At 40.3% G+C, this 1,101,492-nt stretch overlaps 15 protein-coding genes and 7 long non-coding RNA genes across 26 annotated transcripts; 10 read left to right on the top strand and 12 right to left on the bottom strand.

Moving 5' to 3' along the window:
* Positions 1–10,205: 10,205 nt before the first annotated feature.
* LOC134222807 (uncharacterized) lies at positions 10,206–10,784 on the bottom strand. Its single transcript, XM_062701957.1, has one exon. It carries the CDS (start codon positions 10,782–10,784, stop codon positions 10,206–10,208), a length of 579 nt encoding a protein of 192 aa, XP_062557941.1.
* Positions 10,785–22,801: 12,017 nt separating this feature from the next.
* LOC134223197 (uncharacterized) lies at positions 22,802–24,367 on the top strand. Its single transcript, XM_062702339.1, has 4 exons — positions 22,802–23,062; positions 23,130–23,492; positions 23,614–24,099; positions 24,159–24,367. The coding sequence occupies exons 1-4, from the start codon at positions 23,005–23,007 to the stop codon at positions 24,296–24,298; spliced, it is 1,047 nt and encodes a 348-aa protein (XP_062558323.1). The 5' UTR covers positions 22,802–23,004; the 3' UTR covers positions 24,299–24,367.
* LOC134223198 (cytochrome c oxidase subunit 6A1, mitochondrial-like) lies at positions 24,334–24,894 on the bottom strand. Its single transcript, XM_062702340.1, has one exon. It carries the CDS (start codon positions 24,751–24,753, stop codon positions 24,427–24,429), a length of 327 nt encoding a protein of 108 aa, XP_062558324.1. The 5' UTR covers positions 24,754–24,894; the 3' UTR covers positions 24,334–24,426.
* Positions 24,895–54,949: 30,055 nt separating this feature from the next.
* On the bottom strand, positions 54,950–156,444 carry LOC134222806 (extracellular matrix protein A-like). Its single transcript, XM_062701956.1, has 25 exons — positions 156,197–156,444; positions 137,438–137,803; positions 137,155–137,382; positions 136,591–137,088; positions 136,261–136,521; positions 136,010–136,193; positions 131,679–132,074; positions 115,067–115,210; positions 62,994–63,277; positions 62,462–62,938; positions 61,930–62,406; positions 61,398–61,874; positions 60,866–61,342; positions 60,334–60,810; positions 59,802–60,278; positions 59,270–59,746; positions 58,738–59,214; positions 58,206–58,682; positions 57,676–58,122; positions 57,129–57,620; positions 56,582–57,073; positions 56,308–56,526; positions 55,755–56,252; positions 55,433–55,693; positions 54,950–55,370 (listed from the first exon to the last, which is right to left on the bottom strand). Exons 1-25 carry the CDS (start codon positions 156,258–156,260, stop codon positions 55,180–55,182), a joined length of 9,318 nt encoding a protein of 3,105 aa, XP_062557940.1. The 5' UTR covers positions 156,261–156,444; the 3' UTR covers positions 54,950–55,179.
* On the bottom strand, positions 89,044–90,002 carry LOC134226053 (uncharacterized). 4 transcript variants are annotated; one of them, XR_009983385.1, is made up of 4 exons: positions 89,821–90,002; positions 89,679–89,756; positions 89,552–89,621; positions 89,044–89,472 (listed from the first exon to the last, which is right to left on the bottom strand). It is a non-coding gene; the product is annotated as an uncharacterized LOC134226053 (long non-coding RNA). The 4 variants fall into 4 exon arrangements; XR_009983387.1 differs by having other exon boundaries at positions 89,552–89,634; positions 89,694–89,756; XR_009983384.1 differs by having other exon boundaries at positions 89,679–90,002.
* On the top strand, positions 94,729–95,354 carry LOC134226052 (uncharacterized). Its single transcript, XR_009983383.1, has 3 exons — positions 94,729–94,984; positions 95,047–95,152; positions 95,229–95,354. It is a non-coding gene; the product is annotated as an uncharacterized LOC134226052 (long non-coding RNA).
* On the top strand, positions 122,965–123,548 carry LOC134226054 (uncharacterized). The gene is made up of 3 exons (XR_009983388.1): positions 122,965–123,184; positions 123,247–123,414; positions 123,496–123,548. It is a non-coding gene; the product is annotated as an uncharacterized LOC134226054 (long non-coding RNA).
* A 7,641-nt stretch (positions 156,445–164,085) lies between the features above and the next one.
* Positions 164,086–164,841, bottom strand: LOC134222805 (uncharacterized). The gene has a single exon (XM_062701955.1). It carries the CDS (start codon positions 164,839–164,841, stop codon positions 164,086–164,088), a length of 756 nt encoding a protein of 251 aa, XP_062557939.1.
* Positions 164,842–196,696: 31,855 nt separating this feature from the next.
* On the top strand, positions 196,697–198,144 carry LOC134223191 (uncharacterized). The gene is made up of 3 exons (XR_009982477.1): positions 196,697–196,784; positions 196,849–197,046; positions 197,112–198,144. It is a non-coding gene; the product is annotated as an uncharacterized LOC134223191 (long non-coding RNA).
* Positions 198,145–199,245: 1,101 nt separating this feature from the next.
* Positions 199,246–795,341, top strand: LOC134226061 (whirlin). The gene is made up of 18 exons (XM_062706580.1): positions 199,246–200,132; positions 273,042–274,556; positions 440,316–440,701; positions 458,729–458,910; positions 459,387–459,525; positions 474,161–474,291; positions 496,084–496,427; positions 506,812–506,947; positions 507,058–507,242; positions 507,613–507,784; positions 507,858–507,974; positions 527,368–527,403; positions 732,892–733,013; positions 733,170–733,446; positions 734,066–734,134; positions 791,453–791,644; positions 791,719–791,811; positions 791,874–795,341. The coding sequence occupies exons 3-18, from the start codon at positions 440,326–440,328 to the stop codon at positions 792,000–792,002; spliced, it is 2,700 nt and encodes an 899-aa protein (XP_062562564.1). The 5' UTR covers positions 199,246–200,132; positions 273,042–274,556; positions 440,316–440,325; the 3' UTR covers positions 792,003–795,341.
* LOC134223190 (uncharacterized) lies at positions 335,753–336,360 on the bottom strand. Its single transcript, XR_009982476.1, has 2 exons — positions 336,145–336,360; positions 335,753–336,080 (listed from the first exon to the last, which is right to left on the bottom strand). It is a non-coding gene; the product is annotated as an uncharacterized LOC134223190 (long non-coding RNA).
* Positions 349,462–349,975, top strand: LOC134223189 (uncharacterized). Its single transcript, XM_062702332.1, has one exon. It carries the CDS (start codon positions 349,516–349,518, stop codon positions 349,864–349,866), a length of 351 nt encoding a protein of 116 aa, XP_062558316.1. The 5' UTR covers positions 349,462–349,515; the 3' UTR covers positions 349,867–349,975.
* Positions 562,835–563,974, bottom strand: LOC134223187 (uncharacterized). Its single transcript, XR_009982474.1, has 4 exons — positions 563,763–563,974; positions 563,551–563,697; positions 563,412–563,489; positions 562,835–563,354 (listed from the first exon to the last, which is right to left on the bottom strand). It is a non-coding gene; the product is annotated as an uncharacterized LOC134223187 (long non-coding RNA).
* On the bottom strand, positions 567,800–569,886 carry LOC134223186 (pickpocket protein 28-like). Its single transcript, XM_062702331.1, has 3 exons — positions 569,470–569,886; positions 568,421–569,410; positions 567,800–568,366 (listed from the first exon to the last, which is right to left on the bottom strand). The coding sequence occupies exons 1-3, from the start codon at positions 569,844–569,846 to the stop codon at positions 568,090–568,092; spliced, it is 1,644 nt and encodes a 547-aa protein (XP_062558315.1). The 5' UTR covers positions 569,847–569,886; the 3' UTR covers positions 567,800–568,089.
* On the top strand, positions 582,504–584,050 carry LOC134223185 (pickpocket protein 28-like). Its single transcript, XM_062702330.1, has 2 exons — positions 582,504–583,613; positions 583,697–584,050. The coding sequence occupies exons 1-2, from the start codon at positions 582,562–582,564 to the stop codon at positions 584,001–584,003; spliced, it is 1,359 nt and encodes a 452-aa protein (XP_062558314.1). The 5' UTR covers positions 582,504–582,561; the 3' UTR covers positions 584,004–584,050.
* On the top strand, positions 589,571–590,241 carry LOC134223184 (uncharacterized). The gene is made up of 2 exons (XR_009982473.1): positions 589,571–589,726; positions 589,997–590,241. It is a non-coding gene; the product is annotated as an uncharacterized LOC134223184 (long non-coding RNA).
* On the bottom strand, positions 606,083–608,189 carry LOC134223183 (pickpocket protein 28-like). The gene is made up of 2 exons (XM_062702329.1): positions 606,632–608,189; positions 606,083–606,568 (listed from the first exon to the last, which is right to left on the bottom strand). Exons 1-2 carry the CDS (start codon positions 607,996–607,998, stop codon positions 606,283–606,285), a joined length of 1,653 nt encoding a protein of 550 aa, XP_062558313.1. The 5' UTR covers positions 607,999–608,189; the 3' UTR covers positions 606,083–606,282.
* On the bottom strand, positions 689,598–693,491 carry LOC134226050 (protein hunchback). Its single transcript, XM_062706566.1, has 2 exons — positions 693,061–693,491; positions 689,598–692,084 (listed from the first exon to the last, which is right to left on the bottom strand). Exon 2 carries the CDS (start codon positions 692,080–692,082, stop codon positions 690,055–690,057), a length of 2,028 nt encoding a protein of 675 aa, XP_062562550.1. The 5' UTR covers positions 692,083–692,084; positions 693,061–693,491; the 3' UTR covers positions 689,598–690,054.
* A 30,359-nt stretch (positions 795,342–825,700) lies between the features above and the next one.
* LOC134223180 (glutactin-like) lies at positions 825,701–827,759 on the top strand. Its single transcript, XM_062702328.1, has 4 exons — positions 825,701–826,091; positions 826,154–827,044; positions 827,105–827,438; positions 827,504–827,759. The coding sequence occupies exons 1-4, from the start codon at positions 825,753–825,755 to the stop codon at positions 827,626–827,628; spliced, it is 1,689 nt and encodes a 562-aa protein (XP_062558312.1). The 5' UTR covers positions 825,701–825,752; the 3' UTR covers positions 827,629–827,759.
* A 13,339-nt stretch (positions 827,760–841,098) lies between these two features.
* Positions 841,099–901,073, bottom strand: LOC134226048 (organic cation transporter protein). 2 transcript variants are annotated; one of them, XM_062706561.1, is made up of 3 exons: positions 900,718–901,073; positions 875,671–876,561; positions 841,099–842,978 (listed from the first exon to the last, which is right to left on the bottom strand). In XM_062706561.1, the coding sequence occupies exons 2-3, from the start codon at positions 875,711–875,713 to the stop codon at positions 841,363–841,365; spliced, it is 1,659 nt and encodes a 552-aa protein (XP_062562545.1). In that variant the 5' UTR covers positions 875,714–876,561; positions 900,718–901,073; the 3' UTR covers positions 841,099–841,362. The 2 variants fall into 2 exon arrangements, with proteins under 2 accessions (XP_062562545.1, XP_062562546.1); XM_062706562.1 differs by lacking the exon at positions 900,718–901,073 and adding an exon at positions 887,219–887,367.
* On the bottom strand, positions 880,636–881,085 carry LOC134222804 (uncharacterized). Its single transcript, XM_062701954.1, has one exon. The coding sequence runs from the start codon at positions 881,083–881,085 to the stop codon at positions 880,636–880,638; it is 450 nt and encodes a 149-aa protein (XP_062557938.1).
* A 16,991-nt stretch (positions 901,074–918,064) lies between the features above and the next one.
* On the top strand, positions 918,065–919,487 carry LOC134223179 (tetratricopeptide repeat protein 36 homolog). Its single transcript, XM_062702327.1, has 3 exons — positions 918,065–918,366; positions 918,811–919,002; positions 919,099–919,487. The coding sequence occupies exons 1-3, from the start codon at positions 918,234–918,236 to the stop codon at positions 919,338–919,340; spliced, it is 567 nt and encodes a 188-aa protein (XP_062558311.1). The 5' UTR covers positions 918,065–918,233; the 3' UTR covers positions 919,341–919,487.
* The last annotated feature ends 182,005 nt before the right edge of the window (positions 919,488–1,101,492 follow it).

Raw genomic sequence — 1,101,492 nt, 5'->3', positions numbered from 1 at the left:
TTTTCCATAAAAAAATAAACTAAAAAATATGTTGCGATTCAGTCTCAATTCCCATAAAAAAAAATTAGAAAGGAAAAATGGAAAAAATATTTAAAAAAAAAAATCCGCCGCGGATGGTTTTTGGCATCACGCCGCAGACACTTTTGCATCAGCGTACGCAGCTACAATTTTGAAAAATGTTCATGTTTTTACAATAATCCAAGAAAAAAACTTCAAAAGAATTTCTCAATTTCTTTCAGAAAACATTCAGTGAAGAAATTTCATGTAAAAACTTTGACATTACTTTATACAATCGTGATAAAGTGCTGGCATTCAGAATGATTTTTAAACAATTCTCTCTGAAAAATTTTGCTACAAATTGTTAATGAAAAAAAACAAAACATCTCCAGTGTAAATTCCGAAAAATTTTCCTTAAAACTCCGAAAAAAATTCCATTTGAATTCTGTCTGAAAGTTCAAAACAGTCCCGTGAGAAATACATATAATTTTCGGTGGAAAAAAATGTTCATATTTTCATTTTTTTTTACATTCTAATGAATTTCTTCGACAAGTTCTTTCGAATCTTCACCAGAAATTCTTCTTCATTTCCAAAAGAAGTTTTTCGAACATTTTAAGGAGTACACTTCGACATGTTCAGTCTCAAGTTAGCCTTGCGAGCAAAGCGTAGGATTGCCCATATGGAGATGGCGAGTTCGATTCTCGTTCCTGTCTAGGATGTTTTCGGGTGGGAAACATTCTCGACACCCTAGGTATAGTGTATCCATCGTACTTGCTACAATGGCTGGCATATAAAAGCTTTCAATTTATAACTGAGGAAATGCTAATAGAATATACTAAGTTGAAAAGCAGACCAACTTCCAGTTGGAATATGGAGCCATAGAAGAAGAAGACTTCTAAATTTTTCAAGAAAAAATATTCTGAATTTCCGAAAGATATTAAACAGCCAATGCCACATGAAACACTTTGATATTTCAGTTGATTTTTTGTTTTTGGATTTTTTTTTTTCAGATTTGGAATTTTAAAATGAAAATTTTTCGGAATACTTTTTTACGCTCTTTGTGAATTCTATCACATTTTTTAAAAAATTTCCAAGTATTTTTTTATTCGAGGCATTATTTAGAATTTCCATGGAAAAGTCTATGGATTATCTTCAAAAAATTCTTTGGATTTTCAAAGAATAAATCTTTAGAATTCTCAAGGTTCATGTTTTTTTTAATTTGCACCATAAATTCTTCCAAAATTTCATCGGGAATTCATTCTTCTTCGGGAAGCCATTTTGATTTCTTTGTAGGTACAGCTAAACATTGCTTTTAATCTTTACCATGCAAAGATGCACAGGAAATGGTTTAATAATTTTAAGGAATTTTCACATCAGAAAATCTTTAAAATTTTGATTTAATTTTTTAAGGAACTCCTACTGGAAATGCTTCAAAAGTACAACCTTTACAAGTACTCCAAAATTACAATTTTTTCGTTATATCCACTTGTTAAAATATCGGAATTTCCTCGGGAAATTCATTATTGGTGTTTCAGATGAACTTTTTTCGATTTTCTACTGGAAACTTTTAAGAATTTCCATCGGAAATATTTTAGCATATTCCGAATAATTTCTTTTGGAAATTAAAAAAACTGCTGTAAATGTCTAAGAATTTCGTTTGGAAAACGAAAAAAAAATCCATTGGAAATTTTTAAGAGCTTCCTTTGAAGATTCATTAAAGTTGCCCAGGATTTCGAAAAAAATCTTTAGAGATTCTGTAAAAAAGTAAGCTGGATTTCTTTTTCTAATTTATATTGGAAGTTCTTCGGAATTTAATGTTTATTGGAATTTTCATCGTAAATATGCATTTCGGATCCTTCTACGGATTCTTATAGTTCTTCAAAACTTCTACCGAACGTTTTCGGAACTCTTCCACAGAATTTCGGAAAAGAATGTCGTTGAAATTTTAAAGATTTTTCCGTGGAGACTCCGGAGAATTTCTTGTCAATATTCCGAAGGGTTTTCCTTGCAACTCCAGAATAATTATTCTTGAAAATTAAGAAGATCTTGGAATTTAAAATTAATCCAAGCAATAAATATAGGCAATAATTTAGGCTTAAGAAGCCTAGTTTTTATGATATTGAATAATTAGGATAATTGATCGAAAAATTTAATATTGCACCTAAATGCTCTAAATGCACAAAATTCTAGTAGTGCGTATGAAAAAGGTTATGACATAGAGAAGCTTGCATTTAAAAAATCAACATGAAATTCTATATAAAATGCTTTATAAATTCATAAAAGGGTCTTAGAACTAAGGAGATTCCAACGATATGAAAAAAGTGGCAGTGTTCCAGAAAAAAACACTCCACTTCCTAAAACAATCTAGGTTAAAAAATTGTATTATAATAACGATTGAAATTTCAAAACAAATCTCAACCATTTCAGGACGGATGGATCATATATGCCCAGCGTTTTAGATTGTTTATAAAATCACAAAAGAGAGCTAGGCCACCATTTTCTTAAGTAAAATTGTTCATCTAGATATTGGCTTTACAGAAAAATATGGGAGCTAAAATTTGACTGACCCTGAAAACTCAGATATCCGAAACCTTGGGAAAATTTCGTTCTTAGATCATACAAATGAAGTTGAAATGTTTGAATCATTCTGAACACTCGGATAAGATGGGTCATCCTGAACGTTAAGCCAGTGATTAATATTCAGGAATACGAGATGCTCAAGGTACTCCAAAATGCTCTCAAGTTCAGCCCACTGGTAGATATTTTGCAATGTTCTCATCATCGGTATATACCCAATCCGATGAAATAATCATATGATCCTAATTTCCATTAACATGAGATCCAAGAGACAAGATACCCAACATTATCTTGAGTCAACATCAAGTTGCAAACATTACAACTTCCAGAACGTTTTGTATAACCTAAAAAGTCTGTAGTAGCTTGTATAAATAATAATTGAAGTCATATCAACCCAATGAACCTACTGGGATATTATATCATACATCATTCATAAGTTGGTTAATTGGAATCAAATGATCCAAACTCCAAAATAATAATTGGTCTATAATACATTCATTCCTCTATGAGTCGCTAATAAAAGGACCATTGACTGAAGCATATTCGAGATGTGGAATAGAAGTTCCTTGGAAAATTATTCGAAAGAACCATCTGAGGGACCGAGAAAATATTTTTAGTATGGCATCATTGGCTTTCACGAGTCGATATCAAAATAAAATTTCAATGATGAATTAGAAATTTTGAGAGATGAACCAGCTCTGGATTAAAATTCTCTCTTAAAAAATAGAGATTTTCCTCAATAAAATAGGAAATTGCCAATAAAGAAATCAGGGTATGAGTATGAAATAAATATAGAATTACTACAAATAATGCAAAATTTCCATAAACAGTTGAAAATTTTCCACAAAACAATAATAAATTAGCACTTGTAAAAGCAAAAATTGCAATTATGAAATAAGAATTTTCCATGAAGAAATCAAAATGTTCCACACAAAAAAATACAAAATTTTCATGAATAAATCAATATTAGCAATAAACAATTACAAAATTTTTATTTTGTGGAAAATTTTGTAATTATTTTTTTATGTTTGCAATTTTTGGTTTTAAAAGTGTTAATTTATTTTTGTTTTGTGGAAAATTCTTAATTGTTTATGGAAATTTTGCATTATTTGTAGAAAATTTGATATTTTTTTATTGCTCATACCATAATTTCTTTATTGGAAATTTCCTAAAATTTTTTAAATTTTTTAGGCTGAGTTTTTATTTCAGTCGTATTTATCGTATCTTAGAACATCGACTCATGGATGGTCTGTTGTATCTTATTAAAATAATGAATGAAATCGCATCGGCTCAATGGACCTGCTTGGATGCTTAGCGATACACGGATACATAAAAAATTTCGAATTCAAGAAAATTTATAATTTCCATTGCTGGGTTTAGTTTGATTTTGAATCAGTTGAAATTGTCCATCTTCAAAATTGATCGGTTTAACCATATGTTTTAGTTACATAAAGTTTTTTTTTTAATTTTTGAACTTGGAAAAAACCACGTGGTCAAAGGGGTGGGGGAGGGGGGGCTGCCAAGTGACCACGATAAGCCACATGGGGGGAGGGGGGTTGAAAATCTTCAAAAATATGACCACGTGGTTTCTGGATGGCCCCATGAGACCTGGAGGAAGATAGAGGAGCGAAGAGAAGCCAAAGCCGCGATAGAGCGATCAAAAACCAGAGGAGCCAAGGTCTTAGCCCGTCAACGACACGCGGCTCTTGAGAAGGAAGTAAAACGCTCATGTCGACGGGACAAGCGAGCGTGGGCAGACTGTAGCCGGCAAGGAGCGATCCGTCCTTAAAAGCACGTGGCTTAAGCGCCACTCCACAAGGGAGACCACGGCCCAAGTTAAATTGCCCGGATGAGACTCCCAAAGGGCGAGTCCATTAATTTCCCAGATAGGATTTACGGATCGTTCCAACTGGCTACGAGCTAATTCTTGCCAAACGGTATCACCCTAATTATCGCAGCATGCTTTACAGCCACGAAGCCACTCAGAGAGACGGTGAGAGCCCACCACACCTAATACACTCTAAGGATCTGTCTCAATTGGATAATTAAAATGAAATTAAACTTAAAAGTGACATTTCAATAATTATCAAATAACCCTGCTCGCAGAGCAAGATTACTTTTTGACAGATATCGAATCATTTTCCATCGATGTCCTATTGGAATTGCTGGGTAGCACCAGCCATTCTTATAACGGGGTGATTTTTTAATTTTCGAACTGTCACTTTTAAGTTTAATTCTACAAATGAGACAGACCCTAAGCGTGAGTGCGCCTATCATCATCGGCAGACTCTCTCCGCTCGCCTGCTCTTCTACAACGAATTGGAAGCATATTAAAACATACCCAGTCAAACTCGCAAAGAAACACAGAGGACGGGACTCACAACTATGATGACGCGTTGTGACGAAAAATACAATTAATGAACAAATTTGCTAGGGAAAGACTGTTTATCGACATTAATGAACATTTATTTCTTTACTTCTAATAGGGACACATATTTATTGGGGGACAGTCGCATATGTTTATATTTGTGTTGGTGTTCGTTCATAAACTATTCCCTACACTGAACCAAAATATCCTCCCAACAACGAGTGAGAAATGTTTCGCTCACGCCCTTTAACGAAACTCATTCACTTACCGGATGATCGGCATTCGATTGTTTTTGAGCCCGGATGACAACCCACCATATGAATATCATCCAAATATCGAAAGATTGGTGCTACGAAGGCGTATTGTATATACTTCATTTACCGAATGAGTAGAGAACGGGAAAAAGATAGAAAGCATGCATAATCAAAATGAAAGTTAGTATGATTTTGAATAAGAAATAATTCGTTGGGTGATTTTCAAATGTTTTGCAATATGATATATGAGAAATGAATGAAATCAGAAATCAGATTAAGGGTAACATTATTTATTCTTATTTATTTTGTGACATTGTTTGTTATGGTTCCTCAGCAAACACACGGTCAGACATGTTTGATGAAAATGTATATCGCACACAGGAAATAAGACAAGCCATGGTGTGCGAACTATGATGTAGGTTAACAAACTTTGTAAAATATGTAAAATATGTGTATCATGGGCCAAAACATCACTTAAGCGTCTAGGAAAAAAATTGGTGGGCTCTTCCAATAGCAGCGTAATTCCTCGGCGCATTGATTCCCATCCGATATCCTATAACCTTGGTTCTGATCCATCGCGTTCTATTTTTGGGTCTTGCAATAAAAAACGATCGAACTCGTTTATTGAGAAGCATTAGCCTGTGAAAGATTTAAAAAAGCGTTTTGTTACCAATTGTTTCAAATAATTCCCAATACGAACTCACCAGCTTCGAAAAACTATCAATGTGAATAATAATAATGTATATGAGCAGCAAAAAGTATTTATTTTTGCTTTACACAAATCACGACTAAAAATTCGACGTTCCGTGACGACCGTGACGAGACGGTGGAAAAAATACTAATGGCGGAGGAGTTCCAATTTTTCTTTCAGCATTACAGGCAACTACGACTTTAAATTCATCTCCAAAGCGGATGATATTCGTTTAGGGGCGTGACCGAAGCAAACTGCATTTCACTTACGAAGAAATATTTATATGAATCTCACGCATACTAAAAAAGAATGATAGCTCATTCGCAAATCAAAACAAAATCATCTGCATAGCAGATGATTTTATTCCTGCAATCTGATGATGAATGATATGATTGCTTTTGTCATACGAAACCGAAAGGATGCATAATGAACATAGCGAGAAGGATAAATCTGTCGCTTGGAGGATGATGTTTGGGCTCAGTGTAGCTGTGTGCGGTTTACTCTTCCCTACACGGAAGAAATAAACTACCCAATAGTGGGTTTAATTCACCCAACCTCGAACATCCGTACGGGAAGCCAAAATTGAGTAAGTAGGGTCGAAGTAGTTTGCCTTTACTCCCATGTTAAAAAAGTACCCAACGGAAAATTTATTTACCCAAATGTAAGTTTAATTCACTCAATTTCGACCTCAGGTAATAAAACTCAAAATTGGCTTCCCGTATTGAACTGGCGTCGTTGGATTGTTTGGCTCTTTTGTTTTTGACAACAAAAGAAAGAGTGGATGAAAGAAAAGAGAAAAAATAACTCAAAAGTAAGCTTAAAAATACTCAATTTTGGGTACTTTTTTTCTTCCGTGTAGCTTCTACTTTATTCGTGTGTGCTCTGTGCGTTCTGCCACATAACATATACACTTAAAAAAATAGACACGCTACTATGAAGTGTTTTGCACTTTGATTTGTCCTACTGGTCAGACATGTTGAACTCGAGTGCAAAACACTTTCAGTAACTCACCATTCCACTTATTAGTTTCAACAGCAAAACACTTTCGGCACAAGTGTTTTACACTTGAGAAAAAATGTTCTTCCTATTGTATTCTGAATGGCATTGTATTGAAAACAAGATTAATTATTCTTGATTTGAAACAGAAAATGCTTTGAAAGCGAATGTTATTTCTATTGGATTGCCATGTATTCTATAATTTAAATTCATATTCCCAAATAAAATATGAAAATCGTAGTTGATAAATAATTTCATTGAATTTTTATTGCTTACTATATACACATCAGATCTTTCCCAAAATGTTCTATTTTAAATCTAACTGTTGTTGCACTGAGTTGGTTGCGAGGTTGGTTGCAGCACCGCTCCCTACCATTTGCATGTTCTCCAACATTTTTCTAAGTTTAAGATTTCGAGCTCTGTAAAGAAACAGAAAAAGTATATAATGTATTTATGATGATCACCTATTTAAGTTAGATATATTTACCTGTACATATGCCAAGCTATTTGTTTCTCCGCTGCCAGGTCAATAATGATTTTTAGATCCTATTTGTTTATAAGTATTCTATTCCTGCAAATGAAGAAAATGATAGCAAAATAATGATAAACGTGCATAACAATTCCTTATAAGTTAAAAGTTTTTAATTCTACTTACTTCTTGATAGAATTTTTTTATCTACTAGAAACGTGGAGAACGCCTGGAAATGCCTTTGATGCTCTTGCAACTGCCGTAACACACACAAATTATTTTTCAAATCGGAACACATTTTAATAAAGTGTAAAGTCCTTCAGATTCTACGGATTTTACTTTGACAGACTGTTTCGTAATTCACTTTGCTGCCAAAAACAAAACTGTCGAATAGAAAGTGTTTTACACTTGGAAGTCACTGTTACTGACCAGTAGCGTCAAAACCAAGTGTATTCCACTTTGATAAAATAACCAACACATTTGATGTTGGAGAGTGACTCGAAACTAAGTTCTCAAGTGTTTAGTTCTTGAACTCAAAGGTTGAAAAAGTTCAATTTGAAGAGATATACATTTGGAATCCAATAGTGGACCTACTTTGACATTCAAGTGCAAGGATTCTTGGATCGAGCGTTTCGATTATTTTCAGTGTAGGCAGGGATGCCAGATTTGAAGACATGTCTTCGATTTGAAGACATTAGAATCTCTGTGAAGACATTTATTTCATGAAGACATTTTGAAGACTTTTTAAAATATTTGAAGACTTACCTTCTTATTTAAAAGATACTTGATGAATAATTTGATGACTAGCTTATAAATTTTGTGACTTCTATATGCAGATCATATAAATATTTCAAAAGTTATACATAATAGACTAATGTTTCTTAAAATTTTAAACGTAAAAACACATTTACACTAGCCGGTTGATAAGGTTGACAATTGCAACACATTTTAGTTATGTGCTGGTTAAAAATTTCCGATGGCAGCATTCGTTTAAATTTTCCTTGGTAGCGGTGGCGTTTTCGACGTGTCTGCTAAAAATGTATTTCGATCATTTTATCAGAACGCAATGACCAATCTAATCTATTTCAAACGGCAAAAAAGACAGAATTTTACTATGAGTTGTTGAGGCTTGAACCATTTTTTTTAAATTTATTTATACTTCATCTGATCTTTTCGATATTCCCAGAATACCCGTCGAGAAAAAGAATAAATTTTGAAGAACTCGATGATTGTTTCGTGGATTAAAAAAAAATTAATGAAATTCGTTTTAAAAAAATAATTCGTGTAAAATAAGGAGAATTGGGTCCCAAAACCCTACCTCGTTTATGATTGCAAACGATAGTCAGGAATACTTGAACCGAACTTATAAAAATTCTGGTGAAAGTCTAAATCAGTAAAAATTATATTTTTTATTTAAGACATATTAAGGCAAATTTGCAACATTTCAGAACGAATGAACCATCAGCCCAAAACGTCAGGCCCATATTTTAACTAAATGACAATAATATATATTATAATATATGATATATGATATATCAAAGGTTGAGTCAAGTGCCCTGCGGTGTTTTGATAGTGCGTTTGAATCATATTATTCCGTACGTCAAACAAGACCGAAAATGTCGAGGAAGCATTTTTCATCTATTTTTAAATTTCAAATTAAACAATGTTCCTTTCGATTTTTGAGTCAAATGGAAAACTGTTCAGGATGATTAACTTCATCGTTCTCTGAAAGAAATTGAATATCGATTCTTCATTTTGGGGCCTAAAAAATCGTGTAAAATATACCTTTCGTAATAGTACCTTTCGTCACTCTTGTTTTCACACTTTCCGTCGTCGGCTTTACGTCGATCTTCTCATAGATTCGACATTGCTCTTGCAGAAAGTCCAGCGTTGCAGTATATGTCGGCAGAACTCCCTTCTTCTGGCGGGCTTCCCAGGCCACCCGCAGTTTTTTATCCATCTTTGCAGCGATTAGATTCACCAGTATCTGTTCCCCGAGCCCAGTAACCGGCGTCTACGTTTTTCGTGCAAGCATCGATCATCTTCCTCATATTGGCAACGTTTTCCTGACCAACCTTCGGCAGGGTCAACAGGTTCTCAATGTGCTTGTCTATAATGATCCGCTTATCTTCGAATCGTTGCTCTAACACTTTCCATGCGGCATCGTAGTCATTGTTATTGACTAGATCCTGATCAATAACGCCTGCTGCCTGACCAACCAAGCAGTTTCTCAAATGATACAATTTGAGAGCTGGTTCTTCTTGTTGATACCGATTCATAACAGTGGTAAACATTGATTTGAAGGAAAACCACTTTTCATATGAACCGTCAAATGTTGGTAGAGGAACTTGTAATGGTGGGATGTATGACTGGGCTGGGTACATCAGCTGCTGCACTGGTTTCTGAAGTGCCACCATAGAAGCAGTGGGCAAAGCTGAGGGAGGTGTCACGATAGCGGATGTCGCCTGGTCCAACAGCATACTCAATTTGATGATCAAGTCATTGTGGAGTGCTTCGAACTCCACGTATTTTTCCATTTGTTCAGCTCGACGTTCGTCAGAGAGGGGTAGTGCGTAAATTTTATTTTGAAAGTCATTGTACTCGCGGTAACAATTTTCCACCGTTTTTTGGTGAAGTTTTAGAAAATGAATATTCAAAATGTTCGGATTCGGTTCGTCATCACTTTGTCGCAAGGCACTGTACACACGCGTCAGCTTTCCTTTTACTGCCCCTCTCTGATGAACTAGCACCTTTTGCCGTTTCTTCTTTTTGTTTTTGTATTTGCTTCTGAGTGCTTATTGGTGTTCTCGGTATTTTCTTAGATGCCGTATACATCTTCTTCACCGTCACAAACTACACTATGTTCACCAGCCATTCGCATGAACAAAACAGAGAACACCGAATATCGAAGACGACTCTTAATTTCGTGGTCGTACTTGCTGGTCTCAGTATGCAGTGATGCGGCAGGTAGAACGTAGAACTTGCTTCATCAGTTAAATCCTCTTGCACCTCACGCATATGTCCCAGCAGTTCATATTCTCGTATAAACTGGCAATACTGGTTTTTCAGATCAGGTTGCTTGTCCAGTTTTTTCTCCAAGTTTAGAAAGCGTTTTAATGCCATCTCACGAGAGGCATTAAATGGAAGCCTTACCACAAATCTTCCCTCTTCTGTTCGTTGGTGTGTGCGCTGAAAATGCTTTAGGCATATTTCGTCGTCCATCGTAGGTGACGAGCGGATCATGGCGCAAGCTTCCACCTTGTAAAAACTTTTTAACAGCTCGATAAGCGGCTCGTCTTCAGCAGTCTGGCAAAATGTTCGCGCAACGACAGGGGCGTCGATCGCAATTACTCTTTCAGCAATCCATCCAAACTTGGTGTTCATCAACACAGGCAGATTCGGGCCGAGTTCGATTCGGTCGGCGCTTGACATTACTATCTTGCTAGTTCATTGATTTCAAAGCAGCGTACGATTCAGAGAAAAAAATGAGCTATGGCAGTAATTGCACAGGTAATTGTTCCATGGTTTTTCTGCGAAACTGATTAGACTGATACGTGCACCGCTTGACGGCTCGAAATCAAGTATTCGGATTGCAGACGAAGTGTCATAGATGGATTGAAGCAGGATGATGCACTTTCGAATTAATTGATCAAGATTGCGCGGAGAAAAATAAAAGAAAGCTGGAGACTCCAGATATTCCTTCTAGCTCTAACATTGAAAATAACTCTTCACCTATCGAACTGCGCAATCAGTTCGATTTGATTCATGACGAAATTGGGCAATTCGAAACTACCTCTAGCCCAGGTAATTCGATTCATGCAAAGAAGCAAAGGGTTCCGCCAATTGTGTATCTGTTGTCGAATGTTTAGGTTCTGTTGTCTGGCTTTAGGAATGAGATTTTGAGTTACCTTCAGGGGACCAAGGTTTCATTTCAGATTGACAGGAAGGGTGACTGCCGCGTTTTGCCGGGATCCTTTGACGATCGCAAACGTCTTCTTCAGTATTTAACTAAGAAGCGGCATAAATTCTTCACGTACATGTTTCATTATCTTTATTAGGAGTAGAGAAAAGCCCGTTCGAGTAGTGCTCGTATATGCACTTTCTCGAATGGGCGAAAACCTTCTCATCTTTTCGTATCAACAGAATTTACATTGATTCCAAATGATACATTATAGCTTTAAATATACAATTATACACTACTTACAACTAACATATGTGCAGAAATAGTTTCAAGAAAAACACTGTACAATTAAAACAAACAAAAAACTTACTATCGTGTAGAGTTGGTAGTGGTAGTGATAAGATGGGTGAATTTCTTTTTGAGAGTACGACGACAAGACAAAACTGAACGATTGTTCAAAGTCGTCTTGAAAGATCTTCCCAGTGATGATAAATTACTGGAAGAGATTTAAACTGAAATTTCACAATTACTTGGATGTTCACCAGTCTAAGTAATTAAGATGAAAAAGAAATCTCGCTGTGGTTCTTCCCAGAAGATTCCAATAAATTTAAATGTGCCAATAATATTTAAATGTGATCTTCAAATTCTTACTCGCAACAAATCCATTTGTTTTCATATTTGGTGACTTCAATGTCAAACACCGTTCATGCTCAAAGCAATTTCAATTGTAAAATTTTATTTGAAGATTGTTCTGCGGGATATTATACAATTCAATATCCCAATGTACCATCTTCTAATACAAATCCTTCGACATTTGATTTAGTTTTAACGGATTCAAACCAGCTGTGTAGCCAATTGGTAACTCATGCTGACTTTGACTTTGATCACCTTCCTGTGACGTTTGAAATTTCACAAGACGCCATTAGCAATCTAATTTATTTTTTCAATTTGCTGCGTTGCAGCATGCGTGAAATGATAAAAACGACAATTGTGCGTTGCTTCCGCACTGAGTGGTGTGCCCTTGAAAACGCGAGTACATTTAAATTTGGATTCCGTGAGGCTTGCCCTTAAAAAGGGAAATAAAATTTTATTACCAAAGGGCGAAAAAGCTCAAAAACTTGCCCAGCAGTTTGAGAGTGCCCATAATTTTAGTCTAGGTCTCAATCAAGAGAATGTTTTTGACCCTTGGTTGGGAACTAATTTGGATGAAGTGAGATCTATTACTAGAAAATTTAAAATATGAAAGCCCCGGGTGATGATAGTATTTTCTAGAAATACTACAATAAGAGATCGGAGAAGACGCCATCTTGTTTCCAATTGAACCGTCAAAAGCGGTTCCAATTCGACTTGTTTACATTTTGCATCCATAAGAAGCAAGCAAAAAGTTCAAGTGCTGCCAGTCGTATTTTCACGATATCGTGCATTTTCATACGTTGCCGTTTCGACAGTTTTTCACTCCGCCGGTCTCTAATTATAGGGTTGCTAGTATTTTCTACATAATTATCAAAAAAAAACTTCCCTATAGTTCTTTATCCTTTTTGGTTAATTTATTTAACAAATGTTTTCAATTGACATACTTCCCAGTTAAATGGAAAAACGTCAAAGTTGTTCCAATTGAATATTAATGACTGTTTCGAAGGAGTAGATGACGATGAGCTGTGTTTTTTTCTGTGTTCAAAATCCAAGTGTCGTTTTATTTCGGTCTAAATTCGTTTCGACCTGGCAACTTAAAACTAATACTACTTCAATATTTTTTTTTATCTTTTGTATTTATTTGACAGGCTCAGGCGTGTATAACACTTAACGGAGCCGAGACTATTAATGATATTTACAATCGATATCATCTTATTATCAACAGTTAGTAAGGGAAAGGGACAAAGACCAAGATACTCGCGGCGACTCAAGGTTAGATTGCGTAATTTGGTGATGGACGGGGTTGGGATTTAGGTTTGAGGTATTTCAGCTGCTCATCCGGGTATTTGACTTCATGTCTGGTTTAGCGTTGCGTCGTGCTCGAGTTTTGGTTCTTCAGGGAGCATCTTCCGGATGGCCAGAGCTTCATGGTACACGGAACAATAAGACAGACACAAGAAAAAAAAACTGAGAAAGAAAAAATTGAAGTATTAGACTTTGATGTCAGACGAGCAAAGAAAGGCATAGATGGCCTGCAAATAAACCACATCGCGATCTCCCAAAACACCTCGAACTTCCCTGAAGGGTTGTTTACCTCGGGCCACAAGGGGACCCATTAATCCTTTCTTGAGGCGCCATTTTCCGTGCACTAACAAACTACGTGATCGATAAAATCAGGATACAAATACATATTTATTCTAATCAAAACGCTCATGTTATTATGTATGATACTGCCATCCGTCTTTTTGTTTCATTTATTCAGAAATCAAAAAGTCTATTTTTCAATCTGTGAACCAGAAGGATAAATATTCCTAGATTTAAACCAGAACATTCCTGGACGAACTATTGGTATCTCTGAAAACAGCAATCATCAAAAACTAGTTGGTGTTGAAGAAAGGTCCTCCCTCATCCAGGACATGCGAATTGAAACTTGGTGAGAGAATTCCATTATATACATATATTTACCAAATTATATTGAAACTATATTATATACCATAAAAAAATAACCATCAGGGCACCCGATTGAAGCGATTTGGATAGGAAGAGTGGAATCGCCAACTTCATGTTGTTAACATCTCGTGGATGAAGGGCGGGCTCTTCTCCCCATCTATTGGGTCAATCTGGGAAACGAGGGCTAGATAATATTATTGTATGTACTAACTTTCTTCTGGAAGGAGATTCTCTATTCATCCCGTGGATTCGCAAAAGTGTTTCTGCTTATGGAACCACCCCACCCATTTTTGGCCCTTCATACAGGAGTTTGATGAAATACAAACAATAATATAATCATGATCAAATCGTTTGTCAGATATGGCCAGTGCTATCGGCAGGTGCCTTGCTACAATAGATGGTAGTATCATCATCATCATCATCATCATCATCATCAAAAAATCGTGTAAAATATAAGGAATTTCCCATTAAAAGTCCGAGGAATTTCTCATAAAATTTCAAGAGAATTAAAATTGAAAATTCTTTTCAAATTATCTTGGAAATTTATAATAATTTCAGTATGGGCAGTAAAGGAATTCCCCCAGAATTTAAACGAGAAATTCATCTTTATTTCCACAACATTATTATCAAGTTCTTGCAGGAAAATCATCTGAACTCCTACAAAGAATTCATGTTTAATTCCAGAAGAAATTTGTCTAAATTTGTCTGTCTTTCTGTCCTTCAAATACAAATCTGGAGTATCATTTTTATTTGGAAGTTAAGGGATGTTTCTTCAATGTACCACATTTAAACGAAAATTTTCACAGGAAATTAGTTTCATTTTCTCAGAAAATTTTCTTTAGTTTCCATAGAAAATTCTTACGAATGTAGACAAGAAATTGAAATTAGAGATTTTTCAGAAAATTTGTCCAGAGTTTCCTTTGGAAGTACCTCTAGTAGCTCCTCCATAAGTTCGTCCAGAAATTTGTCCGTTAGATCCTTCAAGAATTCCGTCGGAAATTCCTCCAGTCACGACTTCCTCCAGCAGATCTTTCAGGAATTGCTCTCGAATCTCCTGCAGGCATTCGTTTGGAAATTCCTCTAAGAATCCTTTCGGAAGTTTCTCCAGGAATTCCTCTTGATGATGCTCCGAGAATGTTGCCGAAAGATTCTCCAATAATACCTCTTGAACTATACTCTGGAATTTCTCTGATATTTCCTGCGCAATATTCCTGAGCAATACCTCAGGAAGTTCCTCCAAAAAGTTATCCAGAAGTTCTTCCGGAAGTTTCTTCAGACATTTCTTCAGAAACCCTTTCAGTAATTGCTCAGGAAAATCCTCCTGGAATACTTCAGTAATTCTTCCAGAAAATCCCTCTGGAATTTCTCCTGTAATTCCTCCGGAAGTTTCATTAGCATTTCATCCGGAAGTTCTTCAGAAATTTATCTGAAAGTTCCTTCAGAAAATCCTTTGGATGTTCCAACAGCAATTCGTCCGGAAATTCCTTCAGGGATTCCTTTAGGAAGTCTACGAAAAATCCATCAGGAATTTATTATGAAGTTTCTCCAGAAATTCTTCCGGAATTTTTTTCAGAAAATCTTATGGAAGTTTTTTTCAGGTCATTATGGAAGTCGGTATTGGCCATTTCACGATGAATTTTTCCGAATCCCTACAGACAATTCTTCAAAAATAAATTCAGAAGAACTCCACAAGGAAATTCAGTTAGAGAAATCCGTTGGAATTATATTAAAAGACTCGTTAGGAAATCCAAGGGAATGTCATTTCCCTTACTCATGAAGATTTAAAAGAATATTCTCTTGAATTCTAACAATTTGTGTGTTAAAATAAACGATACATAAAACAAGGAGATGATTGAAATTACAAATCTATTGGATTTTGAAATTTTTTCACTGATGATCATAATTTTGATATTGAAGACATTTGAAGACATTTTTACTCAACTGTGAAGACATTTGAAAATATCCCCTGGCATCCCTGAGTGTAGGCATCATTGCAGTGAAATGTGGTCCTCCCAGGATTTTGAAACGCTAGCGAACCTAGCGGTGGAAGTCAAGCTTTACTGAACAACGCGCATAAGATAGAGCAGCATCGCATGCTTTGTCGTCTCTTTCTTTCGCCTTGGATACACGGGAGAGCCGTTCGTCGATTGTTGATACACGAAAAGCCTACTTTGAAACTTGCAGTTCGTTCTATGATTCCTATCTGTTTTGTGGTTCTGCGCTATTACGTGACGTTTCGACTAACTTTCGCGCATCTCCTTCACATTCTGCGCTCCTGTTGCCAGGCCCACTTTTAAGAGCAATTGGCAACGACACCTTCGATGGTCGATGACGTCATCGGTAACAGTCGATAGCCCTTTTAATAGTATGTGCTACTATTAACTGGCTAGGTGGTGGTAAATTAGCTCACGCACGCATGTGCACGGTCCGTGATGACGGACCCAATTACTTGTCGGCGGGGTAGCAGCTCACGACAAAGAAAAACAGCGCGATGGCTTTAGCGGCACATCCTTCAGTCTACGACTGGGCAACAAATTCCTCCGCGGCGCCCTCCTTGGACGCCGCACTCCGTACAAAAAAAGATGGGAGACTCACCGTATCGATGGGGCTTACAGTCGATGACCGTTGGGCGGGGTCGATGCTCCTCTGCCAGGGCAACGCTTGGCGATTGCTTCTCAATGAAGCGTGTTGGTGAATCGCGATAGCGGTTTGCCGACGAGGTCACTTGATTGCCGGTAGCTTGACGGACCGGCTGGTGGATTCCGTCCACTTAGAGGTCCCCCGGCCTCCTCGGACCGATATAGTGACGGATCGTCCGCTTCTGGCCGGTTGGCGACTGCCAGGAATCTTTCGTCCGTAGGGGATGAAATGCGTGCTTGGGTGCGCGGAATTCGCTGCGGGTGAAATATAAAGCCAATCTGGCAGAACAACACATAATGAGCACAAGCACAGTTTCGCACATCTAGAGCACATTTTTACCTGATTGTTTCACTTTAATTACTACAACCGCACACGAATAACACGCACACTTGATTTGCCTACAGCAACTAGAGAATGAACAAATAATTTATTAATTAACTATATTTAACGCCACTTTAAATTATCCTACTTGTAACACACGAAACACTAACAACTAACAACAAACTTCCAACTCCTTGGAGAATCACGGACGAAATGATCGAGTCTGTGAATCCTCATATTAAGGAAGGTGGGACTAGGACACAACCAGAAGTACGTCATTTCCCGACCCCTTTGCGTACAATCGTGGCTTTATCGGCACGATTGATAACTTGACCAGATAGTCGCGCTGCTATCCCTTTCCCATCTTATCCAGGAAACAAATGGCCTCGACCTTGGAAAGCTTGGCTGCTTGATTAATGCTCGCTTGCCTATGTCAAGGGAACATTATATCTAAGTTTATTGGCGATTGAAAGATTTGTATACTTACAATCTAATTAATTTATTTACAAAATCTATTTACAAACTATATACAAAATTACTGAATGCTTTAAGACTCTCTGACCGACGAAGGAGAGAGAGCCGCAGCAACTGAGGACATTCGCCTCCTCTACGATATATGCCTGTGAAGACGCGAATGATCAGTTATTGACCGACCCAACTGACCAGCTGAAACGCTAGTTCGACCACTTCGAACAACTTTTTCAAGTGCCAGCCAGGCCATCACCACCTCGGCATGATCTGCCTAGGATCCGACATAAAACACGCGTCAATACCGAAGCTCCATCACTGCTAGAGAGAGATTCAAACAGCCATCCAAAGCATGAAATCTAATAAAGCCCCAGGGGTCGATCGCATATCAGCCGAGATGCTCAAAGCTGACCCCATGACATCCGCTCAACTACTGCATCGTTTATTTCGTAATATCTGGGACACTGCAATTTTCCCGGTCGACTGGATGCAAGGTATCTTAGTGAAGGTGCCCAAAAAGGGTGACCTGACTGTATGCGATAACTGGCGAGGCATTATGTTGCTGTACACCGTTCTCAAAGTTCTATGCAAAATTATCCTAGCCCGGATTCAGGACAAGATCGATGCGACTCTCCAGCGGCAGCAGGCCGGATTCCGTGCCGGAAGATCCTGTGTGGACCATATTGTCACGCTCTGCATCATTCTGGAGCAGGTCAACGAATTTCGAAAGTCCCTTTACTTGGTATTCATTGACTACGAAAAAGCTTTCCACCGTCTCAATCACGAAAATATGTGGGGCGCCTTAAGACGCAAGGGGGTTCATAAGAAAATCATCGGCCTCATCGAAGCACAATACGAGGCCTTTTCCTGTAGAGCAGCGGTTCTCAACCTTTTTATTGAGAGGTACCCCTTCGAACTTCTACATTTATTGAGGTACCCCCTATTATTTTTTCGCTGTAAATAAAAATTAGCGTAACCCTCAAGATATATGCAAAACGAACCTGAAAACTAACGGGATATATGGCTCTCCAAAAAGTTGTATGAAATGTTCATTATTCCGTGAATCTTTCCAATTCAAATTACGTTTACACATCAAACTTCTTACAAGACGTTGAGGACTTTTTGAGCCTTAAAAGAAGACTTCCGAGCATGTCGAAAAGACGCTTCTTGGCCCCTTGAAAGAAGGGTTTCAAGCCTCTTGAAAGAATTATTCCGAAACTCTTGAAAGAAGGTTTCCAAAAAAGAAGGCTTTCTAGCTTCTTGAAATAAGACTTCTAAGTCTTTTGAGAAAAAGTTTCCGAGCCACTAGAAAGAAGACTTCCGAGCCTATTAAAAGGAGGCTTCCGAACCTCAAGAAAGGAGGCTTCCGAGCTTCTCGAAAGAAGGCTTCCAAGCATCTTGACAGGAGGTTTCCGAGCTTCTTGGAAGAAGGCTTCTGAGCCTCTTGAAAGGAGACTTCCGAGCCTCTTGAAAGGAGGCTTCCGAGCCTTTTGAGAGGTGGCTTCCGAGCTTATTGAAATGGGGCTTCCGAGCCTCTTGAAAGGAGATTTCCGAGCCTCTTGAAATGTGGCTTCCGAGCCTCATGAAAGGAGACTTCCGAGCCTCTTGAAAGGAGGCTTCCGAGCCTCTTGAAAGGAGGCTTCCGAGCCTCTTGAAAGGAGACTTCCGAGCCTCTTGAAAGGAGGCTTCCGAGCCTCTTGAAAGGAGGCTTCTGAGCCTCTTGAAAGGAGGCTTCCGGGCCTCTTGAAAGGAGGCTTCCGAGCCTCTTGAAAGGAGGCCTGAGCCTCTTGAAAGGAGGCTTCCAGGCCTCTTGAAAGGAGGCTGGAGCCTCTTGAAAGGAGGCTTCTGAGCCTCGTGAAAGGAGGCCTTGAGGCCTCTTGAAAGGAGGCTTCCGAGCCTCTTGAAAGGAGGCTTCCGAGCCTCTTGAAAGGAGGCTTCCGAGCCTCTTGAAAGGAGGCTTCCGAGCCTCTTGAAAGGAGGCTTTCGATCCTTTAGAAAGGAGGCTTCCGAGCCTCTTGAAATGAGGCTTCCGAGCCTCTTGAAAGGAGACTTCCGAGCCTCTTGAAAGGAGGCTTCCAAGCCTCTTGAAAAAAGGTATCCAAGCATCTTGCAACGAAACTTGCAAAGCTTTACAAAAAAGTCATTCATGTATTTTATATGGAGGCTTTTGCTTTTAGATTCTTGATTTTAGTTCAGAAATATATTCTCAACAGATTGTTCAACATGTTGTCTAGATCAGGTAGAATGCATTGAAGATTTTTAAAATTTGTTCATTCGCCGTTTTGTCCTTTTGAACTTTTGTCCCACAGCCCTTCACACTATGCTTGGGATAAACTGGATTGAAATTCTTTGATTTACTTTATCAAAAAGTTTTTATTGAAATTTCTATACATCCGCCATTACGCATTTTTGTCCGAGGTACCCCCTAGGGCCAGCGAAGGTACCCCTAGGGGTACATGTACCCCAGGTTGAGAACCGCTGCTGTAGAGTGCTGCACAATGGGGTCCAGTCCGATCCTATCCGGGTCGTAGCTGGTTTGAGGCAAGGATGTATTCTATCACCGTTACTGTTCCTTATCGTAATCGACGAAATTCTGGTAGATGCGATTGATCGTGAACCAAACCGTGGGCTGTTATGGCAGCCTATAACCATGGGGCATCTAAACGACTTCGAATTGGCTGATGACGTTGCACTCCTCGCGCAACGGCGCTCTGATATGCAGAGTAAGCTCAACGACCTTGCCGAGCGCTCCTCCTCGGCAGGTTTAGTCATCAACGTCAACAAAACCAAATCGTTGGATGTAAACACGGTGACTCCTTACAGTTTCACAGTAGCCGGGCAACCAGTGGAGAATGTTGAAAGCTTCCAATATCTTGGTAGCCAAATTGCGTCAGACGGCGGTACCAAGATCGACATAGGCGCACGGATCAAGAAAGCAAGGGTTGCCTTTGCGAGTTTAAGAAATATATGGAAAAACAGGCAGATAAGTGAACGCACCAAAATACGAATTTTCAACTCTAACGTGAAATCTGTGCTGTTATACGCTAGCGAAACATGGTGTGTATCAGTGGAGAACACTCAATGGCTGCAGGTGTTCATTAACAGATGCCTGCAGTATATAATTCGGGCCTGGTGGCCTCACAACTGGATCTCCAACAACGAGCTCCATCGTCGTTGTCACCAGAGGCCAATAGCAACAGAGATTCAGGATCGGAAGTGGGGCTGGGTCGGTCACACTCTACGTAAGGGTGGAAACGAAATCTGTAAACAAGCATTAGAGTGGAACCCAGCGGGACACCGCAGCAGAGGCAGACCCAGAGGCTCATGGCGGCGAAGCCTCAATAAAGAAATAAAAGAAGTCGACCGAAATCTAACCTGGCAATAGGTTAAAGCGATAGCCGGGCAACGCTCAGGATGGAGATCTTTCAAGTCGGCCCTTTGCACCACTGGAGGTGTACAGGATCCATAATCAAATCAATAATCATATTTTTTGTATAGATCCTCTAGACAAATGACCTTTATGTGGTGAGTTGTTTTTTGGATTGACAACCATATTTATTCTGCAGGGTGGTTTGTATGTTTTGACCTTCCCAAAGATTTTTTATTTGAACAACTTTTCATAATAATGACCAAATGTTTCGTTTTTTTCACAGCACAAAGCCATAAATATGCTAAATGATCTGTACTGATGAAAATGTCAACACTCAATCAAAGTTTTAGGATATTTGGATTTGAAGCTATTACCTTAATATAGGGCACTGCACGGAAAGATCTCTTTCTCTTTCGTTCTTCATAAAATTTGACGTTTACTGGCCTTGTTGTTTTCTAATTTCTTTGCAGCGAAAAAGAGACAAAGCAGTCCGTGCAGTGCCCTATTACTCATCCATACAAAAATTTCTCGAAAAAATTCAAAAAAATATAAATCTGTTCTCAGGCTTCTAATTTTTGTAGATTTGACAGATTTGATAAATGGTTGGCAGAAAAAAATATGTCTTGCGTAGATATCATAGAAAGGGGATCAAGTCTCCCTCAATTTCAAAATTGCATGAGCTGTCATATTCAATAACAAAAATCGTTCATGAATACGCACAGCAATTCGAAAATTCCGCGTATTTTGACGAATAAATATTTTTAAAATCTGAGGACACTTTTCTAATTTTATGAAAGCAAGTTCTTGGAGAGGGAATTTCCCCCGAATATTTCAAGAGTCGATTTTTGACAGCACTCCAAAAAAATCGATTGAGTATCAATAACAACAATAAAACTCTATTAAATACTAGAGGCCTGAATAAGAGAAACGCGGATAGAAAATATGACTCTGCCAACACTGCATTCAATCTTCTTCATCAAAGAGCAATACATGAAAAGGAAGAAATGGTTTATGTAGATAAAATCTCACAATCCGCTATTTAATGTGTCCACATCACATGACAAACGAATCCAATAAACAATGCAATTTCTATAAATGACTTGCATATATTATTGCAAACAAATGTAAAATGCATTCAAATTTGTTTATTTAAAAATGAGCTTGAGCTTGAGCTTGATTGACTGCTCGTAGTTGCTACTCCATTATGATCAGATCAGCTGTTCTTGCACAGGGAACCAACAGATGTTTGCTTGGGACTAGCACACATCTTCAATGTACAAGTACTGGTGATCTCATTTGTTAGGTCATACTGGCGCCTGCCACGTCAGAATGCAAGTCAATGTAGGGAAGGGGGAGGAAATGATGATGCAATCACTCGCCCACTGCAAGCCGAATATACCTCTGCACTTGCCACGAGCTCATGCGGAATTTGTTGGAATTTCTGGGTTAGGTTGGAGAGGCAGAGGTCCGTCTTGGTTAACGAGCTGCCAATGTGATAGATAGGAGAAGGTAACTGATGGAATTTCTAATTGGATGTAGGAAACGAGCTCTATAGTTCATTTCCAATTCTAGCAGATTACTGTAGAATACTCAAATTGAAGGTATAGGAATATTAATGGAAACGGTATGGAAGTCCATTTTCAGTTCTAGCGATTGCTAGAACATGAGAAATAAAGAGAAAGATACAAAGTAGGAGAATGGAACGGACCTGGGATTGAACCCACGACCTCCTGCGTATGAGGCAGAAGCAGTAGCCATATGACTACCAAGCCCGCTGAAAATTTGTTTATTTAAAAATGGCATAAAAACAAATTTAGTCGTTTTCAGTATTTGAGCCAACATTTCGTCTGCTTGACAGGTCTCCCGCTCGATTGGCTGCTGTTTTTTGACGGTTCGATTGGCGGCACATGCCTATCCGCGTTTCTCTTATTCAGGCCTCTATTAAATACTATATTTCTTAGACAGTCTGTGTGGAAATCGCGTATGTTTATTTACTTTTGGCTGTGATATATCGGAAATCAGAAAAGGGAATCAAGTCAATACTTGCCATTTGCCACACAAGATACATACTCTTGCAATGGCGGGCATAGGAAAGCTTTTAATTACTAACTGAGGAAATGCCAACAGTTCAAAGGCAGGCCAAGTTCTCGTCGAAATGTAGAGCCATAGGAGAAGAAGATGAAGTAGTGCTGTTTACTACTATTGATATCTTATTTGAATTAGGTTAACTTGATGCAACAAAACAAAACCCCCTATTTGAGCATCTACTATTCACATATCACTTCCAGAAGTGTTTTCTGGAGTACTTGTTCATTGCATCGCAGACAACTATCGAGCGTTCTTCGACTCATTTGAGGCATTGCTTTACGATGTGGCCACATAGTTATACTTTCTTGGTCTTTATATTTGTAGCCGACTTCGCTCGCGGTATTTGAAGTTCATAAGAATTAATCTATTTTGTACAAAAAATTAATGCATTTATTTCTTTATTAAGCCCAGATCAGCTGCCTACAATGTTCAACGGACGATCCTGGTTGTGACGAAGGCATTTTATCAGTCACGAGTTGTCCTGCGCCGAACGATAGCTGCTACTCGCTTACCCTTTCCGGGGGATACATTCTGGAGAGAGGATGCCTCAGCACGTTGTCCGACGAAGAACAGTTAAAGTGTGTCGATCCTGCCGATCACTCTTGTATGGTTTGTTCGGATCCGGACTGCAACCGGGAACGGTGGCAAAAGTGTCATCACTGTTACAAGTCCAGTAATAGCAAGTGTGCTTTTCACCCTAACCGAATCACGTTTTGTCGTAATTATAAGGCGGAAGATCGATGCTACGCCAAGGTCGTTGGTGATGAAGGTAATTAGTGGAGAGATTCTGCTACCACAGTGGTGAAGTATCAGCATCAGAGCACAAAAATAGCCTATTAGTCTGCAATAATGTTAATAAATCGCTGAGTGACCAAACTTTGTATTTCCAGTTATCCGTGGCTGCCAATCGGACTTGATTGATGGTCAAAACCCATGCGATGGTAACAAATATTGCATAACGTGTGAGGGCGACTCCTGTAATGGGGTCGACCAGGATGCGTTGAAAACCGTAACAAGGTGCATTCAATGCAAGGAAGGGGATTTCCGGTGTGTCGATGGAACTGCAATCAACAGTGAATGCGACGAACGGGAGGATAGATGCTACATTAAAATGTGGCATGGTGGTGAACTGGCTCGAGGTTGCGTGAAAAAACTGAACCAGGAAGAGCAAAATCGATGCAACGACGACGCGGATCGGTCGTGTTACAGCTGCTTCGGTCGGCAGTGTAACAATCATCGATGGCTGAGATGCTTCCATTGTGCTCCGGGACAGAACGAGACTTGCGCAGAGGAACAGACGGATGCGACGCTTTCGTACTATTGCGGTAGTTTTGATCTTGCAGATCGCTGTTATTCGAAGTTGATCGATTTCAAAGGTGATGATTTTTCGAATAGCTGTGCAATGTCAAAAATAATATTCATTTTCTCATTACAGTCACACGAGGGTGTGCGTCGGACCTGGGAATCGATGTTGATCCTTGCGAAGGCCTTGACGCTTGTGTGAGCTGCACATCGGACGGTTGTAATTCGATTTCTGAAGCGTACATTAAGAACGCTGGGTATAAACAAGCGTAGATTGGTTGGGAAACGTCTTTGAACAAAATAAACAATAGAATGAAACGAATTTATTTATTAGCATAATTTAAAAACATTCGATTTGATAAAATTATTGCAGATCGGCATTCTCTTCTGCTCCTTGAGTCCTAGTCTTCGTAACCGGTCGGCAATGCATTCACATGCGGATTGTGGAATAGAGAACGTTGGCCCTCACCCCAAGGGAACCGCTTGGTACGGATTCGCATGTGCTCGTACGGTACGAATTCCGGTCGCTCCCGTTCCTCCGAGGATTGTAGAAAAACATTGGCCAAGGCCAGGCCAACGGCAGGAAAGGCCACGAAGAAGGAAAGATTTTTCCACTTTTTCGAATTGCCATGGCTTGATGCGGACGCTCCGGTTGTTGCTGCGTTACCAATGTACCGGGCAGGCACTGAGATCATAGTGCGACGGAAAACATGGTTGATGAAGGCCATTCTGATGATTCAATGTCTTGAGATTACTGCAACGAATGTATCCTGCCGAATAGCTAGCAAAAATGCGAATGTAGTACCTATTTAGTGCGTAACTGAGGAGATTGTGACATTTTTTGCTTTTTCGGGTTACTTTGATGTTTTGACTCGATCCGGTGATCTGTTATATTGTCGGCGTGGCACCAAGTTAGAATTCGGAAGTCGGGACTCTTCCGAAGTTTTATTTGTCAAACTAATTGATGCGTTGTTTAGCGCATCTTTAGGCGAATCCAGCGCACTACTTCCGAAGTTGGGAAAGTTGCCTCCCAAGTAACAATCTCAATGCTTCGAAGATTTATGCTAGTTGTATAGAGGTTTTATTACGGCATGTAGAAATGCTTAAAGTTTTATTTTGGTTTTATTCAGTTGTCATTTAATTAGATCCGCAAGAGTACTTGAGAACTACGTTTTGAATTCCAGTATAAAACCACAGCTCTTTAGGTTTTATTAAGCTCCTGTGTTCCTCCTCATAGCCAAAAAATGGAACTGACATAAAGCCAGCAGTTAAGTTATATGTTGGTTTTGATCAAGACTTATAAAAGCTGCCATGTTTCGTAGAGTCCTGTATAAAACCCACATATAACCTTTACTCCTGAAGAAGACCTGCATAGGAATACGAAGCATGAAACTACTAACTACTATGGATAGAAACTAAATTTTCAGCACAAATTGTTTGACCCACGGAAGTTTTTTCATTTCGCTTTCAGTCGAAAATAAAAAAAAACATTGGCAGTTTTTTCTATGTCTAGATGGAGATTTGCATAGAATGAGAAGAACCGATTTTTCCAATATACCATATGTATTTGGAATAAAATTTGCTCAGCAACTCCACCGACGCTTAGAGATGTCGTAAAATCTCGATTAATCGATTGATAACTAATCGATTACTCTCGATTCTTGACGATTATTGAATCGATTCATCGTTGAGTAGTAATCGAATCAAATTTAATCACAACAAATATTCGATTAATCGAAGTAATCGATTACAGGGTGTTCAATAAGTTCGAATACAAATGTTTAATCATTGTGTTTGTAAGCCCAATGTACATATTCTGTATTAGTATTGGTGTCAGTGTTAGCGGTATATATACGCTATAGGATGTGTGTGATGTTGACCTTCTGTCACTGTCACGATTGATGCCCCCTGTGGCCCAGTGCTTAGACGGAGATGAGCCCTACGTGTTCCAATAGGACGATAACCCTTTATACACGGAAATTGATATTTTAGCCTAATATGGGGACAATTTCTTCGACTTTTTGGGCAAAACTTTGCGACCTCACAGTTTTCCGGATTTGAACCCTCTTAACTTTTTTGTGTGGTCCTTTATTATGTTAAAGCTGTACGAATAAAAGGTCAGTAACTTGGACCAGTTCAAGACGTAATTCTCAAAATCCGAAACGAAATGCCCATGCAGACCGTGCGTGCCGCTTGCGATGGGTTTTAGAAACGTTTGAAGCTCGTGAAGAAGTGCAAAATAGAGGTCATTCCAAAAGAAATGTTACAAACGTTCCTTATAAACAATACTTTCAGTGAAATGCAACCGGGAAAAGAAATAATTTAATTTCAATTTTTGAACATTGTATTAAGTGTATTCGAACTTATTGAACACCCTGTAATTTGCGACATCTCTACCGATGCTGGGACCGCTCTCCGCGATATTTCAAATGAAATGCCACACGCGCAGGGGAGAGCAGTTTTCTTATAATCAGTAAAGATGGCCCATTAGTCCCGCCTCTTTGTTATCCGGTATGACTGCAAATATTGTGTACCCGTCACAAACTTACTAAAGGGGCGTGACTACAGGTTTAACTTTATTGATTACAAGAAATCAGCTCTTCCGCGCGCGCGAGCCATTTCGTTCGAGATGTCGCGAAAAGCAGATCGTAGTCCCACCATCGGCTTCGGCGGAGCTGCTACCGGAAATTTCATTCTCATCGATGGTGTGGTTCATGCGGTCGTTCACGCTCAGATTAAATTTTCTTGTCTGAAGTACTATTGATTGGCTACCATCAGAGAAAGTAGTAGTCACAACTTGAGGCGAGATGAATTTTGTTCAAAGTAAAACTTAATTGCTTGGTGATGGCAGATTGTTTTCCATCGGTAGCAGAATCACAAGCGCGCGTTATAAAAAGACGTTGTCGATAATTATTCGCCTGGATAGCAGTAACAGTCAAGTGAAATTTCCCATCAAGATTATAATTCTAGTAGGTAGCCTGCTACTTGCTTAAGGTTTTATTTCCATCCATGCGAATACATATTTGCAGCTTCTCCTTCTGACGCGCGCTCGGACCGGTAGTAATGCTATGATTCCGCTACCGATACCAAACAATTATGCTTTGTTCTATGAAAAAAGTTCGTCTTATATCAGCTTTCTCAATCACTTGTCAATCACTGGATCATTGTTCAAAATTAAATCCACAGCAAAAAGAGTAGTTGAGTACTAGACAAACATCGTATAGTTGAGCTCAGAATCACGCTAGAATATTTCACTGAAGAATTTTCTAGTTCCTAGCGTTTGCACTATAGACAAATTATTTCAACTCACTTTCCTCCCAAGCATAATGGTGGTTCTGAAAAGATCCGATTCATTCCCAATTATGTGCCTCACCAACAACAACTACTGCACAGTTTGAATTTTTGTGTAAATTTACGTTTATTTTGATGCACATATTTGAAGCATCGAAATACATCTAAAATTAAGTATGATGTTAAATTTACATCACTTTAAAATTCAATTGAGATCGTTGAATTTTACACGTTTGGCTTTAAGGGTGCATTTAAAATTAAATGAATGTAAAATCCAACGGACGACAACGTTCGCTCCCACTGCCCACTCCCAAATACAATTAATCTTAAAATCGAATGAAGTTTCATTTTTCACTACTTTATTTTACGCTTCAATGAAAACATAAATATTTACAATTATATCAAATATATTAATTGGTTCAATATGATTTTGAGTGACCCGACAAACTCAGGTAGGAATATCTAATTATTCAAAACACATCCGCGGAATGGTCATAAATCGAAATTCAGAGCCGCAAGGTCAAACGAATAGGCAGCAAAATCAATATTAAATTATATTTGTCAGAAATTAAATAATATTCAACAAAACTATTCTTACCATTCACGTAGCTACTACGTTGCTTACAGTACATTTGTTCACAAATAAGCCGTTTTCGAGACACAATTCAGACACTCTCGATCTCAATGCGATAACGACTTCTCTGCCCATGATTTCATAGTTGACGTATCAACCATTTGAAATTTCAGCAAATTTCATTTATTACGTCAACTATGGAATCATGGGCAGTTCTGCTTCCATATTGTTTTCACATTAAAAGTAAACGGGTTGGAATTTACACGATCGTGTAAAATTAAAGTTTAATTGATGGAGAATTAAATGCATATTGATGTAATTATACATCAATTGAAAAATAAATAATGATTTGTGTAATTTTATATCTTTTTCAATGCTCTTAATATGTGCATTGATTTCGATGGAAATTTCAATTAAATAACAAATTCAAACAAATGTTTTTACGAATGGGCCTGTTTACATGTCGTTGAAATTTAAATATTTTTTGCTGTGTGGACTGCGCGACAGCCATCTGATGATTCGGCTCTACGCACGCCGTTAATTGCCAGATCCAAAAATGCTGCTTGTAACACGGATGTAAAGATGTACTGCTGTTGCCACGACCGCCACCACTATCGAACGAAAAATTTTCATCCGCACCACCACAGCCGTTGTCGCTAGGACCGCTTCTGGTCGCCTTGGTCCGCTTTACATGAAATCCAGAATGAAAATGACGCGCGCACACGAAACACGGGGCTTTTTATACACAGGGAAAACGAAGCAGTGGATCAAAAGGCCCGTACCTTACTGCAATCTGATGTCCGTGTTGGGGATTTATGAACGGGATTGATTATTTTTTAATTTTGCACCCGGTTTGGAAAGAAATAACATTTTCAATAGTTTGCCGTTGATAATGAATAGTTTTAATACAATTAGAAAATTGGAATCTAATAATAACAAAATCTCGAAAATCCGTTGAAAGATAAAGTCGCCATTACCTTTTGAAATCTTACATGATTTCGTGACGGTCCCCAATTTGGAAATTTTCATTTTGCACCCTGTATCCGAGGCTTCCCCTTAGACGTAGTTGTCAAAATGCGCGAACAATAAACACGTCCGTACGTGCTGCTGTCTCGAACTGGAATGGGCAACGCGCGCGCGGGAGAGCAGTTTTCTTATAATCAATAAAGATGGCTTATTAGTCCCGCCTCTTTGTTGTCTGATATGACTGCAAATATTGTGTAACCGTCACACACCCCCCCAAAGGGGCGTAGCTACAGGTTCAACTTAATTCATTACAAGAAAGCAGCTCTCCCGCGCGCGCGAGCCAGTTCGTTCAAGATGTCGCGGAGAGCAGACCGTGGTACCACCTTCGGCATCGGCGGAGCTCCTACCGGAAATTTTATTCCCGGCGATGGTGTGGGTCGCGCGGTCGTCGTCATTAACATTAGCAGCGCTCAGTTTAAATTTTCTTGTATGATGTAGGAGGAATGACGGCTTTGGCAGGTTTTGTTCTATTATTGTAGGGGGGAGGGGGGGGGGGGGTTTGTTGACCAAATTTTATGAAATTTGGCCACAATATTCTTTGCTATGTTATGTTTGATATGAAGTACTAACGATCGGCTACCATCAATGAAAGTGGCTCTAAAGGTGACTCGGGAAGGCACTACACACCGTGTTATTTTTCCTATCTTCTGTCTCTTTTTAACATTGTCACCTCATAATTTTGGAGTGGCGTATTTCGGTTTTCAGTTGTTTGTTGTAACTGTAAATGTATCAGCATGTAGATTGCGATTAAGCACGCGCCGGTGATACTCTTTCAAAATCATATTTGTTGTAGAAAAAAATTAAGCATTAATGATAATCAATAGTATCAATAGAATTGGCAAATTGCTGAAGGGTTTCCGAATCGATTGATAAGCAAATGTCGAAAATAAGTTAAAGACGCTATTAGCGTTTGAAATCTATCCTAATTTTTGTGACAGTCTCGAATTTGGAAATTTCCGTTTTAAACCCTGTATCTGAGTCTTCCCATTAGACGAAGTTTACGTCAAAAAATCTGTAGTAAACATCAATACTGACGCCATACAATTTTTTCAGTCATAATGCTAATCAATTTTTTGCATGGTCTCCTTCCGATACTTGCTTGGGATTCAACTACCGACGTTAGCGTTGCGCTTTGAATAAAGTTCATCTCGGAACCGATTTCTTTTTCAATCAACAGGAAAAATACAAAATTAGTCTCGCCGGAAAATTTCATGTTGTGCCGTCAACATCCAAATCGTTGCAAACGCCACGTTAATGAATAAATTGCTGTAGCAATCTTCCGATGACAGCCTATGCTCGGACCGGCACTAATGCTATGATTCCGCTACCGATGCCAAACAATTATGCTTTGTTCTATTTAGAAAGTTCGTCTAATATCAACATTCTCAATCACTAAAATCATACAACTCCGAATTACGCTAGAAAATTTCACCGAAGAATTTTCCAGTTCCTAACGGTTGCGGTTTTACACCCTGTATCTGAGTCTTCCCCATAGACTAGTTTAGGGGAGAACGGTCCAAAATGCACCCCTTAAGCTTTTTTGATGTTTTCGCCCATATAAACAAGAAAGCTCAACCTTTTTAACGTATAGGTGCAAAATTTACAAACCCAGCTACATTTCACAATGATTTCCTATTCAAAACATTAAGGTTTTCATGACTTTTTAACGCATTTAAAAAATGTTTTAAAAATAGGCCTGGGGCAAAACGCCCGAATGGTGGTGTAAAATGACTCAATTGCATGCAAAATGATGGTGCTTGATATGCTTTTTAATTGAAATACTTATTTTTAAAAGTACTTGCATTCGATGCCGAGGGCAGGAAAGTTTGTTTATGATTTTTTTATATCTGTCTACATTGTCATGTTGTCATTATATATAAAACTACCAAGCTTTAGGTTTGACCAAGATAAAACTTGCTAGTCGTAACATGGTCTTGAAAAAGGCCAAGATAAAACCTCTAGGTGTTTGAAATACCCAGATAGGGCCAGTTCAGGAGTGATGGTTATATAGAGGCATTTTTTATGCAATCAAAGTTTTATTCGAAAAAATGTCGCCGATATAAAAAAAATAATGAATTTCATAATCAAAATATCATGCAAATTTCTGTTTCACCTTTTAAACGGTAAAATTGGACATCCTAATAAGTTTTAGGAACAATGCTTTGATTATTTGATCAACCAAAGTGGTTATTCATTGAAATTATTTTTAAAGTAATTAACTAAGGCAATTAATTAAACTTGAGAAATTCTAAATAATAACAAATTAACGAAGCGCATTGTTAAAATACTGATTATTTATCATGGTTTCACCATGAAAAATCCCTGGCATGCCTTCAAACATGCATAGAACACTCAAAGCCAGATATGAACTTTTATTGAACTGGCTGATAATAATTCTTTTATTTTTGTTGTTGACATGTAATCCATGTATTGCAGGAAGAAAAGCATATTTTTTTCGAGTACAAACAATAAACAAATGATCCACCTGAGAGTTGACAACTGTTTCATTATCGGCTTATTTGTTGTTGTATCATAGTCATGAAGTGGTTGTATCATGGTTATATAGTGGTTCTCAAAACCACCAAGTCTAAAGGAGGTTTTATGTTGCATGTTTTATGTGAGACTTGAAGTATATTATAAAACCGTTGGTTCTGAACTGGAACGCATATTAGGTTTTAATGATTGCAATAAAACTGGGTCAACTCCCAAGTAACATTTCTAGTTTTATCATACTCTATTAGCAGTTTTGGAGAGCAAATTTTCAAGACTAGCCATAAAACTAAAATCTACATGACAACCTCTTGATGACCGCTACAAGATTGCGTTATGACTAAGTGGACCACTCTTGAGATCGTATTCAAAGCAAGTTTTAGGTTATTCATAAGAGTTCCATAAAACCGCTGTCAAAAAAATGAATTTCTTTTCCGTGGAGCTTTTTGTTATTGTTTTGTAGAAAAAGGAAAATCGTAAAAATGGAAGAATGAAATAAAAAACAACATCACGGGCATCGATAAAAAATAATGTTCAAATATTGGAAATTGGATGCCCAGAATTCGTTCGCGTGCTTGCAAATTTTTCTGCGCGTTCGAATTTCTGGTGAAAACAGGTAAGAAAATCAGTTTGTTCAAGTGCGCCGTCGTAATACTGTGATTTACGGCCAATTAATTAGTGTAAATAATAAATCGACATGCTGCCTTTTTGCCTTTCTCGTATACTAAGTATACGGTAAAGGCTATATGATCGCTCCAAAAACAAACTTTTTATAGAAGGCCCGGAGACCCATAGTGTTATATACCAATCGACTCAGTTCGACGAATTGAGGTGATGTCTGGGCAATTTTTGCGAGTAAATCGGTGTGTGTGTGTGTGTGTGTGTGTGTGTGTGTGTGTGTGTGTGTGTGTGTGTGTGTGTGTGTGTGTGTGTGTGTGTGTGTGTGTGTGTGTGTGTGTGTGTGCGCACAAAACGACGCAAAAAATGTCACTCATTTTTCGGGCACTTATCCTCAACCGATTTGCTCGCAACAAATTGCATTCGACGCAGAATCCTTTCCCATTGTTTCCTATTGAAAATTGGCCAGGTCGGACTATGGGATCGGAAGTTATGGCCAAAATACAAATTTATACGCAAAAATCGCGTGAAAAATGTCACTCATTTTTCGGGCACTTACCCTCAACCGATTTGCTCGCAACAAGTTGCATTCGACGTTATCGGAAGTTATGGCCAAAATACAAATTTATACGCAAAAATCGCGTAAAAAATGTCACTCATTTTTCGGGCACTTATCCTCAACCGATTTGCTCGCAACAAATTGCATTCGACGCAGAATCCTGTCCCATTGTTTCCTATTTGAAATTGGCCAGATCGGACAATGGGATCAGAAGTTATGGCCAAAATACAAATTCATACGAAAAAATCGCGTAGAAAATGTCACTCATTTTTCGGGCACTTCTCCTTAACCGATTTACTCGCAAAAATCGCATTCGACACAGAATCCTTTCCCATTGTTTCCTATTGAAAATTGGCCAGGTCGGACTATGGGATCGGAAGTTATGGCCAAAATACAAATTTATACGCAAAAATCGCGTAAAAAATGTCACTCATTTTTCGGGCACTTATCCTCAACCGATTTGCTCGCAACAAATTGCATTCGACGCAGAATCCTTTCCCATTGTTTCCTATTGAAAATTGGCCAGGTCGGACTATGGGATCGGAAGTTATGGCCAAAATACAAATTTATACGCAAAAATCGCGTAAAAATGTCACTCATTTTTCGGGCACTTATCCTCAACCGATTTGCTCGCAACAAATTGCATTCGACGCAGAATCCTTTCCCATTGTTTCCTATTGAAAATTGGCCAGGTCGGACTATGGGATCGGAAGTTATGGCCAAAATACAAATTTATACGCAAAAATCGCGTGAAAAATGTCACTCATTTTTCGGACACTTATCCTCAACCGATTTGCTCGCAATAAATTGCATTGGACGCAAAATCCTTTCCCATTGTTTCTTCTTGAAAATTGGCCAGGTCGGACTATGGGATCGGAAGTTATGGCCAAAATACAAATTTATACGGAAAAATCGCGTCAAAAATGTCACTCATTTTTCGGGCACTTATCCTCAACCGATTTGCTCGCAATAAATTGCATTCGACGCAAAATCCTTTCCCATTGTTTCCTATTGAAAATTGACCAAGTCTGACTATGAGATCGGAAGTTATGGCCAAACTATCTTTTTGCCTTTCTCGTATACTAAGTATACGGTAAAGGCTATATGATCGCTCCAAAAACAAACTTTTTATAGAAGGCCCGGAGACCCATAGTGTTATATACCAATCGACTCAGTTCGACGAATTGAGGTGATGTCTGTGTGTGTGTGTGTGTGTGTGTGTGTGTGTGTGTGTGTGTGTGTGTGTGTGTGTGTGTGTGTGTGTGTGTGTGTGTGTGTGTGTGTGTGTGTGCGCACAAAACGACGCAAAAAATGTCACTCATTTTTCGGGCACTTATCCTCAACCGATTTGCTCGCAACAAATTGCATTCGACGCAGAATCCTTTCCCATTGTTTCCTATTGAAAATTGGCCAGGTCGGACTATGGGATCGGAAGTTATGGCCAAAATACAAATTTATACGCAAAAATCGCGTAAAAAATGTCACTCATTTTTCAGGCACTTACTCTCAATTTTTTGCTCGCAACAAGTTGCATTCGACACAGAATCCTGTTCCATTGTTTCTTATCGAAAACTGGCCAGATCGGACTATGGGCTCAGAGATTATGGCCAAAATACAAATTTATACGCAAAAATCGCGTAAAAAATGTCACTCATTTTTCGGGCACTTATTCTCAACCGATTTGCTCGTAACAAATTGCATTCGACGCAAAATCCTTTCCCATTGTTTCCTATTGAAAATTGACCAAATATGACTATGAGATCGGAAGTTATGGCCAAACTACCTTTTTGCCTTTCTCGTATACTAAGTATACGGTAAAGGCTATATGATCGCTCCAAAAACAAACTTTTTATAGAAGGCCCGGAGACCCATAGTGTTATATACCAATCGACTCAGTTCGACGAATTGAGGTGATGTCTGTGTGTGTGTGTGTGTGTGTGTGTGTGTGTGTATGTGTGTGTGTGTGTGCGCACAAAACGACGCAAAAAATGTCACTCATTTTTCGGGCACTTACTCTCAACCGATTTGCTCGCAACAAGTTGCATTCGACGCAGAATCCTTTCCCATTATTTCCTATCGAAAATTGGCCAGGTCGGACTATGGGATCGGAAGTTATGGCCAAAATACAAATTTATACGCAAAAATCGCGTGAAAAATGTCACTCATTTTTCGGGCACTTATCCTCAACCGATTTACTCGCAAAAATTGCATTCAACACAGAATCCTTTCCCATTGTTTCCTATTGAAAATTGGCCAGGTCGGACTATGGGATCGGAAGTTATGGCCAAAATACAAATTTATACGCAAAAATCGCGTAAAAAATGTCACTCATTTTTCGGGCACTTATCCTCAACCGATTTGCTCGCAACAAATTGCATTCGACGCAGAATCCTTTCCCATTGTTTCCTATTGAAAATTGGCCAGGTCGGACTATGGGATCGGAAGTTATGGCCAAAATACAAATTTATACGCAAAAATCGCGTGAAAAATGTCACTCATTTTTCGGGCACTTATCCTCAACCGATTTGCTCGCAATAAATTGCATTCGACGCAAAATCCTTTCCCATTGTTTCCTATTGAAAATTGACCAAGTCTGACTATGAGATCGGAAGTTATGGCCAAACTATCTTTTTGCCTTTCTCGTATACTAAGTATACGGTAAAGGCTATATGATCGCTCCAAAAACAAACTTTTTATAGAAGGCCCGGAGACCCATAGTGTTATATACCAATCGACTCAGTTCGACGAATTGAGGTGATGTCTGTGTGTGTGTGTGTGTGTGTGTGTGTGTGTGTGTGTGTGTGTGTGTGTGTGTGTGTGTGTGTGTGTGTGTGTGTGTGTGCGCACAAAACGACGCAAAAAATGTCACTCATTTTTCGGGCACTTATCCTCAACCGATTTGCTCGCAACAAATTGCATTCGACGCAGAATCCTTTCCCATTGTTTCCTATTGAAAATTGGCCAGGTCGGACTATGGGATCGGAAGTTATGGCCAAAATACAAATTTATACGCAAAAATCGCGTGAGAAATGTCACTCATTTTTCGGGCACTTACTCTCAACCGATTTGCTCGCAACAAGTTGCATTCGACGCAGAATCCTTTCCCATTATTTCCTATCGAAAATTGGCCAGGTCGGACTATGGGATTGGAAGTTATGGCCAAAATACAAATTTATACGCAAAAATCGCGTAAAAAATGTCACTCATTTTTCGGGCACTTATAATCAACCGATTTGCTCGCAATAAATCGCATTCGACGGGGAATCCTTTTCCACTGTTTCCTATTGAAAATTGACCAAGTCTGACTATGAGATCGGAAGTTATGGCCAAACTATCTTTTTGCCTTTCTCGTATACTAAGTATACGGTAAAGGCTATATGATCGCTCCAAAAACAAACTTTTTATAGAAGGCCCGGAGACCCATAGTGTTATATACCAATCGACTCAGTTCGACGAATTGAGGTGATGTCTGTGTGTGTGTGTGTGTGTGTGTGTGTGTGTGTGTGTGTGTGTGTGTGTGTGTGTGTGTGTGTGTGTGTGTGTGTGTGTGTGTGTGTGTGTGTGTGTGTGTGTGTGTGTGTGTGTGTGTGTGTGTGTGTGTGTGTGTGTGTGTGTGTGTGTGTGTGTGCACAAAACGACGCAAAAAATGTCACTCATTTTTCGGGCACTTATCCTCAACCGATTTGCTCGCAACAAATTGCATTCGACGCAGAATCCTTTCCCATTGTTTCCTATTGAAAATTGGCCAGGTCGGACTATGGGATCGGAAGTTATGGCCAAAATACAAATTTATACGCAAAAATTGCGTGAAAAATGTCACTCATTTTTTGGGCACTTATCATAACCGATTTACTCGCAAAAATCGCATTCAACACAGAATCCTTTCCCATTGTTTCCTATTGAAAATTGGCCAGGTCGGACTATGGGATCGGAAGTTATGGCCAAAATACAAATTTATACGCAAAAATCTCGTGAAAAATGTCACTCATTTTTCGGGCACTTATCCTCAACCTTATCCTCAACTGCTCGCAACAAATTGCATTCGACGCAGAATCCTTTCCCATTGTTTCCTATTGAAAATTGGCCAGGTCGGATTATGGGATCGGAAGTTATGGCCAAAATACAAATTTATACGCAAAAATCGCGTAAAAAATGTCACTCATTTTTCGGGCACTTATCCTCAACCGATTTGCTCGCAACAAATTGCATTCGACGCAGAATCCTTTCCCATTGTTTCCTATTGAAAATTGGCCAGGTCAGACTATGGGATCGGAAGTTATGGCCAAAATACAAATTTATACGCAAAAATCTCGTGAAAAATGTCACTCATTTTTCGGGCACTTATCCTCAACCTTATCCTCAACTGCTCGCAACAAATTGCATTCGACGCAGAATCCTTTCCCATTGTTTCCTATTGAAAATTGGCCAGGTCGGATTATGGGATCGGAAGTTATGGTCAAAATACAAATTTATACGCAAAAATCGCGTAAAAAATGTCACTCATTTTTCGGGCACTTATCCTCAACCGATTTGCTCGCAACAAATTGCATTCGACATAGAATCCTTTCCCATTGTTTCCTCTTGAAAATTGGCCAGGTCGGACTATGGGATCGGAAGTTATGGCCAAAATACAAATTTATACGGAAAAATCGCGTAAAAAATGTCACTCATTTTTCGGGCACTTATCCTCAACCGATTTGCTCGCAATAAATTGCATTCGACGCAAAATCCTTTCCCATTGTTTCCTATTGAAAATTGACCAAGTCTGACTATGAGATCGGAAGTTATGGCCAAACTACCTTTTTGCCTTTCTCGTATACTAAGTATACGGTAAAGGCTATATGATCGCTCCAAAAACAAACTTTTTATAGAAGGCCCGGAGACCCATAGTGTTATATACCAATCGACTCAGTTCGACGAATCGAGGTGATGTCTGTGTGTGTGTGTGTGTGTGTGTGTGTGTGTGTGTGTGTGTGTGTGTGTGTGTGTGTGTGTGTGTGTGTGTGTGTGTGTGTGTGTGTGTGTGTGTGTGTGTGTGTGTGTGTGTGTGTGTGTGTGTGTGTGTGTGTGTATGTGTGTGTGTAAATTTTGAAAATCACCTTGAAATGCAGCGATTATTACTAGTCATTAGTAATTTGGATTTTGCAAAAGATTTAAGCCGATATAAAATTATTTTTTTCTACCAGCATGGCTGCTACTACACTGCACATTTTGCATAGCTTTCAATTACAATAAGTATTTTGCTGAAAGTTGCTGTTATTAGTTTCTTACGATCAGTTTTTCTTCATGATAATCTTTATTCAACAAGAACTAGGCTTGCTTTTCAATTTTGTGGTCAATTATCATTTCCACAGTTATGCAAATGTCATATTATTGAAAGCTTTTTTATATCGAATCGTTGTCATTGCACTATTCGTTGTGTTTTCGCATTTATACCATTTTATTTTACCGGGAGTAAAAGGATATAGTTTGCTTGATTTTTATTATGTGTTTCATTTTTAGAAGTGAAATTTGACCAATAAACAACAAAATCTTAAATATGCGAATGCCCAGTTGGGAAAATTTATGTGTTTATTGTTTTCTTTGTTTACAATATTTGGAAAACATGGAGCAGAAACATCTGTTTTTAGCCATTCGATTGACCATAGTTCACGATGTTCAACATAAACATTGTGTTCTTGTACAATACCATTATAAACCTAATTAAAACTACTAAGTTTTATTTAGGTTATGCGTAAGACAAGTCTTACACCAATATATTCGGCTTTATGGCAGTTTTTAAAATTGGTTTTATTAGAGTCCTCAAGATAATCATTAGGCCCCTAATAAGCTCATGAAGCATTTGACATTTGCGGTTTTATTGAACGTTTAATTACGATTTTGAAGATAGCCTGAAGTCTTCTAATAAGGGTAATCTCACGGCATTGAGCAAAGCAGCGATAAAGCCGTTAAAAAACTTAAATAAATCTGTGAAGCCTTGAAATTGTTACTTGGGCTGGCTGTAACATGGTTTTATAGAGATCTACAGGAGGTTGTGGAAACTGCGAGGACTGCATGGAAGGTTTTGAGATTAGGTTTTGAAGAACGCTTTAAAACTCTGATACAACCTTAATTGTTACTTGGGCTGTATCTGGAGAAAAATCCAACTTCGGTATAAAAAGCGGTAAAAATTTATTCCGGATAGACAATACTGCCTAGGATCACATATCAGAGTCCCATCTTTGCTGGATCTCCTATACTGCCGTGTGCGGCATAGTTGTCCCATTCGTTAAAACACTGAATCGAGAAAAATGCAATTGAAAATTTAGGTTGTTTTTGATAAATCCGTCAACATTTCGCGTATACAATATATTTTAAATGAATGTTCCACATATATAACACATTCCAAACACGACCTATCGATGATTTTGAAAAGTACCCATATTTTTTGGCAAAATATGTTGCGGGACTGTTATGCCGCAATTCATGAACTAGAGCAACTAATTATGCACAAGCCAGTCCCACTGTCGGTTCATATATTTTGCCGAACGTCGATATTTGGAGATTCAAAGTAGATGAACATTAATAGATCGAAGCAAATTACCAGAGAAATTAACAAGCATAATGCAACGTACACACCAGCCAAGCAGTTGGACGAACATTGACTCCGCCTCCAAGAAAACGCTTCGGTTCCTGCTTTGTTTGAACCGATTTTGCCGATTTTTCAAAGTTCATCATCTGCGACGGAAGAGGAGAACCCAGTTGATTGTGATGGAAGTTCTTTGGGGAATCAAGTACCAAGAAAAAAAGCAGAAAAAGAACATCAAAAGAAATGAGAAAGCATGCAAAAAAAAACGCAAACAAGCTCATCAGGTAAAGATATCCAAATGCGGCTGTCGGAAGGAATGTTGGAGAATCGTGTCGAAGGATGAAAGAATAGCAGCTCATGCCAATTTCTAGAACCAAGACATGTCTGGTCAGCGTTCATATATTCGGGAAAGAGTTCAACGTCTTCCGGTTCAAAGGCGTCTTAAGAATCGCTATGTTCAAGACGATCCAGTGAAGCTTTACAAAACGTGTTCAAAGATGATGCGGCAAATAATGAGTTCGTTGATGTCTGTCGTAAGTTCTTTCTCAATACGCTGGGGTATTCAGAAGATTGTGGGTACGTAATTACATCAGGCTCTAAATACCAATAATACAACACATTATCTGCCTTCACAGTAATATTGTGTATCGATGTCTGGCCGGCGCCGACGAATGTGCAGTCTCCAAAAGGGGAAAATATATTCGAGATTCGACCAAGAGAGATGCGGTTATTGCCCATATCAAGTCATACAACCCATCGATATCTCATTATCGACGCGAGCATGCGCCAAATCGGTTGTATTTACCATCAGATTTAACAGAAAAATCGATGCATCTGAACTTTCAAGAGACCCACGACACAAAAGTCAGCTATTCTGTGTATTCCCGTCAAATTAAATCTTTAAACATTTCATTTGTAAAACTTGGTCATGAACAGTGCGAAACGTGTGTTACAGCAACCCAACACAGCAAAGACTCTGGTCATGCGGTGGAAGACAGCTCTGCGGATCGAAATTGTTCTACATGCTGTAAATTTTTGGAGCATAAACGTTTAGCTAAGGCATCCCGTATTGCTTATCAGTATGATGGAGATGAGGTTGAATTTGGACATGTCCAAGCGAGGATTGATATCCTTTAAGGACCTTGAGGACCGTATTTTGAAATTATTCAATATACCAAATTCTATGAGGGCAATTATTGACCAACAGTAGAAACTTTTCTGAAGCAATTGACTGTTTCATGGCCCCTTCTTGCAGAAATCGTATCTTTCGATGGATAATACGGCCATGCAAGATACGATCACTGTGCTGCAGTGAAACTGTCATAGTTTAAAAAATAAATTAGACGTGTTCAAGTTTTTGATTCGCAACTTCGATTGCGATATATTTGCACTCTGTGAAACATGGCTTTCTTCTGAAGATGAAATCAACTTCCACGAGTTTAACATTATTCGCCAAGATCGGGGTGATAACTATGGTGGCGTTCTTTTGGGAATCAAGAAATGTTACCCCTTCTACAGAATTCCCATTCCGGTTGGTAATGGCTTAGAAATCGTCGCTTGCCAAGTAAATGTAAAGAATAAAGACCTTTGCATAGCTTCAGTTTATATTCCACCAAATGCATCTCTTAATCGTCGACAGCTTTGGAGCGCAGTCTCCCTTCTATCATCTCCAGTATTGATATTGGGTGATATGAACGCACATGGTATTGGATGGGGCGAAACGTATGACGATTATAGAGCGCCTATTTTCTATGATTTGTGTGACGATTTCAACTTGAATATCTTGAACACAGGTGAAGTAACTCGAATAGGACCAAATGGTCAACAAAGCCGTATTGATCTGTCTTTATGTTCAAATTCACTATCGTTAGATTGCACGTGAAGGTTATCCAAGATCCTCATGGTAGTGACAATATGCCGATAGTTACTAGAATTAAAAGTAGCTATCAACAATCTGAGCCAGTTAATGTTCCTTTCGATCTCACGAAGAACATTAACTGGCAAAAATTTGCATCGGCGGTAAAAATTGGTATTGAATCAACTGTTACTCTTCCACCTTTGGATGAATATCGATTCCTTACTGAGTTGATTAAAAAACGCTCACTAGAAGCTCAGAAACGACGCGTTCCAAGTACATCTGTCATAAGAAGACCATCCACTCCTGGATAAGATGATGAATGTACTAAGTTGTATTCTGATAAATCTGATGCCTTCAAGGCTTTTCATAAACACGGAAGGTCTGAGCTTTTCGAAGAGTATTTGAGGCTTGAAATCGATGGATATTCATTTTCGCAAAAAAAGGTCTGTCCAGATTCCGTACCAGCAGAACTGCTATTTCGAGAATCAGTCACTGATCCCGGTTCTTTGGATGGGCCATTCTCAATGCTGGAACTTAATAACTCTGCTCCGGGATGCGTTAACATCAAATTAAATCTTCTTAAAAATCTCCCAGATATCGCAAAAAGACGGTTACTTGACCTGTACAACTGTTTCATGGAGTACAACATCGTACCACCAGAATGGCGACAGGTCAAAGTAATAGCTATTCAAAAGCCTGGGAAACCAGCGTCTGATTACAATTACTACCGACCGATTGCCATGCTTTCATGCATGAGAAAATTATTGGAGAAAAAGATCCTTTCAAGAATCGACCATTGGGTTGAACAAAATGCATTACTCTCAAACCCAGCTCTCAAATACTCAGTTTGGATTTCGTAAAGGTAAAGGAACAAACGATTGTCTAGCGTAACTCTCTTCAGATATACAGCTTGCTTTTGCGCACAAGGAGCAATTGGCTTCAGTATTATTGGATATTAAGGGCGCTTTTGATTCAGTTTCCATAGAAGTACTATCAGAAGACAGAATCTATACCATTTCGTCGAAAGACATTTCGTCGAATGACATTTGGTCGAAAAGACATTACGTCGAATGGACATTTGGTCGAAAGGACATTTAGTCGAAAACGTTTTTTTAATCCACTAGATACGCAGGATATTTGGTCGAATGACATTTGGTTGAAAGGACTCTACGTTGAAAGGACATTTGGTCGAATTGACATTTAGTCGAAATCTGATTTAAGTATAAAAAATCTTCGTACATTTGGTCGAAAGCGAGTTTTCGAATTAAAAATCTTGGTAAATTTAGTCTAACAATGTTCCGTCGAATGGCTATTTGAAAGAAAAGAACTTTAGTCAATAACAATAAAAAAATAAATGATTTATTCGGGTTTTCTAAAAGTCACATATTGCTCCAATATTGTCCAAAGAATGATGGGCCCTTGAAACCAATAAATAATACGAAAACGGTGAATATCACGAGAATATTTCCAAGTAGATATTGACTTTGGCGAACCCCTCTAACCGACTACGATGAATCTATACCACCTGGTTAAAAGAAATTCATTCACCATTTCACCAGAAATTCATATGACCATTTGGTCGGAATTAAATTTTCGGCCAATAATAAACGAATTATGGTTGGAAGACAATTTTATTCTGAACTAATTATTGTATAAATATTAAGTGAAAGAAAGAGTTTCAATGAAAAGAATAAGAAAACCATTTTCATTCGACCAAATGTCCTTTCGACTAAACGTCCTTTCGACGAAATGTCATTTGACCAAATGTCATTAGACTAGCTGTCAATCAACGAAAAGCTCCAAAGCCGACTACGATGAAGAAGTGGTATTGATATCATTCGTTTTTGATAATGTGCCGAAAAAAATAGAGGGTATTTAACCATCAGTACCTAATATTTTGCTATTTCTGTAGGTTTTCAATTTTTCTATAATACACCAGAGTCTCCATAAGTTTCTTTAGCTCAGGTGAAAAATCCTCATTGACATCCATATTCGTTTCTTCCGCTCTTCCGCACTTCCGCTGAACTTCCTCACGTCGACTGAATTCCTCTTATCAGTTTATCCATGAATCTTGTGGATTATTTATTCAAATTCAACCAAAAATCTATTGACGAATTATCCATTTAACTAATTACCTATTACCGACTAAACACTTTCAACATTCGACTAAATTTCCATTCGACTAAATGTCCTTTCGACTAAATGTCCGTTCGACTAAATGTCGTTTCGACTAAATGTCCATTTGGCCAAATTCCCATTCGACTAAATGTCCATTCGACTAAAGTCCCTTCGACCAAATGTACTTTCGACTAAATGTCATTCGACTAAACGTCATTCGACGAAATGCCATTCGACAAACTGTCACAAAGCCCAGAAGACAATCTGCACAGTAATGGATTGCCCGTTATTTTGAATAATTTCTTGTACAATTTGTTGTCAGAAAAACAAAAGAAACTTTGCACTCGGCACTCTGGCAACTTCCAGAAATAGCTACATGGGTCTCCCCCAAGGTTCATGTTTAAGTCCCTTGCTTTATAATTTCTATGTTAAAGATATTGATAATTGTTTGGAAGGACAATGCACGCTCAGACAACTTGCGGATTATGCCGTGATCTCTCTAAGAGGTCCATGTGCAGATGTCTTGCAAGGACCATTGCTAAGTACCCTGGATAATCTGACTGTGAGGGCCAGACATTTAGGGATCGAGTTTTCACCGCAAAAAAAAACTCAGTTGGTTGTGTTTACTAGGAAGCGGTACCCAGCTCAACTGAAACTAAAACTGTTGAATGATGACATCGACCAATCTTTATCTTCTAAATACCTTGGGGTCCTGTTTGATTCTAAATGTACCTGGAACTCCATTTTGAGTATTTGATACAAAAATGCCGGAAAAGGATCCATTTCTACTTCTATCTCCGGAACATGGTGGGGTGCTCACCCGGAAGATATTGTCGGCGTAGCACCAACTTAGAATTCGGAAGTCGGGACTTCCGAACCGAACTTTCTTTCGAAGTTTTATCTGTCAAACTAATTAATGCGTTGTTTAGCGCATCTTTAGGTGAATCCAGCGCACTACTTCCGAAGTTGGGAAAGTTGCCTGCACCTGGAGAAAAATCCAACTTCGGTATAAAAAGCGTTATAATTTTTTTCCGGATAGACAATATCATCAAACTCTATAGAACGACTTCTTCTCTCTTTTAGAGTATGGCTTTTTCTGCTTCCTCTCAGCAGCTGATTGCCACCTGATCAAATTGGAACGAATTCAGTATCGTTGTTTGCGTATTACCCTTGGCTCAATCAGCTGATGGGGTTCGGTCCCTAATATCGAATACTTTTAAGTCTAAACACGTAGTAGCTATCGACTGAGTTACTGAATCACAGGGATTTTTTTTTTTTTTTTTTTTAATTATCTAATACATGCATTCATCTCTTAGACTAGGTGTTCCGTGTTTTCTTAACACTATCATCCTTATTTGCTATGTTACTTTTTAGTTATTATTAATACATTTCAATTGCCTCTGGCAGTTAGAATTTTTCTTCTGGTTGAATTGAACCATGTAGGAATTACAATGTTGTCAACTGTTAACTGTGTTTTTAAAACTTAACCTATTTTATACTAAGGGTACAAGGAGTTAATCGTTGCAATAGAAGATTGCAACGATTTTTGTCTAAAATTGGAAATTATTTTGTTGGACATTTGTTGCAATGTCTCAATATTAGAAATTCTATGAAGTTCATTGGTACTATACCACGGAGGCAACTTCAGAATCATTTTCAAAATTTTATTTTGAATCCTCTGGAGTGCCTTCTTTCTGGTATTGCAGCAACTAGTCCATATTGGCACAGCATACAACATGGCAGGTCTAAAAATTTGTTTGTAAATCAAAAGTTTGTTCTTAAGACAAAGTTTTGATTTTCTGTTATAAGTGGATATAGACACTTAATATATTTGTTACATTTGGCTTGAAGGCCTTCCATGTGATTTTTAAAAGTTAATTTTTGATCTAGCAGAATTCCTTAGTATTTAACTTCGCTAGACCAATTAATTGGAACCCCATTCATAGTGACAATATGTCTGCTAGAAGGTTTCAAATAAGAAGCCCTAGGCTTATGTGGGAAAATTATAAGCTGAGTTTTGGAAGCATTCGGGGAAATTTCCATTTTTGCAAGTAAGCGGAGAAAATATCCTAACTTTTTTGCAATCTACCGAAAGGCCCGTGTCATCTGCAAACAGAGATTTTTGACACCCTGGTGGTAAATCAGGTAATTCAGAAGTAAAAATGTTATACAATATGAGCCCCAGTATGCTGCCTTGGGGGACACCAGCCCTTACAGGTAATCTATCAGATTTAGTATTCTGATAGTTTACCTGCAGTGAGCGATCTGATAAATAATTTTGGATCAGTTTAATGATGTACAGAGGAAAATTAAAATTCATCAATTTTACAATCAAACCTTCATGCCAAACACTGTCAAATGCTTTCTCTATATCAAGAAGAGCAACTCCAGTCGAATATCCTTCAGATTTGTTAAGCCGAATTAAGTTCGTAACTCTTAATAACTGATGGGTGGTTGAATGCCCATGGCGAAAACCAAATTGCTCATCAGCAAAAATAGAATTGTCATTAATATGAACCATCATTCTATTTAAAATAATCTTTTCAAACAGTTTGCTTATTGAAGAAAGCAAACTGATTGGGCGATAACTAGAAGCATCAGCTGGATTTTTGTCCGGCTTCAAAATTGGAACAACTTTGGCGTTTTTCCATTTATCTGGAAAGTATGCCAATTGAAAACATTTGTTAAATAAATTAACCAAAAAGGATAAAGAGCTCTCAGGAAGTTTTTTGATAAGTATGTAGAAAATACCATCATCACCCGGGGCTTTCATATTTTTAAATTTTGTAGTAATAGATCTCACTTCATCCAAGTTAGTTCCCAACGAAGGGTCAAAAACATTCTCTTGATTGAGAATGTCTTCGAAGCTCCGTGTAACCTGATCCTCAATTGGACTAGTGAGACCTAGACTAAAATTATGGGCACTCTCAAACTGCTGAGCAAGTTTTTGAGCCTTTTCGCCATTTGTTAATAAAATTTTATTTCCCTCTTTAAGCGCTGGAATTGGCTTTTGAGGTTTTTAAGAATTTTGTTAATTTCAAAAGGGTTTCGAACTGGGATCCAACTTCGAGACATTATTCTCAAAGTTGGTATTTCTCAGAATAGCGAAACGTTTTTAATTTCATTTTGCAAATCTCGCCAAATAACTTTCAACGCGGGATCGCGAGTTCTTTGGTATTGCCTTCTTCTCACATTTTTAAGACGGATCAGTAGCTGAAGATCGTCGTCAATAATAATGGAGTTGAATTTAGTTTCACATTTAGGAATTGCAATGCCTCTGGCTTCGACAATTAAATTTGTCAAAGATACGAGAGCATTATCAATATCACTTTTGGTATCGAGAGGAATATCAACATCAAAATTCCTATCGACATACGTTTTATATAAATTCCAATCAGCTCTATGATAATTAAAAGTAGAGCTGATTGGATTATAAATGGCTTCTTGTGAGATTTCAAATGCCACAGGAAGATGATCAGAGTCAAAGTCAGCATGAGTTACCAATTGGCCACACAGCTGACTTGAATCCGTTAAAACCAAATCAATTGTCGAAGGATTATGACTGGAAGAAAAACAAGTTGGTCCATTGGGATATTGAATAGTATAATATCCCGCAGAACAATCTTCAAATAAAACTTTGCCGTTGGAATTGCTTTGAGCATTATTCCATGAACGGTGTTTGGCATTGAAGTCACCAATTACGAAGAATTTTGATTTGTTGCGAGTCAGAATTTGAAGATCAGCTTTCAACAAATTCTTTTGCTGCCCATTGCATTGAAAAGGCAAGTAGGCTGCAATGAAGGAAAATTGTCCAAAATTTGTTTCAACAGAAACTCCCAAGGTTTCAAAAACTTTGGTTTCAAACGAAGAAAATAATTTATGTTTGATACGTCGATTAATGACAATGGCGACCCCACCACAGGCGCTGTCAAGACGATCATTTCTGTAGATAAAATAGTTTGGATCTCTTTTAATGGAGAGTCCTGGTTTTAAATACGTTTCAGTTATAATGGCAATATGCATTATGAACTGAAAGGAAGTTGAATAATTCATCTTCCTTACCCTTTAGAGAGCGGGCATTCCAATTTAGAACTTTCACACAATTATTTGGATCCATTGAAACGGAGTCCGATAACAATTTTTTGTGTGTACTTTATACCAACCTGAACAGCTTCAGGAATGGTATTTGCTTTGAACATTGCATCAATCATGTGATGCAATTGTTCAGTTAAATAATCAAAATCGGAAGCAGTCATGCTACCTGAATCGGCAACATGACCGTTATTTTCCGTTGGGACTTGGGTATAAACCTCATTTTGAGAAGAGAAATTTTGTCTACCAGCAGCGATGTTTGCATACGTAGGTACATTGGAAAAATTGGAATTTACTGAAGTGCTTGCTACCCGTTGACGAGCGGCAAAATTTGTTTGTGAATTGTGGTGGGTATGAATTGCTCGACCGGTAACCGGTTTCGAAATTTGAGCGTTTGAAAAATTTCTACCCGTCGAATCTGGGATCCGATTGGAATTTCCGTCATCAATTTTGCACGGGAATTCAAAACTTTTGCGTGAAGGGCATTCCCAGAAATTGGATTTATGATTGCCCCACAATTTGCACATTTAAATTTATTGGAATCTTCTCTCACAGGACATGCGTCCTTGGCGTGAGAGGTTCCACCACAAATCATGCATTTAGCATCCATGTGACAATGTTTGGTTCCATGACCCCACTTTTGGCACTTACGGCACTGGGTGGGGTTTTGAAAATTTCCCCCAGGCCTGCGGAAATGTTCCCATGTAACACGGACATGAGACATAATACAGGCCTTTTCCAAACTTTTCATATTATTTAGTTCACTTTTGTTAAAATGAACTAAATAAAATTCTTGAGAAATGCCCCTCTGGGAAGTACCAGAGTGGGATTTCTTTTTCATCTTAATTACTTGGACTGGTGAAAATCCAAGTAATTGAGAAATTTCAATTTTAGTCTCATCCAGTGATTTGTCATCAGTGGGGAGACCTTTCAAGACGACTTTGAACAATCGCTCAGTTTTGTCGTCGTATGTGAAGAATTTATGGCGCTTCTCAGTTAAATACTGAAGAAGACGTTTGCGATCGTCAAAGGATCCCGGCAAAACGCGGCAGTCACCCTTCCTAGCAATCTGAAATGAAACCTTGATCCCCTGAAGGTTACTCAAAATCTCATTCCTAAAGCCAGAAAACTCGGCAACAGATACCACAATCGGCGGAATCCTTTGCTTTTTCGCATGAATCGAATCACGCTAAGAAGCACCGTTGAAATTAAAATAGCTTCGGGTAGTATTAAAAACTTCCTTCCGCAAAGAGAGAAAGAACCGCACATCACGAAAGCACGATGCGGTCTGAATCACAGGGATTTTTTCTCGGCTTCGCAGTCTCTATGCAGTTAAACAACTACTTGCTCAATATCATCATTAATCAAATCGAACTGATTGCTCAGTTCGATAGGAGAAAAATTATTTCCGACATTAGAGTTTGAAGGAATATCTGAATTCTCCAGCTTCCTTCTATTTTTTCCGCGCTTTGGCAGGACGGTCTTGAAACCTTGTTTCTTTGAAGGAAGTGGAGAATCCAAAGACTCCCCCTTCCTCTTGTTTTTATTAATACTCATTGCTGAGCGTGGAGACGTGACCTTCTAAGAGGTTTTTTCCCAGAACGGTGTCCCTGCAGGATTACCACCGCTTGTCGGAATTTTACTTCCGCAAACGGGTCCAACGTAAAACGAAGGCACGGGTCCTTGCAAAGATCGTAACGGGATCAGTGGGTACAAATAGCGCTAAGAAGCACCGTTGAAATTAAAATAGCTTCGGGTAGTATTAAAAACTTCCTTCCGCAAAGAGAGAAAGAACCGCACATCACGAAAGCACGATGCGGTCTGAATCACAGGGATTTTTTCTCGGCTTCGCAGTCTCTATGCAGTTAAACAACTACTTGTTATCTATTTACCGACGTTTCGATGTTATATTACATCTTCTTCAGGGATTTAGAAAAGTATAGCTGTTATCGTTTGGAAAGCTCTGTATGAACATAATCCGTCTAAACTTCTGAAAAAGTTGGTGCAAACTCTTCTGAACATAAAACATTAATCAAGGCTATTATCTGAAGAGTTTGCACCAACTTTTCGGTCAGAAGTTTGTATCACTATAGTGATAGTGATACAGAGCTTTCCAAACGATAACAGCTATACTTTTCTAAATCCCTGAAGAAGATGTAATATAACATCGAAACGTCGGTAAATAGATAACAAGTAGTTATTTAACTGCATAGAGACTGCGAAGCCGAGAAAAAATCCCTGTGTTTAAGTCTAAATATAATTCATAAACTATCCATCTACGATCTACTGCGAAGCGTCGCACACTACCTGATATTCCAACAAAAATAACAAAACGTACACGGAAGAAAAAAAGTACCCAAAATTGAGTATTTTTAAACTTACTTTTGAGTTATTTTTTCTCTTCTCTTTCATCCAAACTTTCTTTTGTTGTCAAAAACAAAAGAGTCAAACATTCCAATGACGCCAGTTCAATACGGGAAGCCAATTTTGAGTTTCATTACCTGCGGTAGAAATTGAGTGAATTAAACTTACATTTGGGTAAATAAATTTTCCGTTGGATACTTTTATAACATGGGAGTAAAGGCAAACTACACTCAGGAAAATCGACACATACTTTATGGCAAAAATCCATGTATTTTTAAATATGCATAACATGCGTCGGCACATACTTAATTGCATACAAATTCACACATGGATACTATGACCTACATGGATAGTATAGGTGAACACACATGCAATGCATGTGGGCGCATGGAATATATGTGATGAAAATATGGAATCCATTTCGCTACCCCATTGCAAAAATCCATGTGTGAACTCATGAATTTAATGCAGAGTTTTTTGTGAGTGTACTTCGACCCTACTTACTCAATTTTGGCTTCCCGTACGGATGTTCGAGGTTGGGTGAATTAAACTCACTATTGGGTAGTTTATTTCTTCCGTGTAGTGGAATTAAATGAAAAGTACTAAACTCGTCTCAGACAGTTCCCAAGTATTGCTTTTTGCATTGAAACTTTTCGTTTCGTCACTGAAATCATTGACACTTGTCTTCAGCGACTGCTTCCGCGATAGAGCATTTACACATTTTATTCACTCATACATCTATATTACTGTCAAAATGTGCATTTGACAATTAAGTTTTCAGCTAAAAGCTCTATTTTTTGACACCTGTGCACTCACACAATCAATCGACATCAGGTGTCAAAAAATCAGGAGTACCAACTTGATGACTATCTCCTTGTCGCCGAGTCTGGCGCTGAGTGCTCGGCGCGGAAACCCAAAGGTGGGAATAAAATTTTGGGGCTTATGCGCAATAACATTTCAAGTTTTATTCCGCTCTAGGAATGGTTTTCAAGATCGAATTACAAGAACTGACAATAAAACCCATTACTACAGGATTACCTTCTAATGACCACTATAAGAGTAAGATATGTCCAAATGGCCCTCTCTAGATTACCACTATAAACCTCTTAATATAAAAATCCGTTTCAAGCCGCCCGCATAAAAAAGGAATTTGGCTGCGGCAGCTGTCAAAAATGTTGCTTTAAAAAAAAAACAAAATCTTGCAAACAAATAATAACAAACTAAAGTGTTGATGAAAATCATGATGAGGATGACTACAAAATAATACTTTTTCAAGTTTTTTTTCTTCAATGTACTTTCATGTAAATGAGGTGCGCGCTCGATTTCATGGTGAAAGCTAGTGCAAAAATGAGATTAAGCACTACGCGCCCGCAAAATAATATAGTTTTGGGAAATGGATTTAAAATCATAATAACATCAATAACGTAAATCTTCACTAAATTAATTGATATTACACCCAAATATGTTTGTTTTTTATATCTTTTACCAAAAACGTGTCTTTTGCGGCGAAAACACCGTCTAATCATAAATTCCAGTGATAAATTTCACTGACTTGAATATGGTTCTCCATTTCCAATATGGCCATCAAGGATTTCGATCAGAAAAATGTTGCTCTTATTAAACACCGTTATAAACCCTTTGCAATGTAAATATTCTTATTGGGGTTATTCATTTGACCACATTACAACTCAAAATTATGGCGTTGATCAAGCTTTGAAAATTGGACTTATTATGCTCTTCGTTACAACCGTAGAACTGCTAACAAGACCAGTCGGCATTCGACGTTTGAAGCTTTTCGAGCAGATTTATTACAGGTTTATTGATAGCAATAAGATCGCCAATAAATCTGAGCAACTAGCCATGGTGACTGCTGTCATAAATTCGCTATAAGAATTAAATAAATCTAACAAGCATGAAAATTGTTACTTGGGTTTTTAGGTGAAATAATTTAGGTTTTCGAAAGTCATCTCTCATCAGAAGCTTTTATTAGACCTATGCGCCGAAGTATTTGTGAACGGCGGCGGCGTAAGGCCATTTATACACCGGCGGCGGCGGCGTCGGCGGCGTCACGCCGTAAGCAATGTTCGGCGGCGGCGGCGGCGGCTTGAATCGGCGTGAATAATTTTAAGATGAGAAAAAAATCACGCAGGAAGGCCTATCATGCTTTTATTGAATTTTAGGGTGAACATGCTAATAGCTATGGCTTGTATCTCCACAGCAAAAGTTTACATTACATCCTCCACTAGGATATTGCAGCATCACAGCACATTTCACTGGAAAGTACTTCAGATATAAATCCAGAAATTCGTTTGGAAATCCTTTAAGATATTTCTCGCTTAACTTTTCAAAAGGTCCTAAGTAACATTTTTTTCATGAATTAATTTGAATAGCGCAATCAACAGATCAACATGAAAGCTTTTGATTGCAGTACTCAAATTAATTCATGAAAAAAATGTTACTTAGGTCCTTTTGAAAAGCTAAGCGAGATTTCTAAGAAAATTCGAAAAAGAAATTCGGAAAACTAATTTAGAAATACCCTATCAATTGTTTCAGAACTTTCTTCCCAAGAATTCCCTTGAAAATTTATTTGAATATTCCTTCGGAAATTCTTTCCAAAATTTCTCCAAAAGTTCCTTCATGAATTTCCATCGGAATACCTATGGACACTGTTATAGGAATATATCCGGAAATCTTTTTAGGAGAAATCCTTCGGAATTTGATTTAGTTTTTTTTTAATTCCTTCAATAATTTCTTTTAGGAATTTCTAATAGAAACTCTTCCAGTAATTCCTTAAAAAAAATTCTTCGGAAACTCTAAGAAGATATTTTTGGTATCGTTTCGAAATTTCCCTCTGGAATTTATTTAGAACTTTCTCCAGGAATTCTTTCTGAATTTCCTATAGGAATTCCTTCGGACATTCCTCCGGAAATTCCTTTTGCAACTCTTCCAGAAATTCCGGTAGAGCTTCGAGATTTTCTTTAAAAATTCCTTTCAAGAATTCTTTCGGGAAAATCTTCGGAAATTCTTTTGGAAAATCTTCGGAAATTTCGTTTGTAAATTTCTTTAATTTTTTGAACCGTTGTTAAAGTGTTTTTTTTTAATTGAAAATAAGTTTAACACTCAAATACCCTAGGAAATTTCTTCGAAAATACCTCCAAATTAGAATTCTTTCCGGAATTATTCCTGTATCAATTTTGTATGGTTTATTGAAGGAATTTCCTAAGGACCTCCTGGAGGAATTTCTGAAAAAAATACCTTCTGGAGGAATTTTCGACTCAATTCTTGAAGGAATAACCGAAAAAGAACCTGAAAAGATTTTCTACGTACGTACGTCAGTACGTTTTGACAGGTATGTACCCAACATGTTCGAGAACGAGAAAGGAAGCCTCAGCGACAACCGTCCTCTATAGTTTACTACCTCTATTTGTATGACATAACGTTGTCAATTAACAATGGCGTTCCACTAAGGTTCACACGTCTATTTTTTTGCACTTCACTGTGGCTTCTGAAATGTTTCAAGCTATTTCCCACCTACACTTTCGATAAAAGCTTCTCTGAATTTATCGCCCGCGCACTAGTGATGTCGTATCTATCTGTTTAATTGACAACGTTATGTCATACAAGACACACACATATACAACAAAAATTAGGCTCCACGTCCCTGAAGAAGGTGAAATATAAACCGAAACGTCGGAAAATAAACGCAACAACGTTTAAGCTGCTTTATATGACTGAAAGAGCCGATAATAGTCAAACAAAATTGAGCACAACAGTCGAAAGTGTCACATCAACTCTATAATAAATAATTCCTATATTTCCCCAGGAATTTCTTCGAAAGTCCGGAAAGTAGTAAAACAAACTCAGTTTCGGCTCCAAAATTAAGACTACATGCCAAGAAAAACTCCCAAAATATCCAGATACTCGGTATTCTCAAGAATTCTTTGGGAATTTACAGTACGAGTTTTTTCGAAAATTCCTACAGATTTTTTTTTCATAAATACCTTAAATAGTTCCCTAGGAAAAATATTCAGGAATTAATTCGGTAAGTCATCAAGAAACTTATTCTAAAATATCTTCAAAAACTTCGTCAGGAATCCGATCGAGAATTTCTTCAGGAAGTCCTTTAAAAAAAATCAATTGAACCCAGGCTTTTCTTTAAAATTCCGCTCACGAATTGCTTCGGAACTTCTTAGGACCTTAAAAAATTTCTTAAGAAATTCTTTTGTAAAGCCCTTCAAAAATTCTTATAAGATTCATTCTGAACATTCCATCAGGAATACCTTCAGAAATTCTTTTTTGGAATACTTTTAATAATTTCTACTCATGTAGATGGGTACACTTCCCCACAGTTGTAATGGATTCGACGTGACCCTCAAAGAAGCCGTCGTTCGGAAAGCTCAAAAAGGATTGCGAATCTATTTACTAGTCTGTTTGATTACATTGACGAAAGGATATTCTTTCTAACCCGTGGGCTTAATTCTTAAACATTCTTAAATTTCTTAAAGAGTTTCTTTGGACATTCCTTAAAGAATTCCTTCAGAATTTTCTCCAGAGATTCCTTCTGATAATCCTCCAGAAATTACAACGGAGATAAATCCAGAAATTCCTCAAGGTTCTAAGAATTTTCTTCAGATATTCCTTCAGAACTTCCTCCAGGACTTCCTGGAAATTATTTCAAAAAAACCAAGAAATAATATATGTAATCCCTAACCTCGAGTCAGCCGCGTGTACGTCGGTTACTCAAACTAACTCTAGTTATACGAAGATTAGCAGAAATTGTAAAATGAGTTGTACAAAAAAATCCGGCTCCGTAACACCAAATGGCAATTGAGCCTTCAAAATAAACACCAAGAAATTTCTTTGGGAATTGTTTATCGAAATAAATCGGAACATTTTTTTTTCAGAACAATTCTAGCAATTAAAAAAAAAGAATGAAGGAAATGTTTAATTTGGTGGGTCACGTGCCCCATCCTGCTCCAGCTTCAGAAGCCAAAAGATCAATTTTGCATTCGCATATCATGAGGCTAGCACAATGGTGCTCCATGCTCAGGGAAGCTAAAAAAATCCTACGAGACTGGGAATCCAAACCCAACATTCATTATGGTGTTGATTTGTAGCCGCGTTTGTAAGCACTAGACCTATTAAGATATGTGCCATTCAAACATTTAAAAAGATGATGAACCACCCAATGCCACCAGAATGAGGTTATTCCACATGCAGTTACATATGAGATAAGAAGTTCATCGCTCATTGATTTGTAGATCTGTAGCCAAGAAGTTTTTGGATGACCTAACATTTAACACGCCAAACCGGGTTAAAGTGACAGGGAGTAAACAAAAAAGTAAACAAATCTGCTAATGGTAAAATAGCTTTTTAATTAATGTTTGATAGGTTGCCTTAGTTCGGCAGATGTGAACGCACTATGTGATTTTTGTGTTGGCCAAACATCGGCGTGAAATACGAAATTCGGCGGCGTGGAGCCAACCGGCGTATGGCGCGCCGCCGACACCTTGACCGGCGTCGGCGTACGTCAATTAATGTCGACGGCGGCGGCGCACAGGTCTAGCTTTTATATCACATAGGTATTTGACTTAATTTATTTAAACACGGCAAAAGTCACCACTGCTGCTGCCATCAATATCGAACTGATGGCTTTATGCCCTGCAGATCCCTTCAAATCATCTTCGGAAATGATGTTGCAGTTCGTGCTGGCACAAAGCTGGCATTGGTTCGCTGTCAGGTCTTCGCATGCGGCTGCCGTCAGGCTGGACTGACATCCTCGCTCGACTGTAAAATAAGAACATTAAAGTCATTTACTCAAGAAGTCAGACACGTTAAGCAGAACACACAAGTTTCATCAGTTATTCGAGAATAACACTGGTCACCGTCTTTGTAGATTGCACATAGGCTGGACAAAGAATCCCCGGCCAGTGTTTCAGAGCAGGACTTTTCGTTCTCAGTCGTTTTGCATTGATAGCACCGGAGCCGATCCGTTGGGAAGATATTTTGGTTGCAGCTATCTTCTACACATATTGAGCATGTCTTTCCGGTGCAATCACTGATTTCATCTGCCGTTAAGTCTCCATAGCAGCCACGAGTCAGAACGCCCTCTAGAAATGAGAACTAGATTGTTAAGATTTATTTTCAGTGGTTGTGGCGTTAGGCATTTACCTTTATCAGTCTTTGAGAAGCATTTGTTTTGTGAGTCTTTGGCACACAGTTGGCTGGTCGCCGTTCCCAATAGACAGCTACCATCAGTATCATCACTGGTGATACACTGAAGACATCGTTCCTCAATTAGTAGAGTAGCGGAAGCATCCTTATTGCAGCCATCGGATGTGCAGAATCGACAATGGGAATTATCCGTGCAGGGATTGCCGGGCGTTGTTAGATCACTCACGCATCCACGAACCATGTTGCCACTTTCCAAGCGTTCGAAGCACTGATTAGAATCTCTGTAGGCGCTGCAAAATCCAGCATTGTTGTCATCCTGCACCTCGGCGCAGGTCGTTGTTTCCGTCTCTTTGCATTGATGACACTTGAGCCAGTTGAGTGCGTTACACCCATCCCCATTCTCGCAGGTGAAGCATGTTTCATCGGTATCGCTTTTGCATTTGTTCTGGTCCGCCTCGGTCAACGTGGACAGACATCCCCGATGCAAAACATTTTCTATTGAAGAGCTCGATGCGTCATTTAGCTTCGACTGATTTGGTTATTAACTCACCTTTTACTGATGTGTAGCAAATGTCATCTCGGTTGGGGCACTCAGTAGCTGCGGCAGTTCCTTCCGCGCAATTCGGATCCAAAGACGTGCAATCGAGACACTTGGGGTAATCTTTCAGCGAGTGGTCGTTGCAACCATCACCAGAGCAGACATCGCAATGTTCACTATCGGCGCAGGGATCCTCGCTGTCTGGCAGGCTTGATACACATCCACGTGTCACTAGATAGAAATATTGGTTACTAATCTAATTCTTCATTAAGTGAACCCAACTTACCTTTATCGTCCACCACTTTGGCATAACATTGATCCGTCGACAGGAAGTTACTACATAAACTGGCTCCGGTGGTGTCCTGTTCGTTGACACACTCATCTGTTTCACTGTCACAAACGTGACATTTTAGCCACGGGCTGTTATTGCAGTTGTCGCTAGAACAGCCAATGCAACTGTTGCCTTCAGTAGAATCACAATTACTCTGTTCCTCAGTTGTGAGCTCCGTTGCACAGCCACGCTCAATTTTACCTCCGTTGTTGCGATGGTAGCAGAATGCTGTATCCGCACTACAGGTTTCAGACACACTAGTTTCTTGCGAGCAACTATCATCCGTGTCGCTGTCTTTGCACGTTATGCACACAAGTGCTGATGGAAGTTTTTTCAGGACATCCCGCGAATGGTCGTTGCAACCACCACCAGAGCAGACATCGCAATGTTCACTATCGGCGCAGGGATCCTCGCTGTCTGGCAGGCTTGATACACATCCACGTGTCACTAGATAGAAATATTGGTTACTAATCTAATTCTTCATTAAGTGAACCCAACTTACCTTTATCGTCCACCACTTTGGCATAACATTGATCCGTCGACAGGAAGTTACTACATAAACTGGCTCCGGTGGTGTCCTGTTCGTTGACACACTCATCTGTTTCACTGTCACAAACGTGACATTTTAGCCACGGGCTGTTATTGCAGTTGTCGCTAGAACAGCCAATGCAACTGTTGCCTTCAGTAGAATCACAATTACTCTGTTCCTCAGTTGTGAGCTCCGTTGCACAGCCACGCTCAATTTTACCTCCGTTGTTGCGATGGTAGCAGAATGCTGTATCCGCACTACAGGTTTCAGACACACTAGTTTCTTGCGAGCAACTATCATCCGTGTCGCTGTCTTTGCACGTTATGCACACAAGTGCTGATGGAAGTTTTTTCAGGACATCCCGCGAATGGTCGTTGCAACCACCACCAGAGCAGACATCGCAATGTTCACTATCGGCGCAGGGATCCTCGCTGTCTGGCAGGCTTGATACACATCCACGTGTCACTAGATAGAAATATTGGTTACTAATCTAATTCTTCATTAAGTGAACCCAACTTACCTTTATCGTCCACCACTTTGGCATAACATTGATCCGTCGACAGGAAGTTACTACATAAACTGGCTCCGGTGGTGTCCTGTTCGTTGACACACTCATCTGTTTCACTGTCACAAACGTGACATTTTAGCCACGGGGCGTCGTTGCAGTTGTCGCCGGAACAGACGATGCAACTGTTGACTCCAGTAGACTCACAATTACTCCGTTCCTCAGTAGTGAGCTCCGTTACACAGCCGCGCTCAATTTTACCTCCGTTGTTGCGTTGGTAGCACAATTTTGTATCCTCATTACAGGTTTCAGACGTAGTATTTTCTTGCCAGCAACTATCATCCGTGTCGCTGTCTTTGCACGTTATGCACACAAGTGCTGATGGAGAGATTTTCTGGTCGTTGCAACCATCACCAGAGCAGACCTTGCAATATTCACTATCGGCGCAGGGATCCTCGCTGTCTGGCAGGCTTGATACATCCGCGTGTCACTAGATAGAAATATTGGTTACTAATCTTATTCTTCATTAAGTGAACCCAACTTACCTTTATCGTCCACCACTTTGGCATAACATTGATCCGTCGGCAGGAAGTTACTACATAAACTGGCTCCGGTGGTGTCCTGTTCGTTGACACACTCATCTGTTTCACTGTCACAAACGTGGCATTTTAGCCACGAGGCGTCATTGCAGTTGTCGCTGGAACAGACGATGCAACTGTTGTCTCCAGTAGACTCACAATTACTCCGTTCCTCAGTTGTGAGCTCCGTTACACAGCCGCGCTCAATTTTACCTCCGTTGTTGCGTTGGTAGCACAATTTTGTATCCTCATTACAGGTTTCAGACGTAGTATTTTCTTGCCAGCAACTATCATCCGTGTCGCTGTCTTTGCACGTTATGCACACAAGTGCTGATGGAGAGATTTTCTGGTCGTTGCAACCATCACCAGAGCAGACCTTGCAATATTCACTATCGGCGCAGGGATCCTCGCTGTCTGGCAGGCTTGATACACATCCGCGTGTCACTAGATAGAAATATTGGTTACCAATCTTATTCTTCATTAAGTGAACCCAACTTACCTTTATCGTCCACCACTTTGGCATAACATTGATCCGTCGACAGGAAGTTACTACATAAACTGGCTCCGGTGGTGTCCTGTTCGTTGACACACTCATCTGTTTCACTGTCACAAACGTGGCATTTTAGCCACGAGGCGTCATTGCAGTTGTCGCTGGAACAGACGATGCAACTGTTGTCTCCAGTAGACTCACAATTACTCCGTTCCTCAGTTGTGAGCTCCGTTACACAGCCGCGCTCAATTTTACCTCCGTTGTTGCGTTGGTAGCACAATTTTGTATCCTCATTACAGGTTTCAGACGTAGTATTTTCTTGCCAGCAACTATCATCCGTGTCGCTGTCTTTGCACGTTATGCACACAAGTGCTGATGGAGAGATTTTCTGGTCGTTGCAACCATCACCAGAGCAGACCTTGCAATATTCACTATCGGCGCAGGGATCCTCGCTGTCTGGCAGGCTTGATACACATCCGCGTGTCACTAGATAGAAATATTGGTTACTAATCTTATTCTTCATTAAATGAACCCAACTTACCTTTATCGTCCACCACTTTGGCATAACATTGATCCGTCGACAGGAAGTTACTACATAAACTGGCTCCGGTGGTGTCCTGTTCGTTGACACACTCATCTGTTTCACTGTCACAAACGTGACATTTTAGCCACGAGGCGTCGTTGCAGTTGTCGCTGGAACAGACGATGCAACTGTTGTCTCCAGTAGACTCACAATTACTCTGTTCCTCAGTTGTGAGCTCCGTTACACAGCCGCGCTCAATTTTACCTCCGTTGTTGCGTTGGTAGCACAATTTTGTATCCTCATTACAGGTTTCAGACGTAGTATTTTCTTGCCAGCAACTATCATCCGTGTCGCTGTCTTTGCACGTTATGCACACAAGTGCTGATGGAGAGATTTTCTGGTCGTTGCAACCATCACCAGAGCAGACCTTGCAATATTCACTATCGGCGCAGGGATCCTCGCTGTCTGGCAGGCTTGATACACATCCGCGTGTCACTAGATAGAAATATTGGTTACTAATCTTATTCTTCATTAAGTGAACCCAACTTACCTTTATCGTCCACCACTTTGGCATAACATTGATCCGTCGACAGGAAGTTACTACATAAACTGGCTCCGGTGGTGTCCTGTTCGTTGACACACTCATCTGTTTCACTGTCACAAACGTGGCATTTTAGCCACGAGGCGTCATTGCAGTTGTCGCTGGAACAGACGATGCAACTGTTGTCTCCAGTAGACTCACAATTACTCCGTTCCTCAGTTGTGAGCTCCGTTACACAGCCGCGCTCAATTTTACCTCCGTTGTTGCGTTGGTAGCACAATTTTGTATCCTCATTACAGGTTTCAGACGTAGTATTTTCTTGCCAGCAACTATCATCCGTGTCGCTGTCTTTGCACGTTATGCACACAAGTGCTGATGGTGAGATTTTCTGGTCGTTGCAACCATCACCAGAGCAGACCTTGCAATATTCACTATCGGCGCAGGGATCCTCGCTGTCTGGCAGGCTTGATACACATCCGCGTGTCACTAGATAGAAATATTGGTTACTAATCTTATGCTTCATTAAGTGAACCCAACTTACCTTTATCGTCCACCACTTTGGCATAACATTGATCCGTCGACAGGAAGTTACTACATAAACTGGCTCCGGTGGTGTCCTGTTCGTTGACACACTCATCTGTTTCACTGTCACAAACGTGGCATTTTAGCCACGAGGCGTCATTGCAGTTGTCGCTGGAACAGACGATGCAACTGTTGTCTCCAGTAGACTCACAATTACTCTGTTCCTCAGTTGTGAGCTCCGTTACACAGCCGCGCTCAATTTTACCTCCGTTGTTGCGTTGGTAGCACAATTTTGTATCCTCATTACAGGTTTCAGACGTAGTATTTTCTTGCCAGCAACTATCATCCGTGTCGCTGTCTTTGCACGTTATGCACACAAGTGCTGATGGAGAGATTTTCTGGTCGTTGCAACCATCACCAGAGCAGACCTTGCAATATTCACTATCGGCGCAGGGATCCTCGCTGTCTGGCAGGCTTGATACACATCCGCGTGTCACTAGATAGAAATATTGGTTACTAATCTTATTCTTCATTAAGTGAACCCAACTTACCTTTATCGTCCACCACTTTGGCATAACATTGATCCGTCGACAGGAAGTTACTACATAAACTGGCTCCGGTGGTGTCCTGTTCGTTGACACACTCATCTGTTTCACTGTCACAAACGTGACATTTTAGCCACGGGGCGTCGTTGCAGTTGTCGCCGGAACAGACGATGCAACTGTTGACTCCAGTAGACTCACAATTACTCCGTTCCTCAGTAGTGAGCTCCGTTACACAGCCGCGCTCAATTTTACCTCCGTTGTTGCGTTGGTAGCACAATTTTGTATCCTCATTACAGGTTTCAGACGTAGTATTTTCTTGCCAGCAACTATCATCCGTGTCGCTGTCTTTGCACGTTATGCACACAAGTGCTGATGGAGAGATTTTCTGGTCGTTGCAACCATCACCAGAGCAGACCTTGCAATATTCACTATCGGCGCAGGGATCCTCGCTGTCTGGCAGGCTTGATACACATCCGCGTGTCACTAGATAGAAATATTGGTTACTAATCTTATTCTTCATTAAGTGAACCCAACTTACCTTTATCGTCCACCACTTTGGCATAACATTGATCCGTCGGCAGGAAGTTACTACATAAACTGGCTCCGGTGGTGTCCTGTTCGTTGACACACTCATCTGTTTCACTGTCACAAACGTGGCATTTTAGCCACGAGGCGTCATTGCAGTTGTCGCTGGAACAGACGATGCAACTGTTGTCTCCAGTAGACTCACAATTACTCCGTTCCTCAGTTGTGAGCTCCGTTACACAGCCGCGCTCAATTTTACCTCCGTTGTTGCGTTGGTAGCACAATTTTGTATCCTCATTACAGGTTTCAGACGTAGTATTTTCTTGCCAGCAACTATCATCCGTGTCGCTGTCTTTGCACGTTATGCACACAAGTGCTGATGGTGAGATTTTCTGGTCGTTGCAACCATCACCAGAGCAGACCTTGCAATATTCACTATCGGCGCAGGGATCCTCGCTGTCTGGCAGGCTTGATACACATCCGCGTGTCACTAGATAGAAATATTGGTTACTAATCTTATGCTTCATTAAGTGAACCCAACTTACCTTTATCGTCCACCACTTTGGCATAACATTGATCCGTCGACAGGAAGTTACTACATAAACTGGCTCCAGTGGTGTCCTGTTCGTTGACACACTCATCTGTTTCACTGTCACAAACGTGACATTTTAGCCACGGGGCGTTGTTGCAGTTGTGGTTGGAACAGACGATGCAACTGTTGTCTCCAGTAGACTCACAATTACTCTGTTCCTCAGTTGTGAGCTCCGTTGCACAGCCACGCTCAATTTTACCTCCGTTGTTGCGTTGGTAGCAGAATGCTGTATCCGCACTACAGGTTTCAGACGTAGTATTTTCTTGCCAGCAACTATCATCCGTGTCGCTGTCTTTGCACGTTATGCACACAAGTGCTGATGGAGAGATTTTCTGGTCGTTGCAACCATCACCAGAGCAGACCTTGCAATATTCACTATCGGCGCAGGGATCCTCGCTGTCTGGCAGGCTTGATACACATCCGCGTGTCACTAGATAGAAATATTGGTTACTAATCTTATTCTTCATTAAGTGAACCCAACTTACCTTTATCGTCCACCACTTTGGCATAACATTGATCCGTCGACAGGAAGTTACTACATAAACTGGCTCCGGTGGTGTCCTGTTCGTTGACACACTCATCTGTTTCACTGTCACAAACGTGGCATTTTAGCCACGAGGCGTCATTGCAGTTGTCGCTGGAACAGACGATGCAACTGTTGTCTCCAGTAGACTCACAATTACTCCGTTCCTCAGTTGTGAGCTCCGTTACACAGCCGCGCTCAATTTTACCTCCGTTGTTGCGTTGGTAGCACAATTTTGTATCCTCATTACAGGTTTCAGACGTAGTATTTTCTTGCCAGCAACTATCATCCGTGTCGCTGTCTTTGCACGTTATGCACACAAGTGCTGATGGAGAGATTTTCTGGTCGTTGCAACCATCACCAGAGCAGACCTTGCAATATTCACTATCGGCGCAGGGATCCTCGCTGTCTGGCAGGCTTGATACACATCCGCGTGTCACTAGATAGAAATATTGGTTACTAATCTTATTCTTCATTAAGTGAACCCAACTTACCTTTATCGTCCACCACTTTGGCATAACATTGATCCGTCGACAGGAAGTTACTACATAAACTGGCTCCGGTGGTGTCCTGTTCGTTGACACACTCATCTGTTTCACTGTCACAAACGTGACATTTTAGCCACGAGGCGTCATTGCAGTTGTCGCTAGAACAGCCAATGCAACTGTTGCCTTCAGTAGAATCACAATTACTCTGTTCCTCAGTTGTGAGCTCCGTTGCACAGCCACGCTCAATTTTACCTCCGTTGTTGCGTTGGTAGCAGAATGCTGTATCCGCACTACAGGTTACAGACGTACTTTTTTCTTGCGAGCAACTATCATCCGTGTCGCTGTCTTTGCATGTTATACATGTGAGTGCTGTAAAATTAAGGTAAAATCTGATTAGTGCTTTTAAACTATTTTGAGGTTGATCACTACTAGTGAGTCTTAGGTAATGTATTAACAAATGCATGGTGTTTGATTATATGCCAATTGGTTAGACGATTGGTTTACAAGCATTCTCCTGACATCCTTTTAGAATTTTCTTCATGAAGTTTGTCAAGGATTCTTTGACGAAATTCTTGTGGAAGATTGAAATTTGTCCGGAAGCTTTGCCGTGAAATCTACCTGGGATGTTTCAGACACCTAATCTCCAAGTCAGGTTTTAGTCTTGAAAATCTGTTTAAAATTTCATACAAATCTCGTTTTCGTTATGAACCGATCGACTCAGCTCGACGAATTGAGGTGATGTCTGTGAGTGTATGTGTGTGTGTGTTTTTTTTTTGTTTTTTGCCTTTCTCGTACAACAAAGTTGTACCGAAAGGCTATATGATTGCTTCAAAAAAGAACTTTTGATAGAAGGCCCTGAGACCCATAGTGTTATATACCGATCAACTCACCGCTCGATCGTACATTGCATTTCGGAATTATTGAAAAATCATTGTTTTTTCCCAAGGGTCCCCCCTTGGAAAAAAAAAATCAAAGCCAAAAAAATTTTGACGTAGGACTTACGTCTTTCTTTACTATACTGGGTGCCATTTAGATTTTTGGAAATCGAGAGCGTTACGCTGGAAGGGAAGATTTTGAACGTTACTAGCGCCTTTATCTTTCGATGGATTTTTAAGATTTATATATCAATCGACTCGGACACTCTCCACCATTTTGCCTATTTCATTGAAACTTAAGATTATTAACGATAAGCTATTGAAAATTTCCATTCTTGTCAAAGCCAGCAAAATTTCATATGTAACCAATCCCGCGCATTCCTAACACGGACATCAGAATGCGGTATGTCACGGGCCTTCGGGTCTACCGGAAGATTTTCTTTGTGTATAAAAGAAGCAGTGCCTGCCGTGTGCGAGTCATTACTATTTGTGATAGCAGCGCGTACTGACATGCTTTTTGCTCGCGCATTTTTGTATCGTTTGTTCGTTCGCTGTTTGCCTACACAGCGACAGCATGCAGCCACTATCGGTAGAACTGCCGGTGGGTTGCGAATATGCATGAAAGAAGTGGGCGCATTTTTTTGTCATTTTGTGTTTGACGATGGTCGGATGCAGTGGTGTTGGTTGCTATGGATGCAATCGCCCATCGCATCGCTCGGAGTTCACGGCTAGAGGCCGATGATGGCTGAGGCAGCGGTGGTGGATGAAGAAGAATAAAAATAGAGAGATTTGGTCTGCTCATCCACGAAAAGTGACTTGGTAGTTTATAATCCACATGATCCCGGGATAGGTACGAGTCATGTTAATGACTGACCATATGTTAAGTACTAAACGACATGTACATTAAAACATGGTTATACTATAACAGTTCTGATTCCCCAGCAAAAAAATCAACTTCACTGATGAAAATAAAAATTTGATTAAAATAATTACTTTCATTTATTTGCAGAAGGCATTAGCAATTAAAGATGCACAATCAGTAATAGTGTTAATATCCATTTTAGATTAGAAAATTTCGCTGTATTACATGTAAATGTTTTTAAAAAGTCCGCAATAAATAATAATTTCCAGAAGAATATTTAAATAAACTATCTTATTCTTTATTTTTCATTTCCTGAGAAATTTTATTATTAAACTTGACGTAGACTCGGAGTTGGGAATCAAAACATAATTTTTCGTTGATGTATTAGTAGTACCTCCTCTATTTTAGTAGGGTTACTGCTCCCTGACTTGTTTTTTATTGTGATGATTTTTTTTCATCAGTAGGCACGCATGTTAGCAAAAAGAAGCAACGAAACTGTATTTCTTTGTTTGGAAAACGGGGCAGTTCCCCCAAAATAACACATTTTACCCAAGTTTGAATATTTTATAAATAGAATTTTTAATCTTCAAATACTATCATCAATAAGAAATCTATAAATGCCCTTTGCTTGAGTAAATAAGGACTTAATAGTTAGCAACAAAGCAATTCTAATTATGTATTTCATTATTAGTTTTATTGCCAGAAGTTTTGAATAAACAAATTGTTAATAATTCTACACAGCATGGAAGTTGTCGTTTCCAATGACAATACTATAATCAAACTCCATAGATCCAAAAGTTAGAAGTTAAATGTAAATACGTTACGTTTATACAAGTCCTACGTCTACTCGCGGTTATGTTGAAAACATTACCCATTGCTCGTTTTTTTTTTCCGAAAATGATGGCGATGCATTTTAACTAATGCAAAACATGCAAAATGATCGAAAAAATGTGATCTATTCTCCTAAAGAGCTTTTTTGACCTTTCTAATGTGATTCTTTCAATATATTTTATAATGCACGAGAAAGGCATCATCACTGCTAGGTGGATTAATCTGGGTTTTTTTCCTAACCAATGGAGGGGGAATCTGCTCAACAGACATCCTGGGTTGTCCCGCAAGTGCGGGGTTAGGGACCACCTCCAACAGCAAACGAGGGAGGCAGGACTACATCCCCGACCCGCTAAACCGTTTCCATTGCCGCCAAGCCCATAGTCCCTTCGGTACAACCAGAAAGTAATGCTTCAAAGGGGGGCCAGTGCACAGCACACCCTCGAGGTATAGCTGCGTGTCCTTGCAGCATCGAACATCGTGACTCGCTTTTTTAGAAGAACACCATGGTATCGTGCCAGCGCATTGTCGGCTTTCCAGGTGGCCTTACCACGCCCTATGTCCTCGGAAGGTGGGAAGGGTCGACTTCGCGCCTGCTTCCCTCTGCACGACTGGTATCAAGAATGATGATGCCGCGTGCACCCCACCCTCTCTGCGATAGGGCCTATTCGTCAGCACACAGAGGGACTTGCCGACGCGGTGCCTACGCCTGCCCCAGCCTTGACGAGGACCCCTTTCCGTCCTCGGGCTAGGAACCCGCCCGGTTGACCGACGCCGCGAAAGCGACGATACCATGTTGTTCTTCACGCGGCCACTTGTTCGATAAAAGGATCGAGTTCGACCACAGGGCACCGGTATGACCCATGAAGCCGACTCCGGACCCTTGGACCACCTCTTATTTGCGCCTGAACTAGCCATCCTTGAGTCCACGCGCCACCTTCTGTGTAGCTCCGAGACGATTTGGGCGATAGCCGATAAAACGGCGTTCCAGCCAACTTCATCTTTACACATCCTCCGAACTAGGTTGTCCGGGGTAGTGTCCAGACCACATGTGGCAAGCATGTGGTCACACATTGCGCGAAAACGTGGGCACACGAACAACACGTGTTCCGCCGTTTCCTCTAAACCTGGGCACACCAAACTCTCGGGCGAGGCCGAGCAAGCCAGCTGCGTTACCTGCACTGTGATTTTGCAACACGCTTAAACACCGGGCACTGCGAACCCCCCATGGGGTGCTTGCTGTTCACAGCTTTGCTGGAACAAATCAAACAATTGGGAGGGTTCGTGCAGCATTGTGCCTTATGTCCCTCTAATCCGCAGCGTCGGCAGAGATTGCTTCTGTCAGGGCCTTTGCAGTCCCATTGCTTGTGCCCCGGTTCCAGGCACTTGAAGCAAACTTCGGGTTGCTCGTATATGCGCACAGGGCATACCGACCATCCCACTTTGACGCTCCCTAACTTGACTACCTTGGAGGCGTCCGCTGCAGATAGCCGAACCAATGCTACCTGCGTCCCTGCCGGACCTTTCCGTAGCCGAACGGCTGCGGTGGGCGTCTCCACTTCACACTGTCGCCGCAGTGCCGTGACGAGCTCTTCGACTTCGGTGATCTCGTCCAGGTCTTTAAGCCTTAGATTCACCTCCGTCGTGAGTGCCCTCACCTTGACCGTCTCGCCTAGGACTTCCTCCGCCAACTTCTTGTAGGCGGCGCCCTTTTGCGAGACGCCCCGCTTCAGATCGAGGATCATCTCGCCCATCCGGGTACGTCTTATTCGACGTACGTCGGCGCCGAGTTCACCGAGCATGACGTCACTCCTTATCGCCTTCAAGACGTCCGAGTACTTGGCCTCGTCCGCCGTGATGACTAGGGCATCGCCCCTGGAGCGATTTGCGTCTACCCTAGACTTCTTGCTACCCTCATTCGCCTGGGCCTTTGTTTCGGCCCTTGACGTCTTTGGTTTCCATGATTATTGATTTATTGGCGTTTATCGGTGAGTAGAACATCTAAAGCTCAAAGTAAGAGGGAGCGCAACAATGAAGAACAGTATAGATAGGTGTCACAAGCGAGCGACGAGTATGAAGCGAACAGAAATTGAAATTTAAGTAGAGGGCCAGTTGTGAGAACAGCATTGTTCAAATCGCTGTTATTCTGCCTAACGTCCACCCAGGTAAGGCTTGGGTAGTAGCATGGTGACTACTCTTACCAAGACAGGTCCTTGGTTTCCTCTTGATCTTGACCAGGGTCCAGGAGGCGTCATCCCCCTCTATTTCCCTGGTCTGGGGCGGCTGAGAGCTCTCAGCCTGGCGTAACCCCATACCACCGTCTTGCCTGGGTGGACGGACCTTTCCAGGTCCTTCCTCCCCCGGTTTTGGAGGTACTTGGCCGGGGTTCAGCATCCCAGCCCCACTACCCTTGTTCGAGGTAGTAACCCTCCGCGTTTTGGAGCGGCCCCCAGGGAGCTCATCCCCTGGAGACAGTCTCCCCCGTTTTTGTGTCTGCTATTTCAGTTCATGTGTCTGTTTGTGACTGCTGTTTCAGTTCATGTGACAACATTCCGCATGGGCCACAGTTGATTTTTACTGCGCGCATGGTAAAATCTGAGACGAGACCGGCAAAGACAGCTTCTTTTTCCTTGTTTTGACACTTGTTCTTCTTTTTATCACAGTTGATTATCGAGTTTCAACTGTTTCCTTGACTGTTTCACCTAAGTTCCGGGTGGACTCTTCTGAGCACAATAAAAGTGTATCCACACGGATACAAATTTCATCCATTTGCTTTAAAAATATACATGTTTACTTCCAAAATGGTAAAATGTTTGAATCAAACATATTTATTTTTAAAACCAAATTAAATCCCTGTTTGTTTTATACGTACACTAGTAGACAGCCCCTCGCTCGCTCTTGTAAAAAGTAAACAAACACTCGAGTTCGGATCGGATCCGATCGGAGGTCAACGGAGGAGCAGGAGCAAGCGTGGAATAATATGTTTTCTTGCTTCCAAATTGTTGATAAGGATGTTTTTCAGGTACAGAAAGGTAAGTAAATGAAATATGAACGATTGGAATTGAGAAATCTGGTAGTCAAATGCTACCAGAATATGAAAATTGGTAGAGTTGATAAGAAAATATTATGAATGGCCGAACCAAAACAATAATATCCATGTTTGCTTCAAACATTTAGCTGGTTGAAACAACTTAAGTTTACACGGTACACACGGTCACACGGTACACACGGTCAAGCAGTTCGACCAACATTGACTCCACCTCCCGTTTATTCAAACATCCATGAAGTTTTCCCAACAGCGGCACGAACAATCAATTTATTCGACCAACAATATCACACACGAACGACCGAAGCGCCAACTTGAGCACCAACCATCAAAAAATACATGGGAGTTTGTGCAACTTCACTACAAATGCTCAAACATGTTCGGCGAACCTTGACTCCACCCCCGACAACTCAAACCAAAATCAAACCGTTTTAATTTTTTCCAACCGAGCCGCCAACTGTCAAATGGTTGTTCGAACAACTTCACACACGTTCCAACAAAGCAGCAACCGAAGCGTTTTCTTGGGGGTGGAGTCAATGTTCGTCAAACTGCTTGACTGGTGTGTACGTTGCATAACCCGCAGGAAAGCTGGCGGCCATTACCCAATGAGACTAGATAGAAGGTGAGGAAGAAGACCAAATGCAAGTGTATCAGTAGATGATGGAAAATGTAAACAGCAAATGGTGACGTACATATTTGCACGGCTTCTTATGGGAGCTCGTTTGAATGTAGTAGTGAAAGATTTTTCGCCATACACGAAAGGGACGCACACAATATATGGATTTCCATACCTTAGTATTTATTTACATTGGCCATTACCGGTCGCGGAAAACTGGATACAGAGATGATAAGTGAGAGACGTTTTCATTCTCTTCTGGATTCATTCCCTGTAGGAAGTTTGGAAATGATAATCATATTCATAAGATTATGTCCAAGGACGAAAAACTATTACAAGCAAAATTATGGATTTGACGGAATACGAACGTTTGGGTGAAAGGAAACAACTGGAAATTGCTCACCAGTGCTTTTTATCGCCCAACCAGCGACTGTTCGATTTTCTAACAATTCGGTATAAGAACCTACCAAAATCTGTATAAGAATTGGGAATATGCAAAATAGTTGGATTCTTATGAAAAATGTAAGATCATGAAGAAATATTGCAAGTAAGGTTGGTAGGGGCTGCAAAATGGTGGGTTGACATCAAGGAGGGAACGCCCAAAAGAGCTCTTGTCCCCACAAGTCCCTATCTCACGCTTCCACGGGTCGCCCGAAGACAAAAGACCGCCAGCTAAGGGTTGTGTACTTAGCTGGTAGTACAGCCTGGGCACTGTTGTCCTTCTGACATCAGCTAGAGTGAGAAGGTGCGCCTCGAGCGTCTGTTCACCAGGACCCAACTACCAACACTGCATTCAAGTATTGCATTTTGCATTGAAACTTTTCGTTTCGTCGTTGAAGGCAATGACATTTGTCTTCCACGACTGCTTCCCCGATAGACCTTTTATACATGTTTTTCACTCATACATGAATAATGCTGTCAAAATTTGCATTTGACAATGAAAAATTCAGCTAAAAGCTCTATTTTTTGACATCGGTGCACTCACACAAACAATCGACATTAATTGTCAAAAATCAGGGTTACCAACTTTATAACTTTCCCCTTGTCGCCGAGACTTGCGCTGAGTGCTCGGCGCGGAAACCCAAAGGTGGGAATAAAATTTTGGGATTTATGCGCAATATAACATCTATCACAGCGGCGGCGGAAAAGCAGAGCACGGAGTTGGTTTCGTAGTGATGGGAGAGCAGATGAAGCGAGTGATGCGGTGCAGGAAACCCATTAGCGAAATTCTTCAATTACAGCCTAATCAACGTCTACGCACCGACAAACGATAAATGCGACGACGTGAAGGACACGTTTTATGAATGTCTTGCTAAAGCCTATGGAGAGTGCCTGAAGCATGACGTGAAAATTGTTATCGGAGACGCTAACGCTCAGGTCGGTAGAGAGGACTTTTTCCGTCCCATAATCGGTAGGGAGAGCCTTCACTCCGCTACCAATGACAACGGCCTACGGCTAGTAAATTTTGCTGCCGCCAGAGGGATGGCCATCAGTAGCACCTACTTTGCACGAAAGAACATCCGAAAGCACACCTGGAGACACCCAAATGGTGAAACTTGCAACCAGATAAACCATGTTCTGGTGGATGGGCGCCATTCCTCGGATGTTATCGATGTGCGGACATTCAGAGGTCCGAACATTGACTCTGATCACTACCTCGTTGTCAGTAAAATTCGATCACGGTTGTCAACTGTATCGAACGAAAGATCACAGCGAACGATGCGTTACAATATCCAGCGATTGTCGGCGGAAGGAGTATCAACTGAGTACCGCCAGAAGCTCGACGAACGGATAAGTGCAATCAACGTTAGCGACAACATCAACGATCTATGGGAGTCGATGGAGCGGTGAGCACAACAGAACGAGAAGTAGTAGGCACTGCACAGAGGCGACCCAGGACGGGTTGGTTCGATGTGGAGTGTCAGAGAGTGACAGACGAGAAGAACGTTGCCAGAAGCCGGATGTTGGTGTCGGGTACCCGATCGAATAGAGATCGGTACAAGGAAGCAAGAGCAGCCGAAAAACGAACCCACCGCAGGAAGAAAAAAGAGTACGAAGAACAAGTTATTAGTGAGGCGCAGGAAAAAATGGAGCAGAACGATATGCGGAGGTTTTATGAGTCTGTCAATGGTGTGCGGAGAAAGACAGCGCCATCTCCCGTCATGTGCAACGACCAACAAGGGAATTTGCTGACAGATAAAACCGAAGTGGCTACCAGGTGGAAGCAACACTTCGAGACTTTGTTGAATAGAGGAAGTGACGGTGCATCGGGAAACAGAATGAATATAAGCGACGATGGACAAGCTGTGGAGTCACCTACACAAGATGAGGTTAAAAAAGCTGTTAAAGAGCTGAAAAACAATAAGGCTGCGGGGTAGAACCAGCTCCCGGCTGAACTTCTCAAACATGGCAGTCAGCAGCTTTATGAAGTTCTGCACCATATTATGTCGAAAATATGGGAAGACGAGGAAATGCCTGCTAGCGGGTTGGACGTTAGATGGATTAAAGCAGGGTGATGTACTCTTGAATCTACTGTTCAATATAGCGTTCGAGGGAGCGATTAGGAGAGCTGGAGTGCAAAGAAGCGGTACCATTATCACAAAATCGCATATGCTCCTGGGATTTGCGGACGATATCGATATTATCGGAATTGATCGCCCTGCCGTGGAAGAGGCTTTTGTGCCTTTTAAGAGGGAGACAGCGAGGATTGGACTCACGATCAATACCAGCAAAAGTACATCGAAGTCCATGGTCGCTGGCAATCAACGTGGTGGTGGTAGCGAAATGTTGCTGGATGGTGAAAAATTTGAAGCGGTAGAAGAATTTGTGTATCTTGGAACATTAGTGACGTGCGATAATGATGTTACCCACGAGGTGAAAAGGCGTATTGCAGCTGCAAATACGGACTTCGTAACCAGCTTAAGTCCCGTAGACTGCAAACGAAAACAAAACACGCGCTGTATACTACTCTGATTCTTCAGGTGGCTTTATACGGCCATGAGACATGGACGTTAAAGGAGGCTGATCGGAGAGCTCTCGGAGTGTTTGAGCGTAAGGAGCTGCGGACAATACTCGGCGGTAAACAGGAGAACGGTATCTGGCGGCGTCGCATGAATTACGAATTGTACCAGGTGTATAAAGGGCTGGATGTTATTAAGCTTATACAACACGGCAGACCGGTCACGTTGTTCATATGCCGGAAGAACGTCAAGCGAAGATAATATTAAGTAGAGAACCCGGAAGAGGTTGCAGGCTTCGTGGAAGGCCACGATGGCTTTGTGCAATTGAAGAGGACCTGAGGGCTCTAAAAATCTAAAAATATAAAATTTAAAAATCTATAGATCTGAAAATCTAAAAATTCAAAAATATTAAAATCGGAAAATCTTAAAAACTAAAAATCTAAAAACCCAAAAATCTAAAAATCCAAAAATCTAAAAATCTAAAACCAAAAAATTGAAAAATTTAAAAATTTAAAAATCTAAAAAAAAATAAAAAGTCTAAAAATCTTAACTCCAAAAATCTTAAAATCTTAAATTTTTAAAAATCTAAAAATCTAAAACTTAAAAAATCTAAAAATCTAAAAATCCTAAAATCTAAAAATCAAAAATTCTAAAAATCTAAAAATCTAAAATTTTGAAAATCTAAAAATCTAAAAATCTAAAAATCTAAAAATCTAAAAATCTAAAAATCTAAAAATCTAAAAATCTAAAAATCTAAAAATCTAAAAATCTAAAAATCTAAAATCTAAAAATCTAAAAATCTAAAAATCTAAAAATCTAAAAATCTAAAAATCTAAAAATCTAAAAATCTAAAAATCTAAAAATCTAAAAATCTAAAAATCTAAAAGTCTAGAAATCTAAAAATCTAAAAGTCTTAAAAACTAAAAATCTAGAGATCTCAAAATCAAAAAATTAAAAAATCTTAGAACCTAAAATTCTTAAAATCTCAAATCCTAAAAATTTTAAAATCTAGAAATCTAAGGATCAAAAAATCAAAAAATCAAAGGTCCAAAAATCTGAAAGTATAAAAATCTCAAAATCTAAAAATCTGAAAATCTGAAAACTTAAAAATCTAGAAATCTTTAAATTTATATTCTAGAAATCTAAAATTCTAAAAATTTTAAAATAGAAGGTTGAAAAAACTTAAAATCCAAAATTTTAAAAGTCTAAAAATCTAAAAATCCAAAACTCTAAAAATTTAAAAATCTAAGTATCTAAAAATCCAAAAATCTAAAAATCTATAAATCTAAAAATCTAAATATCTAAGAAACTCAAATCTAAATATCTAAAAATCTAAAAATCTAAAAAATCGGAATTCTAAAAATCGAAAAGTCTTAAAATCTTAAATCTGAAAATTCAAAAATCTAAAAATTACAAAACCTGATAATCTTAAAATCCACAAATTTATCCTAGAATGTTTTCATAAATATATCAAAAACCCAAAAACTAAAAATTTCAGCATTGAGACCGTTCACAAATTACGTAAAGCTGTAGAGGGAGGGAGGGGGTCGGTGCGAGTGTTACGGCTCATACAAATAAACTAACTTGTTGCACAAACTACTATTTAATTATTGTATTGTGTATTTACGTAAAAAAAATCGGAAATAAAATAAAGCATAGCATTTTTCCAAACCGTTTTTCAGTACGAAATTCCTGTACATCCCTAACCCGGCTCGCAAAATGATTGCATCGCTTAATTTTGAGAAAATATGTTACACAAAACAGATGTAATAATACGTGCGATTTACGACGGCAATGATGCGCATCGAATCCGCTGTAATATTACAAATTTTCATTTGTTGTGTTTTATCAATATCCTTTCTCTTCATCATGGGCACAACATTCGCCACCTGGGCAACGTCTTTCTAAAACGTGGGTGTGTGATGATGAAAAATGGCATCTCGAAGAAGCCAATGTGGGCGGAGTCTGATACTCAGACCCTATATTCAGTTTTGGCAACACATAAATAATTTCGCGTAAATCCCACTTTGCGCGTAAAACTCGCGTAAATTCCAAAATTCACGAATAAATCGCACGAAAAATCCAAATTAGGGAAACCACGTAAAATACGACTGTCACAAATGGTTGTGTTGCATGAAGAAAAAGAAATAGAAAGTAAATATTAAAAAAAAATAACGGGAAAGCACACGAAGAAATTTTTGTAACTGTTCTCAAAAAGTTTTAAAGCAATTTAATCAAAAACGGTTCGTAGTATGGTGTCCATGACGTGAAATAAAGGACTTAAGTTGATTATACAATAAAGCCCGTGGTGAATTTTAGATTCCCCACATGTTTTTCTACTGTTAATATAATATAGTTAATATATATTGGCATATTTTGGTTATCATTTTTGTTAGATGCATAATGACAAGCATCGTTCATTTCAGATCGAAACACAAAATTTCAGAATAAAATTACTTATATTGTTGTTTTTTTTTTTGGAAATATGTGGACCGTATAATAACTGATGATTAAATACAAATTTTAGATTAATACACTGTTGAATTAATAGAATTGCATCGATATAGCTTTGTGGGCGAAAAATAATGGATGATATGCTTTTTCAAAAAGTGTCTATTGAAAAGTCTCTTTCGGCGTTCACAGCGAGATTTCACAATACACTTACCCGCAGATTCATTAATCAGGACTATTCCCACCAGTGCCACCAGCATCACATTTCTTTGAACCATGTTGAACAACTCGCAGCAGAACAATATCTTTTTGTCTCGATTCACCACAAACACACAAAATTATGGAACAAGTGCGCAAAAATGTACCGTTTTCAATCACACCGATCCGAACTGTGCAGGAACCATCCCGCAGGGAGCTCTCTTTTATAACTTTTTGCTGTGTGCCGGATTTTCTTGCCAGGAGGGATTGCTTCTTACCACCCCGAACAGCGTCACTGGCCTATGCTAGATAGAGTGAGCGAGAGGACTTCATATCAACATCCGCATCAATGAAACAGGTGACTCCGCGGCAGGCCGCCCTGACATCATGTGAAGGTATGCGTCGAAGTGATCCATATCGAAGAGCCACTCCTTTTGATAAGCCTCATTCGCAAAATCATGTGCACGAACATTTCGCGATTTGTGATGAAGGAAGATAAAATGCCAAGTGCCCAGAAGCCCGACGCCAAGAACAATATTCATCTTTACGCAACAATGATTCAACGATGGTTTCTTTTAATTGCATTACAATTCGTCGAATTTGTCTTGCAATAAAACAACGAAAAATAGAAAAAAAAAACAGATTAATCCACCTAGCGGCGTTAATGCCTTTCTCGTGCATCACAAAATGTATTGCAAAAATCACTTTAGAAAAGGAGACATAGGACTTGTATAAACGTAACGTACATTTAATTTACATTACGTATTTACATTTAACTTTTGAATCTATGGGGTTTGATTAAAGGTATTGATATTGGAAATGACAGCTTCCATGCTGTGTAGAACTATTAGCAATTTATTATTCAAAACTTCTGGAAATAAAACTAATTATTAAATGCATAATCAGGCTTGCTTTGCTTCTAACTATTCAGCCCTTATTTACTCTAGCAAATGTAAGGCATTTATAGATTTCTCATTGATGTTAGTATTTAAAGTTTAAAAATTCTGTTGTTAAAATTTTCAGACTTGGGCAAAATGTGCTATTTTATGGGAACTGTCCCGTTTTCCATCTCATTGAACATATATTCATCTTATCGCCTAACAAAGAAATAAAGCACCAATTTTGTTGCTTCCTATTGCTAACATGCGTACTCACTATCACAAAAATAAGAAACAAGTCAAGGAGCAGTAACCCTACTACGTGATGAACTTATAAAATAATAAAACCCAGATTAATCGGTGCCTTTTTCGTTCGTTCAAAGGTTTGGAAAAATCTACACCGAGATAAAAAAGAAGCTTTTAATAAGTTGCCACTTATGAATGATAATGTTTTCAGATTCATTAGTGACTTATGCGTTCCTCAATAACTGATTATGAGTTTCATAACCAAAACTTATGAATTTCGTGATCACGGCTTATGAATGACATAAGTGCAGTTATTGTGAAAAAAATCATTCAGATTTCAAAGATGGCGTATCCAACGAGCACCGTTCTGGACGAGCAGCAATTATTGCTTGATTTATTTTCGGAAACTCCCGCTGAGTGTCTAGAAGTGTTTCAAAAAGCACAATTGGGAATATCCGATCTCTTGACAGTGAATGAATCTGACTTCATTGCTAAACTATCCACTTGTCACCTTCCGTTTGAAGTTGGAAGAATCTGGGACTGGATTACCAGTTGGCGCAAAAGAAACGTAAGTTATAGTTATTTCATAATTTAAGAACAGTTGACTTAAATATTGTTTGTCTCATTTCCCATAATTCAGAACCTGCAAAATTGTGTATTTGTGCATGAGGTCGCGAGTCACCCATTCGGTGAAACTCTTGGACAGCTACAAGCTGTATCAGATGCACCGGAATGCAGTAAACCTTCTTGAGACGTGGTTTCGACATTAAATGTCCCAGAAGACGCTCAAACAAATTGTGGAATCATAAATAATTCGGACGATCCGTTCGATCGAGGCGAAACTCAGGTCACCGATACCGCTGCTACAGAGGGAGATTTGCTGAACATAAAAACTGAGCAATCTGACGACGATGACGTCCAGGTTTGTTGTTTTTAATGCTTCGCATTGTATACTACTGTTATACATAGTATATGATAAGTACTTTTTTTATTATGTGATTGATTTTTATAATCTTTTTCAGTTTCTAGCCAATGATGCATCGGTAAACAGATCATATGGACCACCAGCAACGCTTACACCGAAATACTTTCGTTACCTTCTAGCACAGTCTGATCACGGTAAAAGGGTACTGGAAACTGCAGCTACTCACACACTATCCGACGCCGGACAAAAGCTAGTTGCCGATACCGTAGCCAGGTTCCAGGTAAGGTAAGGTAAGGTAAATCATAGTGAGCATATCACATAACACATATAACTGTCATATTAATTGTTATACAGGACACATACTACATTCCAAAACGAAATCGATCGAATCCTGGCGGTAAATTGGATCAACTACATAAAGCAATCCGAGCGTATGAAGATAAAAAAGGAAGAAGCACACGCGGCTCAAACGAACGGTACGGAAACTGAGAATCAAGAACTATCTGCAGAGACCGCATCGTGCTTTCGTGCTGTGCGGTTCTTTCTCTCTTTGCGGAAGGAAGTTTTTAATACTACCCGAAGCTATTTTAATTTCAACGGTGCTTCTTAGCGCTATTTGTACCCACTGATCCCGTTACGATCTTTGCAAGGACCCGTGCCTTCGTTTTACGTTGGACCCGTTTGCGGAAGTAAAATTCCGGCAAGCGGTGGTAATCCTGCAGGGACACCGTTTTGGGAAAAAACCTCTTAGAAGGTCACGTCTCCACGCTCAGCCATGAGCATTAATAAAAACAAGAGGAAGGGGGATTCTCTGAATTCTCCACTTCCTTCAAAGAAACAAGGTTTCAAGACCGTCCTGCCTAAGCGCGGAAAAAATAGAAGGAAGCTGGAGAATTCAGATATTCCTTCTAACTCTAATATCGGAAATAATTCTTCTCCAATTGAACTGAGCAATCAGTTCGATTTGATTAATGATGAAATTGAGCAAATCGAATATACCTCTAGCCCAGGTGATTCGATTCATGCGAAAAAGCAAAGGATTCCGCCAATTGTGGTATCTGTTGCCGAGTTTTCTGGTTTTCGGAATGAAATCTTGAGTAACCTTCAGGGGATCAAGGTTTCATTTCAGATTGCTAGGAAGGGTGACTGCCGCGTTTTGCCGGGATCCTTTGACGATCGCAAACTTCTTCTTCAGTATTTAACTGAGAAGCGCCATAAATTCTTCACATACGACGACAAAACTGAGCGATTGTTCAAAGTCGTCTTGAAAGGTCTCCCCAGTGATGACAAATCACTGGATGAAATTAAAACTGAAATTTCTCAATTACTTGGATTTTCACCAGTCCAAGTAATTAAGATGAAAAAGAAATCCCACTCTGGTACTTCTCAGAGGGGCATTTCTCAAGAATTTTATTTAGTTCATTTTAACAAAAGTGAACTAAATAATATGAAAAGTTTGGAAAAGGCCTGTATTATGTCCCATGTCCGTGTTACATGGGAACATTTCCGCAGGCCTGGGGGAAATTTCCAAAACCCCACCCAGTGCCGTAAGTGCCAAAAGTGGGGTCATGGTACCAAACATTGTCACATGGATGCTAAATGCATGATTTGTGGTGGAACCTCTCACGCCAAGGACGCATGTCCTGTGAGAGAAGATTCCAATAAATTTAAATGTGCAAATTGTGGGGGCAATCATAAATCCAATTTCTGGGAATGCCCTTCACGCAAAAAAGTTTTGAATTCCCGTGCAAAATTGATGACGGGAAATTCCAATCGGATCCCAGATTCGACGGGTAGAAATTTTTCAAACGCTCAAATTTCGAAACCAGTTACCGGTCGAACAATTCATACCCACCACAATTCACAAACAAATTTTGCCGCTCGTCAACGGGTAGCAAGCACTTCAGTAAATTCCAATTTTTCCAATGTGCCTACGTATGCAAACATCGCTGCTGGTAGACAAAATTTCTCTTCTCAAAATGAGGTTTATACCCATGTCCCAACGGAAAATAACGGTCATGTTGCCGATTCAGGTAGCATGACTGCTTCGACTTTGATTTTTAACTGAACAATTGCATCACATGATTGATGCAATGTTCAAAGCAAATACCATTCCTGAAGCTGTTCAGGTTGGTATAAAGTACACACAAAAATTGTTATCGGACTCCGTTTCAATGGATCCAAATAATTGTGTGAAAGTTCTAAATTGGAATGCCCGCTCTCTAAAGGGTAAGGAAGATGAATTATTCAACTTCCTTTCAGTTCATAATGTCCATATTGCCATTATAACTGAAACGTATTTAAAACCAGGACTCTCCATTAAAAGAGATCCAAACTATTTTATCTACAGAAATGATCGTCTTGACAGCGCCTGTGGTGGGGTCGCCATCGTCATTAATAGACGTATCAAACACAAATTATTTTTCATTCGAAACCAAAGTTTTTGAAACATTGGGAGTTTCTGTTGAAACAAATTTTGGACAATTTTCCTTCATTGCAGCCTACTTGCCTTTTCAATGCAATGGGCAGCAAAAGAATTTGTTGAAAGCTGATAATTATTCTGACTCGCAACAAATCAAAATTCTTCGTAATTGGTGACTTCAATGCCAAACTCCGTTCATGGAATAATGCTCAAAGCAATTCCAACGGCAAAATTTTATTTGAAGATTGCTCTGCGGGATATTATACTATTCAATATCCCAATGGTTCTACTTGTTTTTCTTCCAGTCGAAATCCTTCTACAATTGATTTAGTTTTAACGGATTCAAGTCAGCTGTGTGGCCAATTGGTAACTCATGCTGACTTTGACTCTGATCACCTTCCTGTGACATTTGAAATCTCACAAGAAGCCATTTATAATCCAATCAGTTCTACTTTTAATTATCATAGAGCTGATTGGGATTTATATAAAACATATATCGATAGGAATTTTGATGTTAATATTCCTTTGGATACCAAAAGTGATATTGATAATGCGCTCGTATCTTTGACAAATTTAATTGTCGAAGCCAGAGGCATTGCAATTCCTAAATGTGAAATTAAATTCAACTCCATTATTATTGACGACGATCTTCAGCTTCTGATCCGTCTTAAAAATGTGAGGCGAAGGCAATACCAAAGAACTCGCGATCCCGCTTTAAAAGTTATTTGGCGAGATTTGCAAAATGAAATTAAAAACGTGTCGCTATTCTGAGAAATACCAACTTTGAGAATAATGTCTCGAAGTTGGATCCCAGTTCGAAACCCTTTTGGAAATTAACAAAAATTCTTAAAAAACCTCAAAAGCCAATTCCAGCGCTTAAAGAGGGAAATAAAATTTTATTAACAAATGGCGAAAAGGCTCAAAAACTTGCTCAGCACTTCGAGAGTGCCCATAATTTTAGTCTAGGTCTCACTAGTCCAATTGAGGATCAGGTTACACGGAGCTTCGAAGACATTCTCAACCAAGATAATGTTTTTGACCCTTCGTTGGGAACTAATTTGGATGAAGTGAGATCTATTACTAGAAAATTTAAAAATATGAAGGCCCCGGGTGATGATGGTATTTTCTACATACTTATCAAAAAACTTCCTGAGAGCTCTTTATCCTTTTTGGTTAATTTATTTAACAAATGTTTTCAATTGGCATACTTCCAAGATAAATGGAAAAACGCCAAAGTTGTTCCAATTTTGAAGCCGGACAAAAATCCAGCTGAGGCTTCTAGTTATCGCCCAATCAGTTTGCTTTCTTCAATAAGCAAACTGTTTGAAAAGATTATTTTAAATAAAATGATGGTTCATATTAATGACAATTCTATTTTTGCTGATGAGCAATTTGGTTTTCGCCATGGGCATTCAACCACTCATCAGTTATTAAGAGTTACGAACTTAATTCGGCTCAACAAATCTGAAGGATATTCGACTGGAGTTGCTCTTCTTGATATAGAGAAAGCATTTGACAGTGTTTGGCATGAAGGTTTGATTGTAAAATTGATGAATTTTAATTTTCCTCTGTACATTATTAAACTGATCCAAAATTATTTATCAGAACGCTCACTGCAGGTAAACTATCAGAATTCTAAATCTGATAGATTACCTGTTAGAGCTGGTGTTCCCCAAGGCAGCATACTGGGGCCCATATTGTATAACATTTTTACTTCTGACTTACCTGATTTACCACCAGGGTGTCAAAAATCTTTGTTTGCAGATGACACAGGTCTCTCAGCCAAAGGGCGAAGCCTTCGTGTCATTTGTAGTAGATTGCAAAAAGTTTGGATATTTTCTCCACTTACTTGCAAAATGGAAAATTTCCCTGAATGCTTCCAAAACTCAGCCTATAATTTTCCCACATAAGCCGAGAGCTTCTTATTTGAAACCTTCTAGCAGACATATTGTCACTATGAATGGGGTTCCAATTATTTGGTCTAGCGAAGCTAAATATTTAGGACTTCTGCTACTTTTAAAAATCACATTGAAGGCCTTCAAGCCAAATGTAACAAATATATTAAGTGTCTATATCCACTTATAAACAGAAAATCAAAACTTTGTCTTAAGAACAAACTTTTGATTTACAAACAAATTTTTAGACCTGCCATGTTGTATGCTGTGCCAATATGGACTAGTTGCTGCAATACCAGAAAGAAGGCACTTCAGAGGATTCAAAATAAAATTTTGAAAATGATTCTGAAGTTGCCTCCGTGGTATAGTACCAATGAACTTCATAGAATTTCTAATATTGAGACATTGCAACAAATGTCCAACAAAATAATTTCCAATTTTAGACAAAAATCGTTGCAATCTTCTATTGCAACGATTAGCTCCTTGTACCCTTAGTATAAATTAGGTTAAGTTTAGTTTAAGTAGAAAACATTGTAATTCCTACATGGTTTAATTCAACCAGAGGAAATATCCTAACTGCCAGAGGCAATTGAAGGGTATTAATAATAACTAAAAGCGTAACATAGCAAATAAGGATGATAGTGTTAAGAAAACACGGAACACCTAGTCTAAGAGAAAAATGCATGTATTAGATAATTAGCAAATAAAAATTGTTAAAATAAAAAAAGAACTATCTGCAGACGTAGAAGCAGCAGTACAGTGGCTTGCGATCAACATTGCTCCCTGGGCAACTGTGCTCAGCTTATGGGAAGTCAGCTACCCGGCACGGCAGCAGCACTTGAAACAGTTTAGCCGGGCCCAGTCTGTAATCGACCGTTACCCCCAATTGCGTGAAGAGTTTGGATTTCAATTGGTAAACGACTAAAATTAACTATAATGCACTATCTTCAATATCTGTATGTATCAAAATTATTAGCTGGATATCGATTACCGGAAGCTCGGTTTGGGGAATCCTGCAGAGCCTTCGTCGAAGTGGGAAACACTGTACGAACCTGTTGCGCGATACGTCACCAAGTTTGGCAAAGATTGCTCTTCAAGTCTTCACAACGCCTGGCTCAAAGCTTAAAAAACAATTCCTTATCCTCAGGTTATGATATATTCACTGCAGTAATACACTTTCACTCATTGGCATTGGTTTATTAACCATATACTTAGAATTCTCAGTTAATTCAGAACAATAATTCAGATTAAACTACACAACAAGCCGTTACTGAAAAAAAACTACTATGCGGAGCGCAGCTGAATGTCAAATATACTACAAGACTCCCTACACATTATAGACTAGCGAAAATCATGAAGAATGTTAACGCGTGAGATAAATTAGACCATGAGATCCCTTTGCACGAAAACTTAATGTGCAAAGTGAAGGATTTTCGTTACTTTAATTTTACCTAATTTAGTAATTAACGAATGTATTTGATATGAAGTTCTAGAAATCTCTCCAAATCAAAACCAAATTCGGCAAAATTACTTCTTCCATTGTTCGCGATTGACTGCTTATATTTACATCTTTTTTTGCAAAATTAGAAAAGCTGTTTTTGTAAACTTTTTGCTTAAGCTGTCGCAATTATTTTTATCGATTTTTATTTCATTCAATCACTCTGTCTGCCAGACTATTTGTGAAGTCACCATAGTTTAACTCCCATTATCGAGTGATCTTACATATTTGAATTCGTTGTTTATTTGGATAATAAGATAGTGTCTTAACGCAGCATTCAAAATTCGTTTTGTTGAGAGGATCGTAGTATGTTGTGACTGAAGGCAGACGCAAAAATATTTGTCCCGTCAAATTTTTCAATTTTTACTGGGAGCTGTAGAAGATTTTCAAGTTGACGCCTGAAGGATTGTTGCATTTTTCTGCCTAATTACTCGTGTGGAATTCTATTGTTTGCACCGAAGATTAAAATTTGGCTGAAACTATGGCTAGTGCAACCATCAAAACAGGTTCACTAAGAAAGCAGATCATCAATACCAAAAGGATACATGGCCAGCAGTTCAAGAATCGGGTGGACAATCTGCATCCAAAACGTTAACCGGCTAAAGTAAGAAAATCTACAGGAAAGTGTTGCCATCCAGAGAGGACGAGGTATTTTTTGTGGTATTTTTTACGAACGGAGATGTTATCAGAGGTATTCTGCGGTCCAGGTATGTTGGTTTTTGATTTGCTTACTGAACACAGATGTCTGCAATAAGTTTTTCTTCATTTTGCTGTCAGAAACATACTTTCAGTAATCCTTCCGCATACATAGCTTTATTTATTCAATTTTGGCTGTTATTCCCTTTTCATTTACACTATTAAATTGTGTATTTTTAATTATTATTATTATTAGAACAGTAAAGACAACAAGTACATACGGAGTGCATCGGTTTATCGCCACTGTCCTCTCGGCTATAGAGCAAAGGCAAATCAATAGTGATTATGTTTCCAACACAGAACAACGACTTACAATAGAATCTTAAATCCAGGGCTGAACATGAGTTTATGTCGGTAGGTATATGGGTATATGTTAATGTGTGTATATGTAATTATACGTGTAATTTTCGTCGCTACTTTCCAATCTAATAGTTTCAAGAGGGTAATAACCAACTTTGGATTATATTTGCCTATTGAGCACTACGATATATGTTCTGATATGTTCTAGTATGCGGTTGTGTTAATAATATTCGGAAAAGAGACAATTTTGGCTTCATTTGTGTCGTTTTATATCGCCACGACTGATAGAAATCACAAGAAATAGAAAACATTTTGCGTTTTTTTTTCAATTGTATTGTTTTTGAAATGGGCACACATTTAGAATTCAGGGAGCAACAGCCCTATGGACAATATATTAATTTCTGGAAAACATGTCTCAAAAAGTTGTCGCCCTTGGTGAAAAGAGTCACGTCACAATGCATCTGATTGTCATACACATCTTATTCGATGCGCTAAATAGAACTGTGAAAACGATTTACTTTAGATATTAATATTTTGCCATCGTTGGCGGTGGGTTAATTTAATTTTATTCCTTAAACAATATGATTGAATGTTTTAATGAAATATATCACTTTCAGTATATCTAAATATGCCATTCATACTTTTAAGACTAATTTCTTACCAATGAGATGCTAATTTCTTGCAAACGGTTCAAGCCATGGTACGCTTTTGCACTAGTGCTTGGATACCCTACCAGACAAATTTTATTACCCACGCGGGTGTTTATAGAAAAGATACAATCAAATTGTAGTTATTCAAGCGTTGGGAAATTCAAGAACGTAGCACGTATTAATGTCTGTGGATGTACATAATATCATTTATATATACCTAGACAAGAGCGAATAATGTTTTCAAAGAGGGGCAATAAGTACACTCAATCCTTGACATAAATACTTTTAGTTTGAATATGACATTAGCAATGCGGGGAGGGGTTTTCCATATATGATTCTTCTCTTCTCGTTTCAGAGAGCGAGCAATGGCGCTTAAACCTAGGCTTATTAGCCAGGGCAAGTCTAATACCTTGTCCCATCCCAGGAAGTTAAACATCTAGGAAAAGGAGTGACATAAATTTCTTAGCATGGTCACTCCCAACGTTTGAATAAACTTATCATATCATTTGCTTATGATGATATTCCAAAACTAAATTCCCTACCAACCATCCAACTCCTTGACATCTATGAGGGCGTCGGTGAGTCGCTGGCCTCTCACAAAGTAGATGTCATATCATCATTTCCTTCCCTTCCCTAGTAACGGAGAAGATGGGCGTAGCCGGCAATGGTAGTTTTCATGCTTTATCATTTGGGACCTCCAATTGGGTTGTTATTAATTCCCAAATAGTAATCCATAAGCAGTTGGGGTAAGAAAGTTAAAGAATATACATGACAGCTATCAGTATGCAATCTACGAAATACTCCGTTACAACGCAACGCATTCAATATTCATTTTGTTGAATGCTAGGTTCTTTATTATCGAATTTGATTGTAAGTATTCATGCCTTTACTCAAATTTCATGATAGTGAAAATGATATTGTTATTTACAGAAAATCTACCGCAACCTATGTAATGCATGCATAAAGCGTTTGGAGTTCCTCGAATCCTGTATGGTTTTGCATTAAAGTATTTCGATACCTTTTCATCAGATAAGTATAATTTGAAATAGAACATGAGAAGTTGACTCTGATTTTTTTTTTTTCGTATAGGGACTTCAACAACATTTCCTATGGAGGATGCAGATTTTCAATTTTTTCTTGGCGACATTTTTATTCATTGAAAATATACCAAAGTACGAATGTTATAGCGAGTATACAGCTGCATATTGAATATATTGAGTAAAGTTATGAAATAATAAAACTTATTTAGTTTAATTTTTTATTGTTTTACTGCTTGCAGTCGCATACTAGCCCTATATTGATGTTTATATGAGACTGATTAACGATCATGGGTTCACTTGTCATAAGACGAGTTTGTACAATCCCATTTAATTCCACCACTTAATTGTACCTTGACAGATACGTATTTCGACCTCAACAGTAAGGTCGTCTTCAGTGTCTCGTACTTGGAAGTCGAGTCAAGTACGAGACACTTGAAACTTGCCAGCTAAGGGACTTTGGGTTTGGAATCTACAGGGTCGTTATTGCTATGATTTTGAGCATAAACATCGCCACTTGTCGGCAGGGGGTACACATACTAGGCAGGAACAGTACTTACATTTGACTTTGGATGAAACACAGGTTGATTATTATGAATAGGGCTATGAAACAACGATGAAACCTAGAAAGGGGGGGGGGGAGTGGCCTAAATGCAAAGTCTAATTCACTTGCGAATCACAAGGACGTCGAGGCTTGACGGTTCCTTTCGAACCCGGGAAGAACGAGCAAAAGTGGAACTAGCGTTGGTCCTCCACGAGCATCGTCCAGGTCTCGTGTCCGTAGAGGACTACCGGTCTAATGAGCGTTTTGTAGATGGTCAGTTTGGTACGGCGGCGAACTCTATTCGATCGAAGCGTCTTGCGGAGTCCAAAGTATGCACGATTTCCAGCCACTATACGCCTCCGAATTTCTCTGCTGGTATCATTTTCGGCAGTCACCAGTGAGCCCAAGTACACAAATTCTTCTACCACCTCGATTTCATCACCACCGATGCCAACTCGCGGTGGGTGGCTCACATTGTCTTCTCTTGAACCTCTTCCTATCATGTACTTCGTCTTCGACGTGTTGATGACTAGTCCAATCCGCTTGGCTTCCCTCTTCAGTCTGATGTAGGCTTCCTCCATCTTCTCAAAGTTACGTGCCATAATATCTATGTCGTCGGCGAAGCCAAATAGCTGGACGGACTTATTGAAAATTGTGCCACTCGTGTTAATCCCTGCTCTTCGTATTACCCCTTCCAAAGCGATGTTGAATAGCAGACACGAAAGACCATCACCTTGCCGTAACCCTCTGCGGGTTTCGAAGGGACTCGAGAATGCCCCTGAAACTCGAACTACGCACATCACCCGATCCATCGTCGCTTTGATCAACCGTGTCAGTTTATCCGGAAATCCGTTTTCGTGCATTAGCTGCCATAGCTGGTCCCGATCGATTGTATCATATGCGGCTTTGAAGTCGATGAATAGATGATGTGTGGGCACGTTGTATTCGCGGCACTTCTGCAGTACTTGGCGAATGGCAAACACCTGGTCCGTGGTGGAGCGTTCGCCCATAAAACCCGCCTGGTACTGCCCCACGAACTCCCTTGCAATTGGTGCTAGTCGACGGCATAAAATTTGGGAGAGTACCTTGTAGGCGGCGTTCAGCAATGTGATTGCGCGGTAGTTGCTACAATCCAGCTTATCGCCCTTAGATGGGACACACGACACCTTCCATCCACTCCTGCGGCAAAACTTCCTCCTTCCAAATTTTGGTAATGACCCAGTGCAGCGCTCTAGCCAGTGCCTCACCACCGTGTTTAAATAGCTCTCCTGGTAGTTGGTCAACCCCAGGGGCTTTGTTGTTTTTCAGCCGACCAATCTCCTCCTGGATTTCCTGGAGATCCGGGGCCGGTAGAATTATGTCCTGCGCGCGTTCTCCCAGGTCCATCACCATACCGCCATCTTCGTCTGCCACATCGCCATTCAGGTGCTCTTCGTAGTGCTGCCGCCACCTTTGGATCACCTCACGCTCGTTCGTAAGAAGGTTCCCGTTTATGTCCTTACACATATCGGGCTGTGGCACGTGGCCCTTACGTGAACGGTTCAACTTCTCATAGAACTTTCGTGTGTTATTAGTGCGGTACAGTTGCTCCGACTCTTCACGGTCTCGATCTTCCTGCTGACGCTTTTTCCTCCGGAAAATCGAGTTTTGTCTGTTCCGCACCTGTTTATATCGTGCCTCATTCGCTCTCGTGCGGTGTTGCAGCAATCTCGCCCATGCTGCATTCTTTTCTTCTACTAACTGCTCACATTCGCCGTCATACCAGTCGTTTCTCCGATCCGGGGGCACCGTGCCAAGTGCAGCGGTTGCGGTGCTACCAATGGCGGATCGAATATCTCTCCAGCCATCTTCAAGAGACGCTGCGCCTAGCTGCTCTTCCGTTGGGAGTGCCACTTCCAGCTGCTGCGCGTATTCTTGGGCTAGTCTACCGTCTTGTAGCCGCCCAATATTAAGCCGCGGCGTCCGACTTCGACGCGTGTTGTACACCGTCGAGAGTTTTGAGCGCAGGCAAACTGCAACGAGGTAGTGGTCGGATTCAATATTCGCACTGCGGTAAGTGCGGACGTTCGTGATGTCGGAGAAGAATTTACCGTCGATTTGGTTTTCCGTTTCTTGGTTAGGTGATCTCCATGTGGCCTTGTGGATATTTTTGCGGGGAAAGAAGGTGCTTCGGACTACCATTCCGCGGGAGGCTGCGAAGTTTATGCATCGTTGGCCGTTGTCATTCGATACGGTGTGCAGACTATCCGGTCCGATGACCGGTCTATACATTTCCTCCCTTCCTACCTGCGCGTTCATGTCACCGATGACGATTTTGACGTCCCGCAGTGGGCATCCATCGTATGTCTGCTCCAGCTGTGCGTAGAACGCTTCTTTCTCGTCGTCGGGTCTCCCTTCGTGTGGGCAGTGCACGTTGATGATGCTATAGTTGAAGAAACGGCCTTTAATCCTCAGCTTGCACATCCTTGCGTTGATTGGCTGCCACCCAATCACGCGTTGGCGCATCTTTCCCAGCACTATGAAGCCGGTTCCCAGCTCGTTGGTGGTGCCACAGCTTTGGTAGAAGGTAGCCGCCCGATGCCCGCTTTTCCACACCTTCTGTCCTGTCCAGCAAATCTCCTGCAGCGCCACGACGTCGAAGTTGCGGGGATGTAATTCATCGTAGATCATCCTGTCGCAACCTGCGAAACCTAGCGACTTGCAGTTCCATGTTCCAAGCTTCCAATCGTGATCCTTTATTCGTCGCCTAGGTCTTTGCCGATTATATCGAGTCGCATTATCTCTTATATTGTTCGTAATTATTGGTTTTCCAGGCGGCTTATTGGGCCTGCGCAAACCTCCTGTCTCGCCGGAGGGCCGTCGTGTCAGGGCTGTTTAGCGTCCCACCTAACACCAGGACTTGGGCTTGTGCGCTTTGAGCGGCACACGGTCGCTTTGGCGGAGCCTACTTGCGGATACATGCAGCTTTTTATAGAGGTTTAACAGGGCCCACTGTCAAACCCCACCACATCCTAGGCAGGCGCCACAACTCGCAGATGGCCTGGGGAGGGATCGTCAAGCCCTTGGACAAAGTCCCTGCTGCCCCCATTAACCGGGGTTTCCTCTGATTGAATATACGAGGCTATAATCTTCATAATAACAATACCGGTTTATTTGGTCACATCGTCACATGAGAAGGGGGGGGGGTTACTTGCGGTTTAGCTGCTGTTTGGTGGTCTGGTTGGCCGGATGGTGGCCACGGAGGTCGACGAGCGGTTGATCAGGCCGCCCATCGGAACGCGTTGTGGTTCGTCATGGCGTCTTGGCACACTGGCTTTGGCCGGAGGATGATGGGATTGAAGATGGCGTCGTCGCACAACGGTCGACTGGATTGAACCGGCTCTGGCCGGCAGATGGTCGGAGAAAGATGGCGTCGTCGCTGACACCGAACGAGGGCCTGGATTGGTCGTTCACTCAGGCTTCTTCTTGCTGGGTTTGGTTCACTGCGCGTCCGGAAGTTCCGGGAATAGTATTCTGCCAAAGAAAGGCCACAAACAAAAAGAAAAAGGCCCGCTGGACCTAACCACAACACATTAGACCCCTTGTGACGTCCTCTCACTTAGCCTCTAACTTTTTCACATTTTAACAAATCATTTACCTTTTTCTTGTTGGTATTTCTGTTTGTTTCGTTTGTTCACTTATTTTTCGTTGGATTTTAATTCGTTTAGCTATAATAATTTACTAACATTAGTTTCAAGTAATTATTAACTTTACCAATAACTAACCGTACTAATATTCACCGTACTACACTTTGGTGATAGTTTTCTTTTAATACGTACTAACTTGTCCGTACTAAATCTGATCTAACAAAGAAAACAATTAACAATTAATAACACTTCCACTAAAACGAGGTACTAACAAACTAACCTCAAAATTTAATAACATTTACACACGCGCGCACTACTATTACGTACAAGAATCCACAGCAAAAAGAGAACATTCACATTCGACATCCCATCTTTTATACTTTTCTAGGTATAAACATTGAACAATTACAATGTTCAATTTTTATGTTTAATTTTATTGTTCCGCACCCTATTGCATGATTTCACCCGCGCTCCATCTGCACGTCATTCAAAATGAGCGGGGTAATGTTTTGCTCCGTTGCTCAAACTGCTCGATTATTAGGCTTTCAGCGATCGTGTACGTACACGCACGTTTCACTCACACTTTTACTCGGTTTGTTTGCCACCACGAGCAGCTGTCACGGCAAAATCAAATGGGATTGTTTGCAACCACGAACCTGCGTTCGTGTTGGTGAGAAATGTTGACGAGACCCTAATGCGTGGCCACTCACAACTGACAGTATTGACATTTATACGCTCTATCACATCACCCATGTCATTGATGAAGCGATGCTCATAGCATAATAACTTTCCAAAAGGGTGTATTGGGTCGAAATTGGGATAATGAATTCGGGAAAATGGAACTTGTGGTGGAGCTACAAGTAGGATTTGTAACCGACGGTTACACACTGAAGACGACCTTACTGTTGAGGTCGAAATACGCATCTGTCAAGGTACAATTAAGTGGTGGAATAAAATGGGATTGTACAAACTCGTCTATGACAAGTGAAGATATTACACTGAAAAGCGCAAAATAATTTTCTTAACGATCATGGGTTGTTTAACTTACAATGTATGTATTTTTCTTCAAAAAATATTTTGTATTGTTTCATTTGTTCTAGATGTTCGTTTGTTGCATCTGTTGCATGCATTGAGTACAGTTCTCATCCCCATCAAAGCAGCACAAGGGTTCAAACCGACCATTGCAATTGCCCAATCTGATTCATTTCTTTTGGCAAGTAACATAGAAACCGGCCGAATTGAATTGCAAAAAACTCTGGAGATCTACGAAAAAACAGAAGATTCCTGCAGTGCCAAAGCTGATTGTTATCAGTGAAGCAGAGCGATTCCAAGCAACAGCATCAAAATTTAAGAAAATTTTTAATTCATGATTTTCTATTGAGTTGAAACTTTGCACAGTTTTTCAATTTCATCTAAATCGTCATTTTTCGATATCAAATCTTCATATTGAGTCACGACTAACTTTTCAAAAGGGTGTATGTGAAAATAGTTCAAAAATATTTAAAAAGCTGCACAGCAAAAACGGAATGTTCGATTGTTATGATTTTTTCAGCAAAGTTAGACAACTAAATGGTGATTCTTAAGAAAATGTGCACAGCAAAAAAAAATTTTTTTTGCCTTTAAAAATATCATTTTTGTCACAAAAACTCAAATATCTCAAAACCCTATCTTTTTTCGAACGTAATTTTTTTAGGGAAAACGGTCCATTATATTAGCTATCTACCATAAAAATTTGGTGATGGTAAACTAATAAACAAAAAAGTTATGACATTTCAAACATTTCACAATTTTCAATTCAATTTTATCCTAAGTATTAAATTAAATGTGGCAGTTACACAATGTTGTTATAGAAACTCTAAGAGTTTTGGGTTTGAATTTTGGTATGGGTTATGATATCATGAAAACAGTTTATTAATACTTATTTTTTATTTATTTTTATTCAAATTTTTTAAAATATCGAACACTTTTGAATTATTATCAGCACAGTTTGAGTATAGTTTTGCTTTAATTTTATTTTCCGACAATGGAATGAAACAGTGAAATTTTTGGGTTCCTTGGATCGTTTTCGCGTTATTAAATTGCTCGCTGAGCTCTGAAGCCTTTATTTCGTACTCTTCAGTAGTAGTAAAACAAAATGATAATTTGGTTAAATCTTTTCTTTTCTACGATTTGCCCAATCAAAAAGTTCTTTCGCAGTTTTAATTGGATGCTCACGTTCTTTGGCTAAACTTGCTCTTGTGGCCATGCGCTTCATTGTTCCTCCAATAGCATCACAAGGACCTTTGCCATGTGATGTAGCAAAAATGCCATTCTGCATCAATTCCGTACATTGATTTAAATTGACATAGGCTCGAAAAATTCTTACGATTTTTGTACTGCGACGCTGCTCCATCAGACATGAAATCTTTTTGACTTCTTTATGCTTATCAACGCGTAAAAAGTTAATCATTTTTTCAATGAACAAGTTTACGGATACTGAATCGTGTCTTAAATCTTCGGAAATTATAATAAAACTTAAGTGTTCAATTTGCGTACTTCCATTAAAATAAATAACGAATGGATGAATTGTAGCTTGTTGTACGTTCCAGTGATGGGACTGCACTTCATCTTGCAATACAAAGCTGTAATTTTCAGAAAAATCACAAATGACTAAAAATTCACCATTTTGTAATGTATTTTTCGTATTTTTCAAAAAGCTGGATTGTTCTGTTTTAATGAAATCGTGAGGATTAAACTTTCTAATTTCAAGCAAAAATATGACACAAACTCATCTACAGGTTTTACAATAGTTTCTATGTCACACCTATCCGTGGTCACCCATTGCTCAAATGATAACTGATCAATATATTTTTCTTCAAACTCAGCGAATAAAGTATTTTCCAATGATGAAGAATCTGGACAATCCGAACAAGATCGTAGATAGCAATTTGATGTTGTATTTTCACACAAAAGACTACCAGTTAACATTTTAATATCCTTTGTTAAATTGATTCTTTTCAAACTATGTAAAATAAGATTAATATAAAACAAATAAAGCTAATCTTGCAGCATTGAACAAAGCAGCGATAAAACCGTCAAAAAACTCAAATAAATCCATGAAGTCTTGAAATTGTTACTTGGGATGAATGACATAAGTGCAGTTATTGTGAAAAAAAAATCATTCAGATTTCAAAGATGGCGTATCCAACGAGCACCGTTCTGGACGAGCAGCAATTATTGCTTGATTTATTTTCGGAAACTCCCGCTGAGTGTCTAGAAGTGTTTCAAAAAGCACAATTGGGAATATCCGATCTCTTGACAGTGAATGAATCTGACTTCATTGCTAAACTATCCACTTGTCACCTTCCGTTTGAAGTTGGAAGAATCTGGGACTGGATTACCAGTTGGCGCAAAAGAAACGTAAGTTATAGTTATTTCATAATTTAAGAACAGTTGACTTAAATATTGTTTGTCTCATTTCCCATAATTCAGAACCTGCAAAATTGTGTATTTGTGCATGAGGTCGCGAGTCACCCATTCGGTGAAACTCTTGGACAGCAACAAGCTGTATCAGATGCACCGGAATGCAGATAAAAAATTTAAGGAATCGCAAACAAAAATTACATAAAAATTACAAACTAGACAATTCGAATGAAAATTTGGAAAAGTATTTAGACATCTGCGATCAATTAAAACTAGCAATTGATGTAGCATTTGAAGAGTATAATACGAAACGGAAAACGAAATAAAGTCATGCCCGAAGAACTTCTTCAATTACGTAAAATCAAAATTAAAATCAGATAATTTTCCTTCATCCATGTATCTAGATGAACGCGTCGGTAATTCCTCGGAAGACATCTGTAATCTCTTTGGAGATTTTTTCCAAGAAATATACACCACCTTTTCGGAACAAGATCGCGACCTTGATTTTTTTGCGCCTGTCCCAGAATTTGCTAGGGATATTGGTGTTAATCAGATCATGGTAAACGATATTCTAAACGCTTTAAAAAACATAGATGCATCTAAAGGCTCTGGCCCTGACGGCATTCCACCAGTATTTTTGAAGAGTCTGGCTAAAGAGCTGACGGCACCTTTATTTTGGCTCTTCAGATTGTCACTGGAAACCGGAAGTTTTCCCAGGGTATGGAAAAGCTCTTACCTTGTGCCCATCTTCAAATCGGGCAAAAAATCGGACATTCGTAATTACCGTGGAATAGCCATTATCTCTTGCATTCCCAAACTTTTTGAATCTATTATTAATGAAAAATAAATTTCACAAGTTAAAAACAGAATTACAAATAAACAGCACGGATTTTTTAAAGGTCACTCAACCGCTACAAATTTAATAGAATTCATTGATTATACTCTTCATGCGATGGATAATGGTAACTACGTGGAAGCTCTGTACACTGACTTTAGGAAGGCGTTTGATCGCATTGACATTCCATTGTTACTCTTCAAATTACAAAAAATTGGAATTGAGCCAGGACTCCTTAGATGGCTTGAATCTTACCTCACAGACCGGCAACAAATAATTAAATTTAATAGAAAGAAATCCAATCCCATTCAAGTCACGTCAGGAGTTCCACAAGGCTCCCATCTTGACCCTCTTTTATTTATATTGTACACAGAAAAAAATAATACTGTTTTGCTAAATATGTCGCACTTTACAATTGAAAAGTGTTTCTTTCTCATCAAAATAAAAGTTAAATTGTTCACAGCAAAAGTTAATTAATTGTTCTTAAAGTATTTTTTGTCAGTTCCAATTATACATTTTAAAGTTCGTACTTTCACCATGAGAATTGTCGAACTGTCAGATCACATAATAAAAACTCAGCGCAAAACATTAGATCGGTGGACCCCAAGAAAAAAATATGAATTTCTCTCTAAATAATAAATATTTAGTGCTGGAATATTTCAAATCTCTGTAGGTAAATAGCATTTCAAGTTATGACAAAATGTTGTAATATTTATTTAACTATATGTCAATCCTTATCACGCAATTGATTAAATGAAATAACCAGCAAGTTTTTTTTCACTGCAGAATACTTTCATTTATGTCCAATTTCAAAAGTATTTCTCAGAGTGTCTTCACCGCTGTCAAAATAGTAGAACTTGTCAGTAATTTTCTCCGTTTTCCCTTTCACGGTAAATACTTATTTTTATTTTGCCGTCGCGCGAGTTTGTGGAACCTTAGCCCTTATGCTACGTTTAGACAAGGCATGTGAATTGAGCAAGTCGCTTGAATCTAACGCGAACTGAACGTGTAAACACCTTAATTCAATTCACTTGAACGAAAAGAAAGTTGAACATGTTCAACTTTTGGCAAGTCAATTGAATTCAACTGAGTTGTTCAATTCACTTGCCCTGTCAAAACGTAGCATTAGATTTTTTCCGGATGAAAGGCTAACCGGATTCCAATGGTGGAAAGAAAGCTGATTCCCGTTAATCGGATACTAGAGCAGGTTTGTTTAATTGAAATTATAGTGAAGTTCAGTAATTAGAACCCGAATATTCACTTCCACAGAATCGATACCGGCAAAGGAATAATTTACCTCCAGGCGGTTTACCAAAAGGGGAAAACATCCGCCTTCAGAACTAACCGGATATTGAGAATAGACAATCAACATCAGGTTTGTTTAAATATAAATAATTATACATATTTCGCTTCGAACTTGGTCGTGATGAAAGCTTGAATTTTCTCTGCAGGTCCACAAATGGCGGCGAAACAGCCTATTTGGAACCGGATGGTTTACCTTCAGACTATACAGACATCAGCTAAATATACAAGGTTAGAGGATACAATAAAGTAATAGCGGAATGCAAATAAAATAATTGTCATAAATAAATACGAATTAAACTTTTTCTGGACGGAGGAAATCCCGCAGGATGGGGATGAGTTGGCAGGTTTTGGTGGTTGAGTCAGATCAATAACATTTGTACCGAATACCAGTGCTACCATTTCACTTTGACAGTTCCACAATTTGTTTTTAAAAGTTCATACTTTTGATTTCAGAACGGCATGCTACTTTGAAAGCATCGTTGCCACAAAAGTTAACGTACTTTTAGTTTGAACATTCATAACTCTCTACGAAAAAGAACCAATGAAACCTTTTATTTTTACCAATGGTTTTTTTAATTTCAATAATGATTTTTCTTTCTGTGTATGTAAATGACATTTCCCTCATTCTCAAAAATATAAAGCTTTTAATTTATGTCGATGACATAAAGATATTTATGGAAATAAAAAATGAAGGCGACATTATCGTATTCCAGAATGAAATACAGATGTTTTATACATGGTGCAGAAAAAGCCTATTGCAACTAAATGTAAAGAAATGCAACATCATATCATTCAGCAGAAAAAGAACAACACCAAATACACAAATTGTACTAGGAAACAAAACTGTAGAAAGAAGTGAAAGAGTTAGAGATTTAGGAGTGATTTTAGATTCAAAACTAACTCTTGTTGATCACTATAACACAATCATTCACAAAGCTAATAATATGCTAGGCTTTATCAAGCGCTTCTGTTTCAACTTTCAGGATCCCTACACAATCAAAACACTATTTACATATTTCATATGTACGATCCATACTGAAGTATTGTAGCATTCTATGGTCGCCTTACTTAACCACACATGAAAAAAGAATAGAATCAGTACAAAAACAATTTCTACTATACGCTCTTCGTAAATTAGGTTGGACGTCATTTCCTCTTCCATCTTATGAATCACGTTGCATGCTTATAAACATACAAACATTGAAACAGCGTCGAGAGCTTGCAACGGTTTCATTTGTTAACGATATAGTATCTCAACGTGTTGACTCAACTGAAATTTTGTCGAAATTAAATTTTTACATACCTTCTCGGCTACTTCGACATAGGACATTATTTTTCACTAACCACCGCCGAACAAATTATGCCAAATTTGGACCTCTTAACCGAATGATGGCTGTTTATAATCAACACTGCGAAGCTATTGACTTAACAATGTCTCGGCATAACATCAAACAATATTTTCAAAAAACAAACATAAGAAATTCAACAATTTAAATTCATAATTACAAACAACTTTAGCAAAAAAAAAAAAAAATTTTTTTATGTTTTTTATTGTATTTCATAATCTACTATAGCATTACGAAAGAAAAAAAAAACATGTATATGTATTTGTACTAGTCTACGTCGGTTGACGAAATAAATAAATAAATAAATAAATAAACCTTCTTGTGACGTGGTTTCGACATTAAATGTCCCAGAAGACGCTTAAACAAATTGTGGAATCATAAATAATTCGGACGATCCTTTCGATCGAGGCGAAACTCAGGTCACCGATACCGCTGCTACAGAGGGAGATTTGCTGAACATAAAAACTTAGCAATCTGACGACGATGACGTCCAGGTTTGTTGTTTTTAATGCTTCGCATTGTATACTACTGTTATACATAGTATATGATAAGTACTTTTTTTTTTATTATGTGATTGATTTTTATAATCTTTTTCAGTTTCTAGCCAATGATGCATCGGTAAACAGATCATATGGACCACCAGCAACGCTTACACCGAAATACTTTCGTTACCTTCTAGTACAGTCTGATCACGGTAAAAGGGTACTGGAAACTGCAGCTACTCACACACTATCCGACGCCGGACAAAAGCTAGTTGCCGATACCGTAGCCAGGTTCCAGGTAAGGTAAGGTAAGGTAAATCATAGTGAGCATATCACATAACACATAAAACTGTCATATTAATTGTTATACAGGACACATACTACATTCCAAAAGGAAATCGATCGAATCCTGGCGGTAAATTGTTCAGCCGGATCAACTACATAAAGCAATCCGAGCGTATAAAGATAAAAAAGGAAGAAGCACACGCGGCTCAAACGAACGGTACGGAAACTGAGAATCAAGAACTATCTGCAGACGTAGAAGCAGCAGTACAGTGGCTTGCGATCAACATTGCTCCCTGGGCAACTGTGCTCAGCTTATGGGAAGTCAGCTACCCGGCACGGCAGCAGCACTTGAAACAGTTTAGCCGGGCCCAGTCTGTAATCGACCGTTACCCCCAATTGCGTGAAGAGTTTGGATTTCAATTGGTAAACGACTAAAATTAACTATAATGCACTATCTTCAATATCTGTATGTATCAAAATTATTAGCTGGATATCGATTACCGGAAGCTCGGTTTGGGGAATCCTGCAGAGCCTTCGTCGAAGTGGGAAACACTGTACGAACCTGTTGCGCGATACGTCACCAAGTTTGGCAAAGATTGCTCTTCATAACGCCTGGCTCAAAGCTTAAAAAACAATTCCTTATCATCAGGTATGGTATCACACTATGATATATTCACTGCAGTAATACACTTTCACTCATTGGCATTGGTTTATTAATCATATACTTAGAATTCTCAGTTAATTCAGAACAATAATTCAAATTAAACTACACAACAACCCGTTACTGAAAAAAACTACTTTGCGGAGCGCAGCTGAATGTCAAAAATACTACAAGTCAAGACTCTCTACACATTATAGACTAGCGAAAATCATGAAGAATGTTAACGCGTGAGATAAATTAGACCATGAGATCCCTTTGCACGAAAACTTAATGTGCAAAGTGAAGGATTTTCGTTACTTTAATTTTACCTAATTTAGTAATTAACGAATGTATTTAATATGAAGTTCTAGAAATCTCTCCAAATCAAAACCAAATTCGGCAAAATTACTTCTTCCATTGTTCGCGGTTGACTGCTTATATTTACATCTTTTTTTGCAAAATTAGAAAAGCTGTTTTTGTAAACTTTTTGCTTAAGCTGTCGCATTTTTATTTCATTCAATCACTCTGTCTGCCAGACTATTTGTGAAGTCACCATAGTTTAACTCCCATCATCGAGTGATCTTATTTGAATTCGTTGTTTATTTGGATAATAAGATAGTGTCTTAACGCAGCATTCAATATTCGTTTTGTTGAATGCTAGGTTCTTTATTATCGAATTTCATTGTAAGTATTCATGCCTTTACTCAAATTTCATGATAGTGAAAATGATATTGTTATTTACAGAAAATCTACCGCAACCTATGTAATGCATGCATAAAGCGTTTGGAGTTCCTCGAATCCTGTATGGTTTTGCATTGAAGTATTTCGATACCGTTTCATCAGATAAGTATAATTTGATTTATTTTTTTTTCCGTACAGATATGTTCCGATTTTATCACGTTCCGATTTTGTCACGCTCCGATTTTATCACGCTCCGATTTCGTCAACAAAATTATTCCGTTTTTATCAACAAGAAAATTCAATCATTTTTCCAGAGATTTAGCTTTTAAAATTAAATAACTTGGTTTAGTGTCTGCCCAAATGTTGTATTTATAGTATTTCAAGCACTAGCGGTAGAAAAGTCGTAACTAACAAGACGAGGTTTCACCGACTTTTCCCCATTGAAATAAAAGAGACAAGATGCGGGTTTGTTTGCATTTTATTACTTCAGGATGAATGATTATTGTTATCTGGCGTTCTGATGTAACCGAAAAATCGTTGAGAAACTTTTTCGGATGTTCTAGGCCGTCCGAACTGTTCTGGAGTACATAACCTCGAGTGCATTAGGAAGTATGTCTACAAACAAAATCTCTCATTTATGTTCAAAAATATCTATGCGATCATAAGACATAAATTGATCGAGTTTTGAATAAACGTAAATTATTTCAGGTCTCCAAAACGCCCTGGAGTTCAGAACATGTGATATACCCGATCAACCAAGGCTTGAACGACGTATTCATGCATCGTTGAACATCTAAGCACGTACATTGAGCCGATAAGATTTCACTCATTACTTTTACACGCAACTATAAGCCTTTTAGTTTCTCCAAAACATCCTTAAGTTCAAATCAGTTCAGAACATGCGATCTACCCGATCAACCAAGCCCTGGACGATGTATCCATGCATCATTGAACATCCCAGCAGATCCATTTAGCCGACGTATTTCACTAATTATTTTTAAAAGCTACTACAGGCCTTTTCGGTTGTTCAAAACGTCCTTGAGTACAGAACATGTGATCTAGTTGCTCAACCAAGTCCTGAAAGATGTACCTGTGTATCGCTAAACATCCGAGCAGGTCCGTCGAGCCGATAGAATGGTACTTATTACTTTTACAAGCTACTACAAGCCTTTTCTGTTCTCTAAAATGTCCTGGAGTTCCGAACATGTGATCCTCCCGTTCAACCAAGTCCTAAATGATATCGGTGCATAACATCACAAACATTCCAGCAGTTCCATCGAGCTGGTAGGATATCACTTAATTCTTTTACAAGCTAAAGTGGACCCTCCATGAGTTGATGTTCTTAGACTCGATATCGAATCGTTGGAACAAAAGATACCATACAAAAATATTTGATAGTCTTTTCGAACAATTTTCCAAGAATTTCTGTTCCACATCTCAATACCGACTTTATTACATCTCTTCAAAACGTCATGAATCTCAGATCATTGCACTACCGAATTTTCAAAACGGCTTTGACCTATCCAATGATCCAACTTATGAATGATGTTAGATATGATACCATAGTGAAGCCATTTAGCTTATATGACGTCAATCATCACTTATTCTAGCCATTGCAGGCCTTTACGGTTGGCTAAAATATTCTGGAAGTCGTATTGTTTTATGTAATCATTCATTTCATTTCATTTATTTAGTTAACATCTAAACAGATAACACTGAATCAACAATTTGACGCCACAATACACGGTTCGAGGCCGCATCTCTCCATCCTCGGATACGCCCCACGCTCGCCAAGTCGTTTTGCACCTGGTCTGCCCATCTCGCTCGCTGCGCTCCACGCCGTCTCGTACCTGCCGGATCGGAAGTGAACACCATCTTTGCAGGGTTGCTGTCCGGCATTCTTGCAACATGTCCTGCCCATCGTACCCTTCCGGCTTTAGCTACCTTCTGGATACTGGGTTCGCCGTAGAGTTGGGCGAGCTCATGGTTCATTCTTCGCCGCCAAACACCGTCTTCTTGCACACCGCCAAAGATGGTCCTAAGCACCCGTCTCTCGAATACTCCGAGTGCTTGCAAGTCCTCCTCGAGCATTGTCCATGTTTCATGTCCGTAGAGGACAACCGGTCTTATAAGCGTCTTGTACATGACACATTTGGTGCGATGGCGAATCTTTTTCGACCGCAGTTTCTTGTGGAGCCCGTAGTAGGCCCGACTTCCACAGATGATGCGCCTTCGTATTTCACGACTAACGTTGTTGTCAGCCGTTAGCAAGGATCCGAGGTAGACGAATTCCTCGACCACCTCGAAGGCATCCCCGTCTATCGTAATACTGCTTCCCAGGCGGGCCCTGTCGCGCTCGGTTCCGCCCACAAGCATGTACTTTGTCTTTGACGCATTCACCACCAGTCCAACTTTTGTTGCTTCACGTTTCAGGCGGGTGTACAGTTCTGCCACCTTTGCAAATGTTCGGCCGACAATGTCCATGTCATCCGCGAAGCAAATAAATTGACTGGATCTGTTGAAAATCGTACCCCGGCTGTTACACCCGGCTCTCCGCATGACACCTTCTAGCACAATGTTGAACAACAGGCACGAAAGTCCATCACCTTGTCTTAGTCCCTGGCGCGATTCGAACGAACTGGAGTGTTCGCCCGAAATCTTCACACAGTTTTGCACACCATCCACCGTTGCTTTGTTCAGTCTGGTAAGCTTCCCAGGGAAGCTGTTCTCGTCCATAATTTTCCATAGCTCTACGCGATCTATACTGTCGTATGCCGCCTTGAAATCAACGAACAGATGGTGCGTTGGGACCTGGTATTCACGGCATTTTTGAAGGATTTGCCGTACAGTAAAGATCTGGTCCGTTGTCGAGCGGCCGTCAACGAAGCCGGCTTGATAACTTCCCACGAACTCGTTCACTAATGGTGACAGACGACGGAAGATGATCTGGGATATCACTTTGTAGGCGGCATTAAGGATGGTGATCGCTCGAAAGTTCTCACACTCCAGTTTGTCGCTTTTCTTAGATGTAATCATCCAAGTCCGTTATACGCCTCAACAAAAAAGTCCGCAGCTAAATTGCTCGACACAAACAGCTCCTTAGTTATTGTGCATCTAATATTGTAGATCCAGTTGAAAACCGAACTGGGCACTACTCGCGATGCAGTTGCGACATCCGGAAATGGGAGAAAATGCGATTGTCGCGAAAGCTCAGTTCGGTTTTCAACTGGATCTACAATAGATATCTTGATTTTAACTCAAGATTATTTTGGAGTACCTTCTTCTTCTTCTTTATTTGCTATGGCTCTACATTCCAACTGGAAGTTGGCCAGCTTTTCAACATAGTATTCTATTAGCATTTCTTCAATTATTAATTGAAAGCTTTTCTATGCCCGCCATTGCATGAGTATGTATCTTGTGAGCCAAGTACAAAGGGAACGCTATGCCCAGGGAATCTAGAATGTTTCCCAAACGAAAATATTCTAGACCGTTCCGGATCTAACCGTGAACACCCCATATTCCAGAAAATTATGTTTACATTATTCCTATTGGATATATTAAGTTTATGCCAAAGACATTGCAAAAACTTTGATTGATTGACCTGGTAGATACCTTGAGCTGAACTCGAGAATGTTTTGGAGTACATTGAACATCTCAAATTCAAGAGAATTGAGTTTGCATGGTGCGCACATGCTTATTGAACCATGTTAGGTACATATCGATGTTAAGGACATTGCATGAAGCCTTGGTTGTCCGGTAGATACTTTGGGTTGAACTTGGGAACGTTTTGGAATACCTTGAACATAATTGAGAAACCTGGATTTAAATGATGCGCATGAGCCTATTGGACTAGATTGGGTATATGACGACGATGATGACTTTGCTTGGTTGATTTGGTAGATACCGTGGGCTGAATTCGAAAACGTTTAGGAGAACCTTGAGCACCTCGTATGCCAGAAAACTGATCACTGTCTCAACGATCAAGATAACTAAACTTGATTTATTGAACAATGTGGTATAGGATCCAAATATTCCAGATTCATCTGCAAGCTGTCAGAAGCAAAATCTTCCGAAAGTTTTGGATATCTAGGTCTTCAGGGTATAGTCAAACTTGACCTCCAATAATTTTTCTGGGTAGCCGACATCCTAATGAACATTTTTGCTGAAGAAGCTGGGGACCTAGCTCTCTTCGGTAGTTTTTCACAGCCAATCTCAAACGCTGGCCATCCGTCCCGAAAGGGTTAAGGAGGTCAAATATTCTCAAATTTATTGTTAAGTTACCAACGGATGCCACCTTATCTAAGAAGACGTTCATAATTTACGTCACGCGGAGGAGAGGGAGGGAGAGGGTTTCTAAAAGTGTGACTACTCATATCAATTTACATAAAATTTCATACAAAAAGTGGGACAACTAATGGAGGAGGGATTAACAATGGTTATTTTTTGTAACATCATTTATGGACGTTCCCTTGATGCACTCCTTACTTCTCCGGAACCTCAACCAGTCACCATTGATGATAAATGTATATTTCCTTTGTCTTTTCACTAACCCTTGCCACCCTCTAGCATGCTCACGTGGTTTATGGACAGTCCTTTAGAATTTAAAAATGTTAGAAGCTGAAAATCTCACATTTTACCAGCAATAAATCATTTTTGCTAAAATTTTAGCTGTAAAAAATCGTCTAAGAAAATTATTCCGATTTTGTCACTGTTCCGATCTTATCAACTGAAACTCACGGACCGTGAACATACCTGTAAGGAGGCTACTTCGGCTCACGCACGGCGATTGTGGTCTAGGAGCTTCCCAATCCTTACACGATCTGAGATTTCTTATCAGGTGTCTGGTTGCAGATTTTAGTTTATCTTACTCAAAGGTACGATACACTGAAAACAACCTTGCTTTTTGAGAGTTGCAGCTCCACTTGTTTTATGAAAAATAAAACATTCTTCCAAACAAGTTCTAAAATTAATTTATTACTTAGCTTAGCTCTATTAGCTATTACTTAGCTAATCAAAGTTACACAATTCATAGGCTATACGGCACTAGGATTGGTTTCTTTCTCAGCACCCATGTACATGTGGCATTCATTAAGTGGGATCCAATTCCCACACACCCACTATTGTGTTCTGAGTACCTTTTAGGGTACATAGGTCTCTGTTAGGGTTTTGTCGCCAGGCGATCCTGGGTCTGCCTCTGCTGCGATGTCCTGCCGGATTCCAGCGCTTGCTTGCAGATTTCGCCTCTGCTCTTACGTTGTCTGTTGCCGGCCTACGTCCATTCACAGAGTGGAGTTGCCGTTGATATTGGATCGTCGATGGGGATCAGTATTCGGTATCCAGTTGTGAGCCCACCAGGCGCGAGCAGTAAAACATAGACATCGGGTGATGAATACTTGCAAATCTATGTGATCCCTGTCAATACGCACCAAGTCTCACCGGTGTAGAACATCGCAGATTTCATGTTAGAGTTGAGTATTCGAGGTTTGGTGCATTGGTGCCATGTTCTATGTTGATCTTGGTCCGCCGTCCGACGTTGGCTGGCTTTGATTTCGACCTTCTCCAATGTTTTCCCGGCTACCGTGGAGTTCGAGTTTGTTGAGTGGGAGCATACGACCAGGTCATTCAGTTCACTCTACTTGGTAGGGCGTTGTGGCGTTACAGTGTGCGTTGGCAGCACACTTGTCACATACAGGTTTATGTGACTTATGATCGACCAAATCGAGTCACATTAGAGTTGCAGCAACTAAATCAGTCATAACTGTGCTACTAGCAGTATCATCATCTCGTTCGATTTCTCTATGGAGGTAGACTGCTAAAGAGATCCATGATTTCGTCGACTACGATGGGAAATAGCAACAGAGGTATAATACATGTACCCTTGTCTCACTCTTGTACTCACTCACGATTCCGTGGTCAATCAATACCAAATAGAGGGACTCTTGAAATTAAATGACCTGCTCCAGCATGATGCAAAGCGTGACAGAATGGTTCTCACATGATCGTACGAGGCGGAATCCTGCCTGCTGCCGTCGGAGAATTATCAACCTTTCCCTATATCAGACTTAGGAGAGGAAATCAAAACATGAAGAAGAAGTTGATCAGCTGGATCGATGAGTGACTGACATGTCGCGTCTTTAACTATCATCATCATATTCGACCTTGCTCCATTCAGGCATCATGAAATATCGAAGAGGAATTGAATATCGCCGGTTTTTGCGGGTTTCCTATCATCGTCGGCCGGGGAGTCCTCCTGCGCCCGCTTCTCATGTCTGCAGGCAGCAGCATTTGACTTACTTCCCAGACCAGCTTTTAGTTGGTAGGACAAGTATTTAGCTCCTCTGGAAATGTATCAGCTGAAAACGGAGACGATGCTTTCTTGAGGCTGTAATGACATCGCGTTTGACTATCATCTTCTAATTGGCGACAACGCATTGCTCGGATTCAGCGGTGTCAGGAGAGGCTCGGGCGACGAATCAAAATAGACCGTTCAGTCGATCCAGCTGTGAAGAAATCGTTCGTTGAAGTTCTTAGTACTCGGGTAGTTGATGTTCTGGAAGGTGGCAGCGTAGAAGATAGTTGGGCAGTGAAGAATGCTTTTATCGAAATCTGCGAGAAAAACTTGGGTGAGCTGCTCACTCAGCGAAAATAATGGATTACAGATGTAACCCGACGGAAGATTGAGGAGCGTAGCGTAGGAGCAAACGGTGAGGGAAGTGAAGCATCAGAGAAATAAAGTAGAGTCCGTCAACGGTATGTATTCCTGTAAGTGGAAGACGGGTGCTGCTGCAGACAGAACAGGAGGGCATGGGTGGACTTCCTGACCGATGAAGAAAGGATGGCTGCAGCAACCGGAGGTTATTGCCTCATTTGCTCTTTGACTTGGACAGTTGAAGTGTTGCATTTTATTATTTTCTTTTGGATGGAGTCAATGGAGCGTTAATTAATTAGGAAAGAAGCGGATACGAATTTGGTGGATCTGCTGAACCCTCTGACTGATTAGAGCTCTATGTAAAGGTGAGATTCAGAAATGCCAAACGCAATGAAATCAGATCTCTGTTGCAACACTGGGGATTTTCAAAAGCAAAAGGCTCGAAATTCAATTACTCCTGCTGACGCTGCAAAATTTCCAGAAAGTAGATGTTTCCTGAAGGGAAAAAGTGCGATAAATCGATTGCGCGGGGTTTCGTGCTGGTCAGACCACTTTAAAGTGCCCATTTTGCCCAAATTCCCCTAAAAATCACAATATTTCTACTATGCCTTGAACTGACGCTGATATTTTTTCAATAATTATAAGTTTCCTGAAGCGAAAAAGTGTGATAAATCGATTGCGAGGGGTTTCGTGCTGGTCAGACCACTTTGAAGTGCCCATTTTGCCCAAATTCCCCTTAAAATCACAACATTTCTACTATGCTTCGAACTGACGCTGATATTTTTTCAATAATTATAAGTTTCATGAAGAGAAAAAGTGTGATAAATCAATTGCGAGGGGTTTCGTGCTGGTCAGACCACTTTAAAGTGCCCATTTTGCCCAAATTCCCCTAAAAATCACAACATTTCTACTATGCCTCGAACTGACGCTGATATTTTTTCAATAATTATAAGTTTCCTGAAGCGAAAAAGTGTGATAAATCAATTGCGAGGGGTTTCGTGCTGGTCAGACCACTTTCAAGAGCCCATTTTGCCCAAATTCCCCTAAAAATCACAACATTTTTACTACGCCTCGAACTGACCCTGATATTTTTTCAATAATTATAAGTTTCCTGAAGCGAAAAAGTGTGATAAATCGATTGCGAGGGGTTTCGTGCTGGTCAGACTACTTTCAAGAGCCCATTTTGCCCAAATTCCCCTAAAAATCACAACATTTCTACTACGCCTCGAACTGACGCTGATATTTTTTCAATAATTATAAGTTTCATGAAGAGAAATAGTGTGATAAATCAATTGCGAGGGGTTTCGTGCTGGTCAGGCCACTTTGAAGTGCCCATTTTGCCCAAATTCCCCTAAAAATCACAATATTTTTACTATGCCTTGAACTGACGCTGATATTTCTTCAATAATTATAAGTTTCATGAAGAGAAAAAGTGTGATAAATCAATTGCGAGGAGTTTCGTGCTGGTCAGACCACTTTAAAGTGCCCATTTTGCCCAAATTCCCCTAAAAATCACAACATTTCTACTATGCCTCGAACTGACGCTAATATTTTTTCAATAATTATAAGTTTCCTGAAGCGAAAAAGCGTGATAAATCGATTGCGAGGGGTTTCGTGCTGGTCAGACCACTTTAAAGTGCCCATTTTGCCCAAATTCCCCTAAAAATCGCAACATTTTTACTACGCCTCGAACTGACGCTGATATTTTTTCAATAATTATAAGTTTCCTGAAGCGAAAAAGTGTGATAAATCGATTGCAAGAGGTTTCGTGCTGGTCAGACTACTTTCAAGAGCCCATTTTGCCCAAATTCCCCTAAAAATCACAACATTTCTACTATGCTTCGAACTGACGCTGATATTTTTTCAATAATTATAAGTTTCCTGAAGCGAAAAAGTGTGATAAATCGATTGCAAGGGGTTTCGTGCTGGTCAGACCACTTTGAAGTGCCCATTTTGCCCAAATGCCCCTAAAACTCACTACATTTTTACTACGCCTCGAACTGACCCTGATATTTTTTCAATAATTATAAGTTTCCTGAAGCGAAAAAGTGTGATAAATCGATTGCGAGGGGTTTCGTGCTGGTCAGACTACTTTCAAGAGCCCATTTTTCCCAAATTCCCTAAAATCACAACATTTTTACTACGCTTCGAACTGACGCTGATATTTTTCAATAATTATAAGTTTCCTGAAGCGAAAAAGTGTGATAAATCGATTGCAAGGGGTTTCGTGCTGGTCAGACCACTTTGAAGTGCCCATTTTGCCCAAATTCCCTAAAATCACTACATTTTTACTACGCCTCGAACTGACCCTGATATTTTTCAATAATTATAAGTTTCCTGAAGGGAAAAAGTGCGATGAAACGATTGCGAGGGGTTTCGTGCTGGTCAGACTACTTTCAAGTACCTATTTTGCCCAAATTGCCCTGAAATAACAATATTTCTACTAAGCATCGAGCTGACGCTGATATTTCTTCGATAATTTTATATTTCCTGAAGGGAAAAAGTGCGCTAAATCGATTGCGGGGGGTATCGTGATGGTCAGATCTCTTTAAAGTGCTCATTTTGCCCAAATTCCCCTAAAAATCACAACATTTTTACTATGCCTCGAATTGACGCTGATATTTCTTCAATAATTATAAGTTTCCTGAAGCGAAAAAGTGTGATAAATCAATTGCGAGGGGTTTCGTGCTGGTCAGACCACTTTGAAGTGCCCATTTTGCCCAAATTCCCCTAAAAATCACAACATTTTTACTATGCCTCGAACTGACGCTGATATTTTTTCAATAATTATAAGTTTCCTGAAGCGAAAAAGTGTGATAAATCGATTGCGCGGGGTTTCGTGCTGGTCAGACCACTTTGAAGTGCCCATTTTGCCCAAATTCCCTAAAAATCACAATATTTCTACTATGCATTGAACTGACGCTGATATTACAATAATTATAAGTTTCCTGAAGCGAAAAAGTGTGATAAATCGATTGCAAGGGGTTTCGTGCTGGTCAGACCACTTTGAAGTGCCCATTTTGCCCAAATTCCCTTAAAAATCCCAACATTTCTACTATGCCTCGAACTGACGCTGATATTTTTTCAATAATTATAAGTTTCCTGAAGGGAAAACGTGTGACAAATCGATTGCGACGGGTTTCGTGCTGGTCAGACTACTTTCAAGAGCCCATTTTTCCCAAATTCCCCTAAAAATCACAACATTTTTACTATGCCTCGAACTGACGCTGATATTTTTTCAATAATTATAAGTTTCCTGAAGCGAAAAAGTGTGATAAATCGATTGCAAGGGGTTTCGTGCTGGTCAGACCACTTTGAAGTGCCCATTTTGCCCAAATTCCCCTAAAAATCACAACATTTCTACTACGCCTCGAACTGACGCTGATATTTTTTCAATAATTATAAGTTTCCTGAAGCGAAAAAGTGCGATAAATCGATTGCGAGGGGTTTCGTGCTGGTCAGACCACTTTGAAGTGCCGATTTTGCCGAAATTCCCCTAAAAATCACAACATTTCTACTACGCCTCGAACTGACGCTGATATTTTTTCAATAATTATAAGTTTCATGAAGAGAAATAGTGTGATAAATCAATTGCGAGGGGTTTCGTGCTGGTCAGGCCACTTTGAAGTGCCCATTTTGCCCAAATTCCCCTAAAAATCACAACATTTCTACTATGCTTCGAACTGACGCTGATATTTTTTCAATAATTATAAGTTTCATGAAGAGAAATAGTGTGATAAATCAATTGCGAGGGGTTTCGTGCTGGTCAGACCACTTTGAAGTGCCCATTTTGCCACAATTCCCTTGGAATCACAATATTTCTACTATGCCTCGAACTGACGCTGATATTTCTTCAATAATTATAAGTTTCCTGAAGGGAAAACGTGTGATAAATCGATTATGAAAAATACTATAAATCGATTGCGCTGGATTTCGTGCTGGTCAGTCATCTTTAACATGCTCATTTTACCCCAATTCCTCTGAAATACCAATATTTCAGTTGTGCATCGAACTGACGCTGATGTATGGAACTCTGAGTCTTCATTCGAGACATGTGTTCTCTTCTAAGACAAGACTGATAAATGCTTAAAAGTAAGGAATGACAGAGAGGGGAAATGCATGTTTCATATCCTACCTTACCGTCAGCCGTAAAAATGCATTCTTCGGAAAAAGAGACCATATCTCCTCTTGCCTTAAACCGAGAAAATGTGAATTTAAAATAAGAATTATATTCTTTCTTGCCTTCCGCCAGGTAAATGCATCCCTCAAAGAAGGAATCATATTTCCCCTTGCCTTAAACCGAGTGAATGACTGAATCCAAAGAAGAAAAAAAATCCAGATTGATCCACCTAGCAGTGATTGCCTTTCTCGTGCATTATTAAACAACTTAATCAAACAATCAAATGCATTATCGGAAAATTCGTTGAAATGCTGAATTATTTGTGACATTAATTTTAAAATCACTAAGTAAAGTATTATTAGCGTGCGCGTTTTATGCGAGATTTTTTATTATATCAGAAAGTTGCAGAAACGTTCTGGTGTTATGCGTTGTAACTTGCATGCAATCAAAGCTTGCGTTTCAATTGTTGTACATACTAAACTGCCGTTATACGCATAACTGTGCCATGTATATAGGAAATCCAAGCAAACATGTGACAAATGTGCGTATGACGGCAGTAAAGTCGTGTACTAAAGCTTGCATGGGTTTATACTTCAAGGAATTTTATGGCATGCTACAACTTAATTACTATGTTCCATAACTATTTTAATATTTAGATTTTTTTGGAATGCGCAATCGTTATGAAATTCAATAGTGATCAACTACGCTTTATTCTTTGTAACTTGATGTAATAGAATCGGTTTAGAATTAGTATGTGAATTTACACGTACACACACATACACACGGACAAACAGACACTTACTCAGTTCGTCGAGCTGAGTCGATTGGTATATAACATTATGGGTCTCTGTTCTCTGAGCTTTCTATAAAAGTTCGATATTGGAGTGAAATGATAGCATTTCGGTACAACTTTGTTGCACGAGAATAGCAAAATTATATTCCCTCTTGCCTTCTGTTGGGCAAATGCTTGACTTGCCTTAAACCAAGCGACTACACGAATTGAAAGAAGGAATCAAATATATCTTATATCTTCTTATTATTATCTTCCTTGTCATAAACCAAGAAAATACATCAATTGAATGAAGGAATCAAAGTGATTAACTTTAATTCTAGTTTAAAAAAATTACTTTAATGAAGTATTTGTAAAAAAGGGATTCATATCTTCCTTTGCCATATGCCGGGAAAATGCATCCTTCGAAGAAGGAATCGCACAGGACAAAGTGTGTTTGAAAAATATGCTTCTATCTCCTGAAGAATTTACTTCATTGAATTTTATTGTCTTTTTCGTAACATAATATACAACATGTTTGTTGAGAAAATATCAGCGTCAGTTCAAGGCATAGCAGAAATTATGTGATTTTCAAGGGAATTGTGCAAAATGGTCATTTCAAATTAGTCTGACCAGCACGATACCCCACTCAATCGAATAATCGCACTTTTTTCCTTCAGGAAACATATATTTATTGAAGAAATATCAGCGTCAGTTCGAGGCATAGTGGAAATATCGATTTTAAAGAAAATATCGGCAAAATGGGCACTTTAAAGAGGTCTGACCAGCACGATACCACCCTCAATCGATTTAACGCACTTTTCCTCTTCATGAAACATATATTTATTGAAGAAATATCAGCGTCAGTTTAAGGCATAGTAGAAATATTGTGATTTCAGGGGAATTAGGGCAAAATGGGCACTTGAAAGTGTTCTGACCAGCACGAAACCCCTCGCAATTGATTTATCACACTTTTTCGCTTCAGGAAACTTATAATTATTGAAAAAATATCAGCGTCAGTTCGAGGCATAGTAGAAATATTGTGATTTTTAGGGGAATTTGGGCAAAATGGGCACTTTAAAGTGATCTGACCAGCACGAAACCTCTAGAAATCGATTTATCACACGTTTTTCCTACAGGAAACTAATAGTTATTGAAAAAATATCAGCGTCAGTTCGAGGCATAGTAGAAATGTTGTGATTTTTAGGGGAATTTGGGCAAAACGGGCACTTTAAAGTGGTCTGACCAGCACGAAACCCCGTGCAATCGATTTATCGCACTTTTTCCCTTCAGGAAACATCTACTTTCTGGAAATTTTGCAGCGTCAGCTGGAGTAATTGAATTTCGAGCCTTTTGCTTTTGAAAATCCCCAGTGTGTGTTGGTTGGAGAACTTCGAACAGCGTCTTCAAGTCTCATCCAGTGTTTTTCAAAAACCAGCCATACGAGGCATACAATTTGAAGTATTGGCTAATGATCACAAAACGTTAAATTTCAGACACTTAGGTACTGTCCAATTGATTTGTAGCCATTTTTATCAATTTGGGAGTATTCAGAATAGCAGTAAATGTCATCTAAATTGATCGTCTCAGTGGTTTGCGAAAATTTTCAAATATTGCCTGATGTAATAGGTGTCTGAAATTTAACGTGGACAGGCTTTAGTACTGCGACGCTCATTTTTGCTGAGTGAGCTCAAAGTGCTGCCCGTTTGCTTTTTTGCGGCGTCTCACCATCAAAGTCAGCACGACCATGTGGTTGAGTGTCAACGGGAACAGCCCCCCAAACTTTGCAGTAGCCGGACAATCGGAAGATTTAAACATCTTGACAATCTGATATCAGCAGATAGCGAAATCTGGATCGACATGGAACCACGAGCTGGGGATAACTTTGCGAGTTATTGACATATTTGGAAACCATACCGAATATACCACTCGATCTTGAAACGAGTTGAGTATATAGGCAAAGATAACGCAGGTGATGTTTAAAATTTTCAATTCGGACGACCTCGGCGTGTGCCGAGCAACATAAAAGCCATCAAATACGGTAGGTAGTCATCATATATCATATATATATATACCATCAATAGGTAGTATATGAGTATGTAGATGTTCGAGGACATTGGTGGAAATGGGTAGGCCACGTATTGCAAGGGAGCTTAGACGGAATCTGTAAGCAGGAGTCCCCTTAATATGCGTGATCTGATAGGTTATAGAATATTTATACAGATAGATATGTATGCTGTTATTTTCATTTGCAATACTCTTGGTGACAAATGTATGGTCTATAAATGACTATTTTGTACCAAGATAAAAACAGTGATGCACATGTTCGAAATTAAAAAAAAAATATCCTAAAAAAATTTTTCTTTTGCCTACTCAATATTTTTGGAAAGTTGAAGGGGGGGGGGGTAACATAAAATAAATTTAATATTTTTATCGGCCTAATCAGGTCCTAAGAACTATAATTATATACATCCCGGGAATCGGTTATCCCGGGAAATCGTTTCCTGGAACGGAAGCCCTGTAAACTTGTAGACTATAGATGTATTTCTAAGTGGCCAATTTTTATTTTAAAAAAGGGCTTTTGACTCTGTTTTTGAGAGTGCGCCCCTTTGTGCGGCGGCGTTATTCATAGCTAAATTTTCTAAATTTTTCCTGGATCAAATTCCTGAAGAAGTTAACAAAAAATCTAGTTGATTTTGAGGTAAACTTTAAAAAAATGACCGGAAGGTTTTTTGAAATTTCTTGATTTTTTTTTATTTTTCTCAAAGCGATCCACGAAGGGCTTTCTAATAGAATTGTCGAACAAATGCCTAGATTCCTCCAGCTATTCCTTCGAAAACTACTTTGGAAACACCTGCAAGAATTCCTTCTGAAGTTTCTCCAACGTTTATCATAATTAACGGAAAATAAGTTTTCCAGAACAATATAATTGAATGACAGGGAAAATATTCAAGTGAGTGGGTGGAGTGTCCCGTCGTGCATCAGCTCAACTCCGCCATACACATTAATTCTTTCATAGCAACACAAACATGCAATGCTCTGTTATTAGTTTAATCCATCGAAATGGCTATTTTCATAACCATAGATATGTTTTTAAAGTAGTTATTCGAGTCATCGCATTTGCAGTATGAACATGCTATCATTTTTTCCAATAAAATATATCACTGTAAAATCTATATGCATTCCGAAAAGCTATATTTATATACCATCATAAAGAAGCAAGATAGCAAAGTAATTCTCAGAAGAACCTATTGAGCCATTGGACTTAAACCATAGGAGAGTATCATAAATAACGACCGGCTCACCGTATCAAGACCAGTATGATAACCAATCAAATCGGTGTTTTCATTGATTTGACTGACCGGGTGTGCCCCACTGATGCAGCGGCCACAAGGGCAAGCATTTTTTTACCAAAATCATTTTCTACCAGCGAGCGGTTGGTCGAACATCCGCCAAGTTCCACCAGCAGTAGCTAACCATATCTTCGGTCGGTTGCTGCAATTTTTGCGGGGCAGCGTTAATGTCGGTCATGTTTGACTGTGTGTATGCTGTGTAAGATTCGTTGTTGACATCAAATTGCCCGTGACTGTGTCACTCGACATTGCGTTTATTATAGATGATGATTTGATTGGTGACTTTGTGAATGGGATATAAAATTCTATTATTATAGTCAACGCTGTTAATAACCGGAAGCGAATACCACAGCTCCATTTTTGTCTTTCTTGTACACTAAGTGTTCGTTTTTCGTGTTTTCGTATTTTTTTGACGTAGGATTACGTCTTTCCGGAACATTGGGGGGTCATTCTGCAGTTTCAAATTTGAGACCGTCACGAAAAGTGGTCAGGAAGTATGGGCTAATAACTCAGCCGTCTTTCAACCGATTTTAAAGATTTTGGTGTTAATCGATCGACGAACTCTTTAAGATTTTGCTCAGCTATCGAAAAAATGCATTCAAAGTGCTGAACTATTGAAAAATTGAATTTTACTAGGCACTGAAAATCGGTAAACCAACCAATCGCGATGTGCATCGCAAGCACAGACATCAAAATCGTGCAACCTACGGGCTCGACTCCAATCCTCAGTTCAACTAAATTTTCTCGGAGAGCGGGCACAACGATGACGCCCGTAGGAGCAGTCTCAGCAGAAAGTGGAACATCGAGAGGCCATCGCTAAAAGCAACAATCTTCGGACTATCGTTTAGTTACTGTTAGTGGCGCATTTTGGAAAGAAAACCGGTTCTTCTCAGGACCAAAATTTTATTAGAAGATAGAGTTGATTGCAAAATGGCAGCGATTACGGTCCCTGCATACCAGTGGCGTCACTGAAAATGTTTTCTTAATAGTGACTATTTAGCAGAAAAGTGAAATTTTACGCAAGATACGGACTATCGTTTGTTTGCTATGATTGATTAGAAAGGCGCATTGTGGATCAAAATCAATTCTTGGCAAATGTACTATTGAGAGGTAGAGCCAAAATATTTTCTTCAAAGTGCACATCATAACCGCTTGGCGACGGTAGAAAGTTGGAATCTGCTATCTATTAAAAGTGCGGGAATTAAACAATGATGACGTCTCACATCATTGAGTTGCGTCAAATGAGATTTTCCCAAGATTCTGATTTCGGCGTACTTGCTGTTTATTATTGGAAAGGCGCGTCATTGGAAACAAAATCATCTTTTTACACGGGAGAAGGTTGAACCGAGACAAAAATCTGCAAAAATGCAAATCATAATCGCTTGGTGACGGGCAAAGTTCTTTGGCTGTAGCAGCCGATGCGCTCCTTGCATGGAGACGTTCCAAAACAATGTATTAGGATGGATGACTTCTATCGTGTTCCAGCGGCAAATTCTTAATTGGCTGACAGTGCATCAGTAGTGGAAATTCATTACAAAATTTTGATTTCCGGCGTGCACGGTACGAAAATTCCTCTCCTCTTTGAGTGAGACTGTGGCCCTGAAAAGGGCCGTTTTAAGTGAAGCTACTTCCTCGTTCATTCATTAGGAGCTGACTTACTTGGTGACGACTTTGGAACCCTCCGAAACGGCGGGCTTGGCCAGCTCGACACGCACGAAGATACTCGACGCCTTCGATGAGACGCCCTTCTTCTCAGCCTTTTCACCGTCGGTGATTTCTGGTCGGCGCTGCGATGTAATTGTCCTGCCGAATTTCCGAGAAGTAGTAGTAGTAGTTTATTACTACTGATGAGACGCCCTTGATGATGTTTCTTCTCAGCCTTTTCACCGCCGGTGATTTCTGGTCGGCGCTGCGATGTAATTGTCCTGCCGATTTTCCGAGTAATAAATTGTCCTGCCGATTTTCCGAGAAAATCAGACTTCGGCTGGTCAGAATACGTTTGCATGGACTTCGAGGCCCCGCCCTTTGAGCGCCGTATCATTGGCATCGGCTTGCTTGCTCCGCCTTTCTTTCGTTCGATGCCAATGCATTCGTACATAACAAGGGCCTCTTCTTCTCCTTCTTCTTCTTCTTTTACAAATCAAATTGCAAATTATGATCGCTTGGCATCGGCTTGTTTGCTCCGCCTTTCGTTCGTTCGATGCCAGTGCTTTCGAACATAACCAGCGACTCTTCTTCTTCTTCTTCTTTTACTTCTTAAAAGTGCAAATTACAATCGCTTGGCGTCGGCAGCAGCGCAAGCGCTCTTCGGAGGGATGCTGCGAAAATTGATTCGCATGATGGCGTATGTCGCGTTTTAGCGGTAACTTATCGAGCGGCTGACATTGGGGTCGGTAGCAATGAAATGAAATTTTTCTAGATTCTGCTTCGGTTTTGTTGCTGCTTGTGATTGGGAAGGTGCATTACTGAAAACAAATGGGTTCTTTTCAGAATCATATTTTCACACGAGAGAAGATTGAGACAAATATTTTTCAAAGTACAAATCATAAGCTTTATTGCTGCTTGTGATTGGATAGGCGTATTGTGGAAAACAAATTGGTTCTTATAATAACTATCATATTACATGGGAGTATTTTGAGCTGAGACGAATTTTCTGCAAAGTGCAATTCATAATTGCTTGAGAGCAACAGAACAACGCCGTATTTAAATAAATATGAAAATTGCTAACATTTGAGTAAATTTTCAATCGAATATCATCTCTAATCCCAGCACCTACTAAACAGGGGTATTCTTGAAATAAACATTTTCTCACCAGGTTCAACTTGGCATTCAATATGCATGCATTCTCTAGCACAGACATCACTTTTCAATAGCTAACGTGATGCAATTTTCATATTTTTTTCGATATACTGTTAGTGTCTCGTATCACATCGTTGAAGTGAGAAACATTAGTTGTGCTTAGAAGAAGTTTATTCGATACTAGTGAATACAGTGCGATGTCGCAATACTTGGCAGCGAAGTATAAACGCAATTCCAGGAAGCGTGAAAGGGATCAACAATCGGACGCACCCTCAAAGCTTCCAAGGACGGACGCTGAACGGGCACGGAGTTATCGGGCCAAGTTGAAAGCGGCCAAGGGTAGTACGTCGTCGGCTACCGGTTGGGACGCTGGCGAAGGGCCCTCAACTCGAGGTAGGAAGTTATTATTAGCAGCAAATGTGTAAATACATATCAATAATGTGAACTAATCTTCAAATTCTATGATGACAGTATAGAAATTTTGCATTTTATCATTTTATATAGCAGATTTATCTATACGAATATTTTCTATTACCTATTTTCTATTACGAATACCTCTATTTCTCTTTGCTTGTCGTCGAATGTATTTCATTGTTATTACACATTATTTATATATTATTTTCAATAAATGTAGCATTGACAACATGGTAAGTACTTTTAACGGCTGAAGTTCTTCAAGTACTTCGAAATATATACTGCAAATGTTTACTTATTAGCTTATTTAGCCTGAATTGTTTGTTGGGTTTTTATAAATCGCTAAACGATAAATGGAACAATATAATTCCAATCCCAAAAGCCCAAAAGTTCTTAGATATTCAATTTGTTAATATAGTTCCGAATTCATTCACTTGGCAGGTTACATTAGCCTGCCAGTAGAGTTGAAATCACACAATCGGTAAGATTTGGTCCTTTGATTTGGTGTTGAATTAAATTTGCAAATCGATTGTGTTTGAATTTTGCATTCATGTATTAATGGATAAGATTTGAACCGAATTTCTATTTTGTCTTGAGTTTGAATTTCGATATATTTTTCGGACATATTATTTAATTGTTCTGAATTTGAGTATGATTCGGATTAAATTTGAATTAAATAGTTGGAGCTTCTCAAATATTATTTTTATTTAATGAATTATTGGGTCGTATTAAATCTACGGTGTCTTTTACTTGTTTATTATTTGATTCAATTGAATTTTGAATTTAATATTTGGAACAATAACATATTAGATTCCAGCGAATCGCAAAATTTTAACAAATAGATTTTTATGACATAAAGTTAAGATTTACTTAAACTTTTGGATAGTGTGTTTTGTACAAATATATCCTAAACACATGCTACTTGAATTTTATATTACTATGCTATTGTTGTTTATAGTACGCTTGGCAATAATTTTCCATTTCATCTTTTATGTTTTAAATGTCTTATTGTACTTGGTACAGTCATTTTAAATGCGAATGCATCTGTCAATTATGTATATCTGTCTGTCAATAAGGATTAATCTTCCCGTGTTACAATTTCTTCGAGTAGAATTCAACTTAATCCGTGCTGATACGGTCGTAAACTCTGATCATGAAGATTCCGACGCCGGTGAAAATGTTGTGATGCAGTCCGCAAGAGCAGATGTCGATGATGAGCGTGGTGACTTTGAAGAAAACGTGTCTGCTGTCGATGATGATGGCGAACATATTTCTTCGCTTTTAACACAAGACAAACCCAATTTCGATCGGGCTGATCGGGAGTTCCAGAAACGTTTCGTGGAAAACGATTTCGGTTGCGCTTGTGATGTGTGTGCTAGAATCTGGTTCAGGAATGATTTGAAACCAATCTCCGACTCAAATGCTGCCGTGTTACTGGCGACAAATTATTTCGAAACGGTGGAAGGATTTGTGGCGTGTGCTACATGTCGAACAAGCCTGAACCGCGGATCAATTCCCACATTGTCGCAATCGAATGGCTTTACATATCCCAAGTTTCCGTCCAATTTGCCTCCGCTAGACCCTCTCACCACAAGACTGGTGTCTCCCAGGATCAATTTCATGCAGTTTCGTCGTTTGCGGCATACTGCAGGTTTGTGGAAAAGTTATTTTAACTTAAAAATGTATTACATCAAATAAATATATGATTTTCCTAATCTATTTTCATTAACATGCAACAGGTAGTTTGGCAATATTCGGCCAAATTATCAACATTCCAATCGACGTGGCCCAGATGGTAGGCGTACTGGATGACGACTATGCTATCAACGTGTGCATCAAGAAACACTTCATACACAAATCAAGTTACTTGTCCGGCTACGTGAAGAAAGGTACCGTTAAAGCATGGCTGAACTATCTGGTTACTACACCGCTCTACAGGCGGAATGGAATTGTTTTCAATGAAGAAAACTTGGCTGCGATCGGACAAACAGAGCAGACGGATATTTCGGAGGAACGTAGGGCAGTAGACCTTGAAGTCGTCGACGAGATGAACGAGGTAGAAATGATGATTGGACAACAACATACGCTCATGTGGAATGAAGACAAGTGTCTGGAACTTGCACCGGCACAAAATCAGAAACCGCTTTCCATTATCTACGATGAGTTTGCTGAGGAGCTGTCTTTCCCCGATATTTATCTTGGTCATCCGAGATGCTTCAACCGTGAAGTCCATGTGACAGCGTTCATGATGGCTACTAGCGAGGTGCGACGTCGGGATCGGCGGGGCGCGAGACCGGAGCATATTTTGTATATGGCCATGAAAATCATGCGGCTGCGGGTATCGGAAAGATTGAACAATACCTTTAAATGCATGGGCACGGCCAACATAACAAGGGCGCAGTTGCAAGACCGGCAATCCTTTTCAAGCTGTATTGAGCGTAACCTCTCTTTTCTGAAATCTATTCCGAACTCCGTTCAATATTGGCAGCAAAGAAAACGGGATGTTTTCGCCATGATCCGGCAGCTGGGGAAACCCACGATGTTTTTGACGATGAGTGCAAATGAAATTAGATGGCCTCACCTACTAAGCATTCTGCGGAAGCTTTCTGGTGGCTCTAACATTGCGGAAATGGACGATATTGTGCAACAGTTGTCTGCACTCCAGCGTGCTACACTTGTCAGCGAAGATCCTGTCACGTGCTGTGCATATTTTCACAAGTTGGTAAACATCTTTCTGCGCCTTCTGTCATCGACCAGGTTGAGCCCGTTCGGCAAATACCACGTTGTAGATTATTTTAAGAGGATCGACTCCCAGCATCGTGGCAGCCCGCATGCACATATTCTGCTCTGGCTGGCGAACGATCCCCGTGAGGATGTTTCCGAAAGAATGCCCGCTACTGTTGAGTTGATCGATTTTCTGTGCTCCATCAGATCGGAAGATCTGCCTGAGACCTATGGCAATCAGGTGGGTTTAAATTTCGCATAGTTTCTAGCAAGTAATCACTCACAATGTCAAACCCTTTTAGGTTCATAAACACACGTTTACGTGTTTCAAGCGAAACGATAAACGTTGCCGGTTTAATATTCCGTACTGGCCAATGGATCAAACCAGAATTCTGATCCCCATTACAGCCGGGGATGGCCGACTTCAACAGCTAAACAGAAAGGCAGCAAAAATGCGGGAAGCTCTTGAAACGAAGGTCTACGATAGCCTTGACGCGTTTCTCGTTGATAGCAGTTGCACGTACGATTACTACTTGGACGTGATTCGCTCTTCCATTCGCCGACCAACAGTTCTGCTGAAACGTTCCATGACGCAGCTTTGGACCAATCCATTCAATCCTTGGATCGCTGAGAAGCTCAAATCCAATATGGATTTGCAGTTTGTGCTGGAGGAGTTTTCATGTGCTGCTTATGTTGTGGAATACGTAAACAAGACCAACAGAGGCATAAGTAGTTTACATCGTGACCTCATAAAGAGCATCCAGGAAGAGCATCCAGACCAGGACTACAATGGATTGTTGAAGAAGGTCAGCATAAAAATGTTAAATTCCGTGGAAATGTCTGCCCAGGAGGCTGCTTGGTATTTGCTTCGGCAACCGATGTCAGAAGCCAGCCGCAAGGTACCATTCATCAAATGATATAGTTTTCACAATTTAGAATTCAATTTCGTTTTAGGTTGAGTTTATTGCGACAATGTGGCCACAAGAGCGAATAAAATCCAAGAAGCGGAACAAACAGATGGACGAAGAGGATCTCGACGACAATTCCACCGATGTGTGGACGCTAAACATCATCCAACGGTATGAACTGCGCCGAGGAATGGATGATATCTGCTTGGCGGATTTCGCAGCATATTATTCGGAAGAAAGATCCACGAAGCATTCATATAGACTCCGTTTAGTTCCCCGTGTATTGCGTTGGTGCTCATACAGTATGGCGGAAATGGTCGACTATAAGCGTGAGATGGTTCTCCTCTTCCTACCGTTCAGGAATGAAGTCTGCGATGTACTTGATCGGAACAAGTTCCTGAAGTTGTATGAAGACAACGAGGCCGCCATTTTGGCAAAGCACAAGGAGTATGACTGCGAAATGAACTTGGATCAGGTTGTGGAGGAATACATCCGCATATGCAGCGAAGACGACGAGCAGCAGGTGATTGCCGACCAGAAGCGCGATGAGTTCGTCCGCACGATCGTCATGGAGCCGAATGATGACGATATTCACAACTTGCCAACAGGACCCTTGGCAGCTGTCGTCAAACAGCGATCAAATGTCTTGTCAAAGCAAGAATATTGTGAAATGGTGCGTGCCACGAATGCAGATCAGCGGGATTTGATTGTGCAAGTAATCCACAGCTTGCATTCCTCTGAAGAAAACTGCAAACTAGTGCAAATATTCTTCACTGGCCCGGCGGGCTGTGGCAAAACGTTCACTTTGCGCATTCTAATGGAGACAGTGAACCGGTACAGCCAAGCTCATAATAAGCAGCACAACGCTTATGTAGCATGCGCATCCACTGGAAAAGCAGCGGTTGCAATAGGTGGAACAACAGTGCATTCCGCATTCCGGATTTGCATGTCGCGTAGGCAAAGCTCAAAGCTGAGTTTCGAGGCATTACAACTGTACCGGAACGCCTTCGCCAACGTGAAGCTCATCATTATCGACGAAACAAGCATGCTGGGTGCTGATGTCCTCAACACAGTACATGTCCGGCTTCAAGAAATCACGGGGAACTACGACGATCCATTCGGTGGAATGCCGATCGTATTTTGCGGCGATCTTCGTCAATTGCCACCGGTCAATGCGCGGGCGGTGTTTAAACCGAGCATAAACTCCATGCATGGCGCCGTTTTATGGCAATCTCTCGACTTCTACCCATTGGTTCAAGTTATGCGACAAACCAACGAGCAGTTCTCCGGCATTCTCACAAAATTGGCAACGGTGAGCGGATGTCGTCTGAGGAAATCGAGCTTATTGAAAGCAGGTTCCGTACGGAGGAGTGGTGTCGGCAGCATGTCCCTCGAGGGATCCGGTTATTCCATCGGAACGCTGATGTCGAACGGTATAACTCTGTGGCGTTGATGGATCGAGAGGCTGTCGAATGTACTGCAGATGACCTATACTCTGGTTATAAGGACAATTCCCAGCTGGCCAGTGCTCGCACAAAGGTGCATAAGATGAGTGTAGTAGAGACTGGTGGCTTACCGTATCTGTTGCGTCTTGTTCTTGGTACACCTTATATGCTGACCACCAACGTGGATGTCGAAGATGGCATCGTGAACGGAGCGATCGGAGAGCTCATGCATGTTGAGTACAACGAAGGAAACTCGCAGCAACAGGCAATCACGAGGCTTTGGATGGCATTCGAAAATGAGTCCATTGGGAAGATGTTGAGAGTGAAGGCCAGACCGCTGGTGTATTCGAGACCTGGGGTGCTACAAACAGGCTGGACTCCAATCGTCAAACGATCGGCGAACGTAACCCTTAACGGTGGTGTTAAGTGCAAAAGAGTTCAGTTTCCCGTTGTAAGTGCGTGTGCCCTCACAGTCCATAAGTCCCAGGGAGGCACATTCTCGGAAGTCGTATATAATTACGATAAGGGTCAGGAACAGCAGCTAGTTTACGTTGGTCTTTCCAGGGTTACATCAATCGACGGATTGTATCTGACGAATGCCAGTAACTCATTCCGGTTCCACCACGGAAAGGGTTCTATGACCCTAGAATGAACGACCTTCGGACGGAACTTGAACGTTTGAGTAACCATCGTATGCGCACCATTACAGACGATATCATGGAAGCTATAACCGCAAACAAGTTGGCTTGTACGTTGATGAGCATCAATGTACAAAGTTTGAATGCACACTCGTCGGACATTGCAACAGATCGGGTGCTTACCGCCGTTGATTTGCTTGCAATGAGCGAAACTTGGCTTGACAACGGCACAACCACAAACATCAATGGATACCTTTGTGTTTGTCAAGAGAAGCGTGACGGAACAAGAGCGGGAGGAGTGGCAATATTTGAACGTGCTGGTTCGTCGACTATGGCCGTTTCTCACGCCATTACGAAGCTCAATGAAAGCTATGACCCAGCATTGAGTGTAGCAGACGAATATGGGGACTGCTGTGCTGCAGAGGTTTCAATCATGGAAACCCGCACGTTACTGTTTGCGGTATATATTTCACCAGGTATAATCAAATAGTAGTTGTGTTTGTATTTAAGTGTGTTGCATTAAATTTTGAATATTTACTAGGTACCACCCTGAAGCAAAAGAAATATTTCTTAGTGCGCAACCTCATAAAGTACACCCATGTTGCCATGCCCGTGGTAGTGTCGGAGACTTTAATATTGATGTGACGAAAGAGGAGAACAGAGATTTCATCTGGTTCATGAAGCAGTTTCTCTATCTGGATTGTGCTTCGGATCCAACTATAGCGACTACTCTGGGTGGCACATGTCTCGATCTAACGTTCACCCGGAACGTAAGTGTGGAATGCAGGAGATACTGCACGTACTTCTCCTACCACCGGCCTATTTTGTCGATTCTTGCGGTGTCCCGAGGTAAAACTAATGATTTAGAATTAAACATAGTTCTCTTCATCAGTTATGTTATTTTATTCTAGAACCGATGCCATCCCAGTGAAGTGAATTAACGTCACTGATCGTCGTTGGTCCGCTAGTTCATCTGCCAAAACGTTCGATTTCAACCAGAATGACCAATCATTGACATCAGCCGGACAGTCCGTAGCAAAAATAGATAATTGATCCTGAAAATGAAACTTGAGTATTTGGTAATTAAATTTATATTTAGATCATAATGTATTTAATATGAAACATTCTTTCCGTTTTGTTCTTTTCTTTGTTTTCTACAGATTCAGCCCAACAGTGGATTGATGCATCCTTTAACATTCATCGGGACCACGGCGTACATGACTTCAAAAGGCTTCAAGCCAACATAAACAAACGGCCCTTTTCAGGGCCACCAAATATTCATGGAGGAAGATGTTATTGAGGCTGTTGTTTACCGATCTTCTGTTTCTTTAATACTCTGCTTATAGTTATAAACCGAAATGAGTTTATAGTAACAATCGGGGTTTCGCCCATTTATTTCCAGGATATGCGACATGTCGAGGATATTCCAACCCAGATTGAATATACAGCCCCATCTTCAAAAATCAGCACCAAGAAACATATTTAGAGTTTCAAAATAAAATCTTCTACACTTACGTAATCCTACGTCCAATTGGCGGTCGTGTCTCGGATACAACCTTCTACTTTTTTTTGAGACTCATAGTAGGTACTACATATCGATCGATTTAGCTCGACAATTTCTGATGTCGTGTGGTGATAACTGATTGATTGATTAATTCATTTTTTAGGAACTTATCTTTAATCGATTTGCTCACAGCAATTTGCATTCGTTTTCAATTGATAATGAAACAGTATAGCTGTCAGGAATATTGTTAATATATTTGGGTATTGGGTTAAATAGGGTATATGGCTCAAAACTCAGCCTAATATGATGTGGTTGAGCACATTTATCGTTGTAAATCTTCATATATTGAAATTCTAATCAAAATTATGCTACCGGACGGCTTGCTTACTTTTGGTTTATTTCGCTAAGTATAGTCAAAAACAGCAATAACTGTGCACAATCTCTAGTTTAAACTATCTAAATTTTCGAGCGAAATGGACTTTATGATCGGCAAATTTTTCTAATCTGGTCTTTTTAAATGGTCATTAGGCCGAATGAACTTTCAATCTTTTAGTCATTGGCTGTTCTTTCCCGTTTTGCATATTAATATGTATTTATTTGTGTATTCCCTCAAACATACTGTAACTGCCTTTTTGAACATAGGGTGTTCTTTGGAAGTTATGCATTTTTATCAATGTTTTCTATCTCCGCTACTGTTCCTCATCGTAATCGACGAGATCATGGTGGGTGCGATTGACCGAGTACCGAACCGTGGGCTGCTCTGGCAGCCTTTTACTATGGAGCATCTAAACTACTTCGATTTTTCTGATGATATTGCTCTACTAGCTCAAGCTCTATCAATGTCAACAAGAGTAAATTGGTGGATGTCAACACGAATAACCCTTCCAATTTTACGGTAACCAGGCAAGCAGTGCACGTCCGTTGAAAATCACGCAGAGACTGAGTGAAATTGTACTGCCATCTTTTTTTTTTCTCACGGAAATCTTACTCATTTTTCGTGTAAAGTAGAACTACTCAAATTTTATTTAGTTTACATCTAAACAGATAACACTGAATCAACAATTTGACGCCACAATACGCGGTTCGAGGCCGCATCTCTCCATCCTCGAAAGCGCCCCACGCTCGCCAAATCGTTTTGCACCTGGTCTGCCAACCTCGCTCGCTGTGCTCCACGCCGTCTCGTACATTCTGGATCGGAAGCAAACACCATCTTTGCAGGGTTGCTGTTCGGCATTCTTGCAACATGCCCTGCCCCCCCTGCCCGGTCTTATCAGCGTCTTGTACATGACACATTTGATGTGGTGGCGAATCTTTTTTGACCGCAGCTTCTTCTGGAGCCCGTAGTAGGCCCGACTTCCACAGATGATGCGCCTTCGTATTTCACGACTAACATTGTTATCAGCCGTTAGCAAGAATCCAAGTTGGACGAATTTCTCGACCACCTCGAAGGTATCCCCGTCTATTGTAACACTGCTTTCCAGGCGGGCCCTGTCGCGCTCGGTTCCGCCCACTAGCATGTACTTTGTCTTCGATGCATTCACTACCAGTCCAACTTTTGTTGCTTCACGTTTCAGGCGGGTGTACAGTTCTGCCACCTTTGCAAATGTTCGGCCGGCAATGTCCATGTCATCCGCGAAACAAATAAATCGTTCCCCGGCTGTTACTCCCAGATCTCCGCATAACACCTTCAAGCGCAATGTTGTACAACAGGCACGAAAGTCCATCACCTTGTCTTAGTCTCCGACGCGATTCGAACGAACTGGAGTGTTCGCCCGAAATTTTCACACAGTTTTGCGCACCATTCATCGTTGCTTTGATCAGTCTGGTAAGCTTCCCAGGGAAGCTGTTCTCGTCCATTATTTTCCATCGCTCTATGCGGTCTATACTGTCGTGTGCCGCCTTGAAATCAATGAACAGATGCACCTTGTATTCACGGCATTTTTGAAGTATTTGCCGTACAGTAAATATCTGGTCCAGTGTCGAGCGGCCGTCAACGAAGCCGGCTTGATAACTTCCCACGATCTCATTCACTAATGGTGACAGACGACGGAAGATGATCTGGGATATCACTTCGTAGGCGGCCTTTCTTGTAGATGGAGCATATAATCCCTTCCTTTCACTCCTCCGGTAGCTGTTCAGTTTCCCAGATTCTGACTATCAGTTTGTGTACCAGCTGCTTTATTGGTCTTTAGCTTTTGGATCACATCCTTAACTTCTCTCAAGGTGGGGGCTGGTTGGCTTCCATCGTCCGCTGAACTGACATGGTCATCTCCTCCGCTGCCTTGACTTTCACTGCCTGTACTCTCAGCGCCATTCAAATGTTCCTCTTAGTGCTGCTTCCACCTTTCGATCACCACACGTTCGTCTGTCAAGATTTTTTTTTATTTATTATCAGACTAAGGCCGGAGTGGCCTGTGCTGCACATAAAAGTCTTCTCCATTCAGCTCGGTCCATGGCTGCACTTCGCCAACCACGCAGTCTGCGGAGGGTCCGCAAATCGTCCTCCACCTGATCGATCCACCTTGCCCGCTGTGCACCTCGCCTTCTTGTTCCCGACGGATCGTTGTCGAGAATCATTTTCACCGGATTACTGTCCGACATTCTGGCTACGTGCCCGGCCCACCGCAGTCTTCAGAACGATGGATGGTTCTCCTAACAGCTGATGCAACTGGTGGTTCATTCGCCTCCTCCACGTACCGTCCGCCATCTGCACCCCACCATAGACGGCACGCAACACACTTTCCTTTCAAAAACTCCCAGTGCGCGTTGGTCCTCCACGAGCATCGTCCAGGTCTCGTGTCCGTAGAGAACTACCGGTCTTATAAGCGTTTTGTAGATAGTAGTCAGTTTGATACGGCGGCGAACTCTATTCGATCGGAGCGTCTTACGGAGTCCAAAGTACGTACGATTTCCAGCCACTATGCGCCTTCGAATTTCTCTGCTGGTATCGTTATCGGCGGTCACCAGTGAGCCCAAGTACACGAATTCTTCAACCACCTCGATTTCGTCACCACCCATAGAAACTCGTGGTGGTTGGCTTACATTGACCTCCCTTTAGCCTCTTCCTATCATGTACTTCGTCTTCGACGTGTTGATGACTAGTCCAATCCGTTTAGCTTCGCTTTTCAGTCTGATGTAGGCTTCCTCCATCCTCTCAAAGTTACGTGCCATGATATCAATGTCGTCGGCGAAACCAAATAACTGGACGGACTTCGTGAAAATCGTACCACTCGTGTCAATCCCTGCCTTCGCATTACTCCCTCCAAAGCAATGTTGAATAGCAGACACGAGAGACCATCACCTTGTCGTAACCCTCGACGCGTTTCGAAGGGACTCGAGAATGCCCCTGAAACGCGAACTACGCACATCACCCGATCCATCGTCGCCTTGATCAAACGTATCAGTTTATCCGGAAATCCGTTTTCGTGCATTAGCTGCCATAGCTGGTCCCGATCGATTGTATCATATGCGGCTTTGAAGTCGATAAATAGATGATGTCTGGGCACGTTGTATTCGCGGCATTTCTGCAATACCTGACGTAGGGCGAACACCTGGTCTGTGGTATAGCGTTCACCCATAAATCCCGACTGGTATTGCCCTACGAAGTCTTTTGCAATTAGTGTTAGTCGGCGGCCTAAAATTTGGGAGAGTACCTTGTAGGCGGCGTTCAGCAATGTGATTGCGCGGTAGTTGCTACAATCCAGCTTATCGCCCTTTTTGTAGATGGGACACACGACACCTTCCATCCACTCCTGCGGCAGAACCTCATCCTCCCAAACCTTGGTAATCACCCAATGCAGCGCTCTAGCCAGTGCCTCACCACCTTGTTTGAACAGCTCTCCTGGTACTTGGTCAACTCCAGGGGCTTTGTTGTTTTTCAGCCGGCCGATCTCCTCCTGGATTTCCTGGAGATTCAGAGCTGGAAGTCGCATGTCCTGCGAGCGTGCTCCTAGGTTCATTACCATACCGCCACCGTTGTCTGCCATATCGCCATTCAGGTGCTCTTCGTAGTGCTGCCGCCACCTTTGGATCACCTCACGCTCGTTTATAAGAAGGTTCCCGTTTATGTCCTTACACATATCGGGCTGTGGCACGTGGCCCTTACGTGAACGGTTCAACTTCTCATAGAACTTTCGTGCGTTATTAGCGTGGTACAGTTCCTCCGTCTCTTCACGGTCTCGATCTTCCTGCTGGCGCTTTTTCCTCCGGAAAATCGAGTTTTGGCTGTTCCGCGCCCGTTTGTATCGTGCCTCGTTCGCCCTCGTGCGGTGTTGCAGCAATCTCGCCCTTGCTGCATTCTTCTCTTCTACTAACTGCTCACATTCACCGTCATACCAGTCGTTTCTCTGATCCGGAGCCACCGTGCCTAGTGCAGCGGTTGCGGTGCTTCCAATGGCGGATCGAACATCTCTCCAGCCATTTTCAAGAGATGCTGCGCCTAGCTGCTCTTCCGATGGGAGTGCCACTTCCAGCTGCTGTGCGTAGTCTTGGGCTAGTCGACCGTCTTGTAGCCGCCCAATGTTTAGCCGCGGCGTCCGACTTCGACGCGTGTTGTACACCGTCGAGAGTTTTGAGCGCAGGCATACTGCAACGAGGTAGTGGTCGGATTCAATATTCGCACTGCGGTAAGTGCGGACGTTCGTGATGTCGGAGAAGAATTTACCGTCGATTAGAACGTGGTCGATTTGGTTTTCCGTTTCTTGGTTAGGTGATCTCCATGTGGCCTTGTGGATATTTTTGCGGGGAAAGAAGGTGCTTCGGACTACCATTCCGCGGGAGGCTGCGAAGTTTATGCATCGTTGGCCGTTGTCATTCGACACGGTGTGCAGACTATCCGGTCCGATGACCGGTCTATACATTTCCTCCCTTCCTACCTGAGCGTTCATGTCGCCGATGACGATTTTGACGTCCAGCAGTGAGCATCCATCGTATGTCTACTCCAGCTGTGCATAGGACGCTTCATTCTTGTCATCGGGTCTCCCTTCGTGTGGGCAGTGCACGTTGATGATGCTATAGATGAAGAAACGGCTTTTTATCCTCAGCTTACACATCCTTGCGTTGATTGACTGCAACCCAATACGTTGACGCTTCTTGCCCAGCACTATAAAGCCGGTTCCCAGCTCGTTGGTGTTGCCACAGCTTTGGTAGAAGGTATACCTATAGGCTATAGCCGTTCGATGCCCGCTTTTCCACACTTTCTGTCCTGTCCAGCAGATTTCCTGCAGCGCTACGACATCGTCCGTCAAGATGCTCCCATCCTTATCCCTGCACATTTCGGCTCGCGGCACGAAGCCTTTGCGGGATGCGTTGAGCTTCTGATAGAACTTGCGTGTTTCTTGAGAATGGCACAGCTGTTCCATCTCCTCGCACTTCGCTTCTTCCAGGCGGCGTGTCTTCTCCTAAAAAAGGCAGGTCTGCTGTCTCCGCTTCCGTCTATAACGTTTCACGTTCTGCCGGGTACCGTGCTGCAGCGCGACCGCCCGCGCTGCTTCCTTCTCTTCCAGAATCTGTCTGCACTTTTCGTCGAACCAATCGTTCCGTCGACTTCGTCCCATATACCCGACGTTGATCTCCGCTGCGTCGTCAATGACTGCTTTGATTGTATTCCAGCAGTCCCCATCGAGCTCACCCTCTTCCGGCAACGCTGCCTCGAGATGCTGCGCGTTTGCAGTGGCGACATCAGGTTGCTTCAGTCGCTCTAGGTCGTACCGCGGCGGTCGTCGGTACCGAACATTGTTGATGACGGATAGTTTTGGGCGCAGTTTAACCATCACCAGATAGTGGTCAGAGTCGATGTTAGCGCCACGATATGTCCTGACATCGATAATGTCGGAGAAGTGCCGTCCATCAATCAGAACGTGGTCGATTTGTGATTCTGTCTGCAGTGGTGATCTCCAGGTGTACCGATACGGAAGGCTGTGTTGGAAGTAGGTGCTGCGAATGGTCATTTTCTTGGAGGCGCGAAATCAATTAGTCGTAGGCCGTTTTCGTTCGCCAGCCGGTGAGCGCTGAACTTTCCAATAGTCGGTCTAAACTCCTCCTCTTGGCCAACCTGAGCGTTCAAATCTCCTATGATGATTTTGATGTCGTGGCTTGGGCAGCTGTCGTACTCAGGTTCCAGCTGCTAGTAGAATGCGTTGTTATTATCATCAGTGCTTCTGGATTGTGGGCTATGGACGTTTATTATGCTGAAGTTGAAGAACCGGCCTTTGATCCTCAACCTGCACATTCTTTCATTGATCTGCCACCACCCGATCACACGCCTTTGCATATCGCCCATCACTATGAAAGCTGTTCCCAGCTCGTGTGTGTTGCCGCAGCTCTGGTAGATGGTATTTTTTTTTTCTTAAGCAACGGTAAACGGAAATCTGCAACCAGACACCTGAGGAGGTAACTCTGGTAGTGTGGGGATGGGTATGTAATGTAACTCTTACCCGACCCACTAAAACCAAAACCCTTTCGCCAGTCCGTACCCCCGGCCCGCAATTAAGCAATACATCAGGGGGGACTATTGAGAACGCTCACGCCTATGCTAACGCACTTGACGTTAATAAACACAACATCGACTTCAAGGGTGGTAACCTCACCACCCGTCGATCGCAAGCTATGATAGTAACCTAGCGGTCCATATCATAATCTCACGTTGGAGACGAGCACCCCGACAACAACCACCGAGCATGAACCGCAATGACCTCTATATCTACATACTGGGTGTGAGCAAAGTGTTCACTGCATTAAAGGTGCCCTTACTGCACTCGTTGGTTTTGTACAAGACGCCACCACCGCTGCAATTTCGATATAATCTGTTGTCGAATCACCTGTGTTGGACTTGACCATGTTTTCTATCGACCCAGTTGGACACATCCGGAATTACTCTGTGGGTCCAACGACCTTTGACTGCGGTGTCCTATGCTTTTTGCCATTTGAGCAACGATGATGCTCTCTTGAAACGTCGCACTTGTACCGAGTCCCTTTCGTTGTAGCACTCCACATCTTCCTCTAGGAGTATGTCAATTGGCATCATCCCAGCTATTACGCACACCGTCTCATATTATATGGTGCGATATGCGCTCGCGACACGTAGGCACATCAGCCAGTGTACTCTGATGAGTTTCTTCACATTGTAGTCGGCCTTTAGTGCTACGGCCCCTGCTGGTACGCCATAGCGGATGATAGACAATGCTACGCCAGCTATCAGCCTACGCACTTGACTATGCACCGCCGATCTGTTGGACATCATTCTTGATAAAGATTTTATCGCCATTGAAGCCCGCTGACATGCATAATCGACGTGGGTTGTAAAATTGAGCTTATCGTCGATCGTCACGCCCAGATGCTTAAGAGACCTCACGGAGTTAACTGTGCAGGTCCCTACTCTTATTCTCGCTTGCTGCAACCCATGCGGTTATGCACCACCACGACTTCTGTCTTGTGATGTGCAAGGGCCATGCATCTCAGGAGGCAGCTCCTGAACATATCTGGATCAGCAAGAATGGCGTGTTTAAGTGTTTGGAATACCATCCGGGTCTGGTGGCTTATTAAGCGTAAGTTTTCTTGCAGCTTCGATAAGCTCTTCGTTAGTCACTAGCGGTACCACGTCAACTGACTCGTACGGTGTAGCGGGCCAGTCCGATGGTTCATTGCTCGGAAACAATACTCTACTATTCCGACTAACATCTCTGGGGATCTTCCAGGAGGTGTGCTATTGGTCCTAGACATCACTATCCTGTATGCATCTCCCGATGGGGTGTCATTCGCCATCCTGCACAGCTGTTCAAAGCAGGCTCGCTTGCTACATTTAATCTCGTAGTTCAGAGCTCTGCTCGCTGTCTGGAATACCCCTCGTCTATCGACTCGCTCAGCATCTGTTCTAGCACGCCGCAACCTTCTTTTAGCTCTAAGACAGGTTTTACGAAGATCTGCGATCGTGGTGCGATCGACACTGGTTGTCGATTTCCTGGGGGCTGGGTCTTCCTCGGCATCGCTATATCGCAGGAACGTGTTAGTAACTCTGTCAATTCGTTACCGCTCAGTCCTGTAGTACGACTTTCCCAGCGCAACGCTTCCTCCAACAGCTTCTGATTGAACTGTGAAGTGCGCCATCCGGGATCAGTTGCACCGCCTCGTCTTGTCGTACTTTTCCGGGTATACTCGACCATTAAACGTACCTCCTGATGGTCGATAGAAGTATGACCCTCGTGGACCATCCATCCTGGTTCTTCCGTCCATCCTGCGCTGCAGAAGATGACGTCGAACTACGTTCAATACCGCTTGTGACACTATCAGGGTATGACCTCTAGCGTTAGTGAACCGGGAACCCCAGTCCACTGCCCACGCATTGAGGTCACCTGCTACAACTACTGGTTTTAGACCAGTTAGTTTTGCCGCAAGAATGTCAACTACCCTAGCGTACTGCTCTATACTCCGTTTACCTTTGCTATGACAAAATCCTCATCGTCGTGAGAAGATATTGATATTATCTTCTGGATGGGGTATCGCCCACAAGTCCAAATTCCCACCATACCGGACTTGTCCGCAATCCAACTGCCGTTTCCAGCAGGGATGCGGTATGGGTCGGACAGCAAGGCAATATCAGCTTTACACTCGATAACCGACTGTTGTAGCAAGAGTTGAGCCGCCTCGCAGTGGTTCAAGTTTAGCTGTGAAGAATGAAGAATGCTGTCATGCGGAAGTCCAAAAAGATTTTTTGCAGATATTTCTCTAAGGGTTATTTACAGAAATTCTACTGAAAAATGTAGCAGGAACTTCTGCGTCAGTATTACTTGAACTTCATTGGAAATCTCCAAAGATATCTGCACAAATTTTCTCCGGGATTCCTGTGAAAGTTGGTCTGGAAATTTCTGCGGTAGATTCTCCGAGAATTTATGCAAAAATTCATTCGAATACTTTTACATAAATTCAATCTGAAGGAATTTATCCAGAATAATCCGCAGGATTTTTTACGACAATGCGAGAATCCATCCATAAATTCCTGTTAAAATCGCTTCGGATTTTTTTTTACATAAATACGTTGGTAAAAACACAAGAACTTCCGGGAATTCTCCCGTAAATTCAAAGCGGAATTTCTGCGGATTTTTTACAGGCATTCCTGCTGTCATAGCTTCAGGAATTTCCGAGGAAATTGCCACGTGAATTCATGAGAAAACTGCTCCAGAAGTCCCTGCACAAATTCCTTTGGAAATGCTTGTGGATATTTCCTAATACATGGCTTTAGGAATTCCTGAAGACATTTTTTGATCAATTCCTACTAAAACACAATTCTTTTCCTAATCAAGGTGGAGTTTTTAAATTTTGTCTGTTGTTATCGCTACAGGAATTACCGTGAAAATTCCTCTATGAACCTATCCAAAAAAATGTTTACAATTTATCATAGCAAAATTCTGCAGGAATCCTCTCCAAGCTGTGAAAGTTTATTTATTAAATTACTCATAGAATCCTTGAGGAAATTCCTTCATAATTTTTCAGTTGGAATTCCGAAGGAAAAACTTATATAATAGTTATCCGAAAATAACGCAAAAATTTCTTAACAAGTCCTGTGGATTTTTCTCCGAAAATATCTGTGGAAATTGACCTTTCAATTGCTAAACAAAATTCCTCTTCAATCGCGAACATTCTTATTATAATGAGACGTCTGCATTAAATCAAAGAACATTTTTAATTTTTTCTGATTCATTCCAGAGAAATGCTATGAAAGCAATATGAAACCTTCAATACTACAAGAGAAGAAACTAAATCCCGACGGGAATATTTGACGAAATAAAAAAATGGATGTTAGGAATCAATAAATAATTATCAAAAGTGACGGGCATCATTTTATAATACTTGTTGAACAATTGAACAAAAGTGTAATGCATGACATTCAGTAAGGACTTGGAAATGTCCGAAAATTTGTGGAAGTATGAGTTACAACGGACACCAACGTCAAGAATTACGCCACCATCATCAAGTTTCTTCCAGGTCCTCCTCGGTATTCTGCCGGGGTTGATCGCTGCACTTCTAGCACCTTTGCACTGCACTTATTACTTTTGAATTCCCTAATCCTACCGACTGCGCCAGTTAAGTTACGGAGCTTCGGAGCAGCGTTTTTAAAAAAGATAACTACCTTCACCTAACACGATTGAACACAGAATGAATTTTATTTATTAATTAAGCTTACATCAAACCTTAATGAGTTGCACTGATTGCCTGACATAGCTAAAAGTAAGTTTTGTTTATGTCCGCACTTCCGTCGTCCGATTGGTAGGTTGTTGCTAACGTCCTCTATTTGCTGGTCTCATCATTCGGGTTATCGTACTTTGGACTCATGCTATGCGTTCTGGTGGAGACTTAGGCTGCGAAGAAACTTGATGATGGTGGCGTAATTCTTGACGTTGGTGTCCGTTGTAACTTATGGACTTCAAACGTAAAGTTTATTCTCAACATTATTTTACTATAGAAAGGAAGCGCCATGTATTACATCCAGATTTTTAGTTAATTTTCACCTAAAACTAAATCCGCGCGAAGTCTTCAAATCGTTATGTAAATCCGCGAAAATCGCGAAATCCGCGTAGTCGTAACAACCCTGTACTTGGAATGAGGCTACCTGCATTCCCGCAAAGCCTTTGCGTAACCGAATCGCGGATTCCTGGATCTCGACATTGCACTGATCCCTCAGTGCGTCTACCAGGTCTCCGGCTTCGGTTATCTCATCCATACCCTTGCACTGGATGTTCAAAAATGGGCCTCTTCAGTCAACTTTTTATACTCGGAACTCTTCCGAGCAGCATCCCGCTTCAAGACGAGAATCATCTCACCTTTCCGCGTTCTTCGGATGCAGTTGACATCCCCTCCTAGACTAGAGAGTTTCTCGTTGCCTCTCATAGTCTTTAAGACATCGGCATAGCTTTTATCGTCAGCCTTGACGATAATCGCTTCGCCTCTGTCCTTTCGCTTGTCACTCTACCCTTCTTAGAAGTGACATGTTCCGCTCCTTTTGTCGCACTCTTTGCGACCTGCTGACGACTCCGTTTCGCCTTTCTTGGATTCACGACCTCCGTCCAGGGTTGATGGAGCTTCGGTATTGACGCGTGTTATACGTCGGATTCTAGGCAGATCATGCCGAGTTGGTGATGGCCTGGCTGGCAAGTTGTTCAAAGTGCTCGAACCAGCGTTTCAGCTGGTCAGTTAGGTCGGTCAATAACTGATCATTCGCGTCTTTCAAAGGCATCGTTGCATTCATCTTCGCCCCGCTTAAGCGTCGTGAGATATCGTAGAGGAGGTGAATGTCCCCGGTTGCGGCGGCTCTCTCTCCTTCGTCGGCCAGAGAGTTTACCCACACTTGCTTGTCCCGTCGACAACAAATAGCCTTTGCGTATATTTAGTATACGAGAAAGGCAAAACGTTCGTTGTTGATACAAATGCACTATGGCTGCTAATTAGTTCCAATTTATGTTCTTCACTTCCAGAGCTGTGTTTTGAAACGACCTCTTCGTAACAAAAGGGGATTAGCCGGTCCGAGCTAGCAACAGTAAACGCAGCAGAGGCACACGGAGAAGGGTCGTTCGGCCGTTTGACGTCTCACTTCTCACTCCTCATTTCCCACTTCTTACTGTTAAAAATGACAAGTAAGTAGTCAGACATCTCACTTCACACTACGCATTTCTCACTGTGAAAAGTGAGTAGTGCGAAGTGTTTATTGAGAAGTCTCACTCGAGATCTCACTACTCACTTAGCGCTTAAGGTCACTCCTGACAGAATCCAAGTTTCAAAGTGCTCGCGTTATCGGGGGCACACCACTTGATACGGAAGCAATGCACAACTGTCATTTTTATTTTTTCACGCATGCTGCGAGGCTGCGACGCAGCAAAGCTGAATCAACAAAAATGACAGTTGTCCGCCGCCTCCGTATCGAGTGGTGTGCCCCCGAAAACGCGAGCACTTTGAAACTTGGATTCTGTCAGGAGTGAGCTTAAATGAAGAATGAGAATTGAGGCGTCTCATTTCTTATTCTTCTTTTCTCACTTCTCACTGTGAAAAGTGTCTCACACAAATGATCCAAATGTATATGTCATCATATTTGATCAATTAATTGACTATCATTCTTACAACAAGTCTACAATATTCACAAGCCTCAACATATTTATAAATAATCAGAAATTAGCATAAATTACTTAAAAACTACAAAGGCCATGACTGCTGCCATCAAAATCGAACTGATGGCATTTCGTCCAGCTGATCCTTTCAACTTATCTTCGGAAATGGCGTTGCAGTTCTCAGTGGCACAAAGTTGGCACTGCTTCGCTGTCAGGCCTTCACACGCGGCTGCCTTCAAGCTGGACTGACATCCACGCTCAACTACAAGAAAAGACCATTGCATTAGATTATTCTAGAAGTCAGATCCAGCACGTGACGCAGAACTCACAAGTCCCGTTGGTAATGCGGGAATAACACTGGTCACCGTCTTTGTAGATTGCGCAGAGGCTGGACTTAGGATCCCCGGTCAGCGCATTGGAGCAGGACTTTTCGGTCTCAGTCGTCGTACACTGGTAGCAGCGGAGACGATCCGTTGGGAAGACATTTTTGTTGCATCCTTCATTTTCGCATATTGAGCATGTCTTTCCGGTGCAATCACTGATATCATTTGCCGTTAAGTCTCCATGGCAGCCTCGCGTCAGGACTCCATCTAGAAAAGCGAAACAGATTATGATATTTGACTTCCAAGAGACAGAGTTGTGGTGACGTTAGGGCTTACCGCTGTTTGTTTTCGAGAAGCACTTGTTTTGCGAATCCTTGGCACAAGGTTGGCTGGTCGCCGTTCCCAGAAGACAGCTACTATCAGTATCCTCACTGGTGATACACTGAAGGCATCGCTCCGCATTTAAGAGAGTAGCGGATGCTTCCTTGTTGCAGCCATTGGATGTGCAGACTCGACATTGGGCATTATCCGTGCAGGGATTTCCGGGCGTCGTAAGATCGGTTTCGCATCCACGAACCATCTTACCACTTTCCAAGCGTTCAAAGCACCGATTAAGGTCCCTATAGGCACTACAAAATCCGGCATTGCTGTCGGCCTGTACTTCAGCGCAGGTCGTTGTTTCCGTCTCTTTGCATTGATGACACTTGAGCCAACTAAGTGCGTTACATCCATCCTCATTATCACAAGTGAAGCATGTTTCATCGGTATCGCTTTTGCATTTATTCTGGTCTTCCTGGGTCGACTCGGACAGACATCCTCGATACAAAACTTTTTCTATTTGGGGGACCGATGCGTCATCATCATTTGGCACCATTAGAATTGAATTATCATTTAACTCACCTTTCACTAATGTGTAGCAAATGTCGTCTCGATTGGGACACTCAGTAGTTGCTGCAGTCCCTTCCGAGCAATTAGGATCCAGGGACGTGCAAACGAGGCACTTGGGATAGGCTTTCAGGTCATCACTCGACAGTCCGTTGCAACCATGACCAGTGCAAGCATCGCAGTATTTGTTATTTGCGCAGGCCTGTTCACCGGCAGCCAGACTCGATACACATCCGCGTGTTACTGGATAGAAATAATGGTGATTAATATATTTTTTTAGTAAGCGAGCTCAACCTACCTTTATTGTCCACTACTTTGGCATAGCACTGATCCGTCGAAAGGAAGTTACTACACAAACTGGCCTTGGTGGTGTCCTGTTTACCGACACACTCAGCTGCATCACTGTCACAGACGTGACATTTGAGCCACGGGGCGTTGTTGCAATTGTCGCTGGTGCAGGAAAAGCAGCTGTTGCTTTCAGTAGACTGACAATTGTTCACTTCTTCCACAGGTGTGAGTTCCGTTGAACAGCCACGCTCGATTTTCCCTCCGTGGTTGCGTTGATAACAGAATGTTGCTTCCACGCCACAGACATCAAACTGACCAGATCCTTGCGAGCAGCTTTCATCCGATTCGGTGTCCTTGCACGTTAGGCATGTGAGAGCTGATGCAAAAGTTAAGAAAAAAACCTGATTAATCCACCTAGCGGTGTTGGTGCCTTTCTCGTGCAAAAAATACTAAAATATGAGTGAGTGCTTTTTAGCGTGTTTTGCGCTTAGAAAATAGTATTTTGGCCATAACTTCTGATCTCATAGTTCAATCTGGTCAATTTTCAATAGCAAATAATGGGACAGGATTCTCAGTCGAATGGAACTTGTTGCGAGTAATTCGGCCAATGCTAAGTTCCAAAAAGTGGGTGACTACCCACTTGAAATGTTAAAAATAATGTAACGAACAAAAAAAAACGAATTTAAGTAGTTCAAATGAAATGCCACACACGTGCGAGAAAGTAGGTTTTCTTATAATCAATAAAGGTCCCATTAGTCCCGCCTCTTTGTTGATCGGTATGAGTGCAAAATTGCGTAACCGTAACACTCGCCAAAGGGGCGTGGCCACAGGCTTAACTTTATTGATTGCGAGAAAGTAGTCTTTACCGTTCGCGCGAGTTCGAGATAACAGCACGTACGGACGTGTTTTTTGCTCGCGCATTTTTTCCAAGTTTTTTTTTCTCTCGTTCGTTCGCTGTTTAGTTTTAGTTTCGCGGCTGAATCGGTTGCGAATAAAACGCGAAAGCGTCCATCGAAGGAGGTTGCTCCCGACGGGGGAAGTAAAAAGCTTCTCTTGAGCAACCAGTACTCCTCGCTCAAGGATGGCGATGCCGGCAATCTGCTGGGTACCATGAAAAAACGGAAGCAACAACAGCTCCTGTTCCACGATAAATCACCAGAGCGGAAGGAGAAGTGCCAGCCGATTTTCGTGAAAGGGGACCCTTCGGACCTTTGCCCCGACCTTCGGAAACTGATCGCCCGGGGTCTGAAGTGCATTTTTTGACTGTGCGTCGAAGGTGTGAAACTAATGACCGAGGGAAGGTCTCACTTCTACAAGGTGCTGGAGTACCTGAATGCGAAACTGTTCCAGTTTTACATCCTCGAAGTTCCCGGCATCAAACCCCGCAAAATCGTGCTGCGTGGCGAAAAGGAGTTAAAGGAAGCTCTGGAGGAATGTGGTCTGAAGCCGACCAACATTTACAAAATCCACCGGCATGACACTTGCCGGGCCTACCGTGATCAGCTGTACCTGGTGCATCTGGAGCACGGTACTACCACGCTGAAGGACCTCAAGCAAATCAAGGCCATCCACAGCACCGTCGTCGAGTGGACAAATTACAAGCCCGTGCATCGTGACATCACGCAGTGCATGAACTGTCTTCGCTTCGGCCATGGCACGCGGAACTGCTTCATAAACGCACGATGCACCCGGTGCTGCGGAGACTACACGTAAAAAAATGTAATTATTTTATTCATTAAATATGATTTAATTATTTCATTGGGTATAAACATATATATTTTATTATTCCCGACAATAATAATTATTTTTTGTTTGCATATCATGTATTTAGCGTGTACATGTCTTCTATTTTATGGCGTAATGAAAAGTATAAGGTTTTCCTAATGGCAAAAATATATTAGGCTAAACTTATACTTTTTCATTTGAAGCCTGGAGTGAAAAAAAACATGGCGATCGGGACTTGTGGAGATAATTTTATCTTACGCGATGGTTAATAAAGGTAGGTTCATTTTCATTATTTAGTGAAACTTTCTACATAATAAAACATTGATTTTCCAGATTATGCTAAACAGTATCCGAGATTTACGAGTTAAGTCAGGCTTTCGTACAAGAGGACTTCGGCCAAAAAAGACCCCTGAGGAACTCGCACGGAACAGGCACAATGGGGACACTTAATCGAAACAGAATTAGCTACGGCTAAGAATCTATAGGTAAGTAAGATATTGATTTACATATGCTATCGATTTCCGTAGTAGCATTAATATATATTAACAAATTATAACTTGATTCCTCTTCTCTTTCATTTCAGCATTCTGAATGCTCGAATCTCAAGTTCTCCCGCTACCGCAGCATACCTATTCCGTTGAGACAAGATGTTTTACCAATATATTTCATGAGCTGCCAATAAAAATGCTATTAATGACTAAATGCAAACCTTGTGCTTTTTAATTCTAATTATTCCTCGAAATTGAATTTGATTTAAAATTATGGGAAAACCAACCAAAATACATACCTATTTCATTCATTAGAATAAGCTTATACATGCCATGAATAATCTTAATACTCATCATTATTCAATATGAATGATGCTCATAAGCTAGACTTATACTTTTTATGGTTTGTTCTTTATAGCTGACATATGGTGTTGCATACGTTTCATTAGAAATGCTGAATGGCAAAAATATATAAGATTTTCTTATACATTCGTTATGAAATTTTTTTTTCGTGTACGGCATCGACGAGTGCGAGCAAATGGAAGAGGCTGACCCCAAGTGTGCCAACTGTGGGGAAAAGCATCGGGCCACCATGAAGGCCTGACCGAAACGTGCGGAGTTCTGCAAAATCCGCAAAAAAAGCTTCCACAAAAAATCGTCCACCCCTCGGTCCCACCGGAAGTCAAGCCAAGCAAAGCAACATCCAGCCCGTCCACCAGCGAATGGCCGCCGCTCCCTCCCCCAAGATTCTGCCAGCAGCAAGATGAGCACCCTTTATCCCTGAAGGATTCCGCTTCGCTCTACACCCCGGAGCAGCTGGCTCCGATATTCTGTCAACTTGCGGCTCGGCTTCGAAGCTGCAAATCCCGGTTCGACCAAATTTACACTCTGGGCCTTTTCGTCATTAAAAATGGCTACTAGGTTGTGTCTGGTAAATTGGAACGCTAGCTCGCCCAAGAGCAAAATCGTCGAGCTCAGCGATCTCCTTCAGGAGAAGGAGATTGACACCGCTTTCATCACCGAAATCCACCTGAAGCCCGAGGTAAGCGCAACAATTCCGGGTTTTTCGGTTGGTGAGGTTCAATCGAACAAGCTCCAGAGGGGGAGGAGTGGCAATCACCTGCCTCCTGCTGCCGGATTTCAATCTGAAAATCATCGAAGCCATTGTAGTGGAAGTCTCCACCTCCGTCGGAGTCATCACGTTCATTGTGGCTTACTGTCCCACACAAGCCAAAGTTGACGACGGCATGTCGGCTGAACTACGAAGGGATATTGTGAAGCTCACTCGGCGGCAGGGGCTGTTCATCATTGCTGGAGATCTGAACGCAAAGCACCAATCGTGGGGAAACACCGTCTCAAACCGGAACGGAGTCGTCTGGTCCAACGACGAGCTGGAGGGCCACTATACCATCCTGAGCCCTGACAGCCCTACCCGGTTGACACGGTCCGGGGCCCATGCAACACTCGTCCTCTTCATTACGAACATGAACGATCACGTCTTTCAGCCGGTAGTCTTCCAGGAACTCAGCTCGGACCACTATTCGGTGGTGACTGAAGTTGGAACTTCGATGAATCGGAACTACCGGCGAAACTACCACCAAGTCGACTGGGGTCGATTTCAACGATGCGTAGACGAGTAAACATCTATTACCAGCGGCATCCGGTGTGATCCAAAGACGTCGACCAGCAGCTGCACGTCATCCAGGAGGCGCTCTCCCTAGCCCGCGAACAGAATGTACCAAAGGCCCAGCAGGTAAGCAACACCCTGACCATTGATACACTCACCAAAGATTTGATCCAACAGTACCAACGTACTGGGGTGCCTGCGCTTAAGACCCGGTGCAATCGCATGACTAAAAATATCCAGGCCAGAATGGTGGAGCTCAGAAATAGTGATTTTTCCAATAAGACGCTCTCCTGTGGATCCTCCTGTGCTAAGCCATTCTGGAAGTTGACCAAAATTCTAAAATCCAAGCCTCGACCCATTCTACCTTTGATCCCGCTAGACAACAATGACTCTAAGGATCGCTTGATAACTCCTGCAGAGAAGACAGCCGAAACTTTTCGGGGAGTTGGAGATCTCATCTGGCGAACTGACGGCCTATATCAAATCATCGAAAAACATGAAGGCCCCAGTCTTCGACAGCATCCTAAATCTCGAGCTCAAACACATGAGTGCTCCATTCTTTGAGCACCTTTCGCTGATCTTCAATCAGTGTATGGGTCTCAGCTACTTCCCATCGTCCTGGAAGTCTGCGAAAGTCGTTCCCATCAGGAAGCCTGGGAAGGATCCTTCCTTTCCAAAAAGCTATCGTCCCATCAGTCTTCTCTCAGGGTTATCCAAGCTGTTTGAAAAAGCAATTTACCACCGTCTACGCGAGTCTGCCGAACAACGTAACATCTTGCGCGATGAGCAGTTTGGTTTCCGACGTGGTCGATCAACCGTACTCCAACTGACCCGAGTTACCAACGTCCGCAGACGGAACAAACATGTCTCTCACACATACGCCATGGCCTCACTCGATGTCGAGTAGGCATTCGACAATGTATGGCATGATGGTCTGGTGTACAAACTACATCGCTACAATCTTCCCAGCTACCTAGTGAAAATCATCGGCGAGGACATTCCGGGTCTCAATCAGCGGAGCGAGTTCCAATGCGCACGACATCGTTGCAGGCGTCCCGCAGAGTAGTATTCTCGGGCCCCTGCTGAACCTTAAGAAAGCGGCACGTGGCAAAGCTCCAACGAGGCCTTGATGTCCTGACATATTATTTCATCAGCTGGAAGATCTGTATCAACACGGCGAAGACCCAGACCATCATCTTCCCCCACTCAAAATTCCCCTGGCTTGTTCCGGCTGAGGACTGCAAAATCATCCTCAATGGCACGACAGTGGAATGGGCCAACTAGGCCGACTACCTTGGCTTGCTCCTCGACAGCAAGCTTATTTTTCGGCAACAGGTTGACAAGACGGTGACAAAGTGTAACGTTTTGTTGAAACTGCTGTACCCTTTGATCAACCGCCGGTCGTCTTTGTCCCTGAAAAATAAGCTTGCTGTCTACAAGCAAATCATCCTCCCCGTGATCGAATACGGCATGCCGGTCTGGGAGAGCTGCGCTAAAACCCATCACCTCAAACTCCAAAGAGTGCAGAACAAATTCCTGAGGATGATCCTCAACACCCCTCCCAGGACACGAACTTCTGTGGTCCACCGTCTGGCTGGTATCAGAACACTCCACGAGCGGTTTTGTGAGAGTAACGATCGGTTTAGGGCCCGTTGCTTAGCTTAGGATCAGGCCACTATTAGGGCGCTAGTTCCAATCTAGGTTATCTAATTTTAATGTAAATATTAGTGTACGTACATAGTAGTTAGGTTATCAAATATTAAAATATACTAGCGCCTCCTAAAGGCCGTCATGATAAATTGAAATTATAATTAAAAAAAAAGTCAGTCAACATTGAAAACATCACGGCCGATCACTTTTTATGTAAATTAATAATTGTAGAACAAAAATGTTCAAATAAAGAAGAATTTTACTACTACTACTGCGCGCGAGTCATTTCGTTCGAGATGTCGTGAAGAGCAGACCGCGGTCCCACCATCGGTATCGGCGGAGTTCCTGTCGGAAATTCTATCCCCGCCGATGGTGTGGGTCGTGCGGTCGTTGTCGTCGGCATCGGATGAAATTTCTTGCCTGTTTCGCCACGATGGCAGCTGTGGAGCGCATTTCAGCAACGGTTGCATCTCATCAGTGAGAGCAGCTCTTAAGTCATAATTTGAGGCGAGACGAATTTTCAGATGATTCGCTTGGTGATGGCAGATATTTTCCATCGGTAGCAGAATCACGCGCGCGTCAGAGAAAGACGCTGCAGAAAATTATTCGCATGGATAGCAGCTGTAGCAGTCAAGTGAAATTTCCCCTCAAGATTATGAATCAATTAGGTAGTCTGCTTCTTGTTTCAGGTTTTATTTCCATCAATGCGAATACATTTTCGCAGCTTCTACTTTCGGGTAGTACTGACGACAGTACCGTCGGTACTTTGCGCAGAGCTGGCAGGGAGTCCGTTATTGACGTCACGTTCTGCAGTCGGTCGCTGGTTAGAAACATGCTCTAGAGAGTATGTGAGGACTACACTCATAGCGAGTGTATAGAGTTGGAACCCGACTGCCTGAGGTACGATGAGAGAAAAGGACTAGAGGGCGGAGATGGAAGACGAAAGACTTCGACAAGCACCTTTTTAATGAAGTACTTTGAGTAGACAGCAGCGCAACAAATCTTGGAGCAGATGAACAGACAGAATTGCTATCGAGGGCTTGCGATGCATCGATTTCGAGGAAATTGGAGCCAATGAACAGCAGACGGTCAGATTACTGGTGGAATGAATCTTTTGCCAACCTTCGTGCTGCCTATCTCAGAGATATTTACAATGTTCTGAAAAACTCCGATGTCAATATGTACATTATGTGGAAGAATATGATTTGAAAAGTGTATTGGAGGAAACCATGCTGAGGGTGGTTGGGTTCGATTCTCGGTGCCGGTCTAGGCAATTTTCGGATTGGAAATTGTCTCGACTTCCCTGGGCATAAAAGTATCATCGTGTTAGCCTCATGATATACGAATGCAAAAATGGTAACTTGGCTAAAAAACATTGTAGTTAATAACTGTGGAAGTGCTTAATGAACACTAAGCTGCGAGACGGCTCTGTCCCAGTGTGGGGATGTAATGTCAATAAGAAGAAAAAGATTGGAGGAAACCACTTTCCTTCGATGAGACTTGACCCCACGACTCTCAATACGCTAGACTGGTGCTATTAACCAACCAACCTCCGTCGGCCTTCGCAAACTTAGTGGCTACTGAATGAGCCCGAGATTCCTAAATCGGATGCATAGTCGAAGCACTCACAATCCATTTCACAAACCAACACTTGAACATGTGTGTAGTACACATTCACATTAGAGTGAGCGTGAGTATTTATAATGTCTGGCGGCTATTAGGGTTTCCATCGTATGTGTGGAGTGTTTAGAACTGTCAGTTTTTCTTGCTTTTTGTTAGAAAACAACAAACAAATCCGTGTCTACACCTGGGTACTGCGGATAGAGCCGCTTTTCTGCGCTCAAGCGAGCAGAGGGATATTTTGAAATTACTCCCATAAACAAAATTATTTTGCAGTTACTTGGCTGTCAAACATTTCCCGAATTTCTCTTTCCACCCTGCGTGAGAGCGCACAAATGCGCTAGACTCTACATGACTTTACGATTGTTAACATACATTCATGCTCCAATAAGCTGCTGAATCTCGTGAAATTTCGTAACGAGTGCTTTTTAGTTGTATTCCCACTAATTTTCCACTCGAAATATAATGTGAGAATATTTATTACAAAGAATACAAAACTCAGACAAAGTTTTTTTTTTCCCAAAATAATAACAATACTTCTCAATATTAGATCAGAAACGAACATAACCACAATCTTCAATGTTTGGCTCCGGCACAATAGAAAATTTTGGCTTCAGTTTGACAACCAAATCGATTCTATCCGCACCACCCTAAGAAAACTACGTAAATTTTAACTAGACGCATGATTAAATCAAATTTTGTCTGACAGACAGCTGGTGAAAATTGAAAAAAATAATTTGATTCAGTGTGCAGCGCAAAAAATGCCTCTGTGATAGTGTTGGTAAAATCTGCTTTGAGACTTCAATACACATTCGTTATCGGCAAATGCACTGGTCAAGTAACCCGGATAAAAATTTACAGTACCTTGTTTGGTTTAATCCATTGGAATATCATAGATTGTATGGTAAACAATACAATCTACTGTTCATTGAATGTAGATTATTTACGTTTGAAAATCATTTATATTGTACTTACCTCAAAAGAACAATACGCCCAAATGTCCCCAATGCATTTTATGATATTTGTATTATTCGCTAATGTTAATTAAAAACTTGACCGAATTTTGAAAAAAGTCCATTTCGTTGATCAGATAATTATTTTTAAAGATAAAAATCTGAAAAAATAATAATTTTTTTCAGTTTTTAGCGACAATTGAAAACTATAAAATAACAATAGTTTCCATTGTTGAGTGAAACATTATTTTTCTATTTTTTATATGTAATTCATTATTGCAGATCTTGAAATGTTGAAATGTTCGTATGACTATAACAATTAAAATTAATGAAAAAAAGCTTTTAATTTTTTTTGCTTCGTGGAAAAAAATAATTTCATTTGAGCGTGTAATGTTTTGTTTGCGGCTAGGGAAAAATAAAAAAAAATCAGATGGGCAAAGTGCAGGACGCCTGGCAGGACGCTTCCTTTCGTTGTTTTCCGCTCTTTTAAGTAAATAATGTTTGATCATTGGCTGCTGTGCCGTGTAATGGTGGTAAGTACCTAGTGTTGTTATCATAGCACCGGAAGATTTCGATTTACTAACCATGGGGAGATATCTTTAAAGAACTTTCCGGAGGGTTACTGTCGGAGGAGTCATGACTCTAGTTTGGCCTTTAGAACAGGAACCTTTCAAATGATCGGGATCTTCTATGTGAGTGAATTATTAGTATCTAATTTGACCGTTTTAGTTAAAATATTGACTTGTTGACTCTTTTCAGAAATATGAAACTAATTGAAAACCGCTGCTTGTCATTCATCGTTAACGTTTCCAATACGGAACAGCACTTGCCATTCATCTGTAACATCAACCGAATATAATACGAGCTGAAAGGGATCGTTCAAAAATTACGTCCAAGGTTTGAGGGGGAGGGGGTTTTAGAATTTGTGACAATTTGTGACAGGGGGAGAGGGGGGGGTCTCGTCTTGTGTTACGTCCAACAAGAAAAAATACCTTATTACATTTTAGAAACAATTTGATTAGTTAAAAAATATTTTAATTTGCTGTTAAGGAAGTTAATTCCCACTAAATTCCTTGTAAAAGTAGTGTACAAAGAAAACGAACCATCATATATTTTACAGTTGTACGTACAGGGGGAGGGGGGGGGGTCAGTGATTTGTGACAGATTGTGACAGAAGGGGGGGAGGGGGTTGAAAATGCCAAAAAACGATGGACGTAATTTTTGAACGATCCCAAACAGGTAACTTTTATACATATTTTCAGCACAGACAAACAGACGTAGAACAATTTCCTGAATAACAAAATATAAATGAATTATTTATCGCCCAGTTACTTTCCCCCATCTCGCGTGCATGTTGCTCAAAAAGTTGTATAGTTACGACTACGTCAACAGGCGGTGCTAATGTGACATGTCAAATCTAACGGTAAACGATGCGTGAAACGAGTAATCCGTGTAATTGAGAATGACCGTTCAGAGCGTGAACGATGGGAATTTCATCAGTATTGCGTCTGTTTGTCTGTGTTTTCAGTGTGTTCTTGTATAAATGTGCTTGACATACTAATGTTCATCTTCCATAAGTGCATACTGTAGAGTCGTCGGTATCTTTCGTGATTGTCACAGAATTCCACAGCAATAAATATATTTTCCATATCACCTTCATTCGCGTCTTTCTTCCGTCACTCTCCAAACTTCTCCCCTCTCCACTTTCTCTTCAGTTCCCTCCTCGATTCGCAGTCATCGTGTAGTGTGTTGCTCAATCGAGCAACCCGTCTTCCTTCTCACATCTCTTTCAGTGCTCCCAAACCCCACAACCCCTCCTACACTTTCAAATAGCTAGTAAGGTACATAATCTTTGAATTTAGATGGCTGTTGTCGATCACGTTGACGGCGAACTGTATTTTCCGGAGGAAGGACGGCTCCACGATCATTCGATGATTCCTCATCCATGCCGGTTTCTACAGTCCCATCAATTTCCTTGTCCGGAGATAGCTGCCCTTCATCCCGTCCCACCGGAACTTTCTTCAGATGCACAGTGTTCCGACGAAACTCCTTACCGGTAAGCCGTGAACGGACGATAACATCTGCTCCACACTTTTTACCACTTCATACTCCTCAGGTGCGAATTCTGCTTCCAACTTGTTGTTCTTCTTCATTCGTTTTACGAAGACAGCGTCACCTACTCGAATTTCGCTATATGCAGCTCGACGCTTCCTATCGGAATAGTTCTTACCCTTCTCTTTCTGCAGAGTATCGAAATCGCGAACTGCCTCGTCATCGAAGTGAACTGGAACATGGGGCAGTCTGATTTTTATTCGACGTCCGAACATCAGCTTCGAAGATGCTTCACCAGTAGTTGCATGGTTGGTTGCATGATATACGAGGAGGAACTCGTGTAGCTCTTTTGCCAATCTTTGCCAAGCTCCTGCGCAATCCGTAGCCGTTTTAAAATTGAACGGTTTTGCCGTTCGACTTGACCGTTCATCTGTGGCCAATACGGAATCGTGTTCACCAGCTGTATTCCGTAGGCACTGCAAAATTCCTGAACTCCTCACTGGTGAATTGTGGACCGTTATCTGCTTTGATCAAGGATGGTATTCCGAATCTACCAAATATTGCCCTTAAACGGCCAATGGTCTCCATAGCATCGATACAGTTCATTTCGCAGACTTCTAGGTATCTGCTGTAGCAGTCCACAATCACCAGTAAATGCTGACCACCAGGTAGTGGACCAAGAAAGTCAATAGCTATATCTTGCCAAGGTCCAGTAGGAAGCGACCTACGGAGCATAGGTTCCGGAACATCAGGAGTGGACACCAAGATACATCCACGGCAGTTTTTCACGAATTTTTCCGAATCTGCATCTAGTTTGGGCCGCAAACGGCAGATCGAAGGTATGACTTCATCATACGCACACCCGGTGCCCTTCATACGCTATGTTCAGGACCCGTTGACGCAAACTATCAGGAACTACGACACGATCTCCTCGTAGTAGAACTCCTCCGACCTCTGACAACTCTGTAGAAATTATACGGTAAGCAGCAGGTAAACAATCGATAGTATCTTCACTTAGGCATTTGAAAATGTTTGTGATTTCTGCATCATCTCGAGATTCACGTATCAGTTCTTCCCAAGAAACTGCAACGGATTCAGCACTAACCGAAGCTATGTGTCGAACAACTAGCTCTTCCGACGAATCGAAAGGTTTTGCAATCGTACACGAGAGTCTAGAAAGCGCATCTGCAGCATTTTGATCACCCCGAATGTGAACGACAGAGTAGTTGAAGCTTTGCAATCTTAGTACCCACCGCTCAATCCTAGAACACGGTCTTGATCGAGGAGTGAACAGATAGGTAAGCGCTTTGCAATCCGTGACCAAATCGAATTGTCGTCCCAAAAGATAGAATTGGAATTTTTCGACTGCCCATACCAATCCCAGGGCTTCCTTCTCTGTCTGGCAATACCTTTTCTCAGTATCCGTAAGTGATTTTGAAGCAAAGCTAATAACCCTTTCACGTCCTCGGCTGTCCGTCTGTACTAGCATCGCTCCTAGCCCGTAGGACTCGCATCAACAATTACTGCAGTCCTGTCCTGAATATTATAGAAACCAAGTACACGAACATCCGACATTGCCTGTTTTATAGTCTGGAAAGACTTTTCTTGCCGTGATTCCCAAGAAAACTTAACCCCTTTCCTTGTCATCTCTCTAAGGGGTTCATCCAAAGTTGCTAATTGCGGTATGTATTTATTGAGGTAGTTCGCTAAGCCCAAGAAGCTACGAACCTCACTCTCATTCGTGGGACGACGAAAAGCAACGATTGCAGCCAGTTTTGTATCAGACGGTGCCAAGCCAGATTTTGTGATCTTTTGTCCCAGAAACTCAACGCTCGTCGTTCTAAACTGGCATTTTTCCCAATTTAATTGGACCCCTCGCTCCCTGAGTTTAGTCATGACCTTTTCAAGTCTTGCATCGTGCTCTTCAAGTGTACTGCCTTCGATAAATATATCGTCCAGGTACCACTGTGTTCCCTCACAGCCACATAGAATTCCGTCAATGACCTTTTGAAAAATTTCCGGCGCTGTTATTAGCCCGAATGGAAGTCTTTTAAACCTATACAACCCCTTCTCTGTGATGAACGTGAGAATATCTCGAGATTCCGCAGCAATCATAACTTGTAAGAAAGAATCCTTTATGTCCAACTTACTCCATACTGCACCATTTCCGATACGGGCCAGGATTTGGTCTATCACCGGCATAGGGATGATGTTCCCGTAGGACTGACTGGTTTACCCTCCGGAGGTCTACACACAACCGCAATCCTCCACCAGACTTAGCTACGACAACAAGTGGAGAAACCCACGAAGTTGGACCCGTTTTAGGTTCGATAATATCCCTGCTCAACATCTCATCTAATTTTCGGTTAACTTCTGCTTCGATTGGAATTGGCAACCTTCTAACCGGTTGAACTATGGGCTTAGCATCCGGCTGCATGTGAATATGGACCTCGACATCATTGATACAAGCGAACTGTTCAGACTTCTCAACACAGTTAAGATTCACACCAATCTTCAGAACTTGCAACTGTTTAGCGGTTGTATCTCCCAGCAGACATGTTTGTCCCTTTTCAACTACGTAGAATTCAGCAACCGTCACTTTGTCGTCGATTTTGATCTTTGCCGTAAACTTTCCTCGGACTTCAAGTGGACTACTACTACCGTAAGAGAAAAATGAACGATCGGTTTCTTTCGACGAACTGCAAACGTCGACCCCCGCTTGCTTCAACTTCGTCCACGCTTCAGATGTCACCAAGTTCGCATCTGCTCCAGAATTCACCAACATCTCCAATGGTACTCCTCCGACTTCAAATGTCAACATGTTTTTGAGATTACCGTTGAAAAAGCGTAGTAAGCCTTTCCTTCGTCAGTGTCTTGTTTTTCCTGTTGCTCAATAGATCGAACATTTTTACTGGAAGGGACGCTTTAACTGGATTCGAAGAGATTCGAGGACTTGCAGGTATAATCAAAATGACCTATCCGATTGCAGTTCCTGCAAATCTTGCCTTCTGCGGGGCAAGATTCTGACGAAGCAACGTGTCCCCTTTTACCTCAATTAGAACAAACTATGGTTGAAGCATAGGGCGTAGACTGACGACCACGGAAACGAAAACGATCAACTCTAGAAGAAGACACTGGGGGACGTCCAAATGCCCGTGACGGACGCTGCCTTACTTTATAAACCTGCTCACTAACACGACTATCGTTTGATTTTCCTGAACTGTGGCATCGGTCTCGTGTCGTCCATCTGAAATATCAATATCACAAAACCAACGCTTTATGGACTATGCCATTCGATACTCATGCATTAACAGTTTAATTGCATTTAATCCATATTATCTTCATCAAATATATTGTCATCAAATTACTAACCCCTATTACTCCCGCTTCAATATATTTATTCCGGATTGCAATTTTTGATCATCCCTCATGATCATTTTTTGTTTAAGACTTCGCTTCAATCGCCCCTCACGATATGACATTCACTTCTCTTCGATCGTCCCACACGATCTTTTGTCAAACATTTTGAACCTATCATCCCACACGATATTTGTCAACATTTGCGACTATAGACCATCCCACATGATCTTTCATTTTCTCCATCAATCAGTTCAATCGTCCCTCACGATGTATGTACATGTAAATATTTCATTTATTTTTCGATCATCCCTCATGATATATAGCATCCCAAAGACCAAATAGAAATCGCCCCACACGATAAATTAATTGCTAACTTGATAGCCGATCAACCCTCATGATCTTTATGTTTTTTTTTACCTTTGTGTTGTAGTTTCGTTTTCCCTTCACGATTTATTATAAATAATATAACATCTATACAATATTTGGTAAACACAATCAACCGTACTCTTCAAGACGCAAAGTAATCGATTCTCTCCAATTTGCCCCTCACAAATATTGTGTAATCCACCCTTTTGATTATATTTTTGTGAACTAAATTTATTTCACAGTCCCATAGCAAGTCTCCATGCAAATTAACACAATGTCGTTTGTTTATTTGTTTTTATTCATTTTCCTGGCAATGTTCTCACATTTTACTGTCAAGATCCACACGCCAATGTCCGTATCAGAATGCCACATCCGTCACCTATACAGATGTATTTTAGAATTAAGATCTCTTCCTTCCCGTCAAGTACACTCACAGCATTAAAAAAACGACATGCCACTTACACAAATGTATTTTCAATTTTGTTTCTATGTTCTATGTTTTTTTTTCCACGCTTCGAAACACTTGTCCGGCGCCATGTTTATTTTCCGATAAGACGCTTATATGCCAGATTTAATTAATCAAATTTTACACCATTTCGCGCTTATATCGATTAAATAACCCACCTTGAATATTCTCCTGCGTCGCCAGGTTGTAGAGTCGTCGGTATCTTTCGGGATTGTCACAGAATTCCACAGCAATATATATATATATTTTCCAGATCACCTTTATTCGCGTCTTTCTTCCGTCACTCCCCAAACTTCCTCTCCTCTCCACCCTCTCTTCAGTTCCCTCCTCTCTTCTCTTCGCAGCCATCGTGTAGTGTGTTGCTCAATCGAGCAACCCGTCTTCCTTCTCACATCTCTTTCAGTGCTCCCAAACCCCACACATACTTTAGTACGTCCCTGATAATGGTTATTTTAAATCAACTCAAGTCCTAAAACGGATGCCGGAAGATAGCGATAGCAACAGGGCCGCCATTATTACAGTTAAACCACGAACTCCACTACTCCTCATCAACAGCAACATGATCGGCAAGTGGCTTCGAAAACCCAACATCAGAATTAAATGAAATCTAAAATAAAATTAAAATCAAATTGAATTTGAGTTGAACTAAGTCAAATTTGAATTTAAACTAGATTAAAATTCAATTGAAATCGAATTAATAAAATAAATTGTAAAAAATTAAATGTATTGTATTTATATTGCAATATTTGAGTAAAATGTATTCCAAATCCTATTATATTTCTACTGTAAAACAATAAAAAAAAGTAAGAGAAAACATTTAATACACATTGTTTTCTATTTTTTGTCCCTCGAAATCATCTCATTAAAGAACCGTAAAATCAATTGTTTTGCTCTGAATTTTGTATGAAAAATTTTCGATTTTTTTATTGTAAAGATACATAACAACCCCCCTTTTTTGTTGTAAAAGTCCCATTTACCATTCATTTTATCGTGGAAAACCATTATTTCTTATGTGATTTAATTGTTCAAATTCCATTATATTCTATGGTAATTACTATGTTATAAATGGTGTTGTAGCAATAAAATTTATGATATTTCAATGATATTTTTTATCCGGGAAAGGTTGTGTGTGTACAATTCTAAGCGTGGCTCTAAAAACTGCGATACTGGCGTTTCCAGATTCAGGATGGTGCTTCAGATGGATACTTTCCTTGTTACACTTACTACAATGTGTCGATGCGGGAGAACAGGGAGCATGAAGAGGTGAAGTCGGCACCATGCATCCCATGCAGGGTTTGCAGAAATCGCTCTCGATAGATGACGAACAACGATACAAAAGAGGCAAAAACCTCTTCGAATCAATGAATCGACTGCTTTGAGTGTACTTACAGCGGCACACTAGGAGTTAACTTTCTGAAATCAGTATGGCGAAAGGCATCTAAGGTTCGATTTCTCAAAATTAAGCACTTTAATCGAAAAAATATTTGGTAGGCGTAGTAGCGGACACCATCCTACATAATCGGTACCAAATAGTTTTTCATGAAAAGTTCCTAATTTTGAGAAAACCCGTGTTAGATGTCTTTCGCCATACAAATTTCTGGCGGTTAACTCTTGCTGGCTATTTTGTGCATATACTATAGCGCTTGGATGTGGCTGTGGCGTGTAGAAAATCAGCCACTGCCAATAATTCATTGTAGGTACGTGGATTTCCCTATTGAACCCGACCGTTCGAAATAGTCGCTCCTTGAACGGTCGTTGAAATCGCCGTTTTCACCTTCACACCCGTCTTCATAGTAAAATCTGTCAAAACTGACAAGTCTGTCACGTGCTTTTTGCTGTTTCCCTCGGACTTCTATTTCTTTTTCCGATGTTTTGACATCTGTTTTGATAGACAAGGATCAAAAAACAAGGTAATCTACCAAACATTTATTGAGTTTGGCAAACCTTGCTGGAAAAGGGAACGTTTGAAATAGGCAAGTGAACCGACCTTCGAATCCATTGGTCAAGTAAATCTCGCTTAACTTTTCAAAAGGACCTAAGTAACATTTTTTTCATGAATTAATTTGAATCCTGCAATCAATTGCTTTCATGTTGTTCTGTTGATTGCGCTATTCAAATTAATTCACAAAAAATGTTACTTAGGTCCTTTTGAAAAGTTAAGCGAGAAATCCACAATAACAAGCCATGAAAACAAAACTATCGCACTTGTATACAAGTTGGAAAAAAACTGATTCGGATAGGCGGCTCCACCGCGGGGATTTGATACGTTTTTCCCGCTCATTTTTAAAAAAAATTTATTGTCTTTATTAAGGAGTTTTTTAGCCCTAGGTTGGCTCATCGCTGGAGGTTCTCGCTCATTTTATATTGGAGATCATATTTGTTCGCACAGCTGTGTAAAACAAGTGTAAATGCATCATCAGAACCCCCCTTCTCCCCAATGGTCCTATTAAAAGAAATTTATCATGGGTTGTAGCCCCCCGAATCAATTCATTATCGTAACAGCTACCGAAAAACGTCTCTCACGGTATGCTACGGCTACCTGTCGAGAGTGTATACACTATACAGACATGATAAGGGAGAGATTTTCTCATTCTCCTTTGGATTCAAACCCTGATCCCATGCGAAAGCTGTTGGTAGTCGGGGCACCATCAGTAGGCTAGGGAAGTTTCTGTCACCGAAACTGGTGGACCACCCACGACGCAAAATATGGATGGTACATGCACATGCAAACAAACGTAACAATGTCCTTGAAAATCCATCTTTATTAATTTATCACCATCTCACGAGCATGTTGCACGAAATGAAGTTTAGTACAGCATTGTCAACAGAAGGCGCTTGTGTAATGTCAGATATAAAGGTATATGACGCGCACGCTTCTTGACGTGAAATTCGTGGTCAATGAATTATTGGCAGTGGCTGTTTTTCGACCCGCCACTGCCAGCATCCAGGCGCTATCGTATATGCGCAAATAGTTAACCGCCAGATATTTGTATGGTGAAAGACATCTAATGGAACGTACACACGGTCAAGCAGTTTGACCAACATTGACTCCACCTTTCGTTTATTCAAACATCCATCAAGTTTTACCAACAGCGGCACGAACAATCAATTTATTCGACCAACAATTACACACACGAACGACCGAAGTGCCAACTTGAGCACCAACCATCAAAAAATATATGGGGGTTTGTGCAACTTCACTACAAATGCTCAAACATGTTCGGCGAACCTTGACTCCACCCCCGACAACTCAAACCAAAATCAAACCGTTTAAATTTTTTCCAACCGAGCCGCCAACTGTCAAATGGTTGTTCGAACAACTTCACACACGTTCAAACAAAGCAGCAACCTGAGCGTTTTCTTGGGGGCGGAGTCAATGTTCGTCAAACTGCTTGACTGGTGTGTACGTTGCATAACGCGGGTTTTCTCAAAATTAGTAACGGGAATGACGGCTTTGGCAGGTTTTGTTCTATTATTGTCAGGGAGGTTTTTTTATGACTGATTATGCTCAAATTTGGCCTAAACATTCTTTACATATCAAAGAATTTTGTGGCCAAATTTCATAAAATTTGGTCAACAAAAACCCCCCTGTCAATAATAGAACAAAACCTGCCAAAGCCGTCTTCTCCCCTATTTAAGAAACACTTTTTGGTACCGGTTATGAAGGACGCGGACACCCCACTACAGTGTCACTTGGCTAGATATAACAGAACTCCCACCAGATGATATTTTGGATTCTTCAAAAATATTGCCCAAATTTCAGGTCGTTGATTAACCAAAGGATTGAGTAGTTGCTGTTCTTCTTAATTGTAATACTCATATTATTGATGTTAAATTTGAGCCTTAATAACCTTTTCTTGATAGTGAAAATGAAATCCTATAATGTTCAGGAAATTAAGAAGCACTGTTATAAATAGATGACTTTGAAAGACGGTAATATCTAATATGAAACACGGTCAGTGTGATATTTAGTTAATTATTACTTCGGCACACAGTGTCTAATTAGCACTTACACATCATTTGATGGATGATTAAAGCGAACCACCAATCCACTGTTGGATTGTTGATGATCTAATCTAGTTTCTGTAAACTTCTTGATAATCCTAAGAAGGGCTTCCAAAAGCGTGACATTAAGTTCGACCTTGATTTTGTTAATGTCGTTTTCGTGCTGTACTGAAACCTTTCCGGCCATTTGATTCGAATTAGCGGATGGAGTAGAAACTATCTATCAAATAACAAACTCAGTTGGAGTTGGTAGTTGAATGTGATGACAAGCTGTGATTATACATTCAGGGTCGGAACAAATATCACTTTTTTTGTGCAAACTCTTCCTTGTAACATCTATTTGCATAACTGGTAGAGCTAAAATATTCACTTGTCACATGCTTTAGGGGTTCTTCCTTATTCGTTTGTCTTTTCATAAGCTTCCACCGATTAGAGAAAGATATCACTCAATACCAACCCGCAGATTCGTAAATCAGGACCATCCCCAGCAGCGCCACCAGCAAACAATTCCGATTGACCATGTTGTCCAGTTTATAGCAGCGCAATAACGCTTTGTGTCGATTCACCACAAACACACCAAATTATTAAACAACCGAGTGCGCGCAACTACCCACGTGTACACCGTTTGTTATCACACCGATCCGAACTATGCGAGAACCATCCCGATGGGAGCACTCTTTTATAGCTAATTGCTGTGAAGTGGATTTGCGTATCAGGAGGGTTAGCGTCTTTCCACCCCGAGCAGCGTTGTTGGGTGGCGATTTACGATAATGCTAAATAGAGTGAGCGAGAGGACTTCGTATTAACAACCGCAACGCACCAGGTGACACATCAGGCTGCCCTGACGCTGTGTAGACATAGAGGTGTTCGGCGTGGTGATTCATATCGAAGCACGGACGGTGGCGCTGAAGACACCACTCTTTTTGATAAGCCTCAATCGTGAATAAAAGCATGTGCTCGAACGGTTGCGATGAAAAGAGATGTATGACATTTGGTGTGATATGTCGTACTGGCACTTGGCAAAAATCCCCGCTGTAGTGTTGGAATTTCTAGAATCGTTCCGTATGATTCTCATTTGTTTTATCGTACCTAAATACAAAAAAATTAAACAGTAATGACTTCATGTTGTTGCCACCACATTAGCGATTGGAACTGGGATTTCTAACAGAATCGAATAGCTACTGCTGAAGCTCATTCACAAAGTCGTCCATCGACTATGCCATCCTCATCAATCGTCATATCAAGAGGCAGGGGCAATCCTGACCATTTGATGTCAATACCCCGTGTTCACACACTTGGTGGGCACACCTCATCAACCGGATCGGTGATAACGACGGTTTGGTTTGTTATCATATCGTGTCTTGATAGGGTGAACAGGTCATCATATTCCTCTTAGGGTTTAAGTGCGATGATTCAATACGGAAGTATCAATAATGTTCCGATCCGCAGGACATCGGATTACTCTGTTATCTGCCTTCGTCATAATGCTATTTATAGCTTACCTGAATATGGGTGCGTAGAAATAGTATTGACAGTAATGCATTTTATGGAGATTGTCAAAAGACTTGTGGGAAGTGTGTGCGTGCTAATTTTTATTAATTTGATAAATTTGTTATTAGCTTAGCTTAGACTTACTGTACATATCAATGGTTGCTACTCCGTGATTGATCAGAGCTGGTGCAAATTGCACTTCGAACCAATTGAATAGTGGTTGGGATTTACCATTTACTCTCGAAGTGCACGTTTCAGCAGCTCGAAAACATTGATCAATAACGGCGCCGGCCAAGTCCTTACAGTCAGTTGGGAAAGGGAGGGAATGGTAGTGTGCGGCTATTGTTGCTTCTTGAGACCGAGAATACCTGTGCATCTCCACAATTACCACGGGAAGGCATTTATGTTAGTTGGGTGGGTAATCAGTAACATAGATCGGGATTCACCATGGAAAGTGATGTGAACTATGCAACTTCTGTACAACAGTATTAGCATTTCCTTACCTTGTTCAATTGTTCATCCTTCGCGAGGATTAACAATCAATCACTCAAAGTAAGCAGACCGCATCGTGCTTTCGTGCTGTGAACCTTTCTCTCTTTGCGGAAGGAAGTTTTTAATACTACCCGAAGCTATTTTAATTTCAACGGTGCTTCTTAGCGCTATTTGTACCCACTGATCCCGTTACGATCTTTGCAAGGACCCGAGCCTTCGTTTTACGTTGGACCCGTTTGCGGAAGTAAAATTCCGGCAAGCGGTAGTAATCCTGCAGGGACACCGTTCTGGGAAAAAACCTCTTAGAAGGTCACGTCTCCACGCTCAGCAATGAGTATTAATAAAAACAAGAGGAAGGGTGAGTCTCTGAATTCTCCACTTCCTTCAAAGAAACAAGGTTTCAAGACCGTCCTGCCCAAGCGCGGTAAAAATAGAAGGAAGCTGGAGAATTCAGATATTCCTTCTAACTCTAATATCGGAAATAATTCTTCTCCAATCGAACTGAGCAATCAGTTCGATTTGATTAATGATGAAATTGAGCAAATCGAATCTACCTCTAGCCCAGGTGATTCGATTCATGCGAAAAAGCAAAGGATTCCGCCAATTGTGGTATCTGTTGTCGAGTTTTCTGGCTTTCGGAATGAAATCTTGAGTAACCTTCAGGGGATCAAGGTTGCTAGGAAGGGTGACTGCCGCGTTTTGCCGGGATCCTTTGACGATCGCAAACGTCTTCTTCAGTATTTAACTGAGAAGCGCCATAAATTCTTCACATACGACGACAAAACTGAGCGATTATTCAAAGTCGTCTTGAAAGGTCTCCCCAGTAATGACAAATCACTGGATGAGATTAAAATTGAAATTTCTCAATTACTTGGATTTGCGCCAGTCCAAGTAATTAAGGTGAAAAATAAATCCCACTCTGGTACTTCCCAAAAGGGCATTTCTCAAGAATTTTATTTAGTTCATTTTAACAAAAGTGAACTAAATAATATGAAAAGTTTGGAAAAGGCCTGTATTATGTCCCATGTCCGTGTTGCATGGGAACATTTCCGCAGGCCTGGGGGAAATTTCCAAAACCCCACTCAGTGCCGTAAGTGCCAAAAGTGGGGTCACGGAACCAAACATTGTCACATGGATGCTAAATGCATGATTTGTGGTGGAACCTCTCACGCCAAGGACGCATGTCCTGTGAGAGAAGATTTCAATAAATTTAAATGTGCAAATTGTGGGGGCAATCATAAATCCAATTTCTGGGAATGCCCTTCACGCAAAAAAGTTTTGAATTCCCGTGCAAAATTGATGACGGGAAATTCCAATCGGATCCCAGATTCGACGGGTAGAAATTTTTCAAACGCTCAAATTTCGAAACCGGTTACCGGTCGAGCAATTCATACCCACCACAATTCACAAACAAATTTTGCCGCTCGTCAACGGGTAGCAAGCACTTCAGTAAATTCCTATTTTTCCAATGTACCTACGTATGCAAACATCGCTGCTGGTAGACAAAATTTCTCTTCTCAAACTGAGGTTTATACCCATGTCCCAACGGAAAATAACGGTCATGTTGTCGATTCAGGTAGCATGACTGCTTCCGATTTTGATTTTTTAACTGAACGATTGCATCACATGATTGATGCAATGTTCAAAGCAAATACCATTCCTGAAGCTGTTCAGGTTGGTATAAAGTACACACAAAAAATTGTTATCGGACTCCGTTTCAATGGATCCAAATAATTGTGTGAAAGTTCTAAATTGGAATGCCCGCTCTCTAAAGGGTAAGGAAGATGAATTATTTAACTTCCTTTCAGTTCATAATGTGCATATTGCCATTATAACTGAAACGTATTTAAAACCAGGACTCTCCATTAAAAGAGATCCAAACTATTTTATCTACAGAAATGATCGTCTTGACAGCGCCTGTCGTGGGGTCGCCATCGTCATCAATAGACGTATCAAACATAAATTATTTTCTTCATTCGAAACCAAAGTTTTTGAAACCTTGGGAGTTTCTGTTGAAACAAATTTTGGACAATTTTCCTTCATTGCAGCCTATTTGCCTTTTCAATGCAATGGGCAGCAAAAGAATTTGTTGAAAGCTGATCTTCAAATTCTGACTCGCAACAAATCAAAATTCTTCGTAATTGGTGACTGCCAAACACCGTTCATGGAATAATGCTCAAAGCAATTCCAATGGTAAAATTTTATTTGAAGATTGTTCTGCGGGATATTATACTATTCAATATCCCAATGGACCAACTTGTTTTTCTTCCAGTCGAAATCCTTCTACAATTGATTTAGTCTTAACGGATTCAAGTCAGCTGTGTGGCCGATTGGTAACTCATGCTGACTTTGACTCTGATCACCTTCCTGTGACATTTGAAATCTCACAAGAAGCCATTTATAATCCAATCAGTTCTTCTTTTAATTATCATAGAGCTGATTGGGATTTATATAAAACATATATCGATAGGAATTTTGATGTTAATATTCCTTTGGATACCAAAAGTGATATTGACAATGCGCTCGTATCTTTGACAAATTTAATTGTCGAAGCCAGAGGCATTGCAATTCCTAAATGTGAAATTAAATTCAACTCCATTAGTATTGACGACGATCTTCAGCTTCTGATCCGTCTTAAAAATGTGAGGCGAAGGCAATACCAAAGAACTCGCGATCCCGCGTTGAAAGTTATTTGGCGAGATTTGCAAAATGAAATTAAAAAACGTTTCGCTATTCTGAGAAATACCAACTTTGAGAATAATGTCTCGAAGTTGGATCCCAGTTCGAAACCCTTTTGGAAATTAACGAAAATTCTTAAAAAACCTCAAAAGCCAATTCCAGCGCTAAAAGAGGGAAATAAAATTTTATTAACAAATGGCGAAAAGGCTCAAAAACTTGCTCAGCAGTTTGAGAGTGCCCATAATTTTAGTCTAGGTCTCACTAGTCCAATTGAGGATCAGGTTACACGAAGCTTCGAAGACATTCTCAATCAAGAGAATGCTCTTGACCCTTCGTCGGGAACTAATTTGGATGAAGTGAGATCTATTACTAGAAAATTTAAAAATATGAAAGCCCCGGGTGATGATGGTATTTTCTACATACTTATCAAAAAACTTCCTGAGAGCTCTTTATCCTTTTTGGTTAATTTATTTAACAAATGTTTTCAATTGGCATACTTCCCAGATAAATGGAAAAACGCCAAAGTTGTTCCAATTTTAAAGCCGGACAAAAATCCAGCTGAGGCTTCTAGTTATCGCCCAATCAGTTTGCTTTCTTCAATAAGCAAACTGTTTGAAAAGATTATTCTAAATAGAATGATGGTTCATATTAATGACAATTCTATTTTTGCTGATGAGCAATTTGGTTTTCGCCATGGGCATTCAACCACTCATCAGTTATTAAGAGTTACGAACTTAATTCGGCTCAACAAATCTGAAGGATATTCGACTGGAGTTGCTCTTCTTGATATAGAGAAAGCATTTGACAGTGTTTGGCATGAAGGTTTGATTGTAAAATTGATGAATTTTAATCTTCCTCTGTACATTATTAAACTGATCCAAAATTATTTATCAGAACGCTCACTGCAGGTAAACTATAAGAATTCTAAATCTGATAGATTACCTGTTAGAGCTGGTGTTCCCCAAGGCAGCATACTGGGGCCCATATTGTATAACATTTTTACTTCTGACTTACCTGATTTACCACCAGGGTGTCAAAAATCTTTGTTTGCAGATGACACAGGTCTCTCAGCCAAAGGGCGAAGCCTTCGTGTCATTTGTAGTAGATTGCAAAAAGTTTGGATATTTTCTCCACTTACTTGCAAAAATGGAAAATTTCCCCGAATGCTTCCAAAACTCAGCTTATAATTTTCCCACATAAGCCGAGAGCTTCTTATTTGAAACCTTCTAGCAGACATATTGTCACTATGAATGGGGTTCCAATTAATTGGTCTAGCGAAGCTAAGTATTTAGGACTTCTGCTAGATCAAAAATTAACTTTTAAAAATCACATTGAAGGCCTTCAAGCCAAATGTAACAAATATATTAAGTGCCTATATCCACTTATAAACAGAAAATCAAAACTTTGTCTTAAGAACAAACTTTTGATTTACAAACAAATTTTTAGACCAGCCATGTTGTATGCTGTGCCAATATGGACTAGTTGCTGCAATACCAGAAAGAAGGCACTTCAGAGGATTCAAAATAAAATTTTGAAAATGATTCTGAAGTTGCCTCCGTGGTATAGTACCAATGAACTTCATAGAATTTCTAATATTGAGACATTGCAACAAATGTCCAACAAAATAATTTCCAATTTTAGACAAAAATCGTTGCAATCTTCTATTGCAACGATTAACTCCTTGTACTCTTAGTATAAATTAGGTTAAGTTTAGTTTAAGTAGAAAACATTGTTATTCCTACATGGTTTAATTCAACCAGAGGAAATATCCTAACTGCCAGAGACAATTGAAATGTATTAATAATAACTAAAAATATAACATAGCAAATAAGGATGATAGTGTTAAGAAAACACGGAACACCTAGTCTAAGAGATGAATGCATGTATTAGATAATTAGCAAATAAAATTAGTTAAAAAAAAAAACTCAAAGTAAGCGATTGTTCATTTGAATTTTCGATCAGGCGACCGCGTCATCATTTCTTAAACGTGGGGAAAGTAGAAGAGAAGCGAGATTGAATTTGAAAATAAGCAGATGGCGGTGTAGGAACGTATTTGCGAAGGAAAGTGAATAAAAATATTTGGAAATGCATGATAATATTTGAAAATATATGAAAATGTGTGATTTTTAGGCAAATATCGTGTTAACTCAAATTCTTAACAACATGACCCATTTTCCGAACACTTACTTAATGATGAAAATGGACGAATCAAATTTATTAGGAATATAGGCAACAATGTACCTGAGCAACAGACGCAGGGGGACGGAAATAGGGGCACCGCCTGATCGGCCCTTTCCTTGATATCCTTGAAAAAATATTTGAATACATTGATAAATAAAAAAATAATAATATTGATGACTAAAACAGATAGATAAAACATAACAATATTGATGATAATCCATTGCTTGTATAAAAAAGGTTTCAACTCGTAGATCTATTATTAAATCTCTATCATTAGAAAAAAAATTAATACTTGATTATTTTGAGACTTTTCACCATTCTCATGTTCTAAACCATCATCATTGGAGTTCGATGAGAATTGTGAACAGACTATCAATGTTAAAGAAATTCTTTCAATCATCACTGAAATTCTTAAACTACATTCTACTCTATTCCCTACTCATTCCGGTGTGGTATTACATACCGGTATTCCATACCTGAATACTATCAACAAATAATATTGAATAAAATAGATGTTTAAATATGTATTCAGTGTCAGACAAAACTATAAGACCGGAGACCTTTTTTATACAAGATGACTGTTGGGCTCTGAACCGACTCACCTTCGATGTTAATGGAGATTCCTCAGAGCCAACATTGAGCAGAAGACTGCGAGCAACGATCGGCACTGAATTCCATTATTCCTCACTCCTCAATTCGCCTATTCCAGCGTATCCTAACTTCGGCGTTCCAGACAAGTTTCTTCCACCAATTAGAAAGCGTATAGATTATTGAGACACTACATCACTAGTGAAAACAAGATTTATTACGGACTATTTTACTGCACTACATATATTACAAACTAATACAATTTCAACGCGTGGTGCGGTCTCGCCGCGAAAGTGTGGTATACCCGACGACCGATAGGAAACTGACAACTCATCTCGCAAATTCTACTCTCTACCATATTTACCTAGTACCTATCTATCTGGTCAGTTAGGTTGACCTAATCGAGGATCTCTTCTCTCAACAACATCTCTCACAAATTCTCTTTCCCATATTTACCTAATTACTATCTTGATTAATCATTTTAGAGCGTCTTAGAGGAAATGTTACAAGGTGAAAAGACTATTATTCTTCCATTTACTTCCACTATTCACTTTTTATGTATCAACAAACAGATACGTATTTCGTTTCCTACTTGGAAACTTCTTCAGTGTTTGTTATCGACTCGACTGAGTAAATGGAAGAATAATAGTCTTTTCACCTTGTAATTACTATCGCCTACATATATAAACCTAACCAGCGTAGCCGGTGACGATCGTAGAGGCTACGTGTTGTCTAAGAACAATGAACCAGACGTAAACAATCTGCAGGCTGGACATCGCTGCGCTGACCGTTCGCCGGTAACAATCCAGGGTTGTAGTTGGGTGGGTATTTCGATCCACCCATCTCACCCACCCTGAAATTTTCAATTTCTGAAATGAAAACAAAATACTTCCTCTTTGAATGATCGTGACGACATCAAAGTGTGTTAGCTGCTGCAGGTTGTTCTTCAACTTGATTCGTGACATCCGTGTTCTGCAGATTTGGAAGAAGGCAAACTCCTTCCACTGGCCGTTTAAGTAATCCATCCTTCGTCCTCAAAGTTACAACACGTACGATCTCATCGAGACCTGGGTGAATTTCCACGAATCGCCTCATCTTCCATCTCATTGGCGGCAAGTTCTTATCGCATATTACCACTAGCTTACCAATCTTGACTGCTGCTACCGGGCCTAACCTTTTCGTTCGTCCTTGCAGCTGGCACAGGTATTCTGTACGCCATCGTTCCCAAAACTGGTGAAGCTTCCTTTGTAACATTTGGAAAATATCCAGTCTGTTTGTTGGTATAGCCTTCCAGTCAGGCTCGGGCAGATCTTGCAGTGACGACCCTATCAAGAAATGACCAAGTGTTAAAGGTTCCAGGTCGTTGGGGTCATCGGATAGAGGTGTAATCGGCCGAGAATTAAGGCATGCCTCAACTTGAGCCAACAAAGTTTGGAAATCTTCCGGGGACATTGCATCTTCTCCGACGACTCTCAAAAGGTGATATTTTGCAGACTTAACAGCTGCTTCCCATAGTCCGCCAAAATGGGGAGCCCTTGGCGGACTAAAATGCCATCGGATGCCTTCATTCGTGCAATAGTTAGCCACTGCAGCTTGGTGTTGGGTATCGTTGATTAGATTCAATAAATCCTTCAGTTTGTTCTTTGTCCCGACGCCATTGTCACTAAACATATCTGTACATCTCCCTCTTCTACTAATGAACCGCCGCAGTGCTTGAAGAAATCGATCGGTAGATAAGTCCGAGACAAGCTCTAGATGTACTGCCTTTGTCGCCATACATATAAATACAGCAACGTAGTTTTTTAGTGCAACACGTCGAGGACCGGGCCGCACATAGACTGGGCCAAAATAATCTACACCCGTCTTAGCAAATGGTCTAGATACGGTGACTCTAGATGGTGGAAAATCGCCCATAAACTGTTTCACCGGAGTCGGTTTCGCTCTAAAGCACTTCAAGCAGTGGTGAACGACATGGCGAGCTATACTTTTTCCTCGTAAAGGCCAGAACCTTAACCGAACAGTGCTAAGTAGTAACTGAGGCCCTGCGTGCAACAAAATCCGATGGTAATGTTTCATAACCAGTTTTGTAAAACGATGATGTGCTGGTAAGACTAATGGATGCTTAGTTCTCTCTGTTTCGTTGGAATGTTCGAGTCTGCCTCCGACATATATGAGCTGATCGTTGGATAAATATGGATGAAACCACTTTAGGGGTGATTTTCTAGAGACCAGTTGTTGATGTGCTATTGAAATGCACTCGTCAGGAAAGGATTCGTGCTGAATCAACCGGATGACCGTCTTATCTGCTTCGCGCAGTTTTGAACAGTCAATCGGGTTGTTCAATGGAACGGTCTTGCAGTTGCTTAATCAACCGCTTCCAGACTGCTGTACATCTAATTAGGCTTGTATAATCGGAGAACCTGCTTACATACGTTTCGCTGAAGCTTAATATTGTAGATGTTGTTGCTGCCATTGTTGTTGTACGTCTTTCGATTTGCTGATCGTCTTCATCTGTTAACAGTAACACCACAGGCCGTCTGCTCTCGTTCTCCACTAACCAGCTTGGACCATTCCACCAAAAGTCGTTTCGAATCAGTTCGTCTGCCCAAGCAGCACAAATTGTTTCACTACTGAACATTTCACTGTGTTGCAATTATTCGGGAAGAAACAATCTTTGCGTATGTGCCATCAAATATAACTCTCTTGCAATCTAAAAAGCGCAAGGGGTGGAGCCTACGGAAACATCCTTCGATTGCAATAAAATTGCAATAATGTTGCAAAATACTACAGCGAAAAAAAATAAAAAAAAAATATAAAACTGGATTCGATTTATGGATCTTGTGATTGATAGTCCTTCACTCTACCACAGCACCATTCAACACTTCGAAGGGAATGCATGTTGACTCACAATAAAAACCATACGATCATGAAGTTTTGTACTCGAGTTTCCTGTTACTTGATTGCACCATCACAGGAAAAAAATGTAAGTTGTCGAAACGTTGAACGATGCAAAATTAAACATGAAGACACATTCAACTTTTCTGCAACCTAATTTAAACAAACAATTAAAATTTGAAAGACGCATTGAAGTAACATGGTAACAAATATGCAACTTAATGATTTAGTTTCGTGTTTGCAACATGAAGTGCAGTATTCTTTTTTTGTTTGTTTCCAAATGTCAAACACGTACTGCATTGCAATTTTAATGAAACATTGATCACAATTCGAACGTTTTTGACATCTTGATGCAACTTTTTCGTGCTTTGATGTTTTTACAATGCCTTTAATGAAACTGAATAGAAACAAGGTGCTTTTAGGAAGATGTTGCGTGTGCTACTTGGGTGGAGACAACCCTCTTGATATTAAATCCGCAGGATTCAGTAAACCCGCAACATGGCGCCACTGAAAACCTTCTGTGATTAGAAAATTATTTTGAGCTTTTTAGTGGAATGTTTTCACCTGTCATAAGACGAGTTTATACAATCCCATTGAATTCCACCACTTAATTGTATCTTGACAGATACGTATTTCGACCTCAAAAGTAAGGCCGTCTTCAGTGTCTCGTACTTGACTCGACTTCAAAGTCTTCGAAGTCCTCGACTTCGAAGTCGAGTCAAGTACGAGACACTGAAGACGGCCTTACTTTTGAGGTCGAAATACGTATCTGTCAAGATACAATTAAGTGGTGGAATTCAATGGGATTGTATAAACTCGTCTTATGACAGGCTTCTGTGATTGTTTGGATCCTGGCAATCCTATTTGCGATAAACAGTGTCCAAGTGAGAGGAGGAGCTTGAAGCCAACGCAGCACACAGGTTGAGTCCGTCCAGAAGTAAGCTGTAACTTCAAACTTGATCGACTGTTGGACCTTTTCAAATAACTGTGCAGTGAGTAGAGCTCCACAGAGTTCCAACCGGGGTCGTATAGTATGACATCTTAATGGCGCCACCTTTGGTTTATATGCTAGAAGATGAATAATGGTTGTTCCTCCAGTATCCTGACTACGTAAATAGATGCATCCCCCATAAGCACGTTGAGAAGCGTCCGAAAAACAGTGCAGTTGTAGAGAAACTGGCTTTGAAATCATAGCACAACGGCTGATGCGAATTTGGTTCAATACTGGTAGTAGCTCGTGAAATCTACCCCAACGCTCACCCACCGTTGTTGGTACTGGATCATCTCAATCAAGAATACGCCCATCCTTGCTCCTCCATGCCCATAGTTCTTGGAGAAATATCTTTGCCTTCGTGATCGCAGGTCCTACCAAACCTGAAGGGTCGAACAGACTTGCTACTGATGCTAGAATTTTCCTCTTGGTGATTAGTTCGTTGACGTCCAATAGTGGAATGTTGAACTGGTACCGAAACTCATCTGCTGATGGCACCCATGTGATTCCCAGCGTTTTGACTGAGGGATCTGGATCTAATTCAATCCCAGTTGAGCTAGGAATTGCAAGTTCTTGTTGAGGAATGCCTTGCAATAATGTCGCTTCTTCGTTTGAAGCCCACTTTCGTAGGTGGAATCCTCCGCGTTGTAGCATCCCCACGAGCTGTGTTCGCAGATCTGTCGCCTCTTCAATAGTATCAGCGCCTGTAATAACGTCATCCATACATGTATCTTCGAGAATAGCCTTCGCTGCGAATGGAAAACGTTGTCCCTCATCCGCCACCAGCTGATGCAACGTTCTTGTGGCCAAAAACGGTGCTGATTTTGTTCCGTACGTCACTGTGTCAAGCAGTGTTGCGAAACTCTTACTCGTGAGTAAAAAAATACTCACTCTTTACTCATTTTGTGAGTAATACTCAGGCCGTGAGCTACTCACTAAATACTCATACTCACGCAGTGAGTAGGACACCAAACTCACTGCGAGTATTACTCACGCTGTGAGTAACTCGCAGGTGAGTTTGGATACCAATACTCTCATGTGAGTGAGCATAATTGCTCGTCATGAGTATTGTGAGTAAAGTTGGTAACATACATTTTGGATTTTTTTAACAATCTTACACAAAGATGAACTATGTTTTACCCAATAATAGAAGTGGAACTAAATTGAAACTAGTTGCATAGTAAATTCTGAAGTAGGTACAAAGGGTTAGTGCGATTACCGTCAAGATTATGCGATAGTTTTGAGGCTAAACATTAGAGCCATTGAGATCAGATAATCGTTCTTTACTTTATGTGAGCGTATATGTGCATGTGCTCGTGCTGTGTGTACGACTCGCGATATAGTTCCGACGTACGGAAATTAGAGAAAACTCGATTGGCTATTTGATGAAGTATTTCATAAAAGATTATTTTAAAAAAATGCATATAGTATTCTTCAGAAATTGACAAGGGGTTAGAAACTTCGCTAACAATATAACAAATCTAAATTTATATTATGGCAGAGAATGATATCAGTCATTAAAAACTAATTATATACAAAACGTTTAGTACCGTTCTATGGGTAGGCCTTTGGCCAGGGCCTTGACCGTAGTTGATTGATAAACATTGTGACAGATGGTGATTCATAATGATTACATAGTAAGCTAACATTTCCTATTATGGAGTGTTTGCATAGAGTATAGAGTATAGAGAAGGCCAACAACATATGAATGGACTCTGCTAATGGAACCCTTGGGGGAATAATGCCTTACGAATTCCACAATTATTACTTATTACTTATTACGGAAGGAATATTGTTCATATATTTTATTTCACATACCACATATCTTCAAAATTCCTATCTTGCTTTCTAGTATCCTATGCTCCATTGCTTGCATGCACCTCTTCATATTCTTTCTTCTGCTATTTTCTTATTCTACTAAATATAAATTTGTTCATTACATTTTTCTAAAACTAAAAAGGGACACGTGATTCAACAGCGTCAGATCCTCAAACAGCTTCTATAATTTCACCTAGAAGCAATCGTTCATATTGTCTCGGAATGTTGTCCTCATGACGTACAGGGCGGCCTTAAACCGGTTCGATTTTTTATATCCAGCTTTTCGTTCTTGGTGTAGCAGAGCAGCACGCGCAGTTCTTCGGCGTCAAAATCTTCATCGGATATGGTCTGCTATCAGTTACATTCCTAGAGTTTTAAAGCTGTTTGTGAAAGAAACATCATTAGTTAATATTAGAGCTACATGTTTAGGATAACTTACTAATCTATTGTCCCGTTTCACCTAGGCATTCGGTGTCCTTTCATACTGCGTCAAGGTGAGGAAGATTGTCCCGAAACAGGACAATGAAATCATACGGATATTGGTTTGCCCACTTTACTAGTAAAGGTGGCATGTGGTATGCTTTCGGGCAAGCAAGCAAGCCCTAATTAATCGGCTCTCCTACCACTTTGTCCTTGAAGTATGTAAACCGACTGCAGCCATTCGTACGTGCAGGTCATATTTATCCAGAACGTATCATGTATGTCGCAAATGAGAACCCGACTCGAATTATTCAAACTCGACAGATTGATGGATTCCATGGTTCAGAGCTGTTCAGAGCAACAAAATTCTTTGACCCTCGATGGAATAGCTTTCCCATTTTTTGAGCTAAGAAGTGAGACATAATTTCCGAAATCGATCATAGTAAATAATCTTTAAGCTTTTTAATAAATTTTGGAAGGAATAGTATTCTGGAGATTAGAATATAGGCAAGAAAATAGGACAAGTTAAATACTTACCCGTAGATGAAAAGATATTTTAGTTACTAGATAAAGATTGTCGCTTCGGTTCCCTTTGTTCTGCTGTCCGAAACATGTGTGGTACATACCTGTCAAATCGTATGGATTTTCCTTCTTTGACATTTAGCTCCCCTATCCTCGCCAGCAAAAGATGTTCCGGACAGCGACGACAGCGACAATCTTTATCTAGTAACTAAAATATCTTTTCGTAGGTGCGATTAAAAAATAAATAAGTCGAGTCGGAGAGATTCTTAACTTTTTCCAACTTCTGTTCGTTTCGGAAGCCAAAGAACGGTGACGTTAAACTCACACCTCATAAATGAAATTTGGTGTGAGTTTGACGTCAGCAATCAGCTGATCAGAAATGAACCGTTTGAACAAAAGATATTTTAGTTACTAGATAAAGATTGTCGCTTCGGTTCCCTTTGTTCTGCTGTCCGAAACATGTGTGGTACATACCTGTCAAATCGTATGGATTTTCCTTCTTTGACATTTAGCTCCCCTATCCTCGCCAGCAAAAGATGTTCCGGACAGCGACGACAGCGACAATCTTTATCTAGTAACTAAAATATCTTTTGTTTGAACCATTGCATCATAACGTCATAAGACATTTTTTTGTTTCATGAGGGCAATGTTTACATTTTTTTTATATGGAGTTTTTGGCTCGTGCAAACGTCTATGTTTACACTTTTTGAGCTACTAATAGGCCTTTTCATGTGACACTGCCGGGACTGCACTTGTTTACGATTGCTGAGCAAACCGTTCAAATCCGACGCTGTCACTTTCATAGAAGAACTGTCAATGACGGTAAAATCAATTGTTTTCAAACGTCTCGTGAAAAGGCCTATACGAGCAAAAGGCACGCTATGCACGCTAACCTGAACCTACCCAGAATTATGTCAAAGTGACCCAGATTCAGCAAAACCGTGGTTACTCTAATTTGGGTTCGGGTACCTTAACTCAAATCTGGGTAGCAGTACAAGCGAAAAAATCTGGGTAACCGGTACCCAGCTTTTTTCGCTCTAGAAAATTATTATTGTGTAAAAAATGATAAATAAAACAATTTCCCCAACGCAAAACATTTGCCGGTTGTGCCGACAATGCTCTGCCATGATAAATTCAACTATTCTTACCTGTTTCTTGCTGCATTCCGATAAAAACCCCAACATTAATTCCAACATGCGACTTCGACGTTGTTCGACGCCATGTTGATATATCTGAAAATGTTTAAGTCCTCGTTTACCCAGATTTCGGGTTCAGCTGACTCATATCCATTTTGTTGACATACCCAGATTTTGACAACTGCTAACATAAAAAAAATCCGGGTACAAATGACCCGGCCACTGGGTTGTTTCAAATTAGCGTGTGTAGAGGGCACTGCACGGAAATATCTCTTTCTCTTTCGTGCTTGTTTTCTAATTTCTTTGCAGCGAGAAAGAGACAAAGTAGCCCGTGCAGTGTCCTATTCGCGACTACGAAGGTAAATTCTTCACGCACAGTCTGACAGTTTCTTATGGGATTTTACTGTAGAGGAACAAGAAAGGGTGTTCGGCGGCCATGTTTCACGCAGTCTGACAGACAGCAATGTGTTTTTGCCATAAGAGTGAGTAGAGGCATTACCTTCGTATTCGCGAATATAATAAATGACATTGGGACGGAGGGGGTTTGAAAATGTAAAAATTTGCGTTACGTAATTTGTGAACGGACCCACTTTGACCGAAGCACACGGAAAGCACATGCAGATTAACACAATAGGCCTTTTCATGTGACATCGGCAGTGTACTTGTTTATTTACAACCGCTGAGCAGGCCCGCAAACCCGAATCTGTCACTTTCATAGAAGAACTAGCTGATTTTATCATCAATAATTGATTATTATTATTAGAATTATTGATTATAAATTATTTACAGTTCTTCTATATGAAAGTGATGGCTTCGGTTTTGTTCAGCGGTTGCTAGCGGTTGTAAGCAAGTGCAGTCTCGGCAGTGTCACATGAAAAGGCCTATTCGAATTTCATTGTCACTCGCATCAAGTAACTTGACTGTAAGAGTAAAAGCAGCAGTGATTCAAATCGTTCGGGGCTGTCAGTTTGAATATGAATCTGAAACATTAATTTTCCCAGCAGCTGTTCTAGATTCAGTTTTTATACCAGACAACTGTCAAAAAAATAAAACTGGTATAACGCTCAGTTGTATTATCTGCAGATTTGAACCACGATTGAATCACGAGATTCAAATATTTTTCAATTGTTTTGTTGTATGGATGCGTCATTTTATCTACGGATCAATCCACTTTGCAATTCCGGCGCCTTTCTTGGCAGTAACATAATGATTTCAATTAATTGAAAATTTGAAAAACATGAATAGAGCACTGCTGGGGAAACCAGCGAGTTTGTTCTTTGATTCAAACTAGAATAGTGGTCGAAAGTTTAGAATGAAACTGAATCACTCCTGATTTCACCCTAACTGTTCTCTTTTCGTATAAATAAATATAATCGCGGTTTATTCAAATGGACTACGAAAGAATAGTCGATGAGATGGCACACTGGAAAGCGTCATTAGAGGGCGATCCTCCAGGACAGTCAGCCGGCCAAGTACATTTCTTTTTTAATTATATTCATTTCAATTTTATGTTAAATCTGAAGTATTGATCACATCTGTTTGCTACATTCAATCAAAAGTTTATCCAAGATCTCTTTCTACAATTCGTCCAAAATTCATTTGCAAAGTCCAGCTTAATTTTCAATTTTTACAATTTCTATAAAGATTCGTCTGGGATTTCCATCAAGTAATCTTTCAGGAATATCTGAATATTTATCTAAGATTTTTTTTACGGAGAATGTTTTAAGAGTTTCTTCGAGAGTTCCTCCGAAAATTACAATTATTTTGGAAAATTTGGATTCGTTGGAAAATTACTTGGGAAAATTCGTATCGATTTAAAAAATGTTTTAGATTTCCTTGAAGATTTCTGTTGAGATTAGTTATTTGAATGTGTATTTAGAATTCTATTGCAAATGGCTTCAAAAAAATTAATAAGGAACTTCTTTGGAAATTCTCCTTCTGAAATTCATTCGTCATTTCAATTAAATGATCAATTACAGCAAAATGAAAAGGAAAAATTAAGCTAAATACCTCCAGTAATCACATCGGAAATTTCTCCAACAATTCCTCGATTGTTTTATGTACCGTGAATATCCCCAGCAATATTTTTAATAACTCCAGGAGGAATTCTTGCTATTCACCTGGAATTCCCCCAGGCATTCCTACAACAATTCCATCAGGAACTTCGTTCGTAATATTTTTAGCTTTTCTAACAGGAATTTCTCTAAAGATTACTCCAGAAGGAACTCGTGTGAATTCTCCAGGACTAATTCCTGTTCTGGAATTCCTCCAGGAGCTTCTCCTAGGATTCTTTCAGGAGTTTCTTGAGTAACTGGAATTCCAGGAGGAACTACTGGATAAATTCTTAGCGGAACTTCTGGAAGAACTCCTGGAGTAACTGCGTCGAATAAGACACATGGTGAAATTAGTGCGTCAAGTTAGGCACCTCAAGTCCCACATAAAAAGTGATTATAAAGCTAAGAAGTACACTTATATCTTGAAGTTTCATTATTTGTACACACTCTATAAAAGAAGGAAGCTAGTTATGAAGAATATTTTGTGAATCATCGATTATTTTTAAAATGAAGATTCTTTAAAAAAAAACTCGAATATGTGGTAATGGTAAATGTATAATTTGTTCTATATTGTTGTGTCTAATTTATGCACGGAATTTCCATCGTTAAGTTGAATTCCACTATACTGCATCTTTAATTTCTAAATACGCACAGTCTTCTACTAATATAATATATTATGTGGTAACCGTGTCTCATTTGCCTCAAAATTGATCTTGTGTATCCAGTAGGGATATAGCAAGTAGGTAAACGATCTATTTCATCCAAAATATTTATTACAGTAAAAATTTAAAAGGAAATTGGTACAATTATTATGCGTTGAAGTCTTTTGTGAGTAAAAATTACTCATGAGTGAGTAAATATTTTCTTCATACTCACTCGCGAGTATGAGTATTACAGTTCAAACTCACGTGTGAGTATACTCGCAGTGAGTTTGAAAAGGAATACTCAAACTCACGAGTGAGTGAGCAGGTTTCAAGCGGTGCTCACTCATTTCTCAACACTGGTGTCAAGTTCGTACGTCACAACATTCTGGGAAGAATGCTGTCGCCATAGTATACACTGCAGGTGGCTGTCTTCTGGTAAAACGTTGATTTGCCTAAACATTTTTTAGATGTCAGACACCAGCATAAATTGCCTTGTTCTGCAGCGTACAATGATAGATCGTAGGTCTTCTTGTATAACGGGCCCAACATGCAAGGTATCGTTCAGTGATATCCCTGTAGACGTCTTACAAGATGCGTCGAATACGACTCGAAGTTTTGTGGTGGTACTTTCCTCCTTTACCACCGGATGGTGCGGTAAATAGCATCGTTTTACCGCATCGTGAGAATCGTCTACTCGGTGCATGTGCCCTAATGCCAGATATTCATCCATGAATGCTGTATACTGCTCCCGTAATCTGGCATCCTTTGCCAGTCGTCGCTCTGTACCTTGGAGACGTCGAAGTGCGATGCCACGAGACTCGCCTAATTATTTGATTTCGTCTCCATCCTTCAAAAGGGATACAGTATATCGACCGTTTGTGTCACGTTGAACTGTGTTCATATAAAGATGTTCACAACGGGCTTGATCTGGAGAATATGCTTTTGGTGACTTGATTTCCTCGCAGGACCAACATCGAGCCACCACCATCGAGCAATTCCTTGGACGCCGATGTGTGGCATGTGATTGGCGCTCTATTTGATGATGAATTTCCTCCGCAAATTATCCATTCGAATACTGATTTGGTCAAAATTGGTAACTGATTTCTTAATAAATTCAATAAATGCTTCAACACCGAGTACCAAGTCTACAGTCCGCGATATGAATGTAGGGTCGGCAAGTTCATTGCGTCTGGATGGTTCCATCCTGTGGGATCAATCAATGAAGTGGGTAGATTAGCTGTCAACTTCCGAAGAATCAAGAAGCTAAGTTGACGAGAGTAGTTGGAAACTCTGGATCGGACCGTCGTTCGGATTCGCTGTTTAGTCTTAGCTGCTGACTGTCCGATTCCCTGAACAGAAACGTTTACCGTCTCCCTATTTACCTTCAGGCGTTGACTGATTTGTTCGGTGAGAAAGTTACACTCCGATCCTGAGTCTAAAAGAGCTCTCGCAGGGAACTGATTACCGCAGTCATCTTCGATTATCACCACAGCAGTAGCTAACAGTGCCTGAGAAGAGTAACAACGAGCCGAGTTGGATACAGTAGCTTCGGAGATCGCCATGTTGACCATCTGAGAATGATTTGATGTTGTGCCCTGTGGTAGATTGCCAGGAAGATTACTGGTATTTGTAGAAGCGTTCGCCGCCCCATTGCCATTGCCTCTCGGGATTAAAGCAAACTAGTGTGTGATGGCGCCCTCTGCATTTTCGGCACGAGAATTTTGAACGATAATCCTTCGCTTGATGACCTTGTTTGAGGCAATTACGACAGAGGCCATGAGCACGTAACAATGTCTCCTTATCAGATGACGTCATTTTTTGGAATACTGGGCAATGAAAAAGAAAATGGTCCGCCGAGCAGCATACGCAACCTTTACTGGACTCTTGAACAGTGTTAAAACTAGTTTTCACTGCGGTTGATTTTGGTTTCTGCGTTGACGTTGAAACTGCATGCCTTTGCATCCCCCGGGTGTCCACTTGTCGTGGTGGTAATGCTTCCAGTACTCCGATGCGTCGCTGAAGAAACCCAGTCAGATCCTTAAGTGTCTTTTGGTCCTTGCTCGATGAAAATTCCTCCCAACCTCGTCTTGTTGTAGGATCCAGACGCGAAATTAGTAGGTTGATCAGAAGAAGGTCCTTATAGTCTCCTGGTTGAATTATCTGATCGAGTGTTTGCACAGCCCTTTGGAAACTGTCGACGAGTCTGTGTAATTAAGCAACTGACTCCCTAGCAAGAACAGGTAGATCGAAAAGAGTCTGCACCTGCCGTTTTTTCAACTGTTTGCTATTGCTGTACCGCTCAACTAACAGGTTCCAGGCAACCTGGTAATTGGTCTTAGTAATTTGGATCGGATCTATTAAGCCCGTTGGTTCACCCTGGAGACAACCCTTCAAATAATGAAATTTTTCTATTTCAGGCAAATCTGTTCTCCAGTGAATTAGTGAGTTGAACAGATCGAAAATGTACTCAAATATGCCAAAGGGTCGTTTTGCCCCGGGGGTGCATGTATAATCATTTTATGGATGTGGGGACGATCGTTTTGCAGAGTATAAAACTCCATACAATATCGGTATTGTAGGAATGGGCTAGATGAGTGGTAGCTGGTAGTATGTTTGCTGCCATTTTGAAATTGAAGATGGCTGACTTCCGGTTTGAAAAAAGAAAAGGAATCCTTTCAATACCATCCGCTGAAATCAATTCCAAGAATTCCTGAAAAAAACTAACTTATTCAGCTAAATTTATTTGTTTGGAATTACTCCGACAGTTCCTCAAAGTAAGTCCTCCGGAAGTTCCTCAAATCAATTCCTTCAAATGTTCTTCAAAGGAATTCCTTCGGAAGTACCTCAAAGGAATTCCATCGGATGTTCCCCATAGGAATTCCTCCAGAAGTTTCTCAAAGTTCCGGAAGTTCCTCAAAGGAATTCCGGAAGTCCCTCAAAGGAATTTTTCCGGAAGTTCCTCACAGAAAAACCTACAGAATTTTGTCGTTAGAAATTCTCCGGAAGTTCCTCAAAGGAATTCCTCCAGAAGTTTCTCAAAGAAATTCCTCCAGAAGTTTCTCAAAGGATTTCCCCGGAAGTTCCTCCGAAAATTCTTCCGAAAATTCCTCCGAAAATTCCTCCGAAAATTGCTCCGGGAATTCATCCGGAAGTTCCTCCGGAAGCTCCTCCGGGAATTCCTTCGGAAGCTCCTCCAGGAATTCCTTTGAAAGTTCCTCCGGAAATTCCTCCGGAAATTCCTCCGGAAATTCCTCCAGAAGTTCGAGAATTCCTCCGGAAGTTCCTCCAGGAATTCCTCCGGAAGTTTCTCCGGAAGTTCCTCCGGGAATTCCTCCGGAAGTTCCTCCGGGAATCCCTCCGGAAGTTCCTCCGGAAGTTCCTCCGGGAATTCCTCCGGAAGTTCCTCCGGGAATTCCTCCGAAAGTTTCTCCGGGAATTCCTCCGGAAGTTCTTCGGAAGTTTCTTCGGGAATACTTCCGGAAATTCTTCCGGAAATTCATCGGAAGTTTCCCCGGGAATTCCTCCGGAGGTTCCTCCGGGAATTCCTCCGGAGGTTCCTCCGGGAATTCCTCCAGAAGTTCCTACGGGAATTCCTCCGGAAGTTACTACGGGAACTCCTCCGGAAGTTCCTTCAGGAATTCCTTCGGAGTTCTTCCAGGAATTCCTCCGGAGTTCCTTCAGGAATTCCTTCGGAGTTCTTCCAGGAATTCCTCCAGAGTTCCTCCAGGAAATCCTCCTCATGTTCGTTCAGGAATTCCTCCGGAAGTTTCTTCAGGACTTTTTCTGGTAGATCCTTCAGGAATTCCTCCAAATGTTCCTCCAGGCAGGCTTGTAAAATGTCATCTGCATGTCATTTGACTAATTTGCTCATAACTTTCTTTAGAAGCAAAATTTCTTCCATAATTTTGAATGTACTCATAACGCTTGAGTAGGGTTATATTTTTATCCAAGGGTACATTGCTCTAAGTATAACATCAAGGGCTGAAGAGTGAAAACTCTCCAAAATGTCACGTGTCATTTGACATAATGTCATTTGAATGACATTTTGCCTCCCACGCCCCAGATTACATATTTACAGCAAAGTCTCGTTAGACAAAGTTGTAGGCCCATTTAACCGCTATAAGTTCGTCATACAACATGAATTGATAGCTACCTTCTGAAACAAGTTCTGGGAAAATTATACAAACGAATGCAAATGACATTTTACAACACTGCCTCCAGGAAATCCTTCGAAAAATCCTCCACGAAAAACTTTGGAATGTTCTTCAGGAAATCTCCCGGAAATTCCGTCAGGAAATTCTCCAGAAGATCTTCCAGGAAATCCTCCGGAAGTTTCTTTCAGAGACGAGTCAGCCGTGGGCTGAAAATCTCTTTAATAAAGATGAAAAAAAGCCTGTCATAAGACGAGTTTAAACAATCCCAGTTTAAACAATCAACAGTAAGGCCGTCTTCAGTGTCTCGTACTTGACTCGACTTGAAGAAAATGATCGCAGCTTACACTATTTATACTATGCGTAGGTATAATAATTTATCTAGGTACTTATCTTACTACGGTGCTTATTTCTACTCGCTTGATGCGCTTAATGCTTAGGTATAAACTTGAAGAGCCAGGAGCTACCATTTCCTTGATCTTTATTCAACAACCGCGTTTGTACCTGTCGGTAGATTTCCAAGCTCTCAGCAACATCAAGTTTCCACGGAGAAGAGACATTTCTTAAAATTTTAATGTTTGATGTCGTAATTGAATGATTTTCCTGATATACATGTTCAGCTACCTTAGACCTAAACTCATAATTTAATCCCTTATCAGTTTCCCTCTTAGCCTTACTTACTTCTGCAATATGTTCTTTGAACCTTACATCTAACGATCTTTTTGTTTGACCTAGGTCAATACTTTATACCTAAGCATTAAGCGCATCAAGCGAGTAGAAATAAGCACCGTAGTAAGATAAGTACCTAGATAAATTATTATACCTACGCATAGTATAAATAGTGTAAGCTGCGATCATTTTCTTCAAGTCGAGTCAAGTACGAGACACTGAAGACGGCCTTACTGTTGAGGTCGAAATACGTATCTGTCAGGATACAATTAAGTGGTGGAATTCAATGGGATTGTTTAAACTCGTCTTATGACAGGTGAAAACATTCCACTAAAAAGCTCAAAATAATTTTCTTATCAAAATGAAAAAAAGGTTTCTCTGGGAAATACTTTGAAATTATTCCAGGAAAGCTTCCGAAAATTCCTTTTTAAAATCCGCTGGAAGCTCCTCCAGGAAATCCTCCGGAAGTTCCTCAAAGGAATTCCTCCGGATCTTCCTTAAAGTAATTACTGCAGAAATTCCTCCAGGATTTTTTTCCGCAATTTCTTAAGAAATTCCTCCAAGAATTCATTCGGAACTTCCACGAGGATTTTTTTCGGAGCTCCAAAGGAGGTTTATCCGGAAGTTCCTCCACTTATCCAGACATCCTTCAATAGTACCTTCGGAAGATCCTCCAGTAGTTCCTCCGAAAATTTCTCATTCCCCAATAAACTTGAATTTTAAAAACAATAAAAGTTCCGAGAAATCAAGCCCCTAATAAATATAAAATTTTCCTCTATAAAGCAAAGTTTCCAGTATCACAAGGAAATTTTCTAAAAACTAAAAATTATTGGCATCATTTTTATTTTTGAGCGATGTATTCCGCATGTTTAGCTAGAAAACATCATATCCAATGATTTCGATTCATAGATTTCAAGGAAACGTGAATAAGGGCTATAGCTATGTATACATAATTGCTCAAATTCCATACGGCTTTACGCCGATTATTTTTATACGGCGGCAACGGCGAAGAAAATCGTCGGTGGTAAAGCACTGGTCCACCCGGAAATCGGCGATCTTGAATTTCAAAATGGCGCCAAACACCAATATCCGGCAATACCCAGTTTTCAACTTTTTGTTTATAATATAGGGTGGGTGTACCAATCGTCGTCATACATAAGAACAACTGATTTTTAAAAAATAAGTAAAAGGCATGCGGGTCGACTTTATATATCAAACGAAAGGTTTTACTTCCTGCTCCTTAGAACAGCTGAAAACCACAATAAAATTTGTTTTAATTATCAAAATTGATTAATTAACTAACATAATAGAAACGCATGCACCAGTTATGGCGATATTCTTTATTTTGGTTCCTTATTTGGGAAATCCCATTGTTTTCTCATGGGATTGGCCAAATTGGGACCACTAGCGCGACAAACTGGTGCAAAGGACGCCAAAAATTGAGCAAAATCAATTTTTACAATTATGCTTTGCTTGTTTTGGAGGAGATCAAAGGTGTTATCGTATCAAATGACTATGCTTTATCGATCTGAACTTGTTTTGTTTTTTGGTAATTTGATTGCCAATTTCGCATATAAAGCACTAGTGCGACAACTGTTGCTATATATAGCCACGACTGGTACATCTAGCCTATACTGATAAACTTTTCATTTATAAGTTCATTTATAATTCTTCTTAGTCTTTTCCATTGAAAAAGACTTAGAAATTTTTCCGAGGGTTTTCCTTGGTGGTTTACACGGATTTTAGAATTAAGCGGTTTTTACACGTTTTTTACGAGGTACGTATCCCCCTCGCAAAAAAACCTGGGTGAACATTATGTTAGGTCATAAGTTGTGAGTCGTTTTCCCTATATTCCCCAAGCACATTAACATTTATTTTTTTTATTTAATATTTATTTAATCTTTATTAACGAGGCTTGCAGCCTAGGCTGCCTCACATCCGGAAGGTAAGATTCCATAAAATTTTGTTAACATAAATCAAGACAAAATTTTCAAAACAACTTATCTGCTTTTGTAAACAAAGATTCAAATGACGATTTGACGAATCTGATAGCTCTCCCACGCAAACCAACACCATCAATAGGTAGGTGAAGGTTTCCGCTACCTGTTGATGATGTTGGTTTGCGTGGGCGAGCTATCAGATTCGTCAAATCGTCGTTTGAATCTTTGTTTACAAAAGCAGATAAGTCGTTTTGAAAATTTTGTCTTGAAATAATTGGTTATTATATATTTACTTTCATAGAATTAGTCAAGATCCATACGTCTGGGAAGTGAAACGGTTAGATCATCGCACCTGGAAGTAACTCAAAATCTACTTCAACTTTCGAGATCCCGTTTTTCAAATGACACATCAAGATCTCAATGGATTGATTGCATACCTTTAATTAAAAGACAAATAAGAATTGATTGTTGTACAGGGCTTGGATTAGCTTTCAAATATATGTATATTCACTTATATGGAAATTGCGCATAAGTATGATAAAATTTACTTAGCATGCGTAGTTAAAACATTCTTATCTATTTGTTTGTTTCGTTTTTATAATAAAAAATTTGTTTTGCCTTTCCCTTTTTGTTAAATTCACATAGTTTTCATTCCTTTATTTAGCCTCAAGAAGAGGCCAAAAAAGCATTGCTGTATGAACATAAGCTTCATACACTTCCTTTTAAGGGTATGCGATAACACACCTTTTCCTACCGAAACGAAACGAAACGAAATTTGAGATGTCTATGTTGATTCGGATCGAAACGAAACGAAATATAGATTTACTTTCGAGCCTTCGAAACGATACGAAATCAAAGTTCATTCATTTAGAAATTTTTCGAAACGAAACGAAATTTTATTTTTTTCCGCGGAATTTTTATTAAATTGGTTTTACATTATGTACGCAATTCTGATTTCACTTTTTCGAAGAACAACATTTGAAAAGGGCGTAACGGTCAAAACTTATTCCTTCTTATTCGTCCACATATATGTAACATCCTTTTGCTCATTAGAAGAATCCTGTGCACCTTTCTAAAACGCATAAAGATATGTATTTCAGATTGAATTTCACAGATCCATAGTCTTATATACAATCAGCTGGACGAATTGAGTTATTGCCTGTGTGTTCTTGGCATATGAGAACAGCTCTTATGGTCAGTATGAGCAATTTTAATGATCTTTCAACCCGTTCTGGATGCCCACAAATCTGCAACGTTCCTTACATTTTGTGCAAATAGTCTATGAAGAGCTAAGCTGGATTAATTGTACACATCGTAGTTGCTAATCATGATTGGCCGAGAAACAGCGAATATGCACAGCTCTCCAATAAATAATATTCTTGGGAAATGAAATTAGATTATTAATTTTTTGATTATCAATTAAAAAGTTATTCTTATTGTACACTTGCTTCAGTGTTTCCAATTCATGACTAATACCTAACGATGCTCCTTACTGTCAATTTAGGATTAGGTACGGAAAATTAGTTTAACACTCTTTGTTATAAGAGACCGAGGAATGCTCTGCATCTCCGTGAGGGCTTCGGGAAAGGAATCGTTGATTAGTTGAGAAGGTAATTCATGTGTAGCCCCTTGGTAAGCGACTAAATATTTATTGTAAACGAAGTTATTTTGAAAACAAGAAGATGAAAGCTGTGTTTCAAATCAATCTAACGCAAGATCAATGTGCATCGTTCAATAAGCTTTTACAACACTATCGATTCCGCACTAAATTATTTAGTGCTCTTCAATGCAAACATTAGTTTAATCACTTCGCGTTCTCCAACACTAGCTGGCGTAATCAGCATCAACACGATCGATTGCACACTGGTTAAACAAATTTCTGATACGCCAGGTAGATTTTTTCACTTTGCGTTCTCCCGGACTAGCTGCCGTCCCACGATCGATTCCGCATTCATATTGTGCAAATAGTAAAAAATTATCACCAAATTTAAATTTGAATCTTGGAAACACTGAAGGCGTTTTATAGAAGAACATAGGGGAACAGGTGGTAAAATGAACACGTTAAGGACTTGCGTTGAATTCAATAATAAAACGAGGATAATTTGCAATTTTTACCACTAACTCATATTCTTATTGCACTGAACAATTTTTTCTCTAATAAACATTGTTTTATATAGTTTTTCATCGAAATAGAAAACATCGAAATTTCGTATGTACAAAAATAGTGCGGGTAAAATGAACACTGCCTGGTGGTAAAATGAACATCGCTTCTAAAACCCTTTTGAAACATTTAATTTTCTTTTTTATCTCTGGCACTGTATATATAACTAGTTAAGATTATGAGTGCCTTTTGAAAAACCTGGTATAACTTTTGAAAAACGCTTAATTATCAATATAATAAAAAGAAGAAAAAAAAGTATTGAAATATCCGATATTTTTAAATTAAATTTACATATTCAAAGTTTTAACTTGGTTATTTGATATGGTTTGTTTCTTGAACTTCCGCTTCACAATTGCACAACTTTTATCATAAATTTGTGAAAGTTTGATACAAGTGTTCATTTTACCCCCATACGTACCTTGTGATAAATAACTCTTTCTCTAACTATGCAAACCAATAATTTTACTATTTACCCCTGCAACATCTTTGTGAAGGTTGTCCTCTTTGCCGCTGTGGTTAGAAAAGGTTTGAATCAATGTTATTATGAATTTATTAAGAATTAAAGCTTGGGGAAAAATGGTTAAAAATTACATCAGACCCTATTTTCACGGCCTCGTTTGATATTTTGGATAGTAAAAGCTATTCGTTCGGTCTCAAAACCAAAATATTAGCTCAGGTACCTTATTTTATTTCGAGGAAAAGGTCTGCATGATCAACATACGCCTAAATAGTGTTTTAACATAAAAATAGCCACCTGTTCATTTTACCACCTCTTCCCCTACGTATATTTGTCGACTAAGAATGGGGTTATGCAGTAAGCGTTAATAGAAAAATGTGTATAACCTAAAGTTTTGAAAACAACTTTACGATTTTGTTCAGCGGCGCAGCCAAAATTTTTAATGATAAAAAATCTGTTTTAAGTTTAAATTTGTTTCGAAATTCCGCGGAATTCCGTTAAATTTCGTTAGAAGCTAGTTTTTTCTAGCGAAATTTTTGCAATTTTACGAAACGAAACGAAATCAAGAAATCAGATTTTGCCATGCTCAAATTCCGCGAAATTCCGCGGAATTTCGTTTCGAACCACCTGAAACGAAATTTCTCGAAATACCGCATATGCTTACTTCCTTTCAAATTGTCACCTTTACCTATAGTCAAACTATCACCTTCACGTTTTACCTTCAGTCTCGCCCTAAACTATAGTGCCATTTATATTAAAATGAACGTAGAATTATGATTGTAAATTAATACAAAAATCCCTCACGTGCTTACAGGTGAAGGGCACCCACTTTCACAAGCATATTGACATCAATTAAGTACACTCATCCGCTCATATCAGTATCAAGATTATAAAAAAAAGAACACCGGGTGCTACTCCGTTTGTTGACATCGCATCGATGGCAGAGTGCGGTAGATACGGTACGTGATATCCGCTTATCAGTTTCATTAGCGAATCCATGTGTCATGCATGTCCAGAGACCTCGATTAAGTGGGTTCAAGGACACCCCTCCTTACCAACAGATTTCACCTATTTATAAACAATGATGCCTATTTCCGAGCAGTTGTGAAGGTTTTTTTTTTTGAACAGGGCGTATTTTTTTTTATTTATTCAACCTGAGAATTGAATAGCTTTTGATGAAGCAATATATATATATATATATATATATATATATATATATATATATATATATATATATATATATAAATATATATATATATATATATAGATATGTATATATATTATGTAGCTTCGTGAAGTAAGAAATTGCTTAAGCTCTCACGAAAGCTTGAGAACCGAAATCCATGCATCAAGAAGTCAAGATTCATCAATAGTTTCGATCTAAAACAAATCTATCTTTGAAACGTTTTCAATGAGGTGTGTTCAAAAAAATACTCTTTTCACATTATATTAGTCAATGATTGTACATACGCGATTTTTCCCATACTTTCAGAAAGTCAGAAAATATAATTACCAATCAACAAATAATTTTACTTGGTAGGTAGACTGTCGTATCTTTAAATATTCGTATATTGAGCCCTTATCAAATACTTGATTAGTAAAATTGAAAACAACTCACTGTTTTACGGCATCATTTTCCTTCGAAGTGTTCTGTTCCACCATCTCGCTGTACGCCTTAATGAAAATGTGAGATTCGTTATATCTATTCAACAAGTATTTTTTCGAACCACCCCGTCATTGAATTTGCAAAAAGAAAACCTATTCAACTGTATAAGCAAAATTGTGTATTGTACACAATTATTCGACTATTTTAGGAATGGGCTGATTATGGTTTAGCATTATGAGTTGAAGTATCTAAAAGTTGTACAGCAATATTATCCAGTACAGATGTTTATATATCAATTATAACTATACGTTGTGAAATCGATTGTAATTGATCAATATTACGAGCAGATTTTATAACCACTAAAACCAGTGCGTGCGGTTGCATGGGTTGTCTCCCTCAAAGGGCATCAGCTTTTGTGGGGCGCCGAAATCAAGAATTAAGCTATGAGAAATAGAACAATCCAACTTCTTTTAATTATGATTCAAAATGTTCTAAATGCAAATTACTGCACGATTAGTTTTACTTACAACTAAGGGGCCCAAAAAAGATTTAGCCAAGGGCGCTAAGAGAATCTACGCTACGGCTCTGATGCAAACATCTCCTTGGAGATCGAATCGCACAAATCACTTTGTAAAAATCTTAAGGAATTCAGAGAAACAACAAACAACAAACTCCAGAATTCGACTCCACATTATCTCATTTTCGTCGTGACTCGATTCTAGTAAATTTTCTTCCCATTTTTTCGACTGAGATAAGCAATTTGACTAGTCCATTTTTGCCCAACATTTTTCCGACTTTTTTAAAAAAGCATTGCAAATTTGTCATCGATCAGCATACTGATAGAATCTGTTGAAAATTAGCTGCACTGGGACGTGGTTCGTTTCTGCTGATAAGCTATCGATTTGGCAACGATTGAAATCCGTTGATAATCAATACCTGTCAATTAATCCATGCACTTGAAGAATAAGTCATCATTCCATTTGTGCCGGACAATTAGTCAATTCACGGTATTTAAAGATTAAATGGCTAATTTTCAATGATTAATGGCTTATGATAAAAGCCAAAATCAAATGTTCAAAGTTCTCTTCTCAAAGTGTGCTTATTGTCATTTGAGGGACAAAGGTGCGTCGTGCACTGCCCATGATTTCATAGCTGACGTATCAACCATTCACAATTTCATCGGTGTTGAATTATCGCGTACGACTGCATCATTTAATTAATATTTATGACACGGAGCAACATTTCCTGAATTTCGTGGGCCGTGTAATACTGCAATGGGGTTCATCTCTGCTTAAAAAGTAGCTATTCTTTATAAACGCCGTTTGAAAAGGCATTTAGGCCGTTACAAATATTTAATTGACTTATTGTCCTATTGGTCTCCGAAAAGTCAAGCGGGGGGGGGGGGCGGAGCAATAAAAAATAAATATTAAAAAGAAAAAAAGAAAAAAACTCCTCGGATTTGTTAAAGAATGTTTTGAAAATCCTCAAATTATCCGAATTTTATTTTGTTGCCCCCTCAAAAAAAATTTTTTTTTCTTTCTTTATTTGGTTGGCACTCTGTGTTACTTAACCGCTACTGTGCCGGAATCTACTATGGTATTTTCCATTATTCATTGTTGTTGTCGTTGCTGGTCCATCTCACCGTGAGTCCATTGTGTCCATTTTGTCCGTGTCGTGAATCCAATGAACGTTGCATTTCAGTTCGGTTGCCATTTATCCGGGTACGTTGGAGGAATGGCTCCGAGAAGAACAATTTGCCAGTCGTCCATCAGGCAGTCGTAACGGTAAGAGCGCTCCCCAATACGCCACCGTATAGTATAGGCTGAGCATCTGGCGACTGACGAGGGTTTGGTGGAGGGGCTGGGAATCGAACCCATGACCATTCGCTTGTAAGGCGAACGTATAGCCAACTACGCTACGGGACCCCCCTCAATATATTGAGTATTGTGCGAGATAAATGGGAGACTTTTTAAAAATTATCAATCAATCCTACACTACTAAAAATCCACACATATTTATTGGCAAAAATCCATAGATTTAACTTATGATGTATATCAGCGCACACATAACCATTCTCCACGCGAACTACTAATTAAATATATGTCCAAATAAACTTTATGTGTGGTCTCGAATTAGCAATTATTTAATTTATGTGTGGTTCTATATCGATTATATTAGGGTGACGCTATTGCAAAAATCTATAACGGCGACACATATAACTTATATAGATATTTTTGGCAGTGTACGGCTTCCAAAAAGTGCACTTCTCCATCGGTGTCTCAGATGCGATCAAAATTTCAAACTAGCTGAAAAATTTCTTCGAATCTTCTCCAGCGGCTTTCGAGATTCAGGCGCTGGGTGATCGATTGCCGAAGTGCTGCGATGATCGCCAGCCGCAAAAAAGGTTGAACAACTGTCTTGCTGCGAATGAGAAACAAATGAAGACGGTGGACCGACGGACTGCAGAGCTTAAAATATTCATCTTCATGACGCAACTTCGGTCCGAATTTTGACAAACATCGCATGAATATTCAAAACATAGAATGACATAGTCAGATGACTACTCCACGAACTCATTCATTCGACTGTCACTGAATGTGTTTACTATGTGCAGAAAAAAACATAATTTTCATTGTTTATGTTGATGTTTACCGCTGAAAGTGCCTCGCGGATGAAAATCGGATTCAGTCCTGTGTGATAAATCACTTTACTCATTTGAAACGTGTTCAGATTTCAGATAATTTATCAATTTGTAAAATGTGCATAAATATTCAATGACTAATATTCAACTGAATATTGACTGTCCAGAGCCGACTATGAATGTGTCGGAAGTGAACTGACAAATGAAGAAAAATGGACTTCACCAAAAATTTTCGATTATTTTACACTCTGGTCATCTGACTATGTAATTCTATGTTTTGAATATTCATGCGATGTTTGTCAAAATTCGGACCGAAGTTGCGTCATGAAGATGAATATTTTAAGCTCTGGTGGTGGTGTAAAGCTACGCTGGATTAAAAATGCTATTCTTCCCACATTACAACCACCTAACCATTCGTTACTGAATCGCTGATGGGGCACAATGCGCAAGCAAGGGGAATAGTTGCCAAAAACCCGCGCATATACGATCGCAATGTTCGACAAAAAACCTTGGACTGGGAAAACATCCAGCGAACCCTTTGTTCTGCTGTCCGAAACATGTGTGGTACATACCTGTCAAATCGTATGGATTTTCCTCCTTTGACATTTAGCTCCCCTATCCTCGCCAGCAAAAGATGTTCCGGACAGCGACGACAGCGACAATCTTTATCTAGTAACTAAAATATCTTTTGTTTATAGCCGTACCTGCTACGTGCGTGCGAAGTACGAAGGGATATTTCCAATATTTCACCAATCAAACCTAGGAAGCAAAGTCGATTTTAAATAATGGCTGCGTCACAGTAGTCGTTGGAAAACGAAAGGAACATTGTACTTGACTTCACCGTAGCAAATAAATTTTCTGCAGCATCGACCATCATCACTGGGTCCGCTACTGACGCCTTTGAAATTTCTGACATCACCAATAGAGCTGCATTGTTCAACCGATTACTCGCAGGAAATAGCTTTACCTGAATGTTTTAGGCCATTTAATATTCCAATGGGTTTACTATCTGTCTGAAAACAGGTAATCCTTACTCACCGTCATTTTCGACCGCTATTTAATGATTTGAAGTATCGAAGGCCAGCACTAATTTTCCGGTATACATCAATTCTCCTCGGCAGACAAATTATTATTTTTCTGCTCATTGTTTCGGAACAGTAAAATGCGACAAAAACAAGCGTAGGGGAAGTGGGGGTAGCACGCCCATAGGGGTTAAAAAGCGCCACCCCTGAATAAGGTTAAATATCTCCATTTTGATTATTTTAAATAGTCTATACGATAAAGCAATGAAAAATATTGCCATTGGATACATATATTTCATGATTTTTCTCTAGTTATACATGAAAAACTCGAAAAAACGATTTTTGCGTGTTTTGATGCAATTCTAGCTCGGTGGAATTTAGTCTTTCTGTCGCTGTTATACATTGATAAATTAATAATTGAGCCATGAGCCATGCTGCTTACTCGTGTTCTTTATGTTCCACACGAAATTGTCGTCAAAAATGGTTTTAAAACGATTTTATGGGCCTTCAAACTTCTGAGGTCGGTGTGGGGCATTACGCCCATGCTCATTTCGTATGACCGAAACAGCTGAAACATTCGGTTAATTGCCTTAATGTAGGCAATTAAAATGAAAATTAGTACGATAAGCACATGCGCGTTTTAACCCATCCACTGGCGCATCTCACCCCGCATGGTTTCAAAATCATTTTTTTTCGGGTGCTTTTTAAAAATCAAATTTCTGTGCAATAAAATGGACAATTAGATATCTGTTATCGGTAGTCAGTCGCAGATATGCTGTTCTTCAGTATGCGCTGATGAAAACTGGCTGAAATGGTGGTTTTCATTGATAAAAATGGCATTTTCCTTAACGTGGGCGTCCTACCCCCAGTTCCCCTATCACGGCGTAATTGATGACGTTTTCGAGACAAAAACTTAGTATCGTCTGATTTTCTCTTACTTTGATTTTAGCGTTATAGTTTAAAACGATTTGATGAAATAAGCTCAAGAATCGAAGAGTGTAACGGAGCCAAATTCAATGCATTTGTGTTAATGGGTACTTCAAAATCGATTAGCCTTTAACATAAACTTGATCATTTTTCTGTACATTATCATTGTATCATTGTTGTATGTACGAATAAATTTTATACATTCGGTCTCTTCTTCGCTATATTTACAACTGGTTATGTCGATGGTTATGGCCTCTAAGGAAATGTAAATTCATTTTTATATATAGAGAAAAAGAAGGCTGGGCGGCCTTGCTTGGAGTGAAGTTGTGTCCGCACCCGTTAGTTGTCCGTTGAAGAATGAGGCCAAGTCGTGGTCTACTGTTGGCTGATCAAATGCCATGATGCTGTGGGCAAACCACCGATTTAACAACATATATCTATCCATCACATTCCCCTTGTTCTTTAAATGAATAAAAAAAAATAAAACAATTCATTGGAATAGAATTTTTATCGAAATTTAAATATTTTTCCAGTACAAAATTCAACGTAACTCATATTTGCTTAAATTGCTTTAAATGAATGTGTCTCAGATGTGTAAAAGTTTTATCAATGAAGCTCATTTGTGCGTCCAGACTTTGTAACTTCTATGAATTCAATGCAATCCATTTTATTTGAATATATATCTATTACTTGAACACCTACCTTTTCTCGTAAATAAGATAAAAATTGATATCCCGACAAAAATGACGTTTGTTAGCTGATTTTCGGTAAATTATTTGCAGATTTTCAGCAACTTTGACAGAAATCTCGGAAAAAACATGTTTGCTGGGACACGGCTGTGCGAAACTCGGTAAAAGTTAACATTTTGCTGAGATCCCGGTAAAAAAATTAAGTTTGTAGAATAAGGAATAAGGAATAAGGAATAAGGAATAAGGAATAAGGAATAAGGAATAAGGAATAAGGAATAAGGAATAAGGAATAAGGAATAAGGAATAAGGAATAAGGAATAAGGAATAAGGAATAAGGAATAAGGAATAAGGAATAAGGAATAAGGAATAAGGAATAAGGAATAAGGAATAAGGAATAAGGAATAAGGAATAAGGAATAAGGAATAAGGAATAAGGAATAAGGAATAAGGAATAAGGAATAAGGAATAAGGAATAAGGAATAAGGAATAAGGAATAAGGAATAAAGAATAAGGAATAAGGAATAAGGAATAAAGAATAAGGAATAAGGAATAAGGAATAAGGAATGAAGAATAAGGAATAAGGAATAAAGAATAAGGAATAAGGAATAAGGAATAAGAAATTCCTCCGGAAATTCCTTTAGCAACTCTTCCAGAAATTCCGGTAGAACTTCGAAAATTTCTTTTAAAATTCCTTTAAGAATTTTTTTGGGAATGTCTTCAGAAATTCTTGAGGAAATCTTCGGAAGTTTTGTTTGTAAATTCCTTTAATTTTTTTGAACCGTTGTTTGAGTGGTTTTTTAATTGAAAATAAGTTTAACACCCAAATACCTTTGAAAATTTCTTCGAAAATTCCTCCAAATTAGAATTCTTCCCGGAATTATTCGTATATGAATTTCGTATGGTTTTTTGAAGGAATTTCCTAAGGACCTCCTGGAGGAATTTTTGGAAAAAAATACCTCCTGGGGGAATTTTCGATTCAATTCTTGAAGGAATTATCGAATGAGAACTTGAAAAGATTTTCTAACAGAATTTTTAAATGAATTTCAAAGAGGTGAACCAGTCAAGGGCTGAAAACCTCTATAATAATTTTTGTTTGAATATTATCGGCTCTTTCTGTCTTATAAAGCAGCTAAAACGTTGTTACGTCTATTTTCAGACATTTTTGTGTATATTCCACTTTCTTCAGCGATTTAGAGGTTTTATTGTGTATATTTGTGTCCTGTATGGCAATACAGTGAACGTTCGCTAATTGGGTTTTTTTCTAGTTGGGGCGCTTTTCAGTTGGGGGTTCGCTAATTGGGGCGAAACCCAATTAAAACGCAGCTGAACGTCAGAATGTGATGTCAAAAACGCGTTGACGTCTTGTTTCCGTGCCCCCGGGATCGATATTTTCTGGCGCGAAGAATTTTTCTTTGTTCATTGCAAAAAGTAAACAACATTGACGCTTGTCAAAACGCCCCGATTAGCGAACGGCATTCGTTAGTTAGGATGATGTCGTGCCCTAATTAGCGAACGATCACTGTAGAGCTAATAAACAGGAAGACTGGCGCTGTCGTCACTGGCGAAACATCTTTTGCTGGCGGGGATAGGGTGGGTAGGGTGCTAAACAAAGAAAAAATCAGTACGTTTTGACAGATGTGTACCCAACATGTTTGGGAACGAGAAAGGAAACCTTAGCGACAACCGTCCTCTATAGTTAACTACCTCTATTTGTATGACATAACGTCGTCAATTAACAATGGAGTTCCACTAGAGTTCACAAGTCTCTTTTTTTTGCACTTCACTGTGGCTTCTGAAATGTTTATTGATGTTGGTCAAGTTATATCCCACCTACACTTTCGATAAAAGCTTCTCTGAATTTATCGCCCGCGCACTAGTGATTTCGTATCTATCGTTATGTCATACAGGACACACACATACAACAAACAGTAGCCTCTAAGTCCCTGAAGAAGGCGAAATATACACCGAAACGTCGGAAAATAGACGCAACAACGTTTTAGCTGCTTTATATGACTGAAAGAGCCGATAATAGTCAAACAAAATTGAGCACAACAGTCGAAAGTATCACAACAACCCTATATTAAAAAATAAAGAAAATTAAATATATTTCTGAAGGAATATCCGAATGGATTTTCCGCTATTATTCTTATTTACATCGAAATTCCTAAATTTTTTTTACATTTTTTTTCTATAATTCTTCTGGAAATTCCTTCAAAAATTCTTATAAGATTCTTTCTGACCATTCCATCAAGAATTCCTTCCTCCTTTGGAATACTTTTAATAATTTCTACTCATGTAGATGGGTACAATTCCCCACAGTTGTAATGGATTCAACGTGCCCCTCAAAGATGCCATCCTTCGGAAAGCTTAAAAAGGATTGCGAATCTATTTATTAGTCTGTTTGATTACATTGCTAAAAGGATATTCTTTCTATCCCGTGGGCTTCGCGTAAGTGTCTCTGCTTACGTGTCCGCCACCTCCGTTTTTGCCCTTCACACAGAAGTGCATTGAAAGCAGAATGGTAATTAAATTCAATTGTACTATTGGGTGGAGCCGCATGCAGAGCAAGACTCAAGCCAGGGTGATGGATAACAACATACATACTTTTAAAAATTTCTACAAAATTCCTTTGAAAATTATTTTGACAATTCCACTGGAATGTTTCCAGGTATTCCATAAGACATTCCATTCCCTCGGAAATTAATCTAGTAATTCCTTCGGAATTTCCTCCCAAAACTCTAGGACGAATTTTCAGATATCTCCGTAGAGCAATTTCCAAAGGACCTCCTAAAGGAGTTACCGACATTCTGAAATTTCTTAAAGAATTTCTTTGGACAAGAATTCCTTCAGAATTTTCTCCAGAGATTCCTTTAGAGAATCCTCCAGAAATTACTACGGAGATAAATCCAGAAATTCCTCAAGGCTCTAAGAATTTTCTTCAGATATTCCTTCAGAACTTCCTCCAGGACTTCCTGGAAATTATTTCAAGAAAACCAAGAAATTTCCTTGGAAATTGTTTATCGAAATAAATCGAAACATATTTTTTTTAAGGAAATGTTTAATTTGGTGGGTCACGTGCCCCATCGTGCTCCAGCTCCAGAAGCCAAAAGATCAGTTTTGCATTCACATATTATGAGGCTAGCACAATAATACTCCATGCCCAGGGAAGGTAAAAAAAATCCTACGAGACTGGGAATCCAAATCCAACATTCATTATGGTGTTGATTTGTAGCCGCGTTTGTAAGCAGTGGACCAATTGAGGGGGTTAGAAGCAGAGGGGTGTAAGTGACATTTTTGTCAAAATTGAGCTGACTATAGCAAAAAATTTCTTGGTTCTAGAGCTTTGCGGCAATATACTAATATAGTTTGTACGATGTTCGTAATAAATGTGAAAATTCACAGAAAATTAGTAATTTCTTGAACGTCCATACAATTAGTATGAAACGAAAAAATATTGAAAATCTTCGCACCCATTTATCTCAAAACTAAGTTTTTCTCACTTACACCCCTTTGCATATGACCCCCTCTTAGGATATGTAACATTCAAACATTTAAAAAGATGATGAACCACCCAATGCGACCAGAATGAGGTTATTCCACATGAAGTAACATATGAGATTAGAAGTTCATCGTAAAGTAAAAGTGACAGGGATAAAAGTGAACAAATCTGCTAAAGGTAAAATAGCTATTTAATTAATGCTTGATAGGTTGCCTTGGTTTGGCAGATGCGAACGCACTGCATAATGTGATTTTTGTGTTGGCCAAACATCGGCGTGAAATATGAAATTCGGCGGCGTGGAGCCAACCGGCGTATGGCGCGCCGCCGACACCTTGACCGGCGTCGGCGTACGTTAATAAGTGTCGGCGGCGGCGGCGTGGCGCGGCGGCGCACAGGTCTATAAGGAATAAGGAATAAGGAATAAGGAATAAGAATAAGGAATAAGGAATAAGAAATAAGGAATAAGGATTAAAGAAAAAGGAATAAGGAAGAAGGAAGATAGAAGGAAGAAGGAAGAAGAAAGAAGGAAGAAGGAAGAAGAAAAGAAGAAAGAAGAAAGAAGGAAGAAGAAAGAAGAAGGAATATGGAAGAAGGAAGGAGGAAGAAAAAAGAAGGAAGAAAGAAGGAGGAAGAAGGAACAACGAAGAAGGAAGAAGGAAGAAGGAGGAAGGAAGAAGGAAGGAGAAAGGAGGAAGAAGGAAAACGGAAGATGAAGAAGGAAGAAGGGAGAAGGAAGCAGGAAGAAGGAAGAAGGAATAAGGAAAAAGGAAGAAGTAAGAAGGATGAAGCAAGAGAGAAGCAAGAGAAGGAAACAGGAAAAAAGAAAGACAGAGGGATAAGGAAAGAAAAGTAGGGGGACCTCGATGTGGTGTATATGTAGGTTATCTATGCCTTTTTTTGCACATCTGAGATCAAAGTCGAATACCTCTGTATATTGTTTTTCTTCCTCAGTTTTTTCCTTTCCTCTGTCTTATTGTTCCGTGTACCATGAAGCTCTCGCTATCTAGAAGATGCTCACTGACGAACCAGTTCATTTGGCACTTCCACAGTTGTTAACTGCGAGGTTTCTAAGCCATGCTACCATTTTTGCATTCGTATATGATGAGGCTAACACGATGATACTTTTATGAGAGAATTTCCAACCCGAAAATTCCCTAGACCGGACCGGAAATCGAACCCAGCCACCTTCAGCATGGTCTTGCTTTGTAGATTAAACACCCCAAATCTTAATCCCAACCCTGTCCATCCTGAAATTACGCAATCTAACATTGAGTCGCCACGAGTATCTTGGTAAATGTCCCTTTCCCTTACTAACTGTTAATAATAATATTGATGTGGATAGAGGTGAGCCAGTCTTGGACTGAAAACCTCTCAAATAAAGAAAAAAAAAAATATTTGGTTTGTATATACCATAAAGAGTCTCGGCTCCGTTAAGTATCATTCAAGCCTGAGCTTGTCAAATAAAAGCAATAGATAAAAAAGAAAGAAAAGTGAAAGAATAAAGAAGGAATAAAGAATATGGATGAAAGAAAAAAATTTAAAGAATGTGACAAAAGTAAAGAAGGAAGAAGAAGAAGTAAATAAAAATGAAAAGTGGATAAGGAAGAGGGAAAAATGAAAATTGAAAAAGGTTGATGATAAAATCAAAAAAGAAGGTAGAAAAAATATATAATAAGTAAGAAAGAGGAAAGAAAAAGGAGGAACTGACTTCTCACACCTCATTTTCTACCTTCCCACTTTTCACACCTCTTTTCCCTTCTCATTCGGCCAAATGACTTACGGGATAACGGCCTAATACCATTTCTTCTTGCCCCTGTATTTATCAGTAAACATAACCCGGATAGGTAAAAGGTTTTTGCTCATGTAATATATCATGCGGTGATGCACTGAACTGAAAAGGATATGCAGAACTGATCCAATGCGAACTGAAATGATTGTTTGACAAAACAAACAATCTGAAACGATTTTTTGGTAAAAAAAATAGTTGGTTCGAGACTGGTGACAAATCAAATCAACTATTCAAAAAATCAAATATCGCCACGATTCTAGATTTGATAAAAACCCAGATTAATCAACCTAGCGGTGATGGCGCCTTTCTCGCGTAAAAGGTAATAAATGTAGCCTTTACGCTTACACCTCGATGATGTACAAGAAAGGCAAAACAGTTACACCTTCTAATGTTATGATAGAAAATTTACACTAGTAGACGACAGATGGCGCTGCCAAAAGTTTCTCGAATTTCCTATGTTCAAATTTTGACTTTCGGACTATTTCATAGTACTATGAAACTGAACGAAAAGCATGCTTACGCCTAAATGCGTGCAACACGAGCATCTTTATAGTACGATGAAACATTTTACATAACACATTATTGTTCTATGTGACTATGTCTCATCACTATTTTAATATTATCTATTTTTTGCAATTTGCAATTATTATGAAATTCAATAGTGATCAACAGCGTTTTAGTCTCTGTCGGATGCAACTTGTTGCAAGAAAATCGGTTAAGAGTTTCTATGTGAAAATTTGGCTAATGTTTTTTATGGCATTTTGTGCACACACACGCACACACATACACACACACACGCACACACGGACAGACAGACATTTGTTCAGCTCATCGAGCTGAGTCGAATGGTATATAACACTATGGGTCTCCGGGACTTCTATCAAAAGTTCGAATTTGGAGTGAAATGATAGCCTTTCGGTACAACTTTGTTGTACGAGAAAGGCAAAAATAAGTAAGTTAGTAAAAGTATGGAGGAAAAGAGAGCGGTTTTGCTGCACTGCTTTTCAAGGCACCACGACATGATGTCCTTTGAATCGCATCTGTAAAACCAATGTGTCAATTTCGGATTATATGTGACGGCACTAAATAAAAATAGTCAAAAATCGCGACAAGATCACATATCCGAGGGAAGGTAAAAATAAATGTAGATAATACAAAATGTAAAAACTATAAGGTATAAAATGTTTGGAACCAGAAAACAATTTCTTATGCTCAGCGGGTTGGATTGAGTGATATTTACGGTTTTGTGATACGAAATTTCTACACAGAGAAAAAAAAAGTTGGGATTCCAACATTTTTCTAATATTATTTTAACAATATGAGAAATTTGGTATTTTTAAGAGTTAAAACTTTTCAGTCAAATGCTAAATTGATTGATTTGAAAGTTTTTTTTCTGTTTAAAGTTTTGATTTTTACAGTCAAAACTCTCAGAATAAAAATTTTAAAATAATCAAACAAACCTTAACATTTCCCAATTTTGGCAACACTGATAGAAAGAAATAATTTAACTGGCAGCTCACGACCTGTCAGTGACAGTTGTGAAAAATTTCTCGAGAAAATAATTTCCAACATCGCCGCCGTATGGTAATTAGGATTTTCTCCATAATCTATTGATATACCTTCAGTAAATACTATTTTGCTTTTCCAGGGAGGAATTGCAACATCGTACGTGTTGCTTTATTGTGCGGAACGGATGGATCTCGGGATGTATACAATTTTTTCGACAGCCGGAACACACTTTTAAAATCTGCATGTGTTGTGTGGACTCTGGACCTGTGGGCTCTTCGATCCGAAACCGCCATTTATGGCTAAACGTCCTCATACGAACTGATCCACGAGCAGTGAAGTAAGTAATTTCATTACTAAACGGGTGATTTTTATTTTTATTTAATGGGTTCATCATTTAAACAGTGATTCCGTCGTCGGTCGGTGAAACGCCAACAGTGAAAAGTTGTGAGCCTGCGCTGGGCCTATTTGGCTTTGTGAAAACTGCGGAAGTGAATTGATTTCGTCGGGGGCAGATGAGCAGCGCAAAACTGGCTCCACCAGCAGCATTAGCAGCAGTGGCAATGACCACGAATGACTCGGTCACCGCTGCTGCCACCGCCAAACCCAACCAGCAGACGACAGGGTCACAGAGCCATCAGCAACGATCGTACGGGAAAATCGTTCTAACGCTGGAAAACTGTCTTCTCCCGGAGACGAAGCTCGATTTGACGCCCTCGCAGGTGGATGGATTGGATGGCGAGACGGAAATTGACTTGCGAATATTGGGCTGCGAGCTGATCCAAACGGCCGGGATTCTGTTGAAACTGCCCCAGGTGAGTTGCAGCTAGTGGATAACAGCAGTTTGTTTGGAAAAGAGGGCGCCGGTGTGGAGAAATTCGGTCGTTTGTAATCGTTTTTCCCATGCCAGAAGGTTGATCAGAAGGTGGTTCCGTCGTCGGTCGGGCTGCGGATATCCTGGTGCTGATTCGTTACCAACCTCTAAGTCAGAACAGAAGACCCCAGGGCCAAACGGAGGCAGAGACTCGTCTCACTGGAAGAGAAGACAAAATCATGCCCGTGGTGATGATGATGTGGTGAGTTCCATCACAGACCGCAATATGGACTAACCGGAGAGGTCAAAATTTATTCGATTTTTGTGCTGATGGCACAATTTTGCCTATTCGAACCGAGCCGACGACGGAATGAAGAACAGCAACAAAATTCAAGTGCAATCAGCTGACACCCGAGGACCAAATTGTGGATGTGCTGATGAGCAAGACGGACAGCACGAACCACAAGACGCAGTTGCCTATTCGGCAGGCACCCTTGTCGCAGACCGGAAAAGTTGCGGTTACAGTGCATCGCAGTTGCCGGAGAATCATATGGCACAAAGGTATAATCAGCTGATTCGGGACCATAATTATCCTAATAAATAACAACTCATCTTATAATGAAAGAAAAGACAATAAAATGATCAATTTTGAACATATTAAATTTTATTTGGGCATATTTACTTGAGTAAAATAAAAATGAAGAACTACTACTACTACTTGTATTGAAAGCGTATTCCACTTGTTGTATTGAAAGATCAGTAGTTGATTCAAAAGTAAAATACAAATTTAGTTATGAAAGAAACCTGTTATTTTGAAAAGTTGGCTCTTGTTGAAGTTCTTACCGATGTGACAATTTTTGCATTGGTAGATTCAACAATCTCATACTTTCTACTGAAAATCACTAATTGGTTTTCTTGGTTTTACCAACGTTTCTTTTAATTTTACCAACGATTTTTTTTTGTGTGTACTCAAGCGATTTGTACTTAATGATAAGATAGAAATAACAAGCAACGGGTAATTTGAAAGCTCCTTTCTATTTATATACACACAAAAGCAGAATTTTATCACTGTTATCCATTCAAGAAAAATAAGCTCCCTTCAAAGTTTCTTCGGTTGGCAGTACCGGCTGTCATCATTGCCATGACATCCCGTTTTCCTCTCTGTCATTTCCCGTAACCTAGGTCCAGCGGGAAGTGATGGTGGTGTGGTGGCCTCCAATGTTCCACTCCGACAACAATAACAAACTCGTAAAACCCCCAACCGAGGGGTGGCTCTCCGCTGTTGTTTGACAGTTTCTTGGAAAATGCGACCTGTGGAGAGGGATGAGCGTAACACCGGAACTCTCCTGCTCTGTGGGTTTTCCTCAACAAATTTTCTCGATTTTCATCGCCGATGCATGGGGAAAGACCACCGTCAGCCATCATGGAATTTTGCTCGCACCAGTTCGAGGTGGAATGTCCTACGGGAAAGACACAAACGCACCGTGCTGGATTTGTGCATACCCACCATTTAAAGTGAGGAGTTGATTTTCCTTAAAGTTTTTCCAACCAAATTTGGAAAGTGCGCCTCAAAATGGTTGAAGAATACGGTTGATCGGCTGACGAAGAGTGCTTTTTCCGATGGTCGAAAATGTGAAACATCCTGCTAGAGGGAGGATGTGCTCCGGGAATTGCCTCTTTTCCGTCTGGTGTGGTTCCGGGAAATGGACGACAAAGTGAAAAGTCTGAACCGTCAAGGACCGCTCCCTTGAAATTGGACGGACGAGCAAGGAAATCAGCATTATCGGCAGTAGCAGTAGTAGCAGCAACGATAAGTGCTTCTTTCGCTAACTTTTACTTGCTGGTGGGATCAGGTTTTGAACAATCGAGAAAGATTTGCACGTCTCGCGAGGGGCGACACGTCCTTCAGGGTGTGAAAAAATGCGTAAAAGCAAAAATGAGGGTAATTAAATTATAGAAACAAAAAGAAAAATTCTGCCTTTATTGAAGTGAAACCAAGAGTGAGGAGTGAAGCTTAGTGGGGTGGTGAAAGCGAAAAAATAGCAAATTTTCACGATGAAGTTCCATTTGCGTCTCGGTTGTGGTTGTGTTGGTGGATAGTGCTGAAGGCGATGGTGTGGCAGAAGGCACGGCTCATCCCGAAGAGCAAGGACATCAGTCAGTGGGCGGTACGGGAAGGTACTGCCACCTAGTGCCTGGTGAACCGTGTCATAATTCTCGAGGTGCAAAAATAGTGACGACTCAACGTAATGGGTTGAGAAGGTCGATTGGCGAAGACCTTTCGCGAAGCACCTCTGGGTCAAGTAACACACCTTCGCAGCTTGCTGGCAGAGCCACTCGCTGCTTGGTGCTGGTGAAGGAATTTTGCGTTGAGTCAACATCTCACTGAGAGCTGGTGTGTGAGTGCGCTCCCCATCAACGATTGTAGAGACGATGTGATTGTATAGTGAGAGGGGGAGTATTATTTTTTTCTCGGTTCGAGTATCGAAGGAAAGCGTATCGGAGACTGTAAACGAAAGGATTATGTCGCGTGAAAGAAGTGGTCATTTGCCATAATCCCGTGTTGAGAATGGTTACGGTAGAACGCCGAAAGCGAGGCTTTTGTTGAGAAGGTAAGCACAGGGGTATATTACATCCATTGAATAGCTCTTATTTGCGAATCGTGGTAAAAAAATGTAAGCTCTGAGATTTCTTTGCAGAGTATCACTTCAAAGTATTGAAAGTAGTTTATATTTAAAACTAATCCATAATGAGAATGGTATATCTTCGATGAGTATATCTTGAACGAAGTCTTCGGGCCTTTTTATCAAGAACTATGAAATTTGAACAAATAACATTTGTAATGCTTGGACTTTTACATCTCTCAATAACCAAAATTTACTTTACAAATCGGATGCAACAGCAACTGGTATATTTTAAAAGTGCAATCTTGAACTTTATATCAATTGTTTCCTGTACCTTTTTTTTTAATTTGCCGATATGATACCACATTTTAAGCACTGCGAGTGTGGGCAGTTGGCGGAAGAAGAATGTGTTACATCTAAGGGAGATTGTTACAACGCTGGCTACATAAGGACAAGCGAAGCACGATGCCATCCGGCGCCTAAAGACAAAATCCGATCAGGTGTCCAAGGTGCTCAAAAGAAAACAATGTTGTTTAACCATTATGAGTTTGTATAGCTGGAAGCAAAATTGTGGTGATTCTTGTACCTGAGCTCACGAAAACGTAATACACCCAATAATTTTATTCACGCAGTATAGCCATATATAGAGATTACTAAGGTATCTAAGCAGTGGCTCCAGGTCCCCACAAATCTTATGTACCAAAACCAACCCTTTTCTACATTTTGGGGCCCCCACAACCTGTTGGCCCCGGGGCCCCCGTCCGACTAAATCTGGCCCTGTATCTAAGGTTGAGAATTCGGGCTTGATGTCTTCACAATTGAACCTGAATACCAAGCTCCGTCGACAATGCCATAGAAAATCGATATACAAATGTGTATACCAGAAATTAACAAAGAGCAGAGAAAATAGTCTATTAGCATGCACTCCGTCAAAGATTCTTCCCGAATCCTGCCGATAATTTCTTGAAAATCCTGCCGAAGATCCTGTCAGCATCGCTTCGCTTAGAATTCTGACGAGGATTCGTTCAGTATTCTGCCGCAGATTTCTTAAGAATCCTGCAAAGAATTCATTCAAAAATCTACCGAGGATACGTTCAGAATTCAGATACGTTCAAAATCTTCACGAGATTCTAAAGAAATCCTAGACAGGATTTCTGCAGGAAAATCCTTCAGAATCCCGTAATAAGCTTCTTCTTTCAGAATCCTGTCAAGGATTCCTCAAGGATCCTGTCAAGGATTCCTCCAGAATCCTGTCAGGGACTCCTCCAGAATCCTGTCAAGGATTCCTCCAGAATCCTGTCAAGGATTCCTCCAGAATCCTGTCAAGGATTCCTCCAGAATCCTGTCAAGGATTCCTCCAGAATCCTGTCAAGGATTCCTCCAGAATCCTGTCAAGGATTCCTCCAGAATCCTGTCAAGGATTCCTCCAGAATCCTGTCAAGGATTCCTCCAGAATCCTGTCAAGGATTCCTCCAGAATCCTGTCAAGGATTCCTCCAGAATCCTGTCAAGGATTCCTCCAGAATCCTGTCAAGGATTCCTCCAGAATCCTGTCAAGGATTCCTCCAGAATCCTGTCAAGGATTCCTCCAGAATCCTGTCAAGGATTCCTCCAGAATCCTGTCAAGGATTCCTCCAGAATCCTGTCAAGGATTCCCCCAGAATCCTGTCAAGGATTCCTCCAGAATCCTGTCAAGGATTCCTCCAGAATCCTGTCAAGGATTCCCCCAGAATCCTGTCAAGGATTCCCCCAGAATCCTGTCAAGGATTCCTCCAGAATCCTGTCAAGGATTCCTCCAGAATCCTGTCAAGGATTCCTCCAGAATCCTGTCAAGGATTCCTCCAGAATCCTGTCAAGGATTCCTCCAGAATCCTGTCAAGGATTCCTCCAGAATCCTGTCAAGGATTCCTCCAGAGTCCCGTCGAGGATTCCTCCATAATCCCGTCAAGGATTCCTCCAGAATCCTGTCAAGGATTCCTCCAGAATCCTGTCAAGGATTCCTCCAGAATCCTGTCAAGGATTCCTCCAGAATCCTGTCAAGGATTCCTCCAGAATCCTGTCAAGGATTCCTCCATAATCCTGTCAAGGATTCCTCCAGAATCCTGTCAAGGATTCCTCCAGAATCCTGTCAAGGATTCCTCCAGAATCCTGTCAAGGATTCCTCCAGAATCCTGTCAAGGATTCCTCCAGAATCCTGTCAAGGATTCCTCCAGAATCCTGTCAAGGATTCCTCCAGAATCCTGTCAAGGATTCCTCCAGAATCCTGTCAAGGATTCCTCCAGAATCCTGTCAAGGATTCCTCCAGAATCCTGTCAAGGATTCCTCCAGAATTCTGTCAAGGATTCCTCCAGAATCCTGTCAAGGATTCCTCCAGAATCCTGTCAAGGATTCCTCCAGAATCCTGTCAAGGATTCCTCCAGAATCCAGTCAAGGATTCCTCCAGAATCCAGTCAAGGATTCCTCCAGAATCCTGTCAAGGATTCCTCCAGAATCCTGTCAAGGATTCCTCCAGAATCCTGTCAAGGATTCCTCCAGAATCCTGTCAAGGATTCCTCCAGAATCCTGTCAAGGATTCCTCCAGAATCCTGTCAAGGATTCCTCCAGAATCCTGTCAAGGATTCCTCCAGAATCCTGTCAAGGATTCCTCCAGAATCCTGTCAAGGATTCCTCCAGAATCCTGTCAAGGATTCCTCCAGAATCCTGTCAAGGATTCCTCCAGAATCCTGTCAAGGATTCCTCCAGAATCCTGTCAAGGATTCCTCCAGAATCCTGTCAAGGATTCCTCCAGAATCCTGTCAAGGATTCCTCCAGAATCCTGTCAAGGAATCCTCCAGAATCCTGTCAAGGAATCCTCCAGAATCCTGTCAAGGATTCCTCCAGAATCCTGTCAAGGATTCCTCCAGAATCCTGTCAAGGATTCCTCCAGAATCCTGTCAAGGATTCCTCCAGAATCCTGTCAAGGATTCCTCCAGAATCCTGTCAAGGATTCCTCCAGAATCCTGTCAAGGATTCCTCCAGAATCCTGTCAAGGATTCCTCCAGAATCCTGTCAAGGATTCCTCCAGAATCCTGTCAAGGATTCCTCCAGAATCCTGTCAAGGATTCCTCCAGAATCCTGTCAAGGATTCCTCCAGAATCCTGTCAAGGATTCCTCCAGAATCCTGTCAAGGATTCCTCCAGAATCCTGTCAAGGATTCCTCCAGAATCCTGTCAAGGATTCCTCCAGAATCCTGTCAAGGATTCCTCCAGAATCCTGTCAAGGATTCCTCCAGAATCCTGTCAAGGATTCCTCCAGAATCCTGTCAAGGATTCCTCCAGAATCCTGTCAAGGATTCCTCCAGAATCCTGTCAAGGATTCCTCCAGAATCCTGTCAAGGATTCCTCCAGAATCCTGTCAAGGATTCCTCCAGAATTCTGTCAAGGATCCCTCCAGAATTCTGTCAAGGATTCCTCCAGAATCCTGTCAAGGATTCCTCCAGAATCCTGTCAAGGATTCCTCCAGAATCCTGTCAAGGATTCCTCCAGAATCCAGTCAAGGATTCCTCCAGAATCCTGTCAAGGATTCCTCCAGAATCCTGTCAAGGATTCCTCCAGAATCCTGTCAAGGATTCCTCCAGAATCCTGTCAAGGATTCCTCCAGAATCCTGTCAAGGATTCCTCCAGAATCCTGTCAAGGATTCCTCCAGAATCCTGTCAAGGATTCCTCCAGAATCCTGTCAAGGATTCCTCCAGAATCCTGTCAAGGATTCCTCCAGAATCCTGTCAAGGATTCCTCCAGAATCCTGTCAAGGATTCCTCCAGAATCCTGTCAAGGATTCCTCCAGAATCCTGTCAAGGATTCCTCCAGAATCCTGTCAAGGATTCCTCCAGAATCCTGTCAAGGATTCCTCCAGAATCCTGTCAAGGATTCCTCCAGAATCCTGTCAAGGATTCCTCCAGAATCCTGTCAAGGAGTCCTCCAGAGTCCTGTCAAGGATTCCTCCAGAATCCTGTCAAGGATTCCTCCAGAATCCTGTCAAGGATTCCTCCAGAATCCTGTCAAGGATTCCTCCAGAATCCTGTCAAGGATTCCTCCAGAATCCTGTCAAGGATTCCTCCAGAATCCTGTCAAGGATTCCTCCAGAATCCTGTCAAGGATTCCTCCAGAATCCTGTCAAGGATTCCTCCAGAATCCTGTCAAGGATTCCTCCAGAATTCTGTCAAGGATCCAGAATCCTGTCAAGGATTCCTCCGGAATCCTGTCAAGGATTTCTCCAGAATCCTGTCAAGGATTCCTCCAGAATCCTGTCAAGGATTCCTCCAGAATCCTGTCAAGGATTCCTCCAGAATCCTGTCAAGGATTCCTCCAGAATCCTGTCAAGGATTCCTCCAGAATCCTGTCAAGGATTCCTCCAGAATCCTGTCAAGGATTCCTCCAGAATCCTGTCAAGGATTCCTCCAGAATCCTGTCAAGGATTCCTCCAGAATCCTGTCAAGGATTCCTCCAGAATCCTGTCAAGGATTCCTCCAGAATCCTGGCAAGGATTCCTCCAGAATCCTGGCAAGGATTCCTCCAGAATCCTGGCAAGGATTCCTCCAGAATCCTGGCAAGGATTCCTCCGAATCCTGGCAAGGATTCCTCCGAATCCTGGCAAGGATTCCTCCGAATCCTGGCAAGGATTCCTCCGAATCCTGGCAAGGATTCCTCCGAATCCTGGCAAGGATTCCTCCGAATCCTGGCAAGGATTCCTCCGAATCCTGGCAAGGATTCCTCCGAATCCTGGCAAGGATTCCTCCGAATCCTGGCAAGGATTCCTCCGAATCCTGGCAAGGATTCCTCCGAATCCTGGCAAGGATTCCTCCGAATCCTGGCAAGGATTCCTCCGAATCCTGGCAAGGATTCCTCCGAATCCTGGCAAGGATTCCTCCGAATCCTGGCAAGGATTCCTCCGAATCCTGGCAAGGATTCCTCCGAATCCTGGCAAGGATTCCTCCGAATCCTGGCAAGGATTCCTCCGAATCCTGGCAAGGATTCCTCCGAATCCTGGCAAGGATTCCTCCGAATCCTGGCAAGGATTCCTCCAGAATCCTGGCAAGGATTCCTCCAGAATCCTGGCAAGGATTCCTCCAGAATCCTGGCAAGGATTCCTCCAGAATCCTGGCAAGGATTCCTCCAGAATCCTGGCAAGGATTCCTCCAGAATCCTGGCAAGGATTCCTCCAGAATCCTGGCAAGGATTCCTTCGAATCCTGGCAAGGATTCCTTCGAATCCTGGCAAGGATTCCTCCGAATCCTGGCAAGGATTCCTCCGAATCCTGGCAAGGATTCCTCCGAATCCTGGCAAGGATTCCTCCGAATCCTGGCAAGGATTCCTCCGAATCCTGGCAAGGATTCCTCCGAATCCTGGCAAGGATTCCTCCGAATCCTGGCAAGGATTCCTCCGAATCCTGGCAAGGATTCCTCCGAATCCTGGCAAGGATTCCTCCGAATCCTGGCAAGGATTCCTCCGAATCCTGGCAAGGATTCCTCCGAATCCTGGCAAGGATTCCTCCGAATCCTGGCAAGGATTCCTCCGAATCCTGGCAAGGATTCCTCCGAATCCTGGCAAGGATTCCTCCGAATCCTGGCAAGGATTCCTCCGAATCCTGGCAAGGATTCCTCCGAATCCTGGCAAGGATTCCTCCGAATCCTGGCAAGGATTCCTCCGAATCCTGGCAAGGATTCCTCCGAATCCTGGCAAGGATTCCTCCGAATCCTGGCAAGGATTCCTCCGAATCCTGGCAAGGATTCCTCCGAATCCTGGCAAGGATTCCTCCGAATCCTGGCAAGGATTCCTCCGAATCCTGGCAAGGATTCCTCCCGACTCCTGGCAAGGATTCCTCCACAATCCTGTCAAGGATCCCTCCAGAATTCTGTCAAGGATCCAGAATCCTGTCAAGGATTCCTCCAGAATCCTGTCAAGGATTCCTCCAGAATCCTGTCAAGGATTCCTCCAGAATCCTGTCAAGGATTCCTCCAGAATCCTGTCAAGGATTCCTCCAGAATCCTGTCAAGGATTCCTCCAGAATCCTGTCAAGGATTCCTCCAGAATCCTGTCAAGGATTCCTCCAGAATCCTGTCAAGGATTCCTCCAGAATCCTGTCAAGGATTCCTCCAGAATCCTGTCAAGGATTCCTCCAAAATCCTGTCAAGGACTCCTCCAGAATCCTGTCAAGGATTCCTCCAGAATCCTGTCAAGGATTCCTCCAGAATCCTGTCAAGGATTCCTCCAGAATCCTGTCAAGGATTCCTCCAGAATCCTGTCAAGGATTCCTCCAGAATCCTGTCAAGGATTCCTCCAGAATCCTGTCAAGGATTCCTCCAGAATCCTGTCAAGGATTCCTCCACAATCTCGTCAAGGATTCCTCCAGAATCCTGTCAAGGATTCCTCCAGAATCCTGTCAAGGATTCCTCCAGAATCCTGTCAAGGATTCCTCCAGAATCCTGTCAAGGATTCCTCCAGAATCCTGTCAAGGATTCCTCCAGAATCCTGTCAAGGATTCCTCCAGAATCCTGTCAAGGATTCCTCCAGAATCCTGTCAAGGATTCCTCCAGAATCCTGTCAAGGATTCCTCCAGAATCCTGTCAAGGATTCCTCCAGAATCCTGTCAAGGATTCCTCCAGAATCCTGTCAAGGATTCCTCCAGAATCCTGTCAAGGATTCCTCCAGAATCCTGTCAAGGATTCCTCCAGAATCCTGTCAAGGATTCCTCCAGAATCCTGTCAAGGATTCCTCCAGAATCCTGTCAAGGATTCCTCCAGAATCCTGTCAAGGATTCCTCCAGAATCCTGTCAAGGATTCCTCCAGAATCCTGTCAAGGATTCCTCCAGAATCCTGTCAAGGATTCCTCCAGAATCCTGTCAAGGATTCCTCCAGAATCCTGTCAAGGATTCCTCCAGAATCCTGTCAAGGATTCCTCCAGAATCCTGTCAAGGATTCCTCCAGAATCCTGTCAAGGATTCCTCCAGAATCCTGTCAAGGATTCCTCCAGAATCCTGTCAAGGATTCCTCCAGAATCCTGTCAAGGATTCCTCCAGAATCCTGTCAAGGATTCCTCCAGAATCCTGTCAAGGATTCCTCCAGAATCCTGTCAAGGATTCCTCCAGAATCCTGTCAAGGATTCCTCCAGAATCCTGTCAAGGATTCCTCCAGAATCCTGTCAAGGATTCCTCCAGAATCCTGTCAAGGATTCCTCCAGAATCCTGTCAAGGATTCCTCCAGAATCCTGTCAAGGATTCCTCCAGAATCCTGTCAAGGATTCCTCCAGAATCCTGTCAAGGATTCCTCCAGAATCCTGTCAAGGATTCCTCCAGAATCCTGTCAAGGATTCCTCCAGAATCCTGTCAAGGATTCCTCCAGAATCCTGTCAAGGATTCCTCCAGAATCCTGTCAAGGATTCCTCCAGAATCCTGTCAAGGATTCCTCCAGAATCCTGTCAAGGATTCCTCCAGAATCCTGTCAAGGATTCCTCCAGAATCCTGTCAAGGATTCCTCCAGAATCCTGTCAAGGATTCCTCCAGAATCCTGTCAAGGATTCCTCCAGAATCCTATCAAGGATTCCTCCAGAATCCTGTCAAGGATTCCTCCAGAATCCTGTCAAGGATTCCTCCAGAATCCTGTCAAGGATTCCTCCAGAATCCTGTCAAGGATTCCTCCAGAATCCTGTCAAGGATTCCTCCAGAATCCTGTCAAGGATTCCTCCAGAATCCTGTCAAGGATTACCCCAGTATCCTGTCAAGGATTCCTCCAGAATCCTGTCAAGGATTCCTCCAGAATCCTGTCAAGGATTCCTCCGAATCCTGACAAGGATTCCTCCGAATCCTGACAAGGATTCCTCCGAATCCTGACAAGGATTCCTCCGAATCCTGACAAGGATTCCTCCGAATCCTGACAAGGATTCCTCCGAATCCTGACAAGGATTCCTCCGAATCCTGACAAGGATTCCTCCGAATCCTGACAAGGATTCCTCCGAATCAATCAAGGATTCCTCCAGAGTCCTGTCAAGGATTCCTCCAGAATCCTGTCAAGGATTCCTCCAGAATCCTGTCAAGGATTCCTCCAGAATCCTGGCAAGGATTCCTTCGAATCAAAGCAAGGATCCCTCCGAATCATGGCAAGGATTCCTCCAGAATCCTGGCAAGGATTCCTCCAGAATCCTGGCAAGGATTCCTCCAGAATCCTGGCAAGGATTCCTCCAGAATCCTGGCAAGGATTCCTCCAGAATCCCGGCAAGGATGGCTTCAAGATTCGTTCAGAATCTAACGAAGGTTTCCTTCTGCCATGAAGGAGAGTTCTGCCATGGATTCCCTTAGATTCCCGCCAACGAATTGCGAGTAATATTAAACATCAGGCAATTTAGGTATTTTACGAAATCAGGTGCTTCTTCTGCCGTTCCGAAAATTTCGCGACAACAAAGGATGTGCACATCAACATCAATAAGACTATGCTGGACGTGGTTGAACTCGATTCCCGGTCTGGCCTAAGAAATTTCGGGCTTGGAAAAAATATTATAACACGATAACACGCCACATGACTTACGAATATGTTTACTTGGCCTAGAAACCTCGTAGAAAATACTTAATGCGAAAAGAAATAATGCGAGCCAGCCGCAAGCAAGCGAAAAAATAAGAACGTAACCAGAGACAATCGTTTTCTAAGGGATCCCCTCAACATTTTGGAGAGCTTTTTTCTTGTCCATTGTCGTAACAATGGAAACAACGCAGTGGCTTCGATTGCTTTGCAATGTTCAAACCCACGAGCACCGGTATCCAGCGATATGGATATCTCGTATTTTCTCTCATTTGGATTAGTTTCAGATCAAGTGAATCCTTCCCGAGATACTATTTCGTTTTAGTTTCGCGCTGAGCTCATCTGAATTCTAATTTTTACAAGAACCGATTCTTTCGATTCTAGGTCTATTGCTTTCGTATTTTCACTACTTACTTTTCCTTGATCATTCCAAAGCTGGTAGCATATTTCCTCGACTAACACCTCACAGGAACTGTCTATTTTAAGTGAATCGTGTTTCGAGTTGACATCGGCCTTTTCTGACACCTTGGGCTGCTTTTTTTCTGGGCTCAAAAAATCGTATGTTCAATTTCTATGACTGTGTCAGGATTGTATTGCAACAAGACAGACCAGAGATTCAGCTGATTGCAAAATGACCGCTGAAGTTGCTTTTCGGGGTAAATATTAAAATAAATTATAATATTTTAATATTTACGCTTACCTGAACCGGAGATAATCACACAGAGGATTGCTTTATATTTTCCTCTTATCAGTAAGTAATTCATACTAAAAAATGTTTTTAGTTTAGATTTAGTGGCTGGTGGAGAACGAGTTTAAAATAATGTATACTATATGTGACTACATGTTGTCAATTCCACTGCAGTCTGTCAACAGCTGGTGGAGTTCACATTTTCATCCGAATAAGACAGAAAAATCGCAAAAAAAAACTTCCAATTGTGTAATGTATTGTATAATTGAGTGTGTTGAGAATCTATACAACAATGATAAATCCTAAATAGTTATAACTATTCTACCGATTGGAAGAAACATCATTCAAATTTGAATATCAAAATAAAATTTGAAAATCAAAACAAATCGAAGCGCATTTCGTAATCATCTCCAACAATGTTTAACACAGTTCTAACAAGCATCATCTCTTTTTATTTACAACTTATCAAGTATATTGCTGTCTTGAGCAAATTGACATGCCAAGTTTCAGGTTGATTATTCAAATAACAGGAACGTGGAAGTACTTAAGTCGTTATCCGGAATCACCACCTGTCAACACAATTTTTATAATTTTTAAAAGCTTGAAAAATTGAAGTAATAATAAAGGACTTTTCACATTAACTCGAAACTTCGGGTAGCCCGGGGGGGTAGTCTCTCTACCACTGCATCCAACAAGATCAATTACCGTCGTAAATCATAGCATGACTGTCCTCCATTTCTGCTATGAAATCCACCATGGGTTTCCTACGTTGACGCGTCACCAACCAAGACCGAAACCTCCCTCAATCTATATCAGCGTAGAGCATTTTCCCCTTCCCACACACAGCGCACCGCGCCCAGACGGACGGCGCCGAATGGGCTCCCCGCCCGGTGGAAAACGGAACTGTAGAAATAATAGCCCTAGTCAAAAACAGGCAATTTCCATCCTACCCACGGAGGCACACAAAAAGCTCCGGCCGCCAGCATCATCAGCAGCACATAAGCCTACATCATGGGACTTCCTTGGAACGAACTCTTTTCTTCGTTGTGTTATTTTTTTTGCTCGGTGCAAAAGCACACATCTTCGCTTCCGTTATTATGTGTAGGCATCACCATGGGCAGTGTAGTGCCATAGAGCAAACCAGTTCGAACCTCGAACTATGACGACCGGCGAAGCGAGCGCTATCTTGGTTGGGCGCCGGATCGCAGCGCAAAAACAACCAACAACTATAACATAGGAAAAAAAAACTAATAAAAACTGGCAGATAAAAGCCTTCGAAATTTATAAGCTGGGAGGTTCTTGCAGAGCAGGGCCACCCTCTCAGTGGTAGGGGGAACAATTTGAGGATTGAAAGCATGGCCGAGAGCATTATTCATACATTAAGAAACTGGGGGGAATCGATTTAGATTGCCGTTCGGTGAAGCCGAGGATCGAATTTGGTTGTTTTCTATTCAAGGATTTTTTTTGTAATGCAATTCGATTTCATTAATTCAACTGTCTATCGGGAACAAATTTAAATTATCAATAATTAAAACTCATTGAAGTAGAACTTCGTAATCGATGAACTGTTCGATGCGACCTAAACGGTTTTGCGAATCAAAAGTTATTTTGACGTTGATTGATTATGAGCACTTTGAGCAGCAGCAGAGTAAGTGCGTTGCCATGAACGAAAATGTGAAGATCTGATGCGTCCTGGCTTGATGAGCCGTATCTAGAAAAATAAGACCTTGTTCAACTCCTTCAGTACCTCTTCAGAAATCCGATGTTCCCAATTTTCATTAGTTCGCAACGCATCCAGAATTAATATTTTTCCTTTTATGACCAGCAATTCCACTGAGTTTAAAGTATCGTTGATCTTCATTAGGAAGCTAAGCATCACGCTTGTTCACCTTTCAGATCGTCATGCACGTTTAGAAGCAGAAAACATTTTCAACCGTTAACCTTGAAATTTACATTAACTACTCGAAACAATTCTGGCTGTTTATCGAAAAAAATTTGACCGTAGGTGGATTTATCTATCTGAATCGGTTGGATCGGTTTGACACCTTATTCCGAATGAGGAACCCCACCCCGCCTACCGATAAATCAAGCCCTAGCCACAGAAGCGCGCGAGCTACTGGTGTACATTTTTTCGACAGTTTGAAATGACATTTAGAAAATTCAAATATATCCCTCTATTAGTTGCACTTACTTAGTAAAGATTATAAAATCGTTTAGATGGAGTAAAATCAAAGAGCAGAGTTTTTCACATTGAGCGTAGGAATCGTCTAGATTCCGTAGCAGGGTTAAGAGAACTGAAACAAACTTATGAAAAATATCTGGTGTGGCCAGTGCGAAGGCGGGAGATGACTTGCTGGTTCCTGAGACTGGGCATGTCGTTCCAGGGTATTGTGGATCCTTCTACCTTGACGATTTTCGTGATCAAGGCTTTAACGTCATCTAACGGGGAACTGATGCCGTAAAACTGAAAAGATGCTGCACAGTCCGACACCGTTTGGTTGTTCCAAGGATACTTGTTCTGTCTAATAGTCGAACAACGAGGCCCTCCGATAATACTAAACGATTCGCGCCGGAGTGTCTCTGGCGACCACAAGCAGGACGTCGTCCGCGTAGAAGAAGATGTAGATGTTCTTGGGAAGGCCATTGAAAACCCCGATAGTTGCAACTAGAAACAGCTTTACTGTCAGAACTGACTCCAGTGAGACCCAAGATCCAGAGGGACCAGCGGTAGAGGAAGTTATGAACAAAAGCTAGAATGTTACCCAAGGCGTGTGTATGGGGGACCTTTATGACAAAAAATGAGCATCGCCAAAAATTTCACTACCTGAAAATATAACTCTTCAGCTTTCATTTCATGACTATTTGAAAACAATTCTACCGAGTGCCCAAAAAATTTTTTTTCTCTTTGACTGAAAAGGAACTTTTTAGTAAGAAAACCATCGATTATCTATTGCGTCCCCTTCAAAAATAAATCCATGGATTTTTTTACAATCATCATATAAAAACTTTATTTATTTATTACCAGACTAAGGTCGGAGTGGCCTGTGCTGCACATAAAAGTCTTCTCCATTCAGCTCGGTCAATGGATGCACGTCGCCAACCACGCAGTCTGCGGAGGGTCCGCAAATCGTCTTCCACCTGATCGATCCACCTTGCTCGGTGTGCACCTCACCTTCTTGTGCCCGTCGGATCGTTGTCGAGAACCATTTTCACCGGGTTACTGTCCGACATTCTGACTACGTGCCCGGCTCACCGCAGTCGTCCGATTTTCGCAGTGTGAACGATGGATGGTTCTCCCAACAGCTGATGCAACTCGTGGTTCATTCGCCGACCATCCGCCATCTGCACCCCACCATAGATGGAACGCAGCACTTTCCTTTCGAAAACTCCAAGTGCGTGTTGGTCCTCCACGAGCATCGTCCAGGTCTCGTGTCCGTAGAGGACTACCGGTCTAATGAGCGTTTTGTAGATTATCAGTTTGGTACGGCGGCGAACTCTATTCGATCGGAGCGTCTTGCGGAGTGCAAAGTATGTACGGTTTCCAGCCACGATGCGTCTCCGAATTTCTCTGCTGCTATCATCTTCGGCAGTCACCAGTGAGCCCAAGTACACAAATTTCTCTACCACCTAGATTTCATCCCCACCAATGCAAAGTAGCGGTGGGTGGCTCACATTGTCTTCTCTTGAACCTCTTCCTATCATGTACTTTGTCTTCGACGTGTTGATGACTAGTCCGATCCGCTTAGCTTCCCTCTTCAGTCTGATGTAGGCTTCCTCTGTCTTCTCAAAGTTACGTGCCATAATGAAAATGTCGTCGGCGAAGCCAAATAGCTGAACGGACTTATTGAAAATTGTACCACTCGTGTTAATCCCTGCTCTTCGTATTACTCCCTTCAAAACGATGTTAAATAGCAGACATGAAAGACCATCACCTTGCCGTAACCCTCTGCGGGTTTCAAAGGGACTCGAGAATGCCCCTGAAACTCGAACTACGCACATCATCCGATCCATCGTCGCTTTGATCAACCTTGTAAGATTATCCGGAAATCCGTGTTCGTGCATTAGCTGCCATAGCTGGTCCCGATCGATTGTATCATATGAGGCTTTGAAGTCGATGAAAAGATGATGTGTTGGAACGTTGTATTCACGGCATTTCTGCAGTACTTGGGGAATGGCGAACACCTGGTCCGTGGTGAAGTGTACGCCCATAAATCCCGCCTGGCACAGCCCCACGAACTCCCTTGCAATTGGTGCTAGTCGACGGCATAAAATTTGGGAGAGTACCTTGTAGGCGGCGTTCAGCAATGTGATTGCGCGGTAGTTGCTACAATCCAGCTTATCGCCCTTTTTGTAGATGGGACACACGACACCTTCCATCCACTCCTGCGGCAAAACTTCCTCCTCCCAAATCTTGGTAATGACCCAGTGCAGCGTTCTAGCCAGTGCCTCACCACCGTGTTTAAATAGCTCTCCTGGTACACTCACAAAAAACTCCGCATTATATTCATGAGTTTACACATGGATTTTTGCAATGGGGGTAGCGAAATGGATTCCATATTTTCGACACATATATTCCATGCGTCCACATGCATTGCATGTACGTTCACACATACTTCCCATGTGGGTCATAGTATCCATGTGTGAATTTGTATGCAAATAAGTATGTGCCGACGCATGATATGCATATTTCAAAATACATGGATTTTTGCCATAAAGTATGTGTCGATTTTCCTGAGTGTAGTTGGTCAACCCCAGGGGCTTTGTTGTTCTTCAGCCGGCCAATATCCTCCTGGATATACTGGAGATCCAGTGCCGGTAAAATCATGTCCTGCGCGCTCTCCCAGGTCCATCACCATACCGCCATCTTCGTCTGCCACATCGCCATTCAGGTGTCCTTCGTAGTACTGCCGCCACCTTTGGATCACATCACGCTCGTTCGTAAGAAGGTTCCCGTTTTTGTCCTTACACATATCAGGCTGGGGCACGTGGCCCTTACGTGATTGGTTCAACTTCTCATAGAACTTTCGTGCGTTATTAGCGCGGTACAGTTGCTCCGTCTCTTCACGGTCTCGATCTTCCGATCTTCGAGTTTTGTCTGTTCAACGCCTGTTTATATCGTGCCTCATTCGCCCTCGTGCGGTGTCGCAGCAATCTCGCCCATTCTGCATTCTTCTCTTCCACTAACTGCTCACATTCGCCGTCATACCAGTCGTTTCTCTGATCCGGGGGCACAGTGCCAAGTGCAGCGGTTGCGGTGCTACCAATGGCGGATCGAATATCTCTCCAGCCATCTTCAAGAGACGCTGCGCCTAGCTGCTCTCCCGTTGGGAGTGCCACTTCCAGCTGCTGCGCGTGCTCTTGGGCTAGCCTACCGTCTTGTAGCCGCCCAATGTTAAGCCGCAGCGTCCGACTTCGATGCGTGGTGTACACCGTCGAGAGTTTTGAGCGCAGGCATACTGCAACGAGGTAGTGGTCGGATTCAATAATCGCACTGCGGTAAGTGCGGACGTTTGAGATGTGGGAGAAGAATTTACCGTCGTCGATTAGAACGTGGTCGATTTGGTTAGGTGATCTTCATGTGGCCTTGTGGATATTTTTGCGGGGAAAGAAGGTGCTTCGGACTACCAGTCCGCGGGAGGCTGCGAAGTTTATGCATCGTTGGCCGTTGTCATTCGATACGATGTGCAGACTATCCGGTTCGATGTCCGGTCTATACATTTCCTCCCTTCCTACCTGTGCGTTCATGTTACCGATGACGATTTTGACGTCCTGCAGTGGGCATCCATCGTATGTCTGCTCTAGCTGTGCGTAGAACGCTTATTTCTCGTCGTCGGGTCTCCCTTCGTATGGGCAGTGCACGTTGATGATGCTATAGTTGAAGAAACGGCATTTAATCCTCAGCTTGCACATCCTTGCGTTGATTGGCTGCTACCCAATCACACGATGGCGCATCTTACCCAGCACTATAAAGCCGGTTCCCAGCTCGTTGGTGGTGCCACAGCTTTGGTAGAAGGTAGCCGCTCGATGCCCGCTTTTCCACACTTTCTGTCCTGTCCAGCAAATCTCCTGCAGCGCCACGATGTCGAAGTTGCGGGGATGTAATTCATCGTAGATCATCCTGTCGCAACCTGCGAAACCTAGCGACTTGCAGTTCCATGTTCCAAGCTTCCAATCGTGATCCTTTATTCGTCGCCTAGGTCTTTGCCGATTATATCGAGTCGCATTATCTCTTATATTGTTCGTAATTATTGGTTTTCCAGGCGGCTTATTGGGCCTGCGCAAACCTCCTGTCTCGTCGGAGGGCCGTCGTGTCAGGGCTGTTTAGCGTCCCACCTAACACCAGGACTTGGGCTTGTGCGCTTTGAGCGGCACACGGTCGCTTTGGCGGAGCCTACTTGCGGATTCATGCAGCTTTTTATAGGAATTTAACAGGGCCCGCTGTCAAATCCCACCACATTCTAGGCAAGCCCCAGAACTCGCAGAAGGCCTGAAGAGGGATCGTCAAGCCCTTGGACATAGTCCCTGCTGCCCACAATGCCAGACACATACAGCTAAGTAATCAGAAAGCTGATCCTAAATTGTCATATTCCCCTAAAAAATAATCGATTTTGTTTATTATTAGGGGAACATGTGGTAAAATGAACACGTTAAGGACTTGCGTTTAATTTAATCATAAAACGAGGATAATTTGCTAGTTTTACCACTTGGTTCAGCAATTTAACTCATATTCTTATTGCACTGAACTTTTTTTTCGCTAATAAACATTGTTTTAAATAGTTTTTCATCGAAATAAAAAACATCGAAATTTCGTATGTAGTGCGGGTAAAATGAACACTGCCTGGTGGTAAAATGAACATCGCTTCTAAACCCCTTTCGAAACATTTTATTTTCTTTTTTTTAACTCTAGCACTGTGTGTATAACTAGTTAGGATTATGATAGCCATTTAAAAAATCTGGAATAACTTTTGAAAAGCTTTTAATTATCAATATAATAAAAAGAAGAAAAAAAGTTTTGAAATATCAGTTGTTTTTAAATTAAATTTACTTATTCAAAGTTTTATCTTGGTTATTTGATATGGTTTGTTTCTTGAACTTCCGCTTCACAATTGCACATCTTTTATCATAAATTTGTGAAAATTTAATACAAGTGTTCATTTTACCCCCATACGTGCCTTGTGATAAATAACTCTTCCTGTAACTATATATGCAAACCAATAATTTTACTATTTACCCCTGCAACATCTTTGTGAAGGTTGTCCTATTTGCCGCTGTGATTAGAACAGGTTTGAATCAATGTTATTATTAATTTATTAAGAATTAAAGCTTGCGGAAAAATGGTTAAAAATTACATCAGACCCTATTTTTACGGCATCTTTTGATATTTTGGATAGTAATAGCTATTCGTTCGGTCTCAAAACCAAAATATTAGCTCAGGTACCATATTTTATTTCGAGGAAAACTTGTGCATGATTAACATACGCCTAAATAGTGTTTTAATATAAATATAGCCAGCTGTTCATTTTACTACCTCTTCCCCTAAATGTGACTCAGAATAGGGGAAAGTGGGGAAACATGGCCATCCTAAGTGGTAATCATTTTAAAATAGAGACACTCCTTAGAATACTGCTGATTTGTCCATGAAATACTTTTATGATGACCTGCCTTTGACATAAGTATCAATAAACATTGATTAATGACGTTTCAATATCTTAAAAAGTGGTTTTAAAAACGAGCAATGGGTCATGTTTTTAACATAACCGCGAGTAGACGTAGGACTTGTATAAACGTAGCGTATTTACATTTAACTTCTAACTTTTGGATCTATGGAGTTTGATTATAGGTATTGATATTGGAAATGACAGCTTCCATGCTGTGGAGAATTATTAGCAATTTGTTTATTCAAAGCTTCTAGGAATAAAAAAATCTTTTTGCTAACATGCGTGCTTACTGCTGGAAAAATCACAACAATAAGAAACAAGTCAAGGAGCAGTAACCCTACTAAAATAGAGGAAGTACTGCTATTACGTCAACGAAAAATTATTGAATGTTTTGATTCAAAGCTCCAAGTCTACGTCAAGTTTGATAATATAATTTCTCAGAAAATGAAAAACAAAGAATAAGATAATGGAGCTTGGCAGAAGGAAGGTCGTGCGATATGTGCCATCACAAATATTGCTCGCTTTCAAATCGACTTCTATAAAAACATTCTTCATGCCTGCCGTATCCTAACGGAACTATCAATTCTATACTTTCGCCACTAATGCTATCATGAACATGTACGTCCAAGTTTGGAAGATGATATTAGCATTTCCATATCAAGATAATGTTTATTTAAATATTCTTCTGGAATTGCAGACTTTTTTGAAACATTTACATGTAATACAGCAAAATTTTCTAATCTAAAATCGATTAATTTCATTTAATTGATTTAGTCTACATCTAAACAGATAAAACTGAATCAACAATTTGACGCCACAATACACGGTTCAAGGCCGCATCTCTCCATTCTCGAATAAGTCTCACGCTCGTCAAGTCGTTTTGCACCTGGTCTGCCCATCTCGCTCGCTGCGCTCCACGCCGTATCGTACCTGCCGTATCGGAAGCGAACACCTTATTTGCAGGGTTGCTGTCCGGCATTCTTGCAACATTTCCTGCCCATTGTACCCTTCCGGATTTAGCTTTCTGGATACTGGGTTCGCCGTAGAGTTGGGCGAGCTCGTGGTTCTCTCTTCGCTGCCACACACCGTCTTCTTGCACACCGCCAAAGATGGTCTCAAGCACCCGACTCTCGAATACTCCGAGTGCTTGCAAGTCCTCCTCGAGCATTGTCCATGTTTCATGTCCGTAGAGGACTACCGGTCTTATTATAGCGTCTTGTACATGACACATTTGGTGCGGTGGCGAATCTTTTTTGACCGGAGTTTCTCCTGGAGCCCGTAGTAGGCCCGATTTCCACAGATGATGCGCCTTCGTATTTCACGACTGACATTGTTATCAGCCGTTAGCAAGGTATCCCCGTCTATCGTAACATTGCTTCCCAGGCGGGCCCTGTCGCGCTCGGTTCCGCCCATAAGCATGTACTTTGTCTTCCACGCATTCACCACCAGTGCAACTTTTGTTGTTTCACGTTTCAGGCGAGTGTACAGTTCTGCCACCTTTGCAAATGTTCGGCCGACAATGCCCATGTCATCCGACTGGATCTGTTGAAAATCGTACCCCGGCTGTTACACCCGGCTCTCCGCATGACACCTTCTAGCGCAATGTTGAACAACAGGCACGAAAGTCCATCACCTTGTCTTAGTCCCCAGCGTGATTCGAACGAACTGGAGTGTTCGCCCGAAATCTTCACACAGTTTTGCACACCATCCACCGTTGCTTTGATCAGTCTGGTAAGCTTTCCAGGGAATCTGTTCTCGTCCATAATTTTCCATAGCTCTACGCGGTCTAACCTGTCGTATGCTGCCTTGAAATCAACGAACAGATGGTGCGTTGGGACATGGTATTCACGGCATTTTTGAAGGATTTGCCGTACAGTAAAGATCTGATCCGTTGTCGAGCGGCCGTCAACGAAGCCGGCTTGATAACCTAAATTTTGATAACTATAATCTAAAATGGATATTAACACTATTGCTGATTGTGCATCTTTAATTGCTAGTGCCTTCTGCGAATAAATGAAAGTAATTATTTTGGTCAAATTTTTATTTTCATCAATGTAGTTGATTTTGACGTAGGACTTGCGTCTTTCTTTACTATACTGGGTGTTATTTAGATTTTTGGAAATCGAGAGCGTTACGCTGAAAGGGAAGATTTTGAACGTTATTAGCGCCTTTATCTTTTGATGGATTCTAAAGATTTATATATCAATCGACTCGGACACTCTCCAGCAATTTGCATATTTCATTGATACTCAATATTATTAACGACAAGCTATTGGAAATTTCAATTCCAGCACCAAAAATTTCATATGTAACCAATCCCGTGCATTCCTAACACCTCTAATTACTATTCTGAGTCGCTGCACTCTAATACGTAATTCTACGTTAATTTTGCGGTCGTGTCTCTGATACAACCTTCTACTTTTTGTCATTCTTTGCTTGATGATGGTTGGATGCAATATTCATGTATTTTTAAATGCATGATTCAAAGAATATATGAAGGATCTCCAGGAGAAAATATCGAATTTGGGAAGAGTTCCTGAAGCAAATTCTGGAGTTCCTACTTTCAATTTGCATTTCAATTTGCAAGGAGCATCTAAAGAAATTTGAAAAGGAATGTTTAGATTTATTGCCAAAGTAATTTCCGGAGCCTCTTTTAAAGGGATTTCTGGGGGAGCTTCTGAAGGAAAGCTTTAAGCAGTGCCCAGAGGAACTTTTGGAGAAAGCTAAGAATGTTGGAAATTTCTTCAGAAGCTCCTTTGGAAATTGCTTCGGAAATTCGTTCAAAAATTCCTCAGGAACTTCCTGAAATTTTGTTCGAGAGCTTTTAAAGAAATTCATGAGATAATTTCTTGAAGTATTCCTAAATGAATAGCCGAAGGAATTCTTGCAGAAATTTCCGGAGATCCAAAATTTTTCCTAAAAAAATCATAAACGAATCCATTCTTGGATTCATTTTCGGAGAATGTTTTGAAGAAATCCCTCCGGGAATTTATGAGAGATTTCCAGAAGTAGGCTTCAAAGTAATTTAAGAAATAATTGCTGGTGAAGTTTATAAAGGAAGAACTACCATACTCCAGGTAGTAAGAAGAAATTTTCTAAGTAGTCTGAAATGAGAATTTTGGAGGTTTCTTCTGAAATACCTGTAAAAGTTCCATTCCAAATTTCCAAAATATTGTTCAAAAATTCCTTCGAAATTTACTTACGAAAAAATCCCTCTGATTTTTTCAAATTCCTTTTAAAATTTATTTAGAAATTCCATTCCTATAGAAATTTCTCCTGTACATCCTCCAGAAATTCTTTCGGGAATTTATCCACAAATTTCCTCTAGGAGTAAATTAAAAAATCTGTTACTCATTTAACACGTACGTCCCCAACCCCCTTTTACGACAAAACTCAAAATTCAAAATCACGCAGCTCAGCCAATTTCTGACGGATTTTCAAGCAATCTTCTGGAATCGATCACAAAATTCCTATAGTTTTAGGAACCGAAATCAATTTTTGTCCAATGGCCATGGTTCCGGATATATTCCGGGGAGTACTGGGGTTACCTCCCTCCCGGAAAAAATGGTCACTGGCAGATCGGCTTCGAAATCCATCGTGCGACATGTCAAACTTCATGATTTTGCAAAACAAGTACACTGGAGTACATTTAGGCGATTTTCGATCGAATTGGCCACCCTCCGGGTACTTCCAGGGCCAGGTTCCCTTGGGGAAGTGGCCAATTTTCATTCGCTCTTGGAACCCATCTTGCGACATATCAAACTTCATGATTTTGCAAAACAAGTACACTGGAGTACATTTCGGCGATTTTCGATCGAATTGGACACCCTCCGGGTACTTCCAGGGCCTGGTTCCCTTGAGGAAGTGGCCAATTTTCATTCAATCTTGGAACCCATCTTGCGACATATCAAACTTCATGATTTTGCAAAACAAGTACACTGGAGTACATTTCGGTGATTTTCGATCGAATTGGCCTCCCTCCGGGTACTTCCAGGGCCTGGTTCCCTTGGAGAAGTGGCCAATTTTCGTTCAATCTTGGAATCCATCTTGCGACATATCAAACTTCATGATTTTGCAAAACAAGTACACTGGAGTACATTTCGGCGATTTTCGATCGAATTGGCCACCCTCCGAGTACTTTCAGGGCCAGGTTCCCTTGGGGAAGTGGCCAATTTTCATTCGCTCTTGGAACCCATCTTGCGACATATCAAACTTCATGAGTTTGCAAAACAAGTACACTGGAGTACATTTCGGCGATTTTCGATCGAATTGGACACCCTCCGGGTACTTCCAGGGCCTGGTTCCCTTGAGGAAGTGGCCAATTTTCATTCAATCTTGGAACCCATCTTGCGACATATCAAACTTCATGATTTTGCAAAACAAGTACACTGTAGTACATTTCGGCGATTTTCGATCGAATTGGCCTCCTCCGGGTACTTCAGGGCCTGGTTCCCTCGTGGAAGTGGCCAATTTTCGTTCAATCTTGGAACCCATCTTGCGACATATCAAACTTCATGATTTTGCAAAACAAGTACACTGGAGTACATTTCGGCGATTTTCGATCGAATTGGCCACCCTCCGAGTACTTCCAGGGCCTGGTTCCCTTGGGGAAGTGGCCAATTTTTATTCGCTCTTAGAACCCATCTTGCGACATATCAAACTTCATGATTTTGCAAAACAAGTACACTGGAGTACATTTCGGTGATTTTCGATCGAATTGGCCTCTTTCCGGGTACTTCCAGAGCATGGTTCCCTTGGAGAAGTGGCCAATTTTCGTTCAATCTTGGAACCCATCTTGCGACATATCAAACTTCATGATTTTGCAAAACAAGTACACTGGAGTACATTTCGGTGATTTTCGATCGAATTGGCCACCCTCCGGGTACTTCCAGGGCCTGGTTCCCTTGGAGAAGTGGCCAATTTTCATTCGCTCTTAGAACCCATCTTGTGACATATCAAACTTCATGATTTTGCAAAACAAGTACACTGGAGTCCATTTCGGCGATTTTCGATCGAATTGGCCACCCTCCGGGTACTTCCAGGACCTGGTTCCCTTGGGGAAGTGGCCAATTTTTATTTAATCTCGGAACCTATCTTGCGACATGTCAAACTTCATGATTTTGCAAAACAAGTACACTGGAGTACGTTTCGGCGATTTTCGATCGATTTGACCACCCTCCGGGAAGTACCCGAAGGAAGCAGGGCCTGGTTCCCTTGGGGAAGTGGCCAATTTTCGTTTACTCTTGAAATCCACCTTGCGGCATGTCAAACTTCATAATTTTGCAAAACAAGTACACTGGAGTCCATTTCGATGATTTTCGATCGAATTGGCCACCATCCGAGTACTTCCAGGTAGACCTGTGCGCTGATTGAAATTTAACCGGCGGTGGCGTGATAGATCATTTTCAGCCAGCGGCGTCACGCCGTTGGTGATTGGCGGCGGCGTGGATCGGCGTGAACCAGTTTCAAGCGCCAAAATTTATTCAGAAGTTCCTCCAGAAATTCATCCAGAAGTTCCTCCACGAGTTTTTTTAAAAGATCGTCAAGAAATTCCTTTGGACATTCTTCCAGATATTCCTCTATAAGTGCCTCTGGGAAATTCTTCCAGATACTCCTCCCGGATATCGTCTGGAAGTTCCTTCAGGAAGCTTCTCCAAGAATTACTCCAGGAATTTCTCCGGAAGTTCCTCCAGGAATTTCTCCGGAAGTTCCTCCAGGAATTCCTCCGGAAATTCCTCCAGGAATTCCTCCGGAAATTCCTCCAGGAATTCCTCCGGAAATTCCTCCAGGAATTCCTCCGGAAGTTCCTCTAGGAATTCTTCCGGAAGTTCCTCCAGGAATTCCTCCGGAAGTTCGTGCAGGAATTCCTCCGGAAGTTCCTCCAGGAATTCCTCCGGAAGTTCCTCCAGGAATTCCTCCGGAAGTTCCTCCAGGAATTCCTCCGGAAGTTCCTCCAGGAATTCCTCCGGAAGTTCCTCCAGGAATTCCTCCGGAAGTCCTCCAGGAATTCCTCCGGAAGTTCCTCCAGGAATTCCTCCGGAAGTTCCTCCAGGAATTCCTCCGGAAGTTCCTCCAGGAATTCCTCCGGAAGTTCCTCCAGGAATTCCTCCGGAAGTTCCTACAGGAATTTTTCCGGAAGCTTCTCTAGGAAAACCTCCAGAAATTCCTGGAATTCCAGGTGGCCAATTCCAGTTTTACGGAGGAATTCCTGGAGGAACTTCCGGAGGAACTTCCATAGAACTTCCTGGAGGAACTTCTGGAAGAGTTCATGGAGAAACTGCCGAAAGAAATCCTGGAGAAACTTCCGGAAGAATTCCTGGAGGAACCTCCGGAGGAATTCCTGGAGGAACCTCCGGAGGAATTCCTGGAGGAACTTCCAGATGAATTCCTGGAGGAATTCCTGAAGGAACTTCCAGGCGATATCCGGGAGGAGTTTCTGGAGGAACTTCCCAGAGGCACTTACGGAGGAATGTCCAAAGGAATTTCTTGACGATCTTTTAAAAAATCTAGTGGAGGAACTTCTGGAAGAATTCCTTGACGAACTTTTGAAGAAATTTTGGCGCTTGAAACTGGTTCACGCCGATCCACGCCACCGCTGATCACCAACGGCGTGACGCTGCCGCCGCTGCCTGAAAATGATCTATCACGTCACTGCCGGTAAAATTTCAATCAGCGCACAGGCCTACCTGGAAGTACCCAGAGGGTGGCCAATTTGATCGAGAATCACCGAAATGGACTCCAGTGTACTTGTTTTGCAAAATCATGAAGTTTGATATGTCGCAAGATGGGTTCCAAGAGCGAATGAAAATTGGCCACTTCCCCAAGGGAACCAGGCCCTGGAAGTACCCGGAGGGTGGCCAATTCGATCGAAAATCGCCGAAATGTCCTCCAGTGTACTTGTTTTGCCAAATCATGAAGTTTGATAGGTCGCAAGATGGGTTCCAAGAGCGAATGAAAATTGGCCACTTCCCCAAGGGAACCAAGCCCTGGAAGTACCCGGAGGGTGGCCAATTTGATCGAAAATCGCTGAAATGTCCTCCAGTGTACTTATTTTGCAAAATAATGAAGTTTGATATGTCGCAAGATGGGTTCCAAGAGCGAATGAAAATTGGCCACTTCCCCAAGGGAACCAGGCCCTGGAAGTACCCGGAGGGTGGCCAATTCGATCGAAAATCGCCGAAATGTCCTCCAGTGTACTTGTTTTGCAAAATCATGAAGTTTGATATGTCGCAAGATGGGTTCCAAGATTGAACGAAAATTGGCCACTTCCCCAAGGGAACCAGGCCCTGGAAGTACCCGGAGAGTGGCCAATTCGATCGAAAATCGCCGAAATGTCCTCCAGTGTACTTGTTTTGCAAAATAATGAAGTTTGATATGTCGCAAGATGGGTTCCAAGAGCGAATGAAAATTGGCCACTTCCCCAAGGGAACCAGGCCCTGGAAGTACCCGGAGGTTGGCCAATTCGATCGAAAATTGCCGAACTGTCCTCCAGTGTACTTGTTTTGCAAAATCATGAAGTTTGATATGTCGCAAGATGGGTTCCAAGATTGAACGAAAATTGGCCACTTCCCCAAGGGAACCAGGCACCCGGAGGGTGGCCAATTCGATCGAAAATCGCCGAAATGTCCTCCAGTGTACTTGTTTTGGAAAATAATGAAGTTTGATATGTCGCAAGATGGGTTCCAAGAGCGAATGAAAATTGGCCACTTCCCCAAGGGAACCAGGCCCTGGAAGTACCCGGAGGGTGGCCAATTCGATCGAAAATCGCCGAAATGTCCTCCAGTGTACTTGTTTTGCCAAATCATGAAGTTTGATATGTCGCAAGATGGGTTCCAAGAGCGAATGAGTATTGGCCACTTCCCCAAGGGAACCAGGCCCTGGAAGTACCCGGAGGGCGGCCAATTCGATCGAAAATCGCCGAAATGTACACCAGTGTACTTGTTTTGCAAAATCATAAAGTTTGATATGTCGCAAGATGGGTTCCAAGAGCGAATGAAAATTGGCCACTTCCCCAAGAGAACCTGGTCCTGGAAGTACCCGGAGGGTGGCTAATTCGATCGAAAATCGCCGAAATGTACTCCAGTGTACTTGTTTTGCAAAATCATGAAGTTTGACATGTCGCACGATGGATTTCGAAGCCGATCTGCCAGTGACCATTTTTTCCGGGAGGGAGGTAACCCCAGTACTCCCCGGAATATATCCGGAACCATGGCCATTGCACAAAAATTGATCTCGGTTCCTAAAACTATAGGAATTTTGTGATCGATTCCAGAAGATTGCTTGAAAATCCGTTAGAAATTGGCTGAGCTGCATGGTTTTGAATTTTGAGTTTTGTCGTAAAATGGGGGTTGGGGACGTACGTGTTAAAGCTTGGATTTACAAGTCCAATTTTTTACGCGACATTGCTGGCTTAGACCTGGAAGCAACTCAACATCACTTCTAACTGTGACAGGACATTTGCCGAATATCGACTAGATATTTGTCTGTCATATAACATGCTTAGAACCTCCCAAACTAATAACAATTATGTAAAATTAGACTCCATAAGATGATGTCATCCCTATATTAATGTTCATGAGAATTTATTAAATTATTTGGGAATAACAACCCAAATTTAAATTATTTTTCAGAGTATACGACACGTGTATATACGTGTATATACGGGTACGCTATACAGAAGATTACCTGTAACTTGTTGTAGCCATCGGGAGAGTAAGTACAGTGCACACGAACAGAAGAAAAAATATCTATTTGATATTCGGTGGATCATGCGCTTGCATTGCGTTTTGCTCCGGTCTACTATGGGAAAGTTCATTTAATCATCATACAATGTTCTGTGAAATTGTTCTGTAGCATACCAACTGCCGTTTTTGCAATTCTGAGGTCAATCGAGCAATCAGAACCAATTTCCAGATCGAATAAGTGATGGAGGTGTATTTTCCTATACATTTTGGCTGAAATCCCCATACAAACTTCAAATCAAATGCGCCAGCTTATGCAACAAGCGATTGAGCTGAAATTTTCAGAGATTGATTTTCTCACCCAAAGACACAATCCTGGGGGGTGCCCCGTGGAATTAGACAACTTTTTGTTTCCTGGGCCAGCCTAAATTGCGCAAGTACAAGTGGCCGACCCCGATGCTCTGCCTAATTTTTGTTTGGTGTATCGCTTCGATCTAAATCAACTCTGGTCAACAGGCTGCAATCAATTTGTCCCATTTTCGGCTTTTTTTTATATACCAACTGTAATCGCGTAATTTATTAACCCCATTATCGTTAAATTATCGAGTTAACTTACGTTAAATTATCGAACTCCGATAATAATTGAGTTGATTCATCTTTATCGCAGCAAGCGATTACGTTGAACACAATCAACTTTATCGGTGATAACGATAAATTAACGATTAACATCAAGATTAGGAATCGATCTGTTCAAGATTAGGAAGAGCTGCAGCTCTTGGCAAAAGTATCAATTAGTAGCCGGTCATGGGTTGGAGGATACTCTAGTATTGTATTTTCTTTGAGAAGGGGTTCCCATATCTCCAATAGGTTATGGGCCCAGTACAATTCTACGGCGCATCTTCCATCTGTCGTCACTAGGGTGTTAAATGCAATCCCAGCAATTGTCTAAACATAATGCATATTCAAAATAATGCAAGCAGTCAAGCCGACTTTAACCGCCAGCGAACCCTTTTTCTCGGACTTGGCGATCATATATTCCAAAAGGGTACTTTCCGAGAAAAACGTGAATATTATTTGCTTCTTGAAGTCGTTTTTTTTTGAAAGTATTGATTCAACCCCTGAACATTGAATAAAATCCCGGGAATTACTTCTGATATTTCTCCGGAAATTCCTTCAGGAACTTCTCCAAGAATTATTTTAGGACTTCCTTGTGGGAATTCCTCCGGAAGTGCTTGTGGGAGTACCTCCGGGAGCTCCTCCAGGAGTTTTACCAAGAGTTCCTCCGGGAATGCCTCCAGGAACTTCACAAAGAATCCTGGATTCGAGGTGAGCCAGCCTTGGACTGAAAACTTCCCAAATAAAGATAATAATAATATTTGAGGTTATGGCTTTCAGTCTTTTTATGCTCAAAAACGGGTTTTACGTTTTAATCCGACGTTTCGGTTACATATATTGTACCTTTATCAAGGAGTTAACTAAGTCCGGTTTTATTGTTACATTGTCTTAGCATTTCCTAATAAAACGGGACTTAGTTAACTTAGCGGCTTAGAATTCCTCTGATAATTTCTACGGGAATTCCTCCGGATGTTCCTCCGGAAGTTACTCTGAGAATTCATCTTCTGAGGTGTATCTCCCGGAGGAGGAGGAGAACTGCCGGAGGAGCTCCCGTAAGAACTCTCGAAAGAATTTCAGGAGGAACTCCTTGAAGAATTCCTAGAGGACCTCCCGGAGGAACTCCCACAGAAACTATCGGAAGAACTTCAGGAGGAATTTCCATTTGAATTTCTGAAGAAAGCCTAAATGATTTCCTGAAAAAAGCCTGAATGAGTTCCTGGCAGAGCTACTGGTGGAATTCCCGAAGGAGCTCTCGGAGGAATTCTCGTAGGAACTTCCGGAGGAATTTCTGAAGAAACTCCCAGAAGAATTTTCAAAGGAACCCCCGGAGGAAATGCCAGTGAAACTATCAGAAGAATCCTCGGAAGAAATCGTGGAAAATTCATCTTATAGACAAATCTCGTCTAGCAGAAACCTTTGTAGGGGTATATAGCTGGACCATCGTCATCGCCAGAGGACATCCCGGAGAATTCCCTGAGGAGCTCCCAGAGAAATTCTCGGAGGATTTTCTGGGTGAATTTCTATATAAATTCCTGAAGAAAACTAAATGAATTCCAGAAAGAAAGCCTGAATGAATTCCCAAAGGAAATCCTGGAGAATTTCCCGGAAGAATTTTCAAAGGAACCCCCGTTGGAACTGTCGATAGAACTACTGGAATAATTCTCGGAGGAAATCCTGGAGGAACTCTTGGAGGAACTGCCAGTGGAACTCCTGGAGGAATTCCCGGAGGAGTTTTTGGAGAAACTCCTGGAGGATCTCCCAGTGGAAATCTTGATGTTTTCACCGGAATTCTTTCAGGATTACTTTGAGAATTAATATAAGAACTCCTCGGAAAATTTCATTTTCGGTATAATTTCTGTATAAATGTTTGGTAGAATTACAGGAGAAATTCTTTGAAATTTTCACAAGAAATTATTTGAAACTTTCAGGGAAAATTTTATGGTATTTACACAAGAAATTCGAAGATTTTTTGCGAAATTCTCAGGAATGTTTACTGGCAGTTCTGCGGAATTTCCACGGAATATTCTTAGGAACTTCACGGTGGAATTTTTCAGAAATTTTTATGAGAAACAGCACGAAGAATTATCGGAAGAATTCCCTGCAGAACTTATAAAGGAGCTCGTGGAAGATTTCTTGGAGTAAATAATGGTGAAATTTTTGGATTAATTTCCGGCGAAATTAATGGTGAAATTCCTGAAGACATTGCCGAAGAAGTTGCTGGAGGTATTCTTAAAGAATTCCTGATAGAGCTCCGGATAGAATGACTGGAGCAATTGTCGAAGGAATTCCTGGAGGAAACTCGCATATTGTTTTTTTCTGCCTATTTGATAATAAATATTATTTCAGAGCGGATTTGTTTAGAAATTCAAATATCATTACTGTTGTTTAATAAACGCACAACGCGAACGTTGCATTGTGGGCATGAATGCGTCAAGTTTATTAGCGTTGCGTTCTAGTACAAAACGCTGACTTCAACGCACAGCGCAACGTATTGTGATCCAGCCTTCACTGTTGGTTGTGGATTTCGTTTCAAAGTTTTTGGAACTTAGAAGGAAATAAAGCCAAGCACTATTATTCATGTGTTTTCATAAAACCACTATAAAAATACGAAATAGAAGTCCCAAAAAGTTGCCCTCCCCTGCTCGAAATCCTGGCTACGCCCATGGGTCTTTAAATAACAAAAACAACCCACCAATATTCCTGCCCTCTTCCTAACTGGCTACAAGGACGTGGCCGGTGCCGTTATTGATCATTTGAACATTTTAGTCCTTGAAACTTGCATACTGAGAATGCTTGAACAATCCCAGTCAATCATTCAGTTGATTCTTTGTGCAATTTCATCAATCACGGAGTAGCAACCATAGGTATGTGTAGTTTGTCAAAGCTATTAAAGGTGATTCAGAATAGCAGTTTTCAACATACGACTCTGAGAACTGATGACTGAGAATGAAAATTATTCCTACAAAATTTTAATAGATTTTCAGTTTTATCTTTTCCTGGTATTGCATTTCTAGTGTAACTTGGCCAACCAATAAGCATAGTCAAGATCTTGTTGATTAGAGAAGATTTTCTGTGTTAAAAAATAATAAATTAATTGATTAAGATGTTATACACACAAGAAAAGCTATATACATCACCATTTGTTAGACTTTTCGTCTCTTGTTCATGCCTACACAAAGACTATCTGCAGAAAAAAAATATCTACGAAAAAATCTAAATCATTTCCAATCAGCCTTCAAGCAGCCTTACCTCTCTTCCTCTCCCCTCGAAGTTGGATCCTCTATCAACACCATTCACCGAAAGCGGAAAAGTGGAAAAGTTTTTCTGGTTTTTTTTCCCCGTACACTACGTCGACTTTTCATATAGAGCTCGAACGATGCTACGACGGCGAGCCAACCAAATATTTGCACCCTTTTCTTCAATGGCGCCCCACCCACCTCGGCAAGCTTCCGAGAGATTATTCCATCTTTTGCGATGGACGGACATCGCCACTACACTGCTAGATGTGCGAGAACAGATGGGTAAATAGGGGAGAGTGCTGCAGAACGCATTTAGTTGACCATGTTCACCGTATTTGATTTTTGCTATCACGTTTGGTTTGAAACAGGTTAGGTCATGAGCAGGGCTTGATTTTTACAACTTTCAAAAACTTAAATAAAGTTTTCACAGGTTAGAGTTCAAAACTGTCAAGCTAGTTTGAGCAATTGTGTCCTGCGGGGTCAGTTATGTCCGCTTTCCTCCCAGCAGGATCTGGTCGGTAGGAAGGTATGCGATGAAAGTAAATCATCCCCTGCTGATGTGTACGAAGAGCTTTCATCCGGAGAGCAAACTTTGATTTCTTTGCAGCAGCGACGACAAAAGCGTTTCATATATGTTGCTACATAAAAAAGAGTAAATAGAGGAGCAAGCGCGGTACTGCTCTGGCTGGGGAGACAGGTCAAACCGGGATGGATTAGTGGCGAACAACGGGAAGCAATACAGCGACAAAGCTACTGGCCAGGCTTTGGCGCAGTTTATCATGGCGTATCTCCTCCGTTAGGAATTGATGATAGGAGGAAATGGCCTTCATTTGTTCGGACGAACGGGTTCGGTAGGCAGTGCTTTCATGGATGTAGGCATGAATGAAAGGAAATGACCAGAAATGGTTAACCACTGCTTCTTAGGGTGCGTGATGGATTTGGGTGGTATTCTGCGCCGGAGTACGAGGTTGAAACTATAAGACTGATCAATCCCGTCTTTCCGAATTGTTTCGGCTGTTGGCAAATGGCGTTCAAATGTGAGGTATTTGTTTCATGTTGACAAGAACAATGAAAGACTATTGTTTTAATTTCAGAGAAAATGCTATCCACTATTCAACACGCAAAGTAGGAGTAAATATTTCAATCATGTCTTGACCATTGTTCCTTAATGTACAAATAGTTTTTCGCCGTAGCATCAGTCTACAATACAATTCAAAACTTAAATATGTATCCTCATAGTCCAATGGAAATCTAAATCAGCCCTATTTGCACTGAATGAAAATTTTATCCGAATCTAATCCAGCAGAAAATAATATTCAACTAATTTTCTTTTTGACGGATCCAAATTTAATTTAAATACTTGCAAAGAACATATTTATTTAAAATTCTGTCTGTATGATTATCATTGTATTCAGTTTAAATCCTATTCCAATCAAACTCTTACGTAGCATTCATCAAAATCTGATGTTAATTCTGAAGTCAAATTCTGAAATTTAATTTAAACCGATTTTGAATACAATTTAAATTTCAATTCAATACCCAAACTCAACCCAAAATAATCTGAAATAAATTATTCCAGTATATGTGAAGAAACGAATCTATTTTAATATTTGTTTAAATGTTGGTGTCATCAACAACTTAACTTTTCCAGGCTAGTTAGTTTCAAACCAATCACTCTGAGTACCCTTTTAGTAGTTAGCAATGCAAACGACGTTGCACCGTCTCTCCTAGAATATCACTGATGCATTGAGATAATACTCACAATCATCCAATAATAATTCCCATCACTCACCTCCCATCCCTTCCGAATGCAAATCATAACGACGCTTCTTCAGGAAAGTATAAAAATGCACACATTTGTATTCGGTGTGGCCCCGTTTCGTGCTCGGTTAGAAGTTGCGGCTGTGGATCCTGCAGCCATCCTACCGTGCTAGTGCTTGCTGTAGAGTACGGGAATGAGGTTTTAAAATGCGGTGTAATTTGCATTTCCATGCTACGCCCCAGTAATTGGATCCCCCATGCCCCTGCCCGTAATCTAACTAAACTGAACTTAATATGGAGGGATGCGGTGAACCGAGAAGGACGGGGAAGTCATATCTTAATGAGCTGCAGTATTGCGAATTTATAACATGGTTTTGGTGCAAGAACGGGGAATATTTATTAAATATCGTGCGGATATCTGAGGGAAGCGATAATTGCCGTCGAATAAAACAGAAAAGTGTGGCATGACAATTTCGGGCGAAGGAAGTATAAAGTGTTCTGTTTATATATTAAATTAAAATTTAGGAATGATATGAAAATGCTAATATCATCTTCCAAACTTAGACGTACATGTTCATGATAGAATTAGAGGCGAAAGTATAGAATTGATAGTTCCGTTAGGATACGGCAGGCATGAAGAATGTTTTTATAGAAGTCGATTTGAAAGCGAGCGGAGGGCAATATTTGTGATGGCACATATCACACGACCTTCCTTCTGCTTCAACTGCTAACTTCACGTAGAAGTAACACACACAAAATCATTAATTTAGTAAAATTTAAGGTAATATGCTATGTGCCTCACTTGTCGAACAGTTAACATTTTAAACGGACCTTTTATCATGAAAGTTTCTTTGACGTCATTAACACTGTTTCTTGAAATCATGATGCATTATATTTAGAGACTTTCAGGAACACTTTCGCACATCTAAGAGGTTGTATTATCAATATACCATGAATACTTAGAAATCCCAAGCGATTTAAAGATCTACATTTACTCAAGTGGGATTAAAATTTCTGAATATTACTCCAAACTTCTACAAATGTTGATTTTTTTTTACATCAGCACAGTACCTAGGTTTTATTTACGAGCTTCCTCTGCATCTGTTTACAACTTGTGTTTGTGTGGCAACCGCAATATTTCAGCAAGTAGGTAGACGAGAACATTTCCCACGGTAAAGATTCTAAGCTAGTACTCTTATGGGATAGCAGCAGAACTTTCAAGTCTAACTTGAGCCAGTTCTATCTACATCTCTCCCTATGTCGAGGATTTTCTTGGTCCCTTCAATCTACAGACATTTTTGCTTTCAATGTGAACGATTTTTTGCAGCATCTCGCTATGACGTGCGCTTGAGAAACTGCTGATAACGTCTGCCGTCTTCAAGTGATTATGATTTGCATTTTGAAGAAAACTCGTCCCGGCTCAACCTTGTCCTGAATAAAAAAGATGATTCTGCGCCTGCCCAATCAATAATATCACCAAAATCAGGGTCTTGAATGAAAATTTCAAATTAAACTATCAAACCTTTTCTTTTTACAAAATGCTGGCAGATCCGGAATGAGGAATGCAGTGTTGTTTCACCTATTTTAACCGCTGTCTTTCCAACGGAAGCTATTGCTACATAAGCGCTGTGCTGCTTATTTTGAGCTTGGCTATACCAGCCCATTGTCTCCATTAGAATGCAGAATGTGAGCGAACTTCGTTTGACTGCTACTGATGCTAACATCAGCCACTAGATAACTTGATATGTCATCAATGCGAATGAATATTTGCGCGATCTCCTTTTGACGTACGCTTGCGCTCCCGTGTAGAATGATGGTTATGAGTATATCCCATTTGTTTTCAATAATTCGTTTTTCCAATCACAAGCAGCAGCAAAACCAAAATCAGAATCAAGAGAAAAATTCACTTCATTTCACTTTCACTGCTACTGACGCTAACGTCAGCCACTCGATGAATAACCGCTGAAACGCGATAGACGCCATCCATGCGAATAAATTTTCGCAGCACCTCCCTCTGACGAGCGCTAGCGCTGCTGACGACGCCACTTTAAGTAAAATGCTTTGACCCTGGTTTTGCACGGAAGCACTGGTATTGAACGAACGAAAGGCGGAGTCAGTGAGCCCATACCACCGGTAGCGGCCACCAAAGGGGTAAGGCCTCCCAGACGAGAAGAGCATAACTTTACACAATTTTAACACATTGTGATATTTATCACTTATTTTGATTAATTGTATATTTTTCGGAAACTCGGCCGTAGGAAAATCTTTTTTTTTTTGTTAAATATCTTGGCTGTGCATATGCACAGCACATGTTGCGAAATGGACAAATTGATATGAAATTAGCGAAAAAGAATCCACGTGTATTGGAGGGAATCGATCCCTCAACCTCCTACTCTCCAGATAGGCGTGATAACCCCTACACAACAAGTCCACTATTAAAGGTCACGTTTGCGGAACAGCCATCAGAAGTACCAACCTCCACCGCAGTTAGCCCTTTTTTGCTCTTTGTGCTTTACTGTTGTATATCCACAGTCAAGCGAGCCCACGCTGGGCGGATTTGTATAGAGCGTGTATCAATCACACTCTACTGTGCCAAAGACTTGCTTAGCTTAAGCATTTGATGATCGTGACTGTTCTACGTATGCGGTCACGTGTGCTCAAACGACTAATGACGGTGGAAGACATTTGTACCAATCAGTTTATCATCGTTTCGTTTTTCGAAGGAATATTCCTTGTAATGCCATTTTTTGAAGATTTTGTTCGATGGTTTTATGAAAATACGCAGTTGAAATTTTGCACAGTTAATAAAAAAGATTCGTTGATTGATCGTTGTACAATTTGGTCAAGGGGCGAAGAATGGAGACTTGTCCTACTGGACCCCCTCTGTCCATAAAATTATCTGAAACATAAAATCAAAACTTTTTCTTATTCTATGCACAGTAAGGCCGTTACAAATATTCAATTTATATTTTGTCCTACTGGTCTCGGAAAGGTTAAGGGATCAAAACTAAATATTAAAATGAAAAAAATCAAAAAACTTCTCGGATTTGTTAAAGAATGATTTGAAAATCCTCAAAATTATCCCATTTTTATTTTGTTGCCCCTTCAAAATATTATTTTTTGGCAAAAAAATCCAAGGGGGGAGGAGGCAAAATAAATTTTAAATATTTGTATCGGCCTAATACAGACATCAAAACAAATTTCCGTCTGGTCAGCTCTGAGCACTTCCATTAACAGCCGATCGACCACGGAGGTCCCTTTGGATTTCATGCATCAGACCACTGCTCCTCATCGGCGACCTCATCGGCGGCCAGGAAGTCTACCTGCCCCGTCTGCGGCACCCTGTTCTTCCTTACAGAGAACCTACCGTTGACGGGACTCGTATTGTGGTGCTCTGGTTCTTTCCCGTTATATCAGACTGTAGGATGGAGATGAGCTCAATTGAAATTAAATCTAATTTGTGATCAGCGATAGTTATAAACTACTCAAATCTGTTCAGATATTCCTAGCAGTACAATCTGAGTACAGACTCTATTAAAAAGTTATCGAAAACTGAGATGTGTGACCTTCGATAGTCATCACGATGTTCGTGTGGGAGAGGACGAGAGAGATGGAATCTGAGCAGAGAGCCTTTGAGCAGCACGTTCGAGAGGTGTCAGTTTTAAGATGGATGTTGATAGAAATGGAAGTGATTGTGATCAGTGATTAAAAAAAAAAAAAAATTAGAAAAAAAAGAAGAAAAACAATAAGAAGAAAATAAATAAAATATAAAAAGAAAAGTGCAATTCAAGCAATTATTATGTGTGCAATTATTGTTATGTGTTTTATTGGGAAGAGGCTCCGACACAGACGTTCCGATACTTCCGATATATCGGAACGGAATATCGATATTTTTATTTCGATATCCGATATTTTTGTATCGATATTTTACTTTCAATATATCGGTCATATCGATATTTTTGCTTTCGATATCGATATATTGAATCAGAACATAGTAACACATAAATAACGATTGTATTGTATTTTGTGAAAGAAAATACTTGAAAATGGATGTGAAATACTTTATTTTTAATGGTTTAGAAGATTTTTCTCGGTAGCGCAAATGGTGTGAGGTGTGCGCTACTGTCACAAATAGTTATAGCAACTCGACACTTTTGATCGACGCGCCGTTGTGCAACATCTGTCATACCGCTGGTCATTGAATCCTTATTCAATTATATATTTGACTATGATAAATAAGATTAGTTAACTTTAGATATTAGGAAGAGATTTGTGGAAATGGGAAGTTAGAAGAATTGAAAAACTTATGAAAATTTCCTTCAAAATAATGAAAAGAGAATTTCTATAAAAAATTTCTACGAATTTTATGATGATAATTTTGAAAGTTTTTCTAATGGAGCTTTCTGCGTCAAATTTGAAGAAAGCACGTGACAATCGGAGAGAATTTCCTGCCGGAATTCAAGGGAATTCCTTGTGAAACAAAAAGATAATTTCTCGTGAAACTAAGAATTCTAATATTCTAATATATAAGAATATTTAAACTTTAAAAAACTTCCGTGAAATTCTTGAAGAGAGAATTTTGTGTTTTCAAGAATCAAAATAATCCCTGGAGAAATACAAAAAAAAAGCAAATTTCTCGAAACTTGATTTTCTCGAGCGAACCGAAAATAGTAAGATCAGTGCCGAAAACTTCGCCGCTACCGGTTAAAACTACGACGCAACCGATGATTGCTGAACTGGCACACTATAGAAGCATGTCATGTCAAGACATGTCATATAATTGCCAGTTGGAGCTGCCAGCTAAAAAGCGTTTTGCCTCATGAGTTTTCTGGCAACAGAATATCACCACTTTTTTGAAATGTGAATATTATCAATATGATTGAGATTTTTGACAATTTTTGAATGGCATCAACTAGCTATCTTGTTTAACTAATGCATAATGTAAAAATACCCATGAATATCTTTACAAATAGGTCAATAAAGCAGTGTTTGCTTAGCTAGGTCATATTGCCCCCTCTTCCCCTACACTTTTCATTGAGTTTGTAGCTCACCTAAGAAGCTCTCGCTGATTCCAATAAAAGTTTTCTTTATGGCTTTATGGCTAGATGTTAACAGATTTATATCAGAATTTGTTATTCGATTACAGATTTTTTATAGCCGAGTAGTTAAAATAACAGAAATTGTTATTGTTAATCAAAATTCTTCTAGTTTCAATAAATATGTTACTAAATATGTTTTTAATTGAACAAACATATAACTCGATGGGTTGCTTGAAAAATGATGACAACACAAACTATTAAGTTATGTTAATTGAAAGAACAAAATTATCACTGGTTGTGCTACAAGTATTGTTATTCGAATAAATTGTATCACATTTTGTTATAATCTTGTTATGACGATCATGGAGTTTTCTTTTCTTCATTCGGGACAGAGACTTTTAACAAAATTATAGCATTATTATTAGCTTTATTTTTGGGATTTTTAGCCTTTGGCTGGTGTATTTTTGCAGGAAAATTATTGCAGATATTGTTATTCGTAACACATATTGATATAATTATAATAAAATTATGTTATGATCATGGTCGGGTGTCCACTGCACGAATTCCAAGTACTTCAATGAACGATTTTTTCACAATTCTCGCTTAACTTTTCAAAAGGACCTAAGTAACATAATTTGAATAGCGCAATCAACAGAACAACATGAAAGCTATTGATTGCAGTATTCGAATAAATTCATTAAAAAAATGTTACATAGGTTCTTTTGGAAAGTTAAGCGAGAATTGGATCCTTTAGTCGCTCTTTGTTGATTCACCGCCCGAGCCTTTCCTCCCGTTGTTGAATCCGTTCAATACGCAGTCGAATCTCGCCAAATAGGAGCCATCAAAGGCAGCTCTACAGCAGCTCTTTCCGGATTGCCCATTTCCATCTCCATATAGTAGTGTAAAGTGACCAGATTTTTGTTAGGCCAATACGGGACATCATATGCATTGTATATTTAGATGCCGTATTTGCCATTGTAGATTATGATGCCGTATCGCTCGATTTTATAGAAACAAATTCCCCAAAAACTTTCTTTTTTTAACACATTTGAAATAAGAAATGATTTGAAATCTAGCTCTCGTGTCTTTACGGCGAGTGTCGTCTGAGCATATTTTTAATTATATTATGCGTATTATGAGTTGAGAGTTCGGTTTCCGCTTTTTTTATTCGTAGAGTCATGCGCTAATTTGTCCATGGCGCTAATTCCTGACATATCAAATTCTAATTCACTAAATACTCGCGATTGATTACTTAAATCAATGAAATTATCACCTGGCGAAATAGAAAAAAGTGTACACTATCATCTAAACTCATTCCAGCCACATTCCGGTGTTACTTTCATTGAAAAACTCTTCAAACAAACTTCACGATTCAGTATATTTGCAACATTACCTACCTTTTCCGTGCGACGAAGAAAAATCCAACTGCTTCCACTCCAAGCAAAGCCGCGTAACGTCGTCATTAAAATCGATGTTTTTCAAAAACTTCCACTACACTTTTTCACTTTTTTTCTCAACTATGCACTAAATTATCACTATGCATTAAACTTTCACTGAATTGTGAAATTATTCGTAAACACACTCCCGAAAGGCGTTAAAAGAAACTTTTTTTCCAAACTTTGGAGATTTTAAATTATTTTCCTTTTGTCACCTTGTTTACAGGCTGAAAACGCGTTGCCAAACTGACGGTTTAAACTGGAATAATCTTATATTACACACAAAAAAAAATCGTTGGTAAAAATGAAAAAACGTTGGTAAACTTGAGAAAATTAGTGATTTTCAGTAGAAAGTATAGGACTATTAAATCTACCAAAACAAAAATATCACTTCGAAAAGCAATTTGACAAGAGCCAACTTTCAAAACAAAATATTCCTTTCAAAATGAAATGTTTATTTTACATTGAGCGACTGTCAATTTCGTTCATGTAGCAATTGATGTTTAGCAACAGTTTGATGCTGTTGGTGGGCATCCGTTACCTCGTCCGTACCTTAGCCTCTCAATCTCTATAAGTTTTGTAGAATGAAACAGAAAAAAAATTAAGGAATTAATGAAATAATTAGGCTGACCATACGTACCGTATTTAACGGGACAGTCCCGTTTTTTAGACCTTTTTGTGCTGTCCCGTCGTAATCTGAAAAATCCTCAATTTGTCCCGTTTTTTCATTGATTCTGCCAAAGAGCTGCAAAATATTATTGAAACAAATTTTAGGCCGGAATCTAAAATCAAATACAATACAATACAAAAACAAATACCTACAAAGAAAGTGTTTTATTGTGTCTTCATTGGAGAGATTTTCAGCCCTCGGCTGTTATTAGAGTTGTTTTCAAAAGAATACTATCTATGCCGTTTTGTATTGATCGAGGTTTTTCACAGTTAATGACAACATGTGCTTCTCCGGGAGATTTTTTCATACAGTTTCATTTCAATTATTTTTTTCTGCTTATTCCGGAGGCATTAAAATTTGGTCAATTCATCAGTGGATTGAACGGAATTAGTAACTTAGTAGGCAATATTTCCTGAAAATCAGGTCAAGCGTCAATAAAATAAAGCGCAGGGACAGACATTCTAATTTGCAGATTAAGCTCATTTTTGATAATTCTTTTTGAATCTTCCGAAGAAGGCAATTCATTTTTTTCAAATCTGCTTTAACACATGTTTTTCAATCATTTGATTCTTTTCGAACAATAAAAATCATTAAAAGTCTTTCTGAATAATTTTGAATAATTCAAAATCAATTACTGTAAAAAAAAATGACAGCATGAAAAAATAATTTCTAAATCAACTGAACAAAATCGAGTTTAAGGCAGTTTCAAACCGAAGGAAAATTTAGTCGCACTTAATGCTAGATTTAAGGTCCGCATGTTCTATAAGGGCAGTTTACACATCAGGAGCTTGTCTCAAATTTCGCTACCATGTGTATGAACAAGATTTATGGGATTCCGTTATGAAAGATTAGAAAATCGGCCCGATTTAAAACACAATCAGGCGGAAATCTCCGAGAGTCCAAGCTGTAATTCGCTCAGGATTTTTCTTTCTTTCGCGACGAAATTGCATGAGTCCCGTTTTTTTGGGAGCACATGGACACACAATCAATGGACAAGATTCCCGAGGTTTAGGCTACTTTTAGCGTCAATTAAAGCAATTTCGATCAAGATGGACTATGAATTGATTAAATTTGACATTTATTCTCAGGCGCCAACCATATTCATGGAAATAATTAAAATAACATTTTATTAATGTTCTTTCCTTCTTGAGATTCTTATTATTCTTATCCTAAGATTTTTTCCCACGTATATTAATGAAAAGGGGGTTTTGCACAAGACATCAATTATCCCACCCTACTGCTCTTTTCGCATTTGTATTCTGACATTTTTTCTTTAAACTATTTTTAGGCTTTAAGAAGGGTACTTGTACTATTGTTTATTATTTTTAGTTGTTCAGAATTATGTTTTTATCGAAACACTTGTTCTTTCTACATGGTCTTTAGTTTTCGCATTGCTTGCGTTTATTATATTCACTATTTGTTCTTGCGTCATTCCTGACTCAGACGGTTTGGAGTCACTCGCACCCATTATCACTGAATTTATTCAACTGATTTTCCGTTATAGTCGGTAATTACATATTGCACCAAAAATCACTTTTTCCGTTACGGTCAGCCATGTAACGAGCTTGCCGTAGGTTGTTCGGATAGAATGAACTTAACGAGGAGAAGGTCTAGTTGCAAGTGTCTTCTGTATTTTTCCAAACTTCTTAAGTTAACTTATCATCTAGGAAATAATGGTTGAACGAGGAGTGAGCAAACGACGGTCGGTGTGTTTAACAAACAGCGTGAATGCACATGGTGCTTGTTGTGCACATGTGGTAATAATTTGGAGGTTTCATAATAACGAAGAGTAAATACAATACGTGTAGAATTGGCCTAGTGAGACCTTCTCATTAGGTCAAGTACGGGTGGTCGGAATTTAGGCAAATAACTGTGTCGGATTGAGGAAGTGTTTAATTTATGGGTTTGTGCAAGGGTACACATTTTATACATGTTTGAAATATGAAGCTTAGTGTGGTGTTGTATTACTACAATATTTGTCAATTATAAAATCCTTAATGCATGTCTAAGAGTAGATTAAAATGAAATATAAAAATTCCTATTTTTTTTAAATATTGATAGTTAATTTTCTTCGTGTTTTTGTCCTCGTTCCTTTGAAGCAGGGATTGAACTTATCATTTCATTATTATTAGTATTCAGCCAATAACTCATTCCAGAGACAGGGATTCCGAAAAGTGTTGTATGGCAGACTTCTAGCGCTATTTCCCCTCTACAATTTTGCCTGAGAGTAATATTTACAGCGTCAGACGCTAGTATCATTTAACATACTAAATGATAATAACACTTTTTATCATTTAGTGTATTAAGTAATACTAGCATTTAACGATGTAAATATGAGACATAGAGCAATGTACCCTTAGACAAAGTTGTAGAGGGAAAATAGCGCTAGAAGTCCGCCATACAACACTTTTCGGAATTTCGCCTCTGGAATGAGTTATTGGCTGAATACTAAATGATAATGAAATGATAAGTTCAATCCCTGCTTTAAAGAGTGAAATATTTGTAGTTTAGTATTTTCCACAACTAACTTAATACAACAGAACAGTGGTTCTCAACCTTTTTCTTTAGAGGTACCCCTTCGAACTTTTGCATTAATTGAGGTACCCCCTCTATCTCTCTCGAAAGTAGGCTTCCTTCTTCTTCTTCTTCTTATTGGCATTACATCCCCACACTGGGACAGAGCCGCCTCGCAGCTTAGTGTTCATTAAGCACTTCCACAGTTATTAACTGCGAGGTTTCTAAGCCAAGTTACCATTTTCGCATTCGTATATCATGAGGCTAACACGATGATACTTTTATGCCCAGGGAAGTTGAGACAATTTCCAAGCCGGAAATTGCCTAGACCGGCACCGGGAATCGAACCCAGCCACCCTCAGCATGGTCTTGCTTTGTAGCCGCGCGTCTTACCGCACGGCTAAGGAGGGCTCAATCCTATTGAAAAAATAATTCCGAGCCCTTGGAAGGGAAGCTCATTTCAGCTTTTGAATCCCTTCAAAGTAGGTTTCCGCGCCTCTTGATTGAAGGCTTCTGAGCCTCTTGTAGATAAGCTTCCAAGCCTCTTGAAGGCGGTTTTCGAGTCACTTAAAAGGAGGCTTCCTTTGCATCTTGAAAGGACGCTTCTGAGCCTCTTGATAGTATGCTGTCAAGCCTCTAAGAAGAAGAATTCCGAGTTTCTTGAAGCAAGGCTTCCGAGCAACTTGAAAGGAGGCTTCCGAGCCTCTCGAAAAGAGTCTTCCGAGCCTCTCGAAAATAGGCTTCCGAGCCACTCTAAAAGAGCTCCGAGCCTCTTAGAAAAAGGTTTCAGAGCCTCTTAAAAGGAGGCATCTGAGACTCTTGAATGGGGGTTTCTGAGACAAGAGTTGAAAGGAGGCTTCCGAGCCTTTTGAGCCTCTTGAAAGGATATTGAAAGGACCCTTCCGAGGCTTTTGAAAGGATGCTTTTGAGCCTCTTGAAAGAAGGCTTTCAAGCCTTTTGAAAGGAGGCTTCCAAGAATCTTGGAAAGAGGATTTTGACCTTTTGAAAGCGACTTCCGAGGAGGCTTCCGAGCCTTTAAAAAAAGCCTTCCGAGTTTCTTGAAAGGAGCCTTCCGAGCCTCTTGGAAGAAGGCTTCCGAGCCTCATGGAAGGAGGCTTTTGAGCTTCTTGAAAGGAGGGTTCTGAGCCTGGAAGAAGGTTTTTGAACCTCTTGAAAGGAGGTTTCTGAGCCTTTTGAAAGGGCCAGCGAAGGTACCCCCAGGGGTACATGTACCCCAGGTTGGGAACCGCTGCAATAGAAGGTTATGATGGTGAATGATTCATACTAAAATATTTCTAATTTCTTACACAGAAAATGAAAATTAGGCCCATCAATTTTGAAGTTTCCACAGCTCTTGTTTTATCACAAGGTTTTTTTTTTGACATTTCCCGTTTTGCAAGCGCGTTTGTCCCGTTTTTTTCACCGAAATTATCTGGTCAGTCTATGAAATAATGCATATTGAAATAATTAAGCCTTACCATTTGCTTGATCAGAGATCGGTTAAAACTTCATCTGAAATCCGTTTTTGATGCGATTAGCCAGACTGCTGTAATTTCTGTAGCTTTTCTTCATAAGAAAAATAGACTAAAACTTGCAACGCTGAGTGACCGCAATCGACCAGAATCGCATTGCGGGGCTTTTCTTGAGAAACTCGCACAACTGATTTTATGCTACTGGTTCGTCTTATCCTTGGAAGCCAGAACATCGGGGTCTGGTACTCTTTTCCCTCGGGTACCAATATCAGCCCACTGCCGTTCGATCCTACGCATGCACTGCACAAGTTTGATAGGATTTTTGCTGATGTCATAGCGCTCAAAAAGAACCACTTCGTTTACGCCGATGTTGCGATCAAGGTGTTGCACGCATTGCTACGGAAGACGGTGGCGATTTGTTGTTTGTTGTTTTCTCACATTTACCAGCGGTATCTTTCGGCTTGATCAGCAGTCGGTTCCGAAAATCATGGCCACCGAATAGCGATACTCGCCAAGTATGTGTACTTTCGAGTCGGGAATGTTCTGTACGAAAAACAAAAACAGTCATCATTTAAAAAAGAGGAACGTTTTTTTCACGAACTTACCAGAAAACGATCCTGATTTCGGATATCGTTGCTGCCCTTGCAAATTTCGCCAATAAATTCCTCCCGTATTCCTCACGCAGTGTAAAAGTTTCAAGCGGACATCATCGCAAAAAAGAATTTCTCGGTTTGGTTGTGTTCGGTATTCAAAAATGTTCACATTCCATGCTGCTCTCCAGCAGTTCCAACCTATTCCAATGCGTGATAAATGCCGGCATAATGAAATCCAGTACTCGTGTAGTTTGATGCTGGATCTTGTTCCCCCGAAACTGCATCTGCTGCATTATTTGAGCGACCAGATACGCGCGGAAACACGATTGCAATCAGTAACCTCCTCATGTGAGAATCGGAATATTCTCCGCGTTTTTTGAGTCCCATAGGAATCACTATTTCAAGGTGCAAGAAGGGATCTACAAGGCGCGGAATGAGCACTGTCCTCCGAAAAAAAGGGTTTTTGTCTATCTTTTTTTTTTGCCGCAGTCACTGACTGTCGTGGGCAGCCAGTTACATTATTTTTTCATGACAGTGTTGCCAAAAATATTATTTGTTTAAGTTTGTTTGATTATTTTACTATTTTTATTCTAAGAACTTTTGATATTTTCAAACTGAAAAAAAACTTTTAATTTAATTAATTTTGCATTTGACTAAAAAGTTTTAGCTGTTAAAAATACCAAAATTCTCATATACTTGAATTAAAAGTAGAAAATAGTTGGAATCCCAACTTTGTTTCGCTCTGTGTACATATCTCATAAAACACAATGCAGTCAATAAATTTCGTTTGTTCGCTTATTTACCGCTAGCGTAATAAAAGTAAAGCCTTCCAAATACATTTTTTTCATCCAAACTCGTCATGTACACCAAAATTTGCTACTATTCCAAAGTATTGAAAACTGGGAAATAATTTCATAGTAGATATTTGATGGTACACGCAGAAAAATGGATTGTAGAAACAACAATATTCTGGATCAAATTCAACAATAAATATTGTTAACTCAGGGCTAATAATATTTTCTGTTTGAATCAATCCATAATATTGTTGTTTCTACAATCAGAACATTGTTTGGTTAGAGTCACTTTAATTGTTGAAACAATATTATTGTTGAAATAATAGTGACTAAATTATTGATTCAATGCAAGAATATCATTGATTCAACAATATGATATTGTTGAATTAATAATAATGTATTTGGAAGTATTTGTTTTCTTTTTATTTAGTAAAGAGTAAACACAAACAAATTTATATTCAAGTAAATGTTTTATTCCTGAAATAATTCAGTAATTATATGTTATTTATGTTTGCTGGTCCGTTGGTAATGTAAATCCGGCATGGATTAGGAGGATGTCACAATCTACCGCAGGCAAACACCCTGAAAATAAGATAAGTTGTTTCTTTTCAGACATTTTATACATCTTTATGCTTATGCAGTTTATGTGCAGCTTATTGCATGCTAAAATGCTATTTTTACCTGCAAAGACCATTCCGCCATTTGTTTAATTGGGAGAATTGAAAGCCGACAGAGGCTGAAAACATAACCTGTACTAGATCTTCCATTTCTTCAAAACTTGGTGTATTCACTTTGTACTTTTAATCTGATATTATGATAAATATTCACAACTAAATATTATTATCTATTCAACGATTCAAACACAAGTATTTACACTAAATAAAATATTTGCTAAAAACTGCAACTCTTAACAATAGTATATTTTATTTTTAATTACTAAAGCGACCGTCAAACTTAGAAAGTACACACAAAAAATTGCACGCTTAATCTTATTTAAGCAGGCTCGGGTGAACAATATATATTGTTGAAATAAAATGAATATTTTTGTTTCAATCAGAAAATATTGTTAAATCAACAATCAATTGTTGTTGAATCAATAATACACCGATTATTGAAATCAACAATATATTTTTTTAGTTTAATCGTACTAAATTCCGCTGCGTGTAACACTACCCACGTACATGCTCCACTCTTGTGTTTGTTGTTTGGCAAACTGATGCATTTTTCTGAATAGAAATACAACCCCACCTTTTTTATGCGAAATAAATGGGATTGTACTGGGAAATTTTTTGAACTGGAACAAAAAAGCAAACTTGTTTAGATTTTAGAAATTGACGGACAAGTCGCAAATAGTTCACTCGTCAACAAAGATCTGTAGTGCTGATTTATTTTATTATGATTATTTTTTTCTTGTGGTACAGATAAAATATATTGTGGACAGTATAAGTTCTAGTCTTCCTAGGAACCCATGGAGTAAGGCCTTTCGATCTTGGAGTAAGGCATATGATCTTGGTCATTCAAGAAATTCCTGAAGTATGGCGATCCGTTCTACACGCGTAACCAAAGATCAATTTACTCAATTGAAAAATGGTACATGCTCTCTGTAGTACAAAGAATAGAATGCGTTCACAACATATGCTCTTGGTTATCCAAGAAATTCCTGGATTAAGGCATTCCGATCTACACGCGTAACCAAAAACTAATTTGCCCGATTTAAATATGGTACATGCTCTCTGTACTACAAAGAATGAAACGCGTTCATAACATATGCTCTTGGTTATCCAAGAAATTCCTGGAGTAAGGCCTTTCGATCTACACGCGTAACCAAAAATCAATTTGCCCTATTTCAATCTGGTACATGCTCTATGTAGTACAAAGAATGGAATGTCATATGTGCTACAATGGGCATATTACATATTCAAAACAGGCCTGCAGATCATTGGTTACGCATGTAGATCAGAAGGCCCTAATTTCAGGGGTTTCGTGGATAACCACGAACATTTTTCAAACGCATTGCCGATCATACGTACCACAATGCACATATTACATATTCAAAACAGGCCTGTAGATCATTGGTTACGCGTGTAGATCTGGAGGCGTTGACTTCAGGGGTTTCTTGGATAATCGCGAACATCTTCCATACGCATATTCGATCATATGTACCATAATGGGCATATTACATATTCAAACAGGCCTGTAGATCATCACGCGTGTAGATCTGAAGCCTTTCACTTCAGAGATTTCTTGGAAAACCAAGAACATCGTCCATTCACATATTCTATTCTGTTTTTCACAATAAATACAAAACATATTCAGAACAGGCCAATATTAAATAAATTTATCTCATTTTGTTTCAACACGGTGCATATGCACCGCATAAAAAACTAGTTTGGTGTACTTGTTGAAATCGCACACCAATACAGATTCATTTGACAGCAATCCACCGAATATAAGGGTTGGTGACGTTTAGTCATCTTTCTGTGCACGCACACAGAATGAATAGGTTTTGTTTGCATCTGCAAACGCTTCCGAACGTTTTCCGATGAAAACAAATCTTATCCTCCCCATGCGTTTGAAAGAGAAGGATGAGTAAAACGTCAGCAAGCTCTATTGGTTTGGACGAATGAAAACTATCATGGACGTGAACAGATTTTCGTAAGACAAAATTTAAAAAAATGAAGGGTATTTTTGATTACCGATTCCTAATAAACTATTATTTGTTCATTGCGCTAATAGTACGCAATGGAAAGTAGGAACTCTAAAATACATGTTACATATAAATTAATTAGAGTCAGTAGGGTTAGCGTTTAAATTGGATTTGAAAACTATGCAGTACATACTACGACGTGATTTAACTCACTACCCTATGCATTACGTTTCACACTTGAGCCTTTTCAACAAAACATTGTTAAAATTTTCAAATGGAAAGCTTAATGCGTTTCTGCTGAAGATACAGAATTGTATTACGTGGTGAGATTTAGTGAAGCAACTTATATGTATAACATTTTGAATAGAGTTTGAATGGTTTTATCCAGCGGCGCAGCCAAATTTTTTTATGCTATAAAACTTTGAAATCTAAGAAAATCATTTCGAAATTCCGTTTAATTTAGTTAAAAGTATGATTTTTCTGTCGAAATTTTTGAAATTAAACGATACGAAACGAAATTAGAATATCAGATTTCGCCATACTCAAATTTCGCGAAATTCCGCGGGATTTCGTTCCGACTGCCCTACAACGAAATTTTTCGAAATACCGCACATGCTTACAACAGTGCCTCCAAACCTCTGGCGGAGCCAACCAAGCGATTCTTCCCAATCCGCATATGTCCGATACCGATCTCGACCATCCAACAACCCACTTCATAGTAGGAATTTATTGACCCGAACATCTTAAATTTGAATATATTTTTTTAGGTTTTTTCTTATCCTTCTTCTCCGTGATGATGATAATGCATCAGCTAAGCTGAAACTCTGAAAGTGCCTAGTTATGCAGGAATGTCCATTCGTTTTAACCAAAATGTGTACTTGCCCAAGACCAAGGTTCTACATACAGTCTCCTTTGGAAGCTTCTGGTAGACAAATTGATTGATACTGGAACCTTTTTCGATGAATTGAGAGAAACTAAGAGTTTTCTTTTACCCTGTAGATTATGCTCCCGTACGAAGAAGGTGATTGCCACGTAGTATAACTGTTTCGTGTTAGTTTTGCATACGAATAACACGAAAAGTTGCATAAAGTCAACATCACTGCGACTATATGTGCACCCTGCCGAAAGCAGTGCCAATCCGAATTCAAAGGGGCGGCAATAACAAATGCAATGCAAAGGCAAAAGTTTATTTACATTTCTAACGAAACTTTCATCCAATTTTCCGCTAGTTTGGACAAACTGCTCTGCTGGTGTTTGGCCTTTGTTAGTCATCGATATGACACAACGTAAGGAGAGGTAAGGAACAACGGACCCGAATTGTAGGATTGCTCCGCATCCGGTGAAAAGTTCGCCTGGATCGATAAAACGGCTACGGGAGAACTCGCTCGCGTTGCCTAGAGTCCAAATTCAATTCAAACGGTAGCATTTTAACTCAACGTAAGTTCGTCAATATTTGTTTCAAAAGTTTAGACTATTAATTGACTCGGGTGGCGACCGTCCGACGATCCTACAAATGATGCTTTTCTATTTCGACACAACGTATTGCATTTCGAATGGGTTTGATCATAATTTTACGGCATTTAATTTAAAGACAGCGTGAACGAACTAAACGAATAAAAATTACTCATTATGCTTATGAATGCTAGTACATATGGAAATGGGTTTACGAGCCACCATTAAGAAAAGCATGATGTAATTTGCCCGTAGGAAAAAAAAACTGGCGTGTTTGTTTAGGCTATGTGGCGGTTATGACACCATTAATCACTCACCAAATGAGTTTCACAGAGAGATTCGGCAAGTATTATTTCGTATTTTTTATTCCGCGTCTGTTGAGCGTACCCAAAACTATATTCACACGTGTAGCCCGATTTTCAGCACGTACGTTATACGGCAAATTGCTTTACGATAACGGTAGCATAATACATGAGTTTAGCTTCCTTAGACGGACTGTGGTACCTAAATATCAATTGGTCCGTGATGTAAATCGACCCTTATATTCTTTATTTTTTGAATCTGGGGTCAGTTCTTCACTTGATAAGTGAAAAGATACCAGGCCCTTAGAGGAGCATTGTAATGGGAAGGGTATTTATTTATCCTTCAGGTCCAACCTTCCAAACACATAGCATACATTATGTTAATAAAGGCAAGACTTATCACCAAACAATAATGTCAGAATATAGACGATTCAACACTGACATGTCAAAATGAAAGTAAAAAAATTAGGCTAGGTGATAAAATTGCTGAACGACTGTAGGAGGACAATGTACAGAAACCGAAGCTTGGGTTGACTACACTAAGATCAGACGATACTCAACGCATAGTATCGGAAATCGGGACCATGTCCTGGAATTGGTCAAACAGAAAATCTACCCTTTTAACAATGAAAAAAATAAATTGATCAAATGCGAATATATGCAATATCTCGGGTCGGTAAGGGCGGGTTGTGTTGAAATTTTGACACAAATCGTAGATTTTTTTGGGGAATCAAGAAAAGATGTTTAGGTGCACTGCACGAATCTGTTAGACCTCGTTTTATTCCAACACCTTTTATTTGTCATGTTTTCCGGAAGACCTTCGCCTTTTGGGAAATAATTAAAAATAATAGAATGAGCAATATTTTAGTTTCTTAAGTGCGGTGGACAAAGATAACTCCACTTGATTCCCTGCACACTCAGTTCAGCTCGGCATTTTTTGATTCTTTTACCGAGATCCGCACAGCCGAGTGCTCGGCTCCTGACTTTCTACTGATATTTCAGCTGAAAAAGTAATTTGTTTACTGCGGCACTCGAAGAAGCCGCCGTAATCATACGTCCATTCAGCTGATATTTCAGCAAAAGAACTTAAACCGAGAATCGCACAGCCGAGATCGGTGAAAAAATTTAAGTGTGTGGAAAATTCTAGATCAGACTAGTAATGTTTAATCTATGGTAAGTTATTAGTTAGAAATTTGAGGAATAAGAGAACGTGGGGTAAAATGAGCAAGATCTCAATTCCCAACATCGTGCAGAAGATAGGGCTCACATAACATGATTTTCGCAAGATATGTCATGTTTGTCGATTATTTGTAACTCCGACCAAACAATGAATTTTATCAGAAAAATATATTAAGCTCGTTTAGTGGAATGTATTAAACCGCCTAAGACGAATTAAGTACTGTCCATTTAATTCCACCAGTTAATTTTCGTTATCTTTGCAGATACGCATTTCGACCACAACTGTGTGGTCGAAATACGTATCTGCAAAGATAACGAAAATTAACTGGTGGAATTAAATGGACAGTACTTAATTCGTCTTAGACGGTTTAATGAATTTTATGACTAATAAGGATATTGGGAATAAACAAGATCTTGTTGCTTCGTGCAGTGAGCTTACCCACATTTGCGCGATTCCGTAGAAAGTTCTACGAAAAGAGTCAACATTTTAACGCAATCCGCCCATACCGAGCCGAGATTATGAATTTACTCTCGTTATGGACATTTTTTCGCATTGACTGCTTCGGGCGAAAATTATGCCAGGTATTTATACTTCCGCCCTAACCCTACTTCCGACGACCGAATTATTTGCTCATATAGAGTGAAAGAGAACTTGTTGGAAAATCTGAAAGTCAACTTGGCTTTAAAACTTGTTTAAATATAGGTGAAGCCAGTACATGATGGCAGATGGTCGCTCGAATAAGGCCCCCATCTTTCAAGAAGGAGGAAAGGAGGAAAGCTGTAAGACTGACGACGTAGTCCGCAAGAGTATCCTTATTGCTGATAAACATTTCATTTATGATATTGATTTAGAAAATGTTCAACCGTATTGAGGGATCTGTAGACTTCGCAAGAGATCCGAAAAGAACTCTCACCGAAATTATGTGAGAGATTTGTATGGCCAGTTCGTAGCAGGGAAGATTATCTGCTAGTCCTTTAAATTGGGTAGATCGCTACAGGATGTGGATATCCGAGCAGACGAAAATAGCCTTTTCTTCTTCTTATTTGCATTACATTCCCCACTAGGTTACTGCCGTTTCACAATTTAGTATTCATTAAGCACTTGCACAGTTAATAATCTTCGTAAAAGGTTCGGGTCAATATGACATGAATTCCACTTCCAAATTGTTATAACTACTTAACGGAACAACGTGAAGGTCTGAAACTTCTTGACTTTTCCTATTTCGACTTGACTTTTCCTAAGCTTTGTTGCAAATCGTTGACCTACTTTGTACGACGTTCCTGGAAGGCTAAAAAAACTTACACTAACGGTGTTCGGATCATATTGACCCGGATTTGACTTAGCAATATCTCAGCCAAATCCACATGCTTATATAACCGAAATTAACCTCAGCTACATCTGTAACATCCTGTAATCGTAGGATGAAAGATCGTCAGTTGACCACTTTTATATAGACGAAAATTGCATACGAATATCGCGCATTAACGATTTTATTCCAGATTTTTTCTCAAAAGGTTCTCCAAATTATTCTGGAGTTCAGACAAATTGATCTACCAAGTCATCTGAGATCGGTACAAAATTAATAGCAAGACATACTCTCCACCGAGGATAGGATTTACGATTTAGATATAAAATCGAAATGATCGAACGCGAATTACTAAATGATCGATAACATCCTAGCCCATGGCATCATTATAGGCTCAAAGAAGCCTTGTGCATGCCCAAATTGAATGTTTGAAGTTCTCCAAATCAGTGTAGTGTTCAAACCAATAGATTTATCAAGTCAACTGGGCTCGGTTTAAAACCAGTAGAAACCCATGATGTCCCCATAGACCCTTGGAGGCCATGCACATAATTTACATTTTGGATATGTCCAAATCAAATATTCTAAATTTTTCAAATCAGTCTGAAGCTCAGACCAGTTGCTCAATTGAGCTCAGTACGAAATCAAACACAATCCATGGGGTTCATATAGGCCTTTAGCAGTCATACGATTTTCGATTTAAGAATTCACAAAATCATTCCAGAGCTCAAACCAATTAGCTCAGCAGGCCAACTACGCTCGATACAAAATCGATAGTGACTCCTTCTTATCATTGTCCCTGATTATTATCTTCATGATTTATGGTTTTATTACTGAATACGATGTTCTAAGTTCTCCAAATCTTTGCAGTTCAGACCAATTAGTCCACCGTGCAAATGACGCTAGGTACAGAACCGATAGCAAGTTATTATGCCCATTTAGGTCTCTGAAGACCATGCATATGAACACAAAGTTTAGATATGTTTTCATACAATAATCTGAGAGCTCGAAACATCATATTTGGAACATAAATTGTAAATCGTAAGCATGACCGATAGTTGCCTGAATATGTTGGGTTGCTATAGGTTTTGTGCCGAGTTGACTTTGTAGATCAATTCATTTGAAGTCTCTAGTGATTTAAAAAAAATAGTGAGTACGGACCGGAACCATCGGCGAAGACCACTGCGACGAAAAGGGACTAGCGATTGGAAACTCGGTTCGTGGAACTGCAAATCTCTCAACTTTATCGGGAGCACACGCATACTCGCCGATGTGCTCAAGGACCGTGGATTCGGCATCGTAGCGCTGCAGGAGGTTTGTTGGAATGGATCAATGGTGCGAACGTTTAGAGGTAATCATACCATCTACCAGAGCTGCGGCAACACACACGAGCTGGGAACAGCTTTCATAGTGATGGGCGACATGCAAAGGCGCGTGATCGGGTGGTGGCCGATCAACGAGAGAATGTGCAGGTTGAGGATCAAAGGCCGGTTCTTCAACTTCAGCATAATCAACGTCCATAGCCCACACTCCGGAAGCACTGATGATGATAAGGACGCATTCTACGCGCAGCTGGAACGTGATCAAAATCATCATAGGAGATTTGAACGCTCAGGTTGGCCAAGAGGAGGAGTTTAGACCGACTATTGGGAAGTTCAGCGCACACCGGCTGACGAACGAAAACGGCTACGACTAATTGATTTCGCCGCCTCCAAGAATATGACCATTCGCAGCACCTACTTCCAACACAGCCTTCCGTATCGGTACACCTGGAGATCACTACTGCAGACAGAATCACAAATCGACCACGTTCTGATTGATGGATGGCATTTCTCCGACATTATCGACGTCAGGACATATCGTGGCGCTAACATCGACTTTGACCACTATCTGGTGATGGTGAAACTGCGCCCAAAACTATCCGTCATCAACAATGTTCGGTACCGACGACCGCCGCGGTACGAATTAGAGCGACTGAAGCAACCTGATGTCGCCACTGCATACGCGCAGCATCTCGATGCAGCGTTGCAGGAAGAGGGTGAGCTCGATGGGGCCCCTCTTGAGGACTGCTGGAATACAGTAAAAGCAGCCATTAACGACGCAGCGGAGAACAACGTCGATTGGGACAACGGAACGATTGGTTCGACGAAGGGTGCAGACAGATTCTGGAAGAGAAGGACGCGGCGCGGGCGGTCGCGCTGCAACAAGGAACCCGGCAGCACGTGGAACGTTATAGACGGAAGCGGAGACAGCAGACCCGCCTTTTTCAGGAGAAGAAACGCCGCCTGGAAGAAGCGGAGTGCGAGGAAATGGAACAGCTGTGCCGTTCTCAAGAAACACGCAAGTTCTATCAGAAGCTCAACGTATCTCGCAAAGGCTTCGTGCCGCGAGCCGAAATGTGCAGCGATAAGGATGGGAGCGGACGAACGTGTGGTGATCGAAAGGTGGAAGCAGCACTACGAGCAGGGCCGGATTTAGACGGAAGGGGCCCCGGGGCCGACAGCTTGTGGGGGCCTCAAAATGTACAAAAAATGTTGGTTTTGGTACTTAATATTTGTGGGGGCCCGGGGCCACGCCCCCCGGCTCCCCGCTAAATCCGGCCCTGACTACGAGGAACATTTGAATGACGCTGAGAGTACAGGCAGTGAAAGTCAAGGCAGCGGAGGAGATGACTACGTCAGTTCAGCGGACGATGGAAGCCAACCAGTCCCCATCTTGAGGGAAGTTAAGGATGCCATCCAACAGCTAAAGACCAATAAAGCAGCTGGTAAGGATGGTATCGGAGCTGAGCTCATCAAGATGGGCCCGGAAAAGCTAGCCACTTGCCCGTACAAACTGATAGTCAGATTCTAAGAAACAGCTACCGGAGGAGTGGAAGGAAGAGGTTATATAACCCATTTACAAGAAAGGCGACAAGCTATAGTGTGAACAGTGTTGGTAAAATCATTCATAAAACTCACTTATCGAGCTCTCCCGCACGAGCAAATTCGTTTGTGAATTTTAAGATTTGCATCACGCCTGAGTTTTTCATACCAAAACGCATCATTTCACTCATCACTCATTGGCCAAAAAATCATTTCGCTCTAAAAAGCGTTTAAAATCAATTTGCTGGCAATTTATTGTTTACACAAGCAAGAGTATTTATTGTTCTATGCGACGAACGTCGAAAAACTATCGATGATTCAAATGGATGATTCAACTCAGCCATGAGTTTTTAGGTGCTGAGTTGATGCGTTTCAACTCACGATTGATTTGAATCATCCTTGAGTTATGAGATTTTGAGTTTTTCCCAACACTGAGTGTGAGAACTTTCGAGCGATCACCATCCTTAATGCCGCCTACAAAGTGATATCCCAGATCATCTTCCGTCGTCTGTCACCATTAGTGAATGAGTTCGTGGGAAGTTATCAAGCCGACTTCGTTGACGGCCGCTCGACCATCTGTTCGTTGATTTCAAGGCGGCATACGACAGTATAGACCGCGTAGAGCTATGGAAAATTATGGACGAGAACAGCTTCCCTGGGAAGCTTACCAGACTGATCAAAGCAACGGTGGAAGGTGTGCAAAACTGTGTGAAGATTTCGGGCTTTAGCGAACGGCGATACGGCGAACACAGTATCCAGAAGGTAGCTAAAGCCGGAAGGGTACGATGGGCAGGACATGTTGCAAGAATGTCGGACAGCAACCTTGCAAAGATGGTGTTCGCTTCCGATCCGGCAGATACTAGACGGCGTGGAGCGCAGAGAGCGAGGTGGGCAGACCAGGTGCAAAACGACTTGACGAGCGTGGGGCATATTCGAGAATGGAGAGATGCGGCCTCGAACCGTGTATTGTGGCGTCAAATTGTAGATTTAGTGTTATCTGTTTAGATGTTAACTAAATAATTGAATGAATGATCGTTTGGCAGAAAGGCCATTTGGTCGAAATGGACATGCAGCCGAAAGTGTCGTTTGACTGAACTGGTAATTTTGCTGAAAAAGACGTTTAGCAGACTGATTGTTTGGTCGAAATGACAATGACTCTTTCTGCTTAAAATACCCTTTCTATCAAACGGAATTTTCGACCAAATGATCTATTCGATCAAACGGCTTTCGGTCAAATAACATTTTTGGCCATACCATTCCCGACATAATGAACGTTTCGGACGAATTTCGCGCCTACCCTTCTATGGGGCTGGCAGCACCATCTCAGAATCGAATGAAACTTGGTGGGAATGAAGATATGGTATTTCTAAGCCACTCTGCATACTTAGTTTTCCAAAAATTGTCAAGATTAACATTTGATGAGGGTCTATTTTTTTTCATATCGATGTAACTCTAAAATGACAAGACTTACAAAAAAGTGTTGTATGGCGGACTATATGGTGAAATTCCTTGAAGTTTTTTTGTAAAAATATCCAAAAAATAAAAAGCGATTCCCAAACTGAAAAAAGAAAAGTTTTAAAAATTTAAATCGATATTACAAAAAAACCTCATCATAGAAATCCATGAAATTTTGTTTGCAGGTAGGTATTTCAATTATCTTACTTTTCTGGGAATAATGTTCCTGTGACATATTCGAGGAAAATTTTTTTTTTCAAACTAAGACTTTTTTCATGTCTTTATTGAGTGAAAATTTATCAGCGTGTTTTATGCCTACAGTACCGAATATAGGTTCAGCAGCCTATCATCAACCAACAACACATTTTGGACGTATAAAATTTAGCTTAGGACGCAATTTAGCTAACATAAATGTGGGCCAACATTTGAAAAGGGTTCATATTTTCTTTGATTTTGGTATCCAAGTAACTTAAAAACAATTGGGTTCACAAAAAAAAACAAATAATTGCTTTGAAAACGGGCAACATTGGAAACGAAACTGAAGTGATATTTAATTGTACACAAAATCATAAGGGTAGCCGTCGTTGTTATTCTCAACGTTTAATTTATTGAATTAAATAATTGAATTAAATTACCTGGGGGCAGCAGGGACTATTTCCAAGGGCTTGACGATCCCTTCTCAGGCCACCTGCGAGTTGTGGCGCCTGCATAGGATGTGGTGGGGTTTGACAGTGAGCCCTGTTAAACCTCTATAAAAAGCTGCATGTATCCGCAAGTAGGCTTCGCCAAAGCGACCGTGTGCCGCTCAAAGCGTACAAGCCCAAGTCCTGGTGCTAGGTGAAACGCTAAACAGCCCTGACACGACGACCCTCCGATGAGACAGCAGGTTTGCGCAGGCCCAATAAGCCGCCTTTAAAAACAACCATTACGAACGACATAGAAAATGATACGACTCGATACAATCGGCAACGACCTAGGCGACGAATAAAGGATCACGATTGGAAGCTTGGAACATGAAACTGCAAGTCGCTAGGCTTCGCAGGTTGCGACAGGATAATCTACGATGAATTACATCCCGCAACTTCGACGTCGTAGTGCTGCAGGAAATCTGCTGGACAAGACAGAAAGTGTGGAAAAGCGGGCTTCGAGAGGCTACCTTCTACTAAAGCTGTGGCACCACCAACGAGCTGGGAACCGGCTTCATAGTGCTGGGAAAGATGCGCCAACGCGTGATTGGGTGGCAGCCAATCAATGCAAGGATGTGCAAGCTGAGGATTAAAGGCCGTTTCTTCAACTATAGCTTCATCAACGTGCACTGCCAACACGAAGGGAGACCCGACGACGAGAAAGAAGCGTTCTACGCACAGCTGGAGCAGACATACGATGGATGCCAACTGCGGGACGTAAAAATCGTCATCGGTGACATGAACGCACAGGTAGGAAGGGAGGAAATGTATAGACCGGTCATCGGACCGGATAGTCTGCATACCGTATCGAACGACAACGGCCAACGATGCATAAGCTTCGCAGCCTCCCGCGAAATTCGTCTTCGGACAAATGGAACTCGGCTGGATAACTTTCGGCTTAACGTGCTATTGGCCAATAGGCATTCGAAGAAATGGCTTTCCGCCAAATGACTTTCAGCCAAACGGCTGGAAGGGCGTTTGGGCGGAGGCCTAAAAGTCGAATGGTGTTTGGCCGAATTTATTATCCGGTCGGAGCCTATCTGGCCGGAAGTGTCGTTTAGCCGAAATGGTCGTTTGGCAGAAACATCATTTGACCGAAAATAACTAATTGTGATTTCATGGCAAAATGAGATATAGACATAATAGATAAAAGAACTGATAGATCAGACAACAATATCAATATTTTGCTTTGAAATATCATAGGCATATTGAGAAATGGATAAGAACAAATCATTATCAATAATCTTTAAATACCCAGAATGATACACCATTCAATTAAAGAATAAGATCAGTCCGATAAACACAAAGTAAAACAAATTCCAGTGCAAATTAAGTCCATTATTCGAATTCGGTATTTCATGTCTCCTACTCACACCGCATTACCGGCCTACCGTTCCCATCGGACTGTCCCCACCATCTGTACCGGTCGACATTGATTATACGCTAACCTATCTAGATACATAGAAAACTTTTGCTTACGCCAGTGGCCGGAGTGAGCCCACAGATCCCCCAAAGGAATTCAATATTGAACAATATTCTGAAATCGTCGTGGGTGAAAGACTTCCTCCTTTGCTTCGGTCCATTACCGAGTCAGTATCAGGAATTCATGACGCACTAACTCGCACATCCATTTCCAGTGCAATAACGTCATCGAACATTGATCGCAATTCCATCAAACGACTGCTGGTGCACGATGAACCGAACAACGACATTCATCGTCGTTGTCGTAATTTGATGCCTTTTCTTCAGCGCCCGGAAGATATCTCCCCGTAAGTGCCAGTAAGTCTGACTTCGTTCGAATAGCATACGGCAATCATCGATTGACGACGACTGCCGGACTGGAGTGGGCGCTCCCGGACTGGAATTCGAAACTTTGTAGGTCAATATTTCCCCCGGAGAGATGGAATCCGCCCGATGCGATGAAGAAACTATGTCATGTCGTTCAGTAGTTGTTCCTTGTGTCAATATTGTCTGTACTTGTGCTCGGCGAGGTGGGTAGGACGACAGTCCTTTCTTGTTTCGTTCCTTATGCCAGCCAGCCTCTGGCGCAAAGCGATGCAAGTTGGAATGAAAGCAAATATGTGTACAATGGCGAAATGGAAATAGCTATAAGGAAAATCGTATCGATATTTTTAGCTGCTCAACACGAGTCGTTGTTGTGTGTCATATTGGGCGAATGGCTTCTGCTGGGAAAGAGTGGGTGGGGGTAGTTCACCCCAACTGTACACTGGCTCTGAGAAGTTTTTCTACGGGTAAGCGTTGCGATGTCGTCTTGTAGTTTTCTTTTTGCTTCCTTTTTTAGCCCTTATTTCTGTTGGAAAATTCTGGTTATTTTAAAGCCTATACTGCCTGTCTACGCATACTGTACCTCCTGAAATCAAGAGAAATCAACATGGTACGACTATGCATATGGGGGCAGTATAGACCACGTTCTATAGGGCCACAGAGAACGCAAGGAATACCGTTTCTGTCGTTTGGAAGCGAGGTTATGGGATGTGCTGTACCTTTGAAACGCAACTCTATTATTTTTTCAGTTTCTGGTTGGTTGTATTAAAAAAAAACAGTGGAATTTTCAATTTGAAGACGGTGTGTGGTATTTTTAGTGGTCGGATGTCAATGGAGCATATACGATACTGATTAACCCAAAAAAGAATAGGATGAGCTTTTAATTTTGAAACCATGTGTTTCGGAAGTTTTAAGAGGTTTTCACTTGACATTTTCAGATGTGATAAAAACAAAACTGTTCATATTTGACGATTTAATGGTCAACGTGTCCATATAAGTTTCAAGAAATCACGCGAATGCTTCACCATTCAAATAAGTCCAACGCTTCATTATTCAAATAAGTCATAACCGACAACCCTGGTCCTTCAAAAAGAGAGAGCCGCAGCAACCGGGGACGTTCGCCTCCTTTACGATTCTTACGACGCGAATGACCCAACTGGCTAACTGAAGCGCTGGTTTAAGCATTTCGAACAACTTGTTCACCACCACCTCGGCATGGTCTGCCCAGGATTCGACGTATGACACGTGTGAATACCGAAGCTCCATCACTACTAGAGATTAAAACAGCCATCCAAATCATGAAATTAAACAGAGCCTTAGGGAAGCTTATGCTCACCACCTCCGATGCGCCCTTGAGAATAGCACTCCGTCAACATTATCTAAATTCGCTCAGGTCGTCTTGGATTCTGCTGGGATGTATATACCACAAACCAGCAGCCAAGCTAGACGTAAAGCCCTCCGTTGGTGGTGGGACGAAACGCGTTGGAAGGACCTCCGATTCGTAAGGAGGCTTCCCGCTAGTCATCCAAGAAAGATAAGTGCGCTATAAACATACAGAAAAAAAGAAGAAGCTAAGAAAAAACAATGGGAGGACTTTTTCAACTCCATCAGTTCGGCCCAACCCGCCGCCGAACTATGGAGGAAAGTAAACGCTCTCAGTGGCAAACGTAGTTTTTCCCCCATCTACCTTGACGTTGAAGATCGCACTATATCAGACCCTCCGGAAGTTGCCAACGCTCTCGGGGAGTATTTTGCTTCACTTATCGCGGTTAATGAATACCCAGCTGATTTCCAGACAGAGGTTCATCACCACTAGATCCTGCTCCCTCGAGGACTTCCAAGTCCCCCCGGACTTGTCGAACTCCTCATTCAACCAGCCTTTCTCTGCCGCCGAGCTTTCATTCACCTTCGCCAGGACTAATGAAAATCCCACTGGACCATATGGAATAGCGTACCCGATGATAAATAAACTCCTCCTTCCCACCTAAGCCTTATTCCAGGATTTGGTCAACCAAGCCTGGTCGGGCCAAACCTTTCCAGATGAATGGCGTGTCAGCTATGTCATTTCAATACCGAAAGATAGGGTCACCTCCCGGGAGGCTTCAAATTACCGCCCTACCTCGCTAACCTCCTGCGTCTCTAAGGTTGTCGAGCGACTAGTTAACCGTCGTCTATACGATAAATTAGAGGCCGATGGATGATTCGGCTTCCATCAACATGCCTTTCATCCTGGGTATGGAACCGGAACCTACTTTGTCGGCCTAGGAGATGTCCTACAGAATGGCTTCGAGGAGGGTAATCACGCTGATTTGACATCTCGAAGGCGTTCAATCGGACCTGGACACCACTAGTTTTGCAGAAGCTCAGAGAATGGGGATTTTCGGCAAATTACCAGCATTTGCTAGGGTTTTCCTCAAAGGACGATTTTTTCAAGTCGTCATCGGGAATTAGTTTTCCGGAATCTACCAGGGCGTACCTCAAGGGTTGGTCCTGGTGGTCACCTTATTTTTGGTCGCCATGAACGGGATCTTTCGCTGCCTGCCACCCAACGTTTACGTTTCCATTTATGCCGACGACATCCTATTGGTCGTTGTCGGAGACACACCTGGATGCACTCGTATTAGAGCGCAATCCGACGCAAGAGCTTCTTCCTTCGCCGCTTCGACTGACGGAAATCACAGGATCCCTCTCCTTATGTAAGGGGACCAGATTCTGCGCGTGTTGGCTGGCGTCCATCCTCCTCAGTGGCCAGGATCCACTGGCGTGGAGCGAGGAGCTGGCACTCCTCCATAGCCAATATAAATCACTCCATCGCAAGACGCTTCAAGAGAGGAGACAATACGGAGGCTCTTCGTAGGTCAGTGGCTGAGTTGCTAAACACGGAATACAGGAACCATGCTCATCGCTTAACCGACGGCTCCATTTCGACGCAAGAGGTCGGCTTAGGAGTCACAGGTAGTAACCTAACAGTGACAAACAGTCTTCCCAAGCAATGCAGCATTTTTCCGGCCGAAACCGTGGCTTTGATTATCGCTGCCACTACACCCTCCGTCAAACCTATCATAATCCGACTGCCTCCGCCAGTGCCATCGCTGCGCTTCAAAGCGATCATCCAAGACACCCATGGATTCAGGACATTCTCATCAATGTACAACAATCGACAACCTTTGCGTGGGTCCCGGGACATTGTAGAGTTACAGCTGATAGTCAGGCTAGTGACGGTCACCATGGCCGGCGTTTTACCACCTCGGTTCCCTTGGCTGACGCCAAAACCTGGATTAAAAGAATCGTCAATCAGGATTGGGAGAACCAGTGGGTGGCCTCCAATTCCACGCAGCTACGGAAGAATAAACACTCTGGAACAACATGCCCAGTAACAGGGATCAATAGATCATCTCCAGTCTTCGCACCGGCTACATTCAAGTTGAAAAAATGGAGAAGCGTAAACTTAATGTGCTGACCGTAGCTAAAACAGTGGATATTATTGAAGAATATGAGTCAAGTGGCGCCAAAGTATCGGAAATTGCAAAGAGGTTCCAGGTTTGTCAAAGTACTGTTTCGACGATCCTGGAAAATCGTGAAAAATGGAGAAAAAAGAAGCTTGAAAATGGGAACTTGTGGGAAAAAAGAGTTAAGGCCCCCATGAACGAGAATCTAGAGCGAGCTGTGTTAATTTTTGGGAGTCAAGCTAGACACAACGATATTCCGCTGTCATGGATGCTTATAAGCGAGAAAGCATTCCAATTGGCAGAAAGGCTTAGTGTTACCGGTTTCAAGGCCAGCAGTGGTTGGTTATTCAAATTTTTGAAGAGGCACCAGATTTGGATCCTGGAATCCGATAAAAGGATGATCTAAGAGAAGCGGAAGGTCTTAATGTTTGTGGACAACTGCTCGGCACATCCCAAATCCGTTCAAACAAAACTGAAAGCAGTAAAGCTCGTGTTTTTTTTTCACCAAACGCAACTTCTGTGTTGCAACCATTGGATTTGGAAAACATCAATACACTGAAACATTCCTACAGGCATAAGCTGGTTAAAGGAAGAATCCACACCATGAAAACTAATCAGGTAAGCAGTTGAAATATGGAGTCGACATTGGAAAACAAATTTTATATTTAAAAGGACCATGCGGACATCACAGTACTGGATGCAATCAAATTATTGTCTGGGGAGTGAACGTAAAGTCAGAAACAATCCAGAATTGTTTCCGGGGGGCTGTTTTCATTTTGGAGGAGGAAGATAGGAACGTCATATGAAGCGAGCTGTTGTCTGATTCGGACATAATTGAATATGTCACTGGTGAAGATAAATGCGAAAAACGAATCTGTAAAAATTTTTACGAATGAATTTCACAATATGGTTATTCCGATGCACCAACCTAAAGTCACTGCTGACACCGTGGCGGTAAATTTCGAACATTTTTTAAATATTGAACAATTCCTTTCCGGAAGGTTCATTACTCGTCAAAGTATTTAATTTCTTATTTTTTCCTAAATTATTTATTAGCTTGTATGGCAAATCTATATATATAAAACTCAATGTTTGTATGTTTGTATGTATGTTCCACTTGTCATAAGACGAGTTTATACAATCCCATTGAATTCCACCAATTAATTGTATCTTGACAGATACGTATTTCGACCTCAACAGTAAGGCCGTCTTCAGTGTCTCGTACTTGACTTGACGTACTTGAGTCGAGTCAAGTACGAGACACTGAAGACGGCCTTACTGTTGAGGTCGAAATACGTATCTGTCAAGATACAATTAAGTGGTGGAATTCAATGGGATTGTATAAGGCCCAAATTACCGTAATCCAGTCATTGACAAGAAAACAGCCACGTGCTTGTACCACCCCCAGGAAAAAATCCGCTCACTGAGGAGAAAATGCATTCCCCAGCTGAATCGGGGAAGCACTCTTGTTTTAAAACTACATCAACATATTGTGGTGACTTCAATACATCCGTGGGATGCTTCATTTGGATGAATTTCGTAATATTATTTGAAAAAACTGCCTTTTGCAGAAAATATTGCAAAGTTGAAAAATGTTTTTCCAGGAGGAAACCGTCGATTTATTCTCACGCTCTCTTTATACTTTGCAGATACTCGAAAATCATCGTTCAGTGTTGCGTGTTGATTTGTTCTATATGTTATGCTTGTTTTCTCGAATATGTACGTAAACATCAAGCAATAATCTATGAAAATGATGCTTTTCATGCTATATATTGACACTAAATATTAGATGTGAGCTAGAACTGTAAAAACGCAAGCATTCATAAGCAACGCAGGTTATTTATTTTTTCATAATTCAAGTGTTGATAATGTAATGTAACGCTAAAATAATAATGTAATGCTAAAACGGCATCACTTTTCATGTACACAGAGAGAAGACCGATCATATGGTCATGTAAACAGTCCATTGAATCTGGACAAACATTTGAGAAGGTAGTCAACTGCATCATAATTTTACATTTATGTAAAATGCATGTAGGAAATTGGGTAATTAGAAGAAGGATGCACAACAAATCAATCTAAGATGCATGTTTGAGGTTGTTTAGGCGTATCACTATAATCTGTGCGCTGTACAGGTATTTTTTTTTTTTTTTTGTATCTTTATTAAAGAGACTTTCAGCCCAAGGCTGGCTCGTCTCCGAAAGCTGTACAGGTATTGAAAAGGACGTTAATATTTTGGGGAAATATATAGTGTTTGATACCTTTTGAAATGTTTGTGTACTTTGTACAAAATCAGATCTGAGCGAATGAGTAGGCTCTCCGCAAAAAAAAAGAAGCGAACAGCAAGAAAAAGAAGTCGATTTGATGTATGACATTTGAACCATAAACTCGTCTTATGACAAGTGAAGACATTCCACTAAAAAGCTCAAAATAATTTTCTTATAATGTATGTTCCAGCATAACTTCTAAACCCATTGACCGAGTTTCAACCAAATTTGGAGCACACACAAGGAGACGACGATAGGGAGGTTGGGGATGCTCTTTGGAAAAGAGGGAGGGGTATTGCTAAGTTATTTATCAACTCAGTGTACCTTTTGAACCCCTCGGCCGATTTCAACCAAATTTGGAACACACATTCTTTCTCTTAAGGAGACGACGATAGGGGGGTGGGGATGCTTTTTGGAAAAGAGGGAGGATGTGGGGGGAGGGGTATTGCTAAGCTATTGATCAACTCAGTGTACCTTTTGAACCCCTTGACCGAATTCAATCAAATTTGGAACACACATTCTTTATCTTAAGGAGACGACGATAGCGGGGTTAGGGATGCTGTTTCGAAAAGGAGGAGGGTGTGGGGGAGGGGTATTGCTTAATTATTGATTAACTCAGTGTATCTTCCCAACAAACAACGACAAGCTACAAATAAGCATCTAAGTTGAATTATTGTTTATTTGTAATCTTCATAGCTGAATAAAATGGATGCTGAATAATTCGCTAGACTAGACAGATTTCATCTCAGCATAAGCAAAAAAAAAAAAACCCGAACAAAACTTTTTCTTTGCCTTTTATGTTTTCTTAGGAGTAGGAAACTGTTTATAAAACCACATGAAAGCCAAAATTTCGATAGAAGGCTCTGTACTCTAAGCATATTTGCATTTGGTATAGTACACAACGGACCAACAGGACCCAGATTTTTCTTGAAAAGGTGCCTATATGTAGCATTGAACAAAATCATCGTCTTTGTAAATGTGAGGCCTGTTTTTCACGGAATATTGTATATTAATGGTTCGGAACATCCATAAATTACATGACATTTTCAGGAGTAACATTTATAAGAGTAATGTTTCCAAGATGATATCATATCATACATCATTTTGCATGTTACTACATTACGCGACGATTGGAGATGGTTGATAGCTCACTACATTTTACGTGACGTATTTTATGGATTTCCCTTATAGATTTTATGGGAATGAAAAGTTGCCCTGAACTGTCACTGTCGTTGCGACTCTATTGGCTCCATTGACGCTTTCTTACCAAAACGACAAACTGTCATCTATAGCAACTGTTCCATCGCGTTGGTTTGGAGGAACCTTTATTATGAATCGTTGTTATATGAGTACATAACACTAAAACGAGTTAAAAGATAACAAGAAAACTGATTTCAAAGATGTGAAAAAGGATTTTTGTGTTATTTATTTTCTCGTTTTTAGAACCGTTTCTGCCTTTCTCGTACACCAAGGCTATAAGTCCGAAAAGGCTATAGCCCACTCCAAAAAATTTGATAGGAGGCTCGGAGGGTCAACTTTTATATACACCTTAGCTAGACGAAATGATGCAATGTCTGTCGATAAAGTCTAAGTCTAAATCATTGTATGGCAATCTAATCGCAAGTGCAACTAGCGATTATGTCCAAATCTATGTCCAAAAAGTGCGACGTGGGAAAATATCGTAGGCAATATGGCCACTAGATCCCCTTCTATTTGACATATTCTCGGCCAAAAAAAGATACCGAAATTCTTCCTGAAAAAGGAACTTCCCGGTGTAGTTCTTGGGGGAATTTTCTGCAGAATATCTTGAGAAATTTCTGATGGAATTTTGAAACAAATTCCCGGAAAATTCTTGAAGAAATTTTCGAGGGAACTTATAAAGAGATTTCTGGAGAAGTTCTTGACATAATTTCCGAGGAAATTCTTGATGGAATTTTTGGGAGAATCTATGCAGGAATTACTGGAAGAAAAAGAGGGCGAATTTCTAGAAAAAATGTCCAGAGATATTGTTTTAAGATATTGCAGCAAATTCCTGGAAGTAATTCTCGGGAAACCTTGAAGGGCTTTTTAGATGATTTTCTGTAGAAATTTTAGGCGAAGTATCCGCAGAAACCTTAAGAATTCCCGCAGGATCTTCGAGGAGAATTCCTTAAATTAATTTCCAGAGAAATTTCAAGGAGAGTTTTTGGAGGTAACTCTGAAAGAGTTTTGACAACATTTCAGGAAGAATATCTGGAGAAATAGGCAGATGAATTTACAGACGAATTTCTCAAAAAAAATCCAGAAGGATTCCTGAAGAAAAACTCCCTGAACAATTTTCCGGGAGAGTTCTACACACTTAAATTGGTTTTCCGACCTCAGCAACATTTTTGCCGAGATTCCATCAGCCGAGATCTTGGTATTTTTTCACCGAAATTCGGCGATTATTTTAACGAAATAATTTTACCGAGACTCGTCAAAGCTTTTGCCGAGATCCCGGCTGTTGGATTCTCGGCAATCGTAAAATTTCGAATTTTAACTGGGTAGGAGAAATTTTCGGAAGAATTTCTGGAGCGTAGTAGGAGGCGTTCGTCAAATGCTTTCACGTTAGCTACCAAAGAAATTCAAAGGGTATTTCTGGAAAGACTCCGAAGTAATTAATGAAGAAAGCTTATGGTGGAATTTCTTGAGTGACTCCAGAGAGAATGCCAGGAGGAGTTACATGGGAATTTCTGAATTATTTTCTGGTGGAAGTGCTGGGAAAGGAGACTTTGATATTTCTAAGAGAATTCCCGAAAACGTCACCAAGTAAATAGGGAAATTGTTGGGTACATTTGAAAGAATTAACGGACAAGTACTTGGTAATAATTTAAGACGAATGTTCAGAGGAATTTTTGAAAGAACTCACGGAAAAAAAATCTGGTGAAATTTTACTAGCGCACTCCTATGAGTCATTGTAAAATTTTTAGAATATCTTCCCGATGAATTCCTGGAGGAACTTCCGGAAGAATTTTGGAGCAGCTTCCGAAGGAATTCCTGGTGGAACTTCCGGAAGAATTTCTAGAGGAGCTTCCGAAGGAATTTTCGGAAGAATTTCCGGGAGAATTTCTAGAGGAACTTACGGAGGAATTCCTTTAATAATTTTCGGAGGAATACCTCGAAGAAATTCCGGAGGAGCTCCTGGAGGACCTTCCGGAGAAATTCCTGGAGGAACATACGAAGAAATTCCTGGTGGAAAATTTTGTTTGAATCTCTAGTGAAATCCAGGGATGAATTTTTGAAGGAACTTCTGGGAATAGACCATAACTATTACATCAAATAAATAAGTTGCTAAAAAACTAACAAAATAAATTAAATAAAAATAACTATTCAGCCATATTAATTTATCCTCATTTTAGTATGGCTACTCATTTTTATTCAATAAAAATTTTGTCACCGACAAGTCTATAGATTGGAACTAAACTTACTGTAAAAACGAGCAATGGGTAATGTTTTCAAAATAACCGCGAGTAGACGTAGGATTTGTATAAACGTAGCGTATTTACATTTAACATCTAACTTTTGGATCTATGGAGTTTTATTATAGTAATGGGAGTCTCGTTTCGAACGTCTTCCAGTGCGGTTGGTTTTTGCACTCTACTTTTGTGATTCGCCTAAAAGTAGAACAATAGAACAATAGTGCAGTGACCGCGGTCGAAACAAATGTGTAGTGTATAAAAAAGTGCTGCAGATCCGGAAGACGTGCGCATGTTTGTGCTTGCAAGGGCTGATCGATTGTTATCAAGGGCAATGCCCTTGCTAATAATCCGATCAAGCCTATGTAAATGCTCAAACATGTTCAGCGTCAGATTTATTGAGGAGAGGTAAGGTTTTGAAAATCCGTAAATTTAACACGCACGCACTCACACAAACGCACACACACATTCACATTATACACACATACATATACACTAAGGTGGCTCAAAAAACACTTTTTCAAATTTTTTGATGGGCCGCCCTCTTATTCGGTTCTATTTGATGCCCTGGTACTCTGGACAAAACTTTCAGCCAAATCGGACAACGTTTGGTCAGTGCTTAACTCGTTGGAAATTTATATGGAAAAATGTATGCAGAAACATCCAAAAACAGTGATTTGCAGTTGGACGTCACAATTTACGATCATGAACCATGATACTCATTCAGTTCTTGTAAAATAAAATACAGAATGTTATGCTGAAAACCGCGAGAAGATTAGAGTTTATTACGCAAAGATATTAGCATTTTACTGGAGTGTTGTAGGGGTGAATTTATTTCTTTTCAAAGGTAAAAGAAACGAAATTTGCTCAAACCCCACTGCAGAGAAATGCTAATAACTTAGCCGGGCAATCTCGAATCTTCTCGCGGTTTTCTGCATAACATTCTGTATTAAATTCTCCAAGATCTGAATGAGTATCATAGTTCTTCATCGTAAGTTGTGTAGTCCAGCTGCAATTTACTGTTTTTGGATGTTTCTGCATACATTTTTCCATATAAACTTCCAACGAGTATAGCACCGCCCAAACGTTGACCGATTTGGCTGAAATTTTGTCCAGAGCATCAGGGCATCAAATAGAACCGAATAAGAGGGCGGCCCATCAAAAAAATTGAAAAAAGTTTTTCCCATACCAATTTGAGCCACCCTAATATACACAAATACATACATATACTGATGGACATGAGTGTTCGTCATGTTTTCATAGTAGCTCTATTAAAACATGACGAGAACTTTTGTCTATCAGAGTGTAGACATATAAACGCATATACACACTCATATACACACATACAAAAAACACGTACACGATTTTTATTATATATTAGGTATCTATATTATTGGAAGCGTTTGGTACGGGAGGTCCACGCTTTCTTCCTTTCCCCTCGATTCCAAGCTATTGAGTGACTTTAGGTATTCCTGATGAGATTAGTATGAGATTAGATTAGATATGGAGTTTTATTATAGTAATGATATTGGAAACGACAACTTCTAGCTGTGTAGAATTATTAGCAATTTGTTTATTCAAAACTTCTGGAAATAAAACTAATAATTAAATGCATAATTAGAATTGCTTTGTTTCTAACTTTTAAATCCTTATTTACTCAAGCAAATGTAGGTCATTTATAGATTTCTTATTGATGATAATATTTGAAGTTTTAAAATTCTATTTATAAAATTTAAAAACTTGGGCAAAATGTGCAATTTTAGGGGAACTATCCCGTTTTCCAAACAAAGAAATACAGCACCAATTTCGTTGCTTCGTTTTGCTAACATGCGTCCTTACTGCTGAAAAAATCACAACAATAAGAAACAAGTCAAGAAGCAGTAACCCTACTAAAATAGAAAGGTACTGCTAATACATCAACTAAAAATTATTTCATGTTTTGATTCCAAACTCCGAGTCTACTTCAAATAAGGTAAAGTTTATTTAAATATTCTTTTAAAAGTTTTTAAAAGATTTACATGTAATACAGTGACATTTTCTAATCTTAAATAGATATAACCACTATTGCTGATTGTGTATCTTTAATTGCTAATGCCTTCTGCAAATAAATAAAAGTAATTATTTTAATCAAATTTTCATTTTCATCAGTGTAGTTGATTTTTTTTTTGCTGGGGAATCAGAACTGTTATAATATAACCATGTTTTAATGTACGTGTCGTTTACTGCCGCTAACCGCAAGTCGAGCACATATTGATATGGACGCCATATACAGATGTGCTCGACTTGCGGTTAGCGGCAGTTTAGTACCAAGCACAACTTAACATACGGTCAGTCATATGACATGACTCGTACCCATCCCGGGATTATGTGGATCAATCACTTTTTGTGGATGAGCAGACCAAATCTCTCTAATTTTCTTCTTCTCCATCCACCACCGCTGCCTCAGCCATCACCGGCCTCTAGCTGTGAACTCCGAGCGATACGATAGGCGATTGCATCCATCGCAACCGACACCACTGCATCCGACATCCGGTATCAAGCACAGAATGACAAAAAAATGCGCCCACTTCTTTCATGCATATTCGCAGATCCGCCGGCTGTCGCTGTGTAGGTAAACAGCGAACGAACGAAAAGAAAAATGCGCGAGCAAAGAGCACGTCAGTACGCGTTGCTGTCACAAGTTGTAATGACTCGCACACGGCAGGACACTGCTTCTTTTATACACAAAGAAAATCTTCCGGTAGACCCGAAGGCCCGTGACATACCGCATTCTGATGTCCGTGTTAAAAATGCACGAGATTGGTTACATATGAAATTTTTACTGGCTTTGACAAAAAATTAAATTTTCAATAGCTTATCGTTAATAATCTTAAGTTTCAATGAAATAGGCAAAATGGTGGAGAGTGTCCGAGTAGATTGATATATAAATCTTAAAAAACCATTGAAAAATAAAGGCGCTAGTAGCATTTAAAATCTTCCCTTCCAGCGTAACGCTCTCGATTTCCAAAAATCTAAATGACACCCAATATAGTAATGAAAGACGTAAGTCCTACGTCAAAACTGAATATGTAATCAGCTGTTTTAGATGTTCCTTGAATTGTAGACTGTCAAACATTTATGACAGGCTGCTTTTTTAAAGTTTTTCTACTAAATTCGTTATCACAATAATGTTTAAATCAGATGTTAAATTATTACGTAGCATATGAAGGACCCCTCGTAAGTGCCATGATCAAAACATATTCAAATTTTAACTAAAATCGTACAGAAAATTGAACGAAATTTTTTTTTTGTGTACGTGCTATCGAGGTAAAATGTACGTACAATCGAAGGTACGTACTATCGAGGGTACGCAATATCGAGGGTACGTACTATCGAGGTATGCCTGTACTTAAATTGTTATTTTTACTTCATTTGTGTTTTATTCAGAGCCCATAATATTACAATAATATACTGAAGTTATTTTGAGTCTGTAAATATTCACTGAATACATATTTTTGCCTTTCTCGTACAACATAGTTGTACCGAAAGGCTATCATTTCACTCCAAAATCGAACTTTTTATAGAAGTCTCGGAGACCCATGATGTTATATACCAATCGACTCAGCTCGTCGAACTGAACAAATGTCTGTCTGTCCGTGTGTATGTGTGTGTGCACACGAAAACCGAAAAACATTAGCCACTTTTTCATATAGTAAATTCTTAACCGATTTTCTCGCAACAAGTTGCATTGGACAGGGGACAACGCCTTGTTGATCACTATTGAATTTGATAACGATCGACCATTGCGTTAAAAAGTTATTAAGAAAATGGAATGGAATCGAATAAGCGCCATATAAGGTTGGTGTCTTGGCTAAATGCGAGAAAGGCAGTATCACCACTCGGTGAATTAAGTTGGGTTTTTTATTCAGAACATGGTTTAACTGCTTGATACACGAGCAAAACATATTGGTTAAAGCGCACAATACTTCCAGGACAGGCTTAATCCTCATTAAAGTACTAGGCCGCGAAAGATTAAACCAATTGACCTATTCGACCAAATGTCCTATTCGGCCAAATGACCTACTCGACCAAATGACCTTTTCGGCCAAATGACCTATTCGGTCAAATGAGCTATTCAGTCAAATGACCTATTCGGCCAAATGTCCTATTCGGCCAAATGTCCTATTCGACCAAATGTCCTATTCGGCCAAATCTCCTATTCGGCTATATGACACTTTCGCCCAAAAGATTTTCGGTCTAAGCCTGTTCAGCTAAATGATATATTCTGCCAAACAAACGACGGGAATTCCACCAAAAAAGACCATTTGGACCTTATTCATTTTCATTTTTATTTTATTTCTGATAACATCATCTGTCTTTGCTTAATGAAGCCTTAAGATGAGGAAAATCCATTTTGAGTAGACCATCAACACATGTCTTGCTCAAACAGGCGTAAAAATCTCATTTCTTTTCGAACGTTCGATAGCGTTAAACCTATTTTCGGCTTGTTCGTCGTTTTTTCATGGTCATGAGAATCCCATCCTGTTTTCCTGTTCTTGAACAGTTGTTTTAGCAGTTCTCATGCTACGTCTTAGTTGGTTCCCGTCTTTTCAGATTCTACCAAAGTATTTATCTACTTGATTAACACCGAGAGCAAATAGTGGAATTTTAAATGGGCATATGCGAAGTCTCTTTGCCATAATCTGGAAGGCATTACGAAAACTCAACCAATCTACCACACAACCATCAAAAGAAGGAATTGGGAAAAGAATGTTCGTGAGAAATTGTTTTGAATTTGCGAGATAAATATTTTTGAATTTCACACAAAACCAATCTTTGAATGCGCTCGGAATTTTTTGTTTTACTTTCGTGAAAAGTTTTTATGTTTGTTTTCCCATATTCGGTTGGAAATTTCGCAGATTATTTTCTTTGAATATCCACGAGAAGTTCTTTTCGATTTCCTGTAAAATTTTGTAATTTCACGGGAAATATTTTCAAAGTTCCACAGGATTTTTGAAAAATATATGTAAGATGTAAAGCTTGTCGGCGAAGATTGTTAATGAATTGAAAGTTTAGCATTTACAATTTCTTATATAAACCATTGAGCGTTTAGCGTTTCATTCTGCCCGATACGTTTCGACCATTGGATGGGGTCCTTTTCAAGGGAAAAAAATGGTCAATCCTTCTCGTCCTAAATTACATGTCGTTCTTGGTATCGTATGGTTATAGTATTGGCTTTTTATGCGGAGGTTTTGTTATGCAATTCAAAGAACATGAATTCACCATTTTAAAGCAGTCGTGTAGTGTCGAGAACTGTGACCGTTGATGAAATACCGAATTGTAAAATTGAAAACGATAGATAAATGTTTTCTCTTGAAAAATACCACATCCAATAAAACGCAAATCGAATTTTATAAGACTGAGATAGCCGAAATCTCTACATGAAAACTATTACCAGTCGTCTCCAATATCATTTATTACATCCATTGCATTGAAATATTACAATGTTGTATTAATTAAATACGGTATCAGTATATAGAAAGCTTACATTGATAGCAGAATTTTATATGACAAGATTTTATGCAATAAGTATTTTTTTCTTTGGGTGTTATTATGCTACTCCTTGTTAGCTTACGGATTTTCAAGAAAACCGCAGATAGTTCAACGTTTGGACTAAAGATTATTTCCCACGAAAACATTCAAAACATTCTTGCACTCATCCCCATAGTTTCACGGAAACCTGTGAGAGCCAGCTGGCAATACTCCGAGCCGGAATCATCTCCCACGTTTTTAGAACTCCAGCACACTCCAACGATGGGAGCACAAAGCCACGTAGTGCGCAGAATCCCTCCCCACACTGGCATGGTAAGGCTCGGAGAACCACATCGACGGAATTTTGACAGCTAACTCACTTTTTTATATAAACTGCCCTACGATCCACGGCCACAAATCATGCTGAGGAAAAACTGAAAACGTCATTCGATTTTCGCAACCTGGCAGTGGCAGGTCAGTGGCAGACAGAACGAATGTGGTAGGCTTTCGATGGTGGTCATCTTCGGTGGGTAAGTTTTGAGTTGGTTCTTTGAGGTTTTTAATGCCAGGTGAATTTTCTGGATGGTATCGACAGAGCTAGAAATTGTGCGTGATTCTCAAGGTTGATTCCAAAGATGTGGGGCATCCGGGATGAATCGCCTCTGCACTTGTCGAAAAGTTGAAGGACGATGCTGGTTTTGAGAGTGTTGTGATTTGCATCCGAATTGGAGCATTGGGATGTTGTCTGGTATCGCAGAACGAAACTTTTCGTAGGATGTTCTAACGTGTTTTTATTAAGATTACAACCTTATTTATTGATCTAATGTAGAATTTTCTATTTTTCTCACCTTGTAAGGTCATACGCATTGGAAGTCAACTCGTGATGATATTCTGCAGAATGACGACAAATGGACCTTAAGATGGATTTATGGTGCACTTCATACGGATTGCTCACTGGAAAATAGAAAGTGGAGTCGAGCAGAAACCAGAAGCTAATCGCATTTACTACATAAGTGTTCTAGTGCGTTATAATAAGTGTCTGCTTTATGTGTATTTTACATTGAAGTTGTTGTTGCTTAATGATTAGTGGAATACATTGCATTACTAGTGATATTAGGAGTTACTCAAGAATTTATGAAATACAGAAGCAGAAAAATAATACGACCGATAGATTAAGGTTAAAATTACTGTTCATAAACCTGAATTCCATCTACATTATCATAGAAAAAGTGTCATAGCGAACATAAATTTTCATCTCCAAAAGAAAAAAAAAACTCATTCAATGTCGTGTTTCTCACCCAACGAAAAGCGCCCCCTTTTCAAAGCATTTCGGCAAACCACCCACTTCGACCTATCATCGCTGCACGATGGCGAATGTGAGAGAGACGAACACGTCAACTGAGCGCGAGAGCCACAACCGTCGAATTGATAAGGCGAACACGTGAATGAGCCCACGACTCACTAACTCACGACTTCCACCCACAACCTGTTTCCTCACTAACCGAATACAGGACTGGCTCCAAGGCACCCAACACGGTTTCCCGTCGAACTCCGTTCCGTAGTGAGGGAGCATCGGGTGGTGGATTCAGTGTCACTGTCAGTGAAGCGCGAATGTATGCGTGCCAACGTGGTGCTTTTCGAAAACACTGAGCAGAAACTTCAATAACAAAAAATGTGACAACAACAAAAACCTCGCCATTCGTGAATGAGAGTGAGTATCATATTTTACTCCGGGGGGTGCGGAAGAAGCCAAGGAAGAAATTTGGTCGATGTAACATCGAAAGGAAATGTAGTTAACCAGTGATGGGAATTTTCTCCGATTTGCATTGGTGTGTGTGCGTATCGCTAGGCGAAGGAAGAAACGTCAAGTGAAGGACGGGATGGTGAAACAGAAGAAGTCAAGCACGAATTTTGCTGATTCAAGATGTGTAGTACTACGACTGATGAGTAGAGAAAATTGGTGAACAGTTGGAACGGCTGTTGCGGTTTTGTGGAAGAAAGGAAACGTGTGACAAAACAGTGAAGAAAAAACTACGAATATCGACTAGCTGTTGAAAATTGCGACGACGACTACTGGTGTTGGACGAAGAAGATAACGAAAGAAAGGAAATCGAATGGATTAGTGCGGAGTTTCGAAGAATACGTGTGCTACAGAAAGTGCTACAGTTTACAAATACTTATTAGACATCGACGTCGGTGGTGAAGTGCAGGAAGGAGGAGCATCGATTGAAATTTGAAATAACGGATCATCAATATTTTACAACGGAGCTGTCACCAACGGTTCGGCATGTGTTAACGAATGAGGATGAGTGATGGATTTTCCGCCTGTTGTGGATAATAGTTTACATTTGGGATAACGTTAGCGGAAAAGGTAAGCAATTTTCAATACTACATGGTACCTATTAAGATGGTCATTTTGACGGGATGAACTTACGTACATTGCTTCTATTTAGATATCATAAATAATCTATCCAAACAAATCCTAAGAACAAGTCTCTAAACTACCTAAGAACAATTTCATATGAACTCAGGGCGAAAAATGAAGTTCTCAGCAAACTGTGTTTGGGGAGGGGCGACATCACGTAGTATGTGAGATACTTTCATATGGACACACCTTCCATACAGCACGTCGTATTTTAGCGAATAGGAGAGGTGAAGGTGGAAGAGGATGAGATGTGTAATGATCGATATAAAACTTTCAGATGTCTCAAACAAAAGCATGTCGTGATGGTTGAAACTGTCGTGACTGAAAGCGATTAACGGATAACGAGTGAAACTTAGGAATAGAAATGGAAACCCCATGAAGAGTTCAAATCCATCTGATCGATCCATCTTTTTCTAACTATTATAGGATATGATGGCCATATTCGTGACGGGACCATGATTGGATATCTTAATCCACAACTTAGAACCCAATGAATCTCCATAAATTGAATTGACATTTTTCTCGGCCACTAGGAGAACGAAAATTATTTGTAGAAGAGAAACCGTTTGCAAATAAATATTAGTTTTGTTGGAGAAAAGCCCAATCTGGAAACACCAAAGCAAGTTGTTGCAAGCAAATCGGTTAAGTATAACTGTCCAAAAAATGAATGACACAGACAAACATCATCTCACATCGAGCTGAGCCGATTGGTTACAACACTTATAGTCTCTGTGAAAACTTCGTTCTTGAAGTGAACATTCAGCCTTTTTTTGTTTAATATTTGTGTACGATTCAGGCACATGAATCATTTTGACTCGAATCCAAAATTCAGCTCATATCCCAAATACTGGCGTTTTTAGTCTTGAATTAAGAACTTGCATCGGTTTTACGTACGAAAGATTAAGAATAAATAAGCACCTTTTGATAGTTGTCAATTTTGTGTCATGGCGAACTGGCACACAGATCTACAGTACTGGCGCTAGTTAGTCTAGACATAAAAGCCTTTTCAGGATGATTTTGATTTGATTTTGAATAACTTGTGGCGTCCCACCGGCCGAATCTCGATAAAGAATCGGCCGGTGCAGCGAGTAGCATTACTTTCTTTTGTCTGCGTCTGGTCACGACGATGGTCCAAGGCAGGGGCGTAGCCAGAAAACTAGTGTGGGGGGGGGTGTTTCTGGACATTTTTTTTAATTTGAGAGGGTTCGAAAAAAAAAACTTCTAAAAATTTTGTCTCTGGGGGAGGGGGAGTGAGGGGGGCTACGCCAGTGGTCTAAGGTGGAAAGAGGCCGAATCTCCGCAAGGAGGGCTTATGTGTACGAAGTGTGTGGAGAGTAGTCATGAGAAAGCTGATGATTGATCTCCAAATGCTATCTAGCTATCTAGCTATCTAGGAGTGCAAATTAATAGGGTGGTCTATATCCCACATCTTCCTCTTTCTCAGTAAAAAAAAAAAACAAAAATGTATGATATCTCACTAATTCTTTTTTAATGATCTAAATATAGAAAAAATGTTGAAAATAAATTTAAATTTCCCAAATCATTCATTTATTTGAATTGAATTTACCGGCGACTTGAAAAAAAGTTCAATTTTCTTCACGACGTCTTAATTCAATAGGCGTTGTGCTCTCCATCCTTCTCTTCCGCCTCGAGCGAGTTGGTTTCCCAGCATCCGCTCCAGGATCTTCTTGCTTCATTTTAACAACTCCATTATGATTGGCATGAATTAACTTTAGTATGTCTTTATGCATTTTACGTGGTATAACCACTCGCCCCTGATACATGAGACATTTGTCTACAACTTCCAAATCACGCTGATTGGCAAATACATTCACAAACGGTCTTTCGACTCGCTTTGGCCAGCCATGCTGCATGAAAAACATTTTTTTCCAGAAATTCATCCTGTATGGTCTCATTTGCAATTAATGTGTAATCAATTGGAAACTCATTTGAGAAATTTTTGTTTTTTACATGTTCAATATTGTAACCATTTGGTATCGGTTGGTCCAGGGGAAATCTAGAACAAAAATCCGCGTTCCCTATTTTCCTTGAAGGTCTATAAAATATGTCAAAATCGTAAATTCAACATTCCATAACAAATCGCTGGATCCTAGTCACAAATATAGAATTCTTCCCTTCCTTCCCGAAAATTCCAACTAGGGGCTTATGATCCGTAAAAACTTTGAAATGCTGGCCATAAAGATATTTATGGAATTTTTTTATCGTACATGCTAACGCCAGAGCCTCTAAATGAAGAATAGGGTACGACTTTTGAGCGGAATTCAGGGAAAACGACGTAAAATACACAGGCTTTTCAATTCCATCCACTTCGTGAGCAATAACTCCACCCAGTCCATAACTCGAAGCATCCGACACAATGACTATCGGTTTCTTCGGGTCATAGAACTCCAAAAAGTTTGCTTCCAGTAAGGATTTTTTACCAATCTCAAAAGCCTTGTCACAATTTTCATCCCAATCATACCTAACATTTTTTTAACAAGTTGTATAAATAATACAACTTAGAAGAAAGATGAGGAATAATTTTATTATAATAATTTATTAATCCTAAAAAGGATTTCAATTCAGTAGTGTTTTTAGGGGCCTTTGCTTTTTGTATTGTCGAGATTTTATCTGGACATGAAATATTGCTGCGCTCGAGAAAGCTCCTTGTGGCAACCTGTTGTAAATAAAAAGTCCCTTTATCGTGTTTATAACCATACATTTTCTAGATTTTTCTGGTAATGATAGTTGAGTATATGCCCCTTCCAAATCAAGCGAGCAAAAAACCCTGCAGCCTGCCAAACCAGCAAATAAGTCTTGAGCTGTTGGCAAAGGGTACGAATTGGGTATCATCAGTTTATTTATCGACACTTTACAATCTATTACAAGTCGTATGCCATTGTTCCTTTTCATAACAATGACAATTGGAGATGCCCATTCACTAAACTTGACTGGAGTAATTTCACCTTCTCGCTCTAAACGATTTAAATATTCAATAACCTTGTCCCGTAAACGATAAAGTTCAAGCCTTCTTGAACATGGGTGATTCGTCTTTCAATACGAGTTCTGCTCATGGGCGTAGCCAAGGGGGGCAGGGGGGGCCGTCGCCCCCCCTAAACTTTGGAAAGATTGAACGGGTACTGAAATGAATTCCCTCAAACATGTGCACTTTACGATCCAATCATATACAGAAATAGGTGGTAGAAATTCAAAAAATTCCCAAAACTTATTAGGGTATCCAGGATCCATAATATATGAAAGTTCAAAACAACTCGAAACATTTCGGGCTCAAAAATTCTCCTTGAAATCATTCTAGAAGCTCCCCTGGGAACTTCTGTATTCCTCCGGAAAGTTATTCCCAAATTCCTCTGAAAATCGTTCGAAAATCCTTCTCACGTAGGGTCATTCGCCAAATGTTGAACGGCCAATATCTTCGCCTATTGTTGAACGCACGTGCATTTCTTATGGGAGTTCAACAATAGGCGACAAAATTAGCCGTTCAACATTTGGCGGTTTCCCCTAATTGTAATTCCTCCTTATCTAGAAACCCCCAACTATTTTTTTTTAGGAAATTCACGAGGAAATTCCTTGAAGATATCTTTTCTTCTCTCCAAGATTTACTTCTAGATATTTCTTCGGCTATTCTCTCTTCAGGAAGAATCCCATTTCCTTCAGGCATGCATTCGAGAGTTCCGTCAAGAATACATGTTACATTGCGCACCTCATTGCATAATACTCATCCCTAGCTATAAATCAACCAATTTAGATGTGTAAGGAATAACAACAAAACCTCTTGTTTAGCGAGTGTGGAGGTTCTGTTGGAAAGGAGGCAATCGGCTTCAGACAAATCACCGAAATTGTGAGTTATACATTATTTCTAATTATGTAAATAACTATCAATAAATATATTATTTCAGCTTTTTAGCTAATGAATTTCAAATATGTATTTTATTTGCTGTAAGCATCGGTTCAAAGCCACCAGCCAATAGCTCCTGCAACAATACATACGGAATTTCTTCCCAAAATTCTACCAGAAGTTTCTTCAAACATTTTTGACGGAAATCCTCCGATTAAGCTCCATAATTTCACTTGTAAATCTATAAGAAATTCCTTCGGAATTTCTTCTAGGAACTTCTCCGGGCATTCTTCTCGGAACTCTTCCTTTAATTCCTACGGGATTACTTCCAGGAAATTTTCCGGGAATACCTACAAACATTCAATAGCAAAATCATCTAGCATTCCAATCTGGAATTCTTTTGGCAATTACTTCAGAATATCCTTCAAGAAATCCTCTAGAAATATCTTCATGAATTTCTCCTGGAATTCGTCCAAGTATTTCCCCAGAAATTCTTATAAGTATTTTTTTTCGGGAGTTTCTTCAGGTACTTCTCCAGGAATTCCTTCAGGAATTTCTCCGGGAGATTTCCCGCGGAAGTGTACTAGAATTCCTTCCGGACTTCACTCGGAATTTACTCGGATATCTGCCAAGAGTTCTTCCAGAAATTTCTTCGGAACAATCCGCAGAGATTTTCTTCAGCAATTAATCTGGGAATACTTTCAGGAGTTCATCTGGGAATTTCTGCATTAATTCCTCCTGGCATTTTTCTGGGAATTCTTTCAGATATTTTTTCGGAAATTCCTTTAGGAACTTCTCTAAGAATTATTTCAGGACTTCCATGTGGAATTCCTCCAGAAGTGCTTATGGGAGTTCCTCCGGGAGTTCTTCCAGGAGTTTTTCCAAGAAATTCTCCGGTAATACCTCCAGGAACTTTACAGGGAATTCCTGGACGATATTTGACAGGAATTGCACGGGAAATGGGATTTTGGAAGTTCCTTCAGAAATATTTTTTCTCTTCCTCTAGGGTATTCCACCGGATGTTCCTCTGAAGTTCCACCAGTAGTTCCTTCGGGAATTCAATCAGGCTTTCTTCCAGGAATTCATTTAGCATTTCTTTAGGCATTTATCTACAAATTCCTCCAGAAGTTCCTCGGAGAATTTCTCTGGGAGTTCTTACGGGAATTCCTCCGGGAGGTTCTTTTAAGAATTCTTCCAGGAGGTTCTCCTGGAATTCTTACGGAGGTTCCTTTGGGAGTTCATCCTAGAATTCTTACGAGAGTTCCTCCAGGATTTTCTACGGAAATTCTTCCTGTAGTTCTTCAATAAATTCCTCCAAAAGTTCCACCGGCAGTTCCTCCGAGAATTCCTCTGATAATTTCTCCGGAGATTCCTATAGAAAATCCCCCGGGAGTTCCTCCGGAAATTACTCTGGGAGTTCCTCCGGGAGTTCCTTTCAGAGAAACACTCGGAGAAACTGCTGATGAAACTCCGGGAGGGATTCTCGTAGAAACTGCTGGTGGATCTCCCGGAGGGATTCCTGAAGGAACTGCTGGAGGAGCTCCCGTAAGATCTCCCGTAAGAGCTCCCGGAGGAATTTCAGGAGGAACTGCCAGAAGAATTCCTAGAGGACCTCCCGGATGAGCTTCCAGAGAAACTATCTGAAGAACTTCGGGAGTAATTTCCAGCTTAATTTCTGAAGAAAGCCTAAATGATTTCCTTAAAAAAGCCTGAATAATTTCCTGGAATAGCTTCTGGTGGAACTCCCGGAGGAACTCTCGAAGGAATTTTCTGGAAGAATTTCTGAAGAAACTTCTGGGAGAATTTTCAAAGGAACCCCGAGGAAACTACCAGAATTCTCGGAAACAAGAGAATTCATCTTATAGACAAATCTTGCTAGCTGAAACCTTTGTTGGGGCTTGTAGCTGGACCATCATCATCATCAGAGGACCTCCCGGAGAATTCCCTGAGGAGCTCGCAGAGAAATTCTCCGAGGAGCTTCTGGTGGAAAATCTATATAAATTCTTGAAGAAGCCTAAATAAATTCCAATTCTGCCGAAATTCCCGGAAGAATTTTCAGAGGAACTTCCGATAGAACTACCGGAATAATTGTCGAAGGAAATCCTAGAGAAATTCTTGGTGGAAATGCCGGTGGAACTCCTGGAAGAATTCCAGGAGAAATTTTCGGAGAAACTCCTGGAGGATCTCCCAGTGGAAATCTTGAAGTTTCCACCGGAATTCTTTCAGGATTTCATTGCGAATTAATCTAGGAACTCTTCCGAAAATTCCATTGTTGATTCTTTGAAATTTTCACAAGAAATTATTCGAAACAATTCACGGAAAATTTTATGGAATTTACACAAGAAATTCGAAGATTTTTCGTGAATTTCTTAGGAATGTTTTCTGCGGAATTTCCACGGAATATTCTTATTCTTAAAAATTATGGGAAACAGCACGAAATTATTTGAATTATTGCAGGGAATTCTGCAGAACTTATAAAGAAGTTCGTGAATATTTTCTTGGAGTATTTTCGTATCAATTCCCGGCAAAATTTATGGTGGAATTCCTGGAGACACTGCTGAAGAAGTTGTTGGAGGCATTCCTAAAGAATCCCTGATAGAATTCCGGATAGAATGCCAGGAGCAATTGTCGAAGGAATTCCTGGAATTTGCATATTGATTTTTCTGCCTATTTTATAATAAATATTATTTCAGAGAGGATTTGTTTAGAAATTCAGATGTATGGTTTTAGTTTTCTTTAACTTATGGAAGAATGCAGGATTTTTATAATAATTGTTATAGCCGATTTTATATTCTTTCTGAATACTAAGTTCGTTAATATTTTTCTCACTTTATTTAAAAATATCTGATGAGCAATAAATCACGCATTTTTAAATCCATTATTGTTTCGATTTGGTTTGGATTTGGTTTCATGTGTTAATATTCATGTGTTTTTATAAAACTACTATAAAACTACGATTTAGAAGACCAAAAAATTTGCCCACCCCCCTCCCCCCCTACTTCTCGAAATCCTGGCTACGCCCATGAATATAGGGACTGATAAATGACGCAGGAAACTTCTTAGCTCCGATGAAGTAGCAGGTTGCCTAAACATCCGAAGATCTTCCACCTTTTCTCATCAATGTGGAAACCATCGGAATCCAGGCCGTGGCCGAGAAATTGGATATGGGTTTTCTCAAATTCGCATTTGGCTCTGTTCAACGAAAGGCAGTTACTACGAAAAATGTCTAGAACTTGTGCAGTGATCAAATGAAGCTCTTCTAGAGTTTCTGCGAACAGAAGTACATCGTCGATGTAGATGATTTAATGTTCAACTTTCTGTAGCAGGCGACACATTTCCGGTTGAAAAATCTCAGGCGCGCAATTGACACCAAACATTAACCTACTGAAGCGGTACATGTCACGTTCACTCCAACCTTCTGCAGTTCGCGAGCCAGAAAGCTCACTCGTCCAGGCTCATTTAGGGTCCTAACATTCCCGGTACCGAGTTTCCAATCATAGTCCTTATTGCGTTGCCGGGTCGGTTGCCAAAAAAGAATAACTAATAAACCACAAGGTAAAACTTGTTTGAAACAACTTATCAACACTTTCTTCATGTAATGACTTTACGCAATTAATTTCAATTACTCAAATGATCTTGGCACTAGCCAAAAATTGTTTTGACTTTGATCCGAAACTCTTACCTGATGTCACAAGCAAGCACCAAACCAACCTCTCGGGGGTAGTGGGCTTTTGAAACAAAAGCTGCAGTAGCAACGGTTCGGCTGCTATTCAATTTCACCACTGTCCGTTGCGGTTTACTCACTTTTCATTGATCTTCTTCTTTTTCTTCTATGGCTCTACATTCCAACTGGAACTTGGCCGGCTTTTTATAATTATGCTCAAATGTCAAAAATCAAATTGCGTCACCCCCGAAAAAAAAACGCTACGTTTTAGGAATAATTTTTCACTTGTTTTCACTTTACGAATCAGATCCGCTTTCTTTGTCAATGATTCAGCGTTAAAGAAGGGAGCCCTATACTAGCTTCAAACGGTCTATTCATATGCATCCAGCTTTTCCAGAGATAGCAAACCCATTCCAAGAGCTGTCGCAAAATGCGGTGATAGATAAACAACAAAAAATTACAATCCTACCGAATGAACAGTAAAACTCTGTTTCTACAATTCATTTTTGTTTAGCACACCTTGGGTTGAAGTAAAATATAAAAAAAAATACAATCCTCTTTACTGAAAACACAGCAACATTACTTAACCATACGTGTATGCCGAAATTCAGCTAACCAATTGATGTTTACTGGTTTGTGCTTCATGGCCGTGAGGTTAGCGACATCAATGGTCTAGACGTATGTGCTGTAGAGTGTGGGTTCGATTCGGGTAAGGAGAAAACTTTTCGTAAAAGCGAAAAGTTCTCTACTAGTCCACTGGGTGTTGTGTACATGTCTTGTCCTGTCCGTTTTCTCATGCTTTAAGTGTTCAGTCTGTGCGACCTCTGGTCGAAGACGGTGATTCTGTCTTTTCTTCTCAGCCTTTGAAATGACGAACAATCGGGGTAATAAATTGCTGATGAATCAGTATGTTTAACCTTTCTTACCTATGCGAAAAAAGTTTCACCGTTTCAACCATTTTTCGGCTCCGTGAAATACGTTTGAAACTATTTTTCCACACAATATGATGGGTGATTTCACGAGTTGGTACACACTCCTGGAAGGATCGCCAAATGCGCACCTCGACTTCGTACGTATAAATCAACCATCCCGTTTGCATTGCTTACACTCGCAACCCACCTCTCGAGAAAGGTAAGGATTGACTGGCTTCGAATGTGCATCTCGTGTCATGGTTGCTATGATCTGTTATGTGCTTGTTCATGTGTATAGGCCTGTTCAATGCCACACAATGGTTTTTCAGGAAAAAACTTTGAGGTCGCTGTGAGATTTCAAAAGCTCAAAGATAGTCAGTCCAATAGGGCTACGCTGTAAATGTTCCATCCATATTTCACAAGAAACAGGTAATTGTATACGAAAGCATAACTAGGCCACATCGCAGCTTATAATTATGGTACTCTATGTGCTTGAGGGACACCAACGAGGCGGAGATGTCCCAGCAAGGGAATCTAAAGCCAGTACCGTGGGCCCCCGGTAATTTGATCGTTTTTAATCTGAATACTTTTTTTTTAACCCCGTTCGTATGAACATCGTTCAAATTAAAAATGGTTCAAACGTCATTTACCACATGTTATCGAGAAAAGTAAAATGGAACATCGTGCAACGGAATGCAGAATCAAAACAAACCAGCCAAGAGGGCGAACCCCGTTAATTTAAATGAGGTACCGTTCAAATTATCGGAGGTGCACGGTATTGGAAAAAGGAAGAAAGATGGCCATTTGGCTAGATATATTGATCCAATTTTATAGAGGAAACATCACTATCGATGCATTATCCATTTTAATGCCCTTCATAAACATCCTGTGCCCTTACCGTGTCCACAATTTCCCATCCCATCCTTACGCAGTGTTGTGTAACAGTGGCTCACGTCGTCGTCGTCAGAGCGCGCCGTGGAAAATTGATATTGATTTTTCCATAAATATTTCAATGGGAGATTTATATTTATATTTGTTTACAGAAGCCTTTGAATTCTAAGCATATGCGGTATTTCGAAAAATTTCGTTTCAGGTGGTTCGAAACGAAATTCCGCGGAATTTCGCGGAATTTAAGCATGGCGAAATCTGATTTCTTGATTTCGCTTCGTATCGTAAAATTACAAATATTTCGCTAGACAAAACTAGCTCTTAACGAAATTTAACGGAATTCCGCGGAATTTCGAAACAAATTCAGACTACCTCGTACGGTCGTGATTTATCAAAAATTTTGGCTGCGCCGCTGAACACAATCATAAAGCTGTTTTTAAATCTTAACGTTATACAAATTTTTCGATTAACGCTTTCCACATAAGCCCATTCTAAGTCGACAAATACGTATTTAGTTTTCTTCTATAAAACGTCTTCAGTGTTTTGTTATATTTTTTTTTTAACTTTATTAAAGTGATTTTTCTTATAATTAGAGTTCATCACTGCAGTGTTTTGTTAGAAATGTCCAACAGAAAAAGATAAATATCTTTGATTATTCTGTCTTATTTTTCCAAAGTGATCCGACTCAAGGCTCAGGCTCAGAGTGTAAATGTAATCATATACGACAGCAAAACAAAATATCAATGTAGAATTAGAATTTTTTCTTTAAAATGTCAGACTCAGTTTTATTGCTTTATTACTAATATTGATTTGTTTATGGAAATTTGTATTTTTTTTGTGGAACATTTCGATATCTTCAAAGAAAATTCTTGATTTATAATTGCCATTTTTGATTTCAAAAGTGCTGTCATTGAGTTTGACATAGTGTTGAAGTTTAGCGGTCCGATAACTGCAAAACTGTTGCAAATATCGAATCGCTGTTAAAAATCATTGCAGTTAAATGACTTGAAGTTATCAAACATCTACTGTATGAATCAGATCAGTACATACAACTTTGTCAAAGAGGCAAGACCGTGGCGTGGATTCCTATGGCCCCTGTGACGTATTATAGAGCGCCCCTTTCTTTTTAAAGGCCGACTTCTTCGCCTCTTAGGCCTCAAACCAGATTTAGGCGCATAACTAGGCCATAACAGCGACCGCTAAGAAAAACATTATTATTAAACGAAGCACATTGATTTTACGTTGGATTGATTTGAGTTTACAAAATAACTTCGTTTACAATAAATATTTAGTTACTAACCAAGGTGGCTTCACATGTATTACTTTTTCAACAAACCAGCGGTTCCTTTCCCGTGACGACCACGGAGAAGCAGAGCATTCCTCGGTCTCTTATAATGGGTGTCAAACTAATTTTCCTCTCCTAATCCTAAATTGACTGTAAGGACGTGACCGGTTCATATTGTCCATAGCAGCTGTTTCTTACACTCAATTGGGACGATATAGTACGTTGGTCAAGAATACATGAACCGATGTAATAGAAATTATGATAATAGTCTAGTAGCAAAAAAGTTTTTTTTTTGTGTATTAGACTTTTTAAGACATGTTTTAGGCTAGGCAACGTTTGTTGCTAAAAAGGCAACATTTCAGAACGAATGAACCATCAACCCAAATCATCAGGCCCATATATTAACTGTCAAAGGTTGAATCAGGTGCCCTGCGGTGTTTTGCTAGTGCGTTTGAATCATATTATTCCGTACGTCAAGGAAGCCCGAAAATGTCGAGGAGCTTTTTCCATCCATTTTAAAATTTCAAATTAAACCGTCAAACCAATTTTCCTTTCGATTTTTTAATCGGAATAAAAACAAACTCGTTCAGGATGATTAACTTCATCGTTCCCTGAAAGAAAATAGAATTTTGATTTTTTTGCCTTTCTCGTATACTAAGTATACGGTAAAGGCTATATGATCGCTCCAAAAACAAACTTTTTATAGAAGGCGCGGAGACCCATAGTGTTATATACCAATCGACTCAGTTCGACGAATTGAGGTGATGTCTGTGTGTGTGTGTGTGTGTGTGCGCAAAACCACTCAAAAAATGTCACTCATTTTTCGGGCACTTATCCTCAACCGATTTGCTCGCAACAAGTTGCATTCGACGCAGAATCCTGTCCCATTGTTTCCTATTTGAAATTGGCCAGATCGGACTATGGGATCGAGAATTATGGCCAAAATACAAATTCATACGAAAAAATCGCGTAAAAAATGTCACTCATTTTTCGGGCACCGATTTCAACCGATTTGCTCGCAACAAGTTGCATTCGACGCAAAATCCTGTTCCATTGTTTCCTATTTGGAATTGGCCAGATCGGACTATGGGATCAAAAGTTATGGCCAAAATACAAATTCATTTGAAAAAATCGCGTAAAAAATGTCACTCATTTTTCGGGCACTTATCCTCAACCGATTTGCTCGCAACAAGTTGCATTCAACGCAGAATCCTGTCCCATTGTTTCCTATTTGAAATTGGCCAGATAAGACTATGGGATCAAAAGTTATTGCCAAAATACAAATTCATACAAAAAAATCGCGTAACAAATGTCACTCATTTTTCGGGCACTTATCCTCAACCGATTTGCTCGCAACAAGTTGCATTCGACGCAGAATCCTGTCCCATTGTTTCCTATTTGAAATTGGCCAGATCAGACTATGGGATCGAAAGTTATGGCCAAAATACAAATTCATACAAAAAATCGCGTAAAAAATGTCACTCATTTTTCGGGCACTTATCCTCAACCGATTTGCTCGCAACAAGTTGCATTCGACGCAGAATCCTGTCCCATAATTTCCTATTTGAAATTGGCCAGATCGAACTATGGGATCAAAAGTTATGGCCAAAATACAAATTCATACGAAAAAATCGCGTAAAAAATGTCACTCATTTTTCGGGTACTTAAACTCAACCGATTTGCTCGCAACAAGTTGCATTCGACGCAGAATGCTGTCCCATTGTTTCCTGTTTGAAATTGGCCAGATCGAACTATGGGATCAAAAGTTATGGCCAAAATACAAATTCATACAAAAAAATCGCGTAAAAAATGTCACTCATTTTTCGGGTACTTAAACTCAACCGATTTGCTCGCAACAAGTTGCATTCGACGCAGAATCCTGTTCCATTGTTTTCTATTTGAAATTGGCCAGATCGAACTATGGGATCGAAAGTTATGGCCAAAATACAAATTCATACGAAAAATCGCGTAAAAAATGTCACTCATTTTTCGAGTACTTAAACTCAACCGATTTGCTCGCAACAAGTTGCATTCGACGCAGAATCCTGTTCCATTGTTTTCTATTTAAAATTGGCCAGATCGAACTATGGGATCGAAAGTTATGGCCAAAATACAAATTCATACGAAAAATCGCGTAAAAAATGTCACTCATTTTTCGGGCACATATCCTTAATCGATTTGCTCACAACAAGTTGCATTTGACGTAGAACCCTGTCCCGTTGTTTCCTATTGAAAATTGGCCATATCGGACTATGGGATCGAAAATTATAGCACATATTTTTATGGAAAAATCGCTAAAAAAATTGTCACTCATTTTTTTTGGCACTTATCCTAAACCGAATTGCTCGCAATAAATTGCATTCGACGCAGAATGTTTCATATTTTCTTATTGAAAATTGGCCAGATCGGGCTATGGGCTTAGATGTTATGGCCAAATTACTATTTATTGTGAAAAAGAGTTCAAAAAAGTCTAGCTCACTTTTTTAGCACTTAGACTTCATCTATTCCCCAAGCAACACAAGTTCAACACATCTGGTTGCAGTAACCATATTGTGACTGAATCCGGTCATATATAAGTTACTGTGATTGATGTGCAATATGTGTGCTTCTCAGGTCGCTCGCAACAGATTGCATTCGACGCAGAATCTTGTCTCATTGTTCCCTATAGAAATTTGGCCGGATCGAACAATTGGGTCAAAAGTTATGGCGAAAATACTAATTTTAAAACTACAAAATAAAATGCCAATTTTTGCTCTTATGCTCATTCGATTTGTTTGCAACAAATTGCGTGTGTCGAGAATTTTTTTTATGCATAGGGACACGGCAGGTATTTCCGTCCATCGTCTTGGTGGCTAAAATCATGGAAAGGAACGTCCTTTTGCTAGAACTCCAATATAGCAGAACGTATCTCCTGAGCTTACGATTTGATACGGATGAGTTTGTCAAAAAAGTTTCTCTTTTATTGGTTACGACGAAAAGACGAAAATACCTGCCTTAACCCTATAAACAAATATGAAAAATAAGACCAATCCACATATTGTCCACTAAATTTATGATTTTGTGTGTGTTACTTCTACGTGAAGTTAAACGATTTACAATGATATGGAAATGCTAATATCATCTTCCAAACTTAGACGTACATGTTCATGATAGAATTAGAGGCGAAAGTATAGAATTGATAGTTCCGTTTAGCAACCATATAACCAGAGACCGGCGGAGTGAAAAACTGTCGAAATGGCAACGTATGAAAAGGTGTGATATCGTGGAAATAATACTGGCATCACTTGAACTTTTAGCTTGACTCTTATGGGTGAAAAAAGTAAACAAGTCGATTTGGAACCTCTTTTGACGGTTTGATTGGAAACAAGATGGCGTCTTTGCCGATCTCTTATTCTAGTATTTCTAGTTCCGTTAGGATACGGCAGGCATGAAGAATGTTTTTATAGAAGTCGATTTGAAAGCGAGCGGAGGGCAATATTTGTGATGGCACATATCACACGACCTTCCTTCTGCCAAGCTCCCGTATGAAGGGGGAGGGAAGAATATCAGTGTGGAAGCTGATATATCTCCACTGGCCCTCCCCCTTCATACGGGAGCTTGGCAGAAGGAAGGTCGTGTGATATGTACCATCACAAATATTGCCCTCCGCTCGCTTTCAAATCGACTTCTATAAAAACATTCTTCATGCCTGCCGTATCCTAACGGAACTATCAATTCTATATTTTCGCCTCTAATTCTATCATGAACATGTACGTCTAAGTTTGGAAGATGGTATTAGCATTTCCATATCATCACATATTGGTGTTATTTGAGATTTTTCCAAACCTTTTGAACGAACGAGAAAGGCACCATCACCGCTAGGTGGATTAATCTGGGTTTTTTTGTTTTAGGACCCAATTGAAGTCGGTTGAAGAAGGAAATTTGACAAAAAAGTTTGCATGCCTCAAATGCACAAACACATAAACATGGACAAACAGACAATAGCTTTGTTCGTCGAGTTGATTGTATAAAAGACTATGGGTCACCGAGCCTCCTATAAAAATGTTGAATTTGGAAGGAAATGATATCCTTTTGTTACAAGTTTTTGTAGGAGAAAGGAAAAAAATATTTCTTCATACCTGGCAAACTGCTGCCGTAAAAACTGTGTGATAACATTTCTGAAATACAATCTAAAATACATATCTTTGTTCATTTTAGAAAGGTGCAGATTATTCGTCTAGCGAGCAAATGTATGCTATTAACAATTCTCTATCTGCGTATACGCTTGGCAGATGTTGATATATAAATGAGTATCCCACTAGATAAAAACAATATCTATGCATTCATTTTCTGGTTTTGAGTTAGCTCAATACCATAAACCACGCTGATAAGTCATTATGAAGTATGCTTTACCTTAATCACATAATTTTAAGTGAAATAAGGTTTTTAAAATAATTTGAATCAGAATACTAAAAAAATCCCACAATTTATAGGGTAAAATGCCCAGTAGTGGACCCCCTAGTAGCGAAATTTTGCTCTTACGGGCATAATGAGTGGAAATTTTCAAAATATTAATTTTGCGTGATATCTAATATCAAGCTCTGCATCCCCTCTTCACGATACATATATAAAACACTCAAATACTCGACGATATTCTTCAAAATTAACATTGTAAAGTCGGACTGAATTCGCCCTATAGTAGACCCCCTGGAGGTCCATAATAGGAAATTGCTTCCCTATAGTTGACACTTCATTTGATTTTCATGTTTCGTTTCGGGACGTTCTTCTTCCTTATTATGGACCCCCCAATATATTATTTTTTATAGAATTGTAAAAAATCATCAAATTTTTCTTTTCATAGCATTTTCAATGCATGTAATCAAATCATAGGACTGTAAGGTAGGTTCTCCCGATGGAATTTCATAGCAAAAAGTTTCCATTGTGCTGTAATAATGGAAAAATGGCTGGAGGGTCCACTATTGGTTGGGGGTCCACTATTGGACACTTTACCCTATATCAGATTCAGATCAAATTCGGAAGCACACACTGCACGATGTATTTCTTTGAAAGTGGCACAAATGCAGGGGTTTTGCCTTGGTCGCAAAGCAATTATTTGACTTCGAAAACATGAAATCAGAATTAATGTAAAATCAATTCAATAATAATTCCGCGGAAAAAAAAATTAAAGTTTCGTTTCGTTTCGTAAAATTTCGAATTAAGTGGACCTTGATTTCGTATCGTTTCGAAGCCTCGAAAGTTAAACTATATTTCGTTTCGATTCGTTTCGAATTAACACAGGCATCTGAAATTTCGTTTCGTTTCGTTTCGTTAGGAAAAAGCGTCTTATCGCATACCCTTATTGAATTCATCCCTTTTTAGTGTAAAACAAAACGCTGCTCTGGCGGTGTGTGTGGTAGGCTTAACGATATTTAAACTGTGACGAGAGAACATGCCTTCTGCTGTCGTAATGTCGCGAACATATGGGCGGCACTATCCTCATTTTCCACGTTGCGTACACCATCAGGCAGCGCGGATTTCTTCTCGCTGTGATGTGATGATGAGCAAAGATAAATATATAGCGATGTATAGTTATGAAAAAATGAAGATGTGATTCCTTTTCTTTGCCTAAGACACGACAGCCGTTGAATCGTAAAATTGTTGGTCATTAACGGGGAGATACCGTTGGCAGACAATTAGGACAGAATGGCAATTAATTTCTTTCGCCTTGAAAACTTTTTTGTCCCTTTTTTCCCAAAACTTCAAAACCGTTTCAACCTGCAGGTATTTCCGAACTGAAAGGCATCGTGAAACAAATATGTTTCATTCTAAGTACATACATCTCCATAAGACAGAAGGTATCCTAAAGTAGTTTTCATCCTTAGTACTTTTTTGTCTGCAAGCTTTTCCTAAATTGGAATTAAGGATTTTGCCTAGTATGGAGGTACCAAAACTTCAGCTCAAGAGGCAGTGCTCATGTTTATTAAAGGTACTGAATAATATTTTTTGAAGATTTCTTCTTTAAAGACTTTTCAACAATATTTGTGAAATTCTTCAGAAAAAAGTTTTCCTTAAGGTGGTACGTATCCCTGGTTTAAAAAAGACGTGCGACAAACACAAACAATTGTGCAATTTAAACATGTAAATTAAACTCGAAAACGAATGAGAAATATATGTGCACAAAGCTAGTTGGTAGTAAACCCGATTCAAAACTGCAAGAACCATTAATTCGTATTATGCGAGCTTTGACCGAGCAGATCCCACGGAGTACAGTCAGTGGCCGTCGTTCGAGCTGTAGTGCAATTTATTGGACCCCGGGCTAGGCAGGTGGTGCGCGGGTGGCGTCGTTTGGATCCGTTTTATTGCGCTCCGTACGCCATGAGACAAAGCTGACCGGCTAAAACCAGTCAGAGGCTGCTGGTTGGCTCAAAAGCGGAAAGATTTGATTTGTGTGACTGATTATATGGCTCTGTAGTAGTCCTCTGGAGAATAATGGAGGGCATTCAATCTTGCTGACCCGGATTCCGATTGGCCATGTTGACAAAGGATTTATGGTTGGATTTATAATTGTTCTGGCATGAGATATTGGGCCCGCTGAGCGTAGCATCGCCGTTGAAAGCTGGAAACAGGGGTATGAGTGTTGTGCCTTACGCTCCTGGTCTTCTTCAACTTAATGCTCTCGATGCACTTTCACAGTTATTAATTTAGAACTTTCGATGCCAAAAAATGAATGCATAAATTTGTATATTGTGTAGCAAGCAGACAGAAAATGTGTATACATTTTCTATCCGAAATATCCCCTCGACCAGACCCGAAATTGATCCCACATTCCCACCACCTCAGGTTTAGTGAAGACGATTAACGATTAGACTAAGTATCTCAGTTGGTTTCACACTCTTGTTGCTTACGATGACTTTAAACCGTTATTTCGAATTCTGGGCGTAAAAAGAGGGAGCGCTATTTTGAATTTTGAGTGTAAAAAAAACTTACCATCTTTTAGGCAAGTTGGATGTATAACTTACTATTAGTCTAAAGATGTATCTTTTACCAATCTCGTTATGAGTTTCGTCCAAATTCTTTCCGGTATTTTGGTCCTTCAATTGTTTGAGTGCTGAGGCTTTAGATCTCTGATCATGGATCTCTCTATATCTCTGAACTCGGTGCGCCAATTTTAAATATTTTTTAAAGTCTAGCAACAAAACAATATTCTGCCGTAATGTGGAAAAGTGACGTATACGCCATTTTCCAAAAATGGTTTTAACGAGTAGTACTCATCGTACTCTTTAACAGAATAATGGAAATCGTGTTCATGTTGATATATGAATACATAATAAGCAGATCTTTGCTATTTTCAAGTATTCTGAGTCATACAAGAACCACATGGAGTTAGGACCTCAGATCTACCAGATTATCTGAAAGCATTTCCGGTGTATTCATAGGTGCTGCAGATCTATATTGATATGTTGACGCACAGGAAGCAGTTCAACATCATTTTCAAGTTCTTCGGGAACTTCTGGAGCTTGGACCTGTGTTTTGTGATACAATAGAATACGTTTATGTTATAAATGTATGGCCATTCAAGAAATACTTTGACCATGTCGTTTGTGGTACCTACCTATACCTATAATGGTCGTACACTCCGTGTTGTCCGGAGCAAAACCGAATGTAATGTCTTGTACCAGGTCGCTCGTTCTTGGGCCGCCAGTTGCCACTCGTTTGCACGCCGGCCGAACGCGCATCAGCTCTCTGAACATGATTTTTGCTGGTCTCTCTTCTGACATACGCACAACATGTCCAGCCCACTGTAATCTGCTGTATTTTATCAGCCTGTCGATGTCTGCATTTCTGTACACTTGACACAACTTGTGATTCATTCATTTATGCCAATCCCCATTTTCTACCACGCCTGCGCCGGCAAGTATTGACCGCACTATTTTCCGCTCAAACACTCCGAGAATTCGATAGTCTGTATCTTTTAGCGTCCATGCTTCATGGCCATACAGAAAGACTGAACGAATCAACGATGTGTACAGGGCTAGTTTTGTCCGTGTCTGTAAGCTGCGAGACTTTAGCTGGCTACGAAAAACGTAACCGTAGTGCAGCCGCAAACGTCTTTTCACCTCCCGACTAACGTCATTATCACATGAAACGAATGTTCCAAGATATCTTAATTCATCGACAAACTCAAATCTAATTCTATTCATTTCCACCTCTGCCAGCCACCAAGTACTTAGTTTTGACAGAGTTTATGATCAGTCCTATTTTTTTCAGTCGCTCGCTTAAAAAACACTGATCTGCGATCTACACCAATGATGTCGAATTCACCGGAAAACCAAAGTGCATGTAAGGCTTGTTGATGATGGTTTCGTTACTCTGTACACCAGATCTTCGAATTACACCTTCCAGAGCTATGTTGAATAGCAGATTAAAGAGCGCATCACCCTGCTTAAGTCCATCTAACGTCACGAACGAGTCGGATGTCTAACCATCGCACGAATCAGCTTAATAAGCTTTGCCGGAAAGCCATGTTCCAGCATTATTGTATGCCACAGTTCGTTCCGTTCCACCGAGTCATACGCTGGAATCACACAACCTGGTAAATCTTCAATTGAGCTTCATTGAGATCTTTAACAGAAAAATTGAAACCATGTAGGTTGTAACTTGGCGCATATGTCACGTTTTCAGAATACGCCAGTTCCGTTACGGAAGTGATCGGTAGATCTTGACTGTACGGTGTTCGTAGAGTAGGGGGGAACAGTACAAAACTCTCTCATGGGGCAAAATGGCCTCACTCATTTAATCTGTTGTAGGACATTGATGAACGAATATTATCATTAAAATTCAATATGTGTATACATTATTGAATTGCAATGGAAAAAATGAGCAAAATCTCTTCATATTCATTCAAATTTAATGATTTGCGATTCTTCCACCCCAACCGTAAGATTGTCATTCAACCACCACAACACTTTTCTTGGGTTTTGCTACATCCCTATTTTAAAAACATTTTTCAAATGCATGAAAACCTTGTTGTTTTAAATAGGAGATCATTGTGAAATGTAGCTGGTTTTGTAAATTTTGCATCTACACGTTGAAATGGTTCGGGTTTCTTGTTTATAATGGTGAAAACATCGAAAAAGCTTAAGGCATGCATTTTGGACTGTTTTCCCCTACCTCGAACTAAAGGTGTGCGTCGGTCCGAAAATCGTCGGCAGCGGTGTTGGTCAAAATTTTGGCCGGTGGCGGCGTTTGTCAGAATATTGGCCTGCGATGGCGGCGTTAATCGAAGTGACATTTTTTTATAACATTCGTTTTTAAAGTTTTGTTTGCATTTTTTTGAAAATATTATCAAGACATTAACGGGAGAATTTTAAGAATATCACAATTGCAAAATACTCAACGGAAATTGGATTTATGACGAGAACTATTTTGAAGTTCCGAAAATTCTTTGAAGTTTTGATAGAATTTCTTTGGATTTCTACGGCAGATTCTTTCTTATGCCCATAGGAAATTCTTCGAAACATCTACGGAATATTACCAAAAAATGAGAAAGGGTCATATGGCCGAAAATCATTCGACGGAAAGACATTTCGGGCGGAACGGTTATTAGATGAAAAACGGTTTGATCAAAAATTTCATTTGGCAAAATCGAGAATCAGCCGGAAAAGCCGCCGTCTCTAGCAGGTTGTTTGGCCGATAAGGTCATTTGGTCGAAAATGCCGTTTGGTTGTAATAGAGGTTTGACAGAAAGGGTCATTTGGCTGAGAGGATTCTATCAAATGGTTTTTCAGTCGGTCGACCTTTTCTGCCAAATGACCTTTTCGTTCTAAGGGCCATTTCGGCGAATGGTATTTTAGGACAAGTGACCTATTTGACCAAACGACCTTTTCGGGCAAATTACCAGTTCGGCTGATCGACATTTACGGCCAGATGGGTGTATCTAATGGTCGTTCCGGTCGTTTGGTCTAAAGTCATTCGGCAAAAAGCCATTTGTTCGAATACCGCTCGGCAATAACACGGTACGCCGAATTTCATTTTGGGGAATTGAAGGTTTGTCCGTAACGGTTGTTACGTCGAAAATGGTTTGACCGAAAAAAACATACAGCCGAAAAGGACATTCGATCGAGCTCGTAAATTGGCCAACAAAGTTATTGCCCTAGCAGGCCTTTAGGTTTGGCCGAAAATGTCGTTTGGTAGAATGGGTCGTTTGGCAGAAAGAGCAATTTGGTCCGAAATTGACATTTATGCAAAGCACTCAACACTTTTGGCTGGGTGTCCATTTCAGCCAAATTGCCTATTCGGCCAACGGATTTTTTTTTGCCAAGGAGCTGTTCGACCAAATGATATTTTCGTTAAAATAACTTTAAGCTAGATGAACTTTGGCTAAATGGTTTGTTAGGTCAAATGTCATACTTATTTGGCCTTGTGGCTTTAGGCGAAATGGATTTCTGCCAAACAAGCCTTTCAACCAGTCAGCCAAATGACCTTCTCTGCCAAATGACCTTTTGGACCAAAGGACCATTTTGGCGAAAGATATTTTAGGACAAATGACCTATTTGGCCAACCGAGTTTTTCGGCCGAATGAGCAGCTCGGCTGAACGATATTTTCGGCCAGATGGGTTTTGTTCTACTGGTTCGATCGGATACTGGGTTCGCCGTAGAGCTTGGCGATCTCGTTGTTCATTCTTCGCCGCCACACACCGTCAAAGATGGTCCTAAGCAACCTTCTCTCGAATACTCTGGGTGCTTGCAAGTCCTCTTCGAGCATTGTCCATGCTTCATGTCCGTAGACGACTACCGGTCTAATCAGCGTTTTGTTCATAACAAATTAGGTGCGGTGGCGAATCTTTTTTGACCGCAGTTTCTTCTGGAGCCCGTAGTAGTCCAGACTTCCACAGGTGATGCACCTTCGTATTTCACGACTAACATTGTTATCAGCCGTTAGCAAGGATCCGAGGTAGACGAATTCCTCGACCACCTCGAAGTGATCCCCGTTTATCGTAACACTGCTTCCCAGGCGGGCCCTGTCAGGCTCGGTTCCAATTCCGCCCACAAGCATGTACTTTGTCTTCGATGCATTCACCACCAACTTTTGTTGCTTCACGTTTCAGGCGGATGTACAGTTCTGCCACCTTTGCAAATGTTCGGCCGACAATGTCCATGTCATCCGCGAAACAAATAAATTGACTGGATCTGTTGAAAATCGTACCCCGGCTGTTGCACCCGGCTCTCCGCATGACACCTTCTAGCGCAATGTGGAACAACAGGCACGAAAGTCCATCACCTCGTCTGGTGATGTCTGTTGGGACCTGGTATTCACGGCACTTTTGAAGGATTTGCCGTACAGTAAAAATCTGGTCCGTTATGGAGCGGCCGTCAACGAAGCCGGCTTGATAGCTTCCTATAAACTCATTTACTAATGGTGACAGACGATGGAAGATGATTTGAGATATCACTTTGTAGGCAGCATTAAGGATGATGATCGCTTGAAAGTTTTTACACTCCAGCTTGTCGCCTTTCTTGTAGATGGGGCATATGACCCCTTCCTTCCACTCATCCGGTAGCTCTTCAGTTTCCCAGATTCTGACTATCAGTTTGTGCAGCTGCCATCTTTTCCGGGCCCATCTTGATGAGCTCAGCTCCGATACCATCCTTACCAGCTGCTTTATTGGTCTTTAGCTGTTGGATGGCATCCTCAACTTCCCTCAAGGTGGGGGCTGGTTGGCTTCCATCGTCCGCTGAACTGACGTAGTCATCTCCTCCGCTGCCTTGACTTTCACTGCCTGTACTCTCAGCACCATTCAAATGTTCCTCGTAGTGCTGCTTCCACCTTTCGATCACCACACGTTCGTCCGTCAAGATGCTCCCATCATTATCCCGGCACATTTCGGCTCGCGGCACGAAGCCTTTGCGGGTAGAGGTGTGCGCCGCCGCCGACGATTTTACATCGGCGCACCGCTGTTAAAATTTTGTCACGTCACTGGTTTGTTATTTCCCACGCCTATTCAAATTTGTAGAAGTCCGCAGGATTTCCAGAGAAAATTCCGAAGATTCAGTGTAGTTTTCGTAAAATTTCCTGATTGATATCCTTACAACCAGGGACAAAAAGTCATTTCAACTACACTCAAACAGCTGACACACAATCAAGTTGCTAGTCCTTCCCGAATTTGAATGCGCGAATGAATAGGACGGCATGTGCACAAACAGCAGCAAGCGTCGACTCTCGGTGTCAGCGTTGTTTTACGCGGTGTCAAAATGAATATTCAGCTTGGCACGTTGATTTTCAATTTGAAATCTCAAAATATGAATATCTTTTCATACTGCGGTGCATGGATTCAACATTCTGAAGTCAGATTCCTAAAATATGTGCATCTGTTTAGTATATAAAGTAAAATAATCATCATTTATCGGTGCAAATCAACCGCAATTCAAAATATTCATTTCAACCCCGGCAGATATTTATTTTTTACGCTCGATTATCAATCGGCTATTGAGGATCGAACGGCAAATTTGGTTTGGAAGCATGCTGCGAGATGTTCGTGCCTGCATTACCGAGAAAAGATATTTAAGTTACTAGATAAAGATTGTCGCTTCGGTTTCGGTTCCCTTTGTTCTGCTGTCCGGAACATGTTGGGTACCAAGCTGTCAAATCGTATGGATTTTCCTTCTTTGACATTTAGCTCCCCTATCCTCGCCAGCAAAAGATGTTCCGGACAGCGACGACAGCGACAATCTTTATCTAGTAACTAAAATATCTTTTTTACCGAGCGTCTGATCAGTCTGGTGACGAAGCTGCCTACTGAGCATCGATGCAACTGATAGTAAAACGAAGATTTCTGTCCCTGCTTACAACATAACGTTGAAACTCCATAGATATTTTCGTAAAAACTCCAAAGATTTTTTTCCGAAAGTTCTAAAGAATTTCCTGTTGAAATTTCGAAAAGCTCTTCGTAAAAACGAAGAAAAACTTCGAGTGGAAATTCCGACGGATTTTCCGGAAGACTTTCCGTTGAAACCCGAAAAAGTTCTCGTTGAAACATAATTTTGAACGCCGAAGACCACGAGGCCGAAGGTTGTTTGACCGAGTACCCCATTTGACTGAACAAATCATTTGGTCGAAAAGGACATCCGGCCGGCAGAACAGTTCCTTATGTTGACAAAGTCGTTTGGCCGTAAATCCCATCGTTGGTAGACTGATCATTTGGCCAAAAAGGACATTCGGACGAAAGTGTCATTCGGTCATTTTATCGACTGGTCATTTTATCGAAAAAGTCGTTTGGTTAAAATGGTTATTCGGCAGAAAGGACATATTCGTGCCAGATGGCTCTGTCTGCCAAACTACCATTTCTATCAAACATCTTTTTCGACCAAATGATCTATTTGATCAAATGACATTTAGGATCATACGGCCACTTCGGCAAAACGGCATTTACAGACAAAGGACCTGTTAGTTCCATCACAGATAACAGATATTGAGGCTGGCATCCGATACGTGTGTAAACATCCGCAACCGTTAATTCAAATGTATTTTAAATTGGGACTGCGTTTGTCAATCGATTTTAGATGGCGCAAGGATCATTGTTATGGAAAACGTAGCCCGAATGCAGCTGTCAAATACATTGGCTGCGTTCGACGGTTGTTAATCCGCTGCGTTCGTATGTACTGCCGCAATCAGTTGAGTAGATGGCAGTAGTGGGCTAACGTATATCAATTCAAAATTTTAGACAGGATTTTCGAGAAAATTTGTCCTAGCCTAAATATCTGTTATCAGTGGTCCCATTTAATTCCAACACTTAAGGTGACACGGGAAGCACAAACAATCATCAAATCGTCATCATTCCATAATTGAATTTTTTTTTTACAACAAATATGATTTTGAAAAAGTATCACCGGCGCGTGCTTACTCGCAATCTACATGCTGATACATTTACAGTTACATCAAACCTCTGAAAACCGAAATACGCCGCTCCAAAATTACGAGGTGCAATGCTAGAAAGAGACAAAAGATAGAAAAATAACACGGTGTGTAGTGCCTCCCCGAGTCACCTTAATTGTACCTTGACAGATACGTATTTGACCTGTTAGTGCTAATAACTTTTTCGACCAAATTACCAATTCAGCTCCATGTCCCTTTCGGCTGTATGTCGCTTTCGGCCAAATCATTTTCTACCTAACAACCGTTTCAGACAAACGTTCAAAAATGGTTTTACTCAGAATGACTTTCGGTAAAACGACGGGAAGATCCGTTCGTCCGTAGACCACAAGGCCGAAATATATTTGGCCGAATATATAGTTTGGTCGATACTTTTCTTGTCGGAAATGTCATTTAGACGAAATGGACATATGGCCATAAGTTTTATTTGGCCAAATTGATCTTATGGTCAAAAAAGTTACTTGCCTAAATAGGTCATTTAACCGAAAATTCCGTTAGCCGAAATGGTCGTTTGGCTGACTTTTTTAACTTTACTTCCGTGAATTTTGAAATGACTTCAGTCCATCACTGTTGGCTTAAAATTTCATTTGGGCATACAGCCAAAAATGTCGTTCGGCCGAACTGATCCTATGGTTGAAAAAGTCGTTTGACAGAAAGGCCATTTGATCGAATGACTCTCGGTCAAACGACCCTTCTTTTTTCGCATTATTTCCCATGAAATTCTTATGGACAATACAAAAGTATTTATGGAGAAATCTCTTTCAATTTTCAAAAAAAAAAAAATATAAAAGAGTCCCGTGGGACTTCCATAGAATTTCTCATGAAAATTCCAAACAATTTTCCTCTAAAATCCAAAGAATTTATTAAATCCTCTTTTTGAACAGTTTCTGTGGAAATTACGGAAAATGTCCCGTAAAAATTTCAGGGAGTTTCTCATAAAAAGTCCGAAGAGTTTCCGCCGATATTTGGAAGAATTTTCTATGAAAATATTCAACAGAATTTTAGAAGAGCTTTACCAGGCTATTTTGAATAATTTTCTGTGAAATTTGAAACAATTTCCCGTGACAATTCTGAATTTTTTTCATTATTATTCCGTAGAATTTTCAGCAATTTTTTTTTGAGAATTCCTTGAAAATTCTTCAAAGTTTTATTGAGGAAACTTTAAACTAGTTCCCGTGAAAATTAAAAAATAAATTCATATGAATATTTTGGAAAAACGTTATCTGAGGACGTGCATTAGGTTTCTTTCACAAATTACGTGATGTTAATTTTGCCGATTTTGAACCCTCACGCTCTCCTCGCATAAACTTTTGTATGAAGCTTTATTTTTTTTGTATGAATCGTAACGCTTGGCCTGACTCCACCCTCCCCCTATAGTGTTACGTAATTTGTAAACAGCCCCTTAGATTGTTCCGACGATATTCAAAAGGTTCTACCGTTGATATCTTGAACATGTGTCGGAAAAATTAAAAAAAATCGAATACAAAAAAAAACGCCACGCCGATCCACGCCGCCGCCGCCGGATAAAATGGCTAAAATGGCTGTCGGCGTGACGCCGACAACGCCGCCACCGCCGACCAAAATTATGACAAACGCCGCCGCCGACGATTTTCTGACCGGCGCACACCTCTATTTGCGGGATGCGTTGAGCTTCTGATAGAACTTGCGTGTTTCTTGAGAACGGCACAACTGTTCCATTCCCCCGCACTCCGCTTCTTCCAGGCGGCTTTTTTTTTTCCTGAAAAAGGCGTGCGCAGCGGAGCACACTTCTACCTAGAACCCATGACACAATGTAAGCGTAAAATCTGTTCCTAGAACATCAACTCATCTACACAAAAGTCTCCGAAACCAATTTTTTTTTTGTATTGCGTTTATTTGTAAGGCTCATTCGCCATTGGGCATAACGGAGCCGAAATTCTTCTTTTACATTTTTACAATTTTATTCCGAGTCTTTAATACTAGGTTAGTTTGGGAAACCGATATACTCGCGGTTGAGTTAAGGTTAGGGACTACATTTTTTTTCTCAATAGGATGGAAAGGGAGTCGTGAGAATTTATGGTGGTGTTGATGTAGAGAAAGGATAAGGATAAGGATTTTTTTGGAAATTATACTACGACGAGATTTTGATAGTTGAATAGGAGATACAATGGACGTGGTGTGAGCTATAATCAAACTCTAACATCAATGCGCTTCAAGTACAAATAAATAAGTTGCATGTCAATCATCATCGATATCAAGGCATGCCAGCACCTCTCTAATGGGCTTCTGCCGTCTTCCTCGGACTCGGAGAGTGTCAGTCAGCTCAGATCTTACTTCACGATGTTCGTCACATTCCCACACGACATGGTCAATATCCTGATAGCCGTTGCCACAAACACATAGATTGCTTTCTGAAAGCCCAATACGGAAAGTGTGCGCGTTTAGTACATAATGATTGGACATCAGGCGACACATGACGCGAATGAAATCGCGACCCATGTTCAACCCTTTGAACCACGGTTTTTTCGATACCTGTGGGAAAATTGAATGTAGCCATCTACCCATCTGCCCATTCTTCCATTTTTTTGCCAACTTGTCAAGGTCTCTTGGCGTGCCAATGCGAAAAATTCATAAAAGGCGATTTGTCGCTCGTAAATATCGCCTCGTAGAGCACCAGTCTTAGCCAAGAAGTCCGCTTTCTCATTACCCAAAATTGAGCAATGCGAAGGGACCCAGGCCAATGTGATGGTGTAGGAGCGTTTCGATAAAGCTCTCAAGCCTTCCCTAATCCTAGTCAGGAGATACGCTGAGTGCTTAGTTGGCTTCACAGACTGAATGGCTTCCAGAGAGCTTAGACTGTCAGTGAAGATAAAGTAGTGGTCGGGTGATAGAGAGGCAATATACTCTATTGTATAGTGTATGGCAGCAAGCTCTGCGATGTATACAGAACAAGGTTCCTGGAGCTTGAATGAGGCGCTATGAAATGTGTTATGAACTCCGAAACCAGTGGAACCATTCATTTTAGATCCGTCTGTGAAAAATCGTCTATCTTCGTTAGAGTACCCATACTTGCTTGAAAACAAAGAAAGTATCAACAACGCCCGATGGTACTCAGGTATACCATGGAGCTCTTGCTTCATGGATTTATCAAAAACTACATCAGAACCGACGAAGTTCGAGAAGTTATCGCGATTTGTAACTACCGTAGATGGGCGCACATCCAGCGTCATGTACCAGTAGTAAATACTCATGAAACGGGTTTGAGGATTTTGTTCTAACAGCTTCTCGAAATTTTCAATGATCAATGAGTTGCGATTTTCACAGCGAATGAGGAACCGGAGCGAAAGTTCCGCGAAACGATCTGTCAAAGGAAGTACTCCTGCAAGTACCTCTAGACTCATCGTGTGAGTCGAGTTCATACAACCTAATACGATGCGAAGACACCGGTACTGAATACGTTGAATTTTCAACATGTGAGTCTTTGCCGCGGATTGAAAACAAAAACTACCGTATTCTAAAACTGACAGAATGGTTGACCGGTACAACCGAAGCAAATCTTCCGGATTGGCTCCCCACCATGTACCTGTTATTGTTCGCAAAAAGTTGATTCGCTGCTGGCATTTTTGTGTCAGATATACAATGTGTTTTCCGAATGTACATTTTGAATCGAACCACATCCCGAGGTATTTGGAATACATGCTAAGAGAGATCGTTTTCCCCATCAGCTGAAGCGGAAACTTTGCTGGCTTATGCTTTTTGAAAAGACGACCATCTCAGTTTTCTCTGGAGAGAAATCGATACCAGATGTCAAAGCCCAGTTCGACAAATTATCCATAGTATTTTGTAACGGCTCTTGCAGTTCAGATGCGGTTGATCCTGAAACGGAAACAACGCAATCATCCGCAAGCTGTTTTAAAGTGCAATTTTCCATGAGACATGCATCAATGTCTCTGACGTAAAAATAAAGTAGGGGCTCAAACGTGAGCCCTGCGGGAGACCCAATGTAACTAATGCGTAAGGTTGTCAAGTCACCAAGAGAGAAATTCATATGCTTCTCTGACAACAAATTGTACAAGAAGTTGTTTAAAGTCGGCGAAAGTCCACACGCGTGTAGCTTGTCAGATAAGACGTCAACACAAACTGAGTCAAAAGCACCCTTAATATCCAAAAATACAGAACCCATCTGCTTTTTATGGGCGAAGGTAAGTTGAATCTCCGAAGAAAGCAGCGCAAGGCAGTCGTTCGTTCCTTTCCCCCTACGAAAACCAAACTGTGTATCTGACAATAGATTATTTGATTCAACCCAGCTATCCAACCGTAAAAGAATCATCTTCTCGAAAAGCTTACGTAGACACGACAGCATTGCGATAGGACGGTACGAGTTATAATCGGACGCAGGTTTACCCGGCTTTTGGATGGCTACCACTCTCACTTGCCTCCAATCATCCGGAACAATATTATCCTCCAGGAATCGATTGTACATGTTCAAAACGCGCCTCTTCGCGCCGTCTGGGAGGTTTTTAAGCAAATTGAACTTAATTCTATCCATCCCTGGGGCGGAATTGTTGCATGATAATAGAGCAATTGAGAATTCGGCCATCAAAAAGGGTCGGTCCATATCGTCTCTGTGAGCTAAAGTATCACGACAGGTTTGCTTAACTGGTACCGAATCCGGACAAACTTTCTTAGCGAAATCAAAGATCCACCGCGGAGAATTTTCACGATCTTCGTTAACCGACGATGGGTTACGCATCCTCCTGCCAACATTCCATAGGGTTCTCATTGAAGTTTCTCGCGACAATCCTTCGACAAAGCTGCGCCAATAATCGCGTTTTTTCGACATAACCAGCTTTTTAAACTGGGATTCAAAATCAATATAGAGTAGAGTGGGGCAAGAGTACGCACTTAGTTTTCAATCGATCATGTGGCCCTTATGAAGCAAGCTTCTACATATCAAATCAGTGTCGATGATTCATATACTCTTCCTTTATGTTACCCAGTGGAAAAAATATTTAAATTATTGAGATTCGTTTTAGTAGAACCCTTATTGCAAGACAAGTGAAAAACGCACTCTTACCCCACCGGTGGGGTAAAAGTGCGCATCGGGTGGGGTAAGAGTACGCATTTATCCAATCATGTGCTTTAAGTATTTATTAACACAAATAAAAGTTAATAACATTTAATTGATGTTTAATGAGCATATATTAGGGAATGTTTAAAGATTACGTAACTCTTAAAGGGGGAGGGGGTCCTAAAAATGTGCACTTTCATACGAAAAACCATTGTTTTTTATTTATACAAAAAACTACAGAGGTAAAAATATATATCACGTTTTGCGTGGCGTATACAAAGGCATTTTCCCTAAAGAAAGTCCACCAATCACGTAACGTAAAATTTGGCTATTTCATCACCCCTCCCTCCCTATCTTACACCATTTGTATGAATCCTCTAAAAATTATATGGATCGTCACACATCTCACAACCCCTCCCAGCTAAACGTTGCGTAATTTATGAATGTTTCTTTTGATTAAATGAAATTATCATTTAAATGAAATTGTGTTTCGTTCTATGTTTAGTCCTTAGTACAACAAGTCCTAGTACAATTTCATTATTTCGCTTCAGTGCTTTGTTCGCTAAGTCCTTTCTAACACTGAATTACTTCAACTTATCCTAAAAACTTGTAATAATCTCAAATTCTGTCCCTTTTTTCTTAGTTGTGGATCTTTACGCTTTGGAAGAAGTCTTATTTCGGCCGGAGATACGGTTTGACATCATAACTTGAAGATTCATATGCGTACTCTTGCCCCACCGGTTCCTGCGTACTTTTACCCCACAGTCCCAAAAATTATTCAAGTAATGGTTTTGACTTCTTGGAAAACCAACCGGATTGGTGTTCTGTACCATAAAGTACTCTATACAATAGGTTATCGAAATGGTATAATGCTCACCTGATTGAACGTATATATGGTAATGAAATACTAGTTGCGGAAATCCAATTATTTTTAGCAAAATGACCAAAAAGTTATCTAACTCCATATCTCCCTTGTTGTTTATTCAAATCGTTTACAATAACACATGATAATAGTTGGCCAGAATACCTGTCAAACTGATGCAGTGCTGCTAGTTTATCTTTTTTTATTACTTCAAAATATCGAAAACGTACTCTTACCCCACGCGCACTCTTGCCCCACTCTACTCTACCGTTTAAAAAGATCGACCAAACCTTGCTTTCGAAAGTCCTTGAACGCGATGGATTTCTTGCGATACAGAATTGTACACTCATTATCCCACCACGGACTGGGAGGTTTTTTACGAACCGAACTGCCAGGCACTGGGAAACGTTGTGCCTGAAGCGCGCTGTTAAGAATTAGTTCTGATAGAAATTGGTATTCTTCACGCGGTGGAAGCACCTCAACATATTGTTCACCATCACAAATCGCCTCCGCATATTTGCTCCAGTCGATGTGTTTCGTAAGGTCATATGCAATGTTGACTAGGGGATTCTGGTATGTTCCATTGGACATTGAAATTTCGATTGGCAAATGATCACTGCCATGGGGATCTTGGATCACCTTCCATGTACAGTCCAACGATAATGAACTCGAACAAATTGAAAGATCTAAGCGACTATCTTTGGCTGGAGGTGCCACTCTTGTAACTTCTCCGGTATTTAAAATAGTCATATTGAAGTCATCACAGATGTCATATATCATGGATGAGCGGTTATCGTCGTACAGTTCTCCCCAGCCTGTTCCATGGGAGTTGAAATCACCCAACAGCAACCGTGGCTCGGGCATAGCCGAGCAAATATTCGAAAGATCTCTATGAGGTATCGCAGTTTCTGGTGGGAGATATACAGAGGCTATACTAAATTCTTTTCCTCGAACAGTCATTTGACATGCGACAGCTTCGATGCCTGACATTGGCGCAAGATCGATTCGTAAAACGAGTGGTGCTTCCTTATTCCTAAAAGTACTCCTCCATAATGGTTTGCACGATCCCGGCGGATGATGTTAAAATCAGGGAAAAGAAGGCTCACGTCAGAAGTTAGCCATGTTTCGCTTAACGCAAATACATCACATTGTAATTTATTGACTAAAAATTTGAAAATATCTAGCTTTGGAAGAAGACTTCGACAGTTCCATTGTAGAACCGAAATCGTATTAGCTTTGTTGACTGAATCAGCCATCGAAGGATACGATTGTTTCGAGGATGGGCATTTTAGAAGCCAGCTCAAAAGCGGAATCAAAAGAGGGAGGATTGAATTGACTAAGTTTTCACTGAATCTGAAGCGCTAAAAAAGTTGAGAATGAAATCAACGATGCCAGAAAATGTGAACATTAGAGCGCTCTGTGCTTGCTCAGGAAATTCTGGGTGTTCATTTTCTGGCTGCCATGTCGGGAAAACTGCAGTATCCGGGATTTTATTTACATTCCGAAGAGGCGGAAAGTCTCTAGTCTCGCGGAGGTTGAACCCCGGAGATGAACGTTTTGAGGTATTTGCTCCTGTTTCAGAATTGGGCATGTTGTGTTGAGGATTATTGCGAGGCAGCTTTCTAGGCTTTTTTGACGGTTTCTGGCTTTGCTTCACCCGCTTCCTCGTCGAACCTTTGAATGTAAATGGAATCCCTTCGTCAAGGTCAGAATCAGAACCCTGATCGTCGATTGGTAGATTAGAGAAGATGTTAGATGACTCGATAGAAGAAGCGGCCTTTTTCAACATTTCGGCATAACTACGCCGAGAACGCTGTTGCAAAAGATCGCTTATGGGGTTCTCGTCGCTGTATATACGTTGGACATGCGTCGAGCGCATGCGGGGAGTCTCCGTTGCAGTATACACATTTCGGCGGTGTTTTGCACGCGCCGTCAGAATGTCTTTCGCCACACGATGAGCAACGTGGTTTTTTGCAGCAGTATTGAGCCGTATGACCCAACTGCTTGCAATTGGTGCAATTCATCATCTTCGGTACATACAACCGAATAGGTAGTCGAAGTTTCCCAATGACAACGAAATCCGGAACCGCTGATCCAGAGAAAGTCACACAAAATGAGTCGGAAAGTGAAAAAACCTTTTTCTCCCCCTCTCGCAGCACTGAATGCATCTGCCTGCAGTCCAGTATCTGTACAGGAGGAAGAGAGGGATTCTTGAAGCATCCGGAGCCCTGCTTGATTTCATCACAGGTCAGACTCCCTTCGGTGACTACTCCCGAGATTTCGACCTCATTTGAGGGTAAATAAACGCGATACTCAAGTGTGAAGAGCTCACAGGTGACAATCTCATTTGCTTGTTTACGGTCTGAAACAGTAACCCGAAGCTTACTTGTACCAACCGTGTCAATACGGATCAGCGACGAAAATCGCTTCGCCAGATCCTTGCTGATCTGACTTGTATTCAATTTTTTCCCTTTAGGTCGAAAAAAGACAACAAAAGGCCCGCCCGCGGTTTCTCGACAAGGAATGACCAATTTTAAATTGCTCCATATAAATGCTTGAAACCTAGAGCGTCTCCTAGAGCGTAAAGAAAGAAAGCGTTACGCTGCATAAAGCTAAAAACATTATTTCCTTGACTTGAGAAATCTGTTTGGAATCTTGGGTAATTATAGGGATGCCATGCAAAAAGTAAGAACTCGTCCAATTTTTATATCACGATGACTATCTTTATCAAAGGCCTTTCTGGTAACAAGGATATTGTTCCGGCTGGAGTCATCATATTGACCTGAAATCTAACATAAACATGAATTATTATCACTTAAAATCAATCATAAGAAAATTAAGCAATTACCGAATCAATGAGTTAGACATTATAACAATAGGGGTAGTCAGTAATGAGTTCCCATTCACTTATACACTATCGCGTACCACTGTAAGCAATCATAAGTTGCATGCAAAAAATGAAACGTAGCTAGGAATATAGACAGAGGTGTTTATCTATAGGAGAACTGTTCCGTTTTCCATCTCACTGAACATATATTCATCTAGTCGCTAAACAAAGAAATATAACATCAATCTTGTCGCTTCTTTTTGCTAACACACGTGCTCACTGGTGGAAAAAATCACAAAAATAAGAAACAAACCAAAATCATTGTCATTGCTTTGTTTTTGATGGGATGTAAATAGGAGCTATGGGAAGTAGTCCTGAACCGTTCCCCTACACAAATCGTACGCCTCGTAAACCTTTATAGTTCCTTATTCAAATTCAAATAATTTAGGTGCAGAACAATATTGCAGATCATCTCAAACTGTATAGGCCTTTTCATGAGACACTGCCGGGATTGCACTTGTTTACAACCGCTGAGCAAACCGTTCAAATCCGACGCTGTCACTTTCATAGAAGAACTGTTAAATTGACGGTAAAATCAGCTGTTTTCAAACGTCTCACAAAAAAGCCTATACGACATGCAATGAAAAGAATCAATAGAGATAAAACGATGTCATATAAGTCGTATGAGAAAAATAGTGCGAAAGGTGATATGCTAAATTAACCTTTAACGACCCGCGACCTAAAACTTTCATCATTGAAAATTAGGTCGACGCGAAAACAGCTACCTTCTCTTATCATGGACTGATTAAACTTTTGCATTTATGATTACTTGTTCCGGATTTCTCCGAATTAGTAAAATTGCACAGTAGACCAATCTAATTGGCATGAGGCGACCATTATCTTTGCAACCCTCATGCGATTTAAACATTTTAATTACCTTTATCACCGCCGTGCATATAAGCAGGTAGAATGATTGGTGCTAGGTGTTCCTTGTAATACGGAAGCCGTATTTATCACTACGTACTGATTAGATGATCGCTTCGCTACTCAAGTCAGATGGTAAAAAGTGCTTCAAAGCTACCGATGTGTTAAGATGCTTGGATGATATGAAGGTATGCTATCAAATTCGTATATTGGAACATGTGGAAATTTTGTTAACAAAATTATCTTGAGCTTTTTAGTGGAATGTCCTGAACACTGAAGACGACCTTACTGTTGAGGTCGAAATACGTATCTGTCAAGGTACAATCAAGTGGTGGAATTAAATTGGACTGTACAAATTCGTCTTATGACAAGTGATGAGGAAATTGTTTTCATGTAAATAGAACCAACACTTCAATCTCGAATTGACCGAAATGGATAACATTGGCTATTGAAAATTGTCCCGTTAAGTGGTTGCGAAAACAATGTTTTACACGGTTTTGGGTATTTGTTTAAAAGCTCATCCAATACATCAATAACAAATGTATGATTTAAAAAAAGGATCTTCTAACCAAAAAAAATGTTTTTTTTAAATTTTCATGAGGATTTTTTCTAAATTTAATTTTACCAAAGGCTTTTAACGCTTTTGTATCGCCCTATGAATTGACGAGAAAATCACCATCCAAAATGAATCAATTTTTTCATCAATTTTGCCATTTCTCTAAACGTTTCGAATTATTCACGTTGTCAAAAGCAAAAATCACAGAATAAACAAACAGCAGCAAATGTCACATTTGACCATACCTGCCGCCTTGCAGCGTTACGATTTGCGTTCGTGCCAAGTAGTTGTCCATCACTTCTAAATGTCGGGTGCTTGAACTTTCTATGGGCTTTCTCGTGCTGCTAATTCTAATAATCCACATTCTTCCGCACCTTCATCCCTTCTTTACTTAGGTTCAAATCTTTCATTCCTAGTACCATGTCATCACTACTACTTTGGTATTTCTGTGCCCTTAACCGGCCACAACAGTCGACCTCCATAACAAACCTGATACTTCCTTCCGAAGCGTATCGTCCACTCGTCCGTCCGTCCTTCACAAACAATTAGACCGCACAAACCAATCCAGCAAACGGTACCATTTGTTCCGACCGACTGACTGCGCTGAATGGGTGGGTGTAGTGTCCAACATGCAAATTGTTGCTTCCTGTCGTGCTCGCGCGGTGCCTGGCAGTCCATCCCGGCGATTAAGATACACGGTGGCAAGCTTATTTGCGTGCGACGGAATCCACTCGACCGTTTCAACTTGCCCCGGTGTGCCTTAATCTAAACCTGGGCATGGGATCCTTCGGGGCGAGTACACTTCAGCTTTTTCCGGGCGGAAAACCGCTGAGTCGGTCCGTGTACGAATCAATTTTCGTTCACACTCATTCGAGTGATTGCAGCACAGACAAATAGGAATTAGATTCGATAACATTTGTTGTCAATATTGAAATCTCCTTGTTGAAAATTCTGTTTGCTATTTGCTCAGCGTAATCGAAACTTATCAGCATACTTGTGGCTATATACAATTAGTATAGATGAGATTTGTAATCGATCTGCTTGTCTATGTTTCGGCAGGCATGGTAAGACAGGGATGCATTTTTTCCGAAACTGTACGCTGATTGCGCACATCGTTACAATCATTGATCCCACAGTGGGTACCACCTCGCACATGCGACTGATACTGAAAATTGCACAATCATAGAAACTATGTAACAATAGAAGCGGAGTTCCACCTCGAGCGAAGCCATTTCCATTCCAAGCTTTTTAGATTTGATCGTTTAATCTTTCGCCTCCCCTTCGCTTTCGAACGAAGCTATAGGACTAAATTGGGCACCCACACACAAAAAAGTGCGCTCCTGCTGCCCCGGTCCCTGAGAAACTTCCACGTGGCGAATGTGTAGCTATGTTGAGTGCCACGAAGCGTCCGCCGCAACCAAGTGCATTAGCGGCGGCGGTGCGAGGTGGACGGACCCGCAAGGGCACTGGGCAAGGCAGGACGATTGATTGGCAATTGCTGGCTTAGGTGGGCTAACTAAGACCGGAGCACGTCGAAGCTTTTCGTTCGTCCGTGTGGGGTTTCCCTCAATTAATTTAAATTTATGATGTGTGGAAATGGGAAAGGAAATCTAATAACAGCTGCCTGCTGCTACTTGTCTACTTGGCAGCTTTATTGGTTGCTTCTTGGTAATTTTCTGCGGTGAAGCCGGTGTTTTATTTTCAGAAAGCGGTGATTATTTCAGCAGTGAGCACGCACGATGTCAAACAGAAATGAAAGGAATTTAGTATGATTCAAACGATTTTTTCGATCAACACATCAACAGACAGTTATCAAACACGTTGCTGATGTCAACTCAGGAATGCAAAGATCTTTGTAATACAGATGTATTAATTTTGAAAAGTGGTGATGTTATGTAATAAAAATAACTCAAAGGTGTAGCCCAATCGAGGTGTACGCAAAGGTGCCGTAGGACTACGTAGGTATACGAAAAGGATAGTATCCCAAGTAACATTTTTGGGTTTATAACGGTAATGAAATCCATTATCTACAAGGCTTCTATGAAACTATTAAAAAACTCGAACGTTACTGGGGACTGTCTCTTTAATAACATTGATATTTCACTCTAGTATCAATTCTTTCTCTCTTGTCATAGATGGGTGGCCCTGATAAGAGACACTTGTTTTAGTTTACGCCTATTGATGCGCCTCTACGAACAATAATAGCAACCAAATCAAGCTCTATCTGGAATAAGGGCGAATCAAGAGAGAATTCTCTTCGCCGACTTCCCCTCTTTTAAATTGAAGTGACAAGCAGATGATTTCGTTGCGGTTTTTCCCCTCAGAATGAAAGAAAACAATGAAAATTTGCATTCTGAGGTGATAAACCGCGAAGAAATCCACTGCTTGTCACTTTTATTTAAAAGAGGGGAAGTCGACGAAGAGAATCCTCTCTTGCGACATTCGCCCTTTTACCAGATAGAGCTTGAAATGATTGTTCTGCGAGATGATTTCTATTTCTACCAGGTAGAGGTGAGGTAGAAATACGTATTTGTCAAAGGTACAAAAAAGTAGTGGAATTAAATGGAATAGTACAAACTCGTCTTATGACAAGTAAGCAGCGAATAAATTTTCCACCACCAAATGCTATCACTGGGGTCACTACCGACGCAACGCCATCATTGCCATTGGATTTTCTTTCACTTTGGAGACAATTTGTCTCAAATCAGATCTCTTCCGTTGAAAATTGTGGTCCTGAAAAGAACCGGATTACAACCACCAACAGCAACCATACAATTGTCCGAATCTAGCATAAAATTTCACTTTCTACTATGGAATAACTACAGACGCTATCGCAACGAATAAAGTTCGACAAAATATTCGTAATAATTAAAATCTTAAGAACATTCCATTTGATTTTTACTGACATCAACGTCAGCCACTCAATGATTTGCCGCTGGAACGCTATAGACGCCATCCATGTGAATAAATTTATGCAGCGTCTCCCTTAGAATAGCGCTTGTGATTCTTTCCTGCTGTCGCCAATGACGACTACGATTTCCGATTTGAAGAAAAATCGTCTCAGCTTAACCTTTTCTTGAATTAAATGGTGGTTATGTTGACCGTTTTATTTTCATTCTTTCCGTTTAATATGTTGAATTTTTGACTCTGAAAAGGATCAATTAACTTTTAATCATTCGTCTTTCCAGTTACTAACTTAGTTCGAAACTTGCAAGAAAATATGCTGTCGCTGGCCGATTACAGGATGATTTTCCGCTGTACGGCACCACACATAATCGTTGAGGTGGAATTTTACCATGCAACAACTGAAAGACAACCAACAACGATGCTGATGATATTTCGTTGCGACAGCTACCGATAGGGGTAGCGGGGGTAAAGTGAACAGGCGGGGTAAAGTGGGTAACGGCTTGTTTATCCCCTATTTATGGATTTATCGTATAATTTTCCATGCTACACCATAAATTAAGCATTTCATGCTCTCCGAGCTATTTCAAATAATGAAATATCTATTTAACAGCTAGATTTTAGCAAAATTCTGGGCGCTTTCGCAAAATGCTAGTTTGATGTAATTTCGGCACTGTTGCATTTAAGCCATGAAAACTCGGAGTTAGTAGTTCTAAACCAAAATATCGTTCACATCGTTCATTTTGCTTGTTATGAAGCGGAACTGGTTGATATAAGATAGTTTTTTAACTTTTTTCTTAGTTTAGGTGTTATTTGAAAAACATGTAGCTATGGGGGTAAATTGGTCATGTTGCCTGGGGGTAAAGTGAGCAATGTTCTGACAGAGAAATGGAGATAAACTAGCTCAAATTTCAACCTTAATCGGTTAGGTCGATAGTGGGATAATCAATCAGGGGGTGAAGAAAAGGGGGATCTGGTAATTTACGCTCCAGACACACATTTTCGTAAAATTTCTTCATTCCTGAGCGAATATTTCCGTACAACGCACCTCGTTCATGGAAACATCCATATCTCAGATGTTTGTCATCCGATCTGTGATATCCATATATCAATCAACTCAATAAAAGCTCTAGTTCCTGTAAAAGAGTATAACAAGGGACAACATTTCATCCATTTTAATAATATAGGCGCACAAAATCTAGCATTTATGACATGCCCTCAAATAATCCGGAATTTCTCCTGTGGCCAGAATATGATTTTTAACCCATTTTTTCAAAACTAGATGAATTTCCTGCCGATCCATGCCAAAACCAAAGGAACCTGGTAATATTACACTGAGCAATGGTCAATTGAATATTTAAAAAAAAATACCGCCCTATCATTTTGACCAAGCCCGGTACGTCTGCTTGTCTGTGATAAAACGAAGGGTTTATACCTGTCAGGTAACATTTTGAATATTATTGAGAATATGTATTTGGTTTAAAATATTTTGATCGACTTATTTGCTTTATTTACAATATTGTTCACTTTACCCCACCGCCTGACCATTTTACCCCGCTCAAAACCAAAATTGAACTATTTTAGACTAATTTTAAATGATCAAAATAACATATTTAAATATTTTTTCAAATTTTTTTCACAACAGGCTTTGTTAACCAATAAGATAAGCTTCGACACACCTGCATTGAACAATGCAATTTCTTGATAGCCACTTGATAATCAGCAGCAGTTCTTAGGGTGTCCAATTTACCCCACCACCCCTACCTCCATGGCAATGCAGCTGTATCCGATCTCCGCGAAATCTTGTTCAAAATGGATTATAGCCACATCCACATATTTCTTCATTTTAAGATGCACGTACGGAATTGGTTTACCTATTTCTAAACTTTTTACCAATTATCGAAGGTAAATAATTGAAAATCAATATTTTTAGAGGAATATATTGAAGCGCTGACTCTCCTTTGATCGAATAGTCAAACAAAATAGAAAATGCATCGTAATGACGTAATCCTACATCAAAAATCATCATCATTAAAACCGTATGGTTACAGGTGGTGTTTCTAGCAGGGTTCAATTAACAAAACGGGCTTAAAAACAAGGAAAGGAACATTATTTTGCCAAAATTCCTCCGTAATCATGTGTGCAGCCAGTTGAAATTGAACTTGTAGATGCAATTGCGGCTTCAGAGGGGTGTGTCAAAGCGCAATAGCCTGTCAGTAATATTGTGCTTCCAGTTGAAAACCGAAGTGAGCACTCGCGACAATTGAGTTTTTCCTTATTTCCTGATGTCGCAACTGCATCGTGACTAGTGCGCATCTATGCCACCGTCGTGCGCCATGATGCGCACTAGTCGCGACGTAGTTGCGACAAAAGGAAACGGGAGAAAACTCGATTGTTGCGAGAGCTCACTTCGGTTCTCAACTGGAAGTACAATACATGCCGACACTCTATTTGGTGACATGTCTAATAAAACGAATCTTAGGGGTCATACACTAATTACGTAAGCACTTATGGGGGGAGGTGGGGTTGGCCAATTTCTTATGCTCCATATAAATAAAAATTGATTTGAATGGGAAAAATCTTACAATGGGGGAGGTGGTGAAAAACCCAGAAAAATGCTTTAGTAATTAGTGTACGACCCCTTACGTTCTTGGTTTGAAAAAATTCTTGGAGACGCGTGGTATTTTTAAAAAGTTTCTAAAAATGTTTGAAGTTTCATCAAAATGTGAAACATTCTTACATCATTTTTTCTACTCTCAGCTGAGCTCATTTGATAAAGGGGAAAGTTTTTTTAATTTTATTTCGATTTACACACTTAATTGTTCCGCCGAACATTGTTACTCGACGTGAGCACTAGTTTGTTTATAGTGATCGTCACGCTTCTCAAAACACCACTACTTATAGAAGTGCAATGAAGGAACTATTTCTTCAAGAATGGGGAAGAATTTTTCCCGGAAATGTTTCACGAATTACAAATAGTTTCTTCAGTATATTTCACGGAATGACGGTGAATTTCTCTAAAATTATAGAGAATTCGTTCGAAAGTAACTCTATTGATGTTACCCTTTTGGAATTTATCACGGATTTTCAGAAATCACCTTTGGGAATCAGCCGAATTGCTTCGGGAATTCGGACGCATTTCTTTGGCTGAGCTCATGAAAGATACTTCGGGAGCTCGGATACATTCCTCTAATATTTTTAGAGATTTCTTCCAGAAAATCGGGCCGAATTCTTTTGGGAACTTGGAAACATTCATCCGGGAGCTCGGGATAAATACCTCCAGCATTTCAGACTAGCTCCACCGAAAGCCAGGACGCATTTTTCCGGGGACTCGGACTTATTCCTTCATGAGCTTGAGTTAATTCCTTCAGGAACTCAGACAAACTACCACGGGAAATGGAGCTGATTCCTCTGGTTAACGAATTTGTTCGACTATTCTGACGAATTTTTTTTTCGCGAACTCGGGCGAATTTCTACAAGAACTCGAACGAACTCTTCCGGAGCTTGGGCCAATTCTTCCTTGAACTCGGACAAATTCTACCGGCAGCTCTGACACATTCCTCCAAGAATTTGCGCGAACTTCTTCGAAAACTTTGCGTATTCCTCCTGGAGCTCGGACGCATTCCTCCTGAAAGTCGACGTAGCTTCTTCGAGGTATTGGGTGAATTTCTTTGGGATTCCGAGAGAATTTCTTCTGAAATTTGGGCAGAAACCCACGGAAACCCGAAACAAAGACAAATTCTTCCAGGATTTCAAGACAAAAAAGATTCAAACGACGATTTCACGAATCTGATAGCTCTCCCACGCAAACCAACACCATCAACAGGTAGCGGAAACCTTCACCTACCTAATAAAATATCAGATTCGTCAAATCGTCGTTCCAATCTTTGTTTACAAAAGCAGATAAGTCGTTTCGAAAATTTTGTCTTGATTTCAGACCAGGCTTGTAAAATGTCATCTACATGTCATTTGACTAATTTGTTCATAACTTTCATCAGAAGCCAAATTTACTTCAAAATTTTAGATGTACGCATAACCCTTGAGTAGTGCTATATTTTTGTCCAAGGGTACATTGCTCTAAATATAACATCTGAGGCTAGAGAATGAAATCTCTCCAAAATCTCATTTCAGTGTCATTTGACATAATGTCATTTGAATGACATTTTGCTTCCCACGCCCCAGATTACATATTTACAGCAATGTCTAGTTGTAGACTAAGTTGTAGCCACATTTAAGCGCTATAAGTTCGTCATACTTGATAGTTGATAGCTAACTACTGTAAAAAGTTCTGGGAATATTATACAAACGAATGCAAATGACATTTTACAACACTGTTTCAGACTAATTCCACCGGGAGCTCGGACGCCTTTTTCCTGGAACTCGGACCAACTCCTGTGGGAGCTAGGACGCATTCCTCCGGTGACTCGGGCAAATTTGTACGGGAGCTTTGGTGTATTTCTCTGAGAACTTGGTCGAATTGATCCTGAAATTCGAAAACAAAATCTGGAATCTTGGGCGCATTGCTTCGGAAATTCGGATGAATTTTCAAGAACTTATGTAAATAAAAAAACCCAGATGCCTTTCTCGGTTTATTTCGAGTGGGTAATTTCTACGCACTTTTGGTGAAAAAAAAGGATTATGGCCATAACTTCTGAGCCCATAGTCCGATCCGGCCAATTTTCAACAGGAAACAATGGGACCGGATTGCATCGAATGCAACTTGTTGCAAGCAAATCGGCTGAGGGTATAGTGCCTAAAAATGAGTGAAATTTTTTTATGTAAAGAAAAATGTATTTTGGCCATAGCTCCGAATCCCATAATCCGAGACCGATAATTTTCAATACGAAACAATGAGACAAGATTTTGCGTCGAATGCAACTTGTTGCAAGCAAATCAGTTAAAGATGAGAGCCTGTAAAATGAGTGAGAATTTTGTATGCGCTTCTTATGTAAAAAATAAATTTTGGCCATAAATTCAAAACCCATAGTCCGATCTGTCCAATATTCAATACGAAACAATTGGACAAAACTCTACGTCGAATAAAAATTGTTGCAAGTGAATCAGCTAAAAGTAAGTGCCTAAAAAGTGAGTGAGAATTTTTCTTATAAAGAAATATATTTTGGCTACAATTCCGAAGCCCATTTTCCGATTGGGCCAATTTTCAATACGAAACAATGGGACAAGATTTTGCATCGAAGGCAACTTGTTGCGAGCAAATCGGTCAAGTAAAGTGCCTGAAAAATGAGTGAGATTATTTTGCGCACACTCATACACACACACACACATACACACACACACACACACACACACACACACACACACACACACACACACACACACACACACACGCACACGCAGACATCACCTCAATTCGTCGAGCTGAGTCGATAACTTTGTTAGAAACCTCGCAGTGAATAACTGTGGAAATGCTTAATGAACACTAAGCTGCGAGGCAGCAATATCCCAGTAAGGGGATGTAATGCCAATGAAGAAGAAGAAGATGTGAACTCCTTCGGGAACTTGGATGCATACTCCCGGGATTTCGGGTGTATTTCTTGTAGAATTCGGATGAATTCCTTTGAGAACTCAGGCGAATCCCTCCGAAATTTATGACTATTTCCCCCGAGAACTGTAGTAATTTTTTTCGGTACCGTCGTCGGGGGTGAGAATGGGTTACAGTTTAATCACATATAATGCTTGTAGATTGGATTAAATGCATCTGAGGGCAAGAAGACTAAAATATAAGAGACCTTTTTGAACGATTTTGCTCTCAAGACTCAAGACTGCTGGTGAAGACAATGACTCATTTTCACCCCCAGACCCATTGACACCACCGAGGTCAGACCCATTGGCGGTAACTCGGACGTTTTCTTCTGTTTCGGAAACTTGGGTGAATTATTTCGGGAACTTGGGCCAACTCCTGCGGGAGCAGACACAAATTCATCTGGTACTCGGGCAAATTTCTCCAGGATTTCGGGTGAAATCCTACGTAAACTCGGTTTATTTCCTCCATGGTTCGGGGAATTGTTCCAAGGTTACAGGCGAATTCCTTAGGGAAGCCTAGTGAATTATTTCGGGAACCCCGACTCATTCATCCGGAATCTCGGGCTTATTCTTCTTGGATCTTATGCAAATTTCTTCTGAAATTCGGATGTATTTCCTTGGAAATTCCTCTGTGAACTCGAATTCCTTTAACATTTCAGACAATTTCTTCCGAGAGCTCAAGCGATTTTTTTCGGAAGCTCAGACGTTTTCCTCCGCGAACCCGGCCGTATTCCTCCATGATTTCGGTCGAATCCTTCCGGAAACTCGGACAAATTCCTCCGGCAGCTCTGACACATTCCTCCAAGAACTAGCGCGAACTTCTTCGGAAACTTTTGCCTATTCCACTTGGAGATCGGACGCATTCCTCCTGAAAGTCGCAGAAACTTCTTCGAGATCGCGAGTGTATTTCTTTAGGATTTCGGGAGCATTTCTTCAAGAATTCGAACGAATTCCTTCGAAAACTCGGGTATTTATTTATTACAGACTGGTTTAAAACTTATATGCTAACTTAAAATTTGCCTTAATCTAGTTTTGAATATCGTTCTGCTACAATTAAAATCGAACCAATCAATGTCGTTGAGGAGATTGAAGCAACGTTCCAGCGGGTGGTTTTGCCCAAAAATTGTGGAGTGTCGGACAGACTGGAAGAGCTGACGTTGGCGGGAGCGACGGGCTGGGACATGAAAGTTAACTTGCTGCAAGAGCTCAGGGCAGTCCACGTGGTTGTTTATAATGTCAAATGCAAAAACCCCTCTGCAAATCTCCACGTCGTTGTCGAAGGGTTTCGAGTCGAATCAGTTGGCATCGCTCTTCGTAGTGCGGTAACCTCAAAGGATTATTCCACGGCAATCGCCTGAGGGCAAAACGAACAAAACTGCGTTGGACCCTTTCGATTCGCGTCATCTGGATTTCGTGATAGGGCGCCCACACCTGCACAGCATATTCGAGTATGCTTCGCACGAGGCAGCAATACAGGCTTTTCAGGGTGTAAACGTCATCAAAATCAGCAGCGTTCCGGCGCATGAAGCCTAGTACGGCGAAAGCCTTGGCAGTAGTCGTTGCAATATGCTCATTAAAATTCAGCTTGCGGTCAAACGTAACTCCCAGGTCTTTTATGGAGCTCACACTTTTCAGTTCGTTTCCGCATGCCGAGTAACGAAAGTTTATCTGCGTTCTGCATTTGGTAAAACTTATTGAATTGCATTTCGACGCATTTATCTCCATACCATTTAAACAACACCAGTTGGCTATAACATCTAGATCTTGTTGCAGCGCAAGACAATCGGTCAATGATCGAATAATTCGAAATATATATAAATATAAAATATAAATAAAAATCGTCGGCGTACATGAGGCGATGAGATTTAAGTTGACAGCATAAGTCGTTCACGAAGATGATGAAAATCAGCGGCCTTAGGTGACTGCCTTGTGGCACTCCGGATGGCGTAGGATATGTATTGGATGAGGCAGTGCCTAATTTAACGAAGGATGACCTACCAATCAGGTAAGAACGCAGCCAAGTGACAATCCAGTCTGAAAAACCCAAACGTTCTATTTTCTTTAAATTTAATCGGCGAGGAACTTTATCGAAAACCTTCGAAAAGTCGATATAAATGCTGTCAACTTGACATCTCTTTTCCAGGTTAGAATTCAGCATGCTAGTGTAGGTCATCAGGTTTGTTACAATTGAGCGATTTCCTACAAAGCCATGTTGGTACTCAGAGATAACAGGTTTAGCAGCCACATACATACGTTCATGAATCAGCAGTTCGAGTGTTTTAGCCAGACAACTAAGAATCGAGATTGGACGATAGTTCTCAACATTATGGGAGCTACCCGCCTTATGAATTGGAGTAACTGCTGATATTTTCCACTCATCTGGGAAGACTCCTAGCGCAAGCGACATGTTAAACAAAATGCAAACCGGCAATCCTAATACGTCAGCACATCGTTGAATGAAAACAGGAGGTAGTCTATCTGGACCTGGACCTTTCGATGGGTCGACAGCTTCTAATGTTTTTGAAACGGAGAATGTGGGGCGCAGAAAGTTCATGGTGTATGATGGAAGAGAGTTAAGAAGGTCTGCCGAATCTGGAGGAGGATTCGTATTGTACACCGATTTGAAAAAACTTGCGAAAAGCTCAGCAGATTCAACGATATTATTTGATGTAACATCAGCAAAACTCACAGTGGACAACATCGCATGCGAGTTTTCCTGGTTTTGACGAAACGCCAGAAAGCTGACGGGTTTGATTTAGCTTCATTTTGTACACGGTGAACATACTCACGAAAGGTAGACGACACGAAATTTTCGTACTCCGATTCAACGGTTTGCAGAAGGGCTCTGTTTGTCGCAGTCCGGTTACGGAAAAACCTGCGACGCGTTTTACGAAGTATGTTACGTCGATGCTGTAGTTCAGCGTTCCACCAGAGTTGCTTGTACGTCTTCCGAGGTAAAGATCTACGAAGAGGAACATGCCTGCTTATCGTGTCGAAGACCGCGTTGTAGAATGATGTAATCGAGGTGTTAATATCTTCTCCACTGAGTATCTGGAACCAATCAAGTGAATTAAGCTCGTTCTTCACAGCCTCGTAGTCACAGCGAGAGAAGTCAAAATCGAAGTCCATTCCTTCCACTGTAAATTCCTCCATAATTTCTGACCAACTCCCCCGAGAACTCTGGATTTTTTTTTTCGGTAACTCGGACGTTTTCTTCCTTTCGGAAACATGAGCGACTTATTTCGGGAACTCTGGCCAACTCCTCCGGGAGCTATAATAAATTCCTCTGGAACTCGGGCGAAATTCTCTAGGATTTCGAGTGAATTCCTTTGAAAGATGTAATCCCCGGGGAATTCGGTAAATTTCTTCGGAATTTCGGGTGAAGTCCAGGATTTGGGGCGAATTGCATCCTGGAACTCGGATAATCCAGGCAAATTATTTCGGGAACTCAGACGCATTCCTCTGGACTCTCGGGAAAATTCTTCTTGGATCCTGGGCAAATTTCTTCTGAAATTCGGATGAATTCCTTTGGATGTTCTTCCGGGAACTAGGACGAATTTCTCCAACATTTCAGACAATCTTTCTCAAGAACTCTAGCTATTTTTACGGAAGCTCAGACATTTTCCTCCGCGAACCCGGCCGTATTCCTTCATGATCTCGGAAGAACTCCTTCCGGAACTCGGACGCATTCCTCCTGGGGCTACAAGCAGCTCTTCTGAGATGGTGGGTGAATTTCTATGGAAATTTTGGCAAATTCTTTCGGGAACTCGGGAAAAATTTTGCGGAACGCGATCGAATTCCTCCAGGACTCTGGGCGGACTCTGGGCAACTCGGGCGAATTTCTCCGGGAGCTTGGACGCATCCCTCAGGGATTATTTTGGGATCTCCGGCGCATTTCTTCTGTGAACTCGGATGAATTCCTTTAGAGATATGTTGAGAATATTCAACAAGCATGCAAAAAATGTTGCTTTACTTCCACATCAGCATGCTCTATGAATTGGTTTTTATTTTAACTCCCATTTCGATAATCTAAATTTAGAAAAATCCATATGATCTTTTTAAAAAGGTTGTTTAAAAATCATGGACCTCTATACCAACTTTGCAAGGATCAGATTATTTAAAAATTTAGCCATTATTAGGGCTAACAGGGGACTTCCGGAACCGTTATGTTTAATAGCAATGAGGACAATTTACACTCTAGTTCATCGGTTTGAATTTGTTCAGCTTTTCAAGTGCATTTCTTCGAAGGATTACATCCACAATAAACCGTTCAATCTAATTTAGAAGAGCTTTTTGCTCTAATACCCGGATATATTGGCCGTATGTGTTCGGTTCTCGAAAAAAAAGTTTTTGTAGCTGCACAAAATGAATTACTTTTCGCTCCTTTCTTCCGCTATCCGATTGTTTCTACTTCGGCTTCTCATTGTATTTTCTTACTTATTTTCTCTACTAATAATATCAAATATCAAATTACCACAAATCGGCATCAACATTTCAAAAGGGCGAAACTGCTTTTGTAAACAAGAGCTTCTTACGTCTCTGGTGGGCTAATTTGTGCTCACCCACGTAATCCAGCACCATTAGATGAAAGAAGAGGATTCGATGCTTCCATCAGTGGTATTGGATTGCGTGGGTGGGCTCAAATTAACCCACCAGCGACGTGAGAAGCTTTTGTTTACAAAAGCAGTTACGCCCTTTTGAAATGTTGGTGCCGAAATATTGACCATTTAACGATAATGTTTTGTTCGTTGACAGTAGAGCAAGAGAAATGTACTGAATTCTCCAACCCAACCTTAATTCACCGCACTTTTCACCCACTGTTCGCGTGGTGCCGCAACTGCCCCTTCCAAAGGTCTGGCATAGGCACCACAATTTTGGATAATGACTTCTTGCGCTGCTTATATCCAACTTTTTTTGTCTGGTTTTGTCATCTACTCCTTTCACTTTGTCACTTTCACAAGTCCAGTTCTTACGTTTCCTATGAATAAATGTCTGACCAATCTTCCGGTAGAATGTAGATGATTTCTGTAGGAATTGAGAGAGGTATGAGTAAATATATTAACTGAATAAGAGGACATATAGTCATGGGTGCTAGATGCGAGAGGTGACAGTTAAACGAAGTGAGCACGGACATCTTCAAGTACTCTTTAATGGGTACTTTTGTCCCCTTTTCGAAGAAAAGCGGCATAACTCATTTAATGAGTAAACTCGATTTACCCATTAATGAGTACGCTTGCGAAACTTCAAAAAAAGGGTAGTTTTCACTCCTAGTTTTCATTGATCAAATGGGTAAAAAAGGCCCAATAAATTGTTTTTTTTTTGTTTGAGGTTATGCACCAAATGCAATGAAAGAAAGCTAGTAAATACATTTAAACAAACAATTAACATAACATTTATTTTCTCCAATCCCGCGTCATAATATAAATGATTATGCTTATAATTTTCTCAAATAATAATGTTGAAGACTTTTGCATGGTGCATTTCCACTATAGTATATATAACATCCGGCGTTTTCCTCAGTGGATTGATCCGTACACAGCAAAATCCATTCATCTGGCGATGCAAAAAGTATCAGGGAAGGGGTAGCACACGGTGTCTCATCCTGCAGCCAGCCATAGATCTTAATGATTGGAGCGGCACAGAAGTTGCTCTGAATAAGATCAACATCATCCGAAATCCCCCAGTCGCGTACTGGTTTCTAGAACAAAATAAACGATTACAAGTCAGTAGAGATGCGTATTTCGGTAAATTCAAACAAGCGTATTGCTTCAAATAAACTTATCTTCTTTGTTTTTCTTAGAATAAAAGGGAAATCCATTATTTTTTCACAAAACAATATCCAACCCGTCGAAGCGGAGCAAAAATGGCGTTAAGATTTCATTCTGAAATGAAGCGTACAATTTACCCATTATTGTTAGGAAACAATGAACTTTAATAAGAGGTTTAAATACCCATTATTTGTATTTAAAAAAATACCCATTGTTTGACATTTCAGTACTGAGACGAATAATGAGTACATGAAACCCAATTAATGGGTATTTCCAAGCTTCCGTGAGCATTAAGGATTTGGTCGGATTCGTGAATCAAAATCGAATTAAACTTGAAAGTGACAGTTCGGAAATTATGAAATCCCCCGCTCATTCGCGAAGTCGAAGCAAAATTTTGCACACAAACAATGACAGTTCTTTATGGGTTTTTACAGTAGAGTAACAGAGAGGAGGCGATGGCGACCATGTTTCACTCAAACTCTGACAGATAGCAATGGGATTTCCCATAGGAGGGAAGAGCAGAATTTGCTTCGACTTCGCGAATAAGAATGACTGGTGCTACCTAAAGACACTCACTCAAAATAATTTTCACTTAGAAGCTACTTGAAAACATATGCAGATATTTTCCATGTAGTTTCGTGTGTGAAAGTTAAATGATTTATTAGTGATGGCACTCATTATTCTCAATTCACTAGAAAATAAAATAAAATTTAAGTGAAATTTTGTTTGACCATGTACTTAAATTTTAAGTGAAACTTTGATAATTTTTTCCATTGCATCCCTGTTAGTGTTGTATATCCCGTCCACTAGAAGCGGACGAGGGCAAAATTGAGTACAGAACTATTTCATACTCAAACATTTTGCTTCGCAAATCGTTCTCATAATGCTTTTGCAGAATGTTTCATTAGCGATAGTTGATAAACATACATTTCGCTTTGAGAACCCCACTCATATATTTTTCATAAATTATAGATATTATTTTCAATGTATAGAGATATTATTTTCGATGTTTTCTAATGAATTCCACTACATTTCTTATTAAGATGCACTTGTGATTTGAGTAAGTTTTATTTGATTCCAGTAAGGCCGATGAAAGTTTCGATTTTTAAAGTCTACATGACTTTATATAGTGGAATTAAAGTGACAATTATTTTGAGTGCTATAAACAAAGACGGGAAATGTTCCAATTGGAATTCCAAATTTACTGTCAGTGCTATTCCAATCGAGCAAAAGACCTGTCATTCCAAAAAATCACGCAGAACATTTGGTAAGGGCTAATTTAACTTCCGCAAATAAACATGTTTAAATTATTGTTGTAATATTTCTGGATCAATGTAGCCTAATGTACCTCTACAAATGGTAGAAAATGACTTTCAGCTTGTTTATATTGTATTTGCTACCTGAATTGCGTGGATAAAAGCGTTACTAATCATTTTTTTGAAACTAGGAAAACCATTTACACCAATTTGAAAACTTTATTGAATATGAGCAGTGTTGCGCATTCAGGGTAGCCTGTCGAAATATTTGCTCAGGGATCAGATTTCGCGTCTTTGTATATAGTGTCTTTAGTGCTACCCAGCAAGACCAACAAAACATCTATCAAAAATGATTCAATATCTGTCAAAAGTAATCTTGCTCTGCGAGCAGGGTTATTTGAAAATTTTTGAACTGTCACTTTTAAGTTTAATTCGATTTTGATTCACGAATCGGACCAAAGCCTAAGTTTTGTGATGTATTTCGCGGGAAGCAGTAGTGCTGGAGACGGCTGATTCGGATACAGCTGTCTTCTAAGGACACGACAGTGGCCAACTCGGTACGTTGTGATCAGTGGCGCTCCTGAAATTATACTCTCGGTCTCAAGAGGAGGAATCGCAAGGGCTTGTTTTGTTTGAAAAAAGTACACGGAAACACAATATTATTAAAGTTTAGTTTGTGACATTTATGACACTGGCTGGGAAAAAAACTTGTTTGCAAAAATAGAATGTGTGACACCATATAAATTATTTTTCACAAAAAGGTAAATTTATCATTCGAGACAACCAGAAATTTGATTTGAATATATATATTAATAGCTTTATGTACCCGGCCTTGCTCGGAATTGCCAGTTTGGTTTGCAGTTTTATTTTACAATCGAAAAATGATAAAACCAATTGGTCAACAGGGTAATTGTATTTACTTATTCATACTTTATCATTTGATTAAAAGAAGGCTTTTGGAAACATTGACTGATTTTGAAGAAGGGATCGTGGGTTTGAAAGGTCTTATTCCGGGCAAACGTCTATTTCTAAAGAAGGAAAAACATCCATCGATGCCATATTCCGGGCAACGCATATTTTTAAAGAAGGGATCACACCCACCATTGCCTTATTCCGGGCAAATGCCTACTTTTAAAGAAGCAATCACATCCACCATTCCGGAGGAAACACATTAATCATTGCTTTTCACTGGGCATACCATTATTCCGATGAACAACAATTATCATTGTTTTATACCCAGCAAATGCTTGCTTTCTATGCAAGATTTTTCTGATGCTGTTCATAATTATCCCAAATATCCTTCATGTCGAATGACCTTAGGCCAAATAGTGTTATGTTAATGGCCTGCTTCATTCAGGGATATGTCATTTTCAGGGAAATGTCATATTCTGGGATATGTGTATCGGGAAGTATCATTTTCGGGAAATATAATTTTCGTTAGTCATTTTTGGGGAAATGTTATTACCGGGAAAATGTTATTGTCGAGGATTTGCTATTTTTAAGGAATTCGGGCAATTTGTTTTCGGAGCATTGTACAATGTCAAAGAACCTCGGATGTACTAAATAAGAGGGATTTTAAATTAAGTCGTTTTCTAAACAATACCCAATCCAAATACCTCCCCCTCCCATTCCGTGTTTACGTGTTTGGTTTGGATTGACCTATGCGATAAAAAGGTATACTAAACTGTTCGCTTAATAAATATACCCTCTCTCTCATTTAGCTATGGCACTCCTACCCAGTCTGATATAGTCTTCCTTAGACAGATAATATGGGTTCCAAATTTGGTGGACATCGATAAATGGGTTCAGAAGTCATGCTGAATTGATCGATAACTAAACAATACCCCTCTCCCACACCCTCCCCCTTTTAAAATGACTTAACCACATCCACTAAAATCGCTTCCTTAGGACAGACAATATTTGATACAAATTTGGTTCAAATCGGTCATGAGGCTCAGGATTTACATTGGGTTGATCGATTGCTAAACAATACCCCTTCCCCATACCCTCCCTCTTTTGTAAAGAGCATCCCTAACCTTCTATCGTCGTCTCCTTATGATAAAGAATTTGTGTTCCAAATTTGTTTGAAATCGGCCAAGGGGTTCAGAATTTACACTGAGTTGATCGATATCTAAGCAATACACCTCCCCCCACACCCTCCCCTTTTCCGAAGAGCATGTTCAGCCACCCTATCGTCCCCTCTGTAAGATAAAGAATTTGTGTTCCAAATTTGGTCGAAATCGGCCAAGGGGTTCAGAATTTACACTGAGTTGATCGATAACTAAGCACTACCTTTCCCCCCATACTCTCCCCCTTTCCAAAGAGCATGCTTTGCCCCCCTATCGTCCCCTTCTTAAGATAAAGAATTTGTGTTCCAAATTTGGTTGAAATCGGCCAAGGGGTTCAGAATTTACACTGCGTTGATCGATAACTAAGTAATACAACTCCCCCCACACCCTCCCCCTTTTCCAAAGAGCATGCTTCACCCCCCTATCGACCCCTCTGTAAGATAAAGAATTTGTGTTCCAAATTTGGTTGAGATCGTCTAAGAGACTCAGAATTAACACTGAGTTGATCGATAACTAAGCAATACCCCTCCCTCCATACCCTCCCCCTTTTCAAAAGAGCATGCTCAACCCCCTATCATCTCCTCCTTAAGATAAAGAATTGATGTAATAAATTTGGTTGAAATCGGCCAAGGGGTTCAGAATTTACATTGAGTTGATCGATAACTAAGCAATACCCCGCCCCCACTCCCTCCCCCTTTTCCCAAGGGCATACCTAACCCCCCTATCGTCGTCTCCTTAAGATAAAGAATGTGTGTTCCAAATTTGGTTAAAATCGGTAAATGGGTTCAGAAGTTATGCTGGAACATACATACAAACATACAAACATTGAGTTTTATATATATAATAGATAGATAGATATAGATAGATAGATAGAAGATTTGTTTATCGCATGGAAGATATCTATGTGTGCGCTGATAAACTAAGTTGATTAAATCTATAGATTTCAAAGTGTGGATTATTAGTAGTGTGAACTAGACAATTTTCCGAAAGGTAATCCTTGATAGGTTGAACAATCATTCCCCTGAGAGGGTAAACAATAATTCCCCCGAGAGGGTATCCTTGGTAGGGTAAACAATCATTCCCCCGAGGAGGTACCATTGTATGAATATGTAAGCAAATAGTTGCGTAGAATATTGTTGATGATTTGTTTTTGATTTAGATGCAAGATTGATGTTCTAGAGCCTGGTAGGTTCTATCCGTGACTGCATTCCGAAATCAGTGGTTGACTTGAGCTCAGTATTAAATAATGTAAACAAAGAGTAAGAACTTGTAAGCAAAGACTTGCATAGAATATTGTTGATGATATGTTTCTGATTTTGACGCAAGATTGATGTTTCTAGAGTCTGGTAAGTTCTATCCATGACTGCATTCGGAGATGGTTGACTTGAGTTCAATGTTAGAAAATGTAGACAAAGAGTGAGAACAAAGTCAGCAAAGGCTGGGGAAGAATATTGTTGATGATTTGTTTCTGATTTTGATGAGAGATTAATGTTCTAGAGCCTGGTAAGCTCTGTCTATGACTGCATTCCGAGATCAGAAGTTGATTTGAGTCCAGTGTTAGAAAATGTAAACAAAGAGGGAAAGCAAGTAAGCAATGAGTTGCGTAGAATATTGTTGATGATTTATTTCTGATTTTGATGCAAGATTGATGTTCTAGAACCTGGTAAGTTCTATCCATGACTGCATTCCGAGATCAGTAGTTGATCTGAGTTCAGTGTTAGAAAATGTAAAAAAAGAGTGAGAACAAAGTCAGCCATGACTGGGGTAGAATATTGTTGATGATTTGTTCCTAATTTTGATGCAAAATTGATGTTCTAGATCCTGGTATACTCTATCCATGACTGCATTTCGAAATCGCCGAAATCAGTGGTTGACGTGAGTTCAGAGCTAGAAAATGTAAACAGATAGAAAGAACTTATAAGCAATGAATTGCCTAGAATATTGTTGATGTTTTTTTCTGTATATGGTGTAAGGTTGATGTTCTTGGGCATTATAAAGCAGGGCAAAATAGTAATAATAAAATTGTAAAAGAGTTGAGCAGGAGGAAGGTGTAGGGATTGAGAGGGGTATGAGTAACTATATTGACTGAATAAGAGGGCATATAATCATGAGCAAGGACGGAAATCTTCGTTTTACCACAGACAAACAGACGTAACAGCTTGAACATTTTTCTTAAAAATCCATCGCACAACTACTCTACCACTATCTTGCGAGCATTTTACACGAAACGATGTTTCGTATGACATCGTCACCAGAAGGCGCTGGAGTGAAATGTCAAACCCGAATGATTACGACACTAGCGCTTCTAGTTGTGAATTGCGCAATCAACCAATTTGAAATTGATCGTTGAAGTCATGGTCGATAATGATTTCTTTAGTGTTACGTCTGTTTGTCTGTGGTTTTACTATCACTTGCATCGAAACTCGGTAGGCAGTTTCGTCATCGATTCGTGTTTGTTTTAATCAGACGCTCGGTGATGCAGGCACGAACATCTCGCAGCATGCTGTCAAACTTCCAAACCAGATTTGTCGCCTGACCTTTAATAGCCGATTGATAATCGAGTGTAAAAAATGAATATCTACCGGGGCTGAAATGAATATTTTAAATTGCGGTTAATTTGCACCGATAAATGATATAATGTATATTCTACTTTATATACTAAACCGATGCATATATTTTAGGAATCTGACTTCAAAATGTTGAATCCATGCACCGCAGTATGGAATGATATTCATATTTTGAGGTTTAAAATTGAATATCGATGTTCCAAGATGAAGATTCATTTTGACACCGCATAAAACAACGCTGACACCGAGAGTCGACGCTTGCTGCTGTTCGTGCACATGCCGTCCTATTCATTCGCACATTCAAATTCGGGACGGACTAGCAACTTGATTGTGTGTTGGATGTCAGCTGTTTGAGTGTAGTTGAAATGACTTTTTCTGTCCCTGGTCATGAGTACTAGATGCGAGAGGTGACAGTTGAACGAAGTGAGCATTCAGTTTTGTGATGTATTTCGCGGGAAGCAGTATTGCTACGGAACTGCTGCGGACCGAGCAGCAGCTGGAGACGGTTGATTCGGATGCAGCCGTCTCCTAAGGGCATTACAATTTCATAGATTCGCCTGACTGGCTATGAGTGTGATATCGCCATTTTTTTGATCCCATAGTCTTCATCAGTCTCCAATGTAGATAAAGGCTCACGTGGTGATTTGTCCTGTGGACCATAAATTGTCCATCTGGGAGCGGTCCTCACCTCTGTTGTTTTTCCTGGAACCCCGATGCGAGACTCTATTGGAGCAAACAAATGCAAATGCTCCATTCCAATCAATATACGCGGTGTCTCCAGTGTATAATCTGACATCGCAAGATCTCCTAGATGCCGACACTTTTTTGTCATTTCAGCAAATCGCATGGATTGTTTCGGTAAATCTAGTCGTTTCACCGTATGTGCAGAACTTATTACACCTTTTTCGGTAGAATCCACAACATACTTAACACAGTCAGGTCAACTGTCTTTGATGCCTTCTCTTGACTTGTCATACCCGCTGTTCACGATAAGCTTTGTGGTCGTACAAATCCATCACATCATAACTCCTCTGTCAGAGAACTTTCGATTCGTGTATATGATGACCATTTATCCAGAAATACTAGTATCAGTATCACTGGTGTTCGATCTGTGCTAGTATGTACATTGCATGTGGGATATGCGTACGGCTGATGTAGCAATGAGTTATGCTTCTCTTGGCAGTTTATTACCATGCAGTTGATGTTCATTTTACACTCCGAATCTCTGTGAGCATTGAGGCAGTCTGGATTAGTACAGATACTTCTTGGGATGGGTATAATATAATATAATCCATTAATAACAGCGTTGGAAGGACATTCGGTAGCGGATCACAACATGGAAGACAATAACAGATCAGATGCTCAAATTCAAGGCGTTGCTTCGATTGAGACGAAGAGGGTCATTTCAGAAGAGATTGTCCATACTTTGCGGCATTGAGGCAAAATCTGGATGAAAATAAACGGTGGGAAGATGGAAAAACAAAAAGCAGATAGTAAGGATGATGGCGATTATAGAAATGTTTGCTTCACTACCGTAACCAATGCCAATCGTGTGTCGGTAGGTTGGTTTATTGATAGTCGTTGAAGACACATGACTGGAAACAAGAAGTTATTGGAAATTATAAGGCCTTGCATGGAAAAGGTGAGATTGCCTGACGGCTGGAGTGTTGCAGCGAAGAAGAGCGGATCTGGAAGATTCACTGGAATCAACGGGGAAGGACAGAAAACATGCATGAGGCTAAAGCATACCCAAGTTATACAAACGTCTTGTCAGTTAGTCGAATGATTGAAGATGGATACAATGTCTGTTTTGGACCTGAAGGATGTAACATTTCAAGAGGAAATGAGGTAGTGCTGGTTGGTGAAAAACGAGGTGCCTTATTTTTCATTAAGCAGCTGTAAGAAACGCAGTAAACATTTTTCGTCGAGGGGGAGTTCATATTCAGGAGGAGCCTTTATTCTTTAGGAGAGTGGTATATCTACTAAGGAGGAGTGTTGGAGAGTAGTAGTAGTTACTGTTGGATGTCAATAGCTCGGCTTGGCGCGCTGTTTCGAATGCCAATGTGTTGTATACGCATTGAAAACATTGTTTTGATACATTTTGAACAATGCCAAGGAACATTACTTCTTCAGTGTTTAAATAGATTTATTCAATAGTTATAAGATGGCTGAGCTAATAGCTCGCCAAGCAAATTTCGGATTTTTGTTGGATTTGAATCCTAGTCTTAGCAAATCCTATAACCAAAAACGGCTATTACGCTAGATGTACGATCATTTTCCCTTTATTTCATGTTGAATTCGACAATCGCTTGTTACGATGCGAATGTGATGAGATATGCACGCATCTTTCGGGAGTACCCTGAATTTCAATCCATTACAAAGGGAAAATTTGATTTTTTTCGAATATTCTATAATTCTATATAATAAATCAATATACATCAAACGGATCATTCAACCGTTTGCTCGGCAAGATAGTTGAGCTCTAATTTCCATATCACAAACTCCATAAACAAAGAACATCAACCTCAATTTTTATCACGATAATCATCAATGTTACAACATAAACTAAACTGATGCCAACAACCCGCTATCGTTCGTCCGTTTCCACTATCGAATAGCTGTCATTCCGGCAGTCTTGCTCACCAACCAAACGGCAAATGGTTACACCATTTGTTCCTCATCCACAGACCTTCTTTCTTCCGCGGTAGCACACCTTTCTAAGCGAACCAACTCTACATATTCTATGGGTTATAGGAGCGGCAAGAAAAAATACAGCCAAATGTGTTCACTTTTGTTTTGTACGTGTACTCTTTGCCACAATATTTTTAAAATAACTCTCCCCTTTCTCCCCCGTGTCATGCTCATCGCATCGTTCATCGTGAAATCAATACCATCGATTCGAGCACGAATAATTCATCATTTAATTCTATTTAGGTAGTCATGTCATCAATTCCATTATTTTTTTTTCCAATAATGCGAGAATTATTTTGAACTTGAACTTCGTAACGACAATGCCTTGCTATGCATAATTGAACCCTTTGATTTAGCACTTGACAACCTGAAATAGATGTGATTCTTATTATATTTGCGCATCACATTGCTGGTCTTTCAAAACTCAAGATTAAAATTAATAACATGCTTTTGAAGAAAAGTTTAGAAATTTGTAAAAAATATTATCAACTCTGCATAAAAACCGTTTGAAATTTACTCGTCCCGGACATATGAAGATGACTCTATCGTTTTAGCATATACGATGCAAATTTGATAAATTCATGTAGGTAGACCAATTACCAATTATGTTGATTCAAAACCTCAAATGAGTAAAAGGTTCAATACCGACTTTACCGTTTGACATCCTGACATGCTGTTTCTACAAAGTACTAGCTCTGCTACACAGTATAACACAGAATTAATGAAACTCGAACAAACTGGCGCGGGTGCCTTTCTCTCCGCTGACTGCCAAAGCCAGGGTAGCTTCAAACGAACAACGTCGAATGAGAACAAAGATGTCTACAACAGAAGGTGCATCACCAACCTATATTTTCTCCCGTGATTGGCATTACAACATGTTCAATTACAAGCATGCCACTTGCAATCCCCCGTAACGCGCTTATCGCAGCCAGGCAATTCAACAATGCCGTCGTCATCCTCCACAGCTGCTGGTTGCAGTAAATCCCCCACCAACCAGTCATCCAGCAGCAGCAGATACGACGACACGACCAAGAGCAAATCCCATACCGCAGTTCGTCGTCGTCGTTGCTGATTTAGACGACTCTCCTACGGCCACGGTCATTGGTGGTTGGTTGTGGTGGTCGCTCATGTTAGGGTATCCAATGCAGATGTCCCACCTATTCGAGTGAGCCCATTCCCCCATGGGACGGAGACCGAAAAACCACGTGTGAAATACAACCGAGCAGTACTGGGGAATACCCGAAGCTATGTGGTTGGTTCTTGTTGGTTCATCGGGGTACGTTGCCAAGTTTGATGTTGAATAAATTTAATTAAGACCAAACTGAAGTGCCATGGCAGCAGCGCACACAGTGGCCGGAGCAAAACTAATGTTTGAGACCCGCGTGGTGATGCTGAAGGGTTCTCGGCAAATAATTCAAAGTTAATCTTTCTGGAAGAAGTTTTTTCCGTAGCTATAAAACCTCGGAAGTTGCGACGACTTCATCCGGGATCAACGGCAAATTCCTCAGGAAGGTACGACAATTTTTTTTCGGGAATTAGAGTGCAAATTCGGGCGGATTTTTTTGATATTTCGGACAAATTACTCCGGGAAAATGGGTGAATTCTTCCGAGCATTTGGGCTTATTCCCCTAGGAGGCAAGGCGAATTCTTTCGGATATTTGGTGAGTTCTTTCGGGATGCCAGACAAATGCTGTTGGGAACTCTGGAGAATTCTTTCGATAATTCGAATCTGGCGTATTAGCATACACACTCAGTTTTATTCAGCTTGGCCAAATCCGCCGTGTGCCCAGCAAATTAAAAAAAACTGGTGTCCCTGCAAAAAAGACGTAAGTTAGCTGATTTCGGCAAATTATTTGCTGATTTTCAGCAATTTTGACTGATATTTTAGCAAAAAATATGCTAACTGCGGTTCGGCTGTGCGAATCTCAGTTAAATGTTAAAGAAATAGCTGAGATCCCGGTAAAAAAAATAAGTACATAGCATAGGATTGAACACATCGTGGCTGGCTATGTAATGCTCAGCTGAGTAATCTTTTTTTTATTGTTGTGGATTAGTACTTGGGATAAGTACACTTTTCTATACAGAAGCAGTTGTATAGTTGATCACGTCCTTACAATCACGAAATGAAGGGAAGAAATGTTTGCTCAACATCTACAATTTAAGATCCAGTTGTGCTGAAGCCTTTGCTGCGTCCGGATGTGCTCGTACTGAGCACCACAATTCAATTTCTTCTCATAGTGAACATGGTGACACTTCGTGAAAATACATTTAAAGTGGATTTCCGAGATTTCGAGAAACGTCCGAGTTATGAAGATGTGCATAATTTCATCTTCCGTACTCTTGGCTTACGGCCAAAACAGATTCAACGCTTGCAAATGAATCATATTCAGTGCTGTGTGCATGTAAAATGCGACAAACTTGAAACAGCTCAAATGGTGGTTGAGCTGCACAATGACCGTCACGAGCTCGAGGTGAACGGGAAGCGGTACAAAGTGCGCCTTACGATGGATGACAACAGAGTGGAAATTAAAATACACGATCTGTCTGAAAACGTGACGAATACCGACATTACATCATACTTGCAGCAGTATGGCGAAGTCTTCAGTGTTAAGGAAGCTGTATGGGGAAAAACTTTCGCTGGAAGAGGAATTCCTTCAGGTGTACGGGTTGTTCAAATGACATTGAAAGAACACCTGAAATCATATGTCACAATAAAAAGTGAACGAACTTACCTATCTTATAATTCGCAGCCGACCACATGTCGACATTGTACGAATTTGGTTCATATCGGTAAAACTTGCGCCATGAACAAAAAGCTCTTGGTGCAAACTAGTTCCAACCAAGCAGCTATTTTGGATAACACACCTCCAAGTGGCCCTATTGTTCAAAACAACGTAGGGAACAAAAATAAAATCGACCGTCAACTGCAGCAGCAACCAACGCTTCGACAACTGCAAACGAAACGATCAGCGGTGCAAAGCAGAGGGACGACACAGCTGTCAAAATCCATAGATAACCCATCTACCCCACATGTGGTTTGGTACTTTGGATTTTGGTACCCACTTTTTGTAACGTTTACCCTAAAAAATGTTTATTAGAGTAAGCGGATTATTGTTCCAATTAACGTATTTTCGTTAATTGAAAGTTTTTCGACGAAAACTTGCCAATATTCCATTATATTTAATTGTTTTAAACGCAGTAGTGATCAAATCAATTCGGCATCATTTCATACGGATGCTCACTTTTGAGATTCGGCAGGTTTTTTCCTCCATATTCAAATCAATCTCTTCCTCCATGCACTAATTTCTTAGATTTTGGTACGAAGCAGCAAAAGCTAAGGCTAAGTGAACTTATAGCAGTACCGAATAAAGTACAAAAAGAAAAAAAATCCAATATAGGTACCGGATAACATTAAATGAAATACTGTAAATGCTTTGAGGCAAGGGGAGGGTTAGCTGATCCAAAAGACTTCTACTTAGTAATGAATCACTTCTCTGCTATGTTTTTTCTATGTGCTACAGCAATGTTACCATTAAAATATTTGTTTGTCGTTGACTAACACGGACACTAGAGTTTTTAAGAATTACTTGGAATAGAATAACAATTGTAAATCTTTGGTAACATACATATTTTATTTCTCAAACAAAAAGATCACATTAATTGTTTTTTTTTTTAATTGATTGAACTAACTGTCTAGTGAAACAACCTTAGAAAACATCTTGCGTTGCAATGCAAGGAGTTTGCATCAGCCCAAAAATTGCCGTGGTAGGTATCAGATTCCTTTCCTCTTTGGCCAACACGAAATCACTGCCGTAGAAACGTCTTGGACATATTTTTGCATTCTGATGGCAGATCCAAACAATCTGTTCATTATAGTATCGGCAGGAATCGGCATGCAGTAACCGCAATAACGGGCGTTCTATCCAGCTTTCTGGAAACCTGCAATGAATGAATAAAAGGCTGAGGAGAGCAGATCATTTTAGAAAATGAAGTTTAAACTTACCTGCGTTGCGAAACCAACATTTTCCATGCACGAATGTCGTTAGTTTTTAATGCCTGACGTATTTATTCTTCGCAATATGTTTTACATCCTAAAATCTAAAATACACTTTTTTGCGACAATCTTGTTTAATTTGTTTCGGTTGTCGGAGATCAAAACAAAAACAAATGACGTCATGTTATTTCGATGTTGAGTAGGCAAAATTATGACAGTAGCATCCCCTTGGTGCAAAGCGACACGACAACTGCGAGATCGCTGCTTAGGAAGAAAGTGAATAAAAAACCCGAACAACCCGCTATGGAACGACCCGTAGAAATGCAAAATGACCTTTCAACCGATGAAGCTGGAATGGAGACGTCAGAAGAAGAACCGGAGTACGATGGGAATCCTGAAAAATGGATTGATCGGCTTCAGAAAAAACAAGTTCGTGATAAAAGAAAACGATCAATAATGTTGAGAAATATTAAATGAATTGTAATTGATATTTAGATTTAATTCGATTAATAGAGATGAGCCAGCCTAGGGCTGCAAATCTCTTTAATAAAGATAAAAAAAATAAAAATAAGATCCAAGGAACACATACTGCCTTTATAGATACCTCGGGAAGAAAGTTTTGTGTCAGTTGAGGGTTGGCTCAATAATTGGGAGCATTATTCGACAATATAGAGAGTTTGTTAGTTAAAACATATATGGTGAAAAGTTATTAGAATCTTCTTCTTCTTCTTATTGGAATTATACCCCCCATGGGGACATTGCCGTCTCGCAGCTTAGTCTTACCGCTAGACTAAGGAGAACGAGTTATTAGAATAAATTATTTAACTGGTTCGAAACGAAACGAAAAATAGATGATTTTCATGATTTCTTATTTAAAAGTTGGCATTTATTAGAAATAAGGAAATAGTGAATGTTATAGAGAGTAGGCACTTGCCCGTTTTAAGCCCGTTTTTTCTTCAAAAGAAGCTCTTTGCCCGCACTAAGGGAATGGTGGATGCGATCTGTTCTTTAAAAGTAGACGCTTGTCCGGATCAAGGCAATGGTGGATTTGACCACTTTTTAAAAAGTGACCATTTGCCTGAAATCAGGCAATGATGGATATGATCCCTTCTTTAAAAGTAGGCACTTACCTGGATTAAGGCAACGATGGATGTGATCCCTTCTTAAATAGTACACGGAAACAAATCCATTCCCATTATCATGAACATAAAATCATAAAAGCATGAAGTTCGTCAGTTCATGGCATCATGATTATATAGTCGACTCTCTACATATCAAAGTTTTATATCTCGAAATCTCTCCCTATGTCGATGGTTTCCTCAGTCCCTTCAATCTACATAGGGGAACTGTTCCGACCTCCATCTCACTGAGCATATATTCATTTCATCGCGAAACAAAGAAATACAGCACCAATTTGATCGATTCTTTTTGTCAACATTTTTTTTTCCTGTTCGGATGTGCCACTGCGACCTGTTATTAGATCTATTGTAGCGTTACCCGTATCCTTAGTGTTAAAGTGCATGTCGAGTTACTTCATTACTATTGATAAGCAATGCAGTATCGGTTTCGATACAGTTGTTGTTTTGTTTTCTAAAGAACACCATGACAAGGTCCCGCTATTTAGACCCTTTACAGAATACAATCTCATTGAAGGCGCGCCCCTTATCAATAAGAAATCAATCCTGTTTTGAGAAAACAGAACAGTGATACTGTTTTTGGCCATGCATCAGAGCCCTAACCACATCTTTATCTTGCTTCTAGAATATCACCAGTAAAACAATGAAAACCCGGGATTTAGCTCTGTCTACAAGACCATTTCAAGCAAGAGAATTTGTTCAGTAATAAGAACTTCCGTGTGTTCCTCTCACTACCATTTTCACCAGTTCATGAAAAGTTAGTACGTATTTAAACCCCTCACTCGATTTTTAAAGCAGTCAGTTCAGCCTAGGACCGGGTACCGAGGTTTTATAACTAATTGCTTGAAAAGTTGTTTCCGCTGCATACAGTCTAGCATCAAACAAGAGGAATTCGAGTCTTTCAACTGTCTGCAAGGTAACATTAATTATGATTAATTATTTTAGAGCGTCTTAGGGGAAATGCTACAAGGTTAAAAGACTATTATTCTTCCATTTACTTCCACTATTAACTTTTTTATGTATCAACAAGCAGATACGCATTTCGTTTCCTACTTGGAAACTTCTTCAGTGTTTGTTATCGACTGAAGAAAAACATTGCTCATTAACTTTAAATATGGTGTGTAGGTAGATCTGTAGGTAAAAATTAGGGCATGTCGCTTGAACCGATTCGTCGTCGTCCCGTGGGTAGTAATCTAAACAACCAGGTATATCCGTTTCCTTGATCTTTGTTAAGTAAGTTTATTTGTTTTGTTTGTAAATTTCTAAGCTTTTCGCTAGGTCAAGTTTCCAAGGATTTTGTATTTGTCTGAGAAGTGATATGTTGTCTTTGGTTAATTGATGATCTTCGTTAAATATATGTTCGGCTACTTTAGATTTGAAATGATAATGTATACCTTTTTCCGTGTCTTTGTTTGCTTTTGTTACTTCTGCCAAATGTTCTTTTAACCTCGTGTCTAGTGTTCGTTTTGTCTGTCCTATGTAGATTTTGTCACAGTGTGGGCATGATATTTTATAAACTCCAGATTTTCCTAATGCGTCAACGGGGTCTTTTGTGCTTCCAAGTAGTGTCTTCAGTTGGTTGTTCCTGCTACTGAAAACTAATTCGATACCAATTTTTCTAAATTTAGAGCGTAATGGTCTGGTTCAAGATTAGCCATGAAAAGGATTTGAAGGAAAAAGGGGCCATTCCTGAGCGATGGTGGAGATACGTAGATGATATCTTCAGCATCATTAGGAAAGACGCACTTCCATCAATCCTAGAAGCCATTAACAGTGCACATAGGGATATCAAGTTCACTTGTGAACAAGAGAAAGACGGAAAATTGCCCTTTTTGGATGTTTTAATAGTTAGAGAATCAAACCAAATAAATTTTGAAATTTACAGAAAACCCACACACACACAGAGGTATACCCAACACTTCAAACCATTCACACCAACACAAAGCAGCCGCATTCCAACACATGATACATAGACTCGAGACTTTTCCACTTAGCGTCACAGGGAAACAGAAAGAATTAAATTACATTTTTGAAACAGCTAGACTAAACGGATACTCAACTAGAACTATTCAAGCCATTATAGACAAACATAGAAAAATCCAGTACAGAAAATCATTAACTACATTATCACCAATAATAAATTAATTACGACGAGTATCCGTTAATTTTGACCATAATATAACCAGACCATTACGCTCTAAATTTAGAAAAATTGGTATCGAATTAGTTTTCAGTAGCAGGAACAACCAACTGAAGACACTACTTGGAAGCACAAAAGACCCCGTTGACGCATTAGGAAAATCTGGAGTTTATAAAATATCATGCCCACACTGTGACAAAATCTACATAGGACAGACAAAACGAACACTAGACACGAGGTTCAAAGAACATTTGGCAGAAGTAACTAAAGCAAACAAAGACACTGAAAAAGGTATACATTATCATTTCAAATCTAAAGTAGCCGAACATATATTTAACGAAGATCATCAATTAATCAAAGACAACATATCACTTCTCAGACAAATACAAAATCCTTGGAAACTTGACGTAGCGGAAAGCTTAGAAATTTACAAACAAAACAAATAAACTTACTTAACAAAGATCAAGGAAACGGATATACCTGGCTGTTTAGATTACTACCCACGGGACGACGACGAATCGGTCCAAGCGACATGCCCTAATTTTTTACCTACAGTTCTACCTACACACCATATTTAAAGTTAATGAGCAATGTTTTTCTTCAGTCGATAACAAACACTGAAGAAGTTTCCAAGTAGGAAACGAAATGCGTATCTGCTTGTTGATACATAAAAAAGTTAATAGTGGAAGTAAATGGAAGAATAATAGTCCTTGTAACATTAATTATGTTTTATTTCTGAGACTACTGTTGGTAGCGGGGACTAAATACGATGAATCCTTAGTTACTACAACGTATTGTCCTAGAAAAGCTAGAAAAATGGATTAAGCTAGGGCTCAGTTTGGTAGATCTTACACCGCAACACACTAAGTCATGATCATGAAGTGATCTACCGTGTTACGGGATGGCTGCTAACTGTTGAAAAAATGCAAAACTAAGAAATAAAAGAAAATGCTTTCGTTTGCTTTGTTTTCGATGGGATGAACATCGGAGCCATGAGGTGAATTCCAGGGGCAGTTCCCCTATATGTGGACTTCCTACATCTCGATAATTTCCCTATCCGATGGGTTCTGATCATATTTTGTTCAAGATTCACTTTCCTTATGCCGATATGTTTAGATTTTTAGGCTACTAGACCATCTTTGAAAAACTACAAACACATCAACAACAGGAATCAACTTTTTTTGTTGTCGTTTTTCGTAGTAACGAGCTTTTTTTTGGATCTAGTACCCCACTAACCATTTAAAATTTCCTTCCATTCCTCGATCTCTCACTATCTCGATGGTCCCTTCAATATCGACATGTGGAGAGGCGACTACTGTAGTTCATGATTTCAGGAACTTTATTCATGGCACTCTACAAAGCAAGACCATGCTGAGGGTGGCTGGGTTCGATTCCCGGTGCCGGTCTAGACAATTTTAGGATTGGAAATTGTCTCGACTTCCCTGGGCATAAAAGTATCATCGTGTTAGCCTCATGATATACGAATGCAAAAATGGTAATTTGGCTAAAAAACCTTGTAGTTATTAACTGTGGAAGTGCTTAATGAACACTAAGCTGTGAGGCGGCTCTGTCTAAGTGTAGGGATGTAATGGCAATAAGAAGAAGAATTCATGGCACTCTACAATGCTCATCAGTCGATAAAATGCATAACCAGTTACACTTCTATTGTTCCATTCCCAAGAAGCAAGGACGGCCGAGAAGTAGCGACATTGGGCTTTCCCTCAGTGGACTAGAGTTCGATTCTTATGTTCAGCTTTTTTTTTTTTTCATTTTTCAATCCTAACAGCCACAGCTTAATGCATTGGATGCGTTACATAAAAATAATATATGGAATCATGAACTAAATTCATGAAATCACAAAATTAGTTCATACATCGAAAAACCCTTTCTCTTTAGCAGTTCCATATTATGTCCGTTATGACCAAATGTCCGTCATGCCAAAAGGCCAAATTCCTTAAATAAAAGAAGGAACCAAATCCATTTTGCCTTCTGGCGGGCAGATGCATCCTGTTAAGAGGGTATGTTATTCGCGAAACTGGCAGCACTGATGTGAATTTATCAGACAGAAGTAGATATTGTACTTTAAACTTGTTGTTGACAACTTTTGTGATCATTTTCCAAGGCTCTCATAGATGTGAAAGATTTCTGCGCAGTACAAAAAGCAAAGCATTTATCGCCAAATTTTCAAAAATCTTAAAGTAGCTTTTTTTTGCAGGTTTTCCTTTGGAGCAATTCTCTGTGAAATCATGATTTTTTTTCGAGATTTCAATTTTATTTTATATTTATTTTTTTATTTCTCTGAAATTTTGCATATACATTCTTTGTGATCAAAAACCATAATTTGCATCATTGGTTTGCCATTTTCACTCTAGTCTAACTTTTGGCACTTGATTCTAGGTTGAATAGAATCTGAAACTGAAAATTAAAAAAAAATCGGTATGTTATAAAGAAAATATATTTTTTTTATAACTGATGTATCTCAGAAACGGTAGCACTTAGAAAAAAAATACCGTGCACCTTTTCTGTTAGAAATTTAATGCACTTTCATAAAATCGGGTCGATAAAAACGTAAAAAATAATTTCGACTATTTTCGAAAAACCAACTAATTTTAAAAAGTTTTTTGTCCACCATTTTTCCATTATGACTCATAGTGCAGAAAAATACATATCTGCTACAACATATCAAATAATGAAAAATATTGGAAAAATCGTTTTTGAGAAAATCGTTTTTGGTTTTATTTTCTATGTTTGAACAATTTTTTTTGCGGTGTATATTTTATCACATGGCCCCAATGATTACCTAAAACTTTGCCGAAGATATCAAAACGATCGGACAAGTCGTTATCAAGTTAATTATGTTAAAAAGTGTTCGAGGTGTTTTTTGCTTAGGCCCTTGTCAAAAGTAAGGCTAGCGCCAAAATGGCAAACCAATGATGCAAATTATGTTTTTTCATCACAAAGCTTGTATACGCAAAATTCCAGAAAATAAAAAAAAAATACAAAAATAATAAAAAGAATAACAATTATCATACCTCCACCATTATATTTTATACCCGGCTAGTGCAAGTTCCTTCGAGAAGACTAATAAGAATAAAAGACATATTTTTTTTTTATTGATCGGTCTTAAAGGGGAACTGTTCCATTTTCCATCTCACTGAACATCTCATCGCATAACAAAGAAATACAGCACCAATTTCGTCGCTTCTTTTGCTAACATGCGTGCTTTACTGTTGGCAAAAAATCACAAAAATACGAAACAAATCATATTCCTTTTCATAGCGTTGTTTTTGATGGGATGGATATGGGAGCTATGAGATGAAGTGCCGAACAGTTCCTCTATTCACTATTGTGAGTTTTTGCCTTTCCCTTATTCTAAGTATACGTAAAGGCTATAGGGTCACTCCAAACCCGAACTATTGATAGAAGGCTCGGAAACCCATAGTGTACCAATCGACTCAGCTCGACGAATTGAGGTGATGTCTGTATGTGCGTGTGTGTGTTCAAAAAAATGTGGAACACACTTTTTTTACTTAGCTTTATCCGATTTGCTTGCAACAGGTTTCATTCGACGCGAAATCCTGCCTTTCGCTATTACAAATTGGCCCAATCAGCCATTGCGTTCCAGAGTTATTAGAAAAAATATTGCCAGTCTAGGGCTGAAAATCTCCTTAATAAAGACAATTTTTAACATTGTTTTGACGTAGGACTTACGTCTCTCTTTACTATACCGGGTGTCATTTCAAAATATTCAAATCGACCGCGTTACGCTGTGTTGAAAGATTTTAAACGTTAATAGCGTTCGTCTCAGTGGACGAATTTCTGCGGTAAGCACCTCAATCGACAGATTTCAAGTATACCTTTCATGTCCATGATTGATAAGACCCGAAAAACTTGTTTCAATAGGCATGAAACTGTTTTCAATGAAAAACATTGAGATCAAGGGAACCTATAAATATGGGTACCGCATAATTCTTGCATCATTCCATTACCACGTTCTGATTGGTGCAGACACCAGCGAATGAGCAGCCGCTGGGTCTGCCGAGAAGCCATAAAATAGCGCAACGCGATTTTTTCCTTTCATTCTGACCGGGACAAGCGAAACAACCGCATCATCGATTGAACAGCACTCACACCTTTTAGCAGTGAATGAAGTCTGCACCGACCGCTTTTTCGGCTCGACACCATCGAAGCGACCATCATCAGCCGAAACCTAGCCAGTACAGCAGCAGTCCACCCTACAAACCCGACAAAGCAGCAATGCTAAGCAGATACCAGCAGCAGCAGCAGAGTTGAGCCGAGACCGGCCGGCATCGGTGCTGAGCCGAGACAGGCTGAAGAAAAGCCACATGATGCGGCATGTATGTCCAAAAAACAATCGATTCTTCAGAGAGCCAATAATAGAGATCAATATCAATGCTTTCAATACCCTTCGGGATAGAAATTGTACTTGGGTGCCAATTTTCTAGAGATAAAATTTTATGCGTGATTTTCATAAATAGCGTTAAAACTAACAGTGGATAATTTTTCTGATTTAACCGCGAAGTGGACGAAGGACTTCGCTTGACCATGCCTTTAAAGATTCATAAAATGTCCAAATCTCTCACATAATCTTATTTGGATAAAAAAAACACCGATAATAGCTCAAACATTAATAAACTATCAATCGATTTTTCATCAAATGTTGGATTGTTTGACATTGATAAAAAAATATGTAGATAAACATTGTTTGATACTGATCGCACACAAAGCGAACGTGACTGAATGATCGTCCCATGTTACCAATTCTAAATCTTATCACCCGAAATCCCATGTCCGGGTGTTTCCTTCCTTCTACTACTAAGCGTCTGTCTTATTTGGAGAATTAAACTTAAAAGTGACAGTTCGAAAATTAAAAAATCACCCCGTTATAAGAATGGCTGGTGCTACCCAGCAATTCCAATAGGACATCGATGGAAAATGATTCGATATCTGTCAAAAGTAATCTTGCTCTGCGAGCAGGGTTATTCGATAATTATTGAAATGTCACTTTTAAGTTTAATTTCAGTTTAATTATCCAATTGAGACAGAGCCTAACAATGTTGTCTCAGAAAAGAACACGTACTTCCCACCTGAACTGCAATTCTAAGCTCGCTTGCCCGGCTTATTGGCCTGTATCTAGCGAAGAGTCCCGTTAGTTAAATAGACGCCAGCAGCGAGCAACAAGCGTAAAAAAGAAGAAGCCCTTCTCGAACGCGTTGATGATGATGACGCTTTGGCTGACAAAGAAGCGGGATACAAGACACTAGCTGATTGGCCCACCAATTGGGAAGCAGAGAAGATTCAAAATAAGGTATAAAAGAAAAGTGCATTCGCTCGCAGAGCATTCAGTCTATTTTATACCATCACTAGAAATGCGCGGTTATTTGAAAAGATCGTTTTCTTACTTTTTGCACTTAGTCGAAGTAAACAGCCTTTTTCAAGGCTCTAAGAGTTAAAAATAATGTTCTTCAGTCGCTATCGCACGGATTAGAAGGCTCTTCAGTGGAAGGGCTGAGATGCAGTCTACATCCTCTGCTGAGTCAACTTGTGGTTTATTTCAGGCAGTCCTTCAGTGGGAAGGTTGCCACTGTCGAGGCTAATATTTCGTGACCGGACAGATACTTCCTGAATTGATGAGAAGATTTTGCCAAGGAATGGTATGCAACGCCGATTATTTATCCAAAATAGTTGATGTGAGAAATTTGCACATATTATGTATCTTAAAGGCATGGTCAAGTCAAGTCCTACGTCCACTTAGCGGTTATGTCACCGACATTACCCACTGTTCGTTTTTTCTCCATATTCCCCAGGTCTCCTTTTGAAAAAAAAAATCAAAATTGAAAAAATAAAAATTTCCAATAACTGCTGCAATGCATTCTAATGAATGCAAATAAATGTGAGATGATGGAAATAGTTGAATCTATCTCCCTAAAGTGCAACTTTGATCTCTTTTGTGCTTCTCTCGTTACATTTTATATTACACGAGAAAGGCACCATCACCGCTAGGTTTCTGCCCAAACAACAATAAATTTAGTGAACGTTATGCCAAATAGCCTTTATGCCAAATGTTCTTATGCTAAATGATCCGTTCCCACAATAATTATGAAGAGTTGCACGTATTTTGCATTAGTTCCAAAATTGGTGATTACACAATTGTTATGTCAAATAACTATTATGCCAAGCATTCTGTATTCCAAACTAATTTATGCTAAATTAACCGATGTGACCCTACCTTAGACGCAGAGTCTCTTGTGCCATGAGCTACAAAAGCTCACGTAGCACGGATTCAGTGCGACGAGAGAAGCTAGCGAGTGCATAAAATAACTGAGTGAGCGTGTCTCAATATACGTCTCATGAGACTCATCTCATGCGCTAGAAATGCATAGCTGGCGTTACTTAGAGCACCACCACGGGAGTGCAATAAAAAATAAATATTAAAATGGAAAAAATCAATAAAACTCCTCGGATTTGTTAAAGAAAGTTTTGAAAATCCTCAAAATCGCCCGAATTTTTTGTTGCCCCCTCAAAATATTTTTTTTGGACAAAAAAAACGAGGGGAGGGGAGACATAATTGTTTTTAAATATTTGTATCGGCCTAAAAACGCATGTTTACAAAAGGAAGCCACGAAATTGGTGCCGTATTCCTTTCTTTCGCGATGAGATCAATATATGTTCAGTAAGACGGAGATCTGAACAGTTCCCCTATGATGAATGACAGAAAAGCGAAACTTGCGGGAGATTTTCTGGAGGAACTCCTTGAAGAACATACTAAACCATTAAAACCAAAAAGAACCTTCTTAGTTCTCTTCTGAGGGATTCCTGAAAAACCTCCTCCTTGAATAACTTGCAAAAAAAACAGTAGGATTTTTTTTCACAGGAAATCAATATTGTGGGCTCTAGCGGGCGCCGGTGTGTGTCGAGCTGATCTATTACTGCAGTTACTTCTATTTCCCTTCCTATTTGATTATATTCGCCAAAATTGCTCTGAAAAAGAAAAACTGATTTTCTGCCATTTTTATCAATACATACTAAAGTGACGTTTCACAGAATAGCAACCCTGTATAGAAATTTAGCAACCCAGTATGGGGCGCTAAATTTGGAAACTCACGGCTAATTTTGAGTTGCGTTCTCATTTTACATTCCCGTTTAGATACTACCGGTGTAGAAGTGGGTCGCTATATAGGGCCCGGAAATAGCGATTAGGACCCAGATGGGGACTCCCGTGGAGGTGCTCTTAGGCAGAGATTGAACTTATCATTTCATTATCATTTAGTATTCAGACAATAACTCATTCCAGAGTCGGAATTCCGAAAAATGTTGTATGGCGGACTTCTAGACCTTTTTCCCCTTTACAACCTTGTTTGAGGGTACATTGCTTTATGTCTCATATTTAAATCGTTAAACGCTAGAATTGCTTAATATACTAAATGATTAGTGTTATTATCATTTAGTATGTTAAATGATACTAGCGTCTCACGCTGTAAATATTAGGCATAGATCAGTGTACCGTTAGGCAAAATTGCAGAGGGAAAAAAGGGCTAGAAGTCCGCGATACGACATTTTTCGAAATTCCACGTCTGGAATGAGTTATTTGCTGAATACTAAATGATGATGAAATGATAAGTTCAATCCCTGCTCTTAGGCGACTATTTTATTGAATGAAAATTTCCCGCCCAAGCTGTTTTACGCACCTTCTCTGTTGTTTGCAAATATTTGCCATGACAGGCAGCCCATGAGCTCATCGCATTGAGAAGTCTCAATGCGACTCACCAAGGTTAATGCTTTTATAGAAATATTCGATGATCTAACTATTATTACAAAATCAGTATCGTAATCTTGGAAATATCAGAGCATGCAAAGCAAATTATTTTTGTCATGTTGTGCTTGGGTTCTGATGAAGGCTTGTTGCGAGGTGCGTTTGTCAGTATCAAACTTTGTTGACAACAAAGAGTATATTGTTAGGCGTTGCTCGAATATTGATTCCCTGGGAAAAATACAAAGTAGAAGGAATGGAGCGGGCCTGGAATTGAACCCACGACCTCCTTCGAATGAGGCAGAAGTGATAGCCATATGACCACCAAGCCCGTTAGTCGGAGTCAATAAACTTAAAGTATTCTAAGCAATCTAAAACATAGTTTGGTAAATATTTCGGTATTTCCACTTGGATTTTTTTTTGCAGATTCCACAAGAAAAGGAATTTCTACTGGAAATTCTTTGGATTTTTTCGTGAAATTATTTCGAATTTCAACGGAAAATTCTTTGGCGTTTCCAAAGGAGGCGTTTTGGAATTTCCATGAAAAAGACTATGATATTTAAAAAAAAATATCTTTGGAATTTGAATGGATATTTTTTTAGTATTTTCTTCCGGAAGGTACGGCAAACTCTTTCTGGAATTTGGTGAATTCCAATTTCTCTATGGAATAAAAAAATGCACGTGGATATTTGGTATCTAACTTATTAGTTCTCAAGGATTCGGATTTTGATCGAATTTTGAATGGAGGTGTTACACTGTGGTATATCGTGATGTCGATAATACACAAGTAGGAATAGAATGAATGCGCCACGTCGTATTTTAATTTAACGGGAGTTTGAGTTTAGATTCTGTTGCGTGAACCTTTTGTGTGCCACCATTTCCAATTAACTTGTTGGGATGGCCATCACGGTAGGTACCTATGTATATAATAGAGGTAGCCATGAACTGTTGATACGTTCTTTGAAAATATTTCCACAACAATCGCAGTGTCAACTAATTCGTAGAGACAAATTTGTGACATCCCCTTTTCCTCTCGAATTGGAACATATGTTCATGGAATTCAGTCTTCATAAAAAGCACATTTTCCCAAAACCCCTAAAGTCGACGTTTGACGGTGACGTTGCCATACTTCATTCCCATAATGTGTACAAAAGCGTTCCCATTTTAAAACGTGAACGTATGGTTGGCCTGGAAATGAGGTCGTGCAGTGGCCCCGGCCAACGCCACGCCGTATAAGTACTCAACTCATATATCCTAAAAATGATAATGTCACCGAGAAGTGATGGCACTTGCTGGCTCATTCAGACCCCGGCTGGGGCAAGATGGCGTGAGGCGGGGGCCGGTGTGAGTGGAAAATTGTCGTCGCCTCGAAACGTGCACGCGGTTCCTTTTCTGTTCAGTGGCTGTGTGTTGTACGTTGGGTTGTGTTTTGGGACAGGCGAGCACGAGGTCACGACATCTGTCGCGCGCAATTCTCTCGACCGGAAAACGGCCGCACACACATGGTCGGGTTGGTTCGTGAAAATCTAGATCAGCAGCAGCAGGGCCACCAAAATCAGAGGATGAATTATTAAAGCAATTATAAATTTATCATCGGTACGAAGGATGCCAAGGATTTGGAAGTCGAATTCTGCAGAAAAAGACACCGTGTTATGGAAAAATAATACAATGCAAACAATATGGCACAAAGGTCGACCGTGAAACTGATCGATCCCAAGACATGTTAGAAGAGAACCGTGTTAGTTTTTGTGCTTGACCGCGCTAAGACTGGGGGTCATTTTTAAATTCATTTTTTATTATCATAGAGGTCTAAAACAAAAAAGTAGCTTTGATTAAACTGTGACCAGCGACAACATGTCACGAATTGTCAAATGTAAACAACAGCTTTTTCGGTGGAAGAAGTGATATCACACAAGCTTACAAAGTAAAACATAACATGATTGGATTTAGTTAACATCTTCATGAATTGTAAATATACATACCTATTTTTATTAGAAAAAAAAAACGTAAATGGAAGAAAGCAAAAATATGATAGACCAAGGGAAAATAATATTGACGTTTGCAGATCTCTGCTGGCATTCCGCCACTTTTGTATAGGTACAGAAGTGAAAGTAAATGAATAATATTTTCATTCTTACCTGTAACGCTATTTGGGTATGACAAACGATGAACATAGGTATAATGATATTTACCCAATTGTCCAGAGTATAAACATTTACCATGGATTAAATATTCACGGGTAGACAAACAAGGTAATTTGTATAAAAGTGCTAATTCGTAAGCCCTCAGACATCATATCATTCGTTACCTTCATCCACAAAGTCTCCGTAATTATGAAGCTGGTGGTTTTATCGTTGCTGGTCCTGGTGGGCACCGTTCACGTTACTTCCGGACGTTTGTTCAACCCCTGGTGGCCCCAACCCGCAGGATTGCCGTGTCTCAATCTCAGTGATGAAGCTCGTCCCTTTGATGGGCCTTGGTGGTTGCGTTTCATTCCGAGGTTCCCACTGCCTCCGTGTCCTCCACCGTCGTCAAATTCATCCGATAGTGCTGCCGGCGTCAATGGAACGTTGGATGTTCACGTTGGAAACAACTCTTTGAGTGGATCGTTCTCCAGCAATTCGTCCGATGCAGGTGCAGCAGCATCTAATAGTTCTGCCGTGAATGGTACCGATAGTAACTGATAAATTTAACATGCTTGTAGTTGGACGTATCAAATGTATTTTGGTGAAATAAAATAGTACTGTTGAATCGAACGAGAGAATAAAATAATTATAAATTATAGGAATGAAATTGTTTCAAATCTTATTATTAAGCTATTCAAAAAAAAAAAGAATTGTGAACACAAGGTGTGTTGGTTGTTTTCAAAAGACTTTTTAGACTTTCGAAATCCATTTTGGTTTTTTTCAAGTCTCCAAAACGTTTCTGATCAGATGCCCAAAAATTCCTTTCGGATGCTCGAAAGCATTCCGTTCAAAACCCTAAAAGGACTTCCTTCAAAAGCCCAAAGTAATTCCTTTACAAAGCACAAAGCGATTTCGTTAAATAGTTCAAATGATTCCGCTCTGAAGTCTGAAAGAATTTTGTTCAGAAGAATGTTGTTTCAATACCCACAAGAGTTCCTTTCAAAAGCTCAAAAGTATTTCCCTCGGAAGCCCAAAAGGAGTCGATTCTAAAGCCCAAAATGATTCCGTTCCAAGAACGATTTTGTTCGGAACCCCAAAATAATTCCATTCGATAGCGCAAAAGAATTTCGTCCAGAAGCCCAAACGAATTTGGTTCGAACAGAAATTCCAATGGGAAATAAAAAAGAAACAAGAAACAACAAAAATCCGGACGGAGGTAAAAAAAATCTGTTCGAAAGCCCAATTGGAAGAAGTCCAAAACGATTCTGTTCTAAAAAAAATCCGGTTGAAAATTTACAAAATACGCTCGGAAGCACAACAGGAATTCCGTTCAAGAGCTCAAATGCACTCCGTTTGGAAGCCCTAATGAATTCCATTCATAAATCATTCCTTTCGGAATCGCAAAAAAAGTCTTATACATAATTCTGCTCTGTAGTATATAAGATCAGGTCTATGAAATATTGGAAATAAAATAATCATTTGTGTTATTATTAGCAATCATTCAATTTCGAATTACAATATACCTCTTTGTAGTGTATTTCTTTCAATCGTGTAGAACGCTACCTTAGACTTCAATATATTTTGATTCATAGCCTCCATCGAAGCAGTTCGGAATAAGCGTGTCAAAAACAGAGTGAGATTTAGTTTGCTGAGTATTGTTAAGACGAACGGTCGAGACTAGATATCTCGTCCGGGTCACGACATGCTCGAAAGCCCAAAAGTATTCTGTTCAGAAGTCCAAAAGAGAATTCGTAAAACATTCGAAAATTCGAAACATTTCGTTCGGAATCTCAAAAAGATTACGGTAGAAAATTAAAAAAGGATCCGTTCCAAAAACCAAAAGAATTACGTTTGGAAGCCCAACAGGGACCAAAAAGAACAAAACGAACTTCTTAAAGGTCTACGAACGAAGATCAGTCGGGATTCCGATCGTTTTCTGGATTTCACACGGAATCCTTTTGGACTTCCCAATGGGCTGAAATGAATCCAAAAAGGATTTCGAAAGGATGCCGTTTTATAATCTAAAAGGTCTGATAGGATTCCATTCGAAAGCCCAAAAGTATTCCGTTCATAAATGATTCCTAGCGGAATCGCAAAAGAATTCTGCTCGAAAGCCCAAAAGCATTCTGTGCAGCGAAGTCCAAAAGATTTTTCGTACAAAAATTTTGCTCAGAAGTTCAATCTAACTTCGATCGAAGTCTAATGAATTCCACCCAGAAGCCCATAAATATTCTGTTTAGAATCCTAAATAATTTTGGATTTATGGACGGAGATCTTTTAGGTTTCCGAACCAACCAGAAATTCAAAGGATTTCGTTCATATGCCCGAAGAATTTCGATCAGAAGCGTAAAAGAACTACGAGCGGAATAATTTTTGGACTGCTGAACGAAATTCTTTTGGGTTGTCAAACGGAATTCTTTTGGCCTTTTGAACAGAACACAGAACGAAGTTCAAGTCTTTCTTGAGCTTTCGAACGGGTTAATTTTGGGCTTCGGAAGCCTAATGAATGAACTCCTTTCGGGAGCCTAGTGAAATCCATTCAGACACCAGAAAAGATCCTGTTTCGAAGACCAAATAATTCTGTTTGGAAACGGAAGGAGTTTTTTTTTTAATTTTACGAGAAAAAATATTCTTCTAGGCCTAGGCCTAGGAATCTCAACCGGATTAGGCTAGGAAGATCAAAAGGGATCCGTTCAAAAAGCTAAAAGATTCCGTTTGGAAGCCCAAACTTCTTAAGGACACACAGAATCCAAATTTAAAAGTACTCGCGTTATCAAGGACACCACTCCATATGGAAGCAACGCACAACTGTCATTTTTTATTATTTTAGCTCTTTTGCATCGCAGAAGTACTTTCAAATTTGTATTTCGTGATGATTGTCCTTAAGGTTCTACGAACGGAGATCAATTGGAATTTCGATCGCATTTTTTGGGGGAAGGATCGATTGGCCGGAACCCATTTGCCTGAAAGTTGTTTGGCCGAATATACCATTTGGCCGAACAGACCATTAGGCCGAAAGTCATTTGGCCGAAAGGGTCATTTGGCCCAAAGGGTCGTTTGGTCGAAAGGGTCGTTTGGCCGAAAGGGTCATTTTGCTGAAAGGGTCGTTTGGCTGGAAGGGTCATTTGGACTTTCGGCCATACGACCCTTTCAGCCTAATTACCCTTTCGGCCAAATGACCCTTTCGGCCAAACGACCCTTTCAGCAAAATGACCCTTTCGGCCAAATGACCCTTTCGGCCAAATGACCCTTTCGGCCAAATGACCCTTTCGGCCAAATGATCCTTTCGGCCAAATGACCCTTTCGGCCTAATGACTCTTTCGGCCAAATGACCCTTTCGGCCAAATGACCCTTTCGGCCAAATGACCCTCTCGGTCAAATGACCCTTCCGGCCAAACGAATATTTCGACCAAACGACCTTTTCGGCCAAATGACCCTTTCGGCCAAATGACCCTTTCGGCCAAACGACCTTTTCGGCCAAATGACCTTTTCGGCCAAACGGCCCTTTCGGCCAAATGATCCTTTCGGCCGAAAGGGTTTTACCCATTTTTTGGGCTTTCTCACGGAATTTCCGATGGGCTTCTGAGATGAAACCAAAAAGGATTTCGTCCGAAATTTCGAAGGGATGCCGTTTGAAATTGCGAAAGTCTGAAGGATTCCACTCGAAATCCCAAAATTATTCCGTTTCAATATCCAAAAGAATTTTGTTCATAAATGATTACTTTCGGAATCGCATAAGGCTTCTGCTTCGAAGCCTCAAAGAATTCTGCTTGAAAGCCCAAAATAATATTGTTCAGAAAAGATTTCGAACAAAAGTTCAAAGGATTCCGTTCGGAACCCCAAAAGGTTTTCGTTCATAAATCCAAAGAATTTCTAAATTCTTAAAAAATCCACTCGGAAGCACAAAAGAAATTTCGCTCAGAAGTTCAATCGGACTCCGATCGAAGCTTAACTAATTCCATTCAGAAGAATTTACGAACAGAGATTAGGCTTCTTTTTTTAGGCTGCTGAACCAAAAAGGACTCCGTTCGGAATTTTGAATGGACTCTGTTTGGAATTCTAAAAGAGTTCTGTTCGAAAGCCCAAAACAATTCCACTCGAAAGCTCGAAAGTAGTAAGTTCATGAGCCCAAAATGATTCCGTTTGATAGCCCTAAGCAATTTCGTTCGGAAACCCAAAAGAATCTCGTTCAGAAACGTAGAAGAACAACGAACGGAATAGTTTTGGACTGCTGAACGGAGTTCTTTTGGCATTTTGAACAGAATACTTTTGGGCTTCCGAACGGAATCCCTTATGGGTACTTTCAAAGGCCAAATAGTTTCAGTTCAGAACACTCGAAAAATTCTACTCGGATACGCGAAAGGATTCCGTTGCCCGTAAACTTCTGAAAGAAGCCCGTCTTGGGCTTTCGAAGGGATTACTTTTGGTCTTCGCAAGCCTCATTAACGGACTCCTTTCGGAAGCCTAATGCATTCCATTCAGAAACCAGGGAATATCCTGTTTGGAAGACCAAATTATTCTGTTCAGAAACCGAAAAGAACGGAACGGACTTGTTTTGAATTTTTACAGAAGAAGATCTTTTAGGCTTCCGAACGGAATTTTTCTAGGCCTAGGCCTCAGAAGAAGTTTCGTTCGGCATCTCAAACGGAAGTTGAAAAGGGATATGTTTAAAAAGCCAAAAAGATTTCGGTTGGAAGCCCAACAGGTATCCAAAATAACGAAACGGACTTCTTAAAGGTCCACAAACGAAGATCAATTGGAAATTAGATCGATTGTTTTTGTTTTCGAACGGAATCATTTCGGTCTTCCCAATTGGATTCTGATGTGCAACCAAACTCGGAATTCGTTCGGTATTGCGAAAGGATGCCGTTTGGAATTCTAGAAGAATTCAGTTCGAAAGTCTTAAAGATTCCATTCGAAAGTACAAAATGATTCCGTTTGAAAGCCCAAATTAATTCCGTTCATAAATTATTCCTTTTAAGGTCGCCAAAGGATTCTGATAAGAAGCCTTAAAGAATTCTGCTCGAAATCCCAAAAGAGATTTTGTACAAAAGTTTCAAGGATTCTGTTCGGAAGCCAAAAAGAATTTCGCTGAAATGCCCGAAAACAAACTTCCAGTCGGAAAATAAAAAAAAAATGACTCAGAAGCACAAATGGAATACCGCTCAAAAGTTCAATCGGACTCCGATCAAAGCCTAATAAATTTCATTCACAAGTCCTAAAAGATTTTGTTTGGAAGCTCAAATAATTTTGAATTTATGAACGAAGATCTATTTTGCTTCCGAACCAAAAAGGGTTCCATTCGAAAGCTCAGAAGTAGTTCGTTCAGTAGCCCAAAATGATTCCGTTAGATAGCCGTAAAGAGTTCCGTTCAGAAATAATTTCGTTCGGAATCGCACAAGGATTCTGTTTAGAAGCCCAAAAGTAATTTCGTACAGCATTTAACGGACTCTGAAGCCATTCCGGTCCGAAGCCATAAAGAAATTCGTTCAGGAAGGTAAGTGAATTACGAACGGAATAATTTTGGGCTGCTGAAAGAAACTCTTTTAGTACGTCGAAAGGAACTTATTAAGGCCTTTTGAACAGAATACTTTTGGGCTTTCTAAAAGAATTCCGCTAGAAGGCTTAGAAGAAGTTCTTTCAGTAACCCGAAAAGATTTCGTTCGTATGCCTAGAAGATCTTCGTAAACTTCCATAAGATGGCTGCCTTGTGCTATCGAATGGATTCATTTTGATCTTCCGAATGGAATTCTTTTGCGATTGGGATTCCGGGCCTTTGACCAGAAGAATTCCGTTCGAATTCCTGAAAGATCTTTGTTCATAAATCTGAAAAAGTCCGTTCTATACTTTTCGGTTTCCAGAATTACTTGGGCTTCAGAACGGAATCTTTTTGGGCTTCTGAATGGAATCCTTTTGGGAGAACGGAGTCCTTTACACTGCTGAACAATATCCCTCTGGACTCCCTTACGGAATCGTTTAGGGTTTCCAAACAGAATCATTTTTGCCTTCCGAAAAAAATATTTTGGGCTTTCGAACAAAACTGTTTTGGGATTCTAAAAAATAACTTTTCGACTTCAGATCGGACTCCTTTTAAACTTTTCAACGATATCTGTATGGAATATTTTGGGCTTCCGAAACATTTCAGACTTTCAAACGGATCGCTTTTGAGTTGTCGAATTGATTTTTTTGGGTTTTGATTATTTTTCATGGTGGATTCTGAACGAAATTCCTTTAGGTTTCCGAACGGTGTCCTTTTGAACTTCTGAACGAAATCCATATCAGAAAATTAATTAGCTGATGAATTAGCTTGCCCTGGAGCATTACTTGACTTTATTGGTCTTGAGCCAGCTATTCCAGTTTTTAAGTGTTACTGATAGGTGAAGCTTTCGATTAACTCTTAAGCTGCCTCTCAACACAGACGATATCGGAGTAGTTTGGAGTTATGCCGTTGAACTAAATTGTATATTCGAGTGCCATCTCCGGTAGTAGCACTGTAACACTTAGCTATTCTATCTAAACAAAACTGCAGTGCCTTAGTCAAAGCCTTGACACGTCCCTGCCGACTTAACTAACGCATGGCAAATATTCAACACGTTGGATCATTTTTCTGTGCTTGTTTTGAATCCGAGTTTTCAAATATTTAGTAAACACTCCTTAAAGAACCTGATCTTTCAGAGTCTTCCTTGGTCAATGTTTGCAACCCCTACTCCTTGTTATTATCAAAATATGCCGATAGTTCGAACCGACGAGCAAAACAAAATGAGTCGTTTTGACAAACTGAACTCAAAAGACTGAAAAGTCAAATAATCCTAGATTAAAAACAAGGAAACACAATACTAGTATTTGCTGGTCTCTTCTTCCACCCGAAAACATCCTGGACCGGACCGAGCATCGAGCTCGGCATCTAAGGCTCGCCTGTCTAACCGGAAACCCCGAGACTGGTCTCTACTTGCGTTATTTCGTATAGCCAAGCGTAAAGGCAAAAGTGAAAATCGATCATTTTTTTTTCTTATCTGCGTCTACGACGCAATTTGGGTAAGATAAATGAAGAATATATGTATAATGATGTTTGCCCAATTGTAGTACAGAAAATAAACATTGTTTTGAGTTCAAGTCACTTACCACAGTTTAAATATCCACGGGTAGACAAGCAATATGGTTTGCATAAAAGTACAGATTCGCACTTCTCGAAGCATCATATCGTTAGTAGCCCTTCATCAAAAAGTCTCAAACCATGAAGCTAGTGGTCTTTTCGTTGCTGGTTCTCGTGGGCACCATTCATGCCATCTCAGATCGTGCAGATCCTGGTGGCCACAGCTCTCTGGATCTCCATGCTACATTATAAGTGAAGAAGCACATCCCTATGATAGACTTTGGCAATTGATTCGCGCCCCATTGCTCCGGCCGGTTCCGTGTCCACCAATAACGTCTTCGTATCCATCCGATAGTGCTCCCGTTTATGAAAATAGACCTTTGGGCGGACCATTTTCCAGCGACACCTCCGATGTTGGTGGCATTGCAACGGCATCCAGAAACGTTGCGAATAGAACTGACAGCAACTAAGCTAGTGTATTAGACGTGTTAAGAAATATTCCCATAGATAAAACAAAATCCTATATTTCAATCAGAAAGTAAACAGAAACCAAATAAATATCTACTGGATTGACCACCACGTGGTACGGCCAGCGATATTCTTTCCTCTGGCATTCGCACCAAATTTTACATATTAACTTTTTTTCTAGGATAAGTTCCACGAATTAACCACATTTACGGTTGTTACTGATCTTCCGGAGGACTTCCGATGGCCACTCAGCGTCACATAAATTATTTGTTACCCAGATTACAATAAAGTAAAGCTAAAAAACTCTTCTAGGATAAGTTGCAGGAATTGATTCTTTCTACGGACGTTCTGTTCGGAAACCGAAGAGAATGGAACAAACTTCTTATGGATTTATGAATGGAGTTTTTTTAGGCTTCCTAACGAAGTTCTTCTGGGCATTTGAAAGAAATCCCAGAAGGACTCCGTTCGCAATCTCGAAAGGATTCCGTTAGGAAGGCCAAAAGGGATCCGTTTGAAACCTAGGAACATAAAAGAACGGAACGGATTTCTCAAAGGCCTACGAACGATGTTCTTTTGGGATTTCGATTGATTTTTCGGACTTTCAATTGGAATTATTCTGGATTTCCAAATAAGCTTCCGAAAGAAACCTTTTAATGCTTATGGAAAGAGACCAAAAAGGATTTCGTTTGGGATTTCGGAAGGAATTCCGAAATGATTCGTTTGAAAGCACAAAATTATTCCTTGCAGAAGCTCTAAATGAGAAGAAGTGAAGTGTGCTTTGTGTCGTAATCAATATTGTAAGACAAAAATTATAGTCTTTATACCTTATTTCTCTTAATACTGTTTAATTGTTCTTCGGGGTCAAAAATAGTAAGAAGTCAAGTAAAACAAAATGTCGATATAAAATGTAAGATCTATGATACGTTTGGTGAACTTGCCGATGATGAACGATAGAACTTAACCTAATATGTGTATTATAGGATCAATTGTCAGTTTATTTAAGAAATGGTTAAAGTAGTGCAGAAATCGAATAATAGATGAGAAAATGGTAAAGATAAAACATAAAATGTTAAAAACATGGTGGAAGCATATGAATACGTCACATGATAGGTATACTAATGCCCTTTATTTCGGTTCTTTCGGAAAAAGCTCCGACAATTTCGATCGAACGTGATATTTTGTAGGCAAGGGTTATCAAAGCCAGAGGTTCGACAGTACCGGACTACGGGCCATGATTCCGTTGACTCAAAGTGACCATTGAGGTGAAAAGCGGCTTGGTGAGGCAAAGCGTTTTGAAGCAGCCATCTAAAACCTAGCCGGCAGCCTCATTGTTCCGGCCATGTTGGATTTCGGTAGTCGAGCGGCGTTCCAGTCCGCCGTTATCAGCATTGTCAACCAACATCGGCTGTCGGTCAAGTTCCGGCCCACCCAAAGTAAGATCATCTTCGCTACCATCTCATCGACCAGCGGCCAACTATTCCGGATACAGGACATGACGATGCCCTGCAAGCAAGTAGCCTACCATTTGTGACGTTAGGTAATGATTAGTCTAAGATAGAACACCCCCCCCCCCTCATCGCCCTTTTTGTGTAATAAATTTAAGATGCTTTCCATGTTGCAAATTTATTGAAATTTAAGATAAGATTAAGTGAAAAATATGATGGTAGATGTTTCTTTTAAAACTTACGCATCCTTGAAATAATAAGTCTTTTGATTTTCCGTCTTTTCGTGCTCAAGGAGCAACCAGAACTGAGTTCCTCTAAGGCTTTTGAGCCAGTTATGCGTGAAGGCTTTGCATGAATGTTCATTCACATCGATGTCACCTTACTGGGTAAGTGTTCATTTTCTTTGAGTTCCCTGGAGTGAATAAGTGATTTATGGAAAGAATGAAAGTGAAAGGGTTTATGCCGATGAATCGACCATCCCATCCGCGAGCTGCTAGTCAGTTTCAATTTGACCGAACAAACCATTAGGCTGAAACCCATTTGTAAAACAATCATTTGGTAGAAGTGAACATTCGACCGAAAATGTCGTTCCGCTGAAAATGCCGTTATGCTAGAATAATCATTCGGGTGAACGCTGTAAATGACTGTAAATGTCGTTTGCTGAATGGGTCATATGATCGAAAATAATGTTTGGCCGAACAATAGTGAATACGAAAAGTGTGAAGTGATTACTGATAAGTAAGTTGTTAAATTTCTCACTTTTCTCAGTGAGAAGTGAGAAATTAAAAATGGAAAATGAGGCGTTTGTCCTCTTACTTCTTACTCCTCATCACTAAATTCCATTTCTCATGGCCCATCCAGAATGGTAAGCGAAGCGGCAGGTTTTGACAGGAAATACATGGGGGTAACTGTCAAAACGCGCCGCTGTGCTCATCATTATGGGGGCCCTTTACTGTGGAAAAATAGAAGTAAGGGGGAGGGGACTTCTTTAGCCATGCGGTAAGGTACGCAGCTACAAAGCAAGACCACATGTTATTACATTAAATAGCCTCTTCGACGCAAATCTTGCATCAATATTGAAAAAAAGATCAGTAAGGCCGTTACAAATATTTTATTTCAATTATGTCCTACTGGTCTCCGAAAGGTCAAGGTGCGGGTGGGAGGGGGATAATAAAAAATAAATATTAAAATGGTAAAAATAAATAAAACTCCTCGGATATGTTGAAGAATGTTTTGAAAATCCTCAAAAATATCCAATTTTTTAGTAGGCCCCTTAAAATTTAATTTTTGGGCAAAAAAACCCGAAGGGGAGGGGGGGAGACATAATTGTTGTAATAATTATATTTGTAATAATATTTGTATTGGCTTAATCTTCTTCGCTAATGTTTTATTTCTGCAATCAGGATTTTGCAATTGGAGGTAAACCCCCCTCATAGACAACAAATTTTTGTTCAGAGCCTCTTGAAAGGAGACTTCCTGACCTCTTGAAAGGAGGCTTCCGAGCCTCTTGAAAGGAGGCTTCCGAGCCTCTTGAAAGGAGGCTTCCGAGCCTCTTGAAAGGAGGCTTCCGAGCCTCTTGAAAGGAGGCTTCCGAGCCTCTTGAAAGGAGGCTTCCGAGCCTCTTGAAGGAGCCTCTGAAAGGAGGCTTCTGATCCTCTTGAAAGGAGGCTGAGCCTCTTGAAAGGAGGCTTCTGAGCCTCTTGAAAGGAGGCTTGAGCCTCTTGAAAGGAGGCTTCCTGAGCCTCTTGAAAGGAGGCTTCTGAGCCTCTTGAAAGGAGGCTTCTGAGCCTCTTGAAAGGAGGCTTGAGGCCTCTTGAAAGGAGGCTTCTGAGCCTCTTGAAAGGAGGCCTGAGCCTCCTGAAAGGAGGCTTGAGCCTCTTGAAAGGAGGCTGAGCCTCTTGAAAGGAGGCCTGAGCCTCTTGAAGGAGGCTTCTGAGCCTCTTGAAAGGAGGCCGAGCCTCTTGAAAGGAGGCTTCTGAGCCTCTTGAAAGGAGGCTTCTGAGGCCTCTTGAAGGAGGCCCGAGCCTCTTGAAAGGAGGCTTCTGAGCCTCTTGAAAGGAAGCTTCCGAGCCTTTTGAAAGGAGGCTTCCGAGCCTCTTGAAAGGAGGCTTCCGAGCCTCTTGAAAGGAGGCTTCCGAGCCTCTTGAAAGGAGGCTTCCGAGGCCTCTTGAAAGGAGGCATCCGAGGCCTCTTGAAAGGAGGCATCCGAGGCCTCTTGAAAGGAGGCTTCCGAGGCCTCTTGAAAGGAGGCTTCCGAGCCTCTTGAAAGGAGGCTTCCGAGCCTCTTGGTAGGAGGCTTCTGAGCCTCTTGAAAGGAGGCTTCCGAGCCTCTTGGTAGGAGGCTTCCGAGCCTCTTGGAAGGAGGCTTCCGAGTCTCTTGGAAGGAGGCTACCGAGCTGCTTGGAAAAAGGCTTCCGAGCTGCTTGGAAAAAAAGCTTCCGAGCTGCTTGGAAAAAGGCTTGCGAGCTGCTTGGAAAGAGGCTTCCGAGCTGCTTGGAAAAAGGCTTCGAGCTGTTTGGAAAAAAGACCTTCGAGCTGCTTGGAAAAAAGGCTTCCGAGCTGCTTGGAAAAAGGCTTCCGAGCTGCTTGGAAAAAGGCTTCCGAGCTGCTTGGAAAAAGGCTTCCGAGCTGCTTGGAAAAAGACTTCCGAGCTGCTTGGAAAAAGGCTTCCGAGCTGCTTGGTAAAAGGCTGCTTCCAATCCTCTTGCAGAGCTTTTCAAAAAAAGCCTTCATGCTTCTCAAACGAAGGCTTCCGAACCTTTAGACTGTAGATTTTAGCTTACCATTTTGTTTTGATCACATAGATTGCATTGGAGGATGTATCCCAGGTTGAGAAACGCTGATCTAGAATACATGTAGGTATAATCCACCAATTCTTGCAGGTTGCTAATGTTAGACTATAGTTAAAGTCCGTATTCCTCTTGTTGTCCATTCCAATGTACACCTGTGTTCAGAATAATAGCAGCGGAAGCCGTTTTTCATACAAAATGGTCAACTTTGACAAGCTGTAATTTTGTACCGTAATGACCTATTGAGCTGAAATTTTGGCAGTGAATTACAAATATGTTGAAATTTACACAAACCAAGTATCAATTTTTCGAATGACGCGTTCAAAAATTACGCACTAGGTCAAATTGTTCAAAATAATAGCAGTTTTTGTTTAGGAAATATTAGGAAATCAATTAATTGGAATATTATCAATTTGATATCAGGTGCTGCGCGACACTAAGTTTATAATTTAAAAAATACAAATTGTTGAATATGACATTTGGATTGGTCAATATATCAAAAATAAAAACTGCAATTTTTTTGAACAATTTGACCTAGTGCGTAATTTTTGAACACGTCATTCGAAAAAAATGATACTTAGTATGTGTAAATTTCAACATATTTGTAGTTCACTGCCAAAATTTCAGCTCAATCGGTCATTGGGGTACAAAATTACAGCTTGTCAAAGTTGACCATTTTGTATGAAAAACGGCTTCCGCTGCTATTATTCTGAACACAGGTGTATGTTGGTCATCCTTTTCGTATGTCTTCCTCTCGTTATTGTCTCCCAAGAACATGTTTTTGTGTCTCGTCACGGCTATGAAACATCGCTAGTTAACTATGTTAACATCAGCATCGTAATTACTTAAGCACCCTAATTTCCCTTGCTTTCCATCACCAATTTAGACATTTCATTGAAAAGCTCTAAACAGTTTTCATATTTCCTTCTTTTCCAACTTTAATACCTACCCTTGACCAAACCTCAAGTCTAATCGACATCAGTTATAAGAATCAAGTTATGTGCTCCGCAATGCTTCGCGGCAAATGAGCCTTTTTAAGGTGTTTTTTAATCTACAGACTAAGTTCAACACCGGGCAAATGAGCCTCTAAAATAAACGAAAGATTTAAAAACACTCAAGCAATCGCTCGGCATTATGCGTTGCTGCTATTAATTTACATATCAAGCATTATTCGCAGTACGGTAGCTATTACTCGCCCACAACTGTCAAACCGTACACATTGTTAAGTGTGTACCGTGCGGGACCGAAATCCGTACAGCACCGAAATCCGTCCACCTCATGAGATATCAATAAATTAAAGGAGGTTAAAGGTAATTAATGTAGGAATAATTAATCTTATCCTGTTCAGATACTTGACAGTAAGCTTTTAGGGCATAGAATTGAAAAGAAGGCTTTGAAATTAAAACAACAAAAATCAAAAACAAATCTCCACCCACCAAACGCGGAGTTTGTGCCGCCATTTTGTTTTCGGGTAGAGCATAATTGCACCAAAAGTAACTGTGTTTTAATTGCTAATTGCAAATCATTACATAAGATAAGCGGAATACAAATCGAAGGGATCGCTTCTCTAGGTGCGTATCGAACTATTTACAGTGGTAGTTTAGTCAATCAGACTGTTTCAATTTAAATATTTAGTTAAGAAATAGCTGTACGGATTTTGATCCTTTGATTCGAAATCCGTCCACGGTGGACGGATTTCGAGTCAGGAGTAGTTGATTTAATTCATTATTTTATCATGTTTTTCGTAGTTTTTAATGAGTAAATGTGAAACACTTCAAAAGTAGAAGCCTTCATGCGCCTGTGTCAATGACACACGTTTTATTCACATTCGATTCCTATTTTCCTTTTTCATATACTAAGGTGCTTAAGTGTACGGATTTCGATGCCCCACGGTATTGCAGAACATGTAATCAGCGCGAAAATATCATACCTATCTATATCAACTTTCGGTTTAGTTATACCAAGCGCTTCGAGTTTCACGATGATTACTCATTACTGCAAGGTTTAATTGCAGTGTTTTGCTTCCGAAAGAAAGGCGTCTTACCGGATAACATCTTTGCGTGATCTGTCTCGAAGTCACCGATGTTATCTTGCAACGAACAAAATAGCAAAGTCGCACATTGCCATACAGCTGCAGCTTCCGAAAGATAAAATAGTACTAGACCAACATTTGAAAAGGGCGTAACAGCCAACATTCATTCTTTTCAATTCATTGTACATGTGTTTAGCTAAGTATGTGGATAATAATCCAGAAAGAACAAATTTTGGCTGTTACGCCCTTTTCAAATGTTAATCTAGAATTATTCTAGCCACATTAGTCACGCAAGGTACCTGGAAGCCTAAGCCTACTGCGTTCCCAACGTTTCCATTATCATTAATATCCCCCTCATCATCAGCCGCTGTGCATTCATTATACACCGTCCAATTAAATATTGCGCAAGCAACGCATTGACTCAGCTGCTCCCAGTAAACAGTTTGAGTTTGACCAGTGCTACGATTCGGCGGCAGCTCCCAGTTTTCGAGATACTTAAGCCACAAGCCGCACTTTTTTCCCGAATCCTAAACGAAAGAAAATGAAACTCCTGGTGGTCGTAATCTTATCCGTGCTGCTCTTCAACAGCGCAAGTATTGCTGCTCCCAGACCGCAACCACAGATGCAAATTCCCGGATCGATTCAGTGGTTCTGCACCGTTGGTGCCACGGAAAGCGCATTTGGCGACTGGCTGAAGAATGTGGTGCAGCCGTGGCTTCCTCCGGCACTGTGCCGAACCGTAGCTCCAGGGAATGGGACCGACAGTGCATCCCCAGCCACCTGGTTGAGTTGGATACCAACGGGCCCAATAAGATAACCGTTTTGTATATCGATGAAAAAAAAAGTTGTTGAATAAAGTGCGATTGATGTCAAACATTTGAAAGTGCGCATTTCATTTAATGCTTCAGTATAGTTTGTACAAATACTGACAGTGGGTGCTCGAGTCCAGTGATCTTAATCAGTAAATTAAGGTATATGCGAGGTTTTATTCTTGAGTTACTGAATTTCGGAATGACCGTATGCCTCGCAAGCGATAAAATAAATTCCTCCCTTGATCATAAAATAATTCTTTCGGATTTCGAGAAATGTATACGAGCTTGAGGAAAATATTATCGGCTCCCTCAAAAAGTCCGTGAAGAAAAAATGGAATTTCACAGATTTCTTTCAAAATTTTAAAAGTTTATTTGAACTCTAGTAATGCTCACAAATATTCTTCTTTACATTCATATGGATTTCAATGACGATTCATATAATCTTGCTATGGATTTTCTGAACTGAATATTTGAATTCGAACCTTAAAATAAATAACAGTCAGTTAGAATATCAGATAAAATAAATAATAGTAAATATATCTATAAAATATATTGATGCTACAGATCACGATGTTTTGTTTCCAGCTGAAAAGCCATCAAGCATCACTCGAATCTCCAAGTAAAATAAACCCCACCGGAGGGCAAATTCGCGAGCGAAGCACCTTACTTACCACGAGAAGGCTGATGCTGTCAGAAAGCTTGTCATCGTTCATGAATTAAAATGCTTCAATTGAATTCCTTATTATTTTTTCCTTCGCTCTACAACGTGCACACTGCACAGCTAACCATCGTCGACAGCGCTCCGCGAGAAAGCCTTTCATATCGTCATTCGTCACATCCGGGATCCATTCGCCTTCGATTGTTATCACGTCTTGACTCACGTCACCCGTCGTCGTCGTCATCATCATCGTCGTGGTGCCGCGTCGCGTCGTTTGGCCACGCTTCACAACCCAACCAGCCAAATAGTCTGCGACTCTTCAGAAAATCTGACGTCGCAGTCTGCTGCCGTCTGCCGACGACGTGGAAGGTCGGATAGACTCGGTGATGGCGCGGTTGGTTGCTAGACGAAGGCACTGAACGATGGATGTTTGGATTGGTGCCAGCGCACAAGTAGATCTATTTTAGGATCAAGGATCCGAAGAGTGCCATATTTTCGTCATCAGGCTGGCTGGTTGGTTGGCTGGCTCTGGCTCGCTGTTTCGCCTGCTCCTCGGGACACGACGAGTTGCCAAAGGTGATAAAATAACGTCGTCAAAGGGCACTTTAGCGGTGAATACAACAGCCCACCCACACTCAATGTAGCACTGTTTTCTAAGGGTTTCTTTCTATTCAATATATTAGCAGCAGTCTTGGGCTGACGTCGCCATCAGCAGCATTTCGCCATCTGGCAACTGGCGGGTAGCTTATGATATGATATGTGGGCGACTGAAAACAGGTTAGCGCGTAATGGGGCATCCTTGTGATTCTCGGAATTGTATTAATACATGTAGAATAAGACAGCGGATAAACCCCGAAACTTTATGAAATATGGAAAGGTGTGTACAGATTTCTTTCATGTTAGTCTGGCAAAAGGTATGAAGACATTTCTGTACCGTGTCTCCTTTTGATAAAAAAAAACCTCAACAAGCCACGTTTTATGTGGATTATCATTCTATCCATTTTAGTAAATTAAAATGATGTCGATATGCAAGTATATCTGTATGGATTCTTTGTCACATGATGTTCATCTGTTCGAAAGTTCAGCGTGATTTAACGATAACTACGATTTTTTTAATTGAATTGACTGAACACGGATGCTGAAATCAGATTGATGGGAACTAAATAATTTAATAAACAAAACAGGGATTTGTCTTTAAACTAATTGAGTTTAAAACCTAGATACATCAGTTTCGTTTTATTTTTCAGAACTGATTCAATTCCTCACTTTTATTGCATCATTTGTCTAGGGTAAAGCAACTTATTATAATGTTAAGCACTGCCACAAAGGAAGATTAGTTTCGGACAGCTATGTAGTAAAAAAACGTTACAGCTTTATGATTCATGTAATAAAAAAGCTCCTCTACTAAAATGTCAGTCGTATTTTCAAATAACAGGCGAGCTAAATACGATCGCATACAAGAAAAAGTTAAATGTAAAAAGCTTTTTGAATAGAAAATCCTGTATTCGAATATTTACATAGCGTGTAAATTTCAGAGTTTTCAATTATGTGGGTGAATAGCCAGATTGGACTTCCTTCATGATGCTTGACTGTTATTTTTACCCTTTGTTATATAAAATATTTATTTTTGTCTCCATGAATTTACTTAAAGTTTGTTAGATGCTTCAATAGATTTTTTCATATTTTTTCCCATAGTTTAGATTTTCAGTCCAAGGTAGTGCATATCAGTCAAAAGTCCTTAAATATTTCTCTAACAGTTCCTTTATGTACTACCCTTCGTCACTTTATTCAGGGAATGTTCCCAAAAAAAAATCTAGTATTGCCTTTCGGCAGTTTTTCAGTTCTTTTTAATTCAATCTGCCCAAGCCTTTCTTTCCGCGCACAATAATAGTAATCAGCGGCCCGACTACTGACCAATGCAAGTACTTTCCAGAAAACAGCGTAGAAGCGATGACAAGAGCTTCTCGTATATTTTGTTTATCGATGGTAGAACTGAAATCGGTCTATAGTTCGTAGGGTTGGATGGATCGCCGCCTTTGAAGATTGGATATACTATTGCTTTTTTCAAGCAATCTGGATAGATTCCGGATGATATACTGTCATTGAAGCTAGTGCAGATGATGCTGGAAAGCTCTACTTTATACTCCTTCAGAGCAGATATCGGAAAGCCATCTACTCCGGTTGCTTTTGAACAATCAAGTCTATCGATGATGTTGGTTATTTCCACTTGTGATGCCGGTCTTAAAAACATTGAGCGTACTGATAAATCCATCGTGTTAAATTTGTTGTGGTCCCCATCTGAGTTGAGATTTCTTGCGACGTTTTCTCCCACTGACGAAAAGAAGCTGTTGAAGGCATTTCCCAAATCATCAGGATTCGTAATTTGAAGTCCATCTACCTCAAGTATAGGAATTTTAGGTTTGCTGGGCCGGTTGCCCAAGATATTATTAATTCGGCTCCACAACTGCTTGGGGTTTGTGAGCGTAAGAGAGGGCGATCTGGCAACCCTGAGCACCAATAAAGGGGACGCGATAAATCAATGCAGCAACGCAGCGCGTCGAAGCAACGCCGTAGCGAGAAATGACATCGATGTCAGACGACATAATTGACAGCGCCTTTCCTCCAGAAAACGTGCGCGTGGTGGCTGCAAGTAAAATCGAGTGCAAAAGTTAATTATTATTAAGTGCTCTAAAAAATTGAAAACCAGTATTTTATTGCGCACTAGTTAAGAAAGTGTCTTAATTCAACGGTGCTTAAACCGATAGTATTTGAAGAATTCGAAGAAACTCTAGCTATCGCGCATAAACCAACGCGGTAAAAGGAGGTTAGTTGAGGTTAGAGTTTCCACAAGTAGTTATAAAACTAATCCAAGAAATCCGTAGTTTCCTAGGGAAATAGTCCGTGGTGAAGACTTCTAGAGTGGTGTTTTGATCCGTTTGCAACCTGAAAAGAAAAGAAACCTGAAAAGAAAGTAAGAAATTAGTGAAATATAAATAAATACGATTGATAATTAAATAAGAAAACTAGGTGCCGCAATTGTCGACAGTTAAACAGAACAGTGGGGTGAGCGAGCTAAGGCCCACCGAATTGTAAGTCACTGTAATTGAATTCTAAACTTTATGCAATTGTACTTACCAAAATTTATAATTACAGTTGAAGCATACTAACAGTTCGCTATCAAAACGGAACGTCTTTTCCTTACACCCCTCCTCTTGACAAACCTTCAAAATTCGTTGACATGGAAGGACGAAAGGACAATCACCCAACAGGTGGGCAGACGGAATCAAGCTGCGTCGCCTGCCAACGACCGGACGAAGTGGAGGACATGGTCCAGTGCGATCACTGCGACGCGTGGAGTCATTACACGTGCGCTGGAGTGGATGAGAACATCGCAAATCGTTCTTGGATATGCGGACACTGTACCGGCAGACACCACGACGACGCCATCACCGTACATAGCGCCTCCAGTCGCTGCAGTACATCGTCGGTGTTTTCCGTCTGCTTGAGCCAGATGGTGGAGCGACAACAACTCGAGCGCACCCGTATGGAGATAGAGCTGCAGCGCCGTCATTTGGATGAGCAGCAGAAGCTTATCGACAAAGTGCTCGAAGGGGCCGTAGTGGACCAGAATCGCAGTGGTGGTTTACCCATCGGAGCGATCGATGCTTCAACTCCACCATCTGCTAATAAGCGGCTTACATCGTCATCTCCTCCTGGAGCTCCTCTAGTGCAGATTTCCCGTCGTTCGATGCCGCCAGTTGATACGCCGAGGACTTCTGGACCGGTTATGGTTTCGATTCCTCTTTCGGTGCTCGAACCGAGTACCGTGGAAGCGCTGAAGCGTAAGAAAGACCCTCAAATGGCAATGAAGGAGCTCAAGAAAAGGATTGAGCAGTGCGAGCAGCGCGCCAATCCAACGCCTGAACAACTCACCGATTTCCATGCCCAACTGGAAATGTGTAGGAAGCTGCTCGAAAACATGCAGACCAGCAAGCAATCCACTGGGCCAAGTCAACGAGCGGTACCAGTTCAGCCAAAACCAGCGGCAGAAACATCTTACATGCGGCACCCAACCGGAGCTATTCCGAAAACGAATCGGACATTGCCGACGATTCCAGACGAAGCCGGAGCGGTTGGAGGCGTCTTCCAGCCGGATGATATCTGGCCACTCAAGGTTCCGGTAAGCCAAACGGGCTCCTTCTCGGTAAGTCAACCAAACATTCAAATACTCCGGAAGAGATTGGAACCCCCAGGTAAGCGTCAAGCCACGAGTAAATTCATTGAAGAAACCAACCAATATCTCATTAATGAATGCCCCACGACCAAAATTCCAACTTCTCGTGAGCAGCTGCGAAATTACGCGCGCCCGGAAGAAACATATATTCCTCCAATAAACCCCCGAGAGCAGCTGCGAGATACATTCGCGCCCTCAGTTGACGACAGTTCGTACAACTTTGTACGCGAACTAAATTCAACCAGTTTGCAGCCGAGAACCCATCCCTCGCGGGCGGTTGAATCGTCTCAGACCCCTCGTCATTCGGAAAGTGCTCAATGTAATCAAGTGATTCCTAACCATGAACTGGTACGTCCAACACAGCAGCAGCTAGCAGCAAGGCAGTCCCTGGCTAAGGAGCTCCCTAGATTCACAGGCGATCCCTCGGATTGGCCTATTTTCATCTCCAGCTACCGCTACACATCCGAAGCTTGTGGATTTACGGATGGAGAAAACATGCTGCGCCTACAACGATGTTTATCAGGAGCAGCACTGGAAGCAGTTCGCAGTCGATTGGTGTTACCAGCAGCAGTACCACAGGTGATCGAGACTCTCCGAATGCGGTTTGGACGCCCGGAATTACTGATCAATGCTCTACTCCGGAAGGTGCGAGATATTCCGGCTCCAAGGTCCGACAAACTTGAAGGGCTTATCGATTTCGGTATGGCAGTACAAGCGTTGTGCGACCATATCGAGGCCGCCAACGAACGTGCTCATCTTTCCAACCCAGCGCTACTTCAGGAAGGGGTGGGTAAACTACCCGCAGACCAACGGATGATGTGGGCGGGCTACAAACGAGGATTTCAACAAGTGGATCTCAAGACATTCAGCGATTATATGGCAGTGGTGGTACAAGATGCGACCAGTGTGGTAACTTTCGAACCAGAGGTGAAACGCAGTGCTGCCGAGACCGTCCGAAGAACAAAGGATTCGTGTACTCCCACGCAAAGGAAACACCGGAGGAACCCATTAGATCGTCGTACGAACCGAAAGAGGAGCCAAAACAGCCTGAATGCGTTCACTGCAATAGGAGTGGCCATCGAGTGCGTGATTGCCATGCATTCAAGCTACTACACGTCGACGACCGTTGGAAGCGAGTACGGTCGCTCGACCTATGTTCGAACTGTCTATTTAACCACGGAAGGCGTGGATGCCGAGGACGGAAAACTTGTGAGATCGGCGGTTGCCAATTCCGTCATCATCCGCTCCTGCATTCTTCCAAGGGTCCTCATCGGTCTTCGGAAGCCACGGTTCAGGTGGCAGAGAATCACACCCATCGCCACCCATCTTCCGGAACGCTATTCCGGATTATTCCAGTGACACTGCACGGGTCGAACGGTTCAATCGACACTTTCGCCTTCCTCGACGAAGGTTCGGATTTGACTCTGGTGGAGAGTGATCTGGTGGCCTCATTGGGTGTAAAGGGTACGCCACTACCATTATGCCTCCGGTGGACTGGAAACACTTCACGCGTTGAGAAGAGCTCACATCAGATAACTATCGAGATTACCGGACGCGGACAAGAGAAACGGCACCAGCTGATTAATGTGAGAACTGTGAACAACCTGGGGCTACCCAGTCAGAGCTTCCATGCGGATGAGGCCGTAGAACGTTACCGGCACTTGAAGGGGATCCCGATTGCCAGTTACCAGAATGCGATTCCCAAGATTCTGATTGGGGTGGACAACTTGCGTTTAGCGTTACCACTGAAAGTACGAGAAGGCGACGGAACAGCACCGGTGGCAGTGAAAACCAGACTGGGGTGGTGTGTCTACGGTCCTCGAGGTGGCGGAAAACAAGAATCCTTCAGCTTCCATATGTGCGAATGTTCCTGCGATGAAGAACTCCACGAAACTGTGAAGAAATTTTACGCCGTCGAAGAAATTGGCTACAAGCCAGCGATGTCGTCGCTGACGAAGGAAGATGAGCGAGCACTGGCCGTTATGGAAGCAACAACTCGGCGTGTGGGAAACCGATTTGAGACCGGGCTGATTTGGCGAGAGGATGAGGTAGAATTCCCGGACAGCTATTATATGGCATTGCGCCGTCTGGAGTGTCTGGAACGTAGAATGGAACGCGATCCAGAGCTGAAGGAAAATCTCCACCGGCAAATCGGCGAATACGAGAGGAAAGGCTATGCGCACAAGATCACGACCGCGGAGATGGAAGCAGCGGATCCTAAGAGGGTTTGGTACCTCCCAGTTGGAGTGGTATTGAACCCCAAGAAACCGGGAAAGGTTCGTGTAATTTGGGACGCAGCGGCCAAAGTCAACAATGTATCGTTGAACAGTAAACTCCTCAAAGGCCCGGACCAATTAACATCTCTCCCGGCTATTCTATTCCGCTTCCGATTGTATGGAGTGGCCGTCACGTCCGATATCCAGGAGATGTTCCATCAAATACGAATCCGATCCGAAGACAGGAACTCTCAGCGTTTCCTATGGCGCGCCAAGACGACCGAGAAGCCAACGGTCTATGTGATGGACGTAGCCACATTCGGAAGTACCTGTTCGCCAGCATCGGCGCAGTTTGTTAAAAACAGAAATGCGGAGCTACACAGTGAGATTTACCCGAAGGCGACGAAAGCGATTGTTGACGACCACTACGTCGACGATTACTTGACTAGTTTTTCATCATGGGAGGAGGCGGCAAAAGTGGCCCGCGAAGTACGATTCGTACACGGCAACGGCGGCTTTAAGTTGCACAATTGGCGGTCGAACAGTAACGCGGTTCTAGAAATTCTGGGTGAAGTACAGACTGAATCGGACAAACAGATCAATTTAATCGACGGTGTGAAGACCGAAAGAGTCCTCGGAATGCTGTGGAGCCCGTCGAAAGACGAGCTGAGCTTCTCTACTCAGATGAGTGGGTAGGTCCAATCGCTGATGCAATTAGCCATCAGGCCGACGAAGCGACAGGTTCTGCGATGTGTGATGACGCTGTTTGACCCTTTAGGCTTGCTGTCACCATTCATCATCCACGGCAAAGTATTGATCCAGGACTTGTGGCGAGCGGGAACTGCGTGGGATGAACAAGTTAACGAAGATATCTACGCTAAGTGGCACAGATGGGTACAAATGATTGATTATATCGCAGAGATACGAATCCCGCGGTGTTATTTTCACAATGCCGATCAGAAGACCTATCATGGTGCGGAGCTCCACATTTTCGTCGACGCAAGCGAGGTAGCGTATTCGTGTGCGATTTATCTGCGATCGATGAAGAACAAAGGTGAATCACAGTGTTGTCTGATCGCCGCCAAATCGAAAGTCGCTCCACTGAAGCCCTGGTCAATTCCTAGATTGGAGCTGCAAGGTTGTGTTCTCGGTGTACGATGGTCGAAGTTTGTCAAAGCAGAGCTCAATGTTACTGTTGTCAGGATGGTGTATTGGACAGATTCTAGAACAGTATTGGCCTGGATCAAATCCGACCCTAGGAATTACCGTCAGTTCGTTTCCTTCAGGGTAGGAGAAATTCTAGAACATACCACGTCGAGTGAATGGCGGTGGGTTCCGTCAAAGGTCAATCCAGCGGATGAAGCTACCAAATGGGGTAGAGGGCCATACTGACCTCAATAGCAAATGGTTCCAGGGACCCGATTTTCTCCGGCTTCCGGAGGATGAATGGCCTCGTTCAAAGGATCCAGTGGCCACGACCAACGAAGAAATGCGGGCATCGGTCATGCATCACTGTTCCTTTGAGCCACCTATAGATTTCGCCCGGTTCTCATCCTGGAATCGGTTGCTACGAGCTACAGCATACATGCTCCGATTTGTGAACAATTCGACCAAAAAGCGGCCGCTGAGAACAGGACAGTTATCGCATACTGAACTTCAGTTAGCAGAAGAAACCATCTTCAAAGCAGTGCAGAGGGAAACTTACCCAGATGAGATCGTTGCACTGTCTAACAAACCACCCAAAGAAAACGAACAGAGGAACGTCGGGAAGCAAAGCACAATTTTCCAACTGATGCCGATACTGGACAAATGTGGCCTGCTACGCGAGCGTGGTCGGATCGGTTCCGCTGAAGACGTGGAGTACAACGTTCGCCATCCCGTTATCCTTCCAAGGAAGCACCGGGTTACGGAGTTACTGGTGTCAAATTTCCATCAACGTTGCCAACATGGAAACTCTGAAACTGTGGTGAATGAGATTCGCCAACTTTACAATATTCCAAGACTTCGATCGGTAGTCAAGAAAGTTAGTCGAGACTGTACACTTTGTATAATCCGCCGGGCCAGGCCTGCAATTCCACCGATGGCACCTCTTCCAATGGCGCGCCTGGCTCACCACGAACGAGCCTTCACCTACACTGGTTTAGATTATTTCGGGCCGCTGATTGTAAAACTGGGAAGATCCAACGTGAAGCGGTGGATCGCATTATTCACCTGCCTAACAGTGCGCGCCGTTCACCTGGAAATCGCGTACACATTATCGACTGAATCCTGTATCTCTTGCGTCCGTCGATTCGTGGGTCGCCGAGGTCCACCGCCGAATTCTTTAGCGACAATGGGACGAATTTCCAAGGTGCCGATCGAGTGCTGCGACACCAGATTAGCCAGGGGCTGTCAACGACGTTCACAAGTACCAACACGAAATGGAATTTCATTCCGCCGGGAGCACCACACATGGGCGGAGCGTGGGAACGGTTGGTTCAATCGGTGAAGGCAGCCATGCAAGAAGGATATTCAGAAGGGAAGCTTGATGACGAGGGGCTGCAGACGCTGGTCGTGGAGGCAGAAAGATTGGTTAACTCAAGGCCTCTGACGTATTTACCACTGGACGCTGAGGAGTCAGAGGCGATCACGCCAAACCACTTTTTGCTGCTGAGCTCGAACGGAAGAAAATTTCGTTCCGGAGAAAATGAAGCTAGTGATTACGAACATCACCGTGAACTGGTCCGACGAGAAATTCTCGGGAAATCTTGGGAAATTATTCAACGGCAGCTAAATGTGTTTTGGAAGCGCTGGTTGGTTGAATATCTACCTGTGATCCGCCGGCAACCAAAGTGGTTTGAGGAGACTCGAACCATAGAAGCAGGAGACTTGGTAATGGTAGCAGAGCCGACGAAGCGAAATGGATGGGAGCGTGGACGGATCGTCGCCACTGTACCAAGCAAGGATGGCCGACCCCGACAGGCAATTGTGCAGATAGGGACTAAAACTATACGACGACCGGTGTCACGGCTAGCACTGCTCGACCTAAGGAATATTAGTGAAGTTCCGGAGACCTCCGGACTACACCCGGGGGAGAATGTGAGCGTAAGAGAGGGCGATCTGGCAACCCTGAGCACCAATAAAGGGGACGCGATAAATCAATGCAGCAACGCAGCGCGTCGAAGCAACGCCGTAGCGAGAAATGACATCGATGTCAGACGACATAATTGACAGCGTCTTTCCTCCAGAAAACGTGCGCGTGGTGGCTGCAAGTAAAATCGAGTGCAAAAGTTGATTATTATTAAGTGCTCTAAAAAATTGAAAACCAGTATTTTATTGCGCACTAGTTAAGAAAGTGTCTAAATTCAACGGTGCTTAAACCGATAGTATTTGAAGAATTCGAAGAAACTCTAGCTATCGCGCATAAACCAACGCGGTAAAAGGAGGTTAGTTGAGGTTAGAGTTTCCACAAGTAGTTATAAAACTAATCCAAGAAATCCGTAGTTTCCTAGGGAAATAGTCCGTGGTAAAGACTTCTAGAGTGGTGTTTTGATCCGTTTGCAACCTGAAAAGAAAAGAAACCTGAAAAGAAAGTAAGAAATTAGTGAAATATAAATAAATACGATTGATAATTAAATAAGAAAACTAGGTGCCGCAATTGTCGACAGTTAAACAGAACAGTGGGGTGAGCGAGCTAAGGCCCACCGAATTGTAAGTCACTGTAATTGAATTCTAAACTTTATGCGATTGTACTTACCAAAATTTATAATTACAGTTGAAGCATACTAACAGTTCGCTATCAAAACGGAACGTCTTTTCCTTACACCCCTCCTCTTGACAGGCTTATTCGAAGAGAAGAGCTGTTGGTAAAACTTAGACTTGGTACGTCTTTTGGCTTCTGCTAACCTTCTATTAGCATGTTCCAATAGATCTTTTATGTGTTGGTCGTTTCGGTTTCTTTTCCATCTCTGAAACAGGTTATTGGATATCCTCCCAAGTTTCCAGATATCGAAATTATACCAGGGACACACATTTTGCTTTACTTTCACCTCGACAGATATTGTTCTAGAAAAGCGTTCTTTGAGGTGGGTATAACGATTAACGATTGCTAGTATCCGCTCATTGGGCTGCATGATTGAAAGGTTGGTAGACTGAAGAAACAACCTGAAGTGAATACTTATCTCCCGATGGTTTACGATGGACTTGATGAGTGTTCTGTTGACTTTACCAATTGTTACATTAAAATGGGTGATAACGTAGCAATGATCACTAAGATCACAGTCTAAGTTGCTATTCGTTATGCGTTCGGAGATCTCAGTTTGACAGACGACATGATCGAGAATGTTGTTACTCGCAGGTCGTGTACAGTAAGTATTAGTTACTGTCATGTTGTACGAAGCCAGCCGTTGCAGATACTATTGGACTTCACGCGATTCGGTGTCATTAACAGCTATGTTCATATCTCCTAGAAGAAAACAGGGATTCCTTGGATTTAAAGATGATATAAGTTGTTCCACAAACGAAAGAAAGTTTTCCGTGTCGAAGCCAGGTGGTCTGTAGATTCCATGAATGGTGATGCGAGATTAGACAGCTTGCACTACAACCTCTATATGGTGCAATCTGTTGTCCTCTGTATTGGCTTTTACGTCAAAATTCAGTCCCTCCCTTATGAAAACTGCAATTCCTCCAGAAGAAATTACTGCGGCACGAAAACACGCTTATATAACCAGGAATGTTATAGAACCTGCTTCTGTTTTCTTTAATCCACGCTTCACCGATTAACAATATATCAACGACAACGGGAAGATTTTTCAAAAATATACATAGAGAATCCAGTTTCTCCATACGATTCATTCCACGAATATTAATTTGTAGCATATTTACTCCAACAGAACTAACGGATGTAAATATTCCATCAGGAGATAATGCAAGAAGATTTTGAGTAAAATTGTTGAAATCCATTATATGGTGAGCCTGTACATACTGTCAATTAATTCTTGCATTAGTGGTTGCTATTCGACGTCAGTTTTTTCAAGTCACCTCGCGATCGAATCTTAACAGGCAAGGAGTTTTCAGTGTGTTTTACCAATATCACCCCATCACGACCAGGCCAAATGAAGCGAAGTTTCAGCACCGATTGTTGCGTTTTTAGCTCACGGAAGATCTCCATAGAAAGAGGAGACAACTCTTCTCGTATGAATACTTTATTTGCCCAGCCAAAGGGCCAACGAAATCCGGAAATCATCGAAACCGATAGCAAGCCAAAGTGCTTCTTCTTTGCAAGTAAGCGTTCCTTAGCATTGGCATTTTTAAACGTGACTCGAATTGGGTTGTTGTCTGTTTTAGTAGAAGCCAGTCTTGTGCACGAAACGATAGTTTTGTTGTCGTCGTCTTTGAACCCAATAGAGCGGCAGATTATGTTCACAAGGGATTCAGTATTTTCGTTCGGTACACGTGGAATGCCTAGAATAATGGCATTGGAGGTGAGTTGCGAGAGCCGTTGGGTATCCAATTCGACTTCCTGCTTATCGACTACATTAGACATTGCATCAGTTTTAGCGGAAAGCGTAGTTAAGGCTTTATTCAAGTAGTCGTTCTCAGTGGATAACTTACTTATAACCGATTTCAACTTAACAATTTGATCGGACAGATCATCCAACTTGTTTGTAAAAAATTGCTGACTATGCTCGATATTCAGAAATATCTTTCTCGCATGTTCGGAAAGCGCATTTGAGATAAGGTCTGGCAACTCTTCGATGCTGACATGTGAATTTTGGCCCATGGTTCTAGTATTCACCAATGGATGTCGCTTGTGGAAGTTAGGCGAACAACCAGATTTGACAACTATGAACTGTGTTGGAAATATGCCTATTGGTAATGACGTGTCAGGTTCGTACTCACACAGCGAAGGATGGAAGACGATTGCTATGCGATGTCTATGATCCGCTCCAGTATTCTGACGATTCTGACTATGGTCTCAGCTATGATGGCAATGTAGCAGCGGGAGCGATGATCGTCAGAAAGGGGATACCAGGATCTGAAGAGCGTCTGAAGCAGCAAGTCGGTAGACCACGATTCGCAATGGTTGATGTGATGATGTGATTCGTTATCGGGTTGCTGACGTTGGCGGGGCAGGAGGATAAATAAAACAACAAGCAGAATGTGTGTTTATTTCGACAGCTGGGATAAGCAGGGATACATCCAATAACGGTATTTCTAAGCTTCACATTAACGGCATATTACAGCGACGTAGTTGTAATTGATATTAAAGAGATGAAATTAACTTTTCTCTGCAGCTGCGTCGACGGTTTGAGTGGTGGCATAGAGCCGCGAATATGTTCAATGTTTAAACCGTCTAAGACGAATTAAGTACTGTCCATTTAATTCCACTAGTTAATTTTCGTTATCTTTGCAGATACGTATTTCGACCACAACTGTGTGGTCGTCTTCAGTGTCTTGTACTCGACTCGACTTGCGACCCAAGTCGAGTCGAGTACAAGACACTGAAGACGACCACACAGTTGTGGTCGAAATACGTATCTGCAAAGATAACGAAAATTAACTAGTGGAATTAAATGGACAGTACTTAATTCGTCTTAGACGGTTTAATACATTCCACTAAAAGAGCTTAATATATTTTTCTGTTCAATGTTTGTTTACATGGTTTACATGAAGCTGTGGGAGCAGGCGATTGGTGGCGGTGGAGGAAGGTGGTGGCAGCATCGGCGGCGATCAGTATGGCGGGGCGATCTCTTGCATTAGATGCAACGGGGCAACGTATTGAATGCTTATTTCCTCAGCTGATTCTACTCACTTCTATGATTTGATATGAAAATAGCACAGCATAGCAGCAGAATTTTTAGGATGTATTACAATCGGTGATTGTTTATAGAGTTTAACCAAAACTAATTAACATAGAGCAGAGCACGAAGTAAATACAGCTCAAATAAAACAACCAAAATTTCGAATCCTTGAAAATGATCCAATAAGGTTCGAAAGGTTGGAGAAGGAAAACATATAGGTAGTTAAACCGTCTAAGGCGAATTAAGTACTGTCCATTTAATTCCACCAGTTAATTTTCGTTATCTTTGCAGATACGTATTTCGACCACAACTGTGTGGTCGTCTTCAGTGTCTTGTACTTGACTCGACGAGTCGAGTCAAGTACAAGACACTGAAGACGACCACACAGTTGTGGTCGAAATACGTATCTGCAAAGATAACGAAAATTAACTGGTGGAATTAAATGGACAGTACTTAATTCGCCTTAGACGGTTTAATACATTCCACTAAACGAGCTTAATATATTTTTCTGATATAGGTAGTTGTTTTTCATTTTCACAGACTGAAACGCCAAATAATCACAGAAAAGTATAGAGCTATGGGAGTAAAGCAACGGATTTAGAAAAACGCAAGTTTGGTGATATAATAATATTGTCTGTTATTGGCTGTTATTTTGAATATCCCTATTATGCATACGGTGATAATTCGGTGCCTGATGCATCCACCTTATACTACAGGGTGTATGAAACTACAGAAAATATTTAGAAGCATATTATCTTCTGTGCATTTGTTAAATTAAATGTAAACTACACAGAAAACATGCATGATAATGAATTATGATGTTCTAGGACCTCCGAATTCTCCTGGAGTTTGAATCAAATAGTCTACCTAATCAATAACGATGACGTCAATGATGTCCCCAGCCGTGATACCAACCCAATCATGTCCTCCGAGTATTTGTCTTTCATTTGCGTCTCAAATCCAGGCATGTGAGACGATGTAGGATCTCCAAACTGTCATCGAGTTCGAACCAAATGATTCACCGAATAAACCACGACTCCTACCGAGCCACTTTCTCGGCATTTAGCCTGTCTCGTATACTAAGTATGCGTAAAGCAGGGCTGCCCAACGTACGGCTCGTGGGCCGGATGCGGCCCTTGGCTCCATTTTTTTGTGTAAGAAGAAAATACTTCATAACCGACCCGAAAGCTTTTCTGTCTGGCTCAGGAATACCTTCCTATTTTTAATTAAAAATAATGTTGTTACTAATTAAAAAATTAAATCTGAGCAAGCACGAAGTCGAAGATGAAGCACGGGTCAGTATGAAGGAGCTTGAGCTCTTCTTTGAAAACTTAAGGCCTAAAAACTGATAGAGCTCCGGCAATGACACGGGCGTTGTGACACAAAATAAAGATAATTTTGTTCATTTGTTAATCGATTGTTGCTCAGTCACAACAGTTTATTTTATTTTTTTTGTCTTTATTTGAGAGGTTTTCAACCCTAGGCTGACTCAACTCTTAAAAGTTTATTTGTGTTATTTCTCTGCACATTGCATTTATCGCAAAAAAGATCTATGTGCAAAAAAAACGATCAATATTCGTTATGTAGCGACGAAATTGTTAAAAAGAGAGATCGACTGAAAGATTTGTTCTGTTTTTTTTTGGCTTTCTCAGTCTTATGTATTCAACACGATGAGTTTTGTTTTGCCCGACGTTTCGGCCTTGGAAAAGGCCAAAAAAACGACTGACATAAGACTGAGAAAGCCAAAAAAAATCCTCCAAATAATGTTGACCAAATTGGAATCAGAATACCAATGCGCAAGCGCATGATCCTGAATGATTGAGTGGTTTGGCCTTTATAGTAGATGTCACCAAACAACTCAATGAAATGAACATAAAGCTGCAAATTAGCGATCATCACGATGAACTTGTATTATCATACATGCAAACTATTGAAACAAAATTGAAACAATTTTTCACAATTGATTTTCGAGAACTAATATATTTCTTTAATCTTAATTTTCGTAGCCTTTCAACAGAAATATTCAAACGTATTCGCTATTTTTTGAGAACACAGTTCCTGAACATCGTTTATTGATATTAACAATATATTTGGAATGTTTCAAATGGAGATAATTGACCTCCAATGGCGCAAATTGAAATTTCAGTAAGACATATCTTTCGTAAGATATTTTTTCTTCCCAGAAGTCCATAACTATGTGAACAACTCTCATTAATAATGAAAGCAGCAAAAACTAATTGTTGATCTTCATTATCTGCTTGCGAAATTCGATCACCGATTGCGAAATCAATTTGCTTCGAGTATTGGAAGGAAGCCAACAATTCCATGTCCTGTTACGTAAAAAGAAAAAGAAAATAACACACAAAAATCATCCGGCCAAATAGGTCGTTTGGCCGAACTGGTCATTTGGTCGAATAGAACATTTGGCCGAATAGGATAATTTGCCGAATGGGACATTTGACCGAATAGGACATTTGACCGAATAGGACATTTGGCCAAATAGGACATTTTGCCAAATAGGACATTTAATCGAATAGGACATTTGGCAGAATAGATCATTTGACCGAATGGGACATTTGGCCGAACAGGACATTTGACCGAACATGTCATTTGAAAAATGAGAAATAAGTAGAGAGTCGTCTCACTACTCACTTCTCACTGCTCACTGCAAAAAGTGAGAAGCGCAAAGTGAGTAATAAAACGTGAGCCGTCGAACTGGTGGTCCAAAAAACCTCCCTTACCCTATGCTATTTCGCCGAAAATCATTACACGGATTTTTTTTTGAGATTCGACATTCCACGGAATGTATCAACTTCCGGAAGACATTTCGCGGAATGTACCTTTTCACCGAAATTCATTCCGTGGAATCCCATTTGGCGGAATTCAGTTAATGCCTACTTTGAATAAGTGCGTCTGCCCGGTATAAAGCAAAAGGAGTTGACAATGTATTCTTTGAAAAAAAAACGCGTCTGCACGGTATAGGGCGAACCCGACTAGAAGAGCATAACTGAAACTGAACACAAAATTAACATATTGTGATATTTATAACTAATTTTGATACAATTTTGTTCTTAGTAGCTATTATCTTTTCAATGTTGTAACAGGATTTTATCATAATATGATTTGAAAAATGCTTAACACCGAATTGCCCAACAGTAGGCAATTAAAATAGATGTAGCAAAGTCTTCCAGCCACATAGATATCACAACGCTGATATAATTTGCAAAGGTTGCCTTATTTGTAATGTTGTTAGTTTCATGTTCTCGAAAAATATTCTTGTTCAGACAAAAACAAAAGTTCCGTATTGTTGATCACAATCTGGGGACCTATCAGAACTGTAAGAATTTGCATCTGCACAGAAGCAATATATTTTGTATCTGATTCTGTTATAAATTTCTAACAAAATATGTTATTTTTATGATAAAATTGTAACAAAATTTGATAGTTTTTTGTTTCCAGTAGTGTGATTTTTGATAGAAATTTAGATATTTTAACAACATCCTGCACCACGTTTCTAACAAATTTTGTTATAAAAATTTAGTATAACATAATAACATAGGTTGATATAATTTTGATATGACCTTCTAGTCGGGAAGGGAAGGGTAAAGATTTCATTAAATGTATGCGTCTGTAATGTGAATGAATACATTTTCTCGGTATAAGATGAAAAGGAGAAATAAAGAAGGATGATTCATAAAAACGTCTATGCGTAACAAAGTAAAGAGGGGAGATAATCCCTTCATTATAAAAGGCCCGACTGTCAAATATTTATAATAGAGGATTTGTAAGGGGCATTTGAGCTTTAGATAACTACTTCTACATATTCTGGGAGGCCATCCTTACCCATGCGAGAAGATTCGTGGTTGCCAAGCAAGACTATGCTGATAGTGGCTGGTTTCAACTTCTGGCTCAATCTAGGATTTTTTTTCGATAAAAATTTCTCTCGACTTTTTTGGCATAAAAGTTTTAACGTGTTCTACAAATGCAGAAAAAACCTAACTTTGCTTAGAAACATCGCAGGTAATAATCGTGTAAGTGCTGAATGAACACTAAACTTCACCGCTTGAGAGAAATCGAAAATAGATGATCAAACTAGCACATTTTAAGGATTTTTAAGCCTGAAGGCAAACTAAGATGTCTGTATTCTTCTGTATTCTTCTTCGGCGAAAGAATGAAATTGCAACGGTGATAATAGCTTCGACGATCTGCCGACGTAGAAGTGGCATAGCTAACAGATATGCTTTTATGAAAGTTTTACCAATGTAACATGCGAAACTTGATGGATAATACAAGTAGAAGTTGGACTGGTTCACGGGCAGCGCCAGCCCGTGTTTTTTGATAGGACAAGTACGTTGTCTTCAAAAACTTTAGTATACAGTGTGTTTTCGACGATGGTGTCCCACTTTTGGCTCCGCAGTGGACTGGTTAGACCGGTCCACAGACACTGAAAAATTCCAAGCAGTTCAAAAAGGCGCCAATTTGCCGAAGCAATGCATCGATGCGTGGAATAGGAAGGACGCTCACCCTATACGCTATCTTTCGTCCTGACGTCCTCAGACATTTAGAAGTCTGATACCCGGTAGCTGGTTTCGACGACTGATTTATCATCAACTGGATCAAACACCTTCGGTTTCTCTCGAACTGTATTGATGAGTGACAGTCGTGGAACATGTAGTCTGCGAGTACAAGCTGGTTCAAATAATCCAAGAATTATGGTTACTGTGAATCTCTGGAAACTTTGTTATTTATCTAGATAGATTTTTCGGTGATTTATTTGGCGTTTCAGTCTGGTTTTTGAATGAAAAACAACTATGTTTTCTGCTTCAAATGTTTCGATCCTTATTGGATGTTTTCAAGGATTCCAAAATGTTGTTGTTTTCAACGCCAAATAAATCAGCGAAAACAGTCGACATCTTTAAAACAATATCTACACGGAAGAAAAAAGTACCCAGCGTTGAGTTTTTTCAACTCACTTTTGAGTTATTTTTTCTCTTCTGTTTCATCCACTCTTTCTTTTGTTGTCAAAAACAAAAGAGCGATACAATCCAACGATGCCAGTTCAATACGGGAAGCCAATTTTGAATTCATTGCCTGAGGCCAAAATTGAGTGAATTAAACCTTCAGTTGGGTAAATGAATTTTCCGTTGGGTAATTTTTTAACAAAACTAACAAGGCAAACTAACTTCGACCCCATTTACTCAATTTTGGCTTCCCGTACAAATCTTCGAGGTTTGGTAAATTGAACTCACTATTGGGTAGTTTATTTCTTCCGTGTGAATAGAGGAGACTTGGGTGTCATGCCATTTGGCCGAACGCCATTTGGCCGAATAGTTAATTCATTTTTACTCAGATTATGAGTAGTGGCGAGTGAGAAATGAGAAGTGAGAGGTGAGAATTGAGAAGTGAAAAGTATAAAGCGAAAAGTGAGAAGTGAAAAATGAGAAGTGCAAAGTGAGAAGTGAGAAAAGAAAAGTGAGAAGTTTGATTTGAAAAATGAGAAGTGAAAAATGAGAAATGAGAAGTGATGAGTGATAAGTGACAAGTAAGAATTGAAAAAAACTGAAAAGTGCAAATTGAACTAAGACCTGAGAACTGAGAAATTAGAACTTAAAGCTGAGAACTGAGAACTGAAAAGTACTGAGAACTGAGACAAGAGAACTGAACAAAATTTTATTTTCCTTCTCCCTTCTTCTTTTTTTCTTCTTTCTTTTTCTTTCCCCAAGAAACATTACGGATGAGTAAAGCGCTCATACTGTTCCTTAGAGATTTTGGCAACACAAGCGGATTTTTGGGTTGCCAAAATGAAGATGTTTCCAAAAATGGGAAAAAATTATAAAAAATCCATTTTTCGTGGTTGTATATACTGCCGTTATACGCATAAGTGGCCCATGGCCCCACATAGGAAATTCCAGCAAACATGGGACAAATATGCATATGACGGCAGTATATGTAAATTAAATACTTACAAAATGAACTACAAATGTTGTATAGTGTTCTTAAATGATTCATTTATTCAGACGAAGGCCGAAGTGGCCTGTGCGGTATATAAGAGTCTTCTCCATTCGGCTCGGTCCATGGGTACACGTTGCCAACCACGCAGTCTACGAAAGGTCCGCAAGTCATTTTCCACTTGATCGATCTACCTGATTGATCCAGCTTGCTCGCTGCGCACCTCGCCTTCTTGTGCCCGTCTGATCGTTGTCGAGAACCATTTTCACCGGGTTACTGTCCGACATTCTGGCTACGTGCCCGGCACACCGCAGTCGTCCGATTTTCGGGGTGTGAACGATGGATGGTTCTCCCAACAACAACTCGTGGTTCATTCGCCTCCTCCACGTCCGCCATCTGCACCCCACCATAGATGGTACGCAGCACTTTCCTTTCTTTAAATGATGCGAACATCATAATTGCTGTTCTGTTTCCCAGATTCAGATTCCAGACAATTGGCCAGCCTTTCCGGGCCCATCTTAATGAGTTCAGTTCTAACACCATCCTTACCAGCTAATTTAATGTCCTTGAACTGTTGACTGCCATCCTTAACGCCTTTAAAGGTGAGGGCTGGTTTATTTCTAGTGTAGCCATCTCCTCCGCTGCCTTGACCTTGACTGCTTGTGCTCTCATCGCCATAGATGTTCCCCAAAGTGCTGCTTCCACATTTCGATTGCCACACGTTCGTCAGTCAAGATGCTCCCTTTCTTATCCCTGCAAATCTCGGCTCGCGGCACGAAGCCTTTGCGTAGCTGCTCAATTGCCTCACACTCCGCTTCATCCAGGTGACGTTTCTTCTCCTGGAAGAGGTGAGTCTTCTGTCTAGGTTTCCATCTGTAGCTGAATCTCTTGCTGTAGTGTGACAGCGCCCTTCTCTTCCAGAATCTGTCTGCACTCTTCATCAAACTAATCGCTCCGTCCACTTCGTCCCACATACCCGTCGTTGCTCTCTGCTTGCCTGGCCACAGAGTCGGTAATGGCTACTTTAACTGTATTCCAGGAGTCCTCAAGAGGGGCTCCATCGAGCTAACCCTCTTTCGGCAACGCTATCTCGAGATGCTACGCGTATGCAGGTAGCTTCAGTCGCTCTAGGTCGTACCGGGGCAGCCGTCGGTACCATACATTGTTGATGATGGATAGTTTTGGACGCAGTTTAACCATCACCAGATAGTGGTCAGAGTCGTCATGATATGTCCTGACGTCGATAATGTCGTAGAAGTGCAGTCCATTAATCAGGACGATATCGATTTGTGATTCTGTATGCAGTGGTGATCTCCAGGTATACCGATACGGAAGGGTGTGTCGAGAGTAGGAGCAAAGAGTGGCCATATTCTTGGATGCGTTTGATATTGATTTTAGTGGTAGTTTGATAGTGTTTTTTTAAATTTGCTTATAATTTTAGAGACTTCCATGTTAAAATACATATTGCCTGGATATGCACATTCAGAATTACATCATTATCATTTGAGATTTGTGAAACATTTTAAAATCCGTAGACAAATTGTGCTGTCTCGAAGCTTTATTGATTAGCTCAGCCTTTAGTGCGTATCAACGATATTTTACGATTTTACGATCCATATATATAAAACTCAATGTTTGTATGTTTGTATGTATGTTTGTATGTATGTTCCAGCATAACTTCTGAACCCATTGCCCGATTTCAACCAAATTTGGAACACACATTCTTCATCTTAAGGAGACGACGATAGGGGGGTTAGGGATGCTATTTGGAAAAAGGAGGAGGGTGTGGGGGGAGGGGTTTCGCTAAGTTATTGATCAACTCAGTGTACCTTTTGAACCCCTTGGCCGATTTCTACCAAATTTGGAACACACATTCTTCATCTTAAGGAGACGACGATAGGGGGGTTAGGGATGCTATTTGGAAAAGGGGGAGGGTGTGGGGGGAGGTGGTGTATCGCTAAGTTATTGATCAACTCAGTATACCTTTTGAATCCCTTGGCCGATTTCTACAAAATTTTTGGAACACACATTTTTTATCTTTAGAAGATGACGATAGGGGGGTAAGGGATGCTCTTTGGAAAAGGGGGAGGGTGTGGGGGGAGGTGTATCGCTATGTTTTTGATCAACTCAGTGTACCTTTTGAACCCCTTGGCCGATTTCTACCAAATTTGGAACACACATTTTTTATCTTTAGGAGATGACGATAGGGGGTTAGGAATGCGTTTTGAAAAAGGGGGAGGGTGTGGGGGGAGGTGTATCGCTATGTTTTTGATCAACTGAGTGTACCTTTTGAACCAGCAGGCCATTAACATAACACTATTTGGCTTAAGGTCATTCGACATGAAGGGCATTTGGAATTATTATGAACAGCATCAGAAAAATCTTTCATAAAAAGCATGCATTTGCTGGGTATATAGCAATGATAATTGTTACCCTTCATCGGAATCATGGCTTGCCCAGTGAAAAGCAATGATTAATGTGTTTCCTTCTGAATGGTGGATGTGATTGCTTCTTTAAAAGTAGGCATTTGCCCGGAATAAGGCAATGGTGGGGATGATCCCTTCTTTAAAAATGGGCGTTTGTCCGGGATAAAGCATCGGCGAATGTTTTCCCTTCTTTAGCAATTGACGTTTGTCCGGAATAAGCCTATTCAAATCAACCCTTTTTTAAGATGTTTCAGTCAATGTTTCCAAAAGCCTTCTTTTAATCAAATGATGACGTATCAATAAGTTAACACAATTACTCTGTTGACCAATTGGTTTTATCTTTTTCTGATTGTGAAAAAACTGAAAACCAAACTGGCAATTCCGAGCAAGGCCGGGTACATAAAGCTAGTTCCAAATAAAAACCAAGCCTGAATGCCTTTTTTCGTCTTTCGCTATTAAAAAAATGTCACACGCCGTCTCCGGGCCAGATTACTTCCCTCAGCGCAAGGAACAGAATGTAATAAAAAGCCCGACCAGCACTATAAACCTGGAAGATATCTAATTCCACTGTTCGCCCTTTTCGAGCATTGAAATTCCAAGCGCAAAGCGATATCACCAGAGAGGAGCGTAATTTGTCATTCAAATTCGCGCACCACACCGGGAGAATTTAATTAAAGTGCAGAATTTCACAGGATAGGAAATCGCATCCACTCGGTGAACTGTCCCATTTCCTTGAAAGAATTCTGAAAGGGCGCAAGTAATGCACTCCATTGTTTGCGGGTGCATCGAAGGAAGAGGAAAAGCATTATTCATAGAACAAGTTGAAAATTGCCTTCCACGGAAAGATAAAATCGATTTTGTTTGCGTCAAAGGGCTCAGGACGAACTTCGAAATGCACTTTCAGAATAGGAAATGAGCATCGGCAATACTATGGGTGGAGATTGCTCTTTTGCTGAAGGGAAAATTCTTCCTCTTCATTACATTGATTGTCAGTCGTGAGCTTTCAGCTCGGTTTCAATCGAGCGCCGTCCTACGTGCTCATTGTGGAAAAGTAACATGAGTAGTCAGGCAGATTGAAATAAAGAGCAAACGAGGTGATTACCATTGTTCGAGGATTCACTTGATATTATCAATTACTTGAATCCACAGGAAATGATTGTCAGTCGATTGGTATACGGCTGTACATTAGGTTTATCAAATCATATATTTGTTCATTGGAAAGTTCTTTGTCTTATTCAAATATAATTAATTATAATTATCACCACCGATTAATCGATTACTGCTCAAATGCTTTCAAGTGGAATGGCAATCGCAAATATGTGATAATGGTTTTGAACAGGACTGTTCTTGAAGTTCCTTTACTAGTGCACTCGTGTTTAAAAATATATATCCCGCAACTAAGTAGGTACTCAGTCCTCAGTAACATGGTTGCTTCTAGGACGAATTGAGCACCGATTGGTTTATTCATTTTTGGTGCAAAGCGCTTTTCTGTGACCGAGCTGTAACCGCCGCCGTTCTTTACGTGGCTTGCTGCAACAGTCGAACCACTGCCAACAAGGACAGAAGCGTGGTGGTTCACCACGTCACCGCATGACAGCTCAGGATGGAAAGGTGTCCGCAAAGCGCAAAACTATGACTTTGATTGGGTTTGGTTTGCTGGTTTCAGGTTTTTGCCACCGGGTCGTTGGCATAATGCAGTGATTCCTTTGAATTGAGACTAAATGCATTTTTAAACCAGACTCACTACCGTGGTGTACTGCTTATGGCGCGTCTATGTTGATGTGAATGGTATTTGGTCAGAAACAAGTGTATATATAATGATATGGATCAGGTCACACAAATGTGACTCTAAATATCTATCTAGCGACTTGAACATAAGTAATAATTGTTTAACTTTAAACCACTGTACACAACTTTGTCGAACCATGATGTTGACGAGCATATTTTTTTATAATATTTTTCCCTCCTACGGGAGCTTGGCAGAAGGAAGGTCGTGCGATATGTGCCATCACAAATATTGCCCTCCGCTCGCTTTCAAATCGACTTCTATAAAAACATTCTTCATGCCTGCCGTATCCTAACGGAACTATCAATTCTATACTTTCGCCTCTAATGCTATCATGAACATGTGCGTCCAAGTTTGGAAGATGATATTAGCATTTCCATATCATAATATTTTTTTTGTTTATATTAATTAAATAATTTCGGAATTCATTCGAAGCACCTTGTTATAGAAGATCTTCTGTTGGAATGAACACCTTTAAAAGCCGTATATTCTGCAGGGAAACTGTAGTCATATCCATTACTGATTTTCACGAGAAATTCGAATGAATTTCCACAAAAAAATCGAATGGATTTCCTCGGATCCTTTTCTACAGGACATATTTGTAGGGGAGGAGGTTCGGTTGTGGGCACTCCTATGTATCTTTTGACAGATAAGAGATGCTGTCATTCTGACAACTGTCATTTGTTTGCTATAATAGCATGATGTTTTGTGCTCAATATCAAACAGGATGGGCATCTCAAAATGATATTGAAATTTGACCTTACTGTCAATGTGGAACCGCATGCAGAGCAAGACTCTAGCCAGCAGAGGCGCATCCACGTTCCGAGTCGTGGATAGGACAAATGGAAAAAACTGATTTGGGCTACAGTCTTGTATTAGCGGTAGCGTATAAATTCGCAGGTGTTACAAACCTACTCCAGAAGCATTTTGATTTTATGCTTGTTTTGTGAAGGTCATTTTTTTTTTTCGTTTGTCGGGTGAAGATCACTGCATCCAGATTTTAGGACTATTGTGATATACCCTTTTGCTGTGAAATACGCAAGTTATCTCAGTAACATGTTTGTCACTGAGATACCTTGGTATCGACTGAACTCAAGACCATCTATTATTGATGAATAGAGATCCTGAGTTACAGTATGTGACTCCCCCATTCTGGCGAGACTAGCTTTATGAAGCCAACCACGTCCTTGGAGATAAGATCCATATGTCAGCAGGCCCTAAAAGGGCTTGCTGAGAACTTTGAACCTACGCTGGGTGAGTGCACTGCAATAGCAGAGGATGTGTTCTGATGTTTCTCTCTCCTCGTCACAGAAGCGGCAATTTGAGGTTTGGATTGCTCCGATCTTTTGTAGATGGTATCTGCAGGGCAGTGTCCAGTTATTAGACCGGTGTAGATGTTGAGATCCCTTTTGTTGAGACCTAATAGTTGTTGGGTTTTCTTGGGGTTAATCGTTACGAGCCTTTTGGATTGGCTCGTATGGGGAAGTGCATTCCAGTTTGATGTGATTTGACTGACCATATTTTTGTTCAGTTCCATTTTTACAGAGCAGTCTGAGATCCCGCAGAAGGGCTCAGGGCCAATAAACCTTTCATTAGATCCATTCCTGGCTAGCTCATCAGCAATCTCGTTTCCCTCTAGACCCGTATGTCCTGGGATCCAATATAGGAAGACTCGATTGCGTATGGATAAGTTTTTCAAAGCCAGAATGCATTCCCACACTAGCTTTGAGTTCCAAGTGTAGTTATTAAGCGACTTAAGTGCCGCTTGGCTGTCAGAGAAAATACATATTTTTGCAAATCTGTACTTTCTCCTCAGGCATAATAACACGCATTCTAATATTGCATATATTTCCGCCTGAAATACTGTGGGCCACTGTCCTAAGTGGACAGAAATTTTTGTTGTAGGGCCATAGATTCCGGATCCTGTCAGATTATTCATTTTCGAACCATCTGTGAAGAAATTTATAGAGCCTGTTGCAACGCTGGGTCCACCTCCTTCCCACTCCTGGCGGGAAGGAATGAACACATCGTAAGGTAAGTCATAATTGACTACCGTTTCCATCCAGTCACTACAAATTCCTATTGCGGGATTTATGGCAAATTCATTTAATATGCTGAGGTGACCCGTAAGGTCTCCCGACAGCAGTGTTTTTGTTCTCTTTAACCTTAGAGCACTTTTTTCCGCTTCCAGCTTTATGAATTGATCTAACCGGGGCAGGTGAAGCATTGCGTCTAGGGCCAAAGTGGGTGTACTACGTGCGTTGGATTTTGTTGAGCTTAGCCCTTGCAGCAGCCTCATTAGTTTTAGGCCACCAGACAAGGGAAGCGTAAGTTGTCCTGGGACGGACAATGGTTTTATATATCCACATGATCATACTTGGTTTTAGGCCCCATCTTTTACCAAGGGTTTTTGAACAAACCCAAAGTGTATTGAGACCTTTCTGCACAACTGATTGGAGATGAGAGTTCCAATTAAGCTTTGCGTCGAGTATGACACCTAGATATTTTACTTCACTTGAATAAACTAATTGTGTTTGATTCAAGAAAAGGGTTTCAGTTGTACCTTTCTCCGTTTGGTGAAAGGGATAATGGAAGTTTTTGTAGGATTTATGCCTAGTTGATACTTTTGACACCAGGAAAAAGTGTGATTTAGGGCAGATTGCATTCTTTCCACGATAACACTTTCGAATTTGCCTCGTACAATAATGACAACATCATCAGCATATCCAACCACTTCGAAGCCTCTTCTCTCTAAGCTGTCTAGAAGCTCATCCACCACCAGTGACCACAACAAAGGAGAAAGCACTCCGCCTTGCGGACACCCCCTTGTTGCTTTAACAGTGATGTATGAACCGCTAAGCTCAGAGGAGATTTTCCGATTAGCTAGCATAGCATGTACCCAGGTAACAATGCATGGGTCGAATTTTCTCCTCAACATTGCTGACCCTATAGACGAATAAGAAGCGTTATCGAATGCGCCCTCAATATCAAGAAATGCTACAAGAGCAATTTCTTTTGCATTAAGTGTCTTTTCGATTTTTTGAACTACCGTATGTAGTGCCGAGATCGTAGATTTTCCACTTTGATAAGCGAATTGGTTTTTTGACAAAGGCATTGCTTTCATAAATTTGTAATTTATGTACTCGCATAGTACCTTTTCCATAATTTTGAGCATTACAGAGGATAAACTTATCGGCCTGAATGCTTTGGGGTTGGTTTTATCTCTCTTGCCTGCCTTCGGAATGAAGACAGCCCGGATTTGACGCCAATCGTTAGGTATGTGCCCCAAAATCAGACTCGCCTTAAAAATCTCAACCAAGGGTGGAACCAGTGTTTTCTCCTCTTTTTGGATCAACGCTGGAAATATTCCATCCATGCCAGGAGACTTAAATGGCTCGAAAGATCTCACAGCCCTCTCAACCCTGGCCCGAGTGAAAGCTTCCTTTGCAACCTTTATTGCGTCTTTTTAGACCCAGAAACCCATGATTGGATCTCTTGTGGATCTGAGACAGCAATTCCAGTGCCTTGGTCGCCGATGCTCGACTCAGGGATTGAATCAGGGAAGTGGATCTTTAACAATTCGCTCAGTGTATCGCTAGGCTCTACAGTGAGCGAACCATCCGTCTTTCGGAGGCTACCCACACCATTGGAGTGGTCTTTTGAAAGAGTTTTTTGGAGTCTGGCCACTACGGGTGTATTCTCTATGCTTTCACACATTAGAATCCACGATTTCCGTTTGGCTGACCTTATTTCTTTGTTGTAGTTCGTCAGGGCCTTTCTGTATAGGCTCCAATCGCCGGTTCGCTTAGCATGGTTGAACTCCCTACGCGCAGTTTTTCTAAGCTTTTCAAGAGTTTTATTCCACCATGGAACGTCTCTACTCGAACTAGTTGATTTAGTTGGACAGCTCTCTTGGTAGGCGTTAAGGATTTTGTTTTTAATGGATTTGGACGCATCTTCCAATTGTGTTATGGACTTGATGTGACTTTCTATGATGTACTCTTCGGATCGTAGGATAGCTGAGTAGGATTCCCAATCAGTTTTCTTAGGATCTTTAAACGTTTTTCCATCATTAGACCCCTTCCCATTCGAAGATGATGTGTTTATGGTCTGACATTGATATTTCTTCAGAAACATGACAGTTTTTTATTTTATCAGAGATAGACCGACTACATAGAGTCAAGTCCAAAACTTCCTGACGAATGGAGTTTTCAAACGTGGGCTTGTCACCAACATTACAAATGTCAATGTTCTTGGAAGAGAGAAACTGTAACAGGTACTCACATCTGGTGTTTATATTTGTACTTCCCCATACGGTGTGATGTGCATTTGCGTCGCACCCTATGACGAAGGGGATGTTGTGTCGGTGGCTGTAGGCTACGAGCGCAGCTATTTCTGGAGGAGGGATTTCGTCCACGTCACCTGGGAAGTATGCCGAGACCACCAAGATCTCTCTTCTCCCTCTGGCGGAAGGTACCTCCATCCTGACCGCTACGATGTCCCTTTTATGAATTCTGAAATTGGAAAGTATTTACAGTTGTTATGTAATAAAATAGCCGCTCTAGGAGAAAGCTGGCTGTCATCATATACCAACTTACATGAGTGTTGTGGAATACCTTGTATTCTGGATTTATTGACCCATGGCTCTTGAATGAGGGCCACGGTTAAATTCTCTTTGGTGAACCTCCGACAGAGCACACCCGTGGCGCTCTCAGCATGGTGGAGGTTCACTTGCAGAACTTTAGTCGCCATTTCCGGGGTTCCTGCTTTTTCCGGACGACGACTGTCCGGCTTTGGATGTTGCGGATCATCAGGATGTCGTTTGGTATTACAGTCTGGGTTTTCTCTCTTTCCTGTAGCAACCTGGCCCGCCAGTTTCGCCTCTGTGGTCAAACTGTCGCTTTTTGCACCCCTTTGCCCTGTTTAGATACCTTTGGTTTGGTACCACTAGAGTAAGGGGGTCGCATGTAAGCTTCGAGCTTTTCCTTTAGAGGCGGACAGACTAGCCTTTATGGTGCTTTTGGGGTGAGATTTACTAACCTCGCCCGAACCGGCGGCTTCCTCAGATTTCTCTTCGGTCGGCCTTCCAGTTAGCCGAACCTCGCCTGAACAGGGGGCCTCCTCAGATTGCTCTTGGGTCGGCCTTCCAGTCGGATTGGCGGTAGCGGCAGTCGGTTGATCTGTAATCTTCCTTAGTTGGATTTCACCAAATCGGTAGTTGAGGGTGTATTTGGACTTCTTCAACTTTTCCATCGACGCTCCCTCTACTGTGAAGATCCATTCAACATGAATATCTTTCAGAATGGATCGTTTCACAATACGCCAATTAGTTGTTGTGATGTCATTTTGGCTTTCTATGAGAGCCTTTATTCGGTCGTCATCATAGCTGGAGCTTTGTGGGAAGAATGCTCGGATCATCTCTGGACGTGGAATCGCCACTTTGTCCATTGCCATCAGCTCTGCACCTTCCCAGGGTTTCATGGATGGGGATATTCTCTTTAACCACTCAGCAGTCTCTTGATCCTTACAGATTAGAACCATGTAAGCGGACTTGTAGATGAGGTTGTTGAATTTGGGTTTTATTGGCTCGTTTCGCTGTTGAACTACTCTGAGCAGGAGTGTTTCTTGTAGAAGGTCTAGCTGGGCTGTAGTGAGTTGGACGGTGGGAAAGTCTTTGGGTATTATCCCGACCTTCACGCTTTTGGCCATATCACTGTAGCTGATACCAGCTGTTTTCCTCATGGGTGGGTTTTGTTGTCCAGACACGTTTTTCTGAGGCGCGCGGTTTGAGGACTGTTGGGCCCGCTCTCTCGGATCCAGATGGTGCTTCACCCTTTTTTGTTTGGGGTCCTCTGTGGCGGATTTGTCTAGGTCGTTTCTCGAGCGTTTTGAGGAAGTGGGCTCGCTCTCCTTATTCAGGATTATGGACAAGGCCTCATTCCGGTCTTTTCCCTTCTCCCGGAGAGTTCTAAGCTGCTTCCTCTGCGAGCGTGTGAGTGTGGGGATTTTCTTTCTCGGAGCACCCTTGGCTTCCGTAGAACCCTTCCCGAGCAGCACACATGTGGTATAAGGGTTTATGTAACCTAAATGCAACAGAATTTGGTCACATTTGAGTTGCAGCAACCTAATCGGTCCGAATTGTGCTGCTAGGGTTGTTATCTTCGGATCCTTTGCTACTTGCTAAAGATTTTTGGGGGTTGATGACGATCCTTATACCATCATCTTCGTTATCTTCCATGTCCAGCAGGTTGGAGTCGGTCGATGAGGGGGGTTGTAGATCTGGATCAGCTTTGTCGAAACATGTGCTGCTCCGGGAGATAGGCGTTGAGGGGCAGGATATTTCCATCTTCTCCTGCGAACTACTGAGTAGGTGGTCTTCGGTAAGGCCAAGCTGACTCAGAGTATTCTCCACTTCGCTCTCACACGACTGAGAGAGGCAGTCGTCACCTTGAGGGTTGTTTGTAGAATTTGTACTCATTTTTGGTCCCACGAGTAGCTAGGGAAATAAATGTCCGCTGCACCAGTGCCCCGCCGTAGTGCAGTAAGGGCAGATTACTGGGTGTTCGCCCTGGTGCACCCCAGGCTCCGTTCGCGGTTGAGCATGTTTAGAACCCCCTCAACCATTCAGCCCTCGGCACGGGTCGCATGACACCTTGGCATTGGGGTTTATCCATTTTTGCTTTACACGATGGCCATGAATAACAGCCATCGCAACCTTCCTCCTTTACCAGGGCTTAGGACCTGTAGCTCAAGTTCTCAATAGTTTCACAATATTTCGGACATGCAACTACGGAGAACCACCAAATTATGGTTTAGGAGATCGTTATTAAATTAAAAATGTTACTTGGTGGACTATTGTATGGAAGTAACATCACTTCCATCCGTTTACACAAATAATGATTTTATTTGGGACATCTATACTTAGAAAGGAGCTACGTCCTCTTATCGGTGCCACAGGAGGTTATGGAACAGTCAGGTATAACGGTAGGAATAGTTTTGGTAAATCGTGAAACACAAAAAGAACTAAGACATACAGAATAGGAAAAGGTAAAGGCTGTGGTCGAGCCCATGACCTCCTGCTTGTACACAGATAAAAATATGTTGCGATTTTAAATGTATTTTCATGCACATATTTGGAGCATGCAAATAAACGCAATATTCAATTCATCTTACTGTTCTGTTAAATCAAAATAAACTTAAACGGTGCTTGCTAGTAAAATACAGTCAAATTTAATTGAATATTGAATGTTAATTTGCTCAATGGGTTCAGCTGCAATTTTACACGTAATTGAATATTCAAAACTATTTGCTGTGTAGGCATAAATGGTATCCACTAGACCACTGAGCCTATCTACGAATTGGGCAACAATTCTGGTAATGAGAAATCGATGCTGAATGCACATTCTAACTATACTTAATACTACCACTGAAAGCATAACTGTTCCATGTTGATATGAAATCCATTTCGCTATGGGAAAGTTATGTTTGCCATTTAATCAATTTTAAAAATAATCAGGGCTTGATTTATATAATTTGAAAAAATTTCCTCGATTTTTAGGACAAATATTGTTTTTCTATTATCGATTATCGAATATCTCCTTACAAGCTTCAAAAAGAAGTTAGGGGTCACAGAAATTTGAAAAAATACTCAATGGTTTTAATAAAGTATTGCTTACTGCTAGCATTTCCTATTATAGAAAATGTTATATACAAATCAAATCGATACAATCGATACAAATCAAACAACCAAAAATCACATGATTGCCAAAGAATCTGTTTTGGGAGCTCAGAATCCCTTACGGATAAGATTTTGAGCGGACTTCGGTATGTTTTTGGCTTCTCAAATTTCAATAGATCTACTAACGTTTGAAGAAAAGTTTTTCCGCGGGCTTCTAATAATCGTGCTTTATCAAAACTTCTAAATAAATATTTATATATTCTAAGAAGCAAAGTTTAGACATCTTTGAGAGCTTTATGGATTATAAAGTGCCTGAAGTCCTAAAAAACAATCAGTCTTTTTCTTTAGGATCCCAAAAACATCTATGATTATTGTTTAGACTCTGTTAAACTTTGAAATAACATTCTGCTAACACAAAATTTCTTACCATCGAATAACTTCATATGTTCTTACTATAATCATGGGTAGGACAATGCTTTGACTGTCCCACCCAGAAAAATTCATGCGTAGGACATGTCCTACTTGTCCCACCCACCCAATATCAAACAGGATGGGCATCTCTACTTTGAACTAGAAACAAATAAATTGTTCGTACATGAAAAACAACACGAAAGTTTTTTTTAGCTTTTTTCAAAGTGTCATAAATTAAAGGATTTAATTCAAAAAGTGAGTTCTAATGCGTATTTACACAGCAAATTTAATCTATTTTGAGGCCCAATGTCGTTTGCCATCAAAATTTTAGCGCGAATTTTTTTTTTCTTCTCGTTCCAAAAAGGCTGCGAAATTCGGTTGTGGGCACCTTTATTGGTTCGGTTATGGGCACCCTCATTTTATTGATAAATCATTCAATATCGTTTTACTTGTCCCTTAACTTATTTTTAATAACGTTTTAAGGCAGTTTTTATAATTAGTTTGATATAATTGTTCGAAATAATGAGTTTATTTAATATTTTTGTTCTTTGGGCATGTCTAGTCATTATACACACACTTTTTGGAACAAAGCGTTGACCAATTTGCTTGCAACAAGTTGCATTCCACGGGGAATGCTTTCCCATTGTTTCCTATTGAAAATTGGTCAGATCGGACTATGGGATTAAAATTTATGGCCAAAATATTATTTTTTGAAATGAACGAGAAAGGCACTTTTGCGGCTAGGGTGATTAATCAGGATTTTTTTGACTGTGATGCATACCAATAAAACGTAAATCAATAAAAAATTAAAACCCATTTACCTAAAGTGCTATTTTAGACCTTTCTTATGTGATTTTTTTCAACATCCTCCTTAATGCACCGAGGGAGGCATCATCACTGCTAGGTGAATTGATTTGAGTTTTTTTTAGCGTCTCCTGGCTTTTAGAATGAATAAACTATTCCTTGTCTTTAAATCTGGGTGGTTTTTATACATGCTTCTTTATTTTTGGTTAAGTTTTCAAGGGTGCCCACAACCGAACCACGAAATGAAAATGTCCAAAAATGTCAAATTTTCTAAATTGTCAATATTTTTTTTCTAAATCGATGAAATCATATTAATTTCTTTGCTAGTAGTAAGGTTATAACTTTAGCTTTCGATTGCTATGTAAATGTTGACATAAGATCAACCAGGGCCAAAGTTATGGACCAAACACAAAAGGGTGCCCACAACCGAACCTCCTCCCCTACTATTATTATCCGTTTCACTTTGGACTACAGTATTACAAAATAACTGCTGAAATATAATCATGAGCACCTAAACGACTCCGAATTGGCGTTACCTTTATTTTTTCCGTGAATTATGAAATGACTTCTGAATTGCACTCGTCATGATACCTTGTCTTTGTTATATATTGTTCTTACCAATTTAGGGACCTTTCGCAAGCAAAAATAACAAAAAACTACAAATGAACTTAGAACTACACTCTTAAAAAACATTAAAATTTGGTTAGAAAGGATGAACGTCAGCACTCGGTGGCAAGCTATGTGGAGGGACAGGATGAAGGCTGGGGTGAGTATGCTGACAAGCTTCGGACGTGCTACACAAGTCAGCTCCAGTATGAACAACAATCTACGGTCAATCGAATGACCCTGCTATTTGTCCTATGCGTTCTCAGGACAAAGTATAAGGTTTTAACAAGGAACGCTCTGAAATAAGGAAGGTTTGACAGTATTCGGTCGTTGGAGACTCCGAGGGCCTTGACGAGTATCCGGTTTGGGATTAATCGAAAGGGCCGAACTGACGGTGCCTCCAGGTGACCTCTTTTGCAGTCGACATGGTGAAGCTGCTGCTTGAGTTCATATACGCGTTCATACCGGAGTGTTTCTGACTACTAAAAGCAGGATGTGGTCCGCGTAGTCGAAGATGTAGATTTTCTTGAGGAGGCTATTGAAGCCCTCGTCCATGGTAAGCAGAAACAGGGTCTCTTTGGAGTAGCTTCTGGAAACGGAGTTGCCGATAAATACCTAGAAGAAACAGCAGGAGCGAACCCTAAGTTGTTGCCAGTGAAAACCCTGTCCACCTGCTGCTAAGGATCTACGAAATGTTTACCGACGTATTTTGCTTGGTGTAAGGCGCTTTGGAGTACGACTCCTATTCCGGAGAACTACGAACATATCCCATACCCCAAATGGAAGGCGTGTTGGTGGAACCCAAATATTCATTAAGCCTCAAGATTTTCACGCTACTTATAACCTTTGATATACAGGACGTCCATGCTTGGTCTTACACTTCGAGGAATACTTCAAGGAATAGGAATACTACTTTCTCCGTTTCTAGCTTCTGGCAAGAGAGAATTCGAACTCGAAAGTTGTGCAGCGTCAGGGCCAGAGTGGCTTTAAGCCTTTCTTCTTCTTCTTCTTCTTATTGGCATTACATCCCCACACTGGGATAGAGCCGCCTCGCAGCTTAGTGTTCATTAAGCACTTCCACAGTTATTAACTGCGAGGTTTCTAAGCCAGGTTACCATTTTTGCATTCGTATATCATGAGGCTAACAACGATGATACTTTTATGCCCAGGGAAGTCGAGACAATTTCCAATCCGAAAATTACCTAGACCGGCACCGGGAATCGAACCCAGCCACCCTCAGCATGGTCTTGCTTTGTAGCCGCGCGTCTTACCGCACGGCTAAGGAGGGCCCCTATTTAAGCCTTTAGAAATTGGATAGGTAGCCAATTACCGATATGAGTGATAAAAAATAATGTCCGAGTCACCTCCGCCTTTTGGCGTCTTAGATGACCTTTCGGTACTCAACGGTACAACTTTTGTTTGTAGCTTTTCAACGCAGTTGCCTTTCTCTCCCAGGAAATAGCCTCCAGAGCACTCGGAGGGATTTTTGTATGGACTTAACAGCACGATGCGTTTCGTCTGAATATAAACGAAGGGATTTGTGTCCTGACCGAGAACTGGTCTGGGGAATGGATAGACCAGCAGCGTCGGGGACGATTTTTATTATTATTATCGTCTTTATTAAAGAGGTTTTCAGCCCTTGGCTGGCTCACCTCTCGAGGGGTACGTCGGGGCCTAAGTCGACAAGGGTTGGCGGGGTAGTGTGTGTGTCAACGCACGTCGAATGCTTTTAAAGGACTCCTAGTCGGCAACATTTTAAAACACCATCTCGGCCTCGAGGAGGTAATATGAAATAGGCGTTGCTGGTGAACTGAATTGGGGAATGTTGGGTCGAAAGCAACCTCCCAATTTAACACGGGGAGGGATTGCTAGTGCTAGAACATTAGGAGGAACTAGTTCTGCCTGGGAGGTCCTTACTAGATTGAAGAACTGTCTTCGGGATGCCAAAAAGCGACCGAAGGGGCTTTCCTCCCTGGAATAGAGGACCCGTGGTGCCCAAGGAACCTCATTATACACACAGCGTTCATAGCAACTGCTCGGTAGTGTTGATTAATCAGCTTACTGCTGATGGGTGGCTTGCGTTTCATGTCCGTCCGGGAAGAACGAAACGTCCCAATAACGCTAGACGACAGGAATCGTTTGCTTTCCATGGAGTCCTCCGGAGATACAACGCCTTGAAACCGTGCCCTTGCTGTATTGCTTGCTAGGCAGGGGGGAGGGGGTTGATAATGCCTTCCTTCCCATCTATCTCCTGGTGCCGGGGGTGTACCTCAGTTTTAGTTTGGGAAAAAAGTCCGCACTAAGGGCCCAACTGCCGGGGGATCTGAACTAGTTCCTCACTACACTCTTATCACTTTTCACAGTGAGAATTAAAAAGTGACAAAAGATGAGAAGAAGTGAGACGTCTCACTAACTCACTCACCCAGTCATAATTTTTCACTTCCATTTCTCACTTCTCAATGTTAGAATTAGGAAATAAGAGGCGTCTCACTTCTCACTTCGCTTTCTCATTTCTCACTTCTCACTTTTTGCATTGAGAAGAGAGAGAAGAGAGACGCCTCACTTATCACTCCTCACATCTACCAAACGATCAGTAAGGTCAAAAGGCGTTTTCGGCCAAATAACCTATGCGGCCATATGACTTTATTCGGCCAAATGGCCTAGTGATCTGTGGCCAATTTGCATTCTGCCGAATGGACTTCGGCCAAACGGCCTTCTGGTTAAATTTCAACGGTCGGACTGCCACTCTTTTAGCTTACCATACGCTGGGTGAGACGTGAGACGTCTCACTAACTCACTCACTTAGTCATAATTTTTCACTTCTTACTGTTAGAGAAATAAGAAATAAGAGGCGTCTCAATTCTCACGTCGCTTTCTCATTTATCACTTCTCACTTTTCGCATTGAGAAGAGATAAATGAGGAGTTAGAAGTGAGACGCCTCACTTATTATTTCTCACTCCTCACATCTAATTTCCCACTTTCCAATTCTTACTTCTCACTGTGAGAAATTAGAAATGGTGAATGAAAAGTGAGGCGTCTCATTTCTCATTTCTCACTTTCCGCAGTGAGAAGTGAGACGTCACTCCACTACACTGTGGAAAGGAGAATTGAGACGACTAACTTCTCACTCATTATTTCATACTTCTCATTTCCCATTTCTTGCAGCGAGAAGTGAGATTTAAGGAATGATAAATGAGAAGTGTGAGGTCTAACTTCTTACTCATAACTCTTTATTTTTCACTTCCTACTTCCCATTGTGAAAAGTAAAAAGTGCGAAGTAAGATGTTAGATGCTTCACATTTTACTCCTTATTGCTTACTTATTATTTTTCATTCGTCACTTTTTACAGTGGCCCTTTCTACCAAACGATCAGTCAGATCAAGAGGCGTTATCAGGCCAAATGGCTTTATTCGGCCAAATGGTATATTCGGCCTAGTGATCTGCGGCCAAATTGCCTTCGGCCGAATGGACTTCGGCCAAATAGCCTTCTGGCGGCGGAAGGACCACCACTCTTCTAGTTCGCTGGGTTTTTGAGACATTTCTGAGGCTTTTGAGTCGGCTGAAATGTTCTTAAGACTTTATTTCGGAGTATTCGTATCGCTAAAGCCTTCTCCAATGCTAGAGCTGGTGGTTAGGTTTCTGTTGATTTTTTTGGCTGATGGGTAAAAAAAACGTCAGGACACGAGGAGATCGTGGACGTGTTGGAGATTTAATTTTGCGAGCTATAGCGAGTTCCATGACGGTGAACAGATAGAGGAACTCTAGGCAGTGACTTAGATGGTTGAACAGTAAAGACAAAAGAATCGGTTTGTAATGGCTCTGTGGCTCCGTGGAGGTTGGAACAATTCTGCTGACCCATTTCCTTTCGAAGAGGTCGTTTTAGGTCGCGTTTAGGTCGCACTTACATACTACAACATTTCGGAAGGTCGCTCGTCACCCGAACAGTTCCCACAGATGCAGTTGATGGGCTTACAACGGGCTTTGATGTGACTAAAATATCAACAATCAAAGCACTGCATCGGAGAGGGCTGGTAGGGACGGGTGGGACAAGAATCCTAAGAAAATGAACTCCGTTTTTGTGGTCTCGCGGATGGTGCGAACGAGAAGGAAATTTCGGTCGTCGTTCTTCTTACGTCATCATCTTTCTTCGAAATACGGTATACTTAGTCTACGGCTTGCTCATCCAGCTCCTTACGCAACTCCCCTATTTCATAATCAACGACATCCTGGTAGTACACAACGCACTTGACTCGGCTGTTCACCGGGTGTGGGATGACTTGTACCGCTGGGCCGTCATCTAGTTTCTCCATTTTTGCCTTTCTCGTACAACAAAGTTGTACCGAAAGGCTATCATTTCACTCCAAAATCGAGCTTTTTATAGAAGGCTCAGAGACCCATAGTGTTATATACCAATCGACTCAGTTTGACGAACTGAGAAAATATCTGTCTGTCCGTGTGCACATGTGCCATAAAAAACATTAGCCAATTTTTCATATAGTAATTCTTAACCGATTCTCTCGCAGCAAGTTGCAATCGACAAAGAATAAAGAGTAGTTGATCATTATTGAATTTCATAACGATTGCCCATTCCAAAAAATTCTAAATATTCAAATAGTTTTGATATATCGTGAAAAAGTCATAACATGCTATAAAATGCCTTGTAGAATCAACCAATCATGCAAGCTCTTCTATTCGCTTTAGTACAAGATTTGAGTACAACAAACACAACACAAGTTTTGATAGCATGCAGGTTACGTTCATAACGCCATAACGCTTCTGCTGCTTTAAAGCATAATAAAAAGAGCTCGAATAAAACGCACACGCTAATAATACTTAGAACTTTTGAAAATACACTCACAAATAATTCAGCATTTCAGCTAATTTTCCGGTTTGGATTGTTCAATTATGTACGAGAAAGGCACAATCACTGCTAGGTGGATCAATCTGGGCTTTTGCTTTGGTTTTTCCCCTTTAATGCGTACGTTCCACCAAAAGCTGAGTCATTCCCTAGCCTGTATCATAAGGGAGGCCAAGCTAAACGGCGTTCAACTATCTTGCTGAGTGCTCCTCTTCGGCAGATTCAGTCGTCACTGTCAACAAAACCAAATATTTGGAAGTGAACACGGTAACTCCTTCCAGCTTCACAGTAGCCGGGCAATCAGTGGAGAAAGCTTCCAATATCTTGGTAGCCAAATGGCGTCAGATCGGCAAATTAAGAAGACAAAGGCTGCTTTTGTGAGTTTGAGAAATATCTGAAAAATACAGGCAGATAACTGAACGCACCAAACTTCAATTTTTTAATTCTAACGTGAAGTCTGTTCTGCTATACGCTAGTGCAGCGGTTCTCAACCTTTTTTTTTTAGATTTACCCCTTCGACCTTATGCTTTTATTGAGGTACCCCCTATTTTATTTCGCTGTAGATGACAATAAGCTTAACTTATAAGATATATAAGAAACGAACCTGAAAACCAACGGAGTCTTCAAAAAGTCTGTAATTTTCGTTATTCGGTGGAACTTTCGAATTCAAATTTATGTTTATACATTGAGCTACCACATGACTTTGAGTTCTTTTCGAGGCTTCCGAGCCTCTTGAAAGGAGGCTTCCGAGCCTCTTGAAAGGAGGCTTCCGAGCCTCTTGAAAGGAGGCTTCCGAGCCTCTTGAAAGGAGGCTTCCGAGCCTCTTGAAAGGAGGCTTCCGAGCCTCTTGAAAGGAGGCTTCTGAGCCTCTTGAAAGGAGGCTTCTGAGGCCTCTTGAAAGGAGGCTTCTGAGCCTCTTGAAAGGAGGCTTTGAGGCCTCTTGAAAGGAGGCTTCTGAGCCTCTTGAAAGGAGGGCTGAGCCTCTTGAAAGGAGGCTCTGAGCCCTCTTGAAAGGAGGCTTCCGAGCCTCTTGAAAGGAGGCTTCTGAGCCTCTTGAAAGGAGGCTTCTGAGCCTCTTGAAAGGAGGCTTCTGAGCCTCTTGAAAGGAGGCTTCTGAGCCTCTTGAAAGGAGGCTTCTGAGCCTCTTGAAAGGAGGCTTCTGAGGCCTCTTGAAAGGAGGCTTCCAGGCCTCTTGAAAGGAGGCTTCTGAGCCTCTTGAAAGGAGGCTTGAGCCTCTTGAAAGGAGGCTTCTGAGCCTCTTGAAAGGAGGCTCTGAGCCTCTTGAAAGGAGGCTTCCTGAGCCTCTTGAAAGGAGGCTTGGAGCCTCTTGAAAGGAGCCTTCTGAGCCTCTTAAAGGAGGCTCTGAGGCCTCTTGAAAGGAAGCTTTTGATCCTCTTGGAAGGAGGCTTCTGAGCCTCTTGGAAGGAGGCTTCCTGAGCCTCTTGGAAGGAGGCTTGAGCCTCTTGGAAGGAGGCTTCTGAGCCTCTTGGAAGGAGGCTTCTGAGGCCTCTTGGAAGGAGGCCTGAGCCTCTTGGAAGGAGGCTCTGAGCCTTTGGAAGGAGGCTTCCTGAGGCCTCTTGGAAGGAGGCTTCTGAGCCTCTTGGAAGGAGGCTTCTGAGCCTCTTGGAAGGAGGCCTGAGCCTCTTGGAAGGAGGCTTCTGAGCCTCTTGGAGGGAGGCTTCTGAGCCTCTTGGAAGGAGGCTTCCTGAGCCTCTTGGAAGGAGGCTTCTGAGCCTCTTGGAAGGAGGCCTGAGGCCTCTTGGAAGGAGGCTTCCGAGCCTCTTGAAAGGAGGCCTGAGCCTCTTGGAAGGAGGCTTCTGAGCCTCTTGGAAGGAGGCTTCTGAGCCTCTTGGAAGGAGGCCTGAGCCTCTTGGAAGGAGGCTTCTGAGGCCTCTTGGAAGGAGGCTTCTGAGCCTCTTGGAAGGAGGCTTCCAGGCCTCTTGGAAGGAGGCTTCTGAGCCTCTTGGAAGGAGGCTGAGCCTCTTGGAAGGAGGCTTCTGAGCCTCTTGGAAGGAGGCTTCTGAGCCTCTTGGAAGGAGGCCTGAGCCTCTTGGAAGGAGGCCTGAGCCTCTTGGAAGGAGGCTTCTGAGCCTCTTGGAAGGAGGCTTCCGAGCCTCTTGGAAGGAGGCCTGAGCCTCTTGGAAGGAGGCTTCCTGAGCCTCTTGGAAGGAGGCTTCCGAGCCTCTTGGAAGGAGGCTTCTGAGCCTCTTGGAAGGAGGCTCTGAGCCTCTTGGAAGGAGGCTTCTGAGCCTCTTGGAAGGAGGCTTCTGAGCCTCTTGGAAGGAGGCTTGAGCCTCTTGGAAGGAGGCTTGAGGCCTCTTGGAAGGAGGCTTGAGCCTCTTGAAGGAGGCTCTGAGCCTCTTGGAAGGAGGCTTCTGAGCCTCTTGGAAGGAGGCTTCCGAGCCTCTTGAAGGAGGCTTCTGAGCCTCTTGGAAGGAGGCTTCCTGAGGCCTCTTGGAAGGAGGCTCTGAGCCTCTTGGAAGGAGGCTTCTGAGCCTCTTGAAGGAGGCTCTGAGCCTCTTGGAAGGAGGCTTCTGAGCCTCTTGGAAGGAGGCTTCCTGAGCCTCTTGGAAGGAGGCTTCTGAGCCTCTTGGAAGAAGGCTTCTGAGCCTATTGAAAGGAGGCTTCTGAGCCTCTTGAAAGGAGGCTTCCTGAGCCTCTTGAAAGGAGGCTTCTGAGCCTCTTGAAAGGAGGCTTCAGACTCTTGAAAGGAGGCCTGAGACTCTTGAAAGGAGGCTTCTGAGGCCTCTTGAAGGAGGCTTCGAGCCTCTTGAAAGGAGGCTTCTGAGCCTCTTGAAAGGAGGCCTGAGCCTCTTGAAAGGAGGCTCTGAGCATCTTGAAAGGAGGCTTCCAGGCCTCTTGAAAGGGAGGCTTGAGGCCTCTTGAAAGGAGGCTTGAGGCCTCTTGAAAGGAGGCTTTCAGGCCTCTTGAAAGGAGGCTTTCAGGCCTCTTGAAAGGAGGCTTCTGAGCCTCTTGAAAGGAGGCTTGAGCCTCTTGAAAGGAGGCTTCTGAGCCTCTTGAAAGGAGGCTTCTGAGCCTCTTGAAAGGAGGCTTTGAGGCCTCTTGAAAGGAGGCTTGAGCCTCTTGAAAGGAGGCTGGAGCCTCTTGAAAGGAGGCTTCCGAGCCTCTAGAAAAGAGGCTTCCGAGCCTCTAGAAAAGAGGCTTCTGAGCCTCTTGAAAGGAGGCTTCCGAGCCTCTAGAAAAGAGCCTTCTGAGCCTCTTAAAAGGAGGCTTCCGAGCCTCTTGAAAAGAGGCTTCCGAGCCTCTTGAAAGGAGGCTTTTGAGCCTCTTGGAAGGAGGCTTCCGAGCCTCTTGGAAGGAGGCTTCCGAGCCTCTTGGAAGGAGCCCAAGCAGCACGCGCAACATCTTTCAAATAGGTGTTTGTTCCTAATAAATTGCATTGAAGACACTGGTAATACATCGAGTCACATTAAAGCGAATTTCCAGTTTCAGAAAATCACCATGTTTCATTTCCGTTTAAGTGGCGTCGCAATATTCTACCCATCTGACTTCTTGGGTGGTTTAAAATTCGATGTGTTTCATATCAGAAACAAAACAGATAAGTTGCAGAATTAATAACACTTCGGTTCATTGCTGTTACGACAATGTTTCTGATATGTTGCAAAACACTTTGAGCTCAGCTGAGCAGTATTTTATTTTTGACAGTTCCCTGCATGTTCCGTATAAGGTACAATGAAGTTACAAATGACTTTGTTGTTTATGTAGTGCACTTGTAGCAGAATCTCCAAATAGAATTGTTGGTGTGATTGTTATAGTAGCAGGTTGCAAATCTCAAGGTCCATGGTTCGATTCCCGGTTGGTTTTTGTGTTTTTATTTTCATTGTAGCCGCAAGATGTTGCAAACAGGCTCCACCTCTTGCGCTTTTTGTGTCACAAAGGAGTTCCAAATACGATGCGTTGTGCATAAGTCAGACCTTTAGTAAGTCACACCACAGTTGTTGTTACTCACTGAGAAACAAGAGGTGTTGCTTGGGCGAGCCTCTTGGAAGGAGGCTTCCGAGCCTCTTGGAAGGAGGCTTCCGAGCCTCTTGGAAGGAGGCTTCCGAGCCTCTTGGAAGGAGGCTTCCGAGCCTCTTGGAAGGAGGCTTCCGAGCCTCTTGGAAGGAGGCTTCCTGAGCCTCTTGGAAGGAGGCTTCTGAGCCTCTTGGAAGGAGGCTTCTGAGCCTCTTGGAAGGAGGCTTCTGAGCCTCTTGGAAGGAGGCCTGAGCCTCTTGGAAGGAGGCTTCTGAGCCTCTTGGAAGGAGGCTTCTGAGCCTCTTGGAAGGAGGCTTCCGAGCCTCTTGGAAGGAGGCTGAGCCTCTTGGAAGGAGGCCTGAGCCTCTTGAAGGAGGCTTCTGAGCCTCTTGGAAGGAGGCTTCTGAGCCTCTTGAAGGAGGCCTGAGCCTCTTGGAAGAAGGCTTCCGAGCCTCTTGAAAGGAGGCTGAGCCTCTTGAAAGGAGGCTTGAGCCTCTTGAAAGGAGGCCTGAGCCTCTTGAAAGGAGGTTTCTGAGCCTCTTGAAAGGAGGCTTCTGAGCCTCTTGAAAGGAGGCTTGAGCCTCTTGAAAGGAGGCTTCTGAGCCTCTTGAAAGGAGGCTTCCTGAGCCTCTTGAAAGGAGGCTTCTGAGCCTCTTGAAAGGAGGCTTCTGAGCCTCTTGGAGGAGGCTTCTGAGCCTCTTGAAAGGAGGCTTCCGAGGCCTCTTGAAAGGAGGCTTCTGAGCCTCTAGAAGAGGCTTCTGAGCCTCTAGAAAGAGGCTCTGAGCCTCTAGAAAGAGGCTTCTGAGCCTCTTGAAAGGAGGCTTCCGAGCCTCTAGAAAAGAGCCTTCTGAGCCTCTTAAAGGAGGCCCTGAGCCTCTTGAAAGGAGGCTTCTGAGCCTCTTGAAGGAAGCTTTTGATCCTCTTGGAAGGAGGCTTCTGAGCCTCTTGGAAGGAGGCTTCTGAGCCTCTTGGAAGGAGGCTTCTGAGCCTCTTGGAAGGAGGCTTCTGAGCCTCTTGGAAGGAGGCCTGAGCCTCTTGGAAGGAGGCTTCTGAGCCTCTTGGAAGGAGGCTTCTGAGCCTCTTGAAGGAGGCTTCTGAGCCTCTTGGAAGGAGGCTTCTGAGCCTCTTGGAAGGAGGCTTCTGAGCCTCTTGGAAGGAGGCTTCCGAGCCTCTTGGAAGGAGGCTTCTGAGCCTCTTGGAAGGAGGCTTCTGAGCCTCTTGGAAGGAGGCCTGAGCCTCTTGGAAGGAGGCTTCTGAGCCTCTTGGAAGAAGGCTTGAGGCCTCTTGAAAGGAGGCTTCTGAGGCCTCTTGAAAGGAGGCTTCCTGAGCCTCTTGAAAGGAGGCTTCTGAGCCTCTTGAAGGAGGCTTCTGAGCCTCTTGATAGGAGGTTTCTGACCCTCTTGATAGGAGGCTTCTGAGCCTCTTGAAAAGAGGCTTCGAGCCTCTTGAAAGGAGGCTTGAGGCCTCTTGAAAGGAGGCTTCTGAGCCTCTTGAAAGGAGGCTTCTGAGCCTCTTGAAAGGAGGCTTCTGAGCCTCTTGAAAGGAGGCTTCTGAGCCTCTTGAAAGGAGGCCTGAGCCTCTTGAAAGGAGGCTTCCTGAGCCTCTTGAAAGGAGGCTTCTGAGCCTCTTGAAAGGAGGCTTCTGAGCCTCTTGAAAGGAGGCTTCCTGAGCCTCTTGAAGGAGGCTTTGAGTCTCTTGAAAGGAAGCCTGAGCCTCTTGAAAGGAGGCTTCTGAGCCTCTTGGAAGGAGGCTTCTGAGCCTCTTGAAAGGAGGCTTCTGAGCTTCTTGAAAGGAGGCTTCTGAGCCTCTTGAAAGGAGGCTTGAGCCTCTTGAAAGGAGGCTTCTGAGCCTCTTGAAAGGAGGCTTCCTGAGCCTCTTGAAAGGAGGCTTCTGAGCCTCTTGAAAGGAGGCCTGAGTCTCTTGAAAGGAAGCCTGAGCCTCTTGAAAGGAGGCTTCTGAGCCTCTTGGAAGGAGGCTTCCGAGCCTCTTGAAAGGAGGCTTCCGAGCCTCTTGAAAGGAGGCTTCCGAGCCTCTTGAAAGGAGGCTTCCGAGCCTCTTGAAAGGAGGCTTCCGAGCCTCTTGAAAGGAGGCTTCCGAGCCTCTTGAAAGGAGGCTTCCGAGCCTGTTATGTTCAATGCAATGTATAAGAATAAAAAAAAAACAAATTTTACCAATCTTTTTATCAAACTTTTTATTGGAACTGAGGGGTCAAACGCAAAGGGGGATTAGTGATTAAAAACTTAGTTTTAAAAAAAGTGGGTTCAATATTGTTTCGTTTCATACAAATTGTATGAAAAGAATTACAAATTTTCTTTGAATTTTTAATTTTTTCATAAACAACGTGCAAACTATATCAACATATTGCCGCAAAGCTCCAGAACCAAAGTATTTTTTGTTGTAGTCAACTCAATTTTGATCAAAATGTCACTCACACCCCTCTGCTTCTAACCCCTTCAATTGTAATATATCCGCCATTACGCATTTTTGTCCGAGGTACCCCCTGAGGCAAGGCGAAGGTACCCCCAGGGGTACATGTACCCCAGGTTGAGAACCGCTGCGCTAGTGGAACATTGCTCATTAACATATGCTTGCGATAGATAACTTGGGCCTAGTGGCTTCACAACTGGATCTCAAACAACGAGCTCCATCGTCGTTGTCACCAGAAGCCGATAGCAACAGAAATTTGAGATGAGATTTGGGATTGGGTCGGCAATATCTTTCTTAAGTGCGGAAAGGAAATCTGTGAGCAACCATTAGACTGGAACCAGCTGGATCACAGCAGAGGCAGACCTAGATGCTCACAGCCATAGTCTCCTTAAAGTATCCATAAAGAATTTAAAGAAGTCGATCGAAATCTAACTCCGCAATTAGTTAGGGTGATATAGCTCTAGATCGTCCGGGATGGAGATTTTCAAGAGCCTCTTGGGCTGCAGTGGACCTACGAGTAAGACAGAACATGATTCGATCTCCTTAAATATTCCGTCGAAGACTCATATAGATGGCATTTATCACACCATGATGCATTATGGCTCTAAATTCTCGCTTAAGTCGTAATTTTTTCTCCACTTAATGGAAAGGGTCTTTATTTTTGATGCTCATTGTCCAATACAAATAAAAAAACAGTTCACAAAATTAAATGTCTTATAACAAAACTGTCAACCACAAAAAAAAACTTCTAGTATTGAGGAAGATTTAACTAAACTGGGTCATCCAGGAATCAGAAAAAAATAAAACTTCAGCTTGAATATGTCACAGTTGAAGCAGCTTCTTTCTTTTTCTTTCAAAACAAACATATTCTATTCTAGTACAGTTTCATGTATATATCTTTCTAAATTACACCATTAACCATACGTACCAGCATTGAAAAGAAAACTCCTGCATCGCACCCAGTGCTGAAAAAAAAAGTTTATTTTTCCGCCACAAAGGAAGTAAATTACATAAGCTTTTATCTACTTATTGCTACTCAATGGCGGGCGCCACTATCGCCCACCTTTCTTCTGTATCAAAGAAGAAGCTCATCATTGGGCTGCTGGCGCTACCTTCCATTGCTACTGGCTAGTCCAAGCGTGAGCCCCAGTTGGTGTATTCCTTTCATGTCTTTCCTATTCAGTTCCCACTACACACGAGGCACTTTGCCAAAAACTGTAAAACGCAGGGTAAAGAAACGAATGACATCCTAAAATAAATATAAATGTCCTGCACGAGCTGTTGGAACAAACTGAGTAGTGAAGACCTGTACTTTCTCTTTGCAATGAAAAGTTTTAAATTCATTCAATAAACATTGTGACGATCTCACAATATTTTTTGAAGGAATAATGTCCTACATAAATTTCTGGTGCAATTCATACAGGATGACTTCAAGAAACATTCCCGCAGGAATTGTCATAGGTATTTTTGTCAGAAATTTATGGCTTTGTTAAGGATAAACCTCCCGGAATCTAAAACTTAATTTTAATCGCGTTTTCAAGAGCTCTCCACTCAGAAATGCACAACTGTCATTTTTATTATTCCATGCATGCTAAGACGCAGCAAATCTGGAATACAAGGATGACAATTGAGTGGCGTGGCCTTGAAAACGCGAGTAAATTTAGTTTTGGATCCCGGAATTCCAGCTTGTCCACAATTTGAATTTGGAGGCAACCTTCTCACGGATTTCAAAGGATACACTTGTGTTGACGTAATCTGAAAAAATAACGTATAAGCCATTTCTGAAAGTGTTGAGTAGTAATTATCGAGCTTTTTAACAGAAAAAAATAGTTTGGCGCATACGTCACTTTTTCAGATTACGGCAGTATGCAAGTTGCTTACAGCAGCTTCTATTCACTTAATTGCTTCCCGCTTTCAAAATGTGTGGGTTGTTACTCTTTTGTCTTGGTGACAATATATAATTATATCACCATAAGGTGGATTATTCCATGTTATGCCTTCGATGCCAGTAGGAGGCGGAATTGGATGGTAACAGATGTTTTTGGACCCATGATGGTTGCCGTGCCTCTCTTCAGGATGACTAGATACTATCCGAGTGGGAATCGTTTCGTGCGACTGCTGCTGGCTCCGCCGCCGGTCGATAATTTATGGATAAATAAAATCGATTAATGGAGTTGTAGTGTCTCACTCCCGTTTTCCCCTTCGGAAATGAAATTTATTTATTGATTCGATTTTCCGACTTTTCACATTTACGATGCGCCATCTTGTCAGCACGTCGCGTCGTTGATAACACAGCTGAAATTGGGTCAGTAAGTCGGTTACTGCGGGAAAATGGAAAATGATAAGAGTACTAACGAGCGAACATAACTGGTGGTGATTCTCAAGCCATGGAAACTAGCTGCAACCGCAAAATGATTCTAATCGAAAATGACACCCCCTCGATGGAGCAAAAGCTAATAATTAAACAAACAAATGCATCCCCATATTGAGCGAACCGGTGCTGGATGGTTTGTGAGTGTCAATACAGTTTCAGATCGGGCGGTCGGTTGCACAAATGTCGGAGCTGAAAATGATGTGGCTGGGCGCTGGCTGCTTGTGGTTAGCAACATTTGATACCCGACCCTACCCTAATGGGTGCACGATATTATAAACACACTGTATCGATGGCACTTACCTCAGTTCGTGCTTGCAATCATTTCTCATTCAATTTGAGCGTTTGTTCCTTTCATTAGCAGTAACTGGCTTTTTTTGCCGAGTTCGCTGCTGATGCACGATGCGGTGGCGCTACTGTTTTTCGATGAAAGGTGCCATTTGTTTTAGCGCTTTTGCTGCCTGGCTGTCGGTTGATGAGCAGCACAGTCGGAGCGGAAATTGCATGACCACAAGCTATACCCGTTCGTGCCCTCCCTTGGTTCAGCTGGGGCTAATCAAAGCGGGATGTGGGGCAAACAATGGAGGATATTTTCGGAGCGGTGCACGGTTCAGCAGTATTTAGTATTGTATCTCTTCAAATTTCGATCTGATATTGTGGTAATGTGCCTAACACTTTATCTGTGCGAATATACAATATCTGAAATGTTTGATTTTCTATAGAGTGGAAACAAATGACATAATAAAGTAGAGTAGCTTCGAACGTGTTGAGTTCTTCTGGAAAAAATCAGATGATATGTGATTTTGTATGGATTATTATATGTACATTACATTGTGTCATGAGAATCCTGAGAATCATATGATAAAGATGACACACTATCAAGATCAGACTAGACTAGAAACTTTTTCTACAATTATCTTTTTGATGAATCGGAAGAATTTACCGTGGAAATTTGGGAGAAGAAAGAATTGGGAGAAGGGAGAGTTAAGAAAATTTCGCAAGAAGGTTCGGAAGAATTTCCCGTAATAATTTCGAAGAACTTTTCGAGGAAATTCGGAAGAAGAGATTCGGAACAATTCTTCGAGTAAATTCGGTAAATTTGAAAAATAAAGTGGAGAGGAATTTCGACGGAAATTCTCGAGGAAACATGGTAGAAATTTCCTATAAAAATTTGAAGAATTTTTAATGAAAAATCGGCAGACGACGGAATCATGGGTCACTGGCGGTGCTAAGCTGGGCACGATGGGACACGTGACTCATCAAATCTGAATATTTTGCTTGAAATTTAATTATTTACGGCAAAATTTTCTCTGAAAAAAACAAAACTATTTCCGAAAGATTTTTGGGATAAAGTTTGGAATTTCTTTGAAAATTCTGATAAGTATTATGGGTATAGGCAATTCTATAGGGAATTCCTTCGTAAATTTCTTTCAGGTAAAAATCTTTCAAGTTTTACTTTGTTAATTTGTTCAAGAATTCATTCTAAAATTTCTGCAGAAATTACTTCGATAATTTCTTCTGAAAATCCTTTAGAAATTTATTACACTCCAGGAATTCTATCCAGGAATTATTAAGAAATTAACGCAATTATCTCCTTTTGCCATTCCTCCAGGGTTTCCTTCGGAGAATCCTCTGAAGAGGTCTTTGCAAATTCATCCGCATATTTGTTCAGAACTTCCTTTTGCTTTTAGTAAAACCATATGAAATTCCTTCTGAAATTGCTGCAGGAATTATTCCAGAATTTTTACTGGAAGATTTTTTTCCGAAAATTTATTAAAGAATGAAATAGAAAATCGTGAAGGAATTATCGGGAGAAAATGGAACAGAAATGGCAATGGAATTTCCAGATTCAATGTCCGACGGAACTAAGTAATTTCTGAATGATTCCTAAAAGAATGTCGGAATGAATTTCTGATTTCCAAAAGAACTTCTAAAGGAATATGTGAAAGTCTTCTTAAGGAATGTCTTATTTATTTCCCGGAAGAATGTTCGAAGGAACTCTTGAAGCAATTTTCGCATGAATTCCTGGGTGAAATTCTGAAGATATAAGAGGAACTTCGAAGGAATTCTAAGAAGTTATTGCTAGAGTTTCGGCAGGGGCTCATTAAGGAATTTGTGGAAGAATTTGTTTGAGAAATCCTGAGATGACGGCTGATACAATTCATTGAAAAAAATTGAAGGAGTTCCTAATTCAATTTCGGCAGGAATTTCTAAAACAATTTCCAAAGGAATTCATAAAGAAATTCGTAAAAGAAATTCTCCTGAAGAAATTTTGGAAGGTTTTCTTGAAACAATTTCCGTTGGTATTCTTAAAGGAATTTCTTAAGGGTTTTCCGTAAGAATCCCAAACATATTTCCTATGGAATAATCAAAAGAATTCCTAAAGGATTTACTAAAGGATTTTCTAAAACGGCGGTTCTCAACCTCGGGTACATGTACCCTGGGGGTACCTTCGCTAGCCCAAGGGGATACCTCGGGAAAAATGCATAATGCCGGACGTATTACAATTCCAATCGGAACTTATTACTAAAGTTGTGATAATTGTGTGTATTTTATTTCTAAATCACAGACAAACAGACGTAACACTTCATTTAAATCCATCGTACATGAATTATTTTGCGCGATTCGTCCTACAGAGGCGCTGGCATTCAACCACTTTGGCATTTGACGCTCGAAATGCTAATCATCGAGGCGACGCTTTATTCTGCATCATAGTAAGCGCCTCTCAGTGAGAAACATAACAATAAACAGCCTAACGTCAACTTTGATTTTTTACGGAGAAGCTCAAATTGTGCGTTGGCTCTAGGCTGTTAAAGATCGAAAAAATCGAGATAGCCCAAAAATCTATTCGCCTTCAACGTGTGATGTTAGCTTAAAAATGATTTATGTTAACCGAACAATTTGCTATCTTTCTCTATAAATTTGTCGAACGGTTCGGTATGTTTCGGAAGCAATGGTGTGTTGGACTTAAGTATAGTTTCGGAAGAAGCATTTTATATAGATAAATCTGAATATCAGTACTACAAACCTTCTTAACGAACAGACGGTTGATCGGGTCCGCACCACAAAAAACGCAAGTTTTTCGCTTCCAAAAGAACCATAGTGACGTCCCCTCGGAACGGGTCGCTTGACGCCTTGGGATTAAGGGTTAGGGACGAAGGTCCCGGTCTAACTAGCAGTGGCCATGGGGAGGGGTCGTCAAGCTTATTGGATGCAGCTCCAACTGCTAAGTAAGAAATCGTTTTGGATCAGGTTCAATCGACATTCGCTTCAGACTCAATCCAACTTAAGAAAGCTTTGATTTGAGAAATTCATCCTATTTCAAAGAGGGATGTAATGCGATCGTTATATTTCCAATCCCTTTATTTATAATCCGGAATGGTTGACTAGCATAATTAATTTTTATTTCTTCAGATAAAGAATTAAGTGCCTCACTTCTATAGGTTTTTTCTGCGTATATAAGGGGAAAATCCAACTTCTGCAGTCATCTTCCTGATATCAAAATGCAGCTGAAATGAGAATGTTAGCAGCGTCAGATGAGTTCAGACTATTTTTATCAATATGGATCCTTTTTATGCTAAATTGAAATCGTTGATAAAACTGAATTCAATTAGTATCTGCTAAGGTCTTAAACCCATTCATATAGCTATGTGAATCTGGTTCAACAAACATAAACAAAGTATCACCATAGCAGCACTGAATATGGAATGATCAAGCATCGCTTGAACGCGTAGACGTAGAAGTTGCGAATCAAGGCGTTGACTTCAGAAATGAAGCGTTAAGATTCGAGTGGATTGTGCAACAGATGGCTCTAGTGTTCTTGATGGCGATAAAATGTTAACTAATTTTCTCTAAGAGTTACGTCTGTTTGTCTGTGTCTAAACTTTGACTAGTACATAATATGCATGGCGATCAATGAATCAAAGCCAATTGAACCCTGCTCTCCTAAACCAGAACAGCGTATGAAGGGCTGCGGAACAAACGATCAAACGGACAAAACGTCGAATAAGAAAATTTCAAAAAATATCAAATGCAATCTACCTGATCTAAAAAAATTGAATAACATGTTAAAAATATGCTTTTGAACTGAAATCTAGAATCTAAAGGTTCGGAAAACTCGCTTGCTTCGTTGCAAGAGGATAAGAAGCATCCTTCTCGGAAGCCTTCTTCACAGCAGCTCGAATGCTTCCTTTCAAGATGTTTAGAAGGTTCGGGAACCTCCTTTCAAGAGGCCTATGTCTTCTTCCAAGAGGCCCGGAAGGCTCGTTTCGGAGTCGGAAGGAAGCCTTTTTTCAAGATGCTCCGATGGTTCTTTTTTAAGGGGCTCTTTTGAAAAGGCTCGGAAGCCTGTATTCAAGAGCTTCGAATGCTTCCTTTCAACAAGCTCGGAATTCTCCTTCTAAGAGGGTTGGAAGCATACTTTCAAGAGGTTCAGAAGCATTCTTTAAAAATGCAAAGGAAGCCTCATTTTAAGTAGCTCAAAAGCCACCATTCAAGATGCTCGAAAGCCTCTCTACAAGGGGCTCAGAAGGCTCTTATCAAGAGGTGCGGAAGCATACTTTCAGAAGCTCCTTTCAAGAGGCTCGGAAGCCTCTTTTAAGAGGGCCAGAAGCCGTCACAAAAAGCTCGGAAGGCTCTTTTTAAGAGGCTCGAAAGCCTACTTTTAAGAGCCTCGGAAGACTCCCTTCAAGAAGCTCAGAAATCTTCTTTCAAGAGCCTCGGAAGACTCCCTTCAAGAAGCTTAGAATTCTTCTTTCAAGAGGCTCAGAAGCGTACTTTCAAGAAAAGGAAAGCCTCTTTTCAATTGGCTCGAAAGCTGCCATTCAAGAGACTAGAAAGCGTCTCTACAAGACGCTCAGAAGCCTGTTATCAAGAGCTTGACTCTGGTCCACGTAAAAGTACTATCAGACTCAAATCGAAAATCGACGTTCGCATTCCCGCCCACAAAAATAGAGCCGCTTTGAAAATTTTATATTGAGAGAATTATTATTCACGAGAATCATTTTTAGTATTAGTTGATGATGAATTAGAAAACTAATGGAAACGTATTTTGAACAATAATATCGCATTCGATTTTGATGAATATTAAACGCCTAAAACTTTGAAGATTTTTAGTGACAGCTTCAAAAACTGAATCAAAAGGCCAAAGCGAGCCAAATTTCAGAACCATTCACCAAGCAATTGTTAAAAATTTTCAACTCACAGTTTTATTCATTACATGTTCTGGAGCTAATTTCAGGAAAAACCCGAATGCCTGAATACTAACTTTATGGGCCTATGGTGGTCTGGCTTTGGGACAGAAGGTCGAAAGATAAAAGGTCGACAGACAAAATGTCGATGAGACAAAAGGTCGATGAGACAAATGGTCGGCGGGACAAAAGGTCGAAAGAACGAAACATTGAAGCATGTAGACTAATACTGGCCTTGAGCAGTACATAACAGCTTAAATTGTATATTATTCGGTGAGTCAACCGTACGAATCATTCAAATTAACAGTCAAACACGCGTGATGTTGTATTTTGTAACATCTCTCATGGTACACAGCATGAACAAGCGTGCGTGAGTGTTCCAGGACCGCGCGCGTCCCGAACGGTTTATAATCATGATTGTGCATATGCATATTGCATATTGGTGGTAGAGTTTTGTGTAAAAAAAAAGAGTTTGTGGGTTCAAGTCAAGATTGGACCATCGTGCTCATGAACAGTCTGTAGGTCAGCTATCTAAATCGCTCAAAAGGTATCTTATATTACGGAAATTGCCCAGATACATAAATTCCATTATCAAAAGACTTTCTAAGTTATTGAAAACATGGTTCAATTTGACCCCTATTTCGCCAATTTGGCTACCCCCGATGACGGTGCCTACATCATAGTTTTGCTTTGTATTGTTCTAAATGCTATGACTTTCCAATTTTAACCAATTCGGTAATTTCGACCTTTTGTCCTTTCGACAATTTGTCCTTTCGACCTTTTGTCCATTCGACCTTTTGTCCCGTCGACCTTTTGTCATAGATTCAGTCTTAATAGCATCGAAATCGCCTCCAAACAAGATCCAACAATTAATGAGTTTCCAAACATTACATGAGCTTCAATTTGATGCTGGGCTTAAGCAGGGCAGCAGGAACTATGTCCAAGGGCTTGACGATCCCTCCCCAGGCCATCTGCGAATCGTAGGGCTTGCCTAGGATGTGGTTGGGTTTGACAGTGGACCCTGTTAAATACCTATAAAAAGCTGCATGTATTCGCAAGTAGGCCCGACCAAAGCGACCGTGTGCCGCTCAAAGCGCACAAGCCCAAGTCCTGGTGTTAGGTGGGACGCTAAACAGCCCTGACACGACGGCCCTCCGACAAGACAGGAGGTTTGCGCAGGCCCAATAAGCCGCCTGGAAAACCAATAATTACGAACAATATAAGAGATAATGCGACTCGATATAAAAGATCACGATTGGAAGCTTGGAACATGGAACTGCAAGTCGCTAGGTTTCGCAGGTTGCGACAGGATGATCTACGATGAATTACATTCCCGCAACTTCGACGTCGTGGCACTGCAGGAGATTTGCTGGACAGAACAGAAAGTGTGGAAAAGCGGGCATCGAGCGGCTACCTTCTACCAAAGCTGTGGCATCACCAACGAGCTCGGAACCCGCTTCATGGTGCTTGTTAAGATGCGTCATTGTGTGATTGGGTGGCAGCCAATCAATGCAAGGATGTGCGAGCTGAGGATTAAGGGCCGTTTCTTCGACTATAGCATCATCAACGTGCACTGCCCACACGAAGGGAGACCCGACGACGAGAAAGAAGCGTTCTGTGCACAGCTGGAGCAGACATACGATCATACGTCATACGTCAAAATCGTCATCGGTGACATGAACGCACAGGTAGGAAGGGAGGAAATGTATAGACCGGTCATCTGACGGGATAGTCTGCACACCGTATCGAATGACAACGGCCAACGATGCATAAACTTCGTAGTTCGAAGCACCTTCTTTCCCCGCATAAATATCCACAAGGCCACATGGAGATCATCTAACCAAAAAAACGGAAAACCAAATCGACCACGTTCTAATCGACGGTGAATTCTTCTCCGACATCACCAACGTCCGCACTTACCGCAGTGCGAGTATTGAATCCGACCACTACCTCGTTGCAGTATGTCTGCGCTCAAAACTCTCGACGGTGTACAACACGCGTCGAAGTCGGACGCCGCGGCTTAACATTGGGCGGCAACAAGACGGTAGACTAGCCCAAGAATACGCGCAGTAGCAGGAAGTGGCACTCCCAACGGAAGAGCAGCTAGGCGCAGCTTCTCTTGAAGATGGCTGGAGAGATATTCGATCCGCCATTGGTAGCACCGCAACCGCTGCACTTGGCACGGTGCCTCCGGATCAGAGAAACGACTGGTATGACGGCGAATGTGAGCAGTTAGTGGAAGAGAAGAATGCAGCATGGGCGAGATTTCTGCAGCACCGCACGAGGGCAAACTTCTTCTTCTTATTCTTAATGGCATTACATCCCCACACTGGGACAGAGCCGCCTCGCAGCTTAGTGTTCATTAAGCACTTCCACAGTTATTAACTGCGAGGTTTCTAACCCAAGTAGCACACATGTTGCAAGTCAGTGGCCACAACTTATGTGTGACTAAATTCAATTACATTTAAGTTGCTGCAACCAAATCGGTTCAAAATGTGCTACTTGGGTAGCCAAGTTACCTTTTTCGCATTCGTATATCATGAGGCTATCATGATGATACCTTTATGCCCAGGGAAGTCAAGACAATTTTCAATCCGAAAATTGCCTAAACTGGCACCGGGAATCGAACCCAGCCACCCTCAGCATGATCTTGCTTTGTAGCCGCGCGTCTTACCGCACGGCCAAGGAGGGCCCCACAAGGGCGAACGAGGCACGATATAAACGGCCGCGGAACAGACATAACTCGATTTTCCGGAGGAAAAAGCGCCAGCAGGAAGATCGAGACCGTGAAGAGACGGAGCAACTGTACCGCGCTAATAACACACGAAAGTTCTATGAGAAGTTAAACCGTTCACGTAAGGGCCACGTGCCACAGCCTGATATGTGTACGGACATAAATGGGAACCTTTTTACGAACGAGCGTGAGGTGATCCAAAGGTGGCGGCAGCACTACGAAGAACACCTGAATGGCGATGTGGCAGACGAAGATGGCGGTATGGTGATGAACCTGGGAGAACGCGCGCAGGACATAATTTCACCGACTCAGGATCTCTAGGAAATCCAGGAGGAGATTGACCGGCTGAAGAACAACGAAGCCCCTGGGGTTGACCAACTACCAGGAGAGTTATTTAAACACGGTGGTGATGCACTGGCTAGAGCGCTGCACTGGGTCATCACCAAGATTTGGGAGGATGAAGTTTTTCCGCAGGAGTGGATTGAAGGTGTCGTGTGTCCCATCTACAAAAAGGGCGATAAGCTGGATTGTAGCAACTACCGCGCAATCACATTGCTGAACGCCGCCTACAAGGTACTCTCCCAAATTTTATGCCGTCGATTAGCACCAATTGCGAGGGAGTTCGTGGGGCAGTACCAGGAGGGTTTCATGGGCGAACGCTCCACCATGGACCAGGTGTCCATGCCATTCGCCAAGTACTGCAGAAATGCCGCGAATACAACGAGCTCACACATCAGCTATTCATCGAATTCAAAGCCGCATGTGATACAATCGATCGGGACCAGCTATGGCAGCTAATGCACAAACACGGATTTCCGGATAAACTGACACGGTTGAATAAAGCGATGATGGATCGGGTGATGTGCATAGTTCTAGTTTCAGGGGCATTCTCGAGTCCCTTCGAAACCCGCAGAGGGTTACGGCAAGGTGATGGTCTTTCATGTCTGCTATTCAAAATCGCTTTGGAAGGGGTAATACGAAGAGCAGGGATTAACACGAGTGGTACAATTTTCAATAAGTCCGTCCAGCTTTTTGGCTTCGCCGACGACATAGATATTATGGCACGTAACTTTGAGAAGATGGAGGAAGCCTACATCAGACTGAAGAGGGAAGCTAAGCGGATCGGACTAGTCATCAACACGTCGAAGACGAAGTACATGATAGGAAGAGGCTCAAGAGAAGACAACGTGAGCCACCCACCTCGAGTTTGCATCGGTGGTGGCGAAATCGAGATGGTAGAAGAATTTGTGTACTTGGGCTCACTGGTAACTGCCGAAAATGATACCAGCAGAGAAATTCGGAGACGCATAGTGGCTGGAAACCGTACGTACTTTGGACTCCCCAAGACACTGCGATCGAATAGAGTTCGCCGCCGTACCAAACTGACAATCTACAAAACGCTCATTAGACCAGTAGTCCTCTACGGACACGAGACCTGGACGATGCTCGTGGAGGACCAACGCGCACTGGGAGTTTTTGAAAGGAAAGTGTTGCGTACCATCTATGGTGGGGTGCAGATGGCGGACGGTACGTGGAGGAAGCGAATGAGTTGCATCAGCTGTTGGGAGAACCATCCATCGTTCACACCGCGAAAATCGGACGACTGCGGTGGGCCGGGCACGTAGTCAGAATTTCGGACAGAAAATGGTTCTCGATAACGATCCGACGGGCACAAGAAGGCGAGGTGCGCAGCGGGCAAGGTGGATCGATCAGGTGGAAGATGACTTGCGGACCCTCCGTAGACTGCGTGGTTGGCCTTAGTCTGAATAAATAATAAATTAAGAAGTCTTATGGTCGATCTCCACGTTTCAAGTAGAACCTCTTTGATTATACCATTGCATAACTCTTTTCGAAGCAGTTTGCCTGCGGAACATGTCGTTTAAGAAGACGCTGTTGCAACTGAATCGGAGGGAATTACGAGGTCTAATGCTAACTAACTTCAAAATATTTTGAAGTCATTTTTGTCATTTTATTATCAGAGTCAAATCATTTTGTCAGTATTTATGTTACTTAGATGTCTATCATTATTGTCGCTCAAAATCTAACGAAGTAGTTTTTATCGACTCACATGGAACATGTTGCCCAATGCTTCATCGTAGAAACCGAATCGGAAGTTTTTTTTATCAAATATAAGAAAGTATTCAATCTCCGGTTCATAAAAATGACAAGTTAATAACTTTTGAAGCAGTTCTCCAGCCGTACAAGGATCATGTCGTCCATTAAGACACTGTTGAACTGGCTCAAAAGACATTATATTCACAATTTGGATCTCTACCATTATCTCATTCTTAATCATATAGATGGATCTGCACGATGTAATTCTTGTCTATATGGTCAGAAGGTATGGGGTGCGCGTTCGTTGAATAACTTTGGTTGCCTTAGTTATTGGTTCTTCATGGTTTTTGTTGTCAATACTATCAAACTTAATGTAAATTATGTATTGTTAAAAGTGAAAACCGTTCTTGCTTTCAGTCTGTTTTATTGTCATTTCTGTGTAAACGTAGTCTAAGGCTATTATTATGTTCTAACAAGTAGCTTAATCGATTCCAAACTATCTGCTATTATCTATAATGTACTCAGGGTTAGATTTAGTCAAGGAAGGGGACCCTGGGGCCTACTGCTTGTGGGGGCCCCAAAATGGACAAAAAAGGTTGGTTGTGGGGGAACGGGGAAACGTCATAAGATTGTTCAGCTCATGTTATTATAATGTACCATTATTATAATATATTATATTTTGTATTATGTTTCTTTAAATTGAAACATAACAAAATAAGACTGGCATCACGTTCCTAGTTTTGATAAAACTTCTACTCAGTGAATCCAACAGTCAATTCCCTACGAATGTCGATAAGCTTGAACACATTTTTAATAAACCTATCTAGCTGCGTAGCTACGACTCATCGTCACAGGGAACGCATCAGAAAAGTATTGTCGAAAAGAAGAGATCTCACATTATTATCACTGATAAAAAAAGGCCTCTGCCTGACAGCATTACCATTCAAGACTCCAAAACAAGATGTCCGATAGATCAAATGTACATGCGTGAAATCAGTGCGTCAATGCCAGATATGTGACGCGGCAACAAACAAAAATAGTCAGCAAGTGATACCACCACGACAGGATATGTCTTTGGTTGCCATCTCAGTGCTAATGGCGCAAGCCCACCCATCGCATCTAAATCACATACCGAGGGGAGGGATTACATCACGTTTTTAATTTAAAAATAATAAGTGAAAGCAACAATTTAGCCAATAATAGTGACGGAAAAGGTCAACTGTTGTATAGAATTGCTAGTTGGATGTAGGACTAAGAGTGAGATCAGTAGTGATTCAGTTTTATTCCAAATTTTCGAACACTATTCTATACTTTGAATCCAAAGCAAAATAAATCAAACTTGCTAGTTTCCCCAGCAGTGTTCCATTCATGATTGTAAATTTTTCAATAAAATGAAATAATTATGTTGCTGCTAAGAAAGGCGCCGTAATTGCAAAGTGGATTGGTACGTAGATAAAATGACGCATTCACGCGCCAAAGCAATTGAAAAATATTTGAACCTCGTAATTCATTCCTGGTACAAATCTGCAGAAAATAGAACTGAAGGGTATAACGGTTATAAGCGTTTGAAACTCAACAGTTATAAAAAAAGGTTTAGTTTTAAAAATCTATTTCTATCAGCTTCATTTAATCCCAATACTGCATATGCATTATGATATATAGCGTAATTCAGCCACACCTAAAAGATTGTTCTGGGTGTGTTTTATTAATTCCTACTCAAACCGTGTTCGAAATCAAAATGTTTCTTAAGAATTAATTAAAATGGAATGATTTCGTAACGAACATGCCTTTCTTGATTTTCAATTAACGTTCGTCTTGCCATTTTAACCTAAATGGCAATAAAAGGTCAACATGCAACAAATACGACAAACCATAACAACACTATTTCTTTGAATATTGAGCTCTAAATGCTTATTACCATTAGGATAGAATGGGAAAGCTCCTGATGTCACGGGAATCAATGTATTCGAACGTTTACAAGCAACACACAAATGGGATGTGATTTAATAATCTGCCTGTCTCTGTGGTTCTTTTGATAGAGCTCTTCCAGTAGGATGCCACTAACTCCAATGGATTCAACGCACGTCAAGCTAGCAAACAACCAACCAACTAACCAATAGTCAACCGTTGTTGTTCGTGGTTTTGCTTGTCTCGTCCCTATTCATGTTCGGACCTGCGGCGCGTTGAGACATCTCCAGAGGATGGGACTATGCCACAGCGGTATTTTCAACCGTCCGCTGGCAAGCTACAGGTCCTGACGAACAAAACCCTCGTGATCGATATGTAAATAAGTGATATCTCCTGCCGTAGCATATGAAACGGGACTATTGCCAAAAGCCTGGGTGTCGGATCGGATTATGAGATAACTGCATCCGATCATGTGACCCAGGTATTAATAAAGCCAAGCAAATAAGTTACAGGCTGCTGGTATGACACAAAATAAAATCAGACAAGCCTTGGTCACATGTTACCACGAAACAACGAGTAGCCTCCGGGGATTGCATGTCCTTCCTGCCGTCATTCGATATTTGATTCACCTTTGTGTGAGCCATACACAACAACGGTGCGGTGTTGCGTAATTAGAAGGAAGAGAATACACCGCAACAGCGGAGCACACTGACCTACAGGCACTGTGAGAACAGATATGTGAGTGCGTTTGTGCCACACGACATCCATGACTTTGTGTCATCATCACGCTGGCACTGGACAGGCCGCCTTTCCGACCAATTGAAAGCGTCTCAATGGAGCTGATGGCTGGTTCGGTATGGCGTTCTATGTATCGCGCAACGTACAGTAGTTTTAGATAACGTAAGAGGGCCAAAGGGTATTGGAATGGGACCGTACCGAATTCTCCGAGCGTATGTCGCATCTAGGCCTTAATTAATGAGAACAGGGATAACATGCCATTTAGATTTCGGCTTGTGGAAGCAACAATGATAGAGCGGTCACACGCTACCGAGACATTGTATCTCCGGGGGATTCGTCAGACAACAGAAAAAAAAGTGTTTCGTATTTTGCAGAATTGTGCTACACCTATTTGAGCGGAATCGCATTTCATTACGTTAATTCGTTAAGAAGAAACCTAAAATTCATATTGTTATTAATACTTCTATTTATAATAATGCCTTATTCTTTTTTCGAAAAAATCCAAATAAACCTCCTAGCAGTGGTACTGCCTTTTCTCGCATTTAGCCAAGACACCAACCTTTTCGGTTTGGTTCACAGTTTTCTTTATAACTTTTGAACGTAATGACCGATCGTTATAAAATTCAATAACGATCAACAAGACTTTACCACTTTTCGAATTCAACTGCTTCACCCATCTTCAATGTTTGTTGGGATCGTTTTGTTTCAATGGAATGCTGGAAGCGTTACCTTAGAACTTATGAAAGTACTCAATTCGGTTATGGCTATCGAAACAAATGTATTTACCTACATACATACATACAGCTCGATTACTTTATTGCAAAATCTAAATTAGGTACTATGGTTGAATATTGTTGAGCACTGTAAGTTCCAAGGGATAAAGGCTCCCCCAGACCTAAGTGATTTCATCGCCGCGACGGCGACAACTAACCGCCGCGAACCTTAACAGTATGCATCTATCGTTGGTTTATTATTGCGTATTACCAGAATTACCGGGGAAATATTTCACCCGGGAATCGAGATCATCCAAAGGACAACATCATCGAACGCCACCGTCGTCATCATCAATTAATGGAAACACACCACCGAACGTGACGAACCGTGAACCTGACAATTGAATGAGCAGAGGGTGTCGATAATGAGAGAATTTGGCACACTTCCACGAATAGAGGGTTTGTTTTTCTGGTTTATTGATTTTCTGTCTGTTGCAAGCATCCTTTGCTCCGGCTGGTGCTGAACAAATGCGCGTTCATTCCGTGGTGGCGGAGATATTTGGTGACTTTGCGACCAGCCGGAACCGTTCCAATATAATAAATCATTTGATGTTCGATCGTCACATATCTACCTAGATGGACCCTGTGTAAGATTGCTATTTAATTATCCGAAATGAAATTTACCTTATTGGTGCGTTATATCGACTTTACTGTAACCAGGTGACGATTAAGTTATAATGATAACAAGAAATCTGAAATTATGAATGAAGCGTTAAGGGGGTGCAATATGGTTTTGATTATATAAGAAGACTGTGAACGTGAAGCATCAAACATACTTAACTAAACAAAAAGGTATTTTTTTTGTATTTATTCACATCGGCTATGAGATATCAGTCCAGGCTTCGCGATAATCAACCGACGCCTCTGGTAGGTAGGTCCTCCTACATCTGTATTTCGAGATTTCTACAGTATAAAGTAGTGACAATATTCCAAAACAATGAGTGTTAGAGAAAATTTTGAAAAAATGTATATAGAGTTATGATTAATATACCTATAGCCCAAGTGAAATATGAGTCAACCACCAGTCAACCTGAGTCAACAACCTAAGTGACAGGTTTAGATTTTATGATTCACTACAAGAGTTTTTGAATCCTACTGCAATAAAACCCTAGTTAAGGTAGTTGCTTCTTCATCGCTTACACCAAAACCTCTTGAAGAGCAGTATCTGCCTTGTCGGCCCACTCTTGAATGGTTTTGAAGAGTAAATGTAAGACAGACCTCAAGATCAGAATATGACAACACGTGAAAACGAACTCGGCATTGAAAACCTTTTGAAATCAACTTGAAAGCTACTTTAAAAGTAACTTGGTATCACTTAAAACCAGACAAATCCATGGTCCAGTCCACTGGTTACCGGAGATAAGCCGGATTATTTGAGAGTATGTCAAACAAGCGCTCGAGCGTTGTTGGCGACGGGGTCAAATCTTCTACATTTGGTAAGGGAAATCGCATGAATTTCTCGGTAATTATCTTCTGAGTATTCTTATGTTGCGCGGACAATTCGTTTAAGGTCACTCCTGACGGAATCCAATTTTCAAAGTACTCGCGTTTTCAAGGGCACACCATTCGATACGGAAGCAACACACAACTGTCATTTTTATTTTTTCACGCATGCTGCGACGCAGCAAAACTTAAAAAATAAAAATGACAGTTGTGCGTTGCTTCCGTATCGAATGCTGTGCCCTTGAAAACGCGAGTACATTGAAAATTGGATTCCGTCAGGAGTGACCTTAATTTTCTACAATAAAATCTTCGAAATTTTCAAAACAGTTTACTTGAGTCTGAAAACCCTCAAAAATTGGTTTTCAATTATTATTAATTTAAGAGGAAACTTGTAGTTTAAAAAGTCTTATTTTCACGGGATTTTTTTTTCACTTGATATTTTTAGAATTTTCCAAAATTGTTAGAGACATCGAGTTCAGTGTTTCCAAAATAAATTCTTTTCATTTTCCATACAAATTTTTTGAACATCCATTTTGATTTTCCAACGAAGTTTCTTTGGAAACATGCTACTTACTACTCGGAACTGAATAGTTAATGATATTGCAAACGGTATTTGCAAAATGTTATTCTTTTACCGAGATCTTCACAGCCAAGCGCTTGGTTAGTAAACTTCTGCGGATATATCAGCTGAAAGAAACGTTTATTCATCGTGGCAGTCAAAAGAGCCGCCGTTATCCTACGTTAATTTAGTCGAATGAACTTTAACCGAGATTTGTACAGCCAAGATCGGTGGCAAAATTTAAGTGTGTAGGTAATAGAAACATTCGCTCAAAAATGTAGTGTAAACGATTTCGTTGGGCTATTTTTCCCATGGGTACATTTTAGACCATTCTCCCCTACAAAAAATATTTGCATTGTAATGACTTTTATAAACCATGAAGTTTGATACCCATATTTATATAATTGGAAGATTCTATCACAAACGCCCGAATGTAACATTCGCCCGAATTCCATTCGCCCGAAAAGACCATTCGCCCAAATGGACCACTCGCCCGAATAGACCACTCGCCCGAATGGACCATTCGCCCGAATAGGTCATATATTTATGTATACTTTCAGATTCTATAACAACATGTTATTTTTCCTAATCATATTAAAAGAAAAAATATGCCAATCACTTGGAATATATGAACGTTTGTCTAGTTTTTCATTTTTTTCTGCTATTTTCATTCTATATGTCTTCTTAGCCTGCAGTGGTCGTAGGGTATCAGTGGTCGCATTTCTTTCTTCTAGTTGGAACTGTTTTGGAACGCTATAAAACGGAGGACTTCCTCGTTTCAAAAGCTTATTCCACTTATTGTGCCACCCTAAAATGTTATTGGAAGTTCGAGGAATACTGTTTAGGGTTTTTTCATAGACCGATCTTAGTGAAGGGGAGAAAAGTGGGTCTCTAGTGGTCTTTTTGTGCGTTGATTTGCGACCATTCACATAAGCCCGCTACGTTAGGCATAATGGTTACGCATTACGAACGTTAGGGATAATGTACGTTATGCATAATGGTCGTTTGGCATAATTCTGCCTTCTTTATGTCATGCACTGTTCTTTGGGTCATTTATGTATAACGTTTATTATACCTAACGGGTACACCCCATTCGCTAAATACTTGCTTACATAAAAAAAATACGTTTCTTTGGGCAAGATTTTCGAACCTCCTTTAATGCCTTTGTTATATCTTAACATGAAAAAGTGCAAAGGTAACAAACTTTGTATAGGCAAGTTAAAGTCTGTAATTCTTCCCGTATGCCGATTGTAATCCCAATCGCTGATGTTTTCTAAAAACAATTCTTTGGTTGAGGAGAAAGAAACATCCTTAAGACTTGAATTTGCGAAGACACGGTCCTCAACATTAATCTCAGCCATCTTAACATTCATTCATTTATTCAGACCAAGGCTGACGTGGCCTGTGCGATATATAAAAGTCTTCTCCATTCGGATTGGTCCATGGCTACACGTCGCCAACCACGCAGTCTACGGAGGGTCCGCAAGTCATCTTCCACCTGATCTTGAACCTTAATACTTAGGAAAGAAATCATGTCTTCAATACATTTAGAAAGAACAATGTATGAAGAAAAGAAGGGTGAATTCCTATTTGCGCCTCTTATTTTTGACGTTTGGTTTAAATAAATACCCTTGCAACGTTTTTTTCGCTACAGCTCTAATTATTCCGTCAGGTTTTGATTCATTTCAGGATGTTTGTGGAACGGTATAAGCGACAGCATACATAAAACATATTTTAATATCTGAATCTCTCAACAATGCTGAGCGATTGAAACTGACTTTTTTTCTATGTGAATGGATTGCAAGACAGTGACGAGTAGATTTTATTTATAATCAATGTTAAATGGGGCTTTACACCTCGGGAAAGTTTTCCGCCGGATTTTGGTCCCTGTGCCCTGGGGAAAAAATCTGCGGACCAAATTCCCGAGGTGTGAAGCTACCTTAAAGGACTTTATGCATACGTATATAAAGAAATCAAGTCGTTATTTGAATTTTATGAAAAAGAAAGTACGTAACATCGTTATTTTTCTTATTATTTCACACATAAACGAAGCGAATATTTAGATACATGTGAGAGACGTGTACAAGAAAATATGGAATAAGTAGGAAATCAAAAATAATATTTATTTTATTAGTCACAAAAAATCTTTTCATCAAGTAATGTGAAGAGTTTATTCGGGCATATAGTCTATTCGGACGAATGGTCTTTTCGGGCGAATGGTCCATTCGGACGAATGGTCTTTTCGGGCGTTTGGTCTTTTCGGGCGTTTGGTCTATTCGGGCGAATGGAATTCGGGCGTTTGTTATTCGGGCGAGTGTCATTCGGGCGTCTGTGATAGAACCAATTGGAAAAGGTATAACTATGGCCATGGGGTACAATTTGGTGCAAGGACGCTGTCTACGAGAACAATAGCGTGCGTGCGACAATTGGTGGAATCGGTTCCACGGATTTCACGGAAGCGGCCATATCTCAGGTTTTCGTGTCCGATCTGTGACATTCTTCTTATTATTGGCATTACATTCCCACACTGGGACAGAGCCGCCTCGCAGCTTAGTGTTCATTAAGCACTTCGACAGTTATTAACACGTACGTCTCCACCCCTCATTTTACGACAAAACACAAAATTCGAAACCACGCAGCTCAGCCAATTTCTAACGGATTTTCAAGCAATCTTCTGGAATCGATCACAAAATTCCTATAGTTTTAGGAACCGAGGTCAATTTTTGTGCAATGGCCATGGTTCCGGATATATTCCGGGGAATACTGGGGTTACCTCCCTCCCGGAAAAAATGGTCACTGGCGACATGTCAATTTCATGATTTTGCAAAACAAGTACACTGGAGTACATTTCGGCGATTTTCGATCGAATTGGCCACCATCTGGGTACTTCCAGCGCCTGGTTCCCTTGGTGAAGTGGCCAATATCCGTTCAATCTTGGAATCCACCTTGCGGCATGTAAAACTTTATAATTTTGCAAAACAAGTACACTGGAGTCCATTTCGTTGATTTTCGGTCGAATTGACCACCTTCCGGGTACTTCCAGATAGACCTGTACGCTGATTGGAATTTTACCGGCGGTGTTATAGATCATTTTCAGGCAGCAGCGGCGGTGGCGTCACGCCGTTGGTGATCAGCGGTGCCGTGGAGCGGCGTGAACCAGTTTCAAGCGCCACAATTTCTTCAGAAGTTTGTCAAGGAATTCTTCCAGAAGTTTCCCCAATAGTGTTTTTAAAAGATCGTCAAGAAATTCCATAGAACATTCCTCCGTAAGTGCCTCTGGGAAGTTCCTCCTGAAGCTCCTCCAGGAATTCCTCCGGAAGCTCCTCCAGGATTTCCTCCGGGAGTTCCTCCGGGAGTTCCTTCGGGAAGTTCCTCCAGTAATTCCTCCGGAAGTTTCTCCAATAATTTCTGTGGAAGATCCTAAAGTAATTCTTCCGGAAGTTCTTCCAGTAATTCCTCCACAAGTTCCTCCAGTAGTTCCTCCGGAAGCTCCTCCAGTAATCTCTCCGGATGTTCCTACAGTTATTCATGCGGAAGTTCCCCCAATAATTCCTCCGGAAGTTTTTCTAGTAAATCCTCCGGAAGTTCTTCCAGTAATTCTACCGGAATTTTTTCGGAAGTTCCTTCTGGAATTCCTGCCGAAGTTCCTCCGAGAACTCTTCCGGAAGTTCCTTCATTTATCCAGTATAATCCACCAGGAATTCCCCCGGAAGTTCCTTCAGGAATTCATCCGGAAAATCCTCCAGAAATTCCTGGAATTTCAGGTGGCCAATTTCAGTTTCCGGAGGAATTCCTGGAGGAGTGGAGGGCCTCTAATGTGAAGGACTAGAGAGGGCCTCTTGCGATCTGTTACATCAACATATCAATCAACTCAGGAAAAGCTCTCGTTTCCGTAAAAATATAAAAAATGGTCAACAATTCTTCCAAGTAAAAAATACAAGCACTCAAAAAATAACATTTTTGACATGCCCTCAAATAATCCGGGTTATCTCCGGTATCTAGCGGTCTGACCATGTTTTCCAAAACTTGACTTATTTTCCCGTCGAACGCTGTCAGAATTAAAGAAATCGGTTGATATTTCACGGAGTTATGGTCATTTGAATTTTGATAAAATGTTGCCTGTATTGTGTCATATGTCGCGAAACATCGATATAATCGATGCGCTCTCAGTAAACCCCGTTTTAACAATTATGTGCCGGGACCGATGCTGACTTCCACCGATGATATGCAGTACTTGTACTTTCCTTTCGTTGAGCGACTCGCGTACAAACCCCATTGTTCGGTGTGTAGCGTTCCGGGAAGTATTTAACTGCTATTTGTTGCCTATGTAGCCAACCGGTTGACCGGTTCGGTGGAGCTGCTGTCAGGCCAGGTTCGGACATCGCTTTTTTGTTGGATCGAGCAATTGATTTTCATCCTTTGACTTGTTCCAGAGTCGACCGATCCAAATACAGTGTTTTGAAGAAGGGGAAGGTCATCGCCGAGCTCGATTTGGCCATGCTGAAGAATTTGAAAAAGCATTCCGCTCCGATAATTAACTTTACGGAGCTAGGTGAATGAAATGTTGAATCGGCTAAACGAACATCCTCTGGGGCTCCCCAACCGAAAGTATAAATATTCTGAGTTGGTGTTGTTCTCGTTATATTCGGGAAAAAAAAAACATTCAGCAACTTCAGCATTTACATAATAAGACACATCTGCTGACAGATTAGCATCTCTACAGACCTGGACCGGACTCGGAGTTCTTCTTAAAGGCAGTCGTAGTTTCTGTGCTAAAGCATACGATATGAGGCAGTTTTGAGAACCTGAATCTAACACGCACCGAGTGACACAATTGTTCCCTTCAGCGTCCTTCAAGTTGACAACCGCTGTTGGCAATATAACTACAGTACTGCTACTTGGGCATGTGGCTGTACACGAAACATTGTTCGAACTTCTCTGATGTGACGTTGGTGTTCTTGCTTCGCTCGTTTGCTCTTTTGATATTGAACATTGTTGGCTGTTTGATGTTTAAATTCGAAATGGATTGCTGTATTTCATCTGATCGTAGATGATCATTTCGTGGGTCATGAAGCAATGTATGGTGCTTCTCGTTGCACCTCATACAATGGCGTGAAGGACAGTTTCTTGCGGCATGCTTTGTAGTTCGAAGACAATTGCCGCATAATCCGTTCTGTTCCACTAACTCGTATCGTTGGTTTAACGGAATGTTTCGGAAATCGGGACATTAGAAAATATAATGCTGTTGACCACACTGGTAATAGCTGGATTGCAACGTTGATTGAGCGGAAGTGGAAGCGACATACGAACTGACACCATGACCGAACTTAGTTGAGCATCTTGAGGACTGCAGAACCTTGTCCTAAACCTGCAGGAAATTCAACATATCGACGATAGCATCTCATCAATTTTGTATCCGTCCATCGCAGAACTACCGTATTCTTTCGCATCAACGGCGTTGCAATGGCGATCCTATTCGCGCTTCGTGTTGGGATCTAGTCGAATGTATAGATGGTACACTAAGCTGGAACTCCAACGATCAGTCGGTTCTCCCAGTCGCTTCAAATTCGATAGATGTTCTTCGAAGCTGTCGATTACTCGTAACAACTCATTGCAAGACTCCTTCCGCATTGCCGCAGTATCATACAGCACCTCTAGGTACCGCCGACCCAGTAGCTTCCATGCCGTCCGGTAGCCTTCTTCGCTGAACTCTAGATGCCCGATGATCCTAGCTGCATCACCTTGCACTAGACCCTTCAAATATTGCAGCTTCTCGACGTCGCTTATCTCTCTCCTACTTGCAACACCTGCATTGAAGCTGTCCCGAAAAGACACCCAGTCCTTCGGCCGACCACTGAATTTTAGCAATGTGATTTCAGGATACCTTATATGTAACAGTGCAGATAAAGACAGCCCCCGTACAGTAACGGAAGTAGAATCATTTGATAACTTCGATTGAAAAAAAATCGCTCCTCCTTTGTTGAAATCGCCTCTTCCTTGGACGAATAAGACTCCAGCTGCGCAGCGACGTCGAAGAATTCCTTGAAAAACTCCTCCAGCTTCGCTAGCCGAACCTGAACCTGACCTTCGTGTTCATTTATTTATTTATCATCAGACTAAGGCCGGAGTGGCCTGTGCTGCACATAAAAGACTTCTCCATTCAGCTCGGTCCATGGCTGCACTTCGCCAACCACGCAGTCTGCGGAGGGTCCGCAAGTCGTCCTCCACCTGATCGATCCACCTTGCCCGCTGTGCACCTCGCCTTCTTGTTCCCGTCGGATCGTTGTTGAGAAAATTTTCACCGGATTACTGTCCGACATTCTGGCTACGTGCCCGGCCCACAGCAGTCTTTCGATTTTCGCGGTGTGAACGATGGATGGTTCTCCTAACAGCTGATGCAACTCGTGGTTCATTCGCCTCCTCCACGTACCGTCCGCCATTTGCACCCCACCATAGATGGTACGCAACACTTTCCTTTTGAACACTCTCAGTGTTCGTTGGTCCTCCACGAGTATCGTCCAGGTCTCGTATCCGTAGATAACTACGGGTCCTATAAGCGTTTTGTAGATAGTCAGTTTGGTACGGCGGCGAACTCTATTCGAGTACACGAATTCTTCAACCACCTCGATTTCGTCACAACCGATAGAAACTCGTGGTGGGTGGCTTACATTGACCTCTCTTGAGCCTCTTCCTATCATGTACTTCGTCTTCGACGTGTTGATGACTAGTCCAATCCGTTTAGCTTCGCTTTTCAGTCTGATGTAGGCTTCCTCCATCCTCTCAAAGTTACGTGCCATGATATCAATGTCGTCGGCGAAACCACCTTCACCTTCGTGTTCATCTGGTTTATATTTTTTCAGGAACATTTCTGGAGCTTCCCATTTGCTAATTCCTGCTCACTCATGGCTGTTTCTCCGCGATAGTGTTGCTACCTGTCTCGTTTCTTTCTGCTTGCAGCACTTTTACCCAGCAGCTCCACCACCTTCTTTTGTTTAGTTTCACTATTTTGATTAATTTCGTTAGAACTTTATTGCTTTTTAAAATCTCCACCGCCAGACACACCGTCAATTATCTAGTTTTCGCTATCACTTTTGCAACTACAATGCTGCATTGGCGCGATTCCGACTTTTGTTTTCCATTTCACTCAATAATTGTCCCACCTAGTGGGCTTATTCCATGGCACTCATGGCATTTTACAATTTATTAGTCAAAAATCACTTTTTTGCCTTTCTCGTATACTAAGTATACGGTAAAGGCTATATGATCGCTCCAAAAACAAACTTTTTATAGAAGGCCCGGAGACCCATAGTGTTATATACCGATCGACTCAGCTCGACGAATTGAGGTGATGTCTGTGTGTATGTGTGTGTGTGTGTGTGTGTATGTGTGTGTGTCTGTGCGCACCCCACCCAAAAAAAAATGTCACTCATTTTTCAGGTACTTATCCTTAACCGATTTACTCGCAACAAGTTGAATTCGAGGATACTCTACCATTGTTTCCCTATTGAAAATTGGTCAGATCGGACTATGGGCTCGGAAGTTATGGCCAAAATACCACTTTTTTATGAAAAAATTTAAAAAATGTCACTCATTTTTCAGGCACGTATTCTTAGCCGATCTACTCGCAACATGTTTCATTCGATGCAGGGTACTCTACCATTGTTTCCTATTGAAAATTGGTCAGATCGGACTATGGGACCGGAAGTTATGGCCAAAATACCACTTTTTTATAGAAAAAATGAGTAAAAAAATGTCACTCATTTTTCAGGTACTTATCCTTAACCGATTTACTCGCAACAAGTTGCATTCGACGCAGGATAGTCTACCATTGTTTCCTATTGAAAATTGGTCTAATCGGACTATGGGCTCGGAAGTTATGGCCAAAATACCACTTTTTTTTATTAAAAAATGAGTAAAAAAATGTCACTCATTTTTCAGGAACTTATCCTTAACCGATTTACTCGCAACATGTTTCACTCGACGCAGAATACTCTCTCATTGTTTCCTATTAAAAATTGGCCAGATCGGACTATGGGCTCAAAAGTAATGGCCAAAATACTATTTTTATAATGCACGAGAAAGGCACCATCACCGCTAGGTGGATTAATCAGGGTTTTCACTTTTCGACGTTGGATCCGGCCCAAAGAACCTAAAATGTACGTGAAAATCTTCGTTTTAACTACCGGGTCCAACGTCGGAACCGGTTGTTATTTGTAATTTCTTCTTCTACTTGAATACTCAATTTTTTGTTTACTCCAAATCTTTATTTGCCTCCTTAATCTGCATCGAAAACAACTAATTTTAATTGCACTGATGCACCATTCAACTTTATTTTGCCGCGACGATAACAGATCAGTTCTGCTATAAAGTGTAATCGGAACTTTTTAGCCAAAGTTACCCCTAGAGCTCTCGCCCATTGGGGGGTCCCGTAGCGTAGTTGGCTACACGTTCGCCTTATAAGCGGACGGTCATGGGTTCGATTCCCAGCCCCTCCACCAAGCCCTTGTCAGTCGCCTGAGGTGCAGCCCAAACGGTGGCGTTTTGGGGTGCGCGTCTTACCGACACGGCTGCCCGATGACGACTGACAAATTGTTCTTCTCGGAGGCATACCTCCAACGTACCCGGATAAGCGGCAACCGAACAATGCAACGAGCAATTGGATACACGATACGGACAAAAGGACACAATGGACTCACGATGAGATGGACCCGGCAATGATAACAACAACGAATGTCTAAAAATAGATTCTGTGTGGATTCTGTATAGCAGAATACCACAGTAGATGACGGCACAGTAGCGGTTAAGAAACATAGAGTGCCTACCAAATAAAGAAATGAATAAAAAAAAAAGCTCTCGCCCATGACGGGCCGCCGTACCTAAGAATAGATACGGCAACGCCTGCTAGTAGCCTACGTTTACTGGCACGCACCTTGGAACTGTTGGACATCATCCTCGATAATGCCGCAACACCAGCTTGTCGTCGTCCGCTTGTCGTCGTCAGCTTGTCGTCTATTACGACACAAGGAGCTTCAAACTCCGCTTTGATGCGATCACGACTTCACCTACGTGAATCACTGGATATTGAACCGACCACCTATCCACCTCCGTCTTATGTTGAGCGAGCTGCAGGCCTCTAGCGCTCATCCAATCTTCCATCGTGCTGATCGCGTGTGCTGCGGTCAGTTCTACCTCGGGAATTGACTCCCCGTAGACCTCCAAGGTTATGTCATCTGCGAAGTCGACGATCTTAACACCAGGAGGGAACTTTAGCTTCAAAACCCCGTCATACATAAGGTTCCATAATACTGGGCCCAGTATTGAACCTTGCGGAACTCCTGTGGTAGTAGGAACGCTTCCCTGACCGGCATCGGTCTCGTATAATAGTACACGGTTCTAGAAATAGCTTTCCAAAATCCGGTACAGGCCCACTGGTAGGCTAAACCGGTGTAACGAGAGCGCATGGCATCCCAGCTTGCGCTGTTGAATGTGTTCTTCACATCAAGTGTCACTAACGCACAGTATCGAATACCTCGACTTTTCGTTGGATCGCTATCTCGGCGGTCTTTACCACCGAGTTAATAGCGTCCAACGTGGACTTACCCTTGCGAAAACCGAACTGATTGCTTAACAGACCGTTCGTACCCTCTGAGTACGGGATCAGCCTGTTGAGGATGATCCTCTCCAGCAACTTGCTCGCCGTGTCTATAAGACAGATTGGTCTATGTGCCGATGGGTCGCCCGGCGGCTTCCCGGCCTTCGGCAACAACACCAGCTTCTGTCTTTTCCATCTTTCGGGGAGTCTACACTCATCCAGGCATCTCTGCATAGCTAGCCTGAACATGTTCGGGTTCGCTATGATTGCTGCTTTGAGAGTGCTGTTCGGAACTTCATCAGGCCCTGGAGCTTTGTTCGTTACCAGGGATTTGGCCACCGCGAGTAGCTCTTCGTTCGTCACCGGAGCCACCATTTCGGCCGCACCCATATTGCCTTGCGGTGCAGGAGGCCAGGGACTTGTGGCTCGGGACGGGAATAGAGCTCCCTTTGGGCTTGGCCATCACTACCCTGTAGTCACCCCTTGCGTTGGCTCCTTTGCATAGGTTGTCGAAACACGCTCTCTTACTGCTGTTTATTGTTTATTGTTTATTGTTTATTGTTTATTGTTTATTGTATATTGTTTATTGTTTATTGTTTATTGTTTATTGTTTATTGTTTATTGTTTATTGTTTATTGTTTATTGTTTATTGTTTATTGTTTATTGTTTATTGTTTATTGTTTATTGTTTATTGTTTATTGTTTATTGTTTATTGTTTATTGTTTATTGTTTATTGTTTATTGTTTATTGTTTATTGTTTATTGTTTATTGTTTTTTGTTTATTGTTTATTGTTTATTGTTTATTGTTTATTGTTTATTGTTTATTGTTTATTGTTTATTGTTTATTGTTTATTGTTTATTGTTTATTGTTTATTGTTTATTGTTTATTGTTTATTGTTTATTGTTTATTGTTTATTGTATATTGTTTATTGTTTATTGTTTATTGTTTATTGTTTATTGTTTATTGTTTATTGTTTATTGTTTATTGTTTATTGTTTATTGTTTTATTGTTTATTGTTTATTATTTATTGTTTATTGTTTATTGTTTATTGTTTATTGTTTATTGTTTATTGTTTATTGTTTATTGTTTATTGTTTATTGTTTATTGTTTATTGTCATTGTTTATTGTTTTATTGTTTATTGTTTTATTGTTTATTGTTTATTGTTTATTGTATTTATTGTTTTATTGTTTATTGTTTATTGTTTATTGTTTATTGTTTATTGTTTATTGTTTATTGTTTATTGTTTATTGTTTATTGTTTATTGTTTATTGTTTATTGTTTATTGTTTATTGTTTATTGTTTATTGTTTATTGTTTATTGTTTTTTTTTTATTGTTTATTGTTTTTTGTTTTTTTGTGTCTTTATTAAAGAGACTTTCAATGAGGCTGGCTCGTCTCAGGTTATATTATTATTATTATTTATTGTTTATTGTTTATTGTTTATTGTTTATTGTTTATTGTTTATTGTTTATTGTTTATTGTTTATTGTTTATTGTTTATTGTTTATTGTTTATTGTTTATTGTTTATTGTTTATTGTTTATTGTTTATTGTTTATTGTTTATTGTTTATTGTTTATTGTTTATTGTTTTTTGTTTTTTGTTTTTTGTTTATTGTTTATTGTTTTTTGTTTATTGTTTATTGTTTTTTGTTTTTTGTTTTTTGTTTTTTGTTTATTGTTTATTGTTTATTGTTTATTGTTTATTGTTTATTGTTTATTGTTTATTGTTTATTGTTTATTGTTTATTGTTTATTGTTTATTGTTTATTGTTTATTGTTTATTGTTTATTGTTTATTGTTTATTGTTTATTGTTTATTGTTTATTGTTTATTGTTTATTGTTTATTGTTTATTGTTTATTGTTTATTGTTTATTGTTTATTGTTTATTGTTTATTGTTTATTGTTTATTGTTTATTGTTTATTGTTTATTGTTTATTGTATTCCTAAAAGGCAAGCAGTAATCTAGGGTTAATCGAACAAGTGAAGCGTAGAACGACTTCAGACAATAAATATAGTTTTTTGTTATGCAGAAAATAAAGCGAAGCGTTTCGGATGCCTTATCGATTGTATAGCAAATGGGCTGGCTAAACGTAATTTTGGATCTAAAACCACTCCAAGATCTTTCACAAGCTTTACTCGATCGATTACCATTCCCAGTAAACGGTACTGGAAATATATTGGCTTTTTTTTCTCGTAAAGGTGATCATTGAGCACCATAGTTCGTTAATTACAAGATTCATGTCGTTAAAAATACAGGAGGAAAACTAACGGACTTAAATGGCTTCCTCGTGGAATACCCGACGTTGCAGCGAAGGTATTGGAAAAACAGACATTTTCACACTCCGGCCATAACGGTGAAGTTTCGTGTAAATTATAGAGCAGCGCCCTGGATATGCTTTTGGTACCTCGTTCGGTATTTTCGCTTTCTGTCGCTTCTGCAAATTCTGCTGTTACACTCCACAGCCCAGACATTGAATTCATCACCGATGGATCTTCGCAAAGATCCAATGAATATCTCATTGAAATCAAATTTTTGAACGTGGAAGTGCCAGTTGATCGAAAGTCATTCGATCGAAACCCACAATGCCAAAAGTTGTTTAACCGAAAATTTCATTTGTCCGAAACCGGCAGCCATCTGGCAAAACCCGTTCGAAAAACCCGTTTGATCGAATAGGTCATTTGGTCGGAATCGTTGTTTGACAGAAAGGGGCAATTTGACCGAATGCGTCGACATTTTTGGCCTTACGTTTGGCAAATGGCATTATCGCCGATTCACGCCACCGCCACAGAGCAAAATGATGTCAATAAAGTTTTTAATACTACAAAATCTGAATTCGTAATGGCATTTGGTTTATCTGTAGGAGAAACCAGTATGAAATCATTCTCATTTCAAGGCGATATTTGTTGGGGTTTAAAATTTTCGAATTTTTGTTGGTTTACAGAAAGGATTGAATTGAGATTCGAGAGTCTATTTGTATGAATCTGGTTGAAACTTTTGATTACGGAGCCTAGTAATTATGTCACGGATTAAATGTGATAGCCAAGCTGTAACAATTTTATCGTTGAGGTTACTTATTCGCTGGTATCGTCATTTGCAGGAACATGACCGATGCATATTTCTTCGGCAGTTCATATTGCTGTCGGTTTCGCTAGTTCTCAGTTGGACGGTTTTCAAACGAGACCACGAATCGCGAATGGTCATCGCGTCACCAATTTTGGAAGCTGGTTGGCTGGATGCAGAGTTTCAGTTTAGAATTACTGAAGAGTATACTATAGTTCACCATTTTTTGTTAAAAGTATTGGTAAAATCATTCACAATCATTGAGCCCTCCCGCGCTAGCAAAATCGTTTGGGAATTTGAAGGAATGCACCACGAGGTATAGTCCTCTGGAATGCCCATTCCATTGCGCGTAACAACATCTATTTTAGAACATAGATATCGAAACTAACCTTAAAGCCGGTATGAATTTGTACCTACCAGGATTTATTATAACAGACAACGGTGAACTACCCATAGTTGCAGTCAATTATCAAAGAGTGTTCCCACTTCAAAAAGACTTTCAATTTTAAAATTTTTGCTTTTCATAACTAAAGTGTTTAAACCCATAGCGTCTCCAGATTTTTCCAGATAGTTCTGGTTCTGTTTCATGAATGTGACAAAAGTTGCTAATCAATGCATTTAATTCAGGAGTAATTATTTACTGGAAGGAATTTCTGGTCATAGTTTTCAAGCTAGTTAAGCCATACTTTTGTGTCATGCATATGATTTTACCTAGTCGCGATATTATTGATTGAGTTTTAATAACTCAATTTCCCAGGGCAAAATACGCAAATGTTTACGTGCGATATGGAGGAAACAAGTATGTCCTATTGGAATGCGATGTGGAAGCAACGAAATGGCACAGTTGGTCACGTAACAATTTACCTCATATGAATGAACCAAAATAAAAAAATACAGCGCACCGCATAAAATTTATATAATTTTGTTTATTCCCGCCCACCATTTAGTTGTGCAATCGCAATGACCCTGCGGTGGCGGCGTAAACAGTCCATGCATCAATTAAACTTGATTGGTTTTCTATTGGCTGTCAGCCCCGGTGCTCATCATCAAAACCGCAGCACCGAACCACACGTGTATCATATAAATAATTGGATTACTTCTCACGCATGGTTTCTTTTCTTGTTCTCCCTTGCAGGTGTGCGGAAATGCGCTTAGGGGGCGCCCCCGGTGGCGGAGACCCCCTAGCGATGGGTGCCGGGAACGACTACGCCGAGCTGTGCGACCTGGGCCCGTCCCGTTGGAGCTCCAGGAGCGGCTACCAGCAGGTCTCGCCGCCGGTCAACTCGATCTACCACCACACTGGCGGCAGTATCGCTGGTGTCGGCGTCGGCGGCGTTGGCGTTGTTGGCGGTGGGCCCAGTGCCGGCGGCGTCGTTGGCAGTACCGGCGGGACCACCCTGTCCTCCTCCGGCGGGGCCACCATTCGGTCCAACAGCTTCGAAGCCGAGGACGTCATCGGGCCGTACGGCACCTCGTCGGCCCGGATCGGCAACAGCACAAGCTCCCTGCGAGGACGTTCAGGTTTATATTATTCACCACCCGGTACTTCATATACAATAGTAGAAAGAGAAAGACCACACTCTCCTCATTATTATTATAACACAGCCGGTGTCCCTTCCAAAGGAGGTTCATTGCCAAGTAGAAGTAGTTATTTAGACTCAGCTAGTTTAGGTGTTTCAACTGGTGCAGGTAAAACTTAGTCTTCTCGAGACAATTTTTTAAACATTTCTGTCCCTAGGCTAAGTTCTTCTTGTTATTCTTTCTTCCTCTATTCACCCTCTCAATAGGCTTGTTTCTTTTTCCCTACTACTAGAACTAGCTGCCAAATTTCCTCTACCTAGTTCCACTTGGTTATAGATCGATGTTTTACGTTACTTAACCCTGGAATGCTCCCCTGTCCGTTTTATTGTAATTTTTGTATTTCTCTCTCCATAATAGCCATAGTCCATAGGATAGTTAGGAATCCCTTTCTTTGGAAATAGTTGATACCTCGTTGAATAAAAGTAAATCGATTAGGATAGATACTTACCAATTCTACTAGCATCGTGTCCTCTTTATAGCTAGTGACCACACTATCCATCTCTGAATGAGCAATTTTCCAATGTTGTCAGTAATTCCTGCTCGTAACTGCCATTATCTAGCATGAGTCTAGTTTTTAGCATGACATCAGGTTGATCGCTCACGTATTTTCTCTACCTGTGGATTAGGTGTATAAAAAGGAGCAGCAAGAGTTGCTCAAATTGCAACAACTATTGCTAGGGAAAGACACATGTTTTATTTTTTACAATGGATCAAAACGAAAAAAAAGTGAATAAAAAACAAGGAAAGAGTTGTAAAAGCGTTGGACAATTTCTGCCGGGCGTTCCTGAGCGGTATCTCTCCCGTTCACCGAACATTCAGGCCTAGCAGGCCTCCTTCTATCACATTTAGTCAGTGTATTCGTGATCTTACCATAAATCGCCGATCACTTTCACTTTCCATGTTGATCATTGATTTTGCAATTCTTTCTCCTGGCTTCCGCAGTAGGTGACTAACCCACTGAAATCTGCTGCCAAAGATAAACATACACAGGTATTAAATAGTGAAGACCAGCTACAAATTTCTCTTTAGCCAAACACTAACACCATATGTTGCACAATTTACGAAGAATCTGTTTTGGCACCGACAGACAGTCGGTGTTTCGACAGTTGAAATTTCCCCGAAATTAACGATCTACTTCTGCGCAACCTGTTGTACACTACTCTGACATTTACTTCGCTTTTCCACATCAACAGATTCCTGTCGACTTCTATCATTTCGTCCACCAGGCCCGAATTATAAAACGTATATATCGGTTGATGATTATTTGCAGTTTCTGCGTGATCTCTGCTAATACGCACCAAATCTCATGTTTTTATTTCCACACAATTCTTCTTTTCGCTTTTTTTTTCAAGACTACGACGTCCCATGACACGCTCATAGTCCGTGTTGTGGGAGCCCATCGTCGCATTGACGTCGCCCAAGCAGATCTTGAGGTCACCTGTCGGAACTTTATCTACGATGGTAATCAGTACACTGTTAAACTTCGCATAACATTGGTAACCGTGAGGTTTCTAGCACGAGTTCTGAATCTATCGATGATTATTCTCTCATCTTAATGATTTGTTCCCATTTGATGAGACAACCAAGACAACTAAGACAACTAAGGCAACTAAGACAATCAAGACAACTAAGACTATTGAGACAGCTAAGACAGCTATGACAGCAAAGACAACTAAAACAACCAAGGCAACTGCTGAGGAATAATTTAATATACGCTGAATCCTGTTATCAACAGCTACAAGCTGAAATGCACTTATTTATTACTATGCAGGGAAGGGATCATGTAACAGAAAAAGTTTACTTACAAATAGAGGTGTGTGCCGGTCCAAAAGTCGGTGGCGGCGTCGTTCGCCAGAATTTTGATCGGCGGCGGCGGCGTTTTCGGCGTCACGCCGAATTCCAATTGAGCCGGCGGCGTGAATCGGCGTGGAGTTTTTTTTTTAACGTTCGTTTCTTGAAGATTTTTCTCTGCATTTTCTTAGGATGTGTTCAAGACTTCAACGGAAGAATCTTCTGAATTTCGACGGAAAAATCAGATGAATTTTTCCCGAAAATTCTTTGAGCTTCTCCAAAATATTCATATGACAATTATTTTCGGATTTTCGATGGCTACTACTTTGAAGTTTTGAGAATTCTTTGAAATTTTCAAGGAAGCACTTTGGAGTTTATAAGGGATATTGTTTCAAATTTCCACAGGGAAATGTTCGGAAAATTCACGGCAATTTTCTGTTAAGTGTTCTTCGAAATTTACACAGAAAATTCCTCAAATTTTCCACGGGAGAATGGTCAAAATGTGGACATTTACATAAAAATTGGATTTCAACGGCAAATTGGTCGAAATTTTCATAGGAAATTCATTGGAATTCTGTGGAAAATTCTTCGGAAACGGATACACAACGGAAAACAGTTCGGCCAAAAATTTCATTTGGCCAAAGTGAGATACTGCCGAATTGGTAATTTGGCCGAAAAACACTCATCTCTAACACGTCGTTCAGCTGAAACGGTCGTTTGGTCGAATAGGTTATAAGGCCGAAAATTTCATTTGGTCGGATAGGTTGTTTGACAGAAAGGGCTATATGGTCAAAAATGTCATTTGATTCAACAACCAAATGTTAATTACTGACTGGGTAATTTAGACAAAAATATCCACCGGTTTGGCCAAATGACATTTTCGACCAAATGGCCTTTACGACAAACGACAATTTCGGCCAAACAAGTTTTTGACCAAACGACTTTTGCGGCCAAATGGCCAGTTGGCCGACCGACATTTTCGGTCGTGGGGTACATGTTCTATTCTGGACCCCTAGAGAAAGTGCTTTCCAATAACTGCTAATATCCATTGAAATACAGGTTCGATACGGGCGGAATTCACACCATTTCAAAGATAAAAGTCTTATTTATGAAATAGAAATTCCAAATGGGCTTCATTTATTGATAAACCGGTGAAATTTGCAATTTTTTTTAAAAGAAAATATTCTTTGTTTTGGACAGTGCAACATATTTTGGACCCTCAAAGGTACACATTTTGGACACCCCCAATTAAGTCTATTAAAAGTCGAATCATCAATTCGCTCTGGTCAATTGAGCCGAAGCAAAGCCTTATCTTTCGATTGGCATACATAAATAAGATGATTCCTGCATTCTAAATTTCGACATGAACTTATTGTGTGCATTTGGAGATTTTCAGCAATGTATGCTGTAAAGTGTAGCGCATTGTAATACTTGCCTTCTTGCCCAAACTGATTTAGTGAGGTGGGGGGGTGGCTTACCCCTTCCCAGGAAAAAAATAATTCATTGATTTAAAACATCATAGTAAGCTTGATATGAACAACAACGGAGAGCTACTAACATCAATCGAAGCAAACGTGAAACGCGAAACTTTGCCAGCAGTCAAAAACATGTGGTTAACCATCACGGACTGGAGTGACAGTTTTCCAGCAGACTTCCGCTTGCCTAACAGCATGATAATTTGCACAGATCTCATCAGCATCCGAGAAGAATTCTTATAGAAATCTCTAGAGAATTCCTTTGGAATCCAGAAGAATTCCCACAGGATTCCTTTCGGTATCGTTAAGGGATGCTCTTGGGAATCTATGGGAGATACCATTCATATTCCATGGAGGATTTGTTTCAGAATCTCTCGTTAATTTGCTTCGGAATTCTTAAGGAGTCGTTCGAAGATTTGTTTTGAAATTGTTCGGAGATTTGCTTCGGAATTTCTTGACGATTTGCTTCAGAATCCCTTGAATATTTATTTCGGAGTCTCTCGACGTTTTGCCTCGTAATCCCTGAATGATTTGCTTCGAAATTCCTCGACGATCGGAATCCCTCTGATGATTTGCTTCGGTATCCCTCGACGAATTGCTTCGGAATCATTCTACAATACAATTCACTTCGGAATACTTTGACGGTTTGCTTAAACATACATGGAGGACTCCGAAATCGTTGGAGATTTTTTTACGGAATTTCTGGAGGATTGATTGGGAGTCCCTCCACGATTGCTTCGGAATCTTTCAGCGATTTGCTTCTACATCCCTGGAACATTGCCCACGAAATCCCTGCATATTATCATCGGAATTCCTGGAGGATTCTATTCGGAATCTCTAGAAAGTTCTCAATGGAATCCCTGAAACATTTCCGATTCACTGGAACATTCGCGTTCAAATTCCTGGACTCGAAATTCTTCTTCTTCTACGGCTCTACATTCCAACTGGAGCTTGGCATGCTTCTCTAACTAAGTGTTCTATTAGCATTTCCACAGCTATTAATCGAAACATTTCAATGCCCACTAATGCATGAGTATGTATCTTGTGTGGCAAGTACAATGAGTACACTTTGCCCAGGGAGTCGAGAATGTTTCCAACCCGAAAACACCCTAGACCGGACTGAGAATCGAACTCGTCCACTCCGGATTCACAATAATGCGCCTTTGTTCGCAGAGCTAACTGGAGATAGATAGTATATTTATGAAATATGCAAAATAATTTCACTGCCTACCGGTGTGACCCGTTACATATTGTTCTTTCAGTGTGCAGGACAAACCGAGCGCTACTACACTTAAATGCAAAGCCGTACGCTATCAACTTGAGTCGTTGTAGCAATCATCGGCTGGTAAACAAACATACTTCGATACTATGGGCTACAGCAGAAAGCACATACTTCAGAAAAAAGAATATGGATGACTGTGATTAATCCGCAGTTGCCTTAGGTGGTTGAAACGTATTTATAAAATAATCAATAAGATAGCTTAATGAGGTGGTAAAATGTTCGAGAATTTTTGAAAAGAAGCTCAAACTAGAGAAAATGGATGCATCGGGGTTTGTTACGCCAATGCGGAGAAATTTACGGAAATTTCAACAAATCGTCCAAATCTTAACGGAAAATTCTGCGGACTTCTTTAATTTTGAATCGGCGTGGAAAATTATAAACCAACGGCGTGTCGAATTTCAAACGGCGGCGCGCCGATGCAAAAATGGCGGCGGTGTGCCAAAAACTGTTGGCGGCGGCGCGCACCTCTGCTTACGTGCGTTTCGTTTATGTTGGGAGATAACGTTCCAACTTTTCCAAAAGTTGTCCAGATAGGTATCTCTGGATAGCTGTCCACGAACCTTTCAGAAGAGATACTTCGTCGGTTGTCTGTACGACCGGCAAACGAACCCCCGAAGAACTTCCCAATTAAAAATGATTCGGTGTTAAAGCTTCCTGGTCAATCTAGTCCAAAGTATTTAAGCGGCAGTTGACAATACCTTCAGCTTCTGCTAAGAAGGTTAGTAAAGCCTCATCGTCTAACTTCTGCCCACCGTCCTGAATTGCGGTTAAAGAAACTTTTACCGATCTCACTAGTCTCTTCCCAAGCACCGCCCATGTGTGGGGTGCCTGGGTGAATAAACTTCCACGTTGTTTGTGTTCTAGTGAATTCTGCGGCTAGTTCCTTGTTGATTTGCTCTCGAAGTAACCGGTCAGCACCTTGGAAACAAGTAGCGTTATCGCTGTAGATTTCAGCAGGACTACCTCGACGGCAGATGAATCGACGTACTCCTTTTATGCAGGATTCAGTTGTGAGTGAGTGGATAACTTCCACATGAATCACACGTATTGTCAGACATGTATATATGGCCACCCAACGCTTGACATGACTGCGGTTCACCTTCACCAATAGGGGGATAAAGTAATCTAGACCGCAGTAAGTGAAGGGTCGTACATAAGACAACAACCTAGCACTGGGCAGGAGAGCCATTCACAACTGGTTGCGCTTTACGTATCTTGCAGGATTGGCATTGTTTAGATACGTGTCGAACTTGTGTTCGCAATTGTGCTATGTAGTAGCGCTGCCGTGCTTCGCTGACGACAGTTTCGTTTATGGCGTGCAGTAACATTCAATGGAGATCATCCAGAACAAGCATTGTCAGACGGTGTCGCTTCGGAAGAATGATTGGGTATTTCATGTTGACCGATACGTGTTGAGCTGCGCCAATCCTGCCGTCCACCCCCAAACCTTCTGTGTCCAACATCGGTGAAATCTTGTAGAGACAGTCTTGGCTATCTCGTCGGCGTATGACTCCCATTGCACCGCTCGAAACAGACATTCCTCTGCTTCCTTGAACTCGGGCTGTGTCAGATGACCGTTTCTTCGTTCTTGACCCATGGCTGACGTTCGACAAACATATGTCACCACGCCTAGCATCTTTTTCCAAGAGGAAAACTTTTCGACGTCCAACAATTGAACCGGCGTTTGTAGTTAATGATGAGAATAGCAGGCCCGTATTTCATCCGTCACCACTTCACAGGTTTTTTTTCCCGGTGGCCACTGGGGTGCAGGGTAATGAAGAAATTCTACAGGTCCACTGTACCAAATGCTGTCCTTAAAGAACGGTCTTGATCCCCACTTAGTTGCCTCGTCGGCTGGGTTTTGTTTGGACTATATCTAGCGCCATTCTTTACGGTTTGATTTTTCCAAAATCTCTCCCACTCAAAAAGCAACAAATAGCCGATACCTTCGGGGATCTGCGTTTATCCAGCTCATTGCAACCTCGGAATCGCTCCAAAAAATGTTGTTTACACGGCTAGTGAATGCCCATCGACTACATATTTGGCCAGCCGTACTCCCAGCACACACCCCATGAGCTCTAAACGAAGAATGGTTGTTGGTTTTAGGTCTTGGTCTTCGCTGCTACAAATGCCACCGCTGCTGGGACGTAGGGATTCGCAATTCGGAAGTAAGAGACGCAGGAATATGCCGTCTCGCTTGCGTCCACAAACGTATACATTTCCAAAGTTGAAAGATCGCCATTGGAAAAGTAACACCTTGGAATCTTCACATGGTTCATACTGTCCAACATATTTATCCATTCCTTCCATCGCTGGAACGTTCCGTCACAGATCTGTTGATCCCAGCCACTTCCTTCGCGCCAAGTGTCCTGCAACTGTACTTTTCCTAATACCAAGTATGGTACCAAAAATCCTTGAGGGTCAAAAAACGACATAACACATCGCGCCAGTTGACGCTTCGTTGGCTTGGTATGTCCCAAAGAATGCCAAGAACCCGTTCTGACTGTTTGTCTTTGCCGGAATTTAGATTGATGATTGTTTGTTCCTTATTTTCTCCAATTTGCTTTAGGACGACTCGATGGTTACTGCACCAATTCCTAATTTCAAATCCACCGTGTTCATGGATCAATGAGCTAGACTTTACTAAGGTGACCTGATCTTATGCAACGCAAATAGTGACGTCTTGTGGATGATTCCTTGTACCGCCCTAGGGTATTCATTAGACTGGCCCAGGAAACAAAAAGTTGCCTAATTTCATGGGGCACCCCCCAGGATTGTGTCTTTGGGTGAGAAAATCAATCTCTGAAAATTCCAGCTCAATCGCTTATTGTATAAGCTGGCGCATTTGATTTGAAGTTTGTATGGGGATTTCAGCCAAAATGTATAGGAAAATACACCTCCGTCACTCATTCGATCTGGAAATTGGTTCTGATTGCTCGATTGACCTCAGAATTGCAAAAACGGCAGTTGGTATGCTACAGAACAATTTCACAGAACATTGTATGATGATTAAATGAACTTTTGTATAGGTTTCGGCTGATGCTATTCGATCAAAAAATCCAAAAATACACAAATCAGCCTCTAATAAATGATGATGATGATGATGATGATGATGGTCCCGCCACATACCCCTACAAAGGTTTGAGCTAGACGATTTATCTTTAAGATAATTAATAATGATCAATTTTAATCAGATTTGGCAAACAATAAACGATCCGATTATTTCCACAGATATAAATAACATTAAAATATAACATCGCTATACAGCAAAAAACATAAGTTAGTAGAAAGAAACAGTTGAATTCCACCACAGAGTTTTGCAAGCATCATCAGTGGTACAGCGAGCCCGATTAAGTTACAAAACTTGTGATACCTCTCGCATGATGCCAAAAGTTTCGTCAAGAAGCGCGTACTCAAACTATTCTCGCTAGTACCAATCAATTTAATTTACTCGAAAAAATTCAAAACTTGTGTTACCTCTCCGTAGATACCAAAAGTCTCGATAAAATCGCGTTCTATCTGAGAGCTCACTACTTTTCATAGTATCCTTCAAACAGTTCCAAATGTTTCAAGTATTGATCATAAAATCGTAAAAAGTCATTTATACCTGTATTCGCGCGCGATTCTCAAACATTTGTAGACTACACAAAAGAATGTAAAAATACAAGTCAATAAATAAAATACCATCATCATCATCGAGGCGAACAAAAATAGTCTATAAGCGCCCTAATGAAATAAAAAATCATTTACATTGTTCAAGAAAAGATATCCGTTATCACAAACTTCGTCAAGATACACAATTAGTCAATACCAAAAACTTAAATATATGACTGTTTAAAAAACAGCCTTTACGTGTGAAATACAAAGTCTCTTGAACTCTGGTAGTGTCCTTGCACGCTTGATGTGTATAGGCATCGAATTGAATACGTTTATTCTTTTTTAAAACAATGAATTTTGTGAAGCTCCATACAAAAAATAAGGTGTTCTTATTTCATCCGCGAATCAGCCGGAAACTATATCATGCATCTCATGCAATGCTCTGTGAAGTTGTTCTGTAGCATACCAACTGCCGTTTTTGCAATTCTGAGGTCAATCGAGCAATCAGAACCAATTTCCAGATCGAATGAGTGACGGAGGTGTATTTTCCTATACATTTTGGCTGAAATCCCCATACAAGCTTCAAATCAAATGCGCCAGCTTATGCAACAAGCGATTGAGCTGAAATTTTCAGAGATTGATTTTCTCACCCAAAGACACAATTCTGGGGGGTGCCCCGTGGAATTCGACAACATTTTTTTCTCCCCATACTAATCTGGGCCAGTCTAGTATTCATGGGCGAACTGGTTGGCATTCGTATTTTTTACAAATTGCTCCGTGGCGGGTGAGCAAGTTGAGCCAAAGGTAGCCACATTCATCAGATACGTTTCCGGGGGGCGATGTAGGGTCCGTTCGGTACACAAACCGCTGCAAGTGTCGATCTTCTGGCCGAATGCGTACCTGTTGGAACATCTCTTTTATGTCAGCGCTCACGGCGACTGGTTGTTGCCGGAAGGGAAAGAGTATCGCAGGGAGTAGTGTCATCTGGTCCGGCCCTTTCAATAGCATGCTGTACCAAGAGACACCGCCCACTTTCGCTGAGGCGTCCTATATGAGCCGTACTTTTCTGGTTTTCTCAGGTTGATCACGGCTCCCAACGGCAAATACCACACTCGACGAAGAACCCCACTATTCAATTCCGCATGCGACGCACGGTGTGCATATCCCTTTTGCTCATACTCGTCAGATCTGCTTCTGAACATTCTCGTTAAGCGTTGGATCTTTGGCCAACTTGCGCTACAGACATTGAAGCCGCTTCAAAGCCATAGGATAGCTGTCAGGAAATTCAAAATCGTCGGATTTCCACAGCGGACCTGATTCATAGCGTTGATCGACCCATTTAGTTGTTTGCTTCCAGTGAAAAGTATGCCTTCAGGGTTCCGTCCATGGACTCCCCTTCGGAGCACTCTTAGATATGGTAGCTAACGGACAGTTGTCGGGCACCCCGGTGGCCTCTGTACACGCATCACCCAAGCCTTGTTTTCACGGCTATCGGACCGCCTCCACTGCCTTCTTTCACCTTGAGTGGCACAGCCAGTTTAAGATTGTCAACCCCAATCAACAACTGGGGTGTAACGTCGTAGTTATTCTGAATAGATAGACCACGCGTATTTTAAAATCTTTCAGCTAGCTTCTTGACTGACAAACTTTGCTTGGGCAAGTCAAGTGAAACCACGGTTCTTACATCGGACATAATGTACCTATACGAATGCAAAATGGTAACTTGGCTAAGAAACGTGAACACTAAGCAGCGAAACGGCAATGTCCCAGTGGGGGAAGTAATGCCAATAAGAAGAAGAAGATGATGATGATGCGTAAACCTATTGAACAGGATTGGGGGTTACCGATGATGAGGACATTGCAAAAGCCTTGATAATTCCGGTAGATACCGTATGCTCATGATACTCCAGAACGTTTTGGAGTATCATGAGCATTTCGTATTCAAGAAAACAGGCTTTTCATGATGCGCATATTTTTATTAAACTAGATTGGGTGTATACTGACGATGAGGACATTGCAAAAGTCTTGAACTCCAGAACGTTTTGAAGTACCTTGGGCATCCCGTATTCATGAAAATTATTCAACCAGATTGGGTGAATATCGGCGATGAGGACATTGCCAAAGCCTTGATTGCTCTGGTAGGTACCGTGGACTGATCTCGAGAACGTTTTGGAGCACCTTGAGCATCTCTTATTCCTGAAAATTATTCATAGGCAAAACGTTCAGCATAGCACAACTTGCCTGAGTATTCTGAACTATCAAACAATGTGATTTAGGATCCAAACATGACAGATTTATTCGCATGCACTCAGAAGCGAAATCTTCCCAAGGTTTCGGATATCTGCGTCTTCATATAGTATAGTCAAACTTGACCCCTGATATTTTTCCTGCAAAGCCAACACCCTGGTGAACAGTTTTGAGCATGAGCAAGAGCATAAGCATGATTGACCGCCCACGGTTGCTACTCCGTTATTGCCAGGTCAGCTGTAATTACTCAGAGAACCAACAGATGAAGTTTGGGACTAACATCATCTTCAATGTGTAAGAACTGGTGATCCAAAAATAAGCAATACCAGCACCGGCTGTGTCCGAATGCAGGTCAATTGAGGAATAGGTAGGAAATTGTTGACGTGATACTCGCTTTGATAGAAGCCGACGAGTCATCTGCACTTCCACGAGAAATCACTGGGATGTTGGATATATGGGGTAGGTATTGTGGCACGGTTCGTTTTGGTAAACGGTCTGCCCTGTATAGTGTGTAGTTTGATTTAAAACAAAAACAATCGAACGAACGCTAATTATTTTAATTATCGAATGCACTACACGGATGCGAACTAAATTTTAACTTTCTGATTAACTTACTTACCCGCACGAATCAGAACAAAATTTCGACGATCGGCCGATCGCTCTGCTTACTGGAGAAACACGACTGGACAAGAAGCAAATTTACATTTTCTGGTAAGACAACGCAGAACAAAATTTCGGTGACCGGACGACGCTCTGCTTACTCAAGAATCTGAAACACGAGAAAACACGCACTGAATTGATTAACTTTATTACCATTTGCGCAATGCAGAACACAATATTTCGGCAGATCGTGCGATCGTTCTGTTGTCCGAAACACGAGAAAACACGCACTCCCAACACCCTGGTGAACAGTTTTTTTTTTGAAGAAAGTGGTGACCTTTCTTTTTTCTGTGATTTTATACAGCCAACCAAAAACGCTGGGCAAATATGACCCACCCGTCTTGAAGGACAACTAAGACAGTTAAGACAACTAAGACAACCAAGAAACTAAGACAACTTAGACAACTAAGACAACTAAGTCATCTAAGACTAGACCCGCGTCGATTGAAATTTCACCGGCGGTGGCGTGATAGATCATTTTCATCCAGCGGCGGCGTCACGCCGTTGGTGATCGGCGGCGGTGGCGTGGCGGTGTGGGTCGTCGTGAACTAGTTTCAAGCGGCAAAATTTCTCCGGATTTTTTTAGATGTTTCTCAACGAATTCCTCAAGAAGTTCCTCCACAACTTCGTTGGGATGTTCATCAAGAGATAACTCTGGACATTCCTTCAGAAATACCTATAGGAAATTCCGCTAGAGATTCTTCCGGAAGTTCCTTAAGGACTTCCTTCGGAAGTTCCACCAGGAATGCATCCGGAAGTTTCCCCAGGAATTCTTCCGGATGTTCCTCTACGAGTTCCTCTAAAAAATCGATTTTCGATTTCGTCAATTTTTACGCCGAAAATGTCGTTAGGAAGAACAGGCCATAGACAATGTCGTTCGGCCGTACGGGTAATATGGGCGTAAATGCCTTTTTCCTGAAAATGTCATCCGTCAATGTCAACATATCTTAACAAATCCACATATCACGTTGCATTCTTTTCACGCATAAAAAAGCGACGCAAAAAAAGTTTAAGTAGATAAGTTTTTTACCGGGTGAGTCACTGACGCTTCTGGTTCTTGCTCATATTTCTCAGCTCGCATGTGACTCGGTTATGTTTTCGAGCTGTACCATCACTACGGCTATACTCAGCAGCAGTCCGCTTGACAGGAATTAAACTCCGGGTAGCGGCCAGTGTCGGTGCATTACTGATTCTTGTTTCTTTGGCGTACTCTCCGCCCGTTTCACTCGCACCCGTTCCATTGGTTGGACACCTCATTAAACCCATCCTTGCGAAGTGTTGTGTTGAAAATAAGAACTTATTTATTGCAATTGGGTCCCTCTTAAAGCTAAAGTCAAACCCGACCAAAGTAGTTGCCCATGTAAGCCATTGGTCACCTATTAAATGTATGCCAACGGAGGACTAACTGTCTGGCAAAATAGATCATTTGGCCGAAAGGGACATACTGCCGAAAATGACGTTCTACTGAACTGGTAATTTTCCCGAGAATATCATTTCACTGATACAGTCCTTTGACCTAAAAGTCGTTTCGTCGGACAGCTCATTAGACCAAAACGGTAATTTGACAGAAAGGACCATTTTGCAAAAAATGTCATTTGGTCGAACTGGTCATGCTGCTGGCTTTTTCTATTCATCGAACAGGTTATGACCTATCGACGAAAATATCATTTGGCCGGAGATTTTTTTTGTCATATCATTTATCATATTTGAACGGCTAAACAACATTTTCAGCCGATTGATCCGTTCGGTAAACAACAATAACAACGGTTGTAGAACGCATTTGGCCAAATGACCCGTTCTGTCAATTGATAATTTCATCCAAACGATATTTTGGGCCAAATGACCCTTTCGGCCAAACGAATTTTTGGGCCAAATGACCTGTTCGACCTAACGATATTTCTGGTTAAATGACAAACTCGGTAGAATGACATTTTCGAACATATGCTTTTTTCGATCAAATGACTTTTTCAGCCAAATGTCCTGTTCTATTTAAGGACCATTTCGGCTAAATGGTATTTACGGTCAAATAACCTTTTCGGCAAAATTATTTTTTTGGGCCAATAGACTTATTCTGCAAAACGACATTTTTGGCCAAACGATCAGCTCTATACAGTTCAAAAATTTAATGTTTGCAAATAAATTATTTTGATTATACCGCAATAATTGTTTGTCCTGTGAATCCAGATAGTCAAAATTTTGGTATATCAATCGGTCCACGAGCATGTATATCCAAAGTTTGTCGTTTTTTTTAAAATTAAATACGGCAAGTGGGCACTTCATTATGCCAGCCACAATATTCCATTCGGCCGTATAACATTTTCGGCCTTATAACATTTTCGGATAATTTTTTTTAAAACTTTATTTAGGTGTTTTTTAATTTTAAATTAAGTTCAACACCGATTTCCGGCTAAATGACAGTTTCGACCATATGACCCATTATGTCAAACGAACCCCATTCGACCGAATGCCACTTGACTGAACAACACGTTAGGCCAAAAGTCATCTTGTTAAAAAGCACATACAACCAAAATTTCGTTCATTAGAAATTCATTATTTGACTGAAAATGTCATTTAAGCGAGTAGACAGACCTCTTTGTATCATTTGTCAAATGATATAGCCGAAATGTCGTTGGACCGAACAAATAGTTTGTGGTCACATCATTGGTCATATTATCTGTCCACCCGAACGATATTTTTGGCCATATCATCCGTTCGGTAAACGACATTTACGGTCGTATTTCTCATTGAGTCAAATAAAATTTTCGGCCAAATGATCGGTTCTGCCAATCAATCATTTCGTCCAAACGGCATTTTCGGCCAAATGACCTTTTCGATTAAACTTTTTTGGTTAAATGACGAATCCGGATGAACGACAAAATTTTCTACCGTATGAGTTTTTCGACCATAAAGACTGTTCTTCCAAATGACTTATTTGCTAAACGAATTACTTGGCCGATCGAGACACGTGACCAACTAGTTTTCGCCAAAATAACCGCTTCGAATCCAGCCAAGCAGAATTTGGCCTAAAGACGTTTAGCGGCCCAACGGTTTTCGGTTTCGCCACCGCAATTCACCGCTCACTCAGCAAGTAAGAAGAATTCACTACGCGTTTGAACGAGTAACTCATTACATATGGTAACACTTGAAATGAGCAGCCTGCCAGTGCTGACTGTATGTGGCTGATTGCTGAATCGTTTGTTTGGGTTTGGCACTTATATTTTTATTACGCTTTGTGGGGCAAGGGTCGTTTGGCCGAAACCCATTCGGCTGGAAGCCATTTGGCCGAATGCCACTAAGCCGAACAAATTATTAGGTCGAAACGTGTCAACTAGCCGAATAGGTCATATGGTCGAAGAGGTTATATGGTTGATTCGTTCATTTCTCCGAATAGGTCATTTGGCTGAATAGGACATTTGGTCGAATAGGACATTGGGCAGAATTGGTCATTTGGCCGAATATGTCATTTGGAAAGTGAGAAATGAGATGTGGTAAGTGAGACGTCTCATTTCTCACTACTCATTTTCCATTTCTCTCAGTGGAAAGTGAGTAAAGCGAAGTCAGAAGTGAGACGTCTTACTACTCATTTTTCACTTCTCACTGTAAAACATGAGAAGTGTGAAGAGAGTAGTGAGACGATTCACTACCCACTTCACACTACTTTGTTTTAACAGTGAGAAATAAGAAATGAAGAGTGATAATTGAGACGCCTCACTTCTCCTCATTTCATACTTCTCACTGTGAAAAGTGAGTAGTGCGAAGTAAGAAGTGAGATGTCGCACTACAAACTTCTCACTCCTCATCTCTCACCTCTTGCTGTGAAACGTGAGTAGTGTGAAGTGAGAAGTAAGACATCTCACTACTAACTTCGCACTACTCACTTTTCACAGTGAGAAGTATGAGATGAGGAGTGAGAAGTGAGACGTCTTACTTGTCACTTCCCGCCTCTTATATCTCACTTATCACTTCTCACTGCGTAACGTAGAGGCATTCGGTTGAACGGTATTCGGCCAAACGGCTCTTCCCCATAAAGGTGGGATGAATGTCAAAGAATTTTACACACAGTTACATGCTTTTTTCACTTCATTGACAGCGAAAATTTCAATCGTGGTACTATATTTCTATCGTATAGTATAGGAATTGGTGTATACTTAAAAAATGTTTCCGATAGTATTATTTTAACTTACAAGCAGAATCCAAACAGCTATTTGAAATAACATTTCAAACGAAATGAATCATGGTTCAATGATTTGTGGTTTGAGGCAAACAGACGTAGACGTGAATTCAATCCATAGACCAATGCCTGATGACGTAGGTTTACAGTTCACAGAGCTATTTCACCAGGACTTAGCCTCCGGCGAAGTATCCGATAAAATTGTTTGGTCATTTTATTCGCATGTAGATATCCTTCGCGATTGATTTCATCCTGAATGCAAAGAATATCACTGAAATACTCGGATCACAGCAATTTTAAACTAAAAATATGAATTTTAATTTTATCTCAATGAGCACCTTGTAAACAAGCTCTGTGAACTGTCAAAATAAGTGAGGTTAAGTTAGAGTTTGCATTGGTCTATAGTTAATGATTCTGCTCGGGTTTTGTTTGCATCATAGCATGCGTCTCTCAGTGAAGCGCAAAAAACAAACAAGTTACCGTGGGGCACCGAAATATGTGCATCTAAGCACATCATTCGCGCAAAAAGTCACTATAATATATAATTCTAATCCAACTAAGGGAAGATCCATTAATTACGTAACGCAAAAATTGCCATTTTAAAAACTCCTCCCCCCCTATGGCACACTTTTTGTATGAAATATTCGAAAATTTGGTAAGGCTTGTAACACTTCAGGCAACCCCCACCCCTCCTTTAAGCGTTACGTAATTTATGGATGTTCCCTAATATGTTTGTTACATACTTTGCTTCCCACGGGTCTCTATTTTTGTGATGCGACACATTCCTCAACTATTTATTATGAGAAGCTTTTTCAAAACACAAATTAAATGAACTCCTCTTGAATCAAAATTTGTTTACAGTGCATGTTTTTTTTTTTTCATGGAATCGGCGGTAGGAAACCAGCCAGTGCCAATAATTCATTGTTTTGCTTCGTATTTTTGCTGGTTTCAAGCCTCTTGATGGTTGGCATGAATGTAAATCAATAAACAACAACGAGGCATCACGATAGTAACGATGCTAAAAGCTTTGTTTGTAAAAGCAGACGAGTTGGCGTTGACGTAAAAGTTGATACTCAAGGTGTTGGTTATAAAAGTGTTTAAGTGAAACATTAAGATTCGAGTAGTGCGCAACAAATGGCATAAGTGTTGAAATTTTTCTGGTGACGAAAACTTTTTAACTCATTTTTACTAACTGTTACGTCTGTTTGTCTGTGTCTGAGGTAAACCGAGTTCGAATCTAATTTCTTAACTACATCACATTTTTGGAGGTACATACTTGCATGCTGATAAAATGCTAATGATTTATAAATTGAAATTTGTGCCACTAAAACAGCCATGTTGGGACTTTGTAGTAATTGTCCTTAACGCAAAAAAGTTAATCCAGTAGCAATATGAGTCGCAGTAGAAATCTAATATAAAACCCTGAAGAAAAAACAGCAGTTTGAGCAACTCTTTGCTATCACTCCTAAATCTTTTAGAACTGCAACAACAGCATGCCCGAAATAGTTATGTCAGATCCCTTTAGTTTCATATCGATTGATGGAAATTGTTCTCAGCTAGTAAGCCGCTTCGCATAGAACTGCTGTCGGCCTCCTTTCACACTAACTCACACCTACTACACACCTCTCTCTCTCCTCAACAAACACACCTGCCCTATCCTTCCATTCTGTATTTGTCTTTGGATCACTCACGGCATTTTAAAACTAGGATTCACCGCAGCGCAGCCATTCAACCTGTCACATGAATCCTGTCGGCGACTGTCGCTTGATCTCCTGTTCGTTCTCCTAACTTTTTTACCCACGATAGTTTAACCAATAGTGTCTATCAACTTAGCATACCTCACATTTCCACTAGTTTTGTTAATCTCACCGAAACCTTGACTTTCTTACGAGCAACCCTGTAGATGTTGGACCCCTACAGTTGTATTCCTTAATTTGTACTGTTCTATTCTTTTAGATAGAAAAAAACTGAAATATCTGGTCCAACTCTTCTGCTTGCCATTATGTCTTGATCGACGATTTCCAGGAGATCGAAAGGAGCGAAGGAAACTGATTTCAATTAGATACGTAGAACAAGTCTTTATGTATCCTGTCTGATCCCAACATTCCTGATCCTGCAAACACCAACACTAAAACACTACACTCTACCACAGAAAGACCCTTTTGACATCCAAAAGTCCCCACCGTTGAAATCGATGTGTGTTGTATTGCCCGAAATGTGTTCTCTAGCCATTCATGACCGTATAGTACGATGAATGCCCTTAGATTGTGAACTTCTTCTTCGTGAGCGACCCCGTTTCAGCCCCACTAGCGAGGACTCTCTTCACGAGTGTGTGTTTGTTAGTCAATCCCCAGTATGTACTCTCTCTCTTTTCTGAACCCCCTTACTTCGATAGGTAGATTCCCGAATGTATTCTGAAAAGCAGTCCTATAGAAGAGGAAATTCCCTTCCTTCTCCACGTTCAGACCAACTTTCTCTCTTACTCTACTAACCGTTCTGTGTTACCCCATGTATATGATACTTTAATGAATCGATGTTATATAATACGAACTTCAAAAAGACCCTAACTCAAAACTTCCGCTTTTCCACTCTTCTTCTTATTCTTCTGATTTTCTCAACCCTAATTCTTATTCCCACCGACTCCGTAATTCCGATCTCCACCCACGAATCCCATTATTTTCCCTCCGACCCGCCAAAAAACAAAACCACCACGGAAATCTCTTTCGACCCCCTTCGAAATTCAGGTACAGTTCCAAATTCTACCAGACATAATGGTAAGAAGCGGCCTATCTCGCCAGAGCAGGTCATAAGATTGTTTAACACACAAAGTTCGTCTTCTTCAGTTCCTACTAGTTATCATAGTAACGGCACGAGAGATCGGGGCCGTCGCAGTCCTGCCAGCAGTCCGCCTTCTACCACCCACCAGGTAAGTGAATTATATGTCGTGGTTGATTAATTCGGACCATTTGCATTGCTGTTTAGTTGGAATTGTTTGAATTCGTTTAACCGTGCTTCGAAGGCACTTATTTAAACACTTACTTCTCCAGGAGCCTCTAGAAAATCTAGCAAGACTTTGTTCTAAAACTTATGCTAATTGCCAGAATATAAGTTTGCCTAGCTTTGTATACTTACTATTCAATTTAAAATTCCGGGGCACATATTTTATCGTCCTTCAGCAATAAAAAAAAATGTGTATTAGATTAGTAGCAGTCATAAAATACATTCCGTTCTCTGAAATCCTTTTCATTGTACGAATCCTAATCAACCTTGTCAAACAATTCCCACAATCAATTAATGCAATCAAATTCTGCTCCCCATACCGAGACCGTGACTTGCTCCTATCGAAACAATGATTTTCCATTTTTTCACTCTCTTCCCCCTTCACAACACGCCGTCCCGTAGATCTACCGAGATCGGGATCGGGATCGAAGCATACCGAACATTCACCAACTGACGACGCGCACGGTGAACATGTCCCGTGACCAGCAAACCGACGCCAGTCACGGGTTCGGCATCTGCGTCAAAGGAGGAAAGGATTCAGGTGAGTAGTGTTGGGAGGTTTGCACCTCTTCCATGTGGGGCCCGTTTTCTATGAGGTACCATTTTTTTTTTGCTCTGCATTTTATCGCCGTGAGCAAATTTGCATTTGCCGTTCGGTCGGAATAATAAAGGGTAGAAAGGGTTGCGAATCGAGCCCTGGGGAGGCTTGCTAAAACGGTTCGGTTACATAGAGCTGGAGTTCATTGCTGTAGCTAGGTCAAGGGGTGTTCCTGTATGCAAATCGATGATGACAAGACAATGGCAAAGATTCCAGGCACGAAACATGTCACTTATGCCATTTAACAGTGACTAAATGAGTTTTCTCCTCTCAAGCGTTTCTAGAATAATAGACTTTTGGAAATATGTTCTCTTCAGTTACGCCAATGGCGCGCGGGGCTGCATGCAAAACGACATGAAGAGGATTGTTCTCCGACACGAGCAGTTGATTTTGGCACGGATGATGCATTTCCATTGCTCTATTTGTCTAGTGTTCGCCGCCACTCAATCACGAGTTGCACCTGGCACCGTCACACGTTCGAGTTTTCCAATATCTCCCGCTGAGAATAAGGTGAAAATGGAACAAGAAGAAAATTTAATGACAATTTAAACTGCTGGATCAATCCTAGTCCGGTGTCTAAAGGTGCTCGTATTCAAGACCCTGCCTGGTAAGAAGGGAGACCAAAGGGATGATGGAGGAAAAATGAACACGATAATTTACCGCTTTTCTGCCAGTGCTTGATCTTTCGCTTTTTTTCCTTCTCCCATCATCCGATGTGGATTCGTTTCCGATGGCTCGTCAATCAATTGGTAGGAAAATTTGCGCCAGATGGAAGCCGTAGAACCGTGGGATTGCCACTAGCCGGTACCTTCGCTTGTTGGGTTCAACGATGATGATGAAAGTGGGAAATTACGAGTAAGGAAATTTGATTTCCCATTCTCGGTTAATGCTTGATTTGTGATTTTCATTGTATTTTGAATTTAAGCTGTTGAATTTGAAATAAGGCTTGTTTCTTCACAATGGAAATATTTGCAAACCACGTGGATACATCAATGGCTAGAGGCTTTCTACTATTTTGTCACCTTATTGGGGCTGATCACTGGTCGACAGTAATTTTTTTTTTCGCGTTGCCCATGTGTTGCATTTGTAGTTCTCAACCTCTAAAATCGACTGGTTACAGGCGTTTTTTGTTTGTATGGGAAAACCGCGAGATTATTTAAACTGTTCAGCAGCTTATAAGCATAAAAGCATATGGAGACGCATGGTACATCTGGGCGACGATTCATCTTGTCACTAAACTTTTTACGCAAATTTCATTACATCCGCTTTATTAAATAAATGAACGTGTGTGTAACCATTTGTAGGAAACTTGTATTAGGTGAAACCTAAAAATAATCTCATGTTGCGAAGTACATGTTTTATTAGATAACATGTCGATAACTGCGATCATGAAATCGTTAGATTCATGATTTCGAACAGCAGGTTCCCTTGCGTTTTTCAAGCGATTTTCACATTTTTTACGGCTGTATATTCCACCTTATCTTGTTTCCTGTAATTTGCTAGTTTGTTATGTTTCTAGGGATCCTCTTTTTTTGCAAGATCTACTGGAGTACGGATGTTGTCATTTAGAATGCAGAAAATTTCGATTTACCAAATTCAATTTAAGTAAAATTAACCAATTCGGGACATCGTTAGGAAAATCAATGCTGCTTGTCCATGCAAGCCTTTAAAGCCCAAGCGTATTATATTGGTTCAATGTAGATGCCCTAGGTCAATCCTAGGTAGGATTGTTCTGGAGTTCAGATAATTCAGTCTGTCAGGTTAACTCCGCCTGGTTCTGGTATCTATCCAAAATCAACCAAGCATATCAAAATAAGTCCCTACAGTCCTTGATTTTCATTTGCACTTCAAATTAGTTTGATTCAGATGCTCTAGATTCTCCGAATTGCTCTACAATTTAGATCAATTGGTCTACAAGGTCAACTACTCCCGATATCCAATCAAAGTCAGCCAAGTATGTCCATACCAGTCGCTCGAGTTCTTGCGTATATGCACTTCAAATAAGTTTTATGCAGATGTTATAAGCTCTCCAAATTGTTTTGGAATCCAGATCAATTGGTCTACAAGGTCAGCTAGAGTGTGGGTTAGATTCCCGACCAGTAGATGGTAACAGATTTATATCAGAGCTTGTTATTCTGTTACAGCAATTTTTTATAACAGCGGTTGTTATAAAACATGTACCATTAGTAGTTAAAATAACAAAATCTCTTCTAGTTTTAACAAAAATATTACTAAATGTATTATTTATTGAACAAAAATATAACTCGTTGCGTTACATAAATAGAGATGAAAATTGCCTATACTATAACAAATTATGTTCTTGAAAAGATTATGATTATCCTTAATGTAGGCAATTAACTTTGTCCAGCTGGTTCAACTTTGAATGTAAGTTCAAGTTATACTGAAGGTGGTATCTTCGTTTTGTTTCCCAATTCGTATCTACCAAAAATGTAGGCAATTTATTTTTTCGGCGGAAATAAACATAACACATTATGTTATAATCATGTTATGACGATCATGAAATTCTCTTTCCTCCATCTAGGACAGAGATTTTATAACAAAATTATTGCAAATTTTGTTATTTATAACACATATTGATATAATTGTGATAAAATTTTGTTATGACTAACTGGTCGGGTTCCCAAACCGGCAAGGAGGAAACTTTTCGTGATCGAACAATTCTTCACAGGTCCATTGGGTGTTATGAGTCCATGCTTGACAGGAAACTGAACGAATCGTTGACAGGAAACTGAACGAATCGTTGACAGGAAACTGAACGAATCGTTGACAGGTAGCTGAACGAATCCTTGACAGGACTCTGAACGAATCCTTGACAGGATTCTGATCGAATGCTTGAAAGGACTCTGAACGAATCCTTGGCAGGACTCTTAACGAATCCTTGACAGGATTGACTGACTGGACTGCCCATACACTTGCAGTTGGCTGACTGACTGACTGACTGACTGACTGACTGACTGACTGACTGACTGACTGACTGACTGACTGACTGACTGACTGACTGACTGACTGACTGACTGACTGACTGACTGACTGACTGACTGACTGACTGACTGACTGACTGACTGACTGACTGACTGACTGACTGACTGACTGACTGACTGACTGACTGACTGACTGACTGACTGACTGACTGACTGACTGACTGACTGACTGACTGACTGACTGACTGACTGACTGACTGACTGACTGACTGACTGACTGACTGACTGACTGACTGACTGACTGACTGACTGACTGACTGACTGACTGACTGACTGACTGACTGACTGACTGACTGACTGACTGACTGACCGACTGACTGACTGACTGACTGACTGACTGACTGAACGACTGACTGACTGACTGACTGACTGACTGACTGACTGACTGACTGACTGACTGACTGACTGACTGACTGACTGACTGACTGACTGACTGACTGACTGACTGACTGACTGACTGACTGACTGACTGACTGACTGACTGACTGACTGACTGACTGACTGACTGACTGACTGACTGACTGACTGACTGACTGACTGACTGACTGACTGACTGACTGACTGACTGACTGACTGACTGACTGACTGACTGACTGACTGACTGACTGACTGACTGACTGACTGACTGACTGACTGACTGACTGACTGACTGACTGACTGACTGACTGACCGACTGACTGACTGACTGACTGACTGACTGACTGACTGACTGACTGACTGACTGACTGACTGACTGACTGACTGACTGACTGACTGACTGACTGACTGACTGACTGACTGACTGACTGACTGACTGACTGACTGACTGACTGACTGACTGACTGACTGACTGACTGACTGACTGACTGACTGACTGACTGACTGACTGACTGACTGACTGACTGACTGACTGACTGACTGACTGACTGACTGACTGACTGACTGACTGACTGACTGACTGACTGACTGACTGACTGACTGACTGACTGACTGACTGACTGACTGACTGACTGACTGACTGACTGACTGACTGACTGACTGACTGACTGACTGACTGACTGACTGACTGACTGACTGACTGACTGACTGACTGACTGACTGACTGACTGACTGACTGACTGACTGACTGACTGACTGACTGACTGACTGACTGACTGACTGACTGACTGACTGACTGACTGACTGACTGACTGACTGACTGACTGACTGACTGACTGACTGACTGACTGACTGACTGACTGACTGACTGACTGACTGACTGACTGACTGACTGACTGACTGACTGACTGACTGACTGACTGACTGACTGACTGACTGACTGACTGACTGACTGACTGACTGACTGACTGACTGACTGACTGACTGACTGACTGACTGACTGACTGACTGACTGACTGACCGACTGACTGACTGACTGACTGACTGACTGACTGACTGACTGACTGACTGACTGACTGACTGACTGACTGACTGACTGACTGACTGACTGACTGACTGACTGACTGACTGACTGACTGACTTGACAGGATTCTGAGCGAATCCTTGACAGGATTCTGAACGAATCCTTGACAGGATTCTGAACGAATCCTTGACAGGATTCTGAACGAATCCTTGACAGGATTCTGAACGAATCCTTGACAGGATTCTGAACGAATCCTTGACAGGATTCTGAACGAATCCTTGACAGGATTCTGAACGAATCCTTGACAGGATTCTGAACGAATCCTTGACAGGATTCTGAACGAATCCTTGACAGGATTCTGAACGAATCCTTGACAGGATTCTGAACGAATCCTTGACAGGATTCTGAACGAATCCTTGACAGGATTCTGAACAAATCCTTGACAGGATTCTGAACGAATCCTTGACAAGATTCTGAACGAATCCTTGACAGGATTCTGAACGAATCCTTGACAGGATTCTGAACGAATCCTTGTCAGGATTCTGAACGAATCCTTGTCAGGATTCTGAACGAATCCTTGTCAGGATTCTGAACGAATCACATTAAAAATCACATATCACATTAAAAAAGTTTAAAAAAGGGTTCGTGAAGAATCCTTCCAAGGATTCGTTAAGAATCCTGTCAAGGATTCGTTAAGATTCCTATCAAGTATTCGTTCAGAATCCTGTCAAGCAATCCTGCCAAGAATTCGTTCAGAATCCTGTCAAGGATTCGTTCAGCTACCTGTCAAGGATTCGTTCAGAATCCTGTCAAGGATTCGTTCAGAATCCTGTCAAGGATTCGTTCAGAATCTTGTTGAGGATTCGTTCAGAATCTGGTCAATCAGAATCCTGTCAAAGATTCGTTCAGAATTCTGTCAAGAAGTCGTTGAAAATCCGGTCAAGAATTCGTTCAGAATCCTGTCAAGGATTCGATCAGAATCCTGTCAAGGATTCGTTCAGAATCCTGTCAAGGATTCGTTCAGAATCCTGTCAAGGATTCAATCAGAATCCTCTCAAGGATTCGTTCAGACTCCTGTCAAGGATTCGTTCAGAATCCTGTCAAGGATTCGTTCAGAATCCTGTCAAGGATTCGTTCAGAATCCTGTCAAGGGTTCTTTATCACATTAATAAAGTTTAAAAAGGGTTCGTTAAGAATCCTGTCAAGGATTCGTTAAGAATCCTGTCAAGGATTCGTTAAGAATCCTGTCAAGGATTCGTTAAGAATCCTGTCAAGGATTCGTTAAGAATCCTGTCAAGGATTCGTTAAGAATCCTGTCAAGGATTCGTTAAGAATCCTGTCAAGGATTCGTTAAGAATCCTGTCAAGGATTAGTTCAGTTTCCTGTCAAGGATTCGTTCAGAATCTTTTTAAGGATTCGTTAAGAATCCTGTCAAGGATTCGTTCAGATTCTTGTCAAGGATTCGTTCAGAATCCTGTCAAGGATTCGTTCAGAATCCTGTCGAGGATTCGTTCAGAATCCTGTCAAGGATTCGTTCAGAATCCTGTCAAGGATTCGTTCAGAATCCTGTCAAGGATTCGTTCAGAATCCTGTCAAGGATTCGTTCAGAATCCTGTCAAGATTCGTTCAGAATCCTGTCAAGGATTCGTTCAGAATCCTGTCAAGGATTCGTTCAGAATCCTGTCAAGGATTCGTTCAGAATCCTGTCAAGGATTCGTTCAGAATCCTGTCAAGGATTCGTTCAGAATCCTGTCAAGGATTCGTTCAGAATCCTGTCAACGATTCGTTCAGAATCCTGTCAAGGGTTCGTTATCACATTAATTAAGTTAAAAAAAGGGTGAGTTAAGAATCCTGTCCATTAATAAAGTTTAAAAAAAATGGTTCGTTAAGAATCCTGTCAAGGATTCGTTCAGAATCCTGTCAAGGCAAGAATCCTGTCAAGGATTCGTTAAGAATCCTGTCAAGGATTCGTTGACAGGATTCTTAACAGATCCTTGACAGGATTCTCAACGAATCCTTGACAGGATTCTTAACGAATCCTGTCAAGGATTCGTTCAGAATCCTGTCAAGGATTCGTTCAGAATCCTGTCAACGATTCGTTCAGAATCCTGTCAAGGGTTCGTTATCACATTAATTAAGTTAAAAAAAGGGTGAGTTAAGAATCCTGTCGAGGATTCGTTCAGAATCATGTCAAGGATTCGTTCAGAATCCTGTCAAGGCAAGAATCCTGTCAAGGATTCGTTAAGAATCCTGTCAAGGATTCGTTAAGAATCCTGTCAAGGATCTGTTAAGAATCCTGTCAACGAATCCTTGACAGGATTCTTAACGAATCCTTGACAGGATTCTTGCCTTGACAGGATTCTGAACGAATCCTTGACAGGATTCTTAACGAACCATTTTTTTTAAACTTTATTAATGTGATAAAGAACCCTTGACAGGATTTTGAACGAATCCTTGACAGGATTCTGAACGAATCCTTGTCAGGATTCTGAACGAATCCTTGACAGGACTCTGGAAGAATCCTTGACAGGATTCTGAACGAATCCTTGACAGGAGTCGAACGAATCCTTGAGAGGATTCTGAACGAATCCTTGACAGGATTCTGAACGAATCTTTGACAGGATTCTGAACGAATCCTTGACAGGATTCTGAACGAATCCTTGACAGGATTCTGAACGAATCCTTGACAGGATTCTGAACGAATCCTTGACAGGATTCTGAACGAATCCTTGACAGGATTCTGAACGAATCCTTGACAGGATTCTGAACGAATCCTTGACAGGATTCTGAACGAATCCTTGACAGGATTCTGAACGAATCCTTGACAGGATTCTGAACGAATCCTTGACAGGATTCTTAACGAATCCTTGACAGGATTCTTAACGAATCCTTGACAGGATTCTTAACGAATCCTTGACAGGATTCTTAACAAATCCTTTTTTTAACTTTATTAATGTGATAACGAACCCTTGACAGGATTCTGAACGAATCCTCGACAGGATTCTGAAGGAATCCTTGACAGGATTCTGAACGAATCCTTGACAGGATTCTGAACGAATCCTTGACAGGATTCCTAACGAATCCTTGACAGGATTCTGAAGGAATCCTTGACAGGATTCTCAACGAATCCTTGACAGGATTCTGAACAAATCCTTGACAGGATTCTGAACGAATCCTTAACAGAATTCTGAACGAAACCTTAACAGGATTCTGAACTAAACCTTGACATGATTCTGAACGAATCCTTGACAGGATTCTGAACGAATCCTTGACAGGATTCTGAACGAATCCTTGACAGGATTCTGAACGAATCCTTGACAGGATTCTGAACGAATCCTTGACAGGATTCTGAACGAATCCTTGACAGGATTCTGAACGAATCCTTGACAGGATTCTGAACGAATTCTTGACAGGATTCTTAACAAACCCTTTTTTTAACTTTATTAATGTGATAACGAACCCTTGACAGGATTCTGAACGAATCCTTGACAGGATTCTCAACGAATCCTTGACAGGATTCTCAACGAATCCTTGACAGGATTCTCAACGAATCTTCGACAGGATTCTAAACGAATCCTTGACTGGATTCTGAACAAATCCTTGACAGGATTCTAAACAAATCATTGACAGGATTCTCAACGAATCCTTGACAGGATTCTGAACGAATCCTTGACAGGAATCTGAACGAATCCTTGACAGCATTCTGAACGAATCCTTGACAGGATTCTGAACGAATCCTTGACAGGATTCTGAACGAACCCTTGACAGGATTCTCAACGAATCCTTGACAGGATTCTCAACGAATCCTTGACAGGATTCTCAACGAATCCTTGACAGGATTCTCAACGAATCCTTGACAGGATTCTCAACGAATCCTTGACAGGATTCTCAACGAATCCTTGACAGGATTCTCAACGAATCCTTGACAGGATTCTCAACGAATCCTTGACAGGATTCTCAACGAATCCTTGACAGGATTCTCAACGAATCCTTGACAGGATTCTGAACGAATCCTTGACAGGATTCTGAACGAATCCTTGACAGGATTCTGAACAAATCCTTGACAGGATTCTGAACGAATCCTTGACAGGATTCTGAACGAATCCTTGACAGGATTCTGAACGAATCCTTGACAGGATTCTGAACGAATCCTTGACAGGATTCTGAACGAATCCTTGACAGGATTCTGAACGAATCCTTGACAGGATTCTGAACGAATCCTTGACAGGATTCTGAACGAATCCTTGACAGGATTCTGAACGAATCCTTGACAGGATTCTGAACGAATCCTTGACAGGATTCTGAACGAATCCTTGACAGGATTCTGAACGAGTCCTTGACAGGATTCTGAACAAATCCCTGACAGGATTCTGAGCGAATCCTTGACAGGATTCTGAACGAATCCTTGACAGGATTCTGAACGAATCCTTGACAGGATTCTGAACGAATCCTTGACAGGATTCTGAACGAATCCTTGACAGGATTCTGAACGAATCCTTGACAGGATTCTGAACGAATCCTTGACAGGATTCTGAACGAATCCTTGACAGGATTCTGAACGAATCCTTGACAGGATTCTGAACGAATCCTTGACAGGATTCTGAACGAATCCTTGACAGGATTCTGAACAAATCCTTGACAGGATTCTGAACGAATCCTTGACAAGATTCTGAACGAATCCTTGACAGGATTCTGAACGAATCCTTGACAGGATTCTGAACGAATCCTTGTCAGGATTCTGAACGAATCCTTGTCAGGATTCTGAACGAAACCTTGACAAGATTCTGATCGAATCCTTGTCAGGATTCTGAACGAATCCTTGTCAGGATTCTGAACGAATCCTTGTCAGGATTCTGAACGAATCCTTGTCAGGATTCTGAACGAATCCTTGACAGGATTCTGAACGAATCCTTGTCAGGATTCTGAACGAATCCTTGACAGGATTCTGAACGAATCCTTGACAGGATTCTGAACGAATCCTTGACAGGATTCTGAACGAATCCTTGACAGGATTCTGAACGAATCCTTGACAGGATTCTGAACGAATCCTTGACAGGATTCTGAACGAATCCTTGACAGGATTCTGAACGAATCCTTGACAGGATTCTGAACGAATCCTTGACAGAATTCTGATCGAATCCTTGACAGGATTCTGAACGAATCCTTGACAGGATTCTTAGCAGATCCTTGACAGGATTCTAAACGAATCGTTGACAGGATTCTGAACGAATCGTTGACAGGATTCTGAACGAATCGTTGACAGGATTCTGAACGAATCCTTGACAGGATTCTGAACGAATCCTTGACAGGATTCTGAACGAATCCTTGACAGGATTCTGAACGAATCCTTGACAGGATTCTGAACGAATCCTTGACAGGATTCTGAACGAATCCGTGACAGGATTCTGAACGAATCCTTGACAGGATTCTGAACGAATCCTTGACAGGATTCTGAACGAATCCTTGACAGGATTCTGAACGAATCCTTGACAGGATTCTGAACGAATCCTTGACAGGATTCTGAACGAATCCTTGACAGGATTCTGAACGAATCCTTGACAGGATTCTGAACGAATCCTTGACAGGATTCTGAACGAATCCTTGACAGGATTCTGAACGAATCCTTGACAGGATTCTGAACGAATCCTTGACAGGATTCTGAACGAATCCTTGACAGGATTCTGAACGAATCCTTGACAGGATTCTGAACGAATCCTTGACAGGATTCTGAACGAATCCTTGACAGGATTCTGAACGAATCTTTGACAGGATTCTGAACGAATCCTTGACAGGATTCTGAACGAATCCTTGACAGGATTCTGAACGAATCCTTGACAGGATTCTGAACGAATCCTTGACAGGATTCTGAACGAATCCTTGACAGGATTCTGAACGAATCCTTGACAGGATTCTGAACGAATCCTTGACAGGATTCTGAACGAATCCTTGACAGGATTCTGAACGAATCCTTGACAGGATTCTGAACGAATCCTTGACAGGATTCTGAACGAATCCTTGACAGGATTCTGAACGAATCCTTGACAGGATTCTGAACGAATCCTTGACAGGATTCTGAACGAATCCTTGACAGGATTCTGAACGTATCCTTGACAGGATTCTGAACGAATCCTTGACAGGATTCTGAACGAATCCTTGACAGGATTCTGAACGAATCCTTGACAGGATTCTTAACGAATCCTTGACAGGATTCTGAACGAATCCTTGACAGGATTCTGAACGAATCCTTGACAGGATTCTTAACGAATCCTTGACAGAATTCTGAACGAATCCTTGACAGGATTCTCAACGAATTCTTGACAGGATTCTGAACGAATCCTTGACAGGATTCTTAACGAATCCTTGACAGGATTCTTAACGAATCCTTGACAGGATTCTTAACGAATCCTTGACAGGATTCTTAACGAATCCTTGACAGGATTCTTAACGAATCCTTGACAGGATTCTTAACGAATCCTTGACAGGATTCTTAACGAATCCTTGACAGGATTCTTAACGAATCCTTGACAGGATTCTGAACGAATCCTTGACAGGATTCTTAACGAATCCTTGACAGGATTCTTAACGAATCCTTGACAGGATTCTTAACGAATCCTTGACAGGATTCTTAACGTATATATCAGGATTCTTAATGAATCCTTGTCAGGATTCCTAACGAATTCTTGACAGGATTCTTAACGAATCTTTGACAGGATTCTTAACGAATCCTTGACAGGATTCCTAACGAATCCTTGACAGGATTCTGAACGAATCCTTGACAGGATTCTGAACGAATCCTTGACAGGATTCTGAACGAAACCTTGACAGGATTCTGAACGAAACCTTGACAGGATTCTGAACGAAACCTTGACAGGATTCTGAACGAAACCTTGACAGAATTCTGAACGAATCCTTGACAGGATTCTGAACGAATCACTAAACACTACTATTCAACTCGCTTGAATGAACAGAATGTTGAACGCTTTGCTTTGCCGAGCGTATCATCTGAGTTCATGTACTCGTAAAATACATAACGGCGGCCTTGGGCAGCAAATCCCTTTCTTAATCACTAATCAGTATATGATTAAAACGAACATCATACATATTTTCCTTATGTTCAGCATTCAGCACAAATCCAATCATCAGACATTTGACTCAATTATCCTGACGATATAATGGATCAGAATCTAGGATCGCTAGAACTTTAAAGATCATTTTATGCGGATAGTTTTTAGCCTTATTCTTTCATCATAATTCAGACAATTCGCTTGCAAAAAGTATTTTATCTGAAATATGGCATGGAGAAAGCGATTTTTTTAGTCGGGAATTTGCAACCCGTAAGAGTTTTGAGAGGATTTACAAAAGCTGATCGATACACAGAGGAGTGGAATGAGACGCACTTACTAAACTAAAAACATCAATGTACGCTGCTTTGAAAATCGCTCCACGAGATTGCAGGTGTTTTGATTTTTGCTTTTGTTTGCATGCTGCCTTTGTTCAACATATATCTCGGGTACTTATGCAAAAGGACGTATCTGATTTTGTAAACACTGATTCAAACGTTGATATTTTCAATTTGATAGCATTACCACGCAAACCATCCACACAAACAGGTAGGGGGAGGCCTTGGCTACCTGTTCTTGGTGTTGGTTTACGTGGGAGTGCCATCAGAAAGGACAAATCGACGTATGAATCTTTGTTTATAAAATCACATACTTCCTTTTGAATAAGTACCCGAGTTATGTAAAATTGCAACCAACTAAACAGCAACCATTCTTTATCGTTCGTATGTAGGAAATCAACCCCCACTTGTTCCAAGTGGGCTGAAAATAGTGCTCATACTGGGAAAATTACCCCAAAATTTTTGGTATGGTAAAATTTGGAATTCATTAATTGCACAAAGACGTATCTCAGCCTTTGATAACATGCGCACGTTTTTCATGACAATCAATGAATTACAAAGTACACTACTCATCTCCTAATGCATCAGCTGGAAACAGTACAGAAGTTCAATTAATCATCGTATAATGTTCTGTTGAATTGATCTTGTTTTCTCCCCATACAAGGCTGAATCAGTCTAATGCTGATGAACAACAATAAATATGCTCAACCGCAGCATAATAGCACAATAGGCTAAGGTTTGAGCCATATACCCTATTAGATATTTCAATGAAAATCGAAGAGATCACCAGCATGCTGTGAAATTTCCGAAATTAATTGCATTCGACAATCGCCTAATTATTGAATTTATTCGTTCTGACTTCCACAAATTCCTCAACGTCGTTAGCAGAGAAACCCATTGATGGAAACGACTTTCATTCATCGCAACTCTTCAACCATTACAACGCTCAATTCCTTATCAGAGGTTCTGTCTTTCACAGTGTATGAAAAGCCGTTCTCCATTGCCTATATCATGTCAGACTGGGAAGATATCAAGATTGAAGGCCCAAAGCCAGTTCCTGTCATGCGGGACACACAAAGGCCCACAAACCGGAAAACCAAAGAAAGAGCCATCATACCGAGAGACAAAGCGTTTTCCCCATCCCCGCCGCGAGCCCACACGTGATTCCAAATCTGGCCGAACGGGTTCAGTTCAGTGACAACGACCTCGTTGTTCCAGTTTTCCACCGGAGTCTCATTTTGCCATTCAGTCGTTTCACATGTTTTACCCCGGTTATGTCGTCATCATTTCCTGAACAGACCACCACCGCATCTCCCCCCGCCGCCGCCCGGTCACCAATCACACACAGCGGGACTCCTCTGCTCCGGCATTCGGTGGGTGCGGTGTCGTGCAGCGATGGCCGATAAATGGAACTCCACAGGACCAGTCAGTCAGTCGTCCGTTGCTCGAATCGGCGAATCACTTTAGCGCTGACGATGACGGCGGAGGCTTTAGTCGGCGTGCAGTTATTTTCGATTTCGTTTGAATGCCGCCTTGTCATTGTGCGACTGCGAGACTGATAATTTCACACACTGGAGGATTCAAGCTTGGGCGGCTATACCGTTGAAGAAGGGGGACTGCTAAGTCACCGGTTGATGGAGGGGTAAATGATCACAAAGGGACCAGCCTTTTAGTAAATACCACTTGTTACACGAGTTTTGCACATTGGGTTTATGATGCCACTCAGCTAGAAAAGAGTTTCCCAATTGGTCATATGGATGGATCTCGGATATTGCCCTCCTGCCATGAAATTCGGGCTACACGTTTCCGTGAAGTCAAAGTATTTCGCTTATGTGTGTCATTGTCTTCATCTTAGCGGCATAGATTGTTAAGCGCCTGTGACTTGAATGAAGCTTTGAAAATCTGAGAAACATTGAAAAACGCTTCAATAGAGCATATTAAACTATTTTCCCATACAGCCTATTGTCGGCAAAAAGCCATGAGCATTGTTCCTAGCATCAGCTTAGGTCTTTTGTCGTGGTTCGTCCATCGTAGCTAGTCGTCCTTGCCGTAAAGCCGATTTTTGGGTAACAAAAAAGTGGACGGTTAGTGCCGGTGACAGTGTGTCGAGGTGGATTCGCATTCAAATTTGCCATCAGACTGTCATTTTGTTTTTTTTTTGTGGGTTGGACTATTCCTCAAGGGACCGTCACCCCTCGCCTTTATGCATTTGGTTTGATGTGTAGGATTATCGAGCGAAAAAGTTTTTTTTTCTTGCGTAGTCGAATTTCCAGACTCGGACATGGAATGCTAATTTTCGGAAGCCTGGTCACGGAACGACAAATTTCTTTGGGCAACTTAAGCTTCGGAATGGCACGAGTAAATGTTGTAGAGCTTCTTCGTCGGTTGGAAGCAGAAAGCAAACGTGAGCAAATTAGAAGCGCTTGCGAATAGGCAATTTTACTTTTTATGGAGCTGTGTCATGGAAATGCGTCGCAAGGTCAATGAGATGAGTTAGTTTACGAGGCGTAGCTGAACTGGTTGCGAACTGCTTTGGATTAGGAATGCCCTTTTTATTCTTCTTATTTTATGGATATTTAATGATTATCGTTCTGATTTTCGATAGAATTTGGAGATTCTTCTACTCTTCTAAGAATTTGCAGGCATATGATTATTGACTTATATCCAATTCTCTTAAACTTGAACTTCGGGTTGAACTTAAAATTTATTCCACTAACAAAGATTCATCAAATAGAACGTTTGAAAAAATGTTTCAAAGCCAGTCTAACGAATCTTTTCCTTCTATTTTCCCCGCAGGTGTCGGCGTGTACATATCGCGAATAGAGGAAGGTTCGGTAGCGGAACGAGCCGGTCTCCGGCCCGGTGATACGATACTGGAGGTGAACGGAACTCCATTCACCGCCATCAACCACGAGGAAGCGCTCAAGGTAAAGTTTCGGAATGTTTAAAACATTTGATTTTGATTTAATTTTTTCAACTTTTTTCAATCGAAAACCTGTTTTCCGTCAATTATTATGAAATTTTACGCACATCTTTTTGTAAGCAATTCAATCCCACAGAAGTCCCCAAGTGAATTCCATTCACATTACCTTTTTTTTGCGATGGCACTGAAGACGAGATTCGTTTGAGAATTGGTTTTCAAAAGCAATTTATAGTTTGAATCGATTTTTTCACACATACCACAAAGCTGCATGGAATCGAACTTCAATTGCCAAGACTTTAGAACAAAAGTGAGCGGTACCTACCCCAAGGGGCATAAACTAGAGTAACTGTTCCGGTTTTGATGTGCCATGCCCACAATTAGAACTTTCTCAATTGATTAAAAATATCGGTTTCAATAAGATCAACTATCGTAAATTTTCATTTATTTCCACAATTTTTATTTTGTATCAACATTTACTCGAACTGTATAATCAACATAACCGAGAAGAAAAAGGAAAAAGATTGGCAATAGAAAGACTTTCACTCTATCACTACCTCACTGCTTCCAGTAGACCTACATCCGTATTAGTTTGCAATAGTTTTTTTTTTCGGTAGAAATCTATTCTAATCCTCTTAGTCACTTGCACGTTTTCTAGCACGCTTAAAATTATCACAACTTTGTGCACGGCTCTACGTTGGTAGCTCATAATCAAGAATGGTTAGTCTGCTTTGTGAATTTTTAGTAGGATCCAAGATTTGCTGTCTTAAATGCATAAAGTTGAGCCAAGTCCCAAAATAAAGTTTTCCCCTCAGCCGAGCACATAATCCTCATAATAATGCAGTTTTCTTGTGCATCATACTCTGCCCAACTGTCGTCTCCACTGTCGTCACCGTAGCCAACGGACTTCGTAAGACAATGAAAAGTTGTTTAATTACTGGCGTTGTCAGATTGTGGTGTGGGGATTTAAGGTTTGCTATAAAGATGAGTGGAATAGTTATTCGACTTAATCCAATCCAAAAGAAATAATATTTAAGTTATTATCCACGATTTTTCATAATTTATAATGAGATTATTTCAACTCATTGACATTTAATTGCAAACTGTTTAATGGTAGATGTTTGTCCATATAACTGGGTTCACTACAAACTTCAAGTAAAGATTTTGTTTTTACATTTAATCCTATAAAAAGCAAAGTATTGAGGAAATAATTGCCTTAGAACGTTACGAATAATATAAAGCTAACAACTTTCTCCATCACGCTTTATAACGATGTAGCCATCAACGAATCAGTCTAATTAAAGAGCATCTTTGCTTTATAGAATTTCTATTCTAACATAGAGCTACTCCACGCAACAGTTGGAATTCCGCCAAGTATTTCTTCATAATCCCGTTGATAAGAATCTGTCGTTGAAAATCCTGTCGATAATTCGTTCAGAATCCTGTCAAGGATTCGTTGAGAGTAAAGAATCCTGTCAAGGATTTGTAAAGCATCCTGTCAAGGATTTGTTAAGTATCCTGCCAAGGATTCTTTAAGAATCCTGTCAAGGATTCGTTAAGAATCCTGTCAAGGATTCGTTAAGAATCCTGTCAAGGATTCGTTAAGAATCCTGTCGAGGATTCGTTAAGAATCCTGTCAAGGATTCGTTAAGAATCCTGTCGAGGATTCGTCAAGAATCCTGTCAAGGATTCGTCAAGAATCCTGTCAAGGATTCGTCAAGAATCCTGTCAAGGATTCGTCAAGAATCCTGTCAAGGATTCGTCAACAATCATGTCAAGGATTCGTCGACAATCCTGCCAAGGATTCGTCAAGAATCCCGTCAAGGATTCGTCAAGAATCCTGTCAAGGATTCGTCGAGAATCCTGTCAAGGATTCCTCAAGAATCCTGTCAAGGATTCCTCAAGAATCCTGTCAAGGATTCCTCAAGAATCCTGTCAAGGATTCCTCAAGAATCCTGTCAAGGATTCGTCAAAAATCCTGTCAAGGATTCGTCAAGAATCCTGTCAAGGATTCGTCAAGAATCCTGTCAAGGATTCGTCAAGAATCCTGTCAAGGATTCGTCAAGAATCCTGTCAAGGATTCGTCAAGAATCCTGTCAAGGATTCGTCAAGAATCCTGTCAAGGATCCGTCAAGAATCCTGGATCCGTCAAGAATTCTGTCAAGGATTCGTTGAGAATCCTGTCAAGGATTCGTCAAGCCTCCTGTCAAGGATTCGTCAAGAATCTTGTCAAGGATTCGTCAAGAATCCTGTCAAGGATTCGTCAAGAATCCTGTCAAGGATTCGTCAAGAATCCTGTCAAGGATTCGTCAAGAATCCTGTCAAGGATTCGTCAAGAATCCTGTCAAGGATTCGTCAAGAATCCTGTCAAGGATTCGTCAAGAATCCTGTCAAGGATTCGTCAAGAATCCTGTCAAGGATTCGTCAAGAATCCTGTCAAGGATTCGTCAAGAATCCTGTCAAGGATTCGTCAAGAATCCTGTCAAGGATTCGTCAAGAATCCTGTCAAGGATTCGTCAAGAATCCTGTCAAGGATTCGTCAAGAATCCTGTCAAGGATTCGTCAAGAATCCTGTCAAGGATTCGTCAAGAATCCTGTCAAGGATTCGTCAAGAATCCTGTCAAGGATTCGTCAAGAATCCTGTCAAGGATTCGTCAAGAATCCTGTCAAGGATTCGTCAAGAATCCTGTCAAGGATTCGTCAAGAATCCTGTCAAGGATTCGTCAAGAATCCTGTCAAGGATTCGCCAAGAATCCTGTCAAGTATTCGTCGAGAATCCTGTCAAGGATTCCTCAAGAATCCTGTCAAGGATTCCTCAAGAATCCTGTCAAGTATTCCTCAAGAATCCTGTCAAGGATTCCTCAAGAATCCTGTCAAGGATTCCTTAAGAATCCTGTCAAGGATTCCTCAAGAATCCTGTCAAGGATTCCTCAAGAATCCTGTCAAGGATTCCTCAAGAATCCTGTCAAGGATTCCTCAAGAATCCTGTCAAGGATTCCTCAAGAATCCTGTCAAGGATTCCTCAAGAATCCTGTCAAGGATTCCTCAAGAATCCTGTCAAGGATTCGTCAAGAATCCTGTCAAGGATTCGTCAAGAATCCTGTCAAGGATTCGTCAAGAATCCTGTCAAGGATTCGTCAAGAATCCTGTCAAGGATTCGTCAAGAATCCTGTCAAGGATTCGTCAAGAATCCTGTCAAGGATTCGTCAAGAATCCTGTCAAGGATTCGTCAAGAATCCTGTCAAGGATTCGTCAAGAATCCTGTCAAGGATTCGTCAAGAATCCTGTCAAGGATTCGTCAAGAATCCTGTCAAGGATTCGTCAAGAATCCTGTCAAGGATTCGTCAAGAATCCTGTCAAGGATTCGTCAAGAATCCTGTCAAGGATTCGTCAAGAATCCTGTCAAGGATTCGTCAAGAATCCTGTCAAGGATTCGTCAAGAATCCTGTCAAGGATTCGTCAAGAATCCTGTCAAGGATTCGTCAAGAATCCTGTCAAGGATTCGTCAAGAATCCTGTCAAGGATTCGTCAAGAATCCTGTCAAGGATTCGTCAAGAATCCTGTCAAGGATTCGTCAAGAATCCTGTCAAGGATTCGTCAAGAATCCTGTCAAGGATTCGTCAAGAATCCTGTCAAGGATTCGTCAAGAATCCTGTCAAGGATTCGTCAAGAATCCTGTCAAGGATTCGTCAAGAATCCTGTCAAGGATTCGTCAAGAATCCTGTCAAGGATTCGTCAAGAATCCTGTCAAGGATTCGTCAAGAATCCTGTCAAGGATTCGTCAAGAATCCTGTCAAGGATTCGTCAAGAATCCTGTCAAGGATTCGTCAAGAATCCTGTCAAGGATTCGTCAAGAATCCTGTCAAGGATTCGTCAAGAATCCTGTCAAGGATTCGTCAAGAATCCTGTCAAGGATTCGTCAAGAATCCTGTCAAGGATTCGTCAAGAATCCTGTCAAGGATTCGTCAAGAATCCTGTCAAGGATTCGTCAAGAATCCTGTCAAGGATTCGTCAAGAATCCTGTCAAGGATTCGTCAAGAATCCTGTCAAGGATTCGTCAAGAATCCTGTCAAGGATTCGTCAAGAATCCTGTCAAGGATTCGTCAAGAATCCTGTCAAGGATTCGTCAAGAATCCTGTCAAGGATTCGTCAAGAATCCTGTCAAGGATTCGTCAAGAATCCTGTCAAGGATTCGTCAAGAATCCTGTCAAGGATTCGTCAAGAATCCTGTCAAGGATTCGTCAAGAATCCTGTCAAGGATTCGTCAAGAATCCTGTCAAGGATTCGTCAAGAATCCTGTCAAGGATTCGTCAAGAATCCTGTCAAGGATTCGTCAAGAATCCTGTCAAGGATTCGTCAAGAATCCTGTCAAGGATTCGTCAAGAATCCTGTCAAGGATTCGTCAAGAATCCTGTCAAGGATTCGTCAAGAATCCTGTCAAGGATTCGTCAAGAATCCTGTCAAGGATTCGTCAAGAATCCTGTCAAGGATTCGTCAAGAATCCTGTCAAGGATTCGTCAAGAATCCTGTCAAGGATTCGTCAAGAATCCTGTCAAGGATTCGTCAAGAATCCTGTCAAGGATTCGTCAAGAATCCTGTCAAGGATTCGTCAAGAATCCTGTCAAGGATTCGTCAAGAATCCTGTCAAGGATTTGTCAAGAATCCTGTCAAGGATTCGTCAAGAATCCTGTCAAGGATTTGTCAAGAATCCTGTCAAGGATTCGTCAAGAATCCTGTCAAGGATTCGTCAAGAATCCTGTCAAGGATTCGTCAAGAATCCTGTCAAGGATTCGTCAAGAATCCTGTCAAGGATTCGTCAAGAATCCTGTCAAGGATTCGTCAAGAATCCTGTCAAGGATTCGTCAAGAATCCTGTCAAGGATTCGTCAAGAATCCTGTCAAGGATTCGTCAAGAATCCTGTCAAGGATTCGTCAAGAATCCTGTCAAGGATTCGTCAAGAATCCTGTCAAGGATTCGTCAAGAATCCTGTCAAGGATTCGTCAAGAATCCTGTCAAGCATTCGTCAAGAATCCTGTCAAGGATTCGTCAAGAATCCTGTCAAGGATTCGTTCAGAATCCTGTCGAGGATTCGTTCAGAGTTCAGTCTAGCATTCTTTCAGAGTCATATCGAGAATTTGTTAAGAACTCTGTCAAAAATTCGTTAAGAATCCTTTCAAGTATTCATTAAGAACCCTGACAAGGATATGTTCAGAATCCTCTCTAGGTTTTGTTTAGCATCCTGTTAAGGATTCGTTCAGAATCCTTTGAAGTATTTTACAGAGTCTTGTCAAGGATTCGTTCAGAATCTTGTATAGGATTTGCTCAGAATTCTGTCAAAGAATCGTTGTTACTCCTTTCAATGATTCGTTCAGTATCCTGTCGAGGATGACTTTAGAACCCTGATACTTTTTCAGAATCTTATCAAGCATTCGTTCAGAATCCTTTGATAGATTGGTTCAAAATCCGGCCAAAGATTCGTTGAGAATTCGGCCTAAGATTAGTTCAAAATCCAGTCAAGGATTAGTTCAGAGAATCCTGTTAAGGATTTGTTAGGAATCCTGTCGATCTTTCGTTCAGAATGGATTCAAACGTGGGTTCATTAAAAATTCTGTTGAGGATTCGTTCAAAACCCTGTCGAGGATTTCTTCTCAATATGTTCAAGAATTTTTTTTTGTCTAACTTTCTTGTCTTTTAAATGTCCATAAAGCGATCAGTACATTTTTCGTCGTAATGACAAATTTACGTCTAGGCTTCTTGAAATTCATGTCCAATTAGTCTTATAGATGTCCGGGTGAACTATGCGATTATTGACCGGTTAGTCAAAGACTTGATTACAAGCATTCTAATCTTGTGAATTCCATAGTACTGCTTTGGATCTTTTTGAGGTAAGGAGTATTATTATATAAAGCATTGTTATAATTAATCTGTCGCATAGGTTAACAAGCCAAAAAATATCGTTCACAAATACTAGTCACTCAAATACTATTATCGAAAACCTCTCCACACCAATCTGCCATATTCGAAAGATTATAAAAACAGGCATTTTGAAGCTTAAGAGTCCATGTGAACTTGTCCTCAAGATCAAATTCGAGGGTTAGAATGCATTTCAGTTTTCTCTGAGTTTTTCCCAGAATCGTTAAACTTTATCACATCTCCAATCCATTGTTTGGCATCCACATGGTTAAGGTGACTAAATTTGCGGATGACAATGCCTTCATAGAATTGCTTAACACAAAATTTATTTCATCCATAAAACAGTGTTATTCCAACAACTTTTATACCAATCTACAACCCACCCCATCCCACGGACAACAGCAAAAGAAAGCCATCACTGGGAAAAATGAAACCAGCTTCCTCCGGGAAGAGGCGCTGTGTGTGGCTGTTCGCCAAGCGAACCAACTACGATTATGCTACTTTACTGCGGCTCAACCACATAAACTAGTGCTGCTAAAGACTTGCGAGACTGAGGATGGATGGCCACCTCCACCGGATTATCGTCACTGAAACCACCGGCCAAACTAGGGATGATAGTTGGCCACCGGAGAGATAAGTTAAGTGGTGTTCGGTACAGTTGTTTTCTTTCAGGCTCTTTGCATTACTGTCATCAGCGAGATTGATACTGTTCCGGCGGATGGCCGGACCACTTGGGAAAGACATCGTCACTGAGCATTCGCGAAAAGTTCTCAATTTCATAATTTACTTTCCGCTAACGATGAGAAAAAGTTTTGTTTATAGTGTTTGAAATATTTCAAAGCTTAGCCCATTTGTTTTGAATAAAACTTTACCTTCCAGGACAACACTTGTGATTTTCACTGGTGTTGTACTTAAAAAACATGATGCGAGATATCAGCAGATTAGCAGTTCTTTCTAGCTTGAAAGAAATAAAAACATAGCAAACCTGTTCTTGTTTGATTTCCTACTGATTCTAACTTGAATTAGTGAATTAGCTAACAGTCCCTTTTTTGTACAAGGGAAAATGCATTTACGCACGATCCAACACGTGCTAAGAACTGGCCAAGCTACTACACCGAAGTGTACTGGACTAAACTCTCTTGGGTTCCCATCAAATCTCCCAGGAACTGCCTCCTAGCATTACTTCTGGAGAAAGAGCTAACAGTCCCTTGGCTAACAGCAAACGAACAGTGATAAATACCAAAAATGCATATATGCGTTCGCGCGCCTTTCACTATACTGCGCCATTGTCGTTTTTAGACGGTTGAGTTCTAACATCTAATTTAAGATCCTGTATGAAGTGAACGAGACCACTTTTCGTAGTTTTGAAATTTCATTGAGCGGTTCTTGAATAATTCGATGATTTAATTTCGAATCTATTTTATTAGTTCAGAGAGGCCGCCTAAACGAAGTCTATATTTTGTTATAGTTTATAGTCTTCCAACTCTATAATGTATAGCTTTGTGCCTGATGAAGCCTTTAAAGCCTATCTAATGGAATTGTAAGCGACTTGATTCTTCAGTCAGAGAATTGGAAAACAACTTTTACGAGACGAACCAATCAAAACTGAACTACCCGTAATTTGAAAAAGTGACGTATACGCCATTTGCCAAAAATGGTTTTAACACGCAGTACGCATGGAGCTCTTCAACAAAAAAATGGAAAACATATATGTTGTAATTTGGCGCATAGGTCACTTTTTCAGATTACGGCAGTGAAAGTCCTATTTATAATAGTGGTAATAATAATAATAATAAAATAAACTAGGAAAATTTTATTAGATTGAAATTATACTTTCCAAAGCTAGAAAGGATTTTACAGACAACGATTAAGAAGGCCACGGTTCGTTAGACGAGGCGAACATAACATTTTTTGAAAACACGTAATTGTCGGCAATGTTCAAACGAAAAAGTTCTTGCGTCGGAAAATTCGGGTGATTGCACATTTGTATCCTCAGTGCAAAGGAAATCTTCCACCCATCCGTTCAGTGTCGGTGAATGGGAAAATAAGAAATGAGCTCCACTTGCCGGAGCCGGAGACTCGTCGTTGTCAGACGATGATGACGATGATGGTTGGACGTGCATGGCTAAATGGGAAATCGCTTTCTCCAAGACAGGAAAATTGCCTTGGCGTGTGTAATTATGGTACAATGTGATGGCCGGGTGGGTGGGAGCTCACTCCGGTGGGATTCCATTTCAGGGCACATTGATTGCTGTGGTGGGGCTCTGTCTATTGGCTCCTGCGATGCAATGTCAGTGTCAGTGTCAGTCTGCCTTAGTATGAATCCCTAGAATTTTACGATTTGGTTGCTTTGAGTAAAGTTTCTTCAAGGCGTGCAAAACATTGTGACCGTCATGATGTGTTTCAGTCTTTGAGCAATCTATTCGACTATTGGTTATTATGGAAGAATAATGACAATTAAAAATGGTAAGCATTTTAGGATTTCATTTGATTCTGGTTTTATAAAAGTTGATAGAAGGGAAGGATTGAAGGTCAGACTAATAAAAATCAAAGCACAGTGTAGAACCAGTGGAATTTGAAAAAAGTCAGAATCTTGATATCGAACCGTTTCTAATTTCCCTACTTAGCCCTTTTACTATCTGACTATTAATATTTTGGAGCAGAGGAAACAGGAAAATGTAGGTTCTTCATCCTGCAAGGAAGCTAAGAGTAGTTCATACATTTCTAATGAACTACACCACAAAATTGGGTGTTGTTCTCTAAACTTGAAAGGGTTCTATAAGCCCTCTGTTGAAGAGCTTTATTCTTTCATTAAAACTTGTCGGTCAATGGCATAAAATGTGTTCCGAGTCTTCTTTGACAACAAGATAACAAGATTTTTGACGTAGAACTACGTCTGTTTTTTTCTATATTGGGGTACACTTGTGCAAAAAAAATCGAAAAACATCACTAAAATATGATAGACTTTGATCGTTAATATCTCAGCCTTTTCTTGGTCGATTTTCAATTTTCTTGAACCATTCAATCAAGGAAGAGTCAACGCTTCATACCAATGTACACTAAAGTCGTTGTTTACGCTTTTTTTACACGAATCGCTTTTTATGCGATTTTTTTCTCACTCGGATTATGGGTTTCCGTGGTTTATTTAGACATATTTTTGGATTTACGCGGTTTTTTACGTTGTTTTAATTTACGCGGCCCATATCATCCGCGTAAAAACCGACTCCTGCGTGTTTCAATATTTATGTAATGCAGGGTTCGTAATGCTCACTCAATCTCAGGAGCACATGATTTTCCCTCACGAAAGTTTTCGGGGAGAAATCGCTTTTCAGGAAAGAAAAACAGCCTGGAGAGTGATAACAATTTTTCGCTCACTTCGATTGCCGCTAAACGTTGGTTTGCTCTTTTTCTTTCATATTCGAGTCTTTTCGTGGCATCATCAATGCAAATGGTAGTAGCTTATGTGGAACAAATAACTTAACGCTTTCATACAGATAGCGTGGTGGTGTGGCTAAAGTAAGCGCATCCCCACAGCTATTATTTTTACTATTCTGGGTTCGAATCCCGGCGCGGCCATACAATTTTGTAATTGTTCTGCGATAATTCTCGCGAAAAGTGAGTAAGAGGTAAAAGTAATGAAACGAAAAAGGATTTTCATCGAATATGCAAGATTTTCGTTCATCTTCCAATGCTAATTCTAGAGAACAGATTGATGGGTGAAATATGATCCTCAACATAAACAACGAAACAAGACTTTCCCTTGGCCCGAAAAACGCTTGATTTGGTCTCATTGAAACGAAAAGTCGAAACCCTGGTAATGATAATATTTACTATTGAAAACTTGCTAACAGTTAAGCAATGGGTTTCGGTGAATCGGTCAATCTCGTAAGTGCATCGCAAGCTTTTTCTTCCATTCATAGCACTACATTCCAACTGGAACTTGACCTGCTTTTCAACTTGGTAATCTATTAGCATTTCTTTAGTTATTAAATGAAAGCTTTCTATACCTGCCATTTGCATCAGTATGTATATTGTGTAGCAAACTCTGCTAACTTACACGCGCGTTTTTGACGTAAACTACGTCTAAGGGGAAGACTCGGATACAGGGTGTAAAATGAAAATTTCAAAATTTAGGACCGTCACGAAATCATGTAAGATTTGTAACATTAATAGGTCCTTTATCTTTCAATGGATTTTAAAGATTTATATACCAATCGATTCATAAACTTTCCACCAATTTGCTACTATTGAAACTTTTGAGTATCAACGCTAAACTATTGAAAATTTCAGTTATTCACTGCATTATGCATTCCTTATGCAGCGCCTCTATTTCATTATCAATTGTTAAACTGGAACTGGGGTGGCCCAGCTACTACACAACACAACTCGGAGTGGGAGTGGGAGAGGGAGATGTTGCTTAAGCTGGGTAGTAGTGTCGGTGGGATAGTTCCTTCTCTTCTATATAGACCGGAATAATTGGTTCAGCGTACAGCGTACAGCGGGAGAAGCGAGAAAAAAAAATGAGTATTGAGAAGTGAGAAGCGATAGGCAAGCAGTAAGAAGTGCGAAATAAGATGTGATCAATGAAAAGCGAGTGAGGTGCGAAGTAATAAGCGAGATACTTTGTGTGAGAAATGAGCAGCAAAAAAGCATGAAGAGGAATATGACAATTGATAAATGGGATGTGAGTAGTGAGAAACGAGACGTGAGAGGTGCAAGGTACAAGGAGTGAAATTGCAGAATAGAGAAAAAAAAGCGAGAAGAGAGACGAAGGGAGAGTAGTAAATAGTATGGAGACTACTCAGAATAGAGTTTTTTTCAGCATAGATTTTTGGGCATCCAAGAAATCCCTGGAGTAAGAGCTAAAGATCTACAAGCGTAGCTGAAGATCAATCGGACTGTTTCAATTATGGCACATGTCCTTCTGGATGTGTAGAATAGAATAAGCTAACGTAAGAGATTCTTGGGTCATTCAAGAAATCCCTGGAGTTGGGCCTTAAGATCTACACGCGACACTAAAGATGTATCGGACTGTTTTAAATGTGGTACATGCCCTTTTGGATGTGTAGAATAGAATAAGTCAACGGCAGAGGTTTTCGGTCATCCAAGAAATCCCTGGAGTTAGGTCCTCAGATCTACACGCGTAACTAAAGATCAATCGTACTGTTTTGAATGTGGTACATGTCCTTTTGGATGTGTAGAATAGAATAAGCCAACGGTAGAGGTTTTCGGTCTTCTAAGAAATCACTGGAGTTAGGTCCTCAGATCTACACGCGTAACTAAAGATCAATTGTACCGTTTTAAATGTGGTACATGCTCTTTTGGATGTGAAGAATAGAATAAGTCAGCGATAGAGGTTCTTTGTCATCCAAGAAATCCCTGGAGTTAGATCCTCAGATCTACACGCATAACTAAAGATCAATCGGACTGTTTCAGTTATGGCACATGTCCTTTGGAATGTGTAGAATAGAATGAGCCATCGTAAGAAATTCTGGGTCATTCAAGAAATCCCTGGAGTTTGGCATTAAGATCTACACGCGTCACTAAAAATGTATCGAACTGTTTCAAATGTGGTTCTTGCCCTTTTGGAAGTGCAGAATAGAATAAGTCAACGGCAGAGGTTTTCGGTCATCCGATAAATCCCTGGAGTCCTCAGATCTACACGCGACACTAAAGATCAATCGGACTGTTTTAAATGTGGTACATGTCCTTTTGGATGTGTAGAAAAGAATAAGTCAGCGGCAGAGGTTCTTGATCACCCAAGAAATCCCTTGAGATTGGCACATAGGTCTGCACGAGTAACCGAAGATAAATCGATCAATTTTAAATGTGGTACAAGCCCATTTTAATTATAGAATATAATGTATCTACGGCATAGGTTGTCGGTTATCCAATACATACCTAGAGCAAGGCCTTAAGATCTACTACAAAACAAAAGAGAATTGCCCTTTGTGGTGCATAGGCACAGGGCATGTATCATATTTGAAATAATCCAATTGCTCTATGGTTACTTATGTAGATCTAAACGCCTTATTCCAGGGATTTTTTGGACAACCAAGAATTCATACTTTGGACACATTCTATTCTATGGATCACAAAGGGCATGCTCCATATTTGAAACAATCCAAGTAACCTTTGGTTACGAATGTAGATTTAAGGCCTTATTCCAGGAATTTCTTGGACGACCAAGAACCTATGCTTGGAACGCGGTCTATTCTATGCATCACAAAGGGCATGTAGCATATTTGAATCAATCCAATTGATCTATGGTTACACATGTAGATCGAAAGGCCTGATTCCAGGGATTTCTTGGATGGCCAAGAACCCATACTGTGAGCACATTATATTCTGTGCATCACAAAGGGCAGGTGCCATATTTGAAACAAACCAAGTAACCTTTGCTTACGCATGTAGACCTAAGGGCTTATTCCAGGAATTTCTTGGATGACCAAGAACCTATGCTTGGAACGCGTTCTATTCTATGCATCACAAAGGGCATGTACCATATTTAAAACAATCCAATTGTTCTATGATTACGCATATAGATCTTAAGGCTTTATTTCAGGGATTTCTTGGACAGCCAAGAACATATTATGTGAGCACATTCTATTCTATGCATCACAAAGGGCATGCTCCATATTTGAAACAACCCAAGTAACATTTGGTTACGCATGTAGACTTAAGACCTTTTTCCAGGGATTTCTCGATCGATCAAAAACCTATGCTGGGAACGCGTTCTATTCTATGTTCTATAAAGGGCATGTGCAAATTTTGGAACAATTTATTTGATCTATAGTTACGCATGTAGATCTAAGAGCTTATTCCAAGAATTTCTTGGACAACCAAGAATCTATTCTTGGAACGCGGTTTATTCTATGCATCACAAAGGGCATGTAGCATATTTGAATCAATCCAATTGTTCTATGGTTACACATGCAGATCAAAAGGCTTGATTTCACGGATTTCTTGGATGGCCAAGAACGCATATTGTGAGCACATTATATTCTATGCATCACAAAGAGTAGGTGCCATATTCGAAACAATCCAAGTAGAGGTGTGCGCCGGTCCGATATTCGCCGGCGGCGGCGTTTGTCAGAATTTTGGCCGGCGGCGGCGGCGTTTTCGGCGTCACGCCGAAAGCCATTTTACTCGGCGGCGGCGGCGGCGTCAATCGGCGTGGCGATTTTTTTCATTACGTTTTTCTAAGATTTTTTTTTCATTTTTCAGCATATTTTAAAGACATTAAAAGAAGATTTCTTTTTATTTTCGCATGAAAAATCTAATGAACTTTTCCAGAAAAATCTAGAAGAAAACCAAAATTTGGAAAATATTTTCGGATTGTTTGAAGTTTAGAGGAGTCTTTGGAATTACCAAGAGAAGCTTTTTTGAATTCCCAAATAAAATTGTGTGGAATTTCAGCAGAAAATTTGTCGCAATTTACATGAGAAACTTCGGAATTTTTACAAAAAAAAAAGGTTCTTAACTTCTACAGGAAAAACTTCGGAAATTTATGAAAAGGTCTTGTTGAGTTTCTATTGTGTATTCTTCCAAATGTGTACAGAACATTATTCATAATTGTAGTAGAGTGCGGCTGGTTGAATGGGTGTTTTACCGTTGGCTTTCTCAATCTAGAATAATAAAGACGGCTTGTTTGGCATGGCCATCGAAAAAACAGTCAATTGTTAAGAATTTCCGCGGGAGACTCTAAAGAGTTTTCGAGAAAAATTCTCTGGAATGTTCAGGAGAAATTCTCCGTAAGTGTTATTAATTAACGACTGGAAAAATTGTTGCATTAAGGTCACTCCTGACAGAATCCAAGTTTCAAAGTGCTCGCGGCTGACAACTGTCATTTTTGTTGATTCAGCTTTGCTGCGTCGCAGCATGCGTGAAAAAATAAAAATGACAGTTGTGCGTTGCTTCCGTATCGAGTGGTGTGCCCCCGAAAACGCGACTACTTAAAAACTTGGACTCTGTCAGGAGTGACCTTAAGGATCTGGCCCATAGACTGAGAAAGCCAGATCCTTAATGCATTCTCCGTAAGCTTAATGGAAACTTCTTTCGAATTTCCGCGGAGGATTGTTCAAAACGATTCAACTAAAAATTGTTGGAAATTCTTGGAATTCTACGGGAAATTCTTTGTACAGTAGACGTTCGACAACTGCAAGTCATTCAACTGCAATGCTTTAAACTGCATTTCGAAAGTTACATCAGTTTTGCAGTTATCGAACAGCTAAGCTTCAAAACTATCTCAAAGTCGATGATCACTGCATACCGGTGAACAATCAGATGCCCTTCTTTTTTGACGACGTCTGACAATTGTTTGACGTCTAGAATGCGTCATGTTACAGTTATCGAACGACTAGTGTATTGTCCGTAAGAAATTCTTGGGAAATTCCATTGGCCGATAGCCGTATGTCCGAACTGGAAATTGGGCCGAAAAGGTCGTTTCGCCGAATAGGTCATCAACCCAAAACCCGATTGGCCAATATGGTTGTTTTACAGAATAGGTCACTTGTCCGAAAATATCGTTTAGGCCAACAAGTCTTACGGCCAAATGTCAATAACTGAATGGGTAATTTAGTCCATAATATCCATCCGTGTGGCCTAATAACATTTACGTTGAAAAGACTGTTGAACGAAATTTCGTAACCTCTCTACTTTTAAGTCGATACTAACATTTAAGCCAAAAGCCTTCTAACAAAACCCCATTATGCAGAATTGAACGTTTATCCGAAACTGTTATCAGGTCAAAAATGGTCCGACTAAAAATGTATTTTTTACCGAAAACGACATACAGCCGAAATGGACATTCAGCCGAACTGGTAATTTGACCGAAAAAATCTTTTTACCAAATAGATCATTTGACCGAAAATGGTGTATGGTAGGAATGGTTATTTGGCCAGAAAATGTCCTTTCCGCAAAACAACCTTTCTGGCCGACCAGCATTTTCTGTCAAATGACCAATTCGGATAAACGTATTCTTTGGCAAAATGACCAATTCAGCCGAACGACACTTTTCAAAGAAGGTGTCAGAAAGGACTTTTAAGGGCCAAACGACTCTTTCTGCCAAATGCCATTTTTTACCAAATAGCATTTTTGGTCAAATGATGTATATTCGGTCAAACGACTTTTTCACCCGAACGGCATTTTCAGCTAAATGATAAAAATGGTAAATAAATGGTAAACAACTTTTTTTATCATTGGTAAACAACCGTCCAAATTTTACTTTTGGCTGTACATCGCTTTCGCTCAAACTACATTTTCGGTCAAACCAGTTTTTATCTGATAACAGTCTCCGTTTTGCTAAATGGTACCTGGCTAGATATCTTTTGGCCTAAAGTCTAGTATTCACACTTAGAATAAATCGCCGAATTCGGTAAAATTTTACCGAAATCTCAACAGCAGAACTGTTCGGTAGATAATTTTACTGATTTTCGGCGATTTTGACAGTTGAACAATGGAAAAAATTACAAACAATCTGTAAAATAATTACCGAACAGATCTGCTGTTGAGATTTCGGTTAAATATACCGAATACTGTAAAATAAGTTAAGTGTGTTGATCTAAAAATAGAGAGGCCACGAAATTGTGTTCAATGGTCAATTGTCAAAAGACCATTTCACAAACAAGTGGTCATTTCTGACCATATTACCCGTTCAGTACGAGGTTCAGTCATTGAAATTTGGCTGTGTGACCCCGTTCGGCCAAACGACATTTTTGGCCAAATGTCCCATTCTGTCAAAAAACTATTCCTGCTAAATGGCATTTTTGGGCAACGATGGTTTCGGCCAGACGACCTGTTAGGGCAAACGGCTTTTTCGGCCAAATTACCAGCTCGGCCGTCTGTCACTTTCGGTCTTATTGGAATGGAATGAAACCAAGAATTTTTAATCGAAAGTAGAAAGAATTTTCTGAAGAAACCAGAAACAATCTTCAAAAATTCCAAGCATTTTTCCGATGTTTAAAGTTGGCTATGCCAAACTAGTTGTTTAATGATGAACTTCTCCCTGCGAAAAAAAAATCACTCTAATAAAGGATAAAAAACTAACCGGCTTGATTAATTTAGATTGGGGAAGTCAACGTTAAAGCATCTCTTTCACTAGTCAAAATTTTCTGTGTGAATTTTAAAGAATACTTAACAGAGACTCAATAGGAACTTTCCGAATATTTTCCTGTAGAAATTTGGAACAACTTCCCGTAAAAACTCTGTAGAGATTCTCATGTAAATCCCAAAAAATTTCCCTTGGTAATTCCAAAGAGTTCTCGAAACGTGAAAGTAGTTCCCGTGGAAAATCTGAAAATAATTTTCAAATGAATAATCTGGAAAAACTTGAAGAATTTCTGGGGAAGTTCATTCATTTTTTGAGGCGAAATTCAAAAGATTCTCCCGTTATTGTCGTGAAAATATCCTAAATGACCAATTCAGCCGAACGACACTTTCAACCGAATGTCCATTTTGACCAAATTGCCCTTTCTACCAAACGACTATTTCAGCCGAAGGACAAGTTCACGATTTTTTAGCCAAAGGAACTGTTCGACCAAATGAGATTCTCGGCCAAATATCTGTAGGCTACATATCCTATCAAAGTCTGAAAACATAATGAGAGCATATAGAATATTTTAATTTCGACAACAAAATGATTTACAATTTGTTTTCAAATATGTATAAATCATCACGATTGATTATATATTTTGATCTCATGTTGCTGTAGATTACTAAATTGAATGATATGACATCAAACTGTGTACTTATTTTGCTATCGGAAACCAATATAAAATTTAGTTTTCGATTTCCTCTCATCGACAGCAGAATAGTTTTTGATTTGATGTCACGGTAAGCTGATTCTGCTGAACGTTTTATTATTTTAACCGTTAAAACGACCAAAAATATATCAAATTAAGTAAACATAATCGATGATTTCACAACATTAAAAAAAAGTTATCGATTTGCTCTTAAGCTTTGCTCGGGTAGGCTTCTACCAATAAATCTTTTCGGTTAAGCGATTCGGCCTAACAACTTTCAGTCTCTTTTCTATTCAAAAATTCAATTTAAATTAGGCGGCGCACACCTCTAAATCCAAGTAACCTTTGCTTACGCATTTTGACCTAATGGCTTATTCCAGGAATTTCTTGGACGACCAATAACCTTTGCTTGGAACGCGTTCTATTCTATGCATCACAAAGGGCATGTACCATATTTGAATCAACCCAAGTAATCTTTGGTTCCGTTTGCTATCGGCCCAAAGGCCTATTCCATGGATTTCTTGTACGACCTAGAACCTATGCTGGGTACGCATTCTATTCTATGTGTCATAAAGGGCACGTACCATGTTTAAAACAGTCCGATCGATTTTTTATGCTCCAATAGACGATAGATCGTTGGTTACTCATGTAGACCTTAAGATTTCACTCCAGGAATTTCATGGAAGCGTGATACATGTACCGTGAACAGAAAATCGTGATTTGGCTCCGTAATGCACAAGATTACATGCGCCCACCAAATAAGTTAAAGAATAAACATATCTTGTCAACTAGTTACACGTAAATTTAGCAAAAAAAATAATTAACGTTTCATAAGCTTTCATTGCAGTGGAAACGAGAATAGGACTTTTCATAAATTGATACTTGATTCTTCTGTCAGTTCACTGCTGTTTGTTTACATTTTTAGGCTGGCGCGTTTTGGCCTCGGGGTGACGCGTTTCAACCCGCATGGTTTGAATTTGCACGAAAATGCAGTGCTTCAAAATAAAATTATTTTCTCGGAATATAATTAGTTTTTCGTCCAAAATTTTTATTCCGTATTATAGATGGTAAGTTAAATTAGTGGTTAACACATTGGAAGTACATAATTTTGACAATTATCATCGTTAAATTCGAAGATTTGCTTAGGGGGCACATATTGAATGTCCCTCCCCTACAACCCCAAACATTTTTCTCGAAAGCCTGGGGCGTTTGACGGCAGCTTCTTGCTTAGGGGAGATACGTATGAAATGCGCCGGTTGGGTAAAATGCGCCACCACGTTTTTATGGTTATTAACCCAAATTTTGTCTCAAAATCGTGAGCGGCTGAAGCCAAAAAACATTTGCAAGCCGTTACACAAAAAAACTTTGTCAAAAAAACTGTGTTTAAATTTTTAAAAATAAAATGTTTTTTTGGCTCTGTTCGATGCAATTTCGGTGTTTACGTCAACAATGCTTTTTCTTCACATACAAACAATATTTTCTCCTTTATTTTATTAGTCTAAAATATAGACTACCTTGAAGCACAAGACTGACACTATTCTTTTGTAAAAGAGTGTGACTATTTCAGTGAAAAATATTGGAATATTTTGATTATCATTTTTGGGTGGCGCATATTGCCCAGCGTCGTTCATTTTAAATGAAAATGCAGCATTTTGGAATAAAATCATTTTCTTGTAATATTGTTGGTTTTTCTTAAAAATTGTTGAACCATATAATGACTGATATGCTAGATAATTGATAAACACTTCGAAATTACACTATTTCAGATGAAATCACCATTAAATTAAGAGATTAGCTTAGGGGGCGCATATTGACCGCATCTCCCCTACGTCTATTGATGCCATTAGAGGCGCTCGGAATCTTCTTCGCTGCAGAAGTGGATGCGATCTGGGAAACTTTCTTCGGCTCGTTTTTGTTGCTTCCTAGGTGTCTGCCAGAGTAAACGCAAAGTCCGAAACAACTCACGTGAAGGAAAAATTATTATCATCAATATTTAAACTGTCAAACTTCTTTGTCGCGTCTACTCTGACTTCCTCAATATGATGACCACCAAACGCCGTTGACAGTCCAGCTTTCACGATGGGCTTTTCTGTAATGAGGTACTGGGGCTTAAGACTGTTGAGGTCGAAATACGTATCTGTCAAGATACAATTAAGTGGTGGAATTCAATGGGATTGTACAAACTCGTCTTATGACAAGGAAAGGGACCAATTTAATGTCACCAATGAAGCTCAATCGGATGTTTGAACATTGTGTTTTGGTGTTATGTAGGAAATAAGTTTAAAAGTAGCATTTACCAATGCTTTGAATCGAGATACAATTATTGGACGGTTCTTACTCTCTAGCGAGTTTGATAATTTTTATATGTGATCGCTTGAGAGTATTGTTCATCCACGATCATTTGAAAATTTCATTTTTATTATCGTTTTCAAATATTCAAATGACTAAAATATATATACATCACCAGGGTTCATAATGCTCACTCAATCTCAGGAGCAAAGGAGGAACAACGAAAACAGATTCACCCTGGGCTTGAAAAACGTTTGCTTTGGTCTCATCGAACAGAAAAGTCGAAACCCTGTACATTACATACAGCTACGTAGTTCAACGTCATCTTTGCATACAACCCAATTGGGCTGTACCTTTGAGTTTTTTTTACTAAATTTATCAGCTTATTATCTAATGCATGCATTCATCTCATCTCTTGATGTCGCCGGGCCCAGCCTGTGTTATCATGAACATGGTACCCATTGGTCTAGTCATTCGTATAGTTTTGACGGAAAGACGTAGGTATAGTGTTTCCATCTGACTCAATCCTGATAGTCCATAGCTGCTTGGTACCTACACAGATTTAACGGGATCTACAGTCTCCCCTGAACGTTCAGGGATGGATAGAACTGCCGAGCACCTATTGTTTGTATGTCCTCGTATCATCGGATGCTCGACGTTTGCGGGTTGGACATTATTCTAGATAATATTACCCGTAGGATGTGTTATGAAGTCAAGATATGAAATGCGGTTTTGACTGCAGCAAATCAGATTACGTGCATTTTCAGCATTACTTAGCAGCATCCATAACTAGTGGGTTATGAGGAAGCACGTAGTCGCGTGGACTTCTACCCGAGGCAATGCCGAAAGGCGGTACCTACCAGAGAGCCTAAAGGCTTGTGTCAAGTCGTCGGTAGCGGGTCGGTGTTCCAACCCCGTAATGATTTATTTGCCACTATTTTGGTACTGCTTTGTGCCGAGTGTAGTAGTACAAATGTTAGCCCTAATTTTCAAAAGACATTGAGGTTGGACTCAGGGCCGGTTCCTTATAACCTAGCACTCCGCTTCTGCTCTCCTCACTTTCTGCCAGGCACCTCTCCGGTGCACAAAAATCATGACAAAGTGGTGAACTGGAAATTGATCTCAAAACTCAGACTTAAATGTGGCCAACTGATTATCAAGCTTCGAATCGATCATCCAGGAAGCGAATAGCACATTTAAAGACGAAAAATCGCCCTGCTTTATTTCTAAAGCATTTTTGAACCTCCGAGCTGCACTGAGTTTTGACTTGACCAACGGGCCTTAAACAGGGCATACAAAACCGATCCATGAAAGAGGATCCTCGAGAAGAAAATTTTCCAAAAAATACTAGAAATAAATAGCCTGTGGATATTTCAATTCTGAAGACTTTTTAATCATTAAAATTTCTTATTCTATCATGAGCATGTACGTCTTAGTTTGGAAGATGATATTAGCATTTTCATAACATTGTAATTATTTAACGTTTAGTCTCTGTCTCTGGTAAAATTATTGAAATTGTCTTATTACGTAAGGTGTAATGGTCGATAGCTGGAGCTTTTAGTATAAGTATAACATCAAATTTTAGTAAAAAAGAATAAAAAACTGGCTTAGCAGATAGACCACCAGGTTCAAGGCACACCATGCTGAAAGTGTCTGGACTTAAATCCTGGTTGGAGCTTAAAAATGTTTGATGAGAAATGAGACTTTTCGGAGCATAAAACTATTCTTGTTGCCATCATGAAATACGAGACCAAAAATGACTATGACACAGTGCATAGTTAGTACTGAGCTGTAATGCGTTGGATACTCTGAATCTTCAGGGCATGTCTCAGTTATAGGACGCGATGCCAAAAAAGAAGCAGGAAAAAAGTCTCTTCACTTATTTAGCTCCTGATATTCCTGAATGAATAAGATTTCTTTTGCTTCCCTCTATCGAATGCCCTGCTATAAAAAACACTGGATTTGGCAAGAGTAGGGAAAGAAGCAACAAGTAGGCATTTTTCTTCCATTCTTATCCGCCGCACCGTATCCTAATTATCCATATGTCTGACGCTCATTGAATTCCCAACTGTCTTGCGCGGCTACTGCATCAAAATATAGCAAAGCGCCAGTGGAGATATATCAGCTTCCACACTGATATTCTTCCCTCCCCCTTCATACGGGAGCTTGGCAGAAGGAAGGTCGTGCGATATGTGCCATCACAAATATTGCCCTCCGCTCGCTTTCAAATCGACTTCTATAAAACATTCTTCATGCCTGCCGTATCCTAACGGAACTATCAATTCTATACTTTCGCCTCTAATGCTATCATGAACATGTACGTCCAAGTTTGGAAGATGATATTAGCATTTCCATATCATTGTAAATCGTTTAACTTCACGTAGAAGTAACACACACGAAATCATTAATTTAAAGCGTAATTGTTCGAAATAAATGGATTATTCCTGTTCCGACGTTTACTTCCCGTAGGGCGCCCACCGCCTCCGGGTCGGTGATTTATCGACCCCGAACTAGTGCTTGTAAAATGCTAAGTTGCTTGTCTTACCCCCACCTATTCCTTTGATAGTTGATGTCCATCTTATGCAAAAAGAAGGAAACCATTGCATTACCTCCCATTTTGTGTCGTATCAATGTTTTAGCCGCTTGCTCTTATTTCAGCATTTTTCACACATTTTTCCTTTCCTTTTCTATATTAGTGATTTTCCTTATTCTTTACCCTAGCCCTAAACTTAGGATAGCTACAAACAAAACCCACACGGCAACTGTGCTAAGCTGTCCCCTCGTATTTAGAAGGCTCTTCTCTCTTCTATTGCCACGTTTGCTTTTTCGTTTTTCTTCTCACCCCTAAACTGTAGAGGTGTGTGCAGATCCTGAAATCGTCGCGGCAGATCAGCATGACGGTGCGAGCGCCCCCGTCCGCCGGGGCGTCCATGATCAACTCGACGGCGCCGCTGCATGGGTTCGGGCCACCTCCGAGCGTGGTTGGGAGCACCAGTCGGCTGGCGGCCGCCGTGGCCGATCCGCTGGGCGGCGCCGGTCTCGCTGGCGTCCCAGCTGGATCGGTGGTTGGTGGCGGCGCTCCGGTGGGGGTATACCCACCGCCCCCGAACCGGCAAACCTGCTCCTGGATGGACCGCCAGGGGCGACCCGCCTCGCCGCCGTACGAGTACGGTGGCCGCCGGCCGGAGCGACGGGATCGGTGAGTGGTTTTGCTTGTTATTCTAGTTTTCAGCTTCATCGGAATAAATGGGTTTAGGTTGAAGTTATCGGCATCCGATTACGGTGTTAATAATAAATCAAAAACCTTTATGGTTTTCACTGAGAACGATTGAGTGACGTGTTGGCAACATTTACTGCAGTTGTGAAACATAGAACAATCGTGGTCATTTTTACATTGAAGTTCTGGTTGAGTTGACAAAACAAAAAGTGGTTTTTAATATTATCCTTCTCCTTGCTTTAGGTTAAATTTAAAGTGAAAGTTCTGGACCTATTTCAGAGTATTCCATGCGAATGTTCCAAATAAGTTTCACAAGTCACAGTCGAATTTACAAGCTAAGCAACAATGTCAGACTGTCTGTATACAAATTTCGTCTAATTAATAAGAGGGAAAACGAACGGACTTCTAGAAAAATCACAATTTTATGAAATCTTTGACGCACTTTCTGAAGTGAAGTCCAACAAACTTTCTGTAGAAATGTTGAGAAGACCTCTAGAACAGGTCTGGTGGGTTACTGATAGTTAGATACTTGAAACAATCGAGATCTTTTCTACAAGCCTCACACAGTGTGAATAATAAAAAATAGAGCTCATAATGTTTTTTAATTACTATAATTAAATGATTTAAAAAATAGACTTTGTCGCTAGAGGTTATTTATATTTAAAGTTCTAGTTAAATTTGCAAAACAAAAAGAGCTTTTAATATATTCTTAATTTAATAATATTGTCCTTCCTCTGTTATGGGTGAATATGTTGAAGTGCGTGTAGTCAGCAAACTACGAACAGATTTTGTGCATGCTTTACGTAGCGAGGAATCGTATTTCGTGACTTTCGGCTTGTTCTAGAGGAATATATGAGAAACCATAGAAATTATGGCTGATTCCCTAAAGGGATTTTTATATTGGATGAAATCCTTAAAATGCTTCTACCGAATTCTGTGGTATCTTCCCTGACGAACGCTTGGGAGGAAGCGCTTTGAAACTTTTTGAAAAAAGACAGGAAAAAGATAGGAACACCGTCTTCGACCAGAGGTCGTACAGATTGAATACTTAACAGATAGCATTAGATAACAGACAGGACACATGTAACACCCAGTGGACCAGTGGAGAATTTTTGGATCACACAAAAGTTTACTCCTTACTGGGGCGGGAATTGAACCCACACTTCCTAGCACATGTGTCTAAACGATGGACGTCGCTAACAGCACGGCCACGAAGCCCATCATTGTTAACCTGATTTCATTTCTTCCTTAACCTATTTCAAACTATTTCTGTTGGATATTCAAAAGAAATTTCACATCATCTTCTCGAATAACAAGCCACAAACAAATTTACAGGAAAATTCATGTCAGACTGTATGGACAACCAACTTTCTTATTAAACCTATGACGGACTTCTTAATGACTTAATGACAAACTCCAACAAACTGTCTTTAAAAATGTTGGAGAGACCTCATGAAGAAATTTCTGTTATCTTCACTACACAGACTTTTCGGAACTGATAATCTCCTAGAGAAATAGTTGACCGACTTTTCGTAGAAGATCCCAAACGGACTACCTGAAAAATCCCTGATGGACTACCCGAAGTAGTTCAAAACCAGACTTCCTGGAAGAACCTTTGTCGGGTTCCTTCCCGACCGAGAACTATGTTTTTCCACCCACTACAACACCAGTGAACTCCCAATCCAAAACACTTTCTCTTAGGGGGGCTTTTTGTCATCCAAAATGACCATCAGTCACACAAAACGCCAATACTTTTACATTCACTACACAGTTTATTTTTACGTCGAACAACTATAACATTTATTTTACACTAATCAACGAAACAACTTTATTTACAACACTACATTTATTACTAATTAAGTCTAAACACGAAACAATTATTCGATCGAGGGTTCGCCCCTCGATGTGCGTACGGCGAAGGTTTGTTTTGAACTAATTTTATGCAGCATTCGCTGCTGCTGCTGCTGCCGATCAATCGTCCGCCCTACAACGATCATTCGTTCGGTTGGTAAGGTTGACGATGCGAGAGATGCGATAGAGCGAACCGGTAAAGTGCAGCCACAGTAGATACGACTGGTATCGCACTCCGTTCACTTCAGTTGTACAGTGATAGCATGTTGAGTGATGCTACCGTCAGTGGTTAAATTCAATGGGTTAGTCACAGACATCCTCACCCACCCTGAAGTTGCCAGGAAACTTCTGAAAAGAAAGAACCAAGAAAACTCCCTCGATGCACTGGACGGAATCTTCTGACGAACCCCAAACTTTGATTTCTACATTTTAAAGGCAAGTGGCACACTCTGTTGCACCCTATGCAGTACCACCCGTGATTTTGAGCTTAAGAGCTGCACTGAAAACGTCCCTTCATTCCGATAGTCGATAGTGCTAATGGGCTTTCGTATTTTCTCACCCACCATTTCGGATAGCGGGTTACCCAAAATTTGCCTATCCTAATTATTTTGTCCATCCCCTGTAGTTCTGCAAGCACTAGTTGCGTTCAATGGAGATCTTCGTTATTCCTTCCTCGCTTCGGACAGACTAAGCTTCTTTATGAAGCATATCGTTTCGTGAGAACCTCCTTGTGTTATCTCTATCAATACCATTCACATTCCCCAAGCCTTCGTTCAGAAGTCCTTCGACTGCTTCCGGACGGTTGAAAGTAGGGCACATCCTTCGCTGACCACCATTGCGTCGATCTGTCGTCTCGACTCGACCGAAGCTTCGACGTTGTCCACTCCGCTGATAACGATCTCTTCGATCACGTTTGCTGTTCCAGTTTCGCTCTACTGATTGTTGCGTCCTCACTGTGATGTCTTTTGATTCTCCGATGTCCACCAACACTTCAGCTTTCTCTGGGAGGGATACCATTGGATCCTTCAGACCGTGCGATATCGCCATATCGCCTGAGTAGTTGATTTGACTTCGCCTGTCACTATCCATCCAAAAACGGACTCCGTCAGCACAGGTAGATTCTTGCCTAACGGGATTTCACTTCCTGACGGGAAGAAGCTGAAGAAATCTTGGATTCCCAACACCAAGTCGATCCTCCGGAAGAATTCCGGATCCGCCAGCTCGATTTCCTCGAGTATTGCCTGAACGGTGGAGGTTGGCAGGTGTGCTGTGACCTTCAGTAGAACGAGGAAGTCCATCGATCTAGCATACGGTGAAGCGCGAGATTTGACGACAGCTTTTATCTTTTGCGATGCTTTTATTCCAGACTGGCCGATGCCCTGAATCGAGATGTTGACTTTCTGTACCGAAACGTTCATCGCCTGGCATAGATTAGCAGAGATAAAGTTACACTCTGACCCTGAATCCAGAAGTGCTCTTGCTGGATATCGACGACCCACGTCGTCCTCTATTACTACGACAGCTGTAGCTAAGAGAGCTCGGTATGAAACACACATTCGACCGCTAATGCGTCCGCTGCCCTGGAATTTGCACTTGTGCAATCCTGTTCCGGACTTCCTCCTGAAGTCGATCTCCTGGAGGATCCTTGGCTACCCCTGCGTTCTCCTCCCTTGAAACACAGCAAGGAATGGTGTCGACCTTTACAATGCCAACAGGAGAACTTCGACGTGCACTCCCGAGCTATGTGACCACGTTTGAGGCAATTGCGGCAAAGGGATGCTTCGCGCAAGAACGACTCCCGACTAGACAGCGACATCCTTAGAAACGATGGACACGTGTGAAGTCCGTGGATCTCCGCACAGGATGGACACTTCGCGTTATACGACTGTACGGCGTTGTTGCTGACCTTCGGTGAATATGGCCTTCTTCTGCGTTGTGGCGACTGCTCGAAGACTTTCGACTCCACCTTCGTTGGTAAAGCTTCGAGAACTTGGATTCTGCGCTGCAGAAACTCCAGCAAGTCCTTTATGGTGTCCTGCTCCTTCGTCGACGAGTGCTCCTCCCATCCTCGTCGTGTGCTTGGGTCGAGACGAGCGCTTAGATGTTCGACCAGCAACAGATCTTTGTATTCGGCTGGTTGGATGATCTGATCCAGGGTCAGAATTACACGATCGAACCCATCGACCAGCCTGTGGAGATCCGCGATTGACTCCGTGATGAGGGACGGCAGCTTGAAAAGAGCCTGCACTTGCTTCTTCCGTAAAAGCTTGCTGTTGTTGTAGCGTTTTAGCAACGACTGCCAAGCAACCTGGTAGTTGTCCCTGGTGATCTTCAGCGGATCTACTAGTGCCTTAGCTTCGCCTGCTAAGCACCCCTTGAGGTAGTGGAATTTCTCCACATCGGGTAGGTCTGGCTTCTCGTGAATCAGAGACGTGTAGAGATCCCTGAAGCTGAGCCAGTCGTCGATGTTCCCGTCGAAACTCTGCAGTTGAATTTGAGGTAAGCGAACGTGGTCCATACCACCACGTAGAGTGACATCTCCAGAACGAGTCGACTGGTTCTGGACGGAATTATGCTGAACCTCTCCCACTTTCTCCGCCAGAAATGATTTCGCATCGTAGTAGCGGTTCTCCATCTCCAACTGCTCCCTCTGCAAACCTTCAGGCTCCGTGAAGTCCTCGTGCGCTTGTATTTCCCAGATTGCCTCACTTATCTGAACCCACAATACATCTAACTTCTCGAGACGAACATTGATTTGAGCGACAGGGTACCCTCCTTAAAGTTCTTAACGTACTGGCTAATGTTACTTAAAGATAATTTTAACCCCTTCAGCCTCGTCGTCAAACTCTTCAGGGAATCTGCGTTCCTGGTAACGGGCTTCATGTTGCTGTCGTCGCTCCACGGAAACTCGAACAATGTCGTTAGTCAGATGGGTTACTCCACTCGCAGAGTCGTAGAACCGTCGGCAAATCCAAAATCGATAGAAAAGGAGATGTAGTACTCAATATTGTCCGCTTCGGCAGGACATATACTGTTCAGCTCACCTATGAGAAGTAACAGCGGGGCAGCCGAAGCCAAAACAGCAAATTCTCCGATTGAGAACACCTCCAATATTCGGACGAATGCCTATGAAACAACAGCAGGTACCAGTAGCCGAGTTCAAAAATAATCCAAATTATGCTTAAACGCCGCTAACCAGTAGATAATTTAGCGGGAATCGTCTCAGTTCATCCAATCGAGTGCAGCGGAGAAAGAATAACCAATGAAGTTTCAAAAATGCCTGCTTCGGCAGGACATATACTTAGTCTCACCTGGAGAACTAAAGATGGCGCTGAACGAATTAGATTCGGTTCAAAATCAACGCAAATCCTTCCAAAAAACCGTCCGTCATTCAACTCGTAACAGTCCAAATAGCATCAAAGTTGAAATATATTTAGGCGTGCAGTATCGAATATCCAGCTTCGGCTGGGCATATACTATTAAGATGAATTTACCTGGCCGGAAAAGCCTTTCCGTGATGCCCTAGCCTAGAAGCTCCCGTAGTGTCGTTCGTCTCGAAAGATAGTTGTCGTCCCGTCGTAGCTGCACTGAATCCTTACAGTACCTTGCGTGTGTAAGAAACCATCCAAAATCCTTCGCGATCCAGAAAATCTCCGATGACACTCGAAGCAGCAACAAATTCCACAGAATCGAAGGTTTGGCGTTAGTGTGAGTCAAGAAATAGCTTCGGCAAGACATATACCGGTTCTTACATACCTGACGGTAGTAGAACAACGCTAAGGTTATTCCACAATTCTTGTCGAAACTTTCGAATTAAATCCACATTTAATTCCCACGCGCTCCACTGTGCTATGATACAACGGCAGCTGCAGCAGACAATCAGCACTGGCGGTCGTCGTTCTGTTTATCTCCTATTCTTCCCATCTGTTGCTAATAACGATTCGTCGATCAGCTGTTGAAGTCGATGCGGTGCAATCACAATACAATTAGCTCAATTTTATATGCGAGCGATGGATGGCGAATATTATTCGATTAATGCGTGTGATGGCGTTTTGATCCCGACACAAGATCGCAGAATGGCCAAAGGATCTATTCAGCAGCTTTTCGATGGCCACTGATCCCATTCAAAACACTATAGTATGGCGATTTTCCATTTTTGGGACACTTCACTATGGCGGGATTTGTATATTGTCTGTTGGAGGGGCTTAGAGCACTTTCACTGGCACATTAATGTTCGAATTTCCACAGGTTTTCCGGTAGTATCATCCGGTTCGAAGGACCATTATGTTGGGGCCTTGGCCTAATACCTTCGACAGTGATCGTTGTTCTAGGCCCAACATGTCTTAGGAAAAATACCAAACGAACTGATTTCCCTGCATGGCCATTTCCCTTTGCTCCTTTCTTGTCTCTTAGAATGTTCTTACTTCTTCACAATTAACACAAGATTTACGCTTTCCACATAGTATATTTAGGTTCACAACAACATGATTTACATTAACACTACAATCATTTATTCAGAACTATTTACATTTATTACAGTTATTTAACAATTAAAACAGACCAATGGACATTTAAATGCGCTTGTCCTTAATGTGTTTGGACCCTATCGTGGCTTCCTGCTCACTGGTTTGAGCTTGCCTATTACTCTCAAGTATCGATTAATTTAATGATTCAAGCTGATTTTAGGTGAGAGTGTTTGCCTCTCTGTGGGGATGTTCGGGTGATATGGGGCTGAGCAATTATGTAACATGAGTTATAAAATCCCTTCGTCTCACTCTCAAACAACCTTTAAAGAATTTTCCATGGGAATCCCTGACTGACTTTCTAACGGAACTTCCTGACAAACTCCCTTGAGCAATCTCTAATAGACTTCCGGGAGAAATCACGGAAGAACTTCCCGGGTTAATTTATCTGGAACTTCCCAGTAGAATACCTTAGGGACTCCTCGGAGGAATCCCTGACGTAACTACGGGGAAAGTCCTAACGAACTTCCTGGTTGAATCCCCGACAGACTTTTTGATGAATCTCCGACGGACTTTCTGGAAGAATCATCGACGGACTTCTTGAAAAAATCCCTGACAGATTTGAAAAAATCCCTGAGGGACTTCCCAGCGGAGTCCCTGAGGGACTTCCCAGCGGAATCCTTGAGGGACTTCTCAGCGGAATCTCTGAGGGACTTCCCAGCGGAATCCCTGTGGGACTTCCCAGCGGAATCCCTGAGGGACTTCCTACCGGAATCCCTGAGGGACTTCCTGCCGGAATCCCTGAGGAACTTTATAGCGGAATCCCCGAGGGACTTCCTAGCGGAATCCTTGAGGGACTTCCCAGCGGAATTCCTGAGGGACTTCCCAGCGGAATCTCTGAGGGACTTCCCAGCGGAATCCCTGAGGGACTTCCCAGCGGAATCCCTGAGGGACTTCCCAGCGGAATCCCTGAGGGACTTCCCAGCGGAATCCCTGAGGGACTTCCCAGCGGAATCCCTGAGGGACTTCCCAGCGGAATCCCTGAGGGACTTCCCAGCGGAATCCCTGAGGGACTTCCCAGCGGAATCCCTGAGGGACTTCCTAGCGGAATCCCTGAGGGACTTCCCAGCGGAATCCCTGAGGGACTTCCCAGCGGAATCCTTGAGGTACTTCCAAGCGCAATCTCTGAGGGACTTCTTAGCCGAATCCCTGAGGGACTTCCTAGCGGAATCCCTGAGGGACTTCCTAGCGGAATCCCTGAGGGACTTCCTAGCGGAATCCCTGAGGGACTTCCTAGCGGAATCCCTGAGGGACTTCCTAGCGGAATCCCTGAGGGACTTCCTAGCGGAATCCCTGAGGGACTTCCTAGCGGAATCCCTGAGGGACTTCCCAGCGGAATCCCTGAGGGACTTCCCAGCGGAATCCTTGAGGGACTTCTCAGCGGAATCTCTGAGGGACTTCCCAGCGGAATCCCTGTGGGACTTCCCAGCGGAATCCCTGAGGGACTTCTTAGCGGAATCTCTGAGGGACTTCCTAGCGGAATCCCTGCATATTGCAGGGATTGAACGAAGCATATTGATTCCGCGTCGTATTGATTTAGTACACGGTTTTCGCCTTCGTGTCTTAAGAATGAATTCGCTCTCAATAAATATTTTATCGCTAACCTATCCATGAATTACCTTCTCAACCTATTCCGTGTCGCTCACGGAGATGCAGATGATTCCTCGGTAGCTTGTAGCAATGAGTGCCAAACTAATTTTCCTCTTCAAATCCTTAAATGACTGTGAGGACGTGACTGGCATCGTTATTGGTCTGGAATTAATGAAACTCCTAAGCAGTCTTCCCAACGAACATCAAACCCGCTCGGTACAAGAGTACGCGTACTCTTTTTGAACTCTCTTCTTCCGTTCGTACCGCAACGCACGATGATGTACTCAAACCCGAACTTGCGTTCGAGTTCATTTTCAAACCCAAGTTCAAACTTCGGTACGGTAAGGGTACAGTACAGCTGACGGGTTGTGTTTCATACTTATGTTCGTTTATTACGAACGGTATACACGGGAGGTGCAACATTTGTCATCGCAAATACGAACAGTTTAGGTGCAACTTTTTGACTGCCAACACATGTTTTCGATGGAGTTGGTGATGCCGTCAATCAAATAGCAAGTAAATATTATTGAGATTTATGCAAGGATTTATATTATATTTTCGTTTTTAATGTTTTTCAATATCTACTTTATATTGCACACATTATTACACCAATTTTGTAATTTAATTTTTCAAATTGAAAACGTAAAACATGGTTAGGCATAAGGTTTTGTTAATTGTTAATAATATATGTAAGTGTAGAAAAATCTACAAAAAAAAACAAATGGTTCTTTTAGGATTTGATAAATTGTGAATGCTAGAAATTTATGGAATCTAGCCGTGGAAAAGTTACTGGATTCCAATCATATTGTATATTTATATTTATTTAAAACTTATTAAAAATGAAGATTATTTCAATTACCGCCATCGACATTACTGACTGCCAAGAGGTCGATAACAAAATCGTTCGAAAAGGACTTTCATAATTAATTAATTTTCTTGCACTAAACACATTCTAAGCTGTTGAAACAGTGATTCTCAACCCTATTCTCACCCCTCGATAACTGTATCAAAATGATCGTAAAATTTGAGTTTTATCAAAAAATAATGAGTTTGTAGACTTCAACATACATAATTTATTAATGTATTATTACATTTATAGATGGTTAAATTTAAAAAAATAGCACGTTGCAGGATTTACTTCAAAGTCGGTCTCTGGAAACTTGACATTTTTTCTTTTACTCCAATTATTTCATATAAATAGTATAGAACATAATTACACAATACATTTATATTAATAGTAGAAAAATTCAGATATGTGAATGATCCAAGTTTGGAATTGAAGTCCACCTTATATCTTTGCTTTAAAAATGATATAATGCGTAAAACTGATTGAAGTTAAAACCAAGAACACTGTTCTTGACCGCATATGTGCAAATTTTGAATTATTTTTCGATTTCAACATAGTTATGTAAATCGACTATTAATTTGAAATCTATTTCAGAATTTCACAGTGAAAAACTGTTAGATTATGTCAATATTTGTTGGTAAAAGTTGAAATAGACTGACTAATTGTTGGGTAATATGACTGACTGCAAGGTAATATTGAATATAGAAAGATTTTTCTATGAAAATTTAACATGTATTGAAATTTGATCTCCCTTTTTTAATGTCTACCTACTTTTGTTGATTTCGATATATATACATGTACCGCTCGGTACACGGTATACACCCGAACCTGAGTACAGTAGCGATGCGGGTTTAAAACTGAACGCAACTGAAGAAAATTATACTCAAGTTGAACTCAGTTCAGGTTCGTGGGAAGACTGCTCCTAAGTATGTACAGTGAGAATACTTTTCTAATCCCAAGAAGGATATTCAATTGATGAGCTGTGCATATTTGTTGTTTCTTGGCCAATCACGTCTAGCAACTACGATGTGTATAGTCAATCAAGCTAAGCTAAGCTAAAACATATGGGTTTTGGGAAAGTTGACCTTAAAAGTGTCAAAGTATTTACTAAATAAAACAAGTTACAGTATTTTACTATTATTAAAACATGATTATTATTTTGGAACAGCGGTATAATTAAATTTTTAAACAACGTCCTTCGTATATGATATATCAGGCGAGATATACAGCAGATATCGTTGCAGAATGCACCCTTTCCTGACCAATTTAAATTCACCAGGTGCGACCGGGAATCTCTTGCATTTTTCAAACCTACTAAACCAGCAATACATCTTTATCCCTTTTGCCAGTAATAAAGTAAAACCAAACCTAACCCATTCTTGTTACCACAACAGCAGTGCTAAAACACTGCTAGATGCTGCCGAAACCGGAAACCCATTTATTTCGAAGCTGCAATTGCAGCAGCCACAAATTTACGATCGCAACTGTATAATTGTGTAGGTAGCATCTATTTCCTGCTTGAATAACGAAATTCCTTCCATTTTCCACCTGGCAGTGTTCGAAGGGTTGAACTAGTGATAGAACCCGGCCAATCCCTAGGACTGATGATAAGGGGTGGCGTGGAGTACGGATTAGGAATTTTTATTACCGGCGTCGACAAGGACAGCGTAGCGGATCGGGCTGGACTGATGGTAAGGAGCGGCAACGATGCCACGGCATGGAGCGAAAACTCGACGTTCATTGAAATTCATCTGACTTTATCTGACTCGCTATCTTTTTCCTCCGCCCCAATCGACAACAGGTCGGCGACCAAATCCTAGAGGTGAATAATCAATCATTCATGGACGTTACCCATGACGAGGCTGTTAGTCAATTCAAGTTCCACAAACGGATGTCGCTGCTGGTGCGGGACGTCGGAAAAGTGCCACACTCGTGTACCACCGTTGAACCAGAACCGTGGGACGCCTACAGTCCGACCGGAGTGAGGTAGGTGCTAATGCGAACTAAGGGATTTTAAGTTGGCTTTTCCTTCGTTGTTTTAGTACAAAGATAAAACCTTGCTTTGAAAATTGCTGGTTTGCTTAGAAGTTGAATGAAATATTGCCATTTTTTACTCAACCACAAGATTGAAATCAATTCTTGGGAATACTTGAAAGGCCTGCTTGTGAGCTATTTTGTTAGTTTATATAAAATGATTAATTAGGCAAGTTCTTTTATAGATAAGGTAATTAAAATGCTTTGGAACTATATTTCTGCTGCGTAATTCCACCCGTGCTGAAGAGAAATCCTTAATCAATTGACACGCCGATCACATCTTCGATTGAATTTAACATTCCATTTCCTTTTCCCTTTCCAGAACGCGCCGAAAATGTCCGGTGTCAGCGATGGTAGAAGAAAAAGCCAGATCCTTATTACCTCGTCATCATTTTGCTAACTTATCATATTATATAGCGGAATATGGTGCTAGAGGAATGACCATAGAGGCCTTCGTATCTGTTTTATTAGAAATGTTAGATACACCCGAAAAGGTAGGAACGTGACTTGCCAGCGCGAACGTGAGAGCAGCTTAACCCTAACACCACTTTTTTTTATCTATTGTAGCATACTTTAGTAACAGAAATAAGAGAATTAATTTTTCCTGAAGACAGGACGCGATATGACGAACTTGTATATAGGAGAGGGAGAGACGTTTACGGTGATCCATTAGATAGGCATAGGGTAAGTACCATCGGGCAAAACACTCGACTCTGTATCATATTTCAACGCCAATTGACACATCATCTGCAGTGGGGAGCAAGGCCGTGGAACGTGGTGCGAATCCACTTTAGCTCTACGGAATTGACAAACAACAATGTATCAGCATTAATGAGACGTTCCTATGCGGGGTGGGTTGCCGGGTCCAGACAGCTAGGCGTCTGCATGATTTGATCTCTTTTTTTAATGCCACGTCGTCTTGACTGTGACGGTGGTGTTTGTCAGACTTTTCGACTTCTCGCTGAGATGCGAGCTGTTGATGTAGGATTATCGATTCAAGTGTGGTGTTCATGTGGAAGATGTTTCTCAGTGGATACTTCAGGAACATTCTTTAAAATAAGTTTCGTGTGTTGAGTATATTTTGACTTCGTTCTTAGCCGAATTGTTTCTACTTTATTTTTCCAGCTCATTACATTTAGTCGGTTTATTTTATTCCGATCAAAACATCTAAACTACACTCATTGGCTTGGGAAGGGCCGTTTGGCCGAATACTGTGGAACTGTGGAAGTGGAATTCGGCCAAATGACTTTCAGCCCTTCCCCTATTGGCTCCTCCTAGAACAAGTATATGTATCGTCTACAGCAATATAACTTTGACCCACACAATCTTCCGGATTCCATTTAGCTTGATGACGAAAGAAGGACACAAGTTTGTATGGTGCCAATTCCACTTGTATCCATTGCTATCCCTGTTACCCTTCCATTTGAGATTATATCTCGCGCATAGGATCACAGGGTCGTAACTGCATTGATCGATTTCTCTTCATCGATGGTTTCTTCCCAACATTGCAATAAATTTCAACAGTTTACGTTCGATTTTATGGTTCGGGGCGATAAGGGATAGTAGCAGCTTGCACCCCTAAGAACAATCATGGTTGTAGCTTCTAATTGAGTTGAGTTATTAACGAAAAAATAACGATGAAGACAAGATCCGGCTGGAAAAACCTTTTGTACAAATGTTTCCAATTTGAGTGAAGTCAGTAAGTTAAACAAAATTCTTGCGAGATCCAAGGATTTTCAAGTTGCCGAAATTCGCAAGCCAAATGGCGACTAAACTTCTTCTGACGAGGAGGCATTAGAGCTCCTTTTTGATACACACTTACCTGGATGTGTCGATAAAGCAACTTCGGATGTTCCTGATGTCTTTTCATGTAGCTACGGGTCTTGGGCTCGAGTTCGTAGAATCATAACTACTGAATCGATTTAATGGGCTCTTAATAGTTTTGCTCCTTACAAATCTCCAGGAGAAGATGGGATCTATCCCGTTCTTCTTCAGAGGGGTTTTGAGCATATCAAACATGTTTTGAAAAAAATTAAGTATGCTGTTTTGCTACTGAGTATATTCCCATATCCTGGCGGGATGTCACTATGACGTTTATCCCAAAAGGAGGACGTGCTTCGTATGAAGAAGCAAAGAGTTTTAGACCCATCAGTTAGACCAAATTTCTTCTGAAATGGTTAGAACGTATTATTGATCATCACATTCGTGATGACTGTTTGGCAAACACGCCTCTTCATGTTAATCAACATGCTTACCAATCTGGAAAGTCCACCGCGACTCTTCTACACAAGGTTGTTTGCGACATCGAGAAAGCATTTGCTCAAAACAATCATGCTTGGGTGCGTTCTTGATATTGAGGATGCTTTTGACAACGTGTCTTTCGATGCAATATTGTAAGCCGCACGTTGTCATGAGCTCCCTAATATAATAACCAAATGGATTCACCAGATGCTTAAAAATCGACATTTCTCCTCGACATTACGTCAAGCAACAATTAGGAAATTAAGTGTCTGCGGATGCCATCAAGGGGGAGTATTATCTCCACTTTTGTTACAGATACGCTATTGACGTTACCCAATAATGGCGGTTTTCCTACCTATGGATTTACCGACGACTATCTAATAGGCAGTTGAAAATTGGTGTCACCAATATGGCCTTTCGGTTAATCCGAATAAAACATCTACAGGGTGATCAATAAGTTCGAATACAAATGTTTGATCATTGTGTTTGTAAGCCCAATGTACATATTCTGTATTAGTATTGGTGTCAGCGTTAGCGGTATATATACGCTAACGGATGTGTGCGGTGTTGACATTCTGTCTCTTGTTGTTTGTTTATTACGCGCGTTGAAAATGGATTGGGGCATCGTAAATAGTCGTTTTTGAAGGTCGAAATCATTGCGGCGTACTACAAAACTAAGATTTTGGGGACGATTAATGCCCCCAGTGGCCCGATGATAAGACGGAGATCAGTACTAAGTGTTCCAATAGGACGATAACCCTTTATACACGAAAAATGCGATTTAATCCTTATATGGGGACAATTTCATCGACTTTTTGGACAAAACTTTGCGACCTCCCAGCTTCCCGGATTGGAACCCTCTTAACTTTATTGTTTGGTCCTTTATTATGTTAAAGCTGTACGAATACGAGGTCAGTAACTTGGACCAGTTCAATACGTAATTCTAAAAATCTGGAACGAAATGCCCATGCAGACCGTGCGTGCCGCTTGCGATGGGTTTTAGAAACGTTTGAAGCTCGTAAAGAAGTACAAAATAGAGGTCATTCCAGAAGAAATATTACAAACGTTCCTTATAAACAATACTTTCAATGAAATGGAACCGGTAAAAGAAATAATTTAATCTCAATTTTTAAACATTTTTTGAAAGTTTATTCGAACTTATTGAACACCCTGTATTGTACTTTTCACGGAAAAACGTAACCGTAATGGTATTCGCCAATTACATCTTTTCGACTCTGACATCAATGTAACGGATCATGAGTATGTGGGACTAATTATTGATTCCAAGCTCTCCTGGACACCTAACATTGAACTCAATGTTAAAAAGGCGTGTATGGCTTTCGGCCAATTCCGACGAACTTTTGGTAAAACTTAGGGTCTCAAACCCAAATATATCAAATCGATATACACAACAGTTGTACGACTAATTTTGGCTTATGGATGTCTTGTGTGGTGGCAAAAGGATGAAGTGAGGACAATTCAGTCTAAATCAGTCCATTTTCAACGAATGTGCCTAATGGTAATGACTGGTGCGTTCTCTTCGACTCCCACAGCTAGAGCTTCCATTTCCCAGCCATTTTCGTTGTCCCGGGATTCGGGATAAACTTGTTCGTATATCCCGGGAAATCCCGGGATTTTTCGATGTTTTCTTAGAAAACTTATTTTTTGATTTAAAAACGATTTTATTCAATGTTCAGGGGTAAAGTTCATATTTTAGAATGGCCAGATAATACAGTTTTCAAATTGGAACTCAATTCAGTTCTTATATGAATCGATTCTTCCAAAAAAAAAACGACTTCAAGAAGCAAATAATCACGTTTTTCTCTGAAGGTGAAATATATGATCGCCGAGTCCGAGAAGAAGGGTTCGCTGGCGGTTGAAGTCGGCTTGACTGTTTGCATTGTTTTGAATATACATTGGGTTTAAACAGTTGCTGGGATTGCATTCAATACCTTAGTGACGAAAGATGGAAGATGCGCAGTAGAATACTAGAATACTAGAGTATCCTCCAACCCATGACAGGCTATCAATTGATACTTTTTCCAAGAGCTGCAGCTCTTCCTAATCTTGAACAGATCGCTTCCTAATCTTGATGTTAATCGTTAATTTATCGTTATCGCCGATAAAGTTAATTGTGTTCAACGTAATCGCTTGCTGCGATAAAGATGAATCAACTCAATTATTATCGGAGTTCGATAATTTAACGATAATGGGGTTAATAGATTACGCGATTAAAGTTGGTATACAATTTTGACAGAAGCCGAGAATTGGACAAATTGATTGCAGCCTGTTGACCAGAGTTGATTTTGATCGAAGCGATACACCAAAAAAATAGTTAGGGCATCGGGGTCGGACCACTTGTACTTGCACATGTGCTGGAAAGTTTGCTGTACGAACGACGATTCACATTGGTCCAGGTAGCATACAAAACGGTAATAAGTTGTTCAAGCCGAACATAGCAGAGATAGAAAAAAACTTTGTTCTACAAAGTTGCTCCTAACGGTGAGGGGCTTTTTGAGGTTTTCATAAAAATTAGGGTGGGCCACATTTGAAAAAAATTAAATATAAAACTTTTTCATTTGCAGAGATACGGCTATACAATGTTCCGCGAAGTTATAGTTCAGCCAGATTCCAAGAATTTTGCTAAACCAATTATTTATCTAGCTCTTAAATTGACTGATTTAGAGAAATTTTCCCAAGTTTACTTCGGGTGACCTCAAAAACAGTTTTTTGCTCTAACTTTTTGGTTAAAATTTCTCAGCAATGTGATGTTCAGAGCACTTTTTGTGCTTTGCAGGGCGCAACTTTTCATGGACTTAGCGTTGCCATATCTCATGCGGATCAAAAGTTATTGAGGTTTTTCTTCGAAAAAAACGTTTTCTTCTAACGGCTGTATCTATGAATGGCGCAAACATTTTTTCAATCTGTTTTCTCGACCTTATTCTACTACTTTCAGGCTTCATTTCAGGGTGTTTAAATCGAGGGGATAATTGAAAATAACCCCATATTATTGCAATGAAAAATTACCGTTTTTTTCATTTTCAAGCACTAATTTGCTATTTTTATGTGTTTTGCTTCCATGGCTTACTTCGTGATATGGCAAACGCCACACCATTTTGTTATAGAGCCTGAGCAGAAGCTAATATCTTGAAAACAGCAGTTCTTATGAACTTGATATGAATAAGAGGTAACATGACAAAAATAATAACAAAAATTAATATCCAAAATAAATACTTTAGGCATAACATTATCAGATATTTTAATACAAAACAAAAAATAATTATGTTTTGCCTTTGATATTGTAATAACAACATATGTTATGCTTTGAATATTTTGTATATTACTTTTTGTTATTTCGTATCTTATACATGTCAGTAATTTTCGCTGAGACCGAGCCACTATTTGCACGAGGTCTTTGAAAATGCCCAAATTTATGTTCATTAGAATGCTTTCGGCGAGTTTATTAGGGATCCGAGTTAAATTTTTCAGAAAGATGGACCCCTTGTTAGTTATGGACGAAATCACTTTTATGGACCCCTCGATTTTTGTCGATTCACCAAAACTGTCATAACTCCAATATTTCTCAACCGATCTTATGGATCAGCATATCATTGGAAAGAAGAAGAGTGTATCTTCAATTTGCAATAGTAACAATGGGGCAGCCATATTTGATTTGGCTGCCATCTTGGATTTATTTTTTAAACTATTTCCCCGCTAGATTTGCAATCACCGATTTTGAATATCACCACATCGAAGGAAATCTTAGCTTATATAGAGCTTTATGTTCAAAAATCTCAGGTCTATGTTTTTTCTATCAAAAGTTTTGTACGATTCACCAAACTATTTTTTAAGGCCCATCTGACGAAAGAACATTATTTATACAAACAATATGAGACTACGACATCAGTTCATTGATTTCATACACTATTCTACGCCAAATATATTTTGAAAATGAAGAGCATATCTACAGCAGTAATTTATTTGGAAGGCTCAAAACTTTAATCCAATACCAAATCCAATATGGCTGCCCCATTGTTATTATTGCAAATTGAGGATACACTCTTCCTCTTTCCAACGATATGCTGATCCATAAGATCGGTTGAGAAATGTTGGAGTTATGACAGTTTTGGTGAATCAAGAATTGACAAAAATCGAGGGGTCCATAAAAGTGATTTCGTCCATAACTAACGAGGGGTCCATCTTTCTGAAAAATTTAACTCGGATCCCTAATAAACTCGCCGAAAGCATTCTAATGAACATAAATTTGGGCATTTTCAAAGACCTCGTGGTCTCAGCGAATATTACTGACATGTAAAGATACGAAATAACAAAAAGTAATATTCTCAATCCAGTTGAAAACCGGAATTGAGTTGCTAAGTTGGATTTTCTCACAATCCGTACGTTAAACCTAACTTCGGAAGTGGTGCGCTGTTTTCATATCGCTAAGCGCTATTCAGCGCACCACTTCCGAAGTTAGGTTTAACGTACGGATTGCGAGAAAAATCCAACTTCGCTAGCACCCAATTTCGGGTTTCAACTGGATTGAGTATATACAAAATATTCAAAGCATAATATATGTTGTTATTACAATATCAAAGGCAAAACATAATTTTTTTTTGTTTTGTATTAAAATATCTGATAATGTTATGCCTAAAGTATTTATTTTGGATATTAATTTTTGTTATTATTTTTTGTCATGTTACCTCTTATTCATATCAAGTTCATAAGAACTGCTGTTTTCAAGATATTAGCTTCTGCTCATGCTCTATAACAAAATGGTGTGGCGTTTGCCATATTACGAAGTAAGCCATGGAAGCAAAACAATTAAAAATAGCAAATTAGTGCTTAAAAATAGAAAAAACGGTAATTTTTCATTGCAATAATATGGGGTTATTTTCAATTATCCCCTCGATTTAAACACCCTGAAATGAAGCCTGAAAGTAGTAGAATAAGGTCGAGAAAACAGATTGAAAAATGTTTGCGCCATTCATAGATACAGCCGTTAGAAGAAAACGTTTTTTCGAAGAAAACCTCAATAACTTTTGATCCGCATGAGATATGGCAACGCTAAGTCCATAAAAGTTGCGCCCTGCAAAGCACAAAAAGTGCTCTGAACATCACATTGCTGAGAAATTCGAAACAAAAGTTAGAGCAAAAAACTGTTTTTGAGGGTCACCCTAAGTAAACTTGGGAAAATTGCTCTAAATCAGTCAATTTAAGAGCTAGAGAAATAATTTTTTTAGCAAAATTCTTGGAATCTGGCTGAACTATAACTTCGCGGAACATTGTATAGCCGTATCTCTACAAATGAAAAAGTTTTATATTTAATTTTTTTCAAATGTGGTCCACCCTAATTTTTATGAAAACCTCAAAAAGCCCCTCACCGTTAGGAGCAACTTTGTAGAACAAAGTTTTTTTCTATCTCTGCTATGTTCGGCTTGAACAACTTATTACCGCTTTGTATGCTACCTGGACCACTGTGGATTGGAAGGACATTGGATCAAGAATTATTTTGGAGGCAAGAGGCTCAGGAAGACTGACTCAATGTTGGACGGCGCGAGGAGACTAGAAAGGCGAATATCATTTAGTGTACACAACCTCGCTGTAAACGGGAAATGGGTAGAAAGCAGGCGCTAAATAGATGTAGCTGATCTTGTACTGTAGATACTTGTCGTTTAATTAAAAGAGGGCTGTAGCTGCTGGAAAAGTATCGGTCAGTAGCCCTCCATTGAGTGGTATAGGGGAATCTAATATTTTTTGTGAAGGTGTTCTATTAACTATCTCCGATATTTTCATGTCCGTTCCTCTCTTACTAATTTAATAATAACATGATATTGATTGTGCATCACAAAAAACCTCATACATGCTCAGGCTCATACATGCCTGAGCCTACCAAATAAACGAACTTGGAAAAAAAATCATGTCTTATGGAAGGTATAAAAATATTATATTAGTTTATCACCAACTTATAAAGTTGGGTTTCGCGTTCAAAGCAAATAACTTTTGTAAGATGGAAAATTACACTGTTTGCGAACCGGAAATGAAAAAGTATTTTTTGTCCCGGGTATCCCGGGATTTTCGGGTTTTCAAAAATAATATCCCGGGAATCGGGAAATCCCGAATTTTCCTAAATCCAGGGATTTTTTGTCCCGGGATGTCCCGGGATAGAAACTCTACCCACAGCTGCTCTCGAGGTTCTCTTCAACGTAGCCCCACTACACATACATCTCAAACAAGAAGGACTTTATTATACTTACCGACTATGGGTACTCGGACAAGTCGAAGAGAATCCTGTAAATCGCAGTTCTACACACACTTCGTTGTTACAGCTCATGGTTGATTGGGACAGAACTGTCCTCGCTCCAAGAGATCTCAAACTCGTTAGTAGTTTTCCTTATAGGACATTTTCAACACAATTCCCCTCGCGGGGGAACTGACGACTGCGATGGGCCGGGCACGTAGCCAGAATGTCGGACAGTAACCCGGTGAAAATGGTTCTCGACAACGATCCGACGGGCACAAGAAGGCGAGGTGCGCAGCGGGCAAGGTGGATCGATCAGGTGGAAGATGACTTGCGGACCCTCCGTAGACTGCGTGGTTGGCGACGTGTAGCCATGGACCGAGCCGAATGGAGAAGACTCTTATATACCACACAGGCCACTTCGGCCTTAGTCTGAATAAATAAAATAATAATCCCCTCGCGGGATGAGTGGTCATCTGGCTATTTGGAGAGAAGTATGTCGGACAGCATTGTTTGTTACACTGGCGGCTCCCTTCTCGATGGTAGAGTGGGTGTAGGTGTTTACTCGCGTGAGCTGAGATTGGAACAGTCACACTGACTGGGTAGACACTGCACTGTCTTTTAATCGGAAATATTTGCCATCATGTGTGGAGTGCAATCTGCACTGCAGCAACGCATTATGGGCAAAATAATATACTCCTGTTCAGATAGCCAAGCAGCTATCAAAGCTTTTGCTTCGGAAAACTTAAGGTCAAAATAAGTATTCGCATGTCGAACTCAAGTTGAGGAACTGGATTCAGTGAAAACGTTACACCTTATATGGGTACCTGGCCATTCTTCCATAGCTGTAAAGAAATTGGCTGATGAGTTAGCTCGCACTGGAGCATCACAAGACTTCATTGGTCCTGAGCCAGCAATTCCAATATCTAAGTGTTGGATGAAGCGTTTGATTAGCTGTTGGGCTTCCACTCAGCACAAACGATATTGGAGTAGTTTGGATTCATGTCGACAAACGAAATTGTATATCCGAGAGCCATCTCCGGTAGTAGCAAACTATTTAGCTAATCTGTCTTAACCAGGGTTCGTAATGCTCACTCAATCTCAGGAGCAAAGGATGCTCCCTCACAAAATTTTTTGGGGAGAAATCGCTTTTCGGGAAAGAAAAACAGCCTGGAGAGTGAACACCATTTTTCGCTCACTTCGATTGCCGCCAATCGTTGGTTTGCTCTTTTTCTTTCATATTCGAGTCTTTTCGTGGCATTATCAATGCAGCTTATGGGGAACAAATAACTGAATGCTTTCATACAAATAGCGTGGTGGTGTGGCTAGAGTAAGCGAATCCCTACGGCTATTATTGTTACTATTCTGAGTTCAAATCGCGGCGCAGCCATACAACTTTGTAATTGTTCTGCGATAATTCTCGCGAAAAGTTATTGAGAGATAAAAGTGATGAAACGAAAAAAAAGTTCATCTCATAGGCAAGATTTTCGTTTATCTTCCAAGGCTTATTCTAGAGAAAAGATTGATGGGTGAAAGATGATCCTCAACATAAACAACGAAAAAATATTCTCGCTTGGCCCGAAAAACGCTTGCTTTGGTCTAATTGAACCGAAAAGTCGAAACCCTGGTCTAAACAGAATTGCAGTGTCTTAGTCAGGGTTTGCAGAAATCGCTCTCAACAGATAACGAACAACGATAAAACAGAGGCAAAACTGTTCCGAATCATAACAAGCCATTATAACAAATTTATCAAACTTGTGTACAAATGCGAAAAAAACTCGCTTTGTTTTCCCTTTTTTTTTTTTTTTTTTCTTTTTTTTTTTTTAATTAATTTTATTTGCTAATTATCTAATACATGCATTTATCTCTTAGACTAGGTGTTCCGTGTTTTCTTAACACTATCATCCTTATTTGCTATGTTACGCTTTTAGATATTATTAATACATTTCAATTGCCTCTGGCAGTTACGATATTTCCTCTGGTTGAATTAAACCATGTAGGAATTACAATGTTTTCTACTTAAACTAAACTGAACCTAATTTATACTAAGGGTACAAGGAGCTAATCGTTGCAATAGAAGATTGCAACGATTTTTGTCTAAAATTGAAATTATTTTGTTCGACAGTTGTTGCAATGTCTCAATATTAGAAATGCTATGAAGTTCATTGGTACTATACCACGGAGGTAACTTCAGAATCATTTTCAAAATTTTATTTTGAAGCCTCGGAAGTGCCTTCTTTCTGGTATTGCAGCAACTAGTCCATATTGGCACAGCATACAACATGGCTGGTCTAAAATTTGTTTGTAAATCAAAAGTTTGTTCTTAAGACAAAGTTTTGATTTTCTGTTTATAAGTGGATATAGACACTTAATATATTTGTTACATTTGGCTTGAAGGCCTTCAATGTGATTTTAAAAGTTAATTTTGATCTAGCAGAAGTCCTCAATATTTAGCTTCGGTAGACCAATTAATTGGAATACCATTCATAGTGACAATATGTCTGCTAGAAGGTTTCAAATAAGAAGCTCTCGGCTTATGTGGGAAAATTATAAGCTGAGTTTTGGAAGCATTCGGGGAAATTTTCCATTTTTGCAAGTAAGTGGAGAAAATATACAAACTTTTTTGCAATCTACTACAAATGACACGAAGGCTACGCCCTTTGGCTGAGAGACCTGTGTCATCTACAAACAAAGATTTTTGACACCCTGGTGGTAAATCAGGTAAGTCAGAAGTAAAAATGTTATACAATATGGGCCCCAGTATGCTACCTTGGGGGACACCAGCTCTAACAGGTAATCTATCAGATTTAGAATTCTGATAGTTTACCTGCAGTGAGCGATCTGATAAATAATTTTGGATCAGTTTAATAATGTACAGAGGAAAATTAAAATTCATCAATTTTACAATCAAACCTTCATGCCAAACACTATCAAATGCTTTCTCTATATCAAGAAGAGCAACTCCAGTCGAATATCCTTCAGATTTGTTGAGCCGAATTAAGTTCGTAACTCTTAATAACTGATGAGTGGTTGAATGCCCATGGCGGCTTTGCTCATCAGCAAAAATAGAATTGTCATTAATATGAACCATCATTCTATTTAAAATAATCTTTTCAAACAGTTTGCTTATTGAAGAAAGCAAACTGATTAAGCGATAACTAGAAGCCTCAGCTGGATTTTTGTCCGGCTTCAAAATTGGAACAACTTTGGCGTTTTCCATTTATCTGGGAAGTATGCCAATTGAAAACATTTGTTAAATAAATTAACCAAAAAGGATAAAGAGCTCTCAGGAAGTTTTTGATAAGTATGTAGAAAATACCATCATCACCCGGGGCTTTCATATTTTAAATTTTCTAGTAATAGATCTCACTTCATCCAAATTAGTTCCCAACGAAGGGTCAAAAACATTCTCTTGATTGAGAATGTCTTCGAAGCTCCGTGTAACCTGATCCTCAATTGGACTAGTGAGACCTAGACTAAAATTATGGGCACTCTCGAACTGCTGAGCAAGTTTTTGAGCCTTTTCGCCATTTGTTAATAAAATTTTATTATCCTCTTTAAGCGCTGGAATTGACTTTTGAGGTTTTTTAAAGAATTTTCGTTAAGTTCCAAAAGGGTTTCGAACTGGGATCCAACTTCGAGACATTATTCTCAAAGTTGGTATTTCTCAGAATAGCGAAACGTTTTTAATTTCATTTTGCAAATCTCGCCAAATAACTTTTAAAGTAGGATCGCGAGTTCTTTGGTATTGCCTTCGCCTCACATTTTTAAGACGGATCAGTAGCTGAAGATCGTCGTCAATAATAATGGAGTTGAATTTAATTTCACATTTAGGAATTGCAATGCCTCTGGCTTCGACAATTAAATTTGTCAAAGATACGAGAGCATTATCAATATCACTTTTGGTATCGAGAGGAATATCAACATCAAAATTCCTATCGATGTACGTTTTATATAAATCCCAATCAGCTCTATGATAATTAAAAGTAGAGCTGATTGGATTATAAATGGCTTCTTGTGAGATTTCAAATGTCACAGGAAGGTGATCAGAGTCAAAGTCAGCATGAGTTACCAATTGGCCACACAGCTGACTTGAATCCGTTAAAACTAAATCAATTGTAGAAGGATTTCGACTGGAAGAAAAACAAGTTGGTCCATTGGGATATTGAATAGTATAATATCCCGCAGAACAATCTTCAAATAAAATTTTACCATTGGAATTGCTTTGAGCATTATTCCATGAACGGTGTTTGGCATTGAAGTCACCAATTACGAAGAATTTAGATTTGTTGCGAGTCAGAATTTGAATATCAGCTTTCAACAAATTCTTTTGCTGCCCATTGCATTGAAAAGGCAAGTAAGCTGCAATGAAGGAAAATTTTCCAAAATTTGTTTCAACAGAAACTCCCAAGGTTTCAAAAACTTTGGTTTTGAATGAAGAAAATAATTTATGTTTGATACGTCTATTGATGACAATGGCGACCCCACCACAGGCGCTGTCAAGACGATCATTTCTGTAGATAAAATAATTTGGATCTCTTTTAATGGAGAGTCCTGGTTTTAAATAGGTTTCTGTTATAATGGCAATATGCACATTATGAACTGTTAGGAAGTTGAATAATTCATCTTCCTTACCCTTTAGAGAGCGGGCATTCCAATTTAGAACTTTCACACAATTATTTGGATCCATTGAAACGGAGTCCGATAACAATTTTTTGTGTGTACTTTATACCAACCTGAACAGCTTCTGGAATGGTATTTGCTTTGAACATTGCATCAATCATGTGATGCAATTGTTCAGTTAAAAATCAAAATCGGAAGCAGTCATGCTACCTGAATCGGCAACATGACCGTTATTTTCCGTTGGGACATGGGTATAAACCTCATTTTGAGAAGAGAAATTTTGTCTACCAGCAGCGATGTTTGCATACGTAGGTACATTCGAAAAATTGGAATTTACTGAAGTGCTTGCTACCCGTTGACGAGCGGCAAAATTTGTTTGTGAATTGTGGTGGGTATGAATTGCTCGACCGGTAACTGGTTTCGAAATTTGAGCGTTTGAAAAATTTCTACCCGTCGAATCTGGGATCCGATTGGAATTTCCCGTCATCAATTTTGCACGGGAATTCAAAACACGTTTGCGTGAAGCGCATTCCCAGAAATTGGATTTATGATTACCCCACAATTTGCACACTTAAATTTATTGGAATCTTCTCTCACAGGACAAGCGTCCTTGGCGTGAGAGGTTCCACCACAAATCATGCATTTAGCATCCATGTGGCAATGTTTGGTTCCGTGACCCCACTTTTGGCACTTACGGCACTGAGTGGGATTTTGGAAATTTCCCCAGGCCTGCGGAAATGTTCCCATGTAACACGGACATGGGACATAATACAGGCCTTTTCCAAACTTTTCATATTATTTAGTTCACTTTTGTTAAAATGAACTAAATAAAATTCTTGAGAAATGCCCTTTGGGAAGTACCAGAGTGGGATTTCTTTTTCATCTTAATTACTTGGACTGGTGAAAATCCAAGTAATTCAGAAATTTCAATTTTAATCTCATCCAGTGATTTGTCATCACTGGGCAGACCTTTCAAGACGACTTTGAACAATCGCTCAGTTTTGTCGTCGTATGTGAAGAATTTATGGCGCTTCTCAGTTAAATACTGGAGAAGACGTTTGCGATCGTCAAAGGATCCCGGCAAAACGCGGCAGTCACCCTTCCTAGCAATCTGAAATGAAACCTTGATACCCCGAAGGTTACTCAAGATTTCATTCCGAAAGCCAGAAAACTCGGCAACAGATACCACAATTGGCGGAATCCGTTGTTTCTTCGCATGAATCGAATCACCTGGGCTAGAGGTAGATTCGATTTCCTCAAATTCGTTATTAATCAAATCGAACTGATTGCTCAGTTCGATGGGAGAAGAAATAATGTCAACGTTAGATTTAGAAGGAATATCTGAAGTCTCCAGCTTCCTTCTATTTTTTCCGCGCTTGGGCAGGACGGTCTTGAAACCTTGTTTCTTTGAAGGAAGTGGAGAATTCAGAGACTCCCCTTCCTCTTGTTTTTATTAATACTCATTGCTGAGCGTGGAGACGTGACCTTCTAAGAGGTTTTTCCCAGAACGGTGTCCCTGCAGGATTACCACCGCTTGTCGGAATTTTACTTCCGCAAACGGGTCCAACGTAAAACGAAGGCACGGGTCCTTGCAAAGATCGTAACGGGATCAGTGGGTAGAAATAGCGCTAAGAAGCACCGTTGAAATTAAAATAGCTTCGGGTAGTATTAAAAACTTCCTTCCGCAAAGAGAAAGAACCGCACAGCACGAAAGCACGATGCGGTCTGTTTGTTTTCGCTCCTTTCGTCTTGGTTACTACATAGCTGTGTAGAACAAGTTAAAATGCATCAACAGAGCCACTGCTCCCCGCATTTGGAGCTTTCTAGGAGAAATTTATTATGGGGTATAGCATCCCGAATCAGTTCTCTATCATGGCAGCTTGCGAAAAAAGTCTCTCGCGGTGTGCTACATATCGTATATATATTCAGAGATGATAAGTGAGAGACTTGTTCTTTCTCTTTAGGATTCAATCCCTGGTCTTAGTCAAAGCCTTGACATGTCACTGCCGACTCAACTATCACATGGAAAATATTCAACTTGTTGAATTATTTGTCTGTGATGGTTGTGAATTCGATTATGGAACTTCTTATCATCTGATATGTAACTGCCCAGTTTATGCGCAACTGCGTTTCCAAACATTTGGTAAACACTTACTAAGTGAAATTGACTACAGAAACCTGAACCTTCAAAGTATTCTGTTGTTCATAACCCGTTGTGGTAAGGAGCTATGAGCTTTCGTCCGTGTATACGTTGTATGCCCTCTTCAAGGGTCCCTTTCCCAATGGCACAAATTTCCCAAATTGAGGTGGACGTGCCCCTGGAGCCGACGTCCTGATACCTGATATCTGATGGTGCCAACCCCACAAGTATCCATTGCTGTCCCTGTTACTCTTCCATTTGAGATTATATCTCGCGCTTAGCATCATAGGGTCGTAATTGCATTGATCGATTTCTCTAGTAGTAGCAGCTTGCACGCCAAGAACGACCATGGCCATAGAGAGTAGGAGATATTCCGGGTTTTTCGAAGGTAGGTTCAGGACCGTGAATTTGTGGTGGGTATTGGGATAAGTTCTGGCTAAAAACAGAATAATATTAGTAACCACAAATAAAATAGGACTTTTTCAGATTGGAACCATATGTTGAAATTTGAAATCGGACCAGAATCAAGAGAGATATGGCCATTCGCTTAGGATCGGTGTCTTACGATAGTTTCAAAAGGGATTAGGCCGGTATGATCAGAAAACGAGGTATGAATAAAAAACAAATCATTGACGATTCTGACCGCTTTGAGGATCTATGGATTACCCCAGGGGACCGTATAGAACGGGGCATTTCAAATTTTGCGCTGGAACAAGTTATTCGAGGGTTCTTTTCTAAAGGTTTTAGGTCATGAAGCGAAGAATGAATATAAAATGGATTATAAGCGATTCTTTCACTTTTACTTCCGGAAACTGTGGATTGCTCCAAGAAAATCTGTAGAAGAAGAAAATTTAAGTTTTAGCGTCAAAAGAAGTCATTCGACGACTCTTTTTTCAAAAACTGAAATGTCCTCTCCTACATGTTCCCCTCGAGCAATCCGTAGGTCCCGGAAGCGGTCAGAGTCTTCAATATTCCATCTTGTACTCAAACCTCGCTTCCTGATCGAAAACCATGAATAAAAACAGAAGTCGAATGAATAGTTTTAGCGCGAAAACTGAAATACTCACTTCTACAAGTTTCCCTTTTTTTATATATTGAGGGATGAAGGCAAATCTGCAAACAGTCACCTGAAATTATCACTCAGGGAGTGGGGTTGACAGATGGCCGACCCACTAAACCCACCCAAGTAGCGGAAGGTTACTTGAGTGAATACTCTGGTTCTGCTAATACTCTGCTAATACTCTGGTTCTGCTAAGGTTCTGCTAATACTCTGGTTCCCCCAGGAACTGCATTACTTCTGGGGGATTGACAGTACTTAACGTACTCGCTCATTCACGTTCACACAGGCACTCATCCCGTATGAGGCTTACTGGGGTGCTCGCTCTAACATACCCTCTGACACACCCTGACACTCTTTCTGACCCACCATATGAGTCTTACTTGGATGCTCACCACTGACATACCATGTGATTCTAACTAGCTTTACGCACCATCTGAGACTAACTTGGATGCTCACCCTACCACCTGAGATTCACGCTCTAGCCCACCAATCTGAGACTTATTTGGGTGCCCACTCTAGCACACCCTACCGCTCATCCTGACACACGCTCTGGCACACCATGTGGGACTTACTTAGGTTCTCACTTTCCGAAAGGCTCAGTAGCTTCGTCGCAAGAAGCTTGGTAGGCTCCTTCTAAGTGTCGCCGAAGCCTCCTTCCAAGCAGCTCGTAAATTTCCTTTCAACAGGTTTCGAAGCCTTCTGCCAGGAGTCTAGACAGCCTCTTTTCAAAAGGCTCAGAAGCATCCTTTCAAGCATCCTCCGAAGCTTTTTTTCAAGATACTCTCAAGATACTTGAAAGCATGCTTTCAAGAGCCTGAGAAGCATCCTTGTAAGAGCCTGAAATGCGTCCTTTCAAGACGCTCAGAAGCCTCCTTTCAAGAGGGTCGGAAGGCTCCTTCCGGAGAAGACCTAAGCCTTATTTCACGAGGACTGGTACCCTCATTTCTAGATGCTCGGGAGCCTCCCACTAAGAGGCTGAGAAGCGTCCTTTCAAAAAGCTCATACCTTCTTTTAACAGGCTCAGAAAAGTCTCTTCAAAAGGCGCAGAACTGTTTTTTTAAGAGGCTTGAAAGCCTCCTCTCAAGGGGTTGAGAAGCGTCTCCTCATCCGAAAGCCTTCTTTCATAACCCCCTTTCATAGCCCCCTTGCATAGCCTCATGGAAGCCTCCTTTCAAGAGGCTCGGAAGCCTCGAAGTCTTATACTGCCTGTAACCACATATTTGTCCCATAAGCTCGTAGACCACCAAGGTTACGAACTTTAGCTTCAGAACCCCGTCATACATAAGATTCCATAATACCGGGCCCAGTATTGATCCTTGCGGAACTCCTGCGGTAATAGGAACGCTTCTCTGACCGGCATCGGTCTCGTATAATAGTACACGGTTCTGGAAATAGCTTTCCAAAATCCCGTACAGGTCCACCGGCAGGCTAAGCCGGTGTAACGAGAGCGGGGTCAGCCTGTTGAGGATGATTCTCTCTAGCAACTTGCCCGTCGTGTCTATAAGACAGATTGGTCTATGCGCCGACGGGTCACCCGGTGGCTTCCCGGCCTTCGGCAACAATACAATTTGCCTTTACCATCTTTCGGGGAATCTACACTTATCAAGTCATCTCTGTATACACAGATAAAAATATGTTGTGATTTTAAATGTATTTTCATGCACATATTTGGAGCATGCAAATAAACGCAAAATTCAATCGATATTAGTGTTCTTCCAAATCAAAATTAATTTAAACTGTGCTTGCTTGTAAAATTCAATCAAATTCAATTGGATATCGAATGTTTATTCGTTTGTTTGGGTCAGCTGCAATTGTACACGTCGTTGAATTTTCAAAATTATTAGCTGTGTAGCTATAGTTTGGGTTCGCTATGATTGCTGCCTTGAGAGCGCTGTTCGGAACTCCATCAGGCCATGAAGCTTTGTTCGTTACCAGGGATTTGGTCACCGCGAATAATTCGTCACCGGAGCCACTATTTCACCCCACAGATTCGCGTTGGCTCCTTCGCATAGGTTGTCGAAACACGCTTTCAAACTGCTCTTGATGGCCTTGTTAAAGGCCAGTTTCGCAGCTCGAAACACTTCACGGCATTTCGCTCTTTTATCCTCGGTGCGAACACGGTGCATCGTTCATCTAACCTTGAGGCAGGTTGATCGAAGGATCGTAATCTCGGCACTCCACCAATATACCGGGCGTCTGCCATTTCTCGGCAGGTCTTTCCTCGGCATGGTTGCGTCGCACGCGCGTTATAGCACAGCTACCAACGCATCCCCGCTTAGACCTTCAGTGTTGGCTTCCAGTCTCAGGGCCGCGGTGAAAACTTCGCTATCGAAGCGATTGGTTCTCAAACCACGGACCTGACAGGAATCCCCGGACGTCGAATGTTGCACGCCGACTCCGAGACCGACTCTCACAGCAGCTGCTGGGCAGTTGTACAGTGGTTAAGATTCAGCTGTGTTACTTGCACGGCTTCTTTTTATTTGTCTCTCCGATCGGACACGAAGGTCCACCAATAACGTAGTTACAGGCTTGCTTTTTGCTGGCGCATATGAAGCACTTTGGTGCCTTATCGCATTCCTGCGCTTTGTGCAATCCATAGGTCCCAGAAGCAGTCAGAATCGCCAATGGATCATTTTTCATTCATGCCGCGCTTCCTGATGGAAATACCATAAAAAAACGAGCCGTCGAACAAAAACTGGAATGTTCCCTTCTACATGTTCCCCTGAGGAAATCCGTAGGTCCCTGAAGTGCACAGTGGGACGGATTAAAAAAGACGGTCAAAAGTACAAACATGGTTTAAAATGAAAACAAATGGGTTTATTATACTTACTGTGATGAAATATTTTCATTTTCAACTACATTCATAACGATTGTTGTGATTGTAGCATTCAGTACATATACATACTTTGACGCGCCATTTTCATGTACCGTTTTGGCTCAAATCCATGGTTCATATTCATGGCTCATATTCCGAACACTGGAGTTTTAGCGCCTTAAAACTGAAAAGTGAAAATTTCATAATTTTTCCGTTCTGAGGATCAAGATTACAATGGAATACAAGATCGTATGGATAAAAATACACGAATGAAGCTGAGTGTTCGGAATTTGAGTCAACACGGTCAACTCGGAAAATAACCTGCGGGCCATGCCGGGCCCTAAATTTGGTTTCGTTTGAGAATATATACTGTAAACTAGAAGCCATGCGATTTTCTGCACTGGTTAATGATGGGTAAATTGTAAAACTGATGATGATCAATCACAACATGTCTTCTGAATACCTCCGGGTATGGTTCGATTCGAAATGCACCGTCGGAAGTCACAAAACCAGATCAACTAACAATAACGGGAGCATGGGGGGAGCGCATCCCGAAGATCTTATAACGTTGCACAGTGGCGGGCCTCATACAAATCCCGGACAAAACCTGAGATTGCGTTCAAAATTTCACCACAGAGTAATTTTGAAACGTTGAATTCATTTTGAGGTTAAAATGGTTATCCGACATACTTTATGTTATCCAAGGGCTTCCGCAAGCCCGGGCCCTAGGATCTAGAACATAGACAACGTCCTCATTCTAACATTGCACCAGTCAATTTCCCGCTTTTGCGCAGCTATGCGCATTTCACCACACTATCATTCGAAGATTTGCATCCCATATATTGCTTTGGTTTTTTTTTCAAGATTCTACTCTACTCCCATGGTGGTTGATGTGACAATTGATGTGGTTTTTGTACTCCCTAAATAAATTTTCACCGAATAATTTTTTTTTTTCAGAGAAAAGATCATTTACCTCATTCGCACGATTTGCCGGTAAGTATTGCCCATTTTTCCAAAACATACTGTAAATTTCACACAAGATATTACTACGAATCCGAAAAAGAACAAACTCGCACCCGTACTTTACCCACGGTTGGCCACGTAACCAACCTCTTCACACCGTTTATTTGTCCTTCCACCACACATTTCTTTCACATTTACTGTTTCACATAGAAATTCTTACACACAATCAAAAACTCAACTTTTATTATCGGTTCTTTGCTATCGAGCAACAATTAGGCATTTAGATGTAGCAATGAAAAAGGCTTTTAGATTTCTGATAGATTCCAATCTTCTTAGTGTAGGCAGTTGGGAAAAATTTTAAAAACGTTCTAAATTTTAATCACAATTGGCTCTTGGCAAAAAAAGAAACATGAAGTTTACAGAACAAAAAAAACATTGCTGAAGCCAGAGTGTAAAATAATCGAACATTTTTAGTGAAGTCCATTTTTCTTCATTTGTCAGTTCACTTCCGACACATTCATAGTCGGCTCTGGACAGTCAATATTCAGTTGAATATTAGTCATTGAATATTTATGCACATTTTACAAATTGATAAATTATCTGAAATCTGAACACGTTTCAAATGAGTAAAGTGATTTATCACACAGGACTGAATCCGATTTTCATCGGCGAGGCACTTTCAGCGGTAAACATCAACATAAACAATGATAATTATGTTTTTTCTGCACATAGTAAACACATTCAGTGACAGTCGAATGAATGAGTTCGTGGAGTAGTCGTCTGACTATGTCATTCTATGTTTTGAATATTCATGCGATGTTTGTCAAAATTCGGACCGAAGTTGCTTCATGAAGATGAATATTTTAAGCTCTGGCTGAAGCAGTAATTGTTTGCTTACATATGATTCTACATCGCGCTCGTTTTCACGTCTGCTTAATCCGTTTAATCACTATTGCAAAAATATAAACACGAGATAAAAAGCGAAATTAGCAATCAAAAACCCTAATCTCTAGTGCAATTTATTATTCTTCTTGTCATCATATTCGGATGAGTTTAAATTTTAATAAAGTCGTTACAATTCGCAAAATTCGATGAAGTAATGAAATTTTTAATAAATATTGATAAAATATCGGCCTTATCTTCAGAAAAATAGAAAATGCTTGTCTTGTAGAATTCAAGAATTCTTACCCTAACTTAAACCAAATGAGGCGGATAAAAGAAAAGGGGTGTAAGTAACATTTTGGACAATTTTAGGTGGAATGTTGGAAAAAAAATGATATCGTTTGTACGTTATTTAACGAATATACAAGTTAACGAAAAATTAGGGGTTTTTAATTTCCATACAATTATTATGGAACTCACACCCCTTAGCGTTTAATATCTTCAAATTTGAATATTTTATTTGCATCTATATTAATAATTAAATAATTCACCTGAAAAAAATATTTTTCCGATACTCAGTTAATTTGAAATGATCATGAAAATATTTGAATTTGATTTGAACTGTTTTTGGTTTAAGACAGAAACAAACTGTTGAAGACGACTTATGTTTCATAAAAAAACAAAACCACAGTATTGGAGATAAGAGTGCTTTTGAATGCTAATAACATCTGCTGTGTCTCGTTGATATAGCTGTCAATTACTATGCTTTCGAGTTTCTTTCTCTCATTTTTTCGCATGATTTTTTTTGTACAACTTCCATATATTCACCACGCAACGAGTAACAAATTCAAACGAATGTATCACAGAGAAGAATATCACAAATGGAAAAGCAGTTTACATTTATAATAATAATTCTATCCATCAGTTGCTAATCAGTATATTCTGTTACAATTGATTGCAATTCAATCAATAATAAACCATGTCTTGAATATCTTTGTTCAATAAATTGAAACGTAATCACAAGAAACCATGGGAATTTAACACATTTTTCATGAAATTCGAATTTATCTGTATTTACCTCATACGCGAAATTGGTTTTATGTTAAGCGTCATGGAAGTTGTAACTGATTGTTAATCCTAGAACGATAAAAAGAACAATAAGCGCATATACGGCTGTGTAAAAAATCATCAGAAAGAAAACGACAACTTAAAGAATATCTTAAAAATTATAAATCTTTTTTTCGCGTTTGTCTTCTCGTATATTGTGCTTGTTCATCAAGTTCGAGGTATTATCTCGGTGATCAACCATTTGATTGTTGACTCATCATCTTTATCTATCGAATGAGCGATTTAAGATGTTGAAATCCTTTACTTGCCAACCGCTTTTGTCGCTTTTGAATTGAGTCTTAAACAAGGTTATCTCGTATATGTGCAATAAACTCATTATCGGAGGGTAAAAAGGCAGTAAACGTTGCAGGATGCCAGTGATTGTCAATTGCGGGTGAGCGGTTTAGATTTTTATGGCACTTGATAACCACACTAGACCTGTGCGCCGCCGCGCCGCGCCGCCGCCGCCGGTGGTTTTACTCACGCCGCCGCCGCCGGCGATTTTGGGTCGGCGCGCCGCCGATCATAATTTTGTCACGCCGATGACTAATCGCAATAAAAAAATCAATTAACTTGAGTCGAGTCGAATAAATAAGAGACACTGAAGATGGCCTTATAGAGACGAAATACGTATTTGTAAGACAATACAACGTAGTGGAATTGATTGGAATAGTACTAAACTCGTTCTTCTTCTTATTATTGGCATTACATCCCCACACTGGGACAGAGCCGCCTCGCAGCTTAGTGTTCATTAAGCACTTCCACAGTTATTAACTGCGAGGTTTCTAAGCCAAGTTACCATTTTTGCATCCGTATATCATGAGGCTAACACGATGATACTTTTATGCCCAGGGAAGTCGAAACAATTTCCAATCGGAAAATTGTCTAGACCGGCACCGGGAATCGAACCCAGTCACCCTCAGCCTTGGTCTTGCTTTGTAGTCGGGCGTCTTACCGCACGGCGAAGGAGGGCCCCTAGTACTAAACTCGTGTTATGATTGTTGTTGTTAGTTAGTTGTTGGAATTTTGTTGAGGTGGAACTCGTCAGAATTCAATTTCAAATCTACCTCAAGTGATGGTGCCTCTAAGACAGTGTGACAAACATTGGATAATGAATTGGTTGGTTGAATAGTTGTGAATTTGAATTAGGCTGTATCTAGTAGATTTAATCTACTAAGTAGAATGATACAAAAAATGTTGAAATGGTTTTTGGAATTCGTCTAAGCCAAAGCCTCATTCAGTCGGGCACCTAAATCTGTAGGCAGTGTTGTCCTATACTCTGTGCAAAAAGATCTGCTCTTTGATTTTACTCCATCCAAACGATTTTACAATCTTAACTAAGTAAGTGAAGGCTATTTGAATTTTCTAAATGTCCATCGTTTAGATGGAGTAAAATCAAAGAGCAGAATTTCTTGCACAGAGTGTAAGACAACACTGCCTGTACTGCCGCTAACCGCAAGTCGAGCACATTTGTATATGGAGGCCCATATATAGATGTGCTCGACTTGCGGTTAGTGGCAGTGTAGGTGACTCGCAAATTATGTTTGTTGTGGCACATAAGCTTTTGTGAAGGCTTGAATACATCCCCAAAGCGCCAAAACTACTTGGTATATTTCCTAGTAAATTCCTCCAGATATTCCTCCGAAAAGTTTCAATAAAAAACCTTGGAAAATTCCTTTATGTATTCTTCCGGAAATGTCTTACAAAAGTTCTCCGAAAATTCCTTATGGAATGCTTACAAAAAAATTGTTTCAGTAATTTCTACGAAATGTTGTTAAGAATCGTTAAGGAATTCCTTCGGAAGTTTCTTTAGCGATTCCTCCGGATATTTCTTAATAAATTTCTCAAGAAATTCCATTTGGAGTTTCTTCAAAAACTATTACGCAACTCTTCAATTTTTTAAAGGAATACCTCCTCATGAATTTCTTTGGCAATTATTCCATAATTTCTTCAAATAAATTCTTCCAGAGATTGCATAAGGGATTTCTTCCAAATTTTCCTAAGAAATTTCTTCAGAGCTTCTTCCAGCAATTCCTTTAAAACAATCTTGGAGAATTCTTTTAGAACTTCCTGTAGGAATTCCATCGAAAATGCCTTCATGGGTTCTTTACGAAATTCTTTCAGTAATACCTTCTGATTTTTTTTCAGTGTTAGTTGTTTAGTTTATTTGTTTTATTTTTTCAAAAATTTAATTAGCAACTCCACCGAAAACTATTTCATTATCTAATTAATTTTCAATGAATTTCCTGGAAGAAATCTAAGAATGAATCCGGGAGGCTTTTCGAAGAAACTTCCAGAGAAATCCCTGGTGAAATATCCAAAGGAGTTCTTGGTGGAGTTTTTTTTAGATTATTCAAGGAATTTATTTAAAGGAGCTCTTAAATAAATTTTTGGAGAAGTTTTTGAAGAAATTCCTGGAGGGTTTTGTGCAGGAATTTCTAAATATATTTCCAAAGGCATTTTTAAAAGAGAGCCTGAATGGATTTTCGAAAATAATTCCCGTTTGAACTACTTTAAGAGATTTCGAAAGTATTTCTAAACAACTTCCCACAAACCACGTAGGCCGAATTTTCACATATTCAAACCCACCCTTTTTCCCCCTAGAAGACTTTTCCAAAACCCCTCCCCCATCCCCTTGAAGTCTACGTAGACTTTTTCAAATTTAACATAATTTAACATTAATGTCATAAGTGATTGGAAAAAAATTGGAAATCAACCACGTTTTCAGCAATTCAGATATACAAATCCATTTTCAAATCCATTGTGAACACTACAGTAATCCTGAACTGAATAAAATCCAACTCAATATCAACGAAATCAAATGCAATCCTCTGTCCATAGCTCCTGAAACCAAATCTCGAAGCCAATTAATTTAATTTCTGTTGGATTTGATTTCTCCTAGAGGTGTGCGCTACCGCCACCGGCACTTGCATAGTGTCACGCATATGAATTATAATTCTTCATGCCGGTTCAAATTTGTAGAAAACCCAAGAATTTTCGAGTTGAAATTCCGAGAACGTCAATTCTACATTCCAAAAAGTTTGTCGTAGAAATTCCGTAGAATTTTCCGATTGATAACCTTCAAAGTTTCCAGGTAATACTTCAAAGAACTCTCCGTGATAATTCCGATATTTTTCTTGAAAATTCGATTCCGTTGAAATCTCAAGATTTTTTTCTAAATTCCAAAAGTTTTCCCGTTAAAATGTCGAGTAATTTTCCGTGAAAATTTTGAATTATTTCCCGTTGAAACCATGCTAAAGGTTTCCTACGATATTTTGACATTTTCTCTTGCAAAGTAGGAGCAATTTCCTCAAGAAATTTAAAAAAAAATCCTATGGACATTCCAAAGAGTTTTCCAGATAATTTTCGGTGGAAATTATGGAGGATTTCAGTTGAATTTGTGGTGAATTTATCGTAAAAAAATAGAATAAATATTCATTAAAATTACTAATGCTTTCTTACAAGAATTGCAATATTTTCTTTGTGAAAATTCAAAGAGTTTTTGGTGGGAAACTCAAATAATTTGTCGTGAAAGTTTTCAAAAAAATATCTTTTTCCATCGATAATTCCAAAGAATTTTCATCAGAACTGCCGAAGAAATTGCCGTTAAATTTCGAAGAATTTCGCTTATATGTATGTCCAAAGAATTCCTCGCGAAAATTCCAAGAATTTCTGAAATTAAAAAAAATTTCCCAGAAAAGCTTCAGTGGAAATTTTGAAGAATTTCTCACGGAAATTTCGGAGAATTCCCCTTACAAGTTCCAAAGAATGTCTTCTGGAAATTCCAAAGACTTCTTCTTGGATATTCCAAAATGCTTCCTTTGTAAATTCTAAACAATTTTTCGTCGAAGTGCGAATTCTAAAGAATCACTTGTAGTTTCCTGCCGAAAATCAAAAGATATTTTAGTAGAATCTACAATGTAATCAATGTACTAATGGAAAATTGGAATGTGGAAAGTGGAAATTTTGAAATTTTTTCGAAATTTTTTATAGAATACTTTGGAGAATTTTTTTTTTTGTGCTCAGCACAGAAGAATTTGCTGTTAAAATCATGATATTTTTAAGTCGTAGTTCAGACTATTACTTCAGTGAAATCCATAAGAGATTCGAGAGATTATTTCGGTAAATTCTTGGAAAAAAATACGGAAAAATCGAAAAAAAATCAAACAAGTGAACTTTGCACAAAGCTGCTGTATTCCGAAAAAAAGACTATGTAGACTTTTCGTTTACCCCCGCCCCCTTCGTAGACTGACGTAGACTTTTTCGAACCCCCTCAAGAGTCTACGTGGTTTATGGACAACCCCTAAAGGAATTTCTGAAGGAATATTTGAAGGAATTTCCGGAGGAATTCTCAAAGGAATTTAAGAAGAAATTTCTAATAGAATTTCGGAGGAAATGCCTGCTGGTATTTATGAAGTTATTCCTAGATTTCTCCAGGATTTTTTTGTAATTCTCCAAAAAACCCTCTGGAGATTCGTCCAGGAATTCACTCGGATATTTCCTCAAGAAGTTCTACAAAATCCGGAAACGAATTCCGGAAAGTCTTTCGAAAATTTTCTCAGTTATATTCGGAAATTTCTCTCAGGAATTAGTTCGAAAAAAGTTCCTTCAGAAATTTGTTTAAGAAAACCTTGGGAAAATCGTTAAGGTGTTTTCCCGAAAATTCGTCAAGAAATTCTTCTAAGAACTCTTTTGGAATTCCTTGAAAAGTTCTAGGACGAAATTTCTTTAAGAATTCCTGAACAAGTTCCTGAAGGAATATCCGTAGTCCCTGCAGGTTTTTAAGTAACCCGTGAAGAAACTTCTGACAGTCTTAGATATCTCCGAAAATTCCTTTGGACATTCCGTCAAGACTTCGTTCAGAAATTCGGATATACCTTCTGAAAACCCTTCTTTTTGAAATATCTACAGAGAATGTTTTAGGAGTTTCTTAGGAAATTGTTTCAAAATTCCAAATCTCTAAAAACTCCTTCAGAAACTTCGGAAATTTCTGTCAGCTTCGGAATTTTACTTTGGAATTTCTTTGAAAATCAATTTGATATTCCTTCGGACATTTTTTTAGTAATTCCTGTAGGAGTTCCTTAGCAAGTTCCTTGACAATAATTGTTCCTGAAATTCTTATAGGAATTCTCCCAAAACTACTTTAAGCAATTTTATAGAGAATTTCTCAGGGTAATCCTTTGAAAATTCCTCCAGAAAATTCTTTTGTAACTTCATGAAGCTACCTACAGACACTGACAAAACTAGCTCTGTACACATCGTTGATTCGTCCAGTCGTCCTGTACGGCCATGAATCATGGACGTTAAAAGATGCAGATTATCAAATTCTCAAAGTGTTTGAGTTCAAAATACTGTGCTAAATAATGGACAGCGTGGTGGAAAATGGTAAATGGGGCAGATGAAAGAATGAACCACGAGTTTAACCAAGTACACAAAAATGCAGACATAGGCAGGTTGATAAAATAAGGCAGATTACAGTGGGTTGGACATGTAGTGCGTATGCAGGAGAAGAGACCAGCAAAAGAACTTGCAGAGAACCTGGAACAGGACGTTGGCTCTGGGGTGTGCTATCGAGGAAGATGCGGAAGCAGCCGCTGATGCATTTTGGAAATACTGTTAGGAATTCCTTCGAAATGTCTGTGGGGATTTGCTCAAAATTTTCTTAAAAGATTCCTACTACACTTTCCAACACTACTTCAGAAATTTTCTTGGAAAGTGCTTTAGAAAATTCTCTTAGGAACTCCATCAGAAAATAGTTCATTCTTTGATAAATTTCCGAATGAATTCCTGCAGGAATATTTTATGTTTTACTAAAGAAATTTCCCAAAGAGAACCTGAATGGATTATTCTTTCTAATATAGAAAAATTCTGCAGACATTGTCATAGGATTTTACGAAGGAAGAGATTTACTGAGAAATGCCTGTAGGAATTAAAAAAAATCATAGTTTCCTCCAGAAATTCTTTCAGAAACTCCACCAAGAGCTTTTTTGGCATATTTAGGCAAATTTCAGGAAAATATTAGATTTTTTCTGAAACTTAGTTATTTTGAGATCAAAACGACTGAAGTGTATTTGAACAAAGTTATTACCAATTTGTTCTATGACACCGAAATCTAATTCTTAACACTTAGGGGTTACGAAAAAGTGAAGCAGGATTTATTGTTAAAATTTGATTAATCAAAATCAAAGAGTAACAAAATAGTGGTAATTCAAGTAACATTTTGAAATCAGGTATTGATTAGTATCGCCGGCAATTGACTATTTTGAGTGTGCTGTTTGATGATCGGCATACGCAGAATATTGCAATTTTAATCCACTGAAGTCGGTTTTTATACGGGCGATTCCTACCGTGTGAATCAAACCGCATTAATCCAAAAATCCGCGGTAAAATTGATTTTTTCAACCATTTATTTTTTCATCCACGCCGGTTCACGCCGCCGCCGCCGCCGCCGATAAAAGTCGACGGCGCGCCGCCGTGACGCCGCCGCCGCCGGGGCAAAAGTGACCACCACGCCGCCGCCGCCGATGATATGACCGGCGCACAGGTCTAAACCACACTCGATTGCTCGATTGCGATTTGATAAGAGCGTTTGATAATACCTGCTTACATCACTTCTTAGGCCAAGTACTTATTATTGAGTTCGTAGTTTCAAGTGCCACCAACATCAAATGGTCTGAAAGCATCAAATGGTGTCGTATACTACAGATTATTTATTCTTATTGCTCATGGTGGGATTTTTCGGAATAGCTTTACGATGACATGCAAACATATAAATCTGTAAGATTATTCCATTCTATGGTGGCTTGTTTTATTCATGTCACCAAAAGCTCAAATTTCAACGCAATACATAAACTTTTAAGTGATGAAACGGAACAATTCCATGAAAAATTGAAAAACGATGATGAATTTCATGAGGTTTTCAGTTAAAAATTATAATTAAACGTAACCATATTATAATCCCAACATGCAAATTTGGCGTGTTCTTAAAATTATTGTGTTTATCGGGATGATTAGTGAATTGGGCAGATTGACAAACAATCATATTATCATATTATCGATAAACTAGTCTCGCCGCATTTTCGAGAGTAAAAACACTACCATGAATGTTTTTGTTTTCTTCTGTATTATTTAACAGTGAAAGCTGAAAAGCCTGATTGAAACAAATATATACGATGGTTAAATCAACTATCGCGTGTGGTAGATTCAACCCTATTTGTGGTTGTATTATCAGTAATGTTGTTATTCATAAATCAATGCAAAAATATTGTTGATTTGAAGCAGAATCAAGTTGATTCTACCACATTTTTTTTTCTCCGAGGAGGTCAGTAGGTAAACCACACGCCTATCGAAACTTAAATACTTCATGAAGCAACTGCGTATAAAAAGCTCTGTTGGTGAAATAATCAGTCGAAGATTTAAAGGCTCCACTCATGAATTTCGATAGTCTAGTACGCTGGGTGGAGAGCATTCATTTTGTTACCTTTCTCGGATAATAAATGAGGACTATTGACCTCATAAAATAAGTTGATCTCAGCTGGGAGTGAGGAGAAGATTTAAAAAAATAATGTCGGTGCAGACCTAACTTTTGTTGTCATGAAATGTCACCGCGACCGCAGATCTATCTGATATAAATGGGAAGTATCGATATTGATAATTTGCTTGAAAATTGTAACATTTGCAACGACCGTAGAAACAAAAAAAAGCCTAATGCAATCGAACTGTCGTTTTAAAATAGTATCCAGCCCGCATAGAATGATATCAAACGTTTTTTTTTCCAATAGGTAATCGATTTCTTATTATTCATATTATGATTGGATTAGTTATGCTATCATATTAAATTATACATCGATTGTATCATGAATAATTTTGATGATAGCTTCTAATTGTTTTGGATTTTGGATGCTATACTGTTATGTATCGTTAATCGTTTCCATTCAAAAATAGCCCTATTTGCGAACAAAAAATAATTGTGTCATTGAGGTAACAATCACTTTATGCATTTGATGGTTCTCCGAATAATTATCTTCTGGGGTATGATCGAAGTTTGATAATGAATAATTTGATGTCGTACATCTGTATCATTTAATCATAAAAACGCTGTTACTTGAATAATCATCATTCCATGAACAGAGAGTAAATAATTTTACCGATTCGATGAATAGTTCATTTTAATTCTGGATTGTATAGATAAAAACAGACGTCTAGGACACTGCACGCAATTAGAAGATAGGAAATACGTATTAGAAGAAGGAGGTGTGTTTAATCTTTTCGTCCCTGGCGTATGGCTTTCCTTCGCAATCAGTTGCATTCAATCCGGATGGTTCCCATTTTTTTAATTTATACTGGATTTGAGTAAATCTTCAGTATGATTCCAGAATTATTCCAGAATTTTTTGGGGTTAGTTGTCCCTGGAAATAGTGACTGTTGACGCCGAAATGGTGTGGTCGTACTCATGGCCGTAGGGATAGTAATCACGGAATATCACTGCAGCTTCGTAATTACTTGCAGGATTCAACAGAGTGTAAATATTGTACTTTCTTGATAGAGAGGAAACACTTCACCTTTTCATAAATCCGTATGATTACACTATATACAAAAACGGAACCTTAAATAATATTCATTTCTAATCTAAAGCATACCGGTTCCCGGTCTGTGATGTGGATCATACAGGGTGGCGGTCAACTAACTGTGTTGCTTCTACTGCAACCAGGACTGTAGCTTGCGAGGAAAGGTTGGTGGGGAGCGGTACGCAATGCCGAATATATTGTCTCTGCTGACGATCGACCAGATGTACGCATCTATCTAACCAATGTGCTGAATTTTCAAAACTGTTGTTTCGTGGTCGGTGATATGAGTTCGATGTCTTATACCAGTGTTCCCCAAGTTGCGGCCCTCCAATCCTTTTCCTGCAGCCCACGAAGGGTTTCAGAGAATACACTACATGTGGCCCACTGTTAAGCACACTAGAAAACTAGAAAAGAAAAGACTAGAAAAGATTTTCATTGCCCATTTTTTTTATGCATTCGAGGATTTTATCAAGTTTGCACCATTATGTTGTTGAAGCGCCATATATAAAGCATGAATCGTGTTATCATCATGAAATGAAATTCTTCAAATATTTTGTAGGCTAACAGCAAACATACATCGATATTATTGCCCCACACTATAAAAATAGCAAATTATTTCTTCGCGTATTTAATCGAGCTTAATGTTGAGATTCATGTAAAAATAATGCTGCTTTACAACTGCTCCACTGGGCAACTTACACTGGTTCCTGGGCAACTCGGGTGCAATCCGGCCACATCGGTTATAATCCGGGGGACCTCCAGAATGGTCATTCCTTAACTGAGTCAGAACACATCATCTTCTTCTTCTTATTGGCATTACATCCCCACACTGGGACAGAGCCGCCTCGCAGCTTAGTGTTCATTAAGCATTTCCACAGTTATTAACTGCGAGGTTTCTAAGCCAGGTTACCATTTTTGCATTCGTATATCATGAGGCTAGCACGATGATACTTTTATGCCCAGAGAAGTCGAGACAATTTCCAATCCGAAAATTGCCTAGACCGGCACCGGGAATCGAAACCAGCAACCCTCAGCATGGTCTTGCTTTGTAGCCGCGCGTCTTACCGCACGGCTAAGGAGGGCCCAGAACACATCATGTCACACTTCAAATATCATAGTTTTACAAAACAATTATGGACGTAATATTCTGACGGTTCGTGGGGCCGCATGGCTTTAATCCGGTCACATCGGCCACAATCCGAAGACTTACGAAATAGACATTTTTATAATTCTAATACAATAGGACGTGTGCCACCTCGTACTTGATGATTTCATGAAACAATGAATAAATTCTGTTTTTAGCCATTGGCTTTCAGGTCATTTGTTCACATTGGCTGCGATCCGTGAAACGTACTAAAGGAAAACCTGTTCAATTTGATCAAAACAGGTTATCAAAATCAAACCTAGTTTTGTCGGATTGAACCCCAGTCACCAAGGATCCCTAAAAATATCAGTTCCATCATTGCTTTTTTAAGTCAGGAAGCGGTGTCACACGACTTGTTTTGACTCAATTATGTCTATTTGATTCGAAAAGTGGCCATTCCGTAGGCCCTCGGATTGTAACCGATGTGGCCGGATTGGATCCAAAAGGCTCAGGGACCCTAATAATATTATTCCCTTCATTTTTTTATTATGAAGTTTGAGCGTCACATGACATATTTTGATTCATTTTAACCATCCCGTCACTGACATCTGTTTGTGAAGGCTTTCAAAAATTAAAACTGCAGTTCGAATCCGAAGATCTGAATTGTGGTCAATGTGACCTGGTTGAACCCAAGTGGCCAAGAAACCCTTAGAATATTATTTCCTGTAAAATAATGATGTTTGAGGTGTGATATGATCTGATTTGACTAAATTTAGGAAATGGCCATTACGTGAGTCCTCCGGATTGGCCCATTTTTGTATTGGATAGAACCCAAGTAGCACAGGAACCCAGGTCCTCCCGGAGTATGACCAATGAGGCCGATTGAACACGAATAGCACAGGAACCCCAAACGTGTCATTCTTATTATTGCTTTGTGCGATCATGAGGTGTCGCACGACCTATTTTGACTCAATTTAGAAAATGGGCATTCCGGAGATTCCCCGGATTGTGTTAGAGTGACACAGGAACCCTAAAAATATCATTCCCACCATTGTTTTGTGATATCACGAAGTTTGAGGTGTCATACGACCTGTTTTGAGTTAGATTTGTAAATGACTACTATTTCCAGGGACCACTGATTCCAACGGATTCTGGAATAACTCTGAAACCGTACAAATGATTGCCCCTAATCCAGTATAAACCAAAAGTTGGGATCCATCCGGATCGAATGCAACTTGTTGCCAGGGTCGGATTTAGTCGGAAGGGGATCCCGAGGCCGACAGTTTGTGGGGGCCCCAAAATGTACAAAAAAGGTTGATATTGTTACATAAGATTTGTGGGGAGCCGGGGCCACGGCCTTCACCGCCCTCCTCATCTCTTAAATCCGGCTCTGCTTGTTGCAAAGAAATTTGGTTTTATAGCAGTTTGAATTTTTGAAATTCCTTAAAAACAGACGTCAGGGACGGAGTTTGTGAAACCATGCATTAGTGATTCATTATTGTTGAGCGTCTTATCGAAAATAACACAATCATGAGATTATAAATATGTACCATAATTCGTTTATCTTATATTTTAAGCTATATAAAATGTATCATGTTTATCTACAGGCAAGTTATATCTTATTATTGGCATTACATCCTCCACTGGGACATTACCGCTTTGCTGCTTAGTGTTCATTAACCGCTCCCACAGTTATTAACTGCGAGGTTTTTAATACCATATTTCATTCGTATATCATGAGGCTATCACGATGATACTGGTATGCCCAGGGAAGTTCAGAAAAATTTTCCGACCAGAAAATTTCCTAGACCGGACCGGCAATCGAACTCAGCCATCTTCAGCATGGTTTTGCTTTGTTGCCGTGCATCTTACCGCACGGCTAGAGAAGGCCCGTACAGGCATGTACGTAAACTTTCGATAATTAATTCTGTTAATCCAATACTAAAATAGTGAAATGAAATATTCAACTAACTTATCTATCAGTATGATTTAGATGTGATTTATGATTGAATTTTGCAGACAATTAATTCCACTCAAATTGGTTTTAAACGCTTTTTAGAGCGAAATGATTTTTTTTGCAAATCAGTGATGTGATGTGATTTATCTATTATTAAAAGCTCAGGCGTGATGCATTCTTTCAATACAAACGAGTTTGCTCGTGTGAGAGGGCTCGATGATTGAAATTTAAGAATGATTTTATCAACACTGAAGGACATATTCAATAATTTTAGTTTATTTCCATTTCAGAGCTTTCTAGTAAGAATTTTCTAGAGTTTGATAAATTCGATATTTATCATGCATTGCTCAGCCTCGCTTCACGGAATGTTTCATCCTTTTTTGCATTACGGGTGGCTGGTGACCGTAACGATACCAAGCATATTTAGACTAGTTACCGCTAGGTGGACATCGCAAGCTTTACCCGCAGGAATGGAGGTACTGAATGCGCTATCCCATCCATTCGCCTATATCGTTCTCTAGCTCTGATTGCGCCATGAGCCAGGAGGGAGCGGTTTCAAATACAAAGCTTTCGTGCACTGATGCCAGATGTTCATCTTTTATTTAATGTGAAATACTGCAGTTCACTTGGAATGATCCTCAAACTAAGACTTTAATTTTGATCGATTTTAAAATTATTTTATGTATCATGCCAGTCTAAGTAACAAAGGCGGACGCTTCGATAGTTGGGAGCCGTACACCAATTACGAAAACATTTTTTATGGGGTTTCACCAACACCGCCCATCCCCCTTGTAAGATTTTTCCCATACAAATCATATTTTATTTATATGGAACGTAAGAAAATGACAGACCCCCTCCCCTCATAAGTGCTTACGTGATTAGTGTACGACACCTTATTATTCTCAAATGGCCCTCAACTTCAACACCTTTTCAAAGCATTTTCATTCTACTTGTCGCAATCTAGCGAAACTTTAAGATTCTGCTCTTTCCCGCTTGCTTGCACACACTCTGCTGCTCTCTTCCATCATGAGTAGCATCGGGACCGACATGCCAATAAAAATTTAATTTGAAACTGATCACGGTCATAAAACTCTTACGATTCGACCAACTTTCAACTCAGTTCGACGAACTAGTAAAAATATTAATTATAGCAATCCACCAATATTTGTAGAGGCAAAAGTTTACTCATTACTTTATTCAAACCTTAATTTTTTCGAGCTTTCGTTAAATTTACCCAATACTGATTTTTTGGAAAATTACATAATTTGAAACTTATTTAAATTGGATTCAACATTTCTCCTTAGTAAAGCTATTAATTTGTTGGCCTAGATTATCTATGCTGGTCCTAATTATTTTGGTGAACAATTTTGGCCTAACAATTTGCATGCTTTTGCAATCGTTCCTTGGCGGTGGTTGCATGCCCGTCGAAATATGAGCAAAGGCTTCCTTGAGGCCTAGTGCGCAACTGCACCTGCTATGCCTCGGGCTTGGTGGAGTCAGAGGTTTTGGATGGGAAGCTCTATCCTGGGCAAAACGCAAGAGTTTTCAAAGTTCCTAAGCTTTCAAGCCCACGTTGATTGGGCTACACGTGTAAACAACGCATTCTTTTTCTTTAATCTCTATTATTATTTAGTGTTCTAGTGTGAAAAAATCATCACTTAAATCAACGCAGCTGCTCATTATATTCACTCTAGCTCACCAATTGAATCTCGCTTACCTGATAATTCCTTTCCAAATTACTTACTTATTTATTTATTCAAAGTACTTGGGATCCCTTCAAATTCAAATGAGATTCGTAATCTTTCAATATTATTTATGATAGTTCAATTATAATTTGTGCAGAATTACTCCGAATGTAGTTTTTTTTTAATGAATTTGACATTTTGATAACTTCTAAAAATAATAATTTGGCGAAAATGCGTTCGAGATAGATATTCCACGTGCATAAAAGAGTATTCACGGTGATTCACGTTTCTTGTATGGCACTTTAAATATCATGCAATTAGCCTTTTCCGTGGAAACATTTTTAATCGCTTAGTCGATTGTTTAACTTATTTGCGGTTCTTCAGAAAAGTTAATCTTAAATAAATCAAAGATATCGATTGTGACAATAAAAAGAATTATAAACTTTGACGGAGGGTCAACTGTAACTCAGCGCTGTAGAAGAAATTATAAAATCTTTTCACATTGGTCATCTTTGGAAGGCGAGTTTCTGATTTTCTTAACCGATTTTCATTATTGGCATTTTAAGAATTTCAATTCTTGCTCGAATGTTTAGTATTTAACGACCTTACAGAAAGAAGGCAAAGCTCGAATACAAAAAAAAACTAGTGTGCTTATGGTGACAGTACGAGGAATTTATTGTTCGTTTTTAAAACAAAGACATTTATTAAATGAAATAATATGGTCACTTTAAAGCAGATAGTGTTTTTCGCTGGTCCGATCACACGACTGCTGATAGATCAATCGCACTGCGGATGTAGCTGTTGAGCCGTTCCGAACTTTAAGCGAAGGTCTACGAGATTCCGCGATTTCTGACGTTGGACTACGTCTGACATTTCTATATTAAGGTACACTTTGCGATTGCGAAAATCGGATACCGTCACGAAAATATGATAGATTTTCAACGTTAGTAACTCAGCCGTTTCTCGATGAATTTACAATTTCCAATGGACCATTCGATCAAGGAAGAGTCAACGCTTCTTTGTATTGATCTGAAAATACTGATTTTCAACTATTTTTAATCAATAATTGATAAAAAAAAAAGTTTTGAAGTAGGAAAACCAACCAATCACTTACATGCATCGCAAGCACAAACATCAAAGTCAAGCAATTTGCGGATTTGGATTTAATCCTCAGTTCGAACAATATTTCACGTAGAGCGGAAACAACGGAGCGGACTCACGGCACGAAGGCTATGGCTTCAACGGAAAACCATCGCATTGGTGGTGGCGATGCTGAAAATGTATTCCGAATGGTGGCGTTTTAGCGAAAAGTCATCGAGTGACCATCGCATCGGACAATAATAGCACGAAGTGAGATTTCAACGCAGGGTTCCGACAAGCGTTTGGTAGCAGCGGGGTTAATTATTGGAAAGGCACATTGGGGAACATCCACAAATTACGTAACGCTTAGAGGGGGGAGGGGGGGTTGATGGAAGTGTGACGATCCATATAAAATTTTCGGAAGCTTCATACAAAAAGTGTAACATAGGGGGGAGGGGGGGTTGAAAATGTCCAATTTTAGCGTTACGTATTTAATGAATCTTCCCTTGGGGAAAGAAAATTGGTTCTTCTCAGGACCGGCAACAAAAAGGGTTTATTGCAAAAATGGACTGTTTCGGTGGTATCGGCATTTGATTGCTGTTGGTGATTCCTTTCATTCGGACAAATTTATTGAATCATCTCCCTCCGACGCGCGTTTGTGATGCTGTTACCGAAAGGAAACTTTCTGTCGTCGCTAATAGATTAAATTTTGCACTTTGAAGAAAATTCTTGGATCTTGGATCTAACATCCTTTGCGTAAAATAGTGGTCCTGTAAAGAACCAACACACTTAAAATAAATCGCCGACTTCGGTAAAATTTTACCGAAATCTCAACCGCTGAACTGTTCGGTAAATTATTTTACTGATTTTCAGTGATTTTGACAGTTGAGCAATGGAAAAAATTACAAAAAATCTGTAAATTAATTTACCGAACAGTTCAGCGGTTGAGATTTCGGTAAAATTTACCGAATACTGAATGTATTTCCAATAATGCAACTTTTTAATTTCAAACAGCAACAAAACAAAACGATTTGAGTAAATTGCCTTTGGCTGCTACTAACGCCATCCATTCGAACATCCATGTGATTGTGCTACCGAAGGGCTACTTTCTGAAGTTGCCAAACAGTTCAAGAAAATTCATCTCGGATCAATCTTCTTCTGTATGAAATGGCCCGGAAAAAATCGATTTAATTTTCAATGACAAACAGAAACAAAACCAAACGATCTTGCCAGAAGATTTCACTTTCCGAACCGAAAGTTGCAAATAAATATATTTGTGTTTGGTTTCACGCCGCTTCCGATTCTGCTTATTTTTTCCTTTATTTCGGACATTTTCTGAGGATCTTCTGAGATTCTGATGTCCTCCACTAAAAGCCTTCAGCGGTGATGCGGCCGATGCGTCGTGTTAATTCCTTCTCCACGGTTGGTGATGCAAAGTCCATTCAACTGGGAGCTGCTATTCGGCTTCTTGGTTCTTTTGACCTGCGAGCAGTTATACCATCGATTTCGTATACCTACGTAGTCCAACGTCACCTTTGCATGCAATCCGATTGGGCTGCTTTTCCATCTTAGAGTGGATGGTGGAGCCCTCGGCTCAGTTGTTTCTTCGTAGATTACTCTGGACCATCTCACCATGGACGTGGTAACCAAGCCGTTCCTTGTCCTGATAGGGACCATGGTCATTAAGGTATGCCCTCCGGACTCTAGTGGAACTATTAACTGACGCTGATGGGAATGAAAGGTCGCATGCACGTTGCCAATGCCGCAAATAATGATGGCATTCTATCCTTACTTTTACCACCTGATTGTTGGGATGGCGGTATGGAATAGCAATTGAATCTGTTCAAAGACTTCGACTAAACGTTAAAGGTAGATATGCGACGGCTCTGGAACGTTTCTATTGGCATTACATCCCCACACTGGGACAGAGCCGCCTCGCAGCTTAGTGTTCATTAAGCACTTCCACAGTTGTTAACTGTGAGGTTTCTAAGCCAGGTTACCATTTTTGCATTCGTATATCATGAGGCTAACACGATGATACTTTTATGCCCAGGGAAGTCGAGATAATTTCCATGAACGTATAAAGTGACAAATTACCCAAGCAACCAAAAGTTCGGATTTTACTTAAATTTGTTCCTAACCGAACCAATTGGTTCACTATTGGTTCACATTGAGTTCCAAGCCCCTTAACCGAACTTTAGAGTTCACTTCTGCGCTCCCACCACACAAAAAATTACTTAAAACGCGAGCTGATTAAGCCAAAACATCCCATCTTATCCGTACTTTTGGTTGCTTGGGTAATTGCCTACCAAAAGGCGGATTTCATGGGTGGAGTAACAACAAAATGAATGAATACGCACTGTACGTCATGCTGCCTATCTATCAGGCGCTCGTCGGATTAAATAGCTATTGTAACATGATTAGTAAATATCGTAACGCTGGTAACATATGCATATACTTGAAATTTCCAGAGACCTCGATATTAATTAATCAAGAACTAACTAAATCAGCCATTGATCTGAACGAAACTCAATAGCGTTCAATAATAACATATATTTCGCCTTATGGATGCCTAATTTTGTAATACTAATCTTGTTTAATACCTTAAAAATGAGTGAGATTTATATGTTAGTAAATTTCAGAATTTGCACACATACGCACACAAACATGCATATAAGTGGTCTATTAGTGTCTCAAAACATGCTCACATATGCTATCTATCATCCACTGAAGAAATTTTTGAAATCCCTTTGAATTTTTACGTTTCGCCTTTCTCGTACAACAAAGTTGTACCGAAAGGCTATCATTTCACTCCAAAATCGAACTTTATATAGAAGCATCGGAGACCCATGATGTTATATACCAATCGACTCAGTTCGTCGAACTGAACAAATCTCGCTTAACTTTTCAAAAGGTCCTAAGTAACATTTTTTTCATGAATTAATTTGAGTACTGCAATCAAAAGCTGTCATGTTGTTCTGTTGATTGCGCTATTCAAATTAATTCATGAAAAAAATGTTACTTAGGTCCTTTTGAAAAGTTAAGCGAGAAATGTCTGTCTGTCCGTATGTATGTGTGTGTGCACACGAAAACCGAAAAACATTAGCCACTTTTTCTTATAGTAATTCTTAACCGGTTTTCTCGCAACAAGTTGCATTCGACAGGGGACAAAGCCTTGTTGATCACTATTGAATTTGATATCGATCGATCATTGCGTTTAAAAGTTATTAAGAAAATGGAATCGAACTATATAAGCGCCATATAAGGTTGGTGTCTTTGCGTATCACCACTCGGTGAATTAAGTTGGTTTTTGCTTTTCTTAGAAGATTGTTTGGTACATGCTTCAATATGTTCCTCAATTAAAATCAATTGTTTCTTTGAAACAAATCAGAAAAATAAGCATATTTCCATATCATATCGTTTGTTATAATTATATTTTCAATATTAAAGTGAATTTGTTCCAAATACCATAGATTTTATTTCATAATTCAAGAGATTTATTGATAGATTAATACATAACACGCCTGCGTAACGCATACAAAGCGAAATTATAGACACTTCCGAAGGAAGTTAAAAGGAAGTTAAAAGCTTAAAATCTTATACTTTTTTAAATCTACTTTGTTTGTCCGATCCTTAATTCAAGTATTTATAATGTTCGAATATTTTTGCGTATTATTTCACACACACACACATTTTACACACCCCAAGCAACCAAAAGTTCGGATTAGACTTGAGGATTGAACTATGAAGTTCACATTTAGTTCGAATATAGCTCCATTGTTCATAACCCGAACTTAACTCTCAATTCATACTATTAATGAACTTGAAAGTTCAAAAAAGTTGCTTATTCCTCTTAATCTGAACTTTAAAGTTCACGTTACGCTACATAAATTATTGTTCCGAACTTCTAACAAGAAGTTCGGTTCAAGTACTAACCGTACTTCTAATCAGCTTGAAAATCACTATTATTCCGAACTATAAAATTCACACCACGCTACTTTGGAACTTGTTCCGAACTTCTAATATCAAGTTCTACGATAGCACAAACCGAACTTTTTGTCAGCACAAAAGTGCACACAATATTTTTTTACTTCACAAGTACTTCTGTACAAGTACTTCAAGTACAAGTAATTCTGAATAATACCTTATAGGAACTTGAACATAGGCACACTGCTACAAAAACAAAACAAAGTCAAACTGTTCAAAGCCGCCTATCAGGTCCACATGATCTTTTTATAAACTTTAAAGTTCAAAATCAAGCTCCATACGAACTTTTTGTGAACTTTCAAATTCAGAATCAGTTCGGTATGAACTTTTTGTGACATAAAGTTTACATTTAGTGCCACCTTGGCATTATACGAACTTTCTAGTTCACATTTTATTCTTATTGAACTTATGGTGAACTTTGAGACAAGTGTCATATACGAAATCAACTCATGAAGTAAAATTTTGCCACTTTACATGTCGATCGTATGGAGCAGTGGTACGCACCCCAGATTATAAGAGGAGGACTGGAGTTCAATACTTGTGGTAGGTGCATCGTCACGTGGAGTTTCGCATCCTAAATAAGAACAGCATCTACATTCTAGCGAACAATCATTGAAAAAAAAATTAAAATACTTCTTTCAGTACATCACCTTGTGGTTTTTATTTTATTTTATAAAGTACACTTTAAGTTCATTGTCTAGCTGAATAGCATGCTATACAGAACTCTCACCGAACTTTTTGTGAACTTTGATAGCCACTTTAGAAGCTTGAAAATAACTTAATGTGAACTTGATAGTTCAGAAAAATATATTAAGCTCTTTTAGTGGAATGTATTAAACCGTCTAAGACGAATTAAGTATTGTCCATTTAATTCCACCAGTTAACTGGTGGAATTAAATGGACAATACTTAATTCGTCTTAGACGGTTTGATAGTTCAGTTAACTACTTAAAAAGTGAGCTGAATAGAATTCTATTCAGGATCCCTCTTGGAGCTGATTAAGCCAGAAATGTACTGTTATCCGAACTTTTGGTTGCTTGGGACACTTATTCAATATTCATACATCTGTTTGCAACTCATTGCATAAATATCAAGTCTGGTAGCGAATCACTTTTTATGGATTTTGTCACTGTTCTCGTTTTCGGATTAGTCACTAAATATTTCTTTCTAGGCATAAGACACAGTTTAAGTCGATTGTTCAGCATAACTACGCAGATGATTTTCCTTTTTTCACCCCTGATAGCAAATTTGTGGCTTAATTGTATAACCACTTTAACATTGGGGAGATTTCGATTTTTTTCTTCATGAAATCACTTTCTGGTATTTCTGGCCTTTTTATAATAATGAAAAATTGTAAATTACATCCGAAGAATAAAAAAAAAATAAATAAAAATAAATAGATAAATAAATATATAAATGATATAGAATCAATCTAATTGAGAGCCGACTTTTTTTTGCCAAATAAACGAATGATAAGTCAGTAGAAGTAATTTATAGAGCTTAGTTTCCTCTAAACTTCGGATAGTATTGAAAAGATGTGAGGGCGGTCGGGAGGTTGTTACTATCATTTGATAAAAATATGCATTAAAGCTCTTTTTCTTATAAATCAGTTAATCCCCATTTTGTATGTATAAATATATTAAACGAAAAAGGTGGTAGGATATAAGAATACTTTTAGGTACTCTCTAATTTAATAACATCTTACATTCCAGAAAAATCTCAAAATCTCTCAATGAGCGTGAAGCTCAAGCAGAGGATTCCAGCGTAATAATTTAAACTTCTCTTTCAGTTCCTTCTCCTCGTTGAAGAGCAACAGCTTAATGTAGACGGTTTAACTTATGGAAAAAAGATTAAGATACCAGTCAACAGAAACATTTGTAATGCATATGTGTGTATTTAGGTATGAAGCAGTATACTAATTATTTTATCGGAGATTTCCTCCTAACCCTAGGAGAATATAAAATATAAATATATACATACTAATTATTTCATAATTCCATAATTATCAAAACAACGTACAACATGTACCCGAGCAGGAGAAGTTGGCTCAATAATACTTAATTTTGTTATTGATACCATACTCTGTTATGAACTGGCCCTGCATGGGAGGTGAAGTGCCGGAGGAATGATGCCGGGGGTTAGTATGCACAATACTTGAGCCATGGCAGACTCAGTTATTAAATTAAGTTTCGATACCAAATGCATAACCAATTATTATTCGTTTGGTATTGAGGTACCTGAGCGTGGTATGCCTCGAGTGTTTTGCATATGGGTTTTTTGGTGTTTTGCCTCTTATGCAGGGATAGATCATACCAATTTCTGTTATCGAGGTCGTCGCTCCTGCTCGGATATAAATGCATAACCTCAAGCAACTTTATAGTTTAATAGCATATACCGGTAGAACAACTTATCGTTCAATCTACTCTCATTCTATTTTATTAATAATATTATATTATATAGTGTAAGTAAAATGATAATTATTATTAGGCAGATGAGACCAGTTAGCGGGATTTGTCTACTAGATCTATCTATAATTTGATCACGAGCGATAAGCACCAGTAACACAAGTGCCCAGAAACGTGATTCATTCATTATTCTGTTTTAGTACCATCATAGAAGTTCTCATTCTTATAGCCACCAAACTTTCTAGGTTAGAGGCACTGCTACAAATGATTTTTTTTTATTTTCAGTTGATGATACAACTAAATGTATAAATTTCTTGGGTAACCAAAACATCACCAGCTTAACACCGGAATTTACTTTGATTTTTTTTGTAAATTTTTTTCATGGAGTATCGTATTCTTTCATTGACACCAAAGACCCTTATCGACTTTTTTAGATCAACCTTACATAGGAATAAGCTAAAACTACATAGTAGTGAACAGGATGTGGATTCGTTGTCCAGAAACTTCATCAACTACCCAGGAAAAATGTGTTTCAAATAATCTTGTCTTCGCCTTCCTACAAAGCAGAGATTCAAATCTCAATATAAGAATCATAATACATAATCACACATAATAATACTTCATTTTATATCATATCTAATTATACTGCAATAACATAATATGGAATTGGGAGGGAGCATCAGGGCATCAGGGAATTTATAACTGAATGACACTAGGAGTGGGAAGCCGCCAAGTGTCTGAGCGAAAATGATACTATAACATCCTTGTAGATGGGTACGTTTTCACCACAGTTGTAATGGATCTGACGCGCCCTTCTTCTTACAAACCATCCCGTGGAAAGCTCTTCAAGTATTGCGAATTGTATTGCTAGTTTGTTGGATTATAACGTTGGAAGGAGATTCTTCATGTTCCGCGGGTTTCGCGTAGGTGTCTCTGCTTACGGGTCCGCCACCCCCCTTTTGGCCCTTCATACAGCGATATATTGAACACAGAATAGAAGTACAATTCGAACGTACTGTTGGGTGGAACCGCATGCAGAGCAAGACTCAAGCTAGGATGGTGGCTATCAACATACATACATACAAGGAAGTCGAGACAATTTCCAATCCGAAAATTGCCTAGACCGGCACCGGGAATCGAACCCAGCTACCCTCAGCATGGTCTTGCTTTGTAGCCGCGCGTCTTAGGAGGGCTTAGGAGGGCCCCTCTGGAACGTTATCGAATTCAGTTACAGTAAAATAAAGAGGCTCCATCTTAATGATACCCTAAAAATAGCGGTGGTGACTTCAATATTCTTTCGTTATATTGTTGACTACCATTTGGCCGAAAGCCATTAGGTCGAATGGGTCTTTGAGCAAATGCCATTTCATCAAATTGTTGAGAAAGTTTAACTTATATCATAAGACGCGAGAAGTAAGAATTATTAAATGTAGAAATTAGAATTCGTCAAAAACAAACTAAGAGTAAAAAGTGTCTCATTCACTTTTTTTCCTTCTCTTAGTAAATGATAAATAAGAAGGGGTAAATGAGAAGTATGAGAATACACCCAAACCAAATATTGAATGCAAGAACTGCAAGGGACTGTGTTATACAATCTCTGCATAAGAACTATACAAGAAATGTCATCTTTTCACCGCCAGCCCACTGTATAAGATCGTTTTATTTGTTTCATTCAATACATACAAACGCCTTCTCATACTTGAGTATCTGAAACGACTACATGTAAAGTAGAGCCACAGCCACAGAGAAACAGACATCTCTCTCAACATATGTTCCATTGTTCATATTTTTAATAGTGGATTCAAGTTTTTGTAGGTGGTTGGTCGGCCACCGATGGCTACATCGCCTTACAAGCGAATGGTCATGGGTTCGATTCCCAGCCCCTTCACCAAATTCTAGTCAAACCTCCAACATACCCGGATAAATGGCAACCGAACAATGCAACATATTTGACTCACGATTAGATGTACTGACAACGACAACAATAATGGTAAAGGAAATCTGAAAATATATTCTGTGTGGATTCTGTACAGCAGAGTACCACAATAGATCTCGGTACAGTAGCGGTTAAGTAACACAGAGTGCCTAATAAATGAGGGAAGGAATAAAAAAAATCCGTCAAAATATACCATGCAATTCATCAGGTAGTTTCTTTAAGACTTTCTCCTGAAGCTCCTCCAGGAATTCTTCCGGATGTTTCTTCAGGATTTACTTTGAAATATCCTTCAGGAATAATTCGAGATGCTTTTCAGGAGATCATTGGAAGGTTTCTCCAAGAATTCTTCCCGGAGTTCCCAATAAAATTTCATCCAAATTCCTCCAAAAATTCCTCAGAAAGTTTCTTCAAGAGATTCTTCGGAAGTTCCTCTAAGAGTTCTTTCGGAAGTTTCTCCAGGAATGCCTCCGGAAGCTCCTCAAGAATATCCTCCAGAACTTCCTCCATGATTCCCTTTCGAAGTTCTTTCAAGAATTTTTTCGGAAGCTCTTCAAGGAATTCTTCCAAAAGCTTCTACAGGAATTCCTTGGAAAATTCATCTGAGAATTCTTCCCGGAATTCTCACAAAAGTTCCATCAAAATTATTCTGGAAATTTCTTTAAGAATTTCTTCGTAAGTTTCTCTAGGAGTTCTTCCGGAAGTCCCCCAGATATTTCAGGTTATTCCGATCAGACAGTGTCATTGACTGTGGGATTTTGAAATTGATTAGAAAATACATGCTCATTCAATTCCAGTTGCCCATAATGTTTCGAACTTATTTGCGTTTACTGATATTTCAGCTTCATTTCACCAAAATAAGTGTTACAGCTCTTTTACATTTTCATCGGTAATATTCTTTCTGTAAAGTTTTCTGTGAATTATGAAAAAAATATCCGAAATTCAATAATTTCATTTGCATTTCCCAATTTACTTGCGAAAAGTTACCGAAGGTAAGTTTTGGGAACACTCCAAAAAATCTTCCAGGAACTGTTCCGACGTATTCCTCCAGACGGACTTCACGAATTTTTGTGGGATTATTCAAAGGAGTTCTTAAAAGATTTCTTGAAACAAGTTCTGAAGGATTTCTTCAAAAAGTTCCTGAAATAATTCGGGATGGAACTTCTGGTTGAAATTCCTATAGAAATTTTTGAATAAATTAATGGGAGAATTGAACCGTTTGTTTGAGAAACTGCATATCTCCACGTACTTTGAAAAGCAATTATGGAGTACTGCTTACAGTTTACACTGGAGCCGCTTACACTGGAAGTGCACCAGGGTGTTGAGTTTTGCCAAAAACTATTGATCTGTGTCGAAGAAATCGAAAGTTTCGGTGCAAATTTGTTTAAAAACAGTTTTTGTTTTCTCAAAATTGTGTAAAATGGACTTATGCAGTTTCTCAAACAAATGATTCAATTAGCGATGGGATTTTTGTTTTATTTTAAAATGGATTTCATGGAGAAATTCTCAAAAAAAAAAAATCTGGAGGAATTGTTCAAGAAATTTCAGGTGAAATTCGGAAAGAATTTCCTATACAAATTTTTGGATGAATTCTTGAAATAATTTCGGGTGAAAAAATGTGGGAGAATCGTAGTGTGCCGCGCGCGACGGACGTCACATTTTTCGCTGCTCGATTTTTCCCGTTTTGGCTGATCTCAAGAATTCTTTTAAAACGAAAGCCAATGTGTTATACGCGTGATGTTTTGCGATGGTTCGTACTAGAACAAATATTCCGTTTCGTGAGATGAGATGAAAATCTAGTGAAATGTTCGTGATTATGCCTGCAATGGAAACACATGTGAAATGAGGAGTTGCTTGCCAAACATGGATTGAGCATGGAGAACAGATCCAGAGCTCCCAGTCTCCCACCAAGATAATTTACAGCTAGTGGCTCGCAACGAATGCTCAACTCTATGCAACTGGATATTTTGGTGAGATCTTTTCAATTTGATTTTACTACTAATTTAACGAGTAAAAAAAGTTGTAATATAATTTTGATTTCTAAACAATATACGCGCTGGATTAGACAATCCGGAAGTTTGTTTATGGGTCTATTATCCAATTGATAAGGGTAGCATAAACACGCGGGCTGGTCATGAAATACCAGGCAGTCTAAAACGGGTCACTGGCGCTGCAATACAGCTAGCACTTTCTAACTCCCGGATGAAATCTGACTTTAAAATCATAATTTCTTCCATAACATCACTGCCAGACAGCGGGGGTTAGTTTGGACACACACACAATTCTAGAAATAATTTCGGTTGGAATTTCTGATGTGCTTCCAGAAGATATGCCTAATTACTAAAATATTTTCTAAAGAAACCACAAGAGAAATTCAAGAATTTCAAAGAGAGTTTATAAGAAATGATAAATTTATAGGGTTACTGCTCCTGGACTTCATCTCATAGCTCCGATTTTGGTCTCACGAAAAACAAAGCAATGGAACGGTATTTGGTTTGCTTATTATTTTTGTGAATTTTTTCAACAGTGAGCACACATGTTAGCAAAAAGAAGCGACGAAATCGGTGCTTTATTTCCTTGTTTCGCGATAATATGAGTATATGTTCAGTAAGATGGAAAACGGAACACATCCCCTATATTTTTGAGTTTCCGAATTAAAACAATTCAATTGTTAAATGAAAATCTGAAATAATTTCGGACCGCCGCTCTTAAGTAATTCTTATAGGATGTTCTTAAAGTTGTCTAGGAGAAAGTCATGAGTCGAATTATGTACGATTCCCTGAGCCATGAGTCGGGTGAGGTTTGCCTCTCGCTTGATTTGAATCGTGGATGTGATTTGAGAATTTGAGTTTTTTACCAACACGGAAGTAGTTACAGTTATGGGTAGCAACCCAAAATGTCTGAATACTTGGAAGTAGTAAAATATATGAACTTGACTGAAAATATGTAGGGGAAAAGACGGATTTGGCAGGTTTTGTTCTATTATTGTCAGGGGGGTTTTTGTCGACCGAATTTTATGAAATTTGGCCACAATATTCTTTGATATGCAAAGAATGTTTAGGCCAAATTTGAGCATAATCTGTCATAAAAAAACCCCTGGCAATAATAGAACAAAAAAAAGCCGTCATTCCCCCTATCTCTGATAGGATGAAGTTATCAGTAGAAATGCCTTTTTGACACTGGTTTGAGAGTCCTTCATTAGCCATCAGCGTGGTAAAAAATAGTCGGCAACGTGGAAACTTTTTATGCGGGGCGTGTTGACTCATTTTTGACGGCGACGGCGGCGTAAGAAAATCAACGTCAGCGCACAGGTCTAATGTAAAGCATTAAAACTCAGCGTTGATTATGTATAGGCGACTATATGGAATTTCTTCTGAGTCTTACGTTGAATTTCAACCATTACTCCCATAAGTAACTAATTTGGACTCGGTGGCTGATGCATGGGTGCGCTGTGTGAATGCTCGAAACAAGTCTAAGTTAGAATCCAGGTCAGATCTGAATATATTTTTGTTTCATACCTAGATAACATATTGATGTTTGTCCCATATGAATAGGAAACTCAGCAAGATGGGACTGTTATAGGCAGTGTATAAGAATAATGCAGAATGGTTTAAAAATCCGACATCCTGTGGTTGGGTAAAGAAAAGTGAAGTGAGAAGAAAAGTGCGAAATAGAAATGGGAAACGAGAAGTTAGAAGTGAAAAATATGGAGAGAATAGTGAAATGTGGAAAATTAAAATTAAAAAGTTAAAAGTGGAAGGTTAGAAATGGAAATGAAGAAGAATTTAATAGAACATGAGAAATCTGAAAACAGATAGAAAAAATGATAAAAAATAATAAAGAAAAAGGAAAGGAGAAATTTGAAAGAAAATAGCAGTAGTACTATAAATAAAACAAGAAGAAAAAATAGAAGAACGAAGGACAAAAAAGTAAGAAGAATCAAGGTTGGAATAGCAGTGAAAGACAAGATGGAAAATAGCTAATTAGTAAATAAAGACACAAGAAAAAAAAATTTCAGTTCGAGATACTTGCTGCTTAAAATATTTAAAGTATTATGTCAAAGGGTTCCGGATCCGGTTCATTTATTTAACGATCCGAATCTTTTAACCCAGTGATTCCCAAAGTGCGACGCTTAAAGCCTTTTCCTGCGGCCTACGAAGGATATCTGAGAATACACTACACGTGGCCCATTGATAAGCTTTTCAGCATTCCCAATATTTCGTTGTACTCGGGAGCATATGATTATATGGAAAAACCGCTTAAAGTACGTTCTGTCAACTAAGCCGGCGAGATGCTTTGGTAAAGTTTAGTGTCAAATCCGCTACTGCAATAAAAAATGTACTGCAAATGTACTAAAGACTCAAAGTCAGCTAAAGCGATAAAACCTGTAGAACCAAGCGTTTGTGATATTAAGACTTCAGCATTGATCTACGCTGCTACCAACCCATTCTTGTTCGCAAAGATATGTGCTTTCTACTTTCTACTAACTTTCTACTAGACTCTTCGGAGGTCTTAATCATATAAGCGCCTGATAATGTTTTATTGATTGTAGCTGTCAATGTTTAATGATTTTATTCTGTAAAACTTTGTCTCAAATGCCAAACACGCATAGTAAAAATTGTCTCAAATTCCGAAAACCAACTTAAATTCACTTAAATACAAAAATTCAACACTGTCTCATTGTAGGGCAATTATAATGTCCTCGATTTGTACGCCTGTCGAAAAAATGCGTGTATTTATGCAATACTAACGAAGTGTTTAAGACAAATCTAGCTGTATAATGAGTGTTTGGAATATGAGTCTTTTCGGAATTTGAGTTGAAACGGTATGCAGGGGAACGGTTCGGCACTTCATCCCATAGCTCCTATTTCCATCCCATCAAAAATTAAGTAATGAAACGGAATTTGGTTTGTTTCTTATTTTTGTGTTTTTTTTTCAGCAGTGAGCACGCGTGTTAGCAAAAAGAAGCGACGAGATTGGTGCTGTATTTCTTTGTTTTGCGATGAGATGAATATATGTTCAGTGATATGGAAAACGGAACAGCTCCCCTAGTTTAATTACCAGATAAACCAATTTGAATTCACGTATTTTGAAAAATATTTGTGCGAATTTCGTAGTAACAAAACATGTACAAAATAAAATTGAACCGTTTGTTTGAGAAACTGCATATGTAACATTTTTGACCAAAATGAGATTTTTATATATTCTGAATCCTCGTCCAAAAATACGTGTATTCTGGCAAAAAAAACGAAAAAAAAATTTTTGTTCCGGAATGAATAAATTTGTTTGTTTGAGATACTACATATGTGCACGCACTTTGAAGAGCAATTATGGAGTATTGTTTACATTTTTGCACTGCAAGTGCCCCAGGGTGTTGAGTTTTGCCAAAAACTATTGATCTGTATCGAAGAAATCAAAAGATTCGGTGGAAATTAGCTAAAAAACAGTTTTTTGTTGTCTTCTCGAAATAGTGTAAAATGGACTTATGCAGTTTCTCAAACAAATGATTCAATTGTGGACCAACCATTCAAGAATCGATGCAATATAAAACCGTTTGAAACGCATTTTTTCTTCTAAAATCTCTTAATTGCGCCCAATTGTGCTTCGAAAAACGTCCCCCGCTGCGGGAAGGGAATCAAATCAGATTATCACACCACCGCACCATCATAGCACATCATAGCAGGATTACAACGCTCTTCGTGGCAATAGAGCGCCTGCCGTCGTTCTGAAAACTTTGGCGCCTCGATGCAACCATTTATCCGTTACGCACCGCTGGCCGACTACTCGGTGCTCGCACTCGGCTGACCAATCGCATTTCCGGATTCCGCTTGTCAAAGTCCCTACACTTCGGCCGTTTGTAATCCTACGAGCAACAACAATGTCAGTTCCCAAGCAGATCGGCAGCTTGCTCCAATAAAAATGAAATCACAATTAAGCGGAAATTTTGCGCCCTATACCATGGGATTTGTGTTCGTTTGAAGATTTTTGATAAATTACCCGGAATTAAAGCGATTTTAGGTCACCGTAGAACTCTTTTGTTTGCGCCCGCTGGCCAATGCCTATGGGTTAGAGGAAGGAAAAATCTTCGATTTTGAACCCGACCGGACAGGGGATTTCAACGTTGCTGCTGTCATCGAAGTGTTATTTATACCAATATATTTTGCATTTCGGCTTTTGTTTCGACCGTGAACTGCGACCCGGGTCAACACTGATTTCCCTTCACCTAAGTCCTTTCAAACAGTGGAGTAATTGTTTTATCGGATTGGTTCAAAATATCTGCTTTTTTCGAATGTTTGACTTAGGTAATAATGAAGTTCTAATTTTTTATCAATCAATATGTCCTCATAAATTAATATTGAATGATTGGTATTTCGTATTCCTAAATCTATTTAGAGTTATAGATTTAGGAATACGAAATACTAAATGATCATCATCTACTTTTGTGATCAACAGTAAGCAAAATCCCATTTTATCTAAGCAAATTCAACCAACACCGGTCTGTGCGACGTCGGTCACTGCTGCGACGTCGACCGCACTCGCCCAGCGCTGACCGAGAGCGAGGGGTTGTGACCCCTAGGGGTGGGAAAATTTTTAAGGACGACCTTTTGTCATCGCGAATCGGGCCGAGACTTCTTTGGCTTCGTTTTTGAAACCAATCAACCAACGGCTGAAACGACGAAAACTTTAATGCGTTTTGTTATTGCTGGCTGGCCGGCTGGCTGCTGACCCTTTTCGATATGGTTTCGATTTGTGCGCATTTCGCAATCATGACGAAATCGATGACGGGGCACAGAGAGGGAATCTTATTCGACGTTGGTCCAGTGGAAATCGTCGCCGTCTTATACCCGGGGAGGGGTCAAATGGCGGTGTGAAAAAGCTGTCAATTAAAATTTATTGCAGTTCACAGTTCCGGGGTGAGGAGGTAATCGCTTGACCCTACCAGTGCGTGTTGGCAAGCCGAAGTTCGAATCTGGAACAATAACAATGGACCTCGGTGGCCAGGGGTCGGTAAAATAAATGGACAATTTAAATAAATTTTGCAATTCAGGTCGACAAAAGGTCTGAAATAGCGGTTACAGTTTTTGGCGCCAAAAACGGTCCAGATGTGAATCGGATTTCTAACCGATTTTCACCACATTGAGACTGCAGTAAAATAGAAGACCATAACCTATTTAATTGGAGTTTCATTGGTTTTATATACATGTGTTGTTCACATCTCACAATCAAGATAATGCTTCCGTTTAGTTTTAGAATCTTATCAATTCTCAATAATCTTATCATAATCATCGATGGAAATTTTTCGTCTCACTGAATCTCATCTCACTCACTTCATCTAATCGCGAGACAAAAAATTACAACACCAATTTCGCTTTTTTCGCTAACACTGCTGAAAATCACAAAAGTAAGAAAGGTCAAACTCGTTTTAATTGCTTTGTTTTTCGTAAGATAAATATCGGAGCCACACACCAAAAAAAATCTGAATATTGATGATGACTCAATTGAAAATTGTGACGTAATATACGTGACGTAAGGGGTCGTTCAACAATGATGTCACAGGTTTTAGGGGGGGAGGGGGTCTAAGATTTTGTGACACTGCATATACTAGGTATACAAAAAAGCGTGACAGAGGGGGGAGGGAGGGTCTAGAAATCTCAAAAAGTAGTGGACGTCATATTTGAATCGTCCCTAATTTGTATTTGGATTTCTTTTTACATTATAACTGACGTCTTCAATCCATTCTTACTTACTATATCGTAGCAAACATAATATTTCTATCATGATCGTAAATTCGTAGTATGGAAATGCATAATTATGACGAATGCTTTAATTTTCAGTGTTAAATGACTGAAAGTTGCGCGCATGCGCTGTGTTAACGGAACTTAACTTAAACGCAAGCGCTGTATGAACGAATAAAGCGTCAAAAGTAAAACGTCGTCGGGGATGTCGACTGAGTTTTGTCTAGAGCGCGAAGGCGAAAAAAAATTATTTGCAAATTTTGTGGATTATCTGCCGAAAATATTCATTTTTTTATAAAGCATATGCGATTCCATAGGGGAAGGGTCATTTGGCCGAAACCCATTCGGCCGAAAGCCATTTGGCCGAATGCCACTAGGCCGAACAGACCATTAGGCCGAAACCCATCTGACCGAAAATCATTTGGCCGAAAGGGTCATTTGGCCGAAAGGGTTGTTTGGCCGAAAGGGTCATTTATCCGAAAGACATTTGGCCGGAAGGGTCATTTGGCCGAAAGGGTCGTTTGGCCGAAATGGTAGTTTGGCCGAATGGGTCATTTGGCCGAAAGAATCATTTTGGTCGAAAGGGTCATTTGGCCGAATGGATCGTTTGGCCGAAAGGGTCATTTGGCCGAAAGGGTCATTTTGGCTGAAAGGTCATTTGGCCGAAAGGGTCATTTGGCCGAAAGAGTCATTTGGCCGAAAGGGTAATTTGGTCGAAAGGGTCGTTTGGCTGAAAGGGTCATTTGGCCGAAAGGGTCATTTGGCTGAATAGGACATTTGGCCGAATAGGTCATTTTGCCAAATAGTTCATTTGAAAAGTGAGAAATAAGGAATGAGAAGAGAGACGTCTCACTTCTCACTCTTCATTTTTCTCTTCTCACTGTAAAAAGTGAGAAGCGTGAAATGAGTAGTGAGACGTCTCACTACTCATTTCACGCTTCTCACTTTTCACAGTGGGAAGTGAGAAATGGGGAGTTAGAAAAGAGATGTCTCACTTCTCACTCCTCATTTATCACTTCTCGCTGTCAAAAGTGAGTAGTGAGACGTATCACTACTCACTTCGCGCTTCTCACGTTTTGGTATGCAAAAGTCGTAGTCTGGCCACCAATAGACACATGAAAGAGATCCATTCCCTACTATAAATCCCTTCTATTCCACGCAATTCCTCGGCCCGCATTTTCTATTGACAATCCTGACCTAAAATCAATCCTATCAAATTTACCCCAGATTCTCCACTATATCCAACAAAACCCCTCCACCGATCACTGCCAAAGGTGGAACAAAACAGTCCAGCAGCGCTTGACTGGCCACGCGCGTTGCGAAATATTAGGATGAAAGAGCTTTCATCATCGCAGAGATCCCAGCTTTACCTGCTGGTGAATTCAAAAATTGAACATTGGAAGTTACTGCACGTGCTGCAATGGGTGGCAGACGAGATTTGACAACACTGTGACATACACAGGTACCTGAAACGCTCCAGCACAAGTTCTGTAGCTGCACTCGTGTCGGCCCGGTATGGACGGTCCTAGAGCAGAGGCTAGCCGGCTACACGAGTGGTTGGAGGAGACTGTCTTTCGAGGACCTCGCGAGTCCTGTTTTGCCAGGAATTGGAAGAACTGCAAAAGTGAAGATTCTCCGCTTGCTTGTAAAATACCTCGGCTTTGTTAACGAGTGTAACAGTAGAACTGATGTAAACGCTTTAATGTTCCAATTAGACTTAAATTAACTCTTATGTGGCCGGCTGGGTACCCGGGTACCTTTTCGGAATTCAATTCACGATATCTAATTGATTTTTCATAGCAAGACGTTGAAACTCTGCCAGATCTACAATAATGACGATTAAAATCGATTGTAGGGGTTAACGGAAGTTTTGATCAAGGAGGGGTGGAGGAAGGGGTAAAGACTTTTGTTTACCCTTTAAATGGCCAGCAGGGTACCCGGGTACCCACGAAACTGAAATGCTTGTATCTTATGCAATTTTCAACCGATTTCAACAGTTTTGGGCTCATTCGATTCCGAATTTTCTTCTTTTTCATTAATAATTATTTGCGAGCGTCTTAGGGGAAATGTTACACGGTTTAAAAATCTGTTGTCTTCCTTTTTCATGCTGTTGTTGGTTGGATCCGTCCAGTCACGCTGATGTCCGGAGAATCCGGATTTCCAGGGACATGTCCTGATTCAGTAATACTGACCTTGAATTTCGATAGCAATCTTCTTGAAATTTCTACAGCAGGTTGATGTTATGATTATACTGGGCCTATCAGACGTGTGAACATTTGAGCGGCCATTTCAGAATAGGTTCCCAGAGGGGTCGAAGCAGGTTATACGCATTTTTCAATGGAACCCCAACAATATGGGTATCGAACTTCTTGAAATTGCATCACCAGATTGGTTCTTACTGTTTTAGGGCCACCAGACGTGCGGACCTCAAAGATTCAGTTCCAGAACGAGTTCCCCGTGGGGGAAACACTTTGCAATAGATTCCGAGCATGATGGGTATCATTTATTTATTTTATTTTCTCAGACTAAGGCCGGAATGGCCTAAGAGTCTCCTCCATTCAACTCGGTCCATGGCTGCATGTCGCCATAAATCGTGCTCCACGTGATCGATCCACCTTGTGCACCTCGCCTGCTTGTGCCCGTCGAAACAGGTTCCCAGATCGGTCGAGAGAAGTCATTTGCATTTTTCAATGAAACCCCAACAATATGGGTATCAATGTTCTTGAAATGATCTAAGGGCCTTGCATGTCATCTTATTTTTTCTCTATTTTACCAGTCATTGCTCTCTGTGACCCCAGTTGTCTTCCGGAAGTTCTGGAGCACCCGAAGAACTGGTCGATTCTTCCCATTTGCCCCAGTAAGATGCGACCCTCCTTAGCCGTGCGGTACGATGTGCGGCTACAAAGCAAGACCATGCTGATGGTGGCTGGGTTCGATTTCCGATGACGGTCTAGGAAATTTGTGGTTGGAAATTGTCTCGACTTCCCTGGGCATAAAAGTATCATCGTGTTAGCCACATGATTGTTAGGTCTTCTTTCTGCGTATATTAGCGCCACAAATCGGACCGGCTAGTTAACATTGACTACATGACAAATTAACTGACATAGTGTGCAAACTTTATTCGCCCAACATTCCTCTTCTTAGCCTAAGCTCTACCTACTCTATCTAGCCCTGTCTTTTCAGCTTCTATTACAATGTTTTCTTTACTCACGCTTCATCGCCGAGGGTGCACCCTTTCATTTCTTGATACGAACCGTGTTGGCACGACGAACATTCACCTTAAACGTCGCTCTCGTCGCCAGACAGCGTAGTCCATTTGCCGAACATGCCGCCGTACCAAAGAGTCTGTTCGACGCTCACCGTTGTGTTTGATTGGGGAATCTCCCCGATGCTCCCGCACTGTCCTCTCGCACCACACTGTCCTTCACTCGCACGTCAGGTTTGTCTGATGGCAACTCGTCACTACAACGATTCACGTCCGAGCAGCTCTGTCTTTCTGGCCGATTGCACACCGCGTATCGCCGAATCTGCTGCAGCGTAAAAGCAAAAAAGAAAAGCCCTAATGGGACAAAACGTTAGACTTCCGATCGAACTTCTTCAGCAGAAGGTAACTTACTGCTTCCGCAGGCTTTTCCGTTACTCAGTTACTTTTGCTTTACTCTGGCTATTCAATCGACTCGCGATCCGGTTCTTGCTATCGGGAGAATGAATGTTTGTCAGTGTGCGACGTCATTGCTGTGCCAGGTGGAACTTACCGTGGATGTCCTCTACGCCCAAGAGCTGTGTTTATATGGCATGCAATCCGGGTGCCCGCCGGGAAAGCGACACTTAATACGAGAGAACTGAGTGGTCCGGGTGATAAGAACTGCCGACACACGTGCTGTTCGAGTACGATATTTTACCTGCAGTTAATCTTCCGGTTAGTTCACTGTAATTTCTTCCTGCTGGTTTTTTTTTTGGGACTTACGATATTTTGCGATTTCCTTTAGTTGCGATGAACTGGGAGTGAATAGATGCTTCTTCCAGCCTCGCAACTGTGCCCCTTACGGCTGACACGAATCACGAATTCCTACTCTCCCGAGCAAGTTTTGCACCTTACTCCCCGGCTCAGCTTTCTCTACTGTTGTGCGTCGTTTGCGGAAGCGGTTTCACCTTCTCTTTCGGCGGACAGTTTTGCCAACGTTTGTTTTTTTTTCCATTTTATGACAGCGTAGCCCTTGCAGCAACTCGCCCGCTAGTACACGCTTAACTTATGTGAGTTTATATGTTTCGTTTGCACACTAATTACAGAGCATCAATATGATCCTCAAGATGTATGTGAAGTTTGCTGAATGAACGCTACATGATAAACGAATGCAAAATGGTAACCTAGCTCTGAAACCTCGCAGTTAATACCTGTGGAAGTGCTTAAGTGAAGAAGAAGAAGAAGATGATGAGCCTATTTCTAATCACTCACTCATTTACCCCAGATGGCCACTAGCAGGTCCTCAGGGAGGACATCTGGAACATCCGGAGCAGGGTTCATATTTTTGAATAGCCGTATGAGGGCAAAATCATTTTCAAGAACTACATATTGATCCCGAAAGACCAGTAAGGGGTCATCCAGAAGTTATGGATCAACCAAAGAAGTTGCCGATTCCGATAACTTGTCTTACAAAGATGCGACTATTTAGAAATTGAGTTTTGTAGCCATGAGCGAGCAAAGTCAACTCTAGGGCTCATTAATTTCGGATGGCCACTAAGTGATTCCTAGACAGTTCTGGAACATTCAGAGAAATGGTCAGTTGAACAAGTTCGTTGTTTGAAGCTGCGATTTAAATAAATCTATTGTTGACGTCACGTGAGAGCAAAATCATTGCATAGAACACTCATAGACTCCGGGTGATCAATAAGTGGCCGTCCAGAAGTTTCAGAACATCCCAAGAAGTGAAGTGGAAAATTGTGAAATTTCGTCCTAGAAAACCACGACTTCAAAGATCCCTTATCGTAGCATTGTGAGAGCAAAATCATTGCAAGGACAACAAATTGAGCCCGAATGGGCATCAAGTGGTTCTAGGAAGTTCCGGTTCGTCCTAGGCTGCTGTGACTTTTTGTACACAATTTGATCTAGCAACGTGAAAGCCAAATTCCACTAAATGGTCCAGGAGCTCCGAAACATCCAGAGTAAAGCACAAAATTTAAAATTCGTCCTCAAAAAGTAGCGACTGGTTCATAAAACAATTTATGTATCAACATGACAGCAACGTCTTTTCAAAAACCTCGGCAAAAACCATCCGTTGACCCCGGTCACTAAATGGTGCTTCAGAAACTCTGGAACATCTGGAAATGTAATCAATTGTAGAAATTCGCCCTAGAAAGTTATGATTTTTTTAACGTACTAAGAAGCTGTGAGATTTTATAAATAATATATTGAAATAGGAACGATGAAACTAATTAAACAAGCCAGTTTCTCCATCAAGTGAGGGGGAGGAACTTCCGGCGAAATTCCTGGAGAAACTTCCGGAGGAATTCCTAGAGGAGCTATTGGAAGAATTCCTGGAGGAACTTATGGAGGAATTCCTGGAGGAACTTCCGGAGGAATTCCTGGAGGAACTTCGAAGGAATTCTTGGAGGAACTTCCGGAGGAATTCCTGGAGGAACTACCGAAGGAATTCCTGGAGGAACTTCCAAGGAATTCTTGGAGGAACTGCCTAGGAATTCCTGGAGGAACTTCGGAGGAATTCCTGGAGGAACTTCCGGAGGAATTCCTGGAGGAACTTCGGAGGAATTCCTGGAGGAACTTCCAGAGGAATTCCTGGAGGAACTTCGGAGGAATTCCTGGAGGAACTTCCGGAGGAATTCCTGGAGTAACTTCCGGAGGAATTCCTGGAGGAACTTCCGGAGGAATTCCTGGAGGAACTTCCGGAGGAATTCCTGGAGGAACTTCCGGAGGAATTCCTGGAGGAACTTCCGGAGGAATTCCTGGAGGAACTTCCGGAGGAATTCCTGGAGGAACTTCCGGAGGAATTCCTGGAGGAACTTCCGGAGGAATTCCTGGAGGAACTTCCGGAGGAATCCCTGGAGGAACTTCAGGAGGAATTCCTGGAGTAACTTCGGAGGAATTCCTGGAGGAACTTCCGGAGGAATTCCTGGAGGAACTTCCGGAGGAATTCCTGGAGGAACTTCCGGAGGAATTCCTGGAGGAACTTCCGGAGGAATTCCTGGAGGAACTTCCGGAGGAATTCCTGGAGGAACTTCCGGAGGAATTCCTGGAGGATTTTCCGGAGGAATTCCTGGAGGATTTTCCGGAGGAATTCCTGGAGGAACATCTGGAGGAATTCCTGAAGGAAGTACAATTTTGGAAAATCAGATAACCTGAACGTATATAAATCATGGAACTTGTGAAGAATTAAGTGATTTTGACGTGTTGTTGAGGAGAAGTGAATTGATTAGATTAAATGGACTATTGAGTGAATTGAGCAGATTAGTAAATTCGGGAAAATTTCAATACAAGCGGAATAAATATATGAGGAATATAATTATTTTTTTTTTTATAATTTCCATTTTTGCCAAACCGCAAGTCTTTCAGTTTCCCAAAGATTAGACGTCTCTATTCTCACTCCTTATTTCTCACTTTGCACTGTGAAAAGGGAGAAGCGCAAAGTGAGTAGTGAGACGTCTGTCCTGTTCGACCAAATGTCCTATTCGGCCAAATTTCCTATTCGGCCAAATGTCCTATTCGGCTAAATGTCCTATTCGGCCAATTCAGTGTCTCTCTACTCACTTCGCGCATCTAACTTTTTACAAAGAAGTGAGACGTCTCACTACTCACTTCTCATTTGTCACTCCCCACTATAGGTCATTTGGTCGAATAGGTCATTTGGCCGAAAAGGACAGACGTTTCACTACTCACTTCTCATTTTTCACAGTGAGAAGTGAGAATTGAGGATCGAGAAGTGAGACGTTTCAATTCTCACTCTTCATTTCTCATTTCTCATTATATAAAGTAAGAAGGTGAGAAGTCTCACTACCCACTTCACGCTTCTCACTTTTTATAGTGAAAAGTAAGAAACGAGGAGTGAGAATTGAGACGATCTGTTTGTCAAAATAACCTTTTCGACCAAATGTTCTACACGGTCAAATGTCCTATTCGAACAAATTTCCTATTCGGCCAAATTTGTTATTCGACCTATTCGGTTGGATGATCCGTTCATCCGAATGACTTTCGGCCAGATGGGTTTCAGCCTAATGGTTTGTTCGGCCAAATGGCTTTCTCACAGCGGGAAATAAAGAGTAAGAAACTATTAATGACACCTTATTTCACTCTTCTCACTTTTGAGACGTCTCACCTTGAACTTCCTACTCATAATTTCTCGCTTCCCTTTTCTCACCTTTTCTCTTCAAATTTCTCAAAAGTCGCTTCCTGCTTATAATTTCTTAGCTCTTACAGCACAGACAAACAGACATAACACTAAGTTGTCACACTAAGCTGTGACACTAAGTCACTAAGTTGGGCAAATCACTAACCAGATGGCAGAAGTCAAACGTCAAACTCGAGCAAAAACGATGCGCGCGCCACGAGTGATCGATTGGCCAACTAATGATTATTTGAATTGACCAGCAAATCAGTGAACGATGGAAATTTGACGAGTGTTATGTATGTTTGTCTGTGCTTACAGTGAGTAGAGTATATGAAAATAGACAATGAATCGACTGCTTTGAGCGTGCTTACAGCGGCACACTAGGAGTTAAATTTCACAGAAAAAATATATTGCGATCTATCTGGTAGTAACGTCAGTTGAACGAAATATGCTGAATAGAGAGAGTATGAACCGTTTCAAATTTCAAGGTCAAATACAGTTACGCCTATTTGAAAAAAGTTCCTAGAATTGAAAAGTAGCAAATCAAAAGTAGAAAGTGTGAAATGAGGAGTGAGAAGTCGAACGTTTCGGGAAGTGTCGGGAAATAAAATTTCAACTCTACAAGGTCTACAATGAAATAGATTAATGGGATTGATGAGAAATATTTATCTTTATTTGTTCGCATTTTCAATTGCGCCATGCTGTTTTACCATAAGTATTTCATGCCTATACGATTTGATTTCTAATTTCAGTTTAACATCATAAATACGTTTTAATTTTCTTTTCGATTTTAGTGTTTAAAATTATCTTAAATTCACAAATCGTCAAAATCCTTGCCTGTTGTTGAAATAATGCGTGGGAGTTCAACAATAGATGAGAATTTTTGCCATTCAACATGCTTAAACAAACAAAGATCTAAATGAAAAAAGGCCAATTCCATTGTCAGGTTAGCACTTAATCTCCTTTCACAGCAATATTTTTCTCGTCTACCACTGAAGAGCCTCGATCATGTTCGATTTGCTTCTTATCACCTTGCTGTCCCCACAGCGCAAACGGTCTTATGAAGCAAAAATAAAACAGCTCCACCAGGCTGAGCAGACTCATGCCCATACACAATCCCAAAAGTCCACCGCAGTTCGCCAAGAAGTCCGTCAATCCGTACAGCTCACTGCGCTTGGAAGTCATGAACTGCGACTCCTTGTAGTAGATTCCCAGTCGCGAAATTTCCAACCTGCGGAAAAGATTTGTGAGGAACAAAGTCAACCACTTTCCAATTACCAATTACCCTCTAACTGCCATCGCCGAGACGTTCATCGTGCGGGCCCACTTCATCCAGTCGAAATTCGCCTGAGTGATTTCCGTATCGTACTGCACCGAGGTACACGCCGGCAGGCAATTACACTTGGCGCGGAAATTGAGCTCCTCAAACTTATGCCCGATAGGACCCATCTCGAGCAGTTCGATCTCCGCGTTCCACATGCACCAAAACTGGTTTATTTCGCATTCCGGTGTGGCACTCGTCCGAGGCATCGAGAACTTGACACAACCGCAGCGAAGCAGGGTAAAATTAGTCAAACACTCGAGCTCACAGTTCGCCTGATTGTACACTCGGAAGAACTGCAGATGTCGCTCGCTGTTGAAGAAGCACTGCCGTCGCTCCGGGCTGTAGCCCTGCAAGCCGTCGTTGGTGGAGATCTTCTCCGGTTTGACGGCGACCGTTACCTCGTGATTCATGGGGATCCGAATGAATTTGTTCGTAACTTGGGGGAACTCGCTGGATGAGTGCAACAGGATTTTAAAACCGTGAATGGGTCCCCTGCAGAGGTAGTCATGGTTGGTGAGGTCCGACCGTAGGAAAAGCGATAGCCCTGCGGAGTAGCCAGGTCCGAGTGTACGTCGAGGGTATGACGTGATGTTTGCTTGTCGAGAATATCCCAACTCAAGTGACCAATAGGGCGCCTCCGATTGTTCGGTTATGTAGGGATCACTGGACTGAAGGACATTCGTGCGAAGCATGTCTTTGGCTGAAAGTATGTTGAATGTGAGACAGACTCCTTCTTCGGTTAGCGTGTACGAGAATAGCTCTGAGCAGTTGAATCTTTCGCTAAGGAAAATGCAATCGTCCAACATTTCCGTTTGTGGGATGTTCAACAATCGGATTAGGGAGGCATAACTTTCCCCAGTCCTCTTGTTAGGTATGGTCATGGTTTTCGAGATCAAATTGAGTATGTTTGTTCGATCGCAAAGTTGCATCATTGCCAGTAAAGTGTCGTCCCTGAAATTGAACACGTGTTAAACTTTCAAAGTTCTCTAATTAAACTCAATCATCAAAACCTCGTTTGATGGCGGTTTCTCTTAAATGATTGCTCCATAAACAGGTGAAATTCTTTGGTAAAATTCATAACCGTGATTGGAGTTTTGACTTCTGGGCAGATAGTCACCGCCGGAAAAGGAATTTGCCACACTGGAGTGAACTTCTCATCGAAGCTCACGATCACTGGAGTTTGATCCCACTTGTCGTACACTTTCCGAATCAGCAGGGCACCACTGCACACCGACAAACCAAACACAGTCATCCAGAAGAACTTCTCACACCAGTTACGATCCGGACAACCGAAGTACTTTACCCCGTGAATTGAGGTTTTCGACGCGAAATCCAAGAAGATATCCTTCGCACGTAGTAGAGTGGTCTTCAACTTTTTCGAATTCATTCTGCACCGGACGGAGGACGCGACAGCACTGTGACGAGCACTGCCGTTTTACCCCCACAAATGTGGGGAAATTAGCGCTCTAACGATGCCGACCACTCCATCAGTAGGAAATTGTCGGCAGATGAGCTGTTGAAATGACATCTAATTGCCGGAATGTCACGACTTGCACTGCGAATAATAATGAAAGTGGGCTTCCGATGACGGAGTGTTACACTTATGGTGACGTAAAATTGAATGCTGTTTTCGAATTACGACATGCCACGGGCGGAGGTTCTTCCCGTAAGGGCGAATTGCGCTGAAACGATGGTACCCGAATGTGCCATAAAAGTCGTAGAAGAGTTTCCTGCGTTTTGTTGTACGTACTTCAACATTTCAATATGGAACCGGCAAAATTTTGCTTCTTTTTTTGAACAACTGAATTGTACCGAGTATCATTTCACTCCAAACATTATTGTAGGACTTATCATTCAATTCAGCATCTCCGTTTCTTATTTCTCAGCTATAAGCACGCATGCTGGCAAAAAGAAACGAGATTTAGTGCTGCTTTTTACAACGAGATGAATATAGTTCAGTGATTGAAAATGGAATCAGTTCTACTATTTCAATGAAAGATTTTTGTAAACTTCAGCTGACACTAGTTAATCAGTCATAATCGTTACTCAACTTGATTGCGGCTGGTAGCAGCGTTTGAAATTTTTGACCAAAATGTGTATCGATCCAGAAAGGAATCTCAGCAAATTATAAGAAAGATTTTTTCAAATCTAAGTAAATTAATTAGGTTTTTTTCTCGGGCATTTATTGCACCAAAAAGCAACAAGTTTACAAGTGTTTTCTGTACAATGAGTGACGATTTTTTAAAAACAATTGCAATTAAGAGGTATAAATCAATTTTAATTATTCTTATCTTCTGGCTTTTTCAGTCTGAGATATCAGGGCTGGTAGCGATCAATGCCGCCCAAAATAGTGACTTTAGTGACCAGCACTGGCGAAAAAAGGGACCAAATAGTGACTTTCAGCTGCAAAAAAATGACCAAATAGTGACTTTTAATCTAATTTGTAGTGACAAAAGTTGACTTTTATATGAAGTTAATAATTTTCAAAAATGTTGCCTCCACCCTAATATCCTTTGGCCGAAATTCCAATTTGAAGAAACAACAAATTACAAAAAAAAATTGAATTGCCAAAACATTATTCAACAAATCTGATGAAAAGGAAATTGTGTGCTTATTTAGTGGAATACACACTTTATATACTTTACATGAACCATTTATTTCCATTCCATCCTACTTTAAAATCTTTAGAAGTATACGTATTTTGACCTCAACAGTAAAGACGTCTTTAGTCTATAAAGTCGATTCAAGTATGAAACACTGATCAAAGTTTGCAAAGTGATGGAATTAAATGGAATAGGTGGAGTCGTCGCCATATTAAGAATGGCTATTTTTAAATATAAATAAAAGGCATGTGGATGGTGTTAATGTCATGCGGAAAGTTTCCCTTCCTGCTTATTAGAACAATTGAATCATTTGTTTGAGAAACTGCATAAGTCCATTTTACACTATTTCGAGAAAACAAGAAAAAACTGTTTTTGAACAAATTCGCACCGAATCTTTCGATTTCTTCGATACAGATCAATAGTTTTTGTCAAAACTCAACACCCTGGGGCACTTTCAGTGCAAAAAATGTAAGCAGTACTCCACAATTGCTCTTCAAAGTACGTGGACATATGTAGTTTCTCAAACAAACGAAGAAATTTTCATACATTCCTGAACAAGACAATTTTTTTCGTGTTTTTTGACAGAATACGTATTTTTGGACGAGGAATCAGAATATATAAAAATCTCATTTTGGCCAAAAATGTTACATATGCAGTGTTCAACTTGCACTCAAACGACTTAACTTAAACGGAACTTGTCGGATACACGCACTTAAAGTTGATAACTATCTGCTTAGCGAAATGAATTTATTGCACTGTCTTTCACATAACATACAATATGCAGAACGCGACGCGTGGTGTAAAGACGATCTAATCGTACGAACGTTTTATTTGCTACTATTTGATATGTACAATTTCTGCTAGCTTGGACCTGATTGACTGCGTGCGATGTTTTCTAACTGCGGCTCGGCCGTACCTATCAACGATCGTGAGGCGATCGGTGTGATGTGGAATTTAATGATGATTATATACACACGCAAATGCTTGTCCAGTCTTCTTGGACACTAATAATTCAGTCAGTGATCTAGCAGTATTGGATAGAATACGATTGAAGGCAATAATGATAATTTCTAACTTAGTTATGCGATAGCAGTGGTTCTTAAGCGCGAACATGAAGTTTCTCAAACAAACGGTTCAATTGTGAAAACCGCATTAAAATTCGTGATAGTAGCCAAAATTGCCTAATCCATAGTAGGAATGCATGTACCAGTTGTGGCACTATTCTTAATTTTGGTTCCTATTATGACAAATCCCATAGTTTCTTATGAGATTGGCCATATTGGGACCACTAGTGCGACAACTTTTACAATATGGTTTGTTTGATTTGGAGGAGATTAAAGGTGTTATAGTGTCATATGAACATGGTTCACTGATCAGAAAACGTTTTGTGGTGATGTGATGTGCCACTTGGTGTATAATGCACTAGTGTGTCAGCTGGTAGCTCGACTCTGATGAATTTGTTTTATTTGATTATTTTCGATATTTTTTTAAATACCCACCCCTTAATTCGAATTTATTCGGAAAATCTTTGCTGGTGTGTGAAAATGGGACTTTTTATGAAAGAAATTTATTTAATGAATTTTTAGACATAGATTTTATTTGACTCACAAAGTTTATAAATCTGAAACCCAAGAATAATTTCTAAAACCATTTTTTTTTCAGGACTTTAAAAAGCCTAAACAAGAAGTTCGAGCTATCAACCAATAAATTCCCCATTTTTCACGATGGAATATCCAAAGTTTATGCAGCTTCAAATATTCAAATTGCCATCAGAATATATTTTGGAAAATTCTTAAGTATTTATCGGAGCAGATGTCGAGAGACCATTCATTTTTCTCATTAAGATAGCCTCACACATCGGGAAAATTTTCCGACAAATTTTTGGCCCCGTGTATTTTAAATGAGGCCGGGATTTTGATTTTTCGTGCCCAAATCCCGAAAACATCACATATGCAAAAATAAATGGGGAAAAATCTGCGGACCGAATTCCCGAGGTGAAAACATTATGGGAAATAATCTTTCTATGGAGGATCCCTTACACAATTAGTTTTTAATTCTGCAGCTCGGCAAAAATCCGCGCAACCCAGCAAAAAAAAATACTGATATCCCGACAAAATGATTTTGTTTTTTGTTAGCCTATTTTCGGCAAATTATTTGCTGATGTTCAGCATCTTTGACAGAAATTTCAGCAAAACAAAACCTGTTTGCTGGGGCTCGCCTGTGTGAATCTCGATAAAAGTTCAAGAAATTGCAGGGGTCCCGGTAAAAAAATTAAGTTTGTACGTAGAAATATTTCAACCCAATTCCATTGCAGTATCAAGCAGAGATGCGAATTTCTCCATTTTGATTCGAAAATAAATAATCTAATGAGCATTAGAGCAAGCCCTCGCTAACTAATGGTTTCCCGAAACAACAGGAAATGTATCAAAAATAAAAAGATGAATCTGAATATTCAACAGTTCAATGGATCAATCAAGGTAACTCATTTTGCACTCACCGCATCAAAACAACGGCGGCACTGTATACGCATATTTCTATTCGTGTTGTTTTGACAGAACATGTCTACGGTGGCTCGATCTGTTCGTTTCATAGCGGCAGTTTTTGCTTATTGATTGATCCATTGATAAAGTGTAGAGTTTAATAATTTTTGAAAGATCAACAGAGTCTGATATTGGCTTCGAAAATATATTCAGATTCTCAATCCGCTGTGGCCATCCTGCTTGCATTACTATATGCAGGGCTGGATTTAGCCGGAAGGGTTTCCGGGGCCGACAGTTTGCGGGGGCCCAAAATGTACAAAAAAGGTTGGTTTTGGTGATTGTATCACAAACGCCCTAATTCCATTCGCCCGAATGTAACAATCGCCCAAATTCCATTCGCCCGAAAAAACCATTCGCCCGAATGGACCATTCGCCCGAATTGACCACTTGCCCGAATGGACCATTCGCCCGAATAGGTCATATATTTTTCTGCGATTTTAGATGTCTTCTTAGCCTCGTAGAGTATCAGTGGTCGCATTTCTTTCTTCTAGTTGGAACTGTTCTGGAACGCTTTGAAACGGAGGACTTCCTCGTTTCAAAAGCGTATATTGTGCCACCCTAAAATGTTATTGGAAGTTCGAGGAATACTGTTTAGGGAAATTTTCATAAACCGACCATAGTGAAGGGAAAAAAGTGGGTCTCTAGTGGTCTTTTTGTGCGTTGATTGGCGACCATTCACATGAGTCCGATACGCTAGGCAGACATAATAGACATAGACATAGACATAATGGACGTTACGCATTACGGACGTTAGGCATAATGGTCGTTTGGCATAATTCTGCCTTCTTGATGTCATTGGCTGTTCTTTGGGTCATTTATGTATAACGTCCATTATGCCTAACGGGTACACACATAATATTGGCTTACATTAAAAAAAACGTTTCTTTGAGCAAGATTTTCGAACCTCCTTGAATGCCTTAGTTATATCTTAACATAAAGAAATGCTAAGGTAACAAACTTTTCATAGGCAAGTTGAAGTCTGTAGGCCGATTGTAATACCAATCGCTGATGTTTTCTAAAACGAGAGTTATCACGTCGTCACCGGCGTTACATTATACGACGTGGCTCGTTTTGTTTATCTTTAAAACGAATTTTGCCCGAACCTTAATACTTAGGGAAGAAATAATGTCTTCAATACATTTAGAAAGAACAATGTATGAAGAAAAGAAGGGTGAATTCATATTTGCGCCTCTTACTGTTGACGATTGGTTTAAATAAATACCCTTGCAACGTTATTTTTCCCTACGGTTCTAATTATTCCGTCAGGTTTTGATTCATTTCAGGATGTTTGTGGGCCGGTATAAGTGACCAGCATACATTAAACATATTCTATTATCTGATTCTCTCAACAATGCTGAGCGATTGAAACTGACTTTTTTTTCTATATGAATGGATTGCAAGACAGTGATGAGTAGATTTTATTTATAATCAATGTTAAATGGGGCTTTACACCTTTTCTTATTATTCCACACATAAACGAAATGAATATATAGATACATGTGAGAGACGTGCACAACAAAATATGAGATAAGTAGGAAATCAAATATACTATTTCTTTTTATAAGTCACCAAAAATCTTCTCATCAAGTTAGGTGAAAAGTCTATTGGAGCGAATGATCCATTCGGGCGAATGATCAATTCGGGTGAACGGCTTTTTCGGGCGAATGGTCTTTTCGGGCGATTGGTCAATTCGGGCGAATGGAATTCGGGCGTTTGTGATAGAACCATATCTACCTGCGATCGATTCCAATAAGGTCGATGTCGTCCGCAAAGCCCGGGAGCATATGCGACCGTGTGATGATAGAGCCGTTCCTCCATACACCAGATCTCCTGATAGCGCCTTCGAGTGCTATGTTGAACAATAAATTCGAAAGTGCATCACCCTGCTTCGATCCGTCTTAAATCACGAACGAGGTTGACTCTTCGTCTGCAATCCGAATACTTGATTTCGAGCCATCCAGCGTTGCACGTATCACTATTATCAGTTTGGCCGGAAAACCATGTTCGGACATTATCTGCCACAGCTCATTTATTTTAACTGAATCGTACGCTACTTTGAAATCAATGAACAGATGGTGTCGTACTCTCAGAATTTATCAAGGATCATTCGCTGATCGGCCCTCACGAAAACCAGCCTGGTACTCTCCGACGAAGTACACCCGATTCTTTTTTTTACACAGGAGATGCGTTCCGTGTAAAAAAAGTTTTCAGTTCAAAATTCGAAAATCCGTGTAAAAAAAGTTTTATGATTTCTCGACGAATCATGCAAAATGGAGCAACTTTGCAAAAAATCCGTGTAAAAACAGAATCGGGTGTACTCCTCAAGCGGTCTCAGTAGGTTAAACAGGATACGCGACAGGATTTTGTACGCCGAGTTCAGAAGGGCGATCCCTCTGTAATTGACATATTCTACTCTGTGCCCTTTCTTATAGATTGGGCATATGAAGCCATCCAACCAGCCGGCAGGCAGTTCTTCATTCTCCCATATTTTCTGGATAATGTGGTGGATTGATTGATGCAGCTGCTCACTTCCGTGTTTGAGAAGCTCGACCGGGATCTCGTCCTTCCCAGCAGCTTTACTGTTTTTCAGCTCGTTTAGAGCCTTCTTAACCTCGTCCAGCGTTGGTGGTTCCACAGCTTGACCGTTGCCGACTATGTCCATCCTGCTCCTTAATACACCTTCATTTTCACCGTTCAACAAATCTTCGAAGTGCTCCTTCCACCTGGTTGCCACCATAGTCTTGTCTGTCAGCAAATTCCCCTCTCGGTCATTGCACATATCTATGCCGCGCGCCATTGACAGTTGCGTAAAACCTCCGCATATCGTTTCTATCCATGTTCTCCTGCGCTTCAGCTATCACAAGTTGCGCCCGAATTTTTGCAACTACAAGATAGTGATCCGAGTCGGTGTTAGGACCTCTGAAGGACCTTATATCTGTAACATCCGAGAAATGTCGTCCGTTGACCAGTACGTGGTCTATCTGTGAGCAGTTGTCTTCACTCGGATGTTATCAGGTGTGGTTGCGGATATTCTAACTTGCGAAGTAGGTACTGCTGTTTATTGCCATCCCTCTAGCAGCAGCAAAGGTTACAAGTCGCAGACCATTAACGTTGGTAGCGGAATGAAGGCTTTCGGTACCAATGAGAGGGCGAAAGAAACTTTCTCGTCCGATCTGTGCATTTGCATCCCCCATGACAATCTTTACATCGTGTGTTGGGCACTCTCCGTGGGCCTTATCAAACTCTCATAGAACTCATTCTTCACATCAGGCTTATCGTTCGTTGGGGCATAGATGCTGATCAGGCTATAGTTGAAAAGTTGGCCAATGGCTCGATCAGATTTGCACCTCCGGAGAGGAGCAAATCCCCTTCCTGTCAGCATACGACCATAGTTCCCACCGGGTTGGTTACCCGATCTTCCCTAAAGTTGCTCGTATCCCGGCCAGCGCCACGAGGAGGTAGAGATAGGAGTTGCTGGGTAAGAGGCTAAGGACCGCAAAATGGGGTCTATTTTATTCCTTCAGGTACGCGAAGTACCAATGGTACGCTTTACCCAGCATTTGCCGTGCCTAAGATATGACTTATATTTTTTCCAACGCTTCGGAGTGTTACTTGATTGGCATCGATCGACCATTTCAAGAATAGTGTCAAATTTTGAGAGATTATTTATTCCTCTAATGTTCCATAAATAATTGGTGTTAGAATCCGCAGTTGGGAATGTTCCATTGAAGTCATCTAGGTTCACATGATAGAATAATTGTTCAAGTTAGACATTGGAAATTATAGATGGTAAGGAATATTAATACGCGATCAACTGAAAAATTCTTTTATTCTGCAGGTCGCTCACTTCTTTTACGTAATAAAGAAATGATAAGATAAAGAGCAAAAAACACCTTTTACGTTCTTTATATAAAGAAACACTCGAAGCTAAATAAGGTGAACATCCACTGATGAAACTTCTTATGTCACTGCTATTCCTTACAACAAACGGTCTAGCATGCTCATCTCTTCTGACAAGAACTGCGCCGTGCCTACCAGGACAGACATATTTCAAAGAGAGTTCCTTCTATAGGTTACGCATTTCATACAGTAGTTCTAACGATAGCGGTGTCAATTTATCACGAATAAAAATATTTGTTGGCTTCTCATTGAACACCACCAACGGATCGATGGAGGACGACAGGAGCTTTCCAGACTCTCTAAATTCCTTAGGCCGATACAAATATTAAATTGATTGTATGTCCGACGGCTCTTGGGAGGTACGAGGGCGAGGAATAAAAAAAAATAACAAGAAAACGAAAAAAAAAGTCCAAAATGCAATTATTTCATGCAAAATTTGAAATTATAATAGAAAATTATATCAAAGAACGTTTAGAGAAAATGAAGAATATGAATATTTGTAACATATTTTTATCCAGTAGTGAATTTAACACAAAATTTTATATAAAATATTGATACTTATTTCTGAAGAAAATTTGGTTTTTCTTATGGAAAAGTGCAAGTTCTTGCATAGGTTCGAAATTGCAGACGTTTGCAATTCCACGTTCCTAGAATTATTGGAATGCCATGCATGTTAGCGGAATAGATACGACCTCGGACAAACCCATAGACAGGATACAGGACGCTAAATTCACCCATGCAAGAAACATGCACGGGTGAACTGCGGGGTCATTGTGCCTCATCTGAGATGTCAGCCCAGGTGACTGGTTCCAGATTCGCCTTTAAGTACCTTACTCCAAGCAAAGGTACGATACACTGAATACAACCTTGCTTTTTGAGAGTTAAAGTAACACTTGTTTTATGAAAAACTATCAGACGCGACGAACTTCGTTCCGCCTAAAATTAATTAGCTCTCGAGTTATGCAGAAATTTAAGTTTCATTTGTATGGGAGCTCCTCTTTCCAGAAGGGGGAGGAGTTTCGAACTAACACTGAAACATATTTTCCCTTCCAAAACCCCCACATGCCAGATTTTGTTCCATTTTCTTGATTCATTCTAGAGCTTGGTGTTCCATTTGTATGGAAGCCCCTTCTAGACTGGGAAGGGGTATCGAATCATCTTAAGAACATTCCGGCCCTAAAAAATCTGTATACAAATTTTTACACTGATCGGTACAGTAGTTTCCCAGTCTATAAGGTTCAGACAGACAGAAATTCATTTTTATGTATATAGATAGAAGAAAGATAGATAAAACATTCTTCCAAAAAAGTTCAAAAATAAACTCTATTACTTTGTAAACATAGCGATGGGTACATTGGTACATTGGCCACACGGTACTGGGTTCCTTCTCTCTCCATCCTTGACTTGGGCCCAAGTCTGATTCCTAACGACTTCGTTTATTTCTCTGCTAGATTTTCGTCGCAAGAATATCTCAGGTCTGCCTCTGTTGCGATGTCCCGCCAGATTCCTGTCCAGAGCTTGCTTGCAGATTTAGTCTCCGCTCTTACGTGGTGTGAGGCCGGCCTACGTCCATTTCAACTGTGGAGCTGATGTTGATATTGGAGCTGTAAAACGTAGACATCGGCTGATGCATACTTGCAAATCTATATGAACTAATACGTACCAAAGTCTCACTGGCGTATAACATATCAGCTTTCACGTTAGAGCTGAGTATTCGAGGTTTGGTGCATTGTCTGGGTCGATTGGATCTCCATGTTCAATGTTGAGCTTGGTCCGCCACCCGACGTTGGCTGGTTTTGTTCTTCTCCACTGTTTGCCCGGCTACCGTGGAGCTGGAGTTATTCATATACACAGCGATTTGGACTTGCTGACGTTGATGAGTGGGAGTGTACGACCAGGTCATTCAGTTTACTATACATGGTAAAGCGCTGTTGCGTTGGTAGAGCAGTATTATCTTCTGATTCGAGATCGTTTGATTGCTCTATGGTGGTGGGCTGCTAGAGAGGCCCTTGATTCCGTCGATTACGATGAGCAACAACACTTCAGCGACTCCATTGCACAGGACTCTCGATTTTGTTCAGACCTCATTGGGACGCCCACAGTTATTTTTTGTGATTCAGACGATCGAAGGCTGGCTAATCAGTACCAAATGGAGGGACTCTTGAAATTCAATAATATATTCTCACATGATCATCTGGGCCAGCTGCCGTGAGAGAGTTGTCAATCTTTCCCTATATCTGAATTAGGATAAGTCGTCAGGATTTGAAAAAGTTGTTCTAAGTGGTCGAGTCAACGTTTAAACTAGCCAGTTGGATCGGTGAGTGACTGACATGTCGCGTCTTTTTCTGGTATCCACCAATTTCTCCTTGCTTCAATCTGACTTCGTGAAATATCGTAAAGGAGGCGATTATCGCCGGTTGTTGCGGCTTTTCTCCCCTTGGCCCTTGCACCGTAGGCTGGTGAGTCTACCCGCACCCGCTTCTCACGACTGCAGCGTTTGATCTACTTCTCAGGAGCTGCTTTTAGTTGGCACGACCAAGATTATTACATTACAAGGTTTCCAATCTGCCAAATTCGTGGAAGAAAAGAAGGCGAGGATGGAAAAATCAATTGTAGTGCAAACAAACTCCCTGGCTCTGCCTACTAAAATCCTAGAAGGCTGAATTGTGAATCTGACAGATTGGATAACCTAATAGTGGGCAAAACTAGTATTTGGATATTCTAGAAATGGATCAGCTGAAAACGGAGTTTTCAGTTTCAGGGGCATTCTCGAGTCCCTTCGAAACGCGTAGAGGGTTACAGCAAGGTGATGGTCTTTCGTGTCTGCTATTCAACATCGCTTTGGAAGGAGTAATACGAAGGGCAGGGATTGACACGAGTGGTACGATTTTCACGAAGTCCGTCCAGTTATTTGGTTTCGCCGACGACATTGATATTATGGCACGTAACTTTGAGAGGATGGAGGAAGCCTACATCAGACTGAAAAGCGAAGCTAAACGGATTGGACTAGTCATCAACACGTCGAAGACGAAGTACATGATAGGAAGAGGCTCAAGGGAGGGCAATGTAAGCCACTCACCACGAGTTTGTATCGGTGGTTGAAGAATTCGTGTACTTGGGCTCACTGGTGACCTCCGATAACGATACCAGCAGAGAAATTCGGAGGCGCATAGTGGCTGGAAATCGTACGTACTTGGTCTTACTTTGTCTCCGATCGAATAGAGTTCGCCGCCGTACCAAACTGACTATATACAAAACGCTTATAAGGCCGGTAGTTCTCTACGGACACGAGACCTGGACGATGCTCGTGGAGGACACTGGGAGTTTTTGAAAGGAAAGTGTTGCGTACCATCTATGGTGGGGTGCAGATGGCAGACGGTACGTGGAGGAGGCGAATGAACCACGAGTTGCATCAGCTGTTGGGAGAACCATTCATCGCGAAAAGCGGAAGACTGCGGTGGGCCGGGCACGTAGCCAGAATGTCGGACAGTAATCCGGTGAAAATGGTTCTCGACAACGATCCGACGGGAACAAGAAGGCGATGTGCACAGCGGGCAAGGTGGATCGATCAGGTGGAGGACGATTTGCGGACCCTCCGCAGACTGCGTGGTTGGCGAAGTGCAGCCATGGACCGAGCTGAATGGAGAAGACTTTTATGTGCAGCACAGGCCACTCCGGCCTTAGTCTGATAATAAATAAATAAATGGTAAATGAAAAGTATAAGCATTGAAAATAAACCTATGAGTTTATCATCTTTTGTCCTTGCATTGTATAGTGCTCACGTCGTAATACGACGGTCGTATTTACTCGACGTATATACTTATTTTATAACGTTTTCCTTAAAAAAGCACGCTCTTGACAAAATAAAATAACAAACTATAAGTATCTATTTACGAAAACGACTTATATAGAAGCTTTTAATAATAATGGGACAGGAATTGCAATTTATGTCAAAATTGCTCGGCTTTTGAAACCTAAAATCACTCAGCAGAAGTGAGGTTATTTATGAAAATTTAAATTTTAAGCTACGATCATTGCAAGTGATAATATACGAATTGGTTCCTCGAAGACGAATAGATGAATTTTTTATACATGTCATATATTTTTGCTGTCTTTTCGCAGATTTTTCCCCATTTGAACATGGATAAGGTAACCATTAGCACTTTATTTCGCCTTTTCGGCTATATAGGGCTATTATAGAGCCAGTATGAAGTTTGTTAGCTCTGTGGTAGCCTTATAGTCGCACGTATGGCTTATTTTAATGCTTATGGTTACCTGGGAATGCCGCAATCTGATTCAATTTACGTTATTCAAAAATACTGGTATCATCCAATTAATATCAAGTATCCTCAAGTTCACCAGCAACGGGACGTATGATCCAACCGTTCACACTCATCCAATAAGGCAATACGGGTATCCAATTACTCGGAGAACAAATATTGATACACATTTTTTTCCTCCCATTTGGTCCCCCCGATCATCGTCGAGGCAGAGTTATTAGCGCACAGTTACAATTGTTCGCACCATAACAACCTGCTTGCATTGAGCCGCGCAAGTTATGCGATTGATTTACTGTTTAGATGCAACTGTCACCATTTAAGCGCCATAACCATTTATCGCGTGTCACGCACTCCGCGAGCAACCAGTTGAGAGGTGCATAAAGGCATCTCGAGTGCATTCCTTGCGTAATATATTACCCATCGATCAGGCCTCTGCTTCTCAGCCGGCCAACCAACGCAACGCGCTCGCAACCAGCCAGCCGCGATTCCCCAGTGGCCCGTTCGAGCCGTACGTTGGCGCACTGGCAGACACTCGGTCTGAAACTGACTGAGCCTGTCAAGGGTCAATGTCGGTGTCCGGCTGCGTCGCACGCTGCGCTGGGGCTTAATTCTATTTAGGATCTGGAGCACATCCGATCGAGCGATCAGTTTGCTTTCAACTTCCGATTCACACACGCGCGCGCCGATTAGAAATGACGGTTCTTAGAATAGTTCGGGACTTTTTCACACGAGTCCGGTTGTTAACCGAGGATTATTTCTCTTGTTCGTCCATCCACGGGATGCAATATCTGGCACCGAGCAAGCGGTCGCCGATCGAAAAAGTGTTTTGGGTGGCGATTTTCATCGGGTCCATATCGGCTTGCACGATTTTGTCGCGAGCGATCTATCGAAAGTGGCAACAAACTCCGGTAATTATTGCAATCAATGAGAGGATGACACCAATATGGGAGATTCCGTTTCCTGCGATCACCATTTGTCCGGAGGTGCACAACTACACCGCTAGCGAGTTTCGAGTCGAGTGCGTGTACTTCGCTTATCCGTACAAGGAGTGTGAAGTGACGACCACTTTGGTTGGTGAAATGCCTTGTGCTACGTTCAACGTGCTGTCAGCGAGACAGATGTTCCACCCGGAAGTGTTGTCCAATGTCACAAACTATCGATACCTTCGAGACATAACGGAAGTGTCATCCTGGAACCTTGAACTTGGTTACAACAACAGCAATCGTATTCCTTCCTATCCGATACGTGCATTTCGGATAGGAACCCTGCACGGTGTCTCGGTGACCATACAGCAACGATCGATCCCGGAAGCTAATCGCCATCGTCCAAACACGACTGCATCGTTCCAAATCATCCTGCACGTGCCGAACGAATACCCCCAAAGCTCGAACGTTTACTACGAGATCCCAGCCAATCAGGACGGCGAATTGCACATCACTCCTCACATGACGACAACCTCCAACGAGCTGGAAGACTACCTCCCCACCAAACGGCAATGCTACTACCAAGGTGAACGAAAACTGAAGTACTTCCAGCATTACACCGTCGCCAATTGCGAACTTGAATCCATGGACGACTACATCACCGAATACTGCGGATGTGCCATGTTCCCGGCCCCCGGACGTGAAAACATCAGCGCGTGCAGCGTCGGCAAGGAAGACTCCTACTGTTGGATCGCACAGCAAGAAGACATCCAGTACAGCATGTCTTTCGATCGGATCCACCTCTATCCGAAGCCAGAAGACGACTGCCTCCCAGCCTGCACGTCGATCTCCTACGACGCCGATGTCACGGTTTTCCCCACCAAACGGTTCCAGCGAACGGAGAACAGGTTGGTCTGAAACACCCATCATCATTATGTAATTATCGTCTCCCCGGGTTGAGTGACAAATCGCTCCGACTATTCCATTCCAGCATAACCACCACCAATCTATGGTTGGGCTTTCGGACGCCGCAGTTTGTCGCGTGGAAGCGGCGGGAGCTGTTCAGCGAAACCGATCTGATTGCCAGCATCGGCGGTCTGGTGGGGCTGTTCATTGGCGCTAGCCTGTTGAGTGCGATGGAGCTAATTTACTTCTTCACCGTTCGGCTGTGGATGGTTGTGCCGCCCGGTGTTGGAAAGGACGGTGGTGGTAGCGGTTGTACGCGTTGTGGTAAATGCGGTGTCATAGGTGGTGATCAATGCAGTGAGAAACCGCCAGCCAGCGGCGAAGAGCGGTGATAACTGAATTAAAAATTGCGCGGGGCACGTTGCGAGTTTATTTTTATAAGACAGATTGCAGATAATACCGCGTGCGACCGTGTTGCAGCCAGTGACAAAATCCGTTCAGATAATAAATTTATGAATAAATTGAGGGTTTTTAAAATAATTTCATGAGTAATTCCATATTTTCTTATATTCATGTTCCCTGCAATGCTCATCAATTGGAAAAGTATGGCCTTGAAAATAAAATATAAATACAATACAATACAAGCAAAAGGCCAATTTCGAATGCAAATTATTTTCATTAGGGTGGGTGTACCGATTGTCGCCATACATAAGAACAACTATTTTTTTTTATATAGATGAAAGGCGTGGGTGGACTTTATATATCAAGCGAAAGGTTTTACTTCCTGCTCCTTAGAATAGCTGTGAAAACCTTAACAAAATTTGTTATAATCATCAAAATTGAATAATCCATAATAGGAACGCGTGCACCAGTTGTGGCACTATTCTTAACTTTGGTTCCTTATTTGGCAAATCCTATTGTTTTCCTATGGGACTGGCCAAATTGGGACCACTAGTGTCACAACTGGATGTGCAAAGGATGTTAAAAATTAAGCAAAATCAATTTTTACAATTATTCTTTGCTTGTTTTGGAGGAAATCAAAGGTGTTATCGTGTCATATGAATATGCTTTGTCGATATGAACTTGGTTTGCGGTGATTTGATTGGTCATTTGGCATATAAAGCACTAGTGCGACAGCTGGTGCTATAGCCACAACTGGTACACCTAGCCTATTTAAATATTAGAGTAAAATATGAATATGTTCAAATTGTTGATTACATAGTGGATTAACAAAGTACAAATTACCAAGCTAACACATTGGAAAGCACATTTGATAACCGTTGACACCGCCTTCAATATTGTAAACCTGAACTTGAACTAAACCTTTGTGAAATGATTGAAGCGGCCAAAATCAATCAAGTGCATCGATTGATTTTTACTCTCCACTATCTGCAAAAAGCATTGATCCGGAGTAAATGTGCTTCTAAAATTGATACTGACGAAAATAGAAATATTATGCAGGAAAATAATGGTATTACTTATGCAAAAAGACGACTCAAACTTGTTTATCTCGGATTTCGAGAGACGCAAGGTTAATGCCGTATAAACATTCGGAGCAAATTTTTGACTGATTTCGCGCAAAAAACATAAATTTTTGGAAATTCATTTTTATGAGCCAACCGTTTTGAACGAACATGGCACGTAAAAATTTGAGTTTATTTGGGAAATTGTCAAAATAGACCCTTAAGAATTTACAACTGATTTTGAAAGTTTGAGAAGAAATTAATTCTCCTCAAAGATGTTGGCTGAAAAACTGTTTGCTGAGACCATATGATTTAAAATCATGGCACACTGACAAAAAATTCACCCAATATTTGAGTTAAAAAGACTTATCGATGGGAAAATCGAACAATGGGCAGTTTTCCCTTTTTCTAAAGATAGTTGTTAAAAATAAAGCAAGATTCATCGACTCAACCGGGGATGCTCATAATAACTCAAATTTGTGTAAATCCAGGTATTCTCAATTTTGAGTTGAATAAACTCAACTTTGGGTAAATTCCCGGGTAGAACCCATGAACAGAATAGGGAAAGAGGCCCCAAAACGCCCCCCCGAGGCAAAACGCCTTTTGTGGTTTCCTTCATATTAACCGTCATTAAGATGGCCGTAACAAAACTAGATTACTACTTAAATTATGTAGATTAGGCGAAAAAAGGTTCAAAATAGTGTATGGGAAGGTCGGAAAAACCGAAAATTTCCACATTTTAAATAAACATCTAACATTTTGGCGAGGCGAGGCAAAACGCCCTAGTGGCACTAACCTACAATGTACTTGCGTCTCCACGCACTATCCATACCAGAATGCTGATTCGCCGACGCGTGGTGCCTTGTTCACTAGGAGCTGCCAGCTAAAAAGCGTTTTGCCTCATGAGTTTTCCGTTTTCTGATATTGAGCCTTTCTTACAAACAGCGTAACTCGATCACCTCATGATATTTCAGTGTAAAATATTTATATAGTCGTCTGATCTTTTATCTCTTATATAAATCATGTTCACATCATATTTTGATATCTAATCAAGATTCGATATTATTGAGTTATTTCCATCTGCTCTGTTTGCTTGCACGTGCCATAAGGCAAACTACTCATTGCTGTAAATTGTAGTGTATGGTTGTGTGGAGGAAGGGTCGCTAGGCCGAAAACCATTTAGCCGAAAGTTGTAAGGCCGAATATGTCATTTAGTCTTTTGGCAAAAAGGAGCACTGTGAATAGTGAGAAGTTAGAAATAAGAAGTGAGAAATGAGGAGCGAGTGTGAAGCTACTCTCATCTAACTTCGCACTTCACACTCTTCACAGTGAGAAGTGAGTAACCAGGAGTGAGAAGTTAGCAGTGAGACGTCTCACTTCTCACTCCTTATTTCTCACTTCTCACTTCTAACTGCGGAAAAGGAGAAGTGCGAAATTCTCACTTCTAATGAGAAGACTCCAAAGTAAGACGTCTTTGTGAAAAGTGAGTTGTGCGAAGTGAGAAATGAGATGTCTCACTGCTATATATGCTCTACTCAATTTTCACAGTAACAAGTGAGACATGAGAAAAGAGTAGTGAGAAGTGATACGTCTTACTTCATATTTCTCACTTCTCACTGTGCAACGTGTCACTTCTCACTGTGAAACGTCTAACTTCTCACTGTGATAAGTCTCACTTCTTACTTCTCACTTCACATTACTCACTTTTCACAGTGAGAAGAGCGGCGCAACTCTTCTCAACTTATCATTTCTAGCATCTAATTTCTCACTTTTCACAGTGAGAAGTGAGAAATAATTATTGAGAAGTAAAAAGTGAGACGTAAAATGTTGAAATGACCTATTGGGAAGAATGCCCTATTCGGCCGAACGACATATTCCGCCAAATGACCTATTCGGCCGTGTGACCCGTTTGGCCAAATGACGTTCGACCAGATGGGTTTCGGCCTAACGGTTTGTTCAACCTAGTGGCATTCGGTCAATTGGCTTTGACCCACAGAGGTAGTGCTTTCCAACATTTGCTCATATCATTCAAAGGACACGTTTGATACTAGCAGAAGTCACATCATTTTATAGATGGAAGTATTATTCATGAAATTTTATTTTTTTAATAATACACTGGATTCTGTTTTTACACGATTTACATTTTCTCAATTTCGCACTCATCCTAAATTTTTAACGCATATTAATTATCATGTGTTTTTTCTTTGATTTGTTCAAGGTTTTTTTCAAACATTTTGCAAAGATTTTGGTGGGAAACGATCAAAAATACGATCGGAAAAAAAAAATGTGTAAAAACATAATCCTGTTTATCAAATAAAAGGATAAATCTCTGAAAATCGCAACTTCTTGAAACGAAAATGTTTTTTGTTCTGGACAGTGCAACATATTTTGGGCCCCCAAATGTACACATTTTGAGCAACCCCAACTTAGTCTATTTAAAGTTGAAGTTTCAATTTATGCTGGTCAATTGAGCCAGAAAAAAGACTTATCTTTCATTTGGCATACTGATTTTATTGAAATTTCGTCTAACTATCCTTAGATTTGCACAGGAAACTAATCAAACGAATACAGAACAATCTTGTTAACTTGTTGAAGCCAGTAAGTGAATTAGCAGTTCCATTGATTTAGGTTTTGTAATAGAGAAAATATCGCCAGGAGGGTTGATAACCCTACTGTCCCTACACCCCTGTTAAAAATTGGCTAGATCGGACTATGGGCTCAACAGTTAAGGAATTCCTAGAAGAATATTTGAAAGAATTGCTAGAGGAATATCTGGAGAAATTCTTGGAAGAACAGAACATCCTGAGGAATTCCTGTCGGAATATCAAGAGGAATTTCCAGGAGAATATCCGGAGGAATTCTTAGAGATATTACTGGAGAAATATTCGGAAGAATTGCTTGAGAAATATCGGGAGAAAATCCGGGAGGAGCATCCGAAGGAATTCCTGAAGGAATATTTGGAAGAATTCCTGATGGAATATCCGGAACAACTCCTAGAGGAATATCCGAAGAATTCTTAGAGGAATATCGGGAGGAATTCCAGTGAAATTCCTGAAGGAATATCCGAAGGAACTCTTGAAGGCATATACGGATAAATATCCGGAGGTATTCCTGAAGAAATATCTGGAGGAACTACTGGAAGAATATCCGGAGATGATCCTGGAGAAATATCGGCAGGAATATCCGGAGGAAATCTCGGAGGAATGTCCGGAGGAATATCCAGAGGAACTTCCAGAGAAATATCTGGAAGAATTTATAGAGGAATATTGGAGGAATATTCGGAAGAGTTCCTGGAGGAACATCCGAAGGAATTACTTACTTGATACTTGATGGGCTACGGCACTTCGATGAACCTACGTCGAATGGAGTATTCTTCTCCACTGGGCTCGATAATGGGTCAATCGCTTCTAGTCGCCCTGAACGTCGAGTGCCCTCAGGTCCTCTTCAACACCAAGAAGCCATTAGGTACCCGGCCTCCTACGAAGCCTGCAGCCTCAGTAGAAAGCCACCGGAAGATTCAGAGTAGTATACAGCGCGAATTTTGTCTTCGTTTGCAGACTACGGGACTTAAGCTGGTTACGAAGTCCGTAATCAGCCCTATTTGTAACTGCAATGCACCTTTTTACTTCGCAGGTAACATCGTCATTGCACGTCTTTAATGTTCTAATGTGTTACGTACAGTGAGAGACCAGAAAAAACGTGAGACGCATACGCATGAGTTACGATCTGTATCATATGTTCAAAAAAGAAAATGTTATAAACCTTATAAAATACGGCGCACTGGGCAGTGGCTTATTTAGTGCAAATGTTGGTATATAAAATTCCAGATATTTTATTTAACAGGGAACAGGATAGATGCCGGAGATAGATGAGAATTGCTGAAAAAAGATTGCAAATCACGCAAACAAAATAAAAAAAAACACTTTAAAAACCCTTGAATCAATGGTTTGAACCATTTTAGTTCCGTTCAAATATTGGTTCTATATACAGAAAAACTAGCTTTCTTGGATCTAGCATTCATTTTTAATGACCTTGCCTAACTTTCTCTGAAAAAATCAGAGGTACATGAAACTTAAAAAAAATCCATTTTTTGATACTCAACTCACCTTCACCTTAATCAGCTTATATAGGGCACTGCACGGACTGCTTTGTCTCTTTCTCGCTGCAAAGAAATTATAAAACAACAAGGCCAGAAAACGTCAAAACTTATGAAGAACGAAAGAGCAATAATGGCCGTAAGCTCCAACGAGGATAATACGAGAATCTCGTATTATCCCCGATTTCAATAAGCACCAAGCGGTATTATCCTTCATTTTAATACCGGTATTAACTTTAATACGCCGATTTCGACGTATTAAAGTTAATCCGAGATTTTCTAATTATGGCTGCGTGCGCTGAAATTATTGCACACACACCAATGCACAAAAGGAAATGTCAAACTAAAAAGAAATCATAACAAACTGACTACCCAAACCGTGCACCGTTCCCATGGGAACATCGAATCGATCCTGTTACGACAGACGGCAGTATCAAGTTCCGCCTTGTTAAGGCTTGTGATTAGCCGGTTCCGATGTTCCAGAATCCGGCTGAACATGATCCAGTAGATAATAAATCCGAACTTCCGGTGCTGTTTCGGTCGTTCCCACAAGAAGGTATGTATTTTTTAGATTTTGCAAAAGGTGGAATGCTCACTCAATATTGTACGTTCAGTTGAAAACCGAAATGAGCTCTCGCGACAATCGAGTTTTCTCCTGTTTCCTTTTGTCGCAACTACGTCGCGACTAGTGCGCATCATGGCGCACGGCGGTGGCATAGATGCGCACTAGTCGCGATGCAGTTGCGACATCAGGAAATAAGGAAAAACTCAATCGTCGCGAGAGCTCACTTCGGTTTTCAACTGGAAGCACAATACTTATTTACAGAGGACAGCAATGCATTGATGGCATTCTGATACATCATACAAGGGAGATGAGCGGTCAATTTGATACCAGGAGGAATACTGATTTCCTGGAGTAAGCAGTTTGCGCTATCCGATACAGATTATCTCCGCTAAATTCATACGAAATATGCGTCGCATCATTTAAATGTCTCCGCCGTCTCTGCATTTTGTATGTAGCCTCATAACTTATATTAAAAATATAATCTTGAATTCATGAACTAAACTAAAGCTTAGGCTAAAAATATATTTCTACAGTAAAATGAAAGATTTCCAAACCAATAACTCAAAACATTGTCCAGAACTGCAATCGAGTTTCAAATAAAATAATGATGAGCTACGGAATAACAAGAATACTGGAAACTCCTTGGGAATTCTAGCTATACAAAGTAATAAATTCATTAATCCAAGTATGGTTGAATTCTCTGTTTTTGTTGAATATTTTCACTAAAATTTGTTCAAAAGTTCTTAATATTCTTCATATTATTTTAATTGGGCTTATTCTACGAGTGGAGTGACGTGAGAGTGCTCGAATGACGTGAGAAGAGTCGTACATAGCGCCATTTGAATAACATGGTCACCTCACGTGAGATTTGCTAAAATCGACTCACCTCACGTCACTCGACACGTAGAATAAGCCCAAATCCTTCCAAGAATACTACGAAACAGTTTTGGAATTCGTTTGAATTTTCGTAACCCACATACCTGTAGAATTCAGATAATTTCTTGCAAATTTTGATAAATACTGGGGAATTTTGGAAATGCCTTGGAAATTTTGGGAATTCTGAGAATCCCTGGGGAGTTCTGCGGATTATTTATGAAATCTGGGATTTCCTTAGGAAGTTCCTGAAAAATTCCTTCGGAAATTTCTGGAGAATTCTTCAAAAATACATTAAGGATATCTCGATGATATCCCAAATAATTCATCGCGAGTTCCTTAAAAATTCTTTCGGGTTTTTCTGCAGAATTCGTTCCTTCCTTCTTTCGGGATTCCTTGAAAAATATCTCCGGTAATTCATGAAGAATTACTCCGTGAAATCTCTAAGAATTTTTTCGGCAATTTCTTCTCTAAAAATGTATGGAGTATTCCGTCGATAATTCTCGAAGACTTTCATCGGAAGTTGCTGTATCATCCTTCCGGGAATTCATAAAGTATCCTCCAAAAAAACCCTGGAGAAATGCTTTAAAAAGTTTGGAGAGATCATTCATGATGTCCTGGAGAATACCTCCGACAATTCGTGAGAACTCGTTCGAAAATCTGTAAAGAGTTTCTTCGAGATATCCTGCGGAAATCCCTCGAAAATTCTTAAAAACTTCGGAAATTTCTAGAGAATTACTCCACGAAATCTTGGAGAATACCTCACTCACTGATGTATCCTGAGCACCCCTAGGAGTAAATAGGGCCAACGTAAAAGATCTGCATCCTGTGCGGCTGCACGCTTTAGCCTTGACCTAGGTCTAGGCAAGATTCCTGTCGACTCTTGTTAAGGCTACGTCGCCAAGAGCTCCTGGGTCTGCCTCTGTTACGATGTTCTGTTGGCTTCCAGTTCAGAGCTTGCTCGCAGATATCGTCTCCGCTCTTTCGTAATGTGTGCCCGACCACCTGTATTTACAATTTCAAATTTCAGTTGATATCGATTTTTGATGGCATTGTCGATGGAACTCAGTATTCGAGATCCATTTGTTAGGCCACCAGGCCCGAATTATGAAACGCAGATATCGGTTGATGAATACTTACAGTTTCTGCGTGATATCTGTTGATACACATCAACTCTTACTGGCGTACAACAGCACGTCTAAATTGAATATTAGAAATTTGGTGCAAATTTTGGAGAATAGCTTCAAGAATTTCTGGTGAATTCTTCCGGGAATTTCTGGAAAACTTCTCAGCGAATTGAAGGATTCCTTCGAGCAATTCTGGAGGCTTTCTTTGAAATACCCTGAAGAATTTATTCGGGAATATCTGTAAAATTCTTTCGGGATTTTTGCATAATTTTTTGGGGACCTGGAGAACTCCTCTAAGAAATTCTATGAGAATTTCTGGAGAATTCCTCAGGGAATTGAAGGAGAAATCCTTCGGGTATTCGCGATGAATTCCTCAGGCAATTTCTAGAGAATTCCTCAGGGTATTTCTGAATATTTTTTTAGAGAATTCCTTGAGAATTTGATCGAGAATTACAGGAAATTTTCTCAAGAAATTCTAAGAGAATTCTTCCGTGAAGTGCTTAAATTATTTCCTGAAGAGTTTCTTCATGATATCCTTGAGAATTCCTTCAAAAATTTCTGAAGAGCTCCTTCGAGATGCCCTAGATCATCCCTCCAGGAATTTCTGGAGAAGTCCTTCAATAATTTCTGGATAGTTCCTTCTGGGTATCCCGGAGAATTCCTTCAAGAATGCCGAGAGAGTTCGTTCAAGAAATCCTGGAGCATGCCTTCGAGATTTTCTGAAGAATTCTTCCCACAATTTTGTGGATTTTGTGGATAATCCGTCCAAAAATTTCTTAAGAATTCCTTCTGAATCTTTGAGAATTCTTTCGGGAATTGCTGGAGAACTTCTTCGGAAATATCTGGAGAATTCCTTCGAGACTTCCTGGAGTGTCCCTGCCCTGGAGTGATATCCTGAAGAATTTCTTCGGGAGTTCCTGGAAAATTCGTGATGTCCTGGAGAATTTTACATAAGAAATCTGGAGAGCTCCTTCGGGATATCCTGGGGAATGCCTTCGGCAATTCGTGGAAAACTACTTCGGGAATCTGTAAAGAGTTTCTTCGGGATATCGTGGAGAAATCCCTCGAGAATTCCTCAAAAACTTCGGAAATTTCTAGAGAATAACTCCGCGAAATCTTGGAGAATTACTTCAATGACAGATTTTGTCAGTTCCTTCAGAAGTTCTGGAGATTTTTTTTCGGGAATTTCTGGAGAGTTCATTCGGGAATTTCTATATAGTTACTCAGGAACCTGGAGAATTCCTCAGGGAGTTTCTAAAAAATCCTTCGGGAATTTGGAGAATTCGTTAGGCAGTTTCTAGAGAATTCCATAAGGTATTTCTGGAGAACTGTTTCGGAAGTTTCTGGAGAACTCTTTCGGAAGTTTCTGGAAAATTCCTTCGACATTTTCTGGAGTTTTTTCGGGAGTATCTGGAAAATTCTTTCGGGAATTCCTAATAATGTCCAAATGGAACTTCTGGTGGAATTCCTAGATAAATTCCGGGTTAAGTTTTTTAAGGTCTTCTGATGGAACTCCTATAGCAATTCCTAGTAGAAGTCCTGATGTATGTCCTGTTGGGATTCCAGATGGAACCTTATAGAGTTGAACCTCCTGGAGGACTTTCGGATAGTATTCCTAGCGGAATTCTTGGAGGAATTCCTTATGGAACTAGAGGAACTATTGTTGGAATTCCTGATGGAAATCTTGGGGAAACTCTTGGGGGAACTCCTAAATTGAATCCAAATCCAACCCACATGCAATCCAAATCCAATTCAAATCGATTCCAAATTCAACATAAATTCAATCCATATCCAATCCAAATCCAAACTATTTCCAATCAAAATACATTCCAAATCCAATACAAATTCAAACTAATTCCAATCCAAATTTGATCCAAATCCAATCCCAATCCAAATTCTATCCAAATCCAATCCAAATTTAATTCAAATCCAATCCAAATCCAATCTAAATCCAATCCAAATCCAATTCAAAACCAATACAAATTCAATCCAAATCCAATGCAAATCCAAACCATTTCCAATCAAAATACATTCCAAATCCAATACAAATTCAATCTAAATCCAATCCAAATCTAATCCAAACCCATTCTAAATTCAATCCAAGCAAATCAAAATCCATTCTAAATCCAATCCAAAATCCATACAAATCTAATTCAAATCCAACCCAAAACCAATCCAAATTTAATCCAAATCAAAACCAAATCACATACAATCCAAATTCCAACCAAATCCAAACTATTTCCAATCATAATCCATTTCAATTCCAATCTAAATCAATTTTAAAATCAATCCAAATCTGATCCAAACCCATTCCAAAATAAATCCAAAACGAGTCAAAATCCAATCTAAATTTAAATCAAATCGAATCCAAATTCAATCCAAATCAAATCCAAATCACATCCAATCCAAATTCAAACCAATTCCAATCAAAATCCAACCCAAATTTAATCCAAATTCAATCCAAATCCAATCCAAATATAATCCAAATTTAATTCAAATTCAATCCAAATCCAACTCAAATCCAACCCACATCCAAACCAAATCCAATTCAAATATAATACACATTCAATACTAATTCAATCCAAATCCAAACCAAATCAAAATACATTCCAAATCCAATCCAAATAAAATTCAAATTCAATCCAAAACTAATCCAAATTCAATCTAAAGACAATCCAAATCCAATCCAAATCCAATCCAAACCCATTCCAAATTCAATCCAAATCCATTCTAAATCCAATATCAATCCAATCCAAATCTAATGCAAATCCAACCCAAATTTATTCCAAATTCAATCCAAATCCAAACCAATTCCAATCCAAATCCAAACCATTTCCAATCAAAATACATTCCGAATCCAATCTAAATTCAAACCAATTCCAATCAAAATCCTACCCAAATCCAATCCAAACTCAAACCCAAATTTAATCCAAATCCAATCCAAATCATATTCAAATTTAATTCAAATCCAATCCAAATTCAATCCAAATCAAATCCAAACCATTTCCAATCAAAATCCATTCCATATCAAATTCAAATTCAATCCAAATCCAATATGTAGAGAATAAGATTAAAAATCCAATCCAAACCTAATTCAAATCCAATCCAAATCCAACCCACATTCAATCCAAATCCAATTCAAATCCATTCCAAATTCAACACAAATTCAAATCAATTCTAATCAAAATCCAATCAAAATTTAATCCAATTCCTAAGGGTATGCGATAACACACTTTTTCCTAACGAAACGAAACGAAACGAAATTTAAAATGTCTATGTTGATTCGGATCGAAACGAAACGAAATATAGATTTCTTTCGAGACTTCGAAACGATACGAAATCAAGGTTCATTTAATTCGAAATTTTTCGAAACGAAACGAAATTTTGATTTTTTCCGCGGAATTTTTATTGAATTGGTTTTACATTATGTACGCAATTCTGATTTCACTTTTCGAAGTCGAATAACTGTTTTGCGACCAAAAGAGTTATAATAACTGAAGAGGCAATCTATGATAAATCGTCACATTCTCGCCGCATATACCATTGGCGATAAGGCAATACCCCAGCATTTGTGCCGCTTTCAAAGGAATTCATCGTGGAGCGTGTGCTCCCGAATCTGATCAATTTTATATCAGTGTTATATCAGTAAGCATATAAAAATAAATAAAGAAATTGTTGGATTTTTCATATATAGATTCAAATTTTGTTTAAAACCTTAGTTCACCTAAGAAATATGTAATTATACTGAAGCATGCTTCATATTGTCTTTTCAGCGTGGCTTTACAGTATTGACTTTATCAAAATTTAAAAAAGAATTCTTAGATTTATTTTTTATTTGGTGGGCTACTTAATTATGTATCCACTTATGCTAGGCGTATACGCAGATATAGAATTGATATTAATAGATCAACATTTAAAAAGGGCGTATATGTCAAAGTTTATTCCTTCTTATTCTTCGTCTACATAAGCATACATTTGCTCACTAGAAGAATCCTGTGTGCACCTTTCTAAAATGCACAAAGATATGTATTTCAGATTGAATTTCAGGCAGGGCGGCCATATACAGATGTGCTCGACTTGCGGTTAGCGGCAGCATAGTCTTATATACAATCAGCTCGACAAACTGAGCTATTAATGCTGTCCAATGAGCAGCTCGAAGTAGCTCGAAGTTGTTCCCGTCCTGCTCGTTCTTTTTTGTCAACAAATGGGCATGAGCGTGACAGGAACAACTTCGAGCTACTTCGAGCTGCTCATTGGACAGCACTATTGTGTGTGTCCTTGACATATAAGAACAGCTGTTATGGTCAGTATGTGCTGAAAGCAATCATAAGTAAAAAATTCTCAGCAATTTTAATGATCTTTCAACCCGCTCTGGATTTGTTTTTTTTTTGCAAATTTCATGCGAAGAACTAGAAATGCCCACAAATCTGCAATGTGCCTCACATATTGTGCAAATAGTCAAAGAAAAGCTTATTATTATTGTACACATCATAGTTGCTAATCATGATTGGCCGAGAAACAGCAAATATGCACAGCTCACCAATTAAATAATATTCTTGGGATACAAAAAAGTTATTGTACTTGCTTCGGAGTTTCCAATTCTTGACCAATAACGATGCTGGTCACGTGCTTATATTCAATTTAAGATTAGGAGAGGAAAATTAGTTTAACACTCATTGTTTTAAGAGACCGAGGAGTGATCTGCATCTCTGTGAGCGCTACGGAAAAGAAATCGTTTGTTAGTTGAGAAGGTTATTCATATGAAACCCCTTGGTAAGCGACAAAATATTTGTTGTGAAGACGAAAACTGTGTTTCAAATGAATCCAACGCAAGATCAATGTGCTTCGTTTAATAATCTTCTACAACACGATCGATTCCGCACTAAATAATTTTGTACTCTTCGATGCAGCCATTAGTTTTATTACTTCGCATTCTCCCACACTAGCTGGCGTGATCAGCATCAACACGATCGATTGCACACTGGTTAAAAAAATTTCTGCTACGCGAGGTAGATTTTTTTCACTTCGCGTTCTCCAGGACTAGCTGCCGTCCCATGACCAGCAGCAACACGATCGATTCCGCATTCATATTGTGCAAATAGGGACACGGCAGGTATTTTCGTCTGTTCGTCATAGTCTCGAAAACCAATAAAAGAGACCCTTTTTTTAAAACTCATAAGTACCAAATCGTAAGCTCAGGAGAAACGTTCTGCTATAGTGGAGTTCTAGCAAATGTACGTTGCTTTCGTTGGTTTTAGCCCCTACGACGATGGACGGAAATACCTGCCGTATCCCTAGTAAACAAAAATATCACAAAATTTGAATCATGGAAACACTGAAGACGTTTTATAGAAGAAAACTACTTACGTATTTGTCGACTAAGAACCCCATGGGGTTATGTAAAAGCGTTGATAGAAAAAATTGTATAACCTAAAGTTTTGAAAACAACTTAACGATTTTGTTCAGCGGCGCAGCCAAAATTTTTTATAATGTAAAGTATGGGTTAGTTTAAATTCGTTTCGAAATTCCGCGGAATTCCGTTAAATTTCGTTAGAAGCTAGTTTTTTCTAGCGAAATTTTTGTAATTTTACGAAACGAAACGAAATCAAGAAATCAGATTTCGCCATGCTCAATCTCCGCGAAATTCGCGGAATTTCGTTTCGAACCACCTGAAACGAAATTTTTCGAAATACCGCATATGCTTACCAATTCCAATCCAAATCCAACCAAAATTCAATCCAAATCAAAATCATTTTTAATCAAAATCCATTCCAAATATAATTCAAATTCAATCTAAATCCAATACAAATTCAATCTCAATCCAATCCATTTCCATTTCAAACCAATCCAAATCCTATCGGAATCTAATCCAAAACCAATCCAAAATTCAATCTAAATACAATCCATTTCCATTCCACATTAATCCAATTTAATCCAAACACAATGAAGGGATTTTAAGCAATTTATTATGATTTGTTCAATCTAACGCGAACTCATTTTTATCCTAAATTTTTTCTAAAAATTAATGCAATGATTATGGCAGGTGGGTCGCAGTTTGTGAGACTCTGTCTTGATTACAGGAAGGATTCATTCATGATTACCGTAGGGATTTCTTCAAAAATTTCGGAACAAATCCCATGAATATTGGAACGATTCCTCCAAGAATTCCTTCAGGCATTTTAAGCTGATTACTCCTGGAAACACGAGATTTTTTTTTAAATTTTGAAAAAATTCCTTCTGGAAAGACGAGTAAATTTTATTAGAAATTCTAAGTAAATATTGTGCTACTGAGATTTATGAAAAAAGTTCTTCCTAGAAAATACCCCAAAGAATTCTGGGGGGATTGATTTTGAAATGTTGTTGTAATATTTCGAAAAAATCAGCAGAATATAATTTCCGAGTAAATTTTATCAGGAATTCCAAAACAAATCCTTCAGGAATTTCGAATATCCTCCAGTAAGTTTGAAAGAGCTGCTCCAGGAACTCAGAAGCATTTTTAATTCAAGTATTCCGAGAGGATTCCTCCAAGAACTCGAAGCGAATTTCTCTAAAAAATATAAAAAATTGCCACATTCACATTGTGATAAAATCTTTATTAAAACACGTAATTATTTTGTTATAAAACTGTTAACACCCCACTCCACTCTATCAACTAACGGGTATTATTCTTTTTCATCCGGTTTGTACGATCGGTATTGGGTCTCCCCCATTTGAGCTAATCGCCTTCTTCGATACCGAAATGGTTGAAATTCCTCCTAATGAAATGCCGTGAGATTTATCCGTGGTCGTCCTGCTTCTCTTCGTGCTTTCCTTCGATGGTAATGTTGTTGCCCAACATTTTCACCGAGACTTCGTTCGGGGTGAGCTGCTGAACGTCGAGATCTGAAACTTGTCCTTGTTGCAACTAATCGTTGGTCTGATGTCCTGTGGAGCAGCGATACAAGCATTGTGCCTTGGACTATTATACATCAGGCGTCTGTAAGTATTCTGCATTGCCGATCGCGCTGAAGAAGCCGTCAGCAGGTCAGAAGTAATTCCACTTCCAAAGTGCAGGTTTAGAATCCTGGATTGGCGCAGCGCAGTGGTCATCCCACCAGCTTCGGAGCACAATAAGGATGTCGGACATCTTGATCCGAAACAAAACACACTGATTAAGGTATTTTCACAAATTTGATATGGCCATCACGCAGAGGATAAAACTCAACACTTGCTACGGAGAATCTTTTTCAAATGTAAATCATTAATTTCGTGCTAATTCACCAAGTCAAAACCGATTATATTGCCGAAAAAACTTGATTTTCTTTATATAAAACCCGAGATTGCAAGAGCGGCAAGACCCGAATCATTGACAATGTTTTGGAAATGATCCCGCATAATCATGGACTATACTTAGACCGCATCTGTTATAATTGAAGAGAATAAGTGTTACTGTAGCCATGGTCTCACTAATAGTAGTTAACCATAAATGTACAGTCTCATATACTGTTTCAACAGTAGCTCAGATTGTAAAAGGCCAAATGACCATATGAGTAATAGGCGGTTAAGTATAATTAACATTAAAATCCGGTCGTTTTTTCGAACAACATTTTCGATGTACCATACATCAGTTGGTAGATGTACAATTGAAGAACTATATAATTACACATCGACAGCATGGTATGTATTAACAGTAAGTGTTGATGTAGGGTTGGTATGGTAAATCAAGCTTAAAATTGTATGCTAACAATGAAGCGAATAGTGACAATATATCTTATAACGCATATGTAATTTTGACTGCATGGTATGTCGTTTTCTTTATGCGGGATAGCAAAACAAACAGCAAAAAGTCAGCGCTTATTATTTATGATTTAATCATTCTCACACGCATACATTCTCAGTATCGTATGGAGCGAATAGTGGTTGCGTACTTAATACGAGTTTGGAGCTTACCGTTCGAAGTATTAACTTTAATACCGTAATAACAAAAATCTGTATTAAATCGAGTATTATCCTCGTTGGAGCTTACCGCCATAAGAGACGTTTCTGTGCAGTGCCCTATAGATCCAAAACAAACAAAAATCAAATTTAAATTGTCACCAAACCCGAGTAGACCAAAATAGCTCAATTATATCAAAAGTTGATTAGATAGCAAAATGTGATATGGACATGATTAATATCCAGTATTTTGCGCTCGATAATGGCGGCCTAGGATAGGATGTGCCAAGTAGTCAGTAAAAATCGTACCGATTTGCTGTCACAATCGTACCGGTTGCTGATTGGTTGAAAATGACAATTGATTACTTCGATTGGTGGCGGCGCGTTTTTCGTAGGGCAAAATGTTGTTAGTTTGGCCGTGTTGCAGGTTTGTAAAGTTGATATTAGGCAAAATAGGTAAATGTTTGAGCTCCATTTTTTTGATAAAAAATAAATTTATATTTAACTGCAAATGCCATATAAATTATTCTCAAGAGTTGTAAAGGTTTAAAACTGTTGATTTTAATCATTATCATTCCTCTTTTCGATCTCAAAATAATTTTTTCAGTAGCGAAAAATTCTCACTGTTAGTCTTTCGCTTCTCTTACATAAATAATGGATGGAACGAGAAGAAAAACATCATGTTTTGATTCATGATATTTGGAAGATTTTGTACCAAATTAGTTTGGCTGCACTGGCGACCACCTCGTCAGAGCAATCGACTAAAAAACAACAAGGCAGTCTCAATTGAGTTGTCGCATCCTATCCTAGATGGCGGCGTGAGTTACCCTCGATTTGACATTCAAGAGGTAGAAAATATTTTCATATTTCAATCAATGTAGGCTTTGATTCATTAAGCAATACTGGCACTCACCGAAGTTCTTAAAACAAATAAACGTCAAGCATTTTCAGATTCGTCTCATTCCATTTTTCTGAATTACATTAATTTTGTTTTTATGTGTGTAAAAACCACAACATATAGACGATGTAATGCACTGCGTCATGCTGTAGCGGGCGGTGAAAACTGCTGATAGGTAATCCTCAGTGGAAATAATATCTAATTTAATGAAACTTTTAATGGGCTTTTAATTACAATGATCCCTTGTTTTTTTTTTTTTCTAATCATTAAAAACTATGAATTTAAAGGTGGGCTACTATACGTCACACTTGGCGAACCATGCCGTGCAAATATACCAATGAAAACCTTAATAAACTTTTTTATGATCCGTTCCAAATCTCATAAGCTTTATCTCTACCTATTTCGTATAGCTGTTCATAGTAGTGAAAAAAAACATCTTTTTGTTCAAATAAAAGAAATCATCATGTTTTCTGCTGAACGTTTTATTCATAGAGGTCCATGAGCACTTTGAGATCGGAGTAGTTTCATGGCGAATTCGACACGATCTAATATTCCACCCAACAATATAATGATATACGATAACAAAAATCAATTAAAGGGGAGAGCGCTGTACGATTCCGGCTGTGAATGCCGATTATTACAAGACAACTAGCTAAAAAAATTGATATTCACAATGCACAGCAACTCAAAGCATTTTGAAAATCAAAGAGATGGTCAGGATGGTGTTTGTTATTGCAAGACCTTCTATACATCTCAGAATCTTCATACATTTTTGCGGGGGTTGAAATGTTCGTAAATATCGTCTGTCCAGGATTACCTGACTTGGATAAAAATAGTTAGTCGATAATCACTCCAACGATGACGCGCATTTGTCTGCCATATGTAGTTCCATACAACCCCATCCCTTTTAATTTCTATCTGTTTTATTATAGTTCTAGACTTGATTAAAGTAAGTATTATATCCACCAAGGATTTTCACAGTCACAGATTTTAACTGTCTCGCTACAATATGACGCAACACATTGCTTCGTTTATGTGTTGTAGTTTTTTACCTCCTAAAACAAAATTAAAGTAATTAAAATAAATATTCAGAAAATTGGAACGGAAAAATCAGAAAATAATTCTTAAGAAAAATGCTTGACGTTTGTTTGTTTTCAAGAACTTCGGTGAGTGCCAGTATTTTTTAATGAATCAAAGCCTACATTGATTAAAATATATAAATATTTTCTACCTCTTGAATGTCATATCGAGTCACTCACGCCGCCATTATCGAGCGCAAAATACTGGATAAGAGATAAATTCAGACGACAATAACAATATTTTGCACTAAAATATCATGAGAAGATCAGGTTATGTTATTTGTAAGCACATGTTTGTGATTCAAACGCAACCGACTGTTGTTCAATTCTGATACACATAGTTGGGTAGAGAGAACAGGGTGTGAAATGTTGCCAAAGCAGATTCGATAGATACGGGGAATTGACTGATATCCCATCGTTATTAGCTGGTTATGGAACAACTTCTCGCAAGGGCAGCTGTTGTATAATTGGTAATACGTCCGTGCACTAAATGGAATAGTGTGGGTTCAAGTCCCACCGGCAGCCGAATCTTTTTTCGCAATATCTCTTAAAAACACCCTAAGATGGCAAACTTAACTATGTGTATCAAAATTAAACATCTTTTCCAAAAAAAGTTATTTGTAAGAAGTGATCAATATCATGTGCCATTAGTTTGTTCTTATCCATAGCATATCTTGATGTTTGTATGATATTTTGGAGCAAATTTTTGATATTGTTGCTTGTTATTTTATCTCTTATATCGATCTTAGCATTGAACTCATACAAGCTTCTTGTTTAATGAAATCGGAAATGACACTGGATCAAATGCGATCGTTATGGTCCGTTTTCGGACCTAAAGTAGATTGTCTGCACAAATGATTTAATTTAACTTCCGTATATCCGTTTTTACAGTCTACTATATGAATCGTCCTTAGCGTATTGATGGGCTTCATGGTCGTGCGATTGGCGACGTCAGTCATCTAAACGTAAAGAGAAAAATACTCCTCTGGTCCATTGTGTGTTGTGTGAATGTCATTGCCGTTGTCCAATGCTAGCCATAGAGTGCTTAGTCTGCGCGACCTATGGTCGAAGACGGTGATTCTGTCTTTTTTATTAGGATGCTCTAGGGTTTTCTGCCCTGAAGCCTGTTCCATGCTTCTTTCCATTTGCATTTCTTGTTCTTTTCTTCTTTTACTGCTAATCTTTCAGGTAAATGATGAAAAATACAGTGATAACATTGACACAAATTAAAGAAAAACCAAATTAAGAAAAACGTGCCCCCCCTCGAGCCGATTTGCTGATACCTGAATCAGTTATCGGAAAAGGGCGTCAAACGATTGATTACGGGATCGTTGATTTCCGAGGGAATCGTCTAATCAAAGCTTGAATCTGAATCACTCTGAACCAGTCATTTCATTTATTTAGTTTACATCTAAACAGATAACACTGAATCAACAATTTGACGCCACAATACACGGTACGAGGCCGCATTTCTCTAACCTCGAATGCGCCCCACGCTCGCCAAGTCGTTTTGCACCTGGTCTGCCCGCTTCGCTCTCTGCGCTCCACGCCACCTGCCGGATTGGAAGCGAACACCATCTTTGCAGGGTTGCTATCCGGCATTCTTGCAACATGTCCTGTTCATCGTACCCTTCCGGCTCTAGCTACCTTCTGGATCGTGGGTTCGCCGTAGAGATGGGCGAGCTCGTGGTTCATTCTTCGCCACCACACACCGTCTTCTTGCACATCGCCAAAGATGGTCCTAAGCACCCGTCTCTCGAATACTCCAAGTGCTTGCAAGTCCTACTCAAGCATTGTCCATGTTTCATGTCCGTAGTGGACAACCGGCCTTATTAGCGTCTTGTACATGACACATTTGGTGCGGTGGCGACCGCAGTTTCTTCTGGAGCCCGTAGTAGGCCCGACTTCCACAGGTGATGCGCCTTCGTATTTCACGACTAACATTATTATCAGCCGTTAGCAAGGATCCAAGGTAGACGAATTTCTCGACCACCTCGAAGGTATCCCCGTCTATCGTAACACTGCTTCCCAGGCGGGCCCTGTCGCGCTCGGTTCCGCCCACAAGCATGTACTTTGTCTTCGACGCATTCACCACCAGTCCAACTTTTGTTGCTTCACGTTTCAGGCGGGTGTACAGTTCTGCCACCTTTGCAAATGTTCGGCTGACAATGTCCATGTCATCCGCGAAACAAATAAATTGACTGGATCTGTTGAAAAACACCATCCACCGTTGCTTTGATCAGTCTGGTAAGCTTCCCAGGGAAGCTGTTCTCGTCCATAATTTTCCATAGCTCTACGCGGTCTATACTGTCGTATGGCGCCTTAAAATCAACGAACAGATGGTGCGTTTGGACCTGGTATTCACGGCATTTTTGAAGGATTTGCCGTACAGTAAAGATCTGGTCCGTTGTCGAGCGGACGTCAACGAAGCCGGCTTGATAACTTCCCACAAACTCGTTCACTAATGGTGACAGACGACGGAAGATGATCTGGGATATCACTTTGTAGGCGGCATTAAGGATGGTGATCGCTCGAAAGTTCTCACACTCCAGTTTGTCGCCTTTCTTGTAGATGGGGCATATAACCCCTTCCTTCCACTCCTCCGGTAGCTGTTCGGTTTCCCAGATTCTGACTATCAGTTTGTGCAGGCAAGTGGCTAGCTTTTCCGGGCCCATCTTGATGAGCTCAGCTCCGATACTATCCGTACCAGCTGCTTTATTGGTCTTTAGCTGTTGAATGGCATCCTTAACTTCCCTCAAGGTGGGGGCTGGTTGGCTTGCATCGTCCGCTGAACTGACGTAGTCATCTCCTCCGCTGCCTTGACTTTCACTGCCTGTACTCTCAGCGCCATTCAAATGTTCCTCGTAGTGCTGCTTCCACCTTTCGATCACCACACGTTCGTCCGTCATGATGATGATATCCTTATCCCAGCACATCTCGGCTCGCAGCATGAAGCCTTTGCGGGATGCGTTGAGCTTTTGATAGAACTTGCGTTTTGAGAACGGCACAGCTGTTCCATCTCCTCGCACTCCGCTTCTTCCAGGCGGCGTTTCTTCTCCTGAAAAAGGCGGGTCTGCTGTCTCCGCTTCCGTCTATAACATTTCACGTTCTGCCGGGTACCTTGTTGCAGCGCGACCGCCCGCGCAGCGTCCTTCTCCTCCAGAATCTGTCTGCACTCTTCGTCGAACTAATCGTTCCGTCGGCTTTGTCCCACATACCCAACGCTGTTCTAAGCTGCGTCGTTAATGGCTGCTTTAACAGTACCCCAGCAGTCCTCAAGAGGGGCCCCATCGGGCTCACCCTCATCCGGCAACGCTACCTCGAGATGCTGCCCGTATGCAGTGGCGACCTCAGGTTGCTTCAGTCGCTCTAGGTCGTACCGCGGCGGTCGTCGGTACCGAACATTGTTGATGACGGATAGTTTTGGGCGCAGTTTAACCATCACCAGATAGTGGTCAGAGTCGATGTTAGCGCCACGATGTGTCCTGACGTCGATAATGTCGGAGAAGTGCCGTCCATCAATCAGAACGTGGTCGATTTGTGATTCTGTCTGCAGTGGTGATCTCCAGGTGTACCGATACGGAAGGCTGTGTCGGAAGTAGGTGTTGCGAATGGCCATATTCTTGGAGGCGGCGAAATCAATTAGTCGTAGGCCGTTTTCGTTCGTCAGCCGGTGAGCGCTGAACTTTCCAATAGTCGGTCTAAACTCCTCATTTGAGAATAATAAGTGATCAATGTCCTTAGCGAAATTCTTTATTTCGGCGCCCCCCCCTAAGGCTTGGCGCCCTTTGCGAGGGCCAACCCGGCCAACCACACGCTACGGTTCTATGTGAATGCAATAATGTTTTATGGCTATCCGATAGAAGTAGTGCATTTGCCTTTTATTCGACAATTTTCAACCCTTTTGAGTTACTAATCTAATAGGAGAACATGAATAGTTGAACAAATTTGCTTTTCTATAGGTTTCCTCAGAGTTTCGTACACTGACCCCACAATCATGAATCACACACTATTATGAGTCATTTCCATTTAACCAACATGCAAATTGGAGTGACTAATTATTGTTACAAAGTGACCCATATATGTGGGATCAGTGTACATGAAATTAGTATTATTAATTAAGGAGCTGCCAGTAGTTCTTATTCTAGTATTTCTAGTTCAAACCATGGTACAAATCGAAGTTATGTAATTCTTAAGTTTTTTCAATGAAACTAAGCAGGAATATGTGAACTTAGGATATTTTTAGAAAGATTGTCAACTTTTCTTTCATATAAACTAGAGTTCACAGTTCTAACATGTCTCCATACATGAAATAAATGAACCTTGTTTTGATGGCTCATCTGATACCTGCCATTTGGCTCAGTAGTTGATTGGATGCCCTAGTAAGAGGGCAAACGCAAATTTGCTACGTGATTTTTCTTTTCTAAACTATTATTTCAGACGATATAAGAACCTATTTGAATGAGTAATAGACGACTAGAAGATTTATTTGAATGAAGCTTATAATAAAAACAACGCGATTTACAAATACTTACATCTTATAGTAATCAGTAATAGTAATCAATCAATTCAGAGCAATCACATTGTTCGGTAACAATCAAATTTGAAATCCTATCATCCCTTCTGCACGATTATATCACGATAAAGCACATACCCCTAATCCCCTTTTACCGACATCGACAGCAGACTTATTCCCGGCACATCATCAAACTTCAGCTTCTTCGCGTCCATTTCTTCGTGCCTCTGCTTCCTCCAGAGCGAAAAGGGCCGCACCGTGCAGAAATAGCACAGCTCCACCAAACTCAACAGACTAACCCCCATGCATAGACCCAGCAATCCGCCGCAGTTCGCCAGAAAATCAGTCAACCCATACAGCTCGCTTCGCTTCGAAGTCATGAACTGTGCCTCCTTGAAGTAGATTCCCAGCCGAGCCACGTGCAGTCTGAAACCCGAGAGTTAGAAACATGTGACTTCTTTGTTTTCCACAGTCTAAGACCATACTTACCCAGTCATGTTATCCAGCGGAATTTTGATTGCCTGAGTCCACTTCAACCAATCGAAATCGGTCTGCGTGATTTCTGCATCGTACTGGATGGAAGTACACGCCGGTAGACAGTTACATTCGGCTCGAAAGTTAGTCTGCTGGTCCTGGTGATTGACGACGTCCATCTCTAGAAGATCGTTTTCCGCCATTAACATGCAATGAATTTGGTTAGTTTCGCACACCGCGGTTCCGTTGGAGTACATCATTGAAAATTTTACACAACCGCAACGTTGCAGAGTATAATTTGTTAGACATTCGAGCTCACAGTTGTCCTGTGTGTAGATCTTGAAAAACTGCAAATATCGTTCGTTGTTGAAGAAGCACTGGCGGCGTTCGGGAGTGTAGCTGCGAAGACTTTCAGTAGTTGTTACCATTTGGGGCTTTACGGCGATGGTAACTTCCTGATCCATGGGAACGTGGACAAACTTTCGGGAAACTTGCGGATATTCTGCGGAAGTGTGCAGCAGAACTTTGAAGGCCTGAACAGGTCCGCGGCAGAGATAATCAAGGTCCTCGTTGCTCGACAGGAGCAGCAGTGACAGTCCTGCTGAGTAGCCGGGTCCGAGAGTTCGGTATGGGTATGAGTTAAGTGTTGCTTCCTGAGAGTATCCGTGTTCAAGTGACCACTGCGGAGCTTCATGTTTACCAGATAAGTATTTGTCGACTGTTTGAATGGAATTAGTGCGAAGTAATTCCGACGCGGAAAGAAGATTGAAGCTGGCACATACCCCCTCCTCGGTCATAGTGTAGCTGAATATGTCACGACAGAATTTCACCACGCTACGCATCACGCAGAATTCTATCATATTGTACATTGGTAGTGACATTTCTTGGACTATTGAGGCGTAGCTTTGATTACTAGTTTTATTGGGTAGAGCTTCGCTATCATACAGTACGATAGCGTAGAACGTTCTTTCGCAAAGCTGCATCATCGTCAGCAAATAGTCGGTTTTGTTGAAACCATCCATCTCTTCGGAATCCATTGATGTGAAATCGTTGTAATCTTTGGAAAAGTTCATCATTCCACTCTTAACCTTGGTCTGAGGACAAATAGTAACAGCTGGAAACGGAATCTGCCACACCGGAGTGGACTTCTCGTTGAAGCTCACAATGACAGGAGTTTGCTCCCACTTTTGATACGTTTTCAGGATCAGCATAGCACAGCTTCCCACCGACAGGACAAACACCACCACCCACCAAAACTTCTCACAAATTGACCTTTCTCGGCACCCGAAATAGCGCACTCCGTGTACCGAACTGTTGCTGCAATACTCCAGGAACAAATCCTTCGCCCCGGCCGACATCGACTGCACTTTCGAGCGTTCCATTTCTCTCGACGGTCCGATCGTTTCTGACGTCGGTCATCGGTAGCGAATTGCTCCCGTTTCACGATTCCAGAATTACACATTCCGCGCCGTGGCCCGATGAATATGCAACAGGTTGCGTAGAATGGGTGGAAAACCTCCACCTTTTGACGGGCCGACACGGGAATGGCGTGAAACACGAACTTCCGGGACGGCTGGCAGCCACAGCAACAACGTCCCGTGAGAAACGAATCCATCTCGAGTCAACCGGCATGGTGACGGAGATCGGGGCTGCGAATGGGACAAGGTCAGTTCCGCCACAGTCCAAGCGGAAGAAGTTATGCAAATGAATGTGTTTGTTCTCAATTAAAAGTACATTTCCACCACGGGGAGCTGGGCGAGGGTTGTTTTCTGGATTTATTTACAACTCATGAGGGAGTAACAGGATTGAGGTGGAAACGTAAAAGGAATGCTGGAAGGCGTATTTTCTCTTCCAGGTTCATCGTGATATTATGTGAATGGTTGAAATGGCAACACATCACGCTCCAGTTGCGGATTGGAAAGGTAATTAATGCAGAAGGATATGCGTTTCTGTCACGATTACAACTAACGAATGTTTACGCATTTGTGTGACGTCAAGGAACGCTACAATAGATTTAGCTGATATCAAAAATGGAGTACAACTTCTTCAAGTAAAAAAAAAAATCAAAATTCAGATCTGGTGCTGTATCATAAAGACGCCGATTTCAGAATGAAGTGGTTCCGAGTGGTTTCGAAGTTATTATCGAACTGGACTATGATCGAATGTGAATTTAGGAAGTATTGCATTTGAATCTGATTTTGATTGGGAATAAACTGGATTTCAATTGGATTTGGATTGGATTTGGATTGGATTTGGATTGGATTTGGATTGGATTTGGATTTGATTTGGATTGGATTTGGATTGGATTTGGATTGGATTTGGATTGGATTTGGATTGGTTTGGAATAGATTTGGATTGGTTTGGATTGATTTGGATTGGTTTGGATTGGTTTGGATTGGTTTGGATTGATTTGGATTGGTTTGATTGGTTTGGATTGGTTTGGATTGGTTTGGATTGGTTTGGATTGATTTGGGTTGGATTTGTATTGGTCTGGTTTGTTTTGGATGGATTTGGATTGGATTTGGATTGGATTTGGATTGGATTTGGATTGGATTTGGATTGGATTTGGATTGGATTTGGATTGGATTTGGATTGGATTTGGATTGGATTTGGATTGGATTTGGATTTGATTTGGATTGGATTTGGATTGGATTTGGATTGGATTTGTATTTGGATTTGGATTGGATTTGGATTGGATTTGGATTGGAGCTACTACGACGATGGATGGAAAAACCTGCCGTGTCCCTATGTTATTTTCTAAAATAATTTTCTAAAACTATTTTCTAAAATTATTTTCCTTAAATTCAAAATAAATCGACAAATCTGCTCTTCAATATTTCTGTGAGTTAATCACCAAGCAAACGGTAATCGGATACGAATGATCGCTGGTCGCGCGCTGGTTGCCTCCTTTTCAGTCCATTGCAGCTTGCACTTCCTCAAACAGAAACACAATCACCCAACACAAAACATCCGAAGAATAATTTTATCCTCGTGCGCGCTCGCTCGGTACAATTTGTTATCCTGCCCGTACTTGCATTCCCCTCTCCCCGCCATGAAGCTGCATTATCCTTCGTTGTTCACCACACGAGGAAACAGGAATAAAATCTCAATGCGTCTCGTTGAGCACCCATTCATGATGCTTCCGAGTCCGAGTGCTGAACGGCACACGGAACGGAAGAGAAATCTCCATTCAATCATCATCAATAGCTTTTCTTCGACCCCGGCCGAGGAGGTCGAAGCTCAATAGCGCAAACAGGCACGACGACGATGATGCAAGGAAACCAGAAATCAAAACTGGCATTCCGGGCCCGTCCCTTGATTCTTTTGGACGTAAGATGCGAATCGGGCACAATCGAGTGGTAACAATATCGCATTATTACGACATTTATGCTTCTTAAACTTTGCACAATGCCCGTGAGGCCTTGGGTCGATGAGCAGCAGGAGGGCAGGAGGCGAACACGAGCCAGATCTTTCGATTCCTGATATGCACCGGGGACGGAGACGACCGGGCTTACAAGGGACTTTGGGTCAACTTATGAAACCGAAGATGCTCAATTTTAGCGTTGTTATGATCGGAGACCGTCTTGGTTGAGAATCTTGATTCGAGAAGGGTCGAGTAAGGACGAAAGATTGATCTTTTCTGATTCCGAATCACGATGACTGGTGAAAGCGCGCGCGCGCACACGATTGCGCACATGATCCACATAAGGGAAGGCGAGATAAGGAAATTTTTCACTCATGATGGTATCGCAGAAGTTTGTGTGATTCTACGGTTGACAGGTTCAAGTTATGAGCGCCGCCACTATGAGATAACTGCCCTTCTAGGCTAATGTGACCAGATATGTTTTGTGTCAGCGCGGGACAAAAAAAAATGAGATCCTTTATATTCAAAAATTTGCTCAAGGCAAAACCTTATTTTTTCTTAAGCTAATTCCTTACACAGTTCACTTTTCTAGCTTTCAACTTTTGCGTTTTATGCAATTTTCATAAGATGCAATACGAATCTTGAACGGTTGTCTGGGCTATCATGGGAATTGACTTGCGCTTGATTTGTATCGCAAATGAGATTTGAGCATTTAAGTTTTTATCACACTAAAACCGACAGATGATTTATTATAATTTTTGTAAAAGAGGCAAATTCAATTTGGTAGCTCTCAACGAACAAAACTGCAATTATCCAATCCAATTGAAAACATTTTTGTTTTTGTGAATTTGAATCGTATCAGATATAAAATGTAATTTGAATACTATTTTATGGGACAAAGATAAACAATAATATGTATTATATTTCAAAACTTGCTTAAAAATCTAGATAGTGTGTATCACTAGGGCAGTTAAAATTTCAAAAATGTTCGAAAATTCCAACTCCCATATGTCTATTAGCATCATTTTGATAATATAGGAGTCCTGGAAAAATTTCAGGCAATTCGGTGGCCATTTAGGGGTGGCGCGAAGTCAATTTATGTTTATATGGAAATTTGTATGGGAAAAATTTAAAATTTATTGAAGTCTCCCTACAACTGTCTAATTGTGATGAATTCAAATAAACATCCCCAACCTCCCTTTTTGGAATCTATATAAATGAGACCTCCGGATAACACATTAGTTATGAGTGGATTGAACGGTTCTATTGACAGTGTGAATATGAGATAAATGGCTAAAATGGTGTAATTAGCCTCAACGTAGCAGTGGAAATATAAATCAAAATTAATGAGTTATCCACTGGTTGAGCTCAAATAGATGCCAAAAATTGAGGTTGGGGATGTTTATTTGAATTCATCACGATTTAAGAGTTGTACACACTTAATTTTTTTTACCGGGATCTCAGCAAAATGTTGAACTTTTACCGAGAATCGCACAGCCGTGCCCCAGCAAATAATTTGCGGAAAATCAGCTAAAAAACGCTATTTTTGCCGGAATATCAGTTTTTTGCCGAGCTGCAGAAATAAAAACTGAGTGTGTAGGGGGATTTGAAAAAATAAGTTTTTCCCATACAAATTACCATATAGCATAGCATAGCATAGCATATCTGACCGCACACTATCCTGGGTTGGCTGTCGATAGGGACGTTAGATGCGCCAGAAAAACAGCCTGGGGCTTGGCATGTTTTACATTCAACGATCCCTTTCAGCACTGGCCAGGTCCTTACGATCAGTGGGGATTTGGGTGGGAAGTGTTGATTAGATACCTACTTAAGAAGATGCGGAGAACTCGCGCGACCTTCATAGGTATCTGGAGTTGGAGTTTGGATGGGTTAATAAGGGATGCTTTTCATGGCGAAAAAAGCGTGGATATTATATTTTTATTGGTATTGATATTGTAAATGGTGATGTTTTGTTCTTAAATGAAATATGAAAAAATAGATTTTGGCAAAACAATTGCATTGATTTTGCAATTTCTGAAGCATATTTCTGAAATAATTAATTGTAGTAATATTAGACTTTGTAATGTGATGCTGCTTCAGAATCTTCGTCAGCACCCAATGTTTCTGAAAGTAATTTAAGAAAATGTATGGAAATATTAGGAATAAGTATAGAAGAAGAAAAAAACGTTGAAATGTATGCAAATCAAAAGAGAGCAAATTGATTCTTGGTGTGAAACAAACTTCACCAGCGACACGTGTTTCAGCTGAAAAAGGGAAATATAAATATTTAGACCAAAAAGTTAAGCGAGAAATCCACATAAAACCAACATGGCAAACACCGTTTCAATCTGAAAAATGGAATATAGATTTTAATTATGTTATTATATTATTTATTATATAGCTTGCGGTGTCTCTGTTTCGAGAGTCCTATTTCCTTGGAATCAGCGTACCTCATACGTGGGCAAGGTGTGTTCCGATGTGCTGTAGTCCAATGCTTGATCCACTCAGTACTCGTGCTATACAGTATCAGTTTTTATGATATATTATATATTATGATATAAGCATTTTCATAGCTATAGTTTAATATGTTAGTTGGTGCTCATACTTCTATGAATTTGTTATCTAGATGCCTGTCTATGTGATCTCAAGAGCTTAATTCCCATCTAGGACAGAAGAGACAACAACACGAATTTTTAATGCCTACCTAAATAGCAGCAAGGTTGTTGATGTGATTCATACTTTTCCATTTGTACGAACCTATGTATTTGGTCCTCATACTGTTTGACTAAAATCTATTTATTATGTGGTCACTTAGTTTCTGTCCGACGAATGTGCTTAGACAAATGTATTGTATTATGGTTGCATTTAAAATAAATTAAATAAATATATAGCCTTTAAAGTACTATACACTAATAACGTAACACCTTACGGGGGAAGTTGGGGTTTTGCCTAATTATTGTGTCGCCCCTTAGATGATTCCAAGAGCCAGGCAACTATAAGAGAAAGTTGAAAACATGTGAGATTATTTGAAGAAATTATTATCTACATAGCAATATATCAAGTGGTAAATTATTAAATCATCAATAGTTATATGGGTTTTGATATATTGAAATATTAAAGAATATAATAAATAGATGTTATTGTATGTTGATATCAAACATATTATTTTTTTGTTATTTGAAATTTTGTATATTAATGTGTCATTTGTTTCGGTGTGAATTTGTGTTTACCACACTATCTCGTAACCTTACCTTACTCGATGGTATTTGTAGCTGTTCAACTGCATGGGAATATGTATCGACTTACTTTGCCTCATAATGTACGAGAAAATATTTGCAAATGAGCATACAAATTATATAAAAACCTATGGAATATGTATTCAGTTTATTCAGATCCACAACTATTTGCGCACGATAATGGAGCTCGGTTGATATTCGTTTGATGTCATGAGTCTTGTTACACGTCTTAGACGGTTTTTCCGTATGCAAAACGCGAATGATTTACTGTCAATTCGTGAATAAAAACATTGAAGAAAACATTGAAGAAAAAATAACGGTGGCAGCCCCAAAAAGTACGCACAAAACTGCTGACCCAAGGAACTAGACTTTACGAGTAAAGTCTAACTCATTGCTGCCACCACCAAAATCTGAAACTTGACTCATTGAAAATTATAATTTAGGAAATGCGCCAATATACAGCTGCGAACGGTTGCATATTGCACCTGAACCATACTGCAACCGAACCCCGTAATATAGGAGCATCCAGAAACATTAAGCAATTTTGCCCTAGAAACTTCAGAACAAAAATTTAATGAATGAATCGCCTGCCCCGAGCGCGCCTACAGCGGCACACCAGGAGCCAACTCTCCGAAATCAGCATGGCGAAAGGCATCCAAGGTTCGACCCCTCAAAACTAAACACCCCAATCGGAAAAATATTTGGTAAGCGCAGTAGCGGACACCATTCCTCATAATCGGCACCAAATAGTTCTTCATGAAAAGTTCCCTATCTTGAGAAAATCCGCGCTAGATGTCCCCCGCCACACAAACCTCCGGCAGCCAACCCACGCCGGCTATCCGCGCATACACTATAGCGCCTAGATGTAGAAGCGGCAGGTAGAAAATCAGCCACTGCCAATAATTCATTATTGGCAGTGGCTGATTTTCTGCCCGTCGCTGTCACATCCAGGCGCTATAGTATATGCACAAAATAGCCAGCATGAGTCAACCACCAGAAATCCGTAAGGCGAAAGACATCCAACGCGGGTCCCCTCAAAACTAGAAACCTCTCATGAAAAAATATCTGGTACCGATCAGCCACTACGCCTACCAAACATTCTCTCGACAAAGGTGCCCAATTTTGAGAAATCGCACCCCAGATGCCCCTCGCCATACCGACCCCAGGAAATCAACTCCCAGTGCGCCGCTGCAAGCACGCTCAAAGCAGTCGGTTCATTGAACTAGGACTCATCCTTCTGACTACTAACCGCCGCAAACCGAAAATTTGACGTGAATGCAAACAAATGTATCAAAGTAAACACAAAACCTACATGATGAAAACATCAATACACCTGGTGGTTGGAATCAGAAGTACGAACTTTTGAAAAACTTTTAACGAATATGACAAAAAGCTTTTAACGAAACGTTTACACATAGTCTGCAGCGTTACAAGAAAAAAAATAACTCAGTCATGAAAAATACAAATAATAATAAAAAGATCATTCCAGTTTGTACGTAAATAAATAAATATTTTTTAATTGGAGAAATTAAAAGCATTGCATGCAAGATGTAGATTTAATTGTTAATAATAATAGTTATAATAATCAATATGGAACATCCTCACCGGTATTATGTTAATCCGTTTTAATATTCGGCCACTACTGAGCTTTTTCGTTAAATTCAAACTGGAAGCTTCTACACTTCAAGAGAAACACTCTTCGTTGTATTGAGGTTGATATTTTTTTTATGCATGTATCGTCACTTTTCTTTTCAGAATTTCTTCTCAATAGTCGGTTTTTCTTTCGTAATTCACTTTTTCACCAAATATATTTAACACAAGGAAGCAAGATCGACATAAATCTATAATATTTTCCACTTTTTACACCAACTAATTATAAATTTTATTGCCATCGCGTGATACAAACACCCGTTGGCAAGAAGTGCTGCCAGACCACCGTTTTTCCCATACAAATTACCATATAAACATAAAATGACTTCGCGCCACCCCTAAATGGCCACCAAATTGCCTAAAATTTTGCCAGGACTCCTATATTATCAAAATGATGCTAATAGACATATGGGAGTTGGAATTTTCGAACATTTTTGAAATGTGAACTGCCCTAGTGTATCACCCATTGATTATGCGATCGAAAATATAATTAGTTTAGAATTATGAAGAGTCTATTCTGGTAGAACACGACTTCATTACGATAGACTGAAGCGTTAATATTGCGTATTATTTCTACGTATCTGCTTTTAAACCAAAATATGAGTTCAGTGCGTGTTGTCTCTTGTTTCGGACGGTAGAACGATCGTGCGATTCGCCGAAATTTTTGTGTTTTGCATAGCGCGGCCGAGTTTTTCCGAGTTTTTGGTTCTGATTTTAATGTTCGGTGAATAAGTGTGCGGTTGAACGTGTTTTGTATATAATGCGAAACATTTGTAAATTTCAGGTTACTTTGTCCTCCTTTGGACGGTTCGTAAGTAAATTGATGAATATATTTTAATATTTTTTTTCAGCATATACTGTTATTGACAAACGCTCTATATTGTCGAATAGAGCTCCCTATTATTCACCTTACCCACTAACACAAATTTTCCTTCCCGAGACATCTATGAAGGTAGTATGGGTTCCCTGCATCTTCACTAGTAGATGTTGAACTAACATTCCTTCTCTTCCTTCCGTGATTGTAAGGACGTGGCCAGGTATACAACTGCTACTGTATAGGAAAAGGTACTAATCCCAAGTACCTATTTGCGACAATATACAGTAGATTGCTCAATTGAGCATTGTATACTCCATTGCACAGTGACGTCACGCACGACTTTTGACAGGTACTGGTCCTGTTGTTTACAGACGACTTTATTTTAATTTTGAGATTCTTCTATGATTCTTTGGATTTTCTGATCGATAATTACCTAAACTTATCGATAATTACCAATATTTGAATGCGGAATGTACAGAATGTCTTCAACATCGTGCAATATGCAGATTTAATTTGAATAAAAAAAATTCTAAGTCCGAAACGTAAACAACAGGACCAGTACCTGTCAAAATAGTGAGGTTAGGTTTGCCGCGCGCAATGACCTATAGCCACCCACGATTTGTACAATCACATATGCTATGCTATGCTATCAGCTTTTAAACCAAAATATAGGCTTACAAAACGCATGCCACCATTACAAATACTAAATGTTCTAAAAAATAAAAAAAATAATAAGCTCAATAAGCACATTCTTTACTGACTCACCGCTTTTTAAAAAGAGGGACATAATCTTGAAATAAGTGAAATGCGGGACATTTCGCGGGACACTTTTCAGCGCGGGACAACTAGTGGAAAGGCGGGACGTCTGGTCACTTTATTCTAGGCATAATTCCTCCATGTTATTATTTTGGAACCGTACCTATTATCTTCAAAACTTTGTTTTTCCAGTGGTTGATAAGGCAACCTGACACATTTTCGTTCTAAGCGACATAACCACTTCAAGACATGCCAATCATAGTACCCATTGGCGTAACTAACGAAAAATTCTAGGGGGGCTAATTTTTGACGTAGGATTACGTCCTTTGCGAAGATAGGGAGGTAATTTTGCATAATCAAATTTGAGACCTTCACGAAAAATAACGATTTTTGAGATTTTGGTATCAATTCTTAGGCGTCGATTGCGGTCTCGGGATATCAGTGGCGGTACTGAACTTTTATTTTTAGCGTCTTAGCGGAAAATCATCGAGCGGCCGTCAGTATCAGAATCACAAACGCTCGTCGGAGAGCAACGCTGCAGAAACGTTGGCGTCAGTAGCAGTCAAGTGATTTTTTCTTTCAAAATTCAGATTTTATTTCTGTTTGTAATTGGAAAGGAAAATTATTGTAAACAAATCGGTTTTTCTCAGATACATTAGTAGAGGTTGAGCCGAGACGAACATACTTCAAAGTGCAAATCATAATCGCTTGGCGACGCTGCAGAAGTTTTTTCTCCATGGATGGCAAATCATCTGACGTTGATGTCAGAGTAGACAAAAGAAATTTTATTTCAAAATTCTGGTTTTGCCTGTGATTGGAAAGGCGCATTGTCGGTTCGTCTCAGAACCATCATTTCACAGGAGGTTGAGTGTGAGTGATGAATTTTCTGTCGTCAGATTCCAGAAAAACTTTATGCGATTAGAATAACATATGAGCTTACCCAACAAGCATTGGAGGCTGATAAAGAGCTTATTTCGCCACAATTTGGCTTGTTCAGCTAAAAAACTAGCTTATTCAACTTAAATTGTGTGTTGGGTAGTAAGACGCCTGTGGAGTTTTATCCATCCGAAAGAATTCCAATTTCTTTCTCATCTAAATTTTTGTTACCTCTTCTTGAAAACTCAAGATTTTGCCTTTCTGAAATAGCAGAAAAATCCCCCAAATTACCATTCAAAGCTACAGAAAGAAATGCTTTCAAAATATCTGGATCGATACAGACATATGATACGTAGTATTTGGCTCTCAATTTTTCAGAAGAATTCTTTTGATAATTCTTTCAGAAAGGCCATGCATCTTTAAGAACTATGAACACGCTAGGTTTAATTAAATATACTCGCAAAACTCTGTTTTAAAATATATAAAGATTAAATACTTGCTGAGAAAACCAATTTTAAATCAGGATTTTTTAGAAACTAGCTTTATGTACCCGGCCTTGCTCGGAATTGCCAGTTTGGTTTTCAGTTTTTTATAATCAGAAAAAGATTAAACCAATTGGTCAACAGAGTAATTGTGTTAATTTATTGATACTTCGTCATTTGACTAAGGCTTTTGGAAGCATTGACTGATCTAGAAAAAGGGATCGTTGGTTTGAATAGGCTTATTCCTGGCAAACGTCATTTGCTAAAGAAGGAAAAACATCCACCGATGCTTTATTCCGGGCAAACGCCAATTTTTAAAGAAGGGATCACACTCACCATTGCCTTATTCCGGGCAAATGCCTACTTTTAAAAAAGCAATCACATCCACCATCCAGAAGGAAACACATTAATTATTGCTTTTCACTGGGCAAACCATGATTCCGATGAAGGGTAACAATAATCATTGCTCTATACCCAGCAAATGCATGCTTTCTATGAAAGATTTTTCTGATGCTGTTCATAATTATCCCAAATGCCCTTCATGTCAAATGACCTTAAGCCAAATATTGTTATGTTAATGGCCTGCTTCATTCAGGGATATGTCATTTTCAGGGAAGTTGAAGTTGAAGTCATTTTTGGGGAAATGTTATTAACGGGAAAATGTTATTGTCGAGGATTTGCTATTTTTAAGGAATTCGGGAAATTTGTTTTCGGAGCATTGTACAATGTGAAAGAACCTCGAATGAACTAAATAAGAGGGATTTTAAATTAAGACGTTTTCTGAACAATACCTAACCCCAACAACCTCCTGCATTCCAAAAGTTTCTCCCAGCCTCTATATAATAGTTTTGGGCAGAGAATATGTTTTTACAAAATTGGTTTGAATTGACCCATGCGGTAAAAAGGTGTACTAAACTGTTCGTTTAATAAATATACCATCTCTCTCATTCAGCTATGACACTCCTATCCAGTCTGATATAGTCTTCCTTAAACAGAGAATATGGATTCTAAATTTAGTGGACATCGGTAAATGGGTTCAAAAGTTATGCTGAATTGATCGATAGCTAAACAATACTCCTCTCTCACACCATCCCCTTTTAAAATTACCTACCCACATCCACTTAAGTTGTTTCCTTAGGACATACAATATTTGATACAAATTTAGTTCAAATCGGTCATTGGGTTCAAGACTTACATTTAGTTGATCGATTGCTGAACAATACCCCTCCCTCCATACCCTCCCTTTTTCAAAGAGCATCCCTAATCACGCTATCGTCGTCTCCTTAATATGAAGATGCGTTCCAATTTTGGTTGAAAACGGCCAATGGGTTCAAAAGTTACACTGAGTTGATCAATAACTGAGCAATACCCCTCCCCCCACACCCTCCCCCTTTCTCCAAAAAGCATTCATAATCCCCCTATCATCGTCTCCTCAAGATAAAGAATGTGTGTTCAAAATTTGGTTGAAATCGGCCAAGGGGTTCAAAAGGTACACTGAGTTGATCAAAAACTTAGCAATACCCTCCCTCACACCATCCCCTTTTCCAAAGAGCATCCCTAACCCCCTCTATCATCGTTTCCTTAAGATAAAGAATGTGTGTTCCAAATTTGGTTGAAATCGGCCAAGGGGTTCAGAGGCTACACTGAGATGACTAATAACTAAGCAATATCCCTCCCCGCACATCCTCCCCCTTTTTCAAAGAACATGCTTAGCCACCCTCCACTGTCGTCTCCTTAAGACAAAGAATGTGTGTTCCAAATTTGGTAGAAATCGACCAAGGGGTTCAAAAGGTACACTGAGTTGATCAATAACTTAGCAATACAACTCCCCCCACACCCTCCCCCTTTTCCAAAAAGCATCCATAACCCCCTATTGTCGTCTCCTTAAGATAAAGAATGTGTGTTCCAAATTTGGTTGAAATCGGCCAAGGGGTTCAGAGGCTACACTGAGTTGATTAATAACTAAGCAATACCCCTCCCCGCACATCCTCCCCCTTTTCCAAAGAACATGCTTAGCCCCCCTCCATTGTCGTCTCCTTAAGATAAAGAATGTGTGTTCCAAATTTGGTTGAAATCGGCCAAGGGGTTCAGAGGCTACACTGAGATAATTAATAACTAAGCAATACCCCTATCCGCACATCCTCCCCCTTTTCCAAAGAGCATGCTTAGCCCCCCTCCATTGTCGTCTCCTTAAGATAAAGAATGTGTGTTCCAAATTTGGTTGAAATCGGCCAAGGGGTTCAGAGGCTACACTGAGATAATTAATAACTAAGCAATACCCCTCCCCGCACATCCTCCCCCTTTTCCAAAGAGCATGCTTAGCCCCCCTCCATTGTCGTCTCCTTAAGATAAAGAATGTGTGTTCCAAATTTGGTTGAAATCGGCCAAGGGGTTTAGAAGTTACACTGAGTTGATCGATAACTAAGCAATACCCCTCCCCCCACACCCTCCCCCTTTTCCAAAGAGCATCCCTAACCCCCCTATCGTCGTCTCCTTAAGATAAAGTATGTGTGTTCCAAATTTGGTTGAAATCGGTCAATGGGTTCAGAAGTTATGCTGGAACATACATACAAACATACATACAAACATACAAACATTGAGTTTTATATATATATATATATATATATATATATATATATATATATATATATATATATATATATATATATATATATATATAGAAAAGATATATAGAAGATATGCCAATAAGCAAAGCATCCAAAGCATTAAACAGTTTGTCCAACATTTTATGTTGTGTCAATATTAAGACCATACAGACAGTTCAGTATGCCACTAGAACTTTCTTTATCCAACCAAATTTTAGAAATTGTATTTGTTTTCATGGTCTGTTGCTTCCATTTTTTATTCAATCAGCATTGTATCAGCATGGAACCACTGTTCCTACTCCAATTTCCTAAAGTAATGATATATGGCGCTGTAGAATCAAGGGAGCGTACTATTTTTCGTGTTTAACATTCCTATCGTAAGATACAACAATTGTTCGAAGTTCGAAAATGTGTTCAAATAGATTCAATGTTTCGTAGAGGCAGTTACGCCTATATATGATCGGAGAGCTAGATTAGTACAATATTCATGCAAAGTGGCAAACATTCTAGGGTGGGCTAATTTAGTTCTAGGTGGGGCTATACCCCCCCCCCCCCCCCTAGCCCCCCTGTAGTTACGCCAATGGGGTCATTACCGAAATCAAACACCCATCGGGGAAGATATACGTGGAAACCACCAAACAAGACGTGTTTTGATGATTGTACGACAATTCCCCGAATGCAATTTCCCCGAATGCAATTTCCTGAATAACAATTCCCCGAATAACAATTCCCTGAATGCAACATTTCCGAATGTAACAATTCCCCGAAAGTAGCAATTCCCCGAATGCTTCTCTTTTCATTTTGAATGCAGCACAAAGCGATGGGTAGCAGCGGTGGTGGCGAGCAAAGGCGTAGAAAGTTGAAGAACAGCCCAGGTTTCAGATAGGGGAATGACGACTTTGGCAGGTTTTGTTCTATTATTGGCAGGGGGTTTTTTATGACTGACTAGGCTCAAATTTGGCCTAAACATTCTTTGCATATCATTGAGATATCATCATCAAGAATATTGAGGCCAAATTTCATGAAATTCGGTCGACAAAAACCCCCCTGCCAATAATAGAACAAAACCTGCTAAAGCTGTCTTTCCCCCTATGTAGAATGTAGAGCCATTAACCTTCTGTCTGTGCTCAAAAAAACTTACGTTGTCTGTGCTCTGGGGTCAAATTGACCCCAAATTGAAATTGTTATAACTTTTTTATTGTTTGGCCGATTTTGGATTTTTGGAGCTGTTTCGAAAGATAATTTAATCATCTTTCAGGTCATAACCAAAGATTGACTATTGGTGGGCGGGTACATCGCGGGGAGGGGTTTTACTGAATAAGGGTACAAAAACAGTGATTTTTCATGATTATTTTACTTATATCCGAAAATCCTACCCATTTTGAACTGCACCTTTTTTAAAAAGGTTATGCAAGAAGGCGTGTGCTTTGGCATAAGGTGTTGATAAGTATAGAACTTGGCCGCCAGGTGGCGGCATATTTGAATTAATTATTTTATACTACTCAAGATATTCCGATATATAGAATTCTGCTCAGTGTAAATATCCTTATCGCACAAATTTAAAATTTGTTAAAATGGCGTCTTGATCAAAGGTCGTCTGGTGGGAATTGACTGTCTTGTGACGGAAGCAATAATTGGGAATTTTACAAATAGGCGGCAAATTGGCTGATCTTTGGTTACGCATGTAGACCCAAAGGCCTTAATTTCAGGGTTTTCTTGGATGACCTAAAACATATTCTGTGAACCCATTCTAATATTTGCAGCATCGCTGGAGCAGGTTGAATACAAAGAAAACTTTTGATGAACTCTACCACAACATTCATATTTGCCAAAAATGCAACAAACCAAAATACATCAGATCTCACATGGAACAATATACTCAAATATAACAGCCCACTAGCGCCGCATCATGGAAGAAAAGCTTATTATATTGAGCACCGCTTTGCAGTCCTGGACATCCTGAATAATGTTGCCGAATACAACTTGGGTATAGGTATGAGGGATCTCAAGCTAAAGCAATATTTCAAACATGCAAGAATATTGCAAGTACACTAGCGCCGCCTATTTGTAAATTTCCTAATTATTCATTCCGTCACATGACAGTCCATTCCCACCAGATGAACTTTGTTAAAGACGTCATCTTTACAAATTTCAAATTTGTGCGATAAGAATACATACAATGAGGAAAATTCCATATATCGGAATTACTTGAGTAGTCTAAAATAATGAAAAATTCAAATATACCGCCACCTAGCGACCAAGCTCTAAACTAATCAATGCCTCATGTCAAAGCACACGTACATCACTGTTTATGTACCCTTTTTTACGAAAACCCATTCCCGCGATGTATCCGCCCACCTATAGTCAATCTTTGGTAACGACCTGAAAGATGATTAAATTATCTTTCGAAACAGCCCCAAAAATCCAAAATTGGCCGAACATTAGAAAAGTTATAGCAATTTCAATGTGGGGTCAATTTGACCCCAGAGCACAGACAACGTAAGTTTTTTGAAAAAAGTACACTGTAGCACAGACAAACGGTTAATGATGAAGACAATGCGCTGAAAGAAGGCAATGCTTTCTTAGAATGAAATCATTTGGTCGGTATAAGGCGAAGTGAGAAGATAATCCTTTCTTTAAAGAATAAGTTTGCTCGGTATGATGAACGCATTTGCCCGGTTTTAAGCAAAGGGAAAAGATAATTTCTTCTTAAATGAACGCGTCTGCCCGGTATAAGTGGACGGTAGGAGATAATACCTTCTTTAGGTGATAGCATCGCCCGATATTAGGGAAAAGGAAGTGATAATGTCTTCCTCAAATATATATATTTGCCCGTTGTAAGGCAAAGAGGATAGATAGTCCCTTCTTCAAATGAGCTCGTTTGTCTGAAATAAAGTGAAAAAATGAGACAATGCCTTCTTCAAATGGGGGCGTCTGCCGGTGTAATGCGAATGGAGGAGATAATGTTTTCTTTAAATAAACTCGTCTATCCTGTATAAAGCGTCTCGAAAGAGAACATCTGTCCGCAATAAGGTAAGAAGAGGAGATAATTCGTTCACTAAAAGAGCACGCTTGCCAGGTATAATAAAGGATAGATATGGAGCATTTATATGTTTCAAAACTGCTGATACACCACACTTATCTAAGAAAATGTCAATTTGTTTAATATAACATTCTAAAAACGGTATGCCGCCAAAGGTCATTCTGTTATAATCCATTAAATGTCGTACCGCGTAATGCTATTCTGAGGAAATGGATTCTGCAAAATGCCTTATTTTGAGCTAAGCCTGATTCTGAAGTATGGATCACATCTACCATTTTCTTACTTCGTGAAAATGCCTTCTTTTAAAGAATGGATCATTATATTATTCCGGGCATATAGGGGGAAAGACGGCTTTGGCAGGTTTTGTTCTATTATTGGCAGGGGGGTTTTTGTCGACCAAATTTTATGAAATTTGGCCACAATATTCTTTGATATGCAAAGAATGTTTAGGCCAAATTTGAGCCTAGTCAGTCATAAAAAAAACCCCTGCCAATAATAGAACAAAACCTGCCAAAGCCGTCATTCCCCCTACATGTTAATAAAGAAAGAATAATAACATTCATTATCTGGGGAAACACATACTGAAGAAGGGACACATTTACGATTGCATTATTCCAAGCAGATGCATTCTTTTCAAAGAAGGAATCACATTCACCATTGCCTCATTCCGGGCAAACGCATTATTTTTGTTTAGGATTCAAATCCACCATTACCTTACATTTCTTAAGAAGGTATATACAGGACAGGAATTTAATTTCGAAGATGGAAAAAAATATTTACCAAAACGCTTTCAATTGAAATTGCCGTTTGAGATTTTCTTTTTTTTTTTCAAATACAGCCTTTGTTCGAAAACACTGTACTTTGATATCTTTATAATTTAACACACATATCTTTGAGGATCAAAAACATATAATACTACCAAAGGATATTGAGCTGATAATCTAAAATAAGACACTCTTGAACGTATCTTTGAACGCTGGTTCTATCGGACGCATACAGGTGATTGCGAAGGTGTGTTATAAAGAAGTACTTTAAGATACTTTATTTTCGGGGAAATGTTACATTCGGGGAATTGTTACATTCGGAGAAACTGCAGTCGGGGAATTGTTAAGTTCGGGAAAATTGCATTCGGGGAATTTGTTTTCGGGGAATTGTCGTACAATCGTTTTGATATTACTTGACATTTCTGTTCCACCAAATAATTTTCAAAATATGGTCACAAAATTCTATTTGAGAATAGAAAATCAGAATGATTTTCATGAAAATGAGCTTTTTGAATGGTTCTGTGAAGTAATATTATAAAGTTTTCTATCAATTGGACGGCTGCATGGGAAATTTATTATAAATTTATGGAAATTATAAAATGACATTTCCGTAATTGTCTTGTCTTTGAATCTGATACAAGCATGCATAGAACGGCAATAAATTACCAATTCTATATTATTAAAAACTTCTTTTACGCTATCGTTGTAGACATAATTATTTTAATACAAGTATAGTGGAAATATCTCTCTTGTGCGGTCCCGTTACTGACCTTCATCATCCTCCACCAATTGTCATTGTCACATACGGGAAACATTGTTTTCCTCATGTACAAGTTGAAAAGTTGAAAAGCAATTGAATGGAAGCAATGTACGTAAGGTTTACATAGGGATCCTATCTTGAAAGATATTCAAATGCTTTTCCAGACGATTTAGTATTGTATTTGTATACTTTGTATTTGATAACAATATGGAATATGTTTGTCTATCCACTAACAGTGCTTAAATGTACAAATATTGACATAGTAACGAGAACGGTAGAAGATGACACTTAATTAAATTTCAAACTAAAATAATTCCAGTGGATAGATAATCCTTTGAAGGAATTTTTAGAAAGAAAAGAAAAAAAAACATAAAACATAAACAATTCACAGCATTAATATACAGAAAAAATACAAAAGATGAAGTATTTCAAATCAAATCTTTAATTATTGTTTTATAGTATTGAAATAATTTTACTTTAAATATACTCCTGTTGGCGATAGCTCTTAATTCATTCGTTAGTAAGTTATATATGCGAGGGCCTTTAACAGAAATTCGTTTATGACCTAGAACAGTACATGCTCTTAAACGGACTAGATGATTTGCCTGTCGAGTGTTGTGGATGTGATTATTGAAACTAATTGTTAAACTGTGATGCTTCGTGTTATCGTGTATAATATCATGAATGAATATGCATGTTTGGAGTTCGCATAATCCTATGATCGGTAATACTTTATGAGTACAATTAGAATACAGTTCGATAGTAGGATGCAGGTGAATGACTTTACATTAACATTAGCCCACAGAGTACTGCCTCTTTCTTCTCTACACGTTTAATATGGTCCTTCCAGGAAAGTGTTGAATCAAGAATTATTCCCAATTATTTAACATTGTGAACTCTTTCAATGTTATCAATACCGACTTTAGGACAAGTTTCAGTTTCTACTTGTCTTCTGGGAGAATAAATTATCATAAATTTTGTTTTAGATAGGTGAAACGAAAGTAAATTTATTTCAGAATAATTAGATAAAAGTTCCAAATCGTGTTCATCGTTTGAAATTATAGATGGTGGATTGGCGCCAGTAAAGAATAATGCCGTGTTATCCGCAAATAACCAGGGAATCCCTTTAACGTTTAAACGTACAATGCCATTTATGTATAACGTAATATGTAATATGTAATATGTAATATAATTTTATGGGCCCTCCTTAGCCGTGCGGTAATACGCGCGGCTACAAAGCAAGACCATGCTGAGGGTGGCTGGGTTCGATTCCCGGTGCCTGTCTAGGCAATTTTCGGATTGGAAATTGTCTCGACTTCCCTGAGCATAAAAGTATCATCGTGTTAGCCTCATGCTATACGAATGCAAAATGGTAACTTGGCTTAGGAACCTCGCAGTTAACAACTGTGGAAGTGCTTAATGAACACTAAGCTGCGAGGCGGATTTGTCCCCCAGTGTAATGCCAATAAGAAGAAGAAGAAGAATATAATTTTATTAAAAATAGTAATGGGCCGATATTGCTTCCCTGAGAGATGCCGATGTCAAAAGGAAGTTGTTCACTGCACTGTCACTGTATTGACACAAATTGTTTCCTGTTTTTCCACAATTCCACAAATAACTTTCTGTAAATCGATTCTCGATACCTCTTACACCATAATGTTCTAGCTTGTTCAATAGAATCTTGTGGTTGATTGTATCAAAAGCTTTCTTTAAATCTAGAAACAAACCGCCAACCATATTTTTACATTCTTTTTTACGGGTAACATAATCAATCAATTCAACAATTGCAGTGGTAGTATTTGAAGCTCGCTTAAAACCGTATTGATGTGTAGTTAAAACATTATTTGTTTCAAAAAAAGTCAGTTAATCTTTCAACTAAACTAACAATTTTTCTATAATTTTATTTATTACCGAAAGGACAGATATAGGGCGATAATTGGACGATGAGCTTTGCATCTCCACATTTAAAAATAGGGTTAACCTTAGCAATTTTTAAGCATTAAGGGTATCTTGCTGATGATATAATGAAGTTAAATATTTCAGAGAGCATTACCGTAAAGGATGTGGCATTGTTTTTAATAATTTTCGACGAAATATTATCAGAGCCGTTACTTTTATTTGAGTTTAAATCTTTTATTACCAACATTACTTCATTGCTGTAGTAGATGGGTCTAAGAACATGGAATTTTCCACATGCTGTAAATTACTACAAGGGTCTAGTTGCGATCGTTTCGGAATCGTGTCGGCTAGTCTTTTACCAACGGTTGTGAAATAGTTCTTAGCTTTATCCACCTTTTTGCTGATGTGATGTAGCATTGCTTTCAAGTGTTCGTCACTGGGGTTGTTTTTTACTCTTTTAATGTAATTATTTTTAATTCTCTATCAAAGCCCACAAATCATACGACATCCACTGACAACTGCGGGATTCGAGCTCTATTTTTCGTTTAACAATTTTTGTACAACTGTTCAGTATACTATTATATGTGTTAATAATATTTTCCAAAGTGTCTTCAATGTCCTGTATTGGACCAATGCAATTCAAAAAATCCCTAAATTCATTTTCTAATTTCCTATTATCAACTATTTTTTTCGTTAATAAAGTTTCTTCTTTCTAAGTATGAATTTTGATGGATGAAAGTATATGCAAATGGTCACTGATGACAGTAAAAATGGTATCATTTCTAAGACCGATTGTATTGTCGCTTTTACATACTACATGATCTAATATATTCCCACTCAACGGCCTAGTGACAAAAGAGTTAGTGAATAAAAAGCCGTACGACTCCAAAAGAGTTCTGTATTTCATAACAACGTTATGATTTATTCAACATGTTCACGGATATGTCAATATCACCAAAATTGTTGTCAATATCACCATTTTGTTCGATGGAACCATTTTTCCAGTAGTTCACAAAAATGATGAGCATCAAATGATGGTGGACGATAAGCCCCATGTATATCAAAATAATGCCCATGGATATCAAGTTCGACATGCAAATGGTGAAGTCCTTCGGTCTCCTCATTCATTACAGTTTTATGTTTAATATTGTTCCGAATATATATCGCAAGTCCGCCGTACGACACTTGTCTACAAGAAAATAATGATATATCCTGGAATGTTGTATAGAACGGTGTTTTCTTCTTGTAGTCACGTTTTACCCTATACTAATATATCTACAGTAGCAGTACAATGATCAATAAATTGCAGAATTGAATCAAATTTCACAAAATCGTTCATGTCCCTCAAATTCCACTGAAAGACTCGTAGTTCTTTCTCATTAATTGAATTTTTAGTGTTACAATCATTAATTGCAAAATGATTAAAGTTTTCAATAAAATTCGCCATTTCTAAATCAGTTATTATTTAATTTCACTATTTTTGAATTCTTCGTTGAGCGGAAACAAGTTTATTTAAATCACTTCTGTTGTTTATGATATAAATATTATCATCAGCAGCTTTCCATACTAGTACATTTTGATCAGCTCACACGTATTTCCAGCTAAACTGTTTTTGGTTCTTTAGAGTCTCTTGCAACAAATTCAATGAAAAATGTGTTAATTCGTGTTGGACAGTAATAATAGTCGTTTTGCCATTCAAGGTTAAATCAGGATCAATTTTAGTAGAAGGGATACCTTTCATTCGTTTTAGCTCCTGAAACATGTTTTTTTTTTGTGTCTTTATTAAGGAGACTTTCAGCCCGAGGCTGGCTCGTCTCCGGAAATGAAACATGTTTTCATTTGATGCTTCGTCCTTAAAAAATATCCGTACGGGGGGTAACGCGTTGGTCGATTTGTATGGCATTTGTACGTACAATACCGAAAAAAAGTTCCACATTTCCCATAGAATTGGATTATAAAAATACATCCAAGTTTTCATGAAATTAGTTTTTGGAAATATGAATGAAAGAATATTGGAAGTTCGATGAAAACTACGATTGGAAATATGAATGAATTTTCCATGGATCTTTCGTATGAATTTGTATGAAATATTATTGAAAATGTGAAAGAGATTCTCAAGGAATTTTTGATGAACTTCCCTTTGAAATTTGGATAAGATTCCGGTGGAAATTTGGATGAGCTTCCCTTTGAAATTCGGATGCATTTCTTTTGGAAATTTGGATTAATTGCCCTTGAATTTCTTTCGAATCGATATCCCTTGGAAATTCGGATGAATTTCCCTTGGAAATTCCCCTGGAAATTCGGATGAATTTCCCTGGAAATTGAATGAATTTCCTGAATTCGAATGAATTTCCCTGAATTCGAATGAATTTCCTGGAAATCGGATGAATTTCCTGGAAATCGGATGAATTTCCCTGGAAATCGGATGAATTTCCCTGAATTCGGATGAATTTCCTGAAATCGGATGAATTTCCCTGAATTGGATGAATTTCCTGGAATTCGGATGAATTTCCCTGAATTCGGATGAATTTCCCTGAATTCGGATGAATTTCCTGAATTGGATGAATTTCCTGAAATTCGGATGAATTTCCCTGGAATTCGGATGAATTTCCCTGAAATTCGGATGAATTTCCCTGAAATTCGGATGAATTTCCCTGAAATTCGGATGAATTTCCTGAAATTCGGATGAATTTCGGATGAATTTTCCTGGAAATTCGGATGAATTTCCCTGAAATTCGGATGAATTTCCCTGAAATTCGGATGAATTTCCCTGAAATTCGGATGAATTTCCCTGAATTTGGATGAATTTCCTGGAAATTCGGATGAACTTCCCTGAAATTCGGATGAACTTCCCTGGAAATTCGGATGAATTTCCCTGAATTCGGACGAATTTCCTGAATTCGGATGAATTTCCTGGAATTCGGATGAATTTCCCTGAAATCGGATGAATTTCCCTGAATTCGGATGAATTTCCTGGAATTCGGATGAATTTCCCTGAAATCGGATGAATTTCCACTGAAATTGGATGAATTTCCTGAAATTCGGATGAATTTCCTGGAAATTTGGATGAATTTCCCTGGAAATTCGGATGAATTTCCCTGGAAATTCGGATGAATTTCCCTGAATTCGGATGAATTTCCTGAATTCGGATGAATTTCCCTGAATTGAATGAATTTCCCTGAATCGGATGAATTTCCTGAAATTCGGATGAACTTCCCTGAAATTCGGATGAACTTCCCTGGAAATTCGGATGAATTTCCCTGAATTCGGATGAATTTCCTGGAATTCGGATGAATTTCCCTGAATTCGGATGAATTTCCTGAATTCGGATGAATTTCCTGGAAATCGGATGAATTTCCTGAATTCGGATGAATTTCCTGAAATCGGATGAATTTCCCTGAATTCGGATGAATTTCCTGAAATCGGATGAATTTCCTGAATTGGATGAATTTCCCTGGAAATCGGATGAATTTCCCTGAATTCGGATGAATTTCCCTGGAAATCGTATGAATTTCCCTGAATTCGGATGAATTTCCTGGAATTCGGATGAATTTCCCTGAATTGGATGAATTTCCCTGAAATCGGATGAATTTCCCTGAATTCGGATGAATTTCCCTGAAAGTCGGATGAATTTCCCTGGAAATCGGATGAATTTCCCTAGAAATTCGGATGAATTTCTACTGAATTCGGATGAATTTCCCTGAATTGGATGAATTTCCCTGAATTGGATGAATTTCCCTGAATTCGGATGAATTTCCTGAAATCGGATGAATTTCCCTGAATTCGGATGAATTTCCCTGGAAATCGGATGAATTTCCCTGAATTCGGATGAATTTCCTGGAAATCGGATGAATTTCCTGGAATTCGGATGAATTTCCCCTGGAATTCGGATGAATTTCCCTGAATTCGGATGAATTTCCCTGAAATCGGATGAATTTCCCCTGGAAATTCGGATGAATTTCCTCTGGAAATTCGGATGAATTTTTCGGTGTTTCTAAAAGTCACAAAATGATTGTTCCAATATTGTCCAAAGAATGACTGAATATTGACGTTGGCGAACCCCTCTAACCGACTACGATGGATCTATATCACCTGACCAAAAAAAAGACGTATGATGTTTTGTTATCAGACATGACGTCGAATAGATTGATGACCTATGACCAGTTGGTCGGAATTAAATTTTAGGACAATAATTAATTATGGTTGGAAGACAATTTTACTCTGAACTAATTATTGTATACATATTGAGTGAAAGAAGGAGTTTCAATGGAAAGAATAAGAAAATCATTTCCAATCGACCAAATGTCCATTCGACTGGCGTCCATATATAGAGGTGCTCGACTTGCGATTAGCGGCAGTAAACGTCCTTTCAAAATGTCATTTGACCAAATGTCATTATACTAAATGTTCCAAAGCCGACTATATTGGCAAAATAACATTGATATCATTGTTTTTTGACCATGTGCCGAAAAATAGAATAGATGGTAAAAATCAGTACGTAATATTTTTCTTTTCTGTAGGTTTTTAGTTTTTCTATAATCCACCAGGGTCTCTAGAAGCCCAGAAGTTTCTGTTAACTCAGGTGAGGAATTCTCATTGGCATCCGTATTCGTTACTTCCACTGCTGATTGAACTTCCTCACGTCCACTGTATTTTTCTAATGAGTTTATCAACTAACTGAGTTTACGACTAAAAATCATTCGACGAACTGTCACAAACACCTTTATTCAAACTAAAACATGGGCTGCTATTGAACCTTGGGTTCTATTGGTATTTCCATTGGAGAGTCATTGGTTGGAAGTTGTTCCCATTACTATCAAATATGAATCCAGACATTTTTTAATTTTATACGGAGGGTTTTGCTGACGATTTTATTAATGCAGTCGGCCATATCAAGAGTTGACGTAAAGTCATTGTCAAGTTCTCTCCACAAAGAGCCTGGATAGTCGTGTGGTGTCGGCAGCCGGTTATCTGGCTAAGAATAACATTACGGATTGCCTGTTCCAGTGGTAAAAGTCCACCATTCAGGTGACCCCTAATTCTCAGTGTGATGAGGCTTTATGCTTACCGTGCCTACGAATGAATGGTTAGGGGGACCCCTTCACAGTATTTGGACCTTGCTGCGCTAACCGGGGCTATGGCGTAGTTGACTTTTTGCTTCCCCGAGATAATCAGCTACTCTTGTTCAATCACGACGTGAGGCTAAAAGAGTGGGGTTATGAATATGTGTTTTACTTAGTTTTTCAACAATTCGTCACCTATATGGATTCGCATTATGCGTTTTTCACAGTGCACTCTGTGTTTCGCTTTTGTCGTTCGTCCATTGTTACGTCCTCAGTGTTTTTGTGACACCTCTCTTTAGAAGTTTAATGCGTGTGAGCCTACATAACTGGCTTTCCTATGAATGGTATATCATATGCATTCGCATTGTGTAACTTATCCAATATATTTCAAGCTTCGCGCTTCATTGCGTTTTACAAAATGCATCGTGTGTATGTATTATTGAATGTATCCTCCTTCTCCAGAAACCTGTTCCATTCTCCTTTCCAACTTCACTTCCTCTTTCTTTCCCTTTTCACTTCCTTTTCCGTCAGCCAAAGGATGAGAAAGGCCAGTGAAGGCGATGGCACAAATCTCCCAAATTGAGGGAAACGTGCCTTCTGAGCCGACGTTCTGATACCTGATATTACCATATTTGGTTATTAGTTAAATGGATAATGGTGTTTAGACTAAACACTTTCAACATTCGACTAATTTTCCATTCGACTAAATGTCCGTTCGACCAAACGTCAATTTGACTAAATGTCCATTCGACTAAATGGCCAATTGACTAAATATTCATTCGACTAAAATAATGTCCATTCGATTTAATGTTCCTTCGAACATATCTCGCGCTTAGTTTCATAGGGGCGTAACTGTATTGATCGATTGCTCTTAATCGATTTTATATTTTGTTAATAACTCAATTGTTTCAAAAGCTACAACCATGATTATTGATTCTGGAGCAAGATACAATCATCCTTTATTACACCAAACCATTAAATCATCGACAATTTAGCGCAATTCGGTACAATAATAAAAAGAAATCATCGACGAAGAGAAATCGATCAATACAGTTACGCCCCTATGAAACTAAGCGCGAGATATGTATTTTCGACTAAATGTCATTCGACTAAACGTCATTCGACGAACTGTCACAAAGCCCCACATTCCAACTGAAACTTGGGCTGCTATTGAACCTTGTATTCTATTGGTATTTCCATTGGAGAGTCATTGGTTGGAAGTTGTTCCCATTACTATCAAATATGAATCCAGCCATTTTTCAATTTTATACGGAGGGTTTTGCTGACGGTTTTATTAATGCACATAAAACATGGCTACATAAAGAAATATATATTTCACTTCAAAAAATCCCACCCCGCATACCTTTATCACCGTATCAGATCGCAATCTCAAGAGGGTTGTTGGTTTTGTGTGTTTTTTTTTCTTCCAATTCAAGATCCAGAAAAAAGTCCATATCAATAGCATTCGATTACTATTTCTTGAGTCACTTTGTTACGCATCCATATGTCACATGTTTGACTCCCAGAAATGAAGAAAAAAAAGTACCGATTCATGCGAGGATGATTAACGATGCCTTAAACCGCAGACTTGTTTGTTTTCGCTTTCAAGTGACTTTCCGCCGAGTCACACCGCTCTTGTGCGCTCTCCCACTCATTAGGTGTGGCATTTCTTGAACGAGTTCTGTGTGCCGAGTCTATCGGTTTTCCTAGCGTCTGCCGTTTTGCTTTGGCGCAAGTAACGACCGTCCGTCTGGGCTCTATCCAGCCGGTCGGTGCGGACCCTTTTCGCAATTTCGGCGCGTGGCATTATTCGAGCGGACCCGCACTTCGACGCAATGTGATAGTGCGCAAATACAGCAACGTGCGTACACAGACCCAGTCTGGGACCACCACCAGATGGTTCGCTGAGCTGGCTGATGGGAAAGTCACCTCGATAATAGGATTTGACTGGTTGTAGTGTGTGGTAAGAAATGTTCGGGCAGAGTACTGACTGATTTGTGATGACTGGATTGCTGGTTGGTCAGTCAGTCAGTCAGTCAGTGGTCGAAGAATAATTGGCTCGCGCGACGGACGGTTAGCCTGTTTTGCATAATTGCGTTCGGTTTCAGGAGTCAAAGGTAATAGAGGAAGCGGCGGCGACTAACAATTTAATTACTACCGAAGGTATTCTTGAATAGACGAGTTTACTGTTTGGTTTGATTTGCGTGGTTATTAAAGGCAGGTACAATATTTGTTAGCATTCAACCGATTATTGAGTGGGATTCGTTCAGATTTAGTTTGCAATTTTATCTATAAATAAATAATGTTTCAAAATATTTTATGCATTCAACATTCAACGCTTTAATATACATAGGTACCATTAATAACTATGTAACTACTTCTTAGAACATAAATTAAACAAAAATTGTAAAAAATACGAAAGGTCAATACAGTTTAATTACTTTTTAAATCAATGTTTTCGCTGTAAGGGTCTTAAAGAAGCTATCCTCGTTTATTTTTTGCTTTTTTTTTCAAATAAGAAAATCCGAACAAAAGTAACATCCTCCAGCTGTATCGAAAAGAATTGAAATCTCTACACTGGCCCAATAACAAATGGAGTTCATATCTCAATTTGCATAATTGAATGCAGGCATACATGGTATTACAAATCAATCTATATTTGAACGTAAGCACGAATATGGGTGTAAAGTTGATAAACAATATCCACTCCCGTCAATTATTCGGCCTAGCTGTAAAAAACATTTTCTCACGCATTTCATCACTTCTAAATCACTCAATTATCCTATGACTCCATTTAGTTAACTTACCCTCCAAATTACAAAACCACCAAAAAAACAACCCCTGGTATCAATTTCCCAATCATCACGGTTCACCATAAAAAAATCCAACCAGCGAGAAAAAAAAACAACAAACAAACGCCCCTGTCAAAAATCATCTGATTAACCCCACTTGACACCGCCGAGCGGGAAGGTTGAAAGCGCACTCCTCCAATAAACCACCATAAATGAACCATCATTGGTGGTGCGATTACGCAATGAAAAAATGATTTCAAAATCGAAAAAAAATATCCAAACTTGGAGAAAAAAAAAACATCATACCAAAAAAATCACCCCTCGATTGAATGCTTCCCTTACGAGTTTTCCACAGAAATCCCCTTCGACATGTGAGCGCGTGTAAGGGATCTTCTCGCAGCTTGGGCGTTTCTGCACCGGAGGGTGAACCACAGCCACCACCACCGGCCGGAACAGGGGCCGATCCGTTGGTCTCGATTTTTTTCCTCCGGCTCCGCTTTGTTTCGGTTGTCAGGATTAGAGGATTCTGTGAAGTTGAATAAAAAAAAATGAATGATATATTGCATGGCAAAGAAGAGAGAAAAAAACTGGTACGGCACATGTGTTTTGGCTTTTTATCTATGATCTTGCGTTTTTTTTATGCTTGAACATTGTGGAATCATTTATAGTGATAAACTAGGGGAAATGAAGGATCAGGTAGTTTTGGATTGCAGTAACGGAACAGGTGATGATTTTGTCTTATTGTGTTATTGAAATCTGTTATCTGATATGTTGCATGATATTTCAAATGTATTGAACGATTAAAATCTTTCAAATACATATTGCTAATTTGCAGAAATTTGGACGGAACAATATTGTCAGTCATTAATTATATGTAGTTTTACAATACAAGAAAAAATCCAGGTCTTCGTGCATAGCTCAAGGTTCTTGAAAGAAAACCAGATGTAATCCTTATTTTCATTCAGGTATTATTAAAAAAAGGCTTTCAAAATATTTCGCGCCTTAGCCGGTATCTGCAAACAACTCTAAGCCTGTGTTCGTTTCATAGTTGCAACTTGTGGTCACTTGTAGTCACTTGTGACACTGAAGCACCCTTTTTGCTTCCAACCAGCACAGCTACTTGCTGCAATTCGGCTTCTGCGCCCGAACCGATGTGCCGGGCGTGATTGAACAGTATCGTACCCCGAGCAGGAAAGACAAGTAGTTGGTATAAACTTTAGTTTTAACAGCAAAACCTATCGTTTATGATGCAATCAATACAACATTTTTCGACAATAATCTCTCGATAGACGCAAATGCGATTTTATTAATATAAAAATGCAGTTAATACACCATGTGGTTCGCTGGGTGACCAGAATAAACGAAATTGCTCAAATAATCAACTGAATGGCTGGCTGGGATGGGTCATACAATCTCAATGTGCAAATTTCAGTGACTTAAGTTTTCGATTGAGTAATACTGGTGCCAGCCACGTCCTTGAAGACGGTCTAAAGAGCAGCTTACGGCTTTTAAAAACTTGCGCGTTTTTCCAACTGTAAAAAACTTTGCTTTTTCTTGCCACAAATTCAGCTGAATAAAATAAAAACTCCCAAAATAAATTGTTCCATCGAAAAAAATACAATATTTTCATAAATAAATAAAAATTAGCAAAAAACAATTAGGAGCACTGTGCCGTTCCACTGAACAGATAATCATACGAGACGAGCCAGCCTTGGGATGAAAGTCTCCCTAATAAAGATAGAAAAAAAAAGATATTAATCTTAACGCAAAATAAAGAAATGCAGCACCAATCTTGTCGCTTCTTTTTGCTAACATGCGTGCTCACTGCTGAAAAAATCCCAAAAATAAGAAAAAAAATCAAATTCCTATACATTGCTTTATTTTTATGGGATGAATGTGGAAGCCATGAGATGAAGTGCCGGACAGTCCCCTACAAAAATTTCCACAAAACAAATATTTTTTTCCTCAAAAAAATTAATAAAGAACCATGAAGAAATATAAATAGCAATAAAACCGATCATTTTTTCCTTAGATGACCCCTTCTGTGAAAGCGTTTCTTGTTCATGGAAAAATCTATTTATTTATTTATTGTCGTCAATCATGTTTGTAGACCGTTTGATACAGATTTAGTCTTATAATATAGTTCTCCGTTACTTAAAATTACTAAACACTTTTATCCGATATGAAAATTATACACTCCAAGCATTTACTGAGTACGCAAGTATTGTTTCAATTTAGTCTTAGATGTATTGAAATCAATAGCATTCCAATGTTTATTATAAGCAGCCATCATTTGATTTATGGGTCCGAATTTCGCATAGTTTGTACGATGACTACTACAGGCAAATAAAGTTCGATTTCGCAAAGGTCTTTGTGGGATATAAAAATTTAATTTAGATAATATTGCCTCTGAGTCGACCTTGTTCGAGATAACATCATTAATGAAAGATAGCATCGCATATTCCCGTCGTTCCTTCAATGTTTGTATACTAATTAGCATGCATCGTGCTTTATAAGACGGGAGTGGAAGTTGAGTCCACCCCAACTTGCGTAGTGCATATAGTAAAAATTGCTTTTGAACCGACTCAATTCTTGTGTCATGCGTGACTGTGTAAGGTGACCAAACTATGCTGCAATATTCAAGTATCGATCTGACATAAGCAATATATAATGTTTTTATAGTGTATGGATCGTGGAAGTTGTAGCCAAACCTTTTTATGAATCCTAACATATTATTAGCTTTGTTTATGATAGTATTATAATGGTCAATGAACGTAAGCTTAGAGTCTATAATTATGCCAAGATCCCTAACTCTATCACATCTTGTCACCTTTTGGCTACCTAAAGTGATTGTCATATTTGGAATACTTCGTTTTCTGCTTATAGTAATTAAGTTGCATTTCTTTATATTGAGCTGTAACAAACTTTTATACACCAGTTATGAAATATCTGGATCTCGTGTTTGAATGTGTTCATGTCTTCAGCGTCTTTGATCTCAATAAAAGTTTCATATCGTCAGCGTAAATCAATACTTTTAGATGTTTTAGAATGAAGGACAAGTCGTTTACAAACAAAATAAACAATAGCGGACCTAAATGAGAGCCTTGCGGGACTCCCGATGTGGAATGAATAGCTACAGATTGCTTTCCTTTGAACCTAACTATTTGATTGCGACTGGTCAGATATGCTTCAAGCCATTTAAGGAGTCCAGGCTGGATTCCCATTTTTTGCAGTTTAAAGAGAAGCATTGGTATATCAACTCTATCGAACGCTTTACTAAAATCCGTATATAAAACTTCAACGTGATTTCCTCTGTCCATGGCTTCAAGAGAATAATTCACAAATTCCAGTAAGTTCGTAGCTGTCGACCGACCTTTAAAGAATCCGTGTTGGCTGGTTGGCTGGTTGTCTCATTGACAATTGCTTCGAGTAATTTTGGAATGGTGGAGAGAAGAGCGATTCCGCGGTAATTGCGGATGTCGGATTTTTTGCCAGACTTGAAAATCGGCACCAGAAAGGAAGTTTTCCACGGTTTAGGAAATTCTCCAGATTTTAATGACATATTGAAAAGCCAAAACAAAGGAGCAGTGAGCTCAGCTGCCATAGTTTTCAAAAATACGGGGGAACACCATCTGGACCGGTACTCTTGGTTACGTCCAATTGTTTTAACGCGTCCAAGATGTCAAGAACATTAATTTGGTCGACGCTTATATCGTTTGAGAACTCAGGATAGAAATCAAAAAACGCGCGATCACGGTCCTCCTCTGAGTGTTCAGAGTAAATTTCACGGAAATACTCAGCAAACAAATTGCAAATCTCATCAGAATTAGTACCCACTTTGCTGTCTATGTACATTATTGAGGGAAAATTGTCAGTCTTTAGTTTGGTGTTTACATATTGGAAAAATATTTTGGGACAAGATTTAATTTCCGCTTCAGTTTTTGCATTATACTCATCAAATGCTGTGTGCATAGCCGTATTAAGTTGATCGCAAATGTTCAAATAATTTTCCATACTACTTGAATTATTAAATTTTTTGTGATTTCTATGCGCTTTTTGCTTTCGATTTTTTAAGTTCTTTATTTGCCTATTGAACCAGATTGTTTCTTTTGTAGAACAGCAGCGTCTACGTTTTTTAATTGGAACTTTTTCTTTTATTATTTTGAACAATTTGCTGTAAAATAAATTAGCAGCATTTTCGATATTATCTTCATTCCTCAAAGTTCTTTGCCAATCAATAATATCTCATTTATTTCTAATGTTCTCGTAATTAGATGCTTGATAATCCAGAACTTCCTCAGTTTGAGAGTCATTAGGTGGGGAAACATCGTGTAAAAACAAAGAGTATTCGATTGCCATGTGAAACACTTTATTTCTCCATAATGGTGTGAGTGATTCGTTTACACTAAAGTCACCACGAATTTTAGTTAGCAATAGGTCCAAATGACAGTTATGGTTGACCTGATTAAGTCCCAAGCTTGAAATTTTGTCAAAAATAAAGTGCAGAATTTCACTTTCTCCAACTATTGGAAGCAAAATGTTTTCATTATCAATATCTGGTATGAAATCTACATTGCGTTGATTGAAATCACCGAAAATGTGATTTTTTGTTTCAGGAGTTTGGGCTGACAAAATTTGATCAGCTACAGAATAAAACTTATCATATAGATCTTTATTGGCTCTGTTTGGAGGAAAGTATACCGAAGCGAAAATATGATTCTCATTTGCCATTTGAACTTTCACCCACACGTGCTCGAATTCTTTAAATTTCGTTACTGCAATGATTTCTGAATTATAACTTGTGGAAACTGCCACCAGAACACCACCACCTGATTTCTTTTCGGACCATTCGCAATCTCTGTCATCTCTAAAGACATTATAACTGTTACCAAAAACTTCCTCACTTTTTACACTCAAATCCCAGCTGGTCTCGTTTGCTAGAATTATTGAATAAGAGCAGCTCAAAATATTATTTTGTATTTCCTTAATTTTAGAAGCACTTCGCATGCGATTAAAGTTTTGAAAATAGATTGATATTTCTTTTGATGCATGCAGATTTTGCGAAGAACTATTTTGGTTATGATTCAATTGAGCTTGTAACTGATTGTTATTAACACTATTATCCTCAAAAGTTAGTTTTTCATTTCCTTCACTACTATTAGGTACCTCTCCGTTGTGGAAACTTGATATATTCAGATTATTGCTATTCTCCGAGTGCATCAGTTCCGTAGTTTCATCCACATCAGTATTTTTGCCATCGTCACTTATGCTAAGAATATTACAATTTAAACGTGTACATCCATTGCTTTCCTCTAAGGAGTTCGTCAATTCTGGCAAAAACACTGGCAGACACAGGGCCTCGGCGATGGAGATATTGCGTTGGTTGTTCTTGAATGGTTAGCAGCAAAGTATGGATTTAACACCTCTCCTCTCCGAAAAGCGATGGTTGGGCGGTACGGGTGTTGGCTTGATGGTGGTGGCGGTCGCGAAAAGTGTTCCTTAGCCGCCGCGAGCAGCTCTCTATCGCGCGGAAGTATAGGTGTATGGCTGTTTTGTTTGTCACTGCGCCACGGTGGGTAGTATGGTGGTGTTGATCAGTCTTATTGTTACAATAATTCCGTTTATGTTTCTGCTTATCACGCGATCTGTCTGTTTTTCTGCTTCTGTCGACGAATGCATGCATCAAACTCCGACCAGTCCTGTTTCCATATCCACCTCCCTTTCCAGCGCCATAGTGGGTCATAATCGCGCGGTTCCTTGTACTTTGCGTGGAAATTTAATTCGTCACGTGTCTTTTCTGGAATGGGGCGAGGCAGATTCAAATCAGGTTGATTATTTGATTCGAGGGACTGTAGACCATTAGTGTTTTTAGGTTCGGCAGCCAATTCCGTTTCGAGCGATTGCAGTGGGCTCTCGTTGTGGCATCCCATGATGTTAGTTGAAAGCGTTTTCAATTCATCTAGAATGTCAGTCCCCAGCCACGGGTTGGAGCACATGGTTACTGTAGAAGATAAATCCAGGGTGAGGCTACTAATTCGCCTCATTTCTTCGTTTAAAATTTTCATTTCTTTGGAAATGTCAGTTCTCATCGACTCCACTGAATTTGTTATAGTCACTTGTGCCATGGACATATCCAACGATTGATTAATTACAGAATTTCCAATAGAATCGTTGATCTTCTTGGACGTCAGCAAATTTTTTATTTCGCCCAGGTGAGCTTCGAGTCGATCAATGGCTTCATGAATTATGCCATCGCTTGTATTATTTACCGCTGCGCGATGAATCACTTCAGTGTTTTTATTAATTTGGTCTGCCAATTGCTCCTGTTGTTGCACTAGTGCATTGAATTCAAAGCTACCAGTAACAAGATTTTGGCATGGGGCACAACACGGCAACACATATGAAGATGTATCCGTCACCCTTTTATCTTTCCTCCGTAACGAACTACGCTGGACAGCTACTCCCACGCAGGCGGCATGGAAATTACGAGGACATCCAACACAAGTCCACATTACTGAATCCTCGGACGAATCTAGCGAGCAAATTTCGCAACTCATTATCACTATACGACACCGACGCGCGACAATCAAAACGTATGCAAAAAGTAATAAAAACAAAAAAAAACAAAAAACGACTACGGTCGCTAGCAATTAAAAATACGTCCGACCCGATTGACGATCAATTGTGTTAAGATGACAATCAATCACTTTCATTGCTTTACTGTATTTTTTTGAAATTTTCTTATTTTTATTGATTTTTTTTGTGGAAATCTTTTAAATTTTTAATGGGCACAAAATTATTTCATGAAACATTTTGTAATTGTTGATTGCTAACATTGATTTATTTATGGAAATTTAGTGCTCTTAGAATGTTTGCTTTTAAAAGTGCTAATTTATTTTTGTTTTGTGGATAATTCTTAATTTTTCATGTAAATTTTGCATTATTTAGGATTTATTTATTGCCCATACCCTGATTTCTTTATTGACGATTTCCTAATTTGTTATGGAAAGTTTCTATTTTTTATGGAAATTTTATTTTGCTGCCAATTCAACTCGCTTGACAAATCAGTAAAGTTTTAAACTCCGCTGATAATATTTACTCAATTTTTGTTTGCCTTTTCATACACTGTGTGGTTGGGGTTCAGCCAAACCGCACCAAGCGGCTTTTTGACTGACTTGTGATATTTTGCTCGCAAAAGGAAAACGGAAAGTATTTTATGTCAAATCATGCGTACATTTGTTGTAGGATATCCTCATTTATGGTGTTGAACGATGTCCGATGCGATTTGTGATTAATTGAATCTGTTAAACGAAAACTTTGGCGAAAAAATTGAAAATTTTTCATTGGTGCTTGGTGTGATTTGGCAGAACCCCGACCATGTAGAAGTAAAGGCTATATATCGCTCCATTAAAACTTGTTGTACAAGTCCCAAGACTCAGTGATGTCATTGTGTGTATGCATATGTTCGAATATTTTTCATTTCTTTAATGCTTACCATCAACCGAAACGCTCGCAAAACTTTAGCCGTCAAGTCTAAGTGGATGCTCAACGAGCATGAAGTTTATATGGGAAAATCGACTAAATATATGGGAAAATGCATACTTTTCACTTTTATACCTCTAGGTGGCACTGTAGTCATTCAATCCCACTCATTATTGTCATTTACTATCGTTACATTTTTAAGAAGAGGCTCCTGAAAACCGCGAATGATTTTGTCAAAAAACGTCTTGAAAAATGATTTTGATTTTTTTATATAATAGTGTGGTCCACTCTAGGCGCCAGCCATGTTTTGTAGTCAGTTAGGAAGAGGAAGGGATATTGGTAGGTGGTTTTGTTATTTGAAGACCGTGTTTACCTCTACAACTCCACAAAAATCACAGGAAGTATTATCAGTTAGTAGGTTAGTATCGTTGGACCTGGATTCACTTTGCTAAGAGATGCGACCGTTTCATTTTATTCACAATGATTTTATCGAACTGTTATTCGACTGCACAAATCAGAACGATCTAATTACTTGCGTACCGAGCAGGAACACTGTCAAACGCGCACTAATTAATTTACATTCCGACCGCACAAAGCACAAGAATACCGGATCGTGTGAAGTGGCTAAGAACCGAGCATGAACACGGTCGAACGCGTAATCCAGACCATGCATGCCCAGTGGCTTATGCAAACTGTGAGGATCGCGATTTGAACGACCGAAACGACGCGCAACACTAACGCACGATCCTCCAAATACTAATCAAACAAATTCGCTGTGTCTCGATGAGAAAAAAAAAACATGCCATACTGTTTTAGACTTGTTTTTTATTATCTTTTACTTCTTTTACTTTTTACGAGAAAGACACTAACACCGATAATCAATCAGGTGGTTTCTGCCTTTCTCGTATACAAGTGTACGTAAAGGCTACAAGCTTGCTTCGCTTTAGAGCACTTATCTTCATTCGATTTATTTGCAACAAATTGCTTTAGACGTAGAACCCTGTCCTATTATTTGCTCTTGAAAATGAGCAATATCGGACTATGGGCTTACAAGCTATGGACAAAATACTTTTCATAATGTAACAGAAAGATACCATTCCTGCTGGGTGGATTAGTCATTATTTGCATTTCTCTCTGGATTCAATCCTTGGAGATAAGTATGAAATTATTTTCAAGGATTTAATCCAGAGAGAAATGAAACAATTTCACATGGTAGCACATGGTAGGTAGCATGTCCTGAGAGACGCAAGCTGTAATGATAATGAACTTATAGGGGGGGGGGTGGTTTAGTGGTTACTGTACCCTATGATAAACTGCTTTATAAGCAAATTCTCAAAATGCGGGGTCACCATTACAAGTGATGTAATTTAATTTGTTAATCAGAGCTGTGTGCAAAAATTATTATGCTCTATGGAATTGTACAACAACGAAGCGTTTTACATTGCTTGTCGATGAGAGCTGCTTTTCAGATTTTGCGAAATTCGGCAAAAGTTTACCGAAATCCCGGTAAAAATTTAACCGAAATTCGACGAATTTATTACCAATATATCGGCTGTTGGATTCTTGGCAATCGGTAAACTTAGAATTTTAAGTGTGTAGTCCACTTTTCAACGATGTTTTAATAGAAAGTTTTCAACAATACAGTGTTGATCCGATTTTGTCTACCCCCGATTTTATCACGTTTTCGACCCGATTTTATCACGTCCTAATTTTTTCATGTCCACCCCAAAACAAATTGAAAATTGTAGTCATTATTTCTACTTTCGTAAATAATACCTCAAATAACAATGATTTTCATTAAATAACTTTCACCGCCTGTGGTTTACTGTGAATGACTTCAGAGCACCTTTAAAGGATTCTGTGAACATTTTCGACAAGAAATAACGGGTACCGCTCATTCATTTTGCCTTTCCATATTTGTGAAATGAAAATGAAAAAAATGCAAATAATTTCGTTTCCGATTTTGTCACATGCCCTATTTTATCACCCCAAACCCCAGCCCTGATTTATCACCCCAGGGTGAAAAATCAAACTATATACTAAATTTCCAAGATGGTGGCCAAACTTATTATTGTTGCCTCTATTTTTTCATTAATGCGAATTAAGGCTGCACTTTTCCTCTTTCCAACAATATGCTGACCTCTAAGATCAGTTGAGAAATGTTGGATTTATGACAGCTTTGACAATTGAGTCAAGAATTGACAAAAACCGAGGGGTTCATGAAACTGATTTCGTATGTTACTAACGAAGGGTCCTTCTTTCTGAGAAATTAAACTCGGATCCGTTTTATACTCGCCGAAAGCTTTCAAATGAACATAAAATTAGGCATTTTCGAGAACCTCGTGCAAATAGTGGCCCGGTCTCAGCGAGAATTACTCATTGGTAATAGGTAATTAGGTAATAGTAATTGGTAACCAAAAGAATACGATGACTGACTGGTAAACCACGGACGTGTTCTCACCGTTCTAGCATCTCTGACTGTGCGAATTCTCCTAGGCTCGTTCATCTGCAATTGCTGCGTTCCTTCGGCCGCAGATATGTTTAGTCTGATTCTCCTTGAGTCATTTTCGACACGGGCAACATATCCGGTCTACCGGATCTCGAACTTTTGCCGGATGCCCTGCCGGTTTGGTCTGCCTTCTTGACCATCGCAACCGATGCTTTTTCGTCCATAAACGCTAAGTTAGTCATAGATATGTTCCCAGAAATACTGTTCGAACATTCTTCATCGCTGATGAAGCCGCACAAGATTCTAGATGTTAGCGAATCCACACACCCCGTTGGATGCCTTGCACATGCCGTTGAACAACGGCATTTCTTCTGGTTCTCCTGTAAACAGCAGGAGCTACTTCGTTACTTCGTTCCTTGCCGCTATTTGTGCTTTAGTCAGTCCCCTGAAACACATGCTGCCTGATATCTGGGAAGCACCTTCACCACACTTCGTCATGACGTCCAAAAAATCATTTTCGTATGGACCCAACATCAGTTTTCTATGCTTATTCATTCCAGTATCTCGCCAATTTTGAACGTCATGCTTATTTGTATTGGTACTGATTCGACCTTATCCAACTAAGCACTGTTTGGTAATCCGTCCGAATGGCTCGCTTTTATCGTTATAAACAGTTTTGAGTTGAACTCCGCCGCCATCAGTTACAGATTTGGACCCATACATTTTGAATAGCGCCACTTTAAATCTTGCCATCGCCAGGGAACACTTAACGTGATCGCCCATCGCCACTCGAAAATAAGCAGCGTAATCACTTAGGTCCGGAAAAACGTTCAGCTGCTGGCATCAAGCTTATGCAAAATAACCAGCTTTGCAAAGCTTCACCCTCGATTTGTTCGCCCCATTCACAGCCAGGCCACCATAGCTGAAGGCACAAGTATCTGCTCATGGATTGTGAATGGACCCAGCGGATTGCTTCCTTTTGCATGTCGATACTATCGTAGTACAACCTACGCCGTATTTCTTGACTTTGATAGCTTTTCCTTCTAGCGCTTGTAATAAAAAAACGTAGGGCTGACAGAACAAAAACATGCCTGATCCAAATTTGCCGGTATACTTCTTTGACGTCTCAACAAAAACTGACTCGCCATTCCCGGAACAGGTTGATAAATGCTGGTAGCGATATGTGATCATATAAGACCACTAGATGAAATTCCATTCACGTGCACGACCGTCCTGCAAAAGAGGTATCTTCCCTTATGCACGGTTTCATGCGTCGGACTTTTATACAGGTGGTTCTCCAACTGCTTGCACCTACACAGCGCTATCAAGCAGCTGTTCGAAAACTGGGGATTATCTGACTTCCTCAACATCCCGGTTTTGAAGCGAACGGTTGTGGACTTTCCCGAAATCTCCTATCTTCGACGAAGTCCTTCGCCTTGCAGATCGCAGACGCTTGCAGAGTGTGCTGTACTGCTTTTTCAGATCGTGTATCTGCCAGTAGCTGTCGTCCGGCTGGTTAAAATCAATCTCTGTTACCAGCAATCTGCGGTAACCTTGGGACTACCCATTGGAAGGCGATACAGTGCTTGGAGAATCTAAACTCTTCAACATGCCTGTGAAAAACGCTTCCGTCTGCTTCGCCTTAAAAACGTCGGCATCTCGGGCGGATTTGAAAACGTGCATGATAGGAACGACTTGGTTTAACACTTCTTACGTTTATACTTCGCAATGTGGGCCATTACTGATTAACCAAAATCATGGACGTATTCCAGGTTTAGCTTCTCAGATGTTGATGTTGCTTCAGGAATATTTCCATGTCCCTTGGTTGGGGATCGATAAACTAAAAATAACGGTTGCTGTCACTTTGACCCAAACATTCTTCGATAGAAAAGCATGCACCTCGCACGCTCCACAATGGTTCTGTAATATGTGAAAATGGTTCAATGGAACAGAGTCAAAGTACCAGTTTCCACTAATTCAGCGATCGGAATCATTGCAAGTGTTTGCAAAAATGCAGGAAGCAGTCCATTCGAAATAGGATCCAAGTGAACGCGACTAATCTGCGGTTTGCTGAAATTCCTTTGGAACAAAACTACATTGAAAGTCTCCCATCGTATCCGGTCCAGCTCCAGTCCAAAATAGTTTGAATTAAAAGCACAACCCGAGTAGACGAAAATAGCTCAATAATATCAAATGTTGATAAGATAGCAAAATGAGATATGGACATGATTGATATAAGAGATAAAAGATCAGACGATAATATCAAAATTTTGCATTAAAATATCATTAGAAGATCAAGTTATGTTATTTGTAATAAGTGATCAATATCATGTGCCATTGGTTTGTTCTTATCCATAGCATATCGAGATATTTAAATGATATTTCGGTGCAAATTTTTGATATTGTTGCCTGTTCTTTTATCTCTTATATCAATCAAGTCCATATCATGTTTTGTTATTCTGTTCATGGCTTCTGCCCGGGAAGCGCCATTCCAAAAATCAAGGTCCGAATCAATTATACGCCCATTTGAGAAAAGTTCCTAGATTTTTTTGTGTCTTACTTCCTATGCAAGGCTCGTTCATACTCGGGGTACATGGTGCCAAGTTTGATGAGTATGACATTCCCTCTGGAGTACCGCAGGGCATTTATCTAGGTCCGCTCATTTTTTGTTATAGACCTGTAATTACCTGAACTCCGGAAAACTGCTATAGACGGACGATCTGGAAATGTATGGAAATGTACCGTACCATAAAATCGGTTGTAGACTGCTGTGCCCTGCAAACTGATATTGAATATGTTTCAAATTGTGACAGGGTCGTTTGACCTATTCGGCCAAATGACCTATTCAGTCAAATGACCAAATGATCTATTCGGGTATATCACTTTTTCGGCCAAATGGTATAATTGGACAAACAACTTCCGGCCAAATGGCATTCGATTCGATCATTCAACGGCATCGATTTGCTTGTTTGATCTGAAGACCTCCGACATGTCTAAGCTCAAGATTTTGCGGATCATAATTTACTGCACATTCAAACTGAAAGCAGCGGGAGCTTCCCTTGAAAGCGTTGTTTCCATGATGACACTCGCCTTCCATATTCTGTTGCTTTACGTCTTTCGGATTGCAAGTATATTGATTGGGACGGTACCTTCTCTCGCCAGCGTTGAAATATTGAGGTTAAGTTCGAACTGAAGAACGAAGAAATGGTTTACCTTTAGAGCTTTTTTTCGAGCATGTCATAAGAAATTTAAAAATGATTAAGGTGGCTCAAACATATTCGATTATTATACCGTTAAAGATCTTTTAGTTTTTTTTAAATAAATTATTTAAATTTAAATTATTTTCGAGGAATAAAGTTTATTTTCTAGAATTTCTTGTGAACTCTAAACTCGCTTCTAAAAATCCTTTTTTGTAACAATTCATCATGCTTGCCGTATCCTGATGGAACTATCATGGCCTTTTCCATGGAGTCGCTAGGCGTTAGGGACGCCGTTATCAATGTTCCCAGTACTTACATTTTCGTATAATATTCACTCGTGTTATTCTGTGCTTCACCGCGTAAACTACAGGATCCGCTCCATCCGCATTTCGAATTGACTCAAGTGCCCAAAATTTGTGTAAACCGAGCATTTCTCTTTGTTGATTCCTTTGACCATCTAGGTGCGTAGTCGACGGTGGACTCACTGACAAAAAAAATATATGGATGCTACGACATGTTAATGTTTATGATTTTACGAAACAAAATTATGGAAAAGCGTCCCGATGCTTCCTGGATGCCTTCTGGTCGATGGTGGTTCCCCGGAGAATTGGTTGGGAAAATAAAAAAAACTGGAAAAGATTAATAAAATCTGTAAGAATAGAAAATGCGAAGAAAATAAGAATACATAAAATTTCTAAGCATTACGTTTGTTACGAAAGGATTCCGATCTTAAGGGTCAAATTTTTGATATTTACAAAGAATGTTTATCTGAAAATAGAATTTCAGTGTCAATTTAAATCTTATCAATTGTTATAACCCGATACCTTGAAAAATGGTTATTGTATTCAGTATCCTAACTGGTGTTAATGTGTCTAAGCGACTGAACGGAGACGTCGAAAATGTTCAACAACATTATCTACAACGCAGAAACAAAACTGACAAATTTCTATCGAAACCATCTGTTCCGATCGGCCCCGATTTGGGACAGCAGCGGCTGCATCGGGTACAGAAAGTATGAAAAAACAAACTAACACCCCCTTTTGGCCTACAAATCATTACCGCTCACCTCATTAGCCTTGAACATCCATTTAAATCTCAACCCTCGCCTCGCGCGCCCGCCGATGGCACACGACTTGGACCAGCTTCCACTCAGCCACACTTGGAAGATGCAGATGAACAAATACGCCGATCACGACGACGATGACGACCGAGACAGACACCGAACTGCATCGTCGAGAGCCAGCCAGTCAAAGCGCCCAGCCAGCCATAACAAACACACTTGGGTCCCCTCATCGCGCCCCGTACCGTGAATTCATTAAAATACTTCTAGGAAAATTATCATCTCAAGTGCCGTCCGACGCGCGCCCCCGGAACAGGAACGGAACAAAAAAATAAATCTGAATTCGAAAACGTAAGGAAAATCGGTGAACTAATTTCACACTCCCGTGGTTGTGACTTGTGAGCGCGGTACCCGCGCGGCCAGCGCAGCGAAGTCAGATGTTCAGCAGTGTCCTAATGAGGAAATCATGCACGAAAATGACTGCTGTCTACCGTCCTCGGTCGCATGCGTCGCTATCGCCAACAACGGGGACGCAGGCGCGGGAGTCCCAAAATCTACTGTTTTTTCTATAAATATCCTGGCACGCGGCACAGAATCCGTTGTTGTTTACGCCTCGTTTCGTCCTGCCATAGCCCGCGCCGGTTCGCCGATTTTTGTATCCGAGCTATCCGATGGGCAAACAAACTCGTAAAATATGTCACCCGAGAAAAATATGGGTGAGCAGGGAGAATGGAAAGCAACGTGAAGAAAAAAAGAATTGGTAATTCCGAGTGCTGCAGGACATGCACCCTCACTTTTGGAAATGCATTCGGATGCATAGAGCGAAGCAGAAGAGCAACTGCAACTTTTTCGAAAAAAAAAAACCCTCTTGAAACTGCTCATACCGAATAACTCTACACGCTTAAAATCAATAACACAGAGATGTGTTTGCATCACACAAAACGGACCTAATGCGGAACATCCCCTAGATGAGCGACAGTTACACAGGCACAAAAATGCCTCGTACGGTCGTGATAACGGTCCTTTTTAACATGTAAACATTTGTACAGATTACTTGTTTCATGAGGAACCAAATACTATTGAAAATATTGAAATCCAAGCTTCAATAAAACTACACGAGCTATTTTTGTGGCTGTGTAACTATCGCTCATCTTGGGGATGTTCCGCATTAGGTCCGTTTTGTGTGATGCAAACACATCTCTGTGTTATTGATTTTAAGCGTGTACTCGTGCCATGAGCGGCGAGCGAGCGGTGCTGTGTCCTTTTGCATCCCACAGGATTTTTTTTCCTGTGTGCTGGACCCAGTGCGTTTAGTATTTACATGTTTTGTGTCGGACAGCTGCTTGTTTCTCATTGATTGTCGCCTCGCTTGTTGTATCTATGTATTTAAGGAATTGAATCGAATTGTTAACAGCTGATTAGTTTCTGACATATTTGGTTGATGTATTCGTATTTAATTATGCATTTTATAACATCAACTTCATTACAATTCTAAGCTAAATCACGATATTACAATTTGGTTAATACAGATCTCTATTTCCGATACATCGTGCTTTCACGAGCAATAATTTTAATTTGATAACTAATTTAAATTTGATAATTAAAATTGGACGAAAAAAATCACTTGAATACAAATCTAAAAGTAAAGTTGTCCAATAAGATGTACCTATATAAATGACAAATTGAAACTAATATGAGTCAACAGGCGAAACTGGGAAATTCGATCAATTTAGAAATATGTTTCTCGAAAATCTATCGATTTGGACTAAAGCGAAAACCATACATATTTTTTATTGTTTATTGGAGTTTATTGGAGGTTTTTTTTTTAGTTGAGATGTGTGCTTCTGAAGTTGCAAAGGAAATTTGAAATTCGTTCGGGTTTTACCTTAAAAGAAACTGAGCGAATGAATAATGTCGGCATATTGTTAAATATAACAAACAAATTAATTAAACAAAATAAAGGTAGGCAGTATTGGGTAAAAATCGAAGAAAATTAAGCGATCCGGATAAATCAAGCAAGTAGCAATTTCTGAAAAATTCGTAGATCTATAATTTCTTATTTTTTTTGTAATTTGCTTGAATAAAATCTGAAAATAATAATTTAGTTTACAATAATTGAGTAAATGTGTAAAAACAAACAAATTGATAAAATGGACCGTCAGCGTAAATCAGGCGAATCGGGAAAATATTTTTTACAATTCCAACAATGACAGAATATTAATAAATCGCAGCTTGCTATGATACAGCAATAGGTAGTAACAACAGTAAGCTAAAATCAGAACATAGAAACCGTTGGAAACCCGTTCAGCTCGTTGTAATCTGATAGCCAAACAATTAAATATATCCAGTTTACCTCAACACATCTGCCCTCTACGTAGACCCGTTTTGCCTATTTTCTGACAGAGTTTTACGATTTTTTCCCGTTTTATCCTATTTTCTACGTCCAAACAAACACGAAACTGACCGACCCACTTCGCCATGGTCCAAAAAAGATCCTCAATTCTTAGCTCGATTCACTCACCCACCCCACACGCTCGCCATGGTATGGGTGAGTGCTGTCCTGCTCCTGTGCCCAGTTCAGCGACATATCACCAGTGACAACTATCATGAATCATCCGCTGCGCTGCGCTGGACAGAACTCTTCCTAACCTGGCCTAACAGCTCAGCAGCAGCGGGCCGGGTGTTTGGTGTCGGCAATGTCCCGCACTTTAGATTTTTGTCTGTCCTGCGATTGTTTTGCGATTTTCCCTCCTGCCTCCTCCAACTGCTTTTGATCCATGGTACAATGCTGAAGAATAAAAATCGAAACCGATTCACCTAACGGTGAAATAAGACAGTTTTAACTTGCAGTTCAAGGTATGAAACATTATTTGCATACACAAAAATGCTAGATTATAGCGCCTTAGACATACGGTGTATGACAAACATGAATAATTGTAAGAGGTTTCATTCTATAATTGCAATTTAATTCGTAACACAATTTTGCACGAATTTCAAAAGGATTTTTATTCAGAATTGTACGAAAATCTAGCGTTCGCAGATCGGATGTAGCTAAAAGAACTCATGACCGCATAGCTTAACCAAAATTATATTTAAAACAAATGAACAAAATATGTAGTTTACATATTTAAATATTCACGTCCGAATTAATTTTTAGTTCTAAAAAAATTAGTTGTCGAAAAAAATTTCATGAGATTTTCTTGCTGCAATTTAGAATCTTTTCAAATGTTTGAAGCTGCGAACCCTAATAAAAATCCTAGATTAACGCTTATTAGAGAAACATCTATAGGTAAAGCACCTGAATTTTGACTTGTCATAGTGATGCAGAGGCCGGAAGGGCAGTCAGCCTAACAGGCGAAGGCCGAAAAAATCACCAACAAGACCTTCCGTAAGCAACACATAACATAAATCACAAATTTAAACAAGTTCAAAAAAAAAAATGGAACTTTAATACTGAACACACACACAAATTTGATAAAATTTTGACCATTGAAAAACGGGTAGAACGGGACATTAGACGAAAACGGCAGGAGCGGGACATAAGTCGAAAGAAACAAACGACAACCGTCGAAACAACGGGAATCCATCCTCTTGAAATCCAGAAAATCCGTTGGTGTTGTACTCGTCAGCATTCGAAGAAAACCAGAGCGCAAAAACGCCGATAAATTTGATCAGTTCGCCGCTTTGGTGCGACGTAATGATTATCAAAATTCAAATCTACAAAACACTGCAGTTCAGCGATAGTCTTTTGAATATTCTGGCAACTGACTTGGCAATCTTGATAAGCTGTTGAAGAATGCCCAGAAAATGCGGAGTGGGGTGAAATATTGTCGACGATGATCATTTTCGGGGTCGAGGATCTCCCATTCAGGGATAATGCACCGTTGAAGAATGGGTTCCCGGGCTGGAGGGAGGGACTCACCACCTTGGATAAAGCCAAAGAGTGCCCGTGCTCGGGTTTTCTCGGGTTTTCTTTGGAAAATTAAAACAATGTCGGGTCTGGGTCGGGTTCGATTTTAAGAAATAAAATGTGGATTTTTTTTTTTCGCTACTGGTAATTTTATGCCTTGTTCGTGGTTTGGGCGTATACCGTTTAAGATTGCAGAAATTGTCGGGTACGGGTTGGGTTCGGGTTTGATAAGATTTTTCATTCCGGGTTCGGGTCGGGTCCGGGTTTGAAAGGAATTTCTAAATCGGGTTCGGGTTGGGTTCGGGTTTACAAAATGTGAAACCCGATCATCTCTATAACTTGGACTATTACCAGAACTTACACAACATCGGTTCATGTATTCTTGACCAACGCACTATCGTTTGCAACCTTGAAGGAGGTAGGGCTTCACCACGCGTTCAAACGAGGCAATCACATTAATGCGGTAATGCCCAAACTGGTCAACCTGGCAGAACGACTTCTACGTGGTTGATTTCTAAATTGAATGGTTGGCGTTGGCAATGATGGCGACGCTGAATGCGACAGTAATAACTGTTTACACTGAGATCCAAAAACCCTATATTGACGTTGCAATATGTTTACCCTGGATGATAGTATGATAGTATGTAAGGAAAGAATTGAAAATCAGCGACAGAGCAACGATGAGATTAAAGCGGAATAATCAAGTGAGTTAAAGGCCGTAGACTAGACGACTTTCGATGATAGCCCGACCAAAACCCCTTGTCGAAGCGCTCTGGTGTTGGTCCTGTGTAGTTTGGACAAGCTTTGAACTAGTTCTGCAGTTGAAATTGACTCCACGGATCACCAATACCGACCCACTAAAACCTACTCCTTCTTCTCCAGTCACATCCCCCGACCCACACTATTGAGCATTGCCTCATATGTGTGACTATTTAGCATAGCCTTATCTCCACATCGCTCCCCATCCACCACCTGTGCATAAAAGAGTCATACTAGCGCCATATGTGTCCCAACCAGGGTTCGTACTTTTCGTTTCGGTGAGACGAAAACAAGCGATTTTTGGGTCGAAGGAGAATCTTTTTTCTAAATCTGTGATGAGAAACATCTTTCACTCGCTACATTTTTCTCTAGAACAAGCCTGAAAGATAAACGAAAATCGTGCCTACTTGATGAAATTCTTTTTTCGTTTCATCATTCTTACGCCTCACTCATTTTTCGCGAAAATTGTCAGTGTGCATTTATAAAAAAATATGACCGCAACGGGATTCGAACCCAGAACACCAACAAAAATGGAACTAGGTCCCGCTCGCTCTAGCCACACCACGGGGACGGGATATTTTTTCCATAAAAGATATTCTTGTTTGCATTGGTGAAGGCACGAAAAGGATGAAAGAAGTGTGAAAACGAGCAAATCAACTTTTCGCGGCACTGACAGTGGGGGAAAAATAGTTATCTCTCATCAGGCTTTTTTTCTTTCCCGCAAAATGATTTCTCGGCGAAAATATGCGAATATAGAATCAATTCAAAAGCAATTCCTTTTATATGCCTTACGCAAATTAGGGTGGACAACATTCCCACTTCCGTCGTACGAGGCGCGATGTATGCTTATAGATATCCAATCATTGAAAAAGCGTCGTGAGTTTGCCATGATCTCATTTGTGAATGATATTGTTTCGCACCGCATTGATTCCACCAAACTATTGTCTTGTTTAAATTTTTACACTCCTACTCGGCAATTGAGAAATCGAAACTTGTTTGCCACCTGTCATCATCGAACAAATTAGTGCTGTCCAATGAGCAGCTCGAAGTAGCTCGAAGTTGTTCCCGTCCTACTCGTTCTTTTTTGTCAACAAATGGGCATGAGCAGGACAGGGAGAAACTTCGAGCTACTTCAAGCTCTCATTGGACAGCATTATTATGCAAAATTTAGTCCAATGAATCAAATGATGTCTGTTTACAATCAGTATTGTGAAGCAATTGATTTAGCCATGCCTCGTATGAGCCTAAGAAAATATTTTAGGAACATTAGTTACAATAGAACATAGTTATAAGTTTTTAATGTAGTCTACATTATGTTTGACGAAATAAATAAATAATCGAAAAATTTGCCTTCGAAATGTCCATACCTGATTACCTGGGGAACCAGAAACGCGGGTCTGCCCTCCTCAAAGGCGTCCTGAATAACTGTAAGTAAGTAAGAACCCGCTTAATTATTGTCTGGAAGGTATTTTGAAACGTCCCATACAGGAAGTGATGCTGGTTGGATTAGGATGAAGAAACTCTGCCGTCACTTTCCCGGGAACATTTGACCGGAACAGTTGAGGTTGATCAAATCTTAAAACATAATTTTGGTGGGTGCGTGGTGGTGGTGTAGGTTCTTTAGCATGGGGTACAGTACCCCATCTGAACTGGATGACTTTCCACTACTCTTAGAGTGGGCAAAGGGCAACTCGGCAGCTGCCTAGATGGTGTATTTCGCCACATAACATAAGTGAATCTTCGAACAAAATCCAATCCAAAAGTGACCCCCTTTTGATAAGCCATAACTGTTATAATTGGGAACGGGAACATCGTTCTGTCATTTTCAAGTGTAAACAAATATCATATGATTAGAAAATTATAAAAAAAAATTCCAAGACTACAAAGAGCAAGATCTGTGGCCGAAGTATAATGATATTTATTTTTCTATCATAAATTTTCTACATTGTTTTTAAAAATGACAGATTGCATCCAAAAAAAGGTCTCTCCTATGCTGGTACTAAGCAATTTATATTTGATGAAATCTAATTTGATTTATTTGTAGAGTAAACTTCTATTTTCAGGCGATTTTTTGATGAAATGTTCGTCTTTTATCCATTTTAACTTATTTATCATACGAAAATAAAATTTCTCTAAAATTGATATAATATTTTTGAGTCAGCATGGTAAAAATGTAGATTTTATTCAACATGTGTAGAAAAGTATATTCCTTAGAACTGTTCTACATTGGGAACGAATCTTTATATACGCAGTCTTCGGTTTTTTCGAAAGGATGACGAGGGATACACCAATGTTTGTCTACGATGCTCAACAATCACATAATAGATAGATTAGAAGCAACATTATAAATTATCAATCGTACGAAAGCAAGCTCGCTTATCATAATGCAGGAGAGCACCGCAACTATGAGGTGTTTCCAATTGGGATATCATATAAAATGAAAACGTGATGATTCAACATTCAAATCAAGATAATCTTTATCATGCCATGGAGCACGTAATATGAATAGGTTATTACCTGTTATTACGATGTACGATATTTATGTTATTTCTTTTCGTGGCATTATTTTTATTATTAGAACATTACTTTTGGGTTGATAGTATTCCGAATACTCTTTACCAAAAGTAGAGCAATTTCAACGACATGTAAAAAGGAAACAGTAAACACCAAAACTGTGCATTGACTGAGGGTAAATCTAGGTGAGGCATCACCTTATTAAAAATCGATATTTCTTCAAAATAATCCGATAAATGAAACTCTGCTTGTTGTTATTGATAGTTTAAGGAAACATGGTGTAGAAGACTTTTGAAAGACAAAAAGTCGGTGGCATACATGTTAGAAAAAAAAAGTCAAATTCGGGTGCGGCACCACTGGGAGAGACGCCATATATGGGAAATGTTTGAGAAATGCGGTTAATAAATATGCTCATGACAATGAACGAGCATTTGATATGCTTTTCGAATAAACATAATATTTCAACCAAACACCAAACAAATTCATCGTTTACTGGTTAACAGCCCGTGCGCGGCGTAAGAATGGATTTTGTTCGAGTTTGTCGATGTTGATATTGATCAATACAATATTAAATCATTTACATACATTCAACTCCTTTCTTTTACACCTTAATATTGTTTACCCCAATCTCCAATTAATTATAAAAAAAAAACAATTTCAGCTCATAAACACCCAACGCCATTAGGGAAAATCTTTTGTATAATTCCAATGCGAATCGTATACAGATATACAATATAAGTCGTGTGACCCCTTGTTAGATCAAATACTGTAAATTGCACTACTATCGAAGTGAATAGAGATTGGGATTTGCCACCTATTCTCGAAGTACACGTTTCAGCAGATCACAAATGTAGATCAATAACGACGCCGGCCAAGTCCTTACAGTCAGTTGGGAAAGGAGGGGAATGCTAGTTTTCTTTTTCAAATACGAACGAGCCTGGGATTGATCCCACGACCTCTCGCTTGTAAAGCAGAAGTGGTTGTCACTTGACCACCAAGCTCGTCTAAACTTCTCGGTTTTTATAAGAAATGGGTGATGAAAATTAATTTAATTTAAAAAATCACTTTAATAAAATAATTTTTAAATTTACATGAGAAATAGAAGTGAGAAGTCGAAAGTGAATAGAGCAGAGAGAAGTAGAAGTAAGATGTGAGAAGTTTGAAGTGTAAAGCCACTTCTCGCGTTGTGGTAAGTTGTGGGTAGTAACAAGTGTGAAGTGCGAGTGAAGTGTGAGTAGTCAGAGGTAAGAAGTGAGGAATAGGAAGCGAGAATTGAAAATATCCGTATTACTTCCATTTTGCTTCTTTGGGCTTCCCTTTATTTATTCAACCGACGAGTCGAGTCAATTCGAGTCAAGTACGAGACACTGAAGACGACCACACAGTTGTGGTCGAAATACCTGCAAATATCTGCAAAGATATCGAAATAATCAAATGGAGAATACTTAACTCGTCTTAGACGGTTGAATACATGCCACTAAAAAGAGCTTAGAATATTTTTTTTCTTTATCTATTGTTTTTAGGGATTTCGACTGGATTAGTTGCTAATAATTAGGATTTCGGCCGTTGAAAATGTTGATAATTTCAAATCACTGCCAACGTTTCGATCCAGGGGCTTAGATCTTCGAGCCCTGATGAAGATTCAAACTCCCCTGGTCGATACGTTGACAATGATTTAAAATTATCAACATTTTCATGTGACTGAATGATGATGATGATGATGATGATGATGATACTACCATCTATTGTAGCAATGCACCTGCCGATAGCACTGGTCATATCTAACAAACGATTTGATCCTGTTCATATTATTGAATGCATTTCATCAAACTCCTGTATGAAGGGCCAAAAATGGGTAGGGTGGTTCCATAAGCAGAGACACTTATGCAAAATCCACGGGATGAGTAGAGAATCTCCTTCCAGAAGAAAGTTCGTACAATCAATAATACAATATTAAGCCCTCGTTTCCCAGATTGACCCAATAGATGGGGAGAAGAGCCCGCCCTTTATCCACGAGAAGTTGGCGTTGTGACTGAAAGCCGAAAATCCTTTTTTTTCGTTCGTTATTTTTCCTTCTTCATCTTTTATCCTCCCTTCTTCTTTCTTCCTTATTTCTTCTTCCATCTGTTCTCCCTTCTTCCTTCTTCTTTCTCCTGTCTACTTTTTTGCTTCTGCTTTCTTTCCTGTTCCTTCTTGATACCTGATACCTGATACTCCCTCCTTCTTTTTTTCTACCTTCTTCCTTTTCTTCCTTTTTCCCTTCTTTATTCTATCTCACTTTTCACAACTTAATTCTCAATTCTTAATCCTAGCTCTTCACTTCTCAATCCTCACTTCTCATTTGCTATTTATTATTATCTGATTTCTCACCTCTTACTTCTTATTTTTCACTATTCAACTTTTACTTTTTACTTCTTGCCATCACATCTTATTTTAATCGCTCACTTTTCACAACACATAAAAAGAAGCATTCACGAATTCGTGAACTAACAAGTTCAGGGTGCATTTTTTGATGAACAACAGCCACGGATTCGGGAACACAGCCACGTTTTCTGGAACGTTCTGGAAAACGTGACTTTTGTTCCCGAATCCATTATCCATTAATTTAATCACGATGTATTTTTGCTGGTTCACGAATTCGGTAACGATTTTTTGCGTGTATTCCCTACTTACATTTCACTACTCACTACTTGCTGCTCACTTCGCACTTCTCGCTAGTCACTACTTACTTCGAACATCTCACTACTCACCTCGGAAATCTCACTCCTCGCTTTGTGCTTTCCGTTTCTTACATCACACATTAAATAATGAGACAAATTTTCTCTATTCGAAGTTCGACCAAATGGCTCTTTCGGCCAAATGGCATTCACCCAAATCACCCTATACCGTCCATTCGATTATGTCTACAAATCAGTAGTGTAAAAGCTTTTGATAAAGCGGTTTTATTGGACAGTAATTCTTATCAGTAATACCTATCTCTAGTTCTGAGCGACAACTAAATAAAGTTAGTTTTGTTAGAATACAATTACGATAATTCTCGCTTAACATGTAAAAAGCCCAAGCAGCACAAATTGTTTAACTACTGAACATTTCACGCTGTTGCTACTATTCGGAAAGAAACAATCTTTGCGTATGTGCCCTCAAATATAACTCTCTTGCTATCTAAAAAGCGCAAGAGGTGGAGCCTACGGAAACATCCTTCGATTGCTGTAAAATTTGCAATAATGTTGCAAAATACTACAGTTGAAAAAAATATAAAAACAGCGTTTGCAGAATTCGCTCTCAATAGATAACGTACAACGATAGAAGAGAGGCAAAAACTGTACCGAATCATAACAAGCCATGATAACAAATTTATCAAACTTGTATACAAGTGCGAAAAAACAGAATCGGATAGACAGCCCCCACAGAAAAATGGTGATTCTCGCTTTGTTTTCGCTCCTTTCGCGTTGGTTACTGCACAGCTGTGTAGAACAAGTTGAAATGCATCAACAGAGCCAGTGCTCCCCACATTTGGAGCTTTCTAAAAGAAATTTATCATGGGGTATAACATCCCGAATCAGTTCTCTATCATGACAGCTTGCGAAAAAAGTTTCTCGCGCTCTGCTACATATCGCATATGTATACAGAGATGATAAGTGAGAGACTTGCTCTTTCTCTTTAGGATTCAATCCCTGTATAAAAATATAAAACTGGATTCGATTTATGGATCTTGTGATTGATAGTCCTTCACTCTACCACTGTCGAAACGTTGAACGATGCTAAATTAAACATGAAGACACACTCAACTTATCTGCAACTTAATTTGAATATACAATTAAATTTTGAAAGACGCATTGAAGTTACATGGTAAAAAACATGCAACTTAATGATTTTGTTTCGTGTTTGCAACATGAAGTGCAGTATTCTTTTGTTGTTTGTTTCCAAATGCCAAACACGTACTGCATTGCAATTTTAATGAAACATTGATCACAATTCGAACGTTTTTGACATCTTGATGCAACACGAAGCTTTGATGTTTTTACAATGCCTTTAATGAAACTGAATAGAAACAAGGTGCTTTTAGGAAGATGTTGCGTGTGCCACTTGGGAGGTCCTACATCCATAAAGTAAACATTGAGAAAATGCCATTCGAAAAAAATAATCACAATTTTAATTCCCATTTCATAGGTTTATGATATTTCGAGCAGTAAAAACTTTTAAAAGCACATAATCAACACTGTTTATCCATCCATAACCCAAATTGCATCGAACATAACCAAAAAAGTAGTAGCTATTAGAGAAGGCTATCAAAGGGTATCAAAAACGGATTTGTTTACTTTTTATTTGTAGGCTCTTATCTATTGTTACGCGAGAATTCTGTGAAGGCCCAATTGACTCACATCTTTGTTAAATGATAAAAGCGGAAGCATTCTAATAAAAAACTTTTCTTTTGGGCAGTAATTCATCCAATGGAAAATGCGTCTGATGAGGAACACCGAAATAGTTAAATGTTCAAAAAGTATGTGCATTATTGTACACTCAACCCTCTTCTTACGGCACTTATTTATATGTCGTTTGACGTCCTCCTTTTTACGGCACGTGACGTAAATAGTAGTTTGTGCAACTAGTTGCAAAAAGATGATTTTTTCAGCACGAGTTGTACGTTTATCCAACGAGGCTTGCCGAGTTGGATAAATACTACGAGTGCTGAAAAAATCGAGTTTTGCAACGAGTTGCACACGCTATTTTTTGCAATGACGAAAAATGGGCTTTAATATGATAAATCTTTACCAAAATTGTACAATCGAATTTACTCCACATGATCATTCATGCCAATAAATTATGTTGCGGCAGAGAACAATAAGATTCCATCTTATCGTAGCAAATTGCATTGCTTGAAAAGCTATGAAGCGATTGCCTTTGGAAAATTGTGATGTTATGTCCAACAAACCATTTCATTTATTACGAGACGCTTAGAGTACACTATTTAAACACTCACCCAAACTAATTCAGCTAAATTTAGTCATGTAACTACTGTCCCATTGCTGGTTTTTCATTATAGCACCCAAATGAGTGCTATAATAAATATTATGCAACCCATTTGAGTTGCATAATGGTCATTAAAGCACCCATTCTGTTGGTATGGAAAAGTAGGCCGTTTTATCACTCAAATGACAACTGTAAACCAGGTTTTATGATCAGGAATTGCAAAAAGAATTTTAAGCATTATTGACTTCCAATAGTAAACATATGAGAAGGCACTCTTCGAAACCCAATAACTAAGTAGTTGTTTGCATTTTCAACATTTGTTCCATTTCCTTCAGCAAGTGTTCCATTCCATCTCATCCAAGAATTCCCTGAAGTCTACAAGCCTAACCAATGACTTGAGGTGTACACGAGTAACCCAAGGGCTGATAACACTTTTTAAAACAGGTTCATGTTCTATTTGATCCACTGAGTCGAATTGGTTATGCCTTCAATAGCTCTATCTATCCAGGTCATCTAAGAATTCCCTAGAATATAGGTCTACATGTATAACGAAAGCACAGTTTCCTTTTTAAGAATTGTTTAGCCCTTTCGCAACTGTTTCGCTTAACCAAAAGTCTCTAATAACTTTTTTTAAATATTTGATGCTCTTCTGATCCACAGTGAAGAAAATGGATATGCCTTCAACAATTATTGGATCCCATTACAATCAAGAATTCTCTGAAGTCTCTCTCTGGAATGGATCACATGTTGAAGGCATGTCAAATTTTATTCAAACATCGCTACGACATTTCAAACTAACTTGAACAAGTTTGTTTTGATTCTGAGGGCTTTTCACTCAGGAAAAAAAAAATGAGTAAAAAGCATAGCAGCTGCAGCTGATTAGCACTCATTCTTGTAAACGTTCGATTGCTTTTTTGAACGCAGTTAATAGTGAAATGATTCGATCGATTAGAGTATCGGTGGTCTGTAAACTAAACTAAGAGTGAAGTAACTCACGAATCATAGCTAAACTGAGACAAAATTCCCAAGTTTTTTTTTATGCTTATGACACTATCTGGTAGTCTTTTTAAATGGGATTTTTTCTAGTTTGTGCATTTTTTAATTATTTTCCAGCATAAATTCAAAATATATGAATGTGTATCTCTAAAACATCCGTAGGTATAACTTTTATTCTTCCAATGAAATTCCCTACCATATCTTTGGAGAGAATTAGATTACTCTAAATTTAAATTGTTAAAGTTAACTTCGGGGGATGAAATAAAATCAAGCGTTCATAAATGGACGAAATAATCCTAAAAAGCATTTTGAATTTAATTTTTAATATGTAGAAAAATCTTAATCTGCAAATCAGAATTGGAACCCGGATTTAAGTGACCTACACACCTTTCTTACTGTATAAGAACCGTACACATCATCACCTTTCATCCCGATCGACCAATTGTCATCCCTGCGATCCGAACACAATTAAAGGTCCGATTGTGGCTCATTTTTTCTGTGTTTGCTTCCAAAGAAAGCATGCGTTTTTTATTGGACGGAAAGATGCCAACAAAACCCAACCCGATGATGGCCAGCTTTGGGAAGTAAGCTGGAAAGATGATCGATAAATTATTGATGTCCGTTGCCGTGTGCAGGGTAACTTCTAAGGACCGTCTCCTTCTTCTTCGAGGCGAACGGGACTGCAAACATAGCATATGGATGCGCGCCCAATAATGGTCATTCGGCCAGTTGAGATTCTTTTATTCCGGGGGATTTAAAGGGACATACGGCTGCGCTTTTGTGTTTTCTGGCGAAATTTGATCGATCAATAGAAACGGAGACGAAGCGGATTGCAATTCACCTGGCGACCGTTATGGACCGCTACGCAGACGACCAGTGGCCGAACCGGACTAGTCTAGTCAGGATCGAGCCGAGACCAAGCAGGAATCGAGAGAAGTAAATTGACCAAAGGTCCAGCAGAGCCATAAAAGGGCGGATCGAAATTGAGACATTGTCAGATTTTTTTTACGATTATGACGAAGAAACCGATTGACTAATCCTTTCCCGTCCAGACCTTGGGTGGATTGTGCGGTAGAGGTCATTGATAATTACCGAATGTTAGCTTTTAGTAAAAACCGAAAGCAAAAGCAAACACCCGACCCGGGACGTGCTAAAAAGTAAAAGTTAAAACAGTTAGACGGGTTTTACGACTGTTTCGGGCTAAATCCTTTTGTTTCGTTCTGTGTCTGAGCGTTGACTAATCGGGTCTCAGCCATTTAGAGCAATTGAGAACGTAACCTTGTGGAACAGTGCCGGGGGCGAGGTACAAACCAAACTGAGGGAGCTTTGTACCCGGAACGTATGACGCTCGACGACGACGACGACGGTAGGAATGGCGATCAATGGCGACAATTAACGGGGTACCGCTAGATGGGGTTCGACTTTTGGTTCCTCCTTTTTTTCGGTTTGTCATTTTTATGACGCATGCACAGCAAAACAAACAAGGAAGGTAGGGTTCAGGTTGATTAGCTGTAAAAAAAATCAATTTCCAGTGTGGACCTCTTTGGGTTGGTTATTTTGGACTGCTGCTGGGCTGATGGCAGCATGAATTATATTGCTACCCGAAAAGTGAAAGGAGGATTTTGTTTTACTAGCATTCATAATGTTTAACTGATTCCGATTCTTTTGTATGTCTTAAGAATTTGCTGTTGGATATTGAAAACTTTGGAATATAACAAAAGTATTTGTGGAAGTCTTAGGTAGGTTATTTGAAAAACTTATACCGATGATTACATTATTTTGTCAGCGTATGATTATGGTTTTTGGTGAAGAAAATAGAATAATATATTTATTAGGTATATGTTTGAAGATCTTTTGCAATATAATATTATACGTAACATACATAGGATATAATTTAATTTAAATTTTTATCGGAGACGAGCCAGCCTAGGGCTGAAAATCTCCTTAATAAAGACAAAAAAATTCCACATGAAATCGATGTTTTGTAGAAATTGATTAATTTGCAAAATTTATAACAGACACATAGCAATTGAGGAATCGAATCAAAAACTTCGAAATCACATGGGAAATGCTTTGGAATTTGATCGAGGAGTTTCCTCAAAATTTATTAAATACTTGCACCACGGTCTTTATTGCAACCATTTTTGGACTCTGTTGTAATTATCTTCAACCTAAGGATGTTTAATCAAATTGGGTTTTATGTTAATTGAGCTATTGTAATTCAATAATTCAATTTACATAAAACCCTATTTGATTAAACATCATTAGCTTGAAGACAATTACAAAAGAGTCCAAAAATGGTTGCAATAAAGGCCGCCCAAGACCTCACTTAACGTTTTTTCTCGCACAGTGCGCATTTGCCGTATAAAAGAGTTAATGCCAACAGACCACAACATCCATTTAATATTGAATCAATCTTATCGAAAAACAAAACCAATGTTTACAATCGATCGCCACGAATTGCTGTTTAGTGTTTCACTATTCACCCCATTCTAACTTTCATCTACTTCAGTGACGCCGGGAGTAAATAGGACAAGTAGGACATGTCCTGGGTAAATTTAAACGGTTTTTGCACAGACTCTCTTAGAAATACATTATGTTTCTTTCTAATTTTCTGGAGTGCTGTTAAAAATTGAATTTTCGAAAATTCGGGAGGAACTGATCCCTCTTCAAGAACTTGTTTTTATAGAAGAAGAAAGGTGCTCTCAAATATTTTCAAATATTTCTCTTCAAAATATGTAGTTTTTCCGACATACTGTGCGTATCAATGAATGATTTTCGTTACGGAATTAGACAGTGCATGAAATCTTATAATTTGTGGAACCTTGATCTCTTTTTATGATATCTACTCAATGACTAATTTCAAATAGGGGAAACCGCCAAATGTTGAACGGCTAATTTTGTCATCTATTGTTGAACTTCCATAAGAAATGCACGTGCGTTCAACAATAGGCGAAGAAATTAGCCGTTCAACATTTGGCCAATTACCCAAATTTGTATGGGTAAACAACTGAAATGCTAAATAAATAATAACTGTGAAGGAATGTTGATATTTTTATCAGAATTGATCATTTTGTATACGTATGGCTTTACTGTGCAAACAATATAGCATTTAATCAGAGAGAAGTTATACCAATTTAGCATGGTCACTAAAAAGACCTTAAGGAGGGTCCAAAAACACATACCGTCCTGTAAAATAAGTTCGGTTGTCAATCTCAAAACTAAGTCTGTACATAATTAATATTTACCTGTGTACGCTAGAACAAAACTATCTTGGTTCTCGGTAAAACAGAGGATCAAGTCTCATCACCTTCTCCTACTGCCTTGTGGTCAAACATTGGACAGTTGAACGTATCATTAGTTTAAATTAATTAATGAAAGTCTCTGTAAAAAAGTTTTGTAGAAAGGACTTCTGGAAATCTAAAAAAACACAAATAAGGATGCCCGCATGAAACCTGACCAGCAAGGGGTTCCGAACTCCCGAAATTTCATTTACCGATGGTAGTGAGTAAGCTATGATCAAAAAAAAAATCTTAGTTTCTGAGATAGAAAGGACAAGACTTTGAATGAACAACCTAAAACTTAAAAATCCCTAATTCATATACAAGATGACTGAGAAAATATTTTCAACAATGATCTTAGAAACATACTTCTAAAGCAAATGCCAGCTCATAATTGCCCAAAGTTTCTCCTTCCTTATTTATTGGGATTTTTTTTCTTTAAAAAATATTTTAAGTCCTTTTTAGTGGAATGTATTCAACCGTCTAGGACGAGTTTAGTACTCTCCATTTAATTCCACTACGTTTTGTTATCTTTGCAGATACGTATTTCGACTGCAACTGTGTGGTCGTCTTCAATGTCGGTCGAAATACGTATCTGCAAAAATAGCAATACCTAGTGGAATCAAATGGAGAGTACTAAACTCGTCTTAGACGGTTGATTTTTTTCGTACCAATTTATAGAGTACACATAAGGCCACTTCTTACTCCTAATTTCTCACTTCTCGCTGTAAAAAGTGAGTTGTGAGATTTCGCACTATTCACTTTTCACAGAGAGAAGTGAGAAATGAGGAAAGAGAAGTGAAACGTCTCTCTTCTCACTCCTCATTTATCACTTCTTGCTGTCAAAAGTTTCATATAGTAAGACGTCTCAATACTCCCTTTACGCTTCTCACTTTTTATAGCGAGAAATGATAAATAGGAGTGAGAAGTGAGACGTTTACTACTCACTCTTCGTTTTTAAACTTCTCAATGTAAAAAGTTAAAAGCGTGAAGTGAGTAGTGAGACGTCTCACAACTCACTTCGCGCTTCTCACTTTTTACAGCGGAAAGTTTTTCAATTCTCACTGTGAATAGTGAGTAGTGCGAAGTGGGTAGTGGGACGTCTCGCTGCACATTTCGTGCTTCTCACTTTTAACAGTGAGCAGAAAACAATGGAGAGTGAGAAGTGAGACGTCTCTTTTCATATTCCTCTTTTCCCACTTTTCAAATGACCTATTCGGCCAAATAACCCTTTCGGCCAAACGACCCTTTCGACCAAATGACCCGTTTGGCCAAACGACCCTTTCATAGCATGTTTTTCTTTTGAAATCCTTAATCAGATTGCTATCAAAAGTCAAGGTGAGTGTGGTCCTTGATTTCACTCTAGGATAAAAATCACGAAAGCATGAGGATGATTACATGAGGACTCTTGGCCACGCCCATCTTCACCGTAACTTAGGAGGGGAAGGAAGTGTTGATGTAGCACTTACTTAATGAGAGGCCCCCCACTCAGCGACACCCTCATAAGTACCACGGAGTTGGATATTGGGGAAGGTATTCGTTGGGTCAGGATTTGCCTGTAGCTGACAATGTGACCGTGGTAGATCTTACACCGTAACACACCACGCAAAGGTGTCTACCCAGTGTTACGGGGCAGCCGTTCGGCCAAATGACCCTTTCGACCAAATGACCCTTTCGGCTAAATGATCCTTTCGGCCAAATGACCCTTTCGGCCAAATGACCCTTTCGGCTAAATGATCCTTTCGGTCAAACGACCCTTTCGGCCAAACGACCCTTTCGGCCAAACGACCCTTTCGGCCGAATGACCCTTTGGGTCTAATGGCCCTTTCGGCCAAATGGCCCATTCGTCCGAACGACATTTTCGGCCAAACGACCCTGTCGGCCAAATGACCCATTCCGCCAACGACCCTTTCGGATAAATGACTTTCGTCTAGATTGGTTTTGGCCTAATGGTCTGTTCGGCCAAATAAGCCAGCTTTCATTTGAAAAACATGAAGCACAGTAGCTTCATTGCAAGACACTTGGAAGCATCCTTCTAAGTGTCTCAGAAGCCCACATGCAGCGCGAAAGATCCAAGAGGCTCCGAAGTCCCCTTTCAAGCAGTTCCATAGCCTCAAAAGGTTCCGAGGCCACCTTTCAAAAGGTTGCGAGACCACCTTTCGGAAGCCTCCTCTCAGGAGGCTCGGAAGCCTCCTCTCAGGAGGCTCGGAAGCCTCCTCTCAGGAGGCTCGGAAGCCTCCTCTCAAGAGGCTCGGAAGCCTCCTCTCAAGAGGCTCGGAAGCCTCCTCTCAAGAGGCTCGGAAGGCTCCTCTCAAGAGGCTCGGAAGGCTCCTCTCAAGAGGCTCGGAAGCCTCCTCTCAAGAGGCTCGTGTCGTATTCCAGCCGAAAACGGCTGAATGGAATCCGCCGTTGAAGAGCGGTGCGACTGTTCGTTTTAAAATTCGACAACAAACTGCCGGTGCAATCTTCGGCGTTGCTACTCAACCCGATGGCGCTACCAACACCATCTCACACTGCGGTGGCAGCAATGCGCTAGCATTGCCATACCCCGCCGCGCAACCTCTCCCAGTCCCTCACAAGCTACCGATTCATTGGCACACGCTTAAATGAAGCAAAGTTCGTCAGAAAATTCAATATGTTGCTCTCCATACTCTCAAATACTCAATCATGCACAGATTCTTTCACGATAGAGATCAGTATTAGCGCATATGCAAAATTGAGAATTCGAATCAAGTCTAATGTAAAACTTGCCACATTGTACGGTAAATTGGGGCACGCGAAATATGTGATTTCACGATTGGTATATTTGATTGCTTATGTTTAATGTACAATCCGCAATAGCAGAATCAATTCATAGTCTAGAATCACCTATACAAACTAAAATCATTAGGCGCTTGCTCTGAATACTACAGCTCGGAAGCCTCCTTTCAAGAGGCTCGGAAGCCTCCTTTCAAGAGGCTCGGAAGCCTCCTTTCAAGACGCTCGGAAGCCTCCTTTCAAGAGGCTCAGGCCTCCTTTCAAGAGGCTCAGAAGCCTCCTTTCAAGAGGCTCAGAAGCCTCCTTTCAAGAGGCTCAGAAGCCTCCTTTCAAGAGGCTCAGAAGCCTCCTTTCAAGAGGCTCAGGAAGCCTCCTTTCAAGAGGCTCAGAAGCCTCCTTTCAAGAGGCTCAGGAAGCCTCCTTTCAAGAGGCTCAGAAGCCTCCTTTCAAGAGGCTCAGAAGCCTCCTTTCAAGAGGCCTGGAAGCCTCCTTTCAAGAGGCTCAGAAGCCTCCTTTCAAGAGGCTCAGAAGCCTCCTTTCAAGAGGCTCAGAGCCTCCTTTCAAGAGGCTCAGGAAGCCTCCTTTCAAGAGGCTCGGAAGCCACCTTTCAAAAGGCTTAAAAGCTTCCTTTCAAGAGGCTCAGAAGCCTCCTTTCAAGAGGCTCGGAAGCCTCCTTTCAAGAGGTTCGGAAGCCTCCTTTCAAAAGGCTCGGAAGCCTCTTTTCAAGAGGCTCAAAAGCCTCCTTTCAAAAGGCTCGAAAGCCTCCTTTCAAGAGGCTCGGAAGCCTCCTTTCAAGAGGCTCGGAAGCCTCCTTTCAAGAGGCTCGGAAGCCTCCTTTCAAGAGGCCAAGCCAAATTGAACATTTGAACAGGTTGAGCTATTCCAGGAATTCCTCCAAAAGTTCCTCCAGGAATTCCTCCAGAAGCTCCTCCAAGAATTCCTCCTGTAAATGCTTAGGAAGGTCATCCAAGAATTTTGCCGGAAGTTTCTGTAGGAATTCCTCCGGAAGTTCCACCAGGAATTCCTCTGGAAATTCTTTTAGTAATTTGTTTTAATTTTCCTCCATGAATCCTTACGAGAGTTTCTTACGGAATTTATTCCAGGACTTCCTCCAGAAATTTGTTCTGAAACTTTTACGAAAGATCAAGAGCTTCCTCCGGGAAATCGTTAGAAGCTCCACAAGGAATTCTGCCAGGTGCTTCTCCAAAAATTCACATGAGAATTCCATTAGTTAGTTTCACAGGCACTTTTTATAAATTACTCCGAGAACTCTACTGAAATTTCCATCGAATTCCTTTCGAAATTCACAAGGGATTCCTCTATATTCATCATCCATCCAGCTCTCAAGAATTCCAACGAAAATTCTTCCAGGTATTTCCCCCAAAATTTCTCTGAAAATTCTACTCGAAATTCGTTTAGAAATTCAGGGATTCATCTGCAAATAAATAAGAGTTCTCTAGAGAGAATTTCTCTAGGATTAATAGGTCATGGGTTCGATTCACAGCCCCTCCACCAAACCCTCGTCAGTCGCCGGATCCGCAGCCCATACTGTGGCGTTCTGGGGTACGCGCCTTACCGTCACGGCTGCCTGATGACGACTGACAACTTGTTCTTCTCGGAGGCATTCCTCCAACGTTATGCAACGTACACACCAGTCAAGCAGTTTGACGAACATTGACTCCACCCCCAAGAAAACGCTTCGGTTGCTGCTCTGTTTGAACGTGTGTGAAGTTGTTCGAACAACCATTTGACAGTTGGCGACTCGGTTGGAAAAAATTAAAACGGTTTGATTTTGGTTTGTGTTGGCGGGGGTGGAGTCAAGGTTCGCCGAACATGTTTGAGCATTTGTAGTGAAGTTGCACAAACCCCCATATATTTTTTGATGGTTGGGGCTCAAGTTGGCACTTCGGTCGTTCGTGTGTGATGTTGTTGGTCGAATCAATTGATTGTTCGTGCCGCTGTTGGTGAAACTTGATGGATGTTTGAATAAACGAGAGGTGGAGTCATTGTTGGTCAAACTGCTTGAAAACGTTCGTTCTGTGTACTGCTTGAAAACGCAAACTGTGTGTACGTTCCATTACCCGGATAGATGGCAACCGAACAATGCAACGATCATTGGATAGACGACATGGACAAACGGACACAATGGACTCACGATTAGATGGACAGGCAATGGCAACAACAATGATAATGGAAAATCTAAAAATAGATTCTGTATGGATTCTGGCAGCAGAATGCCACAGTAGATCTCGGCACAGTAGCAGTTAAGTAACACAGAGTGCCTACCAAATAAAGAAAGGAATAAAAAAAAATTTGAAGAGTTTATCGGAAATAAGAATAAATTCTCCATATATACTTGGAACTTGGAGCCCTCCCTAGCCGTGCGGCTGATCGTGCGGCAAGATGCGCGGCTCCAAACAGGACCATGCTGAGGGTGGTTGGTTTCGATTCACGGTTCGGTCTAGGAAATTTGGGGGTTGGAAATCTTCTGGACATCCCTGGGCATGAAAGTATCATCGTACTAGCTTCATGATATACAAATGCAGTAAATGTAATTTGGCTTAGAAACCTCGCAGTTAATAACTGTAAAAGAGCTTAATGATCACTAAGCTGCGAGATGGCAATGTACCAGTGAGACATGTACATAATGCCAATGAAGTAGAGGAAGAATAAGTAATTGGAGGTAGATAAATGTCGTATAAACGTGGCTCAACATGTGGTCCGACAAGAACTAAATAATACTTTTGTAAAAATATACGACCCTACTACTTTAGTGACCATCGGCGTAGTAAATTTTTACACGGCGGCGCGCCAATTCATTTTCGACAGCGGCGGCGTTGTGTTCGGAAAGGGTAAAAAATGGCACATGTGTAGGGCACGTCCAAAAATTCTCAACGAATCAACGGTACAGGATGGGCATGCCTATGAACATCCCGTTACAGAAATATAGGGTCATGTTGATCCACTCACACTTTGATTTGTAAACCGCGGGAAAGCAGTGGGAAATCTGTCGAAAGTTGGTCGATGCTGAACGCTGTGTGAGCCAGTACAATTTGATCGAAACCTCCCAGCGCCAAAATTAGACGGAATAACATTTGGTCAGCCAAATCTTGCCAAGAAGCTTTGGAGCAAAAACTGGAATCTACATGTCGTATATTTTTTATTTCGAAAAATAATTCACCGCGAAATTTCAGGTTTCATGAATTGGCCGAGCGCGAAATTTAGAAAATTTTGCCGCCAATTTTCACTACCCCTACCAATAAGTTTGCAGAATATTAGAAGAAGATAAAAGTGAATCGTTCAATTTTCATTTCAAACAAACACATATCTTATCTCAATTATCTTACTACCTAGTTCAAGAGATAGTTATTTATGAACTGTATTTAACTGTTGGAGAATGGATAGCACACTTTCGTACTGCGGAAAGCACTTTGCTAACTTTTTAATAGATAGATTAAAAAATCAGATGAAACAGTTTCATGCCTTTCAAACCATATAAATACCCTAGTTATTGATTTGACATCTCATTTACTAGTCCGCAACAGTCTCCAATTGAAACGTTTTGGCAGCTATCAACAGTTTTTTCTGCTCCCTAAATGCGATTATCCGCACAGTAGAACAAGGAGCTTCGTGATGCATCGAATGGGATTAAGTTGCGACATCTCTGTTTTGTTCCTCCACATAGAAAAAAATCGTCTCGGAAATCCTCCTCAAGCACGTATCGGCGCGCACTCGGAGATGCCATTTGAATAGCGCACGCACGGTGTGGTGGTAGCCTTGCACCCGGTTCAGGGGTCGGGGATTATCTTCGAATCTTTCAAGGGTCAAGAAACGCATAATTATCGAGTTCGAGTGAGAAACATGCGGCGGGGAAACGCTCAACAAGCGTGACCGAAGGATAATGAGATCGATTCAGCGCGGTAGATGTGGGTCTCTCGATAAGGACCTCGTTCGAACGTCCGATTTTTTTTATCCGGTGTTCTGCTCTGCCTAAGGAACCCAGCGTCGATATCGTTGTCGGTTCGGTTTTAATCCTATTAACGGTGCGAAGATTGCGTAAAAATACGGTCAGCCCGGCTGTCAAGGTGCGAGCCGGTCCTCCTTAAGGGTCATAACTCAAAACACTCATACATCTCGGTAGAAAGGGCACATGCCAAAAAAAAGCAAGCGAATTAATCGGAAAACGCCTGACGGCCGGCTCGGACTCGGTAATGAATCAATTCTTCGACCCACATCTTTCTCCGACTGCGATCGTCGCATGCATGCATGCGTGCGTCGTCGCAAAGGGTCCGAACGATTTTGGGAAAACAACCACATTTTTTCGGTTCGGATCGTTTTTGCGCTTGCAGGGCTGGGCGTTTCGGGAGGAAAAAATCATACATCTGTTGTCAAACCGGGATGATTCGACAGTTTACAGAGAGAGTGGTGCCACCTCGGTGGCCAGAGGGATCTGCGAGGGCAGAGCAGGCAATGTGTGTTTTAATGATAGATGGATAAGGAGGGCTTGGTGCCAGCAGCAGTAGGGAAAGTAACCACATCGTCACCACCTACAACAATTTAACCGTCGAGAAGCAGCGGGGATCGATCGGTGCAAAAATAGAAATGCGTTTATTTAGGTGCCACGAATCTACGAGTATGGTAAAGATGTTGGTGAAATGGTGTTTTGTGGAAGGGCAGTGACAGGATGCAGCATGTGCGATGCATTCGAAATGGTTGGAACAGATGATTGTTGAGTTATTGTAACAAAAAGAAACGGGTTGTTGTAAAGAGTTGCCGATCGAAAATGGTACACAAAAGGTAGAGTGTTTTGCAACAATCGCTGCAATAGAACGATAGGAATGAAAAATGGGACGCACATTTCATTTACAATGACTTCAGTGATTCATCAATTAAGCTGTGTACGAATGCAATGCCACAATCTCAAAAATTATGGAACAGTCACACCCCGAAAAAAAATCTAGTGTTCAGAGATTTGATAGAAAATCGAAAAAAAAAATGAACAAATGTAATGATGCTAGCTAAGTAAAATGCTACCAAATAAATAAAAAAATCATCCCATATTACCCCCCTCGTTGGTGGTGCTTTTCTCGCACATAATTTAAAAAAATGAGGAAGAACACTTTGGAGCAGTCTAAATATATAACAGATTATAAACAGGAACAAACTAGGTCGCATTCCGCGTCGAATGCAACTTGTTGCGAGCTTTTGTCAGATAATGATAATAAGTATAAAGAAGTGTGTCTTATAGTTTTGTTAACACACATACACACACACAGACATCACCTCAATTCGTCGAGTTGAGCCGATTGGTATATAACACTAAAGCTTTTGTTCCTTTTATCAAAAGTTTGATTTCAAAGTGGTCCTATAATCTTTTCGAATGCTTAGTCTACGAGAAAGGCAAGACAAAAGCTTGCATTTATGATGTTATAAATTATGAGTCTGAAACCGGAAGGGTCGTTTGGCCGACACTCATTCGGCCGAATACCATTTGATCGAATAGGCTGAAAGTCAGCTAGCCGAATTCCATTTGGCCAAATTGAACGTTATTACGCGGTTATTTCGCCGGTTATTTCGTAGAAAATATAGATACGACCGAAAGGGATAAACGGCCGAACTGGTCATTTAGCCGAAATAGTTGTTTCGCCGATATGCTCGTTTGGCAGAAACAATCATTTGGTCTAAAATGTCATATTGCCGAACAAGTCATTCGATCGAAAATATTGTTTTGCTGAACAGATCATATTTCCAAAAATGCCATTTCGCAGAACGAATCGTACATATGACTGAAAATTTCGTTTGGTCAAACCCTTCACCTGGTCGAAACAGTCGTTTGGCTGAAAATGATATTTGGTAGAAATGGTAACTAGGCCGATCTTCATCCTCCACATTTCCTACTTTTTACAATGGAAAGTAAGAAGTGAGAAATTAGAAGTAAGAAGTGCAGTAGTCCCTTTCGACGTTTTGTCCTTTCGACCTTTTATCTTGTTCGACGTTTTATCCTTTCGACCATTTGTCCCTTTCGACCATTTGTCCCTTTGACCTTTTGTTCTTTCGACCTTTTGTCTTTCAACGTCCCAATCCAATAATGACATCATATATTATGTTATTTTTCACTTTCTTTAAGTTGTAGGTATTAAAATGTATTTTCAGTCATCTTCAATTTTTGTTTCTGCCTGTTTGTGGCTTTCTGATAACTTAGAAAGAAAAAAAAACAATCGAATTTAAGTACGTTTAACAATGGCTATTTGAACACACGAAAAATCTCACTGTCCGGATCAGGAAGACAGCTACCGGGTACCGACATTGCTTTTACACTATAGTTACAAGATGTATCTAACAAATCATGATCGTTATTTGAAATAAGACTTATAGTCCCACATAATCAGAATGCATTACGATCGATTTCAGTATGGGTGATTCAAATATTCTAAAGCGAAATACCAAAATTGTGAGCTTTTTTTCAATCTCAAATTTTGTGCAAAGATCACAATATGAGGAATTGATATTCCATTCTGCATCAAATGGTGGAGAGGCCTCTGCAAGTGTCGTTCTGAGAAGTTTCCAGTATTGCGAGGAGTCTGGTGCTGGGCTATCTCCCCCATATTTGAAATTTCACGAGATATTATACGAATTTCCAAATGAAAATAATCTTAATATTCAGAACTACATCATCTGGAGAATAAATTTATTTGCAAAAAGGCAATCCATTTGAATATCCACGGAAAAGTCATCGGAAATTTTACCCAAATTAACCCTGATTTCGTTGGAAAATTCATTCATGATATCAAGTCGACCGAATTTTGTTGAGTAATTCGTACAAATTTTCTATGAGAAATTCATCCGAATTTCCATTAAAAATTCATCCGAGTTTCCTTTGCAAATTTTCTGGTAAATATATTACAATTATCTTGAGAAATGCATCAAATATCAAATATCAAGAATTCATTCATATTTCTAGGTGAAAATCCTCCAAATTTTTAAGTGAGAGGATTTTTTGCCTCTCTCCTACAGTTGTACTGAAGGGCTATATGATTGCTCAAAAAAAGAACTTTTGATAGAAGGCCAGGAGACCCATAATGTTATATACCGATCGACTCAGCTCGACAAACTGAGGTGATGTCTGTTTGTGTGTATGTATGTGTGTGTATATGTGTGTATGTGGGTATGTGTACAATTTTTGTAGACATACTATTTGAAACTTTAGCATTGTCCGATTTACTTGCAACAAGTTGCATTCGACGAAGAATGTGGTCCCATTGTTCACTATTGAAAATTAGCCCGACGGGGCATTGCATCTCGGATTGATTGAAAAGACATTGCTTTTTCTCAAAGGTCCCCTTTGGAAAAAAATTCAAAATATTTTTTTTTTAATGGTGACAATGCATTTTAATCAATGCAAAAACATGCAAAATTATCTCTATATAATAAAAATGTTTTGTGATTTCCTTCCTGACGATTTAACTCAAGAACGGGTTGACCGATTCGCAAGATTTTTTCTATAATTGATTCGTTTTGAGATCCGTAAGGTTTGTATATTCAAAAGGTTGGTGAATTTAACTTAGAAATGTAAAAAATCATTAGAATACAATTTTGGGTCAGCTGTTGAGGAAAACAAAACAAACGGCTGGAAATTGATCTAGAGTGCGGTGCTACAAAAGTTTATTGTGACATTTGTCCCGGGCAAGGCTGGGTTTCTTTCGCTAGTGATTGAATAAAATGTGATCTATGTCCCTAAAGACCTTTTTTGACCTTTCTAATGTTATTTTTTTATTATAATTTATAATGCACGAGAAAGGCACTATCACTGCTAAGAGGATTATTCAGTTTTTTTTTCATTTTACCCATTGGAATTAATTTGAATTTTCAGAAAGTTTTTTTTTTCTTTAACGTGCCACAAAATATTTATCCTAATGTACATCATTTTTTACCTATTTACGTCGAATTCGTTTGCGGCTTTCCGTCGAAAGTTCCTCCGGATTTCCACATGGACAATTCTTCTAAATTAAAGTAAAGTGTTTTCATTGAAAATTTGTTTCAAAAATTGTCACCACAAATTATGTCGGCTTTCCACCGAATGTACTTTCAAATGTTTACCGGAAATTCTACCGAATTATTATCGCAAATTCAGGCGAATCCCCATCGGGAATTTTTCTGAATTTCTTATTCATTGAACCTCTTCTTTTTTTAAATAATGTTCTTTACGAGACGAGCCAGCCTTGGACTGAAAGTCTCGATAATAAAGACAAAAAAAAATGTTTTTATTTTCATAATTTTCTGTACCTATTGATAAATATTTTAACATTCGAAGTGATGTGAAAATGGTTCTCGACAATGATCCGACGGGCACAAGAAGGCGAGGTGCGCAGCGGGCAAGGTGGATTGATCAGGTGGAAGATGACTTGCGGACCCTCCGTAGACGGCGTGGTTGGCGACGTGTAGCCATGGAGCGATCCGAATGGAGAAGACTCTTATATACCGCACAGGCCACCTTTGTCTTAGTCTGTATAAATAATAAATAATGTACGCCAAACCATCGGTCTTAACAATGTCAGACTTTTTCGGACCATGGCGGATGTTTTGGACTCATAATTGTTCCGACTGAGAATGCTTTTGACTCAGGTCATCTGGTGAACGGTAGATCGATCGCGTCGAAACCCCTAACTGTTAATTGAGCAAGATGTCGCTTTGAACTACAAGTAGTCGGCTATAGATCACTTTCTCTAAGGCTTGGATAACGCGGAGAGAGCACTGATAAGACGAAGGCGTTTTGTCTGTTTGGTCTCTAATAGCAGCTTCATATGGACTGATGATGTTCCATCCAAGACAGCTAGCTAACAAAGTGCCGACCTATCTCGGTAGCCTCCTCAGCAGTGATTATCAAGCAATTCGTAGAGCCATTGTTGCCAAGCGGAATTAATGGTGAATTTTGATTCACGATCTATCTCAGATGTTGGCTTATTTGAGATAGTATGCTGCGATGACGGTGACCTGAGTGACGGTAGTTTCGTTCTCAACTCCCACAGACTTGACCAATTGGAGCTGAAAGCTCGGCAACAAACAGCAGTTGATGTTTCGTCCTAGAGCAATTGTCAGGCATCCTCCTTCGTAGCTGGTTGGGTCAAGCTTAACAATACGGAAATCTGGAGGAAAGACATCGCAGATCTAAGATAGGTCTCTGTGACTTATTGGCATTACATTTGCCACTGGGACATTGCCGCCTCGCTGCTTAGTGTTCATCCAGCACTTCCACAGTAGTTACCCTCGAGGTTTCTAAGCCAAGTTACCAATTTTGCATTAGTGTACAATGAGGCTAACAAGATGATACTTTTATGTCCAGGGAAGTCGAGACAATTTCCAAAGCGAAAATTGCTTAGAGTGGCACCGGGAATCGAACCCAGCCACCCTTAGCATGGTCTGGCTTTATAGCCGTGCATCTTACCTTGAGGCCTGTTTACGAATCTCAAAATAATACGCGCGTTTCGGGCAGTCAAGGCTACTGCCTCCTATGCTGGAGCAACAGCAGGCGCACTTGAGCTCTGTTTGTTCATCCATGTTGGTGCAATCCTGAGTCGAGTGGCTTGAGTGTAGTATTCATGCCACTTCTCTGTGAGAAAAGCACCGACCGTCACAGTGGGGCAGAATACTTTTGTGTCCGTGTTGCATAGTTTAAACAGAGGCTGACAACACTCAGCACATGTTCCATCCAACCCCCCCACAACTTGACATTTGGCGTTACTTAGTACCCACTTGCAAATAGCAGATGGCGCTTCGAAACATAAACAATGGGTCATCCTACACTGCCGCCACACTTTTCCGCCGTAGAACAAAAGATATTTTAGTTACTAGATTGATTATTATTATTATTGAAGATTGACATTATACGATGTTGGGCATGAATTATTCGAAATTGAGCGCGGACAATCACAATCCCGGGTCCATTCAAAATACACGGGACGCGGGGACCAAAATCTGGCGGAAAGTTTTCACAAGGTGTAAAGTTACTTTTACCTCAATAAAAGCCTCTCGTTAGTCCGGCTAATTCAGATTTTTGCAGAATAAAAAGTACAAACACTCATTTAAATATATTATCTTGTCTGTTTTCAAATGGCTGTGGGTTTATTTTGGTTCATTTGTATGGATTTGACAATCGGATTAACTAGAGAAATATTTCGCGGGGGTTTACTATAAATAATAAGGATGAATGACCCATTTTGCGTTAGATTTTTTTAAGCTATTTTGAAAAGCAACATCTCCCGTGCCCATTTATCCAATAACGTTGCTTTCCTCCTCTGTATTTCCAGCCCAGTATTTCTTTACATAACATATTCTACCTGCGAAATCCTTATAAATTTCCAAGGTATACGAAATTAAAGCGCTACCGATGAAAATGATCCGTCGGTAAAATTTCCGCCATTTGTTTTTTTTTTCAACGTTCAGTCGGTCATCTTAGAGTAATAAGCTACCGCCTCTTTCTTAATATTAGTTCTAGTTTGGATTGATTTTTGTCACGGTTTTTAGTACTGGAGATTACCTTCCTTTTCGCTTTTTTCATAAAATAATTCAGATAATCACAAGTTTGACAAAACCAATTAAACTTATTGAACCAAAATTTCGGGGTACAGTGGTATCGTACTACAGATGACAAGTTGTTCTCGGGTTGGTACCCCTATAAATACTTGTTTCGAATAATCCAGCAACAAACCACGTTGTAGTTTTATCTATATTTTATGCACCCAGCCCCGTAATGCTTGAATATATACGAGCCTATACCAAAATAACTAATGAGTAATGCAATTGGGTTATAATGAATAATAAAAACAAAATTATGTTTTTCTTTACCTTTTACGCCATAATCGAGAAATGCTCGCGATATAAGTAAGTTTGACAGAACCACCTGAACCAATTTTTCGGGGTACACTGACAATGTACTGGAGACGTCAAGTTGCTCACGGGTTGGTTCCATCTGACTTTACTGACAACTTACTCTGACAACTGATGATTTAATTTTTTGTAGGTGGTCAATTTTGCTTGTATTTGACGTTTGCGCACTAGCGCCATCTGGTGCCGCTTGACAACACACCATGATTTTAGCATTGAACGACAATGTGACGATGATTTTGATTGTAATTTGGTCTAAATGAGACATCTGTTTCTCTGTGATCGCGCTTTGTTTTCTAAGCGGATAGACAACTGAGATCAGTATCCCATCAGCTCAGCTTGGATCGATTGAACTCTTAAAGTCACCCGGAGACGACTTTTCCGAAAAATCGAAAACAAAAAAAGTAAATCAAAAATACTGTTTTTTGATTTTGTTGAAAATTGTTTTAAATCATTTTAAATCCTCTCAAATTTCACTACTTTTTCAATTTCACTTAATTTTCCTTGATTTTTTGTAGATTTTATCGAGCGTAAACGTAAAGCTTTATTAGTTCCAAGTGCCAAAAACAACCAAAAACAAATTGCGTAAAAAGCGACCCCATTGCACCGTATAATAAATATATGACTGTATGTAGAATCCGATTAAAATGCTAGTTGATGAGGGTGCAGAGTAAGTGAGTGAGTGAGTGAGTAAGTGAGTAATTGAGTGAGTAAGTGAGTAATTGAGTGAGTATGTGAGTAATTGAGTGAGTAAGTGAGTGAATGAGCAAGTGAGTGAACGAGTTAATAAATGAGTGAGCTAGCAAGTGAGTAAGTGAGTAAGCGAACAAGTGAACGTGAGTGAATATTATCGTTCATTAGAGTATGAATAAATGAGTAAACAAACGCGATAAACCAATAAATGAAGATATAATCGTATGAGAGAATGAGTGACTGCTTAAGTGAATGAATGAGTAAGCAAGTGAGTAAATGAGTGAGTTAGTAAGTGAGCGAGTGAGATGAGAGAGTGAGTAATTGAATGAATGGGCAAGTAATTAGGAGTAAGTGAGTGAGTAAATGAGTGAGTCAGTAAGTCAGCGAGTAAGTTAATGAGTGAGTGAGTAAGTGAGTGAATAAGTCAGTAAGTTGGTAAGGGAGTAAGTGAGTGGATGAGTAAGTGAGTGAGTGAAGAGTTAATCAGATGATAAGGAAAGCTTGAGAGTGCAAAAAATGTAATGAACGATGGGAACTAGTGATAGAGTGAGTTAGTAAATGGACTAGTTAATTAATTAGTGAGGAAGAAAGCGTGTGAAGGCGTGAGAGACTCATTGAGTGAGTGAGCAAAAGAATAAGTGAGGAAGTGAGTGGGATTACTCACTTCACTTCAGCGAGACAACAAATTAATCTTTATTTGAGTAAGAATAAAAAAACAAACGAATTAATCAATAGGTGAGAAAGTGAATGAGTTAGTGACAAAGTTAGTGGGTAGGTGAATAAGTGATTCAGTGGGTGAGTAAGCAAATGTAAAATATAATAGTGGGCAAGAAGGTTAACTAATGAGATAACGAGCCAATATGTGTGTAAGTTAGTGACTGAGTGAATGAGTGAGAATGTGATTGAGTAAAAAAGTGAAAGAGTTAGAGGTTATATAAGTGAATGTATAAGAGAATCAGTTTGTGAGTAGATGAGAAAAGAAGATTGAGCGAATATGTGAATGTGTGATACTGTGAGTGGGTGAATGTTTAAGATTGAAAAAATAATGAATGAGTTAGTCTTCACCAAACCATTCAAACATCGCATTGAACATTGGATTTATGAAATAAATTTAACATTTAAGTTGTGAATAATCGACAGTACCGATACATTCCTTTCAGTCGTTATAAATTTCACCTTTTGTACCAAGGCATCACCATTCTTCGTAATTCGTCTACCAGCTGACCATCATTTATTTCTTCGAGGAAGAGTTTTGATGTTCTCCGTGGTGACAATTTGCTCCAACGAAGTCATTTTGTTTACACTGAGGTCGTTTTTCAAGCGACTTTTTTTTACGGGAATTTCCATATAAATTTTCCTAGCGCGATTTTTTGAAAAGATCGAAAACCCCATGAAAACCGTGAAAAATGTATTCTTGATGAACCCAACAAACAACGACAAGCTACAAATAAGCATCTAGGTTGAATTATTGTTTATTTGTGATCTTCTTAGCTGAATAAAATGGATGCTGAATTATTTGCTAGACAGATTTCATTTCAGCATTTAATCTAACTAATATTCGACATGGCCTATTTATTTGTTTACTACCTTTATTTGAAGTCGAACTAACGTTTTCGTTTTATCACATTTCAGCACATTAGGGAAGTTTAACAATGTGCTAAACTAATGATTTTTAAAGTTCTCTGTTCGACTATGATGTGATGCTCTGAAAAGGTGGTCGAATTGAGTTTGAATAGTAAGTTAATAAGCAAGCATTAGACATCCTTCTTAACCGTTGTCCTTCTTAACCATTGGATTTCACATTTATCTGATCTATCGCACAGTGGAAAAAAACATTATGCTTTTTAGTTTGAAAGAAAATCTGAATTCTAGATCTGGAAAATTTGATTTATAGGAAAATAATGATTTTTTTTTCAAGACATGCTTTTTATATTCGTGATTTATTAAGCTGTCGGAGATCATAACGAACAAAACTGCTGGAGCAATGAAAAAATAATGCATTCATGCGCAACTAAATTTACTAAAAGCCGGACATAACGCCGTTGAATAACGCCGTTGAATAACGTCGAAAAATTATTGAATCGTTGATGTGTGGAATCCCAATATTATCGCATGGATGTTGATCTTTATTACTGCGAAATTGGAAAATCTTAGCATTTGACAATCATATCGCAACTGTTTATCAAGAGATTCTGAGGAAGGCCGAATATACATTGATTTTATTTTCTTCATAAATTCATAAATAGCATTGGGGACGGATTTTATTTTATCGTTTATCGACATTATTTTTACGTATTTTTCCTAGTGTGCGATGGCTATGACTGGCTGAACAATGGTTGAAATATAAATCATGTACTGTTATTAACAAACTGTGGTTTGACAGATCGACTTATTGAATAAGAGTCCAGTTTTGATTCATATTCAGCAATAAGTTTATTTATGTTATGCATTGAGTGAGCCATATCTAAAAAATCAAGGATGGCGCAGATGTCAACGTTACCGGCAGATGATCAAATGACAGCAGTTCGAGACCCGATTTAGGAAAATTTTAAAATGATTATATGAAAATAGCGATTGTTTCAAAATACGTTCATTGGAGATCTTAATGATGTTACCTTCTATGTGTTATTATTTTCGAAGAATTCACATGTAGCTGAATTGAGGCTTAGTAAAATGCTTAATGAATCAGTTAATAAATTTGTTTTTCAAAATGAGATGTTGTAGTTGTATAACTTCGCCAAAATTGTGTGAACAAAGCTTGAACAAAAGTTGTGATAAGAAATAGTACAGACATAATTCAACACAGCGCTGAATTAAATCATCACACTGATGTTAGTGCAACTAGTGAATGTTTGTTGGGAAGTCATTTTTACGCGGTTTTTATTTCACGCGGATTTTAGAGTTTTCGCGGTTTTTGGAATTCACGTGGTTTTGATTTACATGGAACGTATCCCTTGAGTAAAAACCGACTTCAGTGCACTTTTTCATTCAGTTCAATATTTTTTAGCACAAGAAGGTTTTCCACCTGAAAACATCCTAGGCCGGACCAAGAATCGAACTCACAATCCTACTCCTTTGCTCGCGTGGCCAACTGAACTTATCCGCAAACAATTACGATTTGGCAAGCGGCAACTGAGGGCAGAAAACGTCATATTTTCTTTACAAATAACCTTACGAAATCAAAGTTTCCCATGTGGAAACGTAGCTGAAAAAAGCATTCGACTATTCATCAAGCAATAATCATGTAAAGTTTTTAACTGATAGGTTGATAGGTCAAGGCTCTTCGAATCCTAAACAAAATACACTCGCGTTTTCAAGGGCACCCCATTGAAAAGGGGAGCCACGTACAACTGTCATTTTTATTATTCCAGCTTTGCTGCGTCACTGGAATAATAAAAATTAATGTTATGCGTGGCGTCCGTTTTGAATATTGTGCTCTTGAAAACGCAGGTGCATTTAGTTTTGGATTCAGAGAGTCCTGTCCTTAATCGAAAACCTAAAATTCGCCAAATCGAGAAATATTGGGTAATTCTTGTGCAAAAACTGTAAAAGACTGAAAAAAATGGGCTATAAAGTAATGGTCGAATAACATGACAGTGTACACAAAATCAAGCGAGGAGTTTGAAAATACTTTCTGATCATAATACCTGGTTTACAGTTTGTCTTTAAATGATAAAACGGCCTGCGTTTTCATACCAACGTTTTGGGTACTATAATGACCATTATGCAACTCAAATGGGTTGCATAATAGTAGTTTGTGCAACAAGTTGCAAAAAGATGATTTTTTCAGCACGAGTCGTACGTTTATCAAACGAGGCTTGCCGAGTTGGATAAATACTACGAGTGCTAAAAAACGAGTTTTGCAACGAGTTGCACACGCTTTTTTTGCAATGACGAAAAATGGACTTTAATATGACAAATCTGTACCAAAATTATACTTGTACTTGTCTAATTCCTTCCAGAATTTACTCCACATGATCATTCTTGTCAATAAATTATGTTGCTGCAGAGATTCCATGTTGCCGTGCCACATTGCATAGTTCGATAAACCGTGAAGCGATAGATGTACTTGCTTTTGGAAATTTTTGATGTCATGTCCATCAAACTATTTCATTTATTACGCGACGCAGAGAATACACTATTTTTTAACACATACCGAAGCTAATTCAGCAAAATGTAGTTATGTTCTGATGTTGGTTTTTCATTATAGCACCCAAATGAGTGCTATAATGAATATTATGCAACCCATTTGAGTTGCATAATGTTCATTAAAGCACCCATTTCGTTGGTATGGAAAAGTAGGCCGTTTTATGACTCAACGGCGAACTGTAAACCAGATATTATGATCAGGAATTGCAAAAAAAAAATCATTATAACACTCATTTGGGTGCTATAATGGAAAACAAACATTAGGACAGTGGTAACATGACTACACTTTGCGGAAATAGCTTAGGTGAGTGTTCAAACAGTGCATGCTCTGCGTCTCGTAATAAATAAAATAGTTTAATGGACATACACCCGATTCTTTTTTTACACGGGGGATGCGTTCCGTGTAAAAAAAAGTTTTCAGTTCAAAATTTGAAAATCCGTGTAAAAAAAGTTTCATGATTTCTCGACGAATCATGCAAAATGGAGCAACTTTGCAAAAATTTAGTATGGGATTTTTTTTTGCACGGCCGTGTAAAAAAATCCGTGTAAAAATAGAATCGGGTGTAGATTCAAAATTTTCCAAAGGCAAGTCCATCCATCTTCATATCTTGTCGATTGTACGACAATTCCCCGAAAACCAATTCCCCGAATGCAATTTTCCCGAATGAAATTTCCCCGAATAACAATTCCCCGAACGTAACATTTCCCCGAATGTAACATTTCCCCGAATGTAACATTTCCCCGAATTGTTTCCACAGTGCAGATAAAACTAAAACTGAAAGAGGAATCTGCGTCGTTTAACATAAAGTCACATAATTGGCTTTTGACATAATTTTGAGTTGCAACAAAAGTGAGGGTCGCGGGACAACTCGCTTAAAAATTGTAAAAAAAAGATGCTGGGACATTGTGCCGAAGACAATTATGCCGAACCGTCATTAGGCCGAGTGAGAAGTAAGAAGTGAGAAATGAGTAATGAGTAGTGAAAAGTGAGACGTGAGAAGTGAGAAGAGCGTAATGAGAAGTGAGTAATGAGAAGTGATAAATGAGAAGTGAGAAGTGAAAAGTGAGATGTGAGAAGTGAGATATGAGAAGTGAAATGTGAGAAGTGAGAAGTGAGAAGTGAGAAGCGAGGAGTGAGAAGTGAGAAGTGAGTAGTGAGAAGTGAGTAGTGGGAAGTGAGAAGTGAAAAGTGAGAAGTGAAAAGTGAAAAGTAAGAAATGAGAAGTAAGTACAGTAAGTAAATACATAGTAGAAGTGAAAAGTATGGAGTAAGAAGTGAGAAGTGAGAAGTATGATGCAAGAAGTGTTATGTGAGGAGCGAGAAAGAGCGAAATACGAAGTGAGATGTAAGAAGGGAGAATGGAAAAATAAGGAAGAAGGGTAGAGATAAAGGAAGAAAATTAATGTGTCTTCCGGTATAAGGCGAAGGAAAGGATAATGTTTTTTTTATATTCGCTTCGCCCGATATTAGGGGAAGACGAGTTATAATGCCTTCTTAAAATGAACACGTTTGCCCGATATAAGACAAAGAGGGTAGATAGACCCTTCTTCAATTGTACACGTTTGCCTGGAGTAAAGCGAAGGAATGAGATAATGCCTTCCTTAAATGATCGCGTCTACGCAGTATAAGGACAATGGAGGAGATATTGCCTTCTTTGAATGAACACGTCATTTTTTTTCGGTTTATATAATTGATATTTATTGCTAGATGCGATCTCATATATTATAGATATAATCCAGCCAAACTCGTCTACATCAAAGGAAGAGACTACATTTATCACAACCTTATTGCAGGCAAATTCCTACTTCTGAAAAGGTAATTTCATTCTACTTTGGCTTATTTCGAGCTAACGCCTAACTTTAATGAATTGATCACATCTACCGTTTCCATATACCAGGTAGACACAGATTTTTAAAGAAGGAATAACATTCACTTCTTCATTATTCTGGAAAAACACCTACTTGCAAAGTAGAGATCAAATTAATCCATTGCGTTATTCCGAGTAGATGTACTACTTTTAAAGAAGGGATCATATTTACCATTCCCAAGTAACATTTTAAGATTTATCATGCTCTATAAGAGGTTTTCATGACCAGTTGCTAATAAAACTAGCAACTCCACCAAAACATCTTCATAACATCATTAAGATAGCCTTCCGGCCTAATGGACCAATCTAGAAGATGTTATTAAAACCGTATTAAGAGTAGTGATAAAACTGCAATAAAACATTGTATTGAATTTGTTGATACTCTATAAGAGGTTGTCGTGACCATCATAAGAGTAACAATAAAACTGTTTCAATTTCATATTATGGATTATGTTTATTGTCATTCCATTGTCTTTGTTTTTATTTTCACTAGATAACAATGTAAAGCTGATATGTTGAAAATAGTCCTTCTGATTTTACTTGTAATGGTTGATGTTGAAAATGAAATATTATTTAAGTGTTTCATACAACAAAATGACATGCGCAACCAAATTTATCGTGAATATTGAGTTTGTAGAAGCTTAAAATCAACGCGCCTTGAAATTATCGAATAATCACATGAAAATAGGAAATTTAATAATTTTCCAAACTGCTCAAAATAATTCAATTTCAAATAGTTTGTTATAAAGTAACCGTGCTTTTATCAAAAAACCTCAGAAATAATTTAATTCCACCAATAAATAGTGTATTTGATCGTAATTGATGTATTTTTTCAATCACGACTATGACGTTGATCATTATTTCAACACGACGACATTCCTTTTTATGAAAACAAAAAATCTGGCGATAAATAGCTCAATGGCTTTTGTGATAACCTCAATAATTCTCCTTGGTTACTTCATGACCGTTTTAAACTTGTTATAAAACTTTGTCATGGTTACGCTTCCCGACAACAGATGGCCTTCGGTTCGATAACATGCAACCTAGTGGCTGAGGCGGGAAGCACTTTTTCATCCTACGGGCAACGATGCCAAATCTGTGGAAATTAAAGCTCTTGGCGGATCCGTATAAGAAATCTACGAATGCTAGTAATTTCCTGAAGCTAGTGAACCTACGAATGTATTGAATATTACCCATTCGTATTTTCGGTGTAACTTGTAGGAATCAAATATGTGCAAAAAATATTTCCTTCTTCACTTTTCTAGAAACCGGAAAAATGATTCTTTGTCGCATCGGCTTTTCATGAGAAGCCGCAATCCAATTAAGTGCAAATATTTAACAGCATTTTATATGCATGTGTCTCATATTCTAAATCAAAATTAAAACTAACATAAGAGTTACAGTTCAATAATTTTCAAATAACTCTGCTCATAGAACATAATTACTTTTAACAGAAATCGAATTGTTCTTGCCAACCTTTATTGGTATTATTGGATAACACCGGAAATTCTTATAACCAGGAGATTTTTTACCTGTCGCTTTCAAGTCATTTTTTTATTTCGGAAATGAGAAGCATCTCTACTTTATCAGAAACACATGTCACTCACATTATGTCGGTAAAAATATGCTAACCTCATTATGCGTCTTATTGCATGATTCATTTATAAGTTATACAGCAACACTGCTTTCCAAATTCAACATGGTGAATAGATCGAGTCACGTTGAGTAGTTTTAAAGAAGTGACCCAAACTGGTTTTATGACGCATTTGAAAGCAATAATAAAACTATTATTAAAACTTCAAAGCTAACAAAAAGTTTAGTTTTAAAACATGGTTTATAAGAGTTTTATGGATATCTCAAGAGTGATATAAAACCATTGTTCGTTAGCATTGTTTATGGCCACTATAAAACAATAGGCTTTAATTATTCCCGCAATAAAACCTTATTAAAATTAATATAAAACCCAACGGTCACAGAATTGTTACTTGGGATTGCCTTATCCCGGGCATACGCATTATTTTTTTAAGGATTCATATCCACGATTACAGTAACTTCTTAAGAAGAGATAAACCTTACATAGGACAGGAGTTTGATTTCACAAATTTTTCCATGATGCTTTCAAACGGAATTTCTGTTCGCGATTCTGCTCCACCAAATAAATTCAGCCTATGTTCGACTATTTTAGAAAAAAAAATGAATAGGAAAACACTTTATTATAATATCTTTATAATTTAACAATAAGATATATAATTTAACAGTAAGGAAGATCAAAGGCATACAATACTATCGAAAGATTTGGTCATGTTCGGCATCTCCAAAGAGACACTCTGGAACAAATCTTTGAACGCTGCTCTGTTCGGGCGTCAATAGTCGATGACAATTATGTGTTTGCAAAAACTACTTTATTTTCGGGGATTTGTTACATTCGGGGAAATGTTACATTCGGGGAATTGTTACATTCGGGGAAATTGCATTCGGGGAATTGTTACATTCGGGGAAATTGCATTCGGGGAATTGGTTTTCGGGGAATTGTCGTACAATCATCTTGCCAAGCTATGCAATTTGGCACGATAACATGGAATTTCCACAACAAAACTTATTGGCATGAATTATCATGTGGAGTAAATTCAATTGTGCAATTTTGGTATAGATTTATAATAATAACGCCCATTTTCCGTCATTGCAAAAAATAGCGTGTACAACTCGTTGCAAAACTCGATGTTTTCAGCACTCGTAGTATTTATCCAACTCGGCAGGCCTCTTTGGATAAACGTACAACTCGTGCTGAAAAAATCATCTTTTTGCAACTAGTTGCACAAACTACTATAAAAAGACTCCTTGAAAGTGCAATAAAAAAACTTTATCTTGACTACTCAAGTAGGGGAAATGACGGATTCGGCAGGTTTTATTCTATTATTGTCAGGGGAGTTTTCTATAACTAATTATGCTTAAATTGGCCCAAACAATCTTTGCATATCAAAGAATATTGTAGCCAAATTTCATAAAATTTGGTCAACAAAAACCCCCCTGACAATAATAGAACAAAACCTGGCAAAGCCGTATTTTCCCCTATTTCATCAAATCAATCCCGATATTGAGCTGATTCCTTGCATCCAGATATTAAATGACTCCGGCTTCAGTTTCTTCTAACATACGAGAATCAAACAAAAAATATGTGTATGACAGCATTCACGTGCCAACAATCTTCATTCAATTTTCACTTTCATTGGACCATTAACATATCGATTCAAAAATCAAAAGACCCCTCCCAAAATCTGATGGTTAGCACCCATAAGAAAAAAAATCTCACCATATAAAAGCACAGTTTCATTTCCCTAATCATATTCAAATCAGTACACGTAATTATCATCCTTGTTCCCCCTGAAGAATGTTTCCAAAAAAAAGCAATATCTCAAGAACATTTTCGTCAAACCCAAGGGGTCTTGGTTTAAATTGTTTCGCACGTGCCAGCAGTCGCTCCTTCGTTCCTGTTGCAATGATGCACCGTTTCCTTGGGAATTTTTCGTCGTCTTATTCCATAAGGGTGAAGGCATCGTCGAAAGGGAAGCGAAATAAGAAAATGTGTAAATTATCTGCCTGTGACACATTTTTGAATAAGAATCAATGGTTCACCGGGCTTGTGCTTGGGGTCAACAACGGTGATTTTTGGGCGAGGGTCACGCTCTGTCAAGTTTTTGGAATTTGGTAGTTCAGCTTGAGACGGAAAGAAGGAAGTTGGCGGATTCTTAAGGAAAACCAGATTTTTGGGCGCGTCGTTGAAATATCAATGTGGATATTGAACAGTAACAGTAAAAATAAGAACTAGTCAAATTGACAAAAACTTGACAATCGAACAAAAAATAATTGATTCAATTCGAAGTTCTCAATAAATGTGATTAGCGGTTGTTTAAGTTTTAAATAATTTATTGATCGATTTCGTTGATAAATATGGCAAATAGGTACATGGCGAGTCTTAACCTAGCAACTTTGGAATTACACAACAACTCTTATCAGGACCAATGTCCCACCTAATATAATTATAAACAACTGCTCAATAGCTTTCTTCCCTAATTATGCAATTTGATTTGTCCTTATACTACTCTTTGATTTTATGCTCGGTTTTCAAGAATGATTTACAGATCTCCTATAACTTTTTACAACAATTTATTACATTTATAATGAAAACGCTTTGAACTTATTTGGTAGTCTTCGGTAATCGTTAGATTTGAACATTTTTCTTATGATTTACTTCCCTCACTTACCAGCTAGGACTAACTTCAGTCTTCATACGTTTTGATCCTTACTAACGGCTCAGTTCAACAACGACTAGTGCCCTCAAACGTGACTAAACGTCCAAATATCAGTGCGCCTTCCGCGCCAGATGCAGGAAGAACCCGATCCGATCGTCGCTCCGTTCGCCGCACATGTTGCACTTGAACACCTCGTCGTACCCGTGGTAGCCCATGTGGATCGTGTACAGGACATCGTCCCGGAAGCTGATGTCGCAGTATTTGCACTCGAAGCTGCGCGGCGTCGGAGCTGCCGCGGTTTCTGTGGCCGTTGTCTGTACGGAGCTGTCGACCATCGTCGGTGATGGCGCTTGGGGAGCGCTGGCGGTGGCGGCGATGTTCGAGACCGACGCGTTGGAATGTTCATCGTCCGACTGGTCCATCGGGGAGGGGGCTGATTCCAGGGCTTTGGTGAATTCGGACAGACGTTCCAGCTTGAAGGCGCGCCCCTTTCGACGGCTCTTGCCAGTGCTGTTGGAGGCCGTCGGATGACTAGTTGTTGGGTTCGGGATGGTGCTGGTGGAGGGCGTTTGGGGAGTGCGGAGTTCATCGTGGAACGAAGCTGCCGGTTCGGATTCGGTTTCCGAGGTTTTGAGGTTCGAGCTGTCGGCTGCTGCTGCTTTGATTTGTTTGAAGAGTTCCTCACTCAGAGCGGAGGTAGGGTTACGGGCGGGGGATGTTGGGGAAATGGATGAGGCTTTGGAAGGTGACTCGGAAGAATCTTCGCTGGTAAGTTTGTCGGTAAGGTGCGAGGACAGTTGCTGATGGAAGTTGGGTGAAAGTTGGGCCATGGCAGCTTGCTGATCGGCGAACATCTGGAAGTTGAGGTTTAGGTACGGGAAGAGAGAAAGGTTGTTGGAAGCCGCGTTCTTGAACATATTTGCTAAAGGATTTGGTAGAAGCTGATGGGGTAGTAGCGTTCGAGAGAGATTCGTTGATTGGGAGCTGGGAGGAGTAAAGGTTGATTGATTGGGAATCGATTGGTGGGATTGCGGAGATAAAGGTGTTTGAGCGGGGAGTGGAGATCGACGAGATTCTGATTTCAAGTCTTGAGCTTTCTGTGCTTTGGTTTTCGGACCGCGGCGAGTTCCGTAGACATCGATGATAGGCAATGGGTTGGGTGTGCCGTCCAGGTTTAGAACCAAACCCGGTTTGTGTGTGTACTTTCGAAGATGTAGCTTGAGCGAGTGGCAGTACTTGGTTGCGTAGTTGCAATCAGCGCAGCGGTACTGAAACACATTCGAGTGGGATTTCATGTGCGAGTTCAGCATAGATTTGTTGACACAGCTGTAGCTACACTTGGGGCATTGGAATGGTTTCGATCGCTGATGGTTCCGGAGATGGTATTCGAGATGGTGCTTGTACTCGGTAACGAAAGGACACTTAGGGCACGTTAGCATTTTTTCCGGCTTTATGTGACCTCGGGTGTGTTCCCAAAAGCTGAGCTTGGTAACTGCCACGAAGTCACACTGTTTGCACTTGAATTTCTTCACTTTTCCGTGGGAGTTGATTTTTGGTTTTCTAATTCCGTCTTCATCTTCGCTGCCATCGTACGATTCTCCACAGTCGGAGCCATGCTCATCCTCCTTTTCGGGTGTTTCTGCAGATTCTTTGGGGGACTTAGGTGGAGTTACGTCCATTGGTGGTGTGTGCGTTGGAGTGAGCGTAGATGACACAAAGTCCGATTCTTGCTTAACATAGTTCCGATTGGGAGTCGTCTGCCGAACTAGTTGCTGTTGTTGTGGAACAAACAATCCTGCATATCCAGGTGGAGTTAAAGGATTGAATCCAAGAGGGTTGTACCCGTGGATCATTCCATTGGACGGCTTTGGATCATAGTATTGGCTTCTACCGCTCATCGAGTCCATGCTATCTACGCTTTGAGGTGACGTTGGGCTGGAGTGCATCATGGGCGTTTCTTGCTGATGATGGAGGCGATGATGGTGATGATTCGGATACTGATGTCCGTAATTATTTGAGGACTCCACGGGCTCCGACTTGATGGTCATATCGTACCAACTACTTCCACTGGACTGCTGATGCGACTGCTGCTGTTGTTGAGCCAACGAGCTGGCCATGATTGAATTGAAGTTCTGCATTTCTGTAAGGGAGAAGAGAGTAAAGCCATTAATAAAACGCGCCATGTTGCTGATGCTGTTTTTTTTTGCGTTCGGCGAGGGTGACTCCCCCACACAAAAATCGCCTTCCTATATATCGCTACGGATATTCGCACACACATAACAGAAAGGACGATTATTTTTATTTTCATCGCGAGAGCTTTTTATTTACCATGGACCGTGGGATGAGGCTGCAAGGATTTGATGCGAGTTTTCCCTTTCATTGGGATTGCTTTTTTTGCCACTTACAAGGGTCGAAAAATCGATAAAAGGGGACGCATCTTAGACTATTTGCTTCAAGCGTTTCAGAAAAACTGTCTCCCAGTAAATGGATCTCATTCTCGACAACATACAAAAATATTATGTCAAGCGATCATCTAATTTCCTTCAAACAACATCTAATAACTGTGTATTTTAAAGGATTATAACCCGTAACAACAATCGCTTCAAACGAGGGTTCATCAAATTTATTGCTTTACAGTCGACCTCTCCAAATAACCGAAAGTCACTCGATCCATTCTCCAGCAAAAGGGACAAATCATCAAACGAAAACAATCTTGCATCCATCCCACGGCCAAAAAATACCAAGTCTCTTCGTTTACGACCTCATTTGAATATTCATCGGTCGGGTCTAGGGAGCAATAAAACAGTCACTAGGCAGCTCGTAAAAATCCCTCTCTTTCTCATTGCCCTGGAGCAACGGGGTAACCGTTTTTCCAAAACCAAAAACAACAGAAATTGCTCCAGTTTTGGTTTGGGCGGTGTGTCGTCTTCGTCCTGGTCGAATGTGCCCTAGGAGGGAAAGTGACTTTTTCTACCTCCTGGCGGTCGGCAACGCCTCGTGTTTGCTTTTTTGGTCAAGGTAGACATTTTTGCCAGAAGTCAAACAGACCGGTCGTAAAAAAGATTCCGAGAATCATTTGCATTTTTGTGGACAAAAGAGTTGACCTCGATCCTTACCTAAGTGGAAACTCGAAGCAACTTGGAATCTGCTCTGGTTGATCACTTCAGTAACTGTTCATTCTGTTTATCAAATGGTCTCGATTCACTTTTTATTTACTTTTAGCTGCAACTCTTTCAATTTGGGCACCAATCACTTTATATCTTGGAAAATTTCACTTAATCCTTTTGCTTTGGTTGTCTTCTTCAAATTGTTCACTACTTAACTATATTTATCACTATCCCATCCAAAAACTTAAGCAACTTTTACTTCCGCAATACGTCGATACAAAACTTCACGCAATTCAAACCCTTCAACCGTTCGACTTCGATGCTACGTCTTGATTCGAACCACCTCGCTCGCAGCAATCACTTTAAAAACTGATCTGAGATTTTTTCCGATAGTGTGTGACCCCGACGGCGGTGACGAGTGCATTGAATTTCTATTTTTCGGGATGACCCTCATCGACCAAGACTTCTGCCTGACGACGCAGAGGGGCAACTCGGCGGGTGAGGGCGGGTGCGAGGGAAATATTAGAACTGCCTCGGCGGAAGAAACAGGCAAAAAAGGCAATTGCAGCGGCAGTTACAATCCTCACGCGTAAAGTCGAACTGGTGTGGGTGAGTGCCTCAATGTTTTCGTCTGATAGATTTGGTCGTGAGTTACACCCCTCGTGAGTGGGTACATATTTGGGATGGAAGCGAACCGAACTGGGACACACGGGACAATGAAATCGAAAGTGATGATGATTGTTTTCTTCTGTTTTTGGTTTCGTCTAACGAGGGATGAATGAAGGAGTGGAACTCAAAAGGGCTACCAATACATAGGGACGGCGAGAGGTGCCGCGAGGGTCAGTACGGAGTGAGTGGCGGTAACATTGAACTTCAGACGATACACAAACGGAATAGGATGGAGAGGGGGGTAACTCACAAAACAGCGTAGTATTTTGGGATTGAAGGGTGGAAAAAGTGGAAATCGAAAAAATGTGATAATTGTCAGCACATGGCCATCGAGGAAATCTGGTGGGGTATAAGCATTATGTGGCTGTCATATAGATGGACATGTGGGGATGTTTTTCTGAGATTGAGGTATATTAACATTTCACTAAAAATATGTTTTTTCTATTCTTTGTTCGGGCTTAGTTCGACATGTCAAGCATTTCAGAACATTTATTCTCAAATTTGAGCAAAATCGGGTTATATTTACAAATTTTTAAACAAACGTGCAGAATGAATTAATATTTAGAATTTCGGATTTCTTTTTATTCTTTTTTCAGAGAATTAAAAAGATGCATATCATGAATACCATACCAATAATAATAACAGGACACAAGAGACACATTAAGTCAATGTTTCTCCGTTGCTTGAGTAACCATCATCAGAGGATTTATGCGAATTATTTGAGACATATCTATCATAAATCATAGAAGAGTTTTACTGCCCCTATTCGCATAAGCGTCCCATGTCAGATTTCTTCAACTTGAGAAATATGCGGTTGAATTTTTCAAACTCGTTTTACATGGAAAAATTCAAAAAATTCTAATAAATCGATAAAACCAGCAATCTTTCTGAAAATTTGGCATAATATTCTTCATCTGTATACATTGCTATGGAACTATTAAATGGACCATAATTACATTGATGTTTTGTGCGAAAGTGTATCAAAATGTAGATTGTGACTGTTTAGCGAATAAATAGCAAGATGGGACAACACAAATGGGTTTTGATTTTCAAATTTCTAGAACAAAGCCTATTATTTTATCAGTTTTTCATAAAGATGAGTTCATTTAAAGCAGGGCTGCCCAACGTACGGCCCGCGGGCCGGATGCGGCCCTTGACTCGATTTTTTGTGGCCCGCAGCGTGTAAGAAAAAACCCTTCATAACCGGCCCGATAGCTTTTTTATCTGGCTCAAAAAGTAGCTACTGAAGGTTATTACTAATCAAAAAATTAAATCTGGGCAAGCACGGGCCAGTTCTGTTTTTAATGAAATTTTGGCAATGTGGGTGAAACCTTTACAGGACGGAGAACTTATTAGGGAATACATATCGGCTGTTGATGATATCGTGTGCTTTAAAGAAAAAGCCTCCTTCAGTAGCATTAGTTTCTCGTAAGCCACGATAAGCTCACAGAAGATTTGAAAACTACGTTACGTGAAAAAGCCACGTGCTTCTGATTCTACCTGCTCACAATCGAGGAAAATACTTAATGTAAAATAACAAGACACATGTAGCTGTCTTCATAAGAGGCATTTATGATCATCTTCAAATCACAGAGGAATTAGCAGCTTTGATCGCAATGAACGAAACGACTACCGGTATAGACCTGGAGAAAGCTGTTAAGAAGGAGCTTGAACTTTTCTTTAAACATAAGTCCTAACAGCTCCAGCAATGACGGGAAAGAACACGGGCGTTGCAACAATTGAAAATTAAAGCAATTAATCAATTGTTAATCAGCCACAAAAGTTAATTTGTGATATTTCTCAGCACATTGCATTTTCACCAAAAATCTATGTGCAAAAACGATCAATATTCGTGATGTAGCATGGCTCTTTATTAAGAAGATCAACTTTACCAACGCGAGGAAACTCAAACACCACTAATTTCAAATTATGTTGACGGAAATGAAAGCAGTACCTTGCTTGAGAGCGAAAGGAAATCACACTATTTTTACAAGATAAAGCAAAACCAATGCCCAAGCCAATGCCAATGATCATGAATGGGTGAATGGTCTGGCTTTTATAGTACATGTCACCAAACATCTCAATGACTTGAACATAAAGCTGCAAGCCAGGGATCAACACGTCGAACTTTTATTATCCTACACGCAAACTATTGAAACAAGATTGAAACAATTTGGCAGAATTGATTGTCGAAAACTGATACATTTCTCTAATCCGGTAGAAAACATTTCATGCAAATCAATATGCTTGTAAAATCGAAGCCTTTCGACAGATATGATGTTTCAAATGGAGATAATTGACCTCCAATGCAACAACGAGCTCAAATCCAAATTTCAGAAAGACACATCTCTTGTAAAAATATCTCTTCAGAAGTAGATATCTATGTGAACAATTACTATCAAGAATGAAGTTGTAATTGTTGATTTTCATTATCTGTTTGCAACATTCGATGGTTGAATCAATATGCGTATTGAAAAAGCCGACAATTCCATTCATTCCATTCCATTCCAAAAGATTGTTCAAGTGCCATAATATCATGTTTAGTTTTTCTTTTTAAAATTTCAGCCATTCTGTAAAACTAAATACCATTCTGAAATAAAAAAAAGTATTTTCCTTTGATATAATTGAAAATGTATAAAAATATGTATCGAATATTTTCTGGCCCGCCAGCAAGTAGTCATTCTGAAAATTGGCCCGTGGCTTGAAAAGGTTGGGCAGGCCTGATTTAAAGCTTATTTCTGAAAGAAAATCAAAATCGTCAAAAATCGACATGGGACTCTTATGCGAATCGCGGCAGTTTAGACGTTGTCATCAGACGTTTTGCATCAGTGCGACGATGATGCAATATTGTTCACGCCGCAAAGTGGGCCCAAAGAAAAGAATGCATCATAGATTTCGAATAATTCCGTAAAAGTTTCCTATAGGTTTTGAAGATTTCGACAAAAATTAAAACTCAGGAGGAAAAAAAGAATTTTATCGAGTTTATTGAAATTCCATGTGATGTTCCTACATTCCAATTGGAACTAGGCCTGCTTTTCAACTTAGTATTCTATTATCATTTCTCGCTTAACTTTTCAAAAGGACCTAAGTAACATTTTTTTATGAATTAATTTGAATACTGCAATCGATAGCTTTCATGTTGTTCTGTTGATTGCGCTATTCAAATTAAATCATGATAAAAATGTTACTTAGGTCCTTTTGAAAAGTTAAGCGAGATTTCCTCAATTATTAATTGAAAGCTTTTCTATGCCCACCAACTGCATGAATATACATTAGACTGGCTCAGGAAACAAAAAGTTGTCAAATTCCACGGGATTGTGTCTTTGGGTGAGAAAATCAATCTATCAAAATTTCAGCTCAATCGCTTGTTGCATAAGCTGGCGCAATTGATTTGAAGTTTGTATGGGAATTTCAGTCAAAATATGTAGGAAAATTGTCTCCGTCATTCATTCGATCTGGAAATTGGTTCTGATTGCTTAATTGAGCTCAGAATTTCAAAAACTGCAGTTGGTATGCTACAGAACAATTTCACAGAACATTGTATGATGATTAAATGAACTTTTATATAGTTTTCGGCTGATACGATTCGATCAATAAATCCATTAATACACAATTCAACTCCTAATAAATCAGCCGAAAGCTTGATGATGATCATACAATGTTCAGTGAAATTGTTCTGTAGCATACCAACTGCCGTTTTTGCAATTCTGAGCTCAATTAAGCAATCATAACCAATTTCCAGATTGAATGAGTGACGGAGACACATTTTTCTATATATTTTGACTGAAATCCCCATACAAACTTCAAATCAATTGCGCCAGCTTATGCAACAAGCGATTGAGCTGAAATTTGGAGAGACAGATTTTCTCACTTAAAGGCACAATCCTGGGGGGGTGGAATTCGACAAAAAATTTCTCCCCGTACTAAGCTGGGCCAGTCTAATAAGGTACCCCGGGGCAAGTGAAAAAACGGGGTAAGTGGGTACTATGACTGCAGATGAATCGATGATGGTAACAATGTTCTAGGAAGATGAAGCAGAACTATCAACGAACTCACCCGACACAAAAATATTTGGAATCAAAACCATTTAAGGCACCATACTAATGCTATTGCTTGATCATGACTTTAAACTACCGGGAAAATCCAACTAAATAGTCGTTTCTAAATTTATCATTGATGTGGAAAGTGAATATTTTGAGCAATTAAATAATTGTGTGACATCGAAAACTGCAATTTTCATTTACCCTTGAGTTTTAACAAACATGGGGCGAGTGGGACATAATTGAACAACATTTCCGAAAAGCTATTTAAACAGTTTTTAGATAGTTGTCTAGTGAGAAATAACTTCGTCATTCATATATCATACGGATCTGAATCAGTTGCAGTTTGATTTCGTTGTTAAAAAGTATTGTATAGTTCAAGGATGTTATCGATCATTTAGTAATTCGCGTTCGATCATTTAGTAGTTTGTCAATAACTCATTCCAGAAGCTAAAATTCAAAATGTGTTGTATGGTGGACTTTTAGTGCGAGGGTTTTTCTGTAACTCTGTCTTGTGGTTCTTTGTTTGAGTTCCGCTAGTAACGGAGTTATAACTATAGTTTCAGTAACTTAGACTAAATGATAACAAAATTGCAATCATTTAGTTTAAGTTACTGCAACTAGCGCTATAGCTCCGTTATTAGTTGAATTCTAACAACGAATCATTAGGCAGAGTTGCAGAAAAACCTTCGCACTAGAAGTCCACAATACAACACATTTTGAATTTCAGCTTCTGGAATGATTTATTGACAAACTACTAAATGATCGAACGCAAATTACTAAATGATCGATAACATCCTTGAGAGTTAATTACCAAATTTGTATTTTGCATTCTGTAAATTATCTCCCGCACGAAGAAGAGCAATGGCTATAACTATGATACGATATTCTTCCGTTTACAATGCAAATAATCTATTTATTCTACAATAGGTCAACAGGATTTGTGTAGTGTTTTGTTATTTTCAAACTTCGCATCACATTCTCAGATAAATAAAATGCGTAACACATAAATTGGAAATTTTGTTCTGTTACAAATTAAAAACACTGCGCATCGCCTGAATAAAAACGTTTCTGCTGAAGTACTGATTCATATAATAATTTGTGTTTTAAACAAAGAAATATCTATTTATACGAAAAGTGAATAAAGATTTCTCGGGTACTTATTCAAAACGACGTATGTGATTTTGCAAACAAAGATTCAAACGTCCATTTGTCCAATCTGATAGCACTCTCAGGCAAACCCTCACCACATACAGGTATGGGAAGCCTTCGGCCACCTTTTGGTGGTGTTGGTTTGCGTGGGAGTGCCATCAGTTTGGACGAATCGCCGTTTGAATCTTTGTTTATAAAATCACATACGTCCTTTGAATAAGTACCCGAGATTTGCTTATCCTTGCCACCTAAAACATTTGGCAAAAGTTAGCTAATGGAAAACAAGACAGCCAAATAAACAGTAAATCGGCTGTTGTCTTGTTTTCATATCTGCTAACATTATAATCCCTTTCTTCTTGTAAAAATAAAGTTCGACATGCAACCAATCTCTATCCATGATCTGAAAATACTTATACTCAGAAATACTATAAACATTATATATACATTCCTCAAAACAGTTTCGTTCGACAGTAGAAAACAGAATAGGTCCCACTTGCCCCGTTTGAAGGGGTTAGTGGATCCTGAAGGTAAATTTATTTCAAGCCCTACCAATATTTTTGTAATTGAATAAATGACCTCCAACTCCTCTACGCTTCAACAATGGAAGCGTTTGATGATGTATCCGTGGTTAATGTTCTTAAATACCCTGTTTTCTAAGTATGCGTTAACAATTTGGCTGAACTAGCGTTTTTTTAGGTCCCACTTGCCCCGGGGTACCTTATACATCTTATGTTATGATAGTTTAGATCATCGTGTGACTTTACCGAAATTAATTTGTTGGCTTTTTTCGGTGATGGGGCAGAAGATAAAAGTAATGAAGATACAGATTCGATTGATACCGCAAGCGAGCGGCAGGTGTGAAATGAATAGAAACTGAAGATTAGCCGTCCACTCATGAGGATCCTATAGGAGGGAGGGATCCTATAGGAGGGAATATTTCCGTTTTGAGACCAAGACGTGTCATGCGGAAGATAGTTCTTTGTGATATTAGACGAATAAACCTCTAAGGAGTTTAAAATGCGATCGGCCACTCCAAGAGCATAGAGCCTCCCAAGCCTCCCGCAAAAGCACTTTAAGGATGGGATATTTAATTTTGTAGATCAAAACATTTCAAACAATAGCTCGTTTTTCATGGTATTTCACACGGGTTATCGTCTGATAAATCGGTAAAGAATGATGCACCTCATTGGCGAACAAACGTTTCATGAAGAAGAAGAAGTATAAAGATGATATTCGAAAAATATTGCACGGAGAAGTATACGAAGAAAATTTTGAAACTTTTTTAAAAAATTCTAGAAGCAATTTAATTAAAAACGGTTAGCAGTGCGGGGTCGGAAATATCTTATACTGTATATGAAGTGCAATATCACTAAATAAAATTTTAAATCGAAATGATGTGGTTATTATACAATAAAAGAAATTTCGGACCCCGTACTGCTAACCGTTTTTAATTAAATTGCTTCTCATTTTTTTTTACGTATACTTCCCCGTGCAAATTTTTTCGAATATCATCTTTTCTGCTTCTTCTTCTTCATGCAACATTAGACTGCCAATTGGCTAGTTTTGGAACATTACGTAGTTTTCTGGAGGAAACTGCAGGAGGAAAGATTTATGTTCTAAGCCTTAAACGTTTTATGCGACTTTTCTTTATGCGTTTATGCTTTTAATGCTTTTATGAAAGCTATTGTCCATATCGTTAACTCCCGGAACCCCACATTATGCTACGAGGGAACCAGTTGTTGTAAGCATTTCCATTTTTCAAAAAACTACTAATGAATCAATAACAACGGCGAAATATTTTTTTTATGGAAACTAACTCGTTTGTAAAAGTTAATTATTTTTGGAAAATAGTATTCATAACTTCAGTTAACAAAAAAAAAACAAATTAAAGTTGAATGAATTGTTATTTCACATAATGGTGGATTTGTATACAATATTCGTTTGAGTAATAGTTATTCCCGTCCACTAGAGACAGGGGAGATCAAGAATGAGAGTAAGGTAATTATTTCAAACTTCAATACATTGTTGTTAGCATAATGCATATATTCGTTAACGATCTCCTTCTTCCTATGAAAATAAATTGGTCTGTGTTCGTAGCCATATAACTCGAAAACGGCTTGATGGATTTTATTCGTTCACCTACTATGCAGGACAACGTCTTCCGAATCAGTTAGTACATAATAATTCTCCAGTTCAGCTTTCCACGCTCGCCATACGGCCAAAGATATAATTATTGATACCGGCACTGCACGGAAAAATCTCTTTCCCTTTCGTTCGTCATAAATTTTGACATTTAGTGGCCTTAATGTTTTCTAATTTCTTTGTAACGAGAAAGACTCAAAGCAGTCCATGCGGTGCAGTGTCCCATAGTGAAGGATGCTAGAAAAAGTTTGACAATAACTGCTTCCCGACACTGAACTGGAATTTCCATCTTAGCAAACGTTGACATCCCTGATACAAACGTTTGCTTAGATGTTTATTTTTGAATAAACATCGAGATTTGCGCAAGATTTGAACACCTCCATTAAAATTATAAATAGTTTTCTTTAATAAATTAATAAATATTATTTATAACATTTCAGACATTATTTCAAATAATGCTTACATTGTAACGTAAACTGGTGTTCATATTTAACGATCAACGATTGAACGACCCAGCAGGTACACAGATAGATTCGATCGTATTACCATACATAGTGAAAGGAATTTTATATAGAACTAGCGGACCCGGCAAACTTCGTCTTGCACAAAATTTATTGATCAAATGGTTAACAACATTAACCATTCTACTTTTTACACAATTTTTGATCAAACATTTCCAATTGATAACATATGAAGACGAATTTGGAATTATACGTTACACTTCTCAATATATTTATTTAGTTTCGATTAAAACTACATTTATTTTATTACTTAAATTCAGTTTAATTTAATGCCGCTTGATACACTACATTTTTTGTTTTATTGTCCGGTGCGTACACAAACAACGTTGAAGGTCTGCCTACGCGTGAACATGCCACATACAGTTGCCCATGAGAGAAACATGGGGATTCAAGGTTTAATCCACATACTTCCAATGTTTGGCCTTGCGATTTGTTGATGGTCATTGCGAACGCTAAGCGAATTGGAAATTGAATACGTTTGAATTCAAACGGCAAATCAGTTGGAATTATCGGGATTCTCGGGATTAGCACTTTTTCACCTTTAAATTTTCCTTTGAGCAACGTTGCTTGAATGACATTATTCTTGAGTTGATTCACGACCAACCTTGTTCCGTTGCACATTTTTGGTTGATTCAGATTTCGTAGCACCATTATGATAGATCCAACTTTAAGCTGCAAATTGTGCGGTGGTAATCCAGGCAAATCCAAATGTTTAAGAACTCCGTTGGATTGTTGGTTGCTTCGTCCAAATTTAGTCACAATATCAACCGATTTGTAAGAATGTAAGTTTCCAACAATTGCATTTTGAATTATCAAATTCAAAGAATCCACTTCATTATTTTTCGCTGCAAGAATTGCACGTGCACTCAACCAATCGTGGTTTGAAATATTCTGGTCGATGTTAGGAAACACTTTTGAAATAAGCTCCTCTTTCGTTGATGCGAACTGACAAAAGTTTGGTGGAAAAGATATCAATCCGGTGGCAGCGTCAACCGGTATCGATCCATTCCCAATCGCCAACAATTGGTTCGAAAATAGTTCGGCAGAAGGATCATCTTGTAACGTTACTCGCATATTCGTTGTCAACCGCAATTTTGTCACATAACGCCACAAATACGAAAGCTTCAGGCAAGCATTGATTTCATCGGCTGCCGTTGACCGGGGAATGACAGGGAGTGTTTGACGAAAATCACCCGCCAGCAGAATCATTGCGCCTCCAAAAGGTCTTGAATTATCATGCAGATCTTTCATTGTGCGATCAAGTGCTTCCAGTGCTCGTTTGTGTGCCATAGTGCATTCGTCCCAGATAATAATTTTACATCTTTGTAACACCTTGACCATCACAGTAATTTTTGAAATGTTACACGTTGGTTCTTCAGTCACTTGAAGATTTAACGGTAGCTTAGACGCATAATGAGCCGTTCGACCTCCTTCTAGCAATGTGGATGCAATTCCTGAAGACGCAACCGCCAGCGCAATTTTTGCTCTTGAACGGACTGAAGCTAACAGTAAAGACATGAGGAACGTTTTGCCAGTTCCTCCTGGCGCATTGATGAAGAAAATACTTCCATTTTGATTTTCAATACCCGTCATCAGAGTGTCGTAAATTGTCTTTTGCTGAGGAGTCAACGGAACATTCGTTTGAACTTCCTGGCTCAAAGCATCTCGATCATGTCCGTGCCATGTCCATGTGAGAGAAATTCTATTAGAAATTGTTTAATATATAGATAATAAGATGATTAAAATAAAAAAAAAACTCGTGCAAAATGCATAATAAATCGATTCATCGATAATGTTTAATTTCGGTTTTAAAAGTTTACCAGTTATATCATAACATTCTTCCTTGTAAAAAGATGAACAAAACGAATATAGAACCGTTCGAATCGGTCTACCCATTCCCGATTGATGCGCGGTCGTACAAACACCAACTTTGTTTTATATATATAGAAGATAGACGACCCAACAGATGTTGTCCTGCACAGTAGGCAAAAAAGCGCGTTGTGTACTGCCCATTCAGAGTTCTCATATGAATCTTCACGTTTTTCGTGCAAGTTTTTCACGTTTTACACAACATTACTCGTGATTTTTGCATGAAACAATGTCGTATAAACCCGTCGGAAATTATAACGAACATATTTGCTGAGGAAATGAGGAAAATCAATCCAGCCGTTTTCGAGTTATGCGAATACGAACACAGACCATTTCATTTTTATTATATAGGACAGGGCTGCCCAACGTACGGGTCACGGGCCGGATGCGGCCTTCGACTCCATTTTTTGTTGCCCGCGCAGCGTGTGAAAAATACAAGCTTACCTTTGTGGCTCGAGAATTTTCAACCAAAAGACCTGTTAATTTTTTAACGCAATTCTATAGTGTGTAGTTTTTTTCTGAAGATTTTTTTGCCATTTGGTGAAATATAAAAAAAAATCAATGTTTAAATTTTTTTAAATATATAAAAAATGCCGAATATTTTTCGGCCCGCTAGCAGATCTTAATTCTTAAATTTGGCTAATGACTTAAAAAGGTTGAGCAGGCCTGATGTAGAGCATGCTGAGTAAAAATTTTTTATGGTGAATTTTGGTTTTTGAGTGCATTTTTTTATATTTCAACCAATTCAAATAAGCTGTCAGATTCCTTAGAAACAAAATATCGAAAAAGTTGGCATTGCAATTTGAAACTTAATGAAGGAAAAGTTTATAGCCGGCAATCAGTGAAAAGCACTTTTTTTTTCATGAAATAAGTTTATTTTTGAAACTTGTTACTATTGAGGCAAAAATGCCACCCCTATGTTCATTATTTTTATCGTTGTTGCGTTCACAGTGAAGCAGTATGGTGCGTAACTATCAGCGAGTCTCGGCCCAAAAAAAAGAACAGCGGTTAGAATAGTTGATTCAAAAGTATGAGAATGCTAATGTCGTTACTGTTCACGTGACTAGCATGTAGGTTACTTCGACCTGGCCAAAATACCGGTACTACAAGTGTCAAACCGATGTTGGTGATGAAGCCAAATATACTCTACAACTGAGAGAGAGAAGCCAGCTCGATGACAGGTCGTTTATTTACCATGTCTTCTTCTTGTTCTATTGTGTGGAAACCACCACCAAAATTTTCCACTTCCTTGAAAGCATGTGTAAATTAACTGTTTTTAATGGTTGTGCACTTCATATCACGGAATAAAATATATTCTTCATATTACTAAGTCATGCAGATTGATAGTTACTTATAAAATTTACTGAAATCAATATAAAAGAAAGTTGCGAACATAAAACGCCAAATAGATAATTCCGGTTACGACTATTTGAAGTTGCATTGGTGTATTTACTTTTTCCGGTTCACAGTGACTGGATCGCGGTGACATTAGGATGAACATAAACAAAGCGAGCTGTCTTCTCTCTCTCAGCTCTACAACATGATGCACAAATTATGGCCAATTGAAGCTTGTTAAAGCATAATTTGGCAAAATAATTTAATTGACTACTGCGCCGCTAGTACTAGTACTTATGCTTCTAGTGTTAGAATGAAGCGACACTGCGCTTCGTGCCCGAAAAAGACATTTCGGTGAAACGAGCTGCTGCAGAACACGTAGTTCCATGGTGGACACTTGTCAAGCACCTGAATCTCAACGAGGACACTCCCGTAGCCAGCTTAAAGATGAGTTTGGGTCATCACAAGCTTGTTTACAACACGCTACAGGAGTAGGAATACCATATATGATAAACCTTGTGATAAACCATATTCTAGAGCTTTAAAACTATGCTTTAAAAACTTTAAAATTGATTCTCGTAATGTGTGCAACAAAAGCAATGTATTGATTTATGCTTCTATAGACCGGTTACAAACTAGGTAGGAAGTTACAGGTTATTGAGCTGCGTGGTAAGAAGAAAGTAAGTGGAATAACATCAGCGGAAAACGGAGTCTTGGCAACGGCCTACTTGGCCATGTCAGCAAACGGGATTTTCGTCCCAGCGATGCTTCTTTTTGCAAAAGCACGAACGACAGAAGGCTTGGAGAACCCAACCTAGGAAAGCTAATCAAGAATATAACAAAAATATTACAGCTTCAGTTATTTATAACTACCTGTGTAAATTAGTGTTATTTTTTATTCCTTTCTTTATTTTGTTAGGCACTCTGTGTACTTAACCGCTACTGTGCCGAGATCTACTGTGGTATTCTGCTGTACATAATCCACACAGAATCTATTTTTAGATTTCCATTACCATTATCGTTGTCGTTGCCAGTCCATCTCATCGTGAGTCCATTGTGTCCGTTTGTTCAAGTCGTGCATCCAATGATCGTTGCATTATTCGGTTGCCATTTATTCGGGTACGTTGGAGGAATGCCTCCGAGAAGAACAAGTTGTCAGTCGTCATCAGGCAGCTAGAGATGTAATAAAATCTCGATTAATCGATTAGTAACTAATCTGTTACTCTCGATTCTTGACGATTCTTGAATCGATTAATCGTTGGGAAGTAATCGATTCAAAATTAATCGATTATCACAACGATTAATCGAATAATCGAAGTAATCGATTAATTTGCGACATCTCTTCAGGTAGCCGTGACGATAAGGCGCGCCTCCTAATACAAAAGATATTTTAGTTACTAGATAAAGATTGTCGCTTCGGTTCCCTTTGTTCTGCTGTCCGGAACATGTTGGGTACCAAGCTGTCAAATCGTATGGATTTTCCTTCTTTGACATTTAGCTCCCCTATCCTCGCCAGCAAAAGATGTTCCGGACAGCGACGACAGCGACAATCTTTATCTAGTAACTAAAATATCTTTTCCTAATACGCTATCGCATTGGCTGCGCATCCGAAGACTGACGAGGGTTTGGTGGAGGGCTGGGAATCGAAGAAAAGATATTTTAGTTACCAGATAAAGATTGTCGCTGTCGTCGCTGTCCGGAACATCTTTTGCTGGCGAGGATAGGGGAGCTAAATGTCAAAGAAGGAGAATCCATACGATTTGACAGCTTGGTACCCAACATGTTCCGGACAGCAGAACAAAGGGAACCGAAGCGACAATCTTTATCTAGTAACTAAAATATCTTTAATCAAACCCATGACCATTCACTTTTTTGGACTTTATTAGAGTGATTTATAAGTTTGACAAAGTTCATCACTGACCATTCACTTGTAAGGCGTACGTGTAGCCAACTACGCTACGGTACCCCCCTATGTGTAAATTAGTTATGTCAATTTGTTTCGGCATTTTTTCCTAACAAAATTAGTTACGTTTCACAGTTTTGTTAGAAATTTGAGTTATTGTTTGGTCGTTACTATACTGCCGCTAACCGCAAGTCGAGCACATCTGTATATGGAGCCCCATATACAGATGTGCTCGACTTGCGGTTAGCGGCAGTATACATGAGCTGAGAAGAAAAGGCGTGTGTTCAGTTGATGTTTCCGACATCGACGTTTCATGTAGCAACCCAGTTGACGTCAACGATGCTAGTGATCAAGAAGCAACTGGAGATGTAGATCCACTGACAAAGAAAACGATGGAAACCTGACGGTATTCAGCTGCTATGAATCTGTGCATTTGGTTGCTAAACTTGACGGAAAAGAGAACTGTTCGCGAAGGTTTTAATATAGCCATGCGTTTATACAGTGCTTGGTGCCCTGGTTAGTCGCTGAGCGATGTATGGAAACCATAAAATTTAGCATAACAAGACTCTGAAATTTTGAAGAACATACCTAGGGTATCTGTTCCTATATCAATAATAATAAGGCAATGCGCATATAAAATACATTGATTTCTCACCCAATAATCAAGAAACATGAGAATAATTATGCTCGGCTTACGTAATTTTTAATTGAAAACAATTCGGTAACTTCAAAAATGAAATTATCATCACATTTTAGAAGTATTTAGCTGAAAAACATCTTCACCGCCATGCACCTATTTCAATAACATTCAAAATCAGTTAATCCTATGCCTGTACCTATATCAATAATACTGTTTCCAACATAAAATACGCACACTATTACTTGTGTGTATACGTAACGATATGATTGCAGTGATGCCGAATTCTACAATGTTTTGTATTTGAGTTGAAATATAATTACGAAATTGCAGTTTTTGTTGTAGTTTTTCAACTTATCAGTTAAATTTTATGTTTGTCGTAGATAATCTTTTCGATTTACCTTATTTTACAAACATAAGAGTTGAATTTCACAGTAAAAGTTTATTCAAGCATTTTTTAAATAAAAATATAGGTCGGCAACCCTTGAGAGTACTGCAAGGCATGTAAACAGTTTGGAATACGGACAAAGATAATTTAGACGTTGTTCGAAATAAACCTATATCAAACTATAGGAAATCGCGTTGGTTTTTCAAATATTATTATATGTATAGTGAAAATGTGATGTGCTTTATGTGTTGTGAAGTGAATTTCGAAAGGATACACTTGTGTTAGCTTAAAATTGAGTGGAAAACAACGGCGTGAAAACAGATGAATCTGCTAGTAGCAATCGAGCAGTGCATCAAACCAACAGTTCAGAGGTAGGAAAATGAAAATAAAAGTGCATAATAATTTTATCTTCTAATAATTTGATTCTTGTCCATTAAAACGGGCTTTAAAAAAATCTTGAATAATATTCCAAACATTCAAGAATGTGTTCCATCCATTACTGTGTACATACGATGTGAGAAATTGTAAATAAATTGATTTTTTATTTGGTTTATCGACGGTTGGGATTAATATACGGGCTGTTATTAAAATGGGAACAGATACCCTATATGTTAATCAAGGGTAAGCGAAAACACAAAACCTCATGTCGAATTTAGGCGAACGCACCAAGCTTTTACATAGCAGATTTAATTTTTTAAATATCGTATTGAATTTCCCACTATTGTGCATTTGGACCACAAATGTTTGTATGACGCTGATGAACTGGAAGCAAGCCCACTTCCGGTGAGATTCACACGAAAAAATAAAATAAATATGCAACCGTGCACGGTGTTATTTGTCACAAAACCGAGCTTGTTTTGTCACTGACAATGACAACGTCCCTCCCAAGTAACAATTATGGTTTTATTACGCTCTTGGAAACACCAATTTCTCCCCAAGTGTGCTATAATACCATCATAAATCCGTCAATCTTACTAGGGTTGGCATCAAATTGAAGTTCGGAAGTCGATTTCCACATTTCCGAACGCTCTTCCGACAATGTGTTGGTGTCAAACTCAAATTTTGTTTTGACGTTCATGATGTCGGAAGTAAAACGTCGAACTCTGGTGAAATTCTTAAAACCATCATAATATTTGAAAACCAGGACATGATTAGGATACTCGTGGCTTATATGGAATTGAACTTTCCCGTCAACATTTTTATTCGCTCAATCAATTCTTTGGCTTATTTAAGGTCAACTTTCCCAAAGAACCCATATTTTTTACGCCTCTAAGTATTTTTAAAATTTAAAACAAAAATCGAAAAAGTGCTGTTTTTAAGATTGGCCCGATTTTGAACGAATATCGGGTGAATTTTTCAGGCCGGTTCACACGTGCAGCACTTTTTCGGTTTTTGTTTTTGATTTTAAAAATAGTTAGAGGCTTAAAAAAATATGGGTTCTTTGGGAAAGTTGACCTTAAATAAGCCAAAGAATCGACTTATGCAATAAAAGTAGATACAATTTTTGACGGGAAAGGTCAATTAATGAATCATTTGCCAATTGAGATTGTGGAATCTCCTACACCTCCTCTGTACCTTTAAAAAATTTAAATATGTATTTCAGATGGCAATCGGAGAGCTCTTATGACAATAGTTTTCCAGTTTTGATGTAATGTTGTTATGGAGTCATATTTGAGAAAAACGACCTATATGGAGGATTTAATCACCATTAGAGTAAGGCGTCATGGTAATTTTTTTAAATCAATGGTTTTTCGGAACCATTCTGGGTCCCAAACAACTGTGCATAATTTTTGCCCGGTTGGTTGATTCTTCGCTTTCCGCATCGCGTTTGAAGTTTGTATGGAAATTTGTATGGGAAAACGTATATTTTTGCATTTTTACTTCTAGAGGTTTCAGTTTATCGTAAATCATGCGGCACATTGTGGTATAACACAAAGAATGCCGGAAAATATTGGCGAAGAGACGTACGTTGCTGGAACTTTCACGAGAAAAGTTATAACGCTTCGAAGATTGATTGTTCAAACCATATGCAAAAAATCGTACATTCTGCCAGCACTTCCAAACTACGTTGATCAATAATTTAACTGAGTGTTATTTAAAAATTATTGATCTTAAGATTATATTAATTATATGGCTTTGGAGCTGATGGGAGTTCACAAAATAAAAATTCCAACAAGAAGGAAAATAGGTTTTACCATCTGACAACCAAGGTTGTCCGGTAGTGCTGGCAGAAACATTGTTTAAACGCATATGGGTTGAACAATCAATTTTCGAAGCGTAATAACATTTTTGTAGACCTTCCAGCAACGTACCTTGTTCGGAAAAGTCTTTCGGCATCTTTCAGACTATATGTTAACGTTCTGAGTCACGTGATTGACGATATATTGAACTAAGATCAAAAACGCAAATAATAACGTATTCCCATACTAGTGATGAACTTTGTCAAACTTAAAAATCACTCTAATAAAGAAAAAAAAAGTATTCCCATACTAATATCCATATGAATTTAAAACGTGATGCGGAAAGCGAGGACGCAACCAATCGATCCCATATTTTGCACAGTTGATTGGGGTCCCAAAACGGTTCAGAAAACTCGTTTTTCAATACAACTGCACTCCACTCTAATCATCATATAAGGGTAATATTGTTTGATTTATGTAAGGTACACTGAGGAAAGTGTAAATGTAATGTAATGGCTGGCATAGAAAAGCTTTCAATTGACTGAAGAAATATTAAAAGAAAAAGCAGACCAAATTCCAGTTAGAATGTTTAGGCATAGATGAAGAAGAAAAAGAAGATGCATTGAGCACACTTCATATAACACCGATTTAATCGTCTAAGACGAATTAAGTACTCTCCATTTAATTCCACTATTTAATTTTCGATATCTTTTCAGATACGTATTTCGACCACAACTGTGTGGTCGTCTTCAGTGTCTCGTACTTGGCTCGACTTTGTCGTACTTGACTTTGTCGAGTCAAGTACGAGACACTGAAGACGACCACACAGTTGTGGTCGAAATACGTATCTGAAAAGATATCGAAAATTAAATAGTGGAATTAAATGGAGAGTACTTAATTCGTCTTAGACGGTTGAATACATTCCACTAAAAGAGCTTTATATATTTTTCTGATCGATTTAATAATTTCAAATTAAATTATTAAATAAATTCGAAATTAATGTCAGTCGTTTCGAGTAAGCACCGAATTTATTAGTTACTAGTGAGATGTTCCGCTTATGATATTTCGAATAAAGCCTCTTCGATGCAGATGTCATTAAATTGATTTGAATTACTAACGCAAACAATGCGCTCGAGAAGGCTCCGCCGTCACTGTTCTGGGGTGGGCCTCATCCATTTATCTTTATTATGATAGTCGCACAACTAGCCATCAACTACCACCGTTCCCGAGGCCTAAAGAGGACATTTTTGCGTACTTCTTGCGTCCACCATTATAAATAAAATGTTTTTACAAGCTGACGAAATTTCTATTTATTATAATTAACCCACACTCACCGCCGCCCGGTCGATCGCTGTCGTCGTCGTCGTCACCGTAGGGCCCCTATCCGCCATCATTATGCTGCGCCTTTCTTACGTCGAGGGTCGGGTGGTGAGGTAAAACAGAAGCATGTCCGGAAATTTTCCCGAATTGCATCGAGTGACACACGTCGGCTCGTCAAATCGGTGTGGCGGTGGACGAGGTTAATTGGGTAGCAGCAATTCCTTTCCAATGGAGAATGCAGCGCGTGCGGCCGAAAGTGTTGCTTGGCGACAGTAAACCATTCGGAAGTAGGTTACCGGGAACGGGCTTCTAATTGCGATTGCCCCCTGAGCTGGATGGGTTATGTAATTAGACAAGGGCATATTTGGTTGAACGTTGCAGTGTTTGTCTGGTGGAATGCAAAATTAGAATTCTAATGAGCGAATGTTCCGGTTATCGGAGAGGCACTTGTAGGAGATTTCGAAAGTAGCCCACGTCGCGTCGAGTCATATCTTGTTCAAACACATCGTCCGTCAGCAAACAAGTTAATCAACACTTATTTTTACATTTATTCGACTCCCCCTAGTAGCTAAGGGGCGATATTCACTGTTTTTTCCTCTTCCTCCATTCTCTTCGTGCGTGCCGATAACAGAGTGGCTAACGTAATTTAACTTGTTATTGTTAAATCTTTATTGACTTAAGATTAAAGATGTTTTGTTGTCTTCCTCAAAAAACAAGAAGACCGGTCTAATGGTAGCAACGGAGCAGTGGATAACAAGTGCATCATTCCCTTCCTCCAGTTCAGATCTGATTGCTTCCTACCAGAACAAAAGTGACAAGGTGCAAACAAAACAGTCTCCGGCTGGGCGGTAGATGCGACTTCACAGATAAGACCGAGACGTTCGAAAAGACAGCAAATATGCGTCATACCGTTCGCCGTTCCTCTTTGTTTGTTGCTGCATCCCGTAGAGTAATGGTTGCTTGCGTATGCATTAGCCCGTCACCATCATACCATGGGATAGAGGATCATGCTTTAATCCTTGCTCATAATTTATCTTTGAATGCATCGCTTACTCACCCTCCGCACTCCGAGTGAGTGTTGTGTGGGAGCCGTGAGCAGGAATTCTGCTGGCTGACCACCACCATCACCAGAGAGCTGAATTGGTGTGGACACGGTCCATCGGACGTAATTTATCTGCCCATTTCATCTGCAGGATTTTATGATTTTCTCCCATGTGTATCGAATGGATCGATTAGAGTGATTATTTCATAATGAAAGAAATTTGATTGAAACGGAAAGTGTGCTGTGTACCGTACCACACTACCTTCCACTTCGTTCCATGAAAATTACAACTGAGTACGACCAACACAGACGCACCCGTGCGCTCTGTAAACATAAAAAAGTATCCTTTTTCCCCCAAATCTGCGTTCAGTCGTAGAAGTAAATAGACCGTCCACCCTTCACATCCCATTATCCCGAGATCATTTATATAGCAGCAACCACGCACCAACTTCCATGTGCACGCTGTTTCCCTGTTTTGCGATTCGAGTCATCCACCCACACCCCCGCCACGACGAAAACGAAAACGACGACGATGACGCCTAACGACTATGCCACGTAGCGATTGTTTTATGAAACTGCTTCTTTACTTCGGTTCTTGTTTTTTTTTTGCTTTTGCCTCGATGTGGAAGGGCCCCTTTTTCGATTTTCCTCGAGGGGATTGGAAATGGTTGCGGTGGTTGTGATGATGGGTTTTCCGGACGCGCGTCGGCATGGAAACCGGGTTTGACGATGCTGCGACGGCTGCCGTAGGGATGATCAATTTTGAATATTGTATTACAGTTATATCTCGATTTGATAACTCCCCTTGTGAATTTTAAGGTGATAAAATAGGAAACGTGACGAAATCAATTTTTTTAATTAACCGATTTGCGGATTTTTTTGTTGTTGTTGTTTTAATTTCAAAGCCTACTTTCCATTTCAATGTCTTAAAAGTTTACTGTCAAGTATCTGAACAGGAAAAGATAAATTATTTCCAAATTAATTACCTGCGGGTTAAATTAATTTAATGATATCTTATCAGGTGAACGGATTTCGGTTCCGCACGGTTAGAATTGTAATATGGTTCCAGTTGAAAATCGAATTTTTTATGCACATTGAACGCAACCAGATGCGCTATAAAGCGCACCATATGCGTAGTAATGAAACTTGCGACTAATAGGAGAAAAATTGTTTTTCGTGAGTTCAAACATTCGGTTTTGAGCTGCACATATAATATATTATAGTGGCTTTTTGTGCGAATGATGTACTTAGGTGTACGGATTTCGGTGCCCCACGGTTAGTGTTGGCAAGATCGAGCATATACATTTGCCAAATCCTGACCAGTGATAGAATATAGGGGAATTATGGTAAACATACGCCTCCCAACCAAACTCCTAATTTAACGGTGGTTGTATTCGAGAAAATGTATTTTTTTTAATTCATTCTACGGGCCAAAAAATTTCATGTAAAACCAAACAATATTGCAAGAAAACGATTTTATTCCTGAATTGAGAATTTTATTGAGAAAAATAAATTAACGATGCTGGGCAGTATGCGCCATCCAAAAATGACAATCAAACTATTCCAATATTTTTCATCAAAATTGTAACACTCTTCGGCACAATATAAGTGTCAGCCCTATCCTTTAAGGTAGTCAATGTCTCATACTGATGGTAGTAAGAAGCAGCAAATTTTCAAAAAATCGATGATGATCAAACTTACCCGCGATCTCACTTTTAAATTATTAAGTGATAAAAACTCGCCAATGATTAAGAATCGTTTGAAAATCGTATCTTGATTTCAAGCATGTACCGTTAAATTTTAAACTCTTTTCCCTTACTACCATGAAACCATAACGTCAAATAGAATATATAACGGGACTGTTGACAATTTGCTGATATTAGTAAAGATTAACGTTTGAATGAAAATTCTGAGTTTATTATCGTTTGAGTTCAAAATTTGAAAAGTTGTCGTCGGCGACAACTCGCCTACTGTTTTCACGTGAAAAGTTTTCACATGAAAAGTTTTCACATGAAAATTGCAATCATTATCACCTGATAATGATTCAACACAACACTGATAAGAAGATAATATTTATTTTATACAAAGAAAAAGGATTGAGGACATAAACGCGGAAATTGCGTCTAATAGAGCCAAACCCGATCAGGAATACATAACAAAATTATAACTCAATTCTATCAATAGTTGTTATTTAAAACAACGTGTGTTATAATTAGATAATTCGATAAAAATGTGTCTTCGGCCAGTTTCATTTCATATCAAAATTATAACAACATTAGTTATGTATATTTACACAAAATAATTGCCTACATTTTTTGATATTGGAAAAAAGCGGAGGTAATCACCTCCAGTATAACTTGAATCAATGTTTGATGTTAATAGCTAGTCCAAAGTTAATTGCCTACATTATGGATGGAATTCCGGCATTGTAGCGTACCACATTTTTATACGTGATGTAGGCAATTACCATGAAAGTAGATTTTTGTACCTCATAACCATAACAACGGTTGTTATAATGTTGAAATGTAGGTAACAACCTCTGATATAATTATGTTACGGCTAGAGGGAATTTTGATATAATTTTTGTTATTTTAACAACTAACCAGCCAATTTTATAACACATTTTGTTACAATATTTTTCTGAAATAAATAACTCCCCTTGTTATAATTTTGTTATGCATTCTTGATCGGGAATAACCTTCTTTTTTTATTTTTTTGGGCAGAGTTTTTTTTTTGTGTGGCGGCTTACAAATGCTGTGTTGTATTCAACCACTTACGATTTTGAGACAAAATTAGAGTTAGAAACTAAAAACTCAGATTAATCCACCTTGAGGTGATGGAGCCTTTCTCGCCAATGAGAGAAATGAGTGACAAATTTTTAAATTGATTTTTTTGTAAGAAATGGTATTTTGATCAAAACTTTCGAGCCCATAGTCCGATCTGGCAAATTTTCAATAGGAAACAATGGGACAGGATTCTGCGTCGAATGCAACTTGTTGCGAGTAAATCGGTTAAGGATAAGTGCCTGAAAAATAAGCTAGACTTTTTTGCACGCTTTTTCTACAATAAATAGTATTTTGGCCATAACTTCCAATCCCATAGTCCGATCCGGCCAATTTTCAATAGGAAACAATGGGTTTCCCCGTCGAATGTAACCGGTTTCATGCAGATGACCTGAAAATGTACATTATGGTGGCTCAAACTAGTATGAAAAAACTATTTTTAAATTTTTCATGGACCACCGCCTTTTGATTACGCTTTTATGCTATGGACAAAATTTCAGCTAAACAGCTGAACAAAGTTTGAACAGTGGTTGAATGATTGGAAGTTCATATGTAAAATGACATGTTTGGCCAAACCATTTTCAGCCTTATAACCATTCGAGCCAAATGGTTAGATGACTTTCGGTCTATCGTGTTTTTCGGTCAAATGACATTCATCTAAATGGCTTTCGGTCGAAAGAGTTTCAGCCAATCCACCTTCGCCAAAATAATCATCTCCATTCGGTGCATTGGTTTTGACTTTGTCGTTTACTAAGTATACGTAGAGACTATATGTGCGCATCAAAAACAAATTTTTTATAGCAGGCCCGGAGGCCATAGTGTTTTAACCAATCGAATCAGCTCGACAAACTGCATTATATATGTCTGTAAGTGTGTATGTATGTACGCAAAAAATACTCACTCATTTTTAGGCACTTATCTTTACGGGGGAATCCTGTCCCATTGTTAAAAATTGGCAAATCTTACTAAGGGCTCAAAAGTTATGGCCAAATTATTATTTTGTATATGCAAGAGAAAGGCGAAAACACCGCTAGTTGGGTAAATCAGATTTTTCTTTATTAAATATGTTACGGAACAATTCTTTTAGTGCGCTTATTAATTTAATTTGAATTACGCAATCGGACATGTTTCGACACGGAATATTCGCGAAATGTTTTTGATGGTTCTGTTTTGTGCAATAGACGATAAAACAAAATAGTGCGCAAATCAACGTAAAGCCCTCGGCACATTCGCGAAATCCTGGCTTGGAGTTCTGTTTTCTGAGGTTGGTGAGCTCACGCAATAAAAAATCGTTCCAAAATTGACAACATCCGTCAATTTTCACTTTACAAATATAGGGACACGGCAGGTATTTTCGTCTGTTCGTCATAGTCTCGAAAACCAATAAAAGAGGCGCTTTTTTGTAAAACTCATACGTACCAAATCGTAGGCTCAGGAGAAACGTTCTGGTATAGTGGAGTTCTAGCAAATGTACGTTGCCTTCGTTGGTTTTAGCCCCTACGACGATGGACGGAAATACCTGCCGTGTCCCTACACCATGAATAAAAATCATGACATCTCAAACAATGTTCCTCTAAACGTGTGTAACGCTTGCGTAACGGTCTACTGGGAACAAAGTGGTGAACAAAGTCACGAAATCGTGAATAATATTTCAAAAATCATGAATGCGAGAACCTAGTTCATGGTCGGATTTGATAATTCGAAACGCAATAAAAGTCTTATTTGTAGTTTTTTTACCATTCTGTTTATTGTGTCACAAGTCTTTTGCTACACAGTTGATACTCATAGTTGCGTTTAAAATTAAAACAAATTTAACAAAAATAAATTGCCCTTTTTGGCAGTGCAAGACATTTGATCACGAAACTAGTACACGCAAAAAAAGCGTTCATGGATTCGTGAACTAACATGTTCACGGTAAATTTTTCCGGGAGCAACATTCACGGATTCGGGAATACAGTCACGTTTTCTGGAACGTTCTAAAAAATGTGACTGGTGATCCCGAATCCATGAATTAAATCACGGTATTTTTTGGCTGGTACACGAATTCGGGAACGCTTTTTGCGTGTGTTCATGAAACGTTAAGATTCCTGAAATCAACAGAAGAAAAAAACTTACCAGCTCTGTTCAAAGTGGTCGGAAAGCAATTCTGTGGCTGATCACCAGGCAGAACAGGTTGATGTCTTCCTTTTCCATTTTGGCAAACATCTCCAAATTATCGATGCCATGTTCATTTCGGGGGCCCTCAGATTCCAGTTCGAGACAGCAACACGTACGGACGTGTTTTTTGCTCGCGCATTTTTTCGAAGTGTTTTTTTCTCGTTCGTTCGCTGTTAACGTTTTCGCTTGTCGCGTTGGCGTTATTTTCTCCCGGACCCGTCATGGGAGACTCGGTGGCCGATTCGGTCGCTGGAAAAGTGCCTAAGCGCACTGCTCTTGGAGGCGCGGGTAACCCCTCCAAGCAGCTTTTGCAGAGCAACGTGTTCTCTCCGTTGCCACTTGATGACGCCGGCAATCCGCCGAAAAAGAGGAAGAAGCAGCAATCGCAGCTGCCGCAGGTGCAACCGGAGCGGAAGGAGAAGTGCCCGCCAGTGTTTGTTAAGGGCAATCCACCGGACGGCTCCACCACGTGGAAGGACCTGAAGCTGGTCGGCGTTATAAATTACACCGTCGTTGACTGGGAGCGATATCGACCAGTGCAAACGACGTCACGCAGTGCACCAACTGCTTCAATTTCATCCGACTGACGAGTGCGACAAAATGGAGGTGGCCGATCCCAAGTGCGCCAACTGTGGCGACAAACATCGGGCCACCACAAAAGGCTGCCCAAAGCGAGCCGAGTTCCTGGAAAGGCTTCCACCAGGATGATGCCGAAGAAGAACCGTGTTCCTGTAATCAACGAGGTGAACTTTCCAGCCATCCCGGCTCCCCGTCGTGTGATTCCAATACTCCCACCGCTACAGCCGCACAAGCGACTGGCAGCGGCAGCTGCATCGGTCCAAGCTCCAGCATCGTCGGCACCTTCCACCAGCGAATGGCCCCCGCTTCTTCCTCCTGGGTTCCGTCGGCAGTCGAAGAACGAAGCCGTCCCACTGGAAGAATCTGCTCCGCTGTACATTCCGGAGCAACTGATGCCGATCTTCGCGCAGCTCGCCACTCGGCTGTGCGGCTGCAAAACCCGCTCCGACCAGGTCTTCACTCTTGGCATGTTCATCATTGAAAATGGCTGCTAGGGTGGGCCTGGTCAACTGGAACGCTTGCTCGCTAAAGAGCAAAATAATTGAGCTGAAGGATTTCCTTGAGGAGCACCTAAAACCGGAGGTGAACGTCAACATCCCGGACTTCCGCATCGTGCGACTCGACCGGCCGACCAGGGGAGGCGGTGTGGCCATCGCTCTTCGCTACAACATCAACTGTCGTCTGCTTCCAAGCTTCCAGCTCAGTGTCATCGAGGCCATCGGTGTCGAAATCACCACTTCGGTCGGCACAATCGCGGTCATCGCGGTATACTGTCCAACGCAAGCCAAAGCCGGCGATGGATCAGCGGCTGCCCGTCGGAGGGACATCGTCAAGCTGACGCAGAGGCAAGGCCAGTATATCATTGCCGGCGACTTGAATGCCAAACATCAAGCCCGGGGCAACAGCCACAGCAATCAAAACGGCACCATCTGGAGGAAGGCCACTACACGATCTTGAGCCCGGATTCCCCCACTCGGCTGAGTCGGTCCGGTGTCCACGCAACCCTCGACCTCTACAAAAAAAACCTGAGTGACCACGTCTCGCAGCCAGTTGTCTACCAGGAGCTCAGTTCGGATCACTATCCGGTGGTGGCGGAACTGGGCTTCTCGGTCAATCGGCACCAGCAGTTACGGCGGAACTACCACCGAGTGAACTGGCAGCGGTTCCAGCAGTGCGTCGACAACTCCGTCGATTACGAGGTGCGTCCGGAGACGCCGGAAAGTATCGACCGCCAGCTGTGCGCCATCGAAGAGGCAATCTCGGTGGCCAGAGAGCAGCATGTCCCGACGGCTCGGCAGGTAAGCAACTCCTTAAACATCGATACACTCACCAAAGATTTGATTCGATTGCGGAATGTCACTCGCAGGCAGTTTCAGCGTACTGGACTGCCTGAGCTTAAGGCACGCTGCAATCGAATCACAAAAATTATCAAGGCCAGAATGGTGGACCTCAAAAATAGCGATTTCTCGAATAAGATCCGCACTCTCCCAGATTATGCTAAGCCGTTCTGGAAAATGACCAAAACACTAAAATCCAAGCTTCGGCCCCTCGGCCCACCTTTGATCCCACTAGACAATAATGGCTCTAAGGATCGCTTGATAACCCTGCTGAAATAGGTCGTTACTTCGTCAGCTCACAAAATCTTGGGCAGAGCATCGTCAGTCCATACGAAGCAGCCGTCAACGAGCATGCTAACAACATCCATTTGATTCCCAACGACTTCTCGGAGGAGTTGGAGATCTCAGCTGACGAATTGACGGCCTATATCAAATCGTCGAAGAACATGAAGGCCCCAGGCTTCGACAGCATCCTGATTCTCGAGCTCAAACACATGAGTCCGTTCTCCGTTCTTTGAGCACCTCTCGCTGTTCTTTAATCAGTGTCTCCGGCTCAGCTACTTCCCATCGTCCTGGAAGTCAGCGAAAGTCATCCCCATCCGGAATCCTGGGAAGGATCCTTCCTCCCCCAAAAGTTATCGACCCATCAGCCCTCGCTCAGAGTTATCCAAGCTATTCGAAAAAGCTATTCATCACCGGTCACTTGAGTCTGCCGAAAATCTCAACATCTTGTTCGAGGAACAGTTTGGTTTCCGACGCGGTCGGTCAACTGTACACCAACTGACGCGAGTTACCAACGTCCTCAGACGGAACAAGTTGGTCTCGAAATCATCCGCCATGGCCTTACTCGATGTCGAGAAGGCACTTGACATTGTATGGCATGATGGCCTGGTGTACAAACTACAACGCTACAAACTACATCGCTACAATCTTCCCAGCTACCTGGTAAAAATCATCAACATTTACCTATCGGCAAGGATATTTCCTGCGGAGCGAGTTCCAATGCGCATAACATCGTCGCAGTCGTCCCCCAGGGCAGTATCCTCGGTCTCCTGCTTTTCAATCTGTTCACCTCCGACATGCCAGAACCTCCAAAAGGCAGCATTCTGTTTCTGTTCGCAGATGACACCTCCATCGTTTACAGTGGTAAAGTGATCAGAGCGCTAGTGACAAAACTCCAACGAGGCCTGGATGCCCTGACAGAGTACCTCACCAGCTAGAAGATCTGTATCAACGCGGCGAAGACCCAGGTCATCATTTTCCCCCACTCCAAATCCCCTAAACTTGTTCCGCCTGGGGACTGTAAAATCATCCTCAATGGCACGACTGTGGAATGGGCCAATGAGGCCGGCTACCTTGGCTTGACCCTCGACAGCAAGCTTATTTTCAGGCAACAGGTTGACAAAACGGTGACAAAGTGTAATGTCTTGTTGAAACTACTGTACCCTTTGATCAACCGCCGGTCGTCATTGTCCCTGAAAAATAAGCTTGCTGTCTACAAGCAAATCATCCTCCCTGTGATCGAGTATGGCATGCCGGTCTGGGAGAGCTGCGCTAAAACCCACCACCTCAAACTTCAACGGGTCCAAAACAACCTCCTGAGGATGATCCTCAACACCCCTCCCAGGACAAGAACATCCGAGGTCCACCGTCTGGCCGGAATAAAAACCTTACATGAACGCTTTGATGAGTGTAAAGAAAAGTTTAGGGTCCGTTGCTTGAACTCGGACCAACAAGCGCTTAGGGCGCTAGTTCCAATCTAGGTTATCAAATTTTTATTGTAAATATTAGTGTACATAGTAGTTAGGTTATCAAATTTTAAAAAACACACTAGCCCCTCCTGAAGGCCGTCATGATATATTATATTTTAAAAATTAAGTAAAATAATAATAATAATAATAATAACAATTGATGTTAAAAATAATTGTAGAACAAAAAATGTTTTGAATAAAGAAGAATTTTACTACTACTTCGGGGACCCTCCTTGGCCGTACCGTAGGACGCGCGGCTACAAAGCAAGACCATGCTGAGGGTGGCTGGGTGCGATTCCCGGTGCCGGTCTAGGCAATTTTCGGACTTCCTTGGGCATAAAAGTATCATCTTGCTAGCCTCATGATATACGGGTGCAAAAATGGTAACCTGGCTTAGAAACCTCGCAGTTAATAACTGTGGAAGTGCTTAATGAACACTAAGCTGCGAGGTGGCTCTGTCCCAGTGTGGGGATGTAATGCCAATAAGAAGAAGAAGATGTTCATTTCGAAGAGTGTTGATGTAGTCGCCAAGACCTTTGGTGCAAAGAAGTTCTTCCAGAGCATTGCATTCGTCCGCAGGTTTTGCTTGAAGGATCTCCTGCATCTTCAACTCCTGTGTCATCTTTCAATACTTCCGGCACACGAGAAAGCTAATTCTCGAAATCAAATGACCGTGCTGGCATGATTGATGCTTCTGGAGTGGATTGTTGCGTACTAGGAGTGAGGACGTCCACAAATTACGTAATGCTTAGAAGGGGAGGAGGGTTGAGTGAAGTGTAACGATCCATACAACATTTTCAGAAGCTTCATACAAAAAGTGTGACATGAGGGGGTCCAACAAAAAGTCCAACTTTTGCGTTGCGTAATTAATGGATCTTCCCAGTGAGGATTTCGTTCGATGAATTTAGTTCGGAAAATATATGCCACTACATATTTCGAAATGCAGAATAATTTGCGAACAAAATAGTTGTTTTGACGTAGAATTACGTCTGTCTTTTCTATATTGGGGTACACTTTACGATTGCAAAATATCGTAAAACATCACGAAAATATGATAGACTTCATGAGCGTAGCCAGAATTTCGAGCAGAGAGGGGGCAACTTTCTTAGATTTTCTGAATCGTAGTTTTATAAAAACACATAAATATTAATGCATGGCACTATTTCTTTCTAAGTTCCAATTATTTTGAAACCAAATCGACAACCAACAGTAAAGATCACAATAGCGCATTGCGCGTTGCGTCGCGCTGGGCGTTGAAGTCAGCGTTTTGTACTAAAACGCAACGAGAATGAACGTGACGCATTCGCGCTCACAATGCAACGTTCGCGTTGTTCATTTATATAACAACAAGATGATTAAAACAATAATGGATGAATTTTCGGAGGAATTCCTAGATTAATTCCCGAAGAGATCCTGAAAGAATTCCGGTGGAAACTTCAAGATTTCCACTGGGAGATCCTCTAGGAGTATCTCCGGAAATTCTTCCGGGAGTTCCTCCGGGAATTCTTCCAGAAGTTCCACCGGCAGTTCCTCCAAGAATTCTTCCAGGATTTCCTCCGAGAATTATTCCCATAGTTCTATCGGCACTTTCTACGAGGGTTCCTCTGAAAATTCTGCCGGGAATTTCTCCAGAATTTCCTCCAGGAATTCATTCAGGCTTTCTTTCTGGAATTTATTTAGGCTTCTTCAGGAATTTATATAGAAATTCCTGCAGAAGTTCCTCCGAGAGTTTTCTCTGGGAGCTCCTCAGAGAATTCTCCGAAAGAGGTCCTCTGATGATGATGATGGTCCAGTAACATACCCCTACAAAGGTTTCAGCTAGACGAGATTTATCTATGCGATGAATTCTCCAAGGTTTTTTTTTCAAGAATTCTTCGGGTTGTTCCACTGGCGGTTCCTCCGGGGGTTCCTCTGAAAATTCTCTCGAAAGTTTCTTTAGAAATTCCTTCAGGAGTTCCTTCGAGAATTCCCCCGGGAGTTCCTCCGACAATTCATCCGGGAGTTTCTCCGAGAGTTCCTCCGGGAGTTTCTCCGGGAATTCCACCAGTAGCTTTCCCAGGTAATCATTCGGGTTTTTTTTTTCAGGAAATCATTTAGGCTTTTTTTCAGAAATTTAGCTGGAAATAGAGAACACTGGGTTTTAGAGAAACATTATTAAAGTCTATATCTAATCTAAATCTAAGGAATTTCAAACAGAATACAAACATTTTAAGGAGAATTCTTGAGCCTGAAATGTTTCGAGTTGTTTTTAACTTTTATATATTATGGATCCTAGATACCCTAATAATTTTTTGGGAATCTTTTGAATGCCAACCACCTATTTCTGAATATAATTCGATCGTAAAGTGCACATGTTTAAGAAAGTTCATTACAGTACCCGTTCAATCTGTCCACCTTTTAGGGAAGGGCGGTTGAAAACATTTTCCGTTTTTGGCCCAATCTTATACCCCCAATGTCACCCCAAACGACGGTACCAAACATGTTTAAAATTTTCACAAATCTGGATTGGATTTCAAATAACTTCTGAAAGAGCTGAACAGAACAAACGCTGAAACAATTATAAAAGTATTTCTCATACTTAGATTATTTGTGGCCTAACTGAAAAGATCAGTTTCTCTTCATTGATTATTTTATTTAATCAACACAATTAACTGCGGTAGTTTGCCGTTGAACTAATGGTTTGTTGTTATAATATCTTGCACAAGAAGCAACAATCAAGGCAGTAAATATTGATCCAGTTGAGTTATTGCCAAAAAATGAAAACGATGATGAAAAATTTATCATGCTCAGCGCGAAATGTATAACTATTAGGATAGTTAGTTTAGAAAATTATTCAGAGGCGTTCAGCCTCTGCACAAAATCTAAATCAGTTCCAAACCAATTTTGAATACTTGGACCTGTACACATTCTGAACCAAATTTACACGAACTCGAATTTTGAACAGATTCTAAGCATAATTGAGACATATTTTTAAGCATTTGTTTTGTACATTTTAAACTGATAAAGCCTTCTTAGACTTGGTTCCGCTTGGAATTCTATTCCTAACGACAATAATTTCGAATCCTTGAAAAAGATCCAATAAGGATCGAAACGTTGGAGAAAGAAAGCATATAGTTGTTTTTCATTCAAAAACCAGGCTGAAAAGCCAATTGAATCAGCCAAAAAGTACATCAAAAGCAGTCAATATTATCGAAATAACAAATTTTGGATAAATATATGGTCTTAATTAACTAATAAAATTGGGCAGGTTTTCAAAAAAATACTAACACTGAACTAATCTTGAAAATATTCTGTGCAGAATAGAACCGGACTTTAGGCATTTATTCGATCACAAAGAAATTATAAACGAAGTGAGCAGATTCTAAACAAATTCTAAACAGATTCTTGGAATATTCGGTACATATTTCGAAAAGAACCAGAATCTGATCACATTATAACTACGTTTCGAACGAATTCCGATCAGAAATTCAACCGGTTTCCAATAATTAATAAATTTACTTGAAGAATCGCATCGTTACACTTATTTGGCAAAGAACATTTCGCACCAAGAAGCGTTCAATTGGGCGGCAATGAATTGTCACATACTCAAGAGTATCCATTGTTCAATGCGACTGTTTCTAACAAAGAAGAACAAAAGGAAACCTACAACGATTAAAAAGGATGATTCAACTTTGCCATGAGCTTTTCGGTGCTGAGTTGCAGTGTTGTCCTACACTCTGTCCAAAACATTCTGCTCTTTGGTTTTACTCCATCTAAACGAGTTTATAATCTTAACTAAGTAAGTGCAACTAATAGAAGGATATTTGAATTTCCTAAAAGTTATGTCAAACTGGCATACAATTTCACGCCAGAGCCACGTGCGTGCTGAAAACACACTGGAGTGTATTTTCAGCGCGCGCGCTCCTGTGGCTCTGGCGTGCATTTTTATGACAGTTTGACATGACTTTTAGGAAATTCAAATATCCTTCTATTAGTTGCACTCACTTAGTAAAGATTCTAGAATCGTTTACATGGAGTAAAATCAATCAGCAGAAGTTTTTGCACATAGATTAGGACAACACTACTGAGTTGGGTGCATTTCAACACACAAATGATGTAGTTTCTCAAACCATCGAAAAAATTGTTTCGCTTCTTGCGTCAGAATCGTATTTTTGAACGAGAATTCAGATTATATAAAAATCTCAATTGCAAATGCAGTTTCTCAAACAAACAGTTTATTTGTTTTCGAATGTAATTTACTCAACTAGGTTAAAGGTTTAGGAATGTGTTTCTACTAAGTCGTCATTTTTTGGTATCTGCCCATTAAACGAACCACGGCTAATAAAAAAAAGTCACATATATTTATCCCTGTCATAAGCAAGTATGTTTTCTTGTATGTATTACATGTAGCAATGTAGCATATACCTATCATCGTGAAAGCAATGCTAACAGTTAGAAAAAAACTTCTCCCTAATTTCCAACAATTTTCCCTACCTTCGGTGTGCGTGAGTGCCCTCTATAAAAACAACCAAATCAAAAAAATAATCCGAGGGGGAAAACGCACCGAGGCTGAGTTCCTCAATGATCAGCGGGCACGTTCCCTCCATATCTCCCGGTTCAGCTCTGGATGTGTGCTCGGCTGGATTCAGAACCACCACCACGCAGGCAGCCAGCCAGCGTATCGGCAGCTGTAGGCAGAGATGGCGCAATAACAAAAATTCTCCCCCTCTGCTATACGACGGCGGACGATGCGAAGGTTTAATCAGGCGGCGTTTTTTATGTTTACAGTTGTGGGCCTTATATACCGCTGGCTGTGGCGTTGCTGCGTTCCCAGAGCTCGGGACGATTACGAACGGGCTGCGATTGGATGATGGCGCATTTTTTTCGGTGTCGTTTATATAGGAAGTAAAAAAGTATGCGGGAAGCTTTGTGAGTTCTTGTTTTTGATTGGGTGAAGCGTTTTTTATAGCGGTTGATTGACGGAATGAGGGAAAAACATCAAAATGGAGTTCTGAACTATTCGGTGGGTTAGTGGATATGCTGTCGATTTATAAAATTGAGCGAAAAGGGAAACCAACATTTCCAGATTTTAATGTTTCATAATCAGTCATTTACATTATTATTACAAATTTTGTATAATTCAGCATTTTCTAAGATAACCTCACACCTTCTGGGGCAAAATTCGATAACTAATCAAATCACATCTGATTTTATTATTTTTATATTCATAAGTAACATAAATTGATGCTGATGGTTTTGCGCGTATCTTATGCCTCTGATGAAATTCAATTCTTGTGCCGACACTGTGCTGATGAATCTCTCTTGTTAAACTATCCTTAGCTCGACTATTATCAAGTAAGGCGCTCTTCAGCTGGGTTGCAACTTAACAAAGGCATATGCAGGTTTCCACTGATAACAGCTTTGAAAACATATTATCATAATTACTGGCGGAGTTAAGCTGGGGCACAATGGGACACGTGACCCACCAAATCGAATATTTTCCCTGCAATTTAATTATATACCGTTTTGACTCATATTCCGAACACTTGAGCATATTTTTCATATCGAAGGCACGGTGCCCCGGTAGACCGTTATTATAAAATAAAAATGTCCATCAAAACCAAGTACAGGGCTCAATTCCTGTGGTAATTCTGCACCTCTGGACCAATTTTTAAAAAAATCCCTAGGAGGAATCTCGAGAAATCTTGATTTGAAGTTTTAAGTTAAGAAATTTCAAAAGAACCCATATAAGAATCCAAAAATATCACCAAAAACCCTGATTAATCCACCTTGATAGATGTCCTTCAATTCTTCTTGTACCTGCCGGTCGGAAGTAACCACCAGCTTTGCGGGGTAGCCATCCGGCATTCTTGAAATATGCCCTGCCCATCGTACCCTTCCAGCTTTAACTACCTTCTTGATACTGGGTGCGCCGTAGAGCTGGACGAGCTCTTGATTCATCCTTCGCCGCCATACACCATTCTCTTGCACAACGCCAAAGATGGCCCTAAACACGCGTTGCCGTTATTAGAACTATAAATATTTACAACTGACTTATCTTACCAAACTAACTTAAGTATGTTTTTGTATGGGTAACTTGCTCGAGTTTAGTCTAAGTGTTGCTTTCAATGTTTAATAGAATGAAAGGTAAAAACTAATTTTAATTTAGTGTTTATGTTCATAATGGAGAGAAGTATGACCAGAGTTCGTGTAGAATAATAGTAGTTAGAAGCTGTTATACTCGATCACAGCACTTACATATTAGCCGATCTTTGCTGTCAAATCTCGTCAAAGTTCTAATCAACGGACTAGAAAAAGCATGTTTGATATGTAAGCCTAAACCTATTCCGATACCTCTACAGAACTCTGAAATATGATAATTTAAGATATGGTACTTTGACGTGAATGAAAGCTGCGACTTCTTCCAGCTGCTAGCAAAGCCACCAATTGCTTCCTTAAAACCATGGTAGAGTTTCAAAGAGCTGTATCTTGCGTACACTTTTTTGAAATCATTCAGAACCTGCTGATTGACATATTAATTAGAAAATTGTTAATGTTTAAGCAGAGTAATGACGTAATCCGAAAGATCGGGATTCTAGTGAACTCTATGCAATTTGTTGATGCCTCATCTGTACTTGGTTCACCCATAAATTTACTCAACATGGCACTTCTCGAGCAACTTTAAAATCTCTTTTAACAATTCCGAACTAGATGTGTAGTGATAGAGATAAGCAAAGGTTCATTTTATTTCTTTTTTAAAGTGCTTTTAAAAGTTCAAAAATTGAATATTTTATCTTCGTCGTAACCGAAAACCCAAAAGAATATGCACAAAGCTTGTAAATTGTTTTCTCTCTCTTGTGCATTTTTCCTGATGTTTTCCTTGGTTCTCGAGATATTTTCCATCTTTGGAGTCATTACCAGTCCGATGATCCTTTTGCGGGGAAATCTCAGAATACGATTAAGTTCCGTCAATTTAATTGTGCCAGCATCTGATGAAAATCTAACCTGTTATAGAATGCTAAACAACTACACTACTTTAAACAAATCTTTAAGCTGTTGGTTTTTTCATCAATTTTTTCCGTACTCCAATCTTTACTTTTGATGCTCGAATATATTTGTGAATACAAAAAAATACAAACCTTAATCTGAATGGCATTCAACAAAGAATCTGTAGCCTGCACGTGAATTCATGAATGGTTCTGAACGATAGGTAGCATTCATGAAGATAGACAGCTTCAAGCCATACAAAAAACATACCTAAGCCAGTTGTGAAAATTTATAATTGTAATAAAGACAACAAATTCAAAATGGTTGAAAACAACTTGGACCACTTTTTGGACGGCTTTGAAGGTATTTGAATTAAAATATAGATTCTTTTGAAATTTCTTAATTAAAAACTTCAAATCAAGATTTCTCGAGATTCCTCCTAGGGATTTTTTTAAAAATTGGTCCAGAGGTGCAAAATACCCACAGGATTCGAGCCCTGTACTTGGTTTTGATGGACATTTTTATTTTAGAATAACGGTCTACCGGGGCACCGTGGAAGGTCTTTGTGGCACTTATTACTAAAAATATGTTTATAGATCAATTGTTTTCAACGGATAGCGCAAGAATAGAACTTTCATATAAGCGCAAGATTTTTTTTATTTGAAGATTTATTAGGAAATTCCTTTACGAATTACGAAGGATATTCAGTTTGAAAAAAAAAGAGCTAGCCTCGGTGGAGGTTGGTAGGGGCACGGCAGGTATTTCCGTCAATCGTCGTAGGGGCTAAAACCAACGAAAGCAACGTACATTTGCTAGAACTCCACTATAGCAGAACGTTTCTCCTGAGCTTACGATTTGGTACGAATGAGTTTTACAATAAAGCGTCTCTTTTATTGGTTTTCGAGACTATGACGAATAGACGAAAATACCTGCCGTGTCCCTACTCAGATTCTGATGACTTTTTCGCAAACGCGTGTATATGCGCAGCCAAGTTATTTATAAGCCAATTTATTATTTCGTCCGAAAAATCCTCCAGACATTTTTGGGTAGAAAATACCCCCAGGAGGTCATTCGGTTATTCATCCATAATTTCTTTCAGGCATACCGCGAAAAACTCAGGAATACTGCCGGAAATCAAAAATTCACTGCAAATGAATCTATAACAAAAATCTCAAATTTCTAAAATTCCTTAAATTTTATTCTACAATTTTTTTAGAAAATCATCCTTTCAGAAATTCCATTCCATCGGCTGCCGTAATTCCTCCAAGAATTCCTTCTGAACTTCCTCCAGGAATTTCTTTGGAAAATTCTCAGGAAATTACTTTGGAGAGTGATTCAGAAACTCGTTTGGAAATGCATCAAGATATTACTTCGAAAATTCAAAAAAGGAATTCCTAAAGTATCTTAAAGATTTCCGTAATAAATTCCTTCAAAAATTCTTCAAAAATCCTTCTGAAATTCCTTAACCCTCAATAATTCCTTTGGAAATTGTTTTAGAAATTCCTTTGGAAATTTGGTCGGAAAACTCTTCAGAAATAGCGGAAACTGATTCAGGAAAGCATTCCGAAAGTCCATTGATTTTTTTTAGGAATCGTTCGGAAAATTCATTTGGAAATTTTATGGGGATTGACCGTTTGGCCGAATACCGTTGGGGTGAATGCCATTTGGCCGAAGGCCACTAGGCCCAAAGTTGTTTGGTCAAATATACCATTTGACTGAACAGACCATTGGGCCGAAAGTCATTTGGCCAAAAGTATAATTTAGCCGAATAGGTCATTTGGCCGAATAAGCTATTTGGCCGAATAGGCCATTTTGCCAAAAAGGACATATGGTCAAATAGATTATTTGGCCGAATAGGTTATTTGGTCGAACAGATCATTTTATGTTTAAGAATGGAAAATGAGAAATCAGAAATACGAAGTGAAGAATGAGAGGAGAGGCGGCTCACATCTCACTGTGAAGTGAGAAATAAGAAATTAGAAATGATGAGCGAGAAAAGAGGCGTCTTCCTTCTCACTTTACGCAGTGATAAGTGCGTAAGTGATATATGAGAAGTAAGATGTGAGAAGTGAGACGCCTCGCTTCCCACTCCTCATCACATACTTCTCACTGTGAAATGTGAGTAGTGAAATGTTCATCTTCTCACTTCGCATTACTCACTTTTCACAGTGAAAAGTTACAGTCACTCCTCATTTCTCACGTATCACTGTGAAAAGTGAGAAGTGTGAAATGAGAAGTGAGACGTCTCACTACACACTCGCGCTTCTCAATTTTTACAGTGAGGAGTGAGAAAAGAGACGTCTCACTACTCACTTCTCACTGCAAAAAGTGAGAAGTAGGAAGTGAGTATTGAGACGTCTCACTTCGCACTACTCACTTTCCACAGTAAGAAATAAGGAGTGAGAAGAGAGACGTCTCACTTGTCACTCCTTATTTCTCACTTTTTAAATGACATGTTCTGCCAAATGACCTATTCGGCCAAATGACCGGTTCGGCTGAATGTCCTATCCGGCCAATTGTCCTATTCGGCCAACTGTCCTATTCGGCCAAATGTCCTGTTCAGCCAAATGTCCTATTCGGCTAAATTTCCTATTTGGTCAAATGTCTCATACAGCCAAATGTCCTATTCAGCCAAATGACCTATTCGACCAAATGACATATTCGGGCGGATGACCCGTTCGGCCAAATGACTTTCGACCTAATGGTTTGTTTGGCCTAGTGGCATTCGGCCAAATGGCTTTTGGCCTAATGGATTTCGGCCAAACGACCCTTCCCCGAAATTTATGTTAGGAACTTTACCGAAATTTATTTTATTATTTCTTATTTCATTCTTCAACAATTTTCAGAAAAAAATCTTCTAGCTAAATTTTCGGAATAATTTCTGCAGGAATTTTTGAATGGTTGAATTTCCTAAAGGATTTCCTGGAGCAGGTTTCTAAGGAATTTTCGGAGAAATTTACAAAGGCTTCTCTAGAAAATTTTCCAAAGGAATCCCTGGACGAATGTCAAAAGGAATTCCTAGCATAATTTCTCAAAATATTTTTCGAAATTATTCAAGTGAATTCCTGAAGTAGTTGTCAGAAGAATTTCTGAACGATTTCCTAAAACATCTTCTTCTTCTTCTTATTGGCATTACATCCTCACACTGGGACAGAGCCGCCTCGCAGCTTAGTGTTCATTAAGCACTTCCACATTTATTAACTGCGAGGTTTCTAAGTCAGATTACAATTTTTGCATTCGTTTATCATGAGGCTAACACGATGATACTTTTATGCCCAGGGAAGTCGAGACAATTTCCAAACCGAAAATTGCCTAGACCGGCATTGGGAATCGAACCCCGGAGACGAGCCAGCCTCGGGCTGAAAGTCTCCTTAATAAAGTCAATAAAAAAAAAAATCGAACCCAGCCACCCTCAGCATGGCCTTGCTTTGTTGCCGCGCGTCTTACCGCACGGCTAAGGAGGGCCCACCTACATATTCTGACGAAATTCCTAAACCAATTTCTGTTGGTATTCCTGAAGGAATTTTCGAATTATTTTCCTTAGGTATTTCTGAAGAAATTTTCAAAGGAATTTAAAAAAAATCCTCAAGGAACTTTCCAACGAGTTTCTGAAGAAGTTATAAAAAAAAGTTGTTAAGGAATTTCCGAGGAAATTTTCAAAATTTTCTTAGAATTACTCTTTTCTTATTTTCAAAGCATTTATCTGCAGGAAATTTCAAAAAAGCTTCTGGATTTATTTCAGAAGTAATTTTTGGAGAATTTTCTGAAGAAAGAAATTCCGAAAGAATTTTTGGAGGAATGTACAAAGAAGTTCTTGGTACAATTTAAAATGTCGGAAATTCTTCCAGGAGTTCCATTGACAAATTATCATGTTTTTGGGAAAACATTCATAAGAATTTCTAGAGACTTTTTTAATACATTACTAAGCAATTTACAGTCAGTAAAATGCTGACATCTTTTTCTTGATGGGTTACGTGAATAGTCGAAAGAGTAATAGTTCTTTGTACTGATTTTTAGTTATCACATATTTAGCTTTAATGGAGCTGTGCATAATCTGTTCTATAGATACTGCAAAAACTGTTGAAACATTTAGGAATTTCGAATCAAGAAACTATTGACTATTGATTATTGAAATTTTTTGAGCATACCGTCCTCAAATTCATTGATTTCGATAACAAAACAAATATATTCTCTGTGTACATCATTCTAAAATCCTGCATTATATTGTGGCTTTGGTTTTTTACTTGTTGCAAGCTTTCTCCATATTTTTACCATAAACATATCTGCAGTCTAAACGTAGTTTTGTGCACTAAATAAAATACATTTTTCGTAGAGTAGACTCTAGATTAAAGCAAGACACGCACAGCTTCATCTCAGTAGATACCAACACCAACACGAGCCAAATACACACTGAAAGCAATTTAACAATTTTAACTATTTTTCTCATACTTTCTAAAATATTAAGCTCTCTAAAAAAATTTGAACGCAAAACTTTTCGCAGCTTGGTGTAGATAAACCTTTAAAAATTAACACTCACTTTCTGCTAGTTATGGTACCTTTCTGCTTGTTCACATTGTTCTACTTTTACCACCATAATCTTCACTGTTTTCTCGAAATTGTGTTGCCACAACACGAACATTTTTTCTCCATCGGTAGAATAGATTGCTGCTGCTGCTGTAAATTCTTTCGCTCGCTCTCGATTTTTGCTCGGATCTGGAATTTTAATCCTTTTTGTACATAACCATCGATGGATAGAAAGAACTTTGGACATATTTTCCGTAGTGTTTGCTCTTCTCACGCTCTGCTGTTTGAACTAGACTCGAGGAAGGGCGCCTCCCACAGTACACACTCGTAGATGGAATGGGAATGCCACTTCTCTTGTTTCCGAGTAGCCTAGTTTGAGTAGTTTCGCATCCCTTTGCCGCCTCTAGGAGACCACACCTAACCACTCGCATCACAACACAACTGTAGACACGGGACGTCGAACAGAGGCCCCTCCCCCCAAAACGCTCGGGTTCAGAGCAGTCTCAGAATGTCTCTCCATCTTCCCATCCCATTCCCCATTGCAGGTTTCAGACACGGATCTGGAAGTGATCGAGGCGACCGGCCGAGGTCTGGCGGACGACCCCGGTGCAGTGGCGGCAGCGGCATCGACGGCTACAGCCGGGAACATCCCGGACATCCGCAATCGGTACAAAGATCCTTCTTTATTTCTCTTCTACATTCTATTATTTAACTTTTGATTTAATCATGTTTTATTTTTAACCCAAATTACGGCGAAAAATCTAACACGCCCTTTGAAAACCAATTAATGAAACCGAACGAAATGATCCTCAACGCTGCGCAGTCCACCGGCACCACTGCCGTATCGGCCAATGTCGGCCGGGCCGATTCTCCACCACCATCCACCATCGTCGTCGTCATCGTCCCGTCATCTGAATACATCGCAGAGCCACCTGGCGGATTTGGGCAGCGGTGGGACGCCGAATCGGGTCGCGTTCGGGGCTGGTCTCGGTGCCCCCTCGCCGCCGGCCGGTGTCCTGGGGCTAAACCCTCTGTACCACCCGAACCGGCACAAAATCTCCTCGTCGTCTAGCGATGTGGTCAAACAGTTGAAGAACAAGGTGATTTGAAGCGATTTGTTCCTCGTACACATTCTGGGCTAGGTGCAGTGTTGCCAGCTGCCAACAGGCTCCAGAGTTTGTTTTTCCTGGATGCCTTTTGTATACATGGACAGAAGTGCAACCCAGATCAAATAATAAAGAGAGCAAAACAACTTCACACCACATTCACAAATACAACACAGGGAAAACTTTCGGTAGGGGACACAATTCATCCGAAAACTAGTCAACATCCATATTATAATTGTTGGGCATAGAATTGCTTCGATGTTTAGAGCAAAAAAAAACTTACATAAAAATAGATAGGATTTTGTTGGTTGTTAACCCGTTATACTTTGCCAAACAACACACACAACTGTCACATCCTCCACCTTAAACTTATATACTATTGACTACAAACACGATTCAACCAATGTTTGTCCTTTCGAAAGCGAGTTTTGTTGAGTTTTTGGCATCCTTCCACATCGACACTCTTTTTTATTATCATGAGAAAGCTGATTTTAAGAAAAACCTTCTATTTTCAGAAATATCGTCTATTGGCTGTGGCTTGTATTACTAAAGTTGTTATTTTGTTTCTTCCTTTTCTGTGTTTGTATCTCCTTTCCCATGGAAATGCTTTCAGGATTACAATGATCCGTCACGACCTAGGAGAGGCAGCGAGACTCAGCTATCGAGGGCGGATTACGACTCGGTAAGTATAAGGATATTTATATTTTGTTAGCTTACTTTGGCATGCAACGGATAACTCGTTAGATCGCACAAAACAAGAGTGACTAAGTAGCTGATATGTTCGATCTAATTATATATTATTGTGGACTAGGTCTAGAAACAAGGTTTGCTTTGTTCATTTCCAACCAAATTCCAGACTCTCAATTTGTTTATGAATGAAATACACAAATGTTGACTTGTTACAAAAGCTCTGAGCAGCCCAGATGGTTGTTTAGATTATAATGTAAAATGCAAAATCCCTCAGCCCTCAGTAAATACACGCGTGGCTGTTGAAGGGTTACGAGTCTAATCAGTTGACATCGCTTTTCGTCGTGCGGTGATCTCAATGGATTATAACACGGTAATCGTCTGAGATCAAAACTGCGTTGGGCCTTTTCGATTCGCGTAGTCTGGATTTTGTGATAGGGCGCCCACTCCTGCACAGTATATTCGACTTTGCATCAGCCAGCAGTACAGGCTTTTCAAGGAATACGTCATCAAAATCTGCAGCTTTCCAGCGAATGAAGCCTAGTGCGGCAAAAGCCTTTGCAGTAGTCGTTGCAATATGCTCATTGAAATTCAGCATGCAGTCAATCGTAACTCTAAGGTCATTCATTGAGCTCCCACTACTCAGTTCGTTCCGCATGCAGAGTAACAAAAGTTTATCTGCCTTATGCATCGGATAAAACAATCGGCTATTAGATCAAGATGTGGCACTCCGGATGGCATAGGATATGTATTGGATTAGATAGCATCTAATTTAACGAAGGATGACCCTCCCACCAGGTCAGAACGCATCTAAGTGACAATCCAATCAGGAAATCCCAAACGTTCTTATTTATTAAAAGTTATATGTGAGGAACTTCATCGAAAGCCTACGAAAAGTCGTTGTTAATACTGTCAACTTGACATTATGGCCAGACAACTTAGAATCGAGAATGGATCATAGTTCTCAAAGGCGCATCCACGTTGCGAGTCGTGGGTAGGACAAATAGGAAATGCCAGTTTGGGCAACAGTTATGGTATTAGCATTCGCTTTAGCGATTCGCAAAAATTCATGAGTGTTACAAGCCAAGACTATGGCATGATAGTAGTATTACCACCCGTGACCACAGAGAGCTGCATCTGTTACCACAGAGGTGCAGAGAAATCTACGACTTCTCAAGGGTGCCACGGAAGGTTTTTGAGCTGTTAGTATGGAAGGTATAGCAGTACGAATAGTTTCGGTAGAACGTGAAACACAGAAAAAAGCTAAGACATACAGTTATCGAACACACGACCTCCTGCAGAAGGCGGAAGCGGTAGCCACTAGATCACCGAGCGTGTTTTCGAAATCGATGAATATTCTACATATATTGTCTACACTGCCGCCAAAAGCGAAACCGTTACTTTCCCTTGTTGATATGAAATCCATATCTATATGAGATAGTCGTGCTTGAGGCAACAATATAATTAATTCTAGAAATAATCTGGACTTGGAAAGATCTTTGAGGACACAATACTCAGATAATTTGAGAAATCTTCTACGATTCTCTGGAAAAATATTGTTTTCACAGAATTGTTTGAGGATAACTAAGAAGCATAACAAACAGAATTCTTGATTATCGAACATTTTTAAAAGCTTTCAGCAGAAGTCATGGATCACAGAAATTCGTAGAATTCTCCAATGGTTTCAATCAATTATTTTAGCGATTTTAGCAATTGGATTTAGCGATCCAAAACGAACTTCTAAGAAATCGTATGATTGTCAAAGAATCTTTTGAAAGTTCGAAATTCCTTACGGACCAGATTTCAATCGGGTTTTGTGATGTTTGTGGTTCCTCAGATTTCAATTAATCTTTTAAGGCTTGTAGAAAACTTTTTTCCTTAGGTTTCCGATAATTCATTAAAGCGCACTTCGTCTATCATACCTTTCAAAATGTTTAACTTATTTCATTTGCTGATTTCAACAACTTTTGTTTACCTCTGGAAAACTTTTAGACCAAGGATATTTCTGATCATTTAGAAATCTGGGTTTGATCATTTAGTAGATTGTCAATAAATCATTCTAGATGCTGAATTCCAAAATGTTTAGTATAGTAAGCTTATAGTGCGAAGGTTTTTCTACAACTCTGCCTAATAGTTCGTTAATTGTCTACTTATGAAGGACATAAAGCACCAGATGCAGTAGCTAAAACTTAATGATTTATATTTTGTTATCATCTAGTATAAGTTACTGCAACTAGCACATTACCTCCGTTTTTAGTGAAATTCAAACAACGATTTGTTAGGCAGAGTTGTAGAAAAATCTCCAGATAAGAGTCTACCATACTACACACCCATATTTTTGCCAGCTAATGACTTCATATGTATGTTTTATCATGGGTAGGACAATGCTTTGACTGTCCCACCCAGGGAAATTCGTGCGTAGGACATGTCCTACTTGTCCCACCCACTCCCGGCGCCACTGATAGTTCTCAACATTACGGGAGCTATCTGCTATCTGCCGCGAAGACGAACACACCTGCTTGTAGTGTCGAAGACCGCGTTGTAGAATTATGTAATCGAGGCTCTATATTACCTCTGCTGAGTATTTGGAACCAATCCAGTGAATTTATGTCGTTATTCGTAGCCTCGTAGTCACAGCGGGAGAAGTCAACGTCAAAAGCTATTTCTTCCTGGAGATGATGATCCGTGTCGCGTAAGTCCAAACGTAGAACGAACAGTTTGTGGTGGCGGTCAGAACCAATTGGATATTATGCTTCAATAAGATCAGCTATGTAACTGTCACTTACATACAAAGGCCTTGTCAAGAAGTCTTCCGTTGAAACTTGATACATTGTAGATTTGCTTCAAACCACTAGCAATCAAGGTTTCAGTTAGAGTTAGCTCCTGCACGGAAGAAGCGTTGGTTGTCAAGTATCCTTCCACTTCGTCATCATTCGAGCCGAGGAAGGTTGTAATCCCCAACTATGATTACGGTGTCATAGGGAGCAGCTATGTGCGGCAAATTTATCAGGATCACGGCTCGGCCTCAAGTAAATGCCGGGGTTATGGGTAAGCGTGACATTCACAAGAATCTGCTCAAGTGGTTCACTCTCTGATAGATGAAGCGACACACTTGTTAGAGAGCATTTAACTGCGATTAAAGAACCTCCTCCTCGTTTGAGATTACTAGTCGAGCCGATGCGATCGCAACGATAGATGTTGTAATTATCAGCAAGTTTAGTGTTTTGTGCATCACTGCTCAGACAAGTTTCAGTTATAACTATAGTGTCATAATCGCTGGAGTCAGCGCCAGCGGCAAGAAAGAATTTGTTGGTTGACGTGAGCATTCCACTTCCTTCTGATAATAAACTGTTTAGTAGTAGGGTAAAACGATCTATTATGGAGGGATTAAGTGCCGCGCCGAAACAAAATTGTTTTCGAAAATTCTTTAAAAATGAACTGTTTATCTTTGAAAGGATGCTTTCGACTGTTGTGCTAAATTTTGTTTGACTATTATCGGCTCTTTCAGTCTTATAAAGCAGCTAAAACGTTATTGCATCTATTTACCGACGTTTCGGTGTATATTTCACCTTCATACTTCTCATTATTTTTGCACTGCACTGTGGTTTTCGAGATATTTCCTGTGGTATTTGAGCTTTATCCCACCTACACTCGCGATAAAAGCTTCTATATATTTACACAATGTCTTCACTTCTCATAAGACGAGTTTGTACAATCCCATTGAATTCCACCACTTAATTGTATCTTGAGAGATACGTATTTCGACCTCAACAGTAAGGCCGTCTTCAGTGTCTCGTACGTCGAGTCGAGTCAAGTCAAGTACGAGACACTGAAGACGGCCTTACTGTTGAGGTCGAAATACGTATATGTCAAGATACAATTAAGTAGTGGAATTCAATGGGATTGTACAAACTCGTCTTATGACAAATCAACCACTAGATCGTATGGATTTGCAAGAAAATTGTGGCATGAGAGCTGCTTCCACTGATTGCCAGTCGCCAGTACATCAGATGTCACCGTTGCAGAAAAGTACTCCACCGCACGCTGCCGCCATGACCGCATCACAGACGCCATCGTAGCGAAAAAAGCAACGGGATGTTGCGAGAAAGTTCCACTTGAGAACTGCTGATGCTGAAGACCGCTACGGCCGAAGTGGCCTGCGCGGTATATAAGAGTCTTCTCCATTCGGCTCGACCCATGGCTACACGTCGCCAACCACGCAGACTACGGAGGGTCCGCAAGTCATCTTCCATCTGATCGATTCACCTTGCCCGCTGTGCACCTCGCCTTCTTGTGCCCCTCGGATCATTGTCGAGAACCATTTTCACCGGGTTACTGTCCGACATTCTGGCTACGTGCCCGGCCACCGCAGTCGTCCGATTTTTCTGGTGTGAACGATGGATGGTTCTCCCAGCAGCTCATGCAACTCGTGGTTCATTTACCTCCTCCACGTACCGTCCGGCATTTGCACCCCACCATAGATGGTACGCAGCACTTTTCTTTCGAAAACTCCAAGTGCGCGTTGGTCCTCCACGAGCATCGTCCAGGTCTCGTGTCCGTACAGGACTACCGGTCTAATGAGCGTTTTGTAGATTGTCAGTTTGGTACGGCGGCGAACTCTATTCGATCGGAGCGTTTTGCGGAGTCCAAAGTACGTACGATTTCAAGCCACTATGCGTCTCCGAATTTCTCTGCTGGTATTATTTTCGGCAGTCACCAGTGAGCACAAGTACACAAATTCTTCTACCACCTCGATTTCGTCACCACCAATGCAAACTCGTGGTGGGTGGCTCACATTGTCTTCTCTTGAATTTTCCTATCATGTACTTCGTCTTTGACGTGTTGATGACTGAGCGGATAGGTTCGCTTAGCTTCCCTCTTCAGTCTGATGTTGGCTTTTTCCATCTTCTCAAAGTTACGTGCCATAATATCTATGTCGTCGGCGAAGCCAAATAGCTGGACGGACTTATTGAAAATTGTACCACTCGTGTTAATCCCCGATTTTCGTATTACCCCTTCCAAAGCGATGTTGAATAGCAAACACGAAAGACCATCACCTTCCCGTAACCCTCTGCGGGTTTCGAAGGGACTCGAGAATGCCCCTGAAACTAGAACTACGCACATCATCCGATCCATTGTCCCTTTGATCAACCGCGTCAGTTTATCCGGAAAACCGTGTTTGTGCATTAGCTGTCATAGCACGTTGTATTCGCGGCATTTCTGCAGTACTTGGCGAATGGCGAACACCTTTTCCGTGGTGGAGCGTTCGCCCATAAAACCCGCCTGGTACTGCCCCACGAACTCCCTTGCAGTTGGTGCTAGTCGACGGCATAAAATTTGGGAGAGAACCTTGTAGGCGGCGTTCAGCAATGTGATTGCGCGGTAGTTGCTACAATCCAGATTATCGCCCTTTTTGTAGATGGGACACACGACACCTTCCATCCACTCCTGCGGCAAAACTTCCTCCTCCCAAATCTTGGTAATGACCCAGTGCAGCGCTCTAGCCAGTGCCTCACCACCGTGTTTAAATAGCTCTCCTGGTAGTTGGTCAACGCCAGGGGCTTTGTTGTTCTTCAGCCGGCGAATCTCATCCTGGATTTCCTGGAGCCGGTAAAATTATGTCCTTCGCGCGTTCCCCAGGTCCATCACCATACCGCCATCTTCGTTTGCCTCATCGCCATTGAGGTGTTCTTCATAGTGATGCCGCCCTTTGAATAACCTCATACGTGTCGTGTTCGTAAGAAGGTTCCCGTTTATGGCCCTACACATATCAGGCTGTGGCACGTGGTCCTTACGTGGACGGTTTAACTTCTCATAGAACTTTCGTGCGTTATTAGCGCGGTACAGTTGCTTCGTCTTCGTTCTTCGAGTTTTGTCTGTTCCGCCCCGTTTATATCGTGCCTCGTTCGCTCTCGAGTGATGTTGCAGGGTTGCAGCAATCTCGCCCATTCCACTAACTGCTCACATTCGCCGTCATACCAGTCGTTTCTCTGATCCGGGGGCACCGTGCCAAGTGCAGCGGTTGCGGTGTTACCAATGGCGGCCAATACCGATCACACTATTGCGCATCTTACCCAGCACTATGGAGCCGGTTCCCAGCTCGTTCTTTCTTTTCTGGTCCTGGAACTGCTCTCCGCCTTCCGCGACATCTCGAACGGAATGGCTCGCGCGCGCGGGAACGCAGCTTTCTTGTAATCAATAAAGAAGGCCCATTAGTCCCGCCCCTTTGTTAATCAGTATGGGTGCAAATTTTATATCACACACGAACGACCGAAGCGTCAACTTGAGCACCAACCATCACAAATATATCCAACTTCACTACAAATGCTCAAACATGTTCGGTGAACCTCGACTCCGCCCCCGACCAGGGTTCTTATATCAGGGTTCACTCACTTCGACAGTAGATGAGAGAGACTAGCGCGGGGTGAAAAATTCTCGCTTAACTTTTCAAAAGGACCTAAGTAACATTTTTTTCGTGAATTAATTTGAATAGCGCAATCGACAGAAAATCATGAAAGCTTTTGATTGCAGTACTTAAATTAATTCATGAAAAAAATGTTACTTAGGTCCTTTTGAAAAGTTAAGCGAGAATTCATTGTCAGTTCAAAACATAAACAAACTTGGTGGCTGCCCCATATAAAATCCAAGATGGCTGAATCATGAAATTGGCATACTGCTACACCTGTTTGTATTCACCTTGCCCCCGACAACTCAAACCAAAATCAAACCGTTTTAATTTTTTCCAACCGAGTCGCCAACTGTCAAATGGTTGTTCGAACAACTTCACACACGTTCAAACAAAGCAGCAACCAAAGCGTTTTTCTTGGAGGCGGAATCAATGTTCGTCAAACTGCTTGACTGGTGTGAACGCTGCATAAAGCGGAGAGCTATTCAAGCAAAGGAAGGAAATTTGGATCAACAGCGTGGGTCGTGTAGTCACCGTCGACAATATCAACAGCTCTCGAGTGGAACTTTCTCGCAACATACAGTTAGCATTTAGCATTAGCATTTTAGCAGTTCGCACAAATTCGTAGGTGGTACAAGCCAAGACTATTGTATGAGAGTAGCATCACTTTCATCCGTTACCACAGATATTGATTTGGGACTAATCACTAACTCTTAGATGGAAGCAATGCACTCTCCAATAGTCGAGATCTGTCCTGGCCACGTCCTTGCGAATGCTGAGGAAGGGAAAGGATGGTTTGTTGGACACCTACTTAAGAAAGATGCAGAGAACTCTACGACCTCTCATAGGTGCCACGGGAGGTTTTGGGATTAACTTTCTCGCAACATACAGTTGATTCAAAAGTATAAGATAGCTAATGTCGTTTCTGTTCGCGTGACTAACATCTAGGTTATTATGACCTGGCAGCCAAAGTACCGGTACTACAAATTCAAACCGATGTTAGGGTAACGGTACCAATAGTGGAGGTATTAGTAGATCCACAAATGAAAATATTTTTAAAAAATTGATAATTATGGGAAATTTACAGCTTTAATATCTTAGTCAATAGATAAACTGATAAATTTGCTAACAAAAATGAGATAGATGTCATTAAACATCAACAATTACCAAATATTGCTTGCACCACTATGGGTACACTGTTCCTTTAGTGGCGGTATAAATTAATTTTGGTTCCTATATTGGTGCTATCCATTGGTTTCTTATAAGACTCGCCACCATTTTTCTTTTAATATTAAAACATTTATTGGTCGAGAAAGCTAAAAGTTAATTACAGGGCAATAATTCAATCTTCACATGACAAATGGAATTCTAGTGCTTGACGTTGTCAATAAAAGTGATGGAAGCGATAAAAAGTTTTAATATTTTTGTTCTCAGCGTAGGTACTATTCTACCTAAAGTTGGCCTTAACAAGTCGGTGAATGCGAAATGTCGTCTTCCAGGAGTGATTGATGCGATTCTACGTTGCAGGTGTGGCCATGCTTGGGCAGCACGGGGCATTCATGAAATTTGTGAGAAATAGTTTCCACTGTACCTATATGCAGGCAAGACACGACTCATTCTCCGCGCGTCCAATGGTGTGGTACAATTTTCGATGTGCGAATTTCTCGTTGACGAGCATGTATATAGGTTGTGTTTCTGTGCTGGAGAGAGATTTGGACCTGAAATATTACGCCAGATAATCGTCCAACGTACGTTAGGGTATGCCAATTGGATTTTAGGTTCGTCTGTCTGTTCTACAAGGTGTTTATAGACAGCACCAGACGCTGGATTAATCATCAACTGATCGGGGATTTGGTTTTGCAGTTGCCTGACTGCTCTCACATCGGGAAGGTCTGCTGGACAGCGGACCGGGCCGTTGTTTGTTGGTTGCAGAAGAGAACGATAGTATGGCATGCTATTGATTTCCTGGAGGTGTCGATTAAACAGTAGCGACTTGCATTTGATCGTGAAGAGTTGCAATTTCAGGCCACCCTTGTCTTTCGATCGTGCTAACTGTGTCATTGGGATGCGTGCAGGGGCTCCGCGCCAAATGAAGATTCCCATCGTTTTTGTTAGTTTTGCCATGTGGATAGATGACGGGGGAAGGATTGAGGAGAGATACCATACCTTCGAGCTTGCATACATGTTAAAGAGAGTAACCTTCTGGTGCAAAGAGAGTGTTCGTCCAGAGTGGAGCCAAGCGATGTGGGAGAAATGGTTGATCATCATGTCCCAGTTGGGTTTAACCATGAGACGAATACTGTTGGCGAAAACAACACCCAAGATCTTCACAGTGTTTGTTGTTTGGAGCCATGGTACGTTGAGTGTGTTGGGGCCGTTGATGTCGCCGATGTCTACTGAAACAGTTTTCCGAAGATTCAGTTTCGCTACAAATGCGAACTCGAAGCGAGAGAAGAAGGTTTTGGATTCATTTATGGCTTGGATGCTGTTCGATATGATAGAAATATCATCTGCATATGCCACGACCAGATTGTTTCCACGTATCCGCTCGAGTTTGATGATGAGATGATGTAGGTAGAAGACAAATAGCAGGCTAGATATGGGATCGCCTTGGCGAACCGAGCACTTTATTTGGAAAGCTGCTGAGAGATGGCCGTTCACCAGTAGGCGTGATGTTGAGAGGCTGGATATACGAGCCAGAAGGTTGACGAAGTCTTGATTCACTCCGAGAGCCGACAGAGTCCGATGTAGGAAGGAATACCGGACATGATCGAACGCGTGGTCGAAGTCGAAGCTGATCAATTTCGCTCTTTGTTTTTGCTGGATCAGCTGTGCGAGGCGATCTTTGAGGGATAGTGTGGCTTGGAAGATGTTATGGGGATGGTTCGCACACTTCTGAGCGCTGCTGATGATGTTTGGGCTGATGGGCTTTGTTTACCCTTTCAAGTCTAGCCTTTAGTATGCGTGAGAATATTTTATAGTCCGCATTTAATAGAGAGATGGACCTGTACAATCTTGCGGTGTCATCTCAGCCTTTCTTTTGACGTAGGACTATGACACCACTCACGAATTCTGATGGGAAAGTGCTTCGTTGAAAACTATGTTGAGCTCTCTGTGGATTATGTTGAACATTCGGGCGTAGAACTCATTCGGAATACCGTCACTTCCTGGAGATTTCCGGCGTACTGCGTTCTGGATTGCCGAGAGAATTTCCGTCGTGGTTGTTTCTTCAGAACAGGCGGTGTTTGGTTCGCCGTTATCGGGTATTACTCTATCTACGTCGAAGGTGTTGTCGGTCGGTTGGTGCTCCTTTTCTCTCGTGTAGAGTTGTTGAAAATAAACAAATAGGTGTTGTTCAATTTCTTTGGACGTGTCGAAGACCTCGTATGTTTGTGATAGTTGTCCGTTTCCTCTTACGTTCTCCGAGTTGGAATTTCGTCAGGGCTTCACCAGCAACGTGTGATTCGTTGATGCGAAGGAAAGTCTTGGTGTGCTCCCGCTGCAATGAGAGCATTTTACCTTTCACGTGATTGATAGTTAGAAGTGCGGTTTGATTGCGTTAGTAATCGTCGTATGCCTGTCTAAGTTCTGTGTACAGACGCTGGAATTCATGCTTGAATCCGTCATTCACAATTTTCGACTTCCACCGAAAAAAGGATTTAATTTTGGGTTTGACGAAGGCGATCCACCAGGAGATCCACAATGGGTAGTTACGGCTTTGGCGCGTCCAATATTGCCATTTCATTTGGAATTCCTCGATGTTGTCATTCGTTAGCAGATGGGGGCGAAGTGTCCAGAAGCTGCGCCCAGGTTCTCTTCCTAAATTTGGCAAGCATATGCGCAGTGTAACGATTTTGTGGTCAGAGAAACAGCAAACGTGTGTATCTGTTTCTCTTAGGTGGTTGCTTAGATTGCTACTGGTATAAATGCGATCAAGACGGGAAGTAGAGTTGTGTGTGATGTGTGTGTGGCCTGGGTGGTTTCGACGAAGCTTCTGCCATGAATCGATGAGCTGGAGCTGTTGTATGACTCGTTGTAGCGCTGGGCTGTGATTACTACCGGTTGCATTACTCTGCCAGATGACGCAATTAAAGTCACCGGCTAGTATTACGTAAGCCGTCTCTTGTCGAAGATAGTATGCGATGGTTTGGTTAAAGAAGCGCTCCCTTTCTGTTCTGTTGTTGGTGCCGCTGTGCGCGTAGCAACAGCACACGGTTGTGTTGCCGATCCTTATCGTGATAATGCAACCGTCCAAGCTTTCCTCGACGTGTGAGAAATAGATGTGTTGTTTTTCGGCTATTGCTGTTCCTCTTCGCATGAAGTCGACGTTGCATACTACGTTGAATCCCGGTATCGTGAGATTCTCATTTTCGACTTCTTGTAGGAAGACGATGTCGAGTTCGTGTGCTCGTATGAAGGTTCTGAGGGAATTCAGCTTTGTTTCGTTTGTGATTGTATTGATGTTGATAGTAGCTATATTGTAACTACTCGTATCCATTACTTTTATTGTTCGTCGTTTAGATTGAGTTCGTCGTTACAGCGCATCTTCTTACCAAGAGGTCTGTTCCGTAGTCGTCTGCTTTTTGTGGATGTAGTAGAGCTGTCATTTTCGTCGGCATATCGTTGTTCGTTCGTTGCTGGATGCTGTTTGTAGCGCAGCGGAGGGAAGTCACTCTCGGCGTGAGTTGCCGGGACTGTCAGTGTTGAGAGCGGCGGTGGTGGCATCAAATCATTAGGATTTGTGCTCGAGGAGAAGGGGAGTTTGCATTTCTTGGGTTTGTAACCTGCTGGCCTGCGGTTGCTTTCGTTAGTGTGCGACGTGGCATATTGTTGGACGTTTTGTGTGAAGTGTCTTTCGACATCGTGGATTGTTTCACTACACTGACGTACGAGCTCTTGTCGGCGTGCAGCTTTTGTAGTAGCAACTTCTTATTTTGGATGCACGTGATGCCATTATGCACTTTCTCGTTACAGTGCCGACAGGTCTGTAACTGTCCGACATAAGAAACGCATGTGGTTTCAGTGTCTAAAGTGACGATGGTAGGAATGTTCTATTTGACCACCATACGAACAACTCGAACTCCGGTGGAGATGGTCCCGAATTGGAATTTGGAATCCCAATACAGCTCGCGAATTGAGATTACGTCTCCATACTCCTTCATGAAGTCGACGATAGTGTCGTCTTGAACGTCTTCCGAGAGATCGTGTAATCTCACGTCGACGCGTCTTCCATCCATAATCGCAAGGGATTTCTTGTCCACTTCCATTTCGTGTTTGCCGTCGTGTTCGCTAACGACGCGTTCCGCCACCGAGAGGCTGCTGGCTTTAACGAAAGCACAGTTAGAAATCTCGTTAACTTTTCAGTGACAGTAACATTTTTTCATGAATTAATGTGAATACCGCAATCAATAGCTTTCATGTTGTTCTGTTTATAGCGCTATTCCAATTATTTCATGAAAAAATGTTACTTAGGTCCTTTGAAAAGTTCAGCGAAAAATCTACTGCACTGCAAACGTATCACTTCATCGCGTTTCATACCGAGCACACTACCGACGAAATGGTGGAGTTCCTCGTATGACGGTTTCTTTGGGATTTTCGCATAGTCAATGCGGAATGTATTTTCGCGGCGTTGCATTTCAGCAACGGAAACGTGCCGCCACAACGACGTTCACGGGTGCTTAGAACCGAGTGTATGATGTGCTAATCAACCGAATAAATGCAAGGAAACTAGAAAAAAGAGACTCCCGTAGTCGAGCGTAGCGAAATAAACCGTGCGCTTGGCTCGGAAGCTGAGCGAACACTGTACAGTTGCACCACTATATGTGCAAGGGAGTCAATTTTGTTAAGGAAAATTATTGTTTTCAATAGTTTTTCAAGCGAAATCTTAAGGTAAGTTGCAAATAACAAATTCAAATACAAATACAAATTCAAACCGATGTTAGTGATGAAAACAAACATGCACTACAACAAGATGCATAAATAATGGTCAAATAAAGCTTGTTGAAGCATAATTTGGCAAAATCTCGCTTAACTTTTCAAAAGGACCTAAGTAACATTTTTTTCATGAATTAATTTGAGTACTGCAATCGAATGCTTTCATGTTTTTCTGTTGATTGTGCTATTCAAATTAATTCATGAAAAAAATGTTACTTAGGTCCTTTTAAAAAGTTAAGAGAGAAATAATTCAAATGACTACAGCGCCACTAGCGTTCTAGTACTAATGCTTCTGCTCAACATTCGGACTACCGGATGCTTGTTTTACTTCGATGACGTTTACTCTGCACTTGCCTCGAGTTCATGTGGAATTTTCATTGGAATTTGGGAGTTAAGTTCTATGGCAGAGATTCGTCTGAAAGCACATCTTTTGAGAGGTCTCCGTTTTTCTTCCCACTCACGACTTGTTGATTTGGCCTCCCACTTTGTTCCTTACAACGCTATCTGGACGAAAGTAACTGACCAGACTGTTGGAAGATGCAGAAACTGGTGGGGTTGTCGGTGACTAGTAAACCCCCTGGCGTATAGTCCAAACTTCTTACTCGACATATCTGTAAGTTGCTAGCGAGTGCAATCTTGAACAAACTTGAAGTGTACACCGAGGATGTTGGTAGCTTATCCAGAAATCAATTTGGTTTCCGGAGAGACCATTCTACCATCGATGCAATTCTGATTGTATTAGACTTATCCAAGGTTGTCAGGGATTAAATAGGTGTAGCATCTGGCACTGACAGTGCAATGATTACACTAAATGGAAAAAATGCTTTAAACATTACCAGTTAAGTGCTAAAGTGCCACCCTTCAACGTTTAAAATTCCGAAGTTGCCGTGAAAATCATGATGAGAAATTTTTGGTTAGAAAACTCGGATCGGTACTGTGGATGTGGAACTTTAAGAACGATGGAGTGTTACATCTTAATCTACCGCCCAGTGTAAAAATAAACGTGTTGGCTGGTGACGCCATGCAAGGGGGCGGTGGAAACACTCTCGAGCAAGCTTCGTGATTAGTAAAGTGGAAAGCTGGTTAAACTTCAAGAAAATTGTGCCAGCATACCACAAGACAGACGTCTTGGTGGTACACAATTGCCACAGGCTGCAGTAAGCTTAGATCAGGGCATGGACTGTCACAGTTAGGTCCATGAGGATGTTGAAGCACCTGGACGTGATGATTGAGGCTCAATTTTACGAGCCACGTCAATTTTGGATGCGAAAGGGCATCGCTAGCGATAAGATCCTTATCGTGACTAATAACCAACAGGTCAGCGATTAAATGTCAGACACCTCTACTGGTTGCAGATGTTGCATTATCAAATACGGTGTTCTTTCATGGGCGATGATTCTAGAGGCCCAGTACAATATCAAGATATTGTACAAGGTGCTCAGAATGATGTTCATGAGAGTTGCAAACGCAAACCGCACCATATCAGTTGAGTGCGCATGTTTTTGCCAATAGGCATACTCTTTAAAGAAGAATCTGTTGCAGGGATAGAGACACGAAACGATTGAACACGGCAGCTCCACAGATTCTGTAGAAGGATTTTGTATTGTTATGCAGAGACCATACATGGTGGTTGTTGCCTAGGCGCCATTTGTCTGAGTAAGATGGAGTGTATGCTGATTGGACATAAATCTCGACATAACGTGAATTAAGCATCAGCTCAATTCAAAACCTTCGAACCATGCTCATCTGAAAATATATAAATAATTGAAATTATGTCATATAGATATCGTCCAAGTTTCCTGCGTGACCAACTATTTGCCAATGTTGAAGACTGCACTAATGGACTTATGAAAAAATCGTTGTTCGAGATTTGTCTATCATCATAGACTTTACCGTCCTGTGCTCCCAATTTTACCAACAAATTCGCCTTACGTTTACTTCTCTTTATACCTATAATAAAACTTATGAGATTGTATTTCTTTATTTCTTCAAAATAACATCTTGTGATTATTTTCATGCAACCCACCATTAGGACCAGGTAAGCCAACTTTCAAACATTTTATTAATTTTATTGGTTTCAATACTGTAAATGTACGACTTTCGTTCAGTTTTTCACTTGTCATTCTGATTTTTGATAGTCTCGATAGGTAAACATTGAACACCTTTGTCTGAAAGAATATTTGAACGAAGCCTGATTAGGTATATAAATTACTACATTCATAAACACAGTGCATTCAAAGATTAGGTGACAGGAACCCTCTCACGTAGGAACACTCCACAGTACATCACAGAAGTCAATACACATCCAAAACCAACACGATGTTTAACGATCTAGAACGGCTTTCCTCTTAATTCAAAAACGTAGAAAACATTTAACTTCATAATAGCTTGATTTCGCTCGTTTTTAGAAACTTTTTAGGTAATAATTTTGTTCTAGAGAAAAAATTAAGAGGAGATTTTGAATATAAAGAGCTAGTATAGGAGTACTGTTCATTCTTTCTTTTCAAATCTAGTTTGAAATATTTCTAATAGTTATACAATCAAGATACTAGTTGACCATAGTTACAAATTCTATTACATATTAGCAGTTATCTCCAGTTTCAGTCAAATCGTCATTCCGTCCCGTAGCGAGTCCCATCCCATTTTCAACCCCACATCACCAGTCATTATTTTCTACTGAAGCTCTATCAACTCTCTCTCTCACATCGGTGCTACTATTCCATACATTATTGTGTGTTGTTGTGTACGTTAAATTTTCCAGGGGAGCTACTTAGATGGATTACGATCACATTTAGGTGGTTTAACGCAACGAGTCAAATCTTGGTACTGGGGAAGACCTCTCGTAAGTGCAAATTTATTTGAATTTTGTATTTTTCCGAAAAGTGTCAGTTTTGGTTCCGTTTTCTCACTTGAAATTTGTTCCGTTTTGAAAAATTCTTTCGGATTGTGTAATTTTCAAAAACTTTTCTTTCCTATTATGATTTATTTTTCGAATTCAGAATAAAACTAACTATTTAATACAAGTTTAACTATTTTTTTTGGATTACAGTTTTGTTTTTCAATATTTATTAACATCTATTTTAACCTCCAAATTTGAACCACTCCTTTAATATTCAGTATCAAATTCCTAGAACCTGCACCAGTAAATTGAAAATTGCGAAGCACGAATTGTGTCCATTTTTATAGATATCGTTTTCAAAGCAAGAACCATTCGTTCGTTAACTAAATTTCGTTCCGTTCTTAGTGCTTTTAGTTTAGTGCTTCGACTAGCTGCCCTTTGCTAGCTTTTAACCTTTTAGATAGATTTTCTAGTCCTTTTTTACCAATAGAACTTTTCCACCAATTCTTGATGTTTTACAGTCACACATTTTTTCCACTTAGATTCTCACATTGGAATGATTCATTCTGTTTCTGGTTCAGACCATCATTTTCTAGGTGTAGATTAGCTGATGTTAGATTGCATGCGATTCGCTATTCGAAATCATCCGGATTGAGCATATAACGAAAACCAAATTATGTGGGGCAACCGACAAACTAAATGCAATCGAACTTCACACACTGTCACATATTTATACAAATGGACACTTTATACGTTTTGACTTTCGTTTACCATTTTCCAGTATTAGTTTACCAGTTTGGATCATTTTCGAACACCGTTTTGTTCCTTTTCTTGGATTTTGTTTCCGTAATTCGCTTCTCTTTTGCACTGAGCAGCATGAGGCACTTCTTAGTATCGAAGATCAAACGTTGAATTGACTTTGTAAACAAAATTTCCTCATATTTTCATCTCTGCCAGTAAAATTTGGTTCCGAACAGTAAATGATTTATTTAGCTCCTCTCTTGCATTTTAGTTGGGTTTTCGTTTCCAAACTGTCGCGATAGTTTTTTCTTTTCATAGTTTACCTGTAGATCATTCGCATTTGTAAACATACTGCAATCATATAATTTGCAAGCGTGTAGAAATATTTTAAAACAGCTCAAAGCATCATCAATAAAATGTTTGATATTAAAAATAACAACGCATGGGATTTATCCACATGTCACTTTTGAAATCGAACCAAAGTTACGAATACATAACCATCAATTCTGTGCACCAAGGAGATCACATTAAGTTGCAGATTTGTGAGCAGTGAGAAATGAGAAGTGAGTAAGCAAACGTCTCACTTCTCACTTTTTATTGCTCACATCTCGCTGTAAAAAGTGAGAAGTGAGAAATGAATTATTCGGCCAAATGTCCTGCTCGGCTATATGACCATTTCAGCCAAATGACTTTCGGCCTAATGGTATCCCGAGTAGACGAAAATAACTCAATAATATCAAATGCTGATAAGATAGCAAAATGAGATATTGACATGATTGACATAAGAGATAAAAGATCAGACGATAATATCAATATTTTGCACTAAAATATCAAGAGAAGATCAAGTTATGCTATTTGTAATAAGTGATGAATATCATGTGCCATTAGTTTGTTCTTATCCATAGCAAATATTGATATTTAAATGATATTTCGGTGCAAATGTTTGATATTGTTGCCTGATCTTTTATCTCTTATATTAATCAAGCCCATATCATGTTTTGTTATTCTGTTCATGGCTTCTACCCGGGATTCGGCCAAACGGCCCTTCCCCTATCTGGCAATGTATGTATGTCAAGGTTTTCACTTTTCGTTTCATGAGACCAAAGCAAGCTTTTTTGGGGCCCATTGAGAATCTGTTTTCGTCGTTCATGGTGAGGAACAACATTCATCCACCAATATTTTCTCTGTAGCTAACTTTGGAAGATAAACTAAAATCGTGCCTATTCTATGAAATTCCTTTTTCGTTTCAACACTTTTATCTCTCACTCACTTTTTGTGAGGATTTTTGCAGAACAGTTATAAAAGTATTTGACCACGGCGGGACTCGAACCCAGAGGATAAACAATAATAGTTCCTCAAAAGCCACTTCCGTTTACTTTGCTGATGGTACCGAAAAAGGTCGGGTATGAAAGAAAACGAGCAAACCAACTTTCCGCGGCAATCGATGTGAGCGAAAAATGGTTATCTTTCTCCAGATTGTTTTTTTGAAAGAATTTCTCTCCGAAAGTTTTCGTGAGGGAGCATCCTGTGTTCCTGAGATTGAGTGACCATTACGAACTCATTGCATGTACTTCCAGGAGATGTAATGGGTGTGATTGAACACTAGGGTGCGGCTCATTTTCCGAATATTTCCTAAACTTAGAATTTGTGTGCTTTTATGGCAAAAAAAGAGAGGACCCAGAGTTTGAGACCAGTTTAGAGTTTAGAGGTTGCACAAATGCCTTTAAGGTGTTTTTAGACCATCAAGTTTAAATTTTCATAAAAATAATCATAACTTTAGCAATTTCAGTCCAATTTACAAATTATAATCAATCTCTTCAGTATTAAATTAATAATAACTTTGTGGAACATCATATTTCTTGAAATCAGCTCCAAATGATGGTAATATTCAGATTTTGATAAAAAATCTTCTTTTTAAGTAGAATCAATTTTAAAAACGCTCTAACTTTGTCAAATATTAACCCAACTTGAATATTTTTATATGAAATCAAACAGAAATCTGTATTGTATATTTTCCTTGGAACAAACTGAGTTTTTAAAACCATTCTTTGCCAATGTTTTATACCAAGTACTGCATTTTTTTATTGAACAAAGACGACACATAGTAGGCCACAGTTTTATCATTTTCATAGTACAGTTTGAATATCATAGTTCCCTAGCATATGGATACGAGTAAAAAAACGAAGTAACAAAAAATAACTAAATTTTTAATATTTTTTTAATTAATGTGAAAAAATTTTTTATTAATATATTAATTTTAAAGCACATTTAAACATGCATTGAAGTTTCTATTATTGATCAACATCAAAAACTTTTTAAAATCTGAACAATTGAAAATTACAAAAAAATAATCAAAGTACCCCGTCTAAAGGCGGCCTTGGGCGGTAGAGAATTAATCAAAAATGGTAACTGAGCTGCATAGGGTAACCGTATCAATAGTGGAGGTATTAGTAGATATTTTTTAAATTGAAATTATGCGAAATTCAAAGTTTTAATAGTTTAATACCTTAGCCAATAGATAAACTAAAAATTTTGCAATGTTCTCCGTTTGCAAAAGTAATTTTGACATATATTTCTATATGAAGAATTCTATCAATATAAGATTGATTGTGGTACGTATATCGTTAATAATAAGTTATCCTCATTTAATAATATCAGTGTAACAGCTGAAACAAGTATTGTTCAAAGAACTTAGTGTCAGATAGTGGAGATATAAAATTCATGCATTCGGATGACATGTCTAAGTAAAAGTCCAAAAAATCTCAAAGTTAAAGCGTTTGCAAAACCGATCTTCCTTTAAAAAAATGTATCAAGATCTGAAGAGATTAATTACAAAAGATTGTAGATCGGATGAAATTTCCAAAGTTATGATTATTTTTGTGAAAGTCTAAACTTGATGGTCAAAAAATCACCTTGCAGGCCTTCAATATTTTGGCCTCAGATTCTGAGGCTACTCTTTTTTTGCCATAAAAAAGTGTTCAAGCACACGAATTCTAGGTTTCAGAAACATTCGAAAAATAAGCCGCACCCTATTGAACACGTATCAAAAACTTGTGTAACGAAAAAAGCTACTGTCAACTGTTGATCGCAAGTCACGAACTCAAGAAAAATTTGGACAACCCAGAATATTAAAAAATTATCTTACAATGTCTTTTTGGAGAAAGGCCTTCAAAGTAGCTAAAGTCCTGAAAAGTTTAGATGATGCAGAATGTATCAAAACCACCTTACGATATCTGACGATCTTCCAGGAAATGTAATAGATGTAATTGAATGCATATTGAAGCTTTGAGCACTAAAAAAAAGATTTACTTGCAACTGTAGATCTCAAGTCCCGACCTCAAGGACAGTTTGGATTACCCAGAATATCCCAAAACGATCATACGATATCTGTTGACTTCTCAGGACATGTAATTGATATAATTTAATGCGTATCAAAGCTTTTAGTACCAAAAATAGATTTGAACTAGTTGTAGACCTCTATAGTCTCGCACTCGAGGAAAGTTTGGATTACCCAGACTTCTTTAAAACTATCCTACGATATCTGTTGACCTCCCAGGAGGTGAATTGAAAGCAAATTGAAGCTTTGAGAACTAAAAAAATTATCTTGCAGCTGTAGATCTCACTTCCCGAACTCAAGGGCATTTCGAATGAAGCAAAAAATCTCAAAATGATCTTATACTATGTTTGCACTAGGGCCTTGTAACATGTTATTCGGCTATCTTGATCAGCTTTCTTTTATCGATAATTTGAATAACATGTTATTCAGGTCGTAGTGCGAACATAGTATTACGACATATGTTGACCTCTCAGGAGATGTGATGGATATACTTGAAAGCATAATGAAGCTTTGAGTACTGAACAAAACTTCTACGCAGCTATAGATCTAATGTGATCTTAGAATTTATTTCTGTAATTCCCATACTTTTTGAAATATTCTCGAAAATTCCTTCGGTAATTTTTCCTTCAAGGATACATTTATACATTCTTTCAGGATTTTCTTCGGCAATTCTCTTGTAAATTCCATTGGCAATTTGTCTATAAATCCAACAGAAAACCTTTCAGGAGAAGGAATACCTTTTAAGAATTTCTTTATGAATTCCTTTGAAAATTGCCTTAGGAATTCCAGCGGAAATTGATTTAACAACTCTTTGAAAAAATTTACAAAGAACTGCATCAGCAAATATTTCCGGTTTTTGTCGAGCAAATTCATCTACTAATTTCTCAAGAAATCCCTTCCTTAACATTAGGAAGAAATTCTTGGAATTCCTTTGAAATTTCACTTAGAAATTTATTCAGATCATCATCCAGGAATTCTTTCAAAACTTCATTTAGGAATACCTTCGGACATTCCTCCGTTTTGTCCAGGACCAGATGGTATCCCATAGTGCGTTTTAAAAAAATGTGGCCCCGTACTAGCGGGGCCAATCTTTGCAACAACAAAAGTTCCCTACTGTTTACATCAGTAAAGCACAACACGGCTTTCATCCTAGGCGATCTGTGGAGAGTAACCTTTGTGACTTTACATCAATCAGCATCAGTGCCGTGGACAGTGGAGCACAGGTAGACGCAATATACACCGATATCAAGGCAGCATTTGACACAGTGCATCATGGAATACTGATGGCTAAACTACGAAAAAAAGTTTGCAATTGGCTTCAATCGTATCTTAAAGATAGATGTCTACGCGTAAAAATTGGTGCAACCGAATCGCTATCCTTATTGCTTTATCGATATGAACTTATGTTGCGGTGAATTGATAGGCCATTTGGCATAAAAAGCACTAGTGCGACAACTGGTGCTATAGCCACGACTGGTACATCTAGCCTAACTAAATATTCAAATGGCTATATCTCAGTGGTTTTTCAACCGATTTTCTCAGTTTTTCCACCAACCTTTTAGCCATCAATTTTTACTAGAGCTGTAGAATGTGGTTTTAGAGATATACTCATATTTCATTATCAGAAATAATATCTATTCAGTGATGATGGAAATATTGAAATAACAAATAAAAGACATCATCTGGAATATAAGACCACATTTAGAGCATCTCTACTACGCACTCGATGATAATTCGGTGCCTAATGGAACGTCTTTATACTACAGAATGTATGAAGCTTCAGAAAATTGTTTCAAGCATGTTGTCTTCTGTAAACTTGTTAAAATAAATGATAGTTTACATAGTTTACACGAAACATGTGTGATAATGAATTATGATGTCCTAGGATTTCCGAACTGTCCTGGAATTTGAATCAAATGGTCTACCGAATCAATCAACGCGAACGAAAAAATTCCAACGCTTCCATTCCCAGCCGCGGTATCAACCCAGTTATATCCTCCGAGTATTTATCTTTCACTTGCGCCTCAAATCCAGGCATTTGAGATGTTGTAAGATATCCAAATTGTCCTGGAGTTTGAGAAAAATGGTCTATCGAATCAACCAAAGCTTCCATCTTGTCCCAGGCCGGGGTATCACCCCAATTATGTCCTCTGAATATTTGTCTTTCACCTGCCTCTCAAACGCAGGCATATTAAATGTTATAAGATCTCCAAATTGTCCTGGATTTTGAATCAAATTTTCTACCGAATCAACCAAGGCTTCCATGATGTCTCCAGCCTCGGTACCAACTCAATTATTTCCAACTAGTACTTGTCTTTCTTTTGCGTCTCAATTTCAGGCATATTAGATGTTCTCTAATCTCCAAATTGTCATGGAGTTTGAGTAAAATGGACTGTCGTATCAACCAAGGCTTCCATGATGTCCCCTGCCGCGGTATCAGCCCAGTTATGTCCTCCGAGTATTTGTCTTTCACTTGCGTCTCAAATTCAGGCATATGAGATGTTGTAAAATCTCCAAATTGTCCTGGAGTTTGAATAAAATGGTCTACCTAATCAACCAAGGCTTCCATGATGTCCCCAGCCGCGGTATCAACCCAGTTAAGTCCTCTGAGTTTTTGTCTTTCACTTGCGTCTCAAATCCAAGCATATGAAATGTTGTGAGATCTCCAAATTGTTCTGGAGTTTGAGTAAAATGGTCTATCGAATCAACCAAGATTTGCATGATGTCCCCAGCCTCGGCTACGGTACCAACCCAATTATGTTCTCCAAGTACTTGTCTTTCACTCGCGTCCGAATTCCAGACATATTAGATGTTGTAAAATCTTCAAATAGTTTCTGGAGTTTGAGTGAAATGGACTATCGAAATAACCTAGACTTCCATCATGTCCCCTGTTGTGGCATCAACCCAGATATGTTCTCCGAGTATTTGTTCTTCACTTGCGTCTCAAATCCATGCATATGAGATGTTGTAAAATCTCCAAATTGTCCCGGAATTTGAATCAAATGGTCTACCCAATCAACCAAGGCTTCCAAGATGTCTTTAGCCACGATATCACTCCAATTGTGTTCTCCTAGAATTTAAATTTTACTTGTAATCCTCCAAATTGCCCTAGAGAAGGAATCAAATAGTCTACCAAATCAGCTTCGCCTGAAACTATGTCTCCGGCGAAAGTGTGTTTCCAATTATGTCATCCGAGCTCATATACAAGTTTTGTTCATGACAATGGAACATTACAAGTCCATCATACTGACATATGTCCCTGCAAAGGTATGCACCGCGTCTTCTAAGCCCATGCACATGCTTTGTACATAAGAAGCTGCGAGATGCGATACTCGGAGGACAGAATTGGGTTGATACCGCGGCAGGGGACATCATAGAAGCCTTGGTTGATTCGATAGACCATTTTGCTCAAATTTGGAGATTTAACAGCATCTCATATGCCTGGATTTGAGACGCAAGTGGAAGGCAAACACTCAGAGGACATAACTGGGTTGATACCGAGACTGCCCAAGTAACCAATAAGCATTAAAGTAGCATTATACTGGCATTGCATATGCTTCATGCTGTAAATAAGCCATTCGAAAACTTAGCTGTTCTAAATAAGCATTCTCAAAGCAATCATGATAGGCATAGTCTTATAATAGCATTTTGAATGCACAATGTTGTTTCTCGTTAAGTGCAATGGAACAGCTGCATTAGTGCCACTTTAAGGACTGTAGTATTCATACGTCAAACGTTTTCCAATATGGAACCATATAGCGGGGACTATTTGTCCAATGAACATTACATTATGGGCCAGCTGGTAAGGGCGATGACAACTACAGCGTCAGGTGGCAAGATTTATTTATTTATTACCAGACTAAGGCCGGAGTGGCCTGTGCTGCACATAAAAGTCTTCTCCATTCAGCTCGGTCCATAGCTGCACTAGCTGCCAACCACGCAGTCTGCGGAGGGTCCGCAAATCGTCCTCCACCTGATCGATCTACCTTGCCCGCTGTGCACCTCGCCTTCTTGTTCCCGTCGGATGGTTGTCGAGAACCATTTTCACCGGATTACTGCATGACATTCTGGCTACGTGCCCGGCCCACCGCAGTCTTCCGATTTTCGCGGTGTGAACGATGGATGGTTTTCCCAACAACTGATGCAACTCGTGGATCATTCGCCTCCTCCACGTACCGTCCGCCATCTGCACCCCATCCTCCATCCTCTCAAAGTTACGTGCCATGATATCAATGTCGTCGGCGAAACCAAATAACTGGACAGACTTCATGAAAATCATACCACTCGTGTTAATCCCTGCCCTTCGTATTACTCCCTCCAAAACGATGTTGAATAGCAGACACGAAAGATCATCACCTTGCCGTAACCCTCTACGCGTTTCGAAGGGACTCGAGAAGGCCCTTGAAACTCGAACTACGCACATCACCCGATCCATCGTCGCCTTGATCAACCGTATCAGTTTATCCGGAAATCCGTTTTCGTGCATTAGCTGCCATAGCTGGTCCCGATCGATTGTATCATATGCGGCTTTGGTAGAGCGTCTGTGGTAGAGCGTTCACCCATAAATCCCGCCTGTTACTGCCCCAGGAACTCTCTTGCAATTGGTGTTAGTCGGCGGCATAAAATTTGGGAGAGTACCTTGTAGGCGGCGTTCAGCAATGTGATTGCGCGGTAGTTGCTACAATCCAGCTTATCGCCCTTTTTGTAGATGGGACACACGACACCTTCCATCCACTCCTGCGGCAGAACCTCGTCCTCCCAAACCTTGGTAATCACCCAGTGCAGCGCTCTAGCCAGTGCTTCACCACCGTGTTTAAACAGCTCTCCTGGTAGTTGGTCAACTCCAGGGGCTTTGTTGTTTTTCAGCCGGCCGATCTCCTCCTGGATTTCCTGGAGATTCGGAACCGGAAGTCGCATGTCCTGCGCGCGTGCTCCTAGGTTCATTGCCATTTCGCCACCGTTGTCTGCCATATCGCCATTCAGGAGCTCTTCGTAGTGCTACCGCAACATTTGGATCACCTTACGCTCATTTGTAAGAAGGTTCCCGGTTATGTCCTTACACATATTGGGCTGTGGCACATGGCCCTTACGTGAACGGTTCAACTTCTCATAGAACTTTCCTGAGTTATTGGCGCGGTACAGTTCCTCCGTCTCTTTACGGTCTCAATCTTCCTGCTGGCGCTTTTTCCTCCGGAAAATCGAGTTTTGTCTGTTCCGCGGACGTTTGTATTGTGCCTCGTTCACCTTCGTGCGGTGTTGCAGCAATCTCGCCCATGCTGCATTCTTCTCCTCAGCTAACTGCTCTCATTCGCAGTCATACCAGTCGTTTCTCTGATCCGGAGCCACCGTGCCTAGTGCAGCGGTTGCGGTGCTTCCCATGGTGGATCGAATATCTCTCCAGCCATCTTCAAGAGACGCTGCGCCTAGCTGCTCTTTCGTTGGGAGTGTCACTTCCAGCTGCTGCGCATAGTCTTGGGTTAGTCTACCGTCTTATAGCTGCTCAATGTTTAGCCGCGGTGGACGACTCCGTTTTCCGTTACACCGTCGAGAATTTTGAGCGCAGACATACTGCAACGAGGTAGCGGTCGGATTCAATATTCGCACTGCGGTAAGTGCTTGACCAAGGGCTTGACGATCCCTCCCCAGGCCATCTGCGAGTTGTGGCGCCTGCCTAGGATGTGGTGGGGTTTGACAGTGGGCCCTGTTAAACCTCTATAAAAAGCTGCATGAATCCGCAAGTAGGCTCCGCCAAAGCGACCGTGTGCCGCTCAAAGCGCACAAGCCCAAGTCCTGGTGTTAGGTGGGACGCTAAACAGCCCTGACACGACGGCCCTCCGACGAGACAGGAGGTTTGCGCAGGCCCAATAAGCCGCATCTAAAAAACAACCATTACGAACGACATAGAAGATAATACGACTCGATACAATCGGCAACGACCTAGGCGACGAATAAAGGATCACGATTGGAAGCTTGGAACATGGAACTGTAAGTCGCTAGGCTTCGCAGGTTGCGACAGGATAATCTACGATGAATTACATCCCCGCAACTTCGATGTCGTAGCGCTGCAGGAAATCTGCTGGACAGGACAGAAAGTGTGGAAAAGCGGGCATCGAGCGGCTACCTTCTACCAAAGCTGTGGCACCACCAACGAGCTGGGAACCGGCTTCATAGTGCTGGGAAAGATGCGCCAACGCGTGATTGGTTGGCAGCCAATCAACGCAAGGATGTGCAAGCTGAGGATTAAAGGCCGTTTCTTCAACTATAGCATCATCAACGTGCACTGCCCACACGAAGGGAGATCCGACGACGAGAAAGAAGCGTTCTATGCGCAGCTGGAGCAGACATACGATGGATGCCCACTGCGGGACGTCAAAATCGTTATCGGTGACATGAACGCTCAGGTAGGAAGGGAGGAAATGTATAGACCGGTCATCGGACCGGATAGTCTGCATACCGTATCGAACGACAACGGCCAACGATGCATAAACTTTGCAGCCTCCCGCGGAATGGTAGTCCGAAGCACTTCCTTCCCCCGTAAGAATATTCACAAGGCCACATGGAAATCACCTAATCAAGTAACGGAAAACCAAATCGACCACGTTCTAATCGACGGTAAATTCTTTTCCGACATCACGAACGTACGCACTTACCGCAGTGCGAATATTGAATCCGACCACTACCTCGTCGCAGTATGTCTGCGCTCAAAACTCTCGACGGTGATCAACACGCGTCGGAGTCGTCCGCCGCGGCTTAACATTGGGCGGCTACAAGACGGTAGACTAGCCCAAGACTACGCGCAGCAGCTGGAAGTGGCACTCCCAACGGAAGAGCAGCTAGGCGCAGCATCTCTTGAAGATGGCTGGAGAGATATTCGATCCGCCATTGAAGCACCGCAACCGCTGCACTAGGCACGGTGGCTCCGGACCAGAGAAACGACTGGTATGACGGCGAATGTGAGCAGTTAGTTGAGGAGAAGAATGCAGCATGGGCGAGATTGCTGCAACACCGCACGAGGGCGAACGAGGCACGATACAAACGGGCGCGGAACAGACAAAACTCGATTTTCCGGAGGAAAAAGCGCCAGCAGGAAGATCGAGACCGTGAAGAGACGGAGGAACTGTACCGCGCTAATAACGCACGAAAGTTCTATGAGAAGTTGAACCGTTCACGTAAGGGCCACGTGCCACAGCCCGATATGTGTAAGGACATAAACGGGAACCTTCTTACGAACGAGCGTGAGGTGATCCAAAGGTGGCGGCAGCACTACGAAGAGCACCTGAATGGCGATATGGCAGACAACGGTGGCGGTATGGTAATGAACCTAGGAGCACGCGCGCAGGACATGCGACTTCCGGCTCCGAATCTCCAGGAAATCCAGGAGGAGATCGGCCGGCTGAAAATCAACAAAGCCCCTGGAGTTAACCAACTACCAGGAGAGCTGTTTAAACACGTTGGTGAAGCACTGGCTACAGCACTGCACTGGGTGATTACCAAGGTTTGGGAGGATGAGGTTCTGCTGCAGGAGTGGATGGAAGGTGTCGTGTGTCCCATCTACAAAAAAGGCGATAAGCTGGATTGTAGCAACTACCGCGCAATCACATTGCTGAACGCCGCCTACAAGGTACTCTCCCAAATTTTATGCCGTCGACTAACACCAATTGCAAGAGAGTTCGTGGGGCAGTACCAGGCGGGATTTATGGGTGAACGCTCTACCACAGACCAGGTGTTCGCCATATGTCAGGTATTGCAGAAATGCCGCGAATACAACGTGCCCACACATCATCTATTTATCGACTTCAAAGCCGCATATGATACAATCGATCGGGACCAGCTATGGCAGCTAATGCACGAAAACGGATTTCCGGATAAACTGATACGGTTGATCAAGGCGACGATGGATCGGGTGATGTGCGTAGTTCGAGTTTCAGGGCATTCTCGAGTCCCTTCGAAACCCGTAGAGGGTTACGGCAAGGTGATGGTCTTTCGTGTCTGCTATTCAACATCGCTTTGGAGGAGTAATACGAAGGGCAGGGATTGACACGAGTGGTACGATTTTCACGAAGTCCGTCCAGTTATTTGGCTTCGCCGACGACCTTGATATCATGGCACGTAACTTTGAGAGGATGGAGGAAGCCTACATCAGACTGAAAAGCGAAGCTAAACGGATTGGACTAGTCATCAACACGTCGAAGACGAAGTACATGATAGGAAGAGGCTCAAGAGAGGTCAATGTGAGCCACCCACCACGAGTTTCTATCGGTGGTGACGAAATCGAGGTGGTTGAAGAATTCGTGTACTTGGGCTCACTGGTGACCGCCGATAACGATACCAGCAGAGAAATTCGGAGACGCATAGTGGCTGGAAATCGTACGTACTTTGGACTCCGCAAGACGCTCCGATCGAATAGAGTTCGCCGCCGTACCAAACTGACTATCTACAAAACGCTTATAAGACCGGTAGTTCTCTACGGACACGAGACCTGGACGATGCTCGTGGAGGACCAACGCGCACTGGGAGTTTTCGAAAGGAAAGTGTTGCGTACCATCTATGGTGGGGTGCAGATGGCGGACGGTACGTGGAGGAGGCGAATGAACCACGAGTTGCATCAGCTGTTGGGAGAACCATCCATCGTTCACACCGCGAAAATCGGAAGACTGCGGTGGGCCGGGCACGTAGCCAGAATGTCGGACAGTAATCCGGTGAAAATGGTTCTCGACAACGATCCGACGGGAACAAGAAGGCGAGGTGCACAGCGGGCAAGGTGGATCGATCAGGTGGAGGACGACTTGCGGACCCTCCGCAGACTGCGTGGTTGGCGAAGTGCAGCCTTGAACCGAGCTGAATGGAGAAGTCTTTTATGTGCAGCACAGGCCACTCCGGCCTTAGTCTGATGATAAATAAATAAACTGAGGTAAGTGCGTACATTTGTGATGTCGGAGAAGAATTTACCGTTGATTAGAACGTGATCGATTTGGTTATCCGTTACTTGATTAGGTGATTTCCATGTGGCCTTGTGGATATTCTTGCGGGGGAAGGAAGTGCTTCGGACTACCATTCCGCGGGAGGCTGCAAAGTTTATGCATCGTTGGCCGTTGTCGTTCGATACGGTATGTAGACTATCCGGTCCGATTACCGGTCTATACATTTCCTCCCTTCCTACCTGAGCGTTCATATCACCGATGACGATTTTGACGTTCCGCAGAGGGCATCCATCGTATCCATATGCATAGAACGCTTCTTTCTCGTCGTCGGGTCTCCCTTCGTGTGGGCAGTGCACGTTGATGATGCTATAGTTGAAGAAACAGCCTTTAATCCTCAGCTTGCACATCCTTGCGTTGATTGACTGCCACCCAATAACGCGTTGGCGCATCTTTCCCAGCACTATGAAGCCGGTTCCCAGCTCGTTGTTGGTGCCACAGCTTTGGTAGAAGGTAGCCGCTCGATGCCCGCTTTTCCACACTTTCTGTCCTGTCCAGCTGATTTCCTGCAGCTCTATGACGTCGAAGTTGCGGGGATTTAATTCATCATTGATTATCCTGTCGCAACCTTCGAAGCCTAACGGCTTGCAGTTCCATGTTTCAAGCTTCCAATCGTGATCCTTCATTCGTCGCCTAGGTCGTTGCCGATTGTATCGAGTCGTATTATCTTCTATGTCGTTCGTAATGGTTGTTTTTAAAGGCGGCTTATTGGGCCTGCGCAAACCTTCTGTCTCGTCGGAGGGCCGTCGTGTTAGGGACGTTTAGCGTCCCACCTAACACCAGGACTTGGGCTTGTGCGCTTTGAGCGGCACACGGTCGCTTTGGCGAAGCGTACTTGCGGATACATGCAGCTTTTTATAGAGGTTTAACAGGGCCCACTGTCAAACCCCACCACATCCTAGGCAGGTGGCAAGAGCGCGAGTTCAAATCCCGCTCGAAGAAAGTAAAAAATTATGTTAAATATCTTGGCTGTGCATATGCACAGCACATGTTCCGAAATGGACAAATTGATATCAAATTTGCGAAAAAGAATCCACGTGTCTTGGAGGGACTTAAACCCTCAACCTCCTACTCTCTAGATAGGCGTGAGCTAACCGCGGTGGAGGTTGGTACTTGTATTCTGATGGCTTTTCCGCAAACGTGACCTCTAAGTGGTCTTGTTGTGTAGGGGTACAAAATTTGCGAAAAAGAATCCACGTGTCTTGGAAGGACTTGAACCCTCAACCTCCTACTCTCTAGATAGGCGTGATAACCCCAAGCAACCAGAAGTTCAGATTTCACTTAAATTTGTTTCTAACCGAACCAATTGGTTCACTTTTGGTTCACATTGAGTTCCAAGCACCTTAACGGAACTTCAAAGTTCACTTTTGCGCTAGCATCATGCAAAAATATACTTAAAATCAAGTCCCAAGTCCTTCCAAGACACGTGGATTCTTTTTCGCGAATTTCGTATCAATTTGTCCATTTCGAAACATGTGCTGTGCATATGCACAGGCAAGATATTTAACAAAAAAAAATGGTTTTCGTACGGCCGAGTTGCCGAATAATATACAATTAATTGTAAAAAAATTATGTTCCATTTCAAATATGAAAATACAATAACGATAAAGCTCGATTTACTTAGTGTTTGGCCGTTTCTTTCCAATTACTGCGGCGCCTCTGGTGGCCGTACCGAGAAGTAAAATACATCACATCGTTGCGAAAGGTTTGTTTAATTTATGGTGAAAGTTTCATCAGTATTGATGCTAACGTTCAAAAGTTATCGAAAATGGAACGCGAGAGATGGGAACAAATTTTGCACACTCACGTTGGAAATCCAACATGGTCAGGGGTAAAGACACTATATACAAAGACAGGAAGTCTGATCCCTGAACAAATAAATCATCAGGCAACTCTGCGTAACATATTTATTCGTGCTAGTTCAAATGAACCCTTGGCAAATGTTGCGCGCGATATTTTGGAATGACAGGTCTGTTGCTCGCAGAGTGTAAAATAATCGAAATTTTTTAGTGAAGTCCATTTTTCTTCATTTGTCAGTTCACTTCCGACACATTCATAGTCGGCTCTGGACAGTCAATATTCAGTTGAATATTAGTCATTGAATATTTATGCACATTTTACAAATTGAATCTGAACACGTTTTAAATGAGTAAAGTGGTTTATCACACAGGACTGAATCCGATTTTCATCCGCGAGGCACTTTCAGCGGTAAACATCAACATAAACAATGCTAATTATGTTTTTTTCTGCACATAGTAAACACATTCAGTGACAGTCGAATGAATGATTTCGTGGAGTAGTCGTCTGACTATGTCATTCTATGTTTTGAATATTCATGCGATGTTTGTCAAAATTCGGACCGAAGTTGCTTCATGAAGATGAATATTTCAAGCTCTGGTTGCTCGATTGGAACGACACTGACAGTAAATTTGGAATTTCAATTGGAACATTTCCCGTCTTTGTTTGTAGTGTCTTTAGTCAGGGGGAATGATGTCAAAGTATCTAAAATTAGCGAAATTGATTGTAAAAACTATCAAACGTTATCGGGAAACACTATTGCTGGAACGCGTAGAATAAAACAATCGTAGAAATGAAACATACGACCAGAAACTACAAGTGAAAGTCTGCAGAGCAGTTCGGAAGCGTGATTTAGCGAAAAGGTTCACTGCGCCGTACAGCACAGCTGTCTGTCTAATCTGTCGGCGCGAAGGTTTCAAGTCGTATGATGTCAGTAACCGTCCCAACAGGACCCTGAAACAAGACCTGGTTGCCAAATATCGCGCAAGAATGCTGGTCGAGCAAGTTCTGACGAAATACAATAATTTTATCAATCAATTATTGATGTATTTTGGGCAAATATACAAGGAGGAGTGTCTTCAGAAGCGATTTTTGCCATCTATTCAATCACACGACTGTCCGATGATGCTTTGGTCTGACTTAACAAGCTGCCGTTACAGACGAGATGTAATGGAATGGTATGAGCCGAATGCTAATGACGTTATTGAAAAAACTATCAACCCACCAAAATGCCCAAATTTTCGTCCCAACGAAAAATATTAGGCAATTATAAAAGGGAAACTTGAGAAATGGTGCAAAACAATCAGAAAACCATCTTATATGAAGAAGTGGTGTGAAAAAATGACAAATTAAGTTGACCTTTCTACTGTGCAAAAAATAACGAGTGGTATTGAGAGAAATGTTCGAGAATTCATCCGAAATGCCAATGAATAATTTTTCGATATTTTTTCCTTCAAAGTTTATTAAATTTCCTGTATAATAAAACCTGAACCACCTTTTTATGTACTTTTTCGGCAAAGAAATATCTAATTTCGTGCGGCCAAATTCTAAGTGGATCAAGCTTTATAATATGGAATAAAAAACTGTTTAAAAAAAGAATAAATGCCATTAAAAAAACCTTTTTTTTGTTTTTGAAATTAAGCATTTATTTAGCATTTCGGATGCTGAATAAATGCTACTCAGCAAAATTTCTACTTTATCGATAAAGTAGGACTGAGCATTTAAGCAGCATATATTGGGCCAAAACCTGCATTAAAATAGCATTAAAGGCGACTATAGGGCTTATTGGCATTGATGTTTTGCAGTAAAGGCGCATATAATGCCACTTAAATCTTCTTATATATAAAAATGAAATGGTCTGTGTTCGTATCCGCATAACTCGAAAACGGCTGGATGGATGTTTTCATTTCTTCAGCAGAAACATTCGTTAAAGTTTCCGACGGGTTTATATTATATTTCCTCATGCGAAATTCACGAATTAGGTTGAGTAAATCGTGAAAAACTAAAACATGATTTTGTATGGGAATCTTTGCATGGGCAGTTGAAAACGCACATTTTCGCCTACTATGCAGGACAACGTCTGCCGGGTCGACTAGTGCTTTATATAATGCTTATTGATTACCTGGGTTTAATTTTAATTTCAATTCAATCTGCTACTACCACAACATCATAACAATTTAAAAAAATTATTTGTGCTTTGGTACGATGCAAGCCAGCCTAGGGCTGAAAGCCTCCATAATAAAGATAATAGTGGTATTGACTTAACGACGTAGGTTGCTGCGTATCTGTTTGTAGACATGTTTTATAGGCGATTTTAAATGTGGCCCTTGTGATTGTGTATGAAACATTTCAATGATCAGATACGCAGATACTTACGCAGTCAAGTGAATACCCAAAACAATAATAATATTGTTTGAACTTCGGTTAAAAAATCTCAAACCTCGGAAACAAAATTTTAAGGATTTGATCCTTACTTTCCAAAGAATTTTCTCAAAAAATGAATCCTTAAAGATTTTTGAGGAAGTTCGGAGTTTTGTATGCAATGTTTGTTAATCCAACGGAGGTATATTCTTGAGCTTTCTAGCGTGGCATTTCTGAAAGTTTCATTATAGGAATCAATTGTATAATGTGATAACAAAGTACAGCATATCGTACTCATATATTGCTCAAGGAAACTAATGAACTGGAATTATTAAACTCCACTTGCTGAGTTCTTTCTAAAATTACGTAGTACTAAATTTGGTGATTTTGGACCCCCACCCTCCCCCTCGTAACACTTTTTGTTTGAAAGGTTTATTTGTTTTGTTTGGATCGTAACGCCCGACGCGACCCCCTTCTGTCCTTAAGCCCTTAGGCCCTTAAGCTAACATGAATTTCTAAATGACGGGTCGGGGTACAAGCAATATTGGGGAAGATCGGGTAACCAATCCCGGTGGGAACTTTGGTCTTTTGAATTTACTTCGGTGATTCTTCAAACAAAACATGGCTTGTAGTTAAGTAGTTTAATTTTCTTTAGCTAGAAGTAGTAAATCACAATCATCATCATTGTGGAATATTCATGATAAATAAAGCTTGTCCGTGTGAGATCTCTAACACTAAGTCCTGCTGATACGATGCAATTTTGCCATGAATATTGCAGAAGCTACCTTGAAAGACAAGTGTTCGAAATTGATCATGGACTGGCTTTGATTTTGTAATTGTTATCAAGTAGACCCTGCTATCAATAGTCATAATTTAATAAAAGCGAACACAACAGTCGTACTTCACAGTTAGCATACACGCACAATATTTGTATCCCAGGTCCAGATAGGAACGTTCCAAGCAACAGGAGGTTTTTACAAGAAATAAAAAGCCAACATAGGATCTGATTAGTTGGAAATTTTGATTACACTCAATTTGATTTCCGATACTTTACCGTTTGTGAACAATTCCAACTCACCCACACGAACAGAACACCAATTTCAAGCGTGGATCTTAGGTTTCCAAACATTCTTTGTGATTTGTTTTTGTTTTGTCCCGTGCCGTTTGAGTTAGCTGTACCGGTTAAGTTCCAAGTGTACCATATTTCAAATTGAAAATGTTTTCTTTATTCCCTCGCCACACCCCCCACACCTCCCCTTCGAAATCCGTCGTTTATCTTCCATTTTCTACAATCAAACAACCAAACACCCACAACAACTACAAAAAAAAAACAACTTTCACAAATTGTGACCGCGTGACCGATTGCGCGGCACCGTCATAGGAACTAGCGACCAAGTTGTCTAGGAGCTTTGATATGAAAGATGAAGGTGGCTCGCTGTTAGGATCCGATGCAGGTGTCAGACGGCATCAGGTAAATGCGGGAGGGCGTTTAGTTTAGCCAGCCAAACTACTATGAGAGTGCCATCTTGTGTTGTGACGTTCCCGTTGTATGTTTTATTCCGTTTGTTGTATTTTGCGTTCAGTTTTGGAAGTTTTACAGATTGATAAAAAAAAAGCCGGATATAAGCGCAGTGTTGTAGAGATAAAAGATCACGCCTAGTTTGCGAGTGGTGGTCTTTGTAAGGCAGTTCGGTATTCGTTGTTTTTCTGTTTCCGTTCAGTTTGAGTTGTCGCAACCGCTTTAACATGCTGTTGAAAGTAGACAAAATCATTGAAATAGATTGTGCCAACTCATATCATAAACTTAGATTTAGATCATCTATTCAAATTTTCTATTATGCATTTTTAGCATTAGTCGTAATATTAAAATACGTTGAAATTTTCTAGAAAAATGAATTGTAATGAGGTTTTATATTTCTTGTTTTACGCACGGTAATGAGTTTTTACACCGCTATATAGAAGTTGCTTTCTCGATCAAGATTTTACCTAAATGTAATTTTTTTATACTGCACAACTCTAAATATCTGTATGTTACAAAATCAACACAGATAAATGAAAGAACTGCTGGTGAATTCGAATTTGTTTTTTTTATCCAGTGTAAGTAGATAAAGGTAAAACAAGGTGACTTCTAACATATTTGGATGTTACTGCCTGCATAAACATTCACATCATACTATAATCCAATCGATTTTTTAATCAATTCTTCATGTTATTGATTCATTGTTTTTTTTGGCTCTCGTGAAAAGTTACCTTGGCATAACAAGGCCCTGACAGATATCACTGGCAAACTATTGCACTTAAGAACTTCCGTCTCCAAGGCTTAGATAAAAAGGTTGAAATAAGCAATTTTTAATTGAAATTCAAAACAACATAAGCTTTAATCGGCCTACGGACATCGGAGATGTAATGCGAACTTTCATCATTTCTTATGCCTCTCCCAGAAATTATAGCTAATTTTCCGCGCAAAAGCTGTAGATCGCGAATTTGTCAGTAATAAGAGTTTTTTCATATACCCCGAACCGAAGTTATTTTCTTAGGACACCCGGAACCTTTTACAAATTGGTCAAAGAGTCTTATGTTTTTGTAAATATCCCCACAGTCATTATCATAAAAAACATGAAACTTGATACAGCAACCACTCGTCTACTGGGTTAGAATATCGGTCCAGTTAACAAGCCCGCGCTTTTTAACTAGGCTGAGGAGGGGATTCGGTGTTTTACAAGGAACAAGAAGAATAAACCATTTAGGATCCCCTCGCCGCCAAGTCTTTGTTTTCGCTTTTTGACTAGGCTTTGGCCCAGTTAGCGAACGCCCAGAACACCCAGATTCTAGTTCTGCAGCCAGCATTGGTCGGCAAACTAGTTTTAGTTTCTGGAGAAACCATAAAAATTATGAGAAAACACATCACAGCCAGAGGCCAAATGCATTTTCAATATTCCCTCGGAAAACCCAAAACATCTCCGCACTGTGTGTGTGTGTGTGTGTGTGTGTGTGTGTGTGTGTGTGTGTGTGTGTGTGTGTGTGTGTGTGTGTGTGTGTGTGTGTGTGTGTGTGTGTGTGTGTGTGTGTGTGTGTGTGTGTGTGTGTGTGTGTGTGTGTGTGTGTGTGTGTGTGTGTGTGTGTGTGTGTGTGTGTGTGTGTGTGTGTGTGTGTGTGTGTGTGTGTGTGTGTGTGTGTGTGTGTGTGTGTGTGTGTGTGTGTGTGTGTGTGTGTGTGTGTGTGTGTGTGTGTGTGTGTGTGTGTGTGTGTGTGTGTGTGTGTGTGTGTGTGTGTGTGTGTGTGTGTGTGTGTGTGTGTGTGTGTGTGTGTGTGTGTGTGTGTGTGTGTGTGTGTGTGTGTGTGTGTGTGTGTGTGTGTGTGTGTGTGTGTGTGTGTGTGTGTGTGTGTGTGTGTGTGTGTGTGTGTGTGTGTGTGTGTGTACGTGTGTGTGTGTGTGTTTTTTTTACAAGGGTTAAGGCCATCAAAAATCTGCGCGACAGACACCTTGAGCATCCACACTATGCTCGAAGGCGAACAGGGATGGGCTCCTCCTGACCTGCTAAAAATGTGCCTCCCGGATAAACCGGGTCCCTTATCCTCCTTGCCTCGATTCCCCGGGACCACGGGATGCTGCGACTACTTCGGGGGGCTGTGCTCATGCACTTCTTCTAAGATTCCGGCCCCTAGCTTAGGCTAGTTCGCCGACTGGCTTGCTGAGATCCACTGCTACGTTGTCTCGATCCCTCGGCGGTCGTACCGCAAACTTCCTCACTCGAATCCTCCTGACTTCCCCGGCGTCGAGGGTGGTCCACCAGTTCCGGTGAAGGAAACTTCCGCACTGATGGTGCCCCGACTACCGGCGGCTATCGCAGGGGACGCTTTCGCGCATTGCGCCGTCTTCGTCTTCGGGTTGCAGAGGTGGTCCGACAGTTCCGGTGGTGCATGACGTCCGCACTGGCGGTGCCCTACATACCCGAAGCACTTCCTTCTTCTTTCTTCTTTCTTCAGCAGGTTGGCAATTCAAGTGCCGAGGTCGGTCCAACGATTCCGGTTGGCAGAAGACTTCCGGTTCGCTGGCGCCCCGACGACCCGAAACCAAACACTGCTCACTGTGCAGGATTTCGCTCCAAACCGACGCTTATTTGCTGGTCCCTTCTCCATTGACGCTGCAGCTCTGACAGTATTTGCGTCACGACTCTGCTTACTGCATTCCACGTACCCTCATCGCGACACATTCGCTCTGCGATGTTGTCCGCCCGTAGGGCAGGCATTCCTCTACGTACTTCCGCAAACCTTGGGCAATCGAATACCACGTGTTCTGGAGTCTCCTCTATGTTGATACAAGCCGGGCAGGATGGCGATGACGCATGGCCACACCGATGCAGATAGTGACGGAAACAGCCATGTCCGGAAAGGAACTGTGTGAGGTAAAAGTTCACCTCTCCATGCTCCCTATACACCCACGTCGACACATTGGGGATGAGCCGGTGGGTCCACCTTCCATTATCCGCATTGTCCCACTCCTGCTGCCACTTCACCATAGAGTCCAGTCTCACCGCCTTCCTCACATTTCTGGTATCTCTCCGTTGGTAACACTCGATATCCTCTGCTAGGGTTATGCAGATTGGAATCATCCCTGCGATAACGCAAACTGCCTCCGAGGAAATGGTTCGGTACGCACTCGCGACTCGAACGGCCATTAGGCGAAACACGCTGTTCAACTTTCTGCGGTTACGTTTCGTCTTGAGCGCAGCTCCCCAGGCTGGAGCTCCGTACCTCAGTATCGAGGATGCTACTGCTGCCAGAAGACGCCTACTGCTGCTTTTAGGACCACCCACGTTCGGCATGATCCTTGCAAACGCACTGACCATTTTAGATGCCTTTTCGCAGGAATAGTCTACATGGGTGTTGAAATTCAACCGGTCGTCGATCATCACTCCTAGATGCCTCAAAGCCCGCACGGACGGTATGTTGTGCCCTCCTATGGTAAGCTGGATCCGCTGGATCTCGCGGCAGTTGCTAACCAGCATCACTTCTGTTTTGTGGTGAGCAAGCTGCAGTTTGACTCCATTCATCCAGTTTTCAACTGCGTCGGTCGTCTCCGCCACCAGCATTTCCACCTCTTCCAGCGACTCTCCGGTTATCGTTAGGACGACATCATCCGCGAATCCGAAAATCTTCACGCCTTTGGGCAACTTCAGTTTTAGAACTCCGTTATACATAATGTTCCACAGCGTCGGGCCTAGAATGGAACCTTGCGGAACACCTGCGGTAACCCTAATCGACTTCTGCCCCGAATTCGTTTCGTAAACCAGGATCCGGTTCTGGAAGTAACTTTCAATGATTCTACACAAGTAGTCAGGAACCCGCATACCGTGCAGCGCTGCGGCGATAGCCTCCCAGCTGGCACTGTTAAAAGCGTTTTTGACGTCAATCGTTACTACAGCGCAGAATCGATTGCCGCGCCTCTTCTTCTTGGCCGCTTTCTCTGAAACTTCAATGACCGTCCTGATTGCGTCCACCGTCGATCTGCCTTTTCGGAATCCGAACTGCATTTCCGATAAGCCGGTCTCGCCTTCAGTGAACTGCGTCAGCCGATTAAGGATAATCCTTTCCAGAAGCTTCCCCAGTGTATCCAGCAGGCAAATGGGCCTATACGATGCTGGATTCCCCGGCGGTTTCCCTGGTTTCGGCAGCAGCACTAGTTTCTGGATCTTCCACCTATCCGGAAAGTTACCATCTGCTAGGCATTTCTGCAGCACCATCCTAAACAAATCTGGAAACGCCAGTATCGCAGTTTTTAGAGCCACGTTTGGAATTCCATCCGGACCCGGAGCTTTCTTCATCTTCAGACCTTTCGCCACTGATGACAGCTCGTCGTTGGAGACTTGCATACCTGCAATGGTTACTCCGTCTTCATCTACGTACGGTGTAGGTGGCCACATCGTAGAATCATGCTGCGGGAAGAGACCATCAACGATGATCTTCAGCTTGTCCGGACACATTTCCGCTGGCGTCGCTGGACCTCGCTGTTACGACCCGATAAGCGTTGCCCCAAGGATCAGCGTCAGCTTCTCGGCACAACTCCTTGAAGCAGTTGGATTGGCTGACTTTAATCTCCCGTTTGAAGGCCGATCTAGCTTCACGGAAGATTATCTTACGCTCCTCTCTGACTGTTTCAGACCTTGCTCTCTGAAAGTGTCTTCTGGCTCTGAGACACGCAGCACGAAGGCTAGCAAGAGTATCGTTCCACCAGTAATTTAGCCGCCGGCTTTTCCTTGGCTCCAGTCTCCTTGGCATCGTCGCATCGCATGCCCTCGCAAGAGTTTCTGTCAGCTCGTCTGCATCGAGATTTGTAGCGCCGCTGTCCGCTCGGAGTGCTTCGATAAAAGATCTTTGTCGAAGTCCTTCGCCTTCCATTTTCGCCCGCTATTCCTAATCTCTCGCCGTACCGTCGGCATTCGTGTTCCAACACAATACCGGATCGCCTGATGATCACTATGTGTATAGTCCTCACTAACTCTCCAGTTCATGTTCCTCACCAGCGACGGACTGCAGAACGTGACGTCGATGATGGACTCCCTGCCATCTCTGCGAAATGTACTAACGGTACCTTCGTTGCACAGCCTGACGTCCAGCTTTGCCAACGACTCCAGCAAACTGTAACCTCTGGGGTTAGTCAGCCTGCTTCCCCACTCCACTGCCCAAGCGTTGAAGTCGCCTCCTATGATTACCGGTTTTCGGCCGATCAGCTTCTCCGTGAGTGAGTTCAGCATCCGGTTATACTGCTCCAAAGTCCATCTTGGGGGTGCGTAGCAGCTACACACGAAGATCCCGTTGATTTTGGAGATAACGAAACCTTCGCTTGAGCTGTCTACCACTTCTTGAATAGGAATTTGCCCATCACTTGGATAGCTGCAATCCCCGATGAATCCGCCACCCAGTTGCCGTTGTCAGGAGGGATCCGATACGGTTCAGCAATAATTGCCACGTCACACATTGCTTCTGTTGTCGACTGCCACAACAGTTGCTGTGCGGTGTCGCAATGATTGAGATTCAACTGGATGATCTCCATTAATCCCGGCCCGCCATCGCCTTCTTGTATGCAGGGCATTGGAAGCCACCCGTCGTATGGTCGTTTCCGTCCTCCGGTTTGCAGAGCAGGCATCTTGGTTGCTTCGTGCAGTCCCTAGCAACGTGTCCTTCTTCACCACATTTCCTACATAGACCGGATCTATCCGGGCCTTTGCAGTTTCGCGCCTGGTGGCCAAACGCCATGCATTTGAAGCATCGCTCCATCTGCTTGGTGACTCGTGGGGCGAATCTCAACGGGCACACCGACCATCCTACTTTTACCTTGCCCGCCTCCACCATTTGGTTGGCAGCCTCTGCTGGTAGTCGTATCGCTGCTACTTGTGTGCCACCGTACGCTCTCCTCAGTCGAACCGTCATTTGCACCTCCCCCAGCTTGCATTGTGAGACCAGTGCATCCCTCAGTTCGTCTTCCGTCGTGATCTCGTCCAGGTCTCTGCACTCGACCACTGCTTCCTGCGTTAGAGCTCTTACGTTACCGTCACTGCCCAATGAATTGGCAATGAGCTCCCGGAAGGCCGAGCTCTTGATCGTGGGATCCTTCTTCAGCTCGAACAGCAACTCCCCCTCTGGCTACGCCCAGTTCTCATCACTTTCTCACCCAAGTCTTTTAGCTCCGGGTCCTCTCTCCCTTTCTTCCGGATCGCGGCGTACGACGGTTTATCGCTCGCTTCTACGATCAGGGCATCACCTTTAACTCTCTCCGAGGAGAACGGCGTTTTTCTTGTTTCTTCTGTTCCTTCCTCTTTTCCACATTCTCCTTCTGCTGCTTCCTCTTCTCCCGCTGGTTTTCCACGGTCTGCCACTCACCACCCTTGACACGTTCCTTCAGAACGCTGGCAAAGTCTTGCACGTTCCGTTGCTTTTTCGTGCCTTCCTGCTCTCCAGGCGAATCCCTTCCTCGTTTTTCCGTGCGAGTGGTTCGGGGACTTTTGGGTGCCTGCTGTGTCTCAACTGCTGTATGCTCCGCCGCATCTTTCAGCACCTTTTCAGCTGCTTCGGCTTTCTTTTTCAGCGCGATCTGTTCGTGTTCGGCTGCTTTTACGGCGGACTTAATGCTTGTCACTAGAAGCTTGATCTTCGTGTGAACATTGTGCTTGTCCTTCACGAAGTCATAAAGCTCGTTGACTCGCTTCCGCACCTCCATCAGGTTGGACCTCCCGAATTGTAGCTCCTCCTGAATAGTACTACTTTCCGATTTTGGGGTGGACACCCTATTCCCGGATCCTAGCTCCTGTTGGCCTGCCTGGTACTCATCAGTCTTGGCCGTACTACTGGTACTCGCTACTGCTGCCTGCGACATCACTGGAGATCGCTGCAGCTTCCCACTCTTTGCGAAAACATTCGCCCCGCCTGCTCCTTCGTTGTTTGTAGAATTTGTTTCCATGTTAAAGGGGTCCTGCCTCCGGGCCGTTATCTCTACCTGTTGTAGATAGTCGCCTCTTATGATCCCATGGGTGCCTTTGTAAACAGTGAGGTCCATGCAAGGGTTGACTCCGGTGCCTTATAACACCGTGTTCAGAGCCGGATCGGTGTAAATCAGGAATGGTGCATCTGAACCTACTACCCACCGGTATAGGTGACAGGTTTTGAGCGTTACCGGAGGCCTGCCAGGTTGTTTATCGGGACGGAGGCAGACGAACCATTAGCCTGCTTGCCATTTCAAGAAGATGTCACTCTTTTTTACTCAGGAAACAGAATAGCTCGACTGTCAGCCCATATACGCCTAGTCCTATCCATAAATCGAGAATCGTCCAATGTCGTTTGCCGTGACCAGTATACCATAATCAGGATCTTACTGGTATGAATCCTGATGTGCCGGTTGGCACTCCTCTTGGGCTTGTGTGCTTTGAGCGGCGCACGGTCGCTGTGATAGGGCCTGCTTGCAGACACATGCAGCTTTTGTGGAGAATCAACAGAGCCCACTGTCAAACCCCACCACATCCTAGACAGGCCCCTAACTCGCAGTGGCCATGGGGAGGGTCGTCAAGCCCTGGACAAAGTCCCTGCTGCCCCTGTGTGTGTGTGTGTGTGTGTGTGTGTGTGTGTGTGTGTGTGTGTGTGTGTGTGTGTGTGTGTGTGTGTGTGTGTGTGTGTGTGTGTGTGTGTGTGTGTGTGTGTGTGTGTGTGTGTGTGTGTGTGTGTGTGTGTGTGTGTGTGTGTGTGTGTGTGTGTGTGTGTGTGTGTGTGTGTGTGTGTGTGTGTGTGTGTGTGTGTGTGTGTGTGTGTGTGTGTGTGTGTGTGTGTGTGTGTGTGTGTGTGTGTGTGTGTGTGTGTGTGTGTGTGTGTGTGTGTGTGTGTGTGTGTGTGTGTGTGTGTGTGTGTGTGTGTGTGTGTGTGTGTACAAACTAACCCCCACTGTCTGGCAGTGATGTTATGGAGGAAAGCTGTCTGTTAAAACAGTCAGATTTAATCCGGGAGTTAGAAAGTGTTAGCTCTACTGCAGCTCCAGTGACCCATTTCAGAGTGCCTGGTATTTCATGTCCACTCCGAGGTCACTACCCTAACAGTAAGCCCCGCCTGATTATGCTACCGTTTATCAAATGGATAAAGGTATCATAATCAAACTTCCGAATGCAAAATATATATAATATAATTTGAATTCAGCGCGCATTTAGTTGAATTTATTATACATATATTTTTGAAAAGATATGCAACGTATTTACGCTTCCTGCAGATTTAAAATGTATATCAATGATATTCATCGTGGATATATATGTTTGATCCTAGCGCGTATTTAGTAAAATCAGTTTCATATTGTCGCGCTTATCTTTTTCTAGAATGCTGCGGCGGTCTTACACTCGCAGGCTCGACTGCGAAGGTAAACGTCAAGATAGCCGCCGTGTTAAAAGATAGGCAGAATTTCCCCGCGCAAAACAAAACCACGTGCTTTTCGCGAAATGACAGCAGTGTTCGATTGTATTAGTGAGAGGCAACCGGAGTCACTGAGTGCATGGAGAGTGTTTATCATGGCAAGTGCATACGGTGGGTGAGATTTTCATTGACTCTGTTGTGTTTAGTGACCGTTGCGATTACCTGAGAAGCAACCAGCAGGAAGCCGCAGTATTCTATTTTATCTCGAGATGCATAATATAATATTATTATGGAACGGACTCACCAGATCCGCAGCTTGAACGATTGGCCATTCCAGTAATTCCATCGTATATAAGGGTTCCAACCTCTTACAAATCCAACAGAATGCAGTGCACGTGCATGTGTTTTACTGTTGATACCGCTGCAATTCTATAGAATTCTTGAGAATACATCCTTGAAATCCTACGAGTCTTCATTATATCCTGAGCTGTAACTTTGAGCTTGAGCTTGAGCTTGAGCTTGATTGACTGCTCGTAGTTGCTACTCCATTATGACCAGATCAGCTGTTCTTGCACAGGGAACCAACAGATGTTTGCTTGGGACTAGCACACATCTTCAATGTACAAGAACTGGTGATCTCATTTGTTAGGTCATACTGGCGCCTGCCACGTCAGAATGCAAGTCAATGAAGGGAAGGGGGAGGAAATGATGATGCAATCACTCGCCCACTGCAAGCCGAATATACCTCTGCACTTGCCACGAGTTCATGCGGAATTTGTTGGAATTTCTGGATTAGGTTGGAGAGGCAGAGGTCCGTCTTGGTTAACGAGCTGCCAATGTGATAGATAGGAGAAGGTAACTGATGGAATTTCTAATTGGATGTAGGAAACGAGCTCTATAGTTCATTTCCAATTCTAGCAGATTACTGTTAGAATACTCAAGTTGAAGGTATAGGAATAGTAATGGAAACGGTATGGAAGTCCATTTCCAGTTCGATTGCTAGAACATGAGAAATAAAGAGAAAGATACAAAGTAGGAGAATGGAACGGACCTGGGATTGAATTCACGACCTCCTGCGTATGAGGCAGAAGCAGTAGCCATATGGCTACCAAGCCCGCTTCGAAACAAGAGAGACCACGCACTGAACTGATTAATTTTATTACCGGCCGCGCAATGCAGAACACAATAATTCGGCCGACCGCGCGATCGTTCTGCTGTCCGAAACATGAGAGATCACGCACTGAACTAATTATTTTCATTACCGGCCGCGCAATGCAGAACACAATATTTCGTCCGACCACGCGATCGTTCTGCTGTCCGAAACATGAGAGATCACGCACTGAACTGATTATTTTTATTACCGGCCGCGCAATGTAGAACACAATAATTCGGCCGACCGCGCGATCGTTCTGCTGTCCGAAACATGAGAGATTACGCACTCTTATATCCTGAACTGTAACTTTCCCGAAAATCTTGTCACATTTAGATTACGAATAAATCTTTTGAATTAGCATTCTCTTAACTAAAGGACACAATTCTTCATTCTTCATTCTTCAAATTATACACCTAACTGAACAAATTCACATGATACCCATGCTTCATTCTTCGGCAACTTTCAACATAATCACTCGCGGAAATTACTTAAACTACAATTATAACTTTTCTGACTGTGGCAGCCAAAATCTTGAAAACGGACGGGTAATAACACTAAAATTTGAGTAGCAAAAATTTTTAACGTCCAACCCCAAAACATCTCCGCACAGATAGAAAAATCCACTGAAATTTACGTTAAAAATCATGCACATAAATGGAACGCCATTATTAGCGTAATTCCACATAGGATACAGCCTAATCCTATTATTAATTCATTATTTTTTTCTGTGCGGTGACTGTAGTGTGGACCGATGAAATATTCAGAAATCTAGTAGAATTTCTGCCTCCGGTGGTTCCAGGTTTCATCCTCTACTGCAATATCGATGCCGAATTCAAGGCCAAACGCAGAATTCAATAGATATTACTGCTTTTTCAAATCGAAATAAATTTGATGTGAATTTCCGTTTAAGTAGATGTAACTAATCTGCTTCTTGTTAAACCACGTAACGTTATAGATTGCTTTAAATTTATGCGTGCTTGAATTTTACAGTTCTTATTTTTATTGAAAAACAAACAAAAAATGGGAGCAATGCATGGGAATCGAACTATGGTCCGCAGAGTGAGAGCCGTCCTTGTTAGCCTCTCGAATATTTCCGTTTCATGATTTGTGTGATTCGATAATTCTTCATCAGGCTAAACGATAGCTTAAATTCATATGACACGGAAACTCCATCGAAACGGAATCATTTGAGACTAAGTATACTGAAGGCATAACAGATTTCTCGCTAAAATGTCCGAACATCATTGAGTTATAGCGATGAAATGCTGGAACCAATGTAAAAAAATATTTAAAATTGAGATATATTGAATTGAAATATCAATAGTTTTATCATCTGATCTGATACACATTTTTTCTGAATTTGACATTCAATAATTAATTCCGTCGTGGCAAATTTTCATAATATTTTACTGTGTAAGCACGGCGATTTTTTTTAAATCTTTATCAAGGAGACATTTAGCCCTAGGCTGGCTCGTCTCCGCACGGTGAAATTAAACTATACTGATGTCGTTTTTATGTTGGAATGCAGCGTGATCGATGTTATGCATAAACATTATCGGAATATTATAAACAGTTTGCCACATTACGTACGCAACATACGTACTACATAATGGTACTTAAATCGTATACGTTCACAGAAAAAAATAATGAAAGATAAACAGCGCGTAAAATTTGACATACGGAAGTTTACGCTATTCTTCGCAGAAATGGTACTCTTCCTAACAAGATTGCATACAACTTGTATGCAATATGGTCAATTTACGTAGAACATTGTATACATTTAGGCTTTATCCTGTGTGGAATTACGCTAATAATAGCGTTCCATTTATGTGCATGATATTCTCCGTAAATTTCAGTGGATTTTTCTATCTGTGTTTATATATAAATGTAGCAAGGATCGTATACTGTAATATTGTAGCTCTTGTCAATACAAGGGAATCGAACCCAGCCACCCTCAGCATGGTCTTGCTTTGTAGCCGCTCGTCTTACCTCACGGCTAAGGAGGGATCGTAATAATGCTAACAAAAACTTAGTCGTTACTCAGTACGTATATGGACTCCACTTAGGTAGGTATAAAGCGCTTTAGTGCATTATATACGAATTATCTTGTTTGTACATGATGACTTTTATCAAAAGATATACGCATAAAAATGTTGACTGGAGTACGACTAGGGCAGCGGTTCTCAACCTTCTCAATCCCTTCAAACTTTTGCATTAATTGAGGAACCCCTATGATTCATTTGCTGTAAATGAAAATAATCGTAATTTTTCAAGTATATGAAAAATGGATCTGAAAACTAACGGAATATATGGCTCTCCATAAACTTTTCTGAAATTTTCATTTTTTTAAACTTCCCAATTAAAATTTAGTTCTTACATCGAGGGACTGACTGTAGGGACTGTTTTGACTATTGAAGGCTTCCAAGCATGTTGAAAGGAGGCTTCCGAGCCTTTTGGAAGTAGGATTCCGCGCCTCTTCCGAGAGAACCTTCCAAGCCTCTTGAAGATAGGCTTCCGAGCCTCTTGAAAGGCGGCTTTCGAGCCACTTAAGAGGAGGCGTCCGAGCATCTTGAAATAAAACGTTTGAGCTGCTTGAAAAAAGAATTACGAGCCCCTTGAAGAGAGGGTTCCGAGCCTCTCGAAAAAGGATTCTAAACCCCATTAAGGGAGACTTCCGAGCCTCTTGAAAGTAGGCTTCCGATCCTCTTGAAATGAGGCTTTTGACCCTCTTGAAAGGAGGCTTCCGAGCCTCTTGAAAGGAGGCTTTCGAGCCTCTTGAAAGGAGGCTTTCGAGCCTCTTGAAAGGAGGCTTTCGAGCCTCTTGAAAGGAGGCTTTCGAGCTTCTTGAAAGGAGGCTTTTGAGCCTCTTGAAAGGAGGCTTTCGAGCGTCTTGAAAGGAGGCTTTCGAGCCTCTTGAAAGGAGGCTTTCGAGCCTTTTGAAAAGAGGCTTCCGAACCTCTTGAAAGGAGGCTTTCGAGCCTCTTGAAAGGAGGCTTCCGAGCCTCTTGAGAAAAGGTTTCCGAGCCTCTTGAAAGGTGGCTTCCGCGCCTTTTAAAAGGAGGCTCCCACGCCTCTTGAAAGAAGGCTTCAGAGCCTCTTGAAAGGAGGCTTCCGAGCCTTTTGAAAAAAGGCTTCCGAGCCTCTTGAAAGGTAGCTTCCGCACCTCTTGACAGGAGGCTTCCGAGCCTCTTGAAAAAGGCTTCCGAGCCTCTTGAAAGAAGGCTTCCGAGCCTCTTGAGAGGAGGCTTCCGAGCTTCTTGAAAGACCTTACGAGCCATTTTATGGAAGGCTTCCGAGTCACTCGAAAGGAGGGTTCTGAGTATCTTGAAAGGACGCATCTAAGCCTATATGCATAAATATGCATCCAAGCTTCTTAAAAAAATAATTCCGAGCATCTTGATGGGACGTTTTCGAGTTCTTGGAAAGAGTCTTCCGAGCCTATTGAATGGTGGCTTTTGAGCCCCTGAAAGGAGGCTTCAGTATTTTAATCAAGGATGTTAACGATCATTCAGTAATTTGCGTTCGATCATTTAGTAGTTTGTCAATAACACATTCCAGAAGCTGAATTTCAAAATATGTTGTATGGTGGACTCCTAGTGCGAAGGTTTTTCCAACTTTGCCTAATGGTTCGTTATTAGAATTCAACTAATAACGGAGTTAGAGCGCTAGTTGCAGTAACTTAAACTAAATGATTGGAATTTTGTTGTCATTTAGTCTAAGTTACTGAAACTATAGCTATAACTCCGTTACTAGTGGTATTCAAACAACGAACTATTAAATAGAGTTGTAGAAAAACCTTCGCGCTAGAAGTCCACCATACAACATATTTTGAAATTCAGCTTCTGGAATGTGTTATTGACAAACTACTAAATGATCGAACGCAAATTACTGAATGATCGTTAACATCCTTGTTTTTAATAAACACTTTTGAGCCTTTCGAGCCTCTTGAATGGTGATTTTTAGCCACAATGAGGCATTGGAGTATCTTGAGTGGACGCTTCCAAGCTTCTTGAAGGAAAAAATCCGAGCCTCCTTGATGGAGGCTTGAGAACCACTCAAAAGGAAGCTTCTGAGCCTTTTGAAAGGAGCCTTCCGAGCCTTTTCGAAAGAGTCGTCCGAGCTTTTTAAAATGAAGGCTTTCAAGCCTGTTGAAAGGAGGCTTTTAAGCCTCTTGAAAGGAGACTTTCGGGCCTTGGCTTCCGGGCCTCTTAAAAGAAAGTTTTCGAACCTCTTAAAATGAGGCTTCCGGGACACTTGAAAGGAGGCTTCCGAGAAGCGTAGAAGGATGCTTCCAATTCTCTTGCAACGAAGCAACTGAGCTTTTCGGGAAAAAGTCTTCATGTCTGTCAAATGGAGGCTTTCAAATCTGTAGACTCTAGATTTCATTCTGTTTTGGCCTGGTAGATTGCATAGAAACTTTTCAAAATTTGTTCATTCGAGGTTTTGCCCTTTTGATGTTTTGTCTCACAGCCCTTCATCCATTGTACTGGTTGTGGAGGTCAGGATTCAATAGGCCATGACTTACTGATCACCATGCATATTATGTACAAGACAAAGTTTAGAAATAAAAAAATACAAAATTGTCAAAACTTTATCAATAAGTTGTAATTCATCCGCCATTGAGCATTTCGTTCGAGGTACCCCCTGGGTTCGGCGAAGGTACCCCCAGGGGTACATGTACCCCAGGATGAGAACCGCTGGACTAGGGGAATTGTGGGTAAAACCGACACCTTAAGCAACTTTACAGTTCCCCAATCTATGAAGCAATTTTCCGGTCTTGAAATTTCATACAAGCATACTTTGGCTCTTCATGCATCAGTCCATGAGGTCTCAAGACAATATTTCTTGATAGAATTTGATTTATGATAAAAACGCGAACAGTCCCTCTTCCAGCCCAACCAGCTGGGGTGCGGGTAAGATCGACACCACATGAGGGTAAAACCGACACATAAAGTCGTTATGGAATCGAACATCAGAACAATTCAAAATGATTTTACAACATTATTGAAAATGTTTAACAACATTCATTCTGATATTTGTGTATGCAATTCATGTTTAGAGGTCACTCATAAACGATGGTTGAATAAAATTTTATATGTTTAAAATCATCACCATACATCATATTTTATTTAGTTTCTTTAGCGGGTTGGTGAAAAATATATAGAGTATAAGAATGTTAGTAACAAATTTACTAACTACTGTAAATATTGACCTACATTTCACTTATTTTAAAAAGTTGTTTATAACGGCGATTTAAAATATATGCATGGTGCATGGATACAAATGGTGCAGTTATGGCAAGAAATGAAAATGACTAGTTCCGTAGGTGACAAGCTACATGTTTACAGGGGTGAAAATGGATCACGAAAAAACAACACTAGAGAACGGATTGAATATATCTAAGAGCAAGTAAGCCTAAAAATACGGCTCTTCTTTCAGCGCTACTGTCTTCCGACCTGCAGGTTTTCCTTGATGACTCAATATTAACCCCTAGACCTATTGTCACGTCCAATGATGATATGGTATGTAATCAGTCTATGATTAAGTTATATTCCCCGGCGCCTCGTTTTCCAATACTTGAATTATATTATGCGAATGATGAGTCTAATAAAACAGAGGTATTTCGTGATTCGATGGCAGGTGTCGCATTTACCCCAACTGATAACATAATAATGGTGAGATACATGTGGATGTTTATAATTAGAAAAGTGAACTATATTTCCACAACATACACAAAATGATGTTCAATTAAGGATCAGAGATGGATTAAATACTAAAAATCAACAAATCAAATCAACAAATCAACAAATCATTGCCTCCGCCAGTTACAAAATGACTAGAAATCCAAGAATTCAAACGTTTGATCAAAGTGTGTCGAAATACATTCTTGCCTCACACCAGCCACTATCCACTAGCAGCCACTACGTTATAAGAGTTGGCCTTAAACTTTCACTCAAAATAATTGTCACTTCAATTCCACTATAAAAAGTCATGTAGACTTTAAAAATCGAAAATTTCATCGGCCTTACTGGAATCAAATAAAACTTACTCAAATCACAAGTGCATCTTAATAAGAAATGTAGTGGAATTAATTAGAAAACATAGAAAATAATATCTATATACTCTTCAAGTGAATTCTACTCAAAACGAATGTATGAAAAATATATGAGTGGGGTTCTCAGAGCGAAATGTATGTTTATTAACAATCGCTAATGAAACATTTAGCAAAAGCATTATGAGAACGATTTGCAAAAGAAGTGTTTGAGTGTGAATTAACTTTCTACTCATATTTTTGTCCTCGTCCGCTTCTAGTGGACGGGATATCAATTACAGGGATACTATAGATAAACATTATCGAAGTTTCACTTAAAATTTAAGTACTTGGCCAAACAAAAATTCACTTAAATTTGATTTTATTTTCTAGTGAATTAAAAATAATGAGTGCCATCACTAATGAATCATTTAACTTTTACATCCGAATCTACATGGAAAATATCGGCATATGATTTCAAGTAGCTTCTAAGTGAAAATTATTTTGAGTGTTAAGTAATCGAAGCTTGATTACTAGCATATGGTCCATGGTCCGCCGTGCGGCGTAGCTTATTCTTGCAGGTATCACATGACCGCTGGACGGCTGCAATTGATGATGCTTCTGATCCTGTCGGTGTGTTGATTTGTGTCTTTGGCCTTCCAATCACCTTAGTATACAATGAAGCTCAGTAGACCAAAACTGCTTAGAAAGTTAACAAAACATTTTTTTAAATTGTCTACCGTGTATCTTTCCCACGATCTTTGTTTATTGAAAGAATTGTAAGATGCGCGTCACAGTGCTTCCTGTTCGACGGCATGTTTTAAACAACTAAACATGTTAGAGTAAATGTGTGAATATTTTCTGAATATTTTAAGAATTCATTTACATAAGAAACTATTTCTCTGAAAGGATTAATGTCCTTATAGAAAAGTATTGACGTATTGAAATTCCCGTTTTTAGTGGCCACCCATTACAATTCTACAGTAAATATTGTGGAAGGTATTTTTTGACGTCCTATCGAAGGAATTCCCCTGAATACAAGAAGAAGAAATTTTCTATAATTCAAAGGAAAGATTTCCTCATAATTCCCCAGAGTTATTAGAGAGAAAATGATCTAGAATTTTTAGGATGAGGTGAATAATTCGCCGGAATCCTCGGAGGATAAACTCCTCCGAATTTCTCCAAATTCCTTAATTCCTAAATTCCTTACTTAATTTATCTTAATTTCTAGGGTAGGAATTCCACAAAATTAGTACGAGAGAAAATGCCCTGACCTTTGGAGGGGCAAAATTCCTGAATGAGTATTCAGGAGAATTTCTGTAGAAGGAATTCTTGTAGGAGAAATATTTTTTTATTTGTATTTATTTCTGATGTCTCAATGACCATAAAGACAAAAATGTCCTCTAAATCAAATTATTAGACAAACATGAATACAATATGCTCAAAATACAGAAATCAGAATGCATAAGAGACACATCAATACAGTAAAACAGGAAATCTTCAGCTTTTGTCATTTGTGCCTCGAGAGTAGGTAGCAAAAATTCGTTGTAGAGCTGCTGGCGATGAATTAAAATCAAAGAGACGGAACACTGGGTTGAAATTGAAATATCCCAGGGCTTCTGAAAGAGAACGAATGAGTTTCTAGAATTCCTGAAGAAGAATCTCTCCAAAATATCTGGGGGAAATTTCCAGAAAGTTTTACAACAAGGAATACTGAGTTGAGGGGGAGGGGGTTTGTTGCAATTCTTCAATTTTTTTGGTGGAATGATTCCGCATAAGTCATGAATGGGAAGGTTCTCAGAACTCCCGAGGGAGGAAATCTCCATAATTCCACGAGATTTTTTTAATCTTTATTGGAGTGATTTTTTAATTAATATTAAAAAAGGATAGAAGAACCCAGAAAGATTAGTAAATCAGTTTTCCAGAATTGATGGAGCAAGAATTTCCTAGAGTCTTAGAGAAATTGTACAGAATTGAAGAAAAATGACAATCTGCAAGAGGCAAAAGTTTCCTAAAATCCTTGAAAGAAGAATTCCTGGGTAGGAATTCTCAAGAACTCCTTGAGAAGGTATAACCCTGTATTCTTGAAATATGAGTTTCCCAGAACTCCTAAAGAAGGAATTTCGCAGAACTTCTGTGGGAAGATTTTCTCAGAATTAAAGAATCCAAAATTCTTAAAGGAGCATGTTGGGTACACAAGTCTCTCAAACTCGTACCTTAAGTACCACCTATCGTTGCATATTCACCCAATATTGATTAGGAGGGAACGCTTACCTTGTGATGAGCCACCGACTGCGACGGGAAGTACCACCAGCTGCAATCCACATCGAAGCCGCCAGCGTTAGGACGACGTATTACCGGTAGCTGTACACGCACACACCACAGCTATCAGAAATTCTAACCGACAGCTATGTTCTCCTCTAACCCAGCCACCGATAACGATGATCCGGACTAGAGATCCTATATTAAAAGATGTGTGAATACTTTTCCAGACGATTTAGCAAAGCTGTTACTTTTGTAAACAAACGCAGCCAGCACTTGCCGTGGCGCAAAATGTTGGAGCTCGAATATGACTTTGGATGTAATGGCATTTTCAGATTTCGTTATCTAACGACCAACCGTGCATTATCACTAAAATAAAAGTGCAATACAAATGAACGAAGTACCATGCATAAACTAGACTACTTCAACTTGCCAATGTAAAACAAATTGTTTATTCGACAAAACTTTTCGTAAAATATTTTTAATTATAATCGCAATACCTTTCAATAAAAATAACAATGTTCATTTGGCTCAGATTCTGATAGCTCTCAATGTTCGATTGGCTCAAGATGGCCGCTTTCGCATATCTCTGAAAGTATGATCCCTAATCCGGACCGACGGTCGTATCCACCACTGACACGACCACCAGCCACCACTCACTGACAGTCGTGCTCCACACAACCACCACCATCAATCGGCTCTCACGAAGGACCACGGCACTTCCTATGCCGACACACACCACTGCTGCAAACGCCACACAAGACGATTTGTGCAATGAATGCGCCAGGAGCAATGCCGAAAGCCAAAATGGCTTCAGAAAACTATTTTAACTCTTTTTTGGCATCCGCCCCCAGCGATCCACCGACAGCACCATACACAATGCTGGTACCGACAGCACACGTCATGACTTGCTCCGCTCCGTCATCGCTACGCGATGTTCGAGGTGATTCTCGGCAAGCGGCAAGATGCGCGTTCACCGGGTCGGGGCGAAGCTCGCATCAAGACGTTGGTCGCCTTGTTGACCAGATTTGTTTCCGCTACACTGCCTCTCGGGAATCTTCTTCTTCTTGAAGAAAAAACACTGCTTCCTTTTCACTCACTTTATTAGTGTTAACATTACAATGGTTGAATACAGAATGAACAGAAACTGAATGGGACATTTATTTTATAATAGATTTGTTTGCAAAGGCTACCGACATATGCGTGCCTAGACCACGCCCCTTCAGGTTTTGCTACTGGATGTTGGTGTGCAAAAAAGCGTTCATCGCGTACAGAGCAGTTTCTCAAAATTCTTAGTGTAGGAATTCTCTCAAACTCTTGGATGAGTCTTAAATCCCTAGAACTTCTCCAGAAAGAATCGCTGGTAGCAGAGTTCCCAGATTTTCAGAATCCCAGAAATGAATAAAATTTTAAAAATTATATGATAATTAGAAAAAAAAACTCATCTCTACCTATATAAAAATATGCATCCCTGTCCATACAAGAACTGCCTGAAGTATAGGCCTTGAGCTCCTTGAGAGCCGCTTGCTTTTTTTCCTTTGTGTTGACTGTGATATATATGGGGAAGGGTCGTTTGGCTGAACCCCATTCGGCTGAAAAGGTCATTCGGCTGAAAGGGTCATTTGGCCGAAAGGGCCATTAAACCGAAAGGGTCATTGGGCCGAAAGGGTCATTTGGCCGGAAGGGTCATTATACCGAAAGGGTAATTTGTCCCAAAGGGTCATTTGGCCGAAAGGGGCGTTTGGCCGAAAGAGTCATTAGGCCGAAAGGGTCATTTGCCCGAAAGCATCATTTGGCTAAAAGGGTCATTTGGCCGGATATGTCATTATACCGAAAGGGTCATTTGGCCGAAAGGGTCATTTAGCCAAAAGGGACATTTGTCCGAATAAGACATTTGGCCGAATAGGTCATTTGAAAAGCGAGAAATTGGGAGTAAGAAGAGAGACGTCTTTATTCTTATTCCTCATTTCTCACTTCTCACTGTAAAAAAATGAGGGGCGCGAAGTGAGTAGTGAGACAGGCGAGTCAAGGCTTGCTGCTCACTGTAGATATTGCAGGGTGTTGTCAAGACGATACACCGCGCGGCTGTTGTAATGTTTCAAAAAGCGCATTTGCACAAGATTCCACGCAGCGTTTCACATTCGAAAGGAACAACCGCACCCTAGGAAACGCCGCAATGTTATCTCCCCATAAAAATTGAGTATACGAAGCGCCGCGTGTACTTTTGGGCAAATGCTTTAATAGTGGAATCTATAGATGAGCATGGTTGGGTTCGTTTTTTCAACGTGTACCGTGTAGGTGTATATGACATCATACCCCTTTAATATTTTCATTGAAATCGTTCAGAGACACTTTCGACAGCTCTTCTGGCGACAAAGAAATTATTTCCGCTCAACTATATTTCTAGTGAAACTATACTGCTCATCGATTGACATGCTGAGGAGTGAATCTTTAAACACACGCTGAAAGGAACTTAATCAATACGCAGCATTGGCAGCACGCGGTATAGACTAGCTATCCCTTGTGGTTTTAATTCAATATGTGGTTAATTTATTTCATTTATTTGCACTCGATAAAAAACAGGACCAATGCCAAAACGTATGTGGAAATTCTTTAAGATGTTTCGCTCTAACAACAAAGGGTGTGTCCGTGCTGTCCGGAACAAACTCGAATGTAATGCCTAATTCCTGGTTACTCGTTCGGCCGGCCGCACGCGCTTTTTCCTCGATTGCAGTGTGGGGTCTACCCTGGAGCCACGTTCTCTTACAGGTTCTCTACTAAACATGATTTTTGGTGGTCTCTCTTCCGACATATACACTACATGTCAAGCCCACTGTAATCTACCGTTTATCAGTCTGTCGATGCCTGCATTTTTGTACACTTAGTAAATACAACTCGTGATTCATGCGTCTATTACGCTATTCATTATTTTTTACCACGCCGCCTAGTATTGGGCGCACTATTTTCCGCTCAAACACTCCGTTAATTCGATAGTTTGTATCTTTTATCATTCATGTTTCATGGCCGTACTGGGCGAATAAACGATGTGTTCAGAGCTAGTTTTGACGTAGGACTTACATCTCTCTTTACTATACCGGGTGTCATTCCAAAATATTCAAGTCGACCGCGTTACGCTGTGTTGAAAGATTTTAAACGTTAATAGCGTTCGTCTCAATGGACGAATTTCTGCGGTAAGCCCTTCAATCGACAGATTTCAAGTATGCCTTTCATGTCCATGCTTGATAAGACCCGAAAAACTTGTTTCAATAGGCATGAAACTGTTTTCAATGGAAAACATTGACATCAAGGGAACCTATAAATATGGGTACCGCATAACTCTTGCATCATATCATTCCATTACCACGTTCTGATTGGTGCAGACACCAGTGAATGAGCAGCCGCTGGGTCTGCCGAAAAGCCATAAAATAGCGCAACGCAATTTTTTCCTTTCATTCTGACCGGGACAAGCGAAGCAACTGCATCATCAATTGAACAGTACTCACACCTTTTAGCAGGGAATGAAGTCTGCACCGACCACCGAAATCCCATGTCCGGGTGTTTCCTTCCATCCACTACTAACAATGTTTTCTCAGAAAAGAACACGTACTTCTCACCTGAACTGCAATTCTAAGCTCGCTTGCCCGGCTTATTGGCCTGTATCAAGCGAAAAGTCCCGTTAGGAAATAGACGCCAGCAGCGAGCAACAAGCGTAAAAAAGAAGAAGCCCTTCTCGAACGCGTTGATGATGATGACGCTTTGGCTGACAAAGAAGCGGGATACAAGACACTGGCTGATTGGCCCACCAATTGGGAAGCAGAGAAGATTCAAAATAAGGTATAAAAGAAAAGTGCATTCGCTCGCAGAGCATTCAGTCTTTTTTATACCACCACTAGAAATTCGCGGTTATTTGAAAAGATCGTTTTCTTACTTAGCCTAGGACTTAGCCGAAGCAAACAGCCTTTTTCAAGGCTCTAAGAGTTAAAAATAATGTTCTCCTTCAGTCGCTATCGCACGGATTAGGAGGCCCTACATCTCCTGCTGGGCCAACTTGTGGCTTATTTCAGGCAGTCCTTCAGTGGGAAGGTTGCCACTGTCGAGGCTAATATTCCGTGACCGGACAGATAGGGAAATGTTCCGATCTCCATCTCACTGTACATATATCCATCTCATCGCTAAACAAAGAAATACGGCACCAAATTCGTCGCTTCTTTTTGTCAGCATGCGTGCTCACTGCTGAAAAAAATCACAAAAATAATAGACAAACCAAATTCCTTACCATTGCTTTGTTTTTGATGGGATGGAAATAGGAGCTATGAGATGAAGTGGCGAACCGTTCCCCTACTTCCTGAATTGTTTTTGATGATTCTTGTTCGAGTTAGATTTGATTTCTGTGTCGGTTTGATGAGAAGATTTTGCCAAGGAATGGTATGCAACGCCAATTATTTATCCAAAATAGTTGATGTGAGAAATTTGGACATATTATGTATCTTAAAGGCATGGTCAAGTCAAGTCCTACGTCCACTTAGCGGTTATGTCACAGACATTACCCACTGCTCGTTTTTTTTTCGATTACGGAATGTTAATCAAATTTATAAATTGTTCTTCTCCTCCAGTAGGTAAGAACTCTTCGCAATTGCTGATCTTCGAATCAGAATAAACGGACTATATCAGTACTGAAAATGAAAAAAAAGGATTTGAAATTCTGCTAATTTCGTTCAGGGGAGAAGGGTAATACTGATCGTATCAACTGCAGAAAGCAATCTGCGCGAGTCTTCAGCAATGGAATCTTTATTATTTGTTTAGAATTCGCCAATTAGCGCCACATCACTCCTATTGTAGCTGGTTACAAACTCAGAGCAATCATGCAGTTTATGTTGAGCTTCTTCCTACGAGGTTCAGCGAAATCCAAATCCTGAATCGGTAATCTTCAAGTGTACTTTTTCTGATTTTCTAATTTTCGGTTCAGCCGCATTTGATCATGTCAAAGAGCGATCATACAGGAAGATCCAATTTGCCACAATTGCGTGTAACATCAATTCAATGATTGTTTTAGCTGGATAAAGGATTGCAATACCAGCTGAATGTTTCTAGAGTCTACCAATAATGAGTCTTCTTAATTTTAATCCTTGCGCCAACGTCCTCTATCTTCAAGATCTCGGAGGCTTAGGCTGTCCGAAAAGCTATTCTACGTAGTGATTTAGAGCCACTGTGTCCATTGAGTTGAGCCTTTGGGCAAACTGTCGTCCCAATATCTTAAGTGGTAACTTTTTTACCCTATCTTTTGATTATCATTTCTCCTTTTTACTTTTCAGAAGCTCTGACGATCATTCCAGAAATGATTTTTTTGTTAAATGGATCTTGAGATTACTTAACTCAGTTCGTCGAATCGAGTTCATGCCTTTATCTGTTTGAACTGAAATTATTTATTTTATACCGCATTCAAAACAGATTCACTTCACCGGCAGTTCCGAAAGCTTCACAGGGTGTTTCCAGATTCCGAGCAAATCTATCTTTGCATGCTTGATTTGTAAGTTCGATCCTCTTCTAACGCCTCATATCGTTCTATGCTTTTCGGACGCACCCACACAGTCGATGCAGCGCCTACCGATGGACCAGAACGGCTCATCGCTGGAGCAGAGCCAAGACCAGCCACCACATATTGTACCTGACCACCGAGGAAACCTTCACATCACGGTGAAAAAGTCGAAGCCCATACTCGGCATCGCGATCGAGGGTGGGGCCAACACCAAGCACCCACTGCCGCGCATCATCAACATCCACGTAAGAATGTTCCGACCTGGGCGTATCCGCTCAGAGATAATTCGATGGTTGAACATCGTTGCTTTTTTCCGCAGGAACACGGCGCAGCGTACGATGCCGGTGGACTGGAGGTAGGCCAGCTGATACTGGAGGTCGACGGTAACAAAGTCGACGGAATGCACCATCAGGTTCGTATCGACCCGTTGAATGTTATGCTCCGATCATAATTAACATCATATTTTGTTTTCAGGATGTCGCCCGACTGATAGCGGAGTGTTTCGCCGCACGCGACAAAAACGATATCACCTTTCTCGTAGTCGAAGCAAAAAAATCAAACCTAGAACCGAAACCAACAGCATTAATATTTTTAGAAGCATAGCATTTGCTATCCCTGCCGGCTAGCGATCCGGATAATTCTGAAGTGCCAGAAAAAGGGATCGACCTTACCGCTGATAAATTGAAGTGAGTTTTCTTTTCGTTCGAGTTATGGGTTTACCACTTTGAGTTCTTCCGTATTCGTCTTCTGTATCTTCGTTTCTTCGAGAAATGGGAAAAGTTTGCGGAACCTTCAAAGCTATGCAGACATCAACCCGTGAAGAGTATCGCAAACTTTTCTCGGATTGTCAACACTGTTTTTCGTTTTTCTTCAAACTCCAAAATAGCATGATCGAACTGCGCTCCGGAAGACTTAGCCCTGGAAGACTATTTTCAGAAGAAAATGTTACATTTTAGAGTGTGATATTCGTGAAATTTACTCAAACCAAATGTTACAGTTACAAAGCTAAGCAAACACTGCCGTACTTATAAATGTTTAAACACTTATTAAGAAAACGAGGAAATCAACACTTCCCTAACTGTCTGGTTATTATATTATGATGGTTAACGAGTCTAATGTTTATGCTGTTGTTAGAAGAAAGTAAACTATTTACACTGCTAGAGGTGTAATTTGTATCATGTTCCTCGTTCTATTCCTAGTCTAAAATCTATCTATCTACAATCATATTTGCGTTTCACTGAAAGTAAGTGCTATTTTATCCCCACTGTTATTTATCTAAGTTCGTCTTTTCGTTTATCTACAGTTTGATTTCATTTAAAAAAGAAAACAATCAGCAGAAAAGATAAGAAAGAATTCTTTATTCGCGGTAATTCAGAGATATTCTAGCCGTCAGGGATGAAAAACCAGGTTCAAAACCAAACACTACCAAACAAACAAAAAAAAACTAAGCAAAAGCAAAACGACAAACCAACTGATACAATCCTGAACAAATCATCAGTCAAACTTTCATTACAACTTTATATTAACCTAGAGCAAACAGAGAGAAGAAGCAAAATCACACCAAATGTTCATGTCTGAACAAGTTCGGAAATGCGGTTGACGAAAAAGCTTCACGCGAGCAAACGCTTGTTGGGATGGCACCCGCCTACCGGTATGCAACCAAGCGTTCGCTTCAGGGATGCGCGTCACGGCGCAAGCGTTGAACCGAGCGTCACCAAATAGTAGGGATGCGCCAAATTCGCTAAATCCCTGGTAGAAAGTAATAATCATTTTGCAATAAATTGTGATTGTATTGCGTGTGTGTATGTGAAGTGTGTATGGCTGAGCGAGTTGAACGTTCATTAAACCATTTGAAAAACTTTAAAAGATAGAATCGTTACTATATTTGTTGACTCGTGATTAAGGGCTTATTCGTGTGTTATTATTCAACTTTCTGTTCCGATATTTCCGCTAATTTTTGTGCTAAACGTAGACAGAAGGCGCAGGTTATGCTTGAACGAGCGCTTTCCCACCCCTGATTGCGTCAGGGCTGAGTAAACTTTGCTTAGCGAAACTGAGAGCTTGTTGAAGTGTGCAATGATGAGACTTGCTTCGGCGACATTTCTGCTTAGTATACAGTACACAAACAGGACATTCGTACACAGTCACGGTATCGAACAATCCCAGAACAAATTCCAAATGGTATGAGTCTAAATACATTAATGCTGCGCTGTTTTCTTCAGCTATTTTGGGGAAAGCAGTCGATGATGGTGATGAAACTAGAATCAAGTTGAGTGGATCGGTCTAGGATATGATTGACTGAGGTTTAGGGTAAATGAGGTTTTGTAAGGCCCAGCAGACAACTAGTAGAAGTAAGCGGAAGTAGTTGAAGAGCCAGAGGAACTCGAGCTAAATATGTGTGCTTTAATGGTTATGGCTAAGCGGCTAGATGCTATTGGTATTTGTTATTTTGCTCATGTGAAAACGAGGTGCTTTTACAAAATAGATACATAATGGTTAAATGCTTGCGGCTGGAGCGTAGATTGCCGAGAAGGATTTGTGCAAATAAAAAAAATAATCATCACGCATGAATAGAAAACAATACGGTGCTTTTAGTGTAATATCTTCACTTGTCATAAAACGTCTTTTGACATGCGATTACTCATACCATACTTGGGAACGTACAAAATATGTCACGATTTCAGGAAAAAGGAATTCAAAATGAAGACTCAAGGGGAGTGATCTCTATCAGCACAGTTCCGGCTGATTTGGTTTTAGCATGTGTTGTGTAGTTTCATTTGGTCGTATATAAGTCACAGTAACTTATATATGACAAGTGTGCTGCTCGGGATATAATCAAATTTTATGTAACGTAACAATTAGATCTAACCGTTGCGAAAAAAGGTTTTGGATATGTTTGAATCGAGATTAGCCAAAAACTCTATCGAATATCAACATCTATGCATCTGTTTTGATGCACAAATTTCTTTGGGTTGAATTCTTCACTTCATAGAGGAAACCAGGTTTAAACATATGAAAAAACGCAGCTTAAGAGTTAAGCGGAGGTCATGAAATTGTCTCTAAACAAAACCTTCTTTATTCTGCTCGTTCAACAATCTTTTTCTCAAAGAAGTGAAGCAAAATTGAATTTCCACTGAGAGTTTCGTCTGTGATATTAAGCCTGTCCAATGCCACGTACAGCCCTCGTTGGAGTTTTGCCACTAGCGCTCTGATCACTCTACCTTTATAGACGATGGAGATGCCATCTGCGAAAAGAGAATGCCACCTTCTGGAGATCTAGCATGTCGGAGGAGAACAGTTTGAACTATAGGGTACGAGAGATACTGCCCCGAGGGGACATCGGAACTCGCTCCGCTGATTGAAACCCGGAATAACCGGCCCGACAGATAGTTGTTGAATATGTTGGCCAGGTAGCTGGGAAGATTGTAGGTTTGTAGTTTGTACACTAGGCCATCATTGTCGACCAGGCCACACAGAGACAAACTTGTTACGGACGTTGGTAACTCAGGTCAGTGGTTAATCGACCACGTCGGAAATTAAACTGTTCCTCGGGCAAGATATTGTGGTGTTCGGCAGACTCAAGTAAATGTCGATGAATCACCTTTTCAAACAGCTTGGATAGCCCTGTGAGAAGGCTGATAGGGCAATAACTTTTGGGAGAGAGATTCTTCCCAGGCTTCCGGATGGGGATTACTTTGACTGACATCCAGGATCTTCATGCTTTTCGATGATTTGATATAGTCCGCCAATTCGCCAGCTAAGATCTCCAACTCCTCCTAGAAGTCGTTAGGAGTTAGATAGCATGCTCGTTGACGGCTGCTTCGTGTGGACTGACTATCTTCTGTTCGAGATTGTGTGGACTAACGAAGTGACTACCTATTTTGGTGACCTTCTCTGCAAGAGATATCAAACGATTTTTAGAGCCTTTGTTGTCTAATGGGATCAAATATGGTATGGGCCGAGGCTTTTATTTTGAATTTTGATCAGTTTCCGGAACGACTTAGTACAATCTGCGAGAGTGTGGATCTTATTGGAAAAATCATTATCTCTTAGGTCCACATCTTGTGCATCGATGGTTAGGGTGTTGTTTACCTGTCGAGTTCGATGGAGCGCAGCTAAAATTGATTCTTCATATTATATTCATGTAACGCATTCATAAAAATATGGATGTAGCGGGATTCGAACTCGCAGACATTGCATTAGAGCCGAAATTGCAAACCACTACACTGTCAAGGTGTTGTGATCTGTAGATGAAATTACCACAATTTAATTTTCAAAAATTGAAAGGAGGCTTCCGGGCTCTTGAAAGGAGGCTTCCGGGCGTCCTCAAAAGAAACTTCCGGGTTGCTTGAATGGAGGCTTCCGGGCCTCTTGAAAGGAGGCTTCCGGGCCTCTTGAAAGAAGGCTTCCGGGCCTCTTGAAAGGAAGCTTCCGGGCCTCTTGAAAGAAAGCTTCCGGGCCTCTTGGAAGGAGGCTTCCGGGCCTCTTGAAAGGAGGCTTTCGGGCCTCTTGAAAGGAGGCTTTCGGGCCTCTTGAAAGGAGGCTTCCGGGCCTCTTGAAAGAAGGCTTCCGGGCCTCTTGAAAGGAGGCTTCCGGGCCTCTTGAAAGGAGGCTTACGGGCCTCTTGAAAGGAGGCTTACGGGCCTCTTGAAAGGAGGCTTCCGGGCCTCTTGAAAGGAGGCTTCCGGGCCTCTTGAAAGGAGGCTTCCGGGCCTCTTGAAAGGAGGCTTCCGGGCCTCTTGAAAGGAGGCTTCCGGGCCTCTTGAAAGGAGGCTTCCGGGCCTCTTGAAAGGAGGCTTCCGGGCCTCTTGAAAGAAGGCTTCCGGGCCTCTTGAAAGGAGGCTTCCGAGCCTCTTAAAATGAGGCTTCCGGGCCTCTTGAAAGGAGGCCTGGCCTCTTGAAAGGAGGCTTCTGGCCTCTTGAAAGGAGGCTTCTGGGCCTCTTGAAAGGAGGCTTCCGGGCCTCTTGAAAGGAGGCCTGGGCCTCTTGAAAGGAGGCTTCGGGCCTCTTGAAAGGAGGCTTGAGAGCCTCTTGAAAGGAGGCTTCAGGCCTCTTGAAAGGAGGCTGAGGCCTCTTGAAAGGAGGCTTCCAGGCCTCTTGAAAGGAGGCTTCTGAGCCTCTTGAAGGAGGCTTGAGGCCTCTTGAAAGGAGGCCGAGCCTCTTGAAAGGAGGCTTCTGAGCTCTTTGAAAGGAGGCTTCTGAGCCTCTTGAAAGGAGGCTTCCAGGCCTCTTGAAAGGAGGCCTGAGGCCTCTTGAAAGGAGGCTTCCAGGCCTCTTGAAAGGAGGCTTCTGAGCCTCTTGAAAGGAGGCTTCTGAGCCTCTTGAAAGGAGGCTTCTGAGCCTCTTAAAGGAGGCTTCTGAGCCTCTTAAAGGAGGCTCTGAGGCCTCTTGAAAGGAGGCTTCCTGAGGCCTCTTGAAAGGAGGCCTTGAGGCCTCTTGAAAGGAGGCTTCTGAGCCTCTTGAAAGGAGGCCTGAGCCTCTTGAAAGGAGGCTTCCAGGCCTCTTGAAAGGAGGCTCTGAGCCTCTTGAAAGGAGGCCTGAGCCTCTTGAAAGGAGGCCTGAGCCTCTTGAAAGGAGGCTTCTGAGCTCTTGAAAGGAGGCTCTGAGCCTCTTGAAAGGAGGCTGGAGCCTCTTGAAAGGAGGCTTCCAGGCCTCTTGAAAGGAGGCTCTGAGCCTCTTGAAAGGAGGCTTCTGAGCCTCTTGAAAGGAGGCTTCTGAGCCTCTTGAAAGGAGGCTTCTGAGCCTCTTGAAAGGAGGCTTCTGAGCCTCTTGAAAGGAGGCTTCTGAGCCTCTTGAAAGGAGGCTTCTGGAGCCTCTTGAAAGGAGGCTTCCTGAGCCTCTTGAAAGGAGGCTTCTGAGCCTCTTGAAAGGAGGCTTGAGGCCTCTTGAAAGGAGGCCTGAGCCTCTTGAAAGGAGGCTTCTGAGCCTCTTGAAAGGAGGCTTCCAGGCCTCTTGAAAGGAGGCTTCCAGGCCTCTTGAAGGAGGCTTGAGCCTCTTGAAAGGAGGCTCTGAGCCTCTTGAAAGGAGGCTCTGAGCCTCTTGAAAGGAGGCTTCCAGGCCTCTTGAAAGGAGGCCTGAGGCCTCTTGAAAGGAGGCTTCTGAGCCTCTTGAAAGGAGGCTTCTGAGGCCTCTTGAAAGGAGGCTTCTGAGCCTCTTGAAAGGAGGCTTCCAGGCCTCTTGAAAGGAGGCTTCTGAGCCTCTTGAAAGGAGGCTTGAGCCTCTTGAAAGGAGGCTTGAGCCTCTTGAAAGGAGGCTTCCAGGCCTCTTGAAAGGAGGCTTGAGCCTCTTGAAGGAGGCTTCTGAGCCTCTTGAAAGGAGGCTTGAGCCTCTTGAAAGGAGGCTTCCAGGCCTCTTGAAAGGAGGCTTCTGAGCCTCTTGAAAGGAGGCTTGAGCCTCTTGAAAGGAGGCTGAGCCTCTTGAAAGGAGGCTTCTGAGCCTCTTGAAAGGAGGCTTCTGAGCCTCTTGAAAGGAGGCTTCCAGGCCTCTTGAAAGGAGGCCTGAGCCTCTTGAAAGGAGGCTTCTGAGCCTCTTGAAAGGAGGCTCTGAGCCTCTTGAAAGGAGGCTTCTGAGCCTCTTGAAAGGAGGCTTCCAGGCCTCTTGAAAGGAGGCTCTGAGCCTCTTGAAAGGAGGCTGAGCCTCTTGAAAGGAGGCTTCCAGGCCTCTTGAAAGGAGGCTTCTGAGGCCTCTTGAAAGGAGGCCTGAGCCTCTTGAAAGGAGGCTTCTGAGCCCTCTTGAAAGGAGGCTCTGAGCCTCTTGAAAGGAGGCTCTGAGCCTCTTGAAGGAGGCTCTGAGGCCTCTTGAAAGGAGGCCTGAGCCTCTTGAAAGGAGGCCTGAGCCTCTTGAAAGGAGGCTTCCGAGCCTCTTGAAAGGAGGCTCTGAGCCTCTTGAAAGGAGGCTTCCTGAGCCTCTTGAAAGGAGGCTCTGAGCCTCTTGAAAGGAGGCTTCTGAGCCTCTTGAAAGGAGGCTCTGAGCCTCTTGAAGGAGGCTTCTGAGCCTCTTGAAAGGAGGCCTGAGCCTCTTGAAAGGAGGCTTCTGAGGCTCTTGAAAGGAGGCTTCTGAGCCTCTTGAAAGGAGGCTGGAGGCCTCTTGAAAGGAGGCTTCCAGGCCTCTTGAAAGGAGGCTTCTGAGCCTCTTGAAAGGAGGCTTGAGGCCTCTTGAAAGGAGGCTTCCAGGCCTCTTGAAAGGAGGCTTCTGAGGCCTCTTGAAAGGAGGCTGAGGCCTCTTGAAAGGAGGCTTCCAGGCCTCTTGAAAGGAGGCTCTGAGGCCTCTTGAAAGGAGGCTTCCTGAGCCTCTTGAAAGGAGGCTTCCGAGCCTCTTGAAAGGAGGCTTCCGAGCCTCTTGAAAGGAGGCTTCCGGGCCTCTTGAAAGAGAGCTTCCGGGCCTCTTGAAGGACGCCTTCCGGGCCTTTTGAAAGAGGCTTCCGGGCCTCTTGAAAGGAGGCTTCCGGGCCTCTTGAAAGGAGGCTTCCGGGCCTCTTGAAAGGAGGCTTCCGGGCCTCTTGAAAGGAGGCTTCCGGGCCTCCTGAAAGGAGGCTTCCGGGCCTCCTGAAAGGAGGCTTCCGGGCCTCTTGAAAGGAGGCTTCCGGGCCTCTTGAAAGGAGGCTTCCGGGCCTCTTGAAAGGAGGCCTCAAAGAAGTCTTCCGAAACTTTTACATTCTGATCCTTTACATTTCCTGAATACACACAAAAACTATCTGTTTATTTATTATTGGAAACATCTTTTCGAGCTCACGCAAACATTATTCCTGAATTCGTGAACCAACAAACGTTCCATAAACCGTCATTGTTGTCCCTGAAACCGTGAATCAGAATACGGATTCGTGAACGCTTTTTGCCTTTCTCATATACTAAGTATATGGAAAGGCTACAGAACTTTTTTGCGTGTAAGCTCGCAATTGAATCATCTTGACGACTTCAAGTGATGTTCGTATGTCAGGCTACACATGAAAGCAAGATACAACGTTGTTTGTGGTTCGTGTGTGTGCAACGTGTTGCCATGTCAGAGTTTGTAAAATCTATGACAGGCTATCGGATAGCAACGACTTTCGACGACGACTTAATCCCAAACTTTTGATAAAGTCCCACGAGACTTTGGTTGAAGATCAACGTACTTGAGTTCCAAGTATTGATTGTTGCAAAGTATGGGATCTTCATATTCTACTACTGATCGATATGAAAGACGCCCATCCACCGCATTGACCCCATGCATATCCTTGATTTAAGTTGCATAATAGTCAAAGCTTACATTTGATGCTTCATGGTGTTAGGCTTTTGCAGTTTTGACGTACTTTATTTTGTGTCGGCCTGTAGAAAACTAAAAATTGTTTAATGATTGTATGATGAAAACGGCGAAGGGCCGTTTGGCCAAAAACCATTCGGCCGAATGCCACTAGGCTGGAAGTCTTTGACCGAAAGGGTCATTCGGCCGAACAGGTTGTTCGGCCGAATATGTCGTTTGGCGGAATATGTCGTTTGACGTCTCACTTCTCAATCGTCACTTGGGGAATGGAATGGAGAGTGAGAGAGGAGTCTAACTTGTCATTTCGCACTACTCACTTTTCATAGTGTGAAATTAGTGAGAGGTGAGAAGTGAGACGTTTCACTTCTCATTCGTCACTGTTAAAAATGAGTAGTGTGAAATGAGAAGTGAGACGTCTCACTACTCACTTTGCACTTTTCACAGTGAGAGTGATAAATGATACAAGAGAAGTGAGAAGTGAGAAGTTAGACGTCTCACCTCTCACTTTTCTCTCCTCATTTCTCACTCATCACTTCTCACTGTGAAAAGTGGGAAGAGTCGCCTATTTTCTCACCCATCATTTCTTACTTTTCATTTCTCTCTTTTCTCAGTCAGAAGTGAGAAATGATGATCGAGAAGTGAGAAGTGATACGGCAAATGACCTATTTGGCCAAATGACATAATCGTCCGAACGTCCTATTCGACCGAATGACTTGTTCGTTCAAATGACCTATCCGGCCAAATGTCCTGTTCGGCCGTATGACCCATTCTGCCAAATGACTTTCGGCCAGATGGGTTTAATGGTTTGTTCGCCTAATGGTTTGTTCGGCCAAATAGCCAAATAGTGAGGGTGATTTATAGGTGTCTTACCCTAGGTATATGCCGATAGTTTGATAGATTTTCAAGATATGGATTACAGGTTTTTTATTTTTTTATTTTGTCATTTTTATTCTTTCGGAAGAATAACATCTTTTTACTTTTCTTGATGAACGTGAAACCAATTTCAGCGATAAGACAGAAACTCAACTGACCATAAAGCTATTTATTTTAGAACTCAGAAAAGCACGCTTCCTTTTTATTATCATACATACGATTTTGTCCGACGAACTGAGATTCTGCTTTGTATGTCTGTATAACATAGAAAATGGTATATTGATGAAGAGCGTAAATGCATAAGGCCTGTAATTGGAATAGACAAGTCTTCAACATGCAAAAGAAGGCTTTGAGCTTCTGATTAACCTTGTCGACTATCTTAGCTCCAACCGAAAGCACAGTAACTAGACTACGAAAATAACTAGTAGCACCTGATAAACATTGAAAATAACTGCTGCCTTCAGGCAACTACACACGAGATATATAAAAATGAGTCTGGGTGAAAACAATATACTTTCTGAATTCCGATTTACCTGTAAGAAGTAAGATCGTATGTCAACAAAGTTCAATGAATAAAATCGAAAGAAATGTTCTCACCTTTGCCTCGTTTTTATCAATCTTGTCTGAGAACCATAGTACTTCTCCCACCTGAACACGAGATCTTTCAATTTACTCGAATTATGCAGAAATATGGAACCAGCTTACCGTGATAAAAAATAGACACTAACAAATATGCTAACTAATCAAGCTGATGAAATAGAAGAAACTGAAGTGTGATCTAAACGAATATTGTACTGCATTTTTAATCGTAAAGTGTAAATCAAAGGATACTAACCAGTGTGAACAACTGTAGAGCTTCGCTTCAAAGTTCAGTGGATATTATCTCTATAAGGCTATGTAGCGCATTCTGGGAGAAGGGGACAATGTGTGAACCTAAACTGGAAGGGAAATGGCAAAGAACTATTCAGAATAGATCTTTCTTCAAAGAGATAGAGGTTCGAAGGAATGAATCAATTTTTATGAATGATATTTCGTTATCGAGGCAAATGACACAAGCAAATGAAATCGCAATGGAATCTTATGACAACTACAAACAACAAGCTTCAAAAACTATATACCAACTGAAACAGTCTGATTTAGCGAAAAAAAGAAAGAGCCACGGCAGTGGTGAACGAATCAACGTCAAGAATCATGCTAAAAACCACAAACGCTCGATGTAAATACAGCATTTATATACATAGAAGCAAGAAATTGAACAAGGGTGTAAAAATCTAAACTAGTTAAAGATAAATAAACGAAACAAATCAGCAGCATAACGCGAATCAGAGTCATTGTGTAAAATAATCGAACAAGTCATATACTCAAACAGAAACCACTAACATGTATTTGTAGCATTCGTGAAGGAGAACAAACGTTGCAAACTAACAAACTTGCCACCTACTCTTTCAGCAAACAATAGAAAACTAAAGCAAACGGAAAAAAAACTCGAGAGGAGAGAATGCGAGAGCGAGAATATTGAAATAAGAAGTCGAACAAATCGTATTGTTTACAACTAGCATTTACCTGTTAATCGGAAGCTGATAACTCATGTTGATGAATATATGCATTAGTGAAGGAATGATCACCGACGTAGTCTATATACCGAACAAGCAAGATTAGATTTTTTATACGAAATAAAAAAAGCAAAAGCAAAATAAATCGCAAACTCACAGTAAATAGTCCATAAACCAAAACATTTTGCCACCTATTGAAGCAAGTAAAAAAAAAACGACAAGCGCGATTGTTTTGTTTTGATTCGTGTCTGATCGGCTGTAAACGATGATCTTATAACCTCAACCAATAACTGTGTACGGTGATGAAAGGGATCTGCTCCGCGTGCAAAAATCAAAACAAAGCCCCCTCGTACTCCAGTTCGGCACCGGCATCGAATTCAGTAACAACAATTAGTCACGGGATACTCCAAATCGATATTGTTGTGATCAGATCAGACTTAAGTGATCGTTTCGTTATACAATCTCTGTGTAGAAATCTAATTCAGAAGCAGAAGAAGGGTGAAAAGAGTTTTGCTTTAGCTACAGCATGGTCCCACTACCCCATATATATTTACCTGGATTTCAAACCGAAACGAGAAAAGCTATGTATAAAGTTCACATCATCACTCATATAAACACAATTCCTATCCAAATTAAATCAAGGCGATGGTAATCTATAAACTGAACAGAAAAGCAACTGAGCGAAGCAAACCAATCGGGCATGAAAATGTAACCAAACCTATTATTAAAGACGCTGTTTTATAACTAATTTGAGTGATTATATAGAGTCAAAATATGAGAACACATTGGCAGTCATATTCCATAATGACGTAACTGATTTTGTGAATATTAAGTCAGGAGTACCCTTTGTTTGCGAAATTTGTCACGCCCTTGTGAAATGTAAGTGTCGATCTATTAAACATTATACCTACAGCCTGAACTGCAAGCGCGGAAGCAGGAAATCGTTAAGTTTTTCGATTATTGAATCATTGTAATTATATATTGAATGATAAGGAGCAAATGGCGAACAGTAAATAGAAATGAACACGATTGAACATTCTACGTCACACTGATTATGTTTTTACTCCGAAAGTGAGGGAAAGAGTGTCTGAAGTGACAAAAGCGATAAAAAAGAACATTAAATGAAGACATTGAAACTATTATCAGTTAACAGAGTAAAACAGAGAACAACACAAAACCCAACCAAACATGCTGAACGTGAAATGCGAAGGACAAAGTATTACCAAGAGGCGGAAAAAATACAAAAGCAAGAAATTGATAATAGTCAATTGTTTTATTAACAGTGAAATATCACAGCCAATGATTGATACTCAACGGCCGAACATAAGCATGAGCATTATGACCGTACAATTCGTAGTTGCTACTCCGTGATTGACTAGAACTTGCGATATTGTAAAGAGAAACAAGAAAATGGCATTTTCAGCCAAACGACTTTTTCGGCCAAATAACCTTTCGGTCAAATGAAGGCAGAAATTGCTGCTAATCACACACGGTTTGTCTGGAAGAAATCGCAATCAATAAATTGCGTAAATCAATCAGTGTACGATCAACGCAATCAAACGTGTTTCGTATCGGTCGCAGAACTTTCGCGAGATCCGGGTATTTGTATATGTTTTGTGCGATCTAAGATTAAACCAATCACTATGCGATCGATCATATTTTGAGTACGCGTTTTATATCGGACGTAGAACGATCTATCTATTGTTTTTTTTTTAACTAATTTTATTTGCTAATTATCTAATACATGCATTCATCTCTTAGACTAGGTGTTCCGTGTTTTCTTAACACTATCATCTTTATTTGCTATGTTACTTTTTAGTTATTATTAATACATTTCAATTGCCTCTGGCAGTTAGGATTTTTCCTCTGGTTTAATTGAACCATGCAGGAATTACAATGTTTTCAACTTAAACTAAACTTAACCTAATTTATACTAAGGGTACAAGGAGCTAATCGTTGCAATAGAAGATTGCAACGATTTTTGTCTAAAATTGGAAATTATTTTGTTGGACATTTGTTGCAATGTCTCAATGTCTCAATATTGGAAATTCTATAAAGTTCATTGGTACTATACCACGGAGGCAACCTCAGAATCATTTTCAAAATTTTATTTTGAATCCTCTGAAGTGTCTTCTTTCTGGTATTGCAGCAGCTAGTTCACATTGGCACAGCATACATCTTTAAAAGTAGGCGCTTGCATGGATTATGACAATGGTGAATGTGATTCCTTCTTTAAAAGAAGGCGCTTGCCCGGATTGAGACAATGGTGGATGTGATCCGTTCTTTAAAAGTAGATGTGTGGCCCGAATTGTGGCAATGGTGAATGTGATCCCTTCTTTAAAAGTAGGTCCTGCCTGGATTATGGCAATGGCGGATGTGACTCCTTTTTTATTAGGCGCTTGCCGGGAATAAATCAATCATCAAATCAAATGCGATCATTTTCTTCAAGTCGAGTCAAGTACGAGTCAAGGCTGCGAAGACGGCCTTACTGTTGAGTTCGAAATACGTAGTTCATCGTAAACCAAGTGGCACATTGTGCTAAAGTATAACCCGAAGGATGCCGAAAAACTTTGCTTAAGAAGGTACACTGCCACTGCTGAAACGTCCACGAAAAAACTCAAAGGTGCAGCCCAATCGGGTTGTACGCAAAGGTGACGTAGGACTACGTAGCTATTCGAAATTGATAGTATTTGCCATAATAGTGTGTGTCGTTTTATTAACATTGAGCAAACTGCTCGGAGGCCAACTGAATCAAGAGGTCGAATAGTTGTTCCCAGTTGGATGGAAGTCTCTAACCGTGTAATTAACATGTCTTATTGTCCGCTGAAGCCACTCGACTGGCTTTCAGTCGGGGACATCACAATCCTTACTTTGTAACGAACGCTTACATCGCGGGAGAAAACCAAACGCTGCATATAAATCTATTTGCGTTTGGTTTCACGCCACTTCTGATTCTGATTCTTTCTCCTTTATTTCGGCCATTTTTGAGGATGGTGTCCTCCAAAAGGTCTTTATGCTTACAAAAGAAGGTTGATCCGACAATCCGATATGAACTTTCTTTAAAGAGCAAAACTCAGTCGTAGCTAGGGAATTTGATAGCGCGCCGGAGGAGATGATGCAATTAATTTGAACGGGTGGAATCACTAACAGCAACCAAGCTACCACGCTAAACCCGATGCCGCCGAAACAATCAATTTTCGCAATTAACTCTTTCGTTCCATAAAATGCTGGTCCTGAGAAGAACCAATTTTCTTTTCCCAATGCGTCTTTCCAATAACTAACTTCATCCATACGCTTGACATCACCTTGTGTTGAAATTGTCCGACCGCCGACCGCCTACGTGCTGTTGTGTCCGCTCTGCTCGGAGAATGACAAATTCTAAGAATCTTATGAAATTTTCTCGCTAGATTCTGAATTTGGTTATGAGCTGTTGGTTATCTAAGATGCGTATTGTTGCGAAGAGTAACAACAGAAATTTGACTCAAGACGAAATTTCTTCATATTACCAAACATTATCTTTCGGCATCTGTCTGTCCGAGCGACGTTCACCGATGGTAGATAGTTTCCACAGAGGTGGCGTCTTCATTGATTTTATACAACAGAATGATGATCCGACTATCCGAAATAAACTTTCTTTAAAGTACAAAACTCAATCGTAAATAGCGAATTTGATAGCGCGTCGGAGGGAGATGATGCAGTAAATTTGAATGGATGGAATCACTAACAGCAACCAAGGTACCACGCCAAACCCGATGCCACCGAAACAGTCCATTTTCGCAATTAACTCTTTCCGTAAAATGTTGGTCCTGAGAAGAACCAATTTTCTTTTCCCAATGCGCCTTCTGTCCAATAACTAACGGCATCCAATCGCTTGTCGTTGCAACTGTCCGACCGCCACTTGATGGTTTTTCGCTGAGCCTCCAAAGGTTGAAATAAATTTGCAGCATTGCCACACTGCCACCAACTTCGTGCTGCTGTGTCTGCTCCGTTGCATCGAATGTTGAACCGCCTTCTGTGGAATAGTGGAATCCAGTAGTAGTAGTAAAATTCTTCTTTATTGTTTCATTTTCTGTTCTACAATTATTTTTTACATGTACAGTGCTCGGCCGGCTTTGCCCTCCAACTTCAATTTTAAATTTTTATGTTTACATTGTTATTTAAGTGTTAATATGATATATCATGACGGCTTTTAGGAGGCGCTGGTGTGTTTTTTAAATTTGATAACCTAACTACTATGTACACTAATATTTACAATAAGAAATTTGATAACCTAGATTGGAACTAGCGCCCTAATTGGAGCCTGATCCGAATGCAAGCAACGGACCCTAAACTTTGCTTTACACTCACCAAAGCGTTCATGTAAGGTTTTTTTCCGGCCAGACGGTGGACCTCGGATGTTCTTGTCCTGGGAGGGGTGTTGAGGATCATCCTCAGGAATTTGTTTTGGACCCGTTGAAGTTTGAGGTGGTAGGTTTTAGCGCAGCTCTCCCAGACCGGCATGCCATATTCGATCACAGGGAGGATGATTTGCTTGTAGACAGCAAGCTTATTTTTCAGGGACAATGACGACCGGCGGTTGATCAAAGGGTACAGTAGTTTCAACAAGACGTTACACTTTGTCACCGTTTTGTCAACCTGTTGTCTGAAAATAAGCTTGCTGTCGAGGGTCAAGCCAAGGTAGCCGGCCTCATTGGCCCATTCCACGGTCGTGCCATTGAGGATGATTTTACAGTCCCCAGGCGGAACAAGTTTAGGGATTTGGAGTGGGGAAAATGATGACCTGGGTCTTCGCCGCGTTGATACAGATCTTCCAGCTGGTGAGGTACTCTGTCAGGGCATCCAGGCCTCGTTGGAGTTTTGCCACTAGCGCTCTGATCACTCTACCGTTGTAGACGATGGATGTGTCATCTGCGAACAGAGACAGAATGCCGCCTTCTGGAGGTTCTGGCATGTCGGAGGTGAGCAGATTGAAAAGCAGGGGCCCTAGGATACTGCCCTGGAGGACGCCTGCAACGATGTTGTGCGCATAGGAAATCGCTCCGCTGGTTGAGACCCGGGATGATCTTGCCGACAGGTAATTTCACCAGATAGCTGGGAAGATTGTAGCGTTGTAGTTTGTACATCAGGCCATCATGCCACACATTGTCGACACACGAGATCGAGTAAGGCCGTGGCGGATGTTTTCGAGACAGACTTGCTCCGTCTGAGGACGTTGGTAGCTCGGGTCAGTTGGTGTACGGTTGATCGACAGCGTCGGAAACCAAACTGTTCCTCGAGCAAGATGTTGAGATTTTCGGCAGACTCAAGTAACCGATGATGAATAGCTTTTTCGAATAGCTTGGATAACCCTGAGAGATAACTTTTGGGGGAGGAAGGATCCTTCCCAGGCTTCCGGATGGGGATGACTTTCGCTGACTTCCAGGACGATGGGAAGTAGCTAAGCCGGAGACACTGATTAAAGATCAGCGAGAGGTGCTCAAAGAACGGAGCACTCATGTGTTTGAGCTCGAGATTCAGGATGCTGTCGAAGCCTGGGGCCTTCATGTTCTTCGACGATTTGATATAGGCCGTCAATTCGTCAGCTGAGATCTCCAACTCCTCCGAGAAGTCGTTGGGAATCAAATGGATGTTGTTAGCATGCTCGTTGACGGCTGCTTCGTGTGGACTGACGATGTTCTGCCCAAGATTGTGTGAGCTGACGAAGTGACGACCTATTTCAGCGACCTTCTCTGCAGGAGTTATCAAGCGATCCTTAGAGCCATTATTGTCTAGTGGGATCAAAGGTGGAATGGGCCGAGGCTTGGATTTTAGAATTTTGGTCATTTTCCAGAACGGCTTAGCATAATCTGGGAGAGTGCGGATCTTATTCGAGAAGTCGTTATTTTGAGGTCCACCATTCTGGCCTTGATAATTTTTGTGATTCGATTGCAGCGTGCCTTAAGCTCAGGCAGTCCAGTACGCTGAAACTGCCTGCGAGTGACATTCCGCAATCGAATCAAATCTTTGGTGAGTGTATCGATGTTTAAGGAGTTGCTTACCTGCCGAGCCGTCGGTACGTGTTGCTCTCGGGCCGCCGTGATCGCCTCCTCGATAGCGCACAGCTGGCGGTCGATACTTTCCGGCGTCTCCGGACGCACCTCGTAGTCGACGGTGTTATCGACGCACTGCTGGAAACGCTGCCAGTTCACTCGGTAGTAGTTCCGCCGTAACTGCTGGTGCCGATTGACCGAGGAGCCCAGTTCCGCCACCACCGGATAGTGATCCGAACTGAGCTCCTGGTATACAACCGGCTGCGAGACGTGGTCACTCAGGTTTGTTACGTAGAGGTCGAGCGTTGCGTGGGCACCGGACCGACTCAGCCGAGTGGGGAATCCGGGCTCAGGATCGTGTAGTGGCCTTCCTCCATGTCGTTGCTCCAGATGGTGCCGTTTCGATTGCCGCGACTGTTGCCCCAGGCTTGATGTTTGGCATTCAAGTCGCCGGCAATGATATACTGGCCTTGCCTCCGCGTCAGCTTGACGATGTCCCTCCGAAGGGCAGCCGATGATCCATCGCCGGCTTTGGCCTGCGTTGGACAGTACGCCGCGATGAGCGCGATTGTGCCGACCGAAGTGGTGATTTCGACACCGATGGCCTCGATGACACTGAGCTGGAAGCTTGGAAGCAGACGACAGTTGATGTTGTAGCGAAGAGCGATGGCCACACCACCTCCCCTGGTCGGCCGGTCGAGTCGCACGATGCGGAAGTCCGGGATGTTGACGTTAACCTCCGGTTTTAGGTGCGTTTCGGTGATGAACGCCACGTCTATTTCCTTCTCCTCAAGGAAATCCTTCAGCTCGATTGATTTGCTCTTTAGCGAGCAAGCGTTCCAGTTGACCAGGCCCACCCTAGCAGCCATTTTCAATGATGAACATGCCAAGTGTGAAGACCTGGTCGAATCGGGTTTTGCAGCCGCGCAGCCGAGTGGCGAGCTGCGCGAAGATCGGCATCAGTTGCTCCGGAGTGTACAGCGGGGCAGATTCTTCCGGTAAGACGGCTTCGTTCTCCGACTGCCGACGGAACTCAGGAGGAGGGAGCGGGGGCGATTCGCTGGTGGGTGGTGCCGACGATGCTGGAGCTTGGACCGATGCAGCTGCCGCTGCCAGTTGCTTGTGCGGCTGTAGCGGTGGGAGTATTGGAATCACACGACGGGGAGCCGGGATGGCTGGAAAGTTTACCTCGTTGATTACAGGAACACGGTTCTTCTTCGGAATGGTCCTGGTGGAAGCCTTCTTCCGGATTTCCAGGAACTCGGCTCGCTTTGGGCAGCCCTTTGTGGTGGCCCGATGTTTGTCGCCACAGTTGGCGCACTTGGGATCGGCCACCTCCATTTTGTCGCATTCGTCCGTCGGATGGGGTTCGCCACACTTGTTGCAGCGCGGCTTCATGCGGCAGTTCCTGGTGCCGTGCCCGAAATTGAAGCAGTTGGTGCATTGCGTGACATCGCGGTGCACTGGCCGATATCGCTCCCAGTCAACGACGGTGTAATTTATAACGCCAACCAGCTTCAGGTCCTTCCAGGTAGTGGAGCCGTGCTCCAGATGGATCAGGTAAAGCTGGTCGCGATATTTCCTCGCCTTGTCGTGACGAGCGATCTTGTGGACGGCTACTGGCTTCAGTCCGCAACTTTCAAGCTCTGCTTGGAGCTCTTCCTCCTTCATGTCGTGAAGTCCTCGCAGCAAAGCCTTGAGCGGCTTCGTGCCGGGGTGGTCATGAGTGTAGTACTCATACTTGTGGACCTCGAGGAACTCCACGACGGATTGATGATGGTCCCTGTTGGCCGGCATCACTTTCACGCCCTCGCTGCAGAGCCGAAAAGTACATTTCAGCCCCTTAGCGATCAGCTGACGAATTTTTGGGCGTAAATCCGGCGGATCGCCCTTCACAAACACGGGCGGGCACTTCTCCTTCCGCTCCGGTTGCACCTGCGGCAGCTGCGATTGCTGCTTCTTCCTCTTTTTCGGCGGATTGCCGGCGTCATCAAGCGGCAACGGCGAAAACACGTTGCTCTGCAAAAGCTGCTTGGAGGGTTACCCGCGCCTCCAAGAGCAGTGCGCTTAGGCACTTTTCCAGCGACCGAATCGGCCACCGAGTCTCCCATGACGGGTCCGGGAGAAAATAGCGCCAACGCGACAGGCGAAAACGTAAACAGCGAAAGAACGAGAAAATACACTTCGAAAAAATGCGCGAGCAAAAAACACGTCCGTACGTGTTGCTGTCTCGAACTGGAATGAGCCCGTCGTTGAGATGCGAATTTGATAGCGCGTCGGAGGGAGATGATGTAGTGAATTTTAATGGATGGGATCACTAACAGCAACCAAACTACCACGCCAAACCCGATGCCACCGAAACAGTCCATTTTCGCAATTAACTCTTCCTTTTCGTAAAATGTTGGTCCTGAGAAGAACCGATTTTCTTTTCCCAATTCCCATTCCAATCACTAACTGCATCCAATCGCTTGTGTAAATTTGCAGCATTGCCACACTGCCACCCACTTCGTGCTGCTGTGTCCGCTTCGCTGCATCCGATGTCGAACCGCCTTCTGTGGAATCTCGATCAAAATGGCTCGCGCATCGAACAGCAGCTTTCTTGTATTTAATAAATTAAACCCGTAAGCCCCGCCCCTTTGTGAGCTGATATAGTGTAAATATAATGTGCACTCATAACGATTAATGAAGGGGCGGGGCTAATGGGATTACTTCATTAGATATAAGAAAGCTGCTTTACCGCGCGCGCGAGCCAGTTCGATCGGGTTTCCACAGACAACGGACCGTTCGGAGAATTATGAATTCTAAGAATCCAATGAAACTTTCTCCAAAGATTCTGAATTTGGGTATGAGATCAATCGTAAATAACGAATTTGGTAGCGCGTCGGAGGGAGATGATGTCTGTCCAAGCGACGTTCACTAATGGGTTGCTGTAGGTAGATAGTTTTCATGGATTTTATACAAAAGAAAGTTGATCCGAAATAAACTTTCTTCAAAGTTCAAAACTCAATCGTAAATAGCGAATTTGATAGCGCGTCGGAGGGAGATAATGTAGTGAATTTTAATGGATGGGATCACTAACAGCAACCAAACTACCACGTCAAACCCGATGCCACCGAAACAGTCCATTTTCGCAATTAACTCTTTCTTTTTATAAAATGTTGGTCCTGAGAAGAACCAATTTTCTATTCCCAATGTTCCTTTCCAACTAACTGACACCACAATTTGTAATAAATTTTGATAATTTGGTGCGGGATCGCCACAGTGCTATTTTTATGGTCAACCTTTTCTTCATATGAAATTCTGGTTCGTTGAGGTTGAATGATCTGCAGCAACACATCGAGCACCACCACCAATGCGATGGATTTTCTTTGAAAATGTTATTAGCGCCTCCATGATGCTGTGTCCGCTCCGCTACAATCGCTTTGATGCGTCTGCTGTGCGTGAAATCTTGTTCAAACTGAGGATTAGATCCAAACCCGCAAGTGATTGATTTTTGATGTCTGTGCTAGTGATGCATGTACGTGATTGGTTAGTTTACCTATTTCTAAACATTTTATCAATTCTCGATAATAAATAGTTGAAAATCAGTATTTTCAAATAAATACAAAGAAGCGTTGACTCATCCTTGATCGAATGGTCCAAAAAAATTGAAAATCCATCGAGAAACGGCTTAGATATTAAAGTTTAAAGTCTATCATATTTTCGTGACGGTCCCCGATTTTCGCAATCGTAAAGTGTACCCCAATATAGAAAACACAGACGTAGTCCTACGTCAAAAGTTTTAACGCTTCGAACTTTAAGTGTTCAAACCATATGCAAAAAAAAATCGTTTATTCTGCCAGCACTGTCAGCCTACGTGGACCAACAAATTAACTGAGCGTTTTTGCCTTTCTCTTATACTAAGTATACGGTAAAGGCTATATGATCGCTCCAAAAACAAACTTTTTATAGAAGGCCCGGAGACCCATAGTGTTATATACCAATCGACTCAGTTCGACGAATTGAGGTGATGTCTGTCTGTCTGTGTGTGTGTGTGTGTGTGTGTGTGTGTGTGTGTGTGTGTGTGTGTGTGTGTGTGTGTGTGTGTGTGTGTGTGTGTGTGTGTGTGTGTGTGTGTGTGTGTGTGTGTGTGTGTGTGTGTGTGTGTGTGTGTGTGTGTGTGTGTGTGTGTGTGTGTGTGTGTGTGTGTGTGTGTGTGTGTGTGTGTGTGTGTGTGTGTGTGTGTGTGTGTGTGTGCGCACAAAACGATGCAACAAATGTCACTCATTTTTCGGGCACTTATCCTCAACCGATTTGCTCGCAACAAGTTGCATTCAACGCAGAATCCTTTCCCATTGTTTCCTATCGGAAATTGGCCAGATCGGACTATGGGAACGGAAGTTATGGCCAAAATACAAATTTATACAAAAAAATCGCGTAAAAAATGTCACTCATTTTTCAGGCACTTATCCTCAACCGATTTGCTCGCAACAAGTTGCAATCGACGCAGAATCCTTTTCCATAGTTTCCTATTGGAAATTGGCCGGATCGGACTATGGGATACGAAGTTATGGCCAAAATACAAATTTATACGCAAAAATCGCGTAAAAAATGTCACTCATTTTTCAGGCACTTATCGTCAACCGATTTGCTCGCAACAAGTACCATTCGACGCAGAATCCTTTCCCATTGTTTCCTATTGGAAATTGGCCACGTCGGACTATGGGATCCAAAGTTATGGCCAAAATACAAATTTATACCAAAAATCGCGTAAAAAGTGTCACTCATTTTTCGGGCACTTATCCTCAACTGATTTGCTTGCAACGAGTCGCATTCGACGCAAAATCCTTTCCCATTGTTTCCTATTGGAAATTGGCCAGATCGGACTATGGGATCAAGAGTAATGGTCAAAATACTAATTTATACGAAAAATCGCGTAAAAAATGTCACTCATTTTTCAGGCACTTATCCTCAACCGATTTGCTCGCAACAAGATGCATTCGACGCAGAATCCTTTCCCATTGTTTCCTATTGGAAATTGCCCAGATCGGACTATGGGATCGGAAGTTATGTCCAAAATACAAATTTATACGAAAAAATTGCGTAAAAAATGTTACACATTTTCAGGCACTTGTCCTCAACCGCTTTGCTCGCAACAAATTTCATTCGACGTAGAATCTTTTTCCATTTTTTCCTATTGGAAAATGGCCAGGTCGGACTATGGGATCGGAAGTTATGGCCAAAACACAAATTTATACGAAAAAATCGCTCATTTTCAGGCACTTATCCTCAACCGATTTGCTCGCAACAAATTGCATTCGACGCAGAATCCTTTCCCATTGTTTCCTATTGGAAGTTGGCCAGATCGGACTATGGGATCGGAAGTTATGTCCAAAATACAAATTTATACGAAAAAATCGCGTAAAAAATGTCACTCATTTTCAGGCACTTATCCTCAACCGATTTGCTCGCAACAAGATGCATTCGACGCAGAATCCTTTCCCATTGTTTCCTATTGAAAATTGGCCAGATCGGACTATGGGACCGGAAGTTATGGCCAAAATACAAAATCATACGAAAAAATCTCGTAAAAAATGTCACTCATTTTTCGGGCACTTATCCTCAACCGATTTGCTCGCAACAAATTACATTCGACGCAGAATCCTTTCCCATTGTTTCCTATTGAAAATTTGCCAGGTCGGATTATGGGATCGGAAATTATGGCCAAAATACCTTTTTGCCTTTCTCGTATACAAAGTATACGTAAAGGCTATATGTTCGCTCCAAAAACAAACTTTTTATAGGAGGCTCGGAGACCCATAGTGTTATATACCGATCGACTCAGCTCGACGAATCGAGGTGATGTCTGTGTGTGTGTATGTGTGTCCCGAGCAGCACAAGTCAGGCAAAAATGGTTGCTGCAACTTTATTGTGACTAAATCTGGTCACATATCAGTAGCAGTAACCTATGTGAAATATGTGTGCTGCTAGGGGTGCGTGTGTATGTGTGTGTATGTGCGCCAAAATTCTAGCCCACTTTTCAGGCACTTAGCCCTAACCGATTTGCTCGCAACAAGTTGCATTCGACGCAGAATCCTGTCCCAATGTTTCCTATTGACAATTTATGGGCTCAGAAGTTATGGTCAAAATACTTTTTCTCATAAAAAAGCGTGTAAAAATTTATAGCTCACTTTTTTAGCACTTAACCTCAACCAATTTCCTCGCAACAGGTTGCATTCGACGCAAAAACATGTCCCATTGTTTCCTATTGAAAATTGGCCAGATTGGACTATGGGCTCGGTAGATATGCCCAAAATATTTTTTTCATACCAAAAGTGCGTAGAAATTACTCACTCGAAAAAAAAAACGAGAAAGGCACCATCACCGCTAGGTGGATTAATCTGGGTTTTTTATAGAAAAATCACAAAAAAATGCACCTATTTTTCGGACACCCAACGTTAATCGATTTACACGCCACAAGTTGCATTTGTCGCAGGATCCTATCCCATTGTTTCCTATTGAAAATTGGCCAGATCGAAATATGGGATCGAAAGTTAGGGCCGAAACACCATTTTTGCCTTTTACCTACAAAGTATGCGAAGAGGCTATATGTTCGCTCTAAAACCAAACTTTTACAGAATGCCTGGAGACCCATAGTGTTATATACTAATCGACTCAGCTCGACTGAGATGATGTCTCTGTGTGTGTATGTACGCGCACCAAAAGTGCGAAAAGTTTAGCTAACTTTTTTGGTACGTATCCTTAACCGATTTACTTGCAACAAGTTTCATTCGACGCGGAATCTTGTTGTATTATTGCCAGATTGGACTATTACCTTAGAAATTATGGCCAAAATACTTTTTGCCTTTCTTGTGCAACAAAGTTGTACCGAAAGGCTATAATTTCTCTTCGAAAACGAACTATCGGATGCTTTCACACTGATACACTTCCCTCCCTCTTCATACGGGAGTTTGGCAGAAGGACGGTCTTGACATTTATATTATAACAAATATTGCCATCCGCACGCTCGATGGGAATGACATTTTCGTTTTATTTTTGTTTATTTTTGTTTTTCAGCTTCAGTTTACCAACATTTTTGAGCTTCAGTTTACCAACATCCAAAAGTGATATCCTTAAAATATATGACTAGGTAAAATAAAACAGGGGTACGTACGTCAAAAAGATTGGAAAAGGATAAAAATTGTCGAAATTCTTATTAGCATATATCAACTTGAAAACCGAACCGAGGTCTCGCGACAATCGCATTTTCTCGCATTTCCGGATGTTGCAACTGCATCGCGAGTAGTGCGCATCTGTTCCATAGTCGTGCACCATTCGCGATGCTGTTGCGACATCCGGGAATAGGACAAAATATGATTTTCGGTTTTCAACTGGATCTACAATATCTTTGCCTTGAATAATCTGATTTTCATAGAACGGACAAAGAAATTTTCTCCTAGCTATTAGCTCATCTATTTTCGAGCCTACACATTTTATGAAGGTCGAGAAAGGCACCATCACCGCTAGATGGATTAATCTGGGTTTTTGGAATTTAAATAACTACTCGAACTTTTCATTTCAATCAAGTATTCATGCTTCATGCAATTGTTATCTTATTTATCGAGTTTACATAGCTGCCTGTGTTAGTGAGATTTATTAATTTATATTTCAATTTTTTTACTAGATATCCATCTTTAATATTTATATCTACACTTTATCCTTTTAATAAACTTTCAGTTGTCAATCTTCTTACCCGACCCTACTTAACTTCCTTTTTTCCCACGGGGTAGATGATGAGATGAGGCTTTAAAAACGGCGAGGCTCAAATCTCCCATCTAGTGGGGAAAGTGCCACCAGAGCCGGCGTTCTGATACCTGATCATTGTTCTTTATCGTAAATGGTGCATTTCAACTGCAAATCTCTTTTTTTCTATAAATTTCCAATGAGCTTAGCACGGCCCAAACGTTGACCGATTTGGCTGAAATTTTCTCTAGAGCCGAAAGCCATTTGGCCGACTATACCATTTGTCCGAACAGACTATTAGACCGAAAGTCATTCGGCCGAAAGGGTAGTTTGACCAAACGGGTCATTAGGCCGAAAGGGTTGTTTGGCCGGAAGGGTCGTTCGGCCGAAAGGGTCATTTGGCCGAATGGGCTATTCGAAGCGAGTAGAGAGACGTCTTACTGCTTACTTCACGCTCCTCTATTTTTATAGTGAGAAGTGAGAAATGAGGAGTGAGAAGTGAGATGTCTCAATTCTCACTCCTCATTTCTCATTTTTCGAATGAACTATTCGGCAAAATGACCTATTCGGCCAAACGACCCTTTCGGCCAAATGACCCTTTCGGCTAAATGGCCCTTTCGGCTTAATGTCCCGTTCGACCAAATGGCTCTTTCTGCCAAATGACCCTTTCGGCTAAATGATCCTTTCGGTTAAATAATCCTTTCGGCAAAATTACCCATTCGGTCAAACGACCCATTCGGCCAAACGACCCTTTCGACCAAATGACCTTTTCGGCCTGATAACCCTTTCGGCCAAATGACCCTTTCGGCCAAACGACCCTTCGGTCAAACGACTCTTTCCGCCAAATTACACAGATAGAAAAAGTTGTTGAAATTTACACGAAAGTAATGCCAAAAAGAGTGTTAATTTAAACGTGATCATCATCTGATTGTATGCAATTTGTATTGCAATATGGCACTTTTTATACGAAGAAGTGTCATAATGCTATGTAAATTTCATACGTTTAGGGCGAACTTGTTGGAAAAGATCCATGTACGCCCAGAATAGTGTAATTTTCCACGTCTTTATTATTACGCGCTGATTACTTTTCATTATTTTTGTGTACCCTTTCGGCCAAACGACCCTTTCGGCCTAATGGTCTGTTCGGCCTAGTGGCATTCGGCCAAATGGCTTTCGACCGAATGGGTTTCGGCCAAATGACCAAATGACCCCCAAATGACCCTCTCGAACATATTGTAGTGAACTCGCAATAATGTAGTCAAGCAGTTAACCATCATTCATTTCATTTATTCAGACTAAGGCCGAAGTGGCCTGTGCGTTCTATAAGAGTCTTCTCCATTCGGCTCGGTCCATGGCTACATGTCGCCAACCACGCAGTCTACTGAGGGTCCGCAAGTCATATTCCACCTGATCGATCCACCTTGCCCGCTGCGCACCTCGCTTTCTTGTGCCCGTCGGATCGTTGTCGAGAACCATTTTCACCGGGTTACTATCCGACATTCTGGCTACGTGCCCGGCCCACCGCAGTCGTCCGACTTTTGCGGTGTGAACGATTGATGGTTTTCCCAACAGCTGATGCAACTCGTGATTCATCCGCCTCCTCCACGTACCGTCCGCAAGGGGCAGCAGGGACTTTGTCCAAGGGCTTGACGACCCCTCCCCATGGCCACTGCGAGTTAGACCGGGACCATCGTCCCTAACCCCTAATCCCAAGGCGTCAAGCGACCCGTGCCGAGGGGATGCATGGTCAGGGGGGTGAAATAATAAGCTAGGCCTTTAACGGAGCCTGTGGGGTAACTGGGCATCCTCCACAGTAATTGTCCCTTACCGCGTCATGCTGGGCTCTGGCGTGGTGGACCTCTTTTCCCGAGCAACTCGTGGGACCAAAATGGAAAAACAAGTCAATTTTTCAATTAGTGGTAGTAGTTAGGCGACAACCCCTTCGCAAGAGGTGGGTTGTTCAGGTCTCCGCCTAGGAGGCCAGAGGCAATAGTCGGCAGCTCAGTGCGCAGCGCCAGCGTGGGTCACTCAACCTTCCTCTCGGCTAGAAAAACGCCGGTAGGGGTTATTGACGGCCCATGGCTTGTGGAGGCGATGAACCGCAAACGCGAAGGGCTTTCGGCCTTCGAGGTGGCGACGGAACAGCTGGACGCCATCATCGACTTTGCTTTCTTAAAAGCATAATATCAGTAAGGACCTCAAGAGGAGCTTGCAGAAACTTCGAAAGTCGATGCTGGACGCCAAGCTGGAGAGGGAGGTCGGGACGGCCAAGTGTGAACCCGTGAAATCGGTGGAGTCGAGGTCTACCCAGACTGAGGCCCAAGGATTCGTGGACTCGGGCAAGGTTGAATCGACCAAAGGCGTGCCAGCGAAGACGGTGGTGCCAAAGTCTACCCAGACTGAGGCTCAAGTATTTGCGGTACGTCAGGGGGTGACTGCTCCAACGGAGCAGACACAAAAACGGGGAGACAGTCTCCAGGGATGAGCTCCCTGGGGCCGCTCCAAAACGCGGAGGGTTACTACCCCGAACAAGGGTAGTGGGGCTGGGAAGCTGAACCCTGGACAGGTAACTCCAAAACCGGGGGAGGAAGGACCTGGAAAGGTCCGTCCACTCAGGAAAGACGGTGGTAAGGGGTTACGGCAGGCTGAAAGTTCTCAGCCGCACCAGACCAGGGAAATAGAGGGGGATGACGCCCCCTGGACCCTGGTCAAGAACAAGAGGAAACCGAAGACGTCAAGGGCCGAAAAGAAGGCCCAGGCGAATGAGGGTAGCAAGAAGTCTAGGGTAGGCGCCAATCGCTCCAGGGGCGATGCCGTAGTCATCACGGCGGACGAGGCTAAGTACTCGGATGTTTTGAAGGCGATGAGGAGTGACGTCAAGCTCAGTGAACTCGGCGCCGACGTACGTCGAATAAGACGTACCCGGATGGGCGAGATGATACTCGAGCTGAAGCGGGGCGTCTCGCAAAAGGGCGCCGCCTACAAGAAGTTGGCGGAGGTGGTCCTAGGCGAGACGGTCAAGGTGAGGGCACTCACGACGGAGGTGAATCTACGGGTTAAAGACCTGGACGAGATCACTGAAGTCTAAGAGCTCGTCACGTCACTGCGGCGACAGTGTGAAGTAGAGATGCCCACCGCAGCCGTTCGGCTACGGAAAGGTCCGGCAGGGACGCAGGTAGCATTGGTTCGGCTATCTGCAGCGGACGCCTCCAAGGTAGTCAAGTTAGAGAGCGTCAAGGTGGGATGGTCGGTATGCCCTGTGCGCATATACGAGCAACCCGAAGTTTGCTTCAAGTGCCTGGAACCGGGGCACAAGCAATGGGACTGCAAAGGCCCTGACAGAAGCAATCTCTGCCGACGCTGCGGATTGGAGGGACATAAGGCACAATGCTGCACGAACCCTCCCAATTGTTTGATTTGTTCCAGCAAAGCTGTGAACAGCAAGCACCCCATGGGGGGTTCGATGTGACGGCGTTTAAGCGTGCTGCAAAATCAAAGTGCAGGTAACGCAGCTGGCTTGCTCGGCCTCGCCCGAGTGTTTGGTGTGCGCAGGTTTAGAGGAAACGGCGGAACACGTGTTGTTCGTGTGCTCACGTTTTCGCGCAATGCATGACCACATGCTTGCCACATGTGGTCTGGACACTACCCCGGACAACCTAGTTCGGAGGATGTGTAAAGATGAAGTTGGCTGGAACGCCGTTTTATCGGCTATCGCCCAAATCGTCTCGGAGCTACACAGAAGGTGGCGCGTGGACTCAAGGATGGCTAGTTCAGGCGCAAATAAGAGGTGGTCCAAGGGATCGGAGTCGGCTTCATGGGTCATACCGGTGGTCATGCTCTGTGGTCGAACTCGATCCTTTTATCGAACAAGTGGCCGCGCGAAGAACAACATGGTATCGTCGCTTTCGCGGCGTCGGTCAACCGGGCAGGTTCCGAGCCCGAGGACGGAAAGGGGTCCTCGTCAAGGCTGGGGCAGGCGTAGGCCTCGCGTCGGCAAGTCCCTCTATGTGCTGGCGAATAGGCCCTATCGCAGAAAGGTCAATTTGGGGTGCACGCGGCATCATCATTCTTGATACCAGTCGTGCAGAGGGAAGCAGGCGCGAAGTCGACCCTTCCCACCTTCCGAGGACATAGGGCGTGGTAAGGCCACCTGGAAAGCCGGCAACGCGCTGGCACGATACCATGGTGCTCTTCTAAAAAAGCGAGTTACGATGTTCAGTGCTGCAAGGACACGCAGCTAACCTCGAGGGTGCGTTTTGCACTGGCCCCCCTTTGAAGCATTACTTTCTGGTTGTACCGAAAGGATTATGGGATTGGCGGCAATGGAAACGGTTTAGCGGGTCGGGGATGTAGTCCTGCCTCCTCGGTGATCCCTAACCCCGCACTTCCTGGTCAACCCAGGATGTCTGTTGAGCAGATTCCCTCCATTGTTTAGGAAGAAAAAAAACGTACCGTCCGCCATCTGCACCCCACCATAGATGGTACGCAGCACTTTCCGATGGTACGCAGGAAAGTGCAGCTAACCATCAGAGAGGGGTTCAATACCAATCGCCCGAATACCATTCGCCAGAAACCCATTCGCCCGAATTGAAATGAAAAAAAAAATCAGCCTGATATTTTTATAGTGTACATTATCATAGAACCATTACAACGTAAGTCTTTAGTGATATGAAATTTAGGAACTAACTATCACGCGATCCCCGTCAAAAAGCTCAACCACTCATCTGGCTTGTATATGACGCACTGAGCTTTTCTAACTTTATGTTCTTCTCAATGGTTTTTTAAAGCTACTTTGCTATCGGCTGGAACTAGAGCGATCGAAAAATATCAGTGCTAGCTATTCGTTCTTCTTGCTGGAATTGCTTTATGACACTGTAGAAGGTAGAAGGATTACCCTGTTCTAGCAGCAAACCCCATTTGGGCCATTTGTTATGGCATCCTTCAACGTGATTGGAGGTCCGGATGAAGGCGGAATTAGAGGACTTCGACTGTTTTTTTTTGCTTTTCGTTTGGCGACCATTGAATAAAATTCACTAACAGAGTTCAAAAAATCACAGAGAGGCTCTGAGATCGTTTTTTGTAATTCTTGCAATGCATTTGGAGCGTATTGAATCGGCAAGAATGCCAAAGCAACAACTTTCTTATACGCAAGTTGGATAGTGTAATCTTTGGAATAAATCGACTTCAGCTTAAGGTGCGTTAGGTTTCTGAAGAAACTTTGGTTTAGGTGAAAAAAGCAACCATGGAGATTGATTCCATGACAAAAATCTTTTGATAGCATATATTTCTACTATTTCTAAATTTAGGATTAATCCAATAGAATATGCTCCGGCTCAAGTTCGCATCGGTATTTCTCCGCAATTTCTTTCAGCGCACTGAAAACTGAGTCATATGTTCCCAACTTTTCCTCGGTAACATCATATAAACCAAAGGAACAAACCGGCTATGATTTTCTTCACTTACACTTCCATGTATCGTGAAAATTTGAGAAAAGTATTGTGGAGCTGTGTTAAAAGTTCCGTCCATAATCTAAATTGCCGTTTTCGATAGCACTTTGATGTGTTGTGCCGAAACAAACAAGGGAGCATCCATAAATTACGCAATACTTAGAGTGTGGAAGGGGAGGTGTTGCCCGAAGTGAGACAATCCATATACAATTTTTAAATGATTCATATATAATGTGACCAGATATATTTTGTGCCAGCGCGGGACAAAATTTGTTAAATCCTTGTTTTTAGTCAAAATTGTGCTTAGGTCAAAATTTTAAAATTTGATAAACCCCACTGGGACTCGCTTGGCCCTGGATCAATCACACAATCTCACCTCTCTTGTGAATGAATCTGCTCAACTTTTTGCAACGGTGCGAGTTCCTGATGGATAAACTTATTTGTATTGGTTGCATGATTCTTTTAGCTAACATTCAAAGTGATCGTATCATTCGTTTTATGCAATTAGGCAGAGCGCTCAAATTTGCTTAAAATGCCTACATCTTGCTCAGGTTTTTTTTTATTATTCCCCGCAAACTGACATACGATTTATCATAATTTTTTCCATAAGCTTGAATCAAAAAAAGATACGAGCTACTTAAAATTCGTCGAACTTGCTTAGATTTCAAGTAAAGTTTTTTACTGAAATAATAACAACATACGAACACGATGTAAGTTGAAATTGTTAAGCTAGGGATCCTACATTCAGAGATCTTTAGCTATCCTTTCAGAACTGTCAGAATCTGGGCCAAAGGATCATTGTTATTTTTTTAAATTATTTCTAGTTGTTGACTTCTACTGTAGTGTTGATTTTCGAGATTTTTCGGCAATGCAGTCTAATTTATTAGAACATATTTTTAAATTTTGTCCAGCCTTTCGTCGTCGGGTTCGATGTCTTCTTCCAGGAGAAAAATATTGATCGCTTTTTGTTAGGTATGATAGGCGTTCCGTAACAAAGAGCAAACCATTTTTTTTTACCTGAAGAAGACATCGAACCCGATGTCGAAACGTTGGACAAAATTTAAATTTTGTTCTAATAAATCAGACTGTATAGTCGAAAAATCTCTAAAATTTATTATTTCTGTGAATTTTGAAATGATTTCAGTTCTTCACTTTAAAAGCATTGTTATTGTTGCAGATTGAGTAAAATATTCCTCAATAGCACGTTCAAACTTTCCATTTCACTTATGTATTATAGCTCTTTCAGTAGATCCAATTGAATCTTTCCTCGTTCTCGTGTCCATGAGGATTTGACTAGGATCCCTAGAATACACCAAAGCAGGCTTGTGAAAATTACTCAAACTCGCGAGTGTTTTGACTGAGCGCTTGTGCACTACCACAGTTTTAATTCTGTGGGAGACGGGAAGATACAAATGACGTTGATGATAATATGAGAAACCCTTCGACAGAGTAGGAGAGAGCTAAACAAATTTGTTTAGCTCTTTCTTACTCTATTTGCTACTGATCACGGTATACAGAAAACAAGGTAGGCTCGTTAGAAAAATGACACTTCGAATGTGACGCATATTTTATCGCCACATGTTGGAGTACAAAAGTAAGCATGCTGCGACCGTAGAGCATCGTCTCGGTCCAGCTTGTGCGAAGATAGCAGTGACGTCACATGTTTACATTTAAACTGAATGTTTACATACGTGATGAGCCTGCCTTGTTTTTTGTATGCCGTGCTACTGATGATAATTTTATTTAAGATGTAAGAAATATAATTTGGACGCAGAAAAGAGGTTTAAACCACATGCGAGTGTGGCCGTGGCATTGGGTGAAAGACCACTCATCAAGCCTCCGGAGCGTTGCTTTGTATGTAACGAAAATCGAAAACCATTAATCAATAGGGGGATTCAGTTAACGGCGTAGGTTGCTGTGTATCTGTTTATGGAAATGTTTCATAGGCGATTTGAAATATGTCCCTAGTGATTGAGTGTGAAACATTTCTATAATCAGATACGCAGCAACCTACGCCGTTAAGTGTATACCCCTAATATAATAAATTTTCAAAATCTTATAAGTTCTTGAAGAACGTTTACTAAATTACTGCTATTTATTCAATATTTCTTTATTTCTCGGGACATTATCTTGAAATAAGTGAAACGCGGGACATTTCGCGGGACTCTTTTCAGCGCGGGACAAATGGCGAAAAAGCGGGACTGTCCCGCGAAACGCGGGACGTCTGGTCACCTTATTCATATAAAAAGTGTAACATTGGGGGAGGAGGGTTGAAAATGGCCAATTTTTGCGTTACTTAATTAATGGATCTTCCCCAAGATGATTTTACCATCATCGCAATCAACTACAGACTGCAAGAAGATCCAGATTTACTTTATAGTGTTCGTCGATATGATCGAAATCATCACATTACAGTGGCTCTGGTGGCATATCGACGTCGTGTATTATGGTGTATTATGTGGTGTTGGGCAGATTTGCTGATTAACGATTGGACCTTTAAAAAGAATAATCAATTCACATATGCTAAAAGCTTTCAATCAATATTTTCCTTCTTAATTTCACATGCTGTTCTTTCTGATTTAAAACTAAGAGTAAAATCTAGAAGAACCGCATTAGAATATTAGAAGGAAAAATATCAATAATCGGAAATTTTGATAGTCACCTCAGGTTGTGTTGATTTCGATACAGATCTGATAACTTTATCAAGTTTGTATCTGCACTTCGCCACTCGTTGAGAAAGTTTGGTTCGGTACCGAACAGAATAGATTTCCAGCGCATTTGTTAAAATTATTTTAAAAATAATATAATTTACATAATTAAGCGTATAGGAAAAAACTCGTTTTGGCACTTATATTCATCCGATTTTCTCGCAACATATACGGTGTAGATATGTGTTTTTTTCGAATTTTTGGAATACAATTTTTTATACATTTGCCTCAAGGGTCATTTTGAGGCCTCTAACAACAATGAATTAGTTTTAAATCAGTTTTAGCTTTCGAATTAGTTTTAAATCAGCATGCATGTATATTAGAGTGATTCAAATTTTGACTTTTTCGCTCCCCTGTGCTTAAACGATTGTTTTTGCTAGTTTAATAGTCCTCCCAATTTTTCAGCTGATTTGGATGTAATTTGGTTGTGCACGTGCCGTTTGAAGGTTATATGAAAATTACTATGAGAATTGCCACTTATGTAAAGGATCGTTTCGTGAAGCAGCCCAGAATCTATTTGAATATATTTAACGCATCACCATCATAGAATAGATCCTAAGCCGAAAGCCACTTGTTGTTGCGAAGCAATCTAATTTTTGGGGACAAAATTATAAAGAAAACAGAAAGGCTCATTATTGATATTGATGTTATTCTTTTACGTGTTAAATTGAATTTCCCACAATTCAGTATTTCCCTAATAACTTTTGTTGCCAGCATCAAATCGTTTAGCAACAACGACGATATTTTCCCTTGTTAAATTTCCTATGTTGCTAACGTATTCATACATTTTTAGAGTTTAATGGGCAATGATGGGGAACGGTTTTTCACAAAAGTTACTGTTTTCATAGTAATTTTCATACAAGCTTCAAACTGCTTGTGCTCAGTCAAATTACATCCAAATTAGCTAAAAATTTAGGACGATTATTAAAATGGCAAATGCCATCGTTTAAGCATAGGGAAGCAAAAAAGTATATATTATTTAATTTCAAAAAAGATCAATAAAAGTATCATCGTATCAATCGTATCAATAAAAGGACCAATCGCGAATGGAGTCCAACCATATCGGAACGTGACGAGTTGGCGGCTTTAAAGTTGACTTCCCATTAGTTACCTTCTCAACTAATCAATGCAGAAGATTCCTCGGTTTCTTATAGCAATGAGTGTCGAACTAATCTTCCTATCCAAATCCCAAATTGACTGTGAAGACGTGATCAGCATAGTTACTGGTTTTGATTTAACAGTTGTGCGAACTACATATGATGACTTGGTCGAGGAATCTGACTGAAAAGTTGCGGGAGTCAGCTGTGACCGAATTCATCTTTAAATCTGTTGGTATAATTTATTTGTAATATATGTGCTTCTATGGCAGGGTTGTCGATAAAGGAAGGTTTCTATATCGAATATCCTTGCTCTGGAGCTCTGGTTAACTTGTAGATCTTATTATTTTCTGAATGATCCATGATGTTCCTCATAACAAATACTGTAACCAACATACTTACTAGAACAAAAGAGGCAAAATTTTAGGAGATTTCTGACTCTTAATTATGAACATAATTATCTTGTCTGTTAAGAGCTAAATATAAACAAAGTTTATAATTGAATATTATCAATGAATTTTCTGGGATTGTTTATACAACGAGCAAATACTGCATTATCATAAATTGATATTATGCTCGTTTTTCTACCCACCGTGTACGTATGCTGCTCACGTATTGCAGCATTATTCTTCATTTCAGTGATAGCCGTTGCTCTGTTTGGTTTCTGCTAATAGACAACATTAACAATGTGGCTCAAGTTATTCGTGATTCAGATTATCGTTGCAGTTATTTCGGGCTACGAAAAGAAATGCGCAGCCCCAGTAGTCAATATCACCGGACTAGGACTGGTGTGTGGCTCTACTGGCCGTACGGCATGGACCGAAAAGGACGTTTATAAATTCCAGGGAATCCACTACGGAGTGGCCCCTGTGGGTAATTTGAGATTTAAGCCAACGAAGAAAGTTGGTCCATGGGACGGTATAAAAAATGCAACCCAAGCAGGAGTCCGCTGTCCCCAGATCACCGAAAGCTATGTCAATGTGGATAACGAGGATTGTCTTACTTTATCAGTTTATACCAGCGATGTAAGTGAAAAATTTATCAAAATTAAAAATCATTTCATACGCATCCTTTCTGTTCTCCTCAGCTAAATGCAGCTCGCCCGGTGATGGTCTTCATCCACGGAGGATGGTTTTACACCGGAGGTGCTGATGCATTCCAACCAGACTACCTACTTGAATCGGACGTAGTTCTGGTGGCGATTCAATATCGTTTGGGCCCGCTCGGATTTCTCAGCACAATGAGTCAAGATATTCCCGGCAATGTTGGATTGCTTGATGTAATCACCGCGCTGGAGTGGGTTCAACAGAACATTCACAGCTTCGGGGGAAATAGCTCGGTCGTGACTATTTTTGGTCAATCTGCTGGGGCGTCATCGGTTTCGGCAATGCTCCACAGTCCGTTGGTGCAGGATCGCAAAGTTCCACTGTTCCAGAGGGCCATCCTTCAGTCCGGGTCATTGCTCGTTCCTCGGCATATTGCGGATGATCCAGTTGGAGGAGCGAAGGACATTGCTAACCGATTGGGTTGCAAGGATACCCAAATCGAAGATTGTTTTCGGGAAGCACCCATAAAAAACCTACTGGAAGCGTTCATGGACCACCGTGCGGAAGCGATACGAAGCCGCGGTTTTCCATCTATTGCAGCATCTAACATTGCAATTGGTGGCCCCTCGGGTCTGTTTCCTCAACATCCGAAATATTATATGCGAAACAGTAAAAAAGGAATCGCAGTAATGGCCGGAACGGTCGCAGATGATGGTCTTTTCCTATGGTATGAAATTAACCGCTTCCAGTCGAACCTTCCGAAATCATTGAACAGTACGAATCAGCTTCTGGATTTCATTCGTATTTTGCACGAAAAATTTGGCCAAACACGTCTCGATGGAGTACTTGAATCTCTGGAGCTCGTGCGGTATTTCGCGGACAGCGACTTCCACGAGTTACGATGGAAAAATCTTTTGACCAGCATTGCTGACGTTAGTATGATTGTAGGTTCAGAAATTATGACACATGTTAAACGTTTTATTTGTGTACAGATTTGTGCGGCGCATGGAGTGAAAGGGCCAGTGCTGACAGAAGTTCGAGAAATCAATCAGATGAACTCGGGAAACGTTTATCTCTACAGCTTCGATTATTCGGAGACTCCAACGGAGGAAACACCACACGATTTGTTCCCTTATAAAGGGGCAGTTAATCATGCCGATGATCTTCAATATCTTTTCCCTTTGAAAACGATGGATGCGGATGGTATTGCCGTGGCAAAAACGATGGTTGAGTTGTGGACCTCATTTGCCACTAATGGTGTTCCCAGAGCGCAAAATGTTCCTTCCTGGCCATCGGTCGGTGACTTCGGGGGCAATCCTTTAGCAGGTGCGTATTGTACTTTCATCATTTGGCGATGTTTGTCATTTAATTGCTTTTTATGTTTTGTACAGGACTCATTCCAGGTGTATTTGGCCCGTATATGAAAATCAATGCAAAAAGCGAATTGGAAAGCGATTATCGAGAAGAGTTCCTTAGTACTAGTAGAAGATTTAGGACGCGTCCGCAGAAGTTATAATAGAAGAAAGCGAGTATCAGACTTTATACAGAAGTTTCTGAAACTAAATGGAATTCGTTCCACACTTTACATGTGTATATATTAATTATGAATAAATATAATATCCCTCGTATTTCCCGACTAACATTATGTATATTTAGACATCAGGAAGGATTGAAGGTAGAAAAAATCCTTGACCATCTCGAACGTATGCCCGCCTATTGTAACACTATTTCTCATGTGGTCACTGTCGGGCTCGATTCCGCCCACTAACACATACTTTTCCCTCGACGCATTTACCACCAGTTCAACGTTTGTTGCCTCATATTTCAGGAAAGCATGTAGATCTGCAACCTTTCTAAAAGTGACCTGATATTAACGGCATGTTTAAAGGATTTGGCGTTACAGTAAAGATCTGGTCCATTGTCGGGCGGTCGTGAAGGAAGCCCGCTTGGTAACTTCCAACGAACTCATTCATTACGAGTGACAAATGACGAAAGATGATCTTTGTTGGATGGTAACCGCTCGAAAGTAGTCTTGAGTGTGTGCTGCTTTATTGCTCAGCTGGTCTGTTGGAAGGCATCCATGACGAATCTCAAAATGGAAGCTGATTGGTTCCTACAGTAGAAGCATAAGTAGTAGAACGCTATTGGCGCTGTAGTCATTTAAATAATTGTGCCAAATTATGCTTCATCAAGCTTCAATTGGCTATAAGTTATGCATCATGTTGTAATGCATATTTGTTTAGTGCTCTCTCAATCTGTGGGGATAATCTTTCGGCGATCAGACCGGCGCACAGTGGGATGGTTTTGAAAAAAGTGGGACATCGTTATTGACGGCGAAACTATTGATTGGAGATTTTGTATTGACACCAACTTTCCATCTCTGAAGTGGACAAAGTTATGGGGATGCGAGGTTAGTAACCCATTAAAATTGATTTTTTAGCTTCAACTTTTTTATTTTAATTTTCACATTTTTCCAATGTTCTACAAAGTTGTAGGTGCTTCGAAAAAACATTTTGTCGTAGAAGAGTGCGAATCGCTATCTTTTCATTTTAAGGAGCTATATCAGATTTCATAGTTTTTCAACACTATTTTTAAACGGGTATACCCTTCGGAGTAGCAGGTTGTAGCAGCTGTTATTTATGTCATTAGCTTCAGTAACTCTTACTCTTTTGTTACATATATAAATTTAAGGTGGATCTAAGTGGATTCATAAACATACTCCGAAGAATGCACCACAGCTTTTTGTTCCATTGTTTTATTTCTCCGTGCATAATATAGTTATCATTATTTTTTTTCCTCGTTAATTTTCTCCCGTATGCTGTCCGCTTGTTCATATGTAGCGTTGTTATTTGGAAAATTTAAAATGTTATTCGAGAACGAGCCTTTTGGTGTGGTCTAGAGCGTGTATTTATTTCTAGGGGTGCTCCCCGAGAAAAAAATCTTAAAATTATTTAGGGGTAATGACGGCTTTGGCAGGTTTTGTTCTATTATTGGCAGGAGGGTTTTTCATGACTGATTATGCTCAAATTTGGCCCAAACATTCTTTGCATATCAAAGAATATTGTGGCCAAATTTCTTAAAATTCGGTCGACAAAAACCCCCCTGCCAATAATAGAACAAAACCTGCCAAAGCCGTCTGTTCCCCTATCTTGTGTACATCAATTGTTTATCTTGTGTTACATCAAAGCGATCACTGAACCACCTCGGAGTGATGATCGACGACCGGTTACGGAGGTGAGCATCCGTTCGATGGCAAGATGGCAACAGGAGTGGAACAGTACGGAGAAAGGGAGGTGGACCCACCGGCCTCATTCCAAACCTGTCGACTTGGATAAACAGAAAGAATGGCGAAGCAAACTTTCATCTGACGCAGATTCTGTCGGGCAACGGTTGCTTCAAGAAGTATCTGTATCGGTTCAGGCGCGCTAACTCACCGTTGTGTCCGGGATGTGAGAACGTCGATTCTGGTCGATAGGGTAGCCTCGTGCATATCATCCGCATTGCAACAGAAATGGCGTAACGGTCAGAATTGGTATCTGAAGAAATTTTTTCAACCGGTAATGAGACTAAGGACCACATGCCGATCTCTTCGAAGTAAAACAGATTGGAAGTTCCGGAGAAATACAGGCAAAGACATGAGGAAGAATTGATGAAAAGTTCAAATGATAGAACTCACGAAGCAGAAGATGTATCTTGCGGTCTAGGGGGGGGGGGGAGCAAGATAGCATAGTAAGGAATAAAAGTTACTCCCCCAATTGAGGTTTCTCCTCCCGTCACAGTGTGAGCAAATTTCCATTGAAGCAAGGATTACCAAATTGTATGAGGAAACTTAGCAGGCGTGATCCCCAGAGCATAATCCCCCTAGTCGACAAAAATGGGAGATGCTGAATGTTTCCAAGCAGTTTTGCACGGAAGAAAAGAAGAGAAATTAGAGAAGAAAAGTAAATTTTTGGTAGACAAGTGAAAATTGTGAGAAATGTGAAAAGGAAGAAAAGTAGAGGAAAGTAGGAAACTTATGATTGCGTTGGGAGTTCGATCGGGATAATTGATTATGCTTCGTTTCGGCTATACAGTCTTCATAATCAAACGATACTTTCATTTATCTCAACGTTTCGACCACTTTTCGGGTCTTCTTCAGGGGAAAGTCAGTGTTATCGTTTTTTGTTCAATCAAAACCAAACGAAAAATGATAAAACTGACTTTTTTCCGAAGTAGACCCTGACAGTGTTCGAAACGTTGATATAAAAACAAAACTATCGTTTGATTATCAAGACTGCTTAGACGAAACGTAGCAGAACGTAGGAAACTTAGGTAAAAAGATAAAAAAAAGTGTAAAAAATGCGACTTGAGTAAAAATGAAAAGGGAAAACAATTCAAGACAAAATTTTCAAAGCGACTTATCTGCTTTTGTAAACAAAGATTCAAACGACAATTTGACGAATCTGACAGCTCTCCCACGCAAACTAACACCATCAATAGGTAGGTGAAGGTTTCCGCTACCTGTTGATGGTGTTAGTTTGCGTGGGAGAGCTATCAGATTCGTCAAATCGTCGTTTGATTCTTTGTTTACAAAAGCAGATAAGTCGTTTTGAAAATTGTGTCTTGAATTGTAAGATAAGAATTGTAAGCGCTTCCAAACTCACAGACATATGTAGAAAATTTTAAGTCAAAATAACGTCTATTTTTTTGACTAAATGATAGTTTGATGTTTATTATTACAGTCGCCTCTCCACATCTTGATATTGAAGGAACCATCGAGATAAGGAGAGATCGAGACTGAAATGGGTACTAGATCGAAGAAAGCTTGTTACTATGAAAAACACCAACAAAACAAATGTCATTCCTTGTATTGATGTGTTTGTTATTGTCCCGAGGTGGTCTAGTAGCTTAGACATTTGAATATATCGACATAGGGAGAGAGAATACTGAACAAATTATGACCAGGGGGTCGTCCAGAAACCACGTGATCATGGGGAGGGGGGGTTGAAAAATGACCACGATAAGCCATATGGGGCGAGGGGGTATTGCTCTCGAACCACGTGGTTTTTTTAAACGAAAAAGTTTTGGTTGTAAAAAATACAAATCATTAAAATTTAATTATTTAATCATTAAACGCAAAGCGCATCTTAGGGCCGATGCCCACGTACCGTCTTTTCAACTCAGCGTTGAAAAGACGTAGGTGTGCATCGAGAAAAAATCGATAACGCAGCGTCGGTCGCAACGCCGATGCATATCTGCATTATTTGGTCGGGGTTCAGCCAAACCGCACCAAACGGCTTTTCGATTGACTTGTGATATTTTGTTCGTAAAAGGACAACGGAAATAGGTTCATATCAATTTATACGTATATTTGTCGTAGGATATCCTCAGTTATGGGGCTGAGGGATATCCGATACGATTTACGATCAATTGAATCTGCTAAACGAAAGTTTGACCAGAAAAATCGGTATTTTTGCGTTGGCGCTTGATGCGTTTTGGCTAAACCCCGACCATTTGACCTTCGTAGCCTAAGATCCTAGGGGAACTGTTCCGTTTTCCATCTCACTGAACATATATTCATCTCATCGCGAAACAAAGAAATACTGCACCATTTTCGTCACTTCTTTTTGTCTCATTGCTTTGTTTTTCGTGAGACCAATATCGGAGCTATGAGATGAAGTCCAGAAGCAGTAACCCTATATCCATACAAAAATAAACGAAAAAACAGGTTGCGATTCAGTCTCAATTTCCACAAAAAAAAATTGGAAAGGAAAAATGGAATTTTTTTTTTTTAATTCCGCCGCAGATGGTTTTTGGCATCACGCCGCCGACACTTTTGCATCAGCGGACTGCAGCTACAATTTTGAAAAATGTTCATGTTTTTACAATAATCCAAGAAAAAATCTTAAGAAGAAAAATTCAAAAGAATTTCTTGTGGATATTCAGGAAAAATCAAGTAAAGCTATTTCTATTGGGAACGACCAGGATAGATAACAAAAAATCCCTCTGTTTTGGCTTTTCTGGTCATAGAATTTATAAAGCGGATAAGAAAATTATTTTGAGCTTTTTAGTGGAATGTTTTCACCTGTCATAAGACGAGTTTATACAATTCCATTGAATTCCACCACCATTAAGTGGTGGAATTCAATGGGATTGTATAAACTCGTCTTATGACAGGTGATAAAGCGGAATGTTTCTACTACATCCGACGTTTCGACCCTTGAACCTCCCTAAAGAAGGCCCAAACCAAGGGTCGAAACGTCGGATGTAGTAGAATCACTCCGCTTTATAAATTCTATGACCAGAAAAGCCAAAACAGAGGGATTTAAATAAATTTCCTGAAAAAACTTTGACATTGCTTCATACAGTCCTGATAAAGTCATTGGCGTAAATAAGGGGAAGCTAGGGGGCTTAGCCCTCACTAGGAAAAAAAAACTAGCCCCTCCCCCCTAGGAAGTTAGTTAGCAGTGATATCAATTTCCAACATATAGCATAATGAATTACTGAAAAAGTTTGAAGACAAAAGAGGTTTCTCTCATATTCACTCTATCATACTTAATGAAATGAGTGGAAGAAAAATTTAGCTTGTTTCTGAATTCTGAGAAAGATTCCCATCAGCATCCTAGAAGGATTCTCATCAGAATCCGAGAAGAACTGCATTGCATATGTAAAATTTTTGGCCAAAATGAGATTTTTATATATTCTGAATTCTCGTCCAAAAATACATATTCTGGCAAAAAAAAACGAAAAAAAATTTTTTGTTCAGGAATGTAAGAAAAAAATTTCGTTTGTTTGAGAAACTACATATGTCCACGTACTTTGAAGTGCAATTGTGGAGTACTGCTTACATTTTTTGTACTGAAAGTGCCCCAGGGTGTTGAGTTTTGCCAAAAACTATTGATCTGTATCGAAGAAATCGAAAGATTCAGTGCAAATTAGTTAAAAAACAGTTTTTTGATGTTTTCTCGAAATAGTGTAAAATGGACTTATGCAGTTTCTCAAACAAATGATTATTCTCACTTCAATATCTAAAGAATTCTTTTCGGATTCATCGAAGTATTCCAATCGTAATCCAGAAGAAATCCTACTGGATTCTTTCCAGTATTGTTGAGCAATACCCTTGGGAATCTGTGTAAAATCCATGGAGGATTTGCTTTAGAATCTCTCGTTGATTTGTTCTGGAATATCTCCAGATTCGTTTTAAGATTGATTTAGGAATTCCTTGACAAATCAGAATCCTTCGGCGATTTGTTTCGTAATCCTTTGAAGATTTAATTCGGAGTCTCTCGACGTTTTGCAAATGATCTGCGCTGGGATCTCTAGACGATAAGGAATCCGGCTGACGATTAGCTTCGAAATCTCGCGAAGAATTGCTTCAGAATCATTCGACGTTTCGTTTCGGAATACATCGACGGATTGCTTAAGAATTTCTCATAGATTTTGTTCAGAGTCCCTTAACGAATTTGTTTTGGAACCATTCGACGATTTGCTTCGAAATCCTTTGATGATTTGCATCGGAATCCCTCAAAGATTTTCTTCAACATCCTGGAGGATTCTTTTCGAAATAACTGAAGGATTATTTCGGAGTCCTTCGAGGGATTGCTTCGGAATCCTTCGACGATATGCGTCTTCATCCCTGGAACATTGCTCATGAAATACCTGGAACCATCATATTGGAATTGCTGGAGGGTTTTCGACGAAATCCCTGGAATATTCCCCTTCAAATTCCTTAAATATTTCCGTCGAAATTCCTGGTGGATTCCCTTCATGATCCCTGGAGGCTCCCATCGGTATTCTTGAAGGATTCCTGTCGAAATATCTAGAGATTCCCATCGGAGTCCCTGGAACATTCCAGTCAGGATCACTAAAGGATTCTCATCAGAATTCTTGGATTCTCGGCGGAATCCATGGAAAGTTGCACTATTTTTTTTTTTTTTTTCATTTGAGATAGATAGAATATTTATGAAGTATGCAAATATATCCACTGCCTGACGCTAGTCGAGCGCAATTAAACATAGACTGTGAGTTGTGCTTGAGAAAAGAGAATAATATGAATGAGTGTGATTGATCCGCAACTGCCTTAGGTGGTTGGACTGCATTTGTCACATTACCGCTGATAATTTGATGAGGTGTTAAAATGTTCGAGAATTTTTGAAAAGAGGGTCAATTTCGAGACAATATATAAAGGGGCTATAGCCCCCCCTAGGCATCGGAGGTAGTTACGCCAATGCATAAAGTGCTGGCATTTAGAATTTTTTTTTTTGAACAATTCTCTCTGAAAAATTTTGCTTAAAAATGTTGCTACAATTTGATAATGAAAAAAAAAAACAAAAACAAAACAACTCCAGGGTAAAATCCCAAAAATTTTCCTTAAAACTCCGAAAAAAATTACATGTGAATTCTGTCTGAAAATTAAAAACAGTCTCGTGGGAAATAGGGTAAATCACTACTTGGGCCTATGGACCCGGTTCCCGGCTCACTGCACAGAAAACTAATGATTTATACTGTTTGGAAGCCGTAGGTTTATGATTGATAATTTTTAAAAAGTCTCCCATTTATCTTGCACAATACTCAATTGCCAGTTTCCAACCACTTGTTTTAATTTTAATTGATCCAAATATAGAAAATAAAAATGTAGATTTCAAAATTTCGCTCTCAGTTGCCACACCGCTGAGCCGGAGTGATTCTTTCACTTTTACAAAACAGTAGGGTAAATCTCGCTTAACTTTTCAAAAGGTCCTAAGTAACATTTTTTTCATGAATTAATTTGAGTACTGCAATCAAAAGCTTTCATGTTGTTCTGTTGATTGCGCTATTCAAATTAATTCATGAAAAAAATGTTACTTAGGACCTTTTGAAAAGTTAAGCGAGAAATGATGTATCTTGGACAAGCGCAGGACATTCATTAGAAAGTATAGTATAAGTAGGTAGTATAGTAAAGTATAAACCAATTGAAAACCACTAGGTTCATCCAAATACATAACCTATGATTAGTCTTGTGTCTCCATTGCCCATTTTTTGAGTAAATTACGTTTAGTAGGTGTAAACTGTGATATACTGCGAACTGAAATATTTTCTTTTTTTTTTCTTTTTTTTTCGACATGGAAAATGCATATATTTTGGACAGAGTCATTTTCTCCTAATTTAAAAATGGCCACCTACAGATCTCAATGGTATGACTTACCTACACGTATCCACATTCATTTAAATGCATTTATTTGCTTAACTGACATAGATTAAACCAGAAATTAACATTGTTTCGCAATCTTATCGATATCATTGAAAATAGCCTGAAAGTTGGCAATTAATGGTTCATCCATGTACTGTACATGGGGTGACCAATAAATGTCTGATGCATAAAAACATAACTTCATTTTGGTCACTCCTTTTCATCCGTCTCAAGTTCATGTTAAGCGATTGGAATATGATAGTATCTCAATTACAATCAAACTTTGGTCGCAGCACCTCAAGGTTGCCGTTTGAACCAATTTAAACGTGTTTCAGGTGCATGTTACGAAGAGTCCTATAATGGATGTTCTCCTGCATACTGGCGTCCAGCAGGCACTTTGGTAGAAAGCTTTACATTTTAGATAATTTTAAAGATAAATAATAGTTGATTTGTGAATTCTCATCAGGAGCCGCTAGAGTTGAGGTAAAAGTATGCAATGATCATACTTTCGATAAAAAATTTCCTACACATTATATAAAATTGATCGAAGAAGCTCAGGCTTGTCCAAAATATGTACATGTCCAAAATATATCATTTACCCTATCATCAAAAAAACACCTACCTGAAAGTCGTCACAGTGCTCGATACAACCATCGCTTGACGCTGTTAATCACCACACAATAATTATAAACAAACGCACTTCAATTCTTCCTATTTGATCGTTTCATTAGAACTTATTTAAACATATTAGAATACATTTTAGAATGTATCCTCAAACCGAACAAAAAATCACATCGGCCTAAGAATTTTTAGCCGCACCGTGCTGCCAAAAGGCCAGGAGTATGAAAATGATCCTTTATCGTTAATAGGAAAACTGTCTAATACGTTGACGCTATCATGTTATTTATAATTCTCTCGATTTCAAAAGGTGAAAAAATATTGTTTTTAAGTATTTGGAAGAAATTTGGATGAGTAAATATATCTTCTCAACCAAATAAAAATGATTATGAATAATACCATCTGGCATCTTGTTGTCGTGGAACGTGCATATTTTTGTTTACGTCGCATTTTCTACCGTCCCGAGAGAGAATGAGAATAAAATGTTGAGAGATTGAGTGAAATTTTGCTTAGGCCGGGAACTGGTTTTTTGTATGCCGGAATGGGAATCGCTATGACTGAAATGAGTGCTGCACCTCGTTAATTTAAATCAAATAAAAGCTTTTTTGAACGATATTTAGCACGAATAGCTATTTTTAAGCAGAAGTGAACCCCATTGCAGTATTATACAGCCCACAGTTCAAGTTGCTTCCTGTCATAAATATCAATAAAATAATGCAGTGGTACGCATGTTAGGCCGGGAATGGGGTAAGAAACCCTACATATAATTTTCGGTGGAAAAACATTCTAATGAGTTTCTTCGACAAGTTCTTTCAAATCTTCACCAGAAATTCTTCTTCATTTCCAAAAGAAGTTTTTGGAACATTTTAAGGAGTGCACTTCAAAATGTTCAGTCTCCAGTTAGCCTTGCAAGCAAAGGCGTAGGATTGACAATCCGGAGATGACGAGTTCGATTCTCGTTCCTGTCTAGGATGTTTTCGGGTGGGAAACATTCTCGACACCCTAGGTATAGTGTATCCATCGTACTTGCTACACAAGACATATAATCGTGCAATGGCTGGCATATAGAGGCTTTCAATTTATAACTGAGGAAACGCTAATAGAATATACTAAGTTGAAAAGCAGACCAACTTCCAGTTGGAATATGGAGTCAATGCCACATGAAACACTTTGATATTTCCGTTGATTTTTTTTTTTTCAATTTTGGAATTTTGAAATGAAAATTTCTCGGAATACTTTTTTACGCTCTTTGTTAATTCTATCACATTTTTTTTCAATTTTCCAAGTATTTTTTTTTCGAGGCTTTATTTAGAATTTCCACGGAAGAGTCTATGGATTATCTTCAAAAATTCTTTGGATTTTTAAAGAATAAATCTTTAGAATTTTCAAGGTTCATGTTTTTTTTAATTTGAACCAGAAATCATTTCAAAATTTCATCGGGAATTCATTCTTCTTCGGGATGTCATTTTGATTTCTTCAAAGCTTCAGCTAAACATTGCTTTAAATCTTTACCATGCAAAGATGCACAGGAAATGATTTAGAAAGTTTAAGGAATGTTCACATCAGAAAATCTTTAAAATTTTGATTTAATTTTTTAAGGAATTTCTACTGGAAATGCTTCAAAAATACAACCTTTACAAGTACTACAAAAGTACAATTTTTTCGTTATTTCCACTTGAAGAAACATCGGAATTTCCTCGGAAAATCATTAAAGTTGCCTAGGATTTTGGAAAAAATCTTTAGAGATTCTGTAAAAAAGTAAGTTGGATTTTTTTTTCTAATTTATACTGGAAGTTCTTCGGAATTTGATGTTTATTGGAATTTTCATCGTAAATATGCATTTCGAAAAATAAATGTCGTTGAAATTCTAAAGATTTTCCGGGGAGACTCCGAAGAATTTCTTATCATTATTCCTAAGGGTTTCCCTTGCAACTCCAGAATAATTATTCTTGAAAATTAAGAAGATCTTGGAATTTAAAATCAATCCAAGCAATAAATGTAGGCAATAATTTAGGCTTAAGAAGCCTAGTTTTCATGATATTGAATAATTAGGATAATTGATCGAACAAATTAATAATGCACCTAAATATTCTAAATGCACAAAATTCTGAAAAAGGTTATGACATAGAGAAGCTTGCATTTAAAAAATCAACATGAAATTCTAAATAAAATGCTTTTTAAATTCATAAAAGGGTCTTAGAACTAAGGAGATTCCTGCGATATGAAAAAAAAGTGGCAGTGTTCCAGAAAAAACACTCCAATTCCTAAAACAATCTAGGTTAAAAATTCCAAAACAAATCTTAACCCTTTCAGGACGGATACATGCCCAGCGTCTTAGATTGTCTATAAAATCACAAAAGAGAACTAGGCCACCATTTTCTTCAGTAAAATTGTTCATCTAGATATTGGGTTTACAGAAAAAATATGGGAGCTTAAATTTGACTGACCATGAAAATTCAGATATCCGAAACCGTGGGAAGATTTCGATTCTAAGAGCATGTGAATAAAGTTGAAATGTTTGAATAATTCTGAACAGATGGGTGGTCAGATAAGATGGGTCATCCTGAACGTTAAGCCAGTGATCAATATTCAGGAATACGAGATGCTCAAGGTACTTTAAAATGCTCTCAAGCTCAGCCCACGAATCTACCAGATCAATCAAGTCATTTGCAATGTCCTCATCATCGGTATATACCCAATCCGATGCAATAAGCATATGATCCTAATTTCCATTAACATGAGATCCAAGAGACAAGGTACCCAAAATTATCTTGAGTCAACATCAAGCTGCACAATGACAATGAGGTTTGTTCGCAGGGCCTTAGAAGCACTGGGTTCACGGACTTGATTGATTAAGTAGTTCATACATTACGACTTCCAGGACGTTTTTATAACCTAAAAAGTCTGTAGTAGCTTGTATAATTTATTTATTTATTTATTTCGTCAACCGACGTAGACTAGTACAAATACATATACTTTTTTTTCTTTCGTAATGCTATAGTAGATTATGAAATACAATTAAAAAAATATTTTTGCTAAAGTTGTTTGTAATTATGAATTTAATTTGTTGAATTTCTTATGTTTGTTTTTTGAAAATATTGTTTAATCAATAGCTTCGCAGTGTTGATTATAAACAGCCATCATTCGGTTAAGAGGTCCAAATTTGGCATAATTTGTTCGGCGGTGGTTAGTGAAAAATAATGTCCTATGTCGAAGTAGCCGAGAAGGTATGTAAAAAAAAGAAGGTATGTATTTAATTTCGACAAAATTTCAGTTGAGTCAACACGTTGAGATACTATATCGTTAACAAATAAAACCGTTGCCAACTCTCGACGCTGTTTCAATGTTTGTATGTTTATAAGCATGCAACGTGATTCATAAGATGGAAGAGGAAATGACGTCCAACCTAATTTACGAAGAGCGTCTAGTAGACATTGTTTTGTACTGATTCTATTCTTTCTTCATGTGTGGTAAAGTAAGGTTAAGTAAATAATAATTGAAGTCACATCAGCCCAATGGACTTACTGGGATATTATATCATACATCATTCATAAATTGGTTAATTGCATAAATCGAATGATCCGAACTCCAAAATAATAATTGGTCTATAATACATTCATTCCTCTATGAGTCGCTTAGGAAAGGACCATTGACTGAAGCATATTCGAGATGTGCAATAGAAGTTCCTTGGAAAATTATTCCAAAGAACCATCAGAGTGACCGAGAAAATATTTTTAGTATGGCATCATTGGCTTCCATGAGTCGATATCAAAATAAAATTTCAATGAAGAATTAGAAATTTTGAGAGATGAGCCAGCTCTGGATTGAAAATAAAAAAATTCCATAACACAACAATAATAAATTAGCAATTGTAAAAGCAAAAATTGCAATTATGAAATAAGAATTTTCCATAAAGAAATCAAAATGTTCAACGAATAAATACAAAATTTTCATGAATAAATCAATAACAATTGAAAAAAAAAATTGTAATTATTTATTTCTAATATTGATGATTCTGAAAACAATACTGAAATTTCTACAGGAACGCTAGTAGGAGGTTTTATTTGCATCTCTAAGATTACATATTAACTTTGTGATTCTCTGTTAAACTTTTCGTTGTAGGAGTTCAGTTCAGATGCTTCGCTGAGGTTAATATCTTAAGAATTTCCAGTAGCCCCAGAGCTATGGAAGGTCCCAAATACTCTAAGAAATCTATAGGGATATTCAGTGATGAACTTTATAGTTATTTAAAAAAAAACATCAATAAAAATTTAAAAAAATAAAAATATAGGGATATTTTGGAAAATTTCTAAACCATTATAAATTTTTCTCGAAATTTTTATAAGATACTAGCGAAAGAAACCCAGCTTTGCCCAGGTCAAGATGAATAAATCACTGTGTATTCATCTTGGCCCGGGTGTTGCAAATGTCACAATGAACTATTTGCAGCACCGCACTCTAGATCGATTTCCGTGCGTTTGTTTTGTTTTGCTCAATAGCTGACACAAATTGTATCTTAATGATTTTTTTACATTTCCCCGTTAAATTCACCAACTTTTTGTATATACAAACCTTGCGGATCCCAAAACGAATCAATTGGGGAAAAAATCTTGCAAATCGGTCAACCCGTTCGCGAGTTAAATCGTCAGGAAGGAAATCTCAACTCATTTTTATTATATAGATTCGCGAGTCCACATTTTTTTGTATTCTCCTGATGCATCGAAGGTGTACGAGTTCTAGATATCCTAATACCCGATACACATTACAACATGATAACATCATCAAAATGTTCGAATTCATGAAAATTTATAATTTCCATGCTGGGTTTAGTTTGATTTTGAATCAATTGAAATTGTCCATCTTCAAAATTGATCGGATGACCCATATGTTTTAGTTACATAAGGTTTTATTTTTTTATTTTTGTACTTGAAAAAAACCACGTGGTCATAGGGGGGAGGGGGGTGCCTGCCAAATGACCACGATAAGCCACATGGGGGGAGGGGGGTTGAAAATCTTCAAAAATATGACCACGTGGTTTCTGGATGGCCCCCAGAACACAACGAGATAGGGAAGTAATCGAGATGTAGAAAGCAATAGATTGGAGGGACCGAGCGAACCATCGACATAAGGAGAGGTATCGAGATATAGAGCATCGAGGTGTAGAGAGTCGATTGTATTTAACTGCAGACATGTCATCATGAATAAATCGAAACTCTTGGCTTTCATACGTTTAAATATAAATCTAATTTATCTAATCTTTTCAACAAGATTATTACTATGAGTTGGATTTTTACGGGCAGTTATACTACACAAGATACGTAATATTACGTCATTCTGATTCTTTGCTACAAACATTTCGTTTTACCATCAATTGGCTATTCTTCTTTCATTAAAACATTCAATGCGAAACGTTCAAATATTAAAACACTTTCAACACTAATCATAACTTCTTATCACGTCTGTACCTGTCTCACTCGCTGCAATCTATCGTTCAATTGTCTGCATCTGCACCATCTGCTGTGCCGGTGGCGTATCCTCTATGTGCGTTTTGTTACGTCCCAAACAGCTGGCAAATGCCGTGTCCCCTCGGCCAAAGTTTTCACCGTCCTGCAAGCTCTGTGGCATCGCTTTACCGTTGGTTTCCGGTAGGAATAGAACCCACGTTCCCGATATGAGTGATATAGCTCCGAATATAACGGCGGGAATCTTGGGATCGAACGTCTGGAACAGGATGATAATGGGTGTGGAAGCCCCGGCCAGACGGGCACACATTGATCCAAGACCCATAGCGGAGTTGCGCACCACGGTGGGGAACAGTTCGGCGGAGTAGTTGTATATGACGGCGAATGATCCAGCGATGAACAGCTTGCCAAACATTACTACGGTGGTAGATTCAATGCTTCCCTTCGTCAGGTATGTTGCAACAATACAGCAGATACCGCCGGCCAACATCAATGTGCTGGTAATGGATCGACGGCCGAGTTTATCCAGAAGGAAAGTGATGGTGATGTAGCTGGGCATTTCGACTAGGGCCATCAGGAAGAGAATTAGGAATGGATTTCCTCCGAGATTTCCGGAGCTTAGAGAGAGACCGTAGTAGGTGATAGAATTAGCGAACCAGCAGAGGCACACATTCAGGGTCATTTTGCGAAGATTGGGAGTTTTGAAAAGATCGGTAAGGCCTGCGGAGGCCGTCGAAGCAGCTTCGCTAGAGAAGTTGGATTTGTCCTTGGATAGATAATATTCTTTATCTACGGTCAATCCTCGGCCGTTCATTTTGACTGCCTTGGCAATGATATCAATAGCTTCGCGCTTCCGATTCTGCATCCAAAGCCAACGTGGTGATTCGTCCATGACCCACCAGTGAGCGATGAGTAAGACACCGTGCAGTCCATAGATAACTTGCAGAAGCATTCGATCGTGGATTATAGCACCCCACGCTGCAACCAAAATAATTCCACCAGCGAATGCTGCCTGGAACGAGATTCCGCACGGTGTTCGTTTGCTTGGGCCGACCAGTTCCATGGTGAGCACGAATCCAGTGATGTAGCTTCCTGCGCTTCCGAAAATTCCATACAGATAACGAATCACCAAGAACGAGTAGTACTCTGGGGTAAATGCCACCGCAACACCCAGAATCAGTTGCAGCAATCCCGACCAGCAGAATACTTTCTTACGACCGACCTTATCGGCAAGACCTCCCAGCCATACGGCTCCGGTAAACACTCCCAGCATGTAAACCGTCTGCGCCAGAGCTCCCATCCACTTCCGATCGCACACCAAATCCCACTCCATCGTTCGCGATGACTTGTAGTAGGTGGTGTTGTACACATAGGAAGTACAGGTGGTCCTGTTCGATCCATCGAACATCCAGCACGACTCCAGTTCGCCATCATTGTTCAGGGGAATGTACTCTCCCAGCGCATTGTAGTCCAGCACCGAGCTGGTGGTGTTGAACGACGTCGAGTCGACGCCCTCGATGAAACATCGATGCTCCGGGACGGCTGCCACCGTGACCAGCGAGAGCATGTGGAGGCCAGCTGTGATGGCGGCCAGCAGATGCAGCACGAATTGGAATGCCTGATAACGACCGAAGTCGCCTGCGGAAGAAACAACGGACAATAATAAGGAGATGTTAAATATGTTTGTGAAATTTTGGTGTGTTAATTAATTTTTGAGGGGCGTTTCTCGGTGCGAATTAGTGAATGACGTTCGAGGTGTGACTTCATGCGTGAGATATTTTTTTGGGGGATCGTACCATCATCTCGCGTCAGGGGGTGTTTGCAGATTCTATTTTAGGTCAGATGATAGTGACGTTCTGTTCGCATCAGCTGAGTAAATGATTGATGTTCGCTGTGGAGCAGAATAATTCTTTGTTCTGCTTGTGCAACTTGAGCTGGTTTCAGCAGCGAAAGATTTACTATTTCATTTGTGCCATTTTGAGCTAATGTCATCGAACTGACATAGTTGGGGAATGAGAACGACACATGCCTTCACCGTTCTCTCGATCTATTAATACAAGCTATCTAATTAACTATCGTCCGAACAACGAACCGATCGAGCCCATCAACAGCGAAGCGAAACAAATTGATACAAATTGAGAGGCATCATCATATTCCGAAATTCCGGCTGTCATCAATTGAGCTCAATTGGGATGTTTTGATCGGGGTGGCGTTCTGTTGCCCCGCCATATCGTATCTAACGGATTGGCGCGCATGTCATCATAAATGGGCAATTTCTATACGATATATTTTACTTCCGAACGGCATTGATATGTCAAGTTTTGATTCGAATCATGCCTCATCTATTGCGATTTGTCGAACTATACTCAATCAAAATTCAATTTTTCCCGATTTGCCAAACCAATCATTGATAACACGCTCTTCATGCATGAAGTTGTATTTCAAACACTACGATATTATCGATGTGTACATTAGACAATGAAACCACGAAACTGCGGTAGAATATAGTTAGTAGAGAACGTAGAATGTTAACATGGATATCTATTTATTGACGTGGATTAACAACACCGTAGCGTAAAATCAAAAATGACGTCCACAGTTTAAGGGAGGAGTGGTTCTAAAATTTTATGACAGTGCATACACTTGGTATACAAAAAAACGTGACGGAGCCCCCGGTGGGGTTGGTCTAAAAATCTTAAAAGTTAGTGGACGTTATATTTGAACCACCTCCTACTCAATGAAAAAGAACACAGTATACCTGTGTTTACCTAATTTTGTATTATAAAAGGCCTAAAAACAACATATTGATTTGAACATCTGCTCTAAATGATGATAATGATGATGATAACTATACCATCTGTTGTAGAAAGGCACCTATCTGTATCACTGATAATATATGATAAACGGTTTGATCCTGTTGATATGATTTTTGTCATTTCAACAAACACCTGTATGAAGGAAAAATCGGTGGGGTGGTTCCATAGGCAGTAAAACTCATGCAATGGAGAATGGAAAAAAAACCTCCTCCCAGAAGATATTTTGTACAAACAGAAGTTAAATCAAGGCCTCCTCCTATCCCAGATCGACCCAATAAACGTAGGATTTTTATATAAGACTTAAATAAAACTACCCTTAAATTTTTGTTCAATCAAAGTTAATTGCCTATTTCCGGGGATTAAACCACCCGACTTGGACATTTTTTTTAAATTCCATAACAAGTATTCTTTTCCACAAAAAATTAAAACTTTCCATGGAAATAATACGAAAACTTCCCTATAGAAATATAAAAATAAAACTGAGCATTTTTCTATATCTCTTTCTTGAGAAGCGTTTAAAGTTCATGGAAAATGTCATTAGAATTTTTTTCTTGCTCTGTATTGACTATTTTGTGGAAAAATTGTAATTTTGTGTGGAAAAAATATTTTTATTTTGTGAAAAATTTTGTAGTTGTTTATTGCTAATATTGATTTATTCATGAGAATTTTGTATTGTTTTTACATGGATCATTTTGATTACTTTATGGAAAATTCTTTTTTTATAATTGCGGTTTTGCTTTTGAAGATGCTAATTTGTTTTTGTTTTGCGGGAAATTCTCAATTATTTATGAAAATTTGACAATATTTGTGGAAATTTTATATTTATTTATTGCTTATGTCTTGATTTCTTTATTGGCAATTTCCTATTTTTTTTTCATTTAATCCACTGAGATAGACAAGCAACCAAGCGTTCACCATTTTTCACATGTAATTGAGTAAGGGTATACGAGAAACACATTTTTCCCTGGGAAAACGAAACAAATCGATATTTTGCATCTCTATGGTGATTCGAAAAGAAAAGAAACAAAATATGGATTTACTTTCGAGACTTCGGAAAAGAATGAAATCAAAATCCTTTTGATTTGAGCATTTTTGTTTTTACGAGGAGAATTTTTCTACCGGTAAGAATCGAACGCACATGTCCTAGTAAGCTAGACGGGCTGTCGTTTTCCACATAAAAAAGTAAGACGAAAGAAAATAACCGAAACATGCATATTTTTATCTCATCGCGAAACAAAAAGATGTAGCACCAAATTCGTTGCTTCATGCTGCCAACATGCGTGCTCGATGCTAAAAAAACACACAAAATAATTAACAAATCTAATTCTTTTCCATTGCTTTGTTTCCATGGGATGAATATCGAAGCTATGAGATGAAGCCCAGGAGCAGGCCTGGGAATTGTCGCGTTTGTCAGTGACACCTGACAAGATACATAAAAACATGGTCAGTCAAAAAAAACTTGTCAACTTCCAGTTTTCCGTCGCACGGCTGGACCCCCACGACCAGATGACAACTTTTTCCAACCGCGACAATTTGCTTTTGTTGTATGTCTTGTTAGAGCACACATCTGCGACAAAAGTGTGACAATGCATACAGTTTCGACTCTGTGCACGACACAACATTGGTCCCGAAAGTAAGTTATGTCGCATCTTCTATTTGTCCGTCTGCGTGGAGGAGCAATAGCAGCGGACAAATTTAAAACCTATCATACCGAAAAGGGCACTTTATAATTAATTATTTCTTTTTTCTTTGACAGATTTTCTGATTAGAAGTAAGAAATTTTATTCAATTTATGCGTTGTTACGTACATTATAAGGCCGATACAAATATTTAAAATCTATTTTGTCTCCCCCCCTCGGATTTTTTTTTGCCAAAAAATAATATTTTGAGGGGGCAACAAAATAAAATTCGGATAATTTTGAGGATTTTCAAAACATTTTTTAAGAGAAGTCCGAGAAGTTTTTTGATTTTTTTATTTTAATATTTATTTTTTATTATCCCCCCCCCCCCTTGACCTTTCGGAGACCAGTAGGACAAAAAGTATATTAAATATTTGTAACGGCCTAATATATAAACAAAAAAACAAGTGTCTCTTGCATAGAGAAAGATCCCCCAGTGTCGAATAACTGAGCCTTAATGCAACGCAAGTTTGCTCGCTTTTCACGCGGTTTATTGAGTTTTCGTGCTTTTCAAGCGGGTTTTGGATTAATACGATTTTTTTAACCGATTTTGTTCACGTGGTTTTGAAAAAAAAAATCGGAGCCAACGAAACAGCGATTTTTGATAAAGTCGTTTTTACGCGGCTTTTGTGATTTACGCGGTTTTGACTTACGCAGTACAATCGTCCGCGTAAATATCTACTTCAGTGGATTCTGACCGGTACACCGTTTGAAGCAATTGCCTGATAGACGTTTATTTGACTGCAATATTTTATGTATAAGAGAAATACGGAATTTTATTTGAGCGAATATCCTACATTAGGGGCAATTAAGGAACATTCGATACATTTACTGTTGTAGGGTCGTACACTTATTACGCTGCATTTTTCTGTGTTTTTTTCGAAACCCCCTCCCCATGTAAAATTTTTTTCTTACACATTATTTTTTATTTATATGGAGAGTAAGAAAATGATAGTACTCCCCCCATAAGTGCTTACGTGATAAGTGTACTGTCATAAAACGCTCATGCGGGCTTGTTCATGCTATGTACAGCGTGGTATGTTTTTTAGTTTATGTTGTTCAAAATACAACAGCTTGTGTGCTCGAGTGTTAATGGCCCGCTTAAAAGATTTCTGGATATAGATCATTACAAACCATTCGTGATTTTTAAACATACATTTTAGATATGTAATTAAATGACGGATTTTGGTTAAACAGGAGGAGCTGGACTAAAATCACCAAAATTCGACACATTATTATTATGCCGTACATATTAGCCGGCTTCAACGGCTAAACCCAGAAACCACACCATTGCAGTGGTTTCCCCACATTTTGTCATCAATTCATAATGACAACATTTTGCTGACAACGACAACAATTTTTGTCGCGACAAAATTCGAAGGTGACATGACGAACTTTTTTGTCAATAACCATGACAACTATTCTAATCCGTCTGGTTGTGCAAAACCTTAGTCGTGATGGAGAGCGTCACACGACAACTATATCGTAACAAAATAAGTATGTGACAAGATTCAAAATGTCTTGTCGGAGCGAGAGACCAGTAGTACGCTGTATCGAGCTACGTTGGTTAGGTTTTGTTGTGCAGTTTGAGGTGACTGTTTTCTCTTTGGTTTTGTCGCATGGTTTCTCTGTATGAAGGTGACAAATCCCAGGCCTGCCCAGGAGCAATAGCCCTGAGTATTAGTAATTTTACATTTTTGTAGTTGAGTTACTGTTTTTGACCAACTGATTTTTTGTAAGTAGCCGGCTGTAGTAAAACGCTGTGGTTTTCATGAAAATTAGGGTGGGCCACATTTAAAGAAATATAAGAAAATAAAACTATTTTATCTGCAGAGATACGGGTATACAATATTCTGCGCAGTTGTAGTTCAGCCAGTTGCCAAGAATTTTCCTAAAAAAATGTTTCTCTAGCTCCTAAATTGACTGATTTAGAGCAATTTCCCCAAATTTACTTAGAGTGACCCTATAAAACATTTTTTTGCTCTAACTTTTATGTTGCAAATTTCTCAGCAATGTGGTGTTTAGATCACTTTTGGAGCTTTGCAAAGCGCAACTTTTCATGTACTTAGCGTTGCCATATCTCATGCGGATGAAAAGTTTAACTTAAAACAGTCTGACCCTACCCTCAACGGATTTCTTAGAAACAGGTTGCATTCGACGCACAATTCTGTCCCATTATTTCCTATCGAAAATTGGCCGGATCGGACTATAGGCTTGGAAGTTATGGTCAAAATATTTTTTTTTTCATTGAAAAGCGCGTAAAAAAGTCTAGCTCACTGTTTTTATACTTCCTTTCAACCGATTTCTTCGCAACAGATTGCATTCGACGCAGAATTCTGCCTCATTGTTTCCTATTGAAAATTGGCCGGATCGGATTATGAGCTCAGAAGTTTTGACCTAAATACTATTTTTTTATCGCACGAGAAGGGCTCCATCACTTCTAGGTGGATTAATCTGGGTTTTTCAATTGATTTACGCCTCCAATCATAGTGCTTACTACAGACGTCAAATTATAGATAAACCAATTACGCCAAAATTGCTGGTGCCCCATCATAGCCAGAGCCTGGTGCCTGCACTGCCCATGGTGCCCATTTGCATTTTTGTCGGTTTTGAGTTAAGCTTATGAATCATTGCAAAAATTTTAGTTTTTTGAGCTGAGCAGATGTAACTAGAAAGTTCGTTTCAGAAAACTCGAAGGGGAAGGGTCGTTTGGCCGAAACCCATTCGGCACAAAGCCATTTGGCCGAATGCCACTAGGTCGAACAAACCATTAGGTCGAAACCCATCTGGCCGCAAGTCATTTGGCCGAAAGGGTCATTTGGCCGAAAGGCTCATTTGACCGAAAGGGTCATTTGGCCGAAAGGGTCATTTGACCGAGAGGGTCATTTGACCGAAAGAGTCATTTGGACGAAAGGGTCATTCGGTCGAAAGGGTCATTTGGTCGAAAGGCTCATTTGGCCGAAAGGGTCATTTGGCCAAAACGGTAATTTTGTCGAAAGGGTCACTTGGCCGAAAGGGTCATTTGGCCGAAAGGGTCATTTGACCGAAAGGGTCATTTCACCGAGAGGGTCATTTGGTCGAAAGGGTCATTTAGCTGAAAGTGTCAGTTTGGCTGAAAAAAGGGTAGTTTGGCTGAAAGGCTCATTTGGCCGGAAGGGTCGTTTGGCCGAATGCGAAATTTATTGTTGGAATGAGATTCTGCGGCTGCACCTCAGAAATTATTTTTTCGCATACCATACATCGTATATCTGATCCAAATATGATGTAATTGCTTTAGTCAGAAAATATGACTTGATTACAAAATTCATCCTTCTTCAGACGATATTCTTAGGCTATTTCTTTTAAAAATGGTTAAACTAAGCAAAATTTGACCCGACTGATCGAGCGTCTGTTTAACAAGGAGGTGCGGCTCCAACAGCCTCTCTTCTGGCATCCAATGGCTGAGTATGAAATGTTATTCCCCGGAAGCTATACCTAAGATGGCAGCCCCATCCCGGTGGATAGAGAACCTTGAGCCAACAACCTACTGTTCCCGAAACATCAATTTGTTCGAGGATCCGATAATGAAAGAATGAAGGCCTGTCTTTTGGCAATTTCAACATTTTACTGTTGTTGGAGCTACCGTAGGTTCCTGAACATTTGTCGTGTTGTTTGTTGGGTTCGATTTCTGACCATCCCGGATTACCCAACAAACATTGGGAGCTCACATAGCGCTTATTCAACCAAAAATAGTCTTCTTCAGTTGAAAAACTAGCTTATTCAGCTCAAATTGTTTGTTGGGTAATTTTTTTTTACGTTGTAGTGCATGTATGCCGTATTCTTCTGACGATCTATCTTCGTCTTCAGAGTAGCTATGAACGTCGACATTATTTACGTCATTTCGGGTGCCGTGGGCAGACCGGTAAAGATTCGGATCTGTATCATCGATACGGTGGTTGAGATCCAATAAACGTTCTAAATTATACACACGCGTTGTGGCTAATTTTGACTGGTAATGGGGTCGCATATTCTCCCATACAATCTCAAATATTGCTCGTGATGAATGAGGGCGTTTGAGGCACTGGTTCAATTTTTCAACTTCCGTGACGAACGCCACGAATGTCTTTCCTCTTTTTTGACGTAGCTCTCGCAACTGAGTACGTATCCCCCTATCACGATTAGGATTGCCAAATCTAAATCGGATTTCGCTTTCGAATTTTTCCCAAGAATCGCAATGATCTTCCCTCGTAAACCACCAATCACTTGCTTCTCCCTTTAGTTTATAATGAATTTTGTCTAATAACTCTATATTAGACCTCTTCATGTTTTCAAAAAGTATCAAAAATTCAACCGGTCAGCCCTGAATCACAAATCTTATGCTAAAATAAGTCTCCTGTCAAATTTTCAGCTAATTCGGATACAATTTCGAGGTGGCTCAAGTCGATTTAGTGTTTTTGGGTTATTTTCAATTTTGAAAAAAATCTAACAATAGATATAAACGTCGAAAACTATCGCAACAACCTCTATACATAAGCTTTTGGTGTATTTTACAAGTCTTGTGAACATTGCGATTCGTTCCGTACACGTTTTGTCCATGTTAAAGTGATTTTTAAGCTTTTAAGTGCATAAAATACTGTTTCCCCCAAAAGTCGTTGCTCTAGAAAATTCTTAAGTTTATGACAAATGATTTTTAATTTATTATATTATTATTCCTCTTTTTTTCCTGGAAATTTGAGTAACATAATTGCCCATGTGCGATTTACCGTTAAATTCTTAAAAATCAGCAGCTGAACATTTGTCATAAATTTGCACGTTAGGATTTCTTCAAGTAAGTTGTTCGAACAAAACATAAATCAAATCATATGATATTTGATGCTTACAACAAACGACTCCCAAATTTTGTTAATTTCACCATATGTCTGCATGCTTTTAACATTGAGTGCATCGTAGTAACAAGTGAAATCGAAGCTTTTTTGTTTGAACAACTTGTTTGAAGAAATCTCAGCGTGCAAATTTATGACAAATGTTCAGCTTCTGATTTTTAAGAATTTAACGGTAAATCGCACATGGGCAATTATATTACTCAAATTTCCAGGGAAAAAAGCAGAATAATAATATAATAAATAAACAATCATTTGTCAAAAAATTAGGAATTTTGTAGAACAACGACTTTTAGGGGAAATAGTATTTTTATGCACTTAAAAGCTTAAAAATCACTTTAACATGGACAAAAAGTGAACGGAACGAATCGCAATGTTCACAAAACTTGTAGAGCACACCAATAGCTTCCGTATAGAGGTTGTTGCGATAGTTTTTGACGTTTATGTCTCATGTTAGATTTTTTCAAAAATTAAAAATAGCCGAAAAACACTAAATCGAATTGAGCCACCTCGAAATTTTATCCGAATTAGCTGAAAATTTGACAGGAGACTTATTTCAGCATAAGAATTGTGATTCTGGTTTGACCGGTTGAATTTTTGATACTTTTTGAAAACATGAAGAGGTCTACTCTATATTACTGACTCGTTCGTGCTTTGCTAATTTTCTGCCCTATTAAAAAAATCTTTCACTTGCATTGACCTAGCGTTGCCGCTGAAAACAATGTCGCAGTTTTCTACCCGTGAACGAGATGCTCTGTGATAATCATCCCTATAGGCTCTATAGTAGCGTTCTGAAGTATGTGATCGACGAGGATCCCTTTTTCTGACCCACCGACCGGGTTCTTCTTCTTCCTCTGTACTGCTACTACTACTATTTAAAGTCGAAGTGTATCTACCCCTTGATCTACCGTGTCCTATAGTTTTATTTCGTTTCCCCTCATCTGCTGTATTTTCGCCTTCGCAAGATTCCGAATTATAATCAGTTGCTGCATGTGATCTATCTTTCTTGTATCTCTTTTCCTTCTTACTTTTACGTTTGCTATAATCATTTATGCGCATGTGTTTCACCAAATTTGCTGTCCTTTCTATCTGCCTGTACCCTGATTCATCTTTAGCGTCACCTGTTTTTAGTATCTTTTTGTTCCTTCTCTCTTTGTTTCTGTTATCTTCTCTCTTTTTACTATCCTTCGCCATGGCTCCTGTTTTATTACTATATCCATTTGATTGCGTGAATTGAGTATTATTGCTCTGGTTTCCTACTAACACGAACGCATTGGGATCAGGGTTTCTCCAAGAGGTCTTTAGAGCTTTTGCTCCCTCTCGTAAGTCATGATCGGTTTCGTCGTTCAAATGTATTGGATCGTATCAATTTGTTTGCAACAGTCGTCTTTCAGCTCCTTTTCTTCTTCATTAGATGCTCTTGATGATGATAACCTGATTAAATAATGTCTCAAACGAGAAACAATGACATAATCGAATGATTCTCGTGAATTTCTTTTTTAAGATTTGATAACATTTTCAAGAGTTTTAGTTTCTTCTCCTATTGCAATACCGGTATCATACAGTTTTGGTTCATTTCGCTCCGTTTTGTAAGCGTATCTAAGAGCTCTCCTTCTACCTTCTATTTTAGCGTCCAACTCGATTTCGAAGTTTCTAAGTTTAATTTCGAAATTTAGCTCATCTTCTGCTAAGTGATCCGCATTTGGTAGGATGCAAAACCTTACCATTTTGACTAATTTGTTAACGCTTATTCGAATGAAAAAAAAAATATAGTAGAGTTCAAGACAAAAAAAAATCCACAATTCCAAGAAAATCAAATTAAAAATACAAGGTAATAAAACTAATATTCAAAAATTAAAAGCGGAACTACAAATTAACCTATTTAATGTAATAAGCGAAATTCAAGAATAAAAAAAAAATTCAATTCAATATTTAAACTGTTCAAACTATATAAATTCAATTCAATGTTTGTTTAGACTAAAGTAAATGGTTTGATATAAATATATGCTTAAATAAAAAAAATATGCTAAAGTATGATGTAAATTTCAAATTAAAAACCCTCATTAATCCACCTAGCGGTGATGGTGCCCTTCTCGTGCATTATAAAAATAGTATTTTGGCCATTACTCTTGAGCCCATAGTCCGATCTGACCAATTTTCAATAGGAAACAATGGTAGAGTATTCTGCGTCGAATGCAACTTGTTGCGAGTAAATCGGTTAAGGATAAGTGCTTGAAAAATGAGTGACATTTTTTAGTCAATTTTTCTATAAAAATGTAGTATTTTGTAGTATCTGACCAATTTTCAATAGGAAACAATAGTAGAGTATCCTGCGTCGAATGCAACTTGTTGCGAGTAAATTAGTTAAGGATAAGTACCTGAAAAATGAGTGACATTTTTTTACTCATTTTTTCTAAAAAAAAAAGTGGTATTTTGGCCATTACTTCCGAGCCCATAGTCCGATCTGACCAATTTTCAATAGGAAACAATAGTAGAGTAACCCGCGTCGAATGCAACTTGTTGCAAGTAAATCGGTTAAGGATAAGTACCTGAAAAATGAGTGACATTTTTTTTGGGTGGGTGCGCACAGACACACACACATACACACACACACACACACACACACACACACACACACACACACACACACACACACAGACATCACCTCATTTCGTCGAACTGAGTCGATCGGTATATAACACTATGGGTCTCCGGGTCTCCTATAAAAAGTTTGTTTTTGGAGTGATCATATAGCCTTTACCGTATACTTAGTATACGAGAAAGGCAAAAAAGAATAATAGTATAATAAATATTTACAAACGTGGTGTGAAATTCAATTAATAATGATTGGATATACTATTTTGCGTTGTGGCGCCAATGTAACCGTTCGTCAAAAGCTCTAAATGAATTTCCGAAAACTCAGTGACTTATGCACCACTCTCAACGTCGAGAGACCACTGGTCGTGTTATAATAAGTTGCCCGACTTAGCTTTAGGAAGCATAAGCGCAATCTACTAGGTGTCTTAGAACGGTTCCAAAGCTAGACAACGAAAATTCAGGGGTGAAGTTTTCCTGAGGTGAACGCACCGAATCAGTAAAGTGAACGAAGGCAAAAACGTACTTTATCTGTAGCGCATGAAACGTAAACTCAACACATTTGCGGGCAGACTAACAAAGCACAGGGCTTAGCGAGATAAATTAATGAACGCAAGAGAAATTTATATTGAATTCATTTATGTATTATGTTTTTTTCCAAGATTCATTTAGTGTTTAGTGACTAGTGAGAGTGTTGTTGTGTGTGTTCCATGGTCATGATTTGCGACATACCTGATAAGGGTTTATGCTGGCGAACCCATCCTTAACTACCCGCGTCCCAAGTCCATCAGAGACGTTCGGAGGTTAATGGGATTAATGGGTTTTTATCAAAAATTCATTAATAATTATAGCCACATTACCACCAGCATAACAGATCTTCATTTAGAGCTTATGACGAACGGTTACAAAGGTTCCAACTTGGAACCCCAACAACACAGTCTCGATGAGCATTCCACCGGCTTCTCATGGTTATAGTTTTTGAAGTCTGAGTCAAAGAATGTATCTTATATTTCATTTCAGTTTTAATCATACCGTCAAAGACCTCCTCGAAGATGTCGGCTATCATGTTGAACGTTTACCATTACCTTTCCAGATATCAAATTGTATATCATAACGAAAATATTGAACACGTGAACATGTCAATGGGCGTGACCTAGGATAGGATGTGACAACTCAATTGAAACTGCCTTGTTGTTTTTAGTCAGTTTGCTCTGACGAGGTGGTCACCACAGTGCAGCCAAAGTAATTAGGTACGAAATCTTCCAAATATCATGTATCAAAACTTGATGTTTTCTTTCCGTTCTATCCATTATTTATGTAAGAGAAGCGAAAGACTAACAGAGAGAAGTTTTCGCTAATGAAAATATGACTTTGAGATCGAAAATGATGGAAAGGTGAATGATAATGCTTAAAATCAACAGTTTTAAACCTTTACAACCCTTGAGAATAATTTATATGACGTTTGCAGTTCAATATAAATTCGCGTATTTTGCTTAATATCAACTTTACAAACCTGCAACACGGCCAAACTAACAACATGCTGCCCTATGAAAAACGCGCCGTCACCAATCGAAGTAATCGATTGTCGTTTTAAACCAATCAGCAACCGGTACGATTGTGGCAGCAAATCGGTACGATTTTTACTGACTACTTGGCACATCCTATCCTAGGACGTGACCGACCTCTCCACACAGGCAGCTCTACTAAACATTCTCCAGAAGGAATAACTATGAAAGCTCTCGTCGTTGGAACCGTACATTTTTTTTTGTTTTCTTCTTTGGAAGAAGCTCATGTATGTATGTGCTCAAATGTGGTTTCGGGAAGATGACCATTCTGCAGATTAATATTTGAAACCGGCACGAAACGTAGTTAGGAAGTATGGGATGATAACTTAGCCGTCTTCTAACCGATTTTGGAAATTTTGCTATCAATCGATTGACGAACTCGTTAAAATCTTGCCCAACTACTGACGCGCTAAACTATTGAATAAATAACTTTTGCCTGGCACTTTTTACAAATAGTATACAAACCAATCCCGTAAGTGCATCGCGAACACAAACATCGTAATCGCAAAACTTACTAGCTGTGATCTAATCCCCAGTTCATTCAAGACTTTACGGAGAGCGGACACAAGCAGGAAGCAGAATCCCACCAGAAAGTGAATCATTGAGTAGCCGTCGCAAGACGCAGCAGCACTCAAATGAAATTTCCACGCAATGTTCGGACTATTGCTTGTTTGCTGTTGGTGAGCAAAAAAGCGCATTTATTGAAAGAAAATCGGTTTTTTGTAGGACCAGTATATTTTATGAAAGAGTGGTGTGATGGTTAGATTAGAGAATTTCTCTAGAAATTCTGATTTTTGTTTTGTTACAGTTAATGATGGGACACAAGCATTATTGAAAGTGAATCGGACCTTTTCAGGACCACCATTTTTCACTAAATGGAATTGATTGGTCAGTATTTTTAAGCACAAAAAACAACCGCCTTATGACAGCAGTCTACTAACAGCGTCAGTAAACATAATCCATACTTCACAATTTTCTTAATTCTTCGTCCAATAAGCAGTCTTTGGATACAACCTGTTACGTCTTCGATTCTACATGAACTTTTCAAATTTCATAATTTAAAAGATATTACGTTATGTGGTAGTTTCGGAATTCCTAGTTCTTGTGCTACATTTGACGCGATAGAATGTATAACATTTCACTGAAAACTATTTCGCGGAATTCATTTTCGCGGTTGAACATTTCGCGGAATAACATTTGGCGGTTTGTAACTTTTCGCGGTACGACATTTGGCGGATTGTACCTTTTCGCCGAACGACTTTTGGCGGAATGTACCATTTCGCGGAATGCACCATTTCGCGGAACATTAATAATAATAGCTTAGTGTTCATTCAGCACTTCCACAATTATTACCTAAGAGGATTCTAAGCCTTTTTATTTGCATTGGTAAAACACGAAATTAAGACGTTGAGGCTTTTATGTCTAAAAAAGTCGACAAGTTTTTTTACCAATAAATTTCTTAGACTGTTGAACCCAGAAGTTGAACCCAGTCTCCTAGTCTATGCTGAGTCTTGCTTGGCATTCACGCATCTTCCCGCACGGCAAAAGAAGGCCTCCCAGAACATGTAGAACTAATTTTTGAAATTTCAATTGCCCCTTACAAATCCTTCATTATATCTGGCAGACAGACTCCTCTCTTTACTTTGTTACGAATAGGCGTTTTTATGAATAATCCATTATTTCTTACTTTCGCCTTATACCGAGAAAACGTATTCATTTGAACATGGAATTATATCCTCCCCTCGGTTTGTACCGGGCAGAGCAATCATTTAAAGAAGGCATTACCCCTCTCTTCGCCTTATGTAGAGCAGACGCGTTATTTTAAAGAACGCTTTATCTCCTTCTTTCACCTTCTACTGGCCAGAAGCTTCCATTTGAAGAAGGCATTACCCCTTCCTTCGCATTATGCCGGGCAGACGCGTTCTGTTAAAGAAGGCATTATCAACTCCTTTCGCCTTATAGCGGGCAGATGCATCCATTTAAAGAAGGCGTTACCACTCCCTTCGAGTTTAACCGAGCAGACGAGTTCTTTTAAAGAAGACATTATCAACTCCCTTCGCCTTATACTGGGCAGACGAACCCAATTAAATAAGGTATTACCTCTCCATTCGCCTTATACCGAAAAGACGCGTTCTTTTAAACGAGGCATTATCAATTCCTTTACCCTTATACCGGGCAGATGCATCTATTTAAAGAAGGCGTTACCCCTCTCTTCGCCTTAAACCGGGCAGATGCGTTCTTTTAATGACGACATTATCAAGTTCTTTCGCCTTATACCGGTCAGACGCATCTATTCAAAGTAGACATTATCTTTTCCCTTTGCTTTTTACCAGGCAGACGCGTTAATTCATAGAAGGGACTACCTTCTTTCTTCTTTATACCGAGCCAACGTGTCCTTTTCAAGAAGGCATTGTTCCCTAACTTTGCGGTATAACGATCACATGCGGTCATTCAAAGAAATTATTACCTTCTTTCATTGCTATAAATCACAATCCAAAAGAGTTTAGCCCGGATTGCATGTAATTAAGCAGAAATCGGTAAATATTTCAATAATAATTATTCTAACTGAATTCCGCCAAATGGCATTCCGCGGAATGATTTTCGGTGAAAAGGTACATTCCGTGAAATGTCTTTCGGAAAAAATGTGCATTCCGCAAAATGTGTTTCGGAGATTTGGTAAATTCCGCGGAATGTCGTACCGCGAAAAAAAAATCCGCTATATGTTTTTCGGCGAAATAGTATACAACCGACGCGATAGGAACCAGTGGTCGGATTTACCTGGTACTGGTTCTGGGTCCAATTTCACAAAATAAGTTAACACATCATACGCAGATAGCCAAGTAGAATGATTTATGCAAACAGCAATGATACAATCTTACTCTTAAATAAAAATGAAAAAATATTTCTCGTGATATAATTTCTTTGGTTTGAATGACGCTTAAACGATTAAAGGCTACTCCCCATAACAATGCTCCTTTAGTAATGAAACATCGATCGTGTATGTTATGGGATGTGGCTTGCAAAAGATGTGGCTAAAGCTCAAATTAATGCACCTACAATCTACATAATAGTGATCACAACATTAACCTTTTTGCGTTTCGGTACTTTATATTATTGTGTCTAAATCTTATTCGCAAGCTGAACACAGCCAACAAACTAACAAATCGATCAACCATCATCGCAACTCACCTTATCACCGCTTAATTCCCTCGTCAAACACGTCTGGCAAAGTCCAGCCAAAGAGTGTCGCGTATTGTTTCCCGCACGTTAGGTGAACTGATAACTGAATAAAATGGAAAAAAATTGAACTGCCGGTCAGTAATCACCGGCAGCACAGCGTGCTCATCCACGACACCGATGAACGATGTCGTCGAGTGGCCTTCAATATGTTCAAATTATTGATATTTATGAGCGCTGTTCAAGGTTCTTGACCGCCTTTTTCACCCTACCATGTTGTTTTGGCTTGCTTGCAATACCCCACGTCGTTCCCATGTGCAATACTAGATAAGATAAGACTCATCTCATGGATAGTAGCTATCCATATTAGCACTGACTGTCATCACGGCTTAACAACGTGAGCTTTGTTTGTATCATCGAGAGACTGGTTTTCAATAGTAGGTACAGTAATTGGCGCTTTGATGTTGCATGAAGAAGAAGAAGCAGAAAGATGATAATCGAAAAAATCTCCACGGGAAACCATACGGAGAAGTTTTAAAAACTCTTCTCAGAAATTCTAGAAGCAATTTAATTAAAAACGGTAAGCAGTACGGAGTTGGACTTTTCTTATACTGTGTTTTAAGTGTAATATCACAAAATATAATTTCGAATAGTAATATTGTGTTAATTATACAGTAGAAGAAAAGTCCAACCCCGTACTGCTTACCGTTTTTAATTAAATTGCTTTTAGAATTTTTGAGAAGAGTTTTAAAAACTTCTTCGTATGGTTTCCCGTGGAGATTTTTTCGATTATCATCTTTCTGCTTCTTCTTCTTCGTGCAACATCAAAGCGCCAATATAAAACCAAAAGAGTAATTGATTTAAGAACGCCTCTAGATAATTAAATCGCTCATGAATTTCATATTTGCTATCAATTGACTGACAATATTGTGGGATATAATCAAATAGCTGGATCTAGTCAATGACGTAATTAGTAGGATTAAATATCGAAATTAATTGGAAGCGTGGCTCAAAAGTCCGATTAACAATCGGAATATTTGTAACAATTTGATTATTTGCTCGCATCAACCACTTCTTCTTCAGTTTGAATTTCGCGATAACGAAATTGTTCCCTTTGTATGCGTCCTACAACTTCAATCTACGCCTCTGAGCTCTGGTGCGCATCAAGATTGAATTGTTCGAAGATACCTGCACCAGCAATTGAAAACTTGTTAACGATCTTGTTGATGTCGTTCGCTAATTTGTGGTTCCGCAGACAAATTAGATCAGTCCCGCCCACAATGGTACTTCGTCATCGAGTTCGCGTCGTAACAGCCATCAATAAATAAGTGACTTGTTTGCTCTGAATTTGCATGTTTTCCCCATGAATCAATCTGCTGCTACTGATGGGTGTTTGGTGGATACCCGATACCGTGAAGGGACTTGATAAAACGTTTGCCGCAGATCGATAAAAACTGGTTTCGGTGGGCGATGAATTGGTTTCGCGATACACAGATAGAAAAAGTTGTTGAAATTTACACGAAAGTAATGCACATAAAGGGAATGCCAAAAAGAGCGTAAATTTAAACGATATTATCACCTGAATGTATGCAATATGTATTGCATTATGTCATTTTTTATACGAAGAAGTGTCATAATGCTATGTAAATTGCTTACATTTAGGGCGATCTGGTTGTAAAAGATTCATGTACGGCCAGAATAGTGTAATTTTCCATGTCTTTCTTATTTATGCGCTGACTTTTCATTTTTTTTTTCTGTGATAGAGTAGACTTGGGTCTACTATAGGCAAACCGCATCAGTCATGTACTTTGAATATTAAAAAATCCCAGAAAACAAGATCTCAATAACTCGTAAGTAGATCTGATTAAGGAATTCAACTCAAAGTATGAACAGTTTGTGATTCAACTTCTTCTCCATCAGATGTTAGGGGAACGGTGTATGGTAGTTAGTAATAATTAATCGCTGGAAATCGAGATTTTGATTTTCAAACATGACCATTTTGTATGAAAATCAGCGGCCTGCTTTTCAGTATTCTATTAGCAATTCCTCAGTTATCAATTGAAAGCTTTTGTATACCCGCCAGTACAAGGATACACTATGCCCAGGGATTTGGGAATGTTTCCCACCCGGAATAATCTTTGACCGGATCGAGAATCGAACTCGCCATCCCCGGATTGGCAATCCTACGCCTTTGATCGCAAGGTTAACTGGAGATCAGCGATGGTGTTGTATTTATTTCAGTTTAAACGGGACAAATCTGATTACAAAGGAGGTATGAATAAAAGTAGAGGTAGAGAACTATTCAACATTACCGCTTGTCCGAAGGTCACACACTTCACCAGATATTTAGCAGACTAATGAGACATTGACATAAGTTTCAGATTGAAGAGACAAATATTTGACGTTCTTATAGTATTCTTGATTATCTGTAAATGATTAGGATCTGTATGCCAATGCCATGTACCAATGATGTTAATAGTTCCTCTTCCCTGTTTGATGTCCTAATAAAACAGATTACATCTGTTATATTTATATCAACCATTCTACGAAATAGAAAGAGAAGAAGAAGAATACAATGAGTCGCGTCTTGATAGCTGTTGCTGCCCTGTCGAGTAGACGTAAGTGTAAAATGTAAATATTTTACCTTCTGGAATCGTTTGCATTTCCATTAGGAAGCACGATCGGCTGCTAGCATATCGCTCCTCCTATGACAAGCGTTGATAAGTGAGGGGAAGATGATCCAACAAAATTATCACTGCCGCCATTTATTCACAGGGCGCTGTGTCACACCATAGGAATAAATATCATTTGTGGGTTCAGATTGCTTCCTGGTGCGATGTGGGTTGCATGTTGATTGAGACTTTATCAAGTTACTGTGAGATATATTGAGACAACCCTGAGGGTGCGAATTGTCGTCAAATTCGAAAAAATCAATCCATGAAAGTCCATACTGTAAGTAGCTTCACATCATCATTTAACCTAAAACTTTTTCAATGCAAATTTTATCAATCAGATTTTTAGAAAAAAAAATTAAGCTCTTATAGTGGTATGTCTTCAACTGTCTAAGACGAGTTTAGTACACGCCGTGTTTTTAGAACAATATTATCACACAAAAAAATGAGCATCGCTAAATTTTCAACTACTACGCTATATTTTAATAGCTTCTCAACTTTCATTTCCTGGGTATTTATTTCATTTCCTGGGTAAAAATCTACCGAGGTATCCCGAACAACTTTTTTCCAAATGGAACCTGCATTCTATTCTTATACCTTTCTTTTCCAAATGGAACCTGCATTCTATTCTAATACCAGCCGCCAGTCACGAGTCACTCCCAAGTTAAGTATTTCATTCATTTTTTCACCATTCTTTATGAATCAAAGGCAATAAATGTATATTTTCCCTATTACTTTATTTTAAACCTAATTTCAAAGGCTCAGATGTGGACAAGCATTACGGAGCCGAAATTGTTAAATTCAACATTTGGCTAGCAAACGATACCGCTTCGCAATGGTTAAACTCACTGGTATGTTTTAACAGCTATCTTTTACTTTTACTTTTGTTTTGTTACACTTTTTGGATTCAAATGTAAATTAACAAAATTCGTAAAGATTTATCCAGATGCAAATTCAAAGACGCATCATGGCAGGAAATCGTACGTACTTTGGACTCCGCAAAACGCTCCGATCGAATAGAGTTCGCCGCTGTACCAAACTGACTATCCAAAAAACGCTTATAAGAGCGGTATTTCTCTACGGACATGAGACCTGGACGATGCTCGTGAAGGATCAACGCGCACTGGGAGTTTTCGAAAGGAAAGTGCTGCGTCCCATCTTTGGTGGGGTGCAGATGGCGGACGGTACGTGAAGGAGGCGAATGAACTACGAGTTGCATCAGCTGTTGGGAGAACTATCCATCGTACACACCGCGAAAATCGGAAGACTGTGGTGGGCCGGGCATGTAGCCAGAATGTCGGACAGTAATCCGGTGAAAATGGTTCGCGACAACGATCCGAAGGCGAGGTGCCTAGCGGGCAAGGTGGATCGATCAGGTGGACCCTCCGCAGACTGCGTGGTTGGCGAAGTGCTGCCATGGACCGAGCTGAATGGAGAAGACTTTTATGTAATGCACAGGTCACTTAGTCTGGTAATAAATAAATAAATTATACAGATGCATAATAATTTACAAAATGATTGTTTGAGCTTGAACTCAAAAAACGATGGAATTCCGGGGCTTAATCATTGGTAAAACTTTTTGAAATTACGGTTCTGATCATTGTTCATCTAGATTTTTTCCTTTAGGTAGATAAATGGAAGTTAAGCTCATCGAACACTTCAAAGTATGCTGGTTGTACCAAGAATCATGCAAATAAGTGTCGTTTAGAAGAAAAAGCATTTGGAGTATGATTTCCGTTTATTGGTTAACTATTCTGAACTGCTGGACAATTTTGTTTTCATAAGATTCATTCCTTTAGCACGATTTTTCTGACTAAAAATCTAAACCTTTGGAAATCCTTCACAAAACTACCCTGGTTCTGATCGTCCAGATGTTGTGTTTTCTGATGGTGGTTTGATCTCGGGCTTGACCAAATAATTAAATGTTATTGAAAGTGATTGCAATAATGCGACTATAAAAAGAAAAGTGAACTAAATTTTAGATGGTTCAATCAAAGTAACTCATTTAGCACTCACCGCACCAAAACAACACAACGGCGGTACTGTATATGCATATTTCTTTTCGTGTGTTTTTGACAAAACATGTCTACGATGGCTTTTGGCAAAACATTTCATAGCGGCCGTTTTTGATTATTGATTGATCCATTGCTAATGAATTTGGTGAAAATAATAGTTTCTAATGGATATTTATTCAAACTTACACACTGCAATATCATATAAAACTGGCGTGTTGATATTTGTTATAAAAATGGGGCTGTTCGAAAGAGCCACATGATTTGTAGTAAAATGAATTTGCTTTTCGGTTGAATCACTGGTTCTCTTAAACAGCGATATGATTTCTAAGACAAAACATAGCAATTTTTTTAGATGTTTATAAGCTAGCTATTTACTTCCATTCTCAGCCACCTTCAGCATGGTATTGCTTTGTAGACGCATATATTATCGCATGGCAAAGGAAAGCTCTTATATTACTATGGTAAAGTATTGTTTTACATGATCAATCGTTTTAAATAATTTTGTGACACCAGTTAAACTTATTCATTCACATAACAAGTTCAAATATTGGTGCGTGTTTGGAAAGAATTGGGTGTTTATGTGTATAAGATTTCGAAGCAGTGCATAATCTCCATCCAGGGCCGGATTTAGCCGGATTGCCCGGGGCCGGATTAGCCCGGGGCCGACGGTATGTGGGGACCCCAAAATGTACAAAAAAGGTTGGTTTTGTTACATAAGATTTGTGGGGGCCCGGGGCCACGGACCACCCCCCCCCCCCATAAATCCGGCCCTGTCTCCATCCAAGCCTTTCGTAGCTGTTTTCAGAGACGCTTGAGCTTCAATAAACAAGTTATTTAGACTATAACTTGGTAATAATCGATTCCCCCTTAGTTTTTATATGATGATTGGAAGAAAAAAATCCAGGAATCTCATTTAATATGGCTCGATAGTTTTTCAACTAAAAAGTTCCGTTTCAGGGAGAAAAAAAGATGTTCGAGACCCTTAGCTAGATTTTTTTTTCAAATAGTCACGAAATGGAAGCTGAAGAACTATATTCTCACGTAGTGAAAGTTTGAGCGATGCTCATTTTTTGTCATAAATTAATTAATAATTCCATACGTTTTGTTATCTTTTCAGATACGTATTTCGACCTGAACTGTGAGGACGTTTTACTTCTAACTCCTCATCTCATACTTCTTACTGTGAAAAGTGAGTAGTGTAAAAGTGAGTAGTGAGACGTCCAACTTCTCATTTCGCACTACTAACTTTTCAAAGGGAGAAGTGAGAGCTGCGAAGTGAGAAATGAGTAGTGAGACATCTCATTACTCACTTCTCACATCTCACTGTGAAAAGTGAAAATTGAGACGTCTCACTACTCACTTCGAGCTTCTCACTTTTTACAGTAAGAAGTGAGACGTCTCACTTTTCACTTTTCAAATGACCTGTTCGGCCCAATGACCAATTTGGCCATATGACCTTTTCGTCCAAATGTCCTATTCGGCCAAATGTTCCATTCGACCAAATGTCCCATTCGAACAAATGTCCTATTCGGCCAAATGTCCCATTCGACCAAATGTCCCATTCGACCAAATATCCCATTCGACCAAATATCCCATTTGCCCAGATGACCTATTCGGCCATATGATTTATTCGGCTGGACGACCCGATCGTCCAAATGACTTTCGACCTAGTGGGTTTTGTCCAAATGGCTTTCGACCAAGCGACCCTTCCTCGACTGCCTGGTATTTCATGACCAGTTCGAGGTCACTTTTACATACAATAAGCCCCGCCTGTTTATACCACCATTATCAATTAGATAATGGATGCATAAACAAACTTCCGAATTCGTTAATCCAGCGCGTATAATAATTATGTGAAATCCTTATTATTCGTAAAAATGGACTAGTAGTAAAACCGTGATGACACAATCTCAATAAATTTAATCGCAGATTGCGCCTGAGGGTCCTGATTTATCATGCGGCGCATTATAGCTAACATGCGTCTAACTCGTCTGCCGGAGTGGATGGATGTTCCTTGGAAATAGGTTCATTTTTCCCTAAACAGCATACCACAATCACTAACGCACATTCTTTAGGTCTATTTTTGTAGATGATTTCACGAAACGGAACTATCAATTACATATTATGATTCGAACTATTGTATTACATCACTATACAAATTGGTTTTCGGAAAAAATCATGCGCACACTACGATCTTCTCCTTAACCAAGGCTTGTAATCACTATTTCAAAAAATTACTAAAAGGTTATCAGCCATTTTAAAAATATTCCTGATATTCGATAAATTCAATGTTTACTACTTGCGTCAGACGTTAACAGGATAAGGGTTCCTATAGGAACTATAAGGACTTTCACAGATCATCAGATAGATCACATTTGCTAAACTTGGACAATTGTTCACACTATTTCGTACTCATCCTACTTGGTTGGTACTGTACAAACAAAACATATGAGAGAGTTAGTTATGGAAATAGATTGCGAGAGTTTGGCTATGTGTCTGGTGTTGGGAATTTGGTTTCATCAGTACCCGCTAAGCTGCGGAGGACGACGGGGATCCTTCGTAGCTTAGTAGGTAAAGCACCTGTCTAGCGTACTGGGGCCTCATTGTGCATCTCATTTCGACAGCTTTTTCGTAAAACAGTTTGCATGGTTTGCTCGTTTCGAGTCGAGGTGCGCAGTGCCACCCCTGGTTTCGTGGGATCAAATCCCACCGAACATACCCTCCAATACAGTTTTCGAACTATTAAGAATTTTTTTTCCATTTTCCGGATTCCGTAAAGTTCTTCCGCAGGCATGAAGATCTTTGAAACACTGAAACAAAAACTTCATCATAGTATGCCCTGTAAAAAAACATAGAAAAGGTTTGATGCTGGACCATTAGGCCGAATGAGAAATGAGTAGATCAAAGTGAGAAGAAGGAAGATTGAAGAAGCAAAAAGGAAGAAAGAAGAAAGAAGAAGGATGCGGGGAGGAAGGAAGAAAAAAGATAAAGTAAGAAAGAAGGAAGATGAAAAAAGAAGGAAGAAAAAGGAAAAAAAGAAGTAAGAAGGAGAAAAATCAGAAGGGTTATATACAAGATACGACCGCCCGACGTAAACTACGTAAAACAGATCATAAGATAATTATTTTGGTTAGAGCCTAGAGTGATTGAAATTTTGACTTTTGCGCACCCTTATGCTTGAACGATAACATTTGCTGTTTTGGTGAACCTCCTAAATTTTCAACTGAATTGGTTATAATTTAACTACGAGCAGTTGAAAGTTCGTATGGAAATTACTATAGAAATCGCCCCGTATGTAAGAGATCGTTTCGTGAGGCGGATCATTAAATAACTATTTAGGGAGAAATCTCTCAGCGCCGGACACCTCCCAATACCGGACAGTTCTTAAAACGACACTACTTGCAAAGCTCCCAGCAAGGAAAATCAGATCTTTATTTGATAAACTTTGTACAAAATTTTAAGTTGAATAAAAATTCTTCACACCTGTTTTGTTACATTTACTTCAATTCAATTATTTCTTCTTGCTGAGAAAGCCACAGAAATTAGCCGAAACAAAAATTGAAGAAGACTTTGAAAAATGTGGGAGTTTGGATTAGGATTTAAAAAATTTAGCTGAAGAGTCAAATAAGCTCCACTAACAATTTTTAATATTCACAACTTAAAGCACGTGAATAATATTACTATTCTGAATGATGTCTTTATTCATGTAACAGGAACTTAGTCACATTTGAACATGATGCAATAGCGTCCGGTACTAGAAGACATTTTTTTAAATCGTAAATTTTTTCACCAAAACTCATCGTCGAAAAACGTGTTCAAATGATCAAATTCAAAGTTTGTATGAATCATCAATGGTCAATGGTCATATTTTGTGTTTCTTTCTTCTATCTATTCTTCCTTTGAGGCATTATAACTCGCGAAGAGGATGACCGATTTGCGAGATTTCCTCACTAATCGATTCGTATTGGGATCAGCTGTGTATATGCAAAAGGGTGGTAAATTTTAAAGGAAAATTTGGGAAAATTGTCAAAATACAATCCAGCTTTTTACGCTAGCCATAAATTAACAAGGGGTGAATCGAATTTGACATATGCTGTGTACAACATTTTCAGTAACAACTTAGTAGCCATGAATTATTGTATCCCTAAAGATATCCTAGCTACAGATTTGACGTATTTGTTTACTTCGAATGGATCAGCTTTTCTGTTTTAAAAAGTAAGAACCAATATATTTATATAAAATCGATATTTATTTTTAAGATTGGGAACATTGCAGTCCAGGAACAGCAGAGAAAATTGTAGAGGAGTTGCTCGCATACCAGAAATCAATCTATTTCGTCATTTTGCTTCTTCAAATAGAAACTGGTCTTCCAATTGAAAACCGATAATTCTCCATAGGCAAAAATGACTCCGACGTTTCAATTGGAATACTTATAGCAAAATAAAGTGTTATTTGAGCATGTTTGTGTTTATGAAGCGTTAGTTTGAAAGGCCTTTTGGTATCTCCGCAATACTTTATAAATGAATAATTTATAAAATCGCCATGATGTTATGCATTTGTTTTTTTTTAATAATAACCTATAATAACCAATGCTATGACGGCGAATGTGAGCAGTTAGTGGAAGAGAAGAATGCAGCATGGGCGAGATTGCTGCAACACCGCACGAGGGCGAACGAGGCACGATATAAACAGGCGCGGAACAGAAACTCGATTTTCCGGAGGAAAAAGCGCCAGCAGGAAGATCGAGACCGTGAAGAAACGGAGCAACTGTACCGCGCTAATAACACACGAAAGTTCTATGAGAAGTTAAACCGTTCACGTAAGGGCCACGTGCCACAGCCTGATATGTGTAAGGACATAAACGGGAACCTTCTTACGAACGAGCGTGAGGTGATCCAAAGGTGGTGGCAGCACTACGAAGAACACCTGAATGGCGATGTGGCAGACGAAGATGGCGGTATGGTGATGGACCTGGGAGAACGCGCGCAGGACATAATTTTCCCGGCTCCGGATCTCCAGGAAATCCAGGAGGAGATTGGCCGGCTGAAGAACAACAAAGCCCCTGGGGTTGACCAACTACCAGGAGAGCTATTTAAACACGGTGGTGAGGCACTGGCTAGAGCGCTGCACTGGGTCATTACCAAGATTTGGGAGGAGGAAGTTTTGCCGCAGGAGTGGATGGAAGGTGTCGTGTGTCCCATCTAAAGGGCGATAAGCTGGATTGTAGCAACTACCGCGCAATCACATTGCTGAACGCTGCCTACAAGGTACTCTCCCAAATTGTATGCCGTCGACTAGCACCAACTGCAAGGGAGTTCGTGGGGCAGTACCAGGCGGGTTTTATGGGCGAACGCTCCACCACGGACCAGGTGTTCGCCATTCGCCAAGTACTGCAGAAATGCCGCGAATACAATGTGCCCACACATCATCTATTCATCGACTTCAAAGCCGCATATGATACAATCGATCGGGACCAGCTATGGCAGCTAATGCACGAACACGGTTTTCCGGATAAACTGATACGGTTGATCAAGGCGACGATGGATCGGGTGATGTGCGTAGTTCGAGTTTCAGGGGCATTCTCGAGTCCCTTCGAAACCCGCAGAGGGTTACGGCAAGGTGATGGGCTTTCGTGTTTGCTATTCAACATCGCTTTGGAAGGGGTAATACGAAGAGCAGGGATTAATACGAGTGGTACAATTTTCAATAAGTCCGTCCAGCTATTTGGTTTCGCCGACGACATAGATATTATAGCACGTAACTTTGAGAAGATGGAGGAAGCCTACATCAGACTGAAGAGGGAAGCTAAGCGGATCGGACTAGTCATCAACACGTCGAAGACGAAGTACATGATAGGAAGAGGTTCAAGACAAGACAATATGAGCCACCCACCGCGAGTTTGTATCGGTGGTGACGAAATCGAGGTGGTAGAAGAATTTGTGTACTTGGGCTCACTGGTGACTGCCGAAAATGACACCAGCAGAGAAATTCGGAGACGCATAGTGGCTGGAAATCGTACGTACTTTGGACTCCGCAAGACGCTCCGATCGAATAGAGTTCGCCGCCGTACCAAACTGACAATCTACAAAACGCTCATTAGACCGGTAGTCCTCTACGGACACGAGACCTGGTCGATGCTCGTGGAGGACCAACGCGCACTTGGAGTTTTCGAAAGGAAAGTGCTGCGTACCATCTATGGTGGGGTGCAGATGGCGGACGGTACGTGGAGGAGGCGAATGAACCACGAATTGCATCAGCTTTTGGGAGAACCATCCATCGTTCACACTGTGAAAATCGGACGACTGCGATGGGCCGGGCACGTAGCCAGAATGTCGGACAGTAACCCGGTGAAAATGGTTCTCGACAACGATCCAACGGGCACAAGAAGGCGAGGTGCGCAGCGGGCAAGGTGGATCGATCAGGTGGAAGATGACTTGCGGACCCTCCGTAGACTGCGTGGTTGGCGACGTGTAGCCATGGACCGAGCCGAATGGAGGAGACTCTTATATACCGCACAGGCCACTTCGGCCTTAGTCTGAATAAATAAATAATAACCAATGCTGCATGATTTTACTTTTATTACGCATATTCAACCATGATAGCCTTCTCAAAGATCCGAAACTTATTTTACTGATTTGATTCCAGAGCAGTTTAATTCTTTAGAACTAATTTTTAAATGTAGTCAAACATGGAATTACCTATGCATACCATCAAATCTGGATGGTTCTCAAATTTGATTCAACTCATTAATTTCTATTACATTGAGTATAATTATTTTTATTACAGATCCAACAATGTGATAACCCCCTGTTTCCCAATATCCAGATTTTTTGAATAAAAAGTCAATTAATGTTCATTCTTGAGCAGCACAAATTGCTTCAAAAGACAATTGAATAAGAAAATCAAGTTGTTCAATTTACAAGATAAATTTACCATTTTATATATTGATAGTCTCTCGGATCCCGGAACCAAATCATCATAACTTATTAGATTACTTAGTTTATGAAAGAATCTCGCTGCGCTTCCAAGAAATGTTCTACCTGGAGTTCAGAAAGTTTTCGTTTTTTCGTATTTAATGTGTATAAGTGTAACTAGTATTCCGTAATCATTTTTTACAATTATTTCAAGTAGGTACATAAATAATAGATATGCATAATTTCAATAGATATTGAAGCAATGGAGCCATCAGACTGTTGATTTTTAAAACACGCCAGTAGTGTTTAAAATTAATTGCGAATGCCTAGATAATAATAACCAAAACCAGAGAAATCCACTCAAATACACTTTTCAGCAGCCAATAAGCGCATGCCACCGTCTAATTTCTGTGGATCCCTAAAAAGTAGAATTTAAAAATGAATTTAATAAATCAAATATTAAGTAACTGATAGGAATGTTAAACCATGTCGCAGGAAAATTCTTGGATTGCGTGCAAAATTATGACACTTTAATGTTTTTATAAAATACAAACGTGCCAAAGATTGCTAAGATCCAATCTATAAGAAAATTATAGTGGACACGGTAAGTGTCAATGGGGGTAATTCAAAGCATTATGGCACTGTAGCGTAAAAAGCTGGATAGCGAGTTTGGAGAAAACCTAATGCGATCGCTCGAAAAATGATCTAGAGTGCGGCGTCGCAATCAACGCAGAAAATGACATTTCAAACTTCTTATTGGCATTACATCCCCACACTGGGACATAGCTGCCTCGCAGCTTAGTGTTCATTTAGTTTCTAAGCCAGGTTACCATTTTTGCATTCGTATATCATGAGGCTAGCACGATGATACTTTAATGCCCAGGGAATGCCCAGAATTGCCTAGACCGGCACCGGGAATCGAACCCAGCCACCCCCAGCATGGCCTTGCTTTGTAGACGCGCGTCTAACCGCACGGCTAAGGAGGGCCCATAAACATTTCGAACGTTAAACGTAAAAACCCGAGCAACGCAGGGTACGTTCTGCTAGTATGGTATAAAAGGAAACATAATCCGGATAGTTAAAGTTTTTTTTGTTAAATGGCTTATGTGTCCGGCAATGGAGGATTTCCCCCTAAATATAATCAACCCAAAGATTTCGTAGAATATTTATAAATCTGTAAGACGATTGTTGTTGCAAACCGATCGGATTTTGGTAAGCAAAGTTATAAAGAAAATAAAAATGCTCATTATTGATATGTTATTCTTTTACGTGCTCAATGAATCGACTGCTTTGAGCGTGCTTACAGCGGCACACTAGGAGTTAACTTCCTGAAATCAGTATGGCGAAAGGCATCTAAGGTTCGATTTCTCAAAATTAAGCACTTTAATCGAAAAAATATTTGGTAGGCGTAGTAGCGGACACCATCCCTCATAACCGATACCAAATAGTTTTTCATGAAAAGTTCTAATTTTGAGAAAACCAGCGTTAGATGTCTTTCGCCATACAAATTTCTGGCGGTTAACTCTTGCTGGCTATTTGGTGCATATACTATAGCGCCTGGATGTGGCTGCGGCGAGTAGAAAATCAGCCACTGCCAATAATTCATTGAATTTCCCACGATTTAGTATTTCCTTAATAATTTTTCTTGCAAGCAGCGAATTGTTTTGCAATAAAGACGATTTATTCACTTGCTAAGTTTCCTATGTTGCCGACGTACTCATATATTTTTAGATATTAATGACCAACGTTGCAAAACGGTTTTCCGAAAAATTTACTGTTTTCATAGTAATTCTCATAGAAACTTCGAACCGCGCGTGCGTGCTTAGTCAAATTACAACCATTGGGATGTTGGATATATGGGGTCGGGAGGTAGCGAGGTTTGTTTTGTTAAATGTTTTGCCGCGTGTAATGTGTAGTTTTTCCGCAAATCATGTTCGATCGCACACCAATTCATTTATGTTTCGAACAAAATTGGCGTAACTCACTATATGAAAATGGTTGGATATGACAATTTAAATTTTTTTTTTTAAACCCAAATTTATTATTCCGCAGTGGTGATGATGCCTTTCTCCGATTCCGATTATTCGACTTAGAGTGATCAATTCATCTCATAGTTAATTGCCTATTAAATGGCGATTAACTGTTTTTGAAGTGCTATTTTAAAGGGATGCTGCCTAAATAGTAGGATACACGCTAACTTTCACCTACTCAGTAACTGAGTAAAATTGCATTGCTCTCTCTTTCTATTCCACAGAAATTTTACTCAATTTCCGTCAAAAAAGTTAGAGTGTAACCTTGTTTGAAGTTGATAATCAATTTTAATATTCACCTCTTGCTTATGTACATGAACATGTCCAGCATCTGTAGCACTTTTTCATAAACACTACTTTTTTGCTCCGACCGCGGTCACTGCTCTGGTTCTATTGTTGTACTTTTTGTGCGAATCACCGCACAAAAGTAGAGCGCAAGAACCAACTGCAGACGGCAGTCGTAACGAAACTGCGAAATTTTACTGGGTTTTTAAAGATTTGGAATTTTTAATGTTTTTACGTTGATAATCAATAGCTCCAATGGGCTTAAAAAATTGCTGGAGAGTTTCCGATTCGATTGATAATAAAATCTCGAAAATCCATTGAAAAATAAAGGAGCTATTAGCGTTTGAAATCTATCCTAATTTCGTGACGGTCTCGAATTTGGAAATTTCCGTTTTACACCCTGTATCAGAGTCTTCCCCTTAGACGTAGTTTACGTCAAAAAAGTTTGCTCGGAAGTCCAAAAGAAATGAAATTGTTTTGAATTTTCGAACGAAATTCCTTTGGGTTTTTCAACCGAATCCTTTTGGGTTTTCGAACTAATCCTTTTGAACTTCCGAACGGAATTCATTTGGACCTCGGAATGAAAATCGGTTGGACTTCTAAATGCAATTTTGTGAACTTCCTAAAAGAATTCTTGTAGACATTCGAACAGAAATTGCTTCCGAAACATTTTGCGCTTCCGTTCGGAATCCTAATTAGATTTCAAACTGAATCCTTGTGGGACATATTTTGGAATCAAAAATATCTCGTAAATATCTCAATATCTCATATATCTCATAAAACACACCTCGGAATGGAATCCGTTTAAACTTCCAAACGGAATTCTTATAGGAGGCTTCCAAACGGAATTCCTTCTGAATGGAATTATTTTGCGCTTCGTTTTGCATCCTTCTGAACATTCGAACGGAACCCGGCTGGGATTTCAAACGGAATCATTTTGGGCTTCCGAAAGGAATCCTTCTGAGAAACACAAAAGGATCCCCTGTGGAATCCCAAAAGTATTCTGTTCGCAAGCCAAAAAGATTCGATTTGAAAGCCCAAAAGATCTCCTTTCGTAAACCCTAAACAAGTCCGTTCCGTTCTTTTGGATTTCCAAACGAAAGTATTTACCCTCGCAGCACACATGTTTCACATAGGTTACTGCGACGCATATGGGACTAGACTTAGTGACAAACAAGCTGCTTCAACTATTTTGTCTAACTTGTGCTGCTCGGGTAAGGACAAGCCGTCCGGAATCTAAAACTAAATTCACTCGCTGTCTTCCTTTTATTTTAGTTTTGCTGCGTCGCAGCATGCGTTAATTAACAAATACAATAGGGGGATTCAGTTAACGGCGTAGGTTGCTGTGTATCTGTTTATGGAAATGTTTCATAGGCGATTTGAAATATGTCCCTAGTGATTGAGTGTGAAACATTTCTATAATCAGATACGCAGCAACCTACGCCGTTAAGTGTATACCCCTAATGACAGTTGTGCGTTGCTTCCGTATTGAGCGGAGTGGCCTTGAAAACGCGAGTAGATTTAAATTTGGATTTCGTGAAGCTTGTCGTTAACCTTCCAAACGGAATCCTTCTAGGCGTTTGGGTCATCCTTTTCCTTATTTGAAGGTTATTACTGTGTTCTAGGGAAGATATAAATTAATTACGTATGTATATAATTACGATTAATTACGTAACCAAAAAAATGGGCATTTCAAGCCCCCTTCTCCTTATAAGGGTTATGTGATACGTATGTGAACGTTTATTGAATTTCAATGAATTCTAACCATTGAGTAGGTAATAATGTGCTTTTTTGTTTCACCAGAGTCACGTATGTGTGTAGAACATCTGCGAAAATCGCAACAAGAAATTGGTATTCCGCAAAATCTGCATCAAGCCGATCAATTCGGCGAAATTTTTTTTTTTTTGAATGTCGTGGGAATCACACAATTTTCCAGAACTATGTTATCAAACGTGCGCATTCTTATACGATGTGTGGGCGTTGGGGTAGACAACATAAGGACAAGCCTCCCGGAATCCAAAACTAAATACACGTGCGTTCTCAAGGGCACCCCATTCAAAAGCCACGAACAACTGTCAATGTCATATTCATTATTCCAGCTTTGCGTGGCTTCCGTTTTGAATGGGGTACCCTTGAAAACTCGAGTGCTTTCTGCTTTGGATCCCGGGAGGTTTGTCTTTAAAGTATTCGAATAGTTGACTATTTTTTGCTAGAATTTGAACCAACCTTTGGGTAAAACACATGGCGGTTTTGCGCGCTTTCGTAAAACTCACTTACGATATACTCCGCGCCTACACGCTTTGTTCATAAGAAATTTGATAAGCGGATGCATGGTGCATTGTTCTCTTCGAAATTCAATCTAAAAGACGTCTTCAGTATTCTATTAACATTTCCTCAGTTGTTAATTGAAAGCTTTTCTATGCCCATGAGTATGTATCTTGTGTGGCAAGTACAATGGATTCGATATGCTATGCTATATTGTTAGACACTACCAGCAAGTAATTTGGTGAACAGTCGGGAGACGAAAAATTTTCCATAAAAAACGCTTTAAGATTATAGCTGCATTGGCTTGAATAGAACATCTCTTATCACTTGTAGTTGTTGTTTCAAGGGCTTATCAAAATGAGTGGCATTTTTCTCACGACTTGAATTAGGATGCCGTGTCATTTTCTTTACCTTACATTTTGTTTCTGGAACTTAAGGCTTTGAATCCAAGCAAAGAAGGAAAACTGCAAATTAGCCTGGGTGTGAGCCTTGTATAGTTAGATAGCATATTGTTGACTAATATTTGTGAAAACAAAAAAAAACAAGCTCAACCATTTTTTTTCGGAACGTATTCATCAATGCCCAATATGTACATCAGAAGGAAAAGAGTAGATTAAAACAAATGTAGGTGCAATATTGACATAAAATGTTTTTTAATTCTTTTAAGCGCATGGAAAGTTTTGATTTAGTCGTGGAATTGTAAGTTTTATTTTATTACATTTAATATTCAGCTTCCGCTTTCATTCCGTTAAAATTTATTTATTAATATTTTTAAAACCTCCAAAATTGTTTTGCGGGACAATACGGTTTAGGATGGTTTTGCACAGAAAATTCCATATGAAAAAACTCTATCCGTGCAGCTTCTCACCTAACAACCAGATTACAATACTGATGCGATTGACGCAGAGAAGTTTTGCAACTATCACTTATGATTCACTGGACCTACATTAGGAATGCCACTTGTATTACCACATTTGCAATCTATCTGATGAGTGTCAATCATTGAGCAGGTCAATCTACATCAATTACCATGAGAGCATTAACACATCACATCCATTTCAATGCACTACACAAAAAATCAAGAATGGAAAAAATGCATTGCACAATCTTCCATTGTAGTTTACATAACAATAGCCGATCCATTAAACATTAGCAATACTTCACTGGCCGCGTTGTCTTCGAGTTCACCTCAACCACGTCAACCCATAAATTTCACTTTCTAATCACTTTGCCCATGCGCGGCCACTTCTTACTCCGGGCAATTATTATTCGCAGACATCCACCGCAAGGTTCCACACCTTGGTACCCATCTCACGTGGCGGTGCTTCACGCGAAAACAATCATCGAAAATCCCCTGGCCATTATTAGAGTGAGTTCGTTTTTGCACCGAAAAGCAGCCCCCGTGAAGTAATCTGTCGAGCGTGAAATCAAGGCACCACCAGATTTCCGTTCACTTACCCAACATTCCCATCAGCTCCTCCAGTGTATGATCGATCGCCATTGTGCTGCAGATTCGGCGTCCAGTCTATCTTTCAAGGACCAACTACCCAAAAAACTCGGCGTCCTCAACTGTCGCCGTAGTCGTCGATTCAACTTTCAAACTCCAAACCGATATCCTCAAACGCTTAAAACTTGTTTCGCTGCACTGCACTTCCGAGATCGCGTCCGGGCGCGACGAGTGACAAACACGGTCTAAGAATCCCGCCTGGTTCAAGTGCTGAAACACTTCTGGAATAGTTGGATGCTGCGTGGGGATGGAACACCCCCAAGGTAACAACCAACCGCAGAACAAGGCAAACACTGACTGACTGACTGACTAACTAAATAACTGATTGTCCGAGTGACTTGGCTATTGCAAGCCTTGACAACCGCTCGCGCCGAACGCTGATACAGAACTCGCGAAATTCTCCACCACGCGGCTACCGTGGCAAGTTTTGTTGCTCTGCTCCTCAAATCATCACAGCCATCATCGCCATCATCATCATCAGCGTAGAAGCGCGGTCCGTCGTCGTTGTTTGGACCAGGAGGCGCGAGATCACTCACAGCGACGAACCGAGAGATAACCTACCTACACACTACTGACTGGTTGTGGTGAGACTTGAGAGTGGCGAGGCCGCGAACACGCGTCGTATTTGGTTCAGCACCAGCTTGTTTGGATTTGGATTGACGCGCGTTGTTGCTCTGCGAATTGGTACCTTTCTTCGTGGTGAAGGTAAAGCTGGCAGTAAGTGAATAAATGGCAATCGGGATTTCCACTTGGATGCACTTTCCTCTTTTGTCTTAAGGCTGCCCGTTGTCGTACTGAAGATTTATTGATGCGTTTTATTTTTTCATCGTTGTTCCATCGAGCTAAAAAGAAAAGATTGCAAAAATTAAAATAAGTCAAGTTGATTGTATGAGAATGACAAAAAATGCATCACACATAAAATATTTGTTCAACGACATGTAAATTGAGGGAAAAATAAAGAAGAATAAAATATTAAAGTGATATACAGGTCTCAAGGCGGTTGAAAATCTTGTTCAACGTTAACTTTAACAAATCTCAAATCAATCAATCAAATATTTTTTTACATTTTTTGTCTCTTGTCATAAGACGAGTTTGTACAATCCCATGGAATTCCACCACTTAATTGTATCTTGACAGATACGTATTTCGACCTCAACAGTAAGGCCGTCTTCATCTTCAGTGTCTCGTACTTGACTCAACTTGCGACTTGAGACTACCTCCCTATGTATGCACACTAAAAAATCTTGAGATTTAATGTGACGCAATACTAATTATTTTAAAATATTTCAACGCGTAAACACAAAAATGACTGACATTTACGTTTTATTCATTATATCTAAGGATTCTCCTCTCCTTGAATTATGATTTTTAGGTTCCGTAAGATGTAACTTTGCATGTTTTGATTAAGAGATGGTGGTCGGCAACTACTGAGTTTATTTGCAATCGTCGCCTGCAGGCGACCCATGAGTCAGAAGTTTGCTATCTTTGTGGTTCGTTTTTTTTTTTCAAATGTTAATTATTCACTTAAAAACTGAACTGCGTTTGCGTACATCCTGAGCGGATCAACTGGAAGATTTTAGTGGAAAAAACTCAAAGGTGCAGCCCAATCGGGTTGTACGCAAAGGTGACGTAGGACTACGTAGCTATTTGGAATTGATGGTATTTGCCATTATAATTTGTGTCGTTTTATTTACATTGAGCAAACTGCTCGGAGGCCAACTGAATCAAAAAATCGATTAGTTGTTCCCTCCTAGATGGATGGACTTTGAGTCTCTAACCATGGAATTAACATGACTCATCGACTGGCTGAAGCCACTTTCTTTCACTTTCTTGGCTTTCAGTCGGGGACATCACAATCCTTACTTTGCCGCGTACGATTACATCGCGGGCGAAAACCAAACGTTGCAAATAAATATATTTGCGTTTGGTTTCACGCCACTTCTGATTCTGCTTATTTCTTCTTTATTGTGGCCAATTTTGAGGATGATGTCCTCCAAATGGTCTTTATACAAAGGAAAATTGATCCGACAATTCGATATGAATTTTCTTCAAAGTGCAAAACTCAATCGTAACTAGTAAATTTGATGGCGCGGCGGAGGGAGACGAAGCAATCAATTTGAAAGAATGGAATCACTAACAGCAAACAAGCTACCACGCCAAACCCGATGCCACCGAAACAGTCCATTTTTGCAATTAACTCTTTCTTTTCAGAAAATGTTGGTCCTGAGAAGAACCAATTTTCTTTTCCCAATTCCCATTCCAATAACTAATTGCATCCAATCGCTTGTCGACACCTTGCGTTGCAACTGTCCGACCGCCACTTGATGATTTTTCGCTAAGCCTCTAAAGGTTGAAATAAATTTTCATTGCCACACTGCCACCCACTTCGTGCAGCTGTCCGCTCTGCTGCATCGAATGTCGAACCGCTCTCTGAGGAATCCCGATCAAAATCGCTCGCACGCGCCGAACAGCAGCTTTCTTGTATTTAATAAATTAAGCACATTAGCCCCGCTCTTTTGTGATCTGATATGGGTGTGAAAATAATGTGCACTCATAACGATTAATGAAGGGGCGGGGCTAATGGAATTACTTCATTAGATATAAGAAACCTGCTTTTCGGCCCGCGCGAGCCATTTCGATCGGGATTCCGCAGACAACGGACCATTCGGAGAATGACAAATTCCAAGAATCCTATGAAATTTTCTCGCAAGATTCTGAATTTGGTTATGAGATGTTGTTTATCCAAAATGCGTATTGTTGCGAGGAATAACAACAAAAATTTGACTCAAGACGAAGTTTCTTCATATTACCAAACATTATCTCTTGGCATCTGTCTGTCCGAGCGACGTTCGCCGATGGGTGGTTGCTGTAGATATTTTCCACTGAGGTGGCGTCTTCATTGATTTTATACAAAAGAAGGTTGATTCGACTATTCGAAATAAACTTTCTTCAGAGTGCAAAACTCAATCGTAAATAGCGAATTTGATAGCGCGTCGGAGGGAGAAGATGTAGTGAATTTAAATGGATGGAATCACTATCAGCAACCAAGCTACCACGCCGAAACCGACGCCACCGAAAAAGTCTATTTTCGCAATTAACTCTTTCTTTTCATAAAATGTTGGTCCTGAGATGAACCAATTTTCTTTTCCCAATGCTCCAACTAACTGACACCACAATTTGTAAAAAATTTTCAGCATCGGCACTGGCGGTGCGGGATCGCCACAGTACTATTTTTATGGTCATCCCTTTCTTCATATGAAATTCTGGTTCGTTGAGGTTTAATGATCTGCAGCAACACATCGAGGACCACCACCAATGCGATGGATTTTCTTTGAAAATGTTATCAGCGCCTCCGTGATGCTGTGTCCGCTCCGCTGCGATCGCTTTGATGCGCTCTGCGTAAAATCTTGCTTAAACTGAAGATTAGATCCAAACCCACAAGTGATTGATTTTTGATGTCTGTGCTAGTGATACATGTACGTGATTGGTTAGTTTACCTATTTCTAAACTTTTTATCGATTATCGATAATAAATACTTGAAAAATAGTATTTTCATATAAATACAAAAAAGCGTTGACTCATCCTTGATCGAATGGTCCAAAAAAATTGAAAATCCATCGAGAAACGGCTGAGATATTAAAGTTTAAAGTCTATCATATTTTCGTGACGGTCCCAGATTTTCGCAATCGTAAAGTGTATCCCAATATAGAAAACACAGACGTAGTCCTACGTCAAAATAGTTGGGACACCAGTTTGTGAAGTGAAGATTGTGAAGTGTGAAATAAAAACAGGGAAACAAAAAGATGCTCGGTGATAATTACAACGTGTCGACCAATCGACCAGTGGTGCTCTTGCATCGAGCCTTTTCATATTTTCTGGCGTACACCTATAAATAGCAATTAGTGAAAATGACGAGGATTTTCATGATTTTTTGATAAATTCCAGTATTCAACAATTTAAGGTAGGTAGGAAGTGATTTCAGTTTCTTACTCGTTCAGCTCGCGCGAGGTTCTGCTCATGCAGGCTCGTTCGTGCTGTGTACCGCGAGCGATGTTTTTTGTTAGTGTTGTACAAAACACACATGCTAATGATGATGATTTTCAATACGCACCTCCGGAATAATTGCGAAACCGAAACTCCACGTCATGACATAACAGCTAGCTTTTCAATGGCATGCTTTTACGTCATGACGTGTATTTTTTTTTTTTGGATTTTCATCGTCATGTAATTTTAAAATCAGACGTAGATTTATGTGCAATGTTCCGCTCCTTTTATGTGCATGTAAAGAAACGTAAGTTTACATGAACTTTTCTAAGTGTGGGGTATGTGAAACATAGCACGAGATCCAAACACTTTCAAATGTTGTAGATCGGGTTTCCGTTTGGACCATGCTTCATCGGGCGTAACCATATTAAGTGACCTTGACGGACTACGATTTACCAGGTATGCTGCTGTGGATATAGCTTCTGCCCAAAATTTCTTTGGTAATTGCGCATCTTGTAACATACACCTTGCCTTTTCAACTAGCGAGCGGTTCATCCGCTCGGCAACACCATTTTGCTCTGGGGTGTATGGACAACTAGTTTGATGTGCGACGCCATCACGCTGCATTCTCCTCCGAGTTCTTGAATTGACATATTCTGTTCCATTATCAGTGCGAAGAACTTTCAGCTTTCTGTTCGTTTGTCTTTCTACTCGCGATTTGAACTGCTCATACACTTCGGCCACTTGATGCTTAGACTCCACACAGTACACAAATACTTTCCTGCTTGCATCGTCGATGAAGGTGACGATCGACTTTTTCCCAGTGATGGAACCTCAATAGGACCGCATACATCCGAGTGCACCATGTCCAGTAAACTTTCCGCTCTTGTAGTGCTAGTATGGAAAGTGTCTCGAGTATGCTTGCCACGTAGTCAAGTAGCGCAATCAGGAATAGCTTGCTTCTTCAACCTTATGCCCTCAGCCATTGATAACAGTTTCATCATGCTTTGCTGATTTAAATGTCCTAATCGCTTGTGCCAGATGTTTGAATCCACTGTCAGGAAAGAATGCTCGGCCTTCTTGAGGTTCAATCTACACAAACCGTCTTCCTCTGTTCCTGATGCAATGATACCATCTTCATTATCTACAACTTCGCATTTTGTCGACGTGAAAACTATTTTCATCCCTTGCTTGCAAATTTTGCTAATTGATAATAAATTAGTTACCAAGTCCAGTAACACGTCCTGAACTTTGATACTTCCTTCTTCGATATCCAGTTCGACGAGTCCTTTCGCGACTAATTTGATGGACTGGTTGTTTGCGGTGTCTATGGAGTTCACAATACGCTCTTGTTTCTTGAAACCTTCTTCACTTCTGGTCATGTGACTACTTGCAGCCGAGTCGAAGTACCATTATTTTTCTTTTCCTCTGCCCACAGCCAACATTGCGCTCAGAGCCTTCCCCTTGTGTTTTGTTTGCTGCTTTGGTGGACAGTTCACTGCGTAATGACCTGGTTTCTTACAGTTGAAGCAGTTTCCATTTTCTTCTCACTCTTCAATTGTCTTTGTTTCTGCGTGGTATATAATGCTCCTTCCGTTCCACACTTTTTCAGTGGCCACTTTACGTCTTGAAGAACTTTCGCCTTGACAGTATCAGCAGTTAGATCAATGCCCGAAGCATGCAGACCCATAATACTCCGGCAATCCTTTCAGTAACAGCGATCATTTACTTCAAATCCAATCTCACTCAAGTTTTGTGCCGTTGTAACTAATACATCTACGTATTCTTCGACGGAGCCATGTTCTTCTAATTTCACAGAGGTAAGCTTATCCAACAATCCACACCGGCGAATCAGCCCATTGTCCTGGAACGCCTTCTGAAGATTTTCCCATGCTTCCTTTGCGGTTTCTACATTCTTCACCAGGCTATAATTGTTCTTCTCCAAACTAAGGCAAATGGCTGCCAACGCTCGATCACTGATTTCCGGATCAACCTCTTGACCTTCTATCGGTTTCACTGCTCGCCAGGAACCTTCTCTTATCAGCGTCATCTTCATTGCGAATGCCCACGATGCATAATTTTCACGTCCGCGCAGCTTCTCCATACTTGAGAGATTTACAGGGTTTCCTAAGGCACGAACAAAACCTCCTAACCGCAATCCATCACCACCAGCTGGTGATCCTGTGCCGCTATTTGTCGTCCTTGTACTTCTGCCTGTACTGCTTCCAGCAACGCTGTCATTATCGACCGTATCCCTCGGAATCATGGCTTCGAATTCTACTTATCGTTGTTTTCAGGCTAAGGCCAATAACCACTTGTAAGTGGAAATAAAACACTTGCGTGTTGGTCAAAGTCTGAACCAAGGTGAATACACAGCTAGGTGTTTCAATCTGCCCAGTTTATGGACGAGAAGAAGGCGGGGGTGAAAAATTCGTTTTCGGTGCAAAACATAAACAAACCGGCTGGCTCTTCCATACTAAAATCCAAGATGGCTGAATCGTGAATTTGGCAGATTGGAACACCTAGTGGTGTATTCATCTTGGTCTGAACCACGGCATACAAAAAACAAGGCAGGCTCATCACGTATGTAAACATTCAGTTTGAATGTAAACATGTGACGTCACTGCTATCTTCGCACAAGCTGGACCGAGACGATGCTCTACAGTCGCAGCATGCTTACTTTTGTACTCCAACATGTTTCGATAAAATATGCGTCACATTCGAAGTGTCATTTTTCTAACGAGCCTACCTTGTTTTCTGTATACCGTGGTCTGAACAAAGAATGAAAATTTATTGATCTCGTTTGGGTTACTAAACAATGGTTACTAAGGATGCTCCAGGTTACACTCTATGGTATACTAAATTGATGAACCACTTAGATCTCAGGTTATTCAGTATTCCAACACCAACCCTTGAAAATATATTCACCCGATTAGAACTGGTATAGTCCATTCAGTCAAACATTTTGTTTAGGGAAGATCCATTAATTACGTAACGCAAAAATTGGGAATTTTCAAACACCCCCTCCCCTATGTCCGCTTTTTGTATGAAACGTCTGAAAATTTTGTATGGATCGTCACACTTTGGCCAACCCCCCCTCCCCCCTCAAAGCGTTACGTAATTTGTGGACGCTCCCTTAGATTGTATCTCTGTAATATTAGCTAGCAGTTTGAAGGTTAGTAATTCAAAATGTATGAATTGTACACGGTTTGGCGTTTTTGCACAATAAACTTGCAGAATTTGGTTCAAATTTATTATGATGGAGGATGAAAGAGAGTTATGAATACCGCAAAAAAACCTATGGTAACCTGATGCAAGTACAAAAGAAAAATATAATCTCAGAGACAGCTCCACCAACAAGCTATGTTTAAAGGCTACGAAATTGCTTATTTGTCGTTAAGAATAATTGTTTTTTTCGCATAGCTGTAAATGCCGGTACCCACAGTAATTGTAGCTGATTCAAAAAAAAATATTAACAAGCACTTTCGCTGAATCCGTTCATTTTTGTTTCAGTTTGCGAAAGACGTGCTAATATTTAAGGCACTTATTTTGGTCCTATTTTACTTCTGTTGAAAATTGTTCTGCAAATAGTTTGCTATCGAATATAGATCAGCGAAGGATATACGTATCTATTGAGACGAAAACTAAAAGATGAATTGAAAGGAAGAAGAAATAGTATTTTTATACTTATGTATTTTCTGCTAGAACTCATATAAAAAAATTGATGTATTTTTTGACATTTATTTTTAAATGGGTATTTTACCCTCCCCTCCTTTAGTGAAAAATCCTGATTTTTAATTTCTACTTAGACAAAAAAGTTTGAACAGTTTTCATCAGATCGGAAAACATCAACATAAGTAAGATCGAAATTTGTGCGAACTTTCTTATGAATAAACAGTGTTGCAGGAAATTGCGATTAACTTAGAAATTCTTGAGTTAGCGCTTCTGAATTGTATATGATATGAAAGCTTTTTAGTTCCTTAATTGCCTTGCGGGTAGGACTTGGGTAAAAAAGTGGTGAGGACTAGGCGTACTCAGAATGGGGAATTGCTGTTCGAGCTGAAGAAGGATCCCACGGTGATGAGCTCGGCCTTCCGGGAGCTCATTGCCATTTCCTTAAGTATTGAAGGAAACGTAAGAGCTTTAACGCTGGAGGCAGTGGTCGAGTGCAGAGACCTGGACGTAGCAAATAATATCACTACGGTAGACGAACTGAGGGATGCACTGACCTCACAATGCACGCTGGGCGAAGTTCAGATGACCATTCGGCTGAGGAAAGCGCACGGTGGTACACAAATAGCAGCGATACGACTGCCGGTAGACGCTGCCAACAAAACGGTGGAGGTGGGCAAGATGAAAGTCGGATGGTCTGTGTGTCCGTTGAGACTCACCCCTCGAATCACCAAACAGATGAAGCGATGCTTGCGACGCCAGCCGAAATGTGTCCGGACAAGCTGAAGATCATCGTGGAAGGCCTTTTCCCGCAGCATGGCGACGTGGCCGCGTGCGCCGTACGAAGATGAAGACCGAGCAACCGCTGCAGGTACACCAAGTCTCTAATGACGAGCTATTATCAGTGGCGAAAGGTTTGAAGATGAAGAAAGCTCCGGGTCCGGATGGAATTCCAAATGTGGCTCTAAAATCCGCGTTTCCGGCGTTTCCGGACCTGTTCAGGACGATGCTGCAGAAGTGTTTAGTAGATGGTAATTTTCCGGATACGTGGAAGCTCTAGAAACTGGTGCTGCTGCCGAAACCAGGAAAACCGCCGGGGAATCCAGCATCGTACAGGCCCATATGTCTGCTGGATACACTGGGGAAGCTTCTGGAAAGGGTTATCCTTAATAGGCTTACACAGTTCACGGTCGATTATGGATGTAATCAGGATTGAAGATGCAGAGAGGGCGTCCAAGAAGAAGAGGAGCGGCAATCGGTTCTGCGCGGTAGCGACGATTGACGTCAAAAACGCGTTCAATAGTGCCAGCTGGGAGGCCATCGCCGCAGCGCTGCATGGAATGCGAATCCCCGACTTCCTGTGTAAGATCCTTAGGAGCTACTTCCTGAACCGGATTCTGGTTTACGACACGAACTCGGGGCAGAAATCAATCAGGATTACGGCGGGCGTTCCACAAGGATCCATACTAGGCCCGACGTTATATGATGTATATGATGTACAACGGGGTGCTGATGCTGAAGTTGCCCAAAGGTGTAAAGCTTTACGAATTCACGGATGATGTCGTCCTAACGATAACCGGTGAGTCACTGGAGGAGGTGGGAATGCTGGTGGCGGAAGCGGCTGACGCAGTAGAAACCTGCTTGAATGGAGTCAAGCTGCAGCTGGCTCATCACAAAATGGAAGTGATGCTGGTCAGCAACTGCAAAATAATCCAGCGGATGCAGATTACCATCGGAGGGCACGACATCCCGTCGGTGCGGACTCTGAGACATCTAGGTCTGATGATTGATGACCGGTTGAACTTCAGCACACGTCGACTATTCCTGTGAAAAGGCAGTCGCAGGTGCGTACCGAACCATTTCGTCGGAGGCAGTTTGCGTTATCGCAGGGATGATTCCAATCTGCATAACCTTAGCAGAGGATATCGAGTGCTACCAACGGAGGGATACCAGAAATGTGAGGAAGGCGGTGAGACTGGACTCTATGGTGAAGTGGCAGCAGGAGTGGGACAATGCTCATAATGAAAGGTGGATCCATCGGCTCATCCCCAATGTGTCGACGTGGGTGAACAGGGAGCATGGTGAGGTGAACAATTACAATATTCTTTCTTGAATGTCGTGAAATTTTTTGTTTATTCTCAAGATTCCTTCTCGGATTTCCGAGAATAACCACGCGGATTCTCTAGAAATTCCTAATCCATGTGGTGGAATCTAATAAAAATCTAATCTAAAATCTAATTTAATGCATTTAACATATATAAATCATGGCATGATACAACTCGTTAGTCCAATTATGCATATCTGAAGATTTTGTTTTTCCTAAGTTGAGATTTCAAAAGAGAAATGTAGAGAATCATTACACTGCCTTTCATACAAGGTGGATAAATCTGTTTTTTTCATCTTCTTGCCAAAGTACATATTAAATATAATCCTCTCTGAAATAAGTCACTCAAATTTTCGCAGGTGACAGATTGTCACTTATTGTTACCAAAAAAATACCTTCGTCATCCTTTGTCTGCTAAAGTACCTACGCACATACAACTGACGATTGATCTACCTTTTAGTAGTTGCTTTCACTCTCCGTTTCATGCGCTGGTGATCTACATGCGAACCAGTGGATAAGCATAGGTACAGAAAATAGCGCTACAGTGCAGCCCACTCACAGCAGGGAAAACTCACAGAGACTACTCATTATCATCGTCACAATCATCATCATCCGCGTTCCACGTGTTCTCCATCATGGTATGTAACAATCACGCGGTTCGACTTTTGCAATAAATGAGAAGATTGAATGAACGGTAGCGCGAAAGAAGGCGAATTCCACCAGTCCATGTGATGACGGACGAGTGCTTTATATGCTCCGGTTTTGCAAGACGGATGCTTTGTGGTAAACGTCACTGATTGCGCTGGCCGTGTGGTTTTGCAAAAAATTATGTTTTGAATCGATCTTCTTCACAACATTTGCTGCAGACCCACATAACGAGCTCATTCAATTTTATTTTACTCCACGTATGGGGAAGAGTGACTTGTCCTTTCTACTTGTACTAAATGGAATTACATTAAGTCAAATAGAAATATTATCATGATCGTGTATTTCTGAGAAACGATTGGGAAAGTGTACTAAACGCATGTCGCCACATCAATTTCTTCAAACAAACGATACAAATATAATAACCAATCGTAATTTTTCGAGATACGAGTACGACGTCTTAGAAGAAAGCAACTGAAGAAATGAAGTCATTTTGCGACTTGTTATGACAGCTGAGATATTTTTGTGTCCTTTCTGAACGCTGACTAAGTGCACAAAATGTGTCAGGGGTAGAATTTAAACAATAGAAGCCAAAAACAGTCGTACGTGAGATTCATCTCGTTTGCAGATCAGGATCGAAACAGCGCAGTACCCTCTAAAATGATGATGTTACTATAATTTACGTGGGGCCACGCGCAGTACGAAGGAGCAACAATGTTTCTTACGATGTAACGTACATCGGGTATGCTGAAAACCAAAATCTATTTCTTCAAATTTCAAAACATTGAAATGAGCATATTTCAATAAAAATCAAACAATCAGCATTCAAATAACAGGCAAATAAATGACAGGTTTTGTTCTACTATTGGCTGAAAGTCAATGTTATAATCAAGCTTCCTGGTAATTGGCACAAAATGCTACCACATTCAACAACCTGTAACGATGATTTTTTCGTGGTGCTTTTGAATTACAATCCATGAATCAATATCCAAATGAAAAAATGGGTTTGCAACCTAATAAAATTGATCTTACACCCATTGTGCGATCCATATTTCAATTACGCTGCTATGTAGCAAATGAATATTCGTACTTACATGATTTTCAACACAACGCAAATCATTATTTTTTCGCATTCATTAGAATGAAAGTGCGACGTGGCTTCTATGAAATGCCGCTTGCGGTACACCATCCACCATAAACAAGTCGACTGCTAATTATTCGTCAATTCAATACTCGTTTGCGACATATGATGATCACATTACACACTCACTGAACAAAATAACAAAACACTGACCACTATTTTTATAGGGAGGTCAAAATTTCACATAACCAAATGACATTGATAACGTCCGGAAACGCGTACGCTTTTAAATCGATTCTGTTACTATGAATACTTTACGTATTTTGCATAACCTCCAGTCGGAGCTCTTATCAGTCACGCTACACAGCTGACTTTATCTGCTCGGAATGTGTGCCTCTGGCAGAAGCTTGCAGAAGCCGATTGCGAACAGATAATGACGGGCTGGATGACATGCTCGTTTCTAAACAACATCGAGTACGATCGGCTCAATCAGCACTTCACGTTTCACTTTCAGAGGTCCGTGTCAATCCATAATAAGATTGCGCTGATTCGTTTCCCCTCAACGAGGTAAATCGGATCGAAATGTGCTGTTCAAAGGTCGGTCGGTTGCCAAACAGACTTTTAAATCGTATTTTCGCGATCCTTTAAACTTGGATGATTTACAAGACACAACTTCTCCTAATTTAAACACATTTGAAAATGAGCAGTTCTAACGCGACGCATCTAGTCAGCTTGTGAGCGTCGTCAACCTAGAACTGCTTGTGCAAACACTAGTGCAGTATGAAGTGAAACAAAACGATGCTTTGGCAATTAAATATCGTACACTTTTTCCATGGCAAAGGGGCGTACTACTGTGTAAGTTAATAGATTTAATATGTGAGCGAAAACGGCCTACGACTAATTGATATAACCGCCTCCAAGAATATGGCCACTCGCAGCACCTACTTCAAACACAACCTTCCGTATCGGTACACCTGGAGATCACCACTGCAGACAGAATCACAAATCGACCATTCTGATTGGTGGACGGCACTTCTCCGACATTATCGACGTCAGGACATATCGTGGCGCTAACATCGGCTCTGACCACTATCTGGTGATGGTTAAACTGCGCCCAAAACTATCCGCCATCAACAATGTTCGGTATGTATGTGGGTATGTGAGACGAAGTCGACGGAACGATTGGTTCGACGAAGAGTGCAGACAGATTCTGGAGGAGAAGGACACAGTGCGGGCGGTCGCGCTGCAGCAAGGTACTCGGCAGAACCTGGAACGTTATAGACGGAAGCGGAGACAGCAGACCCGCCTTTTTTCAGGAGAAGAAACGCCCCCCTGGAAGAAGTAGAGTGTGATGAGATGGAACAGCTGTGCCGTTCTCAAGAAACACGCAAGTTCTATCAGAAGCTCAACGCATCCCGCAAAACCTTCGTGCCGCGAACCGAAATGTGCAGGGATAAGAATGAGAGCATCTTGACGGACGAACGTGTGGTGATCGAAAGGTGGAAGCAGCACTACGAGGAACATTTGAATGGCGCTGAGATTACAGACAGTGAATGTCAAGGCAGCGGAGGAGATGTAATATTTGCAAAGGTGGCAGAACTGTACACCCGCCTGAAACGTGAAGCAACAAAAGTTGGACTGGTGGTGAATGCGTCAAAGACAAAGTACATGCTTGTGGGCGGAACCGAGCGCGACAGAGGCCGCCTAGGAAGCAGTGTTACGATAGACGGGGATAACTTCGAGGTGGTCGAGGAATTCGTCTACCTTGGATCCTTGTTGACGGCTGATAATAATGTTAGTCATGAAATACGAAGGCGCATTATCTGTGGACGATGGGCCTACTACGGGCTCCAAAAGAAACTACGGTCAAAAACGATTCACCACCGCACCAAATGTGCCATGTACTAGACGCTAATAAGACCGGTTGTCCTCTACGGACATGAAACATGGACAATGCTCGAGGAGGACTTGCAAGCACTCAGGTATTCGAGAGACGGGTGCTCAGAACCATCTTTGGCGATGTGCAACAAGACGGTGTGTGGCAGCAAAGAGTGAACCATGAGCTCGCCCAACTCTACGGCGAACCCAGTATCCAGAAGGTAGCTAAAACCGGAAGGGTACGATAGGCAGGGCATGTTGCAAGAATGTCAGACAGCAACCCAGCAAAGATGGTGTTCCCTTCCGATCCGACAGATACGAGACGGCGTGGAGCACAGCGAGTGAGGTGGGCAGACCAGGTGCAAAACGACTTGGCGAGCGTGGGGCGCATTCGAGAATGGAGAGATGTGGCCTCGAATCGTGTATTATGGCTACAAATTGTTGATTCAGTTTTTTTTTGTTCAATATCATGGCTGTGCATATGCACAGCACATGTTTCGAAATGGACAAATTGATATGAAATTTGCGAAAAAAAATCCACGTGTCTTGGAGGAACTCGAACCCTAAACCTCCTACTCTCTAGATAGGCGTGATAACCCCTACACAACAAGACCACTTAAAGGTCACGTTAGCGGAAAAGCCATCAGAAACCGAGTACCAACCTCCACCGCGGTTAGCTTTATTTTGCAAATTGAATATCTTTCGGATGCTTGATTTGTGAAAATCTCCACATGTGCTTTACTGTTGTATATCCACAGTCAAACGAGTGCACATTGTTTATTAACCGATACAATACGGATGGGTCATATATGACCGAAGACGAAAATCAGCTGTCAAAAATCAGTTTTGAGAGATAGAGCCTTGCTTTCATCAGCAAAAATGTTCAAAATTAACTGTTCCATCCAGGAAATATATTGCACAGGTCAGGTTACGGGCAATAGGATGATCTAGAGCATCCAAATTATTCTTGAGTTGAAGTTTTGATGTTTTAAGGAATCAACACCATACTTTAGCATATTCGTGTTGAATAATTAAAAGTCAAATGCTTTATGATAAAATAATTGGAATAGCTCCTCGGTACGTTACATTACAAACACAATACAGAATTCGTTGAACATCTACTACACTCCAAATTGTCCTTGAGCTCAGATCCTTATATTCAAATCGATAAACAAGAAGATCTTTGATGTCCCCGCTAGTTTTGGGAGTTGGAATAGCTCCACAATACGTTATTACAATATTACAAACATAATACAGAACTCCCTGGACATTTATGATACGCCAAACGATCATTGAGTACAGATCCTCTTAATCAAATCGATCAACATGAAGATCTTCAATGTCCCCAATAGTTTTATGAGTTGGAATAGCTCCACGGACTTTGTTACACCATTACAGACAAACTACAGGATTCGTTCGACGACTACGACACTCCAAACTGTCATTGAGCTAAGATCTTAATATTGAAATTGATCATCATGAAAATCTTCGATGTCCCCACTAGTTTTAAGAGTTGGAATAGCTCCACTGTACGTCATTACAACGTTACAAACACAATACAGAATTCGTTGAACATCTACGACATTCCAAACTGTCCTTGAGGACTCTACGACACTACCCATAATTCCATTACCCATAATGCCATTACCCCGAAGGCCCCTACCTCAAACGCCACAACCCCGAATGAGTCACTACTGCCATTACCCCTAATGGGACACTACCCCGAATTAGTCATTATTTCAAGTTAATACTTAATTTCAATGAAAAAAATGTTACTCAATAACAGTTTATTCATAATTCATATGAATGAACCATAATTGGAACTGAAACTGCAGATTATGCAGCACGTTTTCATGCACAATGCAGAGAGTTGGAGGCAATTGCTGGATGAAGCGTGGTCTAAATCTCACATCGACGAGGGGGTGAATGGGTGAGTAAGAGTGAGTGAGTGATTAAGTGAGTAGGTAAGAGTGAGTGTGTGAGTGAGCGAGTAAGAGTAAGTGAGCGAGCGAGTAAGTTTACTCTTAAGAGTAAGAATGAGTGAGTAAGAGTGAGTGAGTAAGAGTGAGTGAGTAAGAGTGAGCGATAAAGAGAGAGTGAATGATTGGGAGTAAATGAGTGAGTAAAAGTGGATGAGTGAGTAAGAGTGGTTAAGTGAGTAAGAGTGGGTGAATGAATGAAAGTGGGTGAATGAGTAATAATTAGTGAGACAGAGGAAGTGAGTTAGTAAGAGGGTTTGTGTTTGAGAGTGAGAGAAAGGGAGATCTTGTTTGTCTTCGGGAAGTTGCGTTGACTTAAAGAAGGCATCATCTCGTTTCGCCTTCTAACGAGCAGACGTTACTTTTAAAAAGGCAGTATATCCTCTGTGTGCCTTATCGAGGTATAAGCACGTTCATGAAAAGGAGGTATCATCTCCTCGTCTGCCTCGATCTCGTCTGTCTGCCTTACACCGTGCAAACCCGTCCATTTAAAGAAGGCATCATCTCCTCTGTCTGCCTTATACCGGGCAAACGCGTCCATTTAAAGAAGGCATCATCTCCTCTGTCTGCCTTATACCGGGCAAACGCGTCCATTTAAAGAAGGCATAATTTCCTCTGTGTGCCTTATACCGGGCAAACACGTCCATTTAAGGAAGGCATCCTCTCCTCTGTCTGTCTTATACCGGGCAAACCCGTCCATTTAAAGAAGGCATCATCTCCTCTGTCTGCCTTATACCGGGCAAACGCGTCCATTTAAACAAGGCATAATTTCCTCTGTGTGCCTTATACCGGGCTAACACGTCCATTTAAGGAAGGCATCCTCTCCTCTGTCTGTCTTATACCGGGTAAACCCGTCCATTTATAAAAGGCATCATCTACTCTGTCTGCTCTATATCGGGTAAACGCGTCCATTTAAAGAAGGCATCATTTCCCCTGTCTGCCTTATACCGGGCAAACGCGTTTATTTAAAAAAAAAAAGTCATATTTACCTTGCATGCCTTATACCGGGCAAACTCGTTCATTAAAACAAGGCATTATCTCCTCTGTCTGCCTTATACCGGACAAACGCGTCCATTTAAAGAAGGCATCATCTCCTCTGTCTGCCTTATACCGGGTAAACGCGTCCATTTAAAGAAGGCATCAGACAGACTTATACCGGGCAAACACGTCCATTTAAAAAAGGCATAATTTCCTCTGTGTGCCTTATACCGGGCAAACACGTCCATTTAAAAAAGGCATAATTTCCTCTGTGTGCCTTATACCGGGCAAACACGTCCATTTAAGGAAGGCATCCTCTCCTCTGTATGCCTTATACCGGGCAAACTCGTTCATTTAAACAAGGCATCATCTCCTCTGTTCGCCTTATGCCGGAAAAACGCGTTCTGTTGGAGAAAAGGATCTCTTACTCCATTTCGTAGAATAGTACTTTTCCAGGTCATAATGACAGGAATGACAGTTAAAGCTAATTAGAAGAAAAATCAAAACTGTTGGTTAAACTGGTTGGTTAAAAACTGTTGCAATTCATCGATATCTATTGGTGTTAAACATGGTAACAGAATACTATAGATTCTAAATGTTTTCGGGGTAATTGCCTTCCGGGGTAATGGATTTCGGGGTAGTGTCCCATTCGGGGTAATGGTTTTCGGGGTACTGTCCCATTCGGGGTAGCGGCCTTCGGGGTAATGGCATTCGGGGTACTGGCATTCGGGGTAGTGGGGTGGAGCCGTCCTTGAGCTCAGATCCTTATATTCAAACCGATCAACAAGAAGATCTTTGATGTTGATGTGAATTAAAATAGACCAAGCGAAACGAAAGAACAAAAAAATGTGGATGCGATGTTTGTGATCATAACAACATGCTTTTTTTTCGTACGTACGTAAGTACTGTGTGATGATGTCCATTGGAGCAATTCCAACTAACAAGCAAGCTTTAGAACCTATGAATAACTCTGTTGGTCTTTTAGACCTCTAATATCTGAATTCATTAATCCGGTAAAAATGGCTCTCGACAACGATCCGACGGGAACAAGAAGGCGAGGTGCACCGCGGGCAAGGTGGATCGATCAGGTGGAGGACGATTTGCGGACCCTCCGCTGACTGCGTGGTTGGCGACGTGCAACCATGGACCGAGCTGAATGAAGAAGACTTTTATGTATAGCACAGGCCACCCCGGCCTTAGTCTGATAATAAATAAATAAATCTGAACTCATGTATGGTACCGTAGATATTCTGGGAATGTTATGATTTGTATATACTGGTGTAATGACGTTTCTTGGGGTTTCTCCAACTAACACACAAGCATCACTCTGTTGGCCTTGTAGACCTCCAATATCTGAACTCAAAAATGTTTTGGAGTACCGTAGATATTTTGGGAATGTTGAAATTTTCATATACTGTTGTATTGATTTCTGCTGGGGTTTTTGCAACTAACACATAAGCTCAGTACCCTTTGAGTCACTCTGTTGGTCTTGTAGACCCCCATAATCAGAATCCAAGAATGGTTGGAGTACCGTAAATATTCTGAGAAAATTGTATTTTGTTTATACTGGTGTAATTATGTCCCATGGGGCTTCACAAAATAACACCTAAGTTCGAGAACCTATGGATCACTCTGTTGGTCCTGAAGACCTCCAATATCTGAACTCAAGAATGATTTGGAGTACCACAGAAACTCTTAGAATGTTGTGGTGGGCTTCGTGGCTGTGCGGTTAGCGACGCCAATCGTCTAGACGCATGTGCTATGGAGTGTGGGTTCGATTCCCGCCCCGGTAAAGAGGAAACTTTTCGTGATCGAAAAATTCTCCACTGGTCCACTGGTTGTTATGTGTCCGTTGTCTAATGCTAGGTGTTAAATGTTCAGTCTGTACGACCTCTGGTCGAAGACGGTGTTCCTGTCTTTTTTTATTTGTGTATACTGGTGTAATGATGTCCCATGGGGTTGCTCCAACTAACACACAAGCTCAGGACAATATGAATCACTCTGTTGGTGTTGTATACCTTCAATATCGGAACTCAAGACTGGTTTAGAGTATCATAGCAATTCTGAGAATGTTGAATTTTCTATATACTATTGTAATGATGCCTCACGAGGCTTCTACAACTATCACACAAGTTCAGGAACCTATCAATCACTCTGTTGGTCTGAACTGAACTCGATAATTGTTCGGAGTACCGTAGATATTCTGGGAATGTTGTATTTTGTATATACTGGTATAATAATGTCTCATGGGGCTTCCCCAACTAAAATACAAGCTCGGAAACCTATGAATTACTCTGTTGATCTTGTAGACCTTCAAGATCTGCACTCAAAAATAGTTTGGAGTACCGTTGATATTCAGGTAACATTGAGATTTGATAAAATAGTTTAATTATGTCTCAAGTACCATTTCCAACTTCAAAATAGGATTGAGGCCCGCTTTGTTGTTTATGTAGATTATCAAGATCTGAACTCAAAAAAGGTTTGGAAGTCCTGGAAGATTTCAAAAAAAAAATTAACCCATGTTTCAACTTTTTCATGGTTTGCATCCGTTTTAGAAGCAGTTTGTCCAAAATTTATGTTAAAACAAGACGAAAAAAAATCCGTGTTGGATCGGCCCGTTGTTGGGAACATAGAGTGTGATCCTCTCGTTTAATAAACAATGTGCACTCGCTTGACAGTGGATATATAACAGTAAAGCACATGTGGAGATTGGACAGAACAAGCATCCGAAAGATATTCAACTTGCAAAAAAGAGCTAACCGCGGTGGAGGTTGGTACTCGGATTCTGATGGCTTTTCCGCTAACGTGACCTTTAAGTGGTCTTGTTGTGTAGGGGTTATCACGCCTATCTAGAGAGTAGGAGGTTGAGGGTTCGAGTCCCTCCAAGGCACGTGGATTCTTTTTCGCAAATTTCAATTTGTCCATTTCGAAACATATGCTGTGCATATGCATAGCCAAGATACTTAACAAAAAAATGGCGGCGTTGCCGAATAATATGCCATTAATTTTGATTCAGGGTTATCTGTTTAGATTTATTATTATTTTTATTATTTATTCAGACTAAGGCCGAAGTGGCCTGTGCGGTATATAAGAGTCTTCTCCATTCGGCTCGGTCCATGGCTACACGTCGCCAACCACGCAGTCTACGGAGGGTCCGCAAGTCATCTTCCACCTGATCGATCCACCTTGCCCGCTGCGCACCTCGCCTTCTTGTGCCCGTCGGATCGTTGTCGAGAACCATTTTCACCGGGTTACTGTCCGACATTCTGGCTACGTGCCCGGCCCATCGCAGTCTTCCGATTTTCGCGGTGTGAACGATGGATGGTTCTCCCAACAGCTGATGCAACTCTTGGTTCATTCGCCTCCTCCACGTACCGTCCGCCATCTGCACCCCACCATAGATGGTACGCAGCACTTTCCTTTCGAAAACTCCAAGTGCGCGTTGGTCCTCCACGAGCATCGTCCAGGTCTCGTGTCCGTAGAGGACTACCGGTCTAATAAGCGTTTTGTAGATTGTCAGTTTGGTACGGCGGCGAACTCTATTCGATCGGAGCGTCTTGCGGAGAAAGTACGTACGATTTCCAGCCACTATGCGTCTCCGAATTTCTCTGCTGGTGTCATTTTCGGCAGTCACCAGTGAGCCCAAGTACACAAATTCTTCTACCACCTCGATTTCGTCACCACCAATGCAAACTCGCGGTGGGTGGCTCACATTGTCTTCTCTTGAACCTCTGCCTATCATGTACTTCGTCTTCGACGTGTTGATGACAAGTCCGATCCGCTTAGCTTCCCTCTTCAGTCTGATGTAGGCTTCCTCCATCTTCTCAAAGTTACGTGCCATAATATCTATGTCGTCGGCGAAACCAAATAGCTGGACGGATTTATTGAAAATTGTACCACTCGTGTTAATCCCTGCTCTTCGTATTACCCCTTCCAAAGCGATGTTGAATAGCAAACACGAAAGACCATCACCTTGCCGTAACCCTCTGCGGGTTTCGAAGGGACTCGAGAATGCCCCTGAAACTCGAACTACGCACATCACCCGATCCATCGTCGCTTTGATCAACCGTGTCAGTTTATCCGGAAAACCGTGTTCGTGCATTAGCTGCCATAGCTGGTCCCGATCGATTGTATCATATGCGGCTTTGAAGTCGATGAATAGATGATGTGTAAGCACGTTGAATTCTCGGCATTTCTGCAGTACTTGGCGAATGGCGAACACCTGGTCCGTGGTGGAGCGTTCGCCCATAAAACCCGCCTGGTACTGCCCCACGAACTCTCTTGCAATTGGTGTTAGTCGACGGCATAAAATTTGGGAGAGTACCTTGTAGGCGGCGTTCAGCAATGTGATTGCGCGGTAGTTGCTACAATCCAGCTTATCGCCCTTTTTGTAGACACGACAGCTTCCATTCACTCCTGCGGCAAAACTTCCTCCTCCCAAATCTTGGTAATGACCCAGTGCAGTGCTCTAGCCAGTGCCTCACCACCGTGTTTAAATAGCTCTCCTGGTAGTTGGTCAACCCCAGGGGCTTTGTTGTTCTTCAGCCGGCCAATCTCCTCCTGGATTTCCTGGAGATCCGGAGCCGGTAGAATTATGTCCTGCGCGCGTTCTCCCAGGTCCATCACCATACCGCCATCTTCGTCTGCCACATCGCCATTCAGGTGCTCTTCGTAGTGCTGCCGCCACCTTTGGATCACCTCACGCTCGTTCATAAGAAGGTTCCCGTTTATGTCCTTACACATATCAGGCTGTGGCACGTGGCCCTTACGTGAACGGTTTAACTTCTCATAGAACTTTCGTGTGTTATTAGCGCGGTACAGTTGCTCCGTTTCTTCACGGTCTCGATCTTCCTGCTGGCGCTTTTTCCTCCGGAAAGTCGAGTTTTGTCTGTTCCGCGCCTGTTTATATCGTGCCTCGTTCGCCCTCGTGCGGTGTTGCAGCAATCTCGCCCATGCTGCATTCTTCTCTTCCACTAACTGCTCACATTCGCCGTCATACCAGTCGTTTCTCTGATCCGGGGGCACCGTCCCTAGTGCAGCGGTTGCGGTGCTTCCAATGGCGGATCGAATATCTCTCCAGCCATCTTCAAGAGACGCTGCGCCTAGCTGCTCTTCCGTTGGAAGTGCCACTTCCAGCTGCTGCGCGTATTCTTGGGCTAGTCTACCGTCTTGTAGTCGCCCAATGTTAAGCCGCGGCGTCCGACTTCGACGCGTGTTGTACACCGTCGAGAGTTTTGAGCGCAGGCATACTGCAACGAGGTAGTGGTCGGATTCAATATTCGCACTGCGGTAAGTGCGGACATTCGTGATGTCGGAGAAGAATTTACCGTCGATTAGAACGTGATCGATTTGGTTTTCCGTTTCTTGGTTAGGTGATCTCCATGTGGCCTTGTGGATATTTTTGCGGGGAAAGAAGGTGCTTCGGACTACCATTCCGCGGGAGGCTGCGAAGTTTATGCATCGTTGGCCGTTGTCATTCGATACGGTGTGCAGACTATCCGGTCCGATGACCGGTCTATACATTTCCTCCTTCCTACCTGTGCGTTCATGTCACCGATGACGATTTTAACGTCCCGCAGTGGGCATCCATCGTATGTCTGCTCCAGCTGTGCGTAGAACGCTTCTTTCTCGTCGTCGGGTCTTCCTTCGTGTGGGCAGTGCACGTTGATGATGCTATAGTTGAAGAAACGGCCTTTAATCCTCAGCTTGCACATCCTTGCGTTGATTGGCTGCCACCCAATCACGCGTTGGCGCATCTTACCCAGCACTATGAAGCCGGTTCCCAGCTCGTTGGTGGTGCCACAGCTTTGGTAGAAGGTAGCCGCTCGATGCCCGCTTTTCCACACTTTCTGTCCTGTCCAGCAAATCTCCTGCAGCGCCACGACGTCGAAGTTGCGGGGATGTAATTCATCGTAGATCATCCTGTCGCAACCTGCGAAACCTAGCGACTTGCAATTCCATGTTCCAAGCTTCCAATCGTGATCCTGTATTCGTCGCCTAGGTCTTTGCCGATTATATCGAGTCGCATTATCTCTTATATTGTTCGTAATGATTGGTTTTCTAGGCGGCTTATTGGGCCTGCGCAAACCTCCTGTCTCGTCGGAGGGCCGTCGTGTCAGGGCTGTTTAGCGTCCCACCTAACACCAGGACTTGGGCTTGTGCGCTTTGAGCGGCACACGGTCGCTTTGGTGGGGCCTACTTGCGGATACATGCAGCTTTTTATAGAGGTTTAACAGGGCCCTCTGTCAAACCCCACCACATCCTAGGCAAGCCCCACAACTCGCAGATGGCCTGGGGAGGGATCGTCAAGCCCTTGGACATAGTCCCTGCTGTCCGCATCTGTTTAGATGTAAACTAAATAAATGAAAAATAAACACATGTATAACTAGCTGACCCGGCGAACTTTGCCTCGCCAAAAATTGGTAAATTTTCTGATACAATTTTTTGCGTCCACAATTTATCTAAAAAACAAATCGGTTCTTCAGAATGATCTCTCATTTTTTTACAACTTTGTTCATTATATATAGATGATCAATATTTTAAAAGTTTTGGTTTTCAAAGCCTTCCAATTTCATCATAACGTTTTTCCTCGTAAAAAGAAGAAGAAAACGAATATAAATTAGCAAAAATTGGGCTGTCTATTCCTGTGTGATGCGCGGTCGTACAAATGCAAACTTTGTTTTATATATATAAAGAAAAGAAGAAGAAAAGAAAAGAAAGAAAAAAGAAGAAAATGTATTTAATTGTAATTAAATTCATTGCCATTCACATAACGAGTCTTGATATTTTTAGGCGCAACGCCTTCTGTTCATATTCTTCCGTTTTTATTGTTTTTTTTGTGGTGCCGACAACCGACCACCTTTTTATAAACGACATAAAATCTGCACTAAAAAACTATTATTAAAATTTTTCCTATAGATAAAATCAATTAAATTTCTTCACCAGTTATTGCCTTATGCCTATAGGCTTCCGTTGGTTTGCAAATATCTTAATTATGTTCAATTGAGCGAAAGTGAAGAAAAGAAAGAAAGCGAAGAAAACCAAGAACAAAATGCTGCCGACAGCCGACTATTTTCTCCTATTTAATTGCAGATTTAAAGAAGCTAAAGATTGAACTACAGATAAAGATAATGTTGTCGCACACTACTGTGTAATAAAAATGCTTTTATTTATCAAAATGAATTAGATTTTGGCTAAATTGAAAAGAAATATTTCTGGATACCTCCAGAAAATACGTTGACTATCAACTATTATGTCAACGTACTTTATTATACAAAAAATATTTACCGAAATCAAGATTCTGACCATGCTTAGAATCCCAAACAGATTTTGTTTAGAATGGTGAATGTATTCTGTCCCTGTCCCTGTCTGTCTGTATTCAAAATCCCTGCAAACCATCAAACGAATTCAGTTCAAAAATTCAAACCAAACGGATTGAGTTCAGAATCCCTAACGGGTTATGTTCAGAATCTCAAACAGATTCAGATTGTTTAGAGTCCTAAACGGACTTTATTCATAATTTCAAAGTATTCCGAATAGACCAAATGCTCGAAAAGACCATTTGCCCGAGTTGGAAATACAACCGAACAGATTTTTTTTTAATAATTCCCCACACGGTTAAATTCATCTACCCAGAATGAAGTTCAAATAACTCAAAATTAAGTTCAATTCACTTAATTTGGACCGTTGGTGGGGGAAGCCAATTTTGAGTTGGATGGCCCAACTCGGATTTGAGTAGTTTCCGTTTGATCCCGTGTGAAAAAATACCTAAATATTAAGTTGTTTCCACCTAATGTTAAGTTCAAATTGGTTTAAACAACCTAAATTTGAGTTCAACCCCTTTAACCTAGCGTTGGCTTCCCCCATCGATCGCTATCGTTGCTATCGTTGGGTGGTTTTCTTTCTGTTTTTTATATCAAAGGATGGAATGAAAGAGGTGCCATCGAGTTTGGGTTGTTTGATCTACCCGTGCACTGAATTTAACCAAAACATATATGATCGTTGATTTTCTCCATATTTTGCTTTTGTTCGAATTAAGGTACAAAGGAATATGCATCTGGGATAGTATATTTTATGATCACCTTGATGAAAATGTTTTTTTTTTTGCTAAATAACTCTAAAGAACAGCCTACGTTCGAAAGAAGGCTAAATATCAGAATGCAATTGTAACACTGAAAATGTCAATAATGTTAAAAATGTACAATTCGCAAAGAACGATTGGTTCGGGCATTTGATACATTCGGATCAATGGTTCAATCGAGCAAATTGTCAATTTGGACACATGATCCATTTGAGTAAACGGTTTTTTCGGGTGTTTGGTCTTTTTGGGCATCTGGTCTATTCGGGCGTTTGTCATTCGGGCGAATAGAATTCGGAAGTTATTGTTACCAAATTTTCAAAAAGACTTATCTGCTTTTGTTATCAAAGATTCAAACGTCGATTTGTCGAATCTAAGAGCACTCCCACGCAAACCAACACCATCAGCACATAGGCGAAGACGACGGCTACCTTAAGATGGTGCTGGTCTGCGTGGGAGTGCTCTTAGATTCGACAAATCGGCGTTTGAATCTTTGTTTACAGAAGTAGATAAGTCGTTTTGAAAATTTGGTATTGAATTTATCAATTTTATTTGGTTTAACAAAATATACGTCATGAAAAAAACACAAATGGAGTTCACCTTATCATTATTCCATTACAGAAGAACTGCCGCAGTAAACCAAACCGGAAGCATTTGGCGCCATAATCCCAAATTAATTCTGCTGCCAAATGTAACACATGTTAACCCACTCTATCACAGTCTATAAAAAAAATCGTTCAACCGGTTCGAACCGGCCACCAGATAAAGCGAACACTAATTCATTATTTCACTGCCAACACATCGCGTTTATACTTTGTTTATTTCCGAATCGCGTACTTTTCCTTTGCCAAATTTGTATGATCATCCCATGTGTGAGGTGAACTCTAAACACACTAAATGCTGTAAGCTATATCGCTTGAGTCACTTCAGTTGCAAAACATGTGCTTTCGTTTTTGGATATTCATCAGTATCGAACACGACCGACCGACTGAATGTGGCTGACTGAAGAGGTGCAGTCAATGGTAAGTCGGATTCGGCGTTTTGTCACGCGAAGTTGCGCCGCGACCTAGAATACTTTTTTTTAGATATCGGGAAAAAAAAGTAAGAAAACGTCGTTCAACTTTTCCGTGGAGCCGAAGTAGCTGTGCGTAATTTTTGTTTGGTTAATCTAGGCACTTGTTTAATTTAGGATACGTACATCAACATGTCATAACCTGCACCATAGTTCTTGGGTCCAGGACTTCCATATCTCAACCGTATTATGTTCATCAGTAAAGTACAACACGCCGACGGTAGGGTTAATTCTGTTTAGGTGTAAAAGCGCAAATAGGATTAGTTATTTGACACAGAAAATCTCGCATTTAAATGCTATGGAATACTAATGTGAATACTAAGCAGTGAGGTAGCCTTGTTTGGGATGGTTATTGGTTCTCGTAAGGTCGTAAGCGAATGACATGGTTAAACAAACGAAAACTTGTACATTTGCATTAAGTTCATCGTATTGCGCTGTAGAGCGGAAGAATGAACGAACGGGTTTCACGTTTTACAACTCGGGTATTTTTTAAAAGTCAAGCGAGAAATGTGGAAAACCCCAAAAATAAAGCGTGCGCCGATTCAGCGCTGCTGGGACGTGTTTGGTGATTCTTCCATGCTGTTCGGCAAAATTTATCGCTACTGGCACGCCGGCCGGCCACATAAGAATCCGGTTCAATGCGGTTCAACCGCAAAACATTAGTAGTAGGTATAGGTTATATTTACATTTTGCGTGAGAAGAGAAGTTTTCATTCATTGCTGCACTGCTATCCAAGCAGACGGTTTATTGAAATATCTTATCGATGTAAAAGCAGACATTTGGCAGTCGCGTGATAGTCACCACCCGACCGAATGTAAGATTGGTGTCATTGGTGATAATTGTTCGAGAAGCCAAAAGTGCGATAAATGTTTAAAGATACATAGTATTAAAACGTATTAAAACATCAAAAGAGGACCTCCAATAAGTAAGCTTTACTATTGTTTCTAGATGCTTTCTAAAAAAATCGCTTCACATAAATTTCATGGTCAACAGGCCCGTAGCGGAAACCTTCACCTACCTATTGATGGTGTTGGTTTGCGTGGGAGAGCTATCAGATTCGTCAAATCGTCGTTTGAATCTTTGTTTACAAAAGCAGATAAGTCGTTTTGAAAATTTTATCTTGATTTGTTATAGTATAAGCTATTCCCGACCGGTAGATAGTAACAGATTTATAGCAGACCTTGTTATTCTGTTACAGCAGTTTTTTTTATAACTACGGTTGTTATAAAACATGTACCATTAGTAGTTAAAATAACAAAAATTGTAACAAAATCTCTTCTAGCGTGTTTGCTTTTGTTTCGGACAGCAGAACAATCGCGCGATATGCCGAAATATTGTGGTCTGCATTGCGCGGCCGGTAATAAAGTTAATCAGTGTTCAGTGCATGTTTTCTCGTATTTCGGACAGCGGTGATTCTTCAGTAAGCAGATCGATCGGCCGGTCGTCGAAATTTAGTTTTGCTTTATGCGGAAAGCAAAACGATCGGCTGGTCACCGATATTTTGTTCTGCATTGTGCGTGTGAATAAATTAATCAGAGAGTGCAAATTTAGTTCGCATCCAATTGTGTAGTACGGTCAATAATTAAAATAATTAGCGTTCATTCTACTGTTTTTGTTTCAAATCAAACTACACGCATACACGGCAGACCGTTTACCAAATCGAACCCTGCCTCACTCCTTACCCCATATATCCAACACCCCAGTGATTTCTCGTGGAAGTGCAGATGACTCGTCGGCTTCTATCAAGCGAGTATCACGTCAACAATTTCCTACCTATTCCTTAATTGACTTGCATTCGGACACGGCCGGCGCTGGTATTGCTTATTTTTGGGTCACCAGTTCTTACACATTGAAGATGATGTTAGTCCCAAACGTCATCTTTTGGTGCTCTGTGTAATTACAGCTGATCTGGCAATAACGGAGTAGCAACCGTGGGCGGTCAATCATGCTCGTGCTCATGCTCATTATATATGGGGATTTGCTTTACTACTGTGCGGATTTTCCAAGAATTCCGAAGGATTTCCTTCATATATACCTGACGGAATTCTTGCTAAAGTGTCTGAAGAAGTTTAAAATGAATTTCTGTAGAAATCTAGAAGTTTATATGAAAATTCTAGCAGGTATTTGTTTGTAAATTTCATTGTAAATTCTTTTGTGAATTCCTTTAATAGTTCATTAAGAAAATTCCTTCAGAAATGCGTTAAGAAAGTATTTTCGAAAATCTATTCAGGTTGTTATTCGTGAATTCATTCAAGAATACATTTTGAAATTTCTCCTGAAATACATTTGGAAACTCCTGCAGGAATGTCTTTCGAAATTTCATCAAGAAAGAATCTATCAATTTATTTTTGGAAATACCTTTTTAAATTTCCTCAAAAATTCCTTCAGAAAATCCTTCGAAATTTCTTATAGGAATTCTTTTAAGAATTTCTTTATAAATTCTTCTATGAATTTCTTCGGAAATTATTTTATAAATTCCTTCGAAACATCCCTTTCAAATTATTTTATGAGATCCATTAGTATTTTTGGAATTCCTACGGAAAAAAAACTATAGAAAATCCTTTAAGAACCTACGGAATTTGTTTCAGGAAAACCTTCCGAAATTATTTAAGGAGAATTCTTCGACCAATAAGATGGCCGAGCGGCTATCGGCGGATCAATGCCAATAAGACTGACAATGGAACCTGGGTACGACGGGCTTCTGAGAAGGAGAAAATGCTGGGATCAGCTTCTGTCTCCGGAAGCAGCCACTCCAAGTTACCTGACGTCCTCTACAGCTGGTCTTCTTCCCCAAACTCTCTTCACTTCAACTTTATCTAACTTGGTATCTTTGGTAATTAGGAAATTGACAATCCGTTCACTTCGAAATGACCTCCTTTCCAGGCCAGTACTTTACTTACTTACTTATGGATCCTGTACACCTCCGGTGGTGCAAAGGGCCGACTTGAAAGATCTCCAGCCCGGCTATCGCTTTAACCTGTTGCCAAGTTAGATTTCGGTCGACTTCTTATATTTCTTTATTGAGGCTTCGCCGCCATGAGCCTCTGGGTCTGCCTCTGCTGCGATGTCCCGCTGGGTTCCAGTCTAATGCTTGTTTACAGATTTCGTTTCCGCCTCTACGTAGAGTGTGGCCGACCCAGCCCCACTTCCGACCCCGAATTTCTGTTGCTATCGGCCTCTGGTGCCAACGACGATGGAGCTCGTTGTTTGAGATCCAGTTGTGAGGCCACCAGGCCCGAATTATATACCGCATACATCTGTTAATGAACACCTGCAGCCGTTGAGTGTTCTCCACTGATACACACCATGTTTCGCTAGCGTATAACAGCACAGATTTCACGTTAAAGTTAAAAATTCGTATTTTGGTGCGTTCACTTATCTGCCTGTTTTTCCAGATATTTCTTAAACTCGCAAAGGCAGCCCTTGCTTTCTTTATCCGTGCGCCTATGTCGATCTTGGTACCGCCGTCTGACGCCATTTGGCTACCAAGATATTGGAAGCTTTCAACATTCTCCACTGGTTGCAAGGCTACTATGAAACTACTACTACTACTACTTTCCAGGTCAGTCACCTCGCATTATTGCATCAACCCGATTACACCACCCCTTCATGGCTGCTTGATGGTGATGCTTCTGTCCCTGTGGTGGAGGGTTGGAGAGCTATGGCGAGTGGTTGGCTGCGGTCTTATAGGGTGGTGGAGGCCAATCAACTCCTGCTCTACTGCAGTTGCTACTGTACTGGAAAAACGGCAACACTCGTCACATAACATAACCAACACTTACAATATTCTAAATTATCTCTGGAGCAAATTCCTGAAGTGGAAAGAATTTCTAAAGGATTTTCAGAAGAAATTCTCGATTCAATTCCTGAAGAAATTTCAGAATGAATTATCGAAGAAATTTCCAAAGTCTGAAAGATTTTCGGATAGATTTTGCAAATTGCTAAAGGTATTTCCGAAGGAATTCTTACAGTAATTTACGATGGAATTTTCAATAAAATTACCGGAGAAATACCATTTGAATTTCTTGGATGACATATAACCCCTAAAAATGGTTATAAAACACCCAGCGTGCTTCTATGGACCTGAATGAGGGTTATTCCGCTAGAAATCACACAAGAAAAGTCCATCGTTATGCTGGTTGATCCGCAGGTCTATACTCCAAGAAGTTTTTGGATAACCTACAAACCTTGTAAATGATAATAAAGTACCCAGCATGCTTCTATGGACCAGAATGGTTCCTCACCGCTGGTATTCACAAGCAGGCTTGTAAAATGTCATCAGCATGTCATTTGACTAATTTGTTCATAACTTTCTTCAGAAGTAAAAATCACATCATAATTTTAGATGCACTCATAACGCTTGAGTAGGGCTATATTTTTATTCAAGGGTACATAGCTCTAAATATAACTTTGAAGGCTGGAGAGTAGAAACTCTCCAGAATGTCACGTGTCATTTGACATAATGTCATTTGAATGACATTTTGCCTCCCACGCCCCAGATTACATATTTACAGCAATGTCTTGTTAGACAAAGTTGTTGGCACATTTATGCGCTATAAGTTCGTCATACATCAAGAATCAATAGCTAATATCTGAAAAAAGTTCTGGAAAAATTATATAAACGACTGAAAATGACATTTTACAACACTGTTCACAAGTGATCAGTGCATCGTTACGCTGGTTGATTCGCAGCTGTATTCTTCAAGGACTTCTTGGATGACCTTCAAACCTTGTAAACGTAACGTATTTCGATGGACCAAAATGGAGCTACTCCGCTAAAAGTCACACATGAAAAATCCATCGTTGTTACGCTGGTTGAACAGTAGGTCTATTCTTTAAGAAGATCTTGGATCACCTAAACTGCCTATAAGCAAAGATTTTAAATTACAAGATAGTCCAATCTTGATTATAATACAAGTCACTGGCGAACACCTTTTTGGTAGCGTAGCGGCAACTGGTGATTAATAGTCTAAACTATTTCATTGAAAATGAGTAGCTTTGAATTTTTGTTGTCGTTTAGTAAACAACAGAATCAACAACAAACACTTTGAGAGACTGTATTTGTAAAGGTGCCGAACTGTTTTCTTTATAGTTTTTGCTTGTCTAATGCAACGTACACACCAGTCAAGCAGTTTGACGAACATTGACTCCGCCCCCAAGAAAACGCTTCGGTTGCTGCTTTGTTCGAACGTGTGTGAAGTTGTTCGAACAACAATTTGACAGTTGGCGGCTCGGTTGGAAAAAGTTAAAACGGTTTGATTTTGGTTTGAGTAGTCGGGGGCGGAGTCAAGGTTCGCCGAACATGTTTGAGCATATGTAGTGAAGTTGCACAAACCCCCATACAATATCGATGGTTGGTGCTCAAGTTGGTGATTCGGTCGTTCGTGTGTGATATTGTTGGTCGAATAAATTGATTGTTCGTGCCGCTGTTGGTAAAACTTGATGGATGTTTGAATAAACGAGAGGTGGAGTCAATGTTGGTCAAACTGCTTGACCGTGTGTACGTTCCATAAGGTGAACAAGTACTATTCCATTTAGATGTTTAATCATCTTACTCTTGCACGCGCACAGAGTGGAAACGTTTCCGAAGGGTTTCCCGATGAAAACAAATCCTATCCTCCCCATGCGCTCGAAAGAGAAAGATGATTAAACCTCAGCAAGCCTTATGGAACCTACACACGGTCAAGCAGTTTGACCAACATTGACTCCACCTCTCGTTTATTCAAACATCCATCAAGTTTTACCAACAGCGGCACGAACAATCAATTTATTCGACCAACAATATCACACACGAACGATCGAGGCGCTAACTTGAGCACCAACCATCTAAACATATATGGGGGTTTGTGGAACTTCACTACAAATGCTCAAACATGTTCGGCGAACCTTGACTCCACCCCCGACAACTCAAACCAAAATCAAACCGTTTTATTTTTTCCAACCGAGCCGCCAACTGTCAATTGGTTGTTCGAACAACTTCACACACGTTCAAACAAAGCAGCAACCGAAGCGTTTTCTTGGGGGTGGAGTCAATGTTCGTCAAACTGCTTGACTGGTGTGTACATTGCTTTATATACTGCGCTTCAGTTTGCATACATGATTTTCTCTCCCTGGCATGTCGTAGCCTGGTGGCTGTCTAATGCAACGTACACACCAGTCAAGCAGTTTGACGAACATTGACTCCGCCCCCAAGAAAACGCTTCGGTTGCTGCTTTGTTTGAACGTGTGTGAAGTTGTTTGAACAACCATTTGATTGTTGGCGGCTCGGTTGGAAAAAATTAAAACGGTTTGATTTTGGTTTGAGTTGCTGGGGGTGGAGTCAAAGTTCGCCGAACATGTTTGAGCATTTGTAGTGAAGTTGCACAAATCCCCATATATTTTTTGATGGTTGGTGTTCAAGTTGGCGCTTCGGTCGTTCGTGTGTGATATTGTTCGTCGAATAAATTGATTGTTCGTGTCGCTGTTGGTAAAACTTGATAGATGTTAGAATAAACGAGAGGTGGAGTCATTGTTGGTCAAACTGCTTGACCGTGTGTACGTTCCATAATATAGACTTCTCTATTTAAAAAAGAAGTTTCAATGTCAAAATGCCTCAGTATGAGTTGCTCTTTCCCGCCACAGCAAGAAGCATCATATAAGGATTGCTGACGTTCATCATCTTTCTCTTGCACGCGCACGGAGGGAATAGGATTTGTTTTCATCGGGAAACGCTTTCGAAGCGTTTCCCGATTAAAACAAATCCTATCTATTCTATGCGCGTACAAGAGAAAAATGATCAAACGTCAGCCAGCTCTATTATACCAGCGTCCAAAAATTAGGAAAAATGCTGTAAAATCCCAGCGTCCTGCTTATCCAGCTTTCCATTTTCGCCATAATGGCGGATGCTATAAAATATTTGACAGTAACTGTTTCCCGACACTGAACTGAAATTCCCGTCCAAGCAAGCGTTGATTTTCTATGTTACCAATGACTTCCATGGAATTGTTTATCCTTTAATAACAAGAAAATTTAAGCAAGAGCCCGTATCTTCGAATGTTTTTCTGATTAAACTGAACAGATAACACAGGTGTGAACTGGGTATTTTGATGCCTTGTGAAACGATTTTACAGAAAATGAAAAATTAAGACAATAAACAATTTTAATGACCATTATGCTACGTTTAGACAAGGCAAGTGAATTGAGCAAGTGGCTTGAATCGAACGCGAATGGAACGTGTAAACACCTTAATCACAGACAAACAGACGTAACAGCTTGAACATTTTTCTGAAAAATCCATCGCTCAACTCATCCACCACCATCTTGCGAGCATGTTACACGAAACGATGTTTCGTATGACATCGTCACCAGAAGGCGCTGCACACTGGTTCAAAGGCCCCCAAAACGTGCGTTTTTTAGTTTTTTTTTTTAGTTGAACGATATTTCTTAGGCTTTCTTTTGATAAGAAAACATCAATAATCTATCCACCTTGAAGGGCGGTTTGGAATAAAAAATTTACGCAGATGTACAGAAGCAGTAATTGTCCTGTCAGTGCATGTTGGCTCTTGTTTCGGACGGCAGAACGATCGCGCGATTTGCCGAAATATTGTGTTCTGCATTGCGCGGCCGTCAGTGCCTGTTTTGTCGTGTTTCTGCTCAGTAAGCAGATAGTTCGCGCGGCCGAGTGAGTAAACAATTGATGCGTGATCGGACGTGTTTCAGGTAGGATTTAGAACATTCGTAAAATCCGAGTTTTTGTTTATGATTTTAATGTTCGGTGAATAAGTGTGTGGTTGAACGTGTTTTGTATATAATGTGAAACTTTTGTAAAATCCAGGTTAGTTTGGACGGTTCGTAAGTAAATTGATGAATATATTTTATTATTTTTTCAGCAAATACTGTTACTGATAAACGCTCTATATTGTCGAATAGAGCTCCCTATTAGTCACCTTACCCACTTACACAAATTTTCCTTCCCGAGACTTCTATGAAGGTAGTATGGGTTCCCTGCATCTTCACTAGTAGATGTTGAACTAACATTCCTTCCCTTCCTTCCGTGATTATAAGGACGTGGCCAGGTATACAACTGCTACTGTATAGGAAAAGGTACTAATTCCAAGTACCAATTTGCGACAATATACAGTAGATTGCTCAATTGAGCATTGTATAGCCACCCACGATTTGTACAATCACATATGCTATGCTATGCTATGTACAGAAGCAGTAATTGTCCTCTGCAATGTTGTAAAGAATGTGATTTGGAACATTTATTCTGAAGACACAATAATGGAATAACGGTTTTGTAACGAGTTAGAGCACGTTTTGTATGGATGACCCCCAAAAATCATATTTTGAGCACAACTTTTTTAAAAATGATTCAAGCAGTATGGTTCATTCTAGAAAGTTGCTCATAATGACAAAAAACATGTTTGTCTAGAAGACTACTTTGACCTATCTTGAAACCTGTCAAAGTTATTGAGGAATCTTTAGAAAAAATAGTCGATTTTTACATCAACACACCATGAAAATCGGCAAGAAGCGGCAAGCCAAACAGCCACCATCTGAAAGATTTGGTTTTAAGCTACCGAATGCACAATATTTTGTTTAGTTTCGCCGTGTTCCACTATTATTTTGAATCAACTTAAAATAGTCCTTAATGTACGTTTTTCAGTACAACTGTTACGTAAACAATTAAAAAGTGGCTAATATGATTAGTTATTTATTGCATGGTTATAATCTTGACAAATGACAGCCATTCGTCATAAATATGGCTGTTTCGTCTTCCAAAAAAAAATCGATCTGTTTCAACAGCGAAGAAAGATAAGGGATATATCTCCTGTTATTAGCTAATGAGACCCTCGTAAATTGCTCTACGTTCGGAGTTATGCGAGCAACTGGCCAAATTAGGAACATGGCCAAAACTGGTACAGTTACTCTATGTGTATGAAATTAATATTTAAAATTTCATTTAATTAGCAATTGTATGAGCCCACATAACAGTGAAGCGTTTGAAAGTATCGCTAGTAGTACACCCAAAAAACAATTCTGACAATTATTGTATAAAATCTGGGCATAGGGGAACTGTACCGGTTTTGGCCATGTTCCTAATTTGGCCAATTTTGCGAATAACTTCAAAAATAAAGCAATTCGGGAGGGTTTTATTAGTTCCAACAAGAGATATATCCCTCACGATTCAACGCTGCTTTCAACTGATCGATTATTTTGGAAAAATATGTATTTTCCAGGGTTGGCCAAATTAGGCACTAAGTTGGCCAAAACCGGTGCACTTCCCCTATACAATTCTGTAAGCTTTTTATACAAATATTGTATTAAACTAATACAGATTTGTATTATTTTAATACAATCTTTGTATAAGAAGCTTACAGAATTGTATATACCCAATTATTATACAGTTTCTGTAAGGTTCTTATGCAGAACTGTATTAAAATCTGCCATCCCCTGGTTGGGTGAGTAGTAAAGTAGTAGGGGAACTGGGGGTAGGACGCCCACGCTAAGGAAAGTGCCGTTTTTATCAATGAAAACCACCAGCTCAGTCAGTTTCCACCAGCGCAAACTGAAGAACTGGTTATCTGCTACTGATTTCCGATGACAGTTATCTAATTTATCATTTTATTGTGCTCATCGTACTGATTTTCATTTTGAGGTCTGAGGGAAGCTCTCTCGCGGTAGAGCGATATTTTCGTACTAAAATGTCTATTACTCGGAATTGGGAACGAATTTCGCCTATCCCAACTGACAATCTCTTTGGAATTCATCAAGGAATCACACACAAAATGCGACGCGAGACTGGGCACAACACTTATGGTTCTTACAAACGACAAAGGGTTTTTAAAAATTTACCTTTTTATCCTCCCGACAAAAAGGTAAATTTAAAAAAATCCTTCTTCGTTTGTAAGTACCATAAGTGTTGTGTCCAGTCTCGCGTCGCGTTTTGTGTGTGTGATACAGTTCTTACGTTAACACAAATCTCAAAAAATGAGTGCCATCAAGGAATGTTTCTACAAAATTTCATGGACCTACTATTTCCCAAATTTGAATTAAGCTCTAAATACTGAATTATTGTACAACTGAAATTTTCGCTTCTCAGTACCTCTCTCCGATGATTTGAGGCACAAAGGAACCGAATTTCGCAAAACCCAACTGACAAAAGTTTTGAATTTTTCCAACGTATTTCCAACGTAATTCATGTTGATGTAATAAAAAGTATATGTCACCGCAATGAATTATTGGCAGTGGCTGATTTTCTACTCGCCGCTGCCACATCCAGGCGCTATAGTATATGCGCAAAATAGCCAGCATGAGTTAACCGCCAGAAATTTGTATGGTGAAAGGCATCTAACGCGGGTTTTCTCGAAAATAGAAACTTTTCTTGAAAAACTATTTGGTACCGGTTATGTAGGAAGGTGTCTGCTACTACGCCTACCAAATATTTTTTCGATGAAGGTGCCTAATTTTGAGAAATCGAACCTTAGATGCCTTTCGCCATACTGATTTCAGAAAGTTAACTCCTAGTGTGCCGCTGTAAGCACGCTCAAAGTAGGCGATTCATTAATTTTAAACGAAGCTCTTTTTACTTCAACCAAGTTTTTTAAATTCCATACAAAAGTTACCATTTCGGGAGAGCAGCCAACAGCATATTTTCTTGTGGCGCACGGGAGGAAAGGAGCGATGAGAGTGATAGAAAGTCCGTCAACTTTGTATCTAGCGGGACACTAGAAAAAAGCGTATTCCTATTTGTGAACACGAGGATACCGAATATATAAATTGAAATCAAATATAGGAACGAGATGAGATAAACAATTGAAAATAAATAAGACAAATAAGACAAATAAGACAAATAAAACAAATAAGACAAATAAGACAAATAAAGCAAATAAGACAAATTCCTACGGAAGTCCCTCAAGGTATTCCTCCAGAAGTTCCTCCGGGAATTCCTTCGGAAGTTCCTCCGGGAATTCCTCCGGAAGTTCCTCCGAGAATTCCTCCGGAAGTTCCTCCGGAAGTTCCTCCGGGAATTCCTCCGGAAGTTCCTCCGGGAATTCCTCCGGAAGTTCCTCAGGAAATTCCTCCGGGCAATTAAGGCAATTAACCGAATGTTTCGGCTGTTTCGGTCATACGAAATGAGCATGGGCGTACTGAACCACACCGACCTCAAAAGTTTGAGGGCCCATAAAATCGTATTAAGACCAATTTTGACGATGATTTCGTGTAGAACATAAAGAACACGAGTAAGCAAGCAGCATGGTTAATGAATTATTGGCAGTGGCTGATTTTCTACTCGCCGCAGCCACATCCAGGCGCTATAGTATATGCACAAAATAGCCAGCAAGAGTTAACCGCCAGAAATTTGTATGGCGAAAGACATCTAACGCTGGTTTTCTCAAAATTAGGAACTTTTATGAAAAACTATTTGGTACCGGTTATGAGGGATGGTGTCTGCTACTACGCCTACCAAATATTTTTTCGATTAAAATGCTTAATTTTGAGAAATCGAACCTTAGATGCCTTTCGCCATACTGATTTCAGAAAGTTAACTCCTAGTGTGCCGCTGTAATCAGGCTCAAAGTAGGCGATTCATTGCTTAATTTTGAATTTATGAATGTATAACAGTGATAGAAAGACTAAATGCCACCGAGCCAAAATTGCATCAAAACATACAAAAATCGATTTTTGAGATTTTCATGTATAATTAAAGTAATGAAATGTATGTATCCAATAGAAATATTTTCCATTGCTTTATTGTATAGACTATTGAAAATAATCACAATGGGGATGTTTAACCTTATTCAAGGGTGGCGTGTTTTGACCCCTACGGGCGTGCTACCCGCACTTCCCCTAAAGTAGAGTACGTGCGTCCGCGTTTCCGTTCCGCATGTTCTCACCCACTCGTCTCCATATATCAGCAGCTATAATATGGCCCGGAAACCAATGATTCCTTCGCATTACAGAGGAATCATGGAATCGAAGACCACTAAATGCTTTTATTATCGCATCGGCTAGCAGCTTACGAGTCACAAGACATTAAATTCTGAAGTAAAAGAGAGTCGTTGAGTCCAATTGATATAGTTTCGCCTGTACTTGTTGGGTTTCTTTACCTCTATTCCTTTTTGTCTTGTCTTGTCTTGTCTTGTCTTAGCACATGCACAGCCAGTATTGAAAAGCATCCTGGAAATGTCGGTTGTATTCCCGAGCATTTTCTTGTCTGCATTAATATTTGCAGCATATCATAAATATGACACAAGTATTAAAACGGCCAGGCCCACCGTGCAGGCTTGAATTTGGGAGACAATCCAAAACATCCCGGCAATCAGATTATTTCGTAATAAATAACATGATCAACGAAGAGTTTTGAATCTACGAAAGGAAGAAACGAGGACAGCCGTACCAACCGTTTCACATTCAGGGGACAGATGATTGACGAAATCGTTGGGAGTGACTTTGCTAAGAAGATTAATGTACACTCCTTGGGTCCTCGACGTCTTGGGATGGGGCACAGTTTTTAGTCTAGTGCCCTGGCTTATACACTGATGGGCAAAAGTATTCGCAAAAATTCAGATAGATTACTATGAAAACATGACGAATGCTTATGTACATCAGTGTACATATAGACCTAGGTTTAAGCGCCATTACTCGCTCTCTGGAACGAGAAAAAGAAAAAGAAACAAAAGCGATGAAAACAAGCGAAAACTCATGACGATAAAATTATACCATATACTTACAACATCTCCATATTTTCCGTGCTTGGAATCGTTTTTTTTAATTACCCCCGTCAAAACACAATTTACTGAAATTGCTTACCACAAATTTTTGCGAAAACTAAAGAAAAAATGATCAAGAAAGAACAGCCCTTCCGAAAGAAAATTATTCGTCAAATGAATAAACTAAAAATGAAAAAATAATAATTGAGGAACGTTCAGATTATAAACTTCATTGTACAGACCCCATGTTTCTGATATGTATGACATGCACATTACAAATGTGTATTAGTCGTCTAACTATTCTTAATAAATTTCAATGTTCTTGTTAACATATTAAGTTAACAATATTAAAACTCGTCTCATTGTACGAAATAACTTGAATTAAAATTAAAATATACCGTTCAATAGATGTCTCGCTTAACTTTTCAAAAGGACCCAAGTAACATTTTTTTCATGAATTAATTTGAATAGCGCAATCAACATAACAACATGAAAGCTATTGATTGCGCTATTCAAATTAATTCATGAAAAAAAATGTTACTTAGGTCCTTTTGAAAAGTTAAGCGAGATGTCTTACTTGTCAGATTGAAAACCATAACGATTCTCATGGTGGTATTTTTTTAACGTACTGTCACTTTAAGTTTAGTTTCAGTTTGATTCAATTTTTTTAACTTTATTATTTGGTAATTTTGATACCATTGATCAGTTCTTCACTTAATTCGATGAATGGGTTGTAACTTAGAAGCAGATAGACGAAACACTCTTGAAGATGAATCGTTTATATTTGATGTGTCATTTTAGTTCCCTTTTCTACGGGTTTTTCTCGAAATATGTAACTTCAATCAAACGGTGCACAGGTTGAAGAATTGGTCACCCGATACCCCTGACTTACATTTAGCTCAACATTATACTCGCCTAATTTTCTAAACTACCAATTGTGAAAATGCGTACAATAAAATTTGTGTTAACAATATATTCTTCATTATTTCATTACACTAATGATAAGATTATTCCAAACGCTAATTTACCATGAACTTTACCTTATTGCATTTTTTTTATTACAATATTTATAAAAAAAAACTTGTGTTTGGAAGAAAGTACTGAAGAATGGGTAATATGATAGTAAAAACTTTTCAAACAGATTCTATGCAAAACATTGTTTGAGTGATTTCGTTTGAGCACAAGATAGAACACCGTATACAATACATTCTCTCTGGCAAACATGCAGTACAACGTGACGGGTAGTTGTAATTGGATTTGCCAGATTTTTATAACAACTTTGTTTTTTATTGCTTGGAATGTGCCCATCGCCTCGTTTGATGTGTCCATCATGGCAGCCATATTGGGCATTTGATAACATTCACGTCAGGTTATACCCGAATTAATCACTTTGTGTGTGTATATCACTCTTAGCAGAATTAAAAAAGAATCCACCTACCTTGCGGGGCTATACCTTTACCCGTTGGAGTCCCTTACTTACAGTACAATCTCAAATTATCACCGATGCATCGATACGTTTGATACGATATGAGCTTTGAAATCGATCTTGTTAGATAATACGTTATTTCGATGGAGCTACTTATCGAAACACGAACTCATCCACACGACTATCGCCTGAAACCGCTCTTGAAAACTTGATGTGCCTGAATTACGAACCATCTGAATATTCTCGATCCATCAATGTCTTCATTTATACGGTTTTTATTGTAAGGTACTGACAGTGGCACTAATAATTAGTAATAATTCTTTTTTTATTATTTAAAGAAAATTCGAAAATTAGACGGAACGTTAAAAAACTGCGACATTCTTCTTTCGCAGCATGCTACGATCTCTTTACCTCTATTCCTTTTTACAAAGAACTGTGTCGACATATTCCAGTATATATCAAATATAATGTCTGAAATAGAAGAATTGTAGTTAACGATATTGAAGAAAATGGTAGTTTACTGATTATGGATCGACTGTACGTTTTAATTTAATTTATTTATAGACTAAACATACGACGACAAACAACAAAAATATTTTCCCCTTGAAAAAGACACAATCCCCGTGTCGAAACGTCGGGTAAATAAAAAACTCGTTGTAATAAGTGCAAGACTGAGTAGCCGTTCAATAAATTAAAAAAAAAAAAAAAAAAAAAAAAAAAAGAAAATGATAGTAAGTTGTGGTAAGTTCATCTTAAATTATAGTCCGTGAATTACTTTGTTGAGTAGAAATAGACAACTCAATTAATGCCATTGGCAACGAGGAAGATCATCGTTTGCTTAGATGAAAATTCCAGTTCAGTTTCTGGAAGCAGTTCTTGTCAATTTTTTTATAGCATTCGCCATAATGGTGAACGTGGAAAGCTGGATTGTAATGCTGATTTCAAGCGTTAAAAGTTAAAGCAGTGTGGTGTTATTGAAGCTGGAATTTCATCGAACCTTAACAGATCAATAGGTACTCAAAAACAAATCTGACAATCATTGTATAAAATCTGGGCATATACAATTCTGTAAGCTTTTTATACAAATATTGTATTAAAATAATACAAATCTGTATTATTTTAATACAATATTTGTATAAAAAGCTTACAGAATTGTATATGCCCAATTATTATACAGTTTCTGTAAGGTTCTTATGCAGAACTGTATTGAAATCTGCCATCCCCCGGTTGGGTGTACCTCTACTCCAAACCGGTGTGCCAGACGAAAGACAGTTTTATGTACTGGTCTGTGTAGATGACATGCTGGTTGCGGCGATCGGAACAATCAATGATCGACGGCTTCGAGGAATGGAAGGGAGATTGAAATGAGTGCTAGATCCAAAAAAGACTCGTTGCTATGGAAAATAACTCAACTCTACAGATTTGATGTTGGCAACTCAAGGTACCAATGCCCAATATTCCCTGCATCGTTTGCAGTCGATATTTTTGTGGTTTTGAACTTATTTAATTCTAACACAAATGAATAATTATCTGATAAAGTTCTCGAGGTTTAGGAAAAATTTGTCCCAGCAATAGAAATTAGTACGACATGAACTTTATGGTCAGTCTATAATTCAGATTATTTATTCGTATCCGATAATTGGGCAGACTTCTGAAGAATTCTGAAGAAAAAAAGTTCAAATACCGCTAGCTTCACAAGAAACCCGTTGTTTAGCTTTATAAACGGCATGTAATGGATGTAGCTATTAGTAAACTTCTCTTGCATCCGGAACGTGAATGTTGCGCAACTCAGTAGATTTAAGTGCATTTATAGTCAGCACTATGTAAACATTCGGATTTGTTCAATCATCACGGTAATCTATATGTTGCTAAACATTGGTTCGTATTTTTAATCAAAACCTTTTCAGTTCAAGCCGAAGCGTTTTCTTAGTACCTATCAGCTCAATGCGGTATAAAAATGTGCTCTAGCAAGGAGGACACGAAGAATTTACCTTTCCCGTTAATATTTTTTATTAGCTCCATCGACTGAAATTTTTGAATCAATATTTGAATTTCCAAAACGTATTTGGAAAATTTGGCATCCCTCCTCTCGAGATTATAAACTGCTCTCATGTGTCAAACATATCAAATATGTTTCGGTTTTCAATTTGATTTTTTAACATACCGATTATCTTAGATCACAGAAAAATTCTACATTCCTATAATGACCCGAGGGCTCGGCTACTGAACTAAAAATTGTGTCAATCGTAGTTCAAAACAATCAATTAAATAATTAGAAGAACATCTTTGATCACGAAGAACGCTGGCACAGTGTGCAAGGTCGCAGATTGCACGCAAACCTTCCGGTTTGCTACTTCTAATTAACTAATGAAATAATAAGCCTTAGCCGCTGGAACATATGGCCGTGGCGTGGCAGACAGATCGAGGGTAACCGACACGAACCATCAAATTATAGCAATAGCGCCATTTTGCCATAAATGATCACGCGTTACTTACTACATATCAAGAAGCCATAAAAGCACTAATAAAAAGTTTTCGCTGCTCTCTCCTTCTCACTGGCTTTCAGACGTCTGCGTCACATCAGACGTCGCAGCTACCTGAGCGATTCCGAAACCGGCTTTCATTCAAATGTGGTAAAGATAATCCCGCACTTCAGGTACCTAAGTCTGTCTATCGAACTGGATGGATATTTGCTTCCACACTTATTGCCAATGCGCTTAGAAACTCGTTTTTGTTTTGATTCCGAATCGTCATCAGTGGCTTGGCAACTAATGCGCCGGCTCGAGGTCTGACTATGCATATTTAGTTTTTATTGTGGTTCTGGATTTCGATGTGGAACCTTTCGAGCAAGTCCTACCGTGAGTTCGGGTTAGTCGATTGGAGGTGATTGTGTTGTGAGGTACCGAAAACTACCAACTTCAAAATGAATAGCCTGAACCGCGATTGCTTGAGTGAGCACGATCTTCAGGTGTTGGAGTCAATCTTCAACCCTTCGCAAATCGGTGGAGAAGAACTGCTCTACACTGGGAAGGAAGAGTTTCCTGATGATCTACAAGGTATTAAATCATTTACTTATTCAATAATTAAGAGATAAATTAACTCATACGAACCATAAATTGTTAAATACAATCGAAATCATCAATTTGAATCGTTATGTGAAAAACTCATTTTGTTTCGAAAAATAAATTTATTGGAAACTTATTCCGAGGATGATTTTCTAATGACTTAAGATGTATTAACCAGATAATTGCAATTTCTCCTGGCTATAATACTTACTATAACATTATATGGTTCAAATTTGAGTTCCTAACATGAGTTGTAACTTATAAATGTGTTTGAATCAAAATGCGTACCAATTTATAATACCGCTTCTGACCACCATGAACAGTTTGGTAGACATATTTTGTTCCAATCAAGAATATGCTTCATATATGGATAATAAATTAGGCGTAATGTTTAATCAGTTTAGCTCGTATCATTGATTGCATTTTTTCCAACAGACCTCGCTGAACCGGACAATCCCCGCATTCAGCAGTCGAAGAAGCTTGAGATCGATGCAATCGAGCTTGCCGAGAATGGAAAACTTCAAGAAGCGATCGAACTTTTCAGCAAGAGTATCGAAACAGCACCGGAACGGCCTGCACCGTGGAACAATCGAGCCCAAACGCATCGTTATTTGGGCAATGAGGAAGGTAAGCTCTCTGCTGTTCATCTGGTGGCTGCTAGCGCAACTAAGCAAAGCTTTGCATTTTTGTACTTTTCCGATACGAATCGAAATCGAATTACAGCGGCACTGGAGGACATCGAACAGGCGCTGAAGCTTTCGAACCGGTCCGGGCGGACGGGCTGCCGGGCGCTATGCCAAAGGGGAGTACTGCGAAGGAAGAATGCCGATGCGGATGGGGCCCGGGAGGATTTCGAAGCGGCGGCCAAGTTGGGAAGCAAGTTTGCGCGCACACAGTTGATTGAGCTGAACCCGTATGCGGCGCTGTGCAATCAGATGCTGCGGGAAGTGATGAAGGTGGCGTGATTGATGCCATCAATATATGTAATATGTCTCTCTCTATTCTTGAATAACTTGGAGCATCAGATTTTTAGGAAGTTATTGAAAATCAAGTAAAAATAATATTGTAAATATGTCTTTAACAACTACAAAAATAAAAGATATAAATCTAAATCTGTCCATTGCCGTAGCCATACAAATCCTAGTTCGATTGAGCCTTCCAATCAGTGGTAAACTTGCATTGAAACACAAAAATGGATAAGAGTGCCCAGACCATAAAATATTCACTTTCATTCGCTCCGAGTTTTGACAATCGTGTTTTGATTATTCAAAATATAAAATGATTTACTCCGTTTATTTCTTCATGAAGTCAGATACGAACGTAAACAATAAGGGTGATTATTATCTGTCATGTAGTACAGTTTCTAGATACAGGATCGTACATAAGCTTATAGATAACGTTGACGGTATGACCGATTAACAGGTCCCCGTAGATCAGATTACATCTCCTGTTAAATTAGTATAATTTTCATGAAAATTCTGTTTACATTAGATAATTTAAGTTACATGTATTTGTGAGATTTAACATACTCCTTTGCAGCCAGGATTTCTGGTGGATGTGTTGAGAGTTCAGGCTGTCCCGGATCTTAGTTTCATTCAGATTGTTCATTGAAAAAATCCGCTCCACTGTACTGCTGCTGACGAATGCGGTAGCGGGTAGAGAGAGTAGCGCCGGGATAATTATCTTTTTGAAAGATTTTGATTTTGATTTTGGGGGATTTTGAAAGAAGGCTTCTGAAACTCTGAAAAGAAGGCTTCTGAGTCTCTTGAAAGGAGGTCTCCGAACATTTGTTAGGGCCTCAAAGGACCTTGAAAGGAGACCTCTGAGCCCTAATAATGAGAAGCATCCGAGCCACTTGAAAGAAGGCTGTTTATATTCTTCAAAGGAGTCTTCGTAGCCTTTTGAAAGGAGCCTTTTGATCCACTTAAAGGAGGCTTCTAAGAATCTTGAATGGAGGCTTCCAAGCCTTTTAAGAAAAGGCGTACGAGTCCCTTAAAATGAGACTCCCGAGCGTCTTGAAAGGAGTTCCCGAGCTTCTTGAAAGAAGGCTTCTGATACTCTTGAAAGGAGGTCTCTAAGGCTCTTGAAAGGAGGCTTTCGAGCCTCTTGAAAGAAGGTTTCCGAGTCTTTTGAAAGAAGGCTTTTGGGCCTGTTGAAAGGAGGCTTTCGAGCGTCTTGAAAGGATGCTTTCGAGCCTCTTGGAAGGAGGCTTTCGAACCTTTTAAGCCATTTAAATGGGAGCTTCTAGGCGTTCAGATTCTAGATTTTGGTTCTGATGCTTAAACATTATCTTTTCTCGATCAAGATTCGAGATTTTCAAATTTTGAAGCTTCGTTGTGTTGTTCTTTTGCCATTTTATCCTGCAGTGCTTCAAACACTGTGCTGATTTTGGTAGGCAAGACTAACTAGACTTTGAATTACTGATTGCCATGCATATTATGTACAAAATAAAGCTTTACAATCAAAAGTTAAACAAATATCAAAACTTTATCAATAAGTTTTCATTGGTATTGTAATACATTAGCCATTACGCATTTTTGTCCGAGGTACCCCCAGGGATACATGTATCCCAGTTTGAGAATTGCTGCCCTAGGGGATTCGTTCGGGAATTCCTTCACACATAGAGATGTCGTAAAATTCCGATTAATCGATTAGTAACTAATCGATTACTCTCGATCCTTGTCGATTATTGAATCGATTAATCGTTGGATAGTAATCGATTCAAAATTAATCGATTATCACAACGATGAATCGATCAATCGAGGTAATCAATCCAATTGCGACATCCTTATGATGTCGTAAAATCCTGATTAATCGATTAGTAACTAATCGATTACTCTCGATTCCTCTCGATTATTGAATCGATTAATCGTTTGGTAATAATCGATTCAAAATTAATCGATTATCACATCGATGAATCGATTTATCGAAGTAATCGATTAATTTGCGACATCTCTATTCACACATTCCTATAGATTTTTTTTGGGCTTTGAAAATTCACGTAGGAATTTCTTCAAAAGATTTTAGATTTTTTTTTTCGATTTTTTTTAAAGAATTCATTGGAGATTCCTATGGAGATTCCATCAGAAATACCTTGAGGAATATCTTTAGAAATTCATACAGGAATTCCTGTTAGTATTGAACTTAATTTCAAAATAAAAAAAGTAATGCATATAAAGATTTAAAAAATCAGGAGTTCCTTAAAAATCCTCCAGAAATTCCTTTAGAATAGTCTGAAAAACTTCCTATAGGAAATCCATCAGTTTTTCAACAACTCTTTCAGAAATTTCTTTGTAAATTCCTTCTGGAATTTTCTTCCGAATTTCTTTAAACATTTCTGAGGAATGAATTATTGGCAGTGGCTGATTTTCTACTCGCCGCTATCACATCCAGGCGCTATAGTATATGCGCAAAATAGCCAGCATGAGTTAACCACCAGGAATTTGTATGGCGAAAGACATCTAACGCGGGTTTTCTCAACAGTAGGAGCTTTTCACGAAAAACTATTTGGTACCAGTTATGTAGGAAGGTGTCCGCTACTACGCCTACCAAATATTTTTTCGATTAAAGTGCCTATTTTCGAAATATTAAACATTAGATGCCTTTCGCCATACTGATTTACCAAAGTTAACTCTTAGTGTGCCGCTGTAAGCACGCTCAAAGCAGGCGATTCATTCCATAAGAATGTTTTTCGGTAATACCAGTGGAAATAAATCGCCTGCTTTGTACGTAATTACAGCGGCACACTAGGAGTTAGCTTTCTGAAATCAGTATGGCGAAAGGCATCTAAGGTTCAATTTCTCAAAATTAAGCACATTCATCGAAAAAATATTTGGTAGGCGTAGTAGCGGACACCTTTCTACATAACCGGTACCAAATAGTTTTTCATGAAAAGTTCCTAATGAATCGACTGCTTTGAGCGTGCTTACAGCGGCACACTAGGAGTTAACTTTCTGAAATCAGTATGGCGAAAGGCATCTAAGGTTCGATTTCTCAAAATTAAGCACTTCAATCGAAAAAATATTTGGTAGGCGTAGTAGCGGACGCCATCCCTCATAACCGGTACCAAATAGTTTTTCATGAAAAGTTCCTAATTTGGAGAAAACCAGCGTTAGATGTCTTTCGCCATACAAATTTCTGGCGGTTAACTCTTGCTGGCTGTTTTGTGCATATACTATAGCGCCTGGATGTGGCTGCGGCGGGTAGAAAATCAGCCACTGCCAATAATTCATTTTGAGAAAACCCGCATTAGATGTCTTTCGCCATACAAATTTCTGGCGGATAACTCCTGCTGGCTATTTTACGCATATACTATAGCGCCTGGATGTGGTAGCGGCGAGTAGAAAATCAGCCACTGCCAATGAATTATTGGCAGTGGCTGATTTTCTACTCGCCGCTATCACATCCCGGCGCTATAGTATATGCGCAAAATAGCCAGCAAGAGTTAACCGCCAGAAATTTGTATGGCGAAAGACATCTAACGCGGGTTTTCTAAAGATTAGGAACTTTTCATGAAAAACTATTTGGTACGGGTTATGAAGGATGGTGTCCGCTACTACGCCTACCAAATATTTTTTCGATTAGGTGCTTAATTTCGAGTAATCGAACCGTAGATGCCTTTCGCCATACTGATTTCAGAAAGTTAACTCCTTCTGTGCCGCTGTAAGCACGCTCAAAGCAGGCGATTCATTCATTCAAATAATTCGCTCTTTACTCGAGTTGATAAAACCTCGCTCCAAAATGTTTTGTCCATCAAGCAACTTCTTTTCAGCGCTCCATTCTCCTACCAAAATTCTTACGTCTCTGAATTCATTATCTATTTCTTGACTTTTGTTAGAGTCGTACAATTCTAGGAGTTTCAGTAACGGGTAGATCGACTTCATCAATGAAATTTTTAAAATCGATTAAAGCCAAAGTAGAGAATCAGCTACTGCCAATAATTCATCGGAAACGCTTTTGGAATCGAAACGCTTCTGTATTTGATTCACGACCGAAAAGAAAAATTTCATTGCATTTAATCTAAACGAGTGAAGATCAATCGGTGTGAGTTGCTTCCGTACACACTTAACTCAATTCACCGTATTCGGCAAATTTCACCGAAATCTCAACAGCAGAACTGTTCGGTAATTATTTTACAGATTTTTTGTATTTTTTTCCATTGTTCAACTGTCCGAATCACCGAAAATCAGTCAAATTATTTACAGAACAGTTCTGCTGTTGAGATTTCGGTAAAATTTTACCGAATTCGGCGATTTATTTTGAGTGTGTATGCATCAATTAATATTTGAACCGTTGTACCCAAATACATTTTTTCCAGCTCAACGTGTAATTCTAGTTTTAGGTATACAGTAGCCGTTCGATAGCTGCAAAATGTTTACTTTCCAGTTAACGAATGCCGTTCGATAACTCCAATGCATTCTAGACGTCAAACGGTTGTCAATCGACGTCAGATGCAATAAAAGTGCATCTAAATGTGCAGCGCAATGCAGCTGTCATTGAGTCTGACATCAGTTTGAAGTTTAGCGGTCCGATAACTGCAAAACTGTTGCAACTATCGAATTGCAGTTAAAAAGCATTGCAGTTGAATGACTTGCAGTTATCGAACGTCTACTGTAGATAGTGGAATATAGATGAGCGAAGATAAATCATCTGTCTCCAAACGAACTGTCAAACGTGTCTCCAAACGAGCATGACGTCACGATTTCAATGGAAACGTCAAGGACTGTGACGTCATATGCGCGTGTGCACGGGCAAAAAAATCGACTCAGCCATGCTTTCGCTCATCTATAGATTCAACTATCTATAGTTTTAGGATTCCCAAATTCTCATTTTCAAGGCATTCAGGTCTTGTGAAACATTCGAGTATTGTGCGTAACAGACGACTTAACTCACTGTGGAGTCTGTAGATTTGCGGGGTCTCTGATTGAAACAATTTGACGAGATTGTTTCTCGTAGGCAACTCAAAAGATAAAAATTCCAAATAAACATACAGTCACTCTCAAAATTGAGCGTGGCACAGCATGGATTAGTTGATTACATTCGAAAATTTCTAAGGAAATTAAATGGTTGGCTCGGTTATTTTTAATGCATTTCAATATTCATCCCTTCCTTCAATGTATGCGTACATAAAATTGTTGAATTTTTTTCTCTAAAGTTCATTTATTTGAAAATAATCTCAAAATACGCCTATTAGATGTTACAAAATTGAGCGTACAGCGAATTTTTTTCTAAAAAATTTCTTATTATAAACACGATTCATGTATTTTAATATTGTTTTTTCATGATTATACTTATAGTAATAAACATCCGCTACTTAAACATTCAATGTTTTGAAATTAAACCATGTTTTAATCAAAATGGCGAACAAGTAAGATGTATAAACAATGCTATTTAACAATTCAATGCTGCTGGGCAAAATAGATGCTTTAAGATATGAATTTCGCCGGTATCGTGTCTTATATATGATAGATAATCGAAATCGAGCGAGACATACGATTAATTTGGGAAAATTCAGTCGGAAAATGATGAAAACAGATGTAAACATACAGAGAAAACGATAAATGTTAGGAATGACATAATTCAAATTTAGTATGTCTTTTACTTAAATTTGTTTTAAAGCTCGATTTTTGTCTCAGGTCAATCATTAAGAGTAATATTATTGAATCCAATCATTCAAAGTCAAATTATAAAAGTACAAGGTGTATCTTAAGGTACCGAACATAAATACAGCTTTTCAACCCCGTAGAGCACTTTTGATTTAATATTGAAAAAGATAGCTTAAAATCGTAATTTCATAATTGAATTTGGATTAATCTCCACGAACTGTTACCATAAGGGATACAATTTGATGATTTCCATGTGGCGAATAAAATAAACTTTTTTAAGAGTTCGGCAGCTTATTTAATGATATCTTGGTGAATTTAAATGATTCAACCAAATTTGTTCCTACGGTGACTGAGTCTTCAAATATAAAATTACATCTTATAATGTATCCGTTTGCTGCTCTTTTATTTATATCATTATTAATGAGTGTCCTGAGCTTATAAGCTACCCATACTTATACTTAATTTGAAATATGCCATTCCCAACATTTGTCGTTTTCTCTGTATGTTTACATCTGTTTTCATCATTTTCCGACTGAATTTTCCCAAATTAATCGTATGTCTCGCTCGATTTCGATTATCTATCATATATAAGACACGATACCGGTGAAATTAATATCTTAAAGCATCTATTTTGACCAGCAGCATTGAATTCTTAAATAGCATTGTTTATGCATCTTACTTGTTCGCCATTTTGATTAAAACATGGTTTAATTTCAAAACATTGAATGTTTAAGTAGCGGATGTTTATTATTATAAGTGTAATCATGAAAAAACAATATTAAAATACATTAATCGTGTTTATAATAAGAAATTTTTTGAAAAAAAAAATCGCTGTACGCTCAATTTTGTAACATCTAATAGGCGTATTTTGAGATTATTTTCAAATAAATGAACTTTAGAGAAAAAAATTCAACAATTTTATGTACGCATACATTGAAAGAAGGGATGAATATTGAAATGCATTAAAAATAACCGAACCAACCATTTAATTTTCTTTGAAATTTTCGAATGTATTCAACTAATCCATACTGTACGCTCAATTTTGAGAGTGACTGTACGTTGAAGGTTTCGAGAGTACATCGTGTATTCGGCGAATTTTTCCCGCATGTTGAGCATCCAGACTTGAATATCCAAAACTGAAATATATTTTCAGGACATCGACATTCAGGACAGGACATTAACTACTTGTTCCAATGACAAACAGCGGAGCAGCATTTTCAACGATTTTAGTTCCATCATGCTTTGAAGCGCTTGGAATTTTGCAGATCCGAGTGGACTGTTGGACAGAAAAGAATAAATTTCCTTTGTACACCCATATTCGACTTCTTCGGGAATATTTTTTACATGAGCACGAGGCGTAAAGCGCAAACGAATGGCATACACACTTCATAATGAACAATTGATCTTTCCCGTCAAAAATTTTTATTCACTCAATCGATTCTTTGGCTTATTTAAGTCAATTGAGGGCAATCTTTTTTAAGTGAATCCCCGACTAGAAGGTCATATCAAAATTATATCAACCTATGTTATTATGTTATACTAAATTTTTATAACAAAATTTGTTAGAAACGTGGTGCAGGATGTTGTTAAAATATCAAAATTTCTATCAAAAATCACACTACTGGAAACAAAAAACTATCAAATTTTGTTACAATTTTATCATAAAAATAACATATTTTGTTAGAAATTTATAACAGAATCAGATACAAAAATATTGTTTCTGTGCAGTTGCAAATTTTTACAGTTCGTGATAGGTCTCCAGATTGTGATCAACAATACAAAACTTTTGTTTTTGTCTGAACAAGAATATTTTTCGAGAACATGAAACTAACAACATTACAAATAAGGCAACGTTTGCAAATTATATCAGCGTTGTGATATCTATATGGCTGGAAGACTTTGCTACAACTATTTTAATTGCCTACTGTTGGGCAATTCGGTGTTAAGCATTTTTTAAATCATATTATGATAAAATCCTGTTACAACATTTGAAAGATAATGGCCACTAAGAACAAAATTGTATCAAAATAAGTTATAAATATCACAATATGTTAATATCGTGTTTAGTTTCTGTTATGCTCTTCTAGTCGGGCCGCCACGGAATTGAGACCATCCATTATAACATGTGTTCCGTCTGTACCCGCGAGCAATTCTTTCCCCAATTTCAGGTAACTGCTGCCATGTTTCACAAGATCGTGTTACCATTTATTTTCATATCCTTGTGACAAACCTTACAAAATTCGTAGTTCGAACCTTTCGGTTAAGCCACAGTTAAGTTTTTCTTCCCAAGATATGCAATACTTTTGTGTAGCACGTTTGTTATTTTATTTATACGGGCCATATGTAGTACCTAAGATAAACGTATTCGTATACTATAGTTTGAAAACTAATCATTATAGCATAACAATGAAATAATTTCTCAATATTTTGTTCAAATTATGCTGTTACCATTTTAAATTTCAATCAATTACATGTTGTGAATGATCGATGTTCATTGTTTATATGCTCGACTTTTGAGCAAATTCTTTTCAAAAGTTCACTATTCTCACCAAAAATGTGGTATCATCACTTTTTATATTTTTCTACATAAATAACTGAGACCTACCTTGTTCGCGGTGATCTTCGGAACCGAGCAACTGTCCGTATTTAAATCGGTAGGATAATCAAAGGATAACTGGTACGTAGAATCAGAAACAATTGGACACTAACCTCGTTCCATCACTGAATTGATTTGGAGAACATGAGGCTGTTTGTGTTTGAGTGGTAGCCGGTGTTTCAATCGACCGAACCTCTTTCGGGGTTTCTGCGGTATCTACTGGGTTGAAATCATTCAGCTTGGAGCTGCTAGCTGCTTAACCGCATTTGACTTATGAGCCAGTACTGTTAGATTCATTTGGGGAGCTTTCTGGCATATCTCCTGGTTGGATCTTCTTGAATTTACTGGCCGTGCTACGATGTTCCACGTTTTTCCGTAGATTGGTTGCTACTGAAACCAAGTATAGGACATTAGGAATCGTCAATCAAGTATGCGTGATATGATATAGGAAACTGAATTTTAATTTGACTGAAATCTACTAATTAATTTGGGGTAAAAAACGAAGATATCAGTTCGGACCCGATTGCTGGAATACTGATTTTCCTTCTGGCGTCTTAAAAATAAACGCTGACACTTTGAATATAAAATATGAATGTTTCTATTCACTTTGCTCTCGGCAAAAATGGCGTCAAATTCGAAAAATCGAGACTTTCAATAAATTAAAAGAAATGCAAAACGCAACCGGCAAAATCAGTCGCACGCGAATGACGTTTTTCGATCCAATCCACTGAAAAACGTATGGTTGCACATCCCAGTGTAACGCAAACGTCTGACATAATTCTGGGTAGGTCCAGATTAGCGTGTGCAGACGTTATTGGTGACATTTCGAATTAGATAACAAGGGTGGATACACTGATCAATTTTGAGATGTAATTTTTCTGACATTTTGAATATACAAACACTAACCTTCACTGGTTCGAATTAAAAAAAAAATATGTGTAAACCTGTATTGTTTGAAACAAATCTGTAAGGTACATTAGGGGAAGTGGAAAAAGGGGGAAGTGCAAAAATCGACTCGAAGAAATGGGATTGTACATACTTTACAGTTTTTACCATACCATAACATTGTGCAAGAAAATATTTTGTTTACACAAAAATTATGTTAAAATCTGTGTAATACATACACTAACACGGTTATCGCTTAAACTGTCATTTTAGGTTTCGCGAGAAGTTTTTATTTTGCCGAGCTGCAGGCAAAAATCCGCACAGCCGTGCGTCAGCAAAATAAAAAATTGATATTTCAGCAAAAATGATTTTCAGCAATTTTAACAGAAATCTCGACAAAAAACATGTTTCCTAGGGCACGGCTGTGGGAATCTCGGTAAAAGTTCAACATTTTGCTGAGATTCCGGTAAAAAAATTAAGTGTGTACGCAGCACTTTTCGCTCGAAAACCCCGAAAGCTCTCCGGTCGGCCTTTTTTAACGTCCATGCTTCATGTCCATAAAGGGCCACTGGTAGAATCAGAGTTTTGTATAGAGCAAATTTCGTTTCCGTCTGCATGCTGCGAGACCTAAGCTGATTACGTAATCCGTAAAAGGCCCGCAGCAGCGATACGACTTCTCACTACACGAGAAACGTCATGGCCACATGTCACAAGCGTTCCACGGTGAACAAATTCTTCAACAACTTCAAACACATCCCCATCTAGCACTACCTCTGCATCAACCCCACTAGGTCTTCCACTATCTCTACCTGCCACCATGTACTTTGTTTTGGTAGAGTTGATGGTTAAGACTATCCTCGCCGTTTCCCTCTTCAGTAGGACAAAAGCTTCCAATACTGCTCTGCGATCGATTCCAATGAGGTCGATGTCGTTCATAAATCCCAATAGCATATGCGACCGTGTAATGATAATGCCGTTCCTCTGCACGCCCGATCTTCTTATAGCGCCCTCGAGTGCAATGTTGAACAATGATTTCAAAAGTGCATCACCCTGCTTCAATTCGTCTAAGGTCACAAACGAGGTTGACACTTCGTCTGCAATCCAAATACTTGATTTCGAGCCATCCAGCGTTTCACGTATCAGTCTAATCAGTTTCGCCGGAAAACCATGTTCGGGCATTATCTGCCACAGCTCATTTCTCTTCACTGAATCGTACGCTTCTTTGAAATCAATGAACAGATGGTGAATCTGCAAGTTGTTCTCCTGGAATTTATCAAGGATCATCCGCAGGCTAAACATCTGATCCGTCGTTGATCGGCCCTCGCGAAAACCTGCCTGGTATTCGCCGACGTAGGACTCCTCAAGTGGTCTTAGTCTGTTAAACAGGATACGCGACAGGATTTTGTACGCAGAGTTCAGAAGGGTGATCCCTCTGTAATTGGCACACTCTAGTCTGTGCCCTTTCTTATAGATTGGGCATATGAGGCCATCCAACCAGCCGGCAGGCAGTTCTTCATCCTTCCATATTTTCTGGATAATGTGGTGGATTGATTGATGCAGCTGCTCACTTCCGTGTTTGAGAAGCTCGACCGGAATCTCGTCCTTCCCAGCAGCTTTACTGTTTTTCAACTCGTTTAGAGCCTTCTTAACCTCGTCCAGCGTTGGTGGTTCCACAGCTTGACCGTCGCCAATTATTTGCATCCTGCTCCTTAATACACCTTCATTTTCACCATTCAACAAATCTTCGAATTGCTCCTTCCATCTGGCTGCCACCATTGTCTTGCCTGTCAGCAAATTCCCCTCTCGGTCATTGCACATGGCGGGCACTGGCGCAGTCTTATGCCGCACGCCATTGACAGTTGCGTTAACCTCCATATATCGTTTCTATCCATGTTCTCTCACTCTCTTCGTGTTGCCTTTTTTTTCCTGCGGTGGATTCGATTCTATTCTGCCCTTGCTACACTTTACCGCTCTCTGTTGGAACGGGTACGAGCCAGTAGCATTCGACTCCTAGTAACATTAATCTCGTCCGTCACTCGCTGGCACTCCTCATCAAACCAACCATTTCGTTGGCGCCGCTGTGAAATGCCTAACACTTCTTGCGCTGTTGTAGTCACAACTTCGTGGATATTTTCCCAAAATCTGTTGACGTCGCCAGATCCGGTGGCATCTCCTATCCGCTCGTCCAATTTCTGGTGGTACTATTCAGCAACTCCTTCAACGGACAAGCGTTGGATATTGAAACGCATCGTTCTGTTGTTTCGTGAATTCATGACGTTGGAGAGTCGCGTCCGAATTTTTGCAACTACAAGGTAGTGATCCGAGTCAATTTTCGGACCTCCGAAGGACCTTACATCTATAACATCCGAGAAATGTCGTCCGTTGACCAGCACGTGGTCTATCTGTGAACAAGTGTCTCCACTCGGATGTTGCCAGGTGTGTTTGCGGATATTCTTACGTGCGAAGTAGGTACTGCTTATTGCCATCCCTCTAGTAGCAGCAAAGGTTACAAGTCGCAGACCATTATCGTTGGTAGCGGAATGGAGGGTTTTCGTACCAATGACAGGGCGAAAGAAACTTTCTCGTCCGATCTGCGCATTTACATCCCCGATGAAAATCTTTACATCGTGTGTTGGGTACTTTCCGTAGTCCTTATCAAGGCTTTCATAGAATTCATCCTTCAAGTCATCGGGCTTATCGTTCGTTGGGGCATAAATGCTTATCAGGCTATAGTTGAAGAATTGGCCCTTCATTCTCAACACGCAAATGCGGTCGCTTATCGGCTTCCACCGGATAACACGCTTCATCTGCTTCCCGATCACCATGAAGCCAACTCCTCGTTCTGCTCTGTCACCGCCGCTATTGTAAACACGTGCGAGTACATTCAAAGTTCGCACTTCCAAGATCCGACTTTCCTATCGTTTTCCTTTATTCGTTGCCGGGTCTGTTGCCATTGAATCAATCCGTTTGCTCTACTTTTGACTTTCTTGGTAACTGTAGAATCTTCGGTAAGCTACCTTACCAGGGTTGCACTACCCACATCGCGTTAAAGGGGCTGCCTTCTCGATGCTGACACGATACAACATGGTGTGGACAGTGAAGCTTAATACGTTTCTTCTTTGTTATCATTGTGATTTCAGTGGTGATTGGACTGATATACATAAAAAACGCTTCAGTACTCACTTCTCGTTTCTCAGTATTCACCTCTAACTTTTTACTTACTTAAACGGCGCGCCGTTTGGCCAAACGGCGTTCGGGTCACCATTTCATCCCTAAAATACGAAAGACATCTGCAACCTAGTCCAAATTCATCGATTTCTCCTGCTTGTTATCAGTCTGCTTCAAACGTCACAGAACATCGAAATAGTAAGACGGGAAGTTTCGGATGTCGAATTAATGTTTCAGTTCTAGCATCGTTTGAACCGCAAAGACCTTTACATTCCTGGTCTTGACGTATTGTGGATAGATCTTTTGATCGCCACACTCCACACACGAGAATTTTTTTGTCGAGGAGTAGGTTCCAAAAAAAACTCAGGTGCATATTGCGGCTTTATACTGCCATGAAGCATGGACGTTAAAAGAGGCTGATTGGAGAGCTCTCAGAGTGTTTGAGCGTAAGATGCTGTTGACAATACTCGGCGGTAAACAGGAGAACGGTATCTGCGTCGCTTGAATCACGACCAGGTGTATGAAGACTGGACTGGATATAGTTAACAACACGGTAGACTACGGTGGTCTGGACACGTTCCTCGTATGCCGGAAAACGTCAAGCGATGGCTTTTTGCAGTTGAAGAGGACCTGAAGGCGCTCAACATTCAGGGCGACTGGAAGCGATTGGCCCAGGATCGAGTCCAGTGGAGAAGGATTCTCCATTCGGCGTAGGTTCATCGAAGGGCTGTAGCCCATCAAGTATCAAGTAGTACTGGTATTGGAGGGGGAGTATCGATTACCTTTTGTAATCAAATATGCTAGATACTTTCTGAAATGTAAATATGTAAATGTAATTGAAATGTAAATGCATATAATTTTAGTCAAACCTACATCTGAGCGAAACAGTTACGAGCTCGGTGGTCTGGTCAACAATTTTATATGGTTTAAAAAATAATACTCCTACAATGAAGCATTAAAAGGCATTGGTTTGGAATTACAAAAAACTAAAATTTGATAAACTAACTACTCTATATACTTTAAATGGAATTTGATAACCTAGATTGGAACTAGCGCTCTAATTGAAGCCTGATCCGAATGCAACCAACGGATCCTAAACTTTCCTTTACACTCACTAAAGCGTTCATGTAAGGTTTTAATCCCGGCCAGACGGTGGACCTCAGATGTTCTTATTCTAGGAGGGATATTGAGGATCATCCTCAGGAATTTGTTTTGGACCCGTTGAAGTTTGAGGTGGTGGATTTTAGCGCAGCTCTCCCAGACCGGCATGCCATATTCGATCACAGGGAGGATGATTTGCTTGTAGACAGCAATCTTATTTTTTAGGAACAATGACGACTGACGGTTGATCAAAGGGTACAGCAGTTTCAACAAAACGTTACACTTTGTCACCATATTGTCAACCTGTTTCCTGAAAATAAGCTTGCTGTCGAGGGTCAACCCAAGGTAGTCGGCCTCATTAGCCCATACCACAGTCGTTTCATTGTGAATGATTTTACAGTCCCTGTCTAGTGGCTTCCGCTTCTGCCTTACAAGCAGAAGTTTGTAGGTTCAATTTTCGCTTAACATTTCAAAAGGACAACATTTTTTTCATTAATTAATTTGAATAGCGCAATCAACAAAACAACATGAAAGCTTTTGATGATGAAAAAATGTTCCTTAGGTCCTTTTGAAAAGTTAATCGAGAAATCCAGGCTCGTTCCTTTCCTACTATGTATTTCTATCATAGTTCTTTCTGTGTTTTACGTTCCACCAAAACGATTCCTACTGTTATAACCTTCCACACTAACAATTAAAAAAAACTCCCGTGGCACCTATGAGAGGTCGTAGAGTTCTCTGCTTCTTTCTTAAGTAGGTGTCCAACTAACCCTCCTTCTCCTTTCTCAGCATTCGCAAGCACGTGGCCAGGACAGATCTGGACTATTGGAAAGTGCATTGCTTCCAGCTAAGAGATAGCGATTAGTCCAAATCAATATATGTGACAACGGATGAAAGTGATGCTACTCCCATACAATAGTTTTGGCTTGTACCACCTACGAATTTGTGCAATTGCTCAATGCTAATGCTAATAACATCTGAGCGAATCAGATAGTTCTGCGCAGTAAAAAGAACGTGAACAGCTAAAACTTGCAGACTCCAACTATCTTGACTGTGCATTTGCACAGCACATGTTTCGAGATGGACAATTTATATATATTTTTTTTTATGTCTTTATTAAGGAGACTTTCAGCCCGAGGGACAATTTATATAAAATTTGTAAAAAAAAGAGTTTACTTTAATACTCTTTAGACATGCGTGATAATCACAACGCCACAAGACCACTGAAGCACGATCACGGTAGAGTCTAAATATGACCAGCCCTCACCTCGATTCCGTGACATAAATCGCTCTGAATAACTACAACAAACCTAATAATTATTTACATCTATGTCCACCTTGGTTTTTTTTTTCAGGAAAAACTTCTCTTGGAGATGTCAAAACTCCTTGAAAAAATATTATTCATGAATTCTCAGGATCGTGATTTTATCCAGGGATTTCGTAGAATGCCTAGAGATGAATATGCATGTAATTCATGTGAAAAGAGTTTTTTAGAATTCCTGTAAAAGAAATTTCTTCAGAAATCCGACATACAGAAGTCCTCAGACTTCTGTGGAATTATTTCCTATCCTCTGATTTCACTGTTTCATATTCCTTTCTTTTCTGAGAAAAACTTCCCCAGGAATTATGGAAATTTCCTTCTGCAAGTATTTCAGAAAATTCCACGAAAATTCTTTCAATAGATCAGGCTTAACGTGCGCAAATTTCATGCTGCTCCAATAAACATTACCTTCGCAAAATTGGGTCGAATCCGACTCATGTAATGATAAGTTAAAAATGATCTTCTGTCATGTTTACTACGGCTGTTGGAAAACAAGTTTAACTATCTATCTGTAGGCATTTCATAGCAATCACATCCTATTTTTTTCTCAATCATTATTGTATTCAATAGTATCTTTTACTCGAATTTTGGGTTGTCCCAATTTAAACGAAAATGTGACATATTTGACGCAATTTTAAGTAGATGCGTCTTAGAGTGTATGGCGAAAAACATACAAAGTGATGTTTCTCAGGAACTTTTATATAAAAAATACATAATATGCAAAATACATAATATTATGTTATCTGTTTACACTTCACTGCTAGATCTCCGTCATCAATAGCCAAATCAGATTTATATATTTATTCGTTTTAAAGCCACCGTTTTAAAGCCCAAAACTCATCAATGCCGAACAGTGTTCCACGAACCATGAACGTTTGATCCAACGAGACACCCAGGAAGACGCGGAATAATCGCACCCGTTAAGCAAAGGTGCTACAAACAAATAGAGTTACGCATTGTTAAGACAGATGCAATCCACGGGTTGGCTGCATTCAGCAACAACGGCCGTCAAGCTGCATCCTTACCTAACTGCCGGCTCGCAGAGCAGAACGCGTGGCTCGTGCTGCAGGCGACATTTTTCGCTTCGATAATCGCTTATCACTTAAGGACCGGAGTAATTTATGTTATTATATTGGGACAGCGCCTTATGACGAAACGAGATCTTTAAGGCCGCCTCCGTTGCGCTCTGGATTCGCACTCTGCAGGAAGCGATTGGTTTGTCATTTTCGCCGTACCAAAAAATTGTAAGTGGATATTTTTTATTTACATATTTGAATCGCGAAGTGAGACGTAATCGAGCGCATCGCTTCGATTTGCATTCATAGTAGCACTTTCTCTGCCAGCAGCATCATGCGTCCGAATCACATCATCCTACATGTTGATGCGAATGATAACCGTGTCGACGCATGACTGCTTCCTGATGTTGACGAAAATAAGGCATTGCATGTATAATTAATTTATCGTTAATGGCAAGCTAATCCCTGCGGGACGCAGAAAGTAAAAATACAGGAACGAACAGCACATTACATGCTTGTTTAACCGTAAATAATTTCTCTCATTAATTACCGGGACCGGTTGGGGCACTCTCCACATGACCGGTGCACCCAACTACTGCACCCGAAATCCTTTAAAAAGTTATTAAATTTGAAATTAATCATCCTTCATTGGTCAGCTGAGTTGGAGCGAGCTTTCTCCCCTCCACGGAAGGGCTTCTGGCTGACGGACTGCCATCGTCCGGTATCCTGGCGGCGCACACCTTTCGGGGTCAAGATCCAATTGCTTTTCGCTTATTCGTCAGATCGTAATCATGATCATTATTGTTTCACCGTTAATCAAAACAGCACCCGAACAAAAAAGGAAGAAGTGGACGCACTCTCTTATCCTGGCCAACATGCAATCATTTTTCCGCGCAGGAGGCAATATGGCAGGCCGCAGTTCTGCCGTGGAATAACTGGAGGAGAGGAGTTACCGTTTTCGCGATCGCTTCGTCAGGACTTCCGAGGAGTTTTGGGTATGATGATTGGATTTTTGGGCGATTGCTTATGACGTGGTGGGTAAGTAGCAACATGATTGATTTTTAATCAGCCTGCATCCATCAGCATTGTATTCGGTGCGGAACAATTGAGCGCTTGACCCATTTTCACCCTCGGGGTTATTCGGAAGTCAATGGTCAGTATTTAGGAGGCTCATCTGCGGGCTACTGGTTGAAGAGTGATGCATCGTGTGGGAAAACTTCGGAAATTTCATGATTTTTTTTTGTCTCAACTTTTGCTTTTTGGGTTGATAACTGCATATTGGCCATCTTAGTATAAAAGTGCATTTTTGGCAGATAAAGAAGATGGACATGGACACGTAATAGTGGTACTAGTTAATGCGCAACCGGCAACATTATTAGAATTCTAAGTCTCACCCAGACCTAAGTGATGTCATCGCCGAGATTCTATCGTCGGGTCGCTGCAGGCAATGTTCCATTCACGCTCCCTTACATACCAACGGCAACAGAATCGCAGTCGTCAAGCGATAGAATCGCCACGCATTTGTCGCGTCGCGTGTGTTTGGGGGAACCTTTATGTCGCTGTTTCCATATGAATTCAAAGATTCTCTTTTGAATTTTCGCTACAAGAAAGTATATTGATTTTCATACGATTCTCTGATGGAATGCATTTCATACGACATTCTTATGCAATATTTTATGTTAAGTTTAAGGAAATTCAAGGAAAATATTCATTCAAAATAGACCTGATAGGGAGACCAAAATGGAAAGGTGGCAGTTAATTTACGAACATTTCATATTTGTTTTAAAACCGGAGCTGGAAAACAGAATTTAAAGAGAAAATTATTAAAGCTCTTTTAAGTGGAATGTCTTTAACTGTCATAAGACGAGTTTTGTACTTTCCACCAGAGCTTCAAATAATTGAATATTTTTGGTGAAGCCCATCGCCTTCTTTGTCAACCACACTTCTTACATATTCATATTCGGTTGAACATTGACAATTTCTGATCAAATATCTGTCAGGTAGTATTTATTTGGATTTCAAAAATTAATCAATTACTGTAAAACTAAACACTTAAGGTCACTCCTGCCGGAATCCATGTTTTAAAGTGCTCGCGTTATCGGGGGCACACCACTCGATATGGAAGCAACACACAACTGTCATTTTTATTATTTCACGCATGCGCATGCTGCGACGCAGCAAAGCTAAATCAACAAAAATGACAGTTGTGCACCGTCTCCGTATCGAGTGGTGTGCCCCCGAAAACGCGAGCACTTTGAAACTTGGATTCCGTCAGGAGTGACCTTAAATGATAATTTCAACAATTACTCACATAGATCTGACCCCGACGATAAGCTGAAAGACATTTTTAGTGCCAAAAGTAAACAAAATCAAGGCCAATTATGTTTTCTTTAAACGCAGTGACCATTCTCAGTACCAATCAAATGAATGAATATGTGAAGATGAAAACTGAGTAATAGTACGTTCAGATTATGAGCTATATCACTTGATATAGCGAATCTTGACATGAGATGCCATATGCATTATTTCCAGTGAAAACTAGATGTACAAACACTGATGTCAAGATGCTCTATATCAAGTGATATAGCTCATAATCTGAACGTACTATAAGTCATTCTATGTTTTGAATATTCATGTGACGTTTGTCAATATTCTGTCCGAAGTTGGTTCGTGACGGTGATTATTTTATGCTCTGCTTTCCACTACGATAATATGGTGGAATTTAATGGAAAGTACAAAACTCGCATTATGTCAGTTGAGAGTTAAAACGTATATTTAAAAGCTCAGCGGTAAAGGATTGACGGAAGTTTATGATATTCATCCATATTCTTGTTTACGGACGAACGACTCTGATTCGTTCGAATGATTTCCCATTTGTGTTTTCAAACGTAAATGAGATTGCGCATCAACTTTCGTTCGAATATCAAATGAAGTTTACTGCCTATGATCACATATCAGTCCCGTCTTTGCTGGATTTCCTATACAAATATGCGATTCAGAGTGGTACAATATCATCAGCGTAGGCTGATATGTGATTACCTTCAACTATCAAATGTCACTGATTGAAACCAATGTATTATTTCTGCACTGATATCGAAGTCTGCTCTGTCAGTCAGTCGCAGTTACTGACAGTAACCCAGGCTCTACTGATAGGCTTTTACATTACAATTTTAATAAAATGATGATATCGATGAAGTCATAACTGGAGAATTGGGTGTTTGGAAACGGCAAATGAGCAATTCTCTGTGAAATGGAAGGTCGATTTAATTTTTTTATTTTTTCATTTCTCTGAAATTTTGCAAATACATTCTTTGTGATCAAAAAACATAATTTGCATCATTGGTTTGCCATTTTGACTCTAGTCTAACTTTTGACATAAGCAAAAGCAAAAACATCTTGAACACTTCCAGAAAAATATAACATGAAAACGGCTTGTCCGATCGTTTTGGTGTCTTCGGCAATGTTTTAAGTAATTATTGGGACCATGTGAAAAAAAATTGTTCAATCATATATAGCTTATATATCAAATATAGCTTAAAAACCAATTTTCTCAAAAACGAATTTTTAAATATTTATTTATTTTTTGATATGTTGTAGCAGATAACATTGTTTGCACTATGGATCATAATGGAGAAATTATGAACAAAAAAGTTATGGGTCTACTGTGGAAGTACGACGACGGCGAGGTTCCGGCTAGCTATAGCATGGCAAGTAAAGCGGTTCGAATGTTTATTACGCAGGGTGTCCCGAGAGCCCGATTTACTAACCTGATATCAGATAGCCAAATACCAACTGAAAGGTTATGCGCATAGAGCGACGTAGGAAGAATTAGCGCAAGGAGACCCGAAACGAGTTTGGTATCTGAATTGGGCATTTGGTGTTATGGGCGTAGTGACAAACCTATTGCCTGATTTTCTTAAAATTGCACGCGGCGAACCCTTCATAAAAGGTACCGCCGCGCTTTCTGCACCCCGTTTACTTGATTCTTCTGGATGAATAGCATTGCGGTGTATCGCTTGGCGCGGCTGTACCTTTCGACAGTCATTCGCCGCGTGAAGTTTTGTGCAAGAACCCATTTGGGAACATTACAAACGCTGCGCAGTGTATCATATCCAGAAAATCTGACAATACGCAAACCTTGAAAAGTCCGACTTATATGGGATGTCTTTGAACTCTATGCTGCCGAATTCACCCACCTGTTTCCACGAGCCGTTGAAGATATTTTGAAAAACCACTACATCGACGACTATCTCGACAGCTTCAAGAGTGAACAAGAGGCTGCACGGATGTCAGTCGAGGTCCGATCAATTCACCAGAAAGAGGGATTCCAGCTCAGGAACTGACTGTCAAGCAGTACTGTTGTTGTACGTGCCGAATGGAGGAAGAGGATCCGAAGGTGAGTAAGAGCCTTTGGCTGACCGCAGTGGAAGCTAGTGACCGAGTGTTTAAAATGCTGTGGCAAACCGCTGAAGATGAGCATTGGTTTCCAATGAAGGAGGAAATTCAGTTGGTTATAGACAGCGGCGAGCGTCCGGTTCATTTGGGCTTCTGTGCGTATTCCTCGTCCACGGGTCCTCGTCTTCTTCTTCAGGACGTATGGCGGGCCAAAGTGCAGTAGGACGAAAGAGTGCCCAAACCGCATTGCGCTTTCGTGCTGTGCGGTTCTAGTTTTACTTTGCTGAAGGAAGTTTTTAATACTACCCGAAACTATTTTAATTTCGACAGTGCTTCTCGGCGCTATTTGTACCTACTGATCCCGTTATGACCTTTGCTTGGACCCGTGCCTTCGTTTTACGTTGGACTGGTTCGCGGAAGTAAAATTCCCACAAGCGGAGGTAATCCTGCAAGGACATCGTTCTGTCTGCGAAAAAACCTCTTAGAAGGTCTCGTCTCCACGCTCAGCATTGATAAAAACAAGAGGAAGGGGGAGTTTCTGATTTCTCCACTTCTTCTAAGAAACAAGGTTTCAAAGCGCGGAAAAATAGAAGGAAGCTTCAGATGTTCTTTCTAACTTTAACATTGGAAATCAATCTTCTCATATCGAACTGCGCAATCATTAATAGACGTACACTCAAAATAATGTTCACTTAGAAGCTACTTGAAATCATATGCAGATATTTTCCATGTAGTTTCGTGTGTAAAAGTTAAATGATTTATTAGTGATGGCACTCATTATTCTTAATTCACTAGAAAATAAAATAAAATTTAAGTGAATTTTTGTTTGGCCATGTACTTAAAATTTAAGTGAGACTTTGATAATTTTGTCTATAGTATCCCTATTAGTGATGTGTATCCCGTCCACTAGAAACGGACGAGTGCAAAAATATGAGTTGAAAACTATTTCATACTCAAACATTTTGCTTCGCAAATCGTTCTCATAATGCTTTTGCAAAATGTTTCATTAGCGATAGTTGATAAACATACATTTCGCTCTGAGAACCCCACTCATATATTTTTCATACCTTCATTTTGAGTAGAATTCACTAGAAAAGTATATAGATATTATTTTCAATGTTTTCTAATGAATTCCACTACATTTCTTTTTAAGATGCACTTGAGCTTTTAGTAAGTTTTATTTGATTCCTGTAAGGCCGATGGAAGTTTCGATTTTTAAACTCTACATGACTTTTTATAGTGGAATTAAAGTGACAATTATTTTGAGTGTATCAAACATAAATTATATTCTTCATTTGAAACCAATTTTTTTGAAACCTTGGGAGTTTCTGTTGAAGCAAATTAAGGACAATTATTTTTTATTGCTGCCTACTTGCCTTTACAGTGCAATGGGCAGCAAAGGAATTTAATGAGAGCTCTTCTTTAAATTTTAACTCGCAACAAATTTAAATTTTTCATAATTGGTGACTTCAATGCCAAACACCGTTCATGGAATAGTGCTCAAAGCAATTCCAATGGTAAAATTTTATTTGAAGATGGGATATTATACTATTCAACATCCCATTCATTTATTTAGTTTACATCTAAACAGATAACACTGAATCAACAATTAGACGCCACAATACACGGCGTTCGCCAAGTCGTTTTGCACCTGGGCCCTGTAGCATAATCAGACTAATAATATTAGCTACAAGTTACAAGTTACAAGTCAACAAATTACAAGTACTTGTAATTTGCGTCGCATAATAATGCTTTGCCAACTAATAATATTAGTACTTGTAATATTAGTAAGGTTGAAATTACAAGTCCGTCACGTTCATTTACCTGTCAAAATTCATCCGATAGTTCACTGTCAATGCGGAGGTAAACGGTTTGTTTACGTTTGTTTGCAAATTTGCAGATAGAATATATATTTTGACTGCGATAGGTATGCACGGAACACTCTCTGTAAATTCATTGATTCCGCGGTTTAAGTCGGCTTCGTGGTATTGGCATTTTTAACCAAGCCAATGTAATGCACACTGTGGAGTCGTTTTTATGTGGTCTTTGGGATTGAATTAAGTTTTAATTAAGGCGATTTGTAAGGTACGCGAACGTATGCTCCATGACAAATCGAATCCCGCTAGACTTGTTTGTCGTTGGGTTTTGAAGAGGGTTTAATTTACGTGTATTGTGAGACTTGTGCGGGTTTAGGTTTTGCTTCTAATTTGATTATCAAATTTGGACGATTTCTTTTTTAGTTCAAAATACTGATGAAAATATCGTGATAAATTCTACTTAGAATTTAGGTAGTTTTTCCGTTTTCTTTTCTTTCCCATGATTGTTGTCAAACATAAAGCAATATGCATGATCTTAAGCGAGATTGTTTAGTATAATAATACTACAATAATACAATAATACAAACTTCAGTAAATTAATATATTCTCAATTTTGAGATGGATAAAGTCAACTTTGGGTAAACTAAACTCAGCTTTGGTTAATATGTTTTAAGTGGATTAAGTTAAACTACTAAGTGTTACGAAACTCATTTCACTCAAAATTGGGATATTGGTCCAAAGTACGGATTTGCGCTAAACAACCCACTTTTGAGTAGTTTTGGGTTTCTGTGTACTGTATAATTTAATGATCTTTAGCGCTCCTCCATTTGAATACTTGATGTCAGCACTTGAAGTACTTCTACTATATTTAAAGTCATTTGAAAATTTTCATAATTCTCAGTGTTATATCGGAACGAGAAATTTATTCTTAATGCACAGTATTTCATTATATGGTAATTTGAAGCAACTAGAATAATAGTTTTTGCTCTGTTAAGTCGTTAAAAACAATTAAACGATGCATAATTGCTTTGCACAGCTAAAATAATAAAATAAAAGCTACTTGTAAATTAAATTACAGCACCATTCATACTTGTAAAAGAAACTACAAGCCAACACTAATAATTTCTACTTGTATTTTCTTTATGCAACAGTTACTTGTAAATTCCACTAATATTATTAGTGCAGTTTACTTGTAATATTAGTCTTGTAAATTCATACTTGTAGATTCATTATGCAACAGGAAAATACAAGTTACAAGCTACTCTACTAATATTATTAGTAAAGTTTCGATTATGCTACAGGCCCCTGGTCTGCTAATCTCTCTCGCTGCGCTCCACGCCGTCTCGTACCTGACATATCGGAAGCGAACATCATCTTTGCAGGATTGCTGTCCGACATTCTTGCAACATGCTCTGTCCACCGTACACGGCTTTAGCTACCTTTTAGATTAATGGGTTCGCCGTAGAGCTGGTCGAGCTCGTGGTTCATTCTTCGCCGCCACGCATCGTCTTCTTGCACACCGCCAAAGATGGCCCTAAGCACCCATCTCTCGAATACTCCGAGTGCTTGCAAGTCTTCCTCGAGCATTGTCCATGTTTCATGTCCGTAGAGGACAACCAGTCTTATTAGCGTCTTGTACATGACACATTTGGTGGCGAATCTTTTTTGACCGCAGCAGTAGGCCCGACTTCCACAGATGATGCGCCTTCGTATATCACGACTAACATTGTTATCAGCCGTTAGCAAGGATCCGAGGTGGACGAATTCCTCGACCACCTCGAAGGTATCCCCGTCTATCGTAACACTGCTTCCCAGGCGGGCCCTGTTGCGCTCGGTTCCGCCCACAAGCATGTACTTTGTCTTTGACGCATTCACCACCAGTCCAACTTTTGCTGCTTCACGTTTCAGACGGGTGTATAGTTCTGCCACCTCGGCAAATGTTCGGCCAACAATGTCCATGTCATCCGCGAAACAAATAAATTGACTGGATCTGTTGAAAATCGTACCCCGGCTGTTACACCCGGCTCTCCGCATGACACCTTCTAGCGCAATGTTGAACAACAGGCACGAAAGTCCATCACCTTGTCTTAATCCCCGGTGCAATTCGAACGAACTGGAGTGTTCGCCCGAAATCTTCACACAGTTTTGCACACCATCCACCGTTGCTTTGATCAGTCTGGTAAGCTCCCCAAAGAAGCTGTTCTCGTCCATAATTTTCCATAGCTCTACGCGGTCCATGCTGTCGTATGTCGCCTTGAAATCAATAAACAGATGGTGCGTTTTACTTACTTATTTATGGATCCTGTACACCTCCGGTGGTGCAAAGGGCCGACTTGAAAGATCTCCATCCTGAGCATTGCCCGGCTATCGCTTTAACCTGTTGCCAGGTTAGATTTCGGTCGACTTCTTTTATTTCTTTATTGAGGCTTCGCCGCCATTAGCCTCTGGGTCTGCCTCTGCTGCGGTGTCCCGCTGGGTTCTAGTCTAATGCTTGTTTACAGATTTCGTTTTCACCCTTACGTAGAGTGTGGCCGACCCAGCACCAATTCTAATACTGAATTTCTGTTGCTATCGGCCTCTGATGACATCGACGATGGAGCTCGTTTTTTTGAGATCCAGTTGTGAGGGCACCAGGCCCGAATTATATACAGCAGGCATCTGTTGATGAACACCTGCAGCCGTTGAGTGTTCTCCACTGATACACAGCATGTTTCATTTTGGTGCGTTCACTTATCTGCCTGTTTTTCCAGATATTTCTTAAACTCGCAAAGGCAGCCCTTGCTTTCTTGATCCGTGCGCCTATGTCGATCTTGGTACCGCCGACTGACGCCATTTGGCTACCAAGATATTGGATGCTTTCAAAATTCTCCACTGGTTGCCCGGCTACTGTGAAACTGGAAGGAGTCACCGTGTTTACATCCAACGATTTGGTTTTGTTGACGTTGATGACTAAACCTGCCGAGGAGGAGCGCTCGGCAAGGTTGTTGAGTTTACTTTGCATATCAGAGCGCCGTTGATCGTGGAGTGCAACTTCATCAGCCACTTCGAAGTCGTTTAGGTGCTCCATGGTTATAGGCTACCATAGCAGGTTTGGTTCACGGTCAATCGCACCTACCAGAATCTCGATAAGGAACAGTAACGGTGATAGAATACATCCTTGCCTCACACCAGCTACGACCCGAATAGGGTCGGACAGGACCCCATTGTGCAGCACTCTACACGAAAAGGCCTCGCACTGTGCTTCGATGAGGCCGATGATTTTCTCAGGAGCCCCCTTGCGTCTCAGGGCGCCCCACATATTCTCGTGATTGAGACGGTCGAAAGCTTTTTCGTAGTCAATGAATACCAAGTAAAGGGACTCTTGAAATTCGTTGACCTGCTCCAGAATGATGACAATATGGTCCACACAGGATCTTCCGGCACGGAATCCGGCTTACTGCCGCCTGAGAGTCGCATCGATCTTCTCCTGAATCCGGGCTAGGATAATTTAGCATAGAACTTTGAGAACGGTATACAGCAACATAATGCCTTGCCAATTATCGCATACAGTCAGGTCACCCTTTTTGGGCACCTTCACTAAGATACCTTGCATCCAGTCGACCGGGAAAGTTGCGGTTTCCCAGATATTACGAAATAAACGATGCAGTAGTTAGGCGGATGTCATGGGGTCAGCTTTGAGCATCTCGGCTGATATGCGGTCGACCTCTGGGGCTTTATTTGATTTCATGCTTTGGATGGCTGTTTGAATCTCTAGCAGTGATGGAGCTTCGGTATTGACGCGTGTTATACGTCGGATCCTAGGCAAATCATGCAAGTGGTGGTGATGGCCTGGCTGGCACTTGCGTTCTGAGATATCGTAGAGGGGGCGAATGTCCCCGGTTGCGGCGGCTCTCTCTCCTTCGTCGGCCAGAGAGTCTGCCCACGCTCGCTTGTACCCTCGACATGAGCGTTTTACTTCCTTCTCAAGAGCCGCGTATCGTTGACGGGCTAAGACTTTGGCTCCTCTGGTTTTCGATCGCTCTATCGCGGCTTTGGATTCTCTTCGCTCCTCTATCTTCCTCCAGGTCTCATCGGTGATCCATTGTTTTCTATGGGTGCGTAGTTCGCCCAGATTGTTCTTGCTGGTGGCGATGAAGGCATTCTTGATGGTGGTCCATTGGTCTTCCACGCTGCCACCTTCCGGAATATCTGCAGCACGCGTCTCCAGTTCTTCAACGAAGGACGGTTTCACTGTGGCGTCTTCCAGTCGGCGTGTGTTGAATCGTCGTCCATCTATTTCCTCCTGCCGACGAATCCGCGCAATGCGCAGGCGTATTTCGCCGATGAGGAAGTGATGATCAGACGCGATATCGGCACTACGTTTATTCCGTGCATCAAGAAGGCTCCGTTTCCAGTTTCGGCTGATGCAGATGTGGTCGATTTGATTTTCTGTAAAGCCATCACGGGAGCCCCACGTGACCTTGTGAACCGGTCGATGAGAGAAGAGCGATCCCCCGATCACCATGTCGTTATTACCACAAAATTCTGCGAACAGCTCTCCGTTTTCGCTCATTTCCTCGAGACCATGGCGTCCCATAATGCGCTCATGGTTCGAGTTGTCGCATCCGATCTTTGCATTGAAGTCGCCCAAAAAGATCTTGATATCACCCTTCGGAATTCTATCTACGACGGCATTGAGTTGACTGTAGAAGTTCTCTTTGTCTTGCAGATCGGCAGCATCGGTTGGCGTATAACATTGGATTACAGTAAGGTTTCGGACCCGTGTTCTAAATCTGGCAACGATTATCCTTTCACTTATAGGTTCCCACTTCATAAGCACAGAGTGTGCCTGAGCGCTCAGTAGGAAGCCAACTCCGCGATGCCGGGGAGCGTGTTCACATCGTAAACCAGAGTATAGCAGAACTTGTCCCGACATAGTTTGACCAACGGACTTCACTCAGTCCCAGGATCTCAAGCTTCATGCGGCGTGCCTCGTTGGCCAAGTTGTGCCAATTTACCCTGCTGGGCTAGGATTAAAACGTTCCATGTTCCTATTCGTGTCCGTTGTTTCGCGCTAAGAGTCGTCGCCGTAAAATCAGTCCGTATTCTTTCATTATCGGATTCTCGAACAAATTGATGTTTCGGGAACAGTAGGTTGTTGGCCCAAGGTTCCCTATCCACCGGGATGGGGCTGCCATCTTAGGTATAGCTTCCGGGGAATATCATTTTATACTGAGTTGCTGGATGCCAGAACAGACGCTGTTGGAGCCGCACCTCCTTGGTGAACAGACGCTCGATCAGTCGGGTCAAATTTGTTTAAAGTCCCACGCAACACCAACATCGTAATCGATGAGATTCTGGTAGATGCGATTGACCGTGAACCAAACCGCGGGCTGTTATGGCAGCCTATAACCATGGAGCACCTAAACGACTTCGAATTGGCGGATGACGTTGCACTACTCGCGCAACGGCGCTCTGATATGCAGAGTAAGCTCAACGACCTTGCCGATCGCTCCTCCTCGGCAGGTTTAGTCATCAACGTCAACAAAACCAAATCGTTGGATGTAAACACGGTGACTCCTTCCAGTTTCACAGTAGCCGGGCAACCAGTGGAGAATGTTGAAAGCTTCCAATATCTTGGTAGCCAAATGGCGTCAGACGGCGGTACCAAGATCGACATAGGCGCACGGATCAAGAAAGCAAGGGCTGCCTTTGCGAGTTTAAGAAATATCTGGAAAAACAGGCAGATAAGTGAACGCACCAAAATACGAATTTTCAACTCTAACGTGAAATCTGTGCTGTTATACGCTAGCGAAACATGGTGTGTATCAGTGGAGAACACTCAACGGCTGCAGGTGTTCATTAACAGATGCCTGCGGTATATAATTCGGGCCTGGTGGCCTCACAACTGGATCTCAAACAACGAGCTCCATCGTCGTTGTCACCAGAGGCCGATAACAACAGAAATTCGGGATCGGAAGTGGGGCTGGGTCGGCCACACTCTACGTAGGGCGGAAACGAAATCTGTAAGCAAGCATTAGACTGGAACCCAGCGGGACATCGCAGCAGAGGCAGACCCAGAGGCTCATGGCGGAGAAGCCTCAATAAAGAAATAAAAGAAGTCGACCGAAATCTAACCTGGCAACAGGTTAAAGCGATAGCCGGGCATCGCTCAGGATGGAGATCTTTCAAGTCGGCCCTTTGCACCACCGGAGGTGTACAGGATCCATAAGTAAGTAAGTAAGCAACACCAGGACTAGGCTAGTGCGCTTTGAGCGGCACACGGTCGCTTTGATAGGGCCTGCTTGGGGACTAATGTCAGAAGAACAACAGTGCTCAGGCTGCACTACCAGCATAGTACGCAACCCTTAGTAGGCGGTCGATTGTCATCGGAAGACCCGTGAAAGCGTGAGTATTGGAACTTGTGAGGACCAGAGCTATGTTCGGCGCCCCTTCCCGGATGTCAACTCACCATTTTGCAGCCCAGATGGTGCGTTGAGACCTGGTATTCACGGCATTTTTGAAGGATTTTCCGTACAGTAAAGATCTAGTCCGTTGCCGAGCAGCCGTCAACGAAGCTGGCTTGATAACTTTCCATGAACTCATTCACTCATGGTGACAGACATCGGAAGATGATCACTTTGTAGGCGTCATTAAGGATGGTGATCACTCGAAAGTTCTCACACTCTCGCCTTTCTTGTAGATGGGGCATATAACCCTTTCCTCCCACTCATCCGGTACCTGTTCAGTTTACCAGATTCTGACTATCAGTTTGCGCACGCTAGTGGCCAGCTTTTCCGGGCCCATCTTGATGAGCTCAGCTCCGATACCATCCCTACCAGCTGCTATATTGATCGTTAGCTGTTAGATGACATCCTTCACTTCCCTCAAGGTGAGGACTGGTTGTCTTCCATCATCCGCTGAACTGACGCGACGAAGTCTTCTCTTCCGCTGTCTTGACTTTTACTGCCTGTACTCTCAGCACCATTCAAATATTCTTCGTAGTACTGCTTCCACCTTTCGATCACCACACGTTTCTCTGTCTAGTAGCTCCCATCCCATCCAGCCACATTTTAGCTGTCTCCGCTTCCGTCTATACCGCTCCACGTTCTGCTGGGTACCTTGCTGCAGCGAGTCGTTAATGGCTGCTTTGACTGTATTCCAGCAGTCCTCAAGAGGGGCCCCATCGAGTTCACCCTCTTCCGGCAATGCTGCCTCGAGATGCTGCGCGTATGCAGTGGCGACATCAGGTTGCTTCAGTCGCTCTAGGTCGTACCGCGGCGGTCGTCGGTACCGAACATTGTTGATGACGGATAGTTTTGGGCGCAGTTTAACCATCACCAGATGGTGGTCAGAGTCGCTGTTAGTGTCACGATATGTCCTGACGTCGATAATGTCAGAGAAGTGCCGTCCATCAATCAGAACGTGGTCGATTTGTGATTCTGTCTGCAGTGGTGATCTCCAGGTGTACCGATACGGAGGCTATGTTGGAAGTAGGTGCTGCGATTGGCCATATTCTTGGAGGCAGTGAAATCAATTAGTCGTAGGCCGTTTTCGCTCGACATCCGGCTGAGCGCTGAACTTCCCAATTGTCGGTCTAAACTCCTCCTTTTGGCCATCCTGAGCGTTCAAATCTCCTATGATGATTTTGACGCCGTGGCTTGGGCAGCTGTCGTACTCACGTTCCAGCTGCACGTAGAATACGTCCTTATCATCATCAGTGCTTCCGGAGTGTGGGCTATGGACGTTGATTATTCTGCAGTTGAAGAACCGGCCTTTGATCTTCAACCTGCACATTCTTACATTGATCGGCCACCACCCAATCACGCGCCTTTGCATATCGCCCATCACTATGAAAGCTGTTCCCAGCTCGTGTGTGTTACCGCAGCTCTGGTAGATGGTATGATTACCTCTAAACGTTCGCACCATTGATCCCTTCCAACAAACCTCCTGCAGCGCTACGATGCCGAATCCACGGTCCTTGAACACATCGGCGAGTATGCGTGTGCTCTCGATGAAGCTAAGAGATTTACAGTTCTACGAACCGAGTTTCCACTGCTCTCGATGAAGCTAAGAGATTTACAGTTCTACGAACCAAGTTTCCAATCGCTAGTCCCTTTTCGTCGCGTTGGTCTTTGACGATCGCTCCAGTCCGTACTCTCTCTTGTTGATTGTTCGTTGCGTGAGTTTTTTTGCTGGCATGCAGAGCCTGACACCAAACCCCCTTTAATTTCCGGAAGACCATTCCTCCTTATTTCCGGTGGACCATGGTGCACAGTTTCACTTAGAGTCCCTCGCTGGCACTCGGACGATGATCGGCCGCCCCTAACATGGAGAACAGGCACTGTTGTGAGCCGATCCTGACATGGAGAACAGACGCTCAGTAAGACTTGCACCTCCGGAGAGGAGCAACCCCCCCCCCTTCCTTTCCCTGTCAGCATACGACCATAGTTCCCACCGGGGTTGGTTACCCGATCTTCCCTAAGGTTGCTCGTATCCCGGCCAGCACCACGGGGAGGTAGGGATAGGAGTTGCTGGGTAAGAGGCTAAGGACCGCGAGATAGGGTCTATTTTATTCCTTCTGGTACGCGAATTACCAATGGTACGCTTTACCCAGCATTTGCCGAGACAAAGTCATTTGGCCTAAAAGGGTCATTTGTTAGAAAGGGTCGTTTGGCCGAAAGGATTATTTGGCCGAAAGGATCATTTGGCCGAAAGAGTCATTCGGCCGAAAGGGTCATTTGGCCGAAAGGGTCGTTTGGCCAAAAAATTCAATGCCGAATAGGACATTTGGCTGAATAAGAAATTTGGCCGAATTTGAAAAGTGATAAATGTAAAGTGACAATGGGTACCCTTTTTTGGATCTGTATTTCAACAAGTGTCTGGGCACTGGGGCGTTTTGACCAGTGAAACATATTTTCGAAAAGGGGATGGGCCATTTAGCCGAATGCCGCTAGGCCGAAACACCATTTGGCCGATCATACCATTAGGCCGAAAGTCATTTGGCCCAAAAGGGTCATTTGGCCGAAAGGGTCGTTTGGCCGAAAGGGTCGTTTGGCCGCAAGGGTAATTTGGCCGAAAGGGTCGTATGGCCAAAAAATTCATTTGGCCGTATAGGACATTTGGCTGAATAAGAAATTTGGCCGAATTTGAAAAGTGACAAATGTGGAGTGAGAAGTGAGACTTCGGCCAAATGGGTACACTTTTTAGGATCTTGAAATTTTCCTAGAAAACTCATGATTAAAATACATAATCTTAAAATGAATACGTTGCTGAAATATAGTTTGAATTAATGATCATACTTTGTGAGTATGGTTTACCAGTAAACATAATCCTGATGGTTGAACAGTGTTCGGTGAATGGCTTATGTGCCCGGCACTAGGGGACCTTTCTACAAATATTGATAAAATCCTGTAATTTTTCCTGTAGTCTAAGACGCCAGTCCTTTCTTGAAATACTTCTAACAATCTTTCCGTGATAACGTCATACATCGCATGCCCAACTTTCAATTTCCCACCACAAAGCGGAATGGGCTTTTCCCAGCTCGTGTTCATTTCAATATTTATTAGTCCTGGGTGTTGTTGAACCACAGCAAACTTATTCATTGGCCTGCCCGAACAATCCGGCAACGATTCAAAACGGTAGCAGCAAAGATCCTACGGATCGATAGCCAGATTTGTACAAATTTCATCGCTGTACCGCAACCTCTCTTCGCTGTCCACCCACCCGGCGTGACAACCGGAGAAAGGAGAACACACATAAAACGCCATAAACGCCGAGAAAGAGCAGCAATCGAATCGCTGGAATTGTACAAGATTTAACATCATTAGCCAACAATTGCTCTATCTGTTTGTCTCGCGATTCCGTACAGCCTCCCCATCATCGCGGCCCCGCGCTGACTTCTGAAAGAGCCTCGACCAAAACATGGCACCAAGCCAGCAGTAGCTTTACCTACGTACAAATGTATATGTCCTACGATCACAACAGGACAAACCATAAAATCAATTGAAAACTAAACTCTGGGCAACCTCACCTGGGTGCACGCTGGTGGAACATGGAATAAATCCAGACACATAAATATTTAGATTTTATGCAGATGTTCTAAAGAATTCAACCAACGGGCATTACCTCAGTGCCTATCATTGATTAAAAAATATATGAGTGGATATATCAGGGAAGTTGAACTAAAGTCACTAATGACTAACTAATGAAATATGGTTTGAGTCGGAATACGGAATTCATTTGTCTCTGCAACAATTGTGACTTGGGCATTCGGCCACTGCGCGTCCCTTAATCCCTGGATTCAGGCGCACAACAGCTCAGTGAACATTCGATCGCTTTATTGTTTTGTTATGAATATCAATATTTCGCCCCTGCTCCCTCGTATCGTATTTGCCCTGCGGTAAAATTGCGCCGCGAATTGATCGTTTATGGACCCTACGTCGAAGAGGTTGTGCGCTGTGTGCCCTCTTACCTGCCGGTTTGTTGTACCAACCGTTTCGTATTAGCATCTCGATTGTGATGCAGCAACAGTAGCAAACGGGAGACTTTTCAAAATAATTTTATTGAACATAATTATAATTGAAATCGAAACATTTATTAATGCGCGCGCGCGACATACGGCTGCCGATTGAGCGGCATTGTGCGCCCCGAAGAAGCACTGTGTTAGGTGAGGAGAAAGGGTTGTTATGGTGAGATTCGATTGAATAACGATGGTATTTGAATTAGTCTTCTGAACGGAGTATGAACCTTGTTTGTTAGTCTGACTCTTACTGTGGAGGCAAATCGAACAGAAACATAACGATTGATTTTAAGTCAAAGGGTGGGTCTATATTCTGGCATTTTAAACTGCTTCGGTGTATATCAATTAAGTCAAAATGAAACTGGATCAGGGATATTGAACATCGTCAATGGATTGCTACTCTGATTCGGCTACCGTGATTTCTTCAAATCCAACCTGGATCCGACTCTGTCCTACTCCTATGCTGCGGACCACTGCCTATGTTACAAGGCACATGCCTGTAATCGCTGACATACGTGAAACAACAGTCATCTTGCACAGAATCGTACCTATAGGTTTACTGCCTAAGCATTCCAATGGATTCAATCGTAGTAATGTCGCTGTTCAAAAGTTCATTGATAAAGCAGGAAAGTTGTCGCAGTATTCTATTGGCCCTAGTTGTTTACTCCGTAAGCGCCTATCCTACTTCGAAGTCCAAATGGCTTGAAGTTTTGTTTTCTGATTTGTTTAAGCTTATCTTTGTAAATCGATCTTCCAGCCAGAAGTCTGCTCAAGCAACTGTTAAGTGCTTGGAAAAATTTCCGTTTTTAATGTCACATATTATTGTCTCTCGATATGAAACGCTTGAGCACGATCCGAGCAGAACTAACGGGCAGTTGGCTCCTGTTTTGGCGATTTCTTTTTCATAGCGAATGTGTTGTGTGCCTGCAGTCATATTCAATTCTATCAAAACCGGAACGAAGACCTCTCCGGACGGTTTCAGACTTTTAATTAGCGTCGAGATTCTAATCATTTTCGGAAGGAGGAACTCCGCCTTTACCGGCCCTAAACGGTCAGTGCATTAATTGAAGTCATATTTTTATGCGCGCTCCACGTAGATATAGGTATCAGTCGTGTTTTCCTTCTGATTCCCATCCCTTGTTCTATGTTGGGTTGTAGTGTGACTGAATGCTAAACTCGTGCCGTCTTTTCGACATTGGCGACTTGCGTTGTCATGAGCCACGTGCTGTCTGTTAAAGGTATCAGAAAGCAACGGCCATCAGGAAGTTTCTTTGCTTATAGATCGGGGATACGTTCCTCATTTAAGGTGAATTCCGCTGGAATCCAATTTCGAAACTACATAGCGCTTTCAGGGTAATATAACTCCAAAAGCAAAGAACAGGGAAAAGCGAAAAGCCGTTTTCCAGCTTTGCTTACTTGCAGCATATTACGCGATAAAATGGTTTTCAGTTGTGCTTTTCGCCTATAAATTTACATTTGTGCGAGCAAAAACGCGAAATGAGCGCTAGCTTGGCCATTACGGCAGCCATTTTTGGATTCTGTCGTAAGTCGCCTTAAGACGCTTTTCAATTGTTCAGTAAGTCATTGGTCAAGTCAAATTTCTTGAGATTAATTTTCATAGTTTCTTGTAATGACATAACACAGTCAATTTGTTTTAGATGGAATAGCTTGGTACTATTGGTGGAAAATGCCTGCCGATCTGCAAGACAAAGAGAACTTCTACAGTCAACTCAATATCGTCGTAGATAGAACTTCGAAGGGTGACATCAAGATCTGTTTGGGCGACTTCAATGCGAAGATCGGATCCGACAACTCGAACCATGAGCGCATTATGGGACGCCATGGTCTCGGAGAAATGAGCGAAAACGGAGAGCTGTTCGCAGAATTTTTTGGTAATAACGACATGGTGATCGGGGGATCGCTCTTCTCTCATCGACCAGTTCACAAGGTCACGTGGGTCTCCCGTGACGGCTTTATAGAAAACCAAATCGACCACATCTGCATCAGCCTTGTTGTATATCCTCTCTTAAATCCATTGAGAGGGGGAGGGGTTTCCTTGCTCGTCCGTATTTTAATACATTTAACACAATATTTTACACTTAACACTCAATTACATTTATTGTTCACAATTTACACCTTTAAGTCCATTTTGTTCTATAATTTATTACAATTAATCGCTTATATTTACAGACATATAACATTTATAGCACAACCGCTTGTCTTGAGAGCTTTACAGCTACTAATATGGATAAATCTTAAAGATAGGGATATGGTGATCAAAATCCAATTTATCGGTGACGTAGTCGATCTCACCTACTCTCAATCTCTCTTAAAGATCCCACCCAACTCCAATAGTGTTTGATTTAGGCTGCCTTGCTGGGGAAGAATGGGGTGTTCCATCACTCTCAGCCATTCGCTCAACGCATTAGCCCAGGGATGTGAAAGAACGAACTTTAGTACCGAACATACACCTTGCTTTAAAACATAACGATTTGTTAGCTTATTTGTTTTATGAATAGTTTTATTTTTGCTTTCTAGTGCGCCATAAAATCAATTTGGATCACTGCTATAAAACTCTCAGTCGCGACTCGACGAATTTGCCAAGTTGAATTTTATGGCAGTGTTGCTGTAAAGTTTTATGTTTGAATCATGCATTGAGACGCATAAGTTGGCGTATTTTAAACCAACATGATCTGCTGAGTTTCCGATGTACTTATTTTTCGAATTAAAATCACATTAAAGTTGGAGGGGCATGTGTGGCCTCATATCATCGGAAAAGGACCAGCCGAACATGACAGATATTAGTCAGGGATAAAATGGTACTCACGTGGTGTCCGTAACTGATCGAGGGAATAACTGAACCATGTTGTAAGTCATGGCCTTCTTGTCCTTAATTCAAATTATGCCGCGTTGGCGCGGTTCGTACACGTAAAAAATAACCTTATATGTTATGGCAAATAACCATTCGAAAATACTTATACTCTTCATTATGACACCTAATGAATGATCCCATATAAAAAAGCTAATAACATTCATAAGTACATTTTCTTCTTATTGACATTACATCCCCACACTGGGACAGAGCCGCCTCGCAGCTTAGTGTTCATTAAGCACTTCCACAGTTATTAACTGCAAGGTTTCTAAGCCAGGTTACCATTATTGCATTCGTATATCATGAGGCTAACACGATGATACTTGTATGCCCAGGGAAGTCGAGACAATTTCCAATCCGAAAATTACCTAGACCGGTACCGGGAATCGAACCCAGCCACCCTCAGTATGGTCTTGCTTTGTAGTCGCACGTCTTACCGCACGGCTAAGGAGGGCCCCACATTCATAAGTTAATGAAAAGTATAAGTTTCGGAATGTATGTGACTAATGCGATGTATAAGTTTTTTCTTATACATATCATTAAGCGCCTGCTTTGGCAAAAAAGTATTAGAAATATTAAGAATAAATAACATTAATTTTTTTCACGTGTATGGCGTATCACGAAAGCCGTAAGGTCGATAAGGTAGATACCACCTATTTATGTTAGGGGCAAGCCAGAGTAAACGCGACGTGCGATGCGACGCGATAATGCAGTGTAACAGCATGTTGATAATGATTGCTATTCTTTTACGTGAGTCGCGTCGCATCGCTCGTCGCATTTACTCTGGCTTGTCCCTAATGCATACTACACACTGCCAACCAAGATTTTAAATAACTCTTAAATAACGCGATACCAACTGTAGTATTATATCAAGTAAACGACTGCGTAGAATAGAGTGTTGCAGACAGGCCACTCCTTCTTGTCACACTAAACGGGTAGTGTGTCGACGCTGTGTCGTTCTGATGAGATCACAACAAGATCGAAACTTGAGGCGGCTTTCTGGCCTACCACAGATTGTGGAAAACAGGAAATGGTTGAAACCAAATGTGCTGGATGCACATAACCAATTTACTCAAGGACTGTGTCCGAATACGTTTCGTCTTTGACTCATCAGTACAGAGCAGTGCAACATGCACCGGCTCGGTAGACGTAATGTCTAATGATAATACCAACTGTAGTATTATACCAAGTAAACGACTGCGTAGAATAGAGTGTTGCAGACAGGCAGGCAGTCTGCAACACTCTATTCTACGCAGTCGTTTACTTGATATAATACTACAGTTGGTATTATCATTAGACATTACGTCTACTGAGCAGGTGCATGTTGCACTGCTCTGTACTGATGAGTCAAATACTATCGACAGACATATGATTTCTGTACAGTGATACACGTACCATGTTGTACGCGTACAGCAGCAGGATGACACACATATTTTTTTACCATTCGCTGCATTACTATAGTATTATCTGCGTTACATGTAGTTTTTTCTTACAAAATAATAAAAAAATATTTTCCATTTTTACATGACCTGTAAATATATTACTAAAATGTTAATACATACTTCGTTAAAATCCGGCCTTTTTCTGATTATTTTAAACATTTTTATTGTTGTTCAAAACATACTTGGCGAATTTTCGATTGATGTAAAGAAACACTACTATCTGTAAAATTGCTAAAAAGTAAATTTGTCGTTATCAAAATTATTTTACCAATATGTAAAGCTTTTTTTATGATTATTGGGATGGACAAAAAACGCACAATCCCTTTGCCCACAAAAAATTCTCTATAAAAAACGGTTCCCGCTCCAATCGGGAAACTCTTCGGTATGTAAAATTTTCTTAACTATTCTAGCAGGCATTGTCCGTTGTCTTACAAAATATGTAAGTATTTATTATTATATTCTTTATTACCGCGATTTAAAAAAATGTAAGTGTTAAGTCTGAACAATCATTGTGAATTTTTCATTCTTCGGATTTTGAAGGCGTTTTCCTGACTTTGTAGATCTTTGCTGGTTTAAGGATACTCCAAAAGGATTTCATTTTCTGATATCCCATTTTCTTAGATTCTAGAGCTTCGATTGGATCATTGTCATGTCCTTAACTTTACAGAATATCTTCAGACACGTTTAACTCCGTACATCATACAAATTCTTAATATTCTCACATTCTTTAAACCCTGCCGGGTAATAAAATACTTCAGATTCCTTAGATTCCTGCGTTATTCAGAGTTTGACAAATTATTTCAATTTTCGTTGATTTTTCAGTACATATACGGAAATGGCCTAGATTCCCAAAATTATTTAAACCTCCATTCTCCAAGTTCAGTAGACCCTCTAGAGTGTCCAAGATTTCTTTTTTCTGCTGGTTTTTCAGATCTGGACCATTTTTTTAAATCCAATTTCTTATGAATTCCATAGCTTATCCAGAACTTACAGATTCATCATGTGGTTATGCGGAACATTTTTCGGGCAATTAGGATCAAGCAGGCTGAATCCAGGACTGTACTGCATAATCCGAGACGTCTCGACACTTTATGTTGAAATTAGTAAAAGGATTGATGGAGATATCTGTGCTGTTAAGTATTACTTACACAAATAAATCTATTAATATGATTTTGATCGATAATCAAATATAAAACACTAAAGAAGTGTTCTTGTAGGCGATGAAATATTCATTTAATTGTTGGGATATAATTAGTTCAAATATAAATAAAAAGTTTGTTGACGTTTCATTTTTAAAAGAAATATTTACAAGAAACTAAGAAAAAAGATCAGCGTTTCAGACTTGTCTGAAACTCAGAATTCAAAAAAGCTGATAATGGCAAAAGAAAATGATTTAAGGTCATCAAGTATAACAAGGACAAACAGTTACAATATTTTTATAAATATATGCCTACTGAACAAATCATTTAGTAAATTTAGTGAAATGATGTATGCCATATACATTTATAAAATAAGTAGTTTGAATTAAAATGGAATATACAAATATATCGCAGACGAACACGTTCATTGGTCGCTTTCATATTCCAACAAGAAAAAAAAACATTTTTCTTATTATGTTTTATACTTGTGACAGATATATGATGCGAAAATCACTGTACAGCATAAAATCATATATCTGTCACCCAGAATCACGTTGGTATTACTCAAGCAATGATGATTCTACGCTGATACGTACCCTGCTCTGCGCCCGTTGTATACAACGTTACAGGTACAGCGCAAAGCAAATTTGAATGCAAGCAATGCTAGTAACGCATACAATGGCGCCATCTGGTTGCGGTCACTACCCATCACTGACGTTAAAACATAATAAGAAAAATGAGTTTTTTCTAGTTGGAATATGAAAACGACCAATGAACGTGTTCGTCGGCGATATATTTGTATATTCCATTTTAGATCAAACTACTTATTTTACAAATTTATATGCCACATCATATCACTGAATTTACTAAATGATTTGTTCAGTAGGCATATATTTATAAAAATATTGTAACTGTTTGTCCTGGTTATACTTGATGACCTTAAATAATTTTCTTTTGCTATTATCAGCTTTTTTGAATTCTGAGTTTCAGACAAGTCTGGAATCTAGGCCATTTCCGATATGTACTGAAAAATCAACAAAAATTGAAATAATTTGTCAAACTCTGAATAACGCAGGAATCTAAGGAATCTTAAGTATTTGATGCCCAGGAGGGTTTAAATAATGTGGGAATATTAAGAATTTGTATGATTCACAGAGTTAAACGTGTCTGAAGATATTTTGTAAAGTTAAGATCATGACAATGATCCAATCGAAGCTCTAGAATCTAAGAAAATGGGATATCAGAAAATGTGAGGAATTCTTTTGGAGTATCCTTAAATTAGCAAAGATCTACAAAGTTAGGAAAACGCCTTCAAAATCCGAAGAATGAAAAAAATCACAGTGATTGTTCAGACTGAATACTTACATTTTTTTAAAATCACGATATTAAAGCATATAATAATAAATACTTACATATTTTGTAAGACAACGGACAATGCCAGAAAATTTTGCATATCGAAGAGTTTCCACGTTTGAAGGGGAACAGTTTTAATAGGGATTTTGTTTGGGCGTAAACAGGGATCCCAATAATCAAAAAAGCAGTACATATTGTAACATAATAATTTTGATAACGACAAATTTACTTTTTAGCAATTTTACAGATAGTAGTGTTTCTTTACATCAATCGAAAATTCACCAAGTGTGTTTTGAACAACAATAAAAATGTTTAAAATAATCAGCAAAAGGCCGGATTTTAATAAAGTATGTAGGGGGAAAGACGGCTTTGGCAGATTTTGTTCTATTATTGTCAGGGTGGTTTTTGTCGACCAAATTTTATGAAATTTGGCCACAATATTCTTTGATATGCAAAGAATGTTTAGGCCAAATTTGAGCATTGTCAGTCATAAAAAAAACCCTGCCAATAATAGAACAAAACCTGTCAAAGCCGTCATTCCCCCTATTTACATTTTAATAATATATTTACAGGTCATGTAAAAATGGAAAATAAATTTTTATTATTTTGTAAGAAAAATCTATATGTAACGCAAATAATACTATAGTAACGCAGCGAATGGTAAAAAAATATGTGTGTCATCCTGCTGCTGTACGCGTACAACATGGTACGTGTATCACTGTACAGAAATCATATGTCTGTCGATAGTATTAATGTCAATGATGGGTAGTGACCGCAACCAGATGGCGCCATTGTATGCGTTACTAGCATTGCTTGCATTCAGATTTGCTTTGCGCTGTACCTGTAACGTGGTATACAACGGGCGCAGAGCAGGGTACGTATCAGCGTAGAGTCATCATTGCTCGGGTAATACCACCGTGATTCTGGGTGACAGATATATGATTTTATGCTGTACAGTGATTTTCGCATCATATATCTGTCACAAGTAAAAGACGAAACGTATTCGGACACAGTCCTTGAGTAAATTGGTTATGTGCATCCAGCACATTTATTGGTTTCAACCATTTCCTGTTTTCCAAGGAATATTGGTTACTTACGATTTCGAGTGCTAGATATCACATTAGTATGCATAATCATTTGAATTCAGACGCTTTGCTGCACTCCATGTTGTTTTATATAGTAAATATTGCAATTATATTATCAGATAGATCACTGCTTTTCACATGTTTTCCACTGAGCACCACTCGCGCTCATTACAAAAAATAGCAACACTGAGCACTTTATGCGAGCACCACTCGCTCTCATTTAAAAAAATAGCAACACTGAGTACTTTATGCGAACACCATTCGCGCTCAATACTAAAATTAGCAATACTAAGTTGAATAATGTATTCCACCAATGAAAATAGATAGTACCTATTTTCATTGGTATTCCACCGATATTTTAGTTTTGGAAAAGTTTTGATCCAGCGGTCGTGATGTCGAGCCGAAATATAGGTCTGAAAATACCACTAAGTGAATAAGGGTATGTTCACAAATTAATCATACCAAAAAGCAAAGCATGGCAAGCGTATGAACATTGCAAGCGCCCTCCGTACTCACCATTTATGTATTTTGAAATATACCTATTTCTTCATAACGAAAATTTCCAAAATTCCCCGGATAATGGCTTTCACTTTTCTTATCACCCGCGTAGTACAAAACGAAAAATGCTACGCGATACAATTTGTCCTTGGGCACTCCCGCTTGGTTAAAACCAGATTCTAAATGAATGTATTATTAATGATTTTAATCTGGCCGGATCGCCAAACGTGGAGTTTATTTTGTTAATATACAAGCGGCAGTCTCCAGGAAAACCATGTACCTTCGATGGTGCAGCACATGTGACTGACATCCACGTGCAACGACTGCTTCGATTATTGTTTATTCGAGTATTGGTATCAGGCCTACTTCGATGGTTTCAAAGCCATTGAATATTTCTCGCTTAACTTTTCAAAAGGACCTAAGTAACATTTTTTTCATGATTTAATTTGAATAGCGCAATCAACAGAAAAACATGAAAGCTTTTGATTGCAGTACTCAAATTTATTCATGAAAAAAATGTTACTTAGGTCCTTTTGAAAAGTTAAGCGAGATTTACTTACATAGTAAACGGCAAGTGCTATTTCACTGCCACACAGATGTCAGTCCATTTAATAATTTTTGAAGGATCAGTTTTTGGATTTAATTTGATTTTGTTTTGGCAAATGAGACAAATTTAGAATATAAATATGAAAACCTGTTAAACATATTAAGTGATTTAATTGAAGCTTTTGCATAAAAACGGTTCGACGACATGTGGTACAAAATCATAAAAATATAATTATTATCGAGGATTTGATGGTAATATACAACGTAACGTATGAGTTCTCTGTACGTTTTATAAAACATGTGATCCTGCAAAATAATATATTTTTGCTGTGTGATGGGGTGCAGCAAAAATCAATGAAAATTAAATACAAAGCATAGTATTATATAGTGTAAACAATAAACTTCACCTGACGTAATTACAGCCGTCATGCAAATTCAAATGTATACTCACCTAAACTTCGTGTAATTCGAAATTTATTTTTGCGCTTATTTTCTTGCTCCTAATAAGTGAATCAAAATAAACACGTGAAGTTACAGCACATTTCTGGTTGTGTGTTACTGATTTTTTTTGCAAGTTTCTATAAGAAAGTAAAGGAGATAAGATTTTTTCTTTTCAATCTCGTAAACGAGAAATTTCGTATACAGTAAAATTCGATTCCATAAATTTTACAAAAAGGTCTCGCATCTATGTTCTGATAAAAAGCATTAGCATACGAATTATTTATCGTAGAAAAACACAAATTTCAATACAGTCAAACCTCCATGAGTCGATGTTCTATGACTCGATATCGACTCATGGAAGCAAATTATGCCATATTAAAAAATATTTTCTGGGTTACTGTGATGGTCCCTTCAAACGACTTTCCAAAGATTTGCTATTCCCCATCTCGATATTTCCATGAGTCGATGGTCCCTTCAATATCGACTCATGGAGGTTTGACTGTATTATAATATTAGCAATTACTCTCTAGCTATTTATTAACATCACTTTCGATATATTAAGCCACTCAATAGGCTTTGAATATTGGCAGTTCGGCAAGTAAATGTACTAGCTTTCTATTATCCATTATCTTTCTATTCTATTGCTTACGCAATGTCAAAGAATTGCTTACACGCCTCCACGTTAATAAATCGAATTTGGTTCTATAGAAGTTAATGCAACATTTATGTCTTTTACAGATTGTTTTAAATAGATTTATTTGATTGTGAATGTCAGCTCCAATTGAACTCGTCCTTGACTTGAGTATCTCCACCGGCTGCATCTCCACAAATGATCGATTCAAAGCCACAGGCAATCATCCTAATCGGGCGAAAATAGCCTTTATTCAGAATAATATGAATTTCTCAGCCAGTTTGACAAAGAATAGTTTTTGAGCTGTGGAATAAGTATTTGCTTTTCTAGAATTGTTGTTTCAATCAATGTATTTCAAGGCTCACCTTCGTTTGACTAAGATATTTTCTTTGCACTATCGGGAATGCTCGATACGATAAACAAAAATCAAGCATTTTATGAAATTTGACAGAAGATACTCGGAGGATAACCAAAACAGCCCCAGCTGAGGGATCATAACTAAGCAAATAATTTCACCGCAGGAGTCTAATGAAGTGCAAAATACTCAATACGAAGTGAGAAATAAGATGTGCGAGGTGGGAAATGAATAATGAGATAGACTAAGTGAAAATTTTAAAGTAAGATGTGAGAAGTGAGTAGAAGAGAGTGAGAAATGAGAAGTTAAGAGTGAGAAATTCGAAATGCGGAATAGTAGTAAGAAGTGAAAGTGAAAAGTTAGAAGCTAAAAGTGATAAGTGTGAAATAAGAACTCAGAAGTGAGATATAAGAAGTTATAAGTAAGAAGTAAGAAGTGAAAAGAGAAAAACTGAGAAGTGAGAAATGATACGTGAACATTGAATAGTGACAAATGAGAGGTGCGAAGTGAGTAATGGGAGAAGGAGCTGATAAGCGAGATGTGCGAAGAGAGAAGAAATAATAAGAATCTAGAAATGAGGAGTGAAGAGTGAGTTGTGAGAAAGGAGTAGTAAGAACAATGAGGACCGAGGAACGAAATTCTCTCTATTTCCTTATTTCTTTTTGCTTTTTGCGTATACTAAGTATACGTAAAAGCTATAGCATCACTCCAAAACCGAACTTTTGATAGAAGGCTCGGAGACGCATAGTATTATATACTAATCGACTCAGCTTGACGAATTGAGTTAATGTCTGTATGTGTGTATGTATGAATGTATGTGTGTTTGTACAAAAAAATGTGATACAAACTTTTTTGCAGCCGTATTCGATTTGGTTGCAACAGGTTGCATTTGACGCGGAGTCGTTCCTTATTATTCGCTATTGAAAATTGGCCCAATCGGCAATTGCGTTTTGGAGTTATTAAAAAAACATTGTTTTTTTTTTTTCATTTTTCCCAAAAGTCATTGGAAAAAAATCAAAATCGATTTTTTTATGAAAAACTGCTGCAATGCATTCAATTCAATGAAAATAAATGTAAATTGATGGAAATAACCGAATCTATCTCCTAAAATGTGATTTTGACCTCTCTTGTGTGCTTTTCTTGTTACTTTTATGTGTTTTCTTGTTTTACAATACACGAGAAAGTCACAATCACCGCTAGGTGGATTATTCTGTGTTTTTTTTCTTCCTTCTTCTGCCTTCCTTCTTCTTTCCGTCTTATATCTCTCCGCTCACTTCTCTTCACTCAACATCTCGCTTCTCACTTCCTCATTATCATCTCTCACTTCTCACTCATTGCATCTGTTCTCATTGCTCACATCGTTCTACTCACTTCGCAACTATCACATCTCACTTCCTACTACTCACTTCTCACCAATCACTTCCCTAGCAGCACACATGCTTCACATGGGTTGCTGCAACTCATATGTGACCAGATTTAGTCACAATCAAGTTGCTGCAACCAATTTTTTCTGACTTGTGCTGCTCGGGTTGTTACTACTCACATGTTACTGCACACATCTCACTACGCAATCTCACTTCTCACTACTCTGTAGTCACTTCAAACATCTCATTTCTTACCACTTAGTTCTCGCTATTCACTATTTACTTCGAGCATTTCAATTCTCATTACACTTAATCAGGAAACAAATTACAAATATTCGGCAAAACGGCATTCGGCAAATATATATGTGTTCCCTGTCTCGATACCTCCCTAACTTGATGATCGCTTCAAAATCGAGTAAGGGGGAATTCACTGTAGATGATTTATTGGAGGAATTCAGTTATATCTGAATTATTTTTACGATATCATAGCTACTTCATTCCATACAGCTTGAAATTGATATATATTGAGCAGTTTAGAAAATTATGAAATTTAAAATTTTTATGTAGATGTTCTATAATTTCGAAGCGCGTTGATTTTAATCTTCTTCAAATACAATATTCACAATAAATTTTGCTGCGCATATATTTAATATATTCCTAAACACTTTAATTTCTACTTTAGAAAAAACAAACAGAAGTGTTACTTTTCACAAATCAACCATAAAGAATTACTTGTTATCTTTCAAAATGAACAAAAGATTCGTATAGAATGGAATCGATCTTTCAGGAGGGCAAATACATTTCATTATTTGCCGCATGCTACAAAGCTATATAAATTCTATTTAAGTAGGAACAAGATATATAACATTAATTACTTACAGCTACGGTGTTTTTTTCACATTAGAACTATAAACTAACTCGCCCGTCCTGTCGCTTGTTTTCACTAACTTTGTTATGTGACTTGATTGACAGAACGAGACTTGATAAAACCCGAAATATATTTACAACACGGAAGCAAAACAGGGGTTCTGCATAATACGTTCGCACGTAAGAAGAGTATCAACAAATAATACAATGTTTTATCGCAGTTTTATTACCACTAACTTTTAATAACTTTTTGTGGATTTTTCAAAACATTCAAAAAAATTGAAAAATAAACAGCGCGTAAAACTTGACATGCGGAATTTTACGCTATTCTACGCTGAAATGGTCATCTTCCAAACAAGATTGCTTACAACGTGTATGCAATATTTACGATTAACGTTGAACATTGTATACATTTAAGCAATAGCCCGTGTGAAATTACGCTAATAATGGCGTTCCATTTATGTGCATGATTTTTAGCGTAGATTTCAGTGGATTTTTCTATCTGTGAAATTAGGTAGAAGGTTGTCTTAAAGAGGTTATGAAGGGGTTTTGGTTGAGTTTTTAATTTTATAAGCAGCTGCCATGAAAACCTCTTAGAGCATAATAAATCATGAAACAGTGATCCCCAAAGTGCGGCCCTCGAAGCCTTTTCCTGCGGCCCGCGAAGGATTTTAGAATATACACTACATGTTGCCCGTTGATAAGCATTAGATGACATGAAACGCTTTTCATCATGCTCAGTTTTTTGTTATACTTAGGGAATCTGTCAAGTTCACATCAATACCTTAAGCACCATCATGAATAATTAGATTCATCACTTCATAGATGTTACGTAGGCCAACAGCAAACAACTTCGATGGTATTGCCCAGGACTATGAAAATAGTCCTTTTTTCGCAAATTCAAACGAAATAAATGATGAACTTTTGGTCAAACTAATGTTGTCATATACTGCTCTGAAATGAGGAAACTTTCGATACAAGTTTCGGTTTGGCAAAATTTAAATTTGCTTTATTTTTAACTCCAGAAAATAAGCTGAAGATCAACGTACTTTACGCTACCGTCGTGCAAGGCTTCTTTTGACTCCAGGAGCTACTTTGGATTTTCGTATTTCTAAAAAAACTAAACGGAAAAATACCAAATTTGAAACAGAAAGTTGCCACACGACACCCGAATGGTGATAATGGCAATTTGAGAGTAATTTACGTTATAATTCCTGTTTCAAAATGTGTCATGTCAAATAATAATTTGTCAAAAGAACCCTTGAACGATGGTGCCTAAAATATTTAACAAAGTCAAGAATTTTACCATGCTCCGATTAGTTGATGAATAAAAGGTTTCTGTAAAATTCAATTGATCGGAAATCTAGAAACACGGTAAATAGTGCGGAATTCAGATTTATTTATACTACTGGCAAGTTCAACAGGCTTCGAAAACATGTTTGACGTTATTTGACACGACAAGTTATGATCAATGCATGGTATCTCGAAATCCTAATTTTTATCTGATCAATGATATAGAATTGAGAGATTTCAATATTTTGACTGCCTAAATGTGAGGCGGCTCTGTCCCAGTGTGGGGATGTAATGCCAATAAGAAGAAGAAGAAATACTTAGGAAATAATATTATCAGTTTTTTTATTCCATGCATTTACGCGCATTTCAAGTCCTTGAACCGATAGAATGAGGTTTAGGAATCGTTTTTTTGAAATGTGGAATTGATATTACAAATAATTTATTAAGAAGAATGAATAATTCTACATGAAATGAAAAACAAGTCATGCAAATGTACTGCGGCCCACTTCAACAGTTCAAAAATGCTATGCGGCCCTAGATAGTAAGCATGCTGGGGACCACTGTCTTAAAACGTTACTTGAGCGGTATGCTTTAATCAGAACATGCACTATCCGTAGTTCAGGCTCCTTCTCGTTAAGACATAGTGGGGAAATGTGCAACGATGGCAGTCAGTATAGCCACGCTCGCAATCGGGTCTTCTGCTCCAGTCTGTTGTAGGCTTCTTCAATCTTCTCAAAGTTACGTGCCATAATATCAATGTCGTCGGCGAAACCAAATAGCTGAACGGACTTTGTGACAGCCGTACCACTTATGTCGATCCCTGCCTTTCGTATTACTCCCTCCAAAGCGATGTTGAATAACAGGCACGAAAGATCACTTGCCATAACCCTCTGCACATTTCTAAGGGACTCGAGAAGGCCCCTGAACTACGCTGATCATCCGATCCATCGTCGCCTTGAACAAACGCATCAGCCATTCAGCTCTTCAGCTTGTTTTCGCCGACGAAATTGATGTTATGGCCACTCACCAAGAGTTTATATCGGTAGTGACGAAATCGAAGTGTTGAAGAATTCGTGTACTCGGGCTCACTGGTGAACTCCTATAACGATACCAGTAAAGAATTATGAAAACGCATCATAGCAGGAAACCGTCTTTTGGACTCCGCAAAACCCTTCGATCGAATAGAGTTCGCCACCGTACCAAACGGACTATCTACAAAACGCTCATTAGACCGGTAGTTCCCACGAGCTCTCTCGCAATTGGTGCTAGCTAGACTAGTCGACGGCATAGAATTGGGGAGTATACTTTGCAGGCGGCGTTCAGTAATGTGATTGCGCGGTAGTTGTTACAATCCATCTTATTGCTCTTTTGTATATGGTACACACGACACCTTCCATCCACTTATCATCCTCTCAAACCTTAAACCTTAAACCACCGTGTTTCCACATCGACGCGTTACAGTTGCTCCGTCTATTCACGGTCTCGGTCTTCCTGCTGGCGCTTATTACTCTGGAAAATCGATTCCTCCACTAACTGCTCACATTCGCTGTCATACCAGTTGTTTCTATGATCCGGGCTAATGCAGCGGTTTCGGTGCTCCTAATGGCGGATCGAATATCTCTCCAGCCATCGTCAAGAGAAACTGCGCCTAGCTGCTTTTCCGTTGGGAACGCGATTTTCAGCTGCTGCGCGTAGTCTTGTGCTAGTCTACCGTCTTGTTTCGGCTCTCGACGCGTGTTGTACACCCGTCGAGAGTTTTGAGTGCAGGCATACTGCAACGAGGTAGTGGTCGGATTCAATATTTGCACTGTGATATGCTCGGATGTTCGTGATGTCAGAGAAGAACTTACCGTCGTTTAAAACGTGGTTGATTTGGTTGTCCGTTTCTTGGTTCGATGATCTCCATGTGGTCATATGCAAGAAAAAGTGCTTCGGAATACCATTCCGCGGAAGCTGCGAAGTTTATACATCGTTGGCCACTGTCATTCGATACGGTATGCAGACTATTCAGTATATGATGTAGGGTGTCCCAGTAAGTATGAGCACGATTTCATTAAAACTTTACAACTTTGGATTTTGGAAAAAAAAATGATTGTTGTTCCGCTTTTATGTCCTTCACTATGTTTTTCTGCAGTGAGGCGGAGTAATCTGCGTTCGATCACTTAGTAGTTTGTTAATACCTCATTCCAGAGGCTAAATTTCAAAATGTGTTGTATGGTGGACTTCTAGTGCGAAGGTTTTGCTACAACTCTGCCTAACAGGTCGATGTTTGAATTCAACTTATAACGGAGCTATAGCGCTAGTAGCGGTAACTTATACTAAAAGATAACAAAATTTGAATCATTTAGTATAAGTTACTGCTGCTGGAGCTATATCTCCGTTATAAGTGAAAATATACAACGAACTGTTAGGTAGAGCTGTAGATAAACCTTTGCACTTGAAGTCCACCATACACCACATATTGAAATTTAGCCTCTGGAATGAGTTATTGACAAACTACTAAATGATCGAACGCAGATTTCTAAATGATCGATAACATCCTTGAGTGAGCGTCCCTTATCCGGGAACCATTTGATCGTACGCCAAGGGATGGAACTTTGATCAGATTGTACCCATTAGCTTCAGCACAGACCTTCTGATAACGATTTAGGCTACATTTTTAATATTCTTTCAAAAGTTGTGATGGAGTCAGCTACCTTAACATGCTTTCACAAATGTGCGTTTGACAAAGCCCAACAGGTTTCAACAGGAACATCCTGGGAACAGTTTAGACAATCCATCTCCTTGAGTAGGTACGGAATCGACTACTTTTGATTTGTTCCAGACTACTGTGTCCATCGCGTGATACACTCTGATAGCAAATTCGACCATAATAGTACTGGGTCATGATATTTTCGGATAATGGAGAGTGACCGCTGCTACAAGAGTTCTCGAACGTATCGGTTGTTGCAAATGGATTTGAGATACAGCGCTTTACCAGTATTTTATAGTCAAATTTCACTCATGGTTCATCATCGATAACCTTGCATAATAGCCAATTCAGATTAAGCCATTTATCATAATAAATATCGTGTTAAAGTAGAGAAAGAAAATTGAATGTATGGGAATTTACATCAAGTTATTCTTCATCATATTATTTATTATCATAAATAGCGTAATCTGAATAGGCTATAACGATCTGAAAAATCATAATATTTCTGATTAATCTTTATATAAAAACCAGTGTTCGGAATAAGAGTCCGTTCGGGATTCGAATCAAAGCGGTAACCCTATTTTGAAGCAGTTCGTCGATGTGCCCCGCATTGCTCACTTCCAATCATATTACGGAAGGCGCTTACATTCACCCCGAAAGAGCGAGAATCTCCTGCCGTCCATCCGCACGACGCGACGCGCCGCACGTTACATGACTTCTTACGCACCTGTCTTTTGGAAAGCTGCAAGTCGTTTGGTGCTCGAACCAAATGATGCGGATGGTTCAACCCAAGGTGAAGAGGCTCGTTCGTCACCTCACAATCCCCACATCCCCTCGCGGCACCCACTGACTGAATGGTGCCCTCCGCAACGGACCGGCTGAAGGACTCACATTCAATTACGATTCAAAACTCTCTTTCATCAACGATGGATGATGATGGCACAACTGTTTGCGTTCGTTGCGAGTATCACTTCGCCGCGCTCCGACTTGTTTTATGATCCCTAAACGGATTCCCCAGGATCGCATCGTACCGGCATTATGTGACCCGTTCTTCAACGGCGTCACTAGTGAGGCAAAGCATGGATTTCCTTGACACCCCACCTAATTTTTCTGCGGAAGTTTTTTAGGAAGTTTAGAAAAAAATATTCCTACTATCGTTGCTTTCGACGCAAATAATTCAAATCAGGCAATATTTCTCTATTTTTATGAGACTTATTGGTCCCTTACAACCAAACGTGCACTGACTTAGCCAACGATCAACTTCCTTGAAGAAGGCACCCGCGGTTTTGAGCTCGGAAATATGCCGGTTCAGGTGCGCGCCACGAGAATCGTCCTCCTATTTCCTCTGTGCCCTCCGACCGAGCCAGTCGAAAATGAAATTGGTGCTGGTTAACGATTTGTTTGCTCGAGTTTATTCACTGTAGCATTGCCTTGCAAATGAAGAAACAGTTTCGGTTAATAACGTGTGTATGCGGTGCTTCTGCTATATTTTCTGTTACAACACAAATGGGGCCATTGACTTTTCGGTGGGATAAGCCCGCAGTTTTTGTTTGTTTTCATCGTTCCAGCTCCAGATACTTAATTTTAAGATTTGGTTGAAATCGGAATTAGTTTCTTCGATACACCATTGGTATCGTTATAAGGATGTTAACGGCACAAGTCATTTGCAATGGGTAATCAAAATGAACAAACCAGCAGGTATATCGTCGCTCGATAATTATTTCCAACTAAAACGTGCCTATTCGTGTACATGTTTACGCTTACAAAAAGTAATCCTTAATTGAAAATGTAGTTCATTTTAGGCTGGGATGCCAAAAATGTCTTCAATCTAATCGCTAGAAATCGCGATTTTGATTCTTAAACTTGATTATTTTGTATGATGCGAATGCGTTATAATTATTTCCTGGGGTTGTAAAAGCTAGCGACTTTTATATCCGTGTAATAAAGTTCAAACTTATCGATTCATCAAATAGAACGTCTGTTTAATATAGTTTTACTTTAAATTGGGATGAGAGAAAGCAAAAGACGTTTGCTTCGTTTTAGAGTCAAACGTAAAATACCTCGAGCACCATTATTCATTTATGTGTTTCGGTATGGTGATCATACAATATTTTATACATACAAGGGTGGTATACACCACAAGCGACTAGAGAGGAATCGCCAACATTCAACATCGTCGGCGTGAAGGCGAAACATGGAGAGGATTTCGTATATTTTTACCCTATTAGTACCCCACCTCATACCCTAAAGGGGACGTGCAGAATGCGTCTTGTATCTAACTTAATCTAAATAGCGATTGGATTGATTCGGAGGATTGAAAAACATGCTTCCACATGTCGGAATGTGTTGTGTTTTCGAAAGGAATCTCGAAAGGGTTCGGAATTTTAAAAATCTTTTGTTTGGAAACCTAGTAGAGAGATTATTTCAGAGGCCCAAAAGTCTGCATTCAGAAGTCAAAATTAATTCCGCTCGAAATCATTCCATAAGGATTCCACTCAAAAGCACAAAATAATTCCATTTGAACGTCCAAAAGGAATCCGTTTGGAAGTCCAGAAGCATTCCGTTTGGGAGCCCCAAAGGATTCTTTTGAAAGCCATTCGTTCGATAGCCCATTCGTTCGATAGCCCTAAAGGCTCCATTTGGATGTCGAAAAAACTACCACTTGAAAGCGTAGAGGTATTCCGTTTGAAAGTCTAAAATGGTTCCACTCGGAAGACCAAACGGATTCCGCCTGAATGCTCTATAGTAGCGAAAATGTTCCACTTTCCATCTCACTAAACATATACCTATTCATCTCATCGCGAAACAAAAAAAATACAGCACCGATTTTGTCGCTTCTTTCTCCTAACACTGCGTGCACTGCTGAAAAAAAACACAAAAATACGAAACAAATCAAATTTTTTATCATTGCTTTGTTTTTCACGGGATGAATATCGGAACTATGAGGTGAAGTCCAGCAGCAGTAACCCTTTTCCGTTCAAATGCCTAACAGGCAAAGCGAGATAGAATTCTGTTCGAAAGCATTCCAAAAAGTCCAAAATAAATCCACAAGAAAGCACAAAAGAATACCGTTCTAAAGTTTAAAATAATTACATTCGAATTCCCAAAAGGATCCTATTAAGTGCATAGAAATGATGTACAGAAGACCAGAAAACTCCGTTCAGAAGCTCAAAAGCATTCTATTCAGAAGCCGTAAAAAAATCTGTTCGGAAGCCCAAATGATTCCGGTCAGCAGCCCGACAGGGTTTTTCTTGGTGTTCTTCCTAGAAAAATGGACTTTGGATTGGGTTTCTTTTGAGCTTCCGAATTAAATCCTGTTGGACATCCAAACCCGAAGCCCAAAAACACCCGAATAGAGGTCAAAAAGAATTCCGCTCGAAAGATCAAACTTATTACATTCGAAATGCAAGAAGTATTCTATTCGAAAGTTCAGAAGGATTCCGTTTGAAATCAGAAGGATTCCGTTTGGGAGGATTATGTTCAGATAATCAGAGACTCCGTTCGGAAGTCCAGAAACATTCCACACGTGGGCCCAAACGAATTCAGAGCGAAAGCCCCAAAATATTCATTCGGATGTACGAAAAAGTCCAGAAGAACTCTGCCCGCAAGCTTCATGAATTTCGTTCGAAAGCTCAAATCAGTACAATCGGAAACAAAAAAAAAACTGTTCGGGAACCCAAAAGGACTTCGTTTGGGCCGATGAACGGAGATCTCTTGAGCTTCCGATTCGAATATTTCTGGGCGGAGTTCTTTTGGACTTCTAGAAGGGGGAAGGGTCGTTTGGCCGAAACCCATTCGGCCGAGAGCCACTAGGCCGAACAAACCATTAGGCCGAAACCCATCTGGCCGAACGGGTAATTTGGCCGGAAGGGTCGTTTGGCAGAAAGGTTCATTTGGTCAAAAGTGTCATTAGGCCAAAAAGGTCATTAGGCCGAAATGGTCATTCGGCCGGAAGGGTCATTTGGCCAAAAGGGTTATTTAGCCGAATCGGTCATTTTGCCGAACAGATCATTTGGCCGAAGAGGTCATTTAAGGTCTGAGGGAAGGGTTTTCCGTTAAAAAAGCACGTGGTAGCACTCTCTGAGAGAGAAAATTGTCCAATTAGCCCGCCAGAATGACGCTGTCAGTGTCGCCAAAATTATTTCATCATTATGCAGTTTACAATTGCTTTAGAATTTGGCTCAAACGGAGAACAAAAGGAATTGGCAACAATGGGGAAAAAAATTATCACACATGCAGGGGTTCGGCGAGAGAACAGCAGCAGCGCCGACCAATCACGCAATAAGGAGATCAAAATAATCAAACTCCAGCTGGTTTTGCAAAATGAGAGGATTTCTGTACAAGGTTTCCACACAAGCTTTGAAAAGGATTTGGGTAATAACAGTGGTGCTGGTGCAAATAAGACAAATAAGACAAATAAGACAAATAAGACAAATAAGACAAATAAGACAAATAAGACAAATAAGACAAATAAGACAAATAAGACAAATAAGACAAATAAGACAAATAAGACAAATAAGACAAATAAGACAAATAAGACAAATAAGACAAATAAGACAAATAAGACAAATAAGACAAATAAGACAAATAAGACAAATAATACAAATAAGACAAATAAGACAAATAAGACAAATAAGACAAATAAGACAAATAAGACAAATAAGACAAATAAGACAACTAAGACAAATAAGACAAATAAGACAAATAAGACAAATAAGACAAATAAGACAAATAAGACAAATAAGACAAATAAGACAAATAAGACAAATAAGACAAATAAGACAAATAAGACAAATAAGACAAATAAGACAAATAAGACAAATAAGACAAATAAGACAAATAAGACAAATAAGACAAATAAGACAAATAAGACAAATAAGACAAATAAGACAAAAAAGACAAATAATTGCACTCTTTGTCGAGCTATCGTGCGAGACAGACGTTCGGTCTTGTACCTCCGGGTTCTAGTTCGGTTTTTTTTCCTCTATACCTGAGACCTATCTCCCGTGAATTCGGCTTAAGAAGCCACGTGGCGTGCGCGTCATCATCTGTATCAGCCGATACGAGGTGAAATCATCGCTGCCCCCGCGCAGCAGTTATCCCGTTGTCCCGTCATCATCCAGAGCGAGATCACCCTAGTAGCAGTCATCGAACAAAACAACACATTGCCGGCCGTTGGCTCATCGACCGACGCCAGTGCAGCCCAAGCCATCCATCGCTGTTTGTTCCAAGTGCTTTCGTTTGGTTCGTGTTTGTAGGTAGCTGTGCGTACCGCAATAGGAAGTTAAGTATTGTTTATTTTATCCCGTAATTTCCCCTCCACCTTCTCATTCGATATTAAGTTAGATTTTCTGCAGCAAGTTTTTTTTTCTTTTTCTCTCTCCCTTATTTTCCCATTCTGTTGTATTTAATAGTTAAATAGTTATTTAGTATCAGTATTTTTCTCTCCCTGTGATAAGTGTTTTTTTAATTATTGTGTGTGTGCCTCGCTGCAGCGGGACCTTCGGTCTCCGCAATGCGCGAAGGCGAAAGTGGCGGGGGTTCGTCACATCCCTTGTCCCATGATTATTTGTTGCATTCTGGTGTTCCTAACCAGAATATAATGGAAACCAACAACACGAATACCATCCCTCCAGTAGCTAATGGTGCTTCTTCCGCTACGACCCCCCGCCCCAAGGTCTACCCTCACGACTCTGATGGGCCATATGTTGTTTTCTTTCGACCCAAAGGCAAACGCTTGAATATTAGTCAGATCAGCAAAGATCTGGAAAAGCGATTCTCGTCTGTCACGACCATTGACCTGGTTGGGTCCAGTAAGCTTCGCGTCACGGTCAGTGATCGCAAACAGGCCAACGAGATTGCCACCTGCGAGCTCTTCACTCTCGAATATAAGGTTTATTTACCGTCAGCAGTGTGTGAGATCGCGGGGGTGGTGACGGAGGGAAGTATGACATGCGACGATTTGAAACAAGGTTTCGGTCGTTTTAAGAACGTTTCTTTGCCTCCTGTTGCGATACTGGATTGCAAACAAATGTATTCAGTGTCGCAGGAGGAAGAGAAGCGGATTTATTCTCCGTCTGATTCTTTCTGCGTCACCTTCTCCGGGTCCGCGCTGCCTGACTACGTAGTGATTGGCAAACTTCGTCTACCTGTGCGGCTGTATGTACCGAAGGTGATGAATTGCGTTAATTGCAAGCAGCTGGGCCACACTGCTCAGTACTGTTGCAATAAACCTCGCTGTGCATCATGTGGAGAGAAGCATGTGGATGGCGCATGCAAGACGGCACCGAAATATGTCTATTGCAACGACGGCCCTCCACATGCTCTTGAAGCTTGCCCGACGTACATACAGCGGCGAATTCACCAGAAGCGTTCTCTTCAGCAGCGTTCGCGACGTAGCTACGCCGAGATGCTGAAGAAGGCCGCTAAACCGGTTGTTTCTGACACCATCTACTCATCTCTTCCTCTGGACGATCAAGGTAGTTCTGACTCTGAAGTTGGAAATGGGGTTCCCTTCGTTTTCAAAGGCTCAACGAGGAAAAGAGTGAAACAGAGCCAGCGACCCTCGAAAAAGCCTAGAAAACTGGCTCAAAGTGAACCCCAATCCAACATGGTCAAATCAAAGGCGGATGGAAATGCTCAAAAGCGTTCAACTTTTGTGATTTCACATCAGGATGAGCGAGAGTTTCCTCCGCTTCCGGGTACATCAAAAATCCCAGATGTCTCAGGTTTTGCAAATTTCCAGCCAGAAAGAGAGCATAGAGATCGAACGGAGCAACCTCCGAGCGCTTCAATGTTCATGCTTTCTGGCATCGTTGAGCTTATCCTCAACTTCTTTAATGCTTCCGACTCCGTTAAAAACATGGTGAAAACAGTTCTTCCTATTCTAACTCTTCTCCTGAAGCAGCTGGCTTCAAAAATGCCCCTCCTCGAGTCATTCGTATCCTTCGATGACTTCATCAATAAGGGTAACATGATTTCGATTTTACAGTGGAACTGTAGAAGTATTTTTCCCAAATTAGATATTTTCAAATTTTTAGTTAACAAATTACAATGCGACGTTTTTGCTTTATGTGAAACATGGCTAACACCAGATGAGAACCTTCATTTTCCAGATTTTAACATTATTCGCCGGGATCGGGCAAATGGATATGGAGGAGTGCTTTTAGGGATCAAAAAACAGCACTCCTTCTATAGGGTCGATCTTGCCCCCATGTCTGGCTCTGAAGCTGTTGCATGTCAGGTGACTATCCGAGGAAAAGACCTCAGTATTGCCTTGATTTATCTTCCTCCAAACACCGCGATATCTCGTAGAGATCTCTCGCACATCTGCTCGGTTATGCCTGAGCCACGGTTGCTCTTGGGAGATTTTAACTCCCACGGAACAGGCTGGGGGGAACTGTACGACGACAACCGTTCAACAATGATATACGACCTCTGCGACGACTTCAATATGTCAATTTTGAATACAGGATAAGTTACACGAGTGGCACCTCCAGCAAGAGATAGCCGTCTAGATCTTTCCATTTGTTCGAGCTCATTATCGTTGGACTGTACTTGGAAGGTGGTCCAAGATCCCCATGGTAGTGATCATTTGCCGATCGAAGTTTTAATTTCCAATGGACATAATCAATCCGGTTCTATCGACCTCTCATATGACCTCACAAAGCACATCGATTGGGGGAAATATAGGGAAGCCGTCATCAATGGCATACAGTCGATAGAAACACTTCCTCCACGGGAAGAGTACCAGTTTCTATCTCAGTTGGTTATTGACAGCGCTCTCCATGCACAACGCCGGCCGGTGCGTAGGAAACCACATAGTTCGTGGTGGGACACCGCGTGCACACAGCTCTATCGTGAGAAATCCAACGCGTTTAAGGAATTTCGCAAACACGAATCAATCGTTCTTCAAAAACGGTACGTGTTTGAGCCCCCTTCTTTACAATTTTTACGTCAGAGACATTGATGAATGTCTCATGCCAAATTGCTCGTTGAGACAGCTTGCAGATGATTGTGTTGTATCCGTTTCGGGGCCAACAGCGGTTGATCTGCAAGGACCATTGCAAGATACTTTGGACAATTTGTCTACTTGGGCTTTAAAGCTGGGTATCGAATTCTCCCCGGAGAAAACTGAGATGGTTGTCTTTTCAAAAAAACATAAGCCGGCTATGTTCTCGCTTCAACTGATGGGTAAGTCAATCACTCATAGCATGTCTTCTAAATACCTCGGGGTCTGGTTCGACTCGAAATGCACCTTCGGGAAGCACATTGTGTATCTGACACAAAAATGCCAGAAACGAATCAACTTCATGCGAACAATAACCGGAACATGGTGGGGAGCACACCCCGAAGATCTCATCACGTTGTATCGAACAACAATTCTGTCGGTTCTCGAATACGGTAGCTTCTGCTTCCAGTCCGCGGCGAAAACTCACATGCTGAAGCTTCAACGGATTCAGTACCGCTGTCTCCGTATCGCGTTGGGTTGTATGAATTCGACTCATACGATGAGTCTGGAAGTACTTGCGGGAGTACTGCCTTTGACAGATCGTTTCGCGGAATTATCGCTCAGGTTCCTCATCCGTTGTGAGGTTCTTAATCCATTGGTTATTGACAACTTCGAGAAGCTGCTCGAACAAAACCCTCAATCTCGATTCATGAGTATTTACCACTGGTATATGACGCTTGAGGTAAGCCCATCTTCGTTTGACACCAATCGTGCTAACTTCTTACACTCCTACAGTTCCTCTGTATCATTTGATCTGTCCATGAAGCAGGAGGTTCATGGAATACCAGAACTTCCTTCGTGCGGAGCTAATACCTCCATTATTTGCAAGCAAATACGGGCACGCCAGCCAGGAGAGAAGCTTTTTCACAGATGGGTCAAAACGGATGACTCCACTGGTTTCGGTGTTTTCAACGTTTTCCATAGCGCCTACTTTAAGCTCAAAGAGCCTTGTTCCGTGTATACTGCTGAGCTAACAGCTATACACTATTCACTCGAGCAAATCGCATCTCTACCTCCTGATCACTTTTTCATCTTCACCGACAGCCTAGGTTCACTGGAGGCTGTTCGGTCAATGAAACCGGTGAAGCACTCAGCGTATCTCCTAAATGGGATAAGAAAAGCATTGAGTGCTCTATCGAAACGGTCATTTACAATCACCATGGCTTGGGTCCCTTCTCATTGCTCGATTCCGGGCAATGAGAAAGCGGACTCTTTGGCTAAGGTGGGCGCTGTGGAAGGTGATATTTACGATAGGCAAATCACCTTCGATGAATTTTCACATTAGTTCGTCAGGAAACCTTGACAAGCTGGCAACAGAAATGGACAAATGGGGAGTTGGGTAGATGGCTGTATTCAATTCGCCCGCAGGTGTCGAAGCGTCCATGGTTCAAAAAATTGAATATGGGACGAGACTTCATTCGAACCATGTGTCGTCTAATGTCCAATCACTACACTTTAAATGCACATCTTTTCAGAGTGGGGCTCTCAGAGGGTAATCTCTGTGTTTGCGGCGAAAACTATCAGGATATCGATCATGTCGTGTGGGCGTGCGAAGAGCATCGTGCTCTAACTGAACATCTCCGGGTCCGAGGAAAACAACCAAAGCCTATTAGGGAAGTGTTGGCGGGTCTTGACCTCGAATACATGTCCCTTGTCTACCAATTCTTGAAAGTTGCTGATGTTAGACTGTAACCATTGTCCACCCATCCCTTTTGCTATCGTAATCCCTCAAGAATGTCTTCATCTTGTCGTCACTCCCTATGCCCGCCGTTTAACCCCATCCGTATGTCTTCCTCTCGTTGTTGTCTCCCCAAGGAAATGTGTCTTTGTCCCGTTACAGATGTGAAACATCACCAAGAATGCCAACCATGTGAACATCAGCATTGTAATTAATTAAGCACCCTAAATTCCTTTCCCTTCCTACTGTATTATTGTATTCCCTAACCTCGACCAAACCGCGAGTCTTTCGGTTCCCCAAAACTAACCCTATATATAAGAATCATAAAATGTATAGAAAAATATGATTTCGGCTCCGTAACGCTTCATGGCAAATGAGCCTACCAAATAAACGAAAGATTAAAAAAAAAAAAAAGACAAATAAGACAAATAAGACAAATAAGACAAATAAGACAAATAAGACAAATAAGACAAATAAGACAAATAAGACAAATAAGACAAATAAGACAAATAAGACAAATAAGACAAATAAGACAAATAAGACAAATAAGACAAATAAGACAAATAAGACAAATAAGACAAATAAGACAAATAAGACAAATAAGACAAATAAGACAAATAAGACAAATAAGACAAATAAGACAAATAAGACAAATAAGACAAATAAGACAAATAAGACAAATAAGACAAATAAGACAAATAAGACAAATAAGACAAATAAGACAAATAAGACAAATATAATAAATAAGACAAATAAGACAAATAAGACAAATAATACAAATAAGACAAATAATACAAATAAGACAAATAAGACAAATAAGACAAATAAGACAAATAAGACAAATAAGACAAATAAGACAAATAAGACAAATAAGACAAATAAGACAAATAAGACAAATAAGACAAATAAGACAAATAAGACAAATAAGACAAATAAGACAAATAAGACAAATAAGACAAATAAGACAAATAAGACAAATAAGACAAATAAGACAAATAAGACAAATAAGACAAATAAGACAAATAAGACAAATAAGACAAATAAGACAAATAAGACAAATAAGACAAATAAGACAAATAAGACAAATAAGACAAATAAGACAAATAAGACAAATAAGACAAATAAGACAAATAAGACAAATAAGACAAATAAGACAAATAAGACAAATAAGACAAATAAGACAAATAAGACAAATAAGACAAATAAGACAAATAAGACAAATAAGACAAATAAGACAAATAAGACAAATAAGACAAATAAGACAAATAAGACAAATAAGACAAATAAGACAAATAAGACAAATAAGACAAATAAGACAAATAAGACAAATAAGACAAATAAGACAAATAAGACAAATAAGACAAATAAGACAAATAAGACAAATAAGACAAATAAGACCAATAAGACAAATGAGACAAATAAGACAAATAAGGCAAATGAGACAAAGAAGACAAAACAAGTAAGTTCCTCCAGGAATTCCTCTGCAACTTCCTCCAAAAGTTCCTCCAGGAACTCCTCCGAAAGTTCCACCAGGAATTCCTCCGGAAGTTTCTCCAGGAATTCCTTCGGAAGTTCCTCCAGTAATTCCTTCGGAAGTTCCTCCAGAAATTCCTTGGGAAGCTCCTCCAGGAATGCATTTGGAAGATCCTCCAGGAATCTCTTCGGAAGTTCCTCCGGGAATTTATTCAGAAGTTCCTCCAGGAATTCCTTCGGAAGTTCCTCCGGGAATTCCTTCGGAAGTTCCTCCGGAAATTCCTTCGGAAGTTTGTCATCAAGGGAAAACCTCCCACCGGCATGAGACAAAAATCTAGAAACACAGTCAATTTACATGCATGAGAAAGTGTTGAGCTGCACTTATACAGCACGTACAGGTTCGCGGTTCAGCATAAAAATCACTCAACGAGTCTTATCCACGAAATCACCAGAGATAGAAAAATAATATTGAAATTTTACATGCATAAATTTTGTTTATTCCCCTACCAAATTAACTTAAATCTAAAATGGTTTGTACTTATCCGCTAGTGTTGAAAGTGTGTTAATGTATTCCGTGTATCCCTCCGGCGATGCTGTTGATCATCTGAATGGCGATCTACCACTTCAGCCGATCCGTCGATGAAGCGCGGGATAACCATGCAGCGCGCCGATGCTTAGATGCCCAAGCCGCAACAACACATTTGGTGGCAAAACTAATAGGCCTGGGGAGGATCGAATGGGAATTTTCACGCACTGAACGGATCACCAATAGCTTTCCTGCTCACCGATCTCATGCTATATTCCAGGCTCACTCCATGCAGCACATGCTAAGTTTAGATACACTTCTACCGTGGACAATGGTTTTTGTACTGTACTTCACGGATTTAGTATTTTGCACTCCGATGAACTGATGCTTTCATCCAAACGAGTAAGTTGGAACTGATTAAATCTCGCTTCAGGTATTTGATCTATCCCCTATCTTTCTCCCGATTCCAACTCACCACTCTACGAAGGTACAAGGTGCTAGTCGACTCTTGACACGAGAGTTGGTTTTAGTACAGTCCGAACGTTTCGATGAGTACTGTTGAGTCCCTATGCTCAAAAATGGACATTGTTTAGAAGTGCGAGACCGGCCTTCTGATCTTACAATACGATCCCTCCATGCAGGCTGCTGCGGGCTAGCGATATCATATGTGTGTTTGGGCATTCGTGGACAAAACACAATCGAATGATAATTGGCATTCGATCTCAGACGATGGGTTCTGTGGTTCTGTTGGGAAGTGTTGTGCTTTACAAAAGAGCTAACTCCAACACTATTTTATATTCTGGTGGGCTAATAACCATTCCAAGGGAATCGAGTAAATGTCTGTCGTATGCTATGATTAAGCAGGTGACAAGTTCCTCCAGAAATTTGTTCGGAAGTTCCTCAAAGTATTTCGAAATTTCGAAAATTCCTCCAAGAATTCCTTCAGAAGTTGCTCCAAGAATTCCTTCGGAAGTTCCTTCAGGAATTCCGTCGGAAGCTCCCCCAGGAATTCCGTCGAGAGCTCCCCCAGGAATTCCGTCGGAAGTTCCTCCAGGAATTCTTTCGGAGGTTCCTCCAGGAATTCCTCTGGAGGATTTTCCGAAACTTTCGGAGGAATTCCTGGAAGAACTTCTGGAGGAATTCCTGGAGGAACTCCTTGTCTTATTTACCATCAATTGTTTATCTCGTCCCATTCCTACATTTTACTTCTACTTATTTATTTAGTATCTCCGTGTTTACAAATGGGAATACGCTTTTTTCAAGTGTCACGCTACACACAAAGTTGACGGACTTTCTTTCACTCTCATTGCTCCTTTCCTGCCGTGAGCCACAAGAAAATATGGTGTTGACTACTCTCCCGAAATGGTTATTTTTGTATGGAATTTGGAACTTGGTTGAAGTAAAAAGAGCTTCCTTCAAAATTTAATGCGGTCACATATACTTTTTATTACATCGAAATGATCGATGAAAAATTTCAAAACTTTTGTCAGTTGGGTTTTGCAAAATTCGGTTCCTTTATGTCTCAAATCATGGGAGAGAGGTACTGAGAAGCGAAAATTTTAGTTGTACATTTTTTTCATATTTAGAGCTTAATTAAAATTTGGAAAATAGTAGGCTCACCAAATTTTCTAGGAACATTCCTTGGTCAGTTCCAAAGAGATTGTCAGTTGGGATAAGCGAAATTCGTTTCCAATTCCGAGTTATAGACATTTTAATATGAAAATAGCGCTCTACCGCGAGAGAGCTTCCCTCAGACCCTAAAAAGTGAGAAATTAGGAGTAAAAAGAGCTCAAAAGCTGAAAAGAAGTCCGTTCAGAGGCCAAAAGGCTCTCTTCGGAAGTCAAATTGAATTCCTTTTGGAAGCATTCCGTAAATATTCCAGTCGAAAGCCCAAAACGATTATATGTATTCGGAAACTTAAAAGATTTCCGTTTGAAGGCCCACAACAATTCCGTTAGAAAGCCCAAATTTGTATTTCTTTATTTATGTAAATTTTACTCGGAAGCCCAAAAGAATTCCGTTTGGAATCCTTCTTAGAAAAATTGTTGTTCGGAATGGACTTCTTTTGGGATTACGTTCGGAGATCTTTTGGGCTTCTGAACGGAATCTATTTTGGTTTCCAAAAGAAATCCCTTTGGACTTCCGAAAGGAATTTCATTTGGGTTTCCAACCCAAACGTTTTTGGGTTTCGACCTAAATTTCTATGGACTTCAATACGGAATTCTACTAGGTTTCTGAGTGGACTCTAAAAAGAAGGAATCCGTTTGGAATTCTGAAAATATATTGACCCGATTTTGTCACAAGGCAATCAAAAGGTGGCTATGAAAACTGAAAGAGAACATGCGGCTCCCTATCGCCAAAATAGCCATTGAGCTTGACAAATGGAAAATGGAATTTTTCAAAGACAATTAAGAAATGTCTACCGGGTTGACTTTGGTTCATCGCTCTTACCAACAGTCTGTAGGTAAGATAACTAAGTCGTTTACAAAGGTCTCTTATATTTTAGTTTTCTTGTCCTTAGATACATAAATTGCATCATAAATAGATTCTATGTTATTAAAACAGTCATCCATTCTCACCCACATTTGGTTCATTGTCACCACCTATGACGGTGATTATGAGCATAAAAAAGTGGAAGCAACTACTGGATAAAACTTTTTTTGCGGTGAAAAATTTGTAGGTTTAAAATAATTTCTTTCACTTTTCAGGAAAGTTTTATTCCAAGGGGCCTTTTTGTGTTACTTTAACTTTTCAGAGAGACAATGGAAAAGCTCCATTTTCATTTCATGTAGGTTGGACAGGAGATTCAGAGCAATAGTGCTAAAGAAGAATTCTTTGAATATTATATGCTGAGCAGTTTCATCTTGTTGCCTTCTTCTTCGCGATTTTTTAAAGAACTAAGCATGGTTTTCAATTAATGATAGCTTTCCCGTTGAATAACTAATAATTGACTTATACTGTGGACTGATAGCACAGGTGCTTAATTAAGAACCGCTATTATTACATAAATTCGATAATACGTACATGCATAAAAAGGAAATAAAAAAGCAAGAATATTTAGCAGACAAATCGTGTTGGGTCCTGTCTTGATGAAAACAGAGCACTCCATACATGATGTCTGCAACAATGTTGCCCTCTCCTCGACATTTCAAAGCCTTCGAAAACCTCTGCCGAAAATTATCTTGTAAATGGATGCCTTGTGCGCTGATGATCCGTCAGCAGAACCAACAAACACGCACGAATAAGCTGAACGAAATTAACAAATAAAAATGCTTTTTATTTGCCTTATCGGAAAGGACGTGTGCCAGCACCTTGCAGTTGGGTAATGAGAGACTTTGAAATGTGAAAAATTCAACGATGAAAAAAGATGCAAAGCACAGCTCCTGCTGTTCCGCAGCCGTGAGGTACGCTGTAATTATGCTGTTAATGTTTCAAAATTAAATTAAAAATTCTCGTAACGTTTCGAAGACGGGTGGTGAATTTCGTAGCCCGATAAACATCTCATAATAATCAAGAAATTTGGAAAGAAATCTTCGGCTAGATTTTCTTTTTGTTTCAATCTTTGTTGTTTCCGTGGTGCTGCAATATAATATAGCAATAATCAAGAGGTTTGAACCGTCTCTTAAGGAACTATTACAGCAATTCTTAGTTTAGAATAATTATCAAAGGACTAAAGTGCATTCTAACTTCCAGAATCTAAATTGAATCCTTCTGTTCCTAGGGATGGTCATGACTTATCATATATTAGTCTTTAGTGTCATTTCGTGCGACATTCGTTATATTATGACGCGTATACATTCCTATCGGTCGATTTGGGTGTGATAACACCCTGCTTTGAAGTCGTGCAACCCCGGCGAAAAATGAAAGAAGAGATCCATCTGTGATGTCGTCGTCAACGGACACAGGAAGCGTGTAATTTTTCGTGCGGATGATGAGATACCTGTCCGCGTAAGGTTTCGAACGAATCAATCTCTTGGTGGTGGCCACTCCGGGACCAAGCGTGGCGCAAGCAAGGACGATTGACAATGCTCCCTTAATTTGCAACATTGTGCGCCAGGAGGACTGGCGCAGGTGTGGATGCCCACGACGGTAATTGATGGCCCATTAGATGGGGTTTGACCCGCTGCTGTTGGCAGCAAGCTGCAAGAATCCGATACTTATCACTCTTGTGTAACATAAAAAATCAATTTCGGCAATTATGTGGAAATTATGTTCGTGGCGCTGTTGCAGGAGTCAAACCTTATTGAATGCACTTAAAATCAATTTCAGTTGAGGTCAATGCCTTCGGGAAGAGCAATTCAAAATTCGGATGCGGGTTTCCTAATGGGATTTTATTCACTGCGAAATGGCAGGACATTATATAGCCATTAACAGTAATTGGCTCAACACAAATTATGCAAAACAGAGAGGCATGTAGCAAATGATCCGGAACCTTGTTTATTTCATCAGACAGGAATATCAAGGCTACGTATAAGGTGGCTGAGAGTGATGGCGGTCCAGAAAGTTTGAAATTTCACTAAAAAAATGTTTTTCTTCATTTTAATGACAGTTAATGTCAGTTAAATACAGGCTTTGTCAAGCCGTGAATAGTGGATGTAATGTTCGAAATTTCACATGCTTCTATACTGAGTACCTTTCAGTTCGTTGGTTCAAACTGCACCGTCCGGGACCAAATACCGCAAAATTGAACCCAGCAAATGCGCATGCTATGTTACTGTGTTACTGTGCGACAGGCTTGACGATTCTGAAAACTTTGCATTACTCTTGCAGTTCTCCCTTCACTCTGATTTCCGATCTGAAACCTCAGTGCTCAGACTTAAGGCCCTTAGAGAGCGGTTACTACTACGTTAGCTTTCCATGGAAAACTTATTCGAATTTCTACTAGTTTCTAGTAGAATTCGAAAAAATCTTCGAAGGTTTCGCTGGGAAAGTTGAACAAATGTAAAAATACTATGCTTTTATGAGTTCTGCAGAAAACCATACCTAAGGCTCGAACTGAAATTGATCTACCTAGAGTGCGACGCTACAATCAACTAAACGAATGACAGGTTGAAAACAATATTCCGACCAAGATCGGGAAGGTTCATAAAAATTCCGAGCTATATCGGGAAGGTTCGGAAATATCGTTTAAAATACAATCGAATTAGGGGAACTGCTCCTTGAATTCATACCATGTACCCAAATCAATACCATTCGAAAACAAAGAATTGGTGCGCTAATTGTTTTATTTCTCATTTTTGTGAATTTTTTCAGCAGTGAGCACACCGGAAAACAACAAAACACGACACAAATAGAGCCTAAATTGCTTGTTTTGCGAATGTTATTGATATAGGAGCATGTTATTAATAATGGAACAGATACCCTAATATCGTTTAAAGAAATATCGTTTAAAATATAATTGTATTAATTGAAAATTAAAAAAGTTTCTTGTGTAAATTCAAAAGATTTTCCCGTGAAAATGTAAATGACATTCGGAAGGAAATTCGTAAAGATTTACCGGTGTAAATTGAAGAGAAAATCCCGTAGAAACCCAAACGGATATCGACCACACCTTCATCCTGTAATTGTCGAAGAAAGGATCGTCTTTTGCGTAACCGTTCGGTTCCAATATGGACTTGTTTGCTACATCACTACTACTTTGCTACAAAAGTTACTCCTCGGGAGTTTCAAGCTTAAAATATTCAACTTCATGAAGCAACTTCGGGCCGAATTTTGGCAAATATCGCATGATTATTCAAAACATAGAATGACATAATCAGACGACTACTCCATCAACTCATTCATTCGACTGGCACTGAGTGTGCTTACTATGTACAGAAAAAACATAATTAGCATTGTTTATATTGATGTTTACCGTTGAAAGTGCCTCGCGGATGAAAATCGGATTTAGTTCTAGACTTTCACGCATACCGAGTGTTACAAGATGCGATTAACGTTCGAGTAGTTTGAGTTCGGGCAAAATACGCACAGCCCTGTTCCACTTGAATTTGCCCATTGGGGGTTTTCAATGCAACAGGATGAGCAAACCTTAAAAGCATAAAACATAAATTATGCAAAATTATAAAAGAACCGAAAAAGGAAGGAATCTTTCTCTTTAATACCAGTGATCCTTGAAAGAAATAGTAGTGCGTGCGTGTTTAATTTGTTAATTGTGTTAGTCGTTGAAAGCAAAAGTACGTTGATAATTGTCGTAAGAAAGTACGGGTATGAATCGTGTAAATTTATTAGTATCGGTCTCATCTGCCGTAATCTGAAAAAGTGACGTATACGCCATTTTACAAAAATAGTGTTAACGAATACTACTCATCGAGCTCTTTAACAGAAAAATGGAAATCATGCATGTTGTAAAATGGCTGTTACGTCACTTTTTCAGATTACGGCAGACATGTAAATCACCTACTCAAGTAACGGAAAACGAAATCGACCACGTTCTAATCGACGGCAAATTCTTCTCTGACATCACTTACCGCAATGCGAATATGGAATCCGATCACTACCTCGTTGCAGTATGTCTGCGCACAAAACTCTCGACGGTGTACACCACGCGTCGGAGTCGTCCGCCGCGGCTAAAGATTGGGCGGCTACAAGACAGTAGACTAGCCCTAGACTACGCACAGCCAGTGTTGGTAAAATCACTCATAAATCTCAATCAACGAGCGCTCCCGTGCGAACGAAATCGTCTGCGATTTTAAAGGAATGCATCACGCTTGAATTTTTCATGCTAAAACGCATCATTTCACTCATTTGCCAAAAAATCATTTTGGTTTGAAAACGCATTTGAAATCAATTTGGGGGTAATTTATTGCTTATACATAAAAGAGTGTCAAATATTTTATGCGACAAACGTCAATTCACTGGTTTAACGAAGGAGAACAAAAGAAAACCTACAATGATTCAACTCATCCGTGAGTTTTTAGGTGCTGAGTTGGATGCGTTTCAACTCACGCTTGATTTGAATCATCCTTGAGTTTTGAGATTTTGAGTTTTTACCAACACTGCGCACAGCAGCTGGAAGTGGCACTCCCAACGGAAGAGCAGCTAGGCGCAGCGTCTCTTGAAGATGGCTGGAGAGATATTCGATCCATCATTGGAAGCACCGCAATCGCTGCATTAGGCACGTTAGCTCCGGATCAGAGAAACGACTGGTATGACGGCGAATGTGAGCAGTTAGTTGAGGGGAAGCATGGGCGAGAATGCTGCAACACCGCACGAGGGCGAACGAGGCACGATGATACAAACGGGCTTGGAATAGACAGAACTCGATTTTTTGGAGGAAAAAGCGCCAACAGGAAGATCAAGACCGTGAAGAGACGAAGCAACTGTACCACGCTGATAACGCACGAAAGTTCCATGAGAAGTTAAACTGTTCACGTAAGGGCCACGTGCCACAGCCCGATATGTGTAAGGACATAAACAGGAACCTTCTTACAAACGAGCGTGAGGTGATCCAAAGGTGGCGGTAGCACTACGAAGAGCACCTGAATGGCGATGTGGAAGACAACGGCGCGCAGGACATACGACTTTTGGCTCTGAATCTCCAGGAAATTCAGGAGGAGATCGGCCGGCTGAAAAACAACAAAGCCCCTGGAGTTGATCAACTACCAGGAGAGCTGTTTAAATACGGTGGAGAGGCACTAGCTAGAGCGCTGTACTGGGTCATTACCAAGATTTGGAAGAAGGAAGTTTTGCCGCGCAATAACATTGCTGAACGTTGCCTACAAGGTAGGTACTCTCCCAAATTTTATGCCGCCGACTAATCGACGTGGGGCAGTACCGACGGGATTTATGGGAGAACGCTCTACCACAGATCAGGTGTTCGCCGTACGTCAGGTCTTACAGAAATGCTGCGAATTCAACATACCCGCACATTATCTATTCATCGACTTCAAAGCCGCTTATGATATAATCGATCGGGACCAGCTATGTCAGCTAATGCACGAAAACGGATTTCCGGATGAACGGATACGGCGACGATAGATCGGGTAATGTGCGTAGTTCAAGTTTCAGAGGCATTCTAGAGTCCCTTCGAAACGGGCAGAGGGTTACGGCAAGGCGATGGTCCTTCTTGTGTGCTATTCAACATCGCTTGGGTGGTTTTCACGATTTTCACGAAGTCCTTCAAGTTGTTTGGTTTCGCCGACGACATAGATATTATGGCACGTAACTTTGAGAGGATGGAGGAAGCTTACATCAGACTGAAGAGTGAAGCTAAATGGAATGGACTAGGCATCAACAGTTCGAAGACATGGTAGGAAGAGGCTCAAGAGACCACCCTCCATGAGTTTGTATTGGTGGTAACAAAATCGAGGTGGTAGAAGAGTTCGTGTACTTGGGCTCACTGATGACCTCCAATACCGATACCAGCAGATAAATTTGAAGACGCATCATGGCAGGAAATCGTACGTACTTTGGACCCCGCAAAACGCTCCGATCGAATTGAATTCGCCATCGTACCAAACTGACAATCTACCAAACGCTCATTAGACCGGTAGTTCTCTACGGACACGAGACCTGGACGATGGAAAATGCTGCGTACCACCTATGGTGGGGTGCAGCTGGCGGACGGTACGTGAAGGAGGCGAATGAAACCCGAGTTTCATCAGCTGTTGGAAGAACCATCCATCGTTCACACCGCAAATATCTGAAGACTGCGGTGGGCCGGGCACGTAGCCAGAATGTAGGACAGTAATCCGGTGAAAATGGTTCCTTGGTGATCTGATATAGGTGTAAATATAATGCGCACTCATAACAATTAACGAAGGGGTGGGGCTAATGAAATTACTTCATTGGATATAATAAAGCTGCTTTTCGGCGCGCGCGAGCCTTTTTGATCGGGATTCCGCAGACAACGGACCGTTCCGAGAATGACAGATTCTGAAAATCCTATGATTTTTTTTCGCAAGATTCTGAATTTGGTTATGAGATGTTGGTTATCTAAGATGCGTATTGTTGCGAGGAATAACAACAGAAATTTGACTCAAGACGAAGTTTCTTCATATAACAAAACATTATCTCTTGGCATCTGTCTGTCCGAGCGACGTTCACCAGATGCAGTAAATTTGAATTCAGATGATGTAGTAAATTTGAATGGATGCGATCACTAACAGCAACCAAGCTACTATGCCAAACCCGATGCCACCGAAACAGTCCATTTTCGTAATTAACTCTTTCTTTTTATAAAATGTTAGTCCTGAGAAGAACCAATTTTATTTTCCCAATTCCCATTCCAATAACTAACTGCATCCAATCACTTGTCGACACCTTGTGTTGTAACTGTCCGACCGCCACTTGATGATTTTTTGCTAAGCATCCAAAATTTGAAATAAAATTTCAGCATTGCCACACTGCCACCCACTCTTTCGTGCTGCTGTGTTTGCTCCGCTGCATCGAATGTCGAACCGCTATCTGTGCAATTCCGATCAAAAGGGCTCGCGCGCGCTGAACAGCAGCTTTCTTGTATTTAATAAATTAAGCCCGTTAACCCCGCCCCTTTGTGATTTGACAAGGGTGTAAGTATAATGTGCACTCATAACGATTAATGAAGGGGCGGGGCTAATGGAATTACTTCATTAGATATAAGAAAGCTGCTTTTCGACGCGCGCGAGCCATTTCGATCGAGATTCCGCAGACAACGAACCGTTCGGAGGATGACAAATTCTAAGAATCCTATGAAATTTTCTCGCAAGATTCTGAATTTGGTTATGAGATGTTGTTTATCTAAGATGCGTATTGTTGCGAGGAATGACAACAGAAATTTGACTCAAGACGAAGTTTCTTCATATTACAAAACATTATCTTTCGGCATCTGTATGTCCGAGTGACGTTCACCGATGGGTGGTTGCTGTAGATAGTTTCCACTGAGGTGGCGTCTTCATTGATTTTATACAAAAGCCACCATTTCATACAAAAGAAGGTCGATCCGACTATCCGAAATAAACTTTCTTCAAAGTGCAAAACTCAATCGTAAATAGCGAATTAGATAGCGCGTCGGAGGGAGATGATGCAGTAAATTAACTCTTAATTAACTCTTTCTTTTCATAAAATGTTGGTCCTGAGAAGAACCAATTTTTCTTTTCCCAATGCTCCTTTCCAACTAGCTGACACCACAATTTGTAATAAATTTTCAGCATCGGCACTGGCGGTGCGGGATCGCCACAGTGCTATTTTTATGGTCAACCCTTTCTTCATATGAAATGCTGGTTCGTTGAGGTTGAATGATCTGCAGCAACACATCGAGCACCACCACCAATGCGATGGATTTCCTTTGAAAATGTTATTAGCGCCTTCCTGATGCTGTGTCCGCTCCGCAGCGATCGCTTTGATGCGTCTGCTCTGCGTGAAACCTTGTTCAAACTGAGGATTAGATCCAAACCCGCAAGTGATTGATTTTTGATGTCTGTGCTAGTGATGCATGTACGTGATTGGTTGGTTGACCCATTTCCAAACTTTTTATCAATTATCGATAATAAATAGTTAAAAATTAGTATTTTCAAATAAATGCGAAGAAGCGTTGACTCATCCTTGATCGAATGGTCCAAAAAAATTGAAAATCCATCGAGAAACGGCTTAGATATTAAAGTTTAAAGTCTATCATATTTTCGTGACGGTCCCCGATTTTCGCAATCTTAAAGTGTACCCCAATATAGAAAACACAGACGTAGTCCTACAAGCCATTCGTCTATCTTTCAGTGGATATCATCAGAATCCTAGAAGACATTATGCTCAAAAATGTCCGGACGAAAGGAAAAATAAGCAGAATCGGAGGTGGCGCGAAACCAAACACAAATATATTAATTTGCAACGTTCGACTTCCGCCCGCGATGGAAGCGTACATGCATCGTTTTCTATAGCGCTGGTGGCAAAGTGAATAGGACTTCAAGAATAAATTACAAACAGTCCTTTTCAGAAGAGGTTTTGACCGCTAGGAAAATTGTTTACCCAGACAAACAGACTGTTCGGCTGTTTAAACGACAATGACGATTTTGGAAAGATTTGTTGTTTTTAATAATGCGCCATTTGAAAAACTAAGGTAGCTAAACGACATTTTTCACTAAGGTGGCGTCTTCATCGATTTGGCCGTCGTCGACGGAAAGTGAAATTTTCTGGCAAGATTCTTTGGTTTTGTTTCGTTAGTCATTAGAAATGATATCGATTTTTTCCGGGTTACCATGGTTTGGCGACGACAGAAAGTTGCCCTTTGGTAGCACAACCACAAGAGCGCGTCGGAGGGAGATGATGCAATGAGTTTGTTCAAATGGATGGCGTCAGTAGCAGTCAAATGGAATTTCATCACAAGATTTTGATTATGTTTTGTTGTAGTTGAGGATTGAAAAGCTCCATTGCTTGAAAAATATCGGTTCTTTACCCGATCAGGAATGCATAACAAGATTATAATTCATTTCTATCAATTGTTGTTATTTATAACAACGTGTGTTATAATTAGATAATTCGATAAAAATGTGTTTTCGGCCAGTTTTATTTCACATCAAAATTATAACAACATTAGTTATGTATATTTTTTCAAAATAATTGCCTACATTTTTTGTAGACATTGGAAACAAAATCGGAGGTAATCACCTTCAGTATAACTTGAACCTGCTCGATATTAATACATAGCTGGAACAAAGTTAATTGCCTACATTATGGATGCAAATCTGTCGTGGTAGCGTACCAGATTTCTATCCGTGATGTAGGCAATTACCTTGAAAGTAGATTTTTGTACAGAAAAATTATATCAACGTTTGTTATAATGTTGATATGAAGGTATCAACCTCTGTTCTAATTGTGTTACGGCTAGAGGTATTTTTGATATAATTTTTGTTATTTTAACAACTAACCAGCCAATTTTATAACACATTTTGTTACAATATTTTTCTGAAATAAATAACTCCCCTTGTTATAATTTTGTTATGCATTATTGATCGGGTACAGTACCATTATTTTACACAAGGGTAGTTTAATCCAGGATGCAAGAATGTTCATCTAAGTCCAAAACTAATAGTTCGGCGTTAACAGAAAGTTACTCTTCGATAGCAGAATCATAAGCGCGCGTCGGTGAGTGACAACGCAACAAATTTGTTCGAATGAATGGAATCGCTTACAGCAACCCTTTCTGTTCAGAAGATGCTGGTCCTGAGAAGGACCAATTTTGTGTCCCCAATGCACGTTTCCAATAACTAACTGCAACCCAATGCTTGTCGAAACGTTAGGGTTAGAATTCCACTTCGTGCTGTTATTGTTCGACGACCACTCGATGAGTTTTCGCTAAGACGCCACCATTTGGAATAAATTTTCAGCATCGCCACTGCATCGCACGGGATCGAAACAGACGTCATTTTTGTAATCAACTCTTTCTTCACATAAAATGCTGGTTTGTTGAGGTTGAATGACGACCACCAACGCAGACTTCCACCACCAATTCGATGATTTTCCTTTGAAAATGCTACCAGAGCGCCTTCGTGCTGCTGTGTTCGCTCCGCTGCGTCGGCTCTGCGTAAAATCTTATTTAACCGCTCTCTGCGAAATCCCGATCAAAATGGCTCGCGCGCGCTGGAAAGCAGCTTTCTTGTATTCAATAAATTAAGCCCGTTAGCTCCGCCCCTTTGTGGTCTGTTATGGGTGTAAATATAATGTGCACTCATAATGATTAATGAAGGGGCGGGGTTAATGAAATTACTTCATTAGATATAAAAAAGCTGGTTATCGACGCGCACGAGCCATTTTGATCGGGATTCCGCAGACAACGGACCGTTCGGAGGATGACAAATTCTAAGAATCCTATGAAATTTTCTCGCAAGATTCTGAATTCGTTGAGGTTGAATGATCTGCAGCAACCCATCGAGCACTACCACCAATGCGATTGATTTCCTTTGAAAATGTTATTAGCGCCTCCGTGATGCTGTGTCCGCTCCGATGCGATCGCTTTGATGCGTCTGCTCTGCGTGAAACCTTGTTCAAACTGAGGATTAGATCCAAACCCGCAAGTGATTGATTTTTGATGTCTGTGCTAGTGATGCATGTACATGATTGGTTAGTTTACCTATTTCTAAACTTTTCATCAATTATCGATAATAAATAGTTAAAAATCAGTATTTTCAAATAAATACAAAGAAGCGATGACTCATCCTTGATCGAATGGTCCAAAAAATTGAAAATCCATCGAGAAACGGCTTAGATATTAAAGTTTAAAGTCTATCATATTTTCGTGACGGTCCCCGATTTTCGCAATCGTAAAGTGTACCTCAATATAGAAAACACAGAAGTAGTCCTACGTCAAAAAGTTCTTGGTGGAGATCCTGAAGGGATTTCCGGAGGAAACTACGTTTTTTGACGTAAACTACGTCTAAGGGGAAGACTCTGATACAGGGTGTCAAATGAGAATTTCAAAACTGGAGACCGTCACGAAATCATGTAAGATTTGTAACATTAATAGGTCCTTTATCTTTCAATGGATTTTGATGATTTATATATCAATCGATTCGTAAACTTTCCACCAATTTGCCAGTAGTATTGAAACTATTGATTATCAACGCTAAACTATTGAAAAATTTAGTTCTTTTATGCATCATGCATCCCCTATGCAGCGCGTTCCAATCCTGGGTAATTGCCTACTTTTAGGGTATTATCTATTATTGAACTGGGTTGTATGAATGGGGTGGCCCAGCCGCTAGACAGTGGAGTCCCTACTCCTTCATAGAGTGGGAGATGCTGCTAAAGCTGGGTAGTATTGTCGTGGGATGGTTCCTTCTCTTCTATATAGAGCGGAATAGTTGGTTCAGTGTACTATATTCGATTTTACGTAGTTTACGTCGAGCGGTCGTGTCTTGTATACAACCCCAATTTTTTTACGTTTCATTAGAAATTCCTTCGTAAAACCCTATGGAAACTGCGGAAACTCATATAGGCATTTTTTTCAAAAACCATTACGGTTCTCGTTGGGAAATTCCTTTAGTAAATCCACAGGTAAAACCATAGAATATTCTTTTAAGATTTCATTCAGAAATTTATTAAGGAATTGCTGAAAATATATTCGAAGGGTTTCAGAAAACAATCTCTGAAAGAATAGCGAAAAGAGTTTATAAAGACATTTCTGTCAAAAATTTTTAAGGAATTTTCGAAAGAAATTAGTGTAAAAATACTTCGTCCGAACTTGACCAACTTCACTGTCGATTCCACGACTGACTTCCCAGGGGCCGTCCAGAAACCACGTGGTCATATATGGGGGGAGGGGGGGTTTGGAAAATGACCACGATAAGCCACATGGGGGGTGTTGCTCTCGAACCACGTGGTTTTTTTTACACGAAAAACTTTTGGTGAATAACAATAGCGGTGTAAAAAATACAAATCATTGAAATTAAATGATTTAATCATTAAACGCAAAGCGAATCTTAGAGCCGATGCCCACGTAACGTCTTTTCAACTCAGCGTTAAAAAGACGTAGGTGTGCATCGAAAAAAACCGGTAACGCAGCGTCGGTGGCAACGCCGATGCATATCTGCGTTATTTGACCAACTTAGACTTAGATCCTATTTCCATAAAAAAATAAACGAAAAAACAGGTTGCGATTCAGTCTCAATTTCCACAAAAAAAAATTTGGAAAGAAAAATTAAAAAATATATTTTTTAAATTCTGCCGGAGATGGTTTTTGGCATCACGCCGCCGACACTTTTGCATCAGCGGACTGCAGCTACAATTTTAAAAACTGTTCATGTTTTTACAATAATCCAAGAAAAATCTTGTAAAGAAAAATCCAGTAAAGAAATTTCTCGTAAAAACTTTGACCTTACTTCATACAATCCTGATGAAGTGCTAGCATTTAGAATGTTTTTTTTTTTGAACAATTCTCTCTGGAAAATTTTGCCTGGAAATTTTGCTACAAATTGGTCATGAAAAAAAAAACAAAACATCTCCAGTGTAAATTCCGAAAAAAATTTCATGTGAATTCTGTCTGAAAATTCAAAACAGTCTCGTGGGAAATACATATAATTTTCGGTGGAAAAAAATGTTCATATTTTCATATATTTTTTTACATTCCAATGAATTTCTTCGACAAGTTCTTCAAAATCTTCACCAGAAATTCTTTTTCATTTCCAAAATAAGTTTTTCGAACATTTTAGGGAGTGCACTTCAAAATGTTCAGTCTCCAGTTAGCCTTACGAGCAAAGGCGTAGGATTGCCAATCCGGAGATGACGAGTTCGATTCTCGTTCCTGTCTAGGATGTTTTCAGGTGGGAAACATTGTCGACACCCTAGGTATAATGTATCCATCGTACTTGCTACACAAGATATATAATCGTGCAATGGCTGGCATTTAAAACTTTCAATTCATAACTGAGGAAATGCTAATAGAATAAACTAAGTTGAAAAGCAGACCAACTTCCAATTGAAATATTAAGCCATAGAACAAGAAGAAGACTTCTAAATTTTTCAAGAAAAAATCTTCTGAATTTTCATGAGAAATTAAATTGCCAATGTCACATGAAACACTTTAATATTACCGTTGATTTTTTGTTTTTGGATTTTTTTTTCAAATTTGGAATTTTGAAATGATTTTTTTTTTAATTTTCCAAGTATTTTTTTATTCGAGGCAATATTTAGAATTTCAACGGAAGAGCCTATGGATTATCTTCAAAAATACTTTGGATTTTCAAAGAATAAATCTCTAGAATTCTCAAGGTTCATGTTTTTTTGAATTTGCACCTTAAATTCTTCCAAAATTTCATGGGAAATTCATTCTTCTTCGGAAATTCATTTTGATTTCTTTGTAGGTTCAGCTAAACATTGCTTTTAATCTTTACCATGCAAAGAAGCACAAGAAATGATTTAGAAATTTTAAGGAATTTTCACATCAGAAAACTTTTAAAATTTTAATTTTATTTTCTAGGGAATTCCGATTGGAATTGCTTCTAAAGTACAACCTTCTCAAATACTACAAAAGTACATTTTTCCGTTATTTCCACTTGTAAAAACATCGGAATATCCTCGGGAAATTCATTATTGGTGTTTCAGATGAACTTTTTTCGATTTTCTACTGGAAAATTTTAGGAATTTCCATCGGAAATATTTTGGCATATTCCGAATAATTTATTTTGGAAATTAAAAAAACTGCTGAAAATTTGATTCTCTTTTGAAAAACGAAAAAAATTTCAAATGGAAATTTAGAAGAATTTCCTTTGAAGATTCATTAAAGTTGCCCAGGATTTTGAAAAAAAATCTTTAGAGATTCTGTAAAAAAAGTAAGCTGTATTTTTTTCTAATTTATACTGGAAATTCTTCGGAATTTGATGATTATTGGAATTTTCATCGTAAATATGCATTTCGGATCTTTCTACGGATTGTTCTAGTTCTTCAAAATTTCTACCGAACATTTTTCGGAACTCTTCCACAGAATTTCGAAAAAAAAGTCGTTGAAATACTGAAAATTTTTCCGTCGAGACTCCGAAGAATTTCTTCTCAATATTCTAGTTTTAACGTAATGAATAATTAGGATAATTGATCGAAAAATTTAATAATGCACCTAATTAGAACATTTAGGTGCATTATTAAACTTTTCGATCAATAATGCACAAAATTCTAGTAGTGCGTATGAAAAAGGTTAAGACATAGAGAAGCTTGCATCTAAAAAATCAACATGAAATTCTAAATAAAATGCTTTTTAAATTCATAAAAGGGTCTTAGAACTTAGAAAAAGTGGCAGTGTGCCAGAAAAAAACACTCCAATTCCTAAAACAATAAAAAATAGTGTTATAATAACGATTTCAATTGAATTCCAAAACAAATCTCAACCCTTTAAGGACGGATGGGTCATATAAGCCCAGCATTTTAGATTGTCTATTAAATCACAAAAGAGAGCTAGGCCACCATTTTCTTCAGTAAAATTGTTCATCTAGATATTGGCTTTACAGAAAAAAAATTGGAATGATCCTGAAAACTCAGATATCCGAAACCTTGGGAAGATTTCGATTCTAAGAGCATGCAAATGAAGTTGAAATGTTTGAATCATTCTGAACACTCAGATAAGATGAGTCATCCTGAACGTTAAGCCAGTGATTAATATTCAGGAATACGAGATGCTCAAGGTACTCCAAAATGCTCTCAAGTTCAGCCCACGACTTCTCGGGTGATCAATCAAGACATTTGCAATGTCCTCATCATCGGTATGTACTCAATCCGATGAAATAAGCATATGATCCTAATTTCCATTAACAATGACATCCAAGAGACGAGGTACCCAAAATTATCTTGAGTCAACATCAAGTTGCACAATGACTATGAGGTTTGTTCGCAAACTTTTTTGTAGGGCCTTAGAAGCACTGGGTTCACGGACTTGAATGATTAAGTAGTTCAAACATTACGACTTCCAGGACGTTTTTTAAAACCTAAGTCGAGTCAAGTACGAAACACTGAAGACGACCTTACTGTTGAGGTCGAAATACGTATCTGTCAAGGTACAATCAAGTGGTGGAATTAAATGAGAAGGTACAAACTCGTCTTATGACAAGTAAAGACATTCCATTAAAAAGCTCAAAATAATTTTCTTAACTAAAAAGTCTGTAGTAGCTTGTATAAATAATAATTGTCATATCAACCCAATGGACCTAATGGGATATTATATCATACATCATTCATAATTTAGTTAATTGGATCAATCGAATGATCCGAACTCCAAAATGATAAATGATCTATAATACATTCATTCCTTTATGATTCGCTTATGAAAGGACCATTGACTGAAGCATATTCGAGATGTGGAATAGAAGTTCCTTGGGAAATTATTCGAAAGACATCATAGTGACAGAGAAAATATTTTTAGTATGGCATCATTGGATTCCACGAGTCAATATCAAAATAAAATTTCAATGGAGAATTTTTAAAGATGAGCTAGTTTTTTGATTGAAAATCTATTTATTAGAGAAAAAATAGAAATTTTCCATAATAGAATAGGAAATTGCCAATTAAGAAATTAGGGTATGAGTATTAAATAAACATAGAATTACTACAAATAATGCAAAATTTCCATAAACAGGTGAATATTTCCCACAAAACAATAATAAATTAGCACTTGTAAAAGTAAAAATTGCAATTATGTATTTAAAAAAATCACCAATAAAGAAATTAAAAAAATATTGGGATATTTGGGAAAATTTCTAAACCATTACAAATTTTTCTCGAAATTTTTATAACATATTCGCTAGTCCGCATTTTTTTGTATCCTCCTGATGCATCGAAGGTATGCGAGTTCTAGATATCCTAATACTTGATACACATTACGACATGATAACATCATCAACATTTTCGAATTAATGAAAATTTATAATTTCCATGCTGGGTTTAGTTTGATTTTGAATCAGTTGAAATTATCCATCTTCAAAATTGATCGGATTAACCTTATTTTTTTGTTACATAGGGTTTTTCTTAAATTTTTGTACTTGAAAAAAAAACCACGTGGTCAAAGGGGGGAGGGGTCTGCCAAATAACCACGATAGACCACATGGGGGGGGGGGTTGAAAATCTTCAAAAATATGACCACGTGGTTTCTGGATGGCCCCCCACAAATCACACCAAGGAAATACAAAACCGAACTAGCTTGTTTGCTTGCATGCTGAATGTAGACTCGTTTATTCATCATAAGGAACAAAGGTTTGGGCACGCAGGCCTTGCTTATTATGTGTATAGGTATTTTATAATTTTGCCCGGTAGCACCGACTTCAAAAATAGTTTACATTAGGGAACCGAAGGAATTCCGGAATTCCGAATTCCGAATTCCTTTACGAATCTTCAAATAAATTACTGGGAAAAATTCCAAAGGAATTCTTGAAGAAACCTAGGAATTGCATCAGAAATACAAGTAGGCATTTTCTCTGAAATTCTATTAGGAATTTCTTCGTAATATCCTTTGAGAATTCCTTCGGGAATTCTATCATTAAGTCCTTTAACAATACCTTTATGGATTCTTCTGGAAATTCCTTTAAGAATTCTTTAGGGAAGTGTTTGGGGCCCTCATTAGCCGTGTGGTAAGACGCGCGGCTACAAAGCAAGACCATGCTTCTTCCCTGGCATAAAAGTATCATCGTGTTAGCCTCATGATATACGAATGCAAAAATGGTAACCTGGCTTAGAAACCTCGCAGTTAATAACTGTGGAAGTGCTTAATGAACACTAAGCTGCGAGGCGGCTCTGTCCCAGTGTGGGGACGTAATGCCAATAAGAAGAAGAAGAAGAAGGGAAGTGTTTTACATTCAAAAACTCTTTTAGAAGTTTTTTTTAGGAATTATTTTCGAAAATCCATTCAGGTTCTCTTTAGGGAATGCCTTCGAATAATTATTTGGAAATTCATGCACTAAACCCTACACCAGGGCTGCCCAACGTACAGCCCGCGGGCCGGATGCGACCCTTAGCTTCATTTTTTGTGACCTGCGACGTGTTAGAAAAATACTTTAGAACCGGACCGAAAACTTTTCTATATTGCTCAAGAAATTTTCTTTTTTTTATTTAATAATAAATACTGTACACACAAAAAATATTAATGTTAATAAGTTGAACAATTAAATCTAGCACGTAAGCACGGAGTCGAATAATGCAGCACGGCCAGTTTTGCTGGTAATGAGATTTTGGCAAAACGGATGAAACCTTTCCAGGATGGAAAGGTTGTTAGGGCGATATCGTGTGCCCTAAAGAAAAACATCCTTCAGAAGATTTAAAAACTTAATTACGTGAGAAAGCCACATGCTTCTGATTCTAATTTAAAAAAAAAACAAGGCAAATGTCTTCATAAGAAGAATTTATGATCATCTTCAAATCACAGAGGAATTGCAATGAAGGAAACGACTACCGGTATACTACCTTCTTTGAAATTTTAAGGCCTAACAACTGATCGAGCTCCGGCAATGACAAGAAAGAACACGGGCGTTGTGACACTAGAAAATTAAAGCAATTTGTTCATTTATTAATCAATTGTTAATCAGCCACAAAAGTTAATTTCTAATACTTTTCGGCACATTGATTTTTTCACCAAAAAAGATCTGCACACTTAGTTCTGTTCGGCATTTTTTGATTCTTTTGCCGAGATCCGCACAGCCGAGCGCTCGGTTCGTGACATTCTGCTGATATTTCAGCTGAAAAAGCAATTTGTTTACTGCGGCACTCAAAGGAGCCACCGTAATCATACGTTCATTCAGCCGTTATTTCAGCTAACGAACTTTAACCGAGATTTGCACAGCCGAGATCGGTGGAAAATTTTAAGTGTGTGTGTACAAAAACGTGATATTCGTGATGTAGCGATGCTCGTTATTAAGAAAATCAATTTTACCTACGCGAGGGAACTCAATTACCACTAATTTCAAATTATGTTTTTGGAAATGGGTGCATAATATGGAGATCGTTGGCTAACCCATGGTACCTTCCTTAGAATATTTTATCCTCTTAATAACAGAAAAAATAATTTTACTTTGGTTATTTTGAAAATGTATAAAAAATATGTACCGAATATTTCTTGGCCCGCCAGCAAGTGGTCATTCTGAAAATTGGCCCGTGGCTTGAAAAGGTTGGGCAGGCCTGCCCTATACAAATTTCTTCAAAATCGCCTACTAAAATTTATTCGGGGACTCCTCCAGAATTCCATTTCTTAAATAATAAAAAAAAACTGTCCGGAATTCCATCGGATATTCTTCCAGGGTCTTCTTTAAAAAATTATTCGAAAAACCTCCGATATTTCCTTCCTTTGAAATTTATTGAAAATGAAGTTGTTTGCGATGTAGTTACTTATTGAGATTTCGAAAAAAAAATCCAAAAATAAACAACTAACACACTAACAAATATGAAGGCATTTTCAAAGAAATTCCTGAAGGCAGTTCCGGAAGAATTCCCGGAGAATGTTTTAATGGAATTGCTGGAAGAAGTTCTGAAAAAATTCCTTATGCAAATTTTGAATGAATTCCTTATGGATATTCTTTCCAGCGATTCATGAAAAAAATGCCGAAACAATTTCAAAAGGAAAAATTTCCAAAGCAATTCTCAAAAAAAAAAATCCGAAGACATCCTCAATTTTTTAAGGAATTCCTTAAGTAATTTCCGCAGGAATTGCTAAAGAAACTTCCAAAGGAATTCCTCAAGGAGTCTCCGAAGGAGAATGCAAGAATTCGTAGAACAAAATCCAAAAGCAAGCAATTTCCGAAAAAATCGTAATGGATTTTCTGAAGAATTACTTTGAATGAATCTCCGAAGGAATACCCAAATTCCTAATTCCTAAATAATCTTCTAAGGTTAAAAAATAAAAACTTTCGGTGGAATATCTGGAGGAATTATCAAATAAATTTCTTGATTTATTTCCAAACTAATTTCTGGAGTATTTTTCGAACGAAATCATAAATGAATGTTTGAACTATACTTCTTTGAATAATCTCAGAAATTCCAGGAATTTTACAATAAGGCTTTTACAATACAGTATTAAATAATTTACAGACAATACAATACAATTAAATTTTCCTAATGTTTGAAAATACCTGACGTTTTAACTAAATAATTTGACTAAATACTGTGCAGCGAGGCGACAACGCTGTGAATAAGAAAATAAGAATCGTTTTTAACAGAGGTTCGTAATATTTGCTCAGCAATATTTGATTAGCTGATGATCAGCAAGTGGTTTTGCCAGTTATATTCAAAAATTGATTTTAAAATATAAATTACTTACTCGGGAGTCGGAACAAAAAAATCGGTAAAGCATTCACAGTTGGGATTTAATTATTTTGCTAAATCAGTTTGTCTTATAAGCCAACTGGAACTAGGAAGTAACACAAATCTAAAAACAAAGAAAACTGATCAAATAAATTAATAAATAAAAAATTCTCAAAATAACTTATGTGTAACTTAACTTGAAATTTCTAAACTGCAATAATTTACCTGCACCAATGCCAGATGCTTTAAGAACGGGGACGATTTAGGCATGCATCTAGGCCCCACAAAAGCTTATGAACCACAACAAACCCATTTTGCGAGTCACCTACAAATTTAGGTACCCGACTGAATGAGGCCTTGGCTTAACGCATTCCAAAGATCAGTTTAACAATTCATGTATTATTATACTATATAAAGCCTCATTCAAACTCTTAAACTAATCAATCAACTTATTAATTAACCAAGACAATGTATGTCACTACACCGACTTAGAGACACCATCGCTTGAGGTAGATTTGAAATTAAATTTTGACGAGATCCACCTTAACAACATTTATGAACTTTCATAATACTAGTTTAGTACTAGTATTCCAATAAACTCCACCACGCTTTATTGTTTCGCAGATACGTATTTCGACTTCAATTATTAGGCCATTTTCAGTGTCTCGTGCTTGACTCGACTCGACTTAAGTTAATTGATATTTTTTATTGCGATTAGTCATCGGCGTGGAAAAATTATGATCGGCGGCGCGCCGACCCAAAATCGTCGGCGGCGGCGTGGCGCGGCGGCGCACAGGTCTATGCACAATAGGAAAAAAGGAGGTATTTTTGGCCAAAATTATGAATCCTGCAATAAACAGTGGTATTTATCATAAAAACATAGATAGAAAAAAATATTTTTTCTGAGTCTTCAATGGGGTATGGGGCCAATTTTTGGCATAGTATCGATTTTTGTCATATTCTACAAAACCAACGGAATTTGGTCACTTTTTGGCTTGCAATAAGCCTGTTTGATGCTGGATAAAATATAATAATATATATCATATAAACTGTAAATCCGTGCCACAGAAAAATGGACGCAACACAGATTTCCTAAAATTATCAAAAAAGCACTATCAGCTTCTGGTGTTGAAAATTCACTGAGTAGAACTTATTAAACCAACAAAGGAGGGTAGAACAGATTCAATTAGCGTCATATTGTGACATCAACGAAACGGAATTTAATTTATTTGATATTTCATTAAGATTTCATTCATAATTATAAAAAGGTATTGTGGCAAGGAGTTATTCAACACACTACTCATCCAACACGTTATGACACGTTATGGTTAAATCTATAATTCGCTCCTATAATGTAGTAATGTCAAAATTGTAAATTTTGAACAACTTCCCTTCTCACTGCGTAACGCTTTTTATATGATAGATGATTTTTTCTTGAATTATGCGCAACGTTAAGGCATAACCCTCCCCCTTAAAATGTTATGTAAATTGTGTTCGTCACCAAATTCAATTAAAGTGGCATTATTGAGTAACTCAGATTAAAATTGGGAAATAAGAAGTTTACCAAAACACCTGATTAATCCCACTAGCGGTAATGTTGTCTTTCTCGTACATTATAATAAAATGTATTTTGGCCATAACTTTTGAGACCATAGTCCGATCCAGCCTATTTTTGATAGGGAACAATGGAACAACGTTCTCTGACGAATGAAACTTGTTGCGAGTAAATCGGTTCATAGTAAGTGCTTAAAAAAGAGTTAAGACCATTTTTGCTCACACACATACAGACATTGACACACACGTACACACAGAGATCACCTCAATTCTTCAAACTGAGTCGATCCATGTACAACACTATGAGTGTTTGGGCTTTTTTAAATGTTTTAGAGCGATAATATAGCTTCTACGTATACTTAGTACACGAGAAAGGCAAAAATGGGCTATTTTTAAAACTCATGTATCTTACGAAATGGTGAGTTTGGGCAGAATTTTATTCATGGACCTCAAAGCTTAAGAGTTCAATAGTGTAGTGCATAATGTTTTACAGTGGGGTACTGCGGGGTACCAAACTGTTTTGTTCGTTAAATATTGCGTAAAATTGACTTTTTGGTAGTTTTGGCCACACCTTTATATGGGGCTGTCCTATTGTGCAATGGTTGTATCCAGTACCGTGACGATTTTCAGATACCTAGGTGTTTATTTGATGATACCGTTTTGTAAAAGTGGAAAGATTCACTCCGGTTTAGTGGTTTTGCAACGAAGGGCGAAAGTTTGAGATCTACATTTTTATTTTCTATAATTGAATTGACTAGGAAAAATAAATGGTTCAAGAATATTGAGTATTGTGCGAGATAAATAGGAGACTTTTTTTTAAAATTATAACTTCCAAACAGTATAAATCATTAGTTTTCTGTGCAGTGATCCGGGAATCGGGTCCATAGGCCCAAGTAGTGATTTACTCTATGTGCACGCATTTTGAAGATCAATTATGGAGTACTGCTTGCAGTTTTCAACCTGGAAGTGCTCTAAGGTATTGAATTTTGCCAAAAACTATTGATCTATATCAATGAAATCAAAAGATTCGGTGCCATTTTTTTCAATCACAGTTTTTTGTTGGGTTCTGGAAGTTGTGTAAAATGGAAATATGCAGTTTCTCAAACAAATGATTCAATTAATTGCAGTTTTACAAATCCTCGAAAATCCTGAAGCATCTCCGGAACCCCTGGTCCAATCTAAAATCAGGTTTGAGGATAGAAAACAGAATTTCCGTATGGCATGGTTTATATCAAAATCGAATTATGCTTAAAAAGAAATTCTAATTGAATTGACAAAATTTGACGTCCCTTCGCCTTTTTGTTTAACCCAAAAGTATCCACAACCAAACCAACTCCCAAACATATTTCGTTCTCTATGTACTCAATTGAAGGGACCTTTCTTAGCTGTGCGGTAAGATGCGTTTATAGCCACGCAAGACAAGTGGGAAATTTGGCAGAGCGGCATTATCCCGTTGGTTATTGTAATGTCAATATCAATAAGAAGACACATTTTCTTTCATGTTTTTCTATTGATATCTGCTCAGCTGTGAAATGTATCTTGTGGTGGGCATAATGACAACACTATGCCCAGGGGATGTCAGGCCCAGGGGGAAGTATTTGGCCGAACAGATAAAAAAAATCGTGAGATATGGAGAAGTGAAAATTGCGAAGTGTGAAGTGAAAATTTGATAACTTCACACTTCACGTAGGAAAAAATATGTTAGAAGTCGGAAGTGATAATTGATGGGTGAGAGGTAAAAATTGTAAAGTGAGAAGTGAAAAGAAAAAAGGTGAAGTGAAAGGTGAGAAATATGAAGCAAGAGTGAGAAGTAAAAAGGTAGAGTGTAAAGTAAAAAGTGAGAAGTGGAAAGTGAAAAACGAAAAGCAAAAATTAAGAAGTTAAAAATGAGAAATGTGAAGTGAGAAGTAAGAAGTGAGAGCTTTGAAAAGAAAAGCGAGAAGTGAGAAGTGATAGCTGGGAAATGAGAATGAGAATTGAGAATTGCGCATGACGAGGTTAGCATTGAAAAGTGAGATTTTATTTCCTTCTTTTGTCTTTTTCCTTCTTCTTTCTTCCGCTCTCCTTTCCCATGTTCCGCAATTCTTCTACTCTATTACTTATTCCTACCTCTTTACATGCAACTTCTCACTTGGCACTTCTAATTGCTCGCTTCACATACCTAATAAAAAACAAATTTCTACTATTTGGGCAACTGACCCTAAACTGTCCAGGAAGTCGAGATTGTTACCGGACCGAGAATCGAACTCGCCATCTTCAGATTGGCAATCCTACGCCTACGCCTCATAAGGCTAGTTGAAAACCTACCAGAGCAATATAATTGACAAGTAAAATAGCCAAACGGGGAAAAATTCCATTAGCTTGACAATAATCAAGAATTGAAAAAAACAATCATAATATCGTCGAAAAGTGGTCTTGCAAATTGAAATTGATATCCGTAGAACCACGAAATACGTCACATACGTTAATGGCTGAACATGTCCGGCTGCAAAAGATCCAGCTTCCCTACTGCAGTCACCGAACACACTGCGTATAGATCCTCGTTGATTCTAGTAGGCAATTACCTCTCCAAACGGGGCATGCATCTCCTGTAATAGGTTGAAGACAACGCATTGCACAGTGTTTCGATATCATGTGGCTGACCAAATTTCTTTCGTTGATATATCGCAGCCAAACTGATGTTTAGCGAATATGAAACATGGTATGCCAAATATAAATACTGAGCTGTTGTTGGCTTTAGTTCTGTTTGAATGAATTCACCTCAATCTATATTTTTTTACTATAGATTGATTGTTAAAATATTGTTATATGTATTCGATTTTCCCTGCCTAACATCCCATAGTTCAACATCTTGATCAGCTTGATGCCTTGCTATTTAGGAGGTTAACATATATCGTTAACAACTTCTGCAATTTCCCAAGCATAGTAGTTCAATAAGTATGCCAAACAATGGCAAAAAGGAAAAAAAATGCGAACTACATAACCCTTTTAGCTCTTAATAATAGTTCATGTTCCAAGCTGATCGATGGCACGTGGATTCGCGAATCGCGTGCCGTAGGTATAGGCAAAACGGGTGCATTACGCGTGCATCAATAATGATAAGGATACTTGTTCGCTGGCAGCGGAGAAAAGGTGCACTCGCTGGCGGAGATCCGCGAGTTTCAGCTTGCATTTGTCGTCATCGTCGTTATTAACTTGTAGTACCGACGCACGATAAGCAGGAAAAATGCGCCAAAAAACTTCCAGGTCGCTATCAGCTGAAAGGGAAACAGCACAGTTGGTTCGGGCGGCTTTACGTAACGTACCAGTCCGGCAGTTGTTGACCACCATTCAGTCGGAAGTGTGACAGCCAAACCTGGACATCTTGTTCTGCGTCGTTGAAGTGGCCTTGGACTCGCGAAATTACATGCTAGCTCCGCGGTCTGTTTGACCGGTGGCATGTGATGGGTTGATTGGATTATGTATAGCATTGGGAGCGGTGGTTGGTAATTGGTTCATGAAATGTGCAACTTAAATGGGATTCAATTTTCAACGAAAAAGTATTTAGGAATTCAGTTAAGCAAACAGAACAGTATTTACGAGATACGCCTTAGCCCAGCGGTAAGTTCGTTGCTACAAAGCAAGATCGCACAAAAGTTGATTGGGTTTGATTTTTGGTCCGGTCTGGGATATTTTCGTATTGGAAATTGTCTCCACTTCCTGAACATAAGAATTTCATCGTGTAAGTATCATCATATACGATGACCTCGCAGTTAAGAACTGTAAAACTGTTTAATAAGTACTAAGCAGCAAGGAATTAACTAAGTTGGGGATATAATGCCAAAAAAGAAGAAAAAGAAATTATGATGAAACATTTTCTAGTCTGTGGATGGTATCTACAACGATCTATAGCTTAAATTATTTGAAAATCAATTTTTGTTATTCTCAACAGAACTAGGTAAAATATCCTGACAAAAAATGCCTTTAATCAAAGTTCAACTCATTTATATAAATGTGTTTGCGTTATTTAGTGAAAATCGGAAACTTAATCAAACCAATCTAAGCTTCTTTGGAATTGAACACATCAAAGGTGAGTATTTCATGACAGAACGATAATAACGAACCACATCAGGACTAAAGTTAAGAGCCATTGAAAAAAATCAAACCGCTCCATCTCGCTGCGCACCTTGTCATCCGTTATGGCAGCTCATCAGCTGCTGTTATCGCCGAACAAAGCGGCAAACGAAAATGCTAATTATTGAAATCAATTCAATGGGAAAAAAGAGCAACGGACGCGTGCCATGAGTCGTTCTTTTTTTTCACTCTCTCGCGGGTCCTTTTTACTCCATCATAGCCAGAAAATGTTTGTTTGTTGAGTTTGAGGGGTTCGAACTCGACAAAGATGGGGAGCTAAAAAATCATAATCATTTCGCCTTACGTTTTACTTTTCTTACGTGAGAAGGTAGCGAAAGGCTAGCAGTTCAATGGACACAATGTTTTTTAATGCCTAAAATTTCCACTTCTTTCCCTACTGATAAAGCCCTAGGATATAATTACTGGTAATATATTTTATTCTTATTATATATAATATTACTATTATTTTATTTTATAAAACAATTAGGCCGATACAAATATTTGAAAACTGTTTTGTCTCCTCCCCTCGGATTTCTTTTGCCATAAAATAATATTTTGAGGGGGCAACAAAATAAAATTCAAATAATTTTGAGGATTTTCAAAACATTCTTTAAGAAATCCGAGAAGTTTTTTTTTCATTTTATTATTTATTTTTTTATCGTTCAGAGACCAGTAGGACAAAATGTTAATAAAATCCCAGGTAACCATAAGCATTAAAATAAGCCATACGTGCGACTATAAGGCTACCACAGAGCTAACAAACTTCAAACTGGCTCTATAATAGCCCTATATAGCCGAAAAGGCGAAATAAAGTGCTAATGGTTACCTGGGATATTTGTAATTATTCATATTTTATTCATATTTTATTCATATTTTATTCATATTTTATTCATTTTTTATTCATATTTTATTCATATTTTATTCATATTTTATTCATATTTTATTCATATTTTATTCATTTTATTCATTTTATTCATTTTATTCATTTTATTCATTTTATTCATTTTATTCATTTTATTCATTTTATTCATTTTATTCATTTTATTCATTTTATTCATTTTATTCATTTTATTCATTTTATTCATTTTATTCATTTTATTCATTTTATTCATTTTATTCATTTTATTCATTTTATTCATTTTATTCATTTTATTCATTTTATTCATTTTATTCATTTTATTCATTTTATTCATTTTATTCATTTTATTCATTTTATTCATTTTATTCATTTTATTCATTTTATTCATTTTATTCATTTTATAAATTTTATTCATTTTATTCATTTTATTCATTTTATTCATTTTATTCATTTTATTCATTTTATTCATTTTATTCATTTTATTCATTTTATTCATTTTATTCATTTTATTCATTTTATTCATTTTATTCATTTTATTCATTCTATTCATTTTATTCATTCTATTCATTCTATTCATTCTATTCATTCTATTCATTCTATTCATTCTATTCATTCTATTCATTCTATTCATTCTATTCATTCTATTCATTCTATTCATTCTATTCATTCTATTCATTCTATTCATTCTATTCATTCTATTCATTCTATTCATTCTATTCATTCTATTCATTCTATTCATTCTATTCATTCTATTAATTCTATTAATTCTATTAATTCTATTCATTCTATTCATTCTATTCATTCTATTCATTCTATTCATTCTACTCATTCTATTCATTCTATTCATTCTATTCATTCTATTCATTCTATTCATTCTATTCATTCTATTCATTCTATTCATTCTATTCATTCTATTCATTCTATTCATTCTATTCATTCTATTCATTCTATTCATTCTATTCATTCTATTCATTCTATTCATTCTATTCATTCTATTCATTCTATTCATTCTATTCATTCTATTCATTCTATTCATTCTATTCATTCTATTCATTCTATTCATTCTATTCATTCTATTCATTCTATTCATTCATTCATTCTATTCATTCTATTCATTCTATTCATTCTATTCATTCTATTCATTCTATTCATTCTATTCATTCTATTCATTCTATTCATTCTATTCATTCTATTCATTCTATTCATTCTATTCATTCTATTCATTCTATTCATTCTATTCATTCTATTCATTCTATTCATTCTATTCATTCTATTCATTCTATTCATTCTATTCATTCTATTCATTCTATTCATTCTATTCATTCTATTCATTCTATTCATTCTATTCATTCTATTCATTCTATTCATTCTATTCATTCTATTCATTCTATTCATTCTATTCATTCTATTCATTCTATTCATTCTATTCATTCTATTCATTCTATTCATTCTATTCATTCTATTCATTCTATTCATTCTATTCATTCTATTCATTCTATTCATTCTATTCATTCTATTCATTCTATTCATTCTATTCATTCTATTCATTCTATTCATTCTATTCATTCTATTCATTCTATTCATTCTATTCATTCTATTCATTCTATTCATTCTATTCATTCTATTCATTCTATTCATTCTATTCATTCTATTCATTCTATTCATTCTATTCATTCTATTCATTCTATTCATTCTATTCATTCTATTCATTCTATTCATTCTATTCATTCTATTCATTCTATTCATTCTATTCATTCTATTCATTCTATTCATTCCATTCATTCTATTCATTCTATTCATTCTATTCATTCTATTCATTCTATTCATTCTATTCATTCCATTCTATTCATTCTATTCATTCTATTCATTCTATTCATTCTATTCATTCTATTCATTCTATTCATTCTATTCATTCTATTCATTCTATTCATTCTATTCATTCTATTCATTCTATTCATTCTATTCATTCTATTCATTCTATTCATTCTATTCATTCTATTCATTCTATTCATTCTATTCATTCTATTCATTCTATTCATTCTATTCATTCTATTCATTCTATTCATTCTATTCATTCTATTCATTCTGTTCATTCTATTCGTTCTATTCATTCTATTCATTCTATTCATTCTATTCATTCTATTCATTCTATTCATTCTATTCATTCTATTCATTCTATTCATTCTATTCATTCTATTCATTCTATTCATTCTATTCATTCTATTCATTCTATTCATTCTATTCATTCTATTCATTCTATTCATTCTATTCATTCTATTCATTCTATTCATTCTATTCATTCTATTCATTCTATTCATTCTATTCATTCTATTCATTCTATTCATTCTATTCATTCTATTCATTCTATTCATTCTATTCATTCTATTCATTTTATTCATTTTATTCATTTTATTCATTTTATTCAATTTATTCAATTTATTCAATTTATTCATTTTATTCATTTTATTCATTCTATTCATTCTATTCATTCTATTCATTCTATTCATTCTATTCATTCTATTCATTCTATTCATTCTATTCATTCTATTCATTCTATTCATTCTATTCATTCTATTCATTCTATTCATTCTATTCATTCTATTCATTCTATTCATTCTATTCATTCTATTCATTCTATTCATTCTATTCATTCTATTCATTCTATTCATTCTATTCATTCTATTCATTCTATTCATTCTATTCATTCTATTCATTCTATTCATTCTATTCATTCTATTCATTCTATTCATTCTATTCATTCTATTCATTCTATTCATTCTATTCATTCTATTCATTCTATTCATTCTGTTCATTCTATTCGTTCTATTCATTCTATTCATTCTATTCATTCTATTCATTCTATTCATTCTATTCATTCTATTCATTCTATTCATTCTATTCATTCTATTCATTCTATTCATTCTATTCATTCTATTCATTCTATTCATTCTATTCATTCTATTCATTCTATTCATTCTATTCATTCTATTCATTCTATTCATTCTATTCATTCTATGCATTCTATGCATTCTATGCATTCTATACATTCTATTCATTCTATTCATTCTATTCATTCTATTCATTCTATTCATTTTATTCATTTTATTCATTTTATTCATTTTATTCATTTTATTCATTTTATTCATTTTATTCATTTTATTCATTTTATATAATCATCTACATACATTAAAAAGTTGCCAAATAGTCTTATTTTTTTCGAAAATTTAAATGATCAAACTCACGAAAAGTCAGTATTACCTATACGTGAATTATTCTATTATTTTTTCTGTCCTTGCACTCATCGACGTCGTCGTCCGTTTCTCGGGCTTGGGTCGACCCGCACACGCGGCATTCTTAATTATGAACAAACGATGATACATAAATTTACGAATCGGAAAAAAGCGGCCGAAAAAAATATCGAAATAAAACAAAACGCAAGGTGCGTTTTTCGGATTTTTTTCCTCTCTCTCTCGTCGTGTGGTGGTTTTTCTTCACTTCAGCATTTCATTCCACTCGGGACAATTATTTATGATTTTAATCACGAACTGCGTGCCCGAAGATGGAGATACCTGCTCGAAGACACCGGAGAGAATCCGCTCCTTAATGTGCGATGAGTCGCCCGAATGCGCACCGCGATATCGCATTGCTTCCGCGTGCCATTAATCAGAGAAACCTGAGGATGGTGCGCCCGGAAAGGACAACAAGGTGCATTTTCCTATGACGGGGACGAGAATGATGGAAATAATGTGGGTCATTTTAATGGAGAAATTCCGGAGAAAACTGTTAGTTACGAATAATTTAGTCAGATTAAAAAGATAGTGATACAATTTCTCAGTGCAACTGGTGGGACTTGTTTTTATCGCTTGGATTCAAATGCAAAGCACACGTGAAAGTACACTCAATGTGCAACAGTAATTGCATGAAAATTAAGTAGAAATAACAAAAACTTGTTTTTAGATGTGTATTGATGCTTGAAAGTTTTTCACTGAAAATGCGATTTTTTTTTTTTTGAAAAAAAATCTAATTTTCTTACTTAGGCAATTTGATTAATAAAAACTGGACTGGATTAATAAAGGAACAATGAACCTTGTGATAAATATTCAAAATCACGAAAAAAATGGTCCAAATTAAGAATAAATACGTATGGAGCACTAGAGCCACTGAATAATTTATCGCTTCTGCCTTCATTCGAACTTGAGAAACGGGAAGTGCATTGGGTTAAATATTTCAATACTTTACAATATTCCAATTGTAATCATTAAAGATTGAGTTTCAAATAGGCAGTGAAGTGCTGACGGATGCAAAGAATTGGAAAGTTAGGAAGAATCTTGTAAAGGAATGTATGTGTTATACAGACGTCTGTATCACAGTCAAATTTAGTCCGTTAGCTAGCAAGTGTTAGCTCTTCTGCAGCTCCAATGACCCATTTCAGACTGCCTGCTATTTCACCACCAATCCAAGGCCACTTATGCTCACAATAAGGTCCACCTGTTAATGCTGTCACTATCAATCAGATTAGTAAGTTTTCTAAATTATATCTTGGTACAAACAAATAAAAACAATTCCTCAAAATTATTTCATTTTAAATGATCTCGCGACGAAAAGAACACTGCAGTGTCCAAAAACCAATAATTCATTACCAAAACCAATCACTTTTATGTTAAATATCATGGCTGTGCATATGCACAGCACATGTTTCGAAATGGACAAATTGATATGAAATTTGCGAAAAAGAATCCACGTGACTCGAACCCTCAACCTCCTACTCTCTAGATAGGCGTGATAACCCCTACACAACAAGACCACTTAAAGGTCACGTTTGCGGAAAAGCCATCAGAATCCGAGTACCAACCTCCACCGCGGTTAGCTCTTTTTTTGCTAATGGTTTTCGTACGGCCGAGTTGCCGAATAATATGCAATTAATTGCAATCGCTTTTATCCCAAATGCACAGAAAAACGAAACTTGAGATTTCTGAAACATTTTTCTCAAAGAAATCTGAATGCTAAATGAATAATTAAAAACGAATCCAACGGAAAACGTGATAGCTTATTAGAAAAAATCCAGAATAATCCACCTAGCGGTGATGGTGCCTTTCTCGTGTATTATAAAACAAGGAAACACATAAGAGAAACAAAAAAAGCACATAAGAGAGGTCAAAATTGGATTTTAGGGAGATAGATTCAGTTATTTCCATCAATTCACATTTATTTGCGTTCATTTGAGTGCATTGTAGCAGACTCTGAAAAAAATCGATTTTGAATTATTTTTTTCCAAGGGGAAATGGGGAAAATGAAAAAAAAACCAATGTTTTTTTTAAACTCTAGAGCGATGGCCGATTAGGCTTTCAATAGCGAAAAATTAGGAAGAATTCCGGGTCGAATGCAACCTGTTGCAAGCAAATCAGATAAGGCTAAGTACAAAAAAGTGTGTCTCACATTTTTTGTACACACACACATACATACATACACACATACAGACATCACCTCAATCCGTCGAGCTTAGTCGATTGGTATATAACACTATGGGTCTCCGAGCCTTCTCTCAACAATTCGGTTTTGGAGTGATCCTATAGCCTTTATGTATACTAAGTATACACGAAAGGCAAAAACCAACCGCCCGCATAGCTTGCTGCGATCTTGCGTTTATGTGCATGAGCATACATTAAAAAATTACAAAATATTTTGACCTGTCAGGCGGAATGACATGTTTGATAGGAACGTTTCCCGATGAAAACAAATCCTATCGTTCCCATGCGCTTGAAAGAGAAATATTATTAGACGCCAGCAAGCTCTATTAGTTTCTGCATTCCAACATCAAATGTCGATAAACGAAGACTCTTTAGAACAAAACAACTGATCTGTTCTTCAAAACCCAGAATAATCCACCTAGCGGTGATGGTGCCTTTCTCGTGTACATATTATAAAACAAGAAAAAACATAAGTTGAGTAACAAGAAAAGCTCATAAGTTTTCGAGTTTGAAATTTTTTCCCTTGGGAAAAATGTGGAAAAAATCATATCGGATTTTCACTCGAAGCTGAATCTTGTCCCATTGCAAGATTCTGCTTCGAATGAAACTTGTTGTGGGCAAATCGGCTAAGAGTAAGTGTCTAAAAATGAGTGAGAATTTTTCTTGTAAGAAAATGTATTTTGGCCATAACTCCGAATCCCATAGTCCGATGGGACAGGATTCTGCGTCGAATGCAACACACACAGACATCACCTCAATTCGTCGAACTGAGTCGATCGGTATAATCCTTGATTCCTAGGAAATAATAGCGACTAATGTACAAAATGTTGTATCAAAATGGGACAAAATGTGTGACCTCATTGAAACATTTTATTGGTGCTTCGCTTACTTGGAAGTCTCAAAAGTCAAAACCATACAACAAGAAACGAAAACCGGTGGAAAGTTCTCCCAAGGCTCGAAGATACCTTTATTAAGAATTCGTACATTTCCAATAACGTTTGCATTCTTAAAAAAATGACAACAATTGCCGATTTTTCACAGGTCTACTAGCCACGCAGCATCAATCATAGTAACCCATGAGCCAGCAGACAAAATTCGGAGCTCTATCACTCGAACTCTAATGCTAAGTTTAGACTAGGCATGTTCAAAGAACGGCACTCCGCCGCATAGAAGACGGGCATCGTGCGGCATACGCGGATACGCCCGTTTCGTCATCTACAACATCTTGGCACTATCAGACAACAATCAGAGCATAGAAAAAAAGCCCGGTTCCGGGATGCCGATGACCAGTAGAGAATATGAGAAATAAGAAGTGAGTTGTGAGACGTCTTCACACTCTTCAATGTTCACATCTTGCTGTAAAAAGAGATAAGCGCGAAGTGAGTAGTGAGTTGTCTCACTACTCACTTCGCGCTTCTCATTTTTACATTGAGAACTTAGAAATGAGGAGTGAGAAGTTAAACGTCTCACTACTCGCTTATCATTCTTATTTTTCAAATAACCTGTTTGGCCAAATGTCTTATTCGGCCAAGTGTCCTCTTAGGCCAAATGCCCTATTCGGCCAAATGTTCTATTCGGCCAAATGTCCTATTTGGCAAAATGACTTTCGGTCAGATGGGTTTAGATTCTTAATCTAACCATTTCGTCGAATGACATTTATTCGAATGACATTTGGTCGACAAGACACTACGCCGAATGGACTTTTGGTCGAATGGACATTTAGACAAAAATGAATTTTTAGTCCATTAGAGACGTAGAACATATGGCCGAATGACGTTTGGTCGAAAGAACACTACGTCGAATGGACATTTGGTCGAATAGACGAATCTGGAAACTTAGTCGAAAATAAATTTAAAATTCTTAACGACGTATGACATTTGGTCGAAAGGACATTACGTCGAATAAATGATTAATTGCGGTGTTTTAAAAGATATATATTCGAAGAGGTAGATAAATTTCAAGATTACCCCAAATACTAGTGTGTCGCTGGGCGACTATTCCTACGACTATCACTGGGTCGTTGCATGCAAGATAACCATGACGCTTTTATTCCAATATTAACCAAAGAATGATAGGATCTTTAAAGAAATATTTAATAATAAGAAAAAGGTAAGTTTTCCCGACTGGATACAGCCTTTGGCATACGGTGAAGTTTATGGCAAAACAATATTGCTATCATTGATTTTTAGACTTTTTCCAGGAAAAATAAACAATAGATTTTACTCTACATGAATGTTTGATTATTTAATTTATTATATTGGGAACCCATTCAACTAAAGCTACTTAACGAAGGGAGGAAAAAACAATACAAATTGAAAATAGCTTTGTAAATTAAAAATCTTCCAGTATTAATGCTTCTTCTTCTTCTTCTTATTGGCATTACATCCCCACACTGGGACAGAGCCGCTTCGCAGCTTAGTGTTCAGCACTTACACAGTTATTAACCGCGAGGTTTCTAAGCCAGGTTACCATTTTTGCATTCGTATATCATGAGGCTAACACGATGATACTTTTATGCCCAGGGAAGTCGAGACAATTTCCAATCCGAAAATTGCCTAGACCGGCACCGGGAATCGAACCCAGCCACCCTCAGCATGGTCTTGCTCTGTAGTCACGCGTCTTACCGCACGGCTTAGGAGGGCCCTGTGTTAATGCTACTCCTCGCAAATAATTTTAGATGTTTGGATAGTTTTTGAAGTTTTGCACTAGACCTTTCAAGCGCGTGTCCTTATCTGTTTTTTTGAGACTTTGTTTGGGCACGGGTAGCCCTTGTAGAATAGGGAGTATTTCCCCGTCGATAATATTTTGCTCTTTCTGGGGGGTTTTAAGTGTTTCAAAGAAGCCTGGATTAGGTTTCGATAAAATTCGCCATCGGTTATGCCACCCTTGTAGACGATTTATGGTACGAGGCATTATTACAATAATAGATAGTATGTATAATGGTCAGTATCCCCGCCTGTCACGCGGGTTACCGGGGTTCAATTCTCCGTCGGGGAGCCATATTACAATAAAATTATTTTACAAATATAAACAGTTTCCAACACATTCAACAAATTAAAATAACTGACGATCTCTCTCTGCCCCGAGAGAAACGTCCAATGTGTTGCCCATTGCGAGATATGACGAGGTTTCATTAAAGGTTTTGTCCATCAGTCAAATCCCGCAAATGTGTTTTCATTGCGTTTTGCATTTTGTCTACAACAGCCAAGTAGTTGTATACATAGCTTCATTTCGTTTAGGATTCTGATCCTATTTGGGCACCTCGATTATTTTGTGCCATGTGGCACCAGTAATGTAAAGTCTGTGTCTGGGAATCTCTCTATTTATAATTTTAATTTCCTATCTTCAGGCCCAAATACAGAACATGCAGGAATGGAACATACACAGTTCCAATCAGACATTTGTCACTTACAAGTAAGATAAAATAAACCGTAACAGCATGACTTCTTGCACATTTTTAAACACGTTCCAAATATGTACATCGAAACACGGTTTGCATCTAACAACGATTCCATCTTGCTTCGTTTTTCTGCCAAGAACGTAAATAAACATATCTGTGGATTGAGAAGTGGTTAGATTGAATAAATTTCAATATATTATATGCTACGAACTGGAAAAAATCATGCATCATAGCTGGAGCTGATGTTCTTAGTGAGGCATCTGGTACAAGTTTTGGCGGTAGGAATGCAAGGGCTTGAGTCATTTTAAATGCCATGAAAACATCTTTGTTTTTCGAGTATGAAATATTTTGGCATAAATGGAACAACGAGTTTCAGGAAATACTTATTGATCCGCATTTATGGCAGCTTACTCATAGTCAGTGATGACTACTTCCGGATCGAGTTCGAAACTAGCCTGAGCTGCGTAATTGACCAAAAGCTGAAAAGCGACGGTATATGTTTCTTCCGACTTAGACTACTGCAAAAAATATACCATTGGGAGAAATCTAGCAAATTATTTTGTCCCGATGGATGCGGAAAAGTTCCATCCAACATCCAAAGGTTGGATGAAGCTAAACGATTTACATTGTCTGTAATTTTTTAACAAAAATAAAATTTCCTCAAAAATGACTGTTACCACTTGAGAAGAGAGCATCAATATTATTCCACCTTCGGTGAATGTTTATTAAACTAAAAACGGGGACCCGTTAAAAGTTTTTTTTGAAACATTCGTCAATTTCTTCAAAATCTTTCGGTGATTCAGGAGGTTTTGATTGATTCACATTATTAATGAAAAACAAACCTCTAACGGCGTATGCTTGGCACAAACGCTGATGATTAACGACAGAGGTTCACGGTTTTCAAACGATCGTTTTTTCAACAGTTGTCTATAGCGCAGACAATCATTTTCCAATAATTTCGGGGATGGCAATGCTCTTTACAGATGTCTATATTGTGCTTCTGTCTTGTTGTGACTCACGATATAAGCGTCGCTTCATACCGATTTGAAATAGTTAAGCTACGCTTTTTCACACAGGTCCAATAATGAACGTCATCTACCTACATAAAGAATAAAAATGTATGTTTTTGGTTCAATATCTATTTCAACATGTACCTTCTTGTTTAAGTTGTAAGCAATAGCAGCTTCGGACGTCCTCGTATAGATTTAATAATTTCATTATCTTCTGCTACAGCTTGTTTTGTTGTTTCTGTTACTTCCACTAAGGCTTGTACAGAATCCATCAATGCGCCGTTCTGCTCCATTGCGTTCACCGTCGTGGTTTGCGATTTGCATTTTGTGGCTTTACTTGGTCCTCCCACGTCTTCAGGTGAATCTTTTGCAGTTTTTTCCAGCTTAATTTTCTCGACTTTAATACCCGTCAATACTGTACCAGAATCGTCCATCAGGTTTTCAGAAGTTTCCGTTTCTCCGAGCGAAAAATCTTCATTGGCTTCCGTGGCCGCTTCTTCTCCTGCTGAATGAATTTCTTCACGACCACACACTTAGTTCAGCTCGGCATTTTTTGTTCTTTTACCAAGATCCGCACAGCCGAGCGCTCGGTTCGTGACTTTTTGCTGATATCTCAGCTGAAAAAGCAATTTGTTTACTGCGGCACTCAAAGGATCCGCCGTAATCATACGTCTATTCAGCCGATATTTCAGCTAACGAGCTTTAGCCGAGATTTGCACACCCGAGATCGGTGGAAAATTTTAAGTGTGTGCTAAACCCCTCCAAGCAGTCCATTCATATATCTTCCGTGATACTCCATTCCCAAACGAGCTCCATCATGTCCATTTCGTTTGAGATACCAATTACAATTAGAAAGATAAATTTGATTAGTTTCCTAGGATTGCTTTGGTGAAGTATGAAAATTATTGTTTATAAAAATTTCTATAGCTACCCAAATTTCCCTAGCAACACTTGTTTGGAACTGCTCTTGCAGTCTAAATGAGAAATTCTCTTTTTCCTCTACTACCAGCGATAGGAGATTCAGAAGAAATACTTTTTTTAGTATATAGCATAATAGATATGAACATTTATAGGAATCTGATCGTGATATTTACCTAAATGAAATGATTTTAAAAAATGATAATGTGCTTTTTATTAATATATGTTATATGTTTTTACTATCATATGTGACATATAATTTGGTGTTTGTTTCTATTATTTTGTTAAAATTTCTTTGAAAACATATATCATCAAATAAATATCATCTAGATCTCATTTTAGTAGATGACAAACCAACTGAATGACCTTCGATTAAAACAACTGCGTTTTGTTTTAATTTGAAACACTTGATTAGAAATAGTAATAGCCCATCAGTGTTCACGACCTTTCAACCGCAAATAAAAAGAACACGGTAATAAAGTTGAAAACAAAATGAAAAAAACTTTCGACCAAGTGGGCCTTGATCCATTATGATGAAACTCAGTTTCGACTTTATGTCCATTCGACTAAATGTCCTTTCGACCAAATGTTCTTTCGACAAGGTGTCCTTTCGACTAGAGAGGCCTCGATAAATTATGCTGATGAATACTTTCGACTAAATGTTTATTCGACTAAATGTACCTTCGACGAAATGTCCTTTCGCCCAAGTGTCATTCGACCAAACGTCATTCGACGAAATGTCATTCGACGAACTGTCCCAAAGCCTCGGCTTAATGGTTTATTCGGCCTAGTGGCATACGGCTAAATGGCTTTCGGTCAAATGGGTTTCGACCAAACGACCCTTTCTCAACTATTGCAAAAATGCTAGGGTGTTAGAGCTTTGCGGCAATATGTTGCTATAGTTTGTACGTGGTTTGTGATAAATATGAAAATTCACTGAAAATGGGTATTTTTTTTATCATCTATACTGCCGTTATACGCATAACTGTCCCATGTATATAGGAAATCCCAGCAAACATGGGACAAATATGCGTATGACGGCAGTATACAAATTGTAAAAACTTTGCACCCATTTTCTCAAAACAAAGTTTTTGTCACTTACACCCCTTTACATTTGACCCCATTAATTATCTGTCTTAGCTTTTTTTATTACCATCCGAAAAAAGTCCATTTTTTTAATGCAAACGCTATAGTAACATTACTCGAATTCAACTAATATTGAAATTAAACCTGACAAAATATTTTAATTTGTGAAAAAATCAACAACAGGTACTTATAACAATTTATGAGTAAAAGTTCAAAACTGTGTATTCTTCATTTTTTTATTGCACAATATTCATTCTTACTACATATACAAATAGAAAATGACACCTAGTTTTAAAACAATATGCCTAGTTGCAAGCAACACTTTTTAAACTGTTAACTGACTGAATTTGTTAAATTGTATCATGTGTTTACCAATTGCAATAAAAAAATATTAGAATTTTAATATCTGAAAAAAATACAACTACGAGTGCTTCATAAATGTTACCACCTTTTTAAAATTTGGGCTTCCCAAATTCCTCCACGAGTAAATGGCATCACCATGCCTCTCTGCTGATCATCGTTTTCATCTGTCGTCACCTTGAACACATCACAATCAATCTTCAAGCTGCTCAGCGCAGTTCGGTCCCCGAACAGCTGCCTGCTTCCGATTTTCGCCGAAATCCGGACGGGCACAGCGCGACGAGAAAAATCATCTCTTTCGCTGGCTGCCGCGCCAGTTCCGACCGATTCCTATCGATTAGGAAATTGGACCAATTTCCTTTGTCTAACTGTTTTTTAATTATCTCCCGGGCCACAGCGTGAAAAGGATGGTGCTGGGCCTTCTGTGTGACCCATATTTTATCTGCAGTGCAGAATCAGGACGCGATGGACGACGGATCCTATCCTGTCCTGGTGGAAGTGTAGCGAGAGTTTTATTGTGCATCATGGTTAGAAATCGATTTATTTCACTTCCTTCGTCGCCTTTCGGGTTGGTTTGGTAGCAGCCAAGGTAGACGCAACTGTTACAGACGGGATTTTTTTGTGTCGGAGTAGACATTCATCTTCGTTGATCAGATGTTGTCCCGGTACGGTAGTAGTTTTTTTTCTCCTGTTTCCATTTAGGTCTTCTCTGAACTAGCTTCTGGTTTAGCAATGCAGACTGATGAGATTTCAACCCTCGTTTATTTAACTTTCTGAATGGCGAGGTAGCATAATGAATGAAGTAACGTTGTAGATTTTCGTTATGGAGTCTGCATTTGAACGTAACACGTGTTGAATGTCTCGATGAGTCACGGCTTATAGAATAAGTTTGAAATATTGCTCCACATTTTTTCAATCTTGATGGCCATGATAGCGATAATATAGCTAGAAGAATAATTTTGGAACATTGAAGAATTGTTGAAAAAAAATTTAACTGAAAGGATCTGAAATTGAAAAAACTGAGTAGATTAAATCTAGACCAACATTTGAGAAGGGCGTAACAGCCAAAATTCAATCTTTCCAGTTTTTTGTCTACTTATATTACTTTGTATGGAGACAAGGAATCAGTAATAATAAATTTTGGCTGTTACGCCCTTTTCAAATGTTGGTCTAGAAATAACAAACGCTTTTCAAACTATAGAAACTTAAGCTGTATAAATGTCAGTTTATTTATCCTTCTCAAATAGAAAATCTTAAGCACACTCGTTAGGAGGATCATTCACCCCTGCAATCTCATGTCATGAAAATCATCATCATATGGTGCAGTTTGTGTATTCGAAGAATCAATCGGCAACGAATGAAAGCGAAAAGAAAACGGAAGGAAATGGCCAATTTGATTCTCCCTTGAAGATCGATTTCCACGGGGAAATAAGAAGCCTTAAATAATTAACCCACAGTCAGTACTGACTGCACTCAACAATTGCAAGTGGCTTGAATTATCGCCGCGGATAACACAGCGATAAAAGACGAAGGATGTGCTGTAAATCTGGCGAATTGCCTTTTGACCTTTCGCGTCCTGTTCCCGAGGGAGAACCGTCGAGGCCAGACCGGAATCGCGCATCCCGATGAAAGGAAAATCGCCCAAGATCGGGATAGGACGCGTCTGAGGTCCGATCAGGATCCTACACTCAGTCAGTTGGGAGCAGATGGATTCGGCGGCGATTTCGAAGGTCAATGGCATTCGAAATTTCGACGAAGCCGTAATTGATTCTTGTTCGATTCGAATATTCATCGCCCCCATCGCTCAACATCTCAATTATCGACTTTAATTACTTCCTCCCAACCATAAACGGATTGGAGTGTCGGATGCCATGCCAAATGATTTATCGTCTTTCGCGTCTCGGTGTCGTTGTTCGCGCGTTGGAAGGACCTTCCATTCAAACCCCGAGTTATGCTGTCCGCATTTCGAACATGGCACAAAATGAAACATCCAAAATCTCCGAAATATTTCATATTCCCCCATCCTCTCGGCTGTGCTGCAATTGATTCATGTCCTGCACTGCACACTGTATCCAAATTTATAATTGATTGTTTGATGAAAGAAAGGTGAATCAATTTCCTCGGACCGGCGTTCGGATCCCGCTGAAACCGATGCCTGCCATAAATGTGCAATGCTCCCATGCCGCCCGAAATGGACATGGAGCGTGTGGCGCTCGCTTCTCGGGGTTTCGGGTTCTGCGCGCTGTTGTGACTTTTGGCAGACTAACTTCAACCCATGTTTGGCCGGGGCTGGCTGACAGGTTTTGAAAGGTGCCTGCCAGAAGTGATCAATTAAATGAGTATTTTATCCTGTGTCTTGATTATGCGTCTTGAATGATATTCGGATGGGCAATCGGATGGGCGCAAACGTGCTTCCAATAGCTGATGGGTTGCCGCTTTCATTCAATCATTCAACATCAATTAACCACGTTGCATGAGAGTAATGGATAACGACAGGTACTCCCGGCAGGGGTGCTATTGCCGCCGCAGGCATTAAAATTAACGAAAACAATATTAGTTTGTCCGAGCTGACCCGTTATCTTTTGATGTTGATGCTGTACTAAAAGCATAAATTGCGTAGCCTAAGAATTCTTCGACGAATCACTTATTTAATTATAATTTGAGCTTATAATAAAAAAAAATCTGTATGGTAGATAGCAGCAGGCTTTTAACTCCTCAAAGCGTTTACTGAAAGTTATTGAAAGATTTCATTTCAGCCAAACGGTGGTCCTTTGAAATTTGTGTCCTGGTAGGAATGTTTATTAATCACTATCGACAAGAAATCATACTGAACTTGTTGCAGCTTAAGACAATGAGACGCAACTCTGACTTACCTACGGGCATTCCGTTTTTGCTCAAGTGAAGGATGATTTGCTTACAGGAGATTCTAAGGCGGATCCAAAAATCAAATACCACAGTTGAAACAGATCATCGGTGATGGATAGTAGACCCTAACTGGGACTTGTAGAAATCTAAAGTAGATGTGGTCCGGTAGGATGGTTTCATGGAACGCTTAGCAAACAAGCTAGTTTTTCAACTGAAGAAGCCATTTTTTAGCTAAATAAGCCCTTTATCGGCTTTTAATATTTGCCGGGCGATGGGACCAAAAAGAAATGTTCTCTAGCTTACCGTTCAGTCGCTTTTTGATTCGACGTACGATGTGTTCACCTTCCCCATTGGTAGATCGCGCGTAGATGCACGCCTCGTATCCGGTTTCTGATGCATCGCCGAATACATGGAAGTGGGAATTTGTTGATTGTCGGACGAAAACGCAACGTGGAACCTTGAAGCTTTGCAACAGGGGAAGCTCCTCATAGAAATCCTTCCAGTTTCCACAAATCTCGTATGGGATCTCGTCGTCCCAGTCAACAGACACCAACCAAAGATGTTGCATCTGTATTTTCGCACATCCCATGACCGGAGAAACTAATCCAAGAGGGTCGTACAGTTGAGCGATCGTTAAGGCTCTATAAACCGTAATCATTTTGATGATGAAGATGATTTTGTTCTCATTCGCACTAATACTAATGCAATTTTAGACAAAATTCAATATTTCACTGCTATTCACCAACTTACCTCTGTCAACGTATATTCATGGTATTTTTATATGAATTTTTCACTCACCTAGCTAATTAATTATCAATTAATTTACTAAAAAGCGCTTAAAACTGCTTTTTTCCTAGACAAATTTTCGTATGCTAATTATACACACACCAACTCCGAACGATCGAGACACACACATACACATGCACTCAGTTTTTCACTTGCTTTTTCTCGCCGTTTTCTTGATTTTATCACAACTAAACATAATTCACTACCTAACTTTCACTTTTGTTTTGATGTTGAACACCAATTTCTTCACTTCATGTCGAAAAACCAACGAAAACTGCTTTAAAAAATTTGAAGTGAGAGACAAATTTGACGGCCGTATTGTGAATGTTGCAAAATTCGGAACACCCAAATTCACTACCGCATTAGGTGAAATAGTGCGCTCAAAATCACGGCAAAGCAACTTAGAAATATCAAAACAATACATCGAATATGCTAGTCGACACACAAACAACTTTATGCATATACAAGAAAAGACTCATCATTTCATCGTTGCCAGATTTATTTGATCAAATAATTACTGCGGTTTGTAAAATTAATCAAATCCACCAGAAAAAAAAAGATTATGCAAGCTTTTGTTGGCAGGGTGGATAATGGTTGACATTTAATTTTACCGTACCATTCATCCTACCATGCAGTCAAAAAAAACAAAACTACGGCAGCCGCAGCAGCAGCCACGACCAAGCAGACGACAGCACATACTTTTACTATTTTCTCCCCCCACAATCAATGTTTTCGTAGAATAATTTCTCAACGTATAGCCGGTTTTGGTGGCAAATATACATTTCGTTATTCCTTACTCATTTTACAGATTAGAACTAATAAATCAGTATCTGTGGCTAGCACTCTTTCAAGGCTGTGTGCCACAGCCTAATTCAACTCGATTCTGTTCTATTTGCACTGCGCACAAGAAAGTGTGGATGGATGGCACGAGACTCACGCAGCAGCAAACAAACAGTCTGCGGATGAAGAATAAAAAAGACTTAATTTCTGTCTCAGTGTGCTCGACTGCTCAGTGCACGAAATTTTACCGGATAAAATGTAAATATTCGGAGAATCAAAATGTTTTACTGTACTTTCCCCAACACTGTATGTTGAAAGCCCAGTGGTGTACGAAGAAATTTAAAATAAGTTTCCATATAATAAATATTTCATAAATGCTCAAAAATAAACATTTTGTTGCATCTGGCAACATTATGTAGCAGCTGACAAGCTTTTACCACCCCATTTCCACCCACCTCAAATTTTCGTCTCTTTTTCGTACAAGTTGCCTCACCAATACTAACAAGCAATAACGTCATTAATTTTCAAAACAGAGTTACGGAGCCTTGAGCCTTAAAAAGATTCGTCTCTTCTTCCAATGCTCTTCCTTCCTTAGGGCAGATATGTCGACGCGTAAACAGTTCGTTCACGTCTCCCATGCCACTCCTAGCCTCTTCACCTTCTGCTCTGCATCAAGATATAGCGTCGATTGCATCAAGAGACAAGCCACTCAATACGTCTGATGAATTAGAGCTCCATTTGCGCAATTCAAATCCTCCCTTTGCAATGAAAGACTGCACATCTTTTCTCAGCTTTTCGCCTCTTCAACCGTATCTGCTCCTGAGAGCAAATCATCTATGTCATCTGAATCTTTGCTTACAAGTTCTTACTATCTGTATACATTTTCTAACACTAAACTCAAGTAAACCACTGATTTCGGCGATTAAAAAATGCAGTCATGGATAGAGTTTACCAGGCTCTAGAACATCAATCTTGCATCAAAAGCAGGAACAAATCATCAACAATATTCCACCCCAGTCTTTGCTGACTTTGTTCTTACTCTTTGTTTACATTTTCTAACACTGAACTCAAGTCAAACACTGATCTCGGAATGCGGAATGCAAAAGGGATCTTGGGCTGTTCGGCCACATTGAGAGTTGACGTAAAGTCAATGTCAACTTCTCTCCCCGAACAGCCAAGATAGCTGTGTGGTGTCGGCAGCCAGCTATCTGGCTAAGAATAACGCTACGGATTGCCTGTTCCGGTGGTAGAAGTCCACCATACAGGTGACCCCAAATTCTTGGTGTGATGCGGCTTTATGCTTACCGTGCCTACGAATGAATGGTTAGGGGGGGTCTGAAAAGAACCTAACCGCTAACGGAGCCTGTGAAGCACCAGGGCACCCTTCACAGTATCTAGCCCTTACTGCGCTAACCGGAGCTATGGCGTAGTTGACTTTTTGCTTCTCCGAAATAATCGGCTACTCTTATTCAATCTCAACTTGAGGTTAAATAAGGGTGGGATTATGAGCATGTTTTATTTAGTTTTTCAACAAATTGTCACCTATATGGATTCGCTTTATGCGTTATACACATTGTACTCTGTGTTTCGTCTTCGACTTTCTTGATAAGATACCAATTTGGTTTCATCGTTGCTGTTCATATTAATGCTGAAGTTGTGGAGTGCATTATCTTAATTTGCAATGGCTTCAGTTAAGATAGCTCAAATCAATCTTCAGCATAAAAGAACAGCAACGATTAATCTTTGTAGACTTATGCAAAATGGCAAATCCCAAGTGGCTTTGGTGCAGGAACCCTATTTTCGCAAGGGTAGCTTCTACCTAGGTAACCTAGTGAACCCGGTTTTTGCTGCTTTCAGTAAAGAAATGGCAAACTCTCGATCAATGCCGCGTGCATGTGTGCTTGTTAACAATGCTATTGTTGCTACACTTATCTCTGAACTAACAACCAGAGATGTATGTGCTGTCACAATTGATGCAACTGGCGGAACCCCCGTCAGGAAATACGTCTATTGTTCGGTTTATCTACTACATGATGAACCATCCCCTACGGATGCTTTCAAACGAGTTGTCATATATTGCACTTCAAAAGGCCTTCCGCTAATTGTCGGCAGTGATGCTAATGCTCATCACATCATCTGGGGTAGCTCGGATATCAATCTGAGAGGCTCCAGCTTGATGGAATACTTAAGTAGTACCGAACTTAGTTTACTTAACATAGGCAATCGCCCAACCTTTATGGTATCTAATAGAGCAGAAGTGTTAGACATAACCCTTTGCTCCAATAGAATCAGTCACGAATTGACGAATTGGCATGTGTCAGATGAGGAATCGATATCTGACCATCGCTACATCTACTTTGATCATTTGAATGTTACTTCGCAGACCTTGCGTTTCAGAAATCCCCGTTCAACAAACTGGGATCTTTACACAGAGTTGCTCTCTACCAAATTTCATGGATATCTACCTTCTATAGAAACTCCTACCGACTTGGATGATGCAGTTGATACTACAACGTTGCACATCGTGGAAGCTTTCGAAGAAGCTTGCCCTTTACGTTCTGTAAAACCTCAAAAGGAACCCCTTGGTGGAATTCCGATTTGGCAAAGCTAAGGAAGCAGTGCAGAAGGAGTTGGAACAGACGCCATTCAGCAGGAACGGATTCCTTCAAGTTGGCTCGCAAAGCTTACAAGAAGGCTCTACGATCTGCTGAACGATCCGGCTGGAAAAACCTTTGTGCAAATGTTTCCAATTTGAGTGAAGCCAGTCGATTGAATAAAATTCTTGCGAGATCCAAGGATTTCCAAGTTGGCGAAATTCGCAAGCCAAATGGCGACTACACTTCTTCTGATGAAGAATCGTTAGAACACTTATTTGATACGCACTTCCCTGGATGTGTCGATATAACATCTTCGGATGATCCTGATGTCTTTTCATGTAGCTATGGGTCTTGGGCTCAAGCACGTAGAATCATAACTACTGAATCGATTCAATGGGCACTTAACAGTTTTGCCCCTTCAAATCTCCAGGGAGGATGGGATTTATCCTGTTCTACTTCAGAGAAGTTTTGAGCACATCAAACATGTTTTGAAAAAGCTTTTAGTATGCAGTTTTGCTACTGGGTATATTCCCATATCCTGGCGGGATGTCACTGTAAAGTTTATCCCAAAAGGAGGACGTGCTTCGTATGGAGAAGCAAAGAGTTTTAGACCCATCAGTCTGACCTCATTTCTTCTGAAATGCTTAGAACGTATTATCGATCATCACATTCGTGATGACTGTTTGGCAAACATGCCTCTTCATGTTAATCAACATGCTTACCAATCTGGAAAGTCCACCGTGACTCTTCTACACAAGGTTGTGTACGATATCGAGAAAGCATTCGCTCAAAAGCAATCGTGCTTGGGTGCTTTCTTAGATATTGAAGGTGCTTTCGACAACGTGTCTTTCGATGCGATATTGGAAGCCGCACGTTGTCATGGGCTACCTAATATTATTACCAAATGGATTCACCAGATGCTTAAAACCGACATCTCTACTCGACATTACGTCAAGCAGCGATTAGGAAATTAAGTGTCTGCGGATGCCCTCAAGGGGAGTATTATCTCCACTTTTGTGGAATCTCGTTGCAGATACGCTATTGAGGTTACTCAATAATGGCGGTTTTCCTACCTATGGATTTGCCGACGACTATCTTACATTGATAGTGGGTTTGTGCATTACTACCTTATTCGACCTGATGCAAAATGCTCTTCAGGTAGTTGAAAGTTGGTGTCGCCAATATGGCCTTTCGGTCAATCCGAATAAAACATCTATTGTTCTTTTCACGGAAAAACGTAATCGTAATGGTATTCGTCCATTACATCTTTTGGTTCTGAAATCAATGTAACTGATCAAGTAAAGTATGTGGGTCTAATTTTGGATTCAAAGCTTTCCTGGACTCCTAACATTGAGTTCAGAATCAAAAAACGATGTATGGCTTTCGGCCAATGCCGACGAACCTTTGGTAAAACTTGGGGTCTTAAACCCAAATATATCAAATGGATTTACACAACAGTTGTACGACCAATTTTGGCTTATGGATGTCTTGTGTGGTGGCAAAAGGGGAAGTGAGGACAATTCAGTCTAAATTAGGCCATCTTCAAAGGATGTGCCTAATGGCAATGACTGGTGCGTTCTCTTCAACTCCCACGGCTGCTCTCGAAGTTCTCTTCGACGTGGCCCCACTACACATACATCTCAAACAAGAAGCATTTTCTTGTACTTACCGACTATGGGTACTCGGTTTTATGGAAGAGAATCCTGTAAACCGCAGTTCTACACACACTTCGTTGTTACCGCTTATGGTTAATTGGGACAAAATTTTCCTTGCTCCAAGTGATCTCACACACGTTAGTAGTTTTCCTTATAGGACATTTTCAACACAATTCCCCTCGCGGGATGAGTGGACATCTGGCTATTTGGAGAGAAGTATGTCGGACAGCATTGTTTGTTACACTGACGGCTCCCTCCTCGAAGGTAGAGCAGGTGCAGGCGTCTATTCGCGTGAGCTGAGATTGGAACAGTCACACTCACTGGGTACACACTGCACTGTCTTTCAAGCGGAAATATTTGCCATCATGTGTGGAGTGCAATCTGCACTGCAGCAACGCATTATGGGCAAAGTAATATACTTCTGTTCAGATAGCCAAGCTGCTATTAAAGCTCTCGCCTCGGCCAACTCAAGGTCGAAGTTAGTAATCGCATGTCGAACTCAAATTGAGGAACTGAATTCAGTAAATACTTTACACCTTATATGGGTACCTGGCCATTCTTCCATAGCTGGAAACGAATTGGCTGATGAGTTAGCTCGTAATGGAGCATCGCATGACTTTATTGGTCCTGAGCCAGCTATTCCAATATCCAAGTGTTGGGTGAAGCTTTTGATCAACTCTTGGGCTGTCACTCAGCACAAATGGCATTGGAGTAGTCTGGATTCATGTCATCAAACAAAATTGTACATCCGGGAGCCATCTCCGGTAGTAGCAAGCTATTTAGCTAATCTGTCTAAACAGAATTGCAGTGTCTTAGTCAAGGCCTTGACAGGTCACTGCCGACTGAACTATCACATGGCAAATATTCAACGCGTTGAATCATCTGTTTGTGATAGTTGTGAATCCGATTATGGAACTTCTTATCATCTAATATGTAACTGCCCAGTCTATGCACAATTGCGCTTCCAAATATTTGGTAAACACTTACTTAGTGAAATTGACTTCAGAAACCTGAACCTTCAGAGTATTTTGTTGTTCATAACCCGTTGTGGTAAGGAGCTATAAGCTCTTGTACGCTAATGCGTTGTATGCCCTCTTCAAGGGCCCTTTTCCAAACATTCCCTTTGTTCTCCCATCCACATTCCTTTCCTTTTGTTCACTTCCTTTTCCGTCAGGTGTGTGATGAAAAAGGCTGTGAAGGCGATGGCACAAATCTCCCAAATTGAGGTGAACGTGCCCCTGGAGCCGACGTTCTGATACCTGATACCTGATAAGATATAGCGTCGATTGCATCAAGAGACAAGCCACTCAATACGTCTGATGAATTAGAGCTCCATTTGCGCAATTCAAATCCTCCCTTTGCAATGAGAGACTGCACATCTTTTCTCAGCTTTTTAGCCTCCTCAACCGTATCTGCTTCTGAGAGAAAATCATCTATGTCATCTGAATCTTTGCTTACAAGTTCTTACTATCTGTTTACATTTTCTAACACTAAACTCAAGTAAACCACTGATTTCGGCGATTAAAAAATGCAGTCATGGATAGAGTTTACCAGGCTCTAGAACATCAATCTTGCATCAAAAGCAGGAACAAATCATCAACAATATTCCACCCCAGTCTTTGCTGACTTTGTTCTTACTCCTTGTTTACATTTTCTAACACTGAACTCAAGTCAAACACTGATCTCGGAATGCAGTGATGGATAGAACTTACCAGGCTCTAGAACACCAATCTTGCATCAAAATCAGAAATAAATCATTACCAATATTCTACGCAACTCATTGCTTACATGTTTCTCTCTTTGTTTACATTTTCTAACACTGAACTCAAATCAACTACTGATCTCGGAATGCAGTCAAGGATAGAACTTACCAGGCTCTATAACATCAATCTTGCATCAAAAGGGATCGTTCAAAAATTACGTCCAAGGTTTGAGGGGGGGAGGGGGGTCGGAATTTTGTGACAGTTTGTGACAGGGGGAGGGAGGGGGGTTCGTCTTTTGTGACGTCCACCCTAAAAAAAATTGAAAGTATTTTAGGGACAATTTGCATTTTAAAAACATATATTCAAACTGTTAGTAAGGGACATAACTCACTATGCTATTGTAAAAGTAGTATACGAAAAAGAAAAACTTAAATAATCACCAAAATAAAAATGACACATGTACGTACAGGGGGAGGGGGGGGTCAATGATTTGTGACAGTTTGTGACATGAGGGGGGGGGGGGTTGAAAATGCCGAAAAACGATGGACGTAATTTTTGAACGATCCCAAATCAGAAATAAATCATCAACGATATTCTACGCAACTCATTGCTTACATGTTTCTCTCTTTGTTTACATTTTCTAACAATGAACTCAAGTCAAACACTGATCTTGAAATGCAGTCAAGGATAGAACTTACCAGGCTCTAGAACATCAATCATCAAAATCAGAAATAAATAAATAAATCAATGCATCAAAATCAGAAATAAATCATCAACAATATTCTACGCAACTATTTGCTTACATATTCATACATTGGTACCCTCTCGGGGGAATGATTGTTTACCCTCTCAGGGGAATGATTGTTTACCCTATCAGGGATACCCTCTCGGGGGAATGATTGTTTACCCTATCAGGGATACCCTCTCGGGGGAATTATTGTTTACCCTCTCGGGGGAATTATTGTTTACCCTCTCGGGGGAATTATTATTTACCCTCTCGGGGGAATTATTGTTTACCCTTTCGGGTGAATTATTGTTTACCCTCTCAGGGGAATGATTGTTTACCCTATCAGGGATACCCTCTCAGGGGAATGATTGTTTACACTATCAGGGGTACCCTCTCGGGGGAATGATTGTTTACCCTATCAGGAATTACCTTTCGCAAAATTATTGTCTAGTTCACACTACTAATAATCCACACTTTGAAATCTATATAGATTTAATCCACTTTGTCTATCAGCGCACTCATAAATATCTTGCATGCGATATACAAATAATATATAATCAAATAAAATTTCTGGTTGTCTCGAATGAGAAATTTACATTTTTAGAAAAATATTTTTATGGTGTCACACATTCTGTTTTTGCAAACACATTTTTTCCAGTGTCATAATTGTCACAAACGAAATTTCATTATTATTGCGTTACCTTGTACTTTTTTTCCAAACAAAACAAGCACTCGCGATTCCGATTTTTTTCTCCACTTGCGACCGAGCGTATAATTTCGGGAGCGCCACTGATCATAACGTACCGACTTGGCTATTGTTGTGTTCTTAGGAGACAGCTGTATCCGAATCAGCCGTCTCCAGCTGCTGCTCGATCCGCAGCAACTCCGAAGCACAACTGCTTCCCGCGAAATACATCACAAAACTGAATGCTCACTTCGTTGAACTGTCACCTCTCGCATCTAGTGCTCATGACTATATGCCCTCTTATTCAGTCAATATATTTACTCATACCCTTCTCAATCCCTACAATCTATATAAAAATCATTCGATACCACTGTGCCAGCGTGCTCATATTTTCTACCAACATCTGATACAAGGTGTTTACACGCGTGGCGGTAAACGATGACGGAGATAAGCCGTACGTAACGGATTGCAGCTCGAGAATTTGAATTGGACTGGTCGCCGCGGACCGCCACAATATACGTTGGAGGGGTATATCGTACGGATGAATCGCATTCGCACTTGCGCACTTTTGTTGTTGACCTGGTGTCTTTAAAGGCAGGATGGTGGGGGAGGTAACAAACGGTTCGTCCTTCATCCTTTCAATCTCGCCATGTCCCGATAAGTTTCAAGTGGCCCATATCGAGATACTCTTGTAGAAAATCGCTATAAATTTGATGCAAATTTGGGTCATTTCCTAACCTCCTCACCAGTTGATCGAAACGTCTCAAACCCGTTTTCGTAGAATCGCCGTTCTTCTCGTGGAAACCAATCTTCTTCGGGTACTGTGCTATGTATCGACCGGAAGAGTAACGATCGATTGTTGCTCGCAGTCTTCTTCCTCCTGGGATCGTATTGGTTTTTCCATCATCTCTTCGATCGCCCAACATTTCTGCATTGTCGGGTAGAGAGTTTTTGTAGTCGCTACACCCAACCGGCGGATGTTAGTTGAAATATTGTTAGAAAACCTTACAAAATGTTTAAATTCTTATACAGTACTTGTATAAGAATCTAACAATTTCGCATATGCCCAATTCTTATACAGGTTTTGCTAGATCCTTATACAGAATTGTTAGAAAATCTAACAACCACCGGTTGGGTGTAGATGACAATTAACCACCGTTCTATTTTCAGGCCATTCAAATTCACCAGCAGCTACCTAACCGAACACGGTATTGACGAAAACTGGAAGAGCACTGTCGAGCTTGCGAATTTGAATCCGGCCACCATCGAGTTTATGGAAATCGTAGAAGCATTGCGACCCAAGTACCAGATCTATCGGTCCTGACACGTTGAATTCGGGATCTGCCAATTGCATGCCGATCAGCTGTGACCTGTCCCAGTTCAGAAAGTTCATTAACGTTGAAAAGTTCCGAATACGTGACGAAATGACAGATGATACATCTGGCATACATACATCAAGTTTGCTTGTGATCCAGAACCCAGCAAGCCACGCGCAAGATGAGTCCTACCCCCCGAGCAGCACAAGTCAGACAAAAACGGTTGCAGCAACTTGATTGTGACTGAATCCGGTTACATATAAGTTGTAATAACCTATGTGGAACATGTGTGCTGCTAGGGCCAGTTATCCTTGATATTGAGCAACACCGTCAGCAAAAAGAATTGGTTTCCCGGATGCCCAACTGCTGCGTTTATTGAAACGGATGCCACAGAACTAGTAATCGACCTTCCAAAGTACCTTCGTATCTTCCAAAGCAGTTGAAGTTTGACCATTGATCCCCTTGAAGCATCCGAAACAGGACTTGAAGTAGAACCTGAACCAGAGAACCCCGGATGTAGTAAGGTATGATGCTTCTTGGGGCAAGTTCTACACCGATATTTAGAGGGACAATCACGCGCTAGATGATTTCGACCCAAGCAGTTGCTGCATAACCTTTTGAAATGCTGCATAACCAGAAGTTGAATGAAGGAGGAACATTGCGAGATCAAATGCTGCTCTCCGCATGAACCAGAGTTTGAATGCTTGCGCTCGGTCGCCGAGCTAACCGAGATCTTGGCATTGAAGAATATTGAGCCTGGGTAAGAGGTACCTTTTGGTCAACAAGTACAGCGTCAAGAACCCTTGTTTGCCCTTTTAGAAACCCCACCAGGACGACGACGCTTCTGTGTAGACTCATCCAACTTCGATACCATCAGATGCGTTAGCATCGCACCCCAGCCGCTGGTATGCTCTCCTAACTGGTCCAAAATTTTGGTGTTTCGTTCGAAGCAGTCAATTACATCGTGGATACCTGTAGCAGACTCTTTCCGAATTTTTGGGAACTCGAACAACGCATTCAAACGCCGTTTTCCAGCAAGTAAACATTGGAGAACCAACCACGTAATTTGCCTCGCTCATCGGATAGGAATCGATCAACTTCAACACTTCACCCCTCAGAGAAACCCTCAAGTAGTGAAATTTTTGGTTACCACACAACTCCGGGCGGAATCAATCAGGGCTTTGAATGTGGCGTGAAAGGGTAGTCATTTTTCAAAACTTTCATCAAATTCAGGAACGTATATTTGAGGAAGTCGTACGTAAATATTAGTCACCTTAGTCCAGCGGTTCTCAACCTGGGGTACATGTACCCCCGGGGGTACCTTCGTTGATCCCAGGGGGTACCTCGGACGAAAATGCGTAATGGCGGACATATTACAATTCCAATAAAAAACTATTGGTAAAGTTTTAATAATTGTATATAAGGCTTGTTCGCGCCAAAATCTGGACACATATCTTTAGGAATGAAAATAAGCTGTAGTTGGTTTAATCCGGCACAGTTTTCACTTCAAATGGCTTCATTTATTGTCGATGCTTCGATGTATGCATGAAAGTTGGTGACATTTGATTTTCCCGAGAAATAATACGTGCCGAAAGATCGTGTATCCTCAATAGAATACGTTTCTCCTTCGCTTCCTGCTGGCGGTTCATAAAATCCGTTTTTGTTCCACTCTCCGACGTGTTAGATATTGTCAAACAAGCATCGACAAATTTCAAAACGCTATGAGCAGTGTTCACATGAATACAAAAAGTTTTCAGCCAGTTTCCGGATTGAGAGTCCCGAATTTTTATTGCGGCTGCACACAATTGCTTTTCGATTCTCCAATTTCTTCGACGCAATCATTCACTAAGTACTTGTAACAGTTATAAGAAATATATTTTCAGTAAGTATGGACATATATTCATCACTCTACAAACTATTTCACTCGTTGATAAGGTATTTCAAAAGTTATACGAGTGTAAAGGTGTCCAGATTTTATCGCGCACAAGCCTTATTTATATTCCAAAACATTGTATTGTACACAATATGCATAGCAATTAGTAAATCAAAACATATCGAATCATGTCCACCACAGCCAACACAGTGTATGAAGGTCTGCGGGGAGGTTCCATTTCCCGAACAATTTGCTTGTCCCGGGATTCGGGATAAAATTTGTAGATTGTAGCCGGGAAATTTTTCAATGTGCTTAAAAACGCAATTTTGCGGTTAGGAATATGTTTTATTCATCAATAAAAAATCAATGATTTAAATCAAGTAACTGGTCTTATCAATTTGAATTCGTTCTCTGAAAATACGACTTCCAGAAGCAAATGTTATATAATGCTTTCATCGGACAGTGAGGTTCGCTTTTTAGAACAGATAGGGTAGTGAGCTAATTCCCGTCGTAGTAGGTAGTGCTTGGTTTTCAAATCTAATTTATACGCCAGCCCTACTACTTACTCTAACTAAGTTGTATGTAACACGCATTTTAGAGTTCCTAGTTTTCATTGTGTACTATTAGCGCATTGAACAAATCATAGTTTATTGAGAATCGGCAATCAAAAATACCCTTCAAATTTTTCAAATTTGTCTTATGAAAATCTGTTTACGTCCATGAGAATTTTCATTCGTCCAGTCTAAAACTCGATGGATTGCTGTCAAATAAATCTATTGGTATTGGTGTGCGATTTCTACAAGTACACCAAATTAGTTTTTATGCGGTATCATACCGTGTTAAATAAAAATAACATAAATTCAATTAATATTGGCCTGTTCTGAATATGATATGTGTACATTGTGAAACATTGAATAGAATATGTGTACGGAGGATGTTCGGGGCTATCCAAGAAATACCTGAAGTGGAGGTCTTCAGATCTACAAGCGTAACCAATGATCTACAGGCCTGTTTTGTAAATGTAATGTTTCCATTGTAGTATATATAACAGAATCTGCGTATGGAAGACGTTCGCGGTTATCCAAGAAATACCGGAGGTGAAGGCCTTCAGATCTACACGCGTAACTAATGATCTACAGGCCTATTTTGTAAATGTCATGTACCCATTGTAGTACATATAACAGAATCTGCGTATGGAAGACAATCGCGGTTATCCAAGAAATACCAGAAGTGGAGACCTTCAGATCTACACGCGTAACCAATGATCTACAGGCCTGTTTTGTAAATGTAATGTACCCATTGTAGTACATATAACAGAATCTGCGTATGGAAGACGTTCGCGGTTATCCAAGAAATACCTGAAGTGGAGGTCGCGTATCCAATGATCTACAGGCCTGTTGTGTAAATGTAATGTACTCATTGCGGTACATATAACAGAATCTGCGTATGGAAGATCTTCACGGTTATCCAAGAAATGCCTGAAGTGAAGGCCTTCAGGTCTATACGCATAACCAATGATCTACATGCCTGTTTTGTAAATGTAATATATCCATTGTGGTACATATGATAGAATCTGCGTATGGAAGACGTTCGCGGTTATCCAAGAAATACCTGAAGTGGAGGTCTTCAGATCTACACGCGTATCCAATGATCTACAGGCCTGTTTTGTAAATGTAATATACCCATTGTGGTACATATAACAGAATCTGCGTATGGAAGATCTTCATGGTTATCCAAGAAATCCCTGAAGTGAAGGCCTTCAGGTCTACACGCGTAACCAATGATCTACAGGCCTGTTTTCTAAATGTAATGTACCCATTGTAGTACATATAACAGCATCTGCGTATGGAAGACGTTCGCGGTTATCCAAGAAATACCGGAAGTGAAGGCCTTCAGGTCTACACGCGTAACCAAGATCCACAGGCCTGTTTTGTAAATGTAATGTACCCATTGTAGTACATATAACAGAATCTGCGTATGGAAGACGTTCGTGGTTATCCAAGAAATACCGGAAGTGAAGGCCTTCAGATCTACACGCGTATCCATTGATCTACATTCCTGTTTTGTAAATATAATATACCCATTGTGGTACATATAACAGAATCTGCGCATGGAAGATCTTCACGGTTATCCAATAAATCCCTGAAGTGAAGGCCTTCAGGTCTACACGCGTAACCAATGATCTACGGGCCTGTTTTGTAAATGTAATGTACAGAATCTACGTATCGAAGACGTTCGCGGATATCCAAGAAATACCTGAAGTCGAGGTCTTCAGGTCTACACGCGTAGCCAATGATCTACAGGCCTGTTTTGTAAATGCAATATACCCATTGTGATACATATGATAAAATCTGCGTATGGAAGATCTTCACGGATATCCACAAAATACCTGAAGTGAAGGCCTTCAGGTCTACACGCGTAGAGTAGAGTGGGGCAAGAGTGCGCGTGGGGTAAGAGTACGTTTTCGATTTTTTGAAGTAATAAAAAAAGATAAACTGGCAGCACTGCATCAGTTTGACAGGTATTCTGGCCAACTATTATCATGTGTCATTGTAAACGATTTGAATAAACAACAAGGGAGATATGGAGTTAGATAACTTTTTGGTCATTTTGCTAAAAATAATTGGATTTCCGCAACTAGTATTTCATTACCATATATACGTTCAATCAGGTGAACATTATACCATTTCGATAACCTATTGTATAGAGTACTTTATGGTACAGAACACCAATCCGGTTGGTTTTCCTAGAAGTCAAAACCATTACTTGAATAATTTTTGGGACTGTGGGGTAAAAGTACGCAGGAACCGGTGGGGCAAGAGTACGCATATGAATCTTCAAGTTATGATGTCAAACCCGTATCTTCGGCCGAAACAAGACTTCTTCCAAAGCGCAAGATTCACAACTAAGAAAAAAGGGACAGAATTCGAAATTATCACAAGTTTTTAGGATAAGTTGAAGTAATTCGGTGTTAGAAAGGACTTAGCGAACAAAGCACTGAAGCGAAATAATGAAATTGTATTAGGACTTGTTGTACACCTAAACATGGTACGAAAACACAACTTCATCTAAATGATAATTTCATTTAATCAAAAGAAACATTCATAAATTACGCAACGTTTAGCTGGGAGGGGTTGTGAGATGTGGGAGATGTGGGATCCATATAATTTTTAGAGGATTCATACAAATAGTGTAAGATAGCGGGGGAGGGGTGATGAAATTGACAAATTTTACGTTACGTGATTGGTGGACTTTCTTTAAGGAAAATGCCTTTGTATACGCCACGCGAAACCCCATATATATATTTTCACCTCTGTAGTTTTTTTGTATATATAAAAAAACAATGGTTTTTCGTATGAAAGTGCACATTTTTAGGACCCCCTCCTCCTTTAAGAGTTACGTAATCTTTAAACATTCCCTAATATATGCTCATTAAACATCAATTAAATGTTATGAACTCTTATTTGTGTTAATATATACTTGAAGCACATGATTGGATAAATGCGTACTCTTACCCCACCCGATGCGCACTTTTACCCCACCGGTGGGGTAAGAGTGCGTTTTTCACTTGTCTTGCAATAAGGGTTCTACTAAAACGAATCTCAATAATTTCAATAGTTTTTCCACTGGGTAACATAAAGGAAGAGTATATGAATCATCGACACTGATTTGATATGCAGAAGCTTGCTTCATAGAGGCCACATGATCGATTGAAAACTAAGTGCGTACTCTTGCCCCACTCTACTCTAACCAATGATCTACAGGCTTGTTTTTTAAAAGTTTTGTACCCATTGTAGTACATATAACAGAATCTGCGTATGGAAGACGTTCGCGGTTATCCAAGAAATACCTGAAGTGGAGGCCTTCAGATCTACATGCATAACCAATGATCTACAAGATGGTTTTGTAAATGTAAGGTCCCTTTAATATCGACTCATGGAGGTTTCACAGTAACAGAATCTGCGTATGAAAGCCGTTCGCGGATATCCAAGAAATACCTGAAGTGGATCATTTCAGATCGACACGCGTAACCAACGATCTAAAGGCCTGTTTTGAATATATAATGTACCCATTATTTTTGCCTTTCTCGTACAACAAAGTTGTACCGAAAGGCTATCATTTCACTCCAAGAACGAACTTTTTATAGAAGGCCCGGAGACCCATAGTGTTATATACCAATCAACTCAGCTCAACGAACTGTATGCATGTGTGTATGTGTGTGTATGTGTGTGTATGTGTGTGCACAAAAGCTAAGAAAAACATTAGACAACTTTTCTTATAGTAATCCTTAGCCGATTTTCTCGCAACAAGTTTTATTCGATAGAAGGCAAAGCCTAGTTGATCGCGTTTGAAAGTTATTACGAAAATGGTACATTGAACCGAGCCATATAAGCAACATATAAGGTTGGTGTCTTGACTAAATGCGAGAAAGGCAGTATCACTATTCGGTGAAGTAAGTTGGGTTTCTGCCTTTCTCGTACAACTAAGTTGTACCGAAAGGCTATCATTTCACTCCAAATTCGAACTTTTGATAGAAGTCCCGGAGACCCATAGTGTTATATACCATTCGACTCAGCTCGATGAGCTGAACAAATGTCTGTCTGTCCGTGTGTGCGTGTGTGTGTGTGTGTGTGTGTATGTGTGTGCGTGTGTGTGTGCACAAAATGCCATAAAAAACATTAGCCAAATTTTCACATAGAAACTCTTAATCGATTTTCTTGCAACAAGTTGCATCCGACAGAGACTAAAACGCTGTTGATCACTATTGAATTTCATAATACAGTGTTAACCCGATTTTGTCACTCCCCGATTTTGTCTACCCCCGATTTTGTCTACCCCCGATTTTGTCTACCCCCGATTTTATCACGTTTTCGACCCGATTTTATCACGTCCCGATTTTGTCACGTTTTCGACCCGATTTTGTCACCCCAAAAAATTTGTCTTTTTTTTTATTTTCGTAAATAATAACAAAAATAACATTGATTTTCATGAAATAACTTTCACCGCCTGTAGTTTATTACGAACGACTTCTGATTACCTGGGAAATATTCTGTGAGCAATTTCGACAAGAAATAACGGGTACCCTTCACGCATTTGGCCTTTGCAAGGCATAAAATGATTCATATTTGTTGAATGAATTAAACAAATGAATATTTTTTTCCAATTTTGTCACATACCCTGTTTTATCACCCCAAAATTCACCAGGGGGAGATAAAATCGGGATATTACTGTAATTGCAAATTGCAAAAAATAGATAATATTAAAATAGTGATGAGACATAGTCACATAGAACAATAATGTGTTATGAAAAATGCCTTGCATCTATGAATATTTTATCCGTGGCTTCCCATTAAGAGTTTCATCGTACTATAAAGATGCTCGTGTTGCACGCATTTAGGCGTAAGTATGCTCTTCGTTCAGTTTCATAGTACTATGTACATAGTACTAAATTGTCCGAAAGTCAAAATTCGAACATAGGAAATTCGAGTAACTTTTGGCAGCGCCATCTGTCGTCTACTAGTGTAAATTTTCTATCATAACATTAGACGGTGTAACTGTTTTGCCTTTCTTGTACATCATCGAGGTGTAAGCATAAAGGCTACATTTATTACCTTTTTACGCGAGAAAGGCGCCATCACCGCTAGGTGGATTAATCTGGGTTTTTTTCTTTGAGGTCGTTCAACAATGATGTCACAGGTTTTAGGGGGGGGGGGGGTTCTAAGATTTTGTGACACTGCATCTACAAGGTATACAAAAAAGCGTGACAGAGGAGGGAGGGGGGAGGGGTCTAGAAATCTCAAAAAATAGTGGACGTCATATTTGAATCATCCCTTATTTGTGTGTTTTTTAAGTTTAACATCAAGTTCAACACAAATGTATTCAATATGAAGAGAGCATGAACCATATTTGAAATAGGAACATTGATCTTCAGCTACGCGTGTAGATCAAATTGCCTTACTCCAGGGATTTCTTGAATGACCAAGAACATATGCTGTAAAGGCATTCTGTTCTTTGTACTACAGAAAGCATGTACCATATTTGAAACCGGAAAATTGATCATCAGCTAGGTGTGTAGATCGAAAGGCCCTACTCCAAGGATTTCTTGGATGACCAAGAACATATGCTGTGAACGCATTCTGTTCTTTGTACTACAGAGAGCATGTACCATATTTGAAACCGGAAAATTGATCTTCAGTTATGCGTGTAGATCAAAAGGCCTTACTCCAGGGATTTCTTGGATGACCAAGAACATATGCAGTGAACGCATTCTGTTCTTTGTACTACAGAGAGCATGTACCATATTTGAAACCGGAAAATTGATCTTCAGTTACGCGTGTAGATCGGAAGGCCTTACTCCAGGGATTTCTTGGATGACCAAGAACATATGCAGTGAACGCATTCTGGTCTTTGTACTACAGAGAGCATGTACCATATTTGAAACCGGAAAATTGATCTTCAGTTACGCGTGTAGATCGAAATGCCTTATTTCAGTGATTTCTTGGATGACTAAGAACATATGCAGTGAACGCATTCTGGTCTTTGTACTACAGAGAGCATGTACCATATTTGAAACCGGAAAATTGATCTTCAGTTACGCGTGTAGATCGAAAGGCCTTATTTCAGTGATTTCTTGGATGACTAAGAACATATGCAGTGAACGCATTCTGGTCTTTGTACTACAGAGAGCATGTACCATATTTGAAACCGGAAAATTGATCTTCAGTTACGCGTGTAGATCGAAAGGCCTTATTTCAGTGATTTCTTGGATGACTAAGAACATATGCAGTGAACGCATTCTGTTCTTTGTACTACAGAGAGCATGTACCATGTTTGAAACCGGAAAATTGAGCTTCAGTTACGCGTGTAGATCGAAAGGCCTTACTCCAGGGATTTCTTGGATGACCAAGAACATATGCAGTGAACGCATTCTGGTCTTTGTACTACAGAGAGCATGTACCATATTTGAAACCGGAAAATTGATCTTCAGTTACGCGTGTAGATCGAAAGGCCTTATTTCAGTGATTTCTTGGATGACTAAGAACATATGCAGTGAACGCATTCTGTTATTTGTACTACAGAGAGCATGTACCATATTTGAAACCGGAAAATTGATCTTCAGTTACGCGTGTAGATCGAAAGACCTTACTCCAGGGATTTCTTGGATGACCAAGAACATACGCAGTGAACGCATTCTGGTCTTTGTACTACAGAGAGCATGTACCATATTTGAAACCGGAAAATTGATCTTCAGTTACGCGTGTAGATCGAAAGGCCTTATTTCAGGGATTTCTTGGATGACCAAGAACATATGCAGTGAACGCATCCTGTTCTTTGTACTACAGAGAGCATGTACCATATTTGAAACCGGAAAATTGATCTTCAGTTACGCGTGTAGATCGAAAGGCCTTACTCCAGGGATTTCTTGGATGACCAAGAACATACGCAGTGAACGCATTCTGGTCTTTGTACTACAGAGAGCATGTACCATATTTGAAACCGGAAAATTGATCTTCAGTTACGCGTGTAGATCGAAAGGCCTTACTCCAGGGATTTCTTGGATGACCAAGAACATACGCAGTGAACGCATTCTGGTCTTTGTACTACAGAGAGCATGTACCATATTTGAAACCGGAAAATTGATCTTCAGTTACGCGTGTAGATCGAAAGGCCTTATTTCAGGGATTTCTTGGATGACTAAGAACATATGCAGTGAACGCATTCTGTTCTTTGTACTACAGAGACCATGTACCATACTTGAAACCGGAGAATTGATCTTCAGTTACGCGTGTAGATCGGAAGGCCTTACTCCAGGGATTTCTTGGATGACCAAGAACATATTCAGTGAACGCATTCTGGTCTTTGTACTACAGAGTGTATGTACCATATTTGAAACCGGAAAATGGATTTTTAGTTACGCGTGTAGATCGAAAGACCTTACTTCAGGGATTTCTTGGATGACCAAGAACATATTCAGTGAACGCATTCTGGTCTTTGTACTACAGAGAGCATGTACCATATTTGAAACCGGAAAATGGATTTTTAGTTACGCGTGTAGATCGAAAGGCCTTACTCCAGGGATTTCTTGGTTGACCAAGAACATATGATGTGAACGCATTCTGTTCTTTGTACTACAGAGAGCATGTACCATATTTGAAACCGGAAAATTGATCTTCAGTTACACGTGTAGATCGGAAGGCCTTACTCCAGGGATTTCTTGGATGACCAATTACGTACTCAGTGAACGCATTCTGTTCTTTGTACTACAGAGACCATGTACCATACTTGAAACCGGAGAATTGTTCTTCAGTTACGCGTGTAGATCGAAAGGCCTTACTTCAGGGATTTATTGGATGACCAAGAACATATGCAGTGAACGCATTCTGTTCTTTGTACTACAGAGACCATGTACCATACTTGAAACCGGAGAATTGATCTTCAGTTACGCGTGTAGATCGAAAGACCTTACTTCAGGGATTTCTTGGATGACCAAGAACATATTCAGTGAACGCATTCTGGTCTTTGTACTACAGAGAGCATGTACCATATTTGAAACCGGAAAATGGATTTTTAGTTACGCGTGTAGATCGAAAGGCCTTACTCCAGGGATTTCTTGGTTGACCAAGAACATATGATGTGAACGCATTCTGTTCTACGTACTACAGAGAGCATGTACCATATTTGAAACCGGAAAATTGATCTTCAGTTACACGTGTAGATCGGAAGGCCTTACTCCAGGGATTTCTTGGATGACCAAGAATATATTCAGTGAACGCATTCTGATCTTTGTACTACAGAGTGTATGTACCATATTTGAAACCGGAAAATGGATTTTTAGTTACGCGTGTAGATCGAAAGACCTTACTTCAGGGATTTCTTGGATGACCAAGAACATATTCAGTGAACGCATTCTGGTATTTGTACTACAGAGAGCATGTACCATATTTGAAACCGGAAAATTGATCTTCAGTTACACGTGTAGATCGGAAGGCCTTACTCCAGGGATTTCTTGGATGACCAAGAACATATGCAGTGAACGCATTCTGTTCTTTGTACTACAGAGACCATGTACCATACTTGAAACCGGAGAATTGATCTTCAGTTACGCGTGTAGATCGAAAGGCCTTACTTCAGGGATTTATTGGATGACCAAGAACATATGCAGTGAACGCATTCTGTTCTTTGTACTACAGAGACCATGTACCATACTTGAAACCGGAGAATTGATCTTCAGTTACGCGTGTAGATCGGAAGGCCTTACTCCAGGGATTTCTTGGATGACCAAGAACATATGCAGTGAACGCATTCTGTTCTTTGTACTACAGAGAGCATGTACCATATTTGAAACTGGAAAATTGATCATCTACGTATTCTATCTCTGTACCACAAGGAGCATGTACCATACTTAAAACAGGACTGCAAATCTTTGTTCCTGAGCTCAAGCCATTTCTTGGATAACTGGACGGCTTATCTGTGACTTTATGCAGAATAACTGTCATTTCGGTCAATTTTGAAAGTCAAACTTAAAAGTTTATTTTCGGTTCCAGTTAACAAAAATTTCCTATTGCAATCCCATTTCGACCGCATAAAAATGGTTTCGATTGTGCTGCCATTCAGTTAAATGCCTCAGTCTGTCAAACAACTAACACACATGCTTTACATGTACGTGGGTAGTGCTGCCAACAGATTTCTGTTGTGAAATTATTTCTCCTGTTTCAAACTTTTGGAATAGTGGAAAATTTTAGTGTGAATGACGAGTGGGTATGAAAAATATTTATTTGGAAGACTTTTCTTTTATTACACTAGCGGAAAATAATTGAAAAACCCACTTTTATTGACTGCATGATGTATTATCAGATGTGTAACATAAGATTATTTCAGTTCAAACCGCCAGTTTGGCAACGCGTTTTTCGACTATAAACAACGCGACGAAGAAAATAAATTTCAAACGCTCTAAAGTTTGAAAAAACAGATCATTTGAACGCCTTCCGGTAGTTATTTTTCAATTATTTTACACTTGAGCAATAAACATTGCTTTTATTTAGTGCGCAGTGAGAAATTTATGTGAAAAAGTGGGGTGAAAATGAGTGAATTACGTTGATTTTGGTGACGGTGTTGCGCGTCTTCTACAGCGGTGAACGAACTGGATTTTCCTTCGTCGCACGGATAACGTAGGAAATTGTGAAAAAGTCACTGCCGCAAAGTTAAATTTAACTGTATTTCAAGTAAGTAACACCGGAATGTAATTTGAATGAATGCAGATCGTAGTGTACACTTTTTTCTATCTCGCCAGATGATTAGTTCATTATTTTAGTTTACGATTCGCGAGTATTTAGTGATTTAGAATTTGATATGACGAATGCTAGCGCCATAGACGAATTAGCGCATAACCCTATTTCCGAAGTTCGAAAAAATGCGCTCGCTATCGGTTAACGTCGGTTTGATTGATTTTAAGCCGCCGAAAATGCTTTCAAGTTTCGGGCTCAACCTAGCATAAAAAATAGTATTTTGGCCATAGCTTCTGATCCCATAGTCCGCTCTGGCCAATTTTCAATAGCAAACAATGGTTCCAAAAAGTATGTCTACAAAATTGTACACATACACACATACATACACACACATACATACGCACATACAGACATCACCTCAGTTCGTCGTGCTGAGTCGATTGGTATATAGCAGTATGGGTCTCCGGGGCTCATATAAAAAGTTCGTTTGTTGTACTTTGTTGTACGAGAAAGGCAAAAAATGTTGGAAGCATTCTTTGACGCGGTTTAACAGCCTCCTTCCAAGACCCCTTCAATTGACTTGAAAACCTCCTTTCGAGGGGTCAGAATTCTTCTTTCAGGCAGCTCCCTTCCATGAGGCTCGAAAGCTTCTTTTTAAGTGGCTTGGAAACCTCCTTTCGAGGGGCTCCGAGTTCTTTCAACCAACCCCCACAAGTGGTTCGGAAGCCTATTTTCAAAAGGGTCGGAAACCCAGTTTCAGAAGGCGCGGAAGCCCCCTTTTCAAGAGGTTCAGAAGCCCACTTTCACGAGACTCGGAAACTTCCTTTCGAGGGGCTCGGAATTCTTCCTTGGAGAAGCTTGGAAACCTATTTTTAAAAGTCTCAGCAAGGTCATTTTAAAATGCTCAATTCCTCCTTTCAAGAGGCTCGAACACCCTTCTCATGCGGCACGGAAGCACCTTTTTAAGAGGCTCAGAAACCTCTTTTCGAGGGGCTAGGAATTCTCCTTGAGTCAGCCCTCTTTGAAGTGATTCGGAAGCCTCTTCTAGGACGCCCCTTTTCAAAACAGATAGGAAGCCCTCATTCAAAACCTCAGCCCCTTTTTCCAGAGGGTTTGAAGTCCTTTTTCAAAAGACCCGAAAGCCCATTTTCAAGAGGCTCGAAAGCCCACTTTCAAGTGGCTCGGAAACCCAATCGAGGGGCTAGGAATTATTCGTTTAATAAGCTTGGAAGCCTATTTTCAAAAGGCTCAGCAAAGTAATTTTAAAATGGTTGATGCCTCCTTTCAAGAGGCTCGAAAGAACCCCTTCCAATTCGAAAGAACCCTTGGAATTCTTCCTTCGAGAACCTTAGGAGCCTACCTTTAAAAGGCTCAGAAATGTCATTTCAAGATGCCCAAAGCCTCATTTCAAGAGGCTGGAATGACCCTTAGACACTCAGAATTCTCCGTTCGAGGGACTCGGAATTCTTTTAGCCAATCATCACGAGTGGCTCGGAAGCCTCTTTTCAAAAGGTTTCAAGAGGCTCGGAATTTTCTTTCTTTCAAGAAGTCTATTTTCAAACGGCTCTGCAACGTCTTTTCAAGATCCTCAAAGCCTCCTTTCAAGAGGTTCGAAAGACCCCTTTCAAGTGGTTTGGAAGTCTCCTTTTGAAAGCCTTGAAAACACTCGGAATTATTCTTTCAAAAGACTTGGTAGCCTTCTTTCAAAAGGCGTCATTTCAAGATGCTCAAAAGGTTCTAAAGCACTCTTTTAAGATAATCTTATGAGTTACGCTTATTAAGATAGGGGGTACCTTAATGAATACAAAATCACGAAGGGCTACCTCTGAAGAAAAAGGTTGAGAACCGCTGCGTTAGTCGATTGCAAATGAGGAAGAAAAGAAGACCCTTGTGTCGATTGCGTTTGCGTCTGTTGCGGTAACTTGCCAACCAACCCTGCCCTTACCTCGGGATATTTTTCCTCGAAATTCGCCCTGACTTTATAATGCATCTCGAGGTTGTCTTCGTAGTCTTCCGCTGATTCGATGTCTGCTTGAATTCCCAGCTATTGACGACTGACTGGCAAATAGCTTACACAACCTCACTTGATCAGTACAGTTGCTGATGAAGAATGTGTACAGCCACCAGACATTCTAAATACTCACGCTCCTCTAATGTGGACGTGTACTATACACATGTGGAAGTATTGGCTTGAGAAAATGGATTGCGAGTGATTTGACTATGCGTCCAATTTGGGAATCTCGAGCTCGTTCAGTAGCCGCTAGGTTGCGAAGGCCGACGGAGGTCCTTCGTAGCTTAGTTGGTTAAAGCACCAGTCTAGCGTACTGTAGGGTCATGGGTTCGAGTCCCATCGAAGGGAAAGTAATTACCTCCAATACATTTTCCAAATCAATATTTTTTTTTTTTTTTTTTTTTTTTTTTTTTTGTGTCTTTATTAAGGAGACTTTCAGCCCGAGGCTGGCTCGTCTCCGGAAATCCAAATCAATATCTTCCACATAACGTACATATTCACATATGAGTTATTAGGAGTTGTTGGACTCACTTGTTGGAGGCACTCACCTAGTAGTGTAATAGCGAAAGTCCTTTCTCTTCCGATCAATGCACCAATAAGCAATGATGGTGTAATGGTGTAAGTCCTTTGTCCCCCAATCAATGCACCAAGTTGCAAAGATAGTGTAATGGCGTAGGTCCTTTGTCCGTTGACCTTACCGACGCCGCCCCGAATCCTTGGAACACTAATCCTGGTCACGGCACCAATTGTTGTGGCCTTTACCAAGTGTTCCACCGTGTTTCCTGTGATCGTCCAGTTGTTTCCGGTAGTATGTAGCTCCCCAGGTATGTTCGTAGGTGTTCCCATATCCAGGTAGGTATTTCCATGTTCCAGGTAAGTAATTCACCGTATCGTAAGATTAAAACATGGGGGCAGCAGGGACTATGTCCAAGGGCTTGACGATCTCTCCCCAGGCAATCTGCGAGTTGTGGCGCCTACCTAGGACGTGGTGGGGTTTGACAGTGGGCCCTGTTAAATCTCTATAAAAAGCTGCATGAATCCGCGAATAGGCTCCGCCAAAGCGACCGTGTGCCGCTCAAAGCGCACAAGCCCAAGTCCTGGTGTTAGGTGGGACGCTAAACAGCCCTGACACGACGGCCCTCCGACGAGACAGGAGGTTTGCGCAGGCCCAATAAGCCGCCTTTAAAAACAACTATTACGAACGACATAGAAGATAATACGACTCGATACAATCGGCAACGACCTAGACGACGAATAAAGGATCACGATTGGAAGCTTGGAACATGGAACTGCAAGTCGCTAGGCTTCGCAGGTTGCGACAGGATAATCTACGATGAACTACATCCCCGCAACTTCGATGTCGTAGAAAGTGTTGAAAAGCGGGCATCGAGCGGCTACCTTCTACTAAAGCTATGGCACCACCAACGACCTGCGAACCGGCTTCATAGTGCTGGGAAAGATGCGCCAACGCGTGATTGGGTGGCAGCCAATCAACGCAAGGATGTGCAAGCTGAGGATAAAAGGCCGTTTCTTCAACTAAAGCATCATCAACGTGCACTGCCCACACGAGAGGAGATCCGACGACGAGAAAGAAGCGTTCTATGCGCAGCTGGAGCAGACATACGATGGATGCCCACTGCGGGACGTCAAAATCGTCATCGGTGACATGAACGCTCAGGTAGGAAGGGAGGAAATGTATAGACCGGTCATCGGACCGGATAGTCTACATACCGTATCGAACGACAACGGCCAAAGATGCATAAACGTTGCAGCCTCCCGCGGAATGGTAGTCCGAAGCACTTTCTTCCCCCGCAAGAATATCCACAAGGCCACATGGAAATCACCTTATCAAGTAACGGAAAACCAAATCGACCACGTTCTAATCGACGGTAAATTCTTCTCCGACATCACGAACGTACGCACTTACCGCAGTGCGAATATTGAATCCGACCACTACCTCGTTGCAGTATGCCTGCGCTCAAAACTCTCGACGGTGATCAACACGCGTCGAAGTCGGACGCCACGGCTTAACATTAGGCGGCCACAAGACGGTAGACTAGTCCAAGAATATGCGCAGCAGCTGGAAGTGGCACTCCCAACGGATGAGCAGCTACGCACAGCGTCTCTTGAAGATGGCTGAAGAGATATTCGATCCGCCATTGGTAGCACCGCAACCGCTGCACTTGGCACGGTGCCCTCGTATCAGAGAAACGACTGGTATGACGGCGAATATGAGCAGTTAGTAGAAGAGAAGAATGCAGCATGGGCGAGATTGCTGCAACACCGCACGAGGGCGAACGAGGCACGATATAAACAGGCGCGGAACAGACAAAACTCGATTTTTCGGAGGAAAAAGCGTCAGCAGAAAGATCGAGACCGTGAAGAAACGGAGCAACTGTACCGCGCTAATAACATACGAAAAATCTATGAGAAGTTGAACCGTTCACGTAAGGGCCACGTGCCACAGCCTGATATGTGTAAGGACATAAACGGGAACCTTCTTACGAACGAGCGTGAGGTGATCCAAAGGTGGCGGCAGCACTACGAAGAGCACCTGAATGGCGATGTGGCAGACGAAGATGGCGGTATGGTGATGGACCTGGGGGAACGCGCGCAGGACATAATTCTACCGGCTCCGGATCTCCAGGAAATCGAGGAGGAGATTGGCCGGCTGAAGAACAACAAAGCCCCTGGGGTTGATCAACTACCAGGAGAGCTATTTAAACACGGTGGTGAGGCACTGGCTAGAGCGCTTCACTGGGTCATTACCAAGATTTGTGAGGATAAAGTTTTGCCGCAGGAGTGGATGGAAGGTGTCGTATGTCCCATCTACAAAAAGGACGATAAGCTGGATTGTAGCAACTACCGCGCAATCACATTGCTGAACGCCGCCTACAAGGTACTCTCCCAAATTTTATGCCGTCGACTAGCACCAATTGCAAGGGAGTTCGTGGGGCAGTACCAGGCGGGTTTTATGGGCGAACGCTCCACCACGGACCAGGTGTTCGCCATTCGCCAAGTACTGCAGAAGTGCCGCGAATACAATGTGCCCACACATCATCTATTCATCGACTTCAAAGCCGCATATGATACAATCGATCGGGACCAGCTATGGCAGCTAATGCACGAAAACGGATTTCCGGATAAACTGACACGGTTGATCAAAGCGACGATGGATCGGGTGATGTGCGTAGTTCGAGTTTCAGGGCATTCTCGAGTCCCTTCGAAACCCGCAGAGGGTTACGGCAAGGTGATGGTCTTTCGTGTCTGGTATTCAACATCGTTTTGGAAGGGGTAATACGAAGAGCAGGGATTAACACGAGTGGTACAATTTTCCATAAAACCGTCCAGCTATTTGGCTTCGCCGACGACATTGATATTACGGCACGTAACTTTGAGAAGATGGAGGAAGCCTACATCAGACTGAAGAGGGAAGCCAAGCGGATCGGATTAGTCATCAACACGTCGAAGACGAAGTACATGACAGGAAGAGGTTCAAGAGAAGACAATGTGAGCCACCCACCGCGAGTTGGCATCGGTGGTTACAAAATCGAGGTGGTAGAAGAATGTGTACTTGGGCTCACTGGTGACAGCCGAAAATGATACCAGCAGAGAAATTCGGAGACGCATAGTGGCTGGAAATCATACATACTTTGGAATCCGCAAGACGCTCCGATCGAATAGTCCGACATTCTGGCTACGTGCCCGGCCCACCGCAGTCTTCCGATTTTCGCGGTGTGAACGATGGATGGTTCTCCCAACAGCTGATGCAACTCGTGGTTCATTCGCCTCCTCCACGTACCGTTCGCCATCTGCACCCCACCATAGATGCTACGCAGCACTTTCCTTTCAAAAACTCCCAGTGCGCGTTGGTCCTCCACGAGCATCGTCCACGTCTCGTGTCCGTAGAGAACTACCGATCTAATAAGCGTTTTGTAGATAGTCAGTTTGGTACGGCGGCGAATTCGATCGAGTCCAACCTGTTCAATATTTTACGTGATTTTACTATTTCCAATCTTTTAACAATTTTTCGTAGAGATATTTGCTAAATAATTCGAACATTGAACATAATAAATCTTCAGTTTTTCAATGATATGAGGTAAAACTATTCAAAACTAGCAGATCAGACCCCCTGCGTTGCTCGGGATAGGCACTTTTGATTTTCAAATGTCATGTATTGCAGCAGCGCACTCTAGATCGATTGATTTATGAATAATCATTTCAAATGTCTTCAAGGCTCATCAACTTTTTGCGATTTCGTGATTTTCCAACTATTCCAGGGAAAATTATGTATTTTCTATTTAAAAACACAACCCCTTCCTAAACTGAAACGAGTCGTTCATAAATCATGCTAATTGGCCCATCCGTTCGTGAGTATATTACCTCAAAGAAAATGCAATCTCATTTTTATATATATAGAAATAAAAAGAAGATAAATATTTCTTGTTAAACGTTTCGAAAATCACTTCTTTCTAAACGTTAACCAAGAAATATTAAAAATACAACTTAATCGCTATGTTTCCGTAAGAAATCACTTTTCAAAAAAATGCATTTTCACGCATATTTTTTGCATTGCATATTTTACTTATAATTTTTAGATATTAACTTATAATTTTTTCATACTGTCTGGTACAGATTTTGGTAGAGATTTTTGAACATTTCAAACCGCATTGTATGTTTCTAATGCCACCAAACCAAAACGTGGGCCCTAAAGATTGCTCACAAAGTAAAAGTAATAGGAATAGTTGTTCAGTAATTTTTTAAGAATTTAAAGGAGACTGAAATCATGTGTTGCTTAAAACTGGTTGGACTGTATCGGCTGAGTGGCGTTATGTTTCATACTTTTCCAACCAGGACTTTTCGATCATTTTACCGTAGATACGACGTAGTATTTGTTAGTATTTCTGGATATTGTTGAAAGTTTAGAGTTAGTTGCCCCTTGGGACATAACGGCTGTTTGATGAAGCTTTGTTGTCATTCGAATTACTCGAATACTGCAAGGCGCATTTCATAGTCAATATTTGCATCGACGTACTGATAATGTGATGTAAACGTTAGACAGTGGCATGGGCCTCGGATCGATCGGGTGTGGGAGGATCCGGGCTAAGAAGGATATACTTAGTCAACTCAAAGATGCCCTTTCGTAGAACAGCTGGGAAGGGTAGCATGCCGCGAAGAAAAATATCAGGCAGTGACTTCTATTTAAAACGGCAGGACACAGGCAACAGCTTTCATTATTTCTGAGAGCGATTGTTACAACTTATTCCACAGATCGCTCTTATAATATAAATCATCCTTGGTTACCTAGAGGGAATGGTTCAGAATGATCTCTTCTTAAAATTCCGCCACCATCACAACAAAAAAGTGTATAAATTACCGACTTAAATTAAATTAATTGAATTCAACAAACTAGCACAGTTTGAACTCATTTTGATTTAAAATAACAGCAAATTTAATTGAAATTGAAATTTAAAATGTTTCAAATAGTGCATGAAAGCACATTTAAAATCATAAAATATTTTTATCTGTGTTATACAAATCTTGATGAAATTCTGTATTTTATTCTAAAATGCATACGCCTGTTCCGAGTCAAGATTAACGAAAGACTTCAACGCGATCGGACAACGAACCCGAACTCCGGGGTAACCAGCTGTTCCGTTCCCCTCCCGAAGACTCCCGACGTGAATGTAATTAGTCTGTATGCATATGTGCCGAAATCGATCGTTCATCAGCATTCGTGGATAAGGTGTAATTGCAATAGGCATCTATCCCCATTCGGACGAGTCCTGGAACCCAGCACGGAGCGAAAAAAATCCCATATGGATCATCTCCGGAAATGCTCGTTAATGCTTTGACCAATTCTCGATGCCGATGAAGTTTGCTTTCGAGGAACGAGAAACAAAACTCGAGGGTTCGTTACAGTTCGCGCGCCAAGTCACGCCGCAACAGATTGTCGATTGGCACTTTCGGTTGGCTATTATATGTACAGGGACCGACCGCGCTCGGAGGAGGAATCGTACACAAAAGCAGAATGAGAAATCAAAATAATTAACTGCAATTGCACACCTCTTTTCGCTTCGTTTGTGGGTTTCGGCTTCGTGGAGAGAATGCGGTTAAGACAAAGAGCAGAGCAAACGAAGCTAGGGGACCGGCTGTTGGGTTTATTTGCACTCGGCCCGGGGATTAACGGCCGTTAAGCACATGTCATTGATTGGGTCTGAGCATTTAATTAGGAAAATTATGCTTTCGAGTGACAACCGCTTTGTCTCATCGGGATGAAATTTTGCTTTTCGAAGCGATTTCCTTCTTACCCGACACACACCAATTTCCGCAATATCGGATAGGAAGATCATCAATGGGAGTGTTCAACCGTTTCAACTGCGAAGGGTGAGTAAACTTTGTGTGAATTTATTTATATACCCTCGAAACCGCCCTTATGAACGACAAGAGATCGAGAGAACAACTGAGACACCATATTGCAGTTTCATTGCGGTTGTCGTTCCCCTCCGGACGGAAGGTGCTCAGTCAAAGCGAGATTCATCCATGCAGCCCAGAAACGGTCGGAACCTCCGACAGTTGTTTATTCGCTCTCCTCCTCTGCAGGAATGGCACAGCATTTGTTGGACGAGAGCGCGAGGGGTGCAAAGTGCGCCGGGCAATGTAATAAAAATAAAAACCGGCACGCGCCTCTTGACTTCCTTTTGGTGGAGGATTTCTTCTGTATTATGTTTCTTCTTATTACTCGGAACTGTGACCAGTCTGATCGATATTTGGGACGACATGTGTTAAACGAGAGGATTTTTGGTTTATAGATCATTTGATTGGGACCCTCGATTTTGGATGCGTAGCAGGGAAGGTTATTTTTATTACTCGATATATTTTATTTCCTCGATGAAGATTGTCGAAATTTGATTTTGAAAGCAGAAAAGAAGAATTTGATCACTGATCAACAATAGTCACCCATATGATGTTCATTCGTTTTTTTTTTTTTGCAATAGCATGTTGCTGGTAAAAAGGAATCATATTTATAGGCGCCTTGAACTTCAACCTCAACTTGTCCTAGAAAAGTTTTGTGGACAATGTTAATATACTGACCTTCTTCGCAAGTACGTAAATCAACAAACTTTAACTTCCACCCGGCAAGATGGAAATCTCATGATATTATACAAATCATACAGTGTTTCGTTTCCCTATTGTGATCTCCAGCGTGTTTCATTTAGGAAACATCAGTCTAACATCAAACTTGAAACCTATAGACGCACATCACGCACTATCACGCACATTGAATTGATTGAACTTCAACAAGAACGCGGAATACACGGTGTCAATCCGTTGGTGGCCAAACATCACTCAACCGATGTTCATGAGCATAACATTTTAAAGCCCAACGTATGACCCTTTTTATGATTCGATTACCACAACTCTCGTTGACCCCGATTTCCGGTCATTTTTTTATACCCATCGGAATCATTTTGCAATTAATATTAATGTCCGCATGTTCCACAAAGGACCATTTGGTGCGCCCGAAAGTGCACCCTCTGTTGAATAATTCACCAAAAGCACGCCATACACATGTCAAAAATCAAAAATTTCCTCGATTTCAGGCCCTTTCGACATGGCTGTTTGTTTTCTGGTGTTTCTAGAAGATGATTTTAGACTCCGGACGGAACAAAAGCTGCTCGTTTGGCTGTCATATTTCGATGTAATTGATTGACGAAATAGGGGGTAAAAAATTGAAAAGATCATTAAATATCTCGAATGCCAATCCGAACCGAACGTTTCGCGAAAGTAATTAATTATTTTTCGCAACTGATTACATTTCGAAGGAACGAGAAGAAAAACCTGAAATTGTTGCACTTGTCTGTCAGGGGCAGCGCCCTTGGGATGCGTTTCGGACATGTGCCCCCGGACGACATTATCGGTGACAATTTATCAGGACTCATCAAAATCACGTTCCCTGCTGCGTCGAAAGTCCTTCCTCATTATCCAAGCGATAACTGTATTTCGGAGGAGCAATCGAGCGCCCGTGATGAATATTCATTGACAACTGCAGGAGCATTCGCAGATACCTGCGGCCGTGCGACAGAGGCCTTTTTTTTCGACCTGGAACACATGCTACGACACGGGCTTCAGCACCTTACATTGTTGTAAACTGGACGTCAAAATAATTAAAAATTACACACCAGGTCGTTCAGCAGAAATAGCATCAGCAGCAGAAGCAGTCATTAGAGTGCGCATATTGGAAACGGCGACGCCCGTGCCGAAACTTATTCATTTGCAGCAGAGGAAGCCATTCAGTTTCTTTCTCAATCAACCACAGTGTTCATTGAGGATCAATTGATTGATCACAAATGCATAGCATTAATAAAACTTTTCCATGTTTGTTATTGTCAGAATTTTGTCCGACTAAATCAATAGACAATATGGGATAATGTAAATGCAAGCGTCTAACCTTCCTAGTGCATTGCAAACGAAAATTTTTGGATGATAACCAACTTTCAGCGACCTCTAGGAACGCCACAACAAAAAAGTGACACATTGTGCATTAGCGGGTCAAAAATGACCCCAAATTGAATTCGGTCCCAAAAGTTCATTTTCAAACCGGTTCTCAATCTTTTGAAACCAAATTGAAGATATGGATTCCGCGGATGTCGTTACAGACAGATTTTTGCAATTTGGCCATTCTGGTTCTGGCCAATTTTAGCGTGATTTCTGGCCTTCGTAAAAGTGGTCAATTCATGAAACTTATCATAGAAAAGAACGGTTTTTTATTAACGTATTCTGAGTTATAGAAAATTATCGTTATCCATTCTTATGGACCTGAGTGGCCTCTGGAGGTCCTTCATGAATAATGCCCGTAATATCCCTAAAAGTTGCCAACTAACGAAACTCGAATCATAAGAGCACGGTTTTACAAAAAAAATCTATTATCGCACTCTGAGCAAGACATTATTGTCGTGACCCTCACTTATGGACTTGAATGGCCAGTGAAGGCCCTCTCGTGATCCATACACATAGACTTGAGTGACCACTGGATGTCCTCCTAAAGTTCCTCCGGATTGGTCAATACTTGATACTCATCCTACTAGAGCACGATATTTTGTAAACTGTTTGTTATTCTACTCATTGATCATCTCAAGAAGGTTGTTGTGATGCGGAGTCCGAGTGTGCCATGCTTGCGACCGGTCGCAAATTTTAAAACGTCAATTTTTCGCCGGGTGTTGAAATTTGAATTTCGGCTGGTTTCAGCTGAACGTTTCCGCATGATTCAAAAATAATAATGTAGTGTCGGCAATGATTAATTTGTGATGTTCAATGGTGGAAACCAGCAAAGCGGGGATGAGATCTCTCTGGCAGCTTTTGCAGGAATATTGTATGAAAATTGTAATGAATCGTGGAGACTCCACGGGTGTTCGCAGCGCGTTTTCTGTTTTTTTTTGTTTAATTCAAAACGTTTTTTTTTCTTTTCTTTTAAAACTTGTATTTTCTTTATATTATTCCTTCCGGATACGCGAGTGCTAACATTCTACAAGTGAAGCATGTGGAATATGTGCCGAGACAAGAATTGTTCCGCTTAAACCAAGTGATTTTTCTCTCACAGATTCCGAAGAAATAGATTGAGTGCAAATTTAGTTCTCCAATGTATATGAAGTGCATGTGAGTTGGTGGAGAGAAACGGTGGTGCTAGGGAAGGGATAGCGGTCTAGCCAGAGACCCCAGGTGAACGATTAATTTAGTATTTCATGAATAGATTACTGGAGTTAATGTAAATTATTGGAGAATCTTGTCAGTCGCCGGACAACTTATGACTTATGACTTATGACTCTGGAGATTCCAACGCTGGTGCTTCGGATGTTAGCAACCGCGGAGTTCATAGTATACCAAGCTAAACTGATGCTTGTATCCCTGAAACATGGTATCTTTTATCTTTTGTTTGGAAAAGCTAAGTATCATGCACAGAAAAGATAAGTATCATTCACCCTTTTATTTTATTACTGTTTTCATGTCTTCTATTGTTGCAACGCAGTTTAACATTTATTAAGCAGTGTGAACGTATAGGCATCATTATATTTTGATTAAATTAAATTCGAAATAGAAAATCAAAAGTGAAAATTCAGTTCGCGTTCAGTCGTGTTTTCTTCAGTAAGCAGAACGATCGGCCGACTGACGAAATTATGTTCTGCTATATGCGGTTGCGTAAATTATTGTCTATCCGGTACAGAGTTAGTAGACATTTTCTACCGAAGATAGATTTTTCTCAAGATACAAGTAAAATACCCGTCTTTGGAAATAGTGCACTGTATTCACCCAAAGAAGCGCTAAATAACGCTTAGTTTAGTTTGACAGATAAAACTTTGGAAGAAAGTTCGGTTCGGAAGTCCATACTTCCAAATTTTAATTTGGTGCTACGCCGACAATAATTAGTAAGTGAAGATTCAATTCGCGCCCAGTGGTTATTTTTTAATAAGCAGAACGATCGGCCGGTCATCGAAAATTATGTTCTACTTTGTGCGGTTAGTAGAATCATCGGTCGGTCCCTAGAAGAATCGTTTTGCTCACTGAGCAGAAAGTACAAATTTGGTAAATTTAGATTTGTTCAACGGATAGTTGTTGATAGATTGAGGTTAAGAAATCGCCTGTAAATTACTTAAAGAATAAACTGTAAATAAAATCGATATTAGCATACTCTTTCGACAGCCGGCTGGCAAGAGTTTAAATAAAAACAGGTAAACAACATAGTCTATGGGTCGAATTGCCAGCTTGAGGCAAACCTCCATGACCTACCTTACCCTACCCAACCACCAACTCCGTAGAACTTATGAGGGCGTCGCCAAGTCGGGGGCCTCTCGTTAAGTAAGTTCTACATCAACATTTCCTTTCCTATCATTAGTTACGGTAAAGATGGGCGTGGCCGGGAGTAGTAATCCTCATGCTTATGCCATTTTCATCTTAGATTGGAATCAAGGGTAATTCCCTACCTTGATTTCCGATAGGAATCTGGATAAGGATTCCATAAGAAACATGAGTATCACTAGTGTCCAATCTACGAAGTATACCGTAACAACGCTAACGCTAACGCTAACGCTATCTCAACAAGGTTGTTGTGATGCTTTCTGCGGGCTCTCCTTAGCCGTGTGGTAAGATTCACGGCTACATAGTAAGATTATGCTGAGGGTGGCTGGGTTCGATTTCTGGTCCGATCTAGGAAATTTTCGGGTTAGAAATTCTCTGGGCATAGAAGTACCATCGTGTTAGCTTCATAATACAGTGTCAACCCGATTTTGTCTTCGCCCGATTTTATCACGTTTTCTATTCGATTTTGTCCCCCAGAAGTTTTAGAAAATTTGAGTTGTTCATAAAATAACTTTTATTGTGTAATCCTTTTCTCTTTCTCTTCCGTTCACGTATTTTGCTTTCCCAAGGCATAAACTAATTCATATTTGTAACACAAATTGAAATATTGAAAATATTTTTCTTCCGATTTTGTCACATTTCCTATTAAATCACCCCAAAATTTCAAACTCTGACAGATAGCCAGAATAGAGATAGCCAAATAGGTAGACCAGAATTTGCCTCGACTTCGCGAATTGGGGTCATTTTTGACCCACTAATGCACAATGTGTCACTTTTTATTAATGCACTAGGGAGTCGTTTACTAATTATGTACGCAATTTTTCTTGGTTTTTCAGACCCGCCTCCCCCTCTTGTAAGATATGTCCCATACAAATGTGCGGACCACCCTCCCCCCATAAGTGCTTACGTAATTAGTGAACGACCCCTAGGAAAGTTAAAATTGTAACTCGAAAACTGGAAACGTTTCTTTCGATAGATAATGCCTTTTCCAGAACGATGTGAGTCACGTGAAAATTCAATTGTCTTGCGAGAAATCGTTTCGGTTCAGTCCAGTAATCAGCAAGAATAGGTTCTGGTCTAGCCAGCCAAAAGGGTTACATTTTCCGTGAAGTCCAGAAAGTGAAAGCTACAAGCAATCAATGTCAATTTCATTGAAAAAAACTCATCGTCGCGTTTGACACTCCTGGAAATCCCGATACACGGCATCTCATCAGAACCAACCTTTGGCAAACCTAATACCCCGTCCAGAAGCCATTCGGAAAATTTCCGAGAAGCTTCCTCTTAACTCGGATTTCAAACTCCATTAACGCTAGGATTCATTCGATCAGAAAATCATTGTAGCTAAATTTTCAAATGGCCTTTCCGCAGCGATTTTCCAACCGATTTTATCATTTTTTTCACCAATCTTTCAGACAGCTCTTCTAGTTTGTTGACATAACAAAATATCTCATCTTGAGGTGCTCATTTTTTCGCTAGAGCTGTAGGAATAAAGCAACGGATTTCGAAAAATGCATTGTGATTTCTTTATATTTCATTACCGAAAATGATATCTATTCATCTAGTGATGATGAAAATATTGAAACAACATCTGAAATACATTACTTGGTACATGAGAACAAATTTTAACCATCCCTGTTATGGCTACGGTTATAATTCGATGCCTAGTGGAACCATTTTATAGCATAGGGTATATGAAGATACAGAAAATATTTAAAAACTTTTCACTTGTATGTTGGCTTCTGTGAAGTTGTTAAATTGAAAGATTACATTATATGTGTGATAATAAACTGTGATGTTCTAGGATTTCCAAAATATTCTGGAGTTTGAATTAAATGGTCTGCCCCAACAAACATTGGAGACGGGTAAAGCGCTTATACAGTCAAAAATAGACTTCTTCAGCTAAAAAAAATAGCGTATTCGGCCTAAATTGTTTGTTGGGGCTGCATCATCCACGGCTTCCATGATGTCCTCAGCCGCGGTATCGACCCAATTATGCCCTCCGATGCAATCATGTTGAAATAACTTGATGTGTTACTTGCATTGTTTCATAACAGCTGAGAGTATTATCGCGATTTTCACTATTTGGATAGTATATAGAAACGGTGTTACGGTTTTAGAACCCTATTACACGGGCATGTGCTACCAACGACGACAAACTCCCCAACAGATGGCTCTTTTTGGTAGCTGGGTGACAGCAAGGAGAACTAGATTAGAGTGAGTTTCAAACCGTGAAGGTGATTCCAACAATACTGCGTAAGTAATTAAGGACAGTTTGGTCCAAGTTTCAGGAACCGGTCATTCGAGTAACAGATTTCGGCTTACGTTTATCATCCTGGCCGCTTACACGACACGCCGACTGTGTAACCGCCTCTCCAGTCCATTCCATCAGCAGCTTGCTAGCGAGGTCATCGATCGTTTCCCCACCGGCCCGGCTGTCGTCACCATTACGGTTGCCGTTGATTCTGACCGTCGCCCCCGCAAACCTGTTGTTCAAGCTATCAACCTAGTTAGTACCGCCATCGCGATTGTCGCTGATCAAGCGCGTCGCCCAGTCATCCTGCTAGCCTATAGTTGCTGCCGTTATCGCGATTCTCGCCGTGATATCAGCCATCCAAGCCCTGTCACTATTGCCCTCAATAGCGTGTTGTTGCCATTAGCAGAACCACCACCCGGTCTGTCAATTAGGCCGAATTACTTGCCGGTTCTGTCAGCGACTACCCACGGCCTTGCAGTGTAGCATACGAGTGAGTAATATAAGTTCTAAAAACTAACCCACAATTCCGTTGCTAACCAGATCCGAACGACCCCCCCCCCCCTGAAATCCTGCTGAAAGAGCCGTACCAGTAGAGTATAACAAAATTATCTCTCGGTTGTTAAATATATAGGGGGAGATCCCCCAGTGACAGACACATAAGTCATACAACGAAAATATAACTAACTATACGGATTATGTTAACTCCCGGGTAGACGAAAATGGCTCATTAACAGTAAAACGTGATATTGATAACAAAACATGACATGAACTTGTTTGAAATAAGAGTAAAAACAACAAGCGAAAATAACAAAAATTTGCACCAAAATATCATAAAAATATCAGGTTTTGCCATTAACAAGAACTTATCAATATCTTGAGCTATTAGTTTGTTCTTAGTAATAACAAAACCAGATATTTTTATGATATTTCGGTGCAAATTTTTGTTATTTTTTCTCTTATTCCAAACAAGTTCATATCATGTTTTGTTATCAATATCACGGCTTCTACCTGGCTGTTATACAATATACACAAAATATGATCATTGATGATTCATACAAACTATATATGAGCATTTGAACACGTTTGGCGACGATGTATTTTAATGATGAATTTTGGTGGAAAATTTCATCTTTCAGAAAAGCATACCCTAGTACCGGACACTATTGCATCATGTTCAAATATAACCAAATTGCTATTACATGAGTAGAGACATCATTTAGAATAACAATATTTTTCACTTGCTTTGAGTTGTGGATATTAAAATGTGTTAGAAGAGCTTATTCGGTTGTCCAGCTAAATTTCTTACATCATACTCTAAATTCCCACTTTTTTCAGTGCCATCTTCAAATTTTCAAATTCTACTTATTTCTGTGGCTTCCTAACACCTTAGTAAGAAAAGCTATTGAATTAAAGTAAGTTTAACAAAACAGGTGTAAAAATGACTATTTGCTTACATAAGAATCTAACTGTCCGGACAGCCGAGGGACAGCTGCCAGATAGACAAAATTGATTTTGCACTACAATTAAACGACATATCTAATAAATCATTATCAATATACACAATTTGGCTGATATTGGCCATCTCTACATGATTAGAATGGTTTCGATCGAATTCGATCTTGTTGATTCAAACCTTCTAAAGTAAGGTAAAACAATCAAATTTTGAGTATTTTTATTCAATCTAATTTCTTGAACAGAGCTTTCAACCTAAGGGGCCGTACACATATTACGTAAGCACTTATGGGGGGAGGGGGGTCGGTCAATATCTTATGCTCCATATAAATAAAAAATCATTTGTATGAAAAAAATCTTACATGGGGGGAGGGGGGGTCGAAAAACCCAGAAAAAATGCTTACGTAATAAGTGTACGACCCCTAAGGATCTAATTTTTGCTGCAGGTAAACGCCATTGGAATAGCTTTCCTTTGCACTACATTAGGTGGAGGAAGGACCTCCGCAAGTGTCGTTTTGAAAAGTGTCCGGTGTTGGGAAGTGTCTGGCGCTGGGGGATCACCCCCTACCTATTTAAAGCTCAAACTTTCCGAAATTTATGTCGTCTTTTAAACCACTAGAACCACGGGACTCGCACTGTTGTGAAAAGTACAGCATATTAAGTAAAAATATGATATCTTTTCAGTCAGTTGGCCAATTCGCAGCTCTCATCCATCTATGACTGTAGTTGGCCTTCCGGAAAACCCGAAACGTGCGTAAAAATTATCATCTTAAAAAGTTCGTCCTAGAGCAGCGCAATTTTTTTCTAACTATTTCTGACGGTGATCTTGGAGCTAACTCTCAGTACTTACCAAGCTATGATCGAAGGTGCTTACCTGACAGCCTTTCGAATAATCTAAAACATACGTCATTCTGTACAGTTAGTCCTAGACCAGTATTTTTTCTAAATTATTTCTGATAATAACCTGGGAGTTAGTCAATGATTTTTACTATACTATAATTGTAGAGAGTTTATCACCTTCACCATAGGTATAATGGTAACCCAAGAATATACTACGCAAACATATGAATGTACATTTCTGTTGTAATAATCTTTAGATAGTAGTCATTGATGGTGTCGTTAGAGTTTTCTAGTGAAACTGCTAACACTGCTGCGAAACCCCTTAGTGATTAATATCACATATCAATATCGGTTGAAAGCTGTGGAATTTCACAGAGCACGATTCCAGCATCAAAACGTTGGGTTTACTATTAGTTAGTTTATGTAAAGATCATTATTTTATGTATAATTTGTAATAAAATAAATTTCAGCATTAAAGCTGCGCAAATGAAGTTTGCTTTCGATAATTGTGTCGGCGTACCATATTCAACAATCCCTAACAGATGGTAATAATGGTTGAATCCCAATCTATCCAGCTTTTCGCGCACGGTAATGGCTGCCGTTTTTGACACTTGGCTGCCTAGAAATGCTGGATACCTACCTAAGAATAAATTATTTGACAAGAATGATGTATTTGTAAAGGCCTTTTAAATTCCTGAAAATACCTCAATGAGGTAGCATATTACGCATTGCAGGAGAAAATTGCAATCCTTGAAAATTCAAAGCGCCTCCTATTAATATTTTCCTAGAAAATGATATTCTCTTCTTCTGATTTCTGTATGGATGGTAGGTGGTTTGGACCGGTATCGCATACCATATGTTCTCACGTAGGTATTTCTACTTTATACTCCGGTGGAGTTTTCATTGCACTCTTCTTTATCGACATGTTTTTGATTTTTGTTAAATGTGTCTTACAATTGTATGTTTTTTTTGTTAAATATCTTGGCTGCGTATATGCACAGCATATGTTTCGAAATGGACAAATTGATATGAAATTTGCGAAAAAGAATCCACGTGTCTTGGAGGGACTCGAACCCTCAACCTCCTACTCTCTAGATAGGCGTGATAACCCCTACACAACAAGACCACTTAAAGGTCACGTTTGCGGAATGCTTGATTTGCCCAATCTCCACATGTGTTTTACTGTTGTATATCCACAGTCAAGCGAGTGCACATTGTTTATTAAACGAGAGGATAGCACTCCATGCCCCCCAGTAACGGACTGGGCGGGACGGTATAGAATGCGAATTCAATCGCACTCTGCTGTGCCAAAGGCTTGCTTGGCTAAAGCATTTGATGAGTTTGATTGCCTTTACGTAAGCGGTCGCGTGTACTCAGACGACTAATGACGGTGAAAGACCGACACTTAGGGACGTTCCGATACTTTCGATATATCGGAATATCGATATTTTTGTTTGGATATCTGATATTTTTATATCGATATTTTGCTTTCAATATATCGGTCATATCGATATTTTTGCTTTCGATATCGATACAGTCCCATCCCGATTTTGGCAACACCCGTTTTTGTCTACCCCCGATTTTGGCAACACCCGTTTTTGGCAACATTTTCTTCCCGATTTTGGCAACAATATCGAAGATATTTTTTTTATTACATTTTAGAGCTGAAACCTTTTAATAAATATGTAGTAGGATAAACAAAACCAAAAGTGAATATCATTAAGGTTTATATGCGTATTATGGGCTCTATACGAATAGTGGGCACTTCGACTGAAATAATGAATCGCCACTCGTATCACTGCTCATTGCAAACAATTTCTATTGAAACTTTTCTGCTCTTTTTATCCACGTTTTCCATGTCCCTATTCACACTACCCTAATATAACCAGCCCACCGTAGAATGTCGTATTTTTTTGCATTCTCACTGATTTTGTCGTCGACAAGCTGACTCACACCGTTGTACATAGTACAACATCTGTTTGGCGAAGCCCGCTGTTTACATCTTATTGCAACCGATACTGCATGAGTGATCCAGGAGCAAGCAAACCCCAGTAGGTTTAATTGCTAGTGATTAGCAAATTCGATTTTCTAAATGCGCTATATAGCCATAAATCCGTTTTGCTCATTATGCGCCTCTTTTCTGATATCAGCCGAGAAACTGTCATTTTATCATTTTATCCGTTTTTTTGCTGCATTCCCGTACAGATTATAAGCAACAATTTATTTTAAAGAGTCTTAATGTTTAAAATTCACGCAAATTTGTCTAGCGATTAATATTAGAAAACAGTTAGCTTTTCCAGTTTCCTGATGTGTCAATTGCATAACGAGCCGGCATGTTTGGCAACAGTTCAACAGTAATGGTAAGAGTTTGGTAACATATAAGGCTCTCGAGCAGGCATTGGAAACAATCAGATCAAGAGAAAAAATCGGGTTAATCTAAGCCAACTTGATGCACTGCCGCGGGGCAAGTTATGAGCTTCCTAAAATCTTTGAAATTGGACGTTCGATTATTCACCGTTTATTGATCTTCAACGCTCACCAATGCAAGTCTATTAAGTGAAGCTTGGTAATACAACAATGAGCGTCGTTACGGTGCGCTATTAGAAGAAGCCATTCAAGAAAGCGGGGTATTAATGCAAAAATCGTTGCTAACATGGATACCTCACCATGGCTTGTTAGACGGTGTTGCTCATTGTTTATCACAGCAACAATTGCTCCTACTCGTTGTTTGGCATCCATTTGAGCGAGACAGTTCACTCATTGGCTATAGATGCTACGATTGCAATAGATCAATGCTCACTCACACTTCCAATGCCTGCTTTCGAGTGTTCTGTTTGTGATGGCGAAGTATCAGAAGAGGAGTACTCCTGTGAAGTTTCCATGAGATCGCTAATGTAATTCTAGCTGCTTCGATAGGCGTGTGATGCGCCACATGTAGTTTTATGTTTTTTTAACTAAGTTTATTTGCTAATTATCTAATACATGCATTCATCTCTTAGACTAGGTGTTCCGTGTTTTCTTAACACTATCATCCTTATTTGCTATATTATATTTTTAGTTATTATTAATACATTTCAATTGCCTCTGGCAGTTAGAATTTTTCCTCTGGTTGAATTGAACCATGTAGGAATTACAATGTTTTCAACTTAAACTAATCTTAACCTATTTTATACTAAGGGTACAAGGAGTTAATCGTTGCAATAGAAGATTGCAACGATTTTTGTCTAAAATTGGAAATTATTTTGTAGGACATTTGTTGCAATGTCTCAATATTAGAAATTCTATGAAGTTCATTGGTACTATACCACGGAGGCAACTTCAGAATCATTTTCAAAATTTTATTTTGAATCCTCTGAAGTGCCTTCTTTCTGGTATTGCAGCAACTAGTCCATATTGGCACAGCATACAACATGGCAGGTCTAAAAATTTGTTTGTAAATCAAAAGTTTGTTCTTAAGACAAAGTTTTGATTTTCTGTTTATAAGTGGATATTAGGGTGGCTCAAATTAGTATGGGAAAAACTTTTTTCAATTTTTTTGATGGGCCGCCCTCTTATTCGGTTCTATTTGATGCCCTGATGCTCTGGACAAAATTTCAGCCAAATCGGTCAACGTTTGGGCGGTGCTAAACTTGTTGGAAGTTTATATGCAAAAATGTATGCAGAAACATCCAAAAACAGTAAATTGCAGCTGGACTACACAACTTACGATGAAGAACTATGATACTCATTCAGATCTCGGAGAATTTAATACAGAATGTTATGCAGAAAACCGCGAGAAGATTAGAGTTTGCCCGGTTAAGTTATTAGCATTTCTCTGAAGTGGGGTTTGAGCAAATTTCGTTTCTTTTACCTTTGAAAAGAAATAAATTCACCCCTACATCACTCCAGTAAAATGCTAATATCTTTGCGTAATAAACTCTAATCTTCTCGCGGTTTTCAGCATAACATTCTGTATTTAATTCTACTGAACTGAATGAGTATCATGGTTCATTTATTTAGTCTACATCTATACAGATAACACTGAATCAACAATTTGACGCCACAATACACGGTTCGAGGCCGCATCTCTCCATCCTCGAATACGCCCCACGCTCGCCAAGTCGTTCTGCACCTGGTCTGCCCATCTCGCTCGCTGCGCTCCACGTCGTCTCGTACCTGCCGGATCGCAAGCGAACACCATCTTTGCAGGGTTGCTGTCCGGCATTCTTGCAACATGCCCTGCCCATCGTACCCTTCCGGCTTTAGCTACCTTCTGGATACTGGGTTCGCCGTAGAGCTGGGCGAGCTCATGGTTCATTCTTCGCCGCCACACACCGTCTTCTTGTACACCGCCAAAGATGGTCCTAAGCACCCGTCTCTCGAATACTCCGAGTGCTTGCAAGTCCTCCTCGAGCATTGTCCATGTTTCATGTCCGTAGAGGACTACCGGTCTTATTAACGTCTTGTACATGACACATTTGGTGCGGTGGCGAATCTTTTTCGACCGCAGTTTCTTCTGGAGCCCGTAGTAGGCCCGACTTCCACAGATGATGCGCCTTCGTATTTTACGACTAACGTTGTTGTCAGCCGTTAGCAAGGATCCGAGGTAGACGAATTCCTCGACCACCTCGAAGGTATACCCGTCTATCGTAACACTGCTTCCCAGGCGGACCCTGTCGCGCTCGGTTCCACCCACAAGCATGTACTTTGTCTTTGACGCATTCACCACCAGTCCAACTTTTGTTGCTTCACGTTTCAGGCGGGTGTACAGTTCTGCCACCTTTGCAAATGTTCGGCCGACAATGTCCATGTCATCCGCGAAGCAAATAAATTGACTGGATCTGTTGAAAATCGTTCCCCGGCTGTTACACCCGGCTCTCCGCATGACACCTTCTAGCGCAATGTTGAACAACAGGCACGAAAGTCCATCACCTTGTCTTAGTCCCCGGCGCGATTCGAACGAACTGGAGTGTTCGCCCGAGATCTTCACACAGTTTTGCACACCATCCACCGTTGCTTTGATCAGTCTGGTAAGCTTTCCAGGAAGCTGTTCTCGTCCATAATTTTCCATAGCTCTACGCGGTCTATACTGTCGTATGCCGCCTTGAAATCACGAACAGATGGTGCGTTGGGACCTGGTATTCACGGCATTTTTGAAGGATTTGCCGTACAGTAAAGATCTGGTCCGTTGTCGAGCGGCCGTCAACGAAGCCGGCTTGATAACTTCCCACGAACTCGTTCACTAATGGTGACAGACGACGGAAGATGATCTGGGATATCACTTTGTAGGCGGCATTAAGGATGGTGATCGCTCGATAGTTCTCACACTCCAGTTTGTCGCCTTTCTTGTAGATGGAGCATATAACCCTTCCTTCCACTCCTCCGGTAGCTGTTCGTTTTCCCAGATTCTGACTATCAGTTTGTGCAGGCAAGTGGCCAGCTTTTCCGGGCCCATCTTGATGAGCTCAGCTCCGATACCATCCTTACCAGCTGCTTTATTGGTCTTTAGCTGTTGAATGGCATCCTTAACTTCCCTCAAGGTGGGGGCTGGTTGGCTTCCATCGTCCGCTGAACTGACGTAGTCATCTCCTCCGCTGCCTTGACTTTCATTGCCTGTACTCTCAGCGCCATTCAGATGTTCCTCGTAGTGCTGCTTCCACCTTTCGATCACCACACGTTCGTCCGTCAAGATGCTCCCATCCTTATCCCGGCACATTTCGGCTCGCGGCACGAAGCCTTTGCGGGATGCGTTGAGCTTCTGATAGAACTTGCGTGTATCTTGAGAACGGCACAGCTGTTCCATCTCCTCGCACTCCGCTTCTTCCAGGCGGCGTTTCTTCTCCTGAAAAAGCGGGTCTGCTGTCTCCGCTTCCGTCTATAACGTTCCACGTTCTGCCGGGTACCTTGCTGCAGCGCGACCGCCCGCTCTGCGTCCTTCTCCTCCAGAATCTGTCTGCACTCTTCGTCGAACCAATCGTTCCGTCGACTTCGACCCATATACCCGACGTTGTTCTCCGCTGCGTCGTTAATGGCTGCTTTGACTGTATTCCAGTAGTCCTCAGGAGAGGCCCCATCGAGCTCACCCTCTTCCGGCAACGCTGCCTCGAGATGCTGCGCGTATGCAGTGGCGACATCAGGTTGCTTCAGTCGCTCTTGGTCGTACCGCGGCGGTCGTCGGTACCGAACATTGTTGATGACGGATAGTTTTGGGCGCAGTTTAACCATCACCAGATAGTGGTCAGAGTCGATGTTAGCGCCACGATATGTCCTGACGTCGATAATGTCGGAGAAGTGCCGTCCATCAATCAGAACGTGGTCGATTTGTGATTCTGTCTGCAGTGGTGATCTCCAGGTGTACCGATACGGGAGGCTGTGTTGAAAGTAGGTGCTGCGAATGGCCATATTCTTGGAGGCGGCGAAATCAATTAGTCGTAGGCCGTTTTCGTTCGTCAGCCGGTGAGCGCTGAACTTTCCAATAGTCGGTCTAAACTCCTCCTCTTGGCCAACCTGAGCGTTCAAATCTCCTATGATGATTTTGACGTCGTGGCTTGGGCAGCTGTCGTACTCACGTTCCAGCTGCGCGTAGAATGCGTCCTTATCATCATCAGTGCTTCCGGAGTGTGGGCTATGGACGTTGATTATGCTGAAGTTGAAGAACCGGCCTTTGATCCTCAACCTGCACATTCTCTCGTTGATCGGCCACCACCCGATCACGCGCCTTTGCATGTCGCCCATCACTATGAAAGCTGTTCCCAGCTCGTGTGTGCTGCCGCAGCTCTGGTAGATGGTATGATTACCTCTAAACGTTCGCACCATTGATCCCTTCCAACAAACCTCCTGCAGCGCTACGATGCCGAATCCACGGTCCTTGAGCACATCGGCGAGTATGCGTGTGCTCCCGATGAAGTTGAGAGATTTGCAGTTCCACGAACCGAGTTTCCAATCGCTAGTCCCTTTCATCGCAGTGGTCTTCGCCGATGGTTCCGGTCCGTACTCTCTTGTTGATTGTTCGTTGCTTATGATTTTTTTAAAGGCTGGCTTGCAGGGCCTGACACCAAACCCCCTAAATTTCCGGAGGACCATTCCTCCTTATTTCCGGTGGACCATGGTGCACAGTTTCACTTAGAGTCCCTCGCTGGCACTCGGACGATGATCAGCCGCCCCTAACATGGAGAACAGACGCTGTTGTGAGCCGATCCTGACATGGAGAACAGACGCTCAATAAGAATTGCACCTCCGGAGAGGAGCAAACCCCCCCCTTCCCTGTCAGCATACGACCATAGTTCCCACCGGTGTTGGTTACCCGATCTTCCCTAAGGTTGCTCGTATCCCGGCCAGCACCGCGGGGAGGTAGGGATAGGAGTTGCTGGGTAAGAGGCTAAGGACCGCGAGATGGGGTCTATTTTATTCCTTCAGGTACGCGAAGTACCAATGGTACGCTTTACCCAGCATTTGCCGTGCCAAGAGTATCATGGTTCTTGATCGTAAATTGTGCCTTCCAACTGCAAATAACAGTTTTTGGATGTTTCTGCATACATTTTTCCATATAAACTTCCAACGAGTTTAGCACCGCCCAAACGGTGACCGATTTGGCTGAAATTTTGTCCAGAGCATCAGGGCATCAAATAGAACCGAATAAGAGGGCGGCCCATAAGAAAATTTGAAAAAGTGTTTTTTGAGCCACCCTAGTGTATATAGACACTTAATATATTTGTTACATTTGGCTTGAAGGGCTTCAATGTGATTTTTAAAAGTTAATTTTTGATCTAGCAGAAGTCCTAAATATTTAGCTTCGCTAGACCAATTAATTGGAACCCCATTCATAGTGACAATATGTCTGCTAGAAGGTTTCAAATAAGAAGCTCTCGACTTATGTGGGAAAATTATAAGCTGGAGAAATTATAAGTGGAGAAAATATCCAAACTTTTTTGCAATCTACTTCAAATGACACGAAGGCTACGCCCTTTGGCTGAGAGACCTGTGTCATCTGCAAACAAAGATTTTTGACACCCTGGTGGTAAATCAGGTAAGTCAGAAGTAAAAATGTTATACAAAATGGGCCCCAGTATGCTGCCTTGGGGAACACCAGCTCTTACAGGTAATCTATCAGATTTAGAATTCTGATAGTTTACCTGCAGTGAGCGATCTGATAAATAATTTTGGATCAGTTTAATAATGTACAGAGGAAAATTAAAATTCATCAATTTTACAATCAAACCTTCATGCCAAACACTGTCAAATGCTTTCTCTATATCAAGAAGAGCAACTCCAGTCGAATATCCTTCAGATTTGTTGAGCCGAATTAAGTTCGTAACTCTTAATAACTGATGAGTGGTTGAATGCCCATGGCGAAAACCAAATTGCTCATCAGCAAAATAGAATTGTCATTAATATGAACTATCATTCTATTTAAAATAATCTTTTCAAACAGTTTGCTTATTGAAGAAAGCAAACTGATTGGGCGATAACTAGAAGCCTCAGCTGGATTTTTGTCCGGCTTCAAAATTGGAACAACTTTGGCGTTTTTCCATTTATCTGGGAAGTATGCCAATTGAAAACATTTGTTAAATAAATTAACCAAAAAGGATAAAGAGCTCTCAGGAAGTTTTTGATAAGTATGTAGAAAATACCATCATCACCTGGGGCTTTCATTTTTTAAATTTTTCTAGAAATAGATCTCACTTCATCCAAATTAGTTCCCAACGAAGGGTCAAAACATTATCTTGGTTGAGAATGTCTTCGAAGCTTCGTGTAACCTGATCCTCAATTGGACTAGTGAGACCTAGACTAAAATTATGGGCACTCTCGAACTGCTGAGCAAGTTTTTGAGCCTTTTAGCCATTTGTTAATAACATTTTATTTCCCTCTTAAAGCGTTGGAATTGGCTTGTGAGGTTTTTTAAGAATTTTCGTTAATTTCCAAAAGGGTTCGAACTGGGATCCAACTTCGAGACATTATTCTTAAAGATGGTATTTCTCAAAATAGCGAAACGTTTTTGAAATTTCATTTTGCAAATCTTGCCAAATAACTTTCAACGCGGGATCGCGAGTTCTTTGGTATTGCCTTCGCCTCACATTTTTAAGACGGATAAGTAGCTAAAGTTCGTTGTCAATATCAATGGAGTTGAATTTAATTTCACATTTAGGAATTGTAATAGCTCTGGATTCGATAATCGAATTTGTCAAAGATACGAGAGCATTATCAATATCACTTTTGGTATCGAGAGGAATATCAACGTCAAAATTCCTATCGATATACGTTTTATATAAATCCCAATCAGCTCTATGATAATTAAAATTAGAGCTGATTAGATTAATGGCTTCTTGTGAGATTTCAAACGTCATAGGAAGGTGATCAGAGTCAAAATCAGCATGAGTTACCAATTGGCCACACAGCTGACTTGAATCCGTTAAAGCTAAATCAATTGTAGAAGGATTTCGACTGGAAGAAAAACAAGATGGTCCATTGGGATATTGAATAGTATAATATCCCGCAGAACAATCTTCAAATAAAATTTTACCATTGGAATTGCTTTGAGCATTATTCCATGAACGGTGTTTGGCATTGAAGTCACCAATTACGAAGAATTTTGATTTGTTGCGAGTCAGAATTTGAAGATCAGCTTTCAACAAATTCTTTTGCTGGCCATTGCATTGAAAAGGCAAGTAGGCTGCAATGAAGGAAAATTGTCCAAAATTTGTTTCAACAGAAACTCCCAAGGTTTCAAAAACTTTGGTTTCAAACGAAGAAAATAATGTATGTTTGATACGTCTATTAATGACAATGGCGACCCCACCACAGGCGCTGTCAAGACGATCATTTCTGTAGATAAAATAATTTGGATCTCTTTTAATGGAGAGTCCTGGTTTTAAATAAGTTTCTGTTATAATGGCAATATGCACATTATGAGCTGTTAGGAAGTTGAATAATTCATCTTCCTTACCCTTCAGAGAGCGGGCATTCCAATTTAGAACTTTCACACAATTATTTAGATCCATTAAATCGGAGTCCGATAACAATTTTTTGTGTGTACTTTATACCAACCTGAACAGCTTCTGGTATGGTATTTGCTTTGAACATTGCATCAATCATGTGATGCATTTGTTCAGTTAAAAAATCAAAATCGGAAGCAGTCATGCTACCTGATTCGGCAACATGACCATTATTTTCCGTTCGGACATGGATATAAACCTCATTTTGAGAAGAGAAATTTTGTCTACCAGTAGCGATGTTTGCATACGTAGGTACATTGGAAAAATTGGAATTTACTGAAGTGCTTGCTACCCGTTGACGAGCGGCAAAATTTGTTTGTGAATTGTGCTGGGTATGAATTGCTCGACCAGTAACTGGTTTCGAAATTTGAGCGTTTGAAAAATTTCTACCCGTCGAATCTGGGATCCGATTGGAATTTCCCGTCATTAATTTTGCACGGGAATTCAAAACTTTTTTGCGTGAAGGGCATTCCCAGAAATTGGATTTATGATTGCCCCCACAATTTGCACATTTAAATTTATTGGAATCTTCTCTCACAGGACATGCGTCCTTGGCGTGAGAGGTTCCACCACAAATCATGCATTTAGCATGTGACATGTGACAATGACATGTGACAATGTTTGGTTCCATGACCCCACTTTTGGCACTTACGGCACTGGGTGGGGTTTTGGAAATTTCCCCCAGGCCTGCGGAAATGTTCCCATGTAACACGGACATGGGACATAATACAGGCCTTTTCCAAACTTTTCATATTATTTAGTTCACTTTTGTTAAAATTCTTGAGAAATGCCCCTCTGGGAAGTACCAGAGTGGGATTTCTTTTTCATCTTAATTACTTGGACTGGTGAAAATCCAAGTAATTGAAAAATTTCAATTTTAATCTCATCCAGTGATTTATCATCACTGGGGAGACCTTTCAAGACGACTTTGAACAATCGCTCAGTTTTGTCGTCGTATGTGAAGAATTTATGGCGCTTCTCAGTTAAATACTGAAGAAGACGTTTGCGATCGTCAAAGGAGCCCGACAAAACGCGGCAGTCACCCTTCCTAGCAATCTGAAATGAAACCTTGATCCCCTGAAGGTTACTCAAAATCTCATTCCGGAAGCCAGAAAACTCGGCAACAGATACCACAATAAATTATTGGCAGTGGCTGATTTTCTACTCGCCGCCGTCACATCCAGGCGCTATAGTATATGCGCAAAACAGCCAGCAAGAGTTAACCGCCAGAAATTTGTATGGCGAAAGTCATCTAACGCGGGTTTTCTCAAAATAAGAAACTTTTCATGAAAAACTATTTGGTACCGATTATGCATGAAGGTGTCCGCTACCATGCCTACCAAATATTTTTTTGATGAAAGTGCTTATTTTTAAGAAATCGAGCCTTAGATGCTATTCGCCATACTGATTTCAGAAAGTTAACTCCTAGTGTGCCGCTGTAAGCACGCTCAAAGCAGGCGATTCATTGGCGGAATCCTTTGCTTTTTCGCATGAATCGAATCACCTGGGCTAGAGGTATATTCGATTTGCTCAATTTCATCATTAATCAAATCGAACTGATTGCTCAGTTCGATTGGAGAAGAATTATTTCCGATATTAGAGTTAGAAGAAATATCTGAATTCTCCAGCTTCCTTCTATTTTTTCCGCGCTTTGGCAGGACGGTCTTGAAACCTTGTTTCTTAGAAGGAAGTGGAGAATTCAGAGACTCTCCCTTCCTCTTGTTTTTATTAATGCTCATTTCTGAGCGTGGAGAGGTTTTTCCCAGAACGGTGCCCTTTCAGGATTATCACCACTTGTCGGAATTTTACTTCCACAAACGGGTCCAACGTAAAACGAAGACACGGGTCCTTGCAAAGATCGTAACGGGATCAGTGGGTACAAATAGCGCTAAGAAGCACCGTTGAAATTAAAATAGCTTCGGGTAGTATTAAAAACTTCCTTCCGCAAAGAGAGAAAGAACCGCACAGCACGAAAGCACGATGCGGTCTGTTGTTTTATTTTTATTTATTCAGCCTAAGGCCGGAGTGGCCTCTGCGGTACATAACAGTCATCTCCGTCCACTGCTGTACGTTACCAGTCACGCAGTCTACGGAGGGTCCGTAAATCGTCTTCCACCTGATCGATCCACCTTGATCGGTGCACACCTCGCCTTCTTGTGCCTGTCGGATAGTTGTAGAGAACCATTTTTACTCCAAGTGCGCGTTGGTCCTCCACAAGCATTGTCCGGATATCGTGTCCACGGAGGACTACCGTCACCGGTTTAATAGGGAGTCTGGTTGGTACGGCGGCTAACTCTATTCGTTCTGAGTGTTTTTTTTTTGGAGTCCAATGCCACGTTGCGTCTCCGAATTTGTCTGCTGGTATCGTTATCGGAGGTCAAGTGAGCCCAAGTACACGAATTCTTCAACAACCTTGATTTTGTCGCCATTGATACAAGCTCGTGGTGAATGGCCGTTGTCTTCTCTTGAGCCTACTTCGTCTTCAACGTGTTTATGACTAGTCCGATCTGCTTTGCTTCCCTCTTCAGTCTGATGTAGGATTCTTCCATCTTTTCAAAGTTATAATAATGAAAGTAGTTCATGGAGAACTGTAGTCCAGTGTAGTTAATCCATACTCACACTACATTGGATTCGCCGACCAATGTGCAGAATGCAGATTTCCGTTAGGGGTCGTACACATATTACATAAGCACTTATGGGAGAGGGAAGGTCTGTCGTTTTCTTACGCACTATATAAATAAAAATCATTTGTATGAAAAAAATCTTACATGGGGGAGGGGGTCGAAAATCTAATAAAAATTGCTTACGTAATTAGTGTACAACCCGTTACCATTGTTTGACAATAACAATGACATGTCTTGCGTTCATTTTTTCTATAATGTCATAGAAAATTGTGCACAGAACTTTACTCTTAATCACACCGACCACAAAAAAATTGCATTGTAAGGACGTGGCCGACGCTATTGCTAATTTCAAATATTATTTATTATTTAGTTTGTATTATGAAATTGGCTAATTAGGTAGTCACATTATCGTTTGATTACCATTCTTGAGTTTGTTTCAATTTTGTTTGAACTACAATCTCCGAGTTATGAATAATATCGCAAAAATGTCAATTATGATGCACGTGCATCACTTAAACACACTCCACATGTTTTGTTGTACATTTTCTTAGTATTTAAATTCAATCATGCAAACAAAAAAAAAAATGAAATTTTGTATGATTTTTTTTTCAAACATCCCCATTTTGGCAACATTAAAATCCGGTCGTGTTGCCAAAATCGGGAAGGGACTGTATATTGAATCAGAATAAAGTAACAAAAAAAATCAATTACAATGTATTTTGTGAAAGAAAATACTTCAAAATGGATCAGAAATGAAAATGGTTAAGATGATTTTTGTTGGTAGCGTGGATGGTGTGATGTGTGTGCTGCCATCACAAATAGTTTGGGTAACTTAACGCTTTACATTGAGGCAATTTGATGTGAAACAAAAAGATAATTACTTTTGAAAGATTAAGAGAATTCCCTTTTTAATGTCAATGAATTTTCTCGTGATGATTCTGAATTTTCTTAGTAATTAAAATTAAAAAAAAAAACTTCTGTGAAGATTCTAAAGAGAGGATTTTTTCTTGTTATTAATCACAATAACTCTAGAAGAAGTACAGGGAAATCGTCAGTGGAATTTCAGAAAATTAGAATTTTAGTTGATTTTTTCGAGCGAACGTGAAATAGTGAGGCAGTATCATGCCGAAAACGCCTCTGCTGCCGGGTAAAACTACGACGAATGCCGCCCCGATGATTGTCGGACTGGCACACTCTAGGTTGGATCAAGTAATAGAAAAAAAAAAGTCATTTCTAATAATTACTGTAAATGGGTAATATGATAATATGATAGTAATTGAATAACTCAAAAAAAAGTATTCTCAATGTTCTCATTTCTAAAATATCATATGATTTTCCGATATATCGATATTTCGGTGATATCGATACTTTGATTCGATTGTCGTATCGAATCAAATATCGATATTTTGAAGTATCGGAATGTCCCTATGGAAATCCTTCAAAAATGCCGTGAGTATCTGGTCCTAACGCACCACCATATGCCTATCGATTTCAACGTGACATACGACAGTATAAACCTCGTAGAGCTATGGAAAATCATGGACGAGAACAGAAGCCTATAAGCATGATGTAAGCAACAATAAGCAGTGTGCAAAATTGTGTGGAGATTTCGTTACCACCGGGGACTACAACAAGTTGATGGGCTTTCGTGCATTGAACAACAACAATATTGCGCTAGATGGGTCATGCGGAAATCCGGATGTAACAGCCTGTTCAACGATTCATATCCAGTCAGTTTGCATATCCGCACAGATGGTCAAAGTTCACCCCATGACATCCGTTCAGCAGTTGCATCGTTTATTTAGCAATATCTGGGGTACCTCTGCTTTCCCGGTCTACTAAATTTGGGGTAGCTATAACTGGCGAGGCATTCATTGTGTTGCTATGTGACGTTCTTGAAGTTCTATGCAAAGTGACCCTAGCCCGAAACCAAAAGAAGATTAATGCGACCTTCCTTCGGCAGCTGGAATACGTGCCGGAGGATACTGTATGGACCACGTTTTGTATCATTCTAACATATTTGATATTGATTAGATTCAGAGTTCAATTGCTTGTGTTTAACGAGATTCTGGCTTATTAGTCTGGAGGTTTTAGAACAGAAGGGCCATTACAGATCTGATATAATATTTCGGCATTTAATTATTGTTTTCATCAGGTGAAGAATCATTCCAAAGCTTTTCTTTAATCAAAGGAGGATTTAAGAGTTTTTTTTATTTGAATAAAGATCTGCCTTCATAGAACAACAGAGCTATACGGAGTAAGCCACTTAAGAGCCACGATTTGACTCACATAACGCACTGTGCCCGTGCCCGAAATTGATTGAATGAATTTTCATGCCGGACCAGTTTTTCACCCGGAACGCACATTTCGCTTATCTCGGACCTAATTTCGCAAAATAAACACACCGTCGCATCGTCGTCATCGTCGTTGTTGTCCCTTGGCGTCTCCGCTGGCTGCTCCAGCTGAATCGGCTGGTAGCCGGTCAAAAAATTCCAATCGTTCAGCTCCAGCCAGCGAGATTATTCCAGGACCTTTAAAGTGGTCCGAGCTGGCGAATGATTTATGTCCGCTTTCTTTTTGGCAATTCCGGATCTCGGCAATTCTGGCCGTATTTTTTTGAACAAAATGCTGCTGCTGAACGGTAAAATATATTATTCAAAAATTCAACTTTTTTCCCCGTTTGTTACGCATTGCGTGGAGGGCAAAAAAATCAGAATGAAGCCGAGTAAATAAACGGGAAATTAATTAAAATCGCATTATACTGGAACCGGCGGGGTTAGTCAATTGACTACTCGCTGGAAACCGGAATGGCAAATGATTTATACCCCGCAAGGAAAGTAGAGTAATTTGGTCTGTCGTCGGTATCAATGGAAGAAAGAAATTATTCTTTCATAATCGAAACAAATGATAATTACAGATTCAGATTTTTGTAAGTTTTTATGCAAAATTGTTAAACAATCCAATTGGTTTGGTTTTAGTACGTCGTAAAATTCGCATATATTCTGAAACACTTATCCACGTGCATTAACATTACTTAAGGTCTGAGCGGTGGTGAAGGAACATACTTCTTCAACCGGTTTAAAAACATTTCTCCAAGCTTTTTCTTTATTATTGTAATTAGATTTAATTTTATTTTTGCTAGCGTAGGAGAAATAATAAATGAATTTTTAATTTAATTTATTGTTTCAGTAAATCAATCATTCAAAATCTTTTTTATAAACATATATGCATTTTATTTCATTTGATGTTTTATAATCATTATGGAATGTTATGAAACCTGATTAAGTTTGATTTTGAACATCGAAAATTATCTAACGAAATGATTTTTTTATTGTTCAAATCACAACCTTTGAAAAGAATAAATTCCACTCATCTAACTTTTCACTGGAAATAACGTATGCGGCATTTCATATCAAGAAACTCAGCGCGTGATTTAGCTCGTAGTCTGAATGCAGTATTATTTTTCAAAACAAATACAGCCATTCCAAAAAAATCTTGGGGTGAAATCCGTTAAGATTAAATTTTAAATCATTCTCACGCTTTCATAAGTAGTGTGTGTTTACTGGATTTCACAAATATTGTTAGGGTTGTAAGTCGTATCCTGCCAAAGCCGTAGTTTACCCTACTTGGGATTTTTCTCCCTAAAACGCGGGATGGGGGCTGAGGCGGCCATTGTGGCAACCATTGTTGAACTGCACCGTGATTGTCCTTAAGTGTATTGCGTCAATCATGTTACAAGCCTATTGAACGTCTTAATGCTTTCTCTTGTACCCCGAGCATCACGCAACATCGCAATGCTAACTTCATTACCTGGGCGTTGAGGCAGCACAAGTTTACATCCAAATTGCTGACTGTTTTAATTTTCCACCAGCAAGGCAAGTCTTTTCGTTCTGTTTTTTCGGTGGATCCGCAGCGCACCCAAGGATGACCATAATTATTGTTTATTATCTTGAATCACAGCTTCCCAGTTCGCCGGCCGGGGAGAAATGCCTCCGTACGCGAATCGGTTCAGGATCAGTAACGGGGAAAGGCAAACCAGCAAGTAATCAATGCCAATCGGAGCGTCCTGTTGCCGATCGGGATCCCGAAGTCAGGCCCCGGGAGAACCTAATTATTTGGAAGTCATCGAACTTGTCCGAAAGCTTTCAACAAGTAGTCAAACAACTTCATGGCATTAAGAGTTTTCTTCAGAATCGACGAGATACGGTTCATATATGTTTGATTTTTGCTAGACACAGTGCAATGTGGAAAGCGGCTATTCAGCTTCATAATAATTATCTGAATCATAAACTGCTTGTAATCTTTCAATTTTAGTTTGTGTCGTAAGTGTCTCCATAGTTTGGCGGATAACAAATGGCCAATTCGTGCCGTTACGGCGAGTTCTATGTTTGGAACGCCAGGGTTCCTGTGGCGCCTGGGCGTATGCACATAATCGCCTCACTCTATACCACAATTGTTGAGTCATGAGCACAATACGCAAGTTGTCGGTGCGCCGCAACCAGATTCCGTTTTAGGGTTTGATAAATTTCCTCCACCCAAGCTGCAAGTTGCGCAACCGAATGAAAACGGCACAAAATAGGGTTTTGTCATAATAGTGCAAGCGTTGTCCATTCAGAATTCTGCGCTGGGACCGCGATGATGGCATCTTCCCAAGGAGTCAAATCCGCGCGCACGTGTATGCTATGTAAATGGAAAGAGGTTTCGCTGTCTCCTGCAGCCCAGCAATGATTCGATGCGTATAATAACAACAATAACACTAATGATAATTTCATGTCGCCACTATGCGCGCCCATTCTACGCTGGATGGTTGGATTTCCATTCAATCTGAATGGTCAGAATCTGTGACCTGCGTTTCATGGAATCAATAAATCAATTTGAAAATGATCCTCCAATCTAAGAACAGCTAAAATTTAGCGAATGTACTATCATTTCTATTACGAGAATAAATCATGCATTTCCACTATAATCTTTTTCAATAACCTAGTTCTTGACTGCTTTTGATTTGTGAAAATGCACCCAAAGTAAACGCAGCAAAAATCCAAGTCGTTATTTTATAAATTTATAAAACCAAAAGATAAATGTTATTTGGTAAATAATTACTCCTATTTTATACAATTGACCTTTCCCTTTAAAAGGCGTTTCTCGTTTTATTGTCTCCGTCAATTTTCTGACTTACTTAGTTTGAATTTCAAAAAAATGGCTGGAGGTGACAAAAATATGGGTTCTTTGGGAAAGTTTACCTTAACCCTCATCCTCCATTAATACTTTTTAAGCACTAAAAATGACTTAAAAAATCATAACTTCTTTGTTATGCTCATGTTGTTGAAGAACACGAGTGCGCATCCCGAGCAAAGTCTGAAAACATAATGAGAGCATATAGAAAACATATTTTGATTTTGACATCAAATTGAAATCATAATTTGTTTTCAAATATGAATCATCATGCCTTGTCATAAAACGAGTTTGTACAATCCCATTTAATTTTAATAGGATTGTACAAGCTCGTCTTATGACAAGTGAAGACATTCCACTAAAAAGCTCAAAATAATTTTCTTAATAAAATGAATCATCATGATTACATTTGTTTTCGGTTTGCTTTCATCTATAGCAGGAATAGTTTTTGATTTGATGCCACAGTAAGATCTTTCTGCAATACGTTTTGTTATTTTAACCGTTAAAACGACCAAAAAGATATCAAAATAAGTAATCATAAATAGCGATTTGACAACATCAACATAAGTTATCGATTTGCTCTTAAGCTTTGCTCGGGGTTCTTACCCCGTGCCCAAACTTACTCTGCTTTACTCTATTCATTATAACAGTGATTCTCAACCTTTTTCTTGAGAGGTACCCCTTCGAACTTTTACATCTATCAAGGGTCCTCTTTCGCCGAAAATGTAAATAAGCATAACTCCTAAACGAAACCCAGAATAATCCACCTAGCGGTGATGATGCCTTTCTTGCTCATTATAAAATTTGTCGAGAATAATTTTTTAGAGAGACATCGTGAAGAAATAATATCAAAGCTGTCATAAAATTTGGTGTAGACGAAATCAGGGGCAGATGAAATTCGAACGTGCTAAAAATCGAGTCATCACTGTGTCTTGTACATTTTCGTTCATGGAATGATGCTATGGCAGTTTCAATGCAAATAATTGAAAAAAAAATTCGGCCTAGTGGCGTTTGGCCAAACGGCCCTTTCTCCCTTCGAAATATTGATAATGTAGCTAAAACTATTTTGAGAGCCTATTCCGACTACAAGCATTATCAAGAACAAGCTATAATAAGGAGGCTCTTGATGTCAATGTTTTCGTATAACATCTCGTAATCTAAACAGACTATAAGCGTCACCTTTTAGAAACCAAGAATGTTCAAACGTTTGTAGGATGCGGATAATAGTAAAGAGTAGAAAATGGGATTACCTGATAACCTTCCTTTAAAATTTCAAACGCTCATTATTGATGAAATTTATTCGTTTAACAATTATTCAAACTACGGACAAAATTAGCTTAAATCCTATTTTCGATTGCTTATGAAAATCTTGTGGTAGATAGAAGTGGGCTCCGCCGGAAACTAACTGGGCGACATGATACTTTGAATTGCTCTAATTAAAGCAGAACTCGTAATCTCCTAACTCACACATACTCCGATGAATGTGTAATTAGTCCTACAAAGGGTTTCAAAATTCCATCATCCGAGCTAGCGATTATTGGATTTCAAGGTTTAAATTATATCCACGGGATTCAAATTGAACATGAGTTATGCAAAATATTAATCAAAAGATTTAAAATAAATAAACGCAATTGAAAAACGCTTATTTCTACGAACATTAAAGTTGCTCCGCCTCTCCTTTATGGAATGTGCCAAAGGAGCGTGACTTGAAAAAATCATCAATCTGTATTTGTCGATGACACTTGATATTCTATTGAGACTTCACTAGTTACGAATTCACATTTTTAATATTAATGGAAAAAAAAACTGACAGCAGAATAGAACTGCTACCGACTACGCAGATTTGCCTACTCAGATCTGCACTCCTCACGGAATCCAAATTTAAAAGTACTCGCGTTTTCAAGGGCACTCTACTCAATACGGAATCAACGCACAACTCAAGCTCTACCTGGAATAAGGGCGAATGTCGCAAGAGAGGATTCTCTTCGTCGACTCTTTTAAATAAAAGTGACAAGCAGCGGATTTCTAAGGGGTTTATCACCTTAGAACGATAGAAAACAATGCGAACTTGCATTCTGAGGTTATAAACTGCAAAGAAATCCCCTGCTTGTCACTTTTATTCAAAAGAGGGGGAGTCGACGAAGAGAATTCTCTCTTGCGACATTCGCCCTTTTTACCAGATAGAGCTTGAACTGTCATTTTTATTATTTCAGTTTTGCTTCGTGCGGAGTGCCCTTTAAATACAAAACAATAGGCAGCAACTTGATGCAATAAATCGGTTAAGGATAAATGCCCGTAAAATGAGTGAATGTTTGAAACGCATTTGGCATATTTTTTTTCAGAAAAATATATATAGCTCTTTTAGTGGAATGTATTCAACCGTCTAAGACGAATTAAGTACTGTCCATTTAATTCCACCAGTTAATTTTCGTTATCTTTGCAGATACGTATTTCGACCACAACTGTGTGGTCGTCTTCAGTCTTGTACTTGACTCGACTTAGTACAAGTCGAGTCAAGTACAAGACACTGAAGACGACCACACAGTTGTGGTCGAAATACGTATCTGCAAAGATAACGAAAATTAACTGGTGGAATTAAATGGACAGTACTTAATTCGTCTTAGACGGTTGATATTTTTTTTATTTTGCCCATAACTGCTGAGCCCATAGTCTGATTTCTAATAATAAATAATGAAACAAGATCAGTGCTGTAGCTGTAAAATTATAGCTAGTCAGTCACTTATTTTTAGAAGGGTCGTTTATATATGAGGGAGCTTGTAAGGGTGTTTCTAAGGGCATATATACAGCCACTGAAACGAATGTAGTAAAAATTGTGCTTAAATAGGTATTTTTTACAATAATTCACGTATAATAGAGCCGCCTATTCAAATGTTTGTTCGATATTTTTCAAGAATTTAAATTTTAAATATCGAATATATTACATTTATTTTGTAGGGCTAAGCCTCATAGACTTCTTGGCTGAGATCATTTATAAATGGGGCACTTCATTTTAGATATAGTGGCGTTCCAAGTGGTCGGATATGCAAGTTTTTCACAGTGTTTTATAATTAATAAACCGTTTTTTTCGGTCTATTTTTTCACAGTTTGGACCTAACGTGGTTTCAAAATATTCACAATGCAGGAAGAGAAAAATAATAAGGAAATTAACAGACAAAATCCAACTGCGTTAAAAATCGGATTTACCCTTCCATTTACCAATTCAGTGCTATGATGGCCCATTTACGTTTTGGCTTTATCGGCGCAGGCTATGTCCTTGAAGACAGTTATGAAAATAGAAGGGACTTAAGTATGTGATATTCGCTATTTAGAGTCCGAGTGTACCTCTGCGTCTCCACAAAACTTACAGGAGGCAACATTTATTAATGAGTAGGTATCGCTGGGTCTGGATTCACAATGATAAGTGATGTGACCGTCTGAGCATTTCAAACACCAATATGACACTCATAAATACGATAAATCGTGTACTCACAATCTAACGCACAGTAATCAATCGATTTACCGACCGCACCGAGCAAAACCCAACAATACTCATTCCTTCAATACCCGAGTAACACACTTGTCATATATCAGACACTGTGACTCAAATGCGACCAAATTCAATCACATTGAGGTTGCTGCAAAAAAACGACCTAAATTGTGCTACTAGGGTATGATCCGCTGATTGAAAGAGTTTTTTTTTCGAGGGCGCGATAAGGTTTTGTATTCAGGATATTTCAGGAATACACGCATAGAAAAATCAACAACAATTATTGTTGACAGAAGGCCAGAGTCAAACATATTATTGATTGAATGGACAATAAATAACAACAATTCGTTTGAACGATTCAACAGTCACTCGATTGATTTAATAATACTTATTGTTAATTCAACACTATTTTCACGTTAGAAACAAAAATAAATTATCACTGAAGGAGTTAGGTTTGCACACGATGGACCACGTGACCTGCCAAATTGAATATCTTCCCTAAAATTTTAAAATATGTGCGTATGGGTGTACAAACTAATCCCCACTGTCTGGCAGTGATGTTATGGAAGAAAGCTGTCTGTTAAAACAATCAGATTAAATCCGGGAGTTAAAAAGTGCTAGCTCCACTGCAGATCAAGCGATCCATTTCAGAATGTCTGATATTTCATGTTCACTCCGAGGTCACTATCACTAAAAGTAAGCACCGCCTGGTTATACTACCGTTTATCAAATGGATAAAGGATTCATAATCAAACTTCCGGATTCAAAATTTTGAATATAAATATAAAAATATCTTGAATCCAGCGTGCATATAGTTCAATTCTTTGCAACGGATATAATGAAAATGTAAGATAAAACATAATGAATCTACAATCGAATCTCTATCCGCCGAAATTGTTCAATTTTTCCGAAAAATAAAACCGTCAATTTCGATACATCCTGGAAAAACTACCTAAAGAACCCTTAAAACAACTTTCCTTAGAATTTTTCAGAATGTTCAGAGGCCTGCTTACAGGAGTTCCTGTAAATAATCTTAAAGAATATCCTGAAGTAATTTCCAAAGGAGTTCCTGAAGATTTCAAGAAATTTTATTGGGAATTTACTTAAATATTTTTTTAATTCTTCATCTCCACGCTTGGACATTATTTCCTCCGGAAATTCCTTTCGTAAGCCATACAACTAAGAAATTATTTCCGGAAATCCTGCAGGATCAATTCCGGGATTTTTTTGGAAGGGTTTTTTTCCGAAATCCTACAGGAATTTTCATAGGAGTTTTCTACGCAAATCCAAAAAAAATCCATACGAAATTTTTGAAGAAATTCTTAAATCTGGATTAGAGGAGATGCTCGAAAGAATCCTGAAAGGGATTTTCTATGGAAATTTTAAAGGAATTCCTGAAATTCCTTGACGAAGTTCTGAAGAAATTTTTAAGAGAAATTTTTAATGATTTGTTAGAACTTCATCCTAGATTTTTGAAGGAACTTCTTGAGGAATTATTGGAGGATTTTTTTTTTCATTTCTTAAACAATCGCTGAATGAATCCCTAAACAGCAATCTGAAGGATTTCCAGAATAAATTTTTAAAAAGACAAACACATTTTCCGTAAAGTCTTCTAATGGAATTTTCAAATCAATTTACAAAAGAATTTCCGAAAAGATACCTAAAAGAAAACGTAGATCAATACCAAGAGGAATTTATGCAGAATTCATTGCAAATTTTTCAAAAGTTTTCCTGACTGAATTCCTGAAGAATTCTTTCATAAAACTATCGAAAAAATATCTTAAGAATTTTCCAAAAAACATTCAGGATTTAAATTCGAATTATTTTCCGAAGTATATTCTAAAGGATAGATGCACAGATAGTTTTTTGACGGAGAAATTCTATAAAGAACTTTCCAAGGTTTACCTAAAAAGAATGTCCGGAAGAACTTATGGAAGACGTTCCGAAGAATATCCCGAAAGAAACTCAAAAACATCCCTGGAGGAATTTCCGAAGGATTTTCTGGATTAATTTGCGTAGGGTTTTTTGAAGAAATTGTTGGACGATTTTTTTAAAAGAATAACTGGAGAAATTCCCGATGGATTTCCTGAAGGAATGTCTGCAGGAATTTCTGGACGGATTACCGGATTATTAATTATTCAAGGTATTTACGAATAAATGTCTGGAACGAAAATATAAGTGGATTAATTTATGGAATAACACCTGGATGAATACTCCAAGAAATTTCTGGAGGAATTTCCGAAGGCATGAAGTCATTCCCAAACAACTCTTGGCAATATTCAAAAATTATGAAGGATCGACTACAAATCCCGATACTTTAAGGGGTTTTCTTGGAATGCATTCCTAATTCCAGAGTCAAAACGGGGTGTCCTGAACAGTAGTAAAATCCTGGTTTAATTCTGAATTTAGAACGAGACTTGCAGCTAAATTACTAAATTACTAATCAATTTGTAGACAATAAAATACATTTCAAATTTCAAAACCAAATTATTATTTTGTGCGGTCGGAAAGTATTTCAATTAGTTCGGGAATAAACGTGATTCGTATAGAACGCAAACCAACCCCCCCCCCCACCCTCTCTAACCCCCCTACTACAGGACTGATCAGGAGTCGCCGTCCTATACAACTTGTATCAAGTAAACAAGTTAAGACTAAGTGTCCCAAAATTAAATGTTTTCTTTTAGATGTATTTGACGAACAAAAAAATAGTCTTCGGGCATCTCCGGGCCAAAACTTCCGAGCCCAGAGTCTGATCAGCCCAATTTTAAATGGGAAACAATCGGACAGAATTTCCCGCCGAAAGAAGACTTTTTGATAACTTTTGAGCACGTACACACATAAAGTTGATATTAAGCCAATTACGTAAATGTTTAAGTTCCAGTTTTTTTGGTAAAAAATAAATTTATATTGTTGCAGTTCAATATTAATTATTCTCAAGGGTTGTAAAAGTTTAAAACTGTTGATCTTAAGCATTACGATTCACCTTTCAGTCATTTTCGATCTCAAAGTCATATTTAGCGAAAACTTCTCTCTGTTAGTCTTTCGCTTCTCTTACATAAATAATGGATGGAACGGTAAGAAAAACGTCTAGTTGTGATACATGATATTTGAAGATTTTGTACCAGAACGGATCGAAGTGTGCCATCGTTGCGATCGGTCGTAAATATTAACGCGTGTCAGATTTTTTCCTTTTCCACGGATAAATTTGAAAATCAATTTTAAACGTTTGCCTTTACTGGTGATACTTGGAGTGGTTTCAAAATTTAGTTTCTTGAATCGTAGGCCGAAAAGCATTTTTCGGTAGGTGCTTCCGATTTAGGAAATTTTAGTGGTTTTGTGAATTGTACTACAATCTTTCTTGGCGGTATGGATAGAGACGATTGATGTTTAAAAGCTTAGAAAAATGATTATTCGAGGATTTTAATTTTACTAGAGGTCTTAAGTCTCGACTAAATAACTCTCTAATATGATTCAAGTGTTACAATGGTGCTAGTGAAGATTTGTTTCAAAATATACAATTCTGTTTCGGGAGTGCGCAGAGAATATCTAAACCATAGTTCAAATCGCATTCTGCTTCGAATGTTCATTTATGCCATCACCGATGGGGCACGGAGCTTCCGGATAAAAATTTCAAAGCTTCGTTAGTGTTTGGTGGTTCGATTTGAAGCTACGACGGAATCCAAATCAATGAAATATTGGAGTATTTTTGCATTTTCCGGACCTCGGTGAGCTCTTTCCAATATACATATCTAATTCATATTATCAACATACAAATTTATACACGACATGTAACCGTATTAGCCAAACCATTAGGGTTTTGTTTATATGTTTGTATCAGCAACATTTTATACTACTAGCGTGTATAAAAAATATCCTTCACACTGTGTAGAATTCATGCACAGCAAATATTAAATCTATGGTGTCTCGACTGTTAAATATATGTGATGGGATTCGGCAGTCTCAAATATTAAATAATTGATTTTATAATTTAAATTCCTATAAGGTGGTACTCCGTACATTGTCGATACATGTGCATGTACATGTATTACGGTGAAATTTGTCTAGAATTTTTACAATGTAGTTTTGCCATCATGAAATAGTTATTTCACAAGTGTAATAATAGGGTTTCTCACCCCATTCCCGGCCTAACATGCGCACGACTGCATTATTTAATTGATATTTATGACTAGGGGCAACTTTTCTGAATTTTGTGGGCCGTGTAATATTGCGATGGGGTTCACCTCTGCTTCAAGTTAGTTATTAGTTAGTTATTATATAGTTATTCTTGCTAAACACCGCTTGAAAAAGCTTTTATTTGATTTAAATTAACATGGTGCAGCACTCATTTCAGTCATAGGCGATTGCTTATCCGGCATACCCCAAATCTCCTCGGCATACGCAATATTTTACTCAATCTCTCAACATCTTACTCTCATTCTCTCTCTCGGGACGGTAGAAAATGCGACGTAAACAAAAATATGCACGTTCCACGACAACAAGATGCCAGATGGTATTATTCATAATCATTTGTATTTGGTTGAGAAGATATATTTACTCATCCAAATTTCTTCCAAACACTTGAAAACAATATCTTTTCCACCTTTTGAAATCGAGAGAATTATAAATAACATTTTTAGCGTCAACATATTAGACAGTTTTCCTATTAACGATGAAGGATTATCTTCATACTAAAATAAGACTTATGGCCTTTTGGCAGCACAGTACAGCTAGAAGTTCTTGGGCCGAGGTGATTTTTTGTTCGGTTTGAGGATACATTTTTAAATGTATTCCAATATTTTTATATAAAATCTAGTGATACGAACAATTACAAAAGATTGAAGTGCATGAGTTTAGCATTATTGTGTGGTGATAAAAAGCCTGAAGCAATGGTTGTATCGAGCACTGTGACGATTTTCAGGTAGGTGTTTATTTGATGATACCGTTTTGTAAAAGTGCAAAGAATCACTCCGGTACAGTGGTGTTGCAACGAAGAGCAAAAGTTTGAAATCTACATTTTTATTTTCTATAATTGGATCGATTAGGAGTGAAATAAATGGTTGAAAAATATTGAGTATTGTGCGAGATAAATAGGAGACTTTTTTAAAATGATCAATCATAAACCTACGGCTACTAAACAGTATAAATCATTAGCTTTCTGTGCAGTGAGCCGGGAATGGGGTCCATAGGCCCAAGTAGTGATTTACCCTATTTTCGCTAAATTGCAATCATTCAATAAACATTTTACTATTCATATGAAATGATGATTTAAATTAGAAAAATATAAGGGGCAGGGGGGGTTATAAATTTTGTATATTTTTTTCCTTTTTCGTTCCAGAGAGCGAGCAAAGGCGCTTAAACCTAGGCTTTTTAGCCAGGGCAAGGCTAATACCTTCGCCCCATCCAAGCTAGGATGATGGAGTGACAAAAATTTCTTAGCAAAGTCACTCCCACCGTCTTTTCATAAATTTTATATCATTTGCTTATAGTGATATTCCTAAACTATTTACCCTACCAACAATCCAACTCCTTTGCATCTATGAGGGCGTCGGTGGGTCGCTGGCCTCTTGTTAAGTAGATGTCATATCATCATTTCTTTCCCTTTCCTAGTAACGGAGAAGATGGGCGTGGCCAGCAATGGTAGCTTTCATGCTTTATTATTTTGAACCTCCAATTGGATTGCCATTAAATCCCAAATGGGAATCCATAAGCAATTGGGGTAACAAAGTTAAAGAATGCACATGGCAGCTACCAGTATGCAATCTACGAAATACTCCGTTACAACACAACGCAAACGCAACGCAACGCCATGCTCACTGTGCGCGATTCAGAAAAATATGGAGATGTTGTAAGAATTTAAGGTATGTAGGGACACGGCAGGTTCGTCTGTTCGTCATAGTCTCGAAAACCAATAAAAGAGACGCTTTTTTGTGAAACTCATACGTACCAAATCGTAGGCTCAGGAGAAACGTTCTACTATAGTGGAGTTCTGGCAAATGTACGTTACCTTCGTTGGCTTTAGCCCCTATGACGATGGACGGAAATACCTGCCGTGTCCCTATAGGTATTTTTATTATCTTACGGCGTTTCACTTGTTTTATTTCATCGCTTTTGTTTCTTTTTCTCGTTTCAGAGGGCGAGTAATGGCGCTTGAACCTAGGCGTATGAGTACACTGATAGACATAGGTAATCGTCATGTTTTCATAGTAATCTGTATGAGTTCATACGAATGCTACTGTCCATCAGTTTATAAGCCAGGGCACTAGACTAAAAACTGTGTCCCATCCCAAGATGTCGAGGACCCAAGGAGTGACATTAATCATCTTAGCTTAGTCACTCCCAACGATTCAACCATCACCTAATAATGCAAACGGAGCGGTTGGTACGAGATGTCCCCGTTCTACAGCTTAATTGTGAAATCAAGTTAAGAATTGGTTCTCACAGGTATTTTCAACAACGCTGCACAGTAGGCCTGGCCGCTTTTATCTTTGAGCTACATTTATGATGTGCTTCAAGCATAAATAATAACAAGAAAAGTGATAGATGCAGTCGAATCTATCACTTTCCAGGATTCTTCCAAGTGACGGCTGCGTATGTGTAGACTAGACTAGACTAGACTTTTAAGCACGTACACACACACAGACATCACCTCAGCGAAATGGTGAGTTGACGTCTGGGAAGGATCGACCTACACAGCTCTGGTCCTCATAAGTTCCAATCTCACGCTTCCACGGGTCTTCCGATGACAATTGACCGCCAGCTAAGGGGTTTGTACTTAGCTGGTAGTGCAGCCTGGGCACTGTTGTCTTACTGACATCAGCTAGAGTGAGTGGGTGCGACCAAAGGGACCATCGTCCCTAACCCCTAATCCCAAGGTGTTAAGCGACCTGTGCCGAGGGGATGCATGGCCAGAGGGGTGAAATAATGAGCTAGGCCTTTAACGGAGCCTGTGGGGTACCTGGGCACCCTCCACAGTAATTGTCCCTTACCGCGTCATGCTGGGCTCTGGCGTGGTGGACCTCTTTTCCCGAGCAACTCGAGGGACCAAAATGGAAAACCAAGTTAATTCTTCAATTAGTGGTAGTAGTGTAGGCGACAACCCCTTCGCAAGAGGTGGGTTGTATAGGTCTCCTCCTAGGAGGCCAGAAGCAATAGTCGGCAGCTCGGTGCGCAGCGCCAGCGTGGGTCACCTAACCATCTCCCAGGCTACGCCGGTAGAGGTTATAGACGGCCCATGGCTTGTGAAGGCGATGAACCGCAAACGCGATGGGCTTTCGACCTTCGAGGTGGCGACGGAACAGCTGGACGCCATCATCGACTTTGCGTCATCGAAGCATAATATCAGTAAGGACCTCAAGAGGAGCTTGCTGAAACTTCGAAAGTCGATGTTGGACACCAAGCTGGAGAGGGCGGTCGGGACGGCCAAGTGTAAACCCGTGAAATCCGTGGAGTCGAGGTCTACCCAGACTGAGGCCCAAGGATTCGCGGACTTGGGCAAGGTCGAATGGACCGAGCACGTGCCAGCGAAGACGGTGGTGCCAAAGTCTACCCAGACTGAGGCTCAAGTATTCGCGGGTACGTCGGGGGTGACATGTTGGGCAGATTCCCCCTCCATTGCAATGCATTGCTTGGGAAGAAAAAACAACACGAACTGAGTCGATTGGTATATAACACTATAGGTATCCAGGTCTCCTATAAAAAGTTTGTTTTTTAGCGAATATATAGCCTTTACACTTAGTATACGATAAAGACAAAAAACTCGTGAGGAAACAGGCCGATGGAAAATAAACGCAATTCAAATAAACTGAGATTTTACCTGCACGACCTGGGTGGTTGTTCCAATGTGCAACACACAGAAACAACTCATATGATTGTGGAGTGCGGAGGTTGTGTTCCAACTATAAATCAAACATTTATGATTTCTCCACCTCTATGCCGCCATTCCATGCGCACGGTACCGACCCGTGTGTTGTTCTTTCAGCATAGGTATAAGAAAACGTAAATTAATATCAATTTCATCTCATTATTGCATTTCGTCGCCGACGTTGGCTGCCGTTGTGGTGGTCCAGGTCGAGTAATATGGGTTCGGTATTACGGGCTGCAATGCAGGCAGGGTGTCATAATGCAACATTAATATTCATTAAACGATGCTTTAACAAAGGCTTCGGGGGATGACTGCCCCGTGGGATCGGGAAGTTCGGCGGAGATTGGAAGAACATAAAAGCAAAGGGAAGATTCTGTGGGATTGGTCAAATTTCACGTTTCGCAAATTTTAAGTGACGGTTCTTTAGTTCTTATAGTCATGGTTTTCAGGCGGCCACAGTTACACGAACCACGATGGACTGGAAACTGTTGTACTTACCTTGACTATGCTATCAACTATGACGTATCATGTGCAATTGTGACACACTAAAACACAGGAAAAATCTTATTGCAAGTGTGGAGATTATAAATTCAAATTACCATTGCGCTGATCTATTCATTAAACCCTAATATAAATACTTCAAATCATACACCATTTTCATGGAAATAACATTTAATAGCGATGGCAATACATTTTCATCTTTCAACTTTCCCATTATTGTTGCGCCTTTTTGTATTTCTGCTGAAAAAAAACCTTGAAGCAATTACCTCACGCTTCGATCAACCAATTCGCAACGGTTTCCTGCTGTCTTGGCGCAGCAAGGACTCGCGTGGGTTTTTCTTTTTTCATATTCTTTCGGAGCAGTAGCAGATGGTGCAGTTGTCACTTTTTGCTTATCACAGGTGATCTAAATTGTCCATATTTATGTATTAATTATGCCGCTTGGAGTGATGCAGCTTTCTTGCATTTGTGTCGCTGCGGTAGAGAAATGTTCCGAACAACTGCATAATTCCTTCATACTATGTCGGAGGGAAAGATGCAGAAAGTTGCTTTAAGAGTCATTTGTAAGGATTCATCGTTCAATCCGCACTATTTGCCGAGCAAATCAATTCTGTTCGCTTGTTCGGTGTCCAACTCTTTCGAGGTATTACATATGGCTTCCTGCTAATCCTTTGTACTGCATTTTAAACCGTCATTCAGTCATTTTTATGTTTCCAATTTTCCTTTGGCCAGTTACTTCCCTTCGGACAGCCTACGATTATTGGATTTTTGAGATTTGTTTGCCGGATTTGTTGACTGGAGCTGAAATTTCCAACTAATTGTATTACGCGACATATAAGGCCTGACGACTAATTGAGGTTGTCAAACCTTGTGTGAAGGACCGTGCCCACGTGACGGCAAACGATTAATTTTCCACGTTAACTAGAATTCCCTTGGTTTTCTTCAGTCCAGAACAATAGTAATTACTCACAAAAATCTTCGCAACACAGTAGTTGCATTCGTACAAATTACAGTTATTCAATTACGCCGATCAAGCTTCTGGTTCGCGGCAGCGAGAGGGAGGCAAGCCTGATGCCAACCGTGAACAATGGGGATCAATTTTCATTTTCGCGTTGCTTCGAAAGAACATTCCCCAAAAGTGCTTTTCGCATCCTTTGAATCTTCCCGAAAGATCAAGTGCATCATCATCGGCTGGAGGCTGAGCTGCAATTGAAATTTTTCGAAAATTTGCTTCCCCGGCTAACCGAAACTTGTAGGTAGGTACGCTTATCAGTTGTATGAGCCACAGAAGATCACAGGGTGCTGAACTTGAAGTTGAATCGCATTGAAGTCTGCAACGCTGCACTGGCTGCAGAGCTGGAATAATGATAGCCATTAAGATCCAGAGATTTAATAAAGCAAAATGGGAAGAATTTCAGCCCGTAGGTAACTAACTGCAGTAAAGGCGACGGTCATATCTGTAAATGATAGATTGCAGAACGCACTTAACTGCCGTAAACTGGCAAAGTGACGTATACGCCATTTTACAAAAATGGTGTTAACGAGTAGTACTCGTCGTACTCTTTAACAGAAAAATGGAAATCATGTATGTTGTAAAATGGCGCATACGTCACTTTTTCAGATTACGGCAGTTAACCTCCCTAGTAACATTTTGATTTTGTGCTGGTTTCATAACCCTCTTGAAGAGTAAATTATGGTCTTCAAGACTGTTATAAGACTTAGAATGTTACTTGGGCTGCGGGTAGGCCTTGAGAACTTTGCTAGTTGACGTTTTTATGCGTTTTACCATATTTCGGATTTTTATTATTTTTTGTAATAATTTTTTTTCAACATTGAATGTCTTTTTTATACTAAAGCTATAATTCTAGTCATCTTTGTTAGTTCTTGCTTATGTAAACTTGAAATTAGGCAGGTGGATTGATTAGTTCAAAACATATAGTTATCTATACAAAGCAGGGCAGCAGGGACTATGTCCAAGGGCTTGACGATCCTCCCCAGGCCATCTGCGAGTTGTGGGGCTTGCCTAGGATGTGGTGGGGTTTGACAGTGGGCCCTGTTAAACCTCTATAAAAAGCTGCATGTATCCGCAAGTAGGCCCCACCAAAGCGACCGTGTGCCGCTCAAAGCGCACAAGCCTAAGTCCTGGTGTTAGGTGGGACGCTAAACAGCCCTGACACGACGGCCCTCCGACGAGACTGGAGGTTTGCGCAGGCCCAATAAGCCGCCTAGAAAACCAATCATTACGAACAATATAAGAGATAATGCGACTCGATATAATCGGCAAAGACCTGGGCGACGAATACAGGATCACGATTGGAAGCTTGGAACATGGAATTGCAAGTCGCTAGGTTTCGCAGGTTGCGACAGGATGATCTACGATGAATTACATCCCCGCAACTTCGACGTCGTGGCGCTGCAGGAGATTTGCTGGACAGGACAGAAAGTGTGGAAAAGCGGGCATCGAGCGGCTACCTTCTACCAAAGCTGTGGCACCACCAACGAGCTGGGAACCGGCTTCATAGTGCTGGGTAAAATGCGCCAACGCGTGATTGGGTGGCAGCCAATCAACGCAAGGATGTGCAAGCTGAGGATTAAAGGCCGTTTCTTCAACTATAGCATCATCAACGTGCACTGCCCACACGAAGGGAGACCCGACGACGAGAAAGAAGCGTTCTACGCACAGCTGGAGCAGACATACGATGGATGCCCACTGCGGGACGTTAAAATCGTCATCGGTGACATGAACGCACAGGTAGGAAGGGAGGAAATGTATAGACCGGTCATCGGACCGGATAGTCTGCACACCGTATCGAATGACAACGGCCAACGATGCATAAACTTCGCAGCCTCCCGCGGAATGGTAGTCCGAAGCACCTTCTTTCCCCGCAAAATATCCACAAGGCCACATGGAGATCACCTAACCAAGAAACGGAAAACCAAATCGACCACGTTCTAATCGACGGTAAATTCTTCTCCGACATCACGAATGTCCGCACTTACCGCAGTGCGAATATTGAATCCGACCACTACCTCGTTGCAGTATGCCTGCGCTCAAAACTCTCGACGGTGTACAACACGCGTCGAAGTCGGACGCCGCGGCTTAACATTGGGCGGCTACAAGACGGTAGACTAGCCCAAGAATACGCGCAGCAGCTGGAAGTGGCACTTCCAACGGATGAGCAGCTGGGCGCAGCGTCTCTTGAAGATGGCTGGAGAGATATTCGATCCGCCATTGGTAGCACCGCAACCGCTGCACTAGGCACGGTGCCCCCGGATCAGAGAAACGACTGGTATGACGGCGAATGTGAGCAGTTAGTGGAAGAGAAGAATGCAGCATGGGCGAGATTGCTGCAACACCGCACGAGGGCGAACGAGGCACGATATAAACAGGCGCGGAACAGACAAAACTCGATTTTCCGGAGGAAAAAGCGCCAGCAGGAAGATCGAGACCGTGAAGAAACGGAGCAACTGTACCGCGCTAATAACACACGAAAAGTCTATGAGAAGTTGAACCGTTCACGTAAGGGCCACGTGCCACAGCCTGATATGTGTAAGGACATAAACGGGAACCTTCTTACGAACGAGCGTGAGGTGATCCAAAGGTGGCGGCAGCACTACGAAGAACACCTGAATGGCGATGTGGCAGACGAAGATGGCGGTATGGTGATGGACCTGGGAGAACGCGCGCAGGACATAATTCTACCGGCTCCGGATCTCCAGGAAATCCAGGAGGAGATTGGCCGGCTGAAGAACAACAAAGCCCCTGGGGTTGACCAACTACCAGGAGAGCTATTTAAACACGGTGGTGAGGCACTGGCTAGAGCGCTGCACTGGGTCATTACCAAGATTTGGGAGGAGGAAGTTTTGCCGCAGGAGTGGATGGAAGGTGTCGTGTGTCCCATCTACAAAAAGGGCGATAAGCTGGATTGTAGCAACTACCGCGCAATCACATTGCTGAACGCCGCCTACAAGGTACTCTCCCAAATTTTATGCCGTCGACTAGCACCAACTGCAAGGGAGTTCGTGGGGCAGTACCAGGCGGGTTTTATGGGCGAACGCTCCACCACGGACCAGGTGTTCGCCATTCGCCAAGTACTGCAGAAATGCCGCGAATACAACGTGCCCACACATCATCTATTCATCGACTTCAAAGCCGCATATGATACAATCGATCGGGACCAGCTATGGCAGCTAATGCACGAACACGGTTTTCCGGATAAACTGACACGGTTGATCAAAGCGACGATGGATCGGGTGATGTGCGTAGTTCGAGTTTCAGGGGCATTCTCGAGTCCCTTCGAAACCCGCAGAGGGTTACGGCAAGGTGATGGTCTTTCGTGTTTGCTATTCAACATCGCTTTGGAAGGGGTAATACGAAGAGCAGGGATTAACACGAGTGGTACAATTTTCAATAAGTCCGTCCAGCTATTTGGTTTCGCCGACGACATAGATATTATGGCACGTAACTTTGAGAAGATGGAGGAAGCCTACATCAGACTGAAGAGGGAAGCTAAGCGGATCGGACTAGTCATCAACACGTCGAAGACGAAGTACATGATAGGCAGAGGTTCAAGAGAAGACAATGTGAGCCACCCACCGCGAGTTTGCATCGGTGGTGACGAAATCGAGGTGGTAGAAGAATTTGTGTACTTGGGCTCACTGGTGACTGCCGAAAATGACACCAGCAGAGAAATTCGGAGACGCATAGTGGCTGGAAATCGTACGTACTTTGGACTCCGCAAGACGCTCCGATCGAATAGAGTTCGCCGCCGTACCAAACTGACAATCTACAAAACGCTAATTAGACCGGTAGTCCTCTACGGACACGAGACCTGGACGATGCTCGTGGAGGACCAACGCGCACTGGAGTTTTCGAAAGGAAAGTGCTGCGTACCATCTATGGTGGGGTGCAGATGGCGGACGGTACGTGGAGGAGGCGAATGAACCACGAATTGCATCAGCTGTTGGGAGAACCATCAATCGTTCACACCGCGAAAATCGGACGACTGCGATGGGCCGGGCACGTAGCCAGAATGTCGGACAGTAACCCGGTGAAAATGGTTCTCGACAACGATCCGACGGGCACAAGAAGGCGAGGTGCGCAGCGGGCAAGGTGGATCGATCAGGTGGAAGATGACTTGCGGACCCTCCGTAGACTGCGTGGTTGGCGACGTGTAGCCATGGACCGAGCCGAATGGAGAAGACTCTTATATACCGCACAGGCCACTTCGGCCTTAGTCTGAATAAATAATAATAATAATATCTATACAAAAGAGAGAAACAGGAAAAAGAAAACTAAAGATGAAGGGCCAGGTGGCCAATCATTTCAACATTCATCAGTGCATGTTGTACCGACTTGCGGTTGCTGACGATAATCTACGGAAGGTGTTAGTAGAACCATGATCGACTAGCAATGCGTCGAGCTTCGCAAGCGCTTCAAGCTTGACCCCTATAATTGGTGAAGTGGCTGCCTCGCTCCACTGCCCAATTGTTAATCTCTCCCGCTATGACGAACGGTTTCCGACCCACTGGGTCGAACGATAGCCTGTCGCTCATCTGGTTGAACTGTTCTTATGATCACCTTGCTGGGCATAGCAGCTACACTAGAACACACCGTTGATATTAGATATCGTGACACCCTCAGCGGAAAAGTGTACCACCTTTTGGACCGGGCACGTCCCGTCGTGCAAATAGCCGCCATCCTAGACCCGTCCGCGACTTACTTGCCGTTATCAGCAGGGGCGTTGTACAGGACGGACATGGGGCGACATCGTTCCTCTACTACGAGACCGACTGCCACAGCAGCTACTGGGCAGATGAACAATGGTTAAGATTCCGCTGTGTTACTTGCACGGCTTTATCTTATTGACTTCCCAATAGGACACAAAAGTTCACCTATAACGTGGTTACGGGCTTGCTTCTTGCTGGCACAGCTGAGATACTTTGATGAGAATCGAGGCGTTTCGTGAGGCATCGAAATCCGTACACCTAAGCACATCATTCGCGCAAAAAATTACTGTAATATACTGTTATGCTTCACACGGGTCTCAATTTTTCTAATGTTCAGGTCCTTCTTGACTACCGCGATCATTACCCTGAGGTAGGCTACCTGCGTGCTAAACGGTCTGCCTCTTAGGTGTACAGAGGCCTTATCCACCTCCACACCGCACTGCGATTTGACGGCAGAGACGATTTTGTCTGCATCCGTGACCCTGTCCAGTTGATTACACAACGACCTCACCTCAAGGCCGTCACCCAGAACATCCTGGGCCAGCTTCTTGTAAGCCGTGTCACTCGCTTGCACTCCCCGTTTCAGCACCAAGATCAGTTCCCCGGCCTTGATGCGTCTGACGCTTCACACGTCCTGTCCCAGTGCCGACAATTTATCGGTTACTCGGATCGATTTAAGGACTCCAGCGTACTTATCCATGTCAGTTTTCACCAACAAGGCCTCGCCTCTGTCCTTGACTTTCTATGCCGGTCGAGGTGCGTTCGACCTCCGCTTTACTGACTAGTTTAAACACATTTGTCCTGTTCTGTTTCAGTTCTTTATTGGTGTTTTGCCTTACGCTCGCGAACTCTATTATTTTAGGAACTACTTCTAACGGCTTTGCAGTCTTGGATAATCAAAACGAATGTTTTAGATTTTTTCCGACGTTTCGAATCTATTTTGAGTCTTCTTCAAGGGGAAAATTCCACGAAATCGTTGTAAGCCGTGGAATTCTCCCCTTGAAGAAGACTCGAAATAAAGTCGAAACGTCGGGAAAAATCTAAAACATTGGTTTTGAATATCCAAGACTGCAACGCCGTTAGAAGTAGTTCCGATATACCAACATCAGTCGAACCCTCTTCATCATTATTTCTATTATTTTATCGAGTTGCTCAACGACCACCCACATCCCGAAAGGGTCGTTTGTTCGAAAGGGTCATTAGGCCGAAAGTCATTTGGCCGAAAGGGTCGTTTGGCCGAAAAGGTCGTTTGGCCGAGAAGGTCGTTTGGCCGAAAAGGTCGTTTGGCCAAAAGGGTCGAAAGGGTCATTAGGCCGAAAGTCATTAGGCCGAAAGTCATTAGGCCGAAAGGGTCGTTTGGCCGGAAGGGTCGTTTGGCCGAAAGGGTCGTTTGTCCGAAAAGGTCGTTTGGCCAAAAGGGTCGTTTGACCGAAAGGGTAATTTGGCCGAAAGGGTTATTCGGCCATTTAGCCGAAAGAGTCGTTTGGCCGAAAGGGTCATTTGCCCGAAAGGGTCTTTTGGTCGAAAGTGTTATTTGGCCGAAAGGGTCATTTGGCCGAATAGTTCATTTGAAAAGTGAGAAATTAGGAATGAGAAGAGAGACGTCTCACTTCTCACTCTTCATTTTTCTCTTCTCACTGTAAAAAGTGAGAAGCGCGAAATGAGTAGTGAGGCGTCTCACTACCCACTTCGCACTACTCACTTTTCATAGATAGAAGTTTGAAATGAGAAGTGAGAAGTGAGACGTCTCACTTCTTTTTCCTCATTTGTCACTTCTCACTGTGAAAAGTGAGTAGTGCGAAGTGGATAGTGATCAAGTGAGAGAAAAATGAAGTTTACTGATTATGGATCGACTGTACGTTTTAATTTCATTTATTGAACGGCTACTCAGTCTTGCACTTATTACAACGAGTTTTTTATTTACCCGACGTTTCGACACGGGGATTGTGTCTTTTTCAAGGGGAACTGTAATTTAATGAGTACTCTAATTGTCCTAATTTTATAGATAATAGTTAATTGAACTTACAATATTTTTGTTGTTTGTCGTCGTATGTTTAGTCGAACTCTAACTAACAGCTACTTCATAGGAATGACGAGAAACAATTTAAGTAAAAGACTATCAGGGCATAGAGCTAATGTAAACAAACTGGAGAAACTGATACAGGAAAACAACACAAACACTACCGCATCGCTTGTAGAAACAACAACAGCACTCATCCAACACTGCATAGAACACGATCACAGATTCGTTCTGGATCGAACTAAGATAGTAGATCATAGCTACAAACAGACTACACTTCCATTTCTAGAAATGTGTCATATCACTAACACTAATAACACAGTCAATAAGCGATCACACATAGACAAGCTCAGCACGACATACGCAGCCGTACTACACAATATCAAAACCATAAATGAACGCAGAAGCAGGAGAGAAAATGAGCACAATGTAGGAGAGGAATAAATAATTCCAATAGGGCATTTTAGCTATCAAAATGAATGTTCATGTTAGGGTAGGGTTAGGAGGTAGAACAAAGAAAATTTGCGCCATTAGCTAGGAAAAAAAGAATGAAAATTGATAACAGTGCTTCCGAAGTGCAAGATTTTAAACAAATTTTCCTAAATATCCAAAAACAAAATTTTTCACACAAATTAAATTAAATCATCAATTCACAGCATGTACGGACAATTAGACAAACAGACGGTGCAAGTTAGACTAAACATACGATGACAAACAACAAAAATTTTGTAAGTTCAATTGACTATTATCTATAAAATTAGGACAATTAGAGTACTCATTAAATTACGGTTCCCCTTGAAAAAGACACAATCCCCGTGTCGAAACGTCGGATAAATAAAAAAAAAAACCGTTGTAATAAGTGCAAGACTGAGTAGCCGTTCAATAAATGAAAAAAAAAGAAAAATGAAGAGTGAGAAGTGAGACGTCTCATTCGAGCTCATTCATAATTTCTTTCACTCACTTTCAAATGAACTATTCGGCCAAATAACCCCTTCGGCCAAATGACACTTTCGGCCTAA

This window comes from Armigeres subalbatus, chromosome 3, assembly GCF_024139115.2.
Source record: "Armigeres subalbatus isolate Guangzhou_Male chromosome 3, GZ_Asu_2, whole genome shotgun sequence".
NCBI classification, from domain to species: Eukaryota; Metazoa; Arthropoda; class Insecta; order Diptera; family Culicidae; genus Armigeres; species Armigeres subalbatus.
This window is presented reverse-complemented; position numbering and strand designations above follow the sequence as displayed.

Excerpts from the sequence above, each read along its gene's own strand:
- LOC134223180 (XM_062702328.1), top strand. The coding sequence starts at position 825,753 with ATGTGGCTCAAGTTATTCGTGATTCAGATTATCGTTGCAGTTATTTCG. Across the intron at positions 826,092-826,153 it reads TATCAGTTTATACCAGCGAT|CTAAATGCAGCTCGCCCGGT; the intron begins GTAAGTGAAAAA and ends TGTTCTCCTCAG. Across the intron at positions 827,439-827,503 it reads CGGGGGCAATCCTTTAGCAG|GACTCATTCCAGGTGTATTT; the intron begins GTGCGTATTGTA and ends TGTTTTGTACAG.
- LOC134223186 (XM_062702331.1), bottom strand. The coding sequence starts at position 569,846 with ATGAATTCGAAAAAGTTGAAGACCACTCTACTACGTGCGAAGGATATC. Across the intron at positions 569,411-569,469 it reads AGAAACCGCCATCAAACGAG|GGACGACACTTTACTGGCAA; the intron begins GTTTTGATGATT and ends GTTCAATTTCAG. Across the intron at positions 568,367-568,420 it reads TCGGCGATGGCAGTTAGAGG|GTTGGAAATTTCGCGACTGG; the intron begins GTAATTGGTAAT and ends TCTTTTCCGCAG.
- LOC134223189 (XM_062702332.1), top strand. The coding sequence starts at position 349,516 with ATGAAGCTGGTGGTTTTATCGTTGCTGGTCCTGGTGGGCACCGTTCAC.
- LOC134222807 (XM_062701957.1), bottom strand. The coding sequence starts at position 10,784 with ATGTCAAGCGCCGACCGAATCGAACTCGGCCCGAATCTGCCTGTGTTG.
- LOC134223198 (XM_062702340.1), bottom strand. The coding sequence starts at position 24,753 with ATGGCCTTCATCAACCATGTTTTCCGTCGCACTATGATCTCAGTGCCT.
- LOC134223197 (XM_062702339.1), top strand. The coding sequence starts at position 23,005 with ATGTGGCCACATAGTTATACTTTCTTGGTCTTTATATTTGTAGCCGAC. Across the intron at positions 23,493-23,613 it reads CAAGGTCGTTGGTGATGAAG|TTATCCGTGGCTGCCAATCG; the intron begins GTAATTAGTGGA and ends TTGTATTTCCAG. Across the intron at positions 24,100-24,158 it reads GAAGTTGATCGATTTCAAAG|TCACACGAGGGTGTGCGTCG; the intron begins GTGATGATTTTT and ends TTCTCATTACAG.
- LOC134226061 (XM_062706580.1), top strand. The coding sequence starts at position 440,326 with ATGCGCTTAGGGGGCGCCCCCGGTGGCGGAGACCCCCTAGCGATGGGT. Across the intron at positions 459,526-474,160 it reads CAAAGGAGGAAAGGATTCAG|GTGTCGGCGTGTACATATCG; the intron begins GTGAGTAGTGTT and ends TTTTCCCCGCAG. Across the intron at positions 474,292-496,083 it reads ACCACGAGGAAGCGCTCAAG|AGGTGTGTGCAGATCCTGAA; the intron begins GTAAAGTTTCGG and ends CCTAAACTGTAG.
- LOC134223183 (XM_062702329.1), bottom strand. The coding sequence starts at position 607,998 with ATGGAACGCTCGAAAGTGCAGTCGATGTCGGCCGGGGCGAAGGATTTG. Across the intron at positions 606,569-606,631 it reads CCGCTGGATAACATGACTGG|ACTGCACGTGGCTCGGCTGG; the intron begins GTAAGTATGGTC and ends CTCGGGTTTCAG.
- LOC134226050 (XM_062706566.1), bottom strand. The coding sequence starts at position 692,082 with ATGCAGAACTTCAATTCAATCATGGCCAGCTCGTTGGCTCAACAACAG.
- LOC134222806 (XM_062701956.1), bottom strand. The coding sequence starts at position 156,260 with ATGGTCAATCGGAATTGTTTGCTGGTGGCGCTGCTGGGGATGGTCCTG. Across the intron at positions 137,089-137,154 it reads TTGCTACACATTAGTGAAAG|AAAAAGTTTTGTATCGAGGA; the intron begins GTGAGTTAAATG and ends TCCCCCAAATAG. Across the intron at positions 55,694-55,754 it reads CTTCTCAAAGACTGATAAAG|AGGGCGTTCTGACTCGTGGC; the intron begins GTAAATGCCTAA and ends TCTCATTTCTAG.
- LOC134226048 (XM_062706561.1), bottom strand. The coding sequence starts at position 875,713 with ATGGCGATCGATCATACACTGGAGGAGCTGATGGGAATGTTGG. Across the intron at positions 842,979-875,670 it reads GGAGCTGATGGGAATGTTGG|GCGACTTCGGTCGTTATCAG; the intron begins GTAAGTGAACGG and ends TTTCTTCCGCAG.
- LOC134223185 (XM_062702330.1), top strand. The coding sequence starts at position 582,562 with ATGCAATATCTGGCACCGAGCAAGCGGTCGCCGATCGAAAAAGTGTTT. Across the intron at positions 583,614-583,696 it reads TTCCAGCGAACGGAGAACAG|CATAACCACCACCAATCTAT; the intron begins GTTGGTCTGAAA and ends ATTCCATTCCAG.
- LOC134223179 (XM_062702327.1), top strand. The coding sequence starts at position 918,234 with ATGAATAGCCTGAACCGCGATTGCTTGAGTGAGCACGATCTTCAGGTG. Across the intron at positions 918,367-918,810 it reads GTTTCCTGATGATCTACAAG|ACCTCGCTGAACCGGACAAT; the intron begins GTATTAAATCAT and ends TTTTTCCAACAG. Across the intron at positions 919,003-919,098 it reads TTATTTGGGCAATGAGGAAG|CGGCACTGGAGGACATCGAA; the intron begins GTAAGCTCTCTG and ends ATCGAATTACAG.
- LOC134222805 (XM_062701955.1), bottom strand. The coding sequence starts at position 164,841 with ATGTTTAGTGACAATGGCGTCGGGACAAAGAACAAACTGAAGGATTTA.
- LOC134222804 (XM_062701954.1), bottom strand. The coding sequence starts at position 881,085 with ATGACCAGAAGTGAAGAAGGTTTCAAGAAACAAGAGCGTATTGTGAAC.